General features: G+C 47.5%; 2 protein-coding genes across 4 annotated transcripts; one reads left to right on the top strand and one right to left on the bottom strand.

Annotated features, from left to right (window-relative positions):
* Positions 1–199,276: 199,276 nt before the first annotated feature.
* SCAF1 (SR-related CTD associated factor 1) lies at positions 199,277–671,690 on the bottom strand. Its single transcript, XM_069605191.1, has 11 exons — positions 671,544–671,690; positions 636,392–636,653; positions 551,842–551,911; positions 551,278–551,393; positions 456,097–456,233; positions 372,324–372,442; positions 367,230–371,891; positions 258,268–258,350; positions 247,778–248,095; positions 246,522–246,650; positions 199,277–200,140 (listed from the first exon to the last, which is right to left on the bottom strand). Exons 2-11 carry the CDS (start codon positions 636,626–636,628, stop codon positions 199,952–199,954), a joined length of 6,060 nt encoding a protein of 2,019 aa, XP_069461292.1. The 5' UTR covers positions 636,629–636,653; positions 671,544–671,690; the 3' UTR covers positions 199,277–199,951.
* A 380,214-nt stretch (positions 671,691–1,051,904) lies between these two features.
* LOC138452840 (ATP-sensitive inward rectifier potassium channel 11-like) lies at positions 1,051,905–1,150,791 on the top strand. Of its 3 annotated transcripts, none has more exons than XM_069605184.1 (2): positions 1,051,905–1,052,021; positions 1,148,136–1,150,791. In XM_069605184.1, the coding sequence occupies exon 2, from the start codon at positions 1,148,183–1,148,185 to the stop codon at positions 1,149,416–1,149,418; it is 1,236 nt and encodes a 411-aa protein (XP_069461285.1). In that variant the 5' UTR covers positions 1,051,905–1,052,021; positions 1,148,136–1,148,182; the 3' UTR covers positions 1,149,419–1,150,791. The 3 variants fall into 3 exon arrangements, with proteins under 3 accessions (XP_069461285.1, XP_069461284.1, XP_069461288.1); XM_069605183.1 differs by lacking the exon at positions 1,051,905–1,052,021 and adding an exon at positions 1,052,044–1,052,133; XM_069605187.1 differs by lacking the exon at positions 1,051,905–1,052,021 and adding an exon at positions 1,052,056–1,052,173.
* Positions 1,150,792–1,153,433: the final 2,642 nt, after the last annotated feature.

Genomic DNA, 1,153,433 nt, shown 5'->3' with positions numbered 1-1,153,433 from the left:
GAAGCGAGGACAAAGGGAAGTCGGGGCGTGGCCATCCAATACCCGGGCCTGCAGTGGTAAAATTCAAAAAGGGAACGAATGACGTGGGGAGGCCGTGGGTGTGCAGCATCTTGATCAACTGCTGGCGGCGGTCCCAGGAGGGAGTAACAGGCAACAGTGGCTGGCCCTGCATTCACTGGCCTACCAGAGCTCAACAGGTGTGGCTGTGCCCATCCCAGGACATCACCACAGGGTAAGGGGAAGCCAGAGTACCCAGTCCTCCACACAGCGAAGGGGGAGGAACAAATAGGGTGCTCCAGTATCAGAGGGCGCAAACAGTGCAGCGGTAACAACAACACCGCTCAAGTCCTGGCCTGGGTACCCCATTGGCCCAAAGGGCCCATTATTCCAGGTTTTGCAGCATCTCCTCGCCTTTCACCAAACCGAAGGGTAGTGGCTCCGCAAGGAGTGCCTGTGCGCCCTCAGTGACATTCCAGAGTGTGCAGCCCACCCTGGGGGCCATCACCAGTGAGTGCAAGGGGCGGCTTACCCAGTAACCATCAAGGGGGGTGACGAAAACGAAGGGCGTACCGCCAGAATGTGCAGATGGTGCCGTTGTATCCATTTGATATGGTGGGGGCTCCGGCCAGTCTAGGACCCGGTGGATGGCGTGGGTGGAAAATCTGGAACTGTATTTTGAGGCGGTGGAGATGAGGACAGAGCTAAACACCCAACGATTCTGTACTCAGCCAGCCCAGCTGTCCAGAGGCTGTTTAAGACCCTGCGGCCCATAAATCAGTCATTCATATGGCCCAGCCTTGAACAAGTACTTCATGCCCATGGTCAACCGGGATTACGAACGGTTCAGTATAAAATGCGCGAGGCAAGAGGAAGGGGAGAGACTTGACGCATTTCATAGCAAGCTTTGTGGAATCAGGCTGTTCTGCGCCCTGGGCAACTTAGAGGATGAGATCAGGGCTCAGATAATCTACGGCTGTAGCTCTGCAAAGTTGCGAAAGCAAGTCCTCAGGAAGCCTGGGCTGGGCCTTGACCAAATCCTAGAACTGGGGCGCAGCCAGGAGTTGGCGGAGGTGCGTGCCTCGGCTATGGACCTCTCCAGGCAGCAGCTCAAGCTGAAAGCCCCCATGGAATGAGTAAAGTTGGAAGAGGTGTCGGCTGTCGACAAATGGCAAGGAGGTAGGCCAACGAGAAGAGGGGATTGGCCACGGAGGGAGCCAGGTGCCACAATATGCCATCAGTGTGGATGGGACCTCCCGCACGCACAGTACTGCCCGGCCAAAGGACACAAGTTTGGGCGATGTGGAAAAGTGGATCATTTCGCACGAGTGTGTCCAGCCCCAACGGTGGCCAGCATGGCTGGGCCATCAGCGGAAAGTGTCAAAGGAGGTCGCAGGAGGAAGCCCCCCAGGGTGGCGGTAGTCCAGGTGGCAGAGGAGCGTAGAAAGGGACTGTATGACTATGTCGAGTAGGAAGATGAGGGGAATGTATTCTTCCTGTCCTACAGCGGCCCACGCGTGCAGTTAGATCCAGGCATTTTCTGATTCCCCAACGCCAGCCACGGGGGACCCGGTAGGTGTGTGGACTGGAAGGCACCGTACTTTGCAGTGATTTGAACAGTTCATCAGAGTGGTGTGCGGACTGGAATGCACCACTGTTTGCAGTGAGTTGGTAGTTGTCGGGTGGTGCGCAGACTGGATTACACCACAGCAGTAGACCCTGGACAGTGTCGCTGTTTTATATGTGCTGTGTTTTTTTGTTATAATAAAGGAGGGGTGTGGTGTGTGTGTGGCCCCTTTAAGGAAAAGCATCATGACACCTTCATGATGCTCCTCAAATAAAAGGGGCTCTGCTGGAACTTGAGGGCAGTGCAGCAGAGCCCCAGGAAGCGGCAACTCCTGTCTGTGTATTCGTTGGTGTAACTATCTCACCGTGTGATCACGGCCTTGGGTATCCACCTCCACTGGGTGCCCCCAACAAAGAGGCTGCCATGTGTTGGGTGCCCCCAACAGCCATCTTCCTGTCCGGTGATCCGGACTCGGCAGGGTGATCCATGTCCCTGGCACTGTGTGCCCGCAGTTGTAACTGTACAACGGGTGACCCCCAGTGCATAGTGGGACCCACTCCGGTGGACTGTGAGCGGCCCCCACAACACTTATCCTCTCTATGATCCCTTGGTAGGAATCGGTTGCACACGCAGTGCGTGTCGACCCACAGGAATTTTGACTTGCAAGATGGGCAGAAATTAAAAGGAGTATTTTTCATTAGGCTTGAAGTAAAAGGTGGTTACAAATATTTTTAAATGATTGGGGGTTAAAGTAATTCTACTCTGGCTAACGTGTGTAAGCCACAGCAATGAAAGCGCAGGTCACATGCAAAAGCATGCTGTGCCCCGGACTTCTAGCGCTGCGGTATACAAAGGGCTGAAGAAGCAACACAGCCGGAGCCCACAGCAGATAAGTGGGGAGGTGGCAGGAGCAGGTGGACAGGGGCATATAGGGACATGTAGCAGCTGGGGATTCGGGAGTGGGGGGAATTACTCCACCCCAATAACCAGCAGAGGGCCACGGACAAAAGGTTGCACCAGAGGAATACCACCTTCTGTGCTGCAATCCACAGGTGTGACCTTTTGTGCATGACCCATAGACATAGAACCATGTAAACCTAACAAGCCTCCCCCGCCCTCCCCTACTGTATTGCCTTTTGGCCTGTAGTTGATAGCATCAAGTGAGTCTGATGTTTCAGCGGTGATCTGCATCCTGAAGACTCCCCATTGCTCAATGTATGCTTTGTCGACCATCTCGATGCCTCAGTAATAATAAAAGTAACGCTCAATGGCGAGCAATGTCTTAGTACTGAAATACTTTTCTACCTCCACATGTATGCTTCCATCCTGATGACACTGACGCATGAAGGAGCCTGGGTAACTGTACACGAAGGGTAGTGATAGTATTATAGCAATGCCCCTATTGATGCCCTTTTCAAACTAGAAAACAAGACAAAATGAAACACTCTACACCAACCACTGGATGTTGGGGAAATAGCATGTGAATCCAAGTAGATTGACAAGTCCCAGAAATATATATGACAAACATTACTTAAGTGTAATTGTCTTCATGATGCTTGTAGCTACTTAGATTCACATGCTTGGCATACACTGACATCTAATGGTTGGTGAGCAGCATTGCATGATTTATTTTCGATTTAGAAAAGGTGCATCGACAGGCACTATCCTTACCATGACATACTTTACCCATGATCCTTCACGCGTCGAGGTCCTTAGATTGTTATTTTTCTGACCTAAGGTCACAAAGTGTAGAGTGAATATGGATGTGAAGAATTGTGTTAAAAGCCCTAGCATGAAATAGGTTGTCTATGGTACCCTCTACTTCCAAAGGGAGTGGATGAGTGGGCGCATGTCAATCTAAGCAGATTCAATAATCAGAAATACGGTTACAGGTATGTAATGTTTGTCTTCTGAGGCTTGTGGGTTCGCTTAGAATCACATGCCTGGTTGAAGGCGGTGGGTTGATGGAAGGAACAGAGGCAAGTATGTTTCAATATTGCCTGCCCCACCTGTGAGCCATTTCAGGCTTGTGGATCACAGTAATTGTGTGTGAAAGTGTGCACTGAACTTGTGGCTGCCCTGCAGATAGCTTCCAGAGGCACGTTTGCAATGAATGCCAATGTAGCCCCTTTACTACTTGTGGAGTGTGCTTTAGGTGTAAATGGCAGTGTTTTGTTTGACAACTTGCAACACAGCTGTATTTTATTTAATTGGGCATTTGTAAGGTGCTTCTACATCACAAAATTGTGTTTTAAAGTGCACACAGGGCAAAGGGAAGGGAACAGTAAGACAATGGAATATGATCATAATGATGAGATCAATAAAAAAGCGATCGTACTAGAGAATGCAAGCACAGAGAGGGTGAGAAAGGAAAGGGGTATGTGCTAGAGTTTCCACAGGGGTGTGCCAGAGAGTCAGTTGCAAAGGCAACAGGTAAGTGCCAGGCAGGGACCACTTGATGGGAGAGGGGGCACCAGCCAATAAAATAAGTGCAGGGCCTATGAGACAACATAGGCCCGTTGTTGCGCCGAAGGCAAGTGCCGCGGGAGGGAGGGCAATTGGACAGAAGGCCTGGACAAGGAGGACTCATAAGGGCCCAGGCTACCAATCACAGCGGCTGTGGTTTAGTACGGAGGGTGTGGAGGGAGAGGGAAGGAGGAGAAGAGGAAATTCTTGAGGTGCTTGCAGAACTTGGAGATCCAGCTCAAGATAGAGAGAAAGGGGGGAGGCTGTTCCAGAGGAGGGAGCCAGCCGAAGAAAGGAAACTGCCACCCACCCTCTGCTTAGAGAAGCGCTTGACAAGCAGAGAGTTGGAGCCAGAGGATCGGAGGGAACTGGAAGGAGAGTATTTGGTGAGAGCAAGTTGCAGATAGTGTGGTCACCGGCCCCAAACAGCCTTATGGATGATGCATAGGGATTTAAATGTGATCTTTGCAGCAACCGGGAGCCACTGGAGAGATTTTAGGGCTGGATAGATACAGTTCCTGGGCTTGAAGCCAAGGATAGTCCTTGCAGCCCTATTCTGGATTAGCTAGAGAGAAGAAGTAGGCAGCCTGCAGAGTACCAGAGCTCTGGAGACATTAAGCTTCTGGGGAAAAGTGAGAAAAGGGAGGATGCCCCTGAGGAGGTAGAGTTGTAAATGGGCCTTCTTGGCATGGTCCAATATGTGAGGAATGAAAGAGTGAGGAGTTGAAGAGAGCACCTAGGTTTCAGATTAAGGAGGGGTGAAGGGGCATCTAGGGTGGCCAGAGTGAAGGGAGAAAAGTGGGAACAGGAGTCCAGACTGGATGGCGGACAGGCAAAGAAGAATGACAGAGGAAGTCAGAAGAGATGCAGCGGGTAGTCTGAAGAAGAATTGGGTGTCATCTGCATAACACTGGAAGTGTGGTGAGAAAGTGGAGCTAAAGTGAGCAATAGGGGCGGGATAGGTGTTAAAGAGCCAAGGCGAAAGGATAGAGCCCTGGGGAATGCCACAAGTGGAGATAGAGATGGGTGAAGAGAAAGAACCCAGGATAACCTGGGAGGGACGGTCAGTGAGGAAGGATGTCAGCCAGTATTGCCATGAAGTCTCCGTTTTTGAGCAACGGAATGACTTCCTGCAACATTGTAATTCTGAACCTCTGTGGTTTGACATAAGTGTTTGCTGGTCTGCGTGAGGTTGAGCCCTGGGCATTTTGTGTTGCCTTTCTTTGGAACAAGGAGGTTGTTGGGTAGAATTTCCATCTGTGTGATATTCTCCTCACCTGGTGTGTCCCCCAGCATTTTTGCTGGACACTTGCTATTTGTTTCTAAACTCTTAGGAGTGAATGGGAATCTTTTTCCTCACTCACCCATTCTTCTTTGTACTCTGAGCACCCCTTTTTGGGTCTATTTTTATGGAGTCTACTTTCCTCCATATTTTCTATGGCATCTGTAATTCTCCCTAGTAGCACACGGCACCTTATGTGCAGTGTTACTGGAAGCTCCTAGAGCTTCCCATTTGGTTTTATTTGTAATTCGTTGCAGGAACTACTGTTCCCAAGGATAGAAGGGTACATTTATCCTACCTACACTTTATGCTAAAAGATGTAATCCGCCCCCCTACCGTGGTTATATGGGAAGGGACCAGAAACAAGGAATCCTTTTTGTGTGGGTGTGGCTGAACCTCAAGTTGCTTGGCCTCTACCCCGAATATGTCCCCTTCTGAATTGTTGATAAACCACTTGCTGGAACCTGCATCCGAGGTATAGCTACTGGCCTGAGGCTCTATGGTAGTTCTGGCTACGAAAACTACATCAGTTGGAAAAGGAACCTGTTGGTAGGGTTTATTTGAAATTTGTTCCAATGTCTTAAGTGTTCCATGTTCTTTTTTTGCAGTTTCGAGAGCATAGTTTACTGTCTTACCAAATAAGGCATTGTCCTTCACAGGCTTGTTTAGCAGTGGGGCCCAAGACTCCGGTCTAAACCCAGAATTCCTTAGCCACCCATGTCTATTAATCACAGTGCCTTCTGCAACAGTTTCTGCTGCATCAAGCATGTTTTGGATAATGGTGTGAGCCGTTTGCATTCCCTATGTTAATGTCTTAAGCATTTTGGATTTAAGGGGCTCATGGAAAACGCCAAGAGGGTCCTCTATACGATCCCATTGTGATCTATTAAATCTAGCGAAATAGTTGTATCATTGGCAATGCACATTTGGTAAGCAGCTGACGTTGCCACTTTTTTCCCTAGGGCATAAATCCTCTTACTCTCTATCAGGAGGTGCTTCAGACATGGCTAAGGGTGTCGCATCCCTTTTACGGGTAGAAATAACTACCAGTGAATCAGGTCTGAGATGCCCTGATAGAGGGTCTGTAGGTGCTGGCTTAAACAGCTTTTCGATGCATGGATTTACAACTTTGGCTAGAGCTGGAGTCGAAAGGGGCGGTGTCAATCTCCACTTAACGGATTGCAATAAGACTATATTGACCCATTTGCTTTTTCTCATCGAGAATGTCAACAACGAAATTGGTGTCTTCTTCAGATTCATGAGTGTATTTTTAACAAAGCAGCTGCCCTTTTACAGAGATCATCATACAACATGTGATCTATGGGTGATGAAGATATAGGGTCATGCGTGATGTCTGGGGTTGGGACAGTAAAGTTATCTAGCTTAGTGCATGGGTCCTCCTCATCAAGCTCTACCCTCCTCTGCATGCCCCTCAATTATGGGCTCCTCATAAGTGTGTGTAGGATCTACTTTAGCTGTCTTAGGTGGAACTTCCTCCTCCTGTACAACATGTTTACCTTTTATTGGATGTTTGTCCAAAATGTTCATGAACGAAGCCATTTTATCTGATGTTTTTTCAAACCTATCCTTTGTTCATGCACTACTAGGAGAGACTTGCAGTGGGAAAACGACTTCTGCCTTCCGACTAACAGGTGCTGGTTTCTTTTTTTTTAGGGTATCCACTAAAGGGGAAGTGCTACCTGTATGATCTAATTTCAGCATCTGAACTTGCGGCAAAACTGTTTCCGTGCATTTGATTTATGTTTATGTAGCAATCTTTGGCATGGAACTAGTCGCATTCAGCGTCTCATGTTGTCCTAGCATGTGCTGAGAGAGAAACACTTGGCGCAGAGGTTCTTGGAGCCGGTAAACCACTTGCTGAGGTTACGTGTTCCACTGAAGCATTTGGGCGGGGGTTATCCATCGATGCATCAGTCCGATTTGCTTAGTCGATCGCCAAGTGTCTTTGGTTTGAAGAGCTTACACGCTCAATATTTAGTCTCTAGCAAGACAATGGTTACACATCTGTATCCTTCCAGAAAACTTCCGGTTACATGCGAGACAGCATTTAAATGGAGTTATCTCCATGGTTAACGCTGGTGAACAGTGAGATATGTATTATGGGCAAACATACAGAGACATTCTGTTCTATAGTGTCAAGTGCACCCCACAAAGAGTTGTAGGCTGTCGTGCGCTGAACCTCCGGAATCCCTGAGAGCTGTGTGCAAAGCAGTGGTTGAAAGTCAGCAGGTACTGTTGCGCAGTCTCGGCAAAGAAGGCATTACAAAGTATTATTAAATGTATAACTATAAATGCTCGTAAGGGAGATCATCATTGGGTATTTTGATACGAACACAGTGTGCAGTCAGAAGAAACCCTATGGGAGGCATTGAAGGTGGTAGTGAGAGGGGCGGCCATATCCAAATCCAGAGGGCTACTAGGGGGCATAGAGCGGGAGCTACAAGAGACAGAAGAAACTAGAAGAAATAATGCATAGGGGAGGCACCTCACAGGAGGACGCCGAACAAGTGTGCCAACTACAACAAGCTAGTGCTGGGCTCTGGGAAAGACTATGCAAACTGAATTATAAAAAATATATTGAAAGGCAACACGCGGGTGGGGATAAACCAGGGAGGCTGCTTGCATGGTTATATAAAAACGAGACACCAAGACCAGTAGTCAGGGAGATAACGGAAGAAGAAGGCCAGATTTGGAACACCCAAGAGGGGGTGAACGAGGGGTTCCTTAGGTTCTACAAACGCCTCTATGAAGACACAGGGGAGGTAGCAGAACGGGAAATTCAGGAAACACTGGAAGACATAGGATTACCCAAGCTAAATGAGGAAGAAAGGGATGACCTGGAAGCCCCAATCACAATAGAGGAACTAGAGAGAGCAGTACTGCACCTACCCACTAGCAAAGCCCTGGGGGTCTGACGGGCTCCCCAGTGAATTCTACAAAACGTATAGACTAGAAGTGCTCCCGCCGCTGCTGGCCATGTCAAACGAGGCGTTCGAGAGGAGAAGGTTGTCGGAATCCCTAAAGGAGGCAGTGATTATTCCGCTCCTCAAACCCAGTAAGCCGAGCACAGACTGCGGGTCGTACCGACCCCTATCTATGCTAAACCAAGTTAGCAAAATTCTAACAACGCTGCTGGCAAATAGACTTAAAAGGGTAATTAACAGGGATTCCAAGATGGCCGCCGGCACGATGAGACGTGCATAAACGCTCTCCGCCCGAGCCGCCAAACTTAAGCACTGCTACGCAGCAAACTGGAAGCGGCGAGGGGTGGGACCGCTCCCCCCCCCACTATCCGGGTCCCCCCCAGAGTGATAATTGACCCCCAAAAGGGCCGGGTGCTTCGGGGGGGCACGGAGCCCGCCCATCCCCCACCGGGAGGTAACCGAGGGCCGGCCCGCAGGCTGCTCCAAGCGACTCAGGAAAGCGCGCCCCAGGTGGCAGGGGAGCAAAGTCCCGGCCAGGGGACCTCGGGCGGGTGCTCCCCTCGAATGAAGGCGATCAATTTCGGACGGGCACTTGGGGGCAGCGGGAACACCTGCCCTCCTCCATCGCGGCAAGCAGCACCACGCAGCTGAGGGAGCCGAGAAGCAGAGGGAGCGGTGCGGGCGGCTTAGCTCCATCCCGCGCCCGTGAAGTGAAGCAGAACCATCGGGCGGAATACTCCCCTGAGAGAATCACCCTAAAGATACGAAGAGTCGTTAGCAGGGTAACAGACAAAAACGCAATACCCGGAGGTGAGCGAGACAGTTGGGTGAGAGCTGAGGGGAGGGTGCCCCCCCGCACCCCCTCTGCAGAGGCTGGGGCGCCTAAGACTGAGGGCCTGGTGCATAGCTCATAGCCACACAGAGAAGGCAGAGATACCCCACGACAAGAAGAACCCCACGAGGGGTAGCCCACCCCTGGAGGGGGGGACTGGAGGGGCCCGCTGTGGGTAGCCCAAGCAGGGGCACCGGAAGAAGGAATTCCATCACCGGGAGGCCAGGCAAGTAAAAAAAGGGGCCATATAAGAAAGGAGCATTAAACACAAATCTACCAAACAAAGGCCCGCCACAGTGGGAAGAGTACCTGCTGGGGGAGGCGGTGGAGGCACAATAAGCAACACCGAAAAAGCTCGCAGGATACCCTCGAACACTCCAGGTACTCTCCTCGATCATGTCAAGGACGAAAGAGAAAAGCAAACCCACCCAGCAGACCCCACAAACCTCAGAACAGGATGCAAATATCCTTCGGATGTGGTCATCTGACTCCACACTGCAAGCAAAAGGGAAGTCCCAGGAGGATCAGCAAGGGGAGTGTGCGGCACCGTCGACACACCAACTACCACCCTCTAGAGACGACATGCAAGCATGGTTCCAGGAATTACAGGACAAATTCATGTCAACAGTGCAGGAACAGTTCACGACAATGAAAAATTACTTGAAACAGGTAGTGCATGATCTGAAGGTAGATGTGGCCAAAATGGAGGAGAGAACAGACATACTGGAGAGAGCAGTCCAGGGTATTGAAGAAGAATCTCAACAGGCTAGCGAAACAGAGGAGCACCTGGTGAGACTCACCCATAACTTGGAAATACAACGCGAAGACCTGGAGAATCGCTCCAGAAGATCCAATATTTGCATTAAAAACATGGCAGAATCTGTGCAGGACAAAGACCTGATGACAGCAGTCAAGGAAGTGTTTAGGGATATTCTAGAGGTTCCAGAGACGGACACAGTCGAAGTGGACCGGGTCCATGGGGTAGGACTGAAAAGATCTGGAGCTCCGGGTGAGAGTCCGCGGGATGTCCTGGGCGCTCTCTCCTCATACCCACAAAAAGAGCAGATCCTGAGAAGGGCCAGAGAAATGGAGCATATCAGGATGAATGGACAAGAAATACAATTATTCCAAGACCTAGCCCTGGTCACACTGCAGAAAAGACGTGGAATGGCCCCACTGGTCAAGGCATTGGTGGCGAAAGAAATCCGATACAAATGGACTTTTCCGTTTGGACTGACCTTCACATGGGAGGGGAAACAGAGAAGAGCGACCACATGGGAAGAAGGTCTTAACATAATGGGCATACAGGAAGATGAAGAGGAAACAGAGCAAGCAAAGCCAAGGGGCGACCAAATGAGAAATCCAAGGGGCTGGGAAACTATAAAGCAAAAAAGGCCACACTTGGGAAGGGAAAGCCGCAGGAAAATGCCTTGAACAGTCGAAGGAGAGTGGAGCACCATGGACATGGTTGTTAGCAGCTAAACAAAGCCCAACTGGGGGGGAGCAGAGGAGAAAGCAATGCAACAAGAATGGTGGTCCAGGCGGCCCGGGTGGGGCGCGCCGACTTGGAATCCGTTAAGAACGGACGGCTATGTGGGGTTTAGGATTCCCTACAAAAATGTCCCCCGAGAGTACGGAGGGCAGGGAGCTCTGGGCGCAAGGCCTTAGCATCATTAGGAACCCTCGCCCTACTCGGGGGCAAGTTGTTTGGTTTTTGGTTGGGGGGCAAGTTCAGGGGAAAAGGGGAGGTGGGCAGGTTTAGAAATATAGCGTCAATGAAAGGGGACTTTAAGCTAAGGTGCATATACGCCACAAAATGGGGAGAATCCGCATTGTAACAAACAACATTCGGGGGCTGAACCATCCCACAAAGAGGGATGAACTGGAGAAACAACTCAAAAGGGAAAGGGCGGACATACTACTGCTTCAAGAAACTCATATTAGAGCAAAGAACAAACAGAAAGCTAGAATTAGAGGGTACACAATTTGGACCCAAGCAAACTCAACAGAAAAAAGATCGGGAGTTCTTATAGCGATAAGGGAAGGGTGGGACCCCAAACTGGAGGAAGTTGCCTCAGATAAAGAAGGAAGGTACGCGTTCGCTAACGTAGTGTTAGAAGGCCAACACATAACGTTGGTGTCAGTTTACATGCCCAATATGGGTCAGGATGGTTTCCTCAGAGATACCCTGAGGAAATTGGAAGCCTTCGCAAAGTGGGAGGTGATACCGGGAGGTGACCTGAATATAGCATGGGACCCACAAGTGGATAGAAGCTCAGGGAATGCACATGGTCAAGGGGCCCCCTCAAAATGCCTAAAGCAGCAGATGGACCAGCTAGCCCTAAATGATGTGTGGAGGGAATTGAAGGGGGAACAACGTGGGTACACATACTTCTCACACGTCCATAACACGATGTCAAGAATCGACTATTTGTGGGTATCAGTGGGGCTCATGGGCAAGATTCAAGGGGTGGACCTGGGAACTATTGCCCTTTCCGATCATGCATCCCTGTGGCTTGAACTAGACCTCCCGGGGAGATCCAACGGGCTGTGGAGGCGGAGACTGCCGGGGGATATGATTCAGGACCCAGTAATGGGGGAAACGGTAAGGGAAATGATAGAGGAATACTTCACGCAAAATGATACTGGGGAGGTCTCTATGGCCACAGTCTGGGAGGCATTTAAAGCCGTTATCCGCGGGAAGATAATGGCACTGAAATAACGAGGGACAAACAAAGGTATAAGTGGGAAAAGGTACTTGAAAAGGCAATAACAGATCTACAGGAGAAAATAGTGGCCCACCCCACCAGAGCCTTAAAGAAAACGCTAAAACACACACAGGGCCAGCTAGAGATGCTTCGCACTAAGGGAGCAGAAAGGAGCTTATTATTTCTTAGACAGAGATATTACATAAAAGCAAACAAAGCAGACAGGCTATTAGCACAAAACAGAAAGAAACAACGATCAAGACTATTAGAGACACGAATGGGGAACAGCTGACACGCACTCAAGATATAGGGGAGACATTTAGAAAATTCTACCAGAAACTTTACTCCACAGATCACTCGGACGAAGAGGCACAGGACAAATATCTTGACTCCCTCCACATCCCCCGAATATCACAAGAGGATAGGCAGGCTCTGGAAAATCCGATACAGGAAGAGGAAGTTAAAAAGGCAATAAGGGACCTCCCGGTAAACAAAGCTCCCAGCCCAGATGGTTTCACAGCCCCATTCTACAACAAATATGTGGATATTCGGACCCCGGCCCTAACCAAGCTACTAAACTCATTCAAAGATAGCGGCAACGTTACCCCCATAATGAATGAAGCGAAGGTCCTAGTTTTCCATAAACCAGGGAAAAACCCGTCATCACCAGCATCATATAGACCAATTTCCCTAATAAATTTAGATGCAAAAATGTACACGAAAATACTAGCAGCGAGAATATCCCCACTTCTCCCAAGCCTGATTAATCCGGACCAATCGGGCTTCATCCCGGGAAGGCAAACCCATGACAACCTGAGAAGGCTCATCCACATAGTGGAGAAAATAGGCATTACACAAACCCCGGCGGTGCTCCTCGCAGTAGACACAGACAAAGCTTTCGACCGGGTAGAATGGTCCATGCCATTTAAAACCCTGGAAGTTATGGGCTTTGGGGAACAATTCATCGCAAGGATAAGAGCAAACTACAAATCCCCATCGAGTAGAGTAGCCATTAATGGGGAGGTAACAGAGAGGGTAATAAGAAGAGGTACGAAGCAAGGCTGCCCGCTGTCCCCGCTATATGCTATCTTTCTGGAACCCCTACTAATAAAATTAAGGGAGGCAAAGCACGTCAAAGGGATAGACATGGCAGGAATACAACATAAAGTGATAGCATATGCAGATGACATGTTAATTGCACTAGAGGACCCCGGGCCGAACTTTAGCGGCAGTGATGGGGGAGCTGGAAGACTTCGGGCAATCTCTGGCCTAAAAATCAACAGGAATAAATCAGAAATATTAATCTTGGCGGGGGACCGGAGGAGAATAGAAAGGGAGGCAAAAGGCTTGTACCTTAAGATAGCAAAGGAAGGTATAAAATATCTGGGCATTACATTAACCCACAAGATAGGACAACTGTATGGGGAAAACTATCCGCAGCTCATGGCGGGCCTACGCAGAGACCTGGAAAGATGGAATCCTCTGATGATTTCTTGGTGGGGCAGAATTCAAGCGGTCAAGATGACCATCCTCCCAAAGCTTATGTACTACTTTCAAGCGCTTCCGGTGGGGATACCTAGAACTTTCTTTAAAACCTTGTCTAAAGTGATCTCGACCTTCGTGTGGAAAGGGAAGACCCCGAGACTGGCGAGGGCGACCCTAACCGCACCAACCAAGGATGGGGGCCTGGCGCTTCCCCACTTCCAAAAGTACTATCAAGCGGCCCAGTTGAAGGTACTCGGGGACTGGTTGGGCAAAAACCCGCAACAGATCTGGGCGAAGCAAGATAAGGAAGTAGCAAGGACCCCGTTGGTAGAATTACTCTGGAAACAAACAATAGACATCCCAACCTGGGGATCAGCGAAATCTTGAAGACAATAATGGGGGCATGGGACACCCAAACACGAAAAGGCAGTCTGACCACCACACTAGGCTCTTTTACACCCATCCTGCGGAATCCGCAGTTCCCACCGGGAATGGAACAGGGGGCCTACGAAAGCTGGGAAGAGGCGGGAATAACGAAAATTGGTCAAATGTTCTTAGACGGTGAAGTCAGAACTTACGAATCATGCTACCCACGCACATCATTACGTAAACGGGATAAATTTAGATACAAACAACTTAAACACCGATTAAAAACACCAGAAATCGCTAAAGGCCGCAACGAGAACTCTCACTCCCTTTGAGAAATATGTCATTTCCAACACAGGGGAAAAGAAATGGGTCTCCACTCTGTACGCCTTCATAAACTCCCAGGAGGAAGAGATCAAGTGGTCTTACATGATCAAATGGAACAGAACACTGGGGGAGGAACCTCCGAAAGAACAATGGGTAGACCTTTGGACAATGATCTCAAAGATGACGAGATCTGCGCAGGCTAGAGAAATGTGGATCAAAATAGTAACACAATGGCACTTCACACCTGAAAGACAGCATACCATGTTCCCCAATTCGACAAACCAATGTTGGAGGGAATGCGGAGAGGTGGGAACGTGGAAACATACCTGGTGGGATTGTAAAGGGATTGCGCCATTTTGGGAAGAAGTGAAGGGAGAGATGGGGAAAATGTTTCCAGATGTGGGACAAATGGGGGAGGGAGTATGTTTGTGCGGAATGAGAGATGAAACCGCAAGAAAATACAAAAAAACCCAATGGAGAGCCTTTATGAGACTTCTCATAGCAGACTGGTCAACAATAGCCCAGAGTTGGAAAAAGAAAGACACTCCACTGACTTTCACGTGGCTACAAAAAGTGTGGACGTATATGGCTATGGAGAAAGTCACTCACACAGTACAAGGAATGAGGAATAAGTTCACAGAGGAATGGGGAGGAGTCCTGGAGTATCTCCAATCGGACTTTATGGAACAATGGTGCCCACACAACATTAAAGTAACGGATGTATTTAGTGCATAATGCAATCCCAGAATTACTGCAACCTGTGCCCCGAAGGGAGGAAGGGGGAAGTTGGGAGGGGGGTTGTACTGTTTAATGTTGGTTGATATGTGAAATCCAATAAAGATACGTATAAAAAACAAAATAGGGTAATTAACAAACTCATACACCCAGATCAAACTGGCTATGTCCCGGGCAGGAATATAACGGACAACCACAGGAGACTCCACCACATCATTGAACAGACGGAGGGTGACCTTTGTGAAATGGTGATAGTCTCGCTGGATGCAATAAAAGCCTTCAGCTCTGTGAGATGGCCATGGATGATGGCGGCCTTGAAAGAATACGGGATGGGACCAGGATATCTGAGGCAGGTGAAGATGGTATATAGCTCCCGAACAGCTAGTGTCAAAACGGGCGCAATAATTTCAGAAAAATGGCAACTCAGCAGGGGCATAAGACAGGGCTGCCCCTGGTCCCCCATGCTATAAATCCTTGCATTAGAACCATTAGCGATCCGCCTCAGACACCAATACGGGGAGATTGGTATTCACACGAAGGGGGGACCGCACTTGATATTGTACGCTGATTATATGTTGCTATACCTGCGCTTCCCACAGAAAAACCTGTGGTACGTTCTGGAAGTGATTGAGCATTATGCGACCCTTTCGGCCATAGCAGTAAACCCCAAAAAGTCATGCATGTTCCCCCTGGGGAGATACAGAAGGGTCCCACAGGGGAACCTACCTATCCTACAGATACCCTGGCAGACTAGAACAATTAGATACTTGGGGATTAACGTATACCACACGATTGCAGACGAATATAAATACAACACGGAGAGGGCGGTGGAAGGAATCAAGAACAGCATGGGGTTCTGGGTGAAACTCCCCCTGGCCATGGTGGGTAGGGCAGCTTTGCTCAAGATTGAGGTCCTGCCCAGGCTGTTACACTTCTTCCCGGATATTCCACATATGCTCCCCAAATGCTTTTTTACGAAACTCCAGAGCTTATGCAGGGGCTTCATATGGCATAATACCAGAACCAGGGTGGCCCTATAGAAATTGCAGAACCCGGACGACAAAGAGGGCATAAACCTGCCGAATTTCGAGATGTAGCACTTCGCAAGGCAGCTCCAGTACGTGGCCAGATGGTTGTCGGAAGCAGAAACGGCAGAAGCCAGATTGCTAAGTAGGGACTGTGCCCCATTCATTTTACAAGAACTGATATGGCAACCCAAACTAAAGATGCAAGGAGGAGCGACATTGCTGGAACCAGGTTGGAAAACTTGGCGCAAAGCGTGCCAAGTAGTGGGAAACCCGGCCCCATGTTCCCCGCAGATACCACTTGTGGCGCTATGCGGAGAGGACGATCAAATGATGAGGGGGATCCGCAAATTAAGGGAACCGGTGGGCCTCGCGACCCTGGGAGACATGGCAAGAAGGGGAGGTATCAGACTTCCAAAAGATAATGGAGGAAACCTGGAGTATACATAAGACAATACATCACATACACAAGACTCACCAAACGAGTGGGAGAAAAGTGGTCCGAGATAGTACTAGCAGAACAACCCGATATGGTCATTGAAACGATGTATGATATCTCGGAGGGCGGGCACGAAATATCCCGAATTTATGAACTATTGATGTCCAGAGTGGGCAAAGAGTTGCTCCAACTGAGGAGGGATTGGGAGGAGGCGGGAGAACCTATGCAGGATGGGCAATGGGAAAGGGCCCAAAGATCTAAGAAGGTGTCCCGGAATGCAAGGCTGCAACAGATCCAGTTATGTGTTACCCACATGGCATACATGACCCCCAGTAAAATTGCTAGGTTTGGAAGTACAGTAACACAGAAATGCCCTAAGTGCAGGGAGGTGGATGCCGGGATGATTCACATGTTCTGGGCGTGCCCAGAGGTGGGAAGATTCTGGGAGGAAGTCAAACAACGCCTGTCCCAAATGGGGATCAAGTTAAGGGTGGATTCAATATGGGCATGCATGCTGGGGGATTCACTAGACCACGTAACCTAAAGCATATCACTAAACTGAAAGACCTGGCCTACATCCTGGCCAAACAGAGAATTGCTATGAGCTGGAAAGCAGCCCAAAGAACTAGATTAGAGGTGTGGTGGGATACCTCTTGAAATGGGCACAAGCGGAGACGGTGGCATGGTAAGAAGTAGTCAGCAGGGGAGGGGGAAGAGGAAGCGGGCCCCCTGATAGCATGGAGACAAATGGTGGCTAAGATGTCGGGACTCTCCCAGGCTGGACCTAGTGAAGGTGATACGTCCGGAAACAGTGAAGGAGATAAACCCTAAGAAACTAATCTGGCGGCATTGAAGTGGACGCTTGAGTTAACGGGGAGGGAGGTGGGGGAGGACTGTAAAGTGTAACAATTTGAAGTAATATCAAGAAGCAAGTATATGGAAATGTCCTACATGTTGGTTAAAGTTTGGTGTGTTTAAAAAATAATAAAAATTGTTAAAAAAAATATATATATTGATTTATTTATAGAGCGCCTTACACCAAGGCACTGTATAATGGAACAACTAATACAGAGAACAACAAACATTGGGAGCAAAAATTACATCATGAATCATTCTATAACAAAACAGTGCAAACAGCAATTAACTGAGGGGGAGGGGAGTGGGAATAGGATTGGTGAGGGGGGACATGAGAAGGATAGAACGAGTGAAAATGGAAGGGAGAGAGAGTGAAATAGGAGTGGGGAGAGAGGAATTAGAAGAGGGAAAGAAGGGGGGGAGAAGAGAGGACGGGGGGCCTTCAAGGTGGAGAATGGAGGAGGGATTTAAGGGCAGTGCGAAATGAGGGGAGGGTCGTGAAAGAGCGTATTGAGAGGGGGAGTGAGTTCCAGTGCAGAGGAGCAAGGAGTTGGAAGGAGCAGAACCGGGAGGAAGCGCAGGGGGAAGGAGGTACAGTGAGGAGGAAATGGTCAGCGGTACGAAGGGAGCAAGAGGGGGAGTAAAAGGTGAGAAGGGAAGAGAGATAAGGAGGAGCAAGACCATGTAGGGATTTGAAAACAAGGCAGAGAAAGCAAAATTTTAGCTCTAAGTGGAAAGGTAGCCAGCAAAGGTGAGATCGAGGAGGAGATGGAGTCACGGGAGGAAAGGAGACAAAGGGTACGAACAGCAGAGTGGTAAATGGATTTAAGGGGGGCAAGCTGAGATGCAGGAAGTCCAAAGATTAAGGAGGAGCAGTAGAAGAGGCGGTGAAAAGATGAGAGAGGAAATAAGGAGTTTGGTAGCGTGGAATGTGAGGGAGGGACGGATTTTGCGAATATTGTAGAGGTGGTATCGGCAGGAGCGGGAGGTAAGTGAAATGTGTTGTGAAAAGGTGAGAGAGGAGTCAAATAGAACGCCTAGATTACGAGCATGGGAGGAGATAGGAAGGTTGGAGGGAGGAAAGTGGATGAAAGGGGGAGGAGAGGGAGGAGGAAGTGTGTTAGAAGGGAAGAAAAGGACTTCAGTTTTATCAGTGTTAAGAGAGAGGAAGCGGGAGGACATCCAGTTCTTGATGGCTGTGAGACAAGAGGAGAGTTTAAGATGGAGGTCAGGTGTGAAGGAGGAAAAAGAGAAAGTCGAGTATCATCGGCATAGAAGTGATGGGAGATACCAAAGGAGGAGATAACAGGGGCAATGAGGGAGGTGTAAAGAGAGAAGAGGAAAGGACCAAGTATAGAGCCTTGAGGAACACCGTAGATAAGAGGGAAAGAAGGAGAGGTCTGGCCTCCCCATGAGACACGAAAAGGAACGAGAAGAGAGGTAAGAAGATAACCATTTCAGAACAGGGCCTTTGAATCCAAAGGAGGAGAGAGTGTGTAGCAGGAGTGGGTGATCGACAGTGTCAAAAGCTGCAGAGAGATCAAGGAGAATAAGGATAGAAGATTGCTTGGCATGTCGAGCAGAGAATTGAGAATAGAGGAGAGCAGTTTTAGCAACAAACTCTGCAAAGTGCGACCAACCCAATGGGAGGGAAAAAGAAAAAAAATCTGAGGACCTAGACAACACCCTGTCGACATCCCTATTCAAAATGAAATGCTCCCTTGTGAACAGTTCCACCTAATGAGTGTCTCATTCCAACATCCCTATTCCAAATGAAAAATACATCATTTAATGCTCTGCACCAACCACTAGATGTCAGCCTATGCCAAGCATGTGATTCCACGCAGATCCACAAGTCTCCGAGACAAATAAAATACATATACAAAATAGGTAGGTTCTCTCTCACTGCAATCAATGCTCCCTTGTGAACAGTTCCACCTAATGAGTGTCTCATTCCAAGAGACATGCATGTGCTATCAGAATGTTTTGAGGGCCTGTGGTTTTACAGGGAAGGCAGCCAAATCTTCCCCCACCACTGCAGTGATTGTATACATTTCAGTACCGCCATGGGATATACAACTAGTCACCTACCAGCTGCTCAGTGTCTGCATTCACTGGCTCTTAAGGTCCTTTTGGAATGGGAAAGCGTGAAAGCAAGTGCTTTGTGTGAGATAAAGTCATCTGGGCCTACCACAAGGGCCGTACTTTCAGGGAGTCCTATTTTCACAAACAGTCCACGACTGCCTTTGTCCCAGATTTCGCAACTTTTTTTGGACAAACGAGGGGGACAAGAAGTTAAATCGGGAAGAATCCCCAGTGAAAAGCAATGGTACAAACATGAGCACAATTCACAATGGGTGCGTCTGGGACGGTCTGTGGCATTGCTACTTGTTGCTACTTTAATTAGTGCAAACATTTTAGTTGAAATTTTACTGCCGCTTTTTAACTTGATGGTGCTTGTATTGTGGCTAATACCTTTAGCTATTTTAATTTGTGCTAAAAACTTGGTTTAAAACATTTTTTAAATTAACAATCTACTTAGGCCATGTTGTTTAGCTCCGTCTGTCCTATCTGCACGCTTCAAAGGCTTTCCAGCATTTAATTTGCCTGCTCTTGAGATCTAAGCAGAATACGCTTTCCTTAGAAAACTACAACTCCCTTTGAGTTTGTAGTTTCCTAGCATATTTAGAGACATGACATGTGCGTCAGCGCCAGCGTGTCCGGACGGTTTGTGGCAGTTAGTGGAGGTAACACTGTACTCCTCTACCTGTCCATGTCCATCATATGCCGGACCTGTCAATCCAGGAAACCTTTACCCTCATTACATCTGATCATGACACACCTTTAAATTCTGTTTCGCCGCCTACTTCAGTACCTTTACATGTATCAAATAACGTTACATCTAACAAGCATACATTGAATTGTTTTCTCCTAAATACACGATCACTCGTCAAAAATTGTTATGACGTGGCAGACCTCATTTCTCAGACCCAACCTGACATTTGCGCTTTGACTGAGACTTTTGACTGAGGGCTCACAATGCTGCCCACCATTCTCTCCAACTGCCAATCCCCAATGGCTACTCTTTTCTACACATGAATAGGCTAGACAAGAGAGGTGTTGGTGTAGCTGTGATCTATACATTAATTTATAAATTACATGCATCAAGCCCTCCCATCCTAGGTCATTGCAAGGCTCTTCTATATGTATCTATCATCTCTAAACATTTACTTCTTTACAGACCACCTATGCCTACTCCCTCATTCAAGGAACAGCTATTAGCGTTCCTTGGCAACTCATGCAAGCTACACTCTCCCACTTCCATTGTGGGAGACTTTAATCTTTGGGCAAATTACCCCCATGGATGGTGTGACCACATCTCTTACTGAATCGTTGCATTCTGTGTATTTCCATCAACATGTTATTGCTCCCACCCATACAGGCAGTAACACCCTGGATTGGTTCCTATAAAGAAATCTTGAACACAAATATCAAGGCTGATAATTGCATCCGGTCTGACCACCATATCTTTTCATTTGAGATTAATCATAAAAACAGTCTCTGGTAACCAGCAGTCTCGTATACTCCACATATCTAGAAATCTGCAGAAGGTAATTCATTAAGCTTTTCATGCTTTGGTTCTCCCTCTATTAGCCTCTCTTGAAGAGAAGATGCCTCTTGAAGATTTCATATCTGGCATCAGACTAGCTGTAGAGCAAGCATTTGAGACATTGGCTCCTCTTAAATCTTCATATTAAAAAAAAAGATCTACTGGTAACACACCATTTATGCCTGAGGTTGCAGAGGCTCGTGCTCATAAGCGCCAATCAGAACGTGCATGTCGCAAACATCCTTCAGAATTAAACCTTATATCCTATAAACTTGCGGTCAGGAGATTGAAAAATCCTTATCCGCAAGGCTAAGAAATTCATCTTAAGTCTCGGATCTCAAAATCCAAATCTCGGCCAAAAGAGCTCTTTTCAATTCTCCAAGAATTGAAAAGGTGTACCTTTACCTGTTCTGTACCTGTGGATAATTCTTGGTGCCAATACATCCATGCCAGCTTCACCAATAAAACACTAGGACATCAAGAGAATATTAATGCCCAAGTAAAAGCACCATCTACTTATGTTACTCATATCACAAATGAGGCTGAATTAACTACCGACTCTCCCCTTTTTACTTTTAAGACCATCTCCACAGATGAGGTCATGGAAGTGGTTTGTAAACTCAGACCTACCTCATGTAAAGGAGATATCTTTCTGGCATCTCTGTTTCAAGAATTCATTTCAACCCTTGCTCCATGGGTAACCAGATTTATAATTCGGTCTTTCGAAGAGTCATACGCCCCGGAAAGCATAAAGGAGGTGTGGGCAACACTTTTGCTGAAAAAGGACAATCTAGACCAAGAAGAAGCTGGTAACTATCGACAAATAACTAATGTTCTGTTCATTCTAAAAATATTGGATAAATAGCCTATTTATAGTAGCAGGCATTTGTAGAGAACCACAACATATTGGCCGCTCAGCAATCCAGATTCCGCCCAAATTATGGGACTGAGTCTGCGCTGCTCGATTTAAAATCTCATATTGCAGGCATAATAGATGAGGGCCATACAGAATTACTGTTATTGGACCTTTCTGCTGCATTCGATCTGGTTGATCATCAACTCTTGGCGGACAGATTGACCACAGTTGGCAGATGCTCTACAGAGGCAACAGCATGGTTTAGATCATTCCTGGGACCTAGAAGCATGTATGTCTTCAAGGATGACACTCCTCTAATAGCTCTTTTCTTACATGCGGTGTGCCCAAAGGGTCCTGTCTCTCGCCACTGCTTTTTAATGTTTATTCGAGACTCCTCTGATCTCCTCTCTGCTATGGGGATATATTTTGCAAACGATACACAGATTGTCATTAGGCTGTCGGGCGTTTATACTGATGACTTGGAGCGCATCAATCATATCTTTATTAAAATCCAGAATTGGATGGCTCTGAACTCAGTGGCCCACAACTCCAAAACAGAGCTGCTTATTTTGGGCACTGAGCAACGACTCAAGAAGCTTGATGCAAATTATTAGAAATGTATGATCGGCCAACATATCATCACAGTCTCTAAGACTGTCAAGACTCTGGGTGGGAGTCTTTTTCGACCCTCAACAGTTGTTCAACCGGCAGATCAGCTATTTGAAATCATCGTGTTTCTACTTTATACAATTACTCTGGCAGATCCAACCATTTCTGTCCAAAGAAAATCTAACCAGGATTGCAGCAGCTATTGTAAACTGCAAATTGGACTATTGTGATGGTCTTTTAATTGGCACTTCTCAGGCAAATATAAAGAATCTGCAGGTTATACAGAATGGTGCCGTGTGTGCAGTGGGGGACTTGAGCGTAACACACGTTTCTAAAGCCTTACAGAGTTTACACTGGCTCCCTATTCAACAAAGGCTACAGCACAAGGGCTTAGCTATTGTGTTCAAATGCCTTCATGGTGAAGCCCCACCCTATCTCATCTCCAGGCTCAAAAAGAGATTAACTGGATGCGCTCTGCGCTCTAATGATACCATCTGTTTGGTACAACCTCTCTCCTCACTGAAGATAAATTATAAGTTACTCACCGTAGTGACTAACGTACTCTTAGTCCCTAGTCCCGTTTCCTCCATACTGCATGGGCGTCCCTTCCAAGGGATGGGAGCCGGAACCTTTTTCACCAGAAAAAACCTTCTTACCATTTAAATTGAGAGGCGTGTGGGGGTGCGGCCCAGGGAGCATACGCTGCCCTGACTCCGCCCTCCGGCACCACACCTCAGTCCCCATTGACGCGTCGACAATAGATTTAACATTGCCTAATGACACTAGTATTAGGGGGGAGGTTGGTGGGATGTATGGAGGAAAGGGGACTAAGAGTACATTAGTCACTACAGTGAGTAACATATAATTACGCTTACGTCCCGTTCCCTTTCCTCCATACTGCATGGGCGATTACAACTAAATGTAGCCCCAAGGTGGAGAGGAGACCCTCCTTAAGCAAATAGATTCCTGAGAACCGCCTGTCCGAAAGCCGCATCAGATCTAGAGCCAGCATTCAAACAGGAATGCTTGCAGAAAGCAGAGGGAGTGGCCCAAGTGGCCGCCCTGCTTATGACCTGGCAAGGGACATGGCGCTGGAATGCAATGTCGTTGCCTTGGCCCCGACTCTGTGGGCGTGCTTGTTGGTCGGAAGCGGCTTGTGCTGGCCCTCGTATGCCTCCTTGATGGCCGAGACCATCCAGCGGGATATGGAGGCCTGATAGCCTGGTCCTGGGCCTCCTAAAGTGACAAACATGGCATTTGATTTGCAGAAGCCCTTGGTCCTGTCCAAGTAAACTTTCAGGGCTCACCTGACATCCAGGCAGTGCAGCACTCTGTGCCTCTTCCTTGGGATCGGCAAAGAACGTAGGAAGGACTATTTCTTTGTTAAAGTGGAAAACAGACAGCACCTTGGGCAGAAATGCCAGGACTACCATGTCCCTGTGAAAGGTAGTAAATGGTTCTGAGGCGACCAGCGCCTGTATTTTGCTGACCCTACGAGCCGAGGTGAGGCCGACTAGCAAGGCCGTCTTCATGGTGACCAGCCTGATGTCCGCGGACGCCATTGGCTCAAACGATTTGTGCGCCTGGGTGCCCAAGACTATGTTGAGGTCCCACACATGGTGCAGCCTCTTGACGGGCGGGTAGAGCCTTGCAAGCCCCATCAGATGTTTCTTGACGATAGGATTGGAGAAGATTCCCTCCTCAGAGTTTCTGTAAGCCTCGATGGCTGCGAGGTATGTACGGCAGGTGTCCACCCGCACACCAGAGTGGGTGAGGTGTGCCGAGAAGGAGAGCACATCTAGTAAAGTACATACTAGTGGGTCGATTTCCTTGGAGTCTGCCCAGTGGCAGAATCTGGTCCATTTACTTTTATACTGGGCCCTGGTAGCCTTGCTCCTTGCGCCCCATATGATTTCCAGATTAGCCTGAGAAAGGCTGAGGTGCCGCAGCGTTACCTGCTCAGGTACCACGCTGCAAGGGCTATTTTCTGTGGCGCGGGGTGGATGACCTTGCCCCCCTGCTGCACCAGAAGATGTGCTGGGCTGTCGGGAGGTGAATCGGAGGGATCTCAGAGGCTGAGCAGCTCCGAAAACCATGGCATGGCCAGCCACCATGGAGCTATAAGAATGATGTTGAGTTGGCGAGACTCCTTGATCTTGCAAATCACTGTGAATCAGCGGAGTGGGCGGGAAGGCGTAAGCCCTCATGCCATTCCACTTAAGCCGAAATGCGTCGCCCAGGGACCTGTGGCCCTGTCCCTGACAGGAGGCGAACTGAGGGCATTTCTTGTTGTGCCAGGTGGCAAAGAGATCCACCTGGGGATGACCCCACCTCTTGAAGATCTCCTGAATGACAAGGTCGTTTAGCTGCCACTCTTAATTGTCTGCTGCCAACCTGCTGAGCCTGTTCGCCTCCAGATTGGCTTCCCCCGGGAGGTGGACTGCCATGAGGTAGATGTCATTTTCCAGGGCCCACACCCAAATGCTGATTGCCAGTCTACACAGAGGAGGGGATCTGGTTCCTCCCTGCTTGTTGACGTAGTACATGCTGGTCGAGTTATCTGGATGAGGACAACCTTGCCCCTGAGAAGTGGTAGGAATGCTCTGAGCTCTAGCCAGATGGCATTCAGCTCTAACCAATTGATGTGGTATTCCTGCTCCTGTAAAGTCCAGGTGCCGTGGACAGAGATCGTTCAGGGTGGCCCCCGAGCCCTCTAGCAAGGAGTCTATGGTGATGGTGGCCTGCGGGGTGGGCGGCCGGAAGGGCTTGCCCCTCCGTAGGTTGCAGTCCCTGGACCATCATGTTAGGTCCGGGTGGAGAGATGGAGGGACGTTGATCTGATTGAGAGCCCCGCTCCTGATTCCATGAGGCCGCGAAGTGCAGCTGAATCCTCCTCATCTTCAGTCTTGTGCGTAGGACGGCTAATAGGACCGCCGCCCAGAGACCCAGGAGATGCTGGTACCACCAAGCTGAGGTGACCTCTCTGCTGAGGAAATGGGTGAAGGCCTCTTGATGGCCGAAATCTTGTACTCCAGCGGAAATACCTTCTCGGAGCACGCGTCCCAGATGAGGCCCAAGAATGTCAGCCTGCGTGGGCTGCAGCAGCCATTTCTTGAGATTGCATGAGAAACGCAGATCGTGCAGCGTGTTCATAAGGGCATGGGAAGAGTGGTGAACCGCTTCCGGAGCTGTAGCCCTGACGAGCCAGTCATCGAAGTATGGGTAGTTGTAGAGGCCCTGTGCTCTGAGGAGGGCAGCCACTGTATTCATGAGCCTGGTAAAGACCCTAGGGGTCGCGTTGAGGCCAAAAGGAAGGACCTTGTATTGAAAATGGTAGCCCATGATCCTGAACCAAAGTAAAGAACAATGGGCTGCCAAATCGGGACGTGTAGGTATGCGTCCTTCAGATCCAGGGAGCACATCCAGTCTCCCTTGCACTATGTCTCCTCTATAAAAGCTGGCGTAACTTGAATTGTTGCAGGGGTAAGGAGAGGTTGAGGGTGGAAAGGCCCAGCACAACTCTCAGGCCCACCTGGTTGTTCTTCTGAATGGCGAAACTCCTGGAGTAAAAGCCGAAGCCTCGCTGGGAGGCTGGGACTTCCTCCACTGCCTGGCTCTCTACGAGCTACCTGATCTCCGCCAGAAGAGTTGCTGTCCCAACTTGAGGGAGTGTAGGCGAGGAGGGAGGAGAGGCTGGGATGGGTAGGCGGTACCCCGTGGATACTACCGAGAGGATCCAGGGGTCCTCGAAGTTCTGGTGCCATAAATGTGCGTGGAGAGCAAGCTTGCCCCCCACTGGAGACACGTGGACCCGGAGGGACAGGTCATGCCGCCTTTCGCTTGGAGGCTGTCGCGGAGGAGGGGGGACTGGAAAAAGCCCTGACCCCTTTTTGTTGCTTGCGCCGGTTCTGATACGGCAAGCAATTAGGCTGCCTGGATCTCAGTTGCTGGAAGCCGTGGAACCCTGCGTACGTACGCCCCCTGTTGGAGCACTGCTGTGACTGGGTGTACGACTTGGGTGTGGTCTTTGTCAAGATGGATAAAGACTTGGCCGTTTGTGAGCTGTTTTTCTTCTTGTCCAGCTCTTGGTCCGTGGAGGAGTGGAAGAGCCCCCCCCCCCTCAAACGGCAGATCTAATATGCATTCCTGGATGTCCGGGTTAAATTTTGTTGCAGAGCCAGCCTGTCCTTCTCATGTCCGTGGCAGTGCAGATGGCACGTCCAGAGGTGTCAATATGGGCCACAGTGGATTCCATGAGGTCCTGCGCCACCAGCTTGGCCTCAGCCAGTCCCACCTTAAAACGTGATTGGCTCTGCGTAGGGAGTTATGGGAGGAAGTCTGCAATTTTCCGCAATAACTTTGGTTAGCAGCAGCCAGCATGGCATCGGCGTTGGTCTGACAAAGATGCAAGGATGCGTTGGAATACAGCTTCTTCCCGTACGCCCCCAAGATCATCTCCTTGCCTAGCAGTGTCGCTGAGGAGGCGGCCGAGGACGACTGAGGCTTGGAGTATAGTGATGCTGCAGTGATCAAAGAAGAGTGTGGCTGAGGATGGGCCAATAGCAAGCGTGTATGCCACTACATCTGCCTGTACTTGGCGTCCAGGCGTCGATTGACCGGCTGGACAGAGTGGGGCTTGAGCCAACCCTTCTTGGCCAGGGAGACTACATCCATTTGCAGTGGAATTCCCATTTTGGTAGAGGGGCGTTGTGTGAGTGCTTCAGCTAATACCCCCTCTGCTGGCTGCTCAACCACGGGCTGAGGTAGGCCCAGGTACTCCGCCAAACCTGCAAGGCATTCGTGGAAGGCCCTGGCTGAGGATGGCATGTCAGGATCCTCCTCCTCATCCGTATCCTGTGGATCAGGAAGATCCAGCAGAGGTGAGGAGTAGTTGGAGCCAGAGCTGGGGTATGGGGACCATGGCCGGAGGCTGAGGAGGAGCCTGAGGCTGGTACGGAACCGCCTGTGGAATCAGCTGGGGAGCCGGAGACCGCGGCTGCGCCGGGTCTGGGAGCACCAGTGGAGGAGCTTGTGGTGCCGCTAGCATCGTAGGGAGGACTTCGCTGATGGCGTCCTTGAGGATAACCCCCATCCGAGTTGAATTCATGAGCCTGAGGAACCTCTCAAAGAAACCCTCTACACTGGTCAGAGAGGTGGTAGGGGGTACTGACGGGGTAGCCGGGGGCTGCTGGAGCCGCTGAATACCCTGCCTGTATGGACGCAGTGGGAAATTGCCCTGTGCATAAGGATAGGCTCTAGGCCACCTACCTGGTTAAGGCCAGTCCCCCCTCGACACTCGTTTTCCGCCGAACTCCTGGAATGGCGCTGGAAACAGTGCCTCTGTCTAGCACAACGGCCATCTTGTTGAGCTGCCTGCCACGTGTTGCTCGGCGGGCCCAGCCTCCTCCAAGACTCTTGCATGTGGATCACAAGGCCTACCCTGCTCCTCTGTCCTAGACCTGGTAGGTGTGACACCCTTGACCCGGGGGGGTCGGTAGAGCTGCATTTAGGCACCCACTCAGACGTATTGCCGGTATTAGGGCAGAGCCTCTCGGCCATACTGCCGGTACAAGGGCAGAGACCCTCGGATAATAATCCGGTACAAGAACCTTCCGTTCCCTCAATACTGTCACCAGGAGGATCGAAGGATCCCTCTGCCTGAAGGCCGGTATCTGAAGCAGCCTCGGTGCATGTGCCGGTAAAAGTCCTGAGTGGTACCTCTCGCGCAGGCGAGTCCTTGGGAAGGAGTCTCCCTTACGGGGTGCGATGTAAAAGAAAGGCCCTACCTTGGGCCTGGCTCGATGTTTCACAAAGTTCTTGAGGTCCTCTAGGGGAGACTTCTGGAAGAGCTCCCACCAACTGACTGGTCTGTTCTTCAGCGATTTCGATGACGGGGCGTTGCACGCTGAACAAGCTTGCCGACCAAGGCAACGTAGGCAGAAGGTGTGGGGATCAAGTAGGGAAGAGCCCGTTGCAGGATGGACACCTGCTGAATCCTATGAAAATCGACATGCACCGGGGAGGAGCATGACTCCCGAGGATCGAGTAACTGAATGATAAAGACAAAGAAGAAGTATCCGCGCGTGGAATTACATGGCCAAAGCCAAACCCAGGAGCTCTGGTGAATTCGGCCGTTCCCGACGACATGGAAAAGGGGACTGAGGTGTGGCACCGGAGGGCGGAGTCAGGGCAGTGGATGCTCCCTGGCCCGCACCCCCGCGCTCCTCTAAATTTAAAGGGGGACGGAGGTTTATTCTGGTGAAAAAGGTTGGACGCCCATGCAGTACGGTGGAAAGGGGACAGGACATAAGAGTATTGGCGGTGCCAGTTTTAACCTTTGGGCCCCTTGACTATGGAATTCAATGCCTAAACATCTTGTTGAAAGAGGCGCAACAGCTCTTTTCAAGAAGCGTTTAAAAACGTTCTTGTTTGGTGTGGGACACAGTAAACCTATACTGATATTTTGGTAGCCACCCTCTGTATATGCCGGTCTGTTAATAACATCCACTGATATCCTGGCCTATTTGAGTGTGTATTCCGGTCCTCTTCCACCCTTTCTCCTGGCTTGTTTCATTGTATTTATAGGTTTTTCTTTTGTGAGCGCCCCGAGGCCTGCGGGTTACTGGTGCAGTACAAAAAACACAGATGGATAGAAATATTGACCACACAGACCACATTGATGATGCTCCAGTATTAGTCAGGGGCTGCATTTTCATTAATGCAAAATCACCAACAGACCAGCAAGCTATGACAAAACTAGTGTTTCTTCAAAGTGGTCAATGATTATCAAACTAGTCAAAGCATAATAAGATACATGTTTAGAAATAATGGGTCAGCTTTATCTGTTTGTACAACCTATTTTCCTACTGCTACTCCCAATTAAATCAAAATAAGTAGTTATCTGTATGGTTTTCTCCTGTGTTATGTACTATGTACTAGCAGTTTCATGATCTCAAGAATCATTCCTAGACATTGCTGAGAAGCTTTCCATTCACCCACTACAGTGCTCTCTGCCCAGGCCTGGAAATCTCAAGCGCAAAAAGATTAATTGCCGATTTGTACCACTTTTGATCCCTGCCGTGAAGTAAGGTTCTTGTCCCCTTTCCTGTTTCAGGTCCTTCTGCATTTGGTACTTAATTTAGTTTTTGCTCCAGGGTCCCTTTGTACCTCCCATGACACACTTCTGTGCTCCATGTGTGTGGATCCTGCCTCCCAGCCCTCCCCCTCCTCCGATTGGCCCATAATCCCCACATCACACATCCTACCTGTGCAGCCCCTTCGGCTAAGGGCTCCAAAGGCAAATGGAAGCTCCTGAAGAAGCAGCTCCAGTCGTGTTTGCCTGTGAAGCTTGACTCCATCAACCAGCAACAACTGACTAGGTAAGAGCAGTCTGGGTGGGGAATACATCAATTACTGTATTCCCGGAAAGCCCCATCACCCCACTCAGCTTCATAAAATAGCTCACCAAGTTTGTGCTGGCTTCTACGTAATAGATCCTATCAATGCTGCATTCAAACCGTTAAGGGCTGTTTCATTAACTCTTGGGTCCCCATTTTAGGCAATCTTCTCAAATCTAGGTGTTACTGCATTTATTGCTGTACCCCCATTTTAGGCGCGTTCTCCCTCTACCCAGGTATCCCAAAGCTTGGCGTCAGCATTTACTCTTGTGTCCCCTTCCTAAGTATTTCTCCATCCAGTCCCATCTCTTAAAACCCTGCCACTCCTTTGACCCTACTTAACATAGCTGGCTATAACCACAACTTTGGTCTCAACATTTGAGTGCTCTCTCCCAATAGCCTACTCCCCCAGTTTTGGCAGGTTATGAGCCTGTTGCTGTAGTCTCAATTCAGTCAACTAGCTGCAGTCTGTGTAGTATAGCTGTTTTCACTCCTGCTGCTGTGCATCTCAGTTCTGGACTCTTTCCCAAAAGCCGGGTACCCCAAATCCAGCAAATTAAAGTTGTTGCTCAGGGCTCAATTCTGATGGTTTATACTTGCTGCTGCTGTCTCATATTTGGGCACCTTCCCAATAGCCAGGTATCCCTACTCAAACAGTTCTACTTACTGATGCTGTGACAAATATAACTGCTTATACTGGCTGCAGTCTCAAATCTGGGTGTCTTCACACACTGATCAAACTCGCTCATATCTAACCTTTCCCATTTATGGTAGTATCTCAACTTTAGACACTCCCAGTCCCCACCCCCAAGGCGATCAGCACACATAGATAACCTAGACCTCTACCACCCCACACCTTTTTCCCCCATCCACCAGTAGTGCACTCACCCCAACACTCTCATACACGAGCAATTCTCTGGCATTCTGGAATACACCACTCATCCCGATTCTTGAACCCAGTGTGTGTGAGACACACAGAGAACCCAACGCCTCCCACATCCTCTCAGTGCCCACCGTCCAACTTTCAGACCTAAGAGGCACTCTGGAGCACCCAGAAACAAATGATCCCTGCATCGCTCTCAGCAAACCCCTGCCCAGCCCCTCCCACCTTTCCTCTTCCCCATGCGGAAGGCCTTCTCCCACTGAAAGCTTCCCAGCATCTAACTCTCAGACCAGAGGAGCCCTCTGGCGCTCCCAAAAACATTGCCCCACCGCCAGCTCATCTCTTGTGCCTACCTTTGAGAACACACCATGCACCTCCCTCGCCCCCACAGCTACAACCCAAGGGACCTCCACACGTCATGACTCACCCAAGGGGAGCCCCACTCAGCCCACATGCCCTTCCTCTACTCCTGTGCCCCTCCTCTACTCCTGCACCCCTCCAATCACACACCCTCCCTCACATACACTTTTGTCCTGTCTCAAACTCTCTCCAAAACCACCCCATAGGAATCCTACGGGTGCTGCGATATCAACCCCGCTCAGGCCTATCCCCACCGCCAACACCTGCACTACCTCCACTTCCCTCGCCCTAACCGCACCTTCACTCGTCAAGCATTGCCCACTGACCCCCCACCCGCTCCATCACATTGACCACTACCAGAAAGTCAACCCCGACCACCCCTTCCCTCAGCTTGGCACGTTTTGCCCTTTCCCGAACCATCGCCTCAACCCCCTTTCCTGTAGACCCCCACACCATCTCACACATTCCTTCAGCACCCAAACACCCTCAACTCTGCATGCCTCCATCCACCTCGCCCCCTCACGCCCCCTCACCCCTGCCTCCCATCTCCCTCCTTGAAGACAGCATCTCCCCTTCAACCCTCAACCTCTCCCCCTTTCCTATCCATAACACCAAGCCAGAAACCTCTGAACGACGCAGCACCTCTCACCACCAGGCCTCATTCCTCCGAGCCATTTGCGACCAACCAAACCGCCCAACCCATGTCACTACACTGTCAAAGACATGTGACCGCTCACCCTCTCTTCCCGGTCCAGAACCACCTGTGACCCTCAACGCACCCAATTACAGTATCCCTCCCCCTGACCACCTACGTCCGTCCAATTCCACTGTCCTACCCATTTAACCCTTTCCCCACCACCACCAACCTACTAGCCACTCCGACCATCCCAGCCCTGCCAACCGTGGACACCCAGAAAAATACTGCCTCTCAACACCTCTCACAAAGTCACCTGCCTCCTTTTCAATGCCTGCTCCGTGGCCAAAAACAGACAGCATCTATGATCCCTTACCCTCAGCAAACACCGATCTTACCTTCATCACGGAAACCTGGTTCTCGGATGACCTCAAGCCTATTGCTCACGAAACATTCCCACCCGACTACACTCATCAACCACAACAGACCTTCTAGAGGAGGCAGATTAGCCCTCCTCCACAAACCAGACTTCTTGATCACCTCCACTGAAACACAACCCAGCACAGCTAACTGCAACTCCCTTCTAGTCAAACACGCTCTCCTGCCTACTCGCTCACACAACTTCCTACTAGTCTACAGGCCCCCGGATATGACAGACACTTCACCAACAGCCTATGCAACTCACTAGCACCTACTTTAGTTAAACACCCTGCAGTCACCCTGAGTGTCATGGCCACTGGGCAAGGACCACAAGCTCCACTACATAAAAGGCCCAGTTGGACCCAGTCCTGGCGCCTTTGGCACCAGACTCATGAGTAAGTGTGCTATGCACACTTTATTCTGGTGCACGTGCCTTTTGTTCCCTGCAGGGCCTCCACGTGCCTCCAGGTCGGGCGTGGCCATAGGAATTAATTGGGCTGCACGTGCAGCATCCTCTATGAGTGGCAGGGTGGGGCAACGAGTCTGAACAAATGGGCGTTGCCAGGACCAGGCTGTATAAGCCTGCCCCGCCCGCATGCAGGCGCTTTGCGTTAGTCTGCTTACAGCAGCGTAACGCTCTCCGCTGCCTGAAGCGCATCCCTTACCTAATTCCAGCAGCTTACCTGATTCCAGCAGCTTAGCTTACCTGATTCCAGCAGCAACCGCAGTCGGAGCGCATCCTTACCTGATTCCAGCAGCAACCGCAGTCGGAGCGCATCCTTACCTGATCCCAGCAGCAACCGCAGTCAGAGCGCATCCTTACCAGATTCCAGCAGCAACTGCCATCAGAGCGTATCCTTACCTTATTCCGGCTCCTAGCCACAACACTACTCAGGAGTCCACGTTCGGCCAGCTTCATCGCGGATCCAGGCATCCTTCATCCGCCGGCAGATCTCCAGATAACAGCATTCCTGTCCGACTTCGCCAGACCATCCCTGCAAGAGAAAAGGACAAAATAAGGTTAGAAAAACTATAAAGACATTACGCTAAGGTGGCGCTCAAACCAATCCTCGCGCTTGACCCAAGAACCAAACTTACCACCTATTTCTCCATTGGGGCTCGCTTCTTGCACCGCAACTACCGCTGGGCCTCATATCACCTATTGGGGAAAAGGAAAGACATTACAAACGGTTACGGACAATAATCATTATCAAAGGATACTTACCTTTGAAGTGGTTCAGCCACAGCCAGTCTGTGCTGCCACGCACATGGACCAGTGAAGAAATTCGGTCTATCTAAAAGCACCCCCGCAGTGAGAAGCAGGACAGAGAGCTCGCCATCATAATTAAACAGGTGAGACTATATGGGTAGGCACATGCTCACCACATTCTGGGAAGAAGGGTTCGAGGGAGATCAGTCATATCACAGCATTCTCACGGCCTCTCGTATTCTCACAGAGGCAGTATCAACAACCAGCACAGTCCGCAACACAGGAGCAGGGGAAGAAGCCTGACCCAGGGGAGCCAGTTCCAGGGAGGGCTGCACCCATGCCCAAACGTCCCCGCAGAGATCAGGTGAGCGTAACACAGACTTCAATATCTGGTTCGACGTGCCAAGAACCCCTTGACTCTACCCCTGGTTGACAGCCTAGAGGCACTCAATCGCACCGAGCATATCATAGGACCCACGCACACTGCTGGCCACACCCTCAACATCATCTTCAGCTCTTCTGACCTCATCTCCATGTCCACCCCTAAACCCCTCATCTGGACAGACCATTATGCCGTACCTTTCTATCTCCTCACACCGCTGCCGCCCCATCCATCCCCCCCCCCCCAAGGCCTCCTCCACCCCTACATCTCAGTTCAAGTGTCAGAACAAGGTCTAGGTACTACCAGACCTGCCCCAGGTGCCGCTACCTGCCTTCCCCTCACTCCCGACCACAGGTAGACTAACCCATAGAGCTCTTCGACTCATAGCTAAAGGACTCATTCATTCCCCTAACCCCTTCCATGTCCCCTCCCTCCCAGAAAGGACCTACCCCTAAATTGTCCACCCCCACCTGAAGAGTCTAAAAATCCATAACTGCTCCCTTGAGCACTAATGACGAGCTTCCAGAACCTCGCAAAGCAGTATTCACCTGCCACCACAGAAATTACAAATCAGAGATCCAAAAAGCCAAAAACACCTATTATAATAAAAGGACCCTAAATTCTCGTAGCAGCAGCAAAGCGCTCCACAGGAGCATCGCAGAATTCCTGAACCTGCCCTGCACCGCAGCCCTGTGCCTCCTCACAAACGCTCTGCAACTGTCTGAACATTTCCAGAAAACAGCCCTAAACCGAACGGCCACCCTCAACGCCAAACTCTCCAACCGCTCTACAAGAATCAACCCTCCTCCGCCTTGAGAACCCTTCATTCTGCTCTTTCAACCACGAGCAAGGAGTTTGTGAAACTACTATCCCTCAACCCTCTCCTACCAATTAATTACAGGCCCATTTCCAACACCCGATTCTCGGCAAAGCTCATCGACCGCACTGCATACTCACAGCTCAATGGTTTTGTGGAATTAAACAATCTCCTAGACCTCGCGCAATCAGGGTTCTGTCCGCGCCACGGAACAGCAACTACACTAATCTCTTTCTGGGATGACCTCAAAGTCACTGCAGACTCAGAAAGATGTGCAGCACTTGTTCTTCTTGACCTCTCGGCAGCATTTGACACCATTGATATTTTATTTCTATCGCGCTCGTACACAAGTGTTTATTAACCACATGATCCTCCTTGACAGACTGCACTCCCTAGGAATACGAGATTCAGTGCTCACCTGGATCGGCTCATTCCTCACCAACAGACAGTAAATCACTCTTCTGCTCCTTTCCACTCTGCTGCACACTGCACACCCAGCAAACACTGTTGTGCCCCAAGTAGCCTTCCTCTCACCTCTTCTCTTCAACCTTTACTTGACCCCTTTGCCCAGGATCATCGGCTCACACAACCTCACATGCTATAACTATGGATGACACAAATCTAGAGAATTTCTAAATCGACCTATGACCCTCGCCCTGACCTAGTAGCATGTCTCACTGACATTGACCGCTGAATGACTAGTAACCATCTCCTCAACCAGGGAAAACGGAGATCATGCTATGCAGCAAAACTGCTCTATTCCCCCAACCGACTCCCCCGGCCACTCTCACTCGGCCCTCTTGACCACCTGCCTCCACCACCCCCCCCCCCGACCACCACCACTGTCAAAAACCTCAGCTGCACAATGCAGTCGGACCCAACTGTCTCACCACATCAAATATGCATCCAAATCCAGGAATTTCCACCTCAGGCTTCTGAAACACATCCTCCCTTACCTCAGCTACCCCAATAGACTGGCTGCAATTATGTCCATAGTCATGTCCAGAATAGAACAAAGTCGAGTAAGGACATGGGGGTCTTGCTGCTGAAGTAGAAAAGAAAAAAGTCCAGGTCTCTGCACCACCAGTTTTGCGGTCATTCAATTGTGTTATATTGTCACACATTAAATGATGAGGTGCCAACGCGTGTGATTTCCTCTCCGCTGATCTAAGATTCAGTTTTGGGGATTTAACCCAGTTATAACTCCATTGACATACAGTTTTATGGATTGGTTCATCGAAATTCGGCCCTGATTTGAAAAAGGCTCAGAGCGAGCCGAAACATGTCATCACTCATGGGCTTTACCTCATCATTTAATGTGTGACAATATAACACAATTAAATGACCGCATAACTGGTGGCGCCGAGTCCTGGACTTTTTTCTTTTCTACATTATTTGTGGTGACGGTTAGGCTTTACTACCGTCTGGTTCCAGAGACCTGCGACACCCATCTACCCACAGATATAACTGCATATCAACATTAATTTCTCGATTCTCTAGCTTTGGGATTATAAGGTGTCGCCCTGCAAAGCAGCTTTCTTTCAAAGCCGGACTTCTCTTTTTTGGTCTTGCTGCTGAAGACCAAAAGAACACACTCCTAAATACAACCACTGCCTTTGAGTAGTAGTATAGTGCTAGAGTTAATCATTTTGGCACATATTTGACAACAACGTACTGTATACTGCAATATTGTTTTAATTGGATTGCAGTGGATGTTTCAAATACATGTAATTTGAGTCAAAAGATACCAGCCAATGTACATATTAGTAACCAGTTTGTGGGGTACACATGCTAAATATATGTAGCATCAATTTGTTGCTTCTATGTCCACTAAGGTGTTCTTGGGAAGAAAACCAGCGGACTTAGTGATATTATAGCACATTTATCGGTGAACAATTTGTCAGAACAATGTGGGGTTGAACAAAGACAACACACAAAATACAGAGAGTGAACACAACAGTGTTTCGGCCGCAGCCCAAGGTCCTGATTTGCTACGTCGGCTAGCCCGCCCCTCCCCTCCTGCTTTAAATGGAGGGTGAGTGGGCCGAGAGGCAAAGCCGACGAGAGAAGGCCAGGAGAAAAGGCCTCCTGTGCTCTTTGCAGCTCTTTGCTGCTCGTCTGCCCAATTCCGATGCCGTGCCTAGAAGGTAAGAAGCACCACCCCTGCAAGCTTCTCCCTATCCAATGCTGTACCTCAAGGCGCATCAGGTTGCGCGCACGTACATTGCAAACCGACATCAACTCACAGCCCATCCCCACAAGCACCCGTAATACACGGCTATGCTCACGCACTGTACAACCCTCGATACTCGCTGATAAGGCCAGCCTCCCCCGCAAAACCTCAAAGCCTGCATCCACTACATGTACTACCATCACAGCGACCAACAAAGTACTTAACTCTTCGTACTACTGTACTGCCCCCATAACGAATGTGACTACAAATGTGTCCACCATCTCTGAAAATGAGCCCCCCAGGGTAAAACCTGCGGTATGCAATTCTTCTACCACCATTTTGAATGCTATTGTGCCTAATGCTATGCCACATGTGTCCACTACCTCTGAAAATGAGCCCCCCAGGGTAAAACCTGCGGTATGCAATTCTTCTACCACCATTTTGAATGCTATTGTGCCTAATGCTATGCCACATGTGTCCACTACCTCTGAAAATGAGCCCCCCAGGGTATAACCTGCGGTATGCAATTCTTCTACCACCATTTTGAATGCTATTGTGCCTAATGCTATGCCACATGTGTCCACTACCTCTGAAAATGAGCCCCCCAGTGTAAAACCTGCGGTATGCAATTTTTCTACCACCATTTTGAATGCTATTGTGCCAAATGCTATGCCACATGTGTCCACTACCTCTGAAAATGAGCCCCCCAGGGTAAAACCTGCGGTATGGAATTCTTCTACCACCATTTTGAATGCTATTGTGCCAAATGCTATGCCACATGTGTCCACTACCTCTGAAAATGAGCCCCCCCAGTGTCAAATCTGTGTTGTGTATCTCCCCTAACACCCAGAGCGCAGCCCCCCCCTCCACCTCACCCTCTTTCATCATGAACCCCCCCCCCCCCAGCCACTACTGAACCCCACCCGAAATGCGCCATGATTAACGCTAGGTCCATCAATGCCCACGCTCTAGACATCCACGACCTCCTAACCTCCCAGGACTTGGATCTACTCATGATCTCAGAAACATGGCTACATGAGGCCTCCGGCCCCGCGCTCTACCCCCTGGCTACTCCATTACTAGACAAGATCGCCTCTCCAAAGGTGGAGGTGTAGCAATTATTGCCAAAGACTGCCTCTCTATCAGAAAGGTAGAGAAATCCCTGACCAACAACAACAGCGACTACCTCCAAGTCAAAATAACCCTCTCTCCCCACTGCACCATTACTGTACACACTGTCTACCGCCCTCCAGGCCCAACAGGAGACTTTCAAGCCTCTCTCATCCACCTCCTCTCTGACAACCTCAAAAAACAGTCTAAAGCCATTCTCCTTGGGGATGTCAACCTAGGGCTCTGGGATAGCAAGGACGTAGCAGCCAAATCCCGTGACTCTGCCCTCAATGCTCTAGGCTACAAGAACACCATCCTGAGCCCAACTCACACCCAGGGCAGAACACTCGACTGGTTAGCACAGCACAACTGCCCACTCATCATCACAGGAAACAATCCCACCCCATGGTCTGACCACCACATCATCACCTTTAGCATCCTCACCACTAGCTCCCTTGCTGCCCCCTCACCTCAACCGCTCCCACCCTGCCTCGCCAGAAGCTCCCGCCAGCTCACGAAGGAGAGGCTACTACCCTTCCTCCAAGGCCCAGCCTTCAGACCACCTTTTTCATCAGACCCAGAAACACTCGCAACAACCTATGATGTTGCCATTAAAGCAGCTATCAACTCCATTGCCCCTCTCAAACCTCGCAAATCCAAACCCACTACCCACTCCAACTCTTGGTTCACCCCCGACCTCCTCACACTCCGAAATGAGAAAAAAGCCGCACTCACACAGTGGCAAACGTCCCACTCTGAAAAAAACAAGATGATCTTTAAAGCCCTATCCACCAAATACAAAAAGGCAATCACCCAAGCAAAGGCCAAATCCTTTGAATACAGAATCTCGGAAGCCCAATCTAGCACAAAAGAAATCTTCGCCATTTTCAGGGAGCTTGAGACACCCACTCCTGCCCCCCAGAATTTCATCAAAGACAAAGACTGGTGTGATGAAATACAAACGGCCATGCTAACCAAATTAAGCCTCCTCAAAAACAAAATACTAGCCACTAAACAAGCCTTACCCAATAAGCATATCCCCTTCCCACCACCTGCCCCGGATCCCCCCCTACCCTTCTCCTTCAAACCCATTCTGGAAAAAGACATCATCAACATAATGAGGAACATCAAACCCTCTAACTGCAAAGGCGATGCATGCCCAGCCTCCATTATCAAAGACTGCACGGAAGCGCTAGATCCCTTCCTAACAGCCTTCGTGAATGCCTCCTTGACCACAGGGAAAGTCCCCGCCTCCCTCAAGGAAGCTTGGGTACGCTCTCTTTTGAAAAAGCCAAGTCTCGATCCCACCTCACCCAACAATTACAGACCCATCACCACTGTCCCATTCCTCCTCAAAATATTGGACAAAGCAGCCTACGTGCAGGTCCAGCACTTCATTGAAGAGAACAAACTCCTTGGACTCAGCCAATCTGGCTTCCGCCCCAGACACGGGACCGAAACCGCCCTACTTGACCTGAAAAACCAGATGGACGATGCTAGAGACTTGGGTAAACCAGCACTTCTACTCCTTGACCTATCCGCGGCCTTCGACCTCGTGGATCATAGTGTCTTATGCCACCACCTTTCCTCCACTGCCAAATTCTCCCCAGAGGACACAGCCTGGATCACCTCTTTCTTACAAGACAGAACCTTGCAAGTATTCTCTGACCTAGCTGCCGCATCACCAACTATTATACTTTGTGGTGTACCCCAAGGCTCCTGTCTCTCCCCCACCCTATACAACATCTTCACACGACCCCTCTTCCTCATCCTCGACGCTATGGGCATATCCTACACCAACTACGCCGACGACACGCAGATCCTCCTCACTCTCACAGGGAACTATGACACTGACTCCCTGACCCTCAACAACCTCTACAACACCATCCAAGCCTGGATGGCAGAAACAGTCTATGCCTCAACTCTGACAAGACAGAACTCCTCCTGGTAGGTTCCCCCGACACACTAAAAAATCTAGATGCCCAATTCAGCCACTTCACCATTGACTCCATTAAAATTCCGGTCTCCGACTCTGTCAAAACTCTGGGAGTCTACCTGGACTCCAGCCTATCCATAGATAGACAAGTCAGCGCAATAGCCTCAGCAGCTGCATATCATGCCAAACTTATCAACGCAGTCAGACCCTTTCTCTCCAAAGAGAACTGCACCAACATAGCCAGAGCCACCACCGGCTCTAGGCTAGACTACTGCAACGTACTCTTTCTAGGAACCTCCAACAAAAACTTAGAGAGACTACAAGTAATACAGAACAATGCTCTCTGGGCAGCCCAAGGCATTGCTAAAAGAGAACACATCTCTGAAGCCAGAAAACTAGCCCACTGGCTCCCAACAAAGGAAAGGATCGTATTCAAAGCCCTGACACTGACCCACAAGTGCATTCACCTCACTGCTCCAGCATACCTCTCTCAAAGGATCCACCCCGTCTCCACTACCAGGCCAACCAGATCACCGTACACCAACATGCTCTCGGTGCCACTAGTAAAAAGAGTAAAAGCGGGGGGGATCCAGCTTCCCCTATCTAGCGCCCACTCACTGGAATGCCCTACCTCCCACTATCCGAGGGGAGGCCTCCCTCACCTCCTTCCGCAAAACTATGAAAACTACCCTCTTCACATAAGATCCGACACACCAGCACGAATACTCATCATATATGTTGTAATATACGTCCCAATGCAATATCTGTAACAGTATGATATCTTGTAGTATTCATAATGTGTTATCAATCGCTTTCATGCCTGTACGATGTAACTAAGCTATTGCAAGTAACAGCGCCTCAATGCCCCTGGGCTTCTTGCGCGCTATATAAATATAAATAAATAAATAAATAAGTGCGCTCTTGTGGGATGGCCTTCATCAGGACAAGATGATTTCAGGGGTGGCAGTATCTTGAGAAGTCTGTTGGAGTAAACAGACAGGATGGTGTTAGGAGTGGGAAACATGAGGTCGAAACTAGCAGTGAGAAAAGTGACAAAGTCACAGGGAAAAGAACCGGTGCTTACCGGGTCTCGAGAGCGCAATGGCTCTGGTAGAGGCAGTGTCACTGTACACCGACAGGATTGCGAGGTCCTAGGTGTACCCGTTCCTACGGAATGTCTGAGGCTGACGCTAGCGTCAGGGAGCTTTAAATAACGCGGTGCCAGTCTGTTGGGTCGGAGGCTAGTAAAAAGAGAACACAAGGTTCAATTAAAGTTAAGATCTGTGTGTCAGGATCTCATTAAAATATAGGTGCCATACAGTGTGGTAAAGTAAGCTTGATGCATGCTTGTTATACGGTGGCTCTACAAGTACTAGGCTGCTGGCAAAAAGCAGCTGATGAGGCACGGAAGAAATAGGTTACAATAGTCTGTGAGGTGGCGTGCTCGTTAAACTGTGCGGAGTCACTATAGGGTGCTAGTTGGTGCACTGATCAACATTAAAAGGGCTGGTCAAGCATTTGTGAACGCCAGCACGAGTGATGGAATGATTAATGTTATCAAAGCTGGCGTGTGAGTGCACAAGAAGTAACATTTGTACATGTCCGTTTGGAGTGATGATTAAAAAACAGATCGCAATGTATCCCCTCTATCCCGCCCCGGCTTACCTCAAGATTGTGGGGTAAACAGCTGCAGTGGCGAGTCTGAAGGTGAACGCGGAATCCATTAATGGCGCACCGTGCGGGGAAGGAGTCAACAAATGGCTCGTCATATAGGCGGCCATTTTGGCGGGTGCCCGTGTGAGGTGTCCATAATAATGCCTGCGCAGTGCGGAAACAGAGGGTAAAACTGTTGCAGCGTCGACACTGGCAGCTGTATTAATAGTATAAGGTGGCATAATAGGAACATTAATGAACATTCTAGGGTGGGTTACTTAGGCAGCAGGCGACAGCGCAGGTCGACTGACGCATGACTGGGGTGACTGCTTATGGTGAATCCAACGGTCCGAGAGTGCTGCCGGACACAGCAGTTGCATGGTTAATACATGTGTCTATTCAAAGCGCCCCATCTTATGTATGGTACATAGGCAAACACATAGAAGCTATTTCGTGAAATGCACATACAATATTATAAATGGTAGGACCAGATTCATTCATAGGATCCAATGTTCAATCAGAAGTCCATATTTTTCCATGTACATGATGCAAAGCCACATTGGTCATGTCTAGAGTGGGGTGAAATAACATGTGAAGTGTTGTTACAAAAAATGCTTCCATTCCACAGAGATATTGAGCCCTTTCTTGACCGTGTCCAATTTATGCACCCATTTCTGTTCAAGGCGCGTCAAGGTTTTGTCAACGTCTCCCCCTCTTTTGCTGCAGGAGACTTTTTGTATCACAATCCACTTCAAGTCCATATTGGTGTGATTCTTGCGGATGAAGTGGTCGACCAGGGGTTTATCCGGTACCTTGTTTTTTATGCACGAGCGGTGCTCGCAGATTCTGGTTTTGACCGGTCGCATGGTCTTACCCACATAGAGGAGTCCACATGGGCAGGTTATAATGCAAATAACCTGTTTGCTGTTGCAGTTTGTATGATCCTGTAGAGTCCATTTGATTTCATTGTGGCTAAATACTTTAGTGGTTTCAGTAAATTGACAAACAGTGCATTTACCACATCGAAAGTGTCCTTCGGTGGGTGGTAAGTCCCACAGAGTTTTAGTCTATTTGGCTGGTTCCGTGAAGGTGTGTACCAGCGTTTCTTTGATGTTGCGGTTCTTCTTGAACGCAAAAAGTGGGATTTTCTGAAGAGAACCCACATTTTTGATAAGAGGCCAATGTTGTTTTACAGTTTTTTTGATGAGGTTTCTCAATGGGCTGTAGCTGGTGACGCACACTAGTCGGTCTAGTTCTTTTTTCAGTGTTTTTGTGAGACATATGTTGCGGTCGGTGTTGGCAGCCCGCTTTTTTGCATTCTTGATGGCTTTTTTCGGGTAACCTCTGTCCGATAGACGTGTCTGGAGATCAGTAGCATGTTTTTCAAAGTTGTTGCGGTCTGTGCAATTCCATTTAATCCGTAGGAACTGCCCATAAGGTAGATTGTACTTCAAACCCTCGGGGTGGTAACTTTTGAAGTGTAGCAGGGTGTTTCTGTCAGTTGGTTTGTGGAATAATTCAGTGTTTAGTTTCTCGCCTGACTTGTAGATGTGTAGATCCAGAAAATCAATTCTGTGGTAGTCCCAATGTATGGTGAATTTGGTGTGCTGATTTTGCTGATTAAGCCATAGATGGAAGGCCATAAGGTCCTCTGGGTTCCCGTGCCATATGAGGAGGACATCATCGATGTATCTTTTCCATAGGATGATTTTGTCTTTGTAGGGATTGGAGGTAGATGTAATGTGTTCAGTTTCGTATTGGGCCATGTAGAGATTTGCTATGTCTGGAGCAAAAGTTGAGCCCATGCCGACACCTTTGGTTTGTTTATACAGCTGTTCTTTGAAGAGAAAGAAATTCTCGGTCATCGCTAACCTTACGCATTCCAGGATGAAGTCCGTTGGTATGGTTGTGGTGTCTTTACTTGACTTTGTTCTATTCACGATATTACCTGCCTGGGCAGATAAGGCATTAACCAGGTGCCTTTTCTATAAATCACACAGTCATGTCCAGACTTGATTATGCAAACTCCCTCTACCTGGGTGCACCGGCCTACCAAATAAAACTCCAAAGAGTCCAAAACTCGGCTGCCAGACTGGACTACTCAAATTGGAACGAAGGGACCAACTCTCACCCGCTCTCCGCACCCTGCAATTGGACGTGAAGCCACCTTCAAAATCCTGTGCATTACTCACCAAGCACTGCACAAAGCAGGCCCCAAATACCTACAAAAAGAAATTACGCAATACTACCAAATTCGAACCCTAAGGTCAAGCACAGCCCTCCTCCTAGTGGTCCCCACCTCCAATTCAGCCAGGATCGGAGGGTCTGACTACTCAACCCTGGCACCAACTTTGTATAACTCTCAGCCTCCACGCATTAGACACAGCCAAGATGACATGGCTTTCTGGAAGGCACTCAAAACCTGGCTCTTTCCCGAAAACTCAAGGGACCACCCGAAGTAACACCACGTCCACGAGATGGTGTGGTAACCCTTCAATACAGGCCTTCAATAGGCTCTCGGGCCAGGAGATACCTACCTCCAGGTATCTGGAGCCAATGCCCTAGACGTGAAACCCGAATCCTAGTAGCACTTGTGTACCTGCCCCACGACGGAGTTGAATCATTGCCTCCCCCCACCAGGCATACACTAGGCTCCGAGGGCCAAGAGATATCTTTGTCCAAGTATCTGAACCAACTGGGCTAGACTCTAAACCCAAGCACTAATAGCTTTTATGTACCTACGCCATAACTGGCTTTGATAATCAACCCCTCCAGATATGCACGGTATCAATGATGCACATCCCCGCTAATTTTACCAATCTGGAATCGAAGCAGCATTTCTGTTCCTACGCCATGACTGAGGTGATTCATTGCCTCTCTCCACCAGGTATGCACTGCGCTATAAAGCCAAGAGATATTGGTCTCCATTTATCTGGCTGACTGTGCACTAATAGCACTTGTTTACCAATGTGATAGCTGAGCTTAATCATTAATCCATAGAGTTATGTACTACGCTAACAGGCCAGGAGATGCCCATCCTTGCAGAACGTACCCATCTGAAAATCTTTGAGCAAAACTTCATACCAAGGGCCTACTAGCACTTCTATCATTGCTAATCCTACATATCTGGGACTGTATTAGCAGAGCACCCGACCCAGGGCCTCTACAGCACCTATATTGAAACATGCTTCAGGCCAGATCTGGCTGTCATCATCCAACAGACAACACTAATGTTATGGTATGTTATTTTGCATTTATAAAGCGCCTTATATACCATTGGTATGGTCTGAAGGCGCTGGTAGGTTGAACGCCCTTGGGAACCGAAGTTCAGGTCAGCAGAGAGAGTCAAAGGTGCATGTGAGCACCGGGTATATGTGCAGCTGGTGCGGTATTCGTGTAATAGCTGCTTCTTAGCAGTAGGTGTGGTGGTTGAGAGATCCAGAGTATGTGTTCGTTCTGGCAGGATTTATCTAGACCGAATGTGGCTGCATTAGGCCTGAGAACGCCTGGCTGGGGGGTGTGTAACCAGCAGTGCTTACTTAGAGTGATGGAGAGTGAGCGGCGGATGTTGGTATGAGAACAGTTATACCGAATGGTGTCATAGTGGTGTGCAGTCAAAATATCGAAAGAAAAATGTCAAAATCAATTTTTTTTTGTGGCTTTCGCGTGTTAAAAAAAGGTTAAAAAAAAGGTATAAAATATAGTCGAATAAAAAATGAAATATTATGACGTTCGACTATTTTGTTTTCGATGTTTTGACTATAAACCTGTCATAGTATCTCTGTGTTCTAGTTGAGTGGTGGTGTAAAGTAGAGAGTAAGCGTGGTGGTGTGATATGATGGGTTATATGCTCTTTCAAACGTTCCCTGCATTCCAAACCATACTATGTACGTCACGCAATTCTATGCACTCTTATTCATTCCATGCACCCCAGTCTGCTCGACTCACGCATGCACTCTAGTCCGCCCTGCATGCTCCAGTCCACTCCACATACTCTTGTCCGCCTCATGCATGCATTCACTCCTGTCCGCCACTCACACTCCTGTCCGCCACTCGCACTCCTGTCCGCCACTCGCACTCAAAACCGCTCTATTTACTCCAATCCGTTTCATGTATTCTAAGTTGTTTTATGTACTCCATCCACATATTTCACCCGTACCATTCCGTGAATTCTAAGTTGTTTTATACGGCACCCGTTCTATCCACATATGTCAGCCGTTCCATCAACGTACGTCACCTGTTCCATCCACGTCCGGCACACGTTCCATCCATATATGTGATCAATTCCATTTGTTCCATCAATACAGAATCCATCTACACACTTCACTCGTTCCGTCCACTCTACACATTCAGAAGCTCTATGTACTTATCCATTTTACACACTCATCCATACTGCAGGCCCTCTGCACTCACTCGTTCTACATACTCATCCGCTCTATGCAACTCGTCCGCTCTACGCAGCACGTCTGTTCCCTCTAGGCACTCGTTAACTCCACTCTAGGCGCTCATTCGCTCTAGGCACTCATTCCTTTTATGCCCTCACACGCACTATGCATTCACCTGTTTTGCGGGCTCCTCCCCTCCGAACCACTCGTCCTCGTCCCCTCCTACGCACTCATCCCCATCCCGCTCCAGGCACTCATCCCGCTCCAGGCACTCATGCTTTCCACGCATTCAACAGCAATATGCGCTCATCAGCCCTATAAAGTCATTTGCTAATACGAAATAATCTTGTTCTATATATTCATCCGCTCTGTACACTCATCCGCTCTGTACATTCCCCAGGTCTGCACATTCATCTGCTCCAGCGACCAACACACTCCCTGCACTTTCGTACTTATCCGCTCTACACACTCGTCCGGTCTACACACTCATCAGGTTTACCCTCATCCGTTCTGTACATTCATCTGTTCTATGTACTCATGCATTCTACTCGCTTCTGTATTTACGCACTCATCCGCTCTACACGCTCGTCCGCTCTACACACGCTGCACACGCAGCCGCTTAACATGTTCATCCATTCTATACAGTCATCCGATCTCCATACTCATTCGATTTACATACTCATTCGATCTATATAGCCATCTGTTCTTCCACTCATGCATTCTTCCCTCGGCGCATTCATCTGTTCCACACGCTTCATCCATTCTAACTATTTCATCCAAGCCATTCACTTCGTTCGCTCCTCATGCATTATGTCCATTTCGGCAGTTTAAATCTCTTTACTGTTTACCTACGATTTATTTTTTACTCGTTTAATTCTGTTTGTCCTTCTAGTTTATATTCGGGGTTATTAGCTGTCAATTTCTCGCATCAGGTAGTTTGTTGGATTGGTGTCAAAGCGATGCTGTTAGTCTGTTTCTGTTAGTTTTGGTACCAGTTGGTTTTAGGGGAAGAGCCAGGTTTTCAGCAGTTTGCGGAAAGACGTTAAATCCTCAGTTAGGCAGATGTGGGGTGGGAGCGAGTTCCACAAGGTGGGGGCCAAGGCTAAGAATGATGAACCGCCCAACCTGACTGAGTTTGTCTTAAGTATGACTAGGAGGCCGGCTGAGCTTGATCTTAGGGTGCGTGGAGGGTGATAGGGTTTTAGCTTGTCTTGAAGATATTGAAGTCCGGTTTTATGCAGTGCTCGATGGGCGATGCATAAGGTTTTGAAAGTCACCCTTCGGGCTACTGGAGGCCAGTGAAGCGTTTTAGGGGCTGGGGAGCTGTGGTCTCTTGGGCTGAGCGCAAGTAGCATTTTGGCTGCCGCGTTTTGTGCCCTTTGGAGTTTATTCAGTTGGTACGCGTGGACTCCGAGGTATAGAGGGTTTGCGTAGTCCAGTCTTGATATAACGATTGATTGGACCGCAGAGAGTCTGTTGGGAAAGGAGAGATATGGAAAGATGCGCCTAAGGGTTTTAAGGTGGTAGTGGCAGGACTTTGAGACGTTGTTGACTTGGCGCGAGAGTGTTGGGTCAGAGTCAAGGGTGCATCCAAGATTTTTTACTGAGTTGCAGGGGGTTGGTGAGTTGCCCATGGCGGGTGGCCAGGGTAGTGGGTGCGGAAGAAGTTCGGAGTTGCCACATATCATGATTTCCATTTTGGAGGGGTTTAACAGGAGGTGGCTTTGGGTCATCAAGAGTTCTATGTGGAGGAGGCCAGGTCAGGAGTTGGATTTTGAGTTAATTAGTTTTAGAATTAGTTGAGTGTCGTCAGCGTAGTTGTAACACAGGATGTTGTGTGAACGAATTATTGGTGGTAGGGTGATCAGGTAGAGATTGAATAGGAGGGTGGATAGGCATGCTCCTTGTGGGACTCCCGTGTCGACTGGTCGGGCTTGGGAGATATAGGTGCAGAGTATCGTTATTTGGTACCTATCTTTGAGGAATGAAGCTATCCATTTAAGAGCAGTTCCACAAATTCCTAGGGAGTGGAGGCGGTCTAGGAGAATTGAGTGATTGATTGTGTCAAAGGCGGCAGATCGGTCAAGAAGGATTAGTGCGGCGCATCCCGTGGAGTCTGCAGTCATTTTAAGGTCATCCCAGATTGAGGTTAGGGTGGTTTCAGGTCTGTGATGGGCTCTGAAACCTGATTGCGCGGGGTCTAAGATTGTTGGCTTCGACAAAGTCATTTAGTTGGGAGTAGGCGGTTCGGTCAATGAGTTTGGCAAAGGAATCTGGTGTTTGAGATGGGGCGGTAGTTTTTGGGCTCAAGAGGGTCAAGGGAAGGTTTTTTAATAAGCGGTTTGACATCAGAGATGCGTTGAGCCATGAGTCAAAGGCGTCAGTGGTTAGTGGTTAGTTGTTTGTTGAGGTGGCAGATAGGTGGTGGAGACTGGAGGAGCGCGACTGCTAGGTCCGGGATGATAATTAGCTTTTTCCAGCATTTGCGTAGATTCGGAGGTTCAGATTAGAGTACGGGAAGGGGGTCGGGTGAGCGAATGGCGAACGAGAGAATGAAGTGATCGGACCAGATGATAGGGGTGGGGGGGTTTAAATGAATCCGTGTGTTGGAGCTAAAGATGGCATCAAGAGTGTGTCCTTTATAGTGAGTCGGGCCCTTTATGTGGGGTTGGAGGTTAATTGCGTCTAAACCGTCAACTAGAGAGTGTGTCATAGGGTTGGCGGGGATGTCGAGCCATATGTTGAAGTCTCCAAGAAGGGTGAGGTTGGGATGGTTTAGTTGAAGGGTGGCAATAGAGTCGCAGAGGTTGTTTGCGAATTGTCTATCGTAGCCCAGGGGCCTGTAGATTAATAGGAAGCTGTGTGAGAGTGACAGGGAGAGGGATAGTTTAACGAGGAAAGATTCGCAGGAAGGAATGGAAGGTTGGTTGTCGATGATTGAGGCGTGGAAGAGAGACTTGAAGACGAATGCTACTCCCCCTCCTCTGGAGGGACGGTTCAGTGGGATGAGCAAGTAGTCAGGGGGGGAAGGCTTCATTAGCGATTGGGGCGAAGTCGTCAGAGAACCAAGTTTCGGTGATGAAAACCAGGTCTGGTTTGTCGGATGTGAGGAGGTCAAAGATGCAGTGTCTGTTTTTTGCTACGGATCGGGCATTAAATAGGATGCAGTTCACATCGGCAGGCGAGGTTGGTCTCGGAGCTGGAGCGGAAGGGGGTGGTGGCGGAGAGACTGGAAGCTGGAGAGGGTGAGGGGTAGGGTGGGTGACGATCGATGGGAATAGTTGGCGAGCAGAAGTATTGGCGGGATTGGGTCGCTGCGTGTATTAGGATGATCCAGTCTGGCTCAGGGGATTTGAAGGGGGGTGTGGGCGGTTAGGAGTTTCAGTTGCAGTTGATGAGAAATCGAAGGAGAGGGGTTTCAGGAAGGGTGAAGCCATGGGGGGAAGGAGGTGAGTGGGGGAATGAGGTGGTGGGTCGTGACAGGGGAGACGAAGAGTGCTGAGAGATTGAGGGGGACCAGGTACATTTCCCCTTTAGTTTCTTTGTTGCGATTGGAGTGGGAGAGGGGGGGGGGAGAGGGATGCGGCTTCGGTTCTTGCTAGGGCTAGGCGTGCAGATTTTAGGGAGGGGAAAGGGTGCAGTCGGGGGGGAAGGTGGCGGGGTTTGAGGGCAAGGCGGGAGGTGGATGATTGCAGGGCGGGGTGTGCCAGGTATGATAGTGAGGGGAGCCGGCATGGTTAACGTTGGCTGGTCGGTGGTGGGGTTCAGGGGAGGAGTGGTCTTAGGGTGGTTGGCTCACCATCGTGCCCCTCTGGCTTGGTGTTTGGAGAGGGGAATGGCAGGGAGTGCTAAGGAGGGAGGGGTGATTTGGGAAGGGGGGAAACAGGAGGGCAGGCTGATCAGGGAGTGGGGGCGGTCCGTGGTGTTCGTTTCCGACAAACTTTGGTGGAGTGGGTGCACTCATGCTTGGTACGAGCTTTTAGGTGGATTTAGGAGGGCTTTCTAAATGTAGTTCTAAATTCAGTGGGGTCAGCCTTTAGGCACACTTCTAAATTAAATTTGCACAGAGATCATACTAGACTATTAGGTGCACTTCTAGATTCAATTGTACACAGAGATGATATTAGGCTATTAGGTCCACTTCTAGATTCAATTTTTGTATAGAGGGGATATTAGATTATTAGACAGTTCTAGATTCTACATTACACAGATATACTATTAGGTATACTGATGGTGCCGTGTACACTTCTAAATTGAACTAAGCGCAGAGAGACTATTCTGGACACTAGTAATTTCAATTAGGGCACGCTAATAGGCGCACTTCTCTGAATTCAACTTTATACAGGGAGGGTATTAGGCATAAATCTAAATCAACGTTGCACAGAGAGGTTATTAGGGAGATTAGTCGGTTCAACCCGGCATGGTATAAGCAATTACAAACCCAACACTACACAGGGAAGCCCTAGCCTAATAGCCGAATGCTAAGGGAGAGGCCATCTCTTGTACAGGCACTGGCAACTCCTCAGTAACAAGGTCCACCTCAAAACCACACACCAACAACAATATGCTAACTCTTCCCTCTGCACCAACTAAAGATAAATTGCAGCTATACCCCTCGATTTATTCGGCCTAGATGCACACATATACACTGCCATGATCACCTCAACAGACTTTAGAGTGCAGTTATACCTCACGAAAATCGGCCTAACTGTACACAATCCTTTCCACAATCTGCACCACCACAGGAATGCAGCTACCCAAGTCCTCGGGCCTCAATGCACACATTCTACTGATCTCACACAACCACTGCACCACACTTAGCACAAGAATGAAGCCACACACCACTTAATCCGACCTGGCTGAACACATACCAAAAGCACCCAAGCACTGTACTACACTACTCTCTCCACTGACCTAGACTACAGCGTTCAATCCACAGTGCTTTGGAATCATACCAATGGTAAAAGGCGTTATACAATGCCCAATAACATAACCCTGAATGATGGTATTTCTCTTTGCTTTGACACAATGCCTTAAACATCTAGTGATTTTGGGGGCCAAATATTCAGATCATGTTGAACATGAGCCTGTTTATCTGTGTAAAAATGATGTCTGTGCCAGCAGTTCGATCTCCAGCATGCACATTTCAGTGCTAAAGAGGAGAATGGCGATTCTGAAGGCAATTAGGATTTGAGTCATCCAGAAACTCCTAAAACATCTTTTTACTCAAAATAATCCTCGAGAATCTGCTCCCAAATGTCCCATTTTTCCAAAGGTGTTTTTGGGCACTCCTCCCAAAAAAGCGGCTCGTTTGTCTCTGTCCTAGCTTTGCTTGATCAGATTATGGTAGATTTAATGACTGCAGAAATCCAGAGTAATGGCTGGACAGTTTTGAATGCTTCACATTGTTCTGGATAACCATCGTTTCAAAGTCTTCCGTGCATTACAGAGAGGAAAGACTACATGAAAATCATACTTGGTTACCCCCCAAAGGGACAGTCCAGCCTGAACTGCTAGGTAACAACCCCTCTGCAAGAGACCACCAGCAACCCCAGACCCGTTTTGACATCAATGGGACATAGCTTTGGGGTCTAGGCAAAGAGAAAGCTGCAAGGCAAAGGTTGCCAAGAGCAATGCCACTGGATATGTGTATTGAAAACTCTCAATCCACTACCTAATCAATTGTTTCTTTTGATGAAATCCCTAGCTTTGCTCCGAGGACATCTAGTAGGGTGACAAAGGGTGCTGGGTACCTTCCTATGATAGAGGCTGATGGACCCATGGATATGCGAAGGATCCCTTGGCCATCCCCACATGGTCACCATCTCAGGTCAGGGGACATTCACAGGATGATGCCTGGCGCAGGATCCCTTTAAGAAGAGACACCATCTACAGCTGGTAAAATGAGACCGTATGGGATAAGGCAAATTAGTTTCGCCTCCAACCCAAAGTGCAGTGCTTTCACTTCCACTGAAGTGCAGTGGACGCCCCATAGAAGGAGCACTGCCTGCAAACTGATCTCATCCCGCAGACGCAGGAACATTATTTTACTTAAAGAAAGAGGGTGCCCTGAATTAGGAAATTAGATACCCATCCAACAAATTGCCCACAGGGTATACTCCGAGCAGACGTAAGGAGCGCAACAATCGGAAGACTTCCCAAGAAGAGGAACAAACTAGCCTCAAGTCACCCACTTTCCCGTCCTCTTATCTTCCCTCTTCTCCTTTTCCTCTGCAGACAAAATTCATATTACCATGGGCAAGGGCACCGTTTGTCAACCTCTAGACAAGCTAAGCCCTGCAAGACCACTACAGAGGTAATCTGATGTAGTATATAAGCCATAAAATATTGTGTAAATTCAACCTTCCCCTGCCCCCGCTATCCCGCCCCCAATGCTAGTCTCTCACAGAACAAAGGTCTGGATACCCCTGGCTTGGGGGCAAATAAGACCAACCTCTAGACGACCCAGGCACTCAGACCACTACAGTGGTGATTTGGCACAGTATAAAAGTATTGCAAGACATAATGTGCGCGCAACCACCCCCCCCCCGCCACTTTTCAATTCTCTCACATAAAACGAGCTGCATACTCCCCAGTCATGCGCCCCAGAGCTATAAAATAAATAAAACCTTTAAAAAATAATAATAACATTACATACAGAACACCTATGACATGAAATGTTCTGTTCGCTTCTTCAACCTGCCCTTCAGTCACCTTATATGCTTTGAGAGAGCCCAATAGCTTATGAAAGAGGTATTTGAAAATATGACGACTTCTCCTTTCTGCTGGATAAATGCTTTTTCTAGGGGACAGTGTTGGGGTAAATTAAATGTGGGCTCTCACCGGTATTAAATGTAATATTGGCTGGATTTTGAAAGGGCTGGTGAAGGATTTCCTTGCCCAGCTACTGTGCAAATGCCAGTTTATCCCACTACTGGTGAGGTATCAAGGTCTAGGCAACTCCCCCAGAGGACATGGATCACGTTTTCATGAAATCTTGCCGATTTGCAGTCACAAATTTGAAGGCTAGAGCGAGAACCCCAATTTGTTTTTTACCCTACTGATGAAATTGCCATACTGACCAAATTATATATGGTTGGTATGCAAAGGAAAGTCAATGTGAAAAAGCAGGGGGAGGGAAAGGAAGAATAAGGGGCAAGTTGGATGGGGTAAATGGGAATCTGGTCGTTGGAACCCCCCCAGCCCCTAAAAGATAAGGTTGCCAAAATAGAAATGAAAAATTGTGAACATTTTTCTGGGAATGGCAATCCACATTTCTGGCATGCAACCAATCCCTGCTGTTATGAAATGGCAACTGTAGGTGTCCAATCCATACAACACCCGAGAGATCCTCAAAGGTTTGGTGGCAGGGCCCAATTACTTCTTAGTCTGCACCCTCGAGGCTCTAGCCTCAGTCGGGGACCTTCATGCCGAAAAGCCACCCTAACCAGGAAGCATCTTCATGGTCACCCACTTATCCCTACTATGGAATGGCATTTCAGGAATTAGCGGACCTTCATACTGTTCTTCAGGCTCATTGGCACTTACATTGTTATTAACTCACCCGCCTCAGTGCTGTGAAGTGGCTTTACTGTGTCAAAGTGCTATACAAGCAACAAGCATGAAATATCCTATTATGGTTCCTTCCTGTAAAACGGCCACCAGCACAGGTACCGTGAGCTGTTTCAGTGACTGCATTCTCAGACAATATGTAAGCGAATCACGCCATTACCCAGTCTTCCTGAGTGCCAGGCTCGCGACTTAACGAAGAATGCATGCACAGATTCATAGAAACCAGTCCTACCCTTCTGTTCTCCACCCACATTCATCTATCACAGACAGCCACCCTGTACAGCAAGCACCCGATAAGGAGTTTACAGTCTTTTTGATGTGCGTTTTTAGTGTGATGTCCAATCCGTTTTTTTGTGCTGTATTGCTTCGAGAGCCCTGTCTTTGTGGTCTAATCCTTTTCCTCTCTCCTCCCATCTTCAAAACAATTGGCTGAGGCAGTTAAGTGTCTCTGCCCTCTGTTTTTGGAGTCCTTCCTTACTGTTTTCCCCTGCCTTCCTGTTAGTAATCCAAAGCCATGGTGTACAGAAAACACCTGGGTAAGGAGTTTACAGCCTGTTTCGTGTCCTTTTGAAGAGATTTGTGAGTGCTTTTAGTGTTATTTCCAATCCGTTTTTTGTGCTGGATTGCTTCTAGAGGCATTGCCTTTGTGGTTTAGTCATTTTCCTCTCTCCTCCCACTTTTAAGCACAGCTCTCAGGGTGCCTTGCCCGGGTCAAGGCAAAGGGCATCCTCATCGCCTGCCTGTTCATCCGGGGTGCCCCAGCCAGGCCCCTAAAGCGACCTGCAGCAACTTCCATAACAGACAACTATTTGGTTGCACAGCCACTGCTGCATTTGTGATTTCATGACACTGTTATATTTACCTGGTCTCAAGCTTCACCATGGCTTTCACCCTCGCTGCACCACTGTGCTGAATTTAGCAGTTTTTTTGTATATAGCCTGAAATACCTAGCTGCATTTGGAGCATAGCCACCATGTTTAATTTAGCTACACTTTGATTTTTGCCATGATGTTAAATTCAGGTGCCATTTGAGTATAACCACTGTCAAATTTTAAGTACAGCTCATTTGTTACGTTCAGCTGCATTTTTGAGTATGACCACTGTGTTAAATCTAGCAGTGAATAGGATTTTGCCACTGCTGAATTCAGATGCCTCGAGTATAGCCAGTGTGTTGATTTTAGCTGCCTTTTTCTTTTAGTATAGCCACTTGTAGAATTCAGCCTCACTTAGAAATCACCCATTTAACCTCCGAGCATAGCCTCTGTGTTAAATTCAGCTGCCTTGTGAGTGTTGCCAGTGTAGAATTTAGCCTCTCTTAGAACCGCCCCCATTTCAATCTGCCTTTTGAGTATAGCCAATGCGCTGAACCTAGCAGAATTTTAAATGTTGCCACTGTGTTAAATTCTGCTGCCTTGTGTATAGCCACTCTGATTTTAACAGCCTTTTTGAGTATAGTCACTGTGTAGGAATTCAGCCTTGCTTAGAAATCGCCCCCCCCCCTAGCTGCCCTGAGTATAGCCTGCTAAATTCAGCTGTGTTTTGAGTATAGCCAGTGCTGAATTTAGCTGCATTTTGAGTATAGCCAATATCTTATATTTACCTTCATTTTCTAGTACAGACTGTGTTGAATTCAGATGCTTTTTAAAAATAAAGTACAGCCAGTTACAGCTACATTTGTGAGTATAGCCAATGTGTTATAATTAGCTGTCTTTTGAGTATGGCCTCTGTGTAGAATTTAGCCTTACTTAGTACTCGCTCTCATTTAAATCTAACTGCCGGAGAAGAACCTCTGTGCTGAATTTAGCTGCCTTTTTAGAACATAGCTGTGCTTTGAACTCTGCCTCTTATAAATCTAGCTACATTGTAATTGTAGCCCTGTTTTAAATGCAGCTGCATTCTTGATTATAGCCACTGTGTAGAATTTTGCTGTGCTTTGAATCCTCCCCTTTCTAAATGCAGCTGTGTCTACAAAACCAAGAAACCAGCCAGGACACCTGTGTACGAATCATATTCCATGCTTATGGAAGATAGCCAAAGGCAAGGCCAACCACCCGCACGCACGCACCTGCTGTCATACACTACTTTAAGACGAATTGCACAACACCTCTGCCATAAGAATGCAGCTGTATCCCACGACAAAAGTCTGGCTAGCTGTACACATGGGTCTCCTGCACCCACATACTCTCCAGACTACCTCACAGACCATATTCACATGCCAGCTCGACATGGGTAGCTAGCAGGGACTTGGCCACTCCTACCAACCTTTGTATTGAATGCACACACGCATTCTTAACCCCTCTGCTGAATTACCCATACCTTTGGGCTTCAGTCCCCGGAGAGCATTCACCTACAGTGCTTTGAGGCCATACCAATAGGAAAAGGCGCTCAACAAATGACAAATGACAATTACATTACAGTCTATTTGATACCGGGCCATATCTGGACTCCCGGGCATAGCAGTCCTGAATCACCATTCCTGAATTTGCCCTGTGGAAACATGTAAAAGGTAATCCCCTAGTCAAAAAGACACCATGATTAAATTAGTTGCCGAAAGCACACTGAGTCCATCGGGCAGTCAAACACCACATTAAACGTACTGCTTCAAAGTAGTGGAAAGCGGTGTTGGCGGTGAGGAAGAGCAGATCCTTTGTTTTGCTGTAGACCTTATATGCTGTTGTTCATTTAAGCGGTCTACCCAGCATCCCAACTGCTTAAAAGGTCCTCCCCCCACAGAGCGAAATGATGGAAAGTGGTGTTGGCGAGGGGCGGTGAGGGCTTAGAGTTTCCACCTGGATACCTCCTGGGAGCTTTACTGTGCGCCGGGTCCGGCGCTGAAAACCCCCTTCTCTACAGACTTTTTTTTTTTATAACTCTGTTTATTGAGTTTAAACAACATAAAGGAATGAACATAAATGAGACCTGAATCGGCAGCATAAATATGACGAAGGCAATTTGGCATTAATAACAGCTCGCATGGGCCCACGAGGACGAGGACCGTAAGACAGAAATAGGCCAAGGCAGGCAAACAATGCTAACAGTGCTGCTGATGCATCCCCACCCGCAGGTCTCAGCTAGCGTCGAGCCATTTACCCCATATTTTTTCAAATTTGCGGGGACAGCCCTGTGCATTATACATCCGGCGCTCTGAGGCTGCGCACCTGTCCAACTCATTACTCCAACGGTTCAAGCACAGTGGGTCGGCTGATCCCCAATTGGCCGCAATAAGTCTTTTGCCTGCCCCCAGCGCAATTGTCAAAAACATTTTCTCGTATTTAGACATCTCTACTTCACCCCCGATGCCCAGGAGTACCATCTTGGGATCCGTAGGGATTGGTGTCACCAGAGCAGCTGAGATTGTGTTAACACAGGCCTGTATCACCTGGCAGTCCCATATCATATGGTAGAAGGTGGCGGGTTCATTTTTGCATCGAACACATGTCCCGTCTTCTATTCCACCCCATCTGGCCATTACAGTGCGTGAGTGGTATGAGCGATGAAGGATCCTCAGCTGAATTAGTCTAAGCTTAGATTCTATACCAATTTCTAGGGGGACTTTAATGCCTCCACCCAATCTTCAGGTTCCAGGGGACCTACATCTCTTTCCCACTTTTCCTTGAGCCCATCGAGCTGCGCAACCCCAAACGAGTTAAGGGCCTGATAGAGAGTGGAGGTGACCTTAGAAGAGATGCGGTGCGGGACAATATTGGTCTCAATGGGAGAGCAGGGGGGTATGATCGTCGTGTCAGGGAATTGGGTGTGGATGGCGTGGGACAGTTGCGCATGCCGAAACTGGTGCATGGGTGCGAGGTCGAATTGCTCTCGCATGGTCTCAAAACTCAGGAGGCGACCCCCTTGTATCACTTGTGCTAGTGTGTGTATCCCTTTTGCTTGCCAGTGGCTAAAGGAGCCCATTTTCACTAGTTCCGGGAGGAGCGCATTGTGCCATATGGGTTGTGTCAGTGTTGGCTGTCCTTTCCAGCCGATTAGTTTATGTGCGTCCTGCCAGGCCCGACGGATGTGGTGGGTCATTTTGGGCAGTGCCGGGAGTTGATCATGGGTGGCATAGAGGATTTGCAGCGGTGTTAGCTGGGCCATGGTCTCCAGTTCTATACGGGTGTGTGGTAGTGTGGGGTCCGCGTGCATCCAGTCATTCACTACACCTATCTGTGTGGCCAGGTAATAGGTGCGTATGCAAGGTAAACCAATGCCCCCCTCCCACACCGAACTCTGGAACGTATCAAGGGCGATCCTGGATTGTTTCCCACCCCATAGCAGTGTGCGCAGGTTCTTGTCACTGAGTGCGAATGTTTCATGGGGGATGGGGAGTGGAGCATTCTGGAGAACGTACAAGAGTCTGGGGAGGGTCATCATTTTGAATAACGCGGCTCAGCCCATTAGCGATAGGGGAAGTGATTGCCAATGGGGGGGTGTCTATTGAACCGCTCAATTACTGGTTGTAAATTAAGTCGGAGGAACCCATCGAGCGTCAGGTCAAGCCGTATACCCAGGTATTTAAAATCCCTGATAGAGACATGGTATGGGCAGGTCTCCGGGATCGCAGACTCACCACCCTCAATCGGGAAGAATATGGTCTTGGCATCATTAACCTTTAGGCCCGCAAAGTACTGATATTCCCTGAGAATGAGGGAGACAGCCGGGCACGAGGTACTCGGGTTACTGAGGTATAGGAGCAGGTCATCCGTATAGAGCGAAAGGTGGTCTTCACCCCCACCCGGCCTAACAAAACCAGTCCAGGTGGTATTAGCTCTAAGCTCAATCGCTAGTGGTTAGATGGCCAGGATGAAGAGGAGTGGGGAAAGTGGGCATCCCTGTCTCATGCCTTGACCCAAGGGAAATGTTTAAGGACCTGCCGTTCACCCTCACCGTGGCCTCTGGGGATGCATATAGGAGTTTTACCCATGATCTAAATGTCTGCCCCAGATTCATCCTAGCCATGATCTCCCACAGGGCATCCCACCCCACAGAGTCGAATGCCTTTTCAAAGTCCACCGCCAGGAGGGCCAGTGGGGCTGGAATTTCCTTTGCCCTGGACAGCGCCAATTGGACTCTTCGTAAGTTAATTCTAGTTGATTTGATAGGGATGAAACCACATTGGTCTGGGTGGACGAGGGTCTCAATCACCTGCAGTAGTCGGTTAGCTAGTGTTCTGGAGATGACCTTTGCTTCGCCATTAATCAGGGATATCGGACGATAGGAGGCGCATTCCTCTGGGGGTTTCCCAGGCTTGTGTATGACAACTATGCATGCCTTCCTGAGGTCTGGGGGGGAGAGCTCCCAGCTCTCTGCTGCATAGGAACATGCGATGCATGTGGGTAGGTAACATGCCACCGAGGCATTTCCATGTCTCTGTCGGGAACCCATTGGGGCCCGGGGTTTTCCCCGGTTGGAGTTGTGCTAGCGCCTCTTGCACCTCGGTGTCGGTGATATCAGCATTCAGGAAATCTGATTGGTGCTGTGGAAGTATCGGGAGCTCGATTTGATCGAGGTAGCGTGAGGGTTCAATTGGTGGGTTCCCAGTGGGTGGGGTATAGAGGTTTTGGTAGTAGGTTGCGAATGCCTCGACAATATCAGAGTCTTCTGTCAACAGTGTTCCATCTGGAGATCTGATTGCCCTTACGTGTCTTCTGCTTAGTTCGCGTTTCTCCAACCAGGCCAAAGTCTTGTTAGCTTTGTCGCCCCGTTCGTATATTTGGCTCCAGACTAATTGGTGGGCGATTCGTGCATTGTCTAGAGATAGGTTGCTGAGGGCGTCTTGCACCGTGAGCATCGCCTCCTTTGCTTCTTGGGTGTTGTGCATTAAGATTTGTCGTTCACACTCCAAGACGCTGGCTTCTGCTTCTCTGACCTTCTGGACTTGGCGTTGTTGGTAGGCGGAAACCGCAGAGATAGCCTCCCCTCGGAGGACTGTTTTGTACGCCTCCCAGATCAAAATCGGACAGTCCACGGAGCCTTCATTGAGCTCAAAATATTCTGTTGTCTTCCTTTCCAGTTCCTCAGCAATTTCAGGAAGACGTAGATGGTATGCTTTGAGGCACCAGTTACGATCCGGGCGGCGGCAGGAGTTTTTAAACGTTAGAAGGAGCGGGGATTGGTCCGAAATTCCTCTCACGAGGAATTCAGCATCGAGAAGCCTATGGGTCATATTGCGGGGGATGAAGGCGTAATCAATCCTGGAGAACGATTTGTGGACACCCGAATAGAAGGAGAACCCTGCCTCGTCTCCATGGAGTGAGCGCCATGTGTCCGACAATCCCATGGCCTCGGCGAACGTGGCGAGCGGTGTGGAGGTGGGGTGAGTTCCAGATCTCCTATGGGTTCTATCGACTGCGATATTCATGACTTCATTAAAGTCCCCTCCAAGCACCCACGTATTAGCCTCTTCTTCCAGGAGCAAGCTCTGTAGTCGGAGAGTAGTTCTTTCGTCAGCGTGGGGGGGGGGGGGCATAGGTCGCTGCCAGGCCCCACTTCTCACCCCAGATGTCTGCTAGCAACAGTACATAGCGACCCTGGGGGTCCGCTCTGATCTTCCCAACGTGGAGAGGGACTCTCTTGTGAACGAGTATCATCGTGCCCCTAGCACTTTTCGTGAATCCGACATGGTAAACATTCGATTAGTTGGATCTTTTGAAAAAGTTGGTGTTTGTGCCTATCAAGTGTGTTTCATTTAAGAGGGCAATGTCCGGTGAGTGTCGGTTTAGGTACTGGAGCACCAGTCTCCGTTTTATGCTAGAGCCGAGGCCGTTGACGTTCCATGACAGTATTGTCACCTTGCTGGAGTTCATCCTGTCTGCGTGAGTCCTCTTGTTGGGATGTCAGGGAGGATTAGTTGCAGTTGTGCCTTTCGTGGGAGCATATGTCGGTTTCTTCTCAGAGGAGACATCCAGGGGTTGCCTCGCATTGAAGTGCCTGACGACTGGCAGACAGTTGCGTCCACGGTCCTGGCCAAAAACAGTGTTCGTTTCCGGCCATCTTGTCTCGTGATTCCGTTTCCTTGAGTCCCCAAAACTCCCCCCACCCCATACTCCCCCCCCCCCCCCAACTGGGAGCACCTGTCGCCCAAACATTGAACTTATAACTTGGTGAACAAACTTATAACTTGGTGAACTTCCTCGGACTAACCCGGACTGTGATAGTGTCCGCACCGCGTCCGGGCGGCGGCCGCTAGTGGAGCGCTCCCATGTTATTGCATTGCAGATTAGTCCCCCCGTTGCGTGGTCCTTACCCCTTTTCGGTGAGGGTCCCCGTCACGTCATTGTCTGCGTTATTCGGGGATTGAGGGGGAGAGGGTCGATCGGACTGGGGGTCTGTGTGGGCGGTCGCGGTGGCGTGCGCCTCGCTCTGGAATCCGAGAGAACTTGGGTTTCCAGCCAGTCCCATGCATCTTTGGGTGTGTAGAACAGATGAGTGGTGCCCTCATAGTGGGCTTTAAGCGATGCCGGGAAGAATAAAGCGTATTTGATAAAGAGCGAGTGAAGTTTCTTCTTGACCGAGTCAAAGGATTGGCGGGCCTTCTGGACGTCCTTAGTGTAGTCGGGGTAGAACCCGATCCTGTAGCCGTTATATGTTATCGGGCCGGAGGCCCTTGCCATTTGTAGGATCGCATCTCGGTCCCGGTTATTCAGCAGGCGTGCGATTATTGTTCTGGGCAGAGCGGCCGGAGTTGGTGGACCGGTGGAGACTATGCGCCCTTTCTATGGAGAAGAATTTGGACAGTTTTTTGGGGGCGAAGATATGAGCCAGCCAGTCCTCAAGAAAGAGTTTGGCGCTGGGGCCTTCCTCCCTCTCCGGTATTCCAAGGATCCTGAGGTTATTGCGCCGTGCCCTCCCCTCACTGTCCTCTGCGCGGTATTCCAGTGGGGCTACTTTCTGAGTGATCGCGGTAAATTGTTGCGCTAAACGGTGCACTGTGTCTTCTGTGTTTGAAATTCTCTGTTCCGCCTCACCAACCCTGGCCGATAGATTGCGGAGGTCTTGGTGTATAAGGGACACCTCTGTGGGTAGGCCTCCCATTTCGAGTTCCAGTGAAGTTCTCGAGTCCCCAATCGCTTTCATGAGGTCTGTCAGAGAGATTGGGGTTCATGGGGCTCTTCGGTGGCACTTTCCTCTTCTGGAGTCTGAGTCCCCTGGGCTGGGGGGGCCCTGTTGTGTGGAAGTCCATTTTACTTTGAAGAGTTTGCCTTTTAGATTTTTCTTTCCCCATGTCGCAGGTGGGTGTGTCAGGTATGGCAGCAGGCCCGAGTATTCCCCGTTGTTGGGCAAGTAGGATGGATGATGAGGCCTGGAGGGGCCCTGTGTGGGTCAGATTGTTACGCCGCGGCAATACGGGGCACCCAGGGTGTGTCCACGCAAGGGCGGCGTCGAAGACAGTGAAGCGTGTTCCTTCGGAGTGTGGCCCCCTCCTTCCGGGGTGCTAGGCGCTTGGGGGTGATGCTGTATGAGTATGGGAGAGCTCGCGCCCGCAGTAGTGGTGCCCTGTAGGGGCTGTTCTGTGGGTTGTCCCCCACCGCAGTCCAAGGCCTTGCTTAGGGAGGGGGGGGAGAGAGAAAACAGTCTTTCGAGGAAGTGCGGGATCGTGCCGCTGTATTGTTCCCTGGCGTAGCACTAGCAAGTACTTATCTCCGCCCCTTGCAATTCCGTTCATGGGCTTCACATGCCCTGTCGCCGGTCCAGGTATAGGGGGGAACAGGGTGAGCTCCCGGCCCCACACACAACACTCCTACCTCGCTGTAGCTGGGTCCGTTGCCCTCGTGTTGTCCACCACCAGGGGAGCGCAGCACTATCTTCCTAGTCGTGCCGCGACTCGACCCTGGGCGATGGTCTCGCTTTCCGGGGGGGGGGGGTGGGAGAGAGGGGAGATTACTGGGGGAAGGTTGGCAGCGTGGGCCCGGGACTGGGGCGAGTGCCCCGGGAAGCTCGCGGGTCTGTGCGTGGGGAATGGTGGAACGTTTCCCTCGTGGTCCTCTGCAAGTTCAGGAAGGAGAGAGGGGGTTCCTCGAGTGCGTTGCACCGGCAGAGGGGATGCAGTGTATCGACGGCAGCAGCCGTTCCGATCCCGGCACCCTGCAGTGTCTCCAGGATCAGGCAGGGAGGGAGGGACCACAGTTGTGACTCTGATGGTGCCGGTGGAGCGCCATGGGGGTTTCCTCCTGTTGGTCTGCCAGCGTTTCTCCGGCACGTCCCTTTGCCCGGGCTCTTCGTTGTCGGAGTGTCTCAGAGGGGGAGGGGTGGCCGGTCTCTTCCGCTCACACTGGACTGGCCGCGGATCACCCGCCGGCGGTCTTCCGGCTAGTATTGGAGTCCCCCGGTCCGTTTCGTCCCCAAAATGCAGCGACGGCTGCACTAGTGTGTCCGCCGCTGTTCGTGAGCAGATGGTGTAGTTTCGTACTGCAGAAAGGGGTTATATTTTAGGATAAATGTAGCGGCCGCCGGGAGCCGAAATGTTTAGGTCAGCATTCGTCACGCGCGCCTGCGCAGTCCCTCTACAGACTGTCTTTGATGGCCGCTACAAGTGAGTAGATCATAGCTGGAGGCGGCTTTGACAACTTTGCAGTAACAAGTTTGACAGGCTCCAACGTTTTCTTGCAACCCTTAAGTAAAAGCAGGAGGCTGCTTTAGACCTGCTGTCCGGCTGACCAGGGTTTGCAGTGAGACAAAAACTTCAGTTCTCAATGTCTCTAGGCAGCTTAACATAATAGCATAACACTACATTTGGGAATCTGCTGTTAGCCTGCAACTCCTTTTCTACCGGGGACACAGAAACTGCAGGCCCAGGGCTTTGATCTGTGTCTCTTGACGCAGCGTCTTCTGGATACAGGGCTTATTAGGGTCAGCTATCATAGGATCATAAAAACATTTACAGTAATGAACACTCGGGTCTCGCACCCAGACCCTGTAGTGCAGAGACTGTGGGCAGTGGCATTTGATCTGCATGAGAGGAATAGCAGAAAAGCGATTATTTTTGCTCAGCACAACCAATCTCTCTTCTTCTCTTCCTTCCTTGTGCAGAGACTGTGGGCAGTGGCCTTTGATCTGCACGAGGAATATAGACAGCATAATAGTGGACATGCCCCGACAGGGGCTGAGAAGCCAATCAAGTGCGGAGGACAGGGAAGTGACGGCAGTATCTCACCCAAAAATGTCATCTAACCTATTAAACACTCCAACAACAAAAGATAAGGCAACTCAGCTGCAGGAAGATAAACAGGTAAAACAGCTTGCTGAATCATTGAGGCAACCTGGGGGAAATCCAGGGAGTGACGCTACCAACCAAGAAAAAACAAAAAGTCACTGAGACTGGACCTCCCCTATTCTATACACAGTCTGGGAAGCAGCCTAAACAAGACTGTGTGGCATTGAGTGTGGGTAAACGGAGAACCAGATCAGGTGGTCCAGGAAGTGGAACAGAAAAGGGTCCCTGGACCCCAACTACTCAGGGGGTTCAGCTCTGATTACATCATTCCTCTCTAGGAACCTCAGTGGCGTCAGCACGGGTTGTAAAGATCTGGGGTGGGTAGCCTCAGTAATTACCCCGCTACGGCCAGGGATGATGGTGGGGCAGGACATGAGCGAGAAAAGAAAAAACGAAGGGTCATCCCAACCGCAGATTTTGGAGAAGGTGGATTCTCTCATTATGAATGAGATACAGTATGCTTGAACACGCACTCAATACTCTGCGACACAAAGCAACTGACCTCACAGGATACGATCCAAAAGTAAGATGACATGAAAGTTGTTGAGGTTGTGGTGGAAATACACCAGTGGGGCCAGGTTCAGCAGGGGCCACTTTTAGAATTGGCAACAAATCCTGCCCCAAGCACAGATGCGCGTGAAGAGACGGCGAGCCTTACCGAGAGCGCTGCATTTATGAACGCTCCTAAGGAAAGTGTAAAGTGTGTAGAGAGTCAAACATTCCACACAGGCAACAGTGTAATTGGTCAGAAGTAAAAGATCACACTCCGATACTTTCGGACATCAACTATAAAGTTGAAGAACTGGGTGGCGGAGGTGGGACGACTAGTACAAGTTGAAAAGGTAAAAGAAGGCCTGAGACCGACAAATGAATCATTGAGGGGCAGGGTGGGGGGGTGTAAGGGTGCAAGGGAGTATTTTGGACCAAAGTGTCATGATTATAGTGGATGAATCCTTAGTAAATAAAGGTAGGAAAGGGACAGGAACGAGTAACTTTCTCAAAAGGTGCTTTGATAGTTTTCGAAGAACTAAGAAGGGGAGAGAGTAATCGACAAGAGTCTGAAATCGATATGGACAGAGGTGAGGGGAGGAAAGCTTCATGCATCCCTGATAAAAACTAATCAGCAGAAGAAAACAAAAAGCACAGAGAAAAAGAAATATGTCATCTAGAGCTTTTATGAGGAACCTGTATATGGCTCATATGTGCGATAAAGGGAAAAATGTGCAAAAGATCCCTTGTGGTGAAGCGACATCAAAGTTGGTCATAATTGAAGGAGGATGTAGTAAGTATAAGGAATGTCGCGCAGAGTCTGAGAATGAGTCAAGAAATGGATAAGTAGTGTGGAGGATTGACGGTTGAGGGGGCCCAGAAAGATGTAAGGGGGAGTGAAAAGGAGGATTGTATGGGAAAGGGTTTTATGAGTGGAGTGCCCACGTTCAACAAGGCTTGTGGGGTAAGGGATGAAGTAGGATTGTCTGTCAGTATGGGGGCGGGAGAAAAGGAATACTAATTCACAGCTAAAGGAAGGCACAAACTGTTGATGCGGCCACACAGCTTGACCATGGGGTTTTGGAGATGCAAGCATTACCTTCCGATAAACAGGAACAACAGACTATGCCTTTAAAAATGAGTGTTGTGCAGGCTAATCTGCCTTTGAAAACGGTCAGGGGGACAGTGCAATTTCGACAATAGAAACGCAGACAGATAGCCTTCTCCTGTGCTTACAGAGGATTGTGTTGACGAGTACAGAGGAGGTGGGAGTCATGGATGGTGAGCGAGATTGTGTGGGCCCAAGTTGGATAGGAATGCAAAAGATCTCAGGGGAGCGCTCACAGGAGGATCAGGCCATATCTGGGGTAGATGGTAAGAACAAGGACTTAAGATTGAATGAGCTACAACAAATGAGCGTATGGTAGGGAGTTTGACGGTGCCTCAGATGGTCCTTGCCAGAGGAACCCGGAAGGATTGCCAAGGCAGGAAACTAAATCCATCTTGAAGGGAGCAAGGAATATGGATGGGGAAGAAGCACTGATATCAGGGTGGAATGATGTATATCTCCAGAGGGGGATGGGGGAGGGGGAAGAGACCGGAAATCTGAGATAAAGGGTGGAGGAGGGAAAACATAAGGCAGAGCTGAAGAGCCAATGGGGTGCCAATCTGGACATCTGCCTTAATAGAAGTAATATCTTAAGAATATTTGCAGAAATTCCAGCGCGAAGTCTTCTATCATCCTTCGATATAGACAGAGTTGAGTTCCCCAGTTGGGAAGTGGTGGATTGCTGTAATCTACACTTTGGGTCCAGATTGGTGCTAGACACAGTTCTAGCAGAAAGCGTGACACTTAAAACCATGGGTTTTGATATAATGCAGCTCGAAGATACATTAGTGACAGGGAAGCAATTCAGTGAGATAAACTAAACATTAATTTGGACGACATTGCAAATGGGTGGTAAGCGAAAATGACGAAGGAATTTAATAGGGGCAGGGGGGACCGGATCACATCTTCCCTATGGGCAGAGAATTCAGCATAACGGAACTATAGGCGGTGCAATAATTAAAGAGTCCCACGGGTCAAGGCATTGCTGAATGGTAGTGAAGAGCAGGAAACTCTGAAGCTCATATCTTGGAACTCTAGGGGCCATGGGCAGCTGTTAACGAATGCTGATTCGGTCGCAATTTTGAGTGAGGCAGACTTAATTCTCCTCCCAGAAACCTGGCTAGTGGACATCCCACTTCCCATATTGAGCTAGCTGGCTGCACAGCCTCCTCAACCGAGCAAGAGCTCTTCTAGCCTTCGCAGATGCTGCTGGAGCAGCCATCCCTCACCCCAGCTCACAAGATAAGCCTGGGTCATTACCGGAGAGACGGCGCTGAATCTGCGAATTTGCAAAGAAAAGCCGGAAATTACGAGAAACTGCACATTGTGTCGCTCACCACCACCCCCCTTCGACATTGAAGCACAACCTTGTTTGGCTCTGCTTATAAGATACCATGAAAACATATCCCAAATCACTTCAATCACCCAAATCACGCCCTCCTATCCAATATGGAAGATATTACCAACATCTTGGCCTCTTTAAACGATAGAAAAATGAAGTAGGGTTTGAGAAATAAATCTTTGTTTACATCCAAACTGAGAATTCCCAAATCCTCCACCTTGAAACCATTTCATATTTGGAAATCCAGTTCTCATAAAGCCCCCCCCTCCCCAACACCCTGGCCAACTATAAAAGAGCAACCAAAACATACAAAACTACCATTATTGAGGCAAAGAAAAACTCCCTCAATACTAGGATTTTCAAGGCCCAATCTGAATCGAAAGAATTGTTCAAAATGCTCAAAGAACAAGAGAATATAGGAACTCCTGATGCTGTATTGCCAGTTTTTTTTTTTTTAACTTTTATTTTTGTCGGCAGAGGTTCACAAGGCACAAACATCAAGGCAACAAGCATATAAACCAGGCATAACGTAGAGCATCATAATGATTACAATATCTTAGTTCCAACAGAGGTTTCAGAGCATCATCAAATAGAGAAGGACACAAAAGAGATCACAATGCATGGATGGAGACTGGAGACAAGCCAGATCGGGCATGCTCTCACTTTGGTTGTTGAGATACGTATTAAATTCGCTCCAAATGTTCCTGGGGTGAGATTGGGCAGGCAGCATAGTCAAGTATTCCTCCTCACAGTTTCGTGACCATGTGAGCATACCCAGCCATTTCTGCGAGACCGGTGTGGAGGAGCACTTCCAGCTCTGGAGTATACATTTTTTGGCAATCATACAACTTCTATTCAAAAACATTTTTAGGCACCTAGTTTCGTCAGTCCTCCAGACCCCAAACAGAACTGCCAAAGGATCGAAATCAATTACAGTTTGTTACTGCACTGAGTGTATTTAGAACACCAACCCAAAAATCAGACAATTTGTTACAGGTCCAGAACATATGTAAATGATCGGCATCCACTGCCTTGCAACGCGGGCAGAGGTGCACCTCAGAGTGAGCAAAACCCGAAGTCCTGCGTGGAGTGTAGTAGAGCCTGTTAAGAAGTTTATATTGCATGGCACGAAAACAGAAGTTGAGGGAGACTTTTTGGGTGTGAAGGCACATATCCTCCCACAATTCATCAGGTATTTCTAGGCCCAGTTCAGCCGCCCATCCGTCGCGCGCCCCGAGAGCCGGAGTGGGGATGATGTCTTGTAGGATTTGATACAATGAAGAGACGACGCCCTGTGCACCGCCCGAGTTAGCTATGTATGCTATTGCCGGGTTACCTGGGGGCTCATCAGGAAAGGAGGGCCATGTGGTGTGGAATGCGGCGCGGAGCCTGTAATATTGAAGAGTCTCTGGGGGGGGGGGGATCTGGTGTGCCCCGGTCTCCAAGTTTGGGAATCTATAAATTTACCTTCAGGATAGAAGTCGGACAGTGCCCGATACCCCAGTGCACCCCAGTGCCGGGCCAAAGCGGTATCCAGCGTGGGCTCCAGGCCAGGAAAGGCCCATACGGGTAGCCATTTGTAATATGGGGAGGGCCCACTTGTCGAGCATAGCAGGCGTGACCCGTCATACAGGGTCGCAGCAATGGGGTCGATGGGGGAATCCGGAGCATAGTGTTGATGTAGTATTAAGGACATTAAGTTGATACCCGCAGACGCAAGCCGCTCCAGTTTGACATGTGGGCGCACTGGGGAGCCAGGGTACCAATGAGTAGCATGCTGGACCTGGGCCGCAATCCAGTATAGTGCTAGGTCCGGAGCAGCAATACCACCCCGTTTGTATGAAAGTGCCATGTCAGTCCACTTCTTGCACACTGCACCGGAGTACCAAAGGAATTGTGCACAAAGCGCATGCAATTTAGTGAAGTATGCCCTCCCAGGCCATATGGTTATATTACAAAAGGTGTATAAGAGCTTGGGGAGCAATATAATTTTAATGAAAGATAGTCAGCCAGCAACGGATAATGGAAGAGTGCGCCATCGCAAGATTTTGGTCTCAACTCTCCGGGGCCCAGCGCAGGGGATATTCGGTGGTGGGCTGTAGGGTAGCTTTAGTGAGCGGGAAGATCTCCGATTTGGAATAGTTCATCGTAAATCCGGAGTGGGTGCTGATATGGGTGATATCTCTCAGTATGGGATCTAGGTGGGTTGTGGGATCTGACGTGTAGTAGGACATTGTCAGCATATAGGGATATAATTTCAGGATCATCTACCAGTCTTATTCCTTTACGCAAGTGTCGTGCACGGACAAAGTCCTCCATTGGTTCTATCACCAACGCAAAAAGGATCGGGGAGAAGGGGCAACCCTGTCTGGTGCCTCTGAAGAGCGTGAAAATCTCAGATGTTAGTGAGTTAACTCGTACTCGTGCAACAGGGGAGGTGTATAATAGTTTGATGAACCCCATCATGTTTGGGCCAATGCCCATTGTTTCGAGGACCAGCCACATGCATTTCCAAGAGACCATATCAAAGGCCTTCTGAGCGTCCAAAGTAACCGTTACGGCCGGGACGTCTTGATCTATACGGGACATGAGATTGAACAATCTCCTGACATTATGGGAGGTAACAAAGCCTGCTTGGTCTTCTTGTACCAAGTGCGTCATAATAGGCAGAAAGCGATTAGCAATGATCTTAGCAAAGATCTTTGCGTCGAGATTCATGAGGAAGAGAAGTCTATAGGACCCGCACTCGTCATCAGGTTTACCTGGTTTGAGCAGCACCGTGATGACCGCTTCACGCATGGAAGGGTGAAGGATGGAGGTACGGAGTGCCTCATTCCAAACCTCAAACAGCCGGGGGGCCAGAATAGCTATGTGCTCTTGGTAGAAGTCTGCCGTGAGCCTGTCAGGGCCCGGCGCCTTGCCTTTGGGTAAGTCCGAGATAGCCGTTAATATCTTATCTAGCGTAAACGGGGCGTCCAACTGGTCCCGTGTCTGTGGGGAAATTTCCGTAGTGGGGATCTGATCAAGGAGTTCTCGCATATGTTGCTCGGTATGCTCTACGGGCTGGGAGTAAAGGGATCTGTAGAACTCAGTAAATATATCCAGTATTTGTTGGTCCGCCCACTGAGCGTCACCATGTCGATCTTTGATGGAAATGATCTGCGTTCGGCCCAACTCCCCCCTCACAAGTGTCGCTAGCGTTTTCCCAGGTCTGTCTCCCTCTCCATATTTCCTGGCAGCCTGCGGGCGGCTGAAATATTGAACTTCGCTGGTAGCTAGTGTGTTATATACTTGGAGTTCATCCGAGATTTGGGCAAGAATGGTGGGGTCAGTACCGGTGGAGTAACACTGCTCCAGTCTTTTCGGTTTGGCCTCAGATCACCCAAGGGCAGCTCTAATGGCTTTCAACACCCTAGCCTCCCGGGAGATAGACATATCTCTAATGTAAACCTTAAAGGCCTCCCATCTAACCGCGGCGGACGTGTCCTGAAGAGAGTTAAGTTCAAAGAAGGACTCAATGTCAGCTAGTATCTCAGACTTAAACACAATATATTTTAGGGCTTCGGACTTAAAGCGCCAGGTGCTGAGTGTTGGAATGGGAATTGGAGCCTGACCCGAAAGTGTGGGCGGCAAAATGCATGTATCCTCCACCCTACCCATGACCTCCCTAGAGACCAAGAACAAATCTATGCTGGATGAGCTATTATGTACAGATGAATAATGGGTGTATTCCCGCTGCTGGGGGTGAAGTGTTCTCCAGGCGTCACAGATGTTAAGGGACTGCATGTGACCATGCAGCCTGCGTGCCGCGCCAGACAGAACTCTGGCAGCCGTGGCAGTTCTGTCCAGGACAGTGTCCAAAATAAGGTTCAGATCCCCCCCCCCCCAAATAATCTGCACCCCTACGAAGCCCAGCAGTATGGTAGTTACCTTGTCAAAGAATTCCGGAGAGTCTACGTTGGGACAGTAAGTGTTAACCAGCAGATACTCTTTATAGACCAGTGTACAGTGTAGTATGACATAACGACCTTCAGGGTCGATGTAGCTTTTATGCAGCACAAACTTAATTGATTTGTGGATCATCGTGAGAACGCCCCTAGATTGTGTGGAATAGGAGGTAAAGAACCTGGCGGGACCCCATGACAGCGCAACAGCCCTCGGGATGAGTCCATTGGAATGGGTCTCTTGTAGAAGCAATATCTTGCAATTGTGTCTGTTGGCATAGGCCACAATCTTACGGGCCTTAGTGTGATTGCTCAGCCCCTGAATATTCCAGGACATTATGACAGTGGACATTTCAGAGGTAGGCATCTACACACACAGTACCCATATTTTAGTGAACATCCCAGCTCCAGTGATGGTATGAGCTCCCAGAGTTGGAACAGCAAGTGGGCATGTGGCCCTTCAGTGTGCGCGCCGCGAAACCTTGTGTGCCTTTTTGAAAAACCACCCCTTTACCACCCCCCCCGCCCTCACCACTAACCATGGATCAGCAGTGTAAACATCTCCCACCCTTAAATGCGCGCAGTTGGGCCGTCCCCAACCTGGCCCAAACTGCCCTAAGGCCCAACTGGGGCCAACACATACCAAAGGTTTGAAGAAAAACAGTGCAATCGCAATGGGGTGTGCCCTTGCCATGCACTAGCACGCTTGTAGCCAGATGGCTCTGTTTCAAAACGAACAGTGGTGGCAGACACATGACGCAGGCCCCCGCCCGCAGAGCGGGTAGCCGGGGACTGCGCCCGAGTCCCTGCGGTTCCGTAACAAACCAGTTTCAACAGATATAAAGTGTTCACCCCTGTGTCCCATATATGGGGAACGGGGCTTATCACAGAGAGATTAAAGACCTGCATTTGAACAACAGGAAGACAGAAATTGCAGTAGGACAACAAAATGCAAGATTAGCTCTGTGGAGTGCCTCACTAACACGCCAAGAAGGATGTGCACATTAACGCTGTAACTCAAAAACTGCAGACACGTGATTCATGTAACGCTCACCTGACTCCCACGGAGACGCTGACCAGGTCTGGACTGCTGCAGCCTCTTCTAAGGTGATGCGCAGAACTCGGAAGACCGACTGGACAGGACCCCCAAATCTCGCTTGTCTGACTCGCAGGAGAATCCTTCTGCAGATGGAGAAAGGGGATTAACTACCTGCGGAGTAGCGCGTCGGCCTCCCACTTCCCTCTTTCACTCTCCTCAGACCACCTCCGAAATTCCCCGTTAACTCTCACCTTAAGGTTTGAAAGGACGAGCTCCCCATCCTGCTTCTGGTGCAGGGGTGCGATTATATCCAGTTACTTCACTGGTGTTCGGATTGGTGAGGATCCAAGCTTACTTGACTTTCCTGGCAAGGTGCCGTAAGTATACTGTTGTAAAAGTTCAAGAGTTGGCCTCCTTTTCAATTTGCCTTTATATTCAGTAGTCCGTCTCTTATCCCTTTTATCACAGGTGCTGAGTGAAGATTTCGCGTAGAGGAAACAATTCTCCAAAGGTAAACTCAGGTGAGTTCATGATGGGTGGTTCCTTTAATGTCCTTATATTCACCCACTAATGCTTGTGTCTTTTTTCCCCTTAGGGGCCGGGGTACGGTACTGCCGAAGAAGCGGCGCCGACCCGGGATGAGGAAAGATTCTCCCAACAATAATCAGGTAAGTCTTATGGCGAAAATCTGGCTTTCCTCAATATGTCCTTTTGCTCACCTTTTGTTCTTCTCTTCCCCCTTAGGCGCAGGTATGCGGCGGATCGTGCAGATGGTCGCTAAGGAGCACGGAGATGCCTCGTGAACAGGAGTGGAACGCGGCGCTGCAGCGAGCAACGCGATGCATTTTTAAAATAAATGTCTTCCCTTAGGATCTCCGGCGTGATGACTCCAGACTCCAGGTAGAAGCAGGTAATGTTCTTCTGTTCACCTTTTCCCTTCTCTTCTTTCCTTTCAGGTGTTCCAGGATGGAGGCGGGCGTGGCTGGAGTCAGGATGCAGGAGCAGACACGGTGAGCGTCCAGCTGCTAGGTGCAGAACAACGCGAAACGTGAGCTGCTGTCTGGGCGTGGCTTAAATAGCCCCCAAAGTAGTTCCAGGTACATATTCTTCCCCGGCCACGCCCGAGTGGCAAAATAATCCCACAGGTAAAATAGTCCGTTCAGGCCTCAAAGAGGTCTGGATCTGGCAGCACGGTCTGCATCAAGTGAGTTCACATAAACACTCCCTTTATGAGCCTGGCGCCTATTGGACCTCAGTCCTGGCGCCTATGGCGCCAGGACTGAGGTCCAAAATGAGCCTGGCGCCAAAGGCGCCAGGACTGTGTCCAAAGGGCCCCTACTAGGGGTTGCTGGCCTTTTCCCCGGGAACATGATGTCTGCTTCCAGGGACGCTGGTCCTGGACTGGTTCTCCGGTAGTAGGCATCATGACAATTCATCACAGGCGCAAACAGCACCAGGTGAGACATCCGGCTCCCAAGCAAGCGCAACATCATAGTGGGCGGCGGGGCAAATTATCCCAATGTGATCAGCCTTATGGGCATGCCGTGAACCAGCGTGCCCCGAGTGAGGCGCGCCACCTTAGTTTGCAGATTGTGCGGTCGACCCCGGAACCAGCCACCACCCCCAGATCAACCAAGGATTCAGGGGAAATTGATGTGAGTGCTCAGACCCCGGTAACGGTAGAGGTAAATGACCAGCGCCGACATTCCGTGACCCACCCACGCCCCAGTCGTGCGCTGCCAGGAGCCAGAACGTCTCAGTGAACAGTGCAACCTTACCAATAACGCATTGCAAATTAAGTTAACAAGTTCAATAAGTGTCTACAATCCATGCCATTCGAAATCAATTATCAGCACAGCCGTCTCCAGAGCCCTGAAGCGGTATTTGTATCTCAATGAATTTCACCACCTCATAAGGGACAGTGAAAAAGTACAGTTTGCCCTTATGGGTGATTTTGAGCCGTGCAGGGAATAAGATGGCATATGGGACATTGCGTTCCTTGAGCATTTTCTTGACGCTGAGGAATTGACGTCTCTCCTGCTGCACCGCCACAGAAAAGTCCGGGAAGATTCTGATAGTGTGAGACTCCAGTCGCAACTCCCCCCCTCTCCCGCGACAGGCGAAGGATGAGGTCTCTGTCACGATAATTAAGAATCTTGGCTATAATGGGCCTGGGGCTATCGCCTGGTCTGGGTCGCGGGGATAAGGCCCGATGAGCCCGCTCAACCGTGAAATAAGGGGAGAGGTTCTGATCACCCAGCAAGTCCTTGAGTAGTAGTTTGACTGCGTCCTCCATGCGCCAAAGTGTCTTGAAGTGCGTGTATCACATCTTCATTGGTGGAGATCCGGTTTTCGGCCTCAGTAATTCTAGATCCAGCCTGGTCAACACGGGTTTTGAGTGAGGCAACGTTTGCATTAATGTCATCAAGCTTCTCGTGGAAGGAGGCAAAGTTTTTAGCCATTGATTCCATCATGGCAGTAAGATCTGGCGCCGCCACCCCCGGATTAGGATCGTTGTCAAGTTCTTCCTGTAGGGATGATGTGTGGCCCACTTCAGACCGAGGGACCGCCTTAGTAAATTTGTCCATGGCACCCCCTTTAGCAGTTCCTTTGGAGCGACTCGACATGGCCGGAACCAGAGGAGAAGATAAGATGGAGCGTTAGGGGCTGCTACAGGCTCGACAAGAGCAACCCAACAAATTGAGAACACAACCCCCGGCGGCCAGTCCAGCTAGTGAGTCCAGTATTGAGGAGGTCCTGTGCACGGGAAGTCTAAATATATAGCTCAGCCAAGTATGAGGCTAAATGGATCACCACATTCTCTATTGCGGTTTCCTCGGAGGACACCACCACAGGGAGAGGTGTCAAATCTGGGGAGGTTACAACTCCCAAGCAATGTATGGCAGGGTGGCAGAGGGAGACTCCAGTGGGTGCGCCGTGCTATCAGCAGGCCGGAGAGACACCCCCTATAGACACGCGGCTGAAGCATGGGTGTTTGAGCAATCCACCGTAGAATGACCGTGTCCCGGTGCCCCAAGGTAGGGACCAAGTAATGCACACGCCGCCGGCCAGTATCGGGAGAGGGGAGAGGGCAGAAGAATCATGGATACATGTAGGGCCCAGGTGGAGCCACCCCCTCAACTCTTCACCTGACGGCCACCGGATCGGCATTGAGACAGAAATCTCTTTGAAAACGGACACACCATCTGGATTCAGCTGGGTTACAGATCAGCAGCGGTACAGGAACCAGGCCGCAACAGCGGTCCCCACCGGTCCGCCCCAAGCAGCTCAGCCCAGGCCCCCCACGGCCGCAGACAGGCAGCTGACGCGGCCTAAGCCCCCAGCGGGAAGGACAGTCAGGCGGGGCCAGGGCAGGAATGGACCGGCCCACGAGTGTAGTGTGTGCCCCGAGGCACCAGGGGCAGAGAAGCCAGCAGCGAATCCGGCGGGAGGCACCCGATCAGGCCTCGATGAGGACGGGGCCTGTCGGAGGCCCAAGGGCGGCCCAAAGCAAGAAACAGCGGGACGAAGATCTCCGGCACCAAGGGTCCAATTTCTCCCAAAATTCGACATGCGGATAGTGCTCATTGGCTGCAGTGCAGGGATCGTAGCAGGGACACAGGATCCAAAGCAGAACCGCAGATGTCGACGGATAAAAGCCGGCTAGGCGCGGAGCTCTTGCACTAGGCAGCCATTTTGCAGGCTGCTCAACAGTGCCCCCCTGTATTGTCAGTTTTGAAGGATTCTGCTTGGTGCCTGGGCATACAGGATGCCATGGCGAATAAATAAAAAATCATTAGATCTGATTTGACTTGTAGGAAAAAAGAGCAGTTGACTCCCCCTAAAAAGTCTGATCCCTTTAGCAGAAATTCCTCTATTCAACTTCCATACCATCACGGAAGAGGAACTTTCAAGTATAGTGAAAGGCCTCAAAACCACCTCTTGTAAAGGAGATCCTTGCTCCGCACTTATTATCAAAAATTGTCCACCGACTCTTGACGGCTATGTACAAATTCATCAGCGCTTCTTTCTTGGAAGGCTCCGTACCCACTAATTTTAAACAAGCATGGGTTACTCCTATCATTAAAAAAACCTTTCTCCTGAAGAGCCTCTGAATTACAGGCCAATTACAAATCTGCCGTTTCTTTTAAAAATTCTGGATAGGGTAGCTTACAAACAGCTTGCCAAAAATCTTAACGAATATCCTGTGCTCAATCCTCAGCAGTCAGGTTTTCGAGTCTGCTTTGGCACAGAAACTGCCATTATAGAACTTAAATCTAGACTTCTGGAGCGGACAAGGGCATTGCATCCATGCTAATGCTTCTCGACCTCTCTGCTGCCTTCGACCTGGCCAACCACTCTATTTTGGTCGACAGGTTGAAGGCAGTAGCCACTTTTTCCCCAATGGCAACACAATGGATTGCTTCATTTTTTAATAACTGTGTTAGCAGAGTCTTCTCAGGGTAAGCAGAAGCCTCCCCCATCTCCATTGAATTTGGCGAACCACAGGGTGCCTGCTTGTCCCCTTGTTTATACAACATTCATGATCCCCTTCTCTGCCTTCCTCGACCAAGAGGGGATCATGTTCACTACGCGGACGATACTCAATGTGTCGTTCCTGTGGTGGGCACTCAGTCAGTGGATGAAGCAGAGTTGAATCTGGTCTACCTAGCTATTGAAAACTGGATGCTGAGAAACAACCTCACTCTGAACAAGAGCATGACTGAGCGTTTGCTCGTGGTCTCGTCCCCCTTATTGTCTAAGCTGTGTATGCCTTACACTAGATTCCGTCTGGCCAAGGTTATGCTAACTCCCCTTAAAAAGGTTAAAACCCTCGGGGTAGTTTTAGATCAACAGCTATCGAGGAAGGCCCACGTGGGCAGCAGGGTTTCTGCTGCAGCATTTTATATAAAACATTTAGCCCACCTTAGGCCTTTTATTAGCCAAGCTAATGGGGAAACAACCGCCCACACGATTATTGGACCCAAAATCAACTATTGTTGTAGCCTATTGGTCGGCCTCAACAAATCAGAAACGTACAGACTCCAAGTCATTCAGAACGGTGCTGTTTGGGTCGCATCAGAGCTCAAGCACCGTGACCATGTCTCCCGGCGGAAGTCAGAGTACAATACAGACTACTGGGGATTACCTATACGTTAATGGCACCATGCCTGACTAAGCAATTTATCACGGAAAAAATGCAAAGTTGATCTTTGAGATCCAATAACTTAAAACTTCTGAGTATTCCCAGAAGCAGAACCAAAAGGGCCGAAAAAGGAGCTTTGTACTTACCAGCCCCGAAAGCTTGGAATAACCTCCCTCTTGACCTTGGAGCTCAACTTGATTTAGAATCCTTTAAAAAGAATTAGAAAAATCAGTTCTCCTAAATGATGGCACAGCTTCTATCCAGCTTCTAAACTCACTTGTCGGCTCTTTCTAAGGTTTTATGCTATGTCCCACGCCCTAATGCCTGCGGGCCCACGGCTGCACTATATAAATGCTTAAACTAAACTAAACTTTATTGCCTACAAATGTGCACTCCAAAATGGCAAACGGCTTCCTGTAACAGCCGATCACCGGATGTTTCCAAACCAGCTGATTAGCTCTGCGCTTTGTCTACCGTGATTGGCCCTCTACATCCTGAAGAGTCAATCAGCTACACCGTCAGGCAGAAGCCGACCCCATTTTCAAAGGCCAGTGTCTGTGCCTGTCCGGGCCTACTGGAGCTCTTGTTCACAGTCTACCTTAAAGCCAGCAGCATGCCCCGTTTCAACCAATTACCAAGTCTTGTGCGGATTCACTACCATGGACTTCAAAAAGCGCCTCAATACCTCCAATTACTACAAAACTTCGAGACTACACGGCCGAGTCTGTCGCTCTCTTGCAACACCCCTATACGTCTCCTCTACTGCACTATCCCAAGCCACCAGCCAAGTACTGTAGAAGGGCCTTCCTCAGCCCCACCACATCGTTCTATTGCAAACACTCGTTCACAGCACTAAAGTTCTGAGGACCTGCGCCTAACGGCCCGCTGTGCCTCCCCCTTGCGCTATACTTAACCAACGCCCATACCTCGCATGCAGCAAGCACTTGATGCAAAAAGCCCTTAGAATCATACCCATTCAATGCAAGCCCCCAGACCTTGCATATACGCATTTATGGGCCTAACTTGTCCAACAACCCAATTATACTGCACTGTCTGAAAACCTAACTATCTAAAAGATTATCGCCCAATCCACTGCCATCTTCTCTGCCAACCGAGCGTGGCACATATGCCCCTGATCTACTGCAACTGCCAAGTACTGTGCGATGTGTAAATTGTCTATCTGAAATGCCCTAACTGTATTTTGACCACATAGATGTAAAAGGACAGTGTTTGATATGTCCCAACTGTACCTAGCCACTGTAACTGCCGTGTGCTATACCTTTGCAAATCTCCCATATCTCTAGAGTATTAAATATACTGCATGGTTGACTGTATCACTCAACAATGTTAACCATTCATTACAGCTGATCCTGCTCTATGAGCCCAACACGTACACTCACGTATCTAATGATAACTTATTCTGCCTGCCCCTTACCTACTATCGTCACCCAGTTCGAGCCAACCAATACCACGCACCAGCTACCCCACCAACATATAGATGCAGCTGTACTTTTACCCGTTTCCACCCACGCCTAAGATAATTACTCGCACTTGATCACTCACATATACTAGCTGCCTAATCCTATACCATCAGACATGACCCCAGCCCTACCTCAGCCTACTGCGGTCCCACTCTAAAAACATACATGCCACCTCGCTATGTCGCTTAACCTTCCGGACCCTTTCACCATCCCTCCTACACGCTTCCTACCACCTGCCAACACACACAACCTCTGCCCATCACAGGGGCTGAGCCCACAAACCAACCCTATCATCAAGACAGCAAGTACTAGTCAACGCCTGTCCTTGCAGCTCAAATCCAGCATTGGCCTACCTTGCCCATCTAGCACTAGTTATGGTACACTTACAACTCGAACACCCAGGCTTCGAAAATCCCTTACCGAAACCTTCATCCCTTCGATTATTTGGAGGAATTTAGACCTGAACTCCAGAACTTTCACCCATACCACGAAGACAACTAAAGTCATTAATATCAGCCTTAACATGCGGAATTCATTGATTAATGATCAAGTCACCTCCCTCAGGAACTCAACCACTGTAAAAACTAGCAATCCTAACCCTCCAACATCCAGTCAACTACAAAACACTGACTCAACTTGCATTCAACCGCTCAACAGTAACACTAAAGAAGCCATGCTCCAGAGTACCCTTATCAATGCAAAATCAGTTATAGCACAGGCCTTAGACATTGCAGACCATATTACTTCCAATAAATTTGAGTTCATAGCCATCACCGAATCCTGACTCCATGCAGCAGCAGGCCCTGCCCTCTTGCTCGCTATCCCCAGATAACTAACATCTACAGGACTGAGACTAACAGCCAAAGGTGGTGGTGTAGTAATGATTGCCAAAAAAACCCTCGACATCAGGGAAATCCTCAACACCACCTTCCACTCTGGCAAATTACTCTGTACCAAAATTGCCTCGTCTCCTACAGCCACCCTGAACGTTCACCTTATCTGTAGACCTCTGTGCTCAATGTCCTCATTCGACGACGATGTAGCATGACTCCTCTCTACAAAAACCAAGCCTTGCTCTCAAACCATCCTACTGGGAGACCTCAACCTGGGATATAACAACCCTAAGGACAACAATGCCTTAGCTCTTGCCAAAACTATCTCTGCATTAGGCTACACCCATCGGATCAACAACCCAACACATCAAAGGTTGCACTCTGGACTGGCTAGCAGAACTTAACTGCAATACAAACATCTTCAACTCCCAATGCCCATGGTGGGACCATCACATTTAATATTGCCAAGAACTCAGGCTACTGCCCCCCCCGTCTTGTGGCACAAGCTGCCCTATCCAGAAACTTGTGCAACATCACAGTTAACAATATCCTTCCCCCTACTACACTCCATCACGGCAAACCTAGACCTTCGGACTAACGACCCTTCAGTGATGGTTTACCTCCACAACCAAATGGACCTTGTTGCTATTGATAAAGTAGCACCCCTATCCCTGCATAAAGCAAAACCGCGAGCCCACCTCAATTCATGGAACACTCCTAACTCCCACCTCGAATAAAAAAAATAAAACTTAAAACTATCCGGTCCTCAACAGACGAAGTTATGCAAGTTATACAATGGCCGCACCTTTTGAATTCTCACCCGTCTCTAGCACAGAAGTTCAACAAATTATATCCAGTCTCAAACCCACTAGATGCCAGGCCGACATATGCCCAGCTTCACTTATCAAAGACTGTGCGTCTGAATTGAGATCGTTCATCACAAGACTAACCAATGCCTCGTTTGAAAGCAGCTCTATCCCAACCAATTTCAAAGCAGCATAGGTCCTTTCTCTGCTAAAGAAAAATCCCTCTAGACCCCAACATACCGACAAACTATCGTACTATAACTTGGCCTACACCAATCTGGTTCCCGCCCAAAACATGGGACCTCTCTGCAGCGTTTGACCTATACGATCACCTAGCATCAGTAGCTCATTTCCCGTCGACAGCCATTCAATGGATACAATCCTTTCTCACCGGACAGAACAATGAGTTTTTTCAACCATCGCCGTAGCATTGCCAGCCCCAGTCACCTGCCGTGTACCCAAAGGCTCTAGCATCTCACCCACTCTCCAGCATATTCACAAAATCACTATTTGACCGTCTCGGCAATTTGGGTGTCACCTACACTAACTACGTAGACACCCAAATCCTCATACCTACCTCCGGTGACCACGGCATTGACTCCAAATCTCTTAACATAATCTACCAAGCTATTCAGGCTTAAATGACAACAACAAAGAAAAATCTGCTCATAGGATCACAATACCGTCTCAACAAACTCGAGGACTCCTTTAAACACTTCAATATAGAGGGCTTCACCATCAAAGTCTCAAAGGAAGTAAAAACCCTTAGTCAGCCCTTGACTCAGCCCTCACTTTACCAGACAAGCCAATGCCACAGCTTTGGCAGCTGCCTACATGTCAAAGCTCATTAAAGCCTGCAGACCATTCCTATGACCAGACATCTGTATCACGCTAGCCAGAGCCCTCATCCTGTCCAAACTGGATTAGTGCCCTCTACGCTGGTACCAATAATCATAATATCGTAAAACTGCAGGTGATTCAAAATAACCCCCTTAGACCAGCGCTAAACATACCTAAAAATACCAACATCTCCACAACGAGAAGGAATACCTACTGGCTACCTGTCAAGGAGCAAATCTTCTTCAAACACTTACCATAACACACAAATGCCTACATAATGCTGCCCCCAAATACCTTGCAGACAAATTGACCATAACGCAGTCTTAAAGGCCTACATGCTCAACATACTCTCACCTGCTCTACAGCCCCCAATTCAAGCTTCAGAAAGCTGGAGGCAGTAGCTTCCCAGTAGTCACCGCCAAACACTGGAACTCCTTACCCTTCACATGAAGGTCAGAAACTTCCTTCTGGACTTTTTGCAAACATCTAAAAACATGGCTCTTCAAACAGGAACTACTAAATGAATACACTATATTCTGTACTGTTGCAACAACCATATGCACGGTTTAACTTAAAAATGGGTTGTAATGTACTGCCCCTTATCTTTGGCTCGACCATGTAACTACTGTGTTTTATTGTAAAGAAGCGCGACTAGATGCCTCTGGGCTTGGTGCGCTATACAAATTGAAAAAATAAACGGGTATGAGGTATCTTTTCAATCGGCTAAGCCTAGCTGTGGAGGGCAGCCATGGGGGGACTGCTAGTTGGTTTGGTCTTCGTTGTCCCTGACGAAGGTAGATGCGCCGACACTGCCATTTGGGGCTATGGCACTTTTCTTGTATAACTAACTACTGAAACGTAGTCTACTCTTAATAAATGTGTACTGGCATGCAGGGATACCCAATTTAGAGGAATATATGTCACAAATTTCGGACTGCATCATAAAATGGCAGGAGAGGAAGGTGGGAGGTAATGTCAGTCGCAGGTGACATGAATGCAAACTGGCTAGATGTATTAAAGGACTGTGCCGATGGGGAAAGAAATGATCCTAAACTAATTGCGGGTAGAAAATGGGTGGGGATGTTGAAAGCAGTTTATTTGGTAGTGTTAAATGATTCCATTGAGGAGCGGGGAGGGGAAAAGAGGAACGCACCCATGGCATAGGGGGTCCCCATCACCTACCATAGATTATACCTGCAAAGTCTTCGATTTTTTAGAAAAATGCAGGGATTTTAAAATTAAGAGTGAATCTAGCGGCCATTGCATATTAAGGACAGAATTTGATGTCAGAAGGGCTGCAAACAGAACAAGGGGCCCAAGCGAGTTAATCTGAAATGCTGAAGGTAATAGACGGAGTCATAAATAGTTATCTGGGGGACTCTATATGGACAGTCAGATCTGTAGTGGAAGATGGAAGTCTTTTGTACTGAAGCAACTGATGGGCTCCTGAATACATTCCAACAAGGTGCAGTAAACAATGAGGGGTGGGGGGACCAAGTAGTCCTAAACATGCGTTAGAAGTGGAATTGGCGGTTGCAAATTTGGAGGATGAGAAGGGAGACGAGAATGGCTAAAAATGAGCATCTTGAGAGGGATGTATATGCCAAAACTGCTAAGAGCATAAAACAAACATATAGAAACTACTGTAAGAGAAGGAGAACAATTATGCTGCATGGGGATGCAGAATCGATGCTAAAGGTTCTGATCAGGAAAGATGCTACAACATTTTGACAGTTGGTAAAGTCGGGGGGCATGGGGCATTCTCTAAAACAACTAAATGAAGTGCCAGAGCAACAATGGGTGGCCTTTTATGAAGAGCTGTGTAGGAGCAGGGAGGAGGCACTGGGGGGAGCCAGGAAGTAGTAGTCAAAGGATGGGTGGATGAGAGATCACTGCCAATGGACATGGAGATTACGGCCTTGATTAGGGCAAGCAGCAATTCCCGAGCAGCAGGTCAGAATAGGCTGTCCAATGCTCTATTCAAGGCTGAACCGGAATTCTGGGGGAAGATCTTGACTATCAGATTTAGAAGTATCAACATCAGGGGTATTTCCATCTCCATGGGAACTGGCTAATGTAGTTCCTATCTACAAGCAGGGGACAAGAAATGATCCAAAGAATTATAGACCGATTTCATTGATAGATGCCGATTGTAAACTGTTTGTCAGTGCTCATGGGTCATCTAAATGAATGGGTCAGGGACTCAACAGGTTTTAGAAAGGGCAACTCAACAACGTTCAATGCAATAGTGCTAAAGATTTTCCAACAGTCTGCATGGGCATCCAATGAAGGGTTGATTTTTGTAGCATCCATAGACCTATCTAACGCATTTTATAGGGTTGATAGAAAGACACTATGGACGAAGTTGCAGGAATGGGGGCTAGGGGTGATTTACTCAAGATCTTGATGAAACTATATTGTAACTCAGCAATTCAAATAAGACTAAACAAAGAAGGTGACCTATCCAGACGTATAGAATTAAAACAAGGGCGTACGACAGGGGTGCATTTTAGCCCCATGCATTTTCAACTTGTACGTATCTGACACCTGAGAACATTTGGAGAAGTGTGGTTTTGTGTCATCAAAAACATGCAATTTGAGAGTTCCAGTGTTACCTTACGCAGATGACTCTTCTAGTCGATGCCACAAAAAAGGGACTGTAACAACTTAAGAATTTTATGGAGTATGCTGTTAAAAACAGATTAAAGATCAATCCAGCAAAGACCAATATCTTGAACTTCCCTAGAGGAAAGAAAGGGGAAAATATGACATGGTTCCTAGAGGAGTGCAAACTTGGTTGTTCCGCCCACAGGACATATTTGGGGTTGGAAATCTTTGCACCTACATCAAGTGGAAAAACCTGGGCGGGGCTGAAAGCAAAGGCAGAAGTGTTGGCCATACAACTAAAAAAGCTGGATGGAAGATTTGGCAGATTCTCGATCAAGTTGGCCATCCAGTTTTATGAGTGAAAAACGGTCCCCAAATTGTTGTATGGTGGGGTAAGGGTTTGAGGCCTCCCTTATTGAAGGGCTGGAGTCCCTAGAAGGCTTGATTTGGAGGCAGTGCTTGAAACTGCTGAATGCAATCCCGATGCCAGCACTACGATTTGAACTCGGACCGACATCACTTAGGGCTCGAGTATGTTGGAAAAATTGGCACTATTAGCAAGAATTGTTGGCGCCTTGAAAGATACGCTCTACGAACTAAAAATATCTAGTAATAAGAACACTGGGTGAGAAGGAGGATGTTCTATGTGTCTTAAAAAAGGAGTGTGAGATTGTCCTGGAGGAGCTTGGGTTGGATATAGAATTGCTGTTAAGTAATCCAGGAAAAGTAAAAAGAAATCCCTCTTTGACAAAGATTGGTGTGACGCATTGGAATGTTTCCATGCTTATCCACACTGGAGTCATCTGTCAAAAGAACAAGTCCAGTGAAATCATTTCACATATGTTTCAATTCCCAAATAAATGTATGTGCAATTAACTCCTTATGCTGAGGTAGAAAATATTAGAGTCAAAGGAAGTTCTATTGAAGCGGAGAATCAAGGTGAATGCAGGTTCTGTGGATCTGATGGCAGGACTGAAACATGTAGACATTTGACTGTGGAATGTTTGGCCTTAGTAGAGGCAAGAAAGACCCATATGAGCAAATTCTGTAGCAAATGGTTAGCGCTGCCGGTTGATCAACTATGGGAACGATGTGTCTGTATCAATAGCACAAAAGACAGACTTGAAATTGCATCCTTTCTTAAATCCCTAGAGTTAAAGGGGAAATCTGCCTGAAATATATTAGGATAAGGGATATTAGGGATATTAAGGAAAATAGGGAAGGCAAATGAAAAACCTAAATTTACCAATTGAATGTCTAATGATTTTTAATATTGTTTGTTGCAAAACATTGCAAACTGTTTCTTTTCTACCTTTTTTTTAGAAATTGTATTGTGATCCTTGCTGTTTTTTCTTCTATGAAATTGTAAAGGTTTTTTTTTAAAACAAAAAATGTACTGCTCCTTTAAATTGTTTCACATAGACAATCCGTTTGATGCCAGAGACACTTCGAACAGAACATTTCTCAAAATACAAACCAATGGTCCACCTTAAAGGATCCACACTTAACTGAGCGGTCACAAAACATCCCCCTCATGTGTGAGGCCCGCCAGACAATCCATTCACCAGTTGCCTGAAGAAAGACGCTTGGATTTCCTTTCCCCAGGTTGGCAGGAAGAAAGGTCCAGGTAGAAAGGAGACAACACATGCAGAGGGGTGAGTCATTCCGATTCCCACATCAGGGCTATAAACCATTCCAGAGGGGCAGAGATAGCCAATCCCCCATCACAGCTAAGCCATATGAATTTGCTTTCACAAAAAGGTGGGGGGCAGAGTGAGGCCCTATAAAAGCATCAAGTTCGTTCTGGCAGAGGTTTGTAGTAGGAGCTGGAAACAGGAATTGTTTTGGAGAAAGCTGGAGGAGAGAACGGGAGGACCAGGAGAGGCAACAGATCCCAGTAGCCTGGAAGAGTGCAGAAGATTGGCCACACTGGTGTATGGGAGCTGGAGGAGAGCCAGGAGAGAAAATGAGCCAGGAGACCTCGAGCTGCTGGTAAGGGGGCTAGGAAACCGGGCTGGAGAGCGTGCTATAGATAGCAAAGGTGATGAGAGAGATGGGTGTTGCCAAAAGAGGTTAAGGTTTAAGAGATATTTGTGAGTTAGAGACACTCAAAGGGTGGAGGCCAAAGGGGTGGAGGTGCAAGAGGCAGTTGGGAGCTGGAGAAGGAAATTGAGAAGTTGCCTGGTGCCTCCAAAGTAATTCAGAAGGTGGGAGAGATGGGAAAGACCTGAAGAATATTGATTATAGAGAAGAAGGTACCTAAAGGAGTGAAGGCACAGAGAGGAATTGTGGATATTATTCGGACTGGGAAAAGGATAGAACATAAAATCGTGAAGCGTGGAAAGAAGAATATGAGAATTAGGTGGTTACGAAGGGAAACAGGGGGCAATCAGACAAAGGATTGGCACAAGAGTTGATAAGGAAGTGGCGAGCAAGATAATCAGTGCAGGAGTTATGACAAAAGGTAGTGGAGTAGAAAAGTGGGTTACTATCAGAAGGAAATCACAACTCTGGCCTGTGGAATCTGAAGCTGAAATCTACAACTACGAGGAGTGGACCGTTACAGCATGCGAAAACAAAAGACCAACGACTAGAATCACCATGTCGCAGAGAAAGAAGAAAGGGTAGCCATTGCCCCCTTAACACAGTCATTACGAAAGAAAGGCTGTAGAGAAGCTATTCAGAACTTTTAGTTGACCCTGACTTTTTAGTTTAATTAATCCACTAAGCCAAGCATGGCAATTTGATTTCACTTTACTTCCAGCTCAATTATGATCTGGGCCCTCACTCGAAGAATCGGTTAATAATTTACTTAGAATTTGTGAGTTTGACTTTTTAACCCAGTCACTGGCATGAGTTCACCTAACTGGGATGGGTATCAGCAACAAATGCCATGAAGGAATCCAAGAGTTTGCTCTCTTAAGGTAATCTAAGATTGCCCCTTCCTATATACTCATGTCCATGTTCACTACTTTGTAATCTATTCAACAGCAGGTGAATCTATGAATGATCCAATGCTGGTGAAGGATTAACTTACTTGCATGTTAAATGCTGTTCTCTAGTATTGGTATCTTTCAAAGATTCACACAAGACCCTCCCACCAACCCTCCATGAGGCTCAACTTTGCAGTGTTCTGTGTTATAAGAATCTGAAGATGACCTCCAGGAGTGGCATGAAGGGAGACACCGTCTATTGGCTGAAGGGTACATTATTATTTAATGAAAATTAAAGGGAGAACAATGTATTTTCGGCACAAAAGTGCTCACAAAGCTTTTTAACATTGATTTACAGAGTGGCGGACCAGTGCCATTACCAAAGGGTGAGAGGGTGTGTATATACGAACAGATGATGCAGGGGAGGTAGAAACATGAACCAAGACAGAGCATGCTATAGGAATGGGACAGTGGAGGAAGTGATACGTTTTAGGATGAAGTGGTGAGGGATAAGTGCTGAGGGATTTTATTTATTGGATAGTCGTAAGATGCCTATACAACAAATGGTGTTTCAAGGCGCCACAAGACAAAAAAGTGGGGGCAGGGACAAGGGAGAAAAATAACAGTAATGTCATACTAGGCCTTGTGACATTCTTTTTTTTATTGCATTTGGTTCAAGAAGAAGATTTAACATTACATTAGAACCTTTACAATTATTAATCATAAAACAGATTTAAACATTCCCAGAAATGGGGAAAATAAACCATTAAAAAAGGAAAGGACTAAAAAGCAATAACCATTAATTAACAGTAACTATGATAAAATAGGTTCATTCTCCCCACTTCTTAAAGCCCTTCTTGGTACAAGTTCATCTTTTCCTCTATTCAAAGGTTGCATTCCTATTGGCATAAAAATACATTTGTCATTGACCATATTTTAAATGTGCATTAGCGCTATTTGCGTAAAGCTATTTTCCTCAGTATAAGTGTCAATTACCCCTCTCCCCCCCTTGCCCTAACCTGAGCATTTCTCATCTGCGCTAGTTTAACAGGTTGCATTTTTCCAGAACATCGACAACTGTTGCAGTGAGCTGAACTTCGTGGCCTGCAATCAATCCCTCCCAAAAATGTTCTGAGATTAAACCCTCCTCCTTATGCGTGAATCTTCTTAATTTCGCTAACCTTGGGGTTGGCGTTTTGCCTTAAGGGGGTTGGTAATCAGAGAAACTTGGTAATCAGAGTTTCAAGGTCAACGTCTGCTCTGTCTAACATGTTTTTTACTTTTAGATCCAGCCCCCTCAAGATCTTAGACTTTGAATCTTTCAGGTGCCCTCTAACATCTTCATACAGTGAGCCCAACCTAGGGGACATGAGCTCTCTATAAAGTGCGGCTAGTTTCCATTCTGCGCGACATTCTAAAGAGATAAGGCCCAATTCAAACCGAAGGTTCCAGCCTGGTGTACTCCTTGGAAGGTTAAGGGAGTCCTTCCAGATTCTACCTTCTATCCTGGCCCAGTTTGTATTCCAAAGTGAGGGTTTAGCTTCTAGGCCAAATAGAATAACCGGTATTAATTTAGCTACATAGTATTTGACCATTGGCAGGATAGAGAATTTGCAGTATTTAGTTTTGATTTTTTTCATATGAGGGATCATTTCATGAGCCTTGGAAAGGATGTCATGATCTTGATTTCTCGGGCTGGCGTAGATCTTATAACCGAGATAGATTAGCTCGGTCACGCGAGGTATAACCTGCCCATTCAGTGACCAGTTTTCGAAGCTAATTTTCTTACGTGGATGTTTAAACACAAGAATCTTAGATTTTAACAGGTTTGTTAAACCGTTTGTCTCTGCATAGCTACCTAGTTTGGTCAGCAATCTTTGAAGGCCTATAGCTGTTCTGTCCAATAGGACTATGTCATCCGCATAAGCCAGCCAAAAGATCTTACTCCCATTAAGGGTAGGGCTGGCCAATGCGGACGGTTCTAGATCTTGTCCCATATCGGACAGGAAAAGGTTAAAAAAAACAAGGGGGCCCCCAGACAACCCTGCCTTACCCCTCTTTCTAACTTCAATTCCTCCGACAGATGTCCTTGGTCATCCAACCTTACTATTACTGGTGTATCCTATGCAGCTCAGATGTATGACATTCATATCATGCAAGTGCAGTAAAGAGAAATGCGAGGGGGGAGGGGTGTGCCAGTCTGTGCAAAAAGCTAAGTGCTAGGTTGGGAAGGAAAGTGCAGGGTAAAGAGGAGAGGGTGCAAGTGAAAGTGGTTGGAAAGGGAAGAGGGCCACAGGGGCTAGGTGAGCGGTAAGGGGAGGGCAAGTACCAGGGATTGCATGGGGTGCAGGGGGTGAGGGTCCACATGCTAAGTGCGAGGGGGGGTGGACTTGGCAGGGGTGGGGGGAGCTAGTGAACTGTAGAACTAGGGAACCAGGCAGCCAGCCACTGCGGCAGAGGGGGAGGGGCAAAGGGAAGGAAGAAGCGAAAAGGAGGGCCTTGAGGAGCTTCTGGAACTTGAGATCCGAGTCCCAGGCCACAGAAAGCCTTGTGTATGTAGAGGGTCTTGAACTTGATCCGATCAGAAACCGGGAGCCAGTGGAGAGATTTTAGGGCTGGAGAGATGCAGTCCCTGGGCTTGAGGCCACGGATAAGTCTCTCAGTCCTATTATGGATTAGTTGAAGGGGGCAAAGGAAGGATAAAGGAAGAATGAAGTAGAGGCTGTTGAAGTAGTCCAGCCTAAATAGGACCCAAGCTCTGGGGACAATGAATTTCTGGGGGAAGGTGAGGAAAGGGAGAATGCCTCTGAGGAGATGCAGCCGATAGTGGGTCTTCTTAGCAAGGTCTGCTATGTGAGGAGAGAAGGTGAGCGAGGAGTCACAGATGATACCAAGGTTTTTAGCCTCACAAGAGGGCGAGGGGAGGGAACCCATAGAGGGCAGCCAGAGGGTAGGAGGGAAGGAGGGTGCTGGGGTCCCAATGAGAAGGATCTCAGTCTTACTAGCATGAAGGAAGAGATAATTGGCAGCACATCATGCCCAAACAGTAGTCAGTCAGGGATGAGAGGAGGAACAGGAGGCAGTATAGGGAAGCTTGAAGGAGAGCTGCGTGTCATCTGGATAACACTGGAGGAGAGAGGGAGTAGATCAGGTCAGCCAGATGAGCAAGCTAGATGTTGAAGAGCCACAGCGAGAGGATAGAGCCTTGAGGGACGCCACATGTGGAGAGTGATAGGGGAGAGAAAAAAGGGCCCAGTTGAACGTGGGAAGGTCGGTCTGAGAGGAAGGAGGTAAACCAGTCCAGTGCCAGGCCTGTGATGCCAATGGTGTCACAGAGCTGATTTGTCAGGGTGGCATGACTGACCGTCTAAGGCAGAGGAAAGATAAAGAAGGTTAAGAACGGAAGGAGAGTTGGAATCGAGATTTGAGAGCAAGTCTTTACGGGTGTTCCATAGAGCAGTTTTCGTGTCTCTGGCTGCTCTGATGCCGGACTGGCCGGGGAGACAATCAACAGATTCAGTGTGTTGGATCAGTTGGGAAATGACCAACTTCTCCAGGGCTTTGCCCAGGAAGGGGTTAATGTCGATAGGGTGGTAGTTAGCTCAGGGGCAACACGTTGTCTTGGAAGCAAGATGACGTGGCGCAACACAGGTTTGAATCCCGATCCCGCACTTAGAAACCACTTGCTGGTATTAAGCGTGTTATAAAAGAACAAAAAAAAAGGGGGGGCTCAGCAGAGGGCTTTTTGAGGGCAGGCTGCACAAGGGAGTGCTTGAGGGGTAGCGGGAAGGAGCAGTGGCAAAGGAGTGATTACAGAAATCAGCCAGGGCTGGCTCAAGGGAGGCAATGTTGCCATTGATAGTTCTGGAGGAGCAAGGGAGCACCGGTTTGGAGGAGACTTGTATAGAGAGAACTGGTCTAGAGACCTCATCAGTGCTGTGGGCGAGAAAGAGGAGAGGAGGAGGGGAGAGGGTAGGGGGGCAATGGAGGCCTGAGTGCTGGGGAGGGCAGAGAGGGGGAGTGAGAGCAGGATGTCCTGAGTTTTGGTTTAAAGGAATGGCGCGGTCAGAAATATTATTGTCCCTATGGTTCAGGCATGTGTTTTTAACCATATGTTGATCTATCGTACAAACATTTCCTATGCACCATACCGTAGTTTGTCTTTTGTACACAAGCAAAATCAAGCTGGAAGCCACGGCCATCTTGTGATAATCTTATCAGTTGCCGTATCGCCCATTGTGGACTGCCTTTGCAGCACTAAAATCATATCCCCCGCCCCTGAGCCTGACATCACCAAATCATAAATATTCTGCGCCATTCTCCCTGACGTTACTGGGCAGCGTAGCCAAACACGCCCAGTCGTCACCTACGCGACTTGACAGAACCCAGAAAACGACACACATTGTCTCACAACACAGCGCGTCAGAATTAGGAATATGAAACTGTACTTTAAAAAGGACACAGCAAGACTGTACAATTTGTAAAGTACATTTATTTCACAGTAAATGCTTCGAGAACATTCGGCGATTGATATTCAGTCAAAATGGAACTATTTTCTTTGCTCTCGATCTGCAAATGTTTATCGTGAGTCACGTGCTGTTCCTTTTGGGTACATAGGGTGTTCGTTTTGGGCAAAAGAAGCACTTTGGTCGCACGGTGAATTGCAAGGCTTGTGCATCAACTTGGCACTAGACCACCGTAAAGGTTATGTTGCTCCCAATCGCTGGTACAGCGTAAGGGCATATCGGCCCTTGGCGATCGTCCCAAAAATAAAAATAAATAAAGAGCCAAATAAATCCAGTGATTGACATGTAGCTGCAGCTGGCGGTTGAAGAAACCATTGGTTGGGTTCTGGAATCGATGACAATCGCAGAATGGCAGGATGTACCGGTTTGCAAAACATAATGGAAATGTGTCTCAGTAGCCGATCTTTATTACAATTTAGCATTTTACTTATTAATTCGGTATCGAGTTACAACTAACGATTAGCACAGACATGAAACAATGTGAACAGAGAACACAACGTGGAAAGTACTCCACTATTTGCTTCCGAGGATAGTGCAATGGAGTATGTTCAGCTCTAAACGTGATGCGGAAGCTGAGGCAACAATTCGAGGTGCACAATTGAATGATTTATTAGCGTTGAACCAGGGGGAACCGAGTGGTGGTCAACATGCGTCTCGATGCTGGACTGCCCATGTGCCCGGTTGAAAGACCAGTACACAAAGGTTGTACTTGCGTTTCATTGCAATATGCCACACAGAACGAACAAATACAATGTAACCCAGCAATAACGGTCAGCTAATGATAATTGGACTAGTTCTGGTATAAAATCGTCTAAAGTGAAACTTACATTATATTCGGCATTTTCATTCTCTTGGCGTAATGCAGACCGTAACGCAGACTCTGTTCAGGTCAACGATTTTTCATAAACTGAACTTACAATTACACAAGTCCAGTTTTGGAATGGAGAACCTCATCATATCTTACGTTATTACACCCCTCCTTCAATTCAATTCCTTTCGGAATGGTCCCGGTCTCTCAAGGTCAAAAAACAATAGAACCATATACTGTGTGTGCGATGCGTGGGCTTCCTCAGCTCGCAAGCAAAAATTCAAAGCTGGTGACCTTCACTCAGAATGAACATACATTCTTAGTTTGCAACATCTCATGTCAACGCATCCATGAGAACTGGAATTGTGAAGCACAGGAGGAAAATTTTGGGGGCTGTCACTGCTCGCTGTTCGCGGCGCTGCTGAGGGGTAGGGGAAACTAGGCAATGACAGAATGCACCCTACTCCAAAATTGGAGTTGAGGAAACAAAAACAGAGCCACAGTGTGTCTAGCAATAGCCCCACCTCTGCTTATGTCAAGGCCTCCACCCCCATGGCATGTTTTGTTCACAGTTAGTACTTCTTGCATGCCTAGTATCTTATGTAGCCTAGGTCTCATCCCTTTTGCGTGACGAGCAGTTATTCAGCGACTTGGGTAACTGTATGGTAAGGCAACTGCGGAACCCCATAGATTCTTACACACTGTTGTCCATCTGGCCCTACCACGATCAATGAAGGTCCCACAGTAGCTTGACGAAACTGTGAAATGTGAAAGCACAGTGTTACATTGAATGGCAATCGTAAAAATTGTGCTATTTGAAGAAAAAAAAAGACAAAGGATAGATTTCAAAAGAGAAATTGCATACTTTATTTGAACTATTCATAAAAACATTGTTGGTAAAAATAAAAACAGGTGGTAATGATTTGTACAGGGATTTGAACTGTTCAACGAGCTCTGCTTTAGGTGGACAGGGCACGTTGGCAATGTTTTGTGGCAATGTATGTGTGCTCTGAACAAAATCGTGCGCAATTCCACGAGTATGCATCTCCAAGACATTAATAGTAAGCTATTTCAAAAAATCAAATTCCATTTCCTCATATACTGGCTTGACCACCCATTTTCTGCTTCTTTTCGTAACGGCCATAGTGTAGCGAAGCATCCCTAAGTTTCCCGCAGTCCTAGATTGTTCACGGACTACATTCTCATTATGTGCCAATACCGCTAGTAATGTCCTATATTTCATCCCTCCGATGCCGAAATGCAATCTCCTTGGCCTGTACTTTAGGCACATATTGTGGAGCACCTCCAAATCTCCTGTGTGACAGAATTCTGTGAGTCCCTTCAGATCTCTTCAGAGTTTTATCAAACACAATCTTCAAGGGCTTTGTGTGGAGCTGAAGATGGAATCAACCACTTCTTCTGTGCCTGCTCCGGGGATAAAGGGCCATGTTCACATTGGTGGAAATGTTGGTTTTCTGTCCAAGAGTGAATGTTGGAACTGTGGTGCATTAGTGACCGCCATTTTTCCAGTAGAATTTCCACAGACCCATCACATGGTTTGGAGCTCCACCAAAGATGGTTGCTGAAAGACTGGGACCACTGTGAAATACTTTCAGAACCTTTTTTTTCCCTGCAGCTGAGATTGTTGATTGATTTGGCAACATGCCATACATCAAATTGATGTTTAATATTTGGAAACTGCTCTCTCTCTGTCTTGGCTATTGAAACGTGTCTGTCCGTGGCTATAAGATCGATTTGCATTCCCCTCGATTGTAGATCTTCCAGTGATTTTATAAAACCAAGTTTCTCCATGGCCACTGAGGATTTAGATTCGGACACCTGCACGACCACCAAACTCACAATCTTTTTACTTTCCATGTCCTGAAAGTGGTATGTGCAGTACTTTTTTTTGGGAATATTTTTATTATATTTTCAAAAGCAAACGAAACACATGTTACAACTGTTTCAATATGCAAAAAACATCATTAGACCATCATATTTCCATTAGAACTCCCCAACTCCCCCCCCCCCTTAAACTAGAGCCAATTCGCACAGGTCTTCTACTGGAGCATTATCGGGTGGCACAATACTTAAGCGGTCATCACCCGAGCGCTCTGTTCTGTTGTTGCCCTGGTAAGGATTTGCCATAGAGGCCACCAATTGCCGCCAGGCCAGCAGGGGCTCTACTTCCTCCTCGCCCCCCCCCTGGTGACCGCTTCAAACCAGACAACAGATTCAGCTTCCGCCCATTTCAAGAGGTCCGCCCACCATAGCTCCACCCTAGGTCTATGGGTCGCCTTCCAGCCCATTGAAACCTTTCGCTTGGCCAAAACATAAGCCAAGTCCTTCATCTTGCTCACGTGTTTTGAATGCCAGGGTCTAGGAAAAAGCCCAAGCATGCATGACCAGGCCGATTCCACATCCAACACCACTCCCCCACCAGCCAGTTTCGTTTTAAACTCATCCCAGAACCAGAGCATTTCCGGGCAGGCCCAAAACATGTGTAGCAGCCCAGCATTCCACCTCCCCACACCTGGGGCATTGCTGCGTAGCTGGTCCCCCAAACTTTGCAATCTTCCCGGGCGTCAGGTAAGCCCTATGAGTAACGTACAGTTGAAGTTGTTGGAATCTCGCATTCCGGGACACCTTTTTATGGTACCTCTGAGCCCAGACCCATTGCCCGTCTGTCATGGGTCCTCCCACCTCCTCTTCCCAATCCGGTCTTAATTGGAGCAACTCCTTCCCCGCAGGAGCTCCTATATCCTCGATATCTCGTGCCCGCCCTCTGATACATCATACATGGTTTCCAGGGAGGCATCAGGATCCTCCGCTAGCACTGTCTCGGGCCATCTTTCTCTGGTCTTTTTCACAAGCCTAGCGCAAGTTATATATTGGCCGCCATGCACTCCCGTCTCTTCCTGCAACCTCTGGAAGTCCAATGCCTCCCCCTCCTGCCAAATGTCTCCGAGGGTGGCCAGGCCTACCAGTTCCCAGTATCTCCGGACCGATTCGAGTAGTTGAGTCGCTCCCACACAGTGCCACCAGTGGGGCCTGCTGGGAGTACGGCTCCAAATCCCCCATCATCCTCCAAGTCCTTTGCCAGATCTCCCAGCCCAGCCTCAGCAGCCGCCCCCTGCCCACCAGTTTGTCTCTACGCAACCACACCACTTCCTTCAAAAAGTATGGGGCTGAATCCCCACGCAGAAGCCTAGCCTCTGCCGAGTCTTCCGCCGAAAGCCACCTGGCTACATACAGCAGCTGCCCCGCCAGGTAATAGAGTTAAAAATTTGGCAGGCCTATACCCCCCTTGTCATACGGGTCTGAAGCTTCCACAGGGCCACCCTGTTCCTGGAGTTACCACATACAAAACCCCTACACACGCTGTGAAGTTTCACGAATAGGCTTCTGGGTATCAAAAACAGGACATTCACGAAAAAGTGCAAGAGTCTAGGCAATACCACCATCTTGTGCAAGACCGCTCTCCCCATCATAGTCAGGGGCAATCTAGCCCAAAACACCATGCTATTCTTGATCCCCTCTATCGCTCTTTCCGTGTTATGTTTGTGTTCCGCCTCGATCTTTTGGTAAATATTTACTCCCAAATACCTAAATGTCTCTGTCTGCCATGGTATTGGCAGGATAGGCAACCTCTGCGATGGGACATTCCTATATCTGCCCAAAGGAAACAGACTAGACTTTCTGGGGTTCACCGATATGCCCGAAAGGGTGGCGTACCGTTCCATTACCTCCAACACATACTGCAGATTTTCTTCCGGATAACGCAAGTAAAGAAGCATGTCATCCGCATATAGTGATATCAGGTGCCTACCACTGACAGTGCTTATGCCCACTTCCCCATATTGTTGCAGGCATATCGCCTACGGCTCTAATGCCAGTATGTATAGCCTGGGTGACCAGTGGCATCCCTGTCTGGTCCCCCTACTAAATTGCCAGGTGTCTGAGACCGTGGACCTCATTTTGACTCTCGCCATCGGGGCGCTGTATAGCAACTGGATTCACCTGAGGTATCCAGGTCCCATTCCGTATCCCCTCAGGACCGCTTTCAACCAGGGCTATCTTACCGAATCGAAGGCTTTGACCGCGTCTAACGACGCTATGGCCAGCTCGCCCGTATCCTCCTCTGTTTGGTCAATGATATGGTGTAGCCTCCTATGTTTATCGGTGATGTTCCTGCCTGGAACATATCCCGTCTGATCTGGGTGTATCAGCTTCCAAATAACCTTCTTCAACCTATTAGCCAGCACTGCAGTAAGTATTTTGCCGTCCTGGTTGAGCATGGACAACGGTCTGTAAGACCCGCACTCCACGGCCGGCTTAGCTGGTTTCCAGAGTTGGATGATCACAGCCTCGCGGAGGGACAATGGGAGTTCCTCCTGCTCATAGGCCTCGTTGAAAGTGGAAAGCAGTGGCTGGAGCAGCTCCTGCTTATATGTTTTGTAAAACTCACTAGGCAACCCATCTGAACCAGGTGCCTTGCATGTGGGCAGATTCCGAATCACCACCTCCAGCTCATCTGAGGTGACATGTGCGTCTAATTCTGCGCGTTCTAGGTCGTCCAGGGTGGGCAACTATGTCCTCCCTCCATGTGTCCAGTATGTCTCGGCACAGATTCTCCCCCGTGTCCTCGTACAAGTGTCTGTAAAACTTAAGGAACTCCTTGTTTACCCCATCTTGGGTGTTGCAAATGCAACTTCCCTCATCCCTAACCTCACTGATCACAGAGCTGGGGGTCTCACTCTTATACAGCCAGGCCAGCAATCTGCCTGGCTTGTCGCCCCCCGCATGTATCCTCTCCGTGTATTTCCTGTAATTGAGTCTGCACAGCCTATCCCAGAGTGCACTACAGGACACCCGTAGCTCTTTTATCTTGGTTCTGTTATTATGAGCGGTGTTTTCACAATGCCTGATATTCTCCAGCTCCCTTTCTGCTTCTTGGAGTTCCCTTTCTATACCCCCCTGGAGCCCTTTAGCCTTGGAGATGGCTACCCCACGCACCACCACTTTGAACGCTTCCCAGAGTGTCCACTGGACGTACACTTCCCGTGTTTATATCAAAATATTCTTCGATGGCATCCCGCAGACCCTCCCGGAACCCCTTGTCCTGCAGTGCCTCGGTCCTGAGCCTCCATGTTGGGATCCGCGGTCTTGGGGGCTGGTGTCTCCATCTACCACCAGGGGAGAGTGGTCAGATAATACTCGGGCCTTATATTCCGCTCCCACTATGTCTCCCACTATCTTGGCCATTACAAATATATAATCTAACCTTGTGTGCAAATCATGTGGCGCTGCGTAGTGTGAATATTGCCTATTCACAGGGTGCAACCTCCTCCACACATCCTCTAGGCCTAGGTCTTTCAGTAATGTTCCCAGCGCTTTAGCCGCCGGCGCCGTTTTTCCTGCCCTGTCCATTGACCTATCCATCCTGGGATTCAGGGTACAATTAAAGTCCCCCCCCCCACACCACCGTACCCCCTGCCAGGGGCCCAAGTTTACTGTAAAGGGTCCTAAAATAAGCCGCTGTGTCGTTATTGGGGGCGTACAAGTTTATGATGTGGACTTCCCTGTTTTGCAGGAGGCCTGTTACCACCACCATCCTACCCTCCGGGTCTACCGTGGAGCCAAGCACCTGAAACGGCACATGCAGCGCCACCCAGGTGATGACCCCTCTAGCATACGCTGAGTACGCAGCACCTACAACATTGCCCTTCCATTTCCTCCTGACCACCTCCAACTTCTCCCTAGTAAGGTGGGTTTCCTGCAGCAGGGCTATGTCTATGCGCATTCTCTTTAAGTACAGCATCACTTTATTCCGTTTCAGGTAGCTGTTGAGGCCCCGTACATTCCAGGTCACAACTTTGAGATTACCCAACGCCATCTATTGGGACCATCCCCATCCTAACTCTTCCTTTAATTCTCCCATTGCTAGTTTGTTTTCCGGCTCTCTCCCTACTATTTACAAACAAAACCCCCCTTCCCCATCCCCCAAATCTACACCACAGCACACAACTTCCTCCCCTACCCCATCCCTACCAACCCCCAACAATTGCCCAGCTCCATCCCTGGATCTCAGGCCTACCCACGTCTGGACCTGCCTCGTATTCGAGAACAAGGACCCCGCAGGGCGTCACCAATCTAGCGGTGACCTAACTAAGTATACTACTATTGGGTTCAGAGGGCGCTTCCAGGAGCTCCCAGTCATCTATTTTAGGAGAGGTGCGTCTAACGGGACCCGCCGGCAGATACCATGACTTCCTCCCCACAAGCACAATACCATTCTATATTCCAGTCCCAGTGCCATGACTATGGCACCACGGGTGCCCTCGCAACATGCTACTTATCTCCAGCCGCTTCCGTCTGGACATCCGGTTCCTGAGGTCGACCCTGCATATCCAGCCAATCCATCGCTTCAGTCGGCGTCTCAAAGAAAAGGGATCTATTCTTGTAAAACACCTTTAGCCTGGCGGGATAGAGCAACATGTAGCGATGGCCTGCTTCTCTGAGCCTCCTTTTCACTGATCCAAAGTTCATTCGACTACGCTGCACAAGGAGCGTGTAGTCCGGGTACGCCGTTATTTTCGCTGACCCCCTTTCTATCGTTCCTCCTTTCCGGAAAAATTCGGGAATCTTCTCGCGGTCACGATAATTCAAGATCTTCGCGATCAGCGGCCGCGGGGGGGGCTCCTGGGGCCGGTCTCCTGGTGAAGGCCCTATGCGCCCTTTCAACCGCGAACCCCTGGGTCAACTCCCCGCCTGTAATCTCCTGCAAGAGCATGGTTTCGACGTATTCTGTGGGGTTCGATCCTTCCATCCCTTCCGGTACACCCACTATGCGAATGTTATTGCGTCTGGTGCGCCCTTCTGCTTGCTCTGCTCTGTCCTCCAGATTGCCTACTCGTTGCACAAGGGCATGAAGCTCCTTCGCATGTGCAGCGCACGCCTCCGTGTTCGGGGCCAACTCCTTCTCCAGTGCCCCAGTGCGCTCCGCGATCGTTCGCACGTCCTGTCTCAGCAGGTTCACCTCTTCCTGGACCGCTCAGATCTTGAGGTCTAGGCCCTCCTGCAGCTCTTTCATGGCTAGGCCCAACTTCGTTTCCCAGGCCACCTTCAAGTCAGCAATTGCTGCCAGCACCTCCTGGATAGTACCCGGTGGGTCCGCCGCTGCAGGGGTCTCTTTACTTTTGCCCCCCTCCGCGCCCGGGGGCGACTTGGCATAGGCCTCCATCATGGGCTGCTTGATCCGGGGTCTCACCACTTTGGAGGACATCCTGCCGCGTCAGTTGAACCTGATCCCGCCGTGCTTCTCCTCACACCACTGTTCGCGTGGTCACAGACCACCCACTGCCGTCCAAACCTGCGCTTGTCCGCAGCACTCGCCCCGAGTGGGCTGTGTCCTCCCACGTACTCGCGCACCCCCGGCGTTATGTTACCGGGCTCTGCCGTGTATGATCCCTGAACAGCGCTCCCCAGTCCCTTGGTGCCTCCTCTTTACAATCAGTCATCCGTCGTGTGGGGTGGTCTAAACTATGGTGCTTCCGCTCCCATATTCCGAAGGGCCCCCGTGAGCACCAAAAAGGGGGGGCCCCAGTAGGCAGCAATGGGCCCACAAAGGTCCAGATCAGCCCGTTCAGGAAGCCTGTGTCGATGCTCCAATATGCGGGCACAGCACCAGCAATCCAGTGCACACTTATCTGGTGTGCCGTGTCTATGTTGGGCCCTTCCGTAGTACAGCCTCCACTGCGCCCAGTGTCTTCAAGGGGGGGGCCCAGCGCACTCCCCGGTGCACACAAGTGCCCTCCTATCAGGCAATCCAGCTCAAGGGCCTGCAGGGCACACGGAAGATCGGCCACTGTCCATCGGCAGTTCCGACGGGGTTTTTTCTTTCCACACCCCTGAGCGAATACACAGTGCCAGGGGGCCCGCAGCAGCAGCCGCTCCCGCGAGTTCACCGCTCGCAGGATCCGCAGCGACTTTGTTGCCAGTAAGGATCATGCTGGTCTTCCCCCCTGATCACAGAGCTGGGGGTCTCACTCCCTGGGTGCCGGTGGCATTTAAGCAATTCCGCCACGGGCCCAGTCACCGCAGGCAGGTCGCTCAGCAGGATCTCGGCTGCATTGCAGCCCATGGGTCAATCCTGTCGTGGATGCCTGCAGCCTCCGACGTGCGCTCTCCCATCGCTCCTGCTCCGCTTCTCAGTCTGCCTTCGGGCGACGAATGGAAAGTTCGCCGCGGGGGCCCTGCAGGTCAAAGCACGCGACTGCAGCGGCGCCCCCGTGACTCCTGCCTTCTTCTTTGTTCTGGCCACCATTTTGTCTGTGTCCCCGATCCGGGACCCGCGGCAACACAGTGGGAATAACTCGGGATCCAAGCGCTCCCCACCCACCAAACCTTCAGCGAGTGGCACCACAATGTTCATACACTTGTGTGTAATTTTTCAGCGCCGGCTGGTCGCCGCACGCGCTCCATTTCCACAGGATCAGTTCAGGATCTACAGAGCTCCACGAAAGCACAGCCTCCTACATGGCCGTCCAAGCCACGCCCCCTGGTATGTACAGTAAATCTGGGGCTGTCACACTCGCCATCGCCGGCTAGCCTGAACCGCTTGTCGGAGAATGTACTTTGAATAGACAATTGTTCAATTTTCCAAGCTTCACTAATGGCAGGGAATAGATAATCACGTTGATATTTGTAGTACTGCGTTTTAGAAATGAAATTGAGTCCCACAAATTGACAAACTGGACAACTTCCTGGAACTAGAGCCACTGAAAAGTAAAGCTGCTGCACACAGATTGCCAGCTGGCAGTTTCCCCAGCATCGGTTGAGCAGACCATGAAAAATGTTTATGTAACATTTCACCGGAGGCATGTATTTTGAGGTTACTGCCTTGTGTTAGACGAGTCACATTCACCAATGGCTTCCCCACATACTTCCCCTCTCACTGAATGCACACATTTCAGCATCTTTATAATCTCCATCAAGCTGCTTTGGAATACTTTGTATTTGGCCTCCATTGTTAGGCTGTCATCCTGCATTAATGTTGTTTCTGACTAAACTGTTGTGGACATATCAGCCGAACTGGACATACTATAGTTGAGATCTTTGTCTAGTTTGTCAGTCAATTGTGTTGATGCTTCAGTCTCTGTCATTTCAACATAGGTTACTTGACCGTGAATAGGAGAAAACAGCAATGTCGACTGCTTTTTGGGTGGCACTTTTTTGGCGGGTGTCGATTGCGTCAAGTGGTCTGACTAATTCAAAAGTATCGTCAATACATTCAGTTTCATCTTCAACTGGCGGAGCAGTCGCATTGTAGCAATGGTCCAAAAACCCGTTGCTGGATTCGCCGGTGACATTAAATTCATTTTCTGGCCATTGGGCAAAGGCATCTTGAGTCTGAACACGCAGCGCCTCAATTAATAGTTCCTCCATGGTGAAAACAGTTTGGCAAGCAGCATCTCTCATTTGTGTCGCTGTCTGCATAGTCTGTACACCATTGGGCACTTAGAAGACAGGTTGGAAAAAGGATATTCAATGTAAATCCAACATACAGTATCGGACAATTTACATTAAAAAAAAGCATATTATGAAGGCCTCAGCACAAAACACTTGCTAAAAATAGAAACTGTTCATAAATTACCTTATCTTTCTTTTTGTTGAAACCTTTACTCTAATGTCACCAACAGCAAGCTGGTGCACCGACTGGGATCCACGTGCCTCCTGTTCTATATACGGATCTTGTATACATCCCTAGAAAAGAGTATCCATTTAAAATAACTTTGTATTACAAATCAAATTAGACCAACTTTCTTTCATACGAGGGTACTGTCAGTACGCATACCTCTGGCTCCGGATCGTCTACAAGGGATGATGTAATTGTAGAGGACGCTCCAGCAACTCCCTGAAACACAGTACTTGCATTAGTATGGATGAAAATATTGGAAATTGAACACACATTGGGACGCGGACAAAAGGTACATATCAATAGCAAACCACGAATTAAACATTGTGTAAACGAATGGCGCGAAACGTAAATATGATCAGATTATCTCAAATTCCATGCATAAAACAAGTCTGGAACAGAATAGCTAAGTAACACTACCTGATACGGGCTCAAAGTGGTTGATGACCCCAGGCAAGACATGGATGCTGAATCTTGTTGCTTCATATTCTGTGCATAGTCATGGAGTTGTAAAAGGAAAGTATTATTTGATTTAGAAATGCTAATATTAAAATTTGGCATGTAAGGAGACTGATTACGAGAACATTATGCTTATTTCAATGTATAATATAGCATAGTTATCTCTGTCCATAAATCAATTTTCTATGAGGGTTCAAAAACCAAGGACTGATGTTTAGCAAAATGGTCATTATTTAAAAAGCAATACAATCTTATAAATATGGAAAGTATTATAAGTTACATTTACACCTAAAATACCAATCATTCCATTTAGTTACCTGCTCAGTACCCCGAGGCCTACAGCTAAATCCGGAACCGCGACTCAACCGAGGCGGCATGTGAACGAATAGAGTCGGAATAGCATTTGGGAGCAAATTTCGTTTCGTTCTGAGTTGATTCTTCTTTGTGTACAAGGATGTGTCGTACATATTCAGGGTAAAGTGCAGGCTGCAGATGAGGTATCGATCACCCCTCTTGTCCTCCAAGACTTTTCTGACTCTACTTTCAAGCTCTTCCGGCGCATATCCGCAATATCTGACCCATTCTCTAATTCCATCTAGTCTTTGGGAATACATGTATTGTAGTGCCTTCAGATTTCTCATGGGTCTTAGAAGGGCAACCGAAAATCAAACATGCAGGCATTGTTGTAAATTCTGCAACAAAAAAAGTCAACATTACTCGAAAATTACTTTGCATAAAAACGTGAGAAAGGAGGAATTATACCATACATTCTTCAATGCAAGCTGTGTTTTGGTCACCACAGCAAAACCAGTGCAGCGTGGGTGGCTGTATTATACAATAACTTTCATGAACAGTTCTTTGATGTGATGAAAATCAGATCATGTTACTCGTCCGTTGAATGTGCCATCATGCATCAAAAGGAAATATGCTTATATTATAGACACGGTCCACTAAGGATGCAATTCGATGCCAATTGACACTGATGAAAACTGATATATCGATAAATTAAACTCAAGTCAATGGCAATGAGACGAATGAACATAACACTACTGAGTACATTAGTTCGAAATATATAGAAATTTGGAGATGAAGGAGATATGATTAGGATACATACCCTTACCTTGACCAACAAACAGATTCAGCAAGCAGAGTGGTTAGTGGCAGGAGAACAGGGAGATGTTTACAGGTAGCACGACGACGAGCTGACTCGAAGCGGTCACAGAAGTTCACAGGTAGCACGACGACGAGCAGATTAGCATTGGTCACCAGGGTTCTCAGGTAGCACGTTCACAAGTTGACTTGCAGTGCTCAAAGATGTTCTCATGATAAATATCAATTAGTTCATAAAGAATTACAAAAAGTGGTGTGTATGTGAATGAATGACGTGTATATGTCATGGTATTATGTGGATTGCAGGGGCACGGCCTGCTTCAGGGGAGCATGCCTGGAGACACTGGGTGTGGGGAGGCCATGTGTACAATGATCCCTGCGCGTAAGATACCTTTGAAGTGTACATGGTGTTTGGCACCTTGGCCGTTCGCGCCCCTGGCAGCACCCCTTGGCAGCGCACATCCACTGGTGCCAACTGCCTTTGATAATGGAGGGGGGATGGATGGGCCTGGGGCGTGCAGGCAAGACCCGGAACACTGCTGAATGGAGACACACTTGATTCAATGAAAAACTGAAACAACCATTGATAAAAGTTCTGTTGTGTTTTATTTTGTTTCTTATTTTGATGGCACATAACTACTACACATTGTAAAGTTCCAGTTGCAGCTCAGCGAGGGAAAATCCCCTGTACTGACCGCGGTCACTGGGGAAAGTTTCTCTAATGGCACCAACGACACAGGAGGGTATTACTCGAACGCGGTGTTCAAGCCTCCCATGAAGCCACCATGGAAACGAACGATGGGCCACCAGCCTGTATCACCTGTGAAAGAGAGATACAAACTGTTTTTAAATGACCAAGAAAAGTGTATTAAACCTTAGTTGTCAATGACAATTCTTGTATCCAATGGTATTTTTGCCAGTACAAATGCTACCTAGACACTGTACAATATTGAACGACTATTATACGACTTAGTAGAGAATTACAAGACTAAATTGGTATGACAATGATATATTGAAGTTACAATATAGGAGACAACCATGAAATAGTAGTGGCCTAAGTGACATCACAACCAGAGTATACTTACTTGGATTCCGAGGGTGAACTGTTGCGCGATGTTCGTGCTTAAGCACCATCAAAATCCTCAACACAGACTATGTGAAGCAGACTGCCCTGAAGTCATGCAGCTCGGTAACGCATTGCGCCCGTGTCTCGTCTTCCGATATGTAGGACAAGCATCCAGAGTTTTCTCAGCAGCAGCAGTTCTCCTCCTCAGTTGGCATTGGCACGCACCGATTGCAGGTACACCAGGTGGAGACTCCGTTCATGCAACTAGGCTCAGGCTCTTGATCTGTTGAATCGCCCTCCCAACTGTTGTCCGAAGCCCCATCATTTCTGCATCTTTCCCTTTCCAGTAATTCCGCCTCGGAATACTCAGGCTTGTACTGGTAGGGCATTGTTGCCATTGTGGGGTAAACAAGCGAAAATGTATAGCGATGGTACTGGTATCTGTTCGCACGGGCTACAAGCAATGAAGGTAGCTGACCAGAACACAGAAACGAGTCACAGAATACTCAAAGAAATACGGTGAGAGGAGAGGAATAGAAAATCTGATGCTGCGTGTTGTGGAACGGTCTGTTTATACTTATTGAGGAAAGAGGCGTCCTGCTATTTCCATGGCGACACATTATTATAGCTGAAGCGCAGAGAATATTGACATGAGACGTGCTTTGGCGTTGTGAAATAGGCGGTACGCGTCTAGTGATGTCAGGCTCAGGGGCGGGGGATATGATTTAGTGCTGCAAAGGCAGTCTACCCTGGGCGATGCGGCAACTGATAAGATTATCACAAGATGGCCCGCACGCTCTAGCTTGATTTCGCTCGTGTACAAAAGACGAAAACTACGGTAAAGTGCATAGGAAATGTTTGCACAATCGATCAACGTATGGGTAAAAACACATGCCCGAACCATAGGGACAATAATATTTCTGACCGCACCATTCCTTTAAGAAGTGGGAGGCCAGTGAAGTACAGAGGGTCAGGGATGGCAGGGGAGAAGTGGAGACTGCAGTAGGATTGTTGAGTTCCTTGCACATTTTAAACAGTTCGCCAGGGTTAGTGGCCCCAGAGATGTGGGCTTGGATTATGGCCCCTCTTCTTAGGGCGGATGGAGAGTCTGTATTGCTGTTGGAGCTGGCAGAAGGCCAGTCTGTCAAAGGATGTGCCTGATGCTCGCCACTTCCGCTCCGTAAGTCTGCACTTGCGTTTCAGAGAGGCTAGGTCGGAGTCATAGCAGATATTGACAGGGGTAAGGATGTCCAGTGTTGGTGATAGAGGGGAAGATTAGCAAAGGCAGAGTTAGTGCAGGAGTGCGTGGGAGGGGAAATGAAAGTGGCAACAAAAGCAACTGATACTCACTTCATCGGTCGAATGGCAGAGGAGGATACTGTCAGTGCAGGCAGAGGCTTAGCCGTGGGGCCTAAGAGATTTAGGTGAGAGGACAGGAAAGCATGGTCAGGAGAAAGATAGGATAGGTGATTGAGAAGCAGTTCAAGTAGGCATGAGAGATGGATAGCAGCATGGAGGGAGAGAGCAGAGAGATGGAAAGGAGGGCCTGAGATGGAGAAATGCAATGTACGGGAAAAACTGCACAATGCACAACATCTCGCCAGGCGGCATAGCAGCAAGACTGTTGCATACAAATCAGGTGCACAAGACGTCCCAGGTCGCCAAAAACAAGGTGGGTAGCTTGACACATGGAGTCTCCTCTTATTAGATGCTGGGGGAGGGTAGCACAGACTCCCATGCTTACCGTAGTGGTGCGCACCATCAGGAGACCTCCATTATTGGGGCCACTTCCCCATGCCTGAAGCCAGCCAGTCTGCAGAGCGAAGCAGAATCGCTGCTGTGAATTCCATCTACGAACTCTGCCATTCCTCAAAATTTGCATCTTTATTCCCAATTGCCTTTTTTGGTGGAAAAAGTAAAGGTCCCAACTTGATGGTACTTGCTTTGCAACACATGATGTAGACGCCTAAACTCTGCATCTTCGGTAGTCTTTGTGACATACACTTTATCCGACGTTTGTCTCCGATCCCAGCGCTAGTAGCCACTGGTCTCCTCTCCTCAGCAGGGGCAAAATAGGCATGTCTGTGCACAGTGTGCAACAAGGGCTCCCATCTCCCTGCTGCTATAGGGAAACATACCCCCAAAAGAAAGCATATGATTTTTACTTTTTTGAACAACTGGGTCTGGATTTTCTGACCGTACAAATGTAAGTAAAAATCGTTTTTTGGATTAAAACATGAGGGGCTGAGACGCAAAGAAAACGTGGTGCTAAATATCTGTAGTCGTCGTTTCCCCATGAATACTAAGCCAGCTTCGCACAGCTCACTTCCTGCTGGTGACGTAGTGCAAATTAAAAGCGTGTTAGGGAAGAAAGTGAGATGAGAACGCCTCCCGCTGAGGATTACTGACATTAGCCACACAGGTTTTGAGGTAGGTACAAGGGTTTGTAGGCTACAAATGTCTACAAGCGTGACTTGCTACAAACAATTTTCAATCATTTTGACAATATGTGGCTATTACACACGTTCATGGGGTAAGTACCTGTGCACGTGAGAAGGTACCCATCTCGTTCTGCTTTGACTCAAAGACCACTACAGCGCTGCAGACTATCTCCCCAACCCGCGGCTGTCCACAGTTAGATAAGCGCCAACCTAACCCCCCGAACGCACGCCGCCAGCGGGACCTCCCGATGTCACTGTTTCGGGTGTGTCTTCCGCCCTCTCTCTAGCTGCACCAATGTCCCAAACACCAGGACCATCAGGGAGGGATGCAACGTGATTACAAGGTCAGGGGTATCGAATTATTAGAGGATCTTGTAGGAGCTCAAGAGAAGTGAGACTTTCTCCCTATACCAGAACCAGAAGTTGTCATAAAGAGGAGAGCAGGGAGATGTGGTAGCGTAGAATGCTATGCAAGTGGTTCTTCAGAAAGGAGCTAGGAGGTTGGAAATTAACAGAGAGTGGGAGTACTGCAGAGAGAGCATTCCACTAGTAAGGGAATGAGGAGACGAGAGAGAGCCCAAGGGGCACAAGAGGTGGCACGGAAGTGAGCAATCAGGATCGCAGGAAGCAAGGGGGAGAGTAGGGAAGAGTAGGATGAGCCAATAGGGGGGCCAAGTGCATATATCGCTTATATTTTGCCCCGTTTCATAGATAACCAGCCTAACTCACGATGAGCTGGGGAGGTGGAGGTGAAGCAAGAAAGAGCGTATGGCAAGCAAAGTTGAGTACTTAATCGAAAGGTGAAAAAGCATAGTTGGGAAAGTCAGACTGGCACAGTAGTCCGATCGAGAAAGTACTAAAGAGATTAAGTGCCTAGCAGTGTTGCAGGGATAATGATGTCCTATTTTCCTTTGTTAAGGAGGTGAAGTCTGCCCACAGTGGCAGATCTGGAGATGAAGAGTGAGAAGTTGTGAGATGGGTCGATGATGACACTGAGAAATCAAGCAAAAGCAAAATAGGGAAGGTAGTCGGGAGAGAAGAATAAAAGAGGGGAAGAAGAGATAGCCTGTTTGGATGGCAATTAGAGAACGCCAATCTTAATGGATTTGAGCATGAGCAAGTTGCCATTGAGTATTTGATTGCAGAAACACTGACTTTTTTCCGTAGCTCATCAGATGAGGAAAAGCAGAAAAATATTTGAGTGTAATCAGTGAAGAGTTGATAGGGGAACCTATAGGAGGAGATCAAGGAGCCAAGAACAGAGGTATACAGAGTGAAGAGAAGTGGAACCAGGACTGACCCCTTGGGTAACACCAACATTAAGGGGGTGAGTGGGGAGGTAAGGCTGTTCCAAGACACCTGGAAGTGTCTAGAGAGAGATGAGAGATGAAGCAAACAAAGTGAGGGCCTTATCCCTGATTTCTAGAGGAGATGGTGTTCAGTGACACCCTCAACCATTCTGACCTTCTAAGGCAGCAGAGGTAGAGAAGAATAAAAATAGATTAACTGTTAACATGACTAGCAGAAGAGATGTAGTTGCTGACATTGAGGAGAGCCAACTCGAAGTCAGACTGAAGTGGATCCCGAAGGTTGTGTGTGTCAAGGAACTCAGCAAGTTGGTTGACAACCACTCGCGCTAGGATTTTGAAATACCGTGGTAGAACAGAGACAGGATGAAAGTTGGCAGGACAGTTAGGAACTAGACCAGTTTTCTTAAGGTTAGGCATGACCGTAGCCGGCTTGTAGCATGATGAAAAATGGGCACTGTCAAGAGAGGAGTAAGACATGGAGAAACACTGGGAGCTATGAATTTGAATAAATGTGGGAATAGAGGTTTGAAGGGGTGATATGAAGGGATATCCATGAGGTCAATAACCTCATCAGGGTTAGTGGGGGCAAAAGAGGACATTGTTGCAGGAGAGAAGGGTACAGGTGGTGGAAAGAAGTGAGCAGGTGTGGGTATGGAAAGTAATTTGCTAGGGTAATTTGAATATTGGAAATATTTGAAGCGAAGTAGAGAGGCTAGATCGTTAGCAGAAAGAGTAGATAAGATGGAGGAAGGTTTAGGTGTGAAAATTGAGTTAAGAGGTTATTGGTGGTGCCTAGGTTGAGAGAATTGAGAAGAAATAAGAGTGAAGGGTCCGGCTGCTCCTGTGACCCCTACTCCCCACCCCGCAGCCCTTTCTTTCCCTTTATGCTTTTTGCTCTTTTCCCACTCTTTGCTGACTCTTCCCTCTCTTTCCACGGCTTTCTTTTCTCTCTCCCTTTCTGACACCATTTTCTCCGCTTGCCAACCTGCTGCCCACTTGGGATTGGCTAACCTCTGGAGGCCTGCTCTCCTTGCTGGTCTCTGGGCAAGGATGTTGTTTATTCTGCAGCAGGTCCATAAACGCAGGTCCTGCTGCTTCGTCCTTGGTACAGGCGAGTGACCGCCCCCCACAGCCCTTTCCATCCTTGTTTCTGATGCTTTTTTTCTCATTTCTCACTCTTTGCCGACTTCTTTCGCTTTCTGCTGCTTTTTTCCTTTGGCAACTTTCTCTCTCCTTTTCTGTCGTCTTTCTCCTCTTGCCGACCCGCTGCCCCGTTTCCCCACATCTTCCCCCCCTCCCATGTTATGTTATTTTGCATTTGTATAGCGCCTTATGTATCATTGGTATGATCTCAAAGCACTGGTAGGTTGAACGCCCTCGGGAACCGCAGCTCAAGTCAGTTGAGAGAGAGAGAGGTTCATAAAGTGCGTGGGCGCACCAGGTATGTGTGCAGCTGGTGTGGTTGTTGCATGATAGCGGCTTCTTAGCGGTAGTTGTGGTGCTGAGGAGATCAGTTGAATATGTTCAGTCTGGAGGGTGGACATCCAGACTGAGTTCAGGCTGCGTTAGGCCCGAGGAGACGCCTAAGCTAGCCGGTATGTGCAAGCTAGCTGTGTTTTATTAGGATGATGGGTAGTTTGACGAGTCATGTTAGTATGAGAACAGCTTTACCGAATGTGTCATAGTACTGCTGTGTTCTAGTTGAATGGTGGTGTATAGGAGAGAGTCAGCGTAGTAGTGTGATATTGTGGTAATCAGTAAAGTGTATGCGACCAGGCCCCGTCAATGATGTTGGGAATAGCTTCTAAATTCAACTTTTAACACAGTGACGCCATTGGGCACACTCGATGTTGGGAATATCATCTAGATTCAACATTAGCACAGTGATGCTATTAGTGCACGCTTTCTAAGTTCAACTTTAACCAAGTGATGCCAATGGGGCACACTTTTTAGATTCAACATTAACACAGTGACGCCATTAGGCACGCTTTCTAGATTCAACTTTCACACAGTGACGCTATTAGGGCACATGCTATTTATCACAATTCCGTCTAAATGTGGTGCATGCTGTTTTTCACAATTCCATCTGAGTGTGGCACAAGCTAACATTCACAATTCCGTCGAAGTGTAGTACGTGCTATCAATCACAATTCCAACTAAGAATGGGACATGCTATCATTCCCAATGCACCTACCTGAGGTATATGCTACCAGTCATAATTCCATCTAGGAGAGGCACATGCTATCATTCGCAGTTCCATCCAAGTGTGATGCATGCTATTATTCACAATTCAAGCTAAGAGTGTGACATGCTAACATTGTTACACCAGTCTCAATGTGAGGCTGGCTAATGTTCACTATTGTGTCTGGGAGTGGCACTAGTTCATAATGCAAGTATGTTAGAATGGTATGCAGGACAACATTTACAGTCCAGCCTTGAATTAGGTTGGTGCTTGGATCTCTCTAGGTGTGCATTGTGTAATTCTTTGGCAGTTTACTTTATGGGAAGGTAAGATAGAGTGGCAGGGGCTTTCAGGAGTAGAGTAATTGCTCTACACCCCACCCATGCCACACTTACAATTTTGTTGGTGTCTGTCCGTTGCTGACTTCACTGGCTTCCCCTGCTGATACCTGCAGACACTTTGTGGAGCTGTTACTGTCAGAGCCGCCCTTTGCCTTGGGCCCTTAGCCAAAGGGGCTGCCTTAGGTGGGTGGTTTTGACGCTTAGGCTCGCCAAACACAGCACGGTGGGCGAGGAGGGAGGCGGGAGGGACAGGGAACCAGGAAGGCAAGCGAAGGGGAGAGGAGGGCAACAGGGAGCTACACAGTGCTGTCCTCTGTGGAGGCCACCCTCTTAACAGAGGGACCCAGGGCAGCCATCTGCTAAGGGCCAGAGCCAAAGGGCAGCTCCCTACTGAGCAGCTCCACTCCGTGTTTACCTTGGGTCGCCTGACGTAGACAACTACTTACAGCGACAGAAAAGTTAAGTGTAGTGTGGGCAGGGAACACAGCCATTACTGGACTCCAGTAAAACCACACCACTCTTATCACCCATTTATTTATTGTTTGCTTGTTAAGTGCTTATACAATAATATACTGTTTCAAAGTGTCACAGGGCAGGGTGCCAAGTATGATTACAACAATATTTAGGAGCATGGGGGGAGGGGAACAAACCTACTATGTTTTGTGAGAATTCAGACTGTGCAAGTGCAGAAAGGAAGAGGGGGGAGTATGTACTGGGGAGTCTTATCCTGTGGGTGAGCCATGGAGTACCTGCTAGAATCTTTAGTGCTACACGGCCACAATGTACTCATCTATAATTAACTGCATTTAGCCTAATTGTGTAAACAAGCTGTTTACTGCATCTGGTCTATTTGCACAGATGAAACTTGTTGGCACCTAGCCTATTCGTGCAGGTTAGACTAGTTTTGCATTTGGCATAATTACATAGGTTAGCCATATGCTGCCTGCTGCGCCCTGAGATGGGCATTGTGTAAGATCTATATTGTGTTGGGCTCTGCTCCCTGTCATGAATTGTTGAGGCAGGAAATGTGCTGCATCTAAAACCCGTTGTTGGGGGTAGGAAATGTATCACACTTCGGTCGAGGGTATGAATTGTGTTGCTCCTAACTAATCATATTAAAAACTCACCATTCTGCACACTCAACCTCAAACTCTGAACTAAATGCAACCATACCTCTACTGCACCACAAACCACATGCACTTCACAATACCCAACATAACATGAAAACAAACCACGCACAATCCTACCTCAAAACCACATGATGGCTACGAACCGAAAATTAACTTTCTTCTCCTTAGGTATTATCCCGGGACTCATTTTGAATGCTTATTGGGTAAGGAGTTTTTATCTTATTGAGACTTCGGGACATATTTAATAGTTTTTGTCGAACGTATTCTTTGAAACTTAATTGAACATATTTTGTCCGGGAATGTCTTTAGTTGGATTTATCATGGATTAGATTTTTCTAATCTTTTCAAGATATATTTTCTGCCGGATGCGACATGTTCTAGCTATAACCCTTGACACTTTGGAAAGTACTTGGAATGTATTCATAACTGGTTACAGAATCTAGGTTTTGCATCAGTTACCGATGAACTTAATTTGTCATGGGACTTGTATTGACATAAAATGTATGAAATGGAATGACATTTATTTATTTTTAGATTTTAACCTTATATATATTTATTTCTTTTTCTGTGTCTTTTATGATTTGTTTGTCTTTTCGTTTATTTTTTTGTAATTTGAAACCCTACTATCCCAACCCTCGTCTTCCACCCCAATTTTCTGGTGTGTACTTGAAATTGACCACATTTTTCTTCAATTGAACATATTTGACATGTGATTAGAACATTGATATGATCAATCTGCTCAACTGTTTTGTAAAAGGCTCTTGAGTAGCCGAAACACATGTTAACTAGAGGGTATTGCATTTATACAATCTGCACGTTTTTTCTTTGATTGATTTACAATACAAATTACTTTGAAAACCAAACTGGATCCTGTGTGTGGCGCTGTCAATGTGTGGTGAATTATTCTTCTCTTTATAAACCAAGGAAGTAGGGGTACTGGTTCCTCCACCAATCACCTCACTGACGCGACACGGCCTGAAGCTAAAAAGTAATAAGGTCACCAACAGAAGAAGTTGTACCCTGAACTTATCCCTAAAAACAATCTACTTATCTATTGAACCAGTTTAAAGTGTGTTCTACTTTGACTAACCATTTTCACTCCCAAACCCAATTTTGTAATGCCGAACAAAAATAAGTGCTAATACGAACTTTGATTGATGTCACTCTGTGTGCTGGAACTTGTTTAGCGTGGAAATAAATGACAAGGTTACTCACCTTAGTGACTACCTTACACCTAGTCCATAGACCCCTTTCATCCATACTTGTTGGACATTCTGTCCATTGGGACGGGACCGCAGCACTTTTAAACCAAAAAGAATCTTTACGTGGCTATGGCACGTGACCGCAGCCCTGCCCTTCTGAGCTCCGCCCCGCGCATCCCCCTTCAGTCCTTTTCTATCGGCAGGTCTAGGACCATTTAGCAATAATAGAGGATACTTTTTAGAGGGGACGGCGGGCGGGCGTATGGAGGAAAGGGAACTATGGACTAGGAGTAAGGTGGTCACTACAGTGAGTAAGTGTCATACTCATACGCCCCGTCCCCTTTCCTCCAAACTTGTTGGAGATTCCCCAAGCACTGACCGTAGGTATTATGGGTGGATGGAAAATTACGCCCTCGAGTGAGGAGCCGCGATCACGTGTCATATTTAACTAGGTTGCCAAGCAACCCTCCGATGCAGCGCGACCAGTCTGCTATCGGCAGACACAGAGAAAACAGCTCTGGAACACTCTGTGACGGTAAGTTTATCCTTACCACGAACGGTGCTAATTGCAACGCTGTGAACCTCGTGAGATTCTAAAACAGAGTACATCTATCTTCACAGAGATCGCTCCACATTGGGCTCAGGGAGCGGTTCGTTTTATGACGATCACTGCCCCGTAGTTGAATTGCCACATCACATTTTCTGTATTCAGGTAATATATTACATTCTGTTTATATGGCTATAATTTATATAGGCAGGACTTTTCACTGACTGATTGTGTTTATTCTCTTTTTATTTTTCGGTACACCTTCTACTTCTACATACATAATCTCTGGGTATGTTTTATTTTATTTTATCTGACTTATAAATGCTATGTAAATGGATGCTAATATCTGCACGCATGTTCCACATAATTATCATGGCCTTATACTTATTACTTTGTTACTTTCATATATATTGTATGATGATGTTGTTCAGACTTGCCCTGATGAAGGAATTTACATTCCGAAATGCATTGGCATGATTGGAGTCTGTTAAGAAAGTTATTTGTGGCAGAACCCTTCCTCACTAAGAATCATTAGTGACTACTCATTATCTTTTACATATGAACCTAAATTGGAGTGATAAAAAAATCATTATTGGAAAATAACACTACTTTGGAGTTTTTTCTAATTAACTTTTTTCTATACTAGAGTGTTTTTTTCAACATTGCAACTAATTAAAACCCAGATTGGGATTCAGAGAGTGGCTGTATGACTGGGTATTGTACCTAGTCTTTTGACTCTACTGTTATTTTTTGACTTGGGTGTCTCCGAGTCTTTTACAGCCGGCTCCTGCACATGATAAATTATCCTGCTATTGAAAACTATACATCAGAGATTTCATTTACCAAGATCTAAGGACATTAAGGAGATTAATATTCCAGTGGTGCCACTCATTTTTACTTCCTAACAGGTTCCACTGCCCTGAAGTCTACAAGCTTCTGTACCTCGGTCTGAGGGAGGGTGTCCCAATCTGATGAAGAGGAGGGTGGGAAGGTGGGGTTGGTGGGCAAGTGAAAGCCCACCTGAGCGACTGACAAAACCCATCGGTCTTCGGTGATGGTCTGCCACGCCTCCAGATGAGATGAAATTTCGTCCTCCCACCGGAGTCTTGTGCGATGGATTGAATATAACATTTGTTTTATTGGCGGAGAGACCACCTGTTGCTGTGGAGGAGGCTGCTGGGCGAGAAAAAATAAAAACAGCCCCCCCTGGTGTTGCGGTTTACGGCGGGGGCCGCCATTGGGTGTATCGGAGCGGCATGCCAGTCGGTCCTGAAACCCTCTGAAGCCAGAGAAGGACCTTGTCTGAGACCCCGACCTCTGAGTGTAAGGTGCCTTTACAGGTGTCTTCGCAAGGTAAGACAACTTTCCAGTTTGAATACTGGCCTTCGTCAGTTCCTCGCCCGTGGAGGTGTGAAGCATTTCTTTCCCCTCAAAAGGGAGGTCAAGCACCTTGTCCTGGACTGCCTTCGAAAACTCCGAAGCATGCAGCCAGGCCTGTCGGGAGATGTCAACGCAGACCATAAATCCCCGAGCGGAAGTGTCTACGTGATAGGCCGTAGCCTAAAATAGATCCTGCGCCAAAACTCTAGCATCCGACAAGTTCTTTGAAGTCATCAAGCCTATCCGCAGGAATGTATTCCTGGAACTCCGCTAGCTCTTTCCAAAGTTGTACATTGGCAGCAGCCAGGATAAGATCAGCATTAGCTTGACATAGCTGAAGAGCCGAATTGGAAAAAACCTTCTTCCCAATGGCATCCAGAAGCTGGTCCTCCTTGGAAAGGATATGGGATGCTACCGTAGAAGATCTAGAGGCCGGCTTTGAATGGAGTGTAGCCGCAGCCACCACAGTCGCCGAGGGGAGTGGACATGAAAACAAGGGTATGTCTTCATATGCATGTAGCTTATAGCGAACGTCTATTTTCTTGCTAAGGTGCTGCCCAGTATGAGGTTTTTCGTAATATTTTATGGGCCTCGGCCAGGACATCCTTATGTAGGAACAAGCCGGTGTGCTCCTGTGGTAACAAGGTGAAGGCTCCAGAAAGTATCCCCTCCAGAGGAGTTGGGAGCTCGAGTATTGGGATGACTAGCAGCGCCATCATATCCAGCACCCAGTCGTGAAAGACTCAAATAGACCGAGGCATTAATGTCCTGGTCCTCCTGAGCCTCATCCAGTGAAGCAGGAGCAGAGGACTGGTCCACTGTACATGGCGCCTCAGGTCCTGAAGTGGCGTTTGGCAGAGCAACCAGAGTCTTTTCCACTGGGGAAAGAGGAGGCAGTGGGGGCAGAGGCAGAGGTGGCGAAACCGGAATCAGCATAGGTATTGCTGGAACAGGGGCCTGTTAAGGAAGTTTAAGATACATTTCCTTAAACAAATCCTTAAGTATGCTTTCATGGGATCAGAATGCATAAGCGTATGAAATTTCCCAAAGAATGCATCCTCAGATGAGGGTCTGGGCACTGTAGTGGGCAGAGGCCTCTCGGAAAGGCCTCTCAGAAAGGGCATACCCCCAGGAATGCAATGAGGATGGTTGCTAGGATGGACCTCCAACAGCTGGATCTACAAAGATCAAAGGCAAAGACGTAGGAGGGAGCGTGACTGTATGCGGCAGCAGAATCCGAGCATGCCAATCCATTGGAGGGCTGAACGTGTTCTTATTGTCCACGAAACATGGGAAAGGCTGCTCTGCCCCAAAAACAGGCCCCTCAGCACCAGCCGCGGTTAACGTTGGTGTAAGAAAGGTAGTCAAAATGGCTGCCGCAGACCGTGGGAGTTGGACTGCGATTTTGTCCATGCCTGAGGCAAACTGTGTCACCGGTGTCAGTGAGACAGTCGACACCACAGGGCAGTCAGGGGTCTTATGCGCCATCTTAGTCTTCAGACAAGGAACCTTGGCAGAGCCGGTACTAGTAGATCTAGGATGTTTTTGAGACACCTTAGGGACTACTGACAAATTAGCCCCAAATAGGGGAGCCTCAGCAGATGCGGTTCAAGAAGACTTATGGTGCATGACCTGCTTCTGTGCCCACTCAGCAAGATTGTCAATACCACTGGTATTGTGGCCAGGCTTGGAGTCGCTGCATAAAGCCAGGACCCTCACAGGGGGCCCCTCAATCTTGACGGTCTTAGATGTAGCACCAAGAAGGGAAACCTCAGGAGTGACCCCGGTACGTTTAGTCACCTTGAGAGGGGCCGCCAGCTGACGAATTTGGCCCAACTTTAGCCCCCGAAAGGGGAACCTCTGATGAAGATCCGGTCTTGGCAGCCCCTCTACAGGGGGCCTCAGAAGGTACTTTGGTGCGCCTATTAGATCCATTGCAGAACACCTCAGGGATATCCCTGGTAATAGAGCAACTTGAGCCCCTTCCGGACCCAGAAGACCCCAGGAAGGAGTCCCCCAGCCGGGGTACCCTGAAAAGGAACAAACTTACCGGTCATCTCCTTTTTTCTTCAACGAAGAGCTGTAAATGCGAAGGAGGAATGCACTGAAACACCTCCTCTCACCTGACAAGACGCTGTTGGAGTGCCCGGATTGAGAGCGAGTTGCAGTAGAAGTACGCGTCCGAACGGTGTTTCGGGCCTAGGCACTCCAGGCAAAGGGAGTGGGGATCCGCGCGCGTGAAACGACATTCTCAGGATGACCAGGACACAAATCCCAGACGCTGTGGCATAGACGGAAGTAGAGATGACCACGGAACCGAAGCAGGATTGAAGTAAAATGCAACAAACAGAAAAATATTCCCTGTGATGCTAGTGCATTCGACCCCGCAGAGAAAAGGACTGAAGGGCAATGCGCAGGGTGGATCTCAGGAGGGCAGGCCTGCGGTCATGTTCTGTAGCCGCATAAAAATAAAAGGACACAAAAAATGATTCTCTGATGCTTTTAAAAAAGTGCTCCGGTCCTGTCCCGAAGGATGGACTGTCCCACAAGTATGGAGGAAAGGGGACAGGAAATAGAAGTATGACTCACCTGCATTATTAGTTCTTGTTTAAATGAATTCCATCTTCCATTGAAAGTTACTATTAGTTGCTACTTTTTTAAAGAATGCTTAATTGGCCTTGATTATATATAAATGAATAATTTACTATAACTAAGTGTTAGCATTTACGTGGTGCCTTCTGTTTACTGATTTCATTGTGCTAATCTACAGTTCACATTACCTCTCCTAAGATGAGCCTGGTTGCTCAGCCATTCTACCAACTTGTGTGGTACAGGCTAATATTAAGAGTTGGGTCCCTAATACCAAGTGATAGGTCTTGTGAAGTCCCACACCAGTTGGACTTTACAAACTCTTATCTAAGACTGGTGGCAGGCAGTGGGATTGGTGTAGAGTGGATCACAGTGACTTTTGGCTATACGTGTGACCATGAAAACCATCCACAAGGCTAGCTCCACTTAAAGAAAAAAGTAACTTATAAACTATATAGAAATTAATAATTTTAACAAACAGTCCCTTTCTGCATGTACAATTGAAAGAATTATGCAGGCCAAGGGGCTTGAGTTGTAAGGGAAGAAAAATTGAGTGGACACAAAAATTGTTAAATCACCAAAACGCTGGGAGTAGGCCCATAACCCCTACTACCCAAATTGAGAGTGAAAGCTTGGAACTTGGTTCTAATCTGCCAAATGGGTCAGAGGGTGGAGAGGGTTCTTCAGGGTCTGCAAGCCCCCCTCCCCCCCACAACAGCCTTCTACTGTGTCTCAGATACCTCCTACCATGGCCCTGCTGGGTCACAATGTAAACACAGAATACCTACCCTTGCTTGGAAAGGATGAAACTTGGGTTAGAACTAAAAAAGACTGGCCATACAGTCTGAGGAGAAAAAGGTGGCACAGGGAAAAAGAAATGCAGCATGAATATGACATGTGAAAAATGTCTCTTGCCTGCGCTTCCTTTTTAGCGTCTTCTCTGCCTACTAGTCCCAAGAGACCTCGGCTACCAAAAGAGGCAGTATGTATGATCCTACACATGATCTGTTGGATTTGTTGAGTAAATTTGAATTCACTTAGTTTGCAAGGTATTAGTGGGAATGATTTAGTTTCATGGATTATGTCTAGGCTCCCTCGGAATGGTTGTGATGCTAATATGAAGCTGAATGCTGATGACAGGAAGAATTATGAACTAGTCAAACATGCTCTTATAGCCAGGTTTGGGAAGACACCTTTCCAATACCTAAAAAGATTCAGAGACCATAAAAAGAAGGATGGTACACCTTGGGCGTGTGAATGCCTGAAAAAACTAAGATGGTTGGTTTGAGGGTTACAAAGTGAACTCCTTTGAAGGAATGAGAAATTTGTTTTTACTAGAGAATATTTTTGATGGCTGCTCCCCTAAAATGAGACTGGGCCTTGCTGTCTCTGAGGAAATTGATCCCAATAGACTAGCTCAAGCTGCCTACTTATGCGTAGCCAACAGGGACACTCACAGGGATTCTGGGGCAACTCAGAAAAAGGATCAGGGGAAGAAGCACAAGAAAGATAGTAAAGAAAATGATAATCCTCCACCACCAAAAGTGGGCCACAAAATCCATAAGGGTAAATACCAAGGAAGCCATACAGGTCTAGTGAAACCTTTGGGGACAAACGAGAGGGAGATTACCATGGACTCCCATTCCAGAAATGCTTTGGTAAATATGTGGTTTGTTGGTCTAGTGACCATGTGAAACGGGATCCCAGATGTAAGGGTAAACCTTCAGGGGTCCACAGTCTCCTTAGCCTTCATCCCTGAGGAAGAAGCTCCAATGACAAGTGCTCACTAGCACTTACTAGCTAAAGAACCCATTGGAGTTCAAGCTAGCTTTTTTTTGTGTCCTTGTTTCTGTGGGAAAAGAATATAGATGTGTATAATACCATACCCGACAACACAAGAATATTACAAGAGCAGGGTACTTGTAGATGGCCAGGAGACCCGTGCCATTAGAGACACTGGTGCCAGCATTACAGTGATTGATGAAAGTGTCTTCAAACTCAAGGATGTAGCTAAGGCCCCACTAAACTTGCTGGAGGCCCTATACAAATGGTTCCCATTTTGCCAGCCCTCACATTCAGTGTAATAACATGACTAATAATTCCTGTTAGTGTGCAAAACTAAAGTACCTGGGAGAGTCCTGTTGGGTAATGACTTGAAAACTTTCGGAGTAGTGTCCAGTACCCACAGGCCTCTCAGTAAAAAGAAACAGGGGCTGACCAGATTGGCCCGAGAGGCAACCTTGAGAGACTCTCCGTTTGAGATCAAGGAGAGATCCAACATCTCAAAACCACAGGCAGGCCAACCTTCCATGTCTAGAAGGAAGAGAGACCAAGGAGAAATCCAGAGTCTCTGGTAAGAAAAAGGGTCTCAAACCCAAACCTGCTCTGAAAACAAGGACTTGCCCAAGAGGACAGTCCCAGGTCACCCCAACGACCACCACCAGTTGAGGTTGAGTGGGTGGACAAACCAACTCCTGAAGAACCAGCCACCGGTGAAACAGAGCTGGAGGAGATCCTTCCCTGCTGGAAGATCTGGATCCTAGAGACCATCCTGAGCTGCAGACTTTGCTTGCAGAAGGTGGACCCTCTAGGGCAGATTTCAGCAGAGGACAAAGAGTGTCCATCTCTAGAAGGTCTGAGACAACAGACAACTTACCAGCTGGAAGGGCAAGGGAAGCAGATTCTACTGGGAGAATTAACTCCTCTACAGTGAGCCTACAGAGTCTACCCCAGGGGACTTCAGGCGACTGGTTGTACCCCAGGTGGTTAGACCCAAGCTCCTGCAACTAGCCTCTGGCTGGCCACTTGAGTTCCAAGAAGACCAAAGAGGCTTTCACTGTACTTTTACTGGCCCAGGATGGGTGCAGATGTTGATAAACATTGCTGGAGCTAGGGGCGGGAAGTTCCTTTTGAGAAGGTGGTCATTGACACTGTTGGTCCCCTAGACCATCCAACCTCCTCAGGCAACAGATTTATATTGGTTGTAGCAGATCATGCTACTAGGCACCCTGAGGCAATACCTCTGAGAAATGATACTGCCCAAGCAGTGGCTAAGGCTCTCCTTGGTATTCTTACCAGGGTTGGGTTTTGCCAAAGACGTTATCTCCGACAGCGGGTCACAAATCCCTACCACACTCAGACAACTTAGTTGTTAGAGTTTTAACAGTACAAAGCGCATAATAGGTGCCATAGAAGAACCCCTGAAAAGAAAGTGGGCCCTTCTACTGCCATGCCTCCCCTTTGCTTATAGAGAGGTGCCTCAAGCTGGAGTGGTTTTCAGCCCCTTTGAGCTCCTCCATCTTCATCCTATCAGAGGCCCGTTGGCTCTGATCAAAAAAGGAGTGGAGAGTGGTCTAACCTTAAAGCCAGTCTGTGTAACTGACTATGTACTAGGTCTCAGTAAGAGGATGGAAGCTTCAGAAAACCTCAAGGCTGGTCAAGCATTGGCATGACCAGAAATCTAGCATGGTGGAGTTTACTCCAGTTCAGCTAGTTCTAGATATGGTTCCTACAAGGCAGAGAGGCAAATGGCTAGGACCCTTCAAAGTTATGGGCAAACTTGGAGGTCAATTATTTAGTGGACTTGGGCAACCAAGGCCCCTAGGATCTTTCACACTAATCGTCTGGAAGCCTATGTCTCTAGAGCAGAACTGGGAGATTTGCTTCTAGCCTCTGATCAAGAGGAGGAAAGCGAGCCTCTCCCTGATGTCCTCAGGGGACACCCTTCAGATTAAACCATAGGAGTGAAACTCTTCTGATCTGACTCTGCAGCAACAAGAGTGCAACACACTATTAAATCAGTTTCCCTCTGTTTTCTGACACCAGGCTTGACCCCTTGGGCCAGCATCATATCCTCACTGATGACAGTCTCCCTGTCAAAAGCAGGGGCTATATCATGTCTGATCAGGCTAGAACTCATATAAAGGAAGATGCTTGCCCTTTGGGTTATTGAGACATCTACCAGTCCATGGGCCAGTCAAGTTGTGCTAGTGTTACCTAGGACAAATGAGCTGGTGGACAAACTTGGATCTGCCACGTTCTTCAGTACATTGGACCAGACCTCATGCTATTGGCAAATCGCTCCGACAGACCATGCCAAGGAAAAGACCGCATTTCCTACCCCTGGAGGGTTGTACCAGTTTAGGGTCATGCCTTTTGTATTTAAGAATGCACCTGCCACATTCCAAAAGGCAGGTGAAATATGTTCTGAATGGTTTATAGTACTTCTGCATAACATACTTGGATGATATTGAAGTGTTCAGCCCACATGGGAAGATCATCATCATCACCTAAGATGTGTTGTAGGCTTTGGAACAGGCCCATCTGACCATAAAGGCAAGTAAATGTCAAATTGATCAGATAGATCAAAGTGGTCTACCTTGGTCATGAGGTAGGACATGAGATTAGGCCCTTGGCCCTGTAAAGTAAAAGCTGTAAAAGACAGTCACCCCCACTACTCAAACCCAAGTGAGAGCCTTCCTAGGTCTCATAGGGTACTCCCAAAATTGTATTGAGAACTATGGCACCATAGCATCTCCCCTGAATGTCATCTCTTCTCCAACATTTCCAAAGACGGTCAGATGGAATTAAGTGCCAAGGCATTTGAAGGGCTGACGATGGCCCTCTGCAAAGCTCCGGTTTTAAGAGCTCTTGATTAGATCCAATCCATTATTGTACAGACACATGCATCAAATACAGAAATAGGGGCAGTCCTATGTCAACTGGATGAGCAAGGCAGGCAACACCCAATTTGCTTCATTAGTAGAAAACTGAAGGACCAAGGAACAAGTTGGGCAACCATAGAGCGTTAGTCTTTTGCCATTGTGCGGTCTCTGAAGATGTTTTGGGCATACTTGTATGGTTCTACTTTCCGTATTGAGACTGACCACCAACCCATGAGATGGTTAATGCAAATGAAGGGGGGAAATCCAAAACTGCTCAGATGGGCTATCAGCCTCCAAGGGTTTGATTTTACCATTGAGCATAGGTCAGGGTGTAATCATCAAAATGCTGATGGTCTCTCCAGGAAGTATGAATGACTGGAACAAGAGATTCATCCAGGAGTGGATTAAATCCTCCTGTCCCTTAGTCTCAGGAGGGGTGGGAGAGGGGTCAAGCGTTAGGGAGAACGTTTAGTTTCTGTGCTAATTCCCTTTAACCTTAGAGACCCTTAGCCTTTTTGCTGGAATCTGGGATCTTTTTTAATTTTAACTTCCTGAGTGAGTGGAGTTTTTTGCCATTAACTCGTGTGTTTTTCTCTGACTGGGATTTTTAACTGTTTAATGGAGTCAGATAAACTCCATAGGCATCTGGTTTTTGCCTAGTGACACACAGCATCCTCTGTGCAGTGCCACTGAAGTACCTTGGACTTCTCAATGTTTAAATACATTTTTTGTGTGAACTACTGTTCCCAAGAATAGTGAGATTACTTGTTATCTTACCTTTTCTTTTGTGGGTCCAGCACACACCACCCTATGTGGGGTGCTGGGGGGTTACACAGTAACTCCTTATCCCACTTCTCATGTAACATTTTGTTACACTAAGTTGAATGGCTGGTGGCAGTGGTTACTTTTTACTAGCTTTTATGCAGGGTACTAGCAGGCCGATTTCTCAGCTGCAGTACAGCACCCATGGGTGACGATTTTTCCAAAATGGCCTTGCTCTTCTTTTTTTCACCATTACTTGTTTGTTAGTTCCTTCTGGGCTTTTACACTGTTTAAACTAGGTTTGAGTCCTTTATGTGGTTTGCCTTGGTCAGGCTTCAGCACTGAAGCCCGTCCAGGCTCCAGTGTGCCTGGAAAGGAAGTGTCCCGAAACATTGCTGTCCTTTGTCTCTAGGGGTCCCTGATTGAAACCAGTTCTGACTGGCTGGCTGTTCTGGGGGACAGCCATCCCCAAGGTGACCGACAGCCCTCGGGCTGTGAATGAATGGGATTTCGCATATAAGGCAAGTCTTTTGGGAATACAGGCAGAGTCGACCACTGGAACAAGACATCCAAAGAGGACTAGGAGAGATGCCAGCAGAAGCTTCCAGGACCGCAGAAGCGCAGGCGAAGCCTTGCAGCTGTGCCAACCCTGTTTACGTTTCGGCAGGGATGATCATGCAGGAAGACTTCCTCCCTTGGGCTGGTGGGACAAACTAGGCTTGAGACCGGCTTCATTTTGGCTCATCCCATGACTTGCTGCGACTTTCCTAGGCTGAAGGATCACAATGCCCGGGGACCCCCGACCATCGAGTGCAAAGTCTTCCAGAGAACGAATCCGGCCAAAACTTCGTGGGCATCCTTGTGGATCTACAGAAACAGGACATCTTCACCCAGAGTCCAGGGCCGAGGAAAATCCAACCGGAACTATTCATTCTTTCTTGGCGTTGAGAAAAAGGCGCCAAAACACAGAGCGGCTGAATCGTGTGGAATCCATTGCTGCAGAGTCCCTCTACAGAGTTCTGCCTCAGAAGCCAGACAGATGTCCTCCATTTTGTCACCACGACCAAGGACCAAGAACAAGTGTGTGCATCACAGCATCAGGAAGGAATCCCGCTGGAACCACTACAATTCTAAGGTACTCTGTGGCTTGAGGTATAACTACCTTTTGCCATTTGTAGTGTGTCCTAGCTTGGGAAGTACTATTTTCACCCATCAATAGTTGACCTTTCTTACCTGTGCAGGCCTTCCAGCTTGCACTCCAACCGGTAGGCAAGACTCCTCTTGAGCTCCTGTGATTTTTCAAAAAAATCCTGAGTGTTTGATTAACATTGTTGAAGAAGATATCAGGTCCCAGCACCTAAATCCTGCAGGAGCAGACAAATGGTCCTCCAGACACCCAAACCAGTTCACCCAGCAGTCAATTTTAACAACTACTGAGCAGCCCAGACCAGGGCAAATGGGAAGTGGATAAAATAACTAATGGTCAGGATTCCTCCAATACCCTCAAACTCCAGGATGTCTCAGAATACAGGAAAACCTATAATAAATACATCTCCTCAGGTTTAACATCCATCTAAATATACTTAAGCACTTTTATTTAAGAAATGTTCCCTCTCTTAATCCACTGATTACCCGACTGCCTCTGCCTAAAGCCTGGAGGCAACTCAATGGAAATTAAGTGTTCTTGTGTAACTGCAACTCTGTTCTCAGCTGCTGCTTCAACTCTCTGCTGCTTACTTTTGACCTTTTTGCTTTTGGTTGCATACTTGGGAAAATATACACACTAAAGTTCAAACATTAAATGTTTCTGCTCTCCTAAATGAAGAGTTCTTTTAAAGTTTTCCTAAACTTGCTCCCAGTTCTTTAAAAACATATTCTAGGATTAATTACGTTTGTTCCCAGAGTATCCTCTGACTGAAAACTAAATCCAAAAGTCTCTCACAAAGTTCACTGTGTTGCACGGCCGCGCATCGTTTCAACAGATTTCTGAAAATATGTGCATGAAAACCCACAGCTTGTACACGGCACCTGGATTATGCAGACTTCAGTTTCCTCCATAATCTGTAACCGCGTTGACAGCTTGCCAGCCACTTTTTTCCTTCTGCGCAATTAGGAAGCCGAAAGAAATGCTCGATACGGCTTCTCTTCACTTTCTCTGTAAGGCTGGCTCACGTCCTAAGGTCCTTTCCTCGAAACGTGACTCGATTCAATGCCCGAAAAGCTCACAATGAACTAACATTGCAATGTTCTAAGTTTCTACGCACGCAAGGCCTTATTAATGCGTACGCGTTTACTGCTGAAACCTGAGCGCGCGCTGATTCATCCAATACAAGTTAATTTGAAATTATTCACTGTTCAAATAACTTAACTTGAAAAAATAACTTTCCACAAGTGTTGATAAAGCATTTCAGTTTCTTCACCTGAATCTAGGTTCTCTGGCACTTTCTGGTGATAGTCATCAAGGATGTGTGATTTCTCTAGTTCCTCAATGCTTTATCTGGAGATCCTAAAGGCTGTGACCTCTCTTGAGCAGATCTTGAATGAAAGGCAGTTTAGAATCTCTCCAGAGGTTCCAAACTACCTCACAACAGTCTCTGATCCAATCAGTGCTGTGCAGGGAACTCTCGATATTGAATTGGGACAATTGTTGCAGGCTGACAGTATGGTTAAGGAAAAATGCATTCAAAGCCAATCTTTCGTCAACAATCGTGTGATGGGCGTCACCACTGGAGAAAAGTCTTGAATAAATCGTTGGTAGAAGTTACCAAATCTGATGAAACGTTGGCCAGTGTTAAAGATGTCCAATCTAATAACGCACTGATGTTGCTTGAATCCATCTGAAGCCCAGCTATAGAAAACACTAAACCCAAGAATTCCCCTCTTCAACAAAACATTTCGGACATGTTCTTCGTGTTGATTCTCTTCCCGTGAAAAAATAAGAATATCATTGATGTAGACGATCACAAAGACATCACGATACCCCCGCAATACCTTGTTAATAAAAAATGTAAATGCTGCCAGACCATCACAAAGCCCAAACAGCATCACTTGGTATTCAAACAATCCAAAACGAGTTCAGAACGCCGTTTTCTATTCATCACCTTCTCTTATCCTTACCAAATGATATGCTCCTTGAAGATCCAACTTGGTAAAAACCTTGGCACCTTGAATACTATCCAGCATCACCAAAATCAAAGGAAGTGGATAATGTTTCTTGACTGATTTTATTGAGGGCTCTGTAATCAATGCAAGTCCTTAAGGTTTTATCCTTCACACAAAAAATAATGGCGACGCTGCTGGTAACTGAATGACAAATGAATTCTTGATCTAAATTTAACTGCAAGTATTGCTTCAAGTGTTCGTTCTCTTTTTGAGTTAACGTATACATTCTGCCACAAGGAATTGGTGCCCATTCTTCCAGATCGATCTTACAGTCATAAGGAGGATGTGGGGGTAACTCACTTGCCTCTTGTTAACTAAATACATCCTCAAACTCCTGATAGCATTCAGGCAGGATTCCTACAACAGCACCAAGATGTTCCTCAGCACTTCCACCAGCCAAAAACTCTCCCAGACTCACCTCTTCACCTTTGTCACACCCCTCACATGCCTTAATACAACGCACAGAACATAATTCTGATCTAGATTCCACTGTTCTCTTGGCCCAATCGATCCGAGGGTTATGCAAGGTCAACCAAGGCATGCCCAGAATGATTTGCAATTGAGGTGCATCAATTAATTCAAACGTTATCTTCTCCCAATGCCCTTCAGAAATTCTCAACCCAAGGAGATCTGTGGTTTCTGTAATTAGACCAGAATTAAGTTGTGTCCCATCTACTGCCCTAACCTGTACAGAACCTCTGTAGCTATAATTGGCACACCTAAACGGATTGCCAAGGTCCTATCCATAAAATGTCCAGTAGCCCACGAATCCAACACACAAGGACCCCCACATCTCAACCAACCCTTCCAGTACAAGGATACATTTATCGTGATTTGTGGCATTGATGTTTGAACCGTGCTTGCTACCATTTGACCTCTTCTGGGTGATGTTAGAAATCTTCGAGGGGTTCTGGGACAATTACCTACAAAATGGCTGCTATCCCCACAATATAGACAGATTTTCCTTTCGCCTTTTCCCCTTCTCTTCCTTAGTAGAGAAGGGGCCAGCGCCTCTTGGGGGCCTAAACGGCAGGGGCGTCTGGTGGTAGCAATGAGGGCTCAGCTTCCCCCCGAATAAACGGCACTCTCCCAACCCTGGAACACCGGCAAGGGCAGGCGGGGCTCAGACATGAGCGGTCGGGGAGTTGCGCCTAGTGTGGACGTTGGCAGGAAAAGGGAGAAGCAGGTTTTGGACACGGAGCAGTCACTGCACCTTTGGAAATACTTCACAAAACTTGGATCCTCGTTGTCTCACCAGGCACCGAGAACATGGAACGACCTACCGAAGAACATACAGAACACGAGAAATCACCCAGCATTCAGAAAACTGCTCAAACCCTGGCTCTTCACAGTGTAACCAAAAGGCCACCCACAAAAACACCCAGACCCCTATCAACGAAGAATAAAGAGACCAACATCGCCCTAACAGCCAAACTCGATCCGAATGCACCCCATGACAGTCCACAAGACATCGAGAGATAGTCACAAGAGGAGGACACTACATACCGGACACATAGACCAAGACGAAACCACTTAGTCGACTCATCCACAACATCATGGCCCGTCCCACACCGAAAGTTTCCTAGCAGACCTATTCACTTAGACGGTAGGGTAAGAGGAGACCCAGACTTGCGTCGTGCCAAAACCAAATCTGTGTCAGGTGCGAGCCCCACTCTCCCCTCGCAGGACTCTCGATTCTAGCTGCATTTTTAAGAACACCCCTCCTCCCACTATCCTACTTCCTCTTCACCCTACTAACCTATCCCACCTTCTCATTTGCAGATCTGCCAAAGCGCCTGGGGACCAACGCAGTTGGTGACAGTGCGTGGTACAAATATCTTTAACATTTAGTTAAAGTAGGCCTTTCTCCTCCCAGACCTTTAACTTCCTTTTGGCCTACATCCACCTTGGGTCGTTCACTTAGTACCCAGGACCTTCCCTCCGGAACAAATCTCCTGCGTTCCAAACGTCTTTCACATAGTCTAGCATCCAACTTCAGCACACGAGTGATCATCTCTTCACAAGAAGCTGGTCTTTCCACTACTGCCATCAATACATCTTTTAACGCCTCTTGCAAGCCCCTATAGAAAAGAGAAGATCGCTTCTCTTCAGGCCATGCACTTTCCAGAACTAATGCTCCAAATTGGGTGATAAACGGACAAATCCGAGCTGTTGGAATTGAAGCAGGGAAATCGTTCCCTGCTTCAATTCCAACAGCTCGCGATCTACACTCCGAGTCAAAGTTTGTCAAACATCTTACTGAACTCTGATTTGAATAATACCCAACTCTCTCGCTCCACCGCCAAACAAAGGAACAGACTACGCTGCTGCCTTACCCGATAAGTAACTAATTAAAAAGGCCACTTCAGCTTTTTCATTGGGAAATGATTCTGGTCTAAACATATAATGCAATTCACATTGCATTAAGAAGAACTGGAACTGTTCCATTGACTTTGGCTGTCCTGGTGTCCTAAAGGCTCCTCTTCTGAACCCTATTGGCTTTGGCAGTGCTTGTTCCCTTACAGGTTTTAATTGTTGACATTATTATTGCTAGGGAAAAAAAGACTGCCTACACCCCTCAGAGAAACTATCTATTGAACCTGTTGAAAGTTTGTTCTATTTTGACTAACCATTTTCACTCCCAAACCCAATTTTGTGATGGTGAACAAATACAAGTGCTAATACTGACCTTGATTGATGTCACTGTGTGCTGGATCAAGTTTAGCATAGAAAGAAATGACTCACCTGCATTATTGGTTCTTGTTTAAATGAATGCGATCTTCCATTGAATGTTACTATTAGTTGCTACTTTGTTAAAGAATGCTTTATTTGCCTTGTGTATATATGAATAAATAATGTAATATAACTAAGCGTGTGTTTACTTGATGCCTTGTGTTTACGGATTTAATTGTGCTACTCTACAGTTCACATTAGCCCTCCTAAAATAAGCCTGGCTGCTCAGCCACTCTACCGACTTGTGTAGTACCTTTTACTTTACTAAATTTATATTGCGCAACCATAAACCCGTAGGTGTGAGGACAAATCAGATAGACTTGAAGAAGCCGGGGAATCCGCAATCGGAAAGTTAGAACTGAGGTTCAGAGACTACTACTTGGAGAAAGGTTTTAAGGCCCTATACAGGCCTATATGAAGAGTTGGGTCCCTAATACCAAGAGCTAAGTCTTGTGAAGCCACACACCAGTTGGACTTTACAAACTCTTACCCAACACCATATCGCTGGTTTACTTGGAGTGAAAGGGGTGAGCAATGCACCATATCCCTGGGTTTCTGGTATAATGAAAGGGGTGAGCAGGGCACCGTATCCGAGAGGTTGCTTCTATAGCATAAGGATGTGCAGGGCACCATATCTCTGCGTCATGAGTAATTGTGATAGGAGTAGAGTGGAACAGTGATAGCGTGGATTAGGTAAAGAGTTTTGGTTAAACGAAAGTAGGTGGAGTGAGTAGGAGGGAGGGGGTAGAGTAGTGAAAAGAAGGGAGGGCAACAGGATCAGGAGGCACATATCCCACCCTCTAATACTAACCATAGCGAGAAAGAGCGACATTTCCCATACCCTTTTTCCAGTCAGTGCATCTTTTTGTTCTATTTGTCTTTTCCCTAATCCTTATTCCAAGAACCGTTCATAATTCTGAGATTTTAATAAAAACCCTTGCAATAGGATGAAGCGTTTGTGTTTCATTCGGGCCAGCTGTCACATTACATGGCCTTGAAAATGTTCTTTCTGATAGATGACCCTCAAATGGATTTCTCATCTTTGTTATATCAGATATCCTGCTTGCTGCTTTGGAAACCTTTCAACAGCACAGGGCGATGTGCATCGAATCGTGGTCCTTCAGCGGCTTCTAACCTGATCTCAGGTGCAACATCTACGCTGGTAAAAGTAGCATGCACTGCACCAGTTGCCTCAGTTCATGATTTTGCCCTGTTTATGCATTGCCGCCTCGAAGGATATAGAAATCCAGACGTTGAAAGGGGAAGATGGAAACCATGGAAATTCTCCCAAAGATAGAGGCATAGGCTGGGAGGGCTGTGTCCTCCCATGGATTACTCATCTTTGATAAACTCCCATAGCAGTGAGCAGAGGGAGGTGGGAAAAGATCATTTACTGTTGATTTATGCTGTGGAGAACAGCTTTACCAAATTTAGCTTCCTGACCCCAATACAGAATCAAGGCAATAATGTTTTGTAAAGATGTGCAGCGAAGAACAGGCTGCAGCACTGAAAATATCCTGCACTGGCACCCCTCTTTGAAGAACCGAAGTAACCACTCCTCTTATGGAATGCGCTCTCATGCCCTCAGGAACCTATTTGCCAGACAAAGTGTAACATTCCGTAATACACAAAATGATCCATCGAGACAGGGCCTACTTAGTAACAGGCTGTCCCAACCTATGACCATCATATCCCACAAAGAGCTGATCCTCCTGTCTGACTTTAGCGAGCCTACTAATGTAAAAGCTCAACACTCTCGAGGTCCAAACAATGAAGTCTCTCTTCAACCCTGGAGGGATGAGGAAGTGGATAAAAGAATGGCAAGACATTTTTTGTGCCAAGTGAAGCACCACCACCTTAGGCAGAAATGGAGAGAACCCTCAAAACCACTGTCACCTTATATAAAAAAAAGTAGTAAACTATTGTTTGAAACTCAAAGCCTAAAGCTCGCTCACCCTGTGAACCAAAGTGATTGATGTCAGAAATACAGTCTTCAGAGTCAACATCCTAAGATGAAACTAATAAAGAGGCTCAAAAGGATCTCACATTAAGAATTTCAAAAATGAATTTAGGTTCCAAACCTGAAATATAAAAGGAACTGGTGGGACGATGTTTGTCATTCTTTTCAGGAACTGGACAACAATGGCACTTTAAAATACTAGCCTTGTTCAGGTGAGTGCCTGAAGATGGACAGCACCACCAGATAACCTGTCGCAGGGGAAACCTGTAGCACCTGATGGGTCAGATGCAACAAGATATCACGGATGGTGTGTCCCAATAAAAAGGGTCTACATATTTATACCTACACCAGATGCAAAACGTGTTCCATGGCAGCGATAGAAGGCTTTGTTGCAGGTCTCCTTGCCAAAATCAACACTTCCATTACGCCCTCTGGGAGATCCCATTCTATGCATCTTAACTTCTCAGAAACCAGGTGTGAAGATTCAAGGTTATGGTCTCTGGGTGGAAAAGGAGACTCCCTGCTGAGTGAGCAGGTCGGCTCTTTGAGGAAGACTCGGAGGGCAGATGGGCATGTTCTCCTGGCCCAATTCGGAGCAATCGGAATCATGCATTCCCTGAACTGCCTCAACCTCCTGATGACATGAGTAATAACGGACCGGCGGGCACGCAGAGTAATAACGGACCGGCGGGAACGCAGACAGGAGTGGAAATTCCCAGTCCACTACAATCTCGTCCCTCAGAGCTCCACTCTGAGGAAATTGCTTGGAGCAGAACAGCTTGCATTTTCTGTTGATATGGATACAAACAGATCCACTTGAGGGGTTCACCAAAGGGCAAGGATTGCTGGAAGAACTTGCTGAGCTAACTCCCACTCGCGAGAGACTGTGCTTTGCCTGCTCAGAGCATCCACAGTCATGTTATTTTCTACAGTTTAGTGAAAGCCAGACAGACTCCTTCTTGAAGAGCTCAAAACCAGAGCTGCAATGCCTATCTGCACATTGGTAGTGACCCCCTACACCACCTCTCTTGTTGAGGTAATGCATAGCCACTGTGTTGGCAATTATCAGGACATTCTCCCCCCACCCCCCATGCCATCAGTGCTAGTTTGATTGCCCTCAGCTCTAAAAGGTTTATGTGTAGTCTTGACACCAATGAAGACCAACAACCGCTAATTGTCAGATCGTTTGCATGAGCTCCCCAACCTGTGAGGGAGGCGAACAACTAATCTCCCACCAAGGTTGCCAAAAAGGTTCTCCCATCATCAGATTCTTCTTACAGCCTCACCACAGGAGATCCTGTGTGACCTTGCTCTGGACCTGAAGGTCAGTCATCCTGCCGGAGAACTGACCATTGGGATTCTGAGGGCCCACTGGATGGATCTCATCCTTACACTGGCCTCGGGCACCAGGAAAATGCAGAATGCCATGAAACCAAGCAACCTTGGACAGAAATATTTGGAAATCTAGGACTATAGTTCACAGATGTATCCATGGCACAGCCCCGAAGTATTTAGAGAAACAGTTCTCGAAATACATTCCCTTACGGTCCCTACGATCATAAGATCAGGGTTTCTTAAACGGAATGCGTTTCTGCCGGGCCACCGGTAAGGGTAAAGCTTTCTCAGTCCAGGCAACACAGTACTGGAATAAGTTACCACTTTCCCTCCGGTCGGAAATGAATCTGCCGACCTTTAGGAAATCCCTGAAAACTCAATTGTTTAGATAAGGGGTTCTGTTTCTGTAAATCTTAACCGCCTGTTACAATCTGTGCAAATGACTGTCGTTGTTTGTTCTATGTCTCACGCGCCATGCCGCCTGCAGGCTTTCGGCACGATACAAGTACATAAATAAATAAATCTCAGAAAGTCAAAGGCGGGTAGGCATTTTGAAATGTCATGACTATATGCAAAATATGCTGAGCCCTCACTTCGGAGGGCAAAGGTTTCCCTGAGGAAGCATCCAGGACTGCCCTAATAAAAACTTTTGAGAAGGTGTCATGTGGGACTTCTTGAAACTGAGATAGAAGCCCAGTCTGTGGAGAGAGTGGCAGGTGCATCGGAGATGCTCCAGAGCCTGTTCAGGAGAACAAGCCCTGATCAGTCAATCGTCCAGGTAGGGATAAATGTGAATACCTCCCCTCCTTAGATTCACTGCCACCATGCCATCAACTTGGTGAAGACTGTTGGGCGAAGGTGAGCCTGAAAGACAGAACTCAAAACAGATAATGACTGCCAATGGCGAACCTCAGGTACTTTGTGTGCTTAGGATGTATGGGCACATGGAAGAAAGCATCCTGAAGATCCAGTGACACCACATCCAATCCTGGAAGTGGAGGGCCTGGAGGATCTTGCAAAGTTACCATCTTGAACCTGTCCTTCCTGAGGAACCGGTTCAAGCGAATTAAGTCCAAGATGGGTCGCAGCCCTGCGCCCTTTTTGGAGAATTAGAAAGCAAGAGTACCACCATCCCTGCTGCAGGAACCAATTCCACTGCACCTTTCTCTAACAGGGTGATAATCTCCTGTAAGAGGGGTGGATCTGGATACTTCAAGAATTGGTTCCTTGGTGGACATTTTGGAGGCCTTCTTTGGAACGGGGGACAGTAACTTTTGGGGAGAATTCTCAGAAATGTGTCAATTCCCTTCTACCTTAGAGACCGCCAGCTCTTTTTGCTGGACTTTAGGACTTTTTATATCTCATAATTTTAATGCGATTTAATCTGCGTTTTTGACTTTGGAGCCTGACGAACTCCATAGGCATCATCTTTACATTGGGTCACGCAGTACCTTTCAGTGCAGTAGCACAAGTTAGTCTCTTAGATTTCCCAAAGGTTTAAATACCTTCTCTTCGTGAAACTACTGTTTCCAAGAGCAGTGAAGTGAAATTGACTTTACTTATATTTTCTACGTTTCTAGACCCAGCTGTTACGCCCACCTTGTCTCTGCGGGGACGTTGGGCCTCTTCGCTCAGATGGACAGTCGTCTCCCGATTCCCTTCCCTGCCCTGGTAGCTTGAGATAATCTCCCTGGGAACTGTTCCTAGGAAATAGGGAAAGGATGAGTTGTGGGCAAATCTAGGGTTGTGACACCCTCTCCTGCCCCCACCAGTTCGTACCCCTTTATGGACCGGATGTATCACCTGATATTTCTTAAAGATGAACTATCCGTCCTGCTGTTCATGCAGGGGCGCAATTCTTCGTTGGACCAGTTACCTCACTGGTCGTTGACTGCCGAGGCCAGCTGTGGCTTAGTCCTGTCGATTAATGCTTCTTTTCTTTAGCAGTTTCGTCAATTGTCCCCGTACTTTTATCGTCCTAGTCTTTTGTGCTGTTAGTTGTGATTGGCTGTTGTCCGTGTGTTAATATTGTATTTCTTTCCTTCCTCAGGTGTTGCTGCAACTTTGTGATCGCTGTGCAGTATGCAGGAGGTCGCCGCAATGACGAGGAGTGACCCGCAGTAGGCAGATGGCGTCGCAGTATGCAGAAAACATGAGTACTGGTATGTAGAGCTGCATGCGAGTGGGTTGAGCGCTGCGCGTTTCTTCGATGCGCTAACCTGTCTCCTTTCTTTTGAAGCGTAACGGTCGCGCCGAGATGTCTATTCCAATGGTGAGTATTTGCTGGCAGCGCGGGTGGTTTGGGCGCTGCGTGTGTCTCAATATGCTAACCTTTCTCCTTTTCGCTCTGCAGCGTAATGGTCGCGGCGAGATGTCTATTCCAATGGTCAGTATTTGCTGGCAGCGTGGGTGGTTTGGGCGCTGTGTGTGTCTCAATATTCTAACCTTTCTCCTTTTCGCTCTGCAGCGTAGCGGTCGCTGCGAGTTGTCAGATCCGATGGGGAGTATTTGCCATATGGTGCTGGAGCGGTTAATTAGTATCGCCTTTGTCTAGTTTCTCATTTAACATTTTTATGTTACCCTTTCTACAATTAATGGCTGGTGGCAGTGGTTTACTTTTTACTACCATTGTGTGTTTTTACCGCAGGCTGTGTTTGCAGCCACGGTAAGGCACCCATGGATGCCCATTTTGTCAAAATGGCCCCGGTCATCTTTTTTCGCCATTTCTTGTCGGGAAGGTCCTTCTTGAGATTTACTCTGCGCGCCAAACCAGGTTCGGTCCCTTTGTTCGTTTTGTCTTTGGCGGGATTCACGAGTGAAGCCTGCTTCTGGCTCCAGTATGTCTGACAGGGGCAGGAAGGGAGGGAGGTGCCTGAAACTCCCTGTGCTTAATCCCCTTGGTTACAGGAATGCACCCAAAGGTGATTGGCCGGCTGGCTGTCCAGCAAAGACCGCCACCCTGCTGGGTGATTGACAGCTAGGCTGGAATTAATGGGAAAACCTGCATAAAAAGGCAAGGCTTTTTGGTTTGGAAGGCAGAGTCGACCACTGGACGAAAGAATCCGAAAGACTTGGAAGATACACTTGCTGCAACTCATGGGCCATTGGGTTTGCTCGTCGAAACCCTGCTGCTGTGCTGAAGCTCAGAATTTGTCTCGACTAGAGAAGCCCGGCAAGTACGACGTCTCCCTTTGAGTTGGTGGGACCAATCAACTCCAAAGTAAGCCCGTCTAGACATCCTTTCGAAGCTGGTTGCATTTCCACTGCAGTTGCTGCTGGAACCGAAGAGCCAGGGATAGGAACACCAGATTGTGTGCTTTACTTTTAAGTCGGACCAGAGGGCTACGAAGATCCTCCAAACTTCCCTGATGCAGGACTGACCAGGCCTGAGCCACCTCAACAGAGTGCTGGACACCAGAAGCAAGGAAAGTTTCAAGTGGTATCCGAGACCGCAGTGTTGCTATTTGCTGTTAGACGCGAGGAGCTGAAAGAACAAAGGATCGCTGAATGGAAGTTTGCCCATTGCTGCCGCTGACCGTCCCATTGCAGAGCAGCGCAGGAGTCCCCAGGCATCCTCCCTCTTGTCCCCAGAACTGAGGCTCAGAAACAACAGGATCTGCAGAGCTGTACAGGAACAGAAGCCAGCTGGAACAATTTCTTCTAACCAGAGTTACTGTAAAGTCTAAGAGAACTTACCTCTTGTTGTGTAGCCTTACTTGCTCTCAGTTGAGACCTGTCTTGGTTACCTTGCAGAGTTGCCAAAGCTTTGCCCCTCACAAACGTCCCAGCTCGTGGCCCTTCAAGTGTTGTATTTTTCTACAAACATTGTGCAAGACTTTTTACCTATCTGCAAAGATCTTCAGCTCCCCTTGACATTGTGCAATTAACATTGGCTGTACTGGCTCCCCGAGTGCCTCTTCTTACCTCTGACTTTGTGCTTTGCCCTTTCCCCCAGGAAAGGGTTAATTTACTCTGCATTGGAACAAAGTGACTAAACCTGGTTTGGCGGGCAGAGTAAATCTCAAGAAGGACCTTTACCGCAAGAAATGGTGAAAAAAGAAGACCGGGCCAGTTAACAAAATGGGCACCCATGGGTGCCTTACTGCAGCTGCGAACGCAGCCTGCGGTAAAAAAACACAATGGTAGTAAAAAGTAAACCACTGCCACCAGCCATTTGTAGAAAGGGGAACATAATGTTAAATGAGAAACTAGACAAAGGGGATACTAAGTAACCCCTCCAGCACTATATGGTAAGATAGTGTGTGCTGCCTATAGAAAGTCAATTTCACTTTACTGCTCTTAGAAGACATGCATTAATCACTGTAATAGCATTTCCGATGTTTGTATCTGCTTAGATTCACATGCTGTGCATATGGTCTGACATCCAACGATAACCGCAGAGAATTGCAGCTGGTCTTTCGAGTATCGAAAGGGAAGGTCGGCATAGGCGTGTCTGTAACTATCCCTACCTTGACGTGTAGTGTACCCAAAATCCCTCACGCGCCGAGGTCCCTCTGACTATTTCTTCTGCCACGAGGGAGCCCAAGGCTAACGTGAGTGAGTACATAAAAGAGAGAAAGTAAGACGTCTATGTTCCTTCCACCCGAGCGGGGAGGAAGGGTGGGTGCATGTGAATCTAAGCAGATACAATCATCAGAAATGCTATTACGGTGAGCAAAGCATGTCTTATGATGCTTGTTAATCTGCTTAGAATCACATGCTGTGCATAGACTAGCGAGCAGTACCCTGAGTTGGAGGTGGGTTGTGAGAAGGAACAGTAGTGAAAAGATGTCTTAGCACTGCTTGTCCCACCTAAGAATCAGACCTAGAATGAGCGTCTAGGCAATAGTGTTTTGTAAAGGTGTGTACAGAACTCCAGGTTGCCACTTTGCAAATGGACTCTAGGGGAACATTTGCAATGAATGCTATGGAAGCCCCAGTGCCTCGAGTAGAATGTGCTCTAGGCTTGAATGGCAGTTCTCTCTTAGCAAGAGAGAACAAGTGTGATGCATTTGACTATCCACTTTGAGATAGCTGACTTACAGGCAGGATCCCCTTCTCTGCCAGCTGCCACTTAAATGAAAAATTGGTTTGTTTTCCTCAGTGGTTTTGTTCTTTCCAGGTAAAACATGACTGCCCTGCGCACATCTAACGTGAGTAGGCTTCTTTCGGCAATGTTAGTGGGGTTCTGGAAGAAAGTGTGCAGTTCTATTGATTGGTTCACATGTAACTTGGAAATAAATATAGGCGCAAATCGAGGGTGACAGCGCAGAACCACCTTCTCTCTGTCAATAGTAACAAAAAGGTCTAGTACTAAAAAGGGCCTGTAGTGCACTAAACCTTTTTTAAAACTGTTTTTATTTATTGTTTCGGCATAAACAAAAATCAGAACTCCCAACCGGGGCACAGCGCCTCTGAATCCTTCCCCGCGCCCACCCCCCACCGCCGACTCCTTCTCATGCTCACCCACAGCAAAAAGCAATTATGCCGTTACAATGGTACATCATGCAGGTGCTGGGTGCCACTATGGTGTTCAGACCATTGCCTCGTTTACAATCAATTGTCTTTCTGAGCAACCCGGACCTGTTAAGGGGGACCCAGTCCCCTCTAAGCCGTCTGTGCTGGCGGGGCAGCCAATTCCCCTGGTACTTAGTGATCACTGGAGAGTTCTACTGCGGTGGACTTGGTAGGTGAGTGTGGAGGAGTATCCGTGTCTTGAGGGGAGTTGCACAGGACCCGTTCCTCGGACAATTGACACCTGAAAGGGGTCCAGTAGTCCTTAGGTTTGCTTTGGGACGGGAGTGTTAGATTGTACTGTGTCTCTCTGTTCAGTTTGACATAACATTGAGCCAGTGTTGTAATGTGGGGGGTCTGTTGGCTCCCCATGACTGTGCTATGAGAGATCTAGCTATGACTGAGGCCATATTTAGAAGACGTTTCTCGCTACTGGTCCCCTCTTTAAGGAGGGCAAGGAGCCAAGTCTCGGGGGATGGAGGTATGTGTATATCAACCATTTTGGTCATGATTTTGGCTATCCTTTTCCACAGGGGCTGTATCTTGGGGCAAAGCTAGGTTACATGAAGGAAGACAGCCTGTGTCCGGTTATATCTCTTGCAGTTCATGGGTCTGAGCGTATTTAACTGGAGAAGGGAATGATATACCTGGTGTATGTATTTAAAGTGCATTAGGCAAAATCTATTATGGGCGGTATGGTTTTAGACTTGACGCATATCGAGTCCCATTGGCTATCAGTCGGGGGGGTGACCCAGGTTGCACTCCCATTTGTCTCTATACTGGGGTGTTCGGAGGGGCCTGAGGGATCGTGCCAAGCGATATAAGGTCGATATCACTTTCCTGGTGGACAGTGGAGTGGTGATGTACGTCATGATCAGGGAGATGGGGGGAATTTGGGAAGTCCGGCCACCCAGCGCGCCGCGCCTCCCGGAGTCGATAGTACAGAAACAGTGCTATAGAGTTCCACTCGCCCCTGGATTTAAGGTCCTGCCAAGGAAGGAATCTGCCCTGCGGAGCAATGTCCCCCAATGTTTCGATCTGTAATTGTGTGAAGTGTTGGATGAACAGTCTCTTGTGTGTAAGAGGCATGCCCTTGACGCGATAGATGGCCATAACGGGGGAGTACCAATGTCCCAGACCCACAAGGTCAGCCAGACGATCTCAAGTCCTATGGGTAATTGCCACTGGTTGCACTTCGGCCCTGTCGCAGCGTTCCCGCGTGCCCCCCAGGAGACCCCTCACATCGTCCGGTTGAGCGAAACCCTTCTCAAGGATTGTATGAGGTACATCAATTGTAGGGGTCCACCTCCAGGCAGCATATTGGGCCTGGGCAGTTAGGAAGCATAAGAATAGATCAGGAACCTCCAGGCCCCCCTGGGAGTACGGTCGACCTAACGTGTCCAGCGAGAGGCGAGGTCTCTTGCCAGCCCATATCAATCTATTCATCGCACTCCTCAGTTTGACACAGAAGCTTGCCGGGGGCCAGATCGGGACGTTGTTGAAGACATATAGGATCTTTGGCAGGACCACCATTTTTATGAGAGAAATCCTGGCGGCTTGGGGGATAGGAAGGCACGCCCAGGTGTCCACATTGTGTTCCAACGTTTGGAGGGTCGCCATATAATTCACCAGGTAGAGCTTAGTGGGCAATGTGGACAGGCGAATGCCAAGCTAGCGGATCCCTTGTGGGCACCAGGCAAAATCACTATCAATATCCTGTGGGGTTACACACGTGGTAAGCGGGAGGACTTCCGACTTAGACCAATTGATACGCAATCGGGATAGGGCCCCGAAACTAGAAATTTCCTCCACCAGTGGGCAAAGGTTGATTCGTGGGTGTTTGACGTATATTAACATATCGTCCTCGTATAAGGAGATGATAGAAGTGTGTGAATGGAGTGTTTTCCCTGTGTGTGTGGCATTCTCTCAAGGTGCATGCCACTGAGTCTATTGCAAGGGCAATTAGTATAGGGAAAAAAAGGCAGCCCTGCCTAGTGCCCCGGGATGGAAGGATTGGTTTGGATTGTCTGCTGTTAGCATACACCAGGGCGCTAGGGGACGTGTATAGCAGTTGTACCCAGTGAAGGAATGTATTAACCAAGCCTGAGTGACGGAGGACCTCAACCGGAAACGGCCACTTGACAGAGCCGAATGCTTTTTCCGTGTACAAAGCGGCAACCGCCATGGGGACTGCCTGGTTCACATTATGCATTAGAGTAAATAGTCTACGCAAGTGGTTTTGGGTGGATCGGCCCAGTACAAACCCTGCCTGATCGGGAAGGACCACGCTGGGCATATAGGGTAATAGCCTATCCGCTAATAGTTTTGCTATGATCTTGTTATCAGTATTAACCAGGGATAGGGGCCTATAGGACGAGCATTTACTGGGGTCTTTTTCGGGCTTAAGCAGGACGGTCATCAGGGCAGTCCTGGTGGATTCCGGGAGTATGCTGGTCGCACTCAAACATGTTCCTCAGGTGGGGGATGAGAAGGGTGGGGAAGGTTTTGTAGAGTTCGGCTGTGAGGCCATCTGTTCCAGGGGCTTTACTGTTTGGAAGTGAGCGAATAACCTTGAGGTACCGAACGATGTTGCTGTGGACAGCTGTTAATCAAGAGGTATAGAGTCTCTCATAGTATTCCCTGTTTATTTTCGCTGTCTCTCTTGTGAGTTCCCCGTCAGGCGGTTCAATTTCTACTATGAGGTTGGGATGACGCTCCTGCTTGATGGCCCATGCCAGCATCTTATTAGGGCGGTCCCCCTCCCCGTATCTGGCAGTTATTATCGGATCACCCAGGAACCGTTATTCACTGATCATAAGTGTACGAATCTCGTCCCTTTTGAGCTCCAAGTCAGTCCTAAACTATGCCTGTCGGGTCTCTAGGCCCTTCAGTTCCGTTTCCTTGGAGGTGATGGATCTAGGGATGCTTTTCAAGACCCCTCCCTCCTGGGATATGCACCATCCCTGTATGTACACTAAAGGTTTCCCACACTACCCTGGGGTCGGGGACTGAGTCATTGTTTATTTGGAAAAACTCTGCGATAGCTTTACGTATATCTTCACGAAATGCTGTGTCTTCGAGTGCACAGGCTCTGATCTCCAGCAGAGCCATTTCGGAGGGGGTACCGAGCCCGTAAAGTGAGCCAGGGCAGTGGCCGGATAAGGTCTGAGGTAATATCTGTACCCTGCGTGTTACCTGGGCCAGTTCTGAGGACATATGTATATAGTCTATCCTAGATGAGCGCCAGTGGACACTCGATTAGTAGGTGTATTCGCAACCTTTGGGGTGATGTAGGCGCTATACATCGATGAGCGCGTAATCTGCTGCGATGGCCATCCACTTATGGATGGCTCTTGTGAGGGTGGTCTGTACAGAGGACCTGTCCTGAAGAAGCGATAGGGCAACATTGAAATCCCCTGCTCACACCACCTCGTGGCCCAGGAAGGAGCAGAAGTGCTGGGAGCAGGCTTGAAAAAAATCAGGGCAGTAGTAGTTAGGGCCATATATAGTGACCAAGAGGACCGACCATCCTGCTATCTCTCCCGCAACTAGAACGAAGAGACCGTCTGAGTCCACCCTATGGGCATGTAGTTTGAATTCCAGAGTGCGGCGTATATAAATCGCAACCCCTCGAGGATGGGAGGTGTGCAATGATCCATATCTGTGGATGCCCCACCCTGCCATTGAGGGGCATTTATGGTCTTTATTCAAGTGTGTCTCTTGGAGGCAAAGGACCAAAGGACGTTCACATGGTGATTTTTAGGGTACTTCGAGATCATTAGTTTTTTTCCCCATTAGTGAATCCCCGGATGTTCCATGTCATTAGCTTTAGGTCTGCATTTGATTGTGACCCCGACCTATGTGGGTCCATCACGTTGGATACGGGCTAAGGGACATGACAGGATAGTGGGATGTACTGAGTGCAACATTGACTAGGTGAGCTATACGGTTGTCGGGTGAACCTGGGGTTGTGGGTTCCCAGTAGGGGATTCCTTCCCCCTCTTCCCCTTCGGGTGCTGTGTCATAACATTTAATAAATCTTGAACTAGAACTCCAATCCTCCCCCCATGTCAGAAACACCAATCTACCAGCCGACTCATCCCACCCCCCCACCCAAACAACATAAACCAACAACTCCAATGTCAGGAGGCGGTTAACTATATCCATAACACGTCGTTCATCTTCCATATGGTACAATTAGCTCCGTCCGTTACCATGTTAAGTTCGGGGTTATGGACCCGTGGAGGGCCAAACGTTCATCTAGTTAGTATCTTGCTCTTCCGGTCTCAGTTTATGGGGAGCCATAGGAGGTTGGGGGGGATCAAAATTGCCCGGATCTGGAATTTCCGCAGCGAATCTCTCTGCTGAGCCCGGGGAAGTGAAGAATATCGTTTTGCCCTCATGTACGACAGTTTTGCCGGGTACAACATTGCGTAGCGCACATCCTTTTTCCTGCGGATATTCTTTGCGTTTTTAAATGGTTTCCTTTGGTCTTGTACTTGCTGACTGAAGTCCGGGAATAGGCGTATCGTTGCTGATCCCCATCGCATGGCCGCTTTCTCTCTCGCTGCCCGCAACATTGTGTCCCGGTAATTGAAGATGCATGCTATGATGGCCCTTTCGGGGCCCGGGGGAGGTCTGTTCGCCAGCAAGCGGTGTGCCCGCTCCACCATGAAGAGGTTCGAAACTGGTGGGTTATCAAGGACTTCCAGGAGTAATATTTCGACAAACTGCTCCATTGTCTATACGAGTGGACTCGGACACCCCCGTGATCCGTATGTTGTTTCTCCTTGATCTCCCTTCAAGATGATCATTACTGGCAACAACTTTTTGTACCGTTTGCTGAAAGGAGGTGACCTCACACTGAAGTACAGCAATTTTGTCCTCACCCTTTTCGTTTCTTTGTTCTGCTTCGGACATCCTACCGCACAGCTTTTTTCGATTTGTACCGCTGAAACATCCACTTTGCATGTTAAGGCATCAATTTTGGCCCCGAGGTTGTCTGTGCTCCCTTTTAGCGCTAGCAGAGTTTGGTTGAGGGCCAAGATATCGATCTGGGAAGGGCCGGGGTATTCTCTTGTTGAGGTGGGTCTGTCTGTTCTGGCGAACTGCTCCATTTTCGACTGTTTCTTCTGGTTTCCCCATTTCAAACGGTCTACCTAATGTTGAGGCAGCCAATTGTGGTACTAGGTACCCCTGGATGGTTCTGGAGGCTCCTCCTGCTCCACTGGGGGAAGAGTGTTACGGGTTGTCCCCTCCAAGGTGGAGGCAAAGCAGATAGGTGTCGATTACTACTCTTCCAGAGGGTGTAAGCTGTAGAGCGGGTGGTGGTTGGGTTCTGCTTGTGGTCTGTGTTCTGTGGGGCTGGGGGAGAGGTTGCTTCGTCAGGCGGAGGCCACAGTAAAGCAAATAGGGGTGTCAGTCACCGATTTGTTGCATCCACTCACTCAAGCCTAATTCCTTTGTTCCCACAGCAGTTGTGGAAGTTGCCACCGTGTGGGGCCTCTGGGGGAGCATTCCAGCGCCCCCAGTGGGCCGGCAACCCACCGGGGGTGTGATGAGGGTTCTGTAGTGCAGAATGTGGGCCAGGTGCCACCAAATCAGTTTATGGCAGGTGTGAGCGGACCCAGTATATCCAGCTGCGGATTGCTCTCCTGCAAGGTGCACTCTCACTGGATGGCCCACAGGAGAGAGCAGCTGGTTGCGGACAATTGGGTGCACATGCAGGTGCAGCACTCAGAGTGTGGGGCTTCGCAGTGCCATTCGTTTTTGTTACCCCGTGCAGGTGCAAGTGCAATGACCCATATAGTGAGCCTGTGGGTCTCCCAGTCGGGGCGTGCAAGGTGTCTTGGTTGCGGGGGCAGGGTAGGCTGCCAGTATAGATATTCCCTCGCCCCAACTCACTGCAGATTCCTGGGGGGCGGGGGGCCTCAGCTCCGTTCCAGTCTTGTCCCGCCGCGCTGCTGGTAAGGAACCTCAGAGTTGGGTTCAGCTCGGCGGGAGGAAGGGGGGGGGGGTTGTGTCAGGTCCCTGGGTAACAGAAGGCCTCAGGTTAGGCATTACTAATTGCCAATTGTGCTTGCTGTAGCCAAGAAAGGTCAATTGCATTGAAAAGTAATTTCCTTAATCTTACCATCATATCAGCCAGCAACTATTGTCCTAATTCATGATGGAGTACTTACTCTTCAGCAGTGATTGGCCTGGGTCCACTGTGATGCAGTTTTGAACTTCAAGAAAGGTTCTAAACGGCCTTTCATTCAAGATCTGTTCAAGGATGGTCACAGCGCTCAAGAGCTCATGTAAAAGGAGGGGAAATCCAAAGATGAAGCATCAAACTACCTGTAATCTGCCATCTGAAAGAGCCAGAGATGTTTAAGCTCAGATAGGTGACTGAAGAAGCTATTCAAATCTAAATTTAAGAAAGCTTGTTTTCAATTCCTTTTCAAGTTCATCTTAGATGTATTTGCCCAGCTTTAGCTGCTTTGGAATTTTTTTCTCTTAGCAGACGGTGCCGTGCGTCGAGTCGAAGTCCCTCGAAGGCTTCTGTCGAGGGTGACATCGGGTATACAAGTAGCACGTGCAGCGCCCGTTGGCCTCCATTCTGTTTTTCCCCTCTTGCTTTGCTGTATAGATAGTGTAGGTAGCCAGGTTTTAGCCTTGCAAGTGTTGAAGTGGTAACATCGGAAAATCTGCAGAGGGGTAGGATGGGAGGACAATGAGGAATACGTTGGAGGAACATCAAGTCGAAAGAACGTTACCAGTTGGTAAGTAACTTGTTCTTCGAATGGATTGTGTCCATCGTATTGCTCATCTTAGATAGACTCCCAAAGCAGTGTAAAAAGCTCTCTGGAGGAGGGAGTAGATAAAAAAAAAAAAAAATTATATATATATATATATATATTTTTTTTTTATCTGAATATAATACTGCTTTACCAAAGTAGGCTCTCTAGAGTGGGAAACATCCAGATTATAGAATTTAGAATAAGTGTGCAGCGATGACCAAGTTGCTGCTTCACAAATAGATTTTATGGGAACACCTCTTTGAAGGGCTGTCGAAGAGGCTATGCCTCTGGTAGAATGGGCCCTCAAGCCTTCTGGTGGAGCTTTATCCGCCAACCTCTAGCATTCTGAAATGCAAAGCACAATCCAACGTGATAGGGTTTGTTTTGACACCGATTGTCCTAATTTCCTTCCGGTGTAGCCAATGAAAAGTTGATTATCCACTGTACGCTTGGAGAGCCTAGAAATGTAAAAGCGTAGAGCTCTTCTTGGGTCCAGCCTGTGCAATCTTTCCTCCTCCTTACTGGGATGAGGTGGAGGATAGAACGCGGGCAGAATTTTACTGATTTAAATGGAAATCAGACAACTTTAGGTAAGAATGAGGGTTTAAGCCTCAATAGTCCCTGTGGAGCACAGTATAGGGTGGCCCAGAAGACAGTGCCTGCAACTCGCTCACACTTCGTGCAGAGGTTAAAGCAACCAAGAAAACTGTTTTCAACATTAATAATCTTAATGGACATGTGTGCAAGGGTTCAAAAGGGGCACACATTAAAAACTTCATAACTAGATTAAGGTCCCAAACTGGGACTTGGAAAGAAGGAGGAAACACATTGGCGAGTCCCTTTAAGAATTGTATTATCAAAGGAATTTTAAAGTAGGAACACTCTTTCGAAGAGCGCTTGAAGATGGAAAGCGCTGCAAGATGGCCTTTAATGGTCCCAACATTGAGACCTCTATGTGCCAATGATGAGAGGAAAGGTAATACTTCTGGAATAGGACACAGAAAAGGATCAACAGTCTTTTCCCTGCACCAGTTGCAAAACCTCTTCCAGCGGCAACAGTACAAAGATTTTGTTTCTGGCCTTCTCGCCGAAAGCAACACCTCCATGACGTCACCCGGAAGGTCCCAATCCTTGTATCTCAGCCTTTCAGATACCAAGCATGAAGGTTGAGAGTCCTGACCTCTGGATGGAGAACCTGACCCTCCATTTGTGAGAGAAGGTCCTCTCTCTGAGGAAAACGTAACGGAGGACAGATGGACATGTCTAGAAGGTCCAGGTACCACGTTCTCCTGGCCCAATCCGGGGCAATTAGGATCATGCAGTTTCCGAACCGTCTCAATCTCCTAATGACTTGAGGAATGACGGGACGGGAATCGGAGGGACCGCGTATAGCAGTGGGAAGTTCCACTCCACCACAAACGCGTCCCCTAGGGCTCCTCTCGGGGGAAATTCCCTTGAGCAATACCTAACTCACTTCCGGTTGATTGCAGTCGCAAACAAGTCTACTTAAGGGGTTCCCCAAAGGGTGAAGATCTCCTGAAGGACTTCCTGAGCCAGTTCCCACTCGTGGGACACTGTACTCTGCCTGCTCAGAGCATCCGCTGTCATATTGTCCTCGACTAGATGAACTGCCGTTAAGGAGATTCCTTCTTGAATTGCTCAATACCAGAGCCGTGTTGCCTCGCTGCACAGAGGTAGTACCCCTACACCTCATCTTTTGTTTAGGTAATGCATGGGCACTGTGTTGTCCGTCATTATCAGGACATTTTTTCCCTTAACAGATGGCAGAAAAGCCTTCAGCGCTAGTTTGATTGGTCTCAGCTCTAAGAGGTTGATGTGTAGTTTGGACTCCGATAGAGACCAATGACTGCTGATTGTCAGATCGTTGGCATGAGCTCCCCCACCCCCATGAGTGAGGCGTCCGTCACTACTGTAATCTCCGGCCATGGTTGGCAAAAATGTTCTGCTTTTAGGATGTTCTCTGTGCAAGTCCACCACAGAAGATCCTGCCGAACCTTGTTCGGAATCTGAAGGAGATCCGTCATTTGTCCCGAGAACTGGGACCATTGAGTCTTTAGAGCCCATTGAAGGGATCTCATCCTCGGGCATGCTTCTGGCACTAGGAAAATGCAGGATGCCATGAGGCCAAGCAACCGCTAGGCTTGGAGATTTTGGGCATTTTGGATTTGTAAACCATCTGAAGAATGTCTCGAGCCCTCGACTTGGGAGGCAAGCTCTTTGCCAAGGATGCGTCTAGTACAGCCCCTATGTATTGGAGCTGTTGGGAAGGTGTCATTTGTGACTTCTGGAAATTGAGGGAGAAGCCCAGTCTGTGGAGGAAGTGGCAGGTGACTTTCATAATGTTCAGGGCTTGCTCGGCAGAACACGTCCTGATCAACCAATCGTCGAGGTAGGGGTAGACAATAATCCCCCCTCTCCTGAGGTGCGCTGCCACCACTGCCATCAACTTGGTGAAGACCCTCAGGGCGGAGGTCAACCCGAATGGTAGGACTCGAAACTGATGATGCAAGACACCAACCGCAAACCTCAGGTATTTTCTGTGCTTGAGATGGATTGCCACATTAAAATAACCATCCTGAAGGTCCAATGACACCAACCAATCCTGAAGTTGAAGGGCCTGAAGGATCTGTGAAACAGAAACCATCTTGCACTTGTCCTTCCTGAGGAGATTGTTCAGGCCTCTTAAGTCCAAGATGGATCTCAGTCCTCTGTCCTTTTTGGGGGATCAAAAAATATGGGGAGTACCATCCCTTGTTCCTCTCCGCTACAGGTACTGGTTCTATAGCACCTTTCTCTAGCAGGGTTAAAACTTCCTGCTATAGGAGCGGGTCTGGAAGCTTCAAAGAGTGTCTCCCCGGTGGATTTCTTTGAGGTTGCGTAAAAAAATGAAGGCAGTAACCTGGGGCTATTATTCTAGAGCACAAACATCTGAAGTAATGGCTCGCCATTCTTGCAGATGCTGTGACAGCCTGCCTCCTACAGGTGTCTTGTGATGCAAGTCCTCAAAGTGGTTTTGTGGCAGTTGCTGCAGCTGCTGATGGCAAAGAGGCTGCAGCTGGGGCTGGCTTGGCACGTTTTCCTCGTCCACCAAGAGTTGCTTTTCTCTGGCCTCTTTGACTGGCCATTCCTCTTGCCTTTCCATATGAGGAGTAATAACGATAGGATCGTCCCCTCCAAGATTGTCCTGAAGCACGAAAAGGCTGAGATTGCCTAATAGCAGCTCCTAAAGATTTGGCAAGCTGCTTTTGAGGTCTGCAACCTCTCAAGGCTCTCGTCAGCCTTGTTGCCGAAAAGGGGAGACTCGTCAAAGGTCACGTCTGGTGCGAAACCCAACTTTCGCAACCACGCAAATCTGCACATCACTGTGCTAGTGGCCATGGACCTGCTCACACTATCTGCAGTGTCCAATCCAGACTGAAGGGATTCCTGCATGGCCTCCTTTCCATCTCCAATGATGGCTAGGAATCCTTCTCTTTCTTCCCCCTTCTGGTATGTGCTCCGCCGCCATTGCAATGCACTCACAGAGAGTGTACGAAAATGTTGCCAAAGCACATGAGGAGTTGGCCGATTTTAGCGCCATACTCCCAGCTGAAAATACCTTGTGTGCCCAACCATCCACACGCTTGTCGTCCCTATCCGGAGGGATGGAAGGGTACGCCACCTTATTTGAAGCTGTGGGTGCATGTTATGTTATTTTGCATTTATATAGCGCCTTATATACCATTGGTATGGTCTGAAGGCGCTGTTAGGTTGAATGCCCTTGGGAACCGAAGTTCGGGTCAGTAGAGAGAGTAGGGGGGAGTCAAAAAGTGCGTGTGCGCACTATGTATGTGTGCAGCTGCTGCGAAAACAAGTGGTAGCTGCTTCTTAGCTGTAGGTGTGGTGGTTGAGAGATCAGGAGTATGTGTTCGCTCTCGTCGGCTTTATCCGGAACGAGTGTGGCTGCGTTAGGCCTGAGAAGAACGCCTGGCTGGGTGGTGAGAAACCAGCAATGTTTACTTAGAGTGATGTGGAGTAAGCGGGAGATGTAGATATGAGAACAGTTATACCGAATGGTGTCATAGTATCTCTGTTCTAGATGAGTGGTGGTGTAAGGGAGAGAGTAAGCGTGGGGTGTGGCGTGATGTATGTTTTCAAGAGTTTCCTTCATTCCAAGGCATGTTAAGTATCGTCCGTTGCACATAATCGTCCGTTCCTCATACTCGACCGCTCCACACATTCGTCCAGTCCGCACCCTACGTTTGGTTCGCACCCTCGTCCAGACCGCACACTTCGTCAGGTCTAGACACTTGTCGAGACTATATGCTCGTGTAGTTTATCCACTCGTCCAGTCTACATACTGGTCGAGGTAGGACACTCGTTCAGTCCATAACCAGTCGTGCGCTCCCCACAATCATGCGTTCCCCACACTCATCTGCTCTCAAAGTCATCCGCTCTCCACTCTCGTCCGCTCTCCACTCTCGTCCGCTCTCCACTCTCGTCCGCTCTCCACTCTCGTCCACTCTCGTCCGCTCTCCGCTCTCACCCGATCTCCGCTCTCACCCGATCTCCGCTCTCACCCGCTCTCCGCTCTCACCCGCTCTCCGCTCTCACCCGATCTCCATAATTATCCGCTCTCCATAGTCCTCTGCTCTCCAGAGTTCTCCGCTCTCCACCCGATCTCCGCTCTCCACAGTCCTCCGCTCTCCACAGTCCTCCGCTCTTTTCGGTTCCTCAAACTAAGCCGCTCTATACACTGAACTGTTTTCCGCACACAACCGTACTCCGCGCTCAACCGCGCTCATCCGCTCCCCACAACTCGTCCGCTCACACACACTCATGCGCTCATGGACCACCAGACTCTCTGGAGTAGGGTGTTTGGACAGATAGCCGGGGTCGCTACTGGACGGGCAGTATTTTGAAGAGAGGGACTTATTCACAGGAGGAATTGAGTCCGGGGTCTCCCTATTTTGTAAGGCTACATGGAAGGGTAAAATCGGATCTTCGGTGTGGCCATGATCCAATATGTCAGTCAGGTCATCCTTGATGAACTGAGTTGGTGGTTTAGCCCATTCTAAATAATCGACCACCTTTGTCATCAGCTGCCTGTATGAGGGACTGGCACGTTCCCCTGGTTCTGGTCTGCCAAAATCTGTCTCAGGTGAAGTGTCAATTCCACTTGCGTTATGCAAGGTTTCCACTAGATCCCTCATTCTGCTTCCCTCAGAAATCAGGCATTCTGGACATTAGGGGTGCCATACTCTAGCCCAAAAGGTACCTCTTCCTCCTCCTCAAACCTCTCTTTTCAAAAATTGAAGTTAAGGACAAAATATTCTTTCCTTGGCAGAGGTTTATAAATATTTTCTGGAGGTGTTGCAGTATATTCTTTCCTTGGCAGAGGTTTATAAATATTTTCTGGAGGCGTTGCAGTATATTCTTTCCTTGGCAGAGGTTTATACATTTTATCTGGAGGAGGTGTTGCAGTAGAGACTGAAGGCTTTGCAGTCTTTGCAGCTTTTTTTTTTGCTGCTATTTTGACAGTTTCTTTCATCAACGAGGACATCTTGAATATCTACTTCACAATAACTGCGTCACAGAACTATCTAGGCGCGCTGAGTCTCCGAAGCAACACATGCTGCGTAAAAACGGAACTAAGGCCAAAGGGTGCTGCGCCTGCTACTTGTATACCCAATGACGTCACCCTGGACGGAAGCCTTAGAGGGACTTCGACTCGACGACATCGACACAGCGTCCTCTGCCGAGATAAAACATTTCTGAAGCAGCTAAAGCTGGGCGAATACATCTAAGATGAGGAATACGTTGGAGGACACAATCCATTCAAAGAACAAGTTACTTACCAACTGGTAACGTTCTTTCGACTGGATGTTCCTCCAACGTATTCAACATCTTTGACATGTAATGTCTACAGCTGTGTACACAAACTTTTTCGGCGGACTGCATCCTGCGTTGCTGGCGTCGGGTCGATGTCCCTCGAAGGCCTCCGTCGACGGTGTCGTCACTGGATGTTAGAAATGGGACGCATGGCGGCGTAGCCTCAGTTTATGTTTTTTCCTCCATAACGTGCGACATGCTCGTACACAATGCCAGCTTGACTGCACATAGCCTTGCGGGGATGTAAGCTACAATAACATAGGAAATTCTCCAGAGGGGCAGGCTGGGAGGGTGATGTGGACTACGTTGGAGGATCATCCAGTCGAACGAACATTACCAGTTGGTAAGTAACTTGTTCTTCGAATAGATTGTGTCCTCCAACGTATTCCACATCTTTGACGGACTCCCAAAGCAGTACCAGAAAATGGAGGAGGGAAAATAATTTAGAGTATCCAATCAGATGGCAGAATAAAGAACCGCCTTACGAATGGCCATATCTTGACCATGGAGCGTATCCAAGGAGTGATGTTTAACAAAGGTGTGGATAGAAGCCCATGTGGCCGCATCACAAATATTCATAATAGAAATTCCCCTTTGCAGGACTGTGGAAGTAGCCACACCCCTAGTGGAATAAGCTTGCAACCCTTCAGGAGGGTCCTTGTCCACCAATCGGTAACATTCAGTAATGGGGAGGATAATCCAAAGGGCCAAGGTCTGTTTTGGTAACAACCTGGTCCAATTGGTGTCCAGCATTCCCCACAAAGAGTTGATTGTGCATTCTGACCCTGGACATCCTAGAAATATAAAAGCTCAGAACTCTCTTAGGGTCCAACCTATGGAATCGCTCCTCTTCCTTACCAGGATGAGGATAGAAAGAAGGAAGAACTACTTTCTGGCTTAAATGAAATTCAGACACTACCTTAGGTAGAAAGGAAGAATGTACCCCCAGTACAACCCTATCCTTGTGGAACACAGTAAAGGGCGGCTTAGATGAAAGTGCTTGCAATCCACTCGCAGAAGTAACCGCAACCAAGAACACTGTCTTGAAAGACAATAGTCTCAAAGGACAAGAGTGCAAAGGTTCAAATGGAGCACCCATCAGGAATTTCAAGACCAAATTCAGATCCCAAACCTGCACCTGGAATGGGGATGGCGGGAACACATTAGTGAGCCCTTTAAGAAATTGGGAAATCAAAGGAATCTTAAAGTAGTAACATTCTTCAGACGAGCGCTTGAAGATGGACAGCGCCGCCAGGTAACCCTTAATGGTACCTACTTGAAGGCCCTTGTGGGCCAAAGAAAGCAGGAAAGATATAACCACAGGAATGTAACACTGAAAAGGATCAACATTTTGTCCTCTGCACTAGTTGCAAAACCTTTTTGTTGAGGTAATGCATTGCCACTGTGTTGTCCGTCATGATCAGGACACTTCCCCCGCACAGACAGCATACAAGCCTTCAGGGCCAGCCTAATGGCCCTCTGCTCTAACAGGTTGATGTGGAGTTTGGACTCTGACGGAGACCAACGACCGCTGGCGGTCAAATCGTCGGCATGAGGGCCCCATCCTGTGAGGGAAGCGTACGTCACTACAGTCATCTCCGGCTACGGTTGCCAAAATGGCTCCCCCTTCATCAGGTTCCCCTCGTTGGCCCACCACAGAAGATCCTGGGAGACCGAGAGTGGAATCAGAACAGGATCCGACATCTTGCCTGAGAATTGTGACCACTGCATCTTGGGGATCCACTGCAGGGATCCCAGCCTGGCCTCTGGCACCAGAAAAATGCAGGATGCCATGAGGCCGAGCAACCTTAAGAATGCGAAAGCCGGGAGACGCTGGGCATGTTGAAACTTGTCCACCATCTGCACAATGTAATGAGCCCTCACCTTGGGAGTCGAGCACTTCCAAGGACGTGCTCAACACAGCCCCAATGTACTGCAGCTGCTGGGAAGGTGTAAGATGCAACTTCTTGAAATTGAGGGAGAAGCCCAGCTTGTGGAGGGAGTGGCAGGTGAGACCGAGATGATCAGTAGAACACGCAAAGATCAGCCAGTCGTCCAGGTAGGGGTAGACGTGACTCCCCCATTGCCTGAGATACGCTGCCACCACCACCATGAGCTTGGTGAAGACCTTCGGGGTGGTGGTCAATCTGAATGGCAGGACCCGAAACTGAAAGTGCGAGCTGCCAGACGCAAACCTCAGGTACTTTCAGCATCATGTAGGTCCAGAGACGCCAACCAATCCTGGAGACGAAGGGCCTGGAGGACTTGAGAAAGATTGACCATCTTCAACTTGTCCTTCCTGAAGTTTGTTCAACCAACACAAATCCAAGATGGGTCTCAATCCCCCGTCCTTCTTTGGAATCAAAAAGTATGGGGCATACCATCCCTTGTTCCTCTCCGCTACAGGCACAAGTTCTATAGCGCCTTTCTCCTGCAGGGTCAGGATTTCCTGCACAAGGAGCGGATCTGGAAACTTCAAAGAGAGATTCCCTGGTGGATTCTCGTGAGGCCGCTTTAAGAAGGGAAGGCAGTAGCCGTGGGCTATTGTATCCAGAACCCACGCATCCGAAGTAATAGCTCGACATTCTTTGAGATGCTGAGATAGTGTGCCCCAACCGGCGAACCATGGAACATGGCCTCATGATTGCTTTGGAGCAGCTGCGGCAGTGCCTGAAGGCAAAGAGGCAGCTGCCTGAGCAGCATTGGCACCCCTATGTCCATGACCGCCACGGGTACTTTGTCGTTGGCCCCTTTGACTGGCGGCTCCTCTCCAACCAAAAGAGAAGTAGTAACGAAAGGAACATCCGCTCCACCGTTGTCCTCTAGGACGAAAAGGCAGAGGTTGACGCACAGCTGCGCTCAAAGATTTAGCCGCAGCTTTGGAGGTCTGCAACCGCTCAAGGTTCTCGTCAGCCTTTCTGCCAAACAAATGCGCGCCATCAAAGGGCATGTTCGAAAGACGGGCTTGCACATCCGGAGCAAAACCAGACTTCCGCAACAACGCAAACCTGCGCATAACGGTCCTTGCAGCCATGGACCAGCGAACACTGTCGGCCGTGTCCAAACCCGACTGAAGGGATTCAAACATGGCATCCTTGCCATCCTGCACCACAGCAAGGAACCCATCCATTTTGTCCCCTTCAGGAATATGCTTAGCCGCTAGAGAAACAGAATTCCAATGAGTGTGTGAAAATCTTGCTAAGGCACAAGTGGAGTTGGCGGACTTCAGTGCCATACTCCCTGCAGAAAACCCCTTGCGTGCCCAACCATCGAAGCGTTTGTCAGCCCCGTCACATGGGATGGTAGAGTACTCCGCCGGCCTCGAGGTGGCCGTAGCCGCCTGAACCACCAAACTCTCGGGAGTGGAGTGAGAGGAAAGGTAGCTGGGGGGCCACTACCGGAAGGGCAGTATTTTTTAGTTAACGATTTGTTGACTGCCTGAAGAGATTCCGGTGTCCGCCAAGCAGCCGCCACCCTTTTCTGCAATGTCAAATGAAAATGTAACACCGGGCAGAGGACGGACCTTGATCCAAAATATCCGTTAAGTCATCCTGAACAAAAGCTTCAGGAGGACTAGACCAACCAAGATACTCAGTGACCCTAGCCATCATTCTCCTGTAGGACTCCGCATGAGCCCCAGGCTCATGTCTGCCAAGTCCACCTCAGGAGAAGAGTCCAAGCCACTTGCATCATGAAGAGATTTCCGTAACTCTTCCAACTGACTGTCCCCGGAAAAGACAGGAGCCACATCAGGCTCAACAGGGTCAAATTATAGATCTGGCCTCGCCTCATCCTCATAGATGTCATCCAGGGGGAGAAAAATGCCTCGGGACAGAAGAGGTATAAAGCATGAAAATGGAAGGGAGTGTCGCTATGCCGAAATTGGAGAGCTAAAAATGGGGGTCATTTAAATCCTGAAACTCCCCTAAATAGCTCTATATACAAGCAGTAAATGCTGGGTTTAGTTGTTGGAAAAAAAGGGGGAAAAGAATATATATAAATACTTTTAATGCAATATACAGTCGTGAGACATTTTTCACATAGCAGACATTTTATAAAAATATATAATATAATGTGTATCAAGTATTTAGACAAGTGAACAATCAACAAAAAACTAACAAAAAGGCAACAATATACAATACTTTTTCATAATTTTTAAAACATAAAAAGCAAATTTGTACGGGTTGACACACACCTAACTTCGATCTGTTATCTAATCACAGAAGGAAATGCACTAGGGTCAAGAGCCGGTGGTGTCAAAAAAGTAACAAGTATGTAAACCTGTGAGAAATGAAAAAGGCTGAAGAGATATAACCGGAAACCCGGATGAATTGGGCAGCAGGGTGGTAGGGCTTGGATATGTCTGTCTGTCCTACCAGGGTCTCGGGAAAAATTCTGTCCGAGATACACACCCTTTAATTATGCTGCTCTAATCAAGGAATCTATCCTTAATGTTCCCAGTGTGCGAACCTAAACGAATAATGGGATCTGGACAAAAGATGCCAGGGGTTATTGTTCAAATATATAGTCTGTTTTCAAAATTTAGCCAACGCAGTGGGGGAAAAACTGTTCCAATGAGGCGAAAGGATGTGTTGGTAGAAAGGAAAAAAAGGGTTCCAACACTCCCCTCACGTTCTAGCGTTTCGGCGGAGACTGGTCCCAAAAAGATAAAAGGATCAGTTTTAATGTCCCGCCTTCTTCAGGGCTGATGAGTTCTGTAGAAAGAGAGAAGAAAAAAGAAAGAATTTGAGTTTTAAAGCTAAAAGGGACAGACTATAGATAGGTGAACAAAGAATTCCCTATCATGAATGTCCTAATGACTAAGTATGAAGAATATTTGAAAAGGGTGTTCAAAGTGCAGTTGTGAAGGTTGCACTTGGCATAAAATCTCCACAGTCAAAGAAATAAAAATGTTAATATAGCTATTAGAAAATCACCAAACATTTCCACCTGTGTCTGCCTAAGACAGGGAAGTTGTGGAAAAGAAGTAATGTAATTCTGATCCAGCATGCTCCCAAGTAATGGTGCCCCACAAACCAGGAATTCCCTGCAAGTCCCAAGCATGTAGTAAAAATAAAATGCATACCTGGGATAGTAGAAAGGAAAACACATCCAGTATGAACGGCGGAGCCGTGGAGCTTCCGAGAGGGAGCGTGAACAGCTACGCTGTCCGGTTCCAGGCGGGTCTAATTCAGTACGCCGCAGTCAGCCGCGGGCTGGGCAGCCGTCAGCTGGAAGAAAGCACGGGGAGAAAGGCAAAGGTGAGGAGGGGTGAGGAGGGAGGGGGGGAAGGGGGGAGAGAGCGGGGGGGATTTGGGGGGGAAGAAGAGGGTCTGGGATCCTTAACAGGCCTCACAGACTTGGAATTAGCCAGGTGCCTCCATTGGCAAATTCCGACCAAAAGGCCCCGAAGGCTTCGGCGTCGAGGTTGCCGATGGCTTCGGCATCAATTATGGCGTCGAGGGCTGGTGCGAAGGCAAAGCTATGACATCCGTATCCAACGGACACGGCGCTGACGGCGATCTCGAGCCCTTGCCAGATTTCTGCGGTCTCTCCTGGGGACGAAGACCAAGACCTGGAAGCACATCTCATGCGATCAGCCTGAACCTTGTCCGAATGGGACCTCGAAGGTTCTCGATGAGAATCGTGCCGAGCACCCGAGCCCGAAGGAGCACGAGCCACGGACCAAGACTGTTCCTTGCCGGCTTCTTGCGAAGTCGCGGACGGAACTCTGCCATGGGATTGGAAAATCACCATCACCTGCTCCCTGAAGGCTGCCCATTCCTCCGGAGTGGAGGACTTAGTAGGACAAGCCACTTTCCTCGCGGCGCCATCCTCCGAGGACAACGGGGAAGGCGACCGGTGACGGCGCTTCCTGGAATGCCGAGACGAGGACGACGAATGGCAGGAACCACTCCGGGACCGAGATCCTCGGGACTCCTTCCGACACAGAGCAGCACAGAAGTCTGTTCCTTAGACTGCACAAGAGGCATTTGAGTCCCTGTGAATTCAGAAATTTAGAGTGGCAGTAATTCTGAGGATTTTACCTTTAAGTGCCTCTTGGTAATAATCAGAGGCAGTCAGGTAACCAGAGGTTCAGGGGAGGTACATATTAAGAAATGTTAGTGAGTTCCTGTTGAGATGCTAATCATGATGTGCTATTTGCAGGTATCCTGAATCCCAAGATGTCTATTAAGTTGAGGAGATCAGAGCAATCCTGACTGTTTATTATTTTCTCCACTTCCCCTTTCCCCCCCAGTCTCGTCAACTCAATAGTAGTACCATTTACTGTTGGGTGTACTGGTTAGGGGGATCTGGTGGGCTGTTCGTCTGCTCCTGCAGGATTTCAGCGTTGGGACCCGATAAGGTTGATCACGTTGATAGGGCCGCAGGGGCAATTCCCGCTGGCCACTGCCCTGGAGTATGGGGCGCCCACTGCAGATTGGGTTAGTGGGGCTGGCCATCTCCAGAGACAGGCAGGTTATGCGTGCCCCAGCGGGGATGTTCCCAGGCCTGTGTGCTGAGGGATCAAAGTGTCCGGCACCTCAGCTGGATGGGGGCGGTCCCGCTGCCTCCTTGTATAATCCACGGGTAAGGGGGAACCGGGTATGAGTGGGGCACAGGGCGCGCCAGTCCTCCCCCAGCACCTGAACAGTGCGGCGGGGTACTGTGGTGTTGGGTCACCCGTGCCCCTCCAACCAACACGGCTGGTACCAAGGAGGATTCCGGTGTCTCAGTTGAGGTCGGGTCACCTCCGGAGGGTGGTTTTGTGGAGGCAGGTCTCTGCGACAAGCGGGCGCTCCAGCGCCAGTCACAGTTCGGAATTAGTGCCGAGGCGGTTACCATTGGGGGGGATGGTCATCCCGCCAGGGCCGTTCATCTCGTACAGAGGACCCAGGGGCTCATGTGGGTAACTTTGGATCTATAGGGTCCTGCGGGTCCGCTGTGGCGCCCACGGGTGCAGGATGAGTCCGGCTTCAGTGCAGTGTCGAGAGCTCGGCTGCCAGCTACTTCAAAATGCAGGATATTGTCCCTATGAAGCAGCCACCGACGGAACACTTTCAGGCTGCGGCCATCTTGCGTGCCGCGCAACAGCGCTCCTGAACTAACCCTTCTAACAGAAGTGATAGCCACTAGGAAGTCTGTCTTATAGGTAAGGTCTTTTAGACTTGCCTTGTGCGTAGTCTCAAAGGGGAATCCCATGAGTCTAGTCAGAACCACATTTAAATCCCATCCGGGAGCTGGGTTAGAAATGGGTGGATGAATCCTTTTGGCCCCTTCCATGTAAGCCTTGATAACTAGTATTTTCCACCCCAACATCTTTTGCTGTGACGTAGTGTAGGCTGAGAGAGCAGTTAAGTGAACCTTTAGGGAATTAAAAAACCAGGCTTGAATCCAGTAAGGGGGTCAGGTACAATAGAATGTGAGTAGGAGAGCAGTCAATGGGATTGACTCCCTTGGCAGTACACCAGATAAAGTGTTTCAATTTACTGGAATAGCAGTATCTGGTGTTGGGGGAGGTGAAGGTGTCTGAACTCTAGGACCTCAGGAGCCAGGTCGCTAAGTTCAGAGTTTGCGGGCATGGGTGCAGTGCATCTCCCATGTCCCGAGATAACATGTTGTATGGGCAGGGCAGTTTCATAGGAGGGGAGAGGGACATCTCCATCAGATTAGAGAACCTGGGTTGGCAGGCCCACATGGGGGCCACCAATATCATCGTGACTGGTTCCTGGTGCATCTCGTGCACAATCTTGTTGAGTAAGGGAGTCTGACCATGCTATCCAGAGCCTGTTCCTCTTGGAGCGGTTCTGTGGGTACCTGGAGGTGTAATCTTGGCATTGAGCGCTCTCCAGAGTTGCGAACAAATTGATCCCTGGGAAGCGCCATTCTGCGAAAACGTTGGAGACTATGTGTTCGTGTAGTTGCCATTCATACTCTATGGGCAATGGGAAATCTCTGCTGAGCACTTCTGCCAGAAGATTGAGTTTCCCTGGAACGTATTGTGACAACAGAACATCCCGTGTTTGAGGGCCCATATGCAAATGTTTGGGACAGCTTGGATAGCCCTGGAGAGTGTGTGCCCCCTTGTTTGTTCAGGTAGTACATGGCTGTGGTGCTGTCTGTCAAGATCAGGACTGTCATCCCCTGTAGCTGTGTTTGAAAAGCCTTCAGTGCTTTGAATACAGCTAACAGTTCCAACAGATTTATGTGGTTGGACGCTACTTGTGGGGACCATGCGCTGTGTGCAGTCTGCTGAAGCAGGTGAGCCCCCCAACCCGTGAGTTGCTTCTACTGCGGGAGTGGTGAAAGTTTTCCCCTTCAAGAGGTTTTCTCTCGACCACCACTGCAGAGAGAAAACGAGGGCTGGTGAGACAACTACCAGATCTTCCCATTGTCCACTGGGCTGACACCACTGGCTGTTGAGCCACTCTTGCATGGGCCACAGACGTGCGTTAGGAACTAAGAAAATGCAGGACGCCATCATTCCTAACAGATACATGGCCTTGCGTAACGTCACTTCCCGTCTGAAACAGCATGTTTTGAACCCTCTCGGAGCGGAAGACGAGGCTGTCTTTTGTCCCAATTAGAGCCCTAGAAACTGTTTGACTTGACTGGGGTCTAGGTTGGATTTCTTCTCGTAGATGGAGAATCCCAGACTGAAAAAGAGGTCTATCGTCTTCTGAGTGTTCAATAGGCATGTCTCTAGGACTCCCCTGTTATGAGCCAGTCGTCGAGGTAAGGGTAAATCGGGACGGATAGTCTGCCGCTACTGTCCTTTGTAACACCCTCAGTGCCGAGGCAATGCCGAAGGGGAGTACCTTGAACTGATGGTGCTTGTCCTCTATCATGAACCTTAGATATTTTCTGTGCGCTGGCAATATCGAAATATGAAAGTATACATCTTTCATATCCAGTGTTGCCATGTAATGCCCGTTTCAATAGAGGGATTACTTCCTGTAAAGTGACCATACAAAGCTTTTGAGGTTTGACAAACCTTTTTTGCTGGGCGCAAGTCTAGCACAGGGCGCATGGTGAGATCCTTTTTGGGTACAAGGAAGTACACTGAATAAATACCCTTGCTTACCTGTAGAATAGGGAACACTTCTATGGCGTCCTTTTCTAGAAGGGTCTGCACCTCTTGCAGTAGGATTTGCAGGTGGTACAGCATCAGGCATCTTGATCTTGGCGGTTTGAATTGGGGTGGTCGGGAAAATTCTATACAGTACCCGTGGGCGACCGTCTAGAGTACCCACTGGTCGGTTATCCCCTCCCATGCAGTAGTAGCTGTGGGTAGATCTCCATCTTCGGCTGGGGCCTCCATCTGGAACAGCCTCTCTGCCACTCTAAAACTTGAGAACCATCTCCGGTTCCGGAACCACCTCAAGACTTTCCTCTTTTCTTCCGCCTTCGCTCCCCCTCTGGCACCTTGCACCTGGCCACCCACTGCCCTCCAGGCCCAGGTACCTGTTCACCCCGCCGCCCTCCCGCATTGCCTCCGGGCCACCCCTTGCATTGGGGTCTGTATCTGTACCCATACAGCCCCCCCCCCCCTTTTCTTTCTGCACTTATCAGACCTACCCTGTCTGCTTCCTTAAACCTAGCACTTGCAAATTTCTGGCTGCACTACCACTGTTTGTTGCCTTTATTATTTATTGTTATTTATCTGTTTCTCCTCTGTTTCGCACTTTCCACTTCTCCCCCCTCCATGCACTTTTCCCCTCCCCTTCTCCCATGCACTTGCGCGTTCTCATTGTCACTGGGCCTAGTAAGATCGCTGTTTTGTTCTCCCCTGTTCCCCTCCCTTGCCCTGCCGCACTCTGAAACACTTGTGTATGAGCGCGATAGAAATAAAATATCAATACGCCCCCCCGACCAGGGTGGCATGGGAGGGGACTTGGATCTGCAGGTCATTTCGGACCAGAGGCCGGAACGCCTCTGGGGTTGGAACCTCGTCCTCTACCTTTCCCACACCGCTATCCTCTGGGTGGGTAAGTGGTGGAGGTATTAGATCCATGTCCCGAATTCCAGTAGTTTCCTGCATTATACTGGTTCTGGGAAAAACGAGATTGTCCACGAAAGGACCGACGGGAGCCGCTTCCTCTCTGGGGAGAGGGTTTCTGGGTAATTTGTTAAGGGACTTGAGTGTTTCATGTTCTTTCTTGGCTATTTCAAGAGTGTCCACTGCCTTGCCAAACAGGTTGGTCTGCTCAAAGGGTTTGTTAATCAGTGTTGCTTGGGTCTTTGGCTTGAAACTTAAGTTCCTCAGCCAGGCATGTCTCTTGAGCAAGGTACCTTGTGCCAGGGTTCTTCCCGCTGTCTCAGCAGCATCCAGAGTGTTTTTGAGCACATTCTGGGTTCACCTGCTTGCCTTCGGAAACAATGGCGAGCAACTTGGTCCGTGTAGGTTCTGGCACTTCTTGAAGGCCTTCTTGCAGCAGGTTCAACTGGATGTCTGCAAAGCTGGCCAATAGCGTGGTGTTATTGGCTATAGAAGTGGAAAACGCAGCAGCAGTTGTCACCCTTTTTTCCAGTGCATAAAGTCTCTTGGACTGCTTATCGGGTGGTGCCTCTCCTGTAGACAGGGGACCACCAGTCCACTTTCTAGTAGTGGTAACCACTAAATCTGGAGTGGCATGATCCTTGATGTAGGCAGGGTCGATCGGAGAATGCTGAAACAGCTTCTCCACCCTAGGGTTTACCGCCATGGTCTGGGCTGCCGTCAACAAGGAAGGTGCCAATCTCCTCTTGATTAAGTTCAACAAAGTTATGGCCTGGCCGGATCGAGGTTTTTCTTTCAGTATATCCTCCACAAAATCAGAATCTGGTAAAGCCTCTTGAGTGGCGATCTGAAAATGGTCAGCCGCCTTATTCAAGATGGCGTTGAACGCTATATTTTCATCCACTGGGTAGGCTTGGCGAGCCGGAGTGGACGGGGTGTGGGGGAATCTATGCAGAGGACATCAGGGTCCTGGGTGGAAGTGAGGGACGTCCAGGGTTGAGCATCAACCTGACGGCTATCTTCCCAATTGTCCATAAAACCGGTCTGATCATCCACATTGTAGTTTTCCAGAAAGGTGCCATCCTCATCCTGATCCTAAGTGTCCATAACATCATCATCTGTGAGGACACAGGTATACAACTCATGTGGATCTTCCAAGGTCCTTTGAAATTTGGATACAGACTTAGAAGGAAAGTCTTTGAGGCCTCTCGGGAGCAAGGTCTCAGAATAAGACAATTTTCTAATCTGTCCATACATCCCTCACATTTTTCCCTGGTACATGAGGATGAACCAGAGGGGCCCAGGGGAGGAACGGGTTCATCATCTTCCCTGTGACGTCGAGATTTGTCCTCCAATGTGTCTGACAAAAGGCACAGGAGTCTCAGTGTAGACCTGGTGAGGTTCGGGGCGCTGTGGCGTGTCTCATCACGTCTCTAGACCGCTCTTTGTGCTTCGCCGCCTCCTTCGACCGCTCCTAAAGACTAACTGCCGAAGTAAGCCTTGCGATGCTCTCAGCAATGGTCGGAGAATCTGGGAGGTCTACCGGCAGAACTGGAGGCTGAGCGGTGGATTTCGACGCCACCGGGTGAACCAGAGGCTAAGCAGTGTATTTTGACACCACCCGGGCCTTAAGCAACATATGTGCGTCCCCCTGGAGCACCTCGACGTCCAAGTGTCTTTTAGTGTTTGCGTCCTTTTGCTTTGTATTGCCCTGTCACAGGCCACAACTGCGGTTGCGGGGGAGGGCTGCCGATCAGAGGATCCCGTCGAAGATTGATGCTTCGACAGTGCCGCCGAAGCAGAAACTTGGGGTTGTGTGTTTGGTGTTATGATCGTGTGTGCCCCTGTCGCTAGGTGTTTTCCCTATAGCGTGACTCACGTCACGCCTGGTGGGATCGAGGAGGGGCGCCGCGGACCGAGAGCAGTCCGCCATTAGGTCAATGGCTTCTGACACAGGCCTGGTCATCGCTAGTTCCCCCATCCCTTTCGACGGTTGCAACAGCGCAGGAAGAACATTCGGCCTGCGACATGCCATAGGCTGCCCACTGCTTCAAGCGGTGCTCCTTAAGCGTTTTAGGGCGCAGGAGTCTACAAGCCGTGCAACTTGCTTCATTGTGGTGGAGGGGAAGACAGTTGTTGGACCGAGCATGCTTGTCTTTACACAGATTTTTGGCCCTGCACGAGGGTCAAAATCTAAATGGCGTCTTTTCCATAGCGAAAGACAGTTAAAGCGATGATAAAACCGAGGGAGCAGAGAGGGTGAAAGAGGAAAGGCATACTTGTAAAGAATGTCCACCCAACCCCATTCTCTCTACTGTGTAGGCCAGAAGGCCCGGCCAAGTGGACGGCAGCGCCGCTAGGATCAACAGGCGTCGAAAGTCCACAGCAGTCTTCGGCGTTGTTTCACAGGATTCAACTGTCAAAGTGACTTAACGGGAATAACAACAAAGTCGATAATAATGACAATAACGCTATTTCTATGTAAGAGCTCCGCATTAGGGCGACCAGTAACCTGGGCGGAAAAAAACAATCTGGAGGGACCTCGGCACGTGAGGGATTTTGGGTACACTACAAGTCATGGTAGGGATAGTGTTACAGACACGCCTATGCCGACGTCCCCTTTCGACCCTCGAAAGACGAGATGCAATACTCTGCGGTTACCACTGGATGTCAGACCATATGCACAGCATGTGATTCTAAGCAGATTAACACGCATCAGAAACAGTAGTTTCACCAAGAGAGGGTATTTAAACCTTTGGGAAATCTAAGAGACTTCCCTGTGCCACTTCACTGAAGGTGCTGTGTGACAATGTAAAGATGATGCCTATGGAGTTTGTCCAGCAAAAAGAGCTGGGGGTCTCTAAGGTAGAAGGGAATTAACACATTTCTGAGAATTCTCCCCAAAACCGGATCTTTTGGAGGACCCTTATCAAGAATGTCCATGCCAAATATGTGCACTACATACCTCCCCGCACCCTAGGTTCTCAATCAGCCCTTCTTGAGGTTCCCCGTCACAGGCTGGCTGGTTCAGGTGGTTGTGTGCCTTTTCTACTGTAGCCGCTAATGACTGCAACAAACTTATGCATGCTCTGCGGAGCACTGCTGATCATTTCTGCTTTCGACGTAAATTGAAAACATTATTATTCTAATGGCTCTCCTCCCTGTTCGGTTTCTGCTAGCTGCCTCTAGTGCCATGATGCCTTCAGCGTATGTGCGCTCAATAAATTCTTATAACATAACATGCAATCATCCGTCTTAAATTCTACTACATGTCTACTCCAGCCTAAATACTCTACCACTTTGCCCATGACAGATCTATATGAGGCATCAACGCCGATTCCTTCGACGGAGCTTAGGGGGGAAGGCAGTGGCTTTGATATGTCTCGACCCTCGACAGCTCCCAAGGACGCTTCAAAGACTTACTGTCAGGGCCATTAGGCATGCAAGTAGTACATTTTGACGGCACCCTGTCGGTCTCACGAGGCGTGATAGGGTCCAAAGTCTTTTTCGGCTCAGTTAAAGGGGTAGGTGAAGCCACCTTCGTGAACACCTAACATTTTGAGGCAAAAATCCTCCCATTCTGCTTTTGAAGCAGATTTACTAGGAAAACTTACCTGTTCCCCATCAGGTAAGGAGTCGGAGGAAGTCGATCGGGATTGATGATGTCGCTTCCTAGATCTCTCATAAGAGGATTGTCATATGACAATATCTGCCGTATTAAATGGCTCCACCTGAAAAGGCAGCTGTTCAAACGCTGCAGGTAAAAGCCTGTGCCTATAAAGTGACAATGCCGCTCAGATAAGCGTCACATATAGAACCAAAATGAAATCAATGTGACAACCAAGTGACCTAAACTCTTATTAATTAGGTGATCCCACCCAAAGCTCTCATTGCCTCCTTTGCCCACCTTCTTACCCTTACCCCCTCAGGTCAAAACCTATACTCCATCCTTGCCTCTCAACAACCCCTCAAACTTTCAGAACTAACATCAACTACATTGTCAGCGGTGCATTATAGGGCGATACTGCCCTCCTCCACTCACCTCATTCAGCCCAGCTGATGTGTGTGGTGCAAGGGCTCCATGTCTGCCAACTTCTGACTGCCGCACGCACAAATGAACTGTTACCAACAGCATCCGACAGGTTTGTCCTCTTCTTATTTCTGAGCCATTAAAAAGCCTTCAGCAACAAGGGTTTCCAGGGCATTACAAAGGCGATCGTAAGTTTTAACTGACTGTCGTATCGAACAGTACTGGAACCTTTGGGGGAGCCAAAAGTTCAGCCACCCATGATATCACCAATTTTAACGCAAAAGATGCAGAGACGTTCAAAAGATCAAAGGTAACATAAGCCTTAACAGAATTGTAAAAGTTACACACAGTAGTACTACTGTTCTCCAAGTCCATAGTTGCCTTTCCTCCATACTTATGGCATGTCTGCCCCATTGGACACGACTAGAAAGCCATTTTGCAGAGCAAAAACCTTGAAACACCATTGTGAAAGACTGTGCATTTGGGTGAGATGTTACACCACCATTTAACGTTCTCCGCATTACTAGTCCTTACCATCAGCCTATGCTAGACCACACAGCGACATTTAGAGGGGATGAGGGGAGGACAAAGGGGGAGATGACAAAGGGAAAGAGGACCATGTACTAGAGGTACAGTAGTCAGTGTTCACCTTTACATACTTCTATGTACATCCCCTTTCATATTTAAACAAACATTACTTACCACCAATAGGTTTTTTAGTGCTTTGTTTTGGTTTAGAGTCGCATGATATGCATAGCACGTCATCTTGTGGTTGGTCTGGAATATAAGTTCTTTACTGCAAAGTGAAAGATGGGCATCGATGGGATGTTACTATCACCATCCTTTGTCTATGAGTACCCACAACAATCCTTCTAGTCAACACATTCAGCTTTCATCTGATGATACATGGACCCAAAAAGTATTCGTAAAACACCCTGGCCAAATTGGGTGCCCCCTCTCGAACTGGAGTCCATAGAACAATGAAAGCAGAATGCGGAAGAAGCCGCCCAAATGACTGCCTTTTAGAGGGCTTCAATAGAGCTAGAATTCTGGAAACCCACAGCTGTGGCCTTGACCCAGATTGCGTGACCATGCATACCATTACGTTGAGATGACAAATATTGGAGGCCACCAAGATGCACTGTAATATCCATCGGCCAGTGGCATCACCGTAATTGATGAAAAGGCTGCCCGAGACACACATTTCCTTGATCTTGTCTTAGTAAAATATAGGGGACATGTAGACATCTAGAATGTGCAGGGTCCATGTGAAATCTGATGTAGGATTCATTAATAGTTATAAAGCACATTTTCTGATTGATCTGTAATGCTGTGTAAACTTTATTGAGGAAGGTGAAGTGGTTGTGAAGTCCAACCTTCTCTTTTTGAAAATCTGTCTAGGGCTCAGGGGCAGATAGGGCCTGAATCTTGCTTAGCAGCTTAGATACCTTAAAAGAAGACATGCATTACTTACCGTAATAGCATTTCTGATGATTGTATCTGCTTCGATTTACATGCTGTGCATATGGTCCGGCATCCAGTGGTAACCGCGGAGTATTGCATCTTGTCTTTGGGGGACCAAAAGGGGACGTCGGCATAGGCGTGTCTAACACTATCCCCATCGTGACGTGTAGTGTACCCAAAATCCCTCATTCGTTGAGGTCCCTCCGATTGTATTTTTTCTGCCATGAGGGAGCCCAAGGCTATTGTGAGTACATGAAGAAAGAAGGTAGTAAGACGTCTATGTTTCTTCCACCCCGAGCAGGGAGGAAGGGAGGGCGCATGTGAATCTAAGCAGATACAATCATCAGAAATGCTATTACGGTGAGTAATGCATGTCTTCTGATGCTTGTTAATCTGCTTAGAATCACATGCTGTGCATAGACTAGCAAGCAGTATCCGGAGTTGGAGGTGGGTTGTGAGAAGGAACAGTAGAGAAAAGATGTCTTAGTACTGCTCAGCCCTAGAATGAGTGTCTAGGCAATAGTGTTTTGTAAAGGTGTGTACAGAACTACAGGTTGCCGCTTTGCAAATGGACTCTAGGGGAACATTTGCAATGAATTATATGGAAGCCCCAGTGCCTCGAGTAGAGTGTGCTGTAGGCTTGAAGGGCGGTTCTCTCTTAGCAAGAGCATAAACAGTGTGATGCATTTGACAATCCACCTTGAGATAGCTGATTTAGAGACAGTATCACCTTCTCTAGCAGCTGCCACTGAAACGAAAAATGTTTTTTTTTTCCCTCAGTGGTTTCGTTCTTTCCAGGTAGAACACAACTGCCCTGCGCACATCTAGTGTGTGTAGGCTTCTTTCAGCCATGCTAGTGGGATTCTGGAAAAAGGTAGGTAGTTCAATCGATTGGTTCACATGGAACTTCAAGATGAATATAGGTGCGAATCTGGGATGCATGCGCAGAACTACCTTATCCCTGTGGACTGTAACAAAGGGGGTCTAGAACAGAAAGGTCCTGTAGTTCACTAACCCTTCCGACAGAAGTGATAGCCATTAGGAAGGCCGTCTTATAAGTAAGGTCTTTTAGACTTGCTTTATGCATTGGTCAAAGGGGGACCCCATGAGCCTGGTTAAACCACATTTAGATCCCATCCAGGAGCTTTTAACCCCTTCCATAAAGGCCTTAATCACTGGTATCTTCCACCACAACACCTTTTGTTGTGACGTGGTGTAGGCTGAAAGAGCAGCCCGATGAACCTTCTGGGAATTGAAGACCAACCCTGTGTCCAACAAATGGGTTAGGTAAAGTACAATGTGTGTGGGTGAGCAATCTATGGGATTGACGCCCTCGGTATTACACCAGATAACAACATGTTTCCATTTGCTGGCATCGCAATAACGGGCGTTAGGGTTCCTAGCTTCCCCGAGTATGTCCATGCACCTCTGAGGGAGCTGTAGGTGTCCAAACTCTATGACCTCAGCACTGCTAAGTTCAGAGTTTGTGGGCATTGGTGTAGAGTCTACCCCCTGTCCTGGGGGGACATGTTGTACGGGCAGGGTAGTTTTACTGGTGGGGAGAGGGACATTTCCATCAGATGAGCGAACCAGGGTTGGTGGGCCGACATGAGGGCCACCAGTATCAGGGTAACTGTTTCCTGGTACATCTTGTGCACTATCTTGTTGAGAAGTGGAGTCAGGGGGGAAAATGTAGACAAATTTCCCTGACCATGTTATCCAGAGACTGTTCCCCTTGGAGCGCTTCTGGGGGTACCTGGAAGCGTAGTCTTGGCATTGGGTGTTCTCCTGAGTTGCAAACAGATTGATCTCTGGGAAGCCCCATTCTGCGAAGACGTTGGACACAATGTCTTTATGCAGACGCCATTTGTATTCTATGGGCAGAGGGAAATCTCAGCTGAGCACGTCTGCCAGAAGATTGAGTACCCCTGGAACATGTTGGGACAACAGAAACATCTTGTGTTTGAGAGCCCATATCCAAATGTTTTGGGGCAGCTTGGATAGCCCTGGAGACTGCCCCCCTGTTTGATCAGGTAATACATGGCTGTAGTGCTGTCTGTTAGAATCAGCACGGTCTTCCCTTGTAGATTCATCTGAAAAGCCTTTAATGCCTTCAACACCGCTAATAGCTCAAGTAAGTTTATATGGTTGGACGGTACTTGTGGGGACCACACTCCATGCGCTGTCTACTGAAGCAGGTGATTCCCCCCCCCCCACCCCGTGAAAGAGGAGTCTGTCATGAGAGTGGCTTCCACTGCAGGGGTGGTAAAGGTTTTCTTCTTCAGAAGGTTTTCCCTTGACCACCACTGCAGAGAGAGAACGAGGGCTGGCGAGACAACTACCAGATCTTCCCATTGTCCGCTGGCCTGACACCACTGGCTGTTGAGCCACTGTTGCATGGGACGCATGCGCAGCCGCGCATGGGGAACCAAGTACATGCACGACGCCATCATCCCTACCAAACGCATGGCTTTGGCGCACCGTCACCTCCCAACTGGCTACATATTGAGGGATATGAAAAAGCATGTTCTGAACCCTCTTGTTGGAGGGGAAGACGAGGCCGTCTTTCGTCTGGATTAGAGCCACCAGAAATTGTTTTACTTGACAAGTAACTTTCTTAACTGGTAATGTTCTTTCGATGGGATGTTCCAAGGACGTATTCCACATCTATGACAGGTAATCACCACAGCTGAGCTGCTTCGGAAAATTTTCGGCGTCTGCGTCGATACGCTGTCCTCGAGGGCCTCTGTCAAGCCGACATCACCGGATCTTATATCTAAGACGCACAACACCCTTAGCCTCAGTTGTAGTTTTTTCCCCAGAACGTGTGGCACCAATCTTCTGCCAGTATAACTACAGAAAGCCTTGCGGAAACGGAAGCTGCAATCGCATAAGAAATTCTGTAGAGAGGCAGGCTGGGAGGGAACGATGCGGAATACGTCGAAAGAACATTACCAGGTAAGAAAGTAACATTTTCTTCGAGGGGATTGGTTCCTCCGACATATTCCACATCTATGACAGACCCCCAAAGCAGTACCAACATAAAGAGGTGGGAAAGAATTTAGAATTTTAGAATGCCCAATTAAATTGCAGAATAGAGGACCGCCTTGCCAAAGGCCTAGTGTTTGACAAAAATATGGACAGAGGCCCATGTGGCTGCTTCACAGATGTTACAAATGGGAACACCCCTCTGCAGGGCAGTAGAGGCAGCCACACCCCTACTAGAATGGGCCCGTAAGCCTACCAGAGGGTCCTTACCCGCCAAACGGTAACATTCAGAAATTGTCAAGATAATCCATCTAGACAAACTGTTTAGTAACAGCTTGTCCCAAACGCCTTCCAGCGTATCCTATAAAGAGCTGATCGTCCACTCTGACCCGGGACATGCGTGAGATGTAGAAACTTAAAGCCCTCCTAGGATCCAACCTATGGAACCTCTCCTCTTCCGTACCAGGATGCGGAGAAGGATAGAACGCCGGAAGAATAACCTTCTGGCTTAAATGAAATTCCGACACAACGTTCGGAATAAAAGAAGGACGAACCCTAAGAACAACCCCGTCCTTATGGACACTGTGAAGGGTGGCTTAACGGAAAGTGCCTGCAACTCACCGCAACTAAAAATACAGTTTTCAAGGTCAACAGTCTCAAAGGACAAGAATGTAAAGGCTCAAAACGGAGCTCCCATTAGGAATTTTAGAACTAGGTTCAAATCCCAACTGGGCACCTGGAAAGGTGACAGTGGGAACACATTAGTGAGCCCTTTCAGAAACTGAGAAATCAAATTAATTTAAAAATAAGAACACTCCTCAAACGAGCACTTAAATATGGACGGCGTCGCCAGGTAACCTTTAATGGTACCCACTTGCAGGCCCTTGTGGGCTAATGAAAGCAAAAAGGACAGAACCACAGGAATGGCACATGAAAAAGGATCCACATTCTTATCCCTGCACCAGTTGCAGAACTTTCTCCAACGGCAACGATACAGGGACTTTGTTGCGGGCCTTCTGGCCGAAAGCAACACCTCCATCACATCTTTAGGAAGGTCCCAATCCTTATACCTCAACCTTTCAGAAGCCAAGTATGAAGGTTGAGGGACTTGACCTCTGGATGGAGAACCTGACCACCCCCCCCTCCCCCCGAAGGCGTGCGAATGGTGGCTCTAGCATGTTCCCTGCCGGCTTCTTTCGAAGGCGCGGACGGAACGGAGCCCTGCGATTGGAAAATCGCCATCATCTCCGAATGAAATGCATCCTATTCCGCAGGAGAGGAATGCTTGTTGGGACAAGCAACCCGCCGACGGGCACAGTCCTCGGACGAGGAAGGCGACTGGTGACGGTGCTTCAGCGAGTGCCTCAAAGACGAAGAATGGACCCACTCCGGGACCGAGACCCCCTGGACTTATGCCGACACCGCGGAGAGTCCCCTCTCGAATCATCGGTCGAAAGCCCAGCGGATTTCGACTTTCGGGGCTTGGACACCCTACCGACAGAAAGCTTCTTCCTCACCCGCAAGACCTTCGATGTTAATGACTGCCAATCGTCACAATCATCTGTGGCGTGGTCCTCAACGAGGCACCAGAGGCAGGCGTTGTGCGGGTCCGTCAGCGACATCTTGGAACCGCAGTCCCAACACTTCTTGAAACCCGGCCACAGGGTCGACGAAGACATTGCAATATCTTCACAAACAAACAGGTTCGAAGAACCGATAGAAGTACTCAGAAGAACCGAGGCGCGCCGAGATCTCCGAAGGAACTGAGGCTACGGGCGTTGTGCGTCCTACTTATAACATCCAGTGACGTCGGCTCAACGCAGGCCCTCGAGGACAGCGTATCGACGTCATTGACGCATACGCCGAAAATGTTCCGAAGCAGCACAGCAGTGGTGATTACCCATCATAGATGTGGAATACGTCGGAGGAACCAATCCCCTCGAATGGATTTTTTCTCGATGGAGAATCCCAGACTGAACAGAAGGTCTACGGTCCTTTGGGTGTTCAAAAAATATGTGCCGTACGCATCCCCTGTTAAGAGCCAGTTGTTCGAGGTACCGGTAACCAGGATGGATAGTCTGCGGCAGCCAAGGTAACCCGCTTACCTAAGGCATATAACCTCTTGGATTCTCTATCTGGAGGCTCCTCCCCCATAGCAAGTGGTACTCCTGCCCGTTTACGGGTGATAGTCACTACCAGGGAATCAGGGGTGGCATGCCCTTTAATGTATTGAGGGTCCGAAGGAGCTGGCCGAAATAACTTTTCTACTCTTGGGTTCACTGCCCGGGTTTGAGCTGGTGACACCAGGGAGGGGGTCAATCTTCTCTTAATAGAATTAAAGAGGGGAATGGCCTGGCTAGGGGGGTTTTTCTCCTTAAGAATATCTTCTCCAAAGTCCTGATCAGGCACCGCCTCTTGAGTTGTGATCTGAATGTGATCTGCTGCCTTCCTTAACATGGCATTGAAGGCCATTTGGTCGTCTACAGGTGAGGCGGAGGAGAATCCAGGTACAGAACATCAGTGTCCTGATCTTGTTGGGGGAACATCCATGTGTCCGTCCCCACTTGGTGTGTTTCTTCCCAATTGTCCACGGCATCCGCCTGATCCTCACTGTAGCCCTGTAGGAAGGAAGGTTCTTCATCTTCACTGTAAATGTCCTGCTAATTATCCATTTGAATGAGGTCTTCATGATGGACAGGGACTGAGGGCTGATGCTCTTGCAACTGTGAAGCCGATTTAAGATTAGGCTCTCCACAAGATCTTTTCGGGGAAGGATGTTCAGAAAAATGAATAATTTTCTGAAGCCGATCCATGCACCCTTCTTGCCCACTTGGAGGAACTGTAAGGGCCTACGGATGGAAAAACGTCATCTTCCGCCCCTTGAAGCCGAAATGTGTCACTCAAGGTGTTGGAAAGAGGCTCTTGACTGTCCTCGTAGTCATCGCGAGAATCGGGGCACCATGGCGTATCTATAGATTTGTCCGAGGCCTGCCCCATGTTTTTCGACGGAATAGGTATAAGCCCACACGCCGAAGTAATTCCAGCGATACTGTGTTCGATTTCCGCCTAACGCGGCATTAGAGGGCCTAGCGGTAGGTTTTTCGCCTGGAGGCCTAGTCGTAGTTTTTGGGCCTACCGGGCCTTTCGGACCGACAGAGCATCCAAATTCCAAGCTTCAACGTGTAAACTTGATTTAGGGGTAGCGCCCTCGTTTGTTTTGGGATGCCCAGTCAAACGCTGCTGCGGATGCAGGGAAGGCTTTGGATCTGAACGATCCAAGGAATCCACCAAAATTTGACGGCCCTGCTGGCACCTTCACCTTTTTCGATTGTACCCCTCGAAATAGGTAGAGGGGTTGTGTGTTTAGTGCAAGGTCTTTGTACGCCTCTGTCGCCAGGTGTTGTCCCTTGAGGTCTTGAAGTGTCGGGACAGGCGTGGCAGACCTAGAAGTCTCAGCCTCGAGGTCTATCACATCCACAATGGAAGTTTGGTCATCGGAGGTGCCCCCATCACTTTCGGTGGGTGTGGCGGTGGGGGAGGAGGGTTCCGCCCGCGACATACCGTACGCGGCCCACCGCTTTACACAGCGCTTCTTAAGTAGAATAGGGAACACTTCTATGGCGTCCTTTTCTAGAAGGGTCTGCACCTCTTGCAGTAGGATTTGCAGGTGGTACAGCATCAGGCATCTTGATCTTGGCGGTTTGAATTGGGGTGGTCGGGAAAATTCTATACAGTACCCGTGGGCGACCGTCTAGAGTACCCACTGGTCGGTTATCCCCTCCCATGCAGTAGTAGCTGTGGGTAGATCTCCATCTTCGGCTGGGGCCTCCATCTGGAACAGCCTCTCTGCCACTCTAAAACTTGAGAACCATCTCCGGTTCCGGAACCACCTCAAGACTTTCCTCTTTTCTTCCGCCTTCGCTCCCCCTCTGGCACCTTGCACCTGGCCACCCACTGCCCTCCAGGCCCAGGTACCTGTTCACCCCGCCGCCCTCCCGCATTGCCTCCGGGCCACCCCTTGCATTGGGGTCTGTATCTGTACCCATACAGCCCCCCCCCCCCTTTTCTTTCTGCACTTATCAGACCTACCCTGTCTGCTTCCTTAAACCTAGCACTTGCAAATTTCTGGCTGCACTACCACTGTTTGTTGCCTTTATTATTTATTGTTATTTATCTGTTTCTCCTCTGTTTCGCACTTTCCACTTCTCCCCCCTCCATGCACTTTTCCCCTCCCCTTCTCCCATGCACTTGCGCGTTCTCATTGTCACTGGGCCTAGTAAGATCGCTGTTTTGTTCTCCCCTGTTCCCCTCCCTTGCCCTGCCGCACTCTGAAACACTTGTGTATGAGCGCGATAGAAATAAAATATCAATACGCCCCCCCGACCAGGGTGGCATGGGAGGGGACTTGGATCTGCAGGTCATTTCGGACCAGAGGCCGGAACGCCTCTGGGGTTGGAACCTCGTCCTCTACCTTTCCCACACCGCTATCCTCTGGGTGGGTAAGTGGTGGAGGTATTAGATCCATGTCCCGAATTCCAGTAGTTTCCTGCATTATACTGGTTCTGGGAAAAACGAGATTGTCCACGAAAGGACCGACGGGAGCCGCTTCCTCTCTGGGGAGAGGGTTTCTGGGTAATTTGTTAAGGGACTTGAGTGTTTCATGTTCTTTCTTGGCTATTTCAAGAGTGTCCACTGCCTTGCCAAACAGGTTGGTCTGCTCAAAGGGTTTGTTAATCAGTGTTGCTTGGGTCTTTGGCTTGAAACTTAAGTTCCTCAGCCAGGCATGTCTCTTGAGCAAGGTACCTTGTGCCAGGGTTCTTCCCGCTGTCTCAGCAGCATCCAGAGTGTTTTTGAGCACATTCTGGGTTCACCTGCTTGCCTTCGGAAACAATGGCGAGCAACTTGGTCCGTGTAGGTTCTGGCACTTCTTGAAGGCCTTCTTGCAGCAGGTTCAACTGGATGTCTGCAAAGCTGGCCAATAGCGTGGTGTTATTGGCTATAGAAGTGGAAAACGCAGCAGCAGTTGTCACCCTTTTTTCCAGTGCATAAAGTCTCTTGGACTGCTTATCGGGTGGTGCCTCTCCTGTAGACAGGGGACCACCAGTCCACTTTCTAGTAGTGGTAACCACTAAATCTGGAGTGGCATGATCCTTGATGTAGGCAGGGTCGATCGGAGAATGCTGAAACAGCTTCTCCACCCTAGGGTTTACCGCCATGGTCTGGGCTGCCGTCAACAAGGAAGGTGCCAATCTCCTCTTGATTAAGTTCAACAAAGTTATGGCCTGGCCGGCTCGAGGTTTTTCTTTCAGTATATCCTCCACAAAATCAGAATCTGGTAAAGCCTCTTGAGTGGCGATCTGAAAATGGTCAGCCGCCTTATTCAAGATGGCGTTGAACGCTATATTTTCATCCACTGGGTAGGCTTGGCGAGCCGGAGTGGACTGGGTGTGGGGGAATCTATGCAGAGGACATCAGGGTCCTGGGTGGAAGTGAGGGACGTCCAGGGTTGAGCATCAACCTGACGGCTATCTTCCCAATTGTCCATAAAACCGGTCTGATCATCCACATTGTAGTTTTCCAGAAAGGTGCCATCCTCATCCTGATCCTAAGTGTCCATAACATCATCATCTGTGAGGACACAGGTATACAACTCATGTGGATCTTCCAAGGTCCTTTGAAATTTGGATACAGACTTAGAAGGAAAGTCTTTGAGGCCTCTCGGGAGCAAGGTCTCAGAATAAGACAATTTTCTAATCTGTCCATACATCCCTCACATTTTTCCCTGGTACATGAGGATGAACCAGAGGGGCCCAGGGGAGGAACGGGTTCATCATCTTCCCTGTGACGTCGAGATTTGTCCTCCAATGTGTCTGACAAAAGGCACAGGAGTCTCAGTGTAGACCTGGTGAGGTTCGGGGCGCTGTGGCGTGTCTCATCACGTCTCTAGACCGCTCTTTGTGCTTCGCCGCCTCCTTCGACCGCTCCTAAAGACTAACTGCCGAAGTAAGCCTTGCGATGCTCTCAGCAATGGTCGGAGAATCTGGGAGGTCTACCGGCAGAACTGGAGGCTGAGCGGTGGATTTCGACGCCACCGGGTGAACCAGAGGCTAAGCAGTGTATTTTGACACCACCCGGGCCTTAAGCAACATATGTGCGTCCCCCTGGAGCACCTCGACGTCCAAGTGTCTTTTAGTGTTTGCGTCCTTTTGCTTTGTATTGCCCTGTCACAGGCCACAACTGCGGTTGCGGGGGAGGGCTGCCGATCAGAGGATCCCGTCGAAGATTGATGCTTCGACAGTGCCGCCGAAGCAGAAACTTGGGGTTGTGTGTTTGGTGTTATGATCGTGTGTGCCCCTGTCGCTAGGTGTTTTCCCTATAGCGTGACTCACGTCACGCCTGGTGGGATCGAGGAGGGGCGCCGCGGACCGAGAGCAGTCCGCCATTAGGTCAATGGCTTCTGACACAGGCCTGGTCATCGCTAGTTCCCCCATCCCTTTCGACGGTTGCAACAGCGCAGGAAGAACATTCGGCCTGCGACATGCCATAGGCTGCCCACTGCTTCAAGCGGTGCTCCTTAAGCGTTTTAGGGCGCAGGAGTCTACAAGCCGTGCAACTTGCTTCATTGTGGTGGAGGGGAAGACAGTTGTTGGACCGAGCATGCTTGTCTTTACACAGATTTTTGGCCCTGCACGAGGGTCAAAATCTAAATGGCGTCTTTTCCATAGCGAAAGACAGTTACAGCGATGATAAAACCGAGGGAGCAGAGAGGGTGAAAGAGGAAAGGCATACTTGTAAAGAATGTCCACCCAACCCCATTCTCTCTACTGTGTAGGCCAGAAGGCCCGGCCAAGTGGACGGCAGCGCCGCTAGGATCAACAGGCGTCGAAAGTCCACAGCAGTCTTCGGCGTTGTTTCACAGGATTCAACTGTCAAAGTGACTTAACGGGAATAACAACAAAGTCGATAATAATGACAATAACGCTATTTCTATGTAAGAGCTCCGCATTAGGGCGACCAGTAACCTGGGCGGAAAAAAACAATCTGGAGGGACCTCGGCACGTGAGGGATTTTGGGTACACTACAAGTCATGGTAGGGATAGTGTTACAGACACGCCTATGCCGACGTCCCCTTTCGACCCTCGAAAGACGAGATGCAATACTCTGCGGTTACCACTGGATGTCAGACCATATGCACAGCATGTGATTCTAAGCAGATTAACACGCATCAGAAACAGTAGTTTCACCAAGAGAGGGTATTTAAACCTTTGGGAAATCTAAGAGACTTCCCTGTGCCACTTCACTGAAGGTGCTGTGTGACAATGTAAAGATGATGCCTATGGAGTTTGTCCAGCAAAAAGAGCTGGGGGTCTCTAAGGTAGAAGGGAATTAACACATTTCTGAGAATTCTCCCCAAAACCGGATCTTTTGGAGGACCCTTATCAAGAATGTCCATGCCAAATATGTGCACTACATACCTCCCCGCACCCAAGGTTCTCAATCAGCCCTTCTTGAGGTTCCCCGTCACAGGCTGGCTGGTTCAGGTGGTTGTGTGCCTTTTCTACTGTAGCCGCTAATGACTGCAACAAACTTATGCATGCTCTGCGGAGCACTGCTGATCATTTCTGCTTTCGACGTAAATTGAAAACATTATTATTCTAATGGCTCTCCTCCCTGTTCGGTTTCTGCTAGCTGCCTCTAGTGCCATGATGCCTTCAGCGTATGTGCGCTCAATAAATTCTTATAACATAACATGCAATCATCCGTCTTAAATTCTACTACATGTCTACTCCAGCCTAAATACTCTACCACTTTGCCCATGACAGATCTATATGAGGCATCAACGCCGATTCCTTCGACGGAGCTTAGGGGGGAAGGCAGTGGCTTTGATATGTCTCGACCCTCGACAGCTCCCAAGGACGCTTCAAAGACTTACTGTCAGGGCCATTAGGCATGCAAGTAGTACATTTTGACGGCACCCTGTCGGTCTCACGAGGCGTGATAGGGTCCAAAGTCTTTTTCGGCTCAGTTAAAGGGGTAGGTGAAGCCACCTTCGTGAACACCTAACATTTTGAGGCAAAAATCCTCCCATTCTGCTTTTGAAGCAGATTTACTAGGAAAACTTACCTGTTCCCCATCAGGTAAGGAGTCGGAGGAAGTCGATCGGGATTGATGATGTCGCTTCCTAGATCTCTCATAAGAGGATTGTCATATGACAATATCTGCCGTATTAAATGGCTCCACCTGAAAAGGCAGCTGTTCAAACGCTGCAGGTAAAAGCCTGTGCCTATAAAGTGACAATGCCGCTCAGATAAGCGTCACATATAGAACCAAAATGAAATCAATGTGACAACCAAGTGACCTAAACTCTTATTAATTAGGTGATCCCACCCAAAGCTCTCATTGCCTCCTTTGCCCACCTTCTTACCCTTACCCCCTCAGGTCAAAACCTATACTCCATCCTTGCCTCTCAACAACCCCTCAAACTTTCAGAACTAACATCAACTACATTGTCAGCGGTGCATTATAGGGCGATACTGCCCTCCTCCACTCACCTCATTCAGCCCAGCTGATGTGTGTGGTGCAAGGGCTCCATGTCTGCCAACTTCTGACTGCCGCACGCACAAATGAACTGTTACCAACAGCATCCGACAGGTTTGTCCTCTTCTTATTTCTGAGCCATTAAAAAGCCTTCAGCAACAAGGGTTTCCAGGGCATTACAAAGGCGATCGTAAGTTTTAACTGACTGTCGTATCGAACAGTACTGGAACCTTTGGGGGAGCCAAAAGTTCAGCCACCCATGATATCACCAATTTTAACGCAAAAGATGCAGAGACGTTCAAAAGATCAAAGGTAACATAAGCCTTAACAGAATTGTAAAAGTTACACACAGTAGTACTACTGTTCTCCAAGTCCATAGTTGCCTTTCCTCCATACTTATGGCATGTCTGCCCCATTGGACACGACTAGAAAGCCATTTTGCAGAGCAAAAACCTTGAAACACCATTGTGAAAGACTGTGCATTTGGGTGAGATGTTACACCACCATTTAACGTTCTCCGCATTACTAGTCCTTACCATCAGCCTATGCTAGACCACACAGCGACATTTAGAGGGGATGAGGGGAGGACAAAGGGGGAGATGACAAAGGGAAAGAGGACCATGTACTAGAGGTACAGTAGTCAGTGTTCACCTTTACATACTTCTATGTACATCCCCTTTCATATTTAAACAAACATTACTTACCACCAATAGGTTTTTTAGTGCTTTGTTTTGGTTTAGAGTCGCATGATATGCATAGCACGTCATCTTGTGGTTGGTCTGGAATATAAGTTCTTTACTGCAAAGTGAAAGATGGGCATCGATGGGATGTTACTATCACCATCCTTTGTCTATGAGTACCCACAACAATCCTTCTAGTCAACACATTCAGCTTTCATCTGATGATACATGGACCCAAAAAGTATTCGTAAAACACCCTGGCCAAATTGGGTGCCCCCTCTCGAACTGGAGTCCATAGAACAATGAAAGCAGAATGCGGAAGAAGCCGCCCAAATGACTGCCTTTTAGAGGGCTTCAATAGAGCTAGAATTCTGGAAACCCACAGCTGTGGCCTTGACCCAGATTGCGTGACCATGCATACCATTACGTTGAGATGACAAATATTGGAGGCCACCAAGATGCACTGTAATATCCATCGGCCAGTGGCATCACCGTAATTGATGAAAAGGCTGCCCGAGACACACATTTCCTTGATCTTGTCTTAGTAAAATATAGGGGACATGTAGACATCTAGAATGTGCAGGGTCCATGTGAAATCTGATGTAGGATTCATTAATAGTTATAAAGCACATTTTCTGATTGATCTGTAATGCTGTGTAAACTTTATTGAGGAAGGTGAAGTGGTTGTGAAGTCCAACCTTCTCTTTTTGAAAATCTGTCTAGGGCTCAGGGGCAGATAGGGCCTGAATCTTGCTTAGCAGCTTAGATACCTTAAAAGAAGACATGCATTACTTACCGTAATAGCATTTCTGATGATTGTATCTGCTTCGATTTACATGCTGTGCATATGGTCCGGCATCCAGTGGTAACCGCGGAGTATTGCATCTTGTCTTTGGGGGACCAAAAGGGGACGTCGGCATAGGCGTGTCTAACACTATCCCCATCGTGACGTGTAGTGTACCCAAAATCCCTCATTCGTTGAGGTCCCTCCGATTGTATTTTTTCTGCCATGAGGGAGCCCAAGGCTATTGTGAGTACATGAAGAAAGAAGGTAGTAAGACGTCTATGTTTCTTCCACCCCGAGCAGGGAGGAAGGGAGGGCGCATGTGAATCTAAGCAGATACAATCATCAGAAATGCTATTACGGTGAGTAATGCATGTCTTCTGATGCTTGTTAATCTGCTTAGAATCACATGCTGTGCATAGACTAGCAAGCAGTATCCGGAGTTGGAGGTGGGTTGTGAGAAGGAACAGTAGAGAAAAGATGTCTTAGTACTGCTCAGCCCTAGAATGAGTGTCTAGGCAATAGTGTTTTGTAAAGGTGTGTACAGAACTACAGGTTGCCGCTTTGCAAATGGACTCTAGGGGAACATTTGCAATGAATTATATGGAAGCCCCAGTGCCTCGAGTAGAGTGTGCTGTAGGCTTGAAGGGCGGTTCTCTCTTAGCAAGAGCATAAACAGTGTGATGCATTTGACAATCCACCTTGAGATAGCTGATTTAGAGACAGTATCACCTTCTCTAGCAGCTGCCACTGAAACGAAAAATGTTTTTTTTTCCCTCAGTGGTTTCGTTCTTTCCAGGTAGAACACAACTGCCCTGCGCACATCTAGTGTGTGTAGGCTTCTTTCAGCCATGCTAGTGGGATTCTGGAAAAAGGTAGGTAGTTCAATCGATTGGTTCACATGGAACTTCAAGATGAATATAGGTGCGAATCTGGGATGCATGCGCAGAACTACCTTATCCCTGTGGACTGTAACAAAGGGGGTCTAGAACAGAAAGGTCCTGTAGTTCACTAACCCTTCCGACAGAAGTGATAGCCATTAGGAAGGCCGTCTTATAAGTAAGGTCTTTTAGACTTGCTTTATGCATTGGTCAAAGGGGGACCCCATGAGCCTGGTTAAACCACATTTAGATCCCATCCAGGAGCTTTTAACCCCTTCCATAAAGGCCTTAATCACTGGTATCTTCCACCACAACACCTTTTGTTGTGACGTGGTGTAGGCTGAAAGAGCAGCCCGATGAACCTTCTGGGAATTGAAGACCAACCCTGTGTCCAACAAATGGGTTAGGTAAAGTACAATGTGTGTGGGTGAGCAATCTATGGGATTGACGCCCTCGGTATTACACCAGATAACAACATGTTTCCATTTGCTGGCATCGCAATAACGGGCGTTAGGGTTCCTAGCTTCCCCGAGTATGTCCATGCACCTCTGAGGGAGCTGTAGGTGTCCAAACTCTATGACCTCAGCACTGCTAAGTTCAGAGTTTGTGGGCATTGGTGTAGAGTCTACCCCCTGTCCTGGGGGGACATGTTGTACGGGCAGGGTAGTTTTACTGGTGGGGAGAGGGACATTTCCATCAGATGAGCGAACCAGGGTTGGTGGGCCGACATGAGGGCCACCAGTATCAGGGTAACTGTTTCCTGGTACATCTTGTGCACTATCTTGTTGAGAAGTGGAGTCAGGGGGGAAAATGTAGACAAATTTCCCTGACCATGTTATCCAGAGACTGTTCCCCTTGGAGCGGTTCTGGGGGTACCTGGAAGCGTAGTCTTGGCATTGGGTGTTCTCCTGAGTTGCAAACAGATTGATCTCTGGGAAGCCCCATTCTGCGAAGACGTTGGACACAATGTCTTTGTGCAGACGCCATTTGTATTCTATGGGCAGAGGGAAATCTCAGCTGAGCACGTCTGCCAGAAGATTGAGTACCCCTGGAACATGTTGGGACAACAGAAACATCTTGTGTTTGAGAGCCCATATCCAAATGTTTTGGGGCAGCTTGGATAGCCCTGGAGACTGCCCCCCTGTTTGATCAGGTAATACATGGCTGTAGTGCTGTCTGTTAGAATCAGCACGGTCTTCCCTTGTAGATTCATCTGAAAAGCCTTTAATGCCTTCAACACCGCTAATAGCTCAAGTAAGTTTATATGGTTGGACGGTACTTGTGGGGACCACACTCCATGCGCTGTCTACTGAAGCAGGTGATTCCCCCCCCCCCACCCCGTGAAAGAGGAGTCTGTCATGAGAGTGGCTTCCACTGCAGGGGTGGTAAAGGTTTTCTTCTTCAGAAGGTTTTCCCTTGACCACCACTGCAGAGAGAGAACGAGGGCTGGCGAGACAACTACCAGATCTTCCCATTGTCCGCTGGCCTGACACCACTGGCTGTTGAGCCACTGTTGCATGGGACGCATGCGCAGCCGCGCATGGGGAACCAAGTACATGCACGACGCCATCATCCCTACCAAACGCATGGCTTTGGCGCACCGTCACCTCCCAACTGGCTACATATTGAGGGATATGAAAAAGCATGTTCTGAACCCTCTTGTTGGAGGGGAAGACGAGGCCGTCTTTCGTCTGGATTAGAGCCACCAGAAATTGTTTTACTTGACAAGTAACTTTCTTAACTGGTAATGTTCTTTCGATGGGATGTTCCAAGGACGTATTCCACATCTATGACAGGTAATCACCACAGCTGAGCTGCTTCGGAAAATTTTCGGCGTCTGCGTCGATACGCTGTCCTCGAGGGCCTCTGTCAAGCCGACATCACCGGATCTTATATCTAAGACGCACAACACCCTTAGCCTCAGTTGTAGTTTTTTCCCCAGAACGTGTGGCACCAATCTTCTGCCAGTATAACTACAGAAAGCCTTGCGGAAACGGAAGCTGCAATCGCATAAGAAATTCTGTAGAGAGGCAGGCTGGGAGGGAACGATGCGGAATACGTCGAAAGAACATTACCAGGTAAGAAAGTAACATTTTCTTCGAGGGGATTGGTTCCTCCGACATATTCCACATCTATGACAGACCCCCAAAGCAGTACCAACATAAAGAGGTGGGAAAGAATTTAGAATTTTAGAATGCCCAATTAAATTGCAGAATAGAGGACCGCCTTGCCAAAGGCCTAGTGTTTGACAAAAATATGGACAGAGGCCCATGTGGCTGCTTCACAGATGTTACAAATGGGAACACCCCTCTGCAGGGCAGTAGAGGCAGCCACACCCCTACTAGAATGGGCCCGTAAGCCTACCAGAGGGTCCTTACCCGCCAAACGGTAACATTCAGAAATTGTCAAGATAATCCATCTAGACAAACTGTTTAGTAACAGCTTGTCCCAAACGCCTTCCAGCGTATCCTATAAAGAGCTGATCGTCCACTCTGACCCGGGACATGCGTGAGATGTAGAAACTTAAAGCCCTCCTAGGATCCAACCTATGGAACCTCTCCTCTTCCGTACCAGGATGCGGAGAAGGATAGAACGCCGGAAGAATAACCTTCTGGCTTAAATGAAATTCCGACACAACGTTCGGAATAAAAGAAGGACGAACCCTAAGAACAACCCCGTCCTTATGGACACTGTGAAGGGTGGCTTAACGGAAAGTGCCTGCAACTCACCGCAACTAAAAATACAGTTTTCAAGGTCAACAGTCTCAAAGGACAAGAATGTAAAGGCTCAAAACGGAGCTCCCATTAGGAATTTTAGAACTAGGTTCAAATCCCAACTGGGCACCTGGAAAGGTGACAGTGGGAACACATTAGTGAGCCCTTTCAGAAACTGAGAAATCAAATTAATTTAAAAATAAGAACACTCCTCAAACGAGCACTTAAATATGGACGGCGTCGCCAGGTAACCTTTAATGGTACCCACTTGCAGGCCCTTGTGGGCTAATGAAAGCAAAAAGGACAGAACCACAGGAATGGCACATGAAAAAGGATCCACATTCTTATCCCTGCACCAGTTGCAGAACTTTCTCCAACGGCAACGATACAGGGACTTTGTTGCGGGCCTTCTGGCCGAAAGCAACACCTCCATCACATCTTTAGGAAGGTCCCAATCCTTATACCTCAACCTTTCAGAAGCCAAGTATGAAGGTTGAGGGACTTGACCTCTGGATGGAGAACCTGACCACCCCCCCCTCCCCCCGAAGGCGTGCGAATGGTGGCTCTAGCATGTTCCCTGCCGGCTTCTTTCGAAGGCGCGGACGGAACGGAGCCCTGCGATTGGAAAATCGCCATCATCTCCGAATGAAATGCATCCTATTCCGCAGGAGAGGAATGCTTGTTGGGACAAGCAACCCGCCGACGGGCACAGTCCTCGGACGAGGAAGGCGACTGGTGACGGTGCTTCAGCGAGTGCCTCAAAGACGAAGAATGGACCCACTCCGGGACCGAGACCCCCTGGACTTATGCCGACACCGCGGAGAGTCCCCTCTCGAATCATCGGTCGAAAGCCCAGCGGATTTCGACTTTCGGGGCTTGGACACCCTACCGACAGAAAGCTTCTTCCTCACCCGCAAGACCTTCGATGTTAATGACTGCCAATCGTCACAATCATCTGTGGCGTGGTCCTCAACGAGGCACCAGAGGCAGGCGTTGTGCGGGTCCGTCAGCGACATCTTGGAACCGCAGTCCCAACACTTCTTGAAACCCGGCCACAGGGTCGACGAAGACATTGCAATATCTTCACAAACAAACAGGTTCGAAGAACCGATAGAAGTACTCAGAAGAACCGAGGCGCGCCGAGATCTCCGAAGGAACTGAGGCTACGGGCGTTGTGCGTCCTACTTATAACATCCAGTGACGTCGGCTCAACGCAGGCCCTCGAGGACAGCGTATCGACGTCATTGACGCATACGCCGAAAATGTTCCGAAGCAGCACAGCAGTGGTGATTACCCATCATAGATGTGGAATACGTCGGAGGAACCAATCCCCTCGAATGGATTTTTTCTCGATGGAGAATCCCAGACTGAACAGAAGGTCTACGGTCCTTTGGGTGTTCAAAAAATATGTGCCGTACGCATCCCCTGTTAAGAGCCAGTTGTTCGAGGTACCGGTAACCAGGATGGATAGTCTGCGGCAGCCAAGGTAACCCGCTTACCTAAGGCATATAACCTCTTGGATTCTCTATCTGGAGGCTCCTCCCCCATAGCAAGTGGTACTCCTGCCCGTTTACGGGTGATAGTCACTACCAGGGAATCAGGGGTGGCATGCCCTTTAATGTATTGAGGGTCCGAAGGAGCTGGCCGAAATAACTTTTCTACTCTTGGGTTCACTGCCCGGGTTTGAGCTGGTGACACCAGGGAGGGGGTCAATCTTCTCTTAATAGAATTAAAGAGGGGAATGGCCTGGCTAGGGGGGTTTTTCTCCTTAAGAATATCTTCTCCAAAGTCCTGATCAGGCACCGCCTCTTGAGTTGTGATCTGAATGTGATCTGCTGCCTTCCTTAACATGGCATTGAAGGCCATTTGGTCGTCTACAGGTGAGGCGGAGGAGAATCCAGGTACAGAACATCAGTGTCCTGATCTTGTTGGGGGAACATCCATGTGTCCGTCCCCACTTGGTGTGTTTCTTCCCAATTGTCCACGGCATCCGCCTGATCCTCACTGTAGCCCTGTAGGAAGGAAGGTTCTTCATCTTCACTGTAAATGTCCTGCTAATTATCCATTTGAATGAGGTCTTCATGATGGACAGGGACTGAGGGCTGATGCTCTTGCAACTGTGAAGCCGATTTAAGATTAGGCTCTCCACAAGATCTTTTCGGGGAAGGATGTTCAGAAAAATGAATAATTTTCTGAAGCCGATCCATGCACCCTTCTTGCCCACTTGGAGGAACTGTAAGGGCCTACGGATGGAAAAACGTCATCTTCCGCCCCTTGAAGCCGAAATGTGTCACTCAAGGTGTTGGAAAGAGGCTCTTGACTGTCCTCGTAGTCATCGCGAGAATCGGGGCACCATGGCGTATCTATAGATTTGTCCGAGGCCTGCCCCATGTTTTTCGACGGAATAGGTATAAGCCCACACGCCGAAGTAATTCCAGCGATACTGTGTTCGATTTCCGCCTAACGCGGCATTAGAGGGCCTAGCGGTAGGTTTTTCGCCTGGAGGCCTAGTCGTAGTTTTTGGGCCTACCGGGCCTTTCGGACCGACAGAGCATCCAAATTCCACGCTTCAACGTGTAAACTTGATTTAGGGGTAGCGCCCTCGTTTGTTTTGGGATGCCCAGTCAAACGCTGCTGCGGATGCAGGGAAGGCTTTGGATCTGAACGATCCAAGGAATCCACCAAAATTTGACGGCCCTGCTGGCACCTTCACCTTTTTCGATTGTACCCCTCGAAATAGGTAGAGGGGTTGTGTGTTTAGTGCAAGGTCTTTGTACGCCTCTGTCGCCAGGTGTTGTCCCTTGAGGTCTTGAAGTGTCGGGACAGGCGTGGCAGACCTAGAAGTCTCAGCCTCGAGGTCTATCACATCCACAATGGAAGTTTGGTCATCGGAGGTGCCCCCATCACTTTCGGTGGGTGTGGCGGTGGGGGAGGAGGGTTCCGCCCGCGACATACCGTACGCGGCCCACCGCTTTACACAGCGCTTCTTAAGTAGAATAGGGAACACTTCTATGGCGTCCTTTTCTAGAAGGGTCTGCACCTCTTGCAGTAGGATTTGCAGGTGGTACAGCATCAGGCATCTTGATCTTGGCGGTTTGAATTGGGGTGGTCGGGAAAATTCTATACAGTACCCGTGGGCGACCGTCTAGAGTACCCACTGGTCGGTTATCCCCTCCCATGCAGTAGTAGCTGTGGGTAGATCTCCATCTTCGGCTGGGGCCTCCATCTGGAACAGCCTCTCTGCCACTCTAAAACTTGAGAACCATCTCCGGTTCCGGAACCACCTCAAGACTTTCCTCTTTTCTTCCGCCTTCGCTCCCCCTCTGGCACCTTGCACCTGGCCACCCACTGCCCTCCAGGCCCAGGTACCTGTTCACCCCGCCGCCCTCCCGCATTGCCTCCGGGCCACCCCTTGCATTGGGGTCTGTATCTGTACCCATACAGCCCCCCTCCCCTTTTCTTTCTGCACTTATCAGACCTACCCTGTCTGCTTCCTTAAACCTAGCACTTGCAAATTTCTGGCTGCACTACCACTGTTTGTTGCCTTTATTATTTATTGTTATTTATCTGTTTCTCCTCTGTTTCGCACTTTCCACTTCTCCCCCCTCCATGCACTTTTCCCCTCCCCTTCTCCCATGCACTTGCGCGTTCTCATTGTCACTGGGCCTAGTAAGATCGCTGTTTTGTTCTCCCCTGTTCCCCTCCCTTGCCCTGCCGCACTCTGAAACACTTGTGTATGAGCGCGATAGAAATAAAATATCAATACGCCCCCCCGACCAGGGTGGCATGGGAGGGGACTTGGATCTGCAGGTCATTTCGGACCAGAGGCCGGAACGCCTCTGGGGTTGGAACCTCGTCCTCTACCTTTCCCACACCGCTATCCTCTGGGTGGGTAAGTGGTGGAGGTATTAGATCCATGTCCCGAATTCCAGTAGTTTCCTGCATTATACTGGTTCTGGGAAAAACGAGATTGTCCACGAAAGGACCGACGGGAGCCGCTTCCTCTCTGGGGAGAGGGTTTCTGGGTAATTTGTTAAGGGACTTGAGTGTTTCATGTTCTTTCTTGGCTATTTCAAGAGTGTCCACTGCCTTGCCAAACAGGTTGGTCTGCTCAAAGGGTTTGTTAATCAGTGTTGCTTGGGTCTTTGGCTTGAAACTTAAGTTCCTCAGCCAGGCATGTCTCTTGAGCAAGGTACCTTGTGCCAGGGTTCTTCCCGCTGTCTCAGCAGCATCCAGAGTGTTTTTGAGCACATTCTGGGTTCACCTGCTTGCCTTCGGAAACAATGGCGAGCAACTTGGTCCGTGTAGGTTCTGGCACTTCTTGAAGGCCTTCTTGCAGCAGGTTCAACTGGATGTCTGCAAAGCTGGCCAATAGCGTGGTGTTATTGGCTATAGAAGTGGAAAACGCAGCAGCAGTTGTCACCCTTTTTTCCAGTGCATAAAGTCTCTTGGACTGCTTATCGGGTGGTGCCTCTCCTGTAGACAGGGGACCACCAGTCCACTTTCTAGTAGTGGTAACCACTAAATCTGGAGTGGCATGATCCTTGATGTAGGCAGGGTCGATCGGAGAATGCTGAAACAGCTTCTCCACCCTAGGGTTTACCGCCATGGTCTGGGCTGCCGTCAACAAGGAAGGTGCCAATCTCCTCTTGATTAAGTTCAACAAAGTTATGGCCTGGCCGGCTCGAGGTTTTTCTTTCAGTATATCCTCCACAAAATCAGAATCTGGTAAAGCCTCTTGAGTGGCGATCTGAAAATGGTCAGCCGCCTTATTCAAGATGGCGTTGAACGCTATATTTTCATCCACTGGGTAGGCTTGGCGAGCCGGAGTGGACTGGGTGTGGGGGAATCTATGCAGAGGACATCAGGGTCCTGGGTGGAAGTGAGGGACGTCCAGGGTTGAGCATCAACCTGACGGCTATCTTCCCAATTGTCCATAAAACCGGTCTGATCATCCACATTGTAGTTTTCCAGAAAGGTGCCATCCTCATCCTGATCCTAAGTGTCCATAACATCATCATCTGTGAGGACACAGGTATACAACTCATGTGGATCTTCCAAGGTCCTTTGAAATTTGGATACAGACTTAGAAGGAAAGTCTTTGAGGCCTCTCGGGAGCAAGGTCTCAGAATAAGACAATTTTCTAATCTGTCCATACATCCCTCACATTTTTCCCTGGTACATGAGGATGAACCAGAGGGGCCCAGGGGAGGAACGGGTTCATCATCTTCCCTGTGACGTCGAGATTTGTCCTCCAATGTGTCTGACAAAAGGCACAGGAGTCTCAGTGTAGACCTGGTGAGGTTCGGGGCGCTGTGGCGTGTCTCATCACGTCTCTAGACCGCTCTTTGTGCTTCGCCGCCTCCTTCGACCGCTCCTAAAGACTAACTGCCGAAGTAAGCCTTGCGATGCTCTCAGCAATGGTCGGAGAATCTGGGAGGTCTACCGGCAGAACTGGAGGCTGAGCGGTGGATTTCGACGCCACCGGGTGAACCAGAGGCTAAGCAGTGTATTTTGACACCACCCGGGCCTTAAGCAACATATGTGCGTCCCCCTGGAGCACCTCGACGTCCAAGTGTCTTTTAGTGTTTGCGTCCTTTTGCTTTGTATTGCCCTGTCACAGGCCACAACTGCGGTTGCGGGGGAGGGCTGCCGATCAGAGGATCCCGTCGAAGATTGATGCTTCGACAGTGCCGCCGAAGCAGAAACTTGGGGTTGTGTGTTTGGTGTTATGATCGTGTGTGCCCCTGTCGCTAGGTGTTTTCCCTATAGCGTGACTCACGTCACGCCTGGTGGGATCGAGGAGGGGCGCCGCGGACCGAGAGCAGTCCGCCATTAGGTCAATGGCTTCTGACACAGGCCTGGTCATCGCTAGTTCCCCCATCCCTTTCGACGGTTGCAACAGCGCAGGAAGAACATTCGGCCTGCGACATGCCATAGGCTGCCCACTGCTTCAAGCGGTGCTCCTTAAGCGTTTTAGGGCGCAGGAGTCTACAAGCCGTGCAACTTGCTTCATTGTGGTGGAGGGGAAGACAGTTGTTGGACCGAGCATGCTTGTCTTTACACAGATTTTTGGCCCTGCACGAGGGTCAAAATCTAAATGGCGTCTTTTCCATAGCGAAAGACAGTTACAGCGATGATAAAACCGAGGGAGCAGAGAGGGTGAAAGAGGAAAGGCATACTTGTAAAGAATGTCCACCCAACCCCATTCTCTCTACTGTGTAGGCCAGAAGGCCCGGCCAAGTGGACGGCAGCGCCGCTAGGATCAACAGGCGTCGAAAGTCCACAGCAGTCTTCGGCGTTGTTTCACAGGATTCAACTGTCAAAGTGACTTAACGGGAATAACAACAAAGTCGATAATAATGACAATAACGCTATTTCTATGTAAGAGCTCCGCATTAGGGCGACCAGTAACCTGGGCGGAAAAAAACAATCTGGAGGGACCTCGGCACGTGAGGGATTTTGGGTACACTACAAGTCATGGTAGGGATAGTGTTACAGACACGCCTATGCCGACGTCCCCTTTCGACCCTCGAAAGACGAGATGCAATACTCTGCGGTTACCACTGGATGTCAGACCATATGCACAGCATGTGATTCTAAGCAGATTAACACGCATCAGAAACAGTAGTTTCACCAAGAGAGGGTATTTAAACCTTTGGGAAATCTAAGAGACTTCCCTGTGCCACTTCACTGAAGGTGCTGTGTGACAATGTAAAGATGATGCCTATGGAGTTTGTCCAGCAAAAAGAGCTGGGGGTCTCTAAGGTAGAAGGGAATTAACACATTTCTGAGAATTCTCCCCAAAACCGGATCTTTTGGAGGACCCTTATCAAGAATGTCCATGCCAAATATGTGCACTACATACCTCCCCGCACCCTAGGTTCTCAATCAGCCCTTCTTGAGGTTCCCCGTCACAGGCTGGCTGGTTCAGGTGGTTGTGTGCCTTTTCTACTGTAGCCGCTAATGACTGCAACAAACTTATGCATGCTCTGCGGAGCACTGCTGATCATTTCTGCTTTCGACGTAAATTGAAAACATTATTATTCTAATGGCTCTCCTCCCTGTTCGGTTTCTGCTAGCTGCCTCTAGTGCCATGATGCCTTCAGCGTATGTGCGCTCAATAAATTCTTATAACATAACATGCAATCATCCGTCTTAAATTCTACTACATGTCTACTCCAGCCTAAATACTCTACCACTTTGCCCATGACAGATCTATATGAGGCATCAACGCCGATTCCTTCGACGGAGCTTAGGGGGGAAGGCAGTGGCTTTGATATGTCTCGACCCTCGACAGCTCCCAAGGACGCTTCAAAGACTTACTGTCAGGGCCATTAGGCATGCAAGTAGTACATTTTGACGGCACCCTGTCGGTCTCACGAGGCGTGATAGGGTCCAAAGTCTTTTTCGGCTCAGTTAAAGGGGTAGGTGAAGCCACCTTCGTGAACACCTAACATTTTGAGGCAAAAATCCTCCCATTCTGCTTTTGAAGCAGATTTACTAGGAAAACTTACCTGTTCCCCATCAGGTAAGGAGTCGGAGGAAGTCGATCGGGATTGATGATGTCGCTTCTTAGATCTCTCATAAGAGGATTGTCATATGACAATATCTGCCGTATTAAATGGCTCCACCTGAAAAGGCAGCTGTTCAAACGCTGCAGGTAAAAGCCTGTGCCTATAAAGTGACAATGCCGCTCAGATAAGCGTCACATATAGAACCAAAATGAAATCAATGTGACAACCAAGTGACCTAAACTCTTATTAATTAGGTGATCCCACCCAAAGCTCTCATTGCCTCCTTTTCCCACCTTCTTACCCTTACCCCCTCAGGTCAAAACCTATACTCCATCCTTGCCTCTCAACAACCCCTCAAACTTTCAGAACTAACATCAACTACATTGTCAGCGGTGCATTATAGGGCGATACTGCCCTCCTCCACTCACCTCATTCAGCCCAGCTGATGTGTGTGGTGCAAGGGCTCCATGTCTGCCAACTTCTGACTGCCGCACGCACAAATGAACTGTTACCAACAGCATCCGACAGGTTTGTCCTCTTCTTATTTCTGAGCCATTAAAAAGCCTTCAGCAACAAGGGTTTCCAGGGCATTACAAAGGCGATCGTAAGTTTTAACTGACTGTCGTATCGAACAGTACTGGAACCTTTGGGGGAGCCAAAAGTTCAGCCACCCATGATATCACCAATTTTAACGCAAAAGATGCAGAGACGTTCAAAAGATCAAAGGTAACATAAGCCTTAACAGAATTGTAAAAGTTACACACAGTAGTACTACTGTTCTCCAAGTCCATAGTTGCCTTTCCTCCATACTTATGGCATGTCTGCCCCATTGGACACGACTAGAAAGCCATTTTGCAGAGCAAAAACCTTGAAACACCATTGTGAAAGACTGTGCATTTGGGTGAGATGTTACACCACCATTTAACGTTCTCCGCATTACTAGTCCTTACCATCAGCCTATGCTAGACCACACAGCGACATTTAGAGGGGATGAGGGGAGGACAAAGGGGGAGATGACAAAGGGAAAGAGGACCATGTACTAGAGGTACAGTAGTCAGTGTTCACCTTTACATACTTCTATGTACATCCCCTTTCATATTTAAACAAACATTACTTACCACCAATAGGTTTTTTAGTGCTTTGTTTTGGTTTAGAGTCGCATGATATGCATAGCACGTCATCTTGTGGTTGGTCTGGAATATAAGTTCTTTACTGCAAAGTGAAAGATGGGCATCGATGGGATGTTACTATCACCATCCTTTGTCTATGAGTACCCACAACAATCCTTCTAGTCAACACATTCAGCTTTCATCTGATGATACATGGACCCAAAAAGTATTCGTAAAACACCCTGGCCAAATTGGGTGCCCCCTCTCGAACTGGAGTCCATAGAACAATGAAAGCAGAATGCGGAAGAAGCCGCCCAAATGACTGCCTTTTAGAGGGCTTCAATAGAGCTAGAATTCTGGAAACCCACAGCTGTGGCCTTGACCCAGATTGCGTGACCATGCATACCATTACGTTGAGATGACAATTAAATATTGGAGGCCACCAAGATGCACTGTAATATCCATCGGCCAGTGGCATCACCGTAATTGATGAAAAGGCTGCCCGAGACACACATTTCCTTGATCTTGTCTTAGTAAAATATAGGGGACATGTAGACATCTAGAATGTGCAGGGTCCATGTGAAATCTGATGTAGGATTCATTAATAGTTATAAAGCACATTTTCTGATTGATCTGTAATGCTGTGTAAACTTTATTGAGGAAGGTGAAGTGGTTGTGAAGTCCAACCTTCTCTTTTTGAAAATCTGTCTAGGGCTCAGGGGCAGATAGGGCCTGAATCTTGCTTAGCAGCTTAGATACCTTAAAAGAAGACATGCATTACTTACCGTAATAGCATTTCTGATGATTGTATCTGCTTCGATTTACATGCTGTGCATATGGTCCGGCATCCAGTGGTAACCGCGGAGTATTGCATCTTGTCTTTGGGGGACCAAAAGGGGACGTCGGCATAGGCGTGTCTAACACTATCCCCATCGTGACGTGTAGTGTACCCAAAATCCCTCATTCGTTGAGGTCCCTCCGATTGTATTTTTTCTGCCATGAGGGAGCCCAAGGCTATTGTGAGTACATGAAGAAAGAAGGTAGTAAGACGTCTATGTTTCTTCCACACCGAGCAGGGAGGAAGGGAGGGCGCATGTGAATCTAAGCAGATACAATCATCAGAAATGCTATTACGGTGAGTAATGCATGTCTTCTGATGCTTGTTAATCTGCTTAGAATCACATGCTGTGCATAGACTAGCAAGCAGTATTCGGAGTTGGAGGTGGGTTGTGAGAAGGAACAGTAGAGAAAAGATGTCTTAGTACTGCTCAGACCTAGAATGAGTGTCTAGGCAATAGTGTTTTGTAAAGGTGTGTACAGAACTACAGGTTGCCGCTTTGCAAATGGACTCTAGGGGAACATTTGCAATGAATTATATGGAAGCCCCAGTGCCTCGAGTAGAGTGTGCTGTAGGCTTGAAGGGCGGTTCTCTCTTAGCAAGAGCATAAACAGTGTGATGCATTTGACAATCCACCTTGAGATAGCTGATTTAGAGACAGTATCACCTTCTCTAGCAGCTGCCACTGAAACGAAAAATGTTTTTTTTTCCCTCAGTGGTTTCGTTCTTTCCAGGTAGAACACAACTGCCCTGCGCACATCTAGTGTGTGTAGGCTTCTTTCAGCCATGCTAGTGGGATTCTGGAAAAAGGTAGGTAGTTCAATCGATTGGTTCACATGGAACTTCAAGATGAATTTAGGTGCGAATCTGGGATGCATGCGCAGAACTACCTTATCCCTGTGGACTGTAACAAAGGGGGTCTAGAACAGAAAGGTCCTGTAGTTCACTAACCCTTCCGACAGAAGTGATAGCCATTAGGAAGACCGTCTTATAAGTAAGGTCTTTTAGACTTGCTTTATGCATTGGTCAAAGGGGGACCCCATGAGCCTGGTTAAACCACATTTAGATCCCATCCAGGAGCTTTTAACCCCTTCCATAAAGGCCTTAATCACTGGTATCTTCCACCACAACACCTTTTGTTGTGACGTGGTGTAGGCTGAAAGAGCAGCCCGATGAACCTTCTGGGAATTGAAGACCAACCCTGTGTCCAACAAATGGGTTAGGTAAAGTACAATGTGTGTGGGTGAGCAATCTATGGGATTGACGCCCTCGGTATTACACCAGATAACAACATGTTTCCATTTGCTGGCATCGCAATAACGGGCGTTAGGGTTCCTAGCTTCCCCGAGTATGTCCATGCACCTCTCAGGGAGCTGTAGGTGTCCAAACTCTATGACCTCAGCACTGCTAAGTTCAGAGTTTGTGGGCATTGGTGTAGAGTCTACCCCCTGTCCTGGGGGAACATGTTGTACGGGCAGGGTAGTTTTACTGGTGGGGAGAGGGACATTTCCATCAGATGAGCGAACCAGGGTTGGTGGGCCGACATGAGGGCCACCAGTATCAGGGTAACTGTTTCCTGGTACATCTTGTGCACTATCTTGTTGAGAAGTGGAGTCAGGGGGGAAAATGTAGACAAATTTCCCTGACCATGTTATCCAGAGACTGTTCCCCTTGGAGCGGTTCTGGGGGTACCTGGAAGCGTAGTCTTGGCATTGGGCGTTCTCCTGAGTTGCAAACAGATTGATCTCTGGGAAGCCCCATTCTGCGAAGACGTTGGACACAATGTCTTTGTGCAGACGCCATTTGTATTCTATGGGCAGAGGGAAATCTCAGCTGAGCACGTCTGCCAGAAGATTGAGTACCCCTGGAACATGTTGGGACAACAGAAACATCTTGTGTTTGAGAGCCCATATCCAAATGTTTTGGGGCAGCTTGGATAGCCCTGGAGACTGCCCCCCTGTTTGATCAGGTAATACATGGCTGTAGTGCTGTCTGTTAGAATCAGCACGGTCTTCCCTTGTAGATTCATCTGAAAAGCCTTTAATGCCTTCAACACCGCTAATAGCTCAAGTAAGTTTATATGGTTGGACGGTACTTGTGGGGACCACACTCCATGCGCTGTCTACTGAAGCAGGTGATTTCCCCCCCCCCCCCCACCCCGTGAAAGAGGAGTCTGTCATGAGAGTGGCTTCCACTGCAGGGGTGGTAAAGGTTTTCTTCTTCAGAAGGTTTTCCCTTGACCACCACTGCAGAGAGAGAACGAGGGCTGGCGAGACAACTACCAGATCTTCCCATTGTCCGCTGGCCTGACACCACTGGCTGTTGAGCCACTGTTGCATGGGACGCATGCGCAGCCGCGCATGGGGAACCAAGTACATGCACGACGCCATCATCCCTACCAAACGCATGGCTTTGGCGCACCGTCACCTCCCAACTGGCTACATATTGAGGGATATGAAAAAGCATGTTCTGAACCCTCTTGTTGGAGGGGAAGACGAGGCCGTCTTTCGTCTGGATTAGAGCCACCAGAAATTGTTTTACTTGACAAGTAACTTTCTTAACTGGTAATGTTCTTTCGATGGGATGTTCCAAGGACGTATTCCACATCTATGACAGGTAATCACCACAGCTGAGCTGCTTCGGAAAATTTTCGGCGTCTGCGTCGATACGCTGTCCTCGAGGGCCTCTGTCAAGCCGACATCACCGGATCTTATATCTAAGACGCACAACACCCTTAGCCTCAGTTGTAGTTTTTTCCCCAGAACGTGTGGCACCAATCTTCTGCCAGTATAACTACAGAAAGCCTTGCGGAAACGGAAGCTGCAATCGCATAAGAAATTCTGTAGAGAGGCAGGCTGGGAGGGAACGATGCGGAATACGTCGAAAGAACATTACCAGGTAAGAAAGTAACATTTTCTTCGAGGGGATTGGTTCCTCCGACATATTCCACATCTATGACAGACCCCCAAAGCAGTACCAACATAAAGAGGTGGGAAAGAATTTAGAATTTTAGAATGCCCAATTAAATTGCAGAATAGAGGACCGCCTTGCCAAAGGCCTAGTGTTTGACAAAAATATGGACAGAGGCCCATGTGGCTGCTTCACAGATGTTACAAATGGGAACACCCCTCTGCAGGGCAGTAGAGGCAGCCACACCCCTACTAGAATGGGCCCGTAAGCCTACCAGAGGGTCCTTACCCGCCAAACGGTAACATTCAGAAATTGTCAAGATAATCCATCTAGACAAACTGTTTAGTAACAGCTTGTCCCAAACGCCTTCCAGCGTATCCTATAAAGAGCTGATCGTCCACTCTGACCCGGGACATGCGTGAGATGTAGAAACTTAAAGCCCTCCTAGGATCCAACCTATGGAACCTCTCCTCTTCCGTACCAGGATGCGGAGAAGGATAGAACGCCGGAAGAATAACCTTCTGGCTTAAATGAAATTCCGACACAACGTTCGGAAGAAAAGAAGGACGAACCCTAAGAACAACCCCGTCCTTATGGACACTGTGAAGGGTGGCTTAACGGAAAGTGCCTGCAACTCACCGCAACTAAAAATACAGTTTTCAAGGTCAACAGTCTCAAAGGACAAGAATGTAAAGGCTCAAAACGGAGCTCCCATTAGGAATTTTAGAACTAGGTTCAAATCCCAACTGGGCACCTGGAAAGGTGACAGTGGGAACACATTAGTGAGCCCTTTCAGAAACTGAGAAATCAAATTATAAGAACACTCCTCAAACGAGCACTTAAATATGGACGGCGTCGCCAGGTAACCTTTAATGGTACCCACTTGCAGGCCCTTGTGGGCTAATGCAAGCAAAAAGGACAGAACCACAGGAATGGCACATGAAAAAGGATCCACATTCTTATCCCTGCACCAGTTGCAGAACTTTCTCCAACGGCAACGATACAGGGACTTTGTTGCGGGCCTTCTGGCCGAAAGCAACACCTCCATCACGTCTTTAGGAAGGTCCCAATCCTTATACCTCAACCTTTCAGAAGCCAAGTATGAAGGTTGAGGGACTTGACCTCTGGATGGAGAACCTGACCACCCCCCCCCCCCCGAAGGCGTGCGAATGGTGGCTCTAGCATGTTCCCTGCCGGCTTCTTTCGAAGGCGCGGACGGAACGGAGCCCTGCGATTGGAAAATCGCCATCATCTCCGAATGAAATGCATCCTATTCCGCAGGAGAGGAATGCTTGTTGGGACAAGCAACCCGCCGACGGGCACAGTCCTCGGACGAGGAAGGCGACTGGTGACGGTGCTTCAGCGAGTGCCTCAAAGACGAAGAATGGACCCACTCCGGGACCGAGACCCCCTGGACTTATGCCGACACCGCGGAGAGTCCCCTCTCGAATCATCGGTCGAAAGCCCAGCGGATTTCGACTTTCGGGGCTTGGACACCCTACCGACAGAAAGCTTCTTCCTCACCCGCAAGACCTTCGATGTTAATGACTGCCAATCGTCACAATCATCTGTGGCGTGGTCCTCAACGAGGCACCAGAGGCAGGCGTTGTGCGGGTCCGTCAGCGACATCTTGGAACCGCAGTCCCAACACTTCTTGAAACCCGGCCACAGGGTCGACGAAGACATTGCAATATCTTCACAAACAAACAGGTTCGAAGAACCGATAGAAGTACTCAGAAGAACCGAGGCGCGCCGAGATCTCCGAAGGAACTGAGGCTACGGGCGTTGTGCGTCCTACTTATAACATCCAGTGACGTCGGCTCAACGCAGGCCCTCGAGGACAGCGCATCGACGTCATTGACGCATACGCCGAAAATGTTCCGAAGCAGCACAGCAGTGGTGATTACCCATCATAGATGTGGAATACGTCGGAGGAACCAATCCCCTCGAATGGATTTTTTCTCGATGGAGAATCCCAGACTGAACAGAAGGTCTACGGTCCTTTGGTGTTCAAAAAATATGTGCTGTACGCATCCCCTGTTAAGAGCCAGTTGTTCGAGGTACCGGTAACCAGGATGGATAGTCTGCGGCAGCCAAGGTAACCCGCTTACCTAAGGCATATAACCTCTTGGATTCTCTATCTGGAGTCTCCTCCCCCATAGCAAGTGGTACTCCTGCCCGTTTACGGGTGATAGTCACTACCAGGGAATCAGGGGTGGCATGCCCTTTAATGTATTGAGGGTCCGAAGGAGCTGGCCGAAATAACTTTTCTACTCTTGGGTTCACTGCCCGGGTTTGAGCTGGTGACACCAGGGAGGGGGTCAATCTTCTCTTAATAGAATTAAAGAGGGGAATGGCCTGGCTAGGGGGGTTTTTCTCCTTAAGAATATCTTCTCCAAAGTCCTGATCAGGCACCGCCTCTTGAGTTGTGATCTGAATGTGATCTGCTGCCTTCCTTAACATGGCATTGAAGGCCATTTGGTCGTCTACAGGTGAGGCGGAGGAGAATCCAGGTACAGAACATCAGTGTCCTGATCTTGTTGGGGGAACATCCATGTGTCCGTCCCCACTTGGTGTGTTTCTTCCCAATTGTCCACGGCATCCGCCTGATCCTCACTGTAGCCCTGTAGGAAGGAAGGTTCTTCATCTTCACTGTAAATGTCCTGCTAATTATCCATTTGAATGAGGTCTTCATGATGGACAGGGACTGAGGGCTGATCCTCTTGCAACTGTGAAGCCGATTTAAGATTAGGCTCTCCACAAGATCTTTTCGGGGAAGGATGTTCAGAAAAATGAATAATTTTCTGAAGCCGATCCATGCACCCTTCTTGCCCACTTGGAGGAACTGTAAGGGCCTACGGATGGAAAAACGTCATCTTCCGCCCCTTGAAGCCGAAATGTGTCACTCAAGGAGTTGGAAAGAGGCTCTTGACTGTCCTCGTAGTCATCGCGAGAATCGGGGCACCATGGCGTATCTATAGATTTGTCCGAGGCCTGCCCCATGTTTTTCGACGGAATAGGTATAAGCCCACACGCCGAAGTAATTCCAGCGATACTGTGTTCGATTTCCGCCTAACGCGGCATTACAGGGCCTAGCGGTAGGTTTTTCGCCTGGAGGCCTAGTCGTAGTTTTTGGGCCTACCGGGCCTTTCGGACCGACAGAGCATCCAAATTCCACGCTTCAACGTGTAAACTTGATTTAGGGGTAGCGCCCTCGTTTGTTTTGGGATGCCCAGTCAAACGCTGCTGCGGATGCAGGGAAGGCTTTGGATCTGAACGATCCAAGGAATCCACCAAAATTTGACGGCCCTGCTGGCACCTTCACCTTTTTCGATTGTACCCCTCGAAATAGGTAGAGGGGTTGTGTGTTTAGTGCAAGGTCTTTGTACGCCCCTGTCGCCAGGTGTTGTCCCTTGAGGTCTTGAAGTGTCGGGACAGGCGTGGCAGACCTAGAAGTCTCAGCCTCGAGGTCTATCACATCCACAATGGAAGTTTGGTCATCGGAGGTGCCCCCATCACTTTCGGTGGGTGTGGCGGTGGGGGAGGAGGGTTCCGCCCGCGACATACCGTACGCGGCCCACCGCTTTACACAGCGCTTCTTAAGGGTTTTAGGCCGAAGGTGTTTAGAAGCCGCACACCGCTCCTCGTCGTGACCTAAGGGGAGACAGGAGTTGCACGTCCTGTGCTCGTCCTTCCACGGGTATCTTACCCTACACTTAGGGCAGAACCTAAAAGGAGTCCTTTCCATAGCAAAAGGGAAAGATGACCAGACATATAGGGTAAAGAGGGAGAAAGAGGAAAGACATAACGGAAATATGGCCACCAGACCCCACTCTCCCTACTGTAAAGGCCAGCCATAGGGCCCGGCCATGTGAATGTTTCAGCCGCCGGATCATAGGCGCCGAAATCAAGGGCCTTAGACAAGTCCCCCGTAGTCTTTGTCGAAGTTGTTCTTGCCGTCAAAATAACTTAAGGGGAAATAACCGACAAGTTTGTTTAGGATAAACAATGTCTCTTATGTAAGAGCTACCAGTTATCTGGGTGGAAAAAAACAATCTAAGTGACCTTGGCACGTGAGGGATTTTGGGAACACTACAAGTCACAATAGGGATAGTGTAACAGACACGCCTATGCTGACGTACCCTTTCGGTCCCCGAAAGACATGATGCAATACTCTGCGGTTACCACTGGATGTCGGACCATATGCACAGCATGTGATTCTAAGCAGATTAACAAGCATCAGAAACAATATTTCAATAATAGTTTGGAAGGGATACAGAAATTAAATAAAAAATAAAAACTACAAATGAAACCAAAAAACTAATCAGAGCATTTCCCAGACCTCAGCACTAGACAGAAAAACACAAACTGGCAGGTGATCTGCTGATATGTCGTAGCTACATGAAGGGATTCTCACATACAGGCATTCTAAATTCTGAAGCTAAAGTTGTAGCAGTGCAAAGAACAAATGTGGCACGAACAGGGTACCCACCAAGCTGTGAAGGAGGAAGAGCGCTGAGCAGAAGAGTACGTGAGGAACATATACTTTGTACAAAACATTAGGAAACTGTCAAGAAACATTAAGTGTATGTTGGCATGTACAACAGAAAGAAGAAAGCAACATTAGGAAAAACAGGAACAAATGGCATATGTGCTATTTGTGATCCTAATGTCAATGTAGCCACACCTCACCAGCAACCACAGTCCAATACAGCGTATTCTACAAATAGTCAAAAGAACCACACGTTTCAGCCATCTTCAAGCATTTACACTATTGGTCAATACTAGTTTGTCATTTTTCAAACAGGTTTTCTACGGCAGGCTGGCCATAAAACCTTATGTACAGCCTCCAGCAGGTCACAAATACCATTGCTGCAAACCTAGGATCTACAGATGTCAAAACCATGCTAACAAGTAATGCCTGTAAAATGTAAATATGTGGCCATTTACAACAAGAGCACACATGCACGCACGCACATACATTCACAAGTCACCTCCCTGAAAGGTCTCACAATTGTGCTTAACAGCCACCGGTGCTGCAAAGGTAAACGGATGTTCCAAGTATTTCTTTAAAAGAGTGCTCCTTTTCAGCAATTGGCTTCCTGGAATATGGTACACAGAAGGAGTGTTTGCTTCAGAGCGCTTCGGGGTAAGCTTAGATGGACAGCGTAGACATTGTGACACATGCATCATGAAGTGAAAGAGAGCAAGGTCACTCAGCAAACCCCAGGTGACGCAACAAAAAGCAGACCTCTTTCTAGGCGGCCACAAAGTTGTCAACACCCCGTAACACAGGCTGCACCATCTACTGACCATTAATGTTCAGACTGGCAGCTCTTGGCATTGTTTAAATTAGCTTGCAACTGGGCTAACATTGGGAACAGAACAGTGAAAAAAGGCTCCAATCAAATTGATAAAACAGTGCAAGAAGTATCTGTTTATAAAGAAAACGGAAGAAACAGAGGGTAACAGCCAGGTAGAGGGGACGGTACCGAAACATTTTGCAGGCAGTGAAAGGTACAACGCAGGCGTCCAAAAATTAAAATATAAGCTCCTGTTTGGAATAAATCATTGCGAAGAGGAAGTTGCAGAAAAACACCATGCAAAGAAACCCAACAAAGGGAAAACGCAAAAGATGGGAGAAATGGGGTCAGTAAGAAAGCAGCAACTCCAGCATGGAGCAGAAATATTTACATAATGTAAAAGAGGGGAGTGCCTTCATCAGTATAATTGTTACTCATGGGGAGGGAGAGGTTGAGGCTTAGAGGAGAATGTTTATAATCAGGAGGTTGCACTGCCCATTAAGAAGTCTTAACCTCCCATTAGTGTGTCCAGTGTTTAGGCACCATGTCATCTCCCACTCTGAACTCACTGCCCGAGAACTGTTACCCCGTCCATAGATGGGGCAGTGGGGCGCAGGCCCCCTCCCTTTAAACTGTTCACATTCAGAAAGATATTTACTGCTACAGTTCATCACATCTTCGCCTCAGAGTTTATTGTACTAGGACACAAAACCAGCATCTCTGCTTTGCCGGCTTCTTAATTTAATTGTAAAAACAAAATAAAAATATGGGGGTCTGTCTCTGCTCTCCTCACATCATGGGTAAGGAGAACATTCCCTTGTCCATGCTCCCCGTGTCCCTGCGGTAGCTGGGGCCACCACTCTCTTCCTCCTCCATCTTCTTTCCGTGCTTGCGGAAGTACTTGTAGCGTTGTACATAAGCCTTAACCAATGTGTTCACCTTGACAGGGTTGATTTTGCCACTCCTACTGTGACAGATCTGGAAGAAAAGGTCAGAGGATGTAGAACAGGTCACTATACTTAAATGGTATTGGAAGCATTCAATTAACTACACAGTTAAAGCAGATACATTCCCTCTACCAATGCATGGTTGAAAATTAGCTGACTATTTTTAACAACCGGTATTAAACACTTTTCATAATCAAAATGCATGCAGAAAAAGTGAACATTAGGCAGAAGAAACAAACGAAACACGATAAACAGGATGAAACCATAATGATTTTAAAGTTGGGCTGAATAGATTGTTGTTCAGGGCATTAACCTAGTGAGAGCTCCGCAAAAGTTGCTATTTGATTCAATTGCACACTCATACTAGCATCCTGAATAAACTATTGTCCCAATGCATTTGAATGTCATGTCTAGCATATGGAACAAGTTACTTACCTATAACTATTGTTCTCCAGCATGGTCTGGCATGGATTCACATGCTCATGAATATTTCCAGTCAAGCCGGGAATCCTCCATAAAAGAAAAAACGGTTTCACTTTCACTTAGAAACTGTATTTCACCTCTAAACCAATCACTGTACTCTGGGTCATACAGACCCCAGCTAATGACAACCGTCTCCCTAAGGCCCTCCTCTGGCAGCCATCTTCAGATTTGGTAAGCACGTAAAGTGGCAGTATGACCAAGAAGATCAGCATAGTGGTAAGAGGGAGGGTTTGCATGTGAATCCATGCCAGGCCCATGCTGTGGAACAATAGTTACAAGGTAAGTAACTTGTACCTTCTCCAGCATGGGGTCTGGCATGGACTCTCATGCTCATGAATAAAGAATACATAGCAGTACAACATTACACAACCATGGGAGATGGCAAGGCTCAACAGAAGCAATTACTCTTACCACTTGGACAGGCTCACCTCAAGCGAACAGGTTGCGTAGCACTGCTTGGCGGACTCTGGACTCCTCCCTGGAATCCCTGTTGACGCAGTAGATCTCGTGAAGGTGTGCGTGGACCTCCATGTAGCAGCCCTGTAGATGGCCAGCAGGGGCACACCGGACAGGAACGCTGTCGTCGCAGCCATCGCTCTGGTGGAGTGGGCTCTCGGGCAGCGGTCGGTTCGCGAACCAAGGACAGTGCGTGATGCAGCCAGAGAGCCACCTTATGATATGACAGTTTATTTATATAGCCCCTATACACAATGTGTTTAAAAGCACTTCAAGGTAAGGGAGGGAACAAGGGAAAATACAATGACATTCTTACATGCAATGAACAATAAGAATGTAAATTACTATCGTACTCGTCCTGCCGACATTTCAGATCGTGCAAGAGCTAATGGAAGCCTTGGACAAGGCCTTCCCATGGTTCACAAGACCAAAGATCACAGTGGATAAGTATTCTGAAAAAACTCTTTGTGCGTGCCATGTAGAACTTAAGAGCACAAGCAACACCCAGCGAGTGCAAGACCCTTTCATCCGGTGACCAAGGCTTCGGAAAAAACAGGTAACACCAAAGGTTTGAGGTGTAATTCCGACTGAACCTTTGGCATGAAGGAGGTGTGCGTCCGCAGCACCACACTTGATTCGTGAAAAGTCAGATATGGCTGCTTGCAGGATAGGGCCTGGATCTCACCCACACTCCTGGCAGAGGTGATAGCCACAAGGAAAGCAGTTTTCCACAAGAGTTACTTGAGAGGAGCCCGATGCATAGGCTCGAAGGGGGCCCGCCATGATCCTAGTCAGCACCATGCGGAGTTCCCATGCGGGGGGCAGGAGCCTTCACCGGCGGGAAAGATCGAAACAGTCCTTTTAGGAACTCCTTGATGAGATGGTGGGACCAAAGAAGATCGTCCCGGACACCTGGTGTAATGGGAGATAGCCGCCAGATGCACCTTGATAGAGGTGTGCGCCAGTCCTGCCTTGGCCAAGGAAAACAAGTATGGAAGAACCTGTGGGGACGTGACCCTCAAAGGGGTGATCTTCTGCAACCGGCACCAAATAGCAAAACACTTCCACTTGTGACCGTAGCACTTGAAGAGTCGACAACACTCTGGCCTTGGCAAAGACCTCCCAGCAGTCCGCTGGCAACTCATATCCTCCAAACTCTAGGGCTGCAAGAGCCAAGCCCTAAGGTTCAGCGATCCTGGATCATGATGCAACAACACGACACCTCCTCTGGTGAGCAGATCCGTGACCACCAGCAGTTGGACTGGAGGCGACGCTAAGGGGATGAGAAGGTCCAGGTACCAGTTCTGCCTCGGCCACGCTGGAATGATGAGGATTATCCTGCATCGGCACAGTTTGAATTGATGATGAGTCACAGCAGGAGAGCCAACAGAGCGAACATGTACAGGAACAGGCCTTTCCACAGGAAGGAGAACATGTTCCTTATGCTCCGTGGTTCGTGGAATGTGCCGGCAAACTTCCAGCATTCAGAGTTTGCCGCTGTCGCAAACAGATCCATCTGGGGCCTGCCCCACTTGATGAAGATGCGGTCCACCTGGTCCTGCAGAAGTTCCCATTGTGGCAGGAGCGCAACTCACTGCTGAGGGAGTCGCAATGGTGTTCTGGACTCCCGCCAGGTGAAAGGGGACGAGGAACATCTCTTGTCCGACAGCCCAGTGCCACAAGTCCTGCGCCTCTATGGAGAGCGCTGGGGATAGAGTGCCCCCCTGCTTCCTGATGTAGAACATTGTGGTAGTGTTGTCCGTGAAGATCCTCACCACTTTGCCCTTCAGAGATGGAAGTAATGACTTGAGGGGCCAGAACAATGCCCGCAGCTCCAGGATATTGATGTGAAGATCATTCTCTGCCCGACACAGGCCTCTGCGTGGAGACGTCCGGTGTGGGCTCACCAGCCTTCCATGAAGCATCCATGGTGACCGTCTCCGGGTACGGAGGGCTTTGGAACCCTGTTGCCCGGGCGACGAAGTGAACGCCCCACCACTGTATCGCCCAACGGAACTCCTCGTCGAGCGGGATCATGTCCATGAAGCTTTCGGACAGCTGAACACAGCGAGTGTTGCATCCGTAACCTGCAGAGCAGGCAGATGCAAGATGAAATCATGCCGAAAAGCGACTTGATGGTCCGCACCGTGGCAGTCTCAGTGACAACAGCCGTTGCCATTTCCCCAGAATTACCACTACCCTCTCCTCAGAGGGCCACACTAGGCAGGAGACTGTATTGAGTCTGGCTCCTAGGAACAGCGCTTTCTGCGATGGCTTCAAGCGGGACTTTGACTAATTGATGGAGAATCCCAGAACCGTCAGCAGCTGGACGGTCATCTGTGTGTCCGGCGGCCAAAGTTTGAATGCAGTACCCTCTGGGAACACTACAAACAACTATGACTACAGGTATAGGCAACCCAACCTTTGGGATAAGCTTATACTACACGTTTTGGTAGCGTGTTGAGCAGCCAGGCTAATCTCAAGAGGGGTCAATGTGAGCTGTAGCGGAGTTACACAAGGATTCACAGTTACAGGTATTCAAATAAACTCTTACATTATTGTTTATGGAAGAAACCTTGAGTGTATCAGTCAGTTACAAAGCCTTCTTCAGAAGGGAGCAATGGAATAGTAACACAAATATACTTCAATACTGTTTCTGAATCAGACAAGACCCTTTTGGGAGGGCCCCCAGACACAACCTATACCCACAGGTGACTTCAGTAACAAGGGTGCTGGGGACATTAATATCTTACTGTTGGCATTCAGAATATTCTGAAAAAGTGAGTAAAAGGCAAAGGTTATTAGAACACAAGAAGTTACAAATTTTCATAAGCAGGGCAAATACTTTCCAATATCTCTTAGAAGAGTCATTCAATTCAATAGGCTAAGCCAAAGTCAATAGGAGAAAGTATAGGATGCAGCACTTCAGCTAAGTAAATGGAAAGGTCTTTGCACAAATTCTTAGGAGTCTTTGATAAAAAACCAAACGTAGGGCACAAGCTGATTGGACTTGTGAGTTGCAGAAGTTACAAGCACTTCCACGGTAAGAGGTAAGTTCTCTTAGACTTGTTTTACAGTACCAGTAAAGTAAAGAAGAAAAGATGCAGCTGATGACTTCTGTTCCTGTGCAGCTCTGCAGATCTCACTGTTCTTGGGCCTCAGTCGTGAGGACAAGAGTGAGGACGTCAGGGGACTCCTGCACTGTACTGGCAGCGTCAAAACTGGCAACCAGCAAACTTTACTTTCAGTGACTGTTTCGCATTTCAGCTCCTTGCGGTACAGCAAACAATAAGCACGGTTCCTGGCTGTCAAGGTGGACTTTCCTCACATCTGAGGTCCCGCACTCGACTGAGGGGGGTGGGAGGATCAGGCTTGGTCAGTCCTGCTTCGTGGGAGTCTGGAGGATCTTCCAAAAGCTTTACGCCAGCTTACAAGCAACACACAATCTGGTGTCCCTCTCCCTGGCTCTACGGTTTCCTGCAGCAACTGTTGAGGAAATTCAACCAGCTCCGAGATGGGTGTCCAGGTGGCTTACTTGGTAGTTGATTGGTCCCACCAACTCAAAGGGAGAAGTCGTCCTTGCAGGGGCTTCTGTGTCAATGCAAACTTGGCGAGTCGGACCTGCCGGAGGGCTTCACCGGGCAAACCAACGGTCCAGGAGTTGCAGCAGTCGTCCTCTTCAAGCTCTTCTTCGGTTCCTTCGTCCAGTGGTCGACTCTGCCTTCCAAGCCAAGAGACTTGCCTTTTAGTCAGTTCTCTCCCATTCATTCCAGCCTAGCTGTCACTCACCCAGCAAGGTGATTCCAGCCAATCACCACAGTGCATTTGGGTCTTCTAGGAGACTAAGCACAGGGAGTTTCGGGCACCTCCCTCACTTCCTGGCTACCCCAGACACTCTGGAGCCAGAGGCGGGTTTCACTCCTGAAGCCCGCCAAAGGCGAATGAACAAAGAGACCAAACCTGGTTTGGCGCACAGAGAAAAACTCTAGAAGGACACTTCGACAAAGACATGGCTAAAAACAAAGACCGGGGACCATTTTAACCCCTTAAGTGCCAAGGACGAGGTATCTCGTCCTTGGGATTACCTCCCCTGTGTCAAGAACGATAGCGCTCATCCTTGGCACTTAAGGGGTTAATGAAGGAGAAAATGTTAGAAGGCTTTGATTGATGAAATACTGAAATCACCAAAAAAGGCCTTGGCACTGGTGGGGGGGGGAGGGGCCATGGCAGTTAAAAGGTTAACAAGGATGGCTGGACGCCACTTTGAAAAAGAGGGCTCCCGCAGCTAACGTTACCGGGTACGCGAACCGTCACAGTAAATGCTAACCTTGGTAGTTCAAAACAAAACCACTGCCACCAGCCAGTCAATTGAGGAAAGGGTACCATAAAAAATGTTATATGAACATTTAGACACAGGGGATACCAAGTAACCCCTCCAGCACTCTATTGCAAGATGTAAAATGGTGTGTGCTGGGTCTAGCAAGTACAATGCGAAGTAAAGTCAATTTCACTTTACTGCTCTGGGAAACAGTAGTTTATCCCAGAGAAGGTAACTAAACCTTGGGAAATCTAAAATACTTCCCTGTGCCACTGCACTGAGGGTGCTGTGTGACAATTGTAAAAGATGATGCCTATGGAGTTTGTTAGACTCCATAACCAAAAGAAAGAGGTAAAAATTCACACAAAAATACATGAGAGAGTGGGAAAAAGGGTCAATCACTCTCCAGGTTAAAAAAATCAAGCCCTCAAAATCCAGCAAAGTTGCTGGGGGTCTCTAAGGTGGAGGGAATTAGCACATTTTTTAGATAAAGTGCGATAACTGCGGCCAACTCTCGCTAACTGGCCCGAATGATTCAGCCGTCCAGGTACACGTACAGGTGTATCCCTGGTAGATGCCGATGGGCCGCTACCAGTGACAGGCACTTTGTGAACACCCTGGGGGCCGACCTCAGGCCAAAGTGGAGGGCCTTGAACTGGTAGGGCTATCCCTGCACTACGAAGCGTAGGCACTTCTGTGCCTCTTGTGAATGGGGACGTGGAAGTATGTGTCATCCAGATCCAGGGGACGTGGAAGTAGGCGTCCTCCAAGTCCGGTGACGTCAAGAAGTTTCCTTCTTCCAGTTGGCCGAGCACATGCTGCAAAATGACGATCCTGAATTTTTGGCACTTCAGGTAGTTGAGACGTCGCAGGTCCAGAATGGGCTTCGAGCCCCCGGTTTTCTTTTTGACTAAAAAGTGTCTGGAGTAGACTCCGGAGCCCTGGAGTCGCTGTGGAACCAGCTCTATCGCCACTTTTCGCAGCATGGCACGAACCTCCTCCAAGAGTTGGGGGATGTACTGCTCCTGCCAGGCCACCAGAGGGTTCCACGGACACCTATGCTGAAACTCCATGGCGAGAGCGTCCAGCATCCATCTGTCGGTGGAGATCTTCTTCCACTCGGTGACGAATCCAGTCAGCCGGCCTCCCACCGGGTCGCATGGGTGGGGGCCCGACATCCTGGCCGATTCAGTCCTGCCTTGAGGGCAACGGCAGCGCGGACCACCTCCTCTGTAGGCCTCCTGACTCGTGGACCTGGAGGGCTGACAGTACAAGAAGAAACCCTTCACCGATCTGCTTGACTTTGCTCCAGAGGAGCGAAAGGCAGAGCAGTGTTGCTGGAGCGTGCCCAGAGCAGGGGCCGTCTCTGTATCCGGTTTTATGGCCTGCAGGGATTTGTCGACAACCTTCCCAAAAATGTTCTCTGTCAAACGGCAGGCATGTCCAGTATCCTCGCTTGGACCTCCTAGCTGAAATTAGCCAGCCAGCCTTGACAACTGAGGCAGACAGTTCCCCATCTGCTGGAAACCTGTGACAGCTATGTCCAGAGACACCGTAATGGCATGGTGCGAAGCCACCTCTCCCTCCTGGAAGAGGGCTATGGCTCCAGAATTGGGTCCAGCTTGTAGCACAGCTCCCTGTCGTACCTTGCCACGATTGCCAACGCGTAGGCCGCCTTGATGGTTGACGCGGTGTAAATAACCTTCCTTCCCATGACATCCAACTTCTTCCCCTCAGTGTCTGGAGGGACTGAGGAAGATGAAAGGTTCAACGACCTTTTCCTTGCAGTCACCGACACACCGAGTATGGTGATGGTTGAGACCATTGGCTCTTGGGTGCGGACTCCCGACACCCAGTACTTTATTCTACAACCTATCCCGTTTGGCCGGGGGCCATGCAGGGGTTCTTGAAGAGGGGCAGGCCCTCCTCCCACACGTCGTCCAGCAGGGGTACAGCCATGATGGTCTTCCTTTTGGCCTTGCGCCGCTGGTACAGGAAACCCTCCTTCTTGGGTCTACTCAGGCGTAAGCTGGAAAAGTTCTGAAGCTTTGGCGACCATGGAATGGAACGACCCCACCTCATCCCGTGGATTTCAGCCACCTAAGTGTGCAAGGTCGATAGGATATCCACGGATACATCCCTCAGCGGAACTGGTGTGATCGGAGTGCTAGTCCCCAGACTGCCATCATCCTCCCCGTCCCTGTGGAACGTGTGTAGGGGCTCCAGGTCGTAGTCAACCGTGGACGAAACTTCTATGGTCTGGGGCACTGCCTGGGGCCGGCCTGGTACTTCCTCGCTCCCCCACCCCCTTTTTTGGACCCTGAGGGGTCAGAACCGGGCACAGAGACGGCATCATCTTCTCCAGCGTGCCAGCAGGCTTTGTCACAGTCGAGGCTTCGCGCCTCAGATGCAGGGACACCTTAGGCGCAGTAAGGGTTACCGTCACAGGGTCAGCCCCTTTCGCGAGAATGGCCGCAACCAGCTCAATCGTTGATGACTTCTCCTGTGCTGCCTGGGCCTTCTTGGGCAGGTCGGCCAATTATCCTCAGCCCCTGGCTACTAAGGCTTCTCCTGCAGCTTAGCTGGGTTGGGCGAATTTCTCTGAGGAGGAGCTTGATTGCTGGCTGCCAATGGAGGTGGATGGCGATTTTGATTGTGCGCTGCCCATCACAGGACCTGCTTGTGCGGCAACCCCAGTGGAGCTGGGCTTGCAGTGCTTGGCCCCGGGTGGGGCGCCCTCAAAGGACTTGGAAGCCCGCTCCTTGGACGGGCCGGTCCTGGGTGAGGCATGACCATGCCTGGAGCACAGGGCAGAGGCCTTGGCATTCAGCCATGCTGCCAGTCTACTGTGTCGATCCTTCATTGTTTTCTTGGAGAAGCTGAGGCAGATCTCACACTCTCCCTCCTTGTGGTCCGGGTGAAGACAGTAGAGGCATTGGAGGCGTTTGTCCTCTACAAACATGTTCCGTAGCCCGCATCTGGTGCAAGGCCTGAAAAGGAACCTTCCGGCCATGACGGAGAAGGATGGAGGTGCGGAGTAGGCTTGGTGGTCTTCTGGAAACAGACTATCCTCGCCCTTGAGGGGCACTTGAAATTCACAGAGAGACGGATACCTGCAGTTGGCAGATGGAGAAAAGAGCACATAGGCTCTTGACAAAAATAGAAACTTTTTCCATTGAAAAACGAAAAGATGTAGAAGTAGCTCACGGAGCAAGACTCGAGGACTCCCAACACTGACACATGCAGTAAAAATCTGAACATGGCTGCCAGAGGAGGGGCTTAGGGAGAGGACTGCCGTTGGCTGGGGCCAGTATTACCCAGAGTACAGTCATTGGTTTAGAGGAGAAATAGAGTAAGTGAAAGTGAAACAGTTTTTTTCTTTTACCAAGGATTCCCAGCCTGACGACGGGGAATATTCATGAGCATGTGAATCCATGTCAGACCCCATGCTGGAGAAACACACAAACTGTGTGTGGAAACAAGCCCGTGAATGGACTGTGGCAACATCCAATGAATGGGTAGCCACCAAATATTTGAAAGGATGATTTTGGCTGAAGGCTGAGTTTACGATCTGCTTCCATTATTCCTATAAGATTGGGAAGTTTGCACTGAATAGTTTGTCAATCGATGGGACGTGCCCCGCGGCACAGAGAAACATCCTGAATACAATATAAACCCCAGGAAGGTCTGCTGGAGCAACCTGCTGTAATGAATCAGGAGTAAGACTCAGACCCACAAGGGCATTGTGATGATTGCTATAAACTTTTATTAAAGACAAAGAAGGGTTGGTGAAAGACCTATCTCACCCGCTTTCCCTTCTGAGGGATTTCCCTGCCTCAACGAAACTAAAGGATGTCGGTGTCAGAATGTCCAAAAAGTAAACAGTTCTCCGTCCTGTGTCCAAAATCCTAACCTGACCCTTACAAGCTAAACTCAAAAGAAAGTGCAAAAGAGGTATAGTCTTTCAACTAGTCATCTGTAGCATTCTCCAGTGATCCATCAAAGTTCCAAAAGGTGTAAAAATAAATATTAAAAAGTTCCACAAGTCTCAGGAGGGGCGTTCCCCTTCCCCAGAGTTTCTCAGGTTCTCCACCATTATGCTTTTGTTTCCCAGTAAATGCAATTCCTAAAATCAGGGAGTATGGCTTTCTTCCCTCCCCTATATTCCTCTTTAGTCTCTCAAATTATTTGCAATTCGTGCGGGTCTCAGACTTGCAGTCACACTTCCTTGTATACTCCTCAGCCAGAGCTTTTGCAACGTTTGCTTGATTTGGGTGCGGGTCCCAGTCTTGCAGCAGGTTGCCTGGTATACTCTCCTACCCAGACGTTCACACATTTCACTTCATCTTTGGGGCAGGTCTCTGACTCACTATCACACTGCCTGGTATACGCTCCTGCCAAGACTTTCTCATAACTGCACCATAAACGGGTTTAGTTCTTCCCTTATACTTTGACACCTATTTCCAGGTTGTGTTTCCCAGTTGACCCATTAGTGGGATTTATGCAGATTGCAGCAGGGTAATGGTGTCTCTTGCTTACCCGGGTCCCCTTTCAGGCTACCAGTCACTCTCAAGGCATACCAACCCTTGTACTATGGGCTCACCGGTAATGCAACTTCTCTGCCTTTCTCGCTCTTCTGTGGGTCGTTCACCGGCTCGGCGTTCAACCGGCAGCGTGTTCCAGCAGCGCCTCAGTGTCTTCTCGACTTTCCAGCTCTCCACGCCGGGTTAGTGTGTCTGTTCTGCTGCTCGCGCCAGCACCCACAGCATTCACCGAACTCTCAACCGCGAGTAGGAGGAAGCAGTCTTTTCCTGGCTGTGCCAGGATTTTAGGTCCCAACCAACCACTAGAGCACTTCCTCTTGGTACAGTGCTCTGCATTACTCTGTTGTTCGTCCCAGTCCTTTGGTAAAAAGCATTGCTCAGAGTCCCATCATCAATACAAACTGGACAGGGTCTATTTTAGAGTAGGACATATATGTTTGGGCTTTCAATTAGTTATTATACCCGGATTGGAAATGGGGATACCATGTTCCTGCCAAGGAGTCTCCTTCCCTGTTGCAGGGCTTGTCCCTCCCCATGTGGTCCTCCCTAAGCCACCACCAGGTAGTGGCTGTCCTTCCCATGCCACATGAGAAGAGAGTTTCCTGAGAGAGGGAGTGATGACATCGCTTGATTCATCACACTGCCAAAAGTAGCAATGCATTAAAGTGCTACTGGGATCTGCAGATTCCAGCCTTCTGAAACTCACCATAGGGAACTGAGCAGTGCTTCCTGTTTGTGACCCAGCGAGACCATAGTTTTGTCAAAAACCTCCCAGGAACCCTCTGCTGCCAGAAGAATAATACTGGCTGCTCTGCACAGTGGAATAAAGAGGCAGAAGCACTGGATGGATGACCGAGGGCAAGTAGCAGGTAGAGCCAGCAGCCTACTATCCAAAATAGAACTACAACAAAGAAAAGGTCTTCAGAGAACCGTGCGACTTCGAGGAACCCCAAAGCACACCTGATCTGCATCGCTGAGCCCATGTCCGATTCACCTTGCCACTATACTCCATACTGTACAGCTATTCCATACCCACAGCATCATATTACGTTTGTCTTCAACAAAGCACCATCTCTGGTTGGTAACTTTAAAGATTGATTTCTCCACCTGAAACAATTTTGCTTAACCAAAGACTGCATTTAATAGTGTTGGATCTTTGAATTTCGGAATACTTTCAAAACATTTCGGCAGCTTGCAGTTCCTTGATTTGCAAGCATGTTCCCATTGTCATCACACTACTGCACAGACTTCAAAAAAAGGTTTAATTGCCTTTAGAATAAACATTGACCATGGGACATTCCAACACTAAGTTGGTGGAGGCCCAGGATGGCTCAGACAAGCAGATGAGGTTGGGTATTTGGGCCCTTTCAAGATGGATTTCTCAAATCTGGCCCGGTGGACAGATTTTAGGAGGCCACCTTAGCTATGATGAAAAGGGAGTTCTGAGAGGTTAGCCAAAACCCAATCAGTTAGTTTGGAGAGCTGCCAAGGCTTTGTCTCATGTGAGTGGGACTGGGGTCAGGGGCCCTCAATGAGTCGACACAGTATGGCACACAATAATTCAATTTAAAAAGTCAATTCCAAAAATCGTTATTTTTTATAGGCCTTATGAACACACTGGAAAATGTATCAAACAGGTAGTATTATCACACAACATTATGATACAAATATATACAATCATCAAATGATCAAACCTACATCAAATGACTTAACCAGCAAAGCAGGTAAGTAATTTAGATGAAGTAAATTATGGGAACCAAATCACAAGAGCAATACCCTAACTTGAGAAGCCCAAACCCCAAAATGAACATTGCCTTGAGCCCAAAAGTCACAGGGTTCAATACAGTGTTTCTCACCAGTACGTTCTCTTCATAAAGGATGCAGTGGGCTTGTGGTGATGATAGTTTAAAACTATTTCAAAGGTATTCAAGAATTTACCAAATTCCTTTCTTCCGGACCCAAGACTAACCAAGAGGCAGGATACCCGACCCAGGCTCGACGACTAAAAAGGTGAGTGAAATGGAGATGGGAGACAAAAGGGACTTGTTCCTAATGTTATCCTAAGGAGGACAGGCGGGAATAGGCACAATGATGCTTTGTTACCCCCTCCTCCCTCAACTCAAATATTCCTATGTCGTCATTATGGACAGTCTGGGGGCTCAATCTTCTACCGTTGGTTACAGCGAGGATTCTTCCTGTTGGCTGGAAATGCAAGATCACAGTTAGAGGCGACGACAGAAGTCCTTCCAGTTTGAGTCATAGCAACTACCCCAGGACAGGTTCCAGTGAAGGTAGGTAGCTGAAATTCAGGGAGGATGCGACTTCTGGCACAAGCTGTTGACCACCAAAGTCCCGGAACTCAATTCGGAACAGCAACGGTTCTGGCGAGGTAGCCCACAAGAGAGATGGTCAGTCCTCTAGGCAGTACAGGTACACTTCCAAAGGCTTGGAAAGGCTGGATTCTCAAGAAGGCAGCGACACCAGTTGGTCAATGGTCCAATGGCTGAAGCACCACTCAGGGTCTTCGGAAATCAGGTAGAGGAGAGTCAATGGGCTGGCTACTGGAAGGGATGTTGGGTCACTTGAGGAGGAGTCTTCGAATCTTCATCAGGTTGCTCTTCTTCAAGTGATTATTGGCTCCAACAGGGACCCGAAGAAATGGCTGGAGAGGTCTTCATATCCCCAAAATCCAAGCTGGAAGCAAGTGTAAGCCCACCAATTGTAAGGAACGGCACCATGCAAACAGCCAGTAGTTGTCTAATAAGTGACAACTACTGGTTTCACATTTGTACCATGGCCAGACTTTCTGGCATTAGACCGTTCCCATCCCCTTCCTGGGCCACACACACACACCCACACACACACACAAAAGTACACCAGTGCACGCAAGCCACAGATTTTAAAGTGCACAACTTTATAAGGACTTTACTGACCCCAGAAGGCAGGATGAAGGTCAAACTACAATATGGCCAAAGAACAAGCAAAAAGCTTGTGGCACAACCATTTTAGGGCACTAGCCACATTTAGTAGCCAAAGGACATAAATGGGAATGTGCAAATCAAAAATAATGCAAACACGGTAAAAGTGTAACTATTGTCACTAGTTTGAAATTAAAAAAAAAGTATCTCTACTGCACTGCATGGTGCAGGGTGCAATATCAAAAGTAAAAGAATTAAAAAGGGAAAGTTTCCCAGTACTGAGTTTTAAGGACTGATCAGTTTCCCCATAACAATGTTACTGTTAAAGTACATTTGTACCACAATGAGCAAAAGGCAAGGAAATCGAACCTGAAGCCTTCAGTTGCCATCAAAATGTCTGAACAGGATAATAGAGCAAAAAGAATGTGGTTCCATAGGAAACTATGGCAGGAAAGTTTGTAAAAAGAAAAACTTTCCTAACGGGCTCCAATACCCTTTCCAGGCAACAGCAGCTTGCAAAACAAAGACAGGAGAGCAAGGCGGTGAAATGGCCCAGAAGATGGACCCAGGACAGGAAGACTGTTCCAGGCAATGAGAACGACCAAGGAGGCAAGAGGGGAGATAAGGGAAGAAGGGAGGCAGAGGAAAGAAAGTGAAGCAGCCAAAAATGAGATCCAGAGAGAAGTCCAGTGATACAGGATCCAGCCAGTATGGCCACATCTGGTCCAATAAAACCACTTCAAAAATTAGAAATCCTCCAGCTGGTCAGTTAACTATCTGCCTTCCAATAAAAATCCAGTAGAAATGATTGTAGACCAAATCGCTCCCATAGGCACCCCCCCAAGACAGGCTAAACCAGCCCACCAATCACAAAGTATTTCAAAACAAAGGTGTGATGAATCAACTTCCAGGCCACCAGTGGTCCATGGATGAATATTGGTTTCTAAACCATCAGCCTCATACCTCTAGTACCCAAGAAGGGATCCAAACAGATTGGAAACACAAGTTAATTATAAACCTCCTTGTCCAATTTTGGTAACCATGGACAGAATGGCAGGCTCATCTGTGAACGGTTGTGGATCGTTGGTTAATGGCAAAGACAGTGAAAATACAATTACCCAATGATAAAAGGGACTGTCCAGTCAAGGTTGTATACAAATATCTACTTTATTATTATTACAACAGACCGTTCTAGCACACTACATAATGCAGCCCACCCTGTAAAGGAACAGAGAACAGACAGTTTCACGAAGGAAAGGGATGCACTCTGGACACTGACAGGAGGATAGTGGTAACGCAATCAGTCTCAACTGTTCAAGGCTATTTGGTTTCAGCACCAAGGGAGCAAGGGGCCGTAAAAGTCACTAGGGGCCTTCGGAGAAGGACCAGGGGGACAGAACCACAATGTACTTGGTGCTGGAGATCTTGATGCTTGACAGCGCCGAGCCGATTCCAGGATCCTGCGCAGCTCCTGCAACAGAGTTCAAGTCGGGAGACAGCTGCGGGTATCAGATGGCAGGCAGTTTGGCAAGCGAGGCTGGACAGAAGGCTGCAGGCTGGCCTACATGGCTGCTCGGGGTCAAGAATCATTGTGTCTGTGCTGGTTGGTGGATCGGGAACGCTGGTCGAGGCGTCTCGGGTGGCTTTAGGGACTGCCTCAAAAGTGTCCTTAAAAGATGGATGCTGATTGATGATTGTAGCGGCACTCCTAGTTTCTTTACTGGGCACGTGTCGTCCTTTAAGGCGGATGGCACAAAGCAGAGGAGAGTGTTTGCAGGCAAAGGCCTTGGTCTTATGGTCAGAGGCTCTCTGGCACTTCCCACCTAGGAAGCTTGCTGGCAGGCCATAGCAGGGCACGCTGTTTGCTGGCTGGGTACAGGTTCTGGAGCTGCTGGACGTGTCCTCTGAGGTCAGTATGTCCCTCTGTTCCCTAGGCGATGTTTAGGGGAGGGATCTTGCTTCCCTCTTGGAAATCCTGGCCTTCCTTCACTGGCAGAAGCTGTAAGGCAGACTGTACCTTCAGATAGGGTCCAAATGAGTCGTCCTTCTTACTGCTTTCAAAGTCGTTAGATCATCTGCCAAAAGAGGGGCTCAACCCTCTTTTAAAGCCAAATGGCCCACAGTGATTGGTGCAGGCTGAGCCTACCTTAAAGTACCAATCGTGGGTTCCCACCAACAATCTTCTGTTATGCGTGAAGTCATAACCAGAGTGCTCTGCAACAGAAAAGGTAAGGGGGTGACAACATGTACTAAGTCCCACCCATCTTCCTGTATGTTGTGGATCAAAGTGCGTCTCTGGTTAATTGAGCTCTCTGTGGCTCCTGATCAAAGCACAAGTCTCCCTTGCAGTTTGTGGCAAGAACAGACTGTCTCCATCAAATCACATACTTCTTCCTTCTGAAAGCGGGTCCCCCCTTGCAGGTGTTGCCTACTGTAAACATTTGTCCCAGACAGGCCATTCACTGCCTTTCTTACCGAGGGGTGGGAGCTAGCTTCAAGTTGACACATTGCACATCAAAGAGGTATTGGTTTCCGGTCCCCTTTAGTCAGTTCTGTGATCAGGCCTCCCGCAGGCCTGCTTCAATGAACTCATCATTATGCACCACCACCAGCAGACTGACCATGGGAAGGGTCTAACCATGGCGCCTTTGATATTTAATTAGGCTGGCCTTGGCAGGAGGAATGTGTTGCCCTCCTCCTCTTGATGCTTTCATGTACTCCTGGCTGTCACATTCCAACTAAATGTGACGGGGTGGACTGAGTCGCTAGGCTGCCCCCCCCCCCAGAGTACAGAGATCCATGTTTTTGTTGTGCAGCAAGTATAGGAAAATGTGTGGTTTAGCCTCACATTTTCTGAGGTTTAACTCCCATCATTACATTTCTTTAAAAAATATCAGAAATCCCAGGCGAGTGCACGCCCACTTTGCGGATGGTCTAATTCCTCACAAAAGGGTTAGGTGGGCAACCAATCAGGTTGCCCCCTGAAATGGCTAAACTCTCACAACCACCCCCACAGGATGAGACATAACCTGTCATGGACATGTTTAAACCAATCCAAACCACTATGGAGGGTGTATGGCTGGGTTCATAAGTCCACATTGTCAGGCAAAGTTTGTATGCAGTACCCTCTGGGAACACTACAAACTATGACTACCCAACCTTTGGTATAAGCTTGTACTACACAGTTTTGGTAGCATGTTGAGCAGCCAGGCTTATCTCAAGAGGGGGAATGTGAGATGTAGTGGAGTTACACAAAGATTCACAGTTACAGGTATTCAAATAAACTCTTACACTATAGGGTTCTTGCATAAACAATTATTAATTTATCAGTCAGTGATAAGGCCTTCTCCAGAAGGGAGCAATGTATTAGTAACACACAAATACACTTGAATACTGTACACTGAGTTTATGAATCAATAAAGATCCTTTTGGGATGGCCCACAGACACACCCTACACCCACAGGTGACTTCAATAACAAGGGTGCTGGGGACATTAAAATCTTACTGTTGGCATTCAGAATACTCTTAAAAGATGGTAAAAGGCAACAAGAGACCACAAATATTCTTAAGCAGGGCAAACACTTTTAGATCCTTTTAGAAAGTCATACAATTCAATAGGCTAGTTCAAAGTCAATGGGCAAAAGTCTTGGATAGGATGAAGCACTTCTGGTAAGTAAATGGAAATGTCTTTGCACAAGTTCTTAGGAGTCCTTGATGAAAAGAAGAATCAAATGTAAGGCCACAAGCTGATTAGACTTGTGAGTTGTGGAAGTTACAAGCACTTCTACAGTAAGAGGTAAGTTCTCTTAGACTTGTTTTACAGTACCTTAGTAAATAAGAAAAGATGCAGCCGATTACTTCTGTTCCTGTGCAGCTCTGCAGATCTCACTGTTCCTGGGCCTCAGTCGTGGGGACAAGAGGGAGGACGTCGGTGGACTCCTGCAATGCACTGGGACTGTCAAGATCTGCAACCGGCAAACTTCACTTCCAGTGGCTGTTTCGCGTTTCAGCTCCTCAAGTATACCGCAAATAGCAACAACGTGATTCCTGGCTGTCAAGATGGACTGTCCTTGCTTCTGGGGTCCCGCACTCTGCTGAGGGGGCTCAGGCTTGATCAGTCCTGTTTCCTGGGAGTCCGGAGGATCTTCCAAAAGCTTTAGGCCAGCTTAAAAGCAACACACAGTATGGTGTTCCTCTCCCGAGCTATACGGTTTCCAGCAGCAACTCTGGAAATTCAACCAGCTCTGAGATGGATGTCCAGGTGGTTTACTTTGGAGTTGATTGGTCCCACCAACTCAAAGGGAGAAGTCGTCCTTGCAGGGGCTTCTCTGTCGATGCAAACCTGGCGTTTCGGCACTGCAGCAACGCTTCACCGGGCAAACCAACAGTACAGGAGTTGCAGCAGGCATCCTCTTCAATCTCTTTGGTTCCTTCATCCAGTGGTCGACTGCTTTCCAAGCCAAAAGGCTTGCCTTTTATTCAGTTCTCTCCCATTCATTCCAGCCTATCTGTCAATCACCTAGAAGGGTGGCTGTCCTTGGTGGCCAGTCAGCCAGCCAATCACCACAGAGTGCATTTGGGTCTCCAAGGAGACTAAGCACAGGGAGTTTTGTGCACCTCCCTCACTTCCTGCCTACCCCAGACACTCTGGAGCCATAGACGGGCTTCACTCCTGGATCCTGCCAAAGGCGAAATGAACAAAGACCAAACCTGGTTTGGCGCGCAGAGAAAATCTCTAGAAGGACCGTTCCACAAAGACATGGCGAAAAAAGACCGTGGACCATTTTGCCAAAGATGGCTTTGCACCATTTTGAAAAAGATGGCTCCTGTGGTTGCTTTACCAGAGCCGCGAACGCAGCCCGCGATAAATGCCAAACATGGTAGTTCAAACGAAACCACTACCACCAGCCATTCTGTGAGGAAAGGGTAACATAAAAATGTTACATGAGCATCTAGACACAGGGGATACTAAGTAACCCCTCCAGCACTCTATTCTAAGATGGTGTGTGCTGGGTCTAGAAAGTTACATCGGTAAGTAAAGTCAATTTCACTTTACTGCTCTGGGAAACAGTTTATCCCAGAGAAGGTATTTAAACCTCGGGAAATCTGAAAGGCTTCCCTATGCCACTGCACTGAAGGTGCTGTGGTACACAATGTAAAAGATGATGCATATGGAGTTTCTCAGACTCCATAACCAAAAGAAACAGAGGTAAAATTCACATTAGAATACATATGAGAGTGGGGAAAAAGGGTCACACTCTCCAGGTTAAAAATATCAAGTCCTCAAAATCCAGCAAAGATGCTGGGGGTCTCTAAGGTGGAGGGAATGTGCACATTTTTTAGAATTCTCCCTAAGTAATTTTAGGTCTGCCTCATGTTTAGCCAGACTGCCAAAATCAAAATGGCAGAGAACAGGACTTCAATTACATTAGTACCCCCAACAGATAAAAAGTTAAATTGGACTACTAATGCACTAAACCAGCTTGCACCTTGATAACGCCAAAACTAAAATGTCAGCTGCCGCCAGCCACCTCACTAAAACCATATGCAAGGTGACAGAATTACTCTAGAGCCACAAGTGGGTCCTTAGAAAGCTCTCCTGTCCCAGGTGCCTTATTTACTACTGAATCATATAAACACAAAAAGTGGCTGCGGAATTTCAGTTAAGTCCCTCGGAACACAGAAAAAGGTCTGATACAAATAATAAATAAGGGAGAAGCCAAAAAGATAAAGTGGCCCCTAAAAAAGGACAACAGAACCCCTCCTCCCAAAAATGGAATGCTGCCTTAATCAAATTTGACTTTCTCTGAGCAAAAGCGGTACTTCTGAAAAGGCCAAGTTATTGGGAAAGTATAGAATGGGAGGCCTTATGGCTGGTGATTCATTGCTCTGAACAGACATATCCTCTGGGAGTTTGCTTGCCTCAAACAGCCAACACACAGAGGGCTACAGAATCGGAATCACAATCTGCTTTACAAACACCATATGTGATCCCTCATTTATGTTAATAAGAATGGAATGGAATTGCTTTTTTAAGCCAACAGTGCATATGCATCTTCCTGATAGAGGGTGAGGAGCTTAGCCCTTTCGCAAGAATGTGTAACGCTCACCTGATTCCCGTAGAGGCGCCGGTCTTGACTGGGCGTATACCGTATCTTCAAAGGTGATGTGTAACACACGGCTGGCTCTTTGGGCTGGACCTCTTTGCACTGTATGTCTGACTCCAAGGGTAAGATGTCTGCAGATAGAAAATATGGGATTAATGAACTGGGTTATTGAATGTCTCTCTCTTCTTCCCTTTCTCTTCTCCTGTAGAACCCCGAAGGTTAACGCTCTCACCTTAGGTAAGTGAACGCCGTGCTGTCCATCTGCCTCGGGGCAGGGTGCTGTAACCAGTTTCTTCACTGGATAAGGGGAGCAGGCCTCTTGACTTCAGAGGACTGCTGTCCGTCGTTTACTGCACGAACGGTAAGTTTCGAGTAATTCTAATGTCTTTAAAGTCTTCAGTAATGATGTCTCTTGTTTTGCAGGGTTCCGGCGATGGTGGATGACGGGCTGAAGTGAGTTGAAGATGGAGCCCGTGTGATGAATAGAAGCGCCTGGAAGCACGTAAGTAAGCGCTTGTTGCCTGCTTCACGATGCGCTCTGTCTTTTTATTTTGCAGGTACAAGTTCGGAGCGGCTGCAGGGTGCCGGAATACCCACTGGGTTAGATGTGGAAAGGAGTAATGGCACGTGAGTATTAAAGTTCCCCAATGTCTTTAAACGCACCTTGTTTTGTCTTTCAGATGCGGGATGCAGCGCCGAAGGCCCCCGGAGCGTGCAAAGAGTTGGTAAGCTTTTGTCTTTCAGATGCCGGAATGCAGCGCAAGGCGTTGGTGACAGCCGATGGACCAGGTAAGTGAAGAGCTGTCGCTGAAGACCGTAATGCTAACCTGTTCTTTCTTGTCTTTATAGGTGTTGCTGAAGACTGGATTCAGGATGGTAAGCCTTCTTCCATAGGCCCAGGATCAGATGCAGAAGACACGAACGTTCTGCTGCAGAGGATGCAGAATAACGCAAAGCAAGATTCATCCATCGGGTGTGGTTTAAATAGCCTCCTGTAGTGCTTAGGTGTCTCCTTCCACAGCCACGCCTAGGTAAGAAAAGAGTTCCTGCTTTCCAGAAGAGTTACAGTGTTCTGAACCTAGGGAGTGGTTCCTGCCCCACCCAACAGGAAAAGTAGTTCCAAACAGAAGAGGATCAGAGGCTCAACTGGCAGGCAAGTAAGCAGCATGGTCTGCTGCAGGTAAGTCCACCCAAGCATTATGAGCCCGGCGCTTCCAGCGCTGGGACTGGGCATATTTATGAGCCTGGTGCCACTGGCGCCAGGACTGGGTCCAAAAGGTCCCAATTGGGACTGGTTGGCACTCGGAACCTGGGTTATGGATCTGCTTCCAAGGGAGTTGGGAAAACCCTGACCTTTTGGAAGCAGAGATCATGACAGAATGTGGGTGACATACCTTTGATAAGCTTTTAAATATTTTATCTTGCAATGGCTTGTGTAAGGAGCAGGACGGGCTGCAGAATTGAACTATCTGATGTAAGCGGTCTCTGATATGAGTGTATATGAAGGGGGAAGAGACAGAAGAAGATCCCCTTGTTTTTCATGACAGGGTGGGGCAAGGTGGAGTGGACATTGTGTGATGGGACCTAACCAATTGTTAGGAAAAGTTCGTATGCAGTACCCTCTCGGAACGCTACAAACAACTGATGTTAGGCATACAGTTTTGGTAGTGTGTTGAGCAGCCAGGCTCATCTCAAGAGGGGTCAATGTGAGCTGTATCAGAGTTGCACAGATTCACAGTTACAGGTACCAAATAAACTCTTACACTCAAGGTCTCTTGTATAAACAATTAATTTATCAGTCAGCTAGAATAAGCCTTCTTCAGAAGGACCAATATAATAGAAACACAAATACACTTCAATACTGTACACTCATAGTGTTTCTAAATCAGTAAAGACCCTTTAGGGATGGCACACAGACACAACCTACAACCACAGGTGACTTCAATAGCTTGGGTGCTGGGGACACCAATATCTTACTGTAGGCATTTAGAATACTCTTAGAAGTTGGTAAAAGGCAAAGGTTAATGGAACAACAAGAGACCATAAATATTCTTAAGCAGGCAAATACCTTTGGATCCCCCAAGAAGATTCATTCAGTTCAATAGACTAAGCCAAAGTCAATGGGCAAAAGTCTTATATAGGATGAAGCACTTCTGGTAAGTAAATGGATAAGTCTTTGCACAAGTTCTTAGGAGTCTTTGACGAAAAGAAGAATCAAATGTAGGGCCACAAGTAGATTAGACTTGTGAGTAGTAGAAGATGCAAGCAACTCTACAGCAAGCAGCAAGTTCTCTCAGACTTTTTACAGTACCTTAGAAATGAAGAAAAGATGCAGCAGATGACTGTGGTTCCTGTGCAGCCTTGCAGATCCCACTGTTCCTGGGCTTCAGTCGTGGGGACAAGAGTGAGGACTTTGGGGGACACCTGCAATGCACTAGGACGGTCAAAACTTGCAACCAGCAAACTTCACTTTCAGTGGCTGTTCAGTGCTTCAGCTCCTCGCATCTACCGCAAATAGCAACACTGCGGTTCCTGGCGGTCGAGATGGACTTTCCTTGCTTCTGGGGTACTGACTCTGTTGAGGGGGCTCAGGCTCGGTCAGTCCTGCTTCCTGGGAGTCCGGAGGATCTTCCTGAAACTGTAGGCCAGCTTAAAAGCAACGCACACAATCTGGTGTTCCTCTCCCTGGCTATACAGAAATTCAACCATCTCCGAGATGGATGTCCACGTGGCTTACTTTGGAGTTGATTGGTCCCACCAACTCAAGGGGAGAAGTCGTCCTTGTAGGGGATTCTCAGTCAATACGAATTTGGAGTTTCAGCAGGGCTTCACTGGGCAAACCAACTGTCTAGGAGTTGCAGCAGGAGTCCTCTCTTCAAGCTATTCTTCAGTTCCTTCGTCCAGTGGTCGACTGCCTTCCAAACCAAAAGACTCGCCTTTTATTCAGTTCTTTCTCCCATTGATTCCAGCCAAGCTGTCACTCACCCAGCGGGGTGGCTGTCCTTGCCGGGCAGTCAGCCAGCCAATCACCACAGAGTGCATTTGGGTCTACTAGGAGACTAAGCACAAGGAGTTTCGGGCACCTCCCTCACTTCCTACCCCCCCAGACACTCGGGCACCAGAGGCGGTCTTCAGTCCTGAAGCCCGCCAAAGGCGAAGGAACAAAGGGACCAAACCTGGGTTGGCATGCAGAGACAAACTCTAGAAGGACCTTTCCACAAAGAAATGGCGAAAAAAGGAGACAAGGCCATTTTGACAAAAATGGCACCCTTGGTGCTTTACAGTAGCTGTGAACGCAGCCCACAGGAAATGCACACCAAGGTAGTTAAAACGAAACCACTGCCAGCACCCATTCAGTGAGAAAAGGGTAACAAAATGTTACACGAGAAGCTAAACAAAGGGGATAATAGGTAACCCCTCCAGCAGCCTACTGTAAGATAGTGTGTGCTGGGTCTAGAAAGTTACAAATGTAAGTAAAGTCAATTTCACTTTACTGCTCTTGGAAACAGTAGTTTATCCAAGAGAAGGTATTTAAACCTATGGGAAATCTAAAAGACTTCCCTGTGCCAATGCACTGAAGGTGCTGCGTGACAATGTAAAAGATGATGCCTATGGAGTTTGTCAGACTCCACAACAAAAGGAGAAACAGTGTACAAAATCACTTTAAAGTACACAAGAGAGTAAGAAAAAGGGTCACACTCACCAGGTTAAAAAATATCAAGTCCTCAAAATCCAGCAAAGTTGCTGGGGGTCTCTAAGGTGGACGGGATTAGAACATTTCTGAGAATTCTCCCTAACAAAATGGGATCCTAGATGCAAGGGTAAACATTCAGGGGTCCACACTGCCTCCTTAGCCTCCATCCCTGAGGGAAAAGTACATATGGCAAGTGGAAACTTTCAACTATTGGCTGAAGACCACACTGGAGTCTCTGCCAGTGTTTTAGTGTCGCTGGTTCTGTGGGAACAGCAGAATGTAGATGTGTATAACTCTATACCAGATTACACAAAAGAATACTACAAGGACAGTGTACCTGTAAATGGTCAGGAGAGCCCTGCCATTAGAGACACTGGGGCCAGCATCACAGTGGTAGATGACACCTTTTTTCAAACCGGAGGATGTTGCTAAGGCACCCAAAGGTCCCACTAAGCTTGCTGGAGGCCCTATACAGATGGTTCCAATACTACCAGCTCTCATCAAGTGCAACAGTATGACTTTAAGAATACCTATCAGTGTACAAAGTGAAGTGCCTGGGAGAGTCCTGTTGGGGAATAACTTAAAGACTATTGGAGTTGGATCAAGCACCCCCAGGCCTCCCAGTAAAATGAAGGAGGAGCAGACTAGGAAGGCCAGAGAGCTCCCTTTAAATGACTCAGTGGGTTGTTACAGATGAACCTATAACACCCAGTCCCAGAGGGACCAAGCCGAGAGAAATTTACTGCACGATTGCCACAAGCAGCTGGATCCGCCAGAAGCAGTGTAAGGAAATGCAGAAACCAAGCAGCTAACAGCACGCACTCCCAGTCACCGGACCGAAAGGGAAGAAGATGGAAAGACGTGAGAAATGTTGGAGCTGCCAGTGAAAACTGGTAACCCCAGGGAGAGCAAATGGGATACCGGGACGCTTTAGGGCAAACACGGTGTACTGTTGGCAGCGCATGAGCCCACAATTAAAGTAATTGATTCGAATAAGAAAATCAAGCAAGGGTCAGTGACCCAATGCTTGAAAAGAGGAATGGATATAAATATGAACATTGTTAAGGAAGGGTCAGTGACCTAATACTGGGAAAACATTTCCTGGATGAAAGAGTAAATGGAGAACGGAAAAGCCCTGGCAGGAAGGTGAAACAGGCAAACAGTGAGTCTGGGACTCTCACCCATGAGAGCATATAAAAGCCCTGGCAAGGAAGTCAACCAGTCATTGTGCGAGTCCCACATCTAAGAAACAAGGTTGTGAGACCCAGGCAGGAGAGTAAATGTTAAGAAGATAAACTGTGGAACAGTGAAAACCAATACAAAAGGGAAGAATCATACCCCTTTTAAGGACAAGTGATAAAGTCGCAATACCCTGGCAGCAGAGTATACCAGGGTAAGAAAAGGATTTGGAAAGCTCAGTTCCAACCCCTCTGTTCGGACAGTTTCTGAAGTCAAACTAAGGGCTTAGTAAAACCATTCAACAGACAGTAGAAGACTGCACTCTTAGTATGGAACAAGTTACTTAGCTGTAACTTGTTCTCCAGCATAGGTCTGGCATGGATTCACGTGCTCATGTATATTCCCTGTCAGGCTGGTGTGATGCTGGAAATGCATTGGAGGGACAGGGCCTCCCTGTCCTTGTCCTGTAGTCCTTTTTCATTTGTGTTCTGTATTAATTTCTGCCCAGGTGTCCAATGAGGGACTCCTGGCAGTGCAGCTCTTTCTGCTTTTGGTTTGTGTACAGAGCCATGGGATACCCTTATGGCACCCATGGGTGGCGGTGCAACCCTGTGGCCCTAGTGTATGTTTTTGGGCAGCAGTATGTCGCCCACATAGCAGGGTATGGGCTGGTGGCAGCTCCATGCTGAATTTGACAGTCGCTCTGAGTATAATCCATTTTGGGATACCCAGGCCCTGCCATTGGAATCAGTTGATTCCTGACAGGAAACAATATGGCCCCTGTGGCCGCTTGCTTTCTAGAGCCTGTTACCGTGTTTTCCAAAAGTCCTGAGAAGCCCCGACTTTTTCCCTTCCCCCCGACTGGTTGTTGGGTGAAGTTCCATATATGGTGGTGTTGTGAAGTCCAGGCCAGACTGGCTGGAGCCTTCCCAGTGACTGTATGTTGGGGTTACAGCCTGTGGGTGGGAACTGGGTAAATGGAGTGTGTGACCAATATGCACTTGGTTTCTGGTATGAGAGGCAACGACTGAGACAGCCCTGCCCAAAACTGGCATGAATGCAGTGTGTAGTGTTGAATGGCTGGGTACTTGTCCCAATCAACATTTCTTGTTGTGAGTGTCTGAGAGGGAGGAGTATGGCCTGAATGCACTGTATGCCTGATTGGCTGACTTCATGAATGCCCTTCTGTATGATTGGCTGCTGAGTGTGACCCAGCAGTGTGGATGAGAGACAGAATAGTATATCTGGGGACCTCTCACCACTGGAAATTGTTCAGAAGCTGAGTTGACACTTGAAGAGTAACTGGAACTGCTTATCCTTGACGCCCAGCTGGAAGAAGAACTGCTGCTGCATTTGCTTTGACCCAATCCGAAAGCTGTCGAGTTCGTCGAGGACTGATCCGAGAGAGGACCTGGTTAGGCGCCCTCTTCCCGTGATACGAGGAACCATCGAGCACCACTAACCTTTGCCGAAGCTCCTTGGAAGTCAGACCCTCGAAAGGCTGCCGACTGGACACAGGGACCACCGAGGAGAACGAAGTGAAGCACCCGGACATCAACGCTGTCGAAGTCCATTACCGTCAACCAGGGTTCGGAGTATCGCCGTAACCGATGTAGGCCCGTCGAAGCTGTGTTGCCCAGAAGAGGGGACCGCTTGACGCTGTGACGCCGATGACCGGAGCAGGCCGCTCCTTTGCCTAAGACTGTTGAATCGAAGGACTCCCTTGTCCGCACCATCGACCGCTTTATCTCGCCGGAGAAAGTCGAGGACGCAGACGTGCCGAGGAGAATCCGCCGGTGGATTACCCGCCACCCAAAGACCACAAAGACTGACGACTTGACGCCCTTGTCAAGCCACAGTTCTTCAGAAACTCTTTGCGGTCCTGAACTAGCAATCGCAGAGGTGCCTAGCATACCTCATCCTCGCAGGACGTCGCCGACGAGCACCGCCTGGATCGACGCCGTGGTCTCGGCACCCTCAAACTTTTCATTGACGCCAAGTTCACCTTCTTCGAAGCCTCTCGACGATCCATGGCTCCTGCTTTAAAGGGAGTCACTCAAGAAGGATCCATCGACACCTCTTTGAAGAACTCTGCTCTACCAGGTACATTTGGGGGGTGGGAGGGAGGGGAGTAGAAACCTTATAGAAGGAAATAAGACTTCTAGAACAATATATGGACTGGGCTTGTGTTATATCTTTATTTTACAGGTTGCCCAGGTGGGGGGAGGGGAGGTTGGATCTCCACACACAACTGTGTTTAACTGTAGAGGCCAGTATTCTGCCAATTGCTCTAACCAATTGCTTTCCTCCTTTGTCTATTGTTGGTTGCCTTTATTAAGTGATCTGTGTGACATTTGACTAGAGTATAGTTGATGCACTTTAATGAGATCTGACAATAATTGTGGTACCACTTTAGAACTGTATATATTTACCCTTGTTGATTTTCTGAGCACAAAGTGAGTTATTGTGATAGTGTACATAACTTTGAATATTAATTATATAAAGACGGTTTTAACTAATACAGTGTGTGGACATTCCTTTGTGTGGGCTTGGGAACTACACTGTACTTAAAGGCATGGTCCAGTAAAAAATGTTATTGTCCCTACGGGTCGGCCATGTTTTTTTAAGCCTAAGTGGCTCGATTTTAGAAAACTTTCCTATGGACCTTACCCGAGTTTTCGTCCATTAAACGGAAGCGAAAACAGGCACCAGGGAGCCGCCATTTTGTGATAATCCTATCACTTGCCGCATCGCACTGGCTGACCTGCTTCTGTGGCACTAAATCAAATCCCCCGCCCCTGAGCCCGTCATCAGCAGACTCGTACCGCCCATTTCCCAACGCCAAAGCACGTCTCGTGTCAACAATCGCTGTGCCTCAGCTAATGACGTGTCGCTATGGAAATGGCAGGACGCCTCTTTCCTCAATAAGTATAAACAGACCGTTTCCCAACACAGCAGCAGATTTTCGATTCCATTCCTCTCTCTGTGTTACTTTGAGTATTCTGTGACTCGTTTCTGTGCTCTGGTCAGCTACCTTCGCCGCTTGTAGCCCGTGTGAACACCTGTACCATCTCTGTAAATTATTTTACTTTGTTTACCACACAATGGCTACAATAATGTCCTACACGTACGAGCCCGAGTATACCGAGGAGGAACTACTGGAAAGGGAAGCACGCGAAAACTATGGGGATTCGGACGGTAGTTGGGAGGACGATTCAACAGATGAAGAGCCTGGGCCTAGTCGCATCGACGGCGTCTCTACCTGGTGCACATGCAATCGGTGCAAGCTAATGCCAACCGAGGGCGAGAACTGCTGCTGCCGAGAAAACTCGGGATGCCTGGCCTACATTTCGGAAGGCGAGCCACGACCGCAATGCATCACCGAGCTGCCAGACTTCAGGGCAGCCTGCCTCACACGGGCCGTGTTGAGAATAATGATGGTGCTTATGCACGAACTTCGCGCAACTGTTCGTCCTCGTAATCCGAGTAACGATTAAGTATACTCTGCTTGTCATGCTCCTATTTCATGTTCTTCTACTATATCCAAAATTATATATTCATATCATAGTAACGCATGAAAGTCGTTCAGTAGTGTGCATTGTCTAGATAGCATTTGTCCGTGCAGAATGCCATTAGTTACAAGAATTTTCATTGACAACAAACCTTTATTAAACTTATCTTTGTCATTTAAAAACAGTTTGTTTCATTCCTTTTCACAGGTGGTACAGGCTGGTGGCCTATCGTTCCTTTACATGGTGGCTGCACGGGAGGCTTGGACACCACGTTCGAAGAGTGATAACCGCCTGTGCCGTTCGTGCCATAAGAGAAACGTTCCCGAGTGACAGCGGTCAGTACAGGGGATTTTCTCTCGCTGTGCTGCAACCTGACCTGTATAATCTTTAAAGTCTTGTATTTTTGTGTCATGAAAATAAGATACAAAATAAAACACCACATATATTTTAACAACGGTTGTTTCGATTTTTTTAATGAATCAAGTGTGTCTCCATTCAAGGATGGACGTCAGACATCTGTGCTCCGAATGGGTGAAGGTCTGGTCGCTGTGAAGCAGGGTGGTCATTATCTAAGCTAACATACCATATTCTCGATAATGCATGCACTAAATAACACTTGTTCAAGGTCTTTCAGTAGGTTATGTCTCTATAAAAGTCACACATATATCTATACTAACAATTACCATTGGATTATACAGGCCTTAGGGTCTTGACCACTATAATACACCGGTTGAAGTGTGGGTCTGTGCTCAAAAGAATCTCCGGTATGTGGCATTTGTTATTGATAAGCAACGATATACTATCAAAGGCAGTTCGCACCCGTGGATGAGCGCTGGCATGTGGGGCTGTCTGGGGCGCGAACGGCCAAGGTGCCAAACAACATGTACACTTCAAAAGGTATCCCACGCAAAGGGGCCATCGGTCACATGGCCTCCTCAGACCCCGTGTCTCCAGCCAGGCCTCCCCTTCAAGCAGGCCGCACCCCTAAGACCACGACATACATACGTCATTCATTCACAAACACACCCCTGTTTCTAATACTTTATAAACCACTTCATATGTCTCATGAGAACATCTTTGTGCTTTGCAAGTCAACTCCTGAACGTGCTACCTGGCAACCACTGAGATCTACGCTAATCTGCTCGTCGTCGTGCTATCTGTGAACTTCTGTGACTGCTTAGAGCAAACCCATCAGTGTGCTAGCTGTGGCCACCCACCTATTCTCCTGCAACATACTGCTCTGCTTGCTGAATCCAACTGTTTGTTGGTCAAGGTAAGGCCATGTATCCTAGTAATATTTCTCAGATTTTTAAATTTCTATCTATTTGCGAGTAGAGTACACGATAGTGCTATGTTCATTGGTCTCATTGCTATTGACTTGAGTTTCCATTGCTATGCTATCAATAGATCTATTTATTTTCATCTTTGTCTATTGTCATTGAATTGCATCCTTCGGGGGTCCAGTCTATAATGTAAGCATGTTTCCTTCTCGTGCAAGACGGAACATCCAAGGGACGAGTCACATGTTCAGATTTTAGTCACATCATTTATACATTTCTGCAACTTATGCAAATACTAAGCCGCACATAATGAACTGGTATAGTTCCGGCGACCAAAACAAACCTTGCATTGATCATTGTATGATTCATTTACTTTTGTATCAAATCTTTATTCATGAAGATTGTATAATAATGTCGATATTTACTTTTCAGATTTATCAACAATGCCTGCCTGTTCGATTAGCGGTTGCCCTACGAAGACCCATGCGAAATCTGAAGGCACTACAATGCATGTATTCCTGAAAACTGTTGATCGAATAAGAGAATGGGTCAGACATTGCGGATATCCACTGGATGAGCTGGAAAGTAGAGTCCAACAAGTCTTACAGGACAAGAGGGGTGATTGATACCGCATCTGCAGCCGGCACTTTTCCCTGGACATGTACACAACATCTTGGGTAACAAAGAAGAATAAACAGCGAACGACACGGAAATTGCCCGAAAACGCTATTCCCACTCTATTCGTCCACATTCCGCCACTGGTGAGTCAAGTGTCCGGATTTAGTTTTAGGCCTTACGGTAGTGTGTAGGTAGCCGAATGGATTAATTGACATTGTAGGTGTTCTATCCCTTGTAATAATTTCGATATTGATGAGTGTATAGCTTTTTGAATAATGACATTTATCAATATATTCTTTTTCGATTTCATAACCCACAAACGAAATGTATATATATGGGAGCAGGGAACTGTGCTGTATTGAGCATTTTTCCAGTATTCTGTCGCCTTACATGGCTATTTTAAATATTGGCATTTCATTATCAATCATTAATTTACCTTTACAACTTCTTGACTATCCCTTGAACCTGAAGCAAGAACATTCTACATCCTTGACGTGGTCGCAGTTATCAACCACTTCTAGCGCGTATCAGGTAATCTTACTAGGCTTATCCGCTACAGACTTGTTTTATGCATGTCAAGTAATAGTTTTATTCTATCGTTTTATTATTTTACCGAATGTTTGGTTAGTGCTTTGCAATTGATATACACCTTAGTTATCGTCCGCTGGTGTTTGTTTCAGTTATAATTAGTGTTATCCACACTAATGCAAGTACTGTCTTTCAGGGAGATGCTGAAGCGTCCGCCACATCTACAACATTTCTAGATGTTCTTCACCAGCAGGAGGTATGGATACTGACAGCTCCATCGTTTGATTGTTCTACACAATGTTTCATTCCTGGTTAGCCATTGATATGTAACTGTGCTGTCGACCCCAGGTGTGTGTTATGTTTTCACTATTGTAATCCTCACTAATGCAAGTACTATGTATCAGGCAGTTGATGGAGCGTCAACCCCTGCACTTGATGCAGAGCCTGACATTCAAGTAATTCCAGGGGAAGTGGACGCGGGACCATGCGTATACGAATCGGCGCAACAGCTTTCGGAAGTGCACACTACATTTGCAACATCCATAGATATTCTTCAGCAGCACGAAGTATGGATACTGACAGCTCCATCATGCATGATCATATAACGTGATTCCATTTGCTATACTTTCTTCCCTATTAACGCAAGTGCTGTGTTTCAGGGAGACGACGGAGCTTCCACAACAATCACAACATCCCATTTAGATGATGCAGATGTAAATAAATCGGAGAAATAACTCGATGAAATGTGATCATATTTAGATTTTCCTTGATTCTTTTAGACAATGCATCATTTGTGGTTATCTCTTTATATGTACCTGTGCCGTCGACCCCAAATGTGCGTTATGTTTCCAATATTGAAAACCATACTAATGCAAGTACTGTGTTTCAGGGAGACGACGGAGCTTCCACTACAATCACAACATCCCATTTTGATGATGCAGATGTAAAGCAATCGGAGAACTAAGTCGAGGAAATCTGCATATTTATATTTTCCTTGATTGTTTTGGACAATGCATCATTTGTGGTCATCTCTTTATATGTACCTGTGCCGTCGACCCCAAGTGTGTGTTATGTTTCCAATATTGAAAACCATACTAATGCAAGTACTGTGTTTCAGGGAGATGCTGATGCCTCCTCTCCAATACAACCATTCATGGCACTCCATGCAGAGCCAGAGGTATGGATACTGACAGCTCCATCGAAATAGAGCATCACTGGTCGAATACTTGTCATTTGATTGTTGCACAAAATGTTTAAATCGTGTTTGGCTATTGAGATCTACCTGTGTGTTCGTCCTCACGTGTGTTTTATGCTAACAATATTTTGATACATAGCAATAAAAGTACTATGTTTCAGGGAGACGATGGAGCCTCATTCCGTGCTGTCTATGCGGATACAGAAAATATAGTCGTTGCAGCGCAAGAGGAATGGAGGACATGCGGAAACGAATCGGAGCTACAGCGTGCAGATGTTGAAGGTCGAGTCAAAAAAGTTGCAAAGAAAAAGAACAAAAAAAGGTTACAAACAGGTAATAACTTTAAAAAAATGTTTGTGCTGTGGACTATTGTATGTTTTTTTCCAGTCAATTGGACTACACTTTATCTTGTGTTTAAACTGAACATCCCTTTTCCAATCTCTCCTCTAGTTACCCGTGGGTGTCAGAACTATACATACACAGACAGTGAAGCGAATGAGAGCTGTTGCTTGCCAGACCATGTACACTATGGAGGAACTATTAATTGAGGCGAGGCGTGTTCAGGCTCGAGATGCTCATGTCCAATGGCCAGAACATGAATTAACTGTTTGGAGAATACAGCAAAGTTGCATTGGACCATTGCTACAGTGCGACCGCACCACCACAAGATGATGATATTGAATGTATTGAAGATAGCTCTGAAGTAGTTGCAGATCAATTCACACAATCTACACCCGCCAAAAAATTGCCACCCAAAAACATGTCGACATTGTTGTGTTCTCCCATCAATGTTGAAGTAGCAGATGTCGAAATGACAGAATGAACCAGCCGCAGCATCCATAGACGCATCAGAACTGGATAGCAGCAATATTACTTTCCAATGTGTTGAAATCTCTGCAACGTCACAGGCCGAAACAACGTTGACGCAGGATGACAGTCTAATGAAAGAGAGCAAATACATTGTATTTGACAGTTGTTTGATGGAAATTATAAGTATGCTGAAATGTGGGCATTCAGTTAGAGGGAAAGTATGTGGGAAGCCATTGATTAATGTAACTCGTCAAATAAAAGGCAGTAACGTCAAAATAAATGCCGCCTGTCGATTAAATCATAGGTTCTCATGGTCTGCACAAACGATGCTGGGGAAAATGCCAGCAGGCAATCTACTGTGTGCAGCTGCATCACTTTTTAGTGGCTCCAGTTTTAGAAAGTTAGAGGCTTTCTTTCAGTTTGTGGGACTCCATTTAATTTCTAATTGCTGTACTACATATACCAACGTGATTATCTGTTTCCGGCCATTAGTGATGCTTTGAAAATTGAAAAATTGTCTCTAGCAAGTACATTCGAAGGGAAACGTTTCAGGCTAGCTGGCGACGGACAGTGCAACAGCCCTGGATTTTCTGCCAAGTACTGCACCTACCACTTTCAGGACATGGATAGTAAGAAAATTGTGAGTTTGGTGGTCGTGCAGGTAACACAATGTACATCCTCAGTGGCCATGGAGAAACTAGGATTTATAAAATCAGTGGAATATCTACAATCAAGGGGAATGCACATCGGCCTCATAGCCACGGACAGACACGTTTGAATTGCCAAGACAATGAGAGAGCAGTTCCCGCTTATTAATCATTAATTTGACGTATGGCATCTTGCTAAATCGATCAGTAAGAAAATCTCGGCTGCAGGAAAAAAAAAAAGGTTTTGAAAGTATTTTGCATTGGTCACAGTCTATCACCAACCATCTTTGGTGGAGCTCAAAAACTTGTGAAGGGTCAGTGGAAATACTACTTGAAAAATGGCAGTCACTGATGCACCACTGTACCAACTTTCACCGCTGGTCAGAAAACCTACATTTCCACCAATGTGAACATGGCCCTTTGTCCCCAGAGGAGGCAAGGAAGAAGAAGTGGTTGATTCCATCTTCACCGACACACAAAGCCATTGAGAAGATTGTTTTCGACAAAACTCCATCAAGAGATTTGAGAGGACTGACAGAATTCTGTCACACAGGAGATTTGGAGGTGTTCCACAATATGTGCCTAAAGTACAGGCCAAAGCGCTTGCATTTCACCTTTCAGGGCATGAAACATCGCACTCTACTAGCGGTCTTGGCCCATAACAGCAATGCCGGACGTGAACAATCTAGGACTAGGGGTAAAGTAAGGATGCCTCACTACACTAAGGTGTTTTCAAAACGAAGTAAGCAATGGGTGATCAAAGCAGTCTAAGATGAAATGCAGTTCGACTTTGTGAAAGGCCTTATTGTGGCTGTGTTAGAGAAGCACAGATATGGAATTTTGACCGTTTCTGTGCAGAGCAGTGATCCATTGCCACCGAACATTGCAACTGTGCCATGTCCACCAGAAGTACAGCTGGTTGTGAAGTACAAATCCCGGTTTAAATAATTGCAATACGATTGTCTTTTTGTAAATAAATGTTATTGTACAGTGTACCTGTAACCCTAACCCCTACCTTCATCATCATGGGTGGCGAACAAGCTGGGTGTCATCTTTGAATTCTCTCTATTCACCTCATATATGTGTATGTATATATTTTTCTCATGTCTCATCTCATGTAAATGTAAATGCTGCGCACTGTTGCGCACTGTTAACGGAGGGGAGGCTTGCGTATTGCAAATAATAAAACAAAGAAAAACAAATAAATCTCACTTTTAACTCAACTCCTGTGGTACTTTATACTTTCCCTGACCTTCCGCCAAAAATTAAATGTCTCCATTTGGGCTGCAAAGCTCGCAGACAACGGGGACAAAATTGGGGGCCTTAGAAAGCGCCAAGCGGGCCGTGGCATTTGGGAGAGAAGCCAGTTCGCATTTGCACATTGTGGCGCACTACATAGAGGGATTCTAAACTTCAAGTTCTCACAGATGCCTTTACTACGGGATGTTGCAAATAAAGAATGCGAAGGACAGCGGCTTTGATTTTCAGCTCGCGCCCAGAAGAGGCCCACAAGTCGCACTGGAAGTATAAGGGTCTATTGTTTTTTTGACCTTGAGACAGGGACCATGCCGAAAGAACTTCATTTGAAGGGGGTGCGCAATAACGTAAGAGACGATAAGGCAGAAAATTCAGAAACTAGACCGAGTTTCATTTTAGTTCAGTATACAAAAAATCGTTAAGAGCACGGTCCGATTTACAGACTGCATTACGCAGAGACACAGTGGAAATTTCAAATATAATGTGAGTAAATCTTTAGACGCTTTTATACCAGAATGAAGAATTAATGAATGGATGCATGAATAAATGAATGAATGAATGAAGAGCTAGGAAAAGCAAGGAAAACGTGTTCGTAGTGGGCACATGGGCATGCAGGTCCACTGGTCTCACCGATCTCGGTCCTTGGCCCAGCCACTTTTCCCTGCACTGCCTACCTGCACTACGGGACTGTCTCTGTATCCTTCAGCCCCTTCTCCCGGCATTTACCTTGCACTTGCCACCAGCTGGCCCTATTATTTAATTTGTATTCAACTAACCATGTACAGCACTTTTACCCCTCTCTCCCCTTCCCCATGCGCAATCAGAAAGACACCTGGCCTAGTAAGATCGTTGTCTGTCTGCCCTGGTTCTCCCCCCCCCCCCCCCGCCTCGTTGCGCCTTGAAACACTTGTGTATAGGCGCGTTACAAATGCCATATCATATATCATATCATTCCACACGCATGTAGACTAACTGTCGTTTCTCATTGTGTGTTGGCCTCGATTTATTTCGTTACTTTTCGCATTGATTTTAGAGCCGAACATACTCCATTGAACTATCCTTGCAAGCAAATAGTTTCTGATCGGCCGTAATAAATAAAATGAGTAATATTAATGAAGATCGGCTGGCGAGACTAATTATAATTTTTTAGTTTTCATAACAGGTATTTGCTCCCCTTCTGCTACTGCCATCGGTTTGAGACACCGGCAGATGTTTTTTTCAACAGACACCTGCAGCTTCGTGTGAACAACTAAGCACACTGACAAATTTATGGGACGATCGCCAAGGGCCCACATGCCCTTACGCTATACTAGTGGCTAGAAGCAACATATCAACCTTTACAATGGACTAGTGCCTAAGTTGATGGAACAGCCTTGCGGTTCACTGTGCTTCCAAAGTGCTTCTTTTACGAAAAGCAACACCCTGTGTACCATGAAGGAACAGCGCGTGACTCAATATTAACTTAGACGGATTTGCGGATACAGATAAAAGAAAATAAATGGCTTTCGGAGTTCATATGGCAATTGCTGAATATTCTCTAAACATTTAATGTCAAATAAATGTACTTTACCAAATGTACCGTGTTGCTGTTTCATTTTAAAGTAGTTTCATATTCCGAATTGTGGCGCGCTGTGTTGTGAGATGGTCTGTGTTGGTTTCCGGGTTCTGTGTGGAGTCGCGTAGAAGACGACTGGGCACGTTTGCCTACGCAGCACAGAAACGTCACGGAGAGAGGCGGGGAATATGAATGTTTTGATAATGTCAGGCTCAGGGGCGGGGGATTTGATTTAGTGCCGCAGAAGCAGGTCAGCCAGGGCGATGCGGCAAGTGATAATCCCATCACAAAATGGCGGCTCCCTGGTGCCTGTTTTCGCTTGCGGTTAATGGACGAAAACTCGGGTAAGGTCCATAGGAAAGTTTTCTAAAATCGAGCCACTTGGGCTTAAAAAAACATGGCCGACCCGTAGGGACAATAACATTTTTTACTGGACCATGCCTTTAAGAACCAGCCTGCATCACCTCCTGGGAAGCTAGGCCTTGATTGCTTGTCCATTGCTACCATAATAGAGAATCTTGGCTGGGGTCCTCTGTGCCTCTCCTCTACCATATAGAGAGCAAATGTACAGATCCCCACCCCCTCCAGTCTTTACAGCTGGGAATCCTCAGTAAAAGAAAAACCGGTTTCACTTTCACTTACAAACTGTCTTTCTCCAAAAAAAAAACATCACTGAGCTCTGGGTCATACTGCCCCAGCCAATGACTGCCCTATCCCTAAACCCCTCCTCTGGCAGCCATCTTCAGATTTGGGAGTACGTAAAGAGGCAGTATGACCAAGAAGAGTCACTGAGGGGCAGGAGTGAGGGTTTGCATGTGAATCCATGCCAGACCCATGCTGGAGAACAATAGTTACAGGTAAGTAACTTGTTCCTTCTCCAGCATGGGGTCTGGCATGCATTCACAGGCTCATGAATGTAGAATACATAGCAGTACAACATTCACAACCACGGGAGTTGGCAAGGCTTAAAAGAACCAAATACACTTACCTCTGGAACAGACTCACCTTCAAGCGACCAGGTCGCGCAGCACTGCTTGGCCGACCCTGGACTCCTCTTTGGAATCCCTGTTGATGCAGTAGAATCTAGTGAAGGTGTGCGTGGACCGCCATGTAGCAGCCCTGCAGATGTCCAGCAGGGGCTCACCAGACCGGAACACAGTTGTTGCAGGGATCGCTGTGGTGGAATGAGCTCTCCGACGGCGGGGCAGCCGTCGGTTTGCCAACCAGTGACAGTGAGTGATCCAGTCGGAGAGCCATCTCGAAATGGAAGCCTTGGCCAAAGCTTTTGCAAGGTTCACAGGACCAGAGTTCACGAAATGTTGAGACGTCTTCCGGAAAGTCTTTGTGCGTGCCACATAGAACTTCAGAGCATGTGCCACATCCAGCGAGTGCAAAGTCCTTTCAGCCGGCGACGAAGTTGTCGGAAAAAACACAGGCAACACCTAAGGTTCGTTGACGTGGAATTCCGACTGAACCTTTGGCATGGAGGGGTGCGTTCACAGGACCACCCTTGTGTCGTGAGAAGTCAGATAAAGGTGCTTGCAGGACAGGGCCTGGATTTCACCTACCCTCCTGGCAGAGGTGATGGCCACGAGTAAAGCCGTTTTCCACGAAAGGAACTTGAGAGGGGCTTGATGCATAAGCTTGAGGGGTGTTCAATGAGCCTCATCAGTACCACGTTGAGTTCCCACATCCGGACAGATGGCTTCACCGGCGGGAACGAACAAAACAGTCCTTTGTTATTGATATTTTATTTGTATCGCGCTCATACACAAGTGTTTCCGAGCACAACAAGGCAAGGGAGGGGAACAAGGGAGAACAAAAACAACGATCTTACTAGGCCCAGTGACATTGAGAACACGCAAGTGCAGGGGGCTGGGAGGGAAGAAGTGGAAAAGTGATGAGCAAAGGAATAAAAAAACAGCAGCAGTGGTAGTGCAGCCAGCAAGTGGCAAGTGCTAGGTTTAAGGCACAGACAGGGGGTATCTGATAAGTGCAGACATAGAGGGCAGGGGGGACTGTAGGCTTACAGATACAGACCCCAGTGCAAGAGTTGCCAGGAGGCAGTGCGTGTGTGTGGCAGGGTGAGCAAGTATCTTGGCTGAAAATCCGAGGGTAACCAGGTGCACGATGCGGAAGCATAACAGATCAGCAGGGGAGAGGAGGAGCGAAGGCAGAAGTAAAGAGTAAGGTCTTGAGGTGCTTCCGGAACCGGAGATGGTTCTCCTCAAGTTTCAGAGTGGCAGGGAGGCTGTTGCAGAGGGAGGTCCCAGTCGAAGACGGATCTACCCGCAGCTCGTTTCTTTGAGAAGGAACTGACCCTGAGGAAGTTGGAGGAGCGAAGAGCTCGAGAGGGAAGGTATTTACGGAGGGACAGTAGAAGGTATTTTGGACCCAGGCCCCAGAAGGCCTTCTGGACAATGCAAAGGTTCTTGAATTTAATCCTTGCAGCCATTGGGAACAATGAAGAGATTTCAGGGCTGAAGAGATATGATCCCAGGGCTTGGGGCCAAGGACAAGTCCCACAGTCCTGTTCTGGATGATTTGCAAAGAGTGGAGAGTAGAAGCAGGTAGATTTAGAAAGAGGCTGTTGCAATAATCCAACCTAGAGAGAACCAGAGCTTGAGAGACAGTGAGCTTCTGGGATAAGGTGAGGAAAGGCAGAATAACCTCTGAGGAGGTGCAGTTGGAAGTTTGACTTTTTTAGAGAAGTTAGATGTGGGCAAAAAAGGAATAAGTGGAGTCGAAGATGACCCAGAGGTTCTTAGCCTCGCAGGTGGGGGTAGGCGGAAAGCCAAGGGAGGCAAGACCGAGTGTGACAAGAAAGGAGGGTGAAGGTGTGCCGATGAGGATCTCCATCTTGCTGGCATTCAGCAGAGATCGTTGGCGGCACACCAATCCTAAATAGCAGATAGGCAATCAGAGATGAGAGAAGGCACACCAATCCTGAATAGCAGATAGGCAATCAGAGATGAGAGAAGGAGAAGACGTGGCCGAGGGAAGCCTGAAAATGAGTTCAGTGTCATCAGCATAGCACTGAAAATTGGAGCAGATGACTGCAATGGGATAGGTAAGAGTTGCCAGGTATTGGTTGAAAAGCGAGGGTGTGAGGTTACACCGCTGGGGAAAACTCTAGGCATAGAGGGAGATCCTTTGAGGAACTCCTTGGCTAGACGGTTTGACCAAAGAGAAGACCGTCCCGGAGACCTGGTGTAGCACGAGATAGCCGCCAGATGCATTTTGATGGAGGCGTGTGCCAGCCCCGCCTTGGCCAAGGACAACAAGAACAGAAGGATTTGCGGGGCCGTGACCCTCTGAGGGTTGATCTTCTGCATTCCAACAGTGCTAGGGAGAATTCTCAAGAATGTGCTAATTCCCTCGACCTTAGAGACCCCCAGCAACTTAGCTGGATTTTGCAGACTTGATTTTTTTACCTGTAGAGAGTGTGACCTTTTCCCACTCTCATGTATTTTGATGTGTTTTACCTTTGTGTTTCCTTTGGTTATGGAGTCTAACCAACTCCAAAAGGCATCATCTTTTACAATTGTTTCACAAAGCACCTTCAGTGCAGTGACACAGGAAAGTCATTTAGATTTCCCAAGGTTTAAATACCTTCTCTGGGATCAACTACTGTTTCCCAGAACAGTGGGGTGAAATTGACTTCACTTAGCCCTGTAAATTCCTAGACCCAGCACACCATATCTTACAATAGAGTGCTGGAGGGGTTACTCAGTATCCAGTGTCTAGATACTCATGTAGCATTCACATGTTACCCTTTCCTCTCAGAATGGCTGGTGGCAGTAGTTTTACAAAAAAACTACCATGATTTTTCCCGACTGCAAACTTTTCGTAGCTCCAGTAACGTTAAATCGCAGGAGCCATGTTTTTCAAGATGGCGCCCAGCCATGGTTTCTAAAATGTTTCCCGGTCGTCTTTTTCACCATTTCTTTATGGAAAGGTCCTTCTAAAGTTTTGCTCTGCGCGCCAAACCAGGTTTGGTCCCTTTGTTTCATTGCCTTTGGCGGGTTTCAGGACTGAAGACTGCCTCTGGCGCCCGAGTGTCTGGGGTGGGCAGGAAGTGAGGGAGGTGCCTGAAACTCCCTGCGCTTAGTCCCCTAGGAGACCCAAATTCACTCTGGTGTGATTGGCTGGCTGACTGTCCGGCAAGGGCAGCCACCCTGCTGGGTGAGGGGCAGCTAGGCTGGAATGAATGGGAGGAAACTGGATAAAAGGAGAGTCTCTTGGCTTAGAAGGCAGAATCGACCACTGGAATGTAAGAACCGAAGACGAGCTTGAAGAGGGCGGCTGCTGCAACTCCTGGACCGTTGGTTTGTCTGGTGAAGTCTGCTGCAGGTCCAAATCGCTAAGTTCATCTCGACAGAGAAGCCACCTGGATACCATTCCCGGAGCTGGTTGTATTTTCGTCAGAGTGATGCAGGAAACCGAATAAGCAGGGAGAAGAACACCAGTTTGTGTGCTTTACTACAGCTACCAGAATTGAAGATTTGCCAAGTGCCAGCTTTTTCGACCAGTCCCTGTGCAGGAGTCCCCCGATGTCCTCCCTCTTATCCCCACGACGTAGGCTAGGCTCAGGAACAGCGAGATCTGCAGGAACTGCCAGGAACAGAAGTCTTCAGCTGCATCTTTTTCTTAATTTGAAAGGTACTGTGAAACGAGAGTACTTACCTCTCGTGGTGAAAGTGCTTGAAACTTTCGCAACTAGCAGGCCTAATCAGCTTGTGACCCAACATATAATTTTTCTGCTTACAAACTACTTCTAAGAACTTCTACAGACTTTACCGTTTACTTGCCAGAACCGTTTTTACCTTTCCAAGACTTTAGCCCATCGACTTTGGCCTATCCTATTGAATTGACTCTTCTGGCGAACTCAAAGTATCTACACTGTTTAAGAAATTGTAATTCTTTTACGTTATGAACCCATTCCTTTTTGCTCCTCCAAAGTATTCTGAATGCCATTTTGCTACTCCTTCAAAGTAGTTTGAATGCCTCAGAAACTTAACGAGTATAGTATTGAGGTGTATTGATGTATGATATTTAACTGCCTCCTTCTAGTGAATATTTTATAACTGACTGTTGAATAAATGAATAAGTGTTTAACCAAGAAACCTTGTGCTGTAAAGAGGTTATTTGAATACTTGTGATTGTAGACCTCTGTGTAACATCCTTACAGCTCACATTTCCTCTTGAGATAAGCCTGGCTGCTCAACATGCTACCAAAACTGTGTAGTACAGACTTATATCAAAGGGTGGTTTTGCTTACACCTGTAGTCATAGTTGTGTGTAGTGGTCCCAAAGGGTACTGCATACAAACTCTGCCGAACACTACTCGAGGATTCTGGGGCCACTCAAAAAGGATGGAAGCAGCAAAAGAAAGATGACAAAGAGAATTCTAAAACCTCCAATCCAAAAGAGGGCCACAAACAGAGAAAGGGTAAGCCACATGGGAAACCAGGTCAGCCCAGTGAAACCTCTTGTGCCAAACCAGAGGGAGGTCAGCAGAAGACCCCATTTGTCAAAACATTTGGAAAATGTTATGCTTGTGGGTCTACTGACCATGTCAAAAGGGATCCCAGATGCAAAGGTAAACCTTCAGGGGTCCACACTGCCTCCTTATCCTTCACCCCTGAGGGAGAAGTACATATGGCAAGTGGAAACGTTCAACTACTGGCTGAAGACCCCATTGGCGTCTCTGCCAGTGTTTGTGTCCCTGGGTCTGTGGGAACAGCAGAAATTAAATGTATATAATTCTATACCAGATAACACAAAAGAATACTACAAGGACAGTGTACTTGTAAATGGACAGGAGACCCCTGCCATTCGAGACACTGGGGCCAGCATTAGTGGTGGATGAAACCTTTTTCAAAACAGAGGATGTTGCTAAGGCACCCAAAGGCCTCACTAAGCTTGCTGGAGGTCCTATCCAAATGCTTCCAAGACTACCAGCTCTCATCCAGTGCAACAATATTACTGTAAGAATACCTGTCAGTGTACAAAGTGAGGTGCTTGGGAGAGTCCTGCCGGGGAATGACTTAAAAACCTTTGGAGTTGTATCAAGCACCCCTAGGCCTCCCAGTAAAAGGAAACAGGAGCAGACAAGGAAGGCCAGAGAGCTCCCCATAGATGACTCTCCAGAGGTTGTTACAGGAGAACCTATAACACCCAGTCCACAGGAAATGCCAACTTCCTTTTCCAGGAAAAAGGAGACAAAGGGGAAACCCAAGGTCTTAGGAAATAAGATAGCACTCCTGTGCATCAAACCAGGACATGCCCGAGAGGACAGTCCAAAGTCACACCTGTGACTGCTCCATCAGCTGAGGCTGCGTGCGAGAACCAACCAGGAGATGTTGAGTCAGCTGCTGAAGATTTCGAGCTGGAAGACGACCTTCCCCCTGTTGCAGATCTGGATCCTAAAGACCATCATGAGCTGCAGTTTCTCAAGGAAGAAGCAAATCCAACCTTTGGTATAAGTCTGAACCACACAGTTTTGGTAGCGGGGCTGAGTAGCTAGGCTTATCTCAAGAGGGAATGTGAGCTGTAATGATGTTACACAGAGGTCTACAATTACAGGTGCTCAAATAAATTCTTACACTCTAGGTTTCTTGATTAAATACTTATTCATTTATTAACCATTCAATTATAAAACATTCAACAGAAGGAGGCAACTATATAATACACTTGAATACTATTTCAGGAATACTTTTCAAGAGTAGTAAAAGTCAAAGGTTATTAGAACATAAAAGGTTACAATATTCTTAGACAATGCAAATATTTAGAGTTCACCAGAAGAGTCAATTCAAATCAATAGTCTAGGCTAAAGTCCTATCCAAAGTTCTGGATAGGATAAAGCAGTTCTGGTAGTTAAACGGAAAAGTCTGTGCAAAACTTCTTAGGAATAGTTTGTAGCAAGAAGAATCATATGTTGGGTCACAAGCTGATTAGGCCTGCAAGTTGGCAAAGTTTCAAACACTTTCACCGCAAGAGGTAAGTACTCAGTCTGGTTTTACAGTACCTTACAAATGAAGAACAAGAGATAGCCAATTACTTCTGTTCCTGGCAGTTCCTGCAGATCTCACTGTTCCTGGGCCTCAGTCGTGGGGTCAAGAGGGAGGACGTCGGGGGACTCCTGCACTGCACTTGAACAGTAAAAAAGCTTGCCAAACTTTGATTCCGGTAGCTGTAAAGCACAAAAACTGGTGTCCATCTCCCTGATTCTACGGTTTCCTGCAGACCAGTTCCGAGATAAGGTGTCCAGGTGGCGTATGGTCGAGTTGATTGGTCACACCAACTCAAAGGGAGCAGTCGTCCTTGCAGGGGCTTACCTGTCGAGGTGAACTTGGCGATTCAGAACCTTCAGCAGGGCTTCACCGGGCAAACCAACAGTCCAGGAGTTGCAGCATTCATCCTCTTTAAGCACGTCTTCGGTTCCTTCGTTCCAGTGGTCGACTGCCTTCCAAGCCAAAAGACTCCTTTTATTCAGTTCTCTCCCATTCATTCCAGCCTAGCTGTCACTCACCCAGCAGGATGGCTGTCCTTGCCAGACAGTCAGCCAGCCAATCACCACAGAGTGCATTTGGGTCTCCTAGGAGACTAAGCACAGGGAGTTTCGGGCACCTCCCTCACTTCAGTCCTGTAGCCCGCAAAAGGTGACGGAACAAAGGGACCAAACCTGGTTTGGCACGCAGAGACAAACTCTAGAAGGACCTTTCAAAAAAGAAATGGCGAAAAAAGAAGACTGTGACCTGTTTAAACAAAGGGGGCTCAGACGCCATCTTGAAAAACATGGCTCCTGCGATTTAATGCTACCGGAGCTACGAATAGTTCGCAGTCAGGAAAAATCATGGTAGTTCGTTGTAAAACCACTGCCACCAGCCATTCTGAGAGGAAAGGGTAGCATTTGAAGGCTACATGAGTATCTAGACATAGGGGATACTAAGTAACCCCTCCAGCACTCTAATGTAAGATAGGGTGTGCTGGGTCTAGGAATTTGAAAAGATTAGTAAAGTCAATTTCACTTTACTTTCTCTGGGAAACAGTTTATCCCAGAGAAGGTATTTAAAGCTTGGGAAAGCTTGAAAGGCTCCCCTGTGCCACTGCACCGAGGCTGCTGTGTGGCAAATGAAAAGATGATGCCTATGGAGTTGTGTAAAACTCCATAACAAAAGAAAACACAAGAGTAAAAGACATCAAAATACAAGAGAGTGGGAAAAAGGCTCACTCTCCAGGTAAAAAATCAAGTCCTCAAAATCCAGCAAAGTTGCTTGGAATCTGCACATTTTTGAGAATCCTCCCCAACAGTAAGTAAATAGCCAAGCCAGCACAGCAGCTCAGCACAAAGGGGATTTTGCAGCAGGATGACTTCAGGATCTGTAGCCAAAAACCCCAGGTCCTGCATTCCTTGTTGGGACGACAGAAGACAGGACCCCAGGATGGGTTTTTTAAGCAGAGATCGACACAGAAGGCTTCAAGCAAGGGTTTCTTCGCGGCTGGACGTGGCTCTGTGGATTTGGCACCTTTTCAGTAGCACAGAAAAAGACAGTATACCACTGGTCGGATTCTCGTTGTTTGCAAGGTCCAGCAATCTGGTGAGGGGACTTTTCGGACTCGATTCATGTCTCTGGAGGTCCAGCAATATGCCCAAAAAGTTTCAGCAAGATTCGGAATTCGGAAGACCGTGCACCGCACAATGGCTCGAGGTTCCAGAGTATTGCAGCCCCCCGCAAGGTCGCAGCACGTCGTGGGAGGATATATATTTTATTTATATCACAAGTGTTTCAAGGCGCGACGAGGCATGGGAGGGATACAAGGGAGTAACAAAACAACCATCTTACTAGGCCCAGTGACATTGGGAACGTGCAAGTGCAGGGGAGAGGGAGGTGGAAGGGGAGGAAGTGGAAAGTGCTGAGCACGTTAACAGAGGATGGCTCAAAATGCATGTCTTCTTGAGTCAATTGGGTCTCACCAAGATCTGAGTCATCGTTTTTGGAGTTTCCAGGTCGCTTGGAAGGGAAGGGTAACAGCAGGCTCTCCAGTCCCTGGAAATCGTCTCAGATGCGTTTTCTTCATCATCCTCTTCGGTTTTGGTTACAGTGGTCGACTACCTCTTCAGCTTCCAGGATCAGACTTTTATGCAGGAACCGTGGCAATCAAACAGCCATGTAACATTCAAACTTGAGGGGGTTGGCCAGTCCTTTCAGGACAGCCAGCCGACCAGTTTTAACTGGATTCTCGCAGTCAGGCTTAAACACCAAGGGCTGCAGAGTTTGACTCCTCCCTCGCTTCCTGCCTTCACAGACACTTGGAGTCCAGGCGGGAAGTCTGCAAGACTCCTGCCAAAGATAAAATGAACACAATGGAATTTCCCACTGTGGAGTCAGGGGAAGGAACAAGAAAGGAAAGGGAACGCTGAAATGCCGAAAAAAGAAAACTGGGGGCATTTTGGTAATTAGCACCCATGGGTGCCTTTACCAGGGCTGTGGAAACAGCATGCGGTAAAGGTGCACCAAATTAATAAAAAAGGTTTACTGCCACCAGTCATTAAAGATAAGTCTGTCCTTGTAACATAAATGTTAGTTAAAAGGTGAAAGGGGATACATTGCATCGCCCCAGCACTCCACATAAGGTGGGGTGTGCTGGTGTCACCTAATAAAAGATCCTTTCTACCCATGGGAACTGTAGTTCTCAAAAGGTTAGCCAAAGAAGTTAAAAGGGGATCCCCAAGGGCAAACCAGCAACAATAGGCAGTAGGTGCCAAAACTTGTCAAAGAGGATAACATTAAAAGACAGTATGGAGAGTCTTAAAAATGACACTGATAAAATGAGTAAGAGACTGGAAAAGGGTTCCCACTCATATAGGTATAGGGAAAGATAATCTACCAGTCCAGCAAAAAAGTTCTGGAGTTGACACAGGTCAGGATGATTTATCATTGATATGAAAATCTTAGCCAAAACTCTCCTTGAAATTATGGAATATTAACAGTATATGGAAAAGGAAAGAGCCATACCCTTTTAATGCTAATTGAAACACCAAGTGTGAGAAGCTGAATATTCAAAAGAACTACGAGTAAAGGAGAGTCAAAAGGAAGAATCATCCCCATTGGGTAAACTTGAAAGGTGCTTATATTGAATGGTAAAAACGGAAGGAACAAAAGGGAACTTGTTATTTTCCTTAACGCTGTAAAAGCATATGAGAAATTTAAGTGAGAAGCCGTCCCCTTGAAACTGAAGTTAAATATTGTATAAAGAAATGAACTCTGGGGAGGAACTATCTCCCATGCCCCCGCCCTTTGGAACAGCGGAACATTGAGCTTTTTTTTCCCCACTCAAGCACCGGATAGACATTGGAAGACCTGAAGAAACATAGGGAAGGGAGGACCCCCTTCCTCTAGTGGAACTTTAGTCCCTTTTCTTACCTGCACCTTGATACTATGTTTTGAGACTTTGAAAGAAAGCTATGAATATATAGCTTACAGAAATCCCTTTTTTCACGTTATATTGAGTTTAGCCTGTAAGGGTCAGTTTACTGTTTTGGACCCAGGACGAAGGACGCTATTTTCTTTAACATCTTGACACAGAGGTTAGTTTTGTTTTGTTGAGGCATTGAAACCCCTCAAACCTAGGTAGGATTTCCCCAAACCCTCATATTATTTTGACAATGAAAGTCCTATGTCAAACTGAAACTTGTTACTGTGTCCGAGTCTTACTTTTGATCCCTTACACAGTATATTCCTACACAATTGTACCCAGAATTTTTCCAAGTATCAATTTATGTCCATTTCTACTGCACTAAATGCCAAAACAATTTTCAGGATCTAGTGATCAATTTTTCAGTTTTTATTGGTTATTACTTTTTCTTTTTCCTTTTTGCAATTTAGTTCAATTCAATTTGTTCCACAATTCTTTTCGCAAGCATAATTTCTCCTTAGCAATCAAGTCAGATGCATATTGCTTCTTGAACATCAGAGCTGTGTAGCAAATCATTTTGCATACATCCTAATTTGAATAAAATAAACAAAAATCGATTGATAAGAGAAATGTTAGGTACAATTGTGTACAAATGTTTGAACACAAAGTGAAGGATAAGGATGGTTGGTGAGTCTGGGCAAAAGTAGCCATGCTGTAACCATGTACACAACCCTTTACGGGAACAAAATGGGAGCAAGAGGGTGCAGGACGAGGGAAGATCCGAGTAAGTCATGGCACATGGTGGGGAAGAGACAGGCACTTTCACTTTGTGCATTGGGGGGGGGGGAGAGGACGGTTGAGGGGAAAAAAAAGGGAGACACAATCTCACCTTGCTCACAGCCTTTCGTAGAATGTCCTTATAATCCTCCTTGGTGATCTCTTTCCTCTGATAGTACGGCTTGATGGCCAGTTTCACCTCCTCTATCGCTCGCTCCTGGGTGTGCAGCTTTTTCAAGTACTGCCAAGAAGGAGAATGCACTGCAATCAGCACTAATAGAAGGGGAATGCCATTAAGGCAACCATGTACTCTATGGAGACTGTGCCCTCAACAAGGTCACCTGCTTCACTGTCTTAAGAATTTCTTTCACATGAGCCATATCTGGCACCATTCTCTTGCTTGCCCACTTCACATATCCCCTACGATAGTGTTACCGTCTATGAATGTGCTCTAAGCTGGGCACTACTTCTCATCTCCCCCTAGCACAAGTGTCTAAGAATGTACTCAACAGACATGTTCTCATTTCCACCTCCCCCAAGACACGTCCTGCTGGATCAAACTTGCATTCTCCATTTGCTCCATGAACTGTTCTTTCTCCTCAGTCATTCATGATGCAAATTGGACCCCACTTCCCATGTCGCTATAACCTTAAGGTTTTGTGTCTCTCCATCACGGGGCCCAACTTCACACCTGCAAGACATTAGCACTTAAGGACTTGCTTCACATGCCTCGCCAATGTCCAAGGCTGATATCTCTTGTGGAGCCTGTCTTGCCATCATTTGCTGTCCATGCACATTATTGTGTTTTGTTCGTCTCATGCTACTCTATCGCTTTGGGTGCAATAACCCCCCCCCTCCAAACCCTCAATCTCAGCATTGCCATTTCTAACTCTTTCTCCGACTGTGGTTTTGCTTGGCCCTGCTTTCCCATTTATTCATTCCACACTGATGGAATACAAAACTCTTCCAGTGTACAAATCACAATCCACTTAAAAACACATCCACACAGACGCCAGTTGGTCCTGGTTCTACACGCACCAACAGTTGAGCACAAATCCTTATCTTTCCCTTTTTCTGCCCCTAACCAATCCCCACTTTCACTTTTAGGTCCACTTGAGGACATGGAAAAACATGCAAAATGGCAGTGGTGCACGTTATAAATCCCACAAGCCCAATAACATAACAAAAAACTGATCTTCACCGGGCTCAGCTTCAAACAATGTCCCCCCCTCTTCCCCCACCCAAACGGCAAGCTGGTCTCAAGTTTTCTTGGCCCAGTACAATCCTTCCTATGCCGATGTCTTTTTGGCCTGGTTGAACAGCTTACAATATCCCACATGTTGGTATTGATAAATGTGCCATGCTTACCTTGTCAGGCTCCCCAGGCCCATCGGAGCTGACGCTGCCTTCTCGCTTGCCCGTCTCACTACTGGATGAGGCATTGAAGAAGAGGCTGGAAGAGTTGCTGGTAGAGGTTGGGCCGATTATACCAGAATGTGCTGGAGGAGAAGGTGGGGATGGGGGAGAGGGAGGAGAGGGAGGGCTGTAGGCAAAGCCACCCAAGGACAGGCCACCATGCAGCATGTGTGAGGGTGCCGTATGGCTCACTGGCACATGTGGAGGAGGCGGCGGTGGTGGTGGAGGTTGTGTCAGCATGGAGGTAGAGGGCTTCCCCTGACTAAGTATCTGGTACAAAAGTGACAGTGAAGGAAAAAAAGTGGTTAGATTGGACTGCAAAAATTCCTAATGGATTCCTCTTCTCACAACCTTTGCATACACCTTTGACCCACTGCCGTTCATACAGCAATAATAAGTTATTTTGCACAGGTTTCGCCTTTCACACATTTTCTGCACACAAACCCCATTTTCACAATCCCATGCATTTGGCTTTAACTCACGATTCTCTTGTCATAGCTCTTGCATCTTGGGGTCAGGGTATGTCTTCCCCCAATTGTTCCGGTCATGGGCTCACAAGCCATACACTCTCACTTTGTGTACATCTTAGGAACAGCATACCCATATGCTCGGAGCACAAAACTCATACTAAAACACAGATACCATTAGGAGGAGGTCAGGGGTCGAGAGAGCCTCAGCATTCATTCTCACAACCACTGTAAATGCTCCAATTCCGCAATGACCATTCCTAAAGCCCATGCCTTGGGCTTTAGGTGTGCTGCGCCCATGAAAATGTATTTTCATGTTTACTGTACACGTCTTGGATCTACGATGCCCTTGCGGCTGATTGGGTACACATTCCCTGCATGTCTCCTGGGGTACACAAGCCAACCTTTAACTGTAATGTCCCTTTCCAATTGCCCAGCTCATGCTTTGGGCCAACAAGTCATTAGATAGCCTCTGTAAATGCCAAGGGCTCCCACAGTTTCCGACATTGCTTAGGGCCACATTACAACTTCTACCAGGCCATGGCCCATTATCCTCCATCCCGGTTTACAGCTCCTGCATGTGTTGGTGCTAGCTTTTCGAATGGCTTGAATTAGTCTTGGGTGCACTTTGTAGCAAGTTCATTACTCTGCCCCCCCTCATGTAGAGACAATGGTTATGACTGAAACCCCTCTCCTTACCCAATGATGACCTGCTCTTTCAAGACAGCAATAACCCCCCCCCCCAAATATGCTTCTGCTTCAATGAATATTCCCAGCTCTGCTCACAAACCCCACACCCAGTTCCTAGCTAGTGGGCCAGCACATCCAAAGACATCAAATGACATCAATTGACCATCATTCTACCTCATAGCACAATCTCAAAGCCCCAGTGTTGGGTAAGGTTTTCATATTTATGATAAATCTTCCTGACCTGTGTCAACCCCAGAACATTTTGCTCGGACCTGGTAACTATGTTACCTTGTCCTTAGGTGAAGGGGAATCTTTTTATCCTGTTACCTAGTACTTTACTCTTTTTATAGTTTCCTACAACATTTGGACTTAGGCTGGGTTGCCCCTTTTGGCTCGCCAGTTAATTTCTCTTTAATGTACTTGGGTGCTACTGTTCCCAAGTAATTCATTCCCTTTACTTTTTGTATAAGTGGGCCAGTACACCCCCACCTTATGTGGAGTGCTGGCGCGATACAACATATCCCCTTTCATACTTAACTGGTACAATTTTGCTACAATTGCAAGTTTACATGAATGGCTGGTGGCAGTGTAACTACTTTTATGACTTTTAGTCATTACTCGCAGGCTGTTAATTCAGCCTTGGTAAGGCACAGAAGGGCCACCATTTTTTTTAAATAATGGGCTCCTCATTTCACCATTTCTTGTATGCTTGCTGTTTGAGGTCTTCCTCTGCCATTCTGGGTGGGAACGACCTCAGTGGAAGTTTTATCTTTGGCGGGAATCCTTTGTATCCCACGCCCAATCTCCAGATTGTCTGGGAAGGCAGGAAGCAAGTGAGCGCTTTGTCCTTCACCTTGCCTGAAAGAATCCAACTCCCAGTGGGGACTGGCTGTCCTGATTGGACAGCCAGACTGCCCTTGCTGTAAAATGCAGGGAGAGAATGCAGTAGTAGTGTTGTAGTTCCTGTTAAATATTCCGAACCTGGAAGCTGCTGACAAGTCGACCACTGGAGCTTACACCAAAGAGGAAGATGAAGAAACTACGTCCGTAGTTATTTCCAGCGACTGGAGAGCCTGCTGTGTAACCGTAGCCTGCTGTAAACCTTCCGTCCAATCGGCCTGGTGGGCCTGAACGCGACGAATCCTACCCAGATACTCTGGTTTCAAGACCACCTGCATTTTATGCCCTCCTACGACGTGCTGCGACCTTGCTGGGATATAATACCCCAAGACATTGTGCGATGCTTGGTCTCAATCGATCCGTAACTTTGGTGGCCTCCTCCTGGCTCTCCAGAGGCAAAATTTGAATCTCTGAAGTTCCCTCACCAGAGTGCAGGACTAAGAAAGGGACGAGAATCCGACCAGCAATATTCGTTCTTCTAGCTGCTGAAAAGGGTGCCAAAACCACAGCCACAAAGAAACCCTTGCCTGGAGAACTTTCCGTGTTAATCCCTGTTAATCCCTGCTGCTAATTCCCTTCCAGTGCCCGGTCTTCACGACAAGGAATTAATTGACTGGGTTATTGGCTGCAGATCCTGAAGGTCCTGCTGCAAACTCTTCTTCCCTGCTGAGGTACTGCGTTGGTTGGGGTATTACTCACATTGAGCCTTGCTCGATTCCTGTGAAGCTTTGGGGGCGATACATGTGATTGGCAGTATTCTCCTCCAGTTCACCCAAGCCCAATGCTGGAATCCCTGGATTTACACTAACTCTAAAGTGAACTACTGTTTTTGATGAGATTTCCTTTTCCTGCAAACTGAACCCTCTCTCACCCTGCCTACAGCTGGCACCTAGACCACTAGGGTGCCTCTTCTGCGAGAACTCCTGCAACAGACTAGGGGAAGACTGAATAAGAAAAAGATTCTTGAAAAGTATAACAAGTGTTAAAAAGGTATTTACTTGTGAAAGAGTTGATTTGGTAACTGTCCCTCTGAAATATGAACGGTTACAAACGTTTTTACTATCCTTTGAATGTGTTTTGCCATTTTGAAAAGTATATGACATGCATTACTCACCATAATAGCATTTCTGATGATTGTATTTGCTTAGATTCACGTGCTGATCAAAAGGGGACGTCGACATGGGCATGAATAACACTATGCCCAACGTGGTGTGTAGTGTACCCAAAATCCCTCACACATCGAGGTCCCTCTGGTTGCGTTTCTTCTGCCGTGAGGGAGCCTTATAGTCAGCGTGAGTGAGTACAGAAGAGAGAAGAGGTCTACATTCCTTCTACTCCATGAGGGGAGGAAGGGAGGGCGCATGTGAATCTAAGCAGATACAATCAGATACAATCATCACAAATTTGATTACGGTGAGTAATGCATGTCTTCTGATGCTTGTGAATCTGCTTAGAATCACATGCTGTGCATATATTGGTGACGAGCAGTACACAGAGATGATGGCGGGATGTGTGAAGGAACAGTAAGCAATAGCTGTTTTAGCACCGCTTCACCCACCTGAGAATCAGACCTAGAGTGTGTATCTAGGCAGTAGTGTTGTGTAAAGGTGTGTACAGAACTCCAGGTTGCTGCTTTGCAAATGTAAGCAAGAGGAACATTTTCAATGAATGCTATAGTAGCCCCTGTGCCGCGAGTAGTGTGGGCTCTAGGCATGAAGGGTAGAACTCTCTTGGCAAGAGCGTAACAGTGTGATGCAGTTTACAATCCACTTTGAGATAGCTGATTCAGAGACAGGGTCCCCTTCTCTACCAGCTGCCACCGAAACGAAGAACTGGTTTGTTTTCCTTAGTGGCTTTATTTTTTATAGATCAAAGATAACCAGTCTCCTCACATCCAGTGTGTGGAGGCTTCTTTCTGCCATGTTAGTGGGGTTCTGGAAAAAGGTGGGTAGTTCTATGGATTGGTTTACATGGAACTTTGAGATAAATTTAGCGTGGTTGTCTACGCAGAACCACCTTATCTTTGTGAATCGTGACAAATGGGTCCTGAACTGAAAGGGCCTGCAGTTCACAACTCTCCTTATAGAGGTGATCGCCACCAGGAAGGCTGCTTGTAGGCGAGTGCTTTAATGCTAGCCTTGTGCATTGGTTCAAAGGGAGGCCCCATTAGTATGGTAAGAACAACATTCAGGTCCCACTCAGGAGCTGGGTTGGAAATGGGGGGATGAAGCCTCTTTATCTCTTCCATAAATGCTTTAATACCAGAATTTTCCACCACAAAGCCTTGCTCTGGGATGTGTTGTACGCCGAGAGCGCAGCTAGGTGGACCTTTAGAGAATTGAAAACCAGACCTGAATCTAACAGGTGGGTTAGATACAGGGCAATACGTTTTAGTTGTGCATTCAATAGGATTGATGCCCTTGCCATTACACCAGATGACAAAGCGCTTCCATTTGCTGGATTAGCAATGCCTGGTGTTAGGTTTCTGTGCGTCCCTAAGTATGTCTATACATCTTTGAGGGAGTTGGAGTTGCCCAAACTAGGATCTCAGGAGCCAGACCGCTAAATTGAGAGTTTGAAGGCATGGATGTAGTGTCCCCCCCCCCCCCCCCCCCGTTGCGGAGACAGCACATTGTAAGGGCATGGCAGCTTCCTGGGAGGGGAGATGGACATTGCCATGAGATGGGAGAACTAAGGTTGGCAGGCCCACATCTGGGCCACTAAAATCATCCTGACTGGTTCTTGATGCATCTTGTGCACTACTCTGTTGAGCAGGGGGAATCGGAGGGGGGGGGAGCGTAGATACATTTCCCTGACCATGTTATCCAGAGACCATTCCCTTTGGAGCGGTTCTGAGGGTACCTGGAGATGTAGTCTGGGCCTTGGGCGTTCACCAGAGTGGCGAACAAGTCGACCTTGGGGAAGCCCCAGTCTACGAAGACATTGAGTACAAAGTCCTCTTCTAGTCACCACTCGTGCTCTACAGGTAGAGGGAAGTCTCTGCCGAGTATGTCTGCCAAAAGATTTAGTTCCCCTGGAACATGTGACAGGAGGAACATCCTGTGCTTGAGAGCCCACTTCCATATGTTCTGGGACAGTTTGGAGAGCCCTAGAGAGTGAGTGCCCCTTGTTTGTTTTGAGAATACGCGACCACAGTACCGAATGTGAGGACTAGAACTGTCTTCCCTGGAGGTGCCTTTGGAAGGCCTTAAGAGCCTTGAACACTGCTAGCACTTCCAACAAGTTTACGTGATTGGAAGCTACCGCTGGGGACCACACGCCGTGCGCCGTCTGTTGAAGGAGGAGAGCCCCCCAAACTGTAAGAGATGAGTCTGCTGAGAGTGGCTTCTACTGCGGGGGTGGTGAAGGTTTTCCCCTGCAGAAGGTTTTCCCTTGACCACCACTGCAGAGACTGAACGAAGGCTGCCAAGACAACCACTAGATTGTCCCACTGGCTGCTGGCCTGACACCATTGGGTCGAGAGCCACTCTTGCATGGGTGCATGCACAGGCAAGCGAGTGGAACTAGGTAGATGCAGGAGGCCATCATCCCCAACAGTCGCATGGCTGTCATTGGTCTGAATAAGAGCTCCCAGAAACTGTTTGACTTGGCTGGGATTTGACTGGACTTTTTCTCGTTGATCGAGAACCCTACGCTAAGAGGAGATCTACAGTCTTCTGGGTATTTGTTAGGCATGTTCCGAACGAATCCCCTGTTAGGAGCCAGTAATTGAGGTATGGGTAGACTGGGGTGGACTGCCAGTGCAGCTGAGCAGCTACAACCGCCAGTAACTTCGTGAACACCCGTGGAGCTGAGGCAATGCCGAAGTGAATGACCTTGAACTGATAGTGTTAGTTTCCGATCATATCATGAACCTTAGGTACTTTGTGTGCTGGCAACACTGAAATATGAAAGTATGCATCTTTCATATCCAATGTGGCCATGTAAAGCCCCTGCAGCAACAGTGGGATTACTTCCTGCAGTGTTGTCATTCAGAATTTTTGAGGTTTGACATACTTGTTTGCAGGTCTAATACAAGGCGCATGGTGAGATCCTTTTTCGGTACAAGGAAGTACACTGAATAAATACTGTTTACATGGTGAATGGAGAAGACTTCTACGGCACCCTTTTCCAGAAGGATCTGCACCTCTTCCACCAGGATGTACTTCCTGTGCCATATTGTCCATGGGGAGACAGTGAAAAAGATTGTCCACGAAAAGAGCGGCAGGTGTTAGAGCCTCCACGTTGGTGGAAGGGCTTGGCCGTGATCTGGCTGAGTGATTTCAGCATCTTGTGCGCCTTCTTGTCAGTCTGCAGGGCGTTATCAAAATGGTTGGATTCCTCGACCAGTTTAGTAACGAGAGGCCTGAGTCTCTGGTTTAAAACCGTAGATCTTCAACCAGGCGTGTACCTTAAGCAAAGTACCCTGGGCTAGAGTGTGACCAGTAGTCTCAGCAGAGTCCAAAGGATTTTTTTTAAATGTTGAGGGCAACCGGTCTGCCCTCAGCCACGACTGCCAGGAGGTGTGATCGTGCAGGCTCTGGGACCTCTTGAAGGCCCTCCTGGAGTAGACCCCATTGGACATCGCTGTAGCTTTCCAGAAGAATTGTATTGTTAGCGATCCTAGTTGAATAGGCCACAGACACAGGGCTCCGTTTCCAGAGGGCATAAGGTTTCTTGCAATCTTTATCCGGAGGGGCTTGCGCCGTGGACAGTGGAACCTGGCCCTCTTTCTACTGGTTGTAACCAGCAGGGAGTCTGCTATGGCATGACCCCGTATTTACAGTGGGTCTGAAGGAGAAGGGCGGAACAAGTTTTCAAAGTGACGGTTGACCGACTGTGTGAGGGACGGTGACAACAAAGGAGCTAGGCGCTTCTTTATAGAATTGACCAAGGGGATAGCCTGACTAGTGGGAGGCTTCTCCTTGAGGACATTTTCAACAAAGTCAGGGTCAGCGACTGCCTCATGTGTAGCGAACTCGAAGTGATCAGCCGCCCACTTTAAAATGGCCCACTTTAAAATGGAGTTGAACAACATTTGGTCATCCACAGGTGACTACTCCCTTTGTGGAGGCATAGAAGGTGGATTTAGGCAAATAATGTCAGAGTCAGGGGTGTGTGTAGGTGAAAACGAAGGGCCTGATCCCCTGTCTGATCCCAGTCTGGGTCTTGGTCTGGGTCTTGGTCAGCTGTGTCTTGAGCAAATTGATATATGTCCTCCTCCTGTTCCGAGACATCCAAGAAATCTTCTTGGTGACCTTATGCAGGGATGGGAAATCTCTGCATTTTCTGTGGAATGGGGCAGGAGTGCTTTTCCCCTAGGTCTCTTGGGAGTGATCTATTTATCACAGAAAACAATACATTGGGCCATTTTGGCCATATTATTTTCAAATCTCTCCCTAGTCCATAGGGAAGATGACATTTCTGGAGGTGGAAAAGTTTGCCCAGAAGGGGGAGATTTACTTAAGGCCTTTAAGAGAGGCTGGGGGTCTTAGTAATACTCCTCTCGACGGGAGGGGGTTCCTTTGTGTTCTGTAGCGGTCAAAATAATAGCCGCGAGACTCATGGATTTTCAGCAGCTGAATTGCAGGTTTCGATGTGCCTGGTGACGCTGCCGTGGTAGAGGATTTTGCAGAAGCCTAAGGTACGTGTGCGCCCTTGTGCAGCGTGTCGTCCACCGTATGTCTTTTGGGCTGAATGCCCTTTACAGCAAGCCGCGAAGACTGTTGCGTAGAGGGCATCCAACCACGAGGTTCGGAACACACGGAAGTTTTGGGTGTCCCGCTTGGCGTTGCGCGCTTCAACGCTTCTGTTGAGGAGGCCTTGGGGGTTGTGCGTTTAGTACCTTGTGGTGTTGGTGTGTGGCCCTGTCGCCGGGTGTGAATTCCCGATAACCGAGCCGGTGGCCTGTGTCGGGGTGGGCATTTGGGAACCTGAAGGTTCCGCCAAAAGGTTGATGGCTACCAATTCAGAGCCATGGATGCCGATGGATTACGAGTCATCCGAAGCGACGGCGCCAACAGGGGAATGTCTTTCGTCCTGCATAGTGTAGCCGCCCACAGTTCAGTCTGCCTGTCCTTTAACGTCTTGGAACGAAAAGAGCGTGCAGTACTTGCACAAATGCTCATCGTGGTCCCGCGGTAGACACTGATTGCAATGGCGACGGGTGCCCTTCCAAGGGAATTTGCCGGTACACGGACAAAATTTAAAGGGCGTCCTCTCCATAGCAAAGAGTGATGGCAGCCAGACCAAATAGGGAAAGAGAAGGGAAAAGTAAATGCATTCTTGAATGAATACACCCAGAGCCCCACTCTCCCTACTGTAAGGGCCTGGCTGAAGGGCCGAGGCCAGGCGGTCGACAGGCGTCGAGCAGTTCCACAACTGCTTGGCGAATGGTGATGTCTACAGCAGCAGGAAGCCCACGAGGCAGTCGTCGAAAATAAGTAGTCGGGAGGCTAGACGACCGTAGGGCGTGGGACAAGTGAGCAATATAAACTCTTGCAAGCTCTGCATAAGGCAACCAACTAGTTGGGCGGAAAAAAACAATCTGAGGGACCTTGACGCGCGTGAGATTTTGGTAACACTACACGGCACGTTAGGGATATTGTTACAGTCACGCCCATGTCGACGTCCCCTTTCGATCCTCGAAAGAAAGACGCAATACTTTGCGATTAGCACTAGATGTCGGACTATATGCACAGCATGCGATTCTAAGCAGATTCACCAGCATCAGAAATAAGGTTATTTTACTCATCTGTGAATTGGTTCTCCCCCATACCCTGCCTTCCTAAAAAGTAATGCTGTTGGCTTAAGCCAACTATTTCTTTAAGAATACAAGTGTATAGGTTCACCAACTAGGTCTTGCTTCGCCTGACCTGCTGTGTAGCCTGTCTAGAATAAGTCTGCATTGGGCCTTACCTACTTTGAATAGCTGTGTGACATTAATAAGTGTACTGTAGGTTTTACTTACCTTGGTCTGCCTTGTGCCATCCTAAAATAAGTTAAGTGAGTGACTGCTTACCTCAATCTGTGTTCCACTGATCTGAAAAGCAACCATAATAGTTTGTTACATTGGGTTTTTACCTACCTTGAATAACATTGTGACATTCTTAAAGTAACTTTGGGTTTTGCTTTCCCTGGTCTGCTTTATACACATTCTAAAACAGTCTTCGGTTTATACATACCTTTAAGTTGCTGGCAGCTCCTTTATAAAGCATATAGGTCTTACTCCCCTTGATTAGCTGATGCTCATCTAAACTTGTAACCCTGGGATGTGTCTCCTCTGAAACTGCCTCAAGCATATCAGAATCGTCATAGGGTCCATTACTTACCTTGAACTACCTTGGGTCTTTCGTAAAGTGTAATTGGGTTTTACTTTCCTTGAATTACTTGGTGCATTCAGAAATGGTTATGGGATATTAATACTCATTGAGTAGGTTAAGGCCCCTCTAGAAAGTATATGAGTTAATTTACTAACTCTGAACTGAGTTCTAAAAAGTAGTGTTGCAAGGAATATACTTTTAACAGGGTTGGTTTACTATGTGATTTCTTGACTGAATGTCACTGCATAACTTATAGGGTCTACCACCCTTGAAGAACTGATTGTATTCAAAAAGGTATAGGTAACCTGGGTTTACTCCCCAAGAATAGGTGATTGCATTCTGAATGCGTTACAGGTTTACCTAACCCTGAACTGCTGACTATTCTTAATAAGGTAATCCTTTGGGTTGTATCCCTTAAGTATTGAGTTGGTTTTATAATTGTGTTTAAATATCATACAATAGTACTTATTTACCCAAACTTCATCTTGGCCTACTTGGATTTAAATAAACAATTTTTTTTTTTTACAATACATAGATATTTCAGTGGTTCTTTAGATCAGATGAATGCTATAATTTCTTAGTACCAAGCAACAGCCCACTTCCTCCTAAGATAAGCCTGGCTGCTCTGTCTACGCTACTAAACACTTAGGTGGTACAGCCTTATACGAAGAGTGGAGTTTTGTACTGTCTCAGTTGTATGGTTTTACTAAGCCCATACTTGGACTTGAGAAAAACTGTACTAACACCTATGGACTTCCTCTTTTATTGAGACATCAATAAACGGATGGAACTCAATCTCTGCACCCATGTAACTGCCCCCTTTCTGGAAACTCTTCAATGCAGCTCTATCTCACATGACCTCCTTCATTGGTGACTTAAATCCCTTTGTCCCAGACGTCCATCTATGAAGATGCTCCCATCTACTGCTCCCAAAATGGGTCATCTGCCAATTCCTTAAAGGCTCCTATGCACCACCTCTCTCTTTCCAGAGTGTCACTGCACAAACCACCTTCACACCTCTGCACATTCCAGACCACATTCCTCTGCAACAGATTTTACACACCTGGTTGGTGGCCTGGATTAGCTCCTGAGCCTTGGCCCGGCTTGCAAGATTGGCTTCTTCCATTTTAAAGAGTAGAGCAGTCACTGTAAGACAAAACCGCATGAGTAGTGCAACATTAGCAGACCCCGATGCTATAATGACACCATATTACAATAGGTGAGGCTTCAAAATCTACACCCTTGCTCAAACTGGGAGAGTTTATTTCATTTCCATATTGTGGGACACCCAAATGGCCTTAGAATGCTTAACTAAAATAAAACATGGTTTAACAGACATGTGGGTAAAAAGAAGCCAAATTCCAATAAAAATCAACTTAGAACGCTGGCTATTTCTAAGTATAAGAGTTAGGTAAGTGTATGGAAGTCCGGAAGAGGCAAAATGCCATAGGAAAGAGGTGGTTTGGTAAGCAAGAGATGAAAACTGGATACAATAGTCATTTGTTATAAACTGACAGTAGGAATGTCGAACGTTGCTGCTAGGGTTCCATAGTGTTTCATCCACAGAAATGTGCAAATGTTAAGTTTAGTCGTGGTAATTTGATAACTGCATTTTAATCTTTTTTAATGTGGTGGTCCCCCCACTTACCTCACTGTTGGGTAAAATTTTAACTTTATAGTGCTACATCTCCCTCACTTGAGACCCCCAGAACCTTTTGCTGAACTGGTGGATAATTTTTTCCCTATAACTCAGCGAGTGGGAACCTTTTTCCACACAGATTATTTTACTCCTTTTATGGGTGTCAGTTGTAAGACTCTCCATGGTGTCCTTTAAATTGTATCCTCCGACAACTTTTGTCATACACAGCCTAATGTTTGTGGGATGTCCTTTGGGCTCCCCTTATAATTTTCTCTGGCTAATCTCGTGAGAACTTCAGTTCCCAAGGATAGAAAGGATATTTTATGCTCTTTAAACTTTTTTGGGTGAGATCAGCACACCCCACCTTATGTGGAGTTAAGGGGGATGCAGTGTATCCCCTTTCTCACTCTCATTAACATTTCTGTTACAGGGACAAGCTTACCCTAAATGGCTGGTGGCAGTGAAACTTACTAATTCAGTGCACATTTTCCTCTGGCTGTTTCCCCAGCTGCGGTAAAGGCTCCCATGGGTGCCCATTTTATCAAAATGGTCCCATTCTTTTTTTTGTCATTTTAGTGTTCCTTGTCCTTTTTCGGTCCTTCCCATGGCCTCCAGGGCGGGAAAGTCCTTTGTGTTATTCTATCTTCAGCGGGAGACCTAAGCCAAGCCCGCCCAGGCTCCATAGTGTCTGTAAAGGCAGGAAGTGAGTGAGGAGTCCAAAAAGTCATAACACTTTGTCTTCCAGCCGACTGCGAGAATCCAGTTTCAACTGGGAGGCTGGCTGTCCTGAAAGAACTGCCACCTCCCCACCCCCAAGGTTTGAAAGTTGCACACCTGTTTGACTCGTTCGGTTCCTGCAAAAAAGTCTGATCCTGGAAGCTGAAGAGGTAGTCAACCACTGGACCCGAATCCGAAGAGGAAGATTAAGAAAACGCAGCCGAGACAATTTCCAGTCACCGCAGAGCCAGCTGTATAACCCGAGCCTGCTGTTACCCTTCCCTTCCAAGAGACCTGGAGACTCTGAAACGACGACCCATACCCTGGTGAGATCCACTAGAATAAAGAAGACCTGCATTTTGAGACATCCCACATCCTGCTGCGACCTTGTGGGACTGCAATACCCCAATACCCTGGGACCTCGAGCCTTTGTGCAGTGCATGGTCTTCTGAATAGAGCTGAAAATTTGGTGGCATACTGCTGCACCTCCGGAGATGTGAATAGAGTCTGAAAAAGTGCCCTCATAGTGCTGGACCTTACAAACTACGAGAATCCAATCGGCGATATTCAGTCTTCTTCGGACTACTGAAAAGGGCGCCAAAAATCACATAGCCTCATCCAGCCATGAAGAAACTCTTGCCTGGAGCCTTCCCCGTTGATCCCTGCTGCAGAAGCCTTTCCAGAGTCCCGTCTTCTGGATTCATGATAAAGGAATCCACCAACTGGGTTTTTGGCTGCATATTCTGAGGTCTCCCAAGCTGAACACTTTCTGTGCTGAGGTGCTGTGTTGGTGGGGTGTTTACTTACCTTAAGCCTTTGTGATTCCTGTGCATCTTTGGGGCATTTCTTGTGATTGGGAGGCCTCTCATCAGTTCACCCATGCCCACTGCTGGAATCCGTTAGGCAAAGTTTGTATGCAGTACCCTCTGGGAACACTACAACCAACTGACTACAGGTATAGGAAACCCAACCTTTGGTATAAGCTTGTACTACACAGTTTTGGTAGCCTGTTGAGCAGCCAGGCTCATCTCAAGAGGGGTCAATGTGAGCTGTAGTGGAGTTACAGATTTCCAGATACAAGTATTCAAAATAAACTCTTACACTCAGGGTTTCTTGAATAAACAATTATAAATGTATTTATCAGTCAGTTAGAATAAGCCTTCTTCAGAAGGGAGCAATATAATAGTAACACTCAAATATACTGCATGAAATACACACTCTTAATATCTCTAAAGCAGTAGATACCCTTTTGGGATGGCCCTACACCCTCGGGTGACTTCAATTGCTAGGGTGCTGGGAACATTCATTTATCACTGTTGCATTTAGGATCATATAGTAATAAGTCAAAGGAAACGATTATTTAGAATATACAAGAGACTACAAACGTTCTTAAGCAGGCAAATGCTTTTGTATCTCCAAGAAGAGTCATTAAGTACAATACCGACAACCGAATCTTCAGAGCGCCAAACGCACAAAAAAACCTCTTCAGAATCATAAATGAAATAAAAAACCCACCGGGCTGCAAAAACACGCCAATTCCGTCGTTGAAACTTTGCGATGACCTAGGAGACCACTTCAAAAACAAAATAACCTCCATTCAAAAGACCATACAAAACAGACCAAGCAATCACAGCTCAAACCCCAGCGACGGCGACAAGGAACACCCAAACAAGCTGCGAAACTTCCCAGAAATATCAGTTAAGGCTTTTGTCAAACAGGTAAACCAAACCAACAAATCAGGCTCTCCTGAACACCCTTGCCCCCCAGACATATACAAAACAATTCTCAAACAAGGAACCCCCATGGAATACCACAGGGACCTCCTCATCCTCTCAATCTCAACAGGTAAAGTACCACAGGCCTTCAAATCAGCGTACATCAAGCCGCCACTCAAAGACAACAGGAAATGTAGAGGACTTATCCAACCACAGACTAGGGGTGTCACGGTATTAGTTTTATGACGGTACAATAACCTTCTTGCCAAATGACGGTATATCATGGTTATCGCGGTATAGCAGGTGGAGTTAACTAATCTTAACAAATATTTTCTAAAAGGTCATAAATTGTCAGATTTATCATCACAAACAAAACCATGCACCCAGGGCCAGAATTCGGCTTTTCAACATACTTTCCACTGAAATGCCACCCCTTGCTTGCACCAAACACAAACGCACGTGTGGAGAGGAGGGGGAGGTGGGGCCCTGCTGCGACTGGCAAAGCAAACTGAATAGCTTTTCTTAAGTGGTCATTTAGGCTTTTAGCTCCCCCATTGGCTACTGGTGAAGATGAACATGTTGCCATATCGATAATCTGCATGCCACAGATCAATGGAGTCTGATGGTAGTATACGCTTGTGCGCATACACACACACACACACACACACACACACACACACACACACGCGCACACGCACTCTCTCTTTACGTTACAGCCTTTAGTTTACTTCTGGGCCAAAAGGTGTTCAGTAATCACGGACATGTTACCCTTTGGTATGGCAGCAGGGAATACCCACAGAGATGATTAAATTTCGCAGTGTGACTTATTATATGCAATTTCAATGATAGAACCAGGGAAATCCGCCATTGTCATATGTTTAGAAAACATTATCCATTATAAATATATAAACCCCAAAGCCGCCAACCCAAAGTCCCAGGAGGATAGCTCAGCGGCAACATGCGTGCCTTGGAAGCAAGACGACACGAAGCAACACAGGTTCGAACCTCTGGGTGTTTAAGCACGTTATAAATACGCAACTAAGACAAACAATTACGCAACAAAATAAACAAAACCAATTTCTTTAACAGCGCCTCGATGACCTGGGGCTGTATGAGCGATTTAAAAAAAAAAAAGTAAACCCCTTTCCTTCTTGGCACTGTATTAATTCTTCCTATTGCTAACGTGTTGATTTTGTGTCAGGCACGTGTGGTTTATGGAATGGCATTAAAAACTGCTCAAACTGAAACTACTTTGCAGACGGCACATCCAACAGTGCAAGACCAAGACTGCGCAGAACTTGCTTACTGCAGCCTTTCCAAATCAGATTGAAAAGCACACTTAACGGTATACCGGTATAAACAATGTGACGGTTATTGTTCAATTAAGTGGTTCACGGTATCTTTAACGGTATACCGTAATACCGTTACATCCTTACTACAGACCGATCTCCAATATACCCTACATAGCCAAACTGCTAGAAACGTACGTCTACAAAATAACCCAAGAATTCATAGAAGAGCACTTCCTACTAGACCAGGCACAAGTTGGTTTCAGACCAATGAGAGGAACGATCAGCTCTCCTCTCAATATGGGTGACCTAAAAACGAACACAGACTCGGACAACAGCACCGCCCTGATTCTCCTGGATCTGTCCGCTGCTTTCAACACTGTCAACCACGACATCCTAATAAAGAGATTAGAAGGACTGGAGATAACAGACAACGCCCTACTATGGATCAAATCCTTCTTAACAAACAGAACCAAAACCGTATGGATGAAACCTTTTAAATCCAAACCTAGAGACTCCACGTGCGAGTACCACAAGGATCACCCTTTTCGCTGCTTCCATTCAACATCTACATGTACCTACTAATCAAACTCATCAAGAAACATGGCCTCACATGCTACAACTACGCCGACGATACTCAAATAATCTTCAACATCAAGACACCCGAGAAGAAAACACGACACTAGAGAATTGCCTTTGTGAGATATTCAACTGGATGAACCTCAACCACCTCAAAATCAACCCATGCAAAACAGAGAATGATTGTTTCAAAAAAGGGAGTAGACATCAGCTACATCCCCTGGCCAAGAGAACCATCATCAACTGTAAAAAACCTAGGGGTCCTGATGGATAACCTCACTCTAGAGCCACAAGTAAACTCTACTCAAGAAATGTTTCTTCTTGCAAGCAGCAAAAAGGATCCTACCCTTCCTGTCGTTCGCCAACAAAACACTTACCATCATCGCTCTGATCATGTCCAAAGTAGACTACGCCAATAGCCTATACCTGGGCATGCCCGAACGACTTAAAAAAAGACCTCCTCCTCAAGGTACCCAGAAGAGAACACATCACAACTGTGTTAAACATTCTACACTGGCTACCATTAAAACAGCGAATAAAGTTCAAGTCCATGTGCATCACGCACAGAGCAATACACAAACAAGGCACAGAATTCCTAAGCGATAAGCTACGCCTACATCAACCGACAAGAACACTGAGATCAAGCACCGACATCTGCCTGGAACCAAAACCCTATTACAGAAGAAAACTCTGAGGATCCTTTTTCTCTCACCAGGCACCGAAAACCTGCAATGACCTACCTAAGAATATACAGAACACAACAAACCACCTAGCATTCAGGAAACTCCTCAAATCATGGCTCTTCACAGCGTAACCACAACAGCGACGCACTAAAATGGCCACCCCATTAAAACAACAACGAAAATAACACCAACCTTGGCCACTCTCAAATGGACACTGAACCCAAAGAATCGACCACACGACAGACCATAAGATATCAGGGGAAATAGCCACAAAAGGAGACCTCCAGAGACTGATCACATACTCAGACGAAAAGCCCTAAATGACTCACCCACTCCCCTAATCGTACCATATCCAAACCGGCTAACGCATTTAGATAGAAAGTTTGAGAGGAGTCCGCTACACCAGTCCAGCACCCAAGAAGGAGAACAGACACCCAACACACATCTACCTATCCATCAGCATCAGAACACCTACAGAACTGGCTAGAATATAACGGCGAGGAGCAATCAGAACACATACAAAGCGCTAAAGAACAGCACAGGGAGCGCCCCACACAAACCAAACCCTGCCAGGCGTAGCCCTTTTGAAACTGGGAGGTTTGGCGAGTGCCACTCGGACAGATTTCTGAACTTCTGTTAACCTTCATACAACCGACTAACAAAAAACTTAGCATTTCTGCAGACTTGGCTCACTCAAAAATCTCACACAACCATCTCTCGCACAACAACCCGCATGCACTTCACAACACCGCAACAACACAAGCAACACCAACAGAACACGAGGACTGACAACGATCCAATACTCGCACCAAAGCTCAGCACCAGGTGTATACAGAGTTGAAGCTGGCAACAGAACACCACTTCTCTCACTATCCTACTCCTGATTCACCTACTAACCCAACCCATCTCATTTGCAGATCCGCCAGAGCGCCTGGGGACCAACTCTGTTGGTGACGGTGCGCGGTACAAATACCTTTAACATTTAACAATAAGCTGGGCCAAAGTCAATGGGCAAAAGTATTATATAGGATGAAGCCATTCTGGTAGGTAAATGGAAAAGTTTTTGCACAATGTTTTTTTAAGTCTTCGAAGAAAAGAAGAATCAAATGTAGGGCCACAAGCCGATTAGACTTGCAAGTAGTAGAAGATGCAAGCAACTCTACAGCAAGAGGTAAGTTCTCTTGGACTTTGTACAGTACCTTTAAAATTAAGAAAAGATGCAGCAAATGACTCCTGTTCCTGTGCAGCTCTGCAGATCTCACTGTTCCTGGGCCTCTGTCATGGGGACAAGAGGGAGGATGTCAGGGGACTCCTGCACTACACTGGGACGGTCAAAAAACTTGCAACAGGAAAACTTCACTTTCAGTGGCTGTTCAGTGTTTCAGCTCCTCGCATCTACCGCAAATAGCAACACTGCAGTTCCTGGCTGTCGAGATGGGCTTTCCTTGCTTCTGGGGTACTGTCTCTGTTGAGGGGGCTCAGGCCCGGTCAGTCCTGCTTCCTGGGAGTCTGGAGGATCTTCCTGGAGCTCTAGACCAGCTTAAAAGCAACGCACACAATCTGGTGTTCCTCTCCCTGGCTATACGGTTTCCAGCAGCAACTCTGTGGAAAATCAACCAGCTCCGAGATGGATGTCCAGGGGGCTTACTTTGGAGTCTATGGGTCCCACAAATTCAAAAGGGAGAAGTCGTCTTTGCTGGAGCTTCTCTGTCGATGCAAACTTGGCATTGCAACACTGCAGCAGGGCTTCACCGGGCAAACCAACGGTCCAGGAGTTGCAGCAGGTGTCCTCTTCAAGTTCTTCGGTTCCTTCGTCCAGTGATCAACTCTGCCTTAAAAGCCAAAATACTCTTTTATTCAGTTCTCTTACATTCATTCCAGCCTAGCTGTCAGTCACCCAGCAGGGTGGCTGTCGTTGCCGGACAGTCAGCCGGCCAATCACCACAGAGTGCATTTGGGTCTCCTAGGAGACCAAGCACAGGGAGTTTCGGGCACCCCCCCCCTTCCTGCCTAACCCAGACACCCTGGAGCCAGAGGCGGGCTTCACTCGTGTATCCTGCCAAAGGTAAAGCGAACAATGGGACCAAACCCGGTTTGGCGCGCAGAGTGAATCTCAAGAAGAACCTTTCCACAAAGAAACAGTGAAAAAAGACGACCAGGGCCATTTTGACAAAAATGGCACCCTCGAGTGCTTTACTGCAGCTTCGAATGCAGCCCGCGGTACGGTAAATGCACACCATGGTAGTCAAAACAAAACCACTGCCACCAGCCATTCAGTGAGGAAAGGACAACAACATTTTTTACATGAGAAGCTAGACAAAGGGGATTCTAGGTAACCCCCTCCAGCACCCTATTGTAAGATAGTGTGTGCTGGGTCTAGAAAGTTACAAATGTAAGTAAAGTCAATTTCACTTTACTGCTCTGGGAAACAGTAGTTTATCCCAGAGAAGGTATTCAAACTTTTGGGAAATCTGAAAGACTTCCTTGTATCACTGCACTGAAGGTGCTGATTGACACAATGTAAAAGATGATGCCTATAGAGTTTGTCAGACACCATAACCAAAAGAAACAGTGTTCAAAATCACATTAAAATACATGAGTGGGAAAAAGGGTCTCTTCTCCAGGTTAAAAAAAAAAAATCAAGTCCTCAAAATCCTGAAAAGTTGCTGGGGGGCGGGGGGATCTCTAAGGTGGAGGGAATTAGCACCTTTCTGAGAATTCTCCCCAACAGAATCCTACTAGGGTGTCTTCTCAGAAATCACTGGACCCCTTCAACCTCTCTAATGTGAGATACTTACTTGTTTGAACAGTCTTTCTTAGGAACTCTGAATTTTGATACTGCTATGCCTATCCTGAACTGCCTGTTGGACACTAGAAACCGAGTGAGCCCACCGTCTGCCACTGAGAACACTAACGCTCCAAGAATAGGGTAAGACTTGGGCCTGTTGCCTAGAAAAGAGAAAGTTAATGTTAAAGGTATTTATATCGCACACCGTCACCAACGGAATTGACGCTCAGGCGGATCTGCAAACAAGGAGGAGGGGTGGCATTAGTAGGGTGAAGAGGGGGTAGTAAAGTGAGAAAAGGTGATGTCCGGTTGGCAGCTTCAATTTGGTTTTCACTGTGATTTGAGCTTGTGTGTGAATATCGGATCGATGCAAGTCCTCGTGTGCTGTTGGTTATGTTTGAGGTTGCAGTGAGGTGCGTGTGGGTTGCTGTGCAAGAAGGTGGTTGCCTGGATTTTTGTGCGAGGTAAGTATGCAGAAATTTGAGCTTTTGGGCTAGTGGGTTCTATGTATTAGTCATAATTCTTGTTCCATGTATCCGGTTGTCCTATGGAATAGGCATATTTTCTCTTTTATTCTTTTCTGTCCTAATTGTTCGGAGTGATGGCGCAGCAAGTTGCCAGCTGTGTTATTTCTACCTTTGTGTACCTATCCATTTCCTGACAGTGATCCATTGCTGTCTGTTTACTTTGTCGGCTAAGGTGTTATTGACATATCATCCTTACCCTTCCAAACCTGATCTCTGTGATCATACTTTGGTGTGATTCTAGCTGATCTATTTCTGAATTGGTAGTTTAGTTTATTGATTTGCAAATCGCACCTAACCCTCGGGTAACTGGGCACATGAACTTGATACATGGTTACAAAAGCAATCAGGAATGACATACAGATAGAGTAAAAAGACAAGCTAACTCAGTTACAGACTAGGCGGCGTACATGTGAGTGCAGTTAAGTGCTGGGATTTGCCAGTGGCTACAGTTAGATGGCAAAGCAGGCCGGTGGCAAAATGCTCTTAATGAACCTTGTCTGTAAGCCAGTTCTTTACTTTAATTTTGAAAGGCCAGAAAGATTGTTCGGTTCTGATCGAGAGAGCATTTGGCAGCTTGAACTGGGAAGCTGGCCCCTTCAGCGGTTTTGAGGTTAAACCTTGGGATGCTAAGGCAATGTGAATAGAAGGATCTGTTAGGTCTGGCTGGTTGATTTCTGCTGAATTTGCCCGAGAGGTATTTCGGTGCAGTATTGGCAAGACATTTGCTTGTTATAACAAGCGTGTGGAGTAGGATCCTGTCACTAATCGGGAGCCAGTGGGTGTTCTGTCTGAGGCTTGATATGTGGTGAGATCTGGGAATATTTAATGCTGCCGGCGTTATTCTGAAGGACCTTCAGTCTATTAAGGTTGCGCTCTGAGGAACCTAGGAATAGAGAGTTGCAGTAATCCAACTAGAGCCCTGGCTAGTGTGATGCAGCTGTTAGGAGACAAGTAGGATTTGCATGCATTGATGAGCTTATTAGTGTAGACAGCTGTGGAAGCAGTAGCACTAACTTGTCTCTTGAGTGAGAGTGAAGTCTACATAGATTCCCAGGGTCTTGACCTCTTTGGCTACCTTCATAATGTTGCTGTCAATGTTCAAAGACGTGTAGCAGGAGTAGGTGGGCTTGAGTCCCAATGATCAAGAGCTCTGTCCTGTCGCCATTGAGACACAAGCTGTGGTAAGCCATCCAGGCCTGTATTTCCTGGTAGATTTCATTCATCAAGTTACAATCATTCTCATAGCAACCAGTGAGCGTAATAAGAACCTGGGTATCATCAGTGTAATTCATATAGGTGACACCCAAGTTGTCAAGACGGTCAAAGAGAAGCTTAGTGAATATGTTATAAAGCGTCAGGGAGACGAAGGAGCCCCTAGGTACTCCACAAGTGATAGGGTCTGGCTCGGCTGAAGGTTCGAAGACTCTGGTGTTCGGTTTGATAAGAAGGATTGGATCCAATTCGATGCTTTTAGGGGAGAAGGCAGCTGCTGTAGTTAGGTGTTCTGTTAGGTTCTTGTCATCAACAAGATCAAATGCTGCAGAAAGACCTAGCAACAGGAGTATAGCCAGCTTGCCTTTATGTTTGGACTCATCCATTTGGATTTTTAAATCCAAGAGGGCCGTTTCTGTGCCGTGTCTCAGTCTGAAGCCGGATTGACGGAGGCTGATGACAATGCATTACTTACCGTAAAAGCATTTCTGATGGTTGTATCTGCTTAGATTCACATGCTGTGCATAGGTCCGACATCCAGTGGTCACTGCGGAGTATTGCATTTTGTTTTTCGTAGTCGAAAAGGGGACGTCGACAAGGCGTGTCTGTAACACTATCCCTATAGTGACGTGTGTTGTACCCACAATCCCTCACGCGTCGAGGTCCCTCTGTTTGTATTTTTCTGCCCTGAGGGAGCCTTCTAGACGTGAGAGTACAGAAAAGAGAGAAATATAGAAAGATGTCTATGTTCCTTCCATCCAAGCGGGGAGGAAGGGTGGGCGCATGTGAATCTAAGCAGATACAACCATCAGAAATGCTTTTACGGTAAGTAATGCATTGTCTTCTGATGTTTGTTAATCTGCTTAGAATCACATGCTGTGCATAGACTAGCGAGCAGTACCCGGAGTTGGCGGTGGGTTATGAGAAGGAACAGTAGAGAAAAGATGTCTTAATACTGCCTGTCCCACCTGGGAGTCAGATCTAGAGTGTGCATCTAGACAGTAGTGTTTTGTAAAGGTGTGCACAGAACTCCAGGTAGCCGCTTTGCAGATGGACTCAAGGGGAACATTTGCAATGAATGCTATGGACGCCCCCGTGCCTCGAGTAGAATGTGCTCTTGGCCTAAAGGGCAGTTCTCTCTTAGCAAGAGTATAGCAGAGAGTGATGCATTGAACAATCCATCTAGAAATAGTGGACTTTGAAACTGCATCCCCTTCTCTTCCTGCTGCCACCGAGACGAAGAACTGATTAGTCTTCCTCAGTGGTCTGGTTCTTTCCATGTAGAACATGACCGCCCTGCGGACATCTAGTGTGTGCAGAGTCCTCTCTCCCAAGTTGGAAGGATTTTGAAAGAACGCTGGTAGTTCTATAGACTGGTTTACGTGGAATTTTGAGATGAATTTTGGAGCAAACCTTGGGTGAGTGCGTAGAACCACTTTATCTGTGTGAACTGTAACAAAGGGGTCTAGAACAGAAAGAGCCTGTAGTTCACTTACTCTCCTGATGGAGGTGATAGCTATTAGAAAAGCAGTCCTAAGAGTGAGGTCTATAAGAGATGCTTTGTGCATGGGTTCAAATGGTGAGCCCATGAGTTTGGTAAGTACCACGTTAAGGTCCCATCCGGGAGCTGGGTCAGCTATCGGGGGGTGTATTCTCTTTATTCCCTCCATGAAGGCCTTTATAACAGGGATCTTCCACCACGACACTTTGAGTTGGGAAGTGGTGCATGCAGAAAGTGCCGCTAGGTGGACTTTAATGGAATTGAACACTAGACCTGAATCCAATAAGTGGGTCAGGTATAGAATAATATGTGTGGGAGAGCAGTCAATTGGGTTGATGCTCTTTCCTCTGCACCAAATGACAAATCTCTTCCATTTGCTAGAATAGCAGTGGCGAGTGTTAGGTTTTCTGGCTTCCCTGAGGATGTCCATGCATCTCTGCGGGAGCTGTAGATGTCCAAATTCTATGATCTCAGGAGCCAGGCTGCTAAGTTCATGTTCTGGGGGCATGGATGCAGAGTCCTGCCCCTGTCTTGTGACAGCATGTTGTACGGGCAGGGGAGTTTCACTGGGGGAGATAGAGACATCTCCATCAAGTGAGCGAACCATGGCTGCCGGGCCCACATTGGAGCCACCAGTATCATGGTTACTTGTTCCTGGTGCATCTTGTGCACTACCTTGTTGAGAAGGGGAGTCGGGGGAAAAGCGTAAACAAATCTCCCTGACCATTGAATCGACAGACCGTTCCCCTTGGATTGGTTCTGGGGGTACCTGGAGGCGTAACTTTGGCATTGTGAGTTCTCCAGGGTTGCGAACAGGTCTATTTCTGGGAACCCCCATTGCGTGAAGACGTCGAAGACGATGTCTTCGTGCAGTCGCCATTCGTACTCTTCGGGCAGGGGGAAATCTCTGCTGAGTTTGTCTGCCAGCAGATTGAGTTCCCCTGGTACATGTTGTGACAGAAGGAACATATTCTGTTTGAGAGCCCACTTCCATATGTTTTGGGCCAGTTTGGACAGTCCTGGAGAGTGGGTTCCCCCCTGTTTGTTGATGTAATACATGGCTGTGGTGCTGTCTGTAAGGACCATCACTGTCCTGCCTTGTAGGTGTTCCTTGAAGGCTTTTAGCGCCTTGAACACCGCTAGTAGCTCCAGAAGATTGATGTGTTTGGATGCTACGTTCGGAGTCCACTCCCCGTGAGCAGTTTGATGGGATAGGTGAGCCCCCCATCCTGTGAGGGATGCGTCTGTGGTTAGAGTGGCTTCCGCCGCGGGGGTGGCAAAGGGTTTCCCTTTTTCTAGGTTTTCTTTTGTCCACCACCGTAGCGAGAGAACTAAGGCCTGCGAGACCACTACTAGGTCGTGCCATAGTCCGATGGCCTGACACCACTGGCTGTTGAGCCACTCCTGCATTGGGCGCATGCGCACGTGAGGTACCAAATAAATACACGACGCCATCATGCCTAGCAAGCGCATTGCTTTGCGTACCGTCACCTCTCGACCGGTCACATATTGAGGGATCTGAAACAACATGTTTTGGACCCTCTCCTTGGAGGGGAAGACGAGGCCGTCCTTTGTTTGAATTAGAGCCCCTAGGAATTGTTTGATTTGGCTGGGGTCGAGGCTGGACTTCTTTTCGTTGATGGAGAAGCCCAACTGGAACAAAAGGTCTACAGTCTTTTGGGTATTGGAGAAGCATGTTTCGTAAGAATCCCCTGTTATGAGCCAGGGTAAACTGGGATGGACAACCTGCGCAGGTGGGCCGCTGCCACTGCCAGTACCTTCGTGAATACCCTCGGTGCTGATGCTATTCCGAAGGGTAGCACTCTGAACTGGTAGTGTTTGCCCTCTATCATGAACCGGAGGTATTTTCTGTGCGCTGGCAAGATTAAAATATGAAAGTATGCATCTTTCATGTCCAATGTTGTCATGTAATCTCCCTGTGATAGCAGTGGGATTACTTCCTGTAGGGTCACCATACGAAACTTTTGGGGTTTGATGAACTTGTTCGCTGGGCGCAGATCAAATACAGGGCGCATGGTTAGATCCTTTTTGGGTACAAGGAAGTACTCTGAATAAATACCTTCCGTTACCTGAGATAGAGGCACGACCTCTATGGCTCCTTTTTCCAGCAGTTGTTGTACTTCTTGTAGAAGGATGGCAAGATGTTCCGGTGACATGCGTCGTCCCCTCGGGGGTTTGTATGTTGGGGAACTGTTGAATTCGATGCAGTATCCGTGGGCTAATGGTGGAAAGTACCCAGCGGTCTGACGTTATACCCTCCCATGCTGGAAGAAAGGATGTTATCCGGCCCCCGACCGGTGTTGCATGGGAGGGGACGCAAATCTTCGCATCCCTCTGGGGGTGGACCCTCGCCCTCTTCCTTTGCCCCGGCGCTGTCCTCTTTGGCTGTACTGGCCACTATTGGTCTGGAAATTGGTGGCAGGGTACTGTTGCTGCTGGTTTTGTTGTTGGCGTTGGCCACGAAAAAAGCGTTTATTGCCATAGCCGCGCCTGGTAGCGGGCTTAGAGATTTGGTCAAGAGTTTTGATCGTATCAAACTCTTTTTTAGCCATCTCCAGAGCCTCATCCACCGCTTTCCCGAAGAGGTTTGAGTCTTCAACAGGTTTATTTATTAAAGACGCCCGTGTCTCCGGTTTGAACCCCGAGTTGCGCAGCCATATGTGTCGTTTTAGGACTATACCCTGAACTAGGGAACGTCCCGCAGTTTCTGGCGCATCCAGAGAGCTCTTTACAATACTCTGGTTGACCTGGGTTCCTTCACCAATAGTTGAAAGCAGGCGTGTACGTAATGGTTCCGGCGCTTCTTCGGCGTCTTTGCGCAGTTTGGCCCACTGCGCGTCCGCATAGCTAGCGAGCAAAGAATTGTTGTTGGCAATTCTTGCCGAAAAGGCGGCCGAGGATGTAATTCTTTTTGCAAGGGCATATAACCGCTTGCCCTCCTTGTCAGGTGGCGCCTCACTGGTGGAAAGTGGTACCCCTGCCCTCTTTCTTGTGTTGGTTACTACCAGGGGATCCGGAATGGAATGTCCCCTGATGTACAGCGGGTCTGAGGGTGAAGGAGTGAAAAGTTTTTCAATTCTAGGATTGACCCCTCTGATTAGTGCGGGTGTGGACAGCGAAGGGATGATTCTTCTCTTCACCGAAGCGAGGAGGGGAATTGTCTGACTGACCGGGGGTTTCTCCTTAATTACCCTTTCTACAAAGTCTAATTCAGGGGAGAGCTCCCCAGTGTCCAGTTCGAAGTGTGCTGCTGCTCTGCGCAACAGGGCATTAAATGTGGGTTGATCGTCAATGGGAGACGTATTTCTAACAGGTGAAATGTCAGGAGGATTTAGGTTCAGGACATCAGTGTCGGAATATATTGATGGTGATTGCCAGGGGTGAGAAGGTCCTTCTTCTGGATTTTCTCCGAAGCCTTCTCCTACCAAGTCTGGGCTGTCCTCCAGACCTTCCTCCTGGTTCCGTCCATCTTCCTCGTCCATAAAATCATCCTCTTCCTTAAAATAATGTTCTTCCCCAGTGAGGTCATACACACTGTGAAAGTCTGAGGCTGTGTCCTGGTGAGGATTGACTAATCTTGGAATTTTGGCCCTGGGGTCCTCCTGAGGCCCTTCTCTTATTCTCTTTGGAGTGGGAGGGTTTTGAGCATTCATAAACCTCTCCATTCTTTCCATGCAGAGATGGAGCCTTTCCATGGTTTCATGGGGTACCCCTGAGCGGTCTAGCGGGGGAAAATTGGTGTCTTGTAGCTGAAAACGGCTCGACCTCTCCCATAACGTCGAGGAAAGTGTCCCATCGCCCTCCGAAAAGCCTTCAGGTGTGCTAGGAATCCCTTCGACTGAAGGAGATCGTCCCTGTGTTTTCGGCGTGTCTTTCGACCTTTGCGTAGCGCTTGACGTGTCCTTCGGCGTACGCTTGTGGGCGTCGGCTACCACGATCCTCGCCAAGCTCTCAGCGACTCGTTTGTCAGCGGAGAGCTGTGGTTTCGGCGTTATGGGTGTCGAACGCTCTACGGCGGCATGCGCTTTCTGCTGATGCGCTCCGGCCGATGATTTGGGGGCGGCGCCCTTATTTGCCGAAAGCCCAGTCGCTGGTCGCGGCTGCGGTTACTAGAGGGGCTTCGAACCCGAACGGTCCGAGGAGGCCGCCGGTGAAACCTGCGTCTCCTTGGGCGCTGATGCTCTTTGCCTTTGGCAAAAAAGAGCCATGGGTTGTGTGCTTATGTGTGGTCTTGTGTGCGTCAGTGTCGCCGGGGTGTTCATCCCCATAAGCAGGGCGTGAGCCGAGCCCGTCGGGGCCGGGGACAGACGACGAAGCGCGTGTGCTCTCTCTACGGGGGTTTACGACTTCCGTAGCGGAGGTCGTGGTATCACGTTCCTCGTCACTGTCGGAGGTAGCGACGGTGGGTGGAGCGTCGGCCTTAGACATAGCGTAGGCCGCCCACCTTTTGACCCTACGGTCTTTTAGAGTCTTCGGCTTAAGAAGCCGACAAGCCGTGCAACCTTCCTCCTTGTGATCGAGGGGCAAGCAGCGGTTACACCGTGAATGCTTGTCCTTCCAAGTAAACTTGCCCTTGCAAAGCGGGCAAAACCTAAAGGGTGTCCTCTCCATAGCCGAGGCAATAAAACGTGATAACCACCCCACGGGAAAGGAAGGGGAAAAGGAAAGGCATTCTCAGAAAAGAATTAGAGATGTCCCACGACCCCCACTCTCCCTACTGTATTTGGCCTGCGAGGCCAGGCCACGTGTTCGGCAACGCCGAAGGATCTCCTCCGCTCGTCCCCTCCGTCGAAGATCTTGCTCGGCGGAGACAGCTTCACAACAGCGTCGAGGGGGGGGGGATCGATATGTTTATATTAATATAGGAAAACGACCAAAGGTCGAGGAGATGAAATCTGCAATGTCTCTCGAGGAGCTCCGCGTAAAGGCGACCAGTAGCTGGGCGGAAAAAACAATCTGAGGGACCTCGACGCGTGAGGGATTGTGGGTACAACACACGTCACTATAGGGATAGTGTTACAGACACGCCTTGTCGACGTCCCCTTTTTGACTACGAAAAACAAAATGCAATACTCCGCAGTGACCACTGGATGTCGGACCTATGCACAGCATGTGATTCTAAGCAGATTAACAAACATCAGAAAAGGTTGTTATCCTCCAGGTGTTTTTGGATTTGTATACAGGCCACTCTTTCCAGTGTTTTTAGGAGGAAAGGACAGTAGTGATGGACCTATAATTGGTTGCGATGCTAGGATCTAGAGTAGGTTTTTTGGTAAGGAGGTGATATGCCGTAGATTGTTCTTCCCTTACTTCAGTTGATGGGAGGTAGCTTAGGGGGATAGGGAAGATCGGTTCCTCTCAGCATTGTTTCAGCTGTTTATGTGCCCACATAGACATTCCTTCTAGTTATGAGTTGAAGAGCCAAGATTTGAGGAGTTTTTTTAATAGGAGGTGATCTCTTGTGTTACGTACGTTCTTTGATAGCTCTTTCCAGGTTTTTGGGGCTAGGTGAGAGAAAGAGTATCCTCAGAATTTTCTTTGGTTTCGGTTCCAAATTGATGTCGCTGCTAAATCCGAGTGGTCTTGTTGGGCATTTATTTTTTTCTCTTAGGAACTCCGCGCCTTGGCAGTGTATTGCTCTGTGTGTTATGCACATTGATTTGAACTTTATTTGCAGTTTTATTGGTAGTAAGTGTAGCGTTTTCAGGGCTGGCGTAATGTGTTCTTTTCGCAGTAGTTTGAGGAGCTGTCTGGCCGCCGCATTTTGTATGGGTTGAAGTTTTTTTAGAAGTCGTTCCGGCATGCCCAGATATAGGCTGTTGGTATAGTCTACTCTGGACATGACCGTTAGGGAGAAGTCTCAGAAATGTGCTAATTCCCTTCTACCCCCAGCTGGACTTTTAGGACTTTTTAATTTTTATCCTAGAGAGAGTGAGACCTTTTTACCCACTGACTCATTTTTCTTTTAATCTGAACTCTTTCTTTTGGTTTTGAATTTTGACAAACTCCATCGGCATCTTTTAACATTGCGTCACACAGCACCTTCAGTGCAGTGGCACAGTGAAGTCTTTCAGATGTCCCAAAGATTTAAATACCTTCTTTTGGTTAAACTACAGTTTCCAAGAGCAGTGAAGTGAAATGGACTTTATTTACATTTGTAACTTTCCAGACCCAGCACACACTATCTTACAATATGGTGCTGGAGAGTTTACTTAGTATTCCCTTTGTCTAGTTTCACATGTAACATTTTTACCCTTTCTACAATTAATGGCTGGTGGCAGTGGTTTACTTTTTCCTACCATTGTGTGTTTTTACCGCAGGCTGCAAATGGAGCCCCAGTAAAGCACCCATGGGTGCCCATTTTGTCAAAACGGCACCAATCTTCTTTTTTCACCATTTCTTGTTGGAAAGGTCCTTCTTGAGATTTACTCTGCGCGACAAACCAGGTTTGGTCACTTTGTTAGTTTTGTCTTCGGCGGGTTTCACTGCTGAAGCCAGTCTCTGGCTCCAGCATGTCTGGCAGGGAAGGAAGTGAGGGAAGTGCCCGCAACTCCCTGTGCTTAATCACCTAGGTGACAGGAATGCACTCTTAGGTGATTGGCTGGCTGGCTGTGCTAGGAGGACAGCCAACCTGCTGTGTGAGTGACAGCTAGGCTGCGACTGAATGGGAGAAAACTGCATAAAAGGAGAGTTCTTTTGCTTGGAAGGCAGAGTTGACCACTGGATGAAGGAATCCGAAGAACAACTTGGAAGAGACTCCTGCTGCAACTCCTGGACCGTTGATTTTGCCTGGTGAAGCCCTGCTGCTGTGCTGAAGCTCTGAATTCACCTCGACTAGAGAAGCCCTACAAGCTCGACTGCTCCCCTTGGGATTGGTAGGACCAAACAACCCCGAAAGGAACTCATCTGGACATCCGCTCGGAGATGGCTGTACCTCCATTGCTGCTGCAGGAAACGATTGCCAGGGAGAACACCAGATCGAGTGCATCATTTTTAAGTCGGACCCAAGCTCCAGGAAGCTCCTTCGGTCCCCGGTGAAGCAAGACTGAATAGGCCGGAGCCACCTCAACAGAGTGCTGGACCCCAGATGCGAGGAAAGTCCATTAAGGTATTTTGACAACTGCGGCGGTGCTGTTTGTGAGGGACGCGAGGAGCCGAAAACTGCGAAGTGCTGCTGATCTGAAATTTGCCTATTGCTGCCACTGAGTTCCATTCGTAGTGCAGGAGTCCCCAGACAACTGAGGCCCAGGAACACAGGACCTGCAGACCTACACAGAACAGAAGCCAGCTGGAACCAGTTTTCTTCAAACCAAAGGTACTGTAAAACTAAGGGGACTTACCTCTTGTGGTGTAACCTTGCTAGTTCTCAGTTAGACTTGCATTGGTTGCCCTTGCAGAGTTGCTTGCAGCTTTGCCCCTCACAAGGCTCCCAGCTTCTGGCCCTTCGGTGGTTTCATTTCTAAAACAATGTGCAAGACTTTTACTTACCTGCATGAAGATCTTCAGATCCCCTAGACTTTGCTCAATTAACATTGGCTGGCCTGGCTCCCTGAAAGTCTTCTTACCTCTGACTGTGCTTATACTATTCTCCAGGAAAGGGTTAATTTACTTTGCATTGGGGGTTCAAAAGTACTTCCCTGCTTAAGAATATTTGTTAACCATCTTTTTCTCCCTCTAAAACCTTTCCTTTCACATCTCACTCAGTATTGCTCTATACGTGCCAGTGATAAAGCAATGTCCACAGTGTCCTAGTTATTTAAGTCACCTGAGGGTGTAGGAAGAGTATGTGCCATTCCCAATGGGTATCAACTGATTTAGTGAAACAGAGTGTGAATTTATCGAAGTATATTTAGTGTTACATGATTGCTCCCTTCTAAAGGCTTATTCAACAGACTGTTAAATAAATTAATAGTTTGATCAAGAAACATTTGGTTTAAGTGTTTATTTGAATAACTCCTTGTGAAACGGTAACAACCTTACAGCTCACATTGACCCTCTTGAGATAAGCCTGGCTGCTCAGTCACTCTACCAACTTGTGTAGTACATGCTTATACCCAAGGTGGGTTAATGATTGACAAGAGGACAGGGCAGGTGCAGTCTCCCACAGAGTACTGTATACAATCTTGCCTAACAATGAGAGCGATGACAGTGAGTGTTTTGTTGGCAAATAACAGGAATGGTAGGATCCTTTTTACTGCATGAAGGAGAAAAGCATTTCTTGATTAGAGCGTTTACTTGTGGCTCTAGAGTAAGTTTGTTGTCCATCAGCACGTCCAGTTTTTTTTTTTTTTTTTTTTTTAATAGTCAATGGGGCTGGGGTTCTACCAAGTTCTGTTGGCCAGGGGATGTAGTGGTTGTCTCCTCAATTTTTTGTGATGATCATTATTTATGTTTTGCCTGGGTTAAGTTTGAGGTAGTTAAAGTTAATCCAGCTGTAGATTTCATGAAGGCAGCTCTCTAATGTGTTTTCTTCTTGCGTCTCGCATTTTGTAGACCATGTGTGTCAGCATAGTAACAGGTGAGGCTGTGTCTTTTAATGATCTTGATTAGTTGAGACAGGTAGATGTTGAACAATAACAGGGAGAAGGATGATCCTTGTGGTACTCTGCATGAGGATTCTCTTGGGTTGGATTTGAAAGGTTTGATGCATATGGTTTCTGTTTGTTAGGATTTGATCCATAGTAAGGTGCTGTCAACGATTCAAATTTCTTCCAATCGCATGAGGATGTCGTGGTTAACTGTTGATTGCTGCGGAGAGATCTACAAGTATCAGAGCAGTACTATTGTCTGCGTTTGCCTTTAGATCATCCTTATTGAGAGAAGTGCCGTTTCCGCTATTCTCATTGGTCTAAAGCCTACTTGTGCCTGGTCCAGTAGGCGGTGCTCTTCTATGAATTCTTGGGTTATTCTATAGAAGTATGTTTCCAATAGTTCAGCTGGGTACGGGATGTTGGAGATAGGTCTGTAATTGGAGAGGTCCTCAACGTTTCCTGCTGTGTCCTTGAGGAGCTGCTTGATGTATGTCGATTTGAAGGATTGTGGCACTTTTCCTGTTGAGATTGATTGGTTGAAGACGTTTCTGTAGTAGTCCATGTGTGCTCCTTATGAGAGGATTGATTTGTATATTTCTGAGGGGTGGGGAACCTGTTTTGTTTACCAGTTTGACGAATGTCTCCACTGATTTGTTTGGGCGTTCTTCGTACGGGTGGGTTGCATATTGCAGTTGCATGATCTGCTTTGTATGGTCTGTTGGATGGCGATTGTTTTTGAAATGGTCTGCGAGGTAATTGCATAGTTTCTTAGATGGTATTGAAGTGTTGTTGCAACCAAGTAGGTTTTTTATTTCGTTTATGATTTTAAAGAGTTCTTATTGGGTGTTTGATACTTTGAAGATTCTGTTGTAGTATTTCCTTTTTGCTTTTCCTTTCTGTATGAGGGGATAAGTTGTTGGAATTTGAATTTCTTTGCGCATTCATTTTTGATCCTCCATTCTACACGTTTTCGGTTTTTCCTTTTCATGGCGCTGAGTAGCAAGTGTTGTAAAAGTTTACTTATTTGTGAAAGCGTTGGTTGGTAACCGTCACTCAGAGTGAGCAGTTACAAAGGTTCGTACTTCCCTGAATGTGTTCTGCCATTCTGAAAAGTAGGTGCAAGGTTATTTTTGGTTGTGCCTCTTCCCCAAAAGTAATGCTGATGCCTTCACTTAATTATTTCTTTTAGGATAACTGTAAATGAAAACTAACTGGGCCTCACCTGACCTGCCGTTTAGCCTGTCTAGAATAGGTCTGTGTTGGGATTTACTTACCTTGAATAGCTGTGTGCAATTCTTAAGTGTATTGTGGGTTTTACCAAACCTGGTCTGCCTAGAGCCATCCTAAAAAGTATGTTATTGCTGACCTTAGTCTGTGTTCAAATGATCTGAAAAACAACTGTAATTCTATATTACATCACAAGGTCTTACTCAACGGGTATACCTGTGTGCTATCCTGAATGTAGTTCTAGGTTTATACTGTTCCATGAATTTGTGTTCCCCTATTCAGAAAAGTATCCTGGTAACAGGGTTGGTTTACTAAGTGATTCCTTAACCGAGTGTCACTGCATGACTGACAGGGTCTACCCTTGACTTACTGTAAAGTAATCTAAAAGTAACTGATGGCTTTACTCCCCATGTACAAGTATGTCCTATACTAAATGTGTTTGATAAGGTCTGACTTCCCTAGAAATACTGTTAGTTTTCTGAACAGGGTGGCTATGGTCTATGTACTGTAAAGCATTGTATTGTGTTTTTATAATGTGTTTATGACTCTATAACAAAGTACTTACCCCCCCCCCCCCCCAAGACTTAACTTGGCCTAATGTTATTTGTAATAAACCTTTATTTTTTTATAATTCTGGTTTTAAGTATTTCCGTTTAACCCTTGGTATACTACAAGTTCTTCTTTACCTTCCTACAGCCCTCTCTCCCTATAAGCATGGCTGCTTCGTCTATGCTACCATCATATACACAGGTGGTATAGGCTTATACTAAGAATGGAGTTTTGTTCTGTCTCAGTTGTATGGTTTTACTAAGCCCTTATTTGGACTTCAGAAAAACCATCCTAACACTCTCACCTGCATAACCTCACCCCCTCTCTATGTTGTGTTACCACCAAGATCAAATCACCATGACCAAACTTATCACTTTAAAATTTGATGAGATGAAATCACTGGAGCAAAGCACGAACAGAAAGTAGGTAGCAGGTGTAGGTAGGGTACGAGTCTTTTAGATGATGCCGGCAACCAGAGGAAAAAACTACAAAATTTACTTTTTGGGGACTTCCCTTAATACCAAGGTGTCACTGGAGGATTAGAGAATGAATTGAAATTGTATTTATATCGCGCTAGTACACAAGTGTTTCAGAGTGCAGCAAGGGAGGGGAACAGGGAAGAACAAAAACAACGATCTTACTAGGTAGGCCCAGTGACATTGAGAACGTGCAAGTGCATGGGAGAGGGAAAGGGGAGAAGTGCATGGAAGGGAGGAGAAGTGGGGAGCAAAGGAGAAACAAATAAATAAAATATATAATAAAGGCAACAAACAGTGGTAGTGCAGCCAGCAAGTGCTGGGTTTAAGGCAGCAGACAGAGTAGGTCTGATAAGTGCAGGAAGAAGAAAGGGGGTAGGGCGTCTATGGGTACAGATATAGACCCGGTGGCCCGGAGGCAGTGCAGGAGGATGGCAGGGTGAGCAGGTACCTGGACCCGGAGGACAGAGGGGGGGGCCAGGTGCATGGTGCCGAGGTAGAACAGATCAGCAGGGGAGAGGAGGGTCGAAGGCAGAAGCAAAGAGTAAGGTCTTGAGGTGCTTCGGGAACCAGAGATGGTTCTCGGCAAGTTTCAGAGTGGCTGGGAGGCTGTTCCAAAGGGAGGCCCCAGCTGAAGACAGATCTACCCCCAGCTAGTTTCATTTGAAAAATGACTGACCCTGAGAGAGTTGGAGGTAGAGGAGGCAAGAGCTCGAGAGGGGAGGTATTTACGGAGGGACAGTTGAAGGTATTTTGGACCCAGGCCCTAGAAAGCCTGGTGGACAATGCAGAGGGTTTTGAATGTAACCCTTGCATCCGTTGGGAGCCAATGGGGAGATGTCAAAGCTGGGGAGGTACGATCCCAGGGCTTGAGGCCAAGGACAAGTCTTGCAGTCCTGTTCTGGATTAGTTGCAGGGGGCAGAGAGTAGAGGCAGGTAGATTTAGAAAGAGGCTGTTACAATAGTCCAACCTAGAGAGAACCAGAGCTTGGGAGACGGTGAGCTTTTGGGGGAAGGAGAGGAAAGGCAGAGTACCTCTGAGGAGGTGCAGTAGGAAGTTTGACTTTTTAGAGACGTCAGAGATGTGGGCGGAGAACGAAAGTGTGGCGTCAAAGATGTCCCAGGGGTTCTTAGCCTCGCAGGTGGGGGGGGGAGGAGGGCCAAGGGAGGCCAGCCAGAGCATGAGGGTGAACTGTTTAGTTTGGAGCCTTTATAGTTCCAATTGGATGTTAAATACTTTTTCTCAACCAGGGGTTCCGCTGCTTATAGTACGCGTTTGAGGGGAGCTGGTGAGAAATCTGAGAGACTTGTCCAAGAATACATGTCACTGTTCATTTTCTGTTAATTTGGTGTTTTGTATCGAGGCATATACACATTAAATGCTTTAAATAGTTTAAGGCTTAGTGTTGGGGAAAGCCACAATAGTTCATGGCAGATTAAGGTTTGTAGTTCGACTTAGGGTTAGGAATGCAGTTGGGGTGATTGTGGAGCACTGGCAACTGGCTGGCTTTATTAGGGGTTGGGTTTTTGTTAGAGTTACAGCCTTGTAATTTTGTGCATTCAAAATTGCTTTTTTGACAACCTTCTCATCTGCAATATTTTCACATTTCTTGTATTGAATAACTACATTTAGTAAACTACTTTGGGCTGTTTACTTTTCAACAGGAATACGTTTTCCTGGTAAACTTTTCATAAAGAAACCACAAAGTCCAGACCAGCGAGTTGGTCTGAATGACCCCAAACCTTCCCTTTGAGGCCTTGTTGCAAGGTCTCCAAAGGGGTGCCTTGCCTGGGCAGCAAGTGATGGACTAAAGACGAAGTCTGTTTGTTGGCCACATCTAACACTGCCCTCCATCCAGGCCAGACAGTAAATCACTCTTCTGGCAGGTAAGGGGCACAGTAATGCTGTGCCATGCCCCTAGATATCACCCATTGATTTCGATCCATACTATGATTTTCTACTAGGTGTCCCAGACTATTATTTTTATAACCATCTAGGTTGAGCCCCGCTGACTATGCTCCAAATATGTGTGTGCCCTGCTGCAATTTTGCGCCATGGGTGTGTCCCATTGTTAATTTGCTTCCAAATTATTTTGCTCCTAGATGCCCTGCTAATTTGGCCCACTAGCTTGCTCCTAGGTGTCCTCATCATGAATGTGCTCTTGGGGGCCCACAATGTATTTTGCTTCTGTATTTAGCTAACAGAAGTAGCCACACTATGTTAACTCCTGGGTGTTGCCAGTTTCATTTGTGCTCCTTGTTGACTCGCATGTTTTGATCCTATGTTGTACCTTTGCGGTTGTGCTCCTTGGTGTCTGTTACGAAGGATTTCCACTTTTTTCCAATTCATTGCCACACTTTGGGGGACCTCCAGTATTTTTGTCGACTACTTTAGTGTCAGGATTTTTATTTTTGTGGGAGGTCTTTTTTTAAGTACACCTACAGTCATCTGCGCTGCACTGGTAGTCCCAGGGCAAGAGTTAGGAAAGTGTTTTTCTTCTTTTACAGCTTTATTCCTTGAAACTCTAAGCATATTTGCTGACTGATTTACTTTTCTTCACACACTGACTGTGGCAAAGGAAATGCTTTTTTTACACCCCAAATGCCATTTCACCTCTGTTCTTGGAAAAATACTGATCACTCCTCAAGCTTGCAAGTGCAGGGGACACCAGTACTAAAGTCCTTATATCTAGTAACGCAGGAGGACGCTGTCCCTCAATATCCTTTTCTCTCAATGTCTTTTTTATAATCCAGGAACTACTCTGCACCGTTCTTTTCACCACAAGGTTGCCTTTTGTCCACCAAAGTGGCCAGATAGGGCTCAAACAATGAGGTAGCCGCTCCCATCAAACCACTGTCTTTGTTCGACAGTTTCCGACTGTTCAGATGTAGGAATGGCCATATATGCACATGCATCTTTAAGAGCTCTTTTAAGAGCCAAGAAAGGGAACCTGGGTGCTTGGAACTGGTTTGGACTGGTTAGGGAAAGGCAGAGCCCAATACCCATCCTGGCTGGTGTGATGGCATGAACGCGTAGTTTTCCAATCCTGGATCACCTGCTTAGATGCATGTATGACATTACACAGGCATGGATGGGTATAAGGCTGTCTGGGTAGACCATGGCCAGTTTTTTGTTTATAAACACCGACTTAAAAAGTACAGCCCTATCACCAGAACAAGTGTTCACCATAATTACTTAGTAAATAAAATGTCCCAGTTACTTAGGGTCTTCAAGAGTAACATGAACTTACTCCCATTGTCTTTAACAGGTTAAAGTAAAAAAAAAAATAGGATCCAGTTATAGTGGAAACCCAGGAAAGCTTGCATTTACGTCTTCACACAGAGAAAAAAGGGGTGCCTATCTGGGAAGTTAAAGGAATCCCATGCACGGTTCACGATGTCCAGATTCCACCAGGTTGGGGTAGCTTTTTGGATTATTTTGGAAGGGACAACATTGCTGCAGCTGTTTATCAGGATACAAAGACTTATTCTCTGCAAGACACCATTACATTGGTAACTATAGTTTATAAGCCCAAAATAAACAATTTGTAGCGCTACCAGAGGTTCGCCAGATTATAAGCGGGATAGGTTGGGCAACCGAGGGCTTGTCCCAGTACATAGATAATGCCATCAAGGAGCATGTCAAGAGATTACCATCTTACATTAGGGATAGACCCCCAAGTATTACAGTTCCTGTTAGAAATGCAATGACAGGAGGGTTACCTGCTAGTCACGATGGATGTGACAACACTTTATATAGCAATAGACCAAAGGCTGGCTATTCGAGCACTAGACTACACCTATCGGGGGGGTTCTGGGCATACCACCGTAAGCATGTAGAAATGTTGAAAGCATTTTTGCAATTCACACTTGCGGGAAAACATTTATTTTTTTTATTCCTACTATATGGAAACTAAGGGAGTAGCAATGGGAGCCACGTATGCCCCATCACTGCCCAATCTGTTCATGGCACAGTATGAACAGACGCTCTCATTAATAATGAGTTTACAGGCAATATCATTACTTGGAAGAGGTATATTGATATGATCATCATTTGGCATGGGACTCTGTTAGGCGAGATTGTATGCAGTAACCCTGTGGGAGCCTACACCAGCCTTGTCCTCTTGGCAATAGGCAACCCAACCTTTGATATAGGTCTGTACTACACAAGTTGCTAGAGTGACTGAGCAGTCAGACTTCTCTCAAGAGGGGTGCGATGTAGAGGTGCAACAGAGATTCACAGTCACAGGGATTCAAATAACACATACTCAAGTTTTTCTTATTAAAATAATTATTTATGAATTTAACAGTCTGTTTTTAAGATAAGCCTTCTTTAGAAAGGGCAATATATAACACTAAAATACACTTCAAAAATACACTCCTTCAGTTTCAGTTAAGTAAGTAGATACCCTTTTGGGATGTCACAAACACTTCCGACACCTTGAGGTGACTTCAATTGCTAGGACACTGTGGACATCAATTTATCACTTTGACACTGAATGGAATACTGAGATTGTTTCCTTCCCTAAGCCTTTTCCTTTTGCCACAAAGGTTAACAAGTTTCTCAGAACAGGTAAGTACTTTACAATCCCCCAATCAAGTATAGGTTAACCTTTTCCCATCTATACAAGTAACTTAAGTATGTAATTTTGAGGGACAGATAAACACAAAGCCAAAGGGGCAGAAGAGTTCGCAGGGAGCCAAGACAGCCAATGTCAACTGAACAAAGTTTGTGAGCTGAGGCACTTTGTGAAGATAGCACAAAAGTCTTGCACAATGTTATATAGAGACTTTGTATAATAACAATCACTGTTGGACCACACGCTGGGGGGCTTGTGAAAAGAAAAGATGCAAGCAACTCTGCAAAAGGCAACAAAAGAAAGTCTCCAGTGAGAGCAAGCAAGCTACACACAACCAGTGGTAAGAACCCCTAGTTAGACAGTACCTTCTGTCTGAAGAAAAAGGTCCAGCTGGCTTCTGTTCCTGTTGAAGTCCTGCAGATCCTGTGTTTCTGGGCCTCAGTTGTGGGGACAAGAGTCACGTTGTATGGGGACTCCTGCACTGCAGTTTGAAGGTCGGCGGCAGCAATGGGCTTACACCAGATCAGTGGCACTTCGCAGTTTTAGCTACTCGCAAATAGCAGCACTGCGGTTCTTGGACACCTTGTGGGCTCCCCTTGCTTCTGGGGTCCAGCACTCTGTTGAAGTGCCTCAGGCTTGGGTCACCCTGCTTTGGGAGGGTCTTCAGGATCTTCGTGGATCTCGGGACCGGCTTAAAGACGATGCACTTGTTCCCGGGGTTCCTATCCCCTGGCACTCGGTTCCAGCAGCAGCAAAGAAGTGCATCCAGCAGGGAGAGGGGTTCCAGTCAAGTTCATCTTGAGGGCAGTTGGTCCCACCAACCCAAGGAAAGAAGTCTTCCACTCCGGGCTTCTCTAGTCGATACATAATTTGGAGCTTCAGCACTGCAGCAGGGCTTCACCGGGCAAACCAACAGCCCAGCAGGGCGCAGCAAGCTTCTCTTCCAGTTTCTTGTACGGTTCCTTCGTCCAGTGGTCGACTCTGCCTTCCTTGCAAAAGAACTCGCCTTTTATGCAGGATTCTCCCATTAATTTGTAGCCTAGCAGTCACTCACATAGCAGGGTGGCTGTCCTGCAAGGACAGCCAGCCTGCCAATCACCTTTGGGTGAATTCCTGTAACCAAGGAGACTAAGCACAGGAAATTTCGGGAACCTCCCTCGCTTCCTGACCTGCCAGACAGCTGGAGCAAGAGGCGGGCTTCACCCCTGAATCCCGCCAAAGACAAAACGAACAAAGGGACCAAACCTTGTTTGGCGCACACAGTAAAAACCAGTGAAGGCCTCACAAGCAAGAAATGGTGAAAAAAGTAGACAAGGCCATTTTGGCAAAATGGGCACCCATGGGTGTAATACTGCAGCTGCGAATGGAGCCTGCTGTAAAAAATGCACAATGGTAGGAAAATTAAACCACTGCCACCAGCCATTAATCGTAGTGAGGGTAACATTAAAATGTTACAAGAGAAAGTAGACAAAGGGGATACTAAGTAACCCCCCCAACACTCTGCGTATGATGGTGTGTGCTGGGTCTACAAAGAGAAAAAGCTAAATAAAGTCAATTTAACTTTACTACTTATGGAAACAGATTAACCAAGAGAAGGTATTCAAACCTTAAGAGAAATCCAAAGGCCTTCTCTGTGACACTGCACTGAAGGTGCTGTGTGTCACAAAACAAAAGAGGATGCCTATGGAGTTTGTCAGACTCCAAAAATCAAAAGAAAAACAAAGTCCAAATCAGATAAATACTTGAGCGAGTGAGAAGAACAAGTTACTCTTACCTGGTAACGTTCTTTCGATGGGATGGTCAGACGACGTATTCCATATCTATGACAGTAATCACAACAGCTGTGCTACTTCGGAAAATTTTCTGCGTCGATGACGACGATGCACCGTCCTCAAGGACCTCCTCCGACGGCCGACGTCACCCGATGTGATTAAGTAGAACGCATGACGCCAGTAGCCTCAATTGTACTTCTTTCCCCAGAACGTGTGCCACAAGTCTTCTGCCAGTCTGACACACAAAGCCTTGCGGAAACGTAAGCTGCAATCGCATAAGAAATTCTGTAGCGGGGAAGGTAGGGAGGGAGCGATATGTAATACGTCGTTGGACCATCCCATCGAAAGAACGTTACCAGGTAAGAGAGTAACTTGATCTTCGAGGGAATTGGGTACTCCGACGTATTCCATATCTATGACAGACTCCCAAAGCAGTACCAATGCAAGGAGGTGGGAAAAGAATTTAGAAAACAGAAATTTAGTATGCCCAATCAAATTGCGGGGTAAAGGACCGCCTTGCCAAAGGCCAGATCCTGCCCCCGGATGGAATTGAGGGAATAGTGACGTACAAAAGTATGTACTGAAGCCCAGGTGGCTGCATCACAGATGTTGCGAATAGGAACAACCCCCTGCAGGGCAGTAGAGGCAGCTATACCCCTGGTAGAATGGGCCCGTAAGCCGACCGGGGGGTCCTTACCCGCCAAGCGGCAACACTCAGAGATAGCCAAAATAATCCAGCGAGACAAAGTCTGTTTCGTCACAGCCTGTCCCAAACGCTTTCCAGCGTAACCAATAAAGTGCTGATCATCCACACTGACCCGGGACATGCGTGAAATATAAAAGCTTAACGCTCTCCTAGGATCAAGCCTATGGAGCCTCTCCTCTTCCTTACCAGGATGTGGAGGAGGATAAAATGCCGGAACCACCACCTTCTGGCCTAAATGAAATTCCGACACCACCTTCGGAAGAAAAGAAGGACGAACTCCAAGGACAACCCTGTCCTTATGAAACACAGTGAAGGGTGGTTTAACTGAAAGTGCCTGTAACTCACTCAGCGAGCGGAAGTGACCGCAACTAAATATACAGTTTTCAGAGTTAACCGTCTAAAAGTGCATGAATGCAAAGGCTCAAACGGAGCACCCATCAGACACTTGAGAACAAGGTTCAAATCCCAACCGGGCACCTGGAAAAGTGACGGAGGGAACATTAGTGAGCCCTTTCAGAAACTGAGAAATTAAAGGAATTTTAAAATAGGAACACTCTTCAGACGAGCGCTTAAATATGGACAGCGCCGTCAGGTAACCTTTAATGGTACCCACTTGCAAGCCCCGGTGGGCCAAGGAAAGCAAAAAAGACAGAACCATGGGAATTTCACATGCAAAAGGATCCACATTCTTAACCCTGCACCAGTCGCAGAACTTACTCCAACGGCAACAGCACAGGGACTTTGTTGCGGGCCTTCTGGCCGAAAGCAACACCTCCATCACGCTTTCAGGCAGGTCCCAATCCTTCTACCTCAACCTTTCAGAAACCAAGCGTGAAGGTTGAGGGACCTGACCTCTGGATGGAGGACCTGACCTCTGGATGGAGAACCTGACCTCCCTCCCGTGAGAGCAGATCGTCTCGGTAGGGAAGACGACGTGGAGGACAGATGGACAAGTCGAGAAGGTCCAGGTACCGCGTCCTCTGGGCCCATGCCGGAGCAATGAGGATCATCCGGGAACCAGACCTCTAATCTCTGCAGTACTTGCGGGATGACGGGGACTGGAGGAAATGCGTACAGCAGTGGGAATGACCACTCCACCACAAACGCGTCTCCTAAGGCTCCGTTTGGAGGAAATTCCCGCGAGCAGAACCTCTCGCACTTCCGGTTAACACTAGAGATCGAAGAGACCCACTTGAGGGGTCCCCCAAAGGGTGAAGATCTCCAGGAGAATCTCCTGAGCCAACTCCCACTCGTGAGAGATCGCGCTCTGCCTGCTCAGAGCGTCCACCGTCTCGTTTTCGTCTCCTGCCAGATTAACTCCCGAGATCGAAACTTCCTGCTGGATTGCCCAGAACCAGAGCTGCATCGCCTCCCTGCACAGAGGAAGTGACCCTGCCCCCCCCCACCCACCCTTTTTGTCGAGATAGTGCATGGCCACCGTGTTGTCCGTCAGGATCAGGACATTCTTTCCTCGCACAGTCGGCAGAAAAGCCTTCAGGGCTAGCCTGACGGCCCTCAGCTCCAACAGATTTATATGGAGTCTGGACTCCGACAGAGACCAACGACCGCTGACTCAACTTGTTGGCATGAGCTCCCCATCCCGTGAGTGATGCGTCCGTCACGATCGTCACCTCCGGCCAGGGCAGCCAAAATGGAGCCCCCCCCCCCCCTCATCAGATTGCTTTTGTCGGCCCACCACAGAAGGTCCTGAGCGACCGAAGACGGCACCTGAACCGGTCCCGACAACCTGCCGGAGGACTGAGACCACTGGAGCTTGAGTGCCCATTGCAAAGATCTAATCCGCAACCTGGCCTCTGGCACCAGAAGAATGCAGCATGCCATGAGGCAGAGCAGTCTCAAGAACTCGAACGCTGGGAGAGTCTGGGCAAGTTGAAACTTGTGCACCATCTGCTGAATGTGATGAGCCCTCACACCTGGGGAGGAAAACACTGCCCCAGGCACGTTTCGAGCACTGCTCCGATGTACTGGAGCCTCTGAGTTGGTGTCAAATGGGACTTCAAGTTGAGGGAGAAGCCCAGCTTGTGGAGGGAGTGGCAGGTGACTGACAGATGATCCAGGACTTGCTCTGGAGAGCGCGCCCTGATCAACCAATCGTCCAGGTAGGGGTAGACGTGAATCCCCCCCTTCCCTGAGGTGCGCTGCCACCACTACCATGAGCTTGGTGAAGACCCTCGGGCGGAGGTCAATCCGAACGGCAGGACCCGAAACTGAAAGTGCGAGTCACCAACTGCAAACCTCAGGTACGTCTTGTGCTTTGGATGCATCGGCACATGAAAAGAAGCGTCCTTGAGGTCGAGACACCAACCAGTCCTGAAGTTGAAGGGCCTGGAGGACTTGAGAGTAACCATCTTGAACTTGTCCTTCCTGAGGCGTTTGTTCAAACCGCGCAAGTCCATGGGTCTCAATCCCCAGTCTTTCTTGGAAATCAAAAAATAAGGTGAATACCATCCCTTGTTCCTCTCCGCTACAGGCACCAGTTCTATGGCACCTTTCTACAGCAGGGATTGAATTTCCTGCGCAAGGAGCGGATCCGGACTCTTCAAAAGAGAGATTCCCCGGTGGATTGTCTTGAGGCCTCTGCCGGAAAGACAGTAGCCGTGGGTTATGATCTACAGAACCCACACATCTGAAGTAATGGCGCGCCACTCTGCAAGATGCTGCGCCAGCCTTCCCCCAACCAGCGAACCATGGGACATGGCCTCATGACTGAGCTGAAGCAGCTGCGGCGTTGCCTGAGGGCAAAGAGGCAACAGCCCGAGCGGCCTTGGCACCTCGAGTACCTTGTTTTCCACCTCTGGCACTCCTACAGTGGCCCCTTTGACTGGCAGCTCTTCTCGCTTTACCAAAGGATGAGTACTAACAAAAGGAACCTCCCCTCCATTGCTGTCCCCTAGGACGAAAAGGCGGAGGTTGGCGAACTGCAGCGCCCAACGACTTCGCTGCAGCTTTGGAGGTCTGCAACCTCTCAAGGCTCTCGTCAGCCTTGCTGCCAAAAAGATGTTCCCCGTCAAAGGGTATGTTGAGGAGCCTGGCCTGCACTTCAGGAGCAAACCCCGACTTCCGCATCCACGCAAACCTGCGTATCACGGTGCTCGCCGCCATGGACCGGCTGACGCAATCTGCCATGTCCAAACCCGACTGAACGGCCTCACACATAGCATCCTTGCCATCGTGAACCATGGCAAGGAAACCATCCCGTTCATCCCCTTCGGGAATATGTTCAGCCGACAAGGAAACAGTTCCACAGAGTGTGTGTGAAACGAGACAAGGCACAAATGGAGTTGGCCGCCTGAAGGGTCATACCCCCTGCAGAAAACACTTTCTTCACCCAGCCGTCAAAACGCTTGTCGTCACCATCAGGAGGGATGGTAGGGTACGACGCCCGCTTTGCCGGGGCCGTAGCCGCCTGCATGAACAAACTCTCCGGAGTAGGGTGCTTGGACAGTAGCAGGGGTCACTAGTGGCTGGGCGGTATTTTCACGGCAAAGACTTGCTCACTGCCGGGAGACTCCCCGGAGCAGTCCAAGCCGCTGCCACCCTTCTTTGCAGAGCCATATGGAATGGCAGTACCGGGTCAGTTGGTGGACCAATGTCGAGGATATCCGTAAGGTCATCCTGAACAAACTCCCCTGGGGGAGCAGACCATCCTAAGTACTCGGAGACTCGTGACATAAGTCGCCGGTACGAAGAAACAGCAGGAGTGCCAGGCTCAGGCCTACAAAACTCCACCTCCGTAGAGGTGTCCAGCCCACTAGCATCATGCAGGGACTGCCTCAGGTCCTCAAATTGGCTATGGCCCGAGAGAATCTCGTCAGGCACCGTGTCAGGCACCAGGCCATCATCAGAGCCCTCATCCATCTCTGAAATGAATTCCAGATGGCAGTAAGAAGGCACAGAACTGGAACCAAAGCCATGCTTGACCTTGGCCAGAGCCTTCCTAGGTGGTTCCCCCGAGCCACGGGGTACCCCTGTCGACACAGCCCCGAAAGGAGTCGAGTGAATCGGCGCTGACGTCGAGAGAATCGGCGTTTAGGACAGACGCAGCACTGACAGCATAGACGGCGTCGACACAGGCCTCGAAGATGGAGCCCCGAGCGGGTCCCTCGACATCCTGGGTGCCGACGACTTCCTCGGAGGCGGGACCTGGACCGGGCATGCCGAGAACAATTCCCCTTGTCTGAGCGGGACCTTTCCCGCGAATTGTGACGACCACCCAAGCCCGAAGGCGTGCCAGCGGCGTCTCTCGGCTGATTACGACTGACCCCACTCAGAGGCGCGGACGGACCAGTGCCCTGCGATTCGAGAATCGCTAACATTTTCTTCCCGAAGGAAGCCCATTCCTCCGGTGTCGCATTCTTGGTGGGGTAAGCGACTCGCCGACGGGCAGAGTCCTTGGATGAGGACGGGGAAGGCGACCGATGACGGCGCTTCCGGGAGTGACTCGAAGAGGCAGAGGAGTGCCGAGACCGAGACCCACTGGACTTCCGACGATGACGCGGAGAGTCGCCCCTCAAGTCGTCCGTCGAAAGCCCCGCAGACCTCGACTTCCGGGGCTTGGACACCTTACCTACTGATAACCTCTTCTTGCGCTCCCGCAAGGCTTTCGACGTCAGCGACTGGCAGTCGACAGTCATCCGTGTCATGGGCCGCCCCGAGGGATCAGAGGCAGGCGTTGTGCGAGTCTGTGACCGACATCTTGGACCCACAGTCCCCGCACTTCTTAAAGCCCGGACGTGCTGGGGAAGACGAGGTAGACATCTTCACGAAGAAATCGTACACAAACAGGTTCGAAGAACCGAGAACAACAGAAATTCCAAAGAGTCGAGGCGTACTGAGATTCACGAAGCGAACACGTTCGCGGAAAAAACAGAACTGAGGCTACGGGCGTCGTGTGTCCTACTCATCACATCGGGTGACGTCGGCCGTCGTCCTCGAGGACGGCGCATCAACGTTATTGACGCAGGACACCGGAATTTTCCAAAGCAGCATAGCTGTGGTGATTACTGTCATAGATATGGAATACGTCGGAGGCCCCAATCCCCTCGAAAAAGGTCTTGCTCACTCCAGGGTAAAATTTGAAAGTCCTAAAGTCCAGCAAAAGAGCTGGGGGTCTCCAAGGTACAAAGGAATTAACACAGAAATGAGAATTCTCCCCAACAGACTCAAAGATTTGAGAGCTACATCCCTTATTTGAATGACAATGCCTTTGGTATCGCACTCACAGGACAATGTAGTGACGCCAACATTTACTTTCTAGGTCTGCATATATACATAGATCACAACCAAATAGAGACAACATATCGCAAGTCTACAGAGGTCTATTCGACATTATATGCAGGAAGTTGCCATAGAAGATTCACTGTCACTAATATACCAGCAGGGGAGTTCCAATCGGGCGCATCGAAACAGCAAGGATGAGCAATTTGACAAAGAATGCCAATTACTCAGATTTCAAGCGAGAGGGTACCCATCTGAAATTTATGAGATCACATGACAGGACCAGAGCATTGGACAGGTCGAACATGCTAAAATAAATCCTGTCAAAAGCAAGAGTAGAATTGCCACTATTGACATCACGCAATATTCGAAGGATGCTCACAATATTCACAAGATAGTACAAAAATACTGGCATATCTTATGTATGAATTCTGATCTCAGACAGTACATAGACCACAAGCCTAAATTTGTGTTCACAAGAGCACCCACCATTAGGAACAAACTATGTCTCATTTCTTGATACTAGCAGCCACAATAGTGACAGTGATTGGCTGCGTATTTCAATGTGGTACCTGCAGTTATGCATACGTGGGAGCCTCACCTAGCGCTCATTAGCTGCACGTTGGCTAGTTTGAAATCTTATCCATCTGACTACTATTACATGCCATATTATACCACTCTTAATCCAACTGGACGCATGCTAGTTGGCACGTTCGCAAATCCAAAACACACGTACTAATCACGGGAATCCTCAGATACGTGGGATATTTAAAAAGTGCACCGCTGCCCTGCCTATTTCTATTGCACTACTGTGCCTTCTTATCTTGCCAATCGCTGGCTGCGCGCTTGCTAGCCAAAGTGCATCCCTGCCTTGATTAGATACTCACTCACGCTATTCAGCGCCTTATCCCGCTGTGGTCCACTTCTCTTTGCATGAATGATCTTTATTTGTTACCGTATGGTATCAAATGCCTCCTCTCGCAGATGGTACCTGATGTTCTTACTTTGCGTGTCTGCGTCTTACCTGATCTATTTGCTTGCCATACTGCCCATACACACTTTAGCGTAGACGTGGCCTCAAACGTATGCCCACATATCTTGTTGATAGCTTGCACCACAACCCCCTAGACCCCACCCTAGGCCGTCTAGTAACAAAAATAGCTAGCTAAACATTGACAAATGTATCATAGACCCTGTTGGATAGTAGCTGCAACGCCAGGCATGCTGGCACTACTGATACTAGTAATAATGAGTACCCAACAGCAACCCCACCCACATACCAAACTTATCACAACTTCGGATCCATGCCCACCCACCACATCCAAAGAAAGGTTTATCTATTTCTCAAACTCTGCCCCATGCACAGGCAATTTCATACAAGTAGGCCTAGGCCTAGCATGCCTATACTGTCCCAGACACCATCCACTACCATGTCCTACTCCATTCTTACCCAAGATACCAACCTTTGCAGACATACTCACCACCACACCCAAAACACCCACTACTAAACCAATTATAGGTACACCACGCCAAGTCAGACTTTCTACCAGAACACATAGTTCACTTGTATGTACGAAACCTATACCAGGCACCCTGAGAAAAATAAGACTCTCCCCCTGGACTGCCATTAAACACAACACCCCACCTTATGCTAATAACGTAGATACGCACCAAATAACAAGCACCATTAAAACCTTCAAACCCAGCACACCAACTTCCATCAAGGCCAAACATGCAAAGCACTACTCCGCCACACTCCCACCACAAGCACACCCACCGGTACCCATAACACAAAAATCCACCCCGACCTCAACACACCACCATTAAAAGGCGCATTGATCAATGTAATATCGCTGGGAGCACATGCCAACGACATACATGATCTTATCCTCGAATACGAACTCGACTTCCTAGTCCTTACAGAAACTGCTCACCATCGCCATACCACTTGACTACACGGTACTCAGAGCAGATTGTCAAGACACTACCGGTGGAGGAGTAGCCATCACCTCAAAATCCTCCCTGCAATTTAGAGAATGCAAAACTGAAACTCTACCAGGGTATGAACTATTAGCTGTCAAAATCGCCACTGACCCAAAGACCACCATCAACTTTCTAAAAATATATAGAGCCCCAACTCTACCAGTAATCCAGACACCGACTTACCCCTCCTCATTTCCCCCTCTCAAGTCCAATACCAAATACATTCTTTTAGGAGACATCAACTTAGGGTGCAAGTATAACTCCGACCTCAAGGCTACTGCCTTCCACAAAGCATTCCTAAAAATGAAATTCTCACAAATTGTCAATGCCCAAACCCACTCAAAAGGGCACATCCTAGATTGGATTCTTACAGATCACCTCATCAGATTTAAAATTGTCCTTACCAAGACCCTCACACCCACCTCCACTCCATCCGCCCCCATACTAGCAAGGAACTCCAAGAAACTTACCAGTGATAACTTATTTCCCCTGCTTGATACGCTGCTCTATGCACTCCCCACAGATGACTCCAACCCAGACATTTCGATACATTATCACAGCTGCCTAAAAACGGCTATACCTCCTCTCAAAATAAGAGCCCTAAGCTTAAACGTAGCAACACTTGGTTCAATGATGATCTTATCAAACTAAGAAGGAAAAAAAGAGCATTTGAACATTGACAGGAAAAATGCCTCCAATGAGTCCTAAAAGCAACTTGAACATATTTCTAAAGCCTACAAAACAGAAATATTTACACAGAAAGCCAGCTCCCTCAACCTACGCATCACCAATGCCACCACCAATAGCAAAGACCTATTCATCATTAGAGATTTAGAAACCCCATCCTTCCTCCCTGTCTATTTAACGTGAACAAGGATTGGTGTACCACCATCCAGGATGGAATAGCATCTAAGATAAACACACTCCAAAACAAAATGGTCACATAGAAAACTCCTAGTAGCCACCACAGACTCAGTCTCACTAACACCTGCACCCGACACGACACCCCCAATACTCCTGAATTTCAGTTGAAACCAGTAAACACCGACTGTGCTCAAACCCATAGCCACACTCAAACCTTCTAACTGTAAAAGAGACAGCTTCCCGTCAAAATTATTTGAGGAATATGCACCCATAATAGCACCCCTCATCACCAAATTCGTCAATGCCTCATTTAAGACCAACACCGTCCCGACCAATATTAAAGAAGCCTGGGTCACCCCACTCCTAAAAAATAAATAAAAAAAAAACACATTAGATTCGACCATCGCCACTAATTACAGGCCCATCACCACAGTGCCCTTTCTCCTCAAAATAGACAAAATCGCATACACACAAGTCCAATCCCATTTGGAAACTAACCAGCTACTAGGGGTAAGACAATCAGGCTTCCGCCCTAGACATAGCACGGAAACTGCACTACTGGACCTAAAAAAACAGATTGGCGCCACCAGGGTCTCAGGGAAACTATGTATCCTACTTCTTCTAGACATATATGCAGCCTTCGACTTAATAGACCACAATAAACTGTCTTACGCTAACAACTTTCATTTCTCAAAAGAGGCTACTGCTTGGATTAAGTCATTCCTCCCAGACCGCACGTCTAGTAGCAATAGGCGACGTTGCAGCAGACCCAATCACAGTCCCACTGGGGGTCCCATAAGGTTCGTGCCTCTCCCGACACTCTAGAACGCATAAACAAAATGACTCTTTGCAGCACTTGATGCAATGGGAGTAATATATACCAACATCGCCGACGACACTCAAATACTTATCCCTATCTCTGGCAACCTCGAACAGGACACCATCACTATAAACAAAATCTACTCCATCATTCAGAACTGGATGGCGACCAACAGCCTTTGCATCAATGGAGAAAAGAGATCCTCATAGTAGGATCCCCAGATCGACCAAGCAAACTACATCCACAATACTCAACCATAGTCATTGAAGGCACACCAATCAACATCTCCAAACAAGTTAAAACCTTAGGGTTCTCTAGCCTTACTATGTGCAAACTCATTAGTGCATTTATCTTCCACAGCATATACGCCTAAGCTCATAGCCCAAAGCCCAAAACAGACCCTTTCTCACACCCCAAAACTGCATCACCCTCACCGGAGCACTCATACTGGCAAAAATCGACTACTGCAACATACTACTACTGGGGACCTCCAAAAAATACCTGAACAAAATGCAACTGCCCTCCGAGCAGCACTAGGCATAAAAAAAAGGACCATATTTCGCAATATCGGAGAGAGGCCCACTGGCTACCCATACAAGCTAGGATCTTACATAAAACCCTCACTATAGCACACACAAATGTTTAGCAGGCACAGCACCAAGTTACCTCAACCAATGCCTAGCCTGCAAAATCTCAGCTAGAACACTTAGATCGAACACAGATGCACTATTACGCATCCCCTGCTTCAAAAACTTAACAGGTAATTCTACCCAGTAGCAGCCCCAAGAATTTCGAACTCACTCCCAGCCTTCATCTCCAATGAGCCATCCCTCACCAAATTCAAAAAAATCCTCAAAACCTGGCTATTAAATTCTAAATAATTGCCAGCACAACAACTAACCATGAAAGTATTTACTAACTGTAAGAATGGAACAAGTTACTTACCTGTAACTGTTGTTCTCCAGCATGGGTCTGGCATGGATTCTCATGAATATTCCCTGTCAGGCCGGGAATCCTCGGTATAGAAAAAATCAATATCAGTTTTGTTTCTGATCTGTCTTTCTCAGTAGTAACCAATCACTGGTCTCTGGGTCATACTGCCCCCAGCCAATGACTGCCCTCTCCCTAAGCCCCGCCCCTGGCAGCCATCCTCAGATTTGGTAGCACGTGAAGTGGCAGTATGACCAAGTGAAGAGCCGCAGGAGGGGTAGGCGGGAGGGTTCGGAGGTGAATCCATGCCAGACCCATGCTGGAGAACAGTTACAGGTAAGTAACTTGTTCCTTCTCCAGCATGGGGTCTGGCATGGATTCACATGCTCATGAATATAAGAAGATATAGCAGAATACACATGCACAACCACGGGAGGTGGCAAAAGGCTCAATATCAAGAAATACAACAACTCAACATTAAGCAACTCTTACCTCCTCACCAGGCTCACCTTAAGCGAACAGGTTGCGCAGCACTGCCTGGCCGACTCTGGACTCCTCCCTGGAATCCCGGTCGACGCAGTAGAATCTCATGAAGGTGTGCGTCGACCTCCACGTAGCAGCCCTGCAGATGTCGAGCAGGGGCACACCAGACAGGAACGCCGTAGTATCAGCGATCGCTCTGGTCGAATGGGCTCTCGGACGGCCGGGCAGCGGTCGGTTTGCCAACCGGTGACAGTGCATGATGCAGCCCGAGAGCCAACTGGAAATGGAAGTCTTCGAGAGAGCCTTCCCTTGATTCACAGGTCCAAAGTTCAGAAACAGCTGTGATGTCTTCCGGAAACTCTTTGTGCGGTCCACGTAGAACTTCAGCGCTCTAGCTACATCTAGCGAGTGCAGAGCCCTCTCAGCCGGCGACGAAGGCGACGGGAAGAAAACTGGCAACACCAAGGGCTTGTTGAGGTGGAAGTCCGACGGCACCTTGGGCATGAAGGAGGGGTGCGTCCTCAGCACCACCCTCGTGTCATGAAAAGTCAGGTATGGAGGCTTGCAAGACAGGACCTGGATCTCTCCCACTCGTTGCGCAGAGGTGATGGCCACGAGGAATGCCGTCTTCCACGACAGAAACATCCACGGCACTGAATGCATAGGCTCGAATGGGGCCCCCATGAGCCTAGTTAGTACCACGTTGAGCTCCCACGCCGGGGAAGGGGCCTTCACCGGCGGGAATGACCGGAACAGTCCTTTCATAAATTCCTTCACCAGACGAGACCACAAGGACGCCCGTCCTGTAGTTCTGGTGTAACGTGAGACGGCAGCCAGATGTACCTTGATGGAAGCGCGAGATAGGCCAGCCTTGGCCAAAGACAGTAGGTACGGCAATACTTGAGGGGCCGTAATCCGCAGAGGGTTAATCTTCTGTGCCCGGCACCAGACAGAGAACCTCTTCCCATTTGTGTCCGTAGCACTTGAGTTGAGGATGCCCTGGCCTTTGCAAGAACCTCTCTGCAGTCGGCCGGGATGTCGTATCCTCCAAACTCTAGTGCTGCAGGAGCCAGGCCTGCAAGTTCAGCGACTCTGGTTCGTGATGAAGAATGGCGCCTCCTTCTCTGTAGAGAAGATCAGCGTCCGTCGGCAGCTTGACTGGTGTGGGTGCTGACAAGTCCAGAAGGTTTGGGAACCAGATCTGCCTCGGCCACGCCGGTGCGACAAGGATCATCCTGCACCGGGACCTCTTGAGCTGGTTGACTAGCCGGAGTAGCAACAGCAACGGCGGAAATGCATAAAGGAACAGGCCGTCCCAGGGGAACGAGAAAGCATCGCCCAGCTCCTCGGTTGGGGAAACCTGCTGGCGAACCTCCGGCACTTGGGGTTCGCCGCTGTCGCGAAGAGATCGATCTGGGGTTCGCCCCATCGTCGGAAGAGTCGATCCACTTGATCCTGGCGCAGTTCCCAGCTGAGTGAGTCGGCGATGGTGTTTTTATCCCTGCCAGATGAAAGGGTACCAGAAACATCCCTTGGACCATCAGATCCTGGGCTTCCTTGGACAGGGCAGGGGATCTGGTTCCGCCCTGCTTCCGAATGTAAAACATCGTGGTGGTGTTGTCGGTGAAGATCCTCACCACCTTGCCCTTGAGGGAGGGAAGGACCGACCCGAGGGCCCAGAACACTGCATGGAGCTCCAAGATGTTGATGTGGAGGGTCTTCTGCTCCGAGCACCAAAGGCCTCTCGCGTGGAGACCCCCGGTGTGCGCTCCCCAACCTTCCAGGGAGGCATCCGTCGTCACCGTCACCTGGTGGGCCGGGGCTAGGAAGCCTGTTCCCGCTGTCAGATGGGCGCGGACACCCCACCATCGTATCGCCTGACAGAACGTTTCGTCGAGCGAGATCCTGTCCTCGAAGCTGCCCGTCGTCTGGATCCAGTGGGCGTCGAGGAATTCTTGCAATGGCTGCATCCGAAGTCTGCAAATGCGGCACCAGATAAATGCAGGAGGACATCATTCCGAGGAGGGAGTTGATAGACCTCACTCTGGCCACGTCCGTGGCCATTAGACGTTGCACCTTTCCCAGGATGGTCCTTATCTTTTCCTCCGACGGTGAGGCCCGCCGCGCCACTGTGCCGAGCTGTGCTCTCAGAAACAGGGCGACTTGCGACGGGACCAGGTGGGATTTTGGAAAGATGATGGAGAACCCCAGGTCCGTGAGCAGCTGGACGGACTCTGCAGTGTGTTCCACGGCGAGCTCCCTTGTCCTTGCCTGTATGAGCCAGTCGACCAGGTAGGGGTAGACGTGTATCCCCTGCAGGCGCAGCCACCGGTGCTAGGCACTTGGTGAACACCCTGGGCGCCGATTTTAATCCGAACGGGAGGGCCTTGAACTGGTAGTGCCGCCCTTTGACCACGAACCTGAGGAACTTTCGGTGCCTCTTTAGAATAGGGATGTGGAAGCATCCTCCAAGTCCAACGACAACAGGAAATCGCCCTCCTCCAGCTGTCCCAGAACGTGCTGGAGGGTGACCATCCGGAACTTCTGTGCCTTGATGTATTTGTTTAGTCGTCGCAGGTCCAGGATGGGACGCCATCCTCCTGTATTCTTCCTCACGAGGAAGTATCTTGAGTAAACTCCGGAGCCCCGAAGCCTCTTCGGGACGAGCTCGATGGCACCTTTCCTGAGCATCGCCCGTACTTCCAACAGCAGTTGAGGGATGCGATTTTCCTTCCTGGCCACGGGAGGAATGCGGGGGCACCTCTTCTGGAACTCGAGGGTGTGTCCCAGGGCCAGGGCGTCCAGCACCCAACGGTCGGTGGAGATGGACTCCCACACGCCGACGAACTTCGTCAGCCGGCCTCCCACCAGGGTGCTTCGGCGGGGGCCTGACCCGACGGACGGTCCAATCTTGCTTGGAGGCCGCTTTGCCTCCTTGACCACCTTGGCGACGACGGCGGGATCCACCTGACTTGTCACGTCCCCTGTAGGCCTCCTGCGACGAAGACCTTGCTGCTTGACGGTAAGTAGAGGAGCTGCTGCCGGCTCCCTTGGAGGCACCCTTTCTGCCTCCGGAGCTCCGAAAGGACGGCCATCGCTGTTGGAGCACACCCAGTCCACGGGCCGTCTCCGTGTCCGTCTTGATCGCCTGAAGAGATTCATCAACCGCCTTGCCAAAAAGGTTGTTCCCATCGAAGGGCATGTCCAAAACCTTGGTCTGAACGTCCTGGCGGAAATCCGTCGCCCTGAGGCATCCTCGACGTCTCAGGCAAACGCCGTTGCCCAACTGACGGAAACCGGTGTCGGCGATGTCCGTAGCCACCGTAATGGCGTGGTGCGAGGCAATCTCACCTTCCTGCAAGATTTCCAGGGCCTCAGCCCTCTTGGCATCCGGAAGGAAGTCCAACAGAGGGGCGATCCTGAACCACAACTCCCTGTCGTAGCGGGCTACGATGGCCAGGGCGTTGGCCGCCTTGATGGTCGTCGCTGCAGATGAGATGACCCGTCGTCCCATCGCATCCAGTTTCCTACCCTCGCCGTCCGGAGGGGAGGTTGAAGTCGAGGCCGATGCCCCCTCGCGCCCCCCGCTTTCTTCTTGGACACCGCCGAAACGACCGAGTCCGCGGTAGGTTGCGCCCTAAGGCACAATGGGGCAGCGTCGGGGACCCGGTACTTCTCGTACCGGTCCCTCTCCGCAGGAACCGTGGCAGGGTTCTTGAGGAGGGCGAGCCCCTCATCCCAGATGTTATCAAGAAGCGGTACGGCGAGGACCGTCTTCCTTTTAGCCTCACGCCGCTGGTAAAGGAACCCCTCCTTTTCCTCGGGACAGAGCTGGAAGAGCTCGGATGCCCTGGAGATCATTGCATAGAAGGATCCAATCTCGTCGGGTGGGGACGCCGGGCAGGGGGGAGACACGTCCTGTCGCCTCCGTCGTAATCCGTACCCGTCGTAGTCGTGTCCATGCCTGTATCATCCCCGTGGGTAGTAGACCGGGGGGAAGGCAGAGAAGGCCGCAGAGGAGGCGTCCTCCTCCTCTCCCACGGTGGGCTCCCCGAAGGTCCTGCTCTGGATCCTCCGTCGGGTCTGGCTCAGGCTCCTCCGTCGGGGGAAGGGGCAACCTAGTCCTCATCTCAGAGCATAAGGACTGGATGGCTGACAAAATGGCCGCCGAGGTGTCCTGCGGCGCCGGAAACGACGGGAGCGAGGGCTCTTGAGGAGCCTCGTCTGCGTCACCGTCGCCCTCGTCGGGATCCCTCCCGATGGGCTGGGTCTCCTCCACGACTTGGATGAGCTCCTCTTCAGAGGTCGTGTCCGTATCCACGATGGCCACCACCCCCACCCCCTCTTTCCAACAAGGATTTCGTGGGGGTCTTCTCGATGGGCCTGAAAGACTCCCCCCTGTGCGGTGGCAGGGAGACTGGTACCTGAGGGCGCCTCCACTGGTGTAGCCTCCACAGGCTGAGCCAGGGCCGCGGCGACATCCTCAATCGAGGTCCTAGCAGGGTGTTTCACGGCCAACGTCACCTTCTGTACGCCCTGGGGCCTTCACCTTCGGGGGAGGGTCCGAGCCTCGCTCCCCCTCTGTCGGAGTCTTTGAGATCGACCGGGGCCTCTCCAGAAGCTTCGCCGGGTTCTCGGACCTCCTCTTACCCGAGCCAGAGCGTTGGCTCTTGGTCGATGGCGCCGGGGAGGGTGCGCCCTGCCTGGCAGCCAAGGAGCCGGACCGTTCGGCGCTCCCGGACTCGCGGTGCTTAGCCTTTTGATGGGTTGTTGGGCCCCCGTCGCCGGAGCACCCTCACAGGACTTAGAAGACCGCTTGGACTTCTTCTTCTCGCCTGGCGGGCTCTTACCTTCCAGCCAGTTGGCGAGACGGAGGTAGCGATCCTTCATGGTCCGTTCCGACATGTTTCCACAAAACGCGCAGTCCGTCTTGTCCTCATGGAGACAGAGGCATAACGAATGCTCGTCCTGCTTGAAGACGTTCTGAAGCTGGCATCCAGGGCAGGTCCTGAATAGCTTCCCGGGCGTCGAGCTCCCTTTCTCCTGGGCCATGTCTGGGGTAGGCCTCGGAACTTCTGGAATCCTTCAAAAGCATAACTCGACGAAATCTTCACCCTTGAGGGGCGTAGAAAACTCTGAAACGGATCCCCGTTGATCGGAAGTAGAAACGGTGGAGCTTGAGGCTCTTTTAACCGAAAAAATGAGAAAATCTGAAAAAAGCGCGAAAACGCAGCAAAAGCTCGAGAGCGAAGCACTAGGACTCCCAACACTTGAACGTGCGGTAAAAATCTGAGGATGGCTGCCAGGGGCGGGGCTCAGGGAGAGGGCAGTCATTGGCTGGGGGCAGTATGACCCAGAGACCAGTGATTGGTTACTACTGAGAAAGACAGATCAGAAACGAAACTGATACTGATTTTTTCTATACCGAGGATTACCGGCCTGACGACGGGGAATATTCATGAGCATGTGAATCCATGCCAGACCCCATGCTGGAGAAGTACATTTTGACCACAATGCCTTCTATGAAGCTTTGCCTATCTATGCAACACTATGTGAATGCACTTTGTAACTCGCTTAAAAAAACTATGTTGCATGCTCACAAATATGCCAACATGTACCAACTAAGTATCAAGTAATCCTGTAACCTATGCAGTGATACCCGAGGGTTTTGGCGTATAACCAAATGAAATAAATAAACGCACATGCGTACTGTGATACATTTTCAAAGGATGATTGTTTTGGCGATTAAGGATTTTATTAACTGTAAAACAACCTTTGTTGTGTATGCAATAATCTGTGTGTAAGACGCTGTACATAGTGAGCACCATAAAACAGCCACGAATCAGAAAGAATCTGACAAGTCTTAGTAGTCAAGAACCTAAACTACCATTGGCAAACATCACGAGATGCATGACAAAGGATCTGAGGTTTATAGGACTAATGAAGGCTAAACATGGTTAAAGAGGAGGAGACTTAAAACAAACTCAGGCGTATGGAATTAAAATGCATATGTTATTTAGGTTGCACCACGGAGGGCTTAAATACGGAACATGAGATGCACATGTTTATGGAAAATCCCACACATTGTCCAAACATTAGGTTGCGTGAGGCATTCACAATACCACCACTCGGGGTTGCTATGATATAAGGGTGGCTAATTGTAGCAAGCAAATTATGCAATGCAAATTAGAGCAGGAGTATCCCGCGCACTGTGTCAGCTTTCTCACAATTATAGTGCATACTAAAGGAATGATGCAATAGTTATGTACAACAATGCCATTGATGAGTGAGCGGCCGCAACGCACAGGAGACGTCAAACGCACGTACAATCACACGCAAGCAACATGGCAACCGCATGCTACATACACATTTTCTTTTTGCACTTCTGCCTCCATAGATTCCTATGGGGCCACCGTCTTTTTTGCTAATTTATTTAACCTGTCCTGACTTTGGAGGTCAGTAGATCCTTTTGCTTTACTTCGCTTGCCTGTTTTGCTCATTGTTATGGGGAAACTGACAAGCCCCCAAGACTGACCGTACTGAGAGACTGTCTCTTTTGGAATACTTGTATCTTTACAATTGAACACACAGTGCCCCCCTCAGATATAGTGAGAAACCTAGGCTATGGACTCACGGTTTCTTCATCGGGATGTCCTTCCCAGTGGTCGACTGTCTTCAGTCCAAGAAGCCTCGCCTGTTAAGCAGGTTTCTCCCATTCATGTACAGCCTACCTGTCACTCACAGCAGGATGGCTGTCCTGCAAGGACAGCCAGCCAATCAGGACTGGGTGTGTTCAGGTAACCATGGAGACAAAAAGGGTCGTGCAACTACCACACTTCCTGCCCTTGCAGACACACTGGAGCCAAAGGCGGGTTTCAGTACTGAAGCTCGCCAAAGGCAAAACGAACAAAGGAGTCAAACCTGGTCTGGTGCGCAGAGTAAAACCTAAGAAAAACCCCACAAACAGAAAATGGCAAAAAGAGACGACCGTGGCCATTTTGACACAATGGTCACCCATGAGTGCTAAACTGCAGATGAAGATTCAGCATGCAGTAGAAAAGCACAATGGTATGAACATTAAACCACTGCCACCAGCCATTTTAAGTAGTGAGGGTCACATAAAAAATGTTACGAGTAAGTAGGAAAAGGGGCTATTAAGTACCCACCAAGCAGTCCACGTAAGATGGGGTGTGCTGGACCTACAAAGAGAAAAGTTAAGTAAAGTCAATTTCACTTTACTATTCTTGGGAACTGTAGTTCACCCAAGAAAAGTTATTTAAATCTTAGGAGAAATCTAAAGGATTTCTCTGTGACACTGCACTGAGGGTGCTGTGTGTCACCACACAAAAAGTAGATGTATATGGAGTGTGTCAGACGCCAAAAACAAAGGAAATAGATAATCCAAATCAGATCAAAACACAGGAGTGAGAAAAGGGGCTCACTCACTCCAGGGTTGAAATTAAAAAGTCCTTAAATCCATCAAAAGAGCTGGCGGTCACCAAGGTCGAAGGGAATTAGCACAGAAATAAATGAGAATTCTCTCCAACAAAATCGGCTGCTTTATTTTGCAGAATTGTAAATCAGCCTAACCCTCTCCCGTAAGATTGTGTCAAAATGCTGTCACAACCACCTCAAACTTCACAACACATTTTTCCCTACCTCTCCAACCCGAACAGACTTGCCACAGTTATGTCTATTATGATGCTGAGACTGGACTATGCCAACTAGCTATACCTAGGAGCTCCGGCTACCAACTCAACAAACTCCAAAGAGCCCAAAACGCTGCCGCAAAACTGCCCCCTGCCCTGGGTCAAAGACACCACATCTCACTAGCTCTCTGCACCCTCCACTGGCTCCCAGTCAGACAAAGGGCCACCTTCAAGACCCTATGCATCAATCACGAGCAGTGCACAAGACCATTGCATTGTACCTCCAAATAAAGATAAAATACCTCCCATCTCGCACCCTAAAATCAAGCACTGCCCTCCTTTTAGTGATCCAAACCTCTAACGATCAGAGGATCCGCCTTTGCAACCTTGTCTCCAATTCTGTGAAACTCGCGTCCCCCACATATTCGACACACCCAAGACTATAGGACGTTACGCACAGCTCTAAAAACATTGCTCTTTCCGTAATGCCGACCACGACCATCTGAAGCGATTGAACCCTTACAACCCGATGACTGACTCCAGATAGCGAAATCCTTAGATCATAACTCCACCCAAAACTCCCCGCCCACATCACTATGTTTACTCTCTACACCATCACACAATTAGAGTGCAGCTATACCCCTCAATCAATTTCGGCCTAGCTGCTCACATACGAACATTACCCCTTGAACACCTCATTCTAATAAAACGCAGCTACATCCCATGACAAACCACCTAATGTTAGGATACAGCTAGCATCAGACAAATGCATCAGCTGCACACAACTGGTGCATCCAAGCACCCTGTGACATCTTACTCTCTTAACTGACCTGGACAACATTCCTAGAGGGCGTTCAACCTACCAGCGCAATATATATATATATAAATGCCAAATAACAGAACATAACAGTGAAAGACAGTTAGGGTACTTTGTGTCATAACTTTTTACCCAATGGATTTTTAAAAAACTTTTTTTACTTTGACAATGTGTTTAAGACAAGCTGATGGCAGCTGAGTGATGTTTACCATTTTTGTGATCTTTTTCTCGTGCATTTTTGCATTTACTGCAAATGACTACAAAAGTTGGCCAGCACATGTTAGGGAGAAGTTTCAGTTTCTGTGCTAATTCCCTTTAACCTGAGAGACCCCAGCACTTTCGATGGAATCTGGACTTTGTTATTTTAATCCCCCGAGTAAGTGGAACTTTTTACCACTCATTCTTTTTCTCTGAGAACTATATTCTTACTGTTTTAGGTCGTCTGGTAAGCTCCCTATGCTTAACACAAGCATCTGCTGGAGAATCCCTTGGACTTCTATGTTTAAATACATTTTCTTGTGAGAACTACAGTTCCCAAGAAAAGTAAGATAACTTATCATACTTAACTTTTCTTTTGTGGGTCCAGCAAACACCATCCTATGTGGAGTACTGGAGGTAGGGGTTACAGTGTAAATCGTGCTCTCGCTCCCCATGTAACTTTGATACACTGGCTAACCTAAATGGCTGGTGGCAGTGGTTACTTTTTACTATCTTTTGTGCGTGTTACAAGCAGGCTCATTTCTCAGGTGCAGTACAGCACACCCCTGGGTGACAATTTTCTCAAAATGCCCCCCTCCTCTCCCATCTTCTTTTGGCATTTTTCATTTGTTAGTACCTTCTGGGCTCTTGTAGATTTGAGTCCTTTGTGAGTTTTGCCCTTGACAGGCTTCAACCCTGAAGCCTGCCCAGGCTCCATTGTGTCTGGGAAGACAGGAAGTGAGGGAGGAGCTTGAAACTTCACTGTCCTTTGTAGGTATGCTTAGCTGAAACCAGTTCCAACTGGGTGGCTGGCTGTCCTGGAGAACAGCCAACACCCAGGTGATTGACCGCTCTATAGTGTGAATGAATGGGTTCCAGCATATAAAGGCAAGGAATTTGTGACCACAGGCAGAGTCGACCACTGGAACAAGGAATCCGAAGCATAAGATGAGCAGAGACGCCAGCAGCACCTTCCAGGACCGCAGACACACTGGTGAAGCCCTGCAGATGAGCTGACCCAGTTTTCACACTAACAGGGAAGACCCGCCAAGGACGACCTCCTTCCTTGGGCTGGTGGAACCAACTAGCCTGAAGTCAGTCATCATTTTGGGCCATGCCCGACGTCCTGCGACTTTCCCGGGCTGCCAATACCCGGGATACCTGGACCACTATCAAGTGCATCGTCTTTCGAAGATCGCATTCGGCTGAAACCTTGGAGGCATCCAAGTGGACCTCTAGATGCAGGAATTATTCACCAAAAGTCCCCTCAAGTGAGTTCAGGACCGAGTAATCTATGAGAATGCAACCAGCGATGTTAGTTTCTTCTTGGCGCTGAGAAAAAGGCGGCAAATACACAAAGAGCTGCTTAGGTGAGCTGAATCCATTGCGGCTGATCCCTTCTCCCGTGTGCTGCTGCAGAAGCGCACCAGAGGTACGCCCTTTCATCACCACGACCAAGGAGCAGGAATCAGGGTCTGCAACGTTTCACCTAGAAAGAAGCCAGCTACAATTTCTCCAAGGTGCTGTGGGGCTTGCGTTGTAATTACCTTGTGCCATGTTCGATGCTTCCTGGCTTGGGAAGTGCTGTTTTCTTCAAGTGAGAGTTGACCTCAGCTCTTCTGTTCAGGCCTACCAGCTGTGGTTTATCAGGAAGGCTCCCACTGAGCTCCTGTGTTTTCTTCATGAACCACTGACAGGTTAACGAACGTATCCTCTGAAGATCTTCATCAGAACTGGAACTGTCCATTTAACTTTGGCTGTGCGGGTTTCCCAAAGGTCCATCTTCTTGATCCTACTGGCTTTGGCAATGCTGGGTCCTCTATAGGTTTTAATTGTGAACACTTATTGCTAGGAAACAGACTGGCTATATCCGTCTGGGAGAATGAACTTGTTATTAACAGTTGCTAGCTGTGTTCCGTATAACCTTACACTTTCCCTTCAACTCAATTTTGCAAAGGTGATGCATAAGTGCTGTTACTGACCTTAATTCACGTCACTCTGTGTGCTGGATAAGTAAAGCAGAGAAAAAGTTACTCCCTGCATTATTGTTCCTTTTATACATTTGATTCCATTTCTAATTGAATGTCATTGTTTGTTGCTGCATTTTAGATTTGCGTGTATGCCTTGTGTATGTATAAATACATATGGGATACATTACTCACCGTAATCGTATTTCTGATGCTTGTATCTGCTTAGATTCACATGCTGTGCATAGGGCGACATCTAGTGGAAGCTGTGGAATATTACAGTTACTCGAAAATGGGCGTCAACACAGGGCGTGCCAGTAATACTATCCCTAGTGTGACGTCCACTGTACCCATGATCCCTCACGCTTCTAGGACCCTCAGATTGTATTTTTTCTGACATGAGGTAGCATGAGGAGTAGCGCGAGTACAGATTATCCAAGCAGATAGAAAGATAAGACTACAAGCATCCATGCGCCTTCTCTCAGAGGGGAGGAAGGGTGGGTCGCATGTGAATCTAAGCAGAGACAAGCATCAGAAATACGATTACGGTGAGTAATGTATCCCTTCTGAGGCTTCTGAGGCTTGTGGAATCTGCTTAGATCACATGCTGTGCATAGATTAGCGAGCAGTGTTGGAAGAAGGAGGTGGGATGTGAGAAGGGTAATGAGCAAATAAATGTCTTAGAACCGCTTGTCCCACTTGAGTATCTGTCTTGAAATGAGTCATTGCAGTACTGCCGAGTAAAGGTGTGAATAGAGCTCCAAGTAGCTGCTTTGCAAATGGTGTCAAGGGGTACATTTGCAATGAAAGCCAGAGTGGCCCCAATGCCTCTTGTAGAGTGGGCTCTTAGCGTGAAAGGCAGAGTTTTTACAGAAAGGGAGTAACACAGCTGGATACAATTCATAATCCACTTAGAGATGGCACCTTTAGAGACGCAATCTCCCTCTCTGCCTGTAGCTACGGAGACAAACAGTTGGTCCGTTTTCCTTAGCGGCCTGGTCTTGTCTACATAGTATAGGACCGCCCTACGCACATCTAGGGTGTGTAGTTTCACCTCAGCAGAGCTTTGCGGTTCTTCGACGAAAGCCAGAAGCTCAATGGACTGGTTAACGTGGAATTTAGAAATAAACTTCGGTGAAAACCTAGGGTGTGTTCGTAAAACCAGTTTATCTTTATGAACAGTAAAGAAAGGATCCTGCACTCACAGAGCCTGAATTTCACTGACCCTTCTTATGGATGTAATGGCTACTAAGAAGGCAGTTTTATATGTCAGGTGTTTGAGACTGCTTTTATGCATGGGCTCGAATGGGGGGCCCATGAGTTTAGCCAGCACCACATTAAGGTCCCATCCTGGTGTTGGGTTCGAAATTGGAGGGTGGAGTCTCTTTACCCCTTCCATGAAGGCTTTAACCAGTGGTACTTTCCACCACAATACCTTGTTATGGGAGGTGGTGTATGCTGATAGAGCTGCCAGGTGTACCTTTAGTAAATACCAACCCTGCGTCCAGCAGGTGGAGCATGTAGGTGACAATAGTGGAAGGAGTGCAATCAACTGGGTTGATTTGCTTTTTCTGGCACCAGATAACAAGTCTTTTCCATTTGTTAAAATAACAGTGCCTAGTGTTGCGCTTCCTAGATTCCTTTAGGATGTCCATGCACCTCTGTGGTAAATTGAGGTGTCCAAACTCTACGACTTCAGGAGCCATGCTGCCAAGTTCATTGAGCTGGGTTGAGGATGCACTGTTTGACCTTGGTGCTGGGATAGTAGGTTGTACCAGCACGGGAGTCTGATTGGTTCGCACGTTGCTAGCCTGCGCAGGTGTGGTAACCACAGTTGTCTCGCCCACATGGGAGCAACTAGGATGAGCGTCATCGATTCCCTGTGCATCTTGTTGACCACCTTCCTCAGAGGAGTTGGTGGAAAGGCATAAGCAAACATCCCTGACCAGTTTGTCCACAGGGCGTCCCCCCCCCCCCCCCCGGAGCCTGGCTGGGGAAACCTGGATGCGAAGTCTGGGCATTGTCTGTTTACGCTTGTGGCAAATAGGTCTATAGTGGGGAAACCCCACTGTGAGAAGATGTCTTCTACGACTTCTCTGTGTAGAGACCACTCGTGTTCTCTTGGGAGAGGATCTCTGCTCAAGGCGTCTGCTAGAGAATTGAGATCCCCTGGAACATGTTGAGATGACAGGTAAATGTTCCGTCTGAGTGCCCATATCCAAATGTTTTGGGCAAGTTTGGACAGATTTGGCGAACCTGCTTGTTTAGGTAGAACATCGCTGTTGTGCTGTCTGTTAGGATCTGCACTGACCGGTTTAAAAGGTGGGGCTCGAAGCGCTCTGAATACTGCCAGAAGCTCTAGCAGATTGATATGATTCTTGGCCACTGTGTGAGACCAGAGACCCTGAGCTGTGTGGCGACAGGGATGCTCCCCACCTGACAGGGATGCGTCAGTTGCGACTACAGCCTATACCTCTGGACCGTAAAAGGGTTTCCCCTTTGACAGGTTCTCTCTTGTCCACCAGTGAAGACTTTGTACCAGTGTTGGCGAAACGACCACTAGATCGTCCCACTGACCACTTGCCTGAGACCACTGTTTCGGCAACCATTCTTGCATTGGACGCATGCACAGGTGCACGTGGGGGACCAGGTAAATACATGACGCCATCATGCCTAGCAAACGTATCGCTTTGCGTACCGTTATCTGGCGACCGGACTGATAGAGGAATCTGCAGTAGTATATTCCGAATTCTTTCCTCTGATGGAAAGGCCAACCCCTCGAGTGTTTAGTACAGCTCTTAGGAACTGTTTGGAGGTCCTTGGCACCAGGCTTGATTTTTTCTAGTTTATGGAGAAACCCAATTCGAAGAGGAGGTCGATTGTTCTTTGAATGTTTGAACTGCAAATTACTGGGGTCTCCCCCGTGATGAGCCAGTCGTCCAGGTAAGGGTACACTGGGATTGCCTCCCTGCATAGGTGTGCCGCCACCTCCGCCTGAACCTTGGTGAATACCCTTGGCGCCAAGGCTATACCGAAGGGCAGCACCTTGAACTGGTAGTGCTGACTGTCCACCTTGAAGCGCAAGAATCTTCTGTGCGCTGGGAACATGGAAATATGAAAATAGACATCTTTCATGTCCAATGTTGCCATGTAATCCCCTTTTTTAGGAGGGGGATTACCTCTTGGAGAGAAGTCATGCAAAGCTTTTGGGGCTTGACATACTTGTTTGCACGGCGTAAGTCTAATTCTGGACGCATTGTCAGATATTTTTTTGGCACAAGTAAGTTGAATAAATACCCTTGGTTACCTGTTTGCCCAGGACGAGTTCTATCTCGTCCTTTTCTAGAAGATTGATAATCTCATCGGGGAGGATCTTCTGCTGGTCCAAGGAATGTACTTTTTGTCGTGGGGGGTGGTTTCGGGGACGCTCGAGCAGTTCTATGCAGTATCCTGCGGACACTGGACAGCACCCATCTGTCTGATGTGATCCCTTCCCAAACTTGGGTGAAGTTGGTAATGCGTCCCCCTACTGGAGATGCGTGGGAAGGGACCCTGATCTCGACGTCACTGTTTTGCGGGAGGCGTGCCGCCTCTGATGGGGCTGCCACGGCCCCTCTTGTTTCCCGTTATAACTTTGGGTAGACTGCTGGTTATTACCCCATGATGTACCCTGCCTCTGAGAATAGTTGGAGCCTCTGAATTTTGTCCGCATGGGCGACGTAAATTGCCATTCCCCCTTTGATTAGGGGGCTTTGTTGGTCAACTGTCCCAGGGATTTCAGAGTCTCATACTCGTCTTTGGTATTTTTTTAATGCGTCCTCTACCGCCTTGCCAAACAGTACATTAAGGAGGAGTGTTTCCAGTCTCACTGCGCCAACACATACAAATTTAAGACACTGCTTGGTTTGCAGTTTTATTAGGTGAGTATGGTACAGCCTAACACGTGTTTCGAGCAACACTGCTCTTCCTCTGAGGCTTAGATTGATTGTTGAACATACGTCATTACGTATTGTAGATGTACTGAAGGTACAACCTTGTTATATTCCTCGCAATTGCGGAAAGCTACCCAGTTAATATATCCGACCCGGTGGTCCGAACTGAACGTATCTAATCCCACAGTACATTAGGCTCCACCGGCATGTCGATTAAGGATGATTGTGCCTCTGGTTGAAACCCAGACTGTCTTAACCAAGCATGCCTCTTTATGACAGCGCTCTCTGCTATTAGCCTGCCGGCGTTATCCGCGGCATCAAAGGTTGCCTTAAGGATGCAACCAGACACGGCTCTCCCCTCCAACGCAACCTGTGCCAACTGGCCCTTTAAAGGTTCCGGTGCGGAGTCGATAAGTACAGCAACTTGCTCCCACTGGTGGCAGTTGTGACTAGCCAGCAGAGTGGTGGCGTTGGCAATCCTTGCCTGGTAGGCGGAAGTAGAGGCTACCTTCCTTCCCAACCCATAGACCTTCTTGCTCTCTTTGACGGGGGAGCCTCAGACGAAGATGGGGATGTTCCCACCCTCTTCCGGGTATTAGTCACTACCAGGGAGACTGGTTTCTGTTGCCCCTTTATGTAAAGCGGGTCTGATTGGGCTGCCCTGAACAATTTTTAGTTTCTGGGGTTTACCGCCCTGGTGAGGTTAGGATTGATAAGGGAAGGATCAATTCTCCTTTGTATAGACTTGAGAATCGGGATGGCCTGGGCAATGGCTCTTTTCTCCTACTAGTTCCTCGGCAAAGTCCCTCTCCTCCTGTGTTCCCTGGGTGTCTATGCGGAAGTGTTCAGCCGCTCTAGACAAAACCTCATTTAGGAGAGGTTGGTTGTCGACTGGAGAGTCAGTAACCTGAGGTTCTTTGCCTACCGGTGAGTCTACTCTGTAGACCTCTGGGTCATCTTCCTCTTGGTCCTCGTCATCCCCATAGTAGTCCACCCCAGTTTGGTTGTCCAACGTTACCAATTCTGGATCCTCATCTTGTAGTTGATCCTGACTATACTGAGTGTATGGCTTTACGTAGAAAGGGTCAGAAGACCGACCTTGCGTTGGTGCCTCAACCTGAGGTTTCTTACCAGGGGTTAGCGGGTCCCTAGACCCTGAGGGAGTAGCCCCGTCAGTGGTATATGAGAGGAAGTGATCTGGGTTCTTGGCATAGAAGTCCACTAGGGATGACATTCTAGACATAACTGTCTATATCCTCACTGGACCATTCTTTGGAGCTGGAGATTACCCTTTCTTGGGAGTGTTTCCCTGCTATGACCTGACTGGACCTATGGGCTTTTGCAGGGGTCTTGGCTAGCTGTTTATCAGAAGACTTAGCACTGTCTATGTAGCAGAGGTGTAGAAGAAGGCTGAGAAGGTTTCTTCTGCTGTTTTCCCCCTTCCCCATGAGTGGAAGAGTGCTTCCCTGGTGTTTTCACCTTCGTAGAGGTTTTCGAAGTCTGGCGTCGAGATTCGGGGGTAGTGTCCTTTTCCTTAGAGTGAGGACGTCGGGAAACAGGAACCGCCGTCGAGCGGTCTGCTGACGCCGACTCCTGGAGTGCAGCCGTGGGATGGAGGTCGGCTTCGTCTTCCGACGATCGTACCTCCATTACTTTGGTGAGTGAGGCACTCTTGGCAACAGTGGATGGTTGCCTGGTGTCATGCAGCGATCTTGATCGAGAACGCCCAGAGGACACCAATTCGGTGGACCGTTCTTTGCGTGCCTCTTTCCGAGAACTCGGCAAGCGCATCGAGTCTCGGTTGGACTTTGAGTGTTTAGTGGAAGCGGTGTGGGTAGCGCTCGCGTCGCCGGGTGTGCTCCCCATAGCTGCCCTGCCGGACAACCTTCTGAGGTCCGATAGTACAGCGTTGCTGCCATCACTGAAGGTGCCCTCCGCTTCCATGGCCTCTCGTTGCCTGGCGTGGTGGGCCCAACGTTTGGTCGAACAGTCCTTTAGAGTCTTAGCATCGGACCGGCTACACGCTCTGCAGTTCGCCTCGGGGTGGCCCCTCGGCAAGCAGAGGTTACAGTTGGCGTGTCTGTCAACTCAAGGGTACTTGCGGTTGCACTTGGGGCAAAATTGGAAAGGGGTACCCTCTATACGCACCCTGTGGCAGCGGGCTAGTGTGTGTAGGAATATATATATAAATATGAGTGTACAGTATGTACCACTCCCCGCTCTCCCGACTTGAAGGGCCGAGGCCAGAGGCCTTCCGAGGCCCAAAGTCTGTCGTGCAGCTCTCGACGGTTGTTTTCTTCTCCGGGCCGGCGTCGAGCTTCGAAATTCGGTGACTCGACGTGGTAATGGAAGAAACGGGGAAATATTATGCTATTTGCAAAATTATGGCTAAAAGCCAGGGAACTCCGTGGAATTCTTCCGACAAGTATGGCGGAAAAAAACAATCTGAGGGTCCATATGCGTTCGGGATCATGGATACAGTGGACGTCACACTAGGGATAGTATTACTGGCACGCCCTGTGTCAACACCCATTTTCGAGTTTCGAAAAACAAACTAATACTCTGCAGCTTCCACTAGATGTCGGCCTATGCACAGCATGTGATCTAAGCAGATTCCACAAGCCTCAGACATTTTAATATAAGTATGTGTTTTCTTGGGTCTATGTATGTACGGACTTCTTTGTACTGCTCTACAGCTCGCATAACTCCCATCTAAGAGAATCTTGGCTGCTCAGCCACTCTACCGACTTCTGTAGTACAGGTCTATATTAAGATTTGGGTCCCTAATACCAAGAGAAGTCTTATGAAGTCCCACACCAGATGGACCTTCGAAAAACGTACCCAACACCTTTAACTCATCATGCCATAAGATTTTCATTGGTTCTTTGGCCTTCTTAGGTTAGGAAATGCCATATATGGGTAATGCCATTCCCTAATGAAAGCTGCTGCTTTCATGGGCAAAGGGGCTGTGTGTGTGAGCCAGAGAAGGGGGTTGGGAGAGTCTGGTCCCAGTCCACATTCTTTGGTGCCAGAAGGTTTGTTGGTGGACGGATGTGATGACCAGTGGTTGTCCAGATTGGAAAACCCTGGGCAGTCGTACCATCCCGCACAACACCTCGAGCAATACATCTTTATGATCCAGGGCAATCCTTGTGAATGTACCGTTATACCAACAGTCTTTTATTCATGTGACATTTTGTTCTCAAAACACACACTATCTATTTGAATCTTAACAATTGAGTTGAACATTTAACGAATCAATAATGTGACATCAAGAACTGTACCTCCTGAAGAACCGCTTAACATTGCAGGCAGAGAAACGCGTATCCAGGTTCAGTGTTTCACATATTTGAACACACTCAAGTTACTCCAAGTAAGGAGCAGATCACCTTTGGATTTATTTGAATTATCAGTGAATTTAAATGAGGTTTAGAGTTTCATGTATTTGAACACTTATGTCATATCACCTTTGGATCTAATTGAATTATCAGTCATTGTAACTGATGCATTAAACTATTTAGCTGTGTTCACCATTCAGACTACTATTAAATTATTTCGGTCACAGCGCAACTAGGGACTTTCTTTCAAGCTGTTCCAAGTCCTGACCAGTCTCAGGAAATTGTCCCAGTTAGAAGCTTACCCACTTCAAATCAAAGCACACACTGGACAGCGCCTAAGCTGTTTCAAGACTGAAAATTCCTATTTTGCATTTTGAATGTTACATGTCCTTACGTGGGTGGGCTTGGGCTAGCTCCCAGCCTGAACATCCTGCAGCTATTCGAGAGATCATCGTTGGAACCAAGGCTTCTTTGAAGAAGAGCAGCCCGCTAACAACCAGAGGATGACTCCTGCAGTGGACCAGCATTGACTACATTGGTTGGCCTGGTGAAGACCTGCTTCTGTGTGTCATCTCAGAAGGCCCTTGTTGAGGATTCAACCCTTAGACCGTGTGAACAACCAGTATCCACTCCTGCTTGAGGATCCGTGCCATGGAAGCCTCGGAAGTGTCCCTGGACCAGAGAAGCTCCCTTGTGGGCTGCCATGCTGCAGCCGCCATGGTTCCAAGCAGAGCCTTGGGACTTGCTAGATCTTCAGCTTATGCCAAAAGTCACCTGCCTCCGCATTTTCAACCATCTCACCACAAGGGAAGCTGTTCTGGGGCTGCTGTGTTTACTGCTGGATGATCGCCCCTCGCTGCTTGACTGTGGTGACCTCCGCTGAGGCAAGCTGTCTGCACTCCCGTGAGGTGCCCTGAAGGGCCTACACTGCTGAAATCTTCATCTTTTCTTCATTTGGGGTTTTCTTCTGGAAGCTGACCCGAACAGCCGGTTGACCAACATCACTAGCTCCCAACTGGAAAAGTGGCCTGAGTTTTCTTCACCCAAACCAAGAACAGAAGATTGTGTACCCAGCGAAACCCAAAAGACCTGCGGAGTCACCTGGAAGTGTCAGGCGGGTAAGTTAATATACCAGTTTCTGTCCCCCCACATTCCTCAAGAAAGTGACATTGGGTGAAAAGCCTTTGCTCCCAACTCCATCTTCCCTGGCCTCTAATCAAACCTAGGCTAAGGATCCTTTCCTAGGGCTTACCGTGGGAAGATAGAGAGGAGCATTTACCCGAATGGTGGTAAATAAACATTAAAGAACATTCTGAAGCGCCACCACAACCCACTGAATAATTTCTTAAATACTTTCCCTGAAGATACCAGTTTGGAAATTGTGACTTTTGGGCACAAGGCCCCATACATTTTAGGGCTGGACTTCATAAGCTAGAGGGAACTGGGTATGTGCTTTTCCGACTATTCTATCTATTCTTCTTACATCTGACAACACACCTGTATTGCAGAGGTATATAAATCATATGCATCTTTATTCTCCAAATTAGTGAATGTGTGTTAAGATTGAAGGTACCCTTGGGGCAGCAGGTAGTTTAGTAAGCTCTTTTATTATCAGGGTTCTGGTGACATCCGGTATATTAGGGAGCTGAGTGTTAGGCGATCCTCTGCACACCAATCCACTGCACACCAGAACACTGCTCACATTTCCCCAACACATCCCTCCAGGGTTCGAGGCTCATGTGATTCGGTTTTCCCAAAGGACCGAAAGCTCCATACCAGGTATGATTTACGGGCTCGATTGCAACCCTTCCTGCACTGGCAGTTGCCATGGAGAACTTACAGCAGAAGAGGCGGCGTTACATCTCCACGCCGATCGTTCACTTGCTCACGTGATCCAGAGTGGCGTTCCTCACGTGACCTTGGTGGACGTCACATGACCCCGAAACGCTCAGTATATAAGGCTTGAGACACGGAACACTCATTGCTTCTCAGCTGTCTTCAGACCCTGTTTGGCGTTACGTCTTGCTTTTTTTCCTGTTTACCTTGATCTCGGAACTCTATCTTGGACTCCTTCGGATTACCCCTTTGTACCTTTGCTTGGAACTGTTTACCTGTTGCTGGATTTTGGACACGACCCTGACTTGCCTTTGGATCATCCCTTGATACCTTGTTGAACTTTTACGCCATTTCCCTTTTTGGGATTCAAGTCACGCCTTCAGTCCTACAGGTGGTCTATCCTGCATCCACAATTGTCTGTGGTCCTCATGTTCTAGGGACCGCCTCAACTGAGTCTCGAACCTCCCTCCTAGGTTTCCTGGGTTTTCCAAAAACCGGATAGGTAAGGATATTCAGACCCTTTGGTTATTGTGATTATATACTGTAACTGCCTTGTACTTAACCTCGCTCTTTTTGACAGCAGCATTGGTGTTCCAGAGGTTCCGTGGATCCGGGAAGTAACATCTCCCACCTGTGTCCCCAAAGGTCGCACAGCGGGTTTCTTTTAGTTCCCCTGTGCGTCACTTGAGGACGGAGGTATCAATGGTCTACACGACACTCAAGTCCGAACACCGAGGAACGGAGCCCACTGGCTCCCACCACCCATGCTACTTCATGGTAACTGCCACAGGTGGAACACTCCGGGTCTCAAGCATACTAAACATTCTAGCACTCACACCAACATTCCACTGATGACCTCACACATGCAGGGACCATGGAGAACAGGGAAACACCAGGCAGTAGGAGGAAAGACCAGGTCATAACAAGGGGAAGGCAAATGCTAATGCCAGATCCCAATCTCTCCTTCCCTTAACAGGGAAACACCAGGCAGTAGGAGGAAAGACCAGGTCATAACAAGGGGAAGGCAAATGCTAATGCCAGATCCCAATCTCTCCTTCCCTTCCAACAGCATCAAAGTGCCAGTTATCCTACGCCCAACTCACCATCCTGCAAACACACACACACACACAGTCAGTCTGGCTAACTTGAACCAAGAACCAATAGGGTGTAACTTACAAACATCGGTAGAACCCTCACCACAAATACTACCAGCAGAGTCAACACCAGGAAACGGACTCCTCCTGCTCCTCCCTGCTACAGAAGAGCCTCAAAGCGGCCACCTTTGAGAACCAACCGCCCACAGCGGGCACAACCAAAACCAACAAATTCCAAGACCAGCAAAAAATGGAATACTCCTTCCATTCACCCCTGCCACAGGTGGGCACTCAGGGTCTCAAGCATAGTAAACATTCCAAGACTCATACCAACAGTCCACTGATGATCTCACACATGCAGGCACCATAGGGAACAGGGATAAATCAGGCAGCAGGAGGAAAGACCAGGTCCTAATAAGGGGAAGGCAAATCCTAATGTCAGATCCTAACAATGTGTATATATGTTTTTTTATTGTGTATCCCGTTTATTTTTTAAATGACAAAAATCAACACATGGAATGTAAATACAGATTTCAAAATGTTCCACTGGGAACAGGCCATTAAATATTGAAAAGGAGAAAAAAACATGCATGGTTTTGATTGACAATACCACTTAATATGCTGTGCTAGTTGAATTATTAAGTGTTGCTCTGTGTGGACGAATTGTAGCCCATGACCACACATTTCCTGAGACAAAGCCTTGACTGCTCACTCACCAACTTTGATAGGGTTTTGGATAATCTTGCCGGGTCTTCCCCGTTTACCATAAATAGGGGGGCCTCCAACAATACTCCAGCAACCCCACCACATGGGCCATTTCAAATCACATAACAAAAGCCTTTGCGTAGGCTGCCATCTAGTGGTTGGTGCAGAGTATTACATCTTGTTTTTCTTTTCAAATTCAGAAAGTGGGTATCAACAGGAGCTTTCCAGTCACACTGCAAGCCACAGAAAAATGATTACTGGGTAAATACCGGTCATCTGAGGATTGTGAATCTGCTTAGATTCACATGGTTTGAATAGATTAGAAGGCAGTACCTCATGAAGATGGCGGGCGAGTTGAACATTTGCAACTAAACATTTTAAAATCGTGTGTTCCTTTTGTGAATTTTCTCTTGCTTGTGCGTCTACACAACAGTGCTGTGTGAAAGTGTGGACAGAACTCCATGTTGCCGTTTTACAAATCGCCGCTAGAGTAACATTAGCAATGAAACCAAGTGTTGTACGGTGTGTAGAATGTTCTTTAGGGGAGTTTTCCTAAAGTCCACTTGAGGTTAGACTTCATAAAACTATCCCTTGGCATACAAAGCCCCAAAGCTTAGAATAAGTCTGTACTACTCCAGGAACCTTGGTAGAGTGTGAGGAATTTGCGCTCGCCTGGATTTTGATTTTTTTTTTTTTAAAGAAATTGAATGAGATCAACCTCGGGAAAAGTGTGGGGCTAAATCGCACACATTTTCCCATGCTCGCTGCACAACAAACACATTCACGTGTACTGTGGGTGAACACAGCCTACAGGCGCAGTCCCCCCCCCCCCGTCATGTTCAGCTGGAATGTGACAGCCACAGCTATATCAAAGCATTGCAGGAAGTGGGAAGACAACACCTTCCACCTGTCATGGCCACCCTAATTAAATATCAAAGTGTCCATGCATCCGCCCTGTCTATTGTCAAAGTTCTGCGGGTGGCAGCGCATACTGAGGAGTTAATTGAAACAGTCCGGTGAGAGGTCTGATCAGAACTGACAAAGGGGGACGGGAAACCAACAACTCTTTGATATGCAATTTGTCAGCTTGACGCTAGCTGCCACCCCCCCTGTATGACTGGCAGTGAATGTCATGTCTCGGACAACTGCTTACAGTGGGCACCCTTGCAGGGGAACTCCCTTTCAGAGGGAAGTAGTATGTGATTTGATGGAGACAGAAGGTCTGTTTTCGCCACAAACTTAAAGGGAGACGTGCGCTTTGATCAGGAGCCACAGAGAGCTCAATTAACCAGAGACACTTTGATCCACAACAGAAAGGAAGATGGGTGGGACTTCGTACATGTCACCCCTTACCTTCCCTATTGCAAAGCAATCTGGTTCAGAAGATTGTTGGTGGGGACCCAGGATTGGTTGATTAAGGTAGGCTTAGCCTGCACCAATCACTGGGGCCATTTGGCTTTAAAAGAGGGCTGAGCCCCTCTCTTAGCAAATCTGAAGACTTTGCAAGGAGTAATAATGACGACTCCTTTGGACCCTGGCTGAAGGTACAGTCTGCCTTACAGCTTCCACAAGTGAAGTAAGGCCAGGATTTCCAAAAGGGAATCAAGATCCAGCCCCTAAACCTCTCCCAGGGAACAGAGGGAGGTACTGAATCCAGAGTACCCTCTAGCAGCTCCAGAATCAGTACCCAGCACACAGCATGCCGGCTAGCTTATGCCAGCAAGCGTCCAAGGTGGGAAGTGCGAAAGAGCCTCTTACCAAAGGACAAAGCCGTTGCCTGTAAACCCTCCCCTCTGGGCCGTCCGCCTTAAAGGACGACAAGCCCACCGAAGAAGCTAGGAGTGCCACAACAAGCATCAACCAGCATCCATTTTTTTAAGGACATTTGAGCAGTTGAGCCCTCAAACCACAACCAACTGTACCACTGACTTGTCACGCTGCAGTACTAAAGCCGTCCGAGATGCCTCGACCAGTGTTAGGGAGAATTCTCATAAATGTGCAAATTCCTTTCACCTTAGATCCCCAGCAACTTTGCTGCATTTTGAGGACTTAATTTCTGTACCCAGAAAGAGTGAGCCTTTTTTCCCCACTCATGTATTTTGATGTATGTTTTACACTTGTGTTCTTTGATTATGGAGTTTTAAGATAACTCCGTAGGCATCTTTTCATGTGTGTTACATAGCACCCTCAGTGCAGTGACACAGGGATGTCTTTTTAGACTTTTTAAAGGTTTGGATACCTTCTCTGGGATAAACTACTGTTTCCCAGAGAATGTAAAGTAAAATTGACTTTACTAGTCTTTCCAAATTCATAGACCCAGCACACCCCATTTTACAATGGAGTGCTGGAGGGGTTACATAGTATCCCATGCGTCTAAATACTCATGTAGCAGTCAAATGCTACCCTTTCCTATTGAAAAGGCAGGTGACAGTGGTTTTACAACGAAGTACCATGATTTTTCCCAACCGCGAACACCGGTAGCTAAAAATCATGGGAGCCATGTTTTTCAAGATGGCGCCTTAGGCCCCTTTGTTTGAACAGGCCCCAGTCTTTTTTCACCGTTTCTTTTTGGAAAAAGCTCCTTCTAGTGTTTGTGTCTGCGCGCCAAACCTTTGTGTGCCTTTGGCGGGCTTCAGGACTGAAGACCGCCTCTGGCGCCTGAGTGTCTGGGCTGGGCAAGAAGTGAGGGAGGTGCCCGAAACTGTGCTTAGTCTCCTAGGAGACCCAAATGCACTCTGGCGTAATTGGCTGACTGACTGTCCGGCAAGGACAGCCACCCTGCTAGGTGAGTGACAGCTAGGATGGAATGAAAGGGAGATAACTGTTAAAAAAGGTGAGTCTCTTGGACTGGAAAGCAGAGTCAACCACTGGAACGAAAGATGAGCTGGAAGAGGATGGCTGCTGCAACTCCTGGACAGTTGGTTTGCCCGGTGAAGCCCTGCTGCAGGTCCGAATTGCCAAGTTCATCTCAATAGAGTAGCCCCTTCAAGGACGACTTGTTCCTTTGAGTTGGTGGTACCAATCAACTCATAAGCCACCTGGATACCATTATCAAGGCTGGTTAGGATTAATCAGGGAGAGGGATACCAGCTTGTGCGCTTGGAGCTACAGCTACTGGAACTGAAGTGACTCCATTTTGTTTGCTTTTTCGACAATCCTGTGCAGTGCAGGAGTCCCCCGACATCCTCCCTCTTGTCCCCAGGACTGAGGCTCAGGAACAGTGAGATCTGCAGGAACGGCCTGGAACCAACGACTTCAGCTGCATTTGTTTCTTCATACTAAGGTACTGTGCCAACCCGATTGAGAGAACGCCACTCTCGCAGTGAAAGTTGGTAAACTTTCCCAACTTGCAGGCCTAATCAGCTTGTGACCCGAAAGGATTCTTTTTCGCCTAAACTACTTCTGAGAACTTTCGCAAAGACTTTACCGTTTGTTACCAGAACTGCTCTTTCCTATCCAGAACACTAGCCCATTGACTTTGGCCTGGCCTATTGACTTGAATTGAACTCTTCTGGTGAACTGAAACAATTTGCACTGTCTAACAAGTATATGTGATCTATTCTACTTACCTTGTTCCTTTTGCTCACTTCTAAGTAATTGAACTGCCATTTTGCTCCTACTTCAGGGGAGCTCAAACTGTCTCAAAATCTTAAGAGTTTGGTATTGAAGTGTATTGGTAATTAATATTAAAGTGTCTTTTGCTAGTGAAATGTTTTCTAAATAATTGTGTAATAAATGAATAAGTGTTTTACCAAGAAACTATGAGTATAAGTGTTTACTTGATCCACTGTGATTGAAAGTCCTCTGTGTATCTACTTGTTCTGCTCACATTCACTCTCGAGATAATCCTGGCTGCTCAGTTCGCTACCAAAAACTGTGTGGTACAGACTTATACCAAAGGTTGGTTTGGCTAACACATGTAGTCCTAATTGCAATTCTGCCTAACAACCAGCTTTCCAGATCTGCTAACCAGCACAGAGACTATACATGATCCCCGAGCCGCTGTGTAGGTCAGCCTGCAGCCATCCGTCCAGCCTCGCTTGCCGAACTGCCTACTGCCCAATACCCCCGAGCTATATCCCGTCTTGAAATGTGTCGCAGTAGCTACAAGGTTCCCTAAACCGACTCGACGCTGTCGAGCAACAGCAAAAGACTCTGGATTTTGTATGTTTTTTTTCACCTCCTGAGTGAGTGGGACTTTTTACCACCCACTCATTTATTTTCTCTGACCAGGGTTTTTCTGATTCTACGGTTTTATGGAGTCTGGTAAACTCTGTAGGCATTGTCTTTTTGCTTAATAACAGCACACTGTGTAGTGCCACTGTGAAGTCCGATGGACTTCTCGAAAGGTATAATTTCATTTTCTTGTGAGAAGTACAGTTCCCAAGAATAGTAAGATGACTTGTCTTACCTTTTCTTTTGTGGGTCCAGCACACAACGCCCTATGTGGGGTGCTGGTGGGTTACATTGTAACTCCTTATCCTACTTCTCATGTAACGTTTACACTGACTGACTTAAATGGCAGGTGGCAGTGGTTACTTTTTACTACCTTTTGTGCAAGTTACTAGCAGACCCAGTCTTCTTTTTTGACAATTTTTCGCTTGTCAGTTCCTTCTGGACTTTTACTTTATCGTTTAGACTAGGTTTGAGTCCTTTGTGTGTTTTGCCTATGGCGGGCTTCAGCGCTGAAACCCGCCCAGGCGTCAGTGTGTCTGGGGAAGCAGGAAGTGAGGGAGGAGCCTGAAACTTCACTGGCCTTTGTCTGTAGGAATGCCTGGCTGAAACCAGTTCTAACATGGGCGGCTGGCTGTGCTGGAGGACAGCCACCCCTCAGGTGTTTGACAGCTGCATGACTGAATTAATGAAATTCCGCTTAAAAGGTGAGGATTTTGGGACTACAGACAGTCGACCACTGGAACAAGATATCCGACGAAGAGGACGAGCAGAGACGCTAGCAGCTCCTTCCAGGACCGTGAAAGCAGCGGTGAAGCCTTGCAGCTGTGCTGACCCAGTTTTCACATCGACAGGGAAGATCCGCCAAGGATGACTTCCTCTCTTAGGCTGGCGGGACCAACTAGCCTCGAGTCCTGCTTCAATTTGCTTCAACAGCCGACTTGCTGCGACCTTCCAGGGGTGCAATATTCCAAAACTCAGGGGACTTGGAACATCCGAGTGCATCGCCTTCCGAAGAACGAATGCAGCTGAAACTTTGCAGGCATCCGTGAGGTCCTACAGAAGCAGGAATTCTTTATCAGAAGTCCCCTCACCAGAGTTCAGGATGGAGTGAGAGGAAAATCCAACTGAGTATATCCGTTCCACCTTGGCGCAGAGAAATGTGCACTAAAACCACAAACAGCTGCTGAAGTGAGTGGAATCTATTGCTGCCAAGTCCCTCACCAGAGTGCTGCCGAGGAAGCCCGCAAAAGGACCCCCCCTTTCATCACCATGACCAAGGAGCCGGAATCAGGGTCAGCATCAGGAAGGTAGTAAGCTGGAAAATCTTCATCTTTAAAGGTACTGTAGGGCTTGGGGTGTAACCATCTTGTGCCATTCTCTGTACTTCCTGGCTTGGATGGCTTCACCCATCTAGAGTTGACCTCAACTCACTTGTGCAGGCCTTGCAGCTTGTGCACCATAAGGTAGGCTCCCTCTTGAGCTCCTGGAATTCTCCAAGAACTACTGATTACTACTACTACTGTGCGATTAAGCTTTTTCTCTGAAACAGACTACCTACATCCCCCTGGGAGAAACGACTATTCTAACAGTTGCAAACTTGTGTTCTATCTAACTCTGAAACTTTCCCTTCCAAACTCTATGTGTAAAGGCGGTACTTATATAAGTACTCTTACTGACCTTTATTGATGTCACTCTGTGAGCTGGAACTATGTCGCATAGAAAGAAATGACTTGCCTGCATTATTGATGCTTATATTAATTTAAAGCCATCTTCCATTGAATGTTATTGCTTGTTGCTGCCTTTTTAGTTTGATTGCTTTACTTTGAGTGTAAAATAAATACTTCACTATAACTAAGTGTACGTTTTTACTTGGATCCTTGTGTTCACCGATTTCAGTGTACTGCTCTACAGCTCACATTATCCCTCCTAAGATGAGCCTGGCTGCTCAGCCACTCTACCGACTTGAGTAGTACAGTCCTCTATTAAGTGTTGGGTCCCTAAGACCAAGACATATTTGCAAGATTGATTTTAGATAAATTATTGGTTTGGGTGAGGGACAAGCGCATAATTGATACCTTTTAGTAAGGTTTTGTTGCGGGACTAGGCACTAACATCAATTTGGCCTCCTTAGATTTACTTTAACAGCAAGTAAAATACACTGGCCAGCCCATTTTCGTGGCATTCGTTGACTTCAAAGCAGCCTTCGACTGTCAACAGGGCTAGACCTTGTAGGAAACTAGAAAAATGGGGCCACTAACTTACTCTAATAAAGGGCTTGCATCTCAATACCTCAATCCAGGTGATGTTGGACAGTCAAGGGCTTCTGTCTAAATCGATCCCTGCGGCAAGAGGCTTGAAACAGGGCTGCATTTTAGCCCCGGCCTTATATAACCTTTAGTTTGCCAACTTTGGGGTTGATCTGAAAAGAACCAGATAATTCCCACCCAAGATAGGAGGCCAAGTAATTCAATGGCTCCTGTATGCGGATGACCTGGTCTTGATAGACCAGACGCCGGTGGGCTTGAAAAAAACAATTATTTGGGTTGGAACTGTACTGCCAAGAGAATGGACTTAAAATAAACGCTAATAAAACAAAGGTAATGTGGCTGGCCCCTAGACAAACCACTAGAACAAAAATGACGTTGAAGGTTGAAAATACCATCTTAGAAAAGGTCCTGGAGTATAGATATTTGGGTAGTCTGGTGAATGTATCAGGGTCAGAGACCCCTGTTAGGCAAGATTGTGTGCAGTACCCTTTGGGTACACTACAACAACCCTGACCTCCTGGGAATAGGAACCCAAGCTTTGGTAGAAGTCTGTACTACACAGGTTGGTAGTGGGGTCGAGTAGCCAGGCTGATCTCAAAAGGGGTCAATGTGAGCTGTAGGGGAGTTACACAGAGATTCACAGTGACAAGTATTCAAATAAACTCTTAAACAAGGTTTCTTGATTAAACAATTATTAATGTATTTAACAGTCAGTTTGAATAAGACTTCTTCAGAAGGGAGCAATATAAAGCAACACACAAATACACTTAAAAAATACACGCTCAGTTTTCTAAATCAGCAAATTCCCATTTGGGATGGATCACAGAGATTACCTACATCCTCAGCTGACTTCAATAGCAAGGGTGTTGTGGACATTAATATATCACAGTTGCATTTAGAATATACGAGAGGAGTGCCAAAAAAAAGAGGTTTCGGAATAAGACAAGTATTTGTACAATTATTCTTAACCAAGTAAGTACTTAAAAAAACAAAAAAAACAATGCAAAGTCAGTTGACCCTTTCCTGGAAGGAAGGCAAAACACATCAGCAGAGGAGAGAAGAGTCATTCAGGGAGCCAGGCCAGCCAATGTTAAGTTAGCAAATGTCAAGGCGAACTGAAGCACTTCTTGCAGGTAAGTAAAAGTCTTGCACAATGTTTTAGAAATCTTTGTAGCAAAAGTAGAATCAAATGTAGGGTCACAAGCTGTTAGGCCTGTGAGTAGTAGATGATGCAAGCAACTCTACAAGAGCAACCGAGACAAGTCTCAACTGAGATCAAGCAAGGTGGCACAACAGACTGTACAGTACCTTTAGGTTGAAGAAATGTAGCAGATGGCTTCTGTTTCTGTACAGCTCTGCAGATCCTGGTGTTCCTGGGCCTCAGTCGTGGGGACAAGAGGGAGGACTTCTGGGGACTCCTGCAATGGGACGGTCACCGACCGCAACCAGCAATCTTCAAACAAGTGGCACTTCGGTGTTTCTGCTCCTCGCATCTACCGCAAATATCAACACTGCGGTTCCTGGCTGTCGAGATGGGCTTTCCTTGCACCTGGGGTCCACCACTATGTTGAGGTGGCTCAGGCTTGGTCAATCCTGCTTCCGGGGAGTCCAGAGGATCTTCCTGGAGATCTTGACCAGCTCAAAAGCAACGCACACGATCTGGTGTTCCTCTCCCTGGCTATTCGGATCAAGCAGCGACTGCAGTGGAAATTCAACCAGCTTCGAGAGGACACCCAGGTGGCTTACTTTGGACTTGATTGGTCCCACCAACTCAAAGGGAGAAGTCGTCCTTGTGGGGCTTCTCTGTCAATAGGAATTCTGAGATTCAGCACAGCAGAAGGGCTTCACCGGGCAAACCAACGGTCCAGGAGTTGCAGCAGGCATCTCTTCTAAGTTCTTCTTCGGATTCCTTCGTCCAATGGTCGACACTGCCTTCCAAGCCAAAAAGCCTTGCCTTTTATGCAGGTTTCTCCCATGCATTCCAGCATAGCTGTCAGTCACCCAGCAAGGTGGCTGTATGTGCCGGACAGCCAGCCGGCACATCACCAAAGAGTGCATTCCTGTCTCCAAAGTTCCCCGCCATAACGCGCCACATTGGCGAGTGCGTTAGCGGCCTTGATGGTCGTTGCCGCCGACGAGATCACCCTTTGTCCCATGGCATCCAACTTCTTTCCCTCACCGTCCAGAGGAGGCCGCCGACGAGGATGAGCCCGAAGACGACTTCTTGGATGCCGCCGAAACCACAGAGTCTGGGGACGGCTGGGACCGTAAGCACTTGGGCGCAGAGTTAGGCACTCTGTACTTCTTCTCATAGCGATCCCTCTTCGCCGGAGCCGATGAAGGGTTCTTCATGAGGGACGGACCCTAGTCCCAAATGTCATCGAATAACGGGATCGAAAGTACTGTCTTCCTCTTTGCCTCCCAGGGCTGGTAAAGGAAACCCTCTTCTCCTCCGGGACGAGCTGAGGCCCTGGAGATCATGGTGTGGAGTGAAGATCTGGCCAGAAGAGATGCGAGATCCCCAGGCCGCCGTCGATGCCAGTGCCCGTCGTCGCTGTGTCCGGTTCCGCGCCATCCCTCGGTGGGGGAGAGGGAGGCGAGGGGTGAAAAGGTGGATGGGGGGGGGGTGAACTCTCCTCCAATGACCTCGGCACTGCAGGCAGGGCCACCGGAAGAGGCATCCTTGTTTGGTTGGATTCCCGAGCACAGGGTATGCAGGGCCGCTAGAATGTCCACTGAGATAGCACCCAGTGGCTGCTGGGGTGGAGGCAACGGGGGCATTTGCGGCTTAGGCTGATTTTCTCCGTCGTCACCGCCCCGTTGCTTCTCATCAGTCTCCTCGTTGTTGTCACCTTAGTCGTCGCCCTTGTCGGGACCCCCCCCCCCACCCGTAGGGCCTGCTCCCGACGCATCTCCCCTCCTGGAGGACCGGGAGGCTGGTGAGCTCTTCCTCTGAGGAAATGTCCGTGCTCTGGAGGACTAGCGTGCCCCCCCCCTTTCTCTGTGACCAGGGGAGACAGTTTCGGTGAAATGATGGGCCTCACCTTATCCAGAGTTTTCTTGATGGGCTGGAAAGAGGACTCCCTCCTGGCAGGCAGGGATACTCTCACATTAAGGGCTGGGCCCTGCAAATCCGCCCCAGCGGCCTTCGCGAGGGACGCCGCCACTACTTCGATGGAAGTGTGGGTCTTTGCGGGCTTGACCGCGTCCGTGGCCTTTACTTTAGGGGGAGGGCTGTGACCCCGTTCCCCCTTGGCCTTCTCCGTCGGTCCGGCTTGGGTCTTCTCCAAAAGCTTGCCCGGATGGTCTGACTTCCTCTTCTTTGAAGAACCTGAGCGTTGGCTCGTAGTCGAAGGTGCTGGAGACGCTGTACTTGCCCTGGCTGCCGAGGAGCCTATCGCAACGGCGCTCCCGGAGGCAGTGGACTTGCGGTGCTTATCCTTATGTTGTGTTCCCGCGGAGAGGCGCCCTCAAATGTCTTGGAAGCCCGCTCAGCTTTCTTCTTCTGGGCAGGGGAGGCATGCTGTCGGGACACACCTAGAGTTGGGGCCTTGGCCTGCAACCACTCGTTGAGGTGCTTGCGTCGGTCGGCTCGCATGCGCGACACCATCTCCCGACAAGCCACGCTGTTGTCCTCCTCATGCGTCTGGTGCGAATGCAGGCAGTAGAGGCACACACAATGTCAGTCATCCGAAAAGACATTCCGTAGGAGGCGCTGAGTCCTCCCCCTCCCCCCCCTCTACCATATCAACGTGGTGTAGGCCTCGAAGAAGCTTCTGGAATCCTCCAAGAAGAAACCCAACGAAAATTCGACTTGAAGGGCGCTGATTAACCTTCCGATTAACGGGGACCCATTTTCGGGTTCATCGGTGGAGCTTGAGGCTCGATTCACCAAATAACTCAAGAGCTATAGCACGAGGACTCCCAACAATTGAACGTGCAGTAAAAATCTGAAGATTTCTGCCAGAGGAGGGGGCTTAGGTAGAGGGCAATCATTGGCTGGGGGCAGTATGACCACAGACACCAGTGATTGGTGGTTAGGAGAAAGACAGTTCAGAAGTGAAACTGAAACCGATTTTTTCTTTACTGAGGATTCCGAGCCTGACGGGGAATATTCATGAGCATGTGAATCCATGCCAGACCCCATGCTGGAGAAATGTAATGCCTGCAACTGGTCGTTTTTAGCAAAGCAAAAAGATGATGGATGGAAGGTTTTCAATTCATCATAACCATGGGCATAGCTCTGGGAAACCTTCCACACCATCATTTTGCAGCCTGCCAAGTCATTACGCAAGGGGAAAAAAAATCATGCAAATCAGGCTTGGTCCTATCCCAAAAGGGGCAGTCCAGCCCGAACTGCTAGGTCACATCCCTTCTGCACGAGACCACAAGTATCCCCAGACATGTTTCAGCCTCATTGGGCGCCATCAGTGAGGAGTCTGTATGCCCAACAGGCTTTTCTAGGGGTGATGTGGAGCTGTTGCTGCAGTTTCATTTAAACATTTCAAAAACGCAATCCCTGGCTGAGTATGGAAAATGTAAAAGGCTAGCTGCATGAATGGACAGAAATAGATAATGATAAAAAAAGACTGAAGACAGTCTGCTCAGATCTCTGCAGGTGCTAATAAGGGAGTAGTTTCTTACCTGTAACTCCATTTCTCCAGCGTTGGTATCTTTCATGGATTCACATGCTTAGAATATTCCCCGTCGTCAGACTGGGAACCCTCGGTACACATATATAGTAGTTTCCTATAGGAAAAAACTTCTGACACGTGTGTGTCCTATCCACCTCTACGTCCTCTCCGGGGCCGACCACGCATGCCCCATAGGACGTAATGGTATAAAAGCCCTGCCCCCGCGGGTCCCGTCATATTTCGGCCCCTCCAAAGTAGAAAGGGGGGAACCTGTTTATGCACATATCTTGTACATTGCATTTCGGGGAGGCTGGTGGGCGCATGTGAATCCATGAAAGATACCAACGCTGGAGAAGAACAAGTTACTTCTTACCTTGTACCGTTCTTTCGACGGGATGTTCCTCCGACGTATTCCTCATCTTAGATATCTCCTTCCAGCTCTGCGGGCCTCGGAAAAATTTCTCTCTCTAGAGGGCGCTGCGCGTCGACGTCCTTCGAGTCGATGTCCCTCGACAGCCGCCGTATCGACGTTCGACGTCATCCCGCCTATAAAGGCCGCGCGCAGCGTACAATGCTCAGTTCCGTTTTGTAGCCCGCAGTATTACTGTCTGGACCAGACTAATCACCCTGAAGGAGCGTAAGCTGCAACCACAAGGGAAGTAGAACTGCGGGGATGGATGGGAGGGTCGATGAGGAATACGTCGGAGGAACATCCCGTCGAAAGAACGTTACAAGGTAAGAAGTAACTTGTTCTTCGAAGGGATTGTGTCCTCCGACGTATTCCTCATCTTAGATAGGCTCCCATAGCAGTATTCTATTATTGGAGGAGGGAGTACTGACTTCACGCTGTCTTCTATTGATGAATAGAATGCAGTAAAGCCCTTCCAAACCTAGTCTCTTGACTGGAGGAGGAATCCAGATTGTAAAAACGTGTAAAGGTATGGGCAGACGACCATGTAGCGGCCGCACATATGTCTTTAACCGGCACGCCTCTTTTGAGGGCCGATGAAGCTGCAATACCTCTGGTCGAATGAGCCCTAAGGTTTTGAGGGGGCTCTTTTCATGCCAGTTTATAACATTCCAGAATGGCTAGAATGATCCATCTGGAAATGGTCTGCTTAGTTATTGGTAACCCCAGCTTGTGACCTGTGTAACCTACAAACAGCTGGTCTGCCTGTCTTATCCTGGCTAGTCTACTAATGTAAAAACTTAAAGCCCTCCTAGGGTCTAGTCTGTGTAACCTCTCTTCCTCTTTCCCCGGGTGAGGAGGAGGATAGAAAGATGGTAGGGTAATCTTCTGAGAGATATGGAATTCAGAAACCACCTTTGGGAGGAAATTAGGCTTCACTTGCAGGACAACTTTGTCTTTTTGAAAGATTGTATGAGGGGGTTTACAAGAAAGAGCTTGTAATTCGCTCACCCTTCTAGCAGATGTAAGTGCTATTAATAAAACAGTTTTAAGGGTAAGGAATCTTAACGAACAAGAATGGAGAGGTTCGAAAGGTGTGCCCATCAGGAAAGTTAGTACTAAGTTTAAATCCCATAGGGGAACTTGGAATGGTCTTGGGGGATAAACATTGGTTAACCCCTTTAGAAACTGTATTACCAAGGGTAATTTGAAATAGGATGGTTCTTCCGCAGTACGCTTAAAGATGGATAGTGCTGCGAGATAGCCCTTAATGGTGCCAACTTGAAGGCCTGAATTTGCCAAATATAGTAGGAAGGACAAAACCATTGGTGTACCACATGAAAATGGGTCGATATTCTGTTCTCTACACCAGCTGCAAAATCTGTTCCAACGGCAGCGGTATAAAGACTTTGTTGCTGGCCTCCTTGCCGAAAGCAACACCTCCATAACATCATCAGGGAGGTCCCAATCCTTGTACCTCAGCCGTTCAGAAGCCAAGCGTGAAGGTTGAGGGTTTTGATGTCTGGATGGAGAACCTGACCTCCCTTCTGTGAGAGTAGGTTCTCTCTGAGTGGAAGTCGAATTGGAGGGCAGATGGACAAGTCTAGAAGGTCCGGGTACCACGTTCTCCTGGCCCAATCCGGGGCAATTAGGATGATGGTTCGCCGGAATCTTCTCAACCTCCTGATCATTTGAGGAATGACAGGGACCGGTGGGAACGCGTACAGAAGCGGAAACTTCCAGTCCACTATGAACGCGTCTCCCAGAGCTCCTCTCGGAGGAAATTCCCTTGAGCAGAACAGGTCGCATTTCCTGTTTAGGCTGGTGGCGAACAGATCTACCTGAGGGGTTCCCCAAAGGGCGAAGATCTCTTGAAGGACTTCCTGAGCTAGCTCCCACTCATGGGAGACTGTGTTCTGCCTGCTCAGAGCGTCCGCTGTCAAGTTCTTCTCTCCGGCTAGGTGAACTGCCGATAGAGAGATTCCTTCTTGGATTGCCCAAAACCAGAGCTGCATCGCCTCTCTGCACAGGGGTAGTGATCCTACGCCTCCTCTTTTGTTGAGGTAATGCATGGCCACCGTGTTGTCCGTCATTATCAGGACGTTCTTCCCTTGTACAGCTGGCAGGAACGCCTTCAGCGCAAGTCTGATGGCTCTCAGCTCTAACAGGTTGATGTGTAGTCTGGACTCCGATGGAGACCAACGACCGCTGATGGTCAAGTCGTTGGCATGGGCTCCCCACCCACTGAGTGAGGCATCCGTGACTACTGTTATCTCCGTCCAGGGTTGCCAAAACTGTTCTCCTTTCAGAATGTTCTCCTGACAGGCCCACCACTGAAGGTCTCGAGCCACCCTGCTGGGAACCTGAAGAAGATCTGTCATTCTCCCTGAGAATTGTGACCACTGAGTCCTCAGTGCCCACTGGAGGGATCTCATTCTCAGGCGAGCCTCTGGCACAAGGAAAATGCAGGATGCCATGAGGCCTAGCAACCTCAAAAAGTCGAAGGCTGGGAGACGTTGGGCATACTGGAACTTGGTAACCATCTGTAGAATATCTTGAGCCCTCACCTCTGGTGGCGAGGCTTTTCCCAGGGAAGTATCCAGGATCGCTCCTATGAACTGGAGTCTCTGCGATGGTATCATTTGTGACTTCTTTAAATTGAGGGAGAAGCCCAGTCTGTGAACGAAGTGGCACACGTGATTTAGCTGGATCTGAGCTTGCTCCGGAGAAACAGCCCTGATCAGCCAATCGTCCAGGTAGGGATAGACGTGAATCCCTTCCCTCCTTAGACTTGCAGCCACTACCGACATTAACTTGGTGAAGACCCTCGGGGCGGAGGTCAGCCCAAATGGCAGCACTCGAAATTGATAATGAGAGTTGCCAATTGCGAACCTCAGGTATTTCCTTTGTTTGAGATGGATAGGCACATGGAAATAAGCGTCCTGAAGGTCCAGAGATACCAGCCAGTCCTGGAACTGAAGGGCCTGAAGGATCTGAGAAAGAGTGACCATCTTGAATTTGTCTTTTCTGAGGAATTTGTTCAATTCTCGCAAGTCCAAGATGGGTCTCAGTCCTCCGTCTTTCTTCGGAATGAGAAAGTAAGGGGAGTACCAGCCCTTGTTCCTCTCAGCTACAGGTACCGGTTCTATGGCACCTTTCTCTAGCAGGTCCAAAATTTCCTGCAAGAGGAGCGGATCTGGAGCTTTCTGAGAGCTGATCCCCGGTGGATGACTCTGAGGTATACATAGGAAAGGCAGGCAGTAACCTTGGGCGACTGTTTCCAATGCCCAAGCATCTGACGTGATAGCCTGCCATACCGTCAGATGTTGAGTCAACCTGCCTCCTACAGGTGACCTGTGAGGGGAGTCCTCAGAGTGGTTTTGGGGCGGCTGATGCAGATGCCGATGGTAAAGAGGCACCTGCTGTTGCTGCGGCTTTAGAATATCTACCCCGTCCACCTCGGGTAGTTCTTCTTTGACCCCTTTGAGCCGGTCGTCCTCTACCTCTTCCGAATGCGGAGTAGAAGCGAAAGGACTTGCCCCTCGCAGAGGTTCCTGTGGGACGAAAAGGAGTCCGACGGATTGCAGCTCCTAGGGATTTTGCTGCAGCTTTTGAAGTTTGCAGTTTCTCTAAACTGTCATCCGCCTTTATCCCGAACAAAGAAGAGCCATCGAATGGCATGTTCAAGAGCCTGGCTTGCACATCTGGGGCAAAACCCGACCTTCTCAACCAAGCGAATCTCCTGGTTGATGTACTTGCCGCCATTGCTCTGCTGATACTGTCAGCCGAATCAATGCCCGTCTGGAGGGATTCGCACATAGCGTCTTTACCGTCCTGTATAAAATTCAGGAACGCATCCCTTTCTTCTCCCTCCGGGATGCAGTCAGCCGCTGTAGAAGCACACTCCCAAAGTGTATGGCTGAACCTAGCAAGGGTGCAAGTAGCATTAACAGACTTTAACGCCATGCTACATGCTGAAAAGACTTTCTTTGCCATAACATCATATTTTTTATCGTCCCTGTCCTGTGGGACTGTGGGATAAGCCGTCTTGAAATCAGTAGAGGATGCTGCTTGTACCACCAGACTTTCTGGGGATGGGTGTTTAGACAAAAACTCTGGGTCTGTGGAAGATACCCTGTACTTTGTAGACAGTTTTTTATTTACTGCTGGTATTACATCTGGGGTTTCCCAGTTTGTCATGATCTTTCTCTGAAGAGCTTTATGAAAGGGCACCACAGGATCCTCTTGTGGGCCTTTGTCAAGAATATCCGTGAGGTCATCTTGTTGGAAAGATTGTGAAGGTGCAGACCACCCCATGAACTCTGTAATCCTGGCCATTAAGGCTCTGTAGGGGGTTTCAGCATGCTCCCCCGGGTCTGGCTTAGCAAACTCCACCTCAGGGGAAGTGTCTAACCCACTTGCCTCATGTAAAGAATCATGAAGATCCTTTAATCTGCGCTCTTCAGAGGAAAATTGCTCTCTAACTGGGGTTACAGGTCCCTGTAACTCAAATGTGTCTTGTTCAGACAAATCACCCTCTACTAAAATTGAGGATATAGTTCTCAATTGTTCTGAACTCATAAAGAGAGTAAATCCCATTTCCAAGGCAGAGGGTGCCGAACTTGTCATTATTGGCCTCGAAAGCGTCGATGTCGTCGACGCCGAAGGCTTCGAGCGTGGTGTCGAAAACAGAGGTGGAGGCCTCGAGGACCTCGACAGAATTGGAATTCTACTCGACAATATCGAAGCCATCGACGTCGAGGGCCTGGGGATAGTCACTGGATGTGTGGTAACCGTGACTTTTCTTGGCGTCGACGCCGGTGTCGAATCGACAGACCAGTGTGTCGAAGGTCCCCTCGACAACGGCGTCGAAGACATGGACCTCGACGTCGACTGGACCTTCGTCGACGGAACCTTCGAGGAAGGTTTGGAGGTCATAGTCCTGCTCGAGGGTTCGAAACGCGCTCGAGAAGTTTCTTTCGCCGGGTACTGCGACTCGCAGCGTTTTTGACCTTCGGGTCTTTCGACCAGAGCATCGCTCTCGGCAGTCTTCGAGGGGGTCGAGGCCGCTTTCTCGAAGACGCTCATATTCTTTCGGAATTCCTCCCATTCAGCCCAGGAACTATGTTTCGTGGGGCAAGGGATTCTTTTTGGCGAAACAGAGGAAGAGGAAGACGGAGAAGGGGATCTTCGACGTCTCCTCTTCGAGTGCTTCGATCTCGAGGAGTTATGAGACCCACTCCGAGACCTGGAGTGCGAATGGTGACGAGGAGACGAATGTCTCGACTTCGTCGATGAAGAAGAAGCTTTAAAAGTCTTACCTTTCTCCAGCTTCCCCCTGCGCTCCTTCAGGGCCTTAGCTGTCATGGACATACAGTCCTCGCATTCCGAACAATGGTGTTCAGCTCCCAAGCACCACAGACAAATTCTGTGAGGATCGGTCAACGACATCTTTTTCCCACAATCTCGACATTTTTTGAAGCCGGATCGAGGAGTTGTCGGTTCCGACGAGGAAGCCCTCGAGTACGGATCGAATAACTCGAGGTAAATAGGATTAATCTGACTAAGAACTGAGCAACGGTATTCCAAGGCACCGAGTAAGCGCGGAAAAACGGAACTGAGCAACGAACGCTGCGCGCGGCCTTTATAGGCAGGATGACATCGAACGTCGATACGGCGGCTGTCGAGGGACGTCGACGCGCAGCGCCCTCTAGAGAGAAAAAATTTTCCGAGGCCAGCAGAGCTGGAAGGAGATATCTAAGATGAGGAATACGTCGGAGGACACAATCCCTTCGAAATGGAGTTACAGGTAAGAAACTACTCCCTTCTCCAGCATTGGATCTTTCATGGATTCACATGCTTAGAATAGATTGTATAGCAGTATCCTAGAAGAAGGAGGTGAGAATGCAATGCAACATACATCACAAAAACAAACCACTCCCAGTCCAAATATATATGCACGTAAGCAGCAACATATTTTCTGATATAAACATATTCATAATACATACATATATCTATATATCTATATCTATATGGGATACATTACTCACCGTAATCGTATTTCTGATGCTTGTATCTGCTTAGATTCACATGCTGTGCATAGGCCGACATCTAGTGGAAGCTGCGGAGTATTACAGTTTGTTTTTCGAAACTCGAAAATGGGCGTCGACACGGGCGTGCAAGTAATACTATCCCTAGTGTGACGTCCACTGTACCCAAGATCCCTCACGCGTCTAGGATCCTCAGATTGTATTTTTTCTGACACGAGGAAGCATGAGGAGTAGCGTGAGTACAGATAATCCAAGCAGATAGACAGAAAGGTAAGACTACAAGCAATCATGCGCCTTCTCTCGGAGGGGAGGAAGGGTGGGTCGCATTTGAATCTAAGCAGATACAAGCATCAGAAATACGATTACGGTGAGTAATGTATCCCTTCTGAGGCTTGTGGAATCTGCTTAGATCACATGCTGTCCATAGATTATCGAGCAGTACCAGAAGAAGGAGGTGGTGGGATGTGAGAAGGGTCATGAGCAAACAGGTGTCTTAGAACCGCTTGTCCCACTTGTGTATCTGTCTTGGAATGAGTGTCAATGCAGTAATGCTGAGTAAAAGTGTGAATAGAGCTCCAAGTAGCTGCTTTGCAAATGGTGTCGAGGGGAACATTTGCAATGAAAGCCAGAGTGGCCCCAATGCCTCTAGTAGAATGGGCCCTTGGCGTAAAAGGCAGAGTTTTTTCAGAAAGAGAGTAACACAGCTTTATACAGTTGATAATCCACTTCAAGATCGCACCTTTAGAGACGCGATCCCCCTCTCTGCCTGTAGCTACGGAGACAAACAGTTGATCTGTTTTCCTTAGCGGTCTGGTTTTATTTACATAGTAGAGGACCGCCCTACGCACATCAAGGGTGTGTAGTTTCACCTCAGCTGAGCTTTGCGGGTTCTGGAAGAAAGCCAGAAGCTCGATGGACTGGTTTACATGGAACTTAGATATAAATTTAGGTGAGAACCTAGGGTGTCTGCGTAAAACCAGTTTGTCTTTGTGGATAGTAAAGAAAGGATCCTGCACTGACAGAGCCTGAATTTCACTGACCCTTCTTATAGAGGTAATGGCTACTAAGAAGGCCGTTTTATAAGTCAGGTGTTTGAGACTACTTTTATGCATGGGTTCGAAAGGGGGGCCCATGAGCTTAGCTAGCACCACATTGAGGTCCCATCCTGGCGGTGGGTTCGAAATAGGAGGGTGAAGTCTCTTTACTCCTTCCATGAAGGCTTTAACTACTGGTACTTTCCACCACGATACTTTGTTATGGGATGTGGTGTAAGCCGAGAGGGCTGCCAGGTGTACCTTCAGAGAGTTAAAAACCAAGCCTGCGTCCAGCAGGTGGAGCATGTATGTTACAACATTGGAAGGAGTGCAATCAACTGGGTTGATTTGTTTATTCTGGCACCAAATAACAAATCTCTTCCACTTGTCAAAGTAACAGTGCCTTGTGTTTGGTTTCCTGGATTCTTTTAGGATGTCCATACACCTCTGTGGTAATTTGAGATGCCCAAACTCTATGACTTCAGGAGCCATGCTGCCAGGTTCATTGAGTTGGGTTCCTGGTGCACTGTTTGACCTTGCTGCTGGGACAGTAGGTTGTACCAGGCTGGGAGTTTGATGGGTCCGCACACCGCGATCCTGCGTAGGTGTGGAAACCATGGTTGTCTCGCCCACATGGGAGCAACTAGGATGAGCGTCATCGATTCCTTGTTCATCTTGTACACCACCTTCCTGATGAGAGGAGTTAGTGGAAAAGCGTACGCAAACATCCCTGACCAGTTCATCCACAGGGCGTTCCCTTGGGAGTCTGGCTGGGGGAACCTGGATGCAAATCTTGGGCATTGTTTGTTTTCGCTTGTGGCGAATAAGTCTATAGTGGGGAAACCCCACTGAGAGAAGAGATCTTCTACGATATCTCTGTGAAGGACCCATTCGTGTTCTTCTGGGAGGGAGTCTCTGCTTAGGGCATCCGCTAGGGAATTGAGCTCCCCTGGAACAAGTTGTGATGACAGGAAGATGTTCCGTCTGAGTGCCCATATCCAGATTTTCTGGGCAAGCTTGGACAGATTTGGCGAACGAGTCCCTCCTTGTTTGTTCAGATAGAACATGGCTGTCGTGCTGTCCGTCTGGATCTGCACCGACAAGTTTAGCAGATGGGGCTCGAACGCCCGAAGCGCTCGGAATACTGCCAGAAGCTCTAGCAGGTTGATGTGGTTCTTGGCTACTGAGTGTGACCAGAGACCCTGAGCTGTGTGGTGGAGATGGTGAGCTCCCCAACCAGTCAGGCATGCATCTGTAGTCACCACTGCCTGTACTTCGGGATCGTAAAAGGGTTTTCCCTTTGCGAGATTCTCTCTTGTCCACCAGTGTAAGCTCTGTACGAGTGTTGGCGAAACGACCACTAGATCGTCCCACTGACCACTTGCCTGAGACCACTGTTTCGCCAACCATTCCTGCATGGGACGCATGCGCAGACGCGCGTGGGGGACCAGGTAAATGCATGACACCATCATGCCCAGTAACCGCATTGCTTTGCGTACCGTTATTTGTTGACCTGACTGATAATGTGGGATTTGCAGTAGTATATTCCGAATTCTCTCTTCCGAAGGGAAGGTCAACCCTTTCTGAGTATCTAGGATTGCTCCTAGGAACTGTTTTGAGGTGCTTGGCACCAGACTTGACTTCTTCTCGTTGATAGAGAAGCCTAATTCGTGGAGGAGGTCGATAGTCCTCTGAATGTTTGACCTGCAAATTCCTGGGGTTTCCCCCGTTATGAGCCAGTCGTCCAGATAAGGGTACACTGCGATTGCCTCCCTGCGTAGGTGTGCAGCTGCCACCGCCAGTACCTTGGTGAATACCCTTGGTGCTGAAGCTATCCCGAAGGGCAGTACCTTGAATTGGTAGTGGCGGCTGTCCACCTTGAAGCGCAAGTATTTTCTGTGCGCTGGGAGCAAGGAAATATGAAAATAAGCATCTTTCATATCCAAGGTTGCCATGTAATCCCCCTTTTTTAGGAGGGGGATTACCTCTTGTAGCGTGGTCATACAGAATTTTTGGGGCTTGACATACTTGTTGGCAGGTCGTAAATCCAATACTGGGCGCATTGTCAAATCTTTCTTTGGCACAAGGAAGTAAGTTGAATAGATACCCTTGTTTACCTGGTGTCCTGGGACGAGTTCTATCGCGTCCTTTTCTAGCAGAATGGCGATCTCCTCGAGAAGGATCTTCTGATGTTCTAAGGAGTGTATTCTTTGTCGTGGAGGGTGGTTCCAGGGACGCTGCAGTAATTCTATACAATATCCTGTGGACACTGTTGACAGAACCCATCTGTCTGAGATGATCCCTTCCCAAGCCTGGGTGAAGTTGGAAATGCTTCCCCCTACTGGGGTTGCGTGAGAAGGGACCCTGAACTGAGCGTCACTGCTTTGGTGGAGGCGTGCCATCTCCCTTGTTGGGGCTGCCTCTGCCTCTTCCACGACCTCTCGTTACCCCTGCCGTAACTCTGGGTAGACTGCTGGTTGTTGTTCCATTGTGTACCCTGTCCTTGGGCATAGTTGCCTCTTTGTGAATTTTGGCCGCGTGGGCGACGAAAATTACTGGTCCCCCCTCTGGTTAGGGGGTTTGTTGTTAAGCTGGCCAAGGGATTTGAGAGTCTCGTATTCGTCCTTGGCATTTTTAAGTGCGTCTTCGACCGCTTTCCCAAACAATAGATCGGGTTCCACCGGCTTGTCGATTAATGAAGCCTGGGTTTCTGTTTTGAACCCCGACTGCCGTAACCACGCATGTCTCTTGATAACAATACCTTCTGCTATCAATCTTCCTGCGTTGTCCGCGGCGTCGAAAGTTGCTTTTAATGTGCAACCAGACACGGCTCTCCCTTCTGCCGAGATCCGAGCCAAGTGGCCCTTTAACGGTTCAGGAGCAGAGGCTATGAGCGCCGCGACCTCTTCCCATTGATGGCAGTTGTAACTTGCCAACAGGGTGGTGGAGTTTGCAATCCTTGCTTGGTAGGCGGACGTTGAGGCTACCTTCCTGCCAAACCCGTACAGTTTTTTGCTCTCCTTATCGGGAGGAGCTTCGACGATGATAAGGGTGTCCCAGCCCTCTTCCGAGTGTTGGTAACCACTAGGGAGTCTGGTTTAAGATGTCCTCTTATATAAAGAGGGTCAGACTGGGCTGCCCGAAAACGTTTTTCAACTCTGGGGTTGACGGCTCTGGTGAGGTTAGGATTCACCAGGGATGGATCTATTCTACGTTGGATGGATTTAAGGATAGGGATGGTCTGAGCGACCGGCCTCCTCTCTCCCACCAACTCTTCTGCGAAGTCCCTTTCCTCCTGTACACCGTGGGTGTCGATGTGAAAGTGTTCTTCTGCGCGAGCGAGAACTTCATTAAGGAGGGGCTGGTTATCAACTGGCGAGTCGGTAACTGGGGCTTCGCTCTCTACCGGGGAATCTACTCTGTAATTTTCCTGCTCGCCTTCTATCTCCTCCAGGTCCTCATCATCCGCATAGTATTCAGTCCCGGTTTGTTCCTCCATAATTTCAAACTCCTGGTCCCTTTCAGGGAAAGGCTGTCCTTGGTATCTGGGGTGTGGAGTAGAGTATGGAGTAGAATAATGCTGCACCTCTAAGGGTTCAGGTCTTTCGAACCGGGCCTTTTTACTTAGGGGGATAGGATCAGAGGAGCCTGAGGGTGTGGCCCCTTGAGGGTCATACGAAAGGAAATGTTCTGGGTTTTTGTCATAAAAATCAGCTAAGGAAGACATCCTTGACATGACCCTGTCTATGTCTTCACTGGACCATTCTTTGGAACAGGGTATGACTTTAGTAGGCAACTTAGAGGACTTAACTAGGGTACCCTTGCTGGATGTTGATGTTCCAGTAGATTTGTGTTTGTCTGTCTGCTTAGGAGTGGAAGGCTGTGCTTTCCGCTGTTTCCCCCCCTCCCCGTGCGTGGAAAAATGTTTTCCCTGCCCCTTGGAGGCCCCCGAGACTTTCGACGCCTGGCGTCGAGGGTCGGGAGAGGTATCTGTGTGTTTCGAGCATGGGGCCTCGCTGGTGTTAACTGCGGCCTCGGTCTCCTGGAGCGCGGCCTGGGGGTGGAAGTCGTCTTCGTCTTCCGACGATCGAACTTCCGTTAATCTAGGGAGCGAGGCACTCTTGGCAAGAGTGGATGATTGCCTTGCGTCATGAGGCGATCTCGATCGAGAGCGCCCAGAGGACACCGAGTCGGACCGTTCTATCTGTGCCTCTTTCTGAGAAGTCGACGTCGTCGAGGTTCGGTTGGACTTCGTGTGCTTTGTGTGTGTAGGGTGTGTAGCGCTTGCGTCGCCGGGGGTCTTCCCCATAGCCGCCCTGCCGGACAACCTTCCGAGGTCGGGGACCTGCGCTCGGCAGTCTTTCGACGCCGTAATGCCCTCGCCGTCCGAAAGTATGGCGTCGCTGCCATCGCTGAAGGTGCCCTCCGCTGCCATGGCCGCCTGCCTGGCGTGGTGGGCCCAACGCTTTGTCGAACGGTCCTTAAGTGTCTTAGGCTTAAACCTACTACACGCTCTGCAGTTCGCTTCGGGGTGGTCCCTCGGCAAGCAGAGATTGCACGTGGCGTGCCTGTCGACCCAAGGGTATTTGCGGTTGCACTTGGGGCAGAATTGGAAAGGGGTACCCTCCATACGCACCTTGAGGCAGCGGGCTGGTAAGTGTAGGAAATATATAAGGTGTACCTATATACCAAGAGTGAAGAGTATGTACCACCCCCCACTCTCCCTACTTGCAGGGCCAAGGCCAGCGGCCTACTAGGCCCAGGCCGAGGCCAGCGGCCTTCCGAGGCCCAGATCCGTCGTGCAGCAGCCGACGGTCAATGTCTTCTCCAGCCGTCGTCGAGTGTCGAGGGTCGACGTTGGGGTGGGGAAGGATGTCAATAAATAATTTTAACTTCAATAATTAGCAAAAGTATGGCTAAGGCCAGGGGACTCCGCAAGATGCTTCCGACCAGTATGGCGGAAAAAAACAATCTGAGGATCCTAGACGCGTGAGGGATCTTGGGTACAGTGGACGTCACACTAGGGATAGTATTACTGGCACGCCCGTGTCGACGCCCATTTTCGAGTTTCGAAAAACAAACTGTAATACTCTGCAGCTTCCACTAGATGTCGGCCTATGCACAGCATGTGATCTAAGCAGATTCCACAAGCCTCAGAAATATCTATATATATCTATTTATATCTATATATCTATCTATATCTCTATATATATCTATACATATATATATATATATATATATATACACATATATATGACAATGCATTACTTACCGTAAAAGCATTTCTGATGGTTGTATCTGCTTAGATTCACATGCTGTGCATAGGTCCGACATCCAGTGGTCACTGCGGAGTATTGCATTTTGTTTTTCGTAGTCGAAAAGGGGACGTCGACAAGGCGTGTCTGTAACACTATCCCTATAGTGACGTGTGTTGTACCCACAATCCCTCAAGTGTCGAGGTCCCTCAGATTGTTTTTTTCCACCCAGCTACTGGTCGCCTTTACGCAGAGCTCCTCGAGAGACATTGCAGATTTCATCTCCGACCTTTGGTCGTTTTCCTATATTAATATAGAACATATCGATCCCCCCCTCGACGCTGTTGTGAAGCTGTCTCCGCCGAGCAAGATCTTCGACGGAGGGGACGAGCGGAGGAGATCCTTCGGCGTTGCCGAACACGTGGCCTGGCCTCGCAGGCCAAATACAGTAGGGAGAGTGGGGGATATATATGTATACTTAAAGCCGACACATCAAGGAAAAAACCAACATAGGCAAGGTAAAAGACAACAGCTTCACCATATTTGGCTTACCTCATTGAAAAAGATGGCACAGAACTGCCCTTCCCATCTGTACTTCATCCGCATGCTGCCTTTCCAGGCAGTAATGGCGTGTGAACGTGTGTGGGACTGACCATGCCGCCGCCTGGCAGATGTCCGTCAGAGGAATTCCTGCCCATAGCGCCGCGGAGGAGGCTGTCGATCTCGTGGAATGGGCTCTAGGGTGCCCTTGTAGGGGTCTCCCGGCCTTGGAGTGACTAAAAGCAATCGCCGACGAGAACCATCGAGCCAGTCCTTGCTTGGAAATTGCCCTTCCTCTCGTCGACGGACCATATGCGATGAACAGCTGTCTGGTAGTTCTGAGTTCTTGCGTTCTTTGCAGATAAAACTTTAACGCTCTTTTCACATCAAGCGTATGAAGAGCCTTTTCCGCCGTCGACGACGGAGTCGCAAAGAAAGTAGGGAGAGCAATGGTCGAGTGTTTGTGATAGACCGTCGACACTTTCGGGATGAAAGTAGGATTAGTTGATAGTATCACTTTGTCCTTAAAGAATCTCATATATGGAGGGTCTATGACTAATGCCTGAAATTCCGACACTCTTCTAGCTGACGTAATGGCAATTAAGAAAGCCAGCTTCCACGATAGGAACTGCATGGATGAAGAGGACATTGGTTCGAAAGGAGGCTTCATTAAGGCCACCAACACCACATTTAGACTCCACGATGGTGGGAACCGCTTTGTAGGGGGAAAAGTTCTAAAGAGACCCCATATGAAATGTTTCACCAGTCTGTCGCTGAATAACGGTGAGGACTGTCTCCTCCTCGTGAACCTTGAGATGGCCGCCAGGTGCACCTTGATGGATGACGAGGATGGCCCACTCTCTGCTAGGTGAAGAAGATACGGTAAAATTTGTTCAGGAGATACTTCCAAAGGCCGTATTTCGTGCTGTGCTTGCCACCACATACAGAACCTTCGCCACTTGCATATGTATGACTTGTTAGTGGAAGGAGCCCTAGCCGCCTGTAGAATTCTCCGGCAATCCGACAAGACTTTCAAATTGCCAAATTCTGCAAAGTCAGGAGCCAGGCCGTCAGGTTGAGGCTGTCCGGATTGTGATGCCACACCGTTCCCTTGTCCCTGGATAGGAGATTCGGAACTTTCTGGAAAGTTATCGGTTGTTCCAACGACAGATGTAGTAGGTCGGAAAACCACGGTTGTATCGGCCAATACGGTGCCACTAGAATGACCCGGCATTTGTATCTGCAAATCCACTGTATTGTCCTCTGTATAAGGGGAAAGGAACAAGTTACTTACCTGTAACAGTTGTTCTCCAGCATGGGTCTGGCATGGATTCACATGCTCATGAATATTCCCCGTCGTCAGGCTGGGAATCCTCGGTAAAGAAAAACCAGTATCAGTTTCGTTTCTGATCTGTCTTTCGTAGTAATAACCAATCACTGGTCTCTGCGTCATACTGACCACAGCCAATGACTGCCCTCTACCTAAGCACCGCCTCTGGCAGCCATCTTCACATTTGGAAGCACGTGAAGTGGCAGTATGACCAAGTGAAGAGCCGCAGAGGGGTAGGCGGGAGGGTTCGCATGTGAATCCATGCCAGACCCATGCTGGAGAACAACAGTTACAGGTAAGTAACTTGTTCCTTCTCCAGCATGGGGTCTGGCATGGATTCACATGCTCATGAATAAAGAAATACATAGCAGTACCCACATGCACAACCACGGAAGGTGGCAAAGGCTCAACATTAAGCATTACATCAAACTCAACATTAAGCATCTTACCTCCTCACCAGGCTCACCTCAGGCGAACAGGTTGCGGAGCACTGCTTGGCCGACCCTGGACGACTCCTTGGAATCCCGATCGACGCAGTAGAATTTCGTGAAGGTGTGCGTCAACCTCCACGTAGCAGCCCTGCATATGGCCAGCAGGGGCACACCAGAAAGGAACGCCGTGGTAGCTGTGATCGCTCTGGTGGAATGGGCTCTCGGACGGCCAGGCAGCGGTCGGTTTGCCAACCGATGACAGTACATGATACAGCCGGAGAGCCATCTGGAAATGGAGGCCTTCGAGAGAGCCTTCCCCTGATTGACAGGTCCAAAATTCACAAAGAGTTGTGACGTCTTCCGAAAACACTTCGTGCGGTCCACGTAGAACTTCAGCGCTCTAGCCACATCCAGCGAGTGCAAAGTCCTCTCAGCCGGCGACGAAGGCGACGGGAAGAACACAGCCAACACCAAGGGTTCGTTGAGATGGAAGTCCGACGGTACCTTGGGCATGAAGGAGGGGTGCGTCCTGAGCACTACCCTCGTGTCGTGAAAAGTCAAGTACGGGGCCTTGCAGGAAAGGGCCTGGATCTCTCCCACCCGTCGTGCGGAGGTGATGGCCACAAGAAACGCTGTTTTCCACGACAGAAACTTCAACGGGCCCGAGTGCAGAGGCTCGAACGGAGGTCCCATGAATTTGGTCAGCACCACGTTGAGCTCCCACGCCGGGGCCGGAGCCTTCACCGGCAGGAACGATCTGAACAGTCCCTTCATGAACTCTTTCACCAGATGATGAGACCACAAGGACGTCTGGCCCGTGGTCCTGGTGTATCGGGAGATTGCAGCAAGATGAATCTTGATGGACGCGTGTGCCAGTCCATGCTTTGGCCAGCGTGAGCAGGTACGGCAGTACCTGGGGGACCGTAATCCGTAGAGGTTTAATCTTCTGTGCGTGGCACCAGACAGAGAACCTCTTCCATTTGTGCCCATAGCATTTAAGAGTCGAGGACGCCCTGGCCTTTGCAAGAACCTCTCTGCAGTCGGCCGGTATGTCGTATCCTCCAAACTCTAGCGCTGCAGGAGCCAGGCCTGCAAGTTCAGCGATTTCGGGTCGTGGTGGAGGATGGCGCCTCCTTCCCTGGAGAGTAGATCCGCGTCCACCGGCAGCCTGATTGGCGGGGACGCTGATAAGTCCAGAAGGTCCGGGAACCATATCTGCCTCGGCCACGCAGGTGCGACGAGGATCATCCTGCACCGTGACCTCTTGAGCTGGTTGACGAGCCGGATTAGCAGTGGCAAAGGAGGGAACGCGTAGAGGAACAGGCCCTCCCAGGGGAACGAGAAAGCATTGCCCATGCTCCTCGCCTGAGGAAACCTGCTGGCGAACCTCCGGCACTTGGAGTTCATCGCCGTCGCGAACAGGTCGATCTGGGGTGTGCCCCACCGTCGGAAGAGGCGATCCACTAGATCCTGCCGTAGTTCCCACTCGTGGCACGAGCGCAGCTCCCTGCTGAGTGAGTCGGCGACGGTGTTTTTTATCCCTGCCAGATGAAACGGCACCAGAAACATCCTTTGGGTGACGGCCCAATGCCGCAGGTCCTGCGCCTCCTTGGACAGTGCTGGGGACCTGGTTCCGCCCTGTTTCCTGATGTAAAACATGGTGGTGGTGTTGTCGGTGAAGATCCTCACCACCTTGCCCTTGAGGGACGGAAGGAAAGACCTGAGGGCCCAGAACACTGCACGGAGCTCCAGGACGTTGATATGGAGGGACTTCTCCGTCGGGAGCCAGAGGCCTCTCGCGTGCAGATTTTCAGTGTGCGCTCCCCACCCTTCCAGCGAGGCATCCGTGGTCACTGTCTCCTGGTGGTCTGGAAGTCCATGCCCGCCGTCAGATGCGCGCGGGTGCCCCACCACCTGACCGCTCGGCGGAAACTCTCGTCGAGTGTGATCCTCTCCTCGAAGCCGCCCGTCGTTTGGATCCAGCGCGCATCCAGGAACTCCTGCAACGGGCGCATCCGGAGCCTGCACATGGGAATGAGGTAGATGCAAGAAGACATCATTCCGAGGAGGGACTTGATGGACCTCACCTTGGCCGCGTCGGAAACCAACATCCGCTGTACCTTGCCCAGGATGGACCTGGTCCTTTCCTCCGACGGGGAGGCCAGAAGGGACACTGTCGAGCTTCGCTCCCAGAAACAGTGCGTTTTGTGCGGGTACCAGGTGGGACTTGGCGTAATTCACGGAGAATCCCAGGTCCGTGAGAAGTTGGACGGTCCTTGCCGTGTGCTCCACGGCGAGCTCCCTCGTCTTGGCTCGGATGAGCCAGTCGTCCAGGTAGGGGTAGACGTGGATCCCCTCGCGGCGCAGCTGCGCCGCACCCGGTGCAAGGCACTTGGTAAATACCCTGGGTGCCGACGGTAGTCCGAAGGGCAGGGCTTTGAACTGGTAGTGACGCCCTTGGACCACAAACCCGAGGAATTTTCGGTGCCCCCTTAGGATGGGAATATGGAAGTAGGCATCCTCCAAATCCAACGACGACAGGAAGTCTCCTTCCTCCAGCTGACCCAGGACGTGCTGGAGGGTGACCATCCGGAACTTCTGCGCCTTGATGAACTTGTTCAGACGTCGCAGGTCTAGGATGGGGCGCCATCCTCCCGTCGTCTTCTTCACGAGGAAGTATCTCGAGTAAACTCCGGAGCCCCGAAGCCTCTTTGGGACGAGTTCGATGGCGCCCTTCCTGAGCAATGCCTTTACCTCCAGGAGAAGCTGAGGGACGTGAAGTTCTTTCCTGGCCACGGGGGGGACGCGCGGGCACCTTCTTTGAAACTCGAGCGCGTGGCCCCGGGCTAAGGCGTCCAGCACCCAACGGTCGGTGGAGATGGACTCCCACACGCTGACGAAGCCCGCCAGCCGGCCTCCCACCGGGGTGCTTCGGTGGGGGCCCGACCCCACGGCCGGTTCAATCCAGTTTCGACGAGGCTTTGCCGCCTTGACCTCCTTGGCGACGACGGCGGGGTCCGCCATACTTGCCTCGTCCTCTGTAGGCCTCCTGAGACGACGAGCGGGCCGCTTGACGGTAGTTGGAGAAACCGCCGCCGGAACCTTTGGAGGCGCCCTTGCCTCCGCTGCTCCGAAAGGGCGTCCGTCGTCGCAGAACCCCAAGGGCCCGGGCCGTCTCAGTGTCTGCTTTAATGGCCTGGAGGGAATCGTCCACTGTTTTCCCAAACAGGTTGTTCCCATCGAACGGCATGTCCAGGACTCTGGTCTGTACGTCTTGACGGAAGTCCGTAGCCTTGAGCCATCCACGCCGCCTAAGGCACACGCCGTTGCCCAACTGGCGAAACCCAGTGTCGGCGATGTCCGTCGCAATAGTGATGGCGTGGTCCGACGCCACCTCACCTTCCTGTAGGATCTCCAGGGCATCCGCCCTCTTGTCGTCCAGTAGGAAGTCCAGCAGGGGAGCCAGTCTGTACCATAGCTCCCTGTCGTAGCGGGCCATGATAGCCAAGGCGTTGGCCGCTTTAATCGTCGTCGCTGCCGACGAGATGACCCTGCGTCCCATAGTGTCCAATTTCTTTCCCTGGCCGTCCGGTGGGGAAGTCGATGTGGAGGCCGCACCCCCCCCCCGCTTTCTTCCTGGCCGCCGCGGAGACGACGGAGTCCGGGGTAGGCTGCGCCCGGAGGCACAGGGGGGCCGTGTCCGGGACCCGGTACTTCTTCTCGTACCGGTCTCTTCTAGCTGGCGTCGTGGAAGGGTTCTTGAGGAGGGCGAGGCCCTCATCCCAAATGTCGTCCAGTAGAGGCACCGCGAGGACCGTCTTCCTCTTGGCCTCGCGCCGTTGATAAAGGAATCCTTCCTTTTTCTTCTCCTCAGGGCAGAGCTGGAAAAGCTCGGATGCCCTGGCGATCATGGAGTGGAACGATCCAATCTCGTCGGGCGGAGAAGCCCTGGTGGGAGTTGACGACGGGAGATCCTCGTCGTATACCTCGTCGTCCGTACCCGTCGCTGCCGTGTCAGTCCCCGTATCATCCCCTCGGGTGGACGGGGAGGAGGGCTGGACGGGTCCCGACGGCTGAAAAGGAGGTGGAGGGTGAATCCTTCTCTTCTTGGGCGGGGGAACACCCGAAGGTCCCGGTTCAGGATCCCCCGACGGGAGAGGTTCCTCCGTCAGCAACGGTAGTCTCGTCCTTATCTCTGAGCATAAGGACTGTATAGCCAACAAAATGGCCGCCGAGTTGTCTTGCGGCGCTGGCAGAGGGGAATCCGATGGGCGATCAGGGGCCTGCGTCGGGATCCATCCCGACGGGCCGGTCTTCATCCACGCCAAGGCCGTGGCTTAAGACCTCGATCAGCTCTTCCTCTGAGGCCGAATCTACGACGACGCCCTGCCCCCCCTTTTTCTTCCCCGCCGGGGATTTCACGGGGGTCCTATCGATGGGCACAAAAGAGGACTCCCTCCGAGGTGGCAGGGAGACTGAGCCCCGAGGTCGCCACCACTGGTGTAGCCTCCACAGGCTGAGCCAGGGCCGCCGCGACAGTATCGATAGAGGGCTTGGCCGGATGGATTAAGGCCTTCACCACCTTAGGTGCGCTCACCGCTTTATCCTTGAGGGGGGGGGGGGAACACTGCCTCGCTCCCCCTCCGATGGGGCCTTCGAGCTCGACCGGGGCCTCTCCAGGAGCTTCGCCGGGTGCTCGCCCTTCCTCTTACCCGACCCAGAGCGTTGGCTCGCGGCTGAAGGTGCCGGGGAGGGTGCGCCCTGCCTGGCGCCCGTAGAGCCCGACCGTTCGGCGCTCCCGGTGCCAGCGGACTCGCGGTGCTTGGCCTTGTGTTGGACCCCCGTCGCCGGGGCGTCCTCAAATGTCTTAGAAGACCGCTCGGATTTCTTCCTCTTCTTCTCGCCTGATGGGCTCTTCCCTTCCAGCCAGTTGGCGAGGCGTTGGTGGCGGTCCTTCATGGTCCGCTCCGACATATTGCCGCAAAACGCACAGTCCTTCTCCACGTGCGTCTTGTCCTCATGTAAGCAGTAGAAACAAAAGGAGTGTTCGTCCTCCTTAAAGACGTTCTGAAGCTGGCATCCAGGGAAGACCCTGAACAGCTTTCCAGGCGTCGAGCTTCCCTTCTCCTGGGCCATGTCCGGACCTGAGAAGCTTCTGGAGTCCTCCAAAACGTAGCTCGACGAAATCTTCACCCTTGAGGGGCGCAGACGAATCCGACACGGGTCCCCGTTGATCGGATGGAGAGTCGGTGGAGCTTGAGGCTCTTTTGACCGAAAAAAACGTGAAAAAATAGCACTAACGCTCGAGAGCAATAGCACGAGGATCCCAACACATGAACGTGCGGTAAAAATCTGAAGATGGCTGCCAGAGGCGGTGCTTAGGTAGAGGGCAGTCATTGGCTGTGGTCAGTATGACGCAGAGACCAGTGATTGGTTATTACTACGAAAGACAGATCAGAAACGAAACTGATACTGGTTTTTTCTTTACCGAGGATTCCCAGCCCCACGACGGGGAATATTCATGAGCATGTGAATCCATGCCAGACCCCATGCTGGAGAACGCAGGGAAGGCGTACAGGAACTGGTCTGTCCACGGAAATGAGAACGCTTCCCCTAGGGATCCTTTCTGAGGCCATCTGCTCGCGAACTGCTCGCATTTCTTGTTTTCTTTCGTTGCAAAGAGATCGACTGAGGGGTGACCCCACCTTTTGAAGATTTTTTGCAGCTGAATGGTGTCCATCTCCCACTCGTGTATCTGAGCCATGCTCCTGCTCAGAGAATCCGCTTGTACGTTCTTCACTCCTGGGAGATAGTGAGCCGCTATAGATAAGTTGTGTTTCAAAGCCCAATGCCATACCTTTTGAGCCTCCACAGAAAGGGTCCTGGATCTCGTGCCGCCTTGTTTTATCAAGTAGAACATGGCTGTCATGTTGTCTGTCAGCACTCTCACTCTCGACCCCTTGATATGTGGGAGGAATGATTTCAAGGCCCATCTCACTGCCCTCAGTTCCAGCGCATTGATATGTAGGCGTGATTCGGTGGGAGACCATCTGCCCTGGGTTTGGTGGTTGTCCATGTGTGCTCCCCAGCCCGTCAGGGATGCATCCGTGATGATGGTATTCTGAAATTCTAGTTCTTGTAGAGGAACCCCTCTGTCCAGGTTGTGAACGCTTTTCCACCACTGGAGGGCTCGGATGATACCGTCGTCGTCGACGGTTATCCTGTCTGACCAGCGGCCCGTGGCCTGCTTCCATCTGTCCGCTAGGAATTCCTGTAGAGGCCTCATGAACAATCGACAGTTGGCTACTAAGTGGATGCAAGAAGCCATGGAACCTAGGATCGCCACATACTTCCTCACTGAAAGTGTGCCATGTAAGCGTAGTTGACTCGTCAGTCGATTGATCTTTGACATTCTGTCTAGGGAAGGTTTCACTATTCACGACTGGATTACGAATTGAGCACCCAAGAACTTTAAGTTCTTTGATGGCCTTAGAGAGGACTTTTCGAAGTTCACTGCGAACCCCAGTCGTTGCAGAAGCTGTAAGGTGGTCTGTACGCTGTCGTTGGTCGACGCCGAGGAGGATCCCCTCACAAGCCAGTCGTCGAGGTACGGGTATACATGATGCCCTTTCTTTCGCAGCCAGGCTGCCTCGGGTGCCAAACATTTTGTGAACGTTCTTGGGGAGGATTTGAGACCAAACGGGAGCACTGCGAATTGGTAGTGTGTCTGACCTACCATGAACCTCAGAAACTTCCTGTGTTTTTGACACATAGGGATGTGGAAGTACGCGTCCTGTAGATCTAGGGACGCCAAAAAATCTCCCACTTGAACGGACCTGATCACTTCCTGCAGCGTGAGCATTTTGAATTTCTGGCTCTGTAAGGTCTTGTTGAGGTCGCGTAGGTCGAGAATGGGACGCCATTTTCTGTTTTTTTACCACAAAACACTGAGTATACCCCTTGGCCTTTCTGCGATGAAGGGACTAACTCTATGGCACCTTTTTGTAACATAAGTGCTACTTCCTGCAGCAAATTGTTCAGATGTGGTTGAGGTAGGGGTATCGGTGGACACTTTGGAGGTTTGCATTTGAATAGTAGAGAATGACCGTACCTCACTGTGTCCAACACCCACTGATCTGTTGTGATGTTTTCCCATTCTTTGACGCAGCTTGACACTCTTCCTCCCAGAACGGTGCGCTTCCCGTCATTGCTGGTCTTTCTGTTTGCTCGTCGACGACGAATAGGTCGGTCGTCTCTTGGATGACTGGAAGTTTCTGCGCCGGCTTGAGTTTTGAGAGGCGCGTCTATATCCTTGGGAAGGGTATGCCGATCTGCCAAAGGATCTATCCCTGGGTGTAGAAAATCTTGAGTTGCCAGACGCTCCTCTAAAGGGACGAAAGGATCGAAATTGTTTACCACTCTGAAGAGCACCCAACGAACGTGCCATATCCGAGTCCTCCTTCATGCCCTTCAAGGCCTCGTCCACCTTTTCTCTGAAAAGAAGGTCACCTTCGAAGGGCATGTCCAATACTTTATACTGCACCTCGGGCCTGAAGTTGGTGCACTTAAGCCAAGCCTGGCGTCTTAGAACAACTCTGTTGTTTATCTGCTTAAAGCCCGAATCTGCCAGGTCCACCGCTATGTTAATAGCATGATTCGACGCCTCTTCGCCCTCTCGTACCTGAGACATCGCCGTTCTTCTATGTTCCTCCGGAAGGTGGTCCAGTATAGGGGCTAGTCTGTGCCACATCTCCCTGTCGTACCTGGCCACAATAGCCAGAGAGTTGGCTGCTTTCACAGTTGCAGCACCCACGGAAAGAACCTTCTTACCAAACACGTCTTGGCGCCTTTCCTCATTATCCGGAGGGGTAGAGCAATTGTGTTGGGCCTTCGCTTTCCTCGTCGCCGCTGCCGACACCACTGAATCAGGTGTAGGTTGGGACGAAAGACACTTCGGGGTAGAGTCTGGCACTTTAAATTTCTTTTCAATGCGGCCTTTGACGGCCGGTTCAGAAAACGGGTGACGCATGGTTTGAACACCCTCTTTCCAGACATGATCTAAAATGGGTATTGAGAATATTGAACGTCTATTCTTACCCATATGGTCAAATAGAAAGCAGTCCTTTTTCTCCTCCTGCTGGGCCAGGCCAAACTACTTGCATGCTTTTTCCATCATTGAATGAAAAGCGCCAATATCGTCTGGTGGCGATGGGTGAGTGGGGCTCTTTGGTGTTTCCAGTTCCACATCCGAAACCCAGGATGGATCCCTAGATGGAGACAGGGAGATATCCGATGCTGACCCACGGTCAGATAAAGAGTCCGAAAGCTCACCCTCCTCCTGGACTACTGGAGTCACCGGAACTCCGATCGTTTTGGTTGGACGGTGTGACGGGCCGGGTTCATCGACATGGGGGGTCGACGCCACTGGTGGAAGCCTTTCATCCAACGATTTTAGTAGCGAGTGTAAGGAGGACAGGACCTCCATGGACAGGGTCGATTGAGAGTTTGGAATTTTGGTAAACACCTGAGAGCAGGTTGCTCCTGATGGCGACTTGGCTCGTAGCCCAAGGTCTTCCGGGCCCGCAATCCTGAAACCGTCGTCTTCCTTCGAGGAAATCGACACTGCTTGTTCCTGCAGTAACGTGTCCGGCAACCCCAGATCAAAAACTTCTGGCCTCCAGGCCAGAACTTCGGTCGACGAGGACATCGTCGCCGTCGTCATCGGGTTGATGACGGGGGAAACCAACTGCGTCAGAGGCAGTGAGGACACTGACTGGTTTGTCGTCGTCGACGGTGGGCCTGCAGGTGGCTTAGGCGGTCCTGCTTAACGGTGCTCTCCCTGCGTTTATCCGATTCTCTACTCGTAGCAGATCTATGAGGATCGCCCGAGGAGGATCGCCCGAGGAGGATTTTGGCCTTTCCTTTCCTTGTTTTTTCAACGATGATGATGTCTTTTTTGAAGATTCTTTTGAAGAGTCCTTGGAAGAGTGGCTTCGTGGAACATCCTTTTCCGCCGGTCGAGTCTTCTTCGCCGGTGGTTCCGACGAGGTTGAACGGCGCGGGGCTCCCAATGTTTTCGTCGAGGCCACGCTGCGCACGGAGCCCACCTCCGACTGAGGGTATGCTCCCGCCCCGTCATTTAACCACGATACCAGCCGCCGACTCCGATCTTTCAGGGTTTTCTGGGAAAAACCCTTACATATTTCACACTGGTCTGCCGAATGGTGAGGGTGGAGGCAATAAATACAATCGAGATGGCCGTCCCCCTCGTAAACCTTCAATCCGCACGTGGCGCACGGGCGAAAAAGAGGTTTGCCCGACATTCTGGTAAGACCAAAAAACCTCAGGAGCTCGTTCGGTCAACCCAGCGAGTAATTTCAACGATAGCCTAGAAAGTAGAGACTACGTGAGGAGATCCCACTATCTTTGGAGACGGTTGAAATCTGACGGGACCCGCGGGGGTGGGGCTTTTATACCATTACATCCTATGGGGCATGCGTGGACGGCCCCGGAGAGGACGTAGAGGTGGATAGGACACACAAGTGTCGGAAGTTTTTCCTATAGGAAACGACTATATATGTGTACCGAGGGTTCCCAGTCTGACGACGGGGAATATTCTAAGCATGTGAATCCATGAAAGATCCAATGCTGGAGAAATAATGCAATCATTAAGCAAAGCGAGCTCTGATGCCAACTACAGTACTATATTGCAGTAGATCTGTAGATGTATAGAGTAGTATTGCTCACTACTTTGCAGAAACATCTAGTAAGCTTTGTGTATTCATTATTTAACAGGAAAGAAAGTAAAAAACTAAGCAGCGTGGATCGCATAGCAGGAAGAGAACTGGGCAAACTAGGTGGAAAAGTTTTGTTTGCGGCCATCTCCCTTTCAGGGTAGTTGGTATAAAGCAGCAGAGAGATAAGATAACATGTCAAGGAGGTTGGGGATCAGCTCACGGGTGGGTGCAACCAGCAGGTTACAGAACTAGGTTTGCCATTAAAAGCATTTGGCCATAAGATCATTTGCATATTGAAAAGTGTTAGTGTCAATATGATGCATCTTCACCCAACAAAATGAAATATAGTTGACACTGAGATTGAGATACACTAACCTTTACTGCAAAGCATGGAAACAATGCAGTGTTTTACAGTAGCAATACTACATTATAATACTAATTGCTATGCGACACTGCTTATTTTATGCCTTGCATTTAGATGGTTCAGTCCCACTCAAGCAGAATTTGCCCCATGAACTCAAAGTCTAAAAGGCCAGCCATTTGTTGGATATGTAACTCGGGACTCAGTGGCTGAGCGCCAACAAGTAGAGCTAAAGCCTAACACAAAGGAGGTACCCGATAAATTCTTTGAAAAAAAGCTGCCCTAATTGACCACCAGACAGGATAATCTAAAACAGCTGCAAGGGGAAGGGTTTAACTCCTCTAGAGGCAAGGCAGGTATACTATTGTCTAGCATACTTCGAGGTTCTCTCCAATGCCAATGCACATAACCCTGCAAGTTAGAAACTAGTTGGGGATTTGATAGCAAGCTTTATGCTGACAACCAGTTCCTAGAAGACCTGCACAACAGTCATGACAGGTAGAAAAGTGGGAGAATGTTTAGGTACAATACAGCGTTGGATGCAAGATAACCTTTTAATGCTAAACGGTGACAAAACAAGTAGTCCTGGTTGGTAGTCCAGTGGAGGATCTGTTGCCATTTATGTTGCCAACCAGCCTAGGTACTTCGGTGCCAACAGAGGTAGTTAGAAACCGAGGTGTGCTGTATGACAGCAAGCAGTCTTTTGCTCTACAGGTGAGCTGTCATGAAAAATGCTCACTTGCATTTATATAACAAATAGTTCTAGCCACCTGCTAGATATTGACCAACAAAAGATTTTAATATGGGCAGTGGTTCTATCTCGAATTCAATATTGTGCATCTATTTCCCTGGGCACTGCTAACATAAATGGATATCTACAGCATCAGATAGTCCAAATCATGCTGTGCAAATAATGTATGGGCTGAACAAGTTTGAACATATTTCAGAGGCTTGTAGCTTCACTGGGCTAGCTAAAGGTTGAGGACCAAATTCAAATTAGAGTCCTGACCCAGATCTGGAAAATACGATAGGAATGGCACTGAAATATCAGTTTATGCATGTAAAGCAATATGCTGCTCCTCGAGTGCTTAAATCTATTGGGAAAGATCGAATGCAGGTGGCTAAATATGCTAATTGGCACATTGAGTAGTCTTTGGAACTGTCTTCCAATCCCAATTCGAAATAGTGCTTCTGAAAATGCACCTTTTTATTTTTTTTAATTATGAGATGAATGGCAGACTGCTGGGCACTGCACTGGGTTCTAAGTTTGTGCTTTATAAATATATTGCCTGTCCATACATCTGCGATGACTGATGCATCTCACCAGCAACTCATACAGCAAGGGCTGCTCCAAGTAAGGATTAAGCAGCATTGGCAGCAACATGTGAGGGACAACGTCCTTTAATAGTAGAGTGTTAGTTAAGATTTTCATAGTAATGATAAATCATCCTGACCTGTGTCATCCCCAGAGCTTTTTGCTTTTACAGGTGGATTATTTTTCATTATACCTCTGAGTGGGAAACTTTTCCCACTCTCACAATCTTTTACTCTTTTTATGGGTGTCATTTGACTCTCCATAGTGACGTTTAAAAGGTATCCTCTGACAACATTTTGGCAATAAGTGCCTATTGTTGCTGGTTTGCCCTAGGGGCTCCCCTTTTACCTTTCTCTGGGTAACCTTGTGAGAACTACAGTTTCCAAGGGTAGAAAGGATATTTGTATACCTTTAAGATTTTACTAAGTAAGACCAGCACCACCCGCCCCCACCTTATGTTAACTTACCTTGATTGGCTGGCGGCACTGATACCTTTTATTAATTCGGTAAAGGCCCCCATGGGTGCTCATTTTTACCAAAATGAGCCATGTCTTATTTTCTCGCCATTTTAGAGTTCCTTGTCCTTTCTTGTCCCCCCCCCCCTTGACATCCAGGGTGGGAAATTCCTTTGTTTGATTTTTATCTTCGGTGGGTTTCTGCATAAGAGTCCGATCCTGGAAGCTGAAGAGGTAGTCGACCACTGGAACCAAAACCGAAGAGAAAGCCGAAGGAAAAGCGGCTGAAACGATATCCAGCGACCAGAGAGCCTGCTGTGTAACCAGAGCATGCTGTAGCCCTTCCTTCCAATCGAACTGGGGACTTTGAAAATGAGGACCCAGAGTCTGGAGAGATCCACTAGACTCGAGGAGACCTGCTTTTGAGCCATCCCACGCTTTGCTGCAACCTTGCGGGCCCGCAATACCCCAATAGCCTGGGAGCTTGAGCCATTGTGCAGTGCACAGTCTTTCGAATTCCAAATTTTGTTGAAACTTTGTGGGCATTCTGCTAGATCTCCAGAGGCACGATTCCAGTCCGAAAAGTCCCTGCACCAGAGTGCTGGACCTTGCAAACGATGAGAATTAGACCAGCGACTATTTTTTTTCTTTGCTCCTGTAAAGGTGCCAAATCCATAGAGCTGCATCCAGCCACGAGGAAAACTTTGTTCCAAGGTCCTGTTTAAGAGTCACCACGACAAGGAATCCACCAACAAGGTTTTTGGCCGCAGATCCTGAAGTCCACCTGCTGCAAAATCTTCTGTGCCGAGGTACTGTGCTGGCTTGGAAATTTACTTACCTTAAGTCTTGTGATTCCTGTGTAGTTCTGGGGTGTTATCTGTGATTGGTAGTCCTCTCACCCAGTGCACCCAGGACCCTGCTGGAATCCTCCTAGGGTGTCTACTGTGAAGCCCCTAGACCCTCAACTAACTCTAAAGAAAAATACTCACCTGTTTAACAATTTCCCTTAGGAACTCTGACCTTTGCTACTTAAGAACCTATCCTGACACTGCCTGTTGGACACTACACCCTAGTCACCCCCCTTCTGGCAGTGAGAACACTCATGCGCCAAGAATAAGGGAAAGACTTTTAAAGGATTAGGCAAAAGTGCCTAGAAAAGAGAATACATGTTTAAAAGTTACTTACTTGTAAAAGAGTTGGTTGGTAACTGGTAACTAACTCTGAGAGTGAACAGATACATAAGTTATTACTTACCTTAGAATTGTTCTGCCATTCTGAAAAGTATCTATAAAGGTTGGTTTACCTACCTTAGAAATGTTCTGCCATTCTAAAAAGTAGATAAGGTTAGTTTACTCACCTGTGATTCGGTTGTGCCTCTTCGCCAAAAGTAGTGCTGCTGGCTTCACTTAATTTCTTTCGGAAAATTAGTGTGCAAGTTTCCCAACTGGGTCTTGCTTCCCCCGACTTGCTGTTAGCCTGCCCAGAATAAGTCTGCATTAGGTTTTACCTACCTAGAACAACTGAGTCATTCATAAACCACTGGGTTTTGCTTTCCCTGGTCTGTTTTAGCCGGCCACAAAAAGAGTATTAGGTTTACACATGCTTTTAAGTTGCTTATAGCGCCTGTAAAAAGTGTATAGGTTTTACTTACCTTGAGCAACTGTGTTATCCTAAAATAGGTTAGAGTTATTACTTCCCTTAGTCTGTGAACTACAAAGCAACTGTAATTGTATATTACACCCCAAGGTCCAACTCCCCTAGAATAACTGTTATCCCGAATCAGAGTTATAGGTTTAAACTGTTCCTAGAATCTGTGTTTCACTAGATCAGTATTGTACTGATTCTACAGCCCTCTCTCCCTCCTAAATTAAGCCTGGCTGCTCTGTCTACGCTACCCTGAACTCCGATGGTACAGCCTTATACTAAGAGTGGAGTCTTGTACTGCCTCAGTTGAATGGTTTTACTAAGCCCTTAGTTGGACTTCAGAAAAGCTGTCCTAACCAAGATGCTGCAGGACAGGACTGAGCACCAGTACGATCACAGCTGGCATGAATGTCCTGGTACAATTGTGGGTGGGACACATTACTGTAATATCTTGCGGTGCTGAAGGCAAGGATAGGGGCGCATTGGTAGGCTGTTGGGTAGGATTTTCATATTTATGATGAATCTTCCTGACATGTGTCAATCCCACAAAGCTTGCTTGGACTTTTGGTAACTATTTTACCTTGTCACTAGGTGAAGAGGAATCTTTTTCCCCCCAGTCACCTAATCTGTTACTCTATATTTATGTCTCTCCATAATGTATGGTTGAAGTTATAGTTTCCTACAACTTTTGGGCTTAGGCTGGGTTGCCCCTTTGGGCTCCCCTGTTAATTTCTCTTTCCTATACTTTGGTGAACTATAGTTCGCAAGTAGTAAAGAGGGATTTTCATCTCCTTTGCATTTTGTATAAAGTGAGCCAGCACACTCCACCTTCTGCGGAATGCTGGGGGATACCAGGTATTCCCTTTCTTACTCACCTGGTAACATTTTGTTACAATTGCGAGTTTACATGAATGGCTGGTGGCAGTAGTTTTACCTTCATGACTTTTGGTCTTTAATGCTCGCAGGCTGTTAATTCAGCCTCTGTATTGCACAGAAGGCCACCATTTTTCTAAAATGGCTGGCTCCTTTTTTGCCCTTTGTGTGCTTGTTTCTGAGGTCTTCCCCTGCAATTCCCGGTGGGAATGACCTCAGTGGAGGTTGAGTCTCCGGCAGGAATCCTTTGGATTCCCTGGCCGGGCTCCAGAGTGTCTGAAAAGCCAGGAAGCGAGGGAGGAGTCTGAAGCCCTTTGTCTTTCACATTGCCTGAAAGGAACCAACTCCCAGTAGGAGATTGGACAGCCAGACTGCCCTTTTTTGCGTTAAAATGCAGGGAGAGAATGCAGAAGTTGTGCTGTAGTAACTGCTAACTACTCCAAACCTGGAAGCTGCTGACAAGTCGACCACTGGAGCTGAAACGGAAGAGTAAGATGAAGAAAAGATGGCTGTAGCGATTTCAAGCGACCGGAGACCCTGCTGTGTAACCGGAGCTTGCTGTAAGCCTTCCTTACAATCGACCTGGGGGGTCCTGAAAACAACCCCGACCCTGTGAGATCCACTAGTCTCAAGACAACCTGCATTTTGAGCCATCCCAGAGCGTGCTGCGACCTTGCTGGGCTGCAATACCTTGGCACCGCGAGCCATTGCGCGCTGCATGGTCTTCTGAATTCTGAATCTTGCTGAAACTGAGGGCATCCTGCTGTACCCCCAGAGACTTTGAGTCCTTGAAGTCCCCTCCCCAAAGTGCTGGACCAGATTAGCGACGAGAATCTGACCAGCAATATTCAGTCTTCTCCTGGATCCAGAAAAGGGCGCCAAAACCACAGCACTGCATCCAGCCACAAAGAAACCCTTGTCTGGTGCCTTGGAGCCAGTTGATCCCTGCTGCAAATTCCCTTCCAGTGTCCGGTCTTGCGTCTTCACAAAAAGGAATTAATTGACCGGGTTTTTGGCTGCAGATCCTGAAGACATCCTGCTGCAAACTCTTCTTCTGTGCTCAGGTACTGTTTTGGATAGGGTATTACTTACCTTAAGCCTTTTGCGATTCCTGTGAAGCTAAGGGGGGGGATTCATGTGATTGGGAGTCCTCTCATCCAGTTCACCCAGGCCCATTGCTGGAATCCCTCTAGGGTGTCTTCTCTGAAGTCCCTGGACCCTAACTAACTCTAAAGTTGACAACTTATTTTGAAGAAACTTCCTCAGGAACTCTGACTTTTCCTGCAAACTTAACCCTATCTCACCCCGCCTACATCTGGCACCTAGACCACTAGGGGCCGCCTTATGCCTCAGAGAACTCATGCAATAGACTAGGAAAGGACTGGCTAAGAAAAGGATTCTGCCTTGAAAAGTATAACAAGTGCTTAAAAGTTACTTTTGTAAGAGTTGGTTGGTAACTGTCCCTCCGAAACATGAGCAGTTACGCAAGTTCTTACTATCCTTCGAGAATATGTTTTGCCATTCGAAAAGTATATAAGGTTTTTTTACTCACCTGTGAATTGGTTCCCCAACTTCCCATAAGTAATGCTGTTGGCTTCACCCAACTATTTCTTTCGGAATATAAGTATATAGGTTCACCAACTGGGTCTTGCTTCCCCTGATCTGCTGTATAGCCTGTCCAGAATAAGTCTACATTGGGTTTTACCTACCTTGAATAACATTGGGTCTTTCTCAAAGCGTAACATGGGTTTTGCTTTCCCTCGTCTGCTTTATACAGATTCTTAAACAGTCTTAGGTTTATACATACCTTTAAGTTTCTGGAAAACTGAAGAGAACCATCTCCGGTTACCGAAGCACCTCAAGACCTTCCTCTTTGCTTCTGCCTTCACACCTCCTCTCCCCTGCTGATCCTCTCCCTCTCGGCATCATGCACCTGGCCTACTCTGACTTCCGGGCCCAGGTACCTGCTCACCCTGCCACCCTCCCGCACTGTCTCCTGGCAATCCTTTGCACTGGGGTCTGTATCTGTAACCATACAGCCCCCCCCCCTTTCCCTGCATTTATCCGACATACCCCGTCTGCTGCCTTAAACCCAGCACTTGCCAGTTTGTTGCTTTTTATTATTTAATTGATTATTTATCTGTTTTCCTTTGCTCCGCACTTTCCATTTCTCCCCCTTCCATGCACTTTTCCCCTTTACCTCTACCATGCACTTGCGCATTCTCAATGTCACTGGGCCTAGTAAGATCATTGTTTTTGTTCTCCCTTGTTCCCCCTCCCCTGTTGCGCTCTGAAACACTTGTGTACGAGCGCGATACAAATAAAATCAATGTCACTGCATGACTGACGTGGTCTACTACCCTTGAATTACTGACGGTATTCAAAGACAATATGTAGCCTGGTTTTACTCCCCAAGAATAGCCGACCGCACTCAGAATGTGTTTTGGATTTACTCAACCTTGAAAGGCTGACTGCCATTCTCAACAAGGTCATACTTTGTGTTGTATCCCTTATGTACTGAGTTGTGGTTTATAATTCTATGTATATAAATGTGATTATATAAATGTGATAGTACTTATTTACCCAAGATAGGTGCACTGGGAGAGTGATTTGTGGGTTCCATTACTAGATAAGCATGCATGGTTGGAGGAAAGGACATGGGTGCATTCGCAGAGGTGTCCTTGGGAGGCAGAGTTGTGCTACAAGGAGCACTGGGGTCAAGGGTGATATGCATTGACAACTGTTTATGGGTTCTATACCTAGGTGATATAAAGACAGGAACGTAGGCCAATATCAGCAGTTTGCGAGACCCATATGTGGAAGATTTAGAGATGCTGCAAGGAAGGCGTAGGGTACATTGGCAGATCTGCGTGCAAGTCCCAGTACAACAAAGGTTTTGTCTTTACTGATGGGTACTGATATAAAAATGCATGGATTACAGTACCAAAATAGCAAGAGGGAACCAAAGGGTCCAATTTAAGGTGCATTGCAGGGCTCTGCAGTGGTACCAGTACTGCAACATTGCATTGTACCAATAGACCGAGTAGCAGGTCATGCTGCAAATCAAAAACATGGGGCACAGAGTTGAAATGGAGGCAAAAGAGATTCTGGATTGAGACACTGTTAGGACAGTTTTTCTGAAGTCCAACTAATAGCTTAGTAAAACCATTCAACGAAGACAGTACAAGACAACACGCTTAGTATAAGGCTGTACCATCTGAGTATATGGTAGCGTAGACAGAGCGGCCAGGCTTATTTTAGGAGGAAGAGAGGGCTGTAGGAAAGTACATAGAACCTGTAATATACCAAGGATTAAACAACCAGAAGGATAATAAAAAATAAAGGTTTATTATAAATACAAGTGGGCCAAGTTAAGTACTTGTCATGGAGTCAAACGCATCAAAAATCACAATGCTTGAATGTACACAAACCAAAGCATAAACCTTCAGAATACCCAACAGTAATTCTAGGAAGTCAGACCTTATCAAACACATTTAACATAGGACACACCTATTCATGGAGAGTAAAACCACAAGTCACTTAATTTACTTTAAAGTAAGTCAAGGGTAGTAGACCCTGTCAGTCCTACAGTGACACTCAGTGAAGGAATCACAACCAACCAACTCTGTTACCAGGATACTTTTCTGAATAGTGTAACACAGATTCAAGGAACAGCATAAACCTATAACCAAATTCAGGATAATACACAGTTATACTAGGTGAGTAAGACCTTTTAGTGTGGAACACAGACTAAGATAAGCAAGAACTCATTACACTAATTTAGGATTGCACCAGGCAGACCAAGGTCAGCTAGATAACCCTTTTTAAGAATGGCATACAGCTATTCTAGGCAGGTGAAAGCTAATGTTGCAATATACTGTTAGGGAGAATTCTTGCTTCTGTGCCAATTCCCTTCAACCTCAGACCCCCCCAGCTCTTTTGCTGGACTTTAGGTCTTTTTAAATTTTAACCCTGGGGTGAGCAAGCCCGTTTCCTCACTCTCTCGTGTGTTTTGACCCGACTTGGATTATGTGTTTCCTTTGTTTTTGGAGTCTGACAAACTCCAGAGGCATCTACCTTTTGTATGTTGACACACAGCACCTCCAGTAATGTGTCCCAGAGAAATCCTTTAGATTTCTCATAAGGTTTCAATACCTTTTCTTGTGTAAACTACTGTTCCCAAGAATAGTAAAGTGAAATTGACTTTACTCAACTTTTTTCTTTGTAGGTCCAGCACACACCATCTTATGTGGATTGCTGGGGGGTTACTTAGTAGCCCCTTATCCTACCTTCTCATGTAACATGTTTTATGTTACCCTCACTACTTTAAATGGCTGGTGGCAGTGGTTTAATTTTCCTACCATTGTGCTTTTGTACCGCAAGCTGAATCCTCAGCTGCAGTATAGCACCCATGAGTGACCATTTAGTCTAAATGCTGCCAGTCTTCTTTTTTCACCATTTTCTGTTTGTGAGGTCTTTGTTGGGTTTTGCTCTGCACTCCAAGCCAGGTCTGATCCCCCTTGTTCATTTTGCCTTTGGCAGGCTTCAGTACTTAAATTCGCCTCTGGCTCCAGTGTGTTTGGAAAAGCAGGAAGTGAGGGAGGTTCCCGAAAATCCCGTCCTTTGTCTTTAGGAATGCCTGAATGTACCCAGTCCTGATTGGCTGGCTGCCTGTCCTTTTAGGACAGCTAGACTTCATGAATGGGATAAACCTGCTTAAAAGGCAAGGGTTTTGGAACGAGAGGCAGAGTCGACCACAGGGAAGAACACCCGACGAAGAGAGCATGAAAGAAGCGTGCTGCATCCTCCTGGACCTTTGAATTGCCCAACGAAGCCCTGCTGCTGTGCTGAAACTCCTTTTTATGATCAACAAGAGAAGCTCCAGAAGGGACGACTTCTTCCCTTGCGTTAGTGGGACCAGCTAACTGAGACGAACTCCACTGGACCATCTTCCCCGACTGGCTGTACTTCGTTGCTGCTGCAGGAATGGAGTGCCAGGGGTTGAGAAATCCATATAGTGCAACATCTGCAATCCGGCAAGAAGTGCCATGAGTCTCCCCAGGACCCTCCAGAAGCATGACGACCAGAGCTCAAGTCCCCTCACCAGAGTGCAGGACTCAAGGAGTGAAGGAAGCCCAACCGGTGTCCAAGATCCAAGGTGGTGCTGTTTTATCGAGCGCTGAAACTGCAAAGTTCCGCTGATCTGAAAAGAGCCTGTAGCTGCCGCCGACCTCAGAATTGCTGCTGCAAGAGTCCTTTAGACGTCCTCCCTCTTGTCCCCACGAATGAGATCCAGGAACCCAGGATCTGCATCACTGCAACCAGACAGAAGCCAGCTAGACCACTCTTCTTCTAACCAAAGGCATTGTTGCGACTTGGGGTACTTCGCTCACTGTCTTTAGCTTTGCTGTTCTCAGTTAGATTTGCAGTAGCTAATTTGCTATAGTTGATTTCAGCTCTACCCTTCACAAGTCGAATAGCTTGTGACCATACAGTGTTTTTCCTTCAACAAACTAACTTTGTGCAAAACTTATCTAAGAATTGCCTCAACTCCATAGACTGTGCTCCAATTGACTTCGACTATTATTGCTGGGAAAGGTTTTTGTCTAGACTTGATTGGAAGATTTAAGTGCTCACACAATATGAGAACCTGTTCAACCTTTTTCCTTCCCTCAAACTTTCCTTTCTACAAACCTCAGAACATACAAAGTGTACTAGTGATATATAAATGCTATTACTATCCTAGTTGGTGAAGTCACCTCAGGGTGTAGGAAGTGTGAAAAAAGCATCTCTAAAGAGTATCTACTAGCTGTGACCATGCACTGCACAATGGCTCAGGTCCCTGGGTATTGGGATATTGCAGTCCCGTAACGTCGCAGCACGACCTGAGATAGCTCAAAATGCAGGTCTTTAGTATAGTGATCTGACCAGGTTCTGGGTCGGGGATCGTCATTTTCAAAGTCCCCAGGTCGCTTGGAAGGAAGGGTAACAGCAGTTCTGGTTACACAGCAGGCTCTCTGGTCGCTGGAAATCATTTCAGCTACGTTTTCTTCATCTTCCTCTTCGGATTCAGGCCCAGCTTCCAGGATCAAACTTTTATGCTGGAACCCAGCCAATCAAACAGATGTGCAACATTCAAACTGGGGGGAGGGGGGGTTGTAAGTCCGTTCAGAACAGCCAGCTTCCCAGTTTGAACTGGATTCTCATAAGCAGGCTGGTAGACAAAAGGGTGCAAAGTGCCGTCACAGACACTCTGGAGCCTGGGCAGGCTTGACCAAGGTCTCCCACCGAAGATAACATTGACACAAAGGACCTGAAGGTCAGGGCAACTAACAAGAAAGGACAAGGAACACTAAAATGGTGAAAAAAGAAGACAGGAGGCATTTTGGTAAAATGAGCACCCATGGGTGCCTTTACCGGGGCTGTGTAAACAGCCCAAGGTAAAGGTGCACCAAATTAGTAAAAAAAGGTTCACTACCACCAGCCATTTAAGGTAAGCTTGTCCCTGTAACAGAAATGTTACAGTTAGAATGAGAAAGGGGATACATTGCATCTCCCCAGCACTCTGCATAAGGTGGGTTATGCTGGTCTCACCTAAATAAAGTCTAGAGAGGATACAATATCCTTACTATCCTTGGGAACTGTATAAAGTAAAAAGTGATCCACAAGGGCACCCTTTAACAATAAAAAGGTTTATATGAAAAAAAAAGTTGTCAAAAAGAATAAAATTAAAAGGACACTATGGATTCTTAAAAATGACACAAAAGGAGTAAAAGGATGTGTGAGTGTGGAAAAGGGTACCCACTCACTGGAGGTATAGAAATAAATAATACACCAGTAAAACAAAATGTTCTGGGGTTCTCACAAGTGAGGTGGATTTAGCACAAAGGTTAAAATCTTACCTAAGAGACACTCACAACTGAGCCAACACGAGTTGCCACAGGTCATTGACATGGTGTAATTAGATCAGGTAGATGTGGCAGATCATTAACATTCTTGTAGGACGGCAGGGCTATAATGTTCTGCAGCTGATGTAACTTGTGTTAGCTTTGGCCTTTATAGTTTTCATACCTGTGACAATACACTTCTAATTGCTTTGTTTCTATTAAGGACAAACCGCCAAAACAAAATCATGCATAGATACTTACAGGCAAGGACCCCACTAGTGGTGCAGTCAAAGCCAGACTGTAGATTCAGCGGGATCTGCGGGGTGGGTGTCGGCCGGACAACTGCAGGGGGCTCTTCCTGGGGCTCCGACACACTGTCTACTTCCACCTCCTCCACCTCCACCGGCTCGGGCTCTTCTGGAACAAATGCCACTTCTGGGGTCTTGCAACTGCTGTCCACAGTCTGAGAGTCAGGTGTCAAGTCCTGCTCAATCACTGGCTTTGGTGGGCTTGGAGGCTTCAACTGACACACTGACTTCTCAGAGCCAGACCAAGAGGGCTCCTCCTCCTCTTTGACCGCAATAGGACTGGGGAATTCAACACTGCAACTATCTGCTTTGGACTTCTTCAACGAGGTCTTGGTCTTCAACTTTCGTTTCCGCTTTTCTGTCACCACCTTCACTTTCTCACTGGCAGGAAGGAGGGTGCCACTGTCGTCGGTTGCTCTGACTTTCTTGAGACCAGTTTTGGGTTTTAGTCCCTTCACCTTTTTGGGTCTGACAACAACCAGTTCCCCTGAAGGCTCCTCATCCAACCTTGGCCTGACGCTGGTGAAGTCAGGCAGAGTCTCTTCAGATTTGAGGAAGGGTGATCGGCTCTCCCTGTCTCGACTAAATTTGACACCAATGGAGCCAGCTTCCTTTACAGAAGTGGTGCTGCTCACTCCTTCCCGGATGAGTACAGCCACCTTTGACTGTAACTTGACCTTTCTTGTGGAGCCACTCTTGCCTTCCTTATGACTCCCTTTAATCTTCTTGGGTGTCTTTTCTTTTTCAATGCGCAGCTTGTCCTTCTCAGAGCTTATTGACTCCGTCTCTGACAAGAGTTCCTCTTTGAACTTCTTGCCATACCTCTCACGGCTGGAGCGGTCATCTGTGAAGGGCCTCTTTCTTTCTCTGTCTTTGCCCACTTTCTGCAGATCATTATCCGTCTCATCCTGCACACGACTCTTTTCGTAGCCAATGGAGGTGTTCCTCCTGCTGCCCTCTGCCTTGCTGGGTATTCTCTCAAACACTCGCATGCTTTTGTTTTCCCTATCATCCAGTGGCTCTCGATCCGAAAAGCAGGTCTCAAAGCTAAGACCTTCTGAGTCATAGAGAACTTCCCGCTTGCCAGATATCTCTGGCGTGCCAAGCATGTCATCGCGGTCATCACGCTTCTCTTGCGGGTTGACAGTGATCGTCCTCTTGATGGTGAATAAGTCATCATCATTAAGGTCTTGAATGGATGGAGGGACCACAGTACGACTGTCTCGCCTGCGGCGTTCTAGCAGAGGGGGGATAATTGGGGTTGACACTTGCAGTGGATGCCTCTCTCTTTCTTTCACCTTCTCTTTCTTCTCACTTGAGCGGTGCGCCGCCTTCTTGTCACGCTCCTTGGACTTTGACCGAGAACGCTTTTTCTTCTTCTTTCCATCCGATCGGTGCTTCTCCTTGTGTTTCTCCTTTCTAGATCGATCAGCACTCGGAGACCGGGACCAACGGTGCTTCTTCTCTTTTGACTTGGATCGCCTGTTCTTCCTCCTTTCTGTGGACACTCTAGAGGAAGACCCCAGAGCACTTGTGTTAATTGTGGGTGACCAGGAGCGGGATCGTCTGCGGTCTCGGGACCGTGATCTAACGGTCTTGTGCCTTGATCTAGACCGGGAACGTTTTCGCTCCTTCTCTTTGGATTTTTTGGGTGTAGCAAATGAGGTAGTTGCTGGCCGAGTGTCCTTTGACCGCTTGCGCTCCTTTGACTTCTTCCGATCCCTTTTAGCCTTCTTCCTGTTGCGTGAGCTAGAGCGTGACTTGGTCTTCCTTTTGGACTCTGCAGGAGATGTTGACTGGTTATGATACCTCTCTCTTCGTTGGTTGGTTATCTTTCTCCTCAAGTCTAATCCTTTCCACCTGCTGTCCCCTTGATTCTCTCTTAGGTCTATCTGCAGAGCACCCTCATCATCGGAGTCAGCATGAAGAGAGATCAAGTCGTCACCCTCTACTACCCTTGTTGGCCGCTCCAAGACACGACTTCGATTACGAAACAGTCTCATGGGGCTGAATCGTTCCTCTTCCTGCTGCACAATCTCACCTTCTTCAATCTCCGAGTCATACCGGCGCTCCTTTTCATCTCTCCTGTCTGTGGAGCGCTGGGACTTGTGCGGCCGTGGCTCTCCACCTCTTTTGGCAATTTTCTCAAGGCGGAGGTACGATTTGACATCTTTTTTTCCAAAAGCCTCCAAGGAGACTTTGATCTCCAGTTTTGATTTGGAATCTGCCTCAGAGGTAAACTCAGCTTTGCGGGTATAATCTTTACCACGATCCACAGTAACCACCCTCCTTCGGGGCTCTAGTGTGACTTCAGACTCATCAGACACTGGCTCTTCTTTCAGCACGGAATCAGCACTGGATTGGCTTTTCCGAGTCTTTTTTTCAGATTCGTCCTTTGGCATCTCTTCTGGAAGTTCCGGCTTTTCAGTGCCCACACTGGAGATAGGACTATGTATTTCTGAAATAGATTTGGCAGTCACTTGTTCTTTGGAGCTGTCAGGATCCATGGGTTTCCCAGCCGCCAGACTTTCCTTATCCACAGCATTGCCATTCTCTCCCAAAGGGGCAGATGAGTCCTCCTTTGGTTTTTCTGAACCTGGACATTCCTGACTCAAACTGTTGTCGTCATAGATACTAGCCAAGACTTCTGAAATCTTATCCTCTGGGTTGAGGGCATCGTTTTCACTGTCAGTGGGGATATCATTTTCACTGTCATTTTCAATGTTCTCACCATCAACAGGATTGTTGTCCTCTACGGCAATGGGGAGGTGAACCTCACTGTCAATTGGGCGGCCATCCTCACTGTCAATGGGGATGCCGTGATCTGCAAAAACAGTGGTGTCCCCTTTACTATCAACTGGTATGTCACTGCCAAGTGGGATCTCACTCTCAATGTCAACAGACACATTTGTTTTAACGTCAGTGGGGACACTGCTCCGATCTTCAACAGGGAAGTTGGTTTTGATGTCTACAGGGGTAATAGAGTTAACACAGATGTTGGTCTCGCCATCAATAGGGACAATGGGCACACTGTCAACTGGAACATCAGATGTCTTGTCAACAGGGATGTCTGTCTCATCAATCTGGATGTTGAGTGTCTCATCAATAGGGACTTCAGTCTCTTTGTCAACAAGGACATCAGTTTGATCATCAATGCGGACATCTGTTTCATCAACAGGAACGTCATCCTCAGACAAATGTTCATCATCAACAGATATGTTCTCAAGGGAGACATTGTTTTCATGGTCAACAAGGATATCACTCATAGTAACAGAGTCATTTTTGTTATGAACAGGGGCATCATTGTCTATGGAGAGAAAGTTACCGTCAATGGGTGTACCACCGTCATCCACTGGGACACTGTCATCCACTGGGACACTGTCATCCACTGGGACACTGTCATCCACTGGGACACTGTCATCAGCAACACAGTCCACAACTGGGATACAGTCGTCATGAATAGGGCTACTGTCCTGATTGTATACAGGGCTACTGTCCTGATTGTATACAGGGCTACAGTCCTCATCCATGGGTACACCATCCTCATCGTCTGCAGGGGGGCAGTCTTCATCTTCAACCGGGGTCTCATTCTCAAAATCTATGGGGGCATCACTGTCGTCATCGTATGGTACACTGTTCTCATCATAAGGTGCACTGTTCTCATCATATGGACTAACTGGCTCACCAGAGATATTGTCCTCGGGATCAAAAATACTGTTGTCATCCTCATAGATAATGGCTGGGGTTTCTGGTGGCTTTATTTTATGGATGGGTCCAAGATCATCATCATCCTCGTCATCATCATCATAAATGCTGGCCAGTGCTTCAGATAGTCTATCCTCAGGGTCTGGGATATCATCATCTTCATAAGGAGAAGGGCTGCGCTCAGAAGAGCTGGCATTGGACCCTGTTGGTTCAAATGGATCATACTTCTGATCCTCCTGCTCCTTTTCAGGAGAGTGTTCATAGGTGAAGTCACCGTTGACATTCTCTTCATCTGTGGGATGGAAGGGGTCATAAATATCGAGGTCCTGGTTTTGGTGGCCTTGAAGTCCAATGCTGTTACCACCACCAGACTGGTGCTGCGAAGAGGAGGATGATGAAGAGCTAACAGACTCTGCCCTCTCTAGCAAGGTAGATGGAGGCTGGGAATGCTGATTTCCAGATGTAGAACAACCCCCTGCAGCAAAGGGTCCCGGCTGTCCGTTGGACACCCCAGTGCCGTTCCCCAATGTGTAGCCCCAGCATGGTTGTGAATATGTACGCTGGGCCTCCCCAGGCTGGGAAATCAGTCTACGAGGTATCTGTGTGAGCCCAGGAACATGTGACGCTCTCCAAGAAGAAAAGGCATTGCAGGAACCGGAGGTGGAGCATGGAAGCATTGATACAGGTGAGAAGGCAGGGTCTCTGGAGAGGGCAACATCATTCCCACATACAGTCCTTAGGCCCTCATCCCCAGTCCTGCTCAATGTCTTTGGGCTGCAAGAATGACGCAGACGTGTTGTGGTTTCCTTGGTTCGGATTCCTGCGAGTGATGTCAAGCTACTTGAAGAGTCCCTAAAGGGAACAGATGATTGTTTTCTTCTGGCAGGAAGCACCGTAGGTCCCAGGCACACTAAAGAGAGTGAAAAAAGACAAGCATTTAGAAGTTACATCAAGGAATGATACAAGCTTCCAAAATGGGTTGGGGAATGTAATTCACTATTGATGACGAGTATGCACTTCTATATAGTTAACTATTACATTTCAAATTCATCATTATTGCGACTTATGATATACATGGGAGAAGCATTAAACAATATACAGTAAAATGGGGCAATGAAAGAGGAAAAGTGTCTAAATGCAAAGACCATGAAAGCAACACGTTAGCGAAAGAGAATCTAAACAGCCAAACCTTTGTTAGCTATGAGGAGCTGCTATTGAAGAGATTTAAGGAGTGTGGAGCTAACAAAGATTTAAGAAGAAATCTTTATGTGGCATGCAAAAGACAGGAGAGAAATCTCCATGGAAACATTCTATACTCAAACAAATTCATTATTTGCTGTACCGGATTTGCAAGCCCTCCAGTTCCGATCCCTTCTGACAAGTTCAGATTGTGTTGTGCAACAGAGTCCGACATCATCTATCCTTATTTCAGCCACAAGTTCCAATTCAGCCATTTCATCACTGCCAAGAAAAAACATATTTAGAGGAGCAAAGTTACTTTCAAGTGACCCTAGCTTTCCATTGTGTATTTTTACAAATTAATGAACAGTAAGTAGCTTCAACTATGTGCAGGATCGGACTATGCTTAGCGAGAAACTCCTTTTAATTAAAGGGGACGTTTGCTCAGAAATGTTACTGGCCCAATGGATAGGGCATGTATTTTTTACCATATTTCGATCGATCTGAAAAATGTTTCCTATGCATCTTATCTTCGATTTTCCCACGTTTACACATGCGAAACTCACGCTTTGGAAGCCGCCATCTTGTGCTAATCTTATCAGTTGATCCATTGCCCTAAGTTCATGTGTTATGTTACGTGGCATTTATATAGTGCCTTATGCATCATTGGTATGGTCTCAAAGCGCTGGTAGGTTGAACGCTCTTGGGAACCGCAGTTCAGTCAGTGAGAGTGATATGGTGCGTGGGCACACCGGATGTGTGCAGCGGGTGTGGTTTTTGTATGAAAGTTGCTTCTTAGCGGTAGGTGTGGTGCTGAGGAAATCAGTTGGATGTGTTCAGTCTGGAGGGTGGACACCCAGACTGAGTTCTGGCTGCGTTAGGCCTGAACAGACGCTTAAGCTAGCCGGAATGTGCTCAGCTAGCTGTGTTTTATTAGGATGATGTGGAGTTTGTGGGGTCATGTTAATTATGAGATCAGCTAGACCGAATGTGTCATGTTACAGCTGTGTTCTAGTTGAATGATGGTGTATAGCGGAGAGTAAGCGTAGTAGTTTGATATGGTGGTTATCAGTAAAGCGCTTGTGAACAAACATGAGAGCAGGACAGGGGGCGTACATTAGGCACAATTTCTAAGTTCATCAATACCACAGTAACGCTATTAGGCAAATTTTCTAAATTCAACTACACCACAGTTACGCTATTAGGCATACTTTCTAAGTTCAAACTTTGGCACAGTGACGCTATTAGGCACACTTTCTAAATTGAACTATACCACAGTTATGCTATTAGGCACATTTTTAGATCCAACTTTAGCACAGTGACGCTATTAGGCACACTCTCTAGATTCGACTTGAGCACACTGATGATATTTGGCACACTTTCTAGGTTGAACTTTAACACAGACGCTATTAGGGGGCATTCAGTGATGTTGGGAATACCTTCTAAATTGAACTTTATGGGACATACTACCATTTACAATTCTAACTAAGTGTGCGACATGCTATCATTCACAGTTCAGGGGTAAATTTATGTTTAGTTTAGTTTATTGTTTTGTATAGCGCAGCCTGGCCCTGGGGCGCTTGACATGGTTACAAGGTAGCAGAAAATATACAGGCTAGACAAGGTTACAAGGTAGCAGGTAATATATACATGGTTGTTGTAGTACAGTGTGAATGTTACATATGCACGGTTCTTATGGTACATATTATTCACAGTTTGTGCAATCAGTTATGGAGCGGGGATATTCAGAGCAAAAATGGCAAGTAGGGTATTTACAATATGATTGCAAGAAGAGCGGTTAATGCAAGTTGTGTTGGCTATATATGTCTATAAATATATGTACAAGTGTCTCAGGTGAATGATGGATGCGAGCTTTAGGCTTCTTTGGTGATCAGCCAGGTTTTGGCATTTTGTCTGAATAGGTGGAAGGATGGTTCAATTCTGCGAGCAAGTGGTAGGGAGTTCCAGAGGTTCGAGGCAAGCACTGGGAAGCTTGAGCCACCTGCTCTTTGGAGCTTATGTCTAGGGACATTTAAGCAATGAGTTTGGGCTGATCTGGTTGGCTGGGAAGAGATGTTAAGGGTGAAGTTGTCGGCAAGGTATTTGGGGGCTTGGTTAGACAGGCACTTGTGGGTGAGGGACAGTGTTTTGAGCTCAATTCTTTGTGGTACAGGTAGCCAGTGGGTGGAGCGTCTCAGATCTGGAATGTGTTCAGATTTTGGTATATTCAAGGCTGCTCAGAGCATTATTTTGAACAACTTGAAGCTTGCCAATGTTCTTTTGGCTTGTGCCGAGATGCTGCGCATTGCAATAGTCTACTTTAGAGAGTACTAAGGCTCTAGCAAGGGTTATGTAGCTGGAGGTGGATAGGTATGGTCTGCAGCCGTTGATAAGCTTGCATGTGTAGGCGGTAGAGGATGAGATGGCGTTGAATCGTCTAGTCAGGGTGAGGGAAGAGTCTAGGTAAATTCCTAGGGTTTTTACATGGTTAGATACAGCGATGGTGTTGCCGTCAATGGTGAATGCTTGGTAAAGTTTGTCATGGTTGTTGAGTCTGGATTGGGAGCCTAGGAGAAGAAGCTCGGTCTTGTCGTCATTGAGGCATAGTCCATGCTTTGCCATCCATTCTTGGATGATGGAATAAATGTTGAGGACTTTATTATCAGTGGAATAGTCGCTTGTTAGTGGGATAAGTATTTGAGTGTCATCTGCGTAGTTTGTGTAGATGACACCCAAATGTTCCAGTATGTCGAATAGGGGTTTTGTAAACACGTTGTATAGTGTGGGCGAGCTGCAGGATCCCCGTGGGAAGCCGCAAGTAACAGGGGCTGGTTCGGTGGTAGCGGTGGGTGCAAAGACCCTCATGGATCTATTGGTCAAGAAGGATTGAATCCAGGCGTTAGCTTTGTCAGAGAAGTTGGCTGCAGAGGCTAGATGTTTACATAGGATGTCATGATTTACTAAGTCAAAAGCGGCTGATAAGGAGTAGAACGGCCAGTTTGCCATTGTCTTTTAACTTGTCAATTTGAGTCTTCAGTCTCTGTACCATGTTTAGGGCGGAAGCCAGATTGTCTTAGTCCAAGTAAGTTGTTTTTCTCTAGGTAGTTCTGGATCTGCAGGTAGGCTGCTCTGTCCAGAATTTTTAAGAGGAAAGGCACTGCAGTGATGGGTCTGTAGTTGGTGGGGATGCTAAGGTCCAGTGTGGGATTCTTGAGCAGTGGTAAAACCCAAGAATCCTTCAGATTGTCAGGTACTATACTTGACGTGAATGAAGAGTTTATGACTGAGGTGATGAAAGGGGCCAGATGTTTGGCTGCGTCTTTGATTACTGGGGCTGGGCAGGTGTCACCTTGGCATTTGGACGGTTTCAGGGTGGATATTATGTCTTCGACCACTTTGGTGGTGATGGTTGAGAATTTGAATGGGGTATTGTTGTCTGTTTGTTGGGAGAGGATGGGGTGAGGTTATTGACAGTTGTAAGGCTAGTCTTCTTAGCTTTGATTTTTGCCTGGAGCATAGCAATTTTGCTGAGGAGGGGTTCTTGTAGATTTGTACATCACGAGGTATCTTTGGTGCAAGTGTCAGGTATGGGTGATGGAGATTCAAGCTCTCTTAAGGTATTAAAGAGCTCTTTTGTGTTAGATTTGGCCTTACTGATTCTTTCATTATACATATTTTTGTTTGGATGATGGCTTGCTTATAGTTATTGGAGGCTGCAGTGTATGACATTTTATTGATGACTGAGGGGGGAGTGTGTCCATACTGATTCAGCATGTGTCTTGTTTTTCCGAAGCATTTTTAGTTCAGGGGTGAACCAAGAGTTAAGGTGAGCGTGTGGTTTGGCTTTGCGTACTTTAAGGGGTGCAACAATGTTGATGGGCTTTGAGGATAGTTGAGTTGTATAGGTCTACTAGATCTGTGGGGTTGGCAATGGTGGGTGCGAAGTCGATGATGGGTTGGAGCAGCGGGATTCATTTCTCAGCTGTGATATTTTTGCTATTTTTTGTAAATGCAGGTGGGGCATTAGTTGTCGGTGATGAGGCATGTTTGTTTTTGTTGATGGTGAAGGTGATTAGGTGGTGGTCAGTCCAGGCACAGGGTGTGTTGAATAGAATGGTGGTATTGCAATTGAGGTCCGCTAACCAACCAAGGGTTCTCCCTTTATTGTGCGTGGTTTGTGAGTTGTGATGGGTGAATCCTAGCTCTGAGATGGTGTTGGCGATCATGTTTGCTTTGTCATCTTTGGCGTCGTTATAGCCAAAATTGAAATCGCCTAGAATGAGTATCTGTGAGTTAGGTTTAGTGTTAGAGAGCAGGAGAGCAAAGCCGTCCTTGAAGGATGAGATGGGACCAGGCGGTCGGTATAGGAGGTGGATGGTGGTGGTATTCGTGTTGGTTGGGGATAGTTTGATGGTGATCAGTTCTGCAGATGGGAGTGTTTAGCTGACTATGTGTCTGACATTAATAGAGGTCTTTGCTATAAAGGCGACACCTCTGCCTTTAGCTGTTTGTCTGTCCAGACGGTATATGGAATATTCCTTAGGGATGGCTAGCGCTAGGGCTGGTCCTGAAACTGCGTGGAGCCAGGTGTCCGTGACAGCTAGGAAGACAAGGTCATTGGAGGTGATGTCTGCTATGTTGAGAGCATGTGCGGTTAAGGATCTTGAGTTAATGAGAGCACCTTTGATCGTGTGGGTGGTGGGCTGTGACTTCCTGATGAGTGGGGGTTGGGTTGAGTCATCGGTGGTGGGGGGTATGCGCGTTGTTCAGGGATTCTGTGGTGTGTGTGTGAAAGGGGTAGCAGAATTAGGCTTCCGGCATGCATTGTTGGGAGTCCGAGTTTGTTGAGTCCTAGAGCCTAATGACATGCATTACTTACCGTAAAAGCATTTGATGATTGTATTTGCTTAGATTCACATGCTGTGCATATGGTCCGACATCCAGTGGTAACCGCAGAGTATTGCATCTTGTCTTTCGGGGGACCGAAAGGGGACGTCGGCATAGGCGTCTCTGAAACACTATCCCTATCGTGACGTGTGTAGTACCCAAAATCCCTCACGCGCCGAGGTCCCTCCGATTGTATTTTTTCTGCCATGAGGGAGCTCAAGGCTATAGTGAGTGAGTACATGAAGAGAGAAAGTAGTAAGAAGTCTATGTTCCTTCCACCCCGAGCGGGGAGGCAGGGAGGGCGCATGTGAATCTAAGCAGATACAATCATCAGAAATGCTTTTACGGTAAGTAATGCATGTCTTCTGATGCTTGTTAATCTGCTTAGAATCACATGCTGTGCATAGACTAGCGAGCAGTACCCGGAGTTGGAGGTGGGTTGTGAGAAGGAACAGTAGAAAAAAGATGTCTTAGTACTGCTTGTCCCACCTGAGAATCAGACCTAGAATGATTGTCTAGGCAATAGTGTTTTGTAAAGGTGTGTACAGAACTCCAGGTTGCCGCTTTGCAAATGGACTCTAGGGGAACATTTGCAATGAATGGTATGGATGCCCCAGTGCCTTGAGTAGAATGTGCTCTAGGCTTGAAGGGCAGTTCTCTCTTTGCAAGAGTGTAACATAGTGTGATGCACTTGACAATCCACCTTGATATTGCTGATTTAGAGACAGGGTCCCCTTCTCTACCAGCTACCACTGAAACAAAGAATTGTTTAGTTTTCCTCAGTGGTTTGGTTCTATCCATGTAGAACATGACTGCCCTGCGCACATCTAGTGTGTGAAGGCTTCTTTCGGCCATGTTAGTAGGTCTTTGGAAGAACGTGGGTAGTTCGATTGACTGGTTCACATGGAACTTCGAAATAAATTTCGGCGCAAATCTGGGATGAGTGCGCAGAACCACTTTTTCTTTGTGGACTGTAACAAAAGGGGTCCAAGACCAAGAGGGCCTGTAGTTCGCCAACTCTTCTGATAGAAGTGATAGCTACTAGAAAGGCTGTCTTGTAAGTTAGGTCTTTCAGACTAGCTTTATGCATAGGCTCAAAAGGGGGTCCCATGAGCCTAGTTAAAACCACATTTAGATCCCACCCAGGGGCTGGGTGAGTGATTGGGGGGATACATTCTTTTAACCCCTTCCATAAAGGCTTTAATCACAGGTATTTTCCACCACGACACCTTCTACTGTGATGTGGTGTAGGCTGACAACGCTGCTAGGTGAACCTTTAAGGAATTGAAGACTAACTCAGAGTCCAACAGATGGGTTATATATAACACAATGTGTGAAGGCGAACAATCGGTGGGATTGACGCCTTTGGAACTGCACCAAATGACAAAACGTTTCCATTTGCTGGCATAGCAATAACGTGTGTTAGTCTTTCTTAGTATGTACATGCATCTTTGAGGGAGTTGCAGCTGTCCAAACTCTATGACTTCAGGAGCCAGGTTGCTAAATTCAGAGTTTGTGGGCATGGGTGCAGAGTCTCCCCCCTGTCCTGAGACAACATGTTGTACGGGCAGGGCAGCTTGACTGGTGGGGAGAGGGACATTTCCATCAGGTGCGCGAACCAGGGTTGGCGGGCCCACATGGGAGCCACCAGAATCATGGTGACTGGTTCCTGGTGCATCTTGTGCACTATCTTGTCCATAAGAGGAGTCGGGGAGGGTGGGGGGATAGCGTAAACAAATTTCCCCGACCAAGTTATCCAGAGACCGTTCCCCTTGGATCAGTACTGGGGGTACCTGAAGGCGTAATATGGGCATTGGGCGTTCTGAGTAGCGAACAAGTCGGTCTCTGGAAACCCCCATTCTGCGAAGACGTTGGATACAATGTCTTCGTGCAGACGCCATTCGTATTCTTCTGGCAGAGGAAAATCTCTGCTGAGTACGTCTGCCAGAAGATTGAGTTCCCCTGGAACATGTTGGGATATCAGGAACATCTTGTGTTGAGAGCCCATATCCAGATGTTTTGGGACAGCTTGGATAGCCCTGCAGAGTGAGTGCCCCCCTGCTTGTTCAGATAATACATTGCTGTTGTGCTGTCGGTTAGGACCAGCACTGTCTTCCCTTGCATTTGCTCCTGAAAGGCTTTCAATGCTTTGAACACTGCTAGTAGCTCCAGTAGGCTTATATGGTTGGACGCTACCTGAGGGGACCACACTCGGTGCGCTGTCTGTTGAAGCAGGTGAGCCCCCCCCCCCACCCTGTGAGATGCGTCTGTCGTGAGAGTGGCTTCCACTACAGGGGTGGTGAAGGTTTTCCCCTTCAAGAGGTTCTCCCTCGACCACCACTGCAGAGAGAGAACGAGGGCTGGCGAGACAACTAACAGATCTTCCCATTGTCCGCTGGCCTGACACCACTGGCTGTTGAGCCACTCCTGCATGGGACGCATGCGCAGCCGCGCGTGGGGGACCAAGTATATGCATGACGCCAACATCCCTAGCAAACGCATAGCTTTGCCTCACCGTCCCCTTTCCGACTGGCTACATACTGAGGAACAAGAGAGCATGTTCTGAACCCTCTCGCTGGAAGGGAAGACTAGACCGTCTTCCGTGCAAATTAGGGCCCCCAGGAACTGTTTTACTTTGCTGGGGACTAAGCTGGATTTCTTTTCATTGATAGAAAATCCCAGGCTGAACAGTAGGTCTACTGTCTTTTGGGTGTTCGAAAAACAAACGTCGAACGAGTCCCCCGTGATGAGCCAATCGTCGAGGTAAGGGTAAACTGGAAATGAAAGTCTGCGCAGGTGTGCTGCTGCCACTGCCAGGCCCTTAGTAAACACCCGTGGCGCCGAGGCTATGCCGAAGGGGAGTACCTTGAACTGGTAGTGTTTGTCCTGAATCACAAACCTTAGACATTTTCTGTGCGTTGGCAGCATTGAAATATGAAAGTATGCATCTTTCATATCCAATGTTGTCATGAAGTCCCCTTGTTTTAGCAATGGGATCACCTCTTGAAGTGTTACCATGCCAAACTTCTGGGGCTTTATGAACTTGTTCGCTGGGCGCAGGTCTAGAAAAGGACGCATGGTGAGATCCTTTTTGGGAACAAGGAAGTATATTGAATAAATACCCCTGTTTACCTGAAGAATTGGGACGGCTTCTATGGCGTCCTTTCCCAGCAGCGCCTCCACCTCTTGGAGCAGGATCTACAGATGTTCCAGTGAAAGGCGTCGATGTTTCGGCGGTCTGAACTGTGGGGGGGTCGGGCGAATTCCACGCAATAACTGTGGGCGACCGTCTTTAATACCCACTGGTCTGAAGTTATCCCCTCCCATGCCTTGAGGAAAGATGTTAATCGCCCCCCGACCGGGGAGACATGGGAGGGGACCTGAAGTTGGTGGTCATTTCTGACCCGAGGTTGACGCACCTCTGGAATTGGAGCCTCTGCCTCTATTCTTTCCGCGCTTCTGACCCCTCTGGGGGTAGTAAGTGGGGCTTGCAGCCGGTTGACTTGCGTTGAAGTTGCCCATGCCGAAATTATTTTGAGCGGCGCGGGCTTGTCCTCGAAAGGACCGCTGAGAATTGCTGCCCCTCTGTGAAGAGGGTTTTTGGGAAATCTGGTGCAGCGACTTAATAGTCTCATGCTCCTTCTTGGCTGTCTCCAAAGCATCGTCTACCGCCTTCCCGAAGATGTTGGCCTCTTCTATGGGTTTGTTGATGATGGATGCCTGGGTCTCAGGTCTGAAACCCGACGTGCGCAGCCACGCGTGTTTCTTTAGGAGAGTACCCTGTGCGAGAGACCTGCCTGCTGTCTCTGCGGAGCCCAGGGTATTCTTTACAACATTTTGATTGGCAAGTTTGCCCTCCGAGACAATGGTGAGAAGCTTGGCTCTGGTTGGTTCGGAACCTCCTGAAGGCCTTCCTGGAGTAGTTTCAATTGGGCGTCGACGTAGCTTGCCAGTAAATTCGTGTTATTGGCAATCCGGATGGTATAAGCAGCCGCCGACATGACCCGTTTGCCTAAGGCATACAACCTTTTGGACTCCTTGTCCGGGGGTGACTCTCCCGTGGCAAGGGGAACCCCTGCTCTTTTGCGAGTGTTGGTCACCACCAGCGAGTCTGGGATTGCGTGCCCTTTGATGTAAAGCGGGTCGGTGGGGGAGGGCCGGAAGAGTTTTTCGACCCTTTGGTTCACAGCCCTTGTCTGAGCTGGTGTGAGTAAAGAAGGAGCTAGCTGTCTCTTTACAGAGCTCAAGAGAGGGATAGACTGGCTAGCCGGAGGTTTGTCATTAATGATGTTTTCCGCGAAATCCTGTTCAGGCAATGCCTCAAGCGTGGCAATTTTATAGAATTCCGCTGCTTTTTTCAACGTGTTGTTGAAAGCCATTTGATCATCCACCGGGGGAGCCTGCCGAACCAGTGAGGATGGGGGAGAGTCGAGGCAAACTATATCAGAATTGTGATCGTCCTGCTGGGTGTCTTCCCAGTTGTCCGTTGCGCCTTGATCTTCCCCATAATTGTCCAGAAAAGAAGTCTCTTCTTCTGTATAGATGTCTCTATATGTGTCCTTCTGGACATCTTCCTGATAATCAACATAGTGTTGAACATCTAAGTGTTGGGCAACTTGTGTATGAGGGTTAGGGTCTACCTGAGCTTTTTTCGGCAGAGGTTGATCGGAAGCCCCGAAAACCTTCTGCAGCCGATCCATATCCCTCTCAAATTGCTCCGTGGTCCACTTGGATGACCCCACCGCCGTAGCAATCCTGTTGATGCTATTACTGATAGTTACCGAATCTTCGGGGGACAACGCCTCCGATGATGGCTTCCCGGGTAGAAGCCTACTCGTAGTAAGAGGCCTACTCGTAGTTTTCGTGCCTGCACGGGCCTTGGAAACTTTGAAACTCGAAGTTTCTTGTTCAGAAACTTCGGCTTGTGTAGTGGGGAGTAGCGCCTTTGTTATGTTTATTAAGCCCAGTCGTCATGCGCTGCTTCAGATCAGATTGATCCGATGGCGCTTGCGCCTTCTTCGACGATGTCGTCGAGGAGGGCGCTTGGGTTGTGTGTTTGTGTGTTGTGATTGTACGCCCCTGTCACCGGGTGTGGTCCCTGTAGCAAGACCGGAGTCTAGCCTGGAAGGGTCGGGGACGGGCGTGGCGGCTCTAGAATTGTCTGCCTCAAGGTCTACAACATCCACGTTGGACGTTTGGTCATCCGATGTACCCCCGTCACTCTCGGCTGGTGTCGTGGCAGGGTAGGGAGGCTCCACGCGTGACATACCGTACGCGGCCCACCACTTCAACCGGCGCTCCTTAAGGGATTAGGTTTAGGAGTTTATACGCCGAACACCGCTTTAGTGCTCTAGGGGGAGATAAGCGTACATGAAGTGTGCTCGTCTTTCCATGGATATCTGACCCTTCACAGAGGGCAGAATCTAAATGGAGTCCTTTCCATAGCAGAAGGGAAGGGTGACCAGACCAAAAAGGAAAGAAGTGGAAAAGAGGAAAGACGACATAGCAGTATGGCAAACCCCAAGCCCACTCTCCCTACTCTGAAGGCCGGCCAGAAGGCCAGACCACGTGGAGGTCCGAATACCAGCTCTTAGATGCCGGAATCCACAGCCGTAGACGGTTCCCCCGTAGTCTTCGTCAAAGATGTTCTTGATAGACGAAGTGACTTAACAGGGATTAAACCGACAATTCGGTAAGATAAACAATGTCTCATGAAGAGCTCTGCTATAGGGCGACCAGTTATCTGGGCGGAAAAAAACAATCGGAGGGACCTCGGCGTGTGAGGGATTTTGGGTGCTACACACGTCACGATAGGGATAGTGTTTCAGACACGCCTATGCCGACGTCCCCTTTCGGTCTCCCGAAAGACAAGATGCAATACTCCGCGGTTACCACTGGATGTCGGACCATATGCACAGCATGTGATTCTAAGCAGATTAACAAGCATCAGAATGTGGTATTTGCAGTAACACATTTTTTACTCTTTCCTCTGAAGGAAAGACCAATCGTTCCTCTGTGTTTAGAACAGCTCCTAGGAACAGTTTTGAAGTGCTTGGCACTAGGCTTGATTTTTTTCTCGTTGATGGAGAAGCCCAATTGAAAGGAGGTTGATTGTTCTTTGGATGTTTTGTCTGCAAATCAGAGGCGATTCCCCTGTTATGAGCCAGTCGTCCAAGTAAGGGTACACTGGGATTCCCTCCCTGCGCAGGTGCGCTGCCACCACCTGCAGTACCTTTGTGAATACTCTTGGAGCTGAGGCTATTCCAAAGGGTAGCACTTTGAATTGGTAGTGCTTGTTCGCTATCTTGAAACGCAATAATCTTCTGTGCGCGGGGAACAATGATTTATGAAAATAGGCATCTTTCATATCCAGTGTTGCCATGTAGCAGGATCAACTCTGGTAGTGTAGTCATGCAGAACTTTTGTGGCTTTACATACTTGTTTGCAGGGCGTAAATCTAATACAGGGCTCATTGTTAGATCTTTCTTTGGCACAAGGAAGTAAGTTGAATAAATACCCCCGTTTACCTGGTTGGCAGGGATCACTTCTATGGCGTCCTTTAATAGAAGTGTAGTTATCTCTTCTAGAAGGATCCACTGATGTTCTTCCGAGTGGATTTTCTTTTGTAGGGGGTGGTTGTGAGGACATTGAAGTATTTCTATACAGTAGAACAGCACCCATCTGTCTGAGGTGATTCCCTCTCATGCGTGGTTGAAGTTGGAAATGCATCCTCCTACTGGAGAAGCATCTGAGGGCACCTGGAGCGGAATGCCACTTGCTTTGAGGTGGAGTGCCACCTCGAGCCAGGCCTCTGCCCCGACCACAACCTCTGCGTTGTCCTCTGGGATAGCCTTGGAAGGATTGTCCTTGATTACTTCCCCAGGATGAGCCTTGGCCCCGATTGTAGCTGGATCCTCGTTGAGAATTTTGGCCCCAAAAACAGCTAAAATGTTCGTTAACTCGCTGTCCAGTAGTCTTGTTAGTGAGTTGACCAAACGATTTTAGAGTGTTATACTCGTCATTTGTTGTTTTGAGCGAGTCTTCCACTGCCTTACCGAAGAGCACGTTAGGTTCCACTGGCATGTTTTATTAGTGTGGCCTGTGTTTCCAGCATAAAGCCTGACTGGCGCAGCCATGCATGCCTTTTTATAACAGTGCCCTCCGCAATGACTCTTACGGCATTGTCCGCTGCATCAAAATTGGATTTAAGGAGACAGGTAGATACGGACCTTCCATCTGCTGCCACCTGAGCTAGTTGGGTTCTGAGTGGCTCCGGGGCAGGTGAAAGTAAAGCAGATTCTCTTCCCACTTGTGGCAATTATGACTAGCCAAGAGGGTTGCGTTGTTCGCTATCCTGGTTTGATAGGCCGCAGAGGAGGCAACCTTTCTGCCCATGCCATAGATCTTTTTGCTTTCTTTATCAGGTGGAGTCTCGGAGGAAGCAAGGGGTGTACCTGCTCTCTTTCTAGTGGTGGCTACAACTAAGGAGTCTGGTTTTAGTTGCCCTCCGATATATAGGGTCTGGCCTGAATAATTTCTCCTCACATGGGTTAACGGCCCGTGTGAGATTGGGGGCTTCGAAGGATGACTGTATTCTCTGTTGTACTGATTTTAGTAGCGGGATAACCTGGCCCACTGTCTTTTTGTCCCCAAGGATTTCAGCAAAGTCTCTATCCTCCTCTGTGTCAATCTGAAAGTCTTCAGCCGCCTTGGCTAATTGTCACAATGCCTGCCCCCGGAAAGCCAGACCAGGCCCAGCAACCCCGGAAGCAGGCATCATGCCACTTGAAGCATGCCCAAAAACCCCAGTTAGGGGCTCTTTGGCTACAGTCCTGGCGCCTATGGCGCCAGGCTCATAAGAATAAAGTCAGTCCTGGCGCCATGGGCGCCAGGCTCATTACAGAAATCTTACCTGTTGCAGACCATGCTGCATACCTACCTGATGCAGACCATGCTGCACGAAGCCACAAGCCAAATGAGGCTTAAAGGGACTACTTTACCTCAGGGACTCCTTTCCTCTTGGGTGGGGCTGTGGAAGAATACTTACCTGGGACTTCTTCCAAGGCTATTTAAGCCACACCCGGACAGCCACAAGTGCTTTGCGTTATTCTGCTTGCTGCAGCGTAACGCTCACCGTGTCTTCAGCAGCTCCAGTCTTCAGCCACGCCCGCTTCAGCCCTGGAACACCTGAAACAAGAAAAGGAGAAGGAGAAGAGGTCAGAACAAAACCCTTACCTGAATCCTTGATCCAGCACATCGTCGATCTGGAAGAGAGGCCTTCTCAGGTGCATTGCCACGCACCTCGCAGAGCCGTGCTGAACTCACCAACCGAGGCTGCATTCCTTTACTCCATCGCAAATCCAGCATCTCCAGGCCATTCTTCAACACCTGGGGGAGACAAGAACAGATAGGTGAGCAAGGGCAATACAAACCACCCCCAAAGACTTACCTGATTTACCATAGGGGGGTACTCACCTCATCTCGGGTCGGCGTAGTCAATTCCGCATCACCGCCGCACCCCGGCCCCTAAGGGGAAAAAACAAGGACAATACAACCTAACCCCAAAGACTTAACTGATTTACCACAGGGGGGTACTCACCTCATTTCGGGTCGGCGCAGTTAATTCTGCATCATCGCTGTACCCCGGCCCCAAAGGGGAGAACCACAATAGACTTACCAGGATCTTACTAATTGCCACTTGGAACTCTTCTTGTGGTTTAAATCCGCAACCTGCAAGGAATCTGGCAGAGTGAAGATCAGACTTTTGAACTCTTCCGAACAATTGGACTTAGAGTCAATACTGGAACTCACCAATTCCTCCACGCCAGTGAAGTAACTGGTCGCCTACGCGCCCCTGCGCTCGACGCAGGATGCAAAGCTCATCTTTCCAAATCTTCAGGTGAGATTAAGAGGGAACTTCAGGAGTGTTCTGTGGGCAGACTAGAGGAGTGGGAAGGAGGGTTAACGCTCAGATTACGGGAGGTTAATTCCCTTTCTCCATTGCAGAAAGATATTCGTACGAGTCCAACAAACAAAGCTAAGTGGGTCTGTCCAGTCTGTCATCTCGGCTCTACGTGTTACTCTGGTGGAAGCAACAGCGGGCCAGTCCAGATCGACGCCCCCGTGGGAATCAGGTGAGTGTAACACTAATACTTCATTGAAGAGGGGTTATCAACGGGGGAATCGACAACTGGAGTGTTTTGGTTAAGAGGGGAATCTATAGAGTACATGTTAGCCTCTTGGTCTGCCTCTGGGTCCTCGTCATCCCCATAATAAGGTTAATCTGTATCCTCCTCAATAAGTTGAGGGTCAGATGCCTCCACAAAGGAGAGATCCTCTTGGTCTGATTCAGGATCATAGATACCGATGACCGTACTTTGTAAGGGAACATTAGAGCGAGACCACTTAAAAGGGGGTTGAGTAGGTAAGGCAGAGGCTTGAGAGCCAGAAGGGGCTGTGGTGGGAGGAGTGGAGTGGAAACTCAAAGTAATCTGGGTTTTTCTCGTAAAAAATTGGCCATAAAGGTAATTCTTCACATTACTCTGTCAATATCTTGAGAATACCATTCCTTGGAACTTGGGATCACCACAGATTGAGGGGAAGTCCCAATTCCTCATTAGTGGGAGGTATTACTTTAGGCCTAGAATCCTTAGGTTTTTCAATGGGCTTGGATAATTTAGCCTTTTCCTTCTGCATCTTCTTCTCCCTAGGAGGGCTTTTGTCCCTATGAGGGGTCTTAGAGGTCTTTTTGTCATGTTTCCCCACACCTTGGGGCACAGAGGAGTGGTTTACAGGCTTTTTGGGACCTGCCACCGTATCAGACTTCGAGCGTCGAATTTCCAATGTGGGTGACGAGGTGTCGTCCGCAGACGATCGACCTTCAGAGGGAGTTTTTTCGAGTGACACCCTTGCTGTCTTTCGACAGTTGGTCCCTGTCATGCGGCGATCTTTAACGAGATTGCCCAGAGGACCTGGACTCAGCAGACCTGTCTCTGGGTGTCTAACGTTGTGGAGTACTCGACTCGTGTGTCTTGTCTCGACTAGGGCTTATGTGCTCGGTGGTGTTTGTTTTTGTAGCGCTGCTGCCGCCGGGTGTAGTCCCCACAACATAGCTGCCGGCCTGTCCTACTTAGTCGCCCTCGCAGTCCGAAAGTACAGCATCGCTGTCATGGCTCAAGGTTCCCTCTTCATCCATGGCCTCAAGTTGCCCCAGGCGTAATGGGCCCAGCGTTTCGTGGAGCGGTCCTTTAACGTCTTCGGCTTGAAGAGCCTGCACACTCGACAAGACGTTTCAACGTGGTCTCTTGGAAGACACAAATTACAAACTAAGTCTTTGTCTAACCACAGGAATTTTCGGTTACACTTGGGGCAAAATTTACACAGTGTATTATCCATAATTATAGGTTATGGTTATGGCATCTGGGCGAACAAAGTGTAGGAAGGGGAGAATATGCTTTCTAAAATGGCCTCCCCCCGCTCTCCCTACTGTCTGGGCAGAGGCCCGGGGTGGCCTTCCAAGGTCGAACGGTCCGTCACGGTGGGCAGTCTTTCTGTCTTCACCAGCGTGGCGTTTCGGAGGTCGGTGAAAGGATAGAAAGAAATCCGATCGTTAATTGTGAAAAGTCAATGGCTTCGCGCCAAAAGGAACTCCGCTATACGCGTCAGTCTAGCATGCCGGATAAAGAAAATTTGAGGGACCTCGACGTTCGAGGGATAATGATACAGTGGATGTCACACTAGGGATAGTATGACTGGCACGCCCTGTCGACGTCCCTATTCGAGTTTCGAAAACAACTGTAATACTCTGCAGCTTCCACTAGATGTTGGCCTATGCACAGCATGTGATCTAAGCAGATTCCACAAGCCTCAGAAATATATATGTTCTGAAAAAAAGTGCAAGGTAATACCCCCAATGTAACATACCGCAAAGCCCCAACGCTTAAGAATTTACCTTCTCTGAGTATGGTCATCACTGATACCAAATCCCCTAGCCCATTTCTGAAATCAAATGTGGTAAGTTTTCGCAAATGTGCAAATTGCAAAATGTGCGACTTTGTATCAAAACTACCTTTCACTGGTCACAACGGGATAGGATGGAAGTACAAACACAAAATGACATGCATCACTAAATTTGTGGTGTATGCCATTACATGTACTTGTGGCCTCCGTTATATTGGCTCAACTATAGGGCCTCTAAAACTACTCATCCTGCAGCACTATAGAGCGATTAAAAATGGGGATGTCACGAATCCATTGACGGGACATTTCTTGGCGAAACATGGAGGAAATGTAAATGAAATGACATTTGTGGGTCTTGCTCATGTTCCAATACACAATAGACTGGGTAACAGAGCTGAAGTTGAGACAACTGGAGGAGTCTCTGATTTGCAAATTTGACACACTGAAGCCCAATGGACTTAACATTGACCCAGAATTATATGTATTTTTGTAGTAAGTCCCTTGGTCTGTCAAAAAAGGCTAGAAGTGGATTCACGTAAGAAGCGAGTGGTAACCACGTGGTCTACTTACTCTAGCACAATGGCCCTTAAGAGCCAATTACTATCATAACAGTGATGATTGTGATGATTGTGATGATTGAGACTCAGTTATTCTAATCCTGATATCTTTTAAGATCTGATTTTTTTTTAAATTGTGTATTTTTTGATATTATGTATCTGGTTTAGATATGTAGCTGGGACTTGTCCTTTCATAGAACTAATGGCAACATTGCACTAGCACTGTATTCAGTATTCATTTATTCATTTACTAAGAATGTTGCATTATTGCACAGGCATTTTAAACATGAAGTATGCTGCTTTAAATCATAATGTGATGGTTATGATGGTGTTTTACATCAGCGGGTTCAAGCATTTGCACTTAACATTTAGCACTTTATCTATTGTTCATCTATAGAGTATGTTTTATCAATGCACTGGCACCTTTTGATATGAACCATGCTGTTTCCTATTGCCATTTGATGATTGCGGCTTTGTTTCTCATCAATGGGTTTAAACATTTCAGCATTTTACAAAAAATATGCTGCCTCTAATCTGATGTATATGCTGCCGCATATTAATTGGTATTTTATGACACTATACCTTTAATAGGCTCACTTGTAATGTACATTGCACTTGAGACAGAATTTTGCATTTGCACTTTGATAAAAGATGTAGATAAACTACCTAGTGGCACCAAGTTAACCTATGGGAATACTTAGGTGCGCAGAATTGTGCGGCATTTGAAATTGTTAGAAATGTCTGTGCTGCACCCAGATCTGTGGCCTCTGTAACACTCCAATACTTGGGGCATAATGGTTTGATGTTTATCAAGTTAGATGAACACAAACCGTGTTAAAAGATAGCGCATTAGCGCCGAACACCATCTACTAATTGCACATGTTACAACAAAAACTGTTTTTAATTGGGAATTGCAAGCACGGCTTTTTAGAGCTTTGAGTGAATTTCCTTACCTCACATTAAAGTCATTTACGTATTTGACTGCTGAATGAAATAATTTTCATATACAGCACCATTCGCCTATCGGGTGAATTAGCCAGTCCATCATGGCGGCTTTATTTACACCGTTGGGATTCAGACCCTAGGTGATCACATGATTTGAATAGGAGGAAGGGGAGGAGCCTAACGCTCAAGCCGCGTTTTTCCCGTTTTTCATTTAAATTGGTGTTTTTCACAAATGTGGATGTTAATCAGCCTGAGCAGCAACATTAAACAACCTAATTAAATCACGAAGAAGAAGCATGAACACCACCAGAAACAACAAACACGACCGAAGCGATAACACCTTACATCACCAAAGCTAAAAGACCCTCCGATTGAAAACCGCAACCCCTGGGAGACGAATTCGATGAAAACCTAAACCCAAGAGAAAACCTAGAAGAACTTTGAGGACGCCGACAACCCGAAACCTACACCTCAACAAGATCAGAAGACAACCCTAACAAGAAAAGCCAAACTAAACCACACCTCCAAACTAAACTGCAACCTAATAAACGCAAGATCCATGTCAAAACACTCTACAGAGATCTTCGACCTACTCGAATAGGATGTCAATACCATCGTCATCATCACAGAAACTTGGCTGGACGGCAACTACAAAAATCACACTCCAAAGCTGCCTTCCAGCAAACTTCAAAAATCTTCAAACAAACAGGAAAAACAAAAGAGGAGGAGGCATCGCGATAGCTTTCAAAGAACACCTAAAAATAAAAACAGACGAACCACTCAACATCCTCAACTGCGAATCCATGGTCGTACACCTAACAGCGAGCCCATCATGGTGTACAGACCTCCAATTTATGATGCAACCTTCGTCGACAACTTCATAGAAGCCATCACCAACATAGCCATCAACCACGAACACCTAATCATCCTGGGGACTTCAACATCTGGTTCGAAGACAATCGCACCAGCTCCCAAAACTCACTAACTGAACAACTCACCACCATGAAACTCTGACAACTAGTAAAAGGGGCAACACACTCGGCAGGACACACTTTGGACGCAATTTTCGCTGAGGAAAAACTCATGACCACGGCACCACCAATACAAATACTATGGAGCGACCATCTCATTATCCCATTCGTAATCACTCTGCCTACGCAGGTTTCAATCCAACCCCCTAAACTCTCACCCACCACAAAAAGAAACTGGAAAGACGTCAAAGAAAGCAACCTCTTCGAACAACTGGAGTTAACCAAACCCTCAACAACAGAACTAGAACTAGCTACCCTAGACGGGAAAGCGGAGATATTACACAAACGGATTGCAGATACAATTGGCAAGATAGCCCCGGATAAACCATTTACACCATCAAAAAAGAGAGCAATGGCTAAGTGGTTTACCCCACTATTAAGCACCATGAAAAAGGAAAACAGAAAGATGGAACTTGAATGGAGAAAACATTACAACCAAGACAAACAAAAACACTGTCCTGGAAGCAAATCCGTGCATGCAAGAAGGAAATCCTAAAAGCAAAAAGAAGGCACTATGATGACAGAATCACAAAGGCCACCAACACACAAAAAGAAATGTTCCACATCATTAAAGAAATGAGAAACCTACCAGGCTGTGACAACACCCCAATCCACTTGGAAAACTCTGCAATGACCTTGCAGACCACTTCAAAAAAAAAAACTCATCGACATCCGACAAACCACCCAACAGAGGCCAGCCAACAGCAACATACAACAAAACGAACCTACCTCAGAACCACAACACAAACTCAATAACTTTCTTGAAATATCAGCAGAGGCATTCGCAATGCTGGTAAAACACAGCAAGAAAGCGGGTTCACAGATGGATCCCTGTCCCCCGGACATCTACAAATCAATCCTCGCACAAGGAACGCCAGCAGAATACTACAGAAACCTTCTAAATCTATCACTAGCAACAGGTACCGTACCAAGGATCTTCAAATCAGCCTACATCAAACACAAGCGGCGACGTAGACGACCTCTCCAACTTCAGACCAATCTCTAACATCCCCTACCCGGCAAAACTCCTCGAAACCTACGTATACAAACTAACGCAAGAATACACTGAAAAACACCAACTGCTAGACCAAGCTCAAGTCGGCTTCAGACCCACAAGAGGTACAGAAACAGCACTACTATCGATCTGGGACGACCTAAAAACAAACGCAGACTCCAACACAGCATCAGCCCTTATTCTGCTCAACCTCTCTGCAGCCTTCGACACAGTTAGCCACGACACCCTAACCAAAAGACTAGAAGACATAGGCATAACCGACAGCTCCTCGCTGGACTAAATCATTCCTAGCAGACAGAACAGAAACCGTCTGGATTAAACCCTTCAAATCCACCCCACGAGTTAACGATTGTGGAGTGCCACAAGGATCCTCACTATCACCACTGTACTTCAACATCTACCAAACCCCAGTTATCAGAATCTTCAAGAAACACAACCTCACATGCTACAACTAAGCAGATGATACTCAAATCATCTACAAAATCAAAGACACCCAAGCTGATCATTCAAACCTAACCGACTGTCTAAAAGAAGTCTACAACTGGATGAATACCAACAACCTGAAAATCAACCCAGGAAAAACAGAAATCATGATCATATCCAAAGACCAAGAGAAGGAAACCGCCATTCCGTGGCCAACGGAAATGGGAATCGCACCATCACCATCTAAGGTAGTAAAAAATCTGGGAGTCCTGATAGACAACACCCTAACCTTAGAGCCGCAAATAAACGCAACAGTCAAGAAATGCTTCTTCCTCCTACACACAGCAAGAAAAATACTACCTTTCCTCTCCTTCACACACAAAACACTCACTATCGTCGGCCTCATCATGTCAAGCATCGACTATGCAAACAGCATCTACCTAGGAATACCAGAATACCTACTAAAGAAGCTACAACGGATCAAAAACACAGTAGCCAGACTACTCCTCAAACTATCCAGAAGAGACCACATTACCACCGCCCTGAAAACACTACACTGTCTCCCAGTAAAACACTATCACCTTCAAAACAATGTGCATAACACACAGGGCAATCTGCAGACAAGGAGCAGAATTCCTTCAAAAGAAAATAATCTACAAACCGAGACCCCTCAGATCAACCAACGAAATCCGCCTTGAACTAAAACCTTACATCAAGAAAAAATTTGGAGGCACCGCCTTCTACCACCTAGCCGCAAAAACCTGGAACATCCCAAAAGAAATAAGGAACATCAAAGATCACCTTAAATTCAGAAAATTACTAAAACATGGCTCTTCAATACCAGAGACTAAAACCGAAGCAGCAGTAAAACAAATGACTAAACGGGAAAGGACATTGACAAGCCCAAGAACCGACTTATAAGTACTCAGGGCACCGGGAGGGGTGACGCCAGACAGAGTAGTGCACATGCGAGACCCACGGAGGCAACAACCCCAGCCAATCCTTACCATCCCGTACCGCCCTATAGCTACAACTAGGTACCACTGGGTTGTGTAACTGGCGAGATACCAATCACCGCACTGAGATATGGACACTGGCAGGTGCACTAGCCATGTGGGTGGGGGTGAGGAACATGCAATGTTGATGAAGGAACGGGCGGAAGAAGCAGCGAGATGCTCAAGGGGCCTCGAATAAAAATAAAAAAAACGAACACAAACCTCCAGAGGCACATGGTGACCAAGCACCCCATCGAGCGAGATTACGTGAGCCCAACTGGTCAACCCAGGATAGAGATGCCAACTAACCGATACCACTAACAATTTCCTCCTCTGAATACAACTCTCAAACTCCAAACCAAACACAACCACACAACCACAAACCTCCAGCACAACAAACCACACAAACTTCACTACAATGCAACAACAAAACAATAAATGCACATAGACTCGCACATCAGTACACAACGACTACCGGCCGCATACACCCGAGGCCCAGCCGACGGACCCACCGGGCTGAGGCTTCCAACAGTACATCACTGCTCTCTTGCACTTTTCCAGCCTCCACCCACTAACTCACCCGCCCTCCCTCCGTCCCTCTTTCAGAGCCGCCAGAGCGCCAGGGGACCACTCTGGTGGTGATCGTGCGTGGTACAAATGTCCTTTAACATTAATCAGCCTGAGGAAGCTTGGTGAAACAAGCGGAACGCGTGGCGAACTTCCACCCTAAGGGGGTGAGCGTTTTTTAGACCTGTATGCCATGGGGAGAGGTCACTAATTTTGTGTCCACCCTGATAATGATATTTTGCATGTCGTGTTGGTTATGTGTCTTTTTAAAACTAAAATAAATACTACTATTTTCACTAGAATTTGGTATGGTCATGTGTGCAAGGGACTGTGTCTGACACGCTGTCTTGGGGAGTTTTTTGTAGTGCTACAACTCCTCATCCGCATGTGTTTTTTTTTTTACAAATTATATATATGAGATAGATTACTCGCCGTTATCGTATTTCTGATGCTTGTATCTGCTTAGATTCACATGCTGTGCATAGGCCGACATCGAGTGGAAGTTGCGGAGTATTACAGTTTGTTTTTCGAAACTCGAAAATGGGCGTCAACGTGCCAGTAATACTATCCCTAGTGTGACGTCGACTGTACCCATGATCCCTCACGCGTCTAGGACCCTCAGATTGTGTTTTTTCTTTGTGACATGGGGTAGCGCGAGTACAGATAATCCAAGCAGATAGATAGAAGACAAGACTACAAGCATCCATGCGCCTTCTCTCAGAGGGGAGGAAGGGCGGGTCGCATGTGAATCTAAGCAGATACAAGCATCAGAAATACGATTACGGTGAGTAATGTATCTCTTCTTAGTATCCACTTAGAGATGGCACCTTTAGAGACGCGATCCCTCTCTGCCTGTAGCTACGGAGACAAACCACTGGTCTGTTTTTCTTAGCGGTCTGGTTTTGTTTACATAGTAGAGGACCGCCCTACGCACATCTAGGGTGTGTAGTTTTACCTCAGCCGAGCTTTGTGGGTTTTGGAAGAAAGCCGGAAGCTCGATGGACTGGTTCACGTGGAATTTGGAAATAAACTTAGGCGAGAACCTAGGGTGTGTACGCAAAACCAGTTTATCTTTATGGACTGCAAAGAAAGGATCCTGCACTGACAGAGCCTGAATTTCACTGACTCTTCTTATGGTTGCAATAGCTACTAAGAAGGCTGTCTTGTAAGTCAGGTGTTTGAGACTGCTGTTATGCATGGGTTCGAATGGGGGGCCCATGAGTTTAGATAGCACCACATTAAGGTCCCACCCTGGTGGTGGGTTTGAAATAGGAGGGTGAAGTATATTTACTCCTTCCATGAAGGCTTTTACCACTGGAATTTTCCACCACGACACCTTGTTATGGGAGGTGGTGTATGCTGACAGAGCTGCCAGATGTACCTTCAGTGAGTTAAAAAACAGTCCTGCATCCAGCAGGTGGAGCATGTATGTAACAATAGTGGAAGGAGTGCAATCAACTGGGTTTAATTGCTTATTCTGGCACCAGATAAATCTTTTCCACTCGTCAAAGTAGCAGTGCCTCGTGTTAGGCTTCCTAGATTCTTTTAGGATGTCCATACATCTAAGTGGTAAATTGAGATGTCCAAACTCTATGATCGCAGGAGCCATGCTGCTAGGTTCATTGAGTTGGGTAGAGGATGCACTGTTTGACCTTGGTGTTGGGACAGTAGGTTGTACCAGCCCGGGAGTTTGATGGGTTCGCACATCGCTAATCTGCTTAAGTGTGGGAACCACGGTTGTCTCGCCCACATGGGAGCAACTAGGACGAGCGTCATCGATTCCCTGTTCATTTTGTTGACCACCTTCCTGATGAGGAGTTGGTGGAAAAGCGTATGCAAACATCCCTGACCAGCTCATCCACAGGGCGTTCCCCTGGGAGTCCGGTTGTAGGAACCTGGACGCGAATCTTGGGCATTGTCTGTTTTCGCTTGTGGCGAAAAGGTCTATAGTGGGGAAACCCCACTGAGAGAAGAGATCTTCTATGATTTCTCTGTGTAGACACCATTCATGCTCCTTTGGGAGTGCATCTGCTAGAGAATTGAGATCCCCTGGAACATGTTGCGATGATAGGAAGATGTTCCGTCTGAGTGCCCATATCCAAATTTTCTGGGCAAGTTTGGACAGATTTGGCGAAAGAGTCCCTCCTTGTTTGTTCAGGTAGAACATGGCTGTAGTGCTGTCCGTCCGGATTTGCACTGACAGATTTAGTAGGTAGGGCTCGAAGGCTTGAAGCGCTTTGAATACTGCCAGAAGCTCTAGCAGGTTGATGTGTTTCTTGGCTACTGATTGAGACCAGAGACCCTGAGTCGTGTGGTGGAGATGGTGAGCTCCCCACCCCGTTAGGCATGCATCGGTTGTGACTACCGCCTGTATCTCGGGATTGTAAAAGGGTTTCCCGTTGGACAGATTTTCTCTTGTCCACCAGTGAAGGCTTTGTACAAGTGTTGGCGAAACGACCACCAGATCGTCCCACTGACCACTTGCCTGAGACCACTGTTTCACCAACCATTCTTGCATGGGACGCATGCGCAGGCGCGCGTGGGGGACCAGGTAAATGCATGATGCCATCATGCCTAGCAAACGCATTCCTTTGCTTACCGTTATCTGGCGACCGGCCTGATATTGAGGAATTTGCAGTAGTATATTCCGAATTCTTTCCTCTGATGGAAAGGTCAACCCCTCTTGCGTGTCTAGGATAGCTCCTAGGAACTGTTTGGGGGTGCTTGGCACCAGACTTGACTTTCTCGTTTATTGAGAAACCTAATTCGAAGAGGAAGTTGATCGTTCTTTGAATGTTTGTTCTGCAAATCACTGGGGTTTCCCCCGTGATGAGCCAGTCGTCCAGGTAAGGGTACACCGGGATTGCCTCCCTGCGTAGGTGTGCTGCCGCCACCGCCAGTACCTTGGTGAATACCCTTGGAGCTGAAGCTATCCCGAAGGGCAGTAATTTGAACTGGTAGTGCCGACTGTCCACCTTGAAACGCAAGTACTTTCTGTGCGCTGGGAACAGGGAAATATGAAATAGTCATCTTTCATGTCCAATGTTGCCATGTAGTCCCCCTTTTTTAGGAGGGGGATTACCTCTTGGAGAGTAGTCATGCGAAATTTTTGGGGCTTGACATATTTGTTTGCAAGCCATAAGTCTAATACTGGGCGCATTGTTAAATCTTTCTTTGGTACAAGGAAGTAAGTTGAATAAATACCCTTGTTTACCTGGTGTCCCGGGACGAGTTTGATCGCGTCCTTTGCTAGCAGATTGACGATCTCCTCGAGGATTCTTTGGTGGTCCAAAGAATGTGTTCTTTGTCGTGGAGGGTGGTTTCGGGGACGCTCCAACAGTTCTATGCAGTATCCTGCGGACACTGTGGACAGCACCCATCTGTCTGATGTGATGTGATCCCTTCCAAAGCTTGGGTGAAGTTGGAAATGCGTCCGCCTACTGGGGATGCGTGAGAAGGGACCCTAAGCGGAGCGTCACTGTTTCGGTGGAGGTGTGCTGCCGCCTCTACTGGGGTTGCCTCTACCTTTACCACGTCCTCTCTTATTACCCCTGCTATAACGTTGGGTAGATTGTTATTGTTCCACGGCGTACCCTGGCCCTGGGAATAGTTTGACCCTCTTTGGGAATTTTGTCCGCGTTTGCGGCAAAATTTGCCATTACCCCTTTGATTTGGGGGCTTAGTGGTTAGTTGACCTAGGGACTTGAGTGTTTCATACTCGTCCTTGGCATTTTTCAGCTCGTCCTCGACCGCCTTACCGAACAATAGATCTGGCTGCACCCGTTTGTCTAACAATGATGCTTGGGTTTCGGCCTTGAATCCAGACTGCCGTAGCCAAGCATGTCTCTTGATAACAGAACCCTCTGCTATCAATCTGCCGGCGGCATCAAAGGTTGCCTTTAAAATGCAACCGGATACGGCTCTTCCTTCCGCTGAGATTCGTGCCAATTGGCTCTTTAGGGGTTCTGGGGCGGAATCTATGAGTGCAGCGACTTCCTCCCATTGGTGGCAGTTTTAACTCGCCTGCAGGGTGGTGGAGTTGGCGATCCTTGCCTGGTAGGCGGAAGTGGAGGCAACCTTTCTGCCGAAGCCATACATTTTCTTGCTCTCCTTGTCGGGAGGAGCTTCTGATGATAAGGGTGTTCCTGCCCTCTTGCGGGTGTTTGTAACGACTAGGGAGTCTGGTTTCAGATGCCCTCTTATATACAGTGGGTCAGATTGGGCTGCCCTGAAAAGCTTCTCAATCCTGGGGTTGACTGCCCTGGTGAGGTTGGGGTTTACCAGTGAAGGGTCTATTCTTCTTTGGATCGACTTAAGGATAGGGATGGCCTGTGCAACAGGTCTCCTTTCTCCCACCAACTCTTCGGCAAAATCTCTTTCCTCTTGAGCACCCTGGGTGTCAATGTGGAAGTGGTTTGCTGCTTGAGATAGGACTTCATTTAGGAGAGGCTGGTTGTTGACAGGGGAGTCGGTAACAGGTGGTTCTTTATCTACCGGGGAATCTACCCTGTATGTTTCTGGGTCGTCCTCTTCCTCCTCTTGTTCCTCATCATCATCATCATCATCATCATCCCCATAGTAGCCCGTCCCAGTCTGTTCTTCCAACATGCCCAAATCTGTATCCTCACAAAGGGAAGGATCTTCTTGTTCTTGAGAATATGGGTGTATGTGGAAGGGATCTGAAGACCGTGTTGTTTCGAACCGGGACTTTTTACTTGGGGGTTTGGATCTTTGGAGCCTGAGGGTGCCGACCAGTCAGGGTTATAAGTGAGAAAATGTTCAGGATTTTTGGCACAGAAATCTGCCAATGATGACATTCTTGACATGACCCCATCTATGTCCTCACTAGACCACTCCCTTGAACTGGGAATGACTCTTCCTGGGGGGAGTTTCCCTGTCTCATCTATAATAGAGGTCTGAGACCTGTCTGAGTGGAGTGGAATGTTTTTGAGGTGTGGAAGTAGGCAGAGACTACTTCTTCTGTTTTCCCCCCTCCCCGTGGCTGGAAGAGTGTTTACCCTGCCTTTTTGGGCCTTCGGAGCTTTTCGACGCCTGGGGTCGAGCTTCGGTAGTGGTGTCACTATCCTTCGACCGTGTAGGTTGGGATCCGGGAATAGGCGTTACTTGGGCTGCTGGCGCCGACTCCTGGAGTGCGGTCTGGGGATAGCTTCTCAATCCTGGGGTTGACACTCTGCGAGGCACTCTTGGCAATAGTGGATGATTGCCTGGAGTCATGCGGCGATCTAGAACGCCCAGAGGACGCCGATTCGGACCGTTCCCCATGTGCCTCTTTCCGAGAGCTCGACGTGCACGTCGAGTTTCGGTGGGACTTCATGTGTTTGGAAATGCTGTGGGTTGCGCTTACATCGCCGGGGGTCTTCCCCATAGCTGCCCTGCCGGACGACCTTCCGAGGTCGGGGACCTCCGGCTGGCTGTCTTTCGACACCGTGTTGCCCTCGCCGTCCAAAAGTACGGCGTCACTGCCATCGCTGAAGGCACCCTCTGCGGCCATGGCCTCTTGACACCTGGCGTGGTGGGCCCAACGCTTGGTGGAACGGTCTTCTAGTGTTTTAGGTTTAAACCTACTACACGCTCTGCAATTTGCCTCGGGGTGATCCCTTGGCAAGCAGAGATTGCACGTGGTGTGTCTGTCAACCCAAGGATACTTGCGGTTGCACTTTGGGCAAAACTGGAAAGGGGTACCCTCCATACGTACCTTGAGGCAGCGGGCTGGTAATGAACAAGTTACTTAACTGTAACTGTTGTTCTCCTGCATGGGTCTGGCATGGATTCATATGCTCAAGAATATTCCCCGTCAGGCTGGGAATCCTCGGTAAAGGAAAAATCAGTATCAGTTTCATTTCTGATCTGTCTTTCTTAGTAGTAAACAATCACTGACCTCTGGGTCATACTGCGCCCAGCCAATGACTGCCTTCTCCCTAAGCCCCGCCTCTGGCAGCCATCCTCAGATTTGGTAGCACGTAAAGTGGCAGTATGACCAAGTGAAGAGCCGCAGAGGGATAGGTGGGAGGGTTCGCACGTGAATCCATGCCAGACCCATGCTGGAGAACAACAGTTACAGGTAACTTGTTCCTTCTCCAGCATGGGGTCTGGCATGGATTCACGTGCTCATGAATAAAAGAATACATAGCAGTATACACATGCACAACCCCGGGAGGTGGCAACAGGCTCAACATTAAGCAATACTACAACTCAACATTAAGCATCTCTTACCTCCTCACCAGGCTCACCTTGGTTGTGCAGCACTGCTTGGCCGACCCTGGACTCCTCCCTGGAGTCCCGATCGACGCAGTAGAATCTTCTGAAGGTGTACGTCGACCTCCACGTAGCAGCCCTGCAGATGTCGAGCAGGGGCACACCAGACAGGAACGCTGTGGTAGCAGCGATGGCTCTGGTCGAATGGGCTCTCGGACGGCCGGGCAGCGGTCGGTTTGCCAACCGGTGACAATGCATGATGCAGCCGGATAGCCATCTGGAAATGGAAGTCTTTGAGAGAGCCTTCCCTTGATTCACAGACCCAAAGTTCACAAATAGTTGTGACGTCTTCCGAACACTCTTTGTGCGATCCACGTAGAACTTCAGCGCTCTAGCTACATCCAGCGAGTGCAAAGTCCTCTCGGCCGGCGTCGAAGGCGACGGGAAGAAAAAACACCAAGGGCTCATTGAGGTGGAAGTCCGACGGCACCTTGGGCATGAAGGAGGGGTGCGCCCCAGCACTACCCTCTTGTCATGAGAAGTCAAGTATGGAGGCTTGCAAGATAGGGCCTGAATCTCTCCCACTCGTCGTGCAGAGGTGATGGCCACTAGGAACGCGGTCTTCCATGACAGGAACTTCAAAGGCGCCGAATGCATAGGCTCGAATGGGGCTCCCATGAGCCTGGTCAGCACCACATTAAGCTCCCACGCCGGGGCAGGGGCCTTCACCGGCGGGAATGATCGGAATAGTCCCTTCATAAATTCTTTTACCAGGCGATGAGACCACAAGGACGCCCGTCCCGTAGTCCTGGTATATCGGGAGATGGCAGCCAGATGTATTTTTATGGAGGCGTGAGCCAGTCCAGCTTTGGCCAGCGACAGTAGGTACGGTAGCACTTGAGGGGCCGTAATCCGCAGAGGGTTAATCTTCTGTGCACGGCACCAGACAGAGAACCTCTTCCATTTATGACCGTAACACTTGAGAGTTGAGGACGCCCTGGCCTTTGCAAGAACACCTCTTCAATCAGGCGGGATATCGTACCCTCCAAACTCTAGTGCAGCAGGTGCCAGGCCTGCAAGTTCAGCGACTGTGGGTCGTGGTGTAGAATGGCGCCTCTTTCTCCGGAGAGAAGATCCGCGTCCGTCGGCAGCCTGACTGGCGGGGATGTTGACAAGTCCAGAAGGTCCGGGAACCAGACCTGCCTCGGCCACGCCGGTGCGACGAGGATCATCCTGTACCTGGACTTCTTGAGCTGGCTGATGAGGCGGAGCAGCAACGGCAATGGAGGGAACGCGTATAGAAACAGGCCGTCCCAAGGGAACGAGAAAGCATCGCCTATGCTCCTCGGCTGTGGGAACCTGTGGCACTGGAGTTCATCGCCGTCGCGAACAGGTCGATCTGGGGTTTGCCCATCGTTGGAAGAGTCGATCCACTTGATCCTGGCGCAGCTCCCTGCTGAGTGAGTCGGCGATGGTGTTTTCTATTCCTGCCAGGTGGAAGGGAACCAGAAACATCCCCTGGGTGACGGCCCAGTGCCACAGATCCTGGGCCTCCTTGGATAGGGCTGGGGATCTGGTGTCCCCCTGCTTCCGTATGTAGAACATTGTGGTGGTGTTGTCGGTGAAGATCCTCACCACTTTGTCCTTGAGGGACAGGAGGAACGACTTGAGCGCCCAGAACACTGCACAGAGCTCCAAGATGTTGATGTGAAGTCGTAGTCCTTAGTCACCATCACCTGAAACGCCGGGGTTTGAAAGTCCGTGCCCGTCGTGAGGTGAGCCGGGTGCCCCACCATAGGATCGCCCGACGGAACTCCTCGTCGAGGGGGATCCTGTCCTCGAAGCAGCCCCTCGCCTGAAACCAGCAGGTGTCGAGGAACTCCTGTAGCGGACGCATTCTGCAATGGGGTACAAGGTAGATGCATGAGGACATCATCCTGAGAAGGGACTTGATGGACCTCACCCTGGCCACGTCCGTGGCTAACAGTCGCCGTACCTTGCCCAGGATGGTCTTGGTCCTCTCCTCTGAAGGGGAGGCCAATTGCTCCACTGTATCGAGCTTCGCACCCCAAAAGAACAAGTTACTTCTTACCTTGTAACGTTCTTTCGATGGGATGTTCCTCCGACGTATTCCTTATCTTAGATATCTCTTTCCAGCTTTGCTGGCCTCGGAAAATTTTTCTCTAGAGGGCGCTGCGCGTCGACGTCCGCCGAGTCGATGTCCCTCGACAGCCGCCGTATCAACGTCAACGTCATCCTGCCTATAAAGGCCGCGCGCAGCGTCCGTTGCTCAGTTCCGTTTTGTAGCCCACAATTATTCTTTCTGGACTAAACTAATCACCCTGAAGGAGCGTAAGCTGCAACAACAAGGGAAGTAGTACTGCGGGGATGGATGGGAGGGTCGATAAGGAATACGATGGAGGAACATCCCATTGAAAGAATGTTACAAGGTAAGAAGTCACTTGTTCTTCGAAGGGATTGTGTCCTCCGACGAATTCCTTATCTTAGATAGGCTCCCATAGCAGTATTCTGTTATTGGAGGTGGGAGTACAGACTTCGTGCTTCCTTTTATTGATGAATAGAGTGCAATACTGCGCTTCCAAACCTAGTCTCTTGACTGGAGGAGGAATCCAAGTTGTAAAACCGTGTAAAGGTATGGACGGACGACCATGTGGCAGCCGCACATATGTCTTTAACCGCACTCCTCTTTTGAGGGCCGATGAAGCTGCGATACCTCTGGTCGAATGAGCCCTAAGATTTTGAGGGGGCTCTTTTCCTGCCAGTTTATAACATTCCAAAATGGCTAGAATGATCCATCTGGAAATGGTCTGCTTAGTTATCGGTAACCCCAGCTTGTGACCTGCGTAGCCTACAAACAGCTGGTCTGCCTGTCTTATCCTAGCCAGTCCACTGATGTAAAAACTTAAAGCCCTTCTTGGATCCAGCCTGTCTACCCTCTCTTCCTCTTTCCCCGGATGAGGAGGAGGATAGAAAGATGGAAGGGTAATCTGAGTGATATGGAATTCAGAAACCAGGAGGAAATTAGGCTTCACTTGAAGGACAACTTTGTCTTTGTGAAAGATTGTATGAGGGGGTTTACAAGAAAGAGCTTGTAACTCGCTCACCCTTCTAGCAGATGTAAGTGCTATTAATAAAACAGTTTTAAGGGTAAGAAATCTTAACGAACAAGAATGGAGTGGTTCGAAAGGTGTGCCCATCAGGAAAGTTAGGACTAAGTTTAAATCCCATAGGGGAACCTGGAATGGTCTTGGGGGATAAACATTAGTTAACCACTTTAGAAACTGTATTACCAAGGGTAACTTGAAATAGGATGGTTCATCCGCAGTGCGCTTAAAGATGGATAGCGCTGCGAGATAGCCCTTAATGGTGCCAACTTGAAGGCCTGAATTCGCCAAATAGAGTAGGCAGGACAAAACCATTGGTGTACCACATGAAAAGGGGTCGATATTCTTTTCTCTACACCAGCTGCAAAATCTGTTCCAACGGCAGCAGTATAAAGACTTTGTTGCTGGCCTCCTTGCCGAAAGCAACACCTCCATATCATCATCAGGGAGGTCCCAATCCTTGTACCTCAGCCTTTCAGAAGCCAAGCGTGAAGGTTGAGGGTTTTGATGCCTGGATGGAGAACCTGACCTCCCTTCTATGAGAGTAGATTCTCTCTGAGTGGAAGTCGAATTGGAGGGCAGATGGACAAGTCTAGAAGGTCCGGGTACCACGTTCTCCTGGCCCAATCCGGGGCAATTAGGATCATGGTTTTCCGGAATCTTCTCAACCCCCTGATCATTTGAGGAATGACAGGGACCGGTGGGAATGCGTACAGAAGCGGAAACACCCAGTCCACTATGAACGCGTCTCCCAGAGCTCCTCTCGGGGGAAATTCCCTTGAACAGAACAGATTGCACTTCCTGTTGACACTGGTGGCGAACAGATCCACCTGAGGGGTTCCCCAAAGGGCGAAGATCTCTTGAAGGACTTCCTGAGCTAGTTCCCACTCGTGGGAGACTGTGCTCTGCCTGCTCAGAGCATCCGCTGTCAAGTTCTTCTCTCCGGCTAGGTGAACTGCCGATAGAGAGATTCCTTCTTGGATTGCCCAAAACCAGAGCTGCATCGCCTCTCTGCACAGAGGTAGTGATCCTACGCCTCCTCTTTTGTTGAGGTAATGCATGGCCACTGTGTTGTCCGTCATTATCAGGACATTCTTCCCTTGTACAGATGGCAGGAACGCCTTCAGCGCAAGTCTGATGGCCCTCAGCTCTAACAGGTTGATATGTAGTCTGGACTCCGATGGAGACCAACGACCGCTGATGGTCAAGTCGTTGGCGTGGGCTCCCCACCCCGTGAGTGAGGCATCCGTGACTACGGTTATCTCCGGCCAGGGTTGCCAAAACTGTTCTCCTTTCAGAATGTTCTCCTGACAGGCCCACCACTGAAGGTCTCGAGCAACCCTGTCGGGAACCTGAAGAAGATCTGTCATTCTTCCTGAGAATTGTGACCACTGAGTTCTCAGTGCCCACTGGAGGGATCTCATTCTCAGGCGAGCCTCTGGCACTAGGAAAATGCAGGATGCCATGAGGCCTAGCAACCTCAAAAAGTCAAAGGCTGGGAGACGTTGGGCATTTTGGAACTTGGTAACCATCTGTAGAATATCTTGAGCCCTCACCTCTGGTGGCGAGGCTTTTCCCAGGGAAGTGTCCAGGATCGCTCCGATGAACTGGAGTCTCTGCGATGGTATCATTTGTGACTTCTTTAAATTGAGGGAGAAGCCCAGTCTGTGAAGGGAGTGGCAAACGTTATTTAGCTGCATCTGAGCTTGTTCCAAAGATACAGCCCTGATCAACCAATCGTCCAGGTAGGGGTAGACGTGAATCCCTTCCCTCCTTAGACTTGCAGCCACTACCGACATTAACTTGGTGAAGACCCTTGGGGCGGAGGTCAGCCCAAATGGCAGCACTCGAAATTGATAATGAGAGTTGCCAATTGCGAACCTCAGGTATTTCCTTTGTTTGAGATGGATAGGCACATGGAAATAAGCGTCCTGAAGGTCCAGAGATAACAGCCAGTCCTGGAACTGAAGGGCCTGAAGGATCTGAGAAAGTTACCATCTTGAATTTGTCTTTCCTGAGGAATTTGTTCAATTCTCGCAAGTCCAAGGTGGGTCTCAGTCCTCCGTCTTTCTTTGGAATGAGAAAGTAAGGGGTGTACCAGCCCTTGTTCCTCTCCGCTACAGGTACCGGTTCTATGGCACCTTTCTCTAGCAGGTCTAAAATTTCCTGCAAGAGGAGCGGATCTGGAGCTTTTTGATAGCTGATCCCCGGTGGATGACTCTGAGGTATGCGTAGGAGAGGCAGGCAGTAACCTTGTGCAACTGTCTCCAATGCCCAAGCATCTGACGTGATAGCCTGCCATTCCGCCAGATGTTGAGTTAACCTGCCTCCTACAGGTGTCTTGTGAGGGAAGTCCTCAGAGTGGTTTTGGGACGGTTGATGCAGATGCAGATGCCGATGGTAAAGAGGCACCTGCTGTTGCTGCGGCTTTTGAATATCTACCCCGTCCACCTCGGGTAGTTCTTCTTTGTCCCCTTTGAGCCGGTCGTCCTCTACCTCTTCCGAATGCGGAGTAGAAGCGAAAGGACTTGCCTCTCGCAGAGGTTCCTGTGAGACGAAAAGGTGTCTGACGGATTGCAGCGCCTAGGGATTTTGCTGCTGCCTTTGATGTTTGCAGTTTTTCTAAACTGTCATCCGCCTTTTTTCCAAACAAAGAAGAGCCATCGAATTGCATGTTCAAGAGCCTGGCTTGCACATCTGGGGCAAAACCAGACTTTCTCAACCAAGCGAATCTTCCGGTTGTTGTACTTGCCGCCATTGCTCTGCTGATACTGTCAGCCGAATCAATGCCCGTCTGGAGGGATTCACACATGGCGTCTTTACCGTCCTGTATGATATTTAGGAACGCCTCCCTTTCTTCTCCCTCCGGGATGCAGTCAGCCGCTGTAGAAGCACACTCCCAAAGTGTATGGCTGAATCTAGCAAGGGTGCAAGTAGCATTAATAGATTTGAACGCCATGCTACATGCCGAAAAAACTTTCTTTGCCATGGCATCATATTTCTTATCGTCCCTGTCCTGTGGGACGGTAGGGTAAGCAGTCTTGATATTAGTAGAAGATGCTGCCTGTACCACCAGACTTTCTGGGGATGGGTGTTTTGACAAAAACTCTGGGTCTGCAGAAGATACCCTGTATTTAGTAGACAGTTTTTTATTTACTGCCGGGACGACATCTGGGGTTTCCCAGTTCGTCATGATTTTCCTTTGAAGAGCTTTATGAAAAGGCACTACAGGATCCTCCTGTGGACCTTTATCAAGAATATCAGTGAGGTCATCTTGTTGGAAAGCCTGTGAAGGTGTTGACCACCCCATAAATTCTGTGATCCTGGCCATTAAGGCTCTATAGGGGGTTTCAGCATGCTCCCCCGGGTCTGGCCTAGCGAACTCCACCTCGGGGGAAGTGTCTAACCCACTTGCCTCATGTAAGGAATCATGGAGATCCTTTAACCTGCGTTCTTCTGAGGATAACTCCTCTTGAACTGGGGTTGCAGGTCCCTGCAACTCAAATGTCTCTTCTTGGTCAGATAGTTCTCCCTCTTCCATAATTGAGGACATAGTTCTCAATTGGTCTGAACTCACAAAGGGTGTGAAACCCATCTCCAAGGCAGAGGGTGCCAAACTTGTTGTAATCGGCCTCGAAAACGTTGATGTCGTCGACGCCGAAGGCTTCGAGCGTGGCGTCGAAAACAAAGGCGGAGGCCTCGAGGTCCTCGATAGAATTGGGATTCTGCTCGAGGAAGTCGACAATCTCGACGCCATCGTCATCGAGGACCTGGGGATAGCCACTGGGTGCGCCGCAACCGTGACTTTCCTTGGCGTCGAAGATGGTGTTGAGTCGACAGACCCGTGTGTCGAAGGTCCCTTCGACAACGGCGTCGAAGACACCGACCTCGGCGTCGACGGAACCTTCGAAGAAGGTTTGAAGGTCATAGCTTTACTCGAGGGTTTGTGACGCGCTCGAGAAGCTTCCTTCGCCGGGTACTGCGACTCGCGGCGTTTTTGACCTTCGGTCTTTCGACCAGAGCATCGCTCTCGGCAGTCTTCGAGGGGGTCGAGGCCGCTTTCTCGAAGACGCTCATCATATTTTTGCGGAATTCCTCCCATTCAGCCCAGGAACTATGGTTCGTGGGGCAAGGGATTTTCTTAGGAGAAACAGAGGAAGAGGAGGACGGAGAAGGGGATCTTCGACGTCTCCTCTTCGAGTGCTTCGATCTCGAGGAATGATGGGACCCACTCCGAGACCTGGAGCGCGAATGGTGACGAGGAGACGAATGTCTCGACTTCGTCGAGGAAGAAGAAGCTTTTGAAGTCTTACCTTTTTCCAGCTTCCCCCTACGCTCCTTCAGGGCCTTAGCTGTCATGGACATACAGTCCTCGCACTCCGAACAATGGTGTTCAGCTCCCAAACACCACAGACAAACTCTGTGAGGGTCAGTCAGCGAAACATCTTTTTCCCACAGTCTCGGCATTTTTTGAAGCCGGACCGAGGGGTCGTCGGTTCCGACAAGGAAGCCATCGAGTATGGATCGAATATCTCGAGGGAATAGGGTAAATTCTCTACGAAACTGAGCAACGATATTCCGAGGCACTGAGTAAGCGTGGAAAAACGGAACTTAGCAACGGACGCTGTGCGCGGCCTTTATAGGCAGGATGACTTGGACGTCGATACGGCGGCTGACGAGGGACATCGACTCGGCGGACGTCGACGCGCAGCGCCCTCTAGAGAAAAATTTTCCGAGGCCAGCAAAGCTGGAAAGAGATATCTAAGATAAGGAATACGTTGGAGGACACAATCCCATTGAAACAGTGCTACTTGCGATGGAACCAGGTGGGATTTGGGGTAGATGGAGAACCCCAGCTCCGTGAGCAACCGGACGGTCCTCGCCGTATGATCGACGGCGAGTTCCCTTGACCTTGCCCGGATTAGCCAGTCGTCCAGGTAGGGGTAGACGTGGATCCTCTGCAGGCGCAGCAGTGCCGCCACTGGTGCCAGGCACTTGGTGAAAACCCTGGGTGCCGACTTTAATCCGAACGGTAGGGCTCTGAATTGGTAGTGGCGTCCTTGAACCACGGACCTGAGAAACTTCCTGTGCCTTTTTAGAATGGGGATGTGGAAGTAAGCATCCTCCTGGTCCAACGACGACAGAAAGTCGCCTTCCTCCAGCTGTCCCAGCACGTGCTGGAGGGTGACCATCCTGAATTTCTGCGCCTTGATGCATTTGTTTAACCGACGCAGGTCTAGGATTGGGCGCCAACCACCTGTATTCTTTCTGACGAGGAAGTACCTTGAGTATACTCAAGAGCCCCACAGCCTCCTGGGGACGAGCTCGATGGCACCTTTCTTGAGCATCGCCTTTACTTCCAACAGCAGTTGAGGGACGCGATTCTCCTTCCTGACCACGGGAGGAATGAGAGGGCACTTGTTTAGGAATTCCAGCGAGTGCCCGTTGGCCAGGGTGTCCAACACCCAACGATCGGTGGAGATTGACTCCCACACCCTGACGAACTTCGTCAGCCGGCCTCCCACTGGGGTGCTTCGGTGGGGGCCCCACAATCCGGCCGGTCAGTCTTGCTTGGAAGCGGCCTTGCCGCCTTGGCCTCCTTGGCGATGACAGCGGGAACCCCCTTGCTTGCCACGACCTCTGTAGGCCTCCTGGGAAGAGGAGCGGGCGGCCTGGCGGTAGGTGGAGGAGCCACCGCTGGATCCTTTGGAGGCACCCTGTCTGCCTCCAGGCCTTAGAAAGGGCCGTCGCTGCTTAAGCACCCCAAGGGCCCGGGCCGTCTCCGAGTCGGTCTTGATGGCCTGTAGAGACTCATCCAACGCCTTACCAAAGAGGTTGTTGCCGTCGAACGGCATGTCCAACACTCTGGTCTGGACGTCCTGGCGAAAGTCTGTCGCCTTGAGCCATCCTCGTCGTCGGAGGCAAACTCTGTTGCCCAGTTGGCGAAATCCGGTATCGGCAATGTCCGTTGCCACCGTAATGGCGTGATCCGACGCCACCTCGCCCTCCTGCAGAATTTCTAGGGTCTCCGCCCTTTTGTCATCAGCCAGGAAATCTAGCAGGGGAGCCATCTTGAACCAGAGCTCCCTGTCGTAGCGGGCCACGATCGCTAAGGCATTGGCCGCCTTAATCGTCGTCGCCGCCGACGAGATGACTCGTCGTCCCATAGAGTCCAACTTCTTACCCTCGCTGTCCGGCGGGGAAGTGGAAGTTGAAGCCGCCGCACCCGCTGCCGCCTTCTTAGCCGCTGCCGAGATGACCGAGTTCGGCGTGGGCTGGGCCCTGAGGCACAAGGGGGCGGCATCGGGGACTCAGTACTTCTTCTCGTACCTGTCCCTCTTGGCGGGTGTCGCGGCAGGGTTCTTGAGGACAGCAAGCCCCTCGTCCCAGATGTCGTTGAGTAAAGGCACCGCAAGGACCGTCTTCCTCTTAGCCTCTCGTCGTTGGTACAGAAACCCCTCCCTTTTTCTGTTCTTCAGGGCAGAGCTGGAAGAGCTCGGATGCCCTGGTTATCATGGCGTGGAAAGAGCCAACCTCATCGGCTGGGGACGCCGGCGGGGGGGGGGGCGACGACAGGATGTCTGCTGTGTCATCGCCGTCATCGTCCGTCCCCGTCGCCGTATCCTCTCCCAGCGAGTGGGATGAGGGGTCCACCGGTCTCGCAGGCATGAAGGGCGGAGCGGGGTGGACTCTCCTCTGCTTGTTCGGAGGGCTTCCCGACAGGCCTGGTTCTGGCTCCTCCGTCGGGGTGCGTGGTAATCTCGTCCTTATCTCGGTACATAAGGATTGGATTGCCAACAAAATGGCCGCCGAGCTATCCTGGGGCTCTGGCAATGGCTGCGACGGACGGGATGGCCGCTCCACTGGGCCCTGTTTCCATTGGCGTAGTCTCAGCCGGCTGCGGCAGGGTTGCAGCGACCACTTCGGTAGAGGCCTTAGGCGGGTGGATCAAGGCCCTCACCACTTTAGGTGCGTCCTGGGCCTTCGCCTTGGGGGGGGTCGTCAACGCCTCGCTCCCCCTTCGAGATCGACCGGGTCCGCTCCAGCAGCCTACCCGGGTTCTCGGACTTTCTCTTCCCCAAACTAGAGCGCTGGCTCGTGGTCGAACGTGCCAGGGAAGAAGCACCCTGCTTGGCAACCGAAGAGCCCGACCTTTCGGCGCTCCCGGACTCGCGGTGCTTGGCCTTCTGTTGGGCCCCCGTCGACGGGGCGCCCTCAAAGGACTTAGAAGCCCGCTCAGACGACTTCTTCGCCTTCTCACTTGCTGTGCCCTTCTCCAGTCAGGTGGCGAGGCGGGAACGACGATCTTGTTTGGTCCGTTCCCAAAGGTTCTTGCAGAACGCACAGTCCTTCTCCATGTGCGTCTTGTCCCCATGGAGGCAGTAGAGACATTGCGAATGCTCGTCCTCCTTGAAAACATTATATAATCCGCATCCAGGGCAGTTCCTGAGCAGCTTGGATCCGGGCGTCGAGCTCCCTTTGTCCTGGGCCATGTCCGTTGAGGTAGGCCGCAGATCTTCCGGAATCCTCCAAGAAGTGTAAACTCGACGAAAACTTCACCGCGTAGAAGAATTCCGAAACGGGTCCCCGTTATCAGAAGTAGAAACGGTGGCGCTGGAGGCTCGATTAAACCGAAAAAATGAGAAATTCTGAAAGAACGTGAAAACGCAGTAAAAAAAAAAACTTGAGAGCTAAACGCAAGGACTCCAACACTTCAGCGTGCTGTAAAAATCTGAGGATGGCTGCCATAGGCGGGGCTTAGGGAGAGGGCAGTCATTGGCTGGGGGCAGTATGACCCAGAGATCAGTGATTGGTTACTACTAAGAGACAGATCAGAAACAAAACTGATACTGATTTTTTTCTTTACCGAGGATTCCTAGCCTGACGACGGGGAATATTCATGAGCATGTGAATCCATGCCAGACCCCATGCTGGAGAATTGTAGGAATATATAAAAATGTATAAGAGTGTAGAGTATGTCCACCCCCCACTCTCACTACTTGTAGGGCCGAGACCAGAGGCCTTCCGAGGCCCGGGCCGAGGCCAGAGGCCTTCCTAGGCCCACTCCGTCGCAAAGCTCGACTCGATTTCGACTCCGGGTGAGCATCGAGTGTTCAATTACGGTGACTCGAAGTTGGGGTGGAGAAATGGGGAAATAACAATATTTTTCCAAAGTATGGCTAATACAAGGGAACTCCGCGGAATGCTTCCGACCAGCATGGCAGAAAAAAAAACAATCTGAGGGTCCTAGACACGCGAGGGATCATGGTTACAGTGGACGTCACACTAGGGATAGTATTACTGGCACGCCCTGTGTCGACGCCCATTTTCGAGTTTCGAAAAACAAACTAATACTCTGCAACTTCCACTAGATGGCCTATGCACAGCATGTGATCTAAGCAGATTCCACAAGCCTCAGAAATATATATATCAGTTGTGTAGGGTCCCACAGCATCCCTTTTCAACAACCTGCGCCTTCTCCATGGGGAAGCATTGCATGCATACGCAGCGGAGACAAGAGAACTATACACATCAAATACCAGGATCCTGCTCCCCTCAGGGCAAAATAATGGAAAAAGGAAATTTAAACAAAACCTTTACTGATTTATTTCTGCATCCTCTTTATGTGATGTAAGCGTTAGGGAGATTCTCCTGAATCCCTATGGTCTGGGTCTTCAGGCGTTTCTTCGTGACTCAGATATTGTTAGGGATTACCTCAAACTAAGTGGGCTCCCTAAGTGGTAATCATGATGGAGCAGACCAGGCCTAACTCAGGAGGCAAATTTGAGTGGTTAACAGGTGTGGCATACACATTTCATTTATATCCAGTGAGAGAATGTCCACACACTATTATAAAAATAAAATTATTTAAGAAGCTATCAAAAGAAATAACCACACTTATTTAATCTTACAACACACTTAACACTGGCGACCAGTCTCTAAGCAGGACCGGGATTCAAACCTGTGTTGCTCTGTGTTTTCTTGCTTCCAAGACAAACGGGTTACTCCTGAGCGATCCTCCCGGCCCACTTACACTTCGAGGTAAATAAACTTTGTGAAACAAAAGCTTCCCCAAAACATCAGGTAATATCAGGTAAATCCTCCGACGCCTCGAAAAACGCTGGATCAAATCCCCTTCTCTGACCAATCAATCCTCTTATTTCTCATATCACTCTCTACGACTCTTGCCTCTCATCTGCCAAGCGTTCCTAATACTCTTCCCTCCTTCACTCACAAGCCTCATTCTCGCTGTAGCTTCCAGACCCTTTCCCGCCTTCTTTCCCCTCCTACTTCTGACCCTTCTACCAACTCTCCCCTCTCCCCCTCCGACTTTGCTAACTTCTTCTCATCCAAAATTCTATCTCTTCGCCAGAACATCCTCTCCTCTCCTTCCTCCTCCCCTTCTTCCCTCTCACAGTTCCGCCATCTTGTCCACCTTCTCTCCTATCAACCCTGCATGTGTTTCCCCATCTCCTATCCAAAATTCACCCCACCGCCGCCCCCTCTGATCCCATCCCCACTTCCCTCATCCCCAAAATGTACCCTCTCCTTATTCCTTACCTAACCGCCTTCTTCAACACCTGTCTCTCCTCCTCCACCTTTCCTTCTGCTTTCAAGCACGCCACCATAATCCCTATCCTGAAGAAACCTTCTGCTAGCCCTCTCCTTGCCTCCAACTTCAGACCAATCTCCCTTCTCCCCTTTATCTCAAAGCTCCTTGAGCGCCTATCCTACTCTCAACTTTCTGCATTCATCTCATCCCACTCACTTCTCCCCACCTCTCGACCTGGTTTCCGGCCCCAAACACACCACTGAGACTGCCCTCACCTACGTCCTCAACTCTCTCCTCACTGCCCGCTATGCTAAGCAATCGTCAATTCTCATCCTTCTTGATCTTTCAGCAGCTTTTGACACCATAGATCACCCCTTACTTCTCAGCACTCTGTCTTCTCTCGGCTTCAAAGGTTCTGTTCTCTCCTGGCTCTCCCCTTATCTCTCCAACCGTTCCTTCACTGCCTCCTGGGGCGGCCGTACCTCCTCCAGCCTCCCCCTGAACTATGGCGTCCCTCAGGGATCCGTTTCTTTTCTCTCTCTACACCTCCTACTCTCACCAGTCATCTCCTCTTTCGGCATTTCCCACCACTTCTACGCTGATGACACTCAACTCTTTTCCTTCTCCTTCACACCTGACCTCAACCACACTCTTTCCTCCCGCCTCACAGCCATAAAAGACTGGATGTCATCCCACTTTCTTTCCCTCAACACTGACAAGACTGAGGTACTATTGTTCCCTCCCAACACACTCTACCCTTCATCCACTTTCCACCTACTAATCTACCATTGCCCGCAACCTCGGCCTCCATCTTGACTCCTCTCTCCTTCTCCACTCACATCTCTCTAACCTCCCGAACCTGTCATCACCACCTCTTCAACATCCGTAAGATCCGCTCCTTTCTCACATTCCATGCCTCCAAACTCCTAATCTCTTCCCTCATTTTCTCCCGCCTTTTCTACTGCTCCTCACTCCTCTTTGGACTCCCTGTCTCTCGCGTAACTCCCCTAAAATCCATCTACCACTCCTCTATTAGCACTCTATGTCTCCTCTGTCCTCGAGACTTGTTTTCCCTCTCTCTCTTTCCCTTCCCCCTCTCTCTCTCTCTTCCCTTCCCTTCCCCTCTCTCCCTTCCCTTTCTCCCTCTTCCTTCTCTTCCCAACTGAAATTTCAATTCCTCTGCCTTGTCTACAAAACTCTCCATGACCTTCCCCCACCTTTCTTCCCTCTTTGTATTCACCCTCCCTCTCTCTGCGCTCAGCAGACCTCTACCTCCTCTCTGTACCCCCCCAGGCCCATGTGCCTCCTCGCACTTCCGCTCATTCCAACTCTTGGTCCCCCAACATTGGAACTCCCCCCCTCCACATCTGCTCCTCCCCCACCTACTCATCCTTCCGCTCCTCCCTAAAAGCCCTTCTTCACTCCCCCCCACCCCCCCGACTCCCCTTCCATACCCCTCTCCCCTTCTAACTCCACCCAACCCCCTCCTTCCCCTCTCTCTGGACCACAATTCGCGACTGACACCACTTGTACTTAAGACCACCAGACCACTCCCCCTTTCTCCCATTCGCTGACCACAATACAAACTCTGGAACCCCCTTCACCTTCCCCACTCTCCCCTCCTCCTTGTAAATTGTTCTACGTGTTGTTCTAATGACTTGACTCATGTTGTAAAATGCTTCTCTTACTATTGTACCTGTTATAATGTAAAGCGCCTTGGCTTAAAGCGCTATATAAATTCAATAAACAAACAAAAAGTGTTTCAAGAAGAAATCTTTAGAGTTCAATGAGAGTCTTTCCCAAAATGAAAAATGCAGTAATAGGCAAGTTAAATAGTTTTCCTATCTAGACCAGACAGTTCGAGGCGATCAAGGACGGTCAATCATGAGAGCTGAGGCAGTCTGTAGCAGGAAAGAGTTCTCTTCTGAGAAAGTGTCTTCATGGTGCAATTCCTGGCGTTCTGGTTGAGTGAGACCCACAGAAGGAACTTGATCAGGAGGGAGCCAAAGCATGAAGAAAACAAACAAGCAGAGCGCGCCAGCAATGTCTGAGAACAATATCTTTGTACCAAAAAAGCAGTTCTGCAGCAGCAATTTGGGAATTCCACAGGCAGTCACTGTGCACATCGTTTGGCGCAGACATTAGCATCCAGCAAACCGGTGCAGGACGGACCCTAAGTCCCATGGCAATGTTGATTATCGACGAGTTGGAAAGTTCCAGGTTGAAGGCCAGAATAGAAAGAAGTCTACTGCAGTCGGTGGTAGTCAATGCAGGGTGAACATGTCCTCTTCAGGCACACGAGTCAGTTTTTGAGGATAGGCTGGAGAGACTCCCCTCTCCCCAAGGAAGAACTAATATAAAAGAAAAGCTTGTGAAGCAACATGGGAGAAGAGCCAACAGTGAATGAAGGAACAGTAAGGAGAGCTTAGTGGAGATGGAATCAGGGTGCTTGCCTGATGTACTGGGATGAGGATTCCCTGGTTGGTTCGGCACAGTCTTCAGGCTCTTGGCAGCTAAGGAGCACCGCTTCTGGATCCAGTGAAGTAGGCATGGTCAGGAGCTTGGGGGTACTAGGTCTATGAGGAGGAGCTGGTATCCAGTTGGCCCCACAAGATTAGGGGAAAGGAGGGACGTAGCGGGCTCCTTCTGTTTGTTCTGGAGAGGCAGAGATGTGCAGTCAGATTTTTTAGTGCTTATAATGATGCTGGTGCAGCGCAGCAGTCCTTCCTGGAACAGCAGTTCTTCCAAGAACGCAAGCACAGAGTTCCGGGTGAGGAAATGATGAGTGGGTGGCACGCTTTAGCCTCATCGGGAGGTAGTGAGTGAACACAGCACCCAATCACACACACCAAGAAACATTCAAATGCAGGGGTGGTGAAGCAATAACAGACGATACCCTAGAGGCACACCATGAATTATGAAGGGTCTCGCACAGGAATTAATCCACTCGGTCCCAGACCGGCATCAGCAAATGCCAGGCAGAACTCATCACCCAATCCGGGGATACAAGCATCCAGTGGCTAAAGATACAACCTCCTCTCACATACACAAAGAGGGACGATAGGTAGTCACCTGAGCCCTGACATCAAGGCAAACAAAGACAACTGCCATTTTGAGGGAAAGGGACCCAACTGGATAAAATAGATTCCACCCAGTGGAAACCTGTAAACCTAGTATGTAGGTCTAAAGCTCTGGGGAAAAAGACTAACTCTTTTTGCTCACATTTTTTTAGTCTAATTGTTCTATCGGAAAGTGTGGGAAGACCATCTGCTACCCTCCCACTAACCATCCCTTCCCAAACACGGGCTTTGGGCAAAAAGGACCACACCTTTCACTCTGCAAGCAACAGATCCAATACCAGAATCCTAACACACAAGTGAAAAAAGCCTTCTCCAGCATGGTCACATGACTAACAGCAGAGGAGTACCTTACCTGGGACCTTAGGAACCACCATCTGGGCACCCCTGCCTCATCACAAGGACTCCTAAGGTAAAGCACATAAAACAGAGCCACCACTCTGTCATGCATTGGATTAAGCCTGGCTGAGAGAAAAATAAATCCCAAAAGCCAGCATGAAGTACAGACAGCTACCTCATCAGGTAAACAAGTGTGCTTTCTACCCAATTAGAGAGACCGCTTACTTTCTATTTCATGAGGTAGCCCTCTATACATTTTGCTGGATTTTCTGGTCTTCAGCCTTTTCCCCCCAGCTCAACTTAATCCAAAGCCTGTTGCAGTGTGGCTCTGATGTGCCGTTCTGACTTCTAAGTCAGGCATACCCCATAGGTACCCCCTTAGTCTCCTAAAGAGAGTTTCCTCCTTCTCAGTCTTGTGTCTAGGCTGGTGGTGGCTTTGTCAACAGTGTACATTCTCCATGTTAGATAGCTGGGTCCTTTTCTGACACCCCACCCCCTACATCCATTCATAAAAATTGATGTTGTCATGGTTTTCCTCGAAGGCCTGAGGGGGTTACACAGTTATCATTGGTCCTTCTGTGCATGTAAGAAGCGGTGGCCGTTTTTGGACACTGTATAGAAGTATCCATAGACTGGGGGCTGTAGTCGGATCAAAACGAGTTCCGACTGGCACAAGCAGATGCCTCTCGGCATTAAGCAGACCTATTCCTTTGTGAGAGACCCCTTCCTGTTTACATGTGTGTGCTTGGAAGGATGACTGGCCCTTGTCTGACAAAACCTCGATACTTGGTGATGTGTTTACTCAGTGTCTCACACTTCGCCCACTCGCCCTGTCAACTACTGAACTCTTAAGCTGTTCTCTGGAAAGCCTGTCTGCTCTGGAAAGGACTGAAGCACTGAACCTGCATCCTTCAACTCTGTTAAATCTGATGGAAAAGCTCTGCCTCTCCAGGATGAAAAGAAGAAGTCAACAGCAGTGCTCTTTTCCCTTGATCTAGTAGGGACAATTAGATCACAACTCCTGCTCAAAGGCCTCTTCTCTGTGAAGCTCCTGACTGTACCTGCATCCGAGAACCCAGAAGCAGGTGTCCTTTCACTACCACGACTCTGAAAAACTGGTGCTGAACCTAGCAGAGAATCCTCATGACTGGGCATCAATGACAACCACCGACCATGGCAGACTCGCTTTACCGTTCTTTTCGTTCCGACCAGGGAATCACTGCATCAAGAATATTCGACCTTCCCAAAGGTCTCAGGGTCCATCCTGCAACGGTGTGTCATTTCTATACCCAGTGCTCTAGATACATTTTTGAAGTGGGAGTATTTTACTCCCTGTTTTTTTTTAAAGTTGGGAGTGAATTATTTTTTAGAGAGTAAAAATGTAACTCCAATTCCCAATGGGAGCATTTTAATAGCATTCTAAAATATGTTTTAACTGTGTTAGGCAAGATCGCATGCAGTACTGTTTGGGTGCACTACAACAACCCTGACCTCCGGGCAATAGGCACCCAACCTTTAATATAAGTCTGTACTACACAGGTTGGTAGCGTGTTGAACAGCCAGGCTTATCTGAAGAGGGGTCAATGTGAGCTGTAGGGGAGTTACACAGAGAATCACAGTGACAAGTATTCAAATAAACACTTACACACAAGGTTTCTTGATTAAACAATTATTAATTTATAAAAAGGTATTTGTACCGCGCACTATCACCAACGGAGTTGGTCCCCATGCTCTCTGGCGGATCTGCAAATGAGAAGGTGGGATGGGTTAGTAGGTGAAGCGGGAGTAGGATAGTGAGATGAGTGGTGTTCTGTTGGCAGCTTCAACTCTGTATACACCGGGTGCAAGTATTGGATTGATGTCAGTCCTTGTGTTCTGTTGGTGTTGCTTATGTGTTGCGGTGTTGTGAAGTGCGTGCGGGTTGTTGTGCAAGAGATGGTTGTGTGAGATTTTTGAGTGAGGTAAGTCTGCAGAAATGCTGAGTTTGTTAGTCGGTTGTATGGAGATTAACAGAAGTTCCGAAATATGTCCGAGTGTGGCACTTGCCAATCTTCCCAATTTCATCGGGGTGGGCAAACGGGCTGCGCCTGGCAGGGTCTGGTTTGTGTGGGGCGCTCCCTGTGCTGTTCTAATGCGCTTTGTAAGTGTTATGATTGCTCCTTGCCGTTCTATTCTAGCAAGCTCTGTAGGTATTCTAATGCTGATGGTTTGATTGTGGGTTGGGTGTCTATTCTCCTCCTTGGGTGCTGGGGCTGGTGTAGCGGACTCCTCTCAAACTTTCTATCTAAATGCTTCTGCCGGTTTGGATATGGTACGTCCGGGGTGAAGTGGGAGAGACATTTAGGGCTTTCGTCTGGGTCGGAGTATGATCAGTCTCTGGAGGTCTCCTTTTGTGGCTATTTCCCCATGATATCTTATAGTCCGTCGTGTGGTCGGCTCTTTGGGCCCAGTGTTTGTCGATTTGAGTGGCCGAGGTTGGTGTTATTTTTGTTGTTGTTTTAATGGGGTGGGCATTCTAGTGCATTGCTGTTGTGGTTACGCAGTGAAGAGCCATGATTTGGAGGAGTTTCCTGAATGCTAGGTGGTTTGTTGTGTTCTGTATATTCTTAGGTAGGTCATTCCAGGTTTTCGGTGCCTGGTGAGAGAAAGAGGATCCTCAGAGTTTTCTTCTGTTATAGGGTTTTGGTTCCAGGCGTTTGTCGGTGCTTGATCTCAGTGTTCTTGTCGGTTGACGTAGGCCTAGTTTATCGCTAAGGAATTCTGCGCCTTGTTCTGCGCCTTGTTTGAGTATTGCTCTGTGCGTGAGGCACATGGAATTGAACTTTATTCGCTGTTTTAATGGTAGCCAGTGTAGTATTTTTTAGCGTGTGAGGTGTTCTCTTCTAGGTACCTTGAGGAGGAGTCCGGGTGCTGCATTTTATATGCATTGTAGTCATTCGGGCATGCCCAGCTATAGGCTATTGCGGTAGTCTACTCTGGACACGATCAGAGCGATGATGGCAACTGTTTTGTTGGCGAACGACAGGAACGGTAGGATCCTTTTTGCTCCTCGCAGGAGGAAGAAAGATTTGAGTAGAGAGTTTACTTGTGGCTCTAGAGTGAGGTTGTTAACCAACAGGACCCCTAGGTTTTTTACAGTTGATAGTTCTTGTGTGTTCCGAGCTCTCTTGGCCATGGGATGTAGCTGATGTCTCCTCCCTTTTTTTAAACAATTATCTGCCTGGGTTGATTTTGAGGTGGTTGAGGTTCATCCAGTTGAATATCTCACGAAGGCAATTCTCTAGTGTAGAGTTTTCTTCTTGGGTGTCTTGTATGTTGAAGATTATTTGAGTATCATCAGCGTAGTTGTAGCATGTGCGGCCGTGTTTTTTGATGAGTTTGATTAATAGGTACATGTGGATGTTGAATAGAACCGGCAAGAAGGATGATCCTTGTGGTACTCCGCACATGGAGAGTCTAGGTTTGGATTTAAAAGTTTCATCCATACGGTTTCGGTTCTGTTTGTTAGGAAGGATTTGATCCATAGTAGGGCGGTGTCTGTTATCCCTAGTCCTTCTAATCTCTTTTTGAGGATGTCGTGGTTCACAATGTCGAAAGCTGCGGACAGATCAAGGAGAATCAGAGCGGTGCGGTTGTCCGAGTCTGCGTTCGTTTTTAGGTCATCCCATATTGAGAGGAGAGCCGATTCTGTTCCTCTCATTGGTCTAAAAACTACTTGTGCCTGTTCTAGTAGGCAGTGCTCTTCTATGAATTCTTGGGTTATTTTTTAGACGTACGTTTCTAGCAATTTTGCTATGTACGGTATATTGGAGATGGGTCTGTAGTTGGATAAGTCCTCTACGTTTCCTGTTGTGTCTTTGAGTATCGGCTTGATGTACGCGGATTTGAAGGCCTGTGGTACTTTACCTGTTGAGATTGAGAGGTTGAGGAGATGCCTGTGGTATTCCATGGGGGTTCCTTGTTTGACAATTGTTTTGTATATGTCTGGGGGGCAAGGGTCTTCAGAAGAGCCCGATTTGTTGCTTTGGTTTACCAGATTGACGAAAGCCTCAACTGATTTTTCTGGGAAGCTTTGTAGCTTGTTTGGGTGTTCCTCGTCGGTGTCGCTGGGGTTTGAGCTGTGATTGCTTGGTCTGTTTTGTATGGTGTGTTGGATGGAGGTTATTTTGTTTTTGAAGTGGTCTCCTAGGTCAGCGCAAAGTTTCAATGATGGAATTGGCGTGTTGTTGCAGCCCGGTGGGTTTTTTATTTCGTTTATGATTTTGAATAGTTCGGTTTGTGAGTTTGGTGCTCTGAAGTTCGGTTGGCGTAATGTTTCCTCTTCGCTTTTTGCATTTCCTTTTTATATGAGCGGATCTGTTGCAGGAATTTCAATTTGTTTGCAGTGGTGTTGTTGGTCCTCCATTCAGATTCTAGTTTTCGTTTTTTTCTTTTCATGGCGTTGAGTAGTGGGGTGAACCATTCTGCTGTTTTCTTATGTGATGGGATGAAGGGCTTTTCTTTGGCGATGTCAGTTTGAGTAAGCCTTCTTGAGAAGGGGCAATATAATAGTAACACAAAAATACATTTCAAAATACACACTCTTAATATTTCTAAATCAGTAAGTACCCTTTTGGGATGGCACACAGACCCTTCCTACACCCTCAGGTGACTTTAGTAACGAGGACACAGTGGACATTAATACACCACTGTTTGCATTTAGAACCAGAGTTAAGAGTATGTTAAAGAAATAGGTTATTAGAACAAAACAAGAAATATCACAAATATTCTTAAGCAGGTAAGTACTTTTGGTAACCCCCCAATGTTGACCCCTTCCTGGAAGGAAGGCTAAACAATGTCAGAGGGAAGAAGAGTCATTCAGGGAGCCAGGTTAGGCCAAAGTCAATTGGGCAAACGTCTAGGTGAGCTGAAGCACTTCTTGCAGGTAGATAAAAGTCTTGCATAATGTTTTAGAGGTCTTTGTAGAAAAGAAGAAATCAAAGCAGGGCTACAAGCTGATAAGGCTTGTGAGTTAAAGAAGCGGTTAGCAACTCTACAGAAGCAACCCAGACAAGTCTCAATTGAGGTAAGTTCTCCAAGACTTTACAGTACATTCGGTTAGAAGAAAAGGGCTTTGGCTGGCTTCTGTTCCTGTGCAGCGCTGCAAATCCTGTGTTCCTGGGCCTAAGTCATGGGGACAAGAGGGAGGATGTCTGGAGGACTCCTGCACTGCAACTGGACTGTCGGCGACAGAAAAGGACCAACTTCTATTCAGTGGCAATTCGCGGTTTCAGCTCCTTGTGTCTAAGCAAATAGCAACACCGCAGACTCTTGGCTGTCGAGATGGGCATTCCTTGCATCTGGGGTCCAGCACTCTGTTCAGGTGGCTCGGTCAGTCCTGCTTCCTGGGATTACGGAGGATCTTACTGGAGCTCTTGGCCAACTTAAAAGCAACGCACACGATTGGGTGTTCCTCTCCCTGGCTATTTGGTTCCATCAGCAACGGAAGTGGAAATTCAACCAGCTCCGAGAGGATAGCCAGGCGGCTTACTTTGGAGTGGATTGGTCCCTTCGGAGAAGTCGTTCTTGTGGGCTTCTCAAGTCGAAGCGAATTTGGAGTTTCAGCACAGCAGCAGGGCTTCGCCGTGCAAACCAACAGTCCAGGAGTTGCAGCAGGCGTCTCATCCAAGTTCTTCTTCGGATTCCTTCGTCCAGTGGTCGCCTCTGCCTTTCAAGCCAAAAAAGCCTCAGCTTTTATGCAGGTTTCTCCCATTCATTCCAGCCTACCTGTCAGTCACCCAGCAAGGTGTCCTTGCTGGACAGCCAGCCGGCCAATCACCTAGGAGACTAAGCACAGTGAGTTTTGGGCACATCTTTCGCTTCCTGCCCCCGCCAGGCACACTAGAGCCAGAGGTGGGCTTCACTTGTGAATCCTGCCAAAGACAAAACGAACAAAGGGACCAAACCTGGTTTGGCGCGCAGAGTAAATCTCAAGAAGGACCTTTCCACAAAGAAATGGCGAAAAAAGACCACAGCCATTTTGACAAAAATAGGACCCTTGGGTGCTTTACTGCAGCTGCGAACGCAGCCTGCGGTAAAAGCACACCACAGTAGTTAAAAGTAAACTACTGCCACCAGCCATTCATCGAGGAAAGGCTAACAGGGGGGGAGAGGTGAGGAAGAGAGCCAGGGAGGGGGGAGGGGCGCGAGGAAGAGAGCCAAGAGGGGGGGGGGGGGGGCGAGGAAGAGAGCCAAGAAGGGGGGGGGGGCGAGGAAGAGAGCCGGGAGGGGGAGGGGCGAGGAAGAGAGCCGGGAGGGGGAGGGGCGAGGAAGAGAGCCGGGAGGGGGAGGGGCGAGGAAGAGAGCCGGGAGGGGGAGGGGCGAGGAAGAGAGCCGGGAGGGGGAGGGGCGAGGAAGAGAGCCGGGAGGGGGAGGGGCGAGGAAGAGAGCCGGGAGGGGGAGGGGCGAGGAAGAGAGCCGGGAGGGGGAGGGGCGAGGAAGAGAGCCGGGAGGGGGAGGGGCGAGGAAGAGAGCCGGGAGGGGGAGGGGCGAGGAAGAGAGCCGGGAGGGGGAGGGGCGAGGAAGAGAGCCGGGAGGGGGAGGGGCGAGGAAGAGAGCCGGGAGGGGGAGGGTCGAGGAAGAGAGCCGGGAGGGGGAGGGGCGAGGAAGAGAGCCGGGAGGGGGAGGGGCGAGGAAGAGAGCCAGGAGGGGGAGGGGCAAGGAAGAGAGCCAGGAGGGGGAGGGGCGAGGAAGAGAGCCAGGAGGGGGAGGGGCGAGGAAGAGAGCCAGGAGGGGGAGGGGCGAGGAAGAGAGCCAGGAGGGGGAGGGGCGAGGAAGAGAGCCAGGAGGGGGAGGGGCGAGGAAGAGAGCCAGGAGGGGGAGGGGCGAGGAAGAGAGCCAGGAGGGGGAGGGGCGAGGAAGAGAGCCAGGAGGGGGAGGGGCGAGGAAGAGAGCCAGGAGGGGGAGGGGCGAGGAAGAGAGCCAGGAGGGGGAGGGGCGAGGAAGAGAGCCAGAGGGGGGGGGGGGCGAGGAAGAGAGCCATGGGGCGGGTGGAGGGGCGAGGAAGAGAGCCGGGGGGGAGGGGCGAGGAAGAGAACCAGGGGGTGTGGGGGGAGGGGCGAGGAAGAGAACCAGGGGGTGTGGGGGGGGAGGGGCGAGGAAGAGAGCCAGGAGGGGGAGGGGCGAGGAAGAGAGCCAGGAGGGGGAGGGGCGAGGAAGAGAGCCAGGAGGGGGGGCGAGGAAGAGAGCCAGAAGGGGGGGCGAGGAAGAGAGCCAGAGGGGGGGGCGAGGAAGAGAGCCAGAGGGGGGGGGAGGGGCGAGGAAGAGAGCCATGGGGCGGGTGGAGGGGCGAGGAAGAGAGCCGGGGGGGGGGGGGCGAGGAAGAGAACCAGGGGGTGTGGGGGGGGAGGGGCGAGGAAGAGAACCAGGGGGTGTGGGGGGGAGGGGCGAGGAAGAGAACCAGGGGGTGTGGGGGGGGAGGGGCGAGGAAGAGAGCCAGGAGGGGGGGCGGAGGGGCGAGGAAGAGAGCCATGGGGCGGGCGGAGGGGCGAGGAAGAGAGCCATGGGGCGGGTGGAGGGGCGAGGAAGAGAGCCGGGGGGGAGGGGCGAGGAAGAGAACCAGGGGGTGTGGGGGGGGAGGGGCGAGGAAGAGAACCAGGGGGTGTGGGGGGGGGGGGAGGGGCGAGGAAGAGAACCAGGGGGTGTGGGGGGGAGGGGCGAGGAAGAGAACCAGGGGGTGTGGGGGGGGAGGGGCAAGGAAGAGAGCCAGGGGGGGAGGGGCAAGGAAGAGAGCCAGGGGGGGAGGGGCAAGGAAGAGAGCCAGGGGGGGAGGGGCAAGGAAGAGAGCCAGGGGGGAGGGGCAAGGAAGAGAGCCAGGGTGGGAGGGGCAAGGAAGAGAGCCAGGGTGGGAGGGGCAAGGAAGAGAGCCAGGGTGGGAGGGGCAAGGAAGAGAGCCAGGGGGGAGGGGCAAGGAAGAGAGCCAGGGGGGAGGGGCAAGGAAGAGAGCCAGGGGGGAGGGGCAAGGAAGAGAGCCAGGGGGGAGGGGCAAGGAAGAGAGCCAGGGGGGAGGGGCAAGGAAGAGAGCCAGGGGGGGAGGGGCACGTAAGAGAGCCAGGGGGGGGAGGGGCACGTAAGAGAGCCAGGGGGGGGGGCACGTAAGAGAGCCAGGGGGGGGGGGGGGGCACGTAAGAGAGCCAGGGGGGGGGGCGTAAGAGAGCCAGGGGGGGAGGGGCGCGTAAGAGAGCCAGGGGGGGAGGGGCGCGTAAGAGAGCCAGGGGGGGAGGGGCGCGTAAGAGAGCCAGGGGGGGAGGGGCGCGTAAGAGAGCCAGGGGGGGAGGGGCGCGTAAGAGAGCCAGGGGGGGAGGGGCACGTAAGAGAGCCAGGGGGGGAGGGGCACGTAAGAGAGCCAGGGGGGGAGGGGCACGTAAGAGAGCCAGGGGGGGAGGGGCACGTAAGAGAGCCAGGGGGGAGGGGCACGTAAGAGAGCCAGGGGGGGAGGGGCGCGTAAGAGAGCCAGGGGGGGAGGGGCGCGTAAGAGAGCCAGGGGGGGAGGGGCACGTAAGAGAGCCAGGGGGGAGGGGCACGTAAGAGAGCCAGGGGGGGAGGGGCACGTAAGAGAGCCAGGGGGGAGGGGCACGTAAGAGAGCCAGGGGGGGAGGGGCACGTAAGAGAGCCAGGGGGGGAGGGGCACGTAAGAGAGCCAGGGGGGGAGGGGCACGTAAGAGAGCCAGGGGGGGAGGGGCACGTAAGAGCCAGGGGGGGAGGGGCACGTAAGAGAGCCAGGGGGGGAGGGGCACGTAAGAGAGCCAGGGGGGGAGGGGAAGAGGGGCACGTAAGAGAGCCAGGGGGGGAGGGGAAGAGGGGCACGTAAGAGAGCCAGGGGGGGAGGGGAAGAGGTGCGTAAGAGAGCCGGGGGGGGAGGCTCGAAGAGAGCCAGGGGGGGGGTCGGGTAGAAGAGAGAAGAGAGCCGGGGGGGGGCAGGTGGAAGAGAGCCGGGGAGGGTGGGGTGGGTGGAAGAGAGCCGGGGAGGGGGGGGGTGGGGCGGGTGGAAGAGAGCCGGGGAGGGGGGGGGTGGGGCGGGTGGAAGAGAGCCGGGGAGGGGGGGTGGGGCGGGTGGAAGAGAGCCGGGGAGGGGGGGTGGGGCGGGTGGAAGAGAGCCGGGGAGGGGGGGTGGGGCGGGTGGAAGAGAGCCGGGGAGGGGGGGTGGGGCGGGTGGAAGAGAGCCGGGGAGGGGGGGGTGGGGCGGGTGTAAGAGAGCCGGGGAGGGGGGGGTGGGGCGGGTGTTAGAGACCCGGGGAGGGGGGGGGGGGTGGGGCGGGTTCAAGAGACCCGGGGAGGGGGGGGTGGGGCGGGTTCAAGAGAGCCGGGGAGGGGGGGGTGGGGCGGGTTCAAGAGAGCCGGGGAGGGGGGGGCGGGTTCAAGAGAGCCGGGGAGGGGGGGGCGGGTTCAAGAGAGCCGGGGAGGGGGGGGTGGGGCGGGTTCAAGAGAGCCGGCGAGGGGGGGGGTGGGGCGGGTTCAAGAGAGCCGGGGAGGGGGGGGTGGGGCGGGTTCAAGAGAGCCGGGGAGGGGGGGGTGGGGCGGGTTCAAGAGAGCCGGGGAGGGGGGGGCGGGTTCAAGAGAGCCGGGGAGGGGGGGGCGGGTTCAAGAGAGCCGGGGAGGGGGGGGTGGGGCGGGTTCAAGAGAGCCGGGGAGGGGGGGTGGGGCGTGTTCAAGAGAGCCGGCGAGGGGGGGGTGGGGCGGGTTCAAGAGAGCCGGGGAGGGGGGGGTGGGGCGGGTTCAAGAGAGCCGGGGGGGGGGGGTGGGGCGGGTTCAAGAAAGGCCGGGGCGGGGCGGGTGGGGCGTGTTCAAGAGGGCCGGGGAGGGGGGGGTGGGGCGGGTTCAAGAGAGCCGGGGAGGGGGGGGTGGGGCGGGTTCAAGAGAGCCGGGGAGGGGGGGGGTGGGGCGGGTTCAAGAGAGCCGGGGGGGGGGGGGTGTTGTGGGTTCACAAAAGCCGGGGGGGGGGGAGGGTGGGGTGGGTTCAAGAAAGGCAGGGGCGGGGGGGGTGGGTTCAAGAAAGGCAGGGGCGGGGGGTGGGGCGGGTTCAAGAAAGGCAGGGGCGGGGGGTGGGTTCAAGAAAGGCAGGGGCGAGGGGGTGGGGCGGGTTCAAGAAAGGCAGGGGCGAGGGGGTGGGGCGGGTTCAAGAAAGGCCGGGGCGGGGGGGTGGGGCGGGGCGGGCTCAAGAAAGGCCGGGGCGGGGGGTGGGGCGGGTTCAAGAAAGGCCGGGGCGGGGGGGTGGGGCGGGTTCAAGAAAGGCCGGGGCGGGGCGGGTGGGGCGTGTTCAAGAGAGCCGGGGAGGGGGGGTGGGGCGGGTTCAAGAGAGCCGGGGAGGGGGGGGTGGGGCGGGTTCAAGAGAGCCGGGGGGGGGGGGGTGGGGCGGGTTCAAGAGAGCCGGGGGGGGGGGGGTGGGGCGGGTTCACGAAAGCCGGGGGGGGGAGGGTGGGGTGGGTTCAAGAAAGGCAGGGGCGGGGGGTGGGGCGGGTTCAAGAAAGGCAGGGGCGGGGGGTGGGTTCAAGCAAGGCAGGGGCGAGAGGGTGGGGCGGGTTCAAGAAAGGCAGGGGCGAGGGGGTGGGGCGGGTTCAAGAAAGGCCGGGGCGGGGGGGGTGGGGCGGGGCGGGTTCAAGAAAGGCCGGGGCGGGGGGTGGAGCGGGGTGGGTTCAAGAAAGGCCGGGGCGGGGGGGTGGGACGGGTTCAAGAAAGGCCGGGGCGGGTTCAAGAAAGGCCGGGGCGGGGGGGGTGGGCGGGTTCAAGAAAGGCCGGGGCGGGGGGGGGGGTGGGCGGGTTCAAGAAAGGCCGGGGCGGGGGGGGGTGGGGTGGGTTCAATAAAGGCCAGGGTGGGGGGGGGGTGGGATGGGTTTACGAGAGCTGGGGGGGCAGGTGGAAGATAGTCCGGGGGGGGGTGCAGGTGGAAGAGAGCCGGGGGAGGGAGAGTGGGGTGTGTTAGGCGGAAACCTGTGCAGTTCCCTCTGGGACCACTGCAAAAGATTTAGGACTACAGGTGTTTGGCAATGAACCCACTTGGTAGCAGTCTGTACCACACAGATTCACTTGGTAGCTGTGGCTGAGCAGTCAGACTTCTCTCAAGAAGAGTTAGACAGTATGTGGAGTATACAAAATAGGGCAATCTTCACAGTAGAATAAGCAAACATGGAACAAGGCTTTGGTGTAAAGATATCAAGGTATTTATTTATAACAGCACATCTATAGAAAACACTCTGGCACTAATACGGCAAACAACTTCAATCACAATTACTATACGAAGAAAAATATCAAACCCCCTAACAATAGTTCGACAAGTCTAGGTACACCGGCATCACTTATTTGCGGACAGAGGTGTATGCGTTAACCTAGATGGCACTCTAGTATTCGTTAGGACGGGAGAGAAAAATAAGGCAGGTTATGAAGTCAACTCGGTACCAATACTTTACGGACAAATGCAAGACAAGGAAGGCAGGGTCTACCGCAGATCACAAAGTTCAGAGGCCAGGCCCACTCGGAGAGAGGCAAGGCGATCTGTCCCAAAAAGTGTCTCAGTGGAAATGCGCTTCGAGTCTTTATCGCAAATTGTTATAGAAAGGTTGGACCAGAACAGAAAGTTAACGAACGCTTGGAGGCGACCCAATGGAAAGGCGAGGATTCAGACACCTCACTCTATCCGGCAGAAAGGGAAGCCAGGCGGGTACGGTACCTTGTTTGTGGAGAGACAGCTCCGGCGGGGGCAGATGTTCCTGGTGGTGGATGCACGTCAGGTCTTTGCCAAGAGAAGAGATGATCTCGTCGAAGAAAAGTGAAGTCTGGTGCACCACCAGGGAAGAGACCAGCCGCGGAGTGCTCCGTCACAAGGCACCACCTTTTGGTCGCGTTACAGAGGTAGTGGCTATCCGGTTGCTGAGGTGCTCTGCACGGGCAATTCGACCACTGCGTCCTGGGCAAAGAAAATGCAAAGGTGACTGGTTGTTCCCACAAGCCAGGGGAAGACTCTCCGGCAGGGAGATCTCCTCTGTCGTCGGGAAGTGGTGAGTCGGTTCAGCAGGGCTCCACCGGAGGTGTCGTCGTTGCAGGTCGGCTCAGCTTTACCCTCGTCGGATTCTTAGGTCCTGTGGCAACTTCTGAAGATCCAGTCCCAAAAGCCCTGCTTTTATGCAGAAAACCCCCATTCATTCAGCCTAGCTGTCACTCAAAACACGCTAAGTGGTGAGCGGGGAGGCTCACCACTTGGGCCAATCACACCAGAGTGCGACCGGAGTTGGCAAGGCAACTCGGTCCAGGGTGCCTAAACCCCCTCCCACACCCCTGTGGTAACCCAAACAGAATGGCACCACTTTGGAGGGTCTCTGTACAGAAGCCCACCAAAAGTGGAACAAAGGGCTCAACCTTTGGTTTAGGAGTCACAGAGACGAACACAGACGCCATTTTAAAAACCGAGTTCTGGCAGAAAATACCATCCGATAGACTTACTTATGATAAGTAAACCGGTGGTATGTTAGAGATTAACGAGGAAAAGTATCAATCTCCAACAATGGGAAGAATCCCATAGGGTTATATTCGGGGTCAAATATAACAAGTAGTTTCCACTGCCACCAGCCAAAACTCGATGAGGGGGGATGGGACAGTGCCCCCTCGAATAACAGACCCAGGAGTAATCGAATTACCCCTACTAGTACGTCCACAATAGCATGGGTTGTACTAGTTCTGTTAGTAAATTTAGGTCTAGTGAAGCCAATGGTGACTTTACATGCCCGGGGAGACAGTAGTCAGTCCCCGGGTATGGAGTCTATGATGGAGGTCCGGTAGGACGCCCCAGTGTTACGGCACGTAGGGTGCGGTGTAACACACATAGAAAAACATATGAGACCCTATGGAGTAAAAGACCCCATAGCCCATAGAACACATTGACATTCAAAGGAATTCCACACCTTCATGTCCAAGAGTGGCAGGATGGAAAAAACAAACTCCAGCAATCCAGCAAAGCTGCTGGGGGACTCACTAGGTTAGGAAATTCAGCCTAAACAGAGAATTCTCCCTAACAGGGTGGAAGAGCCGAAGGGGGGGGTGGAAGAGAGCCAGTGGGGGGGCCCGACAGGAGAGAGCCAAAGGGGGGGCCGGACAGAAGAGAGCCAGAGCCGGGGGGCCGGACAGAAGAGAGCCAGAGCCGGGGGGCCGGACAGAAGAGAGCCAGAGCCGGGGGGCCGGACAGAAGAGAGCCAGAGCCGGGGGGCCGGACAGAAGAGAGCCAGGGCCGGGGGGCCGGACAGAAGAGAGCCAGGGCCGGGGGGCCGGACAGAAGAGAGCCAGGGCCGGGGGGGGCGGACAGAAGAGAGCCAGGGCCGGGGGGGGCGGACAGAAGAGAGCCAGGGCCGGGGGGGGCGGACAGAAGAGAGCCAGGGCCGGGGGGGCGGACAGAAGAGGGCCGGGGGGGCGGACAGAAGAGGGCCGGGGGGGCGGACAGAAGAGGGCCGGGGGGCGGACAGAAGAGGGCCGGGGGGCGGACAGAAGAGGGCCGGGGGGCGGACAGAAGAGGGCCGGGGGGCGGACAGAAGAGGGCCGGGGGGCGGACAGAAGAGGGCCGGGGGGCGGACAGAAGAGGGCCGGGGGGCGGACAGAAGAGGGCCGGGGGGCGGACAGAAGAGGGCCGGGGGGCGGACAGAAGAGGGCCGGGGGGCGGACAGAAGAGGGCCGGGGGGCAGACAGAAGAGAGCCGGGGGGCAGACAGAAGAGAGCCGGGGGGCAGACAGAAGAGAGCCGGGGGGCAGACAGAAGAGAGCCGGGGGGCGGACAGAAGAGAGCCGGGGGGCGGACAGAAGAGAGCCGGGGGGCGGACAGAAGAGAGCCGGGGGGCGGACAGAAGAGAGCCGGGGGGGGAGAGCGGTGTGGGGAGAGTATGGGGAGCGGTGGTGGAGGGGGTGCAGAAGGGGGAGGGTTCTTGTTCAACTACGATTTCTCATACAGTTCAGTTCATTACCTGGTGTTTTGTCTTGCCAGGACTTCCTATGCTTTCAATTACCTGGGGTCTTGCCTTCCCAGAATTTCTCATACAGTTCACAAGTTCTCAGTTTCACAAATATCGTATACATTGGTCATGGCTTATATAGGTTTGCGGTAAGGTTTCTTCAAGTGTTTCCCCACACTTGCATTTCATACACCCATAGCTCATGGGGAATTGTACTTTGCCTTTTCTGTATTCAAACACTTGTCTTGTAGTCTTAACAATGGTATCACATGCAAATTATTATTGACATGGTTGCCGGCATGCCCCTGGGTCCCCACTGGCTTTGGGTAGACTCACCGGTTCTCTCGAACATCTGTAGTTTGAGTTGCGGTTCTGCAGCGAGAGGCTTTCACCTGCATTCCACACTGGAGTGTGCAGACTTTCTTTCTGCTTCCTTCGCAGCTCTGCAATCACACAGCTGCTTCCCTTCAGGTCCCAGAAAGGAGAATGCCGCCTCTGCAAGCTGTTGAGTGCCCAGCATCTTCATGGCACTTCTCTCATGCAGCATCTCTCCTTCTGACTTGGCAGTCTTCTCTGCTTCGCCACACCGGTACGTGAGCCTCACATACCTGAGCCTTCACACATGAGTCGTCTTCTTCTGCACTGTCTCCCAGAGAAATGCGCTTGCCATGTTTAAATGTCCCACGCACAAGTGGTTTGGAAAAACAACCTGACTGCATGTTATGCTTTAAGTGCTTGTTACCTTGTTCAAACTCCTTCAGCTTCCTTGTGCCAGTACTTCAGGGATTTTGTGAGTTGAAGTCCATAGGTGTCGATGGACACATGGCGTTTGAATAGTTATTTTCAATAGTTTTACATAAAGGTACCTCAGCAGCAAAAGGTGTTGTGTTGGAGCTTTGTGTGTTTATGTCATAGGTGGGTGTTTGACCAGAAAAATACAAATAAGTAGTTCCTTTATTTCCTCTACAGGGTGTTGGGTATTATAGGGACTCTCCCATGGGAAAGGGAGAGATTCTGCATCTCGTCCAATGAAGTGATGACATATCCCCAGTAGTTGTCTCCTCCCATGTGATCCTCCCTCATAAAGCTGCCCCAAGGGTCAGGATCATCTAGTGGCTGGCATCCCATGGCCACATGGGAGGAGGACCCCGCCAGAGAACCTGTGATGACTCAATTAGATTAATCACAATGCCTAGTAGTGGCAGGTTTTGCTATGTGCCTGCACTGAGCTAGATCATCTATGCCATTCCCGGTTTTGAAGTGCCACACTCAGATTTGGTATGCTATGCTGCCGTCAATCCGTTCTTTTCTCATTTTGTTTTCAAATAAACCTTTCACTATCATCTTCTTTACAAAACAATTTAAAATATCATATGTATAACAATCAAATGTATTATTTTCATAAAGCTAAATGCACGTTAACTAGAATCTACCTACCCGAGTGCTGATGTATGTACTCATTCACTCCTTCAGGAGGGGAAGGGGAAGAATGACAATGCATTACTTACCGTAAAAGCATTTCTGATGGTTGTATCTGCTTAGATTCACATGCTGTGCATAGTCCGACATCCAGTAGTCACTGCGGAGTATTGCATTTTGTTTTTCAGAGTCGAAAAGGGGACGTCGACAAGGCGTGTCTGTAACACTATCCCTATAGTGACGTGCAGTGTACCCACAATCCCTCAAGCGTCGAGGTCCCTCTGTTTGTATTTTTTCTGCCCTGAGGGAGCCTTCTATATGTGAGTGAGTACAGAAAAGAGAGATGTAGAAAGATGTCTATGTTCCTTCCATCCGAGCGGGGAGGAAGGGTGGGCGCATGTGAATCTAAGCAGATACAACCATCAGAAATGCTTTTACGGTAAGTAATGCATGGTCTTCTGATGTTTGTTAATCTGCTTAGAATCACATGCTGTGCATAGACTAGCGAGCAGTACCCGGAGTTGGAGGTGGTTTGTGAGAAGGAACAGTAGAGAAAAGACATCTTAATACTGCTTGTCCCACCTGGGAATCAGATCTAGAGTGAGCATCTAGACAGTAGTGTTTTGTAAAGGTGTGTACAGAAATCCAGGTTGCCGCTTTGCAAATGGACTCAAGGGGAACATTTGCAATGAATGCTATGGATGCCCCAGTGCCTCGAGTAGTGTGCTCTTGGCTTGAAGGGTAGTTCTCTCTTAGCAAGAGTGTAACAGAGAGTGATGCATTGAACAATCCATCTAGATATAGTGGACTTTGAGACTGCATCTCCTCTTCCTGCTGCCACCGAGACAAAGAACTGATTAGTCTTTCTCAGTGGTCTAGTTCTTTCCATATAAAACATGACCGCTCTGCGCACATCGAGTGTATGCAGGCTTTTTTCTCCCAAATTTGAAGGGTTTTGAAAGAACGTTGGTAGTTCTATTCACTGGTTGACATGCAATTTCGATATGAATTTCGGTGCAAACCTTGGGTGTGTGCGTAGAACCACCTTACCTTTGTGAACTGTTACAAAGGGGTCTAGAACAGAAAGAGCCAGTAGTTCACCTACTCTCCTAATGGAGGCGATAGCTATTAGGAAAGAAGTCTTAAGAGTGAGGTCCTTAAGAGTTGCCTTGTGCATGGGTTCAAAGGGTGAGCCCATGAGCCTGGTAAGTACCACATTAAGGTCCCAGCCGGGAGCTGGGTTTGCTATCGGAGGGTGTATTCTCTTTACCCCCTCCATGAAGGCTTTGATAACTGGGACTTTCCACCATGACACCTTAAGTTGAGCAGTGGTGTATGCAGAAAGTGCCGCTAGATGGACTTTAATAGAATTGAACACTAGACCAGAGTCCAGTAAATGGGTCAGGTAAAGGACAATTTGTGTGGGAGAGCAGTGAACTGGGTTGATGCTCTTACCTCTACACCAGATGACAAATCTCTTCCACTTGCTAGAATAGCAGTGGCGAGTGTTGGGTTTTCTTGCTTCTCTGAGAATGTCCATGCATCTCTGTGGGAGCTGTAAATGGCCAAATTATATGACCCCAGGAACCAGGCTGCTAAGTTCATGTTTTGTGGGCATGGGTGTAGTGTCTTGCCCTTGTCCTGTGACAGCATGTTGTACGGGTAGGGCAGTTTCGCCGGTGGGGACAGCGACATCGCCATCAGGTGCGCAAACCATGGTTGGCGGGCCCACATCGGGGCTACCAGTATCATGGTGACTGGTTCCTGGTGCATCTTGTGCACTATCTTGTTCAGCAGAGGAGTCGGGGAGGCGGGAGGGGGGGAAGGGGGGTAGCGTAAACACATTTCCCCGACCATGGTATCCAGAGACTGTTCCCCCTTGGCGCGGTTCTGTGGGTATCTGGAGGCGTAATCTAGGATTTGTGAGTTCTCCAGAGTTGCGAACAGGTCTATTTCTGGGAAGCCCCATTGTGTGAAGACGTCGAAGACGATGTCTTCGTGTAACCGCCATTCGTACTCTGAGGGCAGAGGGAAGTCTCTGCTGAGTTAGTCTGCTAGCAGATTGAGTTCCCCTAGTACATGTTGTGACATTAGGAACAGGTTGTGTCTGAGAGCCCACTTCCAGTTGTTCTGGGACAGCTTGGACAGTCCTGGAGAGCGAGTGCCCCCTTGCTTGTTGAGGTAGTACATGGCTGTGGTGCTGTCCATGAGGACCATCACTGTTTTCCCTTGTAGGTGTGTCTGGAAGGCTTTCAGTGCTTTGAACACTGCTAGTAATTCCAACAGGTTTATGTGTTTGGACGCTAAACTTGGAGACCAAACTCCGTGTGCAGTCGGATGGGATAGATGAGTTTCCCATCCTGTGAGGGATGCGTCTGTGGTTATAGTGGCTTCCACTGCGGGGGTTGCGAATGGTTTCCCTATTACCAGGTTTTCCTTCGACCACCACCGTAGCGAGAGAACCAAGGCCTGCGAGACCACCACTAGATTGTCCCATTGTCCGCTGGCCTGAGGTATTTTCTGTGCGCTGGCAACATCAAAATATGAAAGTATGCATCTTTCATGTCCAGTGTTGTCATGTAGTCCCCCTGAGATAGCAGGGGAATTACCTCCTGTAATGTTACCATACAAAATTTTTGTGGTTTTACAGATTTGTTCACTGGGCGCAGATCTAGTACAGGGCGCATGGTTAGGTCCTTTTTGGGTACAATGAAGTACACTGAATAAATACCTTCCATTACCTGAGATCAGGGCACGACCTCTATTGCTCCTTTCTGTAGTAGCTGTTCTACTTCTTGCAGGAGGATGACAAGGTGTTCTGGTGACAGGCGTTGTCCCCTTGGAGGTCTGTAGGTGGGGGACCGATTGAACTCTATACAGTACCCGTGGGCTACGGATGACAATACCCACCGGTCTGATGTTATTCCCTCCCATGCTGATAGGAACGATGTTATCCTGCCCCCAACCGGAGACGCATGGGAGGGGACCCGAACCTTCGGGTCATTTGGTGTTATTTGACGGGGTGCCTCTGGGGGTGGAGCCCCAGCCTCTGCCCTTGCCACGGCGTTGTCCTCTTTGGTTATACTGGTTACTGGTTCCCTGATTAGAGAACCAGCTGCCCGCAGTGTACTGCTGTTGCTTCTGTTGGCGCTGGCCACGAAAAAAAGCACTTGTTGCCAAACCCCCGCCTGTTTGGAGGCTTTGAGATTTGGTCCATGGTCTTTATGGTGTCGAATTCTTTCTTCGCATTTTCCAGTGCGTCGTCCACTGCCCTTCCAAAGAGATTTGACTCTTCTATTGGCTTATTAATGAGTGACGCCTGCGTTTCTGCCTTGAAACCGGAATTGCGAAGCCAGAAGCGACGCTTCAGCAGAATTCCCTGCACCAAAGAACGGCCAGCAGTTTCTGCCGCCTCAAGAGTCTTCTTAATGATGCTCTGGTTGACCAGAGTTCCTTCTGTAACTGTAGCCAATAAGCGAGTTCTTAGAGGTTCAGGGGCTTCTCTGATGTCCTGCTTAAGCTTTCCCCATTGAGCATCAGCGTAGCCTGCCAGCAATGTATTATTATTGGCAATCCTAGTTGAAAACGCTGCCGAGGCGGTTATTCTTTTGTCCAAGGCATAAAGCTTTTTCCCTTCTTTATCTGGGGGTGCCTCGCTGGTTGACAGTGGAACCCCAGCCCTCTTCCTTGTGTTAGTCACCACTAAGGAGTCCGGGACTGAGTGACCCCTGATATATAATGGGTCTGACTGAGAAGGTGAGAACAATTTCTCGATTCTTGGATTGACCCCTCTTACCAGCGCAGGGGTGGACAGCGATGTGGCGATTCGTCTCTTAACTGAGGAATAGTTTGACTAGTGGGAGGTTTTTCTTTAATAATCCTTTCAACAAAATCAGTATCTGGGGTGACTTCCCCAGTTTCAGCTTCAAAATGTGCTGCTGCCTTCCTCAGTAGCGCATTGAAGGTGGGCTGATCGTCTACTGGAGATGGGTTCCTGACTTGTGTGGTCTGAGGAGAAGAAAAGTCTATAATGTCGGGGTCTGTAGACCCTGATGGCGACTGCCAGGGCTATGAGCCACCTCCACCTGGGTCCTCCTCGTAGCCCTCCTCACCTATATTAGTGTCATCATGAAAACCTTCTTCCTCTTGTTGGTCTTCATTATCTCTGGCCGTCTTTAGAAGATATACGCGCGAGGCTTTCGGCGATCAGCTTCTCCGTCGAGGGATCGCTCGCCGTCGCGCTAGGCAGTGCAGATTCTTTACCGGCAACGTACGCACTCTTGCGAGGCGCGTCGCCTGAGGATTTGGGGTTAGCGCCCTTATTTACAGAAAGCCCAGTTGCCGGTCGCGGAAGCGGGGAGGGCTTGCGACCCTTACGGTCGGCGGACGGCGCCGGTGGACCCGACGCCTCCGTTGACGCTATGGCTGCCTTCGTCTTTGACGAATGCGTGCCGTGGGGTATGTGTTATGTGTTTTTCTGTGTTCGTCCTTGTCACCGGGGTGTTCATCCCCATAAGCGGGGCGTGAGCCGGGCTTGTCGGGGCCTGGGACGGATGAGGAGCGGGAACGCTCCTTTGAGAGGTCTACAACCTCCGTTGCGGAGGCCGTCTAATCACTGTCCTCATCACATTCGGCGGCGGCGGCAGCAGGCGAGGAGTCAGACCTAGACATCGCATAGGCTGCCCACCTTTTGACCCTGCGGTCCTTTAAAGTTTTAGGCTTAGTAACTTACAGGCCACACAGCCGTCCTCTTTGTGATCGAGGGGCAAGCAACGGTTACACCGTTTATGCTAGTCTTTCCAGGTAAACTTGCCCTTGCAACGCAGGCAAAACCTAAAGGGCGTCCTCTTCATAGCTAAGGGCATCAAATGTGATTACGACCTCGAAAGAGAGAGGGGAAAGAGAAAGGCATTCTCAGAGTGAAACAAAGAAATGACCACACAACCCCACTCTCCCTACTGTGTTAGGCCGGTGAGGCCAGGCCACGTGTTCGGCAGCGCCAAAGGATCTCCTCCGCTCGTCCTTCCGTCGAAGATCTTGCTCAGCGGAGAACAGCTTGGCAGCTACTTCGAGGGAGGGATCTATGTGATAGTTTTTAATAATAAACGACCAAGGGTCGAGGAAATGATTTCGCAGTGTCTCTCGAGGAGCTCCGCATAAAGGCGACCAATAACTGGGCGGAAAAAAACAATCTGAGGGACCTCGACGCGTGAGGGATTGTGGGTACACTGCACGTCACTATAGGGATAGTGTTACAGACACACCTTGTCGACATCCCCTTTTCGACTACGAAAAACAAAATGTAATACTCCGCAGTGACCACTGGATGTCGGACTATGCACAGCATGTGATTCTAAGCAGATTAACAAATATCAGAAGTGATGGTTTCCTTTTATACTAGCTGGGTAGGTCAAGTTATATTATGCTGAGGTTTCATTATAATGTTTTGCTTTAAATGTCTAATTTTGAAGCGCCTTTAAATCTGCCATTAGAGAGCAGCATGTAGAGACCCCGTAAACCCACACAAAAAGTAAACAAAAACCAGAAGGGTAGACAAGAAAACCTAATCTGTTAACAAGACCATAGATCCCTGTTTTGACCCAACATTTGCATGATGCCCACCATAAACAGGACACAGTAACTGCATGCAAGGGTGAGAAGGCTAGACAAATGCAGGATTATGTAAATTAACTGCCATAAGCACCCTAACTATTCCTGCCTCACACGCCAATAGAACCATTACCTTAAAGGCTCTAGCAGGACTCGGCAACATCCAGGAAAGCTGAACCAGGCTTTCTGCTCCCAAGAAAGCTGTGGTTGCAATCCAACCCTCATTTAAATGTACCCACATTCCCTTGCAATCTTCCAATCCATAGAACATGGCCGTTCGTGGCTGTTCAGGGGTCAGTGGCATGAATAGAGGGGCTTTGTATGCTGTGTTCATGCCCTCGCTCACCATGACACTGTTAAGCTCAGACGTCTGACCACAGCTAAGCCTTAGACAGGCTTTGCGCACAAGCCTAGGATTTTGGTAACCATGTCATAAATAAATGAAGACATTGTTTTTGCTAGATTTTCAGGGAGCTGTTGCAAAGTAGGCAAATTCAGATTTCTGATATACAACCCCTCCTAAATGAAGTTGGTGGCCTTAGGGAAGTAAGTAGAAGGGCTTTGCCACCTGCGTTTTCTAAACCATGCCCCAGCTTACCATGTACTGAGTAAATTCCAGACACCCCTTCCCACCCCGGTGCAGCGAACACCTCTTCTCCAGCTAGCTTTCATTTTGGTGCCCCAAAGAATTGATGTGTCACACGATAAATTTGGTCCAATTGTACACATATCTCTTCCACATTTTCCTTCTCTTGTTGCCCTGAGCCCCTTATCTACCTTATCTATCCCTCGTCCTCACCCCAACTATCTACCTGACTTTACACCATCCTACCACTACTGAACGTTCCATCATATTTTTCCTTTGGCTATCTGACAGGCAAAAGTGCTTTGACGCCATGAACACCCATTTTTAACTGTTCCCGACCCCTTATCTGCCCCCTTCCAAAATTAAAATGAGTTTTTTCAGCAAAGTGTTTTTGTAAAAACGCCTGCCGAAAAAACTACTGTTGATGAAGACGTCGTACCCTTTTTCCCAGGGAAAAGTGCCAGTATGCGTTTGTGGCTGGAGCTGGAGTCTGGGACTATTGCGGGGGTGACTCCAGCCAGAATTTAGGACAAAAGGACTTGTGCAGCCATTCTTTAGAAAGCCAGAAGCAATGACCCCTTTGAAGAGGAGAATCCTGCTGAAGACCCCAGGATTGTCATTGAAACCAACTAGCATTGCCTTTGCCAACTGCCCCGGAGAAGCCCTGCGCCTTTGTCTGATCCCCAAAGGCCTTAATCTGCAATTCAACCCTGAACTGGTGTGAACAACCAGTCTCAACCCCTACTCGTGGCTCCTGCCCTTGGAAGCTGCAGGGGATGACAGACTGACCAGCTCCCACCTGGGCTACATTGCTGCATCAGTCGCCGTCCCGAGTTCAGACATGAGACTCTACAGAACCTCAACTAATGAGACAAGAGGCCAAAGTGGTTCTTGCAGGACCAGCTTCTTTCTCCCTGCCACAAAGGTAGTCCTTCCACCATGTAATCAGTGGTAAGCTTCCCTCCACTTCCTCTCTCATTCCTGACTGCTATTCAGACATGTTGCGCTGCTAACAATCTCTGCCTTAACCCCAGTAAGACTAATGCTTCTCATTGGGACCCCTGCTCCCTCCTTCCTTCCTTCCTACTCTCTGGCTGCCCTCCATGGGTCCCCTTCCCCTCACCCTCTTGTGAGGCTAAAAACCTTGGCATCATCTTCAGCTCCTCTCTCCTTCTCTTCTCACATCGCAGACCTTGCCAAGAAGGCCCACTATCAACTGCACCTGCTCAGAGGCAGTCTCCCTTTCCTCACCTTTCCCCCAGAAACTCAATGTCCCCAGAGTTCTGGTCGTCTCTAGGCTGGACTACTGCAACAGCCTCTTCCTCAATCTGCATGTAACCTCCCTTCGCCCCTTTCAACTAATCCAGAATACGTCTGCAAGATTTATCCTTGGCCTCAAGCCCAGGGACTGCATCCCTCCACTGGCTCCCGGTGGCTGCAAGGATCAAGTTGAAGACCCTGTGCATCATCCACATGGCTTTCTGAGGCCCGGGACCATGTTATAGCCTAAATACTTCCCTGCTAGAGGCCTTCGGTCATCTAGCTCCAACTCTCTGCAGATCAGATGTTTTACCAAGTCGAGAGTGAGGGGGTAGATCTCTCTCTTCGGCAGGAAACTCCCTCTGTAATGGCCTCCCTGCCCCTCTCAGGCTTGAGCCGGATAGCCTTAAGTTCCGGAAACTTCTAAAGACATTCATTTTCTCTTCTTCCTTCCCTCTCTGCAGCTAATGCCCCCTCTGCCGCATTGACTGCTCTGCCTGGCCCCTTCCCAGTCTTACAGGGCACAGGCCATTTTTGCCCAGTCTACCCAAGCACTGTGGTCTCCCTGACCTCCCCCCTAACCTGTACTTACCTCCCGACCCCTTCCCCCGACTAGCCTGGCAGGGCGAGCATCCCTATCGAGCCTGGCCGACCCTAGTCCTCGCACTTGTGGTCCTCACTCATTGTATCCCCTGGGCCCACCTGGCCTTCCCTTAGCACTGCCTCGCCGAAGTGGCCCTCTTCCTCCAAACCGATGCCGCCACTCTTCACTGCACTTTCAACCCACTCCATTTATTGATAGCGCCCAGGACCCGGAGGTATCATAGCGCTATATTGCCATCACCCTAGCATTATCCCTTCCTTCCTGATCAGCACTTCACCCCCCCATCCTGCACTTCTTGTTACTGCACTTGCACGATCTGAACAACAAGGTTTAGTAGGACCGTTATTGTTTTCTTCCCTGTTGCAAGCCCCACGCCCCCTTCTCCCCCACCCTCCCAACCCCACCTTTTGTCTTGCGGCACCTTGAAACACCATTTGATGTAAAGGCACCGTACAAATAAAATCACTGGAACAGGGTGACCTCTCAATCTGTCCACAGGGCTGATTCTGAAAGTCCATCTTGACACACTAAGGGGGTACAGTTTTCGCCACAACCTTATCTGGCATCATTACCAGGTCAAGAACGATTAGAACTTTTATGATGTTTGGATTATACCACAAATCTGGGATGTTAAGGGGCTTTTATACTGTGCCAAATCACCACATTAGCAGTCTCAAAGTGTATGGCTTGCCGGAAAAATGGTGCATATTGTGCCATGGCCCAGGGTGTCCATACTGTAGCCTATGTAAGGAAAAGCAAGAGCAGGGCAAGACCTGAGGGTGGTGAAGTGGGTGAAGACTGACAGACAATAGGTGGTGAATGCAGGGAGGAGAATAAATGTAATCATATGGATACATGTGGATGCTTTGGGGGCTGGGGAGGGTCAGTTATGAAGAAACAGACATATGACAAATATTACATACCTGTAACCATCTTTCAGAGGCTTTTATCTGCTTAGATTCTCATGCTTTGCACCAACCACTGGATGTCTGCCTATGCAGAGTATTACAAGATTTGTTTTCGAATTTGAAAAGGGACATCGGCAGGGCGGGCTTGTAATACTATCCCTATCGTGACGTGTACTGAACGCATAATCCTTCACGTGTCGAGATCCTCAGGATTGTTATTTTTTCAGATACCAAGGTTTGTTGATTTGTATTGAGAATATGTTAAGTGAGATGAATTGTGATCGACAATACATTTGTTTTTTAAAGTATTGTACATGTTCCTTATACTCCCAACAAAGGGGAGGAAGCTTGTGAGCATGTGAATCTAAGCAGAAACAAGCATCGAAAAACAATTATAGCCATGTAAAATAGGTCTTCTGAGGCTTGCGGATCTGCCTAATATCACATGCTTTGCGTAGACTAGCAAGCAGTACCAGATGGAGGTGGGTTGAAAAAAAGGAACAGAAAAATCTTTCAATACTGCTTGTCCCACCTGCAAGTCCTTTCTGGCTTGTGTCTACATAATAACGTGAGACCAGGTTTACTGAACTCAAAGTTGTTGCTTTACAAATAGCCTTGAGTGGTACCTTAGCAATAAATGCCAATGTGGTCCTTGTGGCACATGTGCAATGTGCCCTTTGAGTGACTGGTAGAGATTTATTTGCTAATGTTTAATACTGCTGTATGCATTTTACAATCCATTTTGCAATGGCAGCTTTTGAGACGGGATCTCGTTCCCATCCACCAGCTAGTGACACTTATGTTTTTCTGAGTGGTTTTGTTGATGTAGTACATAAATGCTCTATGCACATCTAGTGTGTGAAGTGCTCTTTCTTCAGAGCTTTTTGGATTTTGAAAGAAAACAGACAATTGAATGGACTGGTTAACATGGAACTTTTGGTGAGAAACATGGGTGCGTTCTTAAGGTGACCTGGTTTTATTGACACAAAAGATTATGTCACAGATAAAGTTTGAAGCTCACCCAGGAAAGCAATTTTAGAAGTGAGATCTTTAAGGCTTGGGTTATGCATTGGCTCAAAAGGTGGCCCCATGAGCTTGCTTAAGACAACATTTAAATGTCAAACTGGAGAGGGGTTTGCGATTGGAGGATTAAGTTGTTTAACACCTTCCATAAAGGCCTTGACGACTTGAACCCTCCACCATGAAACCTTGCTTTGCAATGTTCTATATGCAGAAAATGCTGCTAGAGGGACTTAATGAATTAAAGACTAAACCGGACACCAACAGGAATGAAAGGTAATTTACTATTTGTGAAGGAGTTCATTCAATTGGGCTGAAGTTAGATCTTTTACAACATAAACCTATTCCATTTGTTAAAATAGCAGTGTTGTGCATTTGGTACAGACTTCCTTTAAAATTTGCATACACCTGTCAGGCAAATTAAGAAGGCTGAACACAGGAGCTCAATTGGTTGTCTGCGGTTGAGGACATAGGATTTGGCCATGCTTCTGTGATAACATGCCGAGTGTGTATGTTGCTTTTATCAGTGGGCAAGTGGACATTTTGAGGAGGTGGGAGGATCACGCTGGACATGCCCACATTGGGGCCAATTTGATCATTGTTAAATGTTCCTGGTGTAGCTTGTGGATGATTTTGTTCAAGAGGGGGGGGGGGGTCAAGGGAAAACGCATGCAAATATCCCTGACCAATTGATCTACAGTGAGTTCCCCTTGAACCCTTTCTGCAGGAACCTAGAGGTAGAAATTTGGCATTTTGTGTTTTCTTTTCTGGCAAATCGGTCCATTACCAGCATCGTTAGCTAAGAATGGATGCAGTCACACTGTGTGAGACTATACAACACTTCTCTGCTCGTTATTGGGTAACCCACCTTTTGGTATAGGTCTGTACTAAACAAGTTGTTAGTGTGACTGAGCAGCCAGCCCTATCTCAAGAGGGGTAAATGTGAGCTGTACAAATGAAATCCGTAAATACAAGTAGCCAAGTAACCCTTGCACTCATGGTTTCAGTTAGTTATTTAATTAACATCAATTCTTAAATCAGCGTTACGTAAAAAAGCAATTCATGTAACAATGTAAATATACTTTAAAATTACTTTTCAGAATCAGAACAATTTAGTGCATAATCTTTGAATATGCTCCTTACACATTTCCTATATCCTGAGGCGACTTCAATCACAAGGACAGTAATGGCATTTATATATCACACTAGTTATACTTGCAGATTCTGAGAACTAAATCTTCAAATGACATCTAGATAAGCCTTTCCAGCAGTAACAGTCTAAAACAAGCTATCACCTATGAGGGACGAGCAGTATCAGTCAATGGACTAGAAGAGTCTCCAGCGAGCCAGGACAGCCAAAGTCCATTGGGACATAGTCTATGGAGCCGAGGCACTTCTCAGATAAAAGTCTTGCACAAGGTTAAAGTGTTTGGAATCAACTCTAAAAAGGTAAATCACTGCAATTCTCAACTGAGAAAAGCACAGCTAAAAGGCAACATGGTAAGTACCGCAAGCCTAAATAGCACCTATGGTTTGGAAGAGTAGTCCAGCTGGATTCTGTCTTGCTACAGTGGTGCAGACCCCTGTTCCTGAGCCTCAGTCGTGGGGACAAGAGGGAGGACATCTGGAGGACTCCTGTAGCAGTACTTGGGAGGTAGTCGGCAGCTATTGTCTCTTTTCGGTTCAGCAGCACTTTGAGGTTTCAGCGCTTAGCAAACAGCACTGTCACAGATCTAGGAAACGGTTGGGCTTCCTGCACTCTGGTGAGGGGACTCAATATCTGGACGTCCTGCTTCTGGAGGGTTGGAGGGTTCTTAGGAGCCTCCTGGAGTTTCTAGCCAGATTCATTACCACATCAGAAGTTTCACTCGACTAAAGATCACTCTACCCCTGGCATTCTGTTGCTACAGCAACGAAGTAGCACAGCCAGTCAGGGAAGATGGTCCAGTGGAGCTCGTCTCCGGGTTAGCTGTTCCCACTAACCCAAGGGGAGAAGTAGTTTGTTCCGGAGTGTGTGTGTCTAGGTGAAAAAGGAGTTCAGGACAGCAGCAGGGCTTCACCGGGCAATTCAAAGGTCAAGAAAGATGCAGCAAGCCTCGTTCACGGTTTCTTCGTCAGGTGTGTCTCACAGTGGTCGACTGTCTCTAGTCCCAAAACCCTCGCCTTTTAAGCAGGTTTCTCCCATTCATGCACAGCCTAGGTTGTTAAATCACACAGCAGGGTGGCCAGCCAGCCAATCAGGACTGGTTGCAAGCAGGCATTCCTAGAGACAAAGGACAAGGGAGTTTAGGGACCCTCCCTCACATCCTGTCCTTACAGACACACTGGAGCCAGAGGCGGGTTTCAGGGATGAAGCCCACCAAAGACAAGACCAACAAAGGGCTGAAACCTGTCTCAACACAGTAAAACCCAAGAAAGTCCACACAAACCGAAAATGGCGAAAGAATTCAGGCGACATTTGGACAAAATGGTCACCCATGGGTGCTGTACTGCAGCTGAGGGTTCAGCCTGCGTTAGAAAACCACAAAGGTAGGGAAAATTAAACCACTGCCACCCGTCATTTAAGTATTGAGGGTAACATAAAAATGTTACATGAGAAAGTAGGGTAAGGGGCTACTAGGTAAGCCCCCCCCCCCCCACCCAGCACTCCACATAAGATGGTGGGTGCTGGACCTACAAAGAAAAAGGTAAGTAAAGTCAATTTCACTTTATTATTCTAGGGAACTGTAGTTCATACAAGAAAAGGTATTTAAACCTTGTGATAAATCTAAAAGGATTTCTCTGTGACACTGCACTGAAGGTGCTGTGTGTCGCCATACACAAAAGATGCCTATGGAGTTTGTCAGACTCCAAAAAGAGTGGAAACACAAAATCCAAATCAGGTAAACATATGAGAGTGAGAAAAAGGTCTCACTCATAACAGGGTTAAAATTAAAAAGTTCTAAGTCCAGCAAAAGAACTGGGGGTCTCCACAGTTGAAGGAAATTAGCACAGAAGGACAAGTTACTTACCCCATGGTAACGTTCCTTCGACTGGATGTTGCCCCCACATATTTCTTATCTTTGATATTTCCCAATGTCCAGCTTGCTGCTTCTGAATTTTTTCTTTCAATAGAGGGCGCTGTGCGTCGATGCATGGTCAAGTCGATGTCCCTTGGAAGCCTGAGTCTTGACGTCGACGTCACCACAGGTATGAGGAGCACGCACAGCGCCCGTTGCTCAGTTCCATTTTGAAGAGTGAAGCATTGTTTTGAGTTTGACGGTTACTCCCCCCTGAGAGACGAAGACTGCAACCGCAAGAGAATTTCTACTGCGGGGTAGGCTGGGAGGGGCGATAAGGAATACGTGGGAGGGACATACAGTTGAAAGTACGTTACCATGGGTAAGCAACATGTTGTTCGAATATATTGTGTCCTCCCACGTATTCCTTATCTTTGACACGCTCCCAAAGCAGTTTACATAATTTGGAGGAGGCAGTAACATTTGAAGTGATCTTGTATGCACAGAGAGCAATACTGCTTTCCCAAAAGCAGAATCTTGGCACATGGAGGAGTCCAGACTATAGCATTTGGTAAAGGTGTGTACAGACGGCCATGTGGCAGCTGCACATATATCCTTTATCAGAACTCCCCTATGCAAAGCAGACAAAGTTGCAACACCCCTGGTCGAATGAGCCTTTAGATGTTCTGGAGAGTCTTTACCAGTCAGTCTAACATTCTGATATGGTTAAAATAATCCATCTGGAGATGGTTTGTTTGGTGATGGCTAGACCCAATTTGTGACCTGAATAGCCCACAAATAACTGGTCATTCTGCCACAGTCCTGCCACTCTAGAAATGTAAAAACTGAGTGCACGTCTTGGGTCAAACCTGTGAAGTCTTTCTTCCTCTTTCCCCGGATATGGTGGAGGATAAAAAGATGGTAAGGGACATTTAAGGAGCTCTACAACCATTTGGCAAATCACTGTAGAGACCTGTGTGCTCTATACCACACTTCAGGACAAGGGGAAGCCACACCGTTGCAACTTTCCCATGACTTAGCAGTCACAGTGTAGTCCTACACCTCAAGGACACTGGAGTTTGTCTGAAAAGCACTTGGCTAGCCGCATCACCCGAAGGCTTGAGTCTGGGGGCATTGACTTCTGTGGCGGCCCTGCAGTGGGCAGCATCCGTGACCTGCAAAGGTCCTAGACTTCTCTAACCTATTTTGTAACTGATGAGCCTGCACTGCTTTATCCACCAAGGCTGTAATCATGCAATGCAGGTCACTGCCCCAATCTCCAGCCCCAGCATCAGGTGGTTCTTTGTTCATTCCAAGAAATGTCATGGTGGGTCCTTACACCATCCCCCATTGGCTAGGACCACCGCAAGAACACACGGCAGCTACCGAACTGGAGCCTCCACGGCTCCTTTTCCTTCCAATCACTGGTTTTCCGCTGGGCATTGAAGAGTGCACTTCTATTAAACCATTGGGCAAACGCCAAGCACAACACTTTCTACTGACTGTAGCTAGCCTGATAATTGCCCTTTACCATAATTTATATGGATTAATACCACAGGACCAAGCAGAATTAACAGCATCTGGGTGTAGAGCGTATAAACCGAAAACCACAAGCCTGGTGCTTTACTATTGGCTTCGTACTTTTAGAAAAGATTGGATTTTCTTTATTCCTCCAAAACCCAAAGGCTAAACTGTTAGGCAAAGTTTGAATGCAGTACCCTCTGGGACCACTGATTACAGGTGTAAGCAAAACCAAACTTTGGTAAAAGTCTGTGCCACACAGTTTTGGTAGCGTGTTGAGCAGCCAGGCTTATCTCAAGAGGGAATGCCAGCAGTAATGATGTTACACAGAGGTCTACAATTACAGGTGTTCAAATTAACTCTTACACTCAAGATTTCTTTGATAAATGCTTCTTAATTGATCTGTCAGTTATAAAACATTCAACAGAAGGAGGCAATTATATAATACAAACAAATACACTACAATACTATTTCAGGAATACTTTTCAAGAGTAGTAAAAGGCAAAGGTTATGAGAACATGAAAGGTTACACTATTCTTAGACAATGCAAATATTTAGAGTTCAGCAGAAGAGTCAATTAAATTCAATAGGCTAGGCCAAAGTCAATGGGCTAAAGTCTTGGATAGGATAAAGGAGTTCTGGTAGTTAAACAGAAAAGTCTCTGGAAAAGTTCTTAAGAATAGTTTGTAGCAAGAAGAATCATATGTTGGGCCACAAGCTGATTAGGCCTGTGAGTTGGGAAAGTTTCAAGCACTTTCACCGCGAGAGGCAAGTACTCTCAGTCTGGTTTTACAGTACCTTACAAATGAAAAAAGAGGCAGCTGATGACGTGTGTTCCTGGCAGTTCCTGCAGATCTCACTGTTCCTGGGCCTCAGTCGTGGGGTCAAGAGGGAGGACGTCAGGGGACTCCTGCACTACACAACAGTCAAAGGCTTGCAACTGGCAAACTTCGATTCCGGTAGTTGTAAGTAAAGCACACAAATTGGTGTCCCTCTCCCTGGTTCTACTGTTTCCTGCAGCAACAGTGAGGAAATTCAACCAGCTCCGAGATACGGTGTCAAGGTGGCTTATTGTCGAGTTGATTGGTCCCACCAACTCAAAGGGAGAAGTTGTTCTTGCAGGGGCGTCTCCGTCGAGGTGAACTTGGCGATTCGGACCTGCAGCAGGGCTTCACCTGGCAGACCAAAGGTACAGGAGTTGCAGCAGCTGTCCTCTAGAAAGCTTGTCTTCGGTTCTTTCGTTCCAGTGGTTCACTCTGACTTCCAAGCCAAGAGACTTGCCTTTTATTCAGTTCTCTCCCATTCGTTCCAGCCTAGCTGTCACTCACCCAGCAGGGTGGCTGTCCTTGCCGGACAGTCAGCCAACCAATCGCCACAGAGTGCATTTGGGTATCCTAGGAGACTACGCACAGGGAGTTTCGGGCACCTCCCTCACTTCCTGCCCACCCCAGACACTCTGGCACCAACGGCGGTCTTCACTCCTGAAGCCCGGCAAAGGAAAAAAAAAAGGGACCAAACCTGGTTTGGCGCACAGAGACAAACTCTAGAAGGACCTTTCCAAACAGAAATGGTGAAAAAAGAAGACCGGGAACTGTTTAAACAAAGGGGGCTCAGACACCATCTTGAAAAACATGGCTCCCGCGATGTAACACTACCGGAGCTACGAATAGTTTGCGTTTGGGAAACATCATGGTAGTTCGTTGTAAAACCACTGCCACCAGCCATCCTGAGAGGAATGGGTAGCATTTGACTGATACATGAGTATCTAGACACAGGTGATACTAAGTAACCCCCTCCAGCACTATTGTAAGATAGGGTGTGCTGGGTCTAGGAATTTAAACTACTAGTAAAGTCAATTTCACTTTACTTACTCTGGGAAACAGTAGTTTATCCCAGAGAAGGTATTTAAACCTTGGGAAAGGCTTAAAGGCTTCCCTGTTTAACTGCACTCAGGGTGCTGTGTGACACAAATGAAATAATGATGCCTATGGAGTTGTGTACTAACTGGTAACGTTCTTTCAACTGGTAACGTTCTTTCAACTGGATGTACCTCCAACGTATTCCTCATCTTAGATGCATTCGTCCAGCTTTAGCTGCTTTGGAAATATTTTCACTCGGCAGAGGGTACCGTGCGTCGATGTCGTCGAGTCGAAATCCCTCAAGGCTTCCATCGAGGGTGACGTCATTGGGTATACAAGTAGCACGCACGGCACCCGTTGGCCGGAGCTCTGTTTTTCCCCTCTTGCTTTGCTGTATAGATACTGTAGGTAGCCAGGTGTTAGACTTGCAAGAGTTGAAGTGGCAAGAACACCGGAACATCTACAGAGGGGTAGGATGGGAGGGCGATGAGGAATACGTTGGGAGGAAACATCCAGTCGAAAAAGAAGGTTACCAGTTGGTAAGTAACTTGTTCTTCGAATGGATTGTGTCCTCCAATGTATTCCTCATCTTAGATAGATTCCCAAAGCAGTGTCTGGAGGAGGAAGTAGATTTTCTTTGTTTATTTTATATAGCTGAATATAATACTGCTTTACCAAAAGCAAGCTCTCTAGAGTGGGAAGCATCCAGATTATAGAATTTAGAAAAATTGTGCAGCGATGACCAAGTTGCTGCTTCACAAATAGATTTTATGGGAACACCTCTTTGAAGGGCTGTCGAAGAGGCTATGCCTCTGGTAGAAAGGGCCCTCAAGCCTTCTGCTGGATCTTTGCCCATCAATCCGTAGCATTCTGAAATGCAAAGACCAATCCAACGTGATAGGGTTTGTTTTGAAACCGATTGAACTAATTTCCTTCCGGTGTAGCCAATGAAAAGTTGATTATCCGCTCTAAGCTTGGAGAGCCTAGAAATGTAAAAGCTTAGAGCTCTTCTCGGGTCCAGCCTGTGTAATCTTTCCTCCTCCTTACTGGGGTGAGGTGGAGGATAGAACACGGGCAGAATTTTTCTGATTTAAATGGAAATCAGATACAACTTTAGGTAAGAATGAGGGTTTAACCCTCAATACCACTCTGTCCCTGTGGAACACAGTATAGGGTGGCCCAGAAAACAGTGCTTGCAACTCGCTCACTCTTCGTGCAGATGTTAAAGCAACCAAGAAAACGGTTTTCAACGTTAGTAATCTTAATGGACATGTGTGCAAGGGTTCAAAAGGGGCACACATTAAAAACTTTAGAACCAGATTAAGGTCCCAAACTGGGAATTGGAAAGAAGGAGGAGGAAACACATTGGCGAGTCCCTTTAAGAATTGTATTATCAAAGGAATTTTAAAGTAGGAACACTCATCCGAAGAGCGCTTGAAGATGGTAAGCGCTGCAAGATCGCCTTTAATGGTCCCAACATTGAGACCTCTATGGAGAGGAAAGATAATACGTCTGGAATAGGACACAGAAAAGGATCAACATTCTTTTCCCTGCACCAGTTGAAAAACTTCTTCCAGCGGCAACAGTACAAAGATTTTGTTGGTGGCCTTCTCACCGAAAGCAACACCTCCACAACTTCATCCGGAAGGTCCCAATCCTTGTATCTCAGCCTTTCAGATACCAAACATGAAGGTTGAGAGTCCTGACCCCTGGATGGGGAACCTGGCCCTCTATTTCTAAGAGAAGGTCCTCTCTCTGAGGAAAACGTAACGGAGGACAGGTGAACATGTCTAGAAGGTCCGGCTACCACGTTCTCCTGGCCCAACCCGGGGCAATTAGGATCATGCGGTTTCCGAACCGTCTCAATCGCACCAGATAGAGAACCTCTTCTACTTATGACCGTAGCATTTGAGAGTCGAGGCCGCCCTGGCCTTTGCAAGAACCTCTCTGCAATCGGCCGGTATATCGTAGCCTCCAAACTCTAGCACTGCAGGAGCCAAGCCTGCAGGTTCAGCGACGCCGGGTCGTGGTGGAAGATGGCGCCTCCTTCTCTGGAGAGAAGGTCCGCGTCTGCCGACAGCTTGATGGGAGGGGATGTTGACAAGTCCAGAAGGTCCGGGAACCAGATCTGCCTCGGCCACGCCGGTGCGACGAGGATCATCCTGCACCGGGACCTCTTGAGCTGGCTGATGAGTTGAAGCAGCAACGGCAACGGAGGGAACGCATACAGGTATAGGCCGTCCCAGGGGAACGAGACCGCATCGCCCATGCTTCTCGGCTGGGGAAACCTGCTGGCGAACCTCTTGCACTTCGAGTTCGTCGCTGTTGCGAACAGGTCGATTTGGGGTTTGCCCCATCGTCGGAAGAGTTGATCCACCTGATCATGGCACAGTTCCCACTTGTGACACGCGCGCAGCTTCCTGTTGAGCGGGTTGGCAATGGTGTTGTGCTTTCTCCTGCCAGGTGGAAGGGAACCAGGAACATCCCCTGGGCGACCGCCCAGTGCCACAGATCCTGTGCCTCCTTGGATAGGGCTGGGGATTTGGTGCCTCCCTGCTTCCGTATGTAGAACATGGTCGTGGTGTTGTCCGTGAAGATCCGCACCACCTTGCCCTTGAGCGACGGGAGGACCGATTTGAGAGCCCAGAACACGGCTCGGAGTTCCAGGACGTTGATGTGCAGGAGCCTCGCCTCCGGGAGCCAGAGGCCTCTTGCGTGGAGATCTCCGGTGCTGGCGCCCCAACCTTCCAGGGAGGCGTCCGTCGTCACCTGGTACGCCGGCGTCTGAAAGTCCTTGCCCGCCGTGAGGTGCGCTCGAACGCCCCACCACTGAATCGTCGTAGGTGGCCCTGTTTCTGGGAGCGAAGCTCGATACAGTGAGGCGGCTGGCGGCCCCGTCGGAAAAACGGACGAAGACCATTCTAGGCAAAGATCGGACGGGGCTTCTCCCGAAGCTTACCCGGGGTCTCGGACTTTCTCTTCCCCGAACCGGAGCGTTGGCTCGTGGTTGACGGTGCCGGGGAAGGTGCGCCCTGCCTGGCGACCGAAGAGGCCAACTTTTCGGTGCTCCCGGAGCCAGCGGACTCGCGGCGCTTGGCCTGGTGTTGGGCCCCCGTCGCCGGGGCGCCCGCACAGGACTTAGAAGCCCGCTCGGACCCTCTTCTTCTCACCCGTCGAGCCCTTCTCCAACCAGCTTGCGAGACGGGATCGACGGTCCCTCATGGTCCGCTCCGACAAGTTCTTGCAGAACTGGCAGTCCTTCTCTACATGAGTCTTGTCCCCATGAAGACAGTAGAGGCATCGCAAATGTTCGTCTTCCTTAAACACATTCTGCAGCCCACATCCAGGGCTGCTGCGAAACAGCTTGGGTCCGGGCGACAAACTCGCATCCTGGGCCATCTCGAAGTTGGCCGCGAATCTTCTGGAATCCTCCAAGAAGTTGATTCGACGAAATCTTCACCCTTGAGGGGCGTAGGAAAATCCTGCAACGGGTAGCCGTTAACGGGAGTGAAACGGTGGAGCTTGAGGCTCGATTAACTGAAAAAATGTGAAAATTCACCTGAAAAAGCGCGAAACACGCAGTAAAAGCTCGAGAGCTAAGCACGAGGACTCCCAACACTTGAACGTGCGGTAAAAATCTGAAGATGGCTGCCAGAGGCGGGGCTTAGGTAGAGGGCAGTCATTGGCTGTGGTCAGTATGACGCAGAGATCAGTGATTGGTTACTACTAGGAAAGACAGATCAGAAACAAAACTGATTTTTTCTTTACCGAGGATTCCCAGCCGGACGACGGGGAATATTCATGAGCATGTGAATCCATGCCAGACCCCATGCTGGAGAATGATGGGAATCGGAGGGAACGCGTATAGCAGTGGGAAGTTCCACTCCACCACGAACGCGTCCCCTAGGGCTCTTCTCGGGGGAAATTCCCTTGAGCAATACATTTCGCACTTCTGGTTGATTCCAGTCGCAAACAAGTCTACTTGAGGGGTTCCCCAAGGGTGAACATGTCCTGAAGGACTTCCTGAGCGAGTTCCCACTCGTGGGACACCATACTCAGCCTGCTCAGAGCGTCCGCTGTCATATTCTCCTCCCCGGCTAGATGAACTGCTGTTAAGGAGATTCCTTCTTGAATTGCCCAATACCAGAGCCGCATTGCCTCTCTGCACAGAGGTAGTGACCCTACACCTCTTGTTTAGGTAAAGCATGGCCACTGTGTTGTCCGTCATTATCAGGACATTTTTTCCCTTGACAGATGGCAGAAAAGCCTTCAGCGCTAGTCTGATTGCTCTCAGCTCTAAAAGGTTGATGTGTAGTTTGGACTCTGATGGAGACAAACGACCGCTGATTGTCAGACCGTTGGCATGAGCTCCCAAACCCATAAGCGAGGCATCCGTCACTACTGTAATCTCCGGCCATGGTTGCAAAAAATGTTCTCCTTTTAGGATGTTCTCTGTGCAAGTCCACCACGGAAGATCTTGCCGAACCTTGTTCAGAATCTGAAGGGGATCTGTCATTTGTCCTGAGAACTGGGACCATTGAGTCTTTAGAGCCCATTGAAGGGATCTCATCCTCAGACGTGCTTCTGGCACTAGGAAAATGCAGGATGCCATGAGGCCAAGCAACCTCAAGAAGTCGTAGGCCTGGAGATTTTGGGCATTTTGGAATTTGGAAACCATCTGAAGAAGGTCTTGAGCCCTCGACTTGGGAGGCGAGCTCTTTCCCAAGATGTGTATTACAGCCCCTATGTACTGGAGCTGTTGGGAAGGTTTCATTTGTGACTTCTTGAAATTGCAGGATAAACCCAGTCTGTGGAGGAAGTGGCAGGTGACTTTCAGATGATTCAGGGCTTGCTCGGCAGAACCCGCCCTGATCAACCAATCGTCCAGGTAGGGGTAGACCTGAATCCGCCCCTCTCCTGAAGTGCGCTGCCACCACTGCCATCAACATGAAGACCCTCGGGCAGAGGTCAACCCGAATGGTAGGACTCGAAACTGATAATGCGAGTCACCAAACGAGAACCTCAGTTATTCTCTGTGCTCGAGATGGATTGCCACATGAAAATAACCATCCTGAAGGTCCAATGACACCAACCAATCCTGAAGTTGAAGGGCCTGAAGGATCTGAGAAAGAGTAACCATCTTGAACGTGTCCTTCCTGAGGAGATTTTTCAAGCCTCTTAAGTCCAAGATGGATCTCAGTCCTCCGTCCTTTTTGGGGATCAAAAACTATGGGGAGTACCATCCCTTGTTCCTCTCCGCTACAGGTACTGGTACTATAGCACCTTTCTCTAGCAGGATTAAAACTTCCTGCTGTAGGAGCGGTTCTGGAAGCTTCAAAGTGTGTCTCCCCGGTGGATTGCTTTGAAGTTGCGTTAGAAAAGGAAGGCAGTAACCATGGCCTATTATTTCTAGAGCCCAAACATCTGAAGTAATGGCTCGACATTCTTGCAGATGCTGTGACCGCCTGTCTCCTACAGGTGTCTTGTGATGCAAGTCCTCAAAGTGGTTTTGTGGCGGTTGCTGCTGATAGCAAAGAGGCTGCAGCTGGGGCTGGTTTAGCATGTTTTCCTAGTCCACCACAAGTTGCTTTTCTCTGGCCTCTGACTAGCCATTCCTCTCGCCTTTCCATATGAGGAGTAATAACGATAGGATCGTCCCCTCCAAGATTGTCCTGAAGCACGAAAAGGCTGAGGTTGCCTAATCGCAGCTCCTAAAGATTCGGCAGCTGCTTTTGAGGTCTGCAACCTCTCAAGGCTCTCATCAGCCTTGTTGCTGAAAAGGTGAGACCCGTCAAAGGGTATGTTCAAAAGACAGTTTTGCACGTCTGGTGCGAAACCCAACTTTCGCAACCACGCAAATCTGCGCATCACTGTGCTAGTGGCCATGGACCTGCTCACACTATCTGCAGTGTCCATACCAGACTGAAGGGATTCCTGCATGGCCTTCTTGCCATCTCTAATGATGGCTAGGAATCCTTCCCCTTCTGGTATGTGCTCCGCCGCCATTGCAATGCACGCCATTGCAATGCAGAGTTTACGAAAATATTGCCAAGTCACATGTGGAGTTGGCCGATTTTAGCGCCATACTCCTAGCTGAAAATAGCTCGTGTGCCCAACCATCCACACGCTTGTCCCTATCCGGAGGGATTAAATGGTACGCCACTTTATTTGAAGCTGTGGCTGCCTGGACCAAGAGACTATCTGGAGTAGGGCGTTTGGACAGATAGCCGGGGTTGCTACTGGAAAGGCGGTATTTTGAAGTGAGGGACTTATTCACAGGAGGAATTGAGTAATTGAGTCCGGGGGTCTCCCAATTTTTGGCAACCCTATTTTGTAAGGCTACATGGAAGGGTAAAATTAGATCTTCGGTGGAGCCAGGACATCATGGATGAACTGAGTTGGTGGTTTAGCCCATCCTAAATAATCGACCACCTTTGTCATCAGCTGCCTGTATGAGGGACTGGCATGTTCCCCTGGTTCTGGTCTGCCAAAATCTGTTTCAGGTGAAGTGTCAATTCCACTAGATCCCTCATTCTGCTTTCCTCAGAAATCAGACATTCTGGGACATTAGGGGTGCCATACTTTAGGCCAAAAGGTACCCCTTCCTCCTCCTCAGACCACCCTTGTTCTTCAAAAGTGGAAGTTAAGGACTTAAGATATTCTTTCCATGGCAGAGGTTTATACATTTTTTCTGGAGGAGGTGTTGCACTAGAGACTGAAGGCTTTGCAGTCTTTGCAGCTTTTTCTTTTGCTGCTATTTTGACAGTTTCTGGCTGAATTGGAGCCTTTGAAACATTCGGCGTCGAGGGCTTCGGGGTGGCCGCCGACCAAGGCGTCGATGGCGCCAACAAAATAGTCAACAGAGCTGGCTTCGAGGGCGTCGAGACGCTCTTCGAAGGCTCGCCCTTCGAGGTGTGTCGGGTTCCAGACGGCGTCTGACCTCGAGCGGTTGACTAGACCAACCTTTTTTGCTCGGAGTCCTGGATGGTTTCCGATCTTTACTCCTTCGATCACCTGGGCTCGAGGGTGTGCAAGTGTCAGAACGGTAATGCTCCTGACCGGCTTCCGAGGAAGGCATGGACCGAGGCTTAGCCTTTTCAAAAACCTCCATCATTTTAATTCTAAATGCTTCCCATTCTTCGGAGGAAGAATGTTTTGTGGGGCATTTCATTCTCTTGGGGGATTCGTCCAAAGACTAGGTACAAGGGGGACAGACAGCGTCTTTTTTTTTTTTTTTTTAAGACTTTTTCGTCAAAGACGAAGAGTGGTGTGAACAGCTTCGGGACCTAGACCTATGCTTTTGCCTTTCGCGTCGAGATTTCTCCTCATGAGATCTCGACTCGCCGCTTGAGGCTTTTCGGTTGGGTTTTCGACCTACCTGTAGTTTTCCCTTCCACTCTCGCAATGCCTTGCCGTCAATGCCTGAAACTTCATACAGGCCTCCATGTCTTGGCCTTTTTAATGCTAGCCACAAGAGGGAGAACAACTTGGAAGAAGACCTAATCGTCTGAAGGGATGCCATTTCTTCTACATGAAAGAGAACACATCACTAACATATTTTTTATAAATCGTCCAACGAAAGTATTCTTCTGAAAACAAATTAACTGGTTATGCAAAGTTTAATAGTGCCTTTTAAGAAACTAAAAGTATCTAATCATTTAGGTTGACAAAGGATAGTTCAACTGATACATTTACCTCCCGACTCCCAAGATGAAACACAAAAGCAAAGGTTCAACCCAGACACCAAAATGAAACCTAAATGCAAAGATTCAATGGTGGGATGGCTTGCTTCAAATGTCATTTATTTGCTTTAAGTGTATTAGGGAGGATCAAATAGTAGACCTGTTATTCAAATGTTTTTCACATGAGACAAACATGTGAAAGACCCATAAACCTAACACATTGCTCTGTATCTGCATCCAGAAGGTAGAATATTGTACTAGGTACATTTAGTTGAAAAATAATCCATTTGTTAAAAGAAAAACACCAAAGATAACTGTCGATAACTGATCATCCCAGTGAACGTTTAAGTCTACAAGACAGCAAGTGGTTGATCCAGTATGCAGATTTGTAGATGCGTGATAAAGGGGCAAGAACTTGTATTGATGTATTGCTAAAGCTGGTTAATTTAACTTTTTCTATTAAGGCTGACACCTTCCCAGTTTCCACTGATAATAGTGCCATTAAAGAGAGTTGCAATCTCAGGCGATAATGAAGACAAACATTTACCAGGATTGACAACTCAGTTTGAGTATTTCCCGGATCTTATTCGCATGCTACTTGACAGAAGGAAGGAGCATGTTGCTGGACTACTGCTCCTTCCAAGAATTTGGCTGCAACAAGGAGGAAGGAAAAGCTGTGGACAGAGTATGTTCACAGGCATATCCTGGTGGCATAGTTTAGAAGAAAACGCAACAAGGAGCAATATAGATTTTAATACCCATTCTCAAACCACAGAAACAGGCCTTCCATAAGTTGCACGTCATTATTCGACTCACTATAGCTCGTCTGCAACAAACGTTCCATCCGTGTTCAAACCCAGGCAGGATGGAGATGCATCAGTGCAATAAGTTCTTTCCAAATAGTCCACAGCAGCAGCCAGACTGGACAGCAGCTCCGTGGCAGCATCAGCAACCTGTAGCAAGAAGTCAAACTCAATCAGAACTACAGAGTCAACATTCTGTCCTAATGAAGTCTGCCTGATGGTGTTTTAGCTGGAAGCTAGCAGAGCTAGGCATGGACATCAAATACTTCTTACATTACAACCTTTGCAGCAGACTGAGGATAGCATATTTTCATTCATATATGAAGCATCTTGAATACAACGGCTTTTCATAGTGGGTATAATTTCCAAGGTTCAAGTGCAATAGATAATAGTAAGCAGAAGGCAGGGTGGGTGCTTGGGCAGTCGGATAGACTGTTAGAAGGATGTTCCTTACGAACAGGTATCCTCCGAGTACACTGGGCTCTCCAAGTAGTAGTGGGGCAGAGCAGCCCGGGACACACTATCAGGAGATGTGCAGGTAGTTACTAATGTTTAACAATGTGACACAATAAAAAATGGTCCACACAATAGATCTTTAGAAAAATGAAATCTCTATACACACAAGGGAAAAGGGCATTATCACTAAAGTTACTAACATGCAAAAACGTTGAACACGGTTTAAAATAAGCAACAGTACAAGTGCATCTAAAAGGTCTTATCAATTATGTGAAGTCTTTTTCCAAGAATGGAAGAACCTTTGAAGAAGTAAAGCATTCTCTATCTTTTCAGAAAGGGAAAAGATTCTGCTCACAGGAAACGAAGGGGACAAACACAGAAGTATGGCTTTGTATGCGGAAAAGTACAACAAGTACCAGTCTCAATGTTCTGGTTGGATCTGACTAACCACAGACCCTTGGATGCTAAGAGGAGACAGCCAGATGGGTCCAAATGGACAGGCCCACCAGAAACGCCAGATGGAAAGAAGATGGATTCCTGAGTTGAGGAGCCAGTCCCCACTGCAGGTGCTGTACCAGGGGTAGTCCGTAGAGTGCTACACACTGCCACAGAGGCTTCAGCAATGGTGCACCAATACAGAAGGGACCAGCAGACCCCAGGCATAGAAGCTTAATAAAGATTCAATGCCAAATCGATCAAGGGTCCAAGACTGCAGTGAGGTAAGTATTGGGTTTCCAGAGTCACAATTAGTCCTCGGTTTCTACGATGTCCACAAAAGTGGAGATCCAGATATGGGATTGGAGACAGAAGGAGCACTCCTCCCCACTTTTCAGGAATGGGGATTATTCACAATGTGTCACAGGGACAACACCAGATAGGAACTAGCTAACTCCGAGCCCCCAGTGTGGAGATGTGATGAGGTCATGCAACAAAATACAGAACAGGCCCCTGGAGTGTCCCAAGTGTGATATAGGGAACTAGGATGCCTGCTAGATGTCCCGAGATTAGGAAAATCAGATCCGGCAGTCCCAAGGCAGAGGGGCTCCCACTTCTGCAACAGCCGATGAAGGCACAGTCAGGAGCTTCATGGAGAAGAGGTGATCCAGCTGTCCCCAACAGGTATAAGAAAAGGCCTGCCATGGCCTGTTCTTTCTTGGTCGCTGGAGATATGAGGCATTGCCATCAGATTGGTTAGCAAGCTTGCATTACTGGTTGTTCGGGAGAATTCTCAGAAATGTGCCAATTCCCTCTACCTTAGAGACCCCCAGCAACTTTGCTGGATTTTGAGGACTTGATTCTTTTTTTACCTGAAGAGAGCGAGACCCTTTTTCCCCACTCTCTCATGCATTTTAATGTGATTTCTTTTGTACTCTGTTTCTTTTGGTTGTGGAGTCTGAAACGCTACAGGCATCATCTTTTACATTGCGTCACACAGCACGTTTAGTGCAGTGACACAGGGAAGTCTTAGATTTCCCAAGGTTTAACTACCTTCTCTGGGATGAGCTACTGTTTCCCAGAGCAGTAAAGTGAAATTGACTTTACTTACATTTCTAACTTTCTAGACCCAGCACACACTATCTTACAATAGGGTGCTGGAGTGGTTACCAAGTATCCCCTTTGTCTAGTTTCTCATGTAACATTGTTTATGTTACCCTTTCCTCACTGAATGGCTGGTGGCAGTGGTTTCATTTTTACTACCGTGGTGTGCATTTACTGCGGACTGCGCTCGCAGCTGCAGTAAAGCACCCAAGGGTGAAATTTTTGTCAAAATGGCATTCTTTTTCCCCCATTTCTTTGTGGAAAGGTCCTTCTTGAGATTTACTCTGCGCGCCAAACCAGGTTTGGTCCCTTTGTTCGGTTTGCCTTTGGCGGGATTCACGAGTTAAGCCCACCTCTGGCTCCAGGGTGTCTGGAGAAGGCAGAGAGTGAGGGAGGTGCCCGAAACTGGATGCTTAGTCTCCTAGGAGACCCAAATGCACTCTCTGATGATTGGCTGGCTGACTGTCTGGCAAGGACAGCCCCCCTGCTGGGTGAGTGACAGCTAGGCTGGAATGAAAGGGAGAAAACTGTATAGAAGGCGAGTCTTTTGGCTTGGAAGGCAGAGTCAACCACTGGACGAAGGAACCGAAGAACAACTTGAAGAGGACGCCTGCTGCAACTCCTGGACCGTTGGTTTCCCCGGTGAAGCCCTGCTGCAGTGCCGGAACGGCAAGTTCGCATTGACAGAGAAGCCCATGCAAGGACGACTTCTCCCTTTGAGTTGGTGGGACCAATCAACTCCAAAGTAAGCCACCTGGACATCCATCTCAGAGTTGGCTGAATTTCCACAGAGTTGCTGCTGGAAACCGTAGAGCCAGGGAGAGGAACACCAGTTTCTATGCGTTGCCAAGTTGGCCAAGAGCTCCAAGAAGATCCTACGGACTCCCAGGAAGCAGGACTGACCGAGCCCGAGCCCCCTCAGCAGAGTGCGGGACCCCAGAAGCAAGGAAAGTCCATCTCGACAGCCAGGAACCGCAGTGTTGCTATTTGCGGTAGGCGCTAGTAGCTGAAACACTGAACAGCCACTGAAAGTGCTGTTTGCCGGTTGTGAGTTTTGACCGTCCCAGTGCAGGAGTCCCCCGGCGTCCTCCCTCTTGTCCCCACGACTGAGGCCCAGGAACAGTGAGATTTGCACAGGAACAGGAGTCATCTGCTGCATCTTTTCTTCATTTTAAAAAGGTACTGTACAAAGTCTAAGAGAACATATCTCTTGCTATAGAATTGCTTGCATCTTCTACTACCACAAGTCTAACAGCTTGTGGCCCTATATTGATTCATCTTTTTCTTCAAAGACTTCTGAAACATTGTGCAAAGACTTTTCTACCCATCGTCAAAGAAGTGCTTCAGCCCATATAGTCTCCTGCCTATTGACTTTGGCGTAGCCGGTTTTAACTGACTGACTCTTATTGGGGGATCTGAAAGTATTTAACTGCTTAAGAAACATATGTGGAATCTTGTTTGCTCTAATAATCTATGCCATCCCAAATGGGTATTTACTGATTCTGAACTAAGGGGTTGTGTAATTTTGAAGTATATTTGTGTGGTGTTTTTTAGTGCTCCCTTCTGAAGAAGGCTTATATTAACTGACTGGTAAATAAATTAATAATTTTTTTTATCAAGAAACCCTGTGTGTGTCTGATTGAATACTTGTCACTGTGCACCTCTGTGCAACTCCCCTACAGCTCACATTGACCCTTCTTGAGAAAAGCCTGGCTACTCGTCCACACTACCAACCTGTGTAGTACAGCCCTCTACCAAAGATTGGGTATACAGGCAGTCAGCGTTGTTGTAGTGCACCCTCAGGGTACTGCATACACTCTTAACTAACACTGATGAAGCGCTCAGGTCCCCTTTGTCGACAAGCAGGCCCATCAAGATTGTAGGTTTGTGTTTCAGTAGTAAGTCAAGGTGAGTGGCTAAGGATTATTACTTATTACACACACTGGGGCTGGGGCTGACTTCAGCCTCCCATCACACACCAAGCTACATGTAAACATTTGGCAGCCAGCAAACAGCTAGCAATCAACTCCAGCATCTCCAAACACCCAGGGAGGAGCTTCACACAAAGGAAGTCCCACAACCATCCCCTAGAGGCATCTACCAGTCGGAAAAGGTTCAGCGTGCTACTGCCACCAGCTCAGGGAGATGAGCACAAACTTATTTAAGAATATCCTTAAATCACAAAACTGCAGTAATGATTTGAACATCAATTTGCATCACTTGAAACCATAAACTCTCACTCACCAGTTAAAACTGGGGCAACAATTACCAAATATTAAATGTCTCTTAATAGGGACGTTCAACAAATAGGTGCTTTGCTGTCTCGATTTTATCTCTAAAACCATCCATATCAAAAATTCTCTGAGTTTGCAGAGTTCTGTTTCATGCTACAAGAATTTGCAATGTTAACACAACTGATTAAACCAAAACAATACAAATTGCTGCCATCAATTCCTAGAAGGGAATAATCTCATACGTTGCCATTTTATTATCCTTTAGATTCCTCACATGATGCCTTAAAATGTCTACTTGTTCTGACATTATTAATCTGTTCCCTCTGTCAGTATGGATTTTAATCCCACATGAGAAGATGGTCTCATTTTCTTCCCATCTTTTTACTTTCGATCTTAAATCTACCATCCTTAGCCCATGGTGAATTAGATATTGCCATCTCCTTACTTAACAAGTATGTTTAGGCTAATGCATCTAAAACAAAGCTCAGATTTACCAAGACGTAAAGTCACAATTTAGCATTGATTACCATTACTGGGGTTGGCTGTGCTCGCCCAGTGATTTTCCATTTAAAAGTCCTTCCAACATAGTAAACCAATCCAGGTTTCCCCATGCCCAGTTCTCGGTCTTTAATAAATTAAGGCAGATTGCCATAGGAACTTTGAACAGAAGGTGCATGGAGGGAGAGCAACATTGCTGCACTGCACGCAACTCCCTGGCCTTGCACGCCTGTCCCATTCTCCCTCTTGCCACACCGTGTCCCCCATGCAACTGTTTCCCCGCTTCTGCCGCCTGCGTGTCCGTCCAGCTCCCTTCCCCACGTTTTCTCCCTTTGCAATTTAGGCACTGCATCCCCCGTCTTGCATGCCACGTGCATTCCCTTGCAACTAGGCCCATCACCCCCTGTCTTGGCGCCATGTGCGTCCCCACGCAACCTTCCCCCGGGCTAGCATATCCCTCTCTGTTGCTCCCTGTGTTACTTGTCCCCGTTCCCCCGGCCTTCCAAATCCTCCTTGCGTTGCTCCCCATGCAACTGCCCCGCTCCCCTGGCCTATCCCATCCCGGTATGCATTGCCCGGCCACGTAACTTGTCCCCGTTCCCCCGGCCCTGGGCATCCTTCTCATCGTTATTCCCCACGGAACCCTGGCCTGCTTCCCTCCTCCTCCCTCCTCCTCTTCAGGCTCCCCTGAGCCGCGACCAGTGTATTGTTCCCTGCTTGCGTCTCTGCATTCCACACCCTTTAGTACTGCGACTTTTGTATGGTCATTCTATTGCATCGCTTGCATTTTCCTCTGACTTCCAGGTCTCCGTGGATTACCAGTGTTGCGTATTTAGTTTTGTAGTGTAACCATTGTATTGTTTATGTTCTGCATCTTGTGCATTTCTCTTCTTCCCCTCTAGGTCCCCTAGGACTACCGGTTGCATATTCTGCATTGTACTTGCATTCTCATGCCCTTGAGTACCATTGTAGTGTACATCTGTTGCTTGCACTGTTTTCTCCACTCACTCTAGGGCCCTGCAAGGTTCCAGTTTTTTTGTTCTGTGGTGTACTTGTTGCCCCCTCTATGGTGCGAGACTCCCGTGTGCCTCCCTCCTGTCTGCCACTAGCATGTGGCCCCCTAAACCCCCACCTCACATACTGTTATCTGATGTTATTGATGCGTCACCTACAAGTAACAGCGCCTCAAATCCCTCGGGTTGTTGCACACTTTATAAATGAAATCGTAACTATCACTTGTGGTAACTTTTTTATCATTGTACAATTCAGTACAATGGGGTACACTTTTTATTTTGCCCTAGACTAACACTCAGAGGATTTTTGGTTACTCTAGGTGTGCTAAACGGACAAGCTGGTGGCAGCAGTGACTTTTTACGATTTTCTGTGTGCATTTGGTTTTAGCCTTACTGTGTTTACTGCGTATGGCTACTAACTGTGGCTAGTGGTCAAACATGGCCATGCCTTGAAGTCTTTCGCTTGTCCACTGGCCATTTTGTTTTTTAGCCTTCTTCCTGTCGTGTGAGGCCAGAAAAATCCTTACATGGACTTCCAGTGCCCGGGAAAGCAGAGGCTTTGGGCAGGCTACTGGAGGGCTATGTGTGTTTGCTGCCAGCAAGTGGGCTGGGACTGTCTGGTCCCAATCCACAACCTCGTGCCAGTGTGTCTGAGTGGTATGCATGAGTTTCCATCAGTGGTCATGATTGGACCACTGCTGGGGTGTGTGTCGGACAGAGTTGTCTTTGGCTAGTGGGGGCAGCTGATCTTAGCTGGCTTTTGGGCTAAGAGGACCCCTGCATTCACTCTGGATAGATCCTGAAAGAACCTGAAGGAGCCAAGTCTCCTGTCCATCTGCAAGACTTGCGAGGAGACCGTTGACCCGGGTGAAGAATTGACTGCCAACTTCTTTCTGCTGCTGCCTTGCTAGAGCCCTTTTGGAAGATCTCCAACAGTCCTGCAAAGTAACTGCAACCCTTGGAGTGGAGCGAACATCCATTCTCAACGTCAGCTCTGAGTGCTACGAAGAAGATATGATATGAAATAATTCATTTATAACGTGCCTGTACACAAGTGTTTGTAGGTGCGACAAGACAAAGAAGGGAAGGCAGAAGGACAAAATAACGATCTTACTAGGCCTTGTCATTCAGATCGCGTAAGTTCAGGGCGTGGGAGGGGAGAGGTGCTGGGGAGGTGCAAAGGAACATGCAAGTGCTGCCAGGCAGGTGGCTCATAAGTGCAGAGAGTCGGGACTCTAGGGTTGCAGGTACAATCCCTAAGTGGTTGGGAGGCCCGAAGGCAGTGCAAGGGCAACTGGTCGTGCAGGAGCATGGTCCCGTAAGTTCAGTGGGGGGCCAGGTAACCAGTATGCACAGCAGACGATAGCATCAACAAGGGAGAGAGAGAGAAAGCAGAAGGAACCAAGCAAGGTCTTGTTGCTTCCGGTACCAAGGAAAGTCTTGAGTTGCTTCCGGAACCTTAGGTGGCACTACTCAAATTTGAGAGAGACAGGGAGGCTGTTCCAGAGGGAGGCCCCAGCAGAGGACAGATCTACCCCTCCCCCCACTCGCTGCCTGGAGAAGCGTCTGACCCTCCGAGTTGTTAGATGAGTGGAGGGCTCGAGAAGGAAGATGCTTAGGAAGCGAACGTTGGATGTAGTGTGGTCCCCAGAAACCCTTGTGGACTAGGCAGAAGGTCTTGAACTTGATACTTGCAGACACAGAGTCAGTGGAGAGATTTCATGGCTGGAGAGATACGATCCCTGGGCTTGAGGCCAAGGACAAGTGCTGCAGTTCTGTTCTGGATTATTCATAAAGGGCGAAGAGTAGAGGCAGGCAGAGTTGGAAAGAGGCTGTTGCAGTAGTCCAGCCTAGAGTGGACAAGGGCTCTGTAGACGCTGAGCTTCTGGGGGAAAGTGAGAAAAGGAAGAGTACCTCTGTGGAGGTGCAGGTGATAGTGACTTTGTAGAGACATCAGATGTGAGGAGGAGAAGGAGTGGGTGGAGTCGAAGATGACACCAAGGTTCTTAGCCTCACAGGAAGGTGCAGGTAGTGGGCACAGGGTGGGCGGCCAGAGTGAGATGGAAGGCGGGCGTAGGTGTCCTAGTGAGGAGGATCTCAGTCTTATTGGCATTAAGGCAGAGATAGCTGGAGGCACACCATTCCTGAATTGCAGACGGTCGGTTATGGGAGAAGGAGCAGGAGAGGCTGAGGGGAGCCTGAAGGAGAGCTAGGTGTCGCCCCATAACAAAGTTAGAACCGAAGGTAGCGATGCGGTAGTTCTGATGTACCAGGTAGTGGTTAAAGAGCCAAGGAGAGGGGTTAGAACCCTGCGAAACACCACATATAGAAAGAGCGATGGAAGAGAAGACCGACCCAAGTTGGACCTCGAAGGGTCGATCTGAGCGAAAGGCGGTCAACCAGGCCAGGGCCTGACCAGAGATACCCAGATGGTCACAGAGACGATTGTGCAGGATGGAGTGGTTGACGCTGTCGAAAGCAGAGGTTAGATCAAGGAGAATGAGAACAGAAGGAAGGTTGGAGCCTAGATTAGAGAGCAAGTCTTCCCAGGTGTTCAGTAGAGCAGTTTCCATGCTTCTGGCTGCTCTAAAACCAGACTGGTGGTCATGGAGACTACCAACAGATTCAATATGTAGATTAAGCAGGGAGATGGCCAGCCTTTCCAGGAGTTTGCCCAGGAAAGGAGTGATGGAGATCGGGCAGTAGTTTGCCAGCGAGGAAGGGTCGGCAGACGGCAGCTTAAGGAGGGGGTGCACAAAGGAGTGCTAAAGGTGGAGTGGGAAGGTTCCACTGGCAAGAGTGATTGCAGAAATCAGCCAAGGCTGGAGCAAGAGTGTTGATTTGTCCTTAATGGTTCTGGAGGAGCAGGGGAACACTGCTTTGACGAGACTTTCATAGATCAGACTTGTCTAGAAACATTGTTGGGAGTGAACGGGGAGAAAGGGAGAGGAGATACGGCATAAGAGGGGGCATGGAATGGTAGCGGGAGAGGAGGAGAACAAAGTGGACAGATGTCCTGAGTTTTAGTGGTGAAATGAGATGCCAGAGCCCTGCAAAAGGCCTTGGAGGGAACATGAGAGGTGGAGACTACAGCAGGATTGGCCAACTCCTTGGAGATTTTGAAAAGTTCGGCCCAGTTGTTAGAGGCTGCAGGGACACGAGCTTGGATGTAGGCTCTCTTCTTAGAAAGGACAGTGTCTGTATTGCCTTTGGAGCAGGCAGCAGGCCAGTTTGTCAGAGGATGAGCCTGATGCTCTCCACTTCCTCTCAACCATCCTACACTTACACTTAAGGGTGGCGAGGTCGGAATCATATCAGGAGTTGCACTTGGATGCAGGCTTCAACCGTATCCTCATGACAGGGGCAAGGACATCCAGAGTATTAGAGATTGAGATATGGAGGTTGGGAAGGGCTGTGTCAGAGTGGGAGTCAGCTGAAGGTGTAGGAGGAGGAGATAAAGTAGCGTGAGTGCCTCCACTGACACACTTCATGGGCAGAATGACCGAGAAGGTCGGTGGCAGTGCTGGGGTCGGCTTAACCTGAGAGGCAGAGAGCGACAGGTGAGAGGAGAGAAGCAAGTGGTTAGTCCAAGAGAGGGAAGTGGCGAGAGGGCTGGAGAGGGGGAGATCTGATGAGATCAGAACATCCAGGGTGTGCCCTGCAGAGCGAGTCAGGCCAGAGGGAAGACTAGAGAGTGTCAGAGGTTTGCAAAGAGCCCTGAGCAGGGGCTAGAGGCATCCAAGTGAATGTTGAGGTCTTCGAGGAGGAGAAGTTGAGAGGTTAGAGGCAAGAGGGGAGGAGAGGTCAGCCCTCTTGGAGAGGAATAGCGCGACCTGGCCAGGCGGCCTGTAGATTGTGGCCACAGTGAGCAGAGAGATGGAGAGCCTGCAAACCAGGCATTCAAAGGAGGGGTAGGCCTGCATAGGATGCACTCCGGCTACTCCCCCTCCAGGACGGTTGGTTTTGGGATCAGAGAGGATTTTGTAGCCATCAGGGAGGAGAGTGTCAAAACTTGTGACAGAGCTGGCCGTGACCCAAGTCTTGGTGAGACAGAGTACATCCAAATCAAGCTGTTCTAGGAGAGGGCAGATGTCTGAGGAGTGTTTGACTGCAGAGCAAGAGTTAAGAGTAGCGACGTGGAGGAGATTGCCCCCTTTGCCAGACTTCAGTTGAGGGGTACAGACATGAGATACACCCTGCAGACATAGCAAGCGTCTATAGAAAAGGAGATTGGCCCGATGGCCCTGGACCCAAGACGGTACATACAAGTAGACATTAATTATGGTCTTAGAAGAGTGGAACAGGGCCCAGAGGGCCTCCCACTGGGTGCCACCATTACTGGGAGAGGGGGGGAGGGGGAGGAGAGACCAGACCATATGGGGGGTCCATAGGCCTGGAGAGGGAACGACAAAGAGGATGTCGGTGAGGGTCTGTCTGGAGGAAGCACTGGTGTAGGTATCAGTGATAGGGAGGCCTAGATTGAAGACAAGGATGTCCTTTTTGAGCTTCTTCGTACCAGACTTAGTGCGAGAGATAGCCAATAGAATAGCAGTTAGGAGAAGATGGGGGAAACGGAGAGCACTATAGAGGGTGCGGGCCAAGGGCAGGGGGGGGGGGGGGCAGCCCAAGCGGGAGGGGGGTTTCTCTTATGATATTCGTATCCCAGCTTCAGCTGCTTTGGAAATAATTTCACCAGGGGGTGCAGTGTTAGAGACCGCGGAGTCGAAGTACCTCGAGGGCTGCTGTCGGGCGGCAACGTCATCCGCTGTATAAAGGGCTCGAGCAGTGCCTGTTACCTCAGTTCTGTTTTTACGGTGTTCATGGTCGCATCAGCTGATCAGGTTTTCAGTCCTCAGGCTCTTAAGTTATAGTGCAATTGGTGTAAACTGTACACAGGGGTAGGATGGGAGGGTCGATGAGGAATATGTGGGAGGAACATCCAATCGAAACAACATTACAGCTGGTAAGTAACTTGTTCTTCGAATGGATTGTGTCCTCCCACGTATTCCTCATCTTATGATAGTACTCCCACCTTCCAAATTACCATAGCAGTGGTAATTTGGGAGGTGGGAGTACTAGAAATGTTTATTATGGACTGAATGAATGACAGCTTTTGCAAAAAGTCCTTGTTATGAAGTAGAATCCAAGCAGTGATGCTTTACAAAGGTGTGCATCGACGACCAGGTGGCCGCAGCACAAATATCCTGCACCAGGACACCCCTCTGAAGAGCCGTGGAAATTGCATACCACTGGTTGAGTGAGCCCTTAATCCATCTGCAGGCTCTTTCCCAGCTAGTTTATAGTATTCAGAGATTGCTAGAATTATCCATCTGGATACAGTTTGTTTAGATACTGCAAGGCCCAATTTGTTCCCAGTATATCCAACGTATAGTTGGTCACATCGTCGGAGATTTGCCAATCTGGAAATGTAGAAACAGAGCCCTTTTTGGGTCCAGTCTATGCAACCTTCCCTCTTCCTGACTAGCGTGAGGTGGAGGATAAAGGGAAGGTAAGAATTTTTTGTGACAGATGAAAATCAGACACTATTTTAGGCAAGAAAGATGGTTTGACTTTTAGAATAACCTTGTCCCTATGGAAAATGGTGTGAGGAGGCTTACAAGACAGTGCCTGCAACTTACTTACCCTGCGGGCTGATGTTATAGCCACTAACATAATTGTCTTAAGAGTGAGCAGTCTTAATGGACAAGAATGTAAATGTTCGAAAGGAGCACACTTCAGGAATTTTAAGACTAGATTTAAATCCCAGATGGGCACCTGAAAAGGTGTCGGAGGGTATACATTTGTCAGCCCTTTCAAGAATTTAATGACTAAAGGCATTTTAAAATAGGACACCTCTTCCGAGGAGCGCTTAAAGATAGATAGCACTGTTAAATAACCTTTTATAGTTCCAACTTGGAGCCCCAAATTGGCTAAGTGTAAGAGAAAAGAAAGTACTGTTGGAGTATTACAAGGAAATGGATCCACATTCTTATCTCTGCATCAGTTAGGGAACTTGTTCCAATGACACTGATACAGGGATTTTGTTGCTGGCCTTCTGGCCGAAAGCAAAATCTCCATTACGTCATCCGGGAGGTCCCAATCGTTATATCTTAGCCTCTCAGAAACCATGCATGAAGGCTGTGTGTCTTGTCCTCTGAGAACCCGACCTTCCTCTTGCGAGAGAAGATCCTCTCTTTGTGGAAGATGTTTTGGAGGGCAGATGGACATGTCCAGAAGGTCCGGGTACCACGTCCTCATGGCCCAATCCGAGGCAATTAGGATCATGGTTTTCCTGAACTTTCTCAGCCTCCTGATTACGTGAGGAATCACAGGGACTGGAGGAAACACGTAAAGGAGTGGAAATACCCAGTCCACTACAAACGCATCCCCTAGAGCAGTGGTCTTCAAACTTTTTTGGCAGGGCCCCACTGAGCAAAATTTGGACAGGTCGGGACCCCCCCCGAAATGCCAAATGGACAGTATATATTGCGCGCCGTCACCTGCTTTCATCACAGTCGCTGGGCTCCCTCATCCCACTCCTACCCAGTCGCTGGTCTCTCCCCACCCCATCACACACCCTGGGCTCTCCCCACTCTGCTCCCACCACTATCCCATGGTTCCCGCCCATTGTGCTCACACCATAGTCCCTGGGTTCCCCCCCATCCTGTTCCCAACACAGTCTGAGGGCCAGTGCGGCTGGTGATTCTTTTTTAAGTTGAGGAGCATAACTATTTCCGCCAAAAATGCAATAGCGACCGAGCATAGTGAGGGAGCTCGAACCAATAAGGGAGGGTTCGGGGGTTTCCCCCCCTGTGAATTTATTTTAAATAATAGGTTAAAATGTTGCATTGTAGAGCATACTTTTAACAAAAAATGGGTAAATAGCCAAACAGTTTGCAGTTGGTGCTGGGAGTCCAGGGGGCAGGCATTGATATTTATATGGATATTTAATTTCTATTGCGCTCATACACAAGTATTTCAGAGCGCGACAAGGCAAGGGAGGGGAACAGAGAAGAATAAAAAGAGCGATCTTACTAGGCCCAGTGACATTGAAAACGCGCAAGTGTGAGGGGAGAGGAAAAGTGCATGGTATGGGGGAGAAGTGGAAAGTGCGAAGCAGAAGAGAAACAGATAAATAACCATAAATAAATAATAAAAGCAACAAAAAGTGGTAGTGCAGCCAGCAATTTGCAAGTGCTACGTTTAAGGCAGCAGACAGGGTAGGTCTGATAAGTGCAGGAAGAAAGATGGTGCTCCTCAAGATTTAGAGTGGCAGGACGCTGTTCCAGAGGGAGGTCCCAGCCGAAGACAGATCTACCCCCCAGCTCGTTTCTTTGATAAACGACTGACCCTGAGGGAGTTGGAGGTAGAGGAGTTAAGAGCTCGAGAGGGGAGGTATATGCAGAGGAATAGCTGAAGGTATTTTGGATCCAGGCACCAGAAAGCCTTGTGGACAATGCAGAGGGTTTTGAATGATAGATGTCCAGTAAAAAGATACCATCCCCTTCCCCTGGGCCCCACTGGTCCTAACACAATCAACATGATTATGTGTGTATGCAAGGCGCTGCACATTCATACAGCAATCACTATCATTCACATGAGCATCCATCACCATACACTCACTCATAACAAACATACACGCATCCATACACATGTTTAAATAAAAACAATGAACATAAACGTACCTTCTGCATTGGCCTGCGTGTGGGTGCTGAAACAGCCTGCTCCAGCTGCTCTGTATGTGCTAGGAGGCGCAGGAGCTCCCCCTCGGACATACAGACATGCAGTGCCCCAGCCAGCATTTCCAATGAGCTATGCAATGCTGGCAAAGCAAAACGCCCCAGCAATTGCATGGCTCAGTGAGCATGCGCGGCTGGGGAACTAAACTGAAGGGAAACAGTGTTTCCCTTTGACAGTTCAGCCAGGCCAGGAGCACTCCATTAGCTGGATAAAGCAGCTGAGGGAGTGCTCACTGTTTCACTGGGCTGGCTCCTTAGCTCCTCCATAATGGGTGAGGGGCCACTGGGTGGTTGCCCCTTGCCATTATGGATAAGCCGCCAGGCTCGGACAGGCCTATAGGGCAATGCCTGTACCAAAAATGTAAAATGCTAGTGTGGGCCAGCCAGTCAAAATGGGCCACGATTTTGGCCAATGTGGACCATTTTGATGAGTTGCTGAACTATGCAGTTAGTAATGTTGACCATTGTTGCTGAATATATCACAATTTACTTACATTTTAACACAAAGCACCCTCTTGGGTACTATTGAAACAGTGGGCTTCATTACAACTCTGGCGGTAGCTGTGCCAGTAAAACCAGCACGGCTGCCGCTGGAGTTGCATCCGGGTCTGGCACCCGCAAATAGGCAATTACCAGGTCATGCAGAATTAGGCGGACATGATAATTGCCCTTTCGGGGGTGCCGGTACCGGTAGATCCCCAATCCCATTTGAGCCCCATAGGGCTCAATGGGAATGGGGAGCTCGGATTCACCGGCACCGTTAAGAACGGTGCCGGTGCATCCAACGAACTGTGCTCGCAGGTGCCGCACGGCCTGCCAGGTCAGACCTGGTGGGCTGTCAGGCACCCGCAAGCACAACTCTTACTATGGCGGTATGGTAGCAACGGTGCCAGTAGCTTACCGGCACCGTTGTTACCATACCGCCATAGTTGTAATGAGGCCTAGTCTGTGACTAAAAGAATGAATATCCATTTACAACTGTGGGCCACTTTTTCATTGTTGCATGAGACAGTTTCATGCTTCAGCCCGACCATGTGAGCCACCCATTTCTTTGAAATCTAAAAACACAAATTATTATTATTAATTTTTTTTATAATTCATGCTGAGCTCTCAGGGCCCCCCAGGGATGCACCCGCGGACCGCTAGTGGGTCGCGACCCACAGTTTGAATACCGCTGCCCTAGAGCAATACAGTCCGCACTTCCGGTTGCATCCGTCACTACTGTCATCTCGGGCCATGGTTGCCAAAAAGGTTCCCCCTTGAGGATCTTCTCCTTGCAAGCCCACCATAGGAGATCTTGAGCCACTTTGGTCGGGACTTGCAGAAGATCTGACATCTCCCCTGAAAACTGGGACCATTGAGTCCTGAGGGCCCATTGAAGGGATCTCATCTTCAATCTGGCCTCTGGCACCAGAAAAATGCAGGATGCCATGAGGCCTAGCAACCTTAGAAAGTCGAAAGCCGGTAGATGATGGGCATTTTGAAACTTCATTACCATCTGCAGAATGTGGTGAGCTCTTTCCTCAGCAGGCAAGGCTTTCCCTGAGGAAGTATCCAGGATCGCTCCAATGAACTGGAGTTTTTGGCTTGGAATCATTTGTGACTTCTTGTAATTGAGGGAGAAGCCCAGGCTATGTAAGAAGTGGCAGGTCAAGGCCAGATGTTCCTGGACTCGTTCGGATGAACTTGCCCCGATTAGCCAATCATCCAGATAAGGGTAGACGTGAATCCTCCTGATACTCGCTGCCACCACCGCCATCAGTTTGGTGAAAACCCTCGGGCGGAGGTCAGCCTAAATGGTAGAACCGGAAACTGATGATGAGAACCACCAACTGCAAACCTCAGGTACTTTCTGTGCTTGAGATGGATTGGTCCATGAAAGTAAGCATCCTGTAGGTCCAATGAAACCAGCTAGTCCTGAAGCTGAAGAGCCTGAAGGATCTGAGAAAGGGTCAACATCTTGAACTTGCCCTTCCTGAGGAACTTGTTCAAGCTTCTCAAGTCCAAGATGGGTCTCAATCCTCCGTCCTTTTTGGGGACGAGAAAATAGGTTTATTACCAGCCCTTGTTCCTCTGCGCTACAGGTACATGTTCTATTGCACCTCTCTCTAGCAGGGTTAATATCTCCTGTACAAGGAGCGGGTCTGGAATTTTTACAGAGTTGGCTCCCGGTGGATGATCTTGAGGTCTTTGATGAAAAGGAAGACAGTAACCATGGGTCACTATCTCTAGTGCCCAGGCATCTGACATAATGCCCCGCCATTCATCTACATACCGAGTGATTCTGCCTCCCACCGGGGTTTTGTGGGTTAAGACCTCAAAGTGGCTTTGCACAGGCTGCAGCTGAGGAGGTAGTAGCCGCTGCTGTGGCTGATCTAGCACCTCTCCCTTTTCCACCACGAAAGGGTTCTCTGTTGGCCTCCGACTGGCCTGCCCCCTCACTTTTCCAAAAGAGGAATAGAAGGGAAAGGGGTGACTCTTGCAGGAAGATGAGCCTGCGTAAGAGTGTTGAGGTTGCTTTATAGCATCTCTAAGCGATTTTGCTGCCGCTTTCGAGGTCTGCAGCTTCTCCAAGCTCTCGTCCACCTTGCATCGAAACAATCTCAAGCCGTCAAAAGGCATATTAAGTAATCTAGACTTCACTTCAGGTGCAAAACCAGATTTCCTTAGCCAAGTGTATCTGCGCAAGACCGTGCTAGATGCCATGGACCTGCTTATACTATCCGCAGTGTCCAATCCTGACTGAAGGCATTCCTCCTTAGCCTCTTTACCATCCTTCACTATAACCAGGAAACCATCCCGTTCCTTACCTTCCGGGATGCGTTCAGCCGCTGATGACATGCAGCCCCACAGGGTATAAGTAAATCTGGATAATGTGCAAGTGACGGTCGATGTCAGGGCCATGTTGCTCGAAGAAAAAGCTTTCCGGGCCCAAGCATCAACTTTATCGTCCCTGTGTGGTGGCATTGATGGGTAAGCCGATTGCCTAGTGGAGGTTGCAGTTTGCACCACTAGACTTTCAGGAGATGGATGTTTGGATAAATATTCTGGATCTGATAAAGCTGGCCTGTATTTTGGTACCGGTTTCTTATTTACTGGGATTAAGGCAGCAGACAGGGTAGGTCTGACAAGTGCAGGAAGAAAAGGGGGAGGGCTGTACAGGTACAGATACAGACCCCAGTGCAAGGGGTGGCCGGAGGAAGTGCGGGAGGGTGGCAGGGTGAGGGTGGCCAGGTGCACGGTTTTGAGAGAACAGATCAGCAGGGGAGGGGAAAGTGGGGGGGGGGGGCGAAAGCAGAAGCAAAAAGGAAAGTCCTGAGGTGCTTCAGGAACCATAGATGGTTCTCCTCAAGTTTCAGTGGCAGGGAGGCTGTTCCAGAGGGAGGCCCCAGCCGAAGACAGATCTACCTCCAGCTCGTTTCTTTGAAAAACGACTGACCCTGAGGGAGTTCGAGGTAGAGGAGCAAAGAGCTCGAGAGGGGAGGTATTTGAGAAGGGATAGCTGAAGGAATTTTGGACCTAGGCCCCAGAAAGCAACCAACAGAATCTAATGAGTTTTCCAGGAGTTTGCCCTGGAAGGGAGTAATGGAAATTGGGCGATAGTTAGCTGGACAAGAAGGATCAGCTGTGGGTTTCTTGAGAAGAGGATGCACAAGGGAGTGCTTCAGAAGGGAGGGTAAGGATCCTGAGGCAAAGTGGAGGGTGCAAAAATCGGCAAGGGCCAGAGCAAGGGTATCTAGGTGGTCCTTGATGGTTTTAGAGGAACAGAAATCAACCTGTTTTGACAAGGTTTTCATAGATCGGACTTGTCTAGCGACCTCATCAGGCGAGGAAAGAGGAAAGGAAGACAAAGAGGGTGGCTGAAGGAAGATTATCATGCAGAGAGGAGAAGAGGGTGGACAGGATGTCCTGGGTTTTTGAGATAAAGTGAGTGGCAAGGGCATTGCAAAGAACCTGGGAGGCAACAGGAGGGGTAGAGACTGCAGCAGGGATGGCCAGCTCCTTGCAGATTTTAAAGAGTTCCGCCAATTTGTTAGATGCCTCAGAGACACAGGCTTGAATGTGGACTCTTCTTGGGGAAGACCGAGTCGGTATTGCCTTTGGAGCAGGCGACAGGCCAGGTTGTCAGAACAAGAAGCCCACCATTTCCTCTCAGCCGCGGAGAGGTAGTTTGAGTCATACCAAGAATTGCACTTGGCTTTGGATTTCAAACGGATCCTCATGACAGCATCAAGAGTATCAGAAATAGAAGAGTAGAGCAGAGATCGGGCTGTGTCAGGATGCGAGTCAGCCAGAGGTGGAGTGGGGGTGGAACGGAGGGGGAGAGAAGGTGGTGGCAAAAGCATCAACTGACACGCTTCATGGGCCGGATGTCTGAGAAAGTAGGTGGCAATGTTAGGGTGAGGGAATGATCGCTGCAGGAGAGGGGAGTGGTCTGAGGGATGAAGATGGGGAGGTCAGAAGAGATCAAGACATCGAGTGTGTGCCCTGCAGAGTGAGTCGGGCCAGAGGGTAGGATGGCCAGGGAGAGGGAGTCGCAGAGGTCACAGAAGAGTCAAGGAAGACGAACAATGAGAGCCTAAATCAGAGGTCTGCAAACTGTGGGGCGCGCCCCGCAGGGGGGCGCGGCCGCATCACAGGGGGGCCGTGAGAGCCCAGCATGAAATGTGTAAAAAAAAAAAAGTTTTAGATTGAGGAAATGGGCACGGGTAGCTCACATGGTCAGACCGGACCATACAACGGCCTTAGGCACCGATGAAAAAGTGGCCAGCAGTTGCAAATGGATATTCAGTCCTTTAGTCACTGACTGTTTGAATAGTACCCAAGGGGGTGTTTTGTGTTCAAATGTAAACAAATTGTGATATTTAAAGTATGTTTATTCAGCAATAATGGTAAAAACTACTACCTGCATAGTGAAGCAACTCCTCAAACTGGCCCATATTGGCCAAAAAAGTAGCCCATTTTGACTGGCCTACACTAGCATTTTGCATTTTGTGTACGGTCATCGCCCTATTGCCCTATAGGTCAGTCCAAGTCTGGCGGCTCATCCATAATGGGTGAGGGGGCATCCACGCACTGGCCCCCTCACCAGTTATGGAGGTGCCGAAGAGCCAGCCCAGTGAAACACTGAGCACTCCCTCAGCTGCTTTTTCCGGCTGAGGGAGTGCTCCTGGGCTGGCTGAACTGTCAAAGGGAAACACCGTTTGCCTTTGACAGTTCAGTTAGCCAGCCGCACATGATCAATGAGCCATGCAATGCTGGCGGCGTTTTGCTTCGCCAGCCTTGCATAGCTCATTGGAAATGTTGGCTGGGGCACTGCATGTATGTATGTGCGAGAGGGTGCTCCTGCGCCTCCTCGCACATACGGGCAGAGCAAGCTGGAGCGCGGCATTTTAGCAACCACGCACAGGCCGCTGCAGAAGGTACGTTTATGGTGATTTATTTTTTATTTAAATGTGTATGGATGTGTGTATGATTGTGGTATGGGACTGTGGTGGGAGCAGGATGGGCGGGAGCACTGGGATAGTGGTGGGGAGAGGCCAGGGTCTGTACTGGGGGTAGGGTGCGGTGACAGCGCGCAAAATTTCATCTGGCACATTTGAGGGGGCCCGGCCTGCCCAAATTTTGCTCAGGGGGGGCCCAGGCCAAAAAAGTTCGAAGACAACTGGTCTAAATGCATATTGAGGTCACAGAGGAGTTGAGTGGTAGAGGACAGGAGGGAGGAAGAGGTCCGCCCACTTTAGTTGAGAAATTAGTTGATTTGACCAGGTGGCCGGTAGATGGTAGCCACAGTAAGAGAATGGGTAGGAGAGAGCCTACAGACAAGGCATTCAAAAGAGTAGGTCTGAGTGGGAATGGTAGAGGCAGGAAAGATCAGAGCTACACCCCCACCAGACCGGGAGGATCTGGGTGCAGAGAGGATCTTGTAGCCATCAGGGCGGAGACGGTCAAAGGTCGTGACAGAGCTGGCCGTGAACCATGTCTCAGTAAGACCAAGGACATTAAGGTCTAGTTCTTCAAGGAGGTGGCAGATGTCAGAGGAGTGAGAGCGAGAGTTGAGTGGCAAGAGGAAGGTTGCCAGCCTTACAGACCTTCCAGGGAGGGGTACAGATCAGAGGTACTACCTGCAGAGGAGAAGGAGCCCTACGAGGGGCCGAGGAGGAGGAGAGAGGTGGCAAGGAAGCCAAGGGCGAACCAGAGGGGACAGCAGGTGATTAGAGGAAATTGATGATGCAAGAGAAAAGCCTATCGAAAAGGAGGAGATTGGCCTGAGGGCCTTGGACCATGACAGTGCCATTAAGGTACAGTGTAAAGAGGAATCTTTCCTAACACATCATTCCCACAGGGGTTATTAAAATGTGTTCAAATAGCCACCTGCCTGGAACACCACACCAACCAACCACAAGAGATGATGAAAGAACTCTTCAAATGGATTTCAAGAATCCAGCCTGGTGGACATATTTTAAGAGGCCAATCTAGTTATAGTGAGCAGGGAACTCAGAGGTTAGCTGAAACCGAATTAAGGTAAACATGGAGAGCATTCAAGGATATTCTTAGGACGTGAGTGGGGCAAGGGTCCACAAGGAGTCCACCAAGCGAAGCACACAATTCAATATTTTATATTTATTAGTGTACATGGTTTAAAACAAACCTTACACTAAATCACAAATTAAATAAACTCTGTTAAAACATCACAATGTTCATCAGCATTCATTTTTAAAAAAAAAGCTTTTAAAAAGTATCAAAAACATAAGCTACAATAACTCCCAAAATACACTCCACACGTCGTCAGCAAGTCTACTCGCATTATTACATTTGTCATTAGATGTCAAATGTATCCTTGATAGAAAACACATCATGGCATAAATTATCCTTAAGGAGTTTCCTTGTAGAGTTCTAACCCAAAAGCTTTCCCTGAGAACAAATGCGTGGTCATTTATAAAATCACCAAAACATAACCTATGTAAAATCATCAAAATTGGGCAGAGCATAACCACATGTTTTGAACGCTCAATTGCCTCCCCAAAATACATACATGTAGAATCACGTCCATTCCCCTACTTGTGTATATGCAATATTCCAGACGTCTTAATTAAATTAAAAAGACAGCACATAACTAGGCTTCTTAACCCCCTAAGTGCCAAGGGGCGAGGTATCTCGTCCTTGGGATTACCTCCCTGTTGCCAAGGACGAGATATCTCGTCCTTGGCACTTAAGGGGTTAATGAAACACAAAATGTTAGACGGCATTGAATGGCGAAATACCAAAATCCCCAAAACAAGGCCTTCGCACGGTGCGGGCCCATGGCAGTTAAAAGGTTAAAAAGGGCAAAGATGACTGGGTTAAATAGACACTTATGCCTCCAAATATGTTATGCTCAATGGCAATATAATGAGACTCAATTTAGACAGGAATGTACAGAAATACAATATTAATGCTAGCCTTGAAACACAAAAAAATTAAGCTAGCAGGTGATATTATTGCACAATGCTCACATTCACCATAGGTTCTTAAAATGCATTCAAAGGACTTAAGCACCACAAGAGGTAGGTAAAGTAATGCACTAACAATGGAACCAATTCACAAGTGATTTTCTAAAGCTTTAGCAGTCCGATATCTAAGAAAAATAGGGTTTTGTGCCCAAAAGTCACAGGAACCACACTGCTTCTGCCCAGAATGTATTTTTTGCAAGTTAAGTTAATTGTGATGGTTCAAAATAAAAGATGCAACAAAAAAAAGGCAGTGGAGCGGAATGTTAGTATACTAAGGGACTGGCTCTCATTGTTATCCTATGGAGGACAGGGGGAGACGCATGCTTTGTGTTTACTTTGCCCCATGACTCCGATTTTCCCAAATTACTTGATGGGTCGACAATGGAGTGTGGGTGGGTTGGGGGGATTGCTGGGATTTGGCTTAACCGCCGTTGGTTCAAGTAAGAGGTGCCCAGGATCCGTGGCTGCAAGGATTCTTCATGGTCGGGTCTAGATGCAAGAGGCAACCCCTGGTGATTAAGAAGAATAAGTTATTTAACAACTGGTAACGTTCTTTCGACTGGATGTTTCTCCAACGTATTCCTCATCTTTGACATGTAATGTCCAGCTTCGGAAAACATTTTCGGCAGATGGCGTCAAGTCAATGTCCCTCGAAGGCATCCATTGAGGGTGACGTCATCGGAGGTTATATATAGCACGCACAGGCCAGTCTGACTCAGTTCTGTTTTTCCCCTCCTCGAGTAGCCCCAGTGCCCATAAATACGGGCACGACAGTACTCAACCTTGTTGGAACAAAAGCTGTAATAGCATGGGAAATTCTACAGAGGGGTAGGTTGGGAGGGCGATGAGGAATACGTTGGAGGAACATCCAGTCGAAAGAACGTTACCAGTTGGTAAGTACCTTGTTCTTCAAATGGATTGTGTCCTCAAACGTATTCCTCATCTTTGAAAGACTCACAAAGCAGTACCCATGATTGAAGGAGGGAGTAGAATTTGTATATTCCGAATTTTAAAGGGCAGAATAAAGTACCACCATACCAAAAGCAACATCCTGAGCATGGGAAGCATCCAGAGAATAATGCTTGGTAAACGTGTGTACTAAGGACCATGTTGCAGCATCACATGTGTTCTTAATAGGGATAGCCCTTTGAAGGGCTGTCGATGTAGCCATGCCCCTGGTGGAATGAGCAAACCCTCAGGAGGGTCTTTGCCTGCCAGTCTGTAGCATTCAGATATGGCTAAAATTATCCAGCAAGACAAAGTCTGTTTGGGAACAGCCTGTCCCAGTCTGTGTCCTGTATACCCTACAAAGAGCTGGTCATCTGCTCACAATTTTTACATTCTAGAGATGTAAAAGCTTAACGCACTCCTAGAGTGCAGCCTATGGAGCCTTTCCTCTTCCTTACCAGGATGAGGTGGAGGATAGAAATCCGGTAGCACCATTTTCTGACATAAATGGAAGTCAGAGACTACCTTAGGCAAGGAGGAGGGTTTTACCCTTAACACAACCCTGTCCTTGTGTAATATGGTAAAGGGTGGCTTGGAAGAAAATGCCTACAACTCACTCACTCTACGTGCTGATGTTATAGCAACCAATAGTATTGTCTTAAAGGTTAAAAACCTTAACAGACGTGTGCAAAGGTTCAAATGGGGCACACATCAGAAATTTTAAAAGCAGGGTGAGGTCCCAAACCGGAACCTGAAAAGAGGGAACACATTAGTGAGCCCTTTTAGAAATTGAGTCACCAGTGGGATCTTGAAATAGGAGCATTCCTCTGAGGAGCGCTTAAAGATTGGTAACATTTGCTAACTAGCCCCTAAGCGAGCCATCCTGAAGGCTGTTATGTTATGTTATTTTACATTTATATAGCGCCTTATATACCATTGGTATGGTCTGAAGGCGCTGGTAGGTTGAACGCCCTTGCGAACCGAAGTTCGGGTCAGTAGAGCGAGTAGAGAGAGGCCAAAGTTGCGTGTGCGCACCAGGTATGTGTGCAGCTGGTGCGGAATTCGTGTAGTAGCTGCTTCTTAGCGGTAGGTGTGGTGGTTGAGAGATCAGGACTATGTGTTCGTTCTGGCAGGATTTATTATCGAGTGTGGCTGCGTTAGGCCTGAGGAGAACGCCTGGCTGGGGGGTGTGAAACCAGCGGTGTTTACTTGTGATGGGGAGTGATGGGGAGTGAGCGGGAGATGTTGATATGAGAACAGTTATACCGAATGGTGTCATAGTATCTGTGTTCTAGTTGAATGGTGGTGTAAAGAAGAGAGTAAGCGTGGGGTGTGGTATGATATATGCTCTTTTAAATGTTCACTGCATTCCAAAGCATATTATGTACGTCACGCAATTCTATGCGATCAAGTCCGTTCTATGCACTTTTATTAATTTCAGGCGTTCAAGATTGCCCGACACACTCACGCACTCTAGTCCACCTTGCGTGTTCTAGTCTATCCCTCGTTCTCCAGTGTGCCCCGCGCCTGCACTCCTGTCTGCCTCCACACTCGGCCGCTCTACACACTCAGCCGCTCTACACACTCATCTGGTCTATACGTTCGTTCGTTCAGTATAGTCATCAGTTCTACGCCCTCCTGCATTCTATTTGCTTCTCTGTATTTACGTACTCATCAACTCTACACACTCGTCCGCTCTACACACCCAACCCCTCTACACACTCATCGGCTTTTGTATGTTCATCTATTCTATACACTCATCCGATCTCCATACTCATTTGATCTATCTAGTCGTTTGTTCTTCCACTCAGGCACTCTTCCCACTTAGTGCATTCATCTGTTCTATACGCTTCATCCATTCTAACTATTTCATCCACGCCATTCACTACGTTCCCTCCTCATTCATTATGTCCATTTCATCAGTTTAGATCTCCTTACTTTCCCAATGATTTATTCATATTATCCACTTCACTGTTTTGATCTACATTACTTGTTTAGTTCTGTTCGTCTTTCTAGTTTACATTCAAGTTTATTAGCTGTCAATTTCTCGCATCATGTCGTTTGTTGGGTCGGTGTCATTGTGATGCTGTTAGTTTGGAAAACCGGTTGGTTTTAGGGGGAAGAGCCAGGTTTTCAGTAGTTTGCACAAGGACACTAAATCCTCAGTTAGGCGAATGTGGGGTGGGAGCGAGCTCCACAGGGTTGGGGCCAGGGCTGAGAATGATGATCCGCCTAACCTGACTGAGTTTGTCTTAGGAATTACTAGGAGGCCGGCTGAGCTTGATCTTAGCATGCGAGTGGTATGATAAGGTATTAGCTTGTCTTGAAGATATTGAGGTCCAGTTTTAGGCAGTACTCGATGGGAGAGGCATAAGGTTTTGAAAGCCACTCTACGGGGCTACAGGAAGCCAGTGCAGTGTCTTAAGGGCTGGGGAGACGTGGTCTCTTGGACCGAGCGCAAGTAGCATTTTGGTCGCCTCGTTTTGTGCCCTTTGGAGTTTATTCAGTTGGTAGGCATGGATTCCGAGGTATAGGGGGTTTGCGTAGTCCAGTCTTGATATAACGATTGATTGGACCGAGGAGAGTCTGTTGGGAAATGAGAGGTATGCAAAGATGCGCCTAAGGGTTTTAAGGTGGTAGTGGCAGGACTTTGAGACATTGTTGACTTGGCGCGAGAGTGTTAGGTCAGAGTCCAGGGTGCATCCAAGATTTTTCACTGAGTTGGAGGGTGTCGGTGAGTTGCCCATGGCGAGTGGCCAGGGTAGTGGGTGCGGAAGAAGATCGGAGTTGCCGCAAACCATGATTTCCGTTTTGGAGGGGTTTAACAATAGGTGGCTTTGGGTCATCCAGAGTTCTATGTTAAGAAGGCAGGATTCCAGGTCCGGTCGGGAGTTGGGTTTCGCGTTCAGGAGTTTTAGAATTAGTTGAGCGTCGTCGGCATAGTTGTAACACAGGATGTTGTGTGAACGAATTATTGGTGGGAGGGTGATCAGGTAGAGATTGAACAGGAGGGCGGATAGACATGCTCCTTGTGGGACTCCCGTGTCGACTGGTCGGGCTAGGGAGGTAAAGCTGGAGAGTGTCGTTATTTGGTGCCTGTCTTTGAGGAATGAAGCTATCCATTTAAGAGTGGTTCCACGAATTCCATGGGATTGGAGGCGGTCTAGGAGGATTGAGTGATTGATCGTGTCAAAGGCGGCCGATAGGTCGAGTAGGATTAATGCGCCACATCCCGCAGAGTCTGCTGTCATTTTAAGGTCATCCCAGATCGAGGTTAGGGTGGTTTCAGTTCCGTGATGTGTCCTGAAACCTGATTGGGCGAGGTCTAGGAGATTGTTGGCTTCGACAAAGGCATTTAGTTGAGAGTAGGCAGTTCGGTCAATGAGTTTGGCAAGGAACCTTGTGTTTGAGATGGGCCGGTAGTTTTTGGGCTCGAGAGGGTCGCGCAAAGGTTTTTTAATTCAGAGGTTTGACGTGCACCATTTTGAATGCGTCAGGAAAGATACCAGAAGAAAGGGAGGCATTTATGATAGATCTTGCGTGTTCTCCTGCGCAGGTGGAAGCGAAAATTTCTTTAAGGGTTGTGGCTGGGCAAGGGTCCAGTGATGATCCAGATGGTTTGCGGGCAGATAGAAGTTTGAGAAATAGTTCTGGTGATATTGGACTAAAGGATTCGAACGTTGGTTGCGTAGAGGTCGCAGCTGATGGGCTGCCCGGTACAGGCGGAGGATTGCCTGGTGGATGTAAGAGAGCCTGTTTGGTGGGTAGAGTTTTTGTCCTTTCGATAGCCCTGGTGTATAAGTGGAGGGAGAGTGAGTCGCACAGTGATTGTGACGGAGACGGGACGGTTGTGTTACAAGCCGGATTGGTGAATTCGGAGATAATTTTGTGGAGTTCTTTGCTTGGGTTTTTGCAGTTTTGGATTCGGGTGTTGTAGTGGGCTTTTTTTGCTTTCCGGATTTCGGCCTTGTACCGATACAGGTGTCGGGCCAAGGTGGTCCTGCTCTCGTGGGTTTTGTCTTTCTGCCATTTGCGTTCTAGGTATTTCTATTGTTGTTTAGTGGTCTTCAACTCAGGAGTGAACCATCTGGGGAAAATGCCGAAAATCGGCGGTTTGATGGTTTGCACGGGGGTGTGAGCCGCATCAAAGATGCGTTGAGCCATGAATCAAAGGCCTCACGGGTTGGTTGTTGAGACGGCAGGTAGGTGGTGGAGACTGGATGCTAATGAAAGCAAACATGATCTAACAGCCGCAGCTTTTCACTGAAAAGGATAAACATTCTTTTCTCAGCACCAGTCGCAAAACATATTCCAACGGCAAAGGTTTTGTTGCTGGCCTTCTGCCCGAAAGCAACACCTCCATTACATCATCCGGGAGATCCCAATTTCTATATCTCAACCTTTCAGAAACCAAGCGCGAAGACTGAGATTCTTGACCTCTGGATGGAGAACCCGACCCTCCTCTTGCGAGAGAAGGTCCTCCCTTTGCAGAAGACGCATCAGAGGACAGATGGGCATGTCCAGAAGGTCCGGATACCAAGTCTTCTGGCCCAATCCCGGGCAATTAGAATCATGTGTTTCATGAACCTTTGCAATCTCCTGATTACATGAGGAATGACAGGAACTGGAGGAAACGCATACAGTAGTGGGAACTCCCAGTCCACCATCAATGTGTCTCCCAGAGCTCCTCTTGGGAGGAAATTCCCTTGAGCAGTACAGCTCGCACTTCCGGTTGGCACCGGTCGTGAACAGATCCACCAAAGGGTGAAGATCTCTTGAAGGACTTCCTGAGCTAGTTCCCACTCGTGGGAGACTCTGCTCTGCCTGCTCAGAGCATCTGCCGCTATGTTCTCTCCGGCCAGGTGAACCGCCTATAGGAAGATTCCTCGTGAATAGCCCAGTACCAGAGCAGCATTGCCTCTCTGAACAGAGGTAGTGACCCTACACCACCTCTCTTGTTAAGATAATGATGGATAACACCGTGGCCATGCACTATCAGGACATTCTTTCCCCGTACCAAGGGCAGGAACGCCATCAGAGTTAGTCCGATTGCCCTCAGCTCCAAAAGGGTGATGTGTAGTTTGGACTCCAATGGAGACCAACAACCACAGATGGTCAGGTCGTTGACATGAGCTCTCACACCCTGTGAGTGAGGTGTCCGTCAATACCGTTATCTTCGGTCATGGTTTACAAAAGGGTTCTTCCCTCAGAATATTCTCCTCGCAGGCCCATCACAGAAGATCCTGTGAGACTCTGGTTGGAATCTGAAGTCGGTCCAACATCTTCCCTGAAAAATGGGACCATTGTGTTCTTAGAGCCCATTGAAGGGATCTCAATCTCAGGCGGGCCTCCGCCAACAGAAAAATGCAGGATGCCATGAGGCCGAGTAACCTCAAAAAGTTGAAAGACAGAAGACTCTGGACACTCTGAAACTTTACCATCTGAAGAATGTCTTGATCTCTCACCTTGGGTGGCGAGCACTTTCCCAAGGATGTATCTAACACAGCTCTGATGTATCGGAGCTTTTGGGATGGTGTCATATGGGAGTTCTTGTAATTGAAGGAGAAGCCCAGTCTGAAGAAAGTGGCAGGTAACGTTGAGATGATCCAGAACTTGTTTGTGAGAACCCGCCCTGATCAGTCAATCGTTCAGGTAGGGTTAGACATGAATTCCCCCCTCATGAGACTCGCTGCCACCAGCGCCACCTGTTTGGTGAAAAGCCTCGGGCGGAGGTCAACACGAATAGCAGGACTCTAAACTGAAAGTGCAAGCCGCCAACTGCGAACCTCAGGTATTTCTTGTGCTTGAGATGGATCTGTACATGAAAATAAGCATCCTGAAGGTCCAATGACACCAACCAATCCTGGAGTTGGAAAGTCTGAAGGATCTGAGAAAGAGTGGCCATCTCGAATTTGTCCTTCCTGAGGAACTTGTTCAAATATCTCAAGTCCAAGATGGGTCTCTGTTCTCAGTCCTTTTTGGAATAATAAAATAGGAGTAATACCAACCCTCGTTCCTCTCTGCCACAGGCACTGGTTCTATAGCGTCTTTCTCTAGCAGGGTTAACATTTCCTGCACCAAGGGGGGGGCGCACTGTTGCGCTCGAAGTCGCATGCACGGCTGTGTGAGCTCCGTCGGCGTGCTGGGGTTCCGGGAGAACATGCTAGCAGTAAAAATGTCCGGTTTTTAACCAGACAGACATACCACCAACTCACTCAGGGTTAGTCGTTTTGCAAAAAAACAAGCTGGGGTAGATCTCTTTCTTCGGCTGGCGACCTTGAAACTTGAGGAAAACCATCTCCGGTTCAGAAACACCTCAAAACTTTCCTCTTTGCCTCTGCGCCCCCCCCCCCCGCCTTATCCACTGTTGATCTGTTTCTTCTCTTGGCATCGTGCACCTGGACACCCTCTGTTACTGGGCACAGGTACCTGCTCACCCTGCCAACCTCCTGCACTGCCTCCAGGCAACCCCTTGCACTGGGTTTCTGTATCTGTACCCATACAGTCCCCCCCCTCCCACTTTTCTCCTGCGCTTATCAGATATCCCTTATCTGACTAACTCTCACCTGCCACTTGCTGGCCGCACTACCATGGTTTATTGCCCTTATTTATTCACTTTATTTTTTTGTTTTTATTCTGTTCTCTCCACTGTTCTGCACCCCCCCTTCCATGCACTTTCTCCCTTTTTTCCCCCTTTTCCATGCACTTGCGCTTTCTTAAATTTCACTGGGCCTAGGAAGATTGCCGTTTTCTTTTTGTTCTCCCTTGTTCCCCTCCCTTTTGCCTGGTCGCGCTCTGAAACACTTGTGTACGAGAGCGATATAAATAAAATTTAATATCGACCAAGAAGAGGTGCACTTTTAGTTGCATTTTGAGGGCAAGCCACATGGGGAGAGACTGGCTCTGTGACAACACCCCGTCTGGCAACGCGAGGGAAGAGTAGAACAGGGACACACGCCATAATTCATCAATCGGACGGTCTAAACATGACGATGTACTAGGTTATGCTGAGGAACTGACTAAAAAGAAAAGGCATAGGGCACATAGAACACTAGTGTGGGGCACACCTGGCTCAACTCCTGAACATTATAAGAATGAACACACCCTGAACTGACACTAGTGGGACAGTGTCCGGATTGGCCCACACCACAGAGCATGCGCAGTTGAACTGTGCAAATGCCAAGTGCCACACTATAATGCCTAAAGGAGCAGCCTCCAAGAAGTGCGGGGCGATGGACAAATTACCAAACCAGCCACCAAACAGACTAGCATGGGTTTTGAAGGGACTAACGGCACAAACGATGGCATCAACGCTGCCCTCGGCCCCCATGGATTTATTGAGCTTCTTCACCACTGTGCAACAAGGGTTTGCTTCCATAAATAACAAGCTGGATGGTATCACCATCAATGTCACAACAATTCAAGCCCAACTGGAGAAAGCCATGCAGCGCAACACAAACGCGGAAACGCAGATTGGCACAGCAGGAAACGCAATAGAGGCTCTACAGAACACAGTGACCAGCATGGGAAAGACCTGGGCACTGTCAAAATGAAGTGCAAAGATTTGGAAGCCAGATCACTTTGGACTACATTGACCCACTGAACAGAATCGAAACAGCAAAATTGTTGCGCTGGCTCCTGTGAGCATCATGGCCTTAAAACTGCGTTTTGCAGCAACAAAAAGATGGCTTCACCGTCTTGCCAAGCATACATTGGGCAGGATGGAACAAGGGGACAATGAGAGAGCGTGCCAGTGTGTTCTGACATATTGAAATGGAATAAAGTGAAAAAGCAGCCTTGCCTTGCTGCAAGTCCAAAATCCCCATTAAAAAGGAAACTTTTTCACCTTAAAAAAATGCTGCTCTGACACTATTTGTATCTGTTCTTCCATAAACCACTGCAATTAATAAGGCCTTGCCATGCCCAGTATATCTCATTACACTTCAGCAAAACCAGGCATGATTTCTGAAAGACAGGCCCTGTCAAATCAATTCTGAAAAAAAATAAGGAACTGGAAAACACGTTTAATTTCATCACAAAGTATCAAACCTCAGTAGTTCAAAGAAACTCCAGCTATCTGAGCCATGTCAATTTCAAGGCATCTCTGCTTCAAACAAAACTCCTGCATACAAGAAATAACTATAGCTGCAAGACAGCTTGGGAATCCAGAGGGATATGCAAAACCAAATTTAAAAAGAAATGCCAGCTTTACACCACACGTGTAAAATGGGCTTTGCAAACTCAAGGAGAGAAAGGCCCGTTTTTAAAGTAAACTGTTGAATGAAAGCCTGCCATTATCTAGCAACGTGAAGGGGTTTGTTGCTGGGGAAAATACACACATGGGTTATTTTATTCAACTGGCTTGTTTAATTCAGACCAAATATAAGAAAGTAAATAATCTCTACCCCATAGAAATCCATAGTCTACCTTGTCTTGCATTTGTCCTTATCCCACACTCCAAGCCATCCGATCCTTATCCTGGTAACTTGTTAAAACTGTCAGAATTATCTGTGTTCTTGCCCTTCATCTCAAAGCGTTAGCGCCACTTTTCTCTTCGTTTCCGTCTTGCATAGATCATAAGTCATTAGTGATAGTGTTTAAATAAATTAATTTTTCCTAAAGAAAAGGGGTACACTGCGTGAAGGGTTACAACTGCAGCGCAACTTATATTCACGGGTGGCGTTCCTCTTTTCTTAGCCATTAAATCTAGTTTAAGTAAAATTTGCCTTTCACTTTTAAAACCGATTCTTTTTCACTGCTATATTTTCTTAAAAATGAACCTCACTACCATCCAAATCCCTCTCAATTCACCAGCTACCCCCATTCTTTCACTTCTGTAATATCCCGGTGATGTACCCCCATCCCTCACACTAAAAACCGCATCACGATTTGCAATATTTCACCCGTTTTGAAGGGAAACCGTTTGAGTAAGTTTACATGGAAATTGAAGGGAAGTGAAACTTCTACACGTGTCATTTGGCTGCAATTTGTTTTACATTTTCCATTAAGTTTCGAATTATATGCTCTTGATAATCCCTTGCCGGTGATTGTTAATGTCTTTGCATTGTTGCTTTAGTGAGGAATTGTATTTGCTTCCAGGTTAACACACATTCATTTGTCCATTTCCGGTTGTCATCTCATAACATTTGCAAGGGGCTTAAAGTCCGTTTTCCACTCTTATTTTGTGAGAGAAGGTCAGATTTTGATTCTGTTTTCTGCCTCTTATTCCTGATTACCTGCAGTCTCTTTCTATCCATTCAGAATTGATTTGTGGGTTGAGGGAACATTGCAGGGGGAATCCTAACTTGGGTGCTATCTTTCCTAGATCAAAAAGTGCCCCTATTCCCTGGTGTTTTGTATATGTTCCACTAGAAGGTTAAACCAAGTGTATTGCTTAAATCCTCATAATTATCACGCCATTGGTGATTGCTGCCCCATATTAAAAACTATGATTTCTATTGAATTTTAAAATAAATAAACATTGCATTTTACCAACCAGCCTGGTTCATGGTCCATTGTGACCTGGGGTATTTGAAAAGGGGGTGTGATACGAAGTGTGTACCATCGCAAATTGAATCTGCATAAATATGCAGAAAAGCATCTCGGTTGTGTGCTACATACTAGGCCGAGACCAAGGTGTGCGTCGCCCGATTGAAATCCTTAACATCACGCAGAAATAGTGTACGCATCATAGGGGTACCCGAGGATGCCCTGAAGAACCCATAGAGCAGGCCGTCGAGGAGCTACTGAAAGATCTGCTAGGGGACCAAGGCTGTCTATATTGGTTGTCGCTAGGGCACACAGATCTATCGCCGCAAAACCCAAGCCGGGCGCCTTCCCCCAGCCGATAATAGCATGGCTCATGAACTACAGAGACAGGGATACCTGGCAGTCCAGCAGGAAAGATGCACATTCAGAGTGAAGAAACTACTGAGAGAACGCAAGATACCCTATGCGATGCTGTGCCCGGCCAAGCTGCGCATGTAATTTGTGTTTCCTGAGGAAGCAGCCACTTTCGTAGAAGCTAATAGCCTTCTACCCGACAAACAGCCACCTGAAGACGAAGGAGTAAATGTAATGCAATGACCTATAATATCAGTGAAGACACTAGACCAGCTGCGTAAGCAACACAACATTACTGTAAATGATGCAGAGTGCGGGAGGTGGGTGGCTGGCTTGGGTGAAGCGGGCTGTGTGGATAGCACTGTTCCTCGTAATAGCCTGAAGTAGTCTACGGAGGGTGCCAGGCAAGCAGGTTCGTGGGGAATTTATTAGCCGGCCGGAAACTTATGAACAGGAGGCAGCGCATGTACATGCACCAACACTAATTGTGCTATAGACTCTCTGCCCACAAGGTCCATTTGACATTCACACCCAAGGTTGCGCCACTGTCTGCCCCACACTGAATCAGAGACTGGGCCTAGGTCGGTGGCCATATACTGTGACTTGCGTGCAGCGCTGCATGTATATAGGGATGCCAGGTGGGATTTGAAACGTGCCCTGTAGGCTAGAGCAATTCATAATGTGTGTTGGTCACGTTATTATATGGTCAAGAAAGACTTAGACTGGACATGGTTTTGATGTTACGAACCGGGACCCTGGCCGCCACGGCAGCGGTCGCCCCCAATGCAAGTGCACCATTTCATTTAGTTAAAAGGGGGAGGGGTGTGGATACTGGGCAAAGCATAGTCGAGGTTCGGGGAGGGAGCACATGTGGGAAGTTGGGGTGAAAATGTTAGAAAAACGCACAGAGTGACTGGAACATGTTATCACGCTGGAAGACTATGAAATTATCAAGGCGGAATGAGAACGTATGAGAGATGATGGCTGATAGACCAAGAACCCTGATAAACGCAGCACACATGACACACATTCATAGTGCAGATCGGGGCTTGAGGGACGCCTGGCGCTTGCTACGAGGACTCAAAGGGCCTACACGTTTTATTTGTCAGTGCATGACATGCATTCTAGGATAGATCTCTGGTTAATTTCTCAAAGAGTACTGGGCTGGGTGACAGAAACCAAGATACTGCTCAGAACACTGTAGGATCACTCCCCTGTATCTCTCCTGTTGGATATCCCAGAGGGAACCGCCCAGAGAGCACCATGACGGGTTTAAGGCAGCGGCCCTGCTTGACCCCATGTTTAGGACGAGTTTGTCAACACTTCACTGATTTCTTTGAGAATAATGAGGGGTCAGTGTCCCAGCAGGCTGTCCTATTGCAGGCATTCAAAGTTTACTTACAGGGTATTGCTATGTCCACAGAACTCGGGGTACTCCGTGATATTAGGCGAGAACTCAAGAGGAGGGCGGAATCACTGGCAAAACTACAAATGGAATATGCGCGTGGTCCGACTGCGTAGACTAGCGCGGATATTAAAACACAGCTAGATGAATACCGGGCAGCAGCGACCTGCGAACAGCGTTATTTTGACGGGCAAGCAGCTGCACGCAGATATGGGGAAACAGGAAAGATTGGGTACGCTTTTGGCACACATGGTACGCAAAGAGAGGGGTAACACGAACATTCAGTGCGTCACTAGGCGTGACAGTCACTAAAAAGGAAGAGGGCCGCTTTGTGTTATTTCTATGCTAAATTATACTCCCCTCAAAGTGTAGCTACAGACCACGAAATCGACAAATATTTAGCTAAACTACCCACTACGCTGCAATCATGAGAAGCCTGCAATGAACTAGAAACACTGATAACACTGAGCTGAGATAAATGAAGCCATTAAGAACTTACCAGGTGGTAAAGGCCCGGGCTCGGACGGGCCGGGTGCCGAGTTTTACAAGGAATTCGTGGATGTAGTAGCTCCCAGTCTTTCATCAATGTTGAATGAGGCATTGGAAACTGGCATCCTGCTAGGTACAACACAGGAGGCGGTCATCACCCTATTGCTGAAGCCTGGAAAGCCACCAGGGGACTGTGGGTCATATCGCACACTGTCCCTTATTAACATTGATGCAAAGATATTGGCTACCCGACTAAACCCACTCATGCCATACATGGTGCACGAGGGCCAAACGGGATTCGTGCAGGGCAGATGAACAGCATCCAACATACGCAGGTGCTACAATATACTAGCAAGGATCCCACAGGACACCATAGGATCCTTAGATATGCAAAAAAGCATTTGTTACGTATGCTGGCCCTTTGCATTCAGGGTATTGCATAACGATGGTTTGGCCTGCACTTTATTCAATGGGTGCGGATCCTTTATACGCAGCCATACACGTGGGTGTGTGAACGGAGTGCTCGCCTCGATCCTGGAGTTAGTGGGGGGCACTAGGCAGGGATGCACGCTCTCCCCATTAATGTTTGCGTTGCGGATAGAAACACAGACAGATCTTGTCAGAGCACGGCATGCACAGGCCGGGATAACCATAGCTGGCATGGTGGAGTTGACCACTCTTTATGCAGACGACATTATGCTGTATGTAAGGGAACCCGAGAAATACCTGGAGAGGGTGCTCACAGCAGTCAAAGAGTGTGGGAAATATTCAGGTCTTAGACTGAATACTTTGATTGCCAGATTGCAGTCTGTGGGAAAATATATGTTGGAAGTACCATCAGATCATAAAAAAATATTTTTAAAAAAATATATCAGACTTCAACACTTGAGAGCCATCAAAAATAATGACACAAGATATCCGATGGCAATACATTATAATCAAGAACACCAACTAACTGAAATCAAAAAGATTACATTTCTTGGCCTAGAAAGAGTTGACACCCCGGAGAGAGGAGGAAACAGAACTCCTGTTAAGAAGGAGAGAAGCAAAATGGATATGTACTCTGGACACGTGCCACTCTGGCCTGAATTCAGAACATGAGATGGCTTATTGGTTATGAAAGTCAGAATTCTGTTCCAATGTTCCTTAATGTCTATACTGTATATTTACACTGATTATAGTTAGAGTGAAACCATCATTATATGAATGGTGCAAAAAATCTATACTGTTTGACCAAATCACATTTGCCTTTATTACTCACCGTAATCTTATTTTCTGATGCTTCTATCTGCTTAGATTCACATGCTGTGCATAGGCCGACATCTAGTGGAAGCTGCTGAGTAGTACAGTTTGTTTTTTGAAACTCGAAAATGGGCGTCCACACAAAGCGTGCCAGTAATACTATCCCTAGTGTGACGTCCACTGTACCCATGGTACCTCACGCGTCTAGGACCCTCAGATTGTATTTTTTCTGACATGAGGTAGCATGAGGAGTAGCGCAAGTACAGATTATCCAAGCAGATAGAAAGGTAGACTACAAGCATCCATGCGCCTTCTCTCTGAGGGGAGGAAGGGTGGGTCGCATGTGAATCTAAGCAGATCCAAGCACCAGAAATACAATTACGGTGAGTAATGTATCCCTTCTGAGGCTTGTGGAATCTGTTTAGATCACATGCTGTGCATAGATTAGCGAGCAGTGTTAGAAGAAGGAGGTGGGATGTGAGAAGGGTCATGAGCAAATAAATGTCTTAGAATCGCTTGTCCCACTTGAGTATCTGTCTTGAAATGAGTGTCATTGCAGTACTGCCGAGTAAAAGTGTGAATAGAGCTCCAAGTAGCTGCTTTGCAAATGGTTTCAAGGGGTACATTTGCAATGAAAGCCAGAGTGGCCCCAATGCCTCTTGTAGAGTGGGCTCTTGGTGTGAAAGGCAGAGTTTTTTCAGAAAGGGAGTAACAGCTGGATACAATTTATAATCCACTTAGAGATGGCACCTTTAGAGACGCGATCGCCCTCTCGACCTGTAGCTACGGAGACAAACAGTTGGTCTGTTTTCCTTAGCGGCCTGGTCTTGTCTACATAGTATAGGACCGCCCTACGCACATCTAGGGTGTGTAGTTTCACCTCAGCAGAGCTTTGGGGTTCTTGGAAGAAAGCCGGAAGCTCAATGGACTGGTTAACATGGAATTTATAAATAAACTTACGTGAGAACCTAGAGTGTGTTCGTAAAACCAGTTTATCTTTATGGACAGTAAAGAAAGGATCCTGCACTGACGGAGCCTGAATTTCACTGACCCTTCTTATGGATGTAATGGCTACTAAGAAGGCAGTTTTATATGTCAGGTGTTTGAGACTGCTTTTATGCATGGGCTCGAATAGGGGGCCCATGAGTTTAGCCAGCACCACATTAAGGTCCCATCCTGGTGGGGGGTTAGAAATTGGAGGGTGGAGTCTCTTTACCCCTTCCATGAAGGCTTTAATCACTGGTACTTTCCACCACGATACCTTGTTATGGGTGGTGATGTATGCTGCCAGGTGTACCTTTAGTGAATTAAATACCAACCCTGCGTCCAGCAGGTGGAGCATGTAGGCGACAATAGTGGAAGGAGTGCATCAACTGGGTTGATTTGCTTATCCTGGCACCAGATAAATCTTTTCCATTTGTTAAAATAACAGTGCCTAGTGTTTGGCTTCCTAGATTCCTTTAGGATGTCCATGCACCTCTGTGGTAAGTTGAGGTGTCCAAACTCTGACTTCAGGAGCCATGATGCCAAGTTCATTGAGCTGGGTTGAGGATGCACTGTTTGACCTTGGTGCTGGGATAGTAGGTTGTACCAGCACGGGAGTCTGATGGGTTTGCATGCTGCTAGCCTGCGCAGGTGTGGGAACCACGGTTGTCTCGACCACATGGGAGCAACTAGGATGAGCGTCATCGATTCCCTGTGCATCTTGTTGACCACCTTCCTCATTAGAGGAGTTGGTGGAAAAGCGTAAGCAAACATCCAAGCATTTATTATTATTATTATCATTATCCCTGACCAGTTCATCCACAGGGAGTTCCCTTTGGAGCCTGGTTGGGGAAACCTGGATGCGAAGTCTGGGCATTGTCTTTTTTTCGCTTGTGGCGAATAGGTATATAGTGGGGAAACCCCACTGTGAGAAGATGTCTTCTACGACTTCTATGTGTAGAGACCACTTGTGTCCTCTTGGGAGAGGATCTCTGCTCAAGGCGTCTGCTAGTGAATTGAGATCCACTGGAATATGTTGAGATGACAGGTAAATGTTCCGTCTGAGTGCCCATATCCAAATTTTCTGGGCAAGCTTGGACAGATTTGGCGAACGAGTCCCCTCCCTGCTTGTTTAGGTAGAACATCGCTGTTGTGCTGTCTGTTAGGATCTGCACTGACAGGTTCAACAGGTGGGGCTCGAACGCACGAAGCGCCTCTGAATACTGCCAGAACCTCTAGCTGATTTATATGATTCTTGGCCACTGTGTGAGACCATAGACCCTGAGCTGTGTGGTGAAGGAGGTGTGATCCCCACCCTGACAGGGATGCATCTGTAGTGACTACAGCCTGTACTTATGGATCGTAAAAGGGTTTCCCATTTGACAGGTTCTCTCTTGTCCACCAGTGAAGACTTTGTACCAGTGTTGGCGAAACAACCACTAGATCGTCCCACTGACCACTTACCTGAGACCACTGTTTCGGCAACCATTCTTGCATGGTACGCACGCGCAGGCGCGCGTGGAGGACCAAGTAAATACATGACGCCATCATGCTTAGCAAACGCACCGCTTTGCGCACCGTTATCCGCCGACCGGGCAGATAGAGGAATTTGCAGTAGAAGATTCCGAATTCTTTCCTCCGATGGAAAGGCCAACCCCTCTTGAGTGTTTAGTACAGCTCCTAGGAACTGTTTGGAGGTGCTTGGCACCAAGCTTGATTTTTGCTCATTTATGGAGAAACCCAATTCGAAGAGGAGGTCGATCGTTCTTTGAATGTTTGAACTGCAAATTACTGGGGTCTCCCCCGTGATGAGCCAGTCGTCCAGGTAAGGGTACACTGAGATTGCCTCCCTGCGTTGGTATGCCGCCACCACCGCCAGACCCTTGGTGAATACCCTTGGTGCCGAGGCTATACCGAAGGGCAGCACCTTTAACTGGTAGTGCTGACTGTCCACCTTGAAGCGCAAGAATCTTCTGTGCGCTGGGAGCATGGAAATATGAAAATAGGCATCTTTCATGTCCAATGTTGCCATGTAATTTTTGTTTTTTGTTTTTTAGGAGGGGGATTACCTCTTGGAGAGTAGTCACGCGAAACTTTTCGGGCTTGACATACCTGTTTGCAGGGCGTAAGTCTAAGACTGGGCGCATTGTCAGATCTTTTTTGGCACAAGGAAGTAAGTTGAATAAATACCCTTGTTTACCTGTTTGCCCGGGACGAGTTCAATCGTGTCCTTTTCTAGAAGATTGACAATCTCCTCGAGGGGGATTTTCTGGTGGTCCAAGGAATGTACTTTGTCGTGGGGGGCGGTTTCGGGGACGCTCGAGCAGTTCTATGCAGTATCCTGTGGACACTGGACAGCACCCATCTGTCTGATGTGATCCCTTCCCAAGCTTGGGTGAAGTTGGTAATGCGTCCCCCTACTGGAGATGCATGGGAAGGGACCCTGATCTGGGCGTCACCGTTTTGCGAGAGGCGTGCTGCCTCAGCTGGGGCTGCCTCTTCCCTTACCACGGCCCCTCTTGTTTCCCCTGTTGTAACTCTGGGTAGACTGCTGGTTGTTACCCCATGATGTACTCTGCCCCTGAGAATAGTTGGAGCATCTTTGTGAATTTTGGCCACGTGGGCGACGAAAATTGCCATTCCCTCTTCGATTAGGGGGTTTGCTGATCAACTGTCCCAGGGATTTCAGAGTCTCATACTAGTCTTCGGCATTTTTTAATGCGTCCTCTACCGCCTTGCCAAACAGTAGATTAGGCTCCACCGGCATATCGATTAAGGATGCTTGTGTCTCTGGGTTAAACTCCAACTGTCTTAACCAAGCATGCCTCTTTATGACAGTGCTCTCTGCTATTAGCCTGCCGGCGTTATCCGCGGCATCAAAGTTTACCCTAAGGATGCAACCTGGCACGGCTCTCGCCTCCGACGCAACCTGTGCCAACTGGCCCTTTAAAGGTTCCGGTGCAGAGTCGATAAGTGCAGCAACTTGCTCCCACTGGTGGCAGTTTGAACTAGCCAACAGAGTGGTGGAGTTGGCAATCCTTGCCTGGTAGGCGGAAGTGGAGGCTACCTTCCTTCCCAACCCGTAAATCTTTTTGCTCTCCTTGTCGGGGGGAGCCTCAGGTGAAGATAGGGGCGTTCCCGCCCTCTCCCGGGTATTATTCACTACCAGGGAGTCAGGTTTCAATTGCCCCTTATGCAAAGCGGGTCCGATTGGGCTGCCCTGAACAATTTTTCGATTCTGGGGTTTACCGCCCTGGTGAGGTTAGGATTGAGAAGGGAAGGATCAATTCTTCTTTGTATAGACTTGAGAATAGGGATGGCCTGGGCAATGGGTTTCTTTTCTCCTACTAGTTCTTCGGCAAAGTCCCTCTCCTCCTGAGCTCCCCGAGTGTCTATGCGGAAGTGCATGCCGCTCTAGACAAAACCTCATTTAGGAGAGGTTGGTTGTCGACTGGAGAGTCGGTAACCTGAGGTTCTTTGTCTACCGGGGAGCCTATTCTGTAGACTACTGGGTCATCTTCCTCCTCCTCCTCCTCCTCCTCATAGTAGTCCACCCCAGTTTGGTCGTCCAACGTTACCAATTCTGGATCCTCATATTGTAGTGGATCCTCACTATACTGAGTGTATGGCTGTACGTAGAAAGGGTCAGAATACCAACTTTGCGTTGGTGCCTTAACTCAGGGTTTCTTACCAGGGGATTGCGCCTCTCTAGACCCTGAGGGAGTAGCCCTGTCAGGGGTATAGGAGAGGAAGTGATCTGGGTTCTTGGCATAGAGGTCTGCTAAGGATTACACTCTAGACATAACTGTCTATATCCTCACTGGACCATTCTTTGGAGCTGGGGATTACCCTTTCCTGCGAGTGTTTCCCTGCTGTGACCTGACTGGACCTATGGGCTTGTGAAGGGGTCTTGGCTAGCTGTTTATCAGAAGACTTAACACTGTCTTTGTGTAGCAGAGGTGCAGAAGGCGGCGGCAATGTTTTCTTCTGCTGTTTTCCCCCCTCCCCATCAGTGGAAGAGTGCTTCCCTCGTGTTTTCACCTTCTCTGAGGTTTTCGATGTCTGGCGTTGAGATTCGGGGGTAGTGTCCCTTTCCTTAGAGTGAGGACGTCGGGAAACGGGAACCGCCGACTCCTGGAGTGCAACCTTGGGATGGAGGGCGGCTTCGTCTTCCGACGATTGTACCTCCATGACTTTGGTGAGTGAGGCACTCTTGGCAACAGTGGATGGTTGCCTGTGTCATGCGGCGATCTTGACCGAGAACGCCCAGAGGACACCAATTCGGTGGACCGTTCTTTGCGTGCCTCTTTCCGAGAACTCGACACGCATGTCGAGTCTCGGTTGGACGAGTTTTTAGTGGAAGTGGTGCGGTAGCGCTCGCGTCACCGGGTGTGCTCACCATAGCTGCCCTGCCCGACAACCTTCCGAGGTCGGGGACTTGCACTTGGCTGTCTTTCAACGCCACGTTGCCCTCGCCGTCCGATAGTACGGCATCGCTGCCATCACTGAAGGTGCCCTCCGCTTCCATGGCCTCTCGTTGCCTGGCGTAGTCGGCCCAACGTTTGGTCGAACGGTCCTTTAGAGTTTTAGCCTTGATTGCAGTTCGCCTCGGGGTGGTCCCTCAGCAAGCAGAGGTTACAGGTGGCCTGTCTGTCAACCCAAGGGTACTTGCGGTTGCACTTTGGGCAAAATTGGAAAGGGGTACCCTCCATACACACCCTGTGGCAGCGGGCTAGTGTGTGTAGAGTATGTACCACCCCTCACCCTCCCTACTTGAAGGTCCGAGGCCAGAGGCCTTCCAAGGCCCGGGTCGAGGCCAGAGGCCTTCCGAGGCCCAAAGTCTGTCGTGCAGCTCTCAACGGTTGTTTTCTTCTCTGGGCCGGCGTCAAGCTTCGAAATTCGGTGACTCGACGTGGAAATGGAAGAAACTGGGAAATATTATACTATTTGCAGAATTATGGCTTAAATCCAGGGAACTCTGCGGAATGCTTCTGACAAGAATGGCGTAAAAAAACAATCTGAGGGTCCTAGACGCGTGAGGAATCATGGGTACAGTGGACGTCACACTAGGGATAGTATTACTGGCACGCCCTGTGTCGACGCCCATTTTTGAGTTTCGAAAAACAAACTAATATTCCGCAGCTTCCACTAGATGTCAGCATATGCACAGCATGGGATCTAAGCAGATTCCACAAGCCTCAGAAAAATAAATATATATATATGGGATACATTACTCACCGTAATCGTATTTCTGATGCTTGTATCTGCTTAGATTCACATGCTGTGCATAGGCCGACATCTAGTGGAAGCTGCGGAGTATTACAGTTTGTTTTTCGAAGATCGAAAAATGGGCGTCGACACAGGGCGTGCCAGTAATACTATCCCTAGTGTGACGTCCACTGTACCCATGATCCCTCACGCGTCTAGGATCCCCAGATTGTGTTTTTCCTGACATGAGGTAGCATGAGGAGTAGCGTGAGTACAGATAATCCAAGCAGATCGGTAGAAAGGTAGGACTACAAGCAACCATGCGCCTTCTCTCAGAGGGGAGGAAGGGTGGGTCGCATGTGAATCTAAGCAGATACAAGCATCAGAAATACGATTACGGTGAGTAATGTATCCCTTCTGAGGCTTGTGGAATCTGCTTAGATCACATGCTGTGCATAGATTAGCGAGCAGTACCTGAAGAAGGAGGTGGGGTGTGAGAAGGGTCATGAGCAAATAAATGTCTTAGAACCGCTTGTCCCACTTGTGTATCTGTCTTGGAATGAGTGTCAATGCAGTAGTGCTGAGTAAAAGTGTGAATAGAGCTCCAAGTAGCTGCTTTGCAAATGGTGTCAAGGGGTACATTTGCAATGAAAGCCAGAGTGGCCCCAATACCTCTTGTAGAGTGGGCCCTAGGCGTGAAAGGCAGAGTCTTTTCAGCGAGTGAGTAACACAGCTGGATACAGTTAACAATCCACTTAGAGATGGCACCCTTAGAGACGCGATCCCCCTCTCTGCCTGTAGCTACGGAGACAAACAGCTGATCTGTTTTTCGTAACGGTCTGGTCTTGTTTACATAGTAGAGGACCGCCCTACGCACATCTAGTGTGTGTAGTTTCACCTCAGCCGAGCTTTGTGGGTTTTGGAAGAAAGCCGGAAGCTCGATGGACTGGTTTACGTGGAATTTAGAGATAAATTTAGGTGAGAACCTAGGGTGTGTGCGTAAAACCAGTTTGTCCTTGTGGACAGTAAAGAAGGGATCCTGCACTGACAGAGCCTGGATTTCACTGACCCTTCTTATAGAAGTAATGGCTACTAAGAAGGCTGTTTTATAAGTCAGATGTTTGAGACTACTTTTATGCATGGGCTCGAAGGGCGGGCCCATGAGTTTAGATAGCACCACGTTCAGGTCCCATCCTGGTGGTGGGTTGGAAATTGGAGGATGAAGTCTCTTTACTCCTTCCATGAAAGCTTTAACCACTGGTATTTTCCACCACGATACCTTGTTATGGGAGGTGGTGTAGGCTGATAGAGCTGCCAGGTGCACCTTGAGTGAGTTAAAAACCAGACCTGCATCTAGCAGGTGGAGCATGTATGTAACAATAGTGGAAGGAGTGCATTCAATTGGGTTGATTTGTTTATTCTGGCACCAAATAACAAATCTCCTCCATTTGTCAAAGTAGCAGTGCCTTGTGTTTGGTTTCCTAGATTCTTTTAGGATGTCCATACATCTTTGTGGTAGATTGAGATGTCCAAACTCTATGACCTCAGGAGCCATGCTGCGAGGTTCATTGAGTTGGGTTGAGGATGCACTGTTTGACCCTGGTGCTGGGACAGAAGGTTGTACCAGGTTGGAAGTCTGATGGGTTCGCACACCGCCATCCTGCGTAAGTGTGGGAACCAAGGTTGTCTTGCCCACATGGGAGCAATTAGGACGAGCGTCATCGACTCTCTGTTCATCTTGTTGACCACCTTCCTGATGAGAGGAGTTGGTGGAAAAGCGTACGCAAACATCCCTGACCAGTTCATCCACAGGGCGTTCCCCTGGGAGTCTGGTTGGGGGAACCTGGATGCAAATCCTGGGCATTGTCTGTTTTCGCTTGTGGCGAATAAGTCTATAGTGGGGCAACCCCACTGAGAGAAGATGTCTTCTACGACCTCTTTGTGTAGAACCCATTCGTGTTCCTCTGGGAGGGAGTCTCTGCTTAAAGTATCCGCTAGGGAATTGAGTTCCCCTGGAACATGTTGTGCTGACAGGAAGATGTTCCGTCTGAGTGCCCATATCCAGATTTTCTGGGCAAGCTTGGACAGATTTGGTGAACGAGTCCCTCCTTGCTTGTTCAGGTAGAACATGGCTGTTGTGCTGTCCGTCCGGATTTGCACTGCCAGGTTGAGCAGGTAGGGCTCGAATGCTAGAAGTGCTCTGAATACTGCCAGAAGTTCTAGCAGGTTGATGTGGTTCCTGGCTACTGAGGGAGACCAAAGACCTTGGGCTGTGTGGAGGAGATGGTGAGCTCCCCACCCAGTGAGGCATGCATCGGTAGTGACTATTGCCTGTACCTCGGGATCGTGAAAAGGTTTCCCCTGAGCAAGATTTACTCTTGTCCACCAGTGAAGGCTTTGTACCAATGTTGGCGAAACGACCACTAGATCGTCCCACTGACCCCTTGCCTGAGACCACTGTTTCGCCAACCATTCCTGCATGGGACGCATGCGCAGTCGTGCGTGGGGGACCAGGTAAATGCATGAAGCCAACATGCCCAGCAAACGCATTGCCCTGCGTACCGTTATTTGGCGACCGGCCTGATATTGTGGAATTTGCAGTAGTATATTCCGAATTCTTTCCTCTGAAGGAAACGTTAACCCTCTTTGAGTATCCAGGATAGCTCCTAGGAACTGTTTGGAGGTGCTTGGCACTAGGCTTGATTTCTTCTCGTTGATTGAGAAGCCTAATTCGTGAAGGAGGTCGATAGTCCTTTGAATGTTTGTCCTGCAAATCACTGGGGTTTCCCCCGTTATGAGCCAGTCGTCCAGATAAGGGTATACTGGGATAGCTTTCCTGCGTAGGTGTGCAGCCGCCACCGCCAGTACCTTGGTGAATACCCTTGGTGCCGAAGCTATCCCGAAGGGCAGCACTTTGAACTGATAGTGTTGACTGTCCACCTTGAAGCGTAGGTACTTTCTGTGCGCTGGGAGCATGGAAATATGAAAATAGGCATCTTTCATATCCAAAGTTGCCATGTAATCCCCCTTTTTTAGGAGGGGGATTACCTCTTGTAGTGTAGTCATACGAAACTTTTGGGGCTTGACATACTTGTTGGCAGGCCGCAAGTCCAATACTGGGCGCATTGTTAAGTCTTTCTTTGGAACAAGGAAGTAAGTTGAATAAATACCCTTGTTTACCTGGTGGCTTGGGACGATTTCTATTGCGTCCTTTTGGAGCAGATTGTAGATCTCCTCGAGGAGGATCTTCTGATGTTCTAAAGAGTGGACTTTTTGTCTTGGAGGATGGTTTCGGGGACGTTGCAGTAGTTCTATACAGTACCCATTGGATACCGTTGACAGCACCCACCTGTCGGATGTTATCCCTTCCCATGCCTGGGTGAAGCTGGATATTCGTCCCCCTACTGGGGTTGTATGGGAAGGGACCCTGAAATGAGCGTCACTGCTTTGGTGGAGGCGTGCCGCCTCCTTTACTGGGGCTGCCTCTGCCTCTACCACGTCCTCTTCTACTAGCCCTACCATACCCCTGGGTAGACTGTTGTGAGTTGGTGTTCCACTGTGTACCCTGGGTGTGGGAATAGCTATTTCCTCTATTGGAATTTTGGCCGCGGGGGCGACGAAAATTGCCGTTCCCTCTTTGGTTAGGTGGTTTTGTAGTTAACTGGCCAAGGGATTTGAGGGTGTCGAATTCCTCCTTAGCGTTTTTTAGAGCGTCCTCGACTGCCTTTCCAAACAGGAGATCACTTTCCACTGGTTTGTCTAAGAGTGCAGCTTATGTTTCTGCTTTGAATCCCGACTGCCTCAACCAAGCATGTCTTTTGATGACAGTCCCCTCTGCTATAATTCTACCCGCATTGTCTGCGGCGTCCAAAGTTGCTTTTAAAATGCAGCCTGAGACGTTTCTTCCCTCTGCACAAATGCGAGATAGCTGGCTCTTAAGGGGTTCGGGAGCGGAATCTATTAGTGCTGCCACTTCTTCCCACTGATGGCAGTTGTAGCTGGCCAACAGTGTGGTGGAATTCGCGATTCTGGTTTGGTAGGCTGCCGTGGAAGCTACTTTTCTACCAAAACCATAGAGTTTTTTACTTTCCTTGTCGGGGGGAGCCTCAGAGGAAGATAATGGTGTTCCAGCTCTCTTGCGGGTGTTAGTTACGACTAGAGAGTCTGGCTTAAGTTGACCTCTAATATATAGAGGGTCCGACTGGGCTGCTTTAAACAGCTTCTCTACTCTCGGGTTTACAGGTCTTGTCAGGTTTGGGTTGATAAGGGATGTTGCTATTCTGCGTTGAATAGATTTCAGGATGGGAATGGTCTGGGCTACTGTCTTCCTTTCCCCTATTAGTTCCTCCGCGAAGTCCCTCTCTTCTTGGACACCTTGTGTGTCTATGTGGAAGTGGTTAGCTGCCCGAGAGAGCAGTTCATTCAGGAGGGGCTGATTATCTATTGGGGAATCAGACACTGGGGCTTCCCTTTCGACTGGTGAGTCCATTCTGAAAATATCTGGGCTATTTTCTGGCTCATCCTCGTCTTCGTCCTCCCCGTAATAATCTGACACTGCGAGATCTTCTGGCGTCTCAAATTCCTGACCCTCTATAAGGGAAGAGTCTCCTTGGCCTGTAGGGAAAAGGCAAGAATAGGGTTGGACCTCAAAGGGGTCTGAAGCCTTTAATGGTGTCTCGACCCGGGGCCTTTTATTTGAAGGGATAGGGTCCCTTGAACCTGAGGGAGAAGATTCCTGAGGGTTTAAAGCTAGGAGTTGGTCAGGGTGCCTTTCGAAGAAATTTGCCAAGGAAGACATCCTTGACATTACTCTGTCAATGTCCTCGCATGACCAGAGTTTGGAGCTTGGGGTGACATTGCTGGAACTGGACTGTCCCTGAGAAGACTTGGACGGGGAAGTCAGTTCTCTTGTTGTGGAGGATTGCAAGGGTTGTTTCCATTGCTGCTTACCCCCTTCCCCGTGGGTGGAAGTGTGTTTACCATTTCCCTTATCTTACGACGCCTGGCGTCGAGGATCGGAGGTGGAATGCCTGTGTTTCGAACTAGGCTTCGAAACTGGGCCCTCCTTACTTCCAAGTGATGTACCCTTTTCCTGGGGTGCAGGCTGGGGATGGAAGTCGTGTTCGTCTCCGGACGAGTGATCTTCCGTGATGTTAATGGGCGAGGCACTATGTGCAAGTGTGGAGGCTTGCCTGACGTCGTGCGGCGACCTCGACCGCCCAGAGGACGTCCTTTCGGACCGCTCCTTCTGTGCCTCTTTTCGAGGTTTCGACGACGTCGAATCTCGGGTGGCTTTTTTGTGTTTAGCGTGTGTATGTGTAACGCTTTTGTCGCCGGGGGACTTCCCCATAGTCGCCGGGACGGACGACCTTCCGAGGCCGGGGACGTGCGTTAGGCTGTCTTTCGACGCCTTGGTGCCCTCGCCGTCCGAAAGTCTGGCGTCGCTGCCGTCGCTGAAGGTACCCTCCCGCCTCCATAGCTGCTAGCTTGGCGTGGTGGGCCCAACGCTTGGTGGAGCGGTCCTTAAGAGTTTTGGTCTTAAACCTACTACAGGCCCTGCAACCCGCCTCGGGGTGGTCTCTGGGCAGGCAAAGATTGCACGTAGCGTGCTTATCTACCCAAGGGTATTTCTTATTACACTTGGGGCAAAACTGAAAGGGCGTACCCTCCATACGCGCCTGTGGGCAGCGGGCAAGTGTGTGTAGGTAAGAAGGTGTCTATATGATTATATATATATAACCGAGTGTGGAAGTGTACCACCCCCCACTCTCCCTACTTGTAGGGCCGAGGCCAGCGGCCCAGGCCCGAGCCGAGGCGGAAGCCTCAAGGCCCAATCCGTCGGGTATTCGACGTTGATCTCCTCCCCGGTTTGGCGTCGAGATGTTGATCGACGTAAGGGTGACAAAACGGGGCAAATTAGAATTAGTTTTGAGTGCAAATATGGCAAAGCCAGGGAACTCCGATGAAGTGCTTCCGACCAGAATGGCGGAAAAAAACAATCTGGGGATCCTAGACGCGTGAGGGATCATGGGTACAGTGGACGTCACACTAGGAATAGTATTACTGGCACGCCCTGTGTCGACGCCCATTTTTCGATCTTCGAAAAACAAACTGTAATACTCCGCAGCTTCCACTAGATGTCGGCCTATGCACAGCATGTGATCTAAGCAGATTCCACAAGCCTCAGAAATATATATATATATATACACACATACATATGGGATACATTACTCACCGTAATCGTATTTCTGATGCTTGTATCTGCTTAGATTCACATGCTGTGCATAGGCCGACATCTAGTGGAAGCTGCAGAGTATTACAGTTTGTTTTTCAAAACTCGAAAATGGGTGTCGACACAGGGCGTGCCAGTAATACTATCCCTAGTGTGACGTCCACTGTACCCAAGATCCCTCACGCGTCTAGGATCCTCAGACTGTATTTTTTCTGACATGAGGTAGCATGAGAAGTAGCGCGAGTACAGATAATCCAAGCAGATAGATAGAAAGATAAGACTACAAGCAATCAAGCGCCTTCTCTCAGAGGGGAGGAAGGGTGGGTCGCATGTGAATCTAAGCAGATACAAGCATCAGAAATACGATTACGTTGAGTAATGTATCCCTTCTGAGGCTTGTGGAATCTGCTTAGATCACATGCTGTGCATAGATTAGCAAGCAGTACCTGGAGGAGGTGGGATGTGAGAAGCGTCATGAGCAAATAAGCGTCTTAGAACCGCTTGTCCCACTTGTGTATCTGCCTTGGAATGGGTGTGAATGCAGTAATGGCGAGTAAAAGTGTGAATAGAGCTGCAAGTAGCTGCTTTGCAAATGGTGTCAAGCGGTACATTTGCAATGAAAGCCAGAGTGGCCCCAATGCCTCTAGTAGAGTGGGCTCTTGGCGTGAAAGGCAGAGTTCTTTCAGAGAGTGAGTAACACAGCTGGATACAGTTAATATTCCACTTCGAGATGGCACCTTTAGAGACGCGATCCCCCTCTCTGCCTGTAGCTATGGAGACAAACAGTTGATCTGTTTTTCTTAGCGGTCTGGTCTTATTTACATAGTAGAGGACCGCCCTACGCACATCTAGGGTGTGTAGTTTCACCTCAGCCGAGCTTTGCGGGTCCTGGAAGAAAGCCGGAAGCTCGATGGACTGGTTTACATGGAAGCTAGATATAAATTTAGGTGAGAACCTAGGGTATGTGCGTAAAACCAGTTTGTCCTTATGGACAGTAAAGAAGGGATCCTGCACTGACAGAGCCTGAATTTCACTGACCCTTCTTATAGAAGTAATAGCTACTAAGAAGGCTGTTTTATAAGTCAGGTGTTTGAGACTGCTTTTATGCATGGGTTCGAAAGGGGGGCCCATGAGCTTGGCTAGCACCACATTAAGGTCCCACCCTGGTGGTGGGTTTGAAATAGGAGGGTGTAGTCTCTTTACTCCTTCCATGAAGTCTTTAACTACTGGTACTTTCCACCACGAAACCTTGCTATGGGAAGTGGTGTAAGCCGACAGGGCTGCCAGGTGTACTTTCAGTGAGTTAAAAACCAATCCTGCATCTAGCAGGTGGAGCATGTATGGAACAATAGTGGAAGGAGTACAATCAACCGGGCTGATTTGTCTACTCTGGCACCAGATAACGAACCTCTTCCACTTGTCAAAGTAACAGTGCCTTGTGTTTGGTTTCCTAGATTCCTTTAGGATGTCCATACACCTCTGTGGCAAATTGAGATGTCCAAACTCTATGACCTCAGGAGCCATGCTTCCAGGTTCATTGAGTTGGGTTGCTGGTGCACTGTTTGACCTTGGTGCTGGGACAGTAGGTTATACCAGGCTGGAAGTTTGATGGGCTCGCACACCGCCATCCTGCGTAGGTGTGGGAACCACGGTTGTCTTGGCCACATGGGAGCAACTAGGACGAGCGTCATCGACTCTGTTCATCTTGTTCACCACTTTCCTGATGAGGAGTTGGTGGAAAAGCGTACGCAAACATCCCTGACCAGTTCATCCACAGGGCGTTCCCCTGGGAGTCTGGTTGGGGGAACCTGGATGCAAATCCTGGGCATTGTCTGTTTTCGCTTGTGGCGAATAAGTCTATAGTGGGGAAACCCCACTGAAAGAAGATGTCTTCTACGACCTCTCTGTGTAGAACCCATTCGTGTTCCTCTGGGAGGGAGTCTCTGCTCAGAGCATCCGCTAGGGAATTGAGCTCCCTTGGAACATGTGATGACAGAAAGATGTTCCGTCTGAGTGCCCATATCCAGATTTTCTGGGCAAGCTTGGACAGATTTGGCGAGCGAGTCCCTCCGTGCTTGCTCAGGTAGAACATGGCTGTTGTGCTGTCCGTCCGGATTTGCACTGATAGGTTTAGTAGGTGGTGCTCGAACGCCTGAAGCGCTCTGAATACTGCCAGAAGCTCTAGCAGGTTGATGTGGTTCTTGGCCACTGAGTGAGACCAGAGACCCTGAGCTGTGTGGTGGAGATGGTGAGCTCCCCACCCCGTCAGACATGCATCTTTAGTGACTACTGCCTGTACTTCGGGATCGTAAAAGGGTTTCCCCTGTGCGAGATTCTCTCTTGTCCACCAGTGAAGGCTTTGTACCAGTGTTGGCGAAACGACCACTAGATCGTCCCACTGACCACTTGCCTGAGACCACTGTTTCGCCAACCATTCCTGCATGGGACGCATGCGCAGGCGCGCGTGGGGGACCAGGTAAATATCATGACGCCATCATGCCCAGTAAACGCATTGCTTTGCGTACCGTTATTTGTTGACCGGACTGATTAATGCGGAATTTGCAGTAGTATATTGCAAATTCTTTCTTCTGAAGGAAAGGTCAACCCCTCTTGAGTATCTAGGATAGCTCCTAGGAACTGTTTGGAGGTGCTTGGCACCAGGCTTGACTTTTTCGCGTTGATTGAGAAGCCTAACTCGTGGAGGAGGTCGATAGTCCTTTGAATGTTTGTCCTGCAAATTCCTGGGGTTTCCCCCGTTATGAGCCAGTCGTCCAGATAAGGGTACACCGGGATTGCCTCCCTGCGTAGGTATGCAGCCGCCACCGCCATTACCTTGATGAATACCCTTGGTGCCGAAGCTATCCCGAAGGGCAGTACCTTGAATTGTTAGTGTCGACTGTCCACCTTGAAGCGGAAGTACTTTCTGTGCGCTGGGAACATGGAAATATGAAAATAAGCATCTTTCATATCCAAGGTTGCCATGTAATCCCCTTTTTTAGGAGGGGGATTACCTCTTGTAGCGTGGTCATACAAAACTTTTGGGGCTTGACATACTTGTTGTCAGGCCGTAAATCCAATACTGGGCGCATTGTCAAATCTTTCTTTGGCACAAGGAAGTAAGTTGAATAAATACCCTCGTTTACCTGGTGTCCCGGGATGAGTTCTATCGCGTCCTTTTCTAGCAGAATGGCGATCTCCTCGAGGAGAATCTTCTGATGTTCTAAAGAGTGTACTCTTTGTCGTGGAGGATGGTTCCGGGGACGCTGCAGTAGTTCTATACAATATCCTGTGGATACTGTTGACAGCACCCATCTGTCTGATGTGATCCCTTCCCAAGCCTGGGTGAAGTTGGAAATGCGTCCCCCTACTGGGGTTGCATGAGAAGGGACCCTGAACTGAGCGTCACTGCTTTGGTGGAGGCGTGCCGCCTCCCTTGCTGGGGCTGTCTCTGCCTTTACCACGACCTCTCCTATTACCCCTGCCGTAACCCTGGGTAGACTGTTGGTTGTTCCACTGTGTACCCTGCCACTGTGAATAGTTAGATCCTCTCTGGGAATTTTGGCCGCGTGGGCGACGAAAATTACTATTCCCTCTCTGGTTAGGGGGTTTATTGGTTAACTGGCCAAGGGACTTGAGTGTTTCGTATTCGTCCTTGGCATTCTTCAGTGCGTCTTCGACCGCCTTATCAAACAGATCGGTTTCCACTGGTTTGTCCAACAATGATGCCTGGGTTTCTGCCTTAAAACCAGACTGCCGTAACCACGCATGTCTTTTGATAACAGTGCCTTCTGCTATCAATCTGCCTGCATTGTCCGCGGCGTCGAAGGTTGCTTTCAAAATGCAACCAGACACGGCTCTACCCTCTGCGGAAATCCGAGCTAACTGGCCCTTTAAAGGTTCAGGAGCAGAGGCTATGAGTGCTGTGACTTCTTCCCACTGATGGCAGTTGTAGCTGGCCAACAGGGTGATGGCGTTTGCAATCCTTGCTTGATAGGCGGACGTTGAGGCTACTTTCCTGCCGAAACCGTATAGTTTTTTGCTCTCCTTGTCGGGAGGAGCTTCGGACGATGACAAGGGTGTTCCAGCCCTCTTACGAGTGTTAGTGACAACTAGGGAGTTCAGATGTCCTCTTATATAGAGAGGGTTAGACTGGGCCGCCCTGAAAAGTTTTTCAACTCTGAGATTGACTGCTCTGGTGAGGTTCGGGTTCACCAGGGACGGGTCTATTTTCCGCTGAATGGACTTAAGGATAGGGATGGTCTGGGCAACAGGCCTCCTTTCTCCCACTAACTCTTCTGCAAAGTCCCTCTCCTCCTGGACACCGTGGGTGTCAATATGGAAATGTTCTGCTGTAAGTGCGAGAACCTCGTTTAGGAGGGGTTGGTTATCGACCGGGGAGTCGGTAACCGGGGCTTCGTTCTCTACCGGGGAATCTACTCTGTATGTTTCCGGGTCTTCCTCTTCCTGGTCCTCATCATCATCATCCCCATAGTAGCCCGTCCCGGTTTGCTCTTCTACCATGCCAAATTCTTGGTCCTCACCAAAGTAGGCCTCTCCTTGATACAGTGAGTATGGTCTTGACTATGGTTGTAACTCGAAGGGGTCTGACCTCATCGGTGTTTCAAACCGGGGCTTTTTACTCGGGGGGGGGGGGGGGAATAGGATCATTAGAGCCTGAGGGTGTCGCCCCTTGTAGATCATACGAGAGGAAATGTTCTGGATTTTTATCATAAAAATCAGCCAAAGAAGACATCCTTGACACCTATCTATGTCTTCACTCGACCATTTTTTGGAACTGGGAATGACTCTCTCAGCAAGTCTATGGGATTTATCTTGAGTAGATTTGCTGGTTTCAGACATATCAGCAGACCTGGTTTTGTCTGTCTGTTTAGGGGGAGTGGTGTGTTTCACAGGTGTGGAAGAGTGCAAAGGCTGCTTCTTCTGCTGTTTTCCCCCCTCCCCGTGAGTGGAAAAATATTTTCCCTCTCCTGTAGTAGCTCCGGAGGTTTTCGACGCCTGGCGTCGAAGATCGGGGGTGGGGTCCCTGTCCTTCGAGCGTGGGGCCTCGCTAATTTTAACTGCGGGCTCCGACTCCTGGAGCGCGGCCTGGGGGTGGAAGTAGTCTTCGTCTTCCGACGATCAGACTTCTGTTAGCCTAAGGAAGGGAGGCACTCTTGGCAAGAGTGGATGATTGCCTGGAGTCATGCAGCGATCTTGATCGAGAGCGCCCAGAGGACACCGAATCGGACCGTTCTGTTTGTGCCTCTTTCCGAGAACTCGACGTCGTCGAGTCTCGGTTGGACTTTGTGTGTTTAGTGTGTGTAGTGTGTGAAGCGCTTGTGTCGCCGGGGGTCTTCCCCACAGCCGCCCTGCCGGACGACCTTCCGAGGTCGGGGACATGCGCTCAGCTGTCTTTCGACGCCGTAATGCCCTCGCCGTCCGAAAGTACGGCGTCGCTGAAGGCGCCCTCCGCTGCCATGGCCCCCTGCCTGGCGTGGTGGGCCCAACGCTTTGTCGAACGGTCCTTAAGTGTCTTAGGTTTAAACCTACTACACGCTCTGCAGTTCGCTTCGGGGTGGTCCCTCGGTAAGCAGAGATTGCACGTGGCGTGCCTGTCGACCCAAGGGTATTTGCGATTGCACTTGGGGCAGAATTGAAAAGGGTACCCTCCATACGCCCCTTGAGGCAGCGGGCTGTTAAATGTAGGAAATGTATAAGGTGTACCTATATACCAAGAGTGTAGAGTATGTACAACCCCCCACTATCCCTACTTGCAGGGCCGAGGCCTTCCAAGGCCCGGGCCGAGGCCAGAGGCCTTCCGAGGCCCAAATCCGTCGTGCAGCAGCAGACGGTCGATTTCTTCTCCAGCCGGCGTTGAGTGTCGAAGTTCGACGCCCATTTTCGAGTTTCGAAAAACAAACTAATACTCTGCAGTTTCCACTAGATGTCGGCCTATGCACAGCATGTGATCTAAGCAGATTCCACAAGCCTCATATATATATATATATATATATATATATATATATATACACATATATACATATATGACAATGCATTACTTACCGTAAAAGCATTTCTGATGGTTGTATCTGCTTAGATTCACATGCTGTGCATAGGTCCGACATCCAGTGGTCACTGCGGAGTATTGCATTTTGTTTTTCGTAGTCGAAAAGGGGACGTCGACAAGGCGTGTCTGTAACACTATCCCTATAGTGAAGTGCGTTGTACCCACAATCCCTCACGCGTCGAGGTCCCTCTGTTTGTTTGTATTTTTCTGCCCTGAGGGAGCCTTTTAGCCGAGAGTGAGTACAGAAAAGAGAGATGTAGAAAGATGTCTATGTTCCTTCCATCCGAGCGGGGAGGAAGGGTGGGCGCATGTGAATCTAAGCAGATACAACCATCAGAAATGCTTTTACGGTAAGTAATGCATGGTCTTCTGATGTTTGTTAATCTGCTTAGAATCACATGCTGTGCATAGACTAGCGAGCAGTACCCGGAGTTGGCGGTGGGCTATGAGAAGGAACAGTAGAAAAAAGATGTCTTAATACTGCCTGCCCAACCTGGGAATCAGATCTAGAGTGTGCATCTAGACAGTAGTGTTTTGTAAAGGTGTGCACAGAACTTCAGGTAGCCGCTTTGCAGATGGACTCAAGGGGAACATTTGCAATGAACGCTATGGAAGCCCCAGTGCCTCGAGTGGAATGTGCTCTTGGCTTGAAGGGTAGTTCTCTCTTAGCAAGAGTGTAACAGAGTGATGCATTGAACAATCCATCTAGATATAGTGGACTTTGAAACTGCATCTCCTTCTCTTCCTGCTGCCACAGAGACAAAGAACTGATTAGTCTTTCTCAGTGGTCTGGTTCTTTCCATGTAGAACATGACAGCTCTGCGTACATCTAGTGTATGCAGACTTTTTTCTCCCAAGCTGGAAGAGTTTTTAAAGAACATTGGTAGTTCTATTGACTGGTTTACATGAAATTTCAAGATGAATTTTGGTGCAAACCTTGGGTGTGTGCGTAGAACCACCTTATCCTTGTGAACTGTTACGAAGGGGTCTAGTACAGAAAGAGCCTGTAGTTCACTTACTGTCCTAATGGAGGTGATAGCTATTAGGAAAGCAGTCTTAAGAGTGAGGTCTTTAAGAGTTGCCTTGTGCATGGGTTCGAAAGGAGGGCCCATGAGTCTAGAAAGTACCACATTTAAGTCCCATCCGGGAGCTGGGTTAGCTATCGGAGGGTGTATTCTCTTTACCCCCTCCATGAAGGCCTTGATAACTGGTATCTTCCACCACGACACTTTAAGTTGTTAAGTGGTGTATGCAGAAAGTGCCGCTAGGTGGACTTTAATGGAATTGAAGACTAGACCTGAATCCAGTAAATGGGTCAAGTACAGAACAATGTTAGTGGGAGAGCAGTCAACCGGGTTGATGCTCTTACCTCTACACCAGATGACAAATCTTTTCCACTTGCTAGAATAGCAGTGGCGAGTATTAGGTTTTCTGGCTTCCCTGAGGATGTCCATAGATCTCTGCGGGAGTTGTAAATGTGTAAATTCTATGATCTCAGGAGCCAGGCTGCTAAGTTCATGGTCTGAGGGCATGGATGCAGTGTCCTGCCCTTGTCCTGTGACAGCATGTTGTACGGGCAGGGAAGTTTCACTGGGGGAGATGGGGACATCTCCATCAAGTGAGCGAACCACGGCTGCCGAGCCCACATTGGGGCCACTAGTATCATGGTAACCTGCTCCTGGTGCATCTTGTGCACCACTTTGAGAAGGGGAGTCGGGGAAAGGCGTTAAAAAATTTCCCTGACCATTGAATCGACAGACCGTTCCCCTTGGACTGGTTCTGGGGGTACCTGGAGGCGTAACTTTGGCATTGTGAGTTCTCCAGAGTTGCGACAGGTCTATTTCCGGGAACCCCCATTGCGTGAAGACGTCCAAGACGATGTCTTTGTGCAATTGCCATTCGTACTCTTCGGGCAGGGGGAAGTCTCTGCTGAGTTTGTCTGCTAGCAGATTGAATTCCCCTGGTACATGTTGTGATAGTAGGAACATGTGTTTGAGAGCACACTTCCATATATTCTGGGACAGCTTGGACAGTCCTGGAGAGTGAGTGCCCCCTTGCTTGTTGAGGTAGTACATGGCTGTGGTGCTGTCTGTGAGGACCATCACTGTCTTTCCTTGTAGGTGTTCCTGAAAGGCTTTCAGTGCTTTGAACACCGCTAGTAGTTCCAGCAGGTTTATATGCTTGGATGCTAAGCTCGGAGTCCACGCTCCGTGAGCAGTCTGATGGGATAGGTGAGCCCCCCCCATCCTGTAAGGGATGCGTCTGTGGTTAGAGTGGCTTCCACTGCGGGTGTGGCAAAAGTTTTCCCTAAGAACAGGTTTTCTTTTGTCCACCACCGTAGCGAGAGAACCAAGGCCTGCGAGACCACTGCTAGATCGTCCCATTGTCCGCTGGCCTGACACCACTGGCTGTAGAGCCACTCTTGCATTGGGCGCATGCGCAGGCGCGCTTGAGGTACCAAATAAATACATGACGCCATCATCCCTAGCAAGCGCATTGCTTTGCGTACCGTCACCTCTCGACCTGCCACATAATGGGGGATCTGAAACAGCATGTTCTGGACCCTCTCGTTGGAGGGGAAGACGAGGCCGTCCTTTGTTCGAATTAGAGCCGCTAGGAATTGTTTGATTTGGCTGGGGTCTAAGCTGGACTTCTTTTCGTTGATGGAGAAGCCCAGTTGGGACAAAAGGTCTTTTGGGTATTGGAGAAGCAGGTTTCGTAAGAATCCCCTGTTATGAGCCAGTCGTCGAGGTAAGGGTATACCGGGATGGATAACCTGCGCAGGTGGGCCGCTGCCACTACTTTCGTGAATACCCTTGGTGCAGATGCTATCCCGAAGGGTAGTACTCTGAACTGGTAGTGTTTGTTCTCTATCTTGTACCTGAGGTATTTTCTGTGCGCTGGCAACATTAAAATATGAAAGTATGCATCTTTCATGTCTAGTGTTGTCATGTAATCCCCTTGTGATAACAGTGGGATTACTTCCTGCAAGGTCACCATACGAAACTTTTGGGGTTTGACAAACTTGTTTGCTGGGCGCAGATCTAATACAGGGCGCATGGTCAAGTCCTTTTTGGGTACAAGGAAGTACACTGAATAAATACCTTCTGTTACCTGAGATAGGGGGACAGCCTCTATAGCCTCTTTTTTCAGTAGCTCTTCTACTTCTTGAAGAAGAATGGTGAGGTGTTCCGGTGTCATACGTCGGTTCCGTGGGGGTCTGTACTTCGGGGAACCGTTGAATTCGATGCAGTATCCGTGGGCTATGGTGGATAATACCCAGCGGTCTGACGATATTCCCTCCCATGCTGAAAGGAACGATGTTAGCCGGCCCCCGACCGGTGATGCATGGGAGGGGACCCGAATCTTCGGGTCATTTGTTGGTATTGGGCATGGAACCTTTGGGGCTGGAGCCGCGACCTCTTCCTTTGCCACGGCGTTGGCCTCTTTGACTGAACTGGGTGTTGTTACCCTGGTTAGAGGGCCAGTTGGTAGCAGAGTAGAATTGCTGTTGGTTTTGCTGCTGGCGTTGGCCACGAAAGGAGCGTCTATTGCCATAGCTGCATCTGTTAGGGGGCCTAGAAATTTGGTCAAGAGTCTTGATGGCATCAAACTCTTTCTTCGCATGTTCTAGGGCCTCATCAACTGCTTTCCCAAACAGATGTGTTTGTTCTATGGGCTTATTTATCAGGGAAGCCTGGGTTTCCGGCTTAAATCCCAATTGCGCAGCCAGACATGGCGTTTGAGAAGTATTCCCTGAACCAGGGAACGGCAAGCAGTCTCTTCGGCATCTAAGGAGTTCTTTACGATGCCCTGGTTTACAAGAGTTCCCTCTGAGATTATAGCTAACAGACGTGAACGCAGGGGTTCTGGTGCGTCCTCTGCTTGGCTGCGCAGCTTGCTCCACTATGCATCTGCGTAGCTAGCTAGTAGGGAATTGTTATTTGCAATCCTAGTTGAGAAGGCGGCGGAGGTCGCGATTCTCTTCCCAAGTGCATAGAGCTTCTTGCCCTCTTTGTCAGGTGGTGCCTCACTAGTGGATAGTGGTACCCCCGCTCTTTTTCTTGTATTAGTAACTACGAGGGAGTCCGGAATAGAATGTCCTCTGATGTACAAAGGGTCAGAGGACGAAGGGCTGAAGCGCTTTTCTATCCAAGGGTTGACTCCTCTGACTAAGGCAGGATTGGAAAGGGAAGGAGTTATTCTTCTCTTTATAGAAGCCAGGAGCGGAATAGACTGACTAATAGGGGCTTTTTCTTTAATAACTTTCTCTACAAAGTCTATGTCAGGAAGAGTCTCCCCTGTGTCTATTTCAAAATGCGCTGCTGCCTTGCACAATAGTGCATTAAGTGAAGGTTGGTCATCTATGGGAGAGGTGTTTCCAAAAGGTGAATCCTTGGGAGGAGAAGGGTGAAAGACATCAGTGTCTGAGTGCACTGATGGGGATTGCCAAGGCTGCACTGATGGGGATTGCCAGGGCTGCGAGGTAGCTGTATCTTCTTCAAAAGCTCCTGCACTAGTGTAAGGATCTTCTTCAAACCCCTCTTCCTCATGTTCTTCCTCTCCACCCAAACACTCCTCATCTTCCTGGAGGTATTGCTCCTCTTCAGTGAGATCATATACGTCTGTAGAAGGGGGAAACAGCCTAGGAATCTTGACCCTAGGGTCATCCTGGGGCCATTCTCTTGGTCTTTTGGGTGTGGGTGGGTTTTGGCTTCCCAAAAACCTTTCCATTTTCTCCATACAAGAATGGAGTCTTTCAAGGGTCTCATGGGGGACCCCTGAATAGTCTACAGGGGGGAAATCAGTGTCTTCACCTTCAAAACGCTTAGAACGCTCCCACAACGTCGAAGAAAGGTTTCCATCGCCCTCTGAAAAGCCCTCCGGTAGTTCAGAAGTGCCCTTAGATGAAGGGGGCAGTTCCTGGCTACTCTTGCGCTTTTTCTGCGTTTCCATAGCTTTTTGTGTGGTATTCGATGTTTGTTTCGTCATCCGCTTACGTTTATCTTCGGAAACAATTCTCGCCAGGCTCTCGACAACGAGTTTGTCAGTAGAGGGCTCTGGTGTCGACGTTGCCTGCGTTACGCGTTGTTCCTCGACGGCCGCTCTATGGAGCGTTACGTCGGATGATTTTGAGGTAGCGCCCGTGTTTGATGAAAGCCCAATCACTGGTCGCGGCTGCGTTTGCGGGTGGGGCTTGAGACCTTTACGGTCTGAGGTAGACGCCGGAGTGCCCTGCGTCCCCTTCGGCGCTGATGGATCCTTCGTCTTTGACGAAGAAGGGCCGTGGGTTGTGTGCTTAGGCCTATGGGGTCTATGTGCGTCCTTGTCGCCGGGGTGTTCATCCCCATAAGCAGGGCGTGGGCCGAGCCCGTCGGGGCCGGGGACGGACTTCGAGGAGCACGAGCGCTCCTTCTGGGGGTTAATGACTTCCGTAACGGACGTCGAGTTATCACCCTCGTCGTCACTTTCTGTAACAGCGGCGGCGGGTGAGGAAACTGACTTCGACATGGCGTAGTCCGCCCACCTCTTAACCCTACGTTCTTTAAGAGTTCTTGGTTTCAAGAGCTTACAGGCCGCGCAGCTGTCCTCCTTATGATCGAGGGGCAAGCAACGATTACAGAGCTTGTGTTTGTCCTTCCAAGTGTATTTGCCCCTACAGCGTGGGCAAAACTTAAAAGGTGTCCTCTCCATAGCTGAGGCAATAATAACTGGTGATAACAACCCCAAGGGAAAGATAGGGGAGAAAGAAAGACATTCTCAAAGAGAAGATAAAAGTTCGAACCCCCACTCTCCCTACTGTATGTTGGCCGGCGAGGCCAGGCCACGTGTTCGGCAGAGCCAAAGGATCTCCTCCGTCTCTTCCCCTCCGTCGAAAACTTGCTCGGCAGAGAAACAGCTTCACAGCTAACGTCGAGGGGAGGGATCTTTAACAATATAATAAGTATAATTAAGGACCGAGGTCCGTAGTAAGTATTTGCAATGTCTCTCTAGGAGCTCCGCGTAAGGCGACCAGACGCTGGGCGGAAAAAAACAATCTGAGGGACCTCGACGCGTGAGGGATTGTGGGTACAACGCACGTCACTATAGGGATAGTGTTACACAGACACGCCTTGTCGACGTCCCCTTTTTCGACTACGAAAAACAAAATGCAATACTCCGCAGTGACCACTGGATGTCGGACCTATGCACAGCATGTGATTCTAAGCATATTAAACATCAGAAATATATAGGTACATACATATATACACACATTTTTTCACATAAAATAATTCTTATTTACGTCATAAATTATTCAGGAAGAAGAATAAAGTTTTCCAATTAATAATCCCTTTTACTTAAAAAAGATTGCTTTTTAAACAAGATTGCTTTATAATACTGACGCGGGAGCTAAAGCAATTAGCATCAAAACATACAATCCAAAATGGCCGCCTGCCGTTTTTGCGTGACGTCATCACGCTGCACGGTGACGTCATGCGATCGCGGGATTTATAAACAAAGAGAATCGGACAATCAAACAGCGCGGATCCTGCCACGTCCCAGTGGCAATCAAACTGAGGAAAGAACAAAGAATTGAAAGGTAATCAAATTTAAGAAAAATTAGGAAATGTTTTTCTTGGACTTTCTTTAACTTCCTAAAAAAGGGAGTCAGAACAGGAGATAATAGAAGCCTTGTCACCTGGAAAAAAGCAGTAGCCTTTGAAAGAAAATGGTATTCTTGACAACTTGGTATTGACAAAATGGTATTCAAATTTTATGTATAAAACTAACTCTAAGTATGGTTCACATTTTTTGCTTTAAACTATTTTCAGATATAAGCACTTTGAATATCTTTGATAAAAGCGAAAAAGAAAAAAATGAGAGAAACAAAAATGAAAAAATATACATAAGAATTCAGAAAGACATATCTACCTACATTTAGAACAAGAAAGAGAATTTCATTGTATGTAGTCAACAAAACAGGCTACATAACCTGATAAGTTTATTCTCCTACCCCAACATTTTAATCATTTATTTGGATTTAATTAATGATTCTTATTCTATTCTTCTACACATTTTTCTTAGTATCTCTCCTGAAGAACCAAGGGCACATACCGTGGGGAAACACGTGTTGAGAGAAATAAATATAAAGAAGTCAATGCTTTTGGGAAAAAATGTGTGAATTGAAAACCAGAGCTGCGTGGAAATTAATGCAAATGAGAAAAATTTAAATTGGATCTGCACGAAAGTTAATGCAATAGAGAAAGAAATTGCCAATTGTGTAATGAAAATATGAGCAAGAATACACAAAAGAACAAATACAATTTTTGTAAAAACAACAAAATTTGTGTTTATAATGTTTCTACCAGAAGCGCAACCCACAAAAGTGTCTTTTCAAAAAGAAAACTTAGACTGAATACTAACAAATCAGAAATATTTCTGTTCACAGACACAACTGGTGAACCCAGCGAGCTGTTTGGGTTGAGGTGCCCCCCCCCTAGCGGGTGAAATACTTTAGGTGTTGAGATAGCACACACAGCTCAACTGGTGCGCTCCCTTAATTATGATACCCTGGCTGATGCACTCTGCGCCAAGATTGAACGCTGGAATCATCTCCCTATTTCACTTATAGGCCGGGTTGCGCTAGTGAAAATGATTATACTCCCTAAAGTGTTCTATCACTTCAGCACAATACCACTGTGGCCGGGAAGATCCTTCCTCTCGAGAACACAAGGGGCATGTTCAGCATTTGTATGGAAGGGCCAGGTGCGAACTAGTTGGAAGCATCTTAAAATGCGATATGAACAGGGGGGGGGGTGGGTGTCAACCCCTGATTTCCCTTCCAACTGTACTTACTGGCAGCACAAGCTTATTATACTGGACGGAGGGTGGAGCGGGCGCGTCTCAGAAGCACTAGAAAAACAAGGGAAAGACACAGCCTTCCTCTTGCACGGGTTGGCTGCTGGGAAGTCAAGGAGGGACAACCAAATGGACCCAGTTCTGGTTACACAACAAGCATGGGCCAGACTGGTCTGCCATCCCAAGGACACCATAATGTACAACCCGGTTATGTCGGTCTGGGACACACCATACCTGCCCCCATCATGAGACGAAGTCCTGGCTGCACATTGGAGAGACAAGGACATACTTCACTTTAGGGATCTGTTCCACAATTCATAACCTCGGATGATATTAAGACATGCATTGGCGACACCCCATTATAGAAGATGTAGTATCTTAGACTACGCTCTGCACTGGCATTACTGTGGGATGAATTCCCTCGATAACCGTCCTCCCACCAGAGTGAGGTATGCACTCACGCCTGGCACAATGAAAAAGACAGCGTCATTATATAAATGGACGCTGTTCCCCAGAAGGGTACTAGCACAAGACATTAAAGGGGAGTGAGAAAGGGACCTGGGGGGCACTCTCATGGATACGCACCGGACACAGATATGCAGGTTGACAAAACAGATTTCATGCAATTCCAGGTACATGTTAATCCACTTTAAAATACTGAACAGGGTGCACCTCACACCAGCCCGCCTTAAGAAAATGTATGTAACGACTTAAGGAAAGAGCCCAAGATGTGGGAATGAGGATGCAGATTTATTGCACATGCTGTGGTCCTGTGGGGCACTTACTGAGTACTGGGAGAATGTGTGTAATGCACTGAAGAAATGATGGACCAGCCTGTAAGGTGGGATCATGGGTCCCGTTTGCTGGGCTTTGTATGTAAAATTAACCCTGCGCAGCGCACACTCCTTAATCTAGGTCTGTTGTTGACTAAGCGTGCTATATTGATGCGGTGGAAAAGCAGGGTGCCCCCCCCCCCCCCCTCTTTGGAAGACTGGGTGAAAGATATGTCCTGGGCAAATGACAACGAAGAAGTGTATTCCAGCCTACTGCCCTTAACAAATCGCCCGAAGGACATATGGGATGGATTCAGGCAATACCTGCTTAATAAAAGTGGAAGGGGGACACAGTCAGGACGAAGTATCATAATGCCTGTTTAAATGATTGCCCAAATATGCAATATACAGTAAACCCAGTGCAAGATATAATTCAATTGTATGGAAGGTAATTTAAGTGCAAAAGTTAAATAAACGTTTTTATTTTTTTTTAAAAATTAATTCCTGCACAAGGAGCGGAGCCGGAATCTTCAGAGTGTGTTTCCCCGGTGGATTGTTCTGGGGCTTCTGGAGAAAAGGAAGGCAGTTACCGTGGGCCATAGTGTCCAGAGCACAAGCATCGGAAGTAATGGCTCGCCATGCTTCCAGATGAGACAGCCTGCCCCCGACTGGCAAGTTGTGACTCAAGCCCTCGGAGTGGTTTTGAAGCGGCTGTTGTGTGAGCTGGCTTAGCACCTCTAACTCGTCCAAAACGAGGAGATCTTCTTTGGCCTCTTTGACTGGCCATTCCTCTGCCCCTTCCAAATGAGTAGTAGCGAAAAGATCTACCCCTCCAAGGTTTTCCGCTAGCATGAAAAAGCTGAGGTTGCCTAACAGCGGTGCACAAAGACTTGGCTACAGCCTTTGAGGTCTGTAACCTCAAGGTTCTCAGCAGCCTGTTGCCAAAAAGATGAGACCCGTCAAAAGGCATGTTGAGAAGTCTAGCCTGCACAGCAGGTGCAAAATCCGACTTCCGCAACCACGCAAATTTGTGCATCACGGTGCTTGTAGCCATGGATCTGCTGATATCTGCAGAATCCAATCCAGATTGAATGGGCTTCCTTGCCGTACTGAACTATAGCCAGGAAGCCGTCCCTTTCCTCCCCATCAGGAATATGCTCTGCCGCCATAGAAATGCACTCCAACAGAATGTACGAAAATTATGCAAGGGCATAAGTGGAGTTGGCCGATTTCAATGCCATGCTCCCCGCAGAAAATACGTTTTGTGCCCATCCATCCACATGCTTATCCCCATCAGGACAGATGGTAGGGTATGCTGCCCGTTTTGGAGGTAGAAAAGCTGCCTGAACCACCAGACTCTCAGGAGTGGGGTGGTTGAACAAGTAGCCAGGGTCGCTACTTGAGGGGCTGTATTTCTTTGTGAGAATTTTGTCAACTATCGGATTAGTTTCCGGAATCTCCCAATTCATGGCCACCCTTTTCTATGGAAAGGCAAGACTGGCTCAGTAGGCAGACCCTTGTTCAGAATGTCAGTCAGGTCATCCTGATCATAAAGGTACTGGATGTCTAGACCATCCCAATTACTCCACAACCTTAGACATGAGTTGGCGATTTGAGGAGTCTGCATGCTCCCATGGTTCTGGCCTTCCGAACTTCGACTCAGGAGAGGGGTCAATGCCACTAGCATTGTGAAAATTGTTACAAAGATCTTGCATCTTACTCTCCTCTGAAATAAGCAACTTAAGCACATTGGGTGTGCCAAACTGATGCCCAAAAGTGGCATCCTCCTCATATGACTGCTCTACCTCCTCAAAGATGGAAGTCAGAGGCTTGAAAAGATCCTTTTTCGGGAGAGTATACACATCTTCTCTGGGGTAGAACCAAGAGGCTTTGACGGTATCAAAATCAACGACTTCGTCTTAGCCAGTGCCTTTTTCAGAGCAAAACTAGGCATCAATAGCTGAGCTGGCAAAATGGGCACAACTGGCGTGGACAATTTTGGCTTTGATGTCGACACCAGCGTTGATGGCCTAACAGGGATAGACGACCCGCTACGCGGTCTAGGCTCCAACGGCATCGAGGGCTTTGAAGGTGTCAACGACCTCGATCTCTCCCTCAAATCTCGAGTGATCCATGGATTTTTTAATCCGATCGAGGCCTCGAGGAGTCTTGAGTCCTTCTCAAATTTGAGTTGCTTCTCAAATATTTTCAGCATTTCCACGCAAAAAGCTTCCCATTCTGCAGGTGTTGACTTTTTGGACGGGCATGCCATCCACAAGGGGGAACCGGCCACCTGCGGTGACTTCTCCTCGACCTCTTCAAAGAAGAGGATGACTGTCGGGAGCCACTCCTGGGCCAAGAACGCTTGGCCTTCTTCCTCCGAGGAGAGTCTTCTCTCGACTCATCGGTTGAAGGCCTAACAGGTCAGAACTTAAGGGGTTTGGATACCTTTGCTACTTGGCATTTCCCCTTTCCTTCCCTCAAAGCATTTCCAGTCATGGACGGACACTGGGAACATGCCTCTGTATCGTGGCCCTCTCCGAGGCACCACAGGCAGATTCGATACGGGTCGGTTATGGATATCTTCGATACGCAGTCTTACATTTCTTCAAACAGGAACCGAAGAGTCAACGGTGTAGATGACAATGAAAGAGAATTTCGAAAAAACGCACAGAACAAGTTACTGGCCAACTGGTAACGTTCTTTCGACTATGTTCCTCCAACATATTCCTCATCTTTTACATGTAATGGCCAGCTTCGCAGAGGGCGCCCTGCGGCTATGGCGTCAAGTTGATGTCCCTCAAAGGCCTCCGTCGAAGGTGATGTCATCCGATGTTATAAGTAGCACGCACGGTGCCTGTTGGCCTCAGGTCTGTTTTCCCTCCTTGTGTATCAGGAGCGCCCATAATTATGGGCAGGACAGTATGCAATCTTGCAAGAGCGACAGCTGCAATAGCATGGGAAATTCTACAGAGGGGTATGTTGGGAGGGCGATGAGGAATACGTTGGAGGAACATCTAGTCGAAAGAACGTTACCAGTTGTTAAGTAACTTGTTCTTCGAATGGATTGGTTCCTCCAACGTTTTCCTCATCTTTGACAGACTCCCAAAGGAGTGTCCATGATAGGAGGAGGGAGAAGAATTTAGACATGCCGAATTGTCAGAGGGCAGAATAAAGGACTGCCTTATCAAATGCCACATCCTGAGCGTGGGAAGTATCCACCAAGTAATACTTAGTAAATGTGTGCTGCATCACAGATGTTCTTAATAAGGACCCCTCTCTGCAGGGCTGTCCAAGTGGCCATGCCCTTGGTGGAATGGGCACGCAAACCCTCAGGGGGGGTGTTTGCCTGCCAGCCTGTAGCATTGAGAAATAGCAAGGATGATCCACCTAGACAATGTCTGCTTGGAAACAGCCTGGCCCAGTCTGTGTCCGGTGTACCCTACAAAGATGGTCGTCCACTCTCAATTTGGACATCCTGGAAATGTAAAAGCTCAGCGCTCTCCTAGGGTCCAACCGATGTAGCCTTTCCTCCTCCTTACTAGGATGCGGAGGAGGGTAGAATGCTGGCAGCACAATTTTCTGCCATAGGTGAAAGTCCGAAACCACCTTAGGCAAGAAAGAGGGTTTCACTCTAAAAACAACCCTGTCCTAGTGGAATACAGTAAAGGGTGGCTTGGATGAAAGCACTTCAAGCTCGCTCACTATCTTTGCAGATGTAAGAGCAATTAACAATATAGTCTTAAAGGTCAATCAACTCAATGGACATGAGTGCAAGGGTTTAAAAGGAGAACCCATCAGAAATTTTAATACCAGGTTGAGGTCCCACAACGGAACATGAAAAGTACAAGACGGGAACACATTTGCGAGCCCTTTTAGAAACCGAGTGATCAGAGGGATCTTAAAATAGGAACATTCCCCTGAAGAGCGCTTAAAAATCTAGGGTGCTGCCAGGTAACCCTTAATGGTGCCAACCTGAAGACCTTTGCGTGCCATTGAAAGCAGAAAGGATAGAACATACTGTGTCGTACACTGAAAAGGATCAACATTCTTGTCTCTACACCAGTCACAAAACGTATTCCGACGGCAACGGTACATAGATTTCATTGCTGGCCGTCTTGCCGAAAGCAACACCTCCATCAGGTCATCAGGGAGGTCCCAATCCTTGTACCTCAACCTTTCAGAAACCAAGTGTGAAGGTTGAGTGTTGACCTCTGGATGGAGAATCCGACCCTCTTTTGAGAGAAGATTCTCCCTTTGCAGAAGACGTATCGGAGGACAGATGGACATATTCAGAAGGTCTGGGTACCACGTTCTCCTGGCCCAATCCGGGGCAACGAGGATGACATGCATTACTTACCGTAAAAGCATTTCTGATGCTTGTTAATCTGCTTAGATTCACATGTTGTGCATATGGTCCGACATCCAGTGGTACCCGCAGAGTATTGCATCTTGTCTTTCGGGGGACCGAAAGGGGACGTCGGCATAGGCGTGTCTGAAACACTATCCCTATCGTGACGTGTGTAGTACCCAAAATCCCTCACGCGCGGAGGTCCCTCCGATTGTTTTTTCCGCCCAGATAACTGGTCGCCCTATAGCGGAGCTCTTCATGAGACATTGTTTATCTTACCGAATTGTCGGTTTAATCCCTGTTAAGTCACTTCGCCTATCAAGAACATCTTCGACTAAGACTACGGGGGAATCATCTACGGCTGTGGGTTCTGGCAGCCAAGATCCAGCGTTCAGACCTCCACGTGGTCGGGCCTGCTGGCCGGCCTACACAGTAGGGAGAGTGGGCTTGGGGTTTGCCATACTGCTATGATGTCTTTCCTCTTTTCCACCTTTCCTTTTTGGTCTGGTCACCCTTCCCTTCTGCTATGGAAAGGACTCCATTTAGATTCTGCCCTGCCCTATGCCGACATCCCCTTCCTGCTACTCCTTCCTTCACCGAACCCATCCACCCGCCCATTACCAGGATTTACGGCTTTCCTGCCAAAGCGGAATTTGCTGAGATCACTCCACATGGTCATCCGCGCTATACTTCTCCCCTCCAGCCCCCCTCAAGATTTCTTCGATCACTGGACTGCCACCCGCAGAGGCATCCCAATGACACACCCAGCCCAGATCCTCCCTTACCTCACCCGCTGTACAACCCTTCCTGCAAACTCCTACACATGGTCTGACACATCAATCCACTAAAGTGATGCCATGGGTCTATTCCGAACCAAGCGACCCATGCAAACCATCCACCCTGACTATCATCAAACGCGGCTCCCTAGTCAGACGTTGCCTCCCACATGGTGCAACATCCAGCACATTGCTCATCTCGGACCATTGCGCCCGATCCACAAAAATAAACTTCTCTCCCCCAAGCACACTACTGTACGTCATCCCTCTATGAGGTCTATTGCTCCCTGTCTACCCGCATCAGAGTCTGCATTATCAATCTGTATGTTCACATATCAAACAATACGTTTGAATTCTGATTTTTTTTGTTTGCCTCGTAGCCCATTGTATTTCAATTGTCGGCAGCAACCCCTGCTTTGACCAATTGCATGTTCAAGTATTAAGCGGCATGCCCTAACTAGAATACCTCACCCGCTCCACTGCCTACCTTACCCCGACTGCCTGCAGCAGCCTCCGCCCTGATTAACTGTATGGCCAGACAATGTGCGGTACGCTGTATTAGTGATCTCTCACCTGCTTCACTGCCTACTGCACCCAAATTAACCACAGCAGCTCCTGCATTGACCACTCGTTTGTGTATGCATCATGCGGCATGCCTCAGCAGTGAGGTTTCATCTGCTTTAGTGTTTGCGTGCAGCAGTTCCTGATCCAAATTGCACACACATGTATTATGCAGCATACTGTAATAGCGGTTTCTCTACTGCTCCATGGCCTATTGCACCCCAACTGACCGCACCTGCTCTGCTTAACTGCAGGCATGCATGTCAAGCGGCATGTTGGTATGGCAGGGTCCCCGCCATCTCCTTACTCGCTGCCACCAAAAAACCTTCAGCACCCTCTGCCCTATGCAATCATAATACAGAACGCCTTGAGGCTCCTAGCTCCCTTGTGCCGGTGTTTCCCCCCCCCCCCCAAAGCCACCCTTCACATTTCTGACCATACTTAAATGGATCAGTGTCGCACTGCACCATAAAACCTCTGTGGAACTATCTAGGGGTCTCCCACCCGCACAGACCAAGCCCAGCTTGGCTACCTCCCAGCTGCACATTCAAAACCTCTCAAACTTCACCACATAGCCACCTTGCCTCAGAAAACTTGCAAACGCCTCGCCAATGCTATATGCTATCCAACACCAGCCACCCACTTCGAGGATCCCGGTAACGAGCCAGGCAGCCCCATCCCTAGGCATTCAATGCAGACAAACTCCGGTCCAGAACTTGTCCCCATAACTCAGCTTTGCTCTCATCACTGCATAGAGTACACAATATCTCCACTCCCAAGATAATGCGAACCCCCAAGTCACAGTTGATGACACCCAACTCTCCAAGTCCTGCCACGATGCTAACCTCGGACACTCATCAATGCTAGATTCCTAGGGGCACACGCTGTGGAAATGCATGACCTCATCCTTGAGCTGCACCTAGACTTCCTAGCCGTCACAGAGTCCTTGCTCCATGAGGCCGCCAAACCGCTCATGTCCCGGACCATACTGCAGGACTACAACATATACAGTGCTGACCGAGTGAATGCACAAAGATGTGGGGTTGCCCTCATCTCCAAAACCTCACTTCAATTCAGAACCTACGCCCTATTGCAGGATACAAAATGCTACTTTTGAAACGGACGACCGATCCCCGAACAAACTAGAACTTGCTCACAATACATAGACAGCCCAAAGGAGCCAGTTCCCCTGACATGGACATCCCACGACTGATCACTCACCTCATGAAATCCGCAACCAAATGTATTATTTTAGGGGACATCAACCTCTTTTTAATGATGCCACCGACACCAAGCTACTGCCCTTAGCGACATGTGCTTTACCCAACTTATTTCCACACCCGCCCATGACAAAGGAAGAATCCTCAACTGGATTCAATACCCACTGTAATCACAGTAATTGATCCAGTTGCTGGTCTGATCACTTTCTCTAAAATTCTCGATCTCCCTCACTAAGCTCCACAAAATCTTGCCTCAGCACCTAAGCCTCATTCTTGTCTGCAACAAATGGAAGCCGACACAGGACGACCTTAAACCAACCCTACTTAGAGCACTTGGCACCTACGTACCAAATCCTAACCATACCACCAATGATCTGGCAACTATATCATAACTGTTTGCTCCAAACCCTCAACATTCAAGCCCCACTCAAATCCAAAGTACCTCAAACAACTCCTGGTTCTCTGAGGAACTTGTCGAGTTACGCAGGCAAACAAGATCCCTCAAACACCTCTGCAGAAAACTCTCCCAAGAAGTGTCATACCCTCGCTACCTTGGCCATCAAATATAAAAAAAAAGCTGTCCTCAACTGTAAATCAAACGGCTACAATGAAATAATCACCAATGCCAGCTCCAATAGCAAAGAACTTTTTGCAATCCTTCAAGAGTTGGAAAGACCCATTCACCCCATAGTCCGCATACGAACTAACAAAGATTGGTGTAGCATTATACAAAATGCCCTCACTCACAAAATCGATTCAATACTATCCAAGATTAATGGTAAAAAGCCCTGTTCCCCGGCAAATCCTAAGGGATCGACCCGAACATCCGGCCTCACAATGACCGTCTCGAAAACTCCCCTGTTCGCATTCAGCAAAATCTCTCCTGAACAAGTAGCAGCCTCCATCAGCTCTCAAACCTACCAACTATAAAGGAAACTTCTGCCCTGTCCATATCGTGAAACTTTACACCCACACACGTGCTCATCACCGATTTTGCCAATGCATCTTTTGCAACCAGCACTGTTCCCACTTCCATTAAATCTGCACGGGACAGCCCCTTCCTAAAAAATTAAAAACTCCCTTGACCCCCCCCACCATTTCAACAAACTATTGACCCTTTCTTTCTAAAAACAACAATTCCTACAAAGTAACCACCTACTGTGTAAAAGACAATCTGGCTTTCGCCCTAGGCACAGCACAAACTGCCCTTCTCCATCTCAAATACAGATGGATTCCATCAGAGAATCTGGCAACGTAGTGATCCTCCTTCTCCATCACTCTGCGGCCTTTGTAATGGTTTATTTGTAAAGCGCTTATACACAAGTGAAGTGTTTCAAAGAGCTTCAAGGCATGAAGGGATCAGGGGAATACAGTCATTCTTCGGCCTTGAAGATTCCAAATGATCTAAACAAAAATAACTAGTATACTAGGTCAGAGGCATTTCCACTAATGCAAGTGCATGACAGAAAGGAATAAGGGGGAGTGGAAGGGAGTATGGGGGGGAGAAGAGCATACAATCAAACTACTGTACTATGCCAACGACTTGTCAGATAGTGCAAGTGCATAACAGAGTGGGGAGAGAAGGGGGTGGGGTGGAATGAGGGAAAAGGACATACAGAACAAACTACAGTCACCAATACGCCTAATGCTCAGTTATTTCAGGTACAACCAAGCAAGGGAGGGAGGCAGAGGGAGGACAGACAGACAGACCTGCTAGGCCTAGCACGTTCACGGTCATGCAAGTGTGCAGACAGGAAGTGCGGGGGGTGGTGGACAAGTGCTCCCACTCCAGCAAGTGCCTGGGTTAAGCACAGAGTGGTTGCCCCTCTCATGGAGCGTATTCCGCATGCAGTAGTGCCAAGCAGAGTGCAGAGGCCCGGGGGCAAGTGCAAGACTGGAGGAGGAGCCTGGGACCTGTGAGCCTCTGGGAGGCCACCAGGCGGCCAGTCTGCAAACTGAGCAAGTTGGGAAGAGAAAGGAGGAGGGAAGCAGGAGAGAAGAGAAAGGAGATTAATTAGCAGGGGGGAGGGAGAGAGAAGAGGAAGGACCCGAGGAGTTTCCAGAACTTAAGGAGTTCCGGGTCAAGACGGAGAGAGGCAGAGGATAAGGATCTGCCCCCAAATCTCTGCTTGCAGGAACGGCTCACCCGCAAAGAGTTGGAGGAGGCTGAGCAGAGGTCTCTAGAAGGAGAGTATTTAGGAACAGCGTTATAGATAGTACGAGCCCCGGCCCCAGAAAGCCTGGTTGATTACGCAGAGGGACTTAAACTTGATTCTTGCCAGCCACAGACAGTGGCGAGATTTCAGCACCGGAGAGATACAGTCCCTGGCATGAGGCCAAGGATAAGTCTCACGGTTTTGTTCTGGATAAGTTGAAGAGGTTGGAGAGTAGCAGTAGGAAGATTGAGAAAGACTGCTGCAGTAGTTCATTCTGGAAAGAACCAGGGCTCTGGAGATGGTGAGCCTCTGGGGGAAGGTGAGAAAAAGGTAGAATGCCTTTGTGGAGGTGCAGTGGATAGTCAGACTTTTAGGTGGTGTCTGAGATGTGACAAGAGAAGGAGAGAGTCGAAGATGACCCCCATATTTTTTGCCTCAATGGTTGGCGAGGGCACAGGACCAAGAGAGGCCGGCCAGAGTGAAAGTGGGAAAGCGGGAACAGGGGTCCCAATGAGGACGATCTCCGATTTACTGACATTAAGGCAGAGATCATTAGCAGAACACCAGGACTGAATTTTGGACAGTCAGGAATGAGCAAGGGGGAGGCCGAGTGTAGCCTGAAAGAGATGTGTGTCATCCGCATAACACAAAGTTGGAGGTGAAGGCAGAGAACCTGTGAGCCAAAGGGGCCATGTAGACATTGAAAAACCAGGGGGATAGATTAGATCCCTGGGGAACACCACATGTAGAGAGTGATAGCGGAGAGAAAGGACCCAAGTTCCACCTGGGAAGGACGTCAGAAAGAAAGCCCGCTAGCCACGCCAGGGTCCGATTAGTGACGCCCAGGGCATCAGGGGGGTGATCAGGATCTTGTGGTTTACTGCATCCATGGCAGAGGAGAGGTCAAGAAGAATGAGGACAGAGGGAGACGTTTGAGAGCAGGTTTTCACAGGTTTTCAGAAGAGACGTTTCCGTGCCTCTGGATGCTCTAAAGTCAGACTGATGGTCATGGAGACAACCAACAGATTCAGAGTGGAGGGTAAGACGAGAAACAACTTCTCCAGGAGTGTGCTCAGGAAAGGAGTGATGGCAATCAGGCGATAGTTTGCCAGAATAGAAGGGTCAGCAGTCGTTTAAGCAGCAGGTGTACAGGAGAATGCTTGAGAGAAGTGGGGAAACTGATTTGGTTGATCATAATATACTTTGCCAGCACCTCAACCAACATTACCAGTTTTCACCGGAAGACACTGCTGGGATTAAATCCTTACTTAGCAGACGGACCACTCCGGTGTTCATAGGGGACTCAGCTGCTGATGCTATCCCAGCACCTCTGGGTGTTCCACAATACTCGCTCACACTTTACAATACCTATATTAAGACCCTTTTTGACCTCCTTGATGCCAGTGTTATCATTTACACCAACTTCTCGAATGATCCTCGCCTGACTCTCTGGTAACCATGTCAATAACTCCCTTAAAATTAACTAAGTCTAAATGACCACCCAAATCCTATGTCTGAATGATGAGAAAACAGAGCTCCTGGTCATCGGATCCCCCTCACAGGATCAGACACCTTGACTCCTCATCTTTCTAAATTGACAGCACTCCCATTCCAGTCTCGAAGCAGATACAAACTTTAGGAGTCCACCTCAAAGCCGATCTAAGCAAGAACAGACAGATAATGACCTTGCATCATCGACTGCATACACAGCCAGACATCTCCCTGTGCAGGCAATTCCTCTCCGAGGAAATACATCACGCTAGTATGTGCATTAATCCTCTCCAAACTCCATTACTGCAATGTCCTATTCATGAACACTTTAAAAGCCAACATGTTAAAACTCAACTTCTCCAGAATAAAGCTCTGCGCGCCGCCCTCAGTCTTAAACGATCGGACAATATCTCTGCGGTTAGACGCACAGCCCACTAGTTGTTGATCAAAGCCCGAGTAGAATTCAAAACACTTTCCATCACTCCATTGTGTGCACAAAGACGCCCCCAGTACCTCACCTATCACTGTTAACACCCCAACATGCACCCACCCCCTGGAACACAGTACCCGCTCATATCCGCAATCAACAATCCTTCTCTACTTTTAAAAGACTAACTAAAACATGGCTTTTTGACAAATATTTATAAACATTTTCGTAACGCGCCGCTAGCCTGTGGGCCTTATATGAATAAGGACTTTTAGTGTATACATCTCTACTGTACCTGCTCTCACTGCTATGTTGTAATAACGCTGTTATACCCACGGGTCTGGGTGTTGTCAAAAGTAAAAATAAAAAAAAAACTCATAAGACTTTTAAAGACAATGCTGGTATTAGCACACCTAGCACCGTTACCCTCCTCTGGGTTCCATATGCTTGACTCAATGCTTTTGCAACGGTGTACACTTATATCAATGTATTAGCATTCGCCATTACAGAAAGGGGAAGGACCATATGCAAATCAGGCTAGGTGGGACCAAGCCTGATTAACATATGGTCTTCCCCCCCCGCCCCTCTGTAATGGCTTCGCAGGGTGAAGAACAATGGTTTGGTGGGTTACTCAGATTAATGCCAGCGATTAAAACTAATTCTAAACCTTTCAGCCATCACCTCTTATTTTGCTCTAATAACCCAGTGGGGGAAAGGGTATGCCAAGACATGGGTCGTAACCTACTGGGTTTAGAGATCCAAGCTATACCTCACTGATGACACCCAAAGAGGCAGGAATATGCCTGGAGTTGCTTGTGGTCTTGTGCAGAAGGCATTTGACCAAGCAGTTGAGTCTAGATGCCCTTTTTGGGGTTGGACCAGGCCTGATTTGTATATGGTCTTTACCTTCCCTATAATGGCTTGGGAGGCTGAAGATAGATGGTTTGGGGAGCTGCCCAGATGAATGTCAGATTTTAAGATTAATTCTAAACCTTGCAGTCATCAACTTTTGTTTTTCTTTTGTAAGGCTGGATAAGCACTTTCTAACCAATTATGGCATTAATGTAGAGATTTAAATATCAAATCTTATTTGACAAAACATCTACAACGACAGCAAAGATTGAATTCAACCACTACTGTTCTCAAAACGTTGGAACGAGTGGAGCAGAAAAATTAAAGTTACTCACTGTAGTGACCATCTTAATCCTAGTCCATAGTCCCCTTTCCTCCATACTTTTGGACATTCAGTCCAGTGGGACGGGACCAGAGCACTTTTGTAAAAAAGCATCAAATTGAAAAATGTGTCCTTTTATAATGCGGGGTACCGCATGTGGCCGTAACCCCACCCTCCTGAGCTCAGCCCGCGCATCGCAATTCATTCCTTTTCTATTGCCAGGTCTGAGACCTTTAAGCAATAATAGAGGATACTTATTAGAGGGGACGGTGGGCGGGCATATGGAGGAAAGGGGACTATGGACTTGGGGTAAGATAATCACTACGGTGAGTAACTTTGTTATACTCCTACGGAACGTCCCCTTTCCTCCATACTTTTGGGAGATTACCAAGCACTCCTCACAGGAAAAATGGGTGGATGGAAATCCCTTACTGAAAGAGGTTTTTAAGAACAGCCTGACCGAATTGAGCATCGGCTCTGGAGCTCAGGTCCAAGCAGTAATGCTTACAAAAAGCTGATGGGGAAGCCCACGTAGCTGCTCTGGCAATGGTTTCCTAGGCAACATATTTCTGCAAGGCAACGGCAGCCGCCTTGCCCTGCACAAGATGGGCATGAATTCCTTTTGGAGGCTGAAGGCCCTGAACGGTATACGCCTCTGATATACAGGAAGCAATCCATTGGGAGATTGTTGCTTTCGAGGCTGGCTTTCCTTTCGGATCTCCGAAGGTGAAAAAAAGCTGGGAAGAGTTCCTAAGTTTCGATGTTCTGTCCAAATAAAACTTAAGAGCTTTTCTGACATCCTAATTGTGTAATACCCTATCGGCATTTTAGGCCGGGTCTGGAAAGAAGACGGGTAACGAAATACACTGATTCAAATGAAAATAGGATACCACCTTTAGAAGGAAAGAAGGATTAGTCCGGAGGACAACCTAATCCTTATGAAAGGTGAGGAATGGATACAGACAAGGCCTGAAGCGCACTTACACGCCTTGCCAAAGTCACTGCACTCAGAAAAGCCATTTTCCACAAAAAGGAACTTGAAGTCCACCATAGCTTTGGGCTCAAAAGGCTTATGGCATAAGGCAGTGAGGACCAGATTCAGCTCCCACTTTGGATGCGGGTTGCATACAGGTGGATAGAGATACAATATACCTGCAAAATGCCTTTTAATGATAGGGTCTGTCAATGAAAAAGAGCAAGCATCCATGGACAGGTAAGCGGCAAAAGCCGAAAAATAAGTTCTACGAGACATGAATGCCTGATTTTGCCAGATGAGAAACGAAAGACAGGCCTGTCAATGGTAGCATCTCTGGGGTCCAGCTGCTTAGCTTAACACCAATGACAGAACCAAAGCCACTTGCTCCTATACTGAGACCTTGTCGAAGGTTTTCTAGCCACCTGGATAATACGCATATTATCCGCGGACAAGTTGAAACTTTTTAAGGATTTGAACTCGGGCACCAGGCCGCCAAGCTGAATGATTGTGGGGAGCGGTGCCACGCCTGCTGATCGCTCTGATGAAGCAGGTTGGGAATCAGCGGAAGCCTGATCGGGAAGCACACTGACAGATGCTGAAGCTCTGAAAACCAGAATCTGGCTGGCCACCAAGGGGCTATGAACAGGAGAGTGCAATAGACCCTTAAATCAGGGGAAGAGGCGGGAAGACATAGGCCCTCATGTTGTGCCACGGAATTTCAAGAGCATCACTTAGGGAAGAAGCTCAGAGTATGTTCCTGGAAGCATAAAGAGGAAGTATCCTGTTTGACGACGTCGCAAAGAGGTCCACTTCTGGAGTGCCCCAATGGCGAAAGAAGTCAGAGCGGATCTCCGTGTTCAGTTCCCACTCGTAGCTGACCACCGACCGTAGGCTGAGAGAGTCTGCAGTCACATTCAGTTGGCCCGGAATGTGTACAGCCAGCAGTCAAACAATGTGCTGAATGGCTTATTCCCAGATCTACAAGGGAAGGTGACCTGGTACGCCCCCACCCCCTGCTTGTTGAGGTAAAACATGGATACCACATTGTCTGTACAGATGCAGACCACTGCTCACAATAACTGGCTTGAGAGCTTGGAGCGCCAGGAAAATCGCCAGAAGCTCCAGATAATTTATGTTAAAAATTGTCTGTCCTGTGGCGACCATAGGTCGAAAACCTGAAGATGATCAAACGTTAAGCCCCTCCCCAAAAGGGAGGAATCCGTCATAATGGTTGTTTAAGGGCAGAGCTCCTGAAAAGGAGCACCCACCGACCGATTTCTGGAAGATGACCACCATAGGAGATCTGTCATCATACAGGGTGGAACCGGAATCATTTTGGTGTCCGGGTCCACTCCCTGAAGCCAAGAGCTCCGAAGAGACATCTGTGTGCGTCTCATCTTGAGACGCGCAAGGGGAAGAGCAAGCACGCACGAGGCCATGAGGCCTAGAAGCCTCTGGAACCACCAGGCAGACATGCTCTTTGAGTGAATGAAAACATGACATGTGGCCAACAGATCCGCCATCCTGTCCAGTCAGGTACACTCTGCAGTCGATCGTGTTCCAACGGAAATCCAGAAATATCAGGTCCTGAGAGATAGTCATGGAGGATTTCTGCCAATTCACCGACAGCCCAAGGCAACACAGGAGCTGGAGGAGAGACTGAACGTTGCTCGAGGCTTTCACTGGACAAGGACTGCGCAGAAGCCAGTCCAAATATGGATACAAATAAATGCCCTGTAGCCGAAGAAAAGCTGCGATGACCGACATCTTCGTGAAGACACGCAGCGCCAAGCTAAGAGCAAAAGGGAGCACTCAGAATTGGAAATGCTCCTCTGCCAAGGAGAACCGCAGATATTTCCGATGCAGGCTCCAAATCAGGATATGAATATATGCGTCTTGAAGGTGCACAATGCTGAGCCAGTCGCCGTTCCAAACAGGAATTTGGCAAGGTGTGATCATCTTGAATTTCACTTGGGGAAGAGAAAGGTTGAACTAGGAAAGGTCGAGGATGATGCGCAGGCCAGCCTGGTTGGGTTTGGGCACCATGAACAGAAGAGAGTAGAAACCCTCCCCTCGCTCCACTAGAGGAACGGGTTCCACCACCCTGAGGTCTAGAATATTCTGGGCCTTGGCTCGGAGGGAGGGCGTTCCCGACTGCTGAAAGGGAGGATTGAAGGGTGGGGTAGGGGGCAGGGGCAAGCGGAAGCCCGCCGGAGTGATGGACAAAAACCCACCAGTCGTCTGTGATGGTCTGCCACGCCTCCAGATGAGACGAGATCCGTCCTCCCACCGGAGTCTCGTGCGAGCACCAAAAAATATCATTCGGCACCCTTTTTGTCGGAGAGACTACCTGTCCATGAAGAGGAGGCTGAAGGCCATAGAGAAAAATCGACCCCGCTGCCGTTTCCGACAAAGCTACTCTGAGGATCAGCTCTGCGTGACCTGCAGTCCTGGAACCCTCTGAAGCTTGAGGAGGGCAGAGACTGGGTTCCAGATCTCTTAGCTTTGACTGGGGGCTTCACTAACAGCGACAGAGACTTGGCAGTTTGCGTACTCACCTTAGTCTTTTTAAGCTCGTCATCCGTTGAAGAATGAAACAACTCTTTACCGTCAAATGGCAGGTCCAGAACTTTATCTTGTACCTCCTTCAAAAACATAAAAGCATGAAGCCAAGCTTGACGAGAGGTGTCTACCCCCAACATAAGACCTCGAGCTGAGGTATCAATATGATGCGCAGCAGCCTCCAGCATATCGTGCACCAATACCCTGGCATCTGACAAACGGCCTTTAAAAAAAGTCTTCAAGCCTGTCCACAGGAATCAGCTCCTGGAAATCAGCCAACTCCCTCCACAGTTTCATATTCGCCGCCGCCAAAATGTGCTCTGCGTCAGCCTGAGGCAATTGCAGCACCGAGTTGGCAAAAATCTTCTTGCCCAAGGAATCAAGCAATTTGTCTTCCTTGGCCAGAACTTGAGACGCAGTTGCAGAGGCCGGCTTGGATTGCAGAGTTGCGGCAGCTAGCACCATTGAGGAAGGGAACTGCCATGACGCCAAGGCTACTTCCTCGGAGGTGCAAAGCCTTTAACAGGCATCAATTCTTTTATTGATATGCAGCCCAGTGTGGTGTTTATCCCAGACCTTGCAGGCCACGGCCAGAACGACCCTTTGAAGGAACAGGCTGGTGCGCTCCTGCGGAGACAGGGTGAGCGCTCCCAAAAGCACCACTTTGTGCGGAGCGGGTGCCTCAGGTACTGGTATGTCAAGGAGAGACATGTCCAAGACCAGATCATGGAATGCTCTGACAGAGCGGGGCTGGTCCTCACTATCCTGATCTGCCTGAGGGTCGTCCAGTACGTCAGGAGCAGAACGTTGCGATGCGACTGGCGTCAAATTGACATATCACCGTGCTGGAGTCTTGTCTACCGGAGACAAAGGAGGCAGAGGCGGAAGAGTTGGAGGTGGGCCAGGAGGTAGAGGCGGTACCACTGCCGGGCGACAGGTGCCGTGGCTGGAACTGTTGGGGTAGCATGCAGCACCGGAAGGTAGATCTCCCTAAAAAGACCCTTAAAGTACTCCCTCAAGGGGTCAGAGTTCATAAGACTATGAAACGTCCCCAAAAAAGGCATATGGCAAAGTTTTAGGCACTGGAGTGGGCAGAGGCCACTCGAAAGGGGCGTACCCCCACAAACGTAGTGAGGAAGGCTGCCAAGAGAGCCTGCCACCAACCGGGTCTACATAGACCAAAGGGGCAGTAGCAGGAGGAAGCGAGACCATATGCAGTAGTGGCATCCGAGCGCGCCAGTCGTAAGAAGGGCAGAACGGATTCACACTGTCCCGTGGAAAAGGCTGTCCACCAAACATAAGGCTCCCAGGACCAGTCGTCGATAGTGTGGATGTAATGGAAGAATCCAAAATGGCCGCCGTAGACCACGCAGGAAGGCCCGCCATTTTGTTATCGGAGAAGAACTGCGTCACATGTGTGGATTAGGCAGGTATCTCCACAGACTGGCAAGGGTACTTGATTGAAAGTTTAGCCTTGACACAAGGATCCTCGGCAGAGCTGGTACTATGGGGCCTCAGATGTTTATTGGACATCCTGACTGGGCCCCCTGAATTAGCCTCTAAGAGAGGAACCTCGGCAAAGTCGGTAACAGAGCAGTTACGGTCAGAGACCTCTCCCCGTGCCCCCTCAACAGAACTGGAATCGCCGCGAGCGCAGGAATGTTGAGGAATCCACCTGTCTGTATGGGAAGCTCCAAACAAGGAGACCTCGGAGCGAACTCTGGTACCCAAAACCTCAGTAAGACTGGGCTGACTATTAGCACTTGATTGGTGAACCTCGGATCGTAATCTGGCGTCGACAGGCCCCTCGCGGGAACCCTTGGAGAAAACCCTGGTACGTCTATTAGGCCTGCAAGGCACCTCAGGGGAAACCCTGGTAGCAGAGCTCTTGAAGCCCCCCCTGGACCTGGAGGACCCCAGGAAGAAGTCCCCCGGCCGGGGTGCCCTTTGCCCTTTAAAAAAAAAAAAAAAAACACACAACTTACTGGGCGTCTCTTCTTTTCATCGAAGAGTTGAAAATGCGGTGGAGGAACACACTGGAAGACCTCTTCTCACCGACGAAGACAACGCTGAAATGCCCGGACCAAAAGGGAGTTGCAGTAGAAACAAGAGTCCCAACAGTGATCCGGTCCCAGACACTCCAAACAGAAAGAATGGGGATCCACCCTAGCGAAGCGACGTTCACAAGAGGACAAGAGAAATCCCAAACGATCTGGCATAGACTGAGGACTACGCGACTGCAGAACCGGAGCAGGAGAGGACGACAACGGGAATTAAGAAAAATGTCTTTCCGCTGATGCAAATGCGTCCAGCCCCGACCGTGCGGAGAAAAGGACTCAAGGGCGGCGCGTGGGGCAGAGCTCAGGAGGGCGGGGTTACGGCCACGTGCAGTACCCTGTGTAAAAAGAGGACGACACATTTTTCAATTTGATGCCATTTTTTTTTTTTTACAAAAGTGCTCCAGTCCCGTCTGGACGGAATGTCCAAAAGTATGGAGGAAATGGGACGGGACATAGGAGTACAAGTTTTACCTCAGTGATAAATCTACTAGTGATAACTTTGTACATTATTTTTCGGTTTGTGGTGCGATGAAAGTAAAGGTTCTGCCCTAAACTTTAAGATGATGTAATAATTAAGAATCTATGTTCTTAGAATTGGATTGCAATGTCATTGCTAGTGTGTTAAAATATGTATCTGTTTCGGAACTAACTCAAGGACTTAAATTCTTAGGTCAGGAGCAGATTTACATCTTAAACACATTATTGGGTGGGGTCTATTGAAACCAGCTTTATTCTTTAGTGGGGGGTTTATGAAAGCAGGCAAGATGCACAAGTAAAGTAATGTATAGCTCTATGCCCTTTAGAAATATATGTGTACTTAATGAGTGCAAGACACTTTTCATTAAGCTCGAGAGTGTGTATTTATGACTGTTATATTTTGGGAATTTCACATTTGATCGGTTTCTCTGTAGGCTGTGAACAAGAGTGATTGTATCTGGATTGATCTTACAAAAAAATCAAAAGGTTATGAAAACCTGAATTTGTATGCAGCACAGGAGGGTTGCAGAGGCAGTTAGGGGACACTAGATTTGCGAAGCACTAGGGGTGATGGTAGTCTTGACAAAGTGGCATGAGTAAGATATCGCAAGTTGAAAAACAGCAGAAACAAAAGGTTGGAGAGGGATCTTTTGAGCGTGGAAGGCCATCCTGATGGGTGCTTGAAGAGTTAACTGAATGGATGAAGGTAGAGTGAATGGGGAAGTGAGCGCGAGCCAATGACAGACTTTAGGTAAAGACCATTTGGGTTTCAGGTGAATGTGTAAAGGACCACAAAGAATGTTTTGTTATAGTGCATTTGTATAGCACCTAATGTACCATCGGTATGATCTCAAAGCGCTGTGGGTTGAACGCCCTCAGGGACCGTGGTCCGTAGTTGAGTAGTGTAGCATATAGTGCTAGGGACGTCTTGGTATGTGTGCAGCCGGTGCGGATTGCGCATGTAGGCTGCGTTCTAGTGCTAAGTGTAGTGGGGTGGATGTGAGAGATCAGTGTCAAGTGCGCAGCATGGAGGGTGGTCTCTGAGTCTGCATTCTGGCTGACGTGGAGCATCCGCAAGAGATGTGTGCTGCTGGGCCGATTTTCTTGTGGGGTAAAGCTGCATTCTACCAGGTTGTGGGGGTGGTATACGAGCGATGTAGGTATGTGTGCAGCTAGGCTGAATTGATCTAGTGGTGTAGCTGCATTCTATGGTTTGTTGGTGTAAAGTAGAGGGTGAGCATAATGGTAGGAACGAGTGTATGCAGTTGCCGGTGGGTGGCATCACTATATGGGATGTTACGGAGCTCAGTGCGCAGGGGGAGTCTGCAAGAGGGGTTCTTGGTAATGTATTTCACTCTTGAGTTGTTCTTGGGGGCCTATTTCCGGTTCATTTACAGATTTTTTTAGGCTGGGTGGGAGTGCTTCTTGGGTTATATATGATCTCTTGAGAGCGTTTAGCCAAGCGTGGTTGCTTCTCTCATGCCGGTACAGGGTTTATTAGTTATCATTCCTGTGTAGAGGTTGCCTCTATTGATACTATAGCAACAGCAGTACTTTGGAGGCTGGGTTCAGCGAGTAGCTTTTAGCTGCAAAAGGCAGGAAATGTATCGGTCGCCGGCCCGATTTCCGTGTCATGACTGCCCTGCTTTTCGCGGTGAGTTAATTTATTGGTTACTGCTATTCGATGTCTCACATGTTATGTTTTAGGTTAGTTCTTGTTCTCACTGGACTTTGGTAATTGGGGATTGGTTTTTGGCCTTCAGAGCATCATTCATGGATTTGGGAAAAACAATGTTTTTACTGCTTTACAGAAGGCCATGGAATCATGTGTGTGATGGATACAGGGAGGTAGCAAAGTCCATATGGTTGGTGTCAAGGTTGAGAAGGCCAACCCTCCCAGTCTAGCGGAGTTGGAGGCCTGGATCACTAGGAGGGCCGAGCTGGTAGCGTATAGTCTTTTCTTGGAGGTATGATGGGCCAGACTTGTGCACTGCTCGGTGTGTGATGCATAGGATTTTGAAAGTGGCTCTTCCACTAATGGTAAGCCAGAGCAAGCAGGGGTTTAGCAGCTGAGTTTTGGACTCTTTGGAGTTTGTTAAGTTGGTATGGCCGAGCGCCTAGGTATATGGTATTCGCATAGTGTAGTCTGAGCAATTTAGACAGAGGTCAATCTGTTGGGGAAGGAAGAGATAAGGGAAGATGCGTTGCAGCAGCCTGAGGTGGTAGTGACAGGATTTGGATAAGTTATTGATCTGGTGGCACAGGGTTAGGTCAAAGTCCAATATGCATCCAAGGTTTTTGACTGAGCTGGTGGTTCGGGGGGGGAGGGGGGGAGGGAGGGTGGCCATGGGAGTAGAGCAGTGTTGCCACATTACACGATTTCAGTTTTCCCCGGGTTGAGAAGGAGATGGTCTCTAGTCATCCATTGGTCAATATAACTGAGGTGGTGCGAGTGGATGATCCCTGGCAGTTGGGTCATGTAAATAGATAGAAATGTCAATGTTAGCATGTGCCACACTTGAATGGAGTTGCGAATGGTGTCATGTGCCACGCCTGGATGATGTCGCAAACATTGGCCCGAGTTCGATTCTTGATAGAATTGCAAATATTAGCACGCCCTACACCTGGGTGAACACTATCCTGAATTGCTTCTAGATAAAAATGCAAATGTTAACATGACACCCTGTATCGTGACCGTGTGTCGCTGCATTCCCCGCCATCCTGTTCACGTGCCTGGTCTCCGGCGCTTTAAAGATAACCATCTTATCACATCACTATGCTTACTCTTTACTATAACATCATACAACTAGAAGACAACTATACCTCCGATTAATTCGGTCTAGCTGTTCACATATGAATATGACCCCATGAACACCTCATCACCCTATAAAACGGAGCTAGCCGAGCACATTCCGGCCTGGTTGCTCACATATGCGTCCTTCAGGACTAACGCAGCCAGAGCCCAGTCTGGGTGTCCACCCACCAGGCTGCACAATTCAACTGATATCTTCAGCACCACACCTAACGCTAGGATGCAGCTACCATCATGCAATTACATCAGCTGCGCACATAACTGGTGCACCCACGCACCCTATGACTACCTCTCAAACGACCAGAACTACGGTTCCTGAGGGCGTTAAACCTACCAGCGATTTGAGGCCATACCAATGATATATAGAGCTCTATATAAATGCCAAGTAACAAAGGTTGACCAGGAGGGCATAGAAGCAAGCGCCTTGCGGTACTCTGGTGTTCACTGGGCAAGCGGAGGAGGCAAAAGGTGGAAGGGTAATGATTTGTTTTCTGTTGCTAAGGAATAAGGCAATGCAAGTGAGAGTCAGGTCTCGGATTCCAAGGGAGTGGAGTTGGTCAAGTGGTTAATGTTGTCAAAGGCAGCTGAAAGATCAAGCAGACTCAGAGCGGCGCATCCTTCAGAGTCTGCAGTGTCTTTTTTGCTGGACAGTAGTTTGATGAATTCCTCACTCGAGATCGGCTTGTAGAAGTTGAAGGTCAGTGTTGAGGGGGGAGTGTGGGGGACAGTTGGCAGGGGGGTTGGCGAGTTTGGCATTAAGGGCGGCTGTCCTGTCAAGTGCTGTTCTGTAGAAATGATGGGAGAGAGTCGCAGAGGGGCGTGGTTGGGCAATGGTGCCAGTAGGCTTCACAATTCTGTGATGACCCTGTGGAGCTTTTTACTACTGTTGTGGCAGTTTAGGATTCTTTTATTATCATAGGGCTTTTTGGCCTTTCGGATCTCGGTTTTGTAGTTCGTGATGGCAAGGGAACAGGGATTTGCTACAAGGAGTCAGTTGCTCGCCATTTGCGCTCGAGAGAGCGGTTATGGGTTTTGACAGATTTCAGGTAGTGTGTGAACCATTTGGGGATTGGTCCTTTGCAGGTGGGTCGTGAAGGGGTCAGAGGGATGAGTGTTTCACTGAGCAAAGAGTCAAATGATTCAATAGGTAGAGGTCTGTCTGTGGGCGGGAGTGAGCGTAGCAGGGCTTCAGCTAGGTCAGGAAGTACCTTGACCATGTTCCAGCATTTGTGGTCTTCTGGTGAGATTGGGTGGATGTGGGGTGGTGGGGTAGGTGTGTGGATAGAGAAGGGTAGGGCTGAGTGGTCGGTCCAGATGAGGGATTTGAGTTAGGAGTTCCCACAGTGTGATTTACTCCTGATACCCAGACATAAAAGCCATGAGAAAATCAAAATAAAAAGCAGTGCATGCAGATCGATCACTGGTCAACCAGGGAAAGGATAGTGGTGACAAGGGGTGGAAAGTACACTCATGAAGTGAAATACATGGGCATGGTCAGTTTCTGTATAGTGCATCCTGGGTTTAACAATTATAGTAGGGTCTGATTGGTGGTGAGGTAATGGGTGAGCCAATGAGACATCTGGGGGTGTAAGGTAAAAGAGTGTAGGGCACAGAGAAAACTTCAGAGAGAAAGTGGCGGAGTAAGCCAATTTAAAAAACTTTCTAGATTCTAAAAAGATTCTGTGGGGGCTGTGTCTAGTCTGACTAGATGGATGGGGTTTGTAAAACAGGTGGTCCCTGCTCCCAGAAATCACATTGCTGCTTTGTCACCAGAACGTATGAGCACCAGTACTTGACCAAACATGAGTAATTAAAAAAAGGGATATTGCAGGGGATGTCGAATTTATTGATAACATTTCCTCAAAGTGTCCAGGGTTGCCCCTAGAAAGTGAACCCTCTGAACAGGGATATGCCTGGACATTTTGATGCGGACAGAGCAGAGCTGGCTAATTTCCGTTATTGGACTGGAGATTGCAATTTTGTGGGGCTTTCTCTGTGTCTCCGGGGAATAGTGAGAAACTGCCAGGATTTGTAGTGTGTAGTGTGCTGTGTGAGTCTGACAGTGTATTCAGGCAACTGTGCTCACTGTCTAAGCCCAACAGCAGTCTTCACCCTTCTACATCAATCACAACTCTGCCAAAAAAAGGTTTGTGGGTGAAGGAGGATTCATGTTGGGATGTGCAAACGGGATTGGAACCTTTGTCCTGCAAATCACTCAATGGGTTTTGTGTGATCGATCTCGCCACCCGGCCCATCAACGCCACAAAACTTCAAAGAGAAAGTTCATGCATAGTTTGAAGGTGTTCTGCAATTATTTTCTTTGTGTTTTGTTAGTACAGATTGTACAATTACACATTTCAAAAAGACAGCAATAAAAATAAAATACATAAATACATCATAATAAAAATACCCATAGCAGCAGTTGATCTTATATCAAATTGTCTCAAATTCATTTATTTTGGTAAAAGGAAATTAATTATACATCATAGATCTGTCTGAAGTCATATTAATCTTGCATTACAACCTTACTCAATTCAATGAATATTTCCACCAACAATTTTACCAAAGTCAATATAAAAGAAAGCTGGAGACTTGTCATTAGTCTATTATAGGCTTTCCGTTTGAACCTGAGAAGTTGAATGAATGAGAGGTCCCAAACTCGAGATCCTTTGATTTGGTAGTGAAGAGCAATTCATCACCAAATGGCGCAAAGTCTCCAAGGATTCCATACCACAGAGTGTACACCTTCAAAGTGCCGTAGGAAGTCCTAATTTAGGACCAATTAACACAAAAGTTGGTAAATTCTTAAATCATGCTGGGGTAGATGAAAAATGTCTTTCCCGTTGTAAAGGTTTAATCTACCCAGATCCTGGACTTTCATTGATCCGTCCAACTAAGGTTTTCCTTTTCACCACGTCATCTGATTCAGACCCATTAAGATCAATCATATCACGCTTCTCGAACATTTGCAAGAAGGGATTTGATCCCTTCACCAATAAAGCATTTAAATGATAACCAAGACTCAAGGTATCGACCATGATAACTTTCTGTAAGGATAGGCTCCTCTTGAAGTACTGTGACTGCCAAGACATCAATCCCAATTCCAACCTGACGACACTGATTGGAACAGAGATCGGAAGGCCCACGGCCCGTTTTAGAATTTTACCTTTCGGTACATCAAAACATTTTTCATTCTTAAAATTCAGCAGTTCACAGCCATTCAATACAATAGCAGACACCATGAGCCTATAAAATCCGATCAGGGGGACCAATGAGTATGCACACAATGTACCTTTCACAGATTTATTTAATGAAAGGTATGAAAAGATCTTTTCCTCCATCCTTAATTTGAATCTTTCCAGCTGCTTTCTTAATGACACTATATAACCTAGGTAGTACAACCACTACACTTTACTTCCACATTATTCCGTTTCCATACATATCTTTTGTAACATCTGCGAGTGCTGCAAGTCATAACATATGTTTTTGCTAAATTAATGATCAATTGATTTGTATTGAAGTATTACTTAACACCCAAGAGCACCCGGGGAGAGAGGGGGGGGGGGGAGCATCAAAGCAAGGGGGCGAGGGGGGGGAGCGTCCAAGCAAGGGGGCGAGATCAAGGGAGGGGGAGCGTCCAAGCGAGGGGGCGAGAGCAATGGGGGGACAGCGTCCAAGCGAGGGGGCGAGCGCAACGGGGGGACAGCGTCCAAGCGAGGGGGCGAGCGCAACGGGGGGACAGCGTCCAAGCGAGGGGGCAAGCGCAACGGGGGGACAGCGTCCAAGCGAGGGGGCAAGCGCAACGGGGGGACAGCGTCCAAGCGAGGGGGCAAGCGCAACGGGGGGACAGCGTCCAAGCGAGGGGGCGAGCGCAACGGGGGGACAGCGTCCAAGCGAGGGGGCGAGCGCAACGGGGGGGCAGCCTCCAAGCGAGGGGGCGAGAGCAACGGGGGGGCAGCCTCCAAGCGAGGGGGCGAGAGCAACGGGGAGGCAGCCTCCAAGCGAGGGGGCGAGAGCAACGGGGGGCAGCCTCCAAGCGAGGGGGCGAGAGCAACGGGGGGGGCAGCCTCCAAGCGAGGGGGCGAGAGCAACGGGGGGGCAGCCTCCAAGCGAGGGGGCGAGAGCAACGGGGGGGCAGCCTCCAAGCGAGGGGGCGAGAGCAACGGGGGGGCAGCCTCCAAGCGAGGGGGCGAGAGCAACGGGGGGCAGCCTCCAAGCGAGGGGGCGAGAGCAACGGGGGGGGCAGCCTCCAAGCGAGGGGGCGAGAGCAACGGGGGGGCAGCCTCCAAGCGAGGGGGCGAGAGCAACGCGGGGGCAGCCTCCAAGCGAGGGGGCGAGAGCAACGGAGGAGCAGACCAAGCGAGGGGGTCGAGAGGGGGTAGCAGACCAAGCAAGGGGGCGAGAGGGGGGGAAGCATCCTAGCAAGGGGGTGAGAGGGGGGGGAGCGCCCTAGCAAGGGGGCGAGGGGGGGGGGGTGTCCTAGCGAGGGGGCGGGAAGCGTCCTAGCAAGGGGGCGAGAGGGGGGGAAGCGTCCTAGCGAGGGGGCGAGTCCAAGCAATACTTTGTTTGGCATATGGAGCACACCACCATATGGCTGTCAGATGTGGATTTCCCCCTCTACAGGCACCACACTTGTCAAATCCTAGCCCGTTGTGACCTACAGGACAGCCAACACTGCTAAAAAGGCAATATAAATGTCCTACCTTTTCAGGAAAAAACAATCCAAAAAGTAGAACAGGACGGCAAATAAGCATTTTGAAATTCTGTGAAAAAGTTACTGAAAAACAGTTGTGTTCAAAGATTCTCTGGCACAGACCAGAAAAAGAACAAACAGACTGTCATTGTAGTGCATGATGGAATCTGTTGCTCCGACCATAAAGGGGTGGAGTAATTTTTTACAAGTTTCTGCTAAGGGTATCTTGGTCTCTTATTTCTGCATGGAAAGTATCTGGAAACGCAGTTCAAACAGTATCTTTCTTTTATGAAGTGGACATTTTCCAATAAAGAGTATTTATGTTATGTATTAAATTTTACACTCAGGGAGAGCTCCCTCTCCAATGTTGAAGTGCTCTAGGATCCTGCATATGGGCAGTGTCAGTCTTAATCAATTTAATGCAACTCCCAGGATGAACGCGGTTCCTGCAGTCCATTGTGCTGACTAGCATGTTAATATATCCCGAAAAGAGAACACATCTCCAAAGCCAGAAGATAGGCTCACTCAAAGTGAGAAGATGCAAAGCTGGAGGCTCCAGCTTCCCCTACCGCGCTGCTAAACTCTGGAATTACATCAACCCGTCCCCGAGGGTTAAGAAATATTACTGGATCTTTTGTAAAGCCCTCAAAATCCAGCTCTTCTCCTAACCTGCCCACCCTTCCCATTCAGTCAGCTATTTTTTTTTCCAAACTTTACTACAGTATGTACAGTACAACCAATATGCATGAGAATCCTATGACCCAATGTAACCAATGTAATTTTACCTATGCTCCTTGTCTTTGCTACTAATACTTTATTATATGACTAAGTGTGCCTCCTTGACATGTACCTGCAACAGCGCCTCAATGTCTCTGGGTTGTATGTGTCCTTTACAAATGAAGTAAATAAATATGAATCAAGTGTCGTCAGATGTGATCAAGGCTATTAAAGGAGAGACTTGCATATCACTGTTAAAATTAACTCAATGTTGGAGGAGGTGGAGGAAGGGAGGGCAGATTTAATGTAAAGAAGCCATGAATAAAATAAGAGAAGTAGAATTTGCACCAGTCAGCACGCACTAGCAAACAGAGAACATCTCCACATATCCCTATAGGAAAATAACAGTGCAGCTTAATTCTCCTCTACCTTTCAGTGATACATGTCAAGGTAATTAAATTCTGTGTAGGCGTTGCTTGAACCAATATAATTGAACAAGAAAATTAGGCACTACTGTAAAGTGGTTACAATCATTCATTCAAAACTACAGCCCATTTAGTCTTCCAAATTTTCGACCATGATAAATTCATCAAGTGGCATGCTCCAGGGTTACAACTCTCTCACCCCCGATTTTATGAACTGTAATGAAACCTTCTGTAAAGGTGATTCATCTGAACCCAAAGCAATGCTGATGTACAAAAACAAAACCCAAATTTACCAGAGCAGAAAGTAAACCTGTGAGCTGTTGTAAAGTGACTATAACACTTGTTTTAGTTGAAGTAAAATTACCTGTGCCCCAGTGTGTATAAAATAGGTTTTAGTTATGGTGGCAGAAAGGGCTCCATTGACTTGGCTATTAACCCAAGGAACAGTCCAATATTTGTTTTTACTCCAATCGAAAATCCCCCTGTCACGCGAAGGCAGGCATTATCGTTTTCAACAATTTATGATTCAATAAAGACCTAAGACTTAGACCCAATACTTTGGTTAACTTATAATCGAGCACGGGTAAGCAGATCGAGGTATGGCAAGTCTACACTAGAATAACATTTTACATAGGTTACCACGAAAATTGAATTAAAAAAACTATTAAAAGAATACAACTGCACTACCAAGCTATTCCGATATGTGGAAAAAAAAAAATTCAAATGACTATTTAAGTAGCCTTAAAAATAAATCCCTGGACATAAGGGGAGCCATACAAAAATATACAGTGGACACAAACCCCCGGAGGGTCCCGTCGGGGCCGGAGCACGGGAGACCCGGTGGCCCTGGACCGTCCGGCGAGAGGAGAAAGCGCACCGGCGCGAGAAAATTCAGGAAAATGAACGCCCCCTCCCCATCAAAGGACGGAGAACGTAACGACTCCGAGGACTGAGCACGGGGGCATCTGGTGTGCCCTGGTCGGAGGGACGCAGACTCAGAGGATTCACTACTATCGACGTCCCTACGACCTGCAAGTAGGTGGGGTTTGCAGAGGGGTCACAGCCGCGGGGGATCTTAGGGGGCTCAAGGAGATGAGCTTCTTATGCAGATTGCCTGGCCGAGGTGGGCAGGCTGGTGGTTCGGCCAAAAGCCAGCGATGGAAGAACTACTTGGCTGGACGCCGGGTGGGAGGGAACGTGGGAGTTGGGGGAAGTTCAGTTACGGTTCGGGGAAGGGGGGCAGTTGGGGTTTTGTCTTAGGCCCACCCGGGGGGAGGGGGCGGGGGGAGAAGGGGAACACAGAGTTGAAATAACAGAGCATGCGGGGAAGAGCGCTGGGAAGAAGTTGACCGAGAGAGAGGAACATAGAGACCATGGCTGACAGGCTGCCCGCCCTGGGGGTGGGCTCACTTAATGTTCGTGGCTTAAATACCCCCACCAAGAGGTCCCTGGTCTGTAAAGAATTTAGAAGGGCACACCTGGATTTTCTCTTCGTGCAAGAGACTCACTGGCCACGGGGGAAGGAGCCCAAACTGCGCGGAGGGGGAATTGGCGAGGTTCATAGTGCATCCCACAAGTGCAAAAAGAGAGGGGTTGCCATCCTAGTAGCGAAGCATGTGGGCTTTGAGAATGAAGCCACGCTGAAAGACCCAGAGGGCCGTTACCTGCTGGTGCGGGGGTCCCTGCAGGGGGCCCCACTGACCCTAGCTGCCATCTATGCCCCAAACAAAGGCCAAGCCCAATTCTGGGAGGAGGTGGGGGACAAACTTAAGTACTTCATCCATGGCACGGTGGTTGTGGGGGGGGGGGGGGGTGGGGGGGGGGGGGAACTTCAACATGGTTCTGGACCCCGTCCTGGACAGGAGACGTGCAGGTCCGCAGTCCTCCAGGGCAGCGGACGAGATCATGGCGCGCACTTTCCAAAAAGTCAACCTAGAACTGGGTCTGTTGGACACGATCCCCGTCCCCAGAACAGACTCCCCCTCTTTTACATGTTATTCAGCCATCCACACGTCGTTCTCCAGGATAGACTACATCCTGGTGGACGAGACCCTACACCCATTTACCTCAGGCCACAGGGTCGACCCCGTCCCCTGGTCTGACCACGACTTGGTCCGAGTCACTATAGCAAGGGGAGGTCTATACGAACGCAGAGGGAGATGGAAGTGCAACGACTCCCTGCTAAAGGACGAAGTCCTGGCCCAGGAGGTCCTCGAGGGCATCACGGAATTCTTTGAACTCAATGACAACGGGGAGGTGGGTTCACATACCCTCTGGGACGCCTTTAAGGCGACCTTATGGGGAATCTTGATCAAAATGGGAGCCCAGAAAAAAAGGGAAATGGAGGCCCAGGAAAGGTATCTCAGGGAGAAAATCGCCCCATTCCAACATGGGGGTCTTCCCACGGTTCCCCTAGACCGCGATCAGGTGACCGCACTGGACGACTATAGACTCCAATTGAAGGATCTCCTTCTCCACAAGACGGAGAGGAGTCTTCAACTGGTCAAACAAAAGTACTACGAAAAAGGGGACAGGGCGGATAGGATTTTGGCTTGGAAACTGAGGGAGGTGCAGAGAAGCCGATTAGTGAAAGCGGTTAAGAACGAGGCGGGAAAGGTAGGCTATGACACGCCCCACATTGGCGAGGCCTTCCGCCGATATTATGAGAAACTATATTCGTCTGAGTATAATGGGGAGGAGGCGGAGTTGGTGGGGTTCCTGAATTCAATCCAGATCCTGGCCCTGACCAGGGAGATGGCGGAGGGGTTGGAGGGCCCTGTGACCGAGGACGAGGTGGAGCGCGCGATTAGAGGGATGAAGGCGGGCACTTCTCCAGGCGAGGACGGTTACTCGGTTTACTTTTACAAAAGGTTCCGCTCGATTCTCTTCCCCCCACTTGGTAAAAGTGTTCAACGCGGTGCTGGAGGGGGGGGGTCCCTCCCGGACTCCATGATGGAGGCAATTATTGTGGTGCTCCCAAAGGACGGCAGGGACCCCAGGGAATGCTCCTCCTACCGACCCATCTCCCTATTGAATGTTGATGTAAAGATTCTGGCCAAGGTGCTTGGGGGGCGGTTGGAGGGGGTCTTGCCGAAGCTGGTCCACGGCGACCAGGTGGGGTTCATTAGGGGGAGACAGGGCTCAGACAACATCCGGAAGACTATAGATCTGTTGCACTATGCCCAGAGGTCGGATTTGGACGCGAGCATCCTGTCCCTAGATTCGGAAAAGGCGTTTGACAGGGTGGAGTGGAGATTCATGGAACTTACCCTCCAGAAAATGGGCTTTGGACCACACATCAGGGATTGGGTGGCGGCCTTATACAGGGCCAGGGTCCAAGTCAATGGCGGGTTGTCGGAGCCATTCCCCCTTTCGCGGGGGACAAGGCAGGGATGCCCACTCTCCCCTTTAATCTATGTCCTCTCCATGGAACCCCTGGCCATAGCAATCAGAGCTCACTCAGATTAAGGGGATTAAGAGGGGGGGAGGTGGAATTTAAGCTTTCCCTGTTCGCAGATGATATCCTGGCTTATTTGGTAGACCCGAGATCTTCGCTCCCCCCGCTCCTCTCCCTGATGACTACCTTTGGGCGTTTCTCTGGTCTCAAGATCAATGCGTCCAAATCAGTCCTGCTCCCCATGAGAACCCGGGACCGGGCTTGGACCCTCTTGCCAGCCTGGAAGGAATAACGGTAGGGAAGGCCTCCATTCGATACCTGGGAGTCCTCCTCACCCGGGATTTATCCAATCTTGCCCCTGCTAACTACGACCCTGTTGTGTCAGGTGTTACTGCAGATTTAAGGAGGTGGAGGTCAATGATCCGGTCCTGGTACGGCCGCATGACGGCTGTGAAAATGAACATTCTCCCGCGACTACTATATCCTTTCACCGCCCTCCCAACTGTAGTCCCTGACCGGACCTTCAGGGTCCTCCAGAATGCGGTGCAGGAGTTCATATGGCAGGGTAAGACCCCGAGGACCGCAAATAGGGTCTTGACCTTACCGAGGAAGGAGGGAGGGTTTGGGTTACCAGACTTTCAACTTTATTTCCGGGCCGCCCAGCTGCGCGTCCTCCTAGAACACATGAAAGAGGGGATGGGCACTTACTGGTCATATCTGGAGGACATGGACGCTCACCCACTAAAGATTCGAGACCTCCTGTGTGCCACTAGCAAGTTCATCCAGAACAGACTCAAATCTCACCCAACCCTGGGAGTCCTCTGGACAATCTGGAGGGAAAGCCCCCAGACGGCACACCTAACATCGTGGCCGTCACCGATGTCATCGCTCTGGGGTCACCCCCTCAAACTGGGAAGCAGGGGGTTCCGCAACGCCCAGTCGTGGTCCGACTTGGGAATGGAGTGGGGGGGGCAAATGTTTAGGGAAGGAGAATTCCGGCCATATGAGGAACTGAGGGACACCCTCGGTCAGGGGTCCCTCTCCATGTTTGAATACATCCGCCTGAAGGGAATCCTATGTGACCAGGCCTGGGGCCAGAACCTGAAAAGACAGATGAACCCCTTCGAGAAACTCTTGGACTCGGCAACCTCCAGGAAGGGTGCGGTATCAGGGATGTATAGGCTACTGAACATGGTTAACTTAGGGGAGAGAAGGGGGTTCCGCACTTTCTGGAATGACTTAGCGGGGGATGAGATCTCGGAGGACGCCTGGTCGAGAATATTTAAAATAGCCTTCCATGGGAACTTATTCACGGCGGACATGGAACACAACTTCAAGATCCTACAGGGGTGGCATAGAGAACCTGTGAAGTTGGCTAAAATGTACACGGGAGTTTCCCCCGCATGCCCAAGGGGATGTGACCAGGCCGGTACGAGAGGGCACATGTGGTGGCACTGCCCGAAAGCTCAGGCATACTGGGAGGAGGTGAGGGGCTGGATCGCCGAAGTTTCTGAAGAGCTTCTCCCCCAGAACCCCCTGACAATGCTGCTGGGCCTCCCTCCGGAGGACACGGACATACCCCGATACCCTAGAATGTGGGAAACAATGTTGAGGGCGGGAAGGGTTGCACTGGCCCAGAAATGGAAGAGCCGGGAGACCCCTTCGAAGGAGGACTGGCTAAAAAAGGTAAAAAACATGTTCCTGATGGATAAACTGACGGCAGTGATGAACAATGACTTGGGCTCTTTCCAAGCAAACTGGTACGGGGTACAGCAGACATGGGGCTGGGATGTGCACTAATCCTCAGGGGGAACAAGGAGCGGACAGGGCCCACGGCCCAGGGGACGATGGTAGTTAATCAGCCATTCATGTAGTCAACGCTCTCGCTCTTTCTTGAGCTCCAGACTTTCGGAACTTTCATTGCGGCTCCCCAGCAAAATGTTTCTATGGAGACCAAGTTTTATTGGGGGGGGGTGGGTGCGTTTGGGGAGGGTGATCTTCGGGCCAGTTACCTGCACAATTTGTGAAAATGTCTTGCGCCTTTTGTTATATTATGAAAATGCCAATAAAACAAAGTTTTAAAAAAATAAATAAATAAAAAATAAAAAAATCCCTGGCTCGCCAGCATGTAGTACACAGTAAGCCTTCCTGCACAAGAGCTAATGTGGAAGGCACATTACCACTACATATACTTCTGCCAGACCTACATAACTGCAAAGTAGAACCTGAAATCAAGCAGACTGGCAATGCACCAGTACAAGTTAAACAAAATATAAGGGTAAATCCAAATTAGTGAAGGACCCCAAACGATACCCTTATGGCAAACTTCCTGAAATAAGTGTCAGCAGGACTCATACAATGAGTTGATCAAGTAATGCCAGAGGAGTGGCGCTTCTAATCGCTCTAGGAACACTAACTGCAAAATCCAAGTTGTACAGACTCTGCCAAAATACCCAAACAAGAACATTCAAAATAAAAGTACATTTAAAAATATATATATATTTCTTTAAAAACACACCTACAACTGCAGCCATTTGAAACAACGTACTGTGAAGTAGCTGCAGAGCAGAATATGGTGGGGCTCTATAAAATCAAGTTAAAATGCAGGGTCTCTTATCTCCATCAATACAAGGTTAAGAGACTGGGAAGGAGAGAGGGCTGGGAGGACAATGGTATGCTATCTATATCCCTAGCAGCGGAAAAGGAGAGTGCAGTGCAAAATTGTTCAAAATGGTTCATGTTTTTCCAACCACCGGGTTTTCATATCGCCCAAAATAAATTATAGGGGTCGACGTAGTCCAAGGGGTCATTAGCAAATACCTGCATTTAACCACGTGAAGGGGGATTTGCCTCTGTTGGCTTGCTCAGTGCTCAAGCACAGGGTTTATACTAAGAGCGCTCATTTTTATATACGTACTGCGGTCCCACTCTCCACGTCCAGCGTGGGGGTTCCAGTTTCTTCTCGGCTCCCACACATTCCTTTCATTTTCTTTTTGCATGTCTTTTTCTGTTTGACACGTTTCCAAAGAGGATCTATAAAAATAAAATCAACTATGTATCAAACTATGTGCAAATCAAGAACCCACCCACAGGTACATGCAAAGCAGGGGTAACCACCTGCGGATGTTGCAAAGACACTGTTGGCACAAGGTTATATGCAAGCACACAGGCAGCAGGTTAAGAATTAAAGACAGATTATAGTGGAACACCAACAGGCACTGATCGAACTGTCAAACAGTAAGAAGCAGACAACAAAAAAAGGCTCATGAGGGAAAAGAGCATCATGCAAGGAAAAATAATACTTGTGGCATAAACGAAGTGGACACTAACAAGGACAACAGACATGGAGAGGACGGCCTGTAAGAAACAGTGAATACAAACAAGAAATGTAAAGTCCAAGAAAAGCTAGCAACAATATATCATAGAAGAAAGACTTTCACCAAGAGAAGCCAGCAAAACATCCTTCACCAATGCAACTGACCTGTCACTTCACACAAATCTTCCTTGCTTTCAGACTGCAGGCTGCTTCCTAGCACATGCCGCAAAGCCTTCTGAAAGATTAAAACATTTTAAATGGTAAAGAACAAAGAAAAGAGTCTGCACTCAATGAAAAACGACTTATCAAATGCACAAAAAGCAGAGGCAAGCACAGAATGCAATAGATCTCATCACTAGTGTAGACAGCTTCACCAAAATGACTTGTACAAGTTCCGTTAAGGCCATCACCTGATCAAATAGGGCTATCCACATACTACATGTATGTGACACTTGGTGCCTGCAGCAGTGGTTGTCGTTGTGCTCATTTGGTGTCCTTCACAAATGCTTCCTTTCTCTGCTGATCGCTTGGTCTCTTTTTCCAACTTTATATAAACAACACTGACTTATATTCAGGGTATTTACTATTAGCACAAGTGGGGAGCAACCAATCAGGATGGTTGGATTGCAGGCTGAATCTACCGATCCAAGCCCGCGTTCCGAGCAACCCGCTTGGCTGCATTCCCTGCCATCTGACCCCCATCCTCCCTTCCCTTCTCATTTTTAATCCTCCCAACCCCGATTACTGTGGCAGCCGCGTCCACCGCCGCTGTAGCCTCCACTTAGTTGTTCCCGCTTGGCAGTCATGGAAATGGCAGAGGGGCTCCGTACGGAGCCCTGCCTTCCCGATTCATGGTGGCCTTCTTTGGTAAGTATTTTGTTTCAATGAAAGAGACGCAAAGTTACCCGATTGGCAACCCGTGGCGCTAGTAGCAATAATAACCCATTCCACAGCCTGGAACGGGTGGTAACGGCCCGGGACCAGAGTTAAAGGCTGCGCTCAGGCTTTTAACTCGGGCCCGGGCCATTGCTCCCCGTTCTAGTTTGTGGAATGGGTGATTATTGCTATAGTGACTTCTGAATATTGCTCTTTGAACATGTTCTCACTTATTTGATAAGGCCTTACTGTGCAACATCTTTCCTTGTACTTTGCAAGGGCCAACTTGTTTTCACCTTACACAAATTGTAGATACGTTTCTCACAGAGTATTTGGAAAGCAATATCCTCTATAAGATGGGTCCCCAAGCTGCCTCATACAACAACCATTAGCACCCTGAAGGGGACAAACGTGGGCTGTATTGTATGGTACAAACCCGCATTCCAAGTAGCCTGGGTAGCCAGTGCCCCCTTCCGCTCACCGCTCCCCTTGACCTCTTAACACCCGCATAGCTTCCTACATGGGTGCTAAGAGTGGTTTAAAAAGTCAGTTTTCAATGTTGATACCATCAGTCATCAACAACAGACTGAAACATGATGTGGCGCGGGCCGCGTAGAAAAGGAACAAGTTACTTACCTGTAACTGTTGTTCTCCAGCATGGGTCTGGCATGGATTCACATGCTCATGAATATTCCCCGTCGTCAGGCTGGGAATCCTCGGTAAAGAAAAAACCAGTATCAGTTTCGTTTCTGATCTGTCTTTCGCAGTAATAACCAATCACTGGTCTCTGCGTCATACTGACCACAGCCAATGACTGCCCTCTACCTAAGCACCGCCTCTGGCAGCCATCTTCAGATTTGGAAGCACATGAAGTGGCAGTATGACCAAGTGAAGAGCCGCAGAGGGGTAGGCGGGAGGGTTCGCATGTGAATCCATGCCAGACCCATGCTGGAGAACAACAGTTACAGGTAAGTAACTTGTTCCTTCTCCAGCATGGGGTCTGGCATGGATTCACATGCTCATGAATAAAGAATACATAGCAGTACACACATGCACAACCACGGGAGGTGGCAAAGGCTCAACATTAAGCATCACATCAACTCAACATTAAGCATCTTACCTCCTCACCAGGCTCACCTCAGGCGAACAGGTTGCGTAGCACTGCTTGGCCGACCCTGGACTCCTCCCTGGAATCCCGGTCGACGCAGTAGAATTTCGTGAAGGTGTGCGTCGACCTCCACGTAGCAGCCCTGCATATGTCCAGCAGGGGCACACCAGATAGGAACGCCGTGGTAGCTGCGATCGCTCTGGTGGAATGGGCTCTCGGACGGCCAGGCAGCGGTCGGTTTGCCAACCGGTGACAGCACATGATACAGCCGGAGAGCCATCTGGAGATGGAAGCCTTCGAGAGAGCCTTCCCCTGATTGACAGGTCCAAAGTTCACAAAGAGTTGTGACGTCTTCCGAAAACCCTTCGTGCGGTCCACGTAGAACTTCAGCGCTCTAGCTACATCCAGCGAGTGCAAAGTCCTCTCAGCCGGCGATGAAGGCGACGGGAAGAACACAGGTAACACCAAGGGTTCGTTGAGATGGAAGTCCGACGGTACCTTGGGCATGAAGGAGGGGTGCGTCCTGAGCACTACCCTCGTGTCGTGGAAAGTCAAGTACGGGGCCTTGCAGGAAAGGGCCTGGATCTCTCCCACTCGTCGTGCGGAGGTGATGGCCACAAGAAAAGCTGTTTTCCACGATAGAAACTTCAACGGGGCCGAGTGCAGAGGCTCGAACGGAGGTCCCATGAGCTTGGTCAGCACCACGTTGAGCTCCCACGCCGGGGCCGGAGCCTTCACCGGCGGGAACGATCTGAACAGTCCCTTCATGAACTCTTTCACCAGACGATGAGACCACAAGGACGTCCGCCCCGTCGTTCTGGTGTATCGGGAGATCGCAGCAAGATGAATCTTGATGGACGCGTGTGCCAGACCAGCTTTGGCCAGCGTCAGCAGGTACGGCAGTACTTGGGGAGCCGTAATCCGTAGAGGGTTAATCTTCTGTGCGTGGCACCAGACAGAGAACCTCTTCCATTTGTGTCCGTAGCATTTAAGAGTCGAGGACGCCCTGGCCTTTGCAAGAACCTCTCTGCAATCGGCCGGTATGTCGTATCCTCCAAACTCTAGCGCTGCAGGAGCCAGGCCTGCAAGTTCAGCGACTTCGGGTCGTGGTGGAGGATGGCGCCTCCTTCCCTGGAGAGTAGATCCGCGTCCGCCGGCAGCTTGATCGGCGGGGACGCTGACAAGTCCAGAAGGTCCGGGAACCATATCTGCCTCGGCCACGCAGGTGCGACGAGGATCATCCTGCACCGTGACCTCTTGAGCTGGTTGACGAGCAGGATTAGCAGAGGCAAGGGAGGGAACGCGTAGAGGAACAGGCCCTCCCAGGGGAACGAGAAAGCATCGCCCATGCTCCTCGTCTGGGGAAACCTGCTGGCGAACCTCCGGCACTTGGTGTTCGTCGCCGTCGCGAACAGGTCGATCTGGGGTGTGCCCCACCGTCGGAAGAGGCGATCCACCAGATCCTGCCGTAGTTCCCACTCGTGGCACGAGCGCAGCTCCCTGCTGAGTGAGTCGGCGATGGTGTTTTTTATCCCTGCCAGATGAAACGGCACCAGAAAAATCCCTTGGGCGACGGCCCAATGCCACAGGTCCTGCGCCTCCTTGGACAGCGCTGGGGACCTGGTTCCGCCCTGTTTCCTGATGTAAAACATGGTGGTGGTGTTGTCGGTGAAGATCCTCACCACCTTGCCCTTGAGGGACGGAAGGAAGGACCTGAGGGCCCAAAACACTGCACGGAGCTCCAGGACGTTGATATGCAGGGACTTCTCCGTCGGGAGCCAGAGTCCCCTTGCGTGCAGATTTTCGGTGTGCGCTCCCCACCCTTCCAGGTAGGCATCCGTGGTCACAGTCTCCTGGTGGGCTGGGGTCTGGAAGTCCATGCCCGCCGTCAGATGCGCGCGGGTGCCCCACCACCGTATCGCTCGTCGGAAACTCTCGTCGAGCTTGATCCTTTCCTCGAAGCTGCCCGTCGTCTGGATCCAGCGCGCATCCAGGAATTCTTGCAACGGGCGCATCCGGAGCCTGCACATGGGAATGAGGTAGATGCAGGAAGACATCATCCCGAGGAGGGACTTGATGGACCTCACTTTGGCCGCGTCGGCCACCAACATCCGTTGCACCTTGCCCAAGATGGTCCTGGTCCTCTCCTCCGACGGGGAGGCCAGAAGGGACACTGTGTCGAGCCTCGCTCCCAGAAACAGTGCGACTTGCGCGGGCACCAGGTGGGATTTGGCGTAGTTCACGGAGAATCCCAGGTCCGTGAGGAGTTGGACGGTCCTTGCCGTGTGGACCACGGCGAGCTCCCTCGTCTTGGCGCGGATGAGCCAGTCGTCCAGGTAGGGGTAGACGTGAATCCCCTCGCGGCGCAGCTGCGCCGCCACCGGTGCGAGGCACTTGGTGAATACCCTGGGTGCCGACCGTAGTCCGAAGGGAAGGGCTTTGAACTGGTAATGACGCCCTTGGACCACGAATCTGAGGAATTTTCGGTGCCCCTTTAGGATGGGAATGTGGAAGTAGGCATCCCCCAAATCCAACGACGATAGGAAGTCTCCTTCCTCCAGCTGACCCAGGACGTGCTGGAGGGTGACCATCCGGAACTTCTGCGCCTTGATGAACTTGTTCAGACGTCGCAGGTCTAGGATGGGGCGCCATCCTCCCGTCTTCTTCTTCACGAGGAAGTATCGCGAGTAGACTCCGGAGCCCCGAAGCCTCTTTGGGACGAGTTCGATGGCGCCCTTTCTGAGCATCGCCTTTACCTCCAGGAGAGGTTGAGGGACGTGAAGTTCTTTCCTGGCCACGGGGGGGACGCGCGGGCACCTTCTTTGAAACTCGAGCGCGTGGCCCCGGGCCAGGGCGTCCAGCACCCAACGGTCAGTGGAGATGGACTCCCACACGCTGACGAAGCCCGCCAGCCGGCCTCCCACCGGGGTGCTTCGGTGGGGGCCCGACCCCACGGCCGGTTCAATCCTGCTTGGACGCGGCCTTGCCGCCTTGACCTCCTTGGCGACGACGGCGGGGTCCGCTAGACTTGCCTCGTCCTCTGTAGGCCTCTTGCAACGACGAGCGGGCCGCTTGACGGTAGGAAGCGAAACCGCCGCCGGAACCTTTGGAGGCGCCCTTGCCTCCGCCGCTCCGAAAGGGCGTTCGTCGTTGCTGCAGGACTCCAAGGGCCCGGGCCGTCTCAGTATCCGCCTTGATGGCCTGAAGGGAATCGTCCACTGTCTTCCCAAACAGGTTGTTCCCGTCGAAGGGCATGTCCAGGACCCTGGTCTGGACGTCCTGCCGAAAGTCCGTAGCTTTGAGCCATCCACGACGTCGAAGGCAAACGCCGTTGCCCAGCTGGCGGAACCCAGTGTCGGCGATGTCCGTCGCCACGGTGATGGCGTGGTCCGACGCCACCTCACCTTCCTGCAGGATCTCAAGGGCCTCCGCCCTCTTGTCGTCCGGCAGAAAATCCAGCAGGGGAGCTATCTTGTACCAGAGCTCCCTGTCGTAGCGGGCCACGATAGCCAAGGCGTTGGCCGCTTTAATCGTCGTCGCTGCCGACGAGATGACTCTACGTCCCATAGCATCCAATTTCTTTCCCTCGCCGTCCGGCGGGGAAGTCGATGTGGAGGCCGCACCCCCCCCCGCTTTCTTCCTGGCTGCCGCGGAGACGACGGAGTCCGGGGTAGGCTGCGCCCGGAGGCATAGGGGGGCCGTGTCCGGGACCCGGTACTTTTTCTCGTACCGGTCTCTTCTAGCTGGCGTCGTGGAAGGGTTCTTGAGGAGGGAAAGGCCCTCATCCCAAATGTCGTCCAACAGAGGCACTGCGAGGACCGTCTTCCTCTTGGCCTCGCGCCGCTGATAAAGGAAGCCTTCCTTTTTCTTCTCCTCAGGGCAGAGTTGGAAAAGCTCGGAAGCCCTGGAGATCATGGAGTGGAAAGATCCGATCTCGTCGGGCGGAGAAGCCCTGGTGGGAGGCGACGACGGAAAATCCTCGTCGTATGCCTCGTCGTCCGTACCCGTCGCTGCCGTGTCAGTCCCCGTATCATCCCCTCGGGTGGACGGGGAGGAGGGCTGGACGGGGCGCGACGGTTGAAAAGGAGGTGGTGGATGGATCCTTCTTTTCTTGGTAGGGGGAACACCAGAAGGTCCCGGTTCTGGATCCCCCGACGGGAGAGGTTCCTCCGTCGGTAACGGTAGCCTCGTCCTTATCTCGGAGCATAAGGACTGTATGGCCAACAAAATGGCCGCCGAGTTGTCTTGCGGCGCTGGCAGAGGGGAATCCGACGGGCGAGCAGGGGCCCCGTCGGTATCCTCGACGATGTCGTCGTCGTCACCTGCGTCGGGGTCCATTCCGACGGGCTGGCCTTCTTCCACGCCTAGGCCGTGGCTTAAGACCTCGATCAGCTCCTCTTCTGAGGTTGAGGCCGAATCTACGACGACGCCCTGCCCCCTTCTTCTTCCCCACGGAGGGTTTCACGGGGGTCCTATCGATGGGCACAAAGGAAGACTCCCTCCGAGGAGGCAGGGAGATTCTGGGCCCTGAGGTCGCCACCACTGGTGCAGCCACCACAGGCTGAGCCAGGGCCGCCGCGACCGTTTCGATAGAGGGCTTGGTCGGATGGATCAAGGCCTTCACCACCTTAGGTGCGCTCACCGCCTTATCCTTGAGGGAGGGGGCACTGCCACGCTCCTCCTCTGCCTTAGAGCTCGACCGGGGCCTCTCCAGGAGCTTCGCCGGGTGCTCGGCCTTCCTCTTACCCGACCCAGAGCGTTGGCTCGTGGTTGATGGTGCCGGGGAGGGTGCGCCCTGCCTGGCGCCCGTAGAGCCCGACCGTTCGGCGCTCCCGGTGCCAGCGGACTCGCGGTGCTTGGCCTTATGTTGGGCCCCCGTCGCCGGGGCGCCCTCAAAGGTCTTAGAAGACCGCTCGGATTTCTTCTTCTTCTCGCCAGACGGGCTCTTACCCTCCAGCCAGTTGGCGAGACGTTGATGGCGGTCCTTCATGGTCCGTTCCGACATGTTGCCGCAAAACGCACAGTCCTTCTCCACGTGCGTCTTGTCCTCATGAAGGCAGTAAAGGCAGAAAGAGTGTTCGTCCTCCTTGAAGACGTTCTGCAGCTGGCATCCAGGGCAGACCCTGAACAGCTTTCCGGGCGTCGAGCTTCCCTTCTCCTGGGCCATCTCCGAGACCGGGCCTGAGAAGCTTCTGGAGTCCTCCGAAGTGTAGCTCGACGAAATCTTCACCCTTGAGGGGCACAGATGAATCCGACACGGGTCCCCGTTGATGGCTGCCAGAGGCGGTGCTTAGGTAGAGGGCAGTCATTGGCTGTGGTCAGTATGACGCAGAGACCAGTGATTGGTTATTACTGCGAAAGACAGATCAGAAACGAAACTGATACTGGTTTTTTCTTTACCGAGTATTCCCAGCCTGACGACGGGGAATATTCATGAGCATGTGAATCCATGCCAGACCCCATGCTGGAGAAGTTACGTTTATTTTTTTTTAATACCCCATTAGCACTCTGCTCGCTTAGTTAACTACACGAATGCCAAGCGTGAGATTACCCTCAGCGGCAGGGCCAAGCCTGTCAGTAACAGCCCAGGTAAGGGCCCAAACGACACAAGGCGACAATGTAGTCCTATAGGGCACGCAGTTATGTCATGTCAGTATTAGTGATACAAGCATGGCTCCCCTCAATCCCCCCCCCCCGCAACCCCCCCACAGCAGCTTGGTCTACAAGACATTTCTGGCTCATTTGGAATTCTTCAGTGCAGTATATTGAGATAGTCAAACTGGAAATAAACTGTGGTTAAGCAAACTGGACTCTCATTGGGTTTGTGCAAAGGAAGAGTAAACTATCAAAATGCGAATATACCAGCTTCATAAAAGACTAAGATCCTACTGGGATTGTATATAGTGGACTGTCCTGGGATTGTGTAAACTAAAACATAATGGAATTGTGAAATAACTGGGAGCATATTGGTTTAATTTTACACTAGGAATATATGCAAATGGTGTTTTCTGGAATACTGAACAAAGTGGGATTGTAAAACGTTTTATATATTGGCATAGTGCAAACTGGGAAATAACTGGGGTTGCTAAACTGGGATGTCAAACTGGTAGTTGAACTTTCCAGACTGGATGTGTACTAGGATTTTGACAACTTGGAGCATACTGAAATAGTTCATCTGTAAACTAGGGTATGGTGGGATTCTGCAAACTAGATGTTAAAAAAGGAAAATTAACTCCTTTTAGTGACTACTGTGCTCCTAGTCCCCGTTCCTCAATACTTGTGGAAGTTCCTGCCTGTGGGGGATGGAATCAGAGCATTTTAGTGCACAGCAAAACTTTCCCTCAAATTTGATTGTTGCATATAATTTAGGGTATGCAGCCACGCCCTGCAGCCTCTACCCGCAAGTCCTTTTCCGTTGCCTAGGTCAAAACTAACTGATAACTAGTTTAGCACAGACGGTAGGAGGAAGGCCTACTACACGCTGGGAATGCAGTAATCTATGTTAAGTAACTTTTCCTTACTCCTACATCCCGTCCTCATTCCTCCATACTTGCGGGAGACCCCACACACATGAAGGCTCTGGCAATGACCTCCCAAGGAACAGGTCATAGAAACTCGACTGATGCTGCCTTCCCTCGAACATGAACGCAGACGGACACTCTTGGGAGACTGCAGACCACAGGGGTTTGTAAGCACTAATGATGCAAGAGTGTATCAAGCAGGCAATGGAAGCTTTAGAAGCTGCTCACTATTAGAATTGCCCTGATAAAAAACAAACAGTCTGCTGGAGGATTTAGACTGCTCGGGTCCTTTTCAGGGACATTTTCAGTGCTCAACAAATGTTGAGATTATAGAGCACGCTTTCAAACTCTGAAGAAGCGTTCGGGAAGACCACCTCTATACCAGGGAGTGGTGACAAGTTGATAGAGTGTGATACAGTGAGCATTGAAAAGAAGCCCTCGATCCTCTCCCCTGACGGAAATACCCTAGGCCAGTTGGAAGTCTCAAATGAAGCCAATGAAGATCAGCCTCTTGGTGAACCCAGCAACGTCTTACTCCTTGAGGCCTACTGACGGAGCCAAGCAAAAAAAAGATCAAACCCAAAGAAAGATCAACCTTTGACAGACTGCCGCCGAGGTATTGGTAGATGTGCAAACCTACCATCTGGGGAAGGCCGTCACTGCAGACATTTTGTTGAAGAGTTGTGGTGCCGTGTTGAGCCCAAATGGCAGCACCCTGTTTTAAAACCGATGCTTCTGAAGGAAGAAACCTAGAAAGAACCAGTGCGGCGTCCTTCAGATCCACTGATCAGATTCAATTTCTCTGGCATAGGCAGGCCTGATCTGCGTTGGTGAGACTGAACCATTCCAAGGGGAGGAAGGTGTTGAAAGAGGACAGGTCCAAGATGGTGAGCAGGCCTGCCTGGTTATTGTACAGCACTGCAAAGGGCCTGAAGAAAAACCCTGCCCCCACACTCTGATGGGGGAACCTCCTCCATTGCTCTGATGTCCAGGAGTTTAAAGGCCTTAGAAACTAAAGAGAGCATCCTGAACTGAAGCAAAGGAGAGCTGGAGGAAGAGAAAGGCAACACCCCCACCTTGCAACCAAGCGGACCCAAGGAGATTGCCCTTGATTCCCCAAGATGGAAAGAGAGCCTCCTTCCTAGAGTAGTGGAAAGAGCATGAATAAGCCAGTCATTGTTTTGGCTTGGCATCTGGGGGGGTCGAGTCCCCTGGAGAACCCCAAAGGGGTGGAGTGTTTTTCCAGTTGCCCTGGCTGGGAGGGGAATCAATCAACATGTTTGGCCCACCTCTCCAAGAGCCTTGAACCGGATCAAGGAGTTGTGCCCCATCCTACGTGGATCTCTGGGAAAAAAAATGAAAAAAAAGGTTGTCGGGCCAGTTTAGCCAGCAGTACCAGGGACTTGGCCATCTGGATACTGTGCGCCTTCTTCTGGAGCTCCAACTCGGATCAAGAATGAGAAAGATAAAGCCCTTGAATGGAAGGTACATGATTGTATCAAAGATGTCAGACACAAATATAGCAGTCCATAAGTAGGCTCGCCTCCTCATGCTGACCCAGACAGCCTGACCTCAGGAGGAATTATTCACATGGCTCCCGGTTGATAAGATTATGGGCAACCTGTTTGGCCTTAATGTCTGCCATGGAAAGCCTCGAGCTTGTCTGCTGGTGAAACCTTAAGTCAGCCAGCTCCTGTCACAGCTGCTTATAGGCAGTGACCAGCAAAGCTGGACTGATGGCCAGGTGAATATTAGAGGGCCAAATTCTGTTACATTTTCCTGCTAAAGGTGTCAAGGAGCTGCTCTTCTTTTCACAGAACTGAAGTTTCCAAGGAGGCCGCTTAGGATCTGAGCAAAGTAGTGGCTACCACCACTACATATGAGGAAGGCAAATTTGAGAGACGAGCTACAGAGTTTCCACAGGCAAAGGCCTGTACCTCAGGTCTATCCGCCAGTCCAAATGATGCCTGAGACAGTCTGAGGGCCCACCAGGACACCTTTTTGGAGCAACATACCAGATTTGTCACGTGTGGCCTGACAGCACCCCTGCCAGGACCCCAGTCTCGACCGGACAGTTTTTTCATGTGGGGGATGTCCAGAAATTCTAACAACCCCATGAAAAGTCCTACTCGTCACCTCTGTCACCTGCAAAAAATGTCTCCTGTGCCAGAGGTGGCACTAGCATGGACAACAAGGGTAGCAGTCCCTGTGGCTAGAGGGGCTTCAACTGCTGCAGAGGAAGAACCAGTGTCAGAGGCTGCAGGCCCGATGACGTAGTTGTCCCCAATAGAATCATCAATGGAACAAAGCTTGTCACAGGTGTGGCAACCGAAGAGACCAGTGGAACCACAGAGGGGTTGGCTGTGGTGGCAACATCTCTCAGATGATACCCTGAAAACACTGCATGACCGGGGACTGCATGATAAGCTGGAACTTGGCCAGAAACCTGTCTTCGGGTGGTGCTTGAGGAGGCTAACTAAGAGGACTGGCAGGCTGGAACCCAGGAGCGCCAACTACTCACCATTAGCCAGCCACAGGTCCATGAACACCAGAAGCGAAAATGAGATGGGGAGTCAATTGGAGAAAGACATCCTGATCGGGACCAACAACTGCACTCTTGGGGCAAAGTGGTCTAAGCCAGAAGAACAAATTACTTAACTCTCGGAAATGTTCTTTCTGATCGACGTTCCTTCAGTGGGGATTGTGAAGCATGAGCCCCGTTCCGGGTAGCACTTGAAAACCGAAATAGCAGCGAAGTATCCCTTCACAGTGCCAACCTGAGGCATGCTTGGGGAAAAGAAAGCAGAAAATCCAACACAGGGCAATCAAGGACATGGGAAATTATCCAGGTCCCTCTTCTGGCACCAAATGGAAAATGTACACCACCTGCAGGGATAAATGGACTTTGTTGCAGGCGTTTGAGCTGAAAGGAGTACATCGAGGATGTTGTATCTCAGCAACGCAGTAGCAAACTATGAAGGTTCACCCTGTTGCTGTTCGGGTGGAGGACCCGCCCCCCTGAATGGGAAAGCAAGTCGACTCTCCTCAGCAGGCGCCATGGACGGCAGATGGACATGTCCAGCAACTCCGGATACCATGTTCATCGGCCCAGTATGGGGCGCTCAGGATCATCATGGTTTCGAACAGGTACAATCTCCTGAGAACTAGCATAATGACAGGGATTGGCGGGAAAACAAAGGTTGTTGAAAGCCCACTCTACCGTCAGCGTGTCACCCAGAGGAGGCAATTCCCTGGAGCAGAACAACTCGCACTTCCTGTTGACAATGGAAGCAAAGAGGCCCACTTGAGTTCTCCAACACGAGAAGATCTCCTCCAGACCTTCCTAACAGATTTCCCACTCGTGGGAGGCTGAAGTGTCTGCTCAAGGCATCAGCTGCAACATTCTCTTGTCCGGCCAGATGAGCCGCCATCAGAGAAACATTGTTCTCCAAAGCCCAGAACAGTCTCACATTATTACCATTATGGTATTTATTGAGTGCAGACCTAGTTTGTTGCTTCTCAAAGCGTTTTACAGAGGTATACAACAATACAGAAGCATAACGGAGCACTTTATAGCTCAGTGGCAACGCGCTAGTCTTGGAAGCAAAATGCCGCAGAGCAACATAGGTTTGAATCCCAGGTCCGTGCTTAGAAACTTCGTTGGTTTTAAGCGCGTTAGGAAAAAACAATTAAATACAGTGGGGGGTGGGCTACAGAGGGGCACAGATGATGGCTACAGCTGTACAGGGTGGCAGGGAGGAGAGGGGCAGACAGCATCTAGCGAGTCAGGTGGCACAGGGGACGTTGTGATGGACTAGGTGATGAGACTCTTTGAAGAGATGGGTCTTGAGTTCTTTTCTGAATCGTAGGACCGTGGGGGAGAGTGATGTGGACGGGAAGGAGGTTCCATTATCTTGGGGCGTAGGCAGAGAAGGCTTGTTTTTCGTCCTTTCCTTTTTATAGCAGCGGATTTCAAGTCTGCATGTGTCCTGGGTTCTGGTGGTGTGCTGTATGCCAGAGATGAGTTTCTCCGTGAGGTAGCTGGGCGACTTGAGCAAAACTGCCTTATAGATGATGCAGCTATACTTGAAGGTGATTCATGCATGCAGTGGGAGCCAGTGAAGGTCGATGAGGAGTGATTTGGTCGTATTTCAGTAGACCATTGATGAAACGTGCGCCCGCGTGTAGGACAATTCAAGGACACAAGGAAGGATGAAGGGGAGGTCTTTGAGGAGGGGATTGCCCCCATCCAGGTGGGATAGGCCAGTGCTTGAACAGTGCATCTAAAGCTGTCCAGAGGGAGGAGGGAGAGTCGATACCAGGATGTCTGGTTTGCTTAGCTATGTGTGTCTTGAAGAAGAGGTGTTTGTCGATGTGGAACCCAAGGGACTTGGCGCAGGAGGTGAGCTCGGGTGTGAAGCCCTCAAAGGTCATGGTTGATAGCCAGGTCTGTATGTCTGGGTGTTCAGTGATGTTGGTGAGGAGTAGGAATTCTTTCTTAGAGGGGTTGAGCTTCAAGTATACATTGGACATCCAAGACGATCAGCAAGAAGCAAGTTTTAAGCGTGTGGATGTCCTTGATGGAGTTGATCTTAAGGTACAGTTGTATTGCTTCTCTGCACAGAGGCAAGGATCCCACACCACCTGGATGAGGTAGTGCATGACCACTGTGTTGTCCATCAGGATAAGCAAGTCTTGGGATTCACAGAGGAGAGGAAAGCAGTCAGGGCCAGCTTGATCGCCCTCAGCTCAAGCAAGTTGATTATTTTCCGAGACTTTGCAGGAGACCACAGTCTGTTCACCGTTAGGTCTGACAGGTGAGTGAAACCAGAGATGCATCTGTGACCAAGTCACCTGGGGCCAAGGGTTGGCGAAACACGTCCTTCCGCACGGCACACCACGCAAGATCCTGAGACAGCTGTTCCAATACCAACGGGGTCCAACGTGTGGCCATGAAACGGCGATCATTGGCAACACAGAAGCCACTGAAGCGTCCTCATACACAGCCTCACCTCCGGCCCCACTAGAATGCAGGTGTCCAAGAGGTCCAGAAGGCATAGGAAGGCTGAGGCTTGTTCCTGGGACTGGAGGACAACGACTATCCAAAATATGTTCACTACTCGATCCTCGTACAGGAAAGCCTTGCCCAGGACAGTGTCCAAGACCGCACCAATAAATCTGAGGGACTGGGACAGCGAAATCAGAGACATTTTAAAGTTCATGGAAAAGCCCAGCTTGTGCAATAGAGTGCATGTGCAGCGTAGTTGCTCCGACACTAGATCTGGGGAGCGAGCTTGTCAGAGCAAGTAGTCCAGGTAGGGAGAGACATGAATACCCACCCTCCTGAGGCAAGCTGCCACCACTGCTAGCAGCTTGGTGAAAACACTGGGAGCGAAAGTAAGCCCAAACGGCAGAACCTTGAATTGGTAATGGTGTTGACCCACCATAAATCTCAGGTACTTCCTGTGCTTTCGATGAATCGGCACATTGAAGTAGGCATCCTGAAGGTCCAGGGAGACCAGCCAGTCCTGCAGATCAAGATCTTATAGAATCTGGGGCAGAGTAACCATTTTGAACTTGTCCTTGTACCGGAACAAGCTCAGCAGCCGCAGATCCAGGATTGGGTACAAGCTCCCTGTCCTCCTTCAGCACCATCAAATAGGTGGAGTACCACCACTTTCGTAGGAGATCACGGGTAGGTCATGAGAGCTCTCATGACCGAAAAAGGTCGACCGGTTTAGATGGTATGGGAGATTCAAACCATCTTCTTCAGGACCGTGACTTGAAATGCAAACAAATTTGCCAAATGTTCAGGTAAATGCTGAACAAGGGGATGCTGGTGTCGCCTGTAGGGAGACAGAAGGGAGGGGGAAAGAAAGAGAAGGGCAATCAAACAATGATGAAAAGCAAGCACCAATAGTGTGCAGACATACAGGTGGTGCTTGTCATGCGTAGAGTAGAGCATGTCTAGACAACAGAACTACAGCGGTCAGAAGTTTACAGGAATGGTGGAGGTGCCTGGACACCTGTGTAGGGTCTCAACGCCAAGTGTGAAGGAATGCGGGGACAAGGAGGTGAGGGAGAGGTGGGCCGTGAAAAAACGAGTCTCTCCAGGTGACAGACGAGCTGCTGCCTGGGTAGTGAGGGGCAGCGAGTGTGCTAGTGTGGGAAATAGTGCAGTACAGAGTAGGAAGGTTGTGAGCCTCTGTGTGGTCCACAAAGAAGGGGGGGAGCTATCCCAAAGTGGTGCAAGTAAAATGGAGGGGGCTGAACCTACCTCTTCGCCGAAATCTCTAGGCATAAGGTCTGTCTGGGAGGCGAGGGATGACACTGGTTTGTTTAGAGCATCATGCTGGTGAGGAAGGATCAAAAACCCGCACAATCGGGTGAAAATGTGCCTGAAGGAAAACAAAAAGACCACAAAGTGTGGGTGGAAAGGGCTCAAAAAAACATGGCTTTATGAGTTAGAGTATAAAGCCAAAGTATCTAGGGGTGTGCCATACCTTTTAAGCTGTAACCGCTGGGCTCCGTAAAATCTGTGTGCTGTATCGAGCTGGTACAGCTCGAGACTGGCGTTCTACAGAAAAAAGGCCCATCGCCTATAAAAAGGAGCGAGCAGCGCGCTCGCACTAATTGAGGCGGCGGCGGCGTGACGCGGCTGGCTCCAGGGAAACGCCTTGAGCGTTCGGAGCCAGCAAAAGAAGCCCGAACGCCTCTCGACAGAGTGGCAGAGCGCGCTTGGGTGACGAAGGATCGGGCGCTGAAGCCCGATCTCATGTGGCAGAGACTCGATGGGAGGGGGGGGAAGAGGGGGGAGAAAGGGCGGGGGGGGGGTTATGGGAGTGCAAAGAAGGGGGGGGGGTGGGAAAGCTAAAATAAATAAATAATTAGAGGGCAGATAATGGCACCAGAGGGACTGAAGAAAAAGGGGAGGGCGGGGGGGGGGAAAGGTGGGACTGTGTGGCAGCAGGGGGTTTAGAAGGGGGGGGAGAGGAGAGGTGGGGAGAGGGGACAAAAGACCGGATGGGATGGTCAAGATAGCTCCTGAGCCCTGGGCAATATGAGGAGCGTATGTCTCATAGGACTCATGGTATGTCTCGAGGAGTAAGGTTAGAGACAAAGGAGCACTATTGCTGTGCGTGAGATAGGTGATTTAGGACAACACTGGTAGTTCGTGCCACTGGATTTGTTCATTCAGACCTTCTGAATAGGTCTTGAGTCTATAAATCCACATCTGTTCTCTTTTGAAAAGTATATTGTGGTAGTTGCCGCCTCTACGGGGCGGTGTGACTTTTTCAATGATGGTCCATTTGAATTGGTCCGCAGTATGTCCTTTAGATGTAAAATGAGTCACCAGTGGTGCAGTGAGTTTGTTCGTTCATGCTAGTACGAACTGGCCTAATGGTCATTCCAATGTATCTCAGGTTGCATGGGCAAGTGATCATATAAATGACGCCCTTGGTGTTGCAGTTGGTGAATGTGTTCTGTGTCCATGGTGTTTTCCAACCTATTTCTATCTGCGTGGTTCTAGAGGTCTGAGCGCACATGGAGCAATTACCACAGGGTGCATGGCCTTTCCCACTAACTGATATTTCGTGATATTTCGAGGCTTAGAACACGAGATAGAGGCCTTCCACATCTGGCTCAATTCCCTCAATCCACACCTCAAGTTCACGTTGGAGAGACATAGATCCAAAACCCACTTCCTTGATCTTGCCATCTCAGCAGTTAGTGGGAACCTTCACTCGAGCGTCTACAAAAAATCTACAGACAGAAACGCCCTGCTCTGTTACTCAAGCTACCACCCCAAGGCACTCAGAGACAATCTCCCCTTTGGACAGTCCTTACGGTATCGGAGGCTGTGTACACAGACTCCGGACTACACCAGACAATCTAAACAACTGCAAATACAACTGGCCGAGAGAGGTTACCCCAGGAGGATCATCAAGGACACCTGTAAGAGAGCTAGGAACATTCCACGTTCTATTACCTTACAACAACATACTAAACCACGTGAGTCTAACACTTTCACAGCAGTATTCAGTTTCTCACCTCTGCTGAATAAAATTAAGCGGCAAGTTAAAAGACTTTGGCCCATTCTCAATACAGGCAAATCTACCATCCCTGTCCCACGGTTTGCCCTCAAGAGACGGTGCAACGTGAGAGACAAGGTTGTTAAAACCCTTACACCGGATCCACCCAGGGATGCCCTCACGCAGGGGACCCTTTGGAATACCCCATCCATCAAAGGCCATGCACCCTGTGGTAATTGCTCCATGTGCGCTCAGACCTCTAGAATCACGCAGATAGAAATAGGTTGGAAACACCATGGACACAGAACACATTCACCAACTGCAACACCAAGGGTGTCATTTATATGATCACTTGCCCATGCAACCTGAGATACATTGGAATGACCATTAGGCCAGTTCGTACTCGCATGACCGAACACAAATCATGCATAAGAACGAACAAACTCACTGCACCACTGGTGACTCATTTTACATCTAAAGGACATACTGCGGACCAATTCAAATGGACCATCATTGAAAAAGTCACACCGCCCCGTAGAGGCGGCAACTACCACAATATACTTTTCAAAAGAGAACAGATGTGGATTTATAGACTCAAGACCTATTCAGAAGGTCTGAATGAACAAATCCAGTGGCACGAACTAGCAGTGTTGTCCTGAATCACCTATCTCACGCACAGCAATAGTGCTCCTTTGTCTCTAACCTTACTCCTCGAGACATACTATGAGTCCTATGAGACATACGCTCCTCATATTGCCCAGGGCTCAGGAGCTATCTTGACCATCCCATCCGGTCTTTTGTCCCCTCTCCCCACCTCCCCTCTCCCCCCCTTCTAAACCCCCTGCTGCCACAGTCCCACCTTTCCCCCCCCGCTCCCCCCTTTTCTTCAGTCCCTCTGGTGCCATTATCTGTCCTCTAATTATTTATTTATTTAATCTTTCCCACCCCCCTTCTTTGCACTCCCATAACACCCCCCCTTTCTCCCCCCTCTCCCCCCCCCTCCCATCGAGTCTCTGCCACATGAGATCGGGCTTCAGCGCCCGATCCTTCGTCACCCAAGCGCGCTCTGCCACTCTGTCGAGAGGCGTTCGGGCTTCTTTTGCTGGCTCCGAACGCTCAAGGCGTTTCCAGGGAGCCAGCCGTGTCACGCCGACGACGCCGCCGCCGCCTCCATTAGTGCGAGCGCGCTGCTTGCTCCTTTTTATAGGCGATGGGCCTTTTTTCTGTAGAACGCCAGTCTCGAGCTGTACCAGCTCGATACAGCACACAGATTTTACGGAGCCCAGCAGTTACAGCTTAAAAGGTATGGCACACCCCTAGATACTTTGGCTTTATACTCTAACTCATAAAGCCATGTTTTTTTGAGCCCTTTCCACCCACACTTTGTGGTCTTTGTTTTCCTTCAGGCACATTTTCACCCGATTGTGCGGGTTTTTGATCCTTCCTCACCAGCATGATGCTCTAAACAAACCAGTGTCATCCCTCGCCTCCCAGACAGACCTTATGCCTAGAGATTTCGGCGAAGAGGTAGGTTCAGCCCCCTCCATTTTACTTGCACCACTTTGGGATAGCTCCCCCCCTTCTTTGTGGACCACACAGAGGCTCACGACCTTCCTACTCTGTACTGCACTATTTCCCACACTAGCACACTCGCTGCCCCTCACTACCCAGGCAGCAGCTCGTCTGTCACCTGGAGAGACTCGTTTTTTCACGGCCCACCTCTCCCTCACCTCCTTGTCCCCGCATTCCTTCACACTTGGCGTTGAGACCCTACACAGGTGTCCAGGCACCTCCACCATTCCTGTAAACTTCTGACCGCTGTAGTTCTGTTGTCTAGACATGCTCTACTCTACGCATGACAAGCACCACCTGTATGTCTGCACACTATTGGTGCTTGCTTTTCATCATTGTTTGATTGCCCTTCTCTTTCTTTCCCCCTCCCTTCTGTCTCCCTACAGGAGACACCAGCATCCCCTTGTTCAGCATTTACCTGAACATTTGGCAAATTTGTTTGCATTTCAAGTCACGGTCCTGAAGAAGATGGTTTGAATCTCCCATGCCATCGAAACCGGTCGACCTTTTTCGGTCATGAGGGCTCTCATGACCTACCCGTGATCTCTTCCACACCAACTTAAGAGACTGTATTCTTTAAAAAATTGCTTACTGTAGCACACTCACCCTCACAGAGCGAGCTACACCTTTTTACAAGAGCCATTTTTTAGCCCTACAGCCCTTAGGCTGGGTTTGTTTTTATTGCACCCTCTAGTGGCGTCTCCAGCAGTACTGCTTTACACTCCAACCACAATGTCCTACGGGAATCATTAAAGTTATACATTCTGGATGGAATATAAGCAGTTGACCTTTTTCGCAGGTTGTATCCACACATTTTAGCAGCCTCAAGATCTAATATACAGTTTTGTTGCACGCTGCCTAACCTGCTGAAGTCTACCACTTTTTAGATGTCCCTGTTGGACTACTCGTGTCTGTTCTCAGACACCGCCACCAGTATAGAAGGTTGAGGGACAGTACTCTCCTCTATATCTTTTTAGTAGGCGATACATCACGCGTAACCCAGGGAAAGGCACCCCGTCAGGGTCAGGGTGTTCTTCCTTAGGGCTAGGTACGCCGAGTCAGGTGGCCCTTCTTTTCATGTAATTGAGTGTGAGCACTTCAACTCACTTATTTGTTTGGCATACATTTGATGCACCTTGAATACCATTTTTTCCTATAAAACCGTTGTTTTTGTGTTACCCTATGTGATTTTGTTAACGGTTAAAAGGACAAACACGGTTGTATCGTGCTTAGCTTTATAAGCTCTCCCTGTTGTTTCTGGATGTACCACCACTTTCCTCATTCTGAGTGAGGAACCAGCTTGATCATGCTTTTCGCCAGAAGCCGACAGACCTCCTCCAGGAGGATGGGGAACGGAGATAAGGGCGTGTCCAGAAGTCCATTGAAAGAATAGAAGGCAATATCCCTGACGGATGACCTATAAAGGCCTAAGTCTAGTGGTCTTTGACCATTCCAGGCTGAACAGAGAACCCCCCACCCCAAGTGACGAATGGCAAAGCCAGCCGCTGAGGTTGGACACCCTGGGGTACAATGGGACATCAGCGCTGCAATGCCCCCTCGCTCATCACTCCTTGCTCTGCATCAAGAAATGACTGCCTTGTTCACTACCCGGGGTAGACTGACCACAGCTCTTCAGGGCAAACGAGTGACGGGTACAAACCCCTGCAACATCTGTGCAGAAGTCTGTTGCACTGCTAGCCCCAAAGACTTAGCAGTCGCCTTGGACGGCAACCTTCTGGAGGGTGGCTTCAGCCTTCGCTCCAAAAAGGTTACAGCTGTCAAATGGTGATAGGGAGAATTTTCATTTTAGTGCCCAATTCCTCCCACCCTAGAGACCCCCAGCTCTTTTGCTTGACTTTAGGACACTTTAATTTTAACCTTGGAGTGAGCGAGACCTTTTTCTCGCTCTCTCTACCTCACCTCTACCCTCCCAGGCACTCAGCACTGCACTGGCCACCCACTTTACTGCTAAAACTCAGGACATTCTGAATTTGGTCTCTTCCTCCCTCCAGCTTACCCGCACCCCTCTGCCACCCTCGGCCCCTCCTCTCACATCCACTCTTTCCTCCTCTCACAAATCGGATGAGGTCACTATAGTTGTCCACTTTATGAAGGTCTCCTCCAAACAGGTATCCCCCTGTTCGTCCAATTGTCTCCCTTGGCACTGCACCCGCAGACTTCTGTAATCACTCTTGCCACAGGGTCTTTCCCCTCTTCCCTCAAGTACTACCTGGTGCGCCTGAAAACACCCCCCCTCCCCTGACCCTTCATGTCCGGCTAAATACCGTCCCATCTCTCTCACTCCCTTTCTTGGGAAACATCTGGAGAAGTTGGTCTTCCCACAATTGACCCAGCACAATGAGCTTGTTGGATGCCTACACTACCATCAATCTGGATTCAGAGCATCCAGAGGAATGGAAACTGCTCTCCTGAACACCTGTGAAGAATTTCTTGCATCGCTTGATTCCAACTCCGTTGCTGTTCTCATTCTACTCTAGCTCCCCTCTGCTTTTCACACGGTTAAACACACCATCGTCATAACGGCTCCATAACACCCTTGGTATCCCGGAGCAGGCACTGGACTGGCCGACTACCTTCCTCCTCCCAGGTTATCCTGGGTTCTTTCTCCTTACTTCCCTCTCTATCCCCACCTGTGTCATTTCCTGGGGCTCCAACCTTTCGTCTTGGCTCTTTAAGATCTATCTTGCCCCTCTTGCTCACCTTATCTCCACTTTCACCCTGCACTTCCAGTTTTATACAGATTTCACGCAACTCTTTTTCAGACTGCCCTCTGCATCTCTTCTAACTTACTCGGACATTCCAGATTGCTTGTCCGCCATCCAGTCTTGGTGTACCAATAATTATCTGTCTCAATGCCAATAAAACAGAGGTTCTTCCCATAGGGATTCCCGTTCCCTCTTTTCTCCCTTCTCTCGATGGGCTCTCCCCTCCCCCCCATTTTCCTTCCTTCTCGTCTTTTTCTTCTCCCCTAACCAATCCCCCCCATTCCTTTGCATATCCCCATAACCACTGAGACCACGCAAATGGTAGCAGAGTGCAGTAGAAATTAACCCCTCAAGTGCCAAGGGCAAAGCAGGGATCTCTCAAAACAGTAATCCAACCCCATAGCTATGTGAGAGGGAGGCTGGATTACCTTCAATTTCAACGTGAAAGTGCAAGTAATTTTCGCTGCGGCAGCCACTTCGGGCTGCTGCAGTGAAAATTGAAAGTTGAGTCTCCACCTTTCTGCCCCTCGATCTCCGGCTGCATTTCAAGCCGGAGATTGAGGGCGGTGTCGTTGGAAAGGGGAGATTCTCTTTTGTGAAAGCATAGTTGGGCGCGGATCAGGCGCAGAGCGCTCAATCCACACCCAGCAATGCCCACTAGATACCAGGGATCTGTCTGAGAAGCGGGGGGAGGTGAAGGCTGCTTACAGTAAGCAGCCCTCTCCCCCCTTGCTTTCAAAGCATGGGGGCACATATGTGCAGAACCCTGATGGCAGATGGCTGATGGCTGATCATCTGCCCCCCCGGGAAGGGGGCAAAATAAAAAAATGTAAAAAATTGGAAATGCAACAGGGATGGGGGGGTGGGCCACTAGACACCAGGGATTTTTTTGCCCCTGAAAGTGGAAAGGGGGGCCACCCCTTGTAGCCCTCCGTGGGGGCAGATTTCTGCCCCAGGAACGAGTACATGAGGTGGCCCCTCATCCAATTGGAGGGGGCCACCAGGAATAAGTGTGCAGGCCCGCCAAAGGATGGGGCCTGCAGGTTAGGGGCCCCTCTTGGGTCAGATGGCCGATCTGCCCCCAGGGAAGGGGGCAAAATGGACAAAAAAAAAAAGATTTGGGGGGGGGGGCCTAGCCACCAGGGATTTATTTTACGGAAAAGGGGGTGGCCCTCTCCCCTCACCCAAGGGGAAATAGGGGCACCCCTTGTAGCCCTCCCTGGGGGCAGATATCTGCTCCTAGGAAGGGGCATCTGCCTCCAGGGAGGACTGATTGAGATGCCCCCCCCCTTTCATTTGGTGTGGGGTGGGGGAGAGGGCCACCCCCCCTTTACATTGGAAAATTCCCCTCGGTTTAGGGTGCCCCTCAGCCCCCTCCTCCCCCCTAAAGTGCAGCCTGCCATTTTCAATTTTTTTCTTTGTTTACCAAACTTGCCTTGGCGCAGAGGGGCACATTGGTGTGCCAATCTGGTCCCAAGCTGCCCGAACCTTACTGCCACACCCACTGGGGGGCCTATCCCACAATTTTTGAGGGCCCTCTCCCCCCCACCCCAAATGGAGCGGGGGTTGTACCTCACGCAGCCGTTTGTAGGAGGCCCAGGGAGGCCTGCATGAGGTGACCCCGCCACTCATTGCAATTCACACCCACCGAAACACACCGCCAACACATGGCCTACCTTCCCACATGTGTCCCGATGACAACAGTACCTCAACATGTGTGGGTGCACCTACCGGGGCGCAAAAGGAGAAAGGTAACCCACTGGTAACCCCAAGCCTTTCGGCACACCACATGTTCATGTGGGCAACCTACAGATTTGGGCCTATGGTGTCGAAGCCAGCAAGGAAAACAGGGAACCCCATGCATTTCCGAAAAGGGGACACCCGTGGGAACACACATGTGAGGTACCGTTTTTGTTGGGACACCTGTGGGAAAGCGGGAAGGTATGACATTTGTTGTGTTTGTGTGGTTTTCATATCGTTTCGATCGATTTGCTGCTGCCCTTTGTCACACAACCCTTTCATTTCCCAAATGTGACCTACATGATGTTGCTGCTTTAGGCGCCATACACTTTTGTAAACTGCACAAGTCATCTACCCTTGAAAAGGTTTGCCTGTGGTCTTTCAAAAAATGTATGCTTGCCTTTCCTCACCACATTGGTTTTCCCCGATTTACACATGCGAAGTATGTCTATTCAGGCCGTAAGCATAAAACTCCTGCATACCATGGTTCCAATTCTTGGCTTGTGGTATTGCTTCTTTTGTGAAACATTACAAACAATGTGTTATTTCCTAACTGCAAGAGTCGGGGGAATGTAGTGGAGCATTGTTTTTCTCAAAATTCATAGAAGCCATTGCAGTACCAGGCCAACCATGTCCACCACATACCATTTTTTCCGGTCATTTTCCCGCTTTTTCCCCTAATTATGGAATTTTCCCCTACCTAGTTGTTGTCAGACCTGCGCATTTCACCCCTTCCTAAAGGTGGAATTTTGTCTACTTTTCAGAAATGTATGCCTTGCTGTCCTCCAATTCGGCTTTCCTACCCTTTTCTTCCATTCCGTCCACGCATGTCCAATTGGCAAAAATGGCCAAAATCGCCTACCTCACAAAACGGTTGATAACCACACCAAAATATTTTTTTTAGTTTCCACTCAACCTGTTCTTGAAAGCCAGGAAATTGGAGAATTCAGCACAGCAAACCATTTGTTCCTAGCTCTTACAAGAAAAAAAAACAGGCTTCTTTGTACATCATTTTATTGGCCTTTTTTGAAAAAACCCAACATTTCCCCCCCCCCCCCTTTTTGGTTATTTTCTCTCACCCTCCTACAGCAACCTAGGATTCCTGGGTGATGTTACGACTGCCTACATGTGGGGAAAAAAGTGGCCAAATTTGGCTGATATATCTCATTTAACAAAAAAGTTACAAGCCATTGAATGGCGACATACCGAAATCACCAAAAAAGGCCTTGGTACTGGGGGGGAAAAAACCATGACACTTAAAGGGTTAAATAGCCTAACAAAGGGAACTACAATCTCTTGGAGCTCTTGCTGCATCCTGTTCAGGTATCTGACATTGGAGACTCAAAGGTCAGATGGGTTGATGTCACTAAAGCGCTAGAATTAGTCTTGTGTTGTAGTTAAAACCCTATCACTTTCCTGCCGCAGTAGATAACAAAAGTCTTGTCACATGGAGACATGGGCCATATGAAAGCATGGAATGTTTTCACGTTAGGTAATGCATTGAATGGGCTGGCTTAGGAAAGTGGTCTTATATAGCACTGTTCCGCCTCTTACTGTGGCCTCGCACATATGGCTATGTAAGGGGGAGGGTTAGCGGGACAGCAGGAAAGGCAGATGCAAAACCAGTGGTTTTAATGGGTGCCGGAAAAAAAGTACCCAGTGTCCTCTGCAACGGTATGCTTTTGTTTGGAGAACCTTGGAATACGTTATCCAGAGCCAAGGGTGGAGTTGCTAAATATGCTTTGGGTACTGTTACCTGCTGATGTGGGGAAGCAATGTAGGATTATGGGGCAGCTTAATGATAATTCGATTGTGCTCATGTGCCATCAGGTGGATATGTGGCAGCTGCCTCTGGTATCTGGCAGGGGAACATATGCAGTGGATAGTGGTAGATTTTAGAAGGGAGTACATTAATTGGAGGGTATGAGTAGTGGGTGGGATGTGGGGTGCCCTCCAGAAGAGACGCAGTGTTAACCTGCTGGTGATGTGAATAGGTGTTTATTTCCAGATGTTTGTGGTTATAATCCTTTGCGTTTGTTTCAGTTGAGCACAGTTCAACCCTAATGAGCTAGCTTTCCGATAGGTTGGCGGACTGGGTGCATATAGGCTCCTGGTAGCTTTAGTGTTGAAGGGTGCCTTGCAGTTCATAAAATCAGGTGGATGTGGCACTTATGAAAAAGCCAACTTTTTAGCTGTTTTCTGAAGGTTAGTCGGTCGTTTTCTGTAAAGAGTGGGTTTGAGAAGGGCACTCCAGAGTTTGACTTTCAAAAGGAGGAAAGATGGCCCTCACTGTCATTTTTGGTTAATGTTTGATGGCGTTAGTAGTTTTGCTGCTGGAAGAGTGTTCTTGATGGTGTAAGAAAGTGCCTGTAATAGATTTCAGGCACACGACGTAGAAGGCATGGAGGGTGACACATGGGGTTTTGAAATAGATACCATTTGTGATTGGGAGGCAGTGAAAAGGCCAAGGGAAGACTAGAGAGAGGGATGGCTCTTAGGGCCACCTTCAAAATGCGGATAAAACCCTTAAAACAGTGTTCGAGAGTTGGTGTGCTTCATGAGGCCATCTGGAACAGAGCAAAATAGTCTACAAAACGTAGAAAAAAAGAAGGCAAAACTCATTTTAGTACCTAAAAAAGCTGGAGAATTGTGGCAAGACATGGGCCTAAAAGCCTAGGGGAGCTGGAAAACGTTGGCAGATGTCACGTTGCTAGTGTTTCCAGGAGGGAGGAAGGCAGGTTGGAGCGGAATTCCCAACATGAACTCAACACCCACAGTTTGAAGGTTTTACACTTGTGTAAGGGTCTGCATGGGTACATCATTTCAGTTTACAGATCAAACTAAAAAAATACAGCGGACAAAATAAAGTAGCAAAGGTGATCAGTGTAGAAAATGAGGTATACGAGAGTGTGGCACAGTCTGCAGTGAAGCACAATATGGTAAGCCGGTGTACAGTAATGCTAAGTGATTACTTCTACATTTCCAAAGTGGCCAGTCATTACTGTGCCACTGGCAAATCAAAGGAAAGACCATGTAAGGGATACATTACTCACCGTAATTGTATTTCTGGCGGTTGTATCGGCTTAGATTCACATGCTCTGAATAGTCCAACATCTAGTGGAAGTCGCAGAGTATTACAAGATTTGTTTTTGAAACTCAAAAACTGACGTCAACAGGGCAAGTTTAGTAATACTATCCCTAGTGTGATGTGTACTGTACCCATGGTCCTTCACACGTCAAGGTCCTTAAAATTGTTTCTGACATGAAGTTTCATGAAGTGTAGTGCGAGTACAGATGTGATAAAGCAGAAACAGTGATAACCCAGAAAACATCTATGCACCTACTCCAGTAGGGGAGGAAGGGTGGGCGCATGTGAATCTAAGCAGATACAAGCACCAGAAATACAATTACAGTGAGTAATGTATCCCTTCTGGAGCTTGTGGATCTGCTTAGATCACATGTTCTGCATAGATTAGCGAGCAGTATCTGGAGAAGGAGGTGGGAAGTTAGAAGGTACAGCAGAAAAAATATGTTTCAGGACTGCTTGTCCCACCTGTGAATCTGCTGTAGAGTGTGCATCAATGCAGTAATGCTGTGTGAACGTATGGATGGAACCCCATGTAGTAGCTTTGCAGATGGCGTCTAGAAGGATATTTGCAATGAAAGCTAAGGTCGCTCCTGTACCTCTGGTATTGTGTGCCCTTGGGGTGAAAGGCAAGACTTTCTTGGATAGGGAATAGCAGAGCTGTATGCACTAGACTATCCATCTGGAGGTGGCATTCTTTGACATGTGATCGCCCGCTCTACCAGATGCTATGAAACAAAGAGTTGGTGAGTTTTCCTTAAGGGTTTCGTTTTCTTCACATGGTACAAGACGGCTCTCCGTACATCAAGTGTATGGAGGCTTCATTCTGCTGAGTTTGATGGATTTTGAAACAAGCTAGGAAGTTCTATGGATTGGTTTACATGGAACTTTGAAATTAACTTGGGTGAGAACCTATTCAAACTTGTCCTTGAGTATTATGAAAAAGAGGTCTTGTACGGACAAAGCCTGTAGCTCACTGACTCATCTCATGGAGGTGATGGCTACTAGGAACGCAGTCTTGTAGTTAAGATGCTTTCGGCTGGCCTTGTGCATAGGCTCAAAAGGTGGACCCATGAGCTTGGAGAGCACAACATTCAGATCCCAACCCGGAGGAGGGTTCTAAATTGGGGGTATAGACCCTTCACCCCTTCCATGAATGCCTTATGACAAAGATTTTCCACCAAGACACCTTGTTCTGTGAAGTGGTGTAAGCCGACCAGGCCGCCAGATGCAACTTTATGGAATTAAAAGGCTGGAATTAAGTAAGCAAAGCATGTAGTGTAGAATGTTGGCTGGAGAACATTCTATTGGGTTTAGTGATTGTGATGTGCACCATATCACAAATCTCTTGCACTTATTAAAATTGCAGTGCCTGGTGTTGGTTTTCATGCCTCTTTAAAGGATATCCATACACCCCTGTGGAAGATTTAAGTGGCCAAACTCTGACTTCAGGAGCCAAGCTGCCCAATTCATTAATTGTGGGCGCGGGTGGAGGGAAGCCCCTTTATGTTGTGTCAGCTTGATTGGGTCACACTTCGCCAGTTTGAGCAGATGTGGAAACCAAGGCTGTCACCCACATAGGTGGAACCAGGAGTTACTTGTTCCGGATGCATCTTGTGCAGTATTCTGCTCAGGAGTGGTGAAAGGGGGGGAAAAGCGTAAGCAAATTTCCCTGACCAGTTCACCCACAAGGCGTTCCCCTAGTACCCTGATTGGGGAAACCTGGATGCAAAGTCTGGGCATTGTGCGTTTAGGTTTGTGGCGAACAAGTCTAGTGTGGGGTGACCCCGTAGTGAGAATATTCTGTCTAGGATATTTGTCGAGTTGGCATTCGTGTTCTTCTGGTAGAGGCTGCCTGCTTAGAGTGGCTGCCAGAGAATTGAATTCCCCTGGAACATGTTGAGATGTTAGCAACATGGAGTGCCCACTTCCATATTCTTTGGGATAGCTTCGACAGACATGCTTGTTCAGATAGAACATGGCTGTGGTGCTGGCTGTGAGGACCTGCACCGTTTGACCCACGAGATGTTGCTGAAGAGCTTTGAGGACTGCCAAGAGTTCTAAGAAGTTGATGCGTCTTTGGGCAGTAGCGTGTGTCCACTGGCCATGGGGCTGTTTGGTGGAGGAAGTGGGGCCCTCGATTCGACGGCTGAGGAATCTGTAGTTAGGATTGCTTGTGCCGGTGGAGCGTGAAAAGGTTTTCCTTTTGACAGGGTCCTTGGACCACCATCGAAGAACCTGAACCAGGGTTAGCAAAACAACCACTAGATCGCCCGACTGTCCGTTTGCCCGAGACCACTGTTTCGCTAACCATTCTTGCATTGGGCGCATGCGGTACCAAGTGAATGCAAGAGGCCATTATCCCGAGCAAGCGCATTGCTTTGCATACATTTACATGGAGACCGACCTTTTAGTGAGGCACCTGCAACAACATATTTTGCACTCTCTCGTTTGAGGGGAAAGCCAGCTCCCCTTTTGTGTTTAAGATAGCCCCAAGAAATTGTTTTATTTGATTGGGGATTAGACTTGACCTCTCGATGGAGAAACCCAGATTGAAGAGGTTTATTGTCTTTTGCATATTTAATTTGCCAATTTGAGGTGATTCCCCAGTGATTTGCCAGTTGACTAGATAAGGTTATACTGGGATGGACTTTCTGCGCAGGTGTGCTGCCACTACTGCAAGTAACTTTGTGAATACTATCGGTGTTGAGGCAATGCCGAATGGGAGTACTTTGAACTGGTAGTGTACTCCCACCATCCGGAGACGCAGGTATTTTCTGTGCACAGGTTGTATTGAAATATGAAAACATGCATCTTTCATATCCAACATTGCCATGTAGTCTCCCTGTTTTCGGAGTGGAATCACCTCGTCGAGCGTGGTAATTTGGGGTTTGACGTATTTGTTTGCAGGGCGCAGATCTAGTACTGGGCACATGGTAAGGTTTTTCTTTGGCACAAGGAAGTACGTTGAATAAATACCCTTGCTTAGCTTGTTTGCCAGGACGGTCTCTATGACTGCCTTTATTTCCTCCAGCAGTATGCCTTGTTCTTCTGCTGTCTTTCTTCTGTTTTGGAGGGTGGTAGGACTCGATACAATACCCGCCTGCCACAGTGGACAGAAACCACTTGTCCAGCGTTATTCCCTCCCATTCATGGGTAAAGTGAGAAATTCAGCCTCTTACTGCAGAGACATGGGAGGGGACCTGAAACGGTTTGTCATTGTTTGGGAGGGGTGGAGCCTCTCCCAGGTGAGGTTCTGCCCCTTCCTCTGCCCTTTTTAGTTCTTCTTTAAATTTTCAAAGAGGAACCTTGGCCTTGCGACTGGCCCCAAGACTAGGACTTCTACAGGAAGAATACATTTTCAAATAATGTTTGTAAATCCGCATTTACTCGTACTTAAAGTATTCTCCGAGCTTTAAGAGCTGTAATACAGATGTAATATTGCCCGATTTGAACTTGAGATAAGTGCTATGGTTTGTTCTAGAGGGTAGAGTGGATTATCTTCACAGGCTTGAGACCCATTCATAGCCATTCATTTTTTCATGGGTTCAGCCATAGATGGGCCATACGTGTTAACTGTGCTAGAGCTCAGAAGGATACGGAGCACCTCTCCTTCGCGCGTAGTCACGCCTAGAAATAGCACCTGAGCAAAAGCATTTAAATATCAAGGCACATCAATAAAATGTTGCTTGAACAGTAGTTGGCTAAAGCAAAACAATCACAAAAATCTATAATTGGCATTGAATAATATAAAATGTTCCACCCGACATGATCCAAGATTACAAATTGGATAAACCATTAAACATGGTATTATTCCATTGTTTTGCTTATATAATACTGTATGCAAATAGGGCAAACACCAGTTACCTGGCCTTAGAATGTCATAGTTCTGTCTGCTTATCAAATACAGCCCGGCATGTGAACATGAACTGAAAGCATCTTTAACGTGCCAACGATCACGTATTTATTATGCGTGTTTCTGAATGAAAGCAGAACCCTCATCTATAAAGGAGTTGATGCTAGGTTTGATGGCGCCCAATAAAAAATGTATGCGACACACACAAAAAAAATTGAACCCAGATGTTACATTAATTGACATTGCATGCCGTGCATGCACACACTTTAAATTCTAAAAACAATAATACCTGTACATTACAGTCCCTTTTCCTCCCTGTATTCAAATTCGACACATACTGACTCGACTATACCTTTCCCTGGTCCTCAGGGTACGATTCCGAAGTTTAGTCTTCTGGAACGTTTAAAACGCATACAGGGGAAATTAGCTTTCCAACCTACACAGCATGCTTGAGAACATCTCGACTAAATACATACCCAATGCGTCATTGTTACTTGTGAATAGTTATAACATGCATTGATGCTTATTGTTAAAGCTAAAAGAGCAAAACTTTGTGACCATCGTTTAAAATATAAATACCTGTTATCAAAAAAAAAAAAAGGAGTTCACTGAAGGGGAAGTGGAACGCACTTCAGGATGCTCTCCAGTCTGGGGATCATACACATTTTTTGAAAACTGGTCTGAGCCAGGGACTTGAAAGGGGGCCAGTCTTTGCTCTGCCATATTAATGAAGATTGCTGGTGGACACATTTTTCTAATCTGTACCAGGAAAATGCATCATGCACACTTATTTGCTCCAGTTACCTTGCCCCCTTGCTGATGTTGCTGTCTCAATGTCTGTTGATGAGGTGGTGGTAGCCCTGAACTCACTTAAAAGTGGTAAAGCTGCCGACACCGATTTGATCCCAAATGACCTGTTAAAAGATTAGGTTGATATTTGGGCTCCAGTACTTTGTAAGGGGTGAAATGCAGGCCTCCTGGAGGCAGGCGGTGATCTTACCACTCTATAGGAAAGGTGGCAGGGTCCATCAGAGAAACTACCGCCCAATCACACACCTTTATAGTATCGGAAAACTGGGGAAAAGTCATTTTAAAACCTTTACACCCCGATCACCCCAGCCTATGAAAAGACCTTATATTTGCACTTTCGATTGGGCATTCTTCCAGTGGCCTCTTTTATCCGTAACTGGTGTATCACAAATTCAAATATGTCTGCTTTGTAGGGAGGCAGTGAGACTTATGCACTCTGTTTTGTAGCAGGACTGGCCACCTGAGGAAAATCTATTTCAAACCAATCTTGAAAGAGTCAAAGATCCGCCAATCCACTATGGCTCTGAGGTTTGAGCGAATGCGCAGATTTGTATGTTTATGCAACAGCTCATTAGATTCACAGAGCTTGGTTGCTTAGAGCGCAATCCCTTGTGATCTAGTGTGGTGTTAAATGATTTTTGTTAAGTGAGGCTGCGAGAATGCCCTCTCCACCCTAGTTTAGCTGTTGACTCAATTCCTTTTACTTTTTCTCGACACGCTTAAAGCATTTGCGCTTTGTAATAATGGCTTTTACTCTTTTACCCATTTTAATGTATTCATTGACTTTATAATATTACTTGCAAGATATCATTTTTTTAAACTGTCTGATCATGTAATGCTTCTATTTTAGCTCGCACGCAAACTGTATATTGTCAGCGTATTATAAATGCAATGTTTGTTTCTTATACTGCTATGTACTTTTATGGCTGAACAACTGAAATAAAGTATGGTCTATTTTCTTGTCTTGTACTTTAGAAAGTCTACTCGAAATTCTTTTCACATTCATGATACTCTCCTCTTATTCAGTAATTGAAGAATATCTCAGTCATTCTTGCACGTAAAGAATACGTTTCCTGCTAAAGGATTGCATCACTAGAACTGTTGTATCAAATCTGTAGACGCTCACAGTAAGGAATGGTATTCTTAATTTAGTAGGGTGTGTGCTCACTGCATGAACTGCTGTCGGTTTCCTAAAAAGCTTGATTTCTTAATAAGTTCTCCTGTTTGGTAACATTGGGGAAAGTAACTCTAGCAGTATACTCTAGAACAGGAAGCAGAATGTCCACTTGCAACAAGCCATTGGGTAGTGAGAATGGACTCTTGGCGAGTAATTGTGTGGTGTGTAGAATTATGGTGTTGAGTGACTTTCTAGCTGGCTAGTAGCTTGCAACTTGAAATATGAACGCTTGTTCTACAGTAAGTTAGAAGTTAAGATTTAGGATTCAACCAATCTGTGCATTCTAACAGCATCTTGAGATCATTCCAAATCATAGCAAAACAAAAGGGGTGATGACTGGAAGGTTTAGAATTGATCCTAACCTCTGGTATTGCTCTGTGCAACCCCCGAGACCATATTTCTTAACCTGCCAAGCCATTACAAAAGGGGAAAGCCCATATGCAAATCAGCCTTGGTCCCACCACCAAAAGGGACAGTCCAGCCCTTCGCAAAGGAAGAAGCAGTTCCTGACTAGTAGGTGGGATTCTCTGCTAGAGCCTGCTATAACTGGGGAATCAATGGGGTTTTGGAAACTAATAATGTATAAAGACCTAAGAGGTGACATTGTTTCAGGCCTGTATCACCCCAAGTACATGGCGAGACCGCTTTCAAATGTTATACGTGAACCCAGATGTTTCGAAGAGTTGCTGTACAAGAATTGAAAGCAACCCTGTGAATACACACATAGTGGGAGATGGCGCTATTCAATGCTCCATTAAAGACGTAAAAGAGGCAATGTTATCCTTGAAGGCGAGTAAAGCTCCTGGCCTAGACAACATCCTGGGAGATTTATTTAAAGAAGAACCACTGATATGGGCCACGATTCTAATGAGAGTTTTAAACTGTATGCTTGCCTCAGGTACAATTCCTGATTCTTGGAGGCAGGCTAAAATAGTCCCAATTCACAAACAGGGAGTAAGGGACAACCCTGCCAATTACTGCCCAATCTCCCTTTTGGACATCACGGGAACATTGTTTGCCAAAGTCCTTTTGAAAAACCTCCAGGAATGGGTTGACAAAACAATTCTTTTAAGCCACTTGCAGGCCGGCGTCGGAGCAGGAATGAGCACAGTGGACCAGGGGTTCAGATTATACCCGACCACCCAGAAACATGTAGCCCTATATGCAGTATTTGTTGATTTAAAGACTGTTTGACAGTGTTTCACTGGGGTTTTTATGGGATAGATTACAGACTAAAGGCATTCCTGAAGCAATGTTAAGGGGAATTGAGCTTCTTTATTCTACTAATACGGCCACAGTGAGAGAGTTTAGCGGGAGAGGTTACTGGACTATTCCCAGTAGAAAGGGGAGTTTGTCAAAGATGCATTCTAGCACCTTTGATTTTCTGCATCTTTATAAACTCTGCAATTGACCACTTGAACCTGCACAATTTTAATTTTCCGTGTTTAGAGAACGATAAGATAGCAGCATTGTTCTTTGCCGACTATGCAGTTCACTTGTCAACCACTCCATCTGGTCCGAGAGTGTCTGTCATGTTTTGTATGCAAGATTAGGGACTTGAATTACATGTGGCTAAAACCAAATACAAGATATTCACTCCCAGATATGCATCAGCAAAACCTCTTCATCTCGAAGTAGGTAGTTGTGTCATAGAATGGAATGACTACTTGGGTATTAGATTTAACAGTGCTGGTTGGATACCACACCTCACCAAGGTCAATCCTGCCTTGGATAAAAGTGCTGGCTTTTTGCAAAATTATTACCTAAGCCACAGAGGTGGTGCAGTGCGCCCAACTCTTGAAGTACTTAAAACCCAAGCCAAGTCGGCCGCATTGTATGGTGCAGAAATTTGGGTGGGTTTCCAAGTGTCCTACGTTGACTATTACAGAAAAATTTGTAAAGGGCATCTTGATACCCCAAAGAACCCCAACAGCTGTGATGCACTGAAGTATAATTATAATTAATTGTGACTGAGCGCGATAAAGGATCAAATTGCTATAATACCTGTGATGTACTGGATTAGATTATGGGGGGGAATCCAGCACTCAAATATGATGCTTTGAAATATATTATGAGTTGGGAAGAGGGACCAAATATTCCATAAATTTCTCATGTTAAACACGTTGGTAGCTATAGACCTTTCCTGTTATTGCTCCTCTCCGGACTCTGCCAGTAACAGTTTGATTATTGTAAAGAATTGGGAAGACCTTTAGGCATAGAAAAAATTAAAGTTTGTGTGTACATTTATCCTTTGGTAAGGAGTACCTAACTGTTGAGCAGTATTTTTGTTATGAATCCTACTTGGACTACGTCCATCAGATATATGCACAAGCACTTTATGTCCAGTTTAAAACGGTTTGTCTTAACGTCGGGGCTCTCAAAGGCCCATGGAAAAACAGGTGCCATCTGAATGTTGTGAGGCGCATGGCAAGGAGATGTAATCAATTTCCTGCTCATTTGCAATGCACTGAAAAAGTTTAGAATGATTTACATTAAGTCTGTACTTTTATGTCACTGGAAGAAGCAATGACATTTTGTTTCAGCTCTGCAAATATGGATGTTTGTGTTTCTAAATTCATACATTGGGCTTGGTTGAGAAGGCGGCCATTATCAAATTAGACTTGCTGGTTTTAGATTATTCCTAGTTAGGGATTTTGTTTTCATATTTGTATCTGTTGACTGAAGTGTATTTGAATTTGTATGTATTTCAACCATTTTTACTGTGATCATGTTCCCTAGTGGGGTTATAGCCGAATAAAGGCTGAAGAAGATAATTATATATAATCTTAAATCTCCCTTTTGCTCAAGCCCTCAGTCACTAAATTAAACAAGATTTCAAGAAGTATTTTATTTATGGTTTGCTTGTTAGGCACTTATATAGCAGTACAATTAAATACAAAAAATACAGAAGGGGCCGGGACGGCCGAACCTACTATGCCTTGTGAGTATTCAGAACGTGCAGGAAGGAAGAGGGCAGTGGGGTAGATGCTGTGGTGTCCGTGCTCAAGGGTGAGCCACAGATTAAGTGCAAGGTTACGAAAACGCTTTACACACAGAGTTGGTGCAAGAGAAGCGTAGAGGTCTAGAACGAGAGTATTTGGTGAGAGTTGCAGATATTGTGGTCCTTGGCCCCAGACAACCTTGTTGATGATGCAGAGGGATTTGAATTTGATCTGTGAACCAACCGGGAGCCAGTGGAGGCTTTTTAGGGCAGGAGAGATGCAGCCCCTGGGCTTAAGGCCAAGGACAAGTCGTGCTGCTCTATTCTGGATTAGCTGAAGGGGTTGCAGAGTGGCAGAAGGTAGACTGAGGAGGCCGTTACAATAGTCAAGCCTAGCGAGAACCAGGGCTCGGGAAACAATGAGCTTCTGGGGGAAAGTGAGAAATGGGAGAATTCCTTTGGGAAGGAAGAGTTGAAGTGGGACTTCTTGGCAATGTCCTGAGTGTGAGGTTGGAATGATAATGAGTCAAAGAAGACTCCAAGGTTTCTGGCTACAGAAGGAGCAGGGGGAGAGCCCAAGGTGGGAGGCCAGAGAGAATGGAAGGAGGGATCTCAGTTTTACTGGCATTGAGGCAGAGATCATTGGGAGAGCAACAAGCCTGGACAGGCAGTCAGGGATGAAGGAAGGTGTGAGTGAGTCAGCAGGAAGTATGAAAAAGAGTTGAGTGTCTGTATAACACAGAGTTGGGGGAGGAGGAGATGAGGTGTGCCAACTGAGTAAGGTAGATGTTAAAGAGCCAGGGGGCAGGGGGAGAGGAAAGATCCCTGGGGAACACCACAGGTGGAGAAGGAAGCAGGAGAGAAGAAGGTGCCCAGGATGACATGGGAAGAGCGGTCAGTTAGGAAAGAAGTCAGCCATTCAAGTGCCCGTTCCGAGATATCAAGGGTATCGTGGGGCCTGTGTATGAGGATGGAATGGTTGACAGTGTCAAAGGCAGAAGAGAGATCAAGTAGAATGAGGACAGCTTGGGCGTTGGGAGTCGAGGGGTGCAAGCAGTTCTTCAAGGGTTTTCAGAAGAGCAGTTTCCGTTCCTCTGGATGCTCTGAAACCAGATTGATGATCGTGGAGACCACCGACAAGTTCAGTGTGCGAGTTGAGGCAAGGCCAGCTTCTCCAGCAGTTTCCCCAGGAAGGGGGTGATTGAAATAGGGGGGTAGTTGGATGGACATAGGGTGTCCAACTTCATTAGTGGCTGCACAATGGAGAGCTTGAGGGAGGAGGGGGGGGAAGAGTCCGGGGTGAAAGAGTGGTTGCAGAAATCAGAGTGTGGGGGCAAGAGAGGCAATGGTGTCCTTTAAAGTTCTGGACGCGCAGGGGGGAACCTGTTCGGAAGAAGCCTTCATAGAGTGGACAACTCTGGTAACTTCTTCAAATGGGACAGGGGTGAAGGAGGAAAAGGTGGAATGAGAAGGGGGAGTGGCCAAGGGAGGCAAGGGGGTGCGAGAAGAGTTAGGTGGGTGAGTAACAAGGGTGTTCAGGAGGTCCTGAGTTTTGGTGGCAGTGCATTGCAGAGGGCCTAGGAAGGAAGAGGGGAGGACGAGACTGCTTAAGGGTTGGCTAGCTGCCTGCAGATTTTGAAAAGTTCAGCCGTGTTATTGAATGCACCGATACCCGTGCCTGAATGTGGGCCCTTTTCTTGGCACGGATGGAGAATCTGTATTGTCTTTGGAGCAGGCGACAGGTCCGTTTGTCAGAAGGTGAACCTGAGGTTTGCCACTTCCGTTCCGCTACTCTGCACTTTTGTTTCCGGGCTGCAAGTTCAGAGTCATACCAGGTGTTAAACTTTAAGAGGCAGGATTCAGGTGGATCCTCATGACTGGAGCAAGGATGTCAAGGGTATTGGTGATTGATGAATGAAGATTGCTGAGAGCAGAGTTTGAGGTGGAGTCTGAGGTAGGGGTTGAAGGTAGAGGCAAAACCAGCGGTTGACACTTGGTTCATCGGGCGAATGTTCGAGAACAAGGTTGGCAGGGCTTTTGTGGGTGCGGTTAGAGGGCTGAAGGGACCCAGATGGGAGGAAAGGAGAACATGGTCTGACCAGGAGAAAGGGGTGACCAGAGGGGGCGCGAGAGTTCGGACTGGATGATGGAGCCCAGGGTGTGTCCAGCCGAGTGGGTTAGTCCGGAGGGGAGGAGGGGGAAGGAGGGAGGCGCAGAGGTCAATGAAAAGAGTGGATGCTGAGGCAGAGTTGTCTAATTGGATGCTGAAGTCACCCAAGAGGAGGCGGTTGGAAGTGGAAAGCAAGGAGCAGAATTCAGCCCATTCAGAGGGGAACAGGGTGGTAGCGCCTGGAGGCCGGTAGATGGTAGCAATGGCCAGGCTCTCGAAGGAAGTATAGAGTTGGGTGGGTACAAGCGAAGAAGGAACCCAATCAGGATAGATTAAGACAACCACACCGCCAGCACGGTGAGGTTGAGGCTTGGAAATGATCTTGAATCCGACAGGGAGGAGGGAGTCAAAAGCAATGACTGAGATTGCATTGAACCCAGTCTCGGAGAGGGCGAGAAAGTCGAGGATAGTATCTTCAAGAAGCGACAGATGTCAGCAGAGTGTTTGTTGGCAGAGCAAGCGTTAAGAGTTGCCAGGTGGAGGCAGTCTCTGCCTTTGAAGGTTTTCGGGGAAGGAGTACAGGGGCGTGGTACTCCAGTCAGGGGAGGAGGACATTGAGTGGTAAGCGGAGAGGAAGCAGAAGGAAGTTGGTGAGGGAAGGCAGGATCCGGCCAAAGAGTAGAAGGTTGGGTTGAGGACCCTGAACCAGGATGGTGCCAGTGTGGTAGACATTAATGATGCAGCGTGAGGATGACAAGCCAGCCAAAAGGACTTCGCACTTGGTCCCACCGTTAATGGGAGAGGAAATGAAAGGGGGGGGGGAGAGTAGAGATGAGGAGTCCAAAGATCTGGAGAGGGGACTGAGAGTAACGCTCACCTTGTATCCACAGGGACGCCTCTGGGCTCTCTGCAACTTCCCCGGACTTCGTCCGGCTGGGGATCAGTTCTAGGAAATAGGAGGGATATTTTAGCGACTGTCCTCGTCTCCCGAGGCCCACCTCCCAGTCTTCCCTTGCGTGCTTTCCCCTTGGGACTTTGCTTACCTTGGTTTTCGTAATGCCGCACTCTCCGTCCTGCCGAGCTAGGCAGGGGCGTGTCGTTGTGGGCTTGGTCCGCCGAGTTACTTCACTGGCGATAACCTGGAGTCCAGACCAGCTGCGGCTCCCCCTTTCAAGTTAAGTCTTTAGAGTTTTTAGAATAAAGTCTATGTTGAAAATTGTTCGAATAACCTTCTTTTGTCTTGCAGAAGCTGGCGGAGAAAGCCAAGGACGACTACTGAGTTCAAGAAGGTAAGGATGCGCTAGTTGCGGCGCTGAGAGCGTCCTTGTAAGTGAGCTGACCTGTGCTTTGTTTCTTCTCAGGTCGTGAAGAATTCCTGGAAGCGACGATGGAGAGAAGGACTGAACGCCAAAAGAGATGTTCGGAGTGGCGGAGGCCTTCCAGGTGGATGGTAAGAAGTTTAGTCCTGAATAAGTGGCAAAGGAGCGATGGAAAAGTCCTCGAAGGCTTCTACTGGACGAAAGAGCTAGAGCTGAGCAGGTAAGAATAGCAATGTTCTTCAGTAGTTCGCCCGAGTAGGCCAGGATACAGAGCAGGCTCTGTGAACCCCACGCTGCAAGCAGAACAACGCAAAGCGCGTGTCCCGGGTCGGGCGTGGTTTAAATACCCGGCAGGTATCCCAGGTGCCTTAGGGGCGGGGCCTGCCCTGAAGCTAGCCTGCTTGCTGAGTTCCTTGATAATCCTTGTGGGGGCAGCTAAGTTCATCCATTGTCCATTGGGAACCATACTTGCCAAGTGCGCCTGGTGCCAACGGCTCCAGGATTGTGTACAAGGCACCCGTAGCGGGCTAGTGTGGGTCTTTCTGACCTTGGAACAGTACTGAGGTGGGGGCCATGGTGCCCAGGACCCATAGCCTCGGTTCGAGGTCGTAACACTGAGAAGAGGATGTCCGTTAAGACTTCTCTGGAGGTTGCGCAGACGTAGGTGTCTGCGATGGGGAGGCCAGGGTTTGCACCCAACATGTCTTTTTTGTGCTTTTTCATTCCAGACTTAGTGAGGGGGTCGGGGGGGAATAGGAGATCGAGTAGCAATTAGAGAAGACAGGAGCGATGGTGAGTGCCATTAGCGTGACTGAGGGAAGTTGAAAGTAGAGCGGTGACTGCACTGCACAGTTCTGACCTAACCTCACAGGTGGCCTAGCAGTACCAAAAACACAATGCAATGAAGTCAGAGTGCAGGATGTAAATCCACACACCTAAATTCCATTTTCAATGAAGGCCACATATTCAGTGAAATTAGGGTGCACGATGTAAATGCACACAGCTAATTTCGATTGTGTGCAGAGGACACACCAGAGAGAAGAGAAAGGTGAAGAGGTTAATCAAAGTGAGCTATACAAAGATATAGATCGGGATGCTACTGGAGGAGGCAAAAGAATAGTTCAACCATCACTCACTGAAGGCTCAATAGTATGCAGGGGTGCGGAGGCCCAAGTTCATGGGAGAAAAGGATGAACCAAGCAGGCTGCAGCATAGTTTGTGGTGGTGGAGTGTGTGTGAGGGCCCTGCCAGGCCCGAACAGGCACAAAAGAGGGTCTTGGCAAGTGGGTCGGGGAAAGAGGGGCCGGCTTCTTCAAGGCAAGGGCTGCCCAATCAGGGAGGAGGCTTGCAGGCAAAGGGAGGAATCCTCACCATGTGGATGCAGCAGCCATTTTTTTTAGATAATTTCGGAAATGAGATGTAATGAGCTCAGTGCCACCAGGAAACTTCAAACAACTTTTTACAGCATGCCTTGCAATTGCGCTACAGTGTGATCAAGAGGGTGATCTTCCTGCAAAAACTAATAACTAATCATGTATAGATTTATGCTACAGGCCAGTGTCAGGAAAAACTGGGAATACATTGTAATGATGCAAAAAGGAAATCTCCAATTAGATTGTAGAAAGGCAAATACATTAGAATCGTAGAAACTGGTAATATACTTCATTTATACAAACTGGAAAAAGAGTATGATTTTACTTGTTTGTGCAAACTATAGGCAAACAGAGGTTGCAAAGTGCAAGCATACTGCAGAGTTGCCACACTGGAGCGTTACCACAAATTCTCCTATCCCTGTGTTTGGGGGTGAGAATAAGCACAAGCGGAGCAGCAAGAATTACCTTAAAAAGGCACAAAAAGGTCTGGGAGCCGCTATACCAAGAACGAACACTGCCAAATAACCTGTTATATGCGAAGATGCCCACTCGGGAGGGTCTACAACCACGTTCCCTTAAGCCCTTCAACTCCACAGTGGGAGGGGATCAAAGCAGTGTCAGATACAGAACATATTACAAACAATAAGGGAATGCCCACACCAAAGAGGTGGTAAAAAAAAAGAATACCAATCTACTGTGCAGAAGTGTAAACTGTTCAATAAACTCTTCAGTATCCACTGCTTGTGTCCAGAGCATTACTCAGGAACACCTTAAGATCTGTATTCAGTCAAAAGTTAGATATGTTCTCACATAAATGAAGTGGGAACACGGACAGGCTTTGGAATGAGGGAGCGGGACACTGGTACAGGTGCTGCCATTCTCCCACTGTTAAGCATAGGGTTCAATCCGGTTTTCACATATGGTGAAACAGTTACAGTATCCAATCTCTGCTGCAATTGTGGGTTTGGAAATCACAAGTTAGTATTTATTTAGGTGTAAGTTTATTTGTATTTATTAAGGACATGGAATTTCTACAAGAATGAAATAGAGTAACATACAATGGTCAGGTTAGTTAATTTAGCTGGTATGGTCACATAAATTCTAAATTTCATCAATGGACAATGAACAGTGATTGTAGATGAAAGGTAGGACATGAGCTGGCGATAGAGAACAAATGGGAACAAAAAATAGAATTGTCTGGTACAAGTCTTCACACATACGGTTAGGTCAGGAAGGAGGGGGGTCAAGAATATGATAAGTGTGGGAGCCCCTTGCAAGTATAGGAGATGGAGTCGGAGGCCAGACTTCAATGGAAAAAGGTTAGTGTTTTGCATGTAAGGGGCTATTGAGATCCACTGGTGAAGGGAAATGAGAGCAGAGAAGAAGCAGGAGAATGCAGAGGTGGGCAAGGGATAGACTGAAGGTGGGAAGTTACAGAATGCAAAGGTGTGTGGAGAGACCGAAGCAGCCTGCTCAGGGGGGAGGAGGCCATACATGTATATTTTTAAAGGGAACTGTTCTCTCTTGTGCATTCTCGGTCATCAAAATTCAACTTCCCAGGCAGGGGCTGTTCCTTCTCAGGCGCTATGCAACTCTTTCGCAGTTCATAGAAAAGATAGGGCGCTATTCACAATAATAGATCATCCTCTGGACTTAGAACAGTAAAGTATATTAATCTGGCGCAGCCTGAGAGAGCATCTTGTGGAAATATAAATTGAATGAACACAATTTCTTCTTCTAGTTAATATGTTACATGACAGTTTTGCCCATGGTTCACAACAGCAAAATCCCTAAAGAGTTTTGTGTGCCAAACTGCAGGCACAGCTCTTTCCCATTAAAAGGCTAGGAAATAGCTAACGGTCAAAAAAGCAGCCCATACCAGATAGTGTAGACATCCCCCTGACCTCAGGCTAAGGATAGGAAGGAACACATGTTGAGTCTCCCCATGCAGGTCTTTTTTGTTCTTCACTAGAATTACTCACCAAATTTCTGTTCACCCTGCCAGTGATTTATCTGTTAAGGACACTAATTTACGTGCCATGCTAATGCAGCTGAAAAAAACGTTATTTAAACCATCTGGTATTGAGTGCTGATCTTAAGTCAGAGCACTAGCAAAGCATATGTTGTAGCCTCTCTCGGCTTGAGCGTTTTGTTCGATTCTAATAAATGTATCTTGGTGATTATATTATTCTGTGAAGGTGTCTCATTCCTGGCTTATAATCAAAGCAGGAAAACCCTTTGAGGCAGGGGGGGGGGGGGGGGGGGGGGGGAGGGGTGGGGAGGTGGGGGGTCACAGCCTTACTTCAAATTGCACCTTTTAGTCATCTAAGCTTCAGGGCTGGCCTGGAGGCTGTAGGTCGTTGGATGAGCAACAACTGGCTTAAGTTGAATGGGGACAAAACGGAGGTGCTGATGGTTGCCCCCAAACCCCTCTGCCACTGCTGGGTCGACTCCCATGGTCTGGCCCTCTACCCTTGACCCTCTTCCCAAACCTGTTTCTGCCGTCAAGGATCTGGATTTTAAAATCTCCCTCTTGCTCTCCCTTTGGATCACATATCTCCTGTTCTTCGTTCCTTGCATTGGCTTTCTGTTTCAAAGCATATTGAATTCAAATCTCTGTGTAAAGCCCACCTAGCCGTCTATGGTCACGGCACAGAATATTTGCAATCTTAAGTTTCGCCCATATATTCCTGGGCATGCACTTCCCTCAGTAAACTTTCCTTTTTCCAGTTCCATGTTTTAAACTTTCAAGGACTGGAGGTTGAGCTTTCTCAATCGCTGGACCCAAGCTGTGGAATTCATTAACTCCGTTAATTAGGGCCACTGAGAATCATCCTGTGTTCCCACAATCTCTGAAAACCTACCTTTGTTAGGTGGGTTGCCTGAGTCTGGCCTGTCGCTTCTATTGGGGTTAGCGCGAAGATGCCTCCGGGTGGACGCTGCGCTTCATAAATACTGATATCATAACTAAGACATGCAGCAGTAATTTGCGAAGGGAACAGTTCTGAGTAAAGAGCAAACCATCATGGGAGTGGTGAGTGATGACTGGGTGAGTGGTGAAGCTGAGAATGTTGTCAAGCTAAACAAAGGCGTAGAGGGGGAGTGCACAAACTGAGGTTCCAGCAGTAGTCAAAATGATGGATGGATGGCGCATTTTCAACCAAAATACAGACGACTTCAGTCTTCGAGTAGTTTTGCACAAAAGAGTGAAGTGCCCTTTAGTGTTGGACAGCTGGTAGACAGATCCTCATGCGGGGAGGGGCATCCGGAGTGAAAGCAGGAAAAGATTTCAGCGCTGCCAGCAAAGCAGTGGTAGAACACAAAGATGAGGAGTTTGTGGCATCAATGGTCCCTGGTTCTTTGAGCAGGCGCTGTAGGCAAGCATGGCAACAGTAGACTCACTATAAAAAGTGCTGGGCTGAACAGAAGCTGAAACACTGTTACGGTGCAGTTGTCCGATAACTAGCATTGCCGGTCTGGTCACTGGTAGATGCATTCTGAGTCTAGAGGATACAGTGCAGGTAAGATTCTGACTCTGCAGAGTCCAGGCGACACTTTGAAATATACTTCAGAGCTCTTGTTTTTTTATTTTATTTATTTTTTATTTATAACAATAGACCTTAGGCATTCATCACATTACCGCTACTGAGGACGAATGGAGTGCATGCTTATTCGTGGCCAAACAATGTAGGAACGAGCAGAAGGTTCTCTCTGGAAGCAGGAGAGTTTGTGAGGCCTGCAACCAGACTCTGCCTGCGTGTTAGGGCATACCTGCAAGTTAGGGCTGGGGGGCACTGGTTTAGTCATGAGAAATCGGGTATCCGCAGACATTGGTAGAGTTTCAGCATCATTCTGGTCTTGACCAGATGTTTTTGAAGCATAGGATCATCGGTTTCGGTATTTAAATTACCTTAGTGACTGAATTAAGTACATTTTTGTATTTGAAAATATAGTTGGATTTCACAATACATTCAAAATGGGCCCTAAAAGATGTGGAGAAGTGCTTTGAATGGCATCAGGACTAAGTACTGACCATCAAACTAGGCGATTAGTTTTTGAACTGGGACATATTAGGCTCATCAAACGTCAAGACTCAGAAGCAAGCAATATAGGTCTCCTCTTTCTTTACTGTTGCTTTCAGCAGAAACATTACAAATCCCAGCAGACTTGGCTATTTAAGTAGTCAAAACTTTAACATGACATGCCCTTTGTTGACCAATCCCTGCAAAGCCATCCAATTCCTTAGACCTCACATCCTGTTTATTTGTCTTTTCATTGCTACCCTTTAAGCAGAGAAGTAAATCAATTTTGATCTGTGCTTTCGGCTTCCATATAATGTGATTATCTGTCTTTCGTCATTGTTGTATTTAATGTTTAATGTCACGTTAATTACATGTTTCTCTTAGAACAGCGACGAGCACACTCTTTCCACTCCTTTTCTTAAGAGCAGCTTTCTCGTAGGACTATCGCGTGTGGAATCAAGAAAGTAGTCACCATTTTACTGAGGAACAATGATACATTAAATGTTTAATTCTGAGAAGTCTGAAATGAGCATAATTGAAGGAGTTAGAAAAAGTATCGACTCCAATGGGTTAGAAAAACCATACTCACTTCCATAGGACAGAGAAACTGCATAGATAGTGCTAGTTTGACATTGGGTCTGGGGGTGGGGGGGGGAGGGGGGGGAGTGGAGCTTGAAATTTCTAAAATGCCAAACCAAGATCAGGTTCGTAATGAGTGACATTTTTGCACCTACCAATTCAAGCCAACTGCAATGGGACATGGTTCAAGTTTCTTCAATCTTCCTAGAAACAGTCAGAATTTTAAGCTATTTCAGAAATATTTGAAAGTTACCACACAATCAAAAATGAGTCTGTGTAGCCAAAACTTTGATCATTTGTAGATTTTGGAATTTGTTTCAAGAACTACTAACCACAGCTTTGTCATTCATCCTAGAACTCATACAAAATGTTAAACTGAATTTGTATAGCTACACATTCAATCAGACTACCACGAGATTCTAGAACTGTCAGCACCAGAGATGGAAGCATAAAGGCTGAGCTCCTGTGCCCTGTCCAAGACTACATCCTTCATTATAATGGTTGACCCTGGCCCAACTGAAAGATCCCAGCATGCAAAAAGACAGAAAGGAGAAGATGATACTGAAAGAAGGGATGACAGACTATTGGACTTGCCGACTAAGGTGACTCTAGACATTGCAGAAATCAAAACCAAACTGATTAATGTGGAGGACAGATATATGGATCTTACTACCAAGGTGGTTACTATAGAAGAGCATCTTACCACTGTGGATGACGGCAAAACTAAGATTATATGATCAGATATGGAATTTGGAAATCCAAAATGAAAAGTTGACTTAAGTTATCGGAGCAGGAAAACTTCTCTAGTAGGAACAACATAAGAGTGGCTGGATTTCCTGAAAATGTGGAGCAAAAGAACCCTAGGGCAATTCTAGAGAAGGCATCGATTTCTATGTTAAACTTGGACCCTAGTGCCCCTCTGGAGATGGAAAGAGGTCACAGGTGAAGATGAAGTTGACGCATCCCAAGTCTGGCCTGGAGGGGAACACTTAAGATGCAAGTCTCCAGCAGCCGCTACAGGTGCTAGAACCAGCAGACAGAGGCAGTCTCCCTGCTAATAAAATTATGAATTGCCCATTCAATGTCACTGCATCTCTCCAGGATAGGAAACATGTTTTCCCTCCAAGTGTCTCATTAAAACCCCAAAGAAGGTCAAAGCTTTTTTAGCTCAACAGAAAACCAGATGAGAGTGTCCATCAGAAACCAGTCCATGCAAAAGGTTGCCTCTGGCGACTGACCCCAATTAGCCAGTCGTCCAGGTAAGGGGAAAAAGACGCTGTCCAGTGATCCAAAGTAGGCCCCCAATATATAGCTATATTCTCGAAAATTCTAGGAGCAAAGTTGAAACCAAAAACATCAGGACTTTCTATTGGTAAGGTCGTCACACAACTGAAGTGCTAAAATTAGACAGTTGCCATATTAAAATGTGTAAGCAACCGTCCTTCGTGTCCAGGCCAAATAGCCAGTCCCCCATGAACACGTGACTCTGCAATTAGAGCAGGCGCCACCATCTTCAACTTCTCTTAAGCTACTACCCGTCCACCATCTTGGCCCACCGTTCATCCACCTTTCATCTGTGGTGCCCATCGCCCCTTTCTTTTGTTGTTACATTCCCACGTTCGTCTCCTCCCTCCACTCCCTCTGCCCGCCCCTTCCCTAAACGGATAGGATCGGTGCTATGGTCTCATGACCAGAAGCTCCCTCTGCACAGATCCGCCCTGGTAGGTAATGCCTGGGCAGTCGGCAACAACTTATGACAAATAACAGCTGTGTAGGCAGCTCTTGTCACTGTTCCCCCATGCACCCTGCAGCTACAACTAAGCCAAGGTGGCACGAGCAGTGAACACAGCCATTACTATGTTCAACTAAAAACCTGCCACTTGTACATTACCACCATCATATTATAACACTATGTAGACTACCTGCCCCACCCGCTAGATAGCCTTATAGAATTATTGGGAGTCATCTGTGTTCGGCGCATAGCTGTATTTTGAGGGTAGGAAATATGTTGCTCTCAGATAGATTTTGGGATAAGGAAATGTGTCGTACTTAGTTGGATTTTGGGGAGTAGGAAATATATTGCATCCAGCTAACCGTACTAAAAACTCCATATTCTTTTTTTAATTGGTTTTTACAAACCTTTAAAAAGAACCAAATTTACAAAATACATTAAAAACATACATTTCATATAAAGCAGAGACCATAAAAGAAAACTACAAAATCATTCCAAAGAATTGTATATCAACGAATGCAAGTCCAAAAATTTGTCTGTATTGATCGGCACATTCAGTTCAAGACTCAGATTAATGGAATCATTTTTTACCCCAAAATAAAAGTTAGAGCTATTGTTAGCTTACGATCAGTTTCGTCGAAGAGGACTGGCCATCAATCTTCAAGAGTTATCGAGGATCTTGCTTGAATAAAATGGCCTAAGTGCGTTGTCCGCTCAGTGTTTAGGGCAAGACACGACATCATCAGATGTTTAAGTGTTTCCTCCACGCCATTACGCAATCTACAAAGTACCATTGGTGCAGCAGCATTTGGCCATAAATGTATGCGCTATCTAGTCTGAAAGAGGTTCAAACGAAATTGCATGTAGAGTTTCCTTCGACGTTGATCCGGAATTTTTATCAGATAGTTTTGAATTTCGTTGAGTCCTCTTTTTTGCATCGGGGCATTTTTCATTAGTCGATGTTTACGACTGTTCGCCAGTTAAAATCCAATGCTGCATCCAAAGTTTTTTCTCGACATAGTTGGGATAATTCTGCAAGTTAATCAAATCTGTGCCAAGTTCTAATAACATTTCTTTGGAGCGCTCAACCCACATTGAGAGAACTGACAGTCTTCATTTTATTTGCTTGGTTCAGTATCTCAAATAGTGGGCAAGACGATGCCATTGATATCTTTCGATCTTGCATTAAGGGAGGTCAAGCTAAGCTCATATCTAATGCTGGCCGCTGGGGTTCCTTTCGGAAGGCAAAGCACGCGTGACCAGAACATGTTTGCCAGACTGTTCCAAGTTTCGAAATGACATCACAAGGCGCATTCTGTGCCGTACATGAGCGCAGGAACAGGTTTTTGTTTATAAAATAGTAATGCTGGCAAGATTGAAAATTAGCCATATTTTTTATTGAGCCAGGCAGCTTGAATTGCAAGTTTTTTGCACTTCATTTTGATATTGTTAACCCATGGGGTGTCATTTATGTTTGAATTAAAGATGGTCCCCAGGTATTGGGATGTGGAAGCCAGCATTTTATCACCCAAATACCACCTAAATGTTTGTCTGCTTGGAGCGCTGGATCCTTGCAGCTTTTGTAGCACGATGATCTCAGACTTAAGGTATTTACAACCAGTGCATTTTCTTTCACATACTTTGAGGGCATTCAAACTACGTTGCTGCCCGATTGGCGTAGAGTCCACCAAAATAAGATAGCATAAATCCTGTGGCCAATATGGAAACCGTTGATTTCGGGAGGAAATGAAGCGGCTTCTTTTAGGCTTAGATCAACATCGGATAGAAAAAAAATTGAAAATTATGGCAGCCTGGTTTAACGCCGCAGAACGTTTGGATGGCAGATGAAAGCCTTCCCGTTTTATCAAGTCTGATGCGTAATTTAGTGTTGATATGGAGATCCTTGATAGCTAAAAATAAGCTTAGACAGTTCCAGTTCAACAATTTGTTGCATAAAATTTGACGATCAATACTATCAAAGGCATGTGATAGATCTATTGAAGCGATGTAGATTTTACCACCCCTCTGCAAATTGTCAATTTTTGCAAGTTGATTAACAAAAGATTCAGACTGCATCCCACACCTTTTATAAACCCAGTTTGTCTAGGGTCTATGTGCTTGATAGAAACAGTCCACCTCTGCAGATCACGTTGCAAGAGGGTTGCATAGATTTTCCCCAAAACATCTAATAAGGCGATTGGATGGTATTGACTTGGATCGGCACGATTACCCCTTTTAAAGATGGGCACAATAAATTGCGCTTTTCCATGAGGTTGGAGTTGTAGCATTGGAAACAATCTTTATAAAGAGTTGATGACAACATTTGGCCCACTCAACAGGATTTTGCTTCAGAGTGAAGTTGGTCAGACTGTCGGATCCAGGGGCTCTGGATGAATTTAAATTAGTGATGATTTCAAGAATATCAGATTTTTCAAAAGTTAGACCCCACAGCTTTAAATCGCGAAAGGGTGGTTCGCCAATTTTGCCTTTTTTTGCAGTAGAGTTGTGTATAATGATTTATCCACGTTTCCTCGGATACCATGTTTTCTAGCAGAGCATCCCCAGGAGTACTAGAGTTATTTATAAGGGTCCAAAAGTCTCTGGTGTTTTTATGTACCAACTTAGATAACATGTATTCTGCGCCTTGCTTAAGAGATTTAACATGAGCATGAAGTTTGTTTGATACATAGACGTAGTCAAGATTAGATTTCTGGTTAAGCCTTTTCCAAGTAGTTTTTGCAGGAACGTCAGCATAATCATTCCTCTTGCAGACATGTCAGCAATCCAGGCTTGGCCAGCTTTTTAATTAGGCGATTTGATAACCGACAGCTTAAGTTGGAGTTTTATGCAGTCAATATTTAAATCGCCAAATAATATATTTGGTAGACGTTCCTTTTCGTTGATATCAATAGTCGCGGACACGTGATCAATAAATTCGGTACTGCTAAGGGCTTTATGTTGCCAATACACATTGATAAACATTGTATCCAACGGTTGTTTAGCAAGTCAACTCCGATTTAACAGTAACCAATTGGATATAAGATGTTATGTTTCTGGCTTCCATCATTTTGTATCCAGAGCTTTTTCTAATCATAGTCAAGAGGCCAGCCATAGGTCTTTATGTTTTTTTAAAGAATAGCAGGGTTTATAGATATGTCAAATTTGTTGCACACAGGAGGTTGGACAAGCCATGTCTCCTGTAAACATACAATGTCCAACCCATCAAGCCAAGAATATTGGAACAAATGATTGAATCCACGAGAGTTCCATGAAAGTATAGCAAGCAAGGTTTCGATTACAGGGGTTGGGCGTTAACTTTGATGCTGCCATGCCAGTGATCTGACAACCCAATCCCATTCATTAGGTTTGGATGTATCCACGATGTTTATGTTGTTAGTATTTTCAGTAATGCTGTCGCAAGAAAAAGTAATTTGAATTTGATCACCCATTAACGTTGAATTTGGGGGATTCAGCTGCAGCTTTGGGTTCATTAGTATTTTCTTTGTGAGGCTCGACGATGGTAGCAGTGTTTCTAGAGCAATAAATTCCATAGACGCCACTGCGCTGATGGCAAGCAGATAATACAGCCGTCTTTGGAGCTAAAGGAACATTTGGTGGAAGCGTAGGCTTTCCGCTTAGCATTGACTCATCTCGTATGTCAAAGCCCATTGACAATAATACAGAGGCAGATTCCAAGAGAATATTACGCAGAATCCCAGAATCACTGTGCAACCGCACACCATCATTTTGAGGTTCTTTGTAGAATTGGACCGTTCTTATATCTGTCGTTACAATTGTACGGAGAATTGGAACATAATGGAATAAACGCAACACATTATTCCGGTTCAGTGTGAGGCCATCATTGACAGACTATATACGTTCCAGTATGAGCTGGTATTTTGAAATTTGCTTCTCGAGTATGGATGGCGTTGTCTTGCCATTAGCGAAGTGCACGTGTTTGCCAGTGCATTCCTTTGTAAGAAGGCTTGCAAAATTCTGACCTATTACCACTTCCCTGAGGAGCACAAGAAACCGGATTCATAGAGGCCTTATCATTTTTATTAGAGTAAGTGAGCCCTTCGTCAGAAGATATGTCCATATCAAGCATGTGCACATTTTTACACCTTTGACCCAAAGTACGTACTTTGTGGCTTTCCTGTGTTAGGTTTATTACCTCGGGAGTAGATTTCGCGCATACAACAACACACTGACGTGAGTTCTGTTGAGGCCCTTTGCCAAGCGCGTTAGAGGACAAACTCCCACACAACACACTAGGAACAAAATCTGTTGGGCAGTTGACATGGTTACTTAAAAGGTTGGGCCGATTCCTCTTCATGTTCCTAAATTGAAAGGTCCAAAAGATTGTCTGTAGATTCAGGCGAACCAATAACTGTCGTTTCAACAGAAGGTCAGGGGGCCTTTTTAGGCTCCATAGTCAAATCCAAAGTATGCCCTTTGTTCAATGGGTCCGAATTTAGAGTAAAGCTTATAGTTAAGTTTTGCAAAAAATGTCCAGAGCCATTCATAGATCGAGGCTTCCTTTTGGTTATGTTTTGGTTTTTTTTGTTGATTGATTTTAATGTTCAATTGTTTTGTGTTCGATTTAGTCTTGCTATTGAATCTAGGAAACAATCCTTCCTGCGGACCCAAAGTGTCAACAACCTCGGGAACGGTTCCAGAGGTTACCGGCTCCTGTACATCAGCAATGTTAAGAATTGATTTGGATGTAGCAGACTCTTGAGCATCAAGATTGGCCCCATTATCTTTTTTGTTTGAGGCTAAGTAATGCAGTGGAGAAGGAGCACATTTTTGTTGCTGATTCAAGGCCGTCAGCTCCACCAACCGCAGCAGCAGGAGAAAGTAACGCGTCAGCGATCCCTGGAAACTCACCAGGCGCGAGTACATCCATGTTTGTTTCCTTGCTACAGCTCAATCGGTTCAAGGGAACCGTGATATGGCTACAAGTCCTGGGAGGCAAGACTTCTGCCGACAAGTTTGCACCACATTTCTGAGTTTGCTGTTGTAGGAGTTCTAAGGCCTGTTTGGAGACTTCAGCGAACAATTTTTTGTCCTCAGAGTCTTTTAACCGTAGCTCGTTCTGCATACTCAGCCACAACCTGTAAACTAAACACAACGCTTCCTCTACCACACCACAAACTGCACACACTTCGCAAAACAAGATACCAAACACAAGCACACATGCACAATCATACCCCAACACCACATGACTGCTACCAACCAAAACACATCAACGCTCAGGAACCAAACCTACCAACAGCACAAAGCTCTCTTGCGCTCATCCCTCTCAATCCCACTAACAACCTTCCCAACCCTCCTTCCATTAAAGATCCACCAGAGCACCAAGAGACCACGCAAGTGGCAACAGTGCGAGGTACAAAACCACATAACGTAAGGGAAGGAAGCGATAGGAAAGTTCCAGCACCACTTGCAGGTCTGCCTGGTTCTTCCTCAGAACTGCGAAGATTTGTGAGTAGAAGTCTTTCGCCTGTACACTGAAGGAAGTGTTTTTACTACCTGGGCTTCTAAAAACAACCCAACATATGAGCAGTGCTGGGGAGCCTACCTGCCAGGGTGGGGTGGACTGGGAGGAGGAAGAGTAAGGCTGATACTTGTTGAAACCACGGAAATGAGGCAAGGGTCGTGGGAGAACACATTCCAAAGCTCTGAATGCAGAGAACGTCTGTCGCCTATTGGGTCAACGTGGACCTCGGATTCTAACCTCACTGTTTATGTTCAGAGGCTAGCCTTAAAAGGGGAGGGGGACGGGAAACCCTTAGGAGTGGTACACACCAATGCTTATACCTGTGGCCACTAGGGGGCCTCTCGGTTTGCCTGGATCCTGGCTCTTCTTTCTTGGGACCCGCAGAAGCATTAAAAAGCTTGGGCCCTGCTATTAGAGTCCAAGACTGGGCAAACAAATTTGAAACTGGCTTGGTTTGTATTGCTAGCGACTTCGCCAGCTGGGTGCTAGTTTTTTTTGTAAGCTCCTTGTCAGTTCATAAAAGGAACCGCTCCACCCCCTCAATGGGCAGATGCAGAACACACTCATGTACATCTGAAGTGAATTTTGTTGCAAGCATCCAGGCAGTGCACCTCATGTCTGCACCAACACAAATGGCACAGCTTGTAGTATCAGTGTGCGCTACTGAAGATTGCAGATCCTGAGCCAAGTTCTTTGCTTCCGATGGCATGCCTTAAAGGTTATTTGACATCTAGAGGATGACCTGGGAGAAACTCCTCAATTTCCCTCCAAGGCTTCTGATTGGGTGCCGCCAAGAGGGCTTCCACGATATCCTACCCAGGGATATAGTTCTCAATTAGCATATGATATTCAACCAAAGACATTCGGGAGCCCGTCTTCAGAGAGTGCCCAAACACAACATGGATGCTGTAGAAGCCGCAGAGCCGGGCTGGGTGCATAATGAAGTAGTTAGATACAGCAGATGCATGAGGCTGTGGGAGAGAAGATAAAAGGGCCCCTTCACTCTTCAACTGCTGAACTTTGGGTCCATCTTGCTATTTACAATGGTAAACAATTGGGTTATTGCCAGATGTATTGGCCAACTTTAAGACATCTTTTTGTAGCAGCATCCAGAGCTTATTGAGGCTTTTAAGGCTACGGTTTCAGCAAGGACCACACAATCCAGCTGCTTGTTGTGGGGGGGGGGGGGGGGGGGGCGGCGGGGAGGGGGTTGAGATAACAAGGAACTCTACTATTCACTCCATCCTATAGTGGGAAGCGTTTGCAGAAGAAGAAATATGAACTCTTGCTCCTAGGCTGTCTCTCTGGGCAGACATGCTAGCTATCTGCGGCAAAAGGCTTCCAGACAGAGCTGCACCAGTGTGCATATCCAGTGCAGGATCCTGGGGGAGCCTGGAGTCCAGCCGGATCTGACTCGCTCCGGCGATTCGGAATAGCAAGAAGAGATGCTTGTGGAGGGCATAGGATATGGAGGTTGTTTTTGCGCTGCTGTAGGCACCTGAGGGTGGACTTGCAGACAAGAGAGCCTCTGGAATGATCAGTGCAGGCTGGGACCATGGTTCCTGAGGAAGCACTTACTGAATTAAATCCTTTAAAATATTGGTCGTCTGAGATTTCATCAGGCAAATAAATGTATCAAAGAAGCGCTCATCACAAGCTACTGATGTTGGTTGAGGTGGACACGACAGTGCCAAAGCCAGTATCCAAGTGGCAGCAGGAGGCACCCAAGGGCTGAGCTAATGGGGCGTGCTTGCAAATGAAATGGGGAAGCACTTATTTACTTATTTTACTGAATGAAATTTGTTTTTATAGCAAAAGATGTTCATACTGTAGCCATCTGCGCTTTTTATTATGCATTTTGTTTTCAAGTTGATATTTCTGCAGATGAATGCTTATCCTTGGGAGATATGGTCAAATTAATGCTGCTAAAGCAATTACTCCAATGACCAATTAAAAAAGCTGGCAAATTAATCCACGGCCCCTGAAGGAAGTTAATTTTCTTCCAAGGCTAATCAAGATGATGTGCAACTGTTGGCAGATTATCGTGTTCATTACTTACCAGGAGTTTCCTTGAGTCAAAGCAGAACATTCAATCTGCTTAATAGAGCTTGCTGTCTCCCAGACCTATAACAACCAATCTCACAAAGTAGCAGGTAATTAGCAGACGGACGGTGAACTAGAAACTTGCGATTGGCCCACTGCATCTCTGGATTGTTGCCCCAAGTGATGTAAGGCCTTTGCACAGTATTTGTATCCTGAGGTGCAAAGAGTGCCTTCAGTGAGGAATACTGAAGGGCCTCTGCTGACGTTTATACATTTCTAATCCCTCTAGGTCATGAACAAGGTATGGGGATGTTCCTCAAAGTGCTGGTGTGCCTGCAAGCAGAGATGGCAAAGGGGTGTTTCAGAGACCAAAGTAGCTGGCCCGCTGTGAAGCCAGATTATCCTGTGGGTGAGCAGTAAGGTACATGACCCTATGAGCTTACTTCCCACCTGCCCTGCATGTTCTGCAAGAAAGAGCGGTGGCTCTTATTTCTGTTTTGGCCTTTTTAGGCCTCATCAATGGTGTGCACCAATATTCTGTAGCTGCAGAGAGCAAGCAACCTACGCCTAGGCATACTCTTGCTAAGACATGTCTGGATGTCCTTGCTCGCCGAGCATGGAATAGGGTCGTGTATGTTCCTATAAAGAGGCAATGCGGTCTGGCAGTTTGGACTCTGCTGCTTTCTTGCTCTCTTGGGACCAGTTCCCTTCTGTGCACACTGCCTAAAATACACACAAGTCCCAAAATATGTAAGAAAAGTAATTGAAGGCCTATTTACATACAGAGGGCTGCAGGATATAAGTCACTGGTTCTAATATCTGCAATCTATCTTAATGGCCCTACTGAATGGATCAGTTTAAACGACAATCAGGCTGGGAGATCCTGCTATGGTTGACTCAGTCATATCAAAATGTGTGCTGTTGGTCAAATCACTGTTTTACAGCATCCCTATTTGGCTCAATAGTGCGGCACAGAGCAAATCACTGTACCCTTATCCGCCAGTGCCAGGATGTGATCTACTGGGTATTTTCCAACTTGACCAAATCGTGTAATCCTGCCCAATTCACAGTGTTCCAGCTTCTCCTCGTAACCAAATCATTTTATGCTGGAAGATCCTCTTATGGGGAAAATGCTTAAAAACCAGCCAAATACTAGCAAACAAAATGAAACCAAGTGGGCTCACTCCACCCCCACCACATAAAATATATATACGCCACTTGATGCATGGGCACAACGTCTTGTTTCCGCAGCATCTTACACATTTTATAAAACTAGACCTATTGGCTTTCTTGGATCAGGTCATCCAATTTGCTGATAGTGTCCTCTTTTAAAAAAGGCAGTATTAAGTGGTTATTCAGGTTTATTTTATAATCACGAAAGAACAGTACAGATTCAGTATCTGAAACCACTGGTGCAATATATTCTGAAAATAATGATTATGCAAACGGCCTGCAGGTTACCCTACCCGATGTTCAATCTGGTTGGGGAGAATTTATCACCACAAAAAGCCAAAGCAACTACGACCAAGTCTTTAACGACAACAGTGCCAGCAGTAGCAAGGACTCTAAACCAAGAATGGTCTCCTTTTGCAGGATTTTAAAAAGTTCACAAAGTGGATACCTAAAGTCAGATAATTGCCAATATATTTTGGCCATATTGGAAACATGCAATTACATTTTGACCCAAATTCAAGGACTGGATAAAACAGAAATGTGTCCAACAGCCTAATTAAGGAACGGGTTTAGTAACTCTACCAAGTGAGATACGATGGCAGCAGGAAACAGCTTAAAGGTTTTGATTAGGTAGGATTCCCTGTAGAAGCCAGATTAGGCTTGGGAAATTTGGGCTCTCGTGCATAGTAAGAATAGGCTATTACGCATCAAAAGCGGTCTCATTAAGGGGGGAATAAATGTGCCTCTTAAAATAACTTCTGGGTCAGCTGTCCTGAAAGTGACATACTTTGTCAGGAAAAAATTGTGGTAACTAATCACAAAGTTTGGGGAAGCAGGTACAAAGGACAAAAGCACCAAGTAAAATTGAGAGTTTCTTAATAACAGAAAAGCCACATGAACATGAACGGTCAGCACCCTTTAAGCAGGAGGAAATACTGCCAGTCAATACTTTTTGGCAAATAGTACTGCAGTGAACCACGTTGATCGATTTTTCTTACATACCGGCAAAAAATGTCAGAGTCTACCGGTTGCATAGGGAGGAGGCAGCCTATCATCCATTCGAAGAAATGTTTGCAATGCAGCAGGTAGAGCATAGAAATCTAGAGGAGCGTCGGTGGTCTAACTAAATCTCTGGTCAAGGAGAATCAACAATTTCTCTATGAGGATGGCGCCATGGCGAAAAAACACAAAGCTGCCAAGACAGGAGGTTGCGTCTAGAGCATCGATGGTCACAGATGGTAGGCACGTTTTTGGTTTGCTAGGAAATCTTCCCGTGACAGACATCTTTAAGGTAGCCATATTGAACGTCAACCACAAATTTTCTGAGCAAGACTACTTTTACTCCAGGAAGATAGTTGTCGCAAAATGGTGAGGTGAAAAAGTCTGGGGCCAAATATCTTTAAAAAACAAATCTAAAATAGATCCTCCACCTCATAACCCTCTCCTGTAAGAGTTACATCTAGGAATTGATTCAAAAGCGTAATCATCTGTGCAGATAACTTCAAGGTTATTCACGTCACATTAAGTCCTACAGGGAACATTTTTCCCCCCATTCCCCAAAAGACATGTGACCATTTTCACCCTTCCAAAAGCAGAGACGAGACATTGACAAAAGGACACGAAAATGAATTTAAGATTCACTTAAAAGACTGAGGCAACCTGAAATACCATTTTAACTATGCATGAAATATGCTGGTAAAATAATCTAAACTTGAACCCCCCAAAAAATGTAATCTGCAGAGACCCCCTTTTGTTTCAACATTCAAGTTCTCTCATATGAGACGCACAGTATCACAGACTCTTCTGTGGGGGATGCTTGCCATGCAAGTTCATGGGACTATGAAGTATACAGTCACAATGTGTAATGTAAAAATATATTCCAAGTTAAAAAAAGAAAGCCTTTACCCGTGAAAAGTTGCATGTCTTTAAGTAGGAGTAGAAGAACGTGTGTTATTTGTATCCAAGGCAGGGAGACCTAGAATTTATGTTACCAAAAAAGTTTAAAATGAACCTGGCCATTGAGCACTGGTTGCTCATGCATTATATTGCTGGTTTCAGCAGGGAAATCGTACAAAGTACAAACTCAAGTGTCCCACTGATGAAATTAGGAATATTAGTAGGGGGCGCTGTTGAGTGGCTACAAAATGGATGCCGACAGCTCTGTCTCAGCAACATCCAAAATCCTTAATCATCTGCTCTGTTGTGGCTCACTCCGTATGCAGACATCAGCGAAATATAGGCAAGACACAGTCTTCCATTGGCCCCCTTTTCTGAGTCCTGAGACAACCGCAAGAGCGTTTGAGCCTCACGGCTTTGATAGAGGCTGGCCCATCCCCCAAACATCATCCAGCTGCTACGAGCTGCAGCCCGGGCGCCAGCTTCCACTTTGGATCAGGAGCCCTGCGCCACCCACAGCCGTGACCAGACCCAGCCCCGGAGCGTGCAAGTGCACACCAGAGGCGCTCCCCCCAGTCCTGGTGCCCGCCTTGCGCTCTTATTCCTTCGATCCTCCTGCCAAAGGCCCGCTGACTGATTACCGTGACTCCAGTTGAGCTCTGCAGTGAGGCGAGGGACGGCGCTCCCGTCATTTTGCACACTCGGCTACATCTTGAGTAGGATCCTGCTGGGTCCCTGGCCCTGTTCAGGCAGTGCTGAACAAAGTTGCCGGGCACCTCAGGCCGTGCGCGGCACTAACTCCAGTCCTGGCCAGGCCAAAATGGACCAATTTGCATGCCAGGACCAGGCCCCCTACTCTCCCCCCACCACCTCTTGCGGCCTTGTCTGCCTTGAATCAAACGCGGCTTGCTCTGAAAAGCAGCACAGACAACCTTGGGGCTAAAATCGCTACGCTGACATGCAGGATGGAGACGTCTGCTATTCAAACTGATACTGTGTGGCCGTATGACTGGGGCTGAGCAACGCATTGGGGAAAATGAGGACAGGACAACCACAGTGCATAGAGGCGCTGTAACAAGCAGTAAAATGAGTGGAAGCCAAGAATGATGATCTAGAAGGGAGGTCGCATAGGAACAATATTCGCATCATGGTGGCCCCTGAATCCTCCAACATAGACCGCATGGAATTGTTTGAGGAAAAGCTCCTGTTGGATATACTTGATCATCCTCCACTATCCAATATGTTTTTAATCGAGAAGGCCCATCGCTCTCCTGCCCCCAAGCCACCCCGTGGCGCGCCAGACAGGCCCATCATCAGCCAGAGACAAAGGCGAGTTAAGGTTCAGATCGGCAATCAGACGGTTCCCCGATTTCAGCCCCCTGGTGAGGAAGTCGTTTCAGGCGGTAAAGAATAAACTATGTTACGCTATGATCTTCCCCACCAAGCTGACGTGTGGTCCACATTGGCAAGACCTGGTTCTTCACAAACCAGTCAGCTGCGGACTGCTTCATCTTCGAATGATCAGATCCCACCGAGAACCATGTGGACCCCAACCGTTGACTGCCACACCTCCCCTTCATTTGGGGGTGCTACCAATCCGTAGCAGGGGGGTACTCTCATACCCCCCCTATTCTCTGAATTGAGCTTCATAACAGTTTTAGCACTTTTGAAAGGGTAGTTGCCTTGTCTGCTTCACGATAGTGGGATACCTTGAGTTATAGCATGTCACTCGAGCTACGTGGCCGTGACGAGTACTATGACCATTAGCCATGGGTTCTAGACCTCCAGTTGGGGTGAAAAGATGCTCTTTGAGATTTGGTGGTTCTTGAGTCCCGAACAGAGATGTATTTGTGCCACAATGAGATGAAAATATGCTGTTGCTGGTTTTTCGAGCTGTGTGGCCGCGACCAGCACCCCATTGGCACAGTCACTGCGTCTCGTTACTTAAGAGTTTCTTGTGGGTGGGTAGAATGCCAGTAGGCTGGCGTTTCTGGCGTGCGTGGGGGTAGATACCGGGGGAGGGATTATGTTTATGGTGCATATGTGATTATTGTTTAACACTACAGAAACACTTGGTTGGAAAGGTGGGCGGCCGTCCCGGGAGCCATCTGGGGCGGAGACCCTGCCCGTACTGCGGTGCCCAAGTCTCAGTCCATTATTAACACACCGGCGATGAGTGAGCCCCCCCCCCCCCAAAACAACTATAATGTCATGGAATATCAGGGGAGTCACCAATAATAAAGAAATTGAGTTTGGTGGTTAACCATGCTAAACTGCACATGGTAAATGTTCTGTGCCTACAGGAGACGCACCTTACGAGGGATATTGATATTTTATTTCTAACGGACTCATACACAAGTGTTTCAGAGCGCGACAAGGGAACACGGGAGAACAAAACAACGATCTGACTAGGCCCAGTGACATTGAGAATGTGCAAATGCATGGGAGAGGGGGAGGAGAAAGTGCAAGGAAGGGGGGAGAAGTGGAAAGTGCGGAGCAAAGGAGAACAGAATAAATTAAATAAAAAGCTACAAAAGTGGTAGTGCAACCAGCAAGTGGCAGGTGACAAGTGCAGAGTTTAAGGAAGCAGACAGGGTAGGTCAGGTAAGTGCAGGAAGAAAGAGGGGGGAGGCTGTATGGTAACAGATACAGACCCCAGTGCAAGGGGTGGCCCAGGGGCAGTGCGGGAGGGTGGCAAGGTGAGCACGAACCTGGGCCCGGAGGACAGAGGGTGGCCAGGTGCACAGTGCCAAGAGAGAACAGATCAGCAGGGCAGAGGGAGGGCAAAGGCAAAAGCAAAGAGGAAGGTCTTCAGGTGCTTCCGGAACCGGAGATGGTTCTCCTCAAGTTTTAGAGTGGTAGGGAGGTTGTTCCAGAGGGAGGTCCCAGCCAAAGACAGATCTGCCCCCAACTCGTTTCTTTGAAAAACAACTGACTCTGAGGGAGTTAGAGGTAGAGGAGCAGAGAGCTCAAGAGGGGAGGTATTTGCGGAGGGATAGCTGAAGGTATTTTGGACCCAGGCCCCAGAAAGCCTTGTGGACAATGCACAGGGTTTTGAATGTAATCCTTGCATCCACTGGGAGCCAATGGAGAGATTTCAGAGCTGGAGAGATACGATCCCAGGGCTTGAGGCCAAGGACTAGTCTTGCAGTCCTGTTGTGGATTAGTTGCAGAGGGCGGAGAGTAGAGGCAGGTAGATTTAGAAAGAGGCTGTTACAATAGTTCAACCTAGAGAGAACCAGAGCCTGGGAGACCATGAGCTTCTGGGGGAAGGGGAGGAAAGGCAGAGTACCTCTGAGGAGGTGCAGTAGAAAGTTTGACTTTTTACAGATACAGATGTGGGCGGAGAAGGAAAGTGTGGAATCAAAGATGACCTTAGCCTCGCAGGTGGGGGTAGGAGGAGGGCCAAGGGAGGCCGGCCAGAGAATGAGGGGAAAGGATGGAGAAGGTGTGCCGATGAGGAGGATCTCAGTCTTGCTGGCATACAGAAAAAGTTAATTTGGCGGAACACCAATCTTGAATGCAGTAAGGCAATCAGAGATTAGAGAGGGAGAGGAGGTGGCCATGGGCAGCCTGAAAATGAGTGGAGTGTCGTCAGCGTAGCACTGGAAATTTGAGCAGAAAATGGCAATGCAGTGGGCGAGGGTTGCCAGGTATTGGATGAAAAGCCAGGGCGAGAGGTTAGACCCCTGGGTAACACCACGGGTAGAGAGGGAAATAGATGATAGGAAAGACCCAATTATGACCTGGGAGGGTCGATCAGAGAGAAAAGGTCAGCCAGGTCAGAGGCTGATCTGTGATACCCAGGTTATCACGGAGACTGTTCAGCAGGATGGTATGGTTGACCGTGTCGAAGGCAGAAGAGAGAGTAGGATGAGGACAGAGGGAATGTTAGAGTCGAGGTTGGAGAGCAGATCTTCACGGATGTTGAGAAGAGCAGTTTCCATGCTTCTGGCAGCTCTGAAGCCAGACTGGTGGTCATGGAGACAGCCAACAAATTAGAATGAAGGTTAAGCTGGGAGATGGCCAGCTTTTCCAGGAGTTTTCCCAGCAAGGGAGTTATGGAAATTGGGCAATAGTTAGCCGGACAGGAAGGATCAGCTGTGGGTTTCTTGAGAAGAGGATGCACAAGGGAGTGCTTCAGAGCGGAGTGGAAGGATCCTGCGGCAAAGGAGTGGTTGCAGAAAACGGCAAGGGCCGGGGCGAGGGTGTCAATGTGGTCCTGGATGGTTTTAGAGGAACAAGGATCAACCTGTTTTGACAAGGCTTTCACAGACCGGACTTGTCTAGCGTCCTCGTCGGGGGAGAAAAGAGGAAAGGACGAGAAGGGGGGGTGGAGGGGTGGCTGAACGAGGGTCAGCAAGCACAGATGGAGAGGGGGAGCGGATTAGAAGGAGAGGGTGGACAGGGTGTCCTGGGTTTTTGAGCTCAAGTGAGAGGCAAGGGCATTGCAGAGAGCCTGGCAGGCAACAGGAGGGGTAGAGACTGCAGCAGGGTTGGCCAGCTCCTTGCAGATTTTAAAGAGTTCGGCCGCCGAGACACAGGCTTGAATGTGAGCGTCCTCGTCGGGGGAGAAAAGAGGAAAGGACGAGAAGGGGGGGTGGAGGGGTGGCTGAACGAGGGTCAGCAAGCACAGATGGAGAGGGGGAGCGGATTAGAAGGAGAGGGTGGACAGGGTGTCCTGGGTTTTTGAGCTCAAGTGAGAGGCAAGGGCATTGCAGAGAGCCTGGCAGGCAACAGGAGGGGTAGAGACTGCAGCAGGGTTGGCCAGCTCCTTGCAGATTTTAAAGAGTTCGGCCGCCGAGACACAGGCTTGAATGTGGACTCTCTTCTCGGTGAGGACAGAGAATCAGTATTGCCTTTGGAGCAGGGAGCAGGCAACAGGCCAGTTTGTCAGAGGATGTGCAAGTCGTCCTCCATTTCCTCTCAGCCGCCCTACACTTCCGTTTAAGTGTAGCTAGGTCGGAGTCATACCAGGAATTGCACTTGGCTTTGGAATTCAAACGGATCCTCATGACAGGGGCAAGAGCATCAAGGGTATCAGAAATAGAAGAATAGAGAAGGGACAGGGCTGTGTCGGAGTGCGAGTCAGCCAGAGGAGATGGGGGGAGAAGGGGTGGGGGCAGGGGGAGAAGAGAAGGTGGCAGCGAAAGCCTCAACTGACACGCGCTTCATGTGACGGATGTCTGAGAAGGTAGGTGGCAGTGTTGGGGTAGGCTTGGCTTGGGGGGTGGGGGGGAGTGAGAGATGAGAGATGAGAGATGAGAGAAGAGGAGGCAGTGGTCACTCCAGGAGAGTGGAGTAGTCAGAGGGATAGAGAGGGGGAGGCCAGAGGAGATCAAGACATTAAGTGTGTGGTCTGCAGAATGAGTGGGGCCAGAGCGGAGGGTAGAGAGGAAGTCAAAGAGGTCGCAAAAGAGCAAAGATGAGGGACAGGGAGAATCGGGGTGGATGTTGAGGTCACCAAGGAAGAGGAGTTGAGTGGTTGAGGCCAGGAGGTAGGAGGGGAGGTCAGCCCGCTCGTAATGAAAAGAGGTGATTTGACCAGGGGGCCGATAGAGGGTAGCAACAGTAAGAGTGGCTAGGAGAGATAGAGAGCCTGCAGACAAGGCATTCGAAGGAGGGGTAGATTTGAGTAGGAATGACAGTGGCAGAAATCCACTCAGGAAAGATCAGGGCTACAACACCACCGGGCCGGGTGGATCTGGGTGCGGAGAGGATCTTGTAGCCATCAGGGAGGAGAGTGTCAAAGCTTGTGACAGATGGCCGTGAACAATGTCTCAGTAAGACTGAGGACATCAAGCTCAAGTTCTTCAAGGAGGTGGCAGATGTCAGAGGAGTGTTTGACAGCAGAGCAAGAGTTGAGAGTGGCAAGATGCAGAAGGTTGCCAGCCTTAAAGACCTTCCAGGGAGGGGTACAAATCAGGGGGTACGACCTGCGGAGGAGTGGAGGTAGCCTGAAGTGGGGCAGGAGGAGTGGGCAAGGTAGCCAAGAAATGAGAGGAAGGGACAGCAGGAGATGAAAGGAAGTTGATGAGGCGAGGGAAACGCTTATCGAAGAGGAGGATATTAGCCCGAGGACCTTGGACCATGACAGTGCCATTGAGATAGACCTTAAGGATGACTCTGCAGGAGTCGAAGGAACCCATGAGGACTTCCCAGCGAGTGCCACCATTTATGGGAGAGGAGGAGACAGGACAGAGCACAGAGATCATATGCAGGATACATAGATCCGGCAAAGGAACGACAAAGAGGATGTCGGTGAGTGTCTGTCTGGAGGAGGCGCTGGAATAGGTATCAGCGATAGGGAGACCAGGGTTAGAGGCCAAGATATCCTTTTTAAACTTCTTTCCAGACTTAGTGAGAAGGGAAGGATAGTTGATAGAGAAGCAATTGGAATAGATGGGAGAAACAGAAAGTGCCATGGGTGGCAAGAGAGGAGGCAGAGAACGGCGTATGCAAGTACAGCGGTATGGAACAATCACTGGGCTAGCAAGTTACAATCAATGGGCAAAGTGATATGCAAAACACACCCAAGTTTGACTTTCCAGTTAAATGCAAAATACACCCAAGTTTGACCTTTCCAGTCAAATGCAAAATACACCCAAGTTTGACCTTTCCAGTCAAATGCAAAATACACACAAGTGTGACCTTTCCAGTTACACATAAGGCCATGTTAAGGAAATGACGTGGGAGTAAGATGGTAAATGCGAGTACAGAAACAACTTAATTTAGTACATAAGAGGGAGAGCTGAGAGTACAGGCAGAGATGAGGGTACAGGGCAGTCATGAGGAGGTAACTAACCCATGCTGTGTGCGCTAAGAGAGTCATGGTAGTCCGGGAGTCCAGGAATAGCAGCCTCAAGGAGGGTTGGGCTGTGGTAGAAGTATCATGTAGTGGCCTGTAAGCGGACAGGAAGCCGACAGGGCCGTTAGAGGTGGTCCTTAGGTGAGGCCGGCTGAAGCCTGCCGGTGCCCCGATTGGCTATAACGGTAGAACAGCAGCCAATCAATGTGCACGATGGAGGAAGGCACTTCTGGAGTCACTGCCTCACAAACACGAAGAAGCTGGCAGCCATGTTTGAGACTTAGCTTTAGCAGTCGGAAATATCAATTTCTATGAGGTCTTCATGAAAGCAAAGGCAGCAGGAAAGTAGAACACGCTGCCAAATAGCGTGCTGTTGTTGCACCATTTAAAAATGAAATTGTAATGCAAAAAACGAATTTTGGCGATTCTTTTATTTTTTTATTGTAATTTTTAGTTTACAGAAGAACAAACTTTTTATTACACAGTTACATGTATCCTTTGCTCGACAGTCCATCATGTGTCTGCTTGTTGTGTCTGGCCAAAACCGCATCAGTTTTCTGGCAGTATGAAGTCCATATAATTTATCACTGCACAAGTCAACCGTGTATTAGTTCCAGTGATTAAGTAGCTCCACCACTCTTCTACGTTGTTGTCTATTGGAGCATAGCTTTCGAGATGTAGCGTCCTTTGGACTTTAGTAGCTGGGCATTCAATTATCAGGTGTTTGGCTAATTCTGTTGCATTGTTGCAGTATCTACATTGATTGTCAGCGGTGTCAGGGTCACGCCTCAGCATTAAAACTGCTTTGGTCTTGTAGAGGTTGAAGTGCAGTCTCAAATTGATTGCAATGATGTCGTGAAGGGAATTTACATAAGTACTTGGGGGTTTCGTCAAGACCATGCAAAGAAGTTCCCAGATCTTGTACAGAGGTCAGCTTTTTTCGCTTGTTGTCATTCTGAATCCAATTCCAGCATCTCAATTGATCATCTTAAACACCATAAAACTAGAATCCATGAGGAATGGCAAAAATGTGTTCCTTGCCTTTATAGACTTGAAACAAGCCTTTGATACCATCAATCACCAGAAACTATGGGGGAAATTACTATCATGGGCATGTCCTCTGTAGATTCTGCAACCTATTATGGCACTACATTCTAACACCTCCTTTCGTGTAAGATTGAACGCAAAAGGTGATCTATTTGACGTAATTTTTACAAAGACTGAAGTCAAACAAGGCTGCCCATTGGCAGCTTTACTGTTCAAACTTTTTATATCGGACTTACCTATTGCTTTAATGGAGCCAAGGACATCCCTCCAAAGATAAACAATCATTGCGGCTCTGGGATCACATATGCTGACGATATTGTCTTGTTAGATACCACACAAATTGGGCTGCAATGATCGTTAGACGCACTACAAATGTATTCCAATAATAACGACCTACTAATAAATACAAAGAAATCAAAGATCATGTCAATTATCAGCGGATGCTCACGAAGTAAAAAAAACTTCAGCTGGTACTTAAACTACGAAAAATTAGAAGCCAAAAATTCCATCCGCTATCTCGGAGTGCAATTCAACGTCTCAATACGTGAATGGAACTGGACTCAAGAGCTGTTAATGCAAATAACAATGTTCGCCTTGCAAGGACTTAAACTTCATGCTGCACACAGCAAATTCACGTTAAAACCGTTACTCTCCTTGTACTTGCAAAAAGTTGTACCGGCCATAACGTTTGGCAGTGAAGGTGGATGGAACATACCTGCAGACATCTGGTGTAAGCTAGAGGGTACATTTTGGCAAAAAGTGCTACGCCTACCACAGATCCTCTCAATAACAGTGATCCGCTATGAATTGGGCATAGATTCATTATACGGCACAGTGCTGTGGAAGTCCATTTCTGCATGGCGGAAAATGAGAATGGTTCCAGTAGCTGGCCCTTATGAAATCCTACAAAAAAGCTCTAATACCAACACGCCGGATCTAATGAGCATGTGGGAACAAAAACTTCTTGCGATCTGCAGATCTGACGGAAGAGCTTGTTATAAAAATGCCACAAAGAGCCAAAATAAAATCAAATTCACTTAAGACGCCGACCCCCTTTGTGAAGCCCGTTTGGTGATTACCTTTGCCTGCTCGGCCCAGAGCGCTAGTTTCTTTTGAAGGAACGCAGCAAGCACTTCTCCTTTTGCATCGAGAATTGTGATAGGACGATAGTTCGTCAGATAGTTACGGTCGCCCTTTTTGAACATGGACACGACTTTTGCTGTACTCCAGGACTCAGGTAGGGTCTTGCTCGCTGCGATCCTCTCGAACAATGTGGCGATGAACTTTGCCCATAGAGAACTATTTGTTTTCAACATTACTTTGGAGATTCCATCTGGGTCTGCTGCTCTGGAGTTTAGTTTTGAATGACACATTTTATGTCTGTTTCAACGATGAGCCAATTGCAGGTACCTTCGATCTCTGGTATTGGAGCCGTCGTTTTTTCATTTGGATGGTGCTTTCCTTTTTTTTTTAAATCTTTTTTTTATCTTCGTTTGGTCACTGTGGAATTGTTCCTTTGCTTGGCAAAGGGTTGCACTAAAGGAATGTCTGTTGGATATTTGGTATAGCCTTTGATTTGTTATTTCCACTCTGAACTGCATCAACAGCGGGCTGTAGTTGGTGTTTGATGCCAGTGTAGGGATTGTAATGTATTGTTCAGTAAACGCGTTTAGTTGTTTGGTGTTAATTCTCAACCTTGATCCTGAATGGTTTGCTGTTATAGGTCCCGTATATTTGACGTCAGAGCTCGGCTTCTCCATCTCATACCACGTCATCACTAATGCATCATGATCACTTTTTGTAGTTTTTCTGTTGTCAAGCGAGTGATTTTGCTTTTTAAATTTGACACCCAAATATAATCAAGTGTTTTGGAACTGGATCCACGGTGCCATGGGTGCAGCTGGGATATCTCCGTTCGTGCATCCATTTAAATAGTGCAATTTCTTATCGTCATCTCCTTCATCCAACGGACACCTCTGTCTAATGATCGAGTACCTGTCAGAGTGTTTGTTTTGTAAAGTGGGCTTTGCACCTTGAACCAAGAGTAGTTTAGATCACCACCTATAATTATTGTTGGATCGTTGTAGGTAATTAAGCATTCATCAATTAATGCGGTGAAAGTCGCTATTTTTTTTGTTTTTGTTTTGGGAGCCCATCGCTAGATTCCAGTACACGATTATTAGCAAATGGCACCCGGGACCCTCGGTCGTGGGGAGTTTTACCGTGGTTGCTTGAGTAAACAAGTTTGGATTTACGGCCTTTATAATGGTCCAATTTAGATTGTTTTTAATCATCGTAATTAACCCAGCAAATGGGCGACCGAACTCATTCTTACCAGCTGCATTGAACAGTAATGTGTATCCATCGCTTGTTGGTTTGTGCGGGAGCCAGGTTTCTTGTAGACATACGAGCGTACATTCATCTAATTGTGGCCATTTCTCTTTGAATAGGTGGGCGAAGCCTATTGTGTTCCAAGATGCCAAACGATGGATAACGGTCTTTCCTGGGGTCTTGTCCTAGTGGTCACCTCTCTTCTGCCCTTGAGATTTCCATCATGAGCTTGAGGAGCCTGTTTGGACAGGTGCAAGTGAAGCTCTCAACTGATCTCGTAGATCTGCGCATTTCTGTTCAACGATCCGTTTAATGAGCTGACTTGAATTCGAACTACTTTGATGGGATGAACCTTCCTCTAAATACCGTACATCGAAGCCAAAGAACATCAGGTCTTCTTTGACGTCAAGAAGTTGCCTAACAATTAGCTTTGACTTGAGGTGAAGAGTAACCCACTCTAGTCGAGCCTCCGACATGTATTCAACGACTGCAATGTCGTCGGATTCGATTGTACGTAGAATGGGTATGCTGTGTAAAAGCTTAGTAATATTGCGACGGTTTAACTTCACATTTTGTTCATTTAGATTGTTCTCAAGTTGTAGTTTCCAACTGTTGGTCTTTGCAGATTTGACAAATTGATGAGAGCTTCTTTTGTCCTAGGCATTTGGCCTTTTGGGCCATTGTCTGTTTTGGAATTAAATTTGCAAGTGAGGTTTGTTTATTGCTCACCTTCTTTCCTTTTCGGCAGGTATCTATGCTTGCTGCTTTGGCATTCTCCGCAGGGGCTTGGCTTTTAATGATTTTGTTCCTCATCTCCACATTTATTGGAGGCGAATTTTGTGACCTCTTTCCAGATTTCACGTCAATCAACTTAGCCACATTGTTTTTTTTCGCGGGTTGTAATATCCCCGTTCCTCTTTGTTGAGGAGTCATCATCATCAACAGAATAAGTCGAGAGGTCGCAGAGATCGATCGAAGATTCGCTCTCTGCGTCTTCTTCCTCATTTTGTTCTTCCCTCATTCTCTTGGTATGTGGTGCGGCCACCATATTCGATTTATTGACTGTTTCATTCGAGATGTTATCCTTTTTTATCGCTCGATTGAACATGCTAATGGGAGGAGGGGTTGTGATGTTCCTGATGAATCTTTTTGCCTCATTAGTTCTTGGTCTCTTTGCTTTCAGTTCAAGTCTCGCTTTGGAAGATTTTGCCTTTGCTTTTGTTCCTGGTTGGATGTTTTGCCTGTCTGGTACCTTTATCGTTTTTGCTTGACCTCTGAATATTCCAAAGGATAGTTTGGTGGTCAGATCTTGCAGGCCTGGATCAGGAGGTACAAGAGTCTCTCGTATTTGATTCATGGTTTCATTTGAATTTACTTTCTCAGCATCGTCGATCAGTTGGGCATTCTTTGCAGAGCAAGTTGCAACTAGCTAAGGGGTTGTCTTCTCGGGACAGGGTGGATCAGTTCCCTCTTTTGAGGCCGGAGTGGTTGTTGATGTCACTTGATTCATTGGCATTGTGTTGGGGACAGAAGAATTTATTGCAACTTGCGTATCGATGATCTAAATAGTGGGAAGCTCTTTAGAAGTGTAATTTATCCCATGTGATTTTAACGTTGGCTTCCTCGTAAGCTTATTTTCGGCTGATCTGTGTGCCAGAATGGTCGTGGAGTCGTGCTTGAGTGTCATATTGTGTCGCATCCATTTTGTACATTCTATGACAGCCTGCAAGACATCAGCTTTACAGTTGGATTCTTGTCTGGCAATGTCGCTTAAACGCGATTGCCAGCATTGTGAGGCGTCGGCTTCGTAGTCTAGTCTCTGGGTGATATTTTGCGATAACGTTTCCATCTTGCACAGTTTGCCGTTTATTGTGGCCAGCAGTGAGATCTGGTCGTTTAGGGAGTCATGCATAGCCTCGTACAACTTCTTGAATGATAGCATGGCAATAGATGTTGCAGCTAGAACATTATGAATTTTCAGACCGGCAGCTGTGGATAGGTGGGCCTTATTCTTAGAATCAGTATCCGAGTCACTGTCATGTGCAGCCGAAGCGTTGGAAGATTGCATGCTCACTTTGGGAGTCGTTTGTTTTTCAACATGGGGTTGTTTTCCTCCTATCATCATTGGCAATTTTGCCTCCGGAAAATATTTTCCTTTGGGGCGTCCTTGTTTTTGAGAGCGGAGAGTTCAGACCCATTCTGTTGGTTGTGTCACAAGCCTTTCCATATTTGTGGATAAAGCTCTCTTCGAGTCTCTCTCGCATTGTTAGGAAGACTGCCTTTAATCTTTCAGTTAGATGCGCTTCTCTCGCGGCTAACTCAAGTGCAAGCAGCTCCTTGCTTTTTGGGGATTGTGTTCACTGGGGCGGCAGGGCTTCCGAAACCAATTCCCACTTTTTTTGGCATTTCATTATTTGTATCAAGCTTTTTTTGCGGGCGAGTCGTTGGGCCTTAGTCCATCGACATGCGGCCGTTTTATGGGTCTTGGGTCGACTATCAATTCAGCATTAATTCTCAAGATGGATGGAATCTGGGAACAGTTAATTACTATTTTTTTGTGACATTGGAGCCAACTCATTCGAGCACAAGGGTTGTGGGAATGTGAAGATGTCGGGCTCGATCGTTTGGCCTGCAGTACTGACCACGCGCCCACTCGCAGCCTGGTAGGGCGGGTGGTCATCAACCAGGACATCAGTTGGACGACAAAGAACGTAAGGGACGCCGACAGAATCCGCAGCTTTGGTGCGCATTGCAGTGACCTCTACAGCACTAAGCTGGCTCTCCAGGCGCAGCACCAGCAGTTCAGAGTCAGTTACATCGAAAGGAGACTCGCTGGCATCGATGTAAACTGACGGCGAGGGTAAGACTGAAACCGAGGACATTTTACTTGTTTCTGGGAGCACGCGTGATAGAGCAGTCAAAGTAGCTCTCGCGGTTTCTGAAAGTCGAGGATCATAATTCGCTTGTGCGTCTAAGGCACGAGCGTCCTGTAGCTCGTGTAATGCAACGGGGTCTGCCTCGTTTACTACCACCGTTGCTAGGAATTTTAATGTTGGTATTGCAGGAATGTCATTAGCGAAGGGGGCAACATATTTCAGTAATGGAATTGTTGCTTACCTCTAACTCCGCTCCATTAATCCGAATCAGATTCCGACGCAGCTGCAACACTTTGTGTCGCGTTTTGGGGGCCAGATGACAATGAGAATAGCTGTTTGTGGGGTGCTGCAGCAGCACTAACGACCGGCGCACCACGTGTCATTTTGCCGATGCGGAAGCCGGGGCGGACTGGGGCAGACTGAACTCACTGCCGAACTCCGCTCCGGCAGTAGTTTATGAAGGCTGGCCTTAGGAATTAAAGGTACAGCAACCAAATTGGAATTGGTCCAACAGAAATGCAAACAGTCACTGCAGCTCCTCACACCAACAAGATCTGGGGCAGACTGAATTCCCTGCCGAACTCTGGCAAAAACCTGGCGATTTTTCGTTTTTCTTTTTTGAAAAATGCTTCTTTAAATAGCAAGGTGATTGCAGACTCAATGACAAAGCACCTACCTGGAGCAGGATGGTTCCGAAATTGCCCAGGCAGATCAGGGCTCCATGAGGGCAGGTGGGAGGTAGGCAAGAGAGACCTCGAGCTCCGTAGGATGCAGGCAGACAAACACACAGCAACGCAATGATCCTTTGGAGAGTGCTGGTGCCCAGATTGGCTGCAAAGGTAGAACAGCAGCCAATCAATGTGCACCATGGAGGAAGGCACTTCTGGAGTCACTGCCTCACAAACACAAAGAAGCTGGCAGCCATGTTTCAGACATAGCTTTAGCAGTCGGAAATATCAATTTCTATGAGTTCTTCATGAAAGCAAAGGCAGCAGGAAAGTAGAACACGCTGCCAAATAGTGCGCTCCCGTTGGCCAAGGGCTGGGGAGTGCACATATATGGGTCCTATGTACACCAGTCCCTGAAGATGAGTGTGCATGACAAGATACAAGATCCTAAAGGACGTTCTATCTTGATTGCTGGTGAATGTTTGGGATCAAGAATGCTGTTCATTAAATGTTTATGCTCCAAATGTAGAATCAGAGTTTTTACAGAACTGTGCTGCAATGCTTCATAAATTTGCTACGTATGAGATTGTGTGGGTGGGGGACTCTAATCTGGCAATGTCCCTGGACTTGCATCGATCCACAACTACACAAAATACACTCCTTAGGTTGGCCATAGCTTGGCCCGATGCCGCCGACTACGGGCCTGGTAGACATATGGAGGTGTATGCTTCCGAACGACAGGGAGTTCTCATTCTACTCTGTCGCGCACGGTAGTGCCTCCAGGATAGGCTATCCTGGTGTCAATCCCATTGGCTAGTAATGCCCTACATTCGAAAATACTACCCAGAACACTGTCGGATCATTCCCCGATATTGGTTACAGTCTGTCCCCAATGTGACATCTCACCCCCCCCACACACCACCACCCCACCTGTTGGCGGTTTTGCCTACGGGCACTGGAGGATGTGGTATTTCGGGAGGGTATCAATGAACACTTTCTGGTCAACACAGAATCAGTCCCAGACTATATAATGGCGTGGGTGGCCTTTAAGGAGTTGTTGTATTTCTTGGGAGGGTGGGGTGCTTAAATCCTCGAGAGCGACCTTATGCCGCCTGGAAAGCAAAATAAAGTATTTGGAACATAATCAGGCACAGGGTGGGGACCCACAGGTTGGAAAAAAACTCTTGCAGATAAACGTTGTGTGCATTTAGTGACAGGTATTTGGGAGAGCCGGTGTTGGCGACTAAATATGTCAAAGGTGGCAGACCCAGTCGTACTCTCACATGGGCAATCTGTAAGCATAGGAGCCAGGGAGGGATTTTGGAGATTGCCGACCCGAACGGGCTCCCGGTACGAGATTCCAACGAAATAAATAAAATCTTCTGGGAGTACTATAATAGCAGATTTGATGAATACTCCCCCCTTCCAAGGCAGAAATCCATAAGGTTATTGATAATCTCCCAAGCGGCAAGGCTTCGGGGCAAGACTGCATCTCTGCCGAATTCTATAAAGAATACAGAGACACATCCTTGCCCCACAGTTATACCGTAAATTATGAATTCTCTTTGTCCGTGGAAGTCTTGCACTAATCCGCTAGGACAGCATTAGTCACGCTTCTCCTTAAGCCTGGCAAGAACCCTACGAATTGCGCATCATATAGACCTCTGTCCCTCATCAACACAGACAATATAATCCTAGCCAAATTGTTGGCCGATAGACTCCTCCCTCATATGGGTGCGTTCGTTCTCCCGGACCAAGCAGGTTTATCCTGGGAAGGTCCATGAGAAATAATCTGCGATGACTCTTCACCATGATACATAATGTACGTGAAGAAACCCCCATAATGGTGGCAGTCTTGAACGCTCGAATGGCCCTTTCCATTCAAAGTTTTACGTATATCGGGTCTGGGCTTCCAGTACATCCGATGGGTTCGTTTGTTGTACACCTTACCTCAGGCCTCGATTCCATCGATTAATTGCTATCTGACAGTATATTCCCTAAGAGAAACGAGAAAGGGCTGTCCCTTCTTCCCAATTCTTTTTGCCCTTGTGGTTGAACTCTTAGCATGAGCCATAATGGAATTCCATTCACACAAAGGGGTAAAGATATACTCACATTTCGATAATCTCACTTTATGCAGATGATATACTGGATATACTGTTATACATTAAACATCCCAAACAAAATCTACAACCGCTGGTATGGTATATTTTATTTATATCGCGCCCATACACAAGTGTTTCAGGGCGCAACGGGGCAAGGGAGGACAAAACAACGATCTTCCTAGGCCCAGTGACATTGAGTACCCGCAAGTGCAGGGGAGAGGGAAGGGGGGAAAGGGCAGGGGAGGAGTGGGAAGTGCTGAACATGTGATGAAACAACAACAGGTAGTGCGGCCAGCAGGAGGCAAGTGAAGAATTAAGAGCAGACAACGGGTGTCTAATAAGTGCGGGCAAGGGGACTGTAGGGTTGCAGAAACAGACCCAAGTGCAAAGGGTTGCCGGGAGGCAGTGAGGGTATGCAGCTGGTTGGGCAGGGATCTGGGCCCGAATTCAGAGGATAGCCAGGTGCCCAGTGCAGACACAGATCAGCAGGAGAGAGGAAGGTCTTGAGGTACTTTCCGGAACCGAAGATGGTACAGCAAATATCTGATTTTGACGAGTTCACGGGTTTACGCATTAATTGGTCAAAAACCGAACTAATACTGAAAACCCCAACAGTGTTCACAGCAGAATGTTGGTACCGGGTTCTGATGGTGTCAAGAGGGCATGAGGTATCTGGGTATAGTGGTTTCTACCTCCCCGGCCAGGCTCTTTGAGGTAAACTATGTGCAACCCTTGAGCAATTGGAACAAAAGGTTGACATCTGGATCAGGCTCCCGCTGCCTCGCCCTGGATAAAATGGTGGTAGTTCCTAAAATGCTGTATATTTTCAAAATGTCCCATTAAATCCCCTTCATGGTTCTGGAGACGTGCCCGGTCATTGTTAACTAGGTTGGTATGGGCCGGAAAACAGGCATGCATTGCGCTGGACACTCACACAGCCATACGCGGCAGGGGCCTGGATTACCCAGACCTGTATGACATGCATTACTCACTGTAATAGCATTTCTGATTATTGTATTTGCTTAGATTCACATGCTGTGCATATAGTCCGACATAATGTGGTAATCGTAGAGGATTGCATCTCGTCTTTCGAGGATCGAAAGGGGACGTTGACTTGGGCATGCTTCTAACACTATCCCTAATGTGACGTGTAGTGTACCCAAGATCCTTCACGCGTCGAGGTCCCTCAGATTGTATTTCTTCTGCCGTGATGGAGCCTTATGACAAACGTGAGTGAGTACAGATGGAGAGAGAAAGTAGTAAGATGTCTATGTTCCTGTTACTCCGAGCGGGGAGGAAGGGTAGGTGCGTGGGAATCTACGCAGATACAATCATCAAAAATGTTATTACGGTGAGTAATGCATGTCTTCTCATGCTTTTGAATTTGCTTAGTCACATGTTGTGCGTGGACTAGCGAGCAGTACCCATTTGAGGAGAAACCGTAGTAAAAAAAGAGGTCTTAGTACTGCTTGTCCCACCTGAGAATCAGACCTGGAGTGATTATCTAGGCTGTAGTGTTTTGTAAAGGTGTGTACAGAACTCCTGGTTGGTGCTTTGCAAGTGGATTCGAGAGGAACATTTCCAATGAATGCTATGGAAGCCCCATTGGCACAAGTAGTGTGCGCTAGGCTTGAAGGGCAGATCTCTCTTGGTAAGAGTGTAGCAGAGTGTGAAGCAGTTTACAATCCACTTTGAGATGGCTGAGTTAGAGAAAGGATTGCCTTCTCTACCAGCTGCCACTGAAACAAAAGTCTTTCTTAGTGGTGTTGTTTTTTCCAGATGATATATGACCACTCTACACACCAAGTATGTGTAGGCTCTTTTCAGCCAGGTTAGTGGGATTCTGGAAGAAAGTGGGTAGTTCTATTGATTGGTTCACATGGAACCTTGAGATGAATTTGGGCACAAACCTAGAGTGCGTGCCCAAAACCCCCTTATCTTTGTGAATTGTAACAAACGGGTCTTGACCTGAGAGGGCCTGTAATTCACTGACTCTTCCGATTGAAGTAACTGCCACTAGGAAGGCAGTCTTGTAAGTGAGAGCCTTAAGGCTAGCCTTATGCATAGGTTCAAAGGGGGATCCCATTAGTCTAGTTAATACCACATTTCAGATCCCATCCAGGGGCTGGGTTTGAAATAGGACAATGAAGTCTTAACCGCTTCCATAAAAACTTTGATGCCTGGGATCTTCCACCACAACTCCTCCTTTTGGGACGTATTGTATGCTGAAAGCACAGCCAGGTGAACTTTCAGTGAATAAAAAACCAGACCTGGGTCCAGTAGATGAGTCAGGCATAACACAATGTGAGTAGGAGAGCAATCAATGTGATTGTTGCTCTTAGAATGGCACCAGATGACGAAATGTTTCCACTTATTGAGTAGCAATGTCTGGTGTTAGGCTTCCTTGCAAAAATAAGGGGGGTCCTGGGAGTGTCTCTTTACCGGCCTATATCGCGGGTTAGAGTCTCAACCAGAGACTTAAGCTCACCACCCTTTCATAGAAGATACATTTCCACAACATATCAGTCTTTGTCCTGCCCAAGGGCAGTCCAGCACTAAAATGCCAAGCAATTCTCTTCTGAACAAGAGTACTAACAGCAACCCCAGACACGTGTTTTCGCCTGGTCGGGCCTCGTCAGTGACGTGGAGCTGTGTCTCTTTAAGAACAGCGAACAAGGGTTCCACGCCTGGATCACCCTCGTAACCTAGGCTTCTTTGCCTCCTTAAGAATATCCATACAACTCTGCAGAAGTTGGAGGTGCCCAAACTCTATGATCTCTAGAGCCAGGCCGCAAAGTTGAAAGTTTGCGGGCAAGGATTATAGTGTCTCCCCCCCCCCTTATCTTGTGAAAGCATGTTGAATGCGAAAAAGTCGATCTCCGGGAAGCCCCATTCTGCAAAGTCGCTGGAGACTATGTCTTCGTATAGCTGCCATTCGTACTCTGTGGGTAGAGGGATGTCTCTGCTGAGCATGTCTGCCAGAAGATGGAGTTCCCCTAGAACGCGCTGAGACCGGAGGAACATCCCATGTTTGAGAACCCATTTCCAAACGTTCTGGGACAGTTTGGATAGCCCTGTATAGTGTGTGCCCCCTATTTGTTCAGGTAATACATTAATACATGGCCATAGTGCTGTCTGTGAGGACCAGTACTCTCTTCTCCTGAAGTTGTGTCTGGAAAGCTTTTAGGGCTTTGAACACTGGCAACAATTCCAAAGGTTTATGTGGTTGGACGCTACTGCTGGGGACCAAACACTGTGCGATGAAAGAGGTGAGCCCCTCCCCACCCAGTCTGAGATGCATCCATAGTTAGAGTGGCTTCTATTGTGGGGTGGTGAAGGTCTTCCCCTTCAAGAGGTTTTCCCTCGACCACCACTGCAGAGAGAACAAGGGCTGTCGAGACAACCACTAGATCGTCCCATTGTCCGCTGGCCTGACACCACTTGCTGTTGAGCCACTCTTGCATGGGGCACATGCGCAAACGTGTGTGTGTGTGTGTGGGACTAAGTAAATGCAGGAGGCCCTCATCCCAAACAGTTGCATGGCCTTGCGTACAGTCACCTCGCAACTGGCTACATAGAGAGGGATCTAGAGCAACATGTTTTGAACACTCTCGTTGGAGGGGAAGACGAGGCAGTCTTCTGTCCGAAATTAGAGCTCCCAGAAACCCAGAAATAGTTTGACTTGGCTGGGGTCTAGATGGACTTTTTCTCATTTATTGAAAATCCAAGACTGAAGAGTAGAGCTACTGTCTTTTGAGTGTTTGATAGGCATGTTCCGTGCAAATTCCCCGTTATTAGCCAGTCATTGAAAGGGTGCCTGTGCAGGTGACCTGCTACTACCGCCAATACCTTTGTAAATACCCTTGGGGGTGAGGCAATGCCGAAGGGAAGAACTGAACTGATGGCGTTTGTCCACTATCATGAACCTTTGATATTTCTGTGCGCTAGCAGCATTGAAATATGAAAGTATGCATCTTTCATGTCCAATGTTGCCATGTAATCCCCCTGCTTTAGTAGAGTGATTACCTCTTGCAGTGTTGTCATACAAAACTTTTGTGGTTTGACAAATGTGTTCGCTGGGCGCAAGTCTAGCACAGTGCGCATGGTGAGATCCTTTTTGGGTACAAGGAAGTACACTGAATAAATACCCTCATTTACCTGTAGAACAGGGACGACCATCGTGCCCTTTTCTTGCAGGATCTCAAACTCTTGTAGTAGGAACTTCAGATGTTCTGGCATCATTCGCCTGCATGTTGGTGACCGGTATCGAGGTGGTCGGCTGAACTAGAGTTCTGATTTAGTGACTTCAAGGTCTCATGTTTCTTTTTCGCAGTCTCTAAAGCCTCATCCACCGCCTATCCTGACAGGTTATATTCTTCTACCAGTTTGTGAATGAGGGACACCTGTGTTTCCAGTTTGAACCCTGAATTCTTCAACCATGAGTGCCTTTTCAACAAGGTACCTTGGGCTAATGTTCTTCCTGCTGTCTATGCAGCATCCAGGGTGTTTTTAAGAATGTATTGATTCACCTGCCTCCCCTGCGACAACCGCCAGCAGGCGTGATCATATTGGCTCTGGGACTTCGTGCAGGCCTTCCTGGAGTAGATTTCACTGGGAAGGGGGGGGGGGGGAGGTTCGCTGTAACTAGCCAACAATGTGGTATTGTTGGCTATCCTGGTGGAATAGGTTGCTGCTGTTGTGATGTGCGCACCCAGGGCATACAATTTCTTGCAGTCCTTGTCCGGCGGTGCCTCTGAGTTGGCAAGGGTACCCCTGCTCTTTTCCTACTTTTCCTAGTCGTTGTTACCACTAGGGAATCTGGAGTGATTTGTCTCCGGATGTAGAGTGGGTCTGTAGGCAAGGGGTGAAAAAGGTTCTCAACCCATGGGTTAACTGCTCTTGTTTGCGATGAAGTGAGCAAAGAAGGGGCGAAACGCCTTTTAATGGAGTTTAATGGAGGCATCGACTGGCTTGAAGGTGGTTTCTCCTTCAAGATATCCTCCAGGAAGTCGATGTCTTGCACCACCTCTTGCATGGCAATCTGGAAGTGTTCTGCCGCTTTTTTCAGGATAGCATTGAATGCCATCTGGTCATCTATGGTAGAGTCCTGTCTTGTAGGGGGGGGGGGGAGTGGGAGGATCCATGCACAATGTGTCTGGGTCAGGGGTATTGGTCGGTGATGGCCATGGTGCTTCACCCACAGGTTGATCACCACCCCAATCTGGGGCGTGGTCTATAGGTTCAAAGAGATCCTCACGTTGATCATAAAGGTCCTGAGGGGTCTCTTCTGGTTCTGCTAGATCAAACATCTCTTCCTGAGGAGAGTGGCTGGGGGTCCTTGAGATTTAGACATGGTAGGATAGAGGGCTTGCCCTCTATGCCTTTTAGGAGTGATAATCTTTTCTGAAAAGTCCACACATTTACAACGTTTATTCATGTACCCCTCAAACCTGTCCCTGGTCCAGAAGGATAACCCAGATGTGCCTGGAGGGGAGGAGGATTGGGGCAGGTGGGTGTTGGAGGGGGGGGCAGGGAGGGCTCTTCTTGGGTACCTGGGTTCTTAGGCCGTCGGGTTTTGTCTGACAGGGGCTGGGAACCTGCAGAATATTCTTCCTGACCTTCTCGACGTCTGGATGTGTCCTGCGACGGGCCTCGTTGCCGCTGAAATGATGTTGGCGAAACCCTCGCAGATCTCTGACATGTCTGGAAGGGATTTTGACGGCCCTAGCGGCTTCTTCACGGTTTTCGACGTTGCCGAAACCCTATGCGCTGGCACGCTCTTCTGAGGCGTTTCAGCACCCGTATTGACTTTGGTGCCGACGCTCTCATCACTTAAGTGCCCGGACGCATGTCGCCTAGACAGTTGCGGGGGGAGGGGGGGGGGCTGCCGACCCTGCGGATCATTGGGTTCCATTGAAGATATCTGCATACCCACCAGCGTTTTTGGCCGTCCTGGCGAGTCAGTCGAGGAGGCTCGGGGGGCTGTGTGCTTTCCTTTGTGTTTAGTGTGTGCGCGCCTGTCGCCAGAGTGTACACTCCCCATAGCAGAACCGGTGGCCTGCCGGCTGCGGACAGATGACTCAGAGCGTGGCTGCTCCGAAGATAGTTCAACGGCCTCCGTCTCGGAGCCACGGCTGTCGCCCACTTCGTCACTCTCGGCGCCTGTAGCAGCGGGGAAGCTACCCTCGGCCTGCAACATGGCGGAGGCCGTCCCACCATTTAACTCACCATTCTTTTATCATCTTAGGACATAAAAGTTTCCAATACCGACAGGACTCCTTGTGGTGATTGCGAGGTAGACACTTATTACACCTCCGGTGTGTCTTTCCAGGGATATTTAGCTTTGCAAGAAGGGCAAAATTTAAACAAGATGGCCTGCCCATAGCTCAGGTTTATAGCGACAGCAAAACCAAAAGGGAAAAGAGGGGAGAAGGAAATGCATTCTTGAAAAGAAACAGAGTCCCGGACCCTACTTTGTAGGCCTGGCCTGAGGGCAGAGGCCACACGATCGACAGGAGCATCAGCCACCGAAGTCTGTAGATGTCTTACGCGGTCTTCGCCGTTGGCTGTGAAGTAGTCGTCGATGAAGGCGACGAATAATAAAACGACCGGAGGTCGTGGACAAAGATATTAGATTAGCAATTTTTCTGAGCTCTGCATAAGACGACCAGCTAGCAAAAAACAATCTGTGGGATCTCGACACATGAAGGATCTTGGGTACACTACACGTCACGTTAGGGATAATGTTACAAGCACGCCCATGCCGACATCTCCTTTCGATCCAAGCATCAGAAATATACTTCTTGGTGGCGCAGATCCACAATATGGTGATGGAATCCATCTGTGGAGTTCCCACAGAGTGGATTGGAGAGAGTAGTGACCTACCCAGACGACCTAAAGTGTACAATATGGGATTCCATCAGATGTATCCCCAAAGATGAAATGCAGCCCATCGATGTAACTCGCTGAGCGTGTGACCAAGCCCTCTCCGACATGAGCGGAAAAGGAAAGTACCACACCAATTACACCATATATTCGGTGCACAGTGTTCCACTTACCTCGGAGGGAATATTTAGAATGCAATTCACTAAACTGGGTGTTCATGTTGTTGGGGATATAGTCATGGACAGCAACTTTATAATATGGGGCACCCTGAAGAAACGAGGTCCCTGGAATGCAGTCACTATGCTACTTTATTTTAGACTGCGGGAAACGCTCCAGGGGCTGTGGGAAGAGTTCCTGCTGTCACTGGCTCCTTCCCCTCTCGCACAGTTCATGACGAATCCCCCCCCAGCCTCTCAGGCATAGTATTGGCACTGTACAAACTTATTAAATCACTCCGCACGGCAGGTTTATGGCCAGATGGGACAGAGTGCTACAAGATCCGCTAACAGAGACCCAATGGCGGATGATCTGCACAATGACACGGACAATCTCTCCAAACTCCAGGTTGCTCCTTATACAATTTAAGTTCATACACCAGTCGTATCTCTCTCATGCACTAGTGCATAAATATTACCCTGAGAGAACTGCTTCCTGCCCGTGGTGCGCCCTAGACCCTGCCGATTATACTCATATGGTTTGGAACCGTATACAAGTACAGACTTTTTGAAAATGAGTATATGGTACAATGGGTAGAATTATCCAGGGTTGCCCACAGGACTCTCCTACAGCCTGGTTGATTGTGCTTTTTTGAAAACCCCAATAAAATGGAAAGGAAACTATTGGCAATGGCCTCAGTGGGTCGCCAAGCCCCAATAGCCAAAACGTGGAAGACAGCAAGGGCCCCCACGGAGGAAGGAATGGTTTAGTATGTTGAAAATGTGTGAGACCCAGGTAGCAATGTATGCGGCGTTCCTCTCTGGTAGAACAAAGTCGGACGATTATTGCATCCCCTTCTGTTCCTATGTCCTTAGCAAAAGAGATCCCACAGTGTCATGACAAAGTCCCGCTAGTATTGTACAACTAGGTTAAACACTGGGTATGACCAGAACATCGGAGGAGATTGGAATAGGGTCCCTACGAACTGTATGTAAGCCCGCATCAAGCGAGGCGTCCGATTATATTGCCACTGTCTAGTAAAGCTAACACCTCTTCCTTCCAGTGTTCCGACGACAATGTTATGTAATTGTAAATTTGTAATGCGCTTAATACACAAGTGAAGTGCTTCAAAGCTCTTCAAGGTGGGAAGGGAACAAGAGAGATCATCGTCATTTTAGGCCTTAAAGATTCTGAATGAACTAACAGCAATAACTAGCATACTAGGCCAGGGCATTTCTACTAGTATAAGTTGTGACGAAGAGTGGGGGGGGGGGAATGATAGGGGGGGGGGGGAATGATAGAGGGGTGGGGAGGAACATACAAGACAGAGGATTGGTCAACAATGCGCGCAGGCAGCTAGGGAGGGAGAGGAGGACAGGACAGACAAACATGCTAAGCCTGGTACATTCAAGGTGGCGCAAGTGTGAGTGAGGGGGACAAGTGAACCCAGTCCAGCAGGGCCAGGGTGAAGTGCAGAGTGGGTGCCACTCTAACGCATCGTATTCCGAGTGCAGTAATGCGAGGAATAAGTGCAGAGGCTCGGAGCCAAGTGCAGGACTGGCAGGCTCTGGAGGTGGACCAGGCGACCAGTCAGCTGACTAGACACGCTGGTGATGAGAACGAAGGAGGGCAGCAAGAGAGAAGAGAAAGGTTAGCCAGGGAGAGGTAGAGAGAAAGAGGAAGAGAAGAGGAATGTTTTGAGGAGTTTCTGGAACTTAAGGAGGTCCGGCTCAAGACAGAGAGGCAGGTAGGCTGTTCCAGAGGGAGCCACCTACAGAGGACAATATTTTTGATGTATATATCTCCGATTGATTGTTTTGGGTTATGGGGTGGAACGGTTATGCCGACCATGGTTGTTGTATTGATCTAATATCACGGAATAATAAAGAGATTTACAAAAACAAGAAATATTACGTTCCATAATATGACAATGGATGGGGTAAAAAGGTGAGACGCAAGTGGGCAGGTCTGACAATGATAAAATGTTGAAGAATGCAGCCTAAGAACTGTAGCAAGACTATCCATAGTTCACTCATTGTAGACTCAAAGAGGGACAGATGATGTTGGATTGCATATTATGGGCATTGGCACTGCCTAGGCATAAGGCAAGAGTTGAAAGAGAAGGCATATTTTCGAAGACAATATTTTGTTCTCAATACTCATTTTATGTAGAAACAAATATATGGTATTCCAACAAGATTAGCTACTGTGTGGTTTATAAAGTAGTTGTTCTGCTTCGTTGTATTTTAACATCCTAGACAGGCAGAAGCAGTAAGGCAGGATGAAGCACTAAACCTGTAATTTTAGGCTGAGGTAAAAGTTACAAGACTGTGAACCTGACTGGCTAAGACAAATCAGTTAAGTTGTCAAATCTGTACTGAACATTTTACAAGCTTTTCTACAAAACCACTTAAGTGAGCATATTTTCAAACCAAATCGCAGACGCTTGAACATGGTGGAACTGAAAAAGAAATGAAAAAAAAATACTTTTTGCAGTCTACTCAGGAGCACCGGAATGGCGAAAACAGTGTTTTTTTGTACTCCAGGGCCACAGTTAGTGCCAGAAAGTTTGCCTAGTAAGAGTAGGTTGTGGTCTCGCAAATTTAAACGGCGTGGCAATATAACAATATGAAAACACCACAAGATAATAAAAGGGTGAACATATTTATGGTAAACAAAAAAGTGAAAACTTAACATGCCAAGTCAAGGCCGAGACGGAGGCTTCGTGCATTTGTGTTCTATTGTAGAAAGGTTTATTTTGATAATGAACCCGAGTAAACCGCAGCAAGGTTATTTCCTAACAAAGGTAGTTCTAACTGGGTGGACTGGTTTCAGATTTTCATACTGAACAAAAACAAACCTTGGGACCTTAATATTGAATATTCTTGTATCATCTGCAAGATGGTGAGGATGCTAAACGCACCAGTTCATGAAAATTATAGTGACTGATATTGCATTTCAAATACAGAAATTCAGTGGTTCTTGACAGTGAAGGCATAATAGTGTGTTATAAAAATAAGGCACGAAATTTGTGTTTTTATTTAGCAAAAAAGACTAATGTCAAGAAAGATGTAGATATCGTAAGGTTACACATTTCTTTCGTTTATAAAACCAGACAGCTAAAGGTGCGTTCTGTTGAGAAAGCGCTAGCTTACATGGTGAAATATAGGTGAACCAGGGCACTTGCTGAGGCTCCCTCTAAGTATTCTGGAATAGAGTCCAACACAATATTTTCCAACTCCACTAAGAGGCTGACTGCAGATTCCTGTACGAAGCAGACTGCACACATCCATGAAGGGATCACATGTTTGTGATGTAAAATGGTTGCCAAGACTAGCCAATGTAAAATAAACAAAATATTTAAAAAAGGTTCCTTTCCATAAATCCTAGATCCAGCCGATTGGGGCTAATACTTGAAAGCGTGTTAATCTGGGGAGGGCAACCGCACTCGAGAACAACTGTTTCAGCTAGTTAACATTGTTCATCACCACTAGGTTATGATGGATTCTTAGCAAATAATTTGCGGCAAGCCTCAGTTATTGAAAATAACAGGCCCTCATCTAGCTCCTACTTCAGCAAACGTAACAATGAACAAAGAGCACTTACAGATAAGGAAGAAGTGTAAACACCTTTGAAGAATTCCTTGGTTGACTCCCCTTGTAAATAAATCTTGCAAATAGCAATATACGATTCTTCTGCCTAATTGGCCCTATAAAAATCAAGCCTACTATGCCCCCAACCTATCACAGGTATTTGCATTTATTTAAAACATGTTTTGTTGAATCTGCGCACTCTGCCCACGCAACCTAAGGCATGTTTAATTTGACATAAACAAGCAGATATTGATCTAAGCTTTAGTTTGGTGTCTGTTGCTATGCAGTGGACGTCAAAGTCTCACAAATGTATAGGGTTTACAGCAAATGTGACCACCAGCAATAGAATGGCCTCAAAATGTTCACTTGCCACTGGAGAATAAGGAACAGTGTGCAACGCATGTTGATAAATGAAAGAGCAAGTAACGTTATGCCAGATTAGAAGCTTGCCACTTGGAGCGTGTACTTCTGCTAAGGGCTGTAATTTGGGTTGCTAAAGGATGGGACCAGCAGTGTTGAACAACCCTAAATACATACCAGCGGGCGGTGAGGATTGTTATGCTCTTAGCTGCATGCTGGTATTAAACCCAAAGGGCAGTTTGAAGACATTCTGAGAGGCCTATCCTTAATTAATGATAACTTTCAAAAACTATTTTTTACACAAAAGATCACTAAAGATGGCTGAATGCTATGGATTTCACAAAACGCTAACAGCGGCCAATTGATTAATCTGAAGAGACCTTTGGTACCAGCTATTATGAGGAGCAACTCGCTTGAGTAGTGAAGAACAAGTTTATAACCAGCTTTACAAGGCTATAACCAAGAATCTATCAGTTGATAGAGACTTGGATGTTAAGGTTACCTTAGGAAATGCTAAATCAATCAAAAAAGCCACCAAAGAGCTAGCACCTTTGAAAGCAACTGATAAGAATCAGAAGTCCACAAGATGTCTAGACAGTATAGCATGGAAAGGTTAAGTGGCTTCTCGGTGAGCTACTCACAAGATTTAGCATGTTACTACTGTTGAGACATTTTTAAAAAGGCACGTTTTTGGAAACTAAAAAAGAGGTTTGTCAAAACTGTCTGCAATGTGGGAATCTGCAGCAAATACAGCGAGGTAGATGGAACAGGTGCATCTTTTGTAGAGAATGACAAACAAACAGTGGTATTGATCACAGATGCATGCTTATGTACTCCAAATAGCAGTGAATAGAGGATGATTATTTTGGCACACGTACACATTTATAATTGTGCTTAAGCAGTTCAAGACAGACAGGATTGATGCAAAAAAGTAAGTGGATGAGAATGTGCAGCTTCAAGTAGTGACTGTAGGTGTGAAAATGATCTAGGCTTCGCAGCTAAAACGTGCATAGCTGGTAGAAGCTTGCGTTTATGAATGAAAGTGCAGGGATAGAAACTGCTGACAGCTCCTAGTTTTAGCCAAGAAAAGTCAACTTAGCTTGACGGCAAGAGTAAACAGAAGCTACTTTTGACTTCTCTGACCAAGGTGTGCCATGCAAACACACTCCTATGATATTAACATTGTTTAGAGTCTTCTGCCAGTCACCACCAGCATCACTCAACAGCCTAGGCTTGTTCGGAGATGGTTTAGTGTGCTCCAGCCAGGGATATCCAGACTGTGGTCTGGATAAGTATAGAACAAGGCAGAAGAGGTGGGAAAAGCATTCAAAAGATATATGCATAGGTATAAAGGGATAGTAAGGTGGAGAAGAGTTGTGAAGTTTGATTAAAAGGAACATAGGAAACCTTCAACAGAGTGTTAAACCATAATGGTCAAATGTAACAAACAAAAGGTTTGTTTTTTATCATACGTGGAAGTAAGATGTGGTGCACCCTGTAGATCAGCACCCTTTCTCCAGAGGTTGCACCTTCCCATCGTTCGATACGTGGTACTGATGCATTGTTTTAGCTCTTGCTCATCAATTATTTATTTCGCTCTCTAGAGGCGTATATGGTGAATTGGATTCTGGGTATATGAGATGTACTTGGATGTGCATGGCAAAAGGAGTTTCCTGTGTGAAGTTACTTACCAGAATCCTCATTCGCTCGTTGTGCAGGTTTACACGTCTGCCATGTTGTGGCGGACAGTGTACTGGTCTTTTAGGTTCAGACCCAAGCCTTGCATTCTGCTGCGTTTTTGTTTCTTGCTTGTCTACAGATGGGCTGGATAGTCTTCCACCATCAAAAGTGGATGTTACTTTGGCATCCGGACTCTCCTCTGCACTATTCTCTGGCACCTTTGAGTCCTGACTGTCTTCCTCATCCATTCCTGCAGCCTCTCGAGCAAACACCCTGAGAAAGAAAGAAGAAAAGTGGTTAAAAGAGCAAAGCAACAAGTGCATATGAACAAGCTGTAAGCCAAACATAGGCAATGCTGTTAACAAGGAACAGTCGGAGGGAAGCAGGAGAAAGAGAGAAAGGGAAAGAGCAACAGTAACTTTAGAGAATTCCTTTGGATATGAGATCAAACAGAGAATTCATCCCAGACCTCAGACTTATTTTGGCAAAGTACCACCAGCAGAAGAAAAATAAAACATTAAACATATGATTAGAGAACATGGTTATCCTTATCGACACACTGAACTTTGAAACGTCTCAGTTACCGAAAACTATGCTAATGATCTCCACTGAAATACTATACATATGTGCAATATCCAGAAACCTAAGTTGCTTGAACTACAGAGTGAGTCAAAAAGCTCAGCTCTATTGCAAATGTGTATCCTTAATGCTCTGTGGGCTCAGCCATGAACACAAGACAACACACCTGTACAAATGGGATCATATACTACAAGAAAAGAGTGAAAAGGTGTGTGGGAGCCCCTCTACTGATATTGATATTTTATTTCTGTTGCGCTCATACATAAGTGTTTCAGAGCGCGGCAAGGGGAACAGGGGAGAACAAAAACAACGATCTTACTAGGCCCAGTGACCTTGAGAATGCGTAAGTGCATGGGGGAGGGGGAGAAGTGCATGGAAGGAGGGGCGAAAAGGAGAGTGCGGAGCAAGGAGAAAAAAAACAGATGTATAATAATAAATAAAAAGGCAACAAACAATGGTAGTGCCGCCAGCAAGTGCTGAGTTTAAGGCAGAAGGCTGGCTAGGTCTGATAAGTGCAGGAGAAAAAATAAAAGGGGGGGGGGGCTATGGGTACAGATACAGACCCCAGTGCAAGGGGTGGGCCGGCGGCAGTGCGTGAGGGTGGCACGGTGAGCAGGTACCTGGGCCCGGAGGACAGAGGGAGCCAGGTGCATGGTGCAGAGGGAGAACAGAATCAGCAGGGGAAGGTGGGGGGCGAAGGCAGAAGCAAAGAGGAAGGTCTTGAGGTGCTTCCGGAGATGGTTCTCTACAAGTTTTAGAGTGGCAGGGAGGCTGTTCCAGGGGGAGGCCCCAGCCGAAGACCGAGATCTACCCACAGCTCATTTCTCTGAGAAACGACTGACCCCGAGGGAGTTAGAGGTAGAGGAACAGAGAGTCCCAGATTGGAGGTATTTGCTGAGAGATAGCTGAAGGTGTGTTGGACCCAGGCCCCAGAAAGCCTTGTGCACAATGCAGAGGGTTTTGAATGTAATCCTTGCATCCACTGGGAGCCAATGGAGAGATTTCAGGGCTGGAGAGATACAATGCCAGGGCTTGAGGCCAAGGACAAGTCTTGCAGTCTTGTTCTGGATAAGTTGCAAAGGGCGGAGAGTACAGGCAGGTAGATTAAGAGGATGTTGCAATAGTCCAACCTAGAGAGAACCAGAGCTTGGGAGACAGTGAGCTTCTGGGGGAATGAGAGGAAAGGAAGAGTACCTCTGAGGAGGTGCAGTAGGATGTTTGACTGATACATCAGCGATGTGGGTGGAGAAGGAAAGTGTGGAATCAAAGGTAACAATGAGGTTCTTGGCCTCGCAGGTGGGGATACGAGGAGAGCCAAGGGATGCCAGCCGGAGAGTGAGGGGAAAGGAAGGTGACGATATGATATGATGTGGCATTTATAACGCGCCTATACACAAGTGTTTCAAAGCACGACGAGGCAAGGGAGGGGGAACAGAGGGAAGACAGAAAACGAGCTTACTAGGCCAAGTGTCATTCAGATCGTGCAAGTGCCAATGAAGGAGGAGCGGGGAAAAGTGCAGTGCATGGGATAAAAGAGTAACAAGATAAATAACTGCCAGCAGGCGGCAAGTGCAGGGTGAGTGCAGAACATAAGTGCTAGTGGGGGTACTGTCGGGATACAGAAAACAGTCCACAGGTGCAGGGGTTGCCAGGGAGGCAGGGAGACAGTGCAGACGTGCATCTGGCAAGGCTAGGGCCCGAGATAAGATGGGTGGGCAGGTACCAGTGCAGTTTCAGTAACAGCCAGGACTTTAGCAGGGGCGAGGGGGAGAGAAAGCAGAAGCAAAGAGGAGGGTTTTCGGGTGCTTCTGGAAACAGGTGGTTCTCCTCAAGTTTCAGGGAGGCAGGGAGGCTGTCCCAGAGGGAGGCCCCAGCCGAAGAGAGATCTGCCACCAACTCGTTGCTTGGAGAAGCAACTGACCCTGAGGGAGTTGGAGGCGGTTGAGCGAAGAGCTCGGGAGGGAAGGTATCTAGGAAGAGAGAGTTGAAAGTATTGAAGCCCCAGAAGGCCTTGTGGACGATGCAGAGGGTTTTGAACTTAATCCTCGCAGCCACTGGGAGCCAGTGCAGAGATTTCAGTCCTGGAGAGATACGATCACTGGGCTTGAGGCCAAGGACAAGTCTCGCAGTCCTGTTCTGGATGAGTTGCAGAGGGCGTAGAATGGAAGCAGTCAGATTTAGAAAAAGGCTTTTGCAATAGTCCAGCTTAGAGAGAACCAGCGCTCTAGAGACAGTGACCTTCTGGGGCAAGGAGAGGAAAGGAAGAATACCTCTGAGGAGGTGCAGCTGCTAGTGTGACTTCTTAGAGAAGTCAGAGATGTGAGGCGAGAAAGAGTGTGGAGTCGAAGATGACCAAGGTTTTTAGCCTTGCAGGTGGGAGCGGGGACTGGGATAAGAGAGGCCGGCCAGAGAGCTACAGTGGAAGGAGGGAGTGGGTGTGCCGATGAGGAGAATCTCAGTCTTCCTGGCATTAAGGCAGAGGTCATTGGTGGCGCACCACTCCTGGATAGAAGACAGTCAGAGATGGTGTGCGATGAAGAGGATCTTGTCTTGTTGGCATTCAAAGATCGTTGGCGGCACACCAATCTTGCATGGCAGTGAGGCAATCGGGTGATGAGAGAAGTGGAGGAGGTGGCAGTGGGCAACCTGAAAAGGAGTCGAGTGTTGTCCGCGTAGCACTGGAAGTTTGAGCAGAAAATGGCAATACAGCGGACGAGAGTTGCCAGGTATTGGTTGAAAAGCCAGGGCGAGAGGTTAGACCTATGGCGAACACAACAAGTTGTGTGGAAGATAGGTCATAGGAAGGACCCAAGTTGGACCTGGGAGGGTCGATCAGAGAGGAAAGAGGTCAGCTGCAGAGGCCTGCAGAGCCTGATCAGTGATACCCAGGTTATCACAGACACGGTTGCGCAGGATGGTATGGTTGACTGTGTCGAAGGCAGAGGAGAAATCGAGTAGGATGAAGACAGAGGGAAGGCTAGAGTCAAGGTTGGAAAGGAGACCCTCACGGATTTTCAGGAGAGCAGTTTCTGTGCTCTGAAGCCAGACTGATTGTTATGGAGACAGCCAACAGAATCGGAATGAAGGTTTAGCCGAAGAGATGGCCAGCTTTTCGAGGAGTTTGCCCAAAAAGAGATTAATGGAAATTGGGCAATAGTTGGTCGGACAAGAAGAATCAGCTGTAGGTTTCTTGAGAAGAGGATGCACAAGGAAGTGCTTAAGAGGGGAGGGGAAGGATCCTGAGGCAAAGGAGTGGTTGCAGAAATCGGCAAGGGCCGGAGCGAGGGTATCAATCTGGTCCTTGATAGTTTTAGAGGAACAGAGATGTACCTGTTTTGACGAGGCTTTCATAGATCGAACTACTCTAGCGACCTCATCAGGGGAGAAAAGAGGAAAGGACGAGAAGGTTCTGGAGGAGGGTCAGTGAGTACAGACGGAGAGGAGAGGGAGTAGAGGAGAGGGTGGAAAAGATGTCCTGGGTTTTTGAGATAAAGTGAGAGGCAAAGGCATTGCAAAGAGCCCGAGAGGCAAGAGATGGGGTAGAGACTGCAGCAGGGTTGGCCAGCTCCTTACAGATATTAAAGAATTTGGCCGAGTTGTTAGATGCTGCAGAGACACGGGCTTGAATGTGGACTCTCTTCTTGGTACGGACAGAGAAGGTGGCAGCAAAAGCCTCGACTGACAAGCTTCATGGGCCGGATGTCCAAGAGCCCTGCCATTTAATCGCATATACTATACCACCTTCTAGAACATTCGTAACAACAACAACACTACAACATCCCTCTTGACGCCGCCCGCTCTCCCCCACCAACCCACCCTCAACCGAACAACGCCAACTGGCCTGGATCACACGCACCCTCCCCTCCCAATACTAAAACTTGGGTGGTTATCGGACGGGTTGCACGCACCATCCACAGTCCGTAGTCAAGTATTCCTTCCATCATAAATTGGTTCACCTTTCAATTGCGACACTCAGAATTGAATCTCCATCACAGTAATTAAGAAGACATGCAATAATAGGTCGTGGTGGAGCGCCTGGTATTGGTATGACTGCAGAAAATCCTGTGCACCCGTTACACGACAGAAAGGAGAGCTCACTCTAGTCAAACACTGTTCTACGCATTTCTTCAACAAATTCTTCCATCCATCCCGACATCTGTGCTTCCCTTACCCCAACCAGGCGTATTAGACTGCCATGCATGCCCCTTTCAAATCTTCTTTCTTTGCAGTTACTATCTTCATGGCCTCTCCATTGCTTTCAACTTGGAAGAAATTGTTGTTGATGAGTCCTCCTCCCTCCAACTCCCATATCCGATTCTCTACATCTTCAAGTCTGGCACTGTGTTCAACTGCAGTAAGTCCACTTTGCCTCTTAGGTCGTCCAACTTGATGTCAATTTTTCCTATGCCGGCTTTAAGGTGGAGCAAAAGATCCTTGATTCATGCCTCATAGTTGTCTTGGCCATCTGCAGTTCTTCTCTTCTTGCTCTCACCAAAATTGCACCAACTCTCAAACGCTGTCCCAACTCCGTGAGGAGATGTCTGCTTCTTTGTTTTAATAGTTTGGCTTGGGAATTGTTTCAGTGATGGCCCTGGTTGGTAGCAGGGTTCAAAATTGCCATGAGCTGAGCGCTATGTAGCTCCTGGTTATAGCCAAGGGGAGCATGGTTAGCTTGAAACTAACAGCTACCAGGAGGTCCGTTTGACTCCTGGGGCAAGTGGTGCCATACAAACCTAGCTATGTGATATTAACTATGTATGTTTGGGGATGTATACAAAGGATGATAAAGATTTATTGTGCAGTCTGTACTAGCTCCTGCCTAACTGGTTATGCCGGATACCCAGGAGCTCCTTTTTGCTCCTCATCAACAAATCCCAATTTCGTGCCTTGTGGTAGGCCCATCTCCCCATTAGATTTAGCCTAGTTGAGTGACTGATGTGTAGTTAGGGGGGGCGCTACTTTCTCCCGATACTATAAGTCCTGGTGTTGCGTGGGTTCTAATCTAGTTTGGCCTCTTCTCAAGCTCTCAAAAAGCCTAGCCTCCTCCATCTTCGGATCATGCAGCAGTCCATAGGTATGAGGCAGTCTGCAGTCCTAATGTTGATTCTGCTGGTATGTTTGTTGGCTCCAAAAGTGAATCTGCAGCTGAGGCTGGACTAATAAAATTTCAGCAAACATTTACTAAGGCCAATTTCATTGGTATTTGTTTCCCAATTCAAATCTCCCTCGCAGCATGGCAGCACTATGGATCCTCTTTCGCTACTCGGGAGTTATTTCCTTTTGGGGTCTCTAGCACTTTCCCTGCGGGGGTCGTGACTGGGCACTGAATGAGGGTCCAGGTAGAGGTTAAGGGGAATCCTGGCAGTTAATTTCGCACCTCAAGGGGTCTTCTCACTCCCTGGACCTCAAAGATCACCAGACTGCCTCGCTATGCCCTCCATATTGGCTACTTTCCCACAGTTTGTCTTGTGCGAATATTGAAGTGTAGTTATTTTCCTATTCTGTAGGTACTCTGGAATACACCAAGGCTCTTAAGTGCAGTGCTTTGTTTCTTTAACCCAGTCGTTTTGCCTCTATTGAATACTCTAATATGAGAATGACATCACCCTGTAAAGTTAAGATCCAAGTATGGATTGGTGGGAATCATATCATTGTGGTGTTTTTAGGCAGGGCATCTGGTAAATGGATTTTAAGATTTAACTCTGGGACAGAGTTCCGATGCTTAAAATGTTGAGGATCGAAAGGAATCCTCAGTGTTCTAGGGGTATTAATTTCTGGTGAGATAGTGATGGTGCCATGAACCATGTTTCTTTGTGGAAGGCAAAATGCTGCCATTGGTGCCAGTCAAAGGGAAGGTGTACTTCATTCTCAAAAAACTGTGCAGTGAGCAATAAAAATGAAATGTGTTAAAAGATTTGCTGTAAGAACTCTGGAGCTGTTGAGTACTCCGAAGGCATACCTTACACACAGATTGACTACAAGTAGCTGAAACGGTTGATGGCCAAACCAGCAACGTTGGCAAGTGCCCAGAGGTGCTAATTTAGCGAATTGGGTATTAATCTGGCTGTGGAGCATGGTCTTGTAGCATGCGCTGGAGTGGTTTTCGCTCTTACGTTGTATGTAGCACCTGCTTTTCTGCCACTGGGTCGGGCAGGTCAACATCCCTCACCCAAGGCCATGGATAGATACAACAGGAATTAGCCATTCCCCACCCTTAGACAAACTTGACAGGAAGGGGCTCAATGCAACCTGCAAATAAAATTGATGTTCAAACGGGAGATGGGCTAGAACCTCCCCAGAGTCTTGGCCTTCCCACAAATTTTTAAATGTGTTTTCGGGATCCCAATGGGGGACTCTATTTATAGAAACTCAGTACAACTCCCTAAACATTTCACACTATAAGAAAACATTCTCTGTTCCCCTGGTGTTAGTTCCTCTGCAGGATCTGCCATGTCAACCCACCATCCAAGGTCACATTTAGAGAGACTTAAGGTGAGCTGATACCCCTACTTTCTACCTGACACCACCCACTGAAAGGAATAGCCAAGTAATGGCCCAAGTGGGTGGTTCTGTCACCTACGTGGCCTTTGGCAGGAATCGAGACACCTTTTCATCTATCCTTAAACCTTAACTTACTCCTACCCAGATATACATTGCCTTACCTAACCTCCTACCCGACTCTAATCCTCTAATAAATAACATGCATCATATTACCTATAACTAGAACTATAAACATAAATTTAAATATATTGCAAACAATGACTCACAAATATATCACGTTGAATGGGGGTGGCTGCTACTGGAGTCAGCCACCCCTCTGTTCGGTATCTTTTTTCTATGTGATGCTGTCCTAGTTGGAGGGGGTCTTTGAAATGGGGCATGTCCGCCCCAGTCCTTTGCCTTTCATTGGTGGTGCCCGCTCAACAAGATGGTGAAGCACTTGACCATGCGTCCTTCACCCAGATTATCTCTCAGGTGGCCTGGTCCACCACATGAGGCCATCTCCTTACTGCTGCACTCTGAGCAGCCACAAATATCTTATTAGATTACCCCCATGCCCTGGGAGGGCCAATCGTTCTAGTGCAAGTTTCTTCTTCAGGCGGCATCCCCATTGTCATGGGGTTGCTGCAGTCAATCACGGTTACGTGCGATTTTAACGTATCACAATATGATGAATAATTTTACTATGAACTAAAAACAAGTGTATATGTATTGTGAGACAGCTGAAGGAGTCTCCCTGACTAGTCCCCAAGGATCTGTCATCCAGGTGGGCAGGACACAGCCATCGCTTTTGGATCCTGTTCCTGGAGATGGACTTGTTAGGGAGGATCACCTGGATGGTGGGGGATCCTCGGGGAGTGGAAGACACTGACGGATGAGACGCAGTAGCCCCCTTCTTTTAACACCTTTTCCCCATCTTACCACATAGCATACTCAGAAACCCTGCCCCCCGCCCCTTTCCAGACAAACACTTTTGCACACTACGAAAGACGGACTAACACCAGAGCTATTTACCCGACATGTCCCAACACAAGGGTCAGGCAAAGTCAGGCAACTGACCAGAATCCCCCACACCAGATGGCCTTTTCCCTTCCCCACAGGGATAAAAGGTGGAGCACGAGAGCACAATACGAGCAAGGCAAACCGCACGGCGAGAAAGCTATCCCAGTGCGGCAGTTCAAAAGGAGGAGAAAGAGCGAGAACCTAAGGGGCGACAAGGAGGGAAGCAACCTTGTCCTTTCCAACCCAGACCCAAGAAGCCTGCGTGGAAGGAATCACAAGACCGCAAACAGCAGCCAGCGTGGGTTGCAGCAGATGTCAACGGTACACAAAGCCCTCCTACACTGATAAGCAGGACAGGGAGAGATGCTTGTTACAGTGGTACCGTCCTTGACTACAGAGACAAAAAAGCCAAGCAGTTCACCACAGCCGGTTAGTCTAGGAGATAACCGACAAGAAACCGAACTGTGTTGAACGAAGTGGCAAATGGCAAACTGAGGTAAGTTCAAAGAACTGTTAACATCTTAAGGGAAAACCAGATGCAGAGGGGTCCAGCACCACGTGGGTGCTCACTCGAGAGACTCGTTCATTGCCCTTTTTGTTGAAACTACCGATACCGGTCTAAGGAGAGCCGCCAGTTAACGGTCAAAGTGGTCATAACAGGGGTCTAGAAAAATCCCCTGTGCAGTCCAAAGTCTTTGACCGACAAACCATTGGAAAACTAATGGAAGCGAATCACTCCTATTGGGAAAGCAGAAGTATAAGAAAATGCAAAGCTGGCAAACGTGAACCCGATGGAGGGATGCCTGCAAAGTGGCGAGAAGCATGATGCCCCAATGAACATTGTGTTGACAATAGTGAATCCGACATAGGGAGGTCCACAGTGGATTGTCTAAAATGACATTAAGACTTGTGAACGCCACATGTGAAATGGTTTTGGAAGAAAAGCCGCAGTGAACCAGAAAGATGGAGGCAAACATTCAAGAAGGGTGTGAGCCCAGAAGAGGGGGACCCAGAGGAGAAAAAGTCATCACCCAACATACATACGGAAAGAAACCTTTTTGCTTGTTATTTTGAACACATCAGGCTCTCGGAGGCGAGAGACTTTTTTGTAGAAAAGCGACTTACCCACCCCGAAGGTCCTGATACCGGAGAACGAACTGTAGTCTCGTGCCTGGAAAGCTCAAGTGTGTGCTGTGCTCATGAGTCACGCCTTGTCCCGTGCTCAAAACATCAGGAAGGGAGCCCCACGGCTACCACATCCTGACTTATCATTTGTGAACACTTCTTTCTTTCTTGTGAACCCTATCCCACTCTTTTTGTATTTAGTTGTAAGGTTTGGCAATAGGTTTTTCTTAGTATAGGCCCTTTTGTTTGACAAAACACCACTAGGACTGCCTTATTATTCGATGGTTGTAGCTTGCTCCCATTGTAGATTTGGGCTTAAATAAGGCATTTTTCCAACCTACCTATACAGTTTAATAAACACCCTTGAACTATGATCACTTGTCTTTACTGTTGCACCTATGAGTTCCTTACAATATCCATACCAAATTCTGAATCCATTCCATCAGCTTCTGCAGAATGCAAATCATGGCATATTATGCCCTTTTTGCAATTCAGACAATCGTTCCACCATACAAATAAACTCACATAGCCAATATGTCGTACTAATGCTTCTAAGATACAATTTCAGATGGTAATACAAAATTATTGTAAGCTTACAGGCTTCACACATGGCCAAGTATCTCTTGGAGAAAAAAAACTTAACAGTAGGTATAGCATACCACAATGGTGCCACAACTACTTCAGGCCACTACACTGAATAGGTCAAAAAAAGAAGTGGTTGGTTTGAATGTGACGATACCTCAGTTACTCCAAAACATAGGTTACTAGCAAATTTAAAAAAATGCCTACTTAATATTCCTGCAACCCAAATTTACTCACTAAACTAATACACCAGCGGTATCTAACTACTTGAAAAACACTTCATTGCAAAGCACTCAAAATACACCATCTCAATTCTTATACAACAAAACATCTTCTAAACTCATTTTTATTTTATTGATCTAGTTGAAAATCAACTTTTCAATAAGAATTGATGCATATATAATAAGAAAAATATATAAAACAAAGATTATATTGTGCTTACATCATAGTATTAAGATATATTTCACAAATAAGAAAAATAAGAATAATAGAAAACAAGCAAGGAAAAAGTAGACAAAAGTGATACAGCAATACAAAATGTGGATATCCAATATACAATGTTTGTCATCTAGTAACAAAGTATGATTAGTATTAGGTCTTATCTTCAATTTTGAGCTCTACAATAAATTTGGCTATTGCCAGCTGAATCATCGGTATATTCGTGCGATACAGTTTGGATCCTAAAACTTGAGTCGTCAAGATTTTGTAATTTTGTAAGTGAGGCCAAAAGGGCAAAATGCGCTTGGTTGTTAAGATCTTACATTCAGTTAGTAAGTGCTGAATAGTCTCTTTACACGACGGAATGCAGCAGAAACGACAAAAGTTCTCTGCTTCAGTAATTTAGCTGCGTCATGCTTTTATCATGTTTGTTTCGACTAGGTCCAAACGAAAACGCAGAAAGGTCCGTCTTAGCCTTTCATCAGGACATTTTAATAGGTATTGTTCGGTGACGCAAAATTTCTTGTCAAGGCAAAGATTGTCCTTGTATATTTTCTACTTTCTGCACTCGTCTAGAGTAGAGATCCAGTCTGCACATCATAGTTTGTTTTTAGTTTTTGTAAGGATGGAAGCCAGTGCTTCTTTTGATATATCCGCCGCCGCCGCCAACGCGTTATTCATAAAGGTTCTCCGTTTCTGATGGAAATCCGGGTTTGATTTGAGCATATAAATTGCTAGCTTGTTTATAAGAAGATCAGTTGTTGAAGCCATAATAAGCTTTCTATACAAGCTCAGCATTTTAAAGCAGCATTGCGCATACAAGGATGAAAGCCCAGGCTCATACCTTATTGCACACATCGGTGTGCTCTTTGGTGTGGATAGGAGTCTCTTCCTGCATTTTCCTTCTAAAAGTGTTCAAAATTATTTTGATTTAGGGAGTTTTGGATCTGTTATGTTATGTTATCTGAACTTGTAGAGCGCACGGTCGCCCTAGGGCATCATGGCGCTGGTGAGGAAGCTATCAAACGGGAAGCACAATAGTGGTCAGAGAGCTAAAATAAGGTAGTTTTCAGTGCTTTCCTGAAAGCCAAATGATTGGAGATAGATTTGAGTGGCAGTGGGAGGGAGTTCCACAACCTTGCCGCAGCAATGGAGAAGGCTCTGCCACCGAGTCTTTCCCGGGTATACTTAGGAACCACCAAGAGATTGGTGTTCAGGGAACGAAGGTTGCGTTCCGGAATATAGCGGACAAATTTAGTTTGAAGAAACTCAGCACCTAGGCCATGGATTGCTCGGTGGACAATACACAGTGATTTGAACTTAACTCGCTGGGCCACTGGGAGCCAGTGGAGTTGGCGAAGCACTGGCGAGATATGAGCTCCATAGGGGGAACCTGTGGCCAGTCTAGCTGCCAGGTTCTGTATACGTTGGAGACGTTGAAGAAGGCCTGTCGGCTGAGCGAGGTATAAGGAATTGCAATAGTCCAACCGTGAGAGGACTAATGCAGCAACCACAGGAGGGCGCATAGCCTCTGGGATCATAGGAAGGACCCTCTTAAGTACCCTAATCTGGTGGTGGGCGGATTGGCAGACCGTAGAGACCTGATTTGTCATGGACAAGGAGGTGGAAAGAATGACTCCTAAATTCTTTACTTTGTCCACTGGACAGGGCAGGGGGCCCAGTGAAGTAGGCCAAAAAGCAGGGGTCCATAATGACGGGCAGGGAGGATAGCCCACCATCATCACCTCAGTCTTGTCGCCATTAAGCTTGAGCCAGTTTTGGTCCATCCAGACACCGACTGATGCCAAACAATCATGAAGAGAAGCTGAGACCTTAATATGATCTTGATCCAGGCGGATCAGGATTTGGGTATCATCCGCGTAGGAATAGCAATTAAGTCCATACGAGCGGATAAGGCAGACCAGCGCCCATATGTAGATATTGAATAGGATAGGGGAAAGAGAGGATCCCTGGGGGACGCCACAGGTGAGGGCACAAGGGGCAGAAAGAAAAGGGGGCATAGCAAGGGTCTCAGTGCGGTCTGCAAGAAAGGAGATAAACCAAGCCAGGACTGATCCAGAGATCCCGATTTGTGCTAGACGTGAAAGGAGAATAGGATGGTCCACCGTGTCAAATGCGGCGGACAAGTCCAACAGAATCAGAGGTCCAACAGAATCAGAGGTCCAACAGAATCAGAGGTCCAACAGAATCAGAGCTCCAACACCACCTGCATCCGCAAGTCTGGACATGTCATCTTGCACTGAGACAAGCACACTCTCTGTTCCTCTTCCTGGCCTAAAACCTGCTTGGGCAGGATTGAAGATCTTAGAAGATTCCAGAAAGGAGGAGAGAAGGGGCGTGACCAGAGATTCCAGGAGTTTAGACAGGAACGGGAGCAGGGATATGGGGCGGAAATTAGAGGGGATAGTGGGATCAAGAGATGGCTTCTTAAGCAGGGGAATAACCCTAGCAGATTTAAGTTCCGGAGGAACCAGACCAGACTGGCATGAGTTGTTTATAGCCGCTGTGACGTCAGACAGAATGTCTGGGGCAATAGTCTTCATCATACTTGCCGGAATAGCATCCTCTGGGGAAGCGGATTTAATTTTAAGAATCGCTGCTAGAACCTCTACCTCCGTGAATAGAGGAAAGGTAGACCAGCTGGCACGGGGGTCAGTGAGGGTGAGTGGCACAAAGCTAGTGGTGCCAGAAGATTGCATAGCAAGAGATTTGGCGATGTTAGATCGTATCACATCGATTTTCGTAATAAAAAAAGATGCTAGGTCATTGCATAGCTTTTGCGATGGTTTGACCATCGAAGTAAGGGGTTCAGAGGAGGAAAGTGATCGAACAATAGAAAATAGTGTTTTAGGTTTACATAGAGCACTTTCAATTTGTTGGGCAAAAAAAGTGGCTTTAGCCAGCTTGACATTGGCTAGGTAGGTGGAAAGACTGAGCTTATACAAATCTTTAAGCAGAGGGTCATAACTAGCTCGCCATTTGCGTTCGGCTTGTCTAAGTGACAGGCGGGCGTTTTTAAGCTGATCTGTAAACCAGGGCTGAGAGAGTAATCTCCGACTCTGGGTAAGTTTAGGTGGAGCGAGAACATTGGCGGCGGATAACAGCGATGTTGAGAGCGTGGATAGAGATACAGGTCCCAAGGAGGTACACTTAGAGACGATACAGGCCCCAAGTGCCTTGGGATCAACTGATCGCAAGGAGCGGTGCAACGTCTTGGGGGGGAGAGCTTTACAGACAGGAGTGACTAGAATAAACGGGCATGAAATCAGATGATGATCAGACCAAGTCACTGGATCTGCACCGTATAAGACAGTTTGTATAGTTTTTTGTAAATAAAAAGCGATGACGGAGGCATAAGAGAATTTTCCAAATTTCCGCTGGATTATCACTGCTTGCAATGTGGCTGTTCTCATTTTAGTCCCGATTTCCTGCAGATAAGGTGTATCAGATGGCTGATTGTTAACGTTAACTCCCAAATACTTGTAATGATGTACTATCACCAATTCATTTCCATTTAGGCGCCATTTAAAGTTGCGAGATTTGGATCGCATTTTAGGAAATGTACACAAAGGGGGCCATTCCGAGCTTGGAGGTAAGGGAAAAAGGATGCCGGTAAGTGATTAACTGCATCCTTTACCGCTACGGCCTATTCCGACCAACCAGACCGCTATTTTCGGCACCGTAAAGTACGATGCAGTAAATCGTGATATTGGGCCACGCGCGCGACACACCATGCCGATATTAGCGGCATGGCATGAACCGGAGCTGATCACAAGCAACGTGCACACGTAAATAACAGCCTCCTCAAGCCCGTTAAGTACCTTACCGGCAAGGAGTACATACAGGCATCTCAGAGAAGGTGTAAAGAACCCTGAGCAGTAGTCCCCAGAGCCACAGGTCCACACAATCAGCACAGGTGTAGCCAATGGAGTCTGCCACAGCAGAAAATGTCGACACCCACACACCACACCCCCTCCCGCTCAAAATGATAGCAATAGTGGTAGCAGTACAAGAAGCAGGAGGCCCTGCTTGCAAGGGCACAACTACAATAACACCACAGAGGAGAAGGAGGGTGAGACAGGCCCAGCATGCAGCAGCAGTGCAGCCACCGTCACCACCCCAGCAGCCCCCATTCCCACGCATCAGGTCCAGTCCCTCAAGCTACCCCTGAGCAGATCCACACCCTGTACCAGCTTGACTGACACCATCACCACCATAGTTGGCCTGAGAAATGAGGGTATAGTGTGCATCATCGAAATGCACACCGCTATCCCCCCTCAACTGAAGGTGGTTCATTTCACGGACACAGAAGCAAGTGCTGGATCACCTCCTCAAGCACACAAGGGACTACAAATCCCTACCATGGACAACCCAGGAGATATACAACACAAAAGTTGCCTCCCATGCATTGCCAGGCATGCCAAATTGCACAGGTACCCTTGACTGCACCCACGTGGATTAGGCGGACCTGCATGGCATGGAGGTGACGTATCGCAACCGCAAGCAATACCACTCCACCAACGTGCAGACGGTATGCAACGCAAGCAAGATCATCACACATCGGTGGGCCCCGACATACAGGACCAACTCATGACTCAATGGCCCAGCTGAACCCCCCCCCCCCGCTACCCAGCCACATGGGGCGACATGCAGGACGACGTGCCTGGCTGCTTGGTGAGTTGTCTGACTGTCATGCCAGTGCATCAGTGAGGTGAGTGCCTGCGTAAACAAACCGGGATGAAATGTCGACGCCAGTGCACGATGTGCACTCCACCAAACACTGTGCCACAGAGCCAGTGTAACGGCTCATGAGTACAGAAACCCACATTGATGTAGTAACGCACACACCTAACACTACATGACCAACATGTGACAAGGAAGAGTGTGCCAAAGGACGGCACTGGAGAATTGATTACCCCTCACTACTACGATCCTAGAGGTCGAGGTACTTATGGTCACACACGCACAAGTCTACATGACAACATTAACATGGGAAGTCAACAAATGCAAAAATATCTGCACGTCAACATTGACATAGAAAGCCAACCATGACAGTCCAAACAATTACCTTCATTGCCTACACATGCAGGTGATTGTGGCTGTCCCTTGACACCATGGTACAGGACCCCTGTTAGGAACCCACAGAACTGGCCCGAGGAGGCCTACAATAATGCCCATACCCGTGCATGTGTGAAGATGAAGCTGGCACATGGCTTGTAGTAGGCACATATGAGTTGCCTAAGCAGGTCGGGTGGGGCACCCATCTACTGCAATGCGTCGGTGTCCAAGACCCCCATGTAATGTGTAATGCTGAACAAAATGTGCATCCCTTGGAACGTGGCCCCGTCCCCTAACATGGGACTGCTGACACCAGATGGAGTGTCGGAGGAGGAGGAAGGGGCAGGAGAGCATCATGGTGCCGGTGCACAGGAGGGACATGTCGTGTGGCAAACATTGATTGGACATCAAAACCGAAACACAAGTCAGCAGAGGGTGGCATGACATGGGCACATAGGGCACTGGGTGTGGGGATACTTGTACACCATGCACTGTCAGATATGATACACATGCTCAATGATGAATGTCCACACAGGTGTAACTTTGCAACACAAACGGTGTATTGAAAATGTAACTGCATAAGTGTAAACATACCCTCCACCACCCCATCCCCCAACCCCCTCCCCCAACACACCCTAACCCACCACCTCCCTCCCCCCAACACTCCCTCACCCACCACCGCCCTTCCCCCCAACCCCCTAACAGTAGTCCCATGGTGTCCATCAAGGCCACATGTGGCAGCTATGCTAACTACTCCTTTCTCCCGGGGCCCGGGGGAGGCATATCTCGGCAGCGCAGTGAGCGTAGAGAACGTCGCAGTGGGCTTGCCGGGGTTTTAACGACTGGATGAGGGGGGTGTCCTCTTGCTGAGGCGGCTGAGTGGGACGCGCAGCCTCAAGGGCATCTGCAATGCGTCCAAGGACTTTGCAAAGGCGGTTTGTACTTTCCGTCACCGCCTGACGAATTGCCCTTAGTTCGTCAATCCACTCCAACCTGCTCTGGCGGTTGTCTTCCATCAGCTCAGTAATGAGGGCAGTGAGCTGTGCCGCACATCATATGAGGGGCTGACATCCCTGAAGGGGATTGGGCTTACATGCCCTGACAGGGCTTCAACTGGGGGACTGGGCATGGGATTGGCGTCTTCCGGTGCTTCACCACGTGCACATCTGCCAGGTGTGTGAGGCTCCCCTGAGTCGCTGCACGACACCTGGGGTAATTGCTGGGCTCTGGAGTGTGGACGGTGGGGTCTGATTCCTCCTCTGACGCTCCACAGATGGACAAGAGGCTGTGCACGGTTTCATGGGGGGGGGGGCCGTGGCTGCTACCCCCACAGCGATGCTGGCCTCCTCTGACCTTGGGCTGGTCAATGTACCTTGCGCCGATGCAGGGAGGGATGGGGTGGTGCACCCTCCATGGGCCTTTGAGGAGCCGGGGTGGGTGTGTCCTTCCGTGCTGGTATGCGGCGGACCCTGCCTTTGCCCCTGGAGGTGGTGGGACAGCTGGTCTCGGGCTCCCCGCTTTCATGGTCACTGCCTGTAGGGGTAGAAGAGAGGGACGGCATGAGTGATTGTTTGAGACTCTAATGATGGCTACATTCACATTTCAGTCATGTGGGGTTTGTGGCCTTTTGGGTATGCAACAGCACTACTTTATAATCATGTGTATGATATGTAAGTAGGTGTCAGTCACTTATCCTGGCCTTGTACTGTGCAGTCTGACTCGCACACTGGCCACCCAGCTGCACATCATGGGATGTGCCAGTTTGTGCACTGCGTGAGATGTGCGTTATGACCTTGCACTTGGGCCTAGCTTGGGTGGCGGTTGGTTCAGGATGATTTGGATGGGGAGGTGGGCACCATGACAAGGTGCCTTGGACGGCTCTTGGGAGTGTATATATCATGTAATTGGCATTGGCAGTGTAACTTTGGACACTCACCTCCATCAGCGGACGATGGTGCCCCACATTCCATTTCGCCAACGCCCTCTATGGATTCCGTTCCAATCAGTGCAGCACATGTCTCCTCCCATGCCATCAGTTTCATTGGGGAACTTGGGCCCCCTCCGGTCTGCAGTGCCTGACTGCAGTTGGCAGAGAGGATGCTCCGCTCCCTCAACCGCAGGTCCTTGGGTGTGCGGGGGGGCGGGTTATGCCAACTGCGCTCACCCTCTGGGCGACTAGTGTCCAGATGTTCTTTTTGCGGCGCACCGGCTCTCGGCGCATGTCCCCGCTGAACACGATGTCAGCGTGCTCCTGCAGTGTGTCTACCAAGGCCTGCAACTCATCTGGGCTAAATCGCTGCTTGCGCAGCCGGTCTGCCGTCTTCTTTGGAGCTGTTGGCATTCCTGAAGGGTGTGATGGCCTTTTCCAGTGTTCAGAATGCTTCCAAGGGTGCTGCCCGATGAGGGTGGCAATGGATTGGGTTTTTAAAGATGGCCGCCGTGCTCCTTCCCGTTCCTGTGTGATGGCGATATTCCGGTTCCGTTAACGGTGGCCGTAATTTACGGTAGCCGTAGTTTACAGCCAACGTTATTTACGGACATCGCCAATTCCATGGCTGTATTAAGTACGGCACGCATCATGCCGGTAGGGGGTTTTACGGCCCTTTTGCGGCATGCCGCTAGGTATTTCACCGGCATGGCCCAAAGCTCATGGCCGCGATGTCGTAATGCGCTGCAATTAGCGGTCTGTGATCAGATCGGACTCGTTCTTTGCTCCATGCCGGTAAAGCCCGGTACTTACCTCCAAGGTCGGAAATAGGCCCAAAATCTGTTTTGTCAAAATTGATTTCAAGAAGATTGTCAGCTGCATATTTTTCCAGTGCCTCTAGTAATTTTTGAAGACAAATAGGCGTATTGGACATTAATAGCAGATCATCTGCATAGAAGAGCCAAGCTATTGGAGACTCTCCAATTTGTGGAGGATCAGCTGTAACAGACAAGAATGAATTACTCATGTCAGCTATGTAGAAATTAAAGACTGTGGATGCAAGAACACATCCTTGCTTCAATCCCCACTCAGTTTATCGGAGCAGATAGTTTGTCTTCTGATGTAAGCCTGATATGTATTGAGGTGTTTGTATGTAACTGGGTAATTATGTTTATTAAGTTCTTCGGACACCCTGCTAATAAACATTTTCGAATCATGCGAGTCCTACTTACTGAGTCAAAATCTGATGAAGTCCACAAGGCCATGAACGGAGGGTGCTTTATGTTAATATGACTAAATTGAATCGCCACAAGAGGATTCAGGGATGTTTCCATGCCCGGTACAAGCCCTATCTGATGCGGATCATAGAGTCTGTTTTGGTTGATCAGGGTTGTTAGATTCATAAGGATTATCCTGGAAAAAAGTTTGCCCGGCACGTCAAGTAATGCTATTGACCTATAACTACTAGAAAGTGATCGATTCCTCACCCTTTTTTTATTAAAAAAAAAAATTAATTGAAAAAATAAAAAATGTTTAAAAAAAATACAAAATTTGGGAAGTGATGTTTTCGAATTGCCGTTACTGGATTGTTTGAGTGGAAGGCTCTCCAAATGACACTTTTTGGGACTTTGATTAGCATTTTGGGCAGAGTTCAGGGTCGCTAGGCAGGTATTGTAGATGTTGACTTAAATTGTATTTGCTTTGTCCCCCCCCCAAATAAACAGATTGTTAAAAAAGGGGCAGTAGGAGAGTGATCCCTTATAACATCAAGATTGAGAAAATATAATCTGACATACTAGTGACAGACAGCCAACAACAGGTTTAAGTAACACTCAATAAAAACCCACATCATCTGTACTGGTGCTGTGGATATGTAGTGTTAGCTTACATCCGTTTAACAAAGGAACAACAATGCTTGGAAGTAGGAGAAATATATCCTAACAGAAAGGATTCTGTGACGCACGAAAGGTCAATGTAGACGGTTGACAATAGGTCATATATGTTCAGTAACACTTACTGATTGATAATTGATATATAAACAGTACTCCATGAATAATATCAAGCATGAACAACTTAGGTTAATTGACTGCTAGGGACCGTTTTGGGGAACAGTAAAACGCCAAGGCTAGGGCACAGGGTACTCCTTGTGCAGGGCACAGGCTTTGCAAGGTTTAGTCCTGGTAAACATGCCGAAAGCCGCCACACCGTAAATAGATTGACCGATTAGTTGGTAGAGTCAATATATCATCACACCACTATTCATGTCTTTTTGGTGGATGGGCTAAGGGCACTCCGAGTCATACCATGCATTGCTTCTCTTATGGGGAGGTTGATGAGTCACAAAACACTGGAGGGAAGTCCCTACCCAAACACAGCTGTAAGAAATAGAATATATTCCAGATGGTGGCACACCTGTTCTGCTCCCATTACAGCCTGCAAACACCACACAAGAAGATATAGAAACTGCCAAATAAAATGTAAGGTGCCCACACACAAATGAAGAACAACAACAAAGAGGTAATATGTAATGGACAAACCAACATTCTGGTGAAAAAAGAAGGGGGCCTGAGCCGAGGAACAATACACTGTGGTTGCCCTTATGGGGTGAAAGGACAAGTCATGCGACCACAATTGAAGTGTTGCCAAAAGCCACAAAGAACGCCCTGTGAACAGAAAAGGAACGTGGATCACGCCCCCTTGCAACTACCCGGCCCCCCATTACCCGCTTCCATGCCCCAGGTAAGGTTGCCCACGGCCTGCGCTACCTCCAGCATCCACTAATTATATATATTTTTTTTAAAGACAAAGCAAACGTGCTCTCGAGCGTCCTCTCCCCGCACCCGACCCCAGCCTGCTTCCCCGCTCCTGCCATCCGGCCCACCAACACTGCGATTGACCACTACGGACTAAGCAACTTGCAACAGGGAACTAGTCCCCTTGCAACAACCCAGCCCTTATTACCCGCTTCCATGCCCCAGGTAAGGGTGCCCACGGCCCGCGCTCCGTCCAGCAACCACTAATTTTATTTGACCTATTACACTAAGTTCAAAAACAACACAGCTGGGAACGTGCCACGCCATCACTCATAACAATTAGACGGACAGGAAAGAAAAAGTGAAAGAATATGCCTACCTATAGGACAACCAGATACATAGAACAAGAACTATAAGGATTAAGAGACATAAAACCCACTAACCATATGCTCAAATCTCTGCATACCTATCTCACACAAAAAAACAACCGTCTTCTCCCTTCAGCAAACCACACAACACAAACACATAAACCGCACCAACAGCACATGAGGTCTTGCATCGATCCGATATTCACACCAAAGCTCAGCGCACAGTGAAAACCGAACTGAAGCTGCCAACAGCACACCATTTTTCTCACTTTCCTATTCCCTCTTCACCCAACTAACCCACCCCTGCCTTAGCACCTGCGGACCAATTCCATTGGCGACAGTGCGCAGTACAAATACCTTTAAAATAAAAAATAAAATAAAAAGCAAACATGCTCTTGGGAGCGCTCTCCCCCCACTCACCCAGGCCTCCTTTCTGCTTCCACGCTCCCTACCACCAACACTGCGATTGGCCACTACTCTGCTCTTAATACAACCACCCAGGGCATCCCCACTGCCTGTGCAGGCCCTGCGACTAAAGGCCCCTAGGCAAAGGGCATCTCCAGACAGTGTCTGCAGGTGTAAGCAGGGGAAGCCAGTGGCCAGCAGTCAACCAGCAGCGACTATCAAGGTAGGTGTGGCTTGGGTGGGGAGTAGAGCAATCACCGTACTCCGGAAGCCCTGCCACTCTACATACCCTCAGAACATAGACCAGGATGCTAATACTAACCGTTTTGACAACTGGCGAGGATTGGGCTTATTACCAAAGCCACATTAAGATAGTACTGTAAACACTAACCTGTGCCACATTGGGACAGTACTCTGAATATTAGCCCATGACACAGTGAGACAGAACTTTGAGTGCTATCCTGTGCCACATTGGGATAGAACTGAGAATATTGCTTTGTGCTGCATCGAGATAGAACTGAATACCAGCCTGTACCAAACTGAGATAGAACTGTGAATATTGACCTGCGTCACACTTAGAGAAAACTACGAATATCGCTTTGCGTCACACCTAGTGAGGACAGTTATCATTGGCCCCAGCCACACTAAGAATAGAATTGTGAATGCTCTCCTGAGTAACACATACAGAGAACTGTGACCACTGGCCCGGCCACATTAAAATAGAACTGTGAATACTAGCCAGCACCACACTGAGGTAGAACTCTGATAGAACCAGATTAATAGCTAGAGAGTTGCCCTAGCTCTATAGCCTCTGACTGGATAATCCCCACAGCCACCAACCACACAGTCTGTTTCACCGTAGCCACATATTGAACCAACACGTTATCTAGCAAGTCATACCACCAGACAACCCACAAGCTAGTATCGGACAAACTCTCCTCACCCCAGACTAACCACGTGAGGCAGCCAGACTAAGCACGAAAGACTGACTCGCGATGACAGCATCACACCCACAAGCAAACAAGCAAGGAAACAAAGAACCGAACGAAACCAATCAGGAAAAACACGTACAATCATAACAAATAACAGAGCCAACCGGCAAAAGCACTGCACTGGGGCTACCGCCCCTGCAACTGCAAACCCAACCCAGAAGGAAACTGCAAGGAATTATAAAACCTACCAATTTTACAAGGAACGCGAGCCCGACAACCCAAACGAAAACCAAAAGAAAGAAACACTCCGAACAACCCCACAACCTACCGCCAAATAACAAAAAAAATGACACGAAAATGAAAAGGACCACAAGACAGACAAGGGGAAAGAGAGAACAAACCCAACTGAGCGCCGCCACCACAGATCCACAACTGTGGAACACACCCCCATCAACTAGACCAAAAACAGAACTGCCGCCAACAGAAGAGAAAAGTCCCTATATCCAACACCTTACCTCGCAAACAACCACTCAACGGAACAAACCAACAAACGAATCAAGAAAGACCGACAACAGAACACATCCATGGAGAAAAACAGGCAAAGCCAAAAGGGAACATGATCGCCACCCTAACCCCATATATCGGCAAAACAGAGGACCCACCCTTCAGCAGCCACAAAATTTAGAAGAGGAACCCGAAGGAAACAAAAACACAAGACTTAACCTAGAAGAGCTATTCAATGACACAAACACAACTGTACCAACACCACAATCAGAGACCTACATTGAAGAAAACCAAAACACCAGTCAGAAGACAACACCAATAATAAAGCACAAGCCAAATTATACCATAGAAATCCACTGCAACCTAATCAACGCAATATCAATGTCAAAACACTCAGATCTTCGACCTGCTGTGCGACAACAGTATCGACATTCTATTCATCACAGAAACATGGCTGGCCGACAACTACTAAATCACTCTCCAAAGCTGCCTCCCCCATCACCTTCAAATGCCTACAGCTAAACAGGAAAGGAAAAAAAAGGAGGCAGCCTCTCAATAGCATTCAAAGTTCACCTGAAAATAAAAACAGACGAACCCCTAAACATTGAGCACTTTAAATCCATGGTCAGACACTTATCAGCGAATCCAAAAACAAGCATTAAATTCATACTGGTTTACAGACCACCGACATACGATGCAACCTTCGTCGGCCACTTCATAGAAGCCATCACCAGCATAGCCATCCAACATGAGCAGTTGATAATCCTGGGGGACCTTCAACATATGGTTCTAAGAAAAACATGCCAAATCACAAAGCTCACTAAGTCAGGCAACCAACAACCATGAAACTAAAACAACTGGTCAAAGGAGCAACACACTCGGCAGGGCATACACTTGACGCAATTTTCGCCAACAAAAAAACACTGCACCGCCAATACAGATACTTTGGAGCTGCCATCTCATCATCCCAATTTGTGATCACACTTTGTGATCACGCTACCAACTAAAGCTACCAACCAGCCCCTCAAATTCCCATCCACCACAAAAATAAACTGGAAAACCGTCAAAACAAGCAACCTATTAGAACAACTTGAGCTGACAAAACCACCCGCGACCGATCTGGAGAAGGCAGACCTAGACGGAAAAACAGACCTACTACATAAATGGATTGCTGACACAATCAAAAACATTGCCCCGAAAAACGGTTTACCCCCTCAGGAAAAAAGAGCATTGGCAAAATAGTTCACCCCACTACTAAACACCATGAAAAAGAAAAGCAAGAAGCTGGAACTAGAATGGAGGAAAAAATATGACTGAGATAAGAAAACGAAATGAGAAACCATCAGGTTGCGACAACACTCCAATACCTTCACAGAAACTATGCAACAACCTAGCAGACCATTTAAAAAATAAAATCCGACAAATCATACAAAATAGACCTACCAATCCTGACGCAACCAATCGGACCCAACGAGGAGCCAGAGCACAAACTCCAAAACTTCCCGCAAATATCAGTGGAGACATTAGTCAAGCTGGTAAAACATAGCAAGAAAGCAGGCTCGCCCATGGATCCCTACCCCCCGAACATCTACAAATCAATCCTCACACAAGGAACGCCATCAGAATACTACAGAAATCTCTTGAATCGGACCGTATCACGAACTTTCAAATCTGCATATATTAAACCGCTTCTTAAGAACACAAGTGGCGACGTGGACCTATTTCAAACATCCCCTACCCGGCAAAACTCCTAGAAACCTACGTATACAAACTAACCCAAGAGCATGTAGAAAAACACCAGTTGCTGGACCAAGCACAAGTCGGCTTCAGACCCGCAAGAGAAACTGAATCGGCACTCCTATCCATCTGGGACGACCTAAAGACAAACGCTGACTAACAGAACCTCAGCTTCAATTCTGCTTGACCTTTCGGCAGCATTCGACAGAGTAAGCCATGACACCCTCATCAAGAGATTAGAAGATATAGGAATAATATTTACCACTGCTCTGGATAAAATCATTCCTAGCGAACAAAACAGAAACTAAACGAAACCCTTCAAATCTGCTCCACAAGTTAACGACTGCGGAGTACCACAAGGATCCTCACTATCAACACTGTACTTTAACATCTACCAGACGCTGCTAATCAAAATCTTATAAAAATACAATCTTACAAGCTACAACTATGCAGACGACACTCAAATCATCTACAAAATCGAAGTTGCACAAGCAGAACACTCAACTCTAGGAGAAAGTCTCCAAAAAAAAATCTATGACTGGATAAACGCCAACAACTTCAAAATTAACCCAGGAAAAACAGAAATCATGATTAGATCCAAAAACCAAGAGACCACCACCACCTACATAACGTGGCCGATAGAACTGGGAACCGCGCCCACATCACCAAACTTAGTCAAAAACCTAGGAGTGCTAATGGAAAACGACTAACCTTAAAACCACAAGTAAATGCAATAATTAAGAAGCGCTTCTACCTCCTTCACTCAACAAGAATCCTACCATTCCTGTCCTTCACCCACAAAACACTGACAATCGTTGCCCTCATCATGTCAAGAATCGACGATGCCAACAGCCTCTACCTCGGAATGCCGGAACACCTGCTGAAGAAACTACAACGCATCCAAAACGCTACGGCTAGACTCCTCCTCAAACTTTCTAGAAGAGATCACATCACACCGGCGCTAGAAATGCTACATTGGCTTCCAAACAAACACATCACGTTAAAAAAAAAAAAAATTGCAGAACACACAGGGCAATCAGCGGCCAGGGATCAGAATTCCTACAAAAGAAAATAACCATCTACAAGCCAACGAGACTCCTCAGATTAAACAATGAAACCCGCCAAGGAACCAAAGCCATAAGCCAAGAAAAAACTAGGGGGGCTCCTCTTTCTCCCACCTGGCAGCAAAAACCTGGAACAACCTCCCGAAAGGAATAAGAAACACAAAAGACCACCTAAAATGCAGAAAATTACTAAAAACATGGCTCTTCAACACCTCCGAGCCAGACGGAAACAAATGAAACAATAAAACCGAAAATGCAAAGAGAACCACCCGACAACCCATGACGGTACAGACAACACCTAGAATAGAGAGTGAACACCCGCAAGAACAAGAGAGACAATGCTAGGCAGAACCGACCACGAGCGACAACCCAATCAGGACAGAACAATAGCTAACAAGGTTTACACAAACAACAGGTACAACCATTAACCTTACCCACTACCAAGCATCCCCTTGACAGACCGGACTACAGGAATCTCCCATAAACCCCAACCCAACGCAAATGTGCATCCACACTATCCAACTACTATATCACGCTCACAAGACAACCATCCACAAATCAACCCCACCATATAAGCTAACCCGCCAGCCAATGAGACCATTATCACCACACTAAGAAATCCACACCCAAGCTAGTAAGTAGAAAACTGAATGCACTAGACTGACATATACAATCCCTTAGCAGCCTTCCTGGAGATGCACTGACTTCCGAAGGATTAACCAGTCACCCACAACAAATCATCTGAGACATAGGTATGGTGATTCATTTGTGCCAATACAGACTTCCTGGTAAGGACTGAACTGTACCGCGTTGCACTCAGAGTGATGGGTATGGGCATAGGTCGCAAGCAGTTCGTTCCGCGGGGAACAGTTTGCATCTACTGCAGACTGGGATGTAGGGGCTGGCCTGAGTAAGAACAAAGAAAGAATTGTAGAGATTAACTAACACAACATATCGACAGATAGATGAGAGACAGCCTTGTCAAGCTGAAACTAGATCACTGTAAGCAAGAAATGTTGTCCAAGTCTCGAAACACACAAATGAATGTGCGTTTTTCTCCAGACTACAATGCGAATAACCAACCCTACTAACACCTCAGCCCTCTTCACACACCACTCAAACCCTAACCAAACACAACCATACCTCTTAAACCACATCAACCTGCACGCACTTCACCACTGCGCAACAACTAACACCACACAGAACCACACACAACAGATTCCGACCAGATAACACACCAAAGCGCTCAGCAAACGGTGTTAACCGAACTGAAGCTGCCAACCGCAAATCACAGCTCCCGCTCAAAACTTTATCCTACTAACAAACCCTAACCCTCCCCCCTTTCTTTCAGTTCTGCCAGAGTGCCAGGGGACCACTACGGTGGTGATAGTGTGCGGTATAAATATCCTTTAACATTAACATGCCTACTCACTGGGCAACTACGCACAAAAGGCAGAAACCGCCAAGCCAAGGGAAGAGCTACCTTACTAACAATTCTGTTTTTCAAAGGGCACAGAGGTTGCGTCTTTATAGCACGGTGCAGAATTGGCACTCACGATTAGCTAGAGATATTTGACTCTTGGCGAGCATGACAGTGTGCTGTGTGTATCCATCTGAAGCATTAAAAGGTGGCAAGTAACTTATGGCTGGTTAGTAGCTTGCAACATATATGTTTATGTAGAGGGGAGATGCTTAATGCGTAGGAACACATGTAAGCAGGACATTTATTCCCCCCCAAGTCTGCTCTGTGTAGCAGAGAATTAAATGTTTGTTACTAGGTAGACCATAGGGAAAAAAAGATCAGAAGAAAATGGTTTTGCAATGTTACAGTAGTCCTGAAAAAGTTTCTAAAGAAATTGAACGCCAGAGCCTTCATACTTATAACAAGGTGTGTTATTTAATTTAATTGTTCATTTACAAGTGCAAGATCGGGATTCAACTGTTGTGCTGCATTGTCAGGTATGTACCTATGTATTTTGTGATTCATACAGTGAGGGTGTGGAATAATCTTAAGGCAGGAACACATTGACAAAAATATTGGGTTTACATAATAAAAGCGTAACATCCACAAAAAAGTCTTGTGTTTTTTTAATACATTTTTAAAAAGCCAACTACTCTGGTAGGTCTATGCATATATCCATAGTCCTCTGACATTAGACCACATCCCCACACTCAAGACAGACTCTGCTCTCCAGCAAACTTTCAAAAGTTTCCCAGTCATCGTGCAGCACCATAGCCAACACCCATTTAGTTGTCTGTGAGGCACTCTCTTCCTCTTCTCGCTCGACACCAACTTTCCAAACATATGCTTTGAATTCGGTTCACCAACAAACTATAACTAGGCATCACACATGCCTCATCTCCAGGCCAAAGTGTCAGGCTACCTCTGGGCTGGAAAGGTACCACAACTTCCAAACAGCAGCTTATTTAACCTTGCATACCCCATCTGTGCCGCCTCTCGCCATCACCAAGTCAACTGACTGTTGGTGCTGAACCTACCACTGTTCAAATCCTTTGCACTACTCTTCAAAACATGCTTATAGCATACACCCACTACCTTATTTTAACAATCCCACACTATTCCTCACACCACAAGTGATGAACTAAAACCACCCTGTGCCGCTTCTTCACATTTCAAGTGCTCCTAAAACCACGCTCCACTTGAAATACTGTCACACTGGACTTGATGTGGATCACTTCACTAACAACCATCAAAAAGGAACCTGAAAATAGGTCGGGCAAGCCCTACCCCACCATCATCACCACCAACACAATGCAAACCATGCAAATCAAGAACATTGAGATGTAATGCAATACCTACAAGGAATGTTGCCCAACCAAATAATTATACTCTAAACAAGTCCTTCATTTGCTTGGCATTTGATTACAATTATTACAAAAAGTCAATGTCAGTATCACACAATTCGAGTGACAATTCAACCGATATTAGCATCCAAGTCAGGCCTCCATATTGAAGCACCCTGTTATTCTGCACCTGCCTTTCTAAAATGTGATGTAACCAATATAACATACCATACCAAGCAACGAGCCAGGAGGCTCAGGACCCCGATCCCACTTCTGGAGCAGTGCTGACTGCAGCCCAGGTGAGGCGAGGACGAAGCCCGCAATTCTGCAGACCCCCGCAGGCCGCTGCGCACCTTGCCGTCATGATCACATTTTAAATAATTATCTGAATCCATATTTCCTACGGAGCTACCCCGTGCGCCCTGAAATGCAGCCCCTACAATTGCCACCGTTCCTCACAGCATTGTTTCTCAGCCACCATTAGCCTCGAGGAGGCTGTGCTATTTCCAAGATGGCCGCCCGTTTCTCGTCGACCATCACTATGCTCTGCTTCAGCCCCATACCACAGCTGCAGGCCTGACTTGATTGGCTCTGCACACTGCCTTAACCCAATCACTTTCGCCGGCAGGCGAACGCCGGCACACCCCTAAGGCCGACCTCAAGGCTTCCTGTCTGAGCCGAAGGAGCCAGGGGCTAGAAACGCTGCCCGACTCAAGGCATATTGTTGAGACTCTTTGGGTAAGTGCCTTCCTCCGCCCTGCCACCCACGCTACATTATTGACTTTTGCGCGCAACTCCGCAAAGACTATCCCTACGTCTCCCCAGTCCTACATGGACACCTGCTACAGGTGTGAGCTGCCACGCTGCCCCCCCCCCATCCTGAACGCTACTCAGGCAGCAACTGCGGTAGCACAGACTTCTAACCAATCCTTTGTTGCTTGATATCCTATCCATTTGTATGTCGCGTAATCCTACCTTGCAACGTCCCGATCAGCCAACAGTCCATATCTGATGCTTGCTATACTAATTTAATATCTGTATCACACCCTATCCTTGCCACTTCAATCTAGTCAAGATGTGTGTTACTCTGCCTGTGCATATCAACCGTTGTGATAAATCTGGATGTTGCCCTACCCTGTGAATTTTAGCATACTGCAATCTGTCACATCTAGATACCACTAGGTGCACCTCAGCCTAACTGTATCACCTCTGCCTGGTACACTCCGTACTACTGTATTTAATGCATATTGGAAATTCCTTCAAACCTAGGTGCCCACTGATGTATGCTTTTTTAGTCACTGATAGGATTTGTCACATCTAGGTGCCCTCTGATGTACGCATTTTAGTCGCTGACAGGAATTGTCAAATGTAGGTGCCCACTGATGTATGCATCAACTTCGAATCTAGTTGTGTTCTAATCTAGCTACTATAGTGCCCAGGCTGTACCTTGACCAATTCTACCCGGCTCTAACTAGCCACTAACTATCATAGTCTGGCCTGCTCCCCACCAGCCTCCACCGTTATCTCCAGACCATGATCTTCTGGCTTGCCCTAATCATGTTCCCCTTCTGCATAATACTGGACAACGTTCCCTGTAGCAGCAATAGCTACATAGCCCACCAGGACGGCCTGGCTAAACTAGGGTGCCCCAGACACCACCCCATCCCTTGCCCCACTCCGTTCCAACCCTCCGCATCCCCCTTCCCTTCCACTTACCACCACCCTCTCACCTCGATTGTCAACCAAGGCCTACCTACCAACAGCCACCCCAGTCCCATCGCTATGTCTAACCAAACTAAACTGACCACCAAACTTCCCGCCTGCTCTAGGACTCCCGGCCCAACCCCCCCCTCTTACTCCCAACCTCACAGTCCGCTATGACAGATTAGGCTCCAGGTTCCCCACTACAACTACTAGACCCAACTCCAAACCTAACACCAAAACTAATACAAAGCACAATGCACCGAACAAGCCCACACCTCCCCCACTAAAAGGCGCCCTACTCAATGTCAGATCCCTGGCTGCCCAACCCACAGAAATTGCAGACAGTATCCTTACCAACGACCTCGACTTTCTAGCCCTAACAGAAACCTGGCTTCATGAGGCGTCTGGACCCCATTTATCGCTAGCCATCCCAGACAAATACTTATCCTCAGAGCAGATAGACCAAACGCCAGAGGTGGAGGTGTAGCGATGATTTCCAAATCCGCCCTAGGCCTTAGACCAACCGCTACAGTCTCACTCACATCCTGCGAGTTACTCACAGCCAAACTACAAACCTCCCCCACAACCACGATCACCATCCACCTCATATATAGACCCCCAAGCCCCCCGGGGACCTTTGAAGAAGACATCACATCCCTCATCACCAAAAACTCCAAACCATCAGCACAGATCATGATCCTCAGAGACTTTAACCTCGGCTACCAAGACCTGAACGATGTACACGCTACATCCCTAGCCAATGTCCTAACTGATCATGATCTTACTCATCTCATTGTACTCCCCACCCACCAAAAAGGCAGAACCCTTGATTGGGTAGCAACCTACAATTGCAATACAACCTGCAAAGACCCCCAACCTCTGGCATGGACTGATCACCACATGATCCCTCTTGAGGTCAACATCAATCAGGCACTGCCCAATAAACACCCCCTGGCACCAGCCTGTCCCACCGGGAACAAACGCAACATTACTGCTGAAGCCCTACTACCACTGGTCCTACCTACCCTCAATGCTCTCCCAGCCAACGCTGACTAAACCTGCTGATCGACACCTTCAATGACTCCATGGCTAGAGCAATGGATACCGTTGCCGCCTTGAAAATACGCCAAGTCAAACCCAAAGCTCATCTAAACTTGTGGTACACCCCTGAGCTCAAACTACTCAGAAAAGAGAAAGCTAAGGCACATCACACTTGGAAGACTAACCCCACCGCGGAAAACAAATCCAACCTCACAAACTTATCCTCACTTTACAAAAGCAAGATAATCTGTACCAAAAAAGATGTATACAATACCAGAATTGCTCAGGCAGGATCCTCCACCAAAGAATTATTTAAAATCCTGAAGGAACTAGAAAACCCTATCTCACCTCCAGACACCTGCCTGAAAGACAAATCCTGGTGCACCAACATCCAAAACGCCCTCAACAATACAATTTTAGGACTCCAAACTAAAATGGAGGACAAACGGCAACAACTCTCCAATAACAAGGTCACCAACCCTAGCCTACCCACACCTAACAATACTAGCTCAGGCTTCTCGTTTAAGAAAGTCACCATCCCGGAAGTTCAAAAAATCATCACCTCCCTGAAACCCTCTAACTGCAAAGGAGACAGCTGCCCGGCACAGATCATAAAAGATGCAGCCAGAGAGCTCTCCCCCATCATCACCAAACTCATCAACCTATCCTTCACCAATAACTCAATCCCTAGCAACCTAAAACAATCATGGGTTCTCCCACTCCTGAAAAAACAATCCCCCGACCTGGCCATACCCACCAACTACAGGCCCCTTCTTACTGAAAATCCTGGTTAGAGTTGCCTACATCCAAATTCAGGAATACTTGGAATCCAACCAACTGCTAGGAATACGTCAATCTGGCTTCAGACCTCAACACGGAAAAGAAACCGCTCTTGTTGATCTCAAAAGCCAGATTGCTGAAATTAAAGACAAAGGCAATGTCGCAATCCTACTCCTACTAGACCTCTCAGCGCCCTTTGACCTGGTCAGCCATGAAATCCTCTGTAATCACCTTGCCACCGCAGCCCACTTCTCCTCCTCTGCCATCGCATGGATACAATCCTTCCTGGCAAACAGAACCATGCGGGTCTTCTCCACAACAGCTGCAGCAGACCCCATCCCCATCACATGCAAGGTCCCACAAGGATCCTGTGTATCCCCCACCTTGTACAACATATTTACAAAGCCTCTATTTGACCAATTGGACAGTCTGGGTGTCACCTACACAAACTACGCAGATGACACCCAGATACTCCTCACCATCTCAGGTAATTACCAAGCAGACTCCGCCCGGGTCAACAAAATATTCTCCATCATTCACGCATGGATGGCCTCCCATGGTCTCTGCCTGAATGATGAGAAGACAGAGCTCCTAATCGTCGGCTACCCCAACACTCTAACCAAACTTGACCGTAGCTATAACAACATCACCATCGATGGCCACACCATCTCCATAGCCAAAAGCGTAAAAACCCTTGGTTTCTCTCTAGATGCCAACACCAACCTTAGCAAACACACCAATATGACCGCCTCAGCCGCTGCCTACACCGGCAAGCTCATTAGGGCCAGCAGACCATTCCTATCACCCAACAGCTGCCTCACCCTTGCCAGGGCCCTCATACAATCCAAACTGGATTACTGTAACAGCCTGTACCTAGGTGCTAACCAATCCATACTCAACAAGCTGCAGGTAATACAAAATAACGCCTTGCGCACAGCCCTCAACATTCCTAGACAAGAGCATATCTCTGCTACTAGGAAAGCCTGCAAATGGCTATACATACACCCAAAAAAATTGATCTGAAAACCATCTGCCTCACGTACAAATCCCTCAATCATCTAGCACCACCATATCTAGCTAATAAATTCACCCTGAAACCTGCTACCAGATCCACCAGATCCTCCAACACTCTCTGCTTGACAGTGCCCAGGTTCCACCTAAAAAGAGCTGGAGGGGTAAGCTTCACAGTACTTGCCCCCCAACTCTGGAACACCCTACCTCTCAACATCAAAACTGTCGAATCCTTCCAGATCTTCAGGAAGCGGGTCATCAGCTGGCTCCTAAACAGAATAGCGCCATCAACACCAGACCCCACACCCCGTGCAGTAACTGGTTTAGGTACTGTTTTTATATTGAAAATTGTATATTATGCATATTGTATGTGCTCTGTATATTGATAACTGTATATATATGTACATATTATAAGAATGTACTAAGTATGCAACACAAAGATACTTCTCAAACGCTGTAACCAAATTCTTAAGCGCCCTTCTACCCCTGGGTTTGGAGCGCCATACAAATAAAATAAACAAACAATAACAATGTATTATTAATTTTTAAGCTGTCTTGTAACCTCGCCATGACAACCATGGGTCTGGGCGTGTAACAAATAAATAAAATAAATCAAGGATCCCAACACTACACTTTAGAATGCAAGTGATGTTTTAACAAGACATAGCAACGGGCCTTCTCAGCGAACTAATATAGTCTAGCAAGTCAGTCCATGAAACAAACTCTCGATAACCTTTTTAACGCTCATTTTCTTTCTTCCAGCAAACCAAGATCTGGATAGCGGTGGCACAGTACACCACTCCACGCACAAGCCTAGGAGCTCTGAAACTATTACGACGACGAAGAGCATTTTTGCAGATTGTGATGCGTCTCCATATTTGAACAAATTCGAGCAGCTAATTATTGCATAAACAACTGAACATGTTTTCCCGCGGTATGTCCAGTGGGGTGCAGAAGATGGAACCAACATCACTGCCTTCAAGTTGAGCCAAAGAGCATGGAAATTGCATACAATGACCAATTTCCCAATTGTGGTAATCGGGTCGAGAAAATATTCTCCTACTGGTCTACTAAGAAAAGATCATGATTAAACAAGTACTGGCAAAGGCAACAGTTATGCCATTTGTGCAGGTATGCGATAGGAATATTCAGGCATTGCCACAATGGTAATACCTGACCACTAGATGGCAACAGCTGGCAAATGGGGTTAGAAGGTTAGCACCTCAGTATATCCTAACAGTGTCTGGCAAATGCCTAATGCCTACAGAAGGATCAATGCTTGTTTTTTGACAGGAATCCAATACAAGGAACAGAAGCGGGGAGGCAAGGAGCTGAAGACCCACTTCTTTGAGGAATGGCTCCTCCCCAACACCTAGGTCCATATACCACCCACTTCCCATCATAAGCAAGACTGGGTGATCTGATCCCCACTGTTTCCTCTCCTCATTATAGATCCACTGCTGACAATTGCCCTCGCTCCTCTGTTTTAGATCCTCCCCCCATTATTGTAAAGTGCTCCGCTGCTTCCCGAAGTAAGGAATGTGCTCAATTAATTCCCCAAATACTGATATTAAAAAAATCTTCACGACCCATGCCAATTGCTTTGGGTTATAGGTAGTGTCACCTAATAGCAAACATTAAATATAGACAAAGGGATCACCGAGAGGGCATTTTTACTGAATGCTACTCTGTAGGACAATTTGCCAACATTGGCAGAGCAAAGCTTTGGAGAAGACATCCACATTTTGTGATGCTCAGACTTCCACAAGATACAAACATGTCTCCCTCAAACACCAGCTTTAAACAGGTCACATAAGAAGACACTCAAAAGGGACCTTGTCTGGCACATTAAGGAGGCAAGAGACTTTTCAAAGTGGCACGAAGAATATAGGTGAGGAGGCAGCAAAGACTTAAGATTATACCGGGGGTGCAAAATCAACTGGAGTGCAAGCAAACTAAAAAGGGGACAAAAGATTGGTGCTGGGAACCTCACATGGGACAAAACTGGTGAAGGAAAAAAATGGGCACAGTTTTAACTTATTTGGGACGTCTAGTAAAATAAATGGACATGAACAGTCCATTTGAAGCATTAACAGGTGGCACACTCAAAAACACCTCAGGAAAAACAAGTGAGGCATTAATGGTGTCATAAATATAATCAGGAGTACATCAATAGAAACATTGTGAGTAGGATTTCTAATTCCTAAAAAGATGTTTCACAGTCGGAATTAAAAGAGCTTCAGGCACAAAAGCCTTAAAGACAGCGATGGGAGCTTATAATGCGTAAACTCGAGTGGATAAGTACAGATCTTTATACAATACGGAGGTAGAAGGTTCGATAGGGGAAAGGGTGCAAGAGGGACAGAAAAGGAAGGTGCGATTCAGAGCTTCGCGTACTACCCCACTGAATTAGGTGTTTTAAAACTTCTAATTTGACTGACCTGTGTAAGGGTACATTCGAGTCTATTAAGATAGGGCATCTCCCTGAGGACGGAATCGGGGAAAAGGAAAATTGTAGAATAGTAAAGGGATCTGTGCAGAAACTACGTGATGTCCAGTCAGAGGGCAAAGAGGATTAGGGACAGAGTAACGTTTAGCTTCCAGAGCAAAGACCAGAAACAAGTACACGGGCATCTCCCAATACTCGCTCATTTAGGGGTCCCCTCAAAGCAGCTGGAATGCTTGGCAGTGCCCCTCGGGCGCTCCACCCCAAGGATCCTCCCTTACTCACCCTGGTCTCTCATCCGTCCCCCTTCCTGATTCCCCATTACCCTGTTGCACCACTAGAATCCCTCTGTCGTCCTCCAGTTGCCCCTGCCCACTCACCGGACTGCCGGTGCCTGCTCCTTCCGCCGCCGGATGCCGCCGCCTGTCTCCTACTCCCGCTCCGCGGCCTCTACAACAATAGCAGCTCCTCTGTCGCTCCAGCGGCCGCCATCTTACTCCGCTGCCAGAGCGAGAGCGTGGCACACTGGGAAGTGTGGTCCAGAGAGAAGTGACTAGTTACGTGCAGTATAGAAACAAGGTGCCATTCAAAATACAACTCCCAAACTGCAATGTAGCGAGAGGAAGCAATGTCCTGAGAACCGGAGCCGGCAGCTGGGCGGTTCTCCTTGGGATATGTAGTCTACATGATTGAGAAGCGCCCTTGAAAAGAGAGGGAGAATAGACAGCAGGGAACTCTGCACCCAGCGTGCACCAGGCAGTGCTCTATGTTACACTCCAGAGTGGTGGGAATTGTAGTTGGGGAAACAAACGTGCCACATACAGATGCTTGCAGCGCCTGTCACAGAAGAACCAGGCTGCGTCATTGCAGTTCTCTGGCCTTGTAGGTCTGTCAGTGAAGACTCGACGAAGTCTCGTCTGTTAATACATGACCAAGACGATTTTTGTCAATACGCTGAGCAAATTACCCACAGCAGGCTGCACTTGAGGCTCACACCCTGCTCTCAGGATCAGCCCCAAGTACACCGCACACAAACATATTAACGTAACGAATAACTTTCTTAGCGATACATGTTTGTTGCAGTTCATAATAATCATACATTTTTTTCAAGAGGTAGGTAACATAACATGAATATATTGTTGCGTTCTTCTTGAATTGGGGGGGGTGGGCTTAGTCGGCCTGCGTGTCTGAGAAATTAGTGTGGTGAGAGGAAAGCATCGACTTCAAAGAGCTACAAAAGTCCTCTTTTTAGGGGCTGTGTGGGTGAGGACAGTGAAAACCAAAATACAAAGAGTCCCACAATACAGCTTCCTTCCCTTGCTGATCAGAATGAGTCACCATAGATGCATGTCAACTTGCTTGTGCTCGCCCCTTATCCAAAAAGACAAGCGAAAAACCATGTACTTATCAAAAATATACACATATCTTAATGTCTGTCAAAAAACACATCACATTCACAACTGAATTTTCTTAAAAGTAACACATCATTGTGGTCTAGACACATCATGAACCACATATATCCGTGTATACATATTTAACAACTGGCATAGAGACTGATACTTCCATTTGTCTTTTGGATAAGGGGCGAGCACAAGCAAGTTGACATGCATCTATGGTGACTCATTCTGATCAGCAAGGGAAGGAAGCTGTATTATGGGCCTCAAGCTGTATTGTGGGACTCTTTGTGTTTTGGTGAGAGGAAAGCATACATGCCAACATTCTTGACGACCTAGGAGGGAGATTCTGCTCCCGAAAGCGGGAGAAAGGAATTTCCCCATAGAATTGCATTGGGGTTTTAATTATTTCAGGTGGGAGTAAGAAAAAAATCACAATATTTTTTGTTAGATGCGTACTGGGCATATGGCGCTGTTGTATTCCAGCCCGCGGTGGGCGCACGCGGGGGCTGGAGTGTCCGGGCTAGGCCGCACGGCCTGTGGCGCAGCGCCAGCGCGAGCTGCAGTGACAGACACCCACACGCGTTGCTGGTCTGCCCCGGAACTGCCTCCCAAACGCGGGGGCGGGGCTTTTATTAGAGACGCCCTGCGTCACCGCGTAGTGGGACGCAGGGCGGAACATAACATTCCTCCTTTATTATAAAACAAACAAACACAATACAACTGCAATCAACTGGACGTTCACCGTTAGTCTACGGGGTGTGTTGGCTACCACACATAGTCACTTAGCTTGGCTGGCGGCCTCGTGGCAGTTCTCAGGCCGTATCGCCCTTCTCGGGGACTACCCCCCCTTCAGTGATCGACAGATCTTGCCTGACGGTGAACATGCCGGACAGAAACCCTTTCGCTTCCTCTGTCCTGTTGTGGGTGTGTCTCATGAAAGTCTTCCAATTACTCGAGATGATGGCATCTTTCACCAAGTCGCAACAAGGGTCCTTGTGGGTTTCCGACTCAATTTCCTCGATGCTCACCGCCTTAGGCCTCATTGCGCGTACCACTTGGCATATGTGTTCCTCAGTCTCTTCGGCCACTTGGATCTCTTGGTGGGTCGCCGCTCGCGGATGTCTCGAGAGAAAATCCGCGGGGTTTCCACTGCCTGGCTGGTAGATGAGATCAAAGTCGTATTGCTGAAGGTGTAGGAGCCATTTGGTGATTCGTGCCGGAGGGTGCGACGATGTCCCCATGAAGATGGGCAGCAGGGGTTTGTGGTCCGTGATTGTCGTGAACCGACGCCCATATAAGTAGAGGTGAAAATGCCGGCACCCCCACAACACGGCGATGGCCTCCTTTTCGATGTGAGAGTACCTCTGTTCGGTCTCCGTGAGGGCCCTCGATGCGTACGCTATCGGCCTTTTCTCCCCTTCCTTTGTTACCTGCATCAGGATGGCACCGAGCCCAACCGGGCTTGCATCCACGAACAGTTCAGTGGGCAGCTCGGTGTTGTAATATGCCATTTTGGTGTCGACAGACAGGGAGTCTTTGATGCTTTCGAACGAGTCCTGGCATTTCTGCCCCCAGTCCCACTTGGTGTTGGCCTTCGTCAGTTCCCGTAATGGCTCAGATAGGGTGGCCAGGTCTCGGATAAACCTCCCGCAGTAGGTGGCCATGCCTAGGAAACTGCGTACTTCCGTGGGGGTCATCGGTGGGCTTGCGGCCTGAATGTCTGCGACCTTCTGGGGGTCAGGGGAGATGCCCGTGCTGCCAAACTTGTAGCCAAAGAAGGTGATCTCTGATCTGAGGAACTCGCACTTCTCCCGGTGTATGGTGAGCCCAGCCTCTTGTAGTCTGTCCAGTAGGGTTCGAAGCCTCTTGATGTGCTCTTCCGTGTCGGGGGCGTGAATCAAAATGTCATCACTCACATTGAGGACACCAGGGATGCCCCTGATGACCTCTTGAATGGTTTGCTGGAATACCTCAGCTGCCGACGATATCCCGAAGCTCAGGTGTTTGTATCTCCGCAGCCCCAAATGCGTCGAGAATGTCGTGATATAGCGAGAGTCCCTGTGGAGCTTGAGTTGGTGATACCCCGCCTTCAGGTCAACCTTCGAGAATACACAGGAACCCGTGAGGTCAGCCACGATTTCATCGATTGTTGGTGTGATGTGGCGCTCTCTTTTAATGGCAGTGTTCGGGAGGCGCATGTCTATACAGATCCGCACTTTTCCAGGCTGTTTGGGTTTCCGCGTTACCACCATTGGCGAGACCCATGGTGTGGGTCCTGTGACCTCTTCTATGATGCCGGCTTCTTCCAAAGCCTTGAGTTCCTGCTCCACTTGCTCTCTCATGTGGAATGGGGTTCTCCGATGTCTTACGGCCTTGGGCTGTACTGTTTCATCAATGTGTAGTTTGATGGTTTTGCCCTTCAGACAGCCTATTCCCTCTTGCAGCTGGGGGTATTGCCTCAGTATGTTGTCCACCTCCTCGCCCGCATCGACGTGGCAGACGAATTTAACCACTCCCAGGTCTTCTGCTGCGCCCCCACTCAGGAGGCTTTCAATTCCTGCCCTCACGACATAGACTTTCGACCATAGTCTATTTTCACCGTGTTCCAGCATGGTGCGGAATCTGCCAATCACTGGTAGGGGCTTCCGGCTGCCGTATGCGTATAGCAGCGTGTCTGTGCTTTTCAGCTCTGGTGGAGGGTTTAGAGTCTGGAATGTGCTTGTGGGCATCACATTCACTGAGGCGCCTGTATCAATGGTCATAAGGATGCTCTGGTTTTGGACGGTGACCATGCATTTGCGCCTTCGGGCAGATTTTCTTTGCGGTCCTTGACCTTGGCTCAATGCATGCACCAGATATACCTTCCTTCCTTTTCTGTCGTGGTCTTTACTGGGATTCTGCTGCATCGTCGAGACATCATCCCCTTCTTCCTCCGTGGAGGAGGTGGCCACTGCGACCCGCCTTGCATTGGCTTGCTTCTTTTTCTTGGTCGCATTCTTCTCAGGAGGATTTTGTAGAGGCTGGATGGAGCTGCCCGCTGATCTGCATACATTCGCATAATGATCCTTCCTGCTGCATGCTCCACACGTGTTTCCTTGTGTGGGGCAGTTGCGACGGCCATGTCGTGGGCCACCACACCAGCCGCACTCTGTGGGCCCAGGAATGCGCGGTTGCCACCTGTTCTGGCCATATCCCCTACTGTGATCATCCCTCGAGGATGGTTTGTTGGCAATCTGGGCCACCACGGCTGTGTTGAGGGTAGGTTGCAATCTGTGTAGCGTGGCCTCCATGTTGGCCGCTCTGGTGTGAGCCAGTTCCCTTTGGCGTCCGAGTTCAAGGATGCGTTGTAAGGGAATACCTCTTTCGCTGAGGACCAGGCGTCTTAGTTTTTCTGAGTGTATGCCGTTGATAACTTGCCTCCTGATTTCCCTCTCCACATTTGTGAACTCGCAGGACATAGCCAATTTTCTCAATCTGGTGTGATACGCGTCTAAGGTTTCGTCCGCTGCCTGTATGGTGGTGCAGAAAATAAAAGTCTCGTAGTCCGGGTTTAGTTGAGGGAGAAAGTGAGCCGTGAGGGCATCTTTCGCACTTTGGTATGCATCTTGGCCATCATCAACATTGAGGGAGTTGAAAATGCGCAATACCTCGTCACCCACACTGAGCAGTAGGTGTGCTTTCATCTTCCTGGCCGCCGTAATCTCCTTGCACTCCATCGCCATTTCAAACTTCTGGATCCACAGCTGCCATCTGGGTCCGCTTGACGATTGGTCCGTGAAGGGGTCAAAAGGCTGGATTAGAGTTGACGACCCTCCTTGCGTGCGCGGCTGGGGGGATGACAGCGACAGGTTTGCCGCAATTCTGGATGGCGTGGTGGGCCCAGGGGTTGATGTGCCGGCCGCCATGTCGACGTGTACCTTGTCGGTGTTGTCGTGATTCGCTTAGATCACCGCCAGTGCCGTGGAAATGGGCCTTCTCTGGACGTGCTGCGGTCCCCAGCCACTGAGTGATGAAGCGCAGGACCTGGTGTCTCCACGTTGTCCTGGTTGGCAATCCGTGTCGCTGCACTCAAATGGGGGGGTGCCAGATGTAGAAATGGCTCCACCATGCCCAGCAGGAGATCGTAGAGCGCAGGAGAAACGCGAGTGATCCACCCCCCACCCAGTGTCCAAAAATTTCACCGCGATGGCTGTGGGCCATCGGTATGCTTTACACGCCGAGCGTGTGTTGAACTTCGTTCCGCCTCGTCGCCATTGTTGTATTCCAGCCCGCGGTGGGCGCACGCGGGGGCTGGAGTGTCCGGGCTAGGCCGCACGGCCTGTGGCGCAGCGCCAGCGCGAGCTGCAGTGACAGACACCCACACGCGTTGCTGGTCTGCCCCGGAACTGCCTCCCAAACGCGGGGGCGGGGCTTTTATTAGAGACGCCCTGCGTCACCGCGTAGCGGGACGCAGGGCGGAACATAACAGGCGCATGCACCTAATACAACAGGCTCTGCAATAACAGGCAATAAATCGGAGCAACTCAATAAGACGCAGGGCCTATTTATTTTCCTGCCCATCCGGAAAGAATGGTGGTGGTAAAACCGTCACCACCGTTCTTTCCAGACCGGCTGATTAAGAGTCCTGCAGGAGGGAGGTGTCAATCCCGCCAGGTCTGACCTGGCGGGTTTAACACCACCCGCCTGCAGGCGGAAATGGAAACACGGCTCCGTCATAGACGGAACCAGTGTTTCCATTGTCTCCATCCCCATGGAGTCCTGTCGGACTCCATGGCAATGGGGACTTACACAATACCGCCTCTGGAATTCCCGGGTCGCCAGGGTCGTAATGCCCCGGTAATTCCGGGAATCACGGAGGCGGAATGGTTTTTCCGGCTCGGTTACCGCCGGACTCGTAATGAGGTGGCGGTGCGTCTGACTATTGAATCAAGCGCAAACTGTCAACTTGGCGGTAGCCCCGCCCCTTCAACCACATGGGTCGCAGCCCACAACTGAAACAATAGAAAGGAGACTCAGCTCCTGGCATTTGTCAGTGACAATGGAAATAGGACGTTACATTTTTCTTCTAAAATTGTTGAGTCTCTGCCTAAATCGGGAGGGTTGTCATGGAGAGGTTCCTCTCCTCTATCTCCCTCTCTAACTGTGGTGTTCCTCAGGGATCCAACCGCTCGCCCTGGCTTTTCAATCAATACTTGGCAACCCTTGCCTACTGTATTTCCATCTTCTGCTCCAACTTCCAATGCTACACTGACGACACCTAACTCATTTTCAGGCTTCCCTCTGCCACCTCCTCTCCCTCCCTCATCTCTGACTGTCTAATCGCCATTTCTAAATTGGTGTGCCGCCAAAGGTCTCTGTTTAAATGCTAATAAAACTGAGATCCTCCTAATCGGCACACCCTCTCCATCCTTTCCCCTTACTCTGTGGCCTTCCTCCCTTGTCCCTCCTCCTGCCCCTAACTGCGAAGCAAAAAACCTCAGGGTCCTCTTTGACTCCACACTATCCTTCTCCTTACACATCTCTGATGTCTCAAAAAAACCTAACCTTTTACTACACCTGTTGAGAGGTACCTGTCCCTTCCTCTCCTTCCCACAGAAGTTCACTGTCTCTCAAGCTCTGATTCTCTCTAGGCTGGACTACTGTAACAGCCTCTTTCTAAAGCTACCTGCCCTCACTCTCCGCCCTCTACAGCTATTCCAGAACAGGACTGCAAGACTTGTCCTTGGCCTCAAGCCCTGGGATCGTATCTCTCCAGCACTGAAATCCCTCCATTGGCCCCCAGTGGATGCAAGGATTAAATTTAAAATGCTTTGCATTGTCCACAAGGCTTTCTGGGGCCTGGGTCCAAAATACCTTCAACTATCCCTCCGTAAATACTTCCCTTCTCGAGCCCTTCGCTCCTCTACCTCTAACTCCCTCAGGGTCAGCCGTTTTTCTAAGAAGCGTGCAGGGGGCAGATGTCTGTCCTCAGCCGGGGCCTCCCTTTGGAACGGCCTCCCTGCCACCCTGAAACTTGAGGAAAACCATTTCCGGTTCCGGAGCTCCTTAAGACCTTCCTCTTCGCATCTGCCTTTGCCTCTCTCCTCCCCTGTTGATCTGCTTTCTCTTCTCAGCACTGCCTCACCTGCCAACGGGGCCCTTTTGGCTCAGTTACCTGCCCACCTGAACACCCTCCAGCACTGCCTCCCGGCCATCCCTGCACTGGGGCCTGTTATCTATACCCTTACAGTTCCCCCCCATTCCTCTTCTGCACTTATCAGATGTTACCCTATCTGACTTGCCATGCACAGTACCCTTCACCGACTGCACTACCACTGTTCTTGATCACCTTATTTATTCATTTATTTATCCACTAACCTATTATTTATCTTGTTTCTCCTATGCTTTGCACTTATCTCCCCCTCCTCCCTTTTCCCTTGCACTTTCCCCCTTTCCCTTTCCCATGCACTTGCGCGTTCTCAATGTCACTGGGCCTAGTAAGATCGTTTGTTTTTGTTTTCTCCCCTGCTCCCCCTCTCTTTGCCTGGTCACCCTCTGAAACACCTGTGTATCAGCGCGATATAAATAAACTATCCTATCTTATCATGTATGGGAAAGGGTACCACACATATCAGAAGAGACCAGGCATGGTGAATCATAGGCCTGGCGGTTGTCTATTTTGTCTTATATATACCATTTGTTGTGGCTCAAATTGGATACTTGGTTGATGGTTACTGATTTATTTCTCCAGCACGCATAAGCATATAATATGCAAGTGGGGACAAGTTCCCTCACTGTCCTTGATTGTTCAGGTAAGTCTTAGGGCACTTATCAGCATCCTTGCTTGAGGCCAGAAGTTGGGTGCAACATGTCATTGCACCTCCAAGCGCGGACGCATTTTGCGCGCTGCTGGCCGCCTGTCGCAGGCGAGGTCTCGTGAGATGATGCAAGTAGCTGCTCTCGTGAGACTGTCTCCACATACCTCCTTTTCTTAAACAGCATGGTCCTGCTCCATTACTCATACCTCACAGGCCTCCTTCTCTCAAGTTGGGGCTTCCCTTCTCTACTGGATGCTCCTGCTCACAATTCTCCCCTTAGTCCTTCTCTGGTCTTTGTTGATCCAATAGCTCACATTCCTCTTGCATCTCTCGTTCTCCACCCAGGTTCTCTTCCACTTCTGTCGACCTCTACTCTCTTCTCTACCAGTTCTGTTTTCCATATCTTCCACTTCCCCAGATGATGCTGGGCTGTGGGCGAATGCTTCATTTGCAACATTGATCATTATCTCAAACATTGGCACTCTTTCCAGGTTCCAGCGTCTTCCATCTTGTGTGCATATGTGATTGGTACCACTTTGCACTACTTTGATGTGTGGGCTGTATTTTGACCCTATCCTATGGTCCTCTTTAGGCAGGCAAATCTCAACCATATCTTCTTCCTCTGGCTTGGTTCTCTGCACTTGTCGCTGCATTTTTTCATGTGCTCTTTGCTCTTTTTAATCTTCCTTACTACATCCTCCATATTTACTGAGTCATCCTCTTTTACTTTAGATAATCATGCAGGCACCAAAGCGGATGCTGCCCTCCTTCCTCTCAACATAAGAAATGGCGAGAACCTGGCGATACCGTTTGGTGTCAATCGATGCGCACATACTACTTCTTTCACCATCTTGTGGGGATCCATCCCCAATGCCATGGCCACTGTAGAGAAGCCCCTTAACATTTGCACCAGGAAAAATACAACCCACTAGGTAAAAATGCCCAGCATACCTCTTGCAAGGAGAACACATTTTTATTCTAAAAAAATGAGTACGCGATAGCAAAGAACTCTGCTGTCACGGAGCGCTCTAACAAAACCAACATGGACGATAGCTTATAAGGGCCAAAAGCGTCATAGCTGATGTACATTACATAGGGTACATATCCATGGAGCTGGGTGTCATGACCCTATACATAGGTGGCCTTCTCCATATTGGATTGCCAAGTCATTGGTCCCAGTTTCTCCTGTCTATCTTCTTCCACTTGAGGCTCTTCTCACCGCGTTGTCAGGTGTCAGACTCGATAATTGGCAATTAAGTGTACAACTCGTAGCATGCCCTAGCAGAGGCCTGATGTGTACCTGGTACTGCATATTTGTACACATAAGGATAAAAAAACACACTATATAACCACGATTTTGACCCACATGGTGGGTATAACACCAATCTAATGGGATAAATTATACCACAATTCACAACATATAAAATTCACAGACACATGAAAATTACAATCCACTATACATTTAAACAAAGTGTCGATTAACAACCAACATATCCCGACATGTTTGAGTTCTTTGATGCTTCTTAATGCTAGAACTTTCTTCAGGGGAGAGAAACTTTTTACATCATTTTTCACCACCATGTAATCCTGAGTAGGGGGTAAGGCGATCCAAAAAAAGGGAGCCACCTGTAGAGGGTAACAACCAACACTGACATATCAGACAGTGAGCCACACGATCATAGTAACCTAAAAACCTCCAGATAACACCAAATTGATGTCCAGAGGACACAGGTACAGGTCTCAAATAGGCCTGCCCTATAGGAACAAACACTACTATACCTCTACAGGAGATTGTAAGTAGCGCTAATGATACCGTCCAACCAATTAGCATCAAACTTCTATAGTCAAGTTTATTTTAGTGGATGGGTACTCCAAGTCATCCTCCTTGTTCCCAGATCTGTACAACAAATAAAAGAATATAAAAAAAATATAAAAACAGGGAACAACAGTCCAGCATATGAACACTAAAAAGCACCTCACAGGCACAACCGTATATCCCAACAGGAAGAATTCAATCCTTCACCTCAAATCACCAAGTGCCTAAACAGAATGGTACCTGGTACTGCAGACATGTAGGCTACATTCGAGGTCACATTATCTCTGAAACCCAACTTGGTTTCAGACACGTCAGTGCCACTCCAGGTCTTCCTTCCCACCCTGAGCAGTACATTTGTTACTTCCCCTCCCTGGCACCCGCCAGAACAAATCACAGGGGCCTTTGATGTTCTGTTGTGATCTTTATAATAAATGGGTGTTTGAACAGTTTTATGGTCTGGGGTCTCAGGCAGGCTCGTACGCTGGAATGTTAGGGTCTTGGGATGGGAGCACCTGGGCACTATGACTTAGGGTTTGGACCAGGCTGGGTCAGAGGCTCGAGCCCTACTTCGCGTGAGATAACTGCTTGCAGGGAGTTCTATGCCCCTCATGGCCTTGCCGGGTGCATTCCATCTTGGTTACATGTGCAAACAATATAAGACAAGGAGAGGTTTATAACTTTGGCCTTCCAAACCAGCGCCCAGGCTGCAGCGCTTGCTTGCATTCCCACACATATTTCCATGGCCTATACTTGGATCTAGCGTCAGGGCTGCAGCGCAAAGCCAGGCTTCAGCTGAAAGATAGCTGCTATTTTCCAAAATGGTGTTGTATGACTAGTAAACTGTGCGCCCAGTTTCACTGTGATCTACTCCCTAATGCAGCTTTTATTGACGCCCCTCGCCCTTGCACTCTCCCCGGACATCTACAACACAGGCTTGGGCATTTGCCGCATTCGAAAACCTCTTTGAGGGCTGGGATGATCTTCCCCACATTCCCCCCTTACGTTAATCCCAAATTGACTAACTGCCATGTAAGCATTTCCCTCACCTCCTTCACAATTTTCTCCTGCCTGCACATACTGCTCCAGGGTGCATGTCATACATCCCCCGTCCCCTGCCAGGTCAACCCAGTGCTCTACATAATTGTCAGGATCAGGTGGGGAAGTGGTAATAGTACCTCAGGGGTGAAGGCGATGTTCTACTTTAACCATGCTGGGTTTGTCAGGGTCATCTGTTTGTACTGCCCTGACTTGTGTACAACAAGGTGCCCCATGTTCCCCAATTGAAACCATCATCATTGCGCTGCTATGCATGGCTTTAGCACAGCACCGAAGTCCCAGCTGGCAGGTGCAAAAGATCACCAATACGAACACTACTACTGGTACCAGCAATTTCACGATTGCACCCATCCACGATGGTGCCCAGGAAAAAAGGTTGTTGTCGTAACTAAGGGGGGGGGGGGGGGGGTGAGTGATGTCGATACTCTCCCCCGAACCACAGAAGCCGAATGAAGTCGACCCTCCACCCATGGTTGGCACAGGTACCTGATTATAACCACAGAATACCACGTGGCAGCCAGTGGGGGAAGAGGGTTAGGGAGAGGTTGTGGACGGGGAAGGGAATATGGGATCACCGGAAAGAGGTTTAAGGAAACGCCTAGTGTGGATAGGACCGGGGAAGCAACAAGAAAAAACCCTACTCTCTCTAGTACCTTGATAACATAGCATAGAGCCAAACACTACTTCCAGTAACAACCTAAACCTCTTAATACAGATCTCAATGTACTGGTTCCTGACCACACATTTATATAGTACCCCTTGATACAGGCACACACATGGCATGGACTAGATGTAAGCAAGCAGGATGAAACATATAAATGGGAATAGTTTCCAACATGAAAAACCATCACACATGGCCCATAGGGCAAGCTTTTGCAAATTTACAAGACATAGAAACAAAACAGTGGTAGACATGTATCAAACACAGCTCTGGGACTGTCATGGTTTGTCTCCCCCCTGCATATTCAGTTCAATGCACTGTAGACACTGCGCTTTGAGAGCGTCTAACATACTCCAAACGCCTGTATTACTGAAAACCAAAACAAAGCGCCAGAGATACTTGTCCTGTGCTGCTTGACTTGCGCATAACCCCTGTACCACAGACTGCCTGAAATGCCAGTCAAAGTACTGCCTTATACGCTCATAGCAAACCATTAAATGAACAAAAAATAGCAGCGTTTTGCATAATAATTAAATGCAGCACTTATCTGTCATCCGGGAAGCACGCAAGCCTTCCCAACTTAATCTTTAGTAGCCTGTAACAGCAGCGCAAGTCCGCTTTTCCCCGCTGCAAAAGGAACGTGTTGTTTTCAAGGAGACCGAGCACCCGGCATGGAAGTTCCCAGCATTATATGTCGCCATCAGGATGCATGCAGAAAATCCAATGAATATGGCCCAGCGAGTGTCAACGGTCTCCTAATCCTCCGGCATGGCTTCGGCCGGACTTCAGAATAAGCCACACCTGCCATGCGCCGTTGGCCCCTCATAAGCTGTACTAATGAGTGTCAGCTGGCCACACGCGTGCACGGCACAAACTACAAAGTGCCTCAAGGAATGCTGGGCATTGTAGTTCATGTACGGAAATACCGTCTCCTGATGCCCTTCCTCCTCCATCCCAGATTCCTAACATTACCTCCTCTCTCATGGCCCTTCCCAGGACCTGGTTTACCAGGAAGTTGCCGATGAAACTGTTTAACCAACCTAGGAGCATGCACTCTCTCTGCCGGCTCCCAAGAACAATCCTCCGGTCCATAACCCTTCCATTGAATCAAATACCACAAATGATTCTTCCTCTTCTTCGCATCCAGAATGTGTTGCACTTCATATTCTTCTTGATCTTCCTTCATGATCGCTGGAGGCTGCCTGGTAATCGTTCCCAGAGCTGCGGGTTTAAAGATACATGGAACACCGGATGTATAGGTAAAGATTTAGGCAAATGCAATTTCATGGCAGTTGTAGATATACATTTACTAATCTCATAGGGCCCAATGAACCGAGGTGTACATTTACGTGCCCCAATCAAAGACAAATTCTGAGTAGATAACCAAACTCTGTCCCCCACTTTATATTTAGGACCTTCCTGTCGATGTTTATCAGCTTGATTCTTGTACTGTCTCTTGGCTCTCTCCAGATTTTCTTGTGCCTTCTGCCTAATCTCGAGAAGCAACTGTTTGCGCTCCTGCAACACTGGCATACTTTCCATCTCTGGCAGGTGTTCTGGTATCATATTCTGTTCCTGACCATACAAACATTCATTAGGGGCCACCCCCAAGGAAGTATGATAAGTATTGTTATAGGTAAATTCGGCCAACCATAAAGCTTGCACCCATGACTCCCTGCCATCACCTAAGTAACCTCTTAAATATTGCTCAAGTGTTTAGTGCACTCTTTCAGTCTGTCCATCTGTCTGGGGATGATAGCTAGTGGACAGAGCACAATTGATTCCTAGCATTTGACAAAAAGCATGCCAAAATCTGGAGGTAAATTGCGAGCCCCTATCCGAAACAATGCTCTTTGGCATCCCATGTAACCTCACCACGTGTTGTAAGAATAACTCAGCCAATTTTCCTGCCCCAGGTATACCATCGCAGGGAATTAAATGTGCTTGCTCGGACAGGAAATCCACCACTACCAAAATGCTATCACATTGCCTGTCTGGCAGCAAATCCGTAATAAAGTACATAGAAATATGCATCCATGCTTTCTCAGGGGTTGGTAATGGTTGCAGTAACCCTCTTTTCTTAACATGTTCTGCCTTGTTATGTGCACAATTCTCACATAAATCTACATATCTCTCCATGTCCTGTCCTAAAGTAGGCCACCAGAAATATTTCTCCAACATAATATGCATTTTCCTCCTACATGCGTGACCTGCTAAAGGAGATTTATGGCACCAAAACAAAGCCTTGTCTTGTAACTCTTTAGTTGGGAGGTATAACTGATTTTTATGATAAGGCAACCCATCCCATATGGATCGGGCCGGATGACTAGTCCACCACTCTGACAATTGCTGTGGGGTCAATACTTTCTTGACTAGTTCAATGACCTGGGTAGTAATGACCCCAACAATTTTATCTGGCGAGATAATGGTCTTTACTTCGCCTGTTATGTTATCCATATTTTGTTGTCTGGATAGAGCATCTGCCTTCCCATTCTTGCTGCCCGGCTGAAAAGTTACAACAAAGTCAAATTCATTAAATTATTGTGACCATCTTAATTGTCTAGGACTTAGAGTGTGGGCCGTTTTAAAGTATTGCAAGTTCTTATGGTCCGTTACCACTACCACCTGATGCCTAGCTCCCATTAAGTAGTGTCGCCACTCCAAGAATGCGGGTCTTATTGCCAGCAACTCTTTATCAGTTATGGAGTAATTTTGCTCACACCCTGACAATTTTCTAGAATAAAACGCTACAGGATGCCATACTCCCTTCTCATCTCTTTGAGATAGAATTGCCCCTATCGCCACATTACTGGCATCAGTCTCAACTTAAAAGGTCCTCTCTGTGTTGGGATGTTGTAACACAGGAGCAGTAGTGAAGGCTACCTTCAATTCTTGAAAGGCTTTTTCTGCTTCAAGTAAACCTCACTGCTTTCTTTAATAAGTGCGTGATTGGAGCAACAATCTTAGAGAAATTACTAATAAATCACCTATAGAAGTTGGCAAGCCCTAGAAATGATTGAACATCCTTTACACATTGGGGAGAAGGTCAATCTCTGACGGCTTGCACTTTCTTAGGGTCCATCACAATTCCTGTATCTGTCAATATGAATCCCAAAAACTCCACCTGGGTTACATGAAAGGCACATTTCTCCAATTTTTCACACAAATGACAATCCTGTAATCTTTTCAACAGCGTTCGTGCATGTTTTACATGCTGCTCAGGAGACTCAGAATAAATTAAAATATCATCAATGTAAATAATAACAAAAGTATCAATAAATTCATGCAGTACTTCTTGCATAAAAAACTGAAAAGCCGCTGGCGCATTACATAAACCAAAAGGCATCACAAGATATTCAAATAAACCAAACTTAGTTCTAAAAGCTGTTTTCCACTCACCCCCCTCCTTGGCCCGTATCAAATGGTAAGGTCCCCTTAAATCCAGCTTGGCATAAATCTTGGCCGCCCTCACTTGGTCTAACAGCACTGAAATCAAGGGCAACAGAAATCTATTCTTTATTGTCACTTTATTTAATGCCCGATAGTCAATGCAAGTGTGTAAGGTGCCTTCTTTCTTGGAAACAAAAAATAGAGGGGATGATACGGGCGATGTGGAATGTCTAATACAGCCTTTCGCCAACATTTCGTCGAGATATTCTCGCAAATGCTGATTTTCCTTTTCTGTAAGCGCATAGATTCTACTACATGGCAGTTTTGCTCCCTCTTCCAACTCAATTACACAATCATATGGTCTATGCAGAGGTTATTGCTCTGCAACCCTCTTATCAAACACTCCGCTAAACTCCACGTACTGTGAGGGAATTTCTTCTGTTACTGCTCCTACAGATGCTCTTCAGACCTCTTTTCCGCTAACAATGCTGCGGGTCCTCCTTCCGGAAAAATGTGTGCCTGACACCTCTCTTCATTAAACCACACCGTCTGTCTTTCCCAGTCAATACTTGGATTGTGAAGAACTAAGCAGGGCATGCCCAAAATTAATCCAAATTGAGGTGCTGCTATTAAATCAAATGCTATTTCCTCTTTATGACCGTGTCCACAAATCATGTCCAATTTTTCTGTCTGCTTTCGAATGGGCCCTGACACCAACGGTGAACTATCCACTGATTGAACTCCTTCCACCTTAACCTTGTCCAACAAAGGTAATCCTAACTGTTTTGCCAACGTAATGTCCACAAAATTGCCAGTAGCCCCTCAATCTACCATGGCCAAAACCTCCTGTTTTGTTAACGCAAAACATAATATCACCAATATATATAAGTGAGATGTTTGACTTCCCACTGTGTTTGCAGCCCATCTGGGGAACCCTATATCTATCGGGGCTGGCACCTGTGTTCCCCTTAAGTCCGGCCCAAATCTTTTTCCGCCTCCTTCGTACTCTTTTCCCCTCCCCCACTTTTCTGAGGTGTATTGGGGCATGTTCGTATAAAATGTCCGGACTGTCCGCAATAAAGACACAATTTATTAACCCTCCTTATCTCCTTCTCTGCGGTGGACAAAGGTCCTCGGACACTACCAATTTGCATTGGCTATCCTTCACTTACCCTTCCTCCTCTACTCCTGTCTAGATGCAGAAACAGCCCTGCTTCTGGTCTTTTCTTATCTCCTTTCCTCTCATTCATACGATGGTCTAACCGTAACGCTAAATCAATCATGGCTGTGCACGTTCCTGGTTGCGGCTCTACTTGAGCAATTGCATCCTTCAGTTCCTCCCGTAAGCCCTGATAGAACAACACTGTTTGTTTAGCCGCTGGCCACTTGTCACGTCCCTCGCCCAAAACCCCTTCTGGCAAACCCATTGGCCAGGTGGAGTCAGGACTCGGGCCTCTAGAGCCAGGCATCCTTTTCCCAAGCCCTCTTGGGGCCACTCCTGGTGTCTATGGCGCAAGGCTCATACACCATGAGAAACATGTGATTGGGAACTACTTATTGAGTTGCCAGCCAACATGGAGGCATCCACATAGCTTGGTTCCCAGGAACCAAGCTATGCGGTCTAGTGTTTTGGGTGTGGTGGCCTAGGGACTACTTTACCTGGACTATTTTGTTGGGGCTATTAAAAACAACACCCGAGCAAGACAACACGCTTCGCGTTACTTTGCAGCTTGCAGCGTGACGCTCACCGTGTCCAGCTATTCCCTCGAACCTTGGCGAAGCAGAACCTGCAAGGAGACAAAAGGAACATCATTAGCAGCAGCATCTTACCTGCAGTCGTCATCTTTAAACACTCACAGCTACTGCAAACAGCTTCCTCAAATCTGCAAGCCTCCAGGACAGCACGACCTGAAAGAGTAAGAAAGAGGCAACATTAAAGAAAGCAGTAGAGACATTTGTAAATTACAAACTGCTCAAAAGACTTACCTGGCTGGTCGCTTCACGGCTGGCACCATTCCCGACATTCTGCTCGTGCTGAAGAACACCGCGACCTGCAAGGAAGGAAAACACAGGTTAGCAAAGGCAAGACTTTGCAGCGCTGCGCATAGCGCTTACTTACCGCATCATAGTGCTCTTAATGCGCCATCAATTACCTGCGGGGCTCAACCAGGCAGGTTCGCCGCGCTGAAGCTCCGCATACCTAAGGGAGGAAAAAGAGACATTCTAAATAAAGAAAGGCATGCAGGATAGCAACAAAACTAAAGAACAGCAATAAGACCTACCTGAACAATATCAAACGTGCCGGCGTCAGTGAAGTAACTGGACCGCACACGCCCAAGAAAGACAACACGCCCCTGCAAAGAAGGCAGGACGGAGAGCATGCCTAATTCTACCACCAGGTGAGGAGAGGGCCCAGAGGGGCTGAAATCATACGGGGTTGGAGGGTGGATACTTACCCCAGTCGGTCAGTCCTGAACACAGTCCTCCTGTATTTTCAGGCAGAACTTTCCCCGCTGACCACATCTGGGCAGAGCTGAGAAGCATACCAGCGAGTAACCCAGCTGGGTGGCGTCCCTGTGGATACCAGGTGAGCATAACACCACTCCGTTTCAATTAACAATCTGTTGAACTCGGTGACATATGTTACCAGATCCCGACCTCCTTGTCTTAAACCCAATAACTCCTTATCTTGAGCTAATGATACCTCTCGGCGATCGAATAATCTGCCAAATTACCCTAAGAACCCATCCCAGGTGTATGACAAAGGGTCATCCTTTTGTACTAGCGGCATCGCCCATGCCGCGGCATCTCCTGTTAAATATGAAATCATGAAAGCCGTTCTGGCCTGAATGGTTTCAAAAGCTGAAGGTTTGCACAAAAACTTAAGCCTACACTGGGTATGGAAGGTCATGTATTTTAGGGATCCCCTGAAAATCGTTCTGGAGCTGCCAACGGAACACTACTAGGTGATTGAACAACAACTGTGGGATTCTGACCCGTGGTTCCTTCCAGTGGGGCCCGCTGAGCTACCAAACTCTGTACTTGAGTTTTCAAATTGTCAGATTCCTGTCAGGCTTGAACCAATTCTACTTGTATATCTTGAAGTGCCTTTAGCACATCGGCCAATGCGGGAGTAGTCGCTTCCATTTGGCTTGGGTGGTTGTAAGTATCCCAATATGGGGGTGGCTTATTATGTTGTAAATAAGGGGGGGTGAGTGATGTCGACACTCTCCCCCAAACCACAGAAGCCGAATGAAGCCAACCCTCCACCCGTGGTTGGCACAGGTACCTGATTATAACCACAGAATACCACGTCGCAGCCAGTGGGGGGAAGAGGATTAGGGAGAGGTTGTGGACGGGGAAAGGAATATAGGATCACCGGAAAGAGGTTTAAGGAAACACCTAGTGTGGATAGGACCGGGGAAGCAACAGGAAAAAACCCTACTCTCTCTAGTACCTTGATAACATAGCATAGAGCCAAACACTACTTCCAGTAACAACCTAAACCTCTTAATACAGATCTCAATGTGCTGGTTCCTGACCACACATTTATATTGTACCCCTTGATACAGGCACACACATGGCATGGACTACATTAAGCAAGCAGGATGAAACATATAAATGGGAATAGTTCCCAACATGAAAAACCATCACACATGGCCCATAGGGCAAGCTTTTGCACATTTACAAGACATAGAAACAAAACAGTGGTAGACATGTATCAAACACAGCCCTGGGACTGTCATGGTTTGTCTCCCCCTGCATATTCAGTTCAATGCAATGTAAACACTGCGCTTCGTGAGTGTCTACTGTACTCCAAACGCCTGTATTACTGAAAACCAAAACTAAGCGCCAGAGATACTTGTCCTGTGCTGCTTGACTTGCGCATAACCCCTGCACCACAGACTGCCTGAAATGCCAGTCAAAGTTCTGCCTTATACGCTCATAGCAAACCATTAAATGAACAAAAAACAGCAGCGTTTTGCATAATAAGTAAATGCAGCACTTATCTGTCCTCCGGGAAGCTCACAAGCCTTCCCGGATGTAATCTTTAGTAGCCTGTAACAGCAGCACGAGTCTGCTTTTCCCCGCTGCAAAAGGAACGTGTTGTTTTCAAGGAGACTGAACACCCGGCGTGGAAGTTTCCAGCATTATACTTCCGTCGCCATCAGGATACATGCAGAAAATCCAATGAATATGGCCCAGCCAGTGTCAGCCGTCTCCTAATCCTCAGGCATGGCTTCGCCCCGACTTCAGAATAAGCCACACCTGCCGTGCGCCGTTGGCCCTTGATAAGCTGTACTAATGAGTGTCAGCTGGCCACACGCGCGCACGGCACAAACTACAAAGTGCTTCAAGGAATGCTGGGCAATTTAGTTCATGTACGGAGAGACCGTCTCCTGATGCCCTTCCTCCTCCTCCATCCCAGATTCCTAACATTTGTCAACCCAGTCACTTTTTTGAATGCCCGGTTCTGTTTTCATGTGGGTGCTGTGAGAAACCTGAGGGTATTTTCCCAGCTAGACCTCAGGAAACCCTTATTCAGGTGTCCAGGGGAGGGCTGGCACTCTCAGATCCCAACCCTGGGGGAGGACGAGCGAGGGAGGATCACCTGGATAGGGTAACCCGGGGTTATGCTCTGGAAATTGACCCAGGTGAGACGCAATATTACACCAGAGAAAGGAATGAGGAAGATGACGTCCTTGAAGCTTGCATGGACGGTATTAACTCAACCTCCCTTCCATCTGATAAACTTCCTTTTCACAAATCCATTACTCACCACGCTGCATTCAGAAACCATCACTCTCAGAATCCACGGTTTGCTGTTCCCATCAGAATACTCCAAATTATTATTCCCGTCCCTATGATTATTATTTTCAGCACTCTCAATCCGATCAGGTAGAACCCTTCCAATCCCGTCCCTCAGATTATCACTGTCTAAATTCCCAGTCAAAATTGACCAACGATTATATGGTGTGCAGTCAAAATATCGAATGAATAATGTCGAAAGTCATAATATAGAAAACAATAATGTCCAAAAAAAAAGTCTAATTTTTTATTTTTTTATTTATATATATTTTTTTTGGGGTCCAGGAATAAAAAAAATGGGTAAAACAAAAACAAAACATTTAAAAAGGGGGGTGACGAGGGGGGAGAACCCCCCATTTTGAATAAAAAACGTAATTAAAAAAAAATTCAACTTTTTTGTTTTCAACATTTTATTTCTATATTATGACTTTCGACATTATTGTTTTCGATTTTATGACTATAAACCGATTATATTTCCCCATCATCCACTATGTTCTGTTTTACATCCCCTTCATTCTCGTTCATTACGCAAACCTTCCCTATCCCGTACTGTAAAATACTCTGATACTCCAAACCCCCCTTTGGTTACACAAATACTGTTTTACACTCAAGACAGACTGGTAATGTTAAGCCCGTGTAGCTGACAGTTCCCAACCCGAGGGTCAGGCGAAGTCAGGCAATGGACTTGAACCACACACACCTGACGGCCCTTTCCTTTCCCCACAGGGATAAAAGGTGGAGCCAGAGAGCACAGGAAGAGCAAGAGGGATACGACAGGAGGCACAAGGAGAAGGCTAATAGAAGGCAGCAGTTTAGGAGAAGGAAAAAGGTGGCGGGAGGCGAGGGTGTGGCAAGGACAGGGGAGACCGTGCCCTTTTTGTCCCAGACCAATGGAACCTTCACTGAGGACAACCTAAGTCCGCAGACAATAGCCCCGGTGTCAAGCTGCAAATGTCAACGGTACGTAGGGCCGGCCTATGTTCATAATGCAGAGCGAGGGAAGCTTCTGCGCCCATGGTAAGACATTAAGTTATTAAGAAGAGTCCGAGCCCGGATGAGGGAGATCCGGGGTGAAGCTAAAATTCAGCACTGGCAGTCGAAAGAGGTATGAGCCCGAACGAGGTAGATCCAGGGGTGAAGCCGTCACACAGGGGCTGGCAGTTGAGAAAGATCCGAGCGAGGGAGATCCGAGGAGTTAAGCTATCACCCAAAGTTTAAGGAGAAAAGAATAAGAGATGTAAAGAAATGAAAATTGAGAAAGGGTCAGCCCAGAAGAGGGGGACCCAGGGGTGAAGTTGTCACCCTAGCAGAAATTGTGAAAATACAATACGAAAAGGGTTCAGCCCAGATGAGGGGGAACCAGGGGTGAAACAATCACCCATATTGAGTTTTGAAGCAAATTTCTATTTGTTAAGGAACTTTTGTTTTATAGGTTGTCTGAACACCTCAGGCCCCCAAGGCAAGAGACTTTCTAAGGAGATGAGACTTGGCCATCGACAGACCTGAGAGCGGCCATTAGAACTGCCATCTCATGCTAGAGAAGCACAAGACTGTCTGCAATTGGAACTGTCATCACGTGCCAGAGAAACCGCAGACTGTACTGTGCTCCACCAGTTCCCATCTTACCCCATGCTAAAACATGGGGGAGGGAGACCCACAACCACATACTGACATATCTTTTGAGAATACAATTTTCTTTCTTGAAACTTAAACCCCACACCCTTTGGCTTTAGTGTAAGGAATTGGTAGTAGGTTTTCATAGTATGGGTCTTTTTATTTGACTTGATATCACTAGGACTACCTTATTTTCATTTGATGGTCAACACCTGTCCCCATCTTAGATTTAGGTTTAGATTAGGCGATTTTCCAACCCATATACCATTTTCATTGTTCAATAAACACCCTTGAAGTGTGATCATTTGTGTCTGTCTTACTTTTGGCCACCATGAGTTTCTCAAATTGCCAATGGTGTGAAGGGCCCCTATTATGTTGGTAATGGACACATCTGGATCATTAGGAGAATCGCCAATCTTCTTGCAAACCCCTCCTTCCATGGTTGTGAGGAGGTCCAGCACATAGCGATTCTGCAACGTCATCAGCCGGATTGCTCGTTCTTGATAGCGTTGAGGCCTGTGTCATTGGCCAGCTGTATCACCTCCCCGTGCACAATCTGGAGCCATTCGGCATTTGCAGCTGTCTGCACTCCTGACAACAATAATGATGCAAAAAAGGTTTCTTCCTTGTTGTATAGTCTATATTTATCTGGTATTTCTTTGAGCAACGGTGAGGAATCTTGGGATAGATAGTTGGACCTACCCTTCATCCGTAATGTTTTGCTCTTCTCCTTTTCTGGCAGGATACAGAATATAGGACGTTCTTACAACACTGTGGTAGTGACATCCAACACTGTTGCTGGGGGTGATGCCGACAAGCCCCCTGATCCCACTATCAAGTGTTCTTCAGGGACCACTAAGAGTTCTGAGTGCAACAAGGCCAGCGAGCAGGTGCCCCTCCATAGAAGTGGGACGTGCAGAAATACCTGCTGGCCGCACACCCAATAGTTATCCATCATGGCTGCTGTCCCTTTCTTGAGGTCTGGAATGCATAATGTCTAATTGCACCTGCTGTTGGTCCCCACAGAGACGCTCCCTTTGTTGTAAAAATACAGTTCATACTCTTCCTGCTTTTGCAAAGTTACTGGTTTCTCCATTGCCTCGACTGATGTGAGTTTCGCCACATGCTCTTTACAATATTCTCTGCATACAGCGTTCACCTTGTTTATTACTTCTTCTCCAAATCCCAGAAGTCCTCCTGCCATGCAGCTCATTGTAGTTTCATGCAATTTATTTGCTGTACATTTCACACCTTCCAGCTCTAGATAAGGTCTCTGTAGACACTGGGCACCTTTGGAGTTTCGGACACACTGCAACTCATCAGAGTCCATCATCACAAGTTGTACACTGTGTGCTTGGAAAGTGCTTCGCAGCCTGCATAATGTTAGGTGAACCAAACATTGAGCCTCCACGAGTGGATTCTCTCACAGCATTAATACCTTGGGGGGTCCCGATTCGTGTGCCATCAAGGAACAACTGTAGCGTACAAGCTATTACTTAATTCTTAATTCTGGATGCTGCACATCCTCTATTACATCTAGTATTATTATTTATTTATTTGTATATGATTCCAAAGAATCTTTACAAAACATATTATGCAATTTAACATTTGGTTTAGAAATCACAAATTCAGTATTCGTAGACTGTACATAAAATACTTCTGGCTGCGTAGCTTCCTAAGGTACTTCTTGGAATGGAATCATTAGTGTACTCACAGGAAGATTACTCTCAGGAAGATAACAGTGCAGCCCATGTGGAAACTTAAACATTTCATAGGATTACATAAAAGTACATAAAATTACGTAAAATCACATAAGATTACGTTAGATTGCATATCATTGCAAAGAGCATAAAGACACACATAAAATAATAAATAATACATGCGTTGGCCAAATTAGTGGCTATGAATCAAAAAATGAATTTGAGTACTGTCACTAAGAGGTCAACGAGTTAGCACTATGTTGGTGTTATCATCATCCCTATTAAAAAGAGAAAAACAGAGTCTAAGGCACGGGGTTAAGCCATCAGACCTGGAGACACAATAATATAAAGATACATATATTCAGGGCGTTTTTACTGGAAGTCATTTTTCAATACGTCGCCAAAGCGAGTTATGAAGGGACTCCAAATCAGAGTTTAAACAGTAAGTCCAGAATGCTTCGCTTTTAGTTGAGTCGTAACTGTGTACGTAACCCCCAAGTAATGACATATATATATATATATATATATATATATAGGACCCAAAGAGCTGCATTCTGTAAACACATGTTTAGGTGTCTCAATACAACCTGCTGATCTATGTATCTGACAAAAAGGTTGGTCCAGGGGAATTTTTAACCGAGCATCATGAAAGACCAATAGCAGTAATTGATTTGTTTGCAATCTGAGGATCAGGCTGCGAACCGCAGGGCTGGGACACTGTCGGAGGTAGAGTTCCAAGCTTGGGTAACTATGGAACACATTGGACACATATCGGTATGATCTCAAAGTCGATAATCGGGCATAATTATTGTACCAGTCCCAACGTTCCAGCTTTCTTGTAAACAATGCTTTTAGGGTACCATAATTAGCACCCCGTTTTGAAGTCAGGAGCCCAATCAAGACTCTCATAAAGCTGGTAAATCAAACGAGCAAAACCCCCTCCGCCACGTTTCCATTCAATCCCCTTATCAGATCCTACTCGTGCCAATAGTTGGCATTTTGGCTTTGAATTAGCCATTAGGTGAAGACCCCCTTGTCTAAACAACAATTGGCCCCTCAGAGAGACCAGCCCCAGCTCTAATCACAGGTATTCAACTGATGTTGTATTTGGGAGGTTCAAGGCCCGCTTCCAAAAATAACCCTCCTCTCTGTGCAACAGCTCAGATTAGTCATTTTGAGTGCCTCTAAACCATACAAAATCAATCATCGGGCAGAAACATTGCAGATATAAGGTCAAAATAAACTCCTGTGAGTAACCAGACGTGTTCTGGGCACATCTGTCTATCAAACTAGTCAGCCCTCGACCTTTAACAATCTTAGTCTCTTTAATATGTATGTAGGACAAATCCAAGCTCTTTTCAAGGCCCAGATAGGGGTACTTGTTGACATAAACTAAGTTACCCAAGCTGGTATTAAGAGTAGGGTAGTTTACCTTGGAATCAGAGACCAACATAACCTTTGTTTTAGTCATATTAACCACCAGTTCATTCTCAGCGACATATGCAACCAAGATTTCAAACATGTCCTTTATACCACTGAAAGTATGGTTAAAATGGCCAAGTCATCAGCATACAGAAGGCCTGGGATAGGCACCCCTTCAATTCTTTGACAGCATCCCACCACATTGCAAAAGCATGAGGGTAAATCCGCCAAGTATAGGGTGTACAATAGGGGGACCAAGACGCAACCCTGTTTCACACCCCTTTTGGGTGGAAAGGTTGAGGACATAGTACCCCTATTATCCGACCTTACCCGGCCTGTCGTGTTAATGTGCAGATTCTTCAGTATACAGAGTACCCACGCGGACAGCCCCACCCTTTCAATTTAGCCCATAATTTAGCCCGGCAAACACCATCAAAAGCCGCGTGAAAATCAACGAAAATAACAGACAAGGGTGAGCCACCTTTAGATGGGGCATCTCAAACTAATATGTCCAGGACTCGCAAGTTGTGAGTAGTGGAGCTAACCGGGCGAAAGCAGGTTTGTGTAAACTGGAGAAGATCATTTTCATCTACCCAAGACTGTAGCTCTCTCAACACCAGAGTAGAAAAAATCTTAATAGTGACGTCCAAGAGGGACAATAATCTATAATTGCACAGTAATAGCTTATCTCCTCTCTTATATAATGGCCACTAATTTGGCCAGAGCATTTATTATTTATTAGTTTATGTGTGTCTTCATGCTCTTTGCAATGATACACTATGTAACGCAATCTTATGTGATTTTACGTAATTGTATGCATTTTTATGTAATCCTATGAAATGTTTAAGTTGCCTCACAGGCTGCACTGTTATCTTCCTGAGATTAATCTTCCTGTGAGTAATGATTCCATTCCAGGAAGTACCTTATGAAGCCACGAAGCTAGAAGTATTTTATGTAGTCTATGAATAATGAATTTATGATTTCTAAACCAAATGCTAAACTGCATGATATGTTTTGTAAAGATTCTTCTGAATCATATACAAATAAATAAATAATATTACATCTAAGCCTAGGCCTCGGTACTCATCAAATTTAACTCTTCTTAGTTGTCTTCTGAAACGTTTGACAACAGTAACGTATGAAAAATTCAACATGGGAAAAAATAATGGTATGACCAATTCCGTAAACCTGCTCATTTGCTCTGTGCTATCATTTACATTTACAGTTTTATTTTCGCCAAATGATGTAGGCATAGCAGTGTCATTAGCATATAATGGGGAGTATTTAACAGAAATATTGGCAATATTAGCAGAAGAATTGGCATCATTAGTAGTATTACTAACATTTGCCTTCCGCCTCTTTTGTGTGATCTCTCCATATAAAAGTACCTGTAACGACTACCAATGCACAACAAAAGCACCTTGTAGGTAATAGAAATTTCCTACCTTGTCTTCGGCAAAGAATGAGAATGTGAAAGTTTACCAGAGACCCCCTGCCCCACCTTCTAACACAGGTGTCAAAAGGGGGTTTCCGGGAAACCCTCTTGGAGGGAAAAAACCCGGTTGTGGAATGTTGATAGATTGGTGGGTCTCGTCGATCCCTCACGATTGGAGTAAGATGTCTTGCAAGAGGAAGTCATGTTGGTTTGTCTTGGGGTCTAATCGATCAGACTGTTCTGCGGAAATAGAATGGACAGAGTTACCTATTTGTTAATCCCTATTTCCTTGATGTGACACAAAGTTGAATAATTGGGAAGATACCTGCGGGAGGATCCCAAGGGGTGTTATGGAGAGTCTCTGTTGGCTGGGAATGTTGTCCGGTCTGTTACAGATATAAAGAAAATAGAATGGAAGTGTCTTGAATAATGCTTAGAGATATGAGAAGTGGAAGAGAACAGAAGCACGAATGTTTAGAGAGCCCTACCTGCTAATGTACCGGAGTATGGATTTAGCGTGCTGAACCTTGGGAGATTGAGTGTCAAGCCGAGACGAGATCGACCAGTGTTGATTAGTGCCAGGAGGGAAAGAAACTAGTTAACAAGAGAATACAGACAGAACGGGAATCCTGCTTCGGGAGAAAAAGGGGACGGCTTACGTGGGTCTGCAGTGGGTTTGGTCCATAATGTTGAGCTGAGCAGAACTGGCGGGTCGGAAAGCATAGGGATGGAAAGGCGGAAAGTTCCTGCAGGAAAATGTAAGCAAAGGAGAGTAAGAAATGCTAAACTGATTTAGATCAGTGTGATGCGCGTATAGCAGTTTCGATAAATCACAGAGCTGAGCTGTCTTGAACAGTAGCAACGCGTAGCACTCCTGGCAACTCCCATTCATATAGCACTTCCGGAGAGGGAGGAGGAGTCTCGCTCTCGTCCTTCTCTCGATCCTCTAGACCGCTCCTCTGTGCTTTAGGCTCCATGTTGGAGGTATAAACTCTCATCCGTGGCTGTAGCTGCCAACGATGCCAGAGAGAGGTTTTCCGAAGTCCCGATGTAACAGTACCCCCGAAATAAATCCCCCACACAAACATGAACAGAGCAAATAGACCAGCAACACAATGCATGGCATACATGTGTGTGGATGAAAATGTTGTTACCATCTAGTGGTCATTTAACTGCAAAGTGCGTTATCTTCCAAAGAAATGCACACAAGAACTAATCTTTAATACTCATAAGGAAAAAGAGATACAGGAAGTGGGAGGGCAAGAGAGAGAGAGAGATAGAGAGAGAGAGGGAGAGAGAGAGAAATTCAACTTATACTTAGCAGCGGTTATAGTTTGTAAACAATGAACATAACATCAAGAAATTGACATACTGGTGCCAGTAGTCACAAACAGTCATACTCATGAAATATATACAGATAATATTCCGGGTCCTGCAATCAGCGTGTGTTGACCCACTTTTAGCACTCACTCGATCTGTATGGGGGTGCAGCATTAGGTGCTTTGCAGATGTCCGAACGATGTATCTAATACTGCAGCTCCCTTACCTTTACCGCCAGGGGAGTCGCATAGATAATGAAAGGATCGTTGTATTTAGGCTTGCTCGTACCACCGATAGACAAATTAGGAACATAAATCAGGTCGCCAGCGAGTAGCTGAAGCAGTGGTGACGTCACTGAGGTAGTTGCAGCACTGGTTGTGTCTTCAGATCGTGGTGTGCAATCTGTTGTCAAATACATTATATTGCTGTTGTTAGGGCAGAAAAGTAATCTGTGAATTCTTCCCCCAGAACGGACACAGAATGGCTTCAAATACTTTCCTGAGGCAAGATAGGGGTGTGTGCATGTGCCGCCCAGTTACCACCTCAAGTGGCTATAGATAATGATCCTTACAGCACTGCGTGCGTAAGCTAAACAGTGCCAGGGGCAAACAGTAAAACCAATTCTTCTGTAACGGGGTGCATAGCCTGGACAATTTCCCCTTCAACAGACCATTGACCCTCTCCATGATTCCGTTGGCCTGGAGTGGTAAATTGTGCACATCCGATGCTTGATGTCCAGTAATGCAGTTATTTCTTTAAACAGCTAGTTGAAAAAATGTGTGTCGTTATCGGACCTCAACACATTGCACACTCCCCACCAAGGGAAAACTTCCCAGACCAAAAACTTAGCAGCACACTTATTGTCAGGATATGCACATGGAGCTGCCTCCACCCATCAGGAAAAGGGACACACCACCACTATTAAGTAACGGTAACCGTTGCAACTTTCCCCCATGTCCGCGTAATCAATATGCAATTCGCCGAACGGCCCAGTAGGGTGGGGCAAGGTGCATCAGATTGTTCGAAAGGTATGCCCAGTCCTGTAGGACTGGCACGTAGTACATGTAATCACCATTTTGGACTGTATCTCCTGCAGATTGAGAACAAAACAGTCCTCCTGTAAGTCTGCAGAAATATGATGTTTGGATGCATGCAACGGAAGATGCAGCTGGTCGAAAGCGACCAAAAGCAATTCCTGCAGCATAATCACTGTCCTTGTCATTTCCTGTCACCACAACAAATCTGCCGGGTACTTCTTGCACCCTCACTTTACAAATCCTTCTCCTCCTTAGGGGCCTGCCCTTGCAGTTTGATAATTTGAGCAAGAGGAAGCGAATTTTAAGATTCCGGTAGTTGAGCATGGCCCTGTGCTACTACTCGGTATTCCGACTCATGGGGCACAGGGAGATATGCTGCCTGATTGGCCGCCGCATCGGTGGCGGCATTGCCGAGTGAAACCTTGTCTGTGTTATTAGTATGGGTGGTGCATTTGGCCACCGCCACCATGGAAGGCTGTGAAAGGGCATCTATTAGCTTATCTAGTAATGCTGCATGCTGTACTGGGGGCCCGCCATCCCTCCTATACCCCCTCCTCTTTCACTGTACTTGGCCAGAGTTTACAGTGGTGGTGACGTAGGCTGCGTCGGAGTAGATAGTCACATGACACCCCTCGGATGCTAGAAGCACTTCGTTGAGCACTATTAGTTCTGCTGCTTGGGCTGAATAATGTATAGGCAATCTCTTTTGTGCAATTACTTTGTATTCTCCGTCCACTAGGCGGACAACTGCTGCACCAGTGTGTCTCAGACCTGTCCCCTGGTCAATTGTTGCTGACCCGTAAATGAAGAGGACCTCCCCACCCCTGAAGTGCACTGTCCTATGCTTTGGGAATGTCCTCCTCCTCCCGCTCAAAAGTCACACAGTCATGCATTGCCAGGTCAAACATGGCCGGGTTTACAGTTTTGCATCTCACAATGTGTATGTGTGGGCTGGACAGGATGACCTCATGGGCAGATGCCCGCCGTGTGGTCAATGTTGGTTTAGACCGTTTGAGGATAGCAAACACTGCATGCTCCACATACAGCGTTACCGAACATCCCATGACAATTGTGGAGCTTTTCTCAATTGCAAATGCGGTGGCAGCAAGTGCCAGTTCACAAGGAAACTGGCCTTGCATCACTGAATCTAATACACCACTGTAATAGGCCAATGGCTTGTGGCCCATCATGCTTTTCTGTGTGAATACCGCAGTCATCATTTGACCATTTGAATGGGAGAACAGATACAATTCTTGGGTGTAGTCAGGGGTCGCTGGTACTGGTGCGTTGCAAATAACACTCTTCAGGTTATTGAAACTGATAAACATTTCCTCTGTCCACACAATCCTTTTGTCTGCTGTCTTCTGTGCCTTTTTAAGACCTTGCAATAGTTGCCTGGTGTATGCAGCATAATCTAAAATCCATGCCCTGCAGTACTTACACAGCCCCAGGAACCTCTGAATTTCTTTAACCATCCTGGGCTGTGGGGCACTGCGCACTGATGCAGCACGCTCTGGTATAATCTTTTTGCCAAGAAGCGATATGAGCTGCCCCACATGAAGTACTTCCTGAAGACAGTACTGCAATTTAGCTCTGTCTACCCTGTGCCCCTTGTATGCAAATAGCTGTAAGAGGGTGATCGAGTCACTCAGGCACTGCTGTTCACTGTCACCACATACAAACAGGTCATCCACATAATGAATCATGGTGCTAGGCACATGGATGTTCCCCAGATCAACATGAATATTCTGTGAAAGATGCTGGGAGCTTTGCAGTATCCTTGTGGCAGTCTTGTGGGTTCGAAGTGCATTCCGCTATGCGTGAACACACTGAGATACTGTGAGTCTGGATGCAGAGGTATGGAGAAGAGAGCATTCTTCAAATCCACCACCGTAAAATGTGTTGCATGTTTGGGGATGCTACACAAAATGGTTGCAGGGTTAGGAACTACTGGAAATTCTGCCTGTACAATGTAATTTTGGGGGCAGAGATCCTGAATCACTCTCCAACTTCCCCTGTTCACCTTTTTTATTGGGCACATGGCCGTGTCGCATGGGGAGGTAGAGTGCACAACAATTCCCTGGTTAAGCAGTGCAGTTATGGCTTCTCATATCCCTTCCTCTGCTTCTTATGACAGTGGGCATTCTTTTACTCAGAGCAGCACTCAGTGCTTTAAGTGGGGTAAGAAATTGAGGGGGGGCCCTCGTTTCGGGGCGTGGTTTTCATTGTGGGCGTGGCCTAAAAGTGCACAAATCATAGTAAGGTGCGCAAACAAATATATAAATGTATGTGAGCATTTATATGTTTGTATGCGTACTACTATGGTGTGTGTACTTTTCAAGCCATATTTTATAAACATAGCAATGTTACATATTTCTATGTTTATAAAAGGTGGCTTGAAAAGTGCACAAACCATAGTAAGTTACGCACACTTGTGTGCTTACCTTACTATGGTTTGTGTACTTTTCAAGCCACCTTTTATAAACATAGATATTTGTAAAATGTTTCTATGTTTCTAAAAGATGGCTTGACACGTAAACAATTCAAGGCATCTTTTATAAAGCGTTGATGACGGACAAAACAAACCGCAAGGTGGCTTTGTCCGTCGACAAAGCTTTATAAAAGATGCCTTGAATTGTGCACGTTTCAAGCCGTCTTTTATAAACATAGAAATATTTCTACCTTTATAAAAGATGGCTTGAAACGTACACAGTTCAAGGCATCTTTTATAAAGCTTTGCCGACGGAGAAAGGCACCTCGGGCTCTGTGATCCATCTGCTCAGAGCACATAGATCACTGAGCCCGAGGCGTCTTTCACCCTCTGTGAACCCGCGGGCTCCGTGATTTAATCTGCATATTAGATCACAGAGCCCGCGGGGGTCAGTGACCTGGGGAGGGAAAACAAAGGGACAGTAACTTCCTCTAATGACCCTGATGAGGGGTCATCAGAGGGAGTTACACTAACTGACAGAAGTGCTGCCAGCCTCAGCATCGCTCTGGCTGGCTGGCACTTCTGTCAGCTTGGCCGACATAATGACGGGCGCATCTCCCGTCGCGGCTGCGGCCGCGGCGGGATAATGCATCCCGCCAATGTTGTGTGGGACGGGGGCCCCGGCTGGGCCCCGGCTCAGCCTTACTTTCTGGAGACTGCCGGGGCCCGGCCCCGGCAGGCCCCGGCCCACTTAAAGCACTGGCAGCACTGCACCTTGCTTGAGGGTTATTCTTACGGCTTTCACTTCCTGCAGGAGCCCTACATCATGGGCATTGGTTGTCCACAGTTTTTCTGAGACCTGCTCTAAGTCCTTGTCAGTAAAGGTGGGTGAGGCAAGGACGGCCATTAAAGAACATTGCACCTTACGATACTGCATCATAATCTCACATGGAATGCAAATAGTCAACATAATCTCCACATCATCAACCCGATCCTCAAACAGTTCTGCATCTGATACCTCTCTGAGAGGTCCAGTGGGGTCGATAGACAACACAGTGCAGCATTCGCAGCCATTTGAATCAGTTCCAATGACAACAATCCTCTTCACGGATACCACTAGACCCTGCAAATCCAAAGAAAGGTTTGTCCCTGCCACAAGATCTGGGGTTACCACAGGCCTGAAAATGAAATCCGATGGTACTCGGCAACATGCTTTACCAATGAGGGCACTGCATCAAGCAAAACTGTGATCCTGTATACAATCATATCAGGGTCCACTGGGATACCTTGAACCACCACCTCCCCACCTCTCACATGTATTATCACCATTGCTCTTATTGCACACCTTCTGAGGTGGCACACACTATACTCATGTCTGTGAAGGCGATAGTCATGTTTAGCTTGGTGAGGAGGTTGCGCCCAAGCAAGTTTACTGGGGATGTTTCTGAATATAGTAAGGGTGCATGCACCTCTTTCCCTATTTGAATGGCTACCTCTACTGAGTATGGAACCATTGCCACAGCCCCAGAGAAGCCCTGCAGGTCAAGAGTCTCACCTGATAATGGCAGGTTTCCATCACTGATGCATGATTTAGTGGCATCTGTGGCAGCCATAAAGATGAAGTGTTTGTTATCTATCTCAGCACCCACCAAGGGTTCCTCATCAGGGTGGGTAGCCGAGGACAGGACTGGACATGCAAGAGCTTTCTGTAGGCTGTCCTAGTCAGGATATGTGTTTGTTCCTGGGAACGTGAAAGGGGTTCCTCCTATCACACTCACCCCCCTTTACAGGGCCACCATCCCATTTGGGACCATATTGGCTGTGTGGCAGGTCCACCGTACGATTGGTGTTGTGGAGTCGCTTGCATTTGTGCATTGGGCGGGGCAGACAGCTGTGCTTGTGGGGGTCTTGTGGGGTAGTTCTTTGTATGCCTGGTGTATTTTGTATGGGATGAACGTGGCCATTGGGGGTGGGAATTGAACTGGTTATGGTTGCTGTACTGGGCCTGCATGGGCATAGGGATTGTATCTTAACCCCATTCTGCTCCTGCATTCTCTCACGAAATGGCCCCATTTACCGCATGTCCAACATTGTACTGGCCCTGGCCACCCTCTTGGCCCCATACCTTTGAACCCTCCTCCGCCTGCTCTGAACCCTCCTCTTCCCCGCTGGTGACCTCCTTGGTACCACTCAGAGTGTTGTTGCTGCAACCTGCTGCCCCACTGTCCTTGCCCCCCCCCTGCCAAAACACTGCTATCCTCACATCTGTCCGTGCTGCTGCCAGCTCTACGGAGTCTGTCTGTGTCGCTGCCATCCCTTCAACTGCTATTATAGCTAGTTCCTTTTGAACCAGTTTCACTTTCTCAGCCTGCAGCCTGTGCACTGTTTCCTTTTCCCTGTCTTTTATTTTCTTACAATGGTGTACAATTATAAAAGGGATAAACCAGGGTGACTGGGCACTATAAGCGCTTTGGTTTCTGATTCAAATGAATTATTTAGGTAACTTAATCGGACAGCTGCACACCAGTGAAAAGCAGAAATGTTACCCCCTGGAATCTGTTAACATACAAATGAATTGCGTACACTTTCCAGGCTTTTGCACTTATCCTTACAAATTCCGATAATTAACAAAGAAATGTTATCATTATTAAATATTTATTGTTTGCTTGACTGTTAAATCTTGCCGACATGTGTTTCATCCAGCGGTCATTTTCAAGGCATTACTCTTCACAGTCTAATAACATAGTTCAGTTAATTCGATAATGAGTGATGTTTCAACACGCATTCATAAAATATCAGTATAATCAATTAATCATACATTGACATTACCATTCCAGTTTGAAAAATCAAATTGATTCAGAAGAGATTGAAAAGCAGCAGCAAATTAAAATAATAAAAGAAAATAATAAAGGGAAAAAATATATAAAAATCTGATTTAGTCAACAGTTATTGTTACTCTGTTGTCAGCTATAACACCATATTAGTTCATCGTGTACCTATTAATTGGCGATTAACAGTGCCATAACTGGTAGTTACCTGTGTGTTTGTCAAATTCACTTCATTATATAACTCAATCCTCAAAAAATAATTGATTAAAGATAAGTTGCTCATCCACACCGTGTCCGTTTATTTTATAAATAATGAAAAACCAATTTTAAAAATGAACCTCATGCATCTTGCTGATTATTGGCTACATCCAGATGCTGATAATTCTATGTCAAGACCGGAGGCTTATAATATGCTTCACTTTCTTAATTTCACATATTAAAGAAAAGCTCAGCAGCAAGTATGTTCTGCACCCGAACAAGGAAAAGTAAATATAGCACGGGGTGCAGTAAAATAATCAGCAAAAAACCACTATAGAACAGAACTTAGTCCATACAATAGTCTCTGAAGAAGAAAGAACTCCATTACCCAGGAGCCTTAGCCAAACTTCAAATAGGTCTCCAAACATGTGACCTCAGTCCACCAATAGTAGTGTAGTTGTCCCTCCAAATAGACACAGCAAGAGATAAGTTCATTCATGCCTTATTGTCTTTCATGATTAACATAAAATGTGGTATTTATTAATATTTAACTGAATATTGTTATTTAAGTAATTGTTTTCTAACATCCACCTAGTATGATACGTTGTTCTGTGTAGGCATTGATATCATAATTATTGCATTTGTTTTAAACTGTTCAATGTGTAGTACATGTTTTGTTTACATTACACGGTCTCCGACGTCAGCTGTTTTACTGGCGTCGGAGACCTCTGAAGCTACTGCGTGGCCCTCACGTTTGCGAGCAGCCCTATTGTTCGGGTATCTACCTGTTTTTCCTTGCGTCCGCATTCCGGCCATTCGCGCTTGCATCCCTGACTCGTTTTCTGCTTTCTGAGGCTCGGGGAGGCCGCTACACAGTCTCAGCTTCCTCATAAATTGGGAGAAATCAATCCTCTGTCCATCCAGGAATCTAGAATTTCTTGGGTTTGTGGTCGATACTCAGAATTCGCAGCTCTGTCTCCCCGTGGCCAAGATACACTCGACCCGACAGGAGATCCGCAGACTCCTGCAGAGGAATCTCATATCTCTTCGAGAGCTGGCAAGCGTTATAGGCATCCTATCCTCTTCCATCCAAGCAATTATTCCCGGTCCCCTTCATTACCGAGAATTGCAGAGGCCGAAAGGTCAGCACCTGAAACAGAGCCTCTCCTACTCTCAGCGTCTGACACTTTCGCCTTCCGCAAGAACGGAACTCAACTGGTGGCTCACACACATGGAGGCCTGGAACGGCAGAGCCATCTTCGGATCCACCCCAGATATTGTTATCGAATCAGATGCCAGCCGCTCCGGTTGGGGAGCGAGATGCGGTCCAGCCACCACGGGTGGGACCTGGTCTCCACAGGAGCTGGAGATGCATATAAAGTGCCTAGAGCTCCTCACAGGCTCTTTCGTGGTACGCTCCTTTGCCAGAGGCAGAGGGAGTTGCTGTATCTTGCTGTAAATGGACAACATTTCCGCAGTAAGGTACATCAATCATCTGGGTGGCACCAAGTCAAGGCCTCTGGTGGAGTTAGCCAAAGACTTTTGGCATTTCTGTCTGGATCTCCGTCACAGCGCAGTATCTCCCAGGTCTCAGAAACGTGATAGCGGACTGGCACTCCCGCCATTCTTCGGATTACAGCGATTGGAGACTCCACAGAGATATTTTCCTGCACCTCCAACGAGTTTGGGGTCCCATGTTCATAGACCTCTTTGCATCTCACCTCAACGCCCAGCTATCAGAGTTTTACAGCTGGAGGCCAGACCCAGCAGCGGCTGCGACAGACACATTTCTGCAGCATTGGACCCAGGGGATCCATTACACCTTTCCCCCATTTGCCATGATAGCGAGGACCCTGGCGCAGGCCCGTCTGGAACATACAGAGCTGGTCCTCATAGGCCCGGTCTGGACCTCTCAGACCTGGTATCCAGTTCTTCTGGAACTTTCTTTGGATTTTCTAATCCTTCTACCCCAGTTTCCAGATCTCCCATTGGATCCGTCAGGGCAGCGACACCCTCTTCTCCTCTGCGGATCTCTGATCCTAGCAGCCTGGAGGATTTCAGGTCAAGATGGAGAGTTCACGGCATGTCGGTCATGGCAGTAAGCCTCATCGAGGAGAGCTGGGCCCCAACTACTCTCAGGAGGTACTCCAACTCTTGGAGCGCCTGGAGGACCTGGTGCCGAAGCAGAGGGTTTCATCCAATTTCAGCAGCTATAGAGGAAATCCTAAATTTCCTAGCCTCATTACTTGAAAGCCTACACAACAGTCAACGCCTACCGTTTGTTAATTTCTGCCGGTCACAACCTCATTCAGGGGGTTCCAGTAGGAGAGCATCACCTGGTTTGCAGACTACTCAAGGGTATCAGGCTTACGGTGCCGCCTCCGTCCCACTATGACAAGCTTTGCGACGTTAACAAAGTGCTCAATCTCTTTCTGTCATGGCCGCATAATGAAGAGTTATCCCGTACTGCCCTATCTGGCAAACTTACTACGCTGCTCTGCTGAGTCTCCTGCAGGAGGGTCTCTGACGTCAAAGTTCTCGACCTAGCGGGCAGGACCTTTTCTCCTGATAATATCGTGTTCCATATACACAGGAGGACGAATGCAACTCAAGGGTGATTTCTTACGCTGCTTTTAGGGAGCAGCCCAAGCTTTGCATGGTCAGATGCTTGAAGGTTTACGAAGAAGTAACAGCCCCTCTTAGAACCTCTCCTAATGGCCTGTTATTGATAGATCTGCGTAAACCACACAAAGCGGTTTCTGCTCCAATATTAGCATGCTGGGTGCATTGGAATCCAACGCAGGCAGCGATAGATACCCTTCACTTTGGTGCCCACTAAGTGAGAGGTACCATGGCCTCCAAAGCCTTCCAGGTCGGGGGTCGCTTGGAGGACATAATGATGGCAGATTGGGCAGGTGAGTCAGTTTTCAAGCAATTCTACCTGAAACCGGTAGAGCAGCCTGCATACATTGTGGTAAGTAAGCTTTAAACAAGCATAATTTGAGCCTCTGGTCTTGACATAGAATAAAGATTTTCCAGAATAACTTACTAGAAAGTCTTACTTCTTTTAATGACACAGAGGCGAGCATTATCCCCCATTTAAAGAAATACCAGCATCAAGTGCGCTTGAGTGCACTTGTTCAATGTCATTGCATTTGGTTAAACTGTTTTCTACAAGCAATGTGACCTTGTATGATAACACACATATTTCTGTCCCACCCTTGCAAGAGGAATAGGGTTGTCATATACCACAAGTAACACTAGCTATTGTGTCTCCTTTTCGACAGTGCCTACAGACAAGTCCACCTGAGCTCCGGACCTGTTCTGATTGCATTTCGTTAGACGCCTCAAGTTACCGCCTTTCTTTTCATGGTTTGGAAAGCCAGGTTTGCAGCCTTGAAAAGGGAAGTTCTTCAAATAAGGTAGCAGATGCTGCTCTCCAGAAAGAACATGGCATGATAACCTGTTCTGAGATGAGAGTTTGCAGCACACGCTTTTTGCTCACTGTACCTTTCACTGATGGGAAATATCCATTTGCATATCAGTCTTTGTCCCGCCCACATGGGCAGTCCAGCACCAAAATGCTATGGCAATTCCTCTCTGAACAAGAGTACCAACAGCAACCCCATAAACGTGTTTCAGCCTTGTTGGGCCTCATCAGTGAGGTGAAGCTGTGCCTCTATGGGCACAGTGAGCAGGGAGTCCATGTCTGGTTGCCCCCAGGTAACTCAGGGTGACCAACCCCAAGTTCCTTTCAAATACTTCAAAAAAGGTAGCAGGCGCTCCTCTCCAGAAAAAACATGGCATGATAACCTATTCTGAGATGAGAGTTTGCAGCACACACTTTTTGCTCACTGTACCTGAAATATCAATTTGCATATCAGTCTTTGTCCCGGCCACATGGGCAGTCCAGCACCGAAAGGCTATGGCAATTCCTCTCTGAACAAGAGTACCAACAGCAACCCCATACACGTGTTTCAGCCTTCTTGGGCCTCATCAGTGAGTTGAAAGAGGAAGTTACATCATCCTTATGTCTATTTCGAGGGACAACTACACTACTATTGGTGGACTGAGGTCACATGTTTGATGACCTATTTGAACTTTGGCTAATGCTCCTGGGTAATGGAGTTCTTTCTTCTTCAGAGACTATTGTATGGACTAAATTCTGTTCTATAGTGGTTTTTTGGTGATTATTTTACCGCACCCCGTGTTATGTTTACTTTTCCTTGGTCGGGTGCAGAAAATACTTGCTGCTGTGCTTTTCTTTAATATGTGAAATAAAGAAAGAGAAGCATAATGCTCCCCTCGTTGTCTTTAATAGAATTAAGACTTTATAGTAAGTTATTATGGAAAATCTTAATTATCACACGTAATTCTGAGAATATCTGAGGAGATGGATCCAAACTATTGATGAGCAATTGTTACAATTTGAACTGAGGGTGAGATAAATGTAATTTTTACTACAATAAAGTGCAATATGACTAATTACCATGTTTTAAACAATATCACAGATATCACAGTAACTAATTAGCTGAATATTCACTATACTTAGGTGCTGATAATAATCACCCACAATTTTGAAGTTGATTAAGGAGAAGAATCAAAATAAATGAAGAGCCGGATTTTAAATGTTATCAAGGGTGAGACCAATTTAATCTCAAACACACAGAATTGCTTTAAGATCAAACACTGATCTTAAAACCAAATAAATTGATTGAACCTGTTTAGGAACTTGATACTTATCACATAAGACATTAGAAGATTAATACATCTGTGGGTGGTCCATATTGATTAATATTCTTTAATATTAACAAACCAGGGCATGGTTATCACCAATGTGGCGTGGGACTTAATGGTACAGCCAAACCTCAATTGAATGTTCACACAAATAGCAAAAGCATGCTATTATGCAAGATGCATGAAGTTGATTTTTAAAATTGATTTATCATTATTTAGAAAAAACAGACACAGTGTGGATGAGCAACCTATCTTTAATTAATCAATGTTAGTGAGCAGAGTGTTTTGAAACTAGCTTTACCGTGCTGTGCCGACCAGAGGATTTCCTTCATTTCCTTCATTGTACTCTCGTGGAGGTGTGGCTTGCTGCCACTGTTATAACTAAAACCACTTATAAGCCTCACTTCCGCGGATCAAGCGGAGTGAACAGTGTTTTGTGTTTCGTGTGGTGTTGAGCTGGAGCTTGTTGGTCCCTCCGTGGAGCTCCGTAACGGCTTGGCTAAGTGAACTGTGCCATTAGCCATCTGAACGCAAGTAAGTGTCCATTGCTGATACTTTCAGTTTGTGCAGTGAAACCAGCGTGTTGTATTCTGCCTGCGGTTTTGGATGGGTGGTAGTTACATACTTGATTATTTGAAGGTGTGCAGCTATTGTGGGGGATATTCCTCTTGGAGCCCGCGGTATTGATCAGCGTGGAATTGACAACCTAGCAATTGAAAGGGCGACTGGCCTAGAAGGATAACTTTGAGCAACTAACGAAGCTCGCAAATCTGCATTGGTGACTGTAGGGGACGCACCCCGTTGAGGCTGCGTACTGAATTGTAAATTGGTGATTGAATCTGTTGGCAAAATTAGTGGCAGAAATATTTGTCTAACTCATTTCATCACTATTAACTTTTTGGAGCATCGTTGGTGTGCAAATTCCTCTTGTTTACTTGTGATAAGCCATTTTCTAGATTGCGACCAGTGGAGACCATATCCAAATGCCAGGCAGAGCGGCATCTTAACCTAGGAATTACAACCATAGGAAACAGAAGCCATATGAGAAAAGTAATGGCTATCGACGTGGTCCAACTATAGGTATTATAGAGGGGATAGTGGGTGAACCCTTGTTGAACTTAAACATATCAGCAATGGTGGCCCCACCAAAAAGGAGCTCAGTTAAAGCTAAAGAAAGTACTTCCTTTTAAAAATAAAACTATGGATATACTGCCCATCTCACCTGCTGGACAAATGGAGCCTGATGTAGTGGCGCAAGAAGAACCTGTGCTCAACAAAACACTGCTGAATTCTACTTTTGATGGAATTAACAATAATTCATTATTGGATATATGCTATCTTGTGAGCAATTCCATGAGACCCGCAAAGGTGGCCGTTAATAAAGCCAATTAAACTATAGGGTCTCAAGTAGGCGGGAGGGCACCTGAAGTGGAAGGGCCTATTGGTACACTGCCATCACCACAGTTATCAGGAACACCCAATATGGTCATGGATGATACGCCTCCAACGGTGGGCTCATTGCTGCTTGGGGTTAATAGTCACCCTAATAGCCCACATAATGAGACTACTTTAGATCAAACGGCAGAGAGTAATGTCTTAATTTTGCAGTAAAGGTTCTTTTGAAACTTTATAGCTGCATCCATGAAGAGGTGAGAAAACATGGCAACATGCTGGGGGTGATCCTGGGGAAACTGCACCTTCCCTCCATGCCCGAAGACATTGTTGGGTCGTCCCTGGAAAATCTGCTACCACTACCTATCATTATTGAATCCCAGGAGAGTGTTAGTGGTGAAATGCCTCAGGAAGAGCTACCCCACTCATTGTGATAGATGCAGAAGAAAGCATCTACAAAAAGGTGAGAGGGCTAAGAACAAATTGCGTAACGTGCAGCCAGATGAGCCTGATTTACCTTTGAATTCCACGATTGATACAGCATTCCCTCTACCTCAAATAACAAAAAAATCTAAAAAGAAAGAAACGAGAAGGAAAAAACCCAGACAACAAATTAAGGGTACATTAACAAGTTGGCTATTAAAAGAAAAACCCTGTTTTACAAGAGTCGGTAGGAGTGATAGCAGGCCCTGAACATACCAATGAGGATTGGAATTACATCAGTAGAAGCTCCGCTGGTAGATAGGTGTGCCTTACCTATAAAAATAATGTGCCCCAAACCATCTAGGACTGCATTAGCACTGGGGCGGCCGTCAAAGGTGGAGCTTGATAAGCAGATAGTGACGCTGTGCCAAACGTCATCCATCATAAAAATGTCTGTTATAAATCGACCAGCTCTTGTTAAACTGTTCACAATGTAACATCATTTTGCACGATACCCTCGATATATAGTGATCATCGTAAACTAGAAGCATGTATTAAGGTAGAGGGGAGAAAGCAGATGGTATTAGGTCCGGGGGACATCGAGCTCAATCAAGGAGGTAATAGAATTCGGTGGTCTGAAGGTAACATAATAAGGGCAGGCAGATTACTGGCGAAGGCCATGTTGGTTGAGGATGATCTTTTGGGCAATTTGGATGCCGACGATATCGAACTATGGATTAAGGAAATGACTAGCAAGGTGGGGACAATGTCGGGAAAGCCCAACGTATCACTAGGTGAGGAAAAAACTAAAGTATTTGATAGGGAGGTCCATAACCCAAAAACTATGTGGCAGACCTTGGCGCTTGCTAAAGACCCGAATAATGAAAAGCGCATGATTAACCCCATCCCTGAGCCCATGTGGCGAAGGTTTATTGAATCCAAAATGATGGCGAACCAAAAAGTGAATAAATACCAGGCTGGGAAGGAGGGTCCTTGGCCTTTATATTTTAATCGTGATTGTAGCATGGAAATAATCAAAAAGGCTAAGAACTCGAACACCCCTGGCTCAAATGGGCTAGCTGCCGTGTTGATGAAGGCAGATCCATTAGGATGGGCCAGACTGCTTTGTAATCTTAATGCTAATGCATGTCTCTACAAAAGGATTCCCCCAATCCTGGACAAAGTCTATACTGGTACCAGTTTATAAAGTCTGAGATAGGCTGAGCCCAGAAAATTACAGACTACTGTCCTTATTGGACACTACGGGTGAGGTATTTACCACTGGTGTGTTAAAACATCTACAGGCATGGGTTGATGAAAACAAGCTTCTACACCCATTGCAAACCGGTTTCCGGTCAGGTGGCAGTACTAATTTAAATCTGCGAGTGATAGACTGTCTAAGTAACTTGGCAAAGGATAAAGCAAACCCTTCCCTGTACTTAGCGTTCTTGTATTTTAAATCCGCATTTGATTTAGTTAACAGGGAACACCTATGGGTTCAAATGCAAGAGTGGGGATGCCCAGACTGGCTGCTTGAAATTGTCATAGATCTACATAACAAAACCACCGCTAGGAACCATCCGGGGAATGGTAATCATCTTTCGGGAAAGATCAGCATAGATAAAGGTGTTAAACAGGGGTGCATGTTGGCTCCACTCCTTTTTAACTTATACCTTGCTGACTTGATCCGTTGTTTGGAGACACTGGGAATTTGGTCCTCCAAGATTGGTCAAGTGCATATTACGGCAATTTTATATGCAGATGACCTGGTGCTCTTGAGCCACACGGTAACAGGAATAAAAACACTCTTAAAGAATTTCGCGGAATATGTAAAGGTAAATGAGTAAGAAATAAACCGTAATAAAAACAAAGGTTAAGTTAGTAGCCCACAAACAAATAAATAGGGTAAGCATTGATCTTAGTATTGGACGGATCCAATATGCCCCCCATTACAAGTATCTGGGATTAAACCTGATGGAGGATGGCAGTTATGAAAACATAATAAATACTAAGGTCACAGCTGACCTATTTGATAAATCGATTCTCAAAGGAGAATGCAGTATTCTCACTGATTGGGACGCTAATGTTATATAAACAATGGTTTTGTCCCACCATTCTGTATGGACTGGAAGGGTTGGAGTTACACAGATGGGAATGGCTGAAGTGGGTTGAGTTTTTTTTTTGGTGCAAAATGTTAGGGTTACCTCAAGAAATCCCTGTAGAATACTTGTGTTTGGAGTTGATTATTATCTCTCCAAGCAGTGGTTATGAAACGTAGAGGGATTCCCTGATGGACCGAGTAGTGGGGTATATCCTGACTGGGACTAAGAAACAGGACAAATACATAAAAACAGTAAAGGAACTGTTCATTAAAATAAACTGGTAACCAGACTTTTCTCAAGGAACCAGTTATGCAAAATTAAAAAAAAGTGTTTGCAAGGAAATTAACCCAGTGGGATTGGTTGTCTAATTATATCCACTTGGAAACGTTGCACGGATATACTGAAGTATCAAAAGTGGTTCACTGCTTTATTTTGTTTTTTTTAAAACAATGTTTATTATTTCAAACCAAAACAACTTACAACAGGTTATCCAAGCTTAACATTCGTTACAAAAAAATTGCATTTATGTTTTCTCATCTGTTGCTTGTCTCTCATCCACCCCCCCATCCGAGCCTACTCCGCTTCTTGATTTGCCTATAGTCCAACTTTGGGGGTACTTTTTCCAGTTTCTTCGTCTGAGTTCTGGTCACTCGACCAGTCCTGGGCGGGCCCATATAATGTAGCTACTAAGTGTTTCTAGGCCGTAAGGGATTCCGTTTCCTCCTCTCCTCCCCTGCTTCCCGCTTCTTGCCATACTGCTGTTTCGGCCTCAGCCCATTTTTGGAGGTCTTTCCACCAGATTTCTACTTGAGGTCTTTTGCATGCCTTCCATCCCATGGCAATTCTGCGCTTAATTAGGATATACGCATATCTTTTAATTTGCTTACATGCTTTAGGTGCTTTGGCCTAGGGAATCCTCCTAACAGACATGCCCACGCTGATCAGATGTTTATTTTGATCCCCTTTTCATCTAACCGGTGGGCTACCTCTTCCCAGAATTTCCCAATTTCTGGGCACGCCCAAAACACATGTGTCATCCCCACATTTCCCTCTCCACACTTGGGACATGTCTGCCTGTTTGCATTCTTAAATCTGGCAATTCTTTGGGGGTTCATATATGCCGTATGGGTTATATATAGCTGTATCTGTTGTAGTCTTGGCATTTCTTGACACTTTCTTATGGTATCCTTGGGCTCGCTCCCACTCCCCATCACTCATGGGCTCACCCACTTCTTCTTCCCAGTTGTTTCTTAGTTGTGTCACCTCTTTTTCCACTTTAGACATCAATAGTTCATACAATCTACATATCTCATGCCCCCCTTCTGCTATGTCGTATATTGTTTCTATAGTAGGGGCTGGCTGCTCATCTAGCGTTACTTCCGACCATGTGTTTTTAATTAGCTGAATCAACCTATTGTATGTAATACATTTGTCCTTCATGCAGTCCCATTTCTTCCCTTACCACCCCGAATGCCTTTATTTCCCCATCTTGCCATATGTCTCCTATTGTTGCAATGCTCGCCGTTTCCCAGTGCCTCATTATTTTTATGAGCTGCTCATCTCCTCTCGCCAGTGCAACCAGCGGGATCTGGGTTCTCCATCACCTGACACGCTTTGCGCCATACTTCCCATCCCATCACCAGCATCCCAGAGCGCACTGTCAGTTCTGGTTTGGGTAGCCATATCACCTCTTTTAGGAAGAATGGGGCATATTCCAATCTCAAATATCTTGATTCTGAGGTGTGGTTTTCTGACAACCATTTGGCTACGTATCGCAGTTGACTGGCTAAATAGTACATCTCGTAGTTCGGCAGTTTAATACCCCCTTTATCATGTGTATTCCGCAACTTCCAAAGAGTAATTCTATTCCTCGTCCCATGCCACAGGAAACCCCTGCATATACTCTGTAGTTTCATGAAGAAACACCCCGGTATCAGATATGGTATATTCCCAAAGTAATGCAATAGTCTCGGCAATACCACCATTTTCAGAAGCGCTCCTCTACCCATCATTGCCAGGGGGAGCTTGGACCAAAACTTCATATTATTTTCAATTTTCTGTACTGCTTTGACTGTGTTATGCAGATGTTCCGCTTCTACTGTGTGATAGATATCTATTCCCAGGTACCTAAACGTATGTGGCTCCCATGGTATTTGTAAAACTGGTAGTTTGTTTTGTGGAGATCCTATGTATCGACCCAGTGGAAATATACATGATTTATTGGGGTTCACTGCTATACCAGACAACAGCGCAAATCGCTCCATTACCTCCAAGATATATTGGAGGTTTTCCTCAGGGTATCTCAGATACAGCAGCATATCGTCTGCATATAGTGAGATTAGATGCGGCTCCCCTTTATTGTGATTCCTATCTCCTCGTACTGCGGCCGGAGACATATCACCAGCAGTTCCATCGCTAGGATGTATAGCATCGGAAACCACAGACATCCCTGTCTAGTGCCCCTACCCAGCGGCCATTTTGTGGAGATAATAGCTCCCGTTTTTACTTGAGCTATCGGTGTGCTATATAGTAGTTTGACCCACTTAAGGTACCCTGGTCCAATCCCATAGCTCTTCAGATCTGCGAATAGCCAGGGCCATTTGACAGAGTCAAAGGCCTTGACTGCGTCCAGTGATACTATAGCCATTTCGTCCAGGTCACCTTTTGTATATTCTATGACCCGGTGAAGCCTCCTGAGGTTGTCGGATATATTCCTACAAGGGACATATCCTCTCTGATCTGGGTGTATTAGTTTGTTAATAATCCGTTTCATTCTATTTGCCAATACTGCTGTAAGTATTTTACTGTCTTGATTCAACATCGATAGAAGGCCTGAATGATCCACAATCTTTACCTAGTTTGTTGGGTTTGGGCAATGGGATAATAATTGCTGGCAATTTCTCCACATTTCCTCCAGCATGTTGGGGTCATTGTCTGGGACATTTTGGAAAGTCGAAGGGGGTCGTATTGCCATCTGTGTAGGAGTTTAATGGCATGGAGTTTATATTGGCTGGATATAGACATTTTGGAGGCCGCTCTACACATTGTTTCCCATTGATCAGGGTGTATTTCTTCCTCAAAGTCCTTTTCCCATCTCATTCTGAGGGATTCGGTTGATCCATCGCCTGCCGCTATTAATTCCTGATACATTGCAGATATGAGGCCCTTCATCTCAGATTTAGTGTCTAAGAGTTTTTCGAACGGAGTAAGGTCTCTTTTCAGTTTGTCCCTCCATTCTGCCCTCGTTAAGACTCCTTTAAGTTGTATGTACTGGAACGTGGATAGGGTGCCTATGCCTAATGCCTCCGTCAGGTCTGGCAGCGTGATAAACAAGTCTTTCTTCTGCAGCTGTCCTACCCTTTCTAGGCCTGCCTCATGCCATGTTTGGAACCTACGCACATCAGGTATGTGATTGTTTATGTGTTGTGTCTTGACTGTCGTGTAGCCGAAGAGTCCTCTGTCCACAAGTGCCGCACAAAGAGAATCAAAGTCACTCTCTGTGCCGCCTTTGAGGCCACAGGTGGGAGATGTTCTTTCCGGAACTGCGGTACTCGTGAAACCCCGAACCACTGTAAAGGAAACACCGGTTAAGTGGCAAGCCAAAACAGAATCAACAACCAATCAACAAGGAAGTGGAACGGTCTTACCAAAAGGTGTCTGTGGAGTGGCGGTTGTACCTATGGGGAAGGTTCCGAGACCCAGCAAGGCTGTTCTTTCAGTATGTAAGCATCCCAGCAAGGTTGCAAGTGCCAGGCCCACCTGATGCCAGAATCCGCACAAGAAGGGCGGAACGTAGTAGGAGTCCGTGAAGCAGTCCGTGGTCGTAACAATGATCCAAAAGCAAGTACCAAAGCCAAGGGTTATCCGTTGCCAGTCCGTGAAATAAATCCGAGGTCAAGATCCAAAAAAGGGTGAAACAAAAGGTATGTAGCGCCGTACAGGAATCCAAAGAAACAGCTGTGAAGCACCGAAGCACCGCAACAGAGCCGTTTAAATACTGGCGCTGCTATTTCCTCCCGGTCACATGACCCGTGAGCGCATCACGTAAGTGTAGTCCAGAAACACGTGAGCGGAAGGCGGCGGTCATGTGACGCGGAAGAAGTCGGTCTAGCAGCCGCCACGGAAGACGCCAAGGGGGTAGACGTCTCCGCGGGCAAAGAGCATGCCGACCCAAGCTTTGTGGCAGTCGGCGTCGTGGCAACTGGGGCGAAGAGAGAACCTGTGAGTCCCGGAACCGGGCAAGAGGGCGAGGGGTGTTTGGGGCACGGGGATGAGGAATGGGATCCCCAGAGGGAGTGGAATGCGTGACATTATGCCAGGTGACCATAGGTGACTGAGCAGGGATGGTCAAGTAGTGATTTTGCGCATTTCCTTGCCTGCTCGCCATATACTCCATATAGTGTTCAGAATAGGGTGGTCTTTAGTTTTCCGCTGCACCCTTTTGTGCGCAGTCCATAGCCATTCAGATACCGTGGCTGGGGACAGATAATGATTGTCCATTTCGACCCATTGGAGGCTTTTGTGGTCTCTGAGATGTGGGATCAGGACGCGCAGTTGAGCAGCTTTGTAGTAGTTCCTCAGATCGGGGAGCCCTGCCCCTCCCTTGTCTTTGGGGAGCGTCAGCGTATTGTACGGAATTCTCGCTTTCTTCCCTTGCCATATAAATCTCATCATGATCCTCTTGGCTTCGATAAAGAACTCTTTCAGAATCTCAACCGGCAACATTTGAAAAGGATATAAGAAACTGGGAAGGCATACCATTTGACTGCATTTACTCGGCCGAGCCAGGAAATCGTCAGTTGTTTCCATTTTTTGAGGTCGGCTGCAAATCGCTGGAGGAGCAGGGGAAAGTTGGCTTCAAAAAGCTTGTTCAAAGTCTTCGTAACCCGTATGCCCAGATATTGCAATGCAGTGTGTTCGAGTTTGAGGCCCAGCGGGAGAAACCTGATGTCATTTGCTTCTGCAGATCCCTGAAGCGGAAACAAAATGGACTTGGACCTATTTACTTTAAACCCGGAGAACTGGCCATATTCATCCATTAATTTGAGGACGCGGGGGATAGATGCTGCGGGGTTGGTGATGTGGAGGAGAATGTCATCTGCATAGAGAGCTACTTTGTATTCTATTGGGCCTAGCCTGATCCCCTTTCTTATTTCTTTTTAAATAGCTATTGAGCTCCCTGACATTCCAGGAGATTACCCTAAGGTCCCCCATATTTCAGCCCCTCTCCGCCATCCTCCAGTATCTTCCCAGCCCCCTTCCAGTATTTTACTATTGCGTGTAAGCTCGTTCCCCAACTTAAACTCCCTTGAACTATAAACACCCCAACTTTCCCATCTTCCCTCCCCCCTCCTCTCATCCCAGCCCCAACATACTTCCCAACCCCCAACGTCCCCTCCCCCCTCCCAACTGTTGCCCAGCTCCATCCCTGGATCTCAGGCACCCCTGCATCTAGCCCTTTTCGTGGCTTCCGCTCATACTCAGGGCACAGCAGGGAAGTCTCGCCCTATTGGCACCTTAACTAATCTACTTACTGGGGTTAGGGTCTCTACATCCCATGTCTCCTATATTGGTACCATTTTTCGACCATCTGTTGCTTATAGCTTTATTTCACACGTTCTATATTCCACTCCAACATGTCCATCTCTTAAGCATATCAAGCATTCGAATCTATACTTTACCAACGCCCTCATCGTCTTTATTTAACCACTCCATTTAAGCACCTCTCACCTCCCATAGTTTGAGGCATTGTCTGGGTCACTTATCCTGTCCATCGCTTCCTTGCCCATTTCCATCTTCCGGGATGCCTTGAGTGTCCAGCCAGTCCGTCACCTCCTCCGGAGCCTCGAAGAAATATGTTTTGCCTTTGTAGAAGACCTTCAGTTTCGCAGGATACAAAAGCATGTATTTGAGGCCAGTTGTGCGCAATCTTCTTTTCACCGCCACATAACTGTACCATTGTCTTTGTACCATCATAGTATAATCCGGGTATGCAGTGACCGTCGACGATGCGCGAGTTATTGTTCCCCCTTTCCGGAAAAATTCTAGGATCTTTTCCATGTCTCTGTAATTCAGTATCTTTGCTATGATTGCTCGGGGTTGGGCTCCGGGTTGTGGCCTCCTCATCAAGGCCCTATGCGCTCGTTCTACTGCAAATCCTTGCGAGAGATTCCCACCCCTAATTTCCTGGATAAGCGTATTTTCCACATAGTCCGTGAGGTCCAAGCCTTCTTCTCCTTCCGACAGGCCTACCAAACAAACATTGTTGCCTTGCCCTCTCCCTTCTGCCTCCTCGGCTTGGTTCTCCAGGTTAGCTACTTGCTGCTTCAGTATGTGGACCTCCTTAGCATTGGCATTGCTGGTCTCTGTGTTAACTTTCACTGCACTCCCCAACCCGCTTGCTCTTTCTGCCAACGCTCTCACGTCTTGTCTAAGTAGGCTGACTTCAATCCCTACTGCATCGATCTTCGTTTCCACTGACACTTTCATGTCAGCCAATGCGGTCCCCAATGAGGATTTCAGTTCAGTTAGTGCTGCTAAAATCTGGTGTTCGCTTATCGGCGGGGTCACTCCCTCCGGTGCAGTGGTCGTTGCTTGTGTGGGCATGTTTGGGGTCTGGTGTGGTTTGGTAAAAATATCCATTGATGGCTGCTTGCCTTTTCCTTTGCCTCCCTTGAGAGCCATTACCCCCAGCGTCCTCGGCTTTGTCCGTCTTCAGTACATGGTTGTGTGCTGTTAGCTTTATTTTGATGTTGTTTTGGCCTGCAGTTGTCTGGGCTCGTAGTGACACAGTTGGCTGTGCGCTTTTCTTCCTTAGTATGAAGCTGCCCCCTGCGTGGCGGCCGTTCCAACATCTCAGCTCCTCTGGCTCGCTAGTTCTCTACTGTTTATCAGGGTTGTCAGTGCTGCTTGGTGCTATGCTTGGGCCTTAGCTCAATCTCCGCAGGCCCCTTACTGTATTTCTCCCAGCACCCCTTCTCATTGGGCGATAGCCCTGCCAGTTATTGGGACGTGTGTGTATTTCCTGTCATGTCTGGGGTGCCTCTCAGCTAGGTGAGATGAATCCGTTGTTGATACTGCTAGTGAGACCGCTTAATGTGCGGCAGGCGGGGTCTTACTTGTTGTGTGACAGCCATCCTTGTTGTGTGGCAGTCTTTGTTTTCCATCTGGGGCAATCTCCTCGGTTTCGTCCCTCTGATAGTCTGTCCTTATTCTCATTTATGAGGGATGTTCACCAATCTATTCTTCTTTCATGCGGCACCGCTTATTTCCCATGTGCTTAGATTGAGGCTCAGTTGGTGTCCTCCCCTGTCGCACCAGCTTAATATTTCCAATGTCATATGCTTCCAGAGCTCCTTTAAATGTGTTCTGCGTTCGCAGCTCCTATGCTGAGCCTGACTTAGTGCCCGCGCCCTTTGCTTTCAGGCTCATGGTTCCCTAGGGCCGTGCTCCCCTGCTTTTATCCCCTGGGGGTTATCTTTGCCAACATCCGGGTGCACTATTTGTCCAAGAGTGAGCGCGTTGTTCGCGAAAGTAACATTGTGACAATGTTACTGTCTCTTAACTTATGACGACTTTACAAGCTTCGCCTTGTAACATGTATCAATCCGCGGTGTCTAAGTTCCTATTAGTTCTGTTTCATGCAGTCCGCTGGGAGCCACTTTCTCTTTACGCTTCAGCGTGTCTCGGGATAGCCGCAGTCTTGCGCTGAATTAGCCGCGCTGATCTAATCATGCGAACCGTATTACTTGGGCATAGTCCATTCTCCGCAGTTCCCCGACCCGCACAGATTTGCAGCTTGCCGTGTCCACATTGTGGGGGCCTTCAGGTCACTTGTACGTTCGTTCTGCAGTGGTGCGCTTCCCGTTCCACAACTTCGCCGTGGAAGCTGCTGCTATGTGTATTTGCTGGTGCTTACTTCTCGCTTTCATCTAGTGTTCGGCGTACACGCCGGGCGTTCTCCTTGTTCATTGTTATAGTCGGCACATTTGATAAAGGAACCGGTTTCCCGGGTGCGTTGTTGCTTTACCTCAGCACTGTCTTAACGCATAGAGGCTCCTTTGTTCAGGGACGACGGCCATTTTGATTACGGTCCTCCGGTTGTTGTCCGGAACTTCAGCATTCCATAACTTTTGGTGTACTTGCCTAAGCAGCTTGCAACAACTTTCGATGGGATCCGCTCCGTTTCATACTGCATCCATCTTCTTTTCATGTCGGTTCCTGAAGTTTAAAGGCATGCGCTTCATTCGGATCGCTTGATGGATGCAGGAGCTCAGAATGAGTGCAGCCTATTCCATGGCTGCCAAGCCACGCCCCCTGGTTCACTGCTTTATGCAACCTCAGTTATATCTTCTGATTTGCCCTGACCCCAATGTATGACGGTTACGACTCCTGACAAGGATCAACCAACTCCTTGTACGTTCATCAATGGGTGGCCGCTTGAAACTCAGTCAGGAAAGTCATTTCTGCAGGATCTGTAAAAACGCTAGTAACAAAAGAGACGATGAGACACATCTTCACTGAATGCCTGAAATTAGGCCACCTTTACGTGACACACCTTGGTCACCTGGTATATAACTACGAGTCAATTTTGGATGAAGATTTTTGGGTCTATTGCCTTAACACAAACTCAACACTAGTGCATATTGCTCTGTACCAAATCTGGCTGAACATTAAGAAATTCTTCTGACTGGTAGTATTATGGCATTTTAGAAAAAGGGAAAACCTTTGAAAATTTGCTGTAATGAAATTGTTTCTATTTTCTAGGAAGACATTTTAGATTTCATGCTTGTACAAATGTATGAAGTAAGAAGGTAAACAAATCTAATTGTAAAACATTTATTTAATTGTATTAGATTGTATCTTATTAAATGTGTGTATTATGTGTGTATTGGAAATATGTATACAGAAAAGTTCTATGAACTAAAACGTATAATAAATTATTATTATTAATTAATCAATTATTTTTCAGAATTGAGTTATATAATCAAGTGAATTTGACAAACACACAGGTAACTACCGGTTATGGTACTGGTAATCGCCAATTAATATTTACACGATGAACTAATATGGTGTTATAGCTGACAACAGAGTAACAATAACTGTATGTTTCCCTTTATTATTTTATTGTATTCTTTTTATTTGCTGCTGCTCGTCAACCTCAATTTGATTTTTCCAAACTGGAATGTTTGTTTGTTTGTTTGCTTTAATATTTATATTGCGCACCAGACCCAGGGGTATTCGGGCGAAGGCATAATGAGGGTTGTTCAACTTATTTGCAGGTTACAGATTATACATGGAGAGGTGGTACAGCTATGGTTACAATGTTTTATGCATGTGCTGTCAAAGAAGCAAGGAAGTATATACAGTAAATTTACAAGAATGCATGTGTGACACATAAGTACGGCAGAACAAAATATACAAAATATACAAGATAAAGGAATGTAATGTCAATGTATAATTAATTGATTATACTGATATTTTATGAATGTATGTTGAAACATCACTCATTATCAAATTAACTGAACTATGTTATTAGACTTTGAAGAGTAATGCCTTGAAAACGACCACTGGTCGAAACACGTGTCGGCAAGATTTAACAGTCAAGCAAACAATAAATCTTTAATAATGATTACGTTTCTTTGTTAATTATTGAAATTTGTAAGGATAAGTGCAAACACCTGGAAAGTGTACCCAATTCAGGTGTATAATTATAGTTTGTATCTCGGCACACCCCTTTGCCTCGATACCCACTATCTTTTCAAACGCCTTCTGCATGGGCATCATTTGGGGGTCGCACTTCCCCTGTGGTCTCCCTTACTAACCCTGTGGTCTTCCTTGCTACCCTTGAAAAAAATATATATTTATATATATTTATTTTGTAAATTGAAGCTCCTGGTCATGCGGCCAGAGTCCTGTGGCACTTTGTTTCTGGAGTGGCTGACTTTCTTGTTCAGGCCTCTTAAAAACAGGGGGTTCCACAAGTGTAACACTTTGAGCAGTGACCCTAAATAAGAAAGAATAGAAATAACAAATAATTTGTCTTTCTGGAATTCTATACAATCATTGCTAGGCTCATTAAAGGTTTATTTCAGGCACACTTCTGGGGGTGAGTCATTGATTTAGTCTATTCTTAAACACCTCAAATTCAAAATGCAGGCAAAAACTTCCAAAAAGCATTTATAGTGGAATAAGCATCCATTTTGGACCACATATTTTACTTTTCGCAAGTTGCAGTTATAGCATGTTTTATTCTGCCGTTGTCTCTGTTACGATCATCACAAGACATTCCATCTCAAGGTCCTGGGTCACTTGACAAAATCCTTGTGCCTAAAAGCTTGTGTACAGCGTAGAAATGTTTGACCATATCACATAATGTGGCCTTTGATTTCATTGTGCCACAATGTATGCTTTGTTGTAATGTGTCTATCTTTCCTATATTCACGTCATACGATGTTGTTTACATGTATGTGGTAACAAGTTCCCAGAGTACGGGAAGCCGCGAGAGTGCGCTGCTTTCCTTGCTACTCTTAATTCTTTAATACACCGTTATAAACCCTCCCAATGGGTTGTATTTTGTCAACCTCTGAAGCCTGAAAAGTAGATCCACACATGCATTACATGTGGACAACTTTGCACCAGACCTGCAGATGAACTGGCCTGCTGTTAAATCTGTTACCAATTTAATGGATTCCACAAAAGATTGTAATTTGCTTTCTGACTTTGACAAAATTCAGACATGTAATTGCTCATTTTACTATACCCGGTAAGATAGCTATAGCCAGTTAGCTAGCTCAGTGGGTTGAGCACTCGCTGCTGCAGTGTGTGTGTGTGTGTGTGTGTGTGTGTGTGTGTGTGTGTGTGTGTGTGCGATCTGCAGGTTCGAATCCCAGCAAGGCCAAATCAGCCTTTCATCCTTCTGAGGTTGATAAATGAGTACCAACACAGGTTGGGTGATATTGCATGTATATTTGTTCCTTATAAAGCGCTCAAGAGTAAGTGCTATAACACATTGTTATCATTTGGCCATGGACGTCTACTTGCATTTACAGTAATTGGATAATATGATCCTTTAAACACACACTGATATTAACGATACATATGGTGATCCATTCTTGCATGAAATGTATATCATATTACAGTGATCCCGTAACCATATTTCTCATAGTGTACTTAGGAACAATGCTATGTGATGCCACTTCCTGTTTTGTCAAGGGGTGAAAGGTCGTGTTTCATCGCTTCCCATGATGTCACTTTGGGGTGGGATCAAATGACATCACTTCCTGTGATGTCATCAGAGGTTAATGGGCGTATAATGTTACTTCCATTACCCCTGGCATTTTTGTGAAATTACATCCCTGGCCTTCTGCACTGCTTTGGGCAATCCCCTTCTAATGATAAAATGGAAAAGAGATACTCCGCTTGCCACATCTCCTGCACCTTTAAAATATACTGCACAGGGTCTTCGCTATCCCCCATCGCATATTGCATAATGGACTGCAAGACTGGCGTGTCGGGGGTATGCTCGCCGCAAGGCTCCCCACTCCTCTGCTCTGATGTTGCTAAAGGGGGCCCCATCATGTGCGTCGTCACCTAATTTTACTCCTGGGAATCCAGACTTAACCCATACATCTGCAGCCTGATTTCTGTAAGAAACAAATGGAATCCACGGTATAGATGACAAGACAATAGATGCAAGTTCAAAAACCTTTATTACATTCTTGGAGATTGAAAACACTCCTATGCTGCCCTATAGCTATGATGGGAGTAGTCTCTACCATCATATTATAAAGAAAACACAGTCCTAGTCAGTCTATGTCAAATCAAAATGGCATATACTAACAAAACCTAATGCCTGCCCTATCTCTTATACAAAAAGTGTGAAAAGGGGAATGTTTATGCAAAGGAAAGTCAGTGTTATAACATAAAGGATCAAGGTGGCTGAGTTAGCTCTCTTCCCCAAGTTGGACAGCACGGAGTAAGGCGGCCTCCGTAAATACTCTGGCTCAGGTTATCAACAAAAGGCAGTTCCAAACGTGGGTGAAGCCTGCTTGGCCTTCCATTTTAAAGTCACTTATTTTCAGTTCACCAAATGTTCCTTCACAGTTCAACAAAAGTTCAAGTAGGTCTCCCTCTGTCGGGCGCAGACCTTTCAAGGCATCAACAGTTCATGTAGGTCTCCCTCAGTCGGGCTCAGACCCCGCAACAAAAAGTACCTGTTTCAAAGTCACGTAGGTCTCCCTCAGTCTGACTTGGACCTCTCAACAAAAAGTACCTGATTCAACGTAAATCTACCTCAGTTTTTCTTGGACCTCGCAATCACAGCACATTCAGGGGTTCCCTTGCCCAATCTTTACTCACATTCGTTAGGGGTTCCCTTCTTCTAACTTTTCTCATATTCCAGGTCTCCCTCAGTCGGGCTCGGATCTTTCACTGATGTCGAAGACTTTCGAATGTGTGATGCTTTTTCCATAGACCTCACCAGGACCACTTCGACTTTCCCTTTATCTTCTCCTTATGTTATTTGCCCCAGTGTCTCTTGGTCTTGGTAGTTCCATAACACCATCAGCAAAGTTCAAAGAGATCTTTCTCTTAAACCAACCACCTTTTAACTTCCCCTTTCAACAGGGTTAATCTTGACCATTGTGCATTTCAAAGCTCGTTCACTTTGTCGTTTTTTAACACATTTTGCAGAGACATTTAAGTGGGCTGCTTCCTTTCGCCGGACCGCTACGCTGTATCACTGGCTTCACAGTTATTGGGATCTTTAAAGTTGACTACTGATTTGCTTTCTTTCGCGTCTCATCAGCATGCGCGCAACCTTCGATTGTAAGATACACTGTTGTGGCTTCAATCTTTCCTTGACACAAACCGGCCTTTCATGTCTTTCATGTCTTTCACTAACTCACAGGTTGTGTGCATTCCTTTCTTTTCTCTGCGGCTTTGATTCACAAGTCAAGGTTGAAAACACAGCTTTGGCCTCCCCTACCCAACTTTGCCGTTCACCCGAGAGGGTTGCTGGCGTCCTTGAAACACAACTCAGGCTTCTTTCCTGTCTGGGATTTGGCTTTCTCTGTGTATCCTTCATGGTTTCCCAGAGCCAGCAACCTTCTGCAGGATCTTCAGAGTCTCTCTATCCCTCGCTCTAGTCCCTCGATTGGTCGTCCTGCTCCAGTTGGTTCACCTTTGTCCTGGAAGACCTGCTCCTTCTCGTGTCTCACCTTGCTCAGCTTTTCCAACAAAAACAAATTCTTCAAGTTCCACAATGCCTCACTCTTCTTTTGCTCCCACTTCGCCAGCTCCCCTTAATAGCATTCTGGCAGTTTTCGGAGCAGCAGATTGTCTCAATGGGATGTCTCTGAGGTCAGGGTCCCACCATCTGCCCTATAAAAGGCTTGAACTTCAGTATATTACCCAGAGGAGGAGCTCTGGCTTGGGCGCTACCAGGCAACCTCAGATGCACCTGGTTTGGCTCCCTGGAGTCACAGTTCCCTCTCCACACTGCAGCCTCCCCTGTACTCACAGGCTCAGTGATCTTGCGGTCCTTCCTCACCCAGGCCTTCCAGGGTTCCTCCAGCTGCTGTTCTTCCCTACTGGTCTCCATACACCAAACAGCATCGCCAGCTCACTCAAATTATGCCTGTGTGCTCCACCTTTTATACTTGCTGGGAGATTTAACAGGAGTCAGGTGTGAGTGGTAGCCCAGCCCTGCCTGACTCTGCCTTACCTTATTAATGGGACAAAATGGAGACTGCCCCTAGAAATCCATTGCCTGTTGATTCCCATGGTTAATCCTCATGACTCCCAACATGATCTTCTTCATCTAAGTCCTTTGGTAGTTAAATAGGGGAATGGGATGATGGGAGTTGTAGTGTTTCCTTTTCCCAGTTCTCCTATGACTCCCCTTTATCTTGTTACCTGTTGGAATTTGGGAGGGGCCAACGTAACAGGACTCACAACTGCCTAAGAAGGTGTAGGAAATGTTGGGTAGGAGTGTGTCGGAAAGGGGAGGATACCATGTCTCTCCAGAGGCTTCTCGTCCCATATTCCCCAAGGACCCCTGCCCAGGTGATCCTCCCTCGCTTCTCCGCCCCCAGGGTCGGGATCCAAGCGTTATGGCCCTCCCATGGTCACCAGAACGAAGAATCCCTGGGATCTATAAGTGAGAACACCCTCAGGTTTCTCACATCTCCCACAATAGCTGTCACAATCATACCTTAAGAAGGGAAGAGAGTTCGACACTCTCTCCCGAACCACAGAAGCCAAATGAATCGACCCCTCCCACCGTGGTTGGCACAGGTACCTGGTAGTTATTATACAGGACACCACGTGGCAGCCAATGGGGGGAAGAGGGATTAGGGAGAGGTTGTGGATGGAGAGGGGTAGTAGGAACACCGGAAAGAGGGAGAAGGAAAAAACCTAAGTTGTATAGGACTTGGGAAACACAAGGAAAAACCCTAGCCTGACGATGTAACAGCATAAACCAACCCATCCTCCTAGTCTGTACCTGCTTTCTCACACACATGCAAGCCCCATCAACCTATTCCTGCCTTGAACTTAGAAAATGCACCTTAATACATGCATCAACTAACATGAAATACATATAGAGCCACAAATGTGTAAGCGGAATAGAACAAACAAACGGGATATCATCCCTTCATGAAAAAAACATACATATGGCCCTTTTTTGGCAAGCAACAGAAGCACGTAAAACAAAACATATAATGTTAGCCCTCTGGACACAGCATTAGTTATCAGCATTAACACCATACAACATAACATGATTCATGTCTCCTAAAACATTCATTGTATGAGCTCCTGCTTCAACTCTATCATGCCCAGTACATGCCGTTCGTGCAAGGTATTCAAGAAACGGTTTTCAGTTACAGTTCAGAACGTGTATCCATTAACACGTGGAGGGGAAGGAAACCCCTGAGTAAAGCGGCAGCCGCAACTGCCCACACAGACATTAGTTAATCAGCAGCACCTCATAGCAACATGCCCAGTACAGTGTGGGTACTTATCTTTAGTCGGGGAGCCCCTTGGGACCCCCGGACGCAGCAGTAACAGCAGAATTCCATAGTTCAGCAGCGTTCGGCTCGCGTACTTCTCCTGACAGTTCCTCAAGACGACATGGAACGCCGCGCAGCAGAACCTCCGTCCTCTTTCCTCGAATCTTCAAAATAAGCTGCACCTGGCTAGCGCCGTTACCGGCTAATAAGCCCCTCCTAATGGGCTTCAGCTGGCGACGCACGGCAGAATAGAACTACCCGGCGCCCAGGGCCTGCTGGGAATTGAAGTCTTATTCCTTCACCCCGTGTTACCGCTTGAACTGCAGCACCCCTTGTCTAGCCCAACCTTTATTCCTGACAATAGCTACAAGTAAGCTTTTCATGTCTCCCACAGCTAACGGAATCCCTTTCCCAGCCCCGGAAGTAAGGGGCGAGCGTTGTTATTAGATCATTCTTATTGATCTGGGTCCAGGGGACATATTGCACACTCCTGGGGCCCTTGTGTATCAGCGGCAACTGCGTGCCCCCTCCTTGCTTTATTTTCCATTTGTCACTTCCCCTTTTCTGGGCCACTGCTATCCGCCCAAACCTATTCCTCACCTGTTCAGGCCACAAACTCTCCACCCGTGGGGTAGTTTCTGGTGCCTCTTGCTCCTCCTTATCATCGAACTCATCCATGGTGTCCCACTCTCTGTCCAACAAATCGCTGCCTGCATTGGTGTCTGACCTAACTGTCCCGTACCCTATACTCTCTGCTCATTGATCACTGGCTTTACCCTTCTCTATGTGTACGTCCTTTATGGCAGTGCTGTCCAGCCTGAACAAAATATCTCCTAGCCTCCACTCGACCAGCCCATATCCTGGTTTACTTTCCCCTTCCCTGAGAGCCCTCAACCTTGACAATTCCACTTGCACTGCTTTTAATGCATTCTCTAAGTACTTCTGTGGCTTGGTATCTTGCTGTGTTGTGGTATTAGGTGTTGTGTCATTAATGTGGTATGTGGTATGGGGGTGGTGCTGTGGCAAGCAGTGGCACATACATTGGGTTGGTGTATCCTGTGGCTGGGCTGGTGATTGTACTGTACTTGGAGCGAGGCTGTCGCCACACTGGGGTCTACAATCATAGTTATCCTCTACATCCTCTACCATTTTCCACAGGCCTAAAATCTCTTTCCTCCCCTGGAGCTTTTTACCTTTATATTTGGCTTCTAGGAACATGGACATATCCCTCTATCGTTCATATCCTGCTCTGGCCATAGGCGGGATATCCTTCCCTGTGTCTCTGCCAACCACTGTTCGTGATACTTCTCAATCTTGTCCTTAAACAATGGCAAGGCGCTATACATATACTCCAAGGAAAACATTACCCCCACGCTAATGATCATTACATTCAATACTACTTCACGTTATAAATTATGCACAGTTTTTCATGAATGTCACTACCAGTTCTTCGTCCCCGCTCCCCAGTCACCCCCTATTTGTACTCCCACCACCACACCCACTCACTCACTCCTCACACTCCACACTTATACTTACACAAATAATATTTAATACACTAAACACAACAAACTAAAATAACAAGCTAAAAGAACAATCACTACTTTATCTCATTCCCCCACCCAAAATATATTGGGCACAGGAATCCGAGTTCTTTCATTATACAGAGCCCCTACATTTGTATCTCCTTATCACACATACAAGTTATGGTGCCACCTTCTCTCCTAGCTCGGAAAGGATCCCACACTGTTATTTCTCTCATCGTATTCTAGCAACAATATCCTTACACCAATAAAAATGAAACCATAAAAATAACGGCCCGTGGTCGTTACACACTACTCAACTCAGTCACACAACAGCTCGCTCTTTAGCCCTCACTCCCTCTCTCGCACACTGCACCCACACCATTTCCCTGTTTTCCCTCTTGACACACCCCCTCGTTGTTGTCACCTGCAAGAGGTGTACTTACATTTGCGTGTTTAACCAAGCTCTTCCGTCACGTGTCCCAATAACGGCATGCACCTTCATAGGAGCCGCCCCTGCTCCAAAGAGAAGACAGGAATTCTGTAAAAATGGGTCCTGCACACCACTGCTGGTTGTGCACTTGGGACTGGTTGCTGCAGGTGGGCGCAGCCCCTCCAGAGAGTCATGCTGGAAGCCCCCACCTTGTGTGGAAAAATCTGGGATTGCGTCGGGTTCACCAAAAATGTAGAGAAGCCCCTCAACACTCACATCAGAAAAAATACAACCCACTACGGAAAATTGCCCAGCACATCTCTTGCAAGGAAAACACTTTTTTATTCTAAAAAAAACAGGTACGCGATAGCAAAGAGCTGTCACAGAGCTCTCTAACAAAAAACCAACGTGGACGGATGCTTATAAGGGTGAAAAGCGTCATAGCTGACATACATTACATAGGGTACAAATCCATGGAGCTGGTAGTCATGACCCTATACAGGTGGCCTGCTCCATATGGGAAGCCAGGTCATTGGTCCCAGATTCTCCTGTACATCTTCTTCCACATGGGACTCTTCTCACCGCGTCATCAGGTGTCAGAATCGATAACTGACAATTAAGCATACAACTCGCAGCATGCCCTATCAGTGGCCTGGGGAGGCTGGTATTCTGGAATGTTAGGTCTTGGGATGGAGGCACCTGATCACTTTGACCAAGGGTTTGGGCCAGACTAGGTCAGAGGCTCGTGCCCTCCTTCTCGTGGGATAACTGCTTGTAGGGAGCTCTGAGCCCCCTCATGGCCTTGCCGGGGCGCATTCCTTCTCAGTTAAATCTGCTAACAATATGACACAGTGAGAGGTTTATAACTTTGTTCTTTCTCACCACAGCCCATGCTGCAGTGCTTGCCTGCATTTGCACACATATTTCTATGGCCTATACTTGGATCTACCATCAGGGCTGCAGCTCAAAGCCAGGCCTCATCTAGAAGATGGCTGCTATTTTCCAAAATGGTGTTCTATGTCTAGAAAACTGTGCACCCAGTTTCACTGTAATCTACTCCCTAATGCAGGTTCTATTGACGCCTCCCTACCCCCGGCACTCTCCCCGGAAATCTACAACACAGGCTTGGGCCTTTGCCACATTCGAAACCTCTTGGGGGCTTGGGATGATCGCCCCTGCTTCCCAACACCAGTTGCAATGCCCCTTTTGTAAACCTATTAGTCCTTTCTACCAACCCATCTGCTTGGGGTGTTAGAGGGATGCCTTTATCTGCGTGATGCTGTTTTCACTCATGAACGTTTCCATTTCTCTGGCTACCATCTGGACACTGTTGTCTATCACAGTTTCTTTTGGCAGCCCTTCTCTTTAAAAAACTGATGTGAGCACATTTATTACTGTCGATGTGGTGATGCCTGGTACAAATTCCGCTTCCACCCACTTTGAAATTGCAGATAAAAAATCACAAGAATCAACAAAGGAGAAAAATTATAATACCATGCACGACATTTTAAAGAATTATCAAGATGAAGTAAAACTGAGAAAACTGAGGAAACACTATCGGGATGAAAGAGATTACCAAGATGATAGGGTATATACCTTTCAGGCGAAATATAACTCAACGACGAAATTTGGGTCCAAAACCAGCACACCCAATACATCATCGGCCAGTTCGGATGCAGATTCGGAAGGTGAAACACAGAATACAGAAGAACCAACTAATACAACTGATATATCAGGGGTAAAAGTGAGTTCAAGTGGAAGATCAACCTCGGGATTCATGAATCAAATCAAGAGATGTAAAAAAGGTAATAGAAATCCTATATCGAAACAGGTCCGTTTTCAGTTGCCACAGAACATTGGAGCAACACCCAGCACACCAGGAGGAGAGGAAGGAGGGGGGGTTCAAGATCTAACCAGTCAAGAATCACAAGAAAATGTAAACAAAAGGCTTACAAGAGCAACTTCAAGAGAAGCGAACAGAGTGAAATAGGGCCAAACTTGATTCTCAATTTATCATCTAGACCGATTTCATCTGAAGAGAGCAGGCTTCTTAACAAAGGACTTTCTTTTGCGCCATCTACAAACCATAACGAGACAGACCTACATATTGATCTTTTCAAGTTTGTTCGAAAATTGAAACTAAAAAAGTTTTTTGCCACAAAGGCACCAGGCATGTACACACATCAACCGAAAGTCATTCCAAGTGAACTGAGCATTAAAGAGATTGAAGATGTTCACCTACTCAGATCAATCGCATAACCTATGGACTATGACATCACTAATGTATTAAGAGACTTTAATGTGCAACCTGATTCCTTATTAATGAAGGAGCTGAAACCTACATCTAAATTTGTACCCCAATTAGCAACTGACAATGTCATTGACACCTTCTACAAGGCAGTATCTCAAGATCTGTATAAAATGGACCATAGAAATCTACAATCAAAAACAAAACCCAATCTCACCCTTAGAGAACAAGAAGCTTTACATCAATTGGAAACCGACCGCTCAATAATTATCAAGGAAGAGGATAAGGGAGGGAACATCGTTGTTATGGACCGGGACAATTATTTGAAAATGGCTAATAATCACCTCAACACCCCAGGTTGTTATGAGAAATTCCCAGTTAACCCTACAAATGTGATTGCACAGAAATTGGAACTTAAGATTCTGGAATGGCATAGAAAAGGTCTTATTTCAGACAATGAAAAGAGCTTTCTTACAATCAAAAACCCGACTATACCAATAATATATTTCTTACCAAAAATCCACAAGCAATATGATTTAATACCAGAGGGCCGCTCTATTGTCAGCGGGATTGGTTGGGCAACAGAGAATATCTCACAGTATCTGGTTAATATTCTGAGACCCAGGGCCATCCAACTAAAGGCATACCTTAAGGACACTACAGATGTCATCACTAAGCTACAATCTTGGAACTGGGAACAAGATTGCCTTTTAGCAACCATGGATGTGAAAGCACTATATACTTCGATTCAACACACATGGGCTCTGAAAACTATTGATTATACCTTCAGGGAGGAGTCAGCCTCGATGTACCACCAAATTGTAATGATCAAGGAAATGTTAGAGTTATCCTTACAATGTAACATCTTTAATTTTAACAATGTCTTTTATAGACAAACTAGAGGGGTTGCTATGGGCACTAACTATGCCCCAGCCCTAGCAAACCTCTTTATGGGACTTTTTGAGGATTCAGTTATATACAAGGATAAAGTGTAACAGAAGGATCTTGTATATTGGTTAAGATATATTGACGATGTGTTGATACTATGGAAAGGCACGGAATTAGAATTTACGGCATTTCTAAACAGAATCAATGTTAACGAAATGGGTATTCAATTCACTGGTGTCTGCGATGCAAATAGCATTGATTTTTTGGACCTCACAATATATATTGAACAAAACCAGATAAGAACACGTACATTTCATAAACCTACGGAGGTCAACGCTACCTTACATGCTACTAGTTGCCATCATCGAACAACGATTCTCAACATACCAGCAGGAGAATTCACAAGAGCAAGAACAAACTGTCAGACCAAAGAACACTTTGAGAAAGAATGCAGGCTTCTACAATCAAGATTTCTGGCAAGAGGATATTCAAATAAATGTGTTACCAAGGCATTGGATAAAAGTCTGCAACTAACTCAGGAACAGACTCTAGCTATTAAGAACAAATCTTTGGAGCCACCTACTATAGGATTCATTACTAAATTTGGAAACGATCATAAACATGTGAGAAAGATTTTGGCCAAACACTGGAATCTTTTGAAATTGGATGACCACATTTCTAACTTTATTGACGACAAACCAAGAATCATCTTTAAGAGAGCACAGACACTAAAAAACAAACTAAGTCCTTCAGACTTACCAGACCTAACAGAGGGAACATCCAATTGGTTACAACCCACCAATGGCTTCAGGAAATGTGGAACTTGCACCATTTGCAAACATGCACATGAAAAAACTGATTGTTTCAAGAGCAGCAACAATAAGACTAAAAATCGAGCAACCTATAAATTGTAGGACGAAATATGTGGTTTACGCGATTATATGTGTATGCAAATTAGTATACATTGGAAGCACCATCAGGGAACTCAGGACTAGGGTACGTGAACATCTTGCTAAAATTGGAAGCCAGGACCCTAGACTTCCTCTTGCTTGTCATTGGCAAGAGAAACATCATTTGGATAATAAAGCTGACATCAAGTTCATTGGCCTTCAAAAAGTAACCCTCGGAAGACGTGGAGGTGACAGAGAAAAGAGACTCAGACAAACTGAGGCGAAAATTATTTGCAAATTCAACTCCACAGTACTTGGACTTAATTCTGATAATGAAATGGTGTCCTTTTTATAGCAATAATTAAGTTGTAACTATAATGTTGAGTAACATGTTTACCATCCTATTCACACTATCATATTTTAAGGCCTTTCTGACTATGACATTATTCGATATATTTTTACAGAAGCTTTTCTCTTCAATTCTGCCTTTCTGACATTTTTAATACATTAACATCATAAGTCCTTGATGTGCAGACTGTATTTTAATACTTACTACTTCACTTTATGTGACTCACCATATATCTTTATGGTATGTTCACTCCATTTTAATATGGCCGCCAGTGAACACGCGACTAAACATGGAGAAAGGACATTCTGTGATGTCTGCTACCTTAGCAACAGATATAACAACAGAGAGGACGCATAATGGCGCCCCCTTGAGACTTGTAGCAACTTTGCGATCGTACACGCTTATTCTGAACAGCAGGTAAGAGAGCGTCTGACTTTTCACGTATCCGAAGTTTCATGCGATTTTCGCGCACGCGAACGCACGTTTGTTACTTGCATAGACTCACTTGAACGCTTTAATATGTAATTTCGCGCACGCGATTGTGCGCCTTCAGTATAGAATACGTGTCAATCCACCACTAAGATTTCACGCGAAGATTCATGCATTTCTCGCGCACGCTAATGTGCGTTTCCTACCTGTATAGACTTACTTTAACGCTTTAACATGTAATATCGCGCACGCGTTTGTGCGCCTCCAGTATAGAATACGTGTCAATCCACCATTACGATTTCACGCGTTTACACATTCACGCGTTTAGCTAAGATACGACCATTTATTGTCCTCTACTAGTCTGTGCATGCGTATGAGCGCTTATTACTTACCGGTTGCTTTAACGTATTAGGATCCCGTCACTGTAATGATCACATATTTTTCACACGCTTATGTGCGTGTCGTTTACGGATCAGACCATCACCTCCATTTATGCGTGTATTTTTTCACGCGAAAGTACTTTGCGAGTATTCGTACGTGTAATACGCTTATCCACGTATAATTTCACACGTGAAAGTGCACCATGAGTTATTAGGAGTGCGAACAACTTTTTAACGTGTAGCTTTCACTTAACAAACCTTAATATTTAAGAATACGTGCTATTTGGAAACCGAATACTAAGTGCATGTTTCACTACTTGAGTTTCATATTAGGGTAAGATAAGAGTTTGTTCATGATATGATTTTTTACCTACAGGGATTTACTCCTTTGACATATGGAAGCTCATTTTTCACATTATGTGACAGGGGCACCTTACATGACTACAAGGTAACATGCTTCTACATATATTCTGAGACATGAAAGAATTCTAATGACCATAACAATTTTTTTATGTGTAAATGCATCATGTATCATAACTAACTAAGATTTTGCATCTATCTTTCTCCGAATCTCAACCCTGCTTTCTCCAACCCCTATTCCCCATCCATTTATTGTCTGGCTTTTTATTTCTAACATCCATGTACTTTTGTGTTTATGTATTTTATCAAAAAAATGTTTTCTTTCAATGCATATTTAATCTTAATATCTACATCATTACTTTATTTTTGGATATATTCACATCTCTACCAATGTGACTATTTGTTTATGTTTCCATTTTTTGTCTTTTTTTATGACTATATGATGTTAAGATTAATCAATAGCCCTGATTTGAAAAAGGTCCTTGGAGGACCGAAACACGTGTCATCAACTTTAAGGGCAATTTTTCTGAGAAATAAAAATATTTTGCAAGAATCAGGCGCAGTCTCTTTCCAGGTCACTTATACCTTACAACACTTTGAAAGGTAGTCAACCACTACCCCAGACCTGTGCTCAGGCATCATAGCGTCTAATGGTCCTAGGAAGTCAAAGCCTCATTTCTGCCATACCCCTTCCGGGATCTCCAAAGAAATCAAAGGCGCCTCCCTTACCTTTAGTCTCTTATCCCTGTTGAGGCACTCATGGCATCTTTCCCTCATGGTCCTAATGTCCTGGTCCATGCCAGGCTACCAGTATGCTTCTCTTATTCTGTGCCTTGTCATGTTGCTCTCTAAATGTCCTGAATGTGCTCTGCCCAATGTGACTCTTCTCATGCCCTTGGGAGGTATCACTTGATAACCAATGAGTATTAGTCCCTCGGCCTCATAGATCTCCTTTGCCATTTTCCAGTACAGCCTTAATCCTTCCGGTTTGGCTCTTGAACCTGTGTCGTCCTGAAAATATGACACATTACCAATGTTGCAAACAGGGAGTCCATCATTCTTTGGAACACAGAGGCAGCAGAGGATAAAGTGAATGGCATTCTGGTGAGTTGGCACGTGCCAAACGGGGTCATGAATGCTATCAAATGCCTTGATTCTTTGTGTAAACTTATTTGAAGATACGCATTTCTCATGTCCAATTTTGAGAAATACTTGGCTACCTTCATCATTAGGATCAGCTCATTTATATTCGGCAATAGGTAGCTGTCATTTATTTCCACATTCAGGCTGCGTAGGTCAATGGAGATTCTGATGTTTCTTAATTTGCAAAACTGGGCTTAACCATTATGATGACTCGACTGTCTCTATCGTACCTACTTTGATCATTTTCATTAGTTGTGCTTGTAGAGCTTTCTTGGCAGTCGCTGGACCTGGTCTGACTCAGTGCTTGACTGGTGCTGCCCCCCCGCCTCAGTTGAATTTTGTGTACATATTTCTTTATTTTTCCTAGTCCGTCTGAGAATAGCTCTGGGAATTCGTTCCTTGACACTGACGCTCCTCCTGTTCTTATTGAGAGTACTTGGTCTTCTGTGCTGCGATCCAGATAGATGTTCAGCTTAGCCTGGTCATCCCACCCCAACACTGCTGGACTTTCCTCCGAGATGTTTTTTATTCATTTAGAGTGTTTACAGTTACAAATAACCTTGAAACACTTAAACACTTATATACATTGTTTCATCATACATTTAAAAACATAACTATACATCATCTCACATAAAACGTACACATTTCGTAAACAGCCTTTACTTCATTAATACATAGTAGAATCATTAAAACTCTTGGTTAAAAATGTCCAAATATAAAAAGTACTAAAACTTAAAACCAGATTATCTCCTCAATATATATATGCCCATGCCTGGTCACTTTGCAGGTTGTCTAGGCTTATATTGTCATTATATCCCATATCATATTGGTCTTTGAGCTTATGACAGCCTGTCAGTAAATGTCTTGCTGTCTTGATTTCCAGCTTGCATATCGTGCATAGGCTCTCTTGTCGAGGGATAGGGTTCTAAGCACGTAGCCATTCTAGGGTGAGGAGCTGTTCAAGCCGTAGTTGGACTATGAATCTCCTGACTTTGGGGTTATTAACCTAAGTTAAATATCTGAAGGGTTCTCCCAACAGAAAGCTCTGTTTTATGTAATTTATGAAGGACGACTTCTTTTTTTCTCTCACAATATTGTTTATTCATTTAAAAAGTATACAAGCAAACAATCAAAATACATTTTCTCTCATAACACAAAAGCCTAGTACATATATAAATACATCTCTACAATCCAGCTGGCCCATGTTATTATTTTTGTCCCAAGTGAGGACCTTTCTCCTTGATTTCCCTCCAAATAGGAGGGAGCTCGATCTTAAAATTGATCTCTTCCAAGAATGAATATATCTCCTTCAACCAAGGTTTTTTTTGGGGCCAATTACTTTCCAGCATTTCTGAAAAGTAGGAATACATCGACGACTCAAGCTCTTTTTCAGAGAGCATTTTTAACAAGAATTCTGGCTGTGCCATTTTTTCTTTGTCAGTGACATGAGGCCCAGTTTGCATCATGTGGCCTAGATTGGGGTACATTCTGATAGGCCTAATGTAGGGCGCCATAGTCTACCTTTTAACTTCGAGAGCCAGAGTGTCTCTTTGTTCGTGTATATTTATAGTCCATATAATACACCTGGAACGATGCTAGAGCTGCATACTTTCAGGAGATCCTCCAAGGAATAGCTGTCATTAATTTCCCCCCGTCTCACCTGGGATCGCTTCTTGCTCTGTTCCGCAGGAGGATTCCTCTTGTGGACGGATCGGGTCTTGTATAGACTCGCTCGAGTCTCGTCTGGCTGCAGAGCGCGTTCAGAGTTCTGGGAAGGCCGCTGTTCCAGGATGTCCAGGAAAGTAGGTAGCGGTCGCTAAGAATGGGGATTCCAGGAGTCGAAAAAAGGGAAAGGGAGAAGGAAGGAGGAAGGGAACCAGGATCTTGGATAGAAGATTCGCCGAACAGCACACACACGTCAAGTCACTACCTAATGATAGCGTTGAGACGCGCAGGGCCGCGGGGGCGTGGCCAATTTATAGGACGTGCCGTGTGCGACGTGAAAGCTGGTGTGAGGCAAGTCGCTAGTTGCGGCCATGTTGGGAGTAACAAGGAATACAAGCCCCGGCGCGATAAGGACCAGGAGGTCCAGAAGGGACAAGTTCTATGGTTCATGACAGCATGCCTCCTCCGAAGACCTGTTCCACCAAGTTTTGCCCGGGTGTATGAGATGAAATCTTCTAAGTAGTCGAGGGGTATTTAAGTTAGAAACTGGTTCCCAGGTTCTCTCGCTAGGAGGGTATCCTTTCCATTCAACCAGGTATTGAAGTCGACCACGTTTATACCTGGAATCGCTTATTCGGGACACTTCATATTCGAGCTGATCATTCACAACAACAGGACTGGGTCTGCAGGATTTTCGGGAGGATTGGAAGTAAGGTTTCAATAGGGAGGTGTGAAAGACTGGGTATATTTTCTTCCAGGAATCGGGTAGCCTGAGTCGGAATGAGACAGGATTGACGACTTCCTTTATGGAAAATGGTCCATAGTACCGAGGAGCCTATTTGTTTGGCCGCAGATGTCGGGGTAATAGTTTCGAGGACAACCAGACTTGATCACCAACAGAATAAGAGGGCGCCGGTCTTCTCTTCGAATCCACATAGAGCTTAGTGCGTGTTTGGGCCTCTTTCAATTGTTCCTTGGCTTCCTTGTGAATGTTGATGAGAGTCTGTATCCAAGAGTCGAGAGTAGGTACTGGAGTGGGATGTGGAAGAACAGAAGGTAAAACGTACGGGTGAAAACCTTGACTGCAAAAGAAAGGGCTGACTTTGAGTGCTGAGTGGTCGGAATTGTTGTAGGCAAACTCGGCCAGGGGTATGAGGAGAGACCAGTCATCCTGAACCTTGGTGGCAAAACATCGAAGATATTGCTCCAGAGTTTGATTTACACGTTCCGTGGCTCAGTTGGTTTGTGGGTGATAACCTGATGAGAGAGCGCGTTGGATCCCTAGAATACAACAGAGATGTTTCCAGAATTGTGAGACATATTGAGGTCCTCGGTCTGATATGATCTTGGAAGGAAGTCCCTGGAGACGGAAAATATGTTCCAGGAAGATTCCAGCAAGTTCTGATGAGGATGGTAATTTATACAAAGGTGTGAAATGAGCCATATGGGTGAACAAGTCTATGGTTACCATGATGGTCGTGTACCCTCGGGAAGGTGGTAACTCCACAATGAAGTCTGTAGCAATAAACTCCCATGGTCTTGTTGGCAGCAATGGTTGCAGTAGAAGACCCGCCGGTCTCTTGTTATGATGTTTGTTTTGACTGCACACAGTACAAGCCTTGACGTACTGTTGTAAGTCGGTCTTCATTTGAGGCCACCAAAACTGTCTTTGTATAAGACAGAGGGTGTTAGTTATACCACGATGACCGGGGTGAGGGGTATCATGGCAAAGGTTTATTACCGTGTGTTGTAATTTCTGCGTAGGAATGACCAGTGCATTGTCCTTGAATAGATATTCTTCCTTGACTCTTAGATTCCATGGATTCTTCCTTGAAATTTCCTCCAGAGGTCAGAGGACTGGGTTTGCGCTCGGATTTCTTCCAGGAGGTTGATTGCTTGAGCTACAAAGATAGTTTGGGGAAACATTTTAGGATAGACCTTGTCCTCAGTGGCTGCGTAGTCTGGAAATCGAGATAAGGCATCAGCAATCATGTTTTGTGATCCGGGAACGTGAGTGATTTGGAACTGGTATTGGCCAAAGAAGTAGGCCGAACGGGCCTGACGACTGTTCCTGCACTCCAAAGACTGTAGGATTTGGAGATTCCGATGATCTGTGCGGACCTGGACTGGATATCTAGCACCCAGAAGTAGGTGTCGCCATTCAGTGAAGGCTTGGCAGGTGGCCAAGAGTTCCTTTTCCAGGATGGAATAGTGAGTCTCACTGGGGGTCAGGGTTCGTGAAAGGTAAGCAATGGGGTGTTCCAATCCATCCTCAAGTTCCTGTTTCAAGACCGCCCCTATGGCGTAGTTAGAGGCATCCGTTTCCACTAGAAATGGGTGATTGGTGTCGGGCTGGGTCAGGATGGGGGCTTGCGTGAACTCTGTCTTCAATCGTTGGAATGCTTTATCTTGCGATGAAGAGCAGATAAAGGGGGTGTCCTTCTTCAATAGAGCTACGATCGACTGAACAATCTCGGAAAAGGTAGAAATAAACCTCCGGTAGAAGTTGGCGAGCCCCAGGAAGGATTGCACCTGTTTCACAGAAGTGGGAGCAGGCCAAGCCAGTATGGCCTTTAGCTTCGAAGGGTCCATGCCAATTCCTTCTGGGCTAAGAATGAATCCTAAGTAGTGAACAGAAGTAACATGGAACAAGCATTTTTCGGGTTTGGCTAACAGTTTGTTTTCACGAAGTCGTTGTAGTACTGCCTTTACGTGTTCTTCATGTTTTAGAGGATCTTTGGAAAAAATCAATATGTCATCCAGATAGACAATGACGAAGAGGAACAACATATCAAAGAACACCCTGTCCATAAAACGCTGAAAGACTGCGGGAGCATTGGCTAGTTCAAAAGGCATGACTAGGTATTCAAAGTGACCAAAGGGTGTTCTAAAGGCTGTCTTCCATTCGTCCCCTTCCCGGATTCGAATTAAATGGTAGGCTCCCCGGAGATCCAGCTTCGTGAAAATTACGGCTCCTCTCTCAGCTTCCAGGATATCCGAAATCAGGGGCAGTGGGTATCGATCTTTGAAGGTGCATTGGTTTAAGCCTCGATAGTCGAGACAAGGTCCGAGTTCCTTGGTGTCTTTCTGGGAACAAAGAACAACGAAGCACCCGCTGGAGATTTCGAGGGTCTTATGGTGCCGTTTTCAAGATTGGTGTTAAGGTATTCCCAAAGGGCCTTTTTCTCAGGTTCGGAAAGGATGAACATTCAGCCGAAGGGAATTACAGCTGAGGGATCTGTATCTATGGCACAGTCTTCAGGCCTGTGAGGGGGTAATGCTTGGACTATGGCGGCAGAAAATACGTCAGTAAACTCCTGATAGGACTCTGGAACTTGTATGATATTGGAAAACATGAGTGGTGTGTCTTGGTCTCTTGGAGGTTCTTTAGGAGTTACTGAGGAAGGGTCCAGGGAGAGACAGTGGGACATACAGAACTCTGAGCCCAGTAATAATGATCCTGCTGTCCAATTGATATACAGATTGTGCTTTTGTAACCAGGGCATACCCAAAACCATGGGGTAATGGGCTGACTTAATGATGTCGAATGTAATCCGCTCTTGATGATGATTTATGGAAAGTTGGATCTCTTTAGTCTGCAGGCTTATGGGTCCTGAAGAGAGGGGTCTTCCGTCAATTGCTTCCACCGGCTGCATGGTGTTTCGTGTCTCGTACGGAATATGATGACTAACAACCCAGTCTTGATCAATGAAAATTCCCATAGCTCTGCAGTCCACCAAGGCCAGAATGGGATAGGTCTTGTCTTTGGAGGGCGAGAGGAAGGCCTGTAGTATCACCAAACTATTTTGTCCAGGAGAGTTCAAGGATGGAATTGATGTGGAGCAAACATCTCTCTCCCAACACCTCGCTCCATCTAGGATCGGGAGCTGGCGTTTCCCGAACGCCGTGGAGGGGCTAGAGGGCATTCTCTAACAAGATGTTTATCCGAGGCACAATACATGCACAGGCCTGTGTGGATCCTTCTCATCCTTTCTTGAGGGGAAATAGGCCCACGGAAGGCTCCGATTTGCATGGGTTCCGGATCTGTGTCAGGGGTTGGGTCAGAATCGGTTTTAACAGAGGTCTCAAGGGAATTCTTTTGAAAAGGTGTCTTGGTCTTTCTCCTTTCAGCCTTTCTTTCCTGGATTCGAAAGTCTATCTGCAGGGCTAGATCCATAAGAGCCTGGAAGGAACTAGGACGAGCCACCCGGGCTAATTCATCCTTAATGTCCTCGTTTAGACCTCTGCGAAATAGAGTGAAACTTGCTTCAGAGGACCAATCCGCTTCCTTGACCAGTTTTTGGAATCTAGTAATGTATGTTAGCATATCCTGGGTACCCTGTCGGAAATCAAGTAAGCGTTCTTGAGCACTAAAAACCTGTTCTAGGCAGTCGAACATAGTCTTGAGTGCCTGAATGAATCCTTCATAATCATCCAGGAGAGCATCCCCTGAGTTGACTAAGGGCGTAGCGAGACAAAACTAGCGCCACATTTTCAGCCTTTAAGTTCTGTACTTCAGTTGTGAGCTCTTGCATGCCACGCATAAGGTCCTGGACTGCTTTCTCCATAGCTGTATCTGTGTCAGTCGTTTGGCATCTCAAACTGTCATAAATATCCCCCCGTCTCACCTGGGATCGCTTCTTGCTCTGTTCCGCGGGAGGATTCCTCTTGTGGACGGATCGGGTCTTGTATAGACTCGCTCGAGTCTCGTCCGGCTGCAGAGCATGTTCATAGTTCCGGGAAGGCCGCTGTTCCAGGATGTCCAGGAAAGTAGGTAGCGGTCGCTAAGAATTTGGATTCCAGGAGTCGAAAAAAGGGAAAGGGAGAAGGAAGGAGGAAGGGAACCAGGATCTTGGATAGAAGATTCGCCGAACAGCACACACACGTCAAGTCACTACCTAATGATAGCGTTGAGACGCGCGGGGCCGCGGGGGCGTGGCCAAGTTATAGGACGTGCCGTGTGCGACGTGAAAGCTGGTGTGAGGCAAGTCGCTAGTTGCGGCTATGTTGGGAGTAACAAGGAATACAAGCCCCGGCGCGATAAGGACCAGGAGGTCCAGAAGGGACAAGTTCTTTGGTTCATGACAATAGCCACAACTCTGGGAGACACATTTCTAAATCATGTCAATTTACTTTGTGCTTTCCCCATGATTTCCTGTGCTAACACAATTGGGCTTAAATGGGGAGGCCTAAATATATGTATTTCTTAATTACCTCCACTGGTTCATTGTTTATCTTCCAATTAAACTTCCCTTTTGATCTTACTTTGGTTCCTGCTCAAGGTAATAACCATAATCTCTGTTTTTTTTAAAATACATGATTAAGTTGTTCCTATCTGCTGAATAAAGATTGAATAGGACTGGTGCCATGGGGCAGCCCTGTCATAGGTGTCCAAGAGGTACACACTCAATTCTGTTTTTCTGTCTTTGAATTTATAGTTCCATTGATGAATTTGAATTTTGAATTTGAATAATTTCTTATGCGCACCAGGCAGGTAACTGCATTCGGGCGCAGATGTTAACTAGAGAATTGAACATATCACTGTGGAAGCCTGAAGTAACCCTGAGGGAGTAGGTCCATTTAAATAGGAAGGTTTTCAGTTCCTTTCTAAATCTTGCCAGAGTGGTACATGAGCAGATACTAAAAGGCAGCTGATTCCAAAGTTTAGGCCCAAACACAGAGAACCTTCTGTCACCTTTGGAAATGCATTCTGTCCTCGGGACACATAACAAAAGCTTATCTTCTGATCGGAGGTCTCTGACTGGGTAATAGTGGCAAATTCTGGTGTTCAAATATCGGGGTGCGAGTTTATAAAAGCACTTATACACCAGGCATGCCACCTTAAATTTGGGTATTACCCAAATTGACCGAATACAATTGACCGAATGACCTAATTGGTCGAATTTTAATGGTCCTAATTGATCTTTTATTTTTTTTATATACATAGTGGGTTGGTTTAGTATTATAAATAATACAAGGGGTTTGGGTGGGGGGTTGCAGGGGTTTTGGATTGGGTGGTGGGTTGCAGGGGGTTTCCCCCCTCATATATGTACTAATTGACCTTTAAAATTCGGTCAATTGTGCAAAAGGTCAATTGTCATTCGGACAATTGTAACTCGGTCAATTCGTATACAACCTAAATTTGATGTGATCTTCTACTATCAGCCAGTGCAATGCTTTCCTGGCTGTAGACACATGGTCTCTTTTGCCCAGATGGGCTGTTAACCTGACTGCTGCATTCTGGGCCCTCTGTAGTCTTAGCATTAGTTTCCTCGGGATCCCTGTCATAAGACTATTGCAGTAGTCAAGGTGGGAATTTACCAAAGCTCCCACCACTACTGGAAAGTCTTGAGGTGTTAAGAAGGGGAGCACATTTCTAAGCAGCCTCAAGGAGTAATATACTGCTTTTACTTTTGTCCCTACCTGGGCTTCACTGGCCAGATTTTCTTGCCAAATGCACCCAAGGTTTTTCACTTTCCTTGAAAACGGAATACTCACTCCCAAGATCTGTGGAGTAAAATTTGTGTCTTCCTCTCTATTTTTCTTCTCTGATCTAAATAGAATTATTTCTGTTTTGCCTGCGTTAAGCTGTAATTGGTTGCAGGCCATCCACTTTTTTATATCTTGCATACAGCAGTCTATCATCTCAAATGCCTCCGGCAGATTGTCTGTCTCCACATAAATCTGTGTGTCATCTGCATATGAGTGAAATTGTAGGCCGTGTCTCCTCAAGATATCAAATAGTGGTCGAATATATACATTAAAGATCAGAGGTGAGAGTGCTGACCCCTGTGGGACTCCGCACACCTCAGTTGTATTAGATCTGAGAGAAATGTTCCCAGTGTTACCCGCTGCGTTCTGTCCTGTAAGAAGGAGTCGAACCAGTCTACCACTACTTTGGCTGCTCTACCGAAGTTTCTAATCTGTTGGAGAACAGTCTTGTGGTTGATTGTATCAAATGGCGCAGATAGGTCGAGCATCAACAATTTTGAGTTGCTTCCCCTGTCTGCGGCTTCCAGTAGGTCATCCTGGACTGCTAATAGAGCAGACTCTGTCCCATGGTTAGGGCAAAATCCTGAATGATGTTCGTCCAGAATGTCTTTACTGTCAACAAAGTGCTGAAATTGATTACAGACTATTTTCTCCAGGATTTTGGTAGGCCAGCATAGGTTGACTACCGGACGATAGTTTTTAAGTACCATAGGGTCTAAATTAGGTTTTTTGCAGTAAGGGTTTTACCAGTGCACTCTTAAGTGCACGAGGAACATAGCCTTCTGTAAGTGATTTGTTCACAGAAATTGTTACAAATGGGGTAAGATTAGATGCCAGGTGGATAGCAGTACAGGCTGGCATAGGAAATGCTAGATCTTTTGTCGGTTTTAATTTAAGTATTAGAGCCTGTATTGTTTCCTGTTCGATTGGCTGGAAGTTAAAGATCTCCCCAGTTTCCTGATTTTCTATCTCTAATTTCTCTTCTCCCACATCACCCCATTCTTCTGCATCCAGTACTTCATTGATACTCTTCTGAATATCCACAATTTTTTGTTTGAAAAAATTGTTAAACTTATTGGCCTGTTCCTGTGAGTTAGCTGTCGGTACTGACATACATTTAGGATTGTCATGATTCCTGCCCCTCATGTCCCCAGCCCTCCAAGATGTCAGGCTGGAGCAAGGCCACAATCACCTACATGGCCCTCAAGGGCCTCTCCATCCCCCCAAAGACCCACTTGGAGTCATACTTGGCGCTTGTGGCACCAGACTCACTCACTCCCATAGGATAACATTGGGGATTGGACTTGTAGTGCTTTGATGGGGACAAGATGGATGCCCCCACATATTTCGTTTCCCAGAACTGCATGTGCAGTCCTGTCTTTTGGGTGTGGTTCAGCCCAGAGACACCTGGGATACCCAGAGACTATTTAAGCCATGCCCAGGCTGAGAAACATGCTTTGTGTTTTCTGCACCTTCAGCGTGACACTCACCGTGTTCGGATCGGTCTCCAGTAGGTCTGCATCTTTCTTCTGCGCTCAGCTCCTGCAAGAACAAGAACACTGTTAGGAACAGCCTTACCTTCCGGCGCTTCTGCCCATCATTCATCGCTTCTTCTGTTCTGCGGGCATCTTCGGCGGTGTCATTCCCATCCTGGCATGCCTCTTCCTAAGGAAAAGGGAAAAGAACAGAAAAAAGACATTAGTAAGCATTCAGCAAATCTCGCTTATTTTAAAGACTGTACGAGCTTCAAACGCTTACCTGAATCCCAGCCGCTCTGGGGGAACTCTGTCTCTGGAACTTCTCATCCATCTGCAAGAGGGAAAAGACTCTCCAGGTTAGCGTGGAAACATATAGAGGCACCGCATACCGCGCTTACTCACCGCATTTCTTCTTCATAACCGGCATCCATGCTGAAAATGTCGCGGCACCTAAAAGACACAGAAAAAGAACTCAGTTCAATACAAATACGAAAGGGTTGCATCGCGCATTGCGCTCTCACTCACCTTCAGCGCTACTTATCTCAGCAGCACGTCGCCATCCCCGGACGCCGGCCATCATCTAAGGAAGGAAGGGAACGAAGTTAGAGAACTATTCAAAAGACTCATTATACTTACCTGTCGGACTCTTGCCAGTGAAGTAACTAGGCAGCAATGAGCCCGCATCAATCAACGCGCCCCTGCGCTGAAAGCAGGATGGAGAGCACACTTTCCAAGAAAACAAGGTGAGCTGTGGATCAAAGGGAAGGGTCGGACCCCGGGGAAGAAGGGGTTCAAGCGCACAGAGACAGTAGGGAGTTAAACTCTAGCAATCCTGTGTTTCAGGCCCAGTCTCCGGTCGAGTAGACTCCAGGGAAAGGTTTGAGGTCGTAAGAGGTCAGAATAGGCTGAGTGACGTCCCCGTGGATACCAGGTGAGCGTTACAGGATTCCTAAACCTAGATACTACATCAAATAAAGCCTTAGACTGATTGTCTGCTGACTTAATTTCTTCTTGGAGGAAGTCTTTTTTTGCCATAAAAATGGCATTTTTATATTGCCTTAGGTGAATTCTCGCCTTCTCTGCATCTTCCTCCGATTTAGAGGACCTCCAAAGTTTATTAGCCTGGCTAACTTGTTTGTGCATTAGGCTCAATGCTGGATTAAACCAAGTTTTAGAGTTTTTGGCTGTCTTAAGTCTAAGTGGTGCATATTTGTCGCAGATTTCCTTTATCAAATCTGCCCCTTTGCAAAATAAATTTCTCACATGCCAGATTGGAGTCAATACATGCCAATCTGTTTTCAGCTTCCTCCCCGGGGATTGTTTCTAGATCAGACGCCTTCCGGCACCACACAGGTATAATCTCCCGTCCTTTCCCCCTCTGGTGTCCTGTTTCCCTGACTATTACTTGTTGTAGACAGTGATCTGACCACAGCAACGGAACAGTCTCGCCAAATTGAACAATTCCCCCTCTTGCTGCTAGGAGGTCTAGACAATGTCCTTTCTTATTGGAAGGTTCCCTGTTAATAAGCTCCAGGTCATGATTGTCCAGGATGTAACCTAATAGGTGCACTGAAGACCCAACGAACACTGTGCGTCGATGCTTCATCCTTCGTACTTCTACTTTGTCTTGTCCTACCATTTCCTTGTAGCTTGGAATGGATACTGTTCAAAACAAGCTTTATTCGGCATTAAAAACCATAAAAGCATCAATACAGTTACATATTGCGCAATTTTAAAACTCATTAAAACACATATCAATAGATATTACATGTTACCAATAAACTAAAAATGAAAATATTTAAAAAATATTAACAGATAAATACGATCAGTCCCAATAAAAAAAGAATTAGGTGCACAACCTCACAACATTGCTTTCATTCTCCTTAACCATGCCCAATGGAGACATTTTACAATATAATAAACCTCATTCAGATTGGTGGTACTTTTGCAAGAAGCAACAGCTACTTCTGTGTGCATAACTCCCTTCAATCCAAAAAGGGGAACCAACTAGCACCTCACAAGGTCCTGATAATCAGGGCAAAAAGGAAGTAAGGGTTTTGGCGTCTCCATCGGGTTACCACAAATTTTGCATTGTGTGTCACAGCAATTAACCCATTTTACAGTAAAGGTAGCCACCTTGAGGGTGTTCGTGCTGAGCTGGAAAAACAAGGCTCGTGCATATCCATGGGCCAATCCGTCTAGACAGGGCTGAAAGCCCTCTCTTTGTTTCAACAGTAGAAACTGCACACCTGTTTTGAAACCAGCACATGCATCATATTTCTAATTATAACATCATGGCACTTTATTTTCACCATCTTGTTTACACCATGGGGTAACCCCTCTCAACTTGACCAAAGTGCTGGCCACTCTAAATCCACAATTCCTTTACAAATATGCCTGAACCATGGGAGTGAACTTGACCCAGGGACATTCCATAGATAGATAATCATGTCCCTATATTTTACAAGTTCAGGTGTACACCATAATCTGGCCAGGAACAATAACGGCTGACTAGCCGCTACTTCCTACAAATGCATGAGATCGCATTCCCATCTCAAATAGGCCACTGGGGCTCCCTTTGTTTGCACAGGTAGAGACCTAAGGAAACGGTTGTCCACCACGTTAATCTGTGCACCCTCACAGTGTCCCTACAGCTCTGCTTCTTAATGGGTGGATGTCTATCTCTGTGCTATGTACAATTTTAAAGCTGGGGAAATTGAACCTCTCCCATGCGTGCTATAAAAATGACATACACCATTGCTGTGCTTTTCCAACGTGATCTCGGCTTTAGTGTAATGTGCAACCCATGAAAGATCGTCTGAAAATCGGACCCCTAAATAATCATAAAAATGTACCTGTTCCAAAAACCACTCCTCAATTAAAATCCTCATATTAATTCTCTTACTTAGTTTACAGACAAACACCATCACCTTAGTCTTTGCTATATTCAGCTCCATTGACAGCTCATTGCACTTTTTAACAAAGATATCCAAGCTACATCTCAGACCCATAGGAGTAGTGGATAACAACACTGCATCATCTGCATAAAAGAGGGCTGGAAACATGTTAAATCTAAATTTGGGTGGGTCGAGTCCAGAAATTAACCGTCATTGCCTATATGTTGGGAACCAGAGTGTGAGACACGTGTGGTACCAGTGAAAATACTGATACCTAGGAGAATCCTGGTTGCAAGGTTCCCATTGAGAAAGCCATACCTGCATACATACAAGACAGTATGATGGCCATTTGAATGAAATCCCAGAAGAAGCAGGACCAATGAAAGAAAGGGAAGAATGGTGACGTCACCATCACTAACATCACCACCACCAACGTCACATGAAGGAAGGCTGACGTACATAGAGAAGAGGCAGAGACAAGAGAATGCAGATATTCTATAAGGCATCAAGAAAGTATTAAAGATAAGTGACATCTTGGGCTCAAGATCAAGAGGCTTATGCTGCAGAAACGATGAAGATATCAAGTCATTTTACATGTGTACAGATGCAAGGAAACGCAAGCAGACAAAGTATTCTTGAAGCTAGCTTCATAGTGAAAAGATTGCAGCATGCGACAATATATATATATATATATAAAAGTGAGTAAAGAATGGATGTTTCCACTACGTATTATAGCAGAGCTGGACCAGAGAAGGAAGGCCTCTTTTCCAGTGTGTCACAGTTAAAAACATTTGAACGAATTAACAGGAGTGAAACTCAGAAAGGCAAGATTGGACGAGCCCCAAGAAGCCAAGGCCTTACCAGGCTGGGGTGAGCAGACATTGGATACAAATCGTGTGAAAGAACGAAACTCCTGTTCAGAAGACATGGACAAAAACAAGGAAGACGCCAGAGGTCTATTAGAAAATAGTATTTTAAATGCATTAGAGCTCGATTTTGTGCTCTTCAGAACAGTGGAGGAATGAAGTTGGACGAACATGACGACCACACCTACGCATGAGGGCAGAGCGTGCCTTCATTCCCTGAATTCTCCAGAGCAAAAGAACACTCCCAAGGACAAGTTCAAATCCTTAATTGACAGCAGACCACTGAGGATATGTTAATTGGTGGGAAGCTATGGTTAAGACTAGCTCACCAGCACCTGGAAGACCAGCCTGCGTGCTGCTAACGTAGGTGGAAAAGTACTGACAGAGGTTGGAGTGCCGACCAATTGTAGGGGGGCCGCGTGATTAAGGGTCCTATAGTTTGTGGAACCAATGGGACGTCATGTATTTAGTGACGTTCATAGTGACCTGTTTAAGGGGAGGGCTTAGTTGCCCCACCTGATGTTAAGAAACCTATCAGTTTTCTTCACTCTCTCAGACTAGTATGGATCGTATACTTAGATGTTCCCTTAGACCCTATCACAATTGCCACTAGGTTTTTGTAGTTTGCCACGCAGGATGAAGTTAGTAAATACGTAGGGTGATGTCATCAATGACGATTTTTTGCTATAAAAGAATGTTTTTTTTAAGATGTACTGAGTGACTTTACGCTGAGATATCCGTTGATGTCTGTTGTACTCTCTGTTTTAGATAATTGATATTAAAACAGTTATCCTTTTGCCAACAACCTGAGTCGTTTCGATTATTGATGTTTGAGTAACTTCTGCATCCTCATCCATCTCACAGGTATTGCTACCTTCTCTTAAAGGGCTGGGGTCCCCCAGTTCACTTCGATTATTACATTAATGCATAATCAAATGAGAAGGGGGGCCAGCACACACCCCTGACGGACCCCCCTCTGCACCATGACATTTTCACTGGTCTCACCTCCCATCTCCCACCTTACAGAAGCTCTGTTGCAAGCATAATGTTATAATTATAATTGGTCATTTATAACGCGCTTAATACCGAAGAGGTTTCTAAGCGCGGACCCGGGATTCGAACCTGTGTTGCTCTACGTCGACTTGCTTCCAAGACGAGTGCGTTGCCACTGAGCTTTAGTACCCGTGTCTAAAGTGATTGACTGCAGAACAGCCATGGGCCAGGAATTCCCTAGCTTCTCAGCAATGACCACAGCTTACTTCGGGAGACACTATCAAATGCTGTGCGCAGATCGGCAAATACAGCATAAATCCTATTATTTTGTAGGGAGATATATTTGGACAGAACTGCATACAATCGAAAACATTGGTCCACTGTTCCTATACCTGACTGGAACCCAGCCTGCAGATGGCGGGACAGCGACACCTTTGCATAGAGCTTTCCCACTGAATCTACAGTGAGATCAGTCTATAGTTCCCCGGGTTCTTATTATCACCCTTCTTGTAAAGGGGGATGATGACTGTCTCCCGCCATGATTCGGGAACATCTCCCATTCTTGCCACATAATCAAATACGCACGTTAGCAAAGGAGCCCAAATGGATAGTTCCTCCTTTAACATATCAATTGGAATCCCATCGGGCCCTGGTGCTTTCCCACGTCTCAAATCGACTATAGCCTCTTCCACTTCAGTAATAGAGAACATCAATGGGGACTCAGGACTATTCTCCCTAACTAACTGGTCCAAATGAACAGGTGAATCATTCTGCTCTTTCTTATACAAATTACTGAAATGATTAAACCATTCTCCAGATGGAATATGATTGGAGACAGGGCCCACCTCATTTCCACCTACCAACCTCCAAAACCCGACATGATCTGCATTCTCACTGCAAGACAGTAGTTCATCCCATTTATTTGTAAAACATTGAGACTTTTTGAGGGCCACTACCACCTTATAGTTATCCCGGAGAAGCCTCAGATGGGACTTGTCAATCACAACCACATTTTTAAAATAATTCAATAAATTCCTCTTAGCTAACAAGTAGTCTTCATCGAGCCACTCTTTATTCGCTAGGTTGTATTTCCTGATCTTGCGTGCTGGTTTCAAAAAGAAGGTTGACAAAATCTTCGCCATACTGATGTATAACACCCCTACGGCTGGAGACCTAGGATTCACCAAACAAATACCTTGGATAAACGGGACGGTACTTGCATACATACTAGGCACGGTCACACTCTGGTTAATAGTTGACCATTTGACCACCCGTTTAAAGTTACCTACTACTGTAATCGAGCTACTGCACCTTTGGCTTCCCATTCTGTCATCCCTTCCCCATTTAAGGCAAAAGAAGCAGCTTAGTGGGAGATGATCACTATCTGGCTGCTTTAAAACTTCCATTCTAGTGACCTTATCCCAGTCTGCTGCACTAATGAGAATATAGTCTATTCGGGAGCTACCCTGATTCCCTACATAGGAGGGTACTGCGCCTGTATCTGTCAGAATCCACCCGTTGCACACAAGCAGCCTTGCATCGCCCATTAACCTAGCGGCCTCAATGGCACCCAAGTAGAACTTACTGAAGCTAACTGCCTCCAGTTTAGGGATACCAAATGCTACATTCGGATTGTCCCAGGAGTCATCTAATTCTATTAAAGGTTCATATTGAAAATTAAAATCCCCATAATAAAATAAAAGGGGAAGGTTTATCGGCTGTTAGACTTTCTGTAATCATACAACACATAGGGACTCATTAGGAGGCTGGCGGTAGCCGTGCCTATAATACAGGCATGGCTACCGCAGGTTATTTTTTTTTCCAGCGCACAGGAATGGGCAATAACCAGGTCATTACGGCATTGCCGGACCCAGTATTTGCCCATTCCTGGGCGCCGGAAAATATTGTTCCCCATTCCCATTGAGCCCATGAGAATGGGGAAGCCGGATGCACCGGCACTGTTATAAACGGTGACGGTGCATCCAACATGCTGTGCTCGCGGGTGCCGCTCCGCCCGCCAGGTCAGACCTGGCGGGCAGAAAGGCACCCGCGAGAACAACTCGTAGTTTGCCAGTCCGGGAACTATGGTACTGACAAGCTTACCGGTACCGTAGTTCCCGGACTGGCAAACTTATAATGAAGCCCATAGTTTTAAGAAACTCCATTGGAACAAGCCCACCTATCTTATCATAGATGTTAAAAATCAGTGCATACTTACCATTTGGGCTGGCCACCTCAAAACACTGCAAGGCAACTGAACCCCGTAGCTAATATATTTACTGTCAAGTCCAATGCTGCGTTATTCAAAATTAACAACCCTCTTTTTGGCCTACCTCGAGAACCTTTTGTTGCATCTAGATTGTAAGTACTGAACCCTTGTAGTTCAATGTTATCCATGGCCCGCGTTTCCTGGAGACAAACAATAATGAATCCATGAATACATTGAACCCATTCAGAGTCCATTATAAGTTTTTGAACCCCTGCCACATTCCATGACAACAATCTCAGTTCCTTTGTGACTAAAGACTCTCTCGGCTGCCGAATCTGCTAGGACAGCTGAAGAAGACTGAAGTAAACCGGATTGCCTGTCCCAGCCAGTCAATCAATTTCATCCAGCTCTTCAGCAAATCCTGTCCGTAGCTTTCAGTAACACATTCAAATTTCTGGGAACATCAATCGAAGAATAATTGGGCATTGTGTTATAAGAGGCGTCACGAGATCGCTGGTTACCTTTTCTTCCTGGGGAGCGAGGAGACGAGGCTGCCAGTCTGTCGATGGATCTTCGCAAAGATGAAAGAGCAACGCGGGGAACCGACCCAACACCCTCCTGACAATGAATGACAGGATTGAGCTGAACCAGCTCCCAACGTCACGGGTAGCACTTCTCTGTATTTGCGTGACGTCAGGACAGTGAAAACACTGACAGAGAAGGCCAGGTGAAGTCCTCTTCGGTACCAGCAGTTCGAGGGACGGATCTTCGGTAATTCCTCGGTGGTAGTAATGGCACAGATACCGGCAGGGCACAAGACCAGTAGAAAAGGAAATGGGGAGGCAGACCCTTCAAGGAGGAAGAAGGAGTTGGGGAAGAGAACGAACACCCCAGGACCGGACCCCTTCCCAACCAAGGAATGGAGCAGGACTAGAGAGGAACCCAGGCAGGGACCTACCTAACCCCAAGGACCAAGTACCAGACTGGAACCCAAAGGGGCAAGTAACAAGGCAGGGCAGGGCACAAGGAACACAGCAAAGGTAGAAATAGGAACAGGACAGGAGCAGAACAGAGACTCAGGCAGGATTGGGCTCCTGGAGCGTGTACACGGAACAAACCGCGTTGAGACGCGTTGTTTCCGTGTCTGCGAAGGCTATTTATAGCCTGGGACCAAAGTGAGGCCTGGAACGCAAGCCGCTGTCACTGCGCATGCGCGAAATGTCGGATACTGACGTTCCGCGCATGCGCAGGACATTCAAGATGGCCGCGCCCAGGGAGCCGGGAGCCCGGACCGCGGTACGCCAAGGAGAAAGGCGCCAACGCGGATACAATCTCCAGGAGGGAGACCGCCGCAGCTGAGGACCCCGACCCCCAGACCAGGTGAGTGGTGCGCGCTGCGTGACACCATACCCCCTCCCGGACAACCCCGGGGCACCAGGTTTCCAGGGATAGCGACGGAAGAAGTCCCGAACCAAGCGCGGGGCATGTACAAAGGAGCAAGGCTCCCAAGTGCGGTCACAAGCTGGATAGCCCTTCCAACTGACCAAATACTGAAGCACCCCACGCCTAATCCGCGAATCACAAATCTCCTCCACCTCAAACTCAGGGACCCCCTGGACCAACACCGGGGCAGGACGGGAACATGGACGGCCGAGAACATCGGGCACACAGGGTTTCAAAAGAGAGACATGAAAAACAGGATGTATCCGCCAAGAGTGAGGCAAAGATAAACGAAAGGCAACAGGGGAAATGCGTCGAAGGACGCGAAAGGGCCCAAAAAAGCGGGGAGCCAATTTCACGGGCAAATTGCGAACAGGCAGATTCTTGGAAGATAGCCAAACCATATCGCCAACCTGAAGGTCGGGCTCAGGACTCCGCCGTTTATCGGCCTGAACTTTCATACGTGCTTGTGCCACTGCCAAGGTACTGGCCGCCAGGCGATGTTGATCACGGATGAGAGCCACCATGGCATCAGCCGACGGAACGGCACTAGGAGGCACCGGACGAAGAGGCAGCAGCTTGGGGTGCAGACCAACAGAACAAACGAAGGGACTGAGTCCGGTAGCAGAATGAACAGCATTGTTGTAAGCCACCTCTGCGGTGTCTAACCAATCTGACCAGTTGTCCTGAGTGGCATTGGCGTAACATCGCAGGTACTGTTCAAGGGATTGATTAGTACGCTCGGTTTGCCCATTGGTTTGGGGATGGTAACCGGAACTCAGAGCGCGCCGAATGTCCAAATGACGACACAGTTGATCCCAGAAAGAAGAAATAAACTGCGAACCACGATCCGACAAAATCTTCTCAGGAAGACCGTGAAGACGATACACCTCATGTAAGAAACGTCGAGCCATCTGGGAGGCAGTGGGCAACTTCGGAAAAGGTATGAAGTGAGCCAACTTGGAAAAACAATCCACCACTACCATGATACACGTATTCCCACCAGAGGGCGGTAATTCAACAATGAAGTCCGTGGCAATGGTATGCCATGGGTACGGTGGCGTAGACGTAGGCCGCAGTAGACCAAGGGGTTTCTTGCGTGGAACCTTCACCTGAGCACAAACAGGGCAAGAATCCACATATTGCTTAACTTGTTTGGCCCATCCTGGCCACCAGAATTGTCGTGCAACCAATTCTTGGGTGGTATTGACCCCACGATGACCACAGACAACGGAATCGTGACAATTCTGTAGGACAGTCCTTTGAAGATTCAAAGTGGGGACGTACAGGCGATCCTTGAAGAAAAGCAATCCGTCGCGTTCACAGATATCATAATGTCGCAATACCAGGGATCTGGAGGGATCCGCCCGAGTCGCATCTAAGAGTTGCTGAAGCTGAGGAGTCAACATCGATAGGAAATGCTTCGAAGCAATCAAGGGTTCCTTGGTCTTGGCTCTGTCTATGTCGTCCCCCAAGGATCGGGACAGGGCATCAGCCTTTATGTTCTGAGAGCAAGGTATGTAAGTCACCACGAAATCGAACTGAGAAAAGAAAAAGGCCCAACGTGCATGCCGTGAGGTTCTGCATTGCAAGGAACGTAAAAACTGAAGGTTACGGTGGTCTGTGCGCACTTCCACTGGATATTTACCACCCAGCAAGTGATGACGCCACTCTTCGAAGGCTGCTTTTATGGCCAAAAGTTCCTTCTCGATCACAGCGTAATTTCTTTCGCTGGGTGACAGCTTCCGCGAATAGTAGGCCACAGGATGTTCTGTTTCTGTAACTGGATCATGCTGCAACAGGACTGCACCAACTGCATAGTCCGAGGCATCCGTTTCAACTAAGAATGGTTCTTTGTCATCCGGATGATTCAAAATAGGAGCTGACATAAAGGCTTTTTTTAATTCCTGAAATGCCACTTCGGCCTGAGAATCCCAAAAGAAAGGAATCTTGTTGCTGGTCAGACGAGTCAACATGGCAGTTAAGCGAGAAAAATGAGGAATGAAACGTCGGTAAAAATTAGCGAAGCCCAAGAACCGTTGCAGTGACTTAACATCATGGGGCTGTTTCCATTCCTGTATGGCTTGCAGTTTCGTGGGGTCCATCCGAACTCCTGTGCGGCTGATTACATAGCCTAGGAATTCCACACTTTCCAGATGAAATTGACATTTCTCAGCTTTGGCATACAAATGATTGGCAGATAATCTACGGAGGACTTCCTGAACATGTTCAACATGAGCCATGCGAGTAGAAGAAAAAATCAAGATGTCGTCCAGATATACCCATACTGACACTCCTACAAGATCTGAAAAGACAACATCCATGAACCGTTGGAAGACTGCCGGGGCATTGCAGAGTCCAAACGGCATTACCCTATACTCGTAATGCCCGAAAGGTGTTTTGAAGGCCGTCTTCCACTCATCACCATCTTTAATCCGCACTAAGTGGTAGGCTCCTCTTAAATCGGACTTGGTGAAGATCTGAGCTGATTTCAAGGATTCAATGATGTCCCGGATGAGTGGCAGGGGGTATCGGTCCTTGCACGTGATTTCATTCAACCGGCGATAATCAATACACGGGCGCAAAGTACCCTCTTTCTTTTTGACGAAGAAAAGCGGAAATCCCGCAGGGGATTTGGATGGTACAATGTAGCCCTTATCAAGGCAATCCTCGATGTACTCCTGCAGGACACCCTTTTCTAATTGCGTCAAAGAATAAACCTTGCCATGAGGAATGACTGCATCAGGCAGTATATCAATGGAGCAGTCGAACTGTCTGTGAGGAGGCAATGGAATGTCTTCTGGTTCGGAGAATACTTTGAGAAATTCAGCATATTCCTGAGGTATGAACTGAGTAACATATAGGCGGACAGAGGTGTTTCCAGGAGTGGGTAGCCCCAAACCAGATTTCGCTGGAAGGGTATCACGAAGATGACATTCCTGAGAACAACGTGCAGAAGAAAAGACCATGGTTCGGGAAGTCCAATTGACCTGTGGATTGTGGTAAAGCAGCCAAGGCAAGCCGAGCACTACCGGGAAGGAGGGAGACTTGATCACATCCAACGAAATCCGTTCAAGATGTTCTTCCACTGATAGCCATAACTGACCGGAATGTTGGCACACAGGACCCGAAGACAACGGTGTACCATCGATTACCTCAACCACTGCTGAATGTTCCTTGCGATACAGGTGGATCCCATTGGAAACCGCAAACGAGGCATCAATGTAATTGCCCGATGCTCCACAGTCCAGAAGAGCCCTGGTCGTAATGCATTTCCCTTGCCATGCAATACCGACTTCCATGACCAATAAGGGCACCGAGTGCATGGGAGGAAGGTCTGAATCAGAAAAACGGCCCACCGCTGCCTTCTTACCACACAGCGGGCCCGTTAGTTTTCCGACTTCTTCAAGGGACGTAGAGGACAGGTACCTAGATAATGTCCAGTCCCTCCACAATACAAACATAGGTTTTGTTGACGTCTTCTCTTCTTCTCAGCCTCAGATAATGGTCCGCGAATAGCTCCTAATTGCATGGGCTCAGGACCCACGTCAGCCGGGGTTGTAGATCCTGAAGGGTGTACTGAGAGACCCGGATGGTATCTCTCCGTTCGACGACGTTCACTTCTCCTTTCAGCCAGTCTGTGGTCGATACGGAGGACCTGATCCAACAATGCGGGTAGGATTTCTGGTTCAGGAATATGCAGCAATTCATCCTTGTATTCGTCTCGTAACCCACGACGGAACAAAGTGTTCTGAGTAATTTCGGGCCATTGGGAATCAGTTGCAAGCTGCCGAAACCGACTAATGTAGTTAATGATGTCACCAGATCCCTGTTTGATTTCCATCAGCTGGTTCTGGGCCACGGCAGCCAGGTTTGGTGGTTTGAAGATATCCAGAAAGGCTTTTTCAAAAGCAGCAAAATCACTCAACAAGGGACTATCGGCGGAAACCAGGGGAGCAGCCCAAGCTAGAGCGTTGCCGGTCAAGTTACCTAGGATGTACCCTATCTTGGCCTTGTCTTGATTGAAATGGCTTGATCGAAACTGAAAATGAATCCGGCAATGGGTACAAAACTCCGCCACTCGACGAGGATCACCATCGAACTTCATAGGAGTTGTGTGGGCCATAGAGTTCTCAGGATGTGGAGCAAAATTCAATCCTCGACCCATTGCTTGCCGGAGAGTGTCATTCTCCTGGCGCAGGGTGGTCATCTCGAGACGCATGGCTCGTACTTCCTCACGTAGTTCTTGCATGTCTGCCATGTCGGAGCTGGAGGAAAGGCGTCTCAATCTGTTATAAGAGGCGTCACGAGATCGCTGGTTACCTTTTCTTCCTGGGGAGCGAGGAGACGAGGCTGCCAGTCTGTCGATGGATCTTCGCAAAGATGAAAGAGCAACGCGGGGAACCGACCCAACACCCTCCTGACAATGAATGACAGGATTGAGCTGAACCAGCTCCCAACGTCACGGGTAGCACTTCTCTGTATTTGCGTGACGTCAGGACAGTGAAAACACTGACAGAGAAGGCCAGGTGAAGTCCTCTTCGGTACCAGCAGTTCGAGGGACGGATCTTCGGTAATTCCTCGGTGGTAGTAATGGCACAGATACCGGCAGGGCACAAGACCAGTAGAAAAGGAAATGGGGAGGCAGACCCTTCAAGGAGGAAGAAGGAGTTGGGGAAGAGAACGAACACCCCAGGACCGGACCCCTTCCCAACCAAGGAATGGAGCAGGACTAGAGAGGAACCCAGGCAGGGACCTACCTAACCCCAAGGACCAAGTACCAGACTGGAACCCAAAGGGGCAAGTAACAAGGCAGGGCAGGGCACAAGGAACACAGCAAAGGTAGAAATAGGAACAGGACAGGAGCAGAACAGAGACTCAGGCAGGATTGGGCTCCTGGAGCGTGTACACGGAACAAACCGCGTTGAGACGCGTTGTTTCCGTGTCTGCGAAGGCTATTTATAGCCTGGGACCAAAGTGAGGCCTGGAACGCAAGCCGCTGTCACTGCGCATGCGCGAAACGTCGGATACTGACGTTCCGCGCATGCGCAGGACATTCAAGATGGCCGCGCCCAGGGAGCCGGGAGCCCGGACCGCGGTACGCCAAGGAGAAAGGCGCCAACGCGGATACAATCTCCAGGAGGGAGACCGCTGCAGCTGAGGACCCCGACCCCCAGACCAGGTGAGTGGCGCGCGCTGCGTGACACATTGGTATTCTGGGTCGTAAAGTGATATTAGTGCAAGTTGGGGGACAAGATCTGAACTCAATAGACAGGAGCCCCTCAACCAAGTCTGGGTTGGCCAATGTAATCTGGATAAAATCTCGATTGGCCACAGGCATCATGCCCCTCACACAATAAACAATATCTTCCCGAATCACAGACCTACAGCCTCTTATGAGACGTAACCAATGTATAACCTTGTTTACTAATGATGCTTGATTTTCATAGGAGCCTACCTTGAATTGTGGGACATCATACATGAACACATCACTTCCTCTACCCCGTGCTAAATGTCTCCTAGAGTCTGTGTGATTTACCACTCTCTTAAGCAAACAGGGTGAATCCCCAGAAAAGCCCCATGAGTTTTCAGGTAATGGACTACCTCCTCTATTCCTATACACCTTATCTAATGGGAGTATCATTAGCGGTTGCAAAGGTCCACTAGGAAAACCACTGCTACATGTGCTCTCAACTCTATTAATGTTGGACCCTGTGCCCTTAGGGATCTACACAGAGCACTGACCATCCTTTGAAGTTGTAGGTGATTGCATTAACTTACCAATACCATTTCTCTTAACATATTCTCGAGCAATTTGGCCAACAGCTCTTGGCTCGATGACCTTAAAGGAATAGTGCGCTCAAAAATATTATTGTCCCAAGCGTTCGGGCATGTGGTTTTAAGCATACGTTGATCAATTGTAAAAACATTTCCTATGCACCTTACCGTAGTTTTCCTCACTGTTACACATGCGAAATCAGACAGCAGGGCGCGGCCATCTTGACTTATCTTATCCGTTTATCCATCACCCTAAATTGAAGTGCCTTTGCGGCACTAAATCATATCCCAACCCCTGAAGCTGACATCACCATTCTTAGCGATATTCTCCACCTATCTCCATGACGTTACTGTGCAGCGTAGCCAAACGCGTCCAGTCATCACCTACGTCTTGACGTCAATTGACGCAGAACCCCGGAATATCAACACACATCCTCTCACAGCACAGCGCGATCCAATTCTGAATACAAACCACTATTTTTAAAGGAAACCGCAATACTCTTCAATTTATAATGTGCTTTTAATTCACAATAAACACTCCGAGAGCATCCGCCGATTTCCATATTCAACCACATTTCAAATTTCTTTCTTTGTTTCGATCCACAAATCTTTATTGTGAGTCACACAGTGTTCCTATGGGTATAAAAAGTGCATTGGACGCACCGTGAATTGCAAGTCTTCGGCATCAGCTTGTTGCTAGACCACCGTAAACGATGTCAGGTTGCTCCTTGTTGCTGGTACCACAAAAGGGCATATCGGCCTAGTGCGTTCGTCGCACAAAAGGGTGATAGAAAGCCAGCCATTTAGGTGTATCTGCAACTGCCTGCTGAAGAAGCCATCAATTGGTATCTGGAAACAATGACATTCGCAGAATGGCAGGATGTAGCTGTGTAGAAAACATAACAGAAATGTGTCTCAGTAGCCATTCTTTATTCTAATTTATCCATTTACCCATTAATTCTCTACCGTGTGAAAACTAATGATGAACACAAATGTGAAACAATGGAAACACAGAGAAAACATAGTGGAAAGTTGGAGTCTACAATGTGCTTGAGCGGTTAGTGCGATGGAGTATGTTTAGCTCGCAATCAGATGCGGATGCGGAAGCTTACGGAAGAATTCGAAGAACACATAGACAGCATTTTAATGGAATATTAGCGTAGAATTTGGCATCGGTGGAACCCAGACGTGGACTACATGCATTTCGGTGCTGGACTGTCTATTTGCCCGGGACAAAGACAAGTACATACAGGTTGTTTTTGCGTGTCTGTCAGGTTTCAATTCACTGTCAGTCTTCATTAATAATTTGTTTTCAATGATAATTTATGTTTATGGCCAATACTCCCTTCATATTCCTTAACTATAATTTTATCAGAAGGAGAGTGTAGAACTCCTTGTTCCCCACAGATGACCATGACCTCAGGTGAAGTTCAGTAACTTCTTTATTTAGTTCCAGTACATTATGATGGTCATATAATGTCAGGTACATCTGGGTTCAGGGCAACATACACCTGCATCCTCCCAGGTAGGCTTACATCTCCCAACTGACCACATAGAACCCCAGTCACACATAAACATTCTAACCCTTAACACTCCATTGTCAATCAATACACTCACTAAAGGTTCCATTAGGATGCAGGATAATACCAAATCCCTACATATCTCCCTTCCTTAGGGACATAAAAACACAAGTAGATAACTTAACCATAATGGCTAATAACAACACGCACACAAACAACCCCACGTTCAATGCACTTGCCTCATCACTCCTAACTGATAACATTCTGCTAGTCTCATTACATATTCCAAAATAGTCCACACAGCCGTGGGACACAATTACAATCAATGCCCCTTCCTCTTTCTACCAAGTGAGGAAAAGGCACCCAACTGCTCAAACATTCTTACTAAAACTTTTACAAATAGAGGCACCCATACCTCTCTTCCTAAACTTGACTTCATCGTCCCACAAAAGAACACACACACATCTCCCTCACACCCAACAATGCAAACCGGTATGTACCTAAATACACACCACCTCCAACTAGACTGAGTATCCCAGATACCCGGGTAACTACTTCACTTCTTGTGACACCATTACCCCTAAATTGCCCATGTTGAAAGTATTCCTAAATACAATACAGCTCCTATTAGGGAAAACCACACTTCATTCACACCAGCATCATACCAACATCAATGACTCTACTATAGTCTTTGCTGTATCATCCTGAAACTCTGAATGGTTTCTAAACCAAACAACCAAACAAAAACTTTGTTTGACACTTAGCACTTTAAACTTTAGCATTAAATAAGGTCTTAATACATCTGCATTACAAAAGTCCCACCTGTGGAAATAAAACATTAGTGCACATAACTATACTTCAGATTCCACATACCAAACTCTAGCAATGTTGTCAATGCAACCTATATTTCATTAAATGTCCATCTGTGGAAGGAAAAGCGTGTTAGTTAAACATGACCGTACCACAATTTTTTCCTTTGCATCATAACATTACCATGTATTTGTTGACAGAGGTAACAGAGGCCACGACTTTTACACACCATCCGTGCACACCTATCAAACATGCTAACTACCACTTGCAAGATAACTCTCATACCAATGTACCTACAACATAAATACCAAATAGCATTTCAGAAAACACTATTACTACGCATATCTCAATCTCTTTCTACTAATATGCAACTTTAACCTACTTAATAAAACCTCACATTTGGATCACTTAATCCCTTGGTTGACTAATTACAAAAACCCTTGAGACCTAAATCCAATCTAAAAAACTATAAACTTTGTTCTCTGCTCTTAAGCTTCAACAACTTCCATGAAGTACCCCTATTACAGGACAACCTATCCCACAAGAAACTACACCTGACAACATACAGGTTCACACTCTCATGCACTCACGCTGTCCAAATGCCATTCAGGCCTCACATGACAACAGATTCTGAATCAATAACTAATTATAACTACTTAACCAATTCAATGAAGGCAAGACCAAATTGCTTCCTTTACTTATGCTCGTGAAAGCATCATCTCTTAACTTAAAAGTACCTCTGTTATTCATTCCAGCAATTAAGATCATTCACAACTTAAGCTTTTTGAAAAAAATTTCCAACGGGCGGAAATGCAGCCGCCCGCAACAGAAATGGATTTACCAATCCATCTGCCACACTTCCTTTTGTAAATATCACCTCCCGAAGCGTTCCTTTCCTGGTATGTTCATAATGCTGCTTTTCATTGCTGCCAGCCGCCTGCTATAAAAATTGTACTCCCTTTGCCTCCTACCGCATCTCTCAATTCTTAAGTAGGCTCCAAGCCCCTCAGGAACTACTGACAACATGCCCTCAAAGATCCTCATCACCTCATATAAGTGATAGCTCCTACATGCACCTCCTTAGCGCTGCTGCAAATGGGCCCTTGCCCCTCCAGGCAGTACACATGTTGTCTTGGGCAATATTCTTTCATCTCTGCACATGGGCTCTAAGCCCCTAAGGTGCAGCCACGGGCTACAAGTCTCTTAGGTGCAGGTATGGGCTCCAAGCCCCCTCAAACGCTGGAATGGCCCCCCAGGACCCTCCTCTGCTCCAGGCGCTTTTCACATTCGCCACCAATCTTCTATTTAACATATAGGCGCAGCTTAGGTTCCCAACCTCTTCTATTGCTGCTGCCCCAATTCCAGGCCTCAAGCTGTACAACATCACTCCTCATTGTTTCTTTTCCCGGCGCAGCTTAGGCTCCAAGCCTCTCCTGTTGCTACTGCCTTGGGCTTATAGTCCTCAGTTGCACAGCATGCCTCCTCATTGCTTAATTTCCAGGCGCAGCTTAGGCTCCAAGCCTCTCCTGTTGCTACTGCCTTGGCTATATCCCTCAGCTGCCCAGCATGGCTTCCTCATAATTTCCAGGCGTAACTAGACCCCAGGCCTCTTCAAATTGCTACTGCCATGGGCACCAAGCCCTCCAAGCTGCAGCTAGTGGTCCCAGACCCCTTAAGCAATCAGTCTCTGGGCCCTCAGCCCCTCCTCAGTCTCTTGCTTTCCTCTTTCCCTGACCTGTCCTTCTAGTGACAGGCCAGCTGGCCCCTGGCTCTGGCGCAGCCCCTTACTTTCTGCCCCTGAGCTCATGCGCTGGGTCCTTCTGCGCCTACAGTTTTAAGCGCTCGCCCTACCTGGGAGGTCTTCTTCTTGGGTTGGGGGGAGGTGTATGTGCCATCTTCAATGCTGTCCCCCCAGCACAGCCAGCATCCTCGTCGCCAATGTAGAACTCCTTGTTCCCCACAGATGACCATGACCTCAGGTGAAGTTCGGTAACTTCTTTATTTAGTTCCAGTACATTATGATGGTCATATAATGTCAGGTACATCTGGGTTCAGGGCAACATACACCTGCATCCTCCCAGGTAGGCTTACATCTCCCAACTGACCACATAGAACCCCAGTCACACATAAACATTCTAACCCTTAACACTCCATTGTCAATCAATACACTGACCAAAGGTTCCATTAGGATGCAGGATAATACCAAATCCCTACAGAGAGTGTCCCAATCCAGCATGGTGGGAAGGAAGAAGGGAATCATTGGTGGGAGCGCAGCGATTTAAAGCTCATGTGAAGATTGTGAACTTATTTTACTTCAAATCTAATTTCTGAGAAAAAAGGTTTTTCTGACTTTAAACAGCAGAATATATTATTTAGTTTAGGTATTTAGTTCAGGCTCTTTTTGATTCTGCGCATCAGAGACTGTTCACTTGAAAGGAGCAAGTAGCTTCTATCACACGCATTTATAATATTTTTTCCATTCAAGTTTTAGTATAATTACGAACGTTTCTTGCGATCCGTTCGCTGTTCATATGTGATTGTTTCTAAATTGTAACATGCGCCTATGTGATTGACTAAAGAAATATTTCTGAAGTGTTTAAATGAATACACGCTAGATGGAAAGCTCCGTATTCCGTCTTGCGCATTAGAAATTGTTTTGAAGATAATGCGCATGCGCGAGTGACGGTTTTGAAGGGATTAGTTATTCCCGTCATCGCGCATGAGTTATGTTAAGACATTACTTGTAAATGGTTGTCCATATAACGGAGAGGTGTTGAGCAGTATTCCTGGCAGTGCGCGTGTGAAATTGGTGTTCAGATTATATTCACACGGGCGCATTTAGGTTCAGTGTTTATGAACACTATATTTTGCGCATGCGTGTAAGGAGGTTGTATTTTAAGGACACTATTTGTTAGCGCATGCGCGTAGGAAGTGTTGAATGTTTTAAGGACACTATTTGTTTGCGCATGCGCATAGGATGTTTTTAAGTGTTTAAAGGACACTATTGTTTCGCGCACGCGTGATTGGGATTTAATTATATTTGGATCTCAACACGCGTGTTTTATGAGAAAGTGTTGTCTTGATTGAACTCTTTAAACTGAATTGTATGAAAAAGAGAGTTTCCAATCTATTTTAATGTCATGTTTAAAACTTTAATCCAGAAGTGTGTTGAAATCCATCTGAACTCTTAAGAAAGCTTTGTAACAACAACCCAGTTTGGATATAAGAAGTAAAGGAGTGTTTTTTGAACTATGGCATACAAGAATTTAAAGAAATGAACTTAATGGAACTTATAATGCAATTCTATTTCATAAAAGAAAACAATCTCAAGAACTTTACACAAGAGTCATGGATAACAAGACTTTGGAATAATTTCTTCAGAAGTTTTTTCTTATGTATTCTTCAAAGTCAAAAGAAGCAGTTACACAATTAGCCTCTCAGCTCTTCAGGGAGGCTTAACAGGTATTTCTTTGGCACTAAGGGGAAATAATAAAGAAAGGTTATAGTTATTAAGGTTTTTAATGTAATTTGTTTATTTCTTCTACAGGTTCTCGACTACAAGAGGAGTTACCTGTGTCTTTGTTATTTTCTCCACTTCCCCCTTTCCCTTTGAGTTGAGGAGATTTCTGCTGTTTAATCCAGTAGTTGACTCCACAGCTCGGGGGAATTGTGGGGGCTCAGCAGCTTCCGCAGACACAGGTGCAGGACCTGACAGAATGAAAGGCCACTAAATTGGGTCCGCCTGAGCTGCTGAGTCCTTTGGAATTAATGGCTGATTTAGGGGAATTGATTAAGGAGTTGAGGGATGAGCTTCATATCTCTCATCAAGAAAATGAAAGAATTAGTAAGAAGGTGGATGAGTTGGGGATGAGTTGGGTGAGGCAGTGTCTCAGATACAAGGATCTCTTAGACAGCGAAGAGAAGAGTCAGCGGAACTTAGAGATCAACCTCCAATTTTGATTAGGGAAGATTCTGGAACTAGTCAGAGAATTACAGGAGGAACAGAGTATTTGGGGGTTCCAGTACCTTTGGCTCCACCAGAGCGATTTGGTGGAGATCCTAAAAAATTTCAAACATTTTTAACACAATGCGAACTCCATTTTCTATGTAGACCTGGGAGTTTTCCAACAGAAGAAGCAAGAGTAGCCTTTGTGTTATCGTATCTTACTGGAGAGGCAGCAGCGTGGTCAGTTTTGTTAGTGAGTCAGAGGAATCCGATTTTGAAAAGGTTTGGTCAGTTTCAAGATGAGTTAAAAGAGATGTTTGGAAGAAGACAACTTTCCATGGAAGTAGAAGGGGAGTTGTTGGAATTAAGACAAGGAAATAGAGATTTGACTAGTTATATTACTCATTTTAAATCCTTGGTTTTGGAAAGTAGATGGCCAGAAGAAAAAAGAGCTACACTCTTTTATCGGGGTTTAAGAGATGATTTAAAGGATACTCTGGCCACTACAGTAGATAGACCAACTTCATGTGAGGCTTTAAATGATTTATTCTTGCAAGTAGATTTCAGACTAAGTGAAAGAAGGAGTGAGAGAAGAAAGGGTTTTGGAGAAGTTAAGTTAGTTCAACTGGTGGAAAAAGTTAAGGATTTACCTGGAAGAGAGGAAAGAGATAAAGCAGTAGTTTTAGGAGTTAGTAAGAGAGGTCCGTTGACGAAAGAAGAAAAAGAAAGAAGAAGACAAAATTACTTATGTTTATATTGTGGTAGAAGTGGGCATTTTTTGAGTGATTGTCCTTTCACTCCCAAGAAATCAAGACCATCTGGTTTTAGTCCTCAAGTAGCTGCCAACACTCTTCAAGCTGCAGTACCTCACATTCCTATTAACGTATCCTTGTTTTCTGAGGTAATTCTAAAGGGGTCATGTCCAGCAATGATTGACTCAGGGGCAACAGGTAATTTTATGGACAAAGGTTTGGCAAAATCATTAAAGATTCCTTTGGTGGAGAAAGAGAAGTTGGAATAGGTTAGAGCGGTTGATCGGTCTTATTTGACATCTGGTCCTATTACACATGATTCAGTTCCCTTACATATGGTTATTATGGAGAATCATGAAGAGGAGATCATTTTTGAATTTATAGATGCCCCTCAACTAAAATTAATTTTAGGGAATGCTGTGGCTTACCTCACACAATCTATTAATTGATTGGGGAAGGAGAGTTGTGGAATTTAATTCAGAATTTTGTAAAGAAAATTGCCAAAAATGTGTGAAAGTTGAAATTGAAGATCATGATGAAAGGTTTAACATTTTGAGTTTAGCTAATTGTGGTGGTGTTGTAACGCTCACCTGATTCTCGCAGAGGCGCCGGTCTTGACTGGGCGACTACCGTATCTTCAAAGGTGATGTGTAGCACCCGGTTGGCTCTTTGGGCTGGACCTCTGTGCACTGTATGCCTGACGTGTAGAGTAAGATGTCTGCAGATAGAAAATATGGGGTTAATGAACTGGGGTTATTGGGGTGTCCCTATCTCTTTCCTCTTCTCCTCTCCTGTAGACCCCAAAGGTTAACGCTCTCACCTTAGGTAAGTGAATGCCGAGCTCTCCATCTGCCTCGGGGCAGGGTGCTGTAGCCAGTTTCTTCACTGGATAGGTAGCGCAGGCCTCTTGACTTCAGAGGACTGCTGTCCGTCGTTTACTGCACGAACGGTAAGTTTCGAGTCATTCAAATGTCTTTTTAAAGTCTTTAGTAATGATGTCTCTTGTTTTGCAGGGTTCCGGCGATGGCGGATGACGGGCTGAAGTGAGTTGAAGATGGAGCCCATGTGATGAATAGAAGCGCCTGGAAGCACGTGAGTAAGCGCTTGTTGCCTGCTTCACGATGCGCTCTAACTGTCTTTTTATTTTGCAGGTACGAGTTCGGAGCGGCTGCAGGGTGCCGGAATACCCACTGGATTAGATGTGGAAAGGAGTAATGGCACGTGAGTATTAAAGTTCCCCAATGTCTTTAAACGCACCTTGTTTTGTCTTTCAGATGCGGATGCAGCGCCGAAGGCCTCCGGAGCGTGCGAAGAGTTGGTAAGCTTTTGTCTTTCAGATGCCGGAATGCAGTATGAAGACCTCCGGAGCGCACGAAGACTAGGTAAGCCTTTGCCTTTCCGATGCCGGAATGCTAACCTGTTCTTTCTTGTCTTTATAGGTGTTGCTGAAGACTGGATTCAGGATGGTAAGCCTTTGCCTTTCAGATGCCGGAATGCTAACCTGTTCTTTCTTGTCTTTATAGGTGTTGCTGAAGACTGGATTCAGGATGGTAAGCCTTTTTCCTTAGGCCCAGGACTGGATGCAGAAGACACGATGAGCGTCCTGCTGCAGAGGGTGCAGAATAACACAAAGCAAGATTCATCCACCGGGTGTGGTTTAAATAGCCTCCTGTAGTGCTTAGGTATCTCCTTCCACAGCCACGCCTAAGTAAGAAAAGAGTTCCTGGTAAGAAAAGAGTTCCTGCCTTCCAGAAGAGTTCCAGTGTTCTAAATCTAGGGAGTGGCTCCAGCCCCACCCAACAGGAAAAGTAGTTCCAAACAGAAGAGGATCAGAGGCTCAACTGGCAGGCAAGTAAGCAGCATGGTCTGCTGCAGGTAAGTCCACCCAAGCATTATGAGCCCGGCGCTTCCAGCGCTGGGACTGGGCATATTTATGAGCCTGGTGCCACTGGCGCCAGGACTGGGTCCAAAAGGTCCCAATTGGGACTGGTTGGCACTCGGAACCTGGGTTATGGATCTGCTTCCTAGGGAGTTGGGAAAACCCTGACCTTTTGGAAGCAGAGATCATGACAGTACCCCCCCTCAAGGCCCCTCCCAAACCGGGCTTCTCCGGGGGTTTTGGCTTGTCAGGAAATGTTCGGTGAAATCTTTTGATTAGGCGAGGAGCGTGGACATATTCAGCAGGTTCCCAGGATCTCTCTTGGGGGCCGTAGCCTTTCCAGTCAATTAGGTAGAATAGTTTAGATTTGGAGATCTTGGAGTCCAGAATGCTTTTGACTTCAAACTCGAGTTCTCCAACCACTAGGATAGGTTTTGGAGATTTGGTTAGTCGGGTTTGAGGTTGCACGGGTTTTAATAGAGAGACGTGGAAGACCGGATGTATCTTCATGTGCGGGGGCAAGTCCAACTTGACCGCTACTGGGTTTACTATGGTAGTGATGGAATAGGGACCAAGGTATCTTGGGTTGAATGTGCGTGGCCCTTTTAGAGATAGATATTTGGTGGATAACCAGACTTGATCCCCTACTTGATAGTGAGGGGCTTCCTTCCGATGTTGATCTGCTCCTTTCTTGTATTGTTCTTTAGCCCTTTGAAGGTGTGAAACAGCTTCCTTAAAGGCTTGGGTGATTGTAGAATGCAGGTAGTCTACTGCTGGTGTTTCAAGATCTTGGAGGGGATCCAACTCCGAGGTTCGAGGGTGACTGCCGTACAAAAGAAAAAACGGGGTTTTCCCAGTTCCCGAGTGGACAGAGTTATTGTAGGCATACTCGGCTATCCAAAGGATATCTTTCCAAGTTTTTTCAGTTTGTTGCAGCATGCAGCGTAAATACTGTTCCAGAGTTTGATTGGTCCTCTCGGTTTGTCCGTCGGTCTGAGGGTGGTGACTGGTCGATAGTCTCACATCAATTTGAGCCGACCGACAGCAACTTCGCCAAAAATGAGAAATAAATTGACTACCTCGATCCGAAATTAGAACCGAAGGAAAACCGTGCAGTCGGACGATGTTTTCGAGAAATTCTCGGGCCAGAGTTGCTGCTGTTGGCAAGCCTTTGAGCGGAATGAAATGCGCCATCTTGGAGAATAAGTCCACGATTACTAGAATCGTATTGTATCCGGAGCATGGAGGTAGATCGGTGATGAAGTCCATAGAAAGCGTATGCCAAGGGCGAGGTGGGATGTCAATAGGGTGTAAGAGGCCTGCTGGTCTTTCCTTTTGACTCTTGTTTTGGGCGCATACTCCACAGGACATTATAAAGTCTCTGATATCTTTTTTCCAAGACGGCCACCAGAAGTAGCGCTTGATCTTTTCTGAGGTCTTGGCTATACCGGGATGACCTTCCATTAAAGAGTCGTGATAACAAGAGATTACTTTTTTCTGTAAATCTGTGCTGGGTAGGTATAATCGTTCTTGGAAATACAATAAATTGTCCTTTACTGCAAAGTCCTTTCCCTGCAGATGCCAATTCTGTATATCTGCTGGAGTTACAAGTTGCCTGGCTTTATCCTTAACTTCCTCTATGGATTCTGTGGCGATTACACCCAGAATTCTTTGTTCGGGAATGATTGGTACAGGTTTAGGGTTGATCAAGTGTTCTTCCACTCCCATCCGAGAAAGGGCATCGGCTTTACCGTTCTTTGTACCTGGTCGATAGGTAATTATGAAGTCAAACTCGGCAAAGAATAATGCCCAACGGAGTTGTCTAGAGGATTGGGCTTTTGCGGTTTTCAAATATTGCAGGTTTCGGTGATCCGTAATCACAGTAACGGTGTGTCGGGCCCCCAGCAGATAATGCCGCCAAGCCTTAAAGGCAGACTTGATAGCCAGAAGTTCCTTGTCAGTAATCGTGTAATTGACTTCAGGAGGCGAGAATTTGCGGGACCAAAATGCCACAGGATGCAACTGATTGGTTACCGGGTCCTTTTGTGATAGAACTGCCCCCATGGCAAGGCTTGAAGCATCAGTTTCCACGATGTAGGGGAGTTCAGGGCGAGGGTGTTTTAAGATTGGTGCAGAGATAAATTTAGTCTTCAAATCCTGGAAAGTTTGTTCCGCCTCGGTAGACCATTCAAAACGTTTGTTTTTCTTTAACAAGGCAGTGATGGGCTGGACTATTCGAGAGAACTCGGGGATAAACCTGCGGTAAAAGTTAGCGAAGCCTAACATGCTTTGCACACCTTTTACGGAGGATGGTGATGGCCATTTGAGAACTGCATCGACCTTCTTTGAATCCATACGCACCCCGCCAGGTGATAATATGAATCCCAAGAATTCAACTTCAGTCACGTTGAAAACACATTTTTCCAACTTAGCGAAAAGTTTGTGTTGACGCAATCTTTCGAGGACCATTTTCACGTGTTTCCGATGTTCAGATTCCGATGAAGAATAAACGAGGATGTCGTCAATGTAAACAACAACACATACATCTATAAGCTCTCTGAGGACATCGTTCATAAAATATTGAAAGGCGGCCGGGGCATTGCAAAGTCCGAAGGGCATGACCTGATATTCAAATAGCCCATACTTGGTGCGGAAGGCCGTCTTCCATTCATCGCCCTCTTTTACTCGTACCAAGTGGTAAGCTCCTCTAAGATCCAGCTTTGTATATATGCATGCTTTTCTGACTTGGTCCAGGAGTTCAGGGATCAAAGGTAACGGATATCTATTCTTAACGGTGATCTGGTTCAGGGAGCGATAATCGATACAAGTTCTAAGGTCTCCTTCCTTTTTTGGAACGAAGAACAAAGCTGAAGAAGCAGGGGACTTGGAAGGACGAATAAACCCATTTGCCAGGTATTGATCCAGGTATTGTCGAAGGTGAAGGTTCTCAGGCTCGGTGAGGGCATAAATTCTACTACAAGGAGGAGTAGATCCAGGTATCAGGTCTATCTGGCAGTCATAAGACCTATGAGGAGGTAGAGAGTTAGCCTGATCCTTCCGGAAAACATCTTGGTATTCTAGGTATTCGGGAGGTAACTGGGGAGTCTCTGAAGAAATTGCGGCCAGTGCAACACCAGGTGGAGGGTGACAAGTAGAGACACATTCTGGAAACTGGACCGTTCTTGCTCGCCAATCGATCAGAGGATTGTGTTTCTCTAACCAAGGTATTCCTAGAATAATCTGAAACTGAGGGGCCTTGATCACATCGAACACGATCTTCTCATGGTGTCCATCTTGACTTACTAGCGTCACTTCTTGAGTGGTATGCGTTACTGGCCCGGAGGCTATCTCCGTACCATCCACCGTAGTAATGACGTCCTTTACAGCCTTGGGACAAAGAGTTAGATTCATCCTCAAAACCATTTCATGATCCACATAATTGCCGATGGCACCGCTGTCGACGTAAGCTTCAATTGCATGTAATCGATCCGGATTATCAGGGCTAATGAGGACCATAGGTATCACGAAATGCGAGGTCACGGAACTGGTTTTTACGCTCGGCAAGAGGACCTCTATTCTTGTCGGGCGAGGTCGTTTCCCTGCTCAGAGTTTGTAACTTTGGTAACTGCAGCTCCTACTGCCTTCTTGGCAGGTTTCACCGGACAGTCTCGAAGAAAGTGCCCTGAGTTTCCGCAATATAGGCATAATTGCAACTGTTTCCTCCTTTCCCGCTCCCGTTGTGTTAGAGGACCTTTCAGACCCCCTATTTGCATGGATTCCCCAGAGACTACTCCTTTGGAAGGAGTTGGCGGTTTGGAAAATACTCGAGCATCAAACTTGGAACGATCGGCCTTCCTGTTCTGCAGCCTGTGATCTATTTGAACGACCAAGTCTATGTAATCCGAACAGTCTTGTGGGGGATTCACTACTTGGGCTAAAACGTCTTTGAGCTCTCCACGTAGACCTCTATAAAACAGCGTAATCCTTTTGTCCTCAGGCCATTGAGTTTCCACTATTAGTCTATTGAAAGATGCAATATAAGCCAAAAGGTCTTGATTACCCTGTCGCAACGAAAGAAGCTCATTGTCCAAGGCCTGTCCCTGTGAATGTCTTGCGAACAGTTTTTCCATACTAAGCTGAAAGGCTTGAAAATCATGGAGAACCGGATCATCTTGATGAACTAGAGGGATCGACCAGTCTGCCGCATTGCCACTAAGGTACGAAAGTACAAAAGCTACTTTAGCTTGATCAGTTGGAAAGGCTGCTGGCCGGCATAAGAAGTGCAACCGGCACTGATTGATAAATACTGCAAACCTCTTTGGGTCACCAGAAAATCGCTCGGGCGGAGCCAGAGGTACATTCCCAGGTAGGTTGATCTGCACTGGATTCATAGAGGATGTTGAAGGAAGATTTGCCCCTGATGCGGGTAACGGGGTCTGTCCGGCTTGTGACTGTAGCACTTGTCTAGCAAGATTGTCTGTTCTCTCCTTGGAAATAATTAGTTCCCTTCTTAGAGCATTCGTTTCCTGACGAGTTGCATGCACTTCTGCCCTTAGTTCCCCAAGTAACCAGGCTAGGGGGTCAGTATCCGAGGTTTCCATAGCGCCTGGGCGAGAGTTTTGCGGTAGGCTTTGTGTTCTGTAACGCTCACCTGATTCTCGCAGAGGCGCCGGTCTTGACTGGGCGACTACCGTATCTTCAAAGGTGATGTGTAGCACCCGGTTGGCTCTTTGGGCTGGACCTCTGTGCACTGTATGCCTGACGTGTAGAGTAAGATGTCTGCAGATAGAAAATATGGGGTTAATGAACTGGGGTTATTGGGGTGTCCCTATCTCTTTCCTCTTCTCCTCGCCTGTAGACCCCAAAGGTTAACGCTCTCACCTTAGGTAAGTGAATGCCGAGCTCTCCATCTGCCTCGGGGCAGGGTGCTGTAGCCAGTTTCTTCACTGGATAGGTAGCGCAGGCCTCTTGACTTCAGAGGACTGCTGTCCGTCGTTTACTGCACAAACGGTAAGTTTGAGTCATTCAAATGTCTTTTTAAAGTCTTTAGTAATGATGTCTCTTGTTTTGCAGGGTTCCAGCGATGGCGGATGATGGGCTGAAGTGAGTTGAAGATGGAGCCCGTGTGATGAATAGAAGCGCCTGGAAGCACGTGAGTAAGCGCTTGTTGCCTGCTTCACGATGCGCTCTAACTGTCTTTTTATTTTGCAGGTACGAGTTCGGAGCGGCTGCAGGGTGCCGGAATACCCACTGGATTAGATGTGGAAAGGAGTAATGGCACGTGAGTATTAAAGTTCCCCAATGTCTTTAAACGCACCTTGTTTTGTCTTTCAGATGCGGATGCAGCGCCGAAGGCCTCCGGAGCGTGCGAAGAGTTGGTAAGCTTTTGTCTTTCAGATGCCGGAATGCAGTATGAAGACCTCCGGAGCGCACGAAGACTAGGTAAGCCTTTGCCTTTCCGATGCCGGAATGCTAACCTGTTCTTTCTTGTCTTTATAGGTGTTGCTGAAGACTGGATTCAGGATGGTAAGCCTTTGCCTTTCAGATGCCGGAATGCTAACCTGTTCTTTCTTGTCTTTATAGGTGTTGCTGAAGACTGGATTCAGGATGGTAAGCCTTTTTCCTTAGGCCCAGGACTGGATGCAGAAGACACGATGAGCGTCCTGCTGCAGAGGGTGCAGAATAACACAAAGCAAGATTCATCCACCGGGTGTGGTTTAAATAGCCTCCTGTAGTGCTTAGGTATCTCCTTCCACAGCCACGCCTAAGTAAGAAAAGAGTTCCTGGTAAGAAAAGAGTTCCTGCCTTCCAGAAGAGTTCCAGTGTTCTAAATCTAGGGAGTGGCTCCAGCCCCACCCAACAGGAAAAGTAGTTCCAAACAGAAGAGGATCAGAGGCTCAACTGGCAGGCAAGTAAGCAGCATGGTCTGCTGCAGGTAAGTCCACCCAAGCATTATGAGCCCGGCGCTTCCAGCGCTGGGACTGGGCATATTTATGAGCCTGGTGCCACTGGCGCCAGGACTGGGTCCAAAAGGTCCCAATTGGGACTGGTTGGCACTCGGAACCTGGGTTATGGATCTGCTTCCTAGGGAGTTGGGAAAACCCTGACCTTTTGGAAGCAGAGATCATGACAGTACCCCCCCTCAAGGCCCCTCCCAAACCGGGCTTCTCCGGGGGTTTTGGCTTGTCAGGAAATGTTCGGTGAAATCTTTTGATTAGGCGAGGAGCGTGGACATATTCAGCAGGTTCCCAGGATCTCTCTTGGGGGCCGTAGCCTTTCCAGTCAATTAGGTAGAATAGTTTAGATTTGGAGATCTTGGAGTCCAGAATGCTTTTGACTTCAAACTCGAGTTCTCCATCCACTAGGATAGGTTTTGGAGATTTGGTTAGTCGGGTTTGAGGTTGCACGGGTTTTAATAGAGAGACGTGGAAGACCGGATGTATCTTCATGTGCGGGGGCAAGTCCAACTTGACCGCTACTGGGTTTACTATGGTAGTGATGGAATAGGGACCAAGGTATCTTGGGTTGAATGTGCGTGGCCCTTTTAGAGATAGATATTTGGTGGATAACCAGACTTGATCCCCTACTTGATAGTGAGGGGCTTCCTTCCGATGTTGATCTGCTCCTTTCTTGTATTGTTCTTTAGCCCTTTGAAGGTGTGAAACAGCTTCCTTAAAGGCTTGGGTGATTGTAGAATGCAGGTAGTCTACTGCTGGTGTTTCAAGATCTTGGAGGGGATCCAACTCCGAGGTTCGAGGGTGACTGCCGTACAAAAGAAAAAACGGGGTTTTCCCAGTTCCCGAGTGGACAGAGTTATTGTAGGCATACTCGGCTATCCAAAGGATATCTTTCCAAGTTTTTTCAGTTTGTTGCAGCATGCAGCGTAAATACTGTTCCAGAGTTTGATTGGTCCTCTCGGTTTGTCCGTCGGTCTGAGGGTGGTGACTGGTCGATAGTCTCACATCAATTTGAGCCGACCGACAGCAACTTCGCCAAAAATGAGAAATAAATTGACTACCTCGATCCGAAATTAGAACCGAAGGAAAACCGTGCAGTCGGACGATGTTTTCGAGAAATTCTCGGGCCAGAGTTGCTGCTGTTGGCAAGCCTTTGAGCGGAATGAAATGCGCCATCTTGGAGAATAAGTCCACGATTACTAGAATCGTATTGTATCCGGAGCATGGAGGTAGATCGGTGATGAAGTCCATAGAAAGCGTATGCCAAGGGCGAGGTGGGATGTCAATAGGGCGTAAGAGGCCTGCTGGTCTTTCCTTTTGACTCTTGTTTTGGGCGCATACTCCACAGGACATTATAAAGTCTCTGATATCTTTTTTCCAAGACGGCCACCAGAAGTAGCGCTTGATCTTTTCTGAGGTCTTGGCTATACCGGGATGACCTTCCATTAAAGAGTCGTGATAACAAGAGATTACTTTTTTCTGTAAATCTGTGCTGGGTAGGTATAATCGTTCTTGGAAATACAATAAATTGTCCTTTACTGCAAAGTCCTTTCCCTGCAGATGCCAATTCTGTATATCTGCTGGAGTTACAAGTTGCCTGGCTTTATCCTTAACTTCCTCTATGGATTCTGTGGCGATTACACCCAGAATTCTTTGTTCGGGAATGATTGGTACAGGTTTAGGGTTGATCAAGTGTTCTTCCACTCCCATCCGAGAAAGGGCATCGGCTTTACCGTTCTTTGTACCTGGTCGATAGGTAATTATGAAGTCAAACTCGGCAAAGAATAATGCCCAACGGAGTTGTCTAGAGGATTGGGCTTTTGCGGTTTTCAAATATTGCAGGTTTCGGTGATCCGTAATCACAGTAACGGTGTGTCGGGCCCCCAGCAGATAATGCCGCCAAGCCTTAAAGGCAGACTTGATAGCCAGAAGTTCCTTGTCAGTAATCGTGTAATTGACTTCAGGAGGCGAGAATTTGCGGGACCAAAATGCCACAGGATGCAACTGATTGGTTACCGGGTCCTTTTGTGATAGAACTGCCCCCATGGCAAGGCTTGAAGCATCAGTTTCCACGATGTAGGGGAGTTCAGGGCGAGGGTGTTTTAAGATTGGTGCAGAGATAAATTTAGTCTTCAAATCCTGGAAAGTTTGTTCCGCCTCGGTAGACCATTCAAAACGTTTGTTTTTCTTTAACAAGGCAGTGATGGGCTGGACTATTCGAGAGAACTCGGGGATAAACCTGCGGTAAAAGTTAGCGAAGCCTAACATGCTTTGCACACCTTTTACGGAGGATGGTGATGGCCATTTGAGAACTGCATCGACCTTCTTTGAATCCATACGCACCCCGCCAGGTGATAATATGAATCCCAAGAATTCAACTTCAGTCACGTTGAAAACACATTTTTCCAACTTAGCGAAAAGTTTGTGTTGACGCAATCTTTCGAGGACCATTTTCACGTGTTTCCGATGTTCAGATTCCTTTGAAGAATAAACGAGGATGTCGTCAATGTAAACAACAACACATACATCTATGAGCTCTCTGAGGACATCGTTCATAAAATATTGAAAGGCGGCCGGGGCATTGCAAAGTCCGAAGGGCATGACCTGATATTCAAATAGCCCATACTTGGTGCGGAAGGCCGTCTTCCATTCATCGCCCTCTTTTACTCGTACCAAGTGGTAAGCTCCTCTAAGATCCAGCTTTGTATATATGCATGCTTTTCTGACTTGGTCCAGGAGTTCAGGGATCAAAGGTAACGGATATCTATTCTTAACGGTGATCTGGTTCAGGGAGCGATAATCGATACAAGTTCTAAGGTCTCCTTCCTTTTTTGGAACGAAGAACAAAGCTGAAGAAGCAGGGGACTTGGAAGGACGAATAAACCCATTTGCCAGGTATTGATCCAGGTATTGTCGAAGGTGAAGGTTCTCAGGCTCGGTGAGGGCATACATTCTACTACAAGGAGGAGTAGATCCAGGTATCAGGTCTATCTGGCAGTCATAAGACCTATGAGGAGGTAGAGAGTTAGCCTGATCCTTCCGGAAAACATCTTGGTATTCTAGGTATTCGGGAGGTAACTGGGGAGTCTCTGAAGAAATTGCGGCCAGTGCAACACCAGGTGGAGGGTGACAAGTAGAGACACATTCTGGAAACTGGACCGTTCTTGCTCGCCAATCGATCAGAGGATTGTGTTTCTCTAACCAAGGTATTCCTAGAATAATCTGAAACTGAGGGGCCTTGATCACATCGAACACGATCTTCTCATGGTGTCCATCTTGACTTACTAGCGTCACTTCTTGAGTGGTATGCATTACTGGCCCGGAGGCTATCTCCGTACCATCCACCGTAGTAATGACGTCCTTTACAGCCTTGGGACAAAGAGTTAGATTCATCCTCAAAACCATTTCATGATCCACATAATTGCCGATGGCACCGCTGTCGACGTAAGCTTCAATTGCATGTAATCGATCCGGATTATCAGGGCTAATGAGGACCATAGGTATCACGAAATGCGAGGTCACGGAACTGGTTTTTACGCTCGGCAAGAGGACCTCTATTCTTGTCGGGCGAGGTCGTTTCCCTGCTCAGAGTTTGTAACTTTGGTAACTGCAGCTCCTACTGCCTTCTTGGCAGGTTTCACCGGACAGTCTCGAAGAAAGTGCCCTGAGTTTCCGCAATATAGGCATAATTGCAACTGTTTCCTCCTTTCCCGCTCCCGTTGTGTTAGAGGACCTTTCAGACCCCCTAATTGCATGGATTCCCCAGAGACTACTCCTTTGGAAGGAGTTGGCGGTTTGGAAAATACTCGAGCATCAAACTTGGAACGATCGGCCTTCCTGTTCTGCAGCCTGTGATCTATTTGAACGACCAAGTCTATGTAATCCGAACAGTCTTGTGGGGGATTCACTACTTGGGCTAAAACGTCTTTGAGCTCTCCACGTAGACCTCTATAAAACAGCGTAATCCTTTTGTCCTCAGGCCATTGAGTTTCCACTATTAGTCTATTGAAAGATGCAATATAAGCCAAAAGGTCTTGATTACCCTGTCGCAACGAAAGAAGCTCATTGTCCAAGGCCTGTCCCTGTGAATGTCTTGCGAACAGTTTTTCCATACTAAGCTGAAAGGCTTGAAAATCATGGAGAACCGGATCATCTTGATGAACTAGAGGGATCGACCAGTCTGCCGCATTGCCACTACGGTACGAAAGTACAAAAGCTACTTTAGCTTGATCAGTTGGAAAGGCTGCTGGCCGGCATAAGAAGTGCAACCGGCACTGATTGATAAATACTGCAAACCTCTTTGGGTCACCAGAAAATCGCTCGGGCGGAGCCAGAGGTACATTCCCAGGTAGGTTGATCTGCACTGGATTCATAGAGGATGTTGAAGGAAGATTTGCCCCTGATGCGGGTAACGGGGTCTGTCCGGCTTGTGACTGTAGCACTTGTCTAGCAAGATTGTCTGTTCTCTCCTTGGAAATAATTAGTTCCCTTCTTAGAGCATTCGTTTCCTGACGAGTTGCATGCACTTCTGCCCTTAGTTCCCCAAGTAACCGGGCTAGGGGGTCAGTATCCGAGGTTTCCATAGCGCCTGGGCGAGAGTTTTGCGGTAGGCTTTGTGTTCTGTAACGCTCACCTGATTCTCGCAGAGGCGCCGGTCTTGACTGGGCGACTACCGTATCTTCAAAGGTGATGTGTAGCACCCGGTTGGCTCTTTGGGCTGGACCTCTGTGCACTGTATGCCTGACGTGTAGAGTAAGATGTCTGCAGATAGAAAATATGGGGTTAATGAACTGGGGTTATTGGGGTGTCCCTATCTCTTTCCTCTTCTCCTCTCCTGTAGACCCCAAAGGTTAACGCTCTCACCTTAGGTAAGTGAATGCCGAGCTCTCCATCTGCCTCGGGGCAGGGTGCTGTAGCCAGTTTCTTCACTGGATAGGTAGCGCAGGCCTCTTGACTTCAGAGGACTGCTGTCCGTCGTTTACTGCACGAACGGTAAGTTTCGAGTCATTCAAATGTCTTTTTAAAGTCTTTAGTAATGATGTCTCTTGTTTTGCAGGGTTCCGGCGATGGCGGATGACGGGCTGAAGTGAGTTGAAGATGGAGCCCGTGTGATGAATAGAAGCGCCTGGAAGCACGTGAGTAAGCGCTTGTTGCCTGCTTCACGATGCGCTCTAACTGTCTTTTTATTTTGCAGGTACGAGTTCGGAGCGGCTGCAGGGTGCCGGAATACCCACTGGATTAGATGTGGAAAGGAGTAATGGCACGTGAGTATTAAAGTTCCCCAATGTCTTTAAACGCACCTTGTTTTGTCTTTCAGATGCGGATGCAGCGCCGAAGGCCTCCGGAGCGTGCGAAGAGTTGGTAAGCTTTTGTCTTTCAGATGCCGGAATGCAGTATGAAGACCTCCGGAGCGCACGAAGACTAGGTAAGCCTTTGCCTTTCCGATGCCGGAATGCTAACCTGTTCTTTCTTGTCTTTATAGGTGTTGCTGAAGACTGGATTCAGGATGGTAAGCCTTTGCCTTTCAGATGCCGGAATGCTAACCTGTTCTTTCTTGTCTTTATAGGTGTTGCTGAAGACTGGATTCAGGATGGTAAGCCTTTTTCCTTAGGCCCAGGACTGGATGCAGAAGACACGATGAGCGTCCTGCTGCAGAGGGTGCAGAATAACACAAAGCAAGATTCATCCACCGGGTGTGGTTTAAATAGCCTCCTGTAGTGCTTAGGTATCTCCTTCCACAGCCACGCCTAAGTAAGAAAAGAGTTCCTGGTAAGAAAAGAGTTCCTGCCTTCCAGAAGAGTTCCAGTGTTCTAAATCTAGGGAGTGGCTCCAGCCCCACCCAACAGGAAAAGTAGTTCCAAACAGAAGAGGATCAGAGGCTCAACTGGCAGGCAAGTAAGCAGCATGGTCTGCTGCAGGTAAGTCCACCCAAGCATTATGAGCCCGGCGCTTCCAGCGCTGGGACTGGGCATATTTATGAGCCTGGTGCCACTGGCGCCAGGACTGGGTCCAAAAGGTCCCAATTGGGACTGGTTGGCACTCGGAACCTGGGTTATGGATCTGCTTCCTAGGGAGTTGGGAAAACCCTGACCTTTTGGAAGCAGAGATCATGACAGTACCCCCCCTCAAGGCCCCTCCCAAACCGGGCTTCTCCGGGGGTTTTGGCTTGTCAGGAAATGTTCGGTGAAATCTTTTGATTAGGCGAGGAGCGTGGACATATTCAGCAGGTTCCCAGGATCTCTCTTGGGGGCCGTAGCCTTTCCAGTCAATTAGGTAGAATAGTTTAGATTTGGAGATCTTGGAGTCCAGAATGCTTTTGACTTCAAACTCGAGTTCTCCATCCACTAGGATAGGTTTTGGAGATTTGGTTAGTCGGGTTTGAGGTTGCACGGGTTTTAATAGAGAGACGTGGAAGACCGGATGTATCTTCATGTGCGGGGGCAAGTCCAACTTGACCGCTACTGGGTTTACTATGGTAGTGATGGAATAGGGACCAAGGTATCTTGGGTTGAATGTGCGTGGCCCTTTTAGAGATAGATATTTGGTGGATAACCAGACTTGATCCCCTACTTGATAGTGAGGGGCTTCCTTCCGATGTTGATCTGCTCCTTTCTTGTATTGTTCTTTAGCCCTTTGAAGGTGTGAAACAGCTTCCTTAAAGGCTTGGGTGATTGTAGAATGCAGGTAGTCTACTGCTGGTGTTTCAAGATCTTGGAGGGGATCCAACTCCGAGGTTCGAGGGTGACTGCCGTACAAAAGAAAAAACGGGGTTTTCCCAGTTCCCGAGTGGACAGAGTTATTGTAGGCATACTCGGCTATCCAAAGGATATCTTTCCAAGTTTTTTCAGTTTGTTGCAGCATGCAGCGTAAATACTGTTCCAGAGTTTGATTGGTCCTCTCGGTTTGTCCGTCGGTCTGAGGGTGGTGACTGGTCGATAGTCTCACATCAATTTGAGCCGACCGACAGCAACTTCGCCAAAAATGAGAAATAAATTGACTACCTCGATCCGAAATTAGAACCGAAGGAAAACCGTGCAGTCGGACGATGTTTTCGAGAAATTCTCGGGCCAGAGTTGCTGCTGTTGGCAAGCCTTTGAGCGGAATGAAATGCGCCATCTTGGAGAATAAGTCCACGATTACTAGAATCGTATTGTATCCGGAGCATGGAGGTAGATCGGTGATGAAGTCCATAGAAAGCGTATGCCAAGGGCGAGGTGGGATGTCAATAGGGTGTAAGAGGCCTGCTGGTCTTTCCTTTTGACTCTTGTTTTGGGCGCATACTCCACAGGACATTATAAAGTCTCTGACATCTTTTTTCCAAGACGGCCACCAGAAGTAGCGCTTGATCTTTTCTGAGGTCTTGGCTATACCGGGATGACCTTCCATTAAAGAGTCGTGATAACAAGAGATTACTTTTTTCTGTAAATCTGTGCTGGGTAGGTATAATCGTTCTTGGAAATACAATAAATTGTCCTTTACTGCAAAGTCCTTTCCCTGCAGATGCCAATTCTGTATATCTGCTGGAGTTACAAGTTGCCTGGCTTTATCCTTAACTTCCTCTATGTATTCTGTGGCGATTACACCCAGAATTCTTTGTTCGGGAATGATTGGTACAGGTTTAGGGTTGATCAAGTGTTCTTCCACTCCCATCCGAGAAAGGGCATCGGCTTTACCGTTCTTTGTACCTGGTCGATAGGTAATTATGAAGTCAAACTCGGCAAAGAATAATGCCCAACGGAGTTGTCTAGAGGATTGGGCTTTTGCGGTTTTCAAATATTGCAGGTTTCGGTGATCCGTAATCACAGTAACGGTGTGTCGGGCCCCCAGCAGATAATGCCGCCAAGCCTTAAAGGCAGACTTGATAGCCAGAAGTTCCTTGTCAGTAATCGTGTAATTGACTTCAGGAGGCGAGAATTTGCGGGACCAAAATGCCACAGGATGCAACTGATTGGTTATCGGGTCCTTTTGTGATAGAACTGCCCCCATGGCAAGGCTTGAAGCATCAGTTTCCACGATGTAGGGGAGTTCAGGGCGAGGGTGTTTTAAGATTGGTGCAGAGATAAATTTAGTCTTCAAATCCTGGAAAGTTTGTTCCGCCTCGGTAGACCATTCAAAACGTTTGTTTTTCTTTAACAAGGCAGTGATGGGCTGGACTATTCGAGAGAACTCGGGGATAAACCTGCGGTAAAAGTTAGCGAAGCCTAACATGCTTTGCACACCTTTTACGGAGGATGGTGATGGCCATTTGAGAACTGCATCGACCTTCTTTGAATCCATACGCACCCCGCCAGGTGATAATATGAATCCCAAGAATTCAACTTCAGTCACGTTGAAAACACATTTTTCCAACTTAGCGAAAAGTTTGTGTTGACGCAATCTTTCGAGGACCATTTTCACGTGTTTCCGATGTTCAGATTCCGATGAAGAATAAACGAGGATGTCGTCAATGTAAACAACAACACATACATCTATGAGCTCTCTGAGGACATCGTTCATAAAATATTGAAAGGCGGCCGGGGCATTGCAAAGTCCGAAGGGCATGACCTGATATTCAAATAGCCCATACTTGGTGCGGAAGGCCGTCTTCCATTCATCGCCCTCTTTTACTCGTACCAAGTGGTAAGCTCCTCTAAGATCCAGCTTTGTATATATGCATGCTTTTCTGACTTGGTCCAGGAGTTCAGGGATCAAAGGTAACGGATATCTATTCTTAACGGTGATCTGGTTCAGGGAGCGATAATCGATACAAGTTCTAAGGTCTCCTTCCTTTTTTGGAACGAAGAACAAAGCTGAAGAAGCAGGGGACTTGGAAGGACGAATAAACCCATTTGCCAGGTATTGATCCAGGTATTGTCGAAGGTGAAGGTTCTCAGGCTCGGTGAGGGCATAAATTCTACTACAAGGAGGAGTAGATCCAGGTATCAGGTCTATCTGGCAGTCATAAGACCTATGAGGAGGTAGAGAGTTAGCCTGATCCTTCCGGAAAACATCTTGGTATTCTAGGTATTCGGGAGGTAACTGGGGAGTCTCTGAAGAAATTGCGGCCAGTGCAACACCAGGTGGAGGGTGACAAGTAGAGACACATTCTGGAAACTTGACCGTTCTTGCTCGCCAATCGATCAGAGGATTGTGTTTCTCTAACCAAGGTATTCCTAGAATAATCTGAAACTGAGGGGCCTTGATCACATCGAACACGATCTTCTCATGGTGTCCATCTTGACTTACTAGCGTCACTTCTTGAGTGGTATGCGTTACTGGCCCGGAGGCTATCTCCGTACCATCCACCGTAGTAATGACGTCCTTTACAGCCTTGGGACAAAGAGTTAGATTCATCCTCAAAACCATTTCATGATCCACATAATTGCCGATGGCACCGCTGTCGACGTAAGCTTCAATTGCATGTAATCGATCCGGATTATCAGGGCTAATGAGGACCATAGGTATCACGAAATGCGAGGTCACGGAACTGGTTTTTACGCTCGGCAAGAGGACCTCTATTCTTGTCGGGCGAGGTCGTTTCCCTGCTCAGAGTTTGTAACTTTGGTAACTGCAGCTCCTACTGCCTTCTTGGCAGGTTTCACCGGACAGTCTCGAAGAAAGTGCCCTGAGTTTCTGCAATATAGGCATAATTGCAACTGTTTCCTCCTTTCCCGCTCCCGTTGTGTTAGAGGACCTTTCAGACCCCCTATTTGCATGGATTCCCCAGAGACTACTCCTTTGGAAGGAGTTGGCGGTTTGGAAAATACTCGAGCATCAAACTTGGAACGATCGGCCTTCCTGTTCTGCAGCCTGTGATCTATTTGAACGACCAAGTCTATGTAATCCGAACAGTCTTGTGGGGGATTCACTACTTGGGCTAAAACGTCTTTGAGCTCTCCACGTAGACCTCTATAAAACAGCGTAATCCTTTTGTCCTCAGGCCATTGAGTTTCCACTATTAGTCTATTGAAAGATGCAATATAAGCCAAAAGGTCTTGATTACCCTGTCGCAACGAAAGAAGCTCATTGTCCAAGGCCTGTCCCTGTGAATGTCTTGCGAACAGTTTTTCCATACTAAGCTGAAAGGCTTGAAAATCATGGAGAACCGGATCATCTTGATGAACTAGAGGGATCGACCAGTCTGCCGCATTGCCACTAAGGTACGAAAGTACAAAAGCTACTTTAGCTTGATCAGTTGGAAAGGCTGCTGGCCGGCATAAGAAGTGCAACCGGCACTGATTGATAAATACTGCAAACCTCTTTGGGTCACCAGAAAATCGCTCGGGCGGAGCCAGAGGTACATTCCCAGGTAGGTTGATCTGCACTGGATTCATAGAGGATGTTGAAGGAAGATTTGCCCCTGATGCGGGTAACGGGGTCTGTCCGGCTTGTGACTGTAGCACTTGTCTAGCAAGATTGTCTGTTCTCTCCTTGGAAATAATTAGTTCCCTTCTTAGAGCATTCGTTTCCTGACGAGTTGCATGCACTTCTGCCCTTAGTTCCCCAAGTAACCGGGCTAGGGGGTCAGTATCCGAGGTTTCCATAGCGCCTGGGCGAGAGTTTTGCGGTAGGCTTTGTGTTCTGTAACGCTCACCTGATTCTCGCAGAGGCGCCGGTCTTGACTGGGCGACTACCGTATCTTCAAAGGTGATGTGTAGCACCCGGTTGGCTCTTTGGGCTGGACCTCTGTGCACTGTATGCCTGACGTGTAGAGTAAGATGTCTGCAGATAGAAAATATGGGGTTAATGAACTGGGGTTATTGGGGTGTCCCTATCTCTTTCCTCTTCTCCTCTCCTGTAGACCCCAAAGGTTAACGCTCTCACCTTAGGTAAGTGAATGCCGAGCTCTCCATCTGCCTCGGGGCAGGGTGCTGTAGCCAGTTTCTTCACTGGATAGGTAGCGCAGGCCTCTTGACTTCAGAGGACTGCTGTCCGTCGTTTACTGCACGAACGGTAAGTTTCGAGTCATTCAAATGTCTTTTTAAAGTCTTTAGTAATGATGTCTCTTGTTTTGCAGGGTTCCGGCGATGGCGGATGACGGGCTGAAGTGAGTTGAAGATGGAGCCCGTGTGATGAATAGAAGCGCCTGGAAGCACGTGAGTAAGCGCTTGTTGCCTGCTTCACGATGCGCTCTAACTGTCTTTTTATTTTGCAGGTACGAGTTCGGAGCGGCTGCAGGGTGCCGGAATACCCACTGGATTAGATGTGGAAAGGAGTAATGGCACGTGAGTATTAAAGTTCCCCAATGTCTTTAAACGCACCTTGTTTTGTCTTTCAGATGCGGATGCAGCGCCGAAGGCCTCCGGAGCGTGCGAAGAGTTGGTAAGCTTTTGTCTTTCAGATGCCGGAATGCAGTATGAAGACCTCCGGAGCGCACGAAGACTAGGTAAGCCTTTGCCTTTCCGATGCCGGAATGCTAACCTGTTCTTTCTTGTCTTTATAGGTGTTGCTGAAGACTGGATTCAGGATGGTAAGCCTTTGCCTTTCAGATGCCGGAATGCTAACCTGTTCTTTCTTGTCTTTATAGGTGTTGCTGAAGACTGGATTCAGGATGGTAAGCCTTTTTCCTTAGGCCCAGGACTGGATGCAGAAGACACGATGAGCGTCCTGCTGCAGAGGGTGCAGAGTAACACAAAGCAAGATTCATCCACCGGGTGTGGTTTAAATAGCCTCCTGTAGTGCTTAGGTATCTCCTTCCACAGCCACGCCTAAGTAAGAAAAGAGTTCCTGGTAAGAAAAGAGTTCCTGCCTTCCAGAAGAGTTCCAGTGTTCTAAATCTAGGGAGTGGCTCCAGCCCCACCCAACAGGAAAAGTAGTTCCAAACAGAAGAGGATCAGAGGCTCAACTGGCAGGCAAGTAAGCAGCATGGTCTGCTGCAGGTAAGTCCACCCAAGCATTATGAGCCCGGCGCTTCCAGCGCTGGGACTGGGCATATTTATGAGCCTGGTGCCACTGGCGCCAGGACTGGGTCCAAAAGGTCCCAATTGGGACTGGTTGGCACTCGGAACCTGGGTTATGGATCTGCTTCCTAGGGAGTTGGGAAAACCCTGACCTTTTGGAAGCAGAGATCATGACAGGTGTGAGTCATTCAATTGGAGCTGTTATAGGGGCACTTCCTGAGTTCTATTCTGATTTTAAGGATGTATTTGATGAGTAAGAAGCTGGAGAGTTACCACCACATCGGTCTTACGATTGCAAGATAGATTTAGAGGATGGAGCATTATTACCTAACAGTAGAGTATATGCTCTAACCGAGAAGGAAAATGAGTATTTGAAAGAGTATTTACACGAAAATCTTGCAAAATGCAAAAGGTTTTATCAGAAATTCTCAATCTCCTTCTGTATCTCCTCTATTTTTTGTGCCCAAAAAGAATGGGGAGCTGAGAACATGTATTGATTATCTCTCTTTGAATAGAGTTACCATCAAGAATAAATATCCCTTACCACTGATTTCGGAAATGTAAGATCATATTCAGGGAGCTAAAATGTTTTCAAAATTGGATCTCAGAGGAGCGTACCATGTAGTCAGAGTTAGACAGGGAAATGAATGGAAAACAACCTTTAAGACGCGATTTGGCTTGTATGAATATTTGGTCATGCCTTTTGGGTTGTGTAACGCCCCTGCAGCCTTCCAATTTTTTATTAATGATATTTTAAGAGAATTTTTGGACATCTTTGTGATTGTTTATATAGATGATATCCTGATATTTTCTACCGATTTTGAACAACATCAGAGACATGTTCGATTAGTTCTTGGTAAGCTGAGAGAAAATCATCTTTTTGTTAAACTTAAAGTCAATTTCATTCTGAGATGATTGAGTTTCTTGGGTTTGTGATCTCTCTTTCAGGTCTGGAAATGGACGACAAGAAAATTCAAGCAGTTCAAAATTGGCCAACCCCAACTCGAGTGAAGGAGGTCCAAAGTTTTCTAGGTTTTGCCAATTTTTATAGAAGATTTATCAAAGGTTTTTCTCAACTAATTCTGCCAATCACAAATTTACTAAAAAAAGGAGTTACATTTTCTTGGAGTAAAGATGCTGAGAAGGCTTTTCAGGAGTTAAAAGAAAGATTCACTTCAGGTACTATATTATTGCATCCAGATCCATCCAAGCAATTCTTTGTTGAAGCAGATGCTTCCAATTTAGCCATGGGAGCAATTTTATCTCAGAGACATGAAAGTACTGGGCAGTTACATCCTGTAGCTTTCTTTTCTAGAAAATTTTCTGAAGCTGATAAGAACTACACTATTATGGATTGTGAGTTATTATCAATTAAGACTGCATTTGTTGAATGGAGACACTACTTAATGGTGCTAGACATGCGGTTATAGTTCTTACTGATCATAGAAATCTTCTTTTCCTGAAGTCTGCTAAAACTTTGACACCTAGGCAGTTGCGTTGGTCTTTATTTTTTGCAGATTTTGATTTTATTGTGACATTCAGACCTGGTAAATTGAAGGCTAAGGCGGATGCCTTGTCTAGACAATTTCCGGGTAGTGAGCAAGAGACTGAAATTATTGCTAAACCTATAATTTCAGAGGATCATTTTATTTCTGCAAGTATTTCCATTAGTTATGAGTTTAAACAGGAAATTCAAGATGCCATGAATGAACAAGAAGGAGAAAATTGGGTTTGTCAAGACTCAGCAAGATCACTTCACGAGGATTTACCATTTGTGGGAGATAGGTTATTTCTACCCAGTGAAAAGTTAAGAGAAAAGATTTTACATGAATGTCATGATTTAAGTTTAGTAGGACATCCAGGATTTCGAAAAACTTTAGATTTAGTTCAAAGACAATGTTGGTGGAAAACTATGAGGGTTGATACTTTAAATTATGTCAAAACTTGTGAAGTCTGTGCTAAAGCTAAAGTAGCTTGTAACAAACCAGCTGGTTTGTTAGAACCTTTACCAGTTCCTTCACATCCTTGACATACTATATCAGTTAATTTCATTGTAGATTTGCCATTAGACCATGGTTGTTCGGTCATTTTGGTAGTTGTTGATTGTTTGACGAAAGAAGCTCATTTTATTCCTGTCAAGGGTCAAGCTACAGAATCAGTTCCTGCTCAAAAATTTCTTCAGGAGATTGTTCGCTTGCACGGTTTACCCAGTTGTATTATTTCTGATCGAGGCTCGCAATTTGTTTCCAAGTTTTGGAATGCCTTTTGTAAAGATTTAGGGATGAAAGTTCATTTAACATCTGGATATCATCCCGAATCCAATGGTCAGGTGGAACGCGTGAATCAAGAGTTGGAGAAGTACTTGAGATGTTTTTGGCATGAAAATCAAAGTTGGGTGGATCTTCTTTGGATGGCAGAATTTGCCTACAATAATACTTCTAAAGATTCGACTTCAATGTCTCCTTTCTTTTGTAGTAGAGGGTTCCATCCACGATTCTTACGTGAATTGACAAAAGTGGAGTCGTCAAATCCGGCTGTGGAGGAAGATTACAAACCATGCAAGATGGATTAGAAAGGGCAACTAAGATTTTATTGTCTAGCAAAGAAAAGTAGAAGACATTTGCTGATAGAAAACGTAAACCTTGACCTGAGTATGTAGTTGGAGATTTTGTTTGGCTTTCTACAAAATATTTGAGATTAAAAGGAAGAAATAAATTCAGTTCCCGATTTGTTGGCCCTTTTGAAATTGAAAAAACAGTGGGGGTCATTCCGAGGTTGGAGGTAAGGGATTACCGGTGCCTGTAAGGGCACTGATGGCGGTAATTCCTTACCTCTGTATTCCGAGTTCCCTTTGCGGGTCCCTCTTTACCTCCTGCTTTTAGCAGGAGTAAATTACGGGACCCGCAAAGTGACCTTGGAGTAATTTACGGCACCGTAATTTACGGTGCCGTAATTACCTCCTTCCCCATTCCCATTGAGCCCTATGGGGGCAGAAATGGGGATGGGGAAGGGCTATGGTGAATGGGGAATTACCGGTCCATCCAACCTTGGAATGGACCGGAAATTACTCCATTCACCATGCCGGTATTCCATGGAGTAAATAGCTCCATGGTTGCCAACCATGGAGCTATTTACTCCATGGTGTAGTCCTAACTCGGAATGAGGGCCAGTATCTGTCAAATTACGTTTACCTGCTGGTTTAAGGGTTCATCCAACGTTTCACGTCAGTTTACTTAAACCAGTGGTTAAAGATACTAGGTTAAGTTCTGTACCTCAGGGGATTGTTTTGGAAGATGATTCAGTGGAGTTTGAGGTTAAAGCAATTCTTGATTCCAGAAAGAGTAGAGGGAGATTGCAATATTTAATTGACTGGGAAGGTTATGGTCCAGAAGAAAGATCCTGGGAGATGGCTGAACATGTTCATGCACCTGATTTGATTAAAAAGTTTCATTGTAAATTCCTGACTAAAGTAGGCCCTGAGGTCAGGGCTTGAGAAGGGGGTACTGTCAGGTTTCAATTCACTGTCAGTCTTCATTAATAATTTGTTTTCAATGATAATTTATGTTTATGGCCAATACTCCCTTCATATTCCTTAACTATCATTTTATCAGAAGGAGAGTGTCCCAATCCAGCATGGTAGGAAGGAAGAAGAGAATCAATCAGGGATCTGATTGGTAGTCAAGATGTGATTTTGTGATTGAAAGTTAATGAGACTTGGGAGCAGTTTCAATATTCTAAACTGCCTTTCATTGTCTTAACTGAAACAGGGAGGTCCTGTTTCCTTTAGTCTGTTTTTGGGTCAAATCTTTGAAACTTGAAGACAGTCAATTTGAACTTGAAATCATTTTCTTAAGAAGCATTCATCGTTGGACAGGACAAGCAGACTCATTGGTGGGAGCGCAGCGATTTAAAGCTCATGTGAAGATTGTGAACTTATTTTACTTCAAATCTAATTTCTGAAAAAAAAGGTTTTTTTGACTTTAAAGAGCAGAATATATTATTTAGTTTAGGTATTTAGTTCAGGCTCTTTCTTGATTCTGCTCATCAGAGACTGTTTACTTGAAAGGAGCAAGTAGCTTCTATCACACGCATTTATAATATTTTTTCCATTCATGTTTTAGTATAATTAGGAACATTCTCGCGATCCGTTCGCTGTTCATATGTAATTGTTTCTAAATTGTAACATGCGCCTATGTGATTGACTAAAGAAATATTTCTGAAGTGTTTAAATGAATACGCGCTAGATGGAAAGCTCCGTATTCCGTCTTGCGCATTAGAAATAGTTTTGAAGCTAATGTGCATGCGCGAGTGACGGTTTTGAAGGGATTAGTTATTCCCGTCATCGCGCATGAGTTATGTTAAGACATTACTTGTAAATGGTTGTCCATATAGCGGAGAGGAGTTGAGCAGTATTCCCGGTAGTGCCCGTGTGAAATTGGTGTTCAGATTATATTCACACAAGCGCATTTAGGTTCAGTGTTTATGAACACTATATTTTGCGCATGCGCGTAAGGAGGTTGTGTTTTAAGGACACTATTTGTTAGCGCATGCGCGTAGGAAGTGTTGAATGTTTTAAGGGCACTATTTGTTTGCACATGCGCGTAGATGTTTTTAAGTGTTTAAAGGACACTATTGTTTCGCGCACGCGTGTTTGGGATTTAATTATATTTGGATCTCAACGCACGTGTTTTAAGAGAAAGTGTTGTCTTGATTGAACTCTTTAAACTAAATTGCATGAAAAAGACAGTTTCCAATCTATTTTAATGCCATGTTTAAAACTTTAATCCAGAAGTGTGTTGAAATCCATCTGAACTCTTAAGAAAGCTTCGTAACAACAACCCAGTTTGGATATAAGAAGTAAAGGAGTGTTTTTTGAACTATGGCATACAAGAATTTAAAGAACTGAACTTAATGGAACTTATAATGCAATTCTATTTCATAAAAGAAAACAATCTCAGAAACTTTACATAAGAGTCATGGATAACAAGACTTCGGAATCATTTCTTCAGAAGTTTTTTCTTATGTATTCTTCAAAGTCAAAAGAAGCAGTTACACAATTATCCTCTCCGCTCTTCAGGGAGGCTTAACAAGTATTTCTTTGGAACTAAGGGACAATAATAGAGAAAGGTTATAGTTATTAAGGTTTTTAATTTAATTTGTTTATTTCTTCTACAGGTTCTCGACTACAAGAGGAGTTACCTGTGTCTGTGTTATTTTCTCCACTTCCCCCTTTCCCTTTGAGTTGAGGAGATTTCTGCTGTTTAATCCAGTAGTTGACTCCACAGCTTGGGGGGATTGTGGGGGCTCAGCAGCTTCCGCAGACACAGGTGCAGGATAAGACAGAGTCATTGCAATATGTTACAAACAAAAACCCATGACAATATAAGGCAGCAATACTGGTTAGAAAATGAAACCTTGACTCATTCGTCTATAAACTCGTCTACAGTACAACTTATCAACTTATATAATATTTGGCATTTCCATTCTCTCTGCGTAACGCAGAGTGTCCGTTCTGATCAACACATTTTCATAAAATGAAATTACATGTTCCTTTGTCCAGTTCTGGAACGGTGAACCTTATCATATTTGACAGTTTTACACACCTCCCTTCATTCATTCTATTCCAAATCCTCCCTTTCTTCCAAGGACGAAAAACAATTGAACCTTCTGTGGAGTGCCTATGCTAAGTTTGCTTTTGGTGAAGGAAAGCCACAATCAAAAACATACTGTGTAGGATGCGTGTGTGTGCACAGTTCACAAGCAAAAATCAAACGCGGTGACCTTCACTCCCATAGGAGCGATTACCCTGCAGACCAACGTGGCATTTGAAATATTTTTGAAAAACAAATTGTTTGTTTTTCAAAAATATTTTGAAAATATTTCGAAAACCAATGCCCGCGATCGTGAATACTTTTTTACTCTTCTAAATGTATAGTTCTTTACTTATTTCATGAAAAAAGTTCCAGTTAGTGTCCTCCCCATTGTCACATCTGCGTACGCCCTGTTTTCGAGGAGGAATGTACTCTGCTGATGATAACGTGAGACACTTGCAAGTCATAAATACAAGTGCCCTTTCATCTCCACTGAACTTCCTGCGCACTAACAAATGTTGGAGTAGAGGCGATATATCCCACCCCCCTGAACCATTCTCATACCGGTCAAATGATGTCTAAGCTAAGGTGGGAGACACCTCCCCCACTCCTGTACCTATTTGCATCACCCATGTTTCATATAAGTGTATTAACGCTGTGTGTATGCTTTGAACCTCATTTTGTTTACTTTCAAATGCCTTATTTTTCAAAGCCCTCTGCCCCACTGTTCCCTCTCAAAGCTCCGCGCACAGCCAGCCCCCACCACCTCTGTCAGCTCAGCCCGTCCCCTGTTCTCACGGAAATGCAGCTATTCATTTTTGCAAGTAGCGAGTCTCGAGTCCTGACAAAATGTGCTTGTACGAGAATGTCAGACCAAGCCCTGCTCCAACCTTAGAGCACAATCCGTCTCTGCTGACTGACTCATGCCATCTCTGAACCCATGTCCCCTGTTCCCTTTGAAAGCATCTGGTCTCAAGACCCTACCCCACACCACCTCAAATTCCCCTCCCATATACCCAATCAGGAGTGGTCATATATTTTGGTAACACTGACACCTATCCCCAATGTGTTTGAAATCGTAAGACTCCAAAGGCCGCAAATCAAAGATCAGCCCTTCTGATAAGGCATCCGATAGCAATGACCCCTAACACATACCCCCATAAAAAATATAGGTCAGAATGCACCTATTTCACAACAACAGCCCCTTTTCATGCTTTGTTTTGCTTACATTCAGGAGTTCATACATGCCAAGTTTGTTATCTAGCCTAGGTCTCATTCCATAGAGAAACACATATTTTTTCAGCTATTTGGACATGTGCTTGCTAAAGCAACTGCAGACCCTGCAGTCACTTTCATGCTGATATCCATTTGACCCTCCCTCGATCAATGAAGGAAACTCAAGAGCTCGCTGAAAGCGCAAAGGGAGAAAGCACAGAGTTACACTGTATGGCATCCTCCAACAGATACTTCTTGCAAAATAAATTGACAGAGGATGCATTTGAAAAGACAATTTGGACGCTTAATACTTCTTTATACTTTTAATAGCTTTGAAATTCAAGTTAAATAGATTTCCATTGGTCATGTACAATGTATACAGATTGTTGAACATCTAAATCGCTGCTAATCATTTATACCGGCAAGTGAACTGTTCTACGAGGTCTACTTTCGGTGGACAGGGCTCATTTGCAATGTTTTGTGGCAATGTATGTGTCCTAGGAACAAAATCATGAGTGATTCCATGAGTATGCATGCCCAACACAGTCAAAGTGAGATCTTTCACAAAATCAAATTCCATTTCTTGGTATATTGGCTTGACCACCCATTTTTTGCTTCTTTTTGCAAAGGCCATTGTGTAACGAAGCATCCCAAAGTTTCCCACAGTTTTCGATTGTTGTCTCCCTTTGTTCTCGTTATGCGCTTATACCGCTAGTAACGTTCGATATTGCATCCCGTCTATGCCGAAATGCAATCTCTTAGGCCTGTAGTTTAGGCACATATTGTGAAACACCTCAAAATCTCTGGTGTGACAGAATTCTATGAGTCCCTTCAGGTCTCTTGAAAGAGTTTTATCAAACACAATCTTCTCAAGAGCTTTGTGTGGAGGTGAAGATGGAACCAACCACTTCTTCTTGCATTCTTGTTCCTCCGATAAAGGTCCATGTGCACATTGGTGAAAATGTAGGTTTTCTGTCCATGAGTGAGCGTTGGAACAGTGGTGCATCAATGAGTGCCATTTTACAAGTAGAATTTCGACAGACCCATCACAAGTTTTGGAGCTCCACCAAAAATGGTTTCTGAAAGACTGAGACCACTGTAAATATTTTCAGAACCCTTTTTTTTTACCAGCAGCTGTGATTTTTTTTATTGATTGATTTGGCAACGTGCATACATCAAATTGATGGCGAATATTTAGAAACTGCTCTCGCATGGCCTTGGCTATAAAACATGTCTGTAGGTGGCTAGGAGGTCTATTTGCATTCCCCTCGATTGGAGATCTTCCAGGGATTGCATTCTCCATGGCCACTGAGGATTTACATTCAGACACCTGTACGACCACTGAACTCAAAACATTTTTATTTTAGTTTCCATGTCCTGAAGGTGGTATGTGCAGTACTTTGCTGAAAATCCAGGCCTGCCACACTGTCCATCACCAGCTGGCCTGAACCGTTTGCCAGAGAATGTCCTTTCAAAAGACATTTGTTCAATTTTCCAGGCTTGACTAATAGTGGGGAATAAAAATTCTCTTTGATATTTGTAGAACTGCGGTTTAGAAAGGAACTGAAGTCCAACAAATTGACAGAAACTGGACAACTTACTAAAAGTAGAGCCACTGAAAAGTAAAGCTGCTGCACACAGTACATTTTCAGCTGGCACTTTGCCCAGCATCGATTGAGCGGACCATGAAAATGTACCATGTAGCTGGGCACAGATGGCTTGGAGTTTCAGGTTAGTGCCTTGTGATATATGAGTCACATTCACCAATGGCTCCCGCATATTTTCCCCCTCAGTGGATGGACACATTTCAGCATCAGTATAATCTCTACCAGGAAGCTGTTGAATACAATGTATTTGTGCTCCTTTATTAGAGTATCGTCCTGCATGGATGTGGTTTGTGACTCAACTGTTGTGGACATATCGGGCAAACTGGACACACTGTAGTTGAGATCTTTGGCAAGTTCCTTGGTCAATTGCGTAGAAGCTTCATTCTCTGTTAGTTCTGCTTGGAGAAACCATCAATGTCGATTGTTTATTGGGTGGCCCTTTTTTTGTGGGTGTAGATTGTGTGAAGTTGTCAGTGAGTAATTCAAAAACATCTTCCTTGTATTCAGTTTCATCTTCATCTTGTCAAGTTCTCACATTGTAGCAATGGTCCAACACTTTGCTTGCTTCGCCGGTCATATTCAATTAATTTTCTGGCCATTGGGCATAAGCATCTCTAGTCTGCTTATTGACTGGTCCACGCTGCACCCCAAATAATAGTTGCTCCATGGTGAAATTTGTTTGGCAAGCATCTTTGGTTTCAATTGTTGTCTACGTCTTTATACTTTTCCTTCTGGGCCTCTAGGAGATGGGTTGTAAAACATGTTCAATGTAAATCCAACATACAGTATATAGCACTTTAGATAAAAAAAAATGTTATGAAGACAATACAAGCCCAAAACACTTTTATTAAACAAAATTGTTTGTAAGTTACCCTTGTTTTCTTGATTTTCTGTGAAACCGTGTTCTTCACTGTGACGACCACAACCAGCAAGCTGGTCCACCACTTCTGATCCATGTGCCTCCTCTTCTAATTCCTGATCTTGTATACATTCCTTGAATAGAATATTCATTAAAAAAACAAAAGTCAATCATATTTGAACTCAAAGTCTTTCATCACATACATCGCTTACATACATACCCTCGTAAACGGTGTACGTCATTTAGTCAAAATAGACATTTCGAATTTCAACTGATTGATGGCAAGTCTACTTGATCAGAGATCACCGTGCGAAACCTACTGATTGTAATGTTGCACTCAAGCATTTTGCATTGTATTCTGCATTAGGGTAGAAATTGTAACGTTAGAACAGAAATTATAAGAGTTTGAAACACTGCACGTTTCTGTGAATGTCACTGTCTGACAGTATCTGATATAGGATTTACTTTCGTTCATTCAAGGGAACTGTTAGTACGCATACCTCAAACTCTGGACCAGCTCCAAAGGATGATGTAATTGTAATCAAAGTACCAGCATCCCCCTGTAACACAGTACTTGTTTTAGTATGGATGAAAACAGTGAAATTGAACAGAGACAATAGGATGCAGACAATGGTACATATAAATAGAACCCCATGAATGAAACATTATGTAAAGAAAATGACAGGATACGTAAACTATTTCATATCATTTAAAATTCCATGCATAATACATTTGCATAATCGAAAAGCGAAATAAAACTACCTGATAGGGGCTAAAAGTTGTTGTTGACTCCAGAAAAGAAATGGATGCAGAATCTTGCTCCTTCATTTTCAGTGCATTGTCACGAAGTGGTAAAAGGGAAAATTAGATTTGCATTAGATATGTGGGAAGATCCAACTCTCAATAATATGAACTTCTGTAAGTCTGTATGGCTCACCATTGGTATACTGGAGGTGTCGGTGATGTCGTCACTAGCGAGGGTCTGTGCTTCAGTCAATATGCTCACCTAAAAGAATTGACATGTGAAGCAACCGACTATGAAAAGATTATGCTTATTTCGAAGGGCACTATAGCATAGTTTTCTATGTTCATAATTAGTTTCTATGATGCTCCTAAAACCAGGGACAGATGTGTAGCAAAATGGGGTATAGTTATAAAATAATACAATCTGGTATATATGAAAAATTATACAAAGAAACATTTACCCCGAAAGCACTAATCTGTTCATGTAGTGCTGTTCAGTACCCCAAGGCCTACAGCTAATTCATCATCCAGAACTCACATGGTCCTGCGTGTGCATTAATAGAGTTGGAATTGCAGTTGGAAGCAATTTGCGAGACATTCTGCGTCAATTATTTTTAGTGTACTGCGATTGGTTGTACATATCCAGGGTAAAGTGCAGGCTTCAGATGTGGAATCGATTGGCCCTCAAGTCCCCCAGGACTTCCTGGGTGCTACTTTCAAGCTTGCCCGTCGGAAAGCCACAATATCTGACCCATTCTCTTATTAGATCTATATTCCTCGGGAATGCATGCATTATTGCCCCCTTAGGTTTGTCATGGGTCTTAGAACGGCAACCGTAAACCATACAAGCAGGCATTCTTGAAAAATTTGTTAAAAAAAAGTACACATAGTTACAAAAATGTTTTACATGAATGCGTGAGAAAGATGGAATTATATCAAGGTTTTCTATGGAATGTTTGTTTTGGTCACTGAAGCAAAAACTGTGTAGCGTAGTCGAATATACACTAGGATAACTTTCATACAGAATTGATTGATGTGACGCAAATTGTAACTTGTTACTCGTCCGTTGAATCTACTTTCATGCATCAAAAGGAAACATGCTTATAAACATGGTCCGCGAAGGATGCAATTCTATCCCAATTGACATTGATGACATTTGCTACATATCAAGAACAGAACAAATTAAACAGAAGACAATAGTAAAGGCAATGAGATGAATGAACATTACACTACTGGGTACATTCGTTCGAAATAGATAGAAATTTAGAGATCAAAAAGAGATGATTAGGTGACCTGCCCTTACCTTGACTAACAAACAACTAGATTCAGCAAGCAGGGTAGTTAGTAGCAGGAGAACAGGTAGCTTGATCAAGAGTTGACTTCCAGTGCTCACAGATGTTCTGAGGTAGTATGATCACAAGTTGACTTCCGGTGCTCACAGATGTTCACAGGTAGCATGATCACGAGCTGACTTGCAGCGCACACAGATGTTCTCAGGATAAATATCAAGGGGTTTATAAAGAAATTAGAAAAGTGGCTGTGTATGTGAATGAGTGACATGTTTATGGCGTTGTCTTATGTGGATTGAAGGGGCGCGGTCTGCTTCTGGGGAGTATGCCTCGAGACACAGAGGCCATGTGTACAATGGCTGATGCGCGTAAGATACCTTTGAAGTGTACATGGAGTTTGCACCTTGGCCGTTCCCATCCTGCAAGCCCCCTCGGGAGGGCACGGCCACAGGTGCAAACTCCCATTGATAGTGGAGGGGGGTTGGATGGGCATGAGGCATGCAAAAAAGTGCCGGAACACTGCTGAATGGAGACACACTTATGTGGATTGCAGGGATGCGGTCTGCTTTAGGAGAGCATGCCTGGAGAAACTGGGCCTGGGGAGGCCATGTGTACAATGGCCGATGCACGTAAGATACCTTTGAAGTGTACATGGTGTTTGTCACCTTGGCCATTCACACCCTGCTAGACGTGCCAGGACAAGTGAGCGTTTCCATGATTCACTGAAAAATTGAAACAACTATTCAGTAAAGTTCTGTTGTATTTTATTTTGTTGCTGATGTTGACTGCACAAATGTACTACACATTGTATACTTCGGGTTGCAGCACAGTGTGGGAAAATCCCCTGTACTAACCCCGGTCACTGGGGAATTTTGCTCGAATGGTACCAATGGAAGAGGCGGGTATTACTCGTCGAATGCGGTATCCAAGCCTCCCATGAAGCCACCATGTAAACGCTTGATAGGCCACCAGCCTGTACCACCTGTGGAAGAGAAACATACAAACTGTATTTAAATGAACATGATAAGTGTACAAACCTTATGTGAAAATGCAACATTTATTTATTTATTTTTGTATTTGTAAAGCGCCTACAGCCCAGAAGCATTGAGGCGCTGTTTGAAGAAGGTGTATTAGTTACATGAACAGAAGGAATTGCGTAGGTTACATAGAGCAAGTGCCTTACAGAATACAGTCATACTCAAAGGATACATATAAATGATGTCTTAGTTATCTTGTATCCTATGGCATAGTTGCCAGTACAAATTTTACTTCATGGATCAATCAACTTGGACTTTAAAGTGTAGACACATTTCAAAAGTTAACAACTATGCATTCCATAATGTTTGGGGCACAGAGAAATATTGTTTCTTGGTTGTACGTGAAAGACACATAAGATGACCACTATGATTTCCCCACATCGCCAGTGATGTATAGAATTGCAAGACTATATCATTTTGGCAGTGATAGATCAAAGTTACGACGATATAGGAGACAAACATGAAATGTTAGTGGCCTAAGTGACATCACATCTAGAGTACACTTAGTCATTACTTGGATTACGAGGGCGAACTGTTGCGCGAAGTTTGTGCATAAGCACCATCATAATCCTCAACAAGGACCTTGTGAGGCAGGCTGCCCTGAAGTCATGCAGATCGGTAACGCATAGCGGCGGTGGCTCTTCTTCCGATATGTAGGACAAGCATCAAGAGTTTTCTCTGCAGCAGCAGTTCCCCTCCTCGGTTGGCATGACCTTGCACCGATTGCAGGTACACCAGGTGGAAACGTCTTCCTTGCGACTAGGCTCAGGCTCTTGATCCAGTGATTCATCCTCCCAACTGTCACCTGAAGCCCCATCGTTTCCACATCTTTCTCTTTCGACTAATTCTTCTTCGGAATACTACGGCTTGTGCTGGTAGGGCTGTATTGTTGCCATTATACGACAAAATTAAAATAGTAATGATAGTACTAGTATCTGTTTGCACGGGCTACGAGCAACGAAGATAGCTGAACAGAGCAGAAACGAGCCACAGGATACACAAAAAAAGACAGTGAAATGATGGAAAAAGCAACTCTGATGTTGTGTGATGAGAAGGAGTCTGTTTATACTTATTGAGGAAAGAGGCTTCCTGCAATTTCCATGGAGACACATCATTAGCTGGCGCACAGAGAACGTTGACACGAGATGTGCATTCGCATTGTGAAATGGGCCTTTACGCGTGGAGTAATGTCAGCTTCTGGGGCGGGGGATATGATTTAGTACCGCGAGGGCAGTTCACCTTAGGGCGATGCAGCAATGGATAAGATTAGCACAAGATGGCCACGCCCGGCTGCCTGATTTTGCATGTGTAAAAGTGAGGAAAACTATGGTACGGTGCATAGGAAAAGTTTTTACAATCGATCAGTGTATGCTTAAAACCACATGCCCGAACGTTCGAGACAATAATATTTTTGAGCGCACTATCCCTTTAACCAACTTGGCCACATCGTTTTTTAGATTTACTAATTCCCTTTGAATCGATCTATTAGCTACCATTAATTTGATGTTGTGCCTGTACAGGTATGTTGGGGGGCTTGCTGCAACTCAGCAAACTCCTTACCCTAGGCTCCCTACTGTTAATTTGCACTCCATTGGTATTATTTGTCTTGCTCCCACTCTTCTTGCCCACCTTCTTTCTCCCTCCCTTTGTCCAATTTAACTCTACCTCCTCAGCCAGGACCTCTTCATTTAACATTTCAAAGTGGTTTGTTACAGTAATAGGATATACGGAAAAGTCCCTGCAACCGGGCTCAGATAACTGAGCCTCTGGCACAGGATTATCCACACAAGATGTGCTTAGTTGCTGAATTTTGCTGTCTTGGGATTGCGGCAAGGCAGAGGCTGTTTGAGGGCCAATAATTTCCCCATGGACCACCCCCCTACTACGATTCACAATTTGCACTGATATGGGGGGTAAGTGACATTCAATAGGGTCTCTTTCCAGGCAAATATCAGTGCCAGTAATAGGTATCACATAATTACTTACTTTACTCTGTTCAGGGGGATTTGAGACCCTGAACGTCTCCAGTTGATCTGCAGTTTTTTATACTTAGCAGCACTGGGACCACACCCGAACGCTAGACTAACAATACTTTTAGGGTCAGCAGAATCTGCAGGTATTGATCTTAAGAGGCCATATTTGAAGTTACACTACAGTTGGAAGTTAACATTTGACCGCCATCTGCCACAGTGGCACTTTTTCTAACATCAGCAATGTCAATAGCTTCGATATCGCCCAGAAGGTGCTTGATCTCCGTTATGAGGGTATTCACGTCATCAATAGGTTTGATTAGTTTGAATAGCCTGTTGTGTCCTTCTGTGGGTGAGATGGAGTTAACCGCGTTCCTTTTGCCTATTATAAATAACGTCAAGCTTCAGACTTCAGATAGATCACCGGTCTGTATAGCGTGCAAACTAAATGGATTTGAGCAAGAAATACTTGAACAGGGTGATCAGCCGGACAAACAGTTGCAAAATCAGATTAAGGAGTTATGCCAAATGTGCAAATAAACAGGATGTGCAGTTGAGCAGGGGGTGCAAAATGTGCACATTCCAGTGCAGTTAATCCTTTTATACAAGGTCAGGTCACAAAAGTGTTTGACTGTGCAAACTACACAAATAATCCAATTATATAAAAAATGAAGTATAAAACAGCAGTAAATGCTAACACAAGTTAGCAAATATACCAAATGTACCAGTTGTGCCGATTACTTGATTTTTCAGATTTTTTTAAGCAAGGTCCATATAAAAAATAGTGTTTCGGGTCAGTTAGTTAAAAAAGTTAATACTCCATTTTCTGGAATAGAAGATTGTAAGCCTTAAACCACGCTCTATCACTAGGAGAATTAATCTAATGGAGCGCGCCGCCATCCATGTGTGATATGGGTTCCAAGCTGTACTTACAGCTCCCAGGCGGACAATATAGCAATGATAGACGAAAAAAGCAGCAGGCTCCCGCTCCCGACGGTGAAAAGCAGAATCAAGTTGTCTCCCAGCGAAAGCTCAGTAGTGAGTGGGCTTCTCCACACCTCCGACGTCCACGGACAGCAGGGCCCTTGCAGCAGGCTTACGCAGCAAGGGTGACTGAACTTGGGTTTTGTCCACGGTGCTTCCTTCCGCAAAGGCAGGGGGTGGGGCCTACTACTCTCCACACAATGGAACCCGGGACAGCCCCAGACAGGGTGTCCAGACATTTGGTCGACCTAAAACTGGTCGAATGACATTTGGTCGACGCAATTTGGTCGAAAACCAATTGGTCGAATTTTTTTTTTAATTATATATTTATTTTTCGGGTTTTCGTTTTTTACAAAAATGGGTTTTTAGAAAAAAAAGGGGGTTGGGGGGGACCCCCCCCCAAAAAAAAAAAAAAAAGGTGAAAATAAAAAAAAAAGACCAATTTTTTTCGACCAAATGTCTGGTAACCCCCAGACAGCAGCGCCCTTGCAGCGGGCTTACGAATGGGTAATATGGTTAGATGAGATCCAGAGTCGGCCATTACTCTGGTCTCATTGCCATCAATTTTGATCATGCAGTGCAGCTTCTCTCTTCTGTCAGTCGAGCTGTTCACTATGATGTTGATTGGCCTGTCTTCTTCAGCGGACTCATCATCTCTTGAGTCCCCATCACCTCTATGGACGTCACTTTCATCCCTCTCCAATGGCACGCAACTGCTATATGGCCATAATGCTTACGGTTCGTGCACTCTTTTTTCCGTGCTGGGCACTCCTTGTCCTTCGCCAAGGTGTGCCATGCTGGTGCACCTGTGACATTTTAGAGGTTCCTTTTTCCTCCTCTCTTGTCTTTAGCATCACTCCTGGGCCTTTCTCTATGCCCCTGGTATTGGATGGCATGCACTTCTGCATTTTGTGAGATTCCCGCCATTTCTTTACATCTTATTGTGGTCTCTTCTGCCGCACTGGCAATCTGGATGGCTTTGTCTAACTAATTCTTTCTCCAGAATGAATTTGTCCTGCACCTTCCTGCTGTTTGTGTTCAATACTAGCAGATTAAATATCATGTTTTCCGTTTTGTCCCCAAATTCACACAGCGCAGTCATCTCCCGCATTCTCATGACGCATTCTTCTATCAGTTCTGCACTCTCTTGTCTCCTGGTGTAGAACCGTATCCTGTGTAGTACGGTGCGCTGTCTGTTTGAGAATCTCTGGACTATCCGTCTGATTGCCTCTTTAATCTCCTTCCTCCTCGCTGGGTTTAATCCTGTGAAGATCCTTTGGCCTTCCATCCCCATGGCATTCAACAGCATGGCCTTTTGCCTGCCGGGGGCATGATCTATTCCCCCAAAAGCATTCAAGTACATCGAGAATAGGGGTTCCCATTATGGCCACAGGATGGCTGGGCTACCTGGTGTTTGCAGGAATGCTGAAGGCGGCATTGCCCCTTGCATCACTGCAGCTGTGGGCTTGCTCCTTACTCCTTATCACCAGTTATTTTGTGGCTTAACATATAAACTCGAAATAAATGTCAGAAGCGGGCACCACTATCCTTTAAGTATTGTTACTTCTTAATTACATATGTTAGTCTTGAATTCAGCTAGTTTTTGATAGGAACTATCAGGCTATTGACGATCCCATGACACAAGGATCCGTTAACACCACAAGAACCAAATAACCAGGTGGAACCACCCATTAGTGCCTGATGCTCTCAGAATGCTCTGAACATTAGCTAGTAGTTTGTATAATTTCGTTTAAATTATCCTTTTTGTTATTTCTTTCATATGGTACTTTCATGCTCCTCTGTATTTACTTATGTTCTGAGCAGTTATAGCTTCAATTAACAACCAAATCCTTAAAAATGAAATTCTTTATTCCATGTTTTAGGCCAATGTTGGCTGTTTGTTTTGGCAGAACAAACTCCTAGGTCAGAATGTAGCTACAAGCCTATGCATTTCGGAGCTTTACTCCATCGTCAGGGCTATGTTCACAGAATAGCCACATTAATTACAACGCGTGAAATTACGTTCAATATTATATACATACCATTGTACGCCATGTATGTCCGTATTGTACAGAGAAAAGAAAAAATGAAATATCACAATGAGCATGATCATTCTCATTTCATCATTCAGCTCTTAAACTATATAATTGTACATATAGATCTCAAATAAACATGTAGATTACGAAAATCATACCTTCAAATCTGAGTCTTTCCACTGTAATTCAAAAATAATATGCAAGTGCAATTTTCGTTAGTATTGTGGTTACCTGTGTCCCCACGCGCACTCTAATGTACATGAAATACCTCCAGTTCTCCGACTTGCCCCGTCGGAATCACTCTAAAAGCTGCAGGGTTACCTGTAACATGTATTCCTGTTGGCTCGCTAACTTTTCTAGTCTCTAGATGTAAAAATCTTTTAGATTCGTAACTCACCTGCAGCAGATGAAAGGAAATCCACGCTGGCTGTATTTAACCGGGAGAGCACCTGTCTCTCAAAAGCATTTTATATATAACCATGGAGACCCGGTTAGGGGTCGCAACGCATCAGCGAAGTGCTGGCGTGCCGGCTCCTTGCGTTACACCCTCCGATGGCAACAGGAGGGCGGAACTTGGTGTCAACATTAATGTCAACGTTCCCATGGGACCCTTGCTGATCCTAAGCTAAAACTCTACGACGGTACTGGACAGCTCGGCGTAACGAAGGTGACAACGCTGGATAGCAAATATGATTCTATTAAACTTGCGGCTGCTTAAAATGCAATGCTTACGAAATGTCTAAATTGTGATGAGCACCGACCAGCCCCAAGTTGCAAAATAAAACATATTATTACACAAAAGTGCTCACACTCTGAATAGGCAAAATGTTTCAAATCAATTTAAAAAGATCTATACTCGTACAAGAAACTGCATATCGCGGTCTCATGCTTCATTAGGAGATAAGTACCTAACGATGTGCATCAATTGAAAAAAACATCAGCTTTTATGTATTTTGACCCGTCTACTACACCTAAGGCGCTGTAGTAACAGAAAGTAAATGATCTTGGTAGAACCAGTCTAGAACCCTGTAAAAAACAGGGCATATGTTGACTAGGATTGGGAATATTGTGTGACTTAGGGTGTGTTCTAGTCATATGCCCTCATCTGTACATTTACACAAAATGATCCTGATCCTCAAAAAGAGCAACAGTATTGTAACAGTGCAGATATTTGTACCCTTACCACCAATGAAAACCGTTTGTCAAAATTACTGGATTGTTACAGATATAGAGTACAGTAATACATTACATAAAACCACAGTCCACCTTCATGATAATGCTGTTACACAAACAAACAAAGTGTATTTCTTCATTTAGCCCCCTCGGTGTCAATGTTCCAAGTCGGTCAGTCCAAAAGGATTCCCTCTGATCCAATCTTTTTTGTGTATTCTCATGAGGATACCATCTGCAGATCACTTCCAGGATTTGCAAGCGTATTTATGCCAGGTTGTGTTTCTTCTCTAGCCAATGTCTGGCCAGAGCTGAATTAATATTGTGTGTCCTAATGCAGGACCTATGTTCGTTCCATCTTAGTTTTGCCATCCTTCTTGATTGTCCGATATAGTAAAGGCCACATGGGCACTTAATTGAGTAGATTATACTCTGTGTGTCACATGTCGCATAATTACGCAATTTAATTCTCTCTCCGGTGTGGGGATGGTTGATAGTCTCTCCTTTTTGCACGTACCCACAGTTACTATAATGTAAACACAGGAATGTCCCTTTACGTTCTGTTCCTCCCACTGGTTTTGTTAGTCTTGTCTTTACCAATCTATCTCTGAAATTCTCACTCCTCTGTTAGGCAGATGGAGGGAGTTCTTTGAATAAATGCTTGACTTGTTGATCACATACAACTGTTCTCCAATTCTTCTTGATTATATTCTTAATCCTATTGCTCTGGATGGAATATTTAGAAACAAAGTCTAGTTGAGGCTCTGATTGTTGCTTTTCTTTCATACTGATTAGATCCTCCCTCTTCTTGGTTTTAATGCGCGTTGCAGTCATCTCTACCTCCTCTGTTTTGTTACCCCGGCTGATGAATTTGTTACCCATCTCTGTCAATTCTCGTATATAATCTTTGGGGTCACTGACAATACGTGTAACACACAACATCTGGCTGTAAGGCACATTTTTGATCAGACTAGACCAGTGAAAACTGAGTCTGTGAACGAGGTTGCAGATACAATCAGATCAGATCTGCAGATAATGGTGGGGCACTGGTGATATTAAACACGACAGACTATGATGATGAATGCAATAGACAACTGAGTGATATTAACACATATGCGAAACTAGATATGGAAACCACTGTACTTATTAAGAAGAACTTGGAAACATTTCTGGAAAAATCTGAGGAGCTTGGTTGGATTAACCATCACACCCACAGATTCCTCACCAATGATCATCCGCGGATACCTAATTTCTATACCCTGCCAAAAGTACACAAGGATCCCCATAATCCACCTGGAAGACCTATCGTGGCCGGTATCAATAGTCTACTGCAACCTCTGGGGAAGTATATAGATTACTTTCTACAGCCGTTAGTCCAAAAAAAAACAGTACCTACATGAAGGACACAACACATTTCTTGCAGCATCTTAACGGAGTTCAATACAGTCCAAGTCACATTTTATTTACAGTGGATTTCAAAATCCTTTATACCTCAATACCTCTTGATTTGGGCATAGAAGCAGTAAAGTGGCTACTACTCAGAGGAGGAGACATTCTGGCACAAAAATAATTCATTTTGGCACTGTTGCAGTTTATAGCAGAAATTCTTATTTCAGATATAAAGAGCAGTTCTATTTACAGGTAGCAGGAACCTCGATGGGGGCCACCATGGCACTGGGTTATGCGAACACTTTCATGCATAAGTTTGAGATGGATCCTGTCCTTGCATACCCAATATGGCAACAACACACGGGAATGTGGATTAAATATATAGATGATATCTTTGATATATGGACAGGCACAGAGAACAGGTTGAAATAACTTTTCTTGTATCTCAATGTTAAGACGGATTTCTGAACTCTGACCTGGTGGGCAGAGGTTCAGAAGTCCAGTCTAGTTTCTTGGAACATGGTAACCTTCTGGACAAGCCAGACCAATCAAGGCAGCATTGGCGGCAGTCACGACTAAGTCTCAGGAAGGTGAGGGTGACTGATAGACCTCAATGAGCACACAGAGTAAAGGACACTTACAAATCACTCCCAGTTAGGTGTATATATATTAAAAATACAAATACATTTATTTCAAAGCCTTTGAGTTTCAACACACAAATACAATCAGAGTAATACTTCTAAGCCAACACAATCCTATCAATATACATATATACAAGACCAATGGGGTCTAAAGGATGAATGCACATAATAAGTCCACAACCTAAAAGGGGACGGAAACAGGCAGTGCAAATAGTCTTTAGTCCCTTCTGCATCAAAAACCATCCTAACTGAAAGGCAGTCCAATACCTAACAAGAGTGAAGCCTTTTGCTCAAATGTACTTGCAATGCTGACACACGCGGTAATGCAGATGGGCAAAACCGTGTCTCTTCAAAGGTCTGCAGCAGCTCAGGAAGGTGGGTGAGGTGATGCAGAATGAGTTCCCACTATTCATGGAGGCTCTCCCCAACAGGGCAGAGCAGGTTCCAGAGTTCAGGAATAGTTTGCTAGTTCGCACTAGCAGTGGAAAGGAGAGGGGCCCTCAGAGGACACTTGTACATAAAAATGGATGGATGCACTAGGGGCCACCGGTCACGGTTGCAATTACTCACCGACCCCCGGCTCACTCCGGACCAAACTTCGGCAGTCGAGTCCACTTTGGTTGCAGGTTCAAATGCGGCAATCTCGTGTCTCTGCAGCTTTCAGCAACAAAGTTACAGCATTGATTCCCAAACTGGACAGTGGCGATTTCTCCGCTCCTGGTGGATGGATCAGGCGAGTTCCACTGTAGCAGGCTTCAGTGCATAGAGGAGCACAGCTGCAATGGGTTTCCAAAGTTCGTTCCCGCGGATGGGCGACACGGTAACTGCGTGTTCTCTGGTTTGGGCGCTCTTCCTTTACTCCAGACTTGGGAACGCTAAGTGTATGAAATTCGGTGTGAGAGTGTCGTGAACACAGAGCTTGCGATGTACCAAGTTTTGAGGGCCTCCTCGAAATGGTGGTGGTGACAGAGCAAAGGTCCTGCGTAAGCTGGTCAGCCCACTGGTTGGCCCAGGGACTCTTCCGAGAAGGCTTACTTGCAGGTTTTGATGAAGGTGTCGAGAATAGTTGGACACACTATTCCAATGGGTCGAAGCATCTTCGCAGACCTTCTAGGACGACCAAATGCAGAGGGGTCCAGTTGGACGACAGCGGACTCAGGGTGCCAAACCTTCCAGTGGGTCACCAGCGGTTCCTCTACTCAGCTTCTTAGTTTCAGGATACTTGGATCCTATCCTTAGTTCAGTGAGAACTCCAGAGATCGACATGGTATGGTTGATTGGACCCCTCTCCTACACAAAATCTCCTTCGCGCCAAAACAAAGAGGACCCAATGGGAGATCTGCTCACATACAGGCATCCCATACATGGACCAATCATGGACCACGGTGGTCCCAGGCATTCACAGCACAACTGACTCTCTGGCATCCAGGATGTGTATTGGAACTAGACAGTCCAGCCCACATCCTGGAAGCACACACACAAGGGATGCAGAGGCCCGCGAAAGCTTGGCGTTTCGTGGAAGAATGCATGCCCAAATAAGGACTTGACCTGGGGAAGGTGAAGGGGCAAGATGCCAAAGAACAGGACAAAGAACCTTGTGGCATGGCCATTTTGGAGCCAGGCCACCTATTTGTGCCAAACACAGTAAGCACGGTTTATCTGGCAGGAAAGGGTTAAAAATACATGAAAAGATAAGCTGCCACCAGCCCTGTCCAAGGCACATCTGCTCTCCTCCTAAACAATCCTTTGAGAGTATCTAGGGCCTTTGGAAATGACAGGAAGACCCAAGTGCACTGTACTGTAAGGTACTTTGGCCCTCATTACGACCCTGGCGGAAATCGAAAAACGATGGCGGAAATGCAATACCGCCATCGAATAGCGCTCGGTGCGACTATGACCCGTCACCGTAAAGTACGATGCCATTAGCGACACCGTAGTGAACGCCAACGCTAACTGCACCAAGTACGCGCGCGCGCGCCATGCCAAACCGTAATTAGCACCATGGCGCAAGGGTACGCGAATTCCGACCCTAGCGGACATGTACTTAACGCCATCAAGCACGGCGGAAAGTACCATTCCGCCATGGTGAGAAGTACGGCATCGCGAATCAACAGTAAACGGCCCCACTGAGTGCCTGTACACCGCTCCCTGGCCACATAGTACAACTCCCCGTAGGTGCAATGAAGTCACAATGCAACCAGTGAAATGTACAAGTCACCCATGCATGCCAACGAACAAAAGAATCACAAGAGGGGCCAATGGGAGCTGCAGGGCACAGATGGCACGAATACAGAAGCTATACCAATGGACATGACCCCAGTCTCCCACCAAGAAACGCACGCAAACACAGGCACCTGTGACCAGCAATATTCCGATAACCACATCATTCCACCAATCCACCTGGCTGACCGGTCTCTGTTACACAAAACCTAATCCCCCGCCCCTGAGCATGACATCATCCAAACAGTCATATTGGCAGCCCTCACCCCTGACCTCACTGGGCTTCGAAGGCAAACGCGCCCAGCACAGTACCACGCAACTATACTCCGAAGCTGGAACCCAATGCAGATCTCCTCACAATACATCGCTCCCCAAATAGGAATATGCCACATCACTTGCAAAGAAGAACGCTACACGGCCCATATCAGAATAGAAATTTAATGCACAACAAATTCACCAAGCCCATACAGCCATTAGGCCATGAACTCCAAAACACATTTCACTATTGTGGGCTGCATCCGCAATAAATGACCAGCTACTTCTTGTGTGACGCCCTGTTCCTTCATGGTACACAGGGGCTACATTCCGTACGAAAAGGCAACATGGAAGCGCCTAGAACCGCAGGGCCGTCCCAATAGGGAGGCACTAGTCCAGCTGAAAGGCCGAAATGTTGCTCCGAGCCACTAGTACTGCGTAAGGGCATGTGGCCCATTGCCGATCGTCCCATAAGATCGTAATGCTGCTCCACTGATTAACACGAAGCAGCAGGTGTCGGGAGTAAAACCCATCTGCAGGAGTGGCATACAGATGGCAGTGGCAAAAGGGGAGGAGATACCTGTCAACCAAAAGAAAAGAAAAAGAAAAGAATGGCCATCAGAACTACATTCGAACAACTCACTTCAATGATCACACTAAATCCACAGCCATATGCATGCTAGCCCACTCCAAAGGATCATCACCACCCCAAAACCACTTGCGACTCATAACTATCCATATCGAGGTGAAAACACCATCACAAACGAGTGTACCTGTGCATGCGTCTGTGAAAACAGAATCCATCAGATGGGATTGGTAACGTGCATGGACACAAGTGTCTGAAGGCGCGTCGAGACAGGGAGGGCTCAACAAGGCCAGATAGACGATGGTCCCACTATGGCAGCCCTGCATCACATAGCGCAGGGGAGGCGGACAGATTCCAAGAAGCCCTGTACATGGCAAACACCGTATCAAATCATCTGCCCATGCATCCATTCATCATTCCCTCATCCCGTAATGATAACGCCTGTTACCATACTCACATAACATGTGAGAATTCCATTGAGTCTGTGCGTTATGCAGCCTGCAAAATCCACTGTGCCCCAGCCCGTAATTCCAGTGTTGTGAAGTAACATGTATTTGGGAACGTCCGGCCTCATCATCCACTTCGCTATTGCGCATCCCAAACTATTCATATCAATCATTGCATCCTCGCCTTGGCCCCTGTCCCAAGGACACTGAACAATAGAACGTTATATTTGCAGTCAGACCTGTGGGCATCTCCTCGCCGCTAGCTGAAGACCGAAAGCGCCGCCCTTCGAATTCCTCATTTGCAACATCACGTCGAAAAGGCATCTGTGGCCGCTTGAAATCACAAATTAATCCATCTAGTGCGGCTGTGTGTGAAAATGGCAACTGCCTTCACTCACAAATGGGAGGCCCCGCCCGTCGGTGAACCTCGGTACAGTGATGCATGAGGGTCCACCGTTACTCGAGTACTACGTTCCACTGACCCTTCACAAGTCTGTTTGCGACTGCAAAGAATGCATGTGAAACAATGGGACCATAGCCGAATGAACATATCAACCAATGTTACACGGCCATCGGGTACTAATACATGATTGTAATAGCAAGATGCCATTCCTCGAATTGCAGCGTTGTGTGCGGGACGTGCTCGCCCAAAGGGGAGAGCAGCTTGCACAGGTGGAATGAATCACCACAGGTGGAGGCCATACAGCCTGAAAACACATAAATTGCACACCCAGTCTCCTCCCACAACCACACCCACTCCGAAATGCTACCGGCAGGACTTGCGATGTTGGCCCTGGGGGACCTGATAGCACTGCAAGTACTCCAACTCCAAGAAGAAGACGAACACCAACTACAACCGGCCGCACGGAGGAGACGCAGGAGGAGGAGGAGGGCAAGGCAGGGCCAGCAAGGGCTGCCAGCACAGCCACTACCACCACGCAGGCAGCCCGCAATCCCACGCCTCCGAGCACATCCGTTCAACCTCACTGATGAGCAGATCCACACCCTCTACCGTTTGGACCGGGACACCATAGCCGCCATTGTGGACATGACACAGGCTGACCTTGTCAGCATGATAGATAGCCCAACCGCCATCCCACCCCTACTGAAGGTGGTGTCTGTACTCCACTTCCTGGCCACAGGCACCTACCAGCACACAGTCGGACAGTTGCATGGCATTTCTCAGCCACTGTTCTCACGGACACTATTGCAAGTGCTCGATGCCCTCCTGCAGCACGCAGACGACTACATCTCTCTACCACGCTCGGAGCAGGAAATTACCAACACAAAAGTGGGATTCCATGCACTTGGCGGCATACCGGGTTGCATTGGTGCCATCGACTGCACCCATGTGGAATTGGTCGTCCCACATGCCATGGAGGCCCAGTACCGCAACCGAAAACAATTTCATTCACTGAATGTACAAATGGTGTGTGACTCCAACAGGATCATTACACATTGTTGTGCCCGATTCCCTGGATCAACCCATGATTCTATGGTCTTGAGGAACTCTACAATACCACGCTACATGGAGCGACACGCAGGGAACAGATCCTGGCTACTCGGTGAGTCTCATTTCATGCATGATGATGTGGGGTATGTGATGCGGCAATGACCTGGCAGGAAGGGGGGGGGGGTGCGTACGTAGCAATGGCATTCCACATAATTCGTTTATCGTCCACATACAGGTGATGCCGGATATCCACTGAAGAGATGGCTCCTCACACCAGTCCGGAACCCACGGGACCAGCATGAGGAGGACTACAACCATGCCCACTCACGTACCCGTGTAGTCATTGAACAGGCATTCGGCCTACTGAAGACTCGTTTCCGGTGCCTCAGCAGGTCTGGCGGGGCACTCCTGTACCGCCATGAGAAGGTTGCAAAGATGGTGATGGCATGTGTCATGCTCCACAACATGTGCGTACGTAGAAATGTGCCCATGCCCCCTGACGCAGAACTGCAAGCACCTGAAGATGGTCATGATGAGGGTGGGGATGTGGCAGCACCTCAAGGAGTCTGCGAGGCACAGGAGGGCCGTGAAATTCGTCAGCATCTCATAGATGCATGCTTCTAGCACTCACGCCTGGTGGCTGATACATGGACACGGGACTTGTGGCACTGTGTGTGTCTGGTACATGCACAATATGGACTGTACACCTCTGATGGCCTAGTACACAAAGATCATTGTCCACACATCTCATTGTTTGATCGTGCATTGTTTATGGCATATGTGATATCATGTGGAACACCCTATCGACCCGCCACCCAAGTGAGCCCAACACACCCCCTCCACCCTCCCACCTCCCCCCCGAACACCAGTGTCCAAAGATGCTCATTGTCAGTGGGCAGTCGCTATTGCAAGCCCCCTCTGCGGGTATCAGGGGCACCCCTGCCTGTGGAGCGCAGGTTCCTCCCAGATCTACGTTGGGGGCTGCCCTGGACGGAACTTGCAACGGATGATGTCTCTGCCTGCTCACGTCCATGCATGTCCCTAAGGGTTTGTGAGAGCTCAGTGAGCACACGGCGCACTGCGGCAAGTTCGGCACATACGTCTTTGGACGTCGCATGCAGTTCCCCCCTCAGGCTCTCGGTGCTTCTCTCCATTTGGACTCTCAGGCTCTCGGTCCTACTCTCCATTTGGACTCTCAGGCTCTCGGTGCTACTCTCCATTTGGACTCTCAGGCTCTCGGTGCTACTCTCCATTTGTGCCCTAAGTGTCTCAGTTGATGTTTCTATGTCTGCCTTAGTGCCCCCACATCCATCGGCATGGTCCTTGAGGAGCGTGGCCAGTTGCTGCTGTTGCACGATTAACTGGTCGAGGGACTGTTGCCTCTGCTGGGCCATGGCCATTTGCGGTGGTGTCACAGAGGGGCTGTTCGCCTCATGTTGCCTTGCCACAGGGCTTGTGGGGGATGGCCAGTCGTCGTCTTGTGGGTGCCCCTGCGTGGTATCCTCATGGTGTACGGGATGGAACAGACAGGGGGATTGGGACAGGTCATGGATGGATCTGACTTCGACATCCCCGTCTTCTGTGTCGGAGCATGCTGCCATTAATGGGGTGTCACCTATGGTGCTGCTGCCACCAGAGGCAGTACCTTCTGTGGCATCCATTTCGGGGGACCTGTGGTGGTGCTGTTGTGGGCATGCTGGCTGCTGGGGTGCCTGTTGATGTTCCCTCCTGTGTGCTGCCACTTGATATGTGCTGCTGCCGTGTCTTGATGCGTGCAGCTGAGGTGGAGGGTCTTTGGCCGTCGGTCTTGGCCCTCTTTGCAGGTGTGCTGGTAGGGGTGTCCTGGAGCTCGTCGTTTGGATCGGACCCTGTGGTGGAGTAAAGGAGGGCGAGCGTTATTAATGGGTCTGTGGGTATTGGAATGGCAATGTATCACATGCATTGGGGTGGTACCTGAGGGTGATTTGGGTCGGGGCCTTGGAGGTGCTTTCATTTGTGTGTGGAGTGAGGGTGCAGTTGTTTGGCAGCCTGCAGTTAGGGTGTGCCTGCTGCATGTGTAGTGGGTGTTTTTGGGGTTTTTACTTATTTATGTATTTATTGTGTGTTTTAAAGTGCGCTATCCGGCCAATGTGTGTGGACGTTCTCCCGGCCATGTGTTGCTGTTGCGCTATGTGGACACATGTGAGTCACATGATTGGACATTGTGGATTTGGCATGGTTTTATTTGGGCCACCTACCTGATTCTCCGGATGTCTGCACTCCTTTCTCCATCCCTCCGACTCGCTCTATGCTCTCCATTCCAATGGTGGAGGCACAGATTTCTTCCCAGGGGGTCAACTTGATGGGTGATTCCGACCCTCCCCCGGTGGCTGTGGCAATGTTGCGGTTGGCAGAAAGTATGCTACGGACGCGTATCCGCAGGTCGTCCCACCGCTTCCTGCATTGCTGTGGGTTGCGGGGTGCGGTCCCCACCGCACTTACCCGCTGTGCCACCAGGGCCCATATGGCCTTCTTGTTCGCAAGTGCCGTCCTGGTCATTTGCATGGAGAAGACGGCGGCGGCATTCTCCTGGAGGGTCTCTGTTAGCACGGTGAGTTCCTCACGGGAGAAGTGGACCTGCCGCTTGCGGTCGCACGCTTTCTTCGCTACTTTTCCCATTTTTCTTGGTTTCACTAGGGTGGATGACGGGTTGGGATGTGTCTCAGGGTGGTGTTTTTAGTGGTTGTGTGTATTTTGTGGTTTTATAGGTGTACGGGGTGTTGTTTCCCGTTCCGGGCCCATGTTTTTACTTCCGTTTCCGTATATTTACGGTCGCCGTACTTTCCGGTTGGCGCTCACTGCGGTGTCCGCTATGATGGGTGGCGGTATTGCACCTAGGGCGCCGTACGGCGGCGGTGTGGGCCGTTTTGGGGTCATTTCCGCCATCGCGGACTTTGCACTTCCGCCATGGCGTGGTGCTCGTGCCCGATGGGTCGGAATGGGCCGCACTTTGCTCCATCGTGCAATGGCGGAAACGCTATTTACGCTGTGGCGGTCCGGTCAGTCGCTTTCCGCAAGGGTCGTAATGAGGGCCTTTGTGTACTTTCAACATGTTGCAGAAAAGCTGCTACATTGACAAGGACTAAGAGAAACAAAGTCTCCCAGTACTGACTGTCTTTAAGGGCATATCGGTTTCCCCATAAGAAATGAGTGAAAAGCCCATGGAGTGCAGCAAAAGGCTGTGCTCCTCTAAAGTCAGCCTATGGTGTTTAAACAAAGCAAAAAGTTGGGGGGTACACAACTGGAGGGAAAATTACACATGAAATGGAAATCTTTCCTAACACTCAATACAGTGGATCAAAGGATATAATTTACTTATGAATACTCTAACAAAACAATACATTTTTTGGATGTCAATATCACATCAACAGACATCGGATATACAACCAATATTTACTGCAAGGAAACAGTTAGGAACATCCTCCTTCTCAGACTCAGTTTTTACCAGCCTAGTCTGATCAAAAATGTGCCTTACAGCCAGATGTTGCGTGCTACACTTATTGTCAGTGAGCCCGAAGATTATGCACGAGAATTGTCAGAGATGGGTAAAAAATTCATTAGCCGGGGGTACAAAACAGAGCAGGTAGAGATGGCTGCAACCCGCATTGAAGCCATGAAGAGGGAGGATCTACTCAGGATCAAAGAAAAGCAAAAATCAGAGCCTCCACTAGTCTTTGTTTCTAAATATTCCATCCAGAGCAATAGGATTAAGAATATAATCAAGAAGAATTGGAGAAAAGTTGTATGTGATCAACGAGTTTCACACTTATTCAAAGAACTCCCCACATTTGCCTATCAGAGGAGTAAGAATTCAGAGATAGATTGGTAAAGACAAGACTAACAAAACCAGTGGGAGGATCAGAATGTAAAGGGACGGTCCTGTGTTTACCTTGCAGTAACTGTGGGTACGTGCAAAAAGGAGAGACTATCAACCCTCCCCACACCGGAGAGAGAATTAAATTACAGAATTTTGCGACATGTGACACGCACAGTATAATCTACTCAATTAAGTGCCCGTGTGGCCTTTACTATATCGGACATTCAAGAAGGATGCCAAAACTAAGATGAAACGAACATAGGTCCTGCATTAGGACCCAAAATATGAATTCAGCTGTGGCCAGACATTGGCTAGAGAAGAAACACAACCTGGCACAAATATGCTTCCAAAACCTGAAAGTGGTCTCCGGTTGGTATCACCAAGTGGGCTGAATGAAGAAATAAAAATTGTTTGTTTTTCTAATAACATTACCATGAAGGTGGACTGTGGTTTTGATGTAATGTATTACTGTACTCTATCTCTGTAACAATCCAGTTATTATGACAGACTGTTTTCATTGGTGGTAAGGGTACACATATCTGCACTGTTACAATACTGTTGCTCTTTGAGGATCAGGATCATTTTGTGTAAATGTACAGATGAGGGCATATGACTAGAACACACCTTAAGTCACACAGTATTCCCAATCCTAGAGTCAACCTACACCCTGTTTTTTACAGGGTTCTAGACTGGTTCGACCAAGGTCATTTACTTTCTGTTACTGCAGTGTCCTAGGAGTAGTAGACAGATACAACGTGTGGTTATATGTCAAAATACATAAAATCTGATGTTTTTTCAATTGACGCACATCTTTAGGTACCTATCTCTTAATGAAGCATGACACTGCGATACGCGGTTTCTTGTACAATTATAGATCTTTTTAAATTGATTTGAAACATTTTGTCTATTCAGAGTGTGAGCACTTTAATGTAATAATACGTTATATTTTGCAACTTGTTACTATGGCGCTGGTAGGTGCTCCTCACAATTCAGACATTTCGTAAGCATTGCGTTTTAAGCAACCTCAAGTTTAATAGAATCATATTTGCTATCGCGCATTGTCACCTTCGTTACGCAGTGCTGTCCAGTACCGGCATAGAGTTTTAGCTTAGGATTGGCAAGGTTCCCATGGGAACATTGACATTAATGTTGAGACGTTGCCATGGGAGGGTGGTACGCGAGGTGCGGGCACACCAGCACTTTGTTGCTGCATTGCGACTCTCAACCAGGTCTCCATGGTTACATATAAAACGCTTTTGCGAGATACGCGCTCTCGCGGGTAACCACGGCAGGCGTGGATTTCCTTGCAGCCGCCTTAGGTAACCGGCGAAGCTGCAGAGCGGGGTCAAGCATAACAAGTGAGTGTAATGCAGGAACAACTCTGTCCGGAGTGGCCCGCTAATGGTGACATGTGTTCTGAGAATGCCTAACAAATTGAAATAAGTAAACTTTGAATATCAAATGATATGAAAGTAATTGGACATAGTCATGAGTAGCAAAATGAACATTTTTGAATATCAAGCAAGTAATAGACACTTGAAAAGGAAATATTAGCAAATGTTGAATACCGAACAGAATGAAAACGTTATGGGCAAAGCTGTCAAATGATGGAAGTCAAATGGGAAAGTTTCCATTTAAAAGATGTGAACGAGAGTCCAAGTGTGAAAGAGCCTGACAGAAAGGAGGGGAATAAATAAGATCACCACAAAGTGAACTTCATGAATAAATACCACATGGCAAGGCCAAAGACTGGCAGAAGTTGTGTGACACATTGTGGTAAAGCCAAGAGGCTAACCAGGAGAAGCCAAGAGAGTGTGAACCTGCACATAAAGCCAAGAGGGCAACAAGGAGTAGCTAAGTTAATGTGAATCTGTACACAGGGACAAATATAAAACAACCTGTGTGGGCTGAAGTTCCTAGGGTTCTTGGTTGCGCGACCTGTGGTGGGTGGACCGTGTGGTCTGACAATTGTGCCTAGACCAGGGAACCCTCAATTGTGAAAGATAATGACATTGCGAAACAAACCAAGACAGAGCATTTTAAGGGAACTGATAATGCAATCCAGAAGGAGTGTCAAGTTGACTAGGAGTTGTGGTTCACATTGGAAGTTTGGGACCAAGTATATGTTGATACCTTGGAGTCTTGTGGAAGGGAACCCTGAGGCTTGATGAACTGCAATGCTGTCATGAGGACAGAGCCCTCAATACCCTTTTCTTTGGAACTGTGTTGCTTTGAACCTGGAGAAGGAAATCCCAAGGATTATGTGGAACTGTGTTGCCTTGAACCTGGGGAAGGGAACCCCAAGGAATTGTGGAATTTTCTTGAACTTGCGGAAGGGGAGTTGAAAAGAAGGCTAAGAGCTGGAAGAAGCTCAGAACTTTGTTTGATCACCTTTTCTTTTATAATTGACATCCCTACACATTGTTTAGTTCAGTTGTGAGGGAAAGGATAGGTTTTGGACACAGACAGACGTTTAAGTTGAACTTTCTGACTCAAACTTTCCTTAGTTAGGCCTTCAACCATCCTGACATTTGATTTAGTAAAACACTTTGTTTTGAACTTTGAATCTGTTGCCTTTACAGCATTCTAAAACAAATCTTTCCCTACCTCTCCTATCCCCAAACAGTCTCTGCAATTCTGGCCATCATCATCTCCCGCCTAGAGTACGCCAAACTCAGAAAACCTCAACACATCCAAAACACAGCTGCCAGACTGCTCCTCTCCTCCTCACCCAGAGAACACATCACCCCCACACTCAGAATATTGCACAAGCTTCCTGTTAGCCTAAGAGCAACCTTCAAAGCCATGTTCATCACACAAGCTCTCCATAATACAGGACCTGAGTTCCTTCAGAACAAAATCATCGACTACCAACCCCCCAGAAACCTCTGATCGGGCTCAGCTCTCCTCTTCGCTTTCCCCCCTTACCACTCCACCAGAGTTGGTGGTTCTGCTTTCTCTATCCTAGCTCCCACTATCTGGAACACTGTTCCTCTGCACATCTGCAGCACCGAAAACTGCCTTTCCTTCAAAAAAGTCCTAAAAACCTAGCTATTTGCCACATTATCCTGAAACTTCTCGCTAAAAAACATCCAATTCCCATTCCAAACTTAGAAACACTCAGCACCAGGCAGCGTCGGCTGCATTTGCATCAACGCCGACCTCTCAGCACCTGGCGGCGCTGGCAGCTTTCTGTTAAACCAGGCGTCGCGTGGCCGCCGAGTACCTGATGTTCCTGGTGATTGACGTGAAGAGGCAGCCAATATGTCAACGCATGAGGAAGCAATGTAGCAACTCCCTCCTGCCAGATTCAGAACAGGTTTGGGCTGGACTGGCTCCCAACGCCACAGTTGGCACTTCTCTGATTTGCATGGTGCAAGGACAGTGTAAGCATTGGCAGAGAAGGCCTAAAGATGGTCCAAAAGGTTGACTTGCGAGGATCTTGATGAAGCGAAGAACAGTTTCCAGGAGAAGGAAGGCAGGTACCACAAGGAAGGAGCGCAGATATTGGCAGACTAGATCCCAACAAAAGCACAAGCAGGATAGTGACAAGAAACGAGAGTCCTCCCAGGGAAACAAGGAACTGAACAACTGAGCGTGGAAACCAGGAACCAAGGGAAGGGAACTGAAAGGGAAACTAACCACAGAGAAGGAAGAGGAACCAAGAAGGAGCCCAATCCCGGGACCCAGGCGGAGAAGGAGGGGCGCCCAGGATTGGGCTTAGGCCAGGATTGGGCTTAGGCCAGGTGGGGGTCACCTGTGCAATACTCAAGGAGGGCAATCAAGAACCACCACCGGAATCACCCTGGAAGGAAGGGTGGGGGGATGAGGAGGTGCTGCGACTGTATGAACTATAGGATGGGTCGCCCATGGTAAAGTTAACAACTGAAAAGGTTCAGTAAGTGCTCGATATCTGGGTAGACTCGCCACGTTATCTGCCTAGAAGAACCTGGAAGGGCAACCTGTGCCCCTCTTGTTGCAAATAGTTGGAGCATAGTCTGTCGCTGTCACTAACCATTTTATTGCAGCCACAAGAAACGATAGAAGAAGCCAATTTCCTGAGCGGGCGCACAAACAACAAATCAACTCCGAACTCTGCTAGGTACGTATAACGGACCATTCCGGTGGACACTAGCCGCAGGCATGACTACCCACACACATCAGAATACAGCAAGCACTATCACAACATTCGGTCATGCTTTTCACATAATTCTGCAAATACTTACACCAGACTCTGCCTCAACACCACTGACATCAGAATGCAGCGAAGACCTATGACAAATTCAGGCACACTGAACACATAGCGAGTCTCTAGCACTCATGCCATCCCTGACTCCTCTCAGTACCCATCCACATGCCTGACTGCATGGGCTTATCTCTACCGGAGCCTAGCCAGACCTGCTAAACATTATTTGGCCAAATGCACACATGCATCCTAATCTTACTCCATGACCTCCAACACTCTGGACTTCGGTCCTCCGAGGGCGTTCCCACTAACAGCGCATTGAGACTATGATAATGATAAAAGGTGTAGAGGAGCAAGTGGATGCATTCTCCCTAGTCAACGCCCCCTCACTCCCACCCTATTGGAGTAACAGACGAGGAGCTATAATTGGGAACCCATGCACAAGTTTATGTGACATGTCCATACCACGTCGACTGTATGAAAAACGATATGCACTCAGGCAGCCATTCAGAAAATGTTGAAACAGTAGAGGAAACCTACCGAGAAGGTGTCATGATGCCTACCCCCGGGACCCAGACCAAGTCCAGCAAACCTGGAAGCAGGCATCAAGTTACCCCAAGCAATAGGTGCCATGCTCATAGATTAAAATTTACCTGATGCAGACCATGCTGCAAACTTACCTGATGCAGACCATGCTGCAAGAGCTCCAAGCCAAAAGAGGCTTGGAAGGGACTATTTTACCTAGGGACTATTTTTTTACTCGGTGGGGCTGGGGAGGAATACTTACCTGGGACTACTTTGGAGGCTATTTAAACCACGCCCGAAGAGCAGCACACGCTTCGCGTTATTCTGCATCCAGCAGCGTAACGCTCACCGTGCCTGCAAGTCTGCATCCAGTCTTCTGCCACGCCCGCCTCGAGTTTGGAGCTCCTAGAAAAAGGGAGAAAGAAGGAGAAAACGTTAGAACAAGAGCAATACCTTTGATCCTTACCTGAATTCCCGATCCATCGCGCCTTCGAGCTGGAAGAAAGAAGTTATTTTATGCGCGTCGCCTCGCCTGCTGCAGGGCCGTGCTGAACTCACCGGCCTTCGCAGCATCTTCACATTTCACTGCATCCTCCTGCATGTTGCCGCCGCACTCCTGCACCTAAGGAGAAGACAAGAACAGCAAGGTGAGCCAAGGGAATACACAGAGGAATACCCCCCATAGACTTACCTGATTTTACCACCGGGGGTACTATTCTTCTTCACGGGTCGGCACAGCTTCCACTGCATCCTAGCCGAACCCCGGCCCCTAAGGGGAAACAAAAGGACAGCAAGGTGAAACAAGGGACTAACAAGGGGAACCCTCCTCACCACAAAAGACTTACCTGATTTTACATCCGGAGGCATTATTCCCCGAGACTTCATACCTTCTCTCAGCGCCTAAATAATGGAGAAAGCAACAGGTTACATATGGACATTATTTTATCGAACTGTGTTGGATAATACAATCCTTACCAGAACATTACCGGTTGCCACGAGGAACTCTTCAGTAAGGTCAAGCAGCAACCTGCAAGGAATAGGACAAGAGTGAAAGTCAGGCATTTGAATTCTTACGAATTACATACTTACGGCGTCTTGCCGGGAATATCAGAATCAATATTGTCCTGGAACTCACCAATTCCTTCGAGCCAGTGAAACAACTGGTTATCTACGCACCCCTGCGCTCAATGCAGGATGGAGAGCTCATCTATTCAAATCATCAGGTCAGATTATAAGAGGGGACTTCCAAGGTGATCAGTGGGGAGAACAACGGGATAGGGGGATTTACGCTCAACTCCACGGGTGGTTAATTCCCTTTCTCCACTTGCAGAAGAATATTCCTACGGGCAAAGCAAACGAAGCTAGGTGGGCCAGTCCAGTCCGTCATCTTGGCCTTACGCGTCACATTGGTAGAGATTGCAGCAGTCCAGTCCAGATCGACGCCTCTGTGGGAGCCAGGTGAGCGTAACAGAAGGTTATCCCTGGCCAAGGTGTCGAAAAAAGCAGCCATGAATACAATGATGCGCGAAATGGTGGTATGTTAAACAAAGTATGATAACCACAAAATAATGTCCGAAAGAAGATATATGACAATATGTTGAAATGATATGAAAATACTTAAGAATTATGATGTAACTGATGCAGTAAGAGAAATATGTACTCCATGATGCAGTATCTTTGCGAATACAAAGAAGAAAGAAGTGACCCCTGGTCAAAATAACTGTAAATACTTTGAAACGCAAGGTAGAAAGAATACATAGAAGCTTGCTTAGGAGAGATATATTCAACGTTTAGGACTTCTGACAGCTCATGTCAATCAACCCAGTTACCTCAAAAACACGAGCCTAGGATCGTAAACATGGAGAGACGATGCTGAAAGCTGTTCTCCTTGGTAAATAGGGGAGTACATTGGCTTTGAACCAAGGATGCTATTTCGAGAGATGAAGAAAAAATATGAAGGGAGTCTATGATTAGATTATGCGCAAGAACATATTTTCTAAAGATTAGGAGGAACACAAACATCTACTGATACCAAATATTGGATGATTAAAAGGCATAAAGTTAACATGGGAAAGAGTGAGCAAGTCTCTAAAGGACAAAAGGAGAACTGCACCCAGCAAAAGTTGAATCAAATAAGGTTAAAAGCACTGTCGATATGGATAAATTCATGGTCCTGTAACACGTGATGAAGAACTTGAAAACAAGGGCGATTCATTAGGATTGGAGCTAAGATAGCAGTGTACCTACACTCCCTCAGATGTCCCAAGACTGTGCAGATGTGCAAGGTAAACCTTCAAACAGAAGACACTGGCATGAGACCTACCGATGAAAGAGGATGGCCCAATTGGGAAACAAGGGAAAAGCTGACATATCTCCAACCACCTGGGTTTCATTTCTATGTACATGCTGCTAACAAGCCGAATCTTCAAGGTTGGATTTGGGTTGCCAACCAATTAGAATAGCCTGCCATGCACTTTTTCATACAATGTTGCAAAGTATTGTTCTGCTACCACATTCTCTGCTATGACGAGTGTCTTATACCATGTGATTAGAAGTAGCTCAGTGTATGTCTCATAGGAAAGAGACCCCAATAAGGGTCTAACACGCATATTTCTATATGTAGAGATGATCCTCTAATTCAATCCGAACCCTCGATAGGTTTTTGAAGTTTGCCACATAGGATGACATCATAGATGACATATCTAGCATTATATAAACTACGTATGATCGAAAAAACATTGTGATCCTGCATGAATCGAATTTATGAGTGTTTATTCGCCCTGCTTTCCTTCTTGAGATTAAAGCAGTTTTTTACTATCTCCTTTGAGTCTGTCTGGTTATTGGGTCCGAAGTATTTACTTGGTAATTCCATGTAGCACAACAAATGCTTCAAGGTGCTAGAGCACATTTGGTAGCAGAGGAAGGTTCTGGTCTAATCGATCTAGAACTCAGACTTAGAACCCAGACCCAGGTTCCTGGACAATCGACAACTCCCGTCATAAGACAGACAGGTGTGGAGTTCCCTGCGGTAAGCAGTGCTCTAAAACTGAAGTCACGTGAAGTCATGGCCGGCTTGTCCCCCTTTGAAGAAATTCCTGTTTGGTGCCCACAGGTCCCCCGTGGACGAAAGGCGAACTGGTTGATTACAGGCGCGTCGATGCCGAGGAACTCGAGCAGAGAAACAGACGTAAGTAGCCCATCGTAGTTGGTACACTTTTTTGACAAAGGTTCGGCGTCGATTGAAAAGTTAGTTACATCAAACTAAAATAGAAGTAAAGAAGGCAGTCTAAAGATACTAAAAAAACAAAAATGATATAAAAATAATTGACAGAAAGTACAAACAAAGGAGTTAGAAAAATAGCATTGAATACATTTTGTTTAAAAAAAATAATAAACAAGGAAACATCCTGATCTTTCGGAATACGAATGGCGATTAATGGTGCCTACTCTAAAATATTGAAACAATGTGCCTCATAACAACTCTAGCGGTAGCCGTGCCAGTAAAAACAGCAGGCTGCCGCCGGATTTGTGTTTTTTTTCCGGCACCTGGCAATGGGGAATCACCAGGGCATTATACCCCCGGCGGTTCGTGCAGCCCGGCGCCGGAAAAAGAAACTTCCCATTCCCATTCGAGTCCGAATGGGAATGGGGAGTCCTTTAGGACTCAATGGGAATGGGGAGTACGGATGCCCCGGCACTGTGTGCAACAGTGCCGGTGCATCCGTCAAAGGCTGCGGGCTGGTGCCGTTCCACCTGCCAGGTCAGGAGGGACGGCACCTGCCCGCAGAACTCGGAGTGTGCCAGTTCGGTGACAACGGTGCTGGTAGTTTACCACCACCGTTGTTACCGGACCGGCATACTCATAATGAGGCCCAATATTTTTAATTCATTTGGAAGTAAGAGAAAAATTTGAATAAGTATTGATAGCCTGAATCGGCTTGTTGTAATGGAGGAACCACCTCTCACACACCTTTGCAGGACATTTCCAAGATATAAAGCCAAGATTATGCAGTATCATTCCGAATGGATTAAGGGCATGGTCAATAAAACATTTATGCTCTGGCCTCCAGGAGGCTCATTATCAAACATAGTATTACAAAATCTGATCACATATTTGCATGCCACATATAAGGGAAAAAAGCTAGAGAAGAGACTGGCAGGGTTAGAGCTCTGGAAAATGTATCAAAATGAGGAAGATCCAGTTTATAAGGCGTGGATGCTTAGTCAACATAAAGGGGAAGATGTAACGCCTTCAGCTCCTCTTTCCCATTCTAAAAGAGAATGTAAATATATACAGACACGTGATGAAAGTAAACAGCGTGATGAGAATAAGGATAGACCGAATAAACAGATAAATATAGAATAAGATGCAGAGAAACAAAGGAGAATAATAGATACAGCTAAGGGTACAATAATAGTACAGAATGAATGGATGGGAGGACAAATATTACTCAAGTTAGATAACAAAGATATTAGCGGAGTTCGAGAAAGAGTGGAAAGGGAAGAACAAGATAAAAAAGCAAAAGACAAGGGCCCTCATTACGAGTTCGGCGGTAACCATGCCGCTATTGGCGGCATGGCTGCTGCTGAAATCGCGTCGGGGTCTGGGTCCTCGGAATGAGAATTTACCGGGCCATTCCGAGTTCGGAAGGCCCGGTAATTCCTCCCTCCAAGGACCCGGACACGGTCCTTCCCCATTCCCATTTCAGCCCCCATAGGGCTGATTGGGAATGGGAGAGGGAGCAAACAACGGGCCATTACGAGATGGCCCGTTGTTTGCCCCCTCTTCCCCTCGCGGGGCCCGGTAAGCACGCCTGGTTTTCCCAGGCGTGCTCACCGTGTCCCGCGAGTGGAACTCGTAATGCGGCGGTACGGAGTGAACGGCGCCGGCACCTTTTACGGCACCGTTCACTCCGTACCGCCAGGGTCGTAATGAGGCCCAAGGAATGTAAACGAAGGAAGAGCAGATGAAGCATGAGGTAAAAAGGGAGAAAGAGAGGTTAGAAGAGGAGAAACAAGAAGAAATAGAAGCTGAAAGATTGAATGCACAAAGGTTACATAGAAGGTGAGAGCAAGAGGAATAATGGGAAATTAGGAAAAGGGAGGAAGAAATTAATAGAAGCAGGGGATTTAAAGATGATGAAATTGAATATTTATGCTGTAGAACCATAATACCCATAGAAACACAAGAACGAACTGAAGAAGAGAAAGGATTGCAACCGTCCCGTGGGGGTTAGCAAGGACCATTAGATATGCCAACATGGAGAGAAAAAGATACAGAAAGTATAGCAACAAGAATGGGGAGACTATGTCGACAAATGAGGGATAAGGAAGGGTACATAACTCAAGAGGGCAAACAAGGAGTATTCTTTAGGGGCTGAAACACCTGGGCCTTAATTGCAGACCATAAGGTCCAAATAACATTCCTACCATTAAGGTACGATATGGTAACACTAAAGAACAGTATTTGGAGAAAAAGTATTTTTTTTTAAGTAGTGGAAAAGCAATACCAACCCTTTTCATTGTTAAACAAAAACACACAAACAGACTGTCCCTATTATGAAGAACAGCCTGTCCCTATCCCAATGAGTCTCTCCCTAGGGGTCGGATGGTGCACCGCCTATTTAAAGGGATAGCAGGAAGATTCTCCCTATCCAACAATTGTACACATCCACCTATAAAAAGGTCAGACATAAGTGATAAGTTCTAGATTCAAGTCACTAAACATTAAACTATGTCTTTTTCATGAGTGACATGGAACATGCTACTATCTGGAATTTCTCTATGTTTTAATCACCAGTTCAAGTGGTGATCCTGTCATCTCAAAAATCTTGTTCTGATCGTGTAAAGCCCTCAGCTCCTCAACAAAAGGAGCTAGAAACCTAGAGGCTGTAAAACTATGTAGCCATGAACCACATTATTTGTGGCGTGTGCCAGTTTCTTATGAGTTCCTATAAGAGTTGGTCAAAATGAAGCCACTATTTTTTCAGGAGGACATGGACAAAGTGGCAAGTATCTTATGGACCACAAGTCAATATGACGTAGGCCTATTGAAAGGGGTAGGAGCAGTGAAAATTAAGCTTAAACCACCAGGAGCTATTTTACCACGTGAAAAACAGTATTCAATGTCCAGAGAAGAGGGAATATTCTAAACCATATCCGCACTAATGAAACAAGGCATTCTGGTACCATTAGATTCACTGTGCAACACGGCTGTGTACCATATTAAGAAATCAAAGGGCGGGTTGTGGAGTTTTATCCCCTCTAAACCATATAGTCGAAGAAGAGTTTCCTTTAGTTCCAAACCATGCTACAATATTATGCAATATACCGTCAACAGACAGGTATTTTACTGTTGTCGAATTCCCTTACACGAAGACTTACATGATTTGACTTCTTTTTCATTTAAAACAATTAGCCTGAAAAATACCAGATTACCTCAGGGATACTGTGAGTCCCCTACCATCATTAAAAGAGTCCTTCAGATGGATTTAGGAAATGATGAGCTCAAAAGTGCCATTATTCAATACGTAGATGACATTTTAGTGTGTAGTGAGACAAAAGAGAGATGCAGAGAACACTCTGTTAAACTTATGACGATACTCGCAGAGAAAGGGTACAAAAGTAGACAAAGAAAAATTACAGTATTGTCAAGAAGAAATATTATATATAGGACAGTTTATATCGCATGAAGGGAAAAGAGTGACGCCCGCAAGAGAAGCAGCTATTATGAAAACCATGTAGCTAAACACAGTGAGACAAATGCAGCAATTTTTAGGTCTATGCAATTACTGCAGGGCTTGGGTCTTGGACTACAGTACATATATTCAACCACGTTTAAAGCGCTCAAAGAAGCACCGGTGGCTAAGATTGAATTGGTATGGAGAGGGCGCATAACTGAAGGATTTAATTAATTTTAAACATGCAGTCAGTACAGCTCCTGTATTAGGGATTCCAAATTATAGTGAAGAATTGTACTTATTTTCCCATTCAAATGGAGAAGTCATGACAGCAGTCCTTACACAAAAGACAACACTAGGACATGGTCACAAACCATTAGCTTATTACAGTGGGATCTTAGATCCAGTTATGAAAGGACACTATCCTTGAGAGCAATCTTTGGCGGCTGCTGCATTTGCCATAGAAAAGGCTTCAAGTATAACTATGGGATGTTCCGTAACTCTGTTTGCAGAGCATGCATTATTTGCCATTTTAGCGAAGCCCAAGAACACATTGACCACCCAAAGAACATTGGGGTATGAAGTAATTATCTCAAACCAGGCGACTAAAATTGTAAGGTGTAATGTAGTGAATCCAGCTACCTTCGTAACTAAACCAGTGGGAGAAGATAATGATTTACATGACTGTATCATTTACACTGAATGCTATAATCATATTCCTAATGTTAGAGAGAATGCTCTGGGAGAGGGGCAGTGGTTTCATTGATGGTTCATCCACAATTGACCAACAAACTGGGGTGAGACATTGAGGTTCGGCAGTAGTAAGCGTGACCTGAGAGGGTACCTTTGAAGTACTAATGAGCAGACGATCACTCTCAACCTATTCAGCACAGGCTGCAGAATTAGCCACTGTCAGGATCCCCGCAAAGGAGCACCGTTCCCATTCAGAAATACCAGGGAAGCAAGTAACTTCTTATCAGTCAGTGGGTCAACAGTGGCTTCAAGCCTGGCACAAGAAGCATTTGTCTCATTCATAGCATTGCACCCATAGGCTCACATAGCGCTTACATCGGTTTTTCCTACGCTCAACATGGCTGCCGCCAAGTCCATTGTAAACTCACAGCACATAGTGCACCTATTACAGTGGGAGCTACTTAGGCCCCGCCTCTGCTGGAGCGCTCGCTTCGCGTCTTCTCCGCTGACAGCGGGTAACACTACCAGCGATCTCCTGACAGAACCTGTCAAAGGAAAAAAGAAGTTAAGCGATATTAGTTTCCACAGAAAATCAACAGAATTCTATAGTTACTGAAAAGACTACCAAACCAAAGTATTTCCGAAGAGTTTTTTTAGTCAGCTGTTTATTTCATAGTCCCTGCATCTTCTGTCAGAAGTTCCGTTGCAGCCGCAGCATCTTCCGCACAGCAGTTTTCCTTCGCGGTCGCAGTGTCTCCATTCAGTTTTCCTCAGCAGTCTCTGCATCGCCTGAAGGTACTTCATCTACAGTTTTCCAAAAACCTGCAAAAACAAAAGGTATTTTCGTTAATGAATGAACTTTGTGAATAAGAAAGAAGAAGTTTTACATATGTTGCTTACCTGAAGTCCCAGCAAATTATTCTTCGCTTAGTTATTACCGCGCTCGTCTCTGAAGGCTGCAATTACTGAGTTAAGACGAACTACGTTTATTAAAACGTTTCCTCAAACCGAGTACAGTCGCAGCCATACCACAGCATCTAATCTTTTCTGAGAACCAAGAACCTGCAAAATAAAAAGGGAACATTTAGAAAGAGAGATCTCTCCAGCGTAGGGACTGCTCAGAATATGAAGAACTATATATATTTTTTCACCAAAGGAACCACCCAAGATAACTGTAAAAAGAGGCAAGGACATTATTCCGACAAGAATCTTTTGAACACCGTAGCCTCTCAAGTTAAAGGTTTCAAACCAACGTGCCCCTGTAGAATACAGGAAGGAGAGCTTCACAAAACATAAGCACAGGTGAGGAGGGAGGGATTATCAAAGGCACACTGCAATACAGTTTTTTTCCCGCCAATCGACATTACAGTAGTGCTATTGTTATCATTGTTGTTTTCACAGAATAAGAGCCCAGATAACAGATCCTCTAGCTGAGAAGCCATTACGCTCCCGCAGAGTCCCAGTTAAGCATTACAGCCACACTTATTGATGCACGGCAAAGCTTTGAGGATAAGGAAGTAATGGTGTACTCTGACTCCCCCTATGTGACAGCACTCCAGTGCAACATGCAGGGCTATTAGACAAACCTATTGAAGCCTTAAGCTTCCCAGCAACCATAGCCATCATAAAATGCACAGCGCATTAAAAAAGAACAGATAATCTCTTGCGGGAACGAAGCCGCAGACATAGAGGCCAAACGTGCAGCATATTACTCAATTATGTGTGAAGATCTGTTAAAAGAGTTGAAGAAAGCGAAAGGGTGATGCATGCTGGTTAAAGAAGGATTTAATGCGATGTCCATTGTACAGATAATTGAGATACAAGAACGAACATCGCAGGAAGAAAAGCAGTTATGGAAAAAGCGGGGGGGGGGTCCTTTATCCCCCACTGAGGCAATTTCAAGGCAGGATAGCACAGGAAAGCCAGTTATGCCTCTAGCTTTATTGAGAGTAGCATAGGAGCAGCTTCACTATCACGCGCATGTGACTCGAGCAAGTCTATCTACTACCATAGCAGAATACTGGTACATAACGAACCTCAGTGAGCATGTGGCACAGTTCATGGTAAATTGTATTGTGGGCCAAAAATCTACAGCAGGGCACACCCTGCGAAAAGTGATGGGAGTACTAATGGACCCTTTCAACATTTGCACATAAACTATGTGGATATGTTGCAAACATGTAATGGCTATCGATACATGATAGTTGTAGTTTGTCCCTTTTCCAGATGGATTGAGGCAGGACCATGCACACATCCTGATGCTGCATGTGCCGAATAATTTTTGGTTTGTGAAATCTTTCCAAGATGGGGGGTGTGCAAAGTTTTGTGATCCGACAATCGACCGCATTTTGTGAATTAACTCTCTTTGAAAATATAGTATCACTATTAGGCATTAAGCATACGTTTCCTTCAGCCCATCACCCACAAGCTAATGGAATATGTGAGGGATTAAACAGACATTTAAAGGAAAGGATAGCAAAGCTAAAGTTAACACTAAGGAAAGGATGGCTACATTGCCTACCTCTTGCATTATATGCACTGAGGAATCAACCTCTTTAAGATCACCATTTAATGCCCCATAAATTGGTGACTGGATGCTGAATGAGGACTCCTCTCACCCCCGCACCCTCCCGGACAAGGGAAAATACAGACACCCACAGTGTAGCAAGGGTACAAAGTGGCGAAATGCACGATTATTTAAAAATGATGACTCAAAGTATTTATTTAATTTCTCAACAGATCAAGTACCAACAGGAGGGGTCAAATGTAAACAAAAAGGACAATTTGCATAACAATTTGGAAAACGCATTAAAGACATTGGCAATATATATATATAGGGGACCAAGTGTTAGCACGTAAATTTGTACGCACCTGGAGTACCCCTCGATGTGAAGGCTCATGTGAGGTGGAAGACATAAGTCCTATTGCTCTCAAATTGAAAGGAAGAAGGGCTTGGATCCACCTCCACAATGTCAAACTGTATAAAAGTAAAACAACATTGACCTCTCCTGCACCCGTTTCCAGTGAAGCAAGTCCCCACAGCGAAGCAAGAGAAGAACAGCAAAGGATGACCACAAGATCAATGATTAAAAACTTGGATTCTAGAACTGTCAGCTCCAGGGATGGCAGCGTAAAAGTTGTGCTCCTGTGCCCTATGCTGATACTCTCTTAATAATCTAATATGTCTGTGCAAGTACCCCTGAGATGACTCAGCCTGCTAAGAGGCAAAAAGGAGTAGAGAACGAAAACAGTAGTGAAGATAGAGAAGATAGACCGATGGAATTATTGACCAAAGTAACACTGGATATTGCAGAGATAATAGCAGTACTCTTCAAATCAGAGGGAAAATTTGAGGAGATGGTCAAGAGAGTGGATTCAGCAGAGACACATTTGACTAAAGTGGATGAGAAGACTCAAAGACTGGCTGATCAAGTGAGAGAATTGAAGGCTTTTAATGAGAAAATTACTTTGAAACTGTCGAAACAGGAAACCTTTTCCCGAAGGAATAATCTTCGGATTGCTGGACTTCCAGAAAATGTGGAAAGAGGTAATGCAATTGACTTTTTACAAAGAATCAACCGATAAATACTGAATTTAGACTCAAAAGTATCTTTAGAGATTGAGAGAGCTCATCGCTCCTTGTGTCCTAAACCATCCACAGGGGAGAAACCAAGGCATTTTATTGTTACATTTCTGAGGTTTCTAGTGAGGTGGCAATAAAATAATGATATTTGTGGATCTAATCAAGGATGTTCTGGAAAGGAGACGTGCCTTTGACAAAGCCAAGATAAAAGCTTGGGAGTACAAATTGAAGTGCTACATAATTTACTCTGCTATATTCAGGGTAATTACTGAGGATGGTTGTTTACACTCCTTTTCTGAGCAACAATCTGCTGAAGCATTTTTGTCTGATTTAGATCTGGATCCAATGGAGGGTACATCTTCAGATACAGAGTTCAAAAAGGTGACAAGGAAAAAAAAGAAAGGTCTGAACAATTTTCGAAAGAAAAATATGGATGATATGTACTTGACTGCGGAACTTGGAGCTGAAGCTAGACTCTGTTTATTCGGTGTTTAATAATATGAAATTATTTAGTGTACACTTTAAAATGCACAGGAAATGCCTGCCGTGACGTTACCGTTGTTTTAACCATTGTTACCATTGTTTTAACCACTTAGAATGGCAAGATTTAATGTTGAAAAGAAACAATAACAAATCCTGTGGCTTAGGATAAAAGAAAGCACCTAGGACCATGCTGCAGCGTCAAATTGATTTCGGGCAGCATCCGGGAAATAAAGACTGTGAAGTGTGACGTATTACGAAGCTTCTGCCTGCAATAGAGACATAGACTCATGATGGCAGATGGAATGTGTTCAGTTGAGAGAGAGAGGGTGGACGGGCGAACTACTGATAGGAACTGTACCCCTGATGTAGCGAACAGGAGACGACAAACAACTAGGTAAGAAAGTTGCGTTACAACGCCACAGGGAGACACGCTGCAAAGAAAACGGGGAAGACGTCAGCACCGACAGACTGTAGCCCCAGACATTTGACTCCAGAGCCTGGGAGGAGAGAACAGGTAGTGCCTGTGGAATCAGGGTTTCGGACGAATGAAAACCAATTGAGGGATAGCCGGCACAGGGGCTTCTGATGCATTTTTTTGTGTGGCGGAAGGGAAGAAGGGTATGCGGGGGCAGAGTTGACAATATCAGCATGTAGGATCGTACTGATTACGGCAATGGTTTTTCCCCGCCCATGAGGGTAGAGCGGATACATGTTTTCTCTCCTCTCCTCTCTGTCTGCCGGTACAATCGAGTCTTGTTGGCTCTTCCTCTGGATTTGTATAGCCTGTAAAGACATTATAGTTCATCAAATCTGATGTTGTTGCAGCGTTTAGCTTGAGAGTGCTTCTCCTCATCGCGGCAGCCTTCCAACATGTGTGAGATCGGATTAATACTTGCGTTTATTATCAGACTAAAAACAGAATATGTCTGCAAGTACTTTGAAGGAATATGAAGATTTGGTGCAGTTATGGTGATCTGACTTGCATATGCCGGTATAAGTCAATCAAAAATATTCTTCCCTCCTACCCCAGAATTCACTTGACTGCACGTCCACCGCAGGTCCTCATTTAGTCACTGATGACCCATAACTCATAATTTGCAATCAATATGTGATAAAATTGCATGTGTTACTGGGGCCCCCCTAATGTCCTCTGCACTCTGGATGAGCTATGCTTTCCTGGAACTTGAAAGTCGCCTAACTATTACGATGTGTTTTGAGGGAAATGACACTCTGTTTGCTATTGCTATAGACACTCTGTTATCTATTGATATAAAGAAGTTTTGGTGAGAATTGAATACATGAGGCAGCATGGAGTTTGGTAGGATTTGGAGGATATGACATGTGGAGGAAAAACACACATCTCTTTTGCGTCTCATTTGGAGAGGTTGGGGAGGGGGTGGGGGAACCAATGAGTTTGATATACAGACCTGACTGGTCTATGTTTTATGAACTACAGTCAAGCATGGAAGTATATATGAAAGACCGGATATTCAAGATGGAAATTACCTCCGGATACAGAGCTGTTAAGACACTACTTCAACTCCTCATAAGGGACAGTATGTGTTAAGAGCTGTATTGGTTTGATGCTAGTTTTTCTTTTTGAGGGGTTGAGTGGGATGATGGAATATTATCATACTGGGGGAGGTTGTTTCTTTAGTTTTTTTTGGCTTTGGTGTGGGGTGGTGGGATGGAGGAATGATAACGTATGATACGTTGTTAAATACAAGAGACAAGTGGGGGAAGGTGTGTTGTAATATAGTTCACAAGGGTTGGAAGGTGGAAGAGGTGGTGGTCATTGGGAATAGCATATAACTAGGTTGATGTGTATAATGTATTAAGTTGGATAGGCTTGTTTTAGTTTAGTGCATCGTTAGTATAGTTATAGATACATGGACTTATATTGAATAGTATGGTTTAGACATCTTAGGTGTGCCATATGTAAGTTGGGTACAGGGTTACATCATAAATGTATAGGTTATACTTATACTAAATAGGAGATAGCTTCATACAATTACTGTGAAGGGGAAATGGGAGATATTATTATTGGACTACTTAATAAGGGTTCATGGTTAGGTTGTAGGCTGTATTGGGGAGAAACTGGTAAGGGTTAATGGAAATGGGTCCCAAAGGTGAAAATGGAGTTAAGTTGAGGAATATACTAATAATAAGAAATTGAATTGAAATGGACATAGGTCTACTGGTAAGTATAATTCGGAACAATGGCCCTCATTAGGACCTTGGCGGAGGACCATGGCGCTATTAGCACCATGGTCCATGGCGCTAAGATGCCAACTCCGCCATGGGGGTTGGCGGACTTACCGCCCCATTCCGACCTTGGCGGGGCGGTAAGTCCCCAATCCCCATTTACCCTTCCCCATTCCCATTTTTGCCCCATAGGGTATAATGGGAGTGGGGAAGGCGTTAATTACGCCACCGTAAATTACGGTGGCGTAATTAACAACAAGGTCCCTTAGCGCCATGGATTTTAACGCCTGCTAAAAGCAGGCGTTAAAATCACCATGGCGCTAAGGGAACTCGTACTCAGGCGGTAAGGGGCGCCATGGTTTACGCCGGCGTAAACCCCTTACCGCCTGGGTCCTAATGAGGGCCAATGTGTTGGTTGTACATAACTATGCTCAATCAAAGTCTTATGATTATCAGGCTCTGCAAATTGTAGTTTATTTGTTTGGATTGTTTATTGTTAGTTTGTGTGTGTAAATGTGCTGTGTTTGTGTTTTTTATTTTTTGGAGTTCTTTGCTTTCTATTTCATTATGTTTTTTCCTTTCCTCTTCTTTATCATCATGACAATTGGGTTAGTGAAATTGGATATGGATATATATTCTAGTTAGGTTTTATCAACATAACAATATAGAATACTAGAATATGAAGCTGATGAATTTTGTCTCATGGAATGTAAAAGGCATAAATTGTGCCATTAAGCGACGGAAGGTTTTGGCAAGGACCTAGAGGAACAGAGGCTATATAATATTTATTCAGGAAAGTCATTTGACTGGGCAATCTGAGCATCTTTTAACTAGCTCTAGATACCCAGAGGTTGTGGCTAATTGTTATGATTCTAAATCTACAGGGGTAAGTATATTGCTTAGAAAAGGATTACCAGTCAAAGTGGAGAAAATAGTAAAGGATGATGAGGGTCATATATTGCTGGTGGACTTGTTATGTGATGGTAAGAAGGTGACAGTGGGAACTGTGTGTGCTTCATGCTTGCCGAATGTGCAGTTCTTTGCTACATTAGGTGATTCACTGAATGAGATGGAGGGAGAGATTATAATTCTAGGGGGAGATTTTAAAGTGGTAATGGATAATAAATTAGACCGAAAATCATACTGTAGATATGGCAAATGGCAAAGAGAGAATTAGTGTAGAGTTTTGTGATTTTGCATATAAATATAAACTGGTAGATGTGTGGAGGAAAAGGCATCAAGGGGAGAAGGAATACACCTTCTACTCCCCAATCCATATATCGTATTAGAGAATTGATTATTGGCTTGTTAGTAACAGGCTGGTTAGTCAGATGACATGCTCAGACATTAAGGAGAGAGGAAACTCGGATCATGCTTTACTTGATTTGCAAATACATATAAAAAGTATGAAGGAGAGTATGAAGGGGAGGTTTAAAAGATGGAGGTTGCAGCAGAGGGTCCTAAAAGACCCCTTGTCACTACTGGTTCAGAAACATTTATTAAAAATGTCTATGATGAAAACAAAGACTCAGCGGGCATTAAAATTATTTGGGATTGCTTTTAGGCAGTGTTACGAGGAGAGCTGATAAGTAGGTCAGCACATGCTAAGCGGAAAAACTTGTAGATTATTAACAAGATGGAGGAGAAAGTTGCAGAATTACAGAGAACTTGTGTAATTTTTGATTCGGAGTCAAATAGAATGAAATTGAGGAGGTTGGAGGGTGAAATGATGAACCAAGTGCATACATTGACAGCCAAAGGGATTTATTATACTGAGCAAAAATCCTGGGAGTTTGGAGATAGAAATGGTAAATTGTTGGCCAACATATTAAAAGGAATAGCAACTGAAACATGTATTACTTCCATACTAACTGATGAAGGGGAGACCCTGATAAAAAATGTCAAGGTATGTGAATATTTCCGTGATTTCTATTCACGATTGTACAAAGAGGAACTTTCTCCAATTGATGAAGCTTTACATAACTTTTTCAGTAAGGTTAATATGTTAAAGTTGCCGACTGAAGGTAGGATTAAAATGGATAAAAGAATTGAAATTGATGAGATACATACTGCAATAAAACAATTGAATGATGGGAAGTCAATGGGAGCCAGATGGCCTCTATAAACTATTTGTGGATCAGTTATCGCCAATACTATATGAGGTTTTTAATGATCTTTTGGTGTCAGGAACATTATGTGATTTCATAAACGAAGCCTTGGTAATAGTCATACCTAAACCAGACAAAGATCAAAAAAGGTTGGTAACTATAGACCAATATCACTGTTGAATGTGGATCTAAACATTTTTACTAAAATATGGTCAAATAGGTTGATGGAATGTGTGGGGGGTTTAATCGATGATTCACAGTCAGGCTTTACTCTGGCAAGATTTGGATATGACAATATGAGAACGGTGCTAGATGTTATAGGGATGCATAGTGAAGGGGAACCAGACAGAGTTATAGGTTTTTTTGATGCTGAAGGTTTCTAGAATATACACTGATAGAAGTGGGGTTTGGTCCTGTGTTTATGCAAATGATTGATTGTATTCATAAATACATTACGGCAAAAGTGTTAGTTAATGGGTTGATATCTAAATCTTTTCCACTGTCAAAAGGTACTAGGCAAGGATGCTCTCTTTCGCCTTTTTTTGTTTAATATAGCTTTGGAACCACTGGCAGCATATGTAAGGCAATGTGAGAGAATTAAGGGTATTAGTATTGGGAAAACTGAGATCAAGCTTCTAACTTATGCAGATGATATGATGATCCTCCTTTCAAACCCAGAGAGGTTTGGAACACGATTGAAGCAAATGTTTGAGGAGGTTGGTGGGCTGTTGGGACATGGGATAAACTGGGATACAACTGAGATTTTACCCTTATCGAAGACATGTGATAGGAATGTACTGGAATCTTGGAACTGCAAATGGTCCCCTGGTGGAGTTAAATATCTAGGTGTACATATAATCACAGATATAAAGAAAATTGTCCGGTATAATATTGAAAGAACACTAGATACAATAATGATGAATATTAAGAAATGGGAAAGGCTTCATTTGAATCTATGGGCAAAAATTAATGTGATAAAAATGGTTTTGTTACCTAAGGTATTATATACTATACAGTCATTACCTATATTAGTCTCGAATAAGTTGTTGCAGAAAATTGACAAGGTATTTCAAACCCTCTTGTGGGGAGTAGGCAAGAGACCATGTATCCCAAAGTATAGTCTGCTGCATGATGTTAAAGAAGGAGGTTTTGGATATCCGGACTTGATAAAATATTATAGAGCACTTTTGCTTAAAAAAGGTTTGCACTATTTTGATAATGATGACACCAAAGGTCCTATTTGGCTATGGATTGTGAGGGAGCTCTGTGAATCTTACCGCTTGGATAGTCTCTATACGATGAGAAAATTATCGGGGACAAGATTGAAATTACAGTCGATAGCGGCTACTACGCAGGCTTTAATTTTGTGGTTCAAGGAAAATGGTCAACATTTTGGGTTTAGACACGATGCATCAATATGGCATAATGAGGCATTTCGGTTAAATAATAGATGTTTGCATTGGCAGAGTTGGATCAAGAAGGGCATATTACGATTGAGAGATTTACTGGATAGGGATAGGTTGTTAAGTTTTTAGGAGTAGTAAGATAGATTTGGTATGAATAAGAGAGAATTGAGTCGGTATATGGAATTGAGGTTGTTGGTATGTCAAAGGTTAGGAATGGTTGCTGGAGGACTGCAAATTGCTAGCAGGTCAGGAATACAATGTACATACTTAAATGCGCATTATGCCTATGGGGTTGGATCATATAGGGGCATGGGAAAGGCTGAAAAACATTTGGTCGAGTGATGTTAACCGAGTCATATCAGAGGAGGAATGGAGGGACCTTCTTAGGGTTGGAACAGATGCAGGAATGGATATGGATCTGCATTTGATAAGGCAGAAGGTCATTGGGAAGATTTATTGAACACCAGTAAAGATGATCAAGTTGAAATTGAGGATGGATGAAAGTTGGTGGAGCTGTGATAGTGGTAGCAGAACTTTATTACATCTATTCTGGAGTTGCCCGAGAGTATTAGTTTTCTGGAAAGATCTTATTGACATAATTGATATGATTTTTAATGCATCCATTCCAAGGTCGGCTGCTAATGTAATTCTGCTCATACATAGGGAAAAAGGCTGCATTACAAAGAAACATAACACCTGGATTGATAAGGATATGGTGATAGCGGTAAAGCTGATTCTTAGAGTCTGGAAGACTAGGAAAAAGTCCAGTAGAAGATTGGCTAGTGGAATTGCACATTTATTTTAGGTATGAAAAAGTTTCTTTGAAAGATAAAGGGAAAGAAGATGTGTATCTTTCATTCTGGTGCCCATTTAATGCTTTGTATGAATAGCGAAGGCTGTTCTCTCTTTTTTTTCTTTCCTTTTCTCTTCTTTCTTTAACTCTGTCTAGGGGCGTGTGTGATGTGTTTGTATGTGAAGTATAGATTATTTGTTTCTTGGTTTTTCACATGGGATTTGAAATGAGTAATTATCTTATATTGTAAGTTTGGTATAGTTGAAGTTTTCAGTGAATAATATTTCTAGTTATGATAGTATGGAATGTTACAGATTTTGATGAGTCAATGTTATAATATGTTAGTAAAAACCCATGTATGTTGGAAATGTATTTGTATGTAAATTCTAATAAAGAAACGTTTTTTTAAAAAAGAACCTAAAAAAAAGAAACCAAAACACTTTTGGCTTAGAAGTGACTTATGGAGTAATTCAGTTGCAATAATATTGAAATATCTTTTCTAGACCTAAAATAGAGATAACTATGGAATAATCAAAGAGGGAAAACAATATTTGAGCTTTTATGTTGCCGATTGTCCATACATTCTTACTTGCTGTTTTCTCTTACATAATTCAGACTTATCCAGAATTAATAAGAAGGAATATGAATAGAGTGACATTTTTCAGGGATCCAAAAACTGTCTTCATTATTTTAAGAATTATTTTGGCAATCATTTTACAGTTCTTGTTATAAATGTATGACTTACAATTAAAACTGACATATAGCAAAAAATAAAGCAGTGACAATGGAAATGTTCCAAGAGGTGAGAGCTGTAGCTCCAAAGAAAAGATGTACCAAACGGAGAATGATTTGAGATTTTTTTTTTGGCATTCTGATTTTGACCATTCTCCTTATAACATTGGCATTTACAAATATTGTAAACAGTGAGAAACTAGGAAATAAGACATCCACTACCAGTCCCATTATTCCTATTTTCCAGATTAAGAAACCAAGACCCACATTACATTCTGATGTTTAAAAACCCTTTTTCCAAATCGAATGAAAAGAGATGCTGGAGAAGATAAAGAAAGTATTAACTCATGTGTAGAGAAATCGGCTCATTTGGCCTCATGGGAAGGAGTTCCTCCTATGGAAGCAGTGATGACATCCTGGTATTCATCGCATACCCTTCTCCTCAAGCTTCTTACTACCTCATGCCCTAAAAGAAATTGGTATGGGAAGTCTACATTCCCCTGTTCCTTACCCCTGCGATGTTCCATGCTAAAATAAAAGTGTTGTATGTCAAGGAACCAGCGCATTATCTGAGGGTTGGTGTCTAAGCAGCCCCCTCAAAAACTGGCACAGGTCATTAGCCTTTGAAAGGTATCAGGCGCACCGTGAAGCCCAAATGGAAGGACCTTGAATTGAATTAGCCCTCTAGGGGTGGAGAAGGCGCTCTTTTCTTTATCTTCATCATTCAAAGGGACCTGCCAAGAGTCCCTGGTCAGATCAGTCATGGAAATGTAAACAGCTGTGCCTATCCGATCAATGTGGTTGTAAATCCTTGGCATTGGGTACTTATTGAAGGTGGATACTGTGTTCAACATTCGAAAGTCGATACAAAATTGCCACAGTTTATCTGGTTTGGCTACCAGGACCATGGACACTGAGACTATAATATCATCTGCCAAAATCTTCTCCACCTCCTGAATTACCATTTCCCTTCCACCCTCCAGTATCCGGTAGGGTCTTACATTTATAACCTTCCCAAAGGGTGTGCGAATGTGTTGATAAATTCCCTTGACTACATCGGAAAATGTATTCAAAAGATGTTGGAGATTCTTCCGTGGTGTGTGAGGAACTCATGGTGACAACAAGTAAGACAGACACAAGTGATCACAGTTCAAGGGTGTTTATTGACGAAGGAATTCTGTATGCAGTTGAAATAACACCTATTCTAAACCTAAATCTAAGATGGGAGCAAGCATCGACCATCAAATGAAAAATAAGGCAGTCCTCATGGTGTTGTGTCAATATAAAAAGGGCCTATACTAAGAAACCTATTGCCAAACCTTACAACGAATACAAAAATGGGTGTGGGATAGTTCTCAAGAAAAGAAAGAAGTGTTCTCAAATAATATGTAGGAAAGCAGTAGCCTGGGTCTCCCTTCCCCAGGGTAGGATTGGAGCTTGGAGCACAGTACAGTCTCGAGCTTCTCCAGCACAAGATGACAGTTTCAATGGCAGCCCTCAGGACACACTCTCAAGCTTTCAGCTATCAGGGCCGTCGATAGCCAAGTCTTGTTTCACTTGAAAGTCTCTTGCCTTCGAGGACCTGACGTGTTCAAATACCAAAACGAAAGTTCCTTTAACAAATGAAAAGTTTGATTCCAATGTCCGCTGGGTGATGGGTTCACCCCTGGGTCTCCCTCTTCTGGGCGCAGACCGTTCTCAATTGCTTATCACAGTTTCACATAGGGTGATGGCTTCCCCCCTGGTTCCCCCTCTTCTGGGCGCTGACCCTTTTTGTATCGTATTCCACACATTTTAATGACTTTTTAAACAGTTCCCAAACACACTGTTTCTTGGGACTTTAGATTTTGGGCCTCATTAGGAGTTGGGCTGTATTCTGGCAGTAATACTGCCCAACTGTAATAGCCTTAGCACCCACTGGTCCGGCGGTATTACCGCCTGATCACAGGTTGGGTGTTAACGGTAAATCCCCATTTCCCATTGGGTCCTTTGGACCCAATGGGGCATTTTGGTGCTAATACTGCAAGCTAATACAGCCGGCGTTAATACCGCCGAAAACAGGGCGCTAAATGGGATTTCACCTCCAGAAAAAAGCTGGAGGTAAAACAGCCCTTTTAGCGCCCAACTCGTGTTTGGGCCAGCCCTTAAATGCGGGGGTAATACCGTTACTGCTGCATTTAAGGGCTATAGCCCAACTCGTGATTTGTTCCTCTTGGGATTTGCTTCCCTCGTTTCTTCTCACTGAAGGATTCACTTCCCTTTCTTTCACTTAGTTTGTAGATCAAAGTCTTTCGATTGTACAGGGATTTTACTAGACCTCCTGTTCGACCACTTCGACCTCTTCCAGTGACTCTCCTACGGCCTTCTGGTACACGTAGTTTCGCTCAGATGGGGAATCGACCAGAGTCCCTTGAATTAGCACCCAGGTGGTTCTGGTTTTCCCTCTGCAGCTGGCCTCCCTCTTACACTTTTACAGTTTTTTACACAGTTCATTAGACTTGGTTCAAATTTGCCACTTTGTGCTTCTCATTCAACACAGCCCAGTTCTTAATGATTCTCCCCTCGACTCACTGGCTGTGATGAACTGCTTGGCTTTTGGATTTCCTGGAGTCAAGGCCGGTACCACAGGAGCTTCCCTCGGTCCTGCTTATCAACATAAGCTTGCCCCGTGTGCTGTTGACATCTGCTGCAAGACACTTGCACTATTGTTTGTGGTCTTGGGCTCCCTTCCACAAAGGATCCGCAGGTCTGGAATGCAAAGGGCAAGATCACTTCTTTCCTTGCACCCTCTCGATTCCTGCTGCCTTTCTCCTTCTCTTGAACTGCTGTGCCTGATTAGCCATCTTGTCGTGCTGTCTGCCGTGCTCGTACTATGCTCTCTGGCTCCCCCTTTTATCCCTGTGGGGAACGGAAAGGGACGTCAGGTGTGTGCGATTCTGATCAATTGCCTGACTTTGCCTGACCCTTGTATTGGGACATGTCATGTAAACAGCTCTGGTGTTAGGCCGTTTTCCTTTGTGTTGTGCAAAAGTGTTTGTGTTGGAAAAGGGGGGGGGGGGGCAGTGGTCTAGAATGTCCTATGTGAGAGGAGGGGGAAAAGGTGTCAAGGGAAGGGGAATACTGCATCTCACCCGTTGTTGTCCCACTCCTACTGCCTGTGGAACCCCCATCCATGTGATCCTCCCTCACTGGTCCACCCCTAGGAACTGTATGTAATAGCTATGGCCGTGTCCTGGCCACCTGGATGGCAGATCCCCGGGGACTAGGCAGGGAGACATCTTCAGGTTTCTCACATACCCTTCCTCCATGCGATGTAGCCACATTTGTTTCATAGGGGAACCGGGAAAGAAAATCCATGTTTCCCTGGTCTTTTCCTTTTTGGTGCTCCACCATGAAACAATAGGCTTGTAGGTCTAGACACTATTGCATGACCCGAGGGTTAGACCCTTTGCGTTGGCTAATCCAGACTAAGGATGAGTGGTTGGTAACCAGAGTGAATTTTCTTCCTAATAGATATTACCTGAGATGGATAATGGCCCACTTGATGGCTAGGGCCTCTATTTCCACCACAGATTCTTTTTTCTGAAGTGGGAATACCTTGCGACTGGTGTACAGTATGGGGTGTTCTAGTCCGTCGCAAATTTGGGACAGGGCGGCTCCTAACCCTGTAAGGGAGGCATCCGTCTGTAACACAAACCCCTTTGAGAAGTCGACTACCTTTAGGATTGGGTTTTGGCATAATGTTTGCTTTAGGATGTTATAGCATACCTCGTAGTCCTCGCTCCACTGAAGTTTCTGGGGTTCAGCATTTTTAAATGTATCTGTCAACCGTGCCATTTTATCCTAATAGTTGGGGATAAACCTACGGTAATATCCTATTAACCCAAGGAAAGCTCCAAGATCTCTTTTGGTCTTGGGAGTTGGAGTATCCAAGACGGCTTTTACTTTTTCATGTTGGGCCTGTAAAGTTCCGTTCCATACGAAGAAGCCAAGATATTTCATGGCGGATTGGGCTAATCTGCATTTAGCTGGTTATGCAGTTAGACCAGCATTACTAAGAACTTTCATGATGGTATAAAGGTGGAAGAGAGGGTCTTCCCAGGTCTTACTATAAATGACGATATTGTCAATGTAAGCTCCACAAAAGTCTGAATAGAGTTGTAGGATGTTATCCATAAGACGTTGGAATGTAGCTGGTGCACTGTGTAGGCCAAAAAGGGAGGACTTTAAACTGGAATAAGCCTAGGGGTGTTGAAAATGCAGTTTTTTTCCTTGTCTGGCTCATATACAGGGACTTGCCAGTACCCCTTTGTTAAATCTAGGGTAGATAGTTAGGTGGCTGTTCCTAGTTTATCAATTAGGTGATTGATGCGTGGCATGGGATAGGCATCGAAGTCTGATATGAAATTGACTTGATGGAAGTTGATGCCGAATCTCCAGGACCGGTCGGGTTTAGTGACCAACACGATAGGTGAGGACCATAGACTTGAGGAAGGCTTGATGACATTAGCCTTCAACATTTAGTTGACTTCCTCGATCATTACCTGTTTACGCGCCTCTGGTAGATGATAAGGTTTTTGCTGAACTACTTTGCCTTTAGGTGTTTGAATATAATCATATGTACCTTTTATTCTTCCCAGTTTTTCTGAGAATACATCAGGGAATGAAACTATTATGTACTACTTTAGATCTTCTCGTTGTTGGCTAGATAACTCGGGTGGAATTAAGTCAAAGTTATCTATGTCTTTGGGAACCAGGCAGGCTAGAACTTTGGCATGGGTGGCTGACAGGTTTTCTTTCCACTCTTTTAAGAGGTTAATGTGATATAAGCTTTTTGTTATCGGCCTGGCTGGGCTATTTTATACGTGCACGTTCCCATTTTTTCTATTATCTCATAAGGTCCATGCCACTTGGAAACAAGTTTGTTTTCTGAGGCGGGTAAGAGGACTAGTACTTTTTGCCCAATAGAAAAAGATCTTAAATGTACTTTTTTGTCGTAATGGCCTTTTGCTGGTTTTGGGGCCTTTCCCATGTGAGTACAATCTAAGTCCCTGACTAATTTCATATGTTCTCGCTTTGTAGTGGCGGTTTGGGATATTGGAGTGGGGGCCTCCTCGCATTCATCCCAGGTTTCCCGGAGCATGTCCAAGACATCTCTCGGTTGTCATCCATAGAGTAGCTAAAAAGGGAGAGAAACCTGTCGAAGCTTTGGGGGGGTTCTCATGCAAATAGTGCCCATGTGATCATTCGGTCCCAGTCCTTCCCGTCCTTGTCTACCAATTTTCGTAGAATTAATTTCAAGGTCTTATTGAATCTTTCTACTAAACTATCAGTTTGAGATGGTATACACAGAAGTTCGCAAGGTGGTAATATGTAGTAGCTGTTTGACTTCGGCCATAAGCGTACTCATAAAATTTGAAACCCGATCTGTTAGGATTTTTTGGGGAAAACCAACCCTAGAGAAATATGGTAAAAGATGTTTCAGGATTTGCTGAGTACTATTATTTTGCATTGGGAATGCCTTGGGGTATCAGGTCGCATAATCCACGATCACCCGGATATACTTGTTGTCCAATTTAGATGTTTCCAGAGGTCCTATTATGTCCATAACAATTTGTGAAAAGGGGACTTCTATAATTGGCAATGGGTTCAGAGGGGCAGGTAATGGAACGTGGGGGTTGGTCTTTTGACTTATCGCGCATGGTTGTATGAAAGTTTTGATGTTGGTGTGGATACTTGGCCAGTAAAACATTCCACTAATATGCGCCTGGGTTTTAGCTTGGCCCAAATGTCCTCCCATGAGATGGGCATGTGCGATCTCTAGCACAACCTTTCGGTGACTTTTAGGTATTACCAGTTGAGTGTTTATTAACCCGTCATGGAGGTTTGTTTTCTGTAAAGTAACACTAGTTTTTTTTTTTTTTTAAATTTCACTTTTATTGGTTTTCGAAAGCTTTACCATCACATAAATGCAGCTTACATCTCTTGTTTACAAAGAAAGCGAGCATGTAAGTAGAGTTACAATCTCTTATTTCGCATAACAAGAAAACCGAACCTTTGTTTCTAATTATATCCCACCCCTCAACTCCCACCCCCCGCACATGATATCAGACCTGGAACTAAAGAGAGCGTTAAACAAAACCATTAAACCGCCATTTTAGTCATGGCATTGGGCATAGAAGTCATGTATTGATTCAGCTGACACGCACTCGAGTCATTTCAGGCACTAAACCATAATAACCTTAGGTAAAGCGTAATTCAGGCACGTTTCACGAAGCATATGCGGAGCGAAACTCCAACCAGGTGTTCTCTACAGTGGCACGGTCCCCGTGCAATGCTGCAGTCAAGCATTCCATTCTGTATATGCTCAATGCGACTGCTCGCCATTCACTCTTGCTGGGGAGCGTGGGCCTTTTCCATGTCATGGTAAGGCATGCTCGAGCAGCCATCAGTAGGCCCTGCACCATTTTGCACGCCACCACCATCCTATCCCCAGTTTCAGTTAAGGAAAACAAAACGAGTAGTGGGTGCTTCTCTCTTTCCTCTCCGTCAAGGTCCCTGATCCAGCTAAGGACTTCTGACCAGTAGGTCTGGACCTGTGCGCATCCCCACCACATATGCCAGTAATCGGCCCGCCTCCCACATCCCCTCCAACAATTCGGGCTTACTCCCTGGTACATTTTGGCCAGCCGGGCAGGGTCGTATTGCCACCTGTATAGTAGTTTGATAGCATGTAATTTGTATTGACACGATAGGGATGATTTCGCCGTTCGTCTGCACATTTGTAACCATAGCTTTGGGGAGATTTGCCTGCCCATATCTACTTCCCATTTGCCCTTGAGTGTCAAGGAGGGTTTAATATCAATTTCAATGAGTGCAAGGTACATAGCACTGATCAGGCCTTTGGAGCTTGTGCATGAATCAAGGATCTTTTCAAACGGTGTGAGGTCTCTCTGTAACTGTTGTTTCCATATTGATCTAGTCATTACCCCCTTGAGTCTAAGATACAGGAAGACCGAGAGGTTACCTATGCCTAGGGCTTCCTGCAACTCCTGAATGGTAATGAAGGAGTCATTTCGGCGCAATTGGCCTGCCCTTTCTAGCCCCGCCTGGTACCATGTTTCAAAACTTCCTGGCTCGGGAATTGCGTCGCGGATCCCAGGTGACCAGAGATGCCCCAGTGGGGCGGGCCATGTAGTGACACCCACCATTTTCCTCCCTGGTTTCTATATTGACCATATCGTGCCTATGATGGGGTGAGATTTGACAGTATTACGTAGTTGTGGTCCGGGCACCCATAGCCATTCACACATGATGAAGGGACGAAGGTGATAATTATCAAGTGCTATCCATTGGGGCTCAGACTGCTGCCTGAAATGTGGGACAAGGACTCCAAGCTGAGTGGCTCTATAATATGTCTCAATGTCTGGAAGACCCACCCCAGCGTTATCTTTTCTGAGTTGAAGGAGGGATCTCGGGATTCTTGGCTTCTGGCCGTGCCATAGAAAGTTTAATATCAATTTCCTCGTATCTGTAAAATATTCTGGGGGCATTTTAATAGGGAGCATTTGAAAGCGATATAGGCCCTCATTACAACCCTGGCGGAAAGTGACTGACCTGACCGCCATAGCGTAAATAGCGTTTCCGCCATCGCACGACGGAGCAAAGTGCGGCCAATTCCGACCCATCGGGCACGAGCACTACGCCATGGCGGAAGTGCAAAGTCCGCGATGGCGGAAATGTCCCCAAAACGCGCCTCACCGCCGTCGTACGGCGCCCTAGGTGCAATTCCGCCACCCATCTTAGCGGTCACCGTAATGAGCGGCAACCGGAAAGTACGGTGACCGTAAACATACGGAAACGGAAGTAAAAACATGGGCCCGGAACGGGAAACAGCACGCCGTACACCTAGAAAATCAGAATTCCCACACAACCATTAAAAATACTACCCTGAGACACATCCCAACCCGTCATCCACCCCAGTGAAAGCAATAGAAATGGGAAAAGTAGCGAAAAAAGCATGCGACTGCAAGCGGCAGGTCCACTTCTCCCGTGAGGAACTCACCGTGCTTACAGAGACCCTCCAGGAGAATGCTGCCGTCGTCTTCTCCACGCAAATGACCAGGACGGCACTTGCGAACAAGAAGGCCATATGGGCCCTGGTGGCACAGCGGGTAAGTGCGGTGGGGACCGCACCCCGCAACCCACTGCAATGCAGAAAGCGATGGGACGACCTGCGGATACGCGTACGGAGCATACTATCCGCCAATCGCAACATTGCCACAGCTACCGGGGGAGGATCGGAATCACCCATCAAGTTGACCCCCTGGGAAGAAATCTGTGCCTCCACCATTGGAATGGAGAGTATAGAGGGAGTCGGAGGGATGGAGAAAGGAGTGCAGACATCCGAAGAATCCGGTAGGTGGGCCAACTAATACTATGCCAAATCCACAATGTCCAATCATGTGAAGTACCATGTGTCCACATAGTGCAACAGTAACACATGTCCAAGAGAACGTCCACATACATTGGCCTGACAGCGCACTTTAAAACTCACATTAAATACATAAATAATTAAAAACCCTAAAAACACCCTCTACACGTGCAGCAGGCACACCCTAACTGCAGGCTGCAAAACAACTGCATCCTCAATCCACACAAAAATGAAACCACCTCCAAGGCCCCGACCCAAATCACCCTCAGGTACCACCCCAATGCATGTGATACATTGCCATTCCAATTTCCACAGACCCATAAATAACGCTCGCCCTCCTTTACTCCACCACAGGGTCCGATTCAAACGACGAGCTTCAGGACACCCCTACCAGCACACCTGCAAAGAGGGCCAAGACCAACGGCCAAAGACCCTCCACCTCAGCTGCACGCATCAAGACACGGCAGCAGCACAAATCAAGTGGCAGCACACAGGAGGGAACATCAACAGGCACCCCAGCAGCCAGCATGCCCACAACAGCACCACCACAGGTCCCCCCAATGGATGCCACAGAAGGCACTGCCTCTGGTGGCAGCAGCACCATAGGTGACACCCCATTAATGGCAGCATGCTCCGACACAGAAGACGGGGATGTCGAAGTAAGATCCATCCATGACCTGTCTCAATCCCCCTGTTTGTTTCATCCCGTACACCATGAGGATACCACGCAGGGGCACCCACAAGACGACGACTGGCCATCCCCCACAAGCCCTGTGGCAAGGCAACATGAGGTGACCAGCCCCTCTGTGACACCACCGCAAATGGCCATGGCACAGCAGAGGCAACAGTCCCTCGACCAGGTGATCGTGCAACAGCAGCAACTGGCCACGCTCCTCAAGGACCATGCTGATGAATGCGGGGGTACTAAGGCAGCCATAGAAACATCAACTGAGACGCTTAGGGCAGAAATGGAGAGAAGCACCGAGAGCCTGAGAGTACAAATGGAGAGAAGCACCGAGAGCCTGAGGGGGGAACTGCATGCGACGTCCAAAGACGTATGTGCTGAACTTGCCGCTGTGCGCCGTGTGCTCACTGAGCTCTCACAAACCCTTAGGGACATGCATGGACGTGAGCAGGCAGAGACATCATCCGTTGCAAGTTCCGTCCAGGGCAGCCCCCAACGTAGATCTGGGAGGAACCTGCGCTCCACAGGCAGGGGTGCCCCTGATACCCGGAGAGGGGGCTTGCAATAGCGTCTGCCCACTGACAATGAGCATCTGCGGACACTGGTGTTCGGGGGGGAGGTAGGAGGGTGGAGGGGGTGTGTTGGGCTTACTTGGGTGGCGGGTCGATGGGGTGTGTAACATAATTTCACATATGCTATAAACATTTCACATTCATCCAATGAGATGTGTGGACATTGATCTTTGTGTACGAGGCCTTTATAGGCGTACAGTCCATATTGTGCATGTTCCAGACACACACAGTGCCACAAGTCCCGTGTCCATGTATCAGCCACCAGGCGTGAGTGCTAGAAGCATGAATCTATGATACTCTGACGAATTTCACGGCCCTCCTGTGCCTCGCGGACTCCTTGAGGTGCTGCCACATCCCCACCCTCATCATGACCATCTTCAGGTGCTTGCAGTTCTGCGTCAGGGGGCATGGGCACATTTCTACGTACGCACATGTTGTGTAGCATGACACATGCCATGACCATCTTTGCAACCTTCTCATGGCGGTACAGGAGTGCCCCGCCAGACCTGCTGAGGCAGCGGAAACAAGTCTTCAGTAGGCCGAATGCCTGTTCTATGACTACACGGGTACGTGAGTGGGCATGGTTGTAGTCCTCCTCAGGCTGGTTCTGTGGGTTCCGGAGTGGTGTAAGGAGCCATCTCTTCAGTGGATACCCGGCATCACCTGTATGTGGACAATAAAGGACGTTTGTGGAATGACATTGCTACGTACGCACCCCCCCCCCTTCCTGCCAGGTCATTGCCGCATCACATACCCCACATTATCATGCATGAAATGAGACTCACCGAGTAGCCAGGATCTGTTCCCTGCGTGTCGCTCCATGTAGCGTGGTATTGTAGAGTTCCTCAAGACCATAGAATCATGGGTTGATCCAGGAAATCGGGCACAACAATGTGTAATGATCCTGTTGGAGGCAGACACCATTTGTACATTAAGAGAATGAAATTGTTTTCGGTTGCGGTACTGGGCCTCCATGGCATGTGGGACGACCAATTCCACATGGGTGCAGTCGATGGCACCAATGCAACCCGGTATGCCGCCAAGTGCATGGAATCCCACTTTTGTGTTCGTAATTTCCTGCTCCGAGCGTGGTAGAGAGATGTAGTCGTCTGCGTGCTTCAGGAGGGCATCGAGCACTTGCAATAGTGTCCGTGAGAACAGTGGCTGTGAAATGCCATGCAACTGTCCGACTGTGTGCTGGTAGGTGCCTGTGGCCAGGAAGTGGAGTACAGACACCACCTTCAGTAGGGGTGGGATGGCGGTTGGGCTATCTATCATGCTGACAAGGTCAGCCTGTGACATGTCCACAATGGCGGTTATGGTGTCCCGGTCCAAACGGTAGAGGGTGTGGATCTGCTCAGCAGTGAGGTTGAACGGATGAGCTCGGAGGCGTGGGATTGCGGGCTGCCTGCGTGGTGGTAGTGGCTGTGCTGGTGGGCCTTGCTGGCCCTGCCTTGCCCTCCTCCTCCTCCTGCGTCTCCTCTGTGCGGCCGGTTGTTGTAGTAGTTGGTGTTCGTCTTCTTCTTGAAGTTGGAGTACTTGCAGTGCTATCAGGTCCCCCAGGGCCAACATCGCTAGTCCTGCCGGTAGCATTTTGGAGCGGGTGTGGTTGTGGGAGGGGGTTGGGTGTGCAATTTATGTGTTTTCAGGCTGTATAGCCTCCACCTGTGGTGATTCATTCCACCTGTGCCAGCTGCAATCCCCTTTGGGCGAGCACCGTACCGAGGTTCACCGACGGGCGGGGCGTCCCATTTGTGAGTGAAGCCAGTTGCCATTTACACACACTGCCGCACTACATGGATGGATTTGTGATTTCATGCGGTCACAGATGCCTTTTCGACGTGATGTTGCAAATGAGGAATTCGAAGGACAGCGCTTTCGGTTTTCAGCTAGCGGCGAGGAGACGCCCACAGGTCTGACTGCAAGTATAACGTTCTATTGTTTAATGTCCTTGGGACAGGGGCCATGGCGAGTGTGCTATGATTGATATGAATAGTATGGGATGCGCAATAGCGTAGTGGACAAAAAGGCAGGACGTTCCCAAATACATGTTACTTCACAACACTAGAATTCCGGGCTGGAGAACAGTGGATTTTGCAGACTGCATTACGCACAGACTCAATGGAAGTTTCAAATGTGATGTGAGTAAATAATCAGGCGTTTTCATACCGGGATGAGGGAATGATGTATGGATGCATGGACAGATGATTTGATGGAGAGTTTGCCATGTACAGGGCTTTTTGGAATCTATCCACCTCCCCTGCGCTATGTCATGCAGAGCTGCCATAGTGGGACCATCGTCTTTCTGCCCTTGTTGAACCCTCCCTGTCTCGACGCGCCTTCAGGCACTTGTGTCTATGCACGTTACTAATCCCATCTGATGGATTCTGTCTTAACAGACGCATGCACACAAACACTCGTTTGTAATGCTGTTTTCACCTCGATTTTTATGGTTGTGATTCGCAAGTGATTTTTGGGTGGGTATATTCCTTTTGAGTGGGCTAGCATGCATATGGCTGTAGATTTAGTGTGATCATTGAAGTGAGTTATACAATTGTAGTTCTGATGCCCATACTATTCTTTTTCATTTCATTTGGGTGACAGGTATCTCCTCCCCTTTTGCCGCTGCCATCTGTACGCCACTCCTGCAGATGGCTTTTACTCCCGACACCTGCTGCTTCGTGTCAATCAGTGGAGCACCATTACGATCTTATGGGACGATCGCCAATGGGCCACATGCCCTTACGCAGTGCTAGTGGCTAGGAGCAACATATCGTCCTTTCTGCTGGACTAGTGCCTACCTGATGGGACGGCCCTGCGGTTCTAGGCGCTTCCGTGTTGCCTTTTTGGACGTGAGTGCAGCCCCTGTGTACCATGATGGAACAGGGCGTCACACAAGCAGAAGCTGGTCATTTCTTGCGGATGCAGCCCACAATACTGGAATGTATTTAGGAGTTCATGACCTAATGGCTGTATGGCCCTTGGTGGTTTTGTGGTGCATTAAATGTCTATTCTGTTTTTGTTTGTCTCATTTTTCTGGTCATGTTGCTGTACTTGGACCTTCAAATGCCTGTGCTGCATCAGTGCGGCAATGGTGCCATGGCAGATATGGATGCCCACTCACAAGGCACTTGGAGCCCCTGGATTCATTTGTTTGTTGGCATGCATGGGTGACTTGTTCATTTCACTGGTTGCATAGTGTGACTTCATTGCACCTACGAGGAGTTGTGCAATGTGGCCAGGGAGTGGTGTACAGGCACTCAGTAGGGCCGTTTACGGTTGATTCGCGATGCCGTACTTCTCACCATGGCGGAATGGTACTTTCCGCCATGCTTGATGGCGTTAGGTACATGTCCGCTAGGGTCGGAATTCGCGTACCGTTGCGCCATGGTGGTAATTACGGTTTGGCATGGCGCGCGTGCACGTACTTGGTGCAGTTAGCGTTGGCGTTCGCTACGGTGTCGCTAATGGCATCGTACTTTACGGTGACGGGTCGTAATCGCACCGAGCGCTATTCGATGGCGGTATTGCATTTCCGCCATCGTTTTTCGATTTCCGCCAGGGTCGTAATGAGGGCCATAGTATCTTAGGGAGCAGGACCATTTTTATAGCATTTAAACGCCCTAGCCATGAAATGGTAAATTTGGACCACCTTTGGACATCTTTCTGAAGAGCAAGGGACAATGGGGGAAAGTTGGCCTCATATAGGGATCCAAGGTCACGGGTGACATTAATGCCCAGGTATCGGAGCGTAGTGAGGCTGACTTTTACTCCCAAAGGGGCGAAGCGCTTGGCATCCGAGTCTCTGCGTTTATCTATTGGAAGGAGGACAGATTTCCCTGTATTGATTTTCAGTCCCGCAAGCTCTCCATATTCCTCAATAATACTAAATGCTGCCGGGATCGAGTCTAAGGGGTCAGTCACATGTAGCAAAATATCATCAGCGTATAGGCCCAATTTATATTCCCGGTCGCCCACTGTGATACCCCTAACTCTGGTGTCATTTCTCAGCTTTTGTGCCAGTGGCTCCAGAGACATCACAAATAGGATTGCTGACAGTGGGCAACCTTGGCTTGTGCCTCTCTCAAGGGGAAACCAACGAGAGTATCCCCCGTTCACCGCCACTGACGTCATGGGGGAGCTATAGAGTGCTTTAATGGCACGGGAGAGCTGTGGTCCTAGCCCATATGAACTCAACACCCTCTCCAGGAATTCCCATGAGACCCGATCAAAGGCCTTCTCGGCATCGAGAGACAGAAGGGACGGGTCTCCTTCCATCTCCTGCGCTTCATGGATTAAATGCAGCGTTTTCCTCATCGTATCCGCGCCTTGTCTGCCAAGGACGAATCCAACTTGGTCGGAATTTATCAATCTAGGGAGGAATGTTTCTAACCGGGCCGCAATCACTCTAGCGTATATCTTCGCATCGATGTTAAGTAAGGAGATGGGGCGGTATGAGCTACAGTGCCTGGGGTCATGGCCTTCTTTTGGAATGACAGCAAGGAGGGCTTGTGAGAAGGATGGAGGTGCTTGGCCTGTGACAAAGATGTGGTTAAACAATGATGTAAGGAAAGGGGCAATAAAGGGGGAAAACGTTTTGTAAAACCCAGGTGTGAATCCATCGTCCCCCGGGGCTTTCCCCGTCTTCAACCTCTTGATGGCCTTTATGACTTCCTCTTCAAGGACAGGCATGTCTAAGGAATCCACTTCAGTGGGTGTTAGTGTGGGGATCCGCAAATCCTTCAGATATGTGTCTATGTTCCCTACGGGGGGGGGGCGGGTCGCACATATATAAGTCTTCATAAAAGTTGGCAAATGCTTCCTGTATATCTTCGGGGGCTGTGACTACCATGTCCGTGAGAGTGCCATCCAGTCTCTCGATCGTTTCAACCCATCTCTCCGCTTTTTGCGCGCGAAGGCGGGCAGCCAAGAGAGCATCGGCCCTGTCGCCCTTCTCATAGTATTTTTGCTTGAGATATTGCAGGGTCTGGGCCGTCTTACCGGCAATGAGTATTTTCAACTCTTCCCTAAGACGGCGGGCTTCAGCAATATATACAGACTTCTCGGATGGAGATGACTGTGCCATATCCTGGGCCTTCCCAAGCCTTCCCCATATATCTGCCTCTACCAGGGCACGTTCACGTTTTTTATCGGCTCCCTCCTTTATTAGTATTCCCCTCAGCGTTGCTTTGGCGGCCTCCCAAACGTATGTCTTCCCCACCTCCCCTGTATCATTGATAAGGAAAAACTGCTTGATTTCAGTCTCGAGGTTTTCCCTGAAGACCGAGTCAGCCCATAAGGAATCATTACATCTCCATTTGGAGTTTCGTGGGGCTAGATCGTTCCAGGGTATATCCACCATCACCATGTCGTGGTCCGTCCATGCGGAGATTTGTATACTAGCTGCCTGCAAGATGCGCAAGAGGTGCTCTGAGAGGAAAATGTAATCAATGCGCGTAAGTGTGTCATGGGGGAGGGAATGGAAAGTGAAGCCTCTCTCCAACGGGTGTAAGTGGCGCCAGGAATCGGTGAGGCCAAAGAGGTCAAGGGACAGTTTGATGCTTGCCTCGTTTTTGGTGCCGGGCGGGTCTACTGTATCTGCTTTAGATTGTCTGTCTAAGGAGCTGTCCATCCATGTGTTAAAATCCCCGCCGAGGACCGTGTGTCCTCTGGCCATTCCAAAGACCTTCTCACTGATTCTATGCAGAAATCTGTTTTGCCCCTGATTAGGTGCGTAAAGTGTAGCAAGGGTGACTATCGTGCCCCTTATGTTAGCAATGACTATAAGAGCCCTCCCCTCCTGATCTGTCCATGTCCCCATGATTGTGCTCCGCAGGCTTTTGCGGATTATGATCCCCACTCCCGCTTTCTTCAAAGTGCCCGAGCTCCAGAAGGTGGGTCCAACTTCCCGGGATGGGATCGTTCTCTCCTCACCCTTTCGATATCGCGTTTCCTGAAGGAAAAGAATGTCAATTTTCGATCTCCTAAATTCCCTGGCCACCATAGATCTTTTGGTAGGGGAGTTCAGTCCCTTGACATTAAGTGTGCAGATACGTATCGTGTCCGTGCAGAGTGTATGCGCCATTTTAAGTTATGTACGTGTATGTGCGCCTCGAGTACGCCTGTCTCCATGCCATTTTCGTGTGTGGAGCCCTCACATTTACGCGTATTGTGCTGTTCCTCTCTTCAAGTCTGAGTTGTGCTCGATGAAATAATCCCCACCCGCCCCCCCCCCCACCCCCTCCTATCCTCTTTATGATCGGCGCCCGATCCGTCTGGGTTAACCTCACCCAGTCGAACTCGGACCATCAGTGGTGACCGCAAGAACAAGCGGTCCCGTCTTACTACAAGCATATATAACAGTGAGCCCCCAACAGACAACTCATACAAAAACTTTAACAATCCGCAGCTTCGGAATAGTACTATCAACTCCCCCCAGGGTGTCTTTACTGCGTGGATATTACTTCATATCCTTCGCCAAGTTTCTCATGCATACAGAATCGAGTGCTCCATGCGCTCGGGCAGGTTAACATATTGCAGTCGAGGAGCGCCTCGAGGGAGACATGTGGAACAATGATCTTCAGTATGCGAGTACCATCCCAGTCGACACTGCGACCTGGTTACGCGCCACCCCGGGCGGGGTCCTAAGTGGCATGGTCAGGCAAAAGTGCCCATGAGAAGAAGCTATTATCCTCAGCAATTATGCACACAAGTCCTCCGTCCAAGTTAATGTTCCATATCTTGCGAGTTATTCATCCTCCGAAATTTCCTGGACCCTTGGATCCGCCTCCGACGGGGACCCTTGATATGCCATTCAGCTCCCTTTTTGTTTGGATCTCCCTGGGAGGAGTCCTCTGCTTGGTCGCCCAGGAGATCAGCTGTGCAGTCTGTAATTTCCTTTTCCGAAGCGAGCTTTATTGTCGAGCCTTGCCACTCAAAGGTGAGAGAGAACGGGTAACCCCAGCGATATCTGTTTCCCTTGTCCTTCAACATCTTTGCAATTGGGATACATTTCCTCCTCAGGGCAAGCGTGAGTGATGATAAGTCCTGATAAAGAGAGACAGTTGTGTCACCCATGGTGAGTGGCGGGGAATTTCTAGCTTTTTCCAAGATGCCGGTCCTATCAGCGTAGTTATGGAATCTGACTAGGACTGAACGTGGGCCCCCTGCCCTGCCTCCTGCTCTGTGAATGCGATCAATTTTGGGTTCGTCTATCAGATCGTCTTTAAAGAGGAGTTTTAAAATGCTGTGAATGGTTTGTTTCAAATCAAGGTCAGTTTCTCCTTCTTTTTCAGGAATACCGTGGACACGTATGTTGTTGCGGCGTTCTCTGTTTTCAAGATCGTCCACTTTCAGCTTTATTTCTTCTTCCCTGTGCTCTAACTGTGCAATACGAAGGTCCATCTGGGCTTCCAGCGTGTTTAAGGAGGTCTGATTGTGTTCAAGCTGCTCCACTCTGTCATCCATTTTATCCATCCTTTGGGTAATCTTGTCAATCCGACCCCCTATGTCTGCCCTCATACTTCTCATTTCCTTGAGTAGGTCAGCTACGTCCCCTTTGGTTGCTGCGGCCTCAGACCCTTGGGAAGCCATCATTTGCTCGTCGGGGCCCTGGGGGTCTTCCTGCGATGGGGCAAACTTATACTTTGCCAGTTTGTCCTTAGGGTCCATGAGTAGTGGGGTCACAACCATACAGTGGGGTGCTCTCAGGTCAACGTCTGCACAGAGTTCCAGTAGTGCAGTGCGTCTTGCGGTCCAGATGGATTCAGTTGAGACCTGTTGAGGTAGGTCAAATCTCTTATATGTCCAATAGATGGTGTATTGGAACGCTGTATGAGGGCGGGGGCCTCTGTAAAGGAGCCACCTCCAAGGGATACCTGCAGCTGTGTCCGGAGGTCCCCGCAGGAGAAGTCCTGGCCAGGCGGGGTGTTTTTTCAATGGGACCAGCAGGTGCTAGGATCGCGATAGGGGCCGAGGAGGGCACACGCCCTGGACACCAGGCGCCCAACCCTCAGCCCACTGAAGCCTGGGGAAGGTGGAAATATGAAGCGCCGTGCTGCGCAACGCGCGTAGTCCCAGTACCCCGAAATGGGGCTGTGTCTGCCCCACGTTGAGTGTGTCTTTCCTCAGTTGAGCCCACAGAAGAGCTGAAAGTTCGGGGGAGGGTTTGGTAGATCCACGTAGAAAGGGCCTTCCTCCGCCGCCGCCCGGGCGGGAACCCACGCACGGGTCACCGGGGCTCGGCGCGCAAGACGCGGCCCGGAATCCGGGGGAGGTCCACTATGGGCGCGTATGTGGTCTCCACCTGCGTGAGGCCACCGCGACGTGGGGGTTGCTGCGGTCTGGCCACTGATTTTGAGGTGGGTCGCGTGGCTCAGGAGGGGCCAGAGCCTAGAGTCGGGGACTGAGTCTCCCGCGTTCAAGCCCGTGGGTGGCTCACTCCCTGTAAACCTCCTGCAGGTCCGTGCGTCTTTTTGATTGCACGTACCTTCTCGTGGGGTTCAGCCGAACCGGGAGTCCGCGTCGCAGCAGGCTCCGTGGAATCGTGTCGATGCGACGTGTGCTGGAAGCTTCCAGGCCTCATCTGTCCCCTTTCGATGTGACGCGGGAGAGTATTTCGCCAGAATGCAAGGTCCGATTTCGATCGGAGTTGGAACCTGACGGTGCCTGGGTGGTTCCGACACCAGGTTCCGACGCTATTTCAGCCGGCGGGGGGTCTCGTGGTGGGGGCTCAACCCACTTTCCGGGACCCTTGCGCGGAGCTCACACGGGGAACGTCTCCATCCGTGCGCCCCCTGGTGGCCGATCAGTAACACTAGTTTTAAGAAGAAAAAGGGACTTCCATTCTCTAGGCCTTCTTCTTCAGGAATTGCTTGTAGAAAAGCTTCAGCGAGGGCTGGATCATTTTGCTGGCCAAAGGCCAGGTCGGATAGATGGTGGGTTCCTCTATTTTCCTCTCTTGGATGGTAGGGGACGTATCAGATTCTCCAAGCCTAAGTTACCTCTGTCTGTTTCATCTGGTTCACTTTCTTGGAATTTAGGGGACAGAGCTCTCTCCAAAATTCCCAGTGCAATTTGTTCTCCCCGACATACCTGAAAAGGGACTTTGACATGATTCTGTAAGAGAAGCTTCACGTCTCCTCGAAAGTCAGGATCAATAACGCCTGTTAAGATGTCTATCCCGAACTTCCATGCTAAGCCAGATTTTGGGGATAATTGTTTGTAACACCCCGGAGGGGGAATGAAACGAAATCTGTAGGAATCATTCCTCTTTTCCCAATAGGGAAAAATAGCTTCCCTACTGCTACAGATATCAAACCCTATTGATTCCTTGGTGGCAATGGAAGGGTTGGAGGCTCTCTGACTAAGCTTTTGAAATTGTAGGGTTCCCCAATTTGTTTCAATTGAGTCACATCCCACTTCTGTCACCATATGTGAGGAACTCATGGTGACAACAAGTAAGACAGGCACAAGTGTATGCAGGTCGGAAAAATGCCTATTCTACACCTAAATCGAAGATGGGAGCAAGCGCCGACCATCAAATGAAAAATAAGGCAGTCCCAGTGGCATCATGTCAAAATAAAAAGACCCTATACTAGGAAACCTATTGCCAAACCTTACAACTAATACAACAAGAGGTGTGGGATAGTTCTCAAGAAAAGAAAGAAGTGTTCTCAAATAATATGTCAGGATATGGTAGTCTGGGTCTTCCTTCCACACGTTTTGGACACGGGGTACGATGGGAGCTTGGAGCACAATACAGTCTCAAGCTTCTCCAGCACAAGATGACAGTTGCAATGGCAGCGCTTAGGACATACTCTCGAGCTTTCAGCTATCAGGGCCATCAATGGCCAAGTCTCGTTTCACTTGAAAGTCTCTTGCCTTCGAGGACCTGATGTGTTCAAATACCAAATGAAAGTTCCTTTAACAAATGAAATGTTTGTTTACAATGTTTGCTGGGTGATGGGTTCACCCCTGGGCCCCCCTCTTCTGGGCGCTGACCCTTCTTGTATCGTTTTCCACACATCTTAATGCCTTTTTAAACAGTTCCCAAACACACTGTTTCTTGGGACTTTAGACTTTGTCCCACCTGGGATTTGCATCCCTTGTTTCTTCTCACTGCAGGATTCACTTCCCTTCCTTTCATTTAGTTTGTAGATCAAAGTCTTTCGATTGTACATGGATTTTACTTGACCTCCTGTATGAACACTTCAACCTCTTCCAGCGACTCTCCTACGGCCTTCTGGTCCCCGTAGTTTCGCTTGGATGGGGAAATCGACCAGAGTCCCTTGAATTAGCACTCACGTGGTGCCGGTTTTCCTTCTGCAGCTGGCCTGCCTCAAACACTTTTACAGTTCTTTACACAGTTCATTAAACTTGGTTCAAACTTGCCACTTTGCGCTTCTCATTCAACACAGCCCAGTTCTTATCGATTCTCCCCTCGACTCACCGGCTGTGATGAACTGCTTGGCTTTTGGCTTTCCTGGAGTCAAGGTCAGGACCACGGGCACGGGAGCTTCCCTCGGTCCTGCTTATTGACATAAGCTTGCCCCGTGTACTGTTGACAGCTGTCTCGTCGTGCTGTCTGCCGTGCTCGTACTGTGCTCTCTGGCTCCACCTTTTATCCCTCTGGGCAAGGGAAAGGGCCATCAAGTGTGTGCGATTCTGATCAATTGTCTGACTTTGCCTGACCCTTGTATTGGGACATGTCAGGTAAATGGCTCTGGTGTTAGCCCATTGTCGTTTGTGTTGTGCAAAAGTGTTCATGTTGGAAAAAGGGGGGGCAGTGGTCTAGAATGTCCTACGTGACAAGGACATTTTGCCTGATGGAAAAAGAGCAATGGGTTGTCTTTTTATCATACTGGTCCTTTTGATTTTCTTGGGCTTTGACCAGATTGGAACTTACTATATCCCTAACCAGCACTGTATGCTTCTTAATTCTCTGTGCTGCTTGGCATAGGTGTAATACTGCTTCTTCCCTCTCTTCCCAGGTCTCCCTAAGCATGTCTAACACATCTCTGGGCTCTCGCCCATACAGAGGTTCAAAGGGTGAGTGCGCCATTGAGGTTTGCAGGGCTTTTCTGATGGCAAAAAGGTCCCAGGGTACCATCGTGTCCCAGTTTCTGCCATCTCCCTCGATGAGTTTCTGTTTTCAGATCAACAAAAATGTGTAAAAGTTCAAACTTATAATTCTCACAAAGTAATCCTGGTGACCAGGGTTTGATTCCCTTCCCTTGAATCAATTTAGGAAGACTTCTGAAAAATGTCTTTTCTATACAATACATCTTTCAATTTGGGAAAGTAAATGTCTCTTTCACAAAACACTTGTTCAAAACCAAAGTTACTGGGCCTCATTACAAGGTTGCTGGTAAAAAAAAGAAATTACCGGCATGCCGGTGCTACCCTGCCCGTGTAGCACTGCTGCCGGAATCTTCCGTAGATTCCGAGTCAGCGTGCACACGCATTCCGGCATGCCAGAAACGGTAGCACTGGCATGCCGGTAACAGCCCCCAAACTCCCGATAGCGGCATCCTCGATGCCGCAGGCACCGACTCCGGCACCGACTATGCCGTAATTACCGGTATATGCACCGGCGGCCATCTTTAAAAACGTACTCCATTGCAATACTCAGTCTACAGTAGTCCAACAGGAAAACTGAGTAGACAGCAGCAAAGCAGACCATCATGACATCTAGGCAAGGCACCTTCTGTCGTCGAAAACCATGTTTTAGTGAGCAGGAGCTAAACATGTTGGCGGACACACTTGTGGAACATGCCGACGTCGTTTTCTGCGCTGACCTGCGGCGGGCAGACCAAATCTGCAAAAAGGCCATACGGGAGGGAGTGGCCTGCAAGGTGTCGGCAGTGGGACAACACCGCGGACTATCCGAGATTGCCGTAAGAGATGGGACGATCTACGTCTCCCGGTCCGCAACCTCCTCGCTGCTGAACGCAATCAGGGGCTGGCCACAGGAGGCGTGCCATCCCCATCAAACTTACATCGTGGGAGGAGACCTGCAGCACTGTACTCCACATGGAGAGCATCGAGGGAGTAGGAGATGTGGAAACGGGAAAAGCAACATTAGATGATGACGGTGAGTGACCATTAACTTAATCCCAAAGTGACAGTACACACCTTCATCCCCAATGCCACTGGTGAAGTCCAAATGTGAAGTGAGTGGCACCAGAACCCTACTTTATTTGCACCCACCAAAAGCCCCCTCCCACACAATTGCAATGCTCCTGCCACAAAGACAATCAACAAACCCCACCGACACACCCAACATCTCCCCTGTATTGGCGACACAAGTACCATGCGCACACACACACATCACCGTCCAACTGCTGCCGCCACCACCGTGCCACCAGATGTCAAGATGCACACATCACCAGCACTAGTTGCTCACCTGTCACACCCACCATGGTCATATACGCAGCGTAAACATCAATGCCTCAACGGACAGAATGGGAACACATACATTTCACAATCAAACCCCACATGGTACACAGTCCCTGTAGCATGGCCACAACACCCAAGCCACTACACACCGGTACCCCAGCCAACAGACACTGTGCACCACATCGCACTCTGAAACACTTGTGTACGAGCGCGATAGAAATAAAATATCAATAAAACATGGCAGCATCACAATGATGCTCCCACACTGCATCCCCCCCACATTCTTGTGTGCACCATGCCAGGCCCTCCAACATGTCCATGACAATGCACATGCCTCTGAATGTACTATCATTGATGTATGTCAGAGGGATGCACACCCATTACTAATGCCCTGCCTCACTGTCCCCTACGGGCACAGCAACTGACAGCGAGGGTGTCACGCCACGTTGGAGACCGGGGTCCGCCGCGCCCGCTCTCCCCGTCACCTCCTGGCAAGTCTACCCGCGCTTCTGCGCCTGGGGACTCGCCAGGGGGAGAGCGTTGGGTGTCGGGGCCGGAGGGCCACGGCGCATGCGCGGGAGACCTCTGTCTCGGTTCCGCGCATGCGCCGTGGACTGGGCTCGAGTCCTAGGAAGGGCTTGCCTTCCAGGACTCGCTTTGAGTACGCCGGCGCCCGGAGGTGAAGCGGCTTGCGTTTCAAGCCTCACGGGCGCCGGCGACCCATAAAAGGAGCCGCAGATCGAGGCAAGCCCCGTCTCAACGCGGTTTGCTTCGCTCTGTGAGCATTCCTACCTGGGTTGCCTGCTACTTACCTGAGCCCACCCTGGGCTGCCTGCAACTTACCTGAGTCCACTCTAGGCTGCCTGCTACTCTTCCGAGTTCCCCCCTGGGCCTGCTTACAAACTGTACCTGGGATCTCCCTGGGCCTGCCAGCATACCTTACCTGGGATCTCCCTGGGTCTGCCAGCATACCTTACCTGGGATCTCCCTGAGCCTGCCAGCATACCTTACCTGGGATCTCCCTGGGCCTGCCAGCATACCTTACCTGGGTTCTCCCTGGGCCTGCCAGCATACCTTACCTGGGTTCTCCCTGGGCCTGCCAGCATACTTTACCTGGGTTCCCCTGGCTCTGCCAGCAATTTACCAGACTCAACTCAGGGCCTGCCGACATACTTTTACCTGGATCTCCCTGGGTCTGCCAGCATACACTTACCGGGGTCCCCTGTGATTGCTGCCCTAGGGTTACCTTTCGGTCCCCTTCAGTTTGGTCACCTGTTCCAGCCTGGTTCCTTCCATTCCTGTCCGGCCTTACCCTCTACATCCGTTCCTGTGGACTAAGAATATATCTGCCACGCCGGAATCATTGACCTCCGCTTCAGTTCACGTGCTTTTGGACTTGATTCCATCGGACTCCATCCTTGCCCGTGATCGGCAACAAGACTGTAGCCTCTCCTGTCTGTGCTTGCACAGTCCCTTCGTCACGTTAATCAGGAGACTGGTTTCCATGACATTGGGAATCAGCCCATCCTCCACCCAGTATCAGTTTTGGGTGGCGGAGAGGCTGGTCTCTCGTGCCACAAGCTCGTCTTTCGACTGGTTCCAGACTGGCGACCTCGGCAAGATCAAAGACCAAGAAACCAGGTACGCAGCCCTCTCGTGCTTCCCAACTTGACAGATTGAGATGCCTGCCTTCAGACGTGGAGAAGGAGGATTCGCAAGACCTGCGGAGCGAGTTACAAGCTCTCAGGGCTGAGATGGCCGCCTTGCGTCAGGAGAATCAGACGTTGCCTCAAATGATAACCCAAGGAGCAATGAGTACTTCACAGGTGGAGGGTTCTTTGGCTCATACAACACCAATCAAGTTTGATGGAGACCCTAGACGGGTGGCGGAGTTTTGTAACCACTGCCGAATCCATTTTCTTTTCAGATCGACTCATTTCAACAATGATAAGGCCAAGATCGGGTACATCTTGGGGAACTTAACTGGGAATGCTTTAGCCTGGGCAACTCCTTTTGTGGTTTCAAACAGTCCTATTTTGAATGACTTTGCAGCCTTTGAAAAGGCATTCCTGGAGGTGTTCCAAATGCCAAATCTGGCCTCTGCTGCACAGAATCAACTGATGGATATCAAACAGGGAAGCGCCGACATCATAACCTATATCAGCCGCTTCCGACTATTAGCAACCGATTCTCAGTGGCCTGAAATCACGCAGAAGACCCTGTTTCGCCGAGGCTTGAGAGAGGAGTACAAGGACGAGTTACTCCAGATCCCCGAACCAGAGAGTCTCCAACACATGATTGATCAGGTGCTCCGCATTGACCAGAGGCTAGCCGAGCGGAAGGCAGAAAGACGTCGGCTCGAAAGAAACAATCCCAGAATGACCAGTTTACCCGCCGGATCGTTCGGTCCTACTGAATCAGGATCAGAGCCAATGCAGTTGGGAGCAATGAGAGGTCCATTGTCTGAGGAAGAAAAGAAACGGAGAAGAACATTACGCCTATGTCTTTATTGTGGAGCTGCCGGGCATTATCTGGGTACGTGTCCTTTACGTCCACAGAAGAAGAAGGCGGGAAACTAAAAGACCTGTCGTGTATTGGAAGGGCAGCGACAGGTCCTATTCCATCTTCAGACCTTTCCACATTTTGTTCTATACTTCTTCCCATGCAACCTGCGGTATTACAGACTTTGAAGATCCGAATCAAGTTGCCTGACAAGAATCTGGAAGTGTTTGGGCTGTTGGACAGCGGAGCTTCCGGCAATTACATCGACGAGGCTTTTGCCTCCAGTCACAAGATTCCGCTCTTGTCTAGACTCACCGCCCTACCCGTAGAGGTCATTGACGGGACTCCTTTGTCCTCCGGGCCCGTCCGACAGTTTACAGTGGGTCTAACTCTCCAGATCGCTGGTCATTCTGAGGAACTCGCCTTGGATGTTATCAAGTCTCCTACTTACAAGGTGGTCCTGGGGTTACCTTGGCTACAACACCATAACCCGGTTATAGATTGGAGAACACAGACCTTGACCTTTTCCTCCGCAGTTTGCGCCCAGAAGTGCAAATTATCAGCTCCTACCCAGGTTTTCTCAACCGCCCTGGAAACATATGGCAGTGGGGTCCGTCTTTGTTCCACTTCTCTGATCCCGCAGGAGTACGCCGACTTTGAACAGGTATTCTCTGAACCAGGCGACATACCTCTTCCACCACATCGTTCATTCGACTGCTCCATCGAGTTGTTGCCGGACTGTGTCATTCCCCATGGGAAACTGTATGTTTTAACCCGGGACGAAAGACAAGTACTTCAGGATTACTTGTCAGATTGCTTGCAGAAAGGATACATCGTTCCGTCCAAGTCGCCCGCAGGATTTCCCATGTTTTTTGTGAAGAAGAAGGAAGGCACCTTGAGACCCTGTGTAGATTACCGGCAACTAAATGACATAACTGCAAAGGACCGTTATCCATTGCCATTGATTCGCAGTATCCTAGAAACTTTACACACAGCTTGGATCTTCGCCAAACTGGACTTACGCGGGGCCTACCATTTGGTCCGCATCAAGAGTGGAGATGAATGGAAAACGGCTTTCAAGACACCTTTTGGGCATTATGAATATAGAGTCATGCCATTCGGTCTATGCAATGCCCCCGCTATCTTCCAACGGTTTATGGATAACATCTTTGGTGATCTAATTGGTTTGTCAGTCTGGGTGTATTTGGATGATATCCTGGTTTTTTCCAAATCCTTTGAAGAGCTTGTGGAACACGTTCGGGAGGTCCTTCGCTGTTTGTCCTGTAATCGTCTATTCGCAAAGGCGGAGAAATGCTGCTTTCATCAGCCTAGTATCGAGTTTTTGGGATTTGTGATTAACCAAGATGGGATAGAGATGGATCCTAAAAAGGTGCAAGCCATACAAGAGTGGAAACCACCCCACGACGTGAAATCTCTTCAACGCTTTCTGGGATTTGCCAATTTCTACAGGCGCTTTATTCCACAGTTTTCTCAGATCTCAGCGCCCCTCACCAGGCTGACCAGCAGTAAAGTGGTTTTCAAGTGGGATTCCTTTGCATCTCAGGCTTTTGACACCTTGAAGTCAGATTTTATGGCCGCCCCGATTCTGCGGCATCCACAGGATGATCTACCCTACATTGTGGAGGCCGACGCTTCCAACTTCGCTGTTGGGGCTGTTCTCCTACAGAAAGATCCAGCGACGTCAGTAGACCATCCAGTAGCCTATTTCTCTCGCAAATTGAATCCCAGCGAGAGAAATTACGCGGTTATTGAAAAGGAACTGTTGGCTATTAAGACCGCTTTTGAGGAATGGAGACATCATCTACTCGGAGCTCGCTTTTCCGTGGAAGTTCGGACTGATCATCGCAACTTGCAGTACCTACGCTCCTTGCAATGTCGAACGCCTCGTCAAGCCAGGTGGGCCTTCTTCTTCTCTCCGTTTGTGTTTCATGTCACTTACGTTCCGGGAACCTCCAAGCTGAAAGCGGATGCTCTCTCCCGATCCCTGGAGAAAGAGGTAGAGACGGCCTGTCCGGATCAGCCACTGATTTCCCCTCAGCATTTCTTACTGACTTTGTCACCTCACCTTGAGTCAATCGCTGACGCCACCCGGACGGATCCTGAAAGGTCGGCCCTTCTTAGGCGTCGGTCAGTGTACGAACATGATGGGCTTTTGTTTTTCCGGAAAAGGCTGTACATTCCTAAGGGAACAATCCGAGATAGCATATTGCATGGATTTCACGATTCACCTATCGGAGGTCATCGAGGAATGAGAGCTACACGAAAATTGATATCCCGACAGTTTTGGTGGCCTGGATGGGCTACCGAAGTTCAGAAGTACGTTGAAAGCTGTCCTGTTTGTGCCCAGTGCAAAATTCCGAGAAGACGGCCGTTGGGATTGCTGGTACCTACTGAAGTGGCACCTTACCCGTGGCATACCATCGCCACGGACTTCATTGTGGATCTGCCTCCCTCCGAAGGGTTTACCTGCATAATGGTTGTTGTGGATGGTTTCACCAAACTAGCTCATTTAATTCCATTTAACAAGATTCCTACGACGACCCAAATGGCTTCAGCGTTTCTACATGAAATCTATCGGTTGCATGGCCTTCCGGAAAAGATCATTTCAGATCGCGGTTCCCAGTTCATCTCTTCTTTTTGGAGCAAGGTGTGTGGCCATCTAGGAATTCGTAGAGCTCTAAGCTCGGGTTATCACCCACAGACCAATGGGCTCACCAAAAGGACTAATCAGACATTGGAGGAGTACCTCCGCTGTTTTGCTAACGCTACTCAGTCCAACTGGAAGGCTGGGTTAGACCTTGCTGAGGTATCCTACAACAATACTGTTCATGCCTCCATTGGGGTCAGTCCGTTCTTCTGCTCAACTGGCCAACACCCCAAATTGATGCCCTTCCATCCCGTACCCGCCAGTACTGTTCCATCCGCTGATACCCTGGTCTCAAGCATCCAACAGCAACAGGAATTGGCACGCAAGATCCTGAGAGAAACCAAGGATCGGATGAAGGCTCAGGCGGACAGGAAGAGGAGTGTGGAACCAGATTTTCAAGTCGGGGACAAGGTTAGGTTATCCTCTAGGAACCTGCCGCTTCGCAATTTGCCTGTCAAACTGGCTCCCCGTTATTTTGGTCCATTCACTATTACCAAGCGGCTGTCCTCAGTAGCGTTCCGTCTCCAGTTACCACCTTCTTGGCATGTACACCCAGTTTTCCATGTCTCCTTGTTGAAGCCCTATGTTTTCGATACCTACGGTCGCACCTGCCCTCGCCCAACCTCAGTCATAGTGCCCGGCGTCCCGGAATTTGAGGTTCAGGGGATCTGTGATGCTCGTTATCGCAGGGGGGTGCTCCACTATTTGGTGGATTGGAAAGGGTACCCGGCTTGTGATCGTACTTGGGAACCACACCGGCATGTGCATGCTCCCCGCTTGGTGCGTGAGTTCTATAGGCAGTTTCCTTGGAAACCCGGGGCTCCGGGCCTTCCTGGGAGGGGGCATAGTGTCACGCCACGTTGGAGACCGGGGTCCGCCACGCCCGCTCTCCCCGTCACCTCCTGGCGAGTCTACCCGCGCTTCCGCGCCTGGGGACTCGCCAGGGGGAGAGCTTTGGGTGTCGGGGCTGGAGGGCCACGGCGCATGCGCGGGAGACCTCTGTCTCGGTTCCGCGCATGCGCCGTGGACTGGGCTCGAGTCCTAGGAAGGGCTTGCCTTCCAGGACTCGCTTTGAGTACGCCGGCGCCCGGAGGTGAAGCGGCTTGCGTTTCTAGCCTCACGGGCGCCGGCGACCCATAAAAGGAGCCGCAGATCGAGGCAAGCCGCGTCTCAACGCGGTTTGCTTCGTTCTGTGAGCATTCCTACCTGGGCTGCCTGCTACTTACCTGAGCCCACCCTGGGCTGCCTGCAACTTACCTGAGTCCACTCTGGGCTGCGTGCTACTCTTCCGAGTACCCCCCTGGGCCTGCTTACAAACTCTACCTGGGATCTCCCTGGGCCTGCCAGTATACCTTACCTGGGATCTCCCTGGGCCTGCCAGCATACCTTACCTGGGATCTCCCTGAGCCTGCCAGCATACCTTACCTGGGATCTCCCTGGGCCTGCCAGCATACCTTACCTGGGTTCTCCCTGGGCCTGCCAGCATACTTTACCTGGGTTCCCCTGGCTCTGCCAGCAACTTACCAGACTCAACTCAGGGCCTGCCGACATACTTTTACCTGGATCTCCCTGGGTCTGCCAGCATACACTTACCGGGGTCCCCTGTGATTGCTGCCCTAGGGTTACCTTTCGGTCCCCTTCAGTTTGGTCACCTGTTCCAGCCTGGTTCCTTCCATTCCTGTCCGGCCTTACCCTCTACATCCGTTCCTGTGGACTAAGAATATATCTGCCACGCCGGAATCATTGACCTCCGCTTCAGTTCACGTGCTTTTGGACTTGATTCCATCGGACTCCATCCTTGCCCGTGATCGGCAACAAGACTGTAGCCTCTCCTGTCTGTGCTTGCACAGTCCCTTCGTCCCGTTAATCAGGAGAGTGCTTTCCGTGACATTGGGAATCGGCCCATCCTCCACCCAGTATCAGTTTTGGGTGGTGGAGAGGCTGGTCTCTCGTGCCACAAGCTCGTCTTTCGACTGGTTTCAGACTGGCGACCTCGGCAAGATCAAAGACCAAGAAACCAGGTACGCAGCCCTCTCGTGCTTCCCAACTTGACAGAGGGTGAACTTGCCACCACATCCCAGTCATCCGATGCACGTCGACGCCGCCGCGAAGACCCCGCCTCAAGCCAGGAGCCATCCACCTCCAGGGCAAGACCTGAGCATGCCACAGTAGCTATGGCACAGCCCCCCCGCCTCCAGGAAACACAGGCTCCCCAGCAGCCTCAGCACCCACCACCAACTGGCAGCAAGGCCCCCCGTGCCACCAGTACACCTGCCAGCAAGGCCCCCCGTGCCACCAGTACACCTGCCAGCAAGGCCCCCCGGCTGTCCACTAAACCTGCCAGTAAGACCCCCCAGTACTCTACAACATCTGCGCGCCAGCAGGCACATCACCAAGAAGAGACAGAGTCCCCAGTGTGCAGCCAGCAGGAGTAGGCTCAATCCCTGTTGCACATCCAGCAGGATGAGCCTAAGTCACCAGTGTGCAGCCAGCAGGATGAGGGGGACATCCCAACGTACAGCCAGTATGAGGAGGCAAATTTCACGCCACCTATGCAGGCAAGCATACATGGACGACAAACAGATGGCCCCGGAGCTAACAACACAGTGGAGGCCAGTGGGCCAGAGACACATAGCGATGGTGGACACTACAAACAAGCTGTGTTCACACCACGAGGCCCTCGGAACCCACCTCCTTTGTCACTCCCAGGTCTGTGCCACATCAGAGATATTGAGGGGCGCCACACTCCAATGGAAGTGCGGCAGCAGGCAATGCACGCCTTGGTGACCCAATACATCATGGAGGCACAACTCACAAGACACACAATGCAGGACTCAATGTGCAACATGCATAGAATGCTTGGCAGAGCCACTGAGGGCATCTACCACCTGGCTAGGTGCGTGCGAGAGGGTAACGGGGTCATATCAAATATGCCAGGGTCAATTGACAGGTTGGTGACCGCTATCGCTGCACAATATAACATCACCACAACATACGGCCCATCCTCCAGCACAACACCCAGTAGCTCAATCCACAGTAGCCCTGTGCGTCCATCGCAGTGCCTGAATCGCTCCGCAAGAGCCTCAGCCATATCCCCCAAAAAGGGGGCAAAAATAGGACAATGGACTACTTAATGTGTGGAGGGAGTAGTTGGGAAGGGGTAGTGTGGGTAGTGGGGGGATGTTGGGGCATTGGGTGTGGGGTAGTGGGGGGGGTGTGGGGTGAAGTCAAGGGGCTAGTAGTGTTCCTCCCTTTGTTTACATTCTTTATCCCTTTCTTCTTTTTATAATCTCTCCTTTTTCCTTCTTTCTCTTCTCTCGCTCTTCTCTTTCCTCTCTTTCTCAAACTCCATCAATGGCTTTGTCGCCTAGTTTGAGCAATATTTGTCCTCCCATCCATTTGTTCTGTACTATTGTCATGCTCTTAGCTGTATCCTTTGTTCCCTTCTGTCTCTCTCCCTTTTCCTCTATCTCTATCTGTCTGTCCTGTCTATCCTTTCTCTCATCACGCTGTTTATATTCATAGTGCGCTAATATGTATTTGCATTCTCGATTCCCGCTCTCCTTCGTGGTGTCTTCACTGCTATAAGCAGTGGGCTCATAAGTTGGAGTAACATACCATGCTGCTGCCTTTAATTCCTTTAAGGGATAACATCCCTTCTCGTCAATACTTACATCTTGCTTTTCAGGAGGGGAAAGAGGAGCTGAAGGTGTTACATCTTCTCCTTTATGTCGATTAAGCATCCGCTCCCTCTCAGCTGGATCTTCTTTCTCACTCTGGTACATTTTCCAGAGTTCTAAAACTGCCAACCTTTTCTCTAACTTCTGTCCTTTATGAGTGGCATGCAAGTATGCCATCATGTGACGCAATATTGGTTTTTGAAAATGAGCCCTCTGGAGGCCACGACATAAGTATTTTATTTGTTGTGCCCTTGACCCACTCAGAATGATATTTCCTAATTTTGACTGTATATCTCAGCAATGTTCTGCATAGGTGTAAAAGAGGTGTGTCCTCCATAGTGGCTTGTCAATTTAGACTGCCAAAACTTACCCAGTCTGTTATTCTTCTTTCTAGGTTTATTAAGTTTATCGTTTTAATCTCTTTGAGCAAGCACCATCAATTGTCGCTCGTAATCCGTAAATGAAAATATTTTTAAAACTCTTTGTACCACTGTTGTTCTTGCTCCTTCATTTACACTTTCTATCAATTATTTTTATATTGTTCTTTGTTTTTTTAGTATCTTAAGGTTGCTTCTTTATTTATATACTAATGTCTTCTCATTTTAACCTTCTGATTGATGTCAATCCTCTGTTTACAGAATATACCAAAAATCACTTTTATGTATTTTTGATGTCGCTTTATGTCTATCAGTTTAACCATGCAGAAAGCTTTATTGAGACATATTACACCCCCTACACATGTGCACTCTCAACTTGTTTCCCTACGTACGTCTTCCTTTACTATTCTTAGTAAATGTGTCTCATCTCTTATTATTTACTCCGTCTCCAGGGTTTAATACATGACCTTCTTGTTGGCTCTATGCCTCAGGAATCCTTAACACTACTATATGGAGTTATGGCATATAATCTTTCTGTCCCTTGCGGGCCAGTGAAATCGAGGTATATTTGTCTTTTCTTTATAATCCACAAAAATCCAGTTACTCATATATATATATATATATTATATATATATATACATATATATACACACACACAAAACACACTACAATACAATCCCTCCCCCTTTATCTTTTACCACATTCAATGGTCTACTTACATCCGCTATTCAGCTCAAGTCCATCAGCATCGACTCTCCCACAATCAACCAGTTTGCCTTCAGTCCGCGGGGCGCCTGCGGGGATCAGACAGGAATTTCATCAACGGGGGACCTGCCAATCAGATCTTGAAAATGTGTTATTTTATGCTTCGCTCTCCGCAGGAAACTCGTCTAGCTAATGGTAGGAGCAGACGAGCACCCGGAGTCTGGATCTGGGCCTAGATCTAGGTTGTTAGACCAGAACCATCTGCACTGGCACAAAATGGGCTGTGGAATTACCAGTAAATATCTTAGACCAAATAAGCAGACAGACCCAAGGAAGATGGTTAAATACTGCTTTAATCTCAATGAAAGAAAGCAGGGAGAAGTAACAGCTATAGATGCATGCGTATTCACACCTTATCTTGTTTGTACGGAGTTTATATACTTTTACATATGTCATTTATGACGTCATCCTACGTGGCATTTGAAAAACTTATTAACGGGAGGGATTGGATAAGGGGAACATGTCTACTTATATAACCATATAAATGTTAATATCCCATTGGCTGCTCTTGTCTGTAGAGCATGCCTTGAGCTACTTCTACATACGTACTATACTGATTATAGCAGAGAATAGGGCAGCGGGTTGGTAAATGCAACATTGTAGGTAAAAGCGTGTGGCAGGCTTTATGATTGGTTGGCAACCCCATGCAACCTTGGACCTTCGGCTTGTTGAGCACCATGTGAGTAAAAATGAAACCTAGGTGCTCCAGATGCATCAATTCATTCCTTGTTTTCCCAATTAGTCCATTATATGTCATTGATCTGATCCTTAGCCAAGGCCTTCTGTTTATAGTTGACCTCGTAGTCTGCTCACTGTCCTGGAACATTCAAGGGAGTATGAGCAGACCGCCATCTCCATCTGAGCTTTTAATGAATTGCCCTTGTTTTCACCTTCTGAGCTAGCGCACCCCACCTGGCCACACCGCCCCCTGCCATTGGTCCTCAAGCCTGCATATACAGCCAATCATGAGCCGGCAGGCTCGAGCCGGCCCCCACGAAGGCACCCACTAAGGCACAAACCTGTCGTGAGCCTGTCAGTCTGCCCTATCCACAGGAGGAGCTGGAGCTCCACTTTCTACTGCCGGAGCAGTGCCCGTCCCGAGATGCCATCTGAAAAGCACCAGAATTGACTCTAGTCTGCTGGCCTAATTTAGCAGCACTCGGATGTTCGCTGCCCGACACGGCTAAAATCAGCCCACAATCTATGGGCCCTTTCCACATCTTGCCATCATCCTGAGGTTAGCCCCTCCACCCTTCCAGACTGCATCTAACAGCCTGCACCCACACCGCTGTGAAATCCGCCATTAGCAGCCACAAGGCGAAAGCCATTTCAACATGGCCGCCCACTATCCTGCTTCACCTTCCTTGCTGTGAAGCACCCCACCTGGCCACACCGCCCCCTGCCATTGGTCCTCAAGCCTGCATATACAGCCAATCGTGAGCCAGCAGGCTCGAGCCGGCCCTCACAAAGGTACCCACTAAGGCACAAATCTGTTGTGAGCCTGTCTGGAGCCGTATAAATTCCCTTTTATACAAAGCTTGCCTAAGGAATGATAAAAGAGCCCAACCCACTCTGGAAGAGTCACCACATAACAAATAGAGCAAATCAGGTTTATACTGCGTGAACCGAAGTTCGAAGTACCAGCCTTAAAGTCTTCGCTCTTATCTCAGAGAGGGATGGGCAACACAACAGAAAGTGAGCCGGATCCTTGCGATAGGAATTACACAGAAAACAAGCCTGATTATTGCCATCACACTCCCAGAGCGCTGTGATAGCTCTAAGGGGCAGGCAATTAAAGCGTGCCCTGGTTATCAAAATTTGCTGGGAGGTATTTGCAGTCCTTAATAGATATTATTGAACACATAGTGCGGCTATGATCTCATTCCTCCTGTTAGATGATATTACCTCCTGCAATTCCCTTTCTCTATTATATGCACACCAAATCTAGACTTTAGAACTTTAGCCACATTAACAGGCATAATATCTTACATGTGGAAATATGAGGTGGCGTTAAGTTCCATCAGTTTGTGGACTTCACAAATGCCAACCATGGGATCTGGCATGTCAGGCTCTTTGAGGCGAAAAACCTAATAACATCATGTGTCACAGTAGCCTTGACATTTCTCCACCAACGAACTAGTAGTGCAAGGGCAGCGATAATCATGTATCTGCAATAAAATCACAGCCTAATTCTAAATGGACTCCATAATTAGAGGCGGAGCGCGGGAGTCTCAGCAGGGGCAACATGTCCCAGAACGCGTAGTTGTGTGTCTACAGCAAATATCACATTAGGAATACTTAGTTTTGCTGATGTGTTACGGCTTGCATATGACACAGAACTGTGATTCGTTCATATGAAAACATGCATTGAATCTTTATCAATGTATATTGTGAATAATCTGATGAACAGGATTGTGTTAGGGCTCATCTCCAATGCTGTCTTGCAGTATGGAGTGAGCTCCTGGCCAGGAGGTAAGGAGACGAGTAGCCGACGAGTTCTTCCTACTGTTGTAGCCCTCTGCTGTGGATGTAAATAGACAGAGGGATCAAACAGTCAGAAGACGGTACACAGACCCACGACACACCTGCGGAGGGAGCAACAACAGTAGCAATTACTATACGCCTTCAATTCAGTCCTAATTTCCCAAGAACAGAAACTGTAAGTGACCCACCTCAGGGCATGAGCAATAACCCCTGGCTGAGACTGGCCGGAGGTGGGATCGGGTGGTATGGTGTCCAGGTATTTAGTCCGACGTGAGGAACAGCAGCCCTGGAACAACAACAAACCCCCACTATAGTTACTGGTGCACAGATAGCTAAATATCCCTCAATATCAGAAGTCTCTTACCGGTGAAGGAACAGGAGTAGAACAGTCCTGTAAGTCCAGTGCTAATCCTGGAGCCTACCCCGACGGCATGAGGACGCCTAAGGTACACCAGTGTCCAGGATCCAGCAATCCCCTATTCCTGACGGTATGCGGACGACTAGAGAAAAGCACTGGCAGCAAGCGTCTCTAGTCCGGGTGCTGTATGCGGTGAAAATGCAGTGGACAGTTCACAAAAGGGCTGGACGTCCGAGAAACGTAAAGCAATTCAGTCTGAAAACAAGATGTTCAATAGAGCGAGCCAGGTTGCTACCGGAACGAGCAAGGTACAAAACGTGAGGTGAAGAAGTCCGGAAAACAGGCAAGGTCCTCGTAACGATGCGGGCGGCGTAGCACAGAGGGCAATGCAAAGAAGTCTGCTGAACAAGCAGGGTCAGTCAGGATCCGTATCAGATGAAGCAGAAGGGCACAGGTGAGAGAGGTCTGAACAACGTGGCCAAGGTCAGAAGCAGAGAAAACAACAGGCAAACTGTAGTATTTTATTGTGTACATCATTAGTAATTCAATGGTGTTCTGTTTTACATTGTTATTCATATGTACAGATGGGCTATAGGTATGGAATGTAGAATGTACTGGGGAGCCAGGAAACTAGAATGTTAGAATGTGTTAGTTGTAGGAATGATGCACAGGAAAGCATCAGTTATGAAGCTTTTTATGATGTGACCGGTGGGTTATTAATCCTATACTTAAACAAACATATAAAACTACAAAAGTGGTGTGAGAAGATATTTCACTGGCAACGAGGATGGGATACTTCAAAAACGGCAACCCACCGAGTAGCCGTTGCTTATAAAACATCATCAAAAAGATTAAGCATTTTAAGGAAGAAAGAAGTGTCTTGGAAACGTGGGAAGACTTTTCTGTAACTACACTGCTTCATTTGTTTATGGAGGAATTTGGTCTTGGCAAAGAGGCACATGTGGAGAAAGAGAAGCTTCACTGAGAACAAGTAAGTCAGGCACTTTGCAGTGAACAAGTATCCCCATTGGATTAAGATATCCAGAGTGTGTGTGTTTTAAACATAGAATAGGCATGAGACTGAGCCGTGACTGTATTTAATATCTCTACTGGAGTTGCAAGTTTTCAATCTTAAAGGATCTCTCATGTGAGTTTAATGTTACTTAACTGGAGTAAATGCGAAAGTACCACAGCATCCTTTTAAGTTTATAGCAGAAAATAAATGTGTGCCAGTGGAGGAAATCTCGTAATACTGCATATGTGCCAATATTAAAGATGTTTTAATTGTGAACAAAAACCACATACGGCACCATTGCAGACCATATAGCTGAAGTTGCATTATTTGAAACACACGATACGCATTATTCAAAGAGCTTCCTAAATGAGTGATACATCAAACAGCTATACAATTCATTAGCAGCAAACAGAACTTGCAACGAACGTATGAATTGAAAAACATGCTGCAAATGAAAAATTACATTTAAGATTTGCTGTATCCCATATAATTACAATGCAAGAATAAAAGGAACATATGCAGATTAACACCTTCTACAAGAAATAAAGGTGATAAGGAAACAACAATCACAATAATAAAGTGAACCATTTTAAATCAGAACTGCTGAAACAATTGGACATAATATACATAAAGGTATATGGAATAAGCCATAAATAACAAAAATGAATAATAATTCTTCCAAGTAAAGAAATATAACTAGTTACTATGCAAGGTATACCACCTCCCGATTATTTCATGAATACAAAGGCTGAACCAAACATTCCATGGAAGCGATTGAAAAAAAGATTCGATCATTATGTTCTTGCTGCCCATGGATTGAACTTTTCTAATGAAAGAAAAACATTTCTGTTGATACATTGTTTGGGTAATTATGGGAAGAACAATTTGAGAATTTACCAGCACTTTCTAAAGAAGATGCTGTTGGACTTACTGAATATTAAAAATGTATCAAAATATTAGTTTGCCATTATGACAAAACAGTCAGCATCTTTTTAGAAAGATATCATTTTGGCAAGAGAAAGCAAGAATAGAATGAAACTGTTGAGCAATAAATCACAGCTTTGCGAGGTTTGGCCGCATCCTGTGATTTTGGGATTACACTTAATGCAAGACTTCGTGATCAATTCATGTTAGAATGCCTAGATAGCCAAGTAAGAGAAGCTCTTTGGACAAAAGGAAATCCTTCTTTGGAAGAAGTAATTAGAGGTGCAAAAGAGGTGGAGCATACCAATAAGTATGTGAAATAACTTGAAAGGAGAATGTCAAGAAACTAGGATTTCATAGGGGTACATCCAGTCATCAGACCACTAGCCTTACGCCTCATACTGCATCCGTTACCCCTTCTAGTTGCTTTTTCTCTCATGTCAGGAGACGGAACTCGCCATATGCCTCAATGTGCAAACGCTGCAACATCCCACCGCATGTTGTTTCATTCCGCAGGCATTGGGGGTTGCCATGGCAACGCTGGCTTCCTTCTCGCGTTCGTCACGTGTCCTTGCACATTGAAAGACACTCCCGTCGATTATGTGGGGTGAATTCCGGTATTTTAGCCCCTCCCAGTCGAAATTCAGTGCTTCTGAATTTCCTTTCTTAGCCTAATGTGTTTTGATTCCTGTGCTTTTGTGTGTAATGACACCTCGACTACGGATCGTATTTTTCATCCGGTTCTTGTCTAATAACTGTTACTTATTGTCTACCGACGTACGGCATATTGATTACATTCTTGCCAGCTCCCGCTACCGAATCACAGACTGGCTCTGACCTGCTTTGTCAGTTCCATCTGTCCACATTTTTGCCAGCTTCTGCTACCGATCCCCAGAACGTCCCTGACCTGCCTTGTCTGTTCCATCTGTCTACGTTTTTGCCAGCTTGCTACTGAATCACGGAACGTTATTGACCTGCCTTATCGTTCCATTGTTCTTCGTGCTGTCTACCTCCGTATCCCGCCCTATGGATATTACCAGACCTGTTTATTAGTTCCTTCTGGCCAACGTGTTTTCTAGGCAAGGATCAACTACCAGCTGTGTTCAGAGTTGTGCTCGGACTAGAGAGTGCCTTTGAGCACCTAGGTGTCCTTGTGCCAGTGGAGCTAGGTTGTTTCCCTTGGACTCTCCTGGATTGTGGATAGGCATCCTCGTTCCGGCGGGGTTAGGTGGACTGGAAATTCTGATCTCTGAACAAAAATGAACCTTCTTGCATCATTCATTCATTTCAAGACTCGCAATTCGTAAGACCATTTCATCTTTTTTGATTTTGTCTTTAAATTATTTTGATTAACACTCTTGTGGAGTACTAGAATACTCAATAGATATTGTTCTCCCTATTATAGGTTGTTCTTTACCTTGATCCACAAATAGAATCATTGGGTACCAGAATTATTTGTCAAACCAAGAAGGTAGCATGCAAGCCTGCTGTCTTACATTGTTTATTGATTGTTATCTTTATGGTTCTGATCGTCTGTTTCTTTTTGCAGCCAGCTGACTCCTGTGGCTTCCACCCATCTTTTGGTTAATAGATTTCTCAGGCAGTCCTTTAGTACTCCTGAGAGATACATTGACAGAAAGAACTCGCCAACTACACGACTTGTTCAAGATCGGAAGCAGATCACCCATTATACGTACAGGTGATCCCTACCATATTCCGAAGCCTACATGGAAGCCTCAGGCGATCCTTTGACGACTCTTGCCCAGCTGGTTGCGGAGCTACGTGCAGACATGGCTGCCGCTCATGAAACCACGCAACTCTGTTTCGCTGAATTGCAACACAGTATGCAACCAAGTGGTGGAGGGGCTTCTGCCCCTGCTCCGGATGCCGTTTCTGGTGGCCCATCCACAAGTCATGGGACTGCGCCCATATATGGCAGCACAGTTTCCGCTAGCTCCACCAGAACGTTTCCAGGCCGACCCTAAGACCTTTCCGACGTTTCTAAATCAATGTTGTCTTCATTTTTTGTGTCGTCCTTCATCCTTCCCCGACTCCACCACTAAGACAGCTTTTGTACTATCATACCTTGGTGGTGTAGCGGCTGCTTGGGCTAATCCCTTGTAAGAGTCAGGGAGCCAATTATTGTACGACTGTGTGTTAAGAAAGGAAGAAGGCATACTATGGCAAAAGGGAAAGTGCACACAGTTGCACTGTGAACAACTCTGAATCTAACAACGTGTATATAATACCCAAGTCTTGTGTATATATGTAAAACCCAGGAACGTCAATAAGATAAAACAGTATTACCAATATAGGAAAAGGGATGTGGGGTAAACACTTAGGACCTCCTTATGACTGAAAGGAAAGTCGGCAAACTCTTTACCCACTATGCTCTTACAGATACTGACAGCGCTAAACCCACGTAGCGGGCAAGCAAGGACAGATTCCGTGAACTGACAATCTGTAGAATACTGAATAAGGCAATTATAAACAGTACTCACGAGGACCGGAAAGACCACTTGAATGTCAGTAATTTCACGAACCCTGTAGATCAAACAGGGACCCAGAAGGCTGTAAAAGCAAAGGGTTAAAGATAACAAAATACATAAACCCTAGTAAAAGGCAAGTCTGAATTGTGATAATAAATCGTGAGGAAAACTAAAAGGGGAACACTCTGGAACTTGTAACAACAAAACCCACACCTAATAATCAATGGAAAATGAATGCAGAAGTGCAATGGAAAACATGGAGTGGAATAATAAATCGTGAGGAAAACTAAAAGGGGAACACTCTGGAACTTGTAACAACAAACCCACACCTAATAATCAATGGAAAATGAATGCAGAAGTGCAATGGAAAACATGGAGTGGAATAATAAATCGTGAGGAAAACTAAATGGGAAACACTCTGGAACTGGTAACAACAAACCCACACCTAATAATCAATGGAAAATGAATGCAGAAGTGCAATGGAAAACATGGAGTGGAATCTCAATAAAGTTGGATTAGGAGCAGGGAAAATGATATCACAAAAGGAAACCTTTCCCACCCAATCCAAGGAGAAAAGGCAGTAACTAATTCTACAAAAGTAAATAGTAATACATCATGCTTTTCAGAAACCAGGACAGCATAAAGGGACAGAAAACACCGGCAAACTGGGCTGCATCAAATAGTAAAGTACAGAGAAAGGCTGTCTGCAGACAGAGGAAGACAGAAAGGGAAATTCAGAAAGCATAAATCAAATAAGCGCATAAATCCAAAATCCAGGACAGAGGAACAGGACACAGGAACTAGTAACTGGGCACAAAGCTAGGAACAGGAACTAGGTACAAGGCATGGAACTAGGAACAAGGAACTGGAACTAGATACTTGGCACAATATCTATGAACAAGGAACTGGAACTAGGTACAAAGCACAGAAACTAGGAACAAGGAACTGGATATAGATACTTGGCTCAATATCTATGAACAGGGAACTGGAACTAGGTACAAGGCACAGAACAAGTACAGGAAACAGGGACTAGTCACAACAGGAACACTGCTACAATGACCAGCGCCGGACTGAAGCAAACTGAGGCTTTAAAGCTGCTTAACGAGCACACCCCCAGGCGTGCTGCCTGCTGCACCTGCAGCCACAGGTGTTGCCTATCCTCCTCCCAGCCTTGTGCTGCAAGGGAGGAGATGATGCAGTGAGCCAGGCATTTTGGGAAGCAAGAGGTGAAGCAGTGAGCCAGGCATTCTGGGAAGCAAGAGGTGAAGCAGTGAGCCAAGGCATTCTGGGAAGCATAGTCATTTGATTTGAGTAGCATGCTGGCTGCCAGGGAGGAGGTGAAGCAGTGAGCCAGGCATTCTGGGAAGCAGGAGGTGAAGCAGTGAGCCAAGGCATTCTGGGAAACATAGTCATTTCATTTAAATAGCATGCTGGCTGCCAAAAACCAGGAATGGATCCGGAAGGGAAGTAACTGGGAAAATAAGGTTTTAACGCTCCCAATTCATCAGAACACTGTAACATAGGGTTCGAAGGAAATGTCCAGTAAGGATTAAACCCCAGAACATGCCCCCAAGTGGTGGGGACGGGAACGAAGGGAGCGAGAACGGGAGCGAAGAGAGCGAGCCGTGACACTATACCCCCTTCCACGGCCGACTCCAGGCGGCCGTTACTCGCACAAAACATCTTCCTTCCATGACTGGAGCGCTTTGTCTTCGGAGGTGGCACTGACGAAAACAATGATCCACGGGCAGAAGCAGAAGGACTGGAATGAATAGAATCAGGCTGCAGTCTATAAGAGTCATAGGCAGGTTTTCGGTGAGGAAAGGACTCATGGGTTGAAGAAAGGCATGAAGGACTTGCAGGACCCGAAGTAGAGTTGGAAAGTCCAGGAAGCTCAGTCTCTGGGAGCGAACACTCATACATCATTGAGGAGGGAGACTGGCTGGTGCATGCTTTGGACAATGATAGATACTCTGGTAGCCCCCCTGCTGAGAGCGAACACACAGGAGGTGAGAAAACAGCGGATTTCAGACAATGTTCATGTTCAGACAAAGAAGGTGGTGACTGGTTCAAGGCCTGTGGTTGAGGGTGACCAAGGTTTGATTGCATTTGTTCCACACCTTGGGGGCCTGGAAGTCCAATGGGTTGTACAAGGCTGGTATTCCTGATGTCAGTCAAATGGCGACCTTGTTGCACGTGGGATACAACCACAGGGACGTTTGGCATACCGATAGGAGTGATAGACGCAGTACTTGGTACATCAGGCACACTCGAAGCTGGAGCAATAACAGACACATCTTGAACTGCAGCAGTCATATCCTCCCTTTGGCTACTAGCACCCGAATGGTGCAGCAGTTGGGGAACCGTGCCCGTCCCTTCCTTCAGGCTCATGTGAGATCCGGCAACAAAAGGGCTGTCAAGCGGTTTATCCAAACCGGCCCCCAAATGTGAACCGTCCGGCCCGTTATCCTGGTTGGCTGCTTGTTCGATGTATAGGCCATGGCTGATGGTATCCGTCACGCTCTTGTAACACTCTAGGCAAGTCCAATGGCCTTGCATGTAAGGCTCTCCCAAGTCATGAACCAGCTTGATGTTTTTGGCAGAAGTCTCAGACTCAGATGTAGCATATGCGGGAGGTGCTAATTCTACAGACCAGCAGTTGGGGGAATTAGCTTGTGTAAAAGGCAGGCCTTCTGGTGATCCTCCTGAAGCATAGGATGGGCAGATTGGATGTTCATCCGTAATAAATGACTGGGATTTAGGAGGTAGCTCTGAAGTAGAAGAATCTGCAACATGATCAAACAGAGCAGACAGGTTCACCTCCGATATTGGCAGCGAGGCTGAGCAGGATACAGGTCTTTCATGAACTGAAGCCAAACTAGCAGTAGGCTCTGGGACCGGAGACAGGCACTCAGGATGTGCTACCGGAGGCTTCATGGCTGAAGGATAAACTGCTGGATGAGTCACTGTATCTGAAAACAGGCATGCCAGAGGAAATTCAGAGGCTGAGGGCATGCAAGCTGGAGCCGTCTCGTTAGCTGAAGACAAACTTGTCAAGGTCTTTGGCTCTGACCACGTACATGGTGAAGGCTCTTGAGTGACTGGCAGATATAGCAATTGTTCATTGATTGAAGACACGTTTGACAATGATGACTGCAGAGCCGTGGACTGGGTAGTCGAAAAGTCAATAGTTGTAGAAGGACAGACTGAAGTCCCAGAAGTCGACAGACATATTTGTGGCTCAGGAATGGAAAGCACCTTTAGGGCGATTGACTCCATGACACCATTAACCAAAGACTGAGCTGGACCCATGCTGCACCTTTCCTTAGTGGATGACACAGAGTCATTTCCTAAGTCTCTGTTAATCAGGATTTCGTCAAGTGTCCATTCCTTTGTCTTAACTTCTGAAGGTGGCAGATTATCAATCAACAGTTCAGGAAGCGCTTGCCTGGTCCTTGTTTTAGTATACTGTGGAATGAGTCCATCAAAACAAGAATTATGTACTGTCTTTGATTGTTCATTGTGACAAACTTTGGCAGAAGGAGGAGTGAACACAGAGGTAGCATCGTTTTCCACATCAGCTTGAATGTTTACTTCAGTCTCAGCAGCTGGATCAAGGGCTGAACCTAAGCCTACAGTAATGACTGATTCTGTGTACGCAACCATTGTGGATTGTGTTTGAAATACAGAAGCATGTATGTGTTCAAACTCTGAATTATGACTGACTGCTACGGAGGAATTCTTAGGCAAAGGAGTAACTTGTAAATCTTCTACTAACAGCAATTCCTGACAAACGGTAGAACAATTGTCAGAATCTGTGCTCTGAATAAGTGCTGTGCAAGAAAGAGGACTTTCACTCCCAATAGGTTTTTCATATTGACAAGTATCATGACCTACTAAAACCTCCTCACTCAGAGATTGAACAGTATTCACTTCATCAACGGATAAAGTTTGAGGTGTAGTCAGAAAAATTCGTAAAGTTTTATTCTCCTCTAATAAACTGATGTATTCTCGTCTTAATTCCTCAAATTCAACTCTTAACATGCCCAGGCTTAACTGTACATCCCTATCAGTAGTCACAAGGGAAGACATGGTGGCATCGGGGCTGGAACCTGCCCTAGTCATCTGGAAGTGTACTGATTGTACATCGTCGTTTACTGCTTGCAGGTCTTGTGATCTATACTCTCGCTTACCAACTTGGTCTGTGTTACCCTTAAGTAAACTACTGACATCAGACCTCTTGACATTAGGGACTACAGTAAGTACTTGTGCAGAGGAGTAAGCAGTTGGCTGAGGGCTGAAAACAGAAGTTATGTAATGAACCCCTTCATTCTTTATGTTTGAATCATGAAACTGTTCAATCTGAGGTAAACCACAACCGGAATCATGGGGTTCAACAACAGATGTACTCATATTTAGTAAATCTAACAGTGTTTTATTTTCCGCTGCTAAGGCTTGTGCGGACATATCTGGATCAAAATTAAAAACAGAATTAGGATCAGGCAATGTATGATGGGCCAGGCGATGGGTAAAATATCTTGCACGTAAATACCCATTCGTGTCAAGGAGTTCATTTAAGTCTGGATCAGTGTTTTGATTATCACAGGCAAACGTAGTCAAAACTTTCTGTACACATTTTTTAGTAGCCTTGCTACCCTTCTTTCTTGATCTGGCCGTATACAAACGGGAAGAAGGGCTGGTCATTCTGTTAAGAAAGGAAGAAGGCATACTATGGCAAAAGGGAAAGTGCACACAGTTGCACTGTGAACAACTCTGAATCTAACAACGTGTATATAATACCCAAGTCTTGTGTATATATGTAAAACCCAGGAACGTCAATAAGATAAAACAGTATTACCAATATAGGAAAAGGGATGTGGGGTAAACACTTAGGACCTCCTTATGACTGAAAGGAAAGTCGGCAAACTCTTTACCCACTATGCTCTTACAGATACTGACAGCGCTAAACCCACGTAGCGGGCAAGCAAGGACAGATTCCGTGAACTGACAATCTGTAGAATACTGAATAAGGCAATTATAAACAGTACTCACGAGGACCGGAAAGACCACTTGAATGTCAGTAATTTCACGAACCCTGTAGATCAAACAGGGACCCAGAAGGCTGTAAAAGCAAAGGGTTAAAGATAACAAAATACATAAACCCTAGTAAAAGGCAAGTCTGAATTGTGATAATAAATCGTGAGGAAAACTAAAAGGGGAACACTCTGGAACTTGTAACAACAAAACCTACACCTAATAATCAATGGAAAATGAATGCAGAAGTGCAATGGAAAACATGGAGTGGAATAATAAATCGTGAGGAAAACTAAAAGGGGAACACTCTGGAACTTGTAACAACAAACCCACACCTAATAATCAATGGAAAATGAATGCAGAAGTGCAATGGAAAACATGGAGTGGAATAATAAATCGTGAGGAAAACTAAATGGGAAACACTCTGGAACTGGTAACAACAAACCCACACCTAATAATCAATGGAAAATGAATGCAGAAGTGCAATGGAAAACATGGAGTGGAATCTCAATAAAGTTGGATTAGGAGCAGGGAAAATGATATCACAAAAGGAAACCTTTCCCACCCAATCCAAGGAGAAAAGGCAGTAACTAATTCTACAAAAGTAAATAGTAATACATCATGCTTTTCAGAAACCAGGACAGCATAAAGGGACAGAAAACACCGGCAAACTGGGCTGCATCAAATAGTAAAGTACAGAGAAAGGCTGTCTGCAGACAGAGGAAGACAGAAAGGGAAATTCAGAAAGCATAAATCAAATAAGCGCATAAATCCAAAATCCAGGACAGAGGAACAGGACACAGGAACTAGTAACTGGGCACAAAGCTAGGAACAGGAACTAGGTACAAGGCATGGAACTAGGAACAAGGAACTGGAACTAGATACTTGGCACAATATCTATGAACAAGGAACTGGAACTAGGTACAAAGCACAGAAACTAGGAACAAGGAACTGGATATAGATACTTGGCTCAATATCTATGAACAGGGAACTGGAACTAGGTACAAGGCACAGAACAAGTACAGGAAACAGGGACTAGTCACAACAGGAACACTGCTACAATGACCAGCGCCGGACTGAAGCAAACTGAGGCTTTAAAGCTGCTTAACGAGCACACCCCCAGGCGTGCTGCCTGCTGCACCTGCAGCCACAGGTGTTGCCTATCCTCCTCCCAGCCTTGTGCTGCAAGGGAGGAGATGATGCAGTGAGCCAGGCATTTTGGGAAGCAAGAGGTGAAGCAGTGAGCCAGGCATTCTGGGAAGCAAGAGGTGAAGCAGTGAGCCAAGGCATTCTGGGAAGCATAGTCATTTGATTTGAGTAGCATGCTGGCTGCCAGGGAGGAGGTGAAGCAGTGAGCCAGGCATTCTGGGAAGCAGGAGGTGAAGCAGTGAGCCAAGGCATTCTGGGAAACATAGTCATTTCATTTAAATAGCATGCTGGCTGCCAAAAACCAGGAATGGATCCGGAAGGGAAGTAACTGGGAAAATAAGGTTTTAACGCTCCCAATTCATCAGAACACTGTAACATAGGGTTCGAAGGAAATGTCCAGTAAGGATTAAACCCCAGAACATGCCCCCAAGTGGTGGGGACGGGAACGAAGGGAGCGAGAACGGGAGCGAAGAGAGCGAGCCGTGACACTGTGATGCTTTAATCAACGCCTTGTCACGGGTCTACATCCAGTCATCAGACCACTAGCCTTACACATCATACTGCATCCGTTACCCCTTCTAGTTGCTTTTTCTCTCATGTCAGGAGACGGAACCCGCCATATGCCTCATTGCGCAAATGCGGTAACATCCCCACACGTGTTGTTTCATTCCGCAGGCATTGGGGGTTGCCATGGCGATGCTGGCTTCCTTTCTTGCGTTCGCCACGTGTCCTTGCACGTTGAACAACACTCCTGTCGATCATGTGGGGTGAATTCAGGTATTTTAGCCCCTCCCAGTCGGAATTCAGTGCTTCTGAATTTCGTTTCTTAACCTAATGTGTTTTGATTCCTGTGCTTTTGTGTGTAATCACGCCTCGACTATGGATCGTATTTTTCATCCGGTTCTTGTCTGATTCCTGTTACTTTTTGTCTACCGACCTACAGAACGTCCCTGACTTGCTTGCCTACTCCATATTGATTACGTTCTTGCCAGCTCCCGCTACTGAATCACAGATTGGCTCTGACCTGCCTTGTCTGTTCCAACTGTCCACCTTTTTGCCAGCTTCTGCTACCGATCCCCGGAACGTCCCTGACCTGCCTTGTCTGTTCCATCTGTCTACGTTTTTGCCTGCTTGCTACAGAATCACGGAACGTTATTGACCTGCCTTATCGTTCCATTGTTCTTCGTGCTATCTACCTCCGTTTCCCACCCTAGGGACATTACCGGACCTGTTTATTAGTTCCTTCTGGCCTACATTCTACACTTCTCCTGAAGCTCGTCCATCGTCCAAGTGTTTTCTACGTCAAGGATCAACTACCAGCTGTGTTAAGAGTTGTGCTCGGACTAGAGACTGCCTTTGAGCACCTCGGCATCCTCGTGCCGACGGGGCTAGGTTGTTTCCCTTGGACTCTCCTGGATTGTGGATAGGCGTCCTCATTCCAGCGTTCCGGCGGGGTTAGGTGGACTGGGAATTCAAATCTCTGAACAAACAGGAACCTTCTTGATCATTCATTCATTTCCAGACTCACAATTGGTAAAACCATTTCATCTTTTTTGATTTTGCCTTTAAAATATTTTGGTTAACACTCTTGTGGATTACTAGAATGCTCAATAGATATTGTTCTCCCTATTATAGGTTGTTCTTTACCTTGATCCACAAACAGAATCATTGGGTTCCAGAATTAATTGTCAAACCAAGAAGGTAGCATGCAAGCCTGCTGTCTTACATTGTTTATTGATTGTTATCTTTATGGTTCTGATCGTGTGTTTCTTTTTGCAGCCAGCTGAATCCTGTGACTTCCACCCATATTTTGGTTAATAGATTTCTCAGGCAGTCCTTTAGGACTCCTGAGAAATACATTGACAGAAAGATCTCGTCAACTACACAACTTGTTCAAGATCGGAAGCAGATCACCCATTATACGTACAGGTGATCCCTAACAGAGAAATGATGATGATAATAAGAAGGAGAAAATGGCACAGATTCCAGAAGTATTGGCTATAGAGGGAAATGACTATACAAAGAAAAAAGGCTTTATCAAGAAACAAATAATGAACCTGAAGAAGAAATATATAAAGACTAAAGACAAGGGAGAAGAACATGACAAACGTCGATGTTACAGGTGCAATAGCCTGTTTCATTTAGCTTCAAGTGATAAATGCCCAGCCATAAAGGAGTTATGCAAGAGATGTAATAGGAGAGGGCATCTCACTAAGTTTTGTAAAACTAAAAAGGAAAACATAAATTGTTTGGAAAAACTATGTGAAAGTTCTGAAGAATGTACTTTTTCGGTGGAAGAGGTTGTTCATTGTGAGAACAAGAATGATGATGATGCTGACAAGGAAAGGCCCATGGCTTTGATAAAACTGAATAGTAAGAAACTGGAAATGGTAATTGGTTCGGGTGCAAAATATACCCTATTGCCCAACTATATGTTTGAGAAAATATTTGGAACCAGTGTAAACCTAAATGTAATTGACATTAACCAAGTGGCGTATGGAGGAAAGCGAATTAATCTTATTGGGTGGTTTTGGGCAGAAATGATATTTAAGGACAGGTCAGCAAAAGGAAAAGTATATGTTACAGTGAAAGGAATGCAACCACTACTAAGTTGGTCTTACCAGGCTTACTTGAAGATTAAGTTGGATGCCGCTGCGGAGGAATCCGTTTATGTGGTGGATCAGGCATTAGTAGCAGCACATTTAAAGACTTTTGATGATCATATAGTATTTAGAGAACAACTGGGTGTGTTAAAAGATTTTTCTCACAAAATTAGATTGAAGCATGATGTAGTACAAAAATTGAGACCAGTTCCATTAAAGCCAGCTGTAAAGGAAGAACTTGAAAGATTGCTTAGTGATGGTGTGATTGAGAGAATAGACTCTTCAGAATGGGTGTCACCTTTGGTGATAGTGTACAAACCAAATGGAAAATTGAGATTGTGCATAGACCTTAGATGTGTCAATAAATGTGTGATTCCTGATAGGCACTTGTTACCAAATATAGCTGAAATGTTAGGTACCATTGGAAATGCTAAGATTATGAGTATGTTAGATCTAAGGTCAGCGTACCACCAAATAATGCTATATCCTATGTCAAGAGATATTACGCCATTCATTACCAGTGAAGGTTTGTTTTGGTGCAAAAGGATGCCTTTTGGTCTCGTATCTGCGGCATCGGCGTTGCAACATTTGATGTATCATCTTTTTAATCAAATGCAAGGAATTTTCTGTTTTCAGGATGATGTCCTGATTTATGGTAAGGATCAAATGGAACATGATGATAGATTATACAAGGTATTAGATGGGCGGTTGAAAAATGTAGATCATTTATATGGGGAACTAAGTTTGTGGTTAGGTCGGACCACAAACCCCTTAAGAAAATTCTCACTACTAAGGGACTTGACAAGACGTCAGGCAGAATTAGGAAATGGGTAGCAAGTCTACAAGAATACAATTTTGATGTTGAATTTGTGCAAGGAGTAAAAAGCAAATCAGCTGATTGTCTGTCGAGATTAACCAATGTGGTTGAAAGTGTGGATGATAAGCAGCAGAGTAATGATGAGGAACACATTTTGAGTATATGCCAAGATATTGGGCCTCATTACGAGTTTGGAGGCAGCTATGCCCTTAGCAAGGGCATGGCTGCCTCCAAACTCGGGTCCGGGTCCGTGGGCCCTGAATGGGGAAATACCGGGCCATTCTGACTTTGGAGGGTCCGGTATTTCCCCATTTAGGGAACCTGGACCCGGACCATCCCCATTCCCATTTGAGCCCACATAGGGCTCAATGGGAATGGGGAGGGAGCTAACAACGGGCCCATTAATAATGGGCCCGTTGTTAGCTCCCTGGTCCCCTCGCGGGACCCGCAAAGGACGTATGGTCTGACCAGACGTCCAGAGCGGGTCCCGCAAGGGGACCTCGTAACAGGGCGGAATGGGTTTAACGGCACCGACTGCTCTACCGGCGCCGTTAAACCCATTCCGCCAGGGTCGTAATGAGGCCCATTGTATCTGAGGAGGAATGGCAGACTGCAATCAATCTAGATGAAACTCTCACTAAAGTGAGGGAATTACTAAAAAGTGGTATGAAGGGTAGTGATATCAGGAAAGGTGTATTGCCGGATGCAGTGAGACATGTATTTGATGAGTTACATTTACATGATGATTTGGTGTTAAGGAATGGAAAACTATTTCCTCCTAAAGGAGCGAGGAAGAAGATATTACAAATAGCTCATGAGGGACATCAAGGGATGACCAAAACTAAGCAGAGAGTTAGACAGGATTTTTGGTGGCCTGCTGTTGATCTGGAAGTGGAAAGACTCATTTGTGATTGTTGTACCTGTGAAGACTCAGCTAAGGGCTATTTAACCAGGCAGATTCCAATGACTATAACCTCAATTCCCGCTATGCCGTGGGATTATTTTGGATTAGATATTGTAGGTCCTGTAAGAAGTCAGGGTAATTTGAAATATTGCATGGCACTCATAGACATGTTTTCCAGGTGGGCAGAAATTGAGTGGGTGTAAAACAATTGCTTGAAAGATGTGATAGTGTTTTTGGATAACATTTGATATCCAATCATGATTATCACTGACAACGGTGTACAATTGGTGTCACAAGAGATGAGTTTGCTTCTTAAGGAGAATGGATTTGAACACAGGACAAGCTCGATCTATCGGTTTATAGTGATAATACCAAAAACAAAAATATCGAAAACAAAAATATCGAAAACAAAAGACCGAAAAAAAAAAATATCGAATTTTTTTTATGACGTTTTTTTCTCGAAATGGGGGGGTTCCCCCCCAACCCCCCTTTTTTTATTTTATTTTTTTATTTTAACCCTTTTTTTTAACTTACCTGACCCCAAAAACACATATAAATAAATAATTCGATATTTTTTTTTTCGAGATTTTGTATTCGAGATTTTTGCAGTTCGAGATTTTGTTTTCGGTATTTTGACCGACCACCCGATCTATCATCCCCATACTAATGGAATCGTAGAACGATTCAATAAAGTTATTAAGAACAGCATTAGGGGTGCATTAAGTGACAATACCGATTGGAAAAAGGCGGTAGGAGATGCCATAGTTGCTCATAGATTTACACCACATTCCACTATGGGGATTTCACCATTTGAGATATTAAGGGGTAGGAAACCCAATACCAGGTTGTGTCCAGCATGGTTGGGCAGAGCATGTGTTAAGAATGTTGATTGTGAAAAAGTGAGCAGAAAAGTGTTGCAGAGGCAGGGATATAATAAAGAGCAGTATGATATGAGAAATGCAGTTAGGGAGTCCCAAATTAAAGTTGGTGATTGGGTGAGAATAAAATTCCCATGGGTCAATGCCAGAGGTTTGATCAAATGGTCTGCTCCCAAACAGTTAAAAGATTTCATGGTGCCATAAAGGTATCAGATGGGAGGGTGTGGAATCTCAATAGAGTATGTAAATGCTCAAAACAAGAGAATGATGGGAAAAGACAAGTTAAGGTTAAAAAGGAAGTGAAACAAATTTGTAAGAATGATTGCAATAAACGTACATGTACAAGACCATTGTATCTGAAAGATAATGTAAGTTGAAATTGTATCTCATGTTATTCTGTACATCTCCGCCAGTGTAACGCTCACCTGATTCCCACGGAGGCGCAGGTCTGGCTTCGAGTGCTGATGCTTCTTCAATGGTGAAGCGCAGGACTCTGAAGATGGACAGGAAGGGCCCTCTACTCTGGCTTCTCCGGCTTGCAGGAATATTCCCCTGTGTGTGAAAAGGGAGTATTACCTACTGACTGAGTTATGATCAAGCCTCCCACTTTCTTCCAACCCTCCACGATACCCTTCCACGATTCCCCGTGAAGTCTCACCTTGGGGTCAGGAAGGATGAGCTCTCCATCCTGCTTCTGATGCAGGGGCGCGTTGAAACCCAGTTACTTCACTGGATTGAGGATTGATGGGAGTTCAGGTAAGCTTGACTATTCAGGTAAGGCTCTGTAAAAGTTCTGTTGCAAGTTCAAAAGTCCAAGCTTAATAATAATGTTCATTGTCTTTTTGCAGCAAGCGCTAATGCTTATGTCTTTTTTCCCCTTAGGGGCCGGGGTTCGGAATGCCTGAGATATGGCACCGACCCGAAGTGAAACGTGCAGTTCCAGTTCCAGTAAATGGCAGGTTAGTTCTGGATGAGCGCTCGGGAACTGACTTTGCATACGCTCATTCAATGTCTTTGGCCCTCATTAGGACCCAGGCGGTAAGGGGTTTACGCCGGCGTAAACCATGGCGCCCCTTACCGCCTGAGTACGAGTTCCCTTAGCGCCATGGTGATTTTAACGCCTGCTTTTAGCAGGCGTTAAAATCCATGGCGCTAAGGGACCTTGTTGTTAATTACGCCACCGTAATTTACGGTGGCGTAATTAACGCCTTCCCCACTCCCATTATACCCTATGGGGCAAAAATGGGAATGGGGAAGGGTAAATGGGGATTGGGGACTTACCGCCCCGCCAAGGTCGGAATGGGGCGGTAAGTCCGCCAACCCCCATGGCGGAGTTGGCAGCTTAGCGCCATGGACCATGGTGCTAATAGCGCCATGGTCCTCCGCCAAGGTCCTAATGAGGGCCTTTGTCTTTTTTCCCCATAGGGGCCGGGGTCCGGAAAATGCCTGGAAGCGGCAAGACCCGAAATGAAATGAGGTAAGTCTTATTCCCTTCCTTCTCTCACCTCTTATTCTTGTCTTTTTCTCTAGGCTCTGGGAAGTGGCTGTGTATCCGGATGATCGCTGCTGAAGATGGAGGAACCCAGGAAAGGTGAGTGAAATGCAGCGCTGCAGCGATCGTAACAAAATGCTTTTAAAAAATAATGTCTTCCCTTTCAGGATCGTCGGTGATGTCTCCGTGGTGCAGATTTAGCTGGTAAGGTCTCTTGTTTTCCTTTGCAGGTGACCCAGGATGCTGGCAGGCGTGGCTGAAGTCCAGATGCAGGAGCTGACACGGTGAGCGTCCAGCTGCGAGGAGCAGAACAACGCGAAGCGTGAGTTGCTGATCGGGTGTGGTTTAAATAGCTTTGGAAGAAGTTCCAAGTGTGTATCCTTCCTCCGATCAGGTATGTATCCTTCCCCGACCACACCCGGTTGGAAAGTAATCCCACAGGTAAAGTAGTTCCATTCAGGCCTCAAGAGGGCCTGGATGTGGCAGCATGGTCTGCATCAGGTAAGTGCACATTAAAACACTTGAACACATGTCTAGCTTTATGAGCCTTGCGCCTAAGGCGCCAGGACAGGGGTTCAACATGAGCCTGGCGCCTAAGGCGCCAGGACTGCGTCCAAAGGGCCCCAGCTTGGGCCCGCTGGCACTCCCCTGGGGGAAATGATGCCTGCCTCTGGGGTTGCTGGGTCGGACCTGGCTCCTTGGAGGTAGGCATCATGACAGCCAGGTAGTGCTTTGTATATCCAAGTTACTTTCAACTTGGTAAGTAATCTGAATACTTCAACATCAAGTGTATATTTTGCTATACATATGTTAAATCTATTGTTGTGAGTCACTGTAAAGAAGGGAGGTGTGTAGTATTTTATTGTGTAAGTCATTAGTAATTCAATGGTGTTCTGTTTATCATTGTTATTCATATGTACTTCATATGTACAGATGGGTTATAGGTATAGAATGTATAATGTACTGGGAAGCCAGGATACTAGAATGTTAGAATGTATTGGTTGTAGGAATGATGCACAGGAAAGCATCGCATCAGTTATGAAGCTGTTTATGATGTGACCGTTGGGTTATTAATCCTATATTTAAATAAACATATAAAACTACAAAAGTGGTGTGACAAGATATTTCAGAAACGTATTGAAGCAAACAACTTCAATTAAAAGCGCTGACCGCAAGGTGGAGGCGGTCTTCATTTCTTTAGAGTCACGTGATTGATTGTCACGTGAACGGAGAAGCATGTTGCTCTTGCTCTCATGGCAACGAGTACTGAACGGGTTAACCTGTCACCAGGGCAACATTCAGTGGGACCAAAACGGCATGTATAAATGCTGCGGCCTTTGCTTCGCCAATCTTAGTGTTTGAGAACAAACTCTCGTTGGTGGGTGGCAACTTGCTTCTGGATGGTGCCTTCACTTGCACAGAGTGCCTTTCATGCTTCTTAGTGCGCTTATTCCTGACAGATTGCCTGACAAGAAACTCTTCCGTTGAATGAATTTCGGAGAGTGACAAACCCTGTTGGGTTTTAAGTAAACCCTTTTTGATGTGAAGTCATGTTTTTTTAAGAAGAATTCAGCAATTTGGATACCGAATATGTATTCACCTTTGATGTATGAATAGTTTTAGTACATTTTCTTTATGTCAATAAATTGTTAAATATAATAGAGGAAGAGGTTTCTTTGGTACCTTGTGAAGAGTGACTGGGTCATTCATCAGTCTGACTGATGAATTGTGTTGACATTTTACTTTTTCCCTTTGTGGCGAGTGTTGGGCCCGCAGCACCTGAAGTATAGTGACGTTGTTATTTTATTTATAAATCTTTTTCTGAAAGAATGAATATGAGTAGTGCATCCTAGTCAAACCCCTACGTAAAAACCTAATAAGATCATGTGTCACAGTAGCCTTGACATTTCTCCATAAACTGAACCAGTAGTGTAAGGGCTGCAATAATCATGTATCTGCAATGAAATCACAGCCCAATTCTAGATGGACTCCATAATTAGGGGCAGAGCAGAGGAAACCCAACATTCGCTTAAGAAAATCGTTTTGCACTATTTGGATTGAGTTAATATTCTCATATCCCAAACTTTGCAACTGAGACCATCATGCTCCTATAAACTTTCAAGGCAATGTCAACATGTTTTGCCTTAAACATTTCTATTGATGTAGCCACTCCCCCTGTGGCTTGCATAAACCTTGCAGTTTGTTTTTTTACATTCAGTCCCAGTGAAACGTAGACGCAAACACAATCCCCAGATACTAAAATTCAATGACCTTTGGGATTATTGAACCCTTACTGCACATAGCTGGACATTCTGGTGGCTTTTTCCCATTAATACAGACCATAACATTTTATTTCTGAGCATTTACGCTGATATCCTGATCACCCATAAAATTGGTATAATCTTGGATACATTTCTGTAATGCTCATGGCGTACGATAAGGATGGTATCCTTTGCATACGCCAGCAACATAAACACTTTACTTCCCAGCCTTGGGGCATCTCTGGAATAAAGTTCAGTAAGTGCTCATAGAGACCATTTAAATATACATACTGAAAGGCAGGGGCGTCAGGACACAGCCCATGCGCACATCTAAGTCCACTGGAAAAAAGTCAATAGAGCACCGGTTGTTCCCACTTCTCACAGAGGCCTGGGTCAACTGGTGAAGCCTAATTAAAAGATGAATTACCCCCACTGGACAGTTCAGGGACATAAGCACCAACCATAACTTCACTCGATTAACCTTATCGAAAGCAGTGTTCGGGTCCATGAAAGGCAGAAAGATTGGCTCCTCTTTAATAAACAAAGAATAAGCCACAATTAGGTATACATTTAAAGATTGTTCTGATTTACCTAGGCCCGATCTGAATCCTAACTGGGGGGCAGGGGGGCACAGGATGTTATCCTTGGTAGTTCAAGTGTCTAGACTTGCTAATACTGCTCGCTCAAGGATTTTTAAAAGGGAGTCTAGGTGAGAAATTGGTCTATATGTCCCAGGCCTGTCTCTTTGGCATTTCTTAAAAATAGGTATAATAATAGCAAGGGACCATGACGCGGGTATCTCTCACCCAGTAAATATGGCATTGAAGCCTAGGGTCAAGATAGAGGCCCAAAAGCCTACCTCAGAAACAAAATGATCAGTAGGCACGTTGGCCGGGCCCGGTGCCCCGTTCTGTTTTTGACTCTTTATTGTTAAGAAGATTTTTCTACCGTAAATACTAGCACCATACCCTTATCTATCATGTTATCTATCTGGGGGTCCTCACTTGAAGGCCTTACAGAGAGATTGCCCAATGAGCCCACACTATATAGCCTGGGGGAATGGTCTACCCATGCCTGATCCGATACCAGTGTCCAGACCTTGGGTTTTATTCTTGTAAACGGCCCATGATTCCCAATTTCCCTAAATAGCCTGGAATCATTGTTTTCAGATGCACTTATCCCATAGGCTCAGGCTGCATTCTCCATCTCTTTTTTCCTGTTGGCTATACATTTTTTTTTATAAGAAGCACTGCAGTGATTACATCACCTTTACTAGAAAGGTGATCCTTTAACATTGATATCAAGCTTTGTTAGTTTTGGTGTGTCCTGGGTTAAACCAGCCCACCTGGCCCACCCTCTTCTTTCTGGGGGCAGCAATAGTTAATACATTTGAGATTTTAGACATAAGGGCCGTGAAACATCTCAGAATACTGCTCTGATCACTCGGCCCCTCGAGGAGGGCATCAATTTCTTGGCAGTTTGTAAGAAGTATGTTCCTCAACATTTCCTCTTGGTTGACTAAACGCCATTTGAGCCTTCTCTTATTGTTAACCGCTATAGTATCAGACAGCCAAGGTAGACATGTGAGTTTTTGCCCTCCAGCTATTTTGAGCTCTAACATGATTAGGAATAATGTACCTCATCAACAACCTAAAAAAGATGAACACCCTATCCCAGCATTTTACAGGGAGACAAAAATAATCAATAGAGGAACAGCCTTGTGTCGAGGAAAAGATTGATTTACCTAGTATGTCTTTGGAACAGCGCCCATTAACAGAAAGCAACCCCCAATCCTATAGACTGGTCAATATCCAGTGCTTAATTTGTAAAAAAATAAGTGCCAGTGCCCAAAAAATATTGGCCCCATAATGTCGGGCGCGGCGCCGTCTGCAGCGCCTTCCGCAGCACGGGCGCAGCGCCGCCCTCAGTGCAGGCGTGGCGCTGCCCTCAGCGCGGGTGCGCCTGCCGCCCCAGTTCAGTGCTAGACCAACCTAGATCGGCCCACCACCAGCCCATCACAAAGCTGCTGCTCCATGTCACATGTTTGGCGCTGCAGCAACTGCTGGCACAGGCTAGTAGTAAATACGCAACTAAGACATGCTCCTCCTATAACTGCGCCTCGATGCCTCCGGGCTGTGTGAGTGCTTTAAAAATGCAAATAAATAAAAAAGCATTCTGTTTCAGTCACTGTTGCACTGTATTTGTCTCTACCCCTTCTGCCCCATCTGACAGTCTGTTAAAGTAACCAAGTACTGTTAATCGGTTACCTCCAGGAAGAGCACCCTCCCTCAGCCCGTTCTTCAGTCACCTCATCCAGGTGTTTTGTGTAAGCAATTTACTCTCAAGCCCTTATCAGTCACCACATCTCATAAATGCATCCCCCTTCACCCTTCCTTCAAGCATGAGCGTTGTGAAATCAACAGCCTGTGCTACTTCGGCTTTAGGGCCTCTTTCCACCTTAACACATATTAAAAAACTAAATATGTTTTGTCACCCAATATTCAGGAGCCAGAGGAGAATGCATATTCGGATACCTCCTTCCCACTGACATGTTCTTGACATACTTCACTAAACTGCGGGGTGTAACAGACACCCACTTCCCTATCTGAGGATTCCTATCTGAGGATTGCATGTGCTCTCATTTGGAACACATGCTCGGAGCGGATTGTACCCAGGTTAAGGGGCCACATCTGGTGTATAAACCACACATCAGGATATAAAACATGCGCTGGAATTATGTAAAGAAATGACAGCAAAAGACAGTTGAGAATTATACACAAATACTCAACTAGTGCTTTTATTTATGCCGACAGATTAGTGGGCACGTGCACCATGTTTATCCCCTTCTAGTTTCCATGTGTGTATCTTTAAGCCTGAAAAGGTATTTCAGAAGTTCGTCTTTGCATTGGCTTTTCTTGCGAAGTGCAGCCAGTTCGGTTTCGGCCCAATACGTGCACCGTTCCGGGTCCCCTCGCTGAAGTTGGTTTGTGAACTAATGAGGCCGATAACATTAAAAGGAAGAACGGAAACACCCAGGCAAAAATTCACAGTTCATGTTTCGCTTAGGTGAATGCTATCCAGGGTCGGACTGGGGCATACAATTGTCTCGAGTCGGGCTCGGCACCAATGAAAAAGTGGCCAAAGTTGCAAATGACAATTCATTCTTTTTGTGACAGACACTAGTGGGACCATGCTGCCGCCCGTGCCCTGCCCGGTCCTGGGCTTTGTCCTGCCTTGCCTCAATCACTTAGGCTACTTTCCGTGGGGCCACCACCGCCACGGCCATGCTGAGCCTGATGATAACAAAAATAGGTGCGCGGCGCAGCGGCCCCATGGAAGGTAAGATTTTAAAAGAAAAAACGTATATTTGGGCAGATGGGGCCCATCACTTTCGAAGTGATGGGCCACAGCTGCCACTCAAAATAAGTTACTTCTTTTAAAACCTACCTTCTGTGGGCCCCACGGAAGGTCAGGTTTTCAAAGAAAAAAGTAAAAAACATACTTTTGGGCACAATCTACGGAGTCATCCGACTCAGTCTGCGGCAGCCGGCAGCCCCTGGTTACATAAATTGGCCTGGGCCTGGCACTGACTGCAGTCAGCAGCACACTGCACACAGGTCACACAGACAGAAGCCTGGGCGCGGATGGGCCCCTGGTGGGGTCCTGACTCCTGGGCAGTCAGGACACCACCAGGGGACCATGCCGCTGCCCGGGCCCCGACCTGGGCCTTCCTTGCCTGATCACTTGACTGTGACAGCCTCTGGCTGCACCGCACGCAGCGACAAGTGACTTACCTGCTTTGCCAGCTGGGACTTGGGGCCTCATTCCGAGTATGGCGGTAAGGGATACCGGTCACCGTTAACGAGACCGGTGCCGGTAATCCCTTACCGCCACATTCCGAGTTCCCTTTGCGCCCTTGTCCTTAACACCTGCTTTTAGCAGGCGTTAGGGACGAGGGCGCAAAGGGGCTTTTTAGCCAATAACGGTGACCGTAAAGTACGGTCACCGTTATTTGCAATTTCCCCATTCCCATTGAGTCCTATGGAGGCTCATTTGGGAATGGGGAAGGGCCCTGGGGAATGGGAAATTACCGCCCTGGTCAACTCGGAATAGGGCGGTAATTTCCCATTCCACCAGGGCGGTGCCGGTACGGGTCCGGTGCCGACCAAGGCGCTACTACCGCCATTGGTTAGCGCCGGATTCGGAATGAGGCCCTTGGTCTCCTGTCGGGGCCTCAGGCTGGGGGGGGGGCGGGTGCGCGCACTGGCACCCGCACAAATGAAAAAGCAGGCAGAGGGGGCCCCAGGAAGCAACTAGGCTGCACCACGCAGTGCAGCAAGGCAGGCTCTCTCCCTCACAAGTCAGGACCGACGACGCCACGCCTCGACACCTTCACTTCACAGTAACTAATGAAATGAAGGTGGCGCCGCGCTGCCTCCTCTGGCAACAACAACACATCACCATGTAATTTCACTGGCTCAGATGAACAGCCAATGAAAACTGCACATTCTGTGTTACTATACAGAATGTATCAAATACTGTATAGTAACAACAGAATGGTAGTTTTTATTGGCTGTTTGTAACAGTTTTTTGTTCATTGCTATTGCTGGCCCCTCCCAGGCCCAGCCAGCCATGGCCTGCACCCTGCATGCACGAGAGAGATCGAGATCAGAATGACAAATCCCAATGGGCCTCATTACGACCCTGGCACTCACGGAATGAAGGGTGCCGGTATGGGACTGGCACCCTTCATTCCGTGAGCGCCGATTACGAGGTTCCCTTTGCGGGACCCGGACCAGACGTCTGGTAAAACCAGATGTCTTTTCCGGGTCCTGCGAGGGGAAGAGGGAGGTAATAATGGGCCACTTGTAATGTGCACATTATTACCTCCCTCCCCATTCCCATTGAGCCCTATAGGGGCTCAAATGGGAATGGGGAATGGTTCCTGCAAGGAGGAATTACCGGGTCCTCCTATGTCGGAATGACCCGGTAAGTCCCCATTGCAGGAACCCAGTAATGGAGTCCGGTTTGGAGGCGGCCATGGTGCTAATAGCCCCATGATTTATAATCGAAGCAAAGCGAAGTGGAAGAACAAACAAAGCAATGGCACGTGCGCTGGCTCCGCATGAGTTCTGGTGCCCAAAAAAGAGTGCTGGTGTTGGGCACTGGCAACCACCCCCACAAATTAAGCACTGTATTCAGCCCACCATGCACAGGTTGGTGGGTCGAGCGGAATGAGTCTGTGGATCACTCTCTCCTTAAATAATACATTCACCGACACCTCCCCCATTATGGCATTAACGTCCCCACCCAAAAGTAAAAACAATTCCTGCGCTGCTATGCGATTTACCAATCTCCCCCACTACTGTGGACAATATAGATAAACAATTCCCTGAGCACTGTAAGTGGGAGCGGTTATAAAAATTGACCAGCAAGATGTCGTTCCCATGGGCCTTTTTAACCCTGACCACTTGGATGACGGGATTCCTCACCTCAATGGGAATAAGCTCTCTGACCAGATTAGATGTTTACTAGTGTGGCCATGCCACCGTACGCCGGCCCCGCACATTCTTCTGGGCTGGGGTACAGTGAGCAGCAAAGCCATCCACTATCACATCGCCTAGTGAGCATGTTTCTTGCAGAATTATATCTACCTGCTCCATAAAAGCAAGTGGCTAGCCTAATTTTAAAACCAGCCACATTCCAAGACATGACCTTTAGCGGCTGGGCCATAGAATATCATTATCTAATATGTGCCTCAAACACCCAACCATCTCCCTATCGGACGGGGATTGAGCAGGGGGGGTGGCGGTATACATCCTCAATGTGGTCATTGCTTAACACGCCCTGTGAACGTCAATCTATTGATTCCAGCTCTGTTAGGCACTGGAAACCATTCCTAAGTAATATCGATCTGTCAGACCGCATTGCATCCCCTAAAACAGGAGTTTGTATACAATTTCCCCCAGGAGCCAAATGTGTTATACCCTTGCTATTAGGTTCCACCACTTTCTGTTCAAGCTGGCCACTGGCTGCACGTTTCCCTCCAATTGTACACAGGACAAACCCCCTGTCGGGTAAAAGAAATTCCCAGAATAACCTCAAATTTGAGTTAATAACATACCCCGTAATAATGGGTTTGGAAAAAGACACCACAATACAATCACCCTCAACGGTCTCATTGGTGAGGCCCACCCAGCTCACCCTCCTGACCATTAGGAGATGTTGTAGATTAATGTTCAAATGCATCCAATGGGCCGATTTGTTAATTAAAGTCTCACAGTCTTTGGGGGCACCCGGCTTTAAAGGAGGGACGTTGACTATCACAGCCATCAACGGCATTGCTTCGGGTGGAACTTGCAACGGATCTTGAATAAAAACAGAGACCAGATTATTTACCATGGCCGGCAGCTTCCAAACCTGGGCCCTGCCATGCAGGGGGGAGGGGAGTGGTATATGAATGTCCACTTTTGCGCCCACATTATCCCTGGTAAGGGATTACCGGTATCGCTATATTCCCTAGCTAATCACGACCCGGACTGGCCGCTATTAGCGGCACCGCTAAGAACGGTGCCACTAATAGCGGCCAGTCCGTGGCCGCGTGACCCCTCATGTTGGAAATAGCGGCATGGCGCTAATAGCACGCCATTACAAGGCATGCGGACATGCTAATAGCGGCATGGTATTGGCCGAAGAAGCCCATACCGGCAAGGAGGAAATACCGGCATCGCGAACCACACGTTAAGAGAGCTGAGTAGTGTCCCCACCTGCCACAGGTGGCCACAACAGCACAGGTGGAGACAATGGAGACTGGGGCAGCACAAAAGGAGCACACCACACCCCTTCCCACACCAAGATGGTTCCAATACTTGCAGCATTACATGGGCTGGAGGACATGATTGCATTGCAGCACCAACAACAACAGGCAGCACAGAGGAGACGCAGTGGGAGGAGTATGGCGATACTGGCCCAGCAAGCCACACCAGTGCACCCAGTCATACCACAGAGGCAGCCAGCAATCCCCAGGGTTGTAGCCATTCCATTCAACCTAACCCCTGAGCAGATACACACCCTGTGCCGCCTGGACCGGGATACCATCACCACCATGGTGAACATGAATCACAACGACATAGTGAGCCACATACACATCTGTACTGCCATCCCCCCTCTACTGAAGGTGGTAACTGTGCTCCGCTACCTGGCCACAGGCACCTACCAGCATACGGTAGTGCAGATGCATGGCATTTCACAACCAGTATTCACACGCACGCTGACCCAGGTGCTCGATGCCCCGCTGAAGCACACCAGTGAACACATATCCCTGCCACGGACAGCCCAGGAGATCTCCAACGACAAAGTTGGCATCTATTCACTTACATGCATCCCAAGTAGCATCGGGACAATCGACTGTACCCATGTGGAAATGGTGCCCCCACATCACAATGAGGCTGTCTACCGAAACAGAAAGCATTACCACTCCAACAATGTCCAAATGGTATGTGCCGCTTCACAGCATGGGGACATTGGAATCATAATGCCAGTACACTAGCAGTGTTGTACAAAGGTTGCCTGGGCCCAGGAACACCTAGGACCTATCCACACCCAGGACATTGGAAATACTGCCGGAGGCATGCATGGTGCACGTCCACTTGCAGGGACTACCTTACCTTCTCACATTGCAGCTACACTGATCGTCTCCATGCATGCTGGGAATCGTGGATGCTAATCAGAATGCTAACAGAATTAGTGTGAAATGTCCAGGTTGCAATTGAGGTGACCAGTGACAAGGCCCCATTGTTCCAGCCATGCAGGTGATGCTGGCTATCCCCTGAAGAGTTGGCTCCTTACCCCTATACGGAACCCACAGAACAGGCACGAAGAGGAATAAAACCTTGCACAGAACCATACCCGCGTCATGATTGAGCAGGCATTTTGCCTTCTGAAGACACGGCTCCGGTGCCTAAGCTGGCCGGGTGAGGCTCTCGTGTACGGCCATGACAAAGTGCCGAAGACAACCATGGCATGTGTCATGCAGCACAATTTGCGTATCAGACGGAATGTGTCTATGCCCCCTGACATTGACATGCAACCACCTGATGAAGATGATGTTGATGGGGATGAGGATGGGGGAAATGGGCCACCAGGACATGCAAGTGGTGATGACCAGGAGGCACACGATGTGCGTCAGCATCTGATTTATCAAATATTCTGAGAGACAAGGGTCAACTATTTTGGATGGAGATAGCTATTGTTGCCCTGCTGTATGTGGTGAGGCGCACAATGGACCCTGTCCCCAATAAAGTACACATACACAATGAAGAAGACCAAGCCTGTGTCTCATCTTGTCAACAGTGTATTATGATTAATTCGTGAACAAAAAGTGCATGGCCCCAACTGTGCAAACACACTTTCCCCCCTCCGCTCACAACACTCCCAAAAACAACCTTTCCCCCCTCTCCCACAACACTCTCAAAAACACCCTTCCCCCCTCCCCCCACAACACTCCCAAAAACACCCTTTCCCCCTCCCCCCACAACACTCCCAAAAACACCCTTTCCCCCTCCCCCCCACAACACTCCCAAAAACACCCTTTCCCACCTCCCCCCACAACACCCCCATGTGTGGCTTGTAGTGTTTAGGTGTCCAGCTGCAGATGTGCCAGCTAGTTCTTGCTGGCCCTACTTCTCATGGCCTCCACCGCCATTGGGAGGTTGGAATAGCATGCGCCTCATGGTGCGCAAGGAGCGGCGGCAGGGGCTTGTCTGACGTGAACTCGCAGAGGGGGAGGTGCCTGGTTGATCCTGTGGTGGGGGAGATATTGTCGCTCCATAGCGTCCGCTATGCGTGTGAGGACCTGCCTCAGTTGGGCCATCTCCTCGCATAGCCTGTTTGTGCAGGCCTCCATGCCCTCTCTTGTCTGGCTTGCATTCGACCTAACCTCCTCCCTCAGACGGGCTGCCTCTTCCACATGCTGGCCAACCAGCGCTGTTATTTCCACCTGCCTCTGGCTGATGGCTGACAGGTCATGGCGACTGCGTCCAGCTCTTGGGGTGGCTGCTGCACCCTGGTCCATGCCTCGGCCATCAGGTGAGGACACCTGAGGGCTCCAGCGCCCTTCCACTGTGTCGCTGCCAGATTGTACATGGCTACTTGATTGCGATGGTGGCCGTGGGCTTGGCTCAATGGATTGCGGGGGGCTGGGTGTCTGCCTTTGCGTTTCAAGGTCAACGGTCTCCTCAACATCCGACAGCGGCGCGGTGGCTGCTGCCTCACCAGTGGAACTGGTGGCAGCAGAGAGCGGGCCCTCCGTGCTTGTTTCCAATGACGGGGGGAACACTGCCATGGGTGCAGCTATTGTAGCAGCCGTGGCTTCAGGTCGTGTTGAACTGGCACTCTTGCTGCCTTTACCCCTCTGCTGGTGCTCAATCCTCTCGGTGCAGCTTGAAGTGGTGGCGGTGTCCCCTGTCTCTTGTGTCCTGGCCTTTTTCTTGGCTGGGGGAGCATCTGTCACAGTGCCCTGTTCATCACTGTCTGTCTGTGATCCTTTGGGGGACAAAAATAGGGAATATCATTGGTGATGGTTCTACGTGCCTTATGCAGAATGATTACGTCATGCCTCTCTATGCATTGGGACCTCTTTATTTGGGAATCCGGTAATGGGGATGTCGGGAGGGTCATGCATGAATGGGTCTGTGTTGTACGTGTATGTGGTGATGCGTGCATGTGTGTGTGTTGGGGTGTGACACTCACATTGGCAGGGTTGTGTGCATGTATGTTTGTGGCTGGATCCATGGGCTGGTTCTGGACTCAGATTTGGGGGGCCCCTCACCCTTCACAGTGCATTGTTTAATGTGTACACGCACCTCCATCTGATGAAGTGGGCGCACCACGCTCCATATCTCCGACTCCCTCGATGGATTCCACGCCAATAGTGCTGGCGCAGGTCTCCTCCCATTCCCGGAGTTTTATTGGTGAATCTGCGCAACCTCCTGTGGCCATAGCCAGGTTGTGATTTGCAGCTAGAATGCTGTGGACCCGGAGCAGTAGATCGTCCCACCGCTTTCTGCAGTCCTTGACAGTGCGGGTGGTGGTGCCCACCGCACTGACTTTGTGGGCAACCTCCGCCCAGATGGCCTTCTTCTTCACGAGGGTCTCACGCCGCATCTCATTGGTGAATACAACATTGGCATTTGCGGCAAGGGTCTCGTTTAAGATGATCAGCTCCCCGCTGGTGAATTTTTCTTTGCGCTGCCGATCCACACCTTTCTTGATGGCCTTTGGCATCTTCAGGGTATCCGGGATGATTTGGTGTTGGAGTCGTGTGGAAACAGGTCCTGGCTGCTGAGGATGGCAATGGATTGTGTTTTTAAAGATGGCCGCCAATCTCTTTCCCGTTCCTGTGCGATGACGCTATTTCCGGTTCCACAATTTTACGGTCACCGCTAATAGCGGTGATCGCTAATAGCGGTCTCCGCTATTAGCAGTGACCGCTATTTGCATGTAGCGGGAGGTCGGAAGTGCTATCAGCGCTTTCGTCGAAGCCGGTAAGGGACTTTTTGGGGTCTTTTGTGGCATGGCGGTAAGGTCATTACCGGCATGGCGCTGTGCTTGTGTCCGCATACTCGTAATGCCACGCTATTAGCGGCATTATGCAAAGCCGGACACATTAATAGCGCCATGTCGGTAATGGCCGGATTTTACCGCATAACGTGTAATGAGGCCCATTATCTTACCAGGTCTCTGAATACACTCAAGGTTTGACAAAAATGTATTTTTAAAAGACCACATAAAATCGTCCAGTACAGAAAGAGGGCCTCATTACACGGATGGCGGTGGACCAAGGTGCTATTTGCACCTTGGTCCATGCCGGTAAAATACCGGCACCGCCTTGGTGGAAAGGGGAATTACCGCCCTATTCCAAGGTTGGTGGGGCGGTAATTCCCCCTTCCCCCATGCCCTTCCCCATTCCCATTTTTGCCCCTTAGGGCATAATGGGAATCGGGAAGGTGCTAATTACGGCACCGCAAATTGCGGTACCGAATTAGCTCCCTGGTCTCTTTGCGGGTTGGTTTTTAACGCCTGCAAAAAGCAGGCGTTAAATTCTCCAACCCGCAAAGGGACCTCGTAGTAAGGCAGTAAGGGTTTACCGTTACCGTTAAAATACCGGTACCGGTAAACCCTTACCGCCTACCGTGTAATGGGGCCCAGAGTGTTAGAAATACTCGACTTAAAATAATGTTTCATAAAATCCAGCACAGACTATACTATTGCAGTAAGATCTTCATTTGCCAGTTAGAGTCCAAGCAGCATAGTATTCACTTGTGCGATACGTATCTGTCCAGCATCTACATGTAAGACCTGGTTATCATTCAAACGGAGATCGGAGGGCCCAAGCGAAGTCTCCTTGCACAGGGACAGGCATCGACCAGAGCCGGAAGCGGAAGCAAGAGAAGGCCTAAGGGCTGTTGCGCCGTGTCCCAGTTCATCTGACGCAGGGTTCATAGTGAGGGTGGTAGGAGGACATGACCCATCAATGCTGGGCTGTCATCCCAGACTTTTCCACAACTTGGATATCTGCCTGGTACAAATGAATAATAGTTGGGATTGTCTACTCGACAGCATTCATTTTTTCTTCCAGCTGACCAGCTTCCCTTTTCAGGTAGGAGTCCAGGGAGGGCTGAGGCCTCCCCCACCCTTCCCTTCATCTTTTTGGGCATATTTGCCACGGTTCGGGCAGGTGGGCTATTCGTGGCCTTTCTCTTACCCATTTCCGGGCCCAAGCCTTCCTTCTTGATTTCCCACTGGATAACGCCACACAGGAGCCCGAACGGCGAAATCAGCCCCACCTCTACAGGGGCAGTTGACTGTGCCGACCGCCCTCCGTGTTTGTGGGCACTATAGTGCGCCTCAACCTCCCCTCAGTCTCAGATTCAGGACCACAACAACCACAATGCACTTTGCCACGAACGTTGAGGTAAGAGCCTCACACCCACTGGACAGCACTTGTCCTGCTCCGCCCGCCAGCAATCGATGCACAATTGCATGCATTCCAGATTTTCTGACAGTGACTCATCTGTATCATGAGGGGTGTCTCTCCCCCGGGCACCGAATTCCTCAAATTCCAGACTCTGCTCTACTCCCAGCAGACTGTTTTTTTCAAAATGTCAGGCAAATCCTCGAGTGGCATTATCCGTGCTTTCAGCCACTTTCAGTCACATCCTTGGAGCTGCCGCTCAACTCAAAGAAAGGAAACAACACCAAGAAAAAAACCAGCCCCAGGGCCACAAGCAGCTTGAACAGTGAAAACAGCCTCACTGCCAGCCCCGCTCTGCTTCCCTTCGTGGGACTGCTAAGCCTTTAATCAGGCAAGAGCAACGGTTGTAGGACTCCTCCCCAAATCCACCTGCACCTGCTCTGTGCTCAGCCCCAGCAAAAACAGCCTCACTGCCAGCCCAGCTCCGCTCCCTGAGATGTCCTCCACATGAAAGCGCTGGAGGGCCCTGTGAGCGACTGGTGCAGCTCAATTAGCCAAATGGTGGTGTGTACCCAGTAGAACACACTGTGGTGTCACGTGCCCTGACGTAGAAGGTCACGTGACACAGGAAGGGGAGGAGAGAATAAAGGAATCACCGGAACTGGCGGCCCCACGCCAGTCCGGGTTTATGCAACCCAGCGTGTAGTCGCGTGTCTGATTGCAGCGCCGCGCCTGCGTGCTACGCGCCCGAGCAGGCCTCCGCCGAGGCCCACTTCTCCTTCCAGCTGCCGCCCGCATCACCGGCGGCAGTGGACATCACACTGGCGACGAGGCGGTAGTGGATTGCGCTCCTCCCGGCATCAGAGGGAGCCGCCGCATCCACGGACCCACGCAACGTCGCGGATGCCGTCGTGGATGCCGGAAAGCACCGGCCCCGGCTCCGCCCACGAACCGCGCACGTTCCCACCGGCCGCACTCAAATCAGCGCTCGCCTCGAGCAAAAGAGGAAAGAAAGTTTATACTATACATCAAAAAAAAAAAAGAAAAGCAAGTCCGGCACCCGCGCCCCAGGAGAGCCGCGGCACGCATTATCATACGCGGCCCGCGCGCATCATACGTGGCCCGCTCCGAACTGCTGCGTTCCACGTGGGGCCACGTGCCATCACATTACAGCACCCGAGCAGCTACTACAAGCTCACCGGTGACACTCAGCCTCCAAAGACACCCGGGGGTGCAACATGTCGAGCCCAAACACCAGCCCGGCAAGAACCAGCAGCAACCCATCACCGAGAAGGAGCATCACCGACGAGCGCAGTGACCCTGCGCTGACGACATTCATGCCCCCATTCGATCCTTTCACCAGTGGAGCTGCCATCAGGTGGGAAATATGGCTGCAGCAATTTGAGATGCACCTTGAGGCCAGGGACATTACCATACCCAAAAAGATGCGCACTTTCCTCCTACTCAACGTGGGGTCGGCAGCCCTGCGCCTATTCAACGCTCTACCAAACCGCGGGGGCGACATCGACTACGCAGCGGCGAGAGCCGCGCTCACCAACATGTTCAAGCCTGACCTCAATCCAGACTATGAGCGGTTCCATTTCTGTATGGCGAGACAACGCGAGAGAGAGACAGTAGACAAATTTCACGCTCGCCTTCGCGAAATGGCCGTAGGCTGTGAATTCCCAGACGAAGAATTTGCCATTCGTCTCCAAATCATCAATGGGATTTCCTCGGAAAAGCTGAGAAGGGCGATTCTATCAGAGAGAAACATGCGGTTATCTCGCATTCTCGAGACAGCGCGTCTCCGCGAACAGACAGAAGATCAAGTGGCAGTAATGGAAGCGGCCATCCAGAAACTGCCGTTAGACAGCCCCGGACCCGCAGAAGACATAGCAGCCATCTCCAAGCAACAAAGCATGCGCCCAAAACAGAACCAGAGGCCTCACCCGTCACAAGGCCGAGATCAAGCTTGCAAGTGGTGCGGAGGCCCCTGGCATAAAGGTGAATCCTGCCCCGCCTGGGGATCCACATGCAGAAAATGCAATCGCCTTAACCATTATGCAGCCGTCTGCCTGAATCCGCCGAACAGGAATGACAAAGACTCAGGCCCACGCCCAGCACAGGAACAACGGAGAAAGTTTGCGCCCAGAGAATCTTCCCGCCAACAAGCGAGGAAAGGTAAAGCTAGAGCAGTCGATGAGTCCCAGAGATCCCCGAGCACGAGTGACAGCGACGACAGCGACAGCAGCTCATCCCCCGAAAGGCGGAACAAAGGAAGGAAGAAAAAAGGGAAAAGACAAGTGCACCGAGTACACCTAATATCTGCAGTCAAATCAGGCCGATCATGCCAGAAGAAGAGACCATCGTGCACAGTTCTCTCCAACGGAGACCCGCTCAAAGTAATAATTGACACCGGCGCAACAGTTAACGTCATGCTAGTGACGGCATTCAACAGACTTCACCCAAAACCAGAACTCCACAAGAAGAAAGTCAGGCTGTATGCCTATGGGTCCAAGGAACCCCTCCCAGTGAGGGGGTCGTTCAAGTCAGACTTCGCGCACAATGATACCAATTGCCGTGCACGGATCTACGTCGTAGATGCCGGCTGCGAGACTTTATTAAGCTGCAGAACAGCAGAGAAACTGAAGCTGATACACTTCGCATTCAGCGTTCAACAAGACGAATTAAACAACCTCCTAGGTCGACACAAAAAGCTGTTTCAGGGCATCGGGTGCCTAAAAGGGAGAACCATCAAACTCCACATAGACCCCACCGTTGAACCCAAGGCAGTACGTCACAGACGAATCCCATTTCACCTGAGAGGCGCAGTGGAGGATGAACTGGCAAAACTTGAAGAGGCAGGGATCATAGAGAGGACATCAGGCCCGACACCGTGGGTCTCGCCAATGGTGGTAGCCCAGAAACCGAAACAGCCAAATGCTGTAAGAATATGCATTGACATGAGGCTTCCCAACGTAGCCATCGGCCGAGAACACCATGTAACCCCCACAATTGACGAGCTCATTGTAGATCTCACGGGAGCGAAGGTATTCAGCAAACTCGACCTCCGCTCTGGGTATCACCAGCTAAGACTGTCCAAAGAATCACGATACATCACCTCATTTTCGTCCCACCTCGGCCTCATGAGGTATAAGCGACTAAACTTTGGGATATCGTCGGCCGCGGAGGTTTTCCAGCATGAGATCCGCAAAGTCATCACGGGACTGGCGGGTACCACCAATATCAGTGATGATATCCTTGTGTACGCCTCAGACAAAGACGAACACCACCGGCGTCTAACAGCAGTCCTGAAAAGACTTGAAGAAGCTGGTTTGACACTCAATGCGGAAAAATGCGAGTTCAACAAAGATGAACTATGCTTCTTCGGCTACATTTTCAGCGCAGCAGGAGTATCCCCAGACCCATCCAAAGTACGTGACATAAAGGATTTTAAGCCACCCCAGTCTGCCTCGGAAGTGAGAAGCTTCATGGGGATGGCAACCTACTGCGCACGCTTCATCCCCGATCTCGCCAGCATTGCGAGCCCTCTCAGGGAGCTAACCAAGAAGGACCAAAGATGGGAGTGGACCGAAGCACACCAACTGGCATTCCAACAGATCAAAGACGCCCTGTCTGCCACCACGACCATGGCATTCTTCGACGTGGAGCGGCAGACTGAACTCCTCGTTGATGCCAGCCCAGTGGGCCTAGGTGCAGTGCTGACCCAAACCGACAGAGAAGGCAGAGTATTCCCCATCGCGTTTGCCAGCAGGGCCCTCACGAAACCCGAACAGAACTACGCCCACATAGAAAAGGAAGCCCTAGCCATACTGTGGGGGTGCCGCCATTTAAAGTATACCTATTAGGAAAGCAGGCAAAAGTCTTCTCCGACCACAAGCCCCTGATCCCGATATTCCGGGGTTCCGCCCCGCACCCTCCTGCCCGCATAGAAAAGTGGATGCTGCAGCTGCAGCCGTACAACATTGAGGTGGAATATCGGCCAGGATCGGACTACCTGTCCCGCCATCCGCGACCTGCTACCGACAGCGAACAACACCACGCGAGAGAAACGGACGAGCATGTCTGTCACGTGGTGGCCTGGGCCCGGCCGCGAGCCCTGACACTGCAGGAAATAGTGCAAGAGACGAAGGAGGACATCATCCTGCAACACACAGCCTCCGCTATTCAATCAGGAAGCTGGAAAAACTATCTCATGTCAATGACCCACCGCACAGCGTCTGCTCAAACCAAACTCAGAGCCCTGTTTGGGATCAGACACGAACTCTCGATAGCACCAGAAGGAGTACTTCTGAAAGGCCACCGTATTATACTGCCAGAGTCCCTCGAGGAAAGGGCACTCAAATTAGCCCACAGTGGACATCAAGGGATTGTCAAGTCCACGGCTTACCTCAAGTCCCGAATGTGGATGCCAAACATGCACCAAAGAATAACGGAGATGGTAGAGTCGTGCGCAGCCTGCCAGGCGTCCAGGAGACCAGAGAACCCGGAACCGATCAGCAGTGTCCCACGAAGCTGCAAACGATGGGACGCAGTCAGCATGGACCACTGCACCATTGCGGGCGAAGGATACCTGCTCGTAGTGATAGACGAATTTAGCAGATACCCAGAAGTAGAACACGTGGAATCCACCAACGCCGAAACCACCATCCTCACACTAGAGAAGATGTTTGCCACACATGGCATCCCGAGGAAAGTGAAAAGTGACAATGGACCATCATTCACCAGCCAGGAGCTGCGGGAATTCTTCAAAGAAGCATCAGCGCATTACCCCAAGATGGCCTCAAGCAAATGGTGACGCAGAACGCTTCATGGGGTCGCTTAACAAAATAATCAGAATTGCCAAGGAGCAAGGGCACCCCTGGCTGAAAGCAGTATATCGGTTTCTAAGAACGCACCGGCAAACCCCACACTCAGCCACTGGGATCAGCCCAGCCGCCCTTATGTTCGGAGTACCAATACAGGCAGAGCTCCCTCTACATCCCCACTGGATTGCACCAGAGCCAGACATCCAAGAAATGGATGCAAGGCGGAGGAAGCACAACGAGCAAGAAAGCATCGCCAGACGAGCGTGCCATCGAGAACTAAACCCAGGAGACACAGTCCTCGTCAGGAACCGAGCACCGCCGAAGAAGATGGCCCTCAACTTCGAAGTTCGCCCGTGGACAGTCCAGACCGCAAACCATAGCATGGTCACTGCCACCCGAGGAGGAGAGACTGTGACCAGAAACGTATCCCATTTCAGGAAGGTACCCCCGGAAATGTGGGAAGAACACCCACCATCTCCGAGAGAAAAGCCAACCAACGCGCCCCAAAGACGTGCGCCACCGATCAGCGAAGATGTGCCGGAAGAAACGGACAGTCCGCACCCGAAAGAGGCGGAGACGGGTGCAGAGGCTACCATGGAAGGCCCGCTCAGAGAAAGAAACACCCGCTACAGCCTGAGAGAGAGGCCCAAGCCGTCATCTCCACTCCAGGGATATGTCATAGACGGAGTATACCGTCAAAGAGCTGGCGCAAGAAGACGGTAATCCAAGTTAATATGTTTTCTATTGACATCTGTGAAATTACTTCCAAGTTGGGGAGGAATGTGGTGTCACGTGCCCTGACATAGAAGGTCACGTGACACAGGAAGGGGAGGAGAGAATAAAGGAATCACCGGAACTGGCGGCCCCACGCCAGTCCGGGTTTATGCAACCCAGCGTGTAGTCGCGTGTCTGATTGCAGCGCCGCGCCTGCGTGCTACGCGCCCGAGCAGGCCTCCGCCGAGGCCCACTTCTCCTTCCAGCTGCCGCCCGCATCACCGGCGGCAGTGGACATCACACACACTAGCAGCCCTGTAGCTGTGTGTTTGGTTCTCTTTGTTGCAAGTTGTTGGAGACTTGATGGGTGCTGTGGGTGGGGGAAAGAGGAGGAATCAGGCTCCACTTTCCACAACAAAGGCTGCAGGGTCTTATATTTCTTCATTTAACTTCATGACTGTTCAAGTAAATGAAATGCATTATTTTTCAACAGCCCCATATTGAGTACCAGTACTCACCTTCATTTTGGAGAGGTCCAGGTACTCAATTTGGTAAACATGAGAAGTGCAGGTACTGAGGGTGGGCTAGGGCTGGCCCATTTAAGCAATGATCTTGGCGATCTCAACCCACTCATGTCAGTCTTCCCAACTTGTTCCCCCCATCACACATAAGACAATAACACCTCTCAACAGTCATAAAAAATGTAACCCAGAACAGTAACACTGCCTCATCAAGATCAATAACAAAGCAACTTGAACTCTACTGATTCAGTATAACCCTAAAATTCTAGTTGGACTCCTCAGAAGCCACAAACCAACTCTCGTTTCCCTTACCTTTGAATCTACTAGCACCATTAAATGGTATTACCCAATTTGACCCTAGCTGATTTGATCGTGGTGGATTTGATCGAATTTTTGGGTGACCGTTTTTCTCGGCAGGATAGCTCATGGGCAACATGCTTGTCTTGGAAGCAGGACGACATGGAACACCACAGGTTCGATCCCCGGATCCGTGCTTAGAAACCTCTGGGTATTAAGCGCGTTATAAATATCATATCATATCATATATCACAAATATATGTGGGCGGTGGGTTTAGAGTAATAATATAGGGGGGATGTGTGGGGCCTGCTGGGGGTCTCCCCCGCATATATTTGCGGCAAAAACAACCAAAAAAGAAATACATTTGATCAATTCCACCTCTTTCACATTAACTGGAACAAATCACACAGATCCCCTTTAAATTACACATAAGCTTTATATAACACACAAGGACTATAACACACACAGCAAGCAGATGTATGCCTGCTAGCAACACCCCAACCATTGGAACCTTGGAAAGAAGCTCAGTGTTCAACACACAGTCTGCTACATCTTTAGCTCTAGCACATACTATGCTCTGCCAGGGACTTTCCCAGTGTTCCAGCGATATCATCTGATAAAACACATAGCCAAGTGTCAAACCACGAATCACATGGAACCATAGCATCCCTTGGCACTCTGAGACTTCTGGCCCACACTCGCAACGCCACATGTTTAGTACCTGCCTTTCTGTTAAAACCACCTCCTCTTTTGATCTGGCAAAACCACAAGACACAGGACCACCAGTCTACCACACATTTCAGACATGCACAGTAAAGGACCACTTTACATTATATTATATAACACATTTACAGCACCTAGGCGACGGAGGTATCCGCCACGAAGCACTAAATAAAAACGAGAAATTATTACTATTGTTAAACTTGAAATAATGGACCAGGATTATATGGAACATTGTAATGGATGAACTGTTTCAAACAGTCAGAGGACACATTAAGGAAGACAGTTGAACTGTAATGCCGGTGTTGCCAAATGTAAATTTGGCGGGGCCCGGTGCCATTCAGGGTGCTTTAGGTTTGACGTTGAAGGTTCTTGATAAAAGGGAAGCTTGGGGGAGATCTGAGACAATTCTTTTTTTCCCTTTTTTTTAAAATTGTTTATGGTTTACAAAGACACCTTTACAACATCAATTTGGACATATATATATAAAATCACTTCATATAAAACTCATATCAAACTCAGCATTATACATTTCAAAGATCAATATCACATACAACATATCCAAAGCACAGTAATCTGGCATTGAAAAAAAAAATACAAAAATAAAAGGATGGGGGAAACAAAAGGAAGAGAAAAGGAAAAACAGATTTTAAAACTATAATCCTATTAAAAACATAGCAGCAGTAACATACAAGTCGTTCAGAGTAGCGTACAGTACCATGAAGCTAATAAAGGATTATTGTGCGATAAATCAAATATTATTACAGCAGGGCATCTATCAAGTAATCATCAAGAGACTTTAGCTGTTATTGAGGCGGTATACTTAAGTTCTAGAGGTAGTTAAATGCCCTCATAGTTTTCCCCCATCACCACTGGTAATCAGGACAGAGAGAGCTTCATTAAGAGACGAAGGCCTATTTATTGTTTCTGTTCCAGGGCCATTGAGAGGTTTATGAATTTAAGGAAGGATGCTACCGCCAAACCTTCTGATATGTTCTGAGAATACATCTGTTCCAAATATATTTGACATCCCTCCTTGTCCCCCACTCTATAAACTTCTCCAAATAAGTCAATCTCCTTGCCTGCAGTGCTGGGAAATGTAGTAGCAAATGCTCCATTGATTCCGTTTCTTCTGTGTTCTCACAATAACGGCACCATGGGTTCACCACATCTGCCATCTTCCTCCTATAGAGAACCTCTCTCGTCGGCAGGATATTCCAACGTAATCTAAGCAATACATTACGATAATGTCGGTTCGGAAATTGAGTCATCAAAAAGGAGGCAGCCCGTGATGTTTCTGGTCCCACTGTAGATGACTGAAAGACGCATAGGTATGAAGTTTCTCTGTTGTTATAATCCAATCCCTTTCATATAATAGTGATTTAACTTTATCAGGATTTGATATCAAAGTAAATCTGTCCGTATCCAGATCCAATAACAACTTACCGCAGATGTCCCGGCGTGTAATCAGATATTTGCAGGGGAGTATCCCATCTTATCAGTGGAGAAGAGCCTGCTCCGGTCTTCAAATATTGTGTATTTTAAAAAAGGCGCAATTATGTTTCTAAACAGTGTCATCATTCAATCCGAACCAGCCGCGAAGCCAAACCATGTTCGAACCTAATTGCAACCATGGGGGTATTTTGAGGTACCCTCATGGTCTTCCTCCACAGCCTGCCCGCCAGGATTTCCCAAAATGTTATCAATTCGATGTAATGGAACTCCATTCCATATATAATTTTGGGAACTATCTTTACCTCATGGAAAGTAATTGCAGGTTTGACCGAGAAGTGACCAAATTTATGATCTAATTTCATCAATTGGTTAGCTAACGGCTCTGCTTTTTGTTTAAGAAAAACACGTAGTCCACCAATAGATGGTTGCGCCACTAATGGGAAGCCCAAGTACATTACTTTTGTGGTCATTTCTATGGGTACTCCCCCATATTCCATCCCATTTTATTCTTTCTTTTACCTTTTGAGAACATCAGAACACGCGTCTTTCGAGGGTTTATAATAAATCCGTTCCTGGCCGCATATTCCGCAAATTTATTTATCAATCTCCGCAGCCCTAATCTGGTCCGGTCCAAAAAAATAAAATCATCAGCGTAAGTCAACCAAGGGATATGTAGATTCCCTAGTTTGGGCGTGACCAAGCCTTCCTCCTGCAAAAACTCTTCAGCATCTAATACATACAGATCAAAAAGACAGGGGACTAAGGAACATCCCTGCCTAAAACCTATTTGGGTCCTAATCGCCTAGAGAGATTGCCCTCAAGATTTAGGCGGACACAAATACCAGCATTTTCATAGAGGACCATGATAAGATTCAGCAGGCCACCTGGCATGCCCCACTTGGTCAATTTGGCCCAGAGTCGGCTTTGAATTACCCAGTCAAATGCTGTTGACAAATCAATTGATGCAACATATATCTCTGCTCCAGGAGCATCCCAGGCGGATTCCTGCATTGCCCTCATCACCAACCCATTCAAATTCGTTGAGTGTCCCACTCTAAATCCTGTCTGTTGTTTATTAAGGCAGTGAGAACTAACCATCCATTCATTAACGTGTGCTAACAAGATAGACGCAAACATCTTACAGTCTGCGTCTTTTAAGGATATCTAACGGTAGGTTCTGGCTTGATCTCGTTCCCCTTGTTTGATAATGGGTACTACATAGGCTGTTTGCCAGCTGCTAGGTATGGCTCCATCTCTTTCTATACTTTTATATAGGGCCATAAGGATCCTCGCCCATTCCCTTTAAAGGTATTATTGGTCAACCCAATTGGGGTGGCCGCCCTCACATTTTTTGCATTTTTAATGAGCCTTAATACCTCCTCATAGTCAATGTTCAACTCCCAACCTTTAATATCTTTAACATTCATAGCTTCCAATTTCTCAGCTTCTACTAACATTGGGGCCCTATGTAGATCTGAGAAGAAGCTAACCCACTGGGCTTCCGGGACCGCATTCATCTGGTTGACTATAGCTGGGAAATCCTGATAATTTATTAGTTCCTAAAAAGCACTGAGGTCTCTTTTCACCACGGCACGAGGCATCAGTTCAGTGTACTTTTGCATCATATCCGCTCCTCTGGATATACAAAATTCTTAAATCTTTGTTTTGCCTTTTTTATCCTAACCTTTTTCTCCCATTGATCATATCCTGAGGAGCGTATTGATCTTATTATCTGGTTCAAGTGGGTCTTCCATTTTGCCAGACTTTTGTCAAAAACATGTCAGTGTTTGTTTGATGAAACACCAAACCTCAGGTAGGGCGAGGCTCTATTTAGAAGATCCCCCAAAAAGTTGTTAAATTCCATCGCGGTAAAGACATGTAATTTCCAGTTCATACAAGTTTCATTTATTGTTTTATTAATTTCCCCAGTAAGGGCCTCTATACGTCTTATGGATCATCTTATCCCTTTTCCTTGTCCAATGGTTCTCAAATTGGTCATCTCTCCCCTGGTGGGCTTATTAATAATAAGCTGAAATTCAACTGTAAGAGTACTGTGATCACTCCAAGGATTAGGTACTACCTTAAACCCTATATTAAACTTAAATAGCCAAGTATCTACATAGATGCAGTCTATTGTCGATGAGCTTGCACTTCGTTGCCAGGTTGGTTTAGAGGGTTCTACCGCTTTGAGTTCTCCATTTAAGCAGTTGAGTCCTATGGACTCCAGCACTAAATTCCACTTTTTGCCCCATTTTGTTTTATCACCACATCTACTGCCACATGATGTTTCTTCCCTTAGGTAATAAAAGGGGTCGTCATGTGCAATTTTGCAATCCGAATTAAGGTCCCATGGAAGTATCATTCTTCCTTTAGGGGAGGTATTATATCATTCTCGTGCTAAACTTGTTATAGTTTCAAGGAACATATTCAACTATGTCATTCCAATGTGCTAGTACACATTCATTAAAAGAACTTCTAAAATACCGTCTAAGGAACAATACCTTACCGCAGGAATTCCCAAAGGGAGGTTTAGAGTCACTTTCACCCGAAGGCCGAGGGTACCCCTAATCTCAATCATTAGGCCCGCTGGAGGTCTACCACCCTTATTCAATTTTGCTAATTTAGAGTAAACCTCATAACCATCCAAAGAAAGATTGGCTGAATGCCATGTTTCTTGGAGGAAAATAACACTATTTTCTCTCAGCATCTCAATAACAACAGGGTTCGTAAGCAAGTGTCGATGCCCCTTTGTGTTCCATGACAGATGCTATAGGCGCGTTATAAATGCCATATCATATAATTTCATATCATATCATATATCAAGATAATAGCCTCTGTATTCCCTAAATCTATATAACTTGGTGGTGTTGTATTTGGCAGATAATTTCAACAGAGCAGAGGTAATTTGGGTCCATTCTTGGATTTCTTTATTATTTCTTCTGAAATGTTGACTCCCTTGCCACGGGCTATGTCTATCTGAGTGATAGACAACAATCATGTTTCTGTTGTAAATAAATTGTTTTTTAAAGACTTTAGGTTCGTCACATTGTCTGCGCTCCTCCTCTACCAGTATAATTTTGAGCCCCAACTTTCGAAGTGCACTCATCACTACGTTTTTTACCAACTGTGACCTTAGGTATACATTGCATATCTCCCAACATTCTTTGTCAGGGAATTGGATTCTATCTACATCACAACTTGCGAAAAGCAAAATACATAGGCCCTCATTACAACACCGGCGCTAAACCGTGGTGCTATTAGCACCATGGTTTGTGCCGGTGTTGTAACGAGTCCGCCATGGTGAAATGGGAAAATACCGCCCCATTCCAAGGTTGGCGGCCGGTATTTCCCCATTTCCCCATGGCCCTTCCCCATTCCCATTTTTGCCCCATAGGGCTCAATGGGAATGGGGAAGGCGGCAATTACGGTACCGCAGATTGCGGTACCGTAATTGCCTGCGAGGTCCCTTTGCGGGCCCCTACTTTAACGGCTGGTCCAGACCAGCCGTTCAGGTCGGGTCCCGCAAAGGGACCTCGTAGTAAGGCACTAAGTGGTTAACGGCACCACAGCCTTTTACGGCGCCGTTAACCACTTAGCGCCAGGATCGTAATGAGGCCCATAGTGTGAAATGGATGCTTATTCTACTCTAAATGCTTTTTGGAGGATTTTGTCTGCATTGTGAATTTGAGGTGTTTAAGAACAGACTAAATCAGTGACTCATTCCCTAAAGTGTGCCTGAAATAAACCTTTAATGAGTCTAGCAATTATTGTATGGAATTCCAGATAGACAAATAGTTCAAATAGCCACATGGAATTGGCCACAGCCCATGAGCTTCAAATTTGTAAAAAAATAAAAAGGGAGACCACAGGGGTAGCAAGGGAGACTTCAGGGGTCATAAGTGCGACCCCTGGTCACCCCTAAATGACGTCCCTGCTCCACACATCCCTCCTATTTCACTGTCCAAACACGTTGCCAAATGTTTGCTCAACACTTCCGCTATGCTTTGCGTAGCCCCGGGGGTTTTATATGTTGAGAGTTTGAATTCCTTAAAGCGGTAGAACCGCCCTTCACCTGGGAACTGAAATATCAGATTGCCAGCGTTCCAACAGCTGCTGTAGCAGCTCAACACTTGTTTAGCTATGTAACTTTTAATTAATTGTTTCAAAGATACAGCAACAAATGATGATGAATTGTGTTCAATGGAAAACACACAGTAAAATACTTCTAAGACTAAAGGCCTTTGTACGTTTATTTAGGTCCTTTTTGCAACCGTTGAACATGAGTTGACTTTTTAGGGTGTATATTAACTTGATGCAAAACCTTTAATGTCATAAATCTGCCCTGAACTGGCATAATGCCACCCATTTTAACCTGCTTGTTAAAATATATATATTTATTTTTTTATTTTATTTATTTATTCTTGATTTAATCACTATTGTGATTTTTACAAGATTTTGAAGTAGAAAAACATGCAGTTCGTTAATCCAAAAAGAAGTCTAAAAGTCCAAGTAATAACAAAGAAAAACCTGTTTCTCTTTTGGTGCTGGATGTTTGCGCTTTCCATGGAAATAGCGAGAATCATTGCAAGTAGAGTTCTTGGTTGGGAAGTTCCCAATTTTCAACCTTCTTTTTTAGCAGAACCTGCTTCATGATTTTCGTTGTCGCTGTCACCCATGTAGTCTTTTTCGCCTCCGATCAAGCGCTCCTACCAAAGGTCTTCCTCGAATATGTGCGCCATGGAGAAAAGGTTTTTCAAAAAAGGTGCTCTAATACTGTCAGTTCCTGGACATGACAGCAGGAGATGTCTCAGGGTCTCAATAAGGTCCTTTCCTTCACAGAATCTAAAAATGTTTGTTGCCGATTGTCTTCTAGTTGTGAGGATTTCATTTGTGGGCATAAGGTTTAGGCGTGTGCTCAAAAAGCTGTTCCTAAACGGTCTGCTTTGATACTTTTTCAAGAAGGCTTGGGTCTCGTTTATCTTTCTTGTCTGAGGTGGTAAGTGAGAGACCAATTTGTATTTGGATGCCTTGTGGAGAGTATCTGTCCAATCGAGATCGTTTATCTTGGTTTGTACTTTTGTAGGATTTTCGATCAGTTCTTTTTTTTTTTTTTTAGTTTAGGATTTCTAATAGTTTGTGATCTTGTTCTCTTTCCCAAAGAGTTAGAAACTTACAACGACGACGATATATATTTATTGAAACCAGTTTGTCCTGCTGACCCTTATTCGTTGTGCCACCACTGCCCCCCCCCTCCCCTTGTACTATTAGTGCCTCCTGGTTTGCCCCCTAATACTGATTTCTAGAGAAGCCACTGGTGGGGCGGAGCTTTTCAACTCCCTTGGAAGACATCAACCTACGAACCTGACGAGTGCTCTGGGAATACTAAGCTGCCATTTCCATGTCCCCCCTCTGGCCCTTCATCTGAGAGCAGACCCAAGCAGCGTCGTCAGCTGTATGATGGAGGGCCATTGACATGTCAGTGTGACATTCTTACTTGCTGTCACACAGAGTTAGAGCAAATATATATGGAAACTGCTAAAGACCTGTTTTTCTTTTGCTTAAAACACAGAATTACAACTTCTCTCAAGGAATAGGTGCTTTTAAAAGTAGTTCTTGCCTGCATCCGATTTTGTTTTGTGGCGGGGAGGGGGTTATCGTCATGAGTAATGTGAAGCCTGTTTACTTAAAGGGTGGCACGGAATCGGGCAGGATACAACATTTCGAGCATTCACATGATTGCACTCTTTCACAGATTCCAATAAAACATTCTGTTTACAGTGGTACATATTTGGCAGGGTAAACTCTATAACCTGCTTTAGCTTAAGAAACCTTTTTTTGGAAACAGGTTTATGTTGAAGTGCCAACTACGTCAATTATTTGTTCAGTGGGCCGGATACGTGCAAAACACAAATGGATGCAATTCCAACATCTCTAAAGAAATATACTAAGGAACATAGCAAAGTCATTTTGCAAAACTGAAAACCACCAGTTGCTGTAGCTTAGTGTTTTGTACACGGATGCAATTTACATTCACACATTTCCCAGATCATTAGGGGGGTCATCACAAGTTGGGTGGTATTGCCGCCAGGATACCGCCCAACTCAAATAGCATTAGCGCAACTCAGTCTGGCGTTATTAGCGCCAAATCCCGAGTTACAACATTGCTGTTAATCCCCATTTTTCCCCGAGTCCACAGCACTCTAGTGGGAAATTTTGACGTATTTACGGCGGCGCAAATTGAGGCGCTGAAAATGGGCAGAGGGTAACCTATGGCGCTATTAGCACCATGGTTGCTGCCGGTATTGTAACGAGTCTGCCAATGTTCAATGGGGAATTACCACCCCATTCCAAGGTTGGCGGGGCGGTAATTCCCCATTGAACATTGGCCCTTCCCCATTCCCATTTTCGCCACATAGGGCTCAATGGGACTGGGGAAGGTGGTAATTACGGTACCGCAAATTGCAGTACCGTAATTACCTCGAGAGTCCCTTTGCGGGTCCCTACTTTAACGGCTGGTCCACACTAGCCATTAAGGTCGGGTCCCGCAAAGGGACCTCGTAATTAGGCGCTAAGGGGTTAACGGCACCGCAGCCTTTTACGGGGCCGTTAACCCCTTAGCTCTAGGGTCGTAATGACCCCAAGTAATCAGATTAACCTCCAGCAAAGAGCTGAAGGTAAAGCTGCCGACTTTCTGCCCAACTCATAGTTGGGCGGAGCAATAAAGCGGCGGTAATAGCATTACCACCGTTTTTTTTTACCATTCCTCCCGAACTTGTGATCAGGCCCATTGCAGTTCAACTACTGGCCAAGACCAGATGATTTTGTCACACATGCATATTAAAGAAATATCAGTGTGGTCCATATGAGTTCTTCTGTGAGTCCTGGCTTTTATGCTCCCATCAGATTGCATTCTGGTAAGCGCATGCAACATAAAACTGCATATTCTGTACATGAACAGAGAATGAGAGAGCTAAAACCGAGAACTTGCCAAACAGCCATCCTTTCTTCAGGACAACAAATGATGCAATAGGAAAATGTGCGCTGTGAACCACACACATTTGCAAACCGTGCAAACAGAAAACCTGGGCTCATAGAGCAAGAATTGGAGAAAAATGCCTGTACCTGAATGGATCTTATTTTCTTTGGCTGCTACATTGGGACAACCTTGAAGTGATTCTGTGAAGTGTGAACTACACACAAAAGCCCCACTCGTACATGGTTCGCTAATATTTAGGATTTATACAGTGCATATTACATACCGAATTGCCCATTAGCTTGATATTTGATATGATAGGTTATTTATAACGTGCTTAATACCCAGAGGTTTCTAAGCGCAGACCCGGGGATCGAATCTGTGTTGCTCCATGTCGTCTTGATTCCAAGGCGAGCACGTTGCCACTGAGCTATCCTCCCAAGACCATTGCACGTTGCACTAACCCTTGTGAGCCATGGTACACTTCTAACGGAAAAGTGAAATAAAGTAAGCACTATAATGTTTGGTTAGGGAGGAGGTCCTATAATATAACCACAGCCACCTTCTGTAAATCAGGTATTCCTATACATTAGGAATATATTCCTACAACGGTCATATAAATAGTAGAACAGACTAGTGTTAAAGAACTCTGTGAAAACGTTACCAAAGAAATATATTAAAAATAAAAAACGTGGAATTTTAAAAATCCATTCAATATAGTCCATCAGAAAAGAAGAAGTGTTAGACTGGAGGCAGAGAAGGTGAGGGACAGAGGCAGGTTAGAGGCAAGAGAAAAAATGTTAGCGCCGTGAGATAGGTTAGGTAGGTTAATAGGCTAACTGCGGTGAGCAGGTAGGCTATCAATTTGGTTTTGAAAAAATCGAGTTTTCGGATGTCGGGAGGAAGAGAATTCCATGCAAGTGGAGCAAGAAGAGAGAATGGGCCTCATTACGACTTTGGAGGTAGCCATGCCCTTAATAAGGCCATGACTGCCCCCAAAATCGTGTCCGGGTCCGGGTTTCCTGAATGGGGAAATACCGGGCCATTCCGAGTATCAAGGGCCCGATATTTCCTCCTTCAGGCAACCCTGCCCGGTCCTTCCCCATTCCCATTCGAGCCCCCATAGGGCTCAATGGGAATGGGGAGAGGGCTAAAACGGGCCCATTACGAACGGGCCCGTCGTTAGCTCCCTGTTCCCCTCGTGGGACCCGCTATATATGTCTGGAAAAAGCAGACGTCCAGAGCGGGTCTCGCAAGGGGACCTCGTAATAGTGCGGAGTGGGTTTAACGGCGCTGGCACCATTACGGCGTCGTTAAACCCATTCCACACTTCTCGTAATGAGGCCCCATGAGTGAACGTGAGGGTGCAGCGCCACAAGGGTAGTCGAGGAGGCAGAGCAGAGATTATGAGAAGGCTTATAGAGTTGGATAGGGGGGGTAGATATGGTGATGCCTTACTCTTGCTAGTTTTGAACCCGGAGAAGAAATTGAAATGTTGGGGTGAGCCACCGTTGCAGTTTTGGAGATGAAAGTAGAGCAGGTGTTAGAACATTCAAAAATGATGTGGATGTTTTTAGCTGAAGAGGAGTAGGGGAGAGTGCCCGGTGGGAACGGGATAGGCAGGGGAGGTGATGAGAAGAGAGTATTTGGCAGGGAAGAAGAACGTATCTGTTTTGGAGAGTTTAACATCTAAGAGTGGGAAGCCATCCAATGTTTAATGGCAGAGAGACAGTTTGAAATTTTGACAGACAGAGCAGAGGAGAGTTCAGCAAAAGAAAGTAAGATTTGTCTACAAAAGGTTGGTACGAGAACCCAAAGCGGGGACATCATTTGGGAGTCATGAGGGATCGCAACTGCGACCCCTGGCAATCCCCCCTGCGGCCACTGGCTAGGTGGGAGCTCGGATTTAAAAAATAATTTCTTTTTGAAGTCCTTCTGACTTCAAATTATTTCCGTTTTGGTTGTCCATAAAGAAATTAATTTCTTTTTGAAGTCTGTCAGAGTGACATCAAAAAGAAATTATTTCATTTAGACATGTGAGCCCCCCTCCCAGGACTTGGAGCCCTTTGGCTTCTCTGCTCTGCTGCGCATGACAGAAACCAAAGCTGGGAAAGGTTTCCAGTTCTCTGAGGATAGCAAAGAGTTCCTTAATATTGGAGCTGGCATTGGAGATTCTGTCGTTATAACTATTCAATTTGTGTGTGAGGACTGCTTTTTTTAATATTTTGGGGCCAGGGTGGTGAGGGCCTGGCACATTTCGGAGGAGGGTTTTTTCTTGCAGAGATGTTTGAGGGCTCTCCTTTCTCTACGTTATTCCACCAGATCCTCTGAAACCAGGAGTTATTAGTTTTGTGAGGTTTGGGAACCTTGGATTTGAGTGGAGCATGAGTGTCAAGGGTTTGAAGAGGACAAGTTTCATATAGTGCTGCTAGGTCATGGGGTGAGTGGTTGGAACCTGGAGCATGGGTGCTGAGGGCTGCAAGTATTGTAGGTTTGAGGTCATCATGTTTTAGCTTACGTGTGTTGCGGATCAGGATGGGTAGGGAGCTCAGGCATGAATTTGATTGGCTTGGAGAGGGGGATGGTGAAGTGGATGACCGAGTGGTCCGTCCATGGAATTGGGTCAATGGCTAAGATATTCGTGAGGACATTGGCCGTGAAAATCCAATCCATGATTCGCCCTCTGTCACGGGTCGGAGATGAGACGTGTTTGGCGAAACACACGTCGCTTAGGGTGGCTGATAGTGCCGTGGGTTTGGTGTCGGAGACATCATTGAAGCTGAGGTTGAAATCATCTGGGATGATGCACTTAGTTGCTGGTTTCATGAAGGGTGTGATCAGAAGTGGTATGTCCAGGTCGGGGGAGCTGGGACCATTAGGCTGTTTATAGATATAGGAGGCAGGTCCGGAATTGTAATGCGGTTTTGGAGATGAAGGCAAGTCCACCTCCAGGTGCATTGGTACGGTCGGCTCTGTGGATGGTTTAGTCCAGTGGGATGGCCAGGGACAGGAGTGGTCCGGAGGCCTCATGGAGTCAGGACTCTGTGATAGCTAGGAAGTCTTATTGTCGCTGTTGGATGAGGTCATGAATTTTCACTGCATGTGCGCCAAGGGACCTAGTATTGATCAGGGCGCAGTTGAGAAAGATCAGAGCTAGAATAGTGGAAGGGCTACTGGGAAGGTTAGTTAGCACTCGTTGTGTTATGGGGGAGTGTATATTAGCGGGTGTAGCAGACATGGGGTCTGTTTGAGCCAAAGGGGGTGAAGTAGGGTTAATGCACCAGAAACTGCACTGGAGTCTATGTCGGCATAGAACACGTAGGCATGGCGCTGAGTGGCTTGAGACTAGGGCCCTAGAAGTGGGTGATTGGGGGGGGAGGATCAAGCATGCTGAGGCAAGCATATGCAGAGTCGTGGAAGAGGGATGGCGCAGGACGTATGGGACTGGTGGTGAGGGGTTTGGCGGTTGTCGAACAAGGTGGAGTCTGGGCTAAGGGATGTCTCCTAGTTCGTTCTGTGGGTGCTCTATGGTGGGGTGCAGCTCCAATCCAATAGTGTGAGGGCAGAAATGTGGAAGGGGGTCACCGGGGCTGAGAGCATCACAACATTCAATGGGGTTCTTGCTTGGGACAAGTGGTGAGTCTAGCATTTGGGTGACAGCGAGCAAGGAGGAGGCTGGGAGCCTATGATGATAATTCTGTATCAACATATATAGACATGTGAATCATGTTTTTTTCACATTTGGTCTGGAACTGTATGTTGATTAAATGCTCTGCCTGCAAAATACTGGCTCAACACTTTATCTGCCTTTTGCTCTCTGTAGTTTTTTTATTTTTTCACTCGAACTTAGTGGTGACTGGAGGGTTTAGTATTTTTTTTCATTCCAATCGAGCAATGGAACAACAGAAGCCCCTCACTTTTTTAGAATGTTTAAGGAAATTACAATACCGCCAGTTGCTTAAGGGATTAGGTCGGGAGGGGAAGGAGACACATCACTTGGCTAAACAAGGGTAGCTGAAAAAGGTGGGGAGAGTCAGAAGATTGCTTAGGAAAAACCATGAACCATGAACATGAAGACGTCATCAGAGAAAATAATTAATGATTAATGAGGAAGGGCTCTGCGGGAAGAAGTGGCCTTAAATGGGGAAGATCCACATGCAGCCATTGCTGGCTCTTATCCGCTCCTGCGGCTTCCGATGCTACGCTTATGCCGACTACACCCATATCCTGGTCCGTTTAGATCTTGACCAGGGTGGGTCGTCTGAGGCGCTGTGCGGTTGCATGGAGGACGTAAGGAGCTGGATGGACCGCAATTGGCTGAAGCTGAACTGGGACAAGACTGAGATCATGGTGGTGGGTGTTATCTCTGACTTTATTTTATTTTCTCCCTCTTACTAGCCTTCTTCTTTAGGTGATTTTGCTCCGCCTGTGAAGGAGGTACAAAATCTGGGTGTGTTATTTCCTTCTTCTCTTTCGATGGCTTCACAGATTAGTGCAGTATGCAAAATGCACCATTTTACTTTGAGGGCCCTGCGCAAAGTATTGCCTTTCCTTCCAGACCCTTTCTGGTCGGTGGTCGTCGCTTCTTTGATTAATAGCTGTATTGAATATAGTAATGCGCTCTACCTGGTTCAATCATGTGGATTAATCCACCGGCTTCAACTTCTCCAAAATATGGCGGCCCAGGTTGCCACTTGCATCCCTTATGCGGCACACATTAGCAAGGTGCTCAGGGCCCTGCATTGGCTCCCGGTGTCTGCCTGCATTAAGTTAAAATCCCTGTGTATAGTCCATTGTGCCTACTATCATTAAGGTGCAGACATTCAGGAGAAATGTGTGCCTTATATTCCTAAGAGACCTTTGAGATCCAGCTTGGCTCGCTGTCTGGTGATCCCGAGATATCGCCGAGCAAGACCTGGGGTTGTGCTTTTTCTATAGCCGCTAGCACCCTTTCGAATGAGCTGCCCTCCGTCTTGAGAAGTATTGAGGGCCACCACTTATTTCGTTGGTCCCTCAAAACTTTATTATTTCAGTTTTGAGTTAAAGTAGCTTTTCCTCCAAGAGGCACCAAGATGCCTATGGTGAACGTGCGCGTTACAAGTCAGAATAACATATCATAACATATGAGAATGTGGGGTGAATCTCCAAAGAAAGGAAATGGAAATGGCTGCGTAAACAGTAATGAAAGCACATCCGAGAACAGAGGGTTAGGACCTCATAGCGCTGGCAGTGACCATGGCAGCCAACTGTCACGGCCCGGATGTTGCCACGCCCCGTAAGACACCACTGAACTGGCTGGAGACTGCCATGGCGACTTTGGGATCGGTTACCGAACTGCAATCCCCAGAAGGAGAAAATTATCTTTTTATCTTATTTCGGCTCCTCACTTTAAATTAATTTTAGGGGCTGACTGGTTACAGTTGCACAATCCCTTGATAGACTGGGTCTTGCAAAAGGTTGATTTCACTTCACAGTATTGTTCACTCCACTTTAACTCGGCCTCCATTCTACAAAACCCTTCACAGTATATTGTCTGGACTCCATACGACTGGAGCAATCGGAACGTCGCTACCCAGTGCCTATTCAGTCTATTCCTCATCAGGTATACGACTGTCCAATCGATCTGCTTTCGGCGCTACTATACCTCACAGTCGTATGTATCCTCTGACTTGAGATGAGGATAAAATCCTCGAGCCTTACATTGACAATGCCCTACTTAAGTGGTGAATAAGACCTTCCAAGTCAGAACTGCCTCTCCCTTATTCATTGTGACCAAGAAAGAGGGTACTCTCCGACCTTTATTGATTATTGCTTGCTCAATGACATAACTATAAAGAATCAATACCCACTGCCTCTGATTTCTGTCCTCTATTTTTCCAAAACTTGGTCTAAAGGGTGCTTACAATCTGGTAAGGGTTAGCCAAGGAGACGAGTGGTAAACAGCCTTCTGTACTCATTACAGTTTGAATGCATATTTCATAATGCACTTTGGCCTCTGTAACACTCTTGCCACTTCCAAAGGGCCTCATAACGAGGCTGGCGGAATGGGTTTAACGGCACCGGTAATGGTGCCGGTGCTGTTAAACCCACTCCGCCCTATTACGAGGTTCCCTCGCGGGACCCGGAAAGGACGTCTGGTAAAACCAAATAACGGGCCTGTTGTTAGCTCCCTCCCCATTTGGGAATCCATTTTTATCGGCCCATAGAATGGGCAATTACCGGGTCCACCAAGGTCGGCATGACCCGGTAATTGCCCATTCCATGTGCCCGGTAAAAAATCATTACTGGCGGAAGCCGTGCCCTTAATAAGGGCACGGCTACCGCCAGCCTCGTAATGAGACCCTTTGTCAGTGATAACTTCCATGACATTTTAGATTTGTTTATTTACTTGGACGATGTTCTCATATATTCAAATGCCCTGAAAAAACACATTCATGTCGAAACTATATTATATTGGCCAGGCTAAAACCATCTGTTGGGGGAGTTTTCTTAAAGTCCCACTTGGGGGTAAGACTTTAGTAAACTATCCCAGCGGTTTGTAGATCCCCAACTCTTAGTATCAGTCTGTACTACTCAGGGACCTTGGCAGAGTGGCAGAGCAGTCAGGCATATCTTAAGAGGAAGATGGGAGCTGTAGGTAATGTGAGACAGGCATGGTATCAAGAGAGATACAGGCTCAAAAGTAACAGTTTGAAAACCTTTATTATCAAATTTTGAGGGGTTGGTGTAATTCCTATCTGGCCTCTAAGGGGGTTGTTCCCTCAACTGATATTTCGAAGGGCCATCGATTTTCGTAATTCCAAAACCAAAGTTTGTCTGTGTCCAAATATATGCTTGCCCTCACTCGTAAACCAAATGTGATACGGGGGCTTCTTAAAGTAATAAGGTTATTCATAAGAAATCGTAAACCACAGCTGGTTTCAAGTAGTCTTAACAATAGGTGTGATTCTGCCAGTTCAAAATAGCTCACCTCAAAAGGGTGAAACCTTCCATGTAGGGCTCTTGCAGCAAACCAATAATGTTCACAGGATTTCTGGGACTCTTGCGGTTTTCTTCCCCAAGTCTAGGCTCCTCTGGTTTCAAAGAAACAAAATGTTCCTCTCGTCAGGGTGTACCTTTCACTGTACAGTTCCTCCATGGTGGTAGTGTCAGAGACTTTCAAGAACGCTGAGTTCTTTGCTCCTCCCAGGCAGGACCACTTTGACCTCTTACCCCTCTTCTTGTTCTCCGGCACCTTTTCCTCTTCTGTGTCTCTTTCACTTTGTCCTTTGTCCTTTTCTATTTTGTTTTGTGCCCTGCAGACCTTCTTTTCCTGTCGTGCACACTTGCACCTGCTTTGCACCTTTCAGTACCTCTTGCACACTACTCTTTACTTTTCACTGTGCACTCCTGCACCTTCCTTTCCTCACTGTGCTCTCTGGCACCCTCTGTGTTTCTTTTGGGTCACTTGCACCCCTTTCTCAATTTAGGGTTGCTCTCATCCTCTCATGATTGTCTGTTTTTCTTTCACTGTCTCTGTTCTGTCTCTCTCTGTTTCGGGTCGCTTGTGCCCCTATCCTTATTTTCGGATCACTTGCACCCCCTCTTAACTACTTTTGCGCCACGAGCGCTCTTGCTCTGCTTTTCTTTTTCATCTGTGCCTCTAGCATACCTTTTCTTACATTCTGCTTTCTTTCTATTGCGGCTTTCCAGCTTTCGCTTGCTTTGCTGTTACCTTCTTTCGCTTTGCTTTGCTGTTATCTTCTTTCGCTTTGCTTTGCTGTCTTGTCAATTTCGCTTCACCAGGCTCTTCCTTTCACAGCACCCCTGCTCCTGCCCTGGCCACCCTCACGCTAAAGCGTTTCTTTCTCTGCTTCCCAAAACTCATCCACAGTAGCGCGGCGTCAGCGAGCAGTTCAAGTAAGTTCACATGGGTTTGGGTCGAGATCACCTGCCCCTCAGACACCGCTGGGATCTGCAAAAACATCACAGGGGAACGAGAACTGGCCTAACCAAGACCGATAGGCTGCCTTCTGTCCCGCTCCGGATCTCTGGAGACACAGCTCCCCCGCCATGCTGTAGCCCTTCACACACACACCGGGGCAGCATCTCGGCGTCTCGCACTCCACTGGTTTGTGCAGGCTCCTCTCCTTGCTGCCTTCTGCTCCTTGGCCTCCTGGCTGTAGTCAGCAACCCGAGCTCGCTCAAAGATCCTGGCAGAATCACCCTTTATATATTTTAGGTGAGAGTTAATGGGAGTCAGGTGTGCAGTTGGGGAAAGGTTCTTGACCTTGCCTCACTCTATTAGTGGGACAATTCAAAGGTGTTAGATTGTAGGACTTACTTTGTATCACTATGTTGTTGCTATGGGTAATCTTCATTTTTCTTGGTCGTCTCTTCCTCGTCCCAGTACTTGTCGGAAATGGGGAGGGAGAAATGGGGTGTGATTGAAAATACACCATTGGGGCAGAAGTAGAGTAGGTTGGTATGTAATGGGAAAGGGGGGATAACATTTCTCCCCCTCAGGTACTTTCCTCCCAATCCCCCGTGACCCTCCACTCAGATGATCCTGCCTTGCTTGTCCACCTCCAGGGTCAGGATCCAAAAGTGATGGCCCTTCCCTGGCCACCGAAATGGAAGATCTTGGTGGAGTAGGTGGGAGAATACCGTCAGGTTTCTCACAGTAAGTACACTGAACCTAGCTAGTAATGCACATCAAAGAAACACACATACATTTATTTTAAAATATAGATTTATTATGTTTACACAAGAGTCACTATTATATACTTAGCACAATAAACCAAAAGACATAGGTAGACTTTACAATACTTTCAAAAGACCACTTCTTAGTTGATAGTTGCTGAACGCGTAAATTGTTACAGGAGTTTCACAGATCTGCCGTACTATCAGTAATAACGCGCACCCACAAAGTAATACGGTAATTGCATTTAGTCAGCATACACATATAAGAGCGATTTTTGGGAAGGAAAACAGTTGGTTAGTGTTATCCTAATAGAGCTTGGGGTTCTAGAGGCAATTTCCCTGCACAGCAAGTCTTTAAAAGTCCAAAATGCAACCCTAACTAAAAGGCAGTTGGGAGAGGCTTAAAGCATTGAAAAGCAGCAGAAGTCAAAGGTTCCTGTGGCTACTTTCGAGTCCCTAGGAAGGAAGATACAAGAAGGCTTAACCAACGTTGCAGACCCTGTTAAAGGATTCGCTAAAGGGACACAAGCAGCGGCTTGAGTCTGATGTAAGAGGGGGTTGCCCTGAACACTGATACGTGCACGCCAATGCTCTGGAGCGACTTTCTGGAATAAGGTAAACAATACCTTTTTCCCCACAGTACCTCAGGTTTGAAGAAAATGTTTGTGCTGGATGCTGCGCGATGCTACAACTCTGGACCTGACCTCAGGATTCCTTGGTCTGATGATGAAGGGCAGGACAATGGATGGGATCTCTCAGCAGCAGTCTCAAGGGAGAACCGCTGGCATGGCTTTCATCAACTTTTCTGGTCCCTCTGCAGTTTTGGCACCTTTTCCCAGCACCAAAGGAGGACGCGATTTGCCCAGTCAATCTTCTTCAGTTCATGCAGTCCCACACTCTGCTGAGGGGGCTGGATGAGTTGGATTGTGTCTCTGTAGTGTCCTTGTGGGCTCAGCAAAGACTTGGACAAATTCAGCCTTTCTATGATGATGCACTTGAAATGGGCAGCAGATCGCCTGTTATTGAAGTTCCACAGCTCTGGAAACTCACAGAACCTCAGGAGATGGCTCAAATCAAAGTTTGTCTTGGGACTGGTTGTTACCACCAGTCAAAGGGAAGGAGTCGTCCTCTTCGTAGTTCTTCTGTCGCACAGAATACAGGGTTAGGATAGCAGTGGTTGCCTCACAGTGTTGCAAAGGTACTGCAGGCATCTTTGGTTGTCTTCTTCTTCGGTTACTTCAGCTTCCAGTGGTCAACTTGTTTTTCACTGCAGGAGCCTCGCCTTTTATTCAGTACCAGCACTCACTCCTCTGCAATCTTCCTCAACAGTTTACAGAAAGGGGTGTTTGGCTGTCCAATCAGGACAGCCAGATCCCCAGTGGGAGCTGGTTCCATTCAGGCACTATGGCAGACAAGGGACAGGGGGATGGAAAACCTCTCCCCCACTACCTGCCTGCCCAGACACTCTGGAGCCTAGGCGGGGACACCCAAGGGTTCCCGCCAAAAGCAAAACATGCACACAGGCTTCCCCATCCCAGAATGGTAGAAGAAGGGCTGACAAAGGACAGCTATGCTAGTAATGGTGAAAAAAGAAGCGAGGCCCAAAGTTAGTAGTTGGGTGCCCCTATTGTGCACTAGCGAGGCTATGGACATAGCCTACGGTAGACAAATTACACAATAGTTAGTAGAACACATCCACTGCCACCACTCATAAGTAGGAGATTGCCTATGTGACTAAAAAGTCACAGGAGCAGAGAGAAGGGGGATACTAGGTATTAATTTTGCACTCCACATAAGGTGGTGTGTGCCAATCCATCAAACTATAAAGTTTTAGGAGAGATACTAGGTATCTCTCTATCCTTAAGAGCTGTAGTTACTCAAGTATAAAGGAAAGAATCTCAAAGGAGGACCTCAAGGGCCTCCAGCAACACTGCCACAAGGAGCTGTGTGCTGCAATAGTAAAATACAGATGCCTTAAGAGTTATGGAGGAAAATAGACTCCGTAGGACAGGTAAAATACAAAGAATAGAGTTCCAAAAGACAAAGCCCATAAGAATTAATGAGTGGAAAAAGGCTACACTCATTCAGGAGTTCAGGAAAAGGTCCGGAAGTCCAGCTAAAAGTGCTGGGGGTCTCAGCTGGAGAGGGGATGAAGCATAAACATGATAAATCTCCATAACACCATCTTTATACCAAGCTGGAAGAGTGATATTTCCTTTTTTTTATTTTTTTTACCACCTTTTTTAATAAATATATATGAAACAATACAATTGAGTAAGATCAGAAATGTCAGAGTGAGAATAAGTGAAAGAACACATCATATACAGCAATTCATTATAATGTAAATTACACACTAAGTGAACAGCAGTTCAGAGAAAAAAGAAATTAAAAAAATAAATAAATCATCCCCACCCTCCTACCCCATAACAAGACAGAACAACACAAAACAAAACCACAAGACCAACATCAGCACAAAACAAAAACCCCTACCCACCCCCCCAATCTCAAAATCCATTAACAGAAAAACCATATCCTACACCTTATCCAAATAGATCACGAAATTACCCCCACCTTTCCTCATTTTCAATTTCCCTATGATGTCGAATTGCCTGAGTCTTCTCATACAAAGAAAGCGTCCGCATATCTGACACCCAATTCTCGCAATGCGGCTTCTTCCTAGATTTCCACACCTTCATTATTTGTTTTATGGCCATCAACAATGCCCTATCAATCCAATCCAAATAGTCCCACAACTCCACATTCCAATCACCAGTTGAAAGGAAAATCACTGATAGAAAGGTACGAGGCAAGAGGAGCGAACAAATTACTCATGTTCGTTTGGAAGAATTATTCTTTATTTATACCAGTTACCATATCAATACTATCTAAAACCTCTCGCCAAAAGTCTACCACTCTACTACACTCCCAGAGCATATGCAGATAAGTCCCTCTCAAGCTTCCACACTCTCAGCATAAGTCCACATCAGTCAAACCTCTCCCTTTCATCCTCACCGCGTCCAATAAATACGACCCAAAAGACGTTGGTGAATATAACTCAGATTGAAATCAACCTTGGCCTTCTCCGAAGCCCTCCAGCTATTATCCCACAAATTCTCAGAAAGGTCAGTTCCCAATTCACACACCCACTTCAGTCGCAACTGGTCCCATGAATTCCTCATACAATCCTGCAGAGGCATCAACTTAACATATGAAGAAACCGTCTGAGGAGATATAGCGAAGATCTAAAAAACATGAGGACTACCACCTAAAGGTTCACTCAACATTTGGATCCTTTCGACTAGTAACCGCTCTAAAAGCCCATACCTACCCGCCTCCCTGTTATGCAACCCATAACAATTAACCAATTCTCCAAACGGAACCATCCTTCCCTCTCTCCACACATCCCCGATCTTCAGAACACCCCTATTAGCCCAACCCCTCCAATTAAGCATCTTATCATTAATGGTTAGAGCCGGATTCAACCAAATAGAAACCGAAGCATACAAGTACAAAGATTGTCCACACCCCAGAATCCAAGCAGCCAAAGCCGACTTTGAAACCACTACAGCTTCCAATTTAGCACTAGAATTCGCCAGTCTCCCATAAGAATATAAACAATCCAAAGAAAAAGGAGACAACAGTTCCCTTTCTATTGAAAGCCAATATGGGTCTGATGCCCGCATCTCCTTAAAATAATAAAAAGCTTTCTTTAATAAAAAGCCCTTACAATATTTCTCCAATATCGGATAACCAAACCCCCCATCTTTAACTCTACGCACCAAAATATATCTTGGAATTTTCGGCTTGTTACCCTTCCCCCATAGGAAGTCCATGAAAATCCTATCAATGCTCCAGAGCATTCGCTTAGTAAACTTAAGGGGGAGTGATTGAATAAAATATAGGACCTTTGGCAACAACATCATCTTGATAGCATTGATTCTTGCCCAAACACTCATTTCCGCACATCTTTCAGCAAAATTTCTTTCAATTTGTCTACATTGTATTCCACCATTCTCTTAACATCGCGCATTAAGTAGACTCCTAAATATTTTACTGAAACATCAGCCCATTGGCAATTCCAATCCAACAGCCTCCTATTCAAAGTAATCATCGAAGTGGAAAAACTACTGTTTTACCCCAATTTACCTTATAGCCAGACAATTCTCCTACCTCCTGCAACATATTTCTCAATAAAGGTCCGCCCACCTCTGGGTTCCTCAAGACCACCGTCAAATCGTCAGCATATGCTAGGACTTTCACCTCATCATTCCTCAGCTTCCAACCACAGATGCTCCGCTCATGCCTAAGATATACTAACAGCGGCTCCAGAACCAAGTTAAACAAAAGGGGCGAAAGAGGACACCCTTGCCTAGTTCCCCTATACAACCGAAAAGCCTGAGACAAAACACCATTTATCCAAATTTTAGCCGAAATGTTATGTTGCAGCGCACCTATAGCATTCAAGAACTGCAGGCCAAAGCCCATTAGAAGCAGCATAAAATTCAGGAATGACCAATTCACACAAACAAACGCTTTTTCAGCATCAAAGGAAATCAAAAAACATCCTCCTCCTTAGCACGGGACAACCCCTTTACATTCAGCAATGTCTTAATATTATCATAGCCATATCTATCAACCATGAACCCCACTTGTGAACTGCCTATTAATTCACCCATGAATCTTTGCAACCTAGTTGCCATAACCTTTGCAAAGATTTTTACATCCACGTTAAGCAAAGAAATAGGACGATAATTAGCACATCTTGACAAATCTTTACCCTGTTTTGGAATGAGGGTAATAATCGCCTCTTGCATCGTTGGACATAATACTCCATCCGAAAGAAACATATTAAATAAAACACACAATCTAGGCACTAAAACTGAACTGAACGCTCTATGAAACTCAACAGGCAACCCATCCGAACCAGGATATTTTCCCATATTAAGTTGATCAATAGCATCCACAATCTCCGTTTCCACAATCCGAGCATCTCTACCCTCCTCTGATAAAAAAGGAAGATCTATTCTGTCAAAGAACTCCACTAGTTTACCATCCTCAGCTTGCGATGCATCCGCAAAAAGAGAAGCATAATAGGCTCTAAAGCATTCACAAATATCAATACTTCTAACCTTCACATCCCCAACTGCATCCTCTATCTTCTGCACAAACGACCTATCCGACAAACTTTTCAATTTCCTAGCAAGCAATCGCCCTCCCTTATCCTCCTCCTCCCAATATTTCTACCTCATGAAATATAGACATTTCTTAGCTTGTTCCTCCACCATTTTTCTTAATTTATTCCTAGCACCCTCCATCTTCAGTCTATCCTCCCCTTTACCAGATAGAGCATACTCCCGCTGTAGTGCCTTGAGTTCCAATTCCAGCCCTCTAATGTTCATTCCCCCCCTCCTGACTCTAGCTGTCCAATTGATCAATTCCCCTCTTATAGTTGCCTTAAACGCGTCCCACACTATCATACAGTCCGCAGAACCCACATTGTCTTAAAAAAAATGAACGATGGAAACATTAATAGCCTCACAGACTTTCTCCTCTTGTAAGATGAAAGTCTTAAGTCTCCATTTAACACCGGTAGGACGATGTAGAGATCCATCCATGTTCAACTTTACCAGCGTATGATCAGAAAGACACCTCTCCCCAATTTCCACCGTTTTAAGAACATCAATCATTCTATCAGAAATCAACAAATAATCCAGTCTAGAATAAGTATGATGAGCCGCAGAATACAATGAAAAACCCTTCTCTGTGGGGTGAAGTGACCTCCAACTATCCACCAAATCAAAAGTATCAATAAAACCATGAAAGGCATTACTCAGCCCCTGGCCTGTGAACCTGCATGTTGATAATCTATCCAAGGCAGCATCCAAAACACAATTGAAATCACCTCCGATAACAATATACTCACCATTCATCCTTTTCAAAGCATCCGTCAATTCCTTAAAAAAACTAATACCATTCGAGCATGGACTATACACCGATCCTAAGGTCATCATTCTTCCTTCATACTTAACATCCACTAAAATATACCGTCCACCATCATCCATAAGTACATTTTCAACCAACATTCCCAAATTCTTCCAAAGCAGCAATCCCACTCCCCTTGAACTTCCGGAATAACAATTTAACAAAACCTTCATAGACTTTGATGCTACCAAAAAATTAATCGGATTGTCGATCAGGTGCGTTTCTTGTAAGAAAATAACATCCGCCCGCTCACGTCGTAACCGAACCATCACATTCCTTCCTTTTTTTGGACAATTCAGCCCTTTGACATTCCAAGTCACAAAATTCAAAGATCCCATCAAGATCTATCAAGTACAAACACTAGGCTATTTGCACGAACCATCCAGGACATCAGCTCGAAAACCAGGAATCACATAGCAATTCAAAAATCCTTGAAAACCGTAGACTCAGCAAAAAGTTGGTGTGGAACCTTAAACCCCACCCCCCCACCCCACTCCACAGATATACATGACAATAGACACAGACATACAACAATCAACACAAAGAAGACATTTAAATTGCAAATAATCCATCAACAGGACTAAACGATAATTCCCAAGAGCACAAAACCTCTCCACTGAACTGCAACCCTAGGATCCCATGCCCAATTTATAAGCAACACATCAGTTCAACCCTTCTGTTCCGAATTGTCACAAACCCCTCCCACCACCTAATCCCCGAAAACAGTTTAAAAACCTACATATTCAATCATAACCCCCAGTAACATGAAGGGTGAGAGCTCATTCCTGGGACCAGACCAGACACAAAATAACACCCTCACTCCACTGCAAGTTCGGACTTTATGCAACACACAATGATCTCACTCTGAAAAAACAAAACAGGGGGGGGTCTGGGAATCTCTCTACCAGCACGAACACAGCCCATTGACCTGTTCTTGGGTGAATAACCCCTGGGAGAGACTCTACCAAGTCTTTAGCTTGCTGTCCCTTTCACAGAGAAGAAATTTCCCTGCATATCAGTCTTTGTCCTGCCAAGGGGCAGTCCAGCACCGAAATACTAGGTAAATTCCCCTCTTAACAAGAGTACCAACAGCAACCCCATACATGTGTTTCAGCCTTGTTGGGCATCATCAGTGAGGTGAAGCTGTGTCTCTCTAAGAACAGTGAGCAATATAACATATTTGCATTTATTTTAACAATGAGTAGATAACATGAATAAGCAGCAATTTTAGTAAAATGGAAAGAATGCAAGTTATAAATCACAAATACACAGAGCACAAAAGCTTACATTCCTATATAATCAAGTTCAAGCGCCACATCAAGGACCCGTTCAGCCTAACGCCTGGCCCCTCTTCCTCTCTGGACAGCCCTGGACTGGCCTTTCTCCCTCTCTGTGGTCAGCACATAGGTGAGATGTGGCAAGCTAGGAACCTCTGCAGAGGGAGTATGCTGTCGATTCTTGGCACCCCACATGTAAACAGTGTAATGCCTGCAGAAGAGTCCTTCACGCTCCCTTGGGGTCAAACCTTCTATGAGGGGGGCCTGTCACTCAAGGTGATCTTACCTTTCTCGAATCTTCAGCACAGAAAACATGTTTTCTGGTGGAAAAACCACACTCTGTATTGATCCAAATCGCTCATTCCACCCCCCTCCTCCCATCTGGATGACCAGCTGTAACTGGGAAGCACCTCTCTAGAATGTCTCTTATCAGGACTGCATGGGCCAAGCTGTTTTTTCTCATTCTAATGCATACCTGTTTACAATGGATGGCAGAGCAACTCTTGCGCAAGCCTAGTGTCTCAGGTAAAGACGAATACATGCATTGTGATTAATGCCTAGTAAACATTTTTGTGCTTTTCTGTTTGAATATAGCCCACTCAAATAGGCCCTTAAGCACTACTAAGCCACCATATAAGGAATCATAATCTAAGATTGGCAGCATTCAGTACGCTCTTTGAATAAGCTATCAGCTCTATTACCCAATACAGCAGGTTATATGCCTGATGTGCAGCTTCATTAGCTTCACATTTCTCTCACCTCTCGCGCCTGCCATCACCACCTTTACAACATTCGTAAAATCAGATCCTCCCTCACATTCCACGCTTCTAAACTCTTAATCTCCTCCCTCATCTTCTCCCGTCTCTTCTATTGCTCTTCTCTCCTCTTTGGTCTCCCTGTCTCTCATCTGACTCCCCTCAAATCCATCTACCACTCCTCTATCCGTACTCTGTCTCCCTGGTCCTCGCGACTCTATTTCCTCCTCGCTCTCCCTACTTGGCTGGCTTCCCTTCCTCTCCCAACTTAAGTTTCAATTCCTCTGTCTGGCTTTCAAATCTCTCCATGACCTTGCCCCCCCGCCTCTCCTCTCTCCTTTCATTCTATACTCCTTCCCGCTCTCTCCCCTCCGCTCATCTATTCCTACTCGCCGTACCCCCTTCACCATGTGCCTCTTCGCGCTTCTGTTCCTTTCAGTTCTTGGCCCCCAATACACTGGAACTCCTTACCTCTCTCCATCTGCTCCATCCCCACCTACTCCTCCTTCCGCTCTGCCTTGAAAGCCCCCCTTCTTCACTCCCCCCTTGCCTTCCTTTCTTCCTCTCTCCTCCCTTCTCCCCTGTCTCCCTATCCCCTTCATACCTCCCTCTTCCCCCCCTTCTTTCTCACACCAGGGGAATTTAACTCAGACAACTGAATTTGATCCCCCTCCCTGACTACCCCCACTCCCTCCCTCCTCACCCTTCCCTCGCCTCCTCCATCTAAGGAAACTGTTCTACGTATTGTTACACTGGTTTGTATCATGATTGTTTATATGCTTCTCTCTCTATTGTACCTGTTGTTATATTGTAAAGCGCTTTGGGTTAAAGCGCTATATAAACCTAATAAATATAAACATAAACATAAACATTAATTCAGCGGGTTTATGCGCCTACGCAGTATTTGCTCATTAGATTACATTCCACCACTTTTCAAAGTGTGGACGGAGTGCTGGTTTACCTCCTCATTTTTGAGGCATATATTGGCACCTCATTACAACACCGGCGCTAAACCATGGCGCTATTGGCACCATGGTTGCTGCCGGTATTGTAACGAGTCCGCCATGGTGAAATGGGGAAGTACCACCCCATTCCAAGGTTGGCGGGGCGGTACTTCCCCATTTCACCATGGCCCTTCCCCATTCCCGTTTTTGCCCCATAGGGCATAATGAGAATGGGGAAGGCAGTAATTACAGTACCGCAAATTGCGGTACCGTAATTAGCACCAAGGTCCCTTTGCGGGTCCATTCCTTAACGGCTGGTAAAACCAGCCGTTAAGGTGGGAACCTGCAAAGGGACCTCATAATCAGGCGCTAAGGGATTACCGGTACCGGTACCCTTACCGGTACCAGTAATCCCTTAGCGTCAGCGTCGTAATGAGGCCCATTGTGTGCTGTAAGCCTATGAAATGCTTCACTAGTTCATCCATTCTATTATATAGGTGGGTCATTCTGCACAGCAACCCTATAAATGTTATAAAACAAGGGGGGGTCTGGGAATCACTCTACCAGCACGAACACAGCCCAATGACCTGTTCTTGGGTGAATAACCCCTGGGAGAGACTCTACCAAGTCTTTAGCTCACTGTCCCTTTCACACAGAAGAAATTTCCCTGCATATCAGTCTTTGGCCCTCATTACAACACCGGCGCTAAACCATGGAGCTATTAGCACCATGGTTGGTGCCAGTGTTGTAATGGGTCCGCCATGGTTCAATGGGGAATTACCACCCCATTCCAAGGTTGGCGGGGCGGTAATTCCCCATTGAACCATGGCCCTTCCCCATTCCCATTTTCGCCCCATAGGGCTCAATGGGACTGGGGAAGGCGCTAAGTACGGTACCGCAAATTGCGGTACCGTACTTAGCACCAAGGTCCCTTTGCGGGTCCCTACTTTAACGGCTGGTGTAGACCAGCCGTTAAGGTCGGGTCCCGCAAAGGGACCTCGCAGTATGGCGCTAATGGGTTAAACGGCGCCGCAGCCTTTTACGGCGCCGTTAACCCATTAGCGCCAGGGTCGTAATGAGGCCCTTTGTCCTGCCCAGGGGCAGTCCAGCACCGAAATACTAGGCAATTGTCCTCTGTACAAGAGTACCAACAGCAACCCCATACAGGTGTTTCAGCCTTGTTGGGCATCATCCCCACGTTATCACAGAGACGGTTGAGCAGGATGGTATGGTTGACCGTACCAAAGGCAGAGGAGAGATCAAGTAAAATGAGGATACAGGGGGTGTTGGAATCAAGGTTGGAGAGCATGTCTCCACAGATGTTCAGGAGAGCAATTTCCGTGCTTCTGGCAGCTCTGAAGCCAGACTGGTGATCATGGAGACAACCAACAGATTTGGTGTGAAGATTGAGCTGTGAGATGGCCAGCTTTTCCAAGAGTTGGCCAAGGAAAGGAGTGATGGAGATTGAGCGATAGTTAGCCAGGCAGGACAGGTCGGCAGAGGGTTTAGTTAGCCATGCAGGATGGGTCGGCAGAGGGTTTTTTAAGAAGAGGGTGCACAAGAGAGTGCTTCAGGGGTGAAAGGAAGACTCTGGTGGTGAAGGAATGGTTGCAGAGGTCAGCCAGGGCAGGAGCCAGGGAGTCGATGTGTTCCTTGATGGTTTTTGAGGAACAGGGGTAAACCTGTTTTGACGAGACCTTCATAGATCAAACTTGTCTAGAAACCTTGTCTGGGGAGAACAGGGGAAAGGCAGAATAGGAGGGAGCAGAGGTGGTCGCAGAAGGGCCAGAGGAAGAGTAGGGAGTAGAGGGAGGAGGGGGAGAGGAAGAGAGAGAGGACAGAATGTCCTGAGTTTTTGAGATGAAGTGAGAAGCCAGAGCCGTGCAGAGGGCCTGGGAGGGGACAGGAGAGGTAGAGACTGCAGAAGGATTGGCCAGCTCCTTGCAGATTTAAATTGTTTTGGCTGAGTTGTTAGATGCCGTGGAGACACAGGCTTGGATGTTGGCTCTCTTCTTAGTGTGGACAGAGAGCCGGTATTGCTTTTGGAGCAGGCGGCAGGCCAGTTTGTCTGAGGATGTACATGAAGCACGCCATTTCCTCTCAGCCACCCTGCACTTGCGTTTAAGGGTGACGAGGTGTGAGTCGTACCAGGAGTTGCACTTGGCTTTGGGCTTCAGGCAGATACTTATGACAGGGGCAAGGAAATCAAGAGTATCAGATATAGCAGAGTGGAGCATGGACAGGGTTGTGCCATGGTAAGAGTCAGACACAGGGGGAGGGGTGTTGAGAAAGTGGCGTTGAAAGTCTCAACTGACACGCGCTTCATGGGTCGGATGACCTAGAAGGTGGGTGGCAGTGATGGAGTTGGCTTGACCTGAGGGGTAGAGAGGGTAAGCTGGGAGGAAAGGAGGAAGTGATCACTCCAGGAGAGAGGAGTGGTGAGAGGGACAGAAAGGGGAAGGTCTGAGGAGATCAGAGCATCCAGAGTGTGCCCTGCAGAGTGAGTCGGGCCAGAGGGGAGACTAGAGAGTGAGAGAGAGTCTCAAAGGTCGTGAAAGAGTCCAGAGGAAGGGCAGGAGGCATCCAGGTGGATGTTGAAGTCTCCAAGAAGGAGGAGTTGAGTGGTCGAGACCAGGAGTGCAGAGGAGAGGCCCACCCACTCAGAGACGAAGGAGGAGATCTGACCAGGTGGCCGATAGATAGTAGCCACAGTAAGGGAGTGGCTAGGAGAGGGAGAGAGCCTGCAGACGAGGCATTTGAAAGAGGAGTAGGCCTGCGTAGGAATGACAGAGGCAGTAATCCACTCGGGGAAGATCAGGACTACATCCCCTCCAGAACGGTTGGACCAGGGCGCAGTGAGGATCTTGTAGCCATCAGGGAGGAGAGTGTCAAAGCTTGTGACAGAGCTAGCCGTGAACCATGTCTCGTGAGACCGAGGACGTCGAGGTCAAGTTTCCTCCAGAAGGAGGCAGAAGTCAGAATGAAGTTTTAATTATTTTTACAGACAAGTTTATGATGCAAACGGAGACCCTCCCTAATTAAAAAGTTCAGCCCACACCAAGGAAAATGTAATAATTAAGTCCTGAGAAACATTACAAATCATAAATTACAGTTACAATTTTGTTAAAGATTGCAACCCACAGTACTTTTTTACAGGAGGTAAATGATTTAACTGAATGATTAGAGTGTGATGCATTCAAACCTTCTCTGATTCCAATATTTGTGGGGATATTCGGAAAAACAGTTCTTTGAATAATTTGTCATATTACATTAAATGAAACAAAATGTGTGTGAAGAGAAAGCTATAATACACTGACCAACAAGCAGCAGAGTTACAACTAGAACGCTATGGTTTCTCAGAACTTAATATATAATTTTCAGTATCTGACTGTAAGATTCATAGACACTGCATTGATTTTGATAACTCCACAAACCATGTGTACTCATAATAAAGTTTGTTTTTCTTTGTTTTCACTCCTCTTCTATCCTCCACTTCGACCAACACCTTGCGTTCCCCTGACGCACTTACTTTTCCCATTCATTATTGTGTTAAGCTTCCTTAATAACTGTATGCACGTTTTATGGTATTTATGTTGAATTGAAGTATGCAACTGGATTTCATTTGTTTGTATATGTGTTGGAATTAACTGTATGGCCCATCAAAATGTATGTTTTTAATTTTTGTGACCGATCTAGATTAAGTGCCCTCTTTTGAAAAAGGCCAGAGTTAGGCCGAAACACGTGTCAACATAAGGGCACACCTTATATAATAAAGGCACTTTCGCACAATCATCTTCCATGTTTTTTTGTACTTTATCTGATAATCAGTAACTTTTTTACTTGAAGGGGTCAGCGCCATACTCAGGTATCCACCCAATCTATCGGTATATAGATATATGCATGTGTGTGGGAAATAGCGAGATTAATGCAGGCAAGTAACTTTCATGTTATGTAGACAAGCCACCTGTGATTGTACAACATTGTGATGACTTCGCCTACATAAAGCTTGGGGACCATGTTTGCATTGAGTTTACTTTAATAAAACAACATTTTGATTCCTGAACACCTTGTGTCTTGTCACCAGAATTGTGGGATGGGATTGTGTGTTAGGGAGTATAAAATTGGTGAAGGCCACTATGTGCAAAGATCAACATATATATGTGTCGCACATGCAGAGTGCCGCCATTCTGAAACAAACATGAGATCAAGTCTGAAGGATAATTATCAAATGGAACCGTAAGAATTGCAAATGGGAATATTCAATTTACAATAAGAAAATTTAGAGGGATCGCCAGCTTTGAAACGTTCTAGGACAGAACATTTAGAATGATCTTTCTGCAAGGGAATTACTAATACACAGACCCATGAATCTACCAATGAACAGATATTCTGATTTAACTACAATAACATGAACCATGAAGAAGTGAACTTCGCATTCTCCAGGACATCAGATTATTAAAATAATACTGATAGAGTATTCATCGGTCATGGACAATAGCCCATATTGAATGCATGTGCACAAAGCTAACCCAAGAAAATAACTATGAACACTAGAACATTGTGATGTAACAATGTAAAGAGGTTTAGTGCAACAGCCAATGATGATAATGTGGTGATGGAACAATGTTAGAAGGAATGTACATGTTATCAAAGATATCAAGATTTGGTAATAAGTGCAGTTATTTGGTGCTTAAAATAGAAAAGTGCTACTGCGCCTTGACAAAGCCTGGGTACGAGAGAAACATAAGCACGTGCCTCCAATAGGATGATGTTGGCACTTATATTTTTATTTATAGTAACAGTGGCAAAGGTGACCCAGCCCAGGGAGATGATCAGAAACCCTCTCTAGTAGAGGATCTTACCAGGGGAGGATAGCTCAGTGGCAAAGTGCTCACCTTGGAAGCAAGACGACACAGAGCAACACAGGTTTGATCCCCGGGTCTGCGCTTAGAAAACTCTGGGTATTAAGCGTGTTATAAATAACCTATCATATATCATATCAAGGTAGATTTGGCCATAGCCCAAACCACACTGGCTGACCCAGAAGCACAGAATGAAGGTGTATTACCCCCATAGGAAAAGGGTTGGAGACAAAGAAACTAAGAGACACAGCACGTTAAAGCCCTAGATAACAAGGGGTTGGGGGGAAAACCTTATAAGAAATCATAAGAGTGCTATTACTGAAACAGGTTATGCAATCTCTACCACCATGTTTCCAACAACAATCTGTTACACAACGATATAACCTTATTCTACAGGAGGCCACATAAATGGCCAGTGGCCATCAGAAGGTGAATCTCACAAGGCACCCCACCCAAGGATCTTCCCACTGAAAGTGGGAAGTACCTATCCAGGACGAGGAACAAACGTTCACCATGGCATGGGGTTTAAGTATTGCAGGTTTCTCAAACCTGGTCAATCAATGCTATTCAGGAGGTCTGAGATAGACCAGGGAATCCCAGACCCCTTGCAGAAAAACCTTCTGTTGCTCCCGTGGAAAGGTAGGGTGCATTGGAAGATGGCCAGGACCACTAAAAGAAATGGGCACAAGCCAGGCTAGGTGGAGAGGGAGGTTGACAATTGGCAGAACTCTCTCAAAGAGGAGAAATGGGAGGGAGAATCCACAGAGATGCTAGCTGGAGAATCTCCAAAGTTGCCACACAACAGGCGCCCACGCGGTCTCACTCAGGCATGGCACACAATGAGGAGACGGAGACGAGAGGATGAATTAACACGTCTTTATTCATACAACTCTCAATGCTAACTGCCCACTTCCTCCCGCCCCTCCCCTTCCCGCAACTCCCTGTTCCTTCTCATGTGATGAGGGAGTACTTGCAGAATGCCAACGTCACCCCCCCGGTACTAAACACAATGATGTCTCTAGTTCATCTCCTGAATCAATTTGCTGAGGTCGGTTACAAGCTCTCTGAGGTCTACTTGTGAGTCTCACAGGCTTAGGACCCTCGTCGTCTTCTGGACACGGAGGGGCTCACTCAATGCAAGAGTCTTCATCTCCTTCATAGGAGGGATCCCACCCTGTGGTATTGGCATCCGAAACGGGGGTGTTGTCCAGGATGATGCCTGGCATTCGTCTAAAGTGTGATTAATTTCTGGTGATGCTTTTTCTCGCACCTTCTGCTTTGATGAGGGAGCCCTTTACATGCGTCACTGTTAGGAGCTCCTTATCGAATGCAGCCATTGCTTTCCTGCCTTGTGGTTGTCGTTCTATGAAAACGTCTCCAAGTTCCATGGTATGTGGTAGGGCTCTCCTGTCTCCATCAGCCTGCTTCTTCATATGCTCCTTGTGTGTCGTGTCTTGTTCTCGAATTTCGGCGACTCCTTTGTAGCGTTCATCAGGGCTGGTCACATGGGCAAACCTGGTTCGTATGTTCCTGCCGAACATTACTTTGGAGGGTGTCTTCCCCATGGTGATGTGCGGGGTGTTTCGATAATCTCGTAATAGCTGGTTTAATAGTTTCTCTCCTGATTCCCCAGTCAGTCTGGCGTTTTGTACATTCCTCTTCACATTGCTCATGAAGTGTTCTGCTGTGCTGTTCGCTTGCGGCCACAGTGGTGTGATGCGGTGATGGACAAAACCCATGTACTCTGAGAATGCTTTGAAGTCTTGTCCCGTGAAGGGAGGCCCATTGTCTGATTTCAGGATGCGTGGAATGCCATATGTGGCGAACATCCTGTCAAGAGCAGGAATGGTGTTGTACGCGGAGGTTGATGGCACAAGTTGTAGGTCTGAGAAGCGAGAGTATTCATCTCCTGCTATAAGGATGTGCTCGCCCCCTTCCAACGGTCCGAAGAAATCGACTGCAATATTGTCCCACGCTTACTCCGGTAGTCCTGTCATGCACAGTGGTTCTGGACGTGTGTGGGGGTTGATGACTGCACGTGTGGGGCAGTTCTGGAGGAGGTCTTCCACCTGAGTGTCTAGAAGGGGAAACCATACCTTTTGTCTGAGCATCCTTTTTGTCGATACTATGCCTCTGTGGCCTTCATGAGCTACGTCTAACACTTTGCGGCGTAGTGCTTGGTGAATCACTAATTTTGACCTTTAGTTGTCTTGGCTAGTTTGTCCTTGATGGCCATCAGACAGGTGATATCTTGCTTCGTTTCCTCGCAGGAGTTCTCCCCGGCCTGTTTAGCCTGTTTCCAGTGTCCTGTTTCGATGCATCTTGCAATCCTTGGTCGTTCTCTGTTTCCTGTGCAATTTGATGAGGGTCCAGCCATTTCAGCGTTTTGCCTTGTACGATGAAGTGGATGTATTGATCCGCAATGGAGTCAATGATTTGAGGTTCTTTGCAGGGGTGGTGCAACAGTAAATCTGCTGGGTTGTGCTCCTTTCCTGGTATGTGCACTATATTGAAACTGTAGTCCTGCAGTCCTAGCGCCCATCTGGTGATTCTTGGTGGCATCTTGGCCTGCAGATTGCCATAGATGAACAGCAGTGCCTGATGGTCGGTCACAACTGTTAATGGTTTTCCATATAGGAAAAGGCGGAAGTGCTTGCAGGCCCACACCACTGCAAGTCCCTCCTTTTCTGCCTGTGAGTAGACCTGTTCGGTCTTTGAGAGGCTCCTGCTGGCATATGATATGAAGTGCCTCGCGGTGCTGTCCTTAGTGTCGATCTGCATCAGGATGGCACCCAGGCCAACCGGGCTAGCATCTACCACCAACTCCGTATCCCTTTTGGGATTGAAGTAATCCATGTTCTTGGCGTCTGATATGCGTTGTTTGATCTTGAAATGGCTACTGACACTCTTGGATCCATGTAAAATCGGTCTTCTGTTTTGTGAGATCTCTGAGGGGCTCGCTGACGGAGGAAAAGTCTTGTATGTAGCCGGTGCAGTAGCTGGCAAGCCTGAGAAATGAACGAAGATACGATACGTTTCTGGGCGGGTTAGGTTCATTTAGTGCCGTAACCTTTTCAGGGTCTGGTGTCATACCGTCTGAAGAAAATATGTGTCCAAAAAAACAGAGGGTTTGTTTTCTGAACTCGCATTTGTCCTTGTTTAGAGTGAGGTGGGCTTCCTCTAAATCCAAGCAGTCTTGAGCAAGTGTGTTATCGTGCTGCTCCTGGTCTTGTCCGTAAACTAGTATGTCGTCGCTGTAATTCAAGCAATTTGGTATGTGCTTTATTACGTTGTGAATTTCAGATTGAAAGATTTCAGCAGCCGAGGAGACTCCGAAGCTAAGCCGTTTATACCTGTATAATCTTAAATGAGTAGCAAATGTGGTGATGTAACTAGAGTTTTTACTTAGTTCCAACTGATGATATCCCTTGTTGAGATCTAGTTTGGAAAATATAGTGGCACCATTTAACAGATGCACCATATCTGTGATACATGGGGCTTGGTGTCGTTCTCGTAGAATGGCTTCATTCGGCGCGGGGAAAATGGGGGATACCCAGGGGGTGGGTCCTACTGCGGGTTCAATAATGTCTGCTTCGAGGAGTTTTATGAGTTCCTCTTCGACTTGTTTCTGTATGTTTATCGGAATTCCTCAATAATGTTGAGCACATGGAGGAACTTGTGGGTCGATTTGTAGGTCTATTTGGCGTCCTTTTAGTTTTCCAAGACCCTTGAACAGAGCTGGCAATAGTTGTTCAATTTTTGCTGTTGGGTCCAGATATTTGTGGACCATCAGTCTGTATAATACATGGACGAGGCCTGTGTCAATGGCTGCCTTGTCGCTTAGGATGCAGCCGATATCTGTAGCGGCCTCAAGTACATGCATGGGTATTTTCTTTGACTGTCCTTTGTATATGCATAACGCCATAAAATACCCTTTGCATAGCAACGTATATTTGATCCGTACGGGTATATGTCAAATTTTGCTGGTTGAAGCCGTAGGGCTTGCAGTATGCTGTTGTATACTTCCTCGCTGATGTCGTTGATGGTTGCTCCCGTGTCAACTAGGAACTCAGCAGGTGTCTGGTTTACTTGAATGATGAGGGTTGGGCTCTATTGCTTTGCTGTCGGGTTGCCTACTTCATACAAGTATCCTTTTCTTCAGTTCTCCTCGATACTTCTCACTCCTCCGTGCGTCCTCTCCGGACGATGCACTTGACCTGCTGTCCGATTGTGAGTGCTCAACTAGGTAATGTATGTACCTCCGGGGTCTTCTTGTCGATGTTGGTTTGCTGTCACGCCAGTCACTCAACGCTCTTTCTGACTTCTCTTCCTTGGGTCTACGCAGAAGAGGCTCGAACATTTGGCTGGATGCTCTGGGGTGGGCTTTGCGCCGGTCTGTCCCTTCCAAGCGATTTTCCTTCAGCCTGCATCTGATACATGCAGCACACTGCTTTGAAGTGATTGTCTCCCCCAAAGGCTGAGCACTATTGGCCAATGGCAGTGCATGGGCTCTCGTGTGGGAATTCGTAGCCGCACCTGTAACAGAACGGTTTGCCGTTGCCTCTGGGAGGGGTGTCTAGCTTGTTGATGCTTTCGCTTTTGACATGGGTTATCTTGATTTCACAAAGGCCTTCTGCTTGGGAAGCCAGGGCTGCATCTGAGCGTGCGAGGCACAAGATTTCCTCTAGCGTGCGTGGTTTCTGGAGTAGTCTTTTTCTAAAGTCTGTGCATTCGCAACCGACTTTGATTTGTGACCTCAGCGATTCGTTGTTTGAGTAGTTATTGAAGTCACAATGTTTCATTTTCACTCTTAGCCGCATGACGAAAGCATCCATGGACTCTCCTTTTGATTGCTTGGAATGGAACTCATGTCTTTCATAGTCCACGTTTGTGTGTGGAGTGAAATAGTCTGTCAGGGTTGACTTTAGGTATTCATACGTGTCCGTTGTGTCATCGGGAAGCTCATCCACAATGTCTCTGACATTGGGGCCGATGGACAGTGTGAGGAGGCTGTGTTTCTTTTCTTCATCAACAGGTCCAATTGCCTTGATGCACACCTCAAAGTCTCTGATCCATCTCTTCCAGCAAGGCCATAGGCTGCTGGATTCTGTCAGGTCGAAGTGTGTGGGAAGCTGCGTGATGAGGCTTTCCTGCATTGTTGCGTCTAGGGTTATTGCAAGTGTGAGGGGCACTGTGAGTGTGTCATCCCCTGACATTTCTTGGTTTGACTGTGTGCACTCTTCCTCTTCTTGTGCTCTATGCCAATGACTAGTCCCCATTGTTTGGAGTTATGTATTCTGTGACTGCGAGCACTGGTGTCACTGATCTTGGTGAGACGTTGCTCCCTGGTGGCTTTTTCAGGGGTCTGCCACAGGGCGTGAGCAGGAAAGAAAACACCTGAGTTGAGGGTGGAGCTGCGTGCTTTCTGGTGCACGCTCTTTCTTCCTGCACCACGTGCGTTGCAAGATCTGTGCATTTGTTTCCAGACCGGCCCGGTCTTGATTTTGCATCCACTCTGGACTTGTAGGTCTCTGCAGATCGAGTGCTGTGGTGCTTACATTTTTTTTTAATCTCCACACTTGTTTCCGGACCGGCTGGCTTTTCCTTTGCCAATGATGCCGCCTTTTTCACACGCTGCTGCGCTACGTTTGTCAGTGGTTCAGTTGAATTACATGCGCGCGGGCAGACACTGTGCTCACGCCCTAGCACTGAGACGGGGAGCTCCACGCGGGCCTCCGCTGCCCTCGGGCTCTGGACAACCTTTATTCGGAGGCAGATCGATGTTCCCGCCCTCCGACAGTTCGTGCTGTCTTTTCCTCCACTCGCTCCACCACGAGGAGGGATCACCGAGGCCGTAGATTCCGAAACCCTTCGTCGCCAGTGTAGAATCTCCAAAGTTGCCACTCAACAGGCGCCCACATGGTCTCACTCAGGCATGGCGCACTATGAGGAGAGGGAGACGAGAGGATGAATGAACACGTCTTTATTCATACAACTCTCAATGCTAACTGCCCACTTCCGCCCGCCTCCCGCCCCTCCCCGCAACTCCCTGTCCCTTCTCACGTGACGAGGGAGTACTTGCAGAGTGCCAACGTCACAATAGCCCAGTGAGAGGGTGATGAACATTATCAAATCACAGTTAAGATCCTGAGACGCTCGATCAAAGGCCTTGTGGACTCCGGGCGACGACAAACAAAGTAAGGACAGATTTGATCTGGTCATCTTCATTGCTCCCAGACAAAGAGGTACAGATTACCTGCATTCAAGGGCATAGGGCAGTTTATCACAAAGCCACCCTACCTCTAAAAGTTGAGGGTATCACGTAAAAATATCCCCTCAATAAAAATAGTTTTACATAATATCGCCGCGAAAAATGCGTCTCACGCACAATTTTATTCGTCATATGAATGTTTATTTATTTCTTTTACTTATTCGTGCGTTCATTAAATGAAGTTTGGTCATTTCTGGGCATTTTTCAAAGATAAACAATTCGTGGCAACACAGCGAGAAATTTCACTGAATTGCTTACTTCAATTGAACGTTAAACGTTAAGTCCTGTGAGCAGGAAACCTTAAGCAATTACCGCTTCACGTAACCTTGTGCACAGAAAAGAAAAAGTGTTTCTGACAAGCTCCAGGAATTTCATTTATTTTCATGCCGTGGAACTAAATGTATTGAAAACAAAACTGTTTGTAGACTGCAGAGATGTATGTTCCCCATTAGATGGCGTTCAGAGATCACGGCTCGCGCAAGCAAGGCTCTGAATGAGTTAGGAAGTTAATTTAATGGTTAGACACTTACCTTATCTTTAATGCAATATACCTATAAACAGTTAATTATTGCGGATATTGAGGTAAAACAAACATTTAAACGGATCGTAGTTTATTTATATTAAACGAAATTAACACAGCTAAATCACAGCGATTTACTGTAATGGCGACATTGGGCCTCATTACGAGTTTGGCGGTAAGAAACCATCATTACTGGCATGCCGGTGCTACCGTGTCCATGTAGCATTGCTGCCGAAATCTAGGGTAGATTCCAAGTTAGCGTGCGCGCGCATTCCGGCATGCTGGTAACGGCCGCACCGGCATGCCGGTAAGGGCCTCAAACCCCCTGATAAGGGCATCATCCATGCCGCAGACACGGGCACCGGCATCCTAGATGCCGGACTGAACGGTACCGTTGATACCGGTACCGTCCATACCATCACCAGAAGTGCCGGTACCGGAAGCAATGTCATCGCGCTGGAATGGGAAATGCTCCGGCGGGCATCTTGAAAAACACAATCCATTGCAATCCCTTGCCTACAGGACCTGGAATTAGAAACTGTGAACCCTGCCTGCTAGAGAATGACTCAGTCCACCCGCAAAGGCACATCTCGACAGCGCAAACCACGGTTTAGCGACGACGAGCTAAACATGCTTGCAGACACCCTGGTCCAGCATGCAGATGTGATGTTCTGCTCAGACCTGTGCCATGCCACACAAATACAGAAGATACACATCTGGGAGGAGGTAGCCCAGAAGGTCTCCGCAGTCGGGAACAACCCCACGCAGTGTAAAAGACTGTCGTAAAAGGTGGGACGATCTGCGGCTGCATGTCTGAAACATTCTGTCAGCCAACCGTAGCCAGGCCCAGGCAACAGGTGGCGGACCATCCTCACCCATCAAGCTGGCACGGTGGGAGGTAACTTGCAGTTCCGTGATTGACATGTAGGCGATCAAAGGAGTCGGGCATGCTGAGACGGGAGTCCCATCATCGGCTGATGGCGGTGAGTGAGCGCTAGCATAATACAAAAGAGAACACACACACAACACCCCAAATACAATGGTGGAGTCCAAATGGCAAGTAGATGACAGCAAATAGATCGCCCATCACCTGCCACCAAAAGTCTACCCTAACAGAAATGCGACATCCCTGTCACAGAAACACACAACCAACCCCACTGACACAAACCACATGAGTCCCCAATTGCAAACACATGCACCATCTGCATGCAGACACACACATATGCATCACCGTAGAGATGCAGGCCTCACCACTGTGACATCTCATTGCATGGTGCACACATCTCCACTACCGAGTGCACACCTGAGCCCCAACCACACAGCACATGGCACGCAGACCCTGAGGCATGTCTATCGCACGCAATCCACGGCACACCCGTAGGCCACCCAACAGACAGCATGGAGAACATGGCTGCGTCAGAAGGATGCACAGACACTGTACCCTACCCCCAACTCATGTAAGCACCATGGCCGTCCCTCCAACATGCACACGACAATGCACAGGACTCAAAATGTACAGACATCAATGTATGCAGGATGTACCTTCACCCATGACTCATGCCCTGTCTCTCCATCCCCCACAGGCACAGGATCAGACAGCGATGCCGGACACACCTCAAAAACCAAGCCAACACCAGCACGCAGGAGCAGAAGGGATGATGATGGCACCAGGCCGTCCACGTCAAGGGCTGGCCCGAGGCGAACCACCACCCCCAAGTCACAGCAGCCCGGCAAACAGGGCCCACAGGCCAGAGAACCTGAGGATCAGCCAGCTCCGACACGTGGTAATGTGCCCCAGCCAGGAAACATTGGTGCCATCATGGCACACATGCCAAAAGGCACACCAGCCCCAAAGGCCACGGACAAGAAAACCCCTGCCCCACTGCAGACACATCATGTGGACGAGGAGGGTTCACCAGCGGGCAGCGATGTAGAGGGGCCGCAGTCAGCAGCCACAAGTGACCTAGACGAGGCGGCTCAATCCGCCCTACATAGCACAGAGGAGGATGGGCAACAGGATGAGGCGGACACAGCAGGCCAATGCATGTCCGAGGACATTGAGGCAACACCATCCCTTCCGCCCACACCACAGCACTCCTTGGGACATGGGTCTGGTGGTCGCAGCTCTGGGAAGAAAATGCCTGGAGATGTATTCAGCCCTCAAAGGAGTCCCACTCCACCTCCCGTGCAACCACCAACTGCACCCACCATATAGGACCTAGAGGGCCGCATGGAGCAGCGCCAGCAGGCCAAGAACGATATGGTGAGACAATACCTCGCAGATGGGGAAGCCACAGGCCAGATCCACCAGGACAACTACCCGTGCTGTGTACCGCGTGGCCAGTAGGGTGCACAAAGGCATGGAATCTGTGACACAGGCACTCACACAGTTGGCCGCCACCTTGGCCCAGCAGCATGCTGCACTGGCCGAGCCACAACCCCCACCATCGGCGAGCACAACCCCGGCAAGCTCGACCCAGACGAGCCCGGTGCGTAGGTCGCTACGCAGCATGCACCTGCCAGAGGAGCAACACCCTCCATCCAAAAGGGGCCGTCAGTAGCCGGACATCCATGCAGGAGGGAGTCTGGTTAGACTTGGATTGGGTGCAGGGGCGTGGGTGTGTGAGGGAGTTAAGGGATGGGGGTGGTGGGTGGGGGGCGTGGGTGTGTGGGGGAATTGAGGAATGGGGGTGGTGTGTGGGGGCGTGGGTGTGTGGGGGAGTTGAGGGATGGGGTGGTGGGTGGGGGGCGTGGGTGTGTGGGGGAGTTGAGGGATGGGGTGGTGGGTGGGGGGCATGGTTGTGTGGGGGAGTTGAGGGATGGGGGTGGTGGGTGGGGTGCACTTTGAAGGACGACAAAGTGGTTTGGTCCACATTTTTACCTGTTTTTTGTACATAGTTCACATTTCCTTAATACAACTGGTGTGCACATGAAGAACTCATGACTGGACATTGATCATTGAGTGTGTGTCAATTTATTTGTCAACAGTGCCCAGTGTCCAACATTCAAAGTGCCATGTGTTAACGAGTACATTTGTAATATTGTTCAATCAAAGATTGGCGTACAACAAGTCCTTCAGGCACATTCTGCTGTTGCCGGTATGCAGCATCTTCCCCATCATCCTCCTCATCTTCCGGTGGAATTTGGTCCATGTCAGGTGGCAGGGGTACATTGTACATACCAATACTATCTTCCCCACCTTTTTAGAACCGTATATGAGTGCCCCACCTGACCTGCTGAGGCAGCAAAACCGTGCCTTCAACAGCCCAAAAGTCGGCTCAATCATCACACGAGTGCGTGCATGCACCTGATTGTAGTCCTCTTCGTGCCTGGTGAGTAGATGCCTGTCAAGGGCGAGGAGCCACGGCTTCAGGGGATACCCAGCTACAGGGGCTTCAGGAGATACCCAGCATCACCTGTATGGGGGCAATTGAGATTTTCATTGTGAGGGTTTTTGGCATTCCTTGTGTACACTGGCTGTGCATTGTTCGTGGTAAGATGCAAGAGATCTTCACTGCCAGCTATTGCCATTTAATTAGAGCAACACTGAGGTCGGTGTACCCGATGTTGATCAATGGTAGGGGAGCATGGGTAACGTACAGGTCCTAGGGACCTTGACACCCGATAAAGCACTCACAGAGATGATGTCTGTAGGCCCATGATGTGCTCACATTTGATGGCTGTGTTGCGGTGGAAGGTCCAGTATGCATGTAGGGCACTGGATGATGGATTTCCCTGATGTGCAACATGATACACGTTGTTTTGCCAATCATGCTTCCATATACATGATGGCGCCATGTACATGTCCGTCAGCGCCTTCACCCATGTGACCATGGCACAATGGAATTGGTGGTATGGTCCGCCAGTGTAGGGAGACAATTTTGTGATGGCGCTGGGTGTCAACTGGCATGATGGAAGTGAGGTACTGTGTATTGGTCCTGCAGCAGTCGCACATGTGTCAGTGGTGTTCACCACTTGCTGAAATCAATTTTTTACATCCATGTCCCATTGGTTTTTTGGGTGTCCCTTCAGGTGATGTGTATGGCATGGTGGTGTGCGGTGTACCTGTCGGGCAGGGGCAGTGACAGGGGATTCCCTGAGAGGCAGTTGGATTAGGCTCTATCATGTCTGCATGACCTGCGCTGTACTTTTCTGCGCTCATGTGAAGTATGCATTGTGACTGCAGGTTGGTGAATTGCAATACCTGTGGCTGAGGTCTGATGATGTACCTTGTGCATGTGCAGGGGTGGATGCTGTGTTTGTAGCTAGCATTTATACATGGCTGTGCGGTCATGGCACGTCTGCACCCATTGTCAGTCTCACGCATCCCGTCATAATCATTGGGGTCACAGTGTTTGGCACCCAGGACAGTGCCCCCCCAACAAAATCCCCCATGGTCCAGCCAGCAGACAGTTTACATATGCTTGTGCCCCCCACATCCCCAATAACAACCCCCATGGCCCTATGGTTGGACATACCCAGCAGTCAGGCACGTCGTGCAGCGTGTCGTTCCATGTAGCGGGGAAGCGTGGAGTTGCGCAGCACCATTGCATCATGTGTGGATGCCGGAATCTAGCACTGCAATGTGTTATTGTCTTGCCTGCATCACACACCATCTGGACATTCAGGGAGTGGTAGAGCTTCCGGTTGCGGTACACTACCTCCAAGGCATGCCGGACTTCCAGCTCCACATGGGTGCAGTCGATGGCACCAATGACGTTTGGCGTGCCTGTCAGTGCATAGAATGCAATTTTGGTGGCATTCACCTCCTCCGCAGTCCGTGGTAGCGACATGTGGCGCTTTGCGTGTTTCAGGAGTGCATCCAGCACCTGGTTGAACACACAGGAGAAACATGGTTGTGAGATGCCATGCAGCTGCCCCACTGTGTGCTGGTAGGTGCCTGTGTTAAGGAAGTGGAGTAAAGACACTACCTTCAGCAGAGGGGGGATGGCGGTATGGATGTTGATCAGGCTGACCAGGTCATCGTGAATGAGATCCACAATTGTGCGTATTGTGTCCCTGTGCAGGCGGTACAGGGTGTCGATCTGTGTAGGGGTTAAGTCAAATGGACTGGCCCTTATGCGAGGGATTGGTGGCTGCCTGCGGGGTACCACTGCCTGCACTGGTGGTATGTGCTGGCCCAGTCTCACCCTCCTTCTCCTCCTGTGCCTCCTCTGCATCCCCTGGTTTAGTGCCGGCTGGAGTAGAAACAGTGCAGGCATGTCCTCCAGCCCCTGTATGGCTACTGCTAGTGGTATCGTTTTGGACTTTGAAGGGGTGTGGTGTGTGAGTGTGCTCCTTTTGTGCTGTGCCTGACTCCATTGCCTCCACATGTGCTGATTGTGTGCACCTGTGGCAGTTTGGAACACAGCAGATTGCTATTAACCCCTGTCCCGCGATGCTGGTATTGCTGGCATCATGGTGACCGTTCTTACCGGCATCTGGATGCCGGTAGGTGCATGTCCACGCAGCTCGTAATGATCGCTTCCTTGCGGCATGGCTGCCGCGTGCCCACGCCCCTTCCGGGTAGGCGCTACCCGGTCACTGCGGGTCCCTGCGGTTGCCGGTAGCACCAGCATCGTGGGTCGTAATGCACCAGTCTGGTATGCAATGCCGGTATTCACTTACCGGTTTCGTTATTACCGGACCGCCTACCTTGTAATGAGGCCCATTATCTCGGGGCTATTTTTACATGGAACCCTATTGCCGTGGAGGTTGCCATCAGGCCAAGTCTAGAAGAGCCAATAGTCATAGATAATGTTTTAAAATGGCTGATATTCAAACTCTGAACACAGCTGGTGCCCTCCCCTCAAACCAGGAGAGTAATAGCAAGTTTCTACATGGCTCCAAGAGTGATGTCCAGAATGAAGACACTGAAAAACGCCCCACTGGCCCTGTGATTTCTCGAGGTAAATGACACTCCCATGGAACAACTGTTTCCTCACTCTTCAGAAGTCAATTGAGCACATAAACAAACCCGAGTCAACCCTCAGCAGAAACCTAGGACAGTATAAGTAGAAAGCGAGGGTAATATGTGAGGAGGTCTAATGTTTGAGCTAGGTTTGGGTGAGCTGGAGACTCTGGGGGCTAGGTGAACCTGCACGCACTGTAATGCTACCTCTTAAGGGATGAAATGGAGGACCCCGCAGCAGGTTTGGACTGACCTACAGGGAACTCTGTTTTTCCGATGGGCCTCTGCATAATGGGCCTCTTTTGTGTGGTTATAATTACATTTCCAAATGTCCTTATAGGAAAGGGGTTGGGCATGCTCACACTGTGTAGTATGGGGCCACTCTGAAAACATTTCCAGGGCCTCTTTTGATTCCCAATCCACCCCATCCCCCCAGAGATGCCTTCACCCACCAACCTCCTTTGCAAAGGAGTCTCCATGCAGACCAAAAGCCCCAGATTCACGCAATGTAAGGATTTGGAGCATTCAAATCAAAACTTTGCAAATCACATCCTGTACAGGCAACCAGCAGCGTGCATGCTTCCTCGCCAATTTCTGTGACACTATAGCACCCATAGCCAATCATTCATCGGTTTCAATAAGGAATTGCCGTTCAGGATCCAGGAGTGTTCATAAACACTTTTTCAAGAGACTCAAAAGTACAGTGTGCTGTATGAGACCAATGGAAATGAGTCATAGCTTTAGTGAGCTCTGTCAGAGGGGCTGCCAAAGTGGAAAAGGATAGAAATTCGAGAAGCCCAGGAAAGAATACAAAGCATGATGAGTGCAGTGGCGTAACACAGAATGTGGGGGCCCCCCTCCGAGCCATGATGAGGGGGCCCCCCGCCAACTCGGCAACAAATCACGGGTCGCGCCACATTCAGAATTGGTCTAGATTATCACACTTGCGCAATACGCATGAAAGTGCTGCTGAAGGGGTATGCTGGACACTGCACTAGGAGAAAGATATAAGTATGTGTTTTAATGCAATATAAAGCACACTTTCTGAGAAACATTGGCTTATAGGGTAACACCAATCCAATACATGCAAGTCACCAACAGTGCACAGGAACATTAATGCTTTGCTATTAAATATGCCATGCCACATTGAAAACATGTCCAACTGGCTGCACAATGTAGACCAGTGTAGACACATAATCAAATTACAGTAAATCATGCTAGGCCACATTTAGACATACCGAGACTGGTTGCACCAAAATGCCAAGTGAAGCAATAACACTCATCAAGAAGAGAGCACACATTCAAGCCCGCGTCTCTGCGGCCTCCAACAACACGGTCAAACTCTTTAAAATCTGCAAGGAACTTGTCAATACTGTTGTGGTCTCTACCTCTCCTGTTCCCTCCCAGGCCCTCTGTATGGCTCTCGCCTCTCACTTCTCTGCTAAAGCTCAGCACATCTTGGCCTCTATCTCCTCTTCCTCTCTCTGCCCCCCCTTTGGCCCTCATTACCTCTCCTCCTTTCTCCTCCTTCTCACAGACAACACCTGAAAAGTTTTCTAGACAAGTCCGATCTATGAAAGTGTCGTCCAAACAGGTGCTCCCCTGCTCCTCCAGAACCATCAACAACCATATTGACACCCTCGCTCCAGCCTTGTCCTATTTCTGTAATCACTCTTTCACCACTGGAACATTCCTCCCTCCCCTTAAGCACTCCCTTGTGCACCCACGCCTCAAGAAGCTGTCTGTCAATCCTACCTGCCCAGCAAACCCATTCTCCATCATTCCTTTCCTGGGCAAACTCTTGGATAAACTGGCCATCTTCCGATTTACTCTCCACACTGAATCTGTTGGTTGTCTCGATGACCATAGGTCTGGCTTCAGAGCTGTCAGAGGCACAGAAACTGCTCTCCTGAACACGCGTGAAGATCTGCTCTCTAACCTTGATTCCAGCATTCCTTCTGTCCTCATCCTCCTTGATCTTTACTCTGCTTTTGAAACGGTCATCCACGCCATCCTGATCAATCGACTACATGAGAACCTGGGCATCACGGATCAGGCCCTGGAGTGGCTGACCTCCTTCCTCTGTGGCTGCCCCTCCCAGGTCCAACTTGGTCCCTTTCTCTCGCCACCTCTCTCTCTACCTGTGGCATTCCCCAGGGGTCTATCCTCTCACCGTAGTTATTCAACTCTTTGTCCCACCTCTACCTTCTCCTCCAACTTTCCGTGTTATGCAGATGACACTCAGCTTTCCTTCAGGCTCCTCTCCTCTCTCGCTCCCTCCTGACTGCATATCCACGATTCAGGATTGGTGCGCATCCAATGATCTCTGCCTTAATGCCAGTAAAACGAAGATCCTTCTCATTGGGACCCCTGCCCCTGCTTTCCCTCTCTCACTCTGGCCACTTGCCTTGGGCCCTCTTCCTTTGCCTTCCTGCGAGGCAAAAAACTGTGGTGTCATCTTCGACTCCACTCTCTCTTTCTCTCCTCACATCTTGGATGTTGCCAAGAAGTCCCACTAACAGCTGCTCCTCCTCAAAGGGTCTCTTCCCTTTCTCACTTTTCCTCAGAAGCTCAGTGTCTCCAGAGCACGGGTTCTCTCTAGTCTGGACTACTGCAACAGCCTTTTTCTCAATCTGCCTTCCTCTACTCTCTGCCCTCTGTAACTAATACAGAACCGGACTGCAAGACTTATACTTGGCCTCAAGCCCAGGGATCGTATCTCTCCAGCCCTGAAATCTCTCCACTGGCTCTCGGTGGCTGCACGGATCAAGTTCAAGACCCTTTGCATTGTCCACAAGGCTTTCTGGGGCCGGGGCCCACACTACATCCAACGCTCTCTTCCAAAATATCTTCCTTCTTGAGCCCTTCGCTCAGCTTCCTTCAACTCTCTAAGGGTTAGAAGCTTCTCCAGGCAGAGAGTTGGGGGTAGATCTCTCTCCTCTGCAGGTGCCTCCCTCTGGAATGGCCTTCCTGCCCATCTCAAACTTGAGCCGGACCACCTGAAGTTCCGGAAGCAGCTCAAAACCTTCCTCTTTTCCTCTTCTTTCTCCCTCTCCCTACCCTGCTGACCTACCTGTCTACTGTACCATCTGGTTGCTTGGCTACCCTCAGAGCCTCACTGAGCCCAGGCTCTTTCTTGATCAGTCACCCTTGCACTGCCTCCGGGCCTACCACACACTTAGGGGCTGTAACTGTAACCCTTCAGTCCCTTATTCTCCTTGGACTACCCAGAGCCACGCTGCCAAGGCTGAACTCAGTCAAAGCATTTCTGCCCTGTTTTCCCCTCACCTCTCCCTTGCACCCCCCCTCCCTTTCCCCTTGAACTTCTCGCACTTGCACGATCTGAATGACACAAGGCCTGGTAAGATCGTTTGTCTTGCCCTCCCTCTATCTTCCCTCCCTTGTCTTGTCGTGCCTAGAAACACTTGTCTACAGGCACGTTATAACTGACTTATATCAAATCATTTTATCACAGATGCCCAGAAAAATATACCATGCCTCAGTAAGACACGGCTAGACTGGCAGCACCCAAATGCCAGTCTAGCCAGGTAATTACACTTAGCAGGTCTGCTTTTCAGAAATGCCCGTTAAAAAAAAGTCATACCAAACTGAGAAATGACTAGACTGGCTGCACCAAAATGCCTCTCTAGACACTAATACCAAATATTATGCCTGCTTAGACTGCACATGGACAACCATTATGATTTATCACACAATCCCCCCCCCCACACATCCCCTCTCCCTCCCACCCCCTACTGAAACCTCCAAAATCAGCTCCTTGGACCAGAATTACCTCCACGTCCCTTTCGTTGTCGATTCTCAGTTACATACTGCTGTATGGCATCAAGCTTCCTTTGCAGACCGATGGGTGTCACGTCCATCAAGATTAAGTCATCGGTGTATAGGAGCCAACTTAGATGCGAGTTGTTGACTTTTGGTGGAAAGGATTTTACTGCATCTATTGATGTTCCTACATCAGATATGAACAGACTAAATATCGCTGCAGCAAGAGGGCATCATTGTTTTACGCCGTTGTGTGTTTTGATTTCTGTCGACAAGGACCCAGACTGGTCTAAACGGACTTTAATGGAGGTGTGAAAATCGCGAATCGCCGCTGTTAGATCTGCGGGACAGCCCCATGTTCGCATTTTAGACCACAAGAGTGACCGGTCAACTGTGTCTAAGGCGCTGGAGAAATCAATGAAGGCTAGGTACACCGTCGTGTTGGATTTCAGAGCCTCCATTTTGATAATGTTGAGTAACAACAGATTTAAAGAACAGCCCACCTGTTTAACAAAACCAGACTGTCTTACGTCTATGTGCGCTGTTTTTACTGCCCAATCGACCAATTTTTGTTGTAGCATTGTAGCATAGATTTTATCCAACACGTCCAACAATTCTATTGGGCGATAGTTTTTAGGACTAGTTCTGTCGCCTTTTTTGAATACCGGCACAATGATTGCTGACTTCCAAGATTTTGGGATTCGACCCTGCTTATTTATTCTGTCGAATAGTGCCACACATATCTCAGCCCATATTACAGGATGCTGTTTGATGGTAAAATTTGTGAGGCCATCCGGGCCAGGAGCTCTTGAATTTTTGGCCTTCGTAATTATTGCCACAATATCCTCTTTTGAGAAAGTGAGTGACCAAGGAGGAAGGTTGTGGCAGTCAAACCACCTGGCATGTTGTTTCCTTTATATAGAGCCTCAAAATGAGAAATCCACACAGCTTCAGAAACCATACACGTTTGTAGTGCTTTTTGCAGGGCCTGCAAGTTATTAATAAGACCCCAAAAGTCCTGTGTGTTTTTTTCTTTAATGACAGTAACATTGCTTCAGCGTCATTTTGTATCATATAATACTTGTGAGATTTTAACCAATTTTTGTACCGCTATTTCACAAGTTTTGTTTCACGCTTACGTGCCTCTATTTCGAGGGCTTGAGCTGAATGAGTTGCACATCTCATCAGACGCTTCTGTTTTAGGATCTCAAGATCAAAGCAGTGTATGCGGGTGAAGTTCATGTGTTTCGACCCAATATTCTTAACTTTAAATTGTATCAATAGATGGTCTTATTCCATTGTCATACTAGTTTGGCAATAAAGGTTTGACAATTTGGAAACTTCCTGCTCCTCCAGTCGTAATCTGACTCTATTCACTTCTACAGAAATGTGATGAGGCCACTTCCAGTTTGACTCTTTTTGCGCGGTCAAAAGTTCTAATGTTAACATGTCGTGATCACTGCAGGTTTTCGCTCTGATTTTCAAAGATTTAATTCGAGGATGCAGATTCTCAGACACAAATATATAGTCAATTGTTGACGATGAGGCCGCTCGATGCCAGGTAGATGCCGGAGGGATGTCTCCAAGAGTGTTTCCATTTGACATATGAAGTTTTCTCGCATCCATCTCTTGCATCCATTCTTTAGCCAAGCTCTTTTTGTTCGCTTCCACTGGCTTAAAAAAGTCAACATTTAAGTCCCGCTTGATCATGATGTTCGCCCAGTCGGTACTTTCTTGCAGACGGTCTAGCATACTTGAGATCTGCTCTATAAACTCGAATTTTCCTGCTTTCAGATGGTTCCAGTAAAGATTCAGTATAGTTATTTCATCTGGGACTTTATCACTCGAAGATTGCCTTTTAATCGTAGTTTCTTGAATAAATGATGTGTGATTAGTTGACTTTGTAATCCGAATGCCTGAGGCTCTTCTGACCAGAATTATCAAACCTGCCATCGGACGCTCTTTATCTAGTTTTATAGCCGAATTCAAAGCCACTTCAAACTCAGTTGTCATAGGCACTGCACTTAACCAGGTTTCCTGTAAACATGCAATCTGAAGACCATCCAACCAATTCAAATTAAACAAATGAGTAAAACCACGCGTGTTCCAAGAGGCCACTGTACACGCAAGATGGATATTCGCCTCCTGGCATTATTGTTGGGGTTTACTGTTAAGTGTCGCAGCCAACCACCGCCAGTCGCTGTTCTGTTCCATTGTTTTAGCAAAATTATTACTGGCGTCCAACATATTACTATTGCCTTGGGTTCCTTGTATTGTAATTCTTATTTTAGACTTGGCGGCATCATGTGTAGTCGCGTCTTCATACTGCTTTGAAGGAGCGTTTTCCTGCTTAAACGCTTGTGCTCCACGGCTGCTACTCTAGCATACTTTGCTCCCACGGCACTGCGAGCGAGGCTCTTGCCGAGGTCCCTACTGCTTCCTGGAGGAGGCGTACCTGACTGCGGTCACGTGACGGACCACGTGACTTTGAAGGTCCTTTTATTCACGGACTTACCACCCTTGCGGCGTTAAGCCCGGCGGGGACAAGCCCTTTGGCTGTTGTGCGGCTGTTAGGCGGATGGTCACAAGTGAGAATCCCTCACCTAAGGTACTGTTCAATACCAACGTCGTCAATTATTCCAGGTTTCCAAACCAAGCACTGTGGCGAATTTTGGAATTCTCTAGATATCAAGGTCATCAATATATTAGGTTGTCGTTTCATATTTTAAAGACCACATAGTGTTTTAACTCAAGAAAGAAAGTGTTTTTATATAACATTCTATGTTCACCCTAAAAACAGGCATGCCATCAGAGATAACTAGAGACCCGATGATCACTCCATCATCTATCATGCCTAATATACCGGACTCAGCTCTGCTTCCTCAAACTCCCATTAATCAAAACATTCCTAAATCACAGGAAAAGACCAAAAGTCGCACTCGCACATCAAAAAAAACATCACTTTAACTCCAATTAACAAATATCCAAAGGACATTCGTAATTTTTATGTAAAAAAATCACATGTCTCAATAATCTCCAATTTGACTGATTTGGCTTCTTCTGTATTGATCCCTGCAGAGCCGTTACTACCTAACGGTGATGTAAATGTTTTGATCCCAATACAAAATCCCAATTTAAATAATGAGGCATCTGCTCCTCTTTTGAGCTCTTCCATCTCAGATCAAACTTTGTTAACTGTACCTCATTCGCCTATTAAAATAATTAAACCTATGCACATTTTCTCCACCGTTTGAGAAGAGTCATCTCTACACTCTGATGCGATGACAAATGAAAACCAAAAAACAGCACAAAATTCACCGTCTGGGAATGTTACATTGGCTTCAGTAATTATTGAAGACGTGGGACAAGTCTCTAATAACAAGTCTCCTTCATCCCCCTCACAAAATCCCCCTGAATGTAGAGACTTTGAAAGCTCAAGAGTTTCAATCATGACTGACTATGCACAAGCTTGTTCCATGGATTCAACAAGACAAGATGAGGAGATCTCTTTTTTGCAACCTACCCCTCGTCGCTGTCAAACCTCTGATAAGAAACGACAATCAACTGTAACCTTACCAAATCCTGTCCTATTAGAAGTCACCTTGGGGGCTATTAACACTACTATGTCTACTCTGTTCAAGCTTTTTAACTCTTTGGATCAGAAGCTAGCTGTTCAAACCGACAAGATAAATCATATAAGTGACTGGATGAGAGATACCTCACTTAAATGTTCTAAAGAGCTTTCTTTAGTAAATCTGGAGCATAGAATTGTACAGCTTGAATCCAATTTGTCAGCTTATCAAGGTCCAAACGTACACTCAGGACCATCTATTATTCAGCGTCTCTCACACTTAGAGAGTATGATCCAAGATCCTCTAACAATTACGCCAGCTTTACCAATGTTTGCTAAAATCATTCGACCTATTGAATGTGTTGAGGAAGATGACACAGTAAAACATAACGAATCTTGGATTAGTGTTGATTCTCCTGTGAGAACTGTGGGTCAATCTATACCCTGTCAATCTTGTGGGGGCGTCAACCAAAATGTACAAAAGATAGGAGGATCTTTGTTAAATAATAGAAAAATAAAATTGCTGTCATCTAAAGTTATACAAAGAAATAAAAAAGCTCTGTCAGATTTTAAAAAATTACCTCAAATACATCTTTCTTCAGATGTCACGAAATCTCTCACTCACAGTGCTGTTGGTTCGCCAGTTATAGGCGATGAGATAACTAATACCGACTTAGTCGATATAGCCAGCAATTTGTGTGTAGATGAAGCTTTGCAAGACATCTCTCCTCCCTCTCAGGTTGTTCCCCCTCAAGGTATCCCAAAAGAAGTTCTCAGGTCATCCCCTAATTATGATCCTTTGAATGAGCTGGTACTTCTCTTAACATCCAAACCTGATAATATACATACAAAACAATCTTGCCAGATTGTACAAACGACATTAGCTGTTCAAAATGGTGTCGTTTCGACAGGTGCGGACAAGTTATCTCCTCCTCTCGCTCCGATGGCGAAAGTTGAAGATCGTTTAAGTGCTTTAAGAACTGCGGTGGATTCCTATTTACTTAATAGAATATCAGAAGTGCTACCTGAAGCTCCACATGTCCTTGAACATGCCCCTCATATACATAATTTTAATAAATACTCGCAAAATGATGCCCGAGCTTTCAAAAACAGATCAGATAATTGCACGAAAATCATGCCACTTTCTTCTAATAGTCAGCGCCTTCAAGATCCACCTAAAGATAGAAATAGGAGTAACATGAATATACGCAATGGCAGTAGTAAACACTACATAAATGACGATAGTGCTGCATTTTCAAAGAAACTTAACCAGTATCATACTCTGATCCTGAAATGTCGCGATGGGTCCTTCCCAAAGTACGATTTATGTCGTTTCAGTGTCTTCAATATATTTGGAGATATAGAGGGACTGGAAGCCATTTCTTCATCAGATGTGGATCAAGTTGAGTTTCTCTGCGACAAGAATCTTTCCATCGTTAGGCTTTGGATAAAGTCTGGTATTGTTCGTAATACACTATGGCACGCCAGAATGGAATTGTTTAATCTTGTTTTCTTGTTAGCTCAAGATCCAGCACGACAGCAATCTGAGGAGATCGATGGTAATAAAGTCTATTGGTGGCACTAATCTCGAACCCTCATGTGCCTGCAATTATTGCATCAACCAATCGTCATCAGATCCCAATGGGATGGAAAACATCCGTTCGTAACCACGAGCAACCATCTCCACCAATGAACTTTCACTTGCTAGTTGGAATACCAGAGGTTACTCTCATTTGCAGTGGAATTTAGATAATGGTTTGAATAGTTACGATATTGTAGCCCTACAAGAAACATGGTTATTAAATCCCCCTATATGGGACGATCATGAGATTAGTTTACTGCCAGCAGCCCATGGTGGTAAAGGTAGACCCACAGCTGGTTTGTTAGTAGCAGTGAAAGTGAGCAGGGGTTTGAAAATCTCCCCCTGGCAAACACCAAATAAATTCATGCAATTGGTTAAGATCCTTTTTAACTCACAGACATACGCACTTATTAATCTTTATAGAAACCCAGTAGGCATTACCGATGACAGCTTTTATGATGCTCTTTCCTGTATTTTCGAACATATCTCAAATCAAAATAATGTCTCAGGAATATTGTTAATGGGTGATTTGAACTTTTCTTGTTTTCATTCGAACAAGAGGAACTGGATTCGGGAAGGTGCAAGATGGAATTCCTTTATGGAAGATCATGGTTTAAAGTTGGTAAATGGTGCAATCATAGGTGATATTCCACCTATGAATACCTGGGAAAGAGGCTCCTCCAAATCTACCATCGATTATATCTTTGTATCTAATTCCATCTTTACGAACACTACCAAATTTGTTATAATCAAACAGATATCCAGTGATCACCACCTCTTAGCCTTATTTTGGGCGGTGGAAAGTGGTGATCACCTGAAAACTGCACTGTACTATAAACATACTGTATCTGTTAACAATGGCAGAAATCGATTCAAATGGTCTGCCAATAAATTACTAGCCTTGAATGATGCTATTCTAAAAAATCAAAGCTCACACAAGCCTGGTTCTTATATAGATATCTTAAGCACCTTCACGAATCTTTATCCTGTTTGTCGTAAACCAGTTAAAAGACATGTTCATGGCTTTGATCTAGCTCTCTGTGAACGAAAGAAAGCCTACAGAAGAGAGATCAGAAACTATCAGAAATTACCCATAATTGATCGAATTAAGGCAGTTAAAGTTGCTTCTTCGAGATATCGAAATTGGGTTCGAGCAAGGAGAGCTACCTTGTACCAACTAGATAGTGAATGCTTTCTATCAGCTTACCGTGGTAAAAATTCAGCCTTGATCTGGGAGCTGTTGAATAAATGTAACATCTCATCCCAAGATCATGTGCAGTTCAATGGCATACCTGAATCGATGTGGGTTACTCATTTTTCATCGTTATACGACGATCCTATGATGAATTACTATAATTACAATAGTAACGTTGTAAACAGTTGGTCTTTACATTGTACAAGATTTGCTATTCAAGCCTTTATCAAAGCTTCTTCATCATCTAAAGCGGCAGGCCTGGATGGGCTGACCAATGTAATGCTCAAACAAAACATAACAGAGTGGGCACTAATCTTGAATAATACTTTTCATCATATATTACAAACTAAAAATATTCCGCAATCATGGTGTTCTTCTGTAATCATTCTGGTCTATAAAAAAGGTGATCGAATGAATCCTAAAAATTATCGTCCAATAACGTTACTAGACGTGCCGGGGAAATTATTTTGTAGACTGGTGCTAAGAGATTTTAATGCTTGGTCGAATAAAGTAAATCAACGTGACCCAGCACAAACTGGTTTCGTGGCAGGTCTAGGCACGGGCGTTAATTTAATTACTTTAAATGCTATAAAACAACAAGCAATTCATAAGAAGCAAGCCAGATATTTTGCGTTTGTAGATCTTCATTCCGCTTTCAATTCGGTCTCAAGACCAAAACTTATAGATAAGTTAATCAAAGCGTACTGCCCATCCACTCTTATTGACATTATTTTTGCCCTCCACTCACAAACCAAGGTCTATGTAAGGCTAAACTCTGAGGGGCTTCTATCAACCCCAATTCCAACGTATAGAGGGCTGAAACAGGGGTGCATTTTAGCAGCTGCCTTATTCAATTTCTTCATTAATGATGTACGTTGATGCTCCTAAATTGAACAATGAACAATGTAAAAATTTGTGCCTTATGGTATGCGGACGATCTTGTGTTGGTATCAAAAACTTCAAGTGGTTTACGCAATCTTCTGTCAGCCCTATGCTCTTATTTCAAAGAAAATGAATTGGTAGTAAACACGAGTAAAACACAAATTGTTGCGTATGTTCCTAAAGGCTCACGCAAACACTTAATGAACTGGCAGATCGAGGGTGCTTCCTTAAAGACGGTACCAAATTATGTTTATTTGGGCCTTATCTTTGAGGGCAGCCCAACGTTAGACTCACATCTAAATAAAATTAAGCAGAAGTTAACCATGGCAATCTGTCAGACACGAGTAATCACTTCTAAATATGGTAAATTTTCCATCAAAGCTGCCATTACTTATTGGGACCAGAATGTCGTAGCAACCATCCTTTATGGTCTGGAAACACTAATTGTCCCCTCAGGGTTTCTTAATCTATTAGAAGCCAAGTTTTGGCGTGCAATTTTAAATTTACCTCAATGTATTCCTGGTGTGTTAATAAGATATGAATTGGGAATAATTTCTCTAAGTGCATTATATAACTGGCGCCTATGTGCCTTATTTCGCAAATGTCTATTATCTACATATGGTAAATCCACATTATCCACCATTTCAAGCTATCTGCTCAATTTTACAGAAATATTTCCGAAATACTGGTCTACGAAAATATTAACAATCATGGTGCATGCCGACATATCACTTGAACTCCTTACTGCTCATCCAGAGCAAGCAAAGAAGAAGGTGTATATGATGGACTGGATTGACACCAGAACTCAGTGTCTAACTTATAAAGACTTTGATTCTACAATCTTTGGCCCAAAACGTTTTAAAAACATTGCTTCTTATTTATGCTTAGCACCATCTGCTGCCTTAAGAACTGCCATTCTTCGTTTGAGGTTTAACATCTGGCCCACCCGTGAGGTTAAAACAAGAAGGAAACAAATCTCCTCTGACCTTAACTGGTGTCGGTTCTGTATGATTGTAGAATCTCTTCAACACTTAATATTGGAATGTCCGGCACTTAGTACTTTAAGAAAATTGCACTTTGTTAATCATTTTGCATACTTTGCACAACTTGATCCAAAAAATAGATGAGTCGCCTTGGCAGCCACTGAATGTATGAGTATAAGAATTGCAACGATTAATTTTTTACAGGCCTTGAACCTAGAATGATGATGATTGTACAGCATGTTATGAATTTATATGGTTTTCTTAACTGGATTTTATGCTTATGAATTTTTCTAATCTGTATAAATTGAAAAAGTTGATGTAATTTCAACTATATTCAATAAATAAATAAAAAATAATAATAAAAGTAGTCCCGTCTTCCTCAGGCTTCTCGGATAGGTTCTTTCTAACTGCCTGGACGACGTTAGGGTTATAGCTTGTCTTCTGTAGATTTTCAAGGTTCCTTCTAGTAGGCGACTGAGGCCATAGCACTGTATTTTGGTGCAGGCTTGCATTCTTATCATGATGAACCTTCTCGCCTGCCATAGATTGTGTCACATGGTCCACTTCAGCCTTGTAGATGTCAAACCCTAGTGAGAAGAGCGCTACGTTGGCCTCAAGGATGGTGGTAGCAATTAAAGACGAAGTCACGCAGAGGGTCACCTTGTCATGCTGTTTTTTGTCAGGAAACTCAACAATCCTAAGATCGTTAGATGTAATTGCTCGAAGACTCGGTATATAGTCAAATAGCCTAATAATGTTGCTGCGATTCAAGGTCAGCTTATCTTTTGAGTCGAACCGCTCGATCATTAACTTATAGACTATCACCTTATCATCTTTAACTCTAGAATAATTACGTTGGAGTGCTTGACACCAAGTCCGTGGTTTAGTTTTGTTGCCCATTTGATTTTTACCACCAATCCGTATATCATCAGATGTAGTGTTAATGGTTTGAGAATCTGCTTTGACATGTCTACCAGAGTCGTCAAAGGTAAACACTTTCCCTCCTCCAATCGCCCCTTGGAAATCTGTGCTTACCTTTAGCCACTTTTTGTGCATTGTTACAATAGCTGGACTCAAAGGGGCACGTAATTCACCTTCCACACCTGCCTGTTCGCCAATAAAAGACAAGTTCTTGTTGTTTCAATTCCTTCTGTCGGGGCAGATATTCTCCCCCCAGATTGGCATTCGTTCAGGACTACCGTCACTTTACTTTCCTCCACATTGTCATCAGGTTGAACATTTGTATTACTCTGTGCCGTGATTGCAGACATGCTAGTGTCAGTCTTATTTTTCCCACACTTCTCTGACATAACAACTCCCGGTCCATCCTCTTGTTCTATGTCGTCATATGTGGACATGTTTAGGAGTCAGCTGGTATGTCGTCTGTGGGACATATGAGATCCACCAAGTCAGGATGTGTGGGCACTTGTTTCGTCGTGGTCGGTTGAATCTTATTGGTATTATTCATTTGTGGTGCCATGGTAGGTTTACTGGTCTCCTTTGTCACAATCTGTACCACTTTTATGTTTCTCAAGAATTTCCATGCTCCTTTTAACTTATTGTTTCTTTTACTAGGTAGATTTTTGTTTTTTTTATTGGGTTTCAGAGGTTTGCATTTTTGTTCCGACAGGTTCATCGAATTCTTGCAACCACCAGTAAAGATTGGAAACCCATGGGGTTTATCAACTGTCGGACATATAGGAGCCGTACTTTGGTCATAACTTGTGTGAGGTAACATATTGGATGCCATTGCTTCTTGTTCGTCAATACCTGTTTGCCACTTGAATGCTCTGTCTTGTTCAAAGGCAGTGTTGAAGGAGATTTCGGCAATGTCGTCACACTCAGGTGAGTCACTACGCGTTTGCTCTTGTCTATTCGATGGTAAACTTTCTACAGATGTGATTAACCGAGACACTGAACTTCTTAGACCTGCTTCCACAGAAGCCGTAGGCAATTCATGCTGGTCAATAGCTGAGGCTGCTTTTTCCGGCAGGGGTCTTACTGAGGTTCTATGTTCTCCCATAGAATCTTGGTGAGTGAACTGTTGTTTCATCTTTGTATGATTGGTGACAGGTGAGTTCCGATCCTTTGATGATGTTCTAATGGGCTCAAGAACCCCACGTTGCAATACTCCAGATATTCCTTAACCCTCACTTTTAAATAGAGAGAGTGCTTCTCTCGCAACTTCTGCGAAAAGTTTCTTATCAGTGGTGTCATTTTTCCTTTGGTCACATAGAGATTTATAAGTATCATCTAACCTTTTAATCCCTTCATAGTGGTCAATAAATGATTGACTACATGTTTGTTCCAAGTGGCTCACTTTAGTGTTCAGTAGAGCCACCAATGTTGTAAGGTCTTTAGTTGCTTCATTTAAGTTTTCGTATAATTTCATGAAAGGAGCCAAGGAGATCGCCATTGAGGAAATTATCGTGGCTTGAAGGTCAGCTTGAGACACGGGCGCCTTAACCTCAGCGTCAGTAATATGTCGCTGCTGGGGCCTCCTGTGTGGGGACACTCTTCTGCGTCGTATTTTTGGAAAAGGGCGCTATATGAATGATGAGTCAGGAGAGTCGCCTGCATCAGATTCAATATAGGTGGACAGTTGTGAATTTTTTCCCGGCTGCATGGTGTCTTTAGACCCTGCTCGATTCAAGGCGATTCACCTTTTTTGAGAATTCAACTGATTGTAAGATAAATCGTGTACAGAATCATCACTTGAAGCATGTTCCAGAGGCTTCATTCGTTTGTAACATCCATCAGGCCATATGCCTTTATTTGTTTCAGACAATTGAGTGTTGTAGCGCTTCAAAGATGTTTTGTGGATAGGGTCTAAGTGCAGCGTCGTCGCTTTTTGTAGTTTGATGGTGCAAGCTTTATTCATTGAGATCAAACTAGAAAGCACGTTATTTGCAATGTCAAGCGAGTCGCGACGCACATCCTTGGTTGAAGCCGGCCTTGTTTTCATATGTGTGACCGTAACCTGACCGTCAGCCTCCTTATGTTGGGATAAGGTGACGTCATCTGCTGTATCTGCGGGTTCTACAGATGTCGAGTGTGGCGAGCAGAAAACCTTGTCAATGTGGTTTGTGGTTTGCTTCAGGCGACTTATCTGCATTACGTGCTGGCGAACTTTCAGTAATGTGCTGTCCTAGTTTATTCAGTGAACTAGGACTCATACACACTGAGTGAGGCCTCATTTCAACAGGGTCGTTCGTGAATGGTAAAGTACAATCAGGCATACACACGGTGATGTTTTCATAGGTTGCTTGACTGTTTACTGCAACAGGCAATCCTCCCTCCTTCTCATTTAACAGTGTACATTCCGCAGAGTTCGGCAAGGGCGTCCCGCACATCACAGACGATGCCAGCGCCTCTCTAACCCCACAGACAGCGCTGCCTTCAGTGCACGGTAGCCCAACCCACAAGCAGGCAGAGCGCGGCACTCCGCGGTCGGCGTCCGAGCTCAACCCGCTCACGGTAGCAGCAGCGGTCACTAAGGCACCATTCATTCTTCCGATGCAAGGCAGCAGTTGATGAAGCGAAGCATCTGACTTAGAGCACCCTGAAGTTAATAGTTGTTGTAACGGGGTCTCGATTCTCGGGTTGATAATACAATCAACCATACTCAGCCCCAGGGTCATGTCACGTGATTGCAAAGTGCCGGCCAGGAGCTCGCATGAGTTATTGTTTGGGGGCACAACAATAGCGTTGACAGTGTTTATGTCGTGACCATCAATAGTAGAGCTGCATGAAAAATAGTGACTTACTTTAGTCGTACAGGGGCAGTGTGTTGACCCTCGCCCTTCAAGTCCTTCAGGGCACTCGCGTTTTTTCTGTGCTCGTGTCCTCAGAATTGGGGAAACCGGTGTAGACATCGTGGAGTGTCAGTGTTTTCCCGGCACCTGGTCGCCACTCGCCAAACAGCTAAACAGCAAAGCACAGCCCTTTCTCCACAGGGCTTACGCCACAAGGGCGTGCAAGGCGGTCTTATGTAGTCAGGTGACTGCAGACCTTAAAGGCACACGCACCTCGTCTTCTCAGGCACACTGGGGGAGTTCTTCTTCTCCAACTCCACTCGCCACAGCTAAACAGCAAAGCACTGCCCTTTCTCCACAGGGCTTATGCCACAAGGGCGTCTGAGGCGGCCTTATGTAGTCAGGTGACTGCAGACCTTAAAGGCACATGCACCTCGTCTTCTCAGGCACACTGGGGTGGGTTCTTCTTCTCCAACTCCACTCGCCACAGCTAAACAGCAAAGCACAGCCCTTTCTCCACAGGACTTACGCCACAAGGGCGTGCAAGGTGGCCTTATTTAGTCAGGTGACTGCAGACCTTAAAGGCACACGCACCTTGTCTTCTCAGGCACACTGGGGGGGTTCTTGTTCTTCAACTCCACTCGCCACAGCTAAAAAGCAAAGCACAGCCCTTTCTCCACAGGGCTTACGGAATGGAAGAGTGGTTGGTACCGGCCAGTACCATACCACCAGGAACTTTTTTGGACGTATGTCTACTCCTATAGGGGTTACGAGGAACCAGAAGAATTTCAGATCTGCGACATTGTAATGTAACGAGCAAAGCCTGCATAGACACAAAAACCTGCTGACCTAACCATGCTGCATTTCAGGCATATAGCCTACTGTATTGGGTAATGGAGCTGATAGCTTATTCAAAGAGTGTACTGAATGCTGGCAATCTTAGACTATGTTTCCTCATATGGTGGCTTAGTAGTGCTTAGGCACCTATTTGAGTGAGCTATATTCAAACAGAAAAGCACAAAAATACTCACTAGGGGTTAATCGCAATACATGTATTCAACTTTCCCTGAGACACTCTGCTTTTGCAAGAGCTGCTCTGCCATCCATTGTAAACAGGTACACGTTAGTACGAGAAACAACAGCTTGACCCGGGCAGTCCTCATAAGAGACATTCCAGAGAGGTGCTTCCCAGTTACAGCTGGGCTCTGAGATGGGAGGGCGGAAGAGCGATTTTGATCAATACAGAGTTGCGTTTTTCCACCAGAAAATATGTTTTGCACTGAAGGTTGAGAAAGGTAACAACACCCTGAGGGACAGGTCCACCTGATAAAAGATTTGCACCCAAGGGGGCCTTCCACTGTGCACATGTGGGGTGCCCAAAATCGACAGCATACTCCTGTGCAGAGATTTCTAGCCTGCCATATCTCACCTATATGCTGACCTCAGAGAGGGAGAAAGGCCAGTCCAGTGCTGTCTAGAGACGAAGAGGGGCCAGGCGCTAGTCTTAATGGGTCCTTGATGTGGCGCTTGAACTTGATTGTCTAGGAACATAACCTTTTGTGCTCTGTGTATTTGTGATTTATAACTTGCATTCTTTCCATTTTACTAAAATTGCTGCTTATTCATGTTATCTAATCATTGTTAAAATAAATGCAAGTACTTTATTTTCTGGCTTGGTTTTTTCTAGAGTGAGATCATCGTGTGTTGCATAAAGTTTGAACCTTCAGTGGTGAGAGGGTGCTTTTTTGTGTTTGGGCTGGTCCCAGGAACGAGCTCAGACCTTTCACGTTACCTATGGCGTCGTCTTAGAGGGTTTGTGAACCCAATGCTATTCTGGAAAAAGCAGGACAAAGCTGAGCAGAATGATGAGGCAGGAGTTCTCTGCCAAATTACTGGATGGCCGGCAACAAATGCATTGTCATCCGTGGGAGATTATTTGCATCGGCTCTCTGTACCGATGGCTTGGGACATGCTTGAAAATTGGGTTTCCCCTGCGATAATCAGTGAATGCTTGGCTAATTTACTGCTTGGGGAAAGTAAAAGGGAGCAGATCGCAACGGGTAGTGTGGGCTGGCTATTCCTGAATGCACTCTGGGAAAATGCATGACAGCAAATTGCTCAAAAATGCGCAAATTCGAAAATTAAATCATGAGATTTCCCTATTAAAAGAACAGCAGATTATTATGAAAGAGACGCTCGAGTCTGCAGGAAAGCGAGCTGACTTAATGGAAGATAAATGTCCTTCCCTAGCAATGCACATTGCTAAACAAAAGCATAGGCAGAGGAAAAGTACTCCTTCTAAAATAAGAATTTGAGCACTGATTAGGAAAGATAATTGGGATCCAAATTTATGGTCGGGTGATGTAAGTGACAATGAGACAGAGCAGACTTTTGACTGATATGATAGGTTATTTATAGCACGCTTAATACCCTGAGGTTTCTAAGCGCAGACCGAGGGATCGAACCTGTGTTGCTCTTTGTCGTCTTGCTTTCAAGGCGAGCATGTTGCCTCTGAGCTATCCTCCCGGGATGAGCCTTTAGAGTTACGACTTGCTGAAATGGCGAATTTCGAAGGAGAAGAGCAGGAGAGTTCACTGAGAAAATGTGAACCCAGCACGGCCGTTAATCTCAAATAGATCAAAAAGCCAAGCCGGGGGCGCTAACATTCAGAATACTCAAATTGTCTGAGATTACACTCAGACTGAGCTATTAGACACTGCTAAGTTATTCAGACAGAAAGAAGGAGAAACAATTGTTCGTTGGTTGCTCAGAACATGGGATACAGGGGCTGATGGAATATTCTTATCGCCAGAAGAATTGTTAAAAATTGGATCAATTACCACCAATGCAATGTTGGGGCAAATAATCCAGGGAGCGTTAGCTCAGCAAAGAACACATTCATGTTTTAATTGGCTACAGACACCCTTGACAACATTGTATGCAACTCCAATGGACATGGACGACACTTGGGGTGCATGGAATTAATGACCATAAGCTACAGATCAGTTTAGAGAAATGGGATTGTAGCGCGCAATGTACACTGCCAATTTTGCAGGACCTGACATAGAAGTGTTTACAGCAGGCATGAAGGCGTGACTGTTGCGAAATGCTCCTAGCCATATGAAGGGAGCACTGTTATCATTACTAGGGCCTGCACAGGGCAGATCTATCGGTGAAGTAGCATTGCTGCTTGGGCAATTGGAAGATTTAGATGAGCACAAATCAGCGCATCTGGTTGCATCAGAAACAGATTCAGATAAAGAAATTCGTCTTGAATGCAAAATAGATAAAGCTGACACAATTAGAGAAACGCGCAGGCAGATGTGGGTTGACTTGCTCAAAGCAGGAATATCAATAGAAGATATAGATGGCAAACAAACACATACGTTGCTTGAGAAATGGAAGAAAATAAAGAAAAGCGGGGCAGGAAAAGAATAATCCCAGTGTACCCCCTGAGGAAGAATTGTTGGAATCTAAAGTGCGAGCAAAATGTTATCCTGATTTGGCAAAAGGGAAATGGGAAGTCCCTGATTCCATCTTTGATTGAAGGGGTGGCACTGTCTCTGAGGTGCAGATAAGAAAGAGAACTAGTCCCAGAGACAGATACCCTTTTGTACCACTCAAATTGTATTTGAATGACAAAGTGAAACAGGTTCTAGCCCCATTAGACACTGCGGCAGAAGTGACAATTTTGACTGATAATCCAAAAACCTTATCTGGCCCCAGAGTCCTGGTGAATGGGTATGTGGGGCTGAAACAGTTGCAAAAACATTCAAGGTGAAAATGTCCATTGGCAAGGGTTCTCCTTTTATTGCTGAAGTTTTGATTACTATCATTCCAGAGTAAATCTTAGGGATAAACGTGCTGCTGGGGAAAACTGTAACTACTGATTTCAGAGAATTCGTTTTTGGCAACTGCAAATTCCATGTGAGACTGGTGAATTCTGTTTTGGTTGGGCATGCTAAATGGTCTCCATTGCATTTACTTCCACCTGCAGAGCCGGTGTGCATGAAACAGTACAGATTGCCAGGCGTGCACAGACAGATTGGTGAAACTACTGAGTCACTAGTGAAAGCTGGCATAATGGGACCGGCAGTGAGTCCATATATCTCGCCTTTGTGGCTCCTACGCAAACCTGATGGCTCTTGGAGGGTGGTTGTTGACTTTTCTAGCATTGAACAAAAAGGTGCCACCTTTAGCCGTGGTTGTGCCAGATATTGTTACATTGGTTGAGAAACTCGCTAAAGAAGTAGGAGAGTGGCACGTGGTAATTGATTTGGCAAATGCTTTTTTCTCTATTGACATTGATTCAGAATCACAAGATCAATTTGCAGTAACCTGGGGGACAGACAATTTACATTCACTAAATTGCCTCAGGGGTACATGCACAGTCCCACTTTGTGTCATCTATTGGTTGCCAGAGACTTGGAAAAGGTGCAATTGAATCATGTAAGCATAGCTAATTACATTGACGATATTATGTTGACCGGGGTAGAGAAAGCACAGGTAGAAAAAGCTGCTGAGACCCTCATTCACCATATGCAGAATAGAGATTGGGCAATTAATCCCAAAAAAGTGGAGGGACCTGCTCAAGAGGTAACCTTTTGGGGTGCAATATGGTCTTGCTCAGTAAAGAAAGTACATGAGCCCGTAATTGAAATGGTGCAATAGATGACACAACCTATGAAAACAAAAGGAAGTGCAGAGATTTATTGGGGTGATGGGATTTTGTAGAAATCACATACCGCACCTGAGTCTGATTTTAAAACCAATTTACAAAGTTACCAGAAATACATATGTCTTTGATTGGGACATTGATCAGCAGACTGTCTGTCAACAGGCCAACAACGCTTTGCAGAATTACATTGAATTGGGTACATTGACAACAGATGACCCTTTAGAAATCCGAGTGCTTGTATATAATGACGTTGCTGTGTGGAGTCTGTGGAAAAGGCAAGGACAGAAAAGAGTACCACAAGGATTATGGTCGAGAAAGATCCCAGATGCCATAAATAGGTACACTCCACTTGAAAAGCAAATTGCTGCAGTTTATTGGGCTCTGGTTGAAACTGCCCATAAATACCTATCATGGGCTGCGTGGGATACGCTGCCGCAGGAGGAAAGATAGGCAGAGTGCAAGAGGCCATGACAAGTGGAAATGATATTTACAACAGCAAGCCAAGGCAGGGCAAACAGGAGCGTCCAAATTGCAAGAGCAAATGCTGGAATCTGTGAATTTGGAAGAAACGCCTGAACCCAGCGCTCCTGTAGCCCTGCCAGAACCTCTCTTTAAAGTTGCACCTGCCTATGATACATTGTCAGAAGAAGCACAGAAAAATGCCTGATTCACAGACGGCACTGCCAAGTATGAAAAAGGACAGAGACACTGGGAAGCAGTTGCTTTCCAACACCATCAAGAGACTTTGCTAAAGAGGGAAGGTGTGGGAGGCTCAAGTGAGTATGCCAAGCTGCAAGCGGTGGCCGCAGTCATAGTGATTAAACAGGTGAAAGACACAGAGGCTGCATAAATATACACATACAGGTGGGCCTCATATCAAGATCTCACTCATTGGGCGCTGTGATGGCAGTAAGACGAGTGGAAGATCAAGAACACTCCAATTTGGGGAGGGCTAGAAGTCTGGGAAGAAATGTGGTACAAGAGGGAAAAGAGAAACATCTTTGTTGGACATGTAGATGCTCACATGCCCTCTGACACCTCGCTGGCAGCACTGTTTAATAATGAAGCAGATAAAATGGCAAAGTTACGCCCAGTGGCGTAACACAAAATGTGGGGGCCCTCCTGCGAGCAATGCTGAGGCCCCCCCCCCAACTCAGCAACAAATCACTGGTCACGCCACACTCTGGGCCGCCATAAATCATCACGCTTGTGCAATACCCACAAATGTGCTGCTGAAGGTATATGCCGCACACTGCACTAGCAGAACAATATAAATATGTGGTTTAATGCACACACCCTCGCTCCAGCCTTGGCCGATTTCTGTAATCACACTTTCACCACTGGCACGCTCCCCTCTCCCCTTAAGCACTCCCTTATGCATCCACTCCTCAAGAAGCTGTCTGCCGATCCTGCCTGCCTGGCAATCTATCGCCCAATCTCCATCACCCCTTTCCTGGGCAAACTGTTGGAAAAGCTGTCCATCTCCCTGCTTACTCTCCACACGGAATCTGTTGGTTGTGCTGCATGACCTTCAGTCTGTCTTCAGAGCAGCCAGAGTCACGGAAACTGCTCTCCTGAACACCTGTGAAGATCTGCTCTCTAACCTTGATTCCAGCATTCCTTCTGTCCTCAGCCTCCTTGATCTTTCCTCTGCTTTCGACATGGTCACCCAAGCCATCCTGATCAATCTTGATCAATCGACTCCATGAGAACATGGGCATCACGGATCAGGCCCTTGAGTGGCTGCCCTTCTTCATCTTGGACAGCCCCTACCAGGTCCAACTTGGTCCCTTTCTCTCTGCTCCATCCTCTCACCCTGGTTTTTCAACCTCTACTTGGCCCCTTTGGCCCACCTGACCTCTACCTTCACCTCTAACTTTCAGTGTTATGCGGATGACACTCCGCTTTCCTTCAGGCTCTCCTCAGAATCCTTTCCTCTCTCGCTCATTCCTGACTGTCTATCTGCGAATCAGGATTGGTGTGCCTCTAATGATCTCTGCCTTAATGTCAGTAAGATGGAGATCTTTCTCATTTGGACTCCTGCCCCTGCTTTCCCTCTCCCACTCTGGCCGCCCGACTTGAGCCCTCTTCCTTCGACATTCTGTCAGGCAAACAACCTTGGTGTCATCTTTGACTCCACTCTCTCATTCTCTCCTCACATCTCGGATGTCGCCAGGAAGTCCCACTACCAGCTGCTCCTCCTCAAAGGTACTCTTCCCTTTCTCACTTTCCCCCAGAAGCTCACTGTCTCCAGAGCCTTGGTTCTCTCTAGGCTGGACTACTGCAATAGCCTCTTTTCAATCTGACTTCCTCTGCTCTCCACCCTCTGCAACTAATCCAGAACAGGACTCAAGCCCAGGGAATCGTATCTCTCCAGCCCTGAAATCTCTCCACTGGCTCCCAGTTGCTGCAAGGATCAAGTTCAAGACCCTTTGCATTGTCCACAAGGCTTTCTGGGCCTGGGGCCCACACTACATCCAACGCTCTCTTGCAAAATATCTTCCTTCCTAAGCCCTTTCCTCTGTTACCTACAACTCTCTAAGGGTTAAAAACTTTTCCAGGCAGAGAGTGAGTGGTAGATCTCTCTCCTCTGCAGGCACCTTCCTCTGGAATAGCCTCCCTGCCCCTCTCAAACTTGAGCCGGACCACCTGAAGTTCCGGAAGCAGCTCAAACCTTTTCTCTTCTCTTCTGCTTTCTCTCTCTCCCTCCCCTGCTGGCCTACCTGACCTACCTGTCTGCTGTACCGTTGGTTGCTTGGCTACCCTCAGAGTCTCGCTGAGTCCAGACTCTTTCTTGACAGTCACCCTTGCACTGCCTCTGGGCCTACCACAAACTTAGGGACTGTAACTGTAACCCTACAGTCCCTTGTTCTCCTTGCACTACCCAGAGCCGCGCTGCACTTACTCAGAGCATTGCTGCCCTGTTTTTCCCTCTCCTCTCCCTTGCACTTCCCCCCTCGCTTTCCCCTTGCACTTCTCATTCTTGCACTTGCACGATCTGAATGACACAAGGTCTAGTAAGATTGTTTGTCTTGTCCTCCCTCTATTTTCCCGCCCTTTTCTTGTTGCGCCTAGAAACACATGTACAGGCGCGTTATAAATGACTTATATCATATCATTTGATCATAGATGCCCAGAAAAATATACAAAGCTGCATTAAGAAGCGGCTAGACTGGCAGCACCCAAATGGCAGTCTAGCCAGGTAATTCACTTAGCAGGACTGCTTTATTAGAAATGTCCAGTTAAAACAATGTCATACCAAACTGAGGAATGACTAGACTGGCTACACCAAAATGCCTCTCTAGCCACTAATACCACACATCAAGCCTGATTAGCCTGGACATGGACAGCCTTTATGATTTGTTGCACAAGCCTGCACCTCCCACACATCCCTTCTCCCTCCCAACCCTACCCCAACCTCTAAACTCAGCTTCTGTGCCCGGAATTACCTCCACGTCCCTCTTCCTTGTCCCAGAGCTTATGGATCAGGCTCTTTGCCTCATAGGTAAGTACTGGGATGAGGAAAAGTGGGAAAAGGAGTAATGATGATTACAGGTAGTTAAGTCAGGCATTACCTCCATGTACCTCTACCTCATCCCAGTACTTGTGTATAAGGCACTCCGCCTCTTACAAAAGTGCTGTCTCATACACACTGGGACGAGGAAGAATAGGGCTAGGAGTAATGAGTAATGAAGGCATTAAACACAAGTATTGGTGCAACACCAATGAGTTGACTGGGATTCAGCACTCCCTCCCCCTTCTCCCTGAGATTTTGGGCTATGATGACTCAACCTGGTCGACCTTCACAGCAGTTGCCAGACAGAACAAGACACAGATCTTAAATGGCACCTAGGTTTTGCTGTTAACAGTAGCCCAGCAATTACTAACATAAAGTATTTCACTGTTAGCATCTGCTTTCAAATGCCACATTTTTTAGGCCATTGAAATCGTGATGTGGGTTTAATACTTGCATGCCAGCAGAGTGATTGGAAGGGTAGGAAGGCAGGAGGAGACCGCTCATTCTCAAGCAGTCCATATGTGGGTGCTTTCAAACTTAAAGGAGAGAGTTAACTGCTTGTAACATTGAAGCTGCACTAGAATAGTCTCATTAAAATGCGTAAAGAAATGAGATGCCCCAAACAAAGTTTGCCCCTCCCTCACCGCCCATGAAGTTAGCGCCTCTCCCAACATTTGAAGGGTTAGCCCCCCGAAATGTAGATTTGTTGAGCCCCTGAACGCAAGCACACACACCATTCACCATATACACACACGCGCACCCAGCAATCCATATATTTAAGTGTGCATTCTTTCACCATACAGGGACACCCAAGCAGCTATCCATACATTTAAATGTGCACCCTTTCACCATACAGGCACACCCATGCAGCCCCCCGTACATTTAAGTGTGCACCCTTTCACCATAGAGGCACACACTACCAGGCACCCACCCATACATTAAAGTGTGCACCCTTTCATCATACACTCACACAAGCAGCCACCTATACATTTAATTGTGCAGCCTTTCACCATACACTCACACACACACACACACGTCATGGGGTTGAGGGGAGCCCTAATACTTCCCAAAAAATTGGGCCTCATTACAACTATGCCGGTCCGGAAACAACGGTGCCGGTAAGCTTACCGGCACCGATGTTTCCGGACCTACATTTTACAGCTCTGCGGGCGGTTGCTATCCCGCCCGGCAGGTTAGACCAGACCTGCCAGGCGGAACGACACTCACCAGCAGAGTTTTCATGGAAGCACCGGCACCATTATTAATGGTGCTGGTGCTTCCGTGGACCCCATTCCCATAGAGTCCAATGGAAATGTGGACTTATCATTTGCCGGCGCCTGACTCCCCGGACTGACGGGCTTGTAATCTCCCTGTGTTCTCGGGAAGTCGGGCACCGGTAAATCATTACAGGTCTGGCGGCAACATGCCAGTAGCACCGGCACAGTTACCGCCAAACCCGTAATGAGACCCATTGTTTCTTTTTGAAGTCACTCTGACTTCATAAAGAAATTATTTCTGTTAAGGACCAAACCATAACGGCAGTAATTTCTTTGGGAAGGCAGAGTGACTTCAAAAATAAATTATTTCTTTTTTAAGTCATAGGGCTCCCCCCATCCCATGACATGGAGGCCTCCAGCCTAGGGTCAGCCATGCCATGGGGGGGCGGGGCCCTCAGACTTCAAAAAGAACATTTCTTTTTGTAGTCACTGCCTTCATAAAGAAATGATTTGTGTTACAGAAATAATTTCTTTATGAATGCAGAGTAAATTGAAAAAGAAAAAAAAGATTTTGGAAAATACATGTTTTTCTTTTTTTTTATCCAGGGGGTCCCCCCACACAACATGTGCTGGCGGGGCCCCCCGCAACGCGGGAGCTGCGGGGGCCCCTGTTATGCCAGTGGTTACGCCTAGTAATAAGTCACAAAGAAAATTAAGTATTACAAGCAATGGCAGAGTGGGCGCATCAAGCATCGGAGAAGGTCCTCCCTAAAGTTAGGTGTTATTTCAGGGGGCGATAAAGTAGAATAAAATGTCTACAACAGTTCTGGTTTGGGTAGTATTTAAGATGAATAATCTCGCAACCAGAACAAGCAATTGTGCTTTCAAAGAATTGAAGATCTGCTCTAAGCAGCATGGCTACTCCTCCCCCCATGCCTATTTCACGATTTCTTCCAGGAAAGTAGAATCCAGCTGGAGTGGCTAAAGAGATGTTGGGACCGCTAGACTTTCTAACCCATGTTTCGGTTAGGCACATGATGTCAACGTTCTCATCCATGATATATGGGCATGTTTATTAAGTGACCGAGTATTGAGTAGTGTCAATTTTAAGGTTGATACCTCTGAGGATTTCCAAAGGTTTTCAGTGTCCTCTGGATACATAACAGACATTTGGTCCTTAGGCTCTTCCGGGAGGAGTGGGCCTACATGTTATAAAAGTGGCCTGTGATCTGTATTTCTGGTAGTGGTTTCATTAGCGATTACACATTCGTCGTGCTGAGCTGACAATATTTGTAGCGTAGTAGGTTGTTCAGACATATGCTACACTGCGTCTACAAACGACGCTGTGTTGTTGTGATTTATATTTATCATGAAAGACTCTGATTCCTGCATCATTTTGTCCAACCGAGCCAGCTGCAGTGAGGAGTTAGATAGACATGCTTTCCATGTCTATGTTTCCTAGGTCCATTTGTATTACTCTGTTAAAGATGGATGGTGACTCACAGTACCCTTGGGGTAGTCTAGTGTGTTTCCACTTTGTATTGCGGTATGTGAAACTTATTAAATCTTGTGAGTCAGGGTGCAATGGTATTGAGAAAAAAGCGGTTTTGAGGTTGATCACTGTGAATCGTGCCGCCTCTGCTGGTATTCCGCACAGTATTGTGGCTGGGTTAGCTGCTATCAGGTACTCTGCCTCCACAATGTGGTAAAGTGGTCTCAGATCTTGTATGAAATGCCAAGACCCTCCCTTTGCCTTGCGCACAGGGTAAACCGCAGTGTTGCACAGGGATTCTGATGGTACTAATATTCCTCTTTCCACTAGGGCACTTATTGTCTCATAAATCCCTTCATCAGCTTCTTTAGACAGTGGGTACTGCTTCACCCTGGGCAGCATTGCACCTTTCTTTAGGTTTATTTGTATTCCTCCGATGCTTTTTATGCAACCCATGTCATAGGGACTAGTATTCCATAGTGATGTGGGTACAGCTGCTAAATCTTCCTCGTAGAAGGTTACTTGTGTAGGGACGGGTGCTTCTAGTGCCATTGCCATTTTCTATGCTACCTCCTTGTAGGTCACTCTCAACCAAACATAGACTCTCATCTGGAATACCATCTCCCCATCTCCTACTTCGTCGGAGGACAGCTCCTCATCTGATACTTGTGTCAGCCGTCATCCTTCAGCCAGTGCTACCACTGCCCTCCATGCTTTCCCTTCTCCATCCTGAGCGGGGACTGCAATGTAGTCTTTTGTTGCTACAATACTCTCGATGTCCACTGATATTATTGCCCCTTCTTCCTCACTAGTGGGCGTTTCCGGTCTGAACATGTATGCTACCGGTCTCCTCCACCCTCTATTCCCGGTAGCCATGCTATTGCCATGTCTGTCCCATATTGGAAGAGATCTCCGTCGACTGGTTCTGCCCTTGCTACTTTCTTGCAACAATAAGCCTGAAGTATGTGTCGTGTGGTGAGCATGTGTATGCCTGGCGTGGAGCACACTATTCCCTTGTCAGTGAAGGATATAGTCATGTTCAGTCTGCTCATGATGTCTCTTCCTAGTATATTTACTGGCAATTGTTTTGAGTATAGTAGTGGCAGGGATAGGTTGTGATCCCTGACAGATAATGAGATGTTATCAGTAAAAGGAACCAGCCCTCGACCCTCAGAGAATCCTTGAGTGTGCATGGCCTCGCCTGTCATGTTGAACTTCCCTTCCCTAATACAGGATCTAGTGGCCCCTGTATCAACAAAGAAAGAAAATGTTTTATCACCTATCACCACCTTTATGCGTGGTTCCTCCGCAGGGTTAGGTGTTACGGACAGGATGGGACACAACAAGGACTTCTGTGGGCTGTCCTATTGAGGGTATAGTGACTGTCTGTTCCTTGTGTATGGGTTGTGATGTAGTATCGTCACCTTTCCCATTTGCGTCTGTGGCATTGGCGTGTCTGTAAGTAGTTGTGCGTTGTCCTGTATCTGAGTGAGCTGTTGTACCGTTTGGATGTGCTGTTGTGCCGTCGTCATTTGTTGTTGTGCTTGTTGCTGTGCTGGTTGGTGCTGTATTTGTTGTTGCTGTGGTTGTGGTGGCACTTGTTGTTGCGCGTGTGTTTCTGTCATTTGTTGTGGCTGTGGTTGTTGATAGTAGTGTTGTCCCCCGTTGTAACCCTGTTGCCCTTGCTCCCACCATCCTGCTTGTGTTGACCTTGCCATGTGCGTGATACGTGTCCTACTAGTCCACAGGTCCAGCATGTTGGCGGCTCTCGCGCTTCCCACGGGTATCCTCCAGTGTTGTCTGAGTACCCCTGCTGTCCATATTGGTTATACCCTTGAAACCCTTGCCCTTGCTGGTGCGCCACTGGGCCAAATCCCCTCCCTCTTGTTAATCCACCCCTCCTCCTGTAGTTGTTTGTGTAGCCGTTGCCCATTTGCATGTATCCTCCCCCCATTGGAGGAGCGTATGCGTGTTGGGCTGTGTATGGAGGCGGTGGCGGCAGTTGCTGTGTCGTAGGTTGTGCTTGCTGTGGTGGTGTTGCTATTGGTTGGGGTTGTTGCGTAATGGCTGGCATCTGAGGTGCGGGGCTTGTTATAAGTGCACCTTCCATGGCATATTTTGACAGTTTCTTTTAAACCAGTTTTGCCTCATCTGCCTTTCTATCTTCCTCTTTCTGTTTCATCTTCTCTTGCCATAGCCTACAATGGTGTACTATTGTTAATTGTATCTCTAGCCATGCTTTTGCTTCCATTCCTACCAGTTTTTTTTAACTGTCTCGGTACTGGTTCTGGGAGCCCCTGTATCAGTATGTGGTAAAAAATAGCTAATGTTTTCTCCCACGGTTCCCGCTTTTCCAGGCGCCACTTCTCCTGAATTTCCTGAATGTAATTAACAGGGTCCTCGTTCTCGCGCATTTTGCGTGACGTTATTGCCCCTATATCTGATGTGTCTGGGTATTGTACCCTGAGTGCTTGCCATAGTGCGTGCCTGCAATTTGCAAAAGGTGCCCTGTCATGTGAGGTGTCACTGATTGTCACCCCGGGGAATCCCGCCCTCTTCCAAATGTCATCTGCTGCGCCACCTAGTATGGAAATTAATAACCCCTTGACATCCCCAACTGCAACTTGTGTCCTGCAGTTAGCTTCTCCATTTCATATATCCATTTTCCCGCCCCTCCGCTCAATGATGGTAGTCTACATTTAATGTTTTCCTTGTCTGCATGCTTCCATGGGACATATTGTGGCCTTGCCCCCCCTCTCTCTAGTAATGGCATTTGTGTGCATTCTTTTACCTCCTTTGGCGCATGTCTGAGTGGTGATATGTGTGTGTATTCACTTTCCTCTTCCATGTCAGAAAATCCCTCGATAAATTCAGTGAGGTGTTGTACAAGCCGTGTGTCCCCTATACTCTTATGACCTCTTCGTTTGCCCTGCTGGCTCTTGTTCTGTGTTGTTACTAATCCCTCCATTCTGTGACTTGGGAGGTCTCTAAGCTAATTAACATATGGCGTGTGTTGGGCAGATTGTGTCATTGGTCGTTGCGCCCCTTCACCTGATGAGTTGTTGTCCTCCCTCTTTGTTCTTTCTTCTTCTTATGTTTTGCATTCCCATGACGACCCGCAGTCTGTGCGTGAGATATATAGTTTACTTAGCCCTTCTCCACTCCTGTCACTCTGACTTCCGCATGATCCCATCTCCTCCACACTACAAAAACCGTCTGACGTTGTCAATTTTGTGTGTGGGCGTGCTCTTCCCACTGTTACAGTTTCCATATCTATATCTGTGTACTCACCTGTCTCCTCCGTTTCTCCCCGTACTTGCGGTATCGCTACCTCACTACTACTACATGCACTGATCTTACTCCTGGGTGCTTGGGTTGTCCCCCTTAGCCCTTGGTGGCTTCGTTGGTCCCTTTCATTCTCTAACACCGCACCCATCCCCCTCGCACACTTCCTCCTTCTTTACCTCCTGTATACTCAACATCCCTGGTGCATACCCCTGAAACATTCTCCAGAGGTCGAAAACTTCTAGGTGGCCTGTTAACTTCTTCCCCTTATAGGTGTTATGTAAGTATGCTAACAGTGAATGTTGAGTGGTCATGTCAAAACTGCCATTGGGCGGCCACGGTATCCTAAACCTGTCATCTGTCTCTCAAGTCCATTCAATACTGTACTTGACTATTTTATCTCTGTGCGGTATTAGTGTTGCGCAGATGTGCTGGAGCGGTGTTGTTATTGTGCTGGCCCTATATCCTGCCCCTATCCCATAATACACAGACATGTTGAAATGTATACTTTTGAGCACCGTCGTTACCTGGCCCCATAGTTTGGGGACTTCCGACTTTCCGCTGCAAGGAAAAGCAATGTTGTTATCACAATACTTTCATGCTGTGCACCACCGCCCTCTTGTTCTTTACAACGCTATCACCTCCCTTTACACCCCTCCTTTCGGAGCTAGGGCCCCCTTCAACCTGTGGTGCGCAAGGCCCCCTGCATCCTTGCACCCCGCGCAATGTGCTTTTGAACAGCCCCGCCTTTCCAGCGCTGCCGCTACTTGGCGCACCTTCAATGTACTTCTAACCCCTCCTCCTTCTTCTCTGTCCTCACTGCCTGTGCAGTGTATGCTCGTCCCTTTCCCCTCCCACTGGTCGCACCGCCTCTCAGTGCGACCCCTTTGATCGAGGACGTGCCGGCGTTCTCTGTGTGCGGCCGCCTGTCCCCCTTCACCCCTCCTTTATCGCGTGCCTCTGCTCCAATTACGCTGAAGAAGACTGCGGTGTCCTATGCAAGCCCTATGGGTGACGTCACCATCTAGTACAATGTTTTACTGGTACGTACAGTTGGAACATAAAATACACGGCAATTCGGACAATGTTATTCCCCGCAATCCCCACAGCTGTCTTCTCACCATGCCTGGAGTGGAGTATTCATTAATCACTTCGTTATTATAGTTGAGCTGCACCTGCTGCGTCACCTCGCGTGTGATACGCCCCCTCTCCAGGGGAGCTTAACCAGCCAACTATCTTCCGCACTGAGAAACAATCTAGCAACCTCTTGCGGGAATACGTCATCTATCCACCGAGCTAAAACACTCAATTAATGGGAATCCTCATCTATTCATTGATCTACAATGCCAACTCATAGGAATGCCACACCCCCTTGTACAGGTGTCCGCGATCTAGACCAATCAGCGCAATCCACCAGTCACACGTGGGGGCGCAAAGCCCCACCCAGCTTGCTCTGTAACACTAGAGGGGACGGCCTTAGTTCCGATCCCCACTACACCACACATCGATCGCCGCTCAATGACCAAAATCTTTTCTGAACAGACTGCAAAAACCACCCGCCACCCTGTTCAGAATTCCTCCCACCACCCGCACAACATTACACTGCTGGTTGCGTGTGCCATACTCACATTGGGCTCTCGTTTGCTGGTGCCGCTCGGCTGCGGGCACCCCTCCTAATCAGCTCACCGTCTCCCCTCGTCTGGGCCACGTCTGGATACTCGCCAACCGCGGGCGGAAAATTTCTTATATCGGCTCCCGACAGCCAATCTCCGGATTGCGCTGTCCGGTCATCTCACGGTTCCGCAATGGTCCTGTAGCCCTCCAAAGGGGGCAACGGGAGAGGGGGCCGCGTTGCCACCCACCTTGATGCAACCAATCTCACTGTGGTCTATCTCATCATCTCAGCAGTGCCTCCAACTTGTCGGGGCAATTTCCCGGGGGTCGGCAGGGGCGTTCACGGACCTGCGGGGTTGGGGAGGCCCCAACTCCTCCCGCGTCCCAACAGAGTATGAGGAACACACAAGAGCAAAGAGTTACTGCTGTTTATTGCACAAAACAGACAGGGACAGGTTCTCGGAGCACAGGTACCCAAGGAACATCTCGTGATAATGGGCTTGCAGGCCCTTTTTCTAGCTGGATAACGCAACTATGTGCGTCACCTGGGAAAACTAGCCCCTAAACCTAAAGCTATCTCGGTTTGGCTCCCCGAGTGGTAGGGTCAGTATAGACCCGTATAGAAGGAAAGAATATTGGTAGAGAAGGGGTCAGGTGGTACGCTTGGGTCGTCCCTAACAGTTGCTACATGAAAATTGTTACAAGGGGAAAGTTAGTGATTGGTTGACTATAGTGTTGTCAGTGGTTATCCCCCTGTATTCTGATTGGTTCATCTGCAAGCCCCCGAGCCTGGGACCATCGCTGTTCCCAGCTCGCGATGTACCTGGTGCTGGCAACAATGTATGACTATGTGTCAGTGGCGGACAATGGACAGGTCTGACTACTGGCGGTTGGGTGTCCCGTTCCCATCGCTGCTGGTGTTCAACTTGTAGCTTCATTGTTGCAGTCTGGGTCCCAGACGTGAGACCCCAGAGCTTCTCTGGTCCTTGGGGCTTGGCATCGTATCAGGTCGGCCTGGTCACGTGTTGGAAGACCGTGGCTGGAGCAGAATTAAGGGTATTTGATTTGTATTTCGGCTCTGAGGAGCGTTTAACAGTGGCAGGTGTAACCTTGGCGCGGGGAGCGTGGTGTGTAGATTGCAACATCGTGGCCTTGGCTGTGGGGCTCTCGTCAGGGTCTGTTTTGCAGGATCAGCATCTTGCAGGTCTGTCTGAGCAGCTCCGGCCTGGGGACTCAGGTTTGCGGCCTAACTTGGCTTAGTCTATGGGTGGCGGCATACAGTCCATAACACGGGGGTCGCGAAGGGCGACATTGGTTCTTATGCATTAGTCCATCTACATGGCTACAGCATCATGGGTTTAGTAGCAGGGAAGCGTCTGCAAGCATATGCATGAGCTCTTCTGGCATCTTGCGTTTCTGCGGTGCTGTAGTTAGCCTATGTGAAAAATAACAACGATACATATGTGAGGGTGGGTGGTCCTCTACGTCATAGCACTGAGTATGTTCTTCGTGTGGGTTGGTGTGTGTCAGATCCAGGTGCTTGGTGGCATGTGTGTTCTTGTCCGATGGCTATATCGTCACGTTATCTCTAACGATGGCGATATTTGTGGGTGATGTCTAATCGAGTTGGTCCATATGGTCGGTGTCAGCTCCACCCGAGGTCCACCACGTGGTTTGGATGACGTGCAGCTTGCCTGGGTGTGCGGGGCGTGGCCACGGTGGATCTTGATGTCCGGGGCAGCGGTCAACGGGCTGAACTCATCCCTCGGTGGGTGCTTAGGTCATGATGTCATAGGCCATAGTTTGTAGGGGGATCGGGGAAAGAGATCGGCCCATTTTCCCTCTTCACAGGACACTTACCTAAGGTATCAGGTAATATTATCCCCACCAAAAATGTCGCCGTACATATGGTCGTCGGGAACGGCCATAGGCAATATTTTTGGTGGGGATAATTTATGGGGTAAATAGGTGGGGGGTTTGCGGGGGTGTCCCCCGCTCCCTTTAAAAATATATAGGGGTTGCGGGGGTGTCCCCCACAAGTTCCATGAGGTAATATTGCCGCAAAATATGGCAAAATATTTGTATGGCGATATTATTGCGGGGATATTATCACATGGAACCTTACCTAACTGTCCCAGCATCTTGAAAAGGTACTGTCTTCACTTTATACACCACTGTGCGTTGTTTCGTACTGCTGTACATTAAGCACAAGGCTTACCACTTAGTAGGGCTGGACTAGGGTTTCCATTCTGAAGACTGCCTACTGCATAATTCGTGTTTACCCCCTTCTGTTACAGGTTGTGAATATTTTACTCCCTTTATCGCATTAGGCTACAGTTGTTGCATAGATGTTAAATAGTGAAATGCTTGTGTGGTAACTGTTGCATTATTAGTTTTGGTAAATTATGTTGTTTGATTGGGCCTAAAATAAAAGTCTATGGGCCTCATCACGAGTCTGGCGGTAACTCTTAAATGCGGCGGTAGCGCTATTAACACCGCATTTAAGGGTCCGCCAGATCATGGCCTTGGCGTATTTCCCCCCTGCTGGCGTGAAATCTTCAGCAAATTTGCCGATTTTCGGTGCTATTACCGCCGGCAGGAAATCCGCCGGCGGTAATAGCGTGAATTTTCCCCATTGGGCCCAATGTGGAATGGGCACTAACCGTTCCGCCAAACCTGTGATCCTGCGCTAATAGCGCAGGGGAGTTTGGCGGTAGGGCTAATAGCACTGGCGGTAATAGTGCCAGCGTTACTGCCCATCTGTGAGTTGGGCTATACCCCTTAAATGCGATGGTAACGGTATTACAGCCGCATTTAAGGGCTGGCCCTATCACGAGTTGGGTGCTAAATCGGCTGTTTTACCTCCAGCTTTTTTCTGGAGGTGAAAATCCCTGTTTTTGGTGGTATTACAGCCGGCTGTATTAGCCTGCAGTATTAGCACCGAATATTCCCCATTGCATCCAATGGACCCAATCAGGAATGGGGATTTACCGTTAAGGCCCAACCCGTGATCTGGTGGTAATACCACTGGGCCGGTCGGTGCTAGGGCTATTACAGTCGGCGGTATTACAGCCAAGAATACAGCCCAACTCGTGATGAGGCCCTATGTATTTTTGATATACACCTGTCTAAGAGTATTCCATGGTATCTTTACTGTGTGTGCTCATTGTGGGCTTCTGATCACTCTCACCCCTCCTGAGACTTAGGGCCTCATTACGAGAAGCGCAGTAAAAACAGGTTCATTACCGTCATGGAGGAACTAGCAGGTCCGTGCTCGTATGATGCCGACAATAGCGGGTGATTTCGAGTGCGCAAGCACGCGCGCACCCCCATGCCGGTAATGGCCATACCGCCATGGCGCTAAAGGCCCTCCAACCGCCCCATAGCGCCATCACGGGACCCGCCGATACCGCCACCGGCTAGGAGGCACCCCTTAATACCGACCCGGTAATAACAGCATGTAAATATCGGTCTCATAATACCGGACCCGGAAGTAACGTCATTGCGTCGAACGGGAAATGCATCGGCGGCCATCTTTAAAAACACAATCCATTGCAATCCTCCCAAACCACCAGTTGTATACAGGAGAGACCAGTGCCAATACCTTCACCATGTCAAAGGCTACCCGGAAAACAACCCCCCGCCTGTGCAAAAAGCGTTTTTCAGATGAAGAACTCATCATGCTGATAGACACCCTTGCCGCACATGCAGACAAGATCAATATGCAGAACCTGAAGAGGGAGGCGCAGCAGCGCAAAAAGGAGATCTGGGAGGAGGTAGCCCGCAAGGTCTCGGCAGTTGGCACCACCCCACGGACAGTAAAGGACTGCAAAAAGAGGTGGGATGACCTCCGCCTCAGGGTTTGGAATATCCTGGCCAGCAACAGGAGGGAGGCCATGGCTACAGGCGGGGGTCCCCAGTCACCTGCCAAACTGTCACGCTGGGAGGAGACGACAAGCACGTTTATTCAGATGGAGTCCATCGAGGGATTTGGGGAGATGGAGACGGGTGCCGCAACATCTGCAGATGGAGGTGAGTGACCCTGCAGATCCCTGTAGGGGAAACCATGACGTAGCACAAGTGATGTGGAAGAGAGTCTAGGCAAGGAAATGCATGTCCTAACACACACATGAACATATCCTTGTCCAGATGGAGGGCCAAACCACACGGAAATCCATGCTGAGTGCCAATCCCATTACCAACACACAGCCAACACACATGAACCGTGCCCATGTAATACATCACACAAACCCCAATACAATGGCATGCCACCTGCCATGCAGCAAACGACAAAATGCCCCCTTCATGCTACCCTGTGTGACACACCTGGAAGAAATGAATGCTTGATAAATGAAATTCTCCACAGCACCATATAATGCATCTAGCATGTAACACCATCACTGATGCCCTGCATCTCTTCTACCCCCCCCAGGCACCGATGGAGAAGATGCCAGTGAGGATCCTACCACAAGGGCATCCACATCTCGGCCAAAGACAACGGCCACTGACAACACCACCTCCGGGGCAGCCTCGCAGCCCACACCAACACCCAGAGCGCCTGACACCGTGGACACTGAGCTGGCTACACCTACACCAGTGGAAGGCGAGGCCGTTGACCCACTGACCAACACTGATACTGCAGTGGAGGAGTATGTGGACCAGGATGGACTGACCCATGTGGCATGTCCACACTCCCCAAGCCCGTGTCCACCCCCGCACCCCACATTCAGCCCTCACCAACCTGCAGCAGTGCGGATCCCTGCCTGCATGATTCTGACCTCAGCAGCATCCACGAGAACAGCACTGCCATTGCAGGCCACGTCACAGCACCCTCGACCACTGCTGCTCCCACCATCAGCCTTGAGGCACAGCTAGCGAGGGTGGAGGCCAGACAGGACTCTATGTTGGACCTGCTCCGGCAATATGTCGTGGATGGGGAGGACATGAGGCATGGGATAGCCGAGGCCATAGCGGGGACCATAGCCGCCATAGCGGCTAACACAGCCGCCATAGTGGCGAACACAGCCGCCGTCAATGCCTCGGCATTGTTGATGAGAGACTGTCTGGGGGCCATCACGCAGGTCCTCACATCCATCCTGCTGCACATGCAGCAGCCACAACCCGCACCAGCCGTGCAAATCACCACGGCTTCCACCCCATCCACCACAACCACTTCCTCTGCCCCCACTTCCTCTGGACCCTCCAGACCTGTGCGTCTAACAAGACGGAGTACGAGGCACTCTGAAATGCTGCCCCCGGACATCAAGAAGTCCCGGAAATAGTGTGGGAGAACTATGGGAGTGGGTCAGATGGTGTTGGCGGTGAATGGGAGTATTAGGGGGAGTACATTGGGGGGTTTTGGGAGTTAACTGGGGGTGTTAGGAGTTAACTGGGGGGTTTTGGGAGTTCACTGGGGGAATAGGGGGGGTTGGCACATTTCTGCAGTTGTAATCAATACACCCGTTGTGTGTAAAATCATTCAATGCCTGGACATTGTTAATTCCGTGTGTATCCATTTAATGTATGACGGTGTACAGTGCCCAACTCCCCACATTCCCTGTGTGCATGTCCACATGGACCCAGTGTACGATGTGTCACTGACACATATCTATCAACGTCCCTGTGGTTCAGAAGTATTCGTCAATCAGTGATTGGCGTACTGCACGGCCATCCTGTTCATCACGTACTGGCAGGGGTGCTGTTTCTCCTCCGTCTCCATCCTCATCATCCTCACTCGGTGAATGCATGTCAATGTCAGGTGGCAGTGGTACATTTCTCCGGACGCACATGTTGTGTAGCATGACACAGGCCATGGTGATCTTTGTACTCCTCTTCATGGCTGTTCTGGGGGTTCCGCACAGGGGTAAGTAGCCACGGCTTCAAGGGATATCCTCCATCACCTGCAAGCAAATACAAATAGGCGTGTGTCACTCTGAGCTGCCACCTTCAGGATTCACAGTCATGGCCGCAGCTATTTGCTGTCGACATGCACATGTCACTGTATGTATGCACAATATTATCTAGATGCATTCTATACTGCAATATGGTGTGGCAGTCTGGATGGCGTTGTACAGATGGTGCAGGGTGAATTCTTGCATGCTGATGCGGATGTACTGTGGTTGCAGCACGATGTTTTGCCTCCCATTTTAGCTGTTTATACTTAACAGTGCATGGTCACACTTGCCACATTGGCACAGTTGCAATCATGTTTAGTAATGCATTGCTAGACATACCCATGGTGGCTAGGTTGTGCGTCTTACATTTTGTCATCGATATACGTAATTGGTCCAATGTTTGCCAGTGATGTGTAATGTTGGGGTTAGGAGGTTCAGGTCAGGAGTGTTTAGCTCTGCGTGCATTCTCCACTCACTGTGCATTCCCACCCAGGTGGAGTATGCACCCCCCCCATTCCTACCCAGGTGGAGTATGCACCCCCCATTCCCACCCAGGTGGCGTATGCATCCCCCCCAGGTGGAGTATGCACCCCCCATTCCCACTCAGGTGGAGCATGCATGCCAACACATCACAACCCTGATGCACTGCCATGGGCCAGTCAGGCAACTCACCAAGCAGCCAGGCACGTGGTCCAGCATGTCGCTCCATGTGACGGGGTAGCGTGGAGTTACGCAGCACCATGGCATCATGAGTCGATCCGGGTTATCGGGCGCAGCAATGTGTGATTATCTTGCTGGAGTCACATACCATCTGCACATTGATTGAGTGGTATTGCTTGCGATTGTGGTACACCACCTCTACGGCATGAGGGACTACCAATTCTACATGGGTAAAGTCGAGGGCACCAACAAAATTGGGCATGCGTGCCAGTGCATGGAAGCCTACTTTGGTGTCGACTATCTCCTGGGCAGTCCATGGAAGGGATATGTGGGTGCTTCAGGAGGGCATCCAGCACTTGGTTCAGCATGCGTGAAAATAGTGGTTGTGACATGCCATGCAGCTGGCTCACTGTGTGCTGGTAGGTGCCTGTGGCCAGGAAGCGGAGCACAGACACCACCTTTAGTAGCAGGGGGATGGCAGTGCATATTTCTATGTGGCTGACGATGTTGTTGTGTATCATGTCCACTATGGTGGTGATGGTGTCCCGGTCCAACCGGTACAGGGTGTGGATCTGCTCAGGGGTTAGATTGAATGGACTGGGTCTGATGCGAGGGATTGGTGGCTGCCTACGAGGTGCTACTGGCTGCACTGGTGGTAATTGCTGGGCCTGTCTCACCCTCATTCTCCTCCTGTGTCTCCTCTGTGCTGCCTGTTGTTGCTGCTGTAGTTGTTGTTGTAGTTGATGTTGTTGCTGTAGTTGTAGCAATATAGGCATGTCCTCCAGCCCCATGATTGCAACAGCTAGTGGTATCATTGTGGTGTAGGAAGGGGCGTGGTGTGTGGGTGTACTCCTTTTATGCTGGAACGGGCTCCATTGACTCCATGTGGTGATTGAGTGCACCTCTGGTAGTTTGCTTGATTGCTGTTTACGGGTGGTCCGCAATGCCTGTATGGCCACCATCGTGCAGGCCCTAATTACCACCTTCGGGATGCCGTTATTACATGCCCGCGTCGGTTGTGATGTCCTCCTATTACCGGCATCCCGGTATTTACTCATCGAAGGGGCGCGTGTATGCGCCCAATGCCGGTTTGAGGGGGCACATTACGGGAGGTGGCAGTATTGGTGGGTTGTCAGGTCGTGATGCCCCGGACCCGTTAATGGTGCCGGTATTGCCATTCCTCTTTCCTTTTTTCATTACCTCCATTCTCGTAATGAGGCCCTTAGTCCTGACCGCCTGCAAAGCTACCATAATTGGTCTGGCTTGTCCAGAAGGTTCCCCTGTTTCACTAAACTAGGGCGGCCTCCTAAACTTCTGTCCATCAAGCCAGAGTTTAGAAATCCATTCTAACAACGACTTAATCCTCATGCCTCCTCAGGGCCACCTCGTACCAGTACTAGCACAGTCAATGACCTTCATGTCTCCTGTGCTCTTCCTCGTCCTAGTACATTTGGCTATATCTCCTATGTTACAACAATACATAGGTTTGCTTTCAAGGTAGTGGTTCTGAATTTTAGAGAGGGCTAGGGAATGTCGGGAAGTGACAACATTCAATGTGCTGTACCCCAGGTGATCGTCCTTGTCCTCAGAGGGGGAGTCCCTCCCAATGAGGTCCTCCCGCATTAAACCACCCATAGGGGGATTATTGGGTGGCGGCTGTACCTACCTCACCTCAAGGGAAAGGGCTCCCCCTTGGAGAGAAGTGACGACACCTTGTGAATCATCACATGCACTTTCCCCTAATGCTGCTGGCTTCTCCATCTCCCTCTAAGGGAAATCCATAAAGGAAAATTACATTTCCCTGTGTCTTGCCTTTTCTGTGTTCTATGTGAAACAGAAAGGCTGGTGATCAAGGAACCAGCGGATTATCCTTGGGTCTGTCTCTTTCTGCAGACTGAGCCAGGTGAGTGGTGAGCGGTCTGTTATTCATGTGAAATTTCTGTCAGGTAATATTTTAAATAACTCACCGCAAATTTGATTGCTGGGGCCTCAGATTCGATGGTGGCATCATTTTCTTCCCTTGGGAAGAGCTTCCGGCTGATGTATAAAACAGGATGCTCTATTCTGTCATATTGTTGGGATAAAACGGCACCTATCCCTACCTTGGAAGCATCCGTCTGGAGGATGAACTCTTTTTTGAAACTGGAAACTTTCAGAACAGGCTCACTGCATAAGACGTCTTTCAGTGTATTAAAGCTAGCCTGAATTTCCTTCTTCCATGAGAGATTTTGTGGCTCAGCATTTTTCAATGTATCAGTGAGGCAAGATGTTATGGCTGAATAGTTATGAATAAACTTCCAGTAATACCTGGTAAGCCCCAAAAAGGCAGTTAGGTCTCTTTTGGTCTTTGGGGGAGATGTTTCTTGCACAGCACCATTTTTTTCTAGTTGCGGTTGGACTAGTCCATTACCCACGAAAAAGCCTAAATATATTACTCCCGACTTGGCCAAATGACAATTTTGGGGATTAGAGGTAAGGCTGTCTTGCCTCAAAGCACAGGTGATCTTATACAAGTAAAATATGTGCTCTATACAGGTTCTGCTCTGGATCACGGTTTCGTCCAGATACACGCCACCGAAGTGGAAAAAGGGTTGCAGTATTTAGTCTATCAGCCACTGAAAGGTCGCTGGGACCCATGAAGTCTGAAAGGACGGACTTTGAAATGGAATAATTGCTTGAGAGAGAAGGCCATACTTCCTTTATCAGAAGGGTTCAGTGGCACCTGCCAATAGCCCTTGGTTAGATCAATCGTGGGGATATAGACAGCCGATTCCAGTCGATCAATGAGGTCATCAATCTGAGGCATCAGATAATTGTTGAACTGGGACACTGCATTCAATTTATGGAAGTCTATACAAAACCTCCATGACTGATCTGTTTTGGCCAGAAGGACTACTGGAGACGACCACAGACTCTGTGATGGTTCAATTATATCTGCAGCTAGAATTTATTTTCTCTGCCTCCTAGAGTACTATCACCTTTATCACCTCCAAAATTCAATAAGGCCTCAGATTAATTACTTTGCCTGCAGGTGTGTCATTGTAATGTTAAACCCCCTTTTCTCACCCGGGTTCATTAATGAAGACATCCGGAAATTGATCCAGTAAGTCCGGGATATCTTGTTGTTGCCGCTGGTGGAGATCAGAGGGGATCAAACTACATTCAGCCGTTTCGTCAGATATCAAGGTAGCCATTAGGACAGAAAAAGATTCTACCAGGTCCTCCTTTACTCCTTTAGGAGGCTGATGTGGAAGTTCTGGGTTTTAAGCCTTCTGTCTGCTTGAGCGACTTTATTGTTATTAGGACCTGTCCTTTCTAAGATTTCATAAGCTCCATACCATTGCAAAAGCATTTTGAGCTCTCGTGGACTAACGCTTTCCGTCCGACGGAAATGGACTGTGATGCCACTGTCTTTTATAATGACTCTTTTGGCTTTCTTGAGCCTGCCATGCATGTTTCTGGACTAGGTCCAGCATGATAGTCATGTGCTCTTTGAGCCTTTGGGCTGTTTGGGACATTGTCAAGACTTGATGGTCGTGTAGCCGATGAAACCTCTGTCCCCAAGTACCACTCGAGCAAACAAGAAATTACTGCCCGAGCGGTCCTTGAGGCCACATGTGGTGGATTTTCGTCAGTCGGAACCAGGAATGCCGGAAGATGCCGGAAGATGCCGGAAGATGCCCCCTATGACCACTGTAAGGCAAACACGAAGTTAGGTCATAAACACAGAACCCCAGACTTGTATAGGAGTATGTAATAAGTCTACAATAGGGCTTACCCTTAGGAGTTGGTCGGGACTTAATAATGGTGTAAAGATGTTTGTCGGAGGCAGCCGGCAAGGGTGACGACCAGATGACAGGTTGGTAAGGTACTTAGTATGAATGAAATCACCACCTTACTTAGAAGCCAGAAAACGTAAGTCAATCAGTTGAAAAGTGCGTAATCCAAGAACATAGTTCATAACAACAGGGCAATCCAAATAGCAATCCAGGGACGGAAATGTGGTCGAATCCAGTAGAGAATAGTTCCAAACAAAGGTACCGTGAAGGAAGAAGCCAAAATCAGAGTCCAAGATCAATCCAAGGTCAGTGGTAGTAATCTGAATCCGTAGTCTGTAATGCGCCCAACAGGATCAGCTGTGAAGCGCTGGAGAGCAGTCAGCGCGTCCCTTTTGAACGCTGACTAATGATCATGTGACTCTCATCATCCGTCACGTGATCGAACGTGCTGAAGGAGGAGCTCTCAGGTGCCAGCAGTGGAGACTTTGTAGAGTGCCCGTGGCGCGTCTCCATGGCAACTGCCAACGCCGGAATGGAAACCAACGCTGATATGGCAAGAACCGGCGTCGCTGACCTTGTCCCATTCCTTGCCTGCAGGCCTGCAAGGGAGAGTGTGTCCTGACATGTATTTTGGTGGAGGTAGTGGGAGCTGGATTATGAGATGTGTTCATGGAACGCGTGGATGAAGGTGAGGGCGTGACAGAGCCCCCCCTACAAAGGCCCACGACCCCGTGGGCTAGAAGGGTTTTCCCGATGGAATCTGGACACCAACAACGGGGCTTGTACATCAGAAGATGGGACCCAGGACCTCTCCTCAGGACCATAACCCAACCAGTCCACCAAGTATTGTAACCTCCCTCTAACAACCCGGGATCCCAGAATAGCGCTAACCTCATAATCCTCTTGGGAAATCACAGGGACAGGACCAGGAGCGGGAGCAATGCGTGTATCATCAGAACAAGGCTTGAGGAGAGATGTGTGAAAAACGGGGTGTAATTTCCATGAAGCGGGGACGTCGAGTCTATAGACCACCGGGTTCAGGACCTTGGAAACCCTATACGGGCCGACAAAACAGGGTAGCAGTTTACGACAACCCGATATATGGAGGTGCCGTGTAGACAACCATACCCGGTCGCCTTGTTTATATGACGGGGCCTCTTTCCTTTTTTTGTTAGCGGCGGTACTCATAGACACTTGGGCCTCCTGGAGATGGACAAGGGTTTGAGCATGGACGGATGCGAGATCTCTGACACAATCATTTGCCGCAGGGGTACTGGTACTCAATACAGGGGCATTGGCAGGATTCAAATCAGAAAAGGGTAAAGTACGTGGATGTTGGCCATAGAGTGAAAAAAACGGAGAAAACCCAGTGGACGAGTGCAGGGCGTTGTTATATGCAAATTCCGCAAAATGAAGAGACTCAAGCCAGGTATTCTGGAATTGCAAAGTTAAGCACCTTAAGTACTGTTCCAAGACCTGGTTTACTCTCTCAGTTTGGCCGTCGCTTTCTGGATGGTAAGCTGAAGAGAAGCGGGCATCTATACCTAGTAGTTTGGTAAGAGCCAACCAGAAACGTGAGTTGAACTGGGACCCCCTGTCTGACACAATGACACTCGGCAAGCCGAACAGACAGAAAACAGATTCAAAGAACATACGAGCCAATGAGGGAGCAGTAGGAATGCCTTTACATGGTAAAAAACGGGCCACTTTTGTGTATGAGTCTACTACCACCCAAATCGTGTCGTAGCCTTGTATTCGTGGTAGATCGGTTATCAGATCCATGGATACCGTATGCCATGGTTTCGGGGGTATGGGCAATGGTTGTAGCAGTCCTAGTGGACGACCCTTCCGAGTCTTGCATTGTGCGCATATAGAGCAGGTGTTAACATATGTCTCCACGTCTCGCCGCATCGATGACCACCAGCACCAGCGTTTCAGCAACTCTAGGATACGTCGCTGACCTGGGTGGCCATTGATAGGAGCATTGTGGGACCACTCTAAGGCCTGGTTGCGAGAGTCACTGGTGGGGAGGAACAGTTTTCCTTGGACAAAAGGCAACTCATCCTGCATAACGGTATCCCAATCATCCAATACCTGGGGATGTTGTATAACCCATTGGCGTATAGCCGTTATCATAGGCGGAGATGAGTACAGGTACAAACAACATGGCCTTTACCTAAGAGAGTTTCAGGATATGAAGGGAGATGTATTCCCCCAGGTGAACGGGACAAAGCATCCGCTTTACCATGTGACAAACCCGGTCTGTGTTTGACAAGGAAGTCGTATGCAGCAAAAAAGAGGTGCCAACGAACTTGTCTACTATTGGCGCATTTCAGAGACGCTAGGTCCTGTAAGTTTTTATGGTCTGTGTAGAAGATAGTCTGATGTTTTGCCCCCAGAAGATGGTGTCTCCAGACCAAAAAGGCGTCTCTGATGGCCAGGAGCTCTTTTTCAGTGACCGTGTAGTGAGTTTCGGTCGGTGTGAATTTCCTGGAATGGTAGGCCACCGGGTGTAGTGCTCCGGTGGTAGGACAAGGCTGAGATAGGACGGACCCTAAGGCAAAGGAAGAAGCATCTGCTTCCACGATATACGGGAGCTCTGCGTCAGGATGCTGCAGGACTGGGGCCGTGGTGAACGAGGTTTTAAGGGAGTCAAAGGCTGCTTGATGTGCATCGGTCCATATAAATGGTACTGCAGGACTGGTCAATGCGGTTAATGGTGCCACAATGGAGGAAAAATTCGCAATGAACCTCCGGTAAAAATTTGCGAACCCTAGAAAGGATTGCAATTGTTTCAATGTAACAGGTACTGGCCAATTTGTGATAGCCTGAACTTTGGATCGGTTCATTGTTAGCCCCCCAGGTGAAATATGGAAACCCAGGAATTCAACTTCAGCTGTATGAAACAGACATTTCTCAGTTTTAGCGTATAGCGAGTTATTCCTGAGTCTTGTGAGTACCTCTCTGACATGAATGACGTGTTCGGCCAATGTTTGGGAGAATATCAGTATGTCATCCAGGTACGCCACGACATAAACATCCAGAATATCACTAAATATATCGTTTACCAATCGTTGGAAAATGGCAGGGGCATTACAGAGGCCAAAAGGCATCACCATGTATCCATACAATCCTTGGCGAGAGCAGAAAGCAGTCTTCCACTCATCCCCAGGTCGCATGCAGACTAAATTGTATGCCCCCCGGAGATCTAGTTTGGTATAGATGGATGCATTGGTCAACTTGTCTAACAGGGTAGAGATGAGTGGTATAGGGTAACGATTCTTTATGGTAATCACATTCAGGCGTCTGTAATCTACAAAGGGACGGAGATCGCCTTCTTTTTTCGGGACAAAAAAAATGGGGCTGGCCACGGGTGATGAAGAAGGCCTGATATGTCCTAAATGTAGGGCGTGGCAGATGTATTCTTTAAGGGACGTTTCTTCAGATGTGATAGTGAATATATGCGTCCTTTGGGAAGCGATGCCCCATCAATTAGGTCAATAAAACAATCATACGGTCTGTGAGGGGGCAGTATCTCGGCAGATGTTTTATCAAAAACCGAATGGAAATCATGGTATTCTGGGGGTACTCCTGACAAAGTGGCTCCCACCGTGTGGGTTGTTTCGGGTGGGTCGTTCTCCCCTACAGGGGCTAAGTGTAGGGCCCCAAGTGCCCTCGCAGGGTTGTTGAAATCTTCTTCCAGCAAACAAAAGTGTTGGCAAATGTCTGATTCAAAAGAAACCTGCCCCGTACCCCAGTCGATGAGTGGGTTATGCTTCTTTAACCAGGGAAGGCCTAGGATTATCCCGAACTGTGGTGTGGATATCAGATCAAAGGACAACTGTTCTTTATGGGTACCCTGAATAATCACGTCCATCTGGGCGGCCTGTTTAATCGGACCAGAAATGAGAGAGGACCCGTCCACAGTTTGGACTGGTTCGGGATGTGTCTTGGTCACTAGTGGAAGGTTCAATGCTTTGGCCAGAGGTATATCAATAAAGCAACCATTAGCCCCTGAATCAATAACTATATGTACTGTGTGTGAACACTCCCTATCAGGATGAAGCACTGCCTGAATGACCACTGGTCTTACTGGGCCGAAGGTAGGAACCCTGAGGTTGTGAATCGAGCTCGTCTTGTCCCCCATACTCAAGGACGAGCTCTCTGAAAACCCGAGGACTTGTTCTTCGGGCGCCCTGGGCACTCTTTGACGAAATGACCACTGAGTCCGCAGTAGAAGCATGCTTTGTTGGTTCTCCGACGCTCCCTTTCGGTCTGAGTGATGGGACTTCGTAGACCACCTATTTGCATGGGTTCACTTGCACCATCCGGCGGAGAGGGCAAGGGTTTACCTGAAAAACTAGATTCCGCCCGACTTTCGGTCTTCCGAGCGTCTACCTGAAGAGTTAGGTCTACTAGTTCGGGATATGCATCAGGAAGGGAAGGAATGACAGAAAGAGCGTCCTTCATAGTGCTACACAGACCTTTGTAAAATACCACAGCTTTCTTGTTTTCAGGCCATGAAGTCTCAGCTGACAATTGGTTGAAGCGTGTGATGTATTCTATTAAGGTCTGTCTGCCTTGGGATAGTTCTAGAAGCTCCAGATCCCGAGACTGGGCTTTGTACCTGGTATCGAATACTTTGGCCAACTCACTCACCAGAAGATCAAAATCATAAAGGGCTGGGTGGTTGTTCTCAAGAAAGGATTAGCCCAGGTAGCTGCAACCCCAGTCAAATGGGATAACAAAAAGGCAGCTTGTGTGGTGGAATCATGGAACACCAGTGGTCGGCAAAGAAAATGAAGTTTACACTGATTAATAAAAGTGCAATATTTTCTAGGATCACCCTGGAACTTCTCAGGAGGTGCCAATGGAAACTGAGTAGGTAACACCACGGGAGTAGGTGGTGTAGGAGGTACAGAGGGACCCGGTGTTGGTGTTGCCTGATCGCCAAACTCAGCATCTGCCAGTAAAGGGTTGCGGGTACTTTGGATATTATCTAAGCGATGATGTATCGCGGTTGTGGCAGCCGCCACTTCGGTTCTAAGGGATGCAACAACTTGCATTAGAGCAGCCACAGGGTCCCCGGCAGTAGGTTCCATCGTCTGGACGACCAAAAATGGCTTCACAGTCTGTCAAGACTTGATGGTCGTGTAGCCAATGAAACCTCCGTCCCCAAGTACCACTCAAGCAAACATGAAATTACTGCCCGAGCGGTCCTTGAGGCCACAGGTGGTGGATTTTCGTCAGTCGGAACCAGGAATGCCGGAAGATGCCGGAAGATGCCGGAAGATGCCCTCTATGACCACTGTAAGGCAAACACAAAGTTAGGTCATAAACACAGTACCCCAGACTTGTATAGGAGTATGTAATAAGTCTACAATAGGGCTTACCCTTAGGAGTTGGTCGGGACTTAATAATGGTGTAAAGATGTTTGTCGGAGGCAGCCGGCAAGGGTGACGACCAGATGACAGGTTGGTAAGGTACTTAGTATGAATGAAATCACCACCTTATTAGAAGCCAGAAAACGTAAGTCAATCAGTTGAAAAGTGCGTAATCCAAGAACATAGTTCATAACAACAGGGCAATCCAAATAGCAATCCAGGGACGGAAATGTGGTCGAATCCAGTAGAGAATAGTTCCAAACAAAGGTACCGTGAAGGAAGAAGCCAAAATCAGAGTCCAAGATCATTCCGAGGTCAGTGGTAGTAATCTGAATCCGTAGTCCGTAATGCGCCCAACAGGATCAGCTGTGAAGCGCTGGAGAGCAGTCAGCGCGTCCCTTTTGAACGCTGACTAATGATCACGTGACTCTCATCATCCGTCACGTGATCGAACGTGCTGAAGGAGGAGCTCTCAGGTGCCGGCAGCGGAGACGTTGCAGAATGCCTGTGGCGCGTCTCCATGGCAATTGCCAACGCCGGAATGGAAACCAACGCTGATATGGCAAGAACCGGCGTCGCTGACCTTGTCCCATTCCTTGCCGGCAGGCCTGCAGGGGAGAGTGTGTCCTGACATGTATTTTGGTGGAGGTAGTGGGAGCTGGATTATGAGATGTGTTCATGGAGCGTGTGGATGAAGGTAAGGGCGTGACAGACATAGGTAATACTGCTTCCTCCCTTTCTTCCAAGGTCTCCAAGACCATGTCCAGTACATCTCTGGGGGTTGCATCCATAAAGGAGCTCAAAAGGAGAAACCCCTACAGAAGCGTAGGGGCCTTTTCTGATGGATGGCAAAAAGGGCCCACAGTATCATTGTGTCCCAGTTGCGTCCACCTGTTTCCACCAGCTTTTTCAATTTTTTTTAAAGGTTTTATTAAAACGTTCTACTAAGCCGTCTGTCTGAGGATGGTTCACAGAGGTGCATAGGGATTTTATCTGTAAGATCTCCTTCACCTCAGCCATCAATTTTGTCATAAAGGTACTCCCTTGGATAGTCAATATTTCTCTTGAAATGTATTATTTTTCAAAAGGAAGGCTTCTGGATAATGAGTTGCATAATATAGTATTACTAGAATATGGTTGTTCCCTACTTTGGATGGCTCTAATGGACCCATAATATCCATGCCAATCCTAGAAAACGGTACCTCTATTATAGGGAGGGGTTGTAGTGGTGCGATGGGAGGGTGGAGCTGTTTTCTTGAATGGGGGACATGTGGCTATGAAGGTCTGAATGCCAGCGTAAACTCCTGGCTAGTAACATCTGTTGATAATCAACCCCTGTGTTTTTGCTGTTCACAAATGTCCCGAAGTCAGATGGCCATGAGCCATTTTAAGGACAATTCTCCTATGACCTCTAGGAACGGCAACCTGGGTCCTGTTTACTTCTTCTGCTGTAAGGTCTCCCCTATATAGAAGGCCTTGCTTTAGAAAAATAAATGGCCCGTCCTTAGACCGTCCTTCCTCTTTGGGCACTACTTTTAAGAAAGCTTCTGACAGGAAAGCATAATTTTGCTGAGCGAAAGCTAGGCCAGTAATTATTTCTGTCTCTTTCCCATAAGTTCTCTGGGTTACAGGGGTTATAATAGGAGGGGGTTCTTCATCAGACTCTGCAAAGCCTCTAGTGCCTCTTTCTGTGGGCTCTTGTTCCTGAAACTCTATGGGTTTGGGAAAGAGAGCTGCTTCTAAAATTCCTTGGATGATTTTCTCTCTGGTTTTCACATGGTAAGTGTGTTTCCCATTATTCTGTATTAATATCTTTATGTCACCTCTGTAGTTTGGGTCGATTACTCTAGCCATTTTGTCCAGACTGTATACCCAGGCTAAACTGGATTTGAACACTAGGTGGATGTAGGCACACTTAGGAGGTGACAGAATGAGTCCTGTGGGGATAAACTGGCTTTCTCCTACTTTTATAGAGATATCCCGACTAATGTGTAAGTCAAAATCTATTGATTAACTGGTAGTTACAGTGGGATCAGTGGCCTGACTGCTCAGTTTGGAGTATTTCAGGGTTCCCCAATTTATATCAGTTGAGTCATATCCCACCTCTGACACCATATATAAGGGTGTCGAAGAAGGAAGCTGACCCAATGGTGGCATGGTTTTGGATATAAACTTTTATTTGTGTAAATAAGAAAAGGCCCTCACTATCCCTTTCTGCTAAGAGGGATTTCCCTGCCTCAAAACTAATACTAAAATGGTCTGTCAGAATGTCCGTCAAATTATTCTTCACCGTCCTGTGTCACAGCCAACTTCTATCCATCACACTACAATTAAAAAGTTAAACTAATAGAACGTTCCTTCTTCTGGAGAATGGCTACCTTCTCCTGCTTCTCGAATAGTGTCCAAAAGAATCTTCTCTTTTACCAGAAATGCTAGGGGGAATAACTCCCTTCCCCAGGCTTGCTGGTTTCACAGAGTCTTCATGCAATTTCACCTCCAGGAGATTTACTCCCTTCTCCTGGTGTAGATCTATACAATTTCCAATAAAACCAGGGGGAATGGCTCCCTTGCCCTGGTGTCTCCAGCACAACGCTCAGGAACAAGAGAATGCCTTCCTTCTCTGTGAATTGTTTTGCACAGTTCACAACAAGGGCGGGGGGAATGGCTCCATTCCCCTGGCATCTTTAACAGAACTCCTGGTTCTCTATCAGGAGAATGACTCCATTCTCCTGGTATTGCTTCGTACAGTTCACAAGGCCAGGGGGATTGACTCTCTTCCCCTGGCGTCTTTATCACAACCCCTGGTTCTGTACCAGGAGAATGACTCCCTTCTCCTGGTATTGCTTGGCACAACTCTTTCTTACTGCTTTCAGCTTCATGTATTATTTGCCACTCTAGTGTGTTGTTAGCAAAGTCCCAAATCTTGCTGGGGTCTGTGAGAAACCTGACGGTGTCTCACTTACTAGCCTCCGGTGATCTGTCATCCAGGTGGCCAGGACACAGCCATTGCTATTGGATCCAGTTCCTGGTGGTGGGCCTGTATGGGAGGATCACCTGGATGGGGAGTCTTCAGGGAGCAGAAGTGGGACACTAATGGGTGAGACGCAGTACCCCTTCACTATAACACCTTTTCCCCACCCTACCCCATAGGATATTCAAAGGTTCTAGCCCCTGCCCCTTTTCTGACACAAACACTTTCTTACACCGTGAAAGACAATGGACTAACACCAGAGCCATTTACCTGACATGTCCCAACACAAGGGTCAGGCAGACTCAGGCAATTGACAATAACTACTCACACCTGACTACCCTTTCCCTTCCCCACAGGGATAAAAGGTGAAGCACGAGAGCACACTCTGAGCAAGGGCAAATGCACAAGGAAGCAGATATTCCGGAGCGGCAGTTCAAATGGAGGAGAAAGGCGGAGAGACCTGGAGGGACGATGAGGAGGGAATTGCCCTTGCCCTTTTCAACTCAGAACCACGAAGCCTCCGAAAGGGAAATCATAAGACTCGGAAGTACAGCTGGCGTGTGGTGTGACAGGTGTCAATGGCACATGGGGCCCTCCCATGCTGATAGCCAAAGCAGGGAGAAGCGCTTGCTGCTGTGGTGCCGCCCTTGAATCCCGTGACAAGATACTCCAACAGTTCAGCACAGCCGGTGAGTCAGAGAACACAGATGGTAAAACCGAACTATACTGAGCCCAAGGTTGCAGGCGGCAACCCTGTTGAACAAAGAACCTGTGTAATTGAAATTTAAAAAAACCCTGTGTAAAAGTAAAAGTTTCAGAAGCAGAGTGGTCAGGCGTCACGGGTGCTCATTCGAAGGACTCTGACTGAATCCTTTTTGGGGAGTGTTGTTTTGTTGGAACTACGAGAACCAAGAGGTCTTAGGAGAGGCCAGTGTGAAGTGGCAAAATGGTCCTAAGAGAGTCGAGCAAAACCCCCTGTACAATCGACAGTCTTTGACACATTGGAGAAAACTGATTGAACTGTGAAACTGGCAAATGTGAACCCGACAGAGAGATGCCTGCGAATTGAGGGTAAAAAGTGATATGCCCATGAACATTGTGACGATAAGTGTGTACCCGGCTGAGGGATGTCCACAATAGATAGTTGTTTAAAAGGACATTGAGACTGTTGAATGATACACTTTTGAGTGAAAAGCCATAGTGAACCCGATTGAGGGCGGCTAACATTGCAACAAGGATCAGAGCCCAGCTGAGGGGTATTTTAGCGGCGAAGAGCAATCGCCCCAACGTGAACCAAAGGAACTTTTGTTTGTTTATTCTTTATGGTCCAGCAGGCCTTGTAAGGCAAGAGACTTTGCAGAAAAGAGACTTGGCCCCAGAAGGTCCTGGCATCTTAAAAGGAACTGTAACTTTGTGCTGGCGAGGCCCAGGAGTGTCCTTTGTTCAAAGGTCATGCCTTGCCCCGTGCAGAAAATGTGGGAAGGTAGACACCAGCCATACAATCCTGACCTATCATTTGGTGAATACTTCTTTCGTTTCTTGAGAACATTATTCCACACAATTTTGTAACTTAGTTGTAAGGATTGGCAAGAGTTGATTTTTAGTATATGCCCTTTTTATTTGACAAGATGCCACTAGGACTGCCTTATTATTATTTGATGGTCATAGCTTGCTCCCATCTTAGAGTTAGGTTTAGATTAGGCATTTTTCTCGCCCATTATCTAATTTAATAAACACCCTTTAACTCTGATCACTTGTGTCTGTCTTTACTGTTGCCACCATATGTTCCTTACAGATCCCAGACCCTGCTCTGTTGGTTAGTGGTTTTCTCTTTCCCACTGTGACAGGGAAGAGTTCCTCTGATACTCTTGGTATCTAGTTTCGGGCTCCAGACCCTTCTCTGGTGGTCAATGGTTTTCTCCTTCCCACTGTGATGAGGAGGATTTCCTCTTATACTCTCTGTATCTGTTTTCGGTACCCATACACTTTTCTGGTGGTCAGTGGGTTTCTGACTGACACGAGGAAGATGATGCTGGAGGCACGACCAACACTGGCTAGGCCCAATGTTGGTCCACTCCCACTCGGTTGAGGGAAAGCTTTTCAAGCGTCTCTCCTGCTTGTTCCCTTGTCCCCACTGGGTCTCCCGTACCTCCTCTTACCTTCTATGGGGCTTCAGTACGTCGCCTGGGCTTCCTGAGAACACAATCAGCTCTGTTAACACTTCAGACTTCTCACCTTGTCAGGATTTGCAGCACAGCATCTCCTTGCATGGCTCAGCTCTTTCGCCGTGTGCTCTGGTCTGTCCGAGCAGACCCAACATAGAACTCCCACAGCTGCTCGGCGGCATTCTTTGCACCTTCCTTCTGCTGCTTTAACAGCAGGTTTTGAATCTCCTGCATTTGTGATTTGCTACACCTGCTTCCTCTCACGGTTGTGCTCGACTCTGCGGCTGGGCTTGACACATTTGATAGTCCTTTGTTCCTTTTTATACATTGTATCCAGTGCTTACCATGCACATTTTAAAAGTCCCTTGTCTCTGTTAATGACTTAATCCTCATGCCTCCTCTGGGCCCCCTTTTACCAGCACAGTCAATGACCTTCATGTCTCCTGAGTTCTTCCTCATCCTAATACTTTTGGCTGTATCTCCTATGTTACTACAATACATAGGTTTGCTTTCAAGGTAGTGGTTCTGAAAATTAGGGAGGCTAGGGAATGTCGGGGAATGACAACATTCAATGGGCTGTACCCAAGGTGATTGTGCTTGTCCCCAGAGGGGGAGTCCCTCCCCATGAGGTCCTGCCACATTAAACCACCCCTACATGGACTATTGGATAGCGGCCGCACCTCCCTAGCCTCATGGGAAAGGCTCCCTTGGAAATAAATGACAACACCTTGTGAATTGTCATAAAACCCAACGACTCTCAGATTTTCTGTCCCAGTCATGGGAAAGTCAACTAGGGGAAGCCAGGAAGGATGCAGGAGAACATGACCACAAGCCTGGTTACCCAAGCTATGCCAACAAACCTGGAAGAGAAGGACTAATTCTTCCATAATCCCTCTTTACAAAAGGAACACCTGGAATGGATCTGGCAGATACAGTTACAGAATGTGTGGGCAGGAAGACTATGGGAAGACCTGCGTGCCTCACATACGTGCTTTCCATCCCCCAAAGAGGACAGTTATGGGAAACTCACTTCACTCTCTCATTTAGTACCCCAAGGGACAAAAGGAAGTGCAGTGCTAACCCAGCATGAACCAGGCCTCTAGAGTGTGCTCCACTTCTTCTCCACTCAGAGACTTGGAAGTAAAAGAGCAAACGTCTCCCTCACAGCTGCAGACACAAGGGTAAAAGAGACACCTGCAGCACCTCCCTTCATTGTAACTGATGGATGAATTGCCAACACCAAGCAACATGAAGGAGAAACAGTTGTGTAGTTTCCCCACTCCTCAAGGGGAAAGCTGAGCACACCCACTGACCTGTTCTGTACAGGAAACAGCTAATTCCAGGATGGGGAAATCTTCCAAAACCAAACAGGCAGAGAGAGCAGCAGCTACAGCCTACCCACCAAGGAGAACATTCTATAATGTAATTAAAGATGGTGGCTGGCCTATTTAAACATTTTCTCCAAAGGGGCAGAAATACAAAGCATCCCTGCTACTGAGGCTAGACCCATCATGTGAACTCGCCAGCCAATCAATTTGAAATAATTTAGCCCAAGAGCTACACAAGGGCTAGCTCCCAGGACAGCAGGGAAATGGAGTTCGAAAGTGCAAATCTGGTGAGTTCCAGAGCAGGAGTTTGGCGATGGAAAAGGAGCTTTGGACAGAGCTGGAGGAAAGAGGAGATTGTGGTCGAGCAAGAGGAAGGAGCTGGAGAGGGGTGGCCAGGGGGCTACAGAATAGTAAGGAGGTGTTTAGGGGAAAGATCAAAAGGAGCAAGGAAGTGGGAAAGAGGAATATGAGAGGAAGCGAGGATGAGGAGGAGAAAAGTCAGGAGGTAAAAAGCACATCGGGAGAAGTGATAATGATGTAGAGCAGAGTCAGGGAGCGAAGAGGGAAAAACATTAGATGGACTGAAGACGAGGTTGTAAATAATATCAAGGGTTAGGAGGAGAAGTGTACTCACTATGAGTGTCGGAAAAGCAAAGTAGGGTAGCAAGGAGGAGGTTGGAAGAGTTAAGAGAGATGTTTGGAGGAGGAGATCAGAGGAAAGCAAGTGAAGAGGAAACACTCCCTAGATTTGAGGGTTGTGACTGGAGGAAAGGTTGAGGTACGAGCACATGGTAGAGAATTGTGGAGGTGGAAAGTAGAGAGAAGCAAGAAGAGACTAGAAGTAAACATGAGACCATTGTGACTTGCAGAGGAGGTAAATGAAGATGGGGTTTTGGAGAATAAGCCACTCCCCTAGGACAGAGAGACGGCGAGGATGAACAAACCTAGCAAGTAGAAAGATTCAGGTGGCCAGCCTCATTTGTAAGTATTGGGACTTGACACACTATTTCTCTGTCTAGCTTCTGGCATTGCTAAAGCTTACCATGCCTGTAAAAACTGGAGGGGGTATCTGCACCTCTGCCCTTTTATATGGTTGGGGTAGAGGCACAGAGCACCCCAGCCAAGGTTCTATAAATGGCAGCAATGGATGAGCAACCAAGGCATAAGCTCTCAGGAGGTGATGCGGGCTGATTCTTAAGTACAGTGAGTCCCCAAGCCCCCAGAAAAGGAATGCCCACACACTATGTTAGGTGTCAACACAGCTTCTTCATATAAAATAAGGTTGGGTCAATATATAAATATAAATGATCACACTTTGTACTTTGGCAAATCTAATAATGGCAACAAAAAAATATATAACTACTCTATGTGTTACCACACAATACTTCAGATTAAATTTAAAATGCACCCATGGCTGGCAGTTTAAAAAGCATAGCAATCATAAGCAAGGGGTAACTGCATAGATCAAGGAAGAAAGGCAGATTAGTTTCAGAACATAGGCGGTATACTTTACTTTCTTTAGACTTAATTAGTAATATTATGTGACAATCCCCCCACCTGGATGCCCTATTAGGGAAAAGATGGGGTGCACCTTATCTTGTCTGTTACAGCCCAGTCCATGAATGTTCAATAATGTTCTGCTTAACTTCCACAGGTTCCACCACCCCAAAGTACCTGAGATGCCACAGGAGAACAGGATCCAAGACAAATCTGGGACCCATGGAGGATTCCTGAGGCTAGAGGATGCTCTTGGCAGGCGAAGAAGTGGAGGTTCTTGGCTTCACTCGATAGGACCCCTTGAGGATGGACCCCTTTGCAAGGAGGAGTTGCTGGGAGGCCAAGAGAAAACGAGGAACCAGACAGTGTCAGAAAGGCAGCACTTTCGGTCTTTGCAGTGGTCTCTGTTGGCAGGTTGTTACTCCGGCTGTGGATGTCCCACAGAGGCGAAACTTGCTGTGGCTTCCGAAAAGGCCTGGCTGAAGAGGACAAGACCCTTCAGGACCTTGGATGCATTTCAGTGGTAATGGGTGCAGTGGCAGAAGTAGGAGTCGGGTTTCCGGATTTCGACGTTTATTGACTTTTGGTTCTTCAGTGCTGCAGCCGCAGCACGGACCTCTAGATGGCCGTTGGTGACCTAGACTTGACCACTGGACTGGAATGCAGACCCTCACCAAGACTGGACCCTTGGGACATCTTCTGTTTTTGGTGGTGGGAAACCCAGCGGCAGACCTTCCACTGTACAAAGCGAACTGGGATCTTCTTTGGTGGGAAAAAGTAGTCAGATGTTGTGTCAGAGATGTCCCTTGAAAGATTCTTAGATCAGGTGGAACTTCGCAGCTCTGGGTGTCAAGCAGCACTAAGCCAGGTTACCCCCTCTTCTGGGCAATGCATGGCAATCTGGCTTTCAGTGGTCACAAACACTCTTCTGGACCCTGTGCCACACAACTGGGCTTCTTCGGAATAAAAATGCCCAAGCACTCCTCTTCTGCACTCACGAAGACCCCTTCTCTGGACGGCAGTCACACAGCACTGGCTTCCAGGGTACTTCTGATGAAGAAAGGTGCACAATGGTCCCTCGTAGTTCGAGAAGAGGTCGCCTAACCAGGTCCTCTCTTGATTCTGTCCTTGGGTCAGCACAGCAGTCTTCAGATTCCTTGAAGAACTGCAGCTTCAGGCTCCTTCCTCCGACTGGACCCAGAATTCAAGCTTCAGGTTTCAGCTTCAGCTTCAGCTTTCAGCTTCAGAACAACTTGGTGAATGAGGGGTCCCTAGATATACACATTTGTTCCCCATTAACTCACGCTGAGCCAGGCTCAGTCAGCCAATCATAAATTCGTATGCCAAACACCCTCCCGATCTACCTGGTTATGGCCACTGAAATCAGCAAACGATCTTGTAAACCGCTAGTCGAGTGGGTCAAGAAAATCCAAGCAAAGTTGGAAGAAGTCAATTTTAATGAAGACCTGCTCATCTCCAACCCTGGACGAGTTAAGATCAAACTCTGCCAACAAGATTGTATAAATACAAATGAGAAAATTCTACAGTATAAATCTTTAAAACATCTCCCACCAAGCCACAATCAACTAAAGCCGCCTTTGAGGTACTGCGGAAAATTCCCTGAGAAAGATCTGAGGAAAGTCTACATGCGCGCCCGTTTAAACTTACTTCATACCAGGGAAGTCTTGGCATCCAGAGCGCTCTCGTCAGTAACAAACTACTGCTTGTGCGGAGTGGTGGATCAAGTAGAGACAGTTCGTCATTTCCTTACATCGTGTCCAGCACTAATGCGGGAAAGACAGGCATACTTGGCACCACTCATTACACAGCCGTCTGTTCTAGATGAAGGAAACATATGGTTTCGGATGATTGCAGGTGACTCCACCAGATGGTCGAGAATGGCAGCAAAATTCCTGGAATTGGCACTCAAAAGAGCTAGCGCACCTGGTGTTACCGCCAACACGGCGCCTGATGACCAGCCTCCTCGGCTTCTCGGATCTAAGGTCGTACCAGAAGCTCTAGAAGCTCTTTTCGTTGAACCAGAGTGGTGTCCTGAGTAGCCTTCATAAGACTGAACAGTTTGACACAGATCTTTTGTAAAAAAACAATTGGTTAATAAACAAAAAATATGAGTGCATTCATGAAGGCAGACAGCCAATCAAGCTCACAGGCATTCAGCCCATTCACCCAAACCAGAAACCCATAACACAGAATGTGGATTGGAGTAAGCACCCAGCCTTTCAGGACACTACACTGCATTCACTCCAGTTTCAGTCAGAGCAGGCCCATGCATTGTGTCACACAACCAAAACCAGACACCCACAACACATAATGTGAGTTGACTTCAAACATCATTCTTATAGGTCCCACCCCAACGGTTTACCAACAACACACAGCCCCTGGGAAGGCTCCAGTCAGTCTGGGAGGAGGCAGCCCAAGAGCCATATGTATGGGCTTTCCACCCAACAGCCAGTCAGGGAGAAAGGGACAGGGTCAGGGCTTCCCAAGGCTTTGGGAAACATGATATAAAGGCAGAGGCTACAGTGGCAATCTTGCCTTTGTCCATGAATCTATTGATTCCTATGGCAGGGCCTGGGTGTCCCAGAAATGGAGGCCACTCAAAGCCACTGTCAAGTCAGCATGTAGCTTCCACCAGACCATACCCTGCTCTGGGGGCAACACACAGGTGCCCCAAAACACACTTAAGGGATGCAAGGGTGTACTTCCATCCATGGGTGCCATAAGGGTATCTTCTCCTCTTAGCACTTCCACTGAGCACTTCTCCATGAGCATCAAAGCACCTTATCCCTCTCCCCTGCCCCCTCTGCACTTGCACATTCTGAACACTCACAAGGCATAATAGGTTTGTTTCCCCTTCCCTTAATTCTCATTATTTGTTTGTACTACTAATGCAATTATTCATCCTTGTTGTAATTTATTGTCTACCTTCCCCTGTCCGCATCATTTGAAACAGGTTTGCTAATTGTATAAGCGCCTAATAAGTGCCCAATAAATAAATGAAGAGCTGCACTGCCAGAGTTCCAGGCTGGACCTCGGAGGCAGAAACCATACAGGAAACACACACACAGAAGTGGTAGGAAAAGGACTAGGAGGCTCCTGCCTTCCAAAATGCATTTCTAACATCACAATGCCAATGCTCCTAAGCCCTGGGTCCCTTGCGACTAGTCTCCCAGGGGTCAAGGGTGAAAGCCAGTGAATCTGAATCTACAGAATGAGAAGCCAGGGAGGAGGTTCTGGGATATCCACACCCCCAACTTCTGTGAGGGACTGAGAATGTATGCAAAGAAGGGATCCCCGAATTAAGGATTAGGCATCTCAGTGACTTTTTGTTAGACCTGTAGACTTATTGGAACGCAGAACCTTATTTGAGCCAGGAGTCTTTATTGGTTTCAATTTCACAAGAAGGCATGTCGTTGTTGGGCTGCATTTTCAGAAATGTGCTGCAAACTGTGATGAATGCAGGACTATGAGGGCTCTTCTCTATTTGACAGTGTTGCAGATGGACCCTCTGTAAAGACTGGTAGGGGGTGGTCTGTACTTCTACTCTCTATATGGTAGAGGGGAGGCACAGAGGACCCCAGCCTAGATTCTCTATTCGGTAGCTATGGTCGAGCAATCAAGGCCTAGCTTCTCAGGAGGTGATGCAGGCTGGTTCTTAAGTACAGTGTAGTCCCCAAGCCCCCACAAAGGAATGTCCACACACTGTATTGGTTAGAACACAGTCTTTATATAATCAATATTCAAGGTTATGTACACTTATCATAATAACTCACTTTGTACTTAGGAAAATCAACAATGGCAAATATATACAATTCTACAGTGGTACCACCCTTTGTATTAGATCTCATTAAAGTGCATCAACAATACTGTAACAATGTCACACAGATCAATAGAGTGAAACCAGCAATAGAGAGAGGAGAGAAAATAAGATGGTTGAGCAATAGGCAGAATACTGGCCCCTACCACTAGACACAGTTCTGTGTGGAGATCCCCCCACCTGGGCAACCTGTAAAATAAAGATATAGCACAAGCCCAGTCCATATATTGTTCTGCAGTGGGACTCCACCTCAACTCCCATCCGTGGCCAGTAGAAATGGGCAGAGAGCCTCTGCTTAGTCTTCTTGGTCCCAAGATGACCAGCCAAGGGCACCTCATGCGCCAACTGCAGTAGGAAGGGCCTGTAAACCTGGGGTACCACCAACCTCTTGAGGGCACCAGGTTCAGGCTTAGTGGGCTCACTAACAAGGAGCTCACCCTCCCAATAAATCCGGAATGTCCTAGGCACTTCTCCTTGTGCCTGGGACAGGGCCTGTTTCCTCAGTCCCTCGAGAGAGTGGCACTCTCTCTGTCCCTTACAGAAGTCTGCCTGGGAGGGTCCCCCTTCAGCTAAGAAGGATTGAAGGTCGGGATGATCCTCCGGGTTGAGAACCTCTCCCACGGGAGAGTCTTCTGTCTCTTCTCCCACAGGAGTTGAGTTTGGGTTTTCCACTGGACCCAGCCCGTCCGGAGCATGGATCCCAATGGGTGCTGTCGGAACAGCAGGAAGAGAAGGTGTTCCCTCCACAGAGGTGGCCTTCTTGGTCTTCCTTCTTCTTGCCTTAGGCCTCACCTTTGGCTCGGGTACCTGACTCACAGCCAGACCCGTGTCACCTGTGACCTAGTGACTGCAGCAGTAGTCATGGGAAGACCGTCCGAGATCAACCCCAACTCTACTAGATCATTTCCTAACAGAATGTTAGCAGGGACATTGTCCTGAACCAGGACAGGAAGCTTTGCTGTCTTGTTTCCAATCATGAGTGTGACTAAGGCTACAGGCGATAATTTGGGAGGCCCACCAGCTAACCTGGTGGTTCTCAGAGGAGCACCTACATAGTCCTCTGGCTTGAGCAGGGTCCTGTCCACCACTGTCATGCTTGCCCCAGTGTCTCTCAAACCAGTAGAAGGCTGGCCATTCAAGAGGACACTTCTCAAAAACCTACGGGTGTTCTGTGGGATAGTCGCCAGTACTTCTGCATACTGGTCCCAGGCCCCAAGGGACACTAAGGAAATCTCTACCGGAGCACCAAATGTGATCCCGGTAGAGGAGGGGAGGACAGTGGCCTCCACCTCAGACACGGGGTAAGGGTAGGTCAGACTGACAGCCTGTACTCCAAGTGCCTTACCTTTACACTTGGAGTCACCCCTTCTGTGATCCAGAGCCCCACAGTCCCAACAAGTGCCAGGAGTGTGGGGTACGGTACTGGAACCACTGGGAGCCTGCTTTGCAGCAGGTGGACCACTACTCTTATTCCCACCCACAGATGACTTATCCCCACTAGATTTTTGGGTCTTGGGAGAGGAAGGTTTAGGTCCCACATGGACTCCTGGGCAGAAAACACGACAGAACACACGATAAAAAGCAGTAAAGGACAAGGATTCAGAGGCCCTGTCCCTCTGATGCATTTCCAGCATCACACCCTCCACTGACGGTCCAGACTATTTCCAAGACGGTGCTGCACGTAGGTTCTTTCCAACATGACAGAATTACTTCCAATTTTGCGATTTCGGACAAATGGGATACCTTCCAGCCAAACCTAACACTGTCATGATGCAACACTTCGGGATCTTCTTGCAGTGAGACATTTTGTCTATTTTTTCACAGTCTCTTCTGCTGTGTTCCTTTGCAACTGATTGTTTCCAGTTTTTACTTGGCTCAACTACCGTTCTTCCTTCCATGCCTATTATCCTTATCCTACTTCTATTTGGTTGTCTACAGCATTGAAAGGCTTCATTCCAATCATACAATCATGGGGGCTTCCAGCCTCCATACTGAACCTACCAGCCTTAATAAGCAGTGTTGGTGCATCTCTTGCCGCCGCCACCACCACTACCTGACTACCGGCTTGTGAAATACCAACAGCCTGTACCCTTTGGCCATCAGATCTCTGGAGTTAGTATTTCTGCAAGGAAACTCAAGTCTCCGCCAGGAGTTTTGTTTCCCCTTTGGGGTTTTGCATCCAGCTGAGGCCTTTTCCCTGTTGGGTTACCTCAAAGAATGTTACCTCTTAAGGCTGCAGCATGGATTCCAGAAGAGGTAGGCTATTTCTCTACTCATCTTTGAGCATCAAGAGTCAGACGATAAGACAAGCAGCTGACACAAAATGTAACTATCTCTAATAAAGCTTTATTGTTTGGCATACATCTTCTCCATCTGCGTTATATTGATCCACTCGGCCTCGTGAGAGAGGGCAGCCATATGCAAGGAGTAATGCGTCTTCCCAGGAGTTGACATCTAATGTGTCTTCATGCCTGACTTCACGCCGAATCACAATTATGCACTGTGGGATGATGTCAAAGGACAGGATGTCCGTGAACAGAGATCAGCCCATCACTTACCTGCACAACACATTTCCAGCATGCTGTAGCCCCCTGCGGTGTCTGGAATGTGCATCCTCTTTTCAGTGTCGTCCCCTCGACAGGAACATAGCAAGCCCCTCCGACCGCTCTCAACCTCAACACTACAGCGTAATCCAACTGTACAGCCTGCTTGATGACACTGAGCTCAGGAGGCTAAGGTAAGAGGGAAAGGAAATGGCTGCCAATCAGCTGTCTGCTACCGTGCCTATGGGTAGAAAATGCAAAACGTTATTGCGATGTCTAACCACTACAGTCTTGTTGGGAGATGTCATGCGGTGATTTCTAGAGAAACACCAAGTACAGGGCAAGCATGGGTCAGTAGATGGCAATTATTGTGGACAATCTCTCACCATTCGTCCTGCTCTTGGCAATACGCAGTTCAACAATTGTGTGCCAATATAATCCCCCCCTGCAGAGCAGTGAATGACCAGAACACAGAACGATATCTAGCCATGTCTTAGGGTCTGTATGTTGACACGCCATCCTACCTATGGCATACCTTCACACCACCAAGCTTTCTAGAGTTCATGATGTCAGCAACACCACTATGTCATGGCGACACCTGCGCAGGAGTGGGGCCAGGAGCGTGCAACACCTAAGGGGGGATGTTGAAGGGTAGAATATCAATGACAAATGTGCAGGTGCATCAGCTGGAGCAAGATAATGGGCCCCAAAAGCCTATACTACAGTACCTCAGGATGCGGCAAAGGAAATGGCCCATGGCATGCTCTCTCCGGGGGAAAGGTCCTTACTTGTGGGCTTCCACTGTTTGTCTAGTGCAATGCGCTTACGCCACTTCCCATTGAGTGCAGCCTGCTATTCCCAAAGACCACACAATTAGGTCTCTCTTCATGTAGATAACTATACTCCCACAACATACTACAAAGTGGACATAGACAGTGCAGACATATGCGAAGTGTTGTTCGTGCATTGCATGTTTCAAGTACGCCATGCACCGTGCATGCTAAATTCGTTTTTTCACCTGCAGAGGACAACAATCATGACCAAGGTGAAAACGGGGAGGGCGAAGGCGATGAAAAAAGACGCCATGGAAGAGCCAAGCGATCCTGGCCCTCTCTTTGGGCAAGAGTTGACCGAACACCATCCCATCACCTGCCAACATTGAGCCACGGCCCTCCACCAGCAAAAGATGCCAGCTGCCCAACCATAGGGAGCCGGACACCACAACCAAAGCCTCTTGGGGCATTTCACCATGGTCCAATCTGTGATTGTACAGCTGGGGGCCCAAGGCCATTCTGCAGGTGTCATGGGAAACACAATCACTCTCATGGAGCACTTACCCACATTGGGGGCTCGGAAGCATGGCTGAAGGCATCTACATTAGCAGCTGTGGAGGCCAATGATAAGGGCAGGGGGGGTCCATGACTAGCCCAACTGCAGTCCTCTGCAGATCGAGCTGCACCTGAAGAGGCCTTTGTCCTTGCCTTGTCCAAGAGCAAGCTGTTGCAGCTGCATGAGTGGAGACCTGTGCTGGGGTCAGGGAGGATGCCGAATGGCCTGCGAGCAGGCCTTTGCTGCTGTAGCAGCAGTTACGAGGCCTACGCTACGCTGTGGCCATGGTGGATGCCCAACTTGCCGAGAGCAGGCCTCTGTAACTGCTGCTTCATCTGCAGACCTTCCAGCCCAGCCAGGCCACTTGCCATGCTGCCCTTCTCTCTGTGACAGATGTGTGCCACATATCTTGCACCAGCATCACCCTCTGTCACTAGCGTGGGCCATGCCTGGCCTCGTGGTAGGCCACCTCAATGGGCTGCTAACCTGCCAGGAGCAAGACCTTTCCCATAGGGAGGAGTTCGTGCAGGGGGAGTCTGCCACCAGCTCTCCCTCCAGCTTCCCACCCCACACCCCATCTGCTCCATCTTCTGCACGGCAGATCCTTTTCCAAGTTCACCTCACTATCGTGCCTGCCATCAATTACTTGAGGGTCCCAGGACACCTAGCAGGCCTCTGCCTGGCAGTAAAGCACTTACAGCAGCGTAGGCGACCCCCCATATGTCTCTGAAGACATTCCCTTTTTCCACATTGCAGTGTGGAGAATTAATTGTGTTGGATTTTCTTCAGCCTGGATTTCTTTTGCACCACGTTTTACACTGAATTTGTTTTTTCCCGTCTCGGGCATATTTGTCAAGGCCATGGCCCCTGAGTTTCCTTTCGTGGGGCTCACCCTTTGCATTTTTTTGGGCTGGAACCTGCCCTAGGCGTTGTTTTTTTAATTTTATTATTGCGACCCCACTTTCAATGGAGTAGCAGCAATCTTTCCATCCTTCCTGCACTGATAAAGTTGTGTCTGTCGCAAAGTTGCTGTGCTTATTTCATGTCAACTTCGCCCACAGGAAAAGCCCATCCTCATTGTCCTGCTGATGCCTGCCTGCCAAGCCCCTGGCCAGAATCACGTGACCCTTTATCAGTCTCACCGGGCATGGGCCCGCTGTGCTGTGTATCAATGTTGTACAAAGCACAGCACTTTGCCATGCTGATACGTGAGGGCACCACCAGTCCTTGCTCAGGGCACCGAATGCTTCAGTGGGATTGTGGGTCCAGGTGTTGGCAGCATTGCTGCAGTGCTGTCTGGGGGTGACCGGAACCCTAAGTGCTGAGCCATGGGAGCATGGGGTATCCAGCATCACCAGGAGAGGGGAGAGTGAAGAGGGGAGAGGAGGGTTGTGATGGGACCGGGACTGGCTGTCCGACTCATAAACAGCATGGGGAAATATGATAGCTCTGTCACATGCAAAGAAACGTTTTGCATTGTGCAATATTATACGTGCAAAATGAGTCCCCTCACCTCTATGTGAAGTCACCCATGCAAGTGCACAGGGTGATGAGGCAGTGTAACATGCTGTGCAATGGCATGTATTTTCGAGGTGGTAGGGTTTAATGTATCATTATAACAACAAGACCATTCAGTGCACTCTACACCGTGGTTTAGCACATACAAACATTTATTTTTTAATTCATTATTGACTCATGTATCTATATTTTCTATACAAATTACAGAGAAACACATTATAAATGCAAAACAATGTGTACACAAATTAAAGTGCTGCTGACAAAATACACCACCTTCTATTGCACTACCCCTTCTCCTTTCTAAAGTCCTAGTGCAAACATATTATAACGCAAGGCAATTCACTATGAAGTGCTAGTGCAACACTACTATCCCGCAAAGTAGTTCCATTATACAATTTCTTTAAACATTACATCAAAGTCTTATAATTCTCAAGTCTTATTCATTAATTCATCCCCATAAACACTCTAGAATCGTTTTTTTTATAAATATGCAACATACTCACCAAAACGTATAATTGGGGTACGACCTGGTTCTTTATGAACTTTCCTTCTATTCCCTATTTGTCAGAAAACCACTTCATGGTCCTGATCAATATTCCATTTATGATACAGTAAACCCAACATGTTTCGTTCCCACATATATCACTGTCATTGAGAGAACTTCTTCAGGGGTCTGGTGCTGGGAAAACAATATACAATACATTTCTCTTGTTTTTTTTTTGTTCATCACAAATCAATTATTGTAGGTCTACAATGAATGCACTAACTTCTTTTGCCTCCTTGTCTTTACCACAGGGCTTTCCCATCTCTAGCCAATCTTGCATACAAAAGTAACATTTTTGCTCGGGTGTATCTCTTATAGATGAGAACAACACTATCTCACGCCAATTTTGTATCCGCCATCCCCATGTAGAGTGTATACCAAATAAAACATTACTAATTATGTAACTGTCCACTAAACTAAATTCTTAACAAGCACCCAGCAACAAAACCATTGCACATACATGACTTGGCTGCCTGCTGCATTTCTCTTCAAGAACGAACGCAGTCACGGACCACTGAAATAGAAATGAATCATCCAGTGAATGACTAGCCTACAAATATCCTCTCTCACCAAAGCTATGTCTTGTATTCCGTATAACAACCTTTCTTTTATAACCCACATGGGTCTTTTTCAATATAAGCGGCTTCGTTTTGGAATCTCGTCTGCCACAGAGATTTGTCAAGATGAAATCCACAAAGTTATTCACCATGTAACCAACTGCCTCAACTACTCGGATGATATATCAGTAAGACAAAGGAAGAACATGATGCAGCACTCCACCGCGTGTGTGCGGCACTTGAAGCGGCCAGATTAACCCTCAAAAAGAGCAAGTGTGCATTCCAAAAGGGATCACTCAGATTTTTCGGGCATATATTTTCAGAAAAAGGAATGCGTCCTGACCCAGACAACGTGGCAGCCCTAAACAATGCACAGCCACCGCAGTCACTCGTAGTCACTCGTTCTTAGGGCTGGTGAGCTATTGCTTGGGATATCTCCAAGACTATGCAATGATTAGCGATACGCTTCGTCTACTCACACGGAAAGATCAGCTTTTCCTAAGGACTGGGGTCTGCCAGCAAGATTTGAAACCATCCGAGATAACATATCCAAAGGCGAGGATATGGCTTACTTTAACACGGAAAGAAAAACTGAGGTAATAGTTGATGCCAGCCCAGTGGGCTTAGGGGCCATATTGAAACAGAAAGACCTGTAGGACCCGAGCAACACATTTGTAGTGCCTTATGCCAGCCAGAGCCTCGCCCAGACAGAGCAGGTGTACTCTCAGGCTGAGAAGGAAAGCCAGGCAGCCGTCTGGGCCTGTGCATATTTTCATCTTTTTCTATATGACAAGGCTTTTACGATTGTCACTGATCACCAGGCGCTCCTGACAATTTATGGCAACCCACTAGCAAGAATGCCATCGAGAATAGCACATTGGGGCTTAAGGTTACAAGACTATAAATTTGACATCATACACCACCCTGGCAAAGAACACAACCCAGCCAACTACCTGTTGAGACATCCTACTGGACCCGCACAAGTGGGCCCCTCCATCATGGATGCATATATCAACTATGTAGTTCATCATCTACAACCTGTGCTTGTGGATTGGACCACTCTGATAAAAGAATGGGAGCAAGATACTGCTCTGCCAATAGTGACACAGTGCATAAAAACAGGTATAAACAAAATATTTAAAAGACTAAGCGAGAGGTGAGGAGGAACCAGTGCCGGAGGATATCAAAAGCCTGGAGCTAGGATGAATTGACACTTGTGGATGGCCATCTGATCCTAGAGGATGCAAAGTCGTGATACCTGTAGTGCTTAGAGAAAGAATAGTCACACTAGTGCATGAAGGCTACCAGGGGGTGGTCTCCACGAAACGACTTCTAAGACAAAAAGTGTGGTTTCCAAAATTAGATCCTTTAGTGGAAATGTCATAGGCCAGTGTGCAGTTTGCTCGCAAGTGGCCCAATCCACTCGGCCCAACCTGCTGCAGATGTCTTCTCTACCAGAAGCTGTCTGGGAAGAACTGGCAATGGACTTCTTCGGCCGCTGCAAAATGGTGCATATGTACTAGTACTAATTGATGAATACTCACGTTTCCCGGATGCACAGCTGATAGAGTCCACCGTGGCCACATGTATGATTCCTGTATTAGACTGCATGCTATCCAGCTACGGAATACCCAAGGTAATTAAATCAGATAAGGGACCACCGTTCACCAGCCTTGACTAAGAGAACTTTGCACAGTACACAGGTTTTCTGCACCAGAAAATAACACCAAGTTGGGCCCAGGCCAATGAGATATCTGATAGATTCATGGCAAACATCAAAAGGACACTGCAGGTCGCGAACATCCTCAACAAGCCATTTGAACAAGCTTTGTACCAATTCCTGCGTGAATACAGACATACGCCTCATAGCACCACAGGAGTAGGCCCCTAGGATCTCATGTTTCGTAGAACTGTGAGGACACGATTACCCAAAGGCGGCCCAGTGCAATCCCTAGAACCTCTTGAGCAACAAGCAAGGACTAGAGATCAGGAAGAGAAGAACAAGATGAAAGAAAGATCAGACACTCGACGAGGAGCAAAGGAATGTGACATTGAAATAGGGGATCAAGTACTAGTGCGTCAGCCACAGCTGAGAAAGGAAGATCCTACCTTCAGGCCCGAGCGACTGGTGGTGACCAGCAAAAAGGGAACCATGATAACAGCAAGTGGAGAGCAACACCCGCCTCTAACGCGCAACTCCTCACACTTTAAGAAACTTGAAGGTCCAGCCCCTCTGACATGGGAAGATGCTGAGAGCAACGAAAGTGATATATTCTCGGATGATTCATACATGGGAAACGGTGAGCAGTCGGAAAAAGAAAGCAGTGGGTCAGTACACGAGTGCCCTACTGAAAGAGAGGCACCCAACTTGCCGATACGACCCTAGAGACTGTTCGGAGAAATGGGGTAAGACTGTAGTGAGCTGGGGTGTTAAAAAGGAGGGAGATGTCATGTCGTTATTAGGGTATGCAGCTCGTCCTCAGCGTTGTGAGGGATGGCCAATGTTCAGGCCATATTGCAATGGGGAATGACGTTGGGATAGGGAGGGGCGGGTCCTGCAGGAAGGGGTGTGTGTCAGTTACTGACAGTTGGCATGCGGATAAAGATGAAGGTTATGCACCGACCTCTGTCTCGCTTCATTATTATACATTGAGTAAGCCACCCGCCTGAGAGGCCCTCAGTGCGGGACGACCACGGGCTGATACACATTAGCGAGTAATGGCTCTGGGCCCTGCAGTTGCCCGGATGTCGGCTTCTGACGCTCTCACAGCTCCATCTTTATCGCCTCTTACTAATAAACGTTGTGACATTCCACAAGTCACAAGATTGTTGCAAATTTTACAGACGTTCGCAACATGTATAGGTCGTTTCCTCAAGTGTCTCATGAATTTCATTTAGGAAATATATGTATGTGTGTAAAACCTGGGAGTGCACACATAGTTCGAGGCATCCAGATTGCCGGAGCATAAAACAGCTGCATTTGTTATAGCTCGTGCCACTCAATACATTCACTCAGGGCAGTCTCACTGCTTTTAGACAGGGATATTATTCCCTGTTCTGTTATGTGTAGACGTGCTTTATCAGCTACGTCATCTTTACTACTTTTAACATGATAAAGCACAGTCCATCTCAATTCGTCTTTTTTATGTTGTTCATAGGCATAATGCTCAGCTACAGGTGCTGTTAAAATTCTATTCCCGATGCAGCTATTATGCTCCATAATCTTTACTCTCACTTTTGTTTCGGTTTTTCCTATATATAACTGATCACAGGGACACCATATTACACAGGCCACTATGCTTGAGTTACAATTAGTGAACTCAATTTGTCTCCATGTTCTTGACAGACCTACATCCACTTCTGTACTTCTCTTGGTTTTTGCAGAGCATTTACACTGCCCACACTGGGCAAAGCCACTTCATTGCTTGGAGCCCCATATATCAGACCATTTCAATCGGTTTCTCTTTTTAAGGCTACTATCCTTCCTCATGGTCTGATCTTTCAGGTTTTTACTTCTTTTATATGCGTATAATGGCTTCTCAAGAGGAACATCACTGCCTTCCAATATTTTCCAATTTTTCAATAGGTTTTTGTTAATGGCCTTTGACAGATTTGAAAAAGTGCTCACAAACAAGACATTTTCTGAGTTTTTGTGCTTTCCCCGGTGGTCTAGCAAGGCATTATTATCATTGTATTTAGCCCCTCTAGTGCTCTGTTAACTAGATTTCTCGGATAGTCTCTCAGTACTGATCTATGTCTGAATGATTTTCTTTCTGCAAGAAAAACTTCTTTGTGGGAGTTATTTTTCCTCAATCTTAAAAATTGCCCAAATGAGAGGTTGTCTCTAGTATGTTTAGGGTGGAAGCTGGTGTAGCAAAGAACTTAATCCTTGTCTGTCAGTTTGTGGAAGGGCTTCACGCCTATCACACTCTGGTTCCCATCTATATGAATAGTAACTTCAAGAAAATTTGAATTGACTAGAGATCGGAAATCCCTGTGGATGAAGACAAAAGAACGTTGGGTATTGAATGTTTATATTAGGTGCTATGGCAACAATGCGCGACACTAGCGCTACAGTAATTGAGTTGTAGTGAACAAAACATAAACAAACAAAATATATTGTATAATGTTTCCCAGCACCAAACCCATGAAGAAGTTCCCTCAATGACAGTGGTATATATGGGAAGAAAACATATTGGGTTTACTGTATAATAATTGCAACATTGATCAGGACCATTAAGTGGTTTTTGACAAATAGAGAACAGAAAGTAAGTTAAGAACCAGGTTGTGCATCAATTATACATTTTGTTGAGTGTTTTGCGTAGGTTAAAAAAATGTCTAGAGTGTTTATGGGGATGAATGAATGAGCCTTTTTTGTATGTGCTAAACCACGGTGTAGAGTGTATTGAATGGGTCTTGTTATAATCGTATGGTAAGTAGGCGTGGCCCTTTTCCCTACAGTCTCTAAATGAGGTGATTAGTTGGTGTTTCATGCATGTGCATACCACCCCAAAATACCAGGCACTGTGGTAACCCCAACATGATGGGCTGGAAAGATAGCTCAATGGCAATGCACTTGTCTTTGAAGCAAGACAAAGCTGGGTAGCACAGGTTTGAATCCTGGTCTTATGCTTACCCTGCTGCTTCTAAAATCCAAGCTGGAGAATTGATGAGGATCCCAGGTCAGATGACAGGCACAGCAGGATATTTAGCAATTTGGAAAGTGGGGAACGAAGATGAGTAACAGAACAGGAATAATGGAACAAACCAAGAACATGAATCGGGAAGGATTCTGGAATGTTGGTGGACAGAGCAGCAGCTTAAGCCAACTGCTCCTGCTCCCTCCCAGCCTATTGATCATTGAAAATAGCAGAAATGTATCCTAATCCTATACCAAAGAAGGCGATTGAGGTTCCTGACAACCCGAACTCAAAAAAAGCTAAGCAAGGATACTGCATGGATGAGAATTCAGGGAATGGACATATGTATGCCCTACTTCTACAGATTGCTCAGGATGTGAAAGAAATGAAGTTTACCCTGGGTGAATTGTCCTCTCAAGTGGGCCATTTAGAAACAAGAGTTACTAAAGTGGAAGCAGAAAATACAACTTTGGCCACGGAGGTTGCAGGAAGTTAGAGAGCCTACAAGGAATATATGAAGTCTCTGATCTGAGGATTAGAAATTTGCGGTTGGAGGCTGATCAGAGGAACTTGAACCTGCGCTTACTAGGTGTTAGTGAAAATGCTCTTTTGGATCAAGATCTAAATTTAAGAATTAAAGGAGTGCTGGATGTGACTTTAGGGAAAAACATCTTGAAGGATAAAAACTTGGACTACTCCTATAGAGCAGACAAAAGTGCAAAAACGGGAAAACCCAGGCAGATCATCATGGTATTGACCAAAGTAAGTGCAAAAGAGAGAATATTAAAGGCTGCACAGCAAAAAGGAAAACTTCTGCTGAATGGAGACCAGGTGGCAATGTATCCAGACTTTCCAAAGGAGATGGTGGAAATGAGAAAAGCTTTTAAAAGCGCTAAAGCTCTGGCACAGGAAAAGGGGATTAAAACTATGTTGGTCAAAACAGCAACTTTGAAGAGCTTTTTTGAAACTGGTATTAAAACCACAGAGGACCCGGCAGAGGCAGAAAAATGGCTGAGGGATGGGAATTTAAGTATTAATAAGAATGTAAACTAATCAGATGATTTTGATTGCGACTGAGAATAAGGGTAGAAGTAACAGTTTTAATAATCAATGTATTTGTTTGTTTTTGTTTTTCATAATATAACATAATATAACACGTTTTTGATATGTTTTTATCAATTCCATGTTTTGTTCATATTTAAATTGTCTGCTGTGCTAACGGCTACTAGCTTGAGCGTTCATTAGGCATGTGTACTTGTGATGGGTGCTTTTCTCTGATGTTTGCAGTGAAGACGTGGGAGTGGCGTATCATTGCAGACATTTGTTGGTTTAAACCTGATCTCTGAGGTTTATAGTGTGTGTTTTGCTGATGGAGTGCCGGGGGGATCGGACTTAATTGGATTAATGTTGTCAGGCATGGTGATGTAGCGGTTATGGCTTCATTGTTGTGGGCGGTGTTTTGTATTGCAGTGATGGTCTTCGCCTATGTATCTGGTGCAGCGCTAAGTGTGATGCGTTATTGTTGGGGGCGTATGTATGCGCACCTATCATGTTCTCTCGGAGGATTTTTTTGTAGATGTCCAAGTGGGGCCGCATCTGTGCTCTGGGGTCTGTACGCTTAGCCGTGCGCTCTGGTGTTTGAGTGCACGGTGGGGTGTGTGGAATTGGGGTACGGGCGTGTTGAGGGTCATGGGGATGATTCTCCTCAACTGTTTGGAGCGCTTAGAGACGGGAAAAGTCCTTCTCAGAGTGCTGGAAAGAAATGTGATTGCGTCATGATCACGCCTTCGGTGACTGTGATCGCAGGGGATGTTTGGCGTTCCGGGTACTTAGGGAGTACTGAATGTGATACTTCTTGTGGCATATTTACTGCATGCAGTGCTTTCTGCGCACCCTGTGTGCTGGATGTCCCATGTTGTTACAACTCTTGGGTGTTTTTTTTTAAACAATAGGAGGCACTCTTGCTAGAGCCCTTATACAATCCAAACTGGACTACTGCAATAGCCTGTACCTAGGTGCCAACCAAGCTATATATTTAACAAACTACTGGTACTTCAAAATAACACACTACGTGCAGCGCTCAACATCCCCAGGCGTGAGCACATCTCCACTGCAAGGAAACGTGCAAATGGCTCTCCATACGACAATAAATTGACCTGAAAACCATTTGCCTCACGTGTAAGTCTCTAAACCACTTATCCCCACCATATCTCACCAATAGGTTCACCATAAAACCCGCCACCAGAACCACTAGATCCTCCAACACCTTATGCCTGACAGTGCCCAGATTCTCCCTAAAAAGAGCGGGAGGGACGAGTTTCACAGTACTTGCCTCCCAACTCTGGAACACCCTACCTCTCAACATTAAAACTGTTGAGTCCTTCCAGATCTTCAGGAAACACGTTATAGGTTGGCTCCTAAACAAAGAGTAGCACCACAGACAGGTGGGCACACTACCCCCTGCGTACTATGTCTGCGAACTCCATAAACTGTTGTATTTTGTATTTTGAAAATGTAGTACCACCACTGCTTATCTATGTTGGTATACTCTGTAAACTGCTGTATATTGAATTTGCTTTTGTCACACTTTGTAACCATCCTCTTTAAGCACCCTTCTACCACTGGGTTTGGAGCGCTATACAAATAAATAAAACAAACAAACAAACAAACAAACAAACAAACAATGAGGCCTATGAAGGTTACTGTTAATAATGTATTGGTGCCCATGTCTTTGCTTTGCAGATGAATGTGGTACTGTGCAGATGACATGGCAAATGGTGGGTGTGACGTATGGAACTTTTTTCTGTGAGTTCATCCATGGTGTACTGAAGCAGTTGACAAAAAGACTGCATAGAAAGGTCAGATCTGTGCGGCTTTTTCAGGGAGAATGGGTCCAATGGAGAACACAAAATGTCGAAGACTGGTGCACTGGCAGTCCAGTTATAGTGGACGTGTAGACTCTCCGCCTGGGGGGAGAGGAGTATTCTGTTGAGTGCAGGCTGCTGTTTCAGGGGAGCTTGAGGGTTGCATACTACTGGTGCCCTAGGCTGTTGTGACTGCATTTGGCATGGTATCGTCTGATTCACGCCAGCAATGTGTCTATGAGGGTTGCAGAAGCCGCTTTAACTGCATCTTATTCTGACGAGCGTGAACATGTGTATCTCTATCAAATGCTTACAACTAGATTAGAGCAATCATTGAGGCGTAGGAAGGATTGCATTGACAAGATTGAGTCCATTCCATTCTGTGATGCCGGCCGGTGTTGTCTCTGTGCATTCTGGGACTTGCAGTCCTGGATTAATTATGGGGAAATCCTGGCCGGCGGCGCAGATTGTGGAAGGGCAATACAGGTGGCAAATGGCATTTCTGGAAAGAAAGGGGTGGACATTCTATTCACTATGGCTACCGCGGCTTCAAACGGAGTCTGTTTTATTTTTTCTTTCTCGGCTGTGTGTGCTTTTTAAGACCTGTTTTGTGTGGACATGAGATAGCATCCTTATAGGGATAACGAAACCAATTAGAACAGAATGACCAGATATTGACATCCATTGCAACTACGTTGTAAATTGTTGCATTGGCATCATAGGAGGGCAGAATTAGCGTACTCCCAAACAGTTTGTGTAGGGAGATTGGTGATGTGAATGGTGGTATAGGTAAATCATTTATTAATAACCTAAGGTAGTTTGTGTGAAGAATGGTGTTGCACTATTTTGACCATGAGATATTGCGCATGATACGGGACTTGTTCCATTCATTTTTTCTTTCCCTGGAGAGTTGTGAGGTGGTGGGGATTTTGGGTTTTGCCATGGATTAGTCTAGACTGAATGCTTGACTGTGCTTTGAAGGATGGAGGTTTTAAGATGTACATTTTTTTGTTGGGATCATCTTTGCTGACCCAAGGGAGGGGATGGGGTAGTCCCTTTCTGCGTGCAAGTGGAAGGAAGGTTCTGGAGGGTTGGTTCAAGCCCAAGAGTGTTTTTATATTCTCTGTTTTTTCTTTTTTTTCTATAGTAGTTGTAGGTTTAAGTTTTGTTGTGTTGTGTGAATTCATTACAAGGGTTGTGGAGCGGGATCCACTCATGTATTACACTTATCAGAGGAATTTGAGAGTGGTATCTTGGAATGTGAATGGAGCTCATTGTGCTACCAAGAGGAAAGTGATTTTGATTAAACTGGAGGAAATGGGAACAGATGTTGCACTGCATCAGGACACTCATTTGCTAGATGCAGATATAGATAAATGGAATAGGGGTGGGTAAGTGATGCGTATTGCTTGTCTTTTACTACTAGTTCTAGAGGCGTGTGTATTCTGTTTAAAAGAAACCTGTCGATTACTGAGATGAAATGTGAGAAGGATGCAGAAGGGAGGATTGTCTGTGTCACTGCAAATATTCAGGATGTTCCGTATTGTTTCTGCAACATATATGCTCTGAATGGGGGAAATGGTAGTTTGTTTGTCTCTCTAGCACAGTTTTTACAGAATATGCATGTAAGTAATGTAATTTGTGGGAGGGGACTTTAATGTTCTTCTGGAGCCTGAACTTGATAAAAGTATGGGGGTAGTGGACAGTGGAAATAGTCCAAAAAGGACTGCATTAAAAAGACTAATGACTGAATGGAACCTCTCAGATGTATGGAGATTACAGAACCCTTCAACGAGACAGTATACTTTCTTCTCTGCCAGACATAATATATATTCAAGGATTGACCTCCTTCTAACTTCTGGTCTCTGCACGCAATCATTCCAAAGAGGAGACATTAAAGCGCTGTTGATTTCAGATCATGCTCCGATCTCCATAGACTTGCAATTGGCCTTTCCTGTTCCAAAGTCTAACACATGGCGAATGAATGTCACACTTCTGGAAGATGATGAGATTGTGGATAAAATATTTCAAGAGCCTTCTTTCTAGCTGAAAATTGGACTGGAGAAGTCATAGTGGAATTTGTATGGGAAGCCTTCAAGCCATACATGAGAGGTATGCTGATTAGATTGTCAAGCAAGAAAAAGAAATTGAGGCAGGCTGAAGTGAAAAAGCTCAATGAAGAAATTCAGGATCTTGAAAGGGGTAATATGCAGAGCTTTTCAAGTGATACTTTGAGAGTTTTGAGACTAAAAAAGAAAAATTGGAGGACTCATATTCTACGAAGGCTGAGTGGCTACTTTTTAGAACCAAAAGCAATTACTTTGAAAAGGGTGAAAAATGTGATCGGCTTCTTGCTCATCGTTTGAGAGTCATGAATAATGAAAGAACTGTTAATGCAATAGAGAAACATGATGGGGTGGTGACTTTTGACCCTTTGGAAATTAATACAAGGTTTCAGTCATATTACATAACCCTATACTCTTCAAAAGTCAACTTATCTACAAGTGAGATATGTCACTTCATTGAGGACTGTCATTTGAAGAAAATAAGTTCGGAATCTTTGGAATGCATGGAAAGAGAGTTGAGTGTGGAAGATCTCAGGACGGCAGCTCGTGCATTGAACTCTGGGAAATGTCCTGGTCCAGATGGACTGCCAGCGGAACTTTATAAAATATTTTCAGAGGAGGTCTTTGAACTAATGTTGAAAATGTTGCGCGTATCTCTATGGGATGGGTGTCTTCCAGTTTCAACGAGACATGCATCGATCTCTGTTTTTCTGAAGGGTGTGAAACCACCAGTTAAAACGGGCAGTGATCGGCCGATCAGCTTGCTGAACATTGACGACAAGATTTTAGCCAAAGCATTGGCCTTGAGGATTGAGTCTTCTCTGATGGATATTATAGATCAAGGTCAGTCAGGTTTTGTGAAAGGAAGATATGTATCAGATAATATGAGAAGAGAAGATTTTTGCTGACCCTATTTGAAAGCAGGGAACATCAGAATGATGTGGTGACATTATCATTGGACGCGGAAAAGGCATTCGATCGTATTGAGTGGAAATATCTTTTGAGTGCCTTGAAGGGATTCGGATTTGGGGAAAACATGATCGGATGGATAAGACTGCTGTACTCACGCCCTACTGCATGTGTTCGGACTAATGGCATGAGCTCTGACATTTTTGAAATTGAAAGAGGCACGAGACAGGGTTGTCCATTGTCACCCATCCTGTTTGTAATTGCTATGGAAGTATTGGCTGTGAGGTGAGAATTGAAGGTATTCATTATGGTGCAGCCAGCCAAAAGGTTTGGCTGTATACAGATGATATGTTACTGGTAGTTCAGAATGTGGAGAACTCCATTCCAGTACTGATTGAGCTGATTGGTGTATTTCACAGAATATCTGGATACAAGATCAATTGGACCAAATCGGAAACACTGCCAGCGTCAAATTCATGCACAATTGAGAAAATGATGAACTTTGCCTTCAATTGGTGTCAGAGTAGGATGAGGTACCTTGGGATTTGGTTGGCCAGTGATGTCACCAAAATTATGGATGTCAACCTTACTAATGTGGTTCAATCCCTGGAGCTTGATTTGAAGAGATGGAGTGAGCTTAAACTGAGTCTATGGGGGAGAGTACATACAATCAAAATGACATCAACACAGCGTGTCAATTATGTGCTCAGTATGCTCCCCTTGAACATTAAAAAGAGTTTTTTGAAGACAATTGAGTGTTTAATCCAGTCTTTTCTCTGGGAGAATAAACAACTGCACCTTAAATTGTGGAAATTGCAGTTGCCCCAGGACTGTGGAGGTTTAGGGGTTGCAGATTTTGAAAATTACCATTTGGCTTTTGGAGCCAGACATCTGGTTCCATTTGTTGAAAATTCAAATGATGTCTGGACGCTGGCGGAGTCAAGCCGTTCATCTCCATTGCCGCCTAGGGCTATGCACGATGGATGGATCTGATTATCAGTCATTTACGCCAACAAAATTTCTAAGAACTTGTTGGAAGGAGCTATGGAAGAAGAGTAAACGCAAGGTCTGTGATAATGATTTTATCCCAATCTGGTTGAATCCGGGAATACTGTTGAATGGGAGGCCGCTATTTTGGTTGAACTGGTTCCTGAGTGGAGTAATGTGGCTGAGCGATTTGACTGAAGATGGCAAATGGATCAGTTATAAAAGACTTGCACGAGTTAAAGGTCTCAGAGACTGCATAATGGGAGAATACAGGAAATTGAGGAAAATACTGCGGAATGAAGGTGCAGTTTATGGCAATGGATGGCAGATTAGGTTGTCTGAATTTAAGGCAGGAGGTGGTATGGCGTCTAAGGTGTACAAAAATCTGGGCCAACATCATGCACCGGCAGAAGGATTGTTGTCAAAGTGGTCTGAGGTAATTGGCTCAGATATGTCTGAGGACAGATGGAGGTATATTTGTAAAAATGTGTCTCTGACTTCTATTAATCTGGGAGAGCAAAGCCGACAAATCAAAATTCTAAACAGAGTATTTTGGACTCCCCAAAGACTTCATGCGAGAGGAATGATTGATTCAGAGGCTTGTTGGAGGTGTAAACATGCAGTTGGATCTTTTGAGCACATGATTTGGGATTGTTACGAACTGAGGACATTTTGGAGGAAAGTCACTGAGAAGATGAATGAGGTTCTGTTGTTGCAGGAAGATTTTGATTACAATACAGTCATCTTGGGTGAGGATGATAAGGTGGAAGAACTTACTTACCCACAGAAATGCTGGTTTTTCAGGGCTGCAAGCTTGGCAAAGAAAATAGTTTTGAGGAAATGGAAATGTGATGAGAGACCAACCTTTACAGAGTGGGTAGAGGATCTATGGCAGGTTTCCAGAATTGAGAAGATTGTTCTTCACAGGAACAAAAAAAATAATTTGTTTGATCAAATGTGGGGTAGTTTTTTGGATGGGTTATGATATTGTTTTTCGATTGAATTCTATTGCTTCCTGTTAAGGTGGGGGGGTGGTATTTGATGTGTTCAATTGTGATGAATTCTATAGTTTTAACTTTGATAGCTCTGTTATTCTGCTTTGTTCTTTGTAAAATTCAATAAACTTAATAATAAAAAATTTAAAAAACACGAATCGGCACACGGTAAGGAGGATCAAGAATTCGGGATAACAGGGAGAAAACTCACAGTTCAGAGTGTCCGATTGCAAGAGCGAGAAGCATCGCGATGCGCAGAACTCTGCGTCTGGATCATAGAAATGGCATCACGCCATAGCATGATGACTCGCTGCGCTAAGTTGTTGAAAGACTGAGGCGCTGAACAAGGCTAAGCCGGAAGGCATAACGGGAACTCAGGATTCTTCTGTAACAGGGAATCATGACTGGTGTGCTGAGCCAGGATCAGCGAGTCATGGGTGGAGGTGGGAAATCTGGCACACACATGCATGAAGAGCAGGTCTCCATCAAAGACCAACTGCACGTTAATGGAGTGCTGCATGCGTTTGTTTAAGAAGATGTGCTCTCTTTCCATGGGTGATAAAAAGACCATGTGATGCAGACCAGGGCCCCAAACATGGTGAGGAAGCATGTTAGGACTGATTTTCTATACTCTGGCCTTGGGGACAGATGTATAGGAGGCCAACCAAGTATTGTGAAAGGGACAACTCTGGGAGCTGTAGCCAAACCAGTTCAAGGTAGCAAGGCGAGTGGTCTAGGCTAAGTCTCAAGAGGTGGTGAGCTTGTAAGGGGTCCACAATGAGCACACACAGCGAAATAGTCAAGGAACACACTTAGACAAACAGGTATAAAAATACTTCTTTACGTATAGCCCAATAGCACAGTGAAAAATGACTACTCACAGGTATATTATCACTCAACACTAAACATTAGATACATATATACAATTACTGGAGTATGGCAAAATACCAATATCAACCCCCTGAAACGGAAGGTACAGATTAGTATTAGCACTCGTAGTTTACAGAGATTCAATCCTAACTTCAGAAGTTCATCACTTAGATGCATGGCGCATTTTACCCAAAAGTTCAGCAAATTGTCTTACAGTTTTGTGAAGCTGGAAAAAAACGAAGGTAGGGTCTCGGGGATCCAGTGAACAGTTCCAAGGGTCAGGGATCAAGTTAAGCTAGCTAACCAACATGTTTCCAACTTTCGGATTGCTTGTGTGAACAAGCATGACAAAGCCAAAGTAATCTAAAAGTTACCAAACTTATAAAAGGGAGTAAAGAGATTCAGGTAAGTATTACTACAATCACCCCCCCATACTCCGATCCTTCACAGGACTTGGCAGGTCGATTGAAGAGGGTCACTTTTCCCGGCATCAACCTCAGCCTTTGATTCCCAGGGGTTGCAGGTTCGAGCAGCTCTCTGGTCGGTGTCTAATGCTGGTGCAATTTCTCCCAGTTGAAGAATGCAGCTCAACTCAATGCAGGACCCCTCTCAGGACAAGAATGGACACAGGTAAGCAGTCTTGGATGATGTCCGCTGATGCATCGCAATGCAAAGGGATTCACTTGCTGCGGTTAGCCTTTCCCTCCTTTCTCGGGTCCCCTCGAGACTACGACCACGATATTTTGCAAAGGTAAGTCTTGTTGCACAAGCTAAAGATCCCCCAAGTTCCAGGCCTCAATTTAGAATGGCGAAGTCTGCAGCACGGTAGCCCAAACTCAGAGCTGGCCAGCCACAGGGTGGTCCTGGGGCACTTCCCAAGGCTCTTCTTCATAGGACTCCAAGCAGACGTTGGGAATGAATGTTCCCTCCACTCCAAGGGTCGCAGCTCCTTTCACAGGAATGCTGGATATCTTCCACAGGACATGGATCTACCAGGGCATCAGCAGAAGTTGGTTGCCAAACCATTTTCTGACAGGTCCACGGTCTACTCGCAAGTGTTGTAGCTGGACAGGAGTCTTGGCTCCATCAGTTTCTTCCAGGATCTCTCTAGAGTGGGGGCAGGGGTCCTCTTCTTATACTAAAAGCCAGGTAAGGGCAGCAGCTCCCACTAGCCAATAACAGATCTGCCCCACACACACCCCAGCAGTGGTCCAAACACTTTGAGGGTCCATAGAAATGGAAGCAAAGGTGCAGTAAAGAGGAATCTTTCCTAACAGCACAAAATTGTTCCTTGGTCCAGATTAAGGCCACAGGATCAGTGGGGATGGAAACGTGGTGGCGGCACATACAGGGCTGGGTAATGCCCTGCGCCAGGATCACAGTGTGCTGAAATGTGTCTGAAGCACTGTGAGGAGCCTGTGTGTGTGAGGGGCGGATTGCAGGGGGTCAGGGGACATCTCTGTACCTGTTTGAATTTACTGCTCAACATATGCCTGGTGGAGAGGTGCGGGACAGATCCAGGCAGTAGATAGCGAGGACCTGCTGCTGTTGTGGTGGTGCTGCTGGGAGGAACTGCAGTGAGCTGCCTAGCAGGGGTGCTGTTGAGCTGAGTGCCAGCTGATGGACTGCCTGAGTGGGCTGGGGTGCAGGTTGAGGGACTGCATTGGGGTGCTGGGCAGCAGGCTGATAGGCTGACTAGGAATGAGGAGCAAGGGTGCTGCATGATGAGGTACCTGGTGGGCAGAAGGTCGGTCTGATGGGCTGGTGGCTTGGGATGCTTCTGCTGTCCCATCTGTGCACAATCCCTGGAGCTGTCTAAAGTAAAGTGATCAGTGTGCTGCTCCAGCTGTGATGCTGAAGAAGTGATACTGTGATACTGTGATAATCTGTGCTTTTATTTGCTGCCCTCACCTAATTGTTGGTTTGATCCATGTATTGCTTGTTATGGGGCCTGGCATTCGCTGTTCAGCTGATTTAACCTTCCTCTGTAGCACCCCAGCCTTTTAGCTTGGACATGCAGCGAGGGATTGCTATATGCTCAAGATCCTTCCCCTCTTTCCAAATATTCTTTCATGTCTGAAAACAGAGGTGAACCAATTTTTGGTGATTACTAAAACTGTCTCGCTGTGACCCATTGGGTATATTGAGGGGAGACTTCCATCACCTCTGTCACCTGTAACAGTACTCTACCGAGTGCCTACCTGTCCAGATATTTCAGCAATCTTCAGGCGAGGAGCTGGCATCACTGGATGTGGTGGAATCTGATGAAGAAGGGGCAGTAGAACAAGTTGTATTTTTACTTTTCCTGAGTATATAGTCCACTTTTATTGCATACTTGCCAACCCTAGGGATTTAGGTGGTAGGCTACTGCTTTGTATGTAGTCCTACCATCTACAGATCTTCATAACACTGAAAGTTGGAGCAGAAAGCAGCAATGCGGTGGGCAAGAGGTGCCAGGTATTGGTTGCAGATCCAGGGAGGTTAGACCCCTGAGAAACACCACAAGTAGAGAGAGGGATAGAAAAGAGGATAGATCCCAGTTGGACCTGAAAGGGTTGGTCAGTGAGAAAGGAGGTCAGCCAGGCCAGGGCCTGGTCAGTGATACCCAGGTTATCACGGAGGTGATTGAGCTAGATGGAATGGTTGACCGTATCAAAGGCAGAAGAGAGATCGAAGATAATGAGGACAGGAGGAAGGTTAGAAGCAAGGTTAGAGAGCAGGTCTTAGGGGTGTTCAGGAGAGCAGTTTCCGTGCTTCTGGCAGCTATGAAGCCAGACTGGTGGTTGTGGAGACAACCAACCGATTCAGTGTGCAGATTAAGCTGGGAGAAGGCTAGTTTTTCCAAGAGTTTGCCCAGGAAAGGAGTGATGGAGAACATGTGATAGTTAGCCGGAGAGGATGGATCGGCAGAGGGCATCTTTAGGAGGGCGTGCTCAAGGGAGTGCTTAAGGGAGAGGGGGAGGTTCCAGTGGCAAAGGAGTGATTGCAGAAATCGGCCAAGGCTGGAGAAAGGGTGTCAATGTGGCCCTTGATGGTTCTGTATGAACAGGGGAAAACCTGTTTTGACGAGACTTTCATAGATCAGACTTGTCTAGAAACATCGTCTGGGGTGAGCAAGGGAAAGGAAGAGAAGGGAGGAGGAGAGGCGGCCACAGGCGGGCCAGGAGTGGAGGAGGAGGAGGAGGAAGAGAGAGTGGACAGGATGTCCTGAGTTTTAGTGATAGAATGAGAAGCCAAGGTCGTACAGGGGGCATGGGAGGGAACAGGAGAGGTAGAGACTGCAGCAGGATTGACAGTGCTCAGAGTTCACTTCTTTACTAATATGATTTCTCATGATGATTTGGGTTAGACCATGCCAGACCGTGCTTTACTGTGATCTGTTTAGGGCCATATGTCAGGTGAGGTTATTTCCTGTGATGTCATCAGCCCAGAAATGACATTTCCTACGACTTCACCATTATGCTAATTAATATTTTAAAATTTAAGAATCCTAAATCTTTTTGGCCACAGAATGTTGGCAAGTATGTTATTGCCTGCTTTACTATCTCCTTCTCCCTTCTTTTGGTCATCTTTCTTTTGTTTCTTGAGGAGGAATATGTCTCCTCTATATGCTTCCCTGTCAGTAGAACTCATAATGTTAGTCTGTGGTTTCTGCCTTCTATGCTGTCACTAGCAACAATGGAACAGCGATAGCTTTGTGTCTTTTCTTGACTTTTAACATGCCCACATTTGTCGTACATGCTCCGATCACCGCCAGCATGTTCCCAATTCAAGATGGTGGTACCTCTTTTGCTTATGCTCCTGCTTCCATGTGGCGTTCCATTCGTTCCAAACATTCTACCGGGGAGCCATCTTTGTTGTTTACTCACCTGCGAGTTCCCCTGAGTGTGGGTGAGTTTCTAAGACTCCTGTCCCAACATTCTTTCTGGAGAATATCTACTCAGATCCAGGCAGGATCCACTGTCCGTCCTCGATCACTATTCCCTTAACTCTGTTCTGTGGCAGAGAAATCATCTGCCCGGGCTGTAGCTGATTCTGATGCTCTGACCCTCAGCCTTGCATAACATCCCATGGGCTGGTACAGTGCAATATTTTCCTCAACGTGTACTCCTCTCCCTGAAAGGGTTATCAGGAGGTAGTTTCAATTGGACCTTTGCAAAACTCTCACCCAGATTTAGGGGATGTTACCAGATGGGCATATCTTACTGTTGATTCTCAAAAGTCTATAATATAAGGGGTGCACATTGGCTTCCTCCCTTGGTCTCTGTCCTGAGCAGAGGAAACGTTTAACTATATTATATGGGGGGGGGGGGGTTTGTGGAATACAGGTGGTATTATACTTTCAGAGGGAAGGTTTTAGTCTTTATTTGAAAATAAGGTTCCTGTTGTGGAGGTTAGTACTGTTATGACTGGACTCCGGAGGCATCGGGTATGAACTTAGGTATTGTAAATAATATATGGAAATTAATTTGTTTTTAAAGATTTATATAAAATAAAATAAAAATTGTTTGGAAGAAACATTTGTCGATATATGTGAAACGATAAATGAAGTGTTAGGTGTCATCCCTCACTCACTGGTCCATATTGTTGTTTTTGTATATGCTGTATAGCCTGAAGGTCCAGGGTTTAGAATCAGGCACCCCTCTTTCCTGATTGTGGGAAGCAGCGCTACAAGGAACATAGATCAGGCAGGAGTTTAGTGGAGTAACTGACGAGCGGGAAACCGCTCATCTTTTTTATTACATTGGTCACACAGTCATAGACATGTGATACCAGCACGAGCCCTTAGCAGGGACATGTTATTCCCTAAAGGGGCACAACCCCACAGGTACCCCTCTTAAGTAAGAACTAGGAGGAAAAGTATCACGTCAATTGGGTAGACAGGCCCATCCTTCTTACTCAGGGCCCAAGCTGCCAATCTGAAATAGTGTGCATATTATAGAAAACTACAAGATGCATGCCTGTGTCAAAGAATTTCTAAAAGCACGTGACTTTTTTGCGAAGGCTCCTTTGGCATGTGTCTAATTCTTAAAAGTAGTAGAATCCATTGCGCAGGGTGTCAAGTTCGCAAATCAACCACTATTGTTTTTCAGGACCTCATCATATTGAATTCTGGAACTTGCAGATGGATTGAAGATTACCCCTGCTAATAGCGCAGGAAGTCTTGATTCTATTAAAGACAAGGTGGCAGGCATTATGCTTCATCTTCCATTTTATTCCTGTCTCCAGCAGTTTCAACAATAAACAATTTTGTAACTTCTCATCTGGGAAAAACATTTTTTTTTAACTTATGAACCAAAAACTATGTTTCCCTTTAGTCCCAGACCAACTGTAGTCCCAATGTCCTGGCCCTGTGACCTTAGTCCTTCCACTTCCTGTTCTCTCTGTCTTCTTGACTGCTCTTTAACTGTAGTCCAACTTGAAATGAACTCTCAACTAGTCCAAACATGGTTCTGATCTCTCCACTGTCCTGTTCTGCAATTCTTCCGCACTAGAACTGGCGGTCTTGCTCTCAAATAGCTTGTTGTCTCAACAACCTGGCTCAACTGTTCTTCTGGTCATCTCCTATTGAAAGATACAACAGAGCATATTAGGGAGGCTGATGCACACCCTTTTCTGGGAGAAAGATTTAACATTAATACATTGTTACATATCGACATCAACTCTCCCGTGTATCTAGGGCGGAAAAGTAATGCTCGCCTTCTTGTCTTTAAAAAAATCAAGACTCACTGCGCTATTAGCAGGGGTAATCTTCATTCTATGTCAAGACAGAGGTGAGCATTATGCGTGTTCAAAGCTTGTCATCACTGTCTCCACCACTGAATGCACAGGCTTAAAATAGAATGTTCTAAACGTAGTATCACTGGCCCAGTCGGCCGCGCATAGGATATCCTGCAACATTGCGCCCTGTGCTAGCGCTTTTGAAGCCATTGTGTCCCTAACAGAATGTGCTCCAAACTTAGCCATATTTATTCCTGCTACCTGCATCACTTCTGTCACCCATCTTGCTATGGTGGCTGTCGCTACTGCCCCGTGAGGTTTTCTGTGCGCTATGAGCAATTGCGTCGTCCCCATCGGCCTCATTTCTGCCGTCCTATGCTCATATTCTTTTATGCATGCTGCCACACACCAGTTGGGGTGTTCCTGCAGGTAGCGGTAAACTATTGTCGCAGAATCTGTCTTTGTTCTCGTGGCTAAAGTGAAGGTTGCTCCTTCTGGTCCGTACACTTTCCTATTTACGTCTAAGGCTCTGCCTCTGCTACTCTCCTACATGATACTAGGCACAACAGCATCGCCAGTTTCCCTGACAGTTGCTTCAAGGACAGGTATCTGTTCCCTGGCCAGCTGGCAAATCGTTTCAGTACTACTGAAACATCCCATAATGAGTCATACTTTAGCTGTGGCGGTTTTCTAAACCTTATTCCTTTCAGCAGTCGGATCACTGCTATGTTTTCCCCAACAGGCAATCCTTCTATGGGGGTGTGGCCTGCTGATATTGCGGATCTGTATACCCCAATAGTTCTATAAGCCTTCCCGTCTTGAAGTAGTTCCGCTAAGAAGTTTAATATCTCTACTTAAGGGGCTGAAACGGGATGAAGACTTCTCCTTTTGCACCACCATGACCATCTATTCCAAGCTGCGTCGTAGCTCCTTCTAGTCGATGGTGCCCACGACTCTGCGATGAGGCTAGCAGCCTGCGCCAAAATCCCTGGGAGATTCCAGTGTCTCCTGCTATCATGCACGCCATCAGCGGGAGAGTCCCTCTCACTCTCAGAGGATGATATGACCCACCTGGGTCCGTGAGAAGACTGTCTCCTGGTGGTAATATTCTCGGGTAATCGTTCAGTAGTTCCATCAAAGCCGGGAACCATACCTGCGATTTCCAGATTGGTACCACTACTATTATCGTTGCTTTCTCTCTGCAAACTTTCATTAGCACTCTGTTCATCATAACAAACAGCGGGAAGGCGTAGTGTGTCCCTCCTCTCCAATCCTGGAGAAATGCGTCTTCACCTGCTGCCATCGGATCTATTCTCCAGCTGAAGAACCTGCTCTTTTGCGCGTTCAGTCTGGATGCAAACAGATCTGTATGTGCTGGACCCCATATGTCTTCTATCTGCCGAAACATCTCTTTGCCTAGCATCTAGTCACTGGAGTCTGCTATATATCTCGGAGTTCCAGTCCGCTACTACATTTAGCAGCCCCGGGAGATATTCTGCTACTAATGATTCCCCTGACTCTAGGCAGAAGTGCCAGAAGTCCTTGGCTAGTTCCGCTAATAATTTGCACTTCGTCCCTCCTAAATGATTGATGTATCTGACTGCTGAAATGTTGTCCATTTTCAGCAGAATACATGAATTTACTTTGTATTTCGTAAATGCCTTGATCACAAACAACATGGCTAATAGTTCTAGACAGTTGATGTGCAGTTTGCGTTCTTCCATACTCCACTTGTCCCCTGTCTCTAGTTCTCCGCAGCGGGCTCCCCAGCCTGCTCTGTTGGCATCTGATTCTATCACCAGGTCGGGCGATCGCCGAATATGTCTTTCCCATTCCAGGCGTCCATATTCTGTAACCACCATTCCAGTTCTGTCTTTGACTCTACATCTAGAGGTACTAGCTGATGGTAATGTAGGCCTTGCTGTAAGTGTTTTATTTTCAGCCGTTGAAGGCCACGATAATGTAGGGGTCTTTTGCTCGTGAGGCTTCGCAGCTCTGCGTGTAGCGTCTCCTTCTCTGCCTGCGCTGAGTATAAGGGGCAGGGAGGGGTTGGTATTGCATAGATATCTCTGTAAATTCTAACTGCAGCCCTCTGACTGTCTGCAACACCCAAGCGTGCGTCAGTTCTCCCAAAATTTGAATGCCCTCTCCAACCCCCACTGGCGGGTATGTCTGCTGTCTCCCCTGCGGAGAAGTTCTGTCCTCTTCCCTGCCCTCTGCCTCTCCTTACTCTCAGGAAACGGCCTCTGGGGGAAAAGAAGGCATCCTGCTGCCTGTTTTCCCAATAGTGGGCCCTGTTGTTCTGAGGCCTTCTCATGACTTGGTAGCGACCTGTCCTGACAAAAACTCTACATGGGAATATTTTCTTTATTGAGGTTTGGTCCTTCTCCAGGGAGGTGTAGGTTCCTACAAACCTCCCCATTTCCTTTCCGAAGGTCTCTCCAAATAGCAATCCTTGGGCTGCTTCGCCTGCTTCGTAGGACGCCAGATCGCCTAGCTTGGGGTCTATTTTGAGGAGCAGTTATCTTCTGCGCTCAGATGAGATAGCGCAATTAGCGTTCCCCAGGAGGCATACTGCCTTTTGGGCCCAGTTAGCGAGCACCTCTGTGTCCACTTCTTCTCCTGTATCTCTTCCTTGTTCGACCAGGTCCATAATCTTCGCAAGTGGTCCTGCTAGATCGAGCACCTTTTTTTGGCAACTTCGCCAGGATTGGTCAATCCCTTTTCTGGGATCTCTGGTAGGGTTCGAAACAAAGGCTAACATCTTCAGACCTAGCTCCGGTGCTTCTGTCACTTTCCTTGGTAGTTCATGCTTAGTACATTCTGCCCTCATCCTTTGTCTTGCCTCTTTCTCTAGAGCTTTACGTAACCTGTGGCTCATGTATTCAGTAACCCTTGGTGATGGCAACCATTCCGAGGACTTAGGAGTCCAGATTTCTTCTGGTTCGACCATATCCAATATTCCTTCTTCGTCCTCTGTGTTGTTGAGCTTCCTCAACTTTTTCTTAGGTGGAGATTGAACCTCCTCTTCCTCCTCCTTATTGTTCTCCCCTTGTGAGGATCGCGGGAAACCTGTGGGTTCCTCTTCAGAGAATTGCTCTTCATTGCCCATATTATCTTCCCTTGTGTAGGGGGTCTTGTGGCCTGGCATTCCTGACTTTTGTATGAATGCGTCCTGCAATCTTATGAATTCGTCATTAGCCTCAGGGGCCTTCAGTTCTGCCCTGTCTGTATGGCCCAGGGGGGTCAGAAGAGTTCTATCTCTTCCAGGCTTTCTTACACCCCTGTGGGTCCTCTAGCGTGGCCTTGTAGACGTGCTTTCTTTTGGTAAGGTGCCTTTCTCTTTCTGGTTCAGGTATGTCTCAATCGTTTCTAGTCTTTCTTGCAAGGGTTTTACCCCTTGAGCCACTGTCTCTATGAGTGAGTCCCCCAGCACTTTCTTGAAGCTATGGGACAGATCCTCAGAATAGGCTGCCTCTTGCTCCTCCTTACTCCAGTCAAATTCTGCCATTTTTTCAGTGCTAGCGAGTGCCTAGTAATACCTTTTCAGGTGTAGTGGAACGTCCACTAGTTCACTTGGGGATGTAGTTGAGGCTGCACCTTGGTCTGCTAAGCAGGCTTCTATATGATGCCCTCTGCGTCCACTATATACTAGCCTGCGCTTGGCTGAGTGAAATGAGCATTCCTTTTCAGTTATTGAGGGCTTTGGTGCTGTAATTCCCGCTCTGCGGGTGTAAGGAACACTGTAAACTTGTTTTCAGGACTCTGGAGTAAGCAAACTTGCTCTGTGTGCAGCACGAATTCGAGTGTTGTATTATGCTTCTTCGCGTGAGTAGACTCCTCCTTTACGAGGGTGGGGGCTCCTCCCCTTCCAATGAGCTGTCCGCTCTTATAATTACTGCTGCAGCGCTTCCTCTCACTCGCAGAGGTTTGGCTCTGCCCCCACGAAGGTGGGGGCTATTTCCCTGCTTCGCGCTGAGTATGTGACTTCAGCTCTCCCTCCCGAAAGGGAGGTGCTCGTCTCTGAGCTTGCTACGGAGGATGGCACGCCCCAGGCATTATTATCGCTGGCTCCGTTAATATAACTAAGTAAAGTCACTCGGATACACTGCATGCTCTAAACTTTTGAAATCCTGACGTGGATGATGCATGCGCCAGTGTAATACATCAATTACCTTTCTAAGTCACAGTAGTTTACCAATTAACAGTATAGCTTCCGGAGGTACTTATCTGCACGGAGAGCAGGAAAGAAGAGGAAGAAAACAGGAAGTGAAAGAACTAAGGTCACAGGGCCAGGACATTGGGACTACAGTTGGGCTTGGACTAAAGGGAAATGTAGTTTTTGGTTAAAAAGTAAAAAAAATGTTTTTTTCCCAGATGGGAAGTTACAAAATTGTTTATTGTTGAAACTGCTGGAGACAGGAATAATATGGAAGATGAAGCATAATGCTCGCCTCCGTCTTGACATAGAATGCAACTTTACATGTGCTAATAAAATCAAGACCTACAGTATATGATTTGAGAGTTCTGTTTCAGGATATTTTCATGAAACCACAGCAAACAAGGTAGTTGGGTGAGAAAAGTGGATAGTCACTTGTCCGGACTACTAGCTTCAGAATTTTTCCACTCAGCAGTTATTTTACATGCACATTACGATTGTGCTTCAGAAGAGAAAACAGCTACTTGCTTAGTGATGTAGGTGTTTTACATAATATGAACCTATCTACCAAGCAACACAGCACTGCACTAGAAAGGAATACAGAAAAACAAGGAGAATTGGTGTGTGGGAGCCTAATTAGGGGAGGGTTTAAACCTTGGGCTCGGGATCATACATACTTTTGAAGATCTCCAACGATTCTTGTGGCACCTGCATGTGTAATTCTGGGATGCTCCGTTCTGTCTTTCTTCCTCTTGCATTTTGTATAATCAGTGCAATTTAGTGGATCCGGCTCTCCTCTGCCCCAGCACCGTCAAACAACCATGCACAGTGCACTTGCATGTCATCTAATGTGCTCTATGCAAGGGCAGAGCCCACTAGACCACGGAGGCCCAGTGGCATATCGAGTGGGGATTGGGGAGCAGCTGCAGGACATTTATCAGTGGGCACCTCTCCTGTTCGGCACCTCAATAAGGGTGCCCAGCGGGAAATGTGTCCTGCTGGCAGGACAATGTGTGCCGAGCAATTTCTGCTCAGCATGCTCATTGTCCTGGCAGCAGGACACCTTACCTTTTCTGAACTGGGAGTGGTGTCCCGCTGCCAGGACAATGTGCCAAGGAGTTCCGGGCAGCTGAGGGGCTCTCATGTTGCTCTGCGTCAACAGAGCAGTCGAATGTGAGCCATTAGGCACTGATGCTTATGGGAGGGTGGGGGGACTATTAGCAGGGACGTTTGTCCCTATAGAAATGTGAATGGAAGGAAGTGAGAAGGGTGCATCATTTTGGATGCTTTATGAAATAATGACTATGGCTTTGAAACCCAAGGGGGATTTGTTAGGTTCACTTTGAATGCAGGATAGGGGGGATACAACTAAAGCCACTCGTATTGCTCAACTTATTTCTATGACAATGAATGTAGTGTATAGTTAGTTTACTATGAAAGGCTAGTTTATTATGTAATGTGGTTTGCTTCCAAGGCATTGCTATAAATAAAGTATTATTTAAGCACATGAAATGTGAAGCACAACCTTAATAAATACGTATATCAGCTAAACCTGGAAAGATGTGCTCAGTTGCTTCATTTGTCCACATCCCGGTTTCACCATTTAACCAAAGTGTGTGATCCTGGGCAAATAATGAAATCGCATTGTGTCTTATCTGCAGCTCTGTAAGTGATTCTGATTCATATTCATATCATATATGATGCTATTATTAAAAAAAAGCCCAGTGACTATAGAGTTGCTCCATATATAATAATAGTGCAATTTAGATATGTTGCATCACAGTTATTTGCCACTTGTTTTACTTATGGCAATATATTCAAAAATTATTTCCATGGTGTCTCCAAGTATCAAAGACAATGCTCCTTGCAATGTCCTTTTCTGTGAAGTCACTTCTGTTGGTGCAATCCATATGCAAATTAGGTGGTTTGCACGTTTTGTGCCCCAGAGCGCTTGGACAGAGCCCTCTATAGAAGAGTTTCCTGCATCTGTAATGATCATGCTGTTTTTTTTGTTGTGCGTTAAAATGCCATCTACCACTAATAATAATAATTTGCATTTATATTTATTTTGCATTTTTAAAACACTCACACAGCACGCAGGCATCGAGGAATTGTTTGTTTTTTAGTTGCATAATTGTTCTTTTTTGTCTTAGTTGCGTGTTTATAACACGCCTAAATACCCATAGGTTTCCAAATGCGGACCCGGGGATCGAACCTGTGTTGCTTCGTGTCGTCTTGCTTCCAAGGAGAACATGTTGCTGCTGAGCTATCCTCCCAGGACTATGTAGTGCTATGAACCCTCAAGCATCTGAACGCTTCTTATTTTTACCCACAGTGTGTGGTGTTCATTTATCGACCTCAGAAGGATGAAAGGCTGAGTTTGGCCCTGCTAGGATTCGAACCTGCGCCAGCAGGGTCTGCACAGATGTCAAAGCGAGCACGCTACTTGCTGTGCTATCTGACCAGCAATGTTACATAAAAGTAGATTGTGGCGCGGATGGCCGGTTTGGGGGCGCAAATGAGACCATATGGAATTGCACACACTGCTTTTGGGGGAACAAGTAACAGGACTTTTTTAGTGGCTCACCCCCACACTCCACTTTTGCAATATTGGATACTCCTCTGCTGAGGACAGCCCCCAGGTTCGCTGCAGGTCAAAGACCCTGTGACAGCAGAAAGCACACTGTGCACACAGAGCAGAATCCATTTGAAAAACACAATGATCACCAAGCCCGCAGCTTTGCAGCTTGGTAATGTAAACTGATCTGTGCGAGCACACAGAGCAGTAAATTATCGAGCCTGCAAAGCTGGGGACTAGGTGATCATTGCCTTTCCCAAATAGATTCTGGTATTTGTAGTCTTGAGAAGATGGCTTGAAAAGTACACACATCATATTAAGATACACACACAAATATATTTGTGTCGTATCTTACTATGGTTTGTGAACTTTTCAAGGCATGAAAGTAATTGCTCCATTTTTAAACTATTTCGAACACCCATTGATCGGAGTTCAACTGCCAGCTCTGCCCCCTCTGAACTCTGCCTGCTCAGAACTCTGCCCCTCCCCTGTTGTGTCCCTTTTCTATTGTTATCTGACAATCAATTGTCATGGACCCAAGTCTCCTTTCTATTGTATTGTTCTGGTGGGCTGCGCCCCACGTGTTATAGTAGGGGCAGGGTTATCGCCTGAGGTTCCTCAGTTTCACGCTGAAATAAAGAGAGATGAGACTCATCAGCACGACTCCCTGTGATTTATTGAACGGATTCATTCCTGTGGTCATATTGCATGCAGGGCATGAATGATGCAGTCTACAATCTAACATCCCCCAAACTCCACCCCGACCCCGGCCCTTGTGGGAACCCCTTCAAATGTTTTTTCCATTTCCACCACTGGTAATAGTAACATCATTAATGTAAAATGCATTAAGGACAACCTATTAAAGCTCAAACGTTGGTCTGGAATTGTGGACCGCAAAAGCAAACATTCCATTTCGATACATACACGCTCGTGAGTCGTGCCCTGTCCTAGGCCCGTGGTGTGAGCATAGTGCATGTGACGTCCCGAGTGCGCACTGGGCATGCGCGAGCCTCGTTTGGGCCCGCGCATGCGGATAGAGAATAAAGGAAGTCCGTGCGGCAGTTGCCGCCGGGTGATGCAACCGGCAACATCGCGTCCTGCATCTCTCTGCATGACTGTGTGCGTGCATGTATGAGTGGCTCCCCATACACCGCTGGGCCACACAACAACTGGCGACGAGGATGGGATCCTGCACGAGCAACAGAATTCACCACGAGGGCATTCGACAGAATGTTTGCAACGCACGGTTTTCCGGAGATGCTCTGCTCCGACAACGGGCCGCCGTTTACCGGCAACCAATTTGCGCAATATCTCCGTGATAGGGGAATACAGCACCGCAGAGTCTCGCCACTGTGGCCTCGCGCTAACGGAGAAGCGGAAAGAATGATGCGCACGCTGAATAAAGTGCTGAGGATCTCGGTCAACGGAGGTGATGGCCTGCAGAAGAAGCTAGTGGAGTTCTTGCGGGAATATCGGACCACACCCCATCAGTCCACGGGTGTCGCCCCGGCGGAGGCACTGTTTGGGCGCTGCCCCAGAGGAATGATACCTGAAATTGAGGGAAGGAGTCCGGGCATCATAGACAATGAAAAAGTACGACAAGAGCGGGCCATACACAACCAGAAGGAAAGTGACAGACGAGGCCTGCAGGGCAAGGAGATCCGTGTCGGAGATTCAGTGCTAGTCAAGAACCGTCACCCCGAAGGAAAGCTAGCTCTACCGTTTGAACCACACCCTTGGAAGGTCACCAATGTAAAGGGGACCATAGTGACGGCCGCCTGTGAGCGTGGTACGGTCACGCGTAATGTGTCTTTCTTCAAGAAGGTGGACACATCAACAGGAATGTCCAGTCCAGAAGCCGTGCCCGCCCAGGAAGAGGGCCCTGAAGAGCTGGGTGAGGAACCCATGAACATCGGAGCCCCAGCGGCGGAAGCGAGCACGGAGGCCCCACCAGTCACGTCTAGGTATCCATCAAGAGTGTCCAGGAGACCGCCTGCCCGTCTCAAGGACTATGTTTTGGACTCAGGGGACTGAGCTAAGGATACCGGTGGCCAACAGAAAGTGATGGGAAGAGACCTGCGTTCAGGTCCCTCCAGTTAATGTTTCACTAAGTTAACTTCATGTTGTTGTTTGTTGTTAAGGATAAAAAGGGATGTGACGTCCCGAGTGTGCACTGGGCATGCGTGAGCCTCGTTTGGGCCCGCGCATGCGGATAGAGAATAAAGGAAGTCCGTGCGGCAGTTGCCGCCGGGTGATGCAACCGGCAACATCGCGTCCTGCATCTCTGTGCATGACTGTGTGTGTGCATGTATGAGTGGCTCCCCATCCGCCGCTGGGCCACACAACAGTGCATGCCCAGTCTGAGAAAAATTCTGGCAACACCACTGATTTTCGTTAAGACTGTTGACAACCTGAGTGTCCATAACTTGACACGGCAGAACGATGAGCAGTCTTCATATTGGGCTACTCGCATGTGCAGCAGAGCCTGCGAATGGATCAAAATTTTGGATATTCTGTTTATTAACCAATTGGAGTAAACCGTACAGGTGAATAAGCTAATGAGAGCAAGAATCTGCTCTAGCAATCAGGGGAGCGCTGTTGTGCAGCTGCAGTGCCAGGCAATGCGCGCGCAGCAGCTCTTTAATGAGGGATGTTGTCATTTCTCAGTAGAAAAAAGACAATTGGAAGCGAGGACCGCGGCAACCAATGAGCAAAGGAGACCGAGGGCTGTCGTCCAATGGGGCAGCTGCTTTATTCCTGGGAAGAGAATGGAGCGTGAGGGGTGCAGTTAGAGATATGGACGGGAAGCAGGTAAGAAAGGAGGGGGGAGGGGGCAGAGGACAGACACTGGGAACGAACGACGTACACTTGAGGGCGGAGCACCCGTGGGACAACGAGGATAGAGGGGACGAAGGATGATCAAGTGAGGAGGGTGACAGGAATAGGCAAGGAGAGAATGACAGGTGAGAAGGGAGCTGGGAAGGCGATCATGAAAGTGAGGCGAAGAGTGGACACAAATGGAGTTGAGTGAACGATGGTAGAGGGGGGTGGATCATGTGTAGCGCATGCGATGGGTTGACGACGGATGGATAGTAGTACGGGAGATGACGAGCTGTTGAGCTTGTGTTTTTTACTAACCAATATGCCCCCCGCCCCCAACCCGTGCACTAGCAGGCTTTAAACCCACATTTTCCACCATTCTTCTCTCCTTTCCTTATATGCCCTCTGCCCCACAGCCTTTTACCCCGAATTTCTCGTTTATGTTCGAATGCTTTGCTTTGTGCGTTCAAATACACACGTGTATATTAAGTTAGTATTTCTGTAATGTATAGGTTATTATTTTAATCCGTGTATTAGGCCCATATACAGTTTAGGCTAATTTCTGTCTTTATTTTCACTCTGGCCCAGCCCAGCTCTCCTTATTTTACAAGTTGCCACTCTCGCTTCTTGTACTCCTTTAACCTATAATGATATCATTTGAGCCAAATCGTTCTTTCTGCAGGAATTCTGGAGCTCTTGTGGTTCGTGTCCTGAACCCGGGTATAGGGTTGAGTGGAACAGTGAAAGCATTTCCGCTTTCTGCAGATTTTGTGGTGTTCTAGGGCGACCAATACTTTCCTGGGAACGCCCTGCCTTGCCCCTGTGCTTCAAGACTGACTAAGAGCAGACCTGGTGTGGATTCATTGTCACTCTTGAGTACCCCTTCACTCAGTCAAAATGTGTTTTTTGTGGTGGGATTTGTTGCGAAGTGTTGTTCCTTATACAATTCCACACTGTTTCACCAATTTGCGCCAAATTTGGCATAGTTGCCTGTTAGGACCCTACAGACATTACTGGCTACATGCCATTTGGACACCTCACCCCGCTCCCTGGATTTCAGCACAAGTCAAAAAATGTTTGTTGTTTTTTTTTTTGTTTATTTGTGTTTAGCCAATTTAGGCTTTTACAAAAGATGAAGACGAAGGTCGTAACATTTGTTTGTGGGTTGTGACAAATTGTTCCTGTATAAAGTTATTTCAACGAATCGAATTGAGAACAACAAATCACTTCAATAACGAATTAAAAATAATGAAAAAATATCGAATTGTCTATAAAAAATATATATGGGGTGGGGTAAGGGATTGAAAGGGGTGGGGAGGGACTTGGGGTGGGATAATAAAGCAAGGAAATTGGGGGGCTTGGGGTGGAGACCTCCCCAAATTGAAAAACCCCTATACAATTTCACACTGTTTCACCAATCTGTGCCAAATTTTGCATAGGTACCTGTTAGGACCCTGCGGGCATTACTGCCTTCATGATATTTTGACACCCCGCCCCACCCCATTCCCTGGATTTCAGCACAAGTAATTTTGATTGTGGGTTTGTGACTTGTCGAAGCATTGTTCCTTATACAATTCCACACTGTTTCACCAACCTGCAACACATTTTACATAGTTACCTATGAGAACCCTACAGACATTATTAGCTACACAACATTTGGATACCCCAATGCTTTCCCTGCATTTCAGCACCTTCACGCTTGAGACGGTTGCCTGAGATCCGTGAAACATCAATGTGGCCGTAGAAGGACCCGTCCCGCCACGAGGAAGAAAACTCGAGCTCTAGGCCCTAGGGTGCACGGTTTCCAAGATATTTGCACTGCAATGAACTTCACCACGCCAGGGTGAGGCAACAGGTGGGGAGAGAGCACAGAAGGTCCCAGTATGCAGCAGCACACCAACTCTCGCCTCCCCCCAACGTCTGCTCCGGGGTATACCAGCCAGCCACACGTGCCCATTCTCAGTGCAGTTTACTTCAGGGTGCATCGACCTACATGATCAGTTTTATCATGTCTGTCCATAGAACCCGTTTGGAGAATGGGTACTTCTGCTAGTGTGTATATATATATATATGTATATATATATATATATTACAGGGCCTGCGATAGGAGCCCTGTAGTTATGGTTAAGTTGCTCAACCCATAGGAAGAGCAGTTTTGGGGCAGCTCATAACTTTGACACCGTTCAATGAATTGGCGCAAAACCTTGCCCAAAAAAAAAAAACATAGCAACCTCTGAATTATCTTGTAAAGTTTCTTGTGGTTTCGTCAAGAGGGGGGGGGGCAAAGTTATAAGGGGAGACTCAAAGCTTTTGAAATCCGGATAGACATGAATAGGATATTTTTTTGCTTGCGTCTACAGCCCAAACTGCTAGACGGATTTGCACCAAACTTACGCGAGAAGCGACGTGCTGGTCCTGAAAGCCTGCTTTTGCAAATTGGGAGTTAATTTGCCCTATAGATTAAAAAAAAATGCCCAAAATGTAAATAAATAAATTAGTGATAGCTGCGTCCGGTCCGCGGACTCACTTCCTCACACCTCTGGGCCAATCAGAGAGTCACGTAAAGTTTGCAGACATCGTATGTGTACGCTGATTGGTCAATTTAAAACGGACGCCATGTTGGATTCACAAACTGCATCCTTAGTCCACGGACAATGCAGTAAAAACATTAAAAAATACATTACAGTTGTCACAGAAATGAAACAATCTCTGGGGTAATGAATATGGGATGAAATATGGCCATAAAAATCCCCAAATCGGTTGTTTTGTCATCTCTGATGCCCACAAACATCTCAGATGTCTGGCGACATTCCTGTAGTGTTTGCGAACTTGACAAAAGTTCGAGGACATCCATGCGTATTTCTGCATTACAGGGTCGGCAAATAGCAGTTTTTGGATGACTTATAACCTTGGCAACTTTCAATGAAACTGCATTACATTTTGAGATATAATCCTATACCCACCTTTGAATGTTTGCACAATGTTTGGTGGGATTTTGTCACGAGGGGGCAACATTAGAGGGGGGGTCTCAACATTTTACGATGGCTTATAATTTTGGTGCCATTTGACGGATCTGCACAAATGTTTGCAAATAGATTATAGACCCAACATTGAATGTGTGTGCAAGGTTTTAAATTATTTTGTCAAGTGGGGGCTAAGTTATATCACTATTTGTTGATCATTTATGTGGGCTGCAGGAAGGTTCTGAGAGGAACGAAGCGGCTGCCTTTGTTGTTTTCCTGATTAAGCAGTGCGTCTTGACACTGTAGCATTACAAGCGTTACATGCACACAGGTGCCTTTCTCTAACAGCTTGGACTGCCATGTTGGACCCGTCTCAACAGCTATTGGAGTCCTTATCTGCCACTTTAAAGCAGCCTTTAGGTTGCTAGATACTGTAAAGCATGTGCAGTGGTTTGATATCTGGGTGTGGGGAGGGTGAGGGGTCCCTCCTTGCCAGCAGAGTTAGCTATTGAAGACCTGTTGGTGGTCTCACACCCCTTCCCCCTTCAAGGCACTTTAATTTTTTTGGCTGCACCCAAGTAGCTATTCACTATAGAAGAATTTTCTTGATGTTTGTAGAGACAATTGGTTTCACTCAAACACTGGGAATTATTGAAGAGGTGAACATACCAATAATTGCCACTGCATACCATTCTGTGTCTGCCTAACTAATGACAAAAAGGGAAGGCCAACGCCACAAGAAGAAACTTGTTAAATCACTATCCGCTCGCATGTATACCTTACGCAGCCAAGCCAGTCAGCATCGGCCTATCGACACTAGAAATCAGAGTATGGCCAAACCACATAGTGTACAAATATCTCTTGAATCTACTCTGGACATGGCTGACATAGGCTCTGGTGAACTCATCCTGGGCATAGATGGAGGGATCAGCCCTCCGGCACCACAGAGGTCTGGCCTGAGCAATCTATTAACCAGTCATAGGGACTTGTTTACAAAGAAAGGTGTGAATAGTTCCAGGTTAACATGTTCTATGGAGAGATTGCCACGGTACCAAGAAAAGAATGATACATTTTTCCCAGTCTTATCTACGACAAGACCAGAGTGTCTACCGGTTGTGGCCAGCTCACCCAACTTTTTGCCAAAATTGACAGTAACAACTCTGTGCTAAACATGTGCCTGAACCTAAGACGTGCTTACCTAGCAGGAAAGGCTCCTGCATTTGAAGTACAGGCATCACTACCTCCTACAAACCTGTCAATTGCTCCTGATCTCGAACATATAGTGAATACACATTTGCCGGATGTGGAAGATTCAAGCATGTCTGAAAATACAACTCAGAACAAAGCCAATTTTAATTAATCAAATTTTAGCCCAGTCACAATGGGCGCGATTTTCAGCTTATGCTCCATGCTGGCCAACGAACAGAGAACAATTAAGAGGATTCTGTTCTGGCCAAAGTAGTGGATGTGATTCTGAAGAGCAATGTGACGGAAAGGGGCGTGACTGGTGTAAGTGCAGAGACTAATGGTGAGGAAGATGCGGACGGAGAGATACCGATTGATCCAAGTATGCTATATTCTCCTCGTTCCATCTCTGAGCATTGTATGCTACTTCTGGATGCAAACCAAGGCAAGGAAGGGTAACATCGGTCAGGTATTGAGTTCCTACAGTTACTAGTCAACCAAAAGCACTATAAAAGCATAGAAAGCGTAGAAAATAATGTTAAGTCTCAAGTGTCTCATGAAAAAGGACTTCCTGCAAAACCCCCCAACAACGCATCAGCACTACTGGGAACAATGTTAAATGCTAATAAGATTGGAACACTTACAAATCATACGAGAGTTCCAGTCTGGCACCCTAGATAAACGGCTGCAATTCCCTGAGGAGGGACTCCCACCCTTGCTAGAAACACAGGGTACAGTGTTATCCAAACAAGAACCAATGGCCAAGCAATCAAGGTGCAGCAGGTACACATTGATATGGCCACACAATGTGTGGTGAATATTGACTGGAAACCTTCACAGAATGTGGCTACGAAATTGGATTGGAGGAAAGAGCTTAAGCCTCTGCCCAAAGAGGGGAGGGATCATGGATATATACACACAATGCCGATAACCAGTGACTTTGTCAGTCCCTTACAACCCCTCTATAAGGCTCAACAATGTAAGTGGACTAATCCACATAACTTACAGTATGGTAAGTTACCTAAAACCACATCACTCTATCCACAATGTATATGTATCAAGGAAATTGAGCCATCTAGCGACAGTCCATTTCTAAATAGAAGAAATTTGATGCTACTGTTTAAATAAATTGAAGATTTGTCATTTATGACTTCACAAGACAATGAAAGGGTAGAACTGACAATTTTTCATAGTCAAACCAATTGGTTGGTGATTATGCTGGTTAGTGGTAGGGTTGCAGAAAGGCTCATGACATTTGCCAACAAATGTTATTCGATGCTCTATTGTATGCAACTTTACCACAACCTTTTGAACAAAGAACAATTTGGGTCCCCGATGTATACCATGGAGGACAAAGTATCCACTAAATCGACTTGAATAAAAAAGAGGCGTAATCAAGGCCAACAAATTAAAGCGTACGAAATTTAACGAGATCGGGGCACCACCCCTAGATGACCCTCTTTATTGACCTCTGGCTCCTTCCTAATGGGGCCCCGTCCTATCATGGAATATGATGGGATTTAGATTGTTCACTTCAAACCCAGTAAGAATTGCTACTCTGACTTCGGTCAAAATTCTTTGGCTCCAGGAGACGTGGCTAACAATGACTTTCTCGCTTGCTGGTTATCGAATATTTCTACTTCCAGCAACTAGGGGCCGGATTGGGAGGCCCAAAGGTGGATTATGCATAGGTCTCCGACTAGGTTATAAAGCAGTTGGTTGCTTGTGGCTATGGTTTAGCAGTGGAAACTAAGAATTTCGTTGACAGCCTGCACTAAAACTCTAATATTAAACGTCTACGATCCCTCTGACGGAATGTACACTGACTCATTGTTGAATTGGGTGGCTGAGTTATTGTCCTTCTGGCAGCTAAAGAATCCAAAAGAATATATAATGCTAGCCGGTGATTTAAATGCCCACTGCATTAACTTAGAAAGAGATGACATCAATGAAGAACAATTGAAGCTCCTCACAGAACACTCACTCACAAGTGTTAATCCAGAAGAGACAGAGATGGTCTGAAGCATTATTGGTGCCTCTGCTCCCTAGTAAGAGCAAATAATTGCTGGGGGTTGTTACATGGACTAATGGGAGTGGTGGCTGATGCTTAGATTGTATATTTGTTACCAATATTTTACATTGTAAAAAATGGAGGTTCAAAATCATGTTTACATCACTTAGCAATCATGCAATGTTGAAGGCTGTGTGGCAAAGGTCACGCAGCAGAAAGCAGTGAAGTGTGAAACTGTGATGGAAAGTGCTCGTCGTTTTCAACACAACGTTTGGTGGGTCGAAGGGCAGTCTGAAGCCCCCAGTGAGAAGACAGAAGCAGCAGCAGTTTGTATCAAGGTGCGCTGTGCAACCAAGTCACTTCAAAGAGGCTAGTGAGTATCTCTGAGTCCTGAAATCACAGACCGCTATGCACGTGAACGCCTAAAAGTAATGCTGCAGTATGGTTAAAGTGATTCCCATTGTCTGAATCATCTGAATCGACACGTGAGCTGAAACTAAGTAGCATACCATTGCAGACAATTGCGCAAGCGTTTATTTCACACAGCAATTAAAATACAAGTCGCGTGTGAGAATTTCCAGAACTAGGAAATGAAAGTGTTATTTAGCGAATTGAAGGGAACAACAGACAACATTCTTTACAAAAGCCGAAATACTAATCATAATATTGAATACCAAACTGAACAAAACCTTTGTGGGCAAGCTTATGAGCCAATGAAAGTTAAAGGGAAAGTGCCCATTTAAAGCGAACACGAGAAATAAGAGTGCAAGTGTGAAAGAGAATGACAGAAAGGTGGGGGATAAATAAGACCACGACAAAGTTAACTTTATGAATGAATACAGTGCGGCAAGGCCAAAGACTGGCAGAGGATGTGTGACACATAGTGGCAAACAAAGCCAAGGGGCAACCCAGGAAAAGCCAAGAGATTGTGAAACTGCACATAATGCCAAGAAACTAAGTGAGTGTGAATCTATACACAGGGAAGAGACAGAAGAACCTGTGTGGGCTGAAGAGCCTGAGCTTCCTGGTTGCGCAACCTGTGATGGGTGGACCGTGTTGTCTGACAACTGCACCGAGACTGGGGAACCTTTCATTGTGAGAACCGAAGACATGGTGAAACAAATCACGAAGAAGCACTGTAAATGAACTGTTAATGCAATCCAGAAGTGTCAAGTTGACCTGGAGCTGTGTTAAACATTGAAAGACTGAGGCAGGTATAGGTTGCTACGTTGAAGTCTTGGGAAAGGGAACCCTGAGACTTGATGAACCATAATGCTATCTCTGGGACAGAGCCTCAAAACCCTTTTCTTTTGAACAGTGTTGCCTTGAACTTGGGGAAGGGAACCCAGGGGAGTGTGTGGAACTATATAGCATTGAACTTGGGAAAGGGAACCTCAAGAGTATTGGACATTTCTTAAACTTGGGGAAGGGGAGCTGAAGAGGAAGCTAGGAGCTGGAAGAAGCTCAGAGCTTTGTGTTAATCACCTTTTCTTTTATTATTGACATCCATACATATTGTTTAGCTTCAGTTGTGAGGTCAAGGATAGGTTTTGGACACAGACAAATCTTTAAGTTGAACCTTCAGACTAAGACTTTCTTTAGTTTCATTCAAGTAGGAAAATCCCACTTTAGTATAGAGCAAGTTAGGCCTTCAACCATCCCGACATTAGAGTTAATAAACCATCTTATTTTGAACTTTAAGTCTGTTGGCTGTCTTGCTTCATGATGTCTTCACAACCAGTCCACTGCTTATCCTCAGCAGTGAGGTTTGCCTCATTCATATGTGTCCCACTCTCCTGACACTGAGTAGTGGCTTGTTTAACCACCTTGTGTTTGTCAGATCTTCCTATGTTTTGTTGGCTCTTGCCAATGCTTGTTTCCTTACGATTCACAGTTCTTTGCACTTTCTTGGCTGTGCTAAATGTTGGATTTATCATATCCTGCACACAACTCGCTGCACTCCCTTGGCTTTGCTAGCACTCGTTTCATTTCATGTAGTTCATTATTTCACTACAGTTCACAACTTTCCTCTTAGTATGATTCAGTCTTTCTTTCTCCTCGCAATATGCCAGTGTTCCCAACTTGTTTTCATTTCATTCGCTATTCAAAAATGCTTTGTTTTAATTTAATTCAATTTTCAAAAGTGCATTTCATTTGCTTTAACATGCTTTCATGGTGTTCGATATTCAAAAATGCCTTGCTTTGCTTTCATAGCCTTAGATATTCAAAAATGCCTTATTTTGCTATAATGATATCACCACCGGCCAGCCCAGTCTTCCCCCTTTCCTGGTTGCACTCACCATTTGGTCTTATGACTCCTCGCGAGGTCTTCCGCCACCATCGTTCCTGTTTCTCTGTGCGGTTGCTCTCGTCTTCTCCAGTGGCGGCTGGTGAATTGTTCAACTGGAGGGCGTAAATGTTTGTCCCAGATATGCCAGAGCGACTGAGCATAGCGAGGGAGCCTGCACCATTCAAGCAAGGTTTTGAGGGGGGTTCTCCCCCAAGAAATGTTTTTAAATACTGGGTGGAAATGATGCATTTTAGAGCAAATTGGGTAAAAAGCCAAAGAGTGCGGGTTTTGTAGAGTAACTCACGAAAAGAATCCAATAGATGCAAATCACCAACAGTGCACAGGAGCATTTCTCCAACACATTTTCATGATGCCTTTTCCCACAATATGTGCCAGTATAAAACATTTTCACACTGGCTGTGCCCAAACATTTGCATGCTGACTGCACCATTATACCCTATTATTCCCATATAAGAACATACTCATGTTTGCTTTGTGCATAATCCCAGTAATAATACTATGAGAAAAAATGTCAATGTTTGTTCGGCCAATATATGGCAGTATCCCCACATGAGAACATATTCCAGTTGGCTTTACCATTAAAAGTACATGCCAAAGTATGATAACATGTCCAAACTTCGCTTCCCGCTGCATATGCTCTGCACTGCTTCACAGGTCCTGAGCGCTCCTCCTGCCACGCTGCCATGAGTGGACTGGCCTTTAGGGAACTCTGGAGATTTCCCGGTGGGCCTCTGCACGCTGGGCCTCTTTTCTGTGGTATTTCCAAATTTTCTCATAGGAAAAGCATTGGGCTTGCTGAAAATGTGACATATAGGGCCACTTTGAACTTTATTTCCAGGGCCTCTTTTGGTCCCCAGTTATTATTTACAGGGCCTCTTTTAGTTCCCATTCCAGCCCTGCACGCTGCCACACCTGAGAGGTCCGCTTGCACACAGCTGACTCTGCCTCCACAGCTGACTGTGCTCCCACAGCTGACTCCATTTGGTTTCGGCTTCCATCTTTTAAAGCTCCAGCCTTCATTACCTTTACAAAAAGGACTAGACCGCTCATCAGCAAAGTGGTAGTCCTGCCATGGTCCTGTTGTCATCCTCCTCGTCCTAGTAGCTGGCTGGGCTTGATAGATGTTTGTTCTTTCAACATGAGGATGTGCTGGTCTATTCATCCTCTTCTTCGTCCCAGTACCATACTGGTACAATTTAGGGCATAATTTTTGGGGAGCCATAGAAAAAGAAAAGGCTGGCAAAATCCCATAAAGGCTTCAGAGATGAAGGGTCTGTGGGAAAAGGGAAATGGGGGACACCATGCCTCACCTAAGGACGCCCTCTCCCCACTCCCCAAGTCTCCTCCACCCAGGTGATCCTCACTCGCATAGCCACCCTCAGGGCCGGGATCCAAATGTAATGGTCTTTCCCTGGTTACCTGAGAACAGCAAGGACAGGATCTGTGAGCTGACACTCTGGATGTACTGAATAAGGAACTTAGAAACAGTACTCACGAGGACCGGAAAGACCACTTGAATGTCAGTAAATTCACGAACCCAGTAGATCAAACAGGGACCCAGAAGGCTATAACAGCAATGGGTGGAGGATAACTAAATTCATTAGACCCAAGTCAAGGGGCAAGTAGGAATTGTGATTGTAGATTAGTGAGGAAAACAAAAGGCATTCACACAGGGACTAGTTACAACGACACCCCACACCTAATAATCAAATGGGAAATAAATGCAGAAGTGCAATGGAAAACATGGAATGGATCCCAATAGAAGGTAAGGATCAGGAGCAGGGAAAATGATATCACAAAAGGAAACTTTTCCCACCCATCCAAGGAGAAAAGGCAGGAAGCTAAATCTATAAAGGGAAAGACTAATGCATCAAGTTTTTCAGTAGCAAAGGACAGCATCAAAGAAACAGAGAACACAGGCAAACTGGGCTGCATCAAAGGGTAAAGCACAGAGAAAGGCTGCCTGCAAACAGAGGAAGACAGAAAGGGAAATCCAGAAAGCAGAAATCAATTAAGCACATGAATCCGAAATCCAGGGCAGAGGAACAAGAAACAGGAACTAGGAACTAGGCACGAAAGCTAGGAACAAGGAACAAGGGACCAGTCACAACAGGAACACTGCAACAATGACCAGCGCTGGACTGAAGCAAACTGAGGCTTTTAAAGCTGCTTAACGAGCACACCCCTCAGGTGTGCCGCCTGCTGCACCTGCAGCCACAGGTGTTGCCTATCCTCCACCCAACCTTGTCCTGCAAGGGAGGAGGTGAAGCAGTGAGCCAGGCATTCTGGGAAGCATAGTCATTTGATTAAAGTAGCATGCTGGCTACCAAAAACCTGCAATGGATCCGGAAGGGAAGTAACTTGGAAAATAAGGTTTTAGCGCTCCCAATTCATCACAACACTGTAGCATAAGGTTCGGAGGAAATGTCCAGTAGGGAATAAACCCCAAAACATGCCCCCAAGTGGCGGGAACGGGAGCGAAGGGAGCGAGTCGTGACACTTATCTTGGCAGCTCGATATTGCTAGAGGCTTTCGTCTTCAAAGGAACAATTTTCAAGAGGCACTGCCCAGTTTCTTGTCTTAGTATCGGAATAAGGGTCGGAGACAATCTCCATCAGTCACTCACTCAAAGCTGTCTTCTACCCTCTTTGGTGCCTCTTGCTGCAACAACTGGCGCCCTTAGCCTTTTCTCAGGCTTCTCAAAGGGCGTTCACAGCCTTCTCCCTTAGTTCACAGGGTTTCCTGGGTTAATTGGGATTATAGGCCCATCCATCGTTTTTTAATGGTCTCATGGTTACACCATTTCAGGAACAACTAATGTAATTCTTCCTGAAAACAGGAAATCAGCAATCTCTTCCTTGCCTCATTGTCAGGTGGGGTACAAACCTGTAAAACGCGGCCCTTTTTTAGACCTTCCAGCAAAGTACTTTTTGTTTGTTCCATAATTCATAACAGTTCTGTTGTCCCTGAGGTTTTGGCCTTGCATGTTAGGACAACAAATTTGTTTAAAATACACTGCATTTTTGAGGCAACAGGCCTTGTTGTAGACCATTTCTGGGATCCATATCGCCCAACACAGGTTTTCAGTATTATATTCGTCCATATGCTTACTTACCATCAAAACTTTCTAGCTTCACAGCTTGATAAGGTTTCACAAGTTCACAATGTTTGATATTTTATTAGAACTTTAGGGTTTCCCAGTGTTTCGTAACCTTCACAAGTGTTGGTCAGTTCACATTCTTTCCCTACATGTCTAGTTTCATAGCACTTGCAAGGTTCCCCAAGTTTTTCTGACAATTTTGGGTTTGTATTCCTTTTTTAGGTTCACAGCACTTTCTGGGATCTTTGCGAATTCAGGTATCAAAGTGTTTCCACCAGCTCAGCACTTCATGGTCCTCAGTGCTTTAGGCTCAGAGCGTTATAGGGACCCAACCAATCCAGCAGCACATCTTCCTACTTAAGTGCACTCTGCTCAGGGCGCTTTAACAGTAGGTTTTCTGCCTTTCTACAAGCTTCCCTTTTATATATGTTTCTTACATTGTCCTCTTACACCCATACCACTTAATGTTTTGTTCTCTGTCACATGATAGGGGGAAGCCCATGCAATACAGGTTGGTCAGCCATTTTAGATTGTAGATTTTTCTCACTTGAATGGCACTTATGTGACAAATTCAGTATCCCGACTCCATCCCAAGAGCTGCAGAAGACTGTGGGGCCAGGCAAGCTGGCCTACCGGTGTGGTGAGCTAACTGGAGGTGGCCATGGTTGTGATTCTCAGAGTCCCCCTACCAATAGTCAGACTACGGGGTTCAGTGAAGGTAGATCAATTTCAGATCCGCAGCTCCCATTCCATTAGAAACGGCCCAACTTCCCTGTGCCCTCGGGGAGTGAATCAAGACCTCTCAAAACCCAGTCAAACCCCAGGGGAACAAGCCTCCGCTCACCTTTGCCCCCCCAAAATCAGCAGGTTAACGATGTTAGGTGCTCATACCAGAGTGATGGTTCACAAACAATTACCTAATCTTTTATGAGGCAAGTGGCACTACCACTCAACCATTGTGTTGGAGATCAGAATACATCTTGCAAGGATGCATAGGAAGTGTCAGAGTCTGTTCATTATCACCATCAGAATAAGGCTTGCAGGGATTACTATGAATTATCCGTCCGCACAGTTTCACCCTTGCAGGATTCTGACCCTTTACGAAAGGGTTAGAGAAGAGCAAGCACTTGGACGGGAGTGCCATATTTCCCAGCTTCGAAATACTTACCAACTGAATCAGCATGGAGCATCATGCAAAAGCCACTGGAGCCAACAGGACTACCTGCAACATTGGGGACACTGAATTCTGATGCAGAGATTACGCAGAGCCATATCTTAAAGATGGGACCTGCGGACATCAAAATGACCGGCGGGCCACTTAAAGATGCAGCATCACACAGGGAAGTTAGAGCATAACATAACATCGGGGCTTATCTCTGATGTGAAAGCAGAGTGTGAAAACTTTGACCACTTCTAGGCCCTAACAAGATAAAACAAGAGGCACACTTATCTTTCCACCCGCAGACCTGTGTAAAATCTACTTTAAAATGTAACAATTATTTCATGTTTACTTTACTGTTATTTCGCTGTACTTTGGTAAAGCACAGTTTAAGTTTAAGTTGCATTGTCGAAAGATGGTCAGCCCTCGAATACAAACGCCAAACGCCACATTCTAGCCTGGTTAATTCAACTGGTGTATTTGGTAGTAGGCCAATTACCCGCACAAAAATGTGTCTTCCAATGTTGTGAACTTATAATGTGTACATGAGTTCCACAACTGTGCTCCACAACGGGCCATTATAGCTATTTTAGAGGAATGCAAACAGATGAGGGGTAAATACTGATGACGGCCTATAAAGTCCTTCCAATTTTCCCAGTGGTCTTGTTAAAGGTAAAGCGTTATGTATTTGCTGTTCTATGAGGGCATTCCAGTAGCTGTTAGAAGTAAAAATAGTCCAAGTTACCTGAATTGTGCTACTCGGGATATTGAACGATCACTTAGAACCATAACCCCATGTAGTCCTCCACCCATACTTAATATTGGTTTTAGTTTTTTCTATATTGATGTTTTAAGCTGTTTTTCGATGAGTAAAATTGGATTCCATTCATTAACATTTCCAAACCAATCCGGGCATTGGAGAGTAGAACAGCATCATCTACATACATCATGACTGGGTATGTGCTGCCCACGGGTTTGGGGCAGGCACTGGACCACCCTCAAAGTAATCGCCAGGGCTCCTATGTAAGCATTAAAGAGGAAATGCACAAGCACACATGACAGATCCCTATTTTAAGCCATCTTTGACAGCAATTCTCCATGTGGTACCCCTCCCCTCCGCAGTGCACTATGACTATGGGTCAGTTATTCTGGTGCTTCTCAGTAACCATTCACTGCTGTTTGTTATTGATTCTGTGTTAGTGTAACGTGTAGAGATGCTCATGCTGGACTCAAACGGAAAGCAATAACATAGAATAGAAAATATAGAAAACTCTGTTGTCTTCCTTTCAGTACTGCCAGACAGCTAATCTCCTCCCTAACCATTTCAAGATTCGACTATGGTGCCAGTCTACTCTATGGCCCTCCCAGCTATGCTTTTTCACCTCTGGACAAAGTCCTCAACTTTGCAGTGTGCACACTTTTCAACCTTTCTCGCTGTACCTCTACCTCCTCTGCTCCTCGCCAGATTGGCTGGCTATCTATGAAACAAAGGGCAAAGTATAACCTTCTTCTAATCATCTCATCATCTCATCTGAGTACCAATTTGGGTTGGGTGATATTGTATGAAAATATGTGCTCTGTAAAGCGCTTTGGATAAAGGCGCTATATAAATAAAACATCATTTTCATTATCTTCAAAACTATCCATGGACTCGCCCCACCCTACTTATCTGCTCTTCTCACTCCCTACTCTCTTCCTCACTCGCTAAGATCATCCTGAGCACACTTCCTTGCCAGCACTTGAGTCCTCTGTGCTCCCTCTCGTTTCCAATGCTCTTCCTCTTCTTCTCAGTATTACTCCAACTCTACCCCTATTTAAATCCAACCTCAAAGATCTCCTTCTTTCTGAAGAACCTGTTTCCTAGCACTCTACACTACTGCAACATCCTGTTTTCCTCTCTCCCTACCCTTCATAGACAACCCTACAGCACTTTTCCGTCACCCCTCCATCCTTAATTCAGCATTTTCTCCACCATCCCATTGCTATGTCCTTCTATCCTGTCCTCGTCCCTGGTTTATGCTTCCACCTTCCCCGGCAACGGTTTTCAAGTCACATTCTCCCAACCCTTGTCCTCTGCTCTGTAATCAATGGTAAATTCTGTAAGCATTTCTGTGTCATAAATGGATTGCTTTCACCGTGATTTTTATAAATAAATAAATATACGAAGTGAGAATGGGTGTATGTTCTTAAGCTTTTATTATGTGCATTTCACATTTGATCTAATGTTACCAAAACACCATGTGCCTTCTTGGCAATGTAAAAGAAGCCCTGTCTGCACAGCCTAATTGTTTGAGGTGGTTCAACAATAACTTGGCAAGACGCTTCTCACCCCTATCAAAGCTATAAGGCAAAATAATAATGGGCCAATGCGTTTACTTTCTGTGCAATTAAGCTTCCTCTCCAGGAGGCTGAGACTCAGCTCTTTCCATATAGTTATTGAATATATCTCTTAGCTTACCATCCCATCAGCAGAGGTTGATCTTATAAGCCAGTCACCAAATAAAAAACACAAGATGGTGACCAGGCATATGATCCCAATACCTGGTGAGCATACCGAGGCATGCAATGCAACAGTTGCAATAAGGGAATGCCTCGGGGCCTGACAGCAAAGCCTGCTATGTGGAGGGAGTACCAGGGCACTGTTGCCGTGTGATGGCACTACTGTGCATATTGTGAGGGTGCTTGCCCTGTTATGGTAACCTGTGGCAAGTTCTGGGAGTAACTGGTCAGATTCTAGCCATACACCTTATACACCTCATAACAGTGATATATATAATGGAAATGTCAGGTATGTGGAGGCAGTAACTGGGTATATGATGACAATACCTGCAAAAGTACCTGGGCATATGATGACAACACATGCAATATGGTGGCTTTACCAAGACAGGCTTGCAGGTGCGTTGTGTGTTTGTGTCTCTTCGTTCATCTGTGCATGTGTGGCCAATGCTGATTACTTGTACACTCAGAGGTCTTGTGTAGTTTTGCGTTTATGTGTTCTCTGCATGTGTGCTTGTATGTAGTGCCAATGTTTGCCTACATATAAGTTGCCTGTATGTGGGTCTGTAGTCTTCCCTGTGTGTGGACACGTTTTGGCGACAAGGAATGAAGAGACTGACCAAGTGGTGCATTAGTGGTTGCTATAGACTTCTATTAAACGAAAACCAAACCTGCCTATCCCTAGTTCTAAGGGGGTTTCTCTACTTAAACTAAAGAAAACTCAGGTGCTCATCAGGAAGTCTGTGTGAGTCAAACAAAAGGGCCACATCCTGGTCACAAAAAGCTCCTACTCTATCCCTGTCACTACAATAAAACACCATAAGGTCCAGCTACTGTTCTTAATCCAGGAGAATGACTCCCTTCTCCTGGATGTAAAGCATCCAAACGCCTTTCAGGTTCTTTAAAACAAATGTTCTGGGTTCTTTGTAACACAATAGAAAAACAAACAGTTGCATTGAGTTCTCATGGTGCTAGGAGAATGACTCTCTTCTCCTAGCTGGTTCCCCAATGTCTCTCACAGTTCTCTCAACAAGGTGTGTAGCTCTCTTTGGGAGGTCTTCACAATCCTTAGATTTTGTATAACTCTTGAACCGCGCCCACTGGGACGATGGACCTGTTCCTGAAGTCCTTTTCGTGTTTCCAGCACCACGCCTTTGTGGAACTGGCCTGGTAACTGTTTCACGAAATGGTTTACGGATTTCTCTCTTTCTTTACGGTTTACAATCTCGTAATCTCCCAGCTCCCCCCCGCCCGAAATTGTGTGTTCCCGTTACCTTTTCCTGTGGAACACTTCACCAGTTTTGCCATGGGCCGCAGGGCCACACTCCTTAGTCTGACTTCTTCCTTTAGTAGGTCTCTGCATCTCGCCTCTCTCCACCTCAGGTTATTGTGGATCGATTTGGAATAACTGTCGGACAGCTTGGTCCAGCCTGGTTCTCCCTCTGGTCGAATCACAGCTTCCAGCTTGCCAGAACTGCACGGGCCATTGCCTGGTGGGTCAGAGGTTGACAAAGAACACAGTCTGTCTTTGCTGTTCAGTTTAAATAGCAGGTATGGCCACAGCATAATGTCATTCCAACTTACATCAGCTGCTCTAGTCTTCGTCTGCTCAAAAGCATTGATTTTGAGCACTTCTTTGTCTCAGTACTTTTGTCATCAGATGGATTCGATATCTCACAATAACACACAGTTTTGGAGGTGATCTTATGTTGACAAGATTGGGGTGTTATCGTCAGACTATCGGGTTGGGGTTTAAAGGGGCTGTGCCTCCCAAAAGCGTCATCATCAAGGAGAGGAGTCCTTCCCCATGAGATCTTCCCGCATGTTACCACCCCTAGGCGGACTATTGGTTAGCGGCATCACCTCCCTAGCCTCATGGGAAGGGATCCACGCCTGGGGAGAAGTGACGTCATCTGAAGGATCGTCACAAAGTACTAAAATAACATGTGTAATGAAATGCAAATATATAATTTCAGCTGTATTGTGTGCTCTGTAGTATTGCCCCAATTACACTTTTCCAGCCACACTGCCCATTACATTCTAGGTCTCCACTGGGTCCCATATACCTTGTCGCCTTGCTGCATATGTACAGCACCCCATATTCAAGATGTTCCTGTCATAGTTCGCCGATGCTACATACAGTATCAGAGCAGAAGAATGCAGTCACTATGGGGTAGCATATCTTTCAGTTGAATCTGCCACCCCTTTGTCAAAGATAGAGATTCTTCCGCCTGAAGTTCCAGCATGACTGCCTTTAATGATGGAGTGGAGGGCTGCAAGCCTGAGTTATTGAATTCACACATCCCTCTGGCGCTCTCGCTGCGCTGTGAATCTGGCAGGCAGCTTAGCTGCATCATTATAATACATGTCAGACTGCAATACTCTTATTATGATATGATAGGTTATTTATAACACACCTAATACCCAGAGGTTTCTAAGCATGGACCCGGGGTTCGAACCTGTGGTGCTCCATGTCATTTTGCTTCCAAGGCGAGCACGTTGCCCCTGAGCTATCCTCCCGAGACTTTATTGAAAGACTTTAAACAGTTTTCTTATTACAGACAAGTTGTGGCATCACTATTGACCTTTAATACGAAAATAACATCACTACCTCTCTGTAATCGGTTATTACACTTCGGGGTGACGTCACAATGCCTACTTGAAGCCAGCAGAGGGCAGTCTTCCGACTGCCACTGCAGTCATTACTTAAAGCTGTGACAAGCTCTTCATATTCCTTTCTAGTAAAATAACTTTCTGTGACACTTCACATCCAATAACTGATACCTAGCGGTTTATCGTACTAGGTTTATTTTGTGAACTGCTGGGGGTTTAAAACACGAGAGCATGGAACTGCATGTTTTGCTTCTTTTAAAGCACAAAACGAAAAAGGTTGTTCAGGTGCATTTTTTTAAACAGCTTAGAGTATATGTATCAGCAACTGGGAGAGGACATTAAGCAAGAGGCCAGGTAGTAAAGGGAGTGACAGTGTGTGTATAGCCATGTATCATAAAGAATACCATTTCCCCTACCCTATGTAAAAAGGATAGTGCAAGTCGTCTCCGAGTTCCGTGACCTTATATGCTGGCTTGCAATATCCTTATAACGTACGGTAGAGGGTACTTTATCCCATATATAATGCTGCCAGTAACTGCTGCATAGCTACCCCGTGATACTGTTGCCAGTTACTTGATAGCCGCCTCCAATGGAGGGTGACTTCAGCACAAATGATGTGGCGGACCTTCTCTCTCATGGAATTTTAATTATTAATCATACACAGATGCATATCTCTGCGCATGTGCAGCATTCACAGGGCACTTGTTTCTGTTTTTTTGTGTGCATTTTATTATTTTGTGAAACAGAACAAGCCAACAAACAGCCAATGGCCACATAGTCAAATAAAATTGACACACATTTTAAAAGGGTCATTTATCTTAAAATGTGTTTTTCTTACTGTAAACGCGGAATTTAAAGGAGAATAAAACAGTGCTAACAACTTTTATCCAGTGCTCACCCCCTGCCGCCCCCAACCCCCGAAAATGTATCTGTTCCTCTTAGCTTAGGGCACTCAGTCCCTGAAGAAGTCCACGACGATATTTGAATGATGCCTATTGCACCAACCCGACCTACATCCCCTACTGCCCTCTTGTGCTCTGCAGGTGCCTTGTTGACATGTTAAGCATTACAAAGAAAGATAAACAAGCTCTTGCTTTTACACACATATAGAGCATTACTTACCAGAGAGCTCCCATCATGCAATGCAGTGGCAGTTTGCTTCAATTGGTTTTTGTATGCTAAAGGTCTGGACGCCATTCCCAATATTCTACCCATGATCTGCTGTGAAGGAGAGGAATAAGGGCAGTTTATGATTATAACTGAGAGATGCTGAGGAGCATATCCTTTGATATCTGGGGATCTAGTATACCTATCAAAGGAGTGCCATGACCATGTTTTGTTATTCCCTTGCGAAAATATCCGAAAGGTATATATTCGCTTTAGATTAAATCTATACCATACACGGGAACGGACTAAAAATTGGGAAATGAATAAATTAAATGATCGCGTGGGATGTCGATTTGTTGAATGTAATGAATCGTACGAAACGTTGAAACATTTTATACTGTACTGTCCGCATTTTAAGAATACAAGGACACTCAAATTGAGGAAATTTGCGGAAATTGAATTTGAGGACTGTCTTGAAGTTTTGTGGACCAGAATGATGCAGGGATGTCACAAACCCTTAATATATGAATTGGCAAGTTTTTGTAAACACATTGAGAATGAATTAGAGCTATTTTTGTAATTGTAAAATGATTATTTGTAATATTTTTAAATTTTGTAAAGGTTCTGCATGAATTGTTGTGTATTATGAACCAAATGCAAATAAAAGAATAAAAAAAAAAAAAGGAGTGCATCCACTCAGGGCCTGCCTTAGCCCTGGCAGCATCCAGGCAAAAAGAAACGTGGCACCCCTTCACCCATAGCACTTTAAGAAAAAACAAGAATGATGGCGTAGTAGCGGCCATGATGCCCTATGTCAGAGAAAAGCTTCTCCCCACCAGCACAGTAGCGGAGAGCTTTTCCCTTAAATAGGCCACCACCATGGTCACAGCTCGGGCAAGGCTCTCCTATGCTGGTGTGGTGGCGAATATGGCGCCCGATGTAAGAGTAACACTCCTCCCCTTCGGTATAGGAGATAAATAAAACGACAGGATTGTTATACATTCAGGGGACTGACCCGGAAGATTTCTCTTCTGGGCCTGTCTTGTTGTTGCAAAGGTCCTGCGTGGCAAAAACCATGCAGAACCCTAATTTGCATATGAATCGACAGCATCCGACATTACATCACAGAAATGTACATGAGCGTCATAATTCTTTGATAAACTAGAGCATCATTGGTAATGTGATGAATCCAATGGAGTCATCACGGATTCCCTGGCGGTAGCCTCCTCCCATGTGGCCAGGGGACAGCAGCCACTACCTGATCCTGACCCTGGGGGCAGCTATATGAGAGAGGATCACGTGGGAGGAGATAGCCAATAAGAGGATGTCATGGCTTAATTGGATAAGACACAGACTTCCCCACTTTCCCATGAGGGAGACTTCCTGCTGCCCAATACCCTAATGGCTTATTGTCATGTTCGTTCTCCTTCAGGTATAACTAATCTTCCATGTGAATCCATTAAGGAAGACCTTTCAGGAATCAAGCATCAGAAACCGTCAATGGACTTTTGTTCCCAAAAACACCCAAATCCTGAATTAATATCAGTGGACTTAAATTCCCATAACCACCATATTTGATGGGTCAGGGATGACAGTCGCACACAATTTGGGCATGTTTGGCTAAAGACCTTCATTGGTAAAATAAAAGCAGTAGGGAAAAGACCTTGCTATCCCTGTGCTAGAGGTGTTTCCCTACCTAAACTCAAAATTAAGGATCTTGGGCAGTAGAACCTGGAGCGTTTCAAGTGCCAAATGGAATTACAATAATGATCTCAGACCCAAATAACTGGACAGACTAAAAGAATATGGCAAAGTACTACTTTATTATCAGCTCAATAAAGTAGGGAAATCTGGCAAACAACGGTTTGTAGTCCACACACGCACAATAACAATCTGATTTTACAAAGGCTTTATACCTCAATATGCATCAGCTATGACATCATCCTATGTGGCAAACTTCAAAACCTATTGATGGGAGGGATTGGTGAAGGGAACATATGTATCTATATAACATATATGTGTAAGTGTCATCATTAGGTGCCCCATATCTGATATTCACGCCTTGGACTACCTCTAAATATGTATAATGAAGATTGCCAAAGCGCATAGCGCAGGAAGTCTTAATTCTATTAAAGACACGGAGGCGATCATTATGCTTATTCTTCTTTAATACTGCTTAAAACACAGCTCTTCAAATCATGTTCATTCATCATTTTTTCATTTTTAAAATATTTTTTATAACAAATTTAAACAAACTCGAAAACTCTATCCAAAATGGATCTTCTAACCAGCTTAAGCTATGTCTCTACTACATATCCCATGAGGCCCCCGGTATCCTGTAGTCGCAGCCTCAGTGTGAGGCACCAATAAGACTCCCTTCCACAGTATAAGTCCTCCTCTGCCTAGGTGCTTTCCTCTTCTTTTCTGTTGCTCAGCCTGATCTCGTCCCAAAAGACTGCTCCTCAACAAAACGGTAACATTCATCCTGCCTTTCCTCAACGAGGGTCTCCTCTCTCGGGATACAACATTGCATCACTCTCTTGAATTCTTCATCTCTTCCCCTTAAATGAAAAATCAAAATACATATGTTAGGGTGGGGAATTCGATCCCTATACTCAAGGAAAAAAAATCTCATAGTAATGAATAGACTGTCATATTCTTACAGAGCGACATTCCCATCGGGAGGGATAATGATCGCCTCCGTGTCTTTAATAGAATCAAGACTTCCTGCGCTATGCGCTTTGGCAATCTTCATTCTGTGACAAGACCAGAGGCGATCATTATGCTTGTTCAAAGCTTTCAATCACCGCAGATGCAATGTTCGCTAGCGGCTTAAAATAGAATGCTCTGAAAACTGAGTCACTACACCAGTCTGCCGCCTTCAGGATCTCTTGCAGCGGCACTCCAGCTGCGAAAGCTCCGGAAGCCATGGATCCCCTGGTCGAATGAGCCCCGAAAACAGAAATGTCAATGCCAGCTAATTCCATAATTTCTTTTACCCATCTAGCAATGGTAGCCGGGGCTACGACTCTAAAAGGCTTTCTTCGCGCATGAGAAGCTGAGTGACCCCGTGGGGCCTGACTGCCGCTTTTGCTGCTTCATAACATTTAATGCAACGCGCTACGCATAGCTTGCTGTTGTCAGGAAAATAAGGGTAATTAATCACTTTAGAATTAGTCTTGGTACTCTGCGCCAGGTTAAACGCTATGCCCTCCGGATAAAAGATCTTTCTGTCTATCTCTAGAGCTTTAACGTCTGAAACTCTCCTGCAGGAAATCAAACATAGTAATGTGGCCAGCTTGCCTGACAGCTGCTTATTCGATAACAGGTTGTTCCGAGGCCATTGCTCGAATAATTGCAAAACCCTGTTAACATCCCATAGCGTTGAATATCTAGGTAAAGGTGGTTTGGTAAGTTTTACTCCCTTAAGGAGTCTAGTTATTGCTGGATGTTCCCCCACCGGCTTTCCGTCTATGAGGTCGTGACCTGCTGAGATGGCCGACCTGTAAACTCCTACTGTTCTGAAAGCTTTCCCGCTAGCTGTCAATGCCACCAGGAAGTTTAGAATATGTTCTATAGGAGCTGAAACGGGAGAAATACCCCCCCCCCGCACCATCTAACCCAGGCCTTCCAAGCGGAATCATAGCTCCTGATCGTGGATGGAGCCCATGATACCTTGATAAGCTCTGTAGCTTGTTCTGAAAGGCCTGACAGGCACCATCTATGCCTGAAATTCTGCACGCCAAGAGGTGCAACGTCTTGTTCTGAATCAGCGGGTGTACTTCGCCCCTCGGATTGATTAGGAGATCCGACCTGTGGGCAATCCTCTGCGAGAAATCCATAGAAAGTTCCATCAGAACTGGAAACCATGCTTGCGACTTCCATTCTGGTGTCACTATCACTAGCTCTGCTCCTTCTCTGCAAGTCTTTGCTAGTACCCTCGCCAACATCACAAAGGGGGGAAAGGCATAGTGAATTGGCCCCTTCCAGCTGTGCATGAATGGATCTGTCCCGGATGCTTCCGGGTCCAGCCTCCAGCTGAAATATTTTGGCAGGTGGGCGTTCAGTCTTGATGCAAACAGATCTATACCGAAAGGGCCCCATTTCTGCTGCAATCTCTCGAAGACTGACTCGTGCAGTTTCCAGTCGCTGGAGTCTGTTAGGTATCGTGAGTTCCATTCCGCGACTGAATTCTCCGCTCCCAGAAGATACTCTGCCTTTACTGCTATCTTCCTTTCCAAGCAAGCATGCCAGAAATCCTTCGCTAATTCGGCTAGCATCTTGGATTTCGTGCCCCCAAGCTTGTTGATGTATCTCACTGCGGAGATATTGTCCATGCGCAGAAGGATGCAGCATTTCGCCTGCTCCTTGGTGAACGCCTTGACTGCGAACGACCCTGCCAACAGTTCTAGGCAATGTGCATATCTAACTCTTCTTTTGACCATTTTCCGCCGGTCTCTATAAGACCGGATCTCGCCCCCCAGCCTGTTCTGCTGGCATCCGATTCTATGACCATCTCTGGAGTGTCTCCGAAAATGGCCCTGCCATTCCAGGCCTCCATGTTGCTGAGCCACCATTGGATTTCCGACTTGCTGTCTATGTCTAAAGGCACTAGGTGATGGTACCTCCATCCTTTCTGAAGGAATCGGATCTTGAGCCTCTGCAGGGCTCGGTAGTGTAAAGGCCCTGGAAATATCGCTTGTATCGAAGCTGCTAGGAGACCCACTATCCTGGCTAGATTGCGAAGCGATATAACCGGCCTCTTCAGAGCCGTTCTCAGATCCTTCTTTATCGATCTGATCTTGGGGGCGGGAAGCTCTAGAGAAGCTTTTCTTGTGTCTATCACAAAACCCAGAAACTCTATTCTTCTGCTGGGTACTAATTCCGACTTCTCCGTATTGATGAGAAACCCCAGCTCTGCAATCAAGTTGCTCGCGCATTGGATCTGACCTACGAGTCTCTCCCTGTCCTCTGACATGAAAAGAATGTCATCTAAATAGATGATCATCCGTATACCTTCGTCCCTGAGGGCCGCTGCCAGAGGCCTCATTAGCTTCGTAAAGGCCGACGGAGCTGACGCTAGCCCGAAAGGTAGTGTCTTGAACTGCCACCTCTGGCTCCTCCATATAAATTGGAGAAACTTGCGATCCTGGAGGGCCACCGGAACTGTCAGGTATGCGTCGTTCAGATCTAACCGCGCTAACCAGTCCCCTTTCCTGAACAGATCTGCCAGCAGATGGACCCCTTCCATCTTGAAGTGCTTGTAGACTAGCCAGCTGTTGAGCTCTTTCAGAGTTATGACAGGTCGAACCTTGCCCTTCCTGTGCACTAAAAACATGTTGCTCAAGAAGCCTGAGGAATGCGGCTGCGCTCTGTCTATGGCTTGTTTCTGAGCTAACTCTTGCAATTCCTTGTCTAGCAAGGACGCTTCTGCCGCTGAGCAATGCAAGCGCGGAGGGGGTCTTTTCTGTCTGGGGTAACTCACAAAATCTAACTTGTATCCCTGCGCAGCTTGAAGCACCCAGGCGTCTGTGGAAAGCTTTCACCAGTTGTGCATAAAAAGCGCGGTTCTGCCCCCTACTGGAGGGTAATTCGCTGTGCGCACTCTCACCTGAGTTGTTAGACTGGTATCTGGAGTAGTCTCTTCCTCTTCTTCCTCTAAAGCCGCGGCCTCTATTAGGGAAGAAGGCGTCTTGTTGCCGCGATTCCCAGTACTGGGCTCTCGGCCCCCGTGGCCTTCTGCTGGAATTAAACCGGCCGGTCGAGCGGCCCCTGAATCGACCGGCCCCGGCAAAAACTCGCCCGGGGAAGACTTTCTTGATAGCGGTCTGAGCTTTCTCGAGGGCCGTATATGTTCCTACGAACCTGCTTATTTCTTTGACGAAGGTCTCTCCAAAGAGCAGGCCTTGAGCGGCCTCACCCGCTTCGTATGAGGCTAAGTCGCCTAATTTGTTGTCTATCTCGAGTAATGTAGATCGTCTTCTTTCTGCTGAGATTGCAGAATTCGCATTACCCAAAAGGCATACGGCACGTTGCGCCCAATTAGCCAGGACATAAGGATCTACCGGTTCCCCAGTGTCTTTGGCCCTCTCAGCAAGGTCCATAATCTTTGCTAAGGGCCCTGTCAGGTCTAGGTCTAGGTACATGCCTTTCCTTACATCTTTATTCGCTTTAGAAATGAATGTGAGCATTCTCTGGTCTAATTCCGGAGTTTCAGCAAACTTTCCGTTCAACTCTGGTCTGGGGCATTCTGCCCTGAGTCGAAACCTTGTTTCTTTTTCGAGCGGTTTCTGTATTTTCTGAGCCATATAAACTGCCACCCTTGGTGAGGGGGTCCATTCGGTGGAGCGTGGGTGCCTTATTGCTTCCGGCTCAAACATATCAGATATGTCTTCGTCAGGGGTAGCCTCCACTGCGCTGGCTTTACTTTTTTCTGTTTTGGGCTGTCTCAGAAGACTCTCTGTGCCCAAAAGGCTTTCGTCTTCTTCCTCTTCATCTGCACACTCCTCCGACGACGAGCCTTCGTTCCCCACATTATCTGCCCCTGGGGTCGGGGGTGCGAGGCATGGCACTGCTGATTTAGCTAAGAAAGCTTTTTTAAGTCTATAAAAAGCATCAGCTGCCTCCTGGGGCTGTTCATCTAGTCCCCTGATAGAGCCCGGGGGGGTAGAAGAGTGTTTCCTCTTCCGGGCCACCTTACACCCCCTATTAATATCATCCAGAGGACTTGTGGAGGTACTTGCCCCTGGATCTTCCTGCCCGCCAGCTTTAGTGCCTAGTAAACTCTCCAGGATCTGGAGTCTGTCTTGTATAGGTTGTACACCTTGAGCTACAGCTCTGACTAGAGAGTCTCCCAGCACTCTCTTGAAACTAAGTGAGAGATCTCTCTCCTCTTCCTGCATTTCCTCCTCCTGCTCATAGTATTCCTCCCAATAGTCTTCCCCCTTATCACTTGCCATAGCTGAAGTCTTGCAAGGCAGGCTCTAAAAGAAGGGTCAAGCGGTGAATAGGGTCTCTTGAGTCTCACCTAGGTATCTGGGAGCTTGTAGGAGGGTATCTCCCGCAGTATAAATAATGCCACAGGAAAATGTCTATTTTTTTTCAATTTTTTTTTTTACCAAGGCTGCCTCTGGAATGTGGCTGCGTAATTTAGAGGCGCAGGAATTCCGCGGACGCGGAGTCTCTGGGAGGAATGCTGCTGGTGTTCCTTCGCTACGAATTTGACCGTTAATCTGATCGAAAACTCGTAGCGCGCATGCGCGACTCCAACGCGCCGGCTGATCCTCAGCGCCACAGCCGTATTCAGGGGCAGGGCTCTTGCGGCCTTCCAGGAGATGAACGAAATAATATAATGGTGAAGAGGCGGGCGGGCCCCTAGTGCGAGCGATAACGCTCACGGGGCTCTGCCTTTCTCTAGGTTTCTTTCAAGAACGCGTACGCTAAAAGAGAATTACGCGAACGTTACAAGCATGCTCGAAATAAATGCTAATGTGTGGACACGCGCGCTAATTGCTTTAGTTCTAGATTGGATATGCGCGTGGCTGACAGTGGTATATAATTATGACAAGTCACACCCATAAACTCTATAAGCCTAACGTGAGTAACGTTAAAGAGCGGAAAATCCACTTAGCTGTGTGAGCAGCAAAAAGAAGACAGAGCACCTAGGCAGAGGAGGACTTATACTGTGGAAGGGAGTCTTATTGGTGGCTCACACTGAGGCTGGGACTACAGGATACCGGGAGCCTCATGGGATATGTAGTAGAGGCATAGATTCATAGATTAAGCTGGTTAGAAGATCCATTTTGGATAGAGTTTTCGAGTTTGTTTAGATTTGTTATAAAAAAAAATGAAAAAAATGATGAATGAACATGATTTGAAGAGCTGTGTTTTAAGCAGTATTAAAGAAGAATAAGCATAATGATGGCCTCCGGTCTTGTCATAGAGTACAGATTATAGCAGAATAACAGCAGCAGATTGGCTTCTGCAACATTGTATACAGCACTGCTACATAGACCCTAACGATTGGTTAGCATTATCTGCCAACCTTGGACTTTCGACTCATTAGCAGCACATAAGCAAAAGGAAAATCATGTGCAGTGAACAACGTCAGACAACTACACACTTGACCAATCAGCCCATCATCTCTCATCAGTCTGGTCCCAAGCCAAGGCTTCTTCTTTGTAGTTCTTTGTAGTTGACCTTGCAGACTGTTCTCTGCTCTGGGACTTTCACAGGAGTGTAGGTATATCATTATTTTAGTCTGGAGCTTAATGAATAGGCCTTGTTTTCGAGTTCTGAATCACGTGTGAGGAGACCACGATTCTGTTCATTTTGACCTTTTATTTAGTGCTAGTTAATTCAGTTAGGCTGGGTGTCATTACTACTCTGGGCCTCTGGATACTTGGTTGATGTACCTCGCATAAACTTTCTGCATCCTTGATTGTCCAATACTTGGCACTTGCAGATGTTTTCTTCTTTACTTAATCTAAGAGAAATATGTCTTGCGTACATGGCTTATCCTCTTAACTCCCTTTGTGCCCTGCAATTATTCCTTGATGTGGCACCCTGGATCCCAGGCCAGTAGATATTCCTCGTTCCGCACACAAAGCTGTTTTTACAGCATCTCCTGACTCTGCAGCCTTGCTCTGTTTCTGAGGTAGCTTGATTAGTTTTAACACGAGTCCGGCATCCATCTTTTCATCATGGCCGAATTGGTTGCATTATATTTTCTTCTAAAGCAAGTTTCTATTTGTCTTATCTACCTTGCGTTTCTGCATATGTACATTCACTTTGTCTCTTCTCACTTATTTCATTGGAGCACATGATTTCGTCGTATTTGATTACATGTTTCTCTTTTTTACTTCAGTTGCATCTTTATTCTTTAAATATTCTCATATCGTTTCAGTGTGTCTTTGTATTTTCTCTTCATGACGTCACTCTGCTCTTGTCAGACTTCACTCAAAAGTCTTGTATGTCCAATGGTGTATGCAGACATCCTCTCACCACGTCAGTGCGAGGGCACATTCGATTTGGTTGTCTAAATGCATAACGTCTCCCGTATCTTCGATGCAGTATTGGCAAAAAACCTGGTGTCACACATAGTGCTCTCTTACTGTTGTTCCAGTATGACAGAGGTGAGGGGGCGGGAACTAGAGATGACATGTATATCTGCTTCTCTACATTCTGTCAGTGTCAGAATGTCCAAAACAAAACCGTCCTGTATCCCAAAGTACTAATCTGACCCTCACATTCTATTGAAGCAAATCGTAAGGTGAAAAGGATAATGTGTTTGGCCTTCAGTGGTTCAAAAGTTTTCACAAAGGAATACATAACTCCAACATAAAGTTGCTCAAGGATATTGCTTCTTAATCCAGAGGGTGTCTCCCTTCCCCTGGATTCTCTTTCAAAATTTCTTGACAATAACAGTTCTTGTCTCTTCTCGTGTTCAATATCAAAGTCACATATCTAGTTCTCTTTGGCTGTAAGGTTGTCAGAATACCTGCCAGGGTTTCTCTGTTTCCCTCTATTTCATACACTTGCGATTGTCTGGTATACTCTCCTGCCAGGACATCTTGGTATAGTCTGTCCCTACAAGTCCACCTTTTGATAGTTTAACATGTATGCCATTTTGGCTAAATCTTAAGTCCCCAGTACATTGATTCATTAGTAGTTTTCTCACACTTCCAATCATTTACCACCACATTGTGGGTTAATTTACATTGTTTTCTACAGATTCCCTTCTGTGACCAATGTGCTTTTAACTTCTTTCTTTATCAAGAAACGGATTTCTCACTTTATCCGACTTGTAATGTTCAATGATCAGCATACTGCATGTTCGCCAATATGCCCTGCTACTCTCTCCATCCCAGTGTGGACTCACTGGCTCTTCATGGCGTTTCCTGGTCTGTTTGCAGTTCGCCACTGACAGCCGCTGGTCTCCCTTGTCTTCCTGCTGCTCAGTTTTCGGTTTCCACATCTCCCGTGGCTCTGGCTGGGCTTCTTGTTCCCTCGCAGCTCGCTGGTAAGCTTCTTCTTGCGGTTTTCCACTGGTGAACGCCCAGGAGCACTGTGCTTGCTTCTGGCATTACTGCGTGGAAGTTTCTTCCCATCTTCCTCTGCTTCTCACTGCATGAGCATGTTGGCTCCAACATCCCTCTTTGGATCTCCGGCAACACAGAGAGCTGCAGTCCGCTCCCAACAGCAGTCTGACATGTCTTCTGGTGATTTTCTTTTAAACGTTCCGGGCACAGGTGTATGCTCAGAACAACTCAAGGCTTGCCTGGCGTCGGGGATTTCTCTGCTCTGCATTCCTCCTTTTCTCTTCCTCGTCGCAGTGTTAAGGTGTGCCTGGGAATAGTGGTTTCCTTTTACTAACTTGCTCGAGAACATTGGAGAAATGGTTTTAACATGTCCTGAGGGTGAATCAATATTTTAAAGCAGTTCTGGAGAATTATTTGAGGGAGATTTAGTCTTCTCCTTTGAGAGAATTCATTACAACCGCTAAAACTGAATTATTAACGGTTCGGCCACATACATTTTCTCAACTGTTACTTCCATCGGTTCTCCATTTGGACTCCATTCCCCTCACGATATTATCGAAAGGTCAAAACAATGGGCGTTCACTTTGATTGTATTCTGTATTTTTCAGATCAGATTAATGCAAATGTTAGCTGTGCTGTTTAGTATCTGCTATTATTTAAACATATTCTACCATATATGAACTGTGAGCATTTGGCCGTCATTAGGAGAGATTCAGATGGAGCTAAGCTTGACTATGGTAACTCCCTTTATATGGGTTTACCGAAATACCTTTGTCAAAACCTCCAGGTTTTTAACACTGTTACATTAATTCTTAATTTCCCTTACAGTTCCCATGTAACCCCACTATAAGAACGTCATTGGCTGCCTGTTTCCGCACGTATTTCTTTGAATGTTGCCACTCTTGGTACACATGTGTATCTATGGCAATGCCCCATCTTATCTAACTAGTATTCTGATGATCCATACTCCTACTTGTACTTTTCATCTAGTTCTTTTTTGACTCTTACTCTTCCAAGATTTAAAGTAACTATGCTGGAGGAAGAGGCCACCAGGGGGCGCACAGGCAATGGCTGCCTGAGTGCACAGCTCCCGCCGAGGCCCGGGTATCCGAGGGGATTGAGCCCCCCCCGAGACCTCCCCGCGAGCACAACTGGGGTGGCCGACTTGGCGCCCCCCCGTGCCCCCGAGACACAGCAGGACAGGAGCGGCCTCGGGACCGCGAGCGAGGCGGTCCCACCCCGGGCGCACACGGCACCCCAGCCCGACTGGCCCTCACTCCCCCCATCAACACCCCCCCCCCTCAGGGTGCGGGGAACGACCCGGCCGAGGTCCGGGCCCCCGGGACTTCGGGACTCTGGGGACGCGGCAGTGGGCCGGCCCTCTCCGCCCCTCCCCCCGTGGCCCAGACCAGAACGAAGAGCGCCGGGGCGGCCCGTGCGGCCCGCGCGGCGAGGAGGCGGCATCAGGGGGGATCGGAGCAGCGCCCCTGGGGAGTCGGCATCCGCCCCCCCCGAGAGTGAAGAGAAGGAGCGGGGCGCCCCCCCCCCCTGGGGATGGCAGCGCAGGCGACCACGGCCCGCCGGAGGCCAGGTCAGCGGAGGAGGCGGCACCCGGGGGCCTGGAGCGGCGCCCCCGGGGACTTGGAGCCCCCGGGCAGCCCCCTCCCCCCCTTGGGGGTTACCAGCGCCGGAGCCCAGCACAGCACAGCAGAGCAAGGGGAGCCCCGGCGGGCCAGGGACTCGCCCCCCCACAGGTGAGCGCCCCGAGCGGGGCGGAACCCCAAAAGCAAGAGGACCAAAGGTGGGGTCTGTGGACCAGGGCCCCCCCCCGGAGACAGCAAGGCCCGAAGCGGGGGTGACCAGGGTGAGAGGCCCCCGCCAGCAGTTGGTGGGGCGTGTGCCCGCCCGGAGGTGCCCCCCCCAGGACTCACGGAGCGAGCCACAACGTCCTCCCCCCCCCTTTTTTTGGATTGGAAGGTTGGGCCCCCTTGATCCACCATCCCCCCCCCACTCCAGGAGACCGGAGGAGGCCCCAGAAGACCACGAGGCACTTGAAAAGGGTGTGAGGCCCCTGCCTGAGAACAGGTGGGGCGTGTGCCCGCCCCCCCGGACTTTGCCACCCCATTTGGGATACCTGTGGAGCGCACAACCCAAGCAAGGAAGGACGGGCCAGTAGGGGACCCCCCGCCCCCCGTCGGGGCCGCGGGGATCCAGACGACAGGACACAGGGAAGAACCACATGAGCTGGAGGGAAGCCTTGCAGAGATACCGCTTCCGGGGGGTTGCAAGAGGTGACAAAGGCTTAACCCGCGAAGGAACCATGGCCCAATCGGGGGAAGCTTCCCCCTCCTCGGCGGCAATGGAAAGGGGCTTTGCCTCGATCCTACAGGAAATAAGGGACATGCGCTCCGACATTGCCCAAAAATTTGAAAAAATGGACCAGAGGGTGGACAAGATTGAGGACAGGCTCCTTCAGGTCGAATCCAACCAATCCTCCATAGCAGTCCAAGACATACAATATAGCATGAGGTTGGAGGCCCTGGAAAGGAGGGACGAGTAGAGGGCCCGACAGATGGACGATTTCGAAAACAGGGAGAGGAGGAACAACCTCAGAATCTTTGGGGTGCCCGAAATAGAGGGAGAAACGGAGAGGGACGTCACCCGAGCAGTACGAGACATCATTACTCTCCTGTTCACGGAGGAAATGACAACCGAGCCAACTTTCGACAGGGTGCACAGGGCGGGGGGCAGGGCCGGGGCCCGGTCGATTCTGGTCCGGTTTCACTACTACTCAGAGAAGACGAAGGTGTTGGAGGAGGCCAGAAAGGCTAGGGAAATCACTTATAACAACGCACAAGTCTCGATATACCAAGACCTCTCCGCCTACACGCTGGCCAGGCGCAGGATGTGCCACCCTCTCACACAGGTGCTCAAGGAAAAGGGAGTGCGCTACAGATGGGGCTACCCCTTCTCCCTGACTTTCGAATACATGGGCCAAAGATCGACCCTGATCACGGAAGAGGACATAAGGGGAGCCATACAAGAATACGCAGTGGACACGAACCCCCGGAGGGGCCCATCGGGGCCGGGGCACGGGAGACCCGGCGGCCCTGGCCCGCCCGGCTAGAGGAGAAAGCGCACCGGCGCGAGGAAATTCAGGAAAATGAACACCCCCTCCCCTTCAAAGGACGGAGAACGTAACGACTCCGAGGACTGAGCACGGGGGCACCCTGGCTTGCCCTGGTCGGAGGGACGCAGACTCAGAGGATTCACTACTATCAACGTCCCTACGACCTGCAAGTAAGTGGGGTCCGCAGAGGGGTCACAGACGCGGGGGATCTTAGGGGGCTCAAGGAGATGAGCTTCTAATGCAGATTGCCTGGCCGAGGTGGGCAGGATGGTGGTTCGGCCAAAAGCCAGCGATGGCAGAACTACTTGGCTGGACGCCGGGGAGGGGGGTGGGGGGACCACGGGAGTTGGGGAAGTTCAGTTACAGTTTGGGGAAGGGGGGCAGTTGGGGTTTTGTCATAAGCCCACCCGGGGGGAGGGGGCGGGGGGAAAAGGGGAACACAGAGTTGATATAACGGAGCACACGGGGAGGAGCGCAGGGGAGGAGCTGACCGAGAGAGAGAAAAATAGTGACTATGGCTGACGGGCTGCCCGCCCTGGGGGTGGGCTCACTTAATGTCCGTGGTTTAAACACCCCCACCAAGAGGTCCTTGCTCTGCAGGGAACTTAGAAGGGCACACCTGGATTTTCTCTTCGTTCAAGAGACTCACTGGCCACAGGGGAAGGAGCCCAAAATGCGGGGAGGGGGAATTGGCGAGGTCCACAGTGCATCCCACAAGTGCAAAAAAAGAGGGGTCGCCATCCTGGTAGCCAAACATGTGGGCTTCGAGAAAGAAGCCACGCTGAAAGACCCGGGGGGCCGTTACCTGCTGGTGCGGGGGTCCCTGCAGGGGGCCCCACTGACCCTAGCAGCCATCTATGCCCCAAACGAAGGCCAAGCCCAGTTCTGGGAGGAGGTGGGGGACAAACTCAAATATTTCATCTATGGCACGGTGGTGGTGGGGGGGGACTTCAACATGGTTCTGGACCCCACCCTGGACAGGAAACGAGTAGGTCCGCAGTCTTCCAGGGCTGCGGACGAGATCATGGCGCGCACCTTCCAAAAAGTCAACCTAGAATTGGGCCTGTTGGACACGATCCCCGTCCCTAGAACAGACTCCCCCTCCTTTACATATTACTCAGCCATCCACACGTCGTTCTCCAGGATAGACTACATCCTGGTAGACGAGACCTTACGTCCATTTGTCTCGGGCCACAGGGTAGACCCCGTCCCCTGGTCTGATCACGACTTGGTCCGAGCTACAATAGCAAGGGGAGGTCTACACGAACGCAGAGGGAGATGGAAGTGCAACGACTCCCTGTTAAGGGACGAAGTCCTATCCCAGGAGGTCCTCGAGGCCATCACGGAATTCTTTGAGCTTAATGACAACGGGGAGGTGGGCCCACATACCCTCTGGGACGCCTTTAAGGCAACCCTACGGGGAACCCTGATTAAAATAGGAGCCCAGAAAAAAAGGCAAAGGGAAGGCCAGGAAAGGTACCTCAGGGAGAAAATCGCCCTACTCCAACCTGGGGGTCTCCCCACGGTTCCCCTAGACAGCGAGCAGGTGACCGCATTGGACGACTACAGACTCCAATTGAAGGATCTCCTTCTCCACAAGACGGAGAGGAGTCTCCAACTGGTGAAACAAAAGTACTATGAAAAAGGGGACAGGGCGGACAGGATTCTGGCTTGGAAACTGAGGGAGGTGCAGAGAAGCCGATTAGTGAAAGAGGTCAAGAATGAGGTGGGAAAGGTAGGCTACGACACACCCCACATTGGCGAAGCCTTCCGCCGATACTATGAGAAATTATATTCGTCCGAGTACGATGGGGAGGAGGCGGAGATGGTGGGGTTCCTGAACTCAATCCAAATCCCGGCCCTGACCAGGGAGATAGCGCAGGGGTTGGAGGGCCCGGTGACCGAGGACGAGGTAGAGCGTGCGATTGGAGGAATGAAGGTGGGCACTTCCCCGGGCGAGGACGGGTACTCTGTCTACTTTTACAAAAGGTTCCGCTCGACCCTCTCCCCCATTTGGTAAAAGTGTTTAACGCGGTGCTGGAGGGGGGGTCTCTCCCGGACTCCATGATGGAGGCAATTATTGTGGTGCTCCCCAAGGACGGCAGAGACCCTAGGGACTGCTCCTCCTACCGACCCATCTCCCTGTTGAATGTTGATGTGAAGATCTTGGCCAAGGTGCTTGGGGGACGGTTGGAGGGGGTCTTGCCGAAGCTGGTCCACGGCGACCAGGTAGGATTTATTAGGGGGAGACAGGGCTCAGACAACATCCGGAAGACCATAGACCTGATACACTATGCCCAGAGGTCAGACTTGGACGCGAGCGTCCTGTCCCTAGACTCGGAAAAGGCGTTCGACAGGGTGGAGTGGAGATTCATGGAACTTACCCTCCAAAAAATGGGCTTTGGTCCACACATCAGGGACTGGGTGGCAGCTTTATATAGGGCCCGAGGGCCAGGGTCCAAGTCAATGGTGGGTTGTCGGAGCCCTTCCCCCTGTCGCGGGGGACAAGACAGGGATGCCCACTCTCCCCTCTAATCTATATCCTCTCCATGGAACCTCTAGCCATAGCAGTCAGAGCCCACTCAGAGATTAAGGAGATTAAGAGGGGGGAGGGTGGAATTTAAGCTCTCCCTGTTTGCGGATGACATCCTGGCTTACTTAGTAGACCCGAGATCCTCGCTCACCCCGCTCCTCTCCTTGATGGCTACCTACGGGCGTTTCTCTGGTCTCAAGATCAACGCGTCCAAATCAGTCCTGCTCCCTATGAGAACCTGGGACCCGGGCTTGGACGCCCTCGCCAGCCTGGAAGGAATAACGGTGGGAAAGGCCTCCATTCGATACCTAGGAGTCCTCCTTACTCAGGACCTAACCAATCTAGCCCCTGCTAACTATGATCCCGTTGTGGTGGGAATCACGGCAGATTTGAGGAGGTGGAGGTCAATGATTCTGTCTTGGTACGGCCGCATGACGGCTGTGAAAATGAACATTCTCCCGCGACTACTATATCTTTTCACCGCCCTCCCATCTGTAGTCCCTGTCCGGACCTTCAGAGCCCTTCAGAATGCGATGCGGGAATTCATATGGCAGGGTAAGACCCCAAGAACTGCCAATAGGGTCCTGACCTTACCGAGGGAGGAGGGAAGGTTTGGGTTACCAGACTTTCAACTCTATTTCCGGGCAGCCCAACTACGCGTCCTCCTAGAACATATGAAAGAGGGGATGGGCACTTACTGGTCATACCTGGAGGACATGGACGCCCACCCACTGAAGATTCGAGACCTCCTTTTGGCCCCTAGCAAGTTTATTCCGAACAGACTCAAATCCCACCCAACCCTGGGAGTCCTCTGGACGATCTGGAGGGAGGGTCCCCAGACGGCACACCTAACATCGTGGCCATCACCGATGTCCTCTCTTTGGGGTCACCCCCTCAAACTGGGAAGCATGGGGTTCCGCAACGCCCAGTCGTGGTCTGACATGGGAATGGAGTGGGCTGGGCAGATGTTCAGAGAAGGAGAATTCCGGCCATATGAGGAACTGAGGGACGCCCTCGGTCAGGGGTCCCTCTCCATATTTGAATACATCCGCCTGAAGGGAATTCTATGTGACCAGGCCTGGGGCCAGAACCTGAAAAGACAGCTGACCCCCTTCGAGAAGCTCCTGGACTCGGCAACCTCCAGGAAGGGTGCGGTATCAGGAATGTACAAGCTACTGAACACGGTTAACCGAGGGGAGAGAAGGGGGTTCCGCTCATTCTGGAATGACTTAGCGGGGGGTGAGATCTCGGAGGACGCCTGGGCGAGAATATTTAAAATAGCCTTCCATGGGAACTTATTCACGGCGGACATGGAACACAACTTCAATATTTTACAGGGGTGGCACAGAGATCCAGTAAAGTTGGCTAAAATGTACACGGGAGTGTCCCCCGCATGCCCAAGGGGATGTGGCCAGGTCGGTACGAGAGGGCACATGTGGTGGCACTGCCCGAAAGCCCAGGCATACTGGGAGAAGGTGAGGGGCTGGATCGCCGAAGTTTCTGATGAGCTTCTCCCCCAGAACCCCCTGACAATGTTGCTGGGCCTCCCCCCGGAGGACTCGGACATTCCTCGATACCCCAGGATGTGGGAGACAATGCTAAGGGCGGGAAGGGTAGCACTGGCCCAGAAATGGAAGAGCCTGGAGACCCCATCGAAGGTGGACTAGCTAAAAAAGGTAAAAAACATGTACCTGATGGATAAACTGACGGCAATGATGAACAATAACTTGAGCTCTTTCCATGCAAACTGGTACGAGGCACAGCAGACATGGGGTTGGGATGTGCACTGATCCTCAAGGGGGACAAGGAGCAGACAGGGCCCTCGGCCCGGGGGACGATGGTAGTTCATCAGCCATTTCTAATAGTCAATGCTCTCGCTCTTCCTGGAGCTCCAGACTCTCGGAGCTTACACAGTGGCTCCCCAGCAGAACGTTTCTATGAGGACTAAGTTTTTTGGTTTTTCCCTTTTTGGGGGGGGGTGGGTGCGTTTGGGGCGGGTGAGGGGGGGGGGGTTGGGGCCTGTTACTTGCACAATTTGTGAAAATGTTTTGCGCCCTTTTGTTATAGTATGAAAATGCCAATAAAACAAAGTTGAAAAAAAAAAAAACTATGCTGGAGGTAGAAGCTTCTCCTGTAGGGCTCCAGAGTCTGTAATGCTCTTCCTGATGCTCTTTAATCTGAATCCAATTTAGGCGCCTTTAGAACAAATCTCAAAACCTTTTTATTCTGATCTGTCTTGTCATCGTTATCTATCTAACTCTATTGTAACTTCTTGTAGCACTCTTATGCCTTTGGGTTTGAGCACTATATAAATTAACATAAACATGTTAAAGCAGGATCCTAACACGACTAAAGAGGGAGGATGCTCCTGTTCCCTTGTTATCTTACACTGATCGTAAAACTAACACTCCCACCCTGTTTTTCAATCTGTTTTACTTTTGTTTTTTTTCCCTTACCTTTCCCATATCCTCTAATCCATAAGCTTTTGGTAAAGCGTACTAAAGCTAAACCAGAACCCTTCCATGCCACCCTTCAAGTTTAATTTTCTAACCTTTTACTTTGGCTAGTAATTTTATAATAACATTATTCCTCATACTAGACATTTGTCAAAAAGTGTACACAGTGCATTCTTTATGATGCTATGTTTTCTTAATTCTTATTTTTACACCAGAACACAGTTTCCTCTCCCCCTTCCTACTTCTGGAGTTGTGGGATAATGTTTAGCACCTGAGTGCTTTACCTGAAGACTTTTTTCCTGTCAAATCGTCTTGTTTGAGATCTGATATGTGTGAAAGCCCTGCTCTTCATTAGACGCTCTGAGGCCAAACAACAAGGAAACCTTCTTTCAAAGCCCTGACAGCTTTTGGTGGTTGGCTTCAGTGGCCTGAGTGACAACAATGAACCGATGTTGTGGGTAATGGTGTGTGCACCTAAAACAGCTCCCATTAAGGCGTGTACCAGGGAACACCTCCCCCTACACACACATTCAACCGAGGCTATCATTATTGGAGGTATTTGCCTGCAAAGGAAGGCCCTACATGCACTCAAGTGCGAGACCCAGCGTCACAGAATTCCCTCTTTCTCACCTGAGAGCGATCCTTGCAGGATTTCTTGGACGCTGTCTTCTTACGCACGGACCTGGTCTTGTATAACCCCACGCAAGCCTCTTCTGGCTCCAGCGTGCATTCAGAGTTCCGGGATTGAGATACTCCGGGAATCCAGGAAACGAAGAAGATGCGCAAGCACGGCACACGGGTCCAGGAAGCAAGGAAGAAGGAAGAGGGGAAAAGGAATAGAATTAGAAGGTCCAGGAATCAGGATAACAGTTCAGCGAACTACGGAGCACACGTCTAGTCGCTACTTGCAATAGCATTGAGACGCGCGGGGCCGTGGGGGTGCGGTCTATTTTTAGATTACGCTGCGTCCGACGTGATGGCCATGTTGGAAGTACCAAGGAGTGCAAGCCCCGTTGTGATAAGGACCATGAAGTCCAAAAGGGGCGCGTTCTGTGGGTCATGACAGCATGCATCCTCCGAAAACCTGTTCCACCAGGTTTGCCTGGGTGTATGAGATGGTATCTTCTGAGCAATTGAGGGGTATTCAGATTAGAAATTGGTTCCCAGGTTCTTTCACTAGGAGGATATCCTTTCCATTCAACCAAGTACTGAAGCTGACCCCGTTTATACCTGGAGTCGCATATTCGGGACACTTCATATTCCAGTTGGTCGTCCACCACCACAGGAGTGGGTCTGCAGGATTTCCGGGAGGATCGGATGTAGGGTTTTAATAAGGAAGTGTGAAAAAATGGGTGAGTTTTTTTCCAGGAGTCTGGTAGCTTGACATAATATATTAGGAGGAAACCCTTCAAAAAACAATTACTCCCTAGGGTAGTAAAAGAATCCTCTACCTTCAAGAAGGGATAATAGAGACAAAATACAACAGCACAAGGTAGAGAAAAAATAAATCAGTAAATCAGCAGCAACCAAGAATTATCACAAAATACAACTTTTATTAATAATTGTTAAAAAAACATCATAAAAAAACATACAGATGTTAAAACCTAATAAAAATAAAGTGCAAGTGACACATTAATCCCAATCAAATTGTAACAATTCGTCTCTAGTCATTCAGTGGACTAGATACACAACTCCTATTGACACATTAATGTAGTATATACAGGAGGAAGAAATATTGGTCAATGACGACCTAAATACATAAACCAGTATATCTAATCCCTGGTAATATGCCTTGACATGTTTCAGTTCCTGTGATTTCTTGAGAACTTTCTTCAGGAGGAAGTATTTTGATCCGTCACTTTCTTATTAGCATTCACTGCCGCACTTCAAAATTCTAAAAGTGCTTAACCAAAGGGAAGTTGCTGCTGGAAAACATTTAAAACACTCTGTATATCTATCAATTAAATACAGGGCAGAAACAGAGTAAATCTGCATAGGCAGGGTCATCAGAGAAAGAAATACATCTAATACCTAGCCTTTAGGGTTTTGGAGTAGTACAGGGGAAGGCTGGACAATGTTCTGTCTTCAAGTACAAAGTGCACCCATTGCAGATACAAATTCTATGGAGATACATACACATCATATCAGGACCTACTCATTAGAAACTACACAAGCTGACTGTCAGTTTTGAGTCCGCGTTCACATCTATACTCAAACAAGTTAAAAATGATCATAAAGAGAAACGGAACAGCAAACAAATGCCCCCACACATATATCGCCTCAAATTACATGTAACACGTAGTAGCAACAGACCCCTAAATACCCTGATGACTCGGGTTATAGGCGAAAAGAACAACAGGATGAGGAGACTTAAAATGTCTCTTATTTCGAGGTGAAAGCCAGGGGCACCAGAAGAAATACAGATCTGGTCTTGGCGAAAAATGCAGACAGAACGTGATCCTTTTCACTATTCTCCATACAATTTAGAGAGAATCAAAGTGGAGGATGACTTCCACTACAGGGAAAAGGCAGTGGAGAAGGGAAAGTTTCAGAGAAAGTTTCAGAGAACACACAAAATGTACACAGCGCACTAAATGTACACAAACGTAATATGGACACACTCAGGCTGACTGGTTGCCAAATGGCAACAAAAGGCTAATTTTTCAACAAAAGGCTAATTCACAACCCTAGAGTAACTAATAATGAACTAAATCGAAAAACTCTATAGTGAGGTGTAACGCGTGTTAGTGCTTACCTACGCTCACGTTAGTCAAGTACGTGTCTAGCGCGTCCCGCGGTCTGCAAGGATAGTGCTCCAACAGATTTAGCATTTGAAGGGAGAGAAAGGACGGGTCCTCAAGCCTGTAGCCAACAAAACGTAGCACCAAAAGGAACGCGTCTGCAATTAAAATATTTAATCCCAGCAGCGCACGGGAGGAGCAGAGCAGCATGATTCGCCATAATGGAATAGTCCCCTTCGGGGAAGGGCGAGTCCTTTGTTAGTGTCTATAGGTGGGTTAGGTCTTCTGTTAGAAAACCTTTAGCCATTGAGTAATGGTGCCCACAGGTGATCAACGAGTCCTTTGTTAGTATCCATGAAACTGGCCAGGTCAGTTACTGATACGCTCAGGCCCCTAGTGGTGAGGAAGCATATTACACAGTAAACAGTAGAAAACCTACTATTAACAGAATACAGATACAATCTAAGGTTATTTAATTTTATGCCACTCAATTGCATCATTAAGCCCATAGAGATCACTACCGGTTTGGAAGATGAGCTGTTGTTCTTTTTGTAAAAGTTTAGAATTTTGAACTGATAAGGTATCAGCTCTAGCCACCAACAATATTGTTCAAGTGAAACTTTCAAAATTGTGGGCTTTATCAATGAAGTGTTTTACATGGGTGCCTGGAGAGTTTTATTCTTAATGCAACTTTTATGTTCATTAATTCGAACTTTGATTTTACGATTGGTCTTACCAATATAATGGAGACCACAAGGGCATGTAATCATGTATACTACATGGTCCGTGTTGCAATTAGAAAAAGATTTCTGGGTCCAGTTTAAATCATGGATTATGTTGACTTAATGAGATTTAGATGTAGTTTTACATGCCACACATTGTCCACAAGGATAGTGACCTGTGATGGGAGGAAGGCCCCATTGACTAGTAATGCTGGTCTTAGGTACAGAAGGATTCCGAAATCTACTTTGGCTAACTCGATTGCCTATAGAGGTGGATTTGGTATAAGCAAAAAGGGGGATATCCGGATCAGATTTAGTAGTTTTAAGCACCTTCCACTGTTTAGAGATAATTTTGCGAATGGCTAAACTGTGATTAGTGAAAGTGTTTACACACACTATTCTATCTTCCAGATTCTTTTTGGGTTTATCCTCCAATAAAGCTGATCTGTTGTTATTAAAGGCGCGTTTGGCTGCTTTTTTAATGAGTCTCTTGCGGTAACCTCTGTTCAAGAGTTTAGCTTTTAGATGTTGAGCTTCTTGTTCATAGGACTCTCTGCTAGAACTGTTACGTTTTAACCTGAGAAATTGCCCAAAGGGTAGATTATCGCTCAGATGTTTGATATGATGTGACTTATAGTGTAGAAGCGAGTTCTTCTTGGTCTGTTTATGAAAGGGCCTAACTCTAATTTTGCCATTTTCATGGTATAGGGTTAAGTCGAGAAAGTTAATTGCTTCTTGTTCAATAGTCAAAGTAAATTGAAGGTGTCTGTTGAGACCGTTCAGCCAATTCAAAAAAACAAAAGCCATTTTGCGTGTGCCTTCCGATATCACGAGCACATCGTCGATGTAGCGTGACCAGGCTTTGATGTTATTACTAAAAGGATTAACCGAAGAAACAAACAGTTTCTCAAAAAATTCAACATATAGGTTTGCCAGGCTGGGGGCCATAGTGGCCCCCATAGCGGTACCCTCTATTTGTTGGTAAAAGGCGTGCTTAACCCTATACCATGAAAATGGCAAAATTAGAGTTAGGCCCTTTAATAAACAGACCGAGAAGAACTCGTTTCTACACTATAAGTCACATCATCTCAAACATCTGAGAGATAATCTACCCTTTGGGCAATTTCTCAGGTTAAAACGTAACAGTTCTAGCAGAGAGTCCTATGAACAAGAAGCTCAACATCTAAAAGCTAAACTCTTGAACAGAGGTTACCCCAAGACACTCATTAAAAAAGCAGCCAAATGCGCCTTTAATAACAACAGATCAGCTTTATTGGAGGATAAACCGAAAAAGAATCTGGGAGATAGAATAGTGTGTGTAAACACTTTCACTAATCACAGTTTAGCCATTCACAAGATTATCTCTAAACAGTGGAAGGTGCTTAAAACTACTAAATCTGATCCGGATATCCCTCTTTTGCTTATACCAAATCCACCTCTATAGGCAATCGAGTCAGCCAAAGTAGATTTCGGAATCCTTCTGTACCTAAAACCAGCATTACTAGTCAATGGGGCCTTCCTCCCATCACAGGTCACTATCCTTGTGGACAATGTGTGGCATGTAAAACTACATCTAAATCTCATGAAGTCAACATAGGTCGTGATTTATTCTGGAACCAGAAATCTTTTTCTAATTGCAACACGGACCATGGTTACATGCCCTTGTGGTCTCCATTATATTGGTAAGACCAATCGTAAAATCAAAGTTCGAATTAATGAACATAAAAGTTGCATTAAGAATAAAACTCTTCAGGCACCCATGGTAAAAACACTTCATTGATACAGCCCACAATTCTGAAAGTTTCACTTGGACAGTATTGTTGGTGGTTCAAGCTGATACCTTATCAGTTCAAAATTCTAAACTTTTACAACAAGAACAACAGCTCATCTTCCAAACCCGTAGTGATCTCTATGGGCTCAATGATGCAATTGAGTGGCATAAAATTAAATAACCTTAGATTGTATCTGTATCCTGTTAATAGTAGGTTTTCCACTGTTTACTGTGTAATATGCTTCCTCACCACTAGGGGCCTGAGCGTATCAGTAACTGACCTGGCCAGTTTCATGGATACTACCAAAGGACTCGATGATCACCTGTGGGCACCATTACTCAATGGCTTAAGGTTTTCTAACAGCTGACCTAACCCACCTATAGACACTAACAGAGGACTCGCCCTTCCCCGAAGGGGACTATTCCATTATGGCGAATCATGCTGCTCTGCTCCTCCCGTGCGCCGCTGGGATGAATTATTTTAATTGCAGACGCGTTCCTTTTGGCGTCATGTTTTGTTAGCTACGGGCTGGTGGACCCGCCCTTTCTCTCCCTTCAAATACTAAATCTGTTGGAGCACTATCCTTGCAGACCGCGGGACGCGCTAGACACGTACTTGACTAACGCGAGCGTAGGAAAGCACTAACACGCGTTACACCTCACTATAGAGTTTTTAGATTTAATTCATTATTAGTTACTCTAGGGTTGTGAATTAGCCTTTTGTTGCAAAATTAGCCTTTTGTTGCCATTTGGCAACCAGTCAGCCTGAGTGTGTCCATATTCCGTTTGTGTACATTTAGTGCGCTTGTGTGTTCTCTGAAACTTTCCCTTCTCCACCGCCTTTTCCCTGTAGTGGAAGTCATCCTCCACTTTGATTCACTCTAAATTGTATGGAGAATAGTGAAAAGGATCACGTTCTGTCTGCATTTTTCACCAAGACCAGATCTGTATTTCTTCTGGCGCCCCTGGCTTTCACCTCGAGGTAAGAGACATTTTAAGTCTCCTCATCCTGTTGTTCTTTTCGCCTATAACCCAAGTCATCAGGGCATTTAGGGGTCTGTTTCTCCTACGAGTTACATGTAATTTGAGGCGATATATGTGGGGGGGCATTTGTTTGCTGTTCTGTTTCTCTTTATCATCATTTTTTAACTTGTTTGAGTATAGATGTGAACGCGAACTCAAAACTGACAGTCAGCTTGTGTAGTTTCTAATGAGTAGGTCCTGATATGATGTGTATGTATCTCCACAGATTTTGTATCTGCAATGGGTGCACTTTGTGCTTGAAGACGGAACATTGTCCAGCCTTCCCCTGTACTACTCCAAAACCCTAAAGGCTAGGTATTAGATGTATTTGTTTCTCTGATGACCATGCCTATGCAGATTTACTCTGTTTCTGCCCTGTATTTAATGAATAGATTTACAGAGTGTTTAAAATGTTTTCCAGCAGCAACTTCCCTTTGGTTAAGCACTTTTAGAATTTTGAAGTGCGGCAGTGAATGCTAATAAGAAAGTGACAGATCAAAATACTTCCTCCTGAAGAAAGTTCTCAAGAAATCACAGGAAATGAAACATGTCGAGGCATATTACCAGGGATTAGATATACTGGTTTATGTATTTAGGTCGTCATTGACCAATATTTCTTCCTCCTGTATATTCTACATTAATGTGTGAATAGGAGTTGTGTACCTAGTCCACTGAATGTCTAGAGACGAATTGTTACAATTTAATTGGGATTATTGTCACTTGCACTTTATTTTTATTAGGTTTTAACATCTGTATGTTTTTTTATGATGTTTTTTAACAATTATTAATAAAAGTTGTATTTTGTGATAATTCTTGGTTGCTGCTGATTTACTGATTTATTTTTTCTCTACCTTGTGCTGTTGTATTTTGTCTGGTAGCTTGAGCCAGTATGAGACTTGATTTATGATTTCCTTGATGGAAAATGGACCATAGTACCGGGGGGCCAATTTGTTTGGCTGTAAATGTCGGGGTAGTAGTTTCGAGGACAACCAGACTTGATCACCAACTGCATAAGAAGGCCCTGGTCTTCTTTTGGAATCCGCATATCGCTTAGTATGTATTCTGGCCTTCTCTAAGTGTTCTTTGGTTTCCTTGTGTATGTTGATGAGTGTTTCAATCCAGGAGTCGACGGTAGGTACTGGTGTGGTATGAGGAAGAACAGAGGGTAAAACTGATGGATGGAATCCTTGACTGCAACAAAAGGGGCTGGTCTTAACTGCTGAGTGATCGCAATTGTTGTAGGCGAATTCAGCCACGGATATTAGGAGCGACCAGTCATCCTGCACCTTGGTGGCGAAACAACGAAGGTATTGTTCCAGGGTCTGGTTTACACATTCCGTAGCTCTGTTGGTTTGTGGATGATAACCTGATGAGAGAGTGCGTTTGATTCCTAGAATGCGACAGAGATGTTTCCCGAATTGTGAGACGTATTGGGGTCCTCGGTCTGATATGATCTTGGAAGGAAGTCCATGAAGGCAGAAAATGTGTTCCAGGAAGATTCCAGCGAGTTCTGATGAGGATGGTAGTTTATACAGGGGTGTAAAATGAGCCATATGAGTGAACAAGTCAATGGTGACCATGATAGTCGTGTATCCCCTGGAAGGTGGCAATTCCACAATGAAGTCTGTAGCGATGAATTCCCATGGCCTTGTTGGTAGTGTAGGTTGCAGTAGGAGACCCACCGGTCTCTTGTTATTGTTTTTGTTTTGACTACAGATAGAACAGGCTCGGATGTACAGTTGTACGTCAGTCTTCATTCTAGGCCAACAAAATTGTCTTTTTATAAGACGGAGGGTGTTGGTGATGCCACGATGTCCGGAGTGAAGGGTATCGTGGCAGAGATTTATTATCCTTTGTTGTAATTTCTGTGCGGGGATGACTAGAGCATTATCCTTGAACAAATATCCGTCCTTGGTTCTCAGATTCCATTGATTCTTCCTTGAAATATCCTTCCAGAGCTCAGAGGATTGGGTTTGCATCCGAACTTCTTCCAGAAGACTGACTGCTTGAGCTACGAAAATCGTGTGGGGAAACATCTTAGGATAGGCCCGCTCTTCAATAGTTTCGTAGTCAGGACATCGAGATAAGGCATCAGCAATTATGTTTTGTGATCCAGGGACATGACTGATGTGGAACTGGTACTGGGCAAAGAAGAAGGCCCAACGGGCCTGACGACTATTCCTACACTCCAAGGATTGTAGAACTTGAAGATTTCGATGGTCCGTGCGGACCTGGACTGGATGTCTAGCTCCCAGGAGTAGATGTCACCTTTCTGTGAAGGCTTGGTGGATGGCTAACCGTTCCTTTTCCAAGACGGAATAATGTGTCTCACTGGGAGTCAGAGTTCGTGAAAGGTAAGCAATGGGGTGTTCCAATTTGTCCTCAAATTCTTGCTTCAACACTGCTCCTATTGCATAGTTAGAGGCATCCGTCTTCACTAGGAATGGCCGATTAATGTCAGGTTGGGCCAGGATGCGGGCTTGAGTAAACTCTGTCTTTAAACGTTGGAATGCCTTGTCTTGAGGTGCAGACCAGAGAAAGGGGGTGTCTTTCTTCAATAGAGCAATGATCGGTTGAACAATCTCAGAAAAGGTGGATTTGAACTTCCGGTAGAAATTGGCAAGCCCCAGGAAGGATTGAACTTGTTTCACGGAAGTTGGAGCCGGCCAAGATAGTATGGCCTTTACCTTCGAATGTTCCATACCAATTCCTTCTGGGCTAAGGACAAATCCTAGGTAATGAACAGAAGTAACGTGAAACAAGCATTTCTCGGGTTTGGGTAGGATTCTGTGTTCACGTAGTCATTGTAAGACTGCCTTTACATGCTCTTCATGCTTTAGAATGTCCTTGGAGTAGATCAAGATATTGTCCAGGTAGACGATGATGAAGAGGAACAGCATGTCAGAGAACACCCTATCCATGAAACATTGAAAGACTGCGGGGGCATTAGCAAGTCCAAAGGGCATGACTAGATATTCGAAGTGTCCAAAGGGTGTTCTAAAGGCTGTTTTCCATTCGTCTCCTTCCCTGATACGAATCAGATGATAGGCACCCCTGAGATCCAGTTTCGTGAAGATTACAGCTCCTCTCACCGCTTCCAGGATATCCGAGATGAAGGGTAAGGGGTAACAGTCCTTGAGGGTGCATTGATTTAATCCACGATAATCGAGGCAAGGTCTAAGTTCCTTGGTGTCCTTCTTGGGAACAAAGAGCAACGAGGCTCCAGCTGGGGATTTCAATGGTCTTATGGTGCCATTTTCAAGGTTGGTATCCAAGTATTCTCAGAGGGCCTTTTTTTCAGGTTCGGATAGGATGAACATCCTCCCAAAGGGAATCACTGCTGTAGGCTCTGTGTCTATGGCGCAGTCTTCAGGTCTGTGAGGGGGTAGAGCCTGAACTATGGCAGTTGAAAACACATCAGCATAACCCTGATAGGCCTTTGGGACCTGTATGATATTGGAAACCATGAATGGTACTTGCTGATCTATTGATGGTTCTTTGGAACGTGTCAAGGAGGAATCCAGGAATAGACAGTGAGACATACAAAACTCGAGAAACAAGGATCCTGCTGCCCAGTTGATATAAGGATTATGTTTCTGTAACCAGGGCATTCCCAGTACCATGGGGTAATGAGCCGACTTAATGATGTCAAATCTGATCACCTCTTGGTGATGGTTTATTGAAAGCTGGATCTCTTTAGTCTGCAGGCTTATGGGTCCTGAAGTGAGGGGTCTTCCATCGATCGCTTCCACCGGTTGCATGGTACTTCGTGTCTCGTATGGAATGTGGTGACTAAAAACCCAATCTTGATCAATGAATACTCCCATAGCTCCGCAGTCTACCAGGGCCAAAATGGAGTAGGTCTTATTCTTGGATGGTGATAGGAAGGCCTGTAGAATCACTAGGCTGTTTTGTCCAGGAGAGTTCAAGGATGGAATAGACGTGGAGCAAACATCTCTCTCCCGAAGCCTTGCTCCATCTCGGATCGGGAGCTGGCGTTTCCCGAACGCCAAGGAGGAGCTAGAGGACATTCTCTAACCAGGTGTTTATCCGAGGCACAATACATGCACAACCCCGTATGAATCCTTCTCATCCTCTCTTGCGGGGATATGGGTCTACGGAAGGCTACTATCTGCATAGGTTTTGTGTCAGTTTTGGAGGTAATCTCAAAGGACACCTTCGGGGGGGTTACTTTGGATTTTTTCTTCTCTGCCTTCCTTTTCTGGATACGAAAATCAATTTGCATGGCAAGGTCCATAAGAGCCTGGAATGAGCTTGGGCGAGCCACTCTGGCCAACTCATCTTTGATCTCCTCATTCAGTCCTCTTCTGAAAAAAGTAAAACTTGCTTCAGGAGACCAGTTGGCTTCCTTGGCCAATTGCTTGAATCGGGTTACAAACGTGAGCATATCCTGGGATCCCTGCTGAAAGTCTAGCAGGCGTTCCTGGGCACTATAGACCTGCTCTGGGCAGTCAAACATGGTTTTAAGGGCCTGTATGAAACCATCGTAGTCATACAGGAGGGCATCTCCAGAATTGACTAAGGGCGTAGCCCAGGTTAGAGCATTTCCGGAAAGGTGTGAAATTATGAAGCCCACTTTAGCCCTGGGAGTTGAAAAGTAGTAGGGCTTAAAAGTAAAGTGAACCAAACAAAAATCAAGGAATCCACGTAGGGTTTTTGCTGAGCCATCGTATTTGTCAACAATGCCGCCCAGCAATACACTTTCCTTTGTGGCAGAATCACGGGATAGAACTAATTTATTGAGAGCGGCGTTTTCCGCTTTTAAATTCTGTACCTCGGTTGTTAGTTCTTGCATGCCACGCATGAGATCCTGAACGGCGGCTTCCATGTCTCAAACTGTCAAAGAATTCCCCCTTTCTCACCTGAGAGTGATCCTTGCAGGATTTCTTGGGCGGTGTCTTCTTACGCATGGACCTGGTCTTGTGTATGTAGCCTCTTCTGGCTCCAGCGTGCGTTCAGAGTTCCGGGATTCAGATACTATGGGAATCCAGGAAACGAAGAAGGTGCTCAAGCACGGCACACAGGTCCAGGAAGCAAGGAAGAAGGAAGAGAGGAAAATGAATAGAATTAGAAGGTCCAGGAACTAAGATAACAGTTCAGCGCACTACGGAGCACATGTCTAGTCGCTACTTGCAATTGAGACGCGCAGGGCCGCAGGGGCGCGGTCTATTTGTAGATTACGCTGCGTCCGACGTGAAGACCGAGGAGGGCGTTTCACGTTAGACGGCCATGTTGGAAGTACCAAGGAGTGCAAGCCCCGTTGTGATAAGGACCATGAAGTCCAAAAGGGGCGCGTTCTGTGGGTCATGACACCCAGGGGATGTTGATGATCACCAGCAGCCTCTTGTGCATCTATTATACATAGAATTCCGGGGTAATTCCTGACAGGGTACTGCCATTTTAAAAGTTCGATGGCAGCAGGTGTATATTATTAATGGGGGGGCATTAACATCTCCCACAAATTAGTGTGAGTGAATGAGCCCTAGGTAATGTAAAACGTTGGATAGGCGGCGAGTGGTTTCGCTCCTGAGAGCATTTTTAAAATAATGTTAGTCAATTGCCCATTTAACCGTCCAATTTATTGACAGAAATTGGATAAAAAGTCATACCATTTACAATTGGTTCTTTCTAGATATTAACACATGAATACATCCAGTCAGAGGCATTGCTCGGGGGTAGGGGGAGTAGGGGAGAGGGTTAGAGGGCTATAGCCCCGGGTCTTTTGGTTGTAGCCCCGGATAGAAGCTTTGGGGATACAACCAAAAGTCTAGCTAGCCCCGAGTCCCGACTGTCCTGACATTAGCGCATGGCCGGATCTTTTCCAGACCTAGCAACACCCCTGCATCCAGTAGATGCTATTCCACCAACAGTGCTCAGGAGCTTTTTACAACATTTGCATGATGCATTTGTACCCAACATGTGCCATCATTGCGACTGTAAATCACTTTTATGAAGCTGTGCTCACAATCTATGTCAGTAATGGTGACTGTAAATAACATTCAACAAGCTGCAGTTACAATTTCAAGACACACATCCTAAAAAGATAAAGGGCCTCATCACGAGTTGGGCGGTAACGCCGGCACTAATAGCACTGGCGCTATCTGCCCTACCGCCAAACCCACCGGCGCTATTAGCGCCGGATCACGGGTTTGACGGATTTGGAAATCCCCATTCCCCATTGAGCCCATTCGGGAATGCCCCATTCCCCATTGGACTCAATGGGGAAATTTCACACTCATACCGCCGCCGGATTTCCTGCCGGCGGTACGAGCGCGAATTTTCGGCCGATTTCCCCCCAGCTCAGAGCTGGGGAGAAATCCGCCGAAGCCCTGATTTGGCGGACCCTTAAATCTGGCGGTAACAGCGCTACCGCCGGATTTAAGGGTTACCGCCAAACTCGTGATGAGGCCCAAAGTGGGGTGGCTCATTAACATATATGATGGGAAGTGACATCACAACAATTGAACATATTTTAAAGAGTAATATGCTAAAGTAATTCAATTGCTATTTCCTAATCAAAGAAAGTGCACAGGACAAATTAACATTTGCTATTCAAAACATGAATTATAAACAACTGAAAAATAGCCCACCAAAGGAGATTTTCCAATTATGTTGGGGGTAAAGCATAAAAGGTATGCACCTTTTAAACCCAAGAATCTATATATAATAGTGCCTGTAGAGCACAATCCCAATATGAAATATTTCACTGTCATTTGCATTGAACCTTATATGGATGCGTGTGCAGATTTCTGGGCGGAGAACCTTACGAATATGGGCTTTGGCATTGAGCATGCACAAAGCCATTAACTTAAATTTAAGTGTGCATTCTTTTTTTACTCCGTCACTGCAGCCACAATCTATGCCAGTAACAGTAAAAGAAAATCACTTTCACCCTCAAAAAAACACATGCATTTGCACACGTACACACACAATCAGTCACACACACATCCACAGACTCAATCACACAAACATGCACTGGCTGCACACATCTGAAATTTTGCACATACACTGAGACACATTAAAAGACACCCGCATACAAACACTTTTCTTAACCATTCACAGTCTGTTAACAGCTGCAAACCCAGAAGCCTGACATACAAAAGGTTACTTACAGAAGCAGCATACATACTAAGAAAGCAAGCACATGGAGGGCATCACATGTAAGTGTAGGGGGCCAGAGGGTGGGGGAAAAGGGCCACACAGCTGAGGGTGGGAGAATCCATCCGAAACGGAGAGCATAGAATGAGCACAAGACCGATGGTGAGTCAGCATCCTTCACAGGCTTCATTATGCAAAGTCATTCTTCCACTCTCAGTATTTAGATCCCAAGTTAAAAACCTGCCTTGATTCAAACACTACTGCTTCAGTGATCTTGCATTTTGGGTAGGGTAATGATAGCAGACAGCTCTGCCCATCGGGAAAATGGCAGGCCGGCATGCAGGTGGGTTCTTGGTTGCATAGCAACCATTGGATTTATGGAGTGCACAGCCATAGAGCTAGAGCAGAGCTCATACTTTTTATTTTATTTTAGGGCCGATCTTACCTTAGACCCAATGTGGAGCTTCTGTCTTTTAAAGGTAGATTTTCTTTTAAATGAGCAGACTACTCAGTAGGCCCTCCTCTCCTCCCTGCCCACCTGGGAACAGGGACCGCCACACTGCAGTGCCTCTTGATACGCCACTGGGAAGAGGGAAAGTAAAGATGAAGAGTGGTCGGGTAAGATGGAGGTGAAGGAAGAGATGGTAAAAGGAAGTAAATAGAAGTGGAGGAAAACCATAAGGTGAAGGGGGAAGGATAGAGTGGAGTGTGGAGAGGGAGCAAAATATTGATAAGAAGAAGAGGTAGATGTTACATTGACAGAGGGAGAGGCAGAAGAAAACTAGCAAGAAGGGGAGGTAGCAGGTTTTAAGTCCCAGGGACACACCTAAGACGGGTTGAGGAACAAGACTGGAAGCAAGATGCCAAGGGGGGGCGGGAGAGAGAGACTTGAGCAGGTGGCTGGAGAACCAGAACCCTGGAAGAGAGAGAGGTAGTGAGGGGCATAGTGAGAACACTTTCAAGACTTTAGGGCAGCCTCCAGGCATCATTTGGCTGTGATTCTCTGGCCCTCCTAACGTTACCTACAGTCCGTCAACAGGCTTTTTTCCAAAGCTGAGACTCGAGAGGAGGTACCCCCTCACAAAGCTAGACGAAGAGTGTGGGAACTTGTAAACCCATGAATGAGATCTAAGGAGAGGACACCGCAGGAACACCTTTGAAGAACGGTGCGACAATTCCTTAAACCTGGAACAGAGAACCAAGGATAAGAGCCGGAGAGACCACAAAAGGAGAAGATTTCAGGAACCCCTTCAACCTGAGACTATAAGCTCAACGGTTATTGTGTTAATGTGCCTGGAGAGACCTCACTTCTGACCTACGGAGAATTGGGAGAGCATTATAATTGAACACACTTTACTCCCCAGAGAGGCACTTTTTGGTTACATTGTCCTGAAGTACACATCCTTGGGAATACCCATTGAGACAACTTTAGTTCAGAACGTATCTATTTGTTTATTAGGCCCAATTTGTACACAGTCCTTAATGAAACTTTTTTGTTAATCATTCCCTTTTGACTGTGTCGCTCAATGTCAACCATATTACATTGCCCATAGTGGTCATAACCATGTTGATCTACTTGGCTATGATAGGTGCAGAGAAAGGGTCTTTTTCCTCTACCACTTACATTGGTACTGTTGGTACTTTCTGGATGATCAGAACTGAGAATCCGTTAGCAAAGATGTTATATACATAAACTTCAATGCAGCTCCATAATCCAAAAGGGTGGTCACTAAAAGAGGATTGCAGTTTTCAAGAGACACAAGCAAAGTGAGGTGTGACACTGCAGGTGTACCATATTTGCCAGAAACTGAGAACTACATTTAGTCAGACCCATTTCTAAAATTCCCATTATGGACAGGTCTTGGAGTTTCCACTAGTTTTATTATTCTATGTGGACAAACTTGGATACAAAATGTCCTAGTTTATCACAATGCAAACATAGACCGAATACATGCCATCTCTGCATTTCTTCTGGCTTAAGACGTTTATGCAGAGGTTCTGGGAAGGATCTTGTGGCTTTATTTTGAATGGTTCGGACCTTTCAAACTGAGCAGAAACAAACCATTCATCATATTTTGCTTTTCCTCTATACAATGTCCACTGATCTTCTGATCCAGATGTAACACCACATTTATCAATGTTGAGAAGTCAGTGGGCAAAAAGGTTAGGACTGACAGGACTGACAGGTCACTGTCTATCTCATTTCAAATGTCACGATGGAACATAGTGGCCAAGGACCAAGGTGTGGGTGCTGGTGAGTGGGTTGAAAGAAGCTACATTCTGTAGAAGATCTTTATGCCTGGTTCAGTTCTATGCCATCGAAGTTTGATGTTTGTGTGTGGTGGTATCAAAGCTCTGTAGGTAATGCACATGCATGCTATAAAAAGGTAGTGCTGAAAAATGTATGGCACTAGAACCATCTGCCTGCATTAAAATGCTTCCGGCCCGAGTGTAACCCCACTGAAAAATGTCTGAAAAATGTCAGTTCAATGCCCAATTGCTGTGCAAATATGGGGTAAGTCTCGATGCCCGTGAAAACAGAGCTATGGGTAAATGGGAGATGCTGGCACAGCAAGCTACATGGAAGGAACAAGAGGTGCAGATTTCTCAAGATGAGTGAGTAGGATGGGATCTTACACCTCAGGGGTATGGATTTGCTCAAATCACAAGTTGGCACTGCTATGTCCGCTTGCATCCCTCCATGCATATCCTAATAGCAGTGCTCCAGATAGGATTTTGGCGTGAGAGTATTTTACTCCCAATTTCTTTAATTAGAGAGAATCCAATTTCAAGTGAGTAAAAATGAGCTTCCTTTTTTTCTTCTTTTTTTTTATTAAACATGTTACAGTTTATTACAAACCTTTCATGATACATTCACTCCCTCCAACTCAACAAAAAGATGAAATTATAAACAAATTCCTAACATGAACCTTAAAACTTCCTTAAACTAAAACATCAGACATTCCTAGACACTAGACATTCCTAGACACTTTCAAAAACACAAAAATAAACACTTCCCTGTGTCTCATTTTAAATTTAAAACCTCAATGAAAAGCTTGGTGATAGTCAGAACCTCTGAGACTTTTTTGCCCGACATGGACCCCTCCCACCATTCATCTTTTGCTAGAGTCCTATACTCCAGCAGAACATCACATAAGAATGTCCACCTCTGCCCCTCCAAGGCCCCGCAATCCAACAGGAGATGTTTAGTTGTTTCAACCTCGGCCTTATAGTACCTGCACAGCGGAGAATCAACCCCCTTATCCCTTCTCCTCCATATAGTTTTGTTTGTTGGGAGAATGTTCAGCCTCAACCCCAAGAAAACATTCCTATGTCTATTAGATGGGAATTTTGTCAGATACTTTGGCGTTTGGTTAATGGCCCTCTGATCTATCTTAAAAGTGATTGCAACTTTATATGCAGATCTCATATCCAATCAACCCTTCTCAATTGGATTTTGTCTTTGTCCGGGATTCAACAGTGTTTCCTTATTCAAGCCCATGTGTTCCAAGTCCTCTCGACACTTGAGTTTCCAGGAGTCAACAATTCAGTCCCTTACCACCCTCACCTCATTCTTCTCACTCTTCAATTTATCCAGGACAGGGGCACGATTAATCACCATTGTTTTCCTATACAGGCATAATGACTTCCACTTCACAATGGAATTGAGTGATTGCAATCCCAATTCAAAACTTTTTAGCGCGACGGGCAAACTATTTGGCAGGGCCAACACACGCCTCCAAAAGATCCCTTCCAGCAAATTCCAAAAGGTTGGGGAAACCCTCAACGCTGTTTCTGCCCCCGTACAATAAGATGGGAGCCACCTTTTGTTTGTAAAAGGTTAAAATTGGGAGCAGTGTGAATCTGCCAAATTTCCTTAATATTACTTTCGTCTGCGTCGCCAGCATGATCCACTTACGCTTTAAATCTTCCGTCCATAACTTCTACTTTAAATTATTTATCAGAAACCCTAGGTAAGTTATGAACTCTACATACTCGATCTTCTGCATGCCTATATACCACGAAAACTTGAGGTTTACATTCCTTCTAGCACAGATAGTTTTTTCTGTATTTATCTGCAACTCGTTGCTCTTAAAGTAAGTTTTTAGATGACTAAGTCCTCTGGAGGCCTATTGGTGTGAAATGACCACCAAATCATCCGCGTACATAACCCGAGGCATGTTCTGCCCGTGGAGTTGTGGAGGAAAGGCTCTAACCGCCTCTTGGCTTAAAGCCATATCTGAGAGGAATAGATTAAAGATGGAAGGCGCCAAAGGGCAACCCTGTTTCAATCCCATGCTAGTTGGAATCGAGGATGAAAGTAGCCCCCTGGCTGTCACTCTCACCTGAATTGAAGTTCCAGAGTAGAGGCTCTTTATGGCTTCGAAGAGATCCAGCGGACAAGCCCAGACAGACATTTTGTCCCACAATATCTCTACTAATACTGTCAAAGTCTTGCGCCAGATCAATAAAAGCCATATAAATGTTTTGCTGAAACTCCATGGCTCTCGTCTTCAGGACATTAAGGATCATAAGATTTAAACACGTCCCCACCCCCGGAACAAAGCACGCTTGCCTAATCTCAAAACGCCCCGATTCCTGAATCTATAAGTTTAGGTGTTTTAATAAAATTGCGGCAAAGATTTTCCCAAGAGAATCCAGGAAGGCAATGGGCCTATAGTTTTGTGGATTATCCCTTCCCCTTTTTTGTAGATAGGGACCACTATGGCCATCCTCCATGAAACCGGAACCTCTCTTAATGCCAATATTCGAGAAAACAGAACCAGACAAAAGTCAGACCATTCCTCTGGGTTCTGTCTAATGATGTAATTATTTAGACCATCCGGCCCGCTGCCCTTGATGGGTTTAGATGTTCTATTCAATTTAATATGTCCCCTTTGTCGAAAGCTATTACCAAGGGGACTTTTGATTTGAGAGGTCGCTGTTGTTCTGGTGTTGAGAAAATGTTGGTAAAGAATCGAATCCAGACCTTCTCTGGCACCATCGGCTTCCTAGTTGCCAGTTGAAATGTGGCATTATCATTCAGTAGTGTCCAGAGATCATGAGTATTCCTATTGACCAAGGCCCTCATCATGGTTTCACATCATCTTGAAACCTCTGAGCCCTAGAATCCAGCAACCAATTTCTGTAACGCTGTTTCCTTATTTTCTTTAGCCCCCCCCTTTATCTCCAGAATGCTGCCAATCTATTGCTTGTAGATCTGACCTTAGCTCTCAGTTCATCTGTTTCACTATCATACTTGACACTTGTAGCCTCTTCAGATCGAGTTTGACCCCTGAAGTGGTTTTCTGATGGAAGGCCATAAGGACAGGGGAGTAATACACCCTCCCACCATTGTTTGACATAAAGCCTGCAAGTCTGTTAGCAATATTGCTAATCTCGTTTCGGGGAATTTTTAGGCGATTACGCCCTTGATTGACCTGTAAAAGGCCTTCTTTTGCTGCCATTGCTTTCTCTGTTTCCCTTTAAAGGTTATTTTTAGATTTTTAGCAGATAATGGTCACTGTTTTCCATTGGGTTAATTATCCGGCTTTCCAACCATTTATACAGGTTGTTGGACACACAAATGTAATCTAAGTGTGCCATTAGAGCATCCCTGGACCGGTTGTTCTCCTAGGAGTGTCCCCCTTAATATAACCATTTACCATAGTAATATTCCTCCCTTTCAGCTTGGACACCCACAACCCTGCCTTTGTGGATAAACGGTCTTTGTGTAGTTTTACGCCCCTCACATCCAAACATTTGATATTGAGATCTCCACATATCATAACTGAGGAGTTATTGTATTCCACCATGGCTAAGTCCAGAGCATTAGTCACCAGATCCACAAAAACCTCATCCCCAATTCCCGCTGGATCCCAGTACACGTTAAAAAGCAATAGTATCTGATGCCACCCCCCTCTCATGTACCCATGACAGTACCAATAACTGCACAAACGGGCTCACCTGCTTGAACTGCACAACTACACACATGCTGCCCCTTCTTACCAATGTTATCAGACCCGCCGAGGGCCTGCTATGACTGTTCACCAAAGCCGGTGAAAAGCACACATCAAAGCCCTCACAAATTGGTTTAGAAAACAACCAGGTTTCTTGCATACAAATCACATCCGGGGGATCCAAGTCTAATCCCCCCTCATTAAACAAGTGCGTAAACCCCATGGTGTTGCAGAATGCCAGAGTTAGGGGCGATCGTATTGTTTTATGGTGTTTTGAGTCTGATCTTCGCACCAGGGAAGACGCCCACCATCCCCAATCCTCATTCGAATTCAGCCTTCTTTCCTTTGTATTTAACTGCTTAAGTTTATTGTCCTCTCCTTTTCGACATTCAAAAGTAACCTTCAAACTTGCTTTCCCCTACCCGCCCCCCAGCCATTTGAATTCTTAGTGAGACTGTTCAGTCTTTCCTCCTCTTCTACCCTCTCAGCCTTTCCCACCCGGGGTACCTTCACCTCCCTCCCCCAGGGGACATTTTGTTTTCGACTGAGTGTCACAGCATCTTCCCTCAGTAAACTCAAAACCCAAGGGAAAGAAATCCCTTGCTGCTTCCAACAGGCAATTCTCAACCAGGTTTGATGACAACTGGAGTGTCAACCAGTCCAGGCGCTCCTCTTACACAAATTCCACAATGTTAATGTCCTCCGGGGAAATGAACCTCAATTTGAGCGAGCAATGGAGGAGTTTTAAAACGTTTGATCTGTTCATTACTAGGCCATCTTTTTCAGCTATCAGACGCTCAATGGTGATAAACCTCTTTCCTAAATCCTCACCCCCTAAGGCTGCGGGAGACCTTCGATCCTTCTGTGGGCAAGATTTCCATGGAGACCTTCCAGAGATCACTCTAGAGGGCAAGCAATGCTTGTGCACCAGTCTTCTCTTTTGCTCCATTGTACGGAAGATAGGTGACATCAACCACGCATCACCCTTAGGCTCCCGTTGCTCTTCCTCAGAGATCTTCCTTACACTTATGTCCATTTGGTTGAACGTCAAGCTAGTGTCCCTGTCCTCCATCTCGAAGGTTACGTTCATCTGGTCCATTTCCCCCCTGGATGATAAATCTGTATAAATTGAGAGGTTCAGCAATAATTGTATGTCCTCTTGTGGCACCTAATTTTGTCCCACACTTCTCTTTTCTCTGTTTTCTTCTGCAACCATTTCCGACTCCATCCTCTTCTTATTTGGCCCCTCCTTACCTAATTTAGGAAAAGAGATGTTTCTCAGGAACACTGTTAACCCACAAAGACGCCCCCTTCTACTTGACACCAAATCTTTTGATTTTCTTTGTTGGAAGGACAGAGGGTTTATTTTCTCCTGAGGTCTCATTTTCTTCTTGCCGAAGACTGCAAATACTTTCACCACCACCTCTGGGAGCGCTTCCTTATCTTGGGGTTTGGCCACGACCGGGACACTTACAACACCAGAGGTCTCCCCCTGCAGGTCACTGTCCAATCTTTGTCTCGCACCCACCTTCGTAACCAGGTTAGCCTTAAGGTTCTTCCTCTCCTGAGAATGTCCACATTTCTTTAATCTTGCAGGGGATGTGTTTCCAGTAACCTCCACCTGTGCCCTCACAGTGGAGGTCCCACGCTTTCGCTGACCCTATCCCGCCTCCAAAGGGCAAGGACTTAAACTACTCGGGACTAGATGGCCCAGTGGGACTCATGTGCCACCAGCCTGCAATGAGCCTCCTTCTGGTGTCTCTGCCACTTCATTAGATCCATAAGCGCCGACATCATTGTTGATTTATTAATCATTTCCCTTCTTGCTAAGTTGAATAGCCTCGCTTGCCATTGGGCAGACAACTCCACATCTTTATCCAGTCTAGCTTGGACGGTACTCACAAATGACTCCAGGATGATCAACTTTGTATGAGATAAGGCAAGCAAAGTAGCTTGATCTTTGATTGTTTCTTGTAGGTTTTCATATAGTTTCATGAAGGGATTCATAGATACCTCCAATTGTACCATGATCGTAGTCGTAGTCATCCTGGTTACGCCGAAGCGAGGAATTATTAGATTGTGAGTTAGTTGAGGGTGTGGATACAGATATTGTTTTCCTCAGGGAATAAGACGGTGACACCACTTGGTCGTTTAAATAAACCTCAAGAGCGAGCCTCTCCGGGGGCTCCAGCATAGAGGGTTCATTAGCTCCCTCCCAATTTCCCTCGCCGAACATGAGGCACAACCCCTCCTTTGGGCAAAGGGTCGGGCCCGTTAAGGTCGAGGATTCCAGGGAGAGGGTTGTCAGTTCATTAAATGCACTCAGCCTTCTCCGAAAGGAGCGAGTCGTGTTTAGCAGTTCCACATCTTTCGCCATTCTGCTACCCAATACCCGGTGCTATTGCTCCAACTTAGAGTGCAACGACAGAGACGGTGGGGGGGACACAGAAGTTAGTTGGTCCAATCCCCTCCAGAACTCGTAATCCGATGAGTCAGGTCTATTGAACACCTCTTCCAGATACATACAATCCTCTATGCATATAGATTCCATCATTGAGGAAGGACCCTCATTCTCCTCTTTCTCCTTATCCTTGTTGGTTATCTGCATATTTATTATTTGAGAAGATGCCAGAGGCCTTATGTCAGAATGTGTGCTATTTTTAAGATCTTCCTCCCGAGTTACTCCCTCATTTGGGCTCCTGCTTCCTTTCAGGGTTATCAACTCGACTTTGGGAGTTGAGGCAGGGAGTGATCCAACACCAACACCTCTCCCTACTCCCAGGAATCAACTCTTCAATTGGCTCAGTACAAGTACTCCCCTTATCGCCTTAAGAGGGGTTCTTCTCCGCCCCATGTCCTGGGAAGAGGGCGAGACCCTTTGCTCCACCCACCGCACCTCATCCCCCTCATGATTAGTCTGCTTACCAGGCGATACTGCAGCTATGCATGCACCTTCAACAGATTCCTCCATTAGGGGGGGTCTGGGTAATTTATGTCCTCAGAGGCTTCCCTGTTTTTAATTTGGCACCTCAAGCGTGGGTGTGAGGGAAGCATACTTCCCCTATGTAATTCGCAGTAATGTGTGGTCCCCAAGCTTTTCCTCTGGGTCCGGTACAGTCAATCCGCCTAGCACAGACCACCAGGTAGTACTGTACTACAATACAATAGTACAAGTAGTACAAGTGCAGCAGCACAAACGTAGTTCAGTAGTACTGTAGTACACTAATACTGACAGCAGTGAGCAGCACTCTCAGGGTGCGACAACAGAAGTTTTACATCCCTTCTTTTCACATCCTAAGCCGATTACCTTATCTTAAGATGTGAACAAGTAGGGGGCGCTGTTGAGCGCCGAACAAGATGGCCGCTTGATTGTGACTCTCCGCGGCTGGCAGGTCACAGAATCCGATTTGCGGCACCTTTCAGCATCGATACCCGACTTCGGAGGGCACGACTCCACAGCAGCTGATCCGGGCTACACTCGGCCCGAATCCCGACACGAAACGAGGCCGGGACCCCTAAGATCCCGACGTCTCCCCGCCCCTCCCCCACCAGTGAGGCGGCTTCGCGCCAGTACCCTGCTCCAGTTGTGGAACGCGCCGGACTCCCCTGCTCGCCGGCGCCACTACTCGCTCCGTTGTGGGCCCCCACCCACCCCTGCCGAGGCTTGCTCCTCGGGAAGGCATCTCCAAGAGCCCTGATCCGGCGCTCACCAGCCGCGGAGGGACGGCATACACGGCCGCGGCTGCGGCGCGACTTCTCCGGATTTGGGATCCTGCTTGCTGGCTGCTAGGGGTCCCCCCCCTCACGGACACTTGGCGGAGGGGTCGAGCTGCGGCGCACCCCATCACACCTGGTGCCGCGCTCCCCCGCGCCCTCCACCCACCTCTGCCGAGGCTCGCAGCTCGGGGGGGCCTCCTCCGGAGCCCCTGATCCGGCGTCCTTCTGCAGCCGCGGAGGGGCGGCATATACTGCTGTGACACGACTCGGCTGCTACGGCCCAGCCCTTCCTGGCTCACGATCCTGTTTGCCTGCTGCTGGGGGTCCCCCCCTCAAGGATACTTGGCGGAGGGGTCGAGCTGCGGCGCACCCCATCACACCTGGTGCCGCGCCCCCCCACGTCCCCCCGACATACACCGCAGGGCCCCGGGCCCAATAAGGTACGTGGTACATGGAGGGGGGTGCCGCCTGGCTCCGCGACCTGTGTGCCCCCCTCTGTGACATAGAGGCACACCTTGGCCGCCGGCACACCGACGCAGACAGCTCTGCCCTGGAGCTGCATCACCCTGGTATCCCCCCGCTCCAGAATTGTCTTGGGGTGCTCTGGGTCACGCCAGCCACCTACGTCTCACATACCTTGAGGGGCCTCCTGGCCTGTGAAGTCTCTGGGGTCTGTCAAATCACATTGCTGCTCTTGAGCCTCAGCCTGTCCAATCCATCAGTGGGACGCGGGGCCGGTTGGTGCTTCCCCTTGTCCCTCCTGCAGGCACGCCTGGACTACCGCACGGCAGCCACCGCACATCACAACTTTTAGCCTCTGAGCTACATCTGAACTCTCCGGACCTCCCGCGCTGCCGTGGGCTGGCTATACCCCCGCAGACTCCGTCGGCGGCAACGGGCCACACATATGCAGGTCCACAGCCACTGACCCCCCCTGGGGGACTACCTTTTCCACATCATCCCTGCACCCTGCCCTGTGTGTCTCGCGGCCCGAGGTCCCCACACCTCTCTCACTTGAGCCGCTGGTATTTCCCCCTTACTCCATTGTAACTTCAACATCATCAGGATGACCAAGGGGGCCGCAGGGAAACAGAGCTCCATCAATATGTTTGCGAAGACGCCGGTGAGATCGCCAGAGGAAACCACCGAGCAGGCTCCCACAGCGTCATCATCCGCCACAGCCCCAGAGTCCCAAAACATGATGGACTTTATTCGGGAGGGCTTCACCGCACTTCACTCCAAACTAGATGACATGAACGGCACTATATCCTCTATCAAAGCCCAAATTGAGAGGACGGATAGCCGGGTGGCGGAGGTTGAGACGAGGGTGGGCTCCGCTGAGGATGCATTGGGTGCCCTGCGCTCTGAAGTCGCTGCTCTTTCCAACCGAGTCCTTGCCTTGACGTGGAGAAGAAGAATGAGGATTTGGAATCCCGATCAAGACGCAATAACCTCCGTATTATCGGCGTCCCCAAGAACGAGGTTCACGAATCAATGGAGGACTTCGTCGAACACACACTACTGATGCTCCTCGACTCACCCAAACTCTCCCCGCAATTCTCCATAGAGCGTGCACACCGAGCCCTAACAGCTAAACCCAAGCCCGGCGCTCCTCCTCGGCCCATCATAGCCCGGGTGCTGAATTTTCAGGACCGCGATGCCCTCCTCAGAGCCGCGAGACTCAAGGGTGAGCTCTTACTGGATGGCGCAAGGATCCATCTTTATCCGGACTTCTCAGTGGCCGTCCAGCGTGAACGCAAGACCTTCCTGGCGGTTAAGCGTAGGCTGCGTGATCACTCAATTAAATACGCCATGCTCTACCTCGCCAAGCTCCGCATAGAACACGCCAACCGGGTGTTCTTTTTCACTCTTCCAGAAGAAGCCTCCAAGTTCCTGGACGAACATTTCCCAGGTTGATCCCCCCCTTGTTCAAGGCCCTGCAGCTACCCTTCAGCCCGTTCGGGGAGGGCCCATACCCGGCCACCTTCCTGTGCTGGAGCCACACTGGGTCTCTACTCTGCAACCTGTTTAGTTTGTTCACTGTTATGAATAGGTGCCACGTCAACATGTGCAACATCTCCGCCTAAGTTACGTGCAAGCTCTTACTACTGGCACCTTTTTACGTCATTTGGACCTGCCGCGGCCCGGAGAGACGCGGCCAATCCAGCCCACAGGCCCCCAGGCGCTGATGCCTTTGGTTTGGTTTTGGTTGAGGGGTTTTGGGATTGTCATCCCTCTGTTTGGGGGAGGGATGTGGGAGGGGGTGGGACATGTTGGGGGTTATGTTACAAAAAGTTTGGCGCTGGCAGCAACTACGGACCGCGAGGTGGTACTCAATGACTGTTTCTGCAGGACTCCCTTATTGGCCCATTGGTTACTGGTATTCTTTCTGATATATTCACCCCTGTTTCGATGTCTGGGAGTGACCTGACTTTTATGAGCTGGAATGTTCGGGGGCTGGGTAATTACAAAAAGATGAGGCAGCTACAGCTACAGGCTGAGCGTCATGGATCCAAGGTTCTTTTTTTACAGGAGACACATGCCCGCACAGAACAATGCTTAAGATTTGCTAAATCATGGGGTCCCCACAGATTCTTCACCGACTTCTCTTCCCAAAGCCGTGGGGTCATGACTATCATTCATAAGAGTCTCAAGTTTACCCTTATCTCTTCACACATAGAACCTCAAGGCAGATAAGTACTGCTTCATGCCACGATTCAAAATAAGGAGATCGTCCTGCTGAACATTTATGGTCCCAATATAGATGATCCGGATTTTTATGTACAGGTCTCGTCCCTTCTCGATGGCTTTCCCCTTGTTCCCATCCTCTGGGGGGGGGGGATTTTTATACAATTTTCGATGTGGCCCTCGACAGACCGGGGTCCAGACCTCGTCAACTCTCTAGAGCAGCCTACACAGCACTATCATCCCTGCCCCGGCTTGCCATGGTTGATGCATGAAGGTTCTTTTACCCAGATTCCTGCGTTTACTCTTTCTACTCCTCGGTCCACGATTCTTATTCCCGTATTGACAGATGGTTGATCTCCAACGCACTAGTTAAGGATGTCATACAGTTAATGATTCTCCCCAGGACCCTGTCTGACCACTCTCCCGTGACTATCTCCATAGACTGGGGACCAGATCCCGGCCGCACCCGACGTTGGAGGCTGAAGCCTCTCTCCCTTCTAGACCCGGAGTTTTGTTCTGAACTCGAGCTATCTATCGAGGAGTTCTTCGATATAAACACAGGCTCGGTGACATCGCAGGCCATTCTTTGGGAGTCTTTCAAGGTCTACATCAGAGGGATAGCGCTATCGAAGGAGAACGGTGTCCTTAGGTCGATCCGCAGGGACCTCGCCGAGAGTGAATCTACATTATCGATCCTTGAGGCTAAATGTTCACTTCACTCCACTCCGGGAGCCCTGGCGGACATCGGGGTTGAGTTGGATACGTTCCGATCCCTTGCCGAGCGCGAACAAAAATTTCTGGATAATCCCGGCATGGCGAGAAAATACGGGGAGGGTGAACGTCCGGGCCGATTTCTGGCAAGACTTATTCGTCACGAGATGGGGTCCCCGCATATACTTGGGATTGAGAGATCGGACGGCTCTATGGCTGTCACCTCACAGGACATCAATACAGAATTCTTCACGTTCTATGAAACCCTATATTCCAACTCTGATGAGGTGCCGGCGGCGGAGATTGACTCCTTTCTCGATACTCTTCCTTTGTCGACTCTCACTCCGGAAGCTGCGGGTCTCCTTGATTCCCCGCTTACGCTTGAGGAGCTCTCTGATGCGTTTGACTCCTTATCCTCAGGGAGGGCCCCTGGCTCGGATGGTATCCCAGCTGAATTTTATAAACGCTATAAATCACTATTGCTCCTTCACCTGATGGGTCTCTGGGAGGAATCGGTTGAAGCCGGTGCATTTCCCCCTTCACTTTGCGAAGCCACAATTACGGTATTACTTAAATCTGGCAAACCCTCCTCACAATGCGGATCGTACCGCCCGCTCTCACTTATAAATTGCGATGTCAAAATATATGCTAAGGCACTAGCACTCCGGTTGGCTCCCTTCTTGCCTTCCATCATCCATCCGGATCAAGGGGGCTTTATCCCTGGTCGCTCTACCTCTCTGAACCTTAGGTGCCTCTTTAATATAATTAATAGAATTAACCCCGAGACGCATGCGGTGGCGGCCACACTTGACATGCAAAAAGCGTTTGATTCAGTTTCGTGGAGGTATTTGTGGGGGGTCCTCGAGAGCTGTAAATTTGGTCCCTCTTTTCTCTCCTGGGTTAAATTGCTCTACTCTGATCCTGTGGCTAGGGTCTGCACCAGCGACCGTTGCTCCCCCCTCTTTAGAATCGCCAGGGGGACGAGACAGGGATGCCCCTTCTCTCCCTTGATCTTTGCCATAGCAATAGAGCCCTTCGTTGATATGCTCCGCCAATTTCATGCTCATAGAGGACTCCGTACGGCAGGCCAGGCAGACGTAGACTCCCTATACGCCGATGATGCCCTGCTGTTTATACGCTCTCCCTCCATCAACTTACCCCCAATGCTGGAAGACGTCATACATTTTGGCCGAATCTCGGGCCTTAAGGTGAACTGCTCGAAATCTATACTCTTCCCTCTTAGAGAATGCACTCACCCCCCTCCAGACACTCAGGGGTTCACATGGGCCCAGTCTACTTTCACCTACCTGGGGATTGAGATAACGCGCCATCGAGCACTGACTTTCAATGAGAACTACCAAAAGTATCTCACACATTTGTCCTCTAGGGTTCTAGTCTGGGGCAAACTCCCGATATCCCTCGCAGGCAGGATAGGTCTACTGAAAATGGTAGTGTTGCCCCAGTTACTCTACAAGTTTACCAACATCCCCCTGTGGCCAGGGGTGGGTTTCTTCCGGGAACTGACCCGCATGGCCAATTCCTTCCTCTGGCATTCGGGTGCAGTCCGCCTCAAACTGGATACCTTGTCTACCCCCATGGCTTATGGGGGCTTCGGTGCCCCGGATTTTCTTAAATACTGGCTGGTATCCCAAATCCAATATACATCCCACTGGTTCAACACAACGGACCCCCCCCCCACATGTTAGACTTGAGAAACTTGCGGTCAGCGACCGTGACATTCGCTCACTGGTGATACAACCCGCGCCTCTGGCACTGGACTCACAGAACCCGGTCGCCTGCACATCCCTGGCATTGTCAAAAACATGGAAATTGTCCGGCACTGCTCACACCTTTCATGGTAACCTCCCTCTCTGGAACTTCCTGCCGGGGGTCCCTCTGGTGCCACCGGCCATGGTCCGACGCTGGGCCGAGGCGGGATACGAGTTGCTGCGCGATGTGTTTGATCAAGGTGTATTTGTGGAATGGCCCGACCTCCCACTGCCCTTAAGGAGAGGCCAGTGTATATGGCTCCAATACTCATCCCTTCGCAGGACCCTCAAGCGTAACTATCCGACCTTCCCGGCCATGCCGCCGGACGACCCCCTCATCGAGGAACTCACCTCCCCCTCACCCACTAGAGGTAAAATATCTAGACTATACACTATGCTGCAGTCCAGATCCATTCCGGAATTCACTAAATTGAGGCGGGCGTGGGAGGTGGACCTTGGTGTCGAAATGTCCGATGAGCGCTGGGCGCATCTGTGTGAACGCACACACCGGGTGTCCTTCAACTCCCGCTTCAAACTGATTCAGTTTAAGGTCCTACATAGATTCCACTACTCCCCGATCAGATTACACCGCATGTTCAGTGATCACCCCTCTAGTTGCCCTAGGTGCGGCATAGATGCTGCCGATTACATCCACATGATTTGGTCATGCTCCCATCTCTCACAGTTTTGGGAGGCACTCTGCTCGACGGTGTCTGCTATGCTCGACCATCTCATCAGCCCCTCCCCGGTGGTATGTCTCTTCCATGACCTCCCGGGCCTCCCCCGGGACTCCAAAAAACTAGCTAGTCTCTGCATGCTCCTCGCTGTACGATCCATCCTATTGTGCTGGCTTCGCCCCTCGCCTCCCACGCACGCCCAATGGCTAAGAGCGGTCACGTGGGCCTCAGACTCCGAGGAGGCCTGGTCTCATCTACAACCCACCCACTCCAGGCCCAGGAACATCTGGCTCAGATTCGGTTCTTATATGTCAGACCTGAATACGACACCGGCCACATCTCCTCCAACTACCTCCCCCCACCGACCCGAGCTCTCGCCCACATCATAGTTTTCTGACATACTGCTCATGTTATAAAAGTCCCCAATGGCTGTGTTTCTTTGCAATGTAACCCTTGTTTGCCTATACTGTGTATTTTTGTATTCATATTGTACTTGACTGGCGTTGTCCGCCTGTTTTTTGCTGCCACGCTAAATGAATAAAAAGAAGTTTAAAAAAAAAGATGTGAACAAGTAATCGATTGCACACCTCCTCCTCCCCCACCTCAGTCGAGGTGACTCAAAAGGAGCAGCTCCCCACAGTCGCAACCCCGTCTGGAGGAGGACGTGCTTAAGGCAGGTAGCGGGTTGCAAATTCTATCACGCTGCACATTGAGGAAAAGAGCCTGGAGCACTTATCTGACGTCCACAGCGGCCACAGCCACCGCTAGCTCTGCGGTCTCCCAGCCTCTGGGGGGCCGGCACTGCACTCAGCCTGGTTTGGCTCTGTGACGTGATCCAAGAAGAGCTCCACACCTCCACGCCACACGCCGCTCTGCTGAGGAAGGAAAGGACCTAAGCACGTAGGCACGTCAAGCCGCACCTCCTCTCTCACTCAGAGGCCGCTTCCGACGTACAAGGAATGACAGTATTAGCTTCCTCCTTCATTATACTTGGTGTGTTAAGAACTACTACAGATGCCAGCCAGTTACATCATAAATCAAGTCCCTCGCTCTACAAGCATCACTTCTCTGCCTCCTGGGCCTACTGTTGCTGCCTGGCACTACCTGCTTGACAGACACTCCATGTTTTTGCTTCATCTCTCCTTCCCTTTGCTACTGCATTTCCCCTGCTCTCACTTTCTGATGCTCTGCCTCTTACCCTTAAGTGTTGCTATGCCACGTTTTCCGATCTTTTGCTCTGTCACTCTGCCTCTCCCTCTCTGCATTCTACTATTGCTGTTTGCCTCCTATATCTTGTGTATCGGTTGATATAACTCCTCTTCCTCTCTCATGTCATTACTCTGACTATATCTGTTTTTTTCATTTTCTCTGTTGTGGTTGCTACTCCTTTTGATTATCTTGCTTGCACTGCCTCTTATGTTATTGGCCTGCCTTTCTCCAGTCTGGATTTTTTATTTCCAGCTGTCCCCATCTGCTGTTGTTCTGTGTTTTCTTATTTTGCTATCTCTATACGTCTCTTTTGCTCTGATTCAATCCCTCACTCCTATCGTGTGTGTCCTATTAGTTACCTCTTTCCCTTTCTCACTTTCCTTGTTGCTATCTTATGTAACTTATTGGTCTCTCTCTTCCTGTTGCTTGAATTCCTGTTTTGGATTGTCTAATTCATTCTCTGTTGTGAGAAACCTGAAGGTGTCTCCCTATCTAAACCTCGAGGATCCGTCATCCAGGTGGCCAGGACACAGCCAACGCTATTGGATACAGTTCCTGGGGGTGGACCATTGAGGGAGGGTCACCTGGATGGGGGGTCCTTGAGGAGTGGAAGTGGGACACCGACGGATGAGACGCGGTGTCCCCCTTCCTTCAACACCTTTTCTCCACCCTCTTCTGTAGGACATTAAAAAAACACTGCCCCCCCTTTCCCACACGAACCCTTTTGCATGACACACAAGAGACTGGACTAACACCAGAGCCATTTACCTAGCATGTCCCAATACAAGGGTCAGGCAGAGTCGGGCAATTGATCAGAATCATGCACACTTGACGGCCCTTTCCCTTGCCCACAGGGATAAAAGGTGGAGCAAGAGAGCACAGTACGAGCACGGCAGACAGCACAATGAGATGGCTAACCTGGCGCAGAAGTTCAAGAGAAGGAGGAAGGCAGCGGGAATTGAGAGGGTGGCGAGGAGAAAAGTGACCCTGCCCTTTGCAGCCCAGGCCCGCGGACCCTTCATGGAAGAGGGCATAAGATTGAGAACAATAGCTGAAGTGCAGCAGCATATGTCAACGGTACACAGGGCAAGCCTAAGCTGATAAGCAGGAGTGAGGGAAGCTTCCACGACCATGGTACCGGCCTTGACTCCAATGAAGAGGAAAGCTAAGCGGTTCATCACAGCCAGTGAGTCAAGGGGAGAACCAATAAGAACCAGGCTGTGTTAATTGAGAATCGCAAAGTGGCAAGTTTGAACCAAGTTCAAACTGTGGAGGAACTGTAAAAAGTGTGAAGGGAAGACCAGCTGCAGAGGGAAACGGACAGCACATGGGTGCTAACTCAAAAGACTCTGGTCAATCCCCATATGAGCGGAACTAAAGATACCAGAAGGCCGTAGGAAAGCCAGAAGAATAGGTCAGAGTGGTCATACAGGAGGTCAAGCAAAATCTCTGTACAATCGAAAGACTTTGATCTAAGAACAGTTGAAAAGCAAGGGAAGTAAATCTTGCATTGTAAATGAAAGAAAGGGACATGAATCCTGCAAACCATTGAAAGTAGTGAAACGGCAAGAGTGAACCCAAAGGAGTGATGCCAGCGAAGAGGGGCAAAGTCTAAAGTCACAAGAAACAGTGTGTTGACAGAAGTGAACCCGGCCGAGGGATGTCCACTATGAACTATTTGAAAAGACACTGAGAAACCAAGGGAAGTGAAACCCGCTAAAGAGAAAAGAAATCCATAGTGAACCCCGGAGGAGGGAGGCTAATTGAGAGGGGTCTGAACGAGGGAGATCCAGGGGTGAAACTATCACCCAATGTTCATTAAGGAAAGAACTCTTATATAATTGTGGAATACGATACGTGAGGGGTCAGCACTCGGAAGAGGGAGACCCCAGGGTGAAGCCATCACCCTATGTGAACTGTGGCTGAGAACTGAGAAGGGTCAGCACCCAGAAGAGGGGGACGCAGGGGTGAACCATTATCACCCCAACAAACTTTCCTTTGGTTAAAGGAACTTTTGTTTAGTTATATGAACATGTTGGGCCATAGAAGGCAAGAAACTTTCAAAGGAAACAAGACTTGGCCATCGACGTCCTGAGAATTGCCATTGGAACTGTCGTCTCGTGCTGTAGAAGCTCGAGACTGTACTATTCTCCGAGATCCCACCTTCTCAAAACGTGGGGAAGGTAGACCCAAGCTACCAAATCCTGACATATTATTTGAGAACACTTCTTTCTTTTCTTGAAAACTATCCCACACCCTCTTTTGTATTAGTTGTACGGTTTGGCAGTAGGTTTCTTAGTATAGGCCCTTTTATTTGACACAATGCCACTAGGACTGTCTTATTTTTCATTTGATGGTTGACGCTTGCTCCCATCTTAGATTTAGGTTTAGATTAGGCGTTTTTCCAACCAGCATACAGCATTCATTGTTCAATAAATACCCTTGAACTGTGATCACTTGTGTTTGTCTTACTTGTTGACACCATGAGTTCCTTACACTGTTCTCTCTGACCCCCCGCCCGCCTCTTTGGTGTCCTGTATTGCATAGGTTCAGAGTTGTTCTTCCTCTCCTTTTTGTCCTTAGGCATAGCACCAATAAATATTCAAAAAGCTAAAACTGCCTTCTCCATTTACAAATCTAGTGCAGATTTACCATTGGGTGCATTTTAGATGTGTGCAAACCTTCTTTTGGCCATTAGGTTGGGAATTATAGAGTAAGAGGTTTGTCTTACCAGATGCAGAACTTGCTTGAATGCAGATGTTTTACCAGCACTGTATGCCATTACAAGTATAAGAGCCCAGATGAGATGTGTGTTTTGAGCTATTACAAGTATAGCAGCCCTCATGGGATGTGCTTATTCAGAGCCATTTCAGGTATAGCAGCCAGATGAGATGTGTGTGATCAAAATCACTGAACATTTTGTAGTCCTTTAGATGAGTCAAAAGCTGCTACAATTAAACGGTACCTGCACCTTAAACACATGCCTCTCATGTAGACGCATTAACTAATCTATCAACAGGATTTAAACTAACATGTTACACAATGATCTCTACAGCAGTGTTATTGACCCACTGAGCTACCTTTCTCAACATGCTCTTCACTCTGAAAGGCACATGGGGTTAGGGCAGTGACAGTTCCATGTGAGACTTGCCTGACATAACTGGCTTGTCAAAGGCTGTCAGCCTCTTTGCCATATCATACATGAGTTAGGAGATTCATAACGAGGCTTTGAAATGTGCTAGAATTTTGGCAGTGGGATTCAGTAATCTGACATGGGAGAAGCAGATGTGTTTTAAAAGTGCAAGACAGAGTAGGAGGGATTGAAGTATATGAAAGCAGTGCCATCTTCTCACACTGTTTGCCAGTGTGCATCACATCAGCTCAGGAGGATGGTGGGAAGGATCTACGCGAAAATATCCAATTTCTTACAGTGAGGTTGAAAATCTTGCCTATAAAACAATACATTTATGTTTAATGCAGGGAAAGACCCCCAACCCCTGGCAGCCCTCCCAACCTTACCACATCCCCACACTATATTAAATACCCCTACCCAAACCCCCCCGCCCATCTATTTTTGGGGTGAAATGTCTTGTTTGCCATGCAAAGTTTTCTACCTTGCAGCAATAGGATTCAATATTTTGTAATGATACCAGTTGGAAGAGCTCAGACACGGTTCTTACTCACTACTTTAGCTAGCTGCAGAAAATGCCAACACATGTTTGTGCTTTGTCATTACAGCAGCTCTGTTAAGAAATCCAAGTACTGTCCCAAAATATATCAGTCCTGCTAGGAAATGTGGGCATGATGAAATCAGCCCTGCTCTGAATAATTGGCATTGTGCCATGATGTGCGATAGCAGCTCTGCTGATAAATTAGGCTTCTTTGCCTGAATATACAGCAGTCCTGTTGAGAGGTACCGTACAATCTGTGTCGCTGACAATATATACAGCACTGCTTCTACCTGCATTTATTATACTGACTTGCAGTGGGTGGGTGGTCAGAAATGGAGTTAAAGTAAAGTCCAGACCACATACACAGCTATTCTTTGCTTTCTAAGGCAACAAACTAAGTACAGTGCCCTTTCGAACATATGCATTCTTAAGACTTAAAAAACCAATTTTCATATAGACACTAAAAGCATTTCCTTCTCACAAATGCCAAACAACTGCTTGCTGGGATACTCTCCTAAAACATCGACATCAAGAACCCCAAGCCATTAAATGCAATTGATGTGCTTCCATGATGAAAAGAAAAAGTATGAAATACCCATCCTGCTACAACTGCGCTGCCTCTATTAAAGCTGATTAGAACAGAGGAAAATGATGCAAAACGCAGCCCTATTTTAAGACAATTTTCCTTTTACACAATACTACATGTGTCCTAAAGCAATGTGAAAAGCATGTTGATGATTCAAAATTATTGAATAACCCTGTAACCTACAAAATGCAGGCAGTTGAACAATGCGAACAAAACACAAATTCCCTTCTACATTACTCAGAAAGTATTATCTTGATAGAATTATTAACAGAGGAGAGTGTTTAAAAAATAAACAAAGCAGGACTCATCTCAGTTGCTTCTTTCAAGGAACTTTGTGGATTTCTAAAGTAAAGAGTGGATTTGCAAGCTGCTGCTTGCCAGGATGTCACTAGTAAACTCCATGATTTATGGGGGTGCTGCTATAAATAGCCTTTGTAAGCTGTATTGACAAGATTTCTGTTCGTAAAAAGGCCCACCACACCTTATCTGGAGGGCTGCCTAATGCATAATAGTTTTTTCCTAGGTGTTAGGGGTCAACCCTGCATCTGATGTTCCCCACCCCTTGGCAGGGGAATCTGCTTTACCATGTTGCCCAAAGGACTGCTCTGCACACTATGTCTAAGAAATACATGTATGGCTCAATGGAACCTTTGTTTCAAATGTGTGTAGTGGCAGTCCCTTCCTTCTTCCTGTGGTCCAAATGGTGTTCACTCTTATGGCTGCTGGGTGGTCTATCCACTGCTACACTCTCCAAGAAACTCTAAAGTTGGCAAATGCAAGCCTGCTTGTCCTTCCTTTTGGCATTTTATATTTGTATTTAATCATCAGACCGGAATTTGGCACTACTTCTGTCACCCTGCCTATGAATATGTGAGACTCCTGTTGCTTACTTACCATCATGGGAGACACAACAAAGACACAGCCCAACCAGTCGAGAATTGAGCCAAGTCAGAGCACCCTTCTGAACCCACTAAAGTACTTGTCGAAGTGATGTACATAAATAATATGATAAATCCACACCAAACTCAATACTTATTTTTATAATAGAAAATCTGTATTTACACTGTAACCTAAAATAATTCAGGCAAAGGGGGGTCACAAGTAGGGCTAGGTCAAATGCAACTGAAACCTGGGGCTGCATGCGTGCTAAAGTAACATCTCATTTCCACGTCCATTGGTTCCCCATAGAAGGGAAGAACAATATAGCCAATTGTGGCTAGGAGAACCTCAGTGACACAATATTACCCATGTTACTCCAAGCTGATTTTGTCAAAGCTGTAACTGCTCTCACACGCAGCCCTCAATGGGGCTAACCTGTCATTCTGCTGAGAGTCTGACCATTGGGTGTCAACTAGCAGTGGCTAACTGTAGGCAGCTCAGGGGGTGTTGAAACCCAACACCACTCTGATAATCACACATCATCTTACCATGCTCCAAGGCATCTTTGCTCTGTTCCCTAAAAAGGACTCAGAGATCTGAGATGAAGTAAGTAGTGGTTCTAGTGTCAAAATCAGATGAACAATTGACCAGTTCCTGCAGGTGCAAAATGTCTGATAAAAATGACTGGTTGACCCGTATCCACCACAAGAAGGAAAGGAAATGTGAGAGCATAACAAACTGGGAGAGGATACATAAGTGAAAAGCTAATACCTTGTTCATTGCACACAGACTATCTGGGTAGCAGCCTTCCTCGTCCATACATGCCTGATACATGTCTGATACCCTGCTGGTGATATATTGAAAGTTTCCTCTACGGGGTGTAGAAAAGGCATGGACATCCAGGCAGTCCTGGGTCCCCTGCCTTTTTACACTCCAAAAATGAACAAGTGGTAAAGCCATGTACTTGCATCGTAGGCAGCATTACAGTTAATACCATTGGATTCTGCTTGTAAAAAACAAGCACAATGCGTAGATTCAAGCCTGTTTGCCATCATCAAAATTAGATGCAGGCAGAGAAGCTGGTTTAAGAGGCTCCATCAAGGAAATCTCACCAAAATGGTCTGCAACATCAGTAAAAGGCATTGGGCCTCATCACAAGTACGGTGGTAATCTGGCACAATTTATGCAGAGCTGAAATAGCGTTACCGCCAGGTTGTGCGTCAAAATTAGTGCTGCATCACAACCTGGCATGAGTGCGCGTCCGACTCCGGCGGTAACGGTATTAGCGCCCGGCGGAAATTGGCCCGAAATAAGGGTTACTGCCGAAACATCGGCGCTAATAGCGCTACCGCTGGTGACCCCGGCGCTATTAGTGCCTGCGGAAATTGCATCACCAGTACTGCAGTGGCCATTTTGAAAAACACAATCCATCAAATATCTCCACTTCCTGCAGACATTCAGACCTGGAAACATGCCAGAATGTCTCTGGAGAGCATCAGAGGCAAGGTGGCTGAAAATCGATTCAGAAAACCAAAGTTTAGTGAAGGTGAGCTGGTGGTCCTGACCAATGAGGTTGTTGCTCACACTGATGAGCTATATGGCATGAGGCAAAGGAAAACATCCGCACAGCGCAGGGCAGCCATCTGGCATGCCATCAGCCAGAAAGTGACAGCTGTGGCCTGCGTCCCCCTTGATGGGGAGGACTGTCGCAAATGCTAAAATGACCTCAAGCCAGCCCGGTATCACCACATGCAGAAGGGCCAAAGACCCCTTGGTGCCTCCGGCAGCATGCTCACACAGCTGAGCCAGACGTCGATACCCCATCCTATGGCTCCCCTGATGACAGCCCGGGCCCACTGCACAGCCGCCCTCCCATACGGCACACACCAACAAGCATCACAGTGCTGCAGAGGCTTGATGGGATGGAGCGGAGACAGAGGGAGATGGAGGCGATAGGGCACCCACACTCCAAGCAGGCCATATGGGACGGCATCCAAGGGGCCATCTGCAGGATTGTGCAGGCCATCGCAAAGAACCAGGCTGAGACAACTGCCAGTACTGCTGCCCTTACACTATACGCCCAGAGGATCAGGGAGATGACCAAAGGTGTCTGTGCACTGGCAGAGGCCATCCACCAGAGTACAGAGGTGGAACGCCAATAGATCCTGGGGCCAGGCTCCCTTCCACTTCTATAGGCTGACCAGATTTTCAAAATAAAAACCCAGGACAGGACAGGCCACCGACATAGAAGTAGGACTACTATTTCGCGGGTCACTGACACAAAAGTAGGACTACATATCGTAGCAGTGATAAACACAAAGGAGGGACTCCAAACATAGCACTTATGACAGTGAAGTTTGGGGGTGGCCACAACAGATCAAATGCTGGATTAATGTACAGATACCTGTGAAACCACTATGTGGCACTGTTTTCTGTTTTTAGAGTAAATTCTTGGGGATCTACCTGTACAGGTAGAGCACTGCAGTGGACTGGGGTTATTGTCAACCCAACAATATTTTGCTGTGAGATTAAAGCAAGCCTTTTCATAATTGTACACACTTTAGGAAGGACTGCTGGCCCCCTTGCATCATAGAATGGCACAAGAGTAATGCACCCCACATGCGTATGGCAATCTTTATTGTGGAATTATTTCACCCGAAAAAGTTTTTGGTGATGAAAAGAACTATGCCTTTATTGCAAAGAATGAAAACAGTGAAGATAAAAAGCAAGAGAGAATGGCTGTACATGTTTTATTACTATTCCGAGTACTTTGCTGATGAAAGAATTCTTTGTAGCACCAATTTGTCTTTCTGTAGTCTACTATGGCTCAGGCTGAAATTAACCCTAGTAACCAATATCGATTTCAAAGTCACAATGTACATTCGGTTTCGTTCATCTGTCCATGTATTGTTCATAATTGAAAAGATTATTTCCACTGGCGCAATTGTGCCGGGCAAGCACAAGACAAACTGGACCATCATGCTCAAGTTTTTCATTGTTATGTTCTGCTGTGAAAAATAGGTGAAAACCTCCACCCACCGTTCATCTGCAGACCTTTTCTGCTCGTTCCACTGGGCCAGCCTGCAAGCTGTGTAATTACGTACACAGCTCAGCTCATCAAAAAGCTCTGTGTCATCGAGTTTGAGCCTTCCTGATGTAGACTGCACAAATTGTAGTGAGCCCTCTACATCTCCCCAAACAGGGACACTGTTTAGGAGAACCCAGGAAAAAGTGTTCAGTTCTGTGAAATGAGCCCCCCATTCTTCTAGGTAGTTTACACAGCAGTCATGAAAAGAGTACACATATTCATTGAATTGGGTTTCATTTAGTTGCCCTTTTTCACAGAGGTCATTTAGGAGGCCTTTTACTTTGTTACTCAAAAAACATGCATCACGCCGCCCTATCATTTTCTCCTTCAGCCTCATCAATCTTTGGCCAACATCAATCACATTTGAGTTTTGCTTTTCTAGAACCTTAATCATATCATTAAACAGGACTAGCTGGTTCTGCAGAAAACAGAGCCACCCCTCACCAATAGGGTTCTGCAAAAACTTGATAATGGCTGTAGGGTTTTTTTCTTGTGAGAAAAAGTACGACTTCAGGGCTGGGTACAGTTGGAGCACCCTGTCAAGAGCTGGCAATAGGGACAGCCAGCGTGTGTTACTGGTGCCAAGAAGGCTCTGGTAGTCTATCTCCACAAATTCACAAAATTCCTTTCATTGTTCTGTTCTAACAGTATAGATATGGAAGTATTTATACACTTTCAATATGAAGGATTCTATATCCAAGGGGAGACCATCAGCAGCAGTTTGCACTGCATTATGCACAATGTGTGATGCACACCCCACAGCAATTAGTTTATTTTCAGGGATTGCCTCCTTCAACTTACAAAAAACATTGTTTTCCCCACTCTCGCTTTCCCACCAAAGTTTGTGTTTGTGTTATCCGCACAAAAGGCAATTACCTTTTCCCTTAGATTGTTTTTCTCCAGGGCTTGAAATAATATTAATGAGGTTTCCCCAGGGACCGAGGTGAACTCCAAAATCTTAACTTTCACCCCCTCAAGGTCCTGGAAATATCAGAGTACAATTGGGATGAGCTTCACCTCTTTTCTGTTCTAAGCATCAACTGAAACTGATAGACAGGTAACATTACTCAAATCACGCTGGAGATCCTCCATAGCTAAAGGCGCCAGCACTTTGGATACTAATGCTTCTGCTTTTGTGCCAGCACAGGTACACTTTTCATCATACAATTTCCTTATTAATGAGGATGTGCAGTCCATTGATCTAAAGCTGTGGTTGTGCTTTGCAAGGTGATAGGCAAAAGTGCCCTCAGCAGCAGCCCTACTGAAGTCTGTGTCCCCAGGAACAGCCTTCCCAAAAATCTGTGTGATATTGCTGCTGCTGGCTGCAGATAACCAAAATGTGTGCTTTTTGGTTTGCATGTGCTCCTTGATATCTCTTTTTCCACCATGGGAAATAGAAAAAGAGCATTTGCAGTGCTTGCAATACACTTCACTGTCTCTCCTCGCAACCTTACTCAGGAAAGGGAATGCCGTTTGCATCTCCTCAGTGGCGGTACATCTCCTCTTGGGCATCTTTGGTAGCTACCTAGCTAGAATTTCTAGATAAAGCTTGAAGAAAAAAGTAATGTCAGTCATCGTGATATTGTGAACTACGTCTCACGCAACAACAACAAAAATATTTTGATGATTGAACCACGGTTGTAGTAGTATACCTGGAGAGTCAATAAATCTCCAAATGTGTTTGTGACTTATACAGGTGCAACAAAGGGCACCGCATTGGCATTTGCCAAAAAAACAAAATGAGAGTTAAGTGGTGCCTGAATTGTAGGAGGGAACTGGGCAGGCATGTACAGGCAAGCATAAAGCCTACACAGGCTCTCTTCATATAAAATAAAATTTGAGGACAGAAGGAAGGGGGTTTTTCTGTCCCAGAGGCAGGAGCGGCTGAGTGTAGAAATAAAAGCCATGCCACCATTGAAAACATGTCCTTGCTGGCTGCACAATGCCCCCTGTCCCCCATATAAGAACACTCAGGTTGTAGTTGCCCCCTAGCACCAGTAAAATGTTACATGTCAAGGAAATCTTGCCTTGTGGGTTGCACAAATGCTCCCCATGTAAGAACATTAATCATGTTGCCTTTTAGAGGGCGCTAGAGGGCCAACCAAGATGGTGGCTCCTCTGTGAGCTCCCTCCGAGCTCCTGAATAAATCCTGATAAAATCGCGGCATCCCTGCAGAAATCCATTCCTGACTTACAGGCATACCACTAAAGCAGCAGTATATCAATATCCTAGCCTGAAAATTGGGAGGAAAGCATTGCGGCGTACCAACGAGCCAGGCCGTGGAAAACTGGCGTGGAGCGTGCCTGGCCTCCGTATTCCATCCGGGCCGAGTCACGCAGGAACGTACACCTGCTGGCCACGAAGCGAGGCGAGCAGACCCAGGACTCAAACAGCCGACATCGGCGACCGAGTAGTGGCGGAGGAAGGAGGCGGGAGTGAGATGGCTGCCACCGCGACCCAAGCAGACATTCGTGGAGGCCAGGCTCTGCAGCGGGAGGCCGCTCGCACATGTACTCCCCGACAGTGGCGGAGGAGCCGGGCAGGCGGCGGGCGGATTATCGCGGCCCCGTGGGGAGAGTAATAACTCCTGAGACACCAGCACAGCGGGGGGAGAGAGGGCGCCGGTGCAGTACGGACTACTTGGCTGAAGACGGCCCGGCTGAAGGTGAGCGACGCAGCAGGGATAATCCCGGGGGGTGCTTCCCAGATAAAGGCAGGCCCATAAAATAATAGCAGCGGGTGGGGAGAGCCCCTCCATCCCCCAGACGGCACGAATTCACGAACAATCCGCAGTCACGGGGGGGGGGGGCACCCTGGCTGACACGCTCGCTAATATAAGAACTGCGAACTAGAGGCACCCAGGGCAGTGAGAACGGCTCCACCGGCCCAATTCGTGCCAGGCCTCCCACGAGGAAACACAGCGGCACCAAACAAAGCCCCCTCACGGCTGGCGACAACAGCCCTTAGGCTCCATTAATCCCGCCTGAACCCAGCAAGCACAACAAACCTCATAATAGGGTGAGTGAGGCATCCATAGCAGGGTCGCAATGGGCAAAACCGACAAGTCACAAAGAAAGCTCAATTTTGATGCAGGCCCAGCACCTAACGTGCCCAGATCAGAAAGTCGTCCAGAATCCCCATCGAATCAGGCAGGCACAGAAGAGGACCAACCGCAATCAATAGACATCCGTGAGATATTAATGGACTTGAAGGTAGGAATAGGCAATTTGGACAGTAAGATAGACACGTTGTCATCCAAGGTGGACCTTCTCCAACATCGCCTCGACAAACACAGCGACAGGCTTGACAATGTCGAACAAAGAGTTTCAGTTCTCGATGATGGTGAGACGTCACTGACCACAAGAGTCGCTGTGCTAGAGGGGCAAATGAAAACAGTATTGGCTAAAAATGAGGATCTGGAAGGACGCTCTAGGCGTAACAACATAAGAGTGGTTGGCATCAGAGAGCAGCAACTACAAACTAAAATGGAGGAACACATTGAGAAAATTTGCAGGGACCTATTTGGAGCCACCGCTCTCTCACAGCTATTCGTGGTGGAGAGAGCCCACAGGATTCCGGCTACTAGACCCATACCTGGGGCACCACCACGTCCAATCATAACCAAGTTACTAAGCTATAAAGACAGGGACACAATCTTGAGAATCGCAAGAGAAAAAGGCAAGCTGCAATATGATGGAGATGAGATACAATGCTACCCGGACTTTTCGACAACAGTACAAGCCCAAAGAAGGTCCTTTGCCCTCGTCAAGCATAGATTAAGAGATAACCAGATTATCTACTCGATGCTCTTCCCTGCAAAACTGCGCATTCAATATGAAGGAAAGACACAGTTCTTTAGCTCTCCAGATAAAGCCTCCATATTTCTGGATAGACAGGGCAGCAAAAACACAAGTAGCTCTCCCTGGCCACCAAGAAGAGAACGAGCAGGGAGAATCCCACCATGAAGTAAGACCATGCAGTCTACCTGAAACTAGGTCATACACAACAGCAGGACAATATAAGTATATCAGGAGTAGGTGCCCATCTCTTGGGAGGACACCAGCGCCCCACGCACAGCATTTTCTCCAAGTTGGGGGGGTTCCAAATGGACAAGTTGGGGTTGTCCGTGAAAAGGAAAGTTTTTGTAGTATTGTTGAATTGACACGCCACTCGTCCCTCTCCCACCACCGTCTGATCCTCACGATCCCGAAAATCACACCAGATCCCACCAGAACTGAACAAACTTCAAGTGCACAACGCCCGCAATGCTCCCTGGGGTACCGACCACAAGAAATCACCCCGTCAGGCCACAGGGGACTTCAATCATATGAATCACCACCCCGTTCAAGGTAGCATCCTGGAATATTAGAGGTGGCAATCACCCAAACAAAACTAGGAAGATCCTTCAACTCCTCAAACGCCACAAAGTGGAGGTGGCAATGATCCAGGAGACCCACCTCCTTCCTCATAACGAAAATCTCTGGGAACGGAACTGGGGCTGCCATCAGTATTTCTCCTCCTATTCATCATACGCAAGAGGAGTGGCGATCCTAATCCATCCAGCGCTATGTTTCCGCCTGATAAAGATAGAAAAAGATACAGAAGGGAGAGCGCTGCTGGTGCACAGTGTCATAGCAGGCGAGGAAGTGGTGCTTGTGAACTCATATGCACCTAACACAGATAGCGCAAACAACTTCGACTGGGTGTTCTCCCAACTAGCAAACTTAGACAATCCAACTATAATCTGGGGGGGAGATCTGAACACACATTTAGACCCACAGTAAGAAAAATCCCAGTCAACAACGCTACATCCAGCCAAAGCCAGCTTACAAGTACTAGAGATTTGCAAAACATATGATCTAATAGATATCTGGAGACAACAGAACTGGGAAAATCGAGACTACACCTTCCACTCCAGCATCCATAATACAAGCTCCTGCCTACATTATCTCCTCGTCTCCTCACAAAGCAGGTGGCAATGGGGCCGCTGCCAAATTCTCCCAAAAACCTTCTCAGACCATGCCACGGTGACCCTCGAATGCAACTCCCCGGATACCAGGCCAAGACCACCACAGTGGCGGCTCAAACCCAGAGCACTAGCGGATCAGGTGTTTGCAATGGAGCTGTGAGAGGAAATCACTGGTTTCCTCGAAATCAACCTGGGTTCAGTAGACTCAGCAGGTACAATCTGGGAATCACTAAAATGCTTTATAAGAGGAGTATGTATGGCAAAAGAAAATGGCATACTAAAATCGTTACGCCGCGAGCTGACCGCCAGCGAGAACCAGCTAAAGACACTGGAAAGTCAACAACATACTCCAACTGGAAACAGCATCCAAGCAGAACTCAAGAAAGAACTCCTGCACTTTAGATCATTAGTAGAACATGAACTAAAGTTCCTAGGACACAGTCGTAGGATCCGTCAATATGGCGAAGGTCAAAAACCCGGTGCCCTACTGGCCCGTCTGATCGCAGCAGATAGGAAACCTACAAGGGTTGAGAGAATCAGAGCACCCCAAGGGAAAGTAGTGCACAGGGAGGAAGACATAGTCAAGGTGTTCCGGACCTTCTTCCAGGAGCTCTATAGGGCCAGACTTCCCACCGACACTGAAATTATACACGACTATCTCAAAGACACTGAGCTGTACTGGATGGAGAGGGAACTAAGGGAACCCCTAAACGATCCTAGCACGGCTGAGGAAATCCTACAAGCAATATAAAGTCTGCCCTTCTCCAAAGCGCCTGGGCCCAACGGGCTAATAGGAGAATTTGACAAAACCTATGTAAATATCGTAGCTCCCCTTCTATTAAAAGTTTATGAAGAAGCGTCCGAGTCTGGTATCCTCCCCCAAACACTAAGAGAAGCCAGTGTAATCCTGCTACACAAAAAAGACAAGCCCCCCAAACAATGCAAGTCCTACAGACCAATATCACTAATAAACCTCGATAATAAAATCTTAGCGAAAATTCTGGCAAACCGGCTACTCCCGCTAATGCCCGCGCTGGTACTCACGGACCAGGCGGGCTTCGTACCAGGACACAATACAACATTTGGCATAAGGAGAATGTTTGGGATACTGGCTGCACTCGACCCCGACCACCAGGTGATAGCAGTATTACTAGATGCGGAGAAAGCCTTCGACTCCGTCGAATGGCCCTTTCTGTAGGCAGTATTAAGGCAACTCGGACTCAGGAACCAATTTATCAAGCTGGTCTCCCATTTATACAACCAACCGCAATCGTCCATTGTCCTGGGAACAACGAAGTCTGGGAACATGACACTGCAACGCGGGACCAGGCAGGGATGCCCACTGTCTGCCCTGATCTTTGCACTGATAATGGAGCCTCTAGCATCCGGCCTACGAGAGCGGCAAATCCAAAGAGGGCTCAATATAGGACCACATAAACTAATAATATCCCTCTACGCCAACGACATAGTGCTTTTCGTCAAAAACCCTAGTGAAAACCTAAATCCTATCATGCAAGAAATAGTAAAATTCGGGCTGGTTTCAGGGCTAAATATCAACCACTCCAAATCAATTATTTTCCCCCTAACCATCAACAATACTCAGTTTGCAGACGACTTCAATTTAATATGGGAGTATGCCCACGTTCGTTACCTGGGGATTCTTATGTCACTGAATCACAATGATATCTTCAGAGATAACTACGAAAGTGCCCTAAAAGCGTTACAGGAAAAGGTGAATAGATGGAAAACGCTCCCTCTGTCCCTGTGGGGAAGGGTATCACTAGGGAAAATGGCAGTCCTCCCCAAGTTTCAAAACCTGTTCTCTAACATTCCAATCCTATTGCCACATTGCTTCCTGGGGTCTATGAGGAGTCTGGTACTTGATTTGGTTTGGGCGGGTAAACCAGCAAAGGTGGCATACACTTCTCTAACGTTACCAGTAGCTAAAGGGGTCCTAGCACTACCTGGCTTAGAAAGATATTACTGGGCGGCTCAGTTGCTGAGCCACTGGTACTCGACCCAGTTCATCCAGCCACATGTCCAGGTCGAACGTGCACTGGCCTCGCCGAACCTACTAAGAGCAGTAGTCATCAGTCAGCAAACAGTGCCACACACAACTATGAACATTGTACAGTCCACATACATAATTTGGAAGAAAATAGACCAAAAGTACAAGGTGCAAATCAGATACTCTGCACTCCTGCCCATAAAATTCATACCAGGAATACCCTTCACTACAGAAAGAGTGTTCTTCCAATGGGCCGACAAAATCAAAATTAGCACAATGGGCGACCTATTCGTTCAAGAGACCTTCATAACCCCCCAACAAGCAAAAGAAAGAGGCAGCAGCACCTCCCTCGACATATTTATATATTTTAGATTACGCTATGCCATGCAAAACCTCATGCGCTCATTCCTGCAACAGCCAGCATCATGGCAATTACTACACGGGGTCATACAAGCGCAGGGTGAAGGAGAGTTGGTCTCAACCATATATAAATCCCTCCTAACTGACACAATGCCAATAAACCCAAGAATAAAGGAAAGATGGGAAAAGGCACTACAATCGCCTATCCCAGAGAACAAATGGAATTTTATATTACAGCAGACACAGAAGGTGGTATTAAACTCACGCCTTAAACAAATACACTTCAACTTCGTACACCAAACATACTACACGCCAGTCAAAAAAAGGAAGCACCACCCAGAATCAAACTCCGCATGTGACAGATGTGGCACACCGACAGCTGACTTCCTGCACCTTGCCTGTAGCTGCCCAGTGGTGGCTCGGTTCTGGACAGAAGCAATCAATGAGATCGAAGCAATTATAGGTGAAGAACTGAGACCAGTTCCCACGCTGGAACTACTGGGGATGACGAAAAACATCTCAACAGCAACAAGGAAACTGCCCAGCCTTCTACTGGTATTGGCACGCAGAAGAATAGCCATGTCCTGAGGACGGGGCCCACCCCCCACACTAGCGAACTGGCAGAAAGACATCCTATATTGTCAAGAGACGGAAGTAGAATTCATCAGGACGTTGCCACTACATGCGAGACCACCGGACATTTGGGGTCCATATATAGCATATTTGCTTTCTAGCACAGATACCCCGACACCGTCAACGACATCATCCCCAATAACCAACCAGGCCGACTAGGCGGTAACCGCATAACAGCACGTGAAAGAGACAATAGACTGCACCAATACGCTGGAGAGAGGGGGTTAGGTAGAGGGGTATGTTTTTGGTGCAAGTAATGAGCCCGCAGTTAGGGCCCTCTATGTTTTAATGTAACCTGGTAAATGCAATAATAAAGTAAAAAAAAAAATCATGTTGCCTTTGACACCTGTAAACAAATGCCATATGCCCCCCTCTGAGAACACACATGTTGGCTTTACTCTTAATGCGAGCACAAAATTCTATGCCATAGTACAACCCAGCCAGCCCCATTGTAGTGCCCTCCACCCACCCCTCCACGTAATAACACTCAGCACGTTGGCTTGCATAACAATTACATCACAGGAAAACACAAGACATATTGTTGGCACCGCCGGAGCATTCAAATAAACACAACCCATCAAACAGCACAACATGGAAACTGTAACTAAGTTGTGTGCAAGTAACAGCGCTGCAATGGCCAAGGCCTGCCCGTGCGCTGTACAAATGTAAAAATAAATCATACAAATAAATAAGTAGGGTTGGCAAATATGCTTAAAGAACGTGTACAGAGGAACTGCTCCGCTACCAGAGGAATACAAAATGAGTAACCTGCATATCACATTTAATTTCCTTACCTGTTGGATATTGCAGGACGATGTGGGTGGACTGCAGCAGGGATGAGGGCCACAAACGAGCTGGATGCAAGAGGATCGACTGATGTGAAGCTGGTGGCGTGAAGGGATGCATTGCAGGCTGGAGTAGGAAGCAGGTCCACGAGAATAATGCTCTTCGAACGCTCAGGCGATGGAAATGGAATCAAGACGGCAGTCACGAAGGAGAACGAATGCTGCCAGAAACTCAAAGTCCCACTCACGGAAGAAGAATGATGCTAGTCGCAGCCACGGAAGAAAAGTAATGAAACGTTTGTGGTCGCAGCTTTTATGTGTTACCAAGGCCAGGGGTCCCATAACTTCCCACAAACACGTCGCAAGTTGTGCTTCCTGCAACGTCACAAGCTGACGTTGCAGGAAGTCTCCAGGTCCTGGAGGGCCTTTATAAGCTGTGTTTCCGGCTTGGGCGGGGGCTTGGGAGCAGAGAAAATGAAAGTATGAGCCTGCGCACTGCAGCGCAGGCTCAAACTGCAGTGTCGGAGCGGTGTCGTCTGAAAACCGGGACAACAGACACTCGCGTACCAAAACCCCAGACGGGGTTTGGGAAGAAAAAAAACCCTGGGACCCCGAGACAGGGGGTGATTTCCCCGGACTGTCCCGGGAAAACCTGGACGTCTGGTCACCCTACACTTCTACCACTACCACAGAGGAGTCACAGCAGGGCACACCGAGGCGTCAGTCACAGCGCCTTCTGTGCCTAAGATCACTGCGGGCTGGCAGGAGGGGAAAGAGGCCACAGTTGTAATGAACTGTGAGACACTAATTGCCATGAGTGGCCATGCTGCGGAGTTGGTGGGTGGTGGACAGTGTCCTGGGGAGTTGGTGGTGGGAGGGGGGATAGAAATTCTCTATCAGTCCCCGGTGGGCCAATCTCCCATCCCTCACGTCATTTCTGGCAATGCATGCATTTGCCTCTGCCACAGGCACTGCATCCTCATCCTCTGGGGGTGGCATGTCCACGTCAGGGGGTAGCGGAACATTCCTCTTCAGGCAGATATTTTGCAGCATGGCACACACAAGCACAATTTTACCCACTTTCTCTGGAGAGTACATCAGGGCTCCACCAGTACAGTCAAGGAAGTGAAAACGTGCCTCCAGGAGGCCGATGTTACGCTCGATGCACACACATGGGTCCTTTTGTAAGCGTGGTTGTAGGCATTATGCTGCAGTGTTTGTGGATCCCGCACAGGGGTCATTAGCCAGGGCAGCTGTGGGTAGTGTGAGAAACCAGACAGTGTCTCACCCACTAGTCCCCGGGGATATCTCTCTCAGGTGGCCAGGGCATGGTCATTGCCTTTGGATCAAGACCCTTGCGGTGGCCCAATGCGGGAGGATCACCTCGGTGGGGGTCTTCAGGGAGTGGGGGTGAGGCAGCCAATGGAGAGACGCAATATTCCCCCCCTTTTTTGTTTATCTAACCCATTCTATTTTTTAGGATTCTCCGAGGTCCCAACTCCCACCACCCTTTTTACACAAACACTGGCCCGAGGAAGAGGGTGACTGAGAGTAACAACACCAACTCTCATACATCGTACTAGACATGTCCCGCTAATCGGGTCAAGCAAAGTCAGGCATTTAACTTTAAGTGCATACACCTGATACCAATTAGCTGTCCTCACACGGATAAAAGGCAGAACCTAAGGACACACTCTGAGCAAGGCGGAACACGAGTACGAGCAGCACTTCCGGGGCAAACTCAAACCTACTGGAGCACAGCGACAGACCAAGGGATGAGAGCAGCGGGTCGAAAACCCCAAGAGTTCCCTACTGGAGGTCGTTTCCTCCAACTGGCTGCAAAATATGCGTGAAGAAGGCCAGATCCTACATCCGAAGGCTGCATTGTGTTTCAAGGATGTCAGCGAAACTCCCGGGTGAAGAGCAGAGTTGGGGAGGTGGTCAAGCCTCTGGTACTAACCGTGACTCGAGAATTTGAAATCGTAAAACCAAGAAAGAAACGCACACAGCCGGTGAGTTGGCAAGCGACATGGAGACCGGCATGTGTTAAAGAAATTTTGAAGTGGTAAAATGATCTCGCAGCTGAAGGCTGCACGCGTGTGGATGAGACACGAAGAAAGGCATACCTGTGAATGAACTTTGAAGTAAAAACAGCTGTGAAATCAGCGATACTAGTGGTCCGGCAAAAGGAAGTAGCCCACTCGTAAGTCTTCGTGAAAGGTGCATTGTTTGTAATGATAAAGTAAATTAGCTACAAAAGCAAACTAAGCAACATTAACTCCTAGAGAAGGGGAGAGTAAAAGTTGAACCTTGAACTTTGAGTCGAAGTGGTCCTGCGGAGGTCTGTAAAGAAAGGCACGCACATTTGAAAGTCACACGGATAAAAGGCAGAACCTAAGGACACACTCTGAGCAAGGCGGAACACGAGTAAGAGCAGAACTTCCGGGGCAAACGCAAACCTACTGGAGCAGAGCGACAGACCAAGGGATGAGAGCAGCGGGTCGAAAACCCCAAGAGTTCCCTACTGGAGGTCGTTTCCTCCAACTGGCTGCAAAATATGCGTGAAGGAAGCCAGATCCTACATCAGAAGGCTGCATTGTGTTTCAAGGATGTCAGCGAACCTCCCGGGTGAAGAGCAGAGTTGGGGAGGTGGTCAAGCCTCTGGTACTAACCGTGACTCGTGAATTGGAAATCGTAAAACCAAGAAAGAAACGCACACAGCCGGTGAGTTGGCAAGCGACATGGAGACCGGCATGCGTTAAAGAAAGTTTGAAGTGGTAAAATGATCTCGCAGCTGAAGGCTGCACGCGTGTGGATGAGACACGAAGAAAGGCATACCTGTGAATGAACTTTGAAGTAAAGACAGCTGTGAAATCAGCGATACTAGTGGTCCGGCAAAAGGAAGTAGCCCACTCGTAAGTCTTCGTGAAAGGTGCATTGTTCGTAATGATAAAGTAAATGAGCTACAAAAGCAAACTAAGCAACATTAACTCCTAGAGAAGGGGAGAGTAAAAGTTGAACCTTGAACTTTGAGTCGAGTGGTCCTTGCGGAGGCTTGTAACGAAAGGCACGCACATTCGAAAGTCTTCGACATCCGAAAGAAGTCTGAAGCTAACTGAGGGAGACCAAAAGTGTAATAAGCTTGGGGAAAGGAGACCCCTTGCAAGTTTGTTGAACTATGTTCTGAAGAGGTCTGAGCCCCACACAGGGGGACCTGTTTCAACCTTTTGTTGAAACATTATTTGGAAGTCTGGAAAAAGAGACTTAAACGTGAAAGTCCAGGCGAGCCTCGATCCACGTTTTGGAGCTGTTTATTGTGTTGAAAACCTGAGCCAGAGTGTGTCATCCTGCCTACAGGGACCACCTTACTCTGTGTGGCCTAATGTTGGGAGGAGAGCCGATTCAGCCACATTTATTCTTTTGTACGCTGAGGTTTCCTTTACATACATTTCTCCTTCATATGTTTTTTGTACAAGAGATAAGGCAGGCATTAGGTTTTGTTAGCATAGGCTATTTTCATTTGACGGACTCCACTAGGACTGTTTTTCTCTTTCATTCGATGGTTGAGACTACTCCCATCTTAGTTATAGGGCCACATAGGAGTGTTTCCAACTCCAGAAACTTCAATAAAGGTTTTACAAATTGTACCTATTGTATCAGTGTCATACTTGTGATACCATGCCTCCTCTACAGTATCCAGAGTCACCTGCATGGAGGAGGCATATGCATTAGTCACCGTGTAAGGTGTGGGGGTGGGCTTACACAATATCAGGACAATGGACAACTTGTGCATGCAAATGGGCCTTCATTAAAAGTCATGTGTCAAATCTGTGTCTGTGCATGCTGTGTCACTCGTGTCATACATTGTTTCTGCTTCACATGCACCCTGCTCCCTTGCAGCATATGTTGCGTAAGGTGCATGCTTGTGACATTTGCAGCTGAAATGGTGCCTGTCATGTGACAGTGTATTTCCACTGTGCATGTGGCATGCTGGGTTTCCCATGGGCCGTCGCTGAGCATGTAGGGCCGCTGCGTCACCATTGTGGGCTGGTCGCACAAGGGTGCATGGTTGTGGTACTGGCAGGGTTGTTGTTGTGTGGAGCGATGTGGGCATTTGTCAGCACAGCTTTGGTAGGTGCATGTTGCATTGTGGTACTGCATGTGTACATCAACTTCTCCATGCAGGTAAGTCTGGCATGTGCATGCTCCCTGGCCTATACTGTGACGTTGGTGCGGGAGGTGGTCAGGTATGGATTTCGCATTCGCTTGTCATGCCATCCGTTGTGTAGTTATTCGCATTTCCCCCCACTCCCTCCCACCCCACCCCCCATTTGGGAATGTGATTCACAACGCATGTGTGCTGGCTTTTCTACTCACCCACTATCCAGGTCTGTTGTCCTCTGTGCCTCTCCATGTATCCTGGCATTGTACTCTACTGTAGGACCATGGCATCGTGGGTGGAACCAGGGTAGCGGGCACAGCAGTGGGTGGTGTACAGGTTGGGGTCGAAGGTCACCTGCACATTCAAAGAGTGGTAGTGCTTGTGGTTGCGGTGCACTGCTTTGTGGGCCTGGGGGGCCACCAGTGCAACATTGGAACAGTCCAGGCCAGCAATCACATTTGGCATTTGGGCAGCGGCATAGAACTGTACCTTCATGGCATTGACCTGGGTTGGAGTGGTAGGCAGTGAGATGTGGTATTGCACTTGCTGCAGGAGGGCTTCAAGCACCTGGCCCAACACTGTTCAGGATGTGGGCTATGACATGCCGTGCATCATGGCCACTGAGTGCTGGAAGGTGCCAGTTCCAGGGAATTGTAGGACAGACACTAGCTGTAGCAGTGGGGGCATGTTGGTCCTTCTCCCTATAGTTGAGGCAGTACATGGCGACCAACTTGCTGTCAGTGAGGGTCCTGGGTGAGGGCCTAAACCTCGGGATCAGTGCACGCCTTGCCTGGGCTCTCCTCCTCCTCCTCTTCCTCCTCCTTCTCCCCCCAGCCCTCCCTGTACTTCCTCTGCCGTGGTCTGGTTGTCCTGCCTCTCTACTTCCAGGCGCAGCATGAGCAGCTACCTGTCCCAGCTCACAGTGGCTAGTGGCAGCATGGTATTGGAAATAGTGTTTGGGGTAGGGGTGTGCCGTATGTAGCTCTCTGGGGTGGATTGGGATCACCTTTGGCTTCATTTCAGGCACATGTGTTCATTTACCTCCAGCTAAAAGCTGGAGGTAACTGCACCGTATTTTCGGCGATATTAGCTAATGCCGCCGAACATGGACTTGTGATGTGGCTATGTTTGCCCCTCGTGTGGCCGGCTGTAATAGCGACAGCTGTAATTGCGACAGCTGTAATTGCGCCAGCTGACTTTACAGTCTGCGGTATTTGCGCCGGTTCATGATCCGGCAGAGCGATATTGCCAGTGCTAATTCCGTTACAGCGACTTTTAAGGGTTACTGCCAGACATGTGATGAGGCCCATTGTTTCTTCCTGTTCAGTGGCGTTTAGAACAAGATCCAATATGACCAAATTAACGCACACCTCTTACTGCACCACACACAATTGTGTTTGAGTCAATAGTATATTTAAACAGTATAGTCATAACATTGACAACTCCTACAAATTCTTTTTAGTGACTCAAACAACAATTGTCAAACAGACATATTTTACAAAAATCATGAAACAATGTATTGAAAATCCATTTGACGTTTATCCATAGATTTCATCCAAAAGAAAGCCGACACGTGTTTCGCATAGCCCCTGATTCTACTTCAACAGAGTCTAAGGAGCATCTTCATGGCAAATGCATACATTTGTTGTCCCAACTTTATCTTATTCTAGGTCGATCATAATGTAATCCAGTCACTACCAATGCTGTGTTCCAATCTTGTCAAGCAAATTGATCCAAATGTTTCCAACAACCAAAGCCTTATGCTGATTCCAACTGTACCATCTTCACACAGGATATATCCTATCTGCACACCCAGCCTTTCAGCGTCAATTGTTTTTGTTTTTTTCGCAAACGAAAACACTGATTGACACCGAAAGGTTGCGTGTGCAACATTGGTAGTGACTGGATTGCATTAGGATCGGCCTAGAATAAGAATAAGCTTGGACAATAAAATGCATGCATTAGCCATGAAGAAGCTCCTTAGCCTCTGTTGAAGTAGAATCAAGGGCAATGCGAAACACGTGTCAGCTTTCTTTTGGATGAAACCTATGGATAAACATTAAATGGATTTTCACTAAATTGTCTCATGATTTTGTAAAATACATCTGTTTGACAATTAATTGTTGTTTTCTTAACTAAAAAGAATTTGTAGGAGAGTTGTTATACAGAATTGTGTGTGGCGCAATAAGAGGTGTCAGTGGTTGTGAGATTTTTTGTGCATATTAGTAGTGCTAACAGGTCAGGACTTCACTTCACCACTTCAGTCCCCTTGATAATTAAATATGACCATGGAGGACTAATTGGGATCAATTAGCACTATAATAAGGTACAGGGAAATCTATTGTTAAGGAACCTGTTTACTTTTTCAAGATCCAAAATGAACCAGGTGATGGCCCCCTCATCCAGAAACATTTTTAAACAAGGTAATTTGCCTTTCAATCTGGGTGCTGTCACAGCCAAGGGACCAACAGCCCACTCAGAGACAATCTATAAGTCAATAGTATTACTAGAAACAACAGAAAACAGGAGGATTCGTAAAGTAAACACAACATAGGTTTGCTTTCGAACCATAGTCATCAGCCCTTCCCTCTCTCCCCAAACAGATCTGCCTCCTTGGCAGGAAAACAGTCCATCACAGTTTCTGGGGTTTAGAGTTCCCTGCACTTCCTTTCTGGCTCGAAGGAGGGTGCGGTCACACAGGAGTGCTGCACCGCTATTGGGTACAGCCAGCTCACACAATGTAAAGTGTGTGTGAGCCAGCTGCGCCCTTTACATGACAATGTCACTAATAGAAAGGCATTGACTGACACTTCACATGACAGAGTCATGTGAAGAATCAGTCAATGACTTTCTACTAGCGTGTGACAAGAGAAAAGCAGGGGGCTCGCCCTGTGCGAAAATTCTCTCACAGGGTGCTGGTAGGCCCGGGGCCAGCACAGCTTGTTGGATTCATCAGGATGCCTCAGTCCTTCTCGTGTTCTGCTTGGATACCTGGCACCATCAGCACTGGCCTGTCTGTACGTGGGGTTAGGCATCAGAACTCTCTAGCAAACAGTAGATCCTGGGATTATCAGTGGTGTGGTTTTCCACTGGTGGGTCACGTAGGCTTTTGGGATTAATGTGAGGCCTCTCGACTACTGTTTTCTTTTCCTCCAGTTCTGAAGGTTTTGGGAACCACGCTCTTTCCCATTGCCTTTTCTCCTCGATTCTTCTCTCCTCTTACTCTCTAAATTCTATTTTTTCCTTCCCTCTGTGCATTTCTCTCCTACGACCCCTCCTTGGCACCTTCTTTTCCCTTTTGCCTCCTCACCACTCTACCACTCTGTCTCCCCCTCTTCCTCCTTATCAACGTTTCTCTCTCTTTCTACCACCTCCTCGATTCTTCTCTTGGTTCGTTTGACCTCCTCTTTTCTTTCATCTCAATGCCCTCCTCTGCCTCCCTCTCTTTTTGTTCCCTTTGTTGTTGCTCTTCTTATTCATTTTTCCTCCTCCACTCCTTTTGTCTTTTTAACCTCCACTCTTCTCTTATCCACTTCCGCCTGTCTTCTCTCGCCTTTCTTTCCCCTCCCCACACTCCCTCTTGATATAATATGATATATATGATAGTTTATTTATGTAGCGACTATACACAATGTGTTTCAAAGCTCTTCAGGGCAAGGGAGGGAACAAGGGAAAAAACAATGACATTCTTACAGGCCATGAACAGTAAGGATGTGAAATTAACTATCATATTCAGCCTGACAACATTTCAGATAGTGCAAGAGCTAAGACATAGATAAGGAAGGGTGGTGGAAAATGGGAAGGAAGTGGAAACAGACAGGCGACTACCGTACTAGGCCTGACAACATTTCTGGTAGAGCCGGAGAAAACAAAATGTGAGGGAGAGGGGTGCAGAAAGGGAGGGGAGGAACAAAACAAGCGACTATCGTACTAGGCCTGATGACATTTCAGATAGTGCTGGAGAGGGAGGGGGGAAACAAGTAAGGGGAGGGGGCGGATGAGACAGACAGGGTTGCTATCATAATAGGTCCAGGGACAATTCTGATAGAGTAAGTGCATATAAGAAAGTAAGGGGAGGAGATAGGAAAAAGGAGAAAGGGAGAGGAGGAGAGAACAGAGAGTAAGCAGACAAAAAGAGTAGAGAAGCAAGAGGGGAGATCGATACAATTGCAGAAGTCAGTAGTAACACATAATGTTGCAAGCCAGGATACAAGATGAAGATGGGAACAGCATGATTCAGGGCCACCATGAGTACAAGATGCAAAGGAAGTCCGGCATGAGAGTTGAGAAAGAGTGACGCACCGTGAATAATTGAAGTCCATAAAAGTCAAATCCAGCATTGGCCACAAGACGGTGATGGTGAAACCAGAACGTATCAGGACAGACTCCTACAGAAGTAGGCTGGAGGGGGGGAGGGCGAGCAAGGTAGAAGAATCAAGCAAAACAGGCAAAACATGTGTGCGAGAAGGGGGGGCACAAGGGAATATCAAAGGGGGACCAAAGGGTTGGGGTTGGCCTGTGGGAATAGAGGGAGTAAACACATGTTGGCGTATGCTTACCTGCTGTCTGAGCAGGGGTTCGGGCCCTGGGTCCTCTTGGTCTGATCAGGAATTGCCCTTTTCTTCGTCTGCCCATCACTTTGGACGTCCGGGCGAAACACGCCCTTGATCTAAGAGTTAACAGCAGGAAGGAAGAGGCAGGGCTAAGAAGTTGGGCAGTGCTTAGGCCAGGTGACCTAGATCCACTTGCACCTGCTCCCCATCGGCAAAGGAAAAGAGGCTGGAGGGCTGCTTAAGTAGGGAAAAAGAGCAGCAACCAGGAAGGCACGAGGTGGGCGTGGCTTGCTAAGTAGGGAAAAAGAGCGGCAACCCGGAAAGCACCAGGTGGGCGGGGCTTAATTTAGGTGACCAAGATCCACTTGCACCTGCTCCCCATCTGCACAGGAAAAGAGGCTGGAAGGCTCATTAAGTAGGGAAAAAGAGCAGCAACCAGGAAGGCACCAGGTGGGCGGGGCTTGCTAAGTGAGGAAAAAAGAGCAGCAACCAGGAAGGCATCAGGTGGGCGGAGCTTAGGCCAGGTGACTAAGATCCACTTGCACCTGCTCCCCATCTGCAAAGGAAAAGAGGCTGGAGGGCTCCTTAAGTAGGGAAAAAGAGCAGCAACCAGAGAGGCACCAGGTGGGCGGGGGTTTCTAAGTGGGGAAAAAGAGCAGCAACCAGGAAGGCACCAGGTGGGCAGGGATTAGGCCAGGTGACCAAGATCCACTTGCATCTGCTCCCTATATGCAAAGGAAAAGAGGCTGGAGGGCTCCTTAAGTGGGGAAAAAGAGCGGCAACCATAAAGGCACCAGGTGGGCGGGGCTTGCTAGGTGGGGAAAAAGAGCAGCAACCAGGAAGGCACCAGGTGGGTGGGGCTTAGGCCAGGTGACCAAAATCCACTGGCACCTGCTCCCCATCTGCAAAGGAAAAGAGGCTGGGGGTTCCTTAAGTAGGGAAAAAGAGCAGAAACCAGGAAGGTACCAGGTGGGCGGGGGTTTCTAAGTGGGGAAAAAGAGCAGCAACCAGGAAGGCACCATGTGGATGTGGCTTAGGCCAGCTGACCAAGATCCACTTGCACCTGTTCCCCATCTGCAAAGGAAAAGAGGCTGAAGAGCTCCTTAAGTAGGGAAAAAGAGCGACAACCAGGAAGGCACCAGGTGGGCAGGGCTTGCTAAGTGTGGGAAAAGAGCAGCAACCAGGAAGGCACCAGGTCGGGGGGGCTTAGGCCAGGTGACCAAGTTCCACTTGCACCTGCTCCCCATCTGCAAAGGAAAAGAGGCTGGAGGGCTCCTTAAGTAGGGAAAAAGAGCAGCAACCAGCAAGGCACCAGGTGGGTGAGGCTTGGGCCAGGTGACCAAGATCCACTTGCACCTGCTCCCCATCTGCAAAGGAAAAGACGCTGGAGGGCTCCTTAAGTAGGGAAAAGAGCGGCAACCAGGAAGGCACCAGGTGGCCGGGGCTTGCTAAGTGTGGAAAAAGAGCCTCAACCAGGAAGGCACCAGTGGGCAGGGCTTGGGCCAGGTGACCAAGATCCACTTGCACCTACTCCCCATCTGCAAAGGAAAAGAGGCTGGAGGGCTCGTTAAGTAGGGAAAAGAGCTGCAACCAGGAAGGCACCAGGTGGGCGGGGCTTGCTAAGTGGGGAAAAAGAGCAGCAACCAGGAAGGGACCAGGTGGGTGGGGCTTAGGCCAGGTGACCAAGATCCACTTGCACCTGCTCCCCATCTGCCTTCCTCTTTCTCTGATCTTAATTCTTCCTCCTACTCATGTCTTTCTCCCACTTCCGCTTGCCACTCTTTTCTCTGCCTCTGTTCCTCTTTCTCTTCTTCTTTCTCTCCTCTCTCGCACTCATCTCTCTTCTCTCTCATCTTTTCTTTCTCTATCGTCCTGCCTTCTTTTTCACCTGTGCCTCCACTTTTCTCATTCTCTTCTCCACCCCTGCTCTTTTGACTCTCTGCCCTCCTCCACCTCACTATCTCTCCTCAGTTCCTTGTTGCGGCACTGCCACGCACTAAGCTGAACCCCAGCCGAACCTCACTCTTGACTTCCACACTTCTCTCACTTCTGTCCTGTCCTCCTTTTATCACTGTATGGGATTGAGCCCAAGATGTTCAATTGCTCAAGCTAATTCAGTTGCATCACGTGTGTCATATGAATGTGTTTGGTGCCTGGGCACTGAGTGTGTGGACTACAGATTCCTCAGGTGCTTGGAAGTGGCTGTCGGACCACCCCACTTGTTACATTACCTAGGCCTGCCATCTCGATTCATTCCACGCTTGAGGACTGCTCCTTTTGGGGATTGGTGTCTGCCTGCTTTACTATTGTGTACGTTTTCAAGTCTCAAACCAGGATGGGGCCCCCTGAGCGGAAGTGAGAGTGGTCCACTGTTCGCAGCAGGGCAGTGCTTGCAAGCCCCTGTTTTTGTCTAATCCAGGTTCCTATGTCTGATTGCTGGAGTTTGCGGATGCCCGCTCCATCACTCCATGAACTACAGGGATCCTCTTCGAACAGCTCCTGTCTGGCCCAAAGGAGAACTTCTTTCTAGACCAACATAGTGCCTGATTCACAGAACGTTTTCCTATGGGATTGCGCCATTATAACACGCTTCTGTGAATCAGGCCCATAGTGTTTTAGGGGCAGCAGGCTGTGCCACAGCTACTGAGCTATGGATTGGCAGAGGCTTCTGCGGGATCAGCCATGTATCTTCTCTGAGGCTGGCATCGCTTAGTGGGTGATGGTTCCTGGTACCAAATGTTCACTACAGCTCCATTCCTGAGCCTGCAACTTGTGGCTTAGTCACAATGCACTGAGGGGTTCCTTAGCACAAATCTTTCAGGTTGCCAGCTAGATTGTGTTCCCTCCTCAATAGGACTCCGGTTCAGTATTAACATGGTGGTTCACAAATTGTTCTTACAGGGAAAACAACAAAGTCAAAAGGACAAATGAGACTGAGTAGTTCAGTCAATTTAACTACGAGCCTCCAACCCTAAACAAAACATTTGCCAAATGCCCGGTGACTCCATGATTATCTACGCTCTCTCGACTCTCCGTGTTCTTGCATACCTTCACCATCTGATCCATTGCATGTTCATACAGTATTCACACTTTGGAAGATTTGATCATGTTCTCTATTTCTTTTTCATCTGCCAGGACATAGATGTTTACCTGTACCTTCAATGACTCTAACTAGAGCTATATCCTTTTCTGCCTTCAGGGAGCGCACCTTGGAAAGATGAAATGGAGGGATAGACGCTGAGATGTATGCACCCCTTCGCATGTGAAGAAGAAAAGATGTTGGCACGCAAAGGGATCATCCCCGAAGAGTTCCTCATCACTCGCCTAACGGAGGACCCTTTGTCTCAGCATCGGTACCGAAGCAAAATTAGAAAAGCCCGTTTTGTGGCCAAAAATGGAGCTTGTAACGTGGCCCACAAAAACATTCGCGAACAAGGGCGCTTTCTCCAAGATGTCTTCACCACACTCGTTGACCTTAAGTGGCCTCACACTCTCCTAATTTTCAGCATGTCCTTCATCTGCAGCTGGATGGTGTTTGCCATGGCCTGGTGGCTCATTGCCTTTGCCCATGGAGACTTGGACCCTCGGCACAACACCTCAGTGCCATGCATAACCAACATTCAGTCTTTCACCTCTGCCTTCCTCTTCTCCATCGAGGTTCAGGTCACCATTGGCTTTGGGGGGCGCATGGTCACAGAGCAGTGTCCACTGGCTATCACCATCCTCATTATCCAGAACATCTCTGGTCTGATTATCAATGCTGTCATGCTGGGTTGCATCTTCATGAAGACAGCCCAGGCTAACCGCCGGGCAGAGACGTTGATCTTCAGCAAGCATGCCGTGGTTGCCTGTCGTGACGGCAAGCTACGATTCATGTTCCGTGTGGGGGACCTCCGCAAGAGCATGATCATTAGTGCCTCCATTAAGATCCAGGTGGTGAAGAAGACCACCACTGCCGAGGGGGAGGTGGTGCCCATATCTCAGGTAGACATTCAAGTGGAGAACCCGATGGGCACCAACACCATCTTCCTGGTTTCTCCCCTGATCATAAGCCACACAATCGATGAGCGGAGCCCCCTGTATGACATCTCAGCCTATGACCTACCCATGCAAGACCTGGAAATTGTAGTTCTCTTAGAAGGTGTGGTGGAAACCACTGGGATCACCACCCAAGCTAGAGCGTCCTACCTGCCAGACGAAATCCTCTGGGGTCATCGGTTTGTGCCCATCGTCAGTGAGGAAGAGGGTAGGTATGCCGTAGACTACTCAAAGTTTGGGAACACAGTGAAAGTGCGCAGTCCTCTCTGCAGTGCAAAAGACCTGGCAGAGGGGAGGAACAATGGATTAAACAGCGATGGCCCCAGCTTACGTCGTAGGCCCCTGAAGAAGAGGAAAGTGGAGAGCAAAAAGACTAGCCCGTCAGAGGCAGAGGTGAAAACCATTGAGGAACTTCAGTCTACAGACTCCTGGTCGGATTCCTGAACTCATCAGTGTGTTTGTGGACAGTCCCACCTAAGAGCCTTCAGGCATATTTCCCTACTCGCAGACCTCTCACCAGCAGATAGGGGGAAGTCATCAGAGTGTCTAAGAAAAGTGGTTACTCATCTCGGGCAGTGGGCAGTCGTGCGTCTCATGAAGAGCCACTGGGAGCACCATGTACGAGCATATATTCCTGACATGCAGGTGGATCGTAGCAATTCATTCTCACTCAACAAGCCACAAATTGCTCTCTGAAGTTTAGGCCCCACGTGTGTTTGTTGTGCCGTGTTACCAATTTAGTACTTGGGGTGTAAATGACCCAGAAGCACCTAGATGCCTCCCGTGCACACCTAATGACAAATTCATAAACAGAAGGTGTTCCTTCTACTTCAGAAGGACGCAGAAAGTGGAGGCCAGAACCCATATTTGATCTTACAGGGGCTTAATCAAGTTTGTGGTTTGTTTAGGAAGGCCTCATCCTGAGTAATTTAATGGCCTTACACATATTTTTATTAAAACGCTTCAGGCTAGGCAGTTCTGAGTGCTAATACTTACATTTTCGGGATGGCCTCCTCACATGGCATTCTGTGACGTAACACACATACCTTTAAGAAGGCATACACCAGAACTATTCTGGATCCTTTTACTCACGTTTTCTAAAGTTGTCAGTCTGAGTTCTTTGGCGTCCTATCACTTGTGTTTATGAATGTCTAAACCACAGCCATTCTCAATCACTCACCCCTTTCTGGATGTATGAGTGAGAGCCATGCTATGCTGTCTCACTCCTGTCTATGTGAAGGCCTCAACCGGATCCATTTTGTGCTCTATCACTTGTGTGTCTGTAGGACGTCCTCTTCACAAGTCATTCTATATGCTATCGGTCATGTCTTTATGGGGGCCTCAACTGAAGTTATAATGTGCCCTGTCACTCAAATATGCTTGAAGGCCTCATCCTGAGTCACGTTGCATGTTATATCATCCATGCCTCTTGTATTCCCTCAACCACATCCATTTTGTTCTCTACAACTCAGATCTGTAACAATGCCCTTGGACAAGACATCCTGCGGCCTACGGCTCAAGAGTTTATAAAGGTTTCATTCTCATCCCTTATCTGCTCTATCGCTTCTGCAATCAATGCAAGAAGGCCCTCAGCCTGAGTGAATTATGTGTACAAGGTCGGGCAAGCTTTAAGCAAGGTTTTCAACAACATAGAAAGACAGCCAGCAGGAGGCACCATTGCAGCAAACAAGACCATTTTAATTCAGCTGATGAAACGGTGTCTAATGTATCCTATTTGGAGATTAAACAAAATATGAAGACGTGTTTTAAAATAACAGTATGCTACGAAAATTATTTTGTGGGGCAACCGACACCTTCTTTTGTGATTATTTCTATAAAGTGTGTTCTGTCGTTGCCAACCGATTAATGTACTATCAGACTGTTCCTTTGAAGGACATATTTCCACTCCTTCTTCACGTTGAATTGATTTCGCTGCTATAGGTGGCGCGGGGAGGCAAAATGGCCCTCTACCTAGGGCAGCCACGCGTTTGCAGGGCGTCCCATCTCCAGTGTTTGTGGGAGGCGTAACTTGGAGACAATCCTCATTATGAGTATACCGGTCCGTTAACAACGGTGCCGGTAAGCTACCGCGGCGCTGTTGTTACCAGACCGGCATACTCTGAGTTCTGCGGGCGGGTGCCGTCCCTCCCGCCAGGTCTTACCTGGCGGGCGGAACGGCACCCGCTCGCAGAATTTGACAGAAGCACCGGTACCGTTATTAACGGTGCCGGTGCTTCCGTCCTCCCCATTCACATTATTGAGTCCTATGGGACTCGAATGGGAATGGGGAGTCATTTTTACCGGCGCATGATTTTGGGGAATTACCGGGACTGCCGGGGCTGTAATGCCCCAGTTATTCCCCAAAGCTAGGTGCCAGTAAAAAACACGACTCCGGCGGCAGCCGTGCCGTTTTTACCGGCACGGCTACCGCCGGGGTCGTAATGATTATATGTTTCCTTCCACTATTCGGCACTAAGGCCTCAGCAGCCAGAGCCATATTGTGTGTTTCGTTCAAGTTTTAGGGTGGTCCAGGTCAAGTCATTGATTCTATCACTCATGGCTTTGTGACGTGTGCAAATTTAGCAGAGGTTTTAACAAGCTATCCGCTGTGTAAGGGCAAGGCCTGTGTAGATGGCTTTGCGGATGGACCAGTGTGAGATAGCTACTATTGATATTGATATTTTATTTATATTGCGCTCATACACATGTGTTTCAGAGCGCGACGAGGCAAGGGAGGGGAACAAGGGAGGACAAAAACAACGATCTTACTAGGCCCAGTGACATTGAGAACGTGCACGTGCATGGGAGAGGGGAAAAGGGCAAAATGCAAGGGAGGAGGGAGAAGTGGAAAGTGTTAAGCAAAGAAAAAACAGATAATTAAATAGATAAATAAATCCATAGTAAAAAAAAGCAATAAACAGTGATAGTGCAGCCAGCAAATGGCAAGTGCTAGGTATAAGGCAACAGACAGAATGTGTCTGATAGTGCAGAAAAGGGTGGGGACTGTATGGTTATAGATACAGACTCCAGTGCAAGGGATCGCGAGGAGGCAGTGCGGGTGGGTGGCATGGTGAGCAGGTACCTGGACCCGAAGGTCAGATGGTAAGCCAGGTGCACAGTGCCAAGATAGAGCAGATCAGCAGGGCAGAGGAGGAGCGAAGGCAGAAGGTCTTGAGCTGCTTCCGGAACCGGAGATAGTTCTCCCCGAGTTTCAGAGTGGCAGGGAGGCTGTTCCAGAGGGAGGCCCCTGTAGAAGACCGAGATCTACCCCCAGCTCATTTCTTAGAAAAACGACTGACCCCGAGGGAATTAGAGGTAGAGGAGTGAAGAGCTTGGGAGAGAAGGTATTTATGAAGAGAGAGTTGTAGGTATTGAGGAACCAGGCCCGGAAGGCCTTGCGGACAATGCAGAGGGTTTTGAATTTAATCCTTGCAGCCACTGGGAGCCAATGGAGAGATTTCAGGGCTGAAGAGATACGATCCCAGGACTTGAGGCAAGGACAAGTCTTGCATTCCTGTTCTGGATGGGTTGCAAAGGGCGGAGAGTATAAGCAGGTAGATTTAGAAAGAGGCTGTTATAATAATCAACCCTAGAGAGAACCAGGGCTCGAGAGACAGTGAGCCTCTTGGGGAAAGAGAGGAAGTGCAGAATACTTCTAAGAAGGTGCAATAGGAAGTTTGACTTTTTTGAGACATCAGAGATGTGTGCAGAGAAGGAGAGCATAGAGTCAAAGATGACCATGAGTTTCTTAGCCTCAGGTGGGAGTAGGAGGAAGGCCAAGGGAGGGCAGCCAGAGAGTGACAGGAAAGGAGGGGGAAGTGTGCCGATGAGGAGAATCTCTGTCTTGCTGGCATTCAGGCAGAGATCCTTGGCAGCACACCAGTCCTGATTGGCAGATAGGCAGTTAGAGATTAGAGAAGGAGAGGAGGTGGCTGAGGGGAGCCTGAAAATGAGCTGAGTGTCATCAGCATAGCACTGAAAGTTGGAGCAGAAAATGGCAATGAGGTGGACAAGAGTTGCTAGGTATTGGTTGAAAAGCCAGGGTGAGAGATTAGACCCCTGAGGAACACCACAGCTAGAAAGTGAGATAGATGAAAGGAAGGACACAAGTTGGATCTCAAGAGGTCAGCCAGGCCAGAGCCTGTTCGGTAAAACCCAGGTTGTCACAGAGACGGTTGAGCGGGATGGTATGGTTGACCGTGTCAAAGGCGGAAGAGAGATCGAGTAGGATGAGGACCGATGGGATGTTGGAATCGAGGTTGGAAAGCAGATCTTCATGGATGTTCAGGAGAGCAGTTTCCGTACGTCTGGCAGCTCTAAAGCCAGATTGATGGTCATGGAGACAACCAACAGAATTGGATTGAAGGTTAAGCTGCAAGTTGACCAGCTTTTCCAGGAGTTCGCCCATAAAGGGAGTGATGGAGATTGGGTGATAGTTGGATGGGCAAGAAGGGTTAGC

This window comes from Ambystoma mexicanum, chromosome 1p, assembly GCF_040938575.1.
Source record: "Ambystoma mexicanum isolate Mex_15411 chromosome 1p, UKY_AmexF1_1, whole genome shotgun sequence".
NCBI classification, from domain to species: domain Eukaryota; kingdom Metazoa; phylum Chordata; class Amphibia; order Caudata; family Ambystomatidae; genus Ambystoma; species Ambystoma mexicanum.
This window is presented reverse-complemented; position numbering and strand designations above follow the sequence as displayed.

Coding starts and splice junctions, on each gene's coding strand:
- LOC138452840 (XM_069605184.1), top strand. CDS start 1,148,183: ATGCACCCCTTCGCATGTGAAGAAGAAAAGATGTTGGCACGCAAAGGG.
- SCAF1 (XM_069605191.1), bottom strand. CDS start 636,628: ATGGATGAGGAAGACAGTCAGGACTCAAAGGTGCCAGAGAATAGTGCA. Junction 551,394..551,841: donor AGATTTGTGTGAAGTGACAG/GTCAGTTGCATT, acceptor TTATTTTTATAG/ATCCTCTTTGGAAACGTGTC. Junction 372,443..456,096: donor TTTGTTGCAGACGAGCTATA/GTGAGTCGAATA, acceptor TTTTCTTGGCAG/TGATGAAATGGCTGAATTGG.